General features: G+C 40.2%; 6 protein-coding genes, 2 long non-coding RNA genes, 2 other non-coding genes and 4 pseudogenes across 24 annotated transcripts in view; 5 read left to right on the top strand and 9 right to left on the bottom strand.

Annotated features, from left to right (window-relative positions):
- Nucleotides 1-1263: 1263 nt before the first annotated feature.
- On the bottom strand, nt 1264-31493 carry STK17B (serine/threonine kinase 17b). Of its 3 annotated transcripts, none has more exons than XM_066232572.1 (8): nt 31400-31493; nt 19616-19781; nt 13126-13338; nt 9447-9591; nt 8197-8323; nt 6571-6619; nt 5202-5381; nt 1264-2986 (listed from the first exon to the last, which is right to left on the bottom strand). In XM_066232572.1, exons 2-8 carry the CDS (start codon nt 19735-19737, stop codon nt 2704-2706), a joined length of 1119 nt encoding a protein of 372 aa, XP_066088669.1. In that variant the 5' UTR covers nt 19738-19781; nt 31400-31493; the 3' UTR covers nt 1264-2703. The 3 variants fall into 3 exon arrangements, with proteins under 3 accessions (XP_066088669.1, XP_066088668.1, XP_066088667.1); XM_066232571.1 differs by lacking the exon at nt 31400-31493 and adding an exon at nt 31259-31387; XM_066232570.1 differs by lacking the exon at nt 31400-31493 and adding an exon at nt 31211-31347.
- A 26392-nt stretch (nt 31494-57885) lies between these two features.
- Nucleotides 57886-496845, bottom strand: HECW2 (HECT, C2 and WW domain containing E3 ubiquitin protein ligase 2). Of its 8 annotated transcripts, none has more exons than XM_066232561.1 (29): nt 496709-496845; nt 318431-318757; nt 227070-227177; nt 211183-211277; nt 203438-203513; nt 198010-198179; nt 194390-194532; nt 188726-188826; nt 186912-188267; nt 185072-185167; nt 176916-177066; nt 176096-176199; nt 175477-175601; nt 164500-164685; nt 146362-146496; nt 142423-142525; nt 140041-140137; nt 116899-116982; nt 111946-112055; nt 101620-101740; nt 99799-99912; nt 86503-86655; nt 84296-84394; nt 80382-80511; nt 78872-79018; nt 78095-78209; nt 75189-75274; nt 74060-74172; nt 57886-60028 (listed from the first exon to the last, which is right to left on the bottom strand). In XM_066232561.1, the coding sequence occupies exons 2-29, from the start codon at nt 318720-318722 to the stop codon at nt 59917-59919; spliced, it is 4722 nt and encodes a 1573-aa protein (XP_066088658.1). In that variant the 5' UTR covers nt 318723-318757; nt 496709-496845; the 3' UTR covers nt 57886-59916. The 8 variants fall into 8 exon arrangements, with proteins under 8 accessions (XP_066088658.1, XP_066088657.1, XP_066088656.1 ...); XM_066232560.1 differs by lacking the exon at nt 496709-496845 and adding an exon at nt 496568-496704; XM_066232559.1 differs by lacking the exon at nt 496709-496845 and adding an exon at nt 495844-495964.
- LOC136306275 (uncharacterized) lies at nt 336098-341286 on the top strand. Its single transcript, XR_010725626.1, has 3 exons — nt 336098-336175; nt 339820-340022; nt 340845-341286. It is a non-coding gene; the product is annotated as an uncharacterized lncRNA (long non-coding RNA).
- LOC136306209 (collagen alpha-1(I) chain-like) lies at nt 495615-499169 on the top strand. 3 transcript variants are annotated; one of them, XM_066232569.1, is made up of 3 exons: nt 495615-496963; nt 497088-497198; nt 498970-499169. In XM_066232569.1, the coding sequence occupies exon 1, from the start codon at nt 495747-495749 to the stop codon at nt 496896-496898; it is 1152 nt and encodes a 383-aa protein (XP_066088666.1). In that variant the 5' UTR covers nt 495615-495746; the 3' UTR covers nt 496899-496963; nt 497088-497198; nt 498970-499169. The 3 variants fall into 3 exon arrangements, with proteins under 3 accessions (XP_066088666.1, XP_066088665.1, XP_066088664.1); XM_066232568.1 differs by lacking the exon at nt 497088-497198 and adding an exon at nt 497498-497723; XM_066232567.1 differs by lacking the exon at nt 497088-497198 and having other exon boundaries at nt 498970-499168.
- Nucleotides 499170-499288: 119 nt separating this feature from the next.
- On the top strand, nt 499289-499364 carry TRNAT-GGU (transfer RNA threonine (anticodon GGU)). The gene has a single exon. It is a non-coding gene; the product is annotated as a tRNA-Thr (tRNA).
- Nucleotides 499365-507179: 7815 nt separating this feature from the next.
- On the bottom strand, nt 507180-546779 carry LOC136306459 (coiled-coil domain-containing protein 150-like; annotated as a pseudogene).
- Nucleotides 512655-513172, bottom strand: LOC136306201 (nucleoside diphosphate kinase homolog 5 pseudogene; annotated as a pseudogene).
- LOC136306200 (coiled-coil domain-containing protein 150-like) lies at nt 544645-613085 on the bottom strand. The gene is made up of 15 exons (XM_066232546.1): nt 612977-613085; nt 603886-604049; nt 601998-602227; nt 601704-601882; nt 599689-599757; nt 596927-597043; nt 595708-595837; nt 591933-591976; nt 590266-590358; nt 584835-584959; nt 584416-584593; nt 583809-583877; nt 555744-555856; nt 549182-549265; nt 544645-547314 (listed from the first exon to the last, which is right to left on the bottom strand). Exons 1-14 carry the CDS (start codon nt 612986-612988, stop codon nt 549205-549207), a joined length of 1584 nt encoding a protein of 527 aa, XP_066088643.1. The 5' UTR covers nt 612989-613085; the 3' UTR covers nt 544645-547314; nt 549182-549204.
- A 57801-nt stretch (nt 613086-670886) lies between these two features.
- Nucleotides 670887-677786, top strand: LOC136338117 (endothelin-converting enzyme-like 1; annotated as a pseudogene).
- On the bottom strand, nt 674412-708876 carry LOC136338118 (uncharacterized). The gene is made up of 4 exons (XR_010731917.1): nt 708680-708876; nt 686361-686520; nt 679960-680179; nt 674412-674549 (listed from the first exon to the last, which is right to left on the bottom strand). It is a non-coding gene; the product is annotated as an uncharacterized lncRNA (long non-coding RNA).
- Nucleotides 708877-790477: 81601 nt separating this feature from the next.
- LOC136338635 (dynein axonemal heavy chain 7) lies at nt 790478-1081161 on the top strand. Its single transcript, XM_066281198.1, has 65 exons — nt 790478-790586; nt 796902-796964; nt 804363-804425; nt 818027-818135; nt 818877-819024; nt 822222-822309; nt 823609-823789; nt 825450-825525; nt 842568-842693; nt 846824-846943; nt 861649-861832; nt 863028-863207; nt 868372-868644; nt 869384-869511; nt 871432-871510; nt 874739-874963; nt 876085-876231; nt 877709-878394; nt 880347-880533; nt 893190-893383; nt 895131-895329; nt 898760-898900; nt 902410-902622; nt 905928-906037; nt 911371-911539; nt 913774-913876; nt 913996-914123; nt 919418-919630; nt 922693-922791; nt 929273-929521; nt 932378-932527; nt 935455-935637; nt 935981-936157; nt 938643-938774; nt 940541-940765; nt 943768-943965; nt 948282-948437; nt 949168-949336; nt 951334-951460; nt 953017-953236; nt 973251-974123; nt 976478-976707; nt 979960-980290; nt 983243-983589; nt 985361-985541; nt 988542-988727; nt 993067-993230; nt 1001556-1001710; nt 1008673-1008863; nt 1012406-1012539; nt 1013258-1013593; nt 1018588-1018714; nt 1019689-1019883; nt 1021780-1021872; nt 1028300-1028476; nt 1030566-1030727; nt 1034704-1034904; nt 1038473-1038634; nt 1045231-1045416; nt 1047237-1047374; nt 1051265-1051495; nt 1054495-1054647; nt 1070563-1070740; nt 1078647-1078750; nt 1080827-1081161. Exons 1-65 carry the CDS (start codon nt 790575-790577, stop codon nt 1081031-1081033), a joined length of 12072 nt encoding a protein of 4023 aa, XP_066137295.1. The 5' UTR covers nt 790478-790574; the 3' UTR covers nt 1081034-1081161.
- TRNAP-AGG (transfer RNA proline (anticodon AGG)) lies at nt 917954-918029 on the bottom strand. Its single transcript has one exon. It is a non-coding gene; the product is annotated as a tRNA-Pro (tRNA).
- On the bottom strand, nt 971062-971706 carry LOC136338339 (small ubiquitin-related modifier 2 pseudogene; annotated as a pseudogene).
- A 102-nt stretch (nt 1081162-1081263) lies between the features above and the next one.
- Nucleotides 1081264-1153433, bottom strand: part of SLC39A10 (solute carrier family 39 member 10) — a 191376-nt gene continuing 119206 nt past the window's right edge. For 3 of the 4 annotated variants that reach the window (XM_066279345.1, XM_066279346.1, XM_066279347.1), the window contains 10 exons: nt 1152648-1152733; nt 1120216-1121231; nt 1117682-1117889; nt 1107858-1108027; nt 1104797-1104985; nt 1100587-1100707; nt 1098801-1099169; nt 1097541-1097621; nt 1090344-1090534; nt 1081264-1083986 (listed from right to left, as the gene is read on the bottom strand). In XM_066279345.1, the coding sequence (XP_066135442.1) occupies nt 1083828-1083986; nt 1090344-1090534; nt 1097541-1097621; nt 1098801-1099169; nt 1100587-1100707; nt 1104797-1104985; nt 1107858-1108027; nt 1117682-1117889; nt 1120216-1121220 (2493 nt within the window). In that variant the 5' untranslated portion in view covers nt 1121221-1121231; nt 1152648-1152733 and the 3' untranslated portion in view covers nt 1081264-1083827. Of the gene's footprint in view, nt 1083987-1090343; nt 1090535-1097540; nt 1097622-1098800; nt 1099170-1100586; nt 1100708-1104796; nt 1104986-1107857; nt 1108028-1117681; nt 1117890-1120215; nt 1121232-1134918; nt 1135226-1152647; nt 1152734-1153433 lie in introns of those variants that run through there. The other variant, XM_066279344.1, reaches the window with a different exon arrangement.

Below are 1153433 nucleotides of genomic sequence, written 5' to 3' on the forward strand. Positions count from 1 at the left end.
GCATCGCCCCCTGGTGGGCAGAGCATCGCCCCTGGTGGGCGTGCCAGGTGGATCCCGGTCGGGCGCATGTGGGAGTCTGTCTGACTGTCTCTCCCCGTTTCCAGCTTCAGAAAAATGAAAAAAAAAAAAAAAAAAAAAGACTTTCTTGATAAAGGAAGCAATGTGTTGTTGATTTCTATCCTGGCCTGGGGACCTTATCTCATTACAACTGAAGAACAGGTACTGCTTGACATCTTTATAAAGGGCCATTACAATTTTACTCCTCAGATTAACTTTGTGTGGGGAAAAAAATTAAAATGACAATTACATTGTCATCTATACCTCTATTTTTTAATCCCATCTATGCAGGGATCCTATCCAAAAAGCAAATTAAATTTTATAGATTCAGAACAATTTAACACTAATCTTCAGATGTTTCGGTGGAACAAACATCCATTCGCCTCAGAGGGCTCTCTAGGGTTCCACTTCAGTGACACATCCTCCGCTTTTGATAGACATTGGTTTTCAATCGAGAGAAATCAAGTCATTTGTTAATAAATTCTCTCTAACAATTGGTTTACTTCATTTTTCACATTTCAATTAGCAAAAATGTTTAAATTCACCCTTATGAAAAAAAATTGAATTTTTATACTGTTTGCAACCACTAGTTGCTTGTTTACAATAAAAATCGTTAGAAAAAAGGTCTAGAAATTTACAACTCTGTATTCTATTAACTAAGAAGATGTATATAAACTATTTTAAGACTCTTAAGAGTAAAATAAAGCTGGTATAAAATACTTTTTTGAGAAATAGCTTACAATTCAGAATTTCATCATTTCTTGATTTTTTTTTTTAGTATGGCACAAGTCCTCTAATAAGTTTAAATATATAATATGGCCTTTTGTAAAAGTAATCATTTTCTCTTTCTCCAATGACTAAGCTTTACCTGCATTAGTTTAACACTGAAGGCAAATAAGTGGACAATGAACAATTTAGAAAAAAAAACCTCATCAGTTTTACATATACAGAAGCCCAGCTTAGCTTCTGCAGTGAATGGTTTATTGACCCAACAAAATACTTCTTAAAGAATTTAAATGTATATATAATCATATGTCATAAGACAAGAGCTCCTTTGGCACCTGAGTTGAGCACATACAGAAGAGTGAAGAATGTCTATGAGAAACTTGTGTAAAGAATATATTTTATCTATCTATACACATATTTACATATACACATATGCACACACACACATAGACATAACTTTCCTTCAAGAAATGCTGGATATAAAAGAAATTAACCATTTAACCAGGTAAAGTGAGCTGACGGTGATTAAAAACAGTTTTAAATTTGGAGTCTTAACCAAATTTCAACAAGTTAAAGGTTTTAGAGCAATAATTCAAAGGGGGAAAACTCAAGGATTTTGGGAGGATCTAAATATAATTTTTGATATAGTAACACTGTCATGAGGCTACAATTATCTTAAAATGACACCAGACTTTTAATAGTCAGCAGGTAGAAAGTCTTTCCCCCCTATTAGGACTAAATATAGTCACCAGCCACTGATCAAACATTCTGCTGTCCCTAGACTCTTACCTGCACTGATCCAAATAAAAGACTATTAAAGGCTCCTTTCCAGATAGTCTTCTGCTGAGTCTCATCAGTCACTAGGAATTTACACATGAACTTTAGAAGAGCTTGTTGATGTCATCTTGTTTTATGGTCACATCCACCTTGCTGACTCTGGTGTTGTGTTAATATTTCTTTTGGTCCAGTGATTTTTTTACACGTACTTTTAGAACTCTGAACGACTGGCTTGTATTTCAAGACTTAGAAGACATCTAAATTCTGTAAGTTGCCTAAGCCTCTTAGCATTTTTTTCTACATCACTTAATAAATATGTTTGGCTGACTAAAAATGGAGTATATTCAGTTTTACTTAAGTATCTTCTACTCTAGAAGTTCTGGAGAATGAAAATCCTCTACACTTGTGTACCATGTATTCCCCACCTGTCAGGCCTTATTACATCTGAAGGAATCTGAGAGCGGGCAAAAGACATCTGAGTTAAAAAAATGCCATGCTACTCTTTTCTCTGCTCGAAGTTGTTTAGAATATCCCTATTCAGGTTTCTAACTCCCCCTTCACTTGGCTAAAGGACCTAACTCATATAGTAGACCATATATATGGTATATATTTTACATAGTTTCAAAATATTTGTGATTGAAAAACATTTCCATATGTAAAATATCTCCTGATCATCTGTAAAACAGCACTTATTCTTGCTTAAACTTGACAGTGTTATCCTCAAAGTCTTTCTCAATAGAGGCATTATTACCTTAGAGAACCTATTAAATTCAAATGTCTTCATTTTGTTCAGTTTACATCAACCATAATATAACTCAAGTAACTTTTTTTCCTGATATATAAAACATTTTGATAAGTCCATTTGAACTTGGAATTCTTCCAATAACATATAAACGCACATATACACTTTTATTTTGGGTCATATATTTAAATATTTTCTTCTCTGTATAGGTGGTATCTCAGGACAGGAAATGAAATTATGCCAGTAACTGGTAATTTAACATTAAAATAACTCCTTAAATTCTTCTATGCAAAAGTGCATTTACAGTATAAACAAGCCATATATGAAGCTACAAACACAGTCACATACTGGAGTGGATTTCAAATTCCGAATTCACTTCAAATGAGTCAAAGAGAAAAGTGCTAACAGAGCAAATCTGAAACAAGTTCATGGGGATTGGGCAATGAGTCATCAAAGCGAAATCTTTTGGAAACCATACTGCTATCCTCTGGGATATTCTCTTTGTCTTCTCGATCACCACAGGTGCCATTACAAGAGGATTTACAAGTCTTGTCTTCCGTGGATCTTGTTGTATGATCTTGACTCTGAGAGGAACTAGAAGTTTCTTCAGGGAGAAACAAGTTTCCAAAGTCCCATTGCTGCAGCCAAGAATGAGAAAGGCAGGTTTCTGCTGTTGGTCTTTTCCTTTGAGAGAAAACACCAGGGAGAAACTGAGAACTAAAAGTCAAGCTGCATTTCAATATATCAAGTTATATTTTATGAAATATGAAAATAATGCATCCTCATAGTATAGAACTGAGTATCAGGAAAACTTGAGTACCTAGGAATTTCTTTCTTTTTTTTTAGCGAGAGAGAGAGAGAGAGAGAGAGAGAGAGAGAGATATTGAAAGAGAAAGGCAGACAGACACAGAAAGGGAGAGAGATGAGAAGAATCAATTCATAGTTGCAGCACCTCAGTTGTTCATTGATTGCTTTCTCATATGTGCTTTGACAAGGGTGGAGGGCTCTTGCTGAGTAATTGACCCCTTGCTCAAGCCAATGACCTTGGGCTTCAAGCCAGTGACCATGGGGTCATGTCTATGATCCCATACTCAAGCCGGATGAGCCCATGCTCAAGCCAGCGACTTCAGGGTTCAAACCTGATTCCTCAATGTCCCAGGCCAAGGCTCTATCCACTGTGCCAATGTCTGGTCAGGATAAATTTCTTTAATTCTGACATGTGCTGAAAATTCAATTTATCATGGAGTTTACTAATGAAACTATCTAGACAAAAAACTTATGAATGTTAGCCTCACAAATAAAAATTAGCAAAATTATAAAGTCTCTTGGAATTATATACCCTTTGAAGGAAAATTTATATGTCATTATTTTGTATTATAAGTAGTAACTGATAAATCTTAAAAAAATACAAAAGCGGCCCTGGCCGGTTGGCTCGGTGGTGGAGCGTCGGCCTGGCGTGCAGAAGTCCCGGGTTCGATTCCCGGCCAGGGCACACAGGAGAGGCGCCCATCTGCTTCTCCACACCTCCCCCTCTCCTTCCTCTCTGTCTCTCTCTTCCCCTCCCGCAGCCGAGGCTCCACTGGAGCAAAGGTGGCCTGGGCGCGGGGGATGGCTCCTTGGCCTCTGCCCCGGGCGCTGGAGTGGCTCTGGTCACAACGGAGTGACGCCCCGGAGGGGCAGAGCATCACCCCCTGGTGGGCAGAGCATCACCCCTGGTGGGCGTGCCGGGTGGATCCCGGTCGGGTGCATGCGGGAGTCTGTCTGACTGTCTCTCCCCGTTTCCAGCTTCAGAAAAAATACCAAAAAAAAACAAAACAAAAAAATAAAAATACAAAAGCTACTCTTCAGTGGTGTTTATCTAACATCCTGGGTTTTTAAATCCTGTTTTCTATTATGAAAGTAATATAGTCAAATGTCACAATGTTTCAAAAGAGAAACCCCTATCTATACTCAGAATTCCAACCTTCACACAACCACCATTACTATTAAAGCATGTTTCCTTAGGCTTTTGTTTCATGGGTTTTTTTTCTAATTATAAAAGAGTTAATGTGCTTATAGAAATTTTAGAATCTAAGTAAAAAATATTTTAAGAAATGAAAACTGCTTATAATCAGAAAAAAATAATATTATTACTACTTCTACTAAATAACTCATGTCCAAAATATAGCCAGTAAGAGTCTGTTTGGGCATTAGCCAAGAAAATTAGCAAACCTATGAGGTATTTTTCTTAAACAGATAAGAAAGCTGAGTCCTGCAGGAGACTGAGTAATTATCAGAGCTAAAAGACCTGACAAGTAGAAAACCCAGGATCCCAGCCTGAGGTACTACTGTGACACAGCTTCTGCACGAAGCACAGCCAGGCCATTTAAAAGTGAATACTGCTGACCCCGGGAAAGAAAAGGGAGGTCAGCCTTTTCTTTTCCTGCTTTGAAGCTGCCAACGATGAGGTAAGAGTCCTAAGCCATAGTTCCAAGTCCCTTCTTTAGAAGTAGGCGGTCAAAGAGCATCTGATCCTTAAAGCTCTGACAGACAGTTAATTTGTACTTGTTACATAACTATAATTAGTTAACTACAAATCATTCACAACAAAGTCTTCCAACCAGCCATGTGAATTGTAAACCTTCTTTTTCTAATTTTTTTTAGGGATAGTAGTAGGTTGAGAGAAAACTTACTCAAATCTTCTCTTCACTCCAAAATTTCCTGTTGTGTACTTTATATTTTCCAGGTTTGAAATTACAGATTTGTTATTCAATGATCTCTCATTCTACTTTTTTCCTCACTTTACTGGACAGCATACTTTTAATAATTTTATACTATTTTTAAACAACTATTTTTTAACAGTCACATATTATTTATTTTGTAATAGTATATATTTAAGCAAATTAATGTTATTACTTACTCTGGATTTTTTACTAAAAGACTCTGGATAAAGTCTGTGGCCAGCTGTGAAACTGATGAAAAAGTTTCTTCTGAATAATCTACATTAACTTGAGAAATATTGAGGTATGTTTCTTGATTATCTTCTCCCACAAATGGGGACATATGAGCCACCAACATATAGGCTATTATCCCAATATTCCTGAAGAATAACAAAAAAAGTAGAAGAGGGGAATTTTAAATGTGATAATCTTAAAACATTTGTATAAAATAAAATCGATACTCAACATACTCCTGTCCTCAACTTGTACCATTAAACAGAGACATAGATTGCTTTCAGAGTTCCTATATTATTAAAATTAATATAATTATGCTATCTTAAATATAAAAAAATGGGGTTGGGGAATACACATCTGTTACATAATTATACATATCATGTATTAAATATCTGTTGTTTACCTACAGTCTACCCTTCACATAGACACTTGTTACCAATCACACAAAGCTGCTCGAAGAGGCAGCATTTTCTAAATGGTGTCCAATGACATAGCAATGATCTGTGAGACATAAACAGGGTTCTCATGTAAACAGTCTGCCAAGTTTGGCAAAGCACAAAGTTGGGCAGGCAGTAATTTTTTTTTTTTACTGCAAATCTTCTCAGAGCCTTAAATATGTTAATAACAAGTCCTGTGCTCAGGAGCCAGAAAAAGACCATACATATAGCATGTTTCACCCACTTACTTAGCCACAGGACTCTTTTTCCTTGGCAAACCCCTTCCATCTCCATGGAATACAGAGAATAAATCTATACTCTTTTACTTGGTCCTTAGAGTCAGACCCCCCACAGTGATCCAACCAAAGTGCCGTTACCATTATCAACTCTAGTTCTACCCCCTCTGGTCCTCTCTCTGTGCTAGCCACAAAAACTCACAATACCCTAGGTTTAAGAGAGTACATTTTTTATGATATACTCCCATAAAACTAAACTTTTACGTTGACCGGACCTCATTTTTGTATTTGGTAAACACTAGTTCTTCTAGACCTAGAACAGATGTCTCCCATCTGGTGCTTGTCTGCTGCTTCCTTCAGGCTTATTAAATAGCATTTATCTTTATGATAGAACATGTAGAGTAGTACTGTGAGTATTCTGTTCTTTTACTAGAGTGAGTCTTCCTCCAGAAAGGGGATTTTCCTATTTATTTCTGTACCTTTGGCTCAGAGCCAAAGTGTCACTTAAAAAGGATAGGTACATTTTTTCTGTGGCATAATAATGACATTTATATAAAATCTTTTCAAGAAAGTCTTATTATTTACATTCGGAATCAAAGAACCCTAGAATATACACTACCCAACTTTTAATAAAGGTATTTAGGTAACTAACAAAATCTTACCACATGTCTGTTGCAGTGGTAATAGGATCATAATTCAAGATTTCTGGAGCTGAAAGTGAAAATACAATTCAAATTCAATACTGACAAATTTAAAAACAAAAATTACATCAAAATAAAACTGGATTTAATTTTAAAGAACTACTGGTACACTCAGTGAAAATTTAACATTATATTAATTATCCTGTGATTGCACATTTAAACATACTTAATGTTAAGCAAATTATATAACCACATGATTCAAAAGCCCAATAATGTTCTTGGAGTAACTGGTAGCTATGTAATTATTTTTAATCATTAAGGTTAATGTGAGAAATAGTAATTATACAGAAGTAAAATGTTAGAAGCTAGAATTGTCCTAAAATTTTATTTTGCTACTCTGTTAGGAGTTTGGATTATTTCATTAGACTAATTTAACTTTTTCTTTTCAGGGTAAATAGCATCAAATGCATTTTATAATGACATTATGAGCAAATTATGCTTCCTGGAAGTGCTCTAGATTTTCAAGTAGATTAACTATCCCTCCTAAACTATCAGAAACCTAATTTCTGAAGCAATTAATTTCCCACTGTCTACTCCCCTGCCAAAATGTTTTTAAAAGTACAAAATAAATTCTCCATACTTTCTAAATATTACCACAAATTTCAAATTAGTACAGGGCAAACTCAAATTTATGCTTGAATAATATTTTTTGTTTCACAGTATGGTTTCATAATTTCTCCAAGAGAAATTGTTTCCAAAGCCTAACAATTCTTTCTGTTAAGAAAGCCTCTGAGTGACATTGTCAGCTGCCACTGCGTGGCCACAGCCTTTCATGTACTTCTGCGAGCAGTGTTATCTATAGTCACAGTCACTCAGTCTAGGCCATTATCGCCTCTATTAGCATTCAAAAGTTAGTAATTGGCTTCGGTTTTCATTTTGGGAAAGTCAGCTGCCCAGTTTGAGTAACACCTGTTCTGTTCAGTTCAATGTCTGCATGGGGCTATTAAATAAGCAAAACCAAAAAAGTACAAAAAGATTATTAGTATAAATTTTAAAACCTTAAATTTATATGTTGTTTCACACAACTTAAAAATCTTCATCTTCATAAACTAATTTGTTGGTATAGTACAATATTACTATATTATCTATTCATAGATTTCCGTCACCCTTCTTCAAAATCCATTTACAAACTAGGGCAAAACCTCATATGTTAAAGCAGAAATATAACCAACAAGGACTCCTGCTAACAAATCCGGCAAACTAAAGATATCTGTATTATCAGCAGCTATAGAGTTGGGACCAGCACAGAAGTAGAAGTGACTTCTATCCAACAGCCCAGCTTCAAAGGCAATAATGGGCCATGTGATTGTTTTGCTTTTTTTTTCCATTTTCTCCTGCTCCCTAACCTCCCTTTTGCCCAAATATTAAACTTTTGAACTTATATGTCCAATATCCTGTGAATTGTGAATGTCTCAATAATCGTACATTCGCTACATTTCATTCAAGTGTGTCATAACTAAATAGCAATGCAGTAAAATAGTTGAATCAAATATATCCTGGAATTATATGCTCTAAATATACTTATGTAGAGGTGCCATTTAGTTAATACATTTTAAAATGGCATAGAAAATAAGAAGAAATTCTTACCCAAGTATTCTGGCGTTCCCATGATTTCCCGAAGTTCACATGCATTTCCTATTTTCCGAGACATTCCAAAATCTACAATTTTTATGTCCCCAAGAGGGTATATGCTGCTCAACAATATATTCTGTGGCTAATAAAGCACAACAAAAAATAATCAGTGATATACAGCAATAAAAGACTACTAGAAAATTAAGTGGAACTTAAGAGGTAAATTAAGTGGAACTTATTGCTTATATATTTCATTGAGTCATTCATCAAACATTTACTAAACTACTCTTTAGAAGGAGTTATATATTCAATGATAAAGCAAAAAATATATTCTAAGAGGATTCTTGGTTTGGAGGAAAAGACAGATACATAAAGTGATTAGTTGATTATAAGATATAGAATACTCAGTAATAAACATGACTTAATTCTGCCCAAAAGAAAGTCTATGAAGACTCTGTAGTAGAGAGCTAATGATTAAAATGAATCCTAAAGGATAAACAGCAGTATGCCAGTTAGAAAGATGCTCTGGGTAAAAACACGAAAGATGGCATGAGGGAATAGAATGCATACATTTCCAGAAAGAGAAAATGGTTCGGTTCAGTATGTTAGTTCTGACCTGACAGTTTCCAGGTTTGTAGCTTAACAGTAAGATACATGATAGAGCCTATAGAAGGGAGGTTATACAGAAAGAAAAGAGTCCAATGTTCAAAAAATAAGATACAGATTGATTCAGATTTTAAGCTCCCTGCGTAGCTATGGAGGAAGGATACGGAGAGAGGAGGAGAACATGAGAGGCTGAAGTGGTGATAAGGCATGGGAAAGGGGCCTGAGTGATCTGGGGAGGAGATGGAGGAGCCAAATACAGAAATCCTCAAGGGAGGGATGAATGAGTATGAGGAAGCAAAGGAATGAGGACTAGCATCTCTTCAGAGATGGAGGTCGGAATTGAGTACTGCAGTGGTAGGCAGTGTTATAAAATAGGAAGGTCCAGGATGTAAGAGTGAGATGCAGTAGAATGGCTTATGGCTTAGAACACAGAGAAATGATGGTTTTTAAGAACCCAGTGATGAATGGAGCTGCTCACAAGTGCAGGCTTCTCCTCTGCTGATACAAAATTAAGTCCATGCAGCACACAGGTAAACAAAGTGCTGTCTAGCCCAGCACGATCTGACTGCTGTTTGCTACCAATACCAGCCTACAATTGTGCAAAGGAAGAACAGAGAAGAAAGAGAGGTGTAGCGTTACTTAAAATCACATTACATTACCTTCAAATCAAGGTGTACAATGTTATTCTGATGTAGATAATGAACTCCTTCAAGTATTTGTTTAATAAGTCTAATAATGTCACTTTCAGAGATCATTTCAGCCAGCTCAGGTAAACACAAGTTGAAAATTTCTCCACCTGCAGCACTGAAATAAAATTCAAAATATAGAAACTTGAAAAATGCAACTTGCAATCAAATCATCCATACAGAGCATGCCAAAGTTAGAAACCATAGAAATTTGCTTCACATTTTGTTTGTTATATTGCAAAGAATACTGTGGGACAGCTGGTAAGGAACACATGTGAAAGCTCTGATCATGTATACTTCATACTTAACTCCCCCAAACCTCTGCATTTCCCAAAAAATTCATGAGAAACTAACTTTAATATTGTCGTAACTCTATCGTGGTAAAGATAATATGTGTATGAAAAATTCAGTTTGCTTTAAAATTTCTAGTAGTGACCTCCACCCTGCACATTCATGCAAAGACACTGCAGACAATAATACTAATGCAATGCTAAGCAAATGTGCCTCTGTGTCTTCTGTAACATATTGACACGTGTTGCTGTAAGAGTTAAGTTAGATAAGTCATGTAAAGTACTGAATACAACAGATGCTATAAGGATCAAAGCAGACCACCCTAGTGTCTGACACATAGTAAATATTCATTAAATATTAGCTATTATTATGAGTAACAAATATTAATTCTATATCTAGCCAATACCCTGCCTTTCTGAATTTGGGGATTCTTGCTGAACTCTGATTATGAAGGCAATTTTAAAAATTCTTTGCTAAATTAAAATTCAGTTTTAGAAACACTGTATCATACATATAGAAGTATACACAATATATTCTTAAGTGAAAAAAGAGGGCTACAACAGAGTATACCCAATAGATCACAATTTGTTTCTGAAGGTAGATATGCATAGACTGAAAAATAAGAATAATTTTAACGTACAAGAATATGCCATAATAGTAAACAGTTTATACATGATTTCCATTTTCTATATATTCTAAACTTAACACAAATAGTAGGTTATTACTTTTATACCCATGGGAAGTATTCTATGGGCTTTTGTTTGCTTATTTCAGTAACAAGATCAAACAAAATTATGATTGTCATCCTATCAGATTTTCTCTTCCTTTTAGTTTGGCAAGCTGAACAACGTCTGCTGTAAGACTACCATTTTTCTCACAAAAGAGGTAAAGAGGTGGAGCTACGGGAAACAGAAAATGAGCAAGAGTTAAGAGGAGGGAGAAAACAGGTAACATGAGAAACAGATTACAGGCCCTGGCCGGTTGGCTCAGCGGTAGAGCGTCGGCCTGGCGTGCGGGGGACCCGGGTTCGATTCCCGGCCAGGGCACATAGGAGAAGCGCCCATTTGCTTCTCCACCCCCATCCCCTCCTTCCTCTCTGTCTCTCTCTTCCCCTCCCGCAGCCAAGGCTCCATTGGAGCAAAGATGGCCCGGGCGCTGGGGATGGCTCCTTGGCCTCTGCCCCAGGTGCTAGAGTGGCTCTGGTCGAGGCAGAGCGACGCCCCGGAGGGGCAGAGCATCGCCCCCTGGTGGGCAGAGCGTCGCCCCTGGTGGGCGTGCCGGGTGGATCCCGGTCGGGTGCATGCGGGAGTCTGTCTGACTGTCTCTCCCCGTTTCCAGCTTCAGAAAAATACAAAAAAAAAAAAAAAAAAAAGAAACAGATTACAGAAGTTGGCAGAAGCTGGATAAATACTTCAGCATGTAAAGGAGAAATATCAAGATACACACAAATTTTAAATGGTTCAGTTAATATGGCAAAATATCAACAATTGGTGAATCAAAATGAAGAGTTGAGAGTTAACTGTACTATTCTTTCAACTCTGTAGATTTGAAATTTTGCAAAATATAAAGGTTATAATATGTGTCAAAACATTTGATGCATTTTATTGCTGCTATTTAGATGAACTAAAAACAGAGAGTTTTAGTACAGTAAACAATGCTCCTATGCATTTTCACCCTCCAAACCTAGAATTCCATTACTGTTTTGGAAAAATGTTAGCTACTTTTCACAGAGTCAAACAAGTAGATGTCATGCAAGTAGATAATTTTGTAAAATAAAAGTCAGCTGAGGAATCTGACAAATGTAATCACTAAATGCATGAAAAATAAATCATATTGGTAGTATCCTGGACTTTTCTGCAATTCTAATTTATTTTGAAGGTATTATAATATACCTATTGAGTACATTAATTTTATGGGAATGTACATAGTATTCATTTTTAAATGAATAAACAACTTGTCAGTTTAACATTTTGCAAATAATCATTTCCATTTACAAGCTGATTCTAGGCAATTAACTTTCCTGGTACAAAAACATTTATTTTTTTAAAAATATAGAATTAAACCCCTTTATTCTTAAGATAACTGAATTCTAAAATTAGGTTAATCTACTTTAAAACTAAAAAAAAAAAATGATACAGATTAGCTACTAAATAGAATTAATTACAAAGAATTATAAAGAATTATATTTATTGCCTGACCAGGCGGTGGCGCAGTAGATGGAGCATCAGACTGGAATGCAGAGGACCCGGGTTCGAGACCTCGGGGTCGCCAGCTTGAGCGCGGGCTCATCTGGTTTGAGGAAAAAGCCCACCAGCTTGAACCCAAGGTCGCTGGCTCCAGCAAGGGGTTACTTGGTCTGCTGAGGGCCCACAGTCAAGGCACATATGAGAGGGCAATCAATGAACAACTAAGGTGTTGCAACGTGCAATGAAAAGCTAATGATTGATGCTTCTCATCTCTCTCCGTTCCTGTCTGTCTGTCCCTGTCTATCCTTCTCTCTGACTCACTCTCTGTCTCTGTAAAAAATAAATAAATAAATAAAAAGAATTATATTTATTATGCAGTTTGAAGACAAATAATGATCTCTTTAGTTTATGATAAAGTAGATTTGTATTATAAAAGACTATCAGAACCTAAAGCATCCTAAACATAAATTTAGCTGATCTCCTGAATTGTTGCAGAGTTCAAACACATGTTCTACACAGTGGTAATGAATGTGTCCGACTGCCACGCAGCGCAGGTGCTCCTTCAGTGGAACAGGGCAGGATGTTGGTTAGCAAACCAGCTAGCTTAACCATGCTCTTCCCCACAAATATTTGGGTGTTTTCAATTTTTCACTGACTTGTGGGAAGAAATATATTTTATTTATTATTGCTATAATTTCTAACATGGTGTTCTGCACATCACATATACTAAATAAATGCATTTAACAATGTGCCAGGCATACCTTCATGCAAGTTTATCTTTCTATTCTCCTTGGGTTACTCCCTACATGTGTTTGTCAAATAGATGGACAAAATAGGTCAATTTCAATTCTATTTGTCAGATTTTCCAAAAAATTTCATCAAATTTCTGTGCTGTTAGCAATGAAAGTATATTCATATCACCACAGTCCCCAAACATTTTGATGTATTTTGTTTATTTTGTACCATTTAATTAGTTTTCATGTCTGTAGGGCTGTACATTTAGCCTTGTAAAAATATTTGAATATAAAAACTATGTTCCTCTAACAGTTTATCAATAAGACTGTTTAAAAGTTCTTGTCATACTTTATTCACTCTTGTTCTTGACCTTCAAGTCACCTTATCCCACCAATTAAATAGATACTATATTACTTAAATTTATTAAAGTGCATACTTACTATTCCAATACCAAAATGATTTCACTTGTATTTTCATAGACTTCATGAAGATTAATCACATGGGGACAAGACTTGGCTAATTCAAGGACAGCAATCTCATGTAGAATCTCTGCTCGACAATCCTGTCCTCTTCTTCTCTTTTTTAGAAATTTTGCAGCATATTCTTGGCCAGTAGATTTTGATATACATTGTCTAACCACAGCAAATTTTCCTCTGGAGGAGAGGGGGAGAAGAACAATCAATTTAAAATTTCCCATAAAGAACAATATTGGTATAATACAAATTCTGTTATATCTCCAACTTAAATTCAATTCTTTTAGAAAATCATGCCATTAAATTTATCTTTTTTCTCTTAACTGCTGCTTTATAAAGTTTACAGTGCTAGCACATAAAAATGAAAAGGACAAATGTAACAATAGGATAACACAGAATTATATTTTGTTATTTACTATTAATATGATATAATAATTGTCATTGTAGGGGAAGACCTTATTTATATACCAACTCCATGCCATACCTTTCATAGAAATTACTGTGTTTAAGCATCACCACAATCCTATATAGTAAATTCTATTTTGTTTTTTCAGGTCTCAAAGAGGATATGTATCTTGGTTTATTTCCAAAAACCATAATCTTAAATAGCTTTAACTCTCTAATCAAAATAGCTTTACTTCAAATACAAAAAATTAAGGTGAACACAAAAATGGGTAGTTGACCATTTAATTTTATTAGAGTATTCAATTTGCCTTTCAACACGACTTTTAACAAGCTCTGCAACTTTCTATCACAATTTGTCAGTTGTATTACCAGTAAATGGCTTAGTATTTATTGCTTAGTAGTCTATGAAGCCTGTAACAGATATCAAAGGTATACATGCCTTATGGAGAGTACCTAAAGACATTTCACCACCAACTAAGGAAATAAATGGTTATCAACAGCTATGTACAAGCACACCCATTACATGACTGGAATAAGCATGTGTTTAGCTCTCTCCAATGAAGTGTTCAGCAGCTCAGCCAAAATTTAAAGACACAGGCAAATAAGTGTATATTCTCAGCCTATAGTTCTCCAAACTAGCTTCCCAAAGACCTAGTGCTATTTTGAGTAATACTATTTTAAGATACTAGTAAAAGCTATTAACTGGCTACCCAGAAAAATGTACACACAAACCGAAAGGTTTTGTTTTGAATTCACTGAGAGGAGAGATAGAGAGACAGACTCCCACAAGCACCTCGACCGGGATCCAGCTGGCAAGCACACTAGGGGGTCATGCTCTGCCCATCTGGGGCATTGCTCCATTGTTCAGCAACCGAGCTCTTCTTAGTGCCTGAGGTGGAGGTCATGGAGCCATCCTCAGTGCCTAGGGCCGTGATGGCGAACCTTTTTATAAAAACCACCCATTTTTGCAGTGCTGGTCAACTACAGCCCACCATGAAAGCTGGAATGCCCACTAGTGGGCAGGAGGGACCAGGTTACCAGCACTGCAAAAGTGGGTGGTTTTTATAAAAAGGTTCACCATCACGGGCCTAGGGCCAACTTGCTCCAATTGAGCCATGGCTGCAGGAGGGGAAGAGACAGATAGAGACAGAGAGAGAGACAGAGAGAGAGAGACAGAGAGAGAAATCATGGGGGGATGGAGAAGCAGATAGGCACTTCTCCTGTGTGCCCTGAGCAGGGATTGAGCCCAGGACACCCACATGCCAGGCTGATGCTCTACCATTGAGCCAACCAGCCAGGGCTAAAGCTTTTTATAGAATTCCAAAATGTTTTCAGATTTTGAAACCCATTCATAAACTTTCTGAGCCTGAGTTCAGAACCTCTACTGTAATGCTCAAATTATGCTCTAAATACTAACAAATCAAGTATAAATAAAAGGTCTTCAGAATATAACTTTTGTTCAACCACTCCTCTTGTCCCAATATACTTCTAACATAGCATATTAGGTGCTTCATAAGGAAAACTTTAATACACTTGATATTTGGATTGGGGTTAAAGGACAAAATATATTGCTTGATTGTATTTTACTTCATTGTTATCCTGGACCAGAATCACAACGATTTCTACTCTTTATTTCCAAAATGTTCTCCAAATTAGTGCCAATGATATATACTGGAAATCGAGCTGAAAAATCAGTTACTAATGTCAAAAAAAGTGACCAAGCTATAATTTGACTTTTCTACATTTAACAAAGTACACATTAAGTCAATAAATCTGCACACACAAACCTGATTCTTTGAAAGAACTTTTCACTTATTATTTGAGGGTGTTTAATTTTAACTAAGATATTTTCTTACTGTGAAAAAGGAATACAAATTGATGCATTTCAATGAGCACACAAAACAGTTAATCATTCCCTTAACTTTATTCAAACCACTCATGTTTTATAGACTTTTATGGTGGATAAAATGAGTCATATTAAGAATAAATAATTCATGAAAAGTCATATATGGAGTTAGAGTACCAAGAATTAAATTGTGGAACGTAAATTTCTAGCTTTCTGTTCTAACCACTACAAAACAATTCCTCTCTTTAAGATAGGATTTTTTTTAAGAAGTCAAATTCACTCACTTCTGCCAATTCTTTCTTAGATTTAGATACAAAAATTTGTCTAAACCAGAAAGGAAATTTTAAGTTTTATGAAGAAATCCACTCTGTAAAACTTAGGAAACAAAAACAAAACGCCAAGAAAACTGTTCACATAGTTCAGGGCCACAGCTGTGGCAGTTTAGTCCAGCTGTAATTTTATGAATGCATCTACAAGTCAGGATCTTCTCAGAAACAAAAAGCACAATTAAATAACAATACTTTGTATCTAATTGTTTCAGGTATTCTAAGAATGCTTTCTTAAACAAGTTTTGTTCCATCAATCAAGGTAATGGTGACCAAATAATATTGATAATTATTTGTCAATGTTTACCACTAAGTAAAAGCCCCAGAAAGGCAGAGACTCCGAGTGCCCTAATTACCACAATAACTATAAAACCTACACTTTACTTACTAACATATAATAGAAACTAAAATACCTGTTGAATGAATGGAAGCATTGAGCACCAACTATAATACCACATATTGTGCTATTCTAAATCCTGTACTTAAAGCATTTATAGTATTTTTAAAGCTTATTTGGGATTCCAATAAAATTTTACAAATATATTCATTTACATACTATTAAATAAGGTAAGTATTCTTACCATAATTATCAAATGACTTAGGAAAAAAATAAATATTTCTATTCTAAAATGCTAATTGTGGTTTAGAAGTATCAAAAATAAATTTCAATACATAATGTTTCTATATCAAGTTAAACAGAAACATTTAAGTAAATTTAAAACCCTTAACAAATACATATCATTCATACCCAAAAAAGGCAAATCTGACTAGCTTTCCCACCAGTGAAAAGGTCTGGTAGTTACCCTTCTGCAATCTAGAATAGACAATAAAATGTGAAAGGAGTGGGGAGGGTAAGCCACAGAGGAAGCTGGCGTTTACTTCTGCATCAGCCTCACCCTTCTGACCACAGAAGGTCTATGAAGCCTTGCCTCAGTTGGGGGAAGGGTAGAAAAAACTTACCCAACATATTAAAAAAAACAGGAACAATACAAAGAGTTTTGAGAGTAGTCAAAAATGAACTGTTAGCTTTTATATGTTATTTTAGTTTGCTGAAGACAAATTCTAAAACACTAACATATTAAAATGAATAAAAAGCAATTGATTTAGAAATTTAACTTTGCAGCTTACCACATTCTAGAATTATATGTTTATAGACTTCAAAATGTACAAGCATCAGGAGAAACTAGATCATGATCCTAATTCCCATTTCACGAAAGTACAGAATATTAAAATTGGTAAAGATATTAAAGGAACTTAAAGGAAGTTTCTGACAGATAAAAGAACATGATTTCCAGTTTATCAAGATTTACTAAGTAAATATGTCAATATTGACCATGTGACTCATTAGCCCCTATCAATTAAAAAAAATGGTAGGCTTCTTTCATAACAATATTAGAATATAAGATATTAGAAATCTGAATTTGTTTTAATCAGATTCTATCCAGAGTTTTTGCTCTAAAATGTTAAAAAGTATACCTGATTCAAGTTTTTTATTTTTATGAAGTCATCTCATTTGTAGAACAATTCGGAATTATTAATGTTGTTCTCTGCAAAATTTAACTTCTCCAAAACCCTCTAAGAAAAAAATATTTTATAGACTTTATAGCTCTCATAATATCCCTTGGTTTGTAAGCAAAGTTCACTTAATAAATGTATGTACATTTGCCCTGGCTGTGTCACACAGCTGGTTAGTGTCATCCCGATATACCAAGTTGTGGGTTCAATCTCCGATGAGTACACATACAAGAATCAATCAATGAATGCATAAATAAGTGGAGCAAATTGATGTCTCTCTCTCTCTCTCTCTCTCTGCTTTGCTCTCTAAAGTCAATAAATTTAAAAAAAATTTATCAAATTAAATAAATAAGTAAATGTATGTATATTTACTCATCAAAATAGTAACTTAGAAAAATAGAAAAGAATGTCCTTTATTGTGTGTTCTTTTCAAGGCATATTTAGTTACCTGCTCAAAGCAGTTTCCAAACTTTTGCAACAGAGGGAAAATTGGAGACATCTAGTCTACCCTCCCATTTTAAAGAAAAAGAAATCACATAACTAAATAGATCACATAACTTTAGACAACTTTAGATTCAAAGTAAAAGTAATCAACTGACTCCAGCTTAATCTGTTTTTACAATACACTAAAGGATGTCATAGGACACATATTTGACATAGCTATTAAAAAAAAAGAAAGAAAACTCCTAATGGAATCTTAGGCTACCTCAAATAAAGTTCTGTTCTATCGTAGATGGTAGGATATTGACAATACTATGTCCATTCTAAGTCTCCTTATTTTACAACTGACAATGACAAATACAAGAAAAGCTATCTGGAAACTAGGCCATAGAGAACATGTAAGCATAACGGCTATGTTTAGCCATATTCAAATCTCTGAAAGGTTTTCACATGAAAATAATATGCAGCTATAAAAGGAGAACCGTTGTCTATTGGGTAGATGTTAAAACAGAACTTGCTGTGCAAAGAAGTGCCCACAAGATGGAACAAACACATCTTGAGGTAGTGAGTTTCCCATCACTGTAGCATTCAAATTGAGGCTGGGTAAAGTTTGTCAGAAAAATTATAGAAAAGACTGCTGCACTACATAAAAATTAGAAGACCACTGACCACCGAAGTCCTTCCAATGCAAAGATTCTATGACTAGTCCATGTGAGATATAGGTATCTACTTACACTTTCCTGTTACAATGCAAAGAGAAATAATTCTAGATTGAGAACTAAACAATTAAAAAAAAACATCCTGAAAAGTTTTTTAAATATACTTTAATACACCATTAAAGCACCCAAATATTTTGCACATATAATTAAATGAGTATGCCAAAAGTTATGAAATGTGCTTTCACATTTAGTTCTTAGTCTGATAAGGTAAGATATCATCCTTATTTTACAAAATAAAGATTGCGTCTAACATGTCAATAACATAATTACTTTTCAAGAGTCAATTTTTGTTTTCACATTGAGATTTTCAAAGATAAAAATCAATCATACTATTTTACTGTACACTTATCAATGCAAACCAACTCAAGAAACCATTTTAACGTAAGCCAAACCCTGCCTCTAGAACTAAAATCAGCTGAAGACAGAAACTGATCACCATTTTCTAACCCTTTGTTAAGTGCCTTTAATTTAAAGCTCAAAAAATGCTGAGTATATAACTTAAATAACTGCATATCTTTTCTAAGTTCCATACATATTAAAATGGTAGTGCTAAGTGGTCTTATAATCTCAAGTCATCCCTCTGCATTAAGGAATTTACACCTTGGTTAAGTCAAAACAGATTATTATTACATTCTCTGTATGCTCTATCTATAGTATAGAATTGTACAGTATACAATTATACTATCAAATATGAGTTAATATTTTTAATTTAGGAAAGGAGTATCTAACCATTTATTTTTTTAACCCAGCATAATAACCTAGGAATTTTTATATAACAAACTTTATAAAGCACTCTACTAAGTATTAACTCTACAAATATTAACTAATTTAATATAAGATAGACATAATTACAATTACCTTCATCCCCACTACTCATATTAGGAAACTACAGTGCTAAGAGTTATAGTAATTTAATTGGGGTCACAGAGCTCATTGGCAGTTCACTATGTTAAGTGGCCTCTTCCCAGTACTATCCTCAAATAAAAACCCTGACCTTCTATCAGGGGCTCTGAAGTTAGGTGGGATATATTATATAACATAAAAACTCATTAACGCTCTAGTCATTTAAGACGACCTTGTATATATAATAATAGCAGAAGTGACTTTTCTAAATATTGCTAAATAATGACTGAGTTTATATAATTACAGACACATAAGTCCAAAATGTGAATTTAAACAACATATACATCATAAAATGTCCTTACCTTCCTAGCTCTTTAGATGTCAGTGTATAAAAATTATTAAAGTTTTCCATTTTAATTGGAGTTTGAGGAGCTGTAGTTAGCAAGCCTGAAATACTTCGGCAATCGAATCTTCTCCTCGACATGTTAGATTACTTCCAGATATACTTCTTTAGTCACTTACTTTTACCTATTTAAAAAAAACAGAAGACAGAACACATCACTTAAATGTAACTAAGACAAAAAGATGTTACCTCAGACAGGATGTGCATTACATTATCAGCTCCAAACATAAGATACAACAAAAAAGAATATTTAAAGAGCACATTCTACCACACACATAAACTGGTTATCACCTCTATGGCACTAAGTTACTGATTTCATTCAAAATAAAACTACTGTTAAAAAACCTGTAAAATTCTTTAAAAATAGCTATAATAAAAATGTAATATAAGCAATCATTCCATTTCATTTTAAATACCTCTTTAAAGTGGTATCTTCACAAAGCAAGATAATTTATCATAGCAAAGTAATAATTATTCTTTTAAAATTAATTTCACATGGCCAAACAAATTTGTAGTGAAATCACCTTTTATGAATTATATTATTGACATTTGAATGACTACAAGAAATAGAATTTGTTTCACAGACTGTCATTTCAATACTAAGTTCAGAAAACTCTCACAGGCTTTCAGAGTTCCCTCCTTTGGCAAAACCAAGCACAGAGCCTGCCGGGTATGAAGAGCACTGCAATTCTGTTGGATGGCTGACTGACCATACAGAAAGCCTTATTCTGGAGTTCTGATCTATATCGGAAGCTCATATTTATCTCAAGCTTTGAGATATTTACATGTGTTCAATTTTAACATCAAAACTACTATTTCATATTAACGGAATTCATATAATAACAGCAAACTATATATTTTAAGATACTTCCCATTTTCTGCTATGCCTGTCCAGTAAAAGATCCAGTATTATTCTTCTAGCCCCCTCTTATTATAATAACCCCTTAGGCTTTTGTTTTTTCTCTGCCACATTTTTCCTCTAATTGTTACCTGACATGTACTGTTTCTTTACTTTCCTAAATCCAAATGCCAACAAAATTCAACTTAGCTAATAAGTAGTGTGATTCAGCTCAGTGTTTTTGGCTTCTGTTTTCTTGGTTTTATTCTTAAGTCAAAATTGTTCTCTCTCTCTCTCTCTCTCCCTCGGTCTTTGGGAAAACAAAACCCTAACTAGTGGGAATCTCTTGCAGTCTTAAAAGGTAGCAGCATAGCATTCTGAAATAACACTTGGACGGAATCACATCGGGGTTGGAACCTTATTTGCCCATCAAACCAGATTTGAGAGTAACAAAATTATTTAGCTTTGTTACTGGTATGGCTGAATGGATTGCACTCCCCTCAAAATTCATATATTGAAGTCCTAACCATTTATACCTTAGAAAGTGACTGCATTTGGTGATAGGGCCTTTAAAGAGGTAATTAAGCTAAAAATAAGATCATTAGGGTGGGCCCTAACCCAACAGGTCTGGTGTCCTTATAAAAAGAGATTAGGACACAGAAACACACAGAGGGAAGAACAGGTGAAGACAGAGGGAAAAGGCCACCTACAAACCAAAGAGAAAGGCTGCAGAAGGCCCCGGACCCTGCCAACACCTCAAAACTTCTACTCTCCAGAATTAAGACAATAAATTTATGTTGCTTAAATCACCCAATCTACAGTACTTTATTATGGCAGCCTAGTAAACTAATACTTTAAAACAGCTACTTTTAAAAATAAGAAATAGCCTGACCAGGCAGTGACACAGTGGGAAGAGTGTCAAACTGGGACACAGAGGACCCAGGTTCAAAACCCCGAGGTCACCAACTTGAGCAGGGGCTCACCAGCTTGAGCACAGGGTCGCTGGTTTGAGTGTGGGATCATAGACATGACCCCATGGTCGCTGGCTTGAACCCATGGTCGCTGGCTTGAGCAAGGGGTCACCTGCTCTCCTGTAGACCCTGGGTCAAGGTACATATGAGAAAGCAATCATTGAACAAATGGGGTGCCGCAGCAAAGAATTGATTCTTTTCATCTCTCTCCCTTCCTGTCTGTCTGTTCCTATCTGTCCCTCTCTCTGACTCTGTCAAAAAAAGAAAAAAGAAAGAAATATTTCAAATATATATCATACCAAACACTTTTTCAACCTTATTGCTTTGTCATATTGTGTTTAAATTAAAAATGATTAAGACATCATAGACACAGCTGGAGTCAGTCCTTTCTTTTCATCCCCAGTTTACATTCCTACCACCACTGGGTGGGAGAGCTTCTTGTTTCCTTGCCAACATTTGCCCCAGTTGGACTTTTAATTTTGGCTATTCTAGTGTGATGAAGGTGAAATGGAATTCGTAATTTACTTTGTATTTTTCTGACTACTTGTCAGGAATGCTTGAATTCTGCTGCCTCTAAAGTATGAATGATAACTGAATCTATCTTGCAGAGCTCTAAAGATTAAAAATTAAAATACAATGAACTCATGTACAATGACATTGGTACAGTGCTAGTCATGAGACTATATTATGATTGTCCAAAACATACCATTGCTAATATTCTGTCTAAAGACACTCTCTATGCAGTCTCTTACCATTGTATCCTGTTTCCATATATAAAACTCTCACCCTGCTAGCTTAAACTCAACTCTTAAAAGTCTTTTTTATTGTTTTAATGAAGTATTTGTATACTTTCTTAATTCTGATGACACTGAGTTCCACTGGTCACATATTCCTCTCTAAAAAAAAAGAAGAAAAAAAAAGAAAGAAAAGAAAAAGAAAAACCAATACAGCCTGACCCAGTAGTGGCACAGCGGATAGAATGTCAACCCGGTACACTGAAGACCCAGGTTCAAAACCCTGAGATTGCCGCCTTGAGTGCATACTCATCCGGCTTGAGCATGGGCTCACCAGCTTGAGCGTGAGCTCACCAGCTTGAGTTCAGGGTCACTGGTTTGAGTGTGGGATCATAGACAGGACCCCACAGTCACTGGCTTGAAGCCCAAGGTCACTAGCTTGAGCAAGGGATCGCTGGCGCAGATGGAGACCCCAGGTCTAGGCACTCTGACAAGCAATCAACGAACAACTAAAGTGCCTCAACTAGAAGCTGATGCTTATCCCTTCCTGTCTATTTTTGTCAGTCTGTCTCTGTCTTTCTCTTTCTCAAAAAATAAATATAGTTAACAAATTCTACACTCAATCTATTTTTTTCTAGCTCATCTTTGTGTTTTTATAATTTTTTTCCTAAATTTAAAGTGTATGTGGAATCTAAAGAACAGAACAAACAAAACTGAAACAGACTCAAAGATAGAGAAAACTGATGACTGCCAGAGGGAAGGAGGTTTGGGGATGGGTGAAAGAGGGGAAAGGATGAAGAAGGAAAAATTGGTAGTTACAAAATACTCATGGGATGTAAAGTACAGCATAGGGAGTATAGTTAATAATGTAATAACCACACTGTGCCAGGTGTGTACTGGAAGTACTGGGGGAGCACTTTGTAAAGCATATGACTGTCTAACCATGATGCCCTACACCAGAAACTAATACAAAATACTACTGAATGTAAACTTTAATTGAAACATGAGATTAAAAAAATAAAACTCTATGAATATGCATGCTTATAATCACATTTTGTTATACATATATATATAGAAGAAAGAGATGTACCTGTATTACAGATAAAAATTGGGTTACATTCTCAATACTGTTCATCAATCAGGACTTGGGAAACATGAGAACAAGAACATACCAAATTCAATCATAGAGATAGATACAGGCTCCTGTGTTCTATCTATCCTTAGATAGAATGTGTCTAAGATGTTCACCTCATCTACATTCTAGAATTTCTTTTGTCTATCTCATGCTGCAATAATACACCAGCTACAAAGTGATCTATTCATAAGAACTGTATCTAGTAGAACTAAGATACATTTTACACATATAGTCAAAAGTTTATGTTCAATGAAGCTTTGTAAGAGTGAAAAAAATAAAAAACGTGTGGAATGAATGAACCCCAAAGTCCAACAATATGGAAATAGTTAAATACACCTAAATAATAGGGCATTATATACTCAAAAATTGTGCTTCCAAAGAATCCTTTTAACTCAAATTATTAAGTGAAAAAGGAAAATAAAACTTTATTTACAGTATGATAATTTTGTGGGAAAATATAAAAGCAAATAGAAGACTGGAAAACTATGGGAAAATGTTAAAAGTGGTTATCTTTTGATGGTGGCATTATGGGCATTATGGCAGTATTTATACTTTCCTGTGCTTAGATTCTTTACATTAAACAGGTCAAAATTAGTAAATACCTCTGGGTAGAGAAGATGGATGAAAATATATGATGGGATGCTAAATGCAGAAACCCATTTGCAACAGCAAAACATAACTCTTTATACATTAAGGGTTTACTTGGCTAGAATAAGAGCGATAACTAATCAGGGTTTTTTAAGGCCTCAACATTTTCTCTGCATTTATATAGAGCAGATGGTGTTCATTATCCAAACACTGCATCAGTTCTTATGTAGAAACCATATAGCATTTAGAACAAATACTAAGCAAGAATTAATGTCTTATTTAATACTATATAGAAAAACCAATTTAAGAAATTGTAAATAGTTACAATTATAATTCTACATAATGAATAACACTTTGTAACCTTAAGACATAGCCTTTATTATGACTATCACTTGTAAATATCCAGACTCATCCTGAGACCCCTCCAGAATAAACCCAGAATGTGATATCCAAACATACTGTTAAATAGTTAAGTTTTAAAATACCTATCATTTAGTTTTATTAGAAGGAAAAGTAACTTATTTTAAAATGAATGAAATGGATAGTGATAACATAAATAAGGCTTTATTACTCAAGCTACTTAGTAGTATTTCCTAATACACGACATTGGCTTTCACCCTAACAAATTTTCCTTCCCTCACATGTACTGTTGATCATCATAATGAATGAATATACCTTCAGTATTTGTATGATTATACTATATATGTAGCTGAAAATAGCATTTGGCAATCAGCAATTTTAAAAATCCATGTTAATACAAAAATCCTTATTTGAAATGTGATACATTTTACTATGGCTCTGAATATGCTGGAACACAAGCCATGTCTCAGAAAAAGAAAAGCGAGCGTAGTTTTGAAGACTGAATCTTAAACTGATCTGCTTATTGCTGATATATATATAGTAGCACGGCTACAAACTGCTTCAGGCATCCACAACAGCATCCCTTGAGTGCATTTCCTTCTACTCACTGCACTTGAACCAGATGCCACAGCCTATATTTTCCATTTCCTCTCCTTTAGCGAATTTTGCATATAGCTGAGCTGAATGTCACTTCTGCCCACCAAAACTGCCACAAGCATCAGTTGCCTTTCATATAAAACTTAATCCTTGGGTACATGAAGGTTATCAGTAAGTTTTCTGTCTCTTTTTATTCTCTTTAACTCCAACAAATAATCCACAACTTTTCTTGTTTTCTACCTCAATTCACAGACCTATAACTGATTCTAAATCACCAATATGTCTCACTCCAGTTGAAATAAATTTTATAACACTTTATTAGACTAATAAAAATATGAGACTTAGTAAATTTATGTGTGTATGCATGTGTGTGTGTCTGTGTGCAGACACACCACACAATCACAGACACAATTAAGCACCAGAAATAGTAAAAGGGTAATAGAAGGCAAGATAAAATTAAGCTTTCAATTACACCATATTACTAGGAAAAATGGTATCTCAAATTTATTTTCTAAGATTTTCTTTTTCATTAACACTCATTACAATAATTAAAGTAAAAATTCAGATATGGATCAGTGAAGGAAGGAACAGAAGGAAATGTTAGACGATGATCTGGCCCTTAACTTATTTGAAGGGAGAGAGCAAATGTGATGTGATCAAAATTAAGACAATCTCTATAAATCTCTAAATAACTCTATTTTTAAAATATTCATCATAAAGCCCTGGCCAGTTGGCTCAGTGGTAGAGTGTTGGCCCGGCGTGTGGAAGTCCCAGGTTCAATTCCCAGTCAGGGTATACAGGAGAAGCACCCATCTGTTTCTCCACCCTTCCCCTTATCTCTCTATTCCCCTTCTGCAGCCAAGGCTCCACTGAAGCAAAGTTGGCCCAGGCGCTGAGGATGGCTCCAAGGCCTCCACCTCAGGTGCTAGAATGGCTCTGGCAGCAACAGAGCAATGCCCCAGGTGGGCATGTGGGGTGGATCCTGGTCAGGCGCATGCGGGAGTCTGTCTGACTGCCTCCCCGCTTCTAACTTTGGAAAAATACTAAATAAATAAAATAAAATAAAATAAAATAAAATATTCATCATGATACTCATTTCAAACTTATCAAACAAAAATATTTATAGAATATATCATATACAATAAATGAAAACAGCTGGTAAATTAAATCATCTGCTTTGATCTCTTCATTAGCTTCCCAGTACCTACACGCTATTAAGTCCTTATAGCAGGACATGCAAAAAAGCTCCTGAGGCCTGGTGCATACCAGCTTCATTTCCTGCCACACTCATATCTCATATTTTTATCTCCACATCTCTGTTATACTTTCATGTCTGAAATATCCTTTCTACCTTTCCTTAAATGGCTAATTGTTCATATGCATCCTTCATATTTCAACATAGAATGTGATATCCTCGACACCGCCCCTCCAACAGAAGCATTGACTTTTTTAAAACCCACGGTTAGGTTAAATGTCTCTCTTTTATATTTCAAATAGGATCCTTGACATATCTCTTTACTTCAATATCTAATATATTAGATTTCAATTATGTTTAGTGTCTAAAGGGCAGCAACCATTTACTTTTCTGCCTAAACTCCCACATGCTCTCTGGCTCTCGGTAGGAATTTTCACTGAATTATAAGCATTATGATATAGAGCACGCACTCATATCTCATATTTTTAGGTACATTTCATGTCATCCAGGGTTGTACAGAACTTGAGATTTATCTTGAAATTATAGTATTAAAGCTTCAAATGCAGCTAGTCTGCTTAATTCAATAACTGGCTAAATAAAATAAGATATATTTTAAATTGCTATTAGAGAATTTCAATTCTAAACAGGATGGCCAAAAAGTGTGCAAATACGGATAAAATTATTTTACCAAATATTGTAATGTAATACCAACAGACCATTTATTTTGTTTTCAGATTAGTCACCTGTTTTTATGTGAATACCGACTGCAGCTAAGAAAATCAATATATTAAGAGCTATCTCAATCAGGAATTCAGATACTTCCCTGTCAAGAATTCATCAATCTAGATTTTTCTGAAATAAATTCAAAAGGCAATGGAAAGCAAAGTGAAGCACAAGATACAAGAAAACAATTCCTTTCCACATCAGTATTTACAGCTACTCAGCTTTCCCTAGGAAACAGGAACTGGAGATTTATTTAGCTATCATCCATAAAATAAAGGAGGAACCTTCTGCTAGTGTGGAAGAGAGATCCTTTTTTTTTTTTTGTATTTTTTTTTCTGAAGCTGGAAACGGGGAGAGACAGTCAGACTCCCGCATGCGCCTGACCGGGATCCACCCGGCATCCACCCGGCATGCCCACCAGGGGAGACGCTCTGCCCACCAGGGAGCGATGCTCTGCCCCTCTGGGGCGTCGCTCTGCCGCGACCAGAGCCACTCTAGCGCCTGGGGCAGAGGCCAAGGAGCCATCCCCAGCGCCCGGGCCATCTTTGCTCCAATGGAGCCTTGGCTGCGGGAGGGGAAGAGAGAGACAGAGAGGAAGGAGGGGGGGGGTGGAGAAGCAGATGGGCGCTTCTCCTATGTGCCCTGGCCGGGAATCGAACCCGGGTCCCCCGCACGCCAGGCTGACGCTCTACCGCTGAGCCAACCGGCTGGCCGAGAGATCCATTTTTAATTAGTCACTGATTAGCAGTACCATATCTCCCCATGTATAAGACACACCTTAATTTTGGGGTCCGAAATCTGAAAAAAAAAATGTACTACATAAAGTTATTGAACTCAAGTTTTATTCATCCTAAACTTCATACAACTCCTCATTCGAGTGAAAAAGTAGGAAATGCAAGTAAAAAAAAATCTACAACGATTGTATAAGACACATTCAGTTTTTAGATCCCAAATTTTTCAAAAAGGGTGCGTCTTATACATGGGGAAATATGGTAAATGTATTGGTATATAGATATAGGAATAACAATGATTTCCAATTTCAAGGAAGAGACTGTATTCCTTATATGTATTCCACTAACATATTTTGTTGCTTTTTAACTCCGTAGAAATAATTCAAGAATTTATTCTTTGAAAATCACAATAGCCGCCAGCTAACTGACTCTAGTGCAAGCAGTCTACTCTAGCACATACCCTGACCAAGGCTGACATTCCAGGTGACAACCGCATGCCTGAGTCGGTGCCAGGACAGTAAGGCCTGGTGACTTCTCTTCCACCTTTGCAAGAAGAACCAAACCCTGTAATTGTGAAACTGTAAAAGAATGTGTTGCAAAAAGAAATCTATGGGGCCAACAAACACACAGTGCTTGTCATTCAGATGAAATATTAAGTTTCTGTTATAAAATACAGTACTGTTTACTTACAGTATCAGTAGAGTACTGTTTATTCAGTAATTTTTCCAATGCAAATGGCATGGGATCATTTGAGGATTACAGATGAAACTACCGCTTTATTTACTATTAGTATAAAAAATGGTAATGCTTAAAGTATAACTGCGCCCTCTTTTGGGGAAGAAATTGCAGAGTCCAGGGTGCACCAAAATATGTTGCTTATAATATTAAAAGAAATTGACCAGCTGAGATGTCGAAGTTCAAGGTTAAATGTACTGGGGTAAAAAATGAAAAACAAATGAAAGAAATAAAAAAGTTTTAACAAAATATGTCTTGAAAATTACATTATCACAGTATATTTAGATTAAAATGTTTGCAACTTAATTTATAAGTAAATTTGTTAACTAAAATATTCAAAGAGATATGCTTTCATTATACAGTAGTCTATCATAGAATATAAACCTCTTAAAATTAAAACATTGAATTTTGTCAATATTGCCGAAAAATAAAGCGACTAAAACATTTAAGGCAGGGGTCCCCAAACTTTTTACACAGGGGGCCAGTTCACTGTCCCTCAGACCGTTAGAGGGCCGGACTATAAAAAAAACTATGAACAAATCCCTACGCACACTGCACATATTTTAAAGTAAAAAACGAAATGGGAACAAATACAATATTTAAAATACAGAACAAGTAAATTTAAATCAACAAACTGACCAGTATTTCAATGGGAACTATGCTCCTCTCACTGACCACCAATGAAAGAGGTGCTCCTTCTGGAAGTGCAGCGAGGGGTCGGATAAATGGCTTCAGGGGGCCGCATGCGGCCTGTAGTTTGGGGACCCCTGCATTTAAGGTTTTCCCAAGTAGAAAGGAAGTACTAATGACTTAATGTTTCTGACACAATCAATACCTGCAGTATGCAAAAGAATTTTTTAAAAATAAAGGATCAATCAAAATCCTTTAAAAGCAGAAAAACTAAAAGCACTGTTGTTAGCTGCCAATTTTATATACAGGAAATATGCTCTACAATATAATATATGTGCAATTTAAAGACAGTTATAAAGTGAAAGTGTCAGCAATGGATTTCCTTAATTCCTGGGTTTTAAATTGGGACTCAAATATTAAAACAGGAAAATTTTGATACGGAAACTCTTATAATTATCAAACAGCTTTGAAACAGCTTTTAAAATATGTTTAAATGTTTACTTTGTAGTACAACATTGTCAGTGAAAGCTTAAAAATAAAATTGTTTGATTAGAAACAACCATAAAAGGCCTGTATCTTCTTCAGACTTGTTATCAATGTGCTGACAGTGATAAATTAGTCCAGTCTTAACTTTCTTTAAAACTGAGTCTATCTTAACCAAACTGCAATTCACTACTCAATGAGTCCAAGAGAAATGGCAACCATATACTGTCTGCACACAAAAAGGCCTTCAAATTATTACACAAGGTTTACTTTTAAAACTTAAATATACTGCCATGTAAACATATTTCACTTCAATTTTAAATCCATAACTTAAAAAATTATCTGAAATACATATGTATCCCCAAAATAAAGCGACTATTAATAACTCGATTAAAACATTTTATTAAACATATATATTTTTAAATTTTTCATCTGCTCAGCAGAGGATGAATGAAGGGGAAGAAGCGGGGTCTTAAACTAGGGCACTGCGTCTATGGACCCGCTTCTTCAAAAATACACAGGTCTACGCGGTTTAACAGTTATAAAACAAACATTTTAAGAGTTACTGAAAATTCAAATATATCGTCGTGTAAGTATATTTCACTTTTGGACAGCTCACTATGAAACAATAAAATGGTGTACCAATTAGAAAGCAGGTTTATCGTCTTTTCCTTCAATAAAATTGTGCTCCTGGTTACATATGCTATCACTTGTCCACCACAACTCTGTCCACCACGCTGTCTCAGTTCACACAGTCCCACAAACTAGAGAACTCAAAGGGGCCATCCCATATCAAACATCACTGCAGGTTCAGCATATCACTGGTACCTCAGATATAAACATCTACGTTGGCAAAGAAATCAGTGAATGTGACCTAATACTGACATTTGACCATGTGGATGGATTTTTTAAACGTTTTTTTTTTTTTCTGTATTTCCATTTGTAGATCTATGTCGGAGTGACACTAAGTTTCCTCACAACGCCTCCCACCCTCAAGCCCCAAAACAGGGAAAGAACTAGCTGCCAGAAAGTCTCTTTCAATTTCGTCTCCACTTCTCTCTCTGAGGGAATTCAAATGAAGAGCTTTTCCCTACACTAAAACAAAGAACTGGGTAAATGTCAAAATCGCAGCCATCATGTGGTTACACAGTTTGAGCACAGGTCATGTACACTTAAGCGGTGTTCATGGCGTCAAGATAAAGTCAGATCGCTGAAAACCACGGGAACTGCAGCTCGTCTTTTCTATTCACTGACTTTAAAAACTGTTCATAAGTAGTAACTCAAAACGCCCCACAAGACACGCACACACTTTCTCTAAACTAAAGGCAGCTGTGAGCAGGACGCGTCCACGAGTCCAGAGGTGAGCCCGTCCCGTGGCCGCACTATAGCTGTGACCTCGGGAGGGACGTGAAGGACCACGTCCAGACGACGCGGAGGGACGCGCACAGCCGGCCGCGAAGGGGCCCCCGCGGGGCGTGACCCGGGGAGAGCCCGGGCCGGCCGGGAGACTGCGCGCACACGCAGACACACTCGCCAAGACGCGCTCCCGGGGCTGAGAAGGGTGCTGGCGGGGGGACTTCTGTCCGCCCCCCGCGCCGAACCCGAGGGACCCAGGGAAGCAGGACCCCCGGCGGGACGCGGAGACTGGCGGCCGGGGGCAGTCGAGCCACCGGAGAGGCGGCAGAGTCCGACTCCGTCTCCCCAGGCCCGGAGGTCCGAGAGCACCGCCCACACCGCCTGGGAACCTCCTCGGGACTCCTCCCCCCTTCGGGGTCTCCGTCCCGAAGGTGAAGGGGGGCAGGATCGGGGGCAGGGAGTCACCGCCCAAGCCTACCCGCCAATCCCAGCAGGACCGCGGCCGCGCGAGGAGGAGGACGCTGACCGCTCGGGCCGCAGCAGGCTCTCCCGGAGTCGGCCCCTCGAGGGGGCTCCGGCCCGCCCCACGCCGGTGGCCACGGGAGGACGCGTTCCTCAGCTCCAGCCGGCAGAGGCTCCGCGTAGCTCCGATCGTGGCAGGACCCACTTTTTAGTCTTCCGCACAACGGCCAACAGTTGTGACCCGGCCCCTTGTGAGGTGGTTCCCGGCGACGGCAGCGCAGACGGTGACCGGAGCTTGCAGTTGAGGTTTGAAAACTGCAGCCGCGTTGCGGGGCAGGGCTGGATGCTAGGTCCACCCGCTCCGTCCAGAGGCCAATCCGAGCGCGCGGGGAGGGCGGGGCGGTCACGTGATGGGAGGGCGGGGTGCCGGCTGGCGGCGCGTGCTGCGGGGCGGGGCCGCAGCGGTGGAGGGTGTGTCCCGCGCCGGGCGAGCCAGTGGCTGGGCGGAGCTGCTGCTCAGGTGGGGCGCTGAGGTCATTGCTACCAGGGCGGGGTGGGGCGTGTGCTGCTAGGGCCGCGTGCGGGGCTGTAATTCTGGCTGCACCACTCCCCGATTTAAGAGTGGTCAGTCTATGAGGTGTGATTCTCTGCAGACTCGGGAGAGAGAAGAAGCAACAGTAGTTTTAGCTGCTTCCCACTCGTCCCCAAACTTCTGTTCCTACCAGAGACCTGTTTTCTGACTCTTCGAGTCATCTTCCTTGTGACCAGAACCCACCTGCAAGTGGAGAACCCAGTTTGCTGCAACGTGGCAAAGCATCAACGTCGTTTCAGCGAATTAAGTCTTTCTGAGGCATGGCTGAAGGCAGTGTAAGCAAAGTCCCAATAGGATGAATTGCTGATTTTGCATATAGGATGCTAATGGGAAAGACGAAGCCCACCGTAGAAGACTCCAGGATCTGTTATCCCTTGAAGAAATTGAAAGGTTTAAAGTTTTGTGCAAGACGTGACTGAGCTTTTGTCTTGTTCTATATATTCTAGAATTGGTTGCAGAGTGTATTTACAGTAATTGTAGAAGACTGTTGGGAAAATACATTGGGAGGGGAATCAGTCTCTTTCTAAAGACTTGAACTCAACAAAAGGGGAGCTTTTCTTGTTCTTTCCCAGTAGGCCAAGCAAATTCTCATTAAACCATCCATTTGCTCCTCCATACTGTGTTTTCCCCAAGATAAATGCATAAAATGCCTCAGAGTCATTCAGTGAAGTCTGCTTGTTCTCATTTAAAGGATTCATCCCAGTTTAATGTGTCTGGTTCTTAAGCCTTGTCACTTGTAGGATATTGCTTCCTTCTATCTAGTTTCTTGTCGCTAATTATTGGAGTGATGAGAGAAGCTTAATCTTAGTATGACCCCCCCCCCCAAAAAAAAAGCCACATGCTGAAATGGATTTTTCAGTTACCATTATCTAAAAGTCCACAAACCAATGAGACTGTTCCCATCTTTTCTTTTTGGAAATAGTAGCCTTTAGGGATCACAGGACTGTGCTGCGGTAGTGATTTTTGTTCTGTGTGAGGTTTAACTATGGACCTCCTCAGTTCCAACATTTCAGCAATCACCAGCTCTTAGCAATCTCTTCACAACTGGTCCTCCTTTCTATCATTTTCCCAGTCTCACATCACTTCATATCTCTCCATCACTGCTTTAAACCAACCCTTCTTGTGGTCACTGTAACCAGTCAGCCTTCCAGGGGGTCTTTCCATGTCCTGCCTTTTCCTGCCTCTGCTTTAGCACCAACTTTTCACCATCCTTCAGACCAGCACCTGTTCATCAACTTCCAACTTTAAGAAGGTTCCACTCTCCAGAATCAGAAATCTTTGCCATTTTCTACTTTCCACTTCTAGTCTGGTCACCTCTTTGCCCTATGTTCATACGTGCAAGGGCTTACATTTGTTCCAATCTATTTATGCCCCTAAATAGATTGTTAACCTTGTACATGAAGTCAGATTTGCCAGCTAGGACTTAGCACTCTATCCCAAGGACACTTGACTACACTTGCTTGGGTTCTGGCACTGTGATTCAAGTGACAGGGAATTCTGGTGCTAAGGAGCAGACTGTACTGTCTACGGCCTTGTAGTAAGATTCAGGACTCAACACGTCCCTACTTCCTATGTCGTTTACCTAAAATCATTCATAGTCATATCCAAGGTACATGTTCATGGTCTCATTCTCTTGAGTGGGAAATGCCATGTGATCTAATGTGCATACTGTGGTTATTGCCTCTGACCACTCAGTTCATTAAGTTGATCCTTAAATGTCACATCCTGACCAGGGATAGTGGTTGTAATGGGCAGAATGTGTCCCCAACAAATTCATATGTTGAAGTCCTAACACCCAGTACATACTTCAAAATGTGATTGTATTTGGAGATAGGGCCTTTAAGGAGATAATTAAGATAAAATAAGTTTATAGTGGTGGGACTTTATCCAAAATGAAGAGATTGCAACACAGACAATGCAGACTGAGGGACAACCATGTGCAGATACATGTAGTGAGAAGGCGGCCATAGGCAAGCCGAGGAGTGGCGCCTCATAACAAACCAACCTGTTGACACCTTGCTTTGGACTTTTAGCGTCCAGAATTGTGAGAAAATAAGTTTCTGTTGTTAAAGACTTCCAGTCTGTGGTATGTGTTATGGTAGCCCTGGCAAACTAACACAGTGGTCCTTGCCAATCACTTCAAGTGAATCACCATATGTGACCAGAGGTTTTTTCTGATCATGCCATGATATTCACCTCATTCTGTCCAGTGAAAGTGACCCTCAGTCACACCAGGTCAGTCACCACACGCTGACCACATACCAACCAGAGAAGGTGATCCTCCCTGATGGTACATTTACTCCCTGTAGATACAGAGAAGGTGAGTGGAATTTTATATAAAGAAGAAGGCCCCGTAATAAAAATTCCTGCCATTGACACATGCTCCTTCTGAACAAAGTCTTCACAGTTATTTTTGTGTCAAAATTCTATAGTTCAATCTATGTGGAAAGTACAAAACAAGCACTACTATCCGTCTCCCACTGAATAAACCATAAATTTGTGGCCGGGTTAAAGACAGCCAGACATGAGGGAGTTGGGGCGGGCTACAGCCTCTGAAGGGCTTGGCTCCAACTCGTTGAATGGAGACAGCTAGTCCAAATACATACCCTTTCTGGAGGTAGGAGTGCTGGGTGTACTCAGATGGATAAGTCACAGTGCATTTACCTATGGTACCTATAGAACATCACAATTTGGGAAGAACTGAGGACCACAGAGATTCTAGGACACCTTGTATCCCTGGCTCTCTTAAAACAAACCCTGTTAGCAACGGTAATTGGAGCAAGTCTTTCTTGATGAGAGTAATGACTCAGACTGGTACAGGTGTCTTCCTCAAAGAATGACACAATTCTTTTCTCCAAAGCACCTATGATTTACTAGGATCTAGACTGCCAATCAAACTACCCACCACAGTTCGTAGAATATAAACTTCAAAACCATCTAAAAGAAACATCATGCAAACCACGTATGTCATTTTAAGTGTTCTGGTACATAGTCACATTAAAAAGGCGAATACAGATTAAATTAATTTTAATATATTTTCCTTAACCCAATGTATGCAAAATGCTGTCATTTCAATATGGAATCAATATGAAGATTTTTAATATTTTACAATTTTTTTGTTTTTTTTTATTTTGTTTGTTTTTTAGCAAGAGAGTCAGAGAAAGAGAGACAAAGAGAGGGACAGACAGGAAGGGAAGATTGGAAGCATCAATTTTTTTTTATTGCAGCACCTTAGTTGTTCATTGATGGCTTTCTCACCTGTGCCTTGACAGAGGGGCACCAGCCGAGCCAGTGACCCCTTGCTCAAGTTAGTGACCTTTGGCTCAAGTCGATGACTTTTGGACTCAAGCCAGCGATGATAGGGTTGTGTCTCTGATCCCACACTCAAGCCAGTGACCTCACGTTCAAGCTGGTGAGCCCGCACTCATGCTGATGACCTCAGGGTTTCAAACCTGGGTCCTCTGCTTCCCAGGCTGATGCTCTATCCACTGTACCACTGCCTGGTCAGGCTAATTTACATTTTTTTTCATATTGTCTCAAATATGCTATATTTTATATTTACAACATATCCCAATTCAGATATTAAATTTTTATCAAAAACACTTAGATTGCACAAAATTTACCATTGAAAAAAGAAGATTCATATCCCTACATTGTTTCAAGCATAAAAGTTTACAGTAAATGAATAGAGTATCAATTTCTTAATTTAAGTGTAATTAGAATGAAATAAAGGTATAAGTTAGTCAAGCTAACCACATTTAAAGTGCTCCATAGCCACATGTGGTTGGTGGCCACCACAATGTGCAGCACAGTCAGGGCTACAAATTTGTTTCCTAACTGGTTCTAAACCTCAAAATTGTTTAATGGAGAACTAGATACAATGTAGGTTCTCAATAAATCATAGCATGAGAGCAGTTTGGAACTTCAAAAATCTTCAAGGGTTAGTAGCCCAACTCTCTTATTTTAGAAAGAGAACATCTAGAATAAGTTAAGGAACTTGCAAAAGATCTCACAGCTACACTAGTTAGTGCATACATGAACAAGAATTTAGGTCTCTTGGTTCTTAATCTGAAGGACATTCCACCTCATCATGTCAGACATATCTCGGGAAGAAAAAGATTTTAAAATTTATTTGAATAATCACTTGAATACTATGGGCAATGCAATATATACTTATCTCCTAATTGCATTTGCATTACCTGCTAAAGACAGTGTGTCCTAGAATATTTAAGGCGTCTTTCCCCCATGGTTTGGGGTCTGTGTGATTTAATTTGTCAGTCACTGTTACCTAGGTCTGTCACTGCTTCCTCTCCTTGGAGCCACTTCACTGCACATCCGCCCACCCAACCCCAGAACATCCGGCCACATATTTTTGTCTGCAGCTGTCCTTACCTAGCCATCTCCAACAATTTGGTTAAGGTTATGCTTCAGAGAATTCTTTATATTTGCAAATCAAAGTATTCAGTAAAAACTGCAGCAAAGTTATAAAACTGATATCCTCCAGCCACAGATACATCAGCTTTGAGGTGAAAGGGGTGTGTGTGTGTGTGTGTGTGTGTGTGAGAGAGAGAGAGAGAGAGAGAGAGAGACACACACACACACAGAGAAGGTGTACATGAGTTACTGTATTTCCCCATGTATAAGATGCTCCCATGTATATGACACACCTTAATTTGGGGCCTGAAATTTAAAAAAAAAATGTATTACATAAAGTTATTGAACTCGTTTTATTCATCATAAAATTCATACAAGTCCTCATCACTGTCAAAACTCCCATCCATTACCTCATCTGTTTCTGATGACGAATCACTGTCTTCATATATTGCCTCATCCTCAGTTCCATCTATGGCATTTGAAATGCCACAACCACTGTATAAGACACACCCAGTTTTTAGATCCCCCCAATTTTTTTTAAGTGTGCATCTTATACATGGGGAAATAGGTAAGTGTGTGGCACTAAACAGACCTGCATTGATGTCCCAGCTCTGCCCATTCCTAGTTGTATGGCTTTGGGCAATCCTCAGTTTCCTCATCTGCAAAAGAAGGATAGTAATATAGCTACTACTATGAGATGGAAGTTTGATAATGCACACAGAGCACAGAGCCCAGCAAGATAAGACCTTAGTCCACACGATCTGTTGTTGTTTCCCGGTGCTCTGCAAGCTCCCTGAGGAGGCCTGCACACATCTGCACACATCTGGCTGACTACTGTACCTTGTGAGTAGCAAGAATCTTGTGATGTAGTAGATCCGAAGTGAGTGTTTTTTGAATGATTTTAGAAGATATTGTACTTAGCATTTCCGTCAGATTATATGATTGATGCTAGGAGAAACAGGGTGACATCATTGGTAAGAAAAAGAGAGGAGATGGCTGGTTTCCCTTTCAAATCTACCTGGTGGAGGCACCCAGGTTCACAATGAAGCTGTAAGGTAAACAGATGGTGACGTCCATGGCTGTGTTACATAATGAAATTAGAGTCACTAATGTTTAAAGGGAAGCAGATTATTGAGTGGAACGAAGATATAAATATAGGGTGTAAAATGGTCATCTATTTGATTTAGTAGATAAATGTCTATTAGTTCTCCCCAACAAATCTCCTCCCTTTTCACTTTCTTAAGAAACATTGTGTACCAACAATATATTCTGTGAATCATGACCTGTTGTCATATTCCCAGACCACATGGCAGGTAAGAAAACAGTGAAGTTTTCAGGAATCCTTAACTGTGTGTCACCTTACATCAGGCAGTAATAAGCATAGATAAGGCAGGGCTGACCTTTAACCCCTACCAACTTCCTTGTTGAGAGTACTCTTTGCCTCAAGCGGCTAAAGGTGACAGCATGAGCATTGAGAAGGCCAGTCTGCTCCACTAGCTGAGTCTTTTTGTGGCATAAAAGTGCTGGGAATGTGGGAAATGTTACTATTAATAATTATCACTACATTCCTGACATTGGGAATATTCAAAGTGTCCCCGAATCTTCTTGGTAATTAACCTTACCTTCAGATTTACAGTGTAGCGCTTCACAGCTTCATTTTTACAAAAAGATGTGAGGGGCTGTTCAGAAACCCTGCAAAGGGCACAGATTATGAGAGTGAGTCTGTAAATTACTAGCATAAGACCTTGACCAGGTTACAATGTCTCCAGGCCTGTTTTTTCATTAAAATGGAAATAATAATAGATTTATCTCATAGGGTGCTGTAAAGCCAGTAGCTAGGGCTGCCATCATCACAGCCGCCTGGCCCATGCAGGTTCACATTGGATTTGGACAGTCGGTAAAGAAACAAAGGAGCCAAAAACTGGTGGGCCATCATCTTTAATCCTAGCTTGCACCCGGCGGGCAAGTAAAAACACACACTAGGCTCCAAAACCCACTCACATTCAGTGCTCACAAAGCTACTGACTTATCCGAGTTTCCTAGAATCAAAGGTTTCTAGCTCACCAGACTTATTCACCTCTGTTCCCCATCTCCTTCCTTCTCTCTGCACAAACTCTGCACAAACTGGCTTCTCCCTCAGCACTCCACCATCTTGGCTGCTTCTCCTGGCCTCCTCCACATGGCCTCCTTCTGCTCTCCGCTCTGCTCTCTTCTCTAATGCTAATCTCAGGAACCAGGAGAGCAAGCTTCCGTTCTGCCCCCATTTTATAGTGTAGAAATCAAAACCTTTAATCCAATATACAAAATAGGGAAGTCTCTAATACAAAGTCACTTATCTGAGGCATGATGGGATTGTACCACCCCACATCAAAAAGGGTGGGAAAGGCTTAATCCCAAAACCAAGCCCCAGGCTACAAGGATTCTGCCTGCCCACAGCCCGCCCCAACACACATTAATATCACCTGGGTGACGGCCTCCATGTGGGCAACGCCATCTTTAACAAAGTGAGCATAATATATTTTATCTGTCCAACAGGTGCAAAGTAACAATAGCTCATAAATAATGAGCCTGGCATTGTTCTTAATGTGCTAGTTAACTCACTTAATCCTTATACTTCAATGAGTAAAGTGCTCTATTTTCCTCCTTTAAAGATAAGAAAACTAAGGGACATGGAAGTATTATGCTTCCCCATAGTAACCTAAGTTAGTAGTGAAGCTGTAACTAGTGAAGCCAGGATTCAAGCTCACCACATGGCCTTTACTCTGCATATTTAATAACTCTAGCTACTAACAATAGAGCACAGGTTCTTGGTTGTTCAATTTACCTTGGTCCCTGGTATCCCTGCTCTTTTCAACCTTTTCTTTTCTTTCGCACTTACCATTCCAAAATGTCTTCATTGTTAAAGTAACTCTACAGATACCAAATCCAAGAGGAGAAGGCTAGAATGAACCATGTGGCAATGGAATAGAGTTAGAGACATTGGTATGACCTAATGTTTAGCTCAATATAGATGCAGATGTTTACATATAGAACTATTAATAGACATATGTGTGTGCCTGGGTATAGATATACACGTATCTCCTTGACCTGTCAGCAGAGAAAACAAAGAAGTAATGACACCCCAGGAGCAATGAGCATCCCTACCACTCAGGTCTTGGTTTCTAATACCATTCATTCTCCATAAAAAGGAACCAAAACTCCTTGGGGAAATTGATGCTTCTGGAACTGGGGCAGGAAACATACAGAATGGCCTGGAACATTGTGCAGTGCCGGAAAGAAGGAAGTTGAAACAAACAAATCAACAAACTCTGTAACAGTGATGGGAGTATGTCAAAGGGTTCAGTAGTCAACTGAAAGAACTCCCAATGGCCAATGCGGGGACAGTTTGAGCAACACAATAAATAAACAAAATAGTGTTGGATTATGACCCTAGGCATAAAGGAAGTATTCATGAGTACATACTGATATAAATAAATGACTGAATAAATACATGGAAAAGAATAGACAACTCTCCCATGTAGAAGAATTATGAATAATTCATGTAGATTCTCCACCCTCAACTCGGTGGACCATAACTTCCCACTCCTTAAGTATGAGCTCTGCAGAGTGATTTTTTTTTTTTTTAAATCCCAAATAGCACAATATGGGAAGGGAGGAAAAAGAGCAACTTCATAGTGAAGTAACCTGACAAACAGTACCTGAAGCCAGGTGATCAAAGTTAAGAGCAATAGTTGTAAAGACATTTTAAAAAATTTATTTGTTGACTTTAGAGAAAGAGGAAGGGAGAAGATATAGAGAAACAGACAGAAACACCAAACTGTTCCTGTAGTGCCCTGACCGAGGATTGAACTGTCAACCTTTGTGTATCAAGACGATGCTCTAACCAGCCAAGCTATCTGGCCAGGGCCAGTCTTAAGATACTTTGATCATACCCTTTATCTGATGTAATGAGAATGACACTTTGTGGTCTTCCTTCCAAAACCCATCACCCTAGTTCAACCAATAAAAAACATCAGAAAAATACCTACTGAAGGACATACTACAGAATGCCTAACCTAAACTCCTTGAAACTGTCGAGGCCATCAAACACAAGGGAAACTGTCACAACCAAGTGGAACCTAACGGGCGTAATGACTAAATGTAATGTGGTTTCCTGGTTGGGACCCTGGAACAGAAAAAAAAAAACTGACATCACACAAGAACTAGGGAAATTGGAATAAAGTATAAAATTTAGTTAACAAAAATGAATTAATATCAGTTCATTATAACCAATGTACTCTACTAATGTATAATACTAACAAGGAAACTGGTTGTGGGTGTGACGTACTTTATGTACTATCTTTGCGATAGGTCTATAAACCTAAAATGGTTCTAAAATGAAAAAGTGATTTTAAAAAATGAAAAATCCAAGTTCAGGGAACTATAGAATCATAAGTTAGAGCTGGAAATAATATGTAAGATCAAAGGAAAGGAAAAAATCCATAAAATAACCAAAACCCCAAACAGCCATTGTTTTTACAGTCTGTTCAAAATACCATTATATCAGTAATTTGATGCAGACTCAGTCCTGTCAAACTCTGAACAAAATTTCCAAGCCTTAGCTAAAAATATATGTGACAGGAATGCAGAAAGGGATCCAAAGTATTGTGTGTTTCAATATAATCTCTATTATCTAATTTCAATCACAAAGTGAACCTTTCATCTGGCAATCCCCTAACTGTGTTAGGGAGATCTCAACATGTTTTTAGGGGGCCCCCAAGGTTGAAATTATTTTCATAATAATGCTAAGATGATATTCACCCTTTTCACTCTTATTTCTCACAAGTGTATGATTAAGTTTTCCAGACCACAGAATGTGTGCTATTACAACAGATTAATGTAGAAGCAGCTATGGCAATCCAAATACTTTCTGTTAAGCCCAAAATTAAAGAGATCATAAAAATGTAAAACAATAACATCCTTATCATTATTTTGTTTGGGATAATATAGCTATTTTTTATAAAATGTATAATTTATGTTAACATGTAATTCTTGTTATTGTTAACATGTAGTTATTTTAAATGAATATTTAATTTTTTTTCTTTTAATTTCTAGTATGGTAAAAATATTTTTAAATATTTTATTTATTCATTTTAGAGAGGGGAGAGCGACTTTGGATGTTGTTCCTGGTTATCCTCTCCTGACTCAGGTTGTCCAGCCCAGATCTCTGTCCGATGAGCTACACAATATCTTTTAAATACATTCCTTTTCAGCTTCAATCATTCAAAGACGCTTAACTGCTTACAATTAATAACTTGGATCCTACCAAAAGTTGGTTTCTTAGTTCACTTCTGTAGTCACATATCTTGATTATATTTAAAATCAGCTTTTCTGAAATTCCACAAATCAACCATGAGTAATCAAAGGAAAAAAACAAAACAAAATAAATTTACCTCTTTCTTTATCTGCTATAAAAAAAATAAACAACTACAGAAATAAATTAAAATGTTGTCAGAGCGGATGAGGGTTGGGAGGCTGGGTGAAAAAATTGAAGGGATTAAACAAAGAATAAAATGCTCATAGACACAGACACCAGTGTGGGGACCACCAGAGGGGTGGGAGAGTGGAAGAGAGTATGGGGAGGATGAATGGTGATGGACGGAGACTTCACTTGGGGCGCTGAGCACACAACACAGTGTACAGATGATGTAGAATTGTACACCTGAAAATATAGTTTTATTAATCAGTGTCACCCCAATAAGTTCAATAAAAAAAGAAAAAAATGTTTAGCATATTAAAATATGGAGAAAAGTGTTGGCCTTCAACTCTAGCTATAAACTTTTACCTAAATTTTGGAATCGTGATCTAACTTGTAACCAGCAGCGAGTGAGATTTCCATGTGTTACTTCCCTGTTATGCAATTTCTATAAAACAGGCAAGAGGCTCTGAAGAGAATGACTGATGATGCCATGCCATGTGCTTAGTTCATTATAAATCATTTCAAGTAACTCCAGCCTTTCTGAGCCAATCAAAACAGAAGTGTTCTAACACATTTGAGAGTATCTTGTTTTATAGAGTGCTTACGAAAGGCATGAGAAGCACACTCGATTTCAAATGTACCACATCATCCATAAAGGATTTTGAAGCTGATTCCTATTAAGTTACTTTTTTATTATTATTTCATGTGATATATAAAATATAATGCATTTCTCTTTGGGCTCATAGGGACTGGAATGGTTCTGCCTTCTATAATTTTGCAAACAAATTTTACAATATTTTTATTCCAGTTACTTTCCAGCTGGACTTCAAAAGTGAAAAGTATATGGGCTATTTAGGCCCTTCAGATCTTCCCATATCATGCTAACTCAGATGTTTAGGGACTTAAATTAATTTTCACTAGGAAAGACATCTTCTACAATTGAAATACTACTTCAGATTAAGGATCCGTTGAAGCAATGTAGTAAAATAATTTAAGGCCAAGGGAAGCGACCCATTGCTTTTTCCTCTCATGATCTTTGATTGTCCAGGGTTGAGTTTAGGGGTTCTTGGATCTGGATTCTGATATTTCCCCAGTTAACTTCTCAGAAGAAAGGTTTGTTTATAGTTGAAATCAACAGGAAAACATAAATCAGCACACCCTACCTTGCGAACAGGTTGAAAAGTTGAAAAATAGGTACATCTAATGACCAAAAACACCCTGATTCTTACAGGCCTGAATTGGGGGGGGTGTCTTTCTAAACATGAGGTTTCTGATCCCTTTGCAGATGATTATTTTGGTGACTTGAGCAACTCTGGATAAGCATAAAGTCATCTGTCTTTATTTCTTCCTGTCTCTCGCCCTGGGTATTCGTCTTCTATACTTGCTGAGAACAGGAAATGGCAGAATGAAGATCTGATCAGTTTCCATTACTTCAGTGAGCCTTGCTCAGTTGAACATAAGCCAACAGCACATTTCTATTTGCTTAAATAAATTATACAATTTATCGGGATAGGCTACTCTTGTGCAGTTTTTAATTATCTTTTAATCTTCCAGGCCATGAGTTCTTCTCACTATTAAGCGTATCTCTGATGAGAAGGTTGCTCTTTTCAAAGTAAAAATAGGCAATACATTTGAGACACTTTCCGTGATTCATTGACCTAAAAAAAATCCCCTTCTAATAAATCTGTAATGAGCAGGTCTGAAAAGCTTTTAGGCCAGCCAGGCACGCTGGCGCAGGAGGTGCTAATATTAGGAGCACCTGAAGTCTGTACAGTATTTTAGAGTTAATACAGTGCTTTCACATGCAGTGTTTTATCTGAGCTTCACCAACCCTGAGATTAGTGTTAGCAAGGCTAGAATTATCCCATTTTACAAACGAGAAAGGAGGCTCTGAGAGTGACTTTCCCGTCTGAGATCAGTGCTCAGCCGAGAACCAAAGATTGTAGACCCTCTGGGCTACCTACCCTTAAGAGAGAGGACTATCCAGAGTAGTTATCAGACCTGCTTTCTCTCCTCTCCATACCCCAGCCCCTTTCTGAAAGATTATAGGACACCCTCTGCTAGAGCAGCCATGGACAATGGGGAAGAAAGGAGGAAGTAATTTTTGAGGAGGTCCCAAAGGCGAGGTGGCGAGCCAGACGGAAGCCCCAGGCTATCTCACCTGCAGCTGCGTGCAGCTCTAGGAGCCCTGCTATCACCCAGAAGCTTAGAGTGCACCTCTCCCCTGGCTGGGCCACGCCCACGCCCCGCGGCTGCCCTGCACTGCCTGAGGCCGTTGGGGTGGGGAACTAGGAAAATCAATAATAATTTACCTCCTAAAGTTTTAAGATCTGGCATAGAAATAAGAATTCCAAGCCAATAGCCAGGGTTAGAGGAAGATATTTAAGAAAAAGGAGAACACCTATTTTTTAAAGTTGATATTTTTGTACTGAAACTAAGTACAAATGATTCTATTGCAGTGAAATGACAGGAATGTTCTAAATAAACATGGCACAACTTTTATTGTGTGCAAGATGCTATGTATACATTATTTCATTTAATTCTTGAAACACAACCTCAAGGTAGTCATTGTTATTCTTATTTCTCATACGAGGGAACTCATGCTCAGAGAATTTGAATGACCTGCTTGAGATCATACAGCTAAAAATGGAGACAGAATTTGAACTCCGGCAACAAATCCCATGGTTTGTTTGTTTTTTGTCAGGACACTGTACTACATCCTAAGTATTAGATTACCTGTTCTCATTTTTAAAAATTTCCCTTTATGGTCCCATCTGCATAGCTCATTATGCAAACGAGTTTGTATTACTGTGGTGGAAAGCAACTTATCTGGTGGTCTAACTTCTAAGGCACAGGAAGTGTGCAAGAAAACTTCTAAGAAGCAAAATAGGTGTTACAGCAAGTGTTCATATGTGAGAAAATTCTACTTGGTAGTGATTATGTCTTTTATGTGTACTCTGTAATTAGTGTGGATGTTATAAGACTTCAATGATAGGATGCTGCGGGAGCTTTCCCTCTGATCTTCCCATGACTGGCTGCTCTTCCACCTTCAGTGCTCACTGGAAATGTTACATCCTCTGAGAAGTTCTCCATCACTGCTCCCTGGTCTTTACAGCACTTTTTATCAGAGTTAATAATTATGAATTTATTTGTTTACTGCCTTTCTCATGAAGTTGTAAACTCCCTGAAACAGCAACCAGGACTGCTTTATCTAGCCGTTTCCCCAACAGCCATCTTGGTGCCCGGCACGGAGGAGCGACTCAGTCATGTTGACTGGATGGGTGGATGGATGGATGAGTGAGTCACTCCCAGGAGAATTTCCAAAGGAATCTGAGGAATGGATCCTTTGATAATGCTATTTAGGGAAGGTGGCATTTTGGGGGGCAACGATAGGTCAGTCACCTTTTCCCTAAAAACAGGCTTGAGAACTAGTGGCTTCCCAAAGACAATATTCAGGAACTATGAGGCCAGTTTCCCAGGAGGGAAGGGAAGTGAATATATGAAGCAATTACCAAATGCAAAGCAGTATACTAGATGTACTTTATCTCATTTAACAGAAATGCACTGCGCTGCATGAGAAAGGAATTTTCCCGGTTTTATAAATGAAAAAAGTGAGACTCAGATGGTGAGGTTGTCCAAGGCCATGCAACAGATAAGTGGCAGAGCCAGGATATGAAGCTAAATTTATCGTATTTTACTTTTTTTTCTTTTTCTTTCTTTTTTTTTTTTTTGTATTTTTCTGAAGTTGGAAACGGGGAGGCAGTCAGACAGACCCCCGCATGTGCCCGACCGGGATCCACCCGGCATGCTCACCTGGGGGCGATGCTCTGCCCATCTTGGGGCGTCGCTCTGCTGCAATCAGAGCCATTCCAGCGCCTGAGGCAGAGGCCACAGAGCCATCCTCAGCGCCCTGGCCAACTTTGCTCCAATAGAGCCTTGGCTGTGGGAGGGGAAGAGAGAGACAGAGAGGAAGGAGAGGGGGAGGGGTGGAGAAGCAGATGGGCACTTCTCCTGTGTGCCCTGGTTGGGAATCGAACCCGGGACTCCTGCACGACAGGCCGACGCTCTACCACTGAGCCAACCGGCCAGGGCAAAAATTTGTCATATTTTAAAAACCATACTTTCCTCCCTCTTTTTAAAGCAAATTCACTTTAATTTTTTTCTTTTTTATTGGCCTATAACTAACATACAAGAATTCCTCATGTTTTACGTGCATAGCTTGATGAAATCTAAATATGTATACATCCTTGCAACGACCACCTATGTAAAGAAACAGGACATTTTTTAGCCTTCCAGAAGTTCCCCTGCACCTCCTCTCAGGCCTTATTCCCACGCTAACAATATTTTGATTTCTATCATGACAGGCTTCCATTGTCTATTTTTATTTTCTTTTTTGACAGAGACAGAGAGCCGAGAGAGAGACAGATAGGGACAGACAGACAGGAAAGGAGAGAGAAACGAAGCATCAATTCTTCATTTTGGCACCTTAGTTGTTCATTGATTGCTTTCTCATATGTACCTTGATGGGGGGTGGGGTGGAGGGGAGTGAGTGACTCCTTGCTCAAGCCAGTGACCTTGGGCTTAAGCTAGTGACCTTGGGCTTCAAGCCAGTGACCTTTGGGCTCAAGCTAGCGACCATGGGGTCATGTCTATGATCCCACACTCGAGCCAGCGACCCTGTACTCAAGCTGGTGAGCCTGCGCTCAAGCCAGCAACCTCAGAGTTTCAAACCTGGATCCTCTGTGTCCCAGTTCAATGCTCTATCCACTGCGCCACCGCCTGGTCAGGCCTGTTGCCTATTATTAAACTTCACATAGGTGAAATCTAGAATATTCCCTTTTTGTGTCAGGTTTCTTTTGTCTGCAATGTCATCCCTGCTGTTGCTTGCAGCAGTAATTAATTCTTTTTCACCACGGACTTATATTCCAATATAGTAATATAATCACAATACATATATTTATTCCAATAAGTCCTTCATGTGATTTAATCCAATTTAAAGGAGACTGCATTCAACATTGGGGCAATATTGCTGGAATTTGTGTTATTTCCAGTGTTACTAATAAAGTCATAAACATTTTTCTTGCATGCATTTGGTTGGCATATACACTCATTTCTATAGGATATACACTCAGAAGTGAAATTGCTGGTGATAGCTATGCATATGGTTAGCTTTATCTGCCACTTTTTCATTTACATTCTTAGCAGCAATGCAGAGAATTCCCATTGCACCACCTCCTTGTCAATTGTTCCTATCATCAGTCCGTTCCATTTTAGTCACTCCGGGGGAAGAAGGCCATGCTTTTATACACTGCACCTTGGTGCCCTAGCGTGTGGGTCACGAGCCTCGGAATAGGAAAGACCAAGAGTTCTCTTCTGCTTCTTGGATGAAGCTGACATGATACTATTCCCAGGTCTCTAGTGTTTCAGGAAAATGAGACTTACACGGCGGGTGAAGAACTGGAACCTCCTAAAAGGCTAGAACAGACTCTAACAAATGGCTCAGGAATGTAAATGAGAGAAATCAACCCATTTGAAGAGAAATAGGTCATAGCAATGTAAAGAACTTTCCCTCCTTTGATCAGAGCCACAGAAACCTCCAGGAGGGGGGTAAATAAGGCCTCATCAGAGCCAGGCTGCATTTTGAACACAAGATCAGGACTCCTAGGTAAGGGAGTGTGCACCTCAGGTAGGAGTTCAGACATCAGACAGTTGCGACCGCAACTGGAGCACTTGCTGTGTGCCAGACACAGTGCTTCAGGCTTTTCAGAACGCAGTAGTTAGGACTGGTGGGCTGTACATAGCAGATTCATCACATAACATCAAGCTGATTGTAAAAAATTATTTCTTTAAAGAATAGTTCTTAGTTCTGAGATTGACCTTCTCTTCTGTGGGTGTTAAAATCCATTCCTTTTTATCTAATGATGATAAGAATGAGTGACAATTGCTAATTATTATTAGCAAATGTCCCTTCTAACATGTAAAGTTCATCACACGAAGATATTTGCCTGCCTCAGCCAACCACATTTTTCTTTTGGGTTGTGTATGGGGCTGACACCCAGGAGAGAGAGCCAGTGCTTCACAGCATTCTGTGAATCCTGGGTGTTGTATTCTTTTATCTGCAACCACTTTAAAAAAGTGGCATTATAGCCCCCAGGTGCTCATCAACATCCTATTTATTAAAGTAGCAAGAATGTTAAGTGAGCTTGTATGATGTTGATACATTATTATTAACTCAAGTTCATACTTGATTTAGATTTCTTTGTATTTACCAAATGTCCCTTTTCCATTCCAAGATCTTATCCAGATACCGCATTTAGTTACTGTGTCTCATTAAGCTCCTTTGGCTGTGACTGTTCTCAGTTTCTCAGACTTCTTGATTTTGATGACCTTGATAGTTTTGATGGTACAGGTCAGGTATTTTGTAGAATGCTTGTATATTAGAATTTGTTGTTTTTACGGTTGAACTGGAGTTATAGATTTCGAGAGGAAGTGCCATTTCGAAATGGCACTCAGGGATGAAGTGCCATTTTTGCTGCATCTTATCAAGGGAACATATTATCCACATGATTTACAACTGTTGGTATTGACCTTGATCACCTGGCAGGCATAGTGTTTGTCACGTTTCTTCACTGTGAAGTTAGTCTTCTCCACCTCCCCCACTCTGTGCTCTACTCCTTGGAGGGAAGTCACCGAGAGCACCTCCTACTTAAGGGTGGAGCATCTACATAGAATTATTTGGAATTCCTCTGCACACAAGATTTGTCTTTTCTTTGTTTACTAATTATTCAACCATTTATTTATCATATGGACTTATGAATATTTATTCTATATTTTATGTTATAATTCAATACCACTTCATTTATTTTGTGGCTCAAATTGTTCCAGCTTTGGCCATTTGGCTATTAGAGCTCGTTCAGTTGGCTTCTGCATCCTATTGTGGGGTTTTCTTTTTATTTTTTTAAGTACTTTCTTACTTTCTAGTACTATAAGATGTTCCAGGCTCATCTAGTATATTTTCTAGAATCAGTCATTTCTCCAAGGAGGAGGGCTAATTTTTGAAATGGGATTTTATATCTTAACTAAGGGCCTTAGCTCAGGACAGGTAAAATCAGCTAGGAAACATTAGTTTTCTAGCATGTATATGTACAATCATCGCCACACCCAAACTGTATGGCTAGTGAGAAAAGACCTGGTTATACACTCCAGCCACAAAGCTACTGGCATTCCTGCTTGGTTCCAAGATTCAGACAGCCTGTTATCTTCATTCCTCCTTAAACATTGTTATGAGTGTTATAACAGACAGGTTAATTACAGATGAGAGAAAACAAACCCAAACATTTTCACTCCAAATTATCATTAGTATTGTATGAGAAAGAGACTCTGATGATATAGACATTGCTTTTCAAACCAGTGAGTGCGCACCTCAGGGTCCACAGTATTGGGCCAAGGAACAGGCAAAGTCACAGTGGTATCAAAGTCACCGGATCAGCAAATGCCCTTGATACTTGAAGGGAGAACCAGCTGTTGTTAAAGATTAATAGGGGAAAATTCTTATTTTCAAATTAAAATCAAGTTTGATGATATATAAAAGTTTTACTTTTTTTTTTAAAGAAAAGAAAATTTATTTTAGAGAGGAGAGAGAGAGAGAGAGAGAGAGAGAGAAGGGAGGAGTAGGAAGCATCAACTCCCATATGTGCCTTGATCAGGCAAGCCCAGGGTTTTGAACCAGCAACCTCAATGTTCCAGGTTGATGCTTTATCCACCGTTCTACACCAGATCAGGCTGAAAGTTTTACTTAAAATAAGAGAAACACACAAGTATTTCTGAATTGGTAGGGCTGGCTTCAAGCTATGTTTTCCTATTTGGAGGGTACTCTATCACTATTGGTGATTTAATGAAACATTTGAGAAATGTTGACATGCTTTCCTAATTGAAGCTAGAGTAGTAGTAAATTATCACTAATTAGTGAATGGCTCTTTAATCAACAGTTAAAATGGTTTGTTTTGTTGTTTTGTTCTGGGAAGTCAATCATTTAAGAATAGAGCCCTGGCTGGTTGGCTCAGTGGTAGAGCATCGGCCTGGTGTGCAGGAGTCCTGGGTTCAATTCCCAGGTTCGATTCCTGGCCAGGGCACACAGGAGAAGCGCCCATCTGCTTCTCCACCCCTCCCCCTCTCCTTTCTCTCTGTCTCTCTCTTCCCCTCCTGCAGTCAAGGCTCCATTGGAGCAAAGTTGGCCCGGGCACTGAGGATGGCTCCATGGCCTCTGCCTCAGGCATTAGAATAGCTCTGGTTGCAACAGAGCAATGCCCCAGATGGGCAGAGTATCGCCCCCTGGTGGGCATGCCGGGTGGATCCCGGTTGGGCGCATGCGGGAGTCTGTCTGATAGCCTCCCCGTTTTCAACTTCAGAAAAATACACACACACACAAAAAAGAATAGTATTAACCACCAGGAGGAATGCATAGCTCCTGTCCACTCTCCTTGCCTCCATTCCAAGAAAGAAATGCTGGTCTGGATTGGTCAGTTCAGGAATCCAGACTTGGATCTTGTCCTCTTTGAAGACTTGAAATTTCTCTTGCATTTCCAGGCCACTAGAGGAGCTGTGCAACCTCAGTCAGGTATGGCCATGTTGTATTGGGGTTCTCTCTTTGCTCTGAACCCATTAGTAGTACTGTTTCCACTTCCCTGAGAAGTCATGGAGTGGGCAGTCTGGACCAGATTTACACATTACTTATCCAGGTTAATATGTCAACATATTCTCTTCCTTTTTATTGGCTGGATTTCTCTTCTTAGAACTTGCCTTTCCTTCCAAGTAAGATGCAAAGAATCGAGCTGCGAGTGTGGGTTTAGGGAGGACAGGTATCGGAAGTCCCTTTACATTTTCTGGTCTCTTTATAATTTTACTCACTACAAACTTAACTTCATGTGGTTTAATCCTACTCAGGAAAGATTGCTTTGGACATTGGGGCAAAAGCCTCATAGTAATAAAAAGCAAGCCTTTACTTATCTTGAGCTCAAGATTATAATTTGGGGGTAGAGGCAGGGAGAAGGATACATTGTCATACAAATTTAAAAATTCGGATTTGGGGTCTGTTTTTTAATGCCAGTCAAATACCAACTAGATGTGTATAATCACAGTATCCAAGTATTTTGTATAGCAAGAGGTAGTATTTAATAACATTATTATAAATTTTCAAAATATATATATTGTTCCAATGGTTTATGCTTTAGAAAATTGCTTGTTTTTACTTTCTAAATGAATTATTAGTTACTAAAAATTTTTTGAGAGGGCCTATAAGAATGGGGTGAATAAAATGTATAACATTTGTCTCTATCAATGTAAACATTATATCCTTATCATATTCTCTCATTTCAGTTTATTACTCTGATTTCAAAGCTTATTTTGGTTGATAAATGTAATACTAGTCAGCCTAATTTCTTGTTAGAAGGAAGTGTCTACTTAGAAAAAAAAAAGCCATTCTAGGTAAACATTTCTTGATCAAGAAAAAGAGGAGGCCTTGGTCTGTTGGCTCAGTGGCAGAGCGTCGGCCCGATGTGTGGAAGACCCAGGTTTGATTCTCAGCCAGGGCACAGAGGAGAAGCACCCATCTGCTTCCCCATCCTTCCCCCTCTTCTTTCTCTATGTCTCTCTTCCCTTCCATCAGCCAAGGCTCCACTGGAGCATAGTTGGCCGGGCACTGAGGATGGCTCCATGGCCTCCACCTCAGGTGCTAGAATGGCTCCAAATGGGCCGAGCATTGCCCCCTAGTGGGCATGCCGGGTGGACCCTGGTCCAGGGTATGTGGGAGTCTGTCTCTCTGCCTCCCTGCTTCTCACTTCAGAAAAATACAAGAAAAATAATACAAAAAGAAAAAAGAGGAAGCATGATGAAAAAGTATCTTCCATTCCTTGATAAAAAGGTTAACTCTTTCTGGTTAAAGGATGAAATCACAAAACACCAAGAAAAACTCTCTGGGAGGCAATTACCAGAATGGTGAGAATTACACATTGTTTATACATTCACTAACTAACTGGGTGTCAGCTTGTATTAAAAGTACATAATGAAGGCAGATAAATTTATCATAATAGAAGCACTTCGAGGTCAGAGTTTATAGAGGAATGTTATGATACAAAAACCAGGAATGCAGTCCTGGGATTGCATCTCTTGTCAGGGATGCGATCTCTTGTCTTCCTTCAAAGCCAATGTAAAACTTTAGTTAGTTATACAGGATGAGTCTTGGCTTTCAACTGCTCTCATGTGATATATGAAATTCATCTGTAGTCTAAAATACAGAATAAAGATTTCATCTGTTCCATAAAATCATTTTTTTTTAATCTTTTTTTTTCTTTATTCACTTTTAGAGAGGAGAGAGAGAGGGAGAGACAGAGAGAGAGAGAAGGGGGGGAGGAGCTGGAAGCATCAACTCCCATATGTGCCTTGACCAGGCAAGCCCAGGGTTTCGAACCAGCGACCTCAGGATTTCCAGGTCAACGCGTTATCCACTGCACCACCACAGGTCAGGCTGTTCCATAAAATCTTGAAAAGGATTCTCTTAATTTATATGAATCAACACTTAGTTGGTTTTCAGAAAGAGAATGGTAAGCACAGATCATTTTCAAGAATATTCCTTAGTGATTGTCTAAACTCATAGTATATATTTGCCTTTTCCCATCTTGTCCTATTAACTGCCATGTCTTAATCATATTTTATTTATTTAGTCAATTTATTCACAGTACCAATCAAATATAAAAGATAATGTATTAATTAATTCAGGGTTCCAAACTGGTGGACCCAGAAGGGAAATTCAACCTATCGACATACAGTACTTGCTTTGATCCAACCAGTATTAAAAAGATCTAGAAATATCACAAAATTTTAGATGTCTCGATTTCTGTTTTAACACAGGAACTGAATTTCATGTAACTAGAATCTGCTGCAGCAAAATATTAGAATGCCCCCTTAGAAGCACCACTCCCTGTTGCTTACGGTCCGCCAGTTCTAGTCATTACATACCTACTTGGCCCCTCTAGGATTGTGAGTATGTGACACCCGGATTAGTTTGGTGTTGGTGGTTGTGGTGATATGCATAAGTGTTTATGAAATAAGCATTCAACCAAGATAGTTTAAAAAGTAGTCTCCATCCAAGTGAGTTAAGAGATTATGTTTATGTTAATTCATTTTTTCAACATTAATTGATAGCCTACCAAATAGCAAAATATCATTTTTAGGGATAAAAAAAATAGTTTTCTAACTATAAATATCATAAAAAGAAAATGTCCTGTATCCACACAGCTGCATACTAATCCCATGAGACCTTTATCCCTACTTTGTTTTCTTCCCTCGAGATTTTTCTTCTGCAAATGTATCACAGAAAAGTCATCATCTATTTTTTTTAAAGAAGATTTATTTTGGATTAAGTGATGTCATGATGTAACATGGTTTTAAACAAAAATAGAGATCAGTATGAAAATAAAATAAATTGTACACATTAAAATATCTTTCTTCAAAGCATTTCAGAATCATAAAAAAAATACAACACAAAAGTCAGGGGTTCGGCTGAGGATAAGAATACAGACTTTGCAGAAAACAAACTAGTCTACATCTCAGAGTTCGAGGCTCCATTTAATACCACCTGTGAATCATTTCTAGAATGTCAACAATCTGCATTATTTGCTTTAAAAAAAAAAGAAATTTAAATATAACATGAAATGAGAGCTGTATAATCTTAATGCCAATAGCAAATGCCTCCCATTATTATTCCCTATTAAAAGTCACATTGAATAAATATGAAGTTTAAATCAGTGCAACAAAATAGAAACATACCATGTTCCCCCATGTATAAGACGCTCCCACGTATAAGACACACCTTAATTTTGGGGCCCGAAATTTGAAAAAAATTGTATTACATAAAGTTATTGCACTCAAGTTTTATTCATACAACTCCTCATCACTGTGAAAGCTCCCGTCCATTAGCTTGTCCTCATCTGTGTCTGATGACGAATCACTCTTCATAGATTGCCTCGTCCTCAGCTCCATCTGTGGCATTTGAAATGGCACACTTCTACAACCACTGTATAAGATGCACCCAGTTTTTAGACCCCAAATTTTTTCAGAAAAGGGTGCTTTTTATACCTCGGGAAACACGGTAGCTCTTAGCTGTGATACACGGTGTGGTGGACACAATGGGTGGGGTTGGTGAAGAGAAATGGAAAGGCTTTAAAAAATACACCACCTGTGCTCTACTGAAATCTTAGAAATAAATGTTTTTTACAGAGCCTTAATATTAAAAAGTAAGCATTATTATAAAATTAGATTAATACTTTCAGTAAGAGGCAAAAGAGATGCATGTATTTTTATTTATGTTGGAATGCCTGCATCCCTATTCCTTATTGTAAAAACATGTAATCTTATGTACTTTCAACTTATTAACAGCCTTAAACTTTACTTATGTTATCATCTAAAGAAAAAAATATGTTGTAACGACATCTTTTAGAGCATCAGGGTCCTAAAAGAGCATTCAGTTCTGTGTTTTCTGGTTAATCCTTCCGAGGTGTTTCCTGGTTCAGTCCTTCTTGAACAGTTATTCATCTTTTCTCGCAGGAGATGAGAGTAACCAGAAGTTTACTGGTGCTTCCTCACTGGCATCAGTAATAGCTGGTTCAGTTTGAATCACACAACATACGATCAACGGTCCTCTGGATTTTAATATCTTGAAGTGATTACCCACATAAGACCACTAGATGTCAAAATCACATAGATAAATTGGATTTTCCTGTGTTCCCCAGAAACCACGCAACTAGGGCCTTCCAATTCCGCCGAACTGTTTGATCATGAAAGCCAACTATGTTGCATATTTAGTCTAAGCATGTGTATTTTCAGTCTTGATTAACTTCCAGAAAAAATTAAAAACACTGATTATGTCTCCATTTGTAATTCAATAACCTAATTCCTAGGTTTTTGCTTTCTAGATGAACAGAAAACATTTAAGTTGCCCTTGGAAACCAAGAAAATATAACAGAACATCAAAGAAGGTCTGCTAAAAAAACAGATGTAATAAACCAAGCAACACCCTTTCTTTTATTTCATAGACAAAGTCCAATAGTACTAACAATAATTCTTAAGTTAAAAAAAACTCACATAATTTAATACTCAACTGTTGGACTCCTGATTAAGCTATAGTTAGCTTTAATATTTAGGGACTAAATTTTGTTTTGCAATACGGAAAATGTTATCAACCTACCAAACTTGTAAAATAGGGTATTTCCCATTAGGAAGGTTATCAAGCAGTGCCCTCATTGGGCAGCATAAAATGCTTTTTCTCCAAGTCAGAAACCAAATTGAAGTATATGTTCCTACCCCCACGAGCAAGCCCTAACATGATCCTCCAACCCTTGTTTTAACTTTTCCTCGATTAGTGTCTTAGTTTTACCATTCCTGCATTCCTTCCGGCCGATGGCTATGATATGGACAACAGTGAACACACTCATTCTATCCACTCTGCCAGCTCCTTGGAATGCAGCTACCACTCCTCAATTTTGACCGTTGGTCAATAATTAGCATTGCATTCTTGGGGGAGATGGCACAACTGTTGGGCTTCTTCTCTTTTTTGCTTTTTTTGTTTTTATCCCTCAGTGGACAGCAGTGCCGTTAGTTGGTTGTAAGCATAATTTAGGAAGTTTTACCGTCTCTGACATTCTTTTGCTTCCATGTTAGACAAACAAATCTATCTGGAAAACACAACCAAACTAGAAAGGTAATCGATTTTGCAAAATTTGAATTTAATTGAAAGTGACAGTCTCAATTTAAACCCAAATCTTATGAAAGTAAAATGTCTGAGATGTAGTGTTTTTCACTCACCATCTAAATCAGAAAGCAGGTAAGAGAGGGCCTGAAACTCAGACTCAGGAGATTAGGCTGTCGTCTTTATTTACATGTTTTTATTTTATTTTTTAAAAGATTTTATTTATTCAGTTTAGAGAGGAGATAGAGAGAAGGGAGAGAGAAGGAGGGAGGAGCAGGAAGCATCAACTCCCAAATGTGCCTTGACCAGGCAAGCCCAGGGTTTCAAACGGCGACCTCAGCGTTCCAGGTTGACGCCTTATCCACTGCGCCACCGTGGCTCTTAATGATCATGTAGCATTATTTAACCGACCTTGGAATTTCCTGAATAGTATTAAAATTGGAAAGACTTTTAGATTTTTCATCGTAAGATGTTTGTCTTAGAAGTGGTCACGAGGTAAATATGATTTGTGTAGAAACAAAGAAAAAAGATTAGATGGCCGTGAAGACAGAGAAGGAAAGAAAATCTGCAGTAGTTTCTTTATTCACATCACTGCAACTGAGCTACCAGGGCTTTCCAGATCCATCCTTACTAAAAATGAAGACATAAAATAAGGCCTCTGATTAAAGTGTTGTTTTTTTTTTATTATTATTATGTTGCTTCCAAATAATATTCAAGAAAACTAAACTACTATACTCTATAAATCCACCGCATGCAATCAAATTTTGCATTCTGCTTTTGATTTCTTATAACAAGTAGTAAAATGCAACCATTAAACCTACGGGGAGTTTTTCCATGAATATAGTATACTAATTTCTTCATGGGCTTTTCAGAAGGTGTCACATTTTAAGAATGTTTGAATAATGAGCCTTTGGTCAATGAAGCAGCTTGCAAAACTAACTGAAAGTGGAATGTGCTGGTAGAAACATTAGTCTCTACATCTCTAGAGATGAAACCTAGAATTGCAGCTATGAAGTACTGAAACTGATCTCACCAGCCATCTATGAAAACCAGCCTCAGAGCAGATGGGACTTGATATCTTCTTCCCCACAGAGTATGAGAGGATCAAGAGACCATGCATATGAAAGCACTTTGAAACTCTACCATGCTATGCAAAATGTTCCACCATTATTGTTAATAACTTGAATCCCATCTTATCACTTCGGTTGTTATACAGATGAAACAGATTTTCCTTCATTTATTACAGAATTTCTACTTAAGTTCAACACAACATAAGCTAGAAAATTGTAACCGCAATTCTTTGCAAAAGAAAAATGTTTTGACCCCAGACATGGGTTGGGTTCAAGGACTCTGGTATTTTTTACACGGAGAACTGAAGGTACATTGTAGTGCACAAGAAAGGAAACAGAGGGAAACTACCCGACTCAGTTCTGGCACTTCTTTGGTTCAGCTCCCGTGCGCACACTTTAAAACCCTTGTGTAAATGCACCTGAAGGGTCAACACACTATTACATGCTATTAGTTACCAACAGAAAGGGTATTTATATGATTTTTTTTTCTTTCCTTTCATTTTTTTTAGCCACATAGCTCCCATGTATGAAGTCTTCAATGAATTTCCCAGATGGAACAAACTATTTTCTTCTCATTCCTTGATTGTAGAACATACCAAATTTTATTTTAAGTACTTTTTTGAACCTTGGTGTCTATTCCTCTAGAGTCTAGAGTCTAGACCATGGACTTCTCAAGGGCACATTTTAAATCTTGTGGCTCCATCATCAAACACAGTGGCTGGCACAGACTGAATGCCATGTGTCTCTTTTCTCACCTCAGAGGTGTTCTGCATACATGTTCTGTGTACACGTTCTGCACACACGTATGATGTATCGTGACTGTCTTCTATACTGTAAGACAGTATAGTATGAGCATCACTTAAGAATTTCTTAAAGAAAACAAGACCATACAGCAAGGAATCTAGTTTGCAGTCCAGAAGAAAATATATATGGATATTTCTATTTGTAGAGTATATTAAAATCTAAATTATTCTGTGGGAATGATATTTACTATTTTATAAAGTGATCCTTGGACTTTTTGTTTCCCTAATGAAGAAAAATCGGTCAGTTATCATGGCATTTTGATGTGCTAAGTAAACCTTTGATAATCCTCAATTTTGAGAACAGTGGCAACTAGATGCTTATACTATTATTTGAGAAGATGCATACCCTAACAGAGAAATATATTTGTTAGAAATAAGTAAGGAGATACATTTTATTTCAAATTTATTTTACCTAATGTGAATATGGTAACCGAGTGTCACAAACCAAAATGAAAGCTAGCATGGTCTATGAATGTATTTTTGAAAGAAATGCAACTTTCTGTATCAGCTGCTTAGAGAATGGCAGCTCTAAAATACCTTACGTACCATCAAAATATGTAGTTTTAAAAAAAATATTATTGTATTATTTTTTCCTTATAGTGAAAAAAATGTAAACAAGCAAAAAGAGTTTGCAAAATTAAATATATTCATGATCAGTGAGTACAAACTAACATTTCCAGTTAAAGTGTTTTTTTCCCTCTTCCCTTTTGCTCAGGTCCAATTATAGCACACAGGTAATTCTTCCTTTACTATTTGCATGTTGTTGTGGTCTTCATTCAGAACATTGCCCCAGACTGCAGGATCTGCCATTTGTGCAGGAATGCAACATTAGTGGTGTTCCTCTTGAGAATCCCAATCGTAAACATAGTCTAACCAACAGGGGAGCAAGCAGGTCTTAAAACTAACCTACAAAACCATGCATATAACCTTTATAAAGTGTAAAATTGCCAACATCCCGTAACTAGAATTCCATGACTACTTATATCTCAAAGAAGTGTTCAGGCAATGCCTGTAAAAACCATAGGCTGGTAAAACAAATGTTAGTTCAATGCTTTTATTATTCACAATTTAACTTCGCTGTATCGAACCTCTGATTAGTTATGGCCATAAGTCAAGAAATAAACAATGATGTGGAAAACCCCCAACGCAATAAAAATGAAGGACACCCTCTGATTAAACTAAGCAAAGCTACCATTAATGTCATGCAATTTCTGAGATACCATAGAAAAATTGTTTTTTTTACATTGATAAGAAAAGTATGCATCAGTGAAAATGCAGGCTTAGAAATATAGTACTGAGAGTTTCGTTTTGTGATGTCTTCACTGATGGAGGAAGTGGAATCCTTATTACTAAAGACAGCTGATCTCTTGGGTGCTGCTGATGGCTCCCTAACTGAGCGTAGTGTTTAATGATGCTGTACAAATAAAAAGCAGAGGGGGAAATACGAAATATCTTTATTAAATGCCATCCTGTAAAGTATTAGATGGATGGAAGAGTCTAATGCATTTTAAATAAATGCATATCATACTATCACATATAGTGAGTCTTAAAAAATTATTACTTAGATGCACAGTCCTTGTAGTGGTCGACATGGCAACTGTGAAGGAAGTCTGATTTAGAAGCTATTTTCTATTATACTTGTCAAGTGATGGAGTTGCCGTTAGTCATATTGTAATGTCCCTTCAACTTTGGTACATTCAGTGCAAAATATTCTGGGGAATTTTTTTGTACCTTTATAAAAATAAAAGGCCCTTTTGTTCCCTTGAGAGTGCTTAAAAGGATAGAGACTAGCATGATGCCCGAGTAAGCATGGAACATGAAAATGGAACAGCTGACACACACAGTAGGGTAGGTGGGTTCCTATATACATCTTAAAGAACATAAATACAATGAACCTATCAAAAATAAACAGAACTCATTGTGTACTTTTCCTGATATGCTGTGATTAATTGCTAGTTATTTTAAATTGTTCCCATGCATAATAAAGCATAAAATCTGTCATTAGTAATTCATTGTATAACAGTTTGTCTTCAGCCATAATTACACACACTTCACTTTGCATATACATTGTCACAGACCCCCTTATTGCAAATCTTTAAAATGACCTCATCTTGACTTGGTATCATTTTCAGTCGTGTCCCATGAAAGCTCAGACCTATGGTGCACACCATGCAGGCACACATAAGCAAGAAAATGAATATTCTGTTATAACTTAGGGTTTAAATGGATGTACTGTCAGAAAATACATTTGTTTTTTATTATATTAGTTAATTCACACTAATTTGGAGATTGGGTCAAGTGCTGCCAGTTTGGTTTGAACCACATTCAAAGGTAAGTTTCCAGATTCTCCCGAGTCCCTGACAAATTACCATGGAGCTGATCGTGTACAGGTTCATCTTTGTCTCGGAACGTATCAAATGGAAAAAGTTTGGCAGTCAAGAACTGTTGATTGAAAGACTGTTGGGTTATCCCCTGGGCATCAAGTTCACCCAAATCCTTCAGAGGAGACTCATCACCACTCTCCAGTCCCCACATGTGGCAGAGCACGCGATCCTGGAAGATGACGGCACTCGGTTTTACTCTAATGGAAGCACGCTCTTGAAACTTCCAATGTTCAGCCATTCTCCTAGAGGGCAGCCTCTGAAATCACCCGTCCACACTGCAGCCAGCATTGTGCTTCCAGGTCACTCAAGTCCAAAGGTACTGGTCTCCTCAACGGCTGTCAAGAGTTTTTCGTAAAGCATGGAGAAGGATGGGTATGGGGGGAGGTCCAGACGGTTAAAACAGGTGTGAGCTCTGCAAACAGAAGAAGCGTACATAGTTTAGCATGCTCAGAGTGAACCGAGACTATGTTGTGTGTATGTGCTTCTCTTTTATATTCAGTTTGGTATGTTGTCGACTTTCACGGTCCTTTTGGAGAAAACTTTGAAAACATTTGGAGTTCAACATTCAGAATTGAATTTCTCTTCAGAAAGGAAAATGGGATATGTTTAAAAATATATATTTTCTCTATAGTTTCACAAGCACTTAATATCCATATTATATACCTATTACTATTTGTTTAGTTGTCTAAAAATTACAAAGATGAGTTTGTTTAGTTGTTTCTCTTTAGGTGTTATTTTTTAATTTTTTTTAACAGACATGAATATAAGCTCTTGCAAAGTAATTCATTTTCAGAATTGGCATTTGTGTGGATGTCTCTCAGAAAAATCTGTGGTTCCAAATGTTTTTATTTTGTTGGGTAGGGAAGAGTACTAAGTGTCTCTGAAGACCTGCCTCGTGGCGTAGATTCTTGGGAAAGTCCCTGGCTGGACTTTCCTGTCAAAATCAGTACACCATTGTTACTCCTTTGAATTCTGGGCTATAATCTGTTTTCTCCTAAATCACAATGCAAAATAACGGCCATTTAAATCATTACGTTAAGTATTCTTTTTTAGAAATGCCTCCCCTTTTGCCAAGGTAGGGAAAAAATACGCTTTCCTGTTATTTGCACCTGAGTCACAATAAAAAACATTGATAGTCCTTCAAATAGTACACCTTATCAGGAAGCAAATCTACACTTTTGACACGGGATAGGAAGCATTTTATTATGAATGTACAACAGCTTGTTTGTGGAAGCTAAACTTTGACTTAAAAAATGCTCCTGAATTAATATGAAATTTTAAAAGCTATAATTATTGCCCTGGCCGGTTGGCTCAGCGGTAGACCGTCGGCCTAGCATGCGGAGGACCCGGGTTCGATTCCCGGCCAGGGCACACAGGAGAAGCGCCCATTTGCTTCTCCACCCCTCCGCCGCACCTTCCTCTCTGTCTCTCTCTTCCCCTCCCGCAGCCAAGGCTCCATTGGAGCAAAGATGGCCCGGGCGCTGGGGATGGCTCTGTGGCCTCTGCCCCAGGCGCTAGAGTGGCTCTGGTCGCAACATGGCGACACCCAGGAGGGTCGCAACATGGCGACGCCCAGGATGGGCAGAGCATCGCCCCCTGGTGGGCAGAGCGTCGCCCCCTGGTGGGCGTGCCGGGTGGATCCCGGTCGGGCGCATGCGGGAGTCTGTCTGACTGTCTCTCCTTGTTTCCAGCTTCAGAAAAATACAAAAAAAAAAAAAAAAAAAAAGCTATAATTATTAATGAGCTATTTTTACAAAGTCACATGTTTAGATTTTTGTTCTTATTAATCACTTTTATACTTATGAGATAAATATAATTCTATTCCTAGATGTGGTATAGTGTACTGGTGGGACAATCACAGGTTTGGAGTTAAGACAGACTTGGGTTTAAATTCTAGCTCTACTAACCAGCTGTATTATTTGGAGTGAGTTATGAAAACTCTCTGAGACTCAATCTTTTTCTCTAATAAAAAGAGAATAATATAATTTGTCTTAGAAGGATAAGAGGATTAAATGAAATGACAGAAACATGCTTAATACAATGTCTGGCTCATAGTGTTTGACCAATTAATAAGACTTGTATTGTTAGCTACATTTCCTTATCATCAAAAAGATTTACTCTAATTGCCTTCATTAAATTGCCAAGAAATAACCATAACTCATGGGAATTATGAGATAACAAAGAGATAATAGGGCAGATGTGTGGTCACATTGCTTATTAGGAACAGGAATGTGAGGGGGCTCTGTTATATTATAAGAATACCAGTTTTAGGTTTTAATTTTTTTCCTTGGTTACCAAAAGGCTGAGCATTTTCCCCTAAACCAACTTGCTTGTTACATCTCCTGTTTTGTGATCTATATGTTCATCATCTTTATTTTGTTATTGTGATAAAATATACAGCATATAAAATCTTTCATATCAACTATTTTTAAGTACACAGTTTTGTAGCAGTAAATATATTTACATTGTTCTGCAACCATCACCCCCATCCATCTCTAGATCTTTCCGAACTGAAATTTTGTATCCATTGAGGACTACCTCCCTTCCGCTCCTATTCTGCAATCACCATTCTATTTTTTGTCTCTGTGAATTTAGCAAATCCAGGTATTTCACGTAAGTGGAATCATACAATATCTGTCCTTCTTGACTGGCTTATTTCATTTAGCATCATGTTTTCTAGGTCCATGTTGTGTCATGGGCCAGAATTTCCTTTCTTTTTAAGACTGAATAACAGTTGATTATATGTATATACCACAGTTTGTTATTCACCCATTAATAGATATTGCGTTGTTTCCATTTTTTGGTTATTCTAAAAAATGTTATCATAAGCACTAGTGTACAAATATTTGTTCGAGTCCCTGATTTCAATTCTTTTGTTCATATACCCAGAAGTGGAATTGTTAGACCATACAGCAACTCTATTTTTAATTTTTTAAGCAGCTGCCATACTGTTTTCCATTGTGGCTGTACCATTTTATGTTCCCACCAGCAGTGCACAAGGGTTCCAATTATTCTACATCCTGACCAACATATTATTATTATTATTATTATTATTATTGATAATAGCCATCCTAAAGTGTGAAGTTCATTTATCCTTGAGAGCTTTAGGATTCTTTATTGATTTATTTGAACACTACAAAATAAAGAGGTGAACTTCATAATATCTCCTGCTAATCTCTTCCAGCCTGTTCACTTTTTTATTCAGGTAGACATTTTATTTATAGAGCAATATTAACCTGGTTGCTATCCATTTCTTACACATTGTCTTTCTCTCTTTAGTGTGTTGCTATGATTAGAATCATGTTAAAAAAAAGTGATCTCTATTGTTTATACCTAATAGAATGTTTTTTTTGTCTATTTTTTACTTTTTTTTTAGTGCTGGTGTATCAAAGCGTTTGACAGGTCAACTTTCGGGAGAACTCTTCTTTAAAGAGTAACTCATATATTCTTGTAATCTTGAATAGAGATATATAAATTCATTTTTGTGAACTGAATCATGTTGGGTGAACTAGAAATAAAAGTAATTCAAAATGACGCTAATTCTAGGTAAGCAATAATCCTTAATTAATGTTTTATTTGCTTAAGACAGAACATAACTCTAGATGAATATATCTATCATACCCCAGTTTCTGCCTCCCCTCTTGACAATTAAATACATTTCCTTAAAAACTAAAGGTGAATTTGAGCAAATCAAGAATTAACGAAATAGTTACATGCATGGAATAAAAATTCATAAACAGTAATGTTTGAAGTCCTCAATTAACTTGCACATATTTAGATTGAGTGCCAAATATTAGAGTGAATGCAAATATTAATTCATTGTGGTAGGCAGACTTCTCAGAAAACTCACCATGACTCAGGCCTTTATATAGTCCCCATCTCTGGCGTGGGGGAAGGACCTAGAAGTCACTTGTAAGCAATGGAATATGGCAAGGGCGAAGATATGGTGCAAATGTTATTGATGCCCATAATGTTGATTTTTAACTTAATCAAATGTGATTATCTTGAGTGTGATGGGCCTGATTAGGTGTGACCTTTAAAAGAACATCTAGAGGTCAAAGAGTCACTGTTGCTGTATTTGAAGAAGCTGCCATGAATTCTGCAGCTGCAAGAAATGAGTCCTGCCAACAACCTAAGCAAGTCGTTCCCTAGTTGAACCTCCAGATGAGAATGCAGTCCAGCTAACATCCTGATGTCAGCCTTGTGATGCACTGAGCAAAGACCCAGCTACGCCAGGCCTGGGCTTCTGGTCATAGAAACAGTGATGAAATAATTGTGTGGTTTTAAACTGCTGTGTTTATGGGATTTGTTATGCAGCAATAGAAAAGTCCTACCAGTCTCAAGGTACAGATTCAAGAAACGGCAGAAAGTGTCATAAATGAGATATAACAGAATCACCCCTGTCAAGGGCAGGAGTGGGGCAAAGATGCGAGTCAAGCGGTGTCCTTCCTTCTCTCAGGTTTCCGAGCACAGAACAGGAATTCTGCCGGTCTCTTTGTAGTTTCGGCATTATTTTTGTAGACACTGTAGTATCTTATCCAGGAAGTTCATAAACCTGGGTACTCTTTACTCTAAAGATTCAGTTCTCAACACAAAGGGAAGGACTGGACAACCTTTCTTGATCTTCCTCAGTCATGACATAGTCACCCTTACTGAGCCATGACCTACGGCCATCGCTGCTTCCTAATTTACGTCTGGTCGTCTCACACGCGGTCATCATAACCGAGCTTTCCTTCTGAATAAACTGAACAGCTCCCCTGAAAATTGTTTCATGAGGATGGAGAAAGTACATTTGTAAAGGGGGAAACTGCAGAAAGATTAAATGTTTTTCCCAAGGTCAGAGCTGAGTCAGTGGCCAAAGCAAGAACAGGGAGAGCCTCAGCCATGGGCTCCTAGGGGAAGTCCAACATTAAAGCCAAAGCAGAGACTCCTGTTCATCGCTCAGTTCTTCCACTTCTGGAAGCCTGACTCTTAACTCCTTCCCTTCCCTAACGGTGGCCAGCTAGGCCTCAACATCCACCAGATCACATGCATTTTGAGGACAGGGATTAGCAAAATAAAGCTTCAAGTATATATTTTTTTAAATGAATGATTTGATCATAATATGCAGTAGCTTTAGGGAAAAACGGTTCAAACTGAGACAATCCAAAAAACCCTGGGAGATACCAGGGGATTTTTAGCTGCTTAGTTCTACCTCAGGCTCCCCCAAAACAGATAGAGTGATCAGAATCACCAAGAAGCTTGTTTACAATGGAGATTTGGGGCTGCACTGCCTGAGATTTTAGTTCAGAAAGTTTGGGGTGGGCCTGGGGATCTGCATTTTAATAATCACTCCCAGTTAGTCGGATGCAGGTAGTCTCCACTGCGGGAGTGACATCAACTGGGTCAGAAACAAGATATCTCCCCAGTCATTCACACCAGAAATTTGTGTGCTTGCAAAAATTTCAAAACTCCTTATAAACAAGACAGCATTGCTAATAAGGAAATTGAGGAATAGTGTGGTTAAGTAAATTGCCCAATATTTACCATCGACTTGCTCTTTGAGCCAAAAACAGGAAAAAAATAAAAAGCAAAACAAAACACAATCCTCTGAGGCTTTTCACACCCCCACTCCTGCCCTGTTCCATGTCCTAAGAAAACTCCAGCAGAAAATAACAGGAGGGCCCTTGGACTATGTTGACATTGGCAGCAAAAGCACATCCAGTTATTCAGTCTCCACAAAAGAACATTTTTCAAAATCTCTCAGAGCCAGCCACACTACGGCTATAATGAGTTTACCTCATTTTGATCTCTGCAGCCAGAACCACTCAAGGAGGGCAAGTCTGAACTCGCCTTTGGGAAATCATGCTGGCATCAATATAAAGAAGATTTAAAAGCCCTCTAGACATCTGGTCTGACTTAATAGATCTCTTGGTCCTTTCTGGATTCTTCAAATGTTAACCAGGAGGTCACATTCTTACCCTCTCTTCTTTTCTTTAGATAGACAAGTTGACTATCCAAATCCAGTGAGCCGAAGTATCACAAGTACACTCCAATTTTCACACATTGATTCACTGATCAATGTATTTCTCTCTCTCTCTCTCTGTACTTATTTAGTACTCATTTTCCCAGAAGTGATTTTCAGTAGCTTATAAGAACTCAAAACAGAAGACAGTAAGAATTATCATCAGGATTTTAACTTGAGAGAGAGAAAAGGAGAAAACCACGGCCTCATTTCATCTAGTCAATGCAGTCCTAGAAATACAATGTATTTGCATCCGATCCTTTTTATTTGCGTTATAATTTAGAAAGAGTTTTGTTAACACTTTCTTTTTTCCAGTTGTCCAGGGTATCTAATTCTTCAGATTCCAGTTTCCTTACTCCTAATCCTGCCTCTTCATCAAGTAATTAGAAGCGTTCTGGAAAACTCCTAAGGGATCTTGGGTCATACTACTTTATAAGGGCAAGATTTCTTTGGAGATGTGAGGATTCCTGACCCAATTTACCTACCAAGTCCAAATTTTCCATGTCTGTTTTACCCCAGGCTTCGCCTAAGGCCAGCATGCGTGCCTGCAGCTCCGGAGGTCAGGGACAGGGCACGCCAGCGGAGGAGCAGGGTCTGCCTGGAGCTGGGCTCTAATTCAGGGCCCGTGAGTGCTCAGGCAGCAGCCAAGACCTTCACCTGTAGAAGTTCTTTCATTATTGCCCCCTGGAGGATCCCATATTTTGAAAGCGGTCATTCCCATACAAAATGCCCTGGTGAATAAAACTGCATTTCTCAATCTGCATTACATTTCGTTTACTCCTTCATTCACTGAGCTCATACTGCATGCCAGGCACTGAGTGGTCCCCTGGTACATGACATGAGGTCTGGTCTCTGTCTACAGGGAGTTTCCACTCAGGCAGCAATACAGACAGACAGATGGGACCCCCTAAGTGCTGTGCAGTCCGTGCTCTGTACTTGGGGATCTGGCTGCTGTGAGCAGATGCTGAAAGCCAGCCTATCTTTGGCTTCACCCACCAAATCAGGAACCCCACCAGCTCAGGGCTGCATTTCTCCAGAGACTACTAGATACCTTTGCCTAATTAACCCAAGAGATTCATATGGGCCCTGCACACAAACAATTATAATACCATGAGTTACAGGTCCACTCTGCAGAGTCTAGAAAGGCTGTGTGGAAGACACTATGCTAAGCTTGGAAGGATCTGCAGGTGTATAGACTTTTTCTGGATCAACAACAAGAAGAATGCCCCCAGCACACTGATCAGAAGTGTGAGAAAGCAATGCATCATCAGGAAACCTGAGAAATACAAAAGCTTGAATGACAGGAGCCAAGGCTGGACTTAAAGCCAGATGAGGAGGCAGGGCCACATCAGGAAGTGAAGTGTGTTCACGCAAAGACCTTCTGCATTTATGCCACGGTTGAAAGGGCGCCAGTGACTGGGTGTGGAGAGTGAAACGGCAGAGGTACCAGTGATCAGGACAGGAAATGGGTAGGGATTGATGATGAATTCAGAGCTTGTAATCAGCATGAGAAATCCAAAGTTACCAATTAAGTTAATCCAGTGATTGTTTTGTTAGCCTAAGAAGGAGATTTTTAACACAAATAAAGGTATCATTTCTGTTATGACTTTAAAAATATTCATAATTTCTCTCCTATCCCCATTAATACTTTCTTCGGCCATGCCATTTAGGGCAGGAATTCCTGCTAAGCCTCGTTCACAAATATTTGTGTAACCCATGGCGACACAAGCACAACCCCTGACCCTCACCAGGTGTTCAGTAAATGTGAATCAATGAAAAGGAATTCTACAGCAGTTACTGCCCCCACTGATTTGTCATATACCATTTGGTGGCAATGTTATTGGTTGGCGGTTCCTTTAAATATCTATTACTTCCCTCTCTGTGGTCCACATGGACACAGATCAACCTATATCTCCCACAAGGATTCTGCACATAGTAAATGCACGATGAGTATCAAAGGCTTGCTAGAGCCTTTAATAATTCTAATTAGAATTAATGTCTTATTTCAATGTCTCATTAGGTCACGTTGGTTAAAATGCACCTGGGTCTATAAATAAAGTGTGGAACATTGCCACAGTGGGAATTCTTGCATCCAGGGATAACTAGAAGAAGAAGAAGGAGAAGAAGCCCTTCAAATTACTCATTATAAGCAGGTAACTTCTTCACCTGTGGTTGGCCCTGAAGAGTACATAACTTTTTAAATGTAAGAAATTAAAGCCAATAGAAGAAAACACAGTGAAGAACTGTTCCAGGAAGAATAGTCTTGGAAGTTCAAACACAACAAATATTGTGCATGGATATAGCATAGTTTTTGCACACATCAAGACTGTGAAATAACCTGCCAGCTCTGAAGGGTCGGTATTAGGAACAATAATAATAAAAGCTGAATTTATTGATTGATGTGTTAGGCATCATTTTAAGCACTTTGCAGGTGTTATTTCATTTTATCTGCAAAATAATTTTGTAATGTAATTAGTATCTATCTCAATTGTTCCGATGATGAACACAGATACAAAAGTGACTTCGGCATATCTTATCTAGAGTATTCAGAGTCACCTTCATTCAGTGTATGCCAATTATGTGCTAGGACTCAGCAATGGGTGCAAAGCCAATGTCCAATTCAAACAAAGTCCTTGTTCTCATCGAGTTATAACCTAGAGAGGGGAAACAGATCATCAACAAGTAAAGCAATAACTAAACACAATGACTGAATAGGGCTAAGTCCTATAAAGGTAATAAGGTGTGACAAAGTGACAGGTGCACTTGGGGCCGAAGCCTGGATGACCTTTCTGAACAGATCATGCCTGAGCTAACACCTTGGGGATGAGAAAGAGCCAGGCAGGTAAAGAATCAGCAGGGAAGAGTTTGAGTATCAAGTTCCAGAGTCTTGAGGCAGAACTGAGTTGGGCATGTTGCAGAATAGCAGGCAGGAAGGAGACCGGCATCTGTAGCAGGTGGAGGCAGAGTCTGTGTATTGAGGTTGGAGTGTAGGCCAGTCCAGGCCGCCTATCAGGCAGTCTTTAGCCAGGACTCTGGCATAAGCAGGGGAGGAAGTGAGCTTGAGAGGTCAGAAGCTCACTCCGGTGGCTGTGCAGAATGACTACAGGGTGTCCGGACAGAAGCAGAAGTTCAGCCAGCAGGCCGTTGCAGTGGTCCAGGTGGGAGTGCTAATGCAGCGGACTGGGGCGGCGGGAGGAGATGAACCCGAACTAGTTTCTGCTCAAGGAAAGGGAGATAACCATTCCTTAAGAGCTTTCGTGTTCATCACTCACTAGTAATACACTTTAAAATATGACTTGTGAAATAGCTCTCAAGGACCATTAGTCATTTTGACTTGGACTATCTTATTTTGTTGCTCACAGCAATTAAAATTTCTTTCATTCCATTACATAATCACAAATTAGTTCAGTAGCTCTACTTTTTTACATGAATGACTGAAGAGTCCCCTTTTACACACAATATGTATTTTTATGATCATGTTACCCACTTCCTAAAGTAAAGACCAATCCAAATGGTACAGCACTTTAAGGATTTTTAGTAAGGTACTACTACTACTGGACATTACTGATATATTTTTGCTAGTGCGTGCTGATTCAATAGTAGAATAAAGTAAAAGCATAACATACTCATGTCAGACAGTAAGATCTGAATGAGAGGAAAGAGAGGAAAAAAGTTAAAAAGGACCTAATATCAGAGATTAACTACGGAGCAGACTAAAACCAAAACTCTTCTGCCAATTTCCTCGCTGAGCACAAGGCACCTCGGCCGACCAGCAGGCGGTGGGGGCTGAGGAGACCAAGGGGAATGATGCCTCAAGGAAACTACGGAAGAGACCAGGCACCAAGGGTCCTCCGGTGCCCACCTCTTCTTCTAAAACACTTTTTAATTAAATAAGGTGACACTATATTACAGGCCTCAATTATTTTTCTACTTCCTAGCTGATAGTTCACTTTGACAGTAGACAATATGCTCCCTGGACTGAGGAGGAAAAACCTGAATTATTGATGACATTGTAGAGCAATATTTAATGACATGGAAAGAGGTTCATGATTAGTGGTATTTGATAAACAAGAAGTGGTTACAAACAGTGTATGCAATACGACTGTATTTTCGTTTTTAAATATGTGTGTGTGTGTGTGTGTGTGCATATAGAAACGAGTGAAAAATATACTCCAAAATGTTTGAGGTTACCGCAGTAGTGGATTTTTGATATATATTTTTAATTTCTTTCCCTTTCTTGGTGCTTGGTTTCCTTTTCATAAGGATAAAAAGGTTTTTAAAATGAAAAAAAAATTTTTTTTCTCTTTAAGATATAGTTTTCTCTTTTTAAGTTTTCTTTCATTGGGAAAGCCATCTCCTTGAGATACCCATTTCATAATTAACTCTAGCTTCTTCTTTCTTAATCTGGGTCAGCAGTTCATTCATAACCATCTCCTAACACAGCCATTTTAAAAAATTCATTTTCTCCCCTTTGGCAAAACCAACATGATGTTAAAAAGAACATTGTAATTGTAGCTCTCCAACTCTCCTATTATCCTACTTGGCAGGAAGCTCAAAGATGAACATACAAACTACACCGCACTGGGAGAGAGGGTTTGCCCTGCGTTTTCCAGACTGGCAATGTCAGCAGCCTGTTTTCCGGAATGTTTCTGAGCAGTTGCCATAAGACAAATTTACTGTCTCATAGGCCCATCAGAACACCGGGGGACAGGAAATCTACAGACACACAAAACACAGAGCCGACTACCAACCGTGAAGCACAGCAGAGGAAGTGCTGGGCTGCGTGCCGGCCGGCCGCGAGCTCAGTGGAGACACCGTCTGCCTCCACCCTTATTTATCGTCTGGGTCTCTACTTACTTTATTCCCACAAGAGAGGAAAAAGAGCCATGGATTCAACTTGTACTGGCTTCAGAGACAACCACGTGTATTTTTACGCTTCTTGGCCCACGTGGTGAGTAGTGCTATATTCGCTGCTACCGCAAAGGGAGGCTAGGAAATCTGAGAGAAGATGAGACTCACGTTTGCTTGCTTGAAAGGCCCTCAGCCATCCGTGTCTAGAGAGACTATGATGCCCTCCAATTTGCCAGGGCTGCTTGCCCTCATCCTTGACAGCCGCTCCCAGCTTCCCAGGTTACGGCCTCCCAGGCCGGGCCTCAGACGATGCCAGATGTCTTAGAGAATAGATCTTTTTAAGCAGGAAGGACATCCATCCATTTTGTCACCAGTGTGTACAATGTTACATTTTAAATAAATATCACTGCACTAATTAATCAATGAAATACATTGGGGTTGATAAGTATGAGAGAAACCAGCTCTTAAGTTTTGCAACTTAACTCTATCAGGAAGATGCAGAAAAAATGGCTTCAGTGTATCTGTTCTGATGATAGAGGAAATGGACTTAGCCATACAGAACAACTCCTTAGACCAGAGCCAATATTACAGACCTTTTACACGAAAAGTAACGCCCCACAATTCATAAAAGGTAATGACAATGTGATCAGTGCAGAAATCACTTCTGATAAAGAGGTTATTTTTATTCTTCAAATGCACTTTTTTTGTGGAGCATATTTTAATAGTTACAGCAGGATGGTGGTTTATAGAAGATTCAGGAAAAAAGGTTAAGAAAAATCAAAGAAAACCTACTATTTCTGAGGACTGTTTTACATATGATCTCACTCATTTCAAATACTCTTTGAGCATAGCATTGTTACACCTACTCTTCAGAGATGGATCGAGGCTCTTGTCCAGGATCTTATAGCAGGTGCATCGTAGGGCTTAGATGTGCAGTTATGCCTGTTAACTAGGTTATATAAATAAACTAACGAGCAGTGGAATAGCCAAGTAGTTCTTTCCTCCTATCAGATCTGAGAAGTTAGGCTTGTTAGACAGGGTATGAATACACACTGCTTTCTCGATATGCTTCATATTAACTTTATGCTATTTATAATCTGGGTAAAACCAAGACTCTAGAATCAGTCTTGGGTCATAATAAAGAGAGGAAGAAACAACAACGCCTGTTGCCCAACTGTGTATATGTAACAATAGTGAAGAACACCACTATTTCTAATGAGTCAGCACATGAACTTCCTGGATCTTCTGGGGGAAGTAAGAAAGTGAATGCAGTCCAACCCCCAAGATTCTTCAACAATCTGTTGAAGTTACTTCCTGTTCAATCAAACCTAACATACCATTTCTTCCCTGGCCTTCTATAGGCGAGGAAACTGAGGTTCAGAGCTCAAGTGATCTTCTAGGTCCCAGAGTTAGCTGGTGGCAGAGGTGGGACTAGAAGCCAGGTCTTCTATCTGCAACCCTGGGCTCTTTCCAATATGCGATTGCCTGATATATATTACAGATGATGGTGACAGAAATCATAATGGCAGCCGTTAGCCACTAGCTGGATGCTTTTTCAGGGCCAGGTTCAGCAATAAATGTTTTAAATGAATGATTTCATTTAATTCTTAGAATTAATAAACTACAAGAAAGAGGAGGAAACAGAGGCTCAGAAAGATTAAGCAACTTCTCCAAGACCCCACTGGGGGTAAGAAGAGAGCTGGGATAAAACCCAGTCTCTCTGAAGCTAAAGTTTCATGTCCACAACAAACTGCCTCTCTCTGCTCACCAGGTTTAATGAAAATTGCAGTGATTTAATGTGAACTGATCTATTGTACCTGCTTCTTGTTACACATTTGTTCCATTTGCTTTTACGAAAGCAATCCTTACAAAAACAGATTTTAAGAGAAAGGGATCTGACCCTTCCTGCCTCCATGATGCTACTGCCTGAGTTTCTCCAAAGGGTGACAGGTGCTCCTCAGACAGTGTCAGTGTGCTTCTGAGATACAAATATGAGTTTAAGGGGAACAAGAACACGACTTGGGCATAAATAAAATAGAACAGTTCTTTAATAATGAAGTTATAGTCTGCCAAATCTGGAACATCAAGTATAGCAAGTAATACTTAGGTGTGGAAGCATGGCGCCTCTGCTCCCAGTTGAGGTGCATCCACCGTGACTGGGGAGATTCGGGCCCCCCTGAGCGTGCACTATTCATTGCTCTTTCTGGGTTTCCTGCGCTCCTTTGCGCACGTGTCGATGCTTAGAATGTAATTCTCAAGCACTAGTGTTCTGCAGTTGCTAAGAACAATGTCTTCTTAACAGATTTCTTAAAGTTGTCTGTACTTGAGGCCCTGGTCGGTTGGCTCAGTGGTAGAGCGTCGCCCTGGTGTGCAGAGGTCCTGGGATCGATTCCCGGCCAGGACACACAGGAGAAGTGTCCATCTGCTTCTCCACCCCTCCCCCTCTCCTTCCTCTCTGTCTCTCTCTTCCCCTCTCGCAGCCGAGGCTCCATTGGAGCAAAGATAGCCCGGGTGCTGGGGATGGCTCCTTGGCCTCTGCCCCAGGTGCTAGAGTGGCTCTGGTCGCAACAGAGCGACGCCCCAGAGGGGCAGAGCATCGCTCCCTGTGGGCGTGCCGGGTGGATCCCGGTTGGGCGCATGCGGGAGTCTGTCTGACTGTCTCTCCCCGTTTCCAAGCTTCAGAAAAATACAAAAAAAAAAGTTGTCTGTATTTGATTAACTCAGGATGACTTGGGAAGATCATCTAAACTCTCTAGGTTGCAGTCTTATGAGTAGTAAAATGAGAGGCAATCTGAGGTCCTTTTTACCTCAAAAATTCCACATTATTACTGCTCCTTGGAGAGAGGAGTTCTAAACCCCACTCTTCTTCATTCCACATTTGTTCATTTGTTTCCTCTTCTTCTTTTGCGCCAGCTCTGGTTATTGCCATTCAACTCCAAACACTTTTTTTATTCATAAATACTACCTTACCTTTAAGGTAGTAAGGTAAGATTCTTACTTATATTGATAGCAGCAGTAAAGCAAATTTTTCCAATCGGAGGAAATGTGTCATCTCATCGTGAATGCGAATGCAACGCAGAAAGCGTTCCCACAGAATTAAGGCATGTATGACGTAAGCTAAAGTGGCAGACAGCGCTGTCACACGGTTTCATGCTCTTTAGAAACCACCATGGTCATTTTCAGTGAAAGGATTCTAAATCATTTTTAATATAAACTTAAAACTAGAAAACATCTAACTTAGAGCCACAATCGTAAGAAGCCACCGTATGATGATCAACATTGCTTTGCTGAAGCTAACAAGTGCTCTGGTTTTATTGCATTTTAAAATTATATATATATATATATATATATATATATATATATATATATATATATATATATATATATATATTTACTATGACCGGGAAGATCTTTTTTTCCCTTCATTTAGGAAAGTAAACCAGCAAATTAAATAAATTTTTTCTAAAAGCTTTTCCCATTCTCCCAAACTTTTAACATAAAAAAGTAATGACAGTAATATACGCAGAAGTGACAGGTCATTCCTAGAACAATGTAGAGACAATAAAGAAAGACTGTTTTCCATTTTACCTGGGAAGCGCGGTGATTTTCCCCCATTTTTCCACACAGAATCTTCTCGGGCCATTACTTCCTCGAAGAGAAGCAAATCCTTCATAGGGAATGCTGGATGTTCCTGTGACAAACTATCAACCCAAGAAAACAGAAGGAGAAGGTGAAGCCGAGGGACCAGCTGCCCAGACAGGCCCGGCCTCACTCACAGGCGAGCTCCCGGGGAAGCGAGGCACGCAGCTTGCTGGTGGGGACACTTGGAAGACAGGACTTTCCAGTCGTGGGATAACCACGGCATGAGAATTCTGCCAAGGACCACAGAAGCACAGCGCCTTATAAAGGGAAAGGGCTTGAGAAGATACAGTATCTGGCACAGATGCCAGCTCAGAAGCTTAAACCAGGTATAGTTCCCATTAAAGATTAATAATGTGGGTGTATCAATTACTCTACTTAACATCAATCTCTGATTAACCCATGGTGAATTTAAATAAAAAAGAAAGATGACAAAAAAAAAAAAAAAAAAAAAGGAATTTCTAGGCCTGCAAATTTGAGGGCCAGATCTTTGATCCAAATGACCCAATCTACATCTAAGATTCTGTCTAAGCATCCTGAAGACTCCCTCATGCCTGATATTTCTTTAGCTGCATCCAACCAGCAACTGCCCTCTGTAACTATAAACACCCCAAGAAAATGAGTTAGTTTTTCCAGTGTTCCTGAACTTCATTGTTATCTCTAATTTGTTGAAAGTTAGATGGAGGAAAAGAAAGGACTCTTTATCAAGGAACTGGGTCACTTCTTAAGGGATTGAATGAAGATCATCTGTTACTAAGGATGCTGGCCTGCAGAGTAGCCCAGGACCTCTTTTTGAAAGGGCTAACCTGCCCTGAAGGCAGATGTTGTTCCTGGGATTCTTGGACTGGAGTTGGTGCTTCCTCAGAACTCGAATGAAATACTTGGACTTGGTTGGAGATGTTCTGCATACTGACAGAGCCAAAAAAACATGCAATCCAAAGAGTCTGGAAACAGTATATCTGACACTGCATATAAACATGGGATGTATTTATTGGGTCTATTTAGTAATTATTAAAAATATGCAATTCCATCAATAATTATATTAATGCATTACAAAGATTAACCAATGGCATCTTACCTGTAACAACCTCAGTCGCTGTTCATTGTTGAATCTTTCCACTGCAGCCCAGAACCACCGAATTACAATATGATTGTCATGATAGCCTATCAAACCAATCACAAAAGCCCATATTACTTTCGACTTTTCTATCTTAAGCCACCATGACACACTGACAACCCCTCCCCCCAGACATATATCATCACCTTGGATTCTTTAAAGGTTGTTTATATATAATATAAGACTAAGGAATAACACTGTAAATATGATTGTATAAGTGTCAAAGTCAAACAAAAACAACACTAAGTGAAACCAAGAGGCCTCTTTTTCTTCTCAGTGGTCACTAAATAAAGATAGAGGAGAGATGAACAAATGAGTTATTTTAACCATATCACTTCTGAAAAATATAATTGCTGTTTAATGGAAATGCTTAACTCTTTTGGTCATCCAGTTAAATAATTTTTGAGTATCACTATGTCAAGCACTGTACTAAGTCTGGGGGTGCAGTAGCAAAAATAAATAGACCCTCACAGGGCTTCCGGTAAAGGAGAAACACATTAATCAAATAATTATACAAATTAATACACAATTGTAAACTATTTTAATACTACATGTAATGTTCATATTTTTAAATCAAATTACTTTATTAATAAAAAAGCGATTTTACTACTTTAATTTCTTCAACAAATAAATCCCCAATAATTATCAACCTAAATATTACTTTTATCCTATACTTAAGTTGAATTTAATAACTGTTAAAACTATTATCCCATGGGTGGGTTAAGGAAGTGGATTCCAAACCTTCCAATGAAGAAAAATTAAGTTCAGTGAGAAGGCCAACAGAGATTAAAGTACAATTAGTGGTTTAAAGCAATTAACTGACATAATTCAATGTGGATAAAGTTACTTGAATTCTGAGTTAGAGAAAGTAAGTCTAAAAGAACTATTTTAATTCAAAATTTTCTTCACATGTTTCAGTGAGTGTAGGATCTGGGGGGCTCCTTCCCTACTGTGTGTCACTAGATCAGTTATGCTCAGTGACCTTGGAGAAGAAAGAATCCAAGCAAAGGATAAATAAACTATTGAATAGATCGGACATAGGGATGCACAGCCTCGAAGTCTTCCCTTTGGCAAAGACCAGCTCTGTGGTGCTGAGCAAACAGTCTCTCATCTATAAAATAGTATATTGGCTCTTCTTAGCTTTCAAGTTTTCCGACCTTATGTATTGGCCCTTTTCTGACTCTCCTTTGCTCTTTGTGCCAAACCTTTTGGAGAAGGAGGAACAGAAGCGTCTCACTGTATCTTCTACAAACAGCTGCCTCCCGGACATTTGGCAAGTGGCAGAGATCCACCTCTTCTGTCAGTGCCAACTCGCTGGGTTAGCAGCCTGGCAGCTGGGTGCCTTGCTCTTTCCTTGCCTTCCCCCCTCCCCCAGAACTCTCTTCCCAAAGATTTCATTTGATAAGATTTCATTTATAATAACCATAGCAAAAGGTACTTGATTAGTCATCTACTGTGAATAAAAGTTTATACTGTGTAAAGACAAAAATGTCTGATTCGATTAATGGCATTGCTATTGGAATCACCATAGAGTGGGGGAAATGCACAAATAATATTTATGGTAAGATATAAGTTATGTAGCGTGTTGAAGAAACTGTGTCCTAGTTGAAAGTAATTTGATTAGCCAAGTTGTAATAACCAAGGCCATATATGGATTATATACATTGAGCCAACTAGAAAAGACTTATTACAGCGATTGCACTTCAGAAGTAGCAGCAGTAGAAATGGCAATTGAACACTGCCTCTCAGAGAAAATGGTTGAGCAGAGACAGCCCCCGGCAACCGCGTGGCTCTGAAAGAGCCCAGCATAGGCAGAAACAAAAGCAATTTGGCAAATGTTAAGTTCCTTTTTACTCCAAACTTTAAAAAAAGATTTTTTTAAATATATTTCAATTTACGGATCAGTTTTTTTAAAAACATGTTTCGATTTACGGAGCACTGTTCAGACTCCGTTTATTCTGCTAAGAGATGAATTCAGTGACTTAAAATTTGCCTTTTTCATTCTCCAAGTTTAGAACTATTGCTAACCTCTTACATTCAGAGTTAAAAAACCAAAACCAAAACCAAAACCTAGACAAAAGCAACTGCTCTGTGCCACGATTTCCAAGGACTTCAGAATACTGCAGTAAATGTCAGAAAATGTATTCTTTCTTTGCTTAAAATGAGTGGATAAAACTTCCACTCTGGGTTACTATGAGGTCCCTTTCAAAGTATATTGATTCAGCAATCAAATTTAAATGGCTTTGGTCCCAATTACTGAGAATTTGTACTGATCTATACAAAGGTCCCTTTTAAAGCTTCCCATCTGGTGAAGTGTCATATAATGCAGTCTTTAATCTTACAGCAATTTTCAGTTGAGCTCAATGCTTGACTGTAGAAGGGCTTGTTCAATAAACAGCTTGAATTTTGAGAACCATATACCTTCATGTGTTTTAACTGTGAATTACAACTACCAAGTAGTTTAAATAAATGTAGAAAAACTATGTTTACTTATTAGGAAGCACAGAGGGTGTGCCTCTCAGTTTCAGAATGAAGGTGGAATATAGGTGGAGTCTGAGCTTCCTAGTGCTTCCCTACAACACCATAAAACAATTCATTAGTGTTCTATGGTCACATTTCTTCACCAACAATTAAGCGTTATGACATCCTTAGATGGTGTATAAACAGTCCTTCCTCCACTTGACAGATGAGGTAACTAGGAAGAGAAGGGAATGTACCTCGCCCAAGATCTCAAGGGAGGCTGCATCAGACCTGTGATTAGAATGCAAGTGTTCTTGCTTGTCCTGGATTCGGACCAGCGTTGCTGAACCAGCCCCCACCCCTTCATTTCAAACTTAAAATCCAGCCATCTACAAATCAAATTTCACCTCCTCTATATTCTGTGTTGTTTCTCCAATCGCTTAGGTCTATTTCAGCGGTGCCGGCGATGACCAGTTCTAGCTCTCTCGCATCAAAAACAGACACCAGCCTGGCATCCACCACCTATGGAATAAAAAGAAGACAGGGCATGGCTGCAGAACCTGGAGCGATCTCAGCGACAGTTAAGCCACAGCAGAGAAGGAGGACATGGGCAGTTTGGGGGATACTGCGGACACACTCCGTGCCGGCACTTTAAAAACTGCAAAGCTCTCTACAGACATAAGGTATTTTCAGTACAAGGTCAATGAGATTTCCCTCAAAAGAATTTTTATTTTGTAAGTGAGCACTGACTAAATCCAGTTTGTTTTTCTCTTTTGAAAAAGATCTAGAGCCCCCACGGAAGAAGTCGCGTGGATCACTTGCAACAACCATGCAGACCCTCCGATACAATCATTTTACATATCCAGCAGGGGATTTAATTATCCATATTTAAACACGAGTAAGAGGCAGAACTTAAATCTTATCAGTGGTCACTAAATTATCAAATGCTATTTGAATTCAGGTTGTTTTATTTCAGTGATCTCTTATAGCAGGGCATTAAGCTTTTTGTGTGCACTCTTGAAATGTACAGGGAAAAAAAATTGGAGTTTTCATATTGAAAGAACAGCAGTAAATACGGCAAAAGGAAAATGAAATGATAGCTTATGTATAAAGCACAGTCAGATGGACGGTGGCACCACTGATATCAGACTGCAGACCTGCCCTCCGCTGCTGATGGTCTTTACCTCGTAGAAGCCGCGCACTAAGCTCTCCGTCTGTTGCACGACACCCCTCTCTATCCTCCACTTCACCATCCTCTCGATGTACTCTTTCTTGTTCTTCTCTGTGACTGGGATATTGGCACCCCCTGGTTTCAATTCTCGTTCGGTAATCTGGGATTAGAAGACAGAAGGACTGACACTAAAGCAATACCCAGGCGGTAATATGAATGCTGCTACCACGAGCAGGTGGCGAGGTGCCACACGGAGCCCAGGCACACACTAAAGTTCAGTGAAAACTGGGCATTGAGCCGATGTCTAAAAGCCTCAGTGGTTAATATATATATATATTGCAAGTGCTGAAGGTTAAGATTTTTAAACCCTGACTAAACAGATAAACCTCTTATTTATATACTGCTCACAAAAATTAGGGGATTTTTCAAAATAAATATGAAGCAATAAAAAAAAGCATTTTATTTTTTTTAATTAAACGAGAACATCAGAAAAGCAAATGACAAGTCAAAGAAAGTTGTTTGATTATGCAAATGAGATGCAAAACCAACTTCTATTTCATTAGTGAAAATGCTCTATATAAAAGCCTGAAAGTACTGAAGTTATCTGCATGTTCCCTGATCCTAATTTTTGTGAACAAGGTATTTTTAATTAAAACATTTACGGGATTTTAGAAAGATAAGGAGAAAGAAACATCAATTTGTTGTTCCACTTATTTATGCATTCATTGGTTGATTCTTGTATGTGCCCTGACCAGGGATAGAAACCAAAATGTTGGTATACCAGGTTGAACTGACTGAGCTAACTGGGAATAGATACACCTTTTAAATGACAATAAATTGGCTCCAGATACTGGCCCACTGCTATTCAGATATTTGACAAAAACACATTTTTCACATATTCCTTTCGAGTTCAGAATCAACCACATATAGAAAGTCCATATTTAAGCAAAGATTTACTTTAAGGAAACAGAATTATGTCCAAGTGAATGTTAAATTGAGAACTTCTTTTCCAAAACATGAAATTCAGAATATCAGCTAAATATTAATGTCTAAATAGGAATATTACTTATGAACTAGTATATAATTTCTGAAAGAAATCTTTTAAGCAACCCTTCCATTAACTTTGTAAACAAAAAAATCAACATGCTTTCAAACCTTTACCAAAATATTGTTTACTTTCCCTCAGCTTCAACACAATCAATTTCAGTTCTGAAATATTAATGAGAGTTAAATACAAATGCCAATTAGGTAATTTACCATTCAACTATGAGGTAACATGGACTTTCAAAAACAGTATTTTATACAAGGCACATTCTAATATTTTATGTGGACATTTTAGTTGGAAGTAAAAAGAAGATTGCTTACAAAACACAGATAGTTATCACAATTGTAACTCTACATAAACTTGGGTTTAAACCACCTAACAAGCCACAAATAACTTATCTTAGCCACTAAATTAATTCTTCACCAGCTAACTGCCTTCTATCACCCCACTTAGTCACCAGTTACTCACATACACAGACCTGCCCAAAAACTTCTTCGTTCACAGTGAACGTGAGGTCCAGGATGTCATGGATATCGTTGTCTTTCATCCACTGAAGGCTCTGGTGGAATTCTTCATCAAGGTATTCTAGGTCACTCAGGTCACACAGACTAAGATGACAAACAGATAGAAATAAATATGGGGGCCTGGCTAACAGCAAAAACCCAGAGTCATGAGAAAAGAAACAAAAATTAAAGACAAGAACAAATAGGCACTGATTTCTGAAATGTTCTTAGTCACATTCAGTAACCAAATCAGTGAAGTAATTCAGAAATAGAGTATAAAATGGGAAAACCCTGGATATTTATAAAATGCCTTAGGAATCACACCGCCTATCCCTTCTTTCAGAGATAAAGAACTGGAGGTACAAAGAGTGACAGCCATTGGCACAGTCACCCACAATTCACACCAGAGCAGGAACTGGAACTCAGTTTGACAACTTGGGTCCAGTATTCTTTTGGCTATGTTATACTATCTTAGAATAGTTATCCTAATTAGAAATTCTTTGTATGTTTCTATACTGTGCTTTAACTTTTTTCCCCCAAAGACTAGATGTGACCCACGTTCACATACATACCCTTTACCTTCATGGTTCTATTTCCATGACTCTGAAATCAGCAAGCCACAGAATCTCTGCAGTTACAATGGTTTTCTACAGTTCTCACCTCTTTATTTTTTTATTTTTATTTCTTTTGCTGAGAGAGGCTCTACATGAGGCGGAGTAACTATTATGAAAATGAACGGTGGTAACATTTGATTTGCTTGTTTTGTTTTGTTTGTTTGTTTTTAGCTATAAAATTTTATTTTCAGTATGCTTCAGTTGTTTTTGAAATTTCCTCCCATCAGGTCAATTTCAAAGGTCATATTGTTTTGTTTAGTCTAAACATTTAGTAGGTATCAAGTATGTGCCAGACATCTTAATAGCTTCTTGATAATTACTAATTGCCCTCAAGGAGATAAAGGCACACGAATTGATAAGTAAATATAAGGTGATTGGTGATAGCTTAGGATGGGTAGCACTTATAATTTTTGCAATTTTTTATAAGTATGTTACACTTTGATTAGAAAAACAAAGATAAGGCAGATAGAATCCTCACAGCAAACATGAAGGATATTTACTTGGAAGTAGAGATTCAGGAAAAACTTTCTGATGTAGATGATACCTATATTAAAGTTTGCAGGGTCTTTAAAACTTAGAGAGGTAAAGGGGAATGGATGAAACGGAAGAAAAGGGGACAGGAAAAAGAAGAGCAGACCAGCAGGAACAAATCACAAAGGCATGGGGTATGCAGAATACCCTGAGCATACTGGCAGGACCAGAGAGTTAGCCTCTAGCTAGAATGTCCAGAGAATGAGGCTGGGAGCTGGGAGCAGGCCACTGTAGGGAGCGTGGTGATTCAGAACTACTGAAAGTAAGATAGTGAGTAACACGATCAAATATGAGATGTGACTTCAAATTGTTTCTCTGCAAGTCACAGTCTAGAGGATTACTTAAAACAAGGAAGGTGTGGTTATTATTAAAGGGCGGAGAACAATTAATAGATCACCATAGTAATTTGAAAAAGATAAGGGTTTTAATTAAGGCACAGTTATTACGGGTAGCGAGGAGAAGACGAATTAAAAAATTATTTAAGAGGCAAATGTGGAAATTAGTAAATGGGTTTACTGAGGGGTATAAAGAAAGATATCTAAAATAGGGATGGCAAATAAACTCATGTTGCAAGCCAGTCCTGACTAAGTGCTAGTCTTGTGGGCTATAAATTGAAAAAATTTCTAAGGCCACAGCAAGTTCAGCAGGAAAAGGTATCGTAATTGGTTTGTGAACTGTATCACAAGAAAGGGGGGGGGGGAGAGTAGGGACATGTTAACATGTGTATTTGCCATTCCTCTTTGAGGGTGACTTCCGATTTCTGACCAGAGTGACTTTAGACTACTAAGACCATGAACTATAATTGGGCACATTGGAAAAGGAACATTTTTAGGTCAGGGGAATTGAGTTTTGTTTTAACCATGTTGATTTTGAGGAGCCTATGAGATAAGCTGATGAGATATTCAGTGGACTGTTGACCACTTGAGCTTACAAGGGAGGTCAAGGGAGATCAAAACTTAGTGCAGATGAGAAAGTCTGTAGGAGAGGGAAAAGTTGAAGCGATGTCCCCATAAGAACATATAGAGAAAAGAAGCGGGCCAAGAATGGAAGCTTCAGGGATACTGAGGTTTAAGGGAAAATCAGAGCAGAAGCTCAAAAAGACATAAAAGCAGAGGAGAACACGGACAGGACAGCGCTGTGGGTGCCATGAGTGTAAGACTCAGATACATGGGTGGGACTGGGGTGGTCGACAGTTTCAAAAGCAGCAGATGGTCCAATAAGAACAGAACTAAGAAATATTCTTTAAAAGCTTCCATAGGTTACCTGTGAAAAGAAGCCAGGCACAGTGTGCTGAGGGTATGTAAAAAATTGGTCTAGACTACCCTTACAGAAGGCTTAAATGAGAAAATGAGAGATAAGGCAATGAAATGGGAAGATACAAAATGAACCGGGGGAGGGGGCACTGAATAGCCCCAGTGCCCTGCTGCCCAGAGCTTCCTCTGCCCAGATACCAAGAAGGAAGATGGCACATGTCTTCCTACTGACGCTCTTAAAAGCTCACTAGAAACACCATATTTTCATTTGAGGTCCAGGCTTCCATTTTACAGAAAGCAGGTACGTGGCCTCACCTTGGGAATGAGCTACCCAGAACCAAACATTCATTCTGTGCTTTTTCATTGTTAGTTTGAGCCACTACCTCCACTACAGTTGCCTTCCCTTGTTCAACCTTGTCAGTTACTACCGATGACAAGACAGAAACTGTTTGCTTTACGTTTTATAATTTCAATCTTTTATTTTTTGCAACAGAGACTGAGACAGAGAGAGGGACAGATGGGGACAGGCAGCAGATAGGAAGGCAGAGAGATGAGAAGCATCTACTCTTAGTTGCGGCTCCTTAGTTGTTCATTGATTGCTTTCTAAATGTGCCTTGACCGCGGGGCTACAGCAGAGTGAGTGACCCCTTGCTCAAGCCAGCGATCTTGGGCTCAAACCTACGACCTTGGGGTTCAAGCCAGAGACCTCTGGGCTCAAGCCAGCGACCATGGGGTCCTGTCCATGATCCCATGCTCAAGGCAACAACCCCGTGCTCAAGCTGGTGAGCCCACACTCAAGTGCTCAAGCCAGTGACCTCGGGGTTTCAAGCCTGGGTCCTCTATGTCCCAGTCTGACGCTCCATCCACTGCGCCACCATCTGGTCAGGCTCTATCTTTCATTGTAATACAATGAAGAAAAGTTCTATGAGTGCTAGTTTTTCATTTGTCATCACAAATTACTCTTTTGTATGTAAGAAGGTCTCAAGAAAAATATCATACTGCCCAACTCTAACAAACAAACAAAAGACAAAAACAAAATGAAGAAGAAGAATAAAAATATGAGCCAAGAGTATGTAGTTGAAAGTTTGCATAAAGCAAAATATAAAGTGCATCTCATAACAGATGGGGGCTGTGCCTCACCAAGACTGACCCACAACCATTCTATTAATAACCAGCAGTAATACCACAGGAATTCCAGCGCTGTATTTGAAGTACAACTGTTTTTAAGAAACACGAATTGCAGCAAATGAGAATAAATTATTTGAATACAGCAAAACTAAGACATTGGGGGTAAGACAGAACGAAAGGGTCAGGAGCAGGAAAAACACAGTTACCATATTTGAAACAATTAGTTTCAGAATAATTAACCACTATTAAGTTTAATAACAACAGATTTGAAGTAGTAAGCAGATAAATGACACTTCCCCTTTCTGATAAAGGAAACATTGCATTCTGACATGCTAATTACACAAGCAATGAAAATACTCTCACATTCTTAGAAGAGCCTTATAAAAAGGCCGGGTGAAGAACGCATCCAACAAATACTGGTGGATTAGTGCAAGACCAAGGATCCTGCCGCTGAACCGGAACCTGCGAAGGAAAAACATGAGATCACTTTCACGTCATGGAACACTTTTACGGTTTTATTTGCTTTCTTTCTTTTTTTTTTTTTTTTTTTTTTTTGTATTTTTCTGAAGCTGGAAATGGGGAGAGACAGTCAGACAGACTCCCGCATGCGCCCGACCGGGATTCACCCGGCACGTCCACCAGGAGCGACGCTCTGCCCACCAGGGGGCGATGCTCTGCCCATCCTGGGCGTCGCCATATTGCGACCAGAGCCACTCTAGCGCCTGAGGCAGAGGCCACAGAGCCATCCCCAGCGCCCGGGCCATCTTTGCTCCAATGGAGCCTTGGCTGCGGGAGGGGAAGAGAGAGACAGAGAGGAAAGCGCCGCGGAGGGGTGGAGAAGCAAATGGGCGCTTCTCCTGTGTGCCCTGGCCGGGAATCGAACCCGGGTCCTCCGCAAGCTAGGCCGACACTCTACCGCTGAGCCAACCGGCCAGGGCCCTTATTTGCTTTCTAGAATGTCTTTCAGCTCTAACCATCTAGTGTGTTCAAGATTAGTCGCCCTACTAGGTCCACGAGCGTTTGTGTGTTCTGTAAGCTGTGACTTCCTTAGGCCAATATTCCTATCTCCTTGTTGAAGAAATGTGTTTCACTCTAATATTTAGAGAAATACAGCTCCATTTTCACCCTGTGACAATTATGTCTACTATGTAGCACCCCACATGGCCATCAGGAATTCCCTGTTAGTGTGTCAGTGAAATTTCCCCAAACCGCGTCTAAGGGACTTTGATAGAATGAGACCGACGCTGGTGGAGAAAATGCTGTCTGACTGGTTTGCATGAATATTAGCAGGCTTTCTCTAATACAAACCCAGTGGTTCCCTTCTGAGAAAAATCCCAATTTCAGTGAGAAAGTTCCTAACCCCATTCCTGATGATAATTGTCATCATCCAAGAACTGTGCGTGTGGACATTTGGGGGAGTTTCCTCCTGGGACATTTCGTTCTCTAAAATTTCAAGGCTTGAGTCTATTCTGAATCACTTTGGAAACTTTATTAGATCTATCTGTCCTGACTGAATGAGACACACACTTATTTTCTCTTTTTCAAAAGTACTCAAGTTTCTAGCTCTTTGAAAGTCTGATGCCTTCCAAAACTGTAAGTCCACCCTTTGGTTCATCCTGTCTGTTGGTAATTCTAGTCTTAGGCAGTCATTTTAGGAGTAAAGGCCAAGAGCTTTGTTTTGTTTTTTTTTTTTAAATTTCCACTTATGTTAGTATAACCACAATAGCTACCACTGGGTGGGCTCCAAATTGTAACTAAATGGAAGTTAATTTGAAAATAACTCCTAAAAGTTAATGCCCTCCACCCACCAGTATTAACCTCATGACTCAAAGAAGTTTTTTCATGGGTCCTGCTTGTGTTCTTTTTTTTGTCACTATCAGTGAAAATTAGCAGAAACAAGCAAATGGGGGTTATAAAACTACATATTGCAAGTCTATGTATGCAGGGATATTTAAAAAAATGTAAGGACATTTAATAAAAGTGCAATTTGGGATTTTCAAAATAAATAATCTCCAGATAGGAATCCTGTACCAGTTTTCCTTGATGATTTTTGTGTGAGAAATTAGAAAAAGAGGCAATCACTGGCCACAAACTTCAAATGGCTAACAGGGTATGGGGCCACTGTTACGACTCTACACTCCGGCCCTTTTGCCTCAGTTGCTCCAGGTCAGTCCCTCCTCTGCTCCTGCCCCAGTGTTAGCACTTGCCCAAGGTCAGGACCCCGTCCCCCCCCCCCCCGCCTCCGCCTCTGAGCTCAGGGATGCCCCAAGGTGCAGAGAGGGATGCAGGGATCTCGCCAGGAACCTAACAACATCCAACACTTTCTCTCAATGGAAGAAACCTTTCCAATTCTACCCAGCTCACTTAAAATCGACCTTGTGGAACATAATCTATTCCTAGTTTGGAGACTGCTTGTATATATAATTTGACAACAAGAACAAGAGTCAAATAAGGTACTTAATTGAAAATAATATTTTCTCCAAGGAAAAAAGTGTTAGAAATGTGGATTCCTATAAAAACTAATATCACAGAAATCAACAGAAGAAAAGTGTTAGGGAAAAATTACTTACCATTCATGATGATTGTCTACAAAAGCAGACATGGGACTTATTTGTACTGTGTATGTGTCATTGGCCGAATACTCAAATAAGCCATAATATGGGTTAAAGAGTTCTCTGGACACCAGGAAGAAAAACTCTCTGGAAGGTCCACTGTAATCCAGCCTTTAAAAAAATCCATGAAAAGAACAACCAGTTATTTTTTTCTATATATTGGGCACATTTTCCACAGAGTTCTCAAACTTTCTATAGAATACTCATTACCAGTCTGCCCACATCCCAGAACTGTCCACAACAAACCGAACAATCATGAATCCTGATCTCATCCAGGTCTTGACACAAAATAGCAGCACGGACATTTCACATGGAGCATATATAAAACTAAAGCCACACATCAGACAATGAATACAACGGGCAACATACTAATGATTTTATTGTATACATATGTATAAAGAGGTAAATATTTTAAATGTTAGGAGTGAGGTGATGAGGATGGAGAACATATGGGAATGCTTTACTTGAACAGGGTAAAACCTGAGGGCCTCATGGATTTCTAAAACATTTTTAAAGCAGGAAAAAAGAGACTTCAGTGAATTGGTGAGAGGCTATTACAGATACAAGAGGCCGTAGGAAGATTAGAGGCAAAAAGAAAAAAAAAAAATGATAGGATGCAAGTGAAAACTTAAATTCTAAAACACCAAGGAAAATCATACAGAACAAAGGTGAGGGTATCTACAGCTTCGTAAGGAAAGAATAGGAGAAGCTGAAAGTCTAGCGCATGGACTACAGTGTGAATTCCACTGTAGTTACGAGGACAGCAGTCAGAGCAAAGTATGAAGAACGACTATGTTAGGTTTAAGGAATGACTAGTGGCAAACAGTGCTGAGAGCAAAAAAATACAGTAAAGAGGAATTTAAATAAAGCAACTTGATATGTTAAATTTCAAATGAAAAATATGAAGGACGTCTATCCTACCATGAATGTTTGTGCACGAGTGTAGAGGCAGGAAAGAATTCTGAGGGGGATTGAAAGGGACAGTGGGTTGGGGTGGGAGGACTTTATAAAACTCGTTTGTTCACTCTGGTTGTTTTTTTTTGTTCTCTTATGGAACTTCCTCCATGGGCCTTACTGCATTTTTTTTTTTTAAAGGAATCATCTGAGTCTTGTCCAGTGATGGGACTGTGTGATAGAGAAAAGAATCCTATTCCAGGGGGAAGATGGAGTTGGGAGACTAGTAGGAAAAGTAAAATAACTTTTATCTGTCTGAATTGAGAGTTTAATAGAATTTCCTTAGAACAGACATCAGCTATTCACAAACTACTTTCCCAATTTCTGCCATATCTGAATATATACGCACTGTTATTTACTTAGTATTTTTCATTAGATCAACCTTAAATTCATTTGCTTTTTCAGTGTAGCCTTGTCTTACACAACATCTACAGAATTGTTAGTCTAGCTTTATTTTTTCTAATATCCTTGGAACTGACAAAAAAAGTGCCAGTTCATGTAACAGCTAAAACCACCTTGTATAGCACCAGTCCCCACAGCACTTTGGGAGACGCGGTGTGGCCTGACAGGAAACGTGTGCGTGCAGAAAACGCAAACACATCAGCCTCTCCGGCCCGAAGGGGCCTTAAGGTGACAGGATGAAACTGCTCTCAGGGGCAGCGGGACAGGGTGCGGCTAGTAGGTGGCCACCAGGATCGATGGGACTGTGCTCAGACTCCCCCTGGGGACTCGCACAGCAGAACTCCGGCCGCCTCCCGGGTGCAAGGAGGCAGATTCCACCTTCCAGTGCGTGCGAGGACCGGGCAGCCTCCTGTGGCTTCCGCCCGCTGTCCTCATCTGATCTCTGAAGCCACCAAGAACAAGCAGAATATTTCTTCCAGTTGAATGTTGTTCTCATACTTAGAGGCTTGCTTTCAACAAATATCTGAATGCCTAGTATGCTTTGGGTACTAATCTAGATACTAAAAGATGTACAATTTTTTGTAAAGCCATTTTTCCCCCCTTAGGTCCCACTACTTGAATATTCTGCTTTCTCCTGTTTACTTTCAAAAAATTTTTTTACTGAATTTATTGGGGGGACACTGGTTATAAAATGTGTAGGTTTTCGGCGTGCAGTTCTACATCATCTGTACACTGCATTGTGTGCTCCTTCCCCAGTCAGCTCCCCCTCCACTCCCATCTCCGCCCCCGCTCCCTTCCTGCCCCACCCCCTTCCCGTCCTTCAAGCCCCACACTGTTGTCCGTGTTTGTAAGTATTTCTCTTTGCTTACTCCCATCGCCTTTTTCACGCAGCCCCAATCCCCATCCCTTCTGACAGCTGTCAGTCTTGTTTTGTTTGTTGGTGTGTTTTGTTGATTAGATTCCACATGGGTGAGATCATACGGTGCTTGTCTGTCCCCGACTGGCTCGTTTCACCTAGCATCATGGTCTCCAGGTCCATCCTGCTGTCACAAAGGCTAAGGTTTCTATGAGAATTCTTATGTTGAGCAGTTTCCATATCTCTGGTCTCCCCCCCTTCCTGCTTCCCTCCTCGCTCCTGAACATAGCCACTTCTTTCAACCTCTTCTAAAGGAAAAGTTGGGAATTCCCACTGCTCTGGACGCTCTCAGGGTTTCAGAGTCTGACCCAAGGGGTGGTGTCTGGTACTCTTTTCGACACTTCGAGGTGTGGTCTTGTCAGCACGGAGCTCCTGCCTTTTCTTCCTGGACACGTTTCTCCACTAATCCAGCTTAGAATTACCCTGCCCTGTGGGGCAGCCACTTGGTTGACTCATGCTGAGCTAGCAGTCATCAGCCCAAACCTTTCACCTGTACGACTTTAACCCAGGACTCTCCCATCCTGTCTGTATGTCACTGTATCGTTTTTAAACTTAAGCACTAGACTTTAGACTTTTTCCTATTAAATTTCACTTTGTGAGATTTAGTCTATGACTCCAGTCTACTCAGATCGCTGTGGAGGCATAACATCTCTCTAAAGTCCCTGTCAATGGTGAATTTCATCAGGAGAGCCTGCGTCTCTCCAGACACAGAGAATGCCAGTGGGCATGCGCATCTTAGAAGTAATTTTGTCCAGCTCCTCATTTCATTGAGAAGACTCAGGCTGAAGGAAACCTCTGCCGTGCACCCAATGAAATCAGCAGTGGAGGATCCAGGCTTAGACACAGGCGCCCTGGCCCAGGTTTAATGCTCATGACTCCTCACAGCCTATCCTCACTACATGTTAACTGTGCAAGACTGAGAAATACAAACAAGTTACTTATAGGGCAGTGTTGGTACACTATGGCCTGTGGACCAAACCTGGCCCGTCTCGTGGCTTCAGGTTTTACTGGCACACAGCCACGCTCATCTGTTTCTGTGCTGTCTGTTTTCCTGCGTCTGCTTTTCTGCTCAGATGGCAGAGTTGAGTGTGTGGGGCTGGGGGTGCACGGCCTGCAAAGCCTAAAATATTTACTAGCTAGCCCCGTGGTTTTTAACCTCTTACACTTGGGGACTGGTGAAAAGAGGAGAATCATTTCGGGGACCACGAAGGCAGAAATCACCCCAAGCATAAGCAAATGGGACTAAGATCATTTGGGTCTATAACCTTCATATAATGGTCAGGGTGATTAACTCTTTCGTGGACCAGCATGAAATTTCTCGTGGACCAGTCTGTAAGCTGGTGCTTGAAAAACACTGAATTTTTAGCTCTTTTCAGTACAAGTTTGCCAACCCCTCTTATAGGAAAAAGTGAGAGGAAAAGGCTACTTTATTAAAATACCTGGCTTATTCTAAATCCTCTTCTTTAGTGAGGATCCCTTCAAGAACATATAAAATGACCACAATATCCTCGGGTCCGAATGCAACCTCAGGAGTGGTCATGACTAAGAACGGGACATGAGTGGTCAGCCTGAGCTTTCCAGGGGCCTTCAGCCACAACCCAGGCCCACGATGGATGGTAAGGGTCACACACAGCTGAGACACGAGCCGAACGCTTTCTGAGTGTTCTTACAAAGAGACAAATGGTATAAATAAAATGGCTTTTTAGCTGCTTATAATTCAACCGTGGCATTCAGTTAGAAACAGCAGGCTTCTTTGAGCTTTAACGCTCAGTGTTTCATGATAGATACCACACTCTGTTTGTGTGTCGGCTTCCTCTGTACACACGTGTAGATTGTAACCATTCAGAGGAGAGGGACTCTCGTCTGTCTCAGTTTTGCGTCCCAAATGCTTAATATATGTTGAATCAGTGAGTGGAGCTCTTTAAAGAAAAAGAAAATCAACATAGTTCACATTATTAGTAGGTACCCAGCAGGGTGAATAACTTTGCGCAAGTTGCCTTCAGGAGGTATGTTGATTCAATGACATTAGCAGGCTATGCCAATCCCGAACTTGATCTGCAAATATTGTCATAAATCACACAAGTGAATTATGTTTAGAGAGCTTGGTGCTTGTCATTTCCAGGTTTATCATCTAATATGATAAAGTTTGTTAAAACAACAAAGATAGAGCTCATTGATTGGTTCCTTTATTATGATAATAGCTGAATCTGGCTACCAATAATATGAATGTTCCCTGAGGGGTTAGGCTGGAAAGTGACACTCCTTTTTTTCCTCTAAGAGAGAACAAAGCTAACAGTTCCTCTAGGAGAAAAATGTGTCTTCCTCAACTGGTCAGGTTTTTATCTGCTGTTTTTTTAACTCTCGCAGCACTGATGAAGTCAATCTACAGTAAGACAGTTTTTAAAGCTTGATTTGATTACAATCCAAAACTGAGAAGTGTACCTCTGAGAGCAAGTTGTAAGTTACAAATTACATATGGCTACCTAACCCAATAAGACGTGTCCCAGCAGAGCACCTCGTGCATTTGCTTCCTGTAATGTCTTAGCAACCTCGTCCATATAAATAGTTAATATGACTCATATCACAGGGATCGTTTGTTACATTCCTGTTTTGCCAGTTAGGTTGGTTCCACAGCTAAAGGCTTGGCACTGAAATATAGAAACTCCGGACAACGGGTGTGTAGCCACACAACAGCTGCATGTGAGGGCATTTCAGAATAAGCACAGATGTCTTTCGGGTGGCAGTGCAGTTTTGAGCCCCACGAAGTGCTGACAAAGCATGTTCAACACCATCACGTTGCCAGACTGACACCGCCCGACTTGTTAGTGGCATTCCATATTTGTTTAAATTATTAATATTATTCTCTTGCTCTTCATTTTCAACTAAAAGGTACTGAAAACAAAGTACCCCGATGGCAGTAGACTATACAAGGAAAGAAGATGTGATGGCATTGGGAGGTTGCCCCATCATTTCCCACATGGTTTCTGGAAGACAGAAAGCTTTGCTTTCTTACAAGCCGGGTCAGGAACACACCCGCTGATTCACCCGCAAACATTTATAGCAGCAAGGCATCAGTTCTTCAGCTACTTCAGAAGGCCTGGTGGGTGAGTAAGGAATTGTGGGAGCAATTAATAAGGCAAGCAGAGTTTTACCTGGTGATATCAAGCTTAGTTACAGAAGCACCCTTCTTCAGAAAGGTTTGGGTAACTTAGGTTATTCTGCATATGTCCCTTTTTAGAAGAAAACAAGCAACTTTCATTACGTTTAACTCGACGCTTTAAAGAGTTCTGAGGAATAAATGTTAAGCTCAGAATCCCACACAGCTTTTAGTAAGGATGACACTAGTCAGATGAAAGAGTTGTTGGTTATTTATTTTATAAGCAAAGATGCAAGAAAACTGTTTCAGATCTGTCTCGGCAGAAAGGTCACAGAAAGAGCTCACTGTCCTTACACCGCTAAACTAAAACTGCACACATGCCTTCCCTAGTCTAAGCGGGGCTCTGCGAGACAGGTGATTGACGTCATGTAGATGGCACCTTGCATATAATGAACTCATTCTTTCTTAAAGAAAGGTGCCTTTTACAGAGTTGGCCATGGAGGAAAAAAAGAGGTGAGGCAAATCACAGTGTAAACATCCTCTTTTTACCAAGGTCATTATTTCCTTGCTGTTTTGGGTACTGAGAAAGAAGTTAATGGCCCAGGATGCCTTCTCAGAACACAACAGTCTACTAGCTACTTCTGACACTACGTAGCTTTAGTTGCTAGGGCTTTGAATTTAGAAGAAAATGACACACTAGAGACTGCAGTGCTCCACTGGCCCCCTTCGAAAGGAGCAACTTCTAGGCAGACAGAAGCCCAGCAGAAAGCAGCAGCCACGGCATGCGATTTCCCACCACATTCAGTCAAGATGACTCAGTTTCCAGTCATTCCTCCGCTGCTGACATCCAACCCCCCCCCCCCCACACACACACACACTTTGCAAGAGCAGATAACCAAACTAAGTTGCGTGGAAATAAACCTCCAGCTCTGACCAGATTAAATCACAGTGGTTTGCTTACAAACTACTTTTAGTAAAAAGCCAAGTATAACATGAAGTATTATTTTAGCAAGAAGCATTAACAGGCTCTTGGATGATGTTTGTAATTTTTAATTGAATATAGGCAATACCAACATTCTGGGATTAATTCGACCTCACAAGGAACTTGCAGTTAACCTGTAAATTTCTGACTATAGATTTTTCCATCATTTTTCTTGCCTCAGCTATTTCATTTCTGGAACAATCTATATATCGTGTTTCAGGCCTGTACAAAGAAACAACTTAAAGCAGAGTTCGACTCTCTCTGTGAATGTGCTAATTCACACCTTTTGGGAGTATAAGCAGATGCACTATTCTTCTTTGAAAAAAGTTTTTGTTGAATTGAGAGGGGTGACACTGGTTAATAAAATTATGTAGGTTTCAAGGACATAGTTCTGTAATACATTATCTATATGCTGTATTGAATGTTCACCACCCAAGTCAAGTCTCCATCCTTCACTATTTACCCTCTTCCTCTACCCTTTTCTGCTTCCCCTCAGCCCCCTTCCACTCCGGTAACCACTATACTGTTGTCTGTGTCTATGAGCAGTTTTTTGTTTGTTCGGTTTTGTTTAATTTTGCCACCTTTTTTACTTAGATCCGCAACCCATTTCCCCGCTGCCAGCTGCCAGTCTGTTTTCTGTATCTATGAGTCTGTTTCAATTTTATTACTTTATTTTATTAGATTCCACAAATAAGTGAAATCATATAGTATTGATCTTTCTCTGACTGGCTCTTTTCACTTAGCATAATGCTCTCCAGGTCCATCCATGCTATCATAAAAGGTAAGATTTCCTTCTTTTTTACGGTCGATAGTGTTCCATTGTGTAAATGCACCACAGCTTTTTTTTATCCACTCATCTATTGATGGGCACTTCTGCTGTTTCCAGATCTTGGCTACTGTAAAAAACACTGCATGAACATATGGGTGCATATTTTCTTCAAATCAGTGTTTTGGGTTTCTTTGAAAATAGTCCCAGAAGTGAAATCATTGGGTCATAAGGTAGTTCCATTTTTATTCTTTGAGGTAACTCCATACTGCTTTCCAAAGTGGCTGCACCAATCTGCATTCCCCCCAACAGCGCACGAGGGTTCTGTTTTTTCCACATCCTCACTGACATTTGTTGTTTGTTGATTTATTGATGATATGCCTTCTGACCTGCATGAAGTGATATCTCATTGTGGTTTTAATTAATTGCATTTGCATTTCTCTGATGAATAGTGACATTGAGCATCTTTAATATGTCTATTGGCCATCAGTATGTCTTCTTTAGAGAAATGTTTATTCAGTGGGCTGTCTTCTCATTTTGTTGTTTTCTTCTACTGCGCAAAAAACTTCTTAGCTTGATATAGTCCCATTTGTTTGTTTTTTGTCTTGTTTTTCTTGCACAAGGAGATATAACAGGAAAGTATTGCTATGAGAAATGTCTAAGATTTTACTGCCTATGTTTTCCTCTAGGAATTTTATGGTTTTGAGTCTTACATTTAAGTCTTTGACACATTTTGAGTTTATTCTTGTGTACGGTGTAAGAAGGTTAGGGTCTAGTTTAATTTTTTTGCATGTATCTGTCCAACTTTGCAAACACCATTTATTTTATAGACTGTCTTTGCCCCATTGTATGTTCTTGTCTCTTTTGTCAAATATTAACGGATCATAAAGATGTAGGTTTATTTCTTGGCTATTGTTTTTATTTTAATATTTAAAAACTTTATTGATTTTCAGAGAGAGAATGGGAGAGAGACAGAGAGATAGGTAGAGATAGAAAGAGAAACATAAACTTGTTTTTCCACTTATTCATTGATTAACTCCTATATTGTGCCCTGACTAGCATTCAAACCCATAACTTCAGCAACTCAGGACAAAGCTCTAACCAACTGAACTAACCAGTCAGGGCCTGGTATTTCATTGATTTATATATATGTCTGTTTTAATGCCAGTACTATGTTGTTTAGATTACCATGGCTTTGTAGTATGGTTTGATATCAGAAGGGTGATTCCTCCAACATGATTGTTCTTTCTCAAGATTGCTAAGGTTATTCAGGATTTTTTGTGGTTTCATATAAACTTTTGGGATATTTGTTCTATTTCGGTGAAATATGCCATTGGTATCTTGATAGGAATTGCACTGAATCTGTATATTGCTTTGAATAGTATGGACATTTTAATGATGTTATTCTTCCTATCCATGAATGTGTTATCTGCTTCCACTTATTTGTAACCTCTTCAATTTCTTTCTTCAATGTCTTATAATTTTCTGAGTATAGGTCTTTTTTTTTTGTATTTTTCTGAAGCTGGAAATAGGGAGAGACAGTCAGACAGACTCCCGCATGCGCCCGACCGGGATCCACCCAGCACGCCCACCAGGGGCGACGCTCTGCCCACCAGGGGGCGATGCTCTGCCCCTCCGGGGCGTCGCTCTGTTACGACCAGAGCCACTCCAGCGCCTGGGGCAGAGGCCAAGGAGTCATCCCCAGTGCCCGGGCCATCTTTGCTCCAATGGAGCCTCGGCTGCGGGAGGGGAAGAGAGAGACAGAGAGGAAGGAGAGGGGGAGGGGTGGAGAAGCAGATGGGTGCTTCTCCTGTGTGCCCTGGCCGGGAATCGAACCCGGGACTTCCGCACGCCAGGCCGACGCTCTACCACTGAGCCAAGTGGCCAGGGCCTGAGTATAAGTCTTTTAAATCCTGGTTAAATTTATTCCTAGGCTAGCTATATATACATACATAATGCTATTGTAAAAGGGATTATTTTTCTTAGTTTCCATTCTGATAGTTTATTATCGGTGTATAAAAATGTAACTGATTTCTGGATATTTATTTTGTATCCTGCTACCTTACTGAATTCATTTATCAGTTTTTTTGGTGGGCTCTACCATATGCATTATTCTTAAAAATAAATCCCTTTCTCTATATGCCCTAGCTAATATATTATAAACAAAGATCCTGATGATATAAAGTAGAAAATATGACCAGTGAGATGGTTTCCATAAGAGTTGCAAGTATTCTCTCATAAATAATAAGTTGACTTTAGCAACACAAAATACTTTATGTATACCAATATCCCTGTTAACTTGAACTTTCCATAGAATTAACTCTATTTACATACTTACTACTCTGCTGACCTCAAGTGCAGAAGAAGGTATACACATATCCAAATACCCTGGTGGCAGGCACTCATCAGAAAAAAGGAAATAAGAAAAACCATTCTTGGGGAAACATTTCCTAAATCTTTCCAAATCCAGACTATATGTTTCCTTTTAATACATGTTTTTTTAAAAAAATAGTTTTTGATTTACAGGAAAGTTTCAAAGATAACATGAAGAATTCTTGTATACCTCACACTCAGTTCCCTTCTTATTAGCATCTAATATTAGTATAGTAGGTTTGTTACAATTAGTGAACCAATATTTTGGTTTTACCCAATATCGATACATTATTTTTTACTAAACTCTATACTTTATTCAGATTTTCTTTGTTGTTATCTAATGTCCCTTGATCCCATCCAAAAATACCTGTATTACATTTCATTGTTATGTTTCCTTGGGCCCTTCTTGGCTGTGACAGTTTCTCAGACTCATTTAATTGTCAATGACCTTGACAGTTTTTAAGGAATACTTGGTAAAGTGTCTTTAAGACGTCCCCCAATTTAGATTTGTCTGATGTTTTTCTCACCATTAAACTGACGTTATGGGTTTTTGGAAGCAAAGGCATAAAAAAGTAAACTGCCATTCTCATCACCTCATATCAAGAGTATGCACGATTAACCTGACATGGCACTGCTGATTTTAACACTGATCTCTCGGCTGAGTGTAAGGCATCTCCACTGCAGCCTGCCTTCTCTCCCTTTTCATGCTGTTTGGAAGAAAGTATGTGCAAGCCACAATTAAGAAGTAAGTAATTCTACTAAATTATTTGTAAATCTTCTGCACAAAAGGTTTGTCTATTCATCATTTATTTATTTATTTATTTATTTATTTATTTAATTTATTCAATCATGTATTTACATGAATATAGATATTTTGGACTTCAGATTATAATCCAGTACTACTTTATTTACTTATCTTGCTGTGCAAATTACTCCAGCTTTGGCCATTGGGAGCTCTCTCAGTTGGTTCTTATGTCCCTGTGACCTATCCCATTACTGACTTTTTGACTTCTTTACCTTCTGGCTGGACCCTTTAGGCCTCCTCTTGTGTATTTCCTGTCTCCATCCTATATAGAATCAGCTGTTTCTTCAAGGAAACCCTAGTTCCTTTGATTAAAGAAGGATATTAGAAACCAAGATCTGGGCCCTAGCGGTGTATGATATACGTTTAAATAATTTTTTATTAGAGCTAGACATTAAAAGAGTTCACAAAATGAAACATTTTGAGGGCATTAAGATTAATGAAGGGAAAGTGACAGAAAACTTCACACTCCAAGTTTTATAGTTTCATTGAAAAACTTAGGCGGCTTTCCATTTGGGGTATTTATTATAATCCAGAAAGAAATGTTTCATGTGATAGAATTACAGTTGTCCCTCACCATATCGCAGTTCACTTTTCATGGTCTCACTGTATCACGGATTTTTAAATTGTATATATCTAATTTTGTATTACAGATTTTTCACTGTATCGCAGAATTTTGCGGTACATAAGTATTTTTATATATTTATTATTTAAATTATTTTTGTGGTAAAATAAGCATTTTCTAGCTTAAAAAATTAAAAAATAAGAAAATATAAAAATATTAATTAAAACATTAAAAGAATATTGAATCAAAATAAAATACTTAGTGTACAGCAGATGAATAGACAAAGACTTGCACATATGGAAAATGCATAGGCAGTGTTTATAAGAGTGTGGGAAAGGTTAATAAGAGTGTGGGGAGGATTTATAAAGCCTTAAGATATATATGAATAATAAAATAAACATAAGGTCGCTACTTCGCAGGGGGTTCTAGAATTTAACCCTTGTGATAGACGAGGGACCACTGTAATGTTTGAGAAGTTGGCAAAGGCTAAAATCACCTCTTAATGTTGTTTTGAGTTTTCCATTTTCTAGCAAGTGCCCTGTTTTAATCTTTCAAAATAGTATATGCCTAATAGCAAAATAAGTCTGTATCTAATAATCTATATGTATGATATTGGCATGATAAAGCCATGAGATCAGAAATTATCTGGCCCTACTCTAGCTTCAATAGGACATATGCAGAAGGCACTGATTAAGAGATTGTTCCTGATGACTAAGTTATACTTCAAAATATCCTCACTCTTATTTTCCCTCTAGGGTAGGTAGGAGACAGGGAATAGAAACAGGAAGCATTGGAGCTTTAGTGGCACTCAGCCTGGCCTTCTCCTAGAGACAGATGTCATCAGTCCAGATCATAGGGAGACACATTAGGATGATCAAACATGATAAGTATCTTTTCTATTCAAACTTAAGTGCCAAGGCCCCCAAGGACTCTTCCCTACACCTTTGAGATCTCAACAAACCGTGATCCAACAATGGAGGAAGGCAGCTGGAGTTCTGGGGGAGGAAAAGTATTCTCATTCGAAGCAGGCTAATTATGTCAGGAGATATTTGGCATCCCATGCATACCTGCCTGTGATTAAGCTAAAAATATCTGTCTTTATTTTCAACTGTGCACCTGCATCTTTCAGCCAATTAACACAAGTATCAAAAGGCTCAGGTCTGTTCAACTATGACACACTATATTGTTTTGCCATGTAATGTTTTATTTCATAGCTAGGAGGCTATACAACAGTATATGTGAAAAGCAGAAGTTATCAAAATTCAGATGAACCAGACTTCAGGAGTCTTGTCTGCATCCCTAGGTTGGTCTAAGAATACCAACTGAAAGACTAAGACCTTGTGAATCTCAGTTTTGCTATTATCTGGTTCTGCTAGCACATGCAAGTCATTTTACACGTTGGAGTCTCCATTTCATGAACCATGTACTGAATGGTTAAATTTGTTGGATGTTAATACTATGATTCCATGATTCCATAATCTAACACAGTTCATTCCTGGGCATGACTCAGAGGGGTAGTCTTGAAATAACCCAAACCAACACACTCAAGAAGACAACCAGAGCTCAGGCAACTGGGTGGCATTTTTTTGAAGTTCACTCTAGTGATGGCTGGGTTACATAAAGGTGCTGAGATTCGACCCCTGACGTGAAATGAGGCAAGAGGAAGGGGTCTGGGAGAGATGGAAGCTGTCACCTTCTCGAGTGTTGTATCACCGCTGGTATGTCTGTTCGGATGCCAAAGCTGTGTGGGTGTCTTCGCTCCTTCATCTCCTAACCCTTATCTATATGAGCACACTCATGGAAGAGTCACACAAGGTTGGAGACCTTTGTTTACAGCAGGTAGTTATTTTGGTAACTGTGTTGCCATCCAAAAAGGAGATAAGAACTGGGGATGGAAAAGTAAAAACCAAGACTCAAGAGTTATTGCTGTTTTTGGCTTCCTCGTAGAAGAGTAGGAATCTAATTGGTGCTTCTGAAACTGAGTTTCTTTAGCAGGTGAAGCTGGTTCTACTCAGCACCCCACTGCAGATAACAAGATTGTAGATGCTAAAATGCAATTCCTTGTGGGTTTTTTTTTTCTTTTTTTTCTTCAAAGCCCACTTTTCCCTTTAAGAGAGAATTTGAGAGAGAAGAGACCAAACCAAGCTCTGCTCTCAAAAATGGTCCACAGTTACACGTTTTTACCAAAGAACGTCTATGCCAAATGATTTAAAAACCAGAGAAAGCCTTAAAAAAAAATTAAAAAAAAAAAAAAAAGCTCAGAGGTTTAAGTGTATGAGAACGGCATTTCCTGCCAGAAGGATTTCCTGTTTCAGGCGACCACAGCAAGGATGTGGTGAAACATCCGCCCTGCAGCCACGGCCTGTGTTCCCTGGGCCACTTCTCTGTTCTACTCACCCTTCTTCCCCGACGAAGGTGACGTACAGCTTATTTCTCTGCAGATCTTTTCGGGAGTAGCCCATGATCTGATTAAAAGCATCTTCAAGTAAGTGATCTCTTCTGATAATTAACCTGTCCATAAGGAGACAATTTGAAAAATACAGATTATTTCCTAATCCTTATCTATCTAGAACTGGGTATATGCCAGTTAATTTCCATTTACCATAATTAACTAGGCAAAAAGGAGTGACTTAATGTCGTTGCTATCTGCCACAAAGGACAGGTTTGTCTTTAACTCTTCACAGCATTAGCAACTGTTATGTAACAGAATCATTGGTCAAGACGGCACCCCACCTATGACCTGTGAAAACAATCTGAGAGGCCCTTCTGAATGTTCAAATCAATTTTTCCAAGAAAGATATGAAACAACGCAGGCAGAACACTTTTGATTAGTAAAGGAAGAACAACCCTATGAGGTCATGTTTGCAGCCTGAATGCACCTAGACAAGGAATTTAATGACCGTGAGAACAAGGAGAAAAAAGAAATTCTCAGTGTCCTCCAAAACAGAGGCGTTTTTAATTGTGCTTAATTTTTAAAATAAGCAAATCTTGAAATTCCCTAAGTGAAAGATACACATGACCGATAACTTGTGGCCAATTAATCCACTTGTCATAATGTCAGTTAAAGTCATCTTTAAGCAGATATCAATTTGCCTTTAGAGAAAATAGTAATGTAAAGGAAGATACCATGGAGGCCAAAGGATGAAAGCTTGATCATCAAGACATTTTTAAGAGAAAAGCATCAGCAGGAAAAAGCTCTGGGAGGTGCAGTGTTCTGGGCAGGCTGATGTTTCCGGAGGGCGATGAAAAGTGCAACCTGTGGCCTGACCTGTGGTGGCGCAGTGGATAAAGCGTCAACCTGGAAATGCTGAGGTCACCGGTTCGAAACCCTGGGCTTGCCTGGTCAAGGCACATATGGGAGTTGATGCTTCCAGCTCCTACCCCCCTTCTCTCTCCCTGTCTCTCCTCTCTCTCTCTCCCTTTCCTCTCTAAAAAATGAATAAATAAATTAAAAAAAAAAAAGAAAAAAAAAGTGCAACCTGTGAATTAAATCAAGCAAGCCCTCCCTGTGGGGCGGTGCGCCGTGGGGCTGTGGGGCTGCGGGGCTGGTCCCTGGACCTTCACTCAGGCCTCCCAGAACATGACAGACTGCAGTAGAGAGTCTCCCTCCTGGGTCCTCTCTTAGATGGCATAGTGATGTCCAATGGGGACATGGCACAGAGGCGGAGGCAGGGATGAAGGCAGCAGGGGGTAAGCAGAGAATGAAAATAATTCTGATCGCACATTATAATGATGTTTCAGTGTCCCCTTTTAAATGGAGGTGGATAAAAATAGGCAGAAACAGCATTCATGACATACTCTGTTGGACAAGTTTATTTCCCAGAATGCAATGGGGCTGAGCATGGTTCCCACACTCAGGTAAGCGCAGGAGACAGTGATGGGCAGTATAGGTCGCTGTGACAGCTCTCTCTCTAATGAATATACTCTAAGCCAACAAAGGTACTTTTCAGAAGAAAAAAAATAAATCAGCTTTTAATTCTTAACATTTTTACATGGAATGTGTACTTTTTTACTGTTTGTTTTAAAACCTTCATCTTAATCGTGCTTAATTCCAAAACTAGATTTTATATGGTGCTGCATTTTACAGACACTAAAGATAATTATGCCCACTAAAACAAAGGTGGTCATCCCAAATCACAACCAATTCTCTACAATTCCTGCTGCATCCCGTCCTTGCACCATCTACAGACCTTGTGGTTTGTTTCGCTTTTGACTTACTTTAATTTTCCTGGGCCTTGTCCATATCCTTTCGTCTCTAACTTCCTATAAAAGTTCCTTAGTTTGGCTTCAAAGTCTCGCTTGTAAGGGGCTGGAGCCCGAGCATTGGCACGCTGAGTACCTACAGCAAACCACAAACAAGAAGAGAGTGTGAGACTGTGCACTGTCCCGATGTTCATCGCATCATGAAGAAAATAGCAACGGGGAGTCGGGACCAGAGTTAACAAGCAAAAGGAGGCAATAGTTCCTGCCATTTTCAACGCTCCAAGTTAATGACCACCACAGAGATTAACCAGGATCTCACGCGATGTCTTCCTTGTGGCATTTTGGTTGAAAAGAACAGTCTGAATAGTTACGATGGTGCCCTGTGTTAGTCAAATATGTCCTCCTTTTCGGTCCAAATGAATATGAGTCAAGCAGGGTTACTCATGTCTGATGGTAACTGCTGAGGGTGGAATAGCTTTGCTTGCTGCTGAGATGGTATCATAGTAACTAGACAGGAAGTGACAATGTGAAAAGTATGCAGTGCATAAAGCATGAATAGTGAGTTTTCACACTTTACTTTATAGAAAACCTATAAAAAGTTCTTTTAGATATGAACTATAACTAAAAATGATTTTAGACATACGTTTTAGATTATAGGGTAAAATAATGCTGATGTAAAAGACATAACTATAGAAGGCACATGTCTCCTGGTTGCACAGAGTACAAAATACTGCTATTTGTTGCATTCTTAATATGTGCCAAGTACTATGATTAGCTATAGATTAGCTAAAGTTTTTTTTTTTATTTCATCATATGACAAGTATCATTGATAAAATGTAGAAGTAACAGTTCCTCTTTCCAAAGAAAAATCCAGCTCTGGGTTGCAAGGTGACTAACCAACAGTCAGGATACAAAACTGGTGATGCATTTGGGAAGCTGACCCACAGCCATGGTTAAAACACTGGAAATTTCCACTAAATACTTCACAACACAATGAAAGAAATCAGAAAACAAAAATTTTGAAGCTTACATCATGTAAGCTCATTAACTATTTCTGTACTGAATGAACCGACGAAGTGGTGGTTATTCACTGCTAATACTGTGTTACGTTCAGCAACAGATGCGCAAAATGAATAAGGCAGGGCTCCTGAAGCGGGTATCTTGGCTGGGAAGACAGAAATAAAACATATAAAACAATTAGAGAATAGTTAAGTCCTACACTAGATAGCATACAAACTATAAAGCAGAGATGACAAAACTATTGCCCCGGGGCTAAACCCAAACCTATTGATCTAGTATTTTGTTTGCCATAAGAACATTTTTAAAATATTTTAAATTAACTTTATAAACACTTAAAAATGAGGGGATTTCAAGTAAAAAAAAAAACACAACAACCCAGGTTTCTTTTGCAAATGATCTAGGAGCTCTTGCAACAACCAGCTTGCGTTTTCCCGGGGCTGCGGCACGTAGATGCTCCGTCAGAGGCAGCGTGTGCTGTCCCTGCGCCCTCACCGCTCAGCGGCACGGCCGCCTGACCCTCTGCGCGTCTGCACTGGAGAGCAGTGTTACAGAAGAGTGACAGTAGACTGACAGTAGACGAGGATGAGTAGAGATCACAATGGACAAGACGTCAGGGAGCAGGCTCTCTCAGAGCAGGCCTGGTACACAGGAGAACCCGACATTCCCCCCCTGGGCCGGGCAGCGAGCGTTCAGTGAGCCCTGCATGCGTGTTTCAGGAGACCTCGAGTGACCCCACTTGTGAGCTCAGAGCAGAGGGCGAGTGCTGGGAGTAAGGGGGAAGTGAAGTAGTCAGAAAGTGGGAGCCCACTGATGAGAGGAATTGAAAAAACAAGGCTGAGATCGGGCACGATGCAGTGAGCAGTGGGGACCGCTTAGAGAACCCCGATCAAACAAGGAGCAGGCAAGTGTCGCTACGTAAGAAATGGTTTTCAGAGTGCATTGTTGAGTGCAGTGAGGGTGGCAGGAGGAAAGACTGCAGGGTGGAGACCCAGTGAGGAAGGAATTCTTGCAGCAACGGAAGCCTGAGGCATGGATGAAGACGAGACTGCAGAGCGGTGACTCGGAGGAACATTTCCAGTGTGAACTAAGAATGGGCAGCAGTAGAGAAGCAAAGCAGAGAAACAGGAGTGGTAACGTGAAATGTCGAAAACAGTACTCGCAGCTGTCATCGGTGAAGCGCCTGCGAGGCACGAGGGGCCATGCCCTGCGCAGAAAGGATCCTGGGGAACCCTCACAAGTCTCTGAAGCAGGCACTGTGACTATCGCCACCATCAGCACTCAGTAACTAAGGAAACTGAAGTCAGACGCCAGTGCATGGGAGGTCTGGCATTTGAGCCAGGTCTACCTCACACCAGAAGAGTGTGAGAGATGATGGCGGTGGACAAGGGTGTGTGAAGCTTTATGACAGTGGGGCTGGAGATGACAGCTGTTCAGGTGAACATACTGGATAAGCACTTGAAATTATAGTCCCGGAGTTCCAGTGAGATCAGGGCCTCACGCTTGGATGAAACGAGTTAGTGCGCGCATAGCAGCACTCTGTGCCGTGATTCAGCATAAGCAGCCCCACATCTCTGTTAGCTCTTACTGTTACTACTTGCATAGAGGCGAACACTAAAGACACGGGGGAACTGCACTGACGCTTTATGAATGGATTTCAATAAAATTGGCTATTGATCAATAATATGTCCCAAGGTTAACTTTGCATAGTTAACTTTTACCCACGGAGCTAAAAGCTATGTCAAAAAGGAAACAAACTAGCCCTTAGAAATGTCTGGGATACAGAAGAGACTTCTAGGCCGTGGTCCTCAAACCATGACTGCACATTAGAATCACTCAGGAAGCTTTTAAAAATCTCAGCATTCAGGTCACACCCCAGACATATTACATCAGAATCTGTGGGTGTGGGACCCAGGCGTAAGTGTTTTATACTGCTCTCCAGATAACTCTGAAGTGCAGCCAAGGTTGAAAGCCATTATTCCCCACAAGGAGGTCCAGTGTACCTAAAGAAACACCTGGGCAGCATCACAGAGGGGCAATGCTTCCTGCGTACTTGAAAGGCATCATTTGCAACATGAGGAAAGATGATCTCCACAAGCACGAGTCTGCTCTCTTGGATGGCTAAGGGACAGGGCAGTGCCTCACAAGTCCACTCAGGGGTGCAGCAAAAAGCTGTCGAAGCTGCAGTCTGAGGAACTGCAGACTAGTAGACTCAGAGAGCAGCCGTATGAATCAATCTTCAAGAGCATGATCGTGGACAGGGAAGAGAAAAAAGAACAAAGAACTCAATGAAAATCTTTCAGGGCTCAAAAACATTCTTTCAGAGTTCATTATGTAAAAAGAAAAAACAAAACAGCACATATTATACTACTGCTGCATAATGTGAGATGCTTAAAAGGATGTGGGAAATGCCATAAAGCATTCCATCAATATCAAGACAGACACTTAATAAAAATGAGCTCTGACTCCATTTATGCTCTAGGTAAAGTGATTTAATTATGAAGAATCTGGAGACATTGTTAAATGCATTTTTTTTTTGTTAATAGTTCTATTATGAAAAAATCATTTGCACATTACTTCATGGTTTAAAAATTATAGTAAATTATGTTGTTGGCCCTTGTCAAACTTTTAATGCAAGTCAGGGGCAACTGCCAAGAAATTCCAGGGCAGGAACAATGTTACTTCCACCTTGGAAATTAAAAATGATCTTGGAAGATTAAGTTAATAGAACTGTATGGGAACCATAACTCCCAAGTGAAGTTCTACGATATAACATTCCTACAGAGAGAGCAATTTTATGGTCTTTATGGTCTTAAAAAAGGAAGTCAGATACAAAAAGGTCAATGTTATATTTAGGAAGTGATCAAAGGAACAGTGACTTCATAGGATAGTCAGGCGTTATGGTAATTATTTGCAGGAAAAAATTTCAGTAACAGCTATTGGGTCTTTTTTTTCCTTCACCCTTACTGGGCAGACATAAAGTACTTCTTTCCAGGGTCACACTATTTCTATTTACTGTTACAAAACTGCATCATCGTATATAAGCTAAAAAATTCTCCCTGAGAAGCTACTTTGGGTAATACTAGAAAAATCTCTGCATCAAACTTCCAAGAAGCCTGAATCTCTTTTGATTATTCTGGAAGAACCCAGACTGTTTTGATGACTAGCTCTCACTGTGCCCTGGGTGGGGATCGAGCTTACCACAACTCCATGTGGCTACTGGCTTCCACGCTGGGATGGCCAGAAGCTCACTTCTTTCCTGGTTCACTTTCTGGTGTGTGTGTGTGTGTGTGTGTGTGTGTGTGTGTGTGTGTATGTAGAGAGATATGATATATATATATTATATATAGATAGATATCTATGACATATATATATATATATCTCTACAACATTTTAAAACATTCTCTGTTAGTGAATGAGAATGAACTAGCAAGCATTGCAATGATTTCTGGACTACTCGTCTCTGGAATACAGCTCCACAATGGAAAGTGAGGGGAAACACCTCCAGTACAGCCGGCACTGAGCACAGGCCCGCGAGCAGGACAGGCCCTGAGGCCCCTGGCTGAGCTTGCTCGTGCTTTCCTGTACCTGCTATTAATTTTAAACAACCACCTTGACAGTGTGATTTTTCAGACCACGGCAAATTAGAGGCACTTTATTAAGAAGGGAAAGTGGAAGGGCATGCCAGTGACAGGTACTCCTGATGGCTTAGGGAGGGGGGCAGGGCCGACTAACAGCAGCAGCAAAAAATAAATTCCTCTTTATTGCTTATTGTGACAGACAAGAGTATTTGGCTCTCCTTCCGTTTCTAGAATCACAGCTGCCCCCATTCCCACATACTCAGGGAGGATCCTTCATTTGAACCATCTGGTTCCTAGATCGTGTCTGTGGGGCTGAGAAAGAGACAGGATAGAAGCATTTCTAAAAACAAGCATGGAGCTACTTTGGGGACTGTGGTGAAGATGGGGGAAGGGAGAGGGAGGAAGGAAGGAAGGAAGAGGAGGGAGGGAAAGAAAAGAAAAAAAAAGAAAGAAGAAAGGGAGGGGAGGGGAGGTGTGGGGAGGGAAGGGAAGGGAAGAGAAAAGAAAGGAGGGAGAGAGACAGATGATCTGGAAAGAAGAGGAGAGGAGATAAGCAGCACCTAAGATGCTAAGACTTTGGGAAGAGAGGAAAAGAGGACCCTTAAGGTGACGTACTATGTGTTAGAAATAATGCCCCCTCGTGTCCCGCCCCTCAAGACGACCTTCGGGAAAGACCGGTGCGGTTCTCCACGCTCTCTGGTCTGTTCTTCACTTCTGCTAAGTGTCACTGGGGGTCCTACTGCCCCCAAACCATGAAACAGCCTCAATGCACGCACACTCTGGTTAAATGCAAAATTCACGCGAGTGAGTCAGTGCATCTCCAATAATATTAGTTAAATTAGGTATTCACTGCATTCAAATTCCTAGAAATGTACAACTATAAAAGGTCCTTAAGTCATCTTCTGGGTCCCCTATTTGACATAATAAACCATGTGGTGTTTGGAAAGATCTTTTCTTTCTGGCACAGCTAAGGTTGGGATTGGCATTATAACGGTCCTAGAAAAACAAACCTGCACATTCCAAAATTTCGACAAGTTTTAGGTGAGCACTCTCACAGCTGCAAAGAGCAGTGAGCCAAAGTTTCCAAAGCACCTCTCCCCCTCTCTCTCTCTCTTCTAGACTTGAAATGACATGCAAATGTGCTTGGAATGAGGAAAAGTGTGGAAAATCTACCAGGTTCCTAGATGTTCTGAAAAAAGATCATTAAAATTTATTATTGGAATAATTTTCACAATGTTATTCCCACACTACTAAAAGGGAAGAAATTCTAGTCACAAGAAGGAGAATCAGACAACTTTTAAAAAATCTCTTTGAAGTGTTTTCACTAAAACTTTAGGGAAACTGGTAGAAGGAGAGGCTATTTGACTCAAAGAAACCGAAGACCGCTCGCCCGGGCGCACGCAGCCGGCTGGCCAGCCCTGCCCTCGCGCCATGTGGAATGAGTTAGTCACTTCCACTGATATCAGGCAGTACATCCCAATTTTAAGATCAAATAAAGCCCACTGAAACAGAGTAGGCCAAAAATATGGAGATAATTCTTCTCGAAAATTAAAACCACCACAAACACTGCTAGCAATTTAGATATATTGGGGTTCTACATGTCTTTGGAAAATAACTAAATCCGCTCGCAGGGTGCCTTCTGTTGCCACCAGGGGTTACTTGCGTGCATTAGTGACGCCAAAGGAGAAGAGCGACACTAGTCTAGGATGTTCACCCTCGTCTCAGAGGACGCTCGACCAGTGGCCACAGCACGTGCCTTTGGGGGGCTCCAAAGGGCCAGAGTGCAGGATCTGCCTTTTCCTCGGGGAGGAAGGGCCCCAGAAAAGGCCTGGAAAGGAGAACCTTGATTGGAATCAGTAATAATCCACTCAGCTTCACCTCTTTAACCATAAAGCATCTGGTAAGGCAGGGGTCGGGAAACTTTTTGGCTGAGAGAGCCATGAATGCCTTTTTTTTTTTTTTTTTTTTGTATTTTTCTGAAGCTGGAAACGGGGAGGCAGTCATACAGACTCCCGCATGCGCCCGACCGGGATCCACCAGGCACACCCACCAGGGGGCGATGCTCTGCCCATCCGGGCGTCGCTCCGTTGCAATCAGAGCCACTCTAGTGCCTGGGGCGGAGGCCAAATGTAATTCCGTGAGAGCCATACAACAACCCGTGTATGTTATGCATTAGCCAATAAAAATTTGATGTTGTCCCAGAGCATAGCTGTGATTGGCTCCAGCCACCTGCAACCATGAACATGAGCAGTAGGAAATGAATGGACTGTAATATGAGAAAGTTTTATATTTTTAACATTATTATTTTTTTTATGAAAGATTTGTCTGAGGGCCAGATGCAGCCATCAAAAGAGCCACATCGGCCCTGGCCGGTTGGCTCAGCAGTAGAGCGTCAGCCTGGCGTGCGGGGGACCCAGGTTCGATTCCCGGCCAGGGCACATAGGGGAGGCGCCCATTTGCTTCTCCGCCCCCACCCCCTCCTTCCTCTCTGTCTCTCTCTTCCCCTCCCGCAGCCGGGGCTCCATTGGAGCAAGGATGGCCCGGGCACTGGGGATGGCTCCTTGGCCTCTGCCCCAGGCGCTAGAGTGGCTCTGGTCGCGGCAGAGTGATGCCTCGGAGGGGCAGAGCGTTGCCCCCTGGTGGGCAGAGCGTCGCCCCTGGTGGGCGTGCCGGGTGGATCCCGGTCGGGCGCATGTGGGAGTCTGACTGTCTCTCCCCGTTTCCAGCTTCAAAAAAAGTAAAAGAAAAAAAAAAAAAAAAAAAGAGCCACATCTGGCTCGCGAGCCATAGGTTCCCGACCCCTGCTGGTAAAGAGACAACCCATTTAAACTTCACCAGAAGTTCCAGCTAAGATAAAGACCAGTCAGAATGATTAAATATCTAGGCATCCAGCTTTGCAACTCAGGCAGAAATGTATTCCTGTATTCCAGTTATTAATGGTTCAGATCTTGGCAAATGATACTTTTCAACATCCTAGTTCCAAAAAAAAAGAAGAAAAAAAGGAATAAATTGACATATACTGGATGCATTGTATATTGTACTCCAGCAAGGTATTCTCCAAACAACATAGGAGGTGATTACTATTATTCTCATTTTACAGCAATGAAATTCAAGTTCAGGGAAGGAAGCAAATTGCCCTAAATCACAGACAGTTGATGAAGACTAAGGCCCGCTGTAAATTATATCAGGTTTCCCTCTACACTTCGGCATCAAACTTCTAAGTAACATTTAAACTTACCTGTAGCATCATATACTTATTTATGTCTTTCCAGCTTGTATCATGAAAACAGGTGTCCCTACTTTGTTCCAATGCTGACCTGTGCTTTTGCCTCCATTGTCCTGCCTGCCCATGGGCTTGTGCTGGTGACTGCTGCTGCTTTGTCCCATTGAGGAAGCCGTTTTCTTTCCCCCCACATTGTTGTTGACCTCTGCACACACACATGCTCAAATTCCCCATCCTAGAACCCCTTCCTTAACTCTTCTTCTCTAAGTACTGTACTATTTTTCTTTCCTTTCACAATTCATGAGAAAAATACTTCTTTCATTCTTTTCATACTTTGTGAAAGGAATACTGTGCACACCTGGCTTCCACTTGACACAATCTATCATTCTATAACTGGTCCTGTTCCAGTTTGTGACCTATTCACGGAAACCGCTCTGGCAAAGGCCATATGTAATTATATGATTTTCCAATGTAATGGCTTCTTCTCAGGCTGCGTCCTTCTCGCATCCTTTGAAAATTTGGCCTTGGTCACCACTCCCTCCTCCCTGTAACCCAGCTTCCCTGAAAAGACTTTTCCTAATTCTCTTCCAAAATCCACTGGCTCTCTTTCCTTCATTTGCTTCTCTGTCTCAACCCACCCCTTAAGTCCTGGAGTTCCTCAGGTTACCACCCTCCATTTTCTCTTCTTCCCATGGACTTGTCTTCCGCAGTCCCTCTGATCTATACTCTGGGCCTCACTGCCACCAGTGTCCCTCTGTTCCTAGCCACCAACCTCTCCTGAGCTCCAGGACTGTCTTTTCCAGTAGTGCTTGGATATCTCCAAAGATTCCTCAACAAAACAGGTCCCAAACCAAACTCATTTTCCCCTTCCCTCCAGTCTAACCTTTTCCCTTTCTTGGTAGTGTTACCATCTGTCTGGTAATCTAACTGGTAAGGACCTCAGCATCTACCTTACTAGGACTCAAAGTCCTGGAATCTCTATATCTTACAGATCTTTTGAATTAATTCCCTTTTTTCCATTACTACTAGTCCAACCCTTTAGCATGTCACCGGGGTTAATACAACAGCTTTCCAAATAAGTTTCTCTGACTCTAGCCTCTCATCTTCTAATTCATCCTCTGTATTGCCACCAAACTTGTACAAAGGTAAAATACGCTAGTCCTCTGTTTGCAAATTGTTAGTGGTTCCACATGGACTACAAAATAAGACATCAATGACCAACTGGCCCTTGTCTATCTTTCCAATCTGAGCTTTGAGAACTTGCCTTCACTTGTATCTATTAATTTGCTCTAAGCCACTTTCATGATTCGTTGGCTTAGCTTATGCTCCTCATTTACCTAGAATGCCTTTCTTCCTTTGGTCCACCTAGTAAATTTCTATTCATTATTCTTCAAGGCTTCCCTTCATACCTGTTATCTTCATCTTTACCTAAACACCCCACTCCTAGCCTTAAAGGAAGAATGGTTCCCACATCTGTGTTCCCATATATCTCTTCAATAAAGGACTAACCACAGAACTTTACAGAGTCATTTGTTGACTCACTGGCCCACTATGAATCCTTCAAAGGAAGAGAGTATATTATTCATCTTTGTAGCACCAAGGTTTAGTTCAGTGCTTGGATCAGAGATGGATGCTCAATAAATCGGTGTTAAATGAACAGATTAATCGACCTTTTCCTGTTTGTGGTATTCAGTTAGGCTGTGGCTTCATTATCATAACAGTATGTGAAAACACATGTTATATATCAAAGAACATAGAGCAGCTTTTAGTGATACATATGGAGTTTGGATTTCTATTAAAGCAGTTTTAAATTCTGATAGCCATGAAAGTGTGAACAATACATTGCCTATAATGAGGATAAATGCAGCAAATGTTCTTGCAACACCATGACTGCTTTCCTTCAAAAAATACTCATTTGCTAAGCTGCATTTTCTATCATTCATTCACTCATTCCTCATTCACCACATACCTCTTTCAAAAAGAATTTGCAGTGAAAATTTTTCATTTGTTTCATCAACCACATGTTCTATCTGCCCATGTGTCTTTAGTCTTCCTGTCTAGTGCAGGCAGTGACTACTACAGGGAAAACTATCCAACTCCACTACACTGACCCATTTTAATTCTGTATTATTTCTGGAGTGTAGAAATTTCTTTCTATTGACATTTGAATCAGTCTCCTAACTAGAACTTTTTAAATCCAAAATATTAACATAGTATATTGTGCCCTAATCTTTTCCAAGGTATATTAGGCACTAGATAATAAAAATAAATTCTATATCTGAGTATATCAGATTACTAACCTTTATCTTCCTATTCTGAATGTCATTATCTTCCTATCAAAGTGAATCCCCATGGAAACAAGCCAGTTTTAAAATACAGAAAGTGCCACAAAATATGTCCCTGTGCTAACACTAAAAGATGCACCGAACGTGTTCTTTTGCTGTCCTTTATGAAGAACAGAACATCTGACTTTAGGGCTCACTTCTCAGAGAAGTCACTGTGAGCTGCCGGTGGACTCACCTGGCGAGTTCTGGGGAGAGGACACAGGGGAGCCACGTGGGGACTGACAGTAGCTGGGGTGGAGTAAGGCATGTGGAGGCACATAAGACATTATCTCTTCTTCAAATAGACTGGGGAAAAACAAGAAACAAAATGTGTACTTTAGCCAAGGAGGTGGGGAAAAGTCCTGTTTCCGCAATGAGTAAGGCAGTCGATCTCTCATTCCGACCCATTCCATCCGAGGTCCAGCCCACATCCCAAAGGGAGCGCTGTCCCTTTTCTCTGCTGGTGATTCTTGGGACAGACTGGCTGGCTGTTGCCGCTTCTGTGAAACCTGTGCTTACGCGTCTGTTTTCCTAGCAACTCTGGACAACATAATTCCTGTTTTGCCACTTTAATATGTGAGTTTTAGTTTACATGTTTGTTTGAAATAGTACCTGGGTTTTTAAATTGGGGAATAAGATTCAAACATAACAGACATTTACTGAGAACCCGTAATGTATACACAAAGTATGTTCTATATCCTCATTACCAGAAATAGACAGCCGAGTCTCAGACCTCAAAGCTTAGGATTTTAACGGAGAGTTAAAAGCAAAATAAAACAAAAACGCCTCTTGAATAATTAGCTCCCTTGTTTGCTCTGGCTTTATAATTTTTTTTTTTTTTTTTTTTTTATGTGAGGGTTTTAATATTAGGTTATTCAATCCAGTATTTTCTGTCACTAACAGTCTTCTAAAAGATAGTAAGCAGGTATCTGATATCTTGGAATCCTGTAATATCATAATTATTATGATAATAAAAAGTAATATTGATTGCACTAAGCTCAAATATACAAACACTTAAAATAGAATTAAAACAAAAATAAAAGAAAATTTTAATTAAGAGGTGAAAGTAAGTTTATTTCAAACTTGGCCAAATCTAGGAACCTGTTTTCATTCAGAAAAAGTGGCAACAGTTTAGTCTTGTAGAGATTTCATGAAAAGATTCCCAAAGGCTATAGCACTGGTTCTCAACTGAGGCAATTCTGCCTTTCCCTCACATTGCCTGAGGACATCTGGCAATGTCTGAGGACATTTTCGGTTGTCATACTGGGAGAGGGGGTGTTTTTGGTGTCTAGTGGGTAGAGGCCAGGATGCTAATTAACATCCTGATATGCACAGAGTAGCTCCCTGCAACAAAGGCATACCCAACCCACAATGTCCATACTTCTGAGACTGAGAAACCCTCGGTTATAGCAATGCAGTAATAACTTGATAAGTCTTGCGTTCTTCATTCATATGCACATGTCTGCTAGACTGACCATTGCAGCAAAAGCATTTTTAGACATGCTGTTTTTAAAAGTCATCTTTCTATTTTTAAACTATAGAAGTCAGAAGATCTGGAAACAGAAGCAGTAAGCAATCATATTTTTTAATATCTGTTAAGACCCAAAACAGTAATTTCTCTTTTTCAATAAATCAGTAGCCATTGGAATAAAGTGAATTTAAGATTAATTGCTAAGGAAAAAGTCCCATGTGATAGTTGGTACCACAAAGATCCAGAAACTTACAGCTAAATTAATTGTAGAATAGTAATTAGGACCCTCTCGTTAGACATCTACACCTGTATCCCAGTATTAATACGTATTACCAATATTACTTTTACTTCAGACAAACACACATACATACTTATAGAACAGTAATACACATAAAAGTGTCTACATAAACCTGCATGTGTGCAGGTATGTATATGAAGGGCCTTTTGTTCTCCTCTATCATGACTTTCACAGGTATCCTTCCTTCCACAGTTTTATATTTTGCAACATGTACATAAAGATAAACAACATACAGTTTTGCCTAATGCATTGCTAAAAATTACAATAGCTATATGTACATAGCATTCTTGAATATTTTTTTTGTTTAACATATATAAATATTTCCGATATCTATCTATGTTGATACATAAGAATATAGTTTAGGCCCTGGCTGGCTGGCTCAGTGGTAGACTGTCAGTGTCTGCAATTCTTGGGTTCGATTCCCAGCCAGGGCACACAGGAGAAGTGCCCATCTGCTTCTCCACCCTTCACCCTCTCCCTTTTCTTTCTCTCTCTCTTCCCTTCCTGCAGCTAAGGCTCCATTGAAGCAAAGTTGGCCCAGGCACTGAGGATGGCTCCATGGCCTCCACCTCAGATACTAGAATGGCTCCAGTTGCTATGGAGCAATGCCCCAGATGGGCCGAGCATCACCCTGTCGTGGGCTTGCCTACTGGATCCCAGTTGGGTGCATGTAGGAGTCTGTCTCTCTACTACCCTACTTCTCACTTCAGAAAAAATAAGAATATAGTTTACTGTTTTTATCTGCTATGATAAAAACAATATCATTTTATTTGTTCTGATCTCCTTTGACAAATATATATTTTCTCCCCACATTTGTGCTTTCATCAGTAATGAAGCAATAAACATCCTGTATATATCACCTTGTGTATATGTTAAAGTCTTAGTGTAAATATGGTATATATCTAAAATTAAAATTGCTCAGTCATAATCCAGATGCTTTTCAACTATATGGAATGTTGTCAAATTGTATTCTGAAGAGGTTCTAGAAATGGCAATTCCACAAAGTCCAGGCAATTTGAGGGTTCTTATTTCTCATTCGGTACTACCTATTAGGCTTTTTGATTTTTTAAAAATCTAATAGTGTGAAATAGCATTGATTATTTGAAATTGCATTTAATTGCCAGCATCTTTCCCTAAATTTACTGGCTATTCCTGCTTCAGTATCTATGGAATGCCTTCTTACCTTCTTTACCCATTTTTCTTTTCTCTTTTGGGTTTTCTTACTTTTAAGTTGATTTAAAGGCATTTTTTACGTACTCATGTTGCCATTTTATGTGTTGTGAATACATTTTTCTGGTTTGTTACCTTTCTTTATGTCTTTACATGTGGTGTTTTTTATTATATAAATTTTAAAATTTGAATGTAGCCAAATTCATCAATAGTTTCCTATATAAACTCTAATAGAAGTACATTTTTATATGATTTGAGTTAGTGAAAGAATACATGGATTAGAATAATCAATAACAAATGCAATAAGGTCATTTCAGAATTCTTGCGTTTCATAATACCTATATTGGAAAATACCCTTACATAAATTTTTTTTAATTGAATAATTTCCTAGAGCTATATCATCTCTACAGTGGAGCTTATTTGTAATCAAATCAAGTCCTTTTGTACCAAGTGTAATTTCTTTTATTAAAAAATAAACAAAGTATAAAAATAGGTACAAAAACAGTCTTCCCCTATGTTTGCAACAAATCCATTGCTTGAGTTTGTAGTCACCGATTCAAATGACTCAAGCTCTTAAGTGAAATAAAAAATAAAGTACTGAAGGTACCCCTAAAAGTTTCAATAATCACTAAATATTACTTATTAAGCATGCAAATGTAATACACTATGTCACTGTGTACAATTATTAATGAATACATTTTGTCATCCAAATGAAGTTAAGTCTAGAACTGAATAGCATCATTTCTATTATAATACATAATTATAGAACTATTATATATGTGAATTTCTCATGCTTTTTCAAAGGACCATTTACTTCAGAAAACATGCTTATTTCCCCAAATGGGAGAAAATATAGTCTTGTTCTTATATTTGTATAAATATGTATACATATATCAGGTTTGAAATACTTTTAAATTTCACCACATAACACATATAAACTCACACAAACTATGGTGTTTACCAAAGTACAAATGTTCTAAGCTGTATTGTAACTTAAAATATTTAGGGCCATACCATCTAAAGATTATTTACTAAGGGAATATGAATTATAATTATGATTTCTGTTTTGCAATTATTTTTGTTTTATACTAATATCAAAGCAGAATTCATTAGTTTATATGAAAAACCCTAGATTTCTAGAATGAAGTGAAAGAATCATATCCTAGCCAGAGTTTTATAACTTACTGTTTATTACCAACCAAACTATGGCAGAAACATCATACTCCATATTAATTGACCAACTGCCTTCCTGGCCATCTTGTGTACTATGATATATCCTATTTCCAGATCCAGCTCAGTATACCATAGTCGAGGGTCACCCCCTAGACTGAAAGGAACCCCTTCTCCCATAGGTCTTATTCAGAATCAAGTGAAATGAAGTCTTTATGGAAAGTGAATACATATGTTTGAATTATGCTCCAAATAGCCAGTAAAGGAAAGTAATTTTTTGGCTTTAAATTTTAAAATATGGCAGCCAGCAAGTACACAGTTAGAAATGGGTAGGATTAAGATCATGATGAACAATGTGAATGAGATTGTTAGCACTTTAGGAGAAATAAAACATTGTCTAATATGGGTCAGCATGACTTTCCCTTTAATTCTGTAGAGGTTACAGTGGTGGTGAGATGTCCCAACCACTGGGTAGAGCAAAGCATTATTTTACTCTGGCATGCTGCATTTGAAAGATAATATTAAAAATGAAAAAGGCTTTTGAAAACTTGCTATTTTTCCTTCCAAACTACTCTAAAATTTAAAACCAAGGCTGATCTAAACATCAGTGAAGAAAATACAATTGGTTAATTTTATGAAGGGCTATAAAATGTGAGTACCACTGACCAAACTTCAACTTGATCTGATTTCTCAAACCTAAATTGTCAAAACCATAACATAAATAAATAGTATTAAATCAGCAAAAATGAACAAAGCACAATTTTGAGCAAAAAAATTGAGAGAAAATATAAACACGACCTCGTCTACTCTGAAGGGCTGAGCTGTATACACCCCTCTGCTCCGTTCTATGATAGGAGATGTGATCTGAAATAAGTGACCACTAAACCAGCACCCACGTTTTCAACACGAGTATTCCACCACAGGTCTTCAAGAATAAAGGGGATCTTTTTTAGGCTACCAATATTGTCATATTATTTTCAAAATGCTCCATAATATCTGATAACAGGAAACTTTCTAATTTAAGAACGAGTGTGACATACCTCAGCAACATCACAAGGTCTGCATCGCTTGAAAGACGCACCAATCCTGGGGTTCCTTCAGTTCGGATAAATTGGATCTTCTCCCTATTCAAGGAAAGAAACAGTCCACAATATATGTAGATTTTGGGGGACATAACTCAGTGCTTTTGGCATCGTTGTTAAAATAATGGTCACAGCATTTTGGAGGTCCCTATTATGTGGCAACTATTGTGTGATATCCTAGCCATAAACATCCAAGACAGACATGGTCTTGCCTTCAAGAATAACCTCAGGAGCATCAGTACTCCGCAGTCCTAATGCTGGGAAAAGATTCTTTTATTGCCTTTGACTTTGCTGCTCAAGTTCTACTACAAGTAGTAGTTTCATTCAACCAGTAAAACTCAGTTTCCATTGCGAGTTGTGGTTTGGATCTAAGGAACAGTCTCTAGATCACTCAGGTTGATTCCCTGTTATTCCAAAAAGTGAGTGTATAGGGATAGTCGTTTATTTTCCTGAAGGTATACCTTTAAATTGTGTGTGATGAACACATTCTTACTTGGAAGTAGATAGTATCTATGCATTATATACTCAATATAAAAGCATGAGGCTCTTTCAAATAAGTGAAAATTTGAAACACTTTCAGTTACTATAGCCAGTGAAGGAGATAGTGTGTGTACCTGTGTAAATGTATATACACTTATACAAACACAGAAAACACAACGTCAGCTATTTCTACTATTATTTTATTATAGATATATGTGATAACACCAGTTATTTTTGTTTAATGAGTCATGTTACTATTCTCAATTCTTTTATATGCATATAATTTTAATAGAATTTTTCCTAGTTGCTTTCTGTGATTTACATCATACTACTTCAGAGCATACCATGTTATTTTTTATGAGATAAGGAAAAAAAATAAGAACATAAATTATGGCACTTTTGAAAGCATTACATTTGATAGGAACACAGGGACCAATATAAGTGTGCAATTTTACTTTAAGTACTAATAACAATGTATTTGGATTCCTGCATTCTATAAAATAGCAGGTATTTATTTAAATATTTATTTAGATATAAGAATTTATTTAGCCTGAACAGGTAGCCTGAACAGGTGGTGGCACAGAGGATAGAGTGTAGACCTGGGATGCTGAGGACCCAGGTTTGAAACCCCAAGGTCGCTGGTTTGAGCACAGGCTCACCAGCTTGAGCACGGGATTGCTAGCTTGAGCGTGGAGTCATAGACATGACCCCATGATTGCTGGATTGAGCCCAAAGGTCGCTGGCTTGAAGCTCAAGGTCACTGGATTGAGCAAGAGGTAATTGGCTTAGCTGGAACCTCCTGGTCAAGGCATGCATGAGAAAGCAATCAGTGAACAACTAAGGTGCTGCAACTATGAGCTGAAGCTTCTCATTTCTCACCCCCCGGTCTGTCCTCTCTCTCGCTAATAATAATAATAATAATAATAATAATAATAATAATATTAAATTTAGATTTAGTTCTTATCTACAGAACATTTTGGTTTTTTGTTTACTATTTTCATAAAGTTTCACTGTATTTTATATATACAAATTTAAAATTTTCTTCTTGATTACTTATAGGCTTGAAAGCAATGAGGTGGAAGGCAAAGTTTAATTGTTGAGATGAAAAATTCTTTAATGCACAGAAAAGTGAATTGACTTTCTCTCAACTATACAGCTTGCTAAAAGTAATAAACAGAGTTCAATTCTTGGCTTCTTCTGGCTAGGACCATGTTATATAATATGTTAGAAAACTAATCCTTAGTACTGCCAGTTCTTTTTTCAGTCCTTTATTGCCAGTAGCTATATATATATATATACACACACACACACACACACACACACACACACATATATATATATACACTTATATATATATATAAAATGACTGGCAGCCATGTATGTAAAGAAAGGCCAGCCTCTCTGCTTAAAGTTATTTCAGTTTGAAGGCTAGAACCAATCAGAACACTTCCTCTCAAGTTTTAAAATCACATGTCTGAAGTACATGATGAAAAAACCAAGGCCCATTACCTGGTGAATGATTTTTTGATAGGAGATATAATAGTTAGTTTAAAAGGGTAAAGGGGGACAAATACAGTCTGTCCGTAAAGTCATGGTGCACTTTTGACCAGTCACAGGAAAGCAACAAAAGACGATAGAAATGTGAAATCTGCACCAAATAAAAGGAACACCCTCCCAGTTTCTGTAGGATGATGTGTCAGCATGTGCGCATGCGCAGATGATGATGTAACACCGTGTATACAGCAGAGCAGCCCACGGCCATGCCAGTCGAGATGTGGACAGTACAGAAGAAAGTTCAGTGTGTTCTGTGGCTCACTAAATTCGAATCCGTGACCAAAGTGCAACGTGAATATCGGCGCGTTTATTATGAAGCGCCACCACATAGGAATAACATTACTCGGTGGGATAAGCTGTTGAAGGAAACCGGCAGTTTGGTGGAGAAACCCCGTTCTGGTAGGCCATCAGTCAGTGACAAGTCTGTAGAGGCTATACGGGATAGCTACCTAAGGAGCCCTAAAAAATCTGTGCGTGAGCCTGACCTGTGGTGGTGCAGTGGATAGAGCGTCAACCTGGAATGCTGAGGTCGCCGGTTCAAAACCCTGGGATTACCTGGTCAAGGCACATATGGGAGTTGATTCTTCCTGCTCCTCCCCTCCTCTCTCCCTCTCTCTCTCTCTCTCTCTCTCTCTCTCTCTCTCTCCTCTCTAAAATGAATAAATAAAGTCTTTAAAAAAAAAATCTGTGCGTGAACCCACATTGAACTGCACTGAATAGGTATGAAACTGAGAGAGAGTTCCTTTTATTTGGTGCAGATTTCACATTTCTATCGTTTTTGTTGCTTTCCTGTGACTGGTCAAAAATGCACCCTGACTTTACGAACACACTGTATATGGTGATGGAAGATGATCTGCCTTTGGATGATGGGCTGACAATGCAATCAATAGTTCAAATGCTATAGAGCTGTTCACCTGAAACCTACGTACTCTTATTGATCAATATCACCCCATTAAATTTAATTTCTAAATAAAAAAACTAAATAAATAAAGAGCTAACTAGGCCCTGGCTCAGTGGGAGAGCATCGGCCCAGCATGTGGATGTCCTGGGTTTGATTCCTAGTCAGGGCACACAGGAGAAGTGACCATCTGCTTCTTCACTCTTTCCCCTCTCTTTTTTTTTTCTCTCTCTCTCTCCCCCCTCCCACAGCCATGGCTCAAGTGGCTAGAGCAAGTTGGCCAGGGTCACTGAGGATGGCTCTGGTGGCCTCTACCTCAGGTGCTAAAAGTATCTCAGTTGTCAAGCAACGGAGAAACACTCCAGACGGGCAGAGCATCAACCCACAGGCACATGCAGGAGTATATCTCTCTGCCTCCCCTGCTCTCCCTTAATTAAAAAAAAAAAAAAAAAAAGATAAAACTTAAAGTTATCTTGGAAAAAAAATAAACAATAACCTAAAGAAGTACTCCTCTAAGGGTCAGTAACATATTTTGATGTTGAAGGATCAAAATCTATCTTCAACAAATACACAGTTTATCTCCTTAGTCATCACAATGAATCAAGCAAACAGATCAAAACCAGAAAACAAACAAGTTGAGCACTCTCCTCCACTTCTCTGACTAGAGTTACACAGAGCGGGTGGAGTAATCACAGAGATCTCATGCTCTGGACTGCGGCTAGTATGTTTCCTGTGAATAAGGAAGAGATCAGAGCTTCCTGAGTCACAGGGATGACAGGGTGAGGAAGGCAAAGGGAGAGACACCAAAGGAAATATGCCAGTTGGGAAAATTTTCATCATTTTCTAGATATTAACTATTAAGCCGTGAAGGTAATTGGTCTGATTCTTTAGCCAAAAACATACCAGAAGCAGGCTGAGACTAGTTTTCTACCAGGACAGCTAATTTATCACAATAACAAGTAATGGGTCATATGCTTCCAAGAAGAAGACACTGGAGCATGTCATCTGAGGTACCTCATACCACTAAGGACTTTCTTACACTAATAGTCATTCATTCTTTCAGCCCAGATTTTCTGAAGGCCTACTATCTGAAAGGCACAGTATCACATACTAGGAATCTAATAGATGGTAAGACACACTCAGTTTCTCAAAGACTTCACGGCACAGTGGAAGAGAAACACTCAATTGGCAATCCTAGTACAACACGAAAATATTTAAATAGTTACTTTCACCAAACTGAAATCTTTTTAGGCCTTATACTCACTCCTATCAAGTCCTTTCTAAAGTCTTTTAATGTAGAAACAAAGGTGGCATTGGTCAAGAGAAGAGCTCAAGGCTGAGTACGAGACAGAAGTGAGCAGACATACTCAGAAATGTCACCAATCTTTTCTGAGAAATGAAAAAAAAAAAAAAAGGGAACTACTTCTTTGTTATCAGATCAGGATTTCTTAAACCGGTGTCCTTCTCCACTAGAAATCTACAGACAAAATCTTGAGTTCTGAGAGAATTCAAAATTTTTGTTTTCACTTTGATGATCAAAATGCTAATACAGAGGTAAGCATATTTTAGATAATCTGGAAGACATTTATGACTGAACATTGCCACTTGACTTTGGCTCTCTCGTTTGCATTTACAAGGGGTTGGTGCCAAGTGATCAGAGATAAACTTCAAAGTGTCAGTGCCAGGCCCTTGTTTGGGCAGGGCCTTAATGCTATCTAAATATGGGAGCAATAATCCTTGTCTGCTGCTTACTCACAATTCTTTTACCAATTAAAACACAAAACTTTTCTTTGGTAGTATTAATTTGCATAATGACAATGCCTGAAGTAAGACTAAGTAACTAATATCTAAGTTGCCACAGGCTAAAGAGAAAACAAGCCCTGGCCGGTTGGCTCAGCGGTAGAGCGTCGGCCTAGCGTGCGGAGGACCCGGGTTCGATTCCCGGCCAGGGCACACAGGAGAAGCGCCCATTTGCTTCTCCACCCCTCCGCCGCACTTTCCTCTCTCTCTCTTCCCCTCCCGCAGCCGAGGCTCCATTGGAGCAAAGATGGCCCGGGCGCTGGGGATGGCTCTGTGGCCTCTGCCCCAGGTGCTAGAGTGGCTCTGGTCGCAACATGGCGACACCCAGGATGAGCAGAGCATCGCCCCCTGGTGGGCAGAGCGTCGCCCCTGGTGGGCGTGCCAGGTGGATCCCGGTCGGGCGCATGCGGGAGTCTGTCTGACTGTCTCTCCCCGTTTCCAGCTTCAGAAAAATGAAAAATAAAATAAAATAAAAATGAACAAAAAGAGAAAACAAAATAAATGGGTTTGAAAAGTAAATTAGGCATTTATACTAAACACACCATAAAAGATATCATGATCCATTCTAAGAACAAAAGTTTTACAATAGTTTACAAATAGAAAAGTGGCATACAAGCATCACAGGGTACATGTAATGACATATTTTCTCTTCTGCACTGTATTTAGGGGTACACTACTGAATGAACTGGCTCATCAAAACAGTGAATCAGTAGACAAAAATAAGGTATTTGTTAAGAAGGAAAAATGACCACGATAATGCCACCAAAGCATGTGAGGAACTATTAGATAACAAACAAAAAAAAAAGTCAAAGACAACTAAAACAAAAAGCACAAATGTATCTTTCCACTGACAATGGTCTCAATTTAGGTGATTAGGCCTCCGAGAAACAAAATCTTCTCACATTAATATAATTAATTCAAATGTTATTGACTTTAAGTACTTACTTAATTTATACGTCTTTTGGTTATATGGTTTATAAAAACTGTAAGGATAAAAAGTTTATTTATATTTGCACACATTTATATTTCATTAAAATAAAAGTGGTTAATGTCAACACTGGATCTACAATATTTCTTTTCCTTTTAGAATTGGAAATAACAGATCTGTCTCCTAACAAATTTCCATGAGTTCTCTCAGTATCTAAAATAAACATAACAAGTTTGAGAAATACTGTTAAGAGATATACATGACTTTTATTAGGGGGGCATTTGAAAGTTATATTAATATATTGATCCAATTTTATTTTATAAAGTTACTGAGTTAGAAGGATTCTGTGGCAGTCCTCTAACTTCTTTCTTCACTGCCTTCACCTTATGAAAAAATCCTATCCAACTGTAATGGCTTATAATAAGGGTTAAGGTTACATTCAAATATCATTTTATCATTTGAACCTCTCTGCATGGATATGCTTCTCTCCGGGTGCCCTGTGGAGTACATTCCAGCACTTCCTCCATCCTACTTTCTTACAGGGTCACTCAGTAACAACTTAAGTTCCTACTGAAACATGAGTTTCTTGAGGGCAAAGCCCTTCCTTCCTTCTTTACCTTTCTGTTCCCCAAGTACCTACCACTATTTTGTGCACACAGGCATTCTCAGTAGAATATAAACCAGGCACAAGATCAGTTTAAAGCCAAAGTAATAGATCTGACTCAGCAATTTTCCCTGGGTCCACTCAGTGTTTGAAAGAAACTATCCTGCTATCATTTTTTGCTGTGGCAGATAAAAAGGAAAATCAGAAAGTTGACATCAGATTATTAACTAAAATAGAATCCACTGAAGAAAGTGAAAAAACTGGGAAAGATGCAATCTCTTAAAAAGAAAACTCAAGAAGTTGTAAGAAGCTAAACTGTACAGTAACAATCTCAGGAAAAAGTCACTGGCTATTACTGTCTCTCGGATGCCTGTAATATTTAGACTTTAAAACCACTTCCTCCAGCACATAGAATCACCCCAGAATATAAACCCTAAAAGATCATTTGAGGACAATAAACATAGTCTCAAGACCAGAATTCCCACAGAAAAAAAACTCTCATCAAAACCAACCAACATTTTGTTGAAGTTAAAGAAGGGCACGTGATCAAAAACAATCAGAAGCAGCAATGCTTCTAAAACCACAAAACTCTGAACTGCAGACTGTGCACGTACATGGTTCCTGTAGACACAGTTCAGCAACTGTTAAAAAATCCATTTGTTTTTAAAAACTCCCTGAAGGCAATTTTAGGGAAACCTTTATGGCTACTCTAATGGTGTAATGTCAAGAAAGGAAAATTGGTACTCATCATTTATCTACACTCTTAATTGCAGTCATAGGGTGTGTCTGACTTGAAGGATAGAGCCAAGCAGAAAAGGGATCAAGTTCTTTCTACTTCCATTATATAGGTTAGATTTGGAATTATTGGTCCATTGTGGTCACAGGATACTTATAGACCCAGAGAAGTGACATTACATTAAGTAGCCATAAGTTTTAGAGTAAAAATTTGTTGTAATTGGATATAAATCAGTTCTTTGATAAGAATTTAAAGAGTTACTTAGAACTATCAGACAGGGAAACTAAGAGAACAATTTCATTTACAATTGCATTTTTAAAATACCTAGAAATACATGTTACCAAGGAGGAAAAGACCTATGCTTGGAAAATTAACAGAAATTACAGAAAGTAACTGAAGATACAAACAAATAGAAGCAAACAACATGCCCATGGATAGGAAGAATTAACATCATTAAAATGTTCATATTACCCAAAGTAATCTATACAGTCAGTGCAATCCCTGTCAAAACACCAATGGCATTTTTCATAGATTTAGAACAAATAATCCAAAAAGGTATATGAAACCACAAAAGACCCTGAATGACCACAGTAATCTTGAGAAAGAAGAACAAAGTTGGAAGTATCATGTTACCTGATATCAAACTATATTACAAGGCCATAGTAAACAAAACAGAATGGCACTGGCATAAAAACAGATACATAAATCATTGGAATACAATAGAGAGTCCAAAAATAAATCCACACCTATATGGTCAATTACTGTATGACAAAAGAAGCAAGAACATACAATGGGGTAAAGACAGTCTATTCCATAAGTGATGTTGGAGAAATTGGACAGATACATGCAAAAAGAAAAAGAAAACTAGACTACCTTCTTACAACATGCACAAGAATAATTTCAAAATGGACTAAAGACTTAAATGTAAGACCTGAAATGATAAAAATCCTAGAAGAAAACATAGACAGTAAATCCTCTGACATTTATCTAAGCAATATATTTTCTGATATATCTCCTTGGGCAAGGGAAACAAACAAACAAAAAAATAAACAAATGGGACCTCATCAAACAAAACGTTTTGGCCCAGCAAAGGAAATGGTCAACAAAATGAAAAGACAACTCACTGAATTGGAGAACATATTTGTCAATGATATACCTGATAATGGGTTAAGATCCAAAATTTATAAAAAAAACTCAGACAACTCAACATCAAAGAAACTCAAACAACCCAATTAAAAAATGGGCAGATGACCTCAATAGACACTTCTCCAAAGAGGACATACAAATAGCCAATAGACATATGAAAAGATGCTCAGTGTTGGGAATCATCAGAAAAATGCAAATTAAAACAACAATGAGATATCACCTCACAGCTGTCAGAATGGCTGTCATCAATAAATCAACAAACAAGTGTTGGTGAGGATGTGGAGAAAAGGGAACCCTCCTGTACTGTTTTGCTGGGAATGTAGAACTGTGCAGTCACTAGAAAAAACAGTATAAAGGATCCTCAAAAAATTAAATTTGGATCTGCCTTATAACCCAGTGATTCCACTTTTGGGTATATATCCGGAGAAACCCAAAACACTACTGAAATAATATGTGCACACTTGTGTTCATTGCAACATTATTTATTATAGTCAAGCTATGGAAACAACCCAACTGTCCATCAATAGATGAGTGGATAAAGAAGAGGTGGTACATATAAACAGTGGAATATTACTAGGCCATAAAAAATGAAATCTTACCATTTGTGACATCATGGGTGGACCAAAAGGGTATTATTATACTAAGTGAAGTATGTACCGTAAATCAGTCAGAGAAAGACAAGTACTATATATTTTTATTTATATATGGAATCTAAAGAACAAAATCACTAACTGACAAAATAAAAATAGACTCACAGATACAGAGAGCAGACTGATGATCTCCAGAGGGGAAGGAGGCTGGGGGCATAGGTGAAGAAACTGACAGGATTAAGAGGTAAAATGGCTAGTTACAACATAGTCAAAAGATGTAAAGTGTGGCATAGGTAATACAGTCAATAACATCCTAATAACTATGTAGTGTGGCAGGTGGGTACCTGAAATTTCTGGGGGAACTCTTGTAAAGTATATTTCTATACTAAGCTGTATACCTGAAACTATACAAAATAAAATTCAATGTCAACTATAATTAAAAATAAAAAATTTTAAAAGTTACTAACGCCTTGCTTGTTTCCTCAATTTGAAATAAGCATAGTTATAGCACCTGCCTCAAAGGGCTGTCAAAAGGATTAAATTAATGAATGCAAATAAAATAGCATGCAACCTATTTCATGGCTATTGTGTATATTATTAGATAGGCCTCATAATTATTTATTTCTTTTTCAATAAACAGTATGGTTTACTGAAAACAGAATGAAATTAGATACCGTGTATCTGACTCCTTTTTCTGTTTCTGGCAAGTTGTTTTAATCATGCTGTTGGTTTTAGTTAATTCGTACATATATCTTATTGAGTACTTTAATAAAATACAGTAGACAAGATACTGGCCTCTTTATAAAACTGAAATAATGGTGTATCAAAGAGATCATGCATGTGAAGGCTTTACATTTCTCATAATTCAGTAGAAAGTGAGAAACTTTATTCTCAGTAAAGAAAAGCCATTTTGCACTCTAAAAAAGAGTTTAGCTATTACACACAAAAGAATCTGGTTATAAGACACTTTACCTTAGGCATTCTATTGTAAGAGCTTAAACCCCATGTCCTTCATTATTCTGAGGAACTACTACTATCTAGGATATATTAGAATGTATAATTAGAGAATTTAATTTTCTTATAAATCGTACTTCTTTACTGTGAGTTTGATAGCAGGTGCTTTAACCTTTCAGTTAAAACAATTCAGGAATTGAAACTTTTATTATCTACCTGTAGCCTTAGTTTAAAATAACTATACATATTTAAAAACAAACGAGTCTCACCAGGTGGTGGCACAGTGGATAGAGCATCGAATAGGGACACCGAGGACCCAGGTTTGAAACCCCAAGGTGGCTGGCTTGAGCATGGGCTCATCTGGCTTGAGTGCGGGCTTACCAGCTTGGGCACGGGGTCACTGGCTTGAGCATGGGATTATAGACATGACCCCATGGTCGCTAGCTTGAGACCAAAGGTCACTGGCTTGAAGCCCAAGGTCACTGGCTTGAAGTCCAAGGTTGCTGGCTTGAGCAAGAGGTCACTCACTCTGCTGTAGCCCCCCTGGGTCAAGGCACATATGAGAAAGCAATCATTGAACAACTAAGGTGCCACAATGAAGAATTGATGCTTCTCATCTCTCCCCTTCCTGTCTGTCCCTAGCTGTCCCCCTCTCTCTCTGTCTCTGTCAAAAACAAACAAATAAGAGAATTGGTTAACGTGAAGCAATTAGAATGGACAAGCCAGTAAGAAGCATGAAATGAAAGAGATGAGGCTATGATAGTATTTTCTAAACAGTGATATAAAATGTCAAGGCAAGGGAAAAAAACCTCAAAGTACCAATTTTTTGGAAAGCAGTACTATAAAAACTAGTGGTTTCCAACATCTTGGCAATCATTATTTAGAAGATTTAGAAAAAAGAAGTCCACCTACAACAGAAACAAAAATATAAAATACTTTGAAAAACCTAGAGAAGAAACATTGAGTTCTTAAACAGGAAAATGTTACTGTAAGAAACAAAAGGGTTCAACACATAGAAAAGTGTTATAGAAGAAAAAATAGAAAACTAAAATTAAATATATAAATTGTATCCAAAGTAAAAATAAAAAACAATCTCATGAAAATCCCAATGTATTTTAAAAGCTGAGAACATCATCTCAATATTCAAAATAATGCTGTCCAGCCATAATGGTGGCATAGGTAGGTGCAGTACTTGCATCCTCCCACAACCACATCAAAGGTCAACTAGACTACAGGACAATCGTCAACTGCCTGAGGTATAGCTGAGGGGAAGTCCTACAGCTGAGGATATGGACAGGCAGCCACATCAAAGCTGACAAAGACCAGGCTGGTCTCACAACCATGTGCAGGGGATAAAAATGGGGAGGGATACCTTGGCTGCAGAGGTCCCCCCTGAGGAATGAGGGATCCCAGCTCCACCCTTTACCCCCCGCCCCCTCAGCCCAGGGTTCCAATGCCAGGAGGAGAAGTTCCCATAACTCTGGCTATAAAAACCAGTGGGGATGGTGGCGAAGAGAAATGAGGGGCCGCTGAAGTTCCAGGTAGTTCCTCTTGGAGGGCCCGTGCACAGACTTACTCAGACTCAAATGCTCTGAGCTCCAAAGCTGGGAAACAGGTACATAGAAGAAGGAACTGAAGTGTCTGACATCAGAGCAAGAGCTAGAGGGGCAGCTTTCTCCCAGATGGAATTGCAAGCAGAGAACATTGCTCCTTTTCTGAGCTCTTCCCCCACAAGGTCAGCAGGCAGTCGCCATATCGGAAACTTCATCAACCTGGCTCATACTGTTTGCCTCACCCTGCTCATTTCCTGAGACCCTCCTTGCCTCACCAACTTCTGGGCTCACCCAAGCTGTTTCCAGTGGCTTTTATATATGAATGGCCTATCTGGGCTCATGTTTCAGACTTTCCTAAAATCTCTCAAACAAGCAGCATCTGTCCTCAGTGTACCCTGTACCTTTCGCTAAGTGGCCCCAGGCCCAACATTAGCAGAAACTGGTCTCGGTTCTCAGCTTGACCTCTCCTAGGTACCTCCAAGCCCAGCACAAGTAGCAGCCATCTTCAGATTGCTTTGTAGCTCATGCTGAGTAGGCCCAGGCAGAACACAGGCAGTAGCTGATCTTGGCCTTAACTTCCTGAGAGAACCTAGAGCCAGTGCTCTGATGGACAGCTTCAGACCGTGTTGAAATACCACCCAACCACCACCATAACTGACACACTCAAGAGGCGGACTGAGTGGGCACCAGAGCCCTGCTGAAGTAAGTCCTGTTTTGGGGGTGGGCCCCTGCACAGATGATTCTCTATGGTGGTTGCAGACAGTCCTTGCAGCTGATCAGCCTGAGAGTAAATTCTTCCCATTGATGTGCCAACAGCAATCAAACCTCAACTCCAACAGAAGCCCACCTGGGGACGGGTGGGGGTGCTTGAATGACTGAGGAGACTATGCCACTGGACCCTGCCGAACTTCTCTACCCAGCCTGGATATGCAGCAGCTCTACCTAATACATAAAAGCAAACACAGGGAGGCTGCCAAAATAAGACAAAGAAATAATGTCCCAAATGAAAGAGCAGAATAAAACTCTAGAAAAAGCACTAAACAAAATGGAGACAAGCAATTTATTAGATACAGAGTTCAAAACACTGATTATTATTAGATCAAGGAATTTAAGAGAAGTGTAGATGAACTCAGAACTTAAGTGGCCTAAGAAAGAACATGGGAAGCATAAAAAAAGAAGCAGGAGGAAATGAATAATATAATATCTGGAATGAGTGAAATAAATCAGAAAAGGCTAAGAACTATATGATTTAACTCAGATATGAGATATAAAACTGAGATTTATGGACATGGACACAAGTGAAGTGGTGAGGGGAGTCAAGGGGCCACACAATGGTGATGAAAAGTGACTTGACTTTGGGTGATGGGCACAAAACACAAATGTAAACAGTTCACGTGCTGTGGAGATGCAGACCTGGAACCTATGTGTCCTGAGGACCAACGTCACCCTACAAAGTTTAATTCCTAAATTTAACAAATGTTTACATAAAAAATAAAAAAGAATAATTTACAGGGAATCAACAGAAGAGCAGATGAAGCTGAGAATCCAAACAGTGATTTGAAATATAAGGAAGCAAAACTATCCAATTAGAACAGCAAAAAGGAAAAAAGAATCCAAAAAATAAGAATAGTGTAAGGAGCCTCTGCGGCAACTTTAAGTGTACCAACATTCACATCATGGGGGTGCCATCAAGTGAGACAGCAAGAAATGGAAAACTTCTTTAACCTGGTTAAGAAAACAGACACACAAGTCCAGGAAGTGCCAAGTCCCAAACAAGATGAACCCAAAGAGACGCACACCAAGACACATCGTAATTAAAATGCAAAAGGTTAAAGACAAAGAGGGAATCTTAAAAGCAGCAAGAGAAAAGCAGTTAGGTGCCTAAAAGGAAGCTCCCATAAGACTGTCAGCTGATTTTCAACAGAAACTCTGTAGGCCAGAAGAAATTGGCAAGAAATATTCAAAACGATGAAAAGTAAAGACTTACAACCAAGATTACTCTACCCAACAATTCTATCATTTAGAATTGAAAGTCATATTAAGAGCTTCACAGACAGGAAAAAGCTAAAGGAGTTCATCACCACCAAACCAGTATGACATGAGGGTGAAGAAGAAGAAAAGATGAAAGAAGAAGAAGAAGAAGGAGAAGAGGAAGAAGATAAGATTAAAAAAATGTCAACAATAAAATAGCAATAAATACACATCTATCAACAAATGAATCAAAATAATTGAACAAGCAGAATAGCAACAGACTCACAGGTGCAGACAACACTTTGATGATTGCCAGATGGGCGGAGATTTGGAGGGCTGGGTAAAAAACTTGAAAGGGTAAAAAGTACAAATTGGTAGTAGCAGAACAGTCACAGGGATGTAAAGTACAGCATAGGGAATATAGTCAATAATATTATAATAACTATGTATAGTGCCAAATGGGTATGAGATTTATTGGATGATCACTTGGTAAGCTATGTGATGTTTAATCACTGGGGAATACACCTGAAACTAATATAATATAGTATGTTAACTGTAATTGAAAGATAAAAAGAATGATTTTAAAAAAAGAGCTGTAACAAATAATAAAAATAATGCTATATGCCGTAGAAATTTAGCCAGGTTTTCAAAATAAATTGTTATGCTATCATTTCCTGAGATCTAAAGTGATATATAAATTGTTGTATTAAAAAGATGAATTCTGTATCTTTATATATGTGATTTTTGCATAATAGAAGTATAATTATTTAATCTTTGGATAAATAGTTATATAAATATGGACATTAAGTGCCTATTAGATTAATTGGCTTACCAAATTTTCTCAAATACCCACTTTATGCAAAATAAAATGTGAGGTCCTATGAGGATTAAAAAGGTGAATAAGATGTTGACCATGACTTCATGTATCTCGCACTTGATTTGGAATATAAATATATAAGAATTAATATGGTAGAAAAATACAGGATATTTTTAAACATTGATGGTACTATTATGCCTTTTCTATTATAAATTGTAAAAGTTGGACACATAAGGCACCGGATTTTTAATACAATGACACCCTTATGGGTCTGCAAGAATGTCTGCAGTAAAATGTGTCCCAAGGAACTCATAGTGATAACTTATTCAATGGAATGTATTAATAGTATCCATTTGTATGTAGGACAATGTGTATGAAACATGGAAATTTCAATTTTAGCTTAGTTAATTTTTTTGAAAACAGTTTCCATGACTATTTAAATCTACTGAGAGGGGCAAAAAAAAAAATAATAAATATATATATATATATATATATATATATATATATACACACACACACACACACACACACACACACACACACACTGCTCACAAAAATTAGGGGATATTTTATCACTTCGTATTTATTTTGAAATATCCCCTAATTTTTGTGAGCAGTATACATTATTAAATATCTCTATGCATAGATTGTTTGCTTTGTGAGAAATGCTTCTGTTTCACTAACAACTTCTTAATTTATCTAAGGATATATGTTAAAAAGCATATTTCACAAGAAACTTGTGCTATTACAAATAATGCATTTTGGATAGCTTATTACTCTTTTGGGTTTCGGGAAAGCATAAGGCGCGATTTAACACTGATCTTTTTCTTTGGGCCATAGAGAGTCCACTCTGATAAGCTGCTGAAGAAAGATGACATTTCACTGAACTGTTTTCTTGATAAATGCAACAGAATACTGGCAAAAATCAACAGTGGAACAGACCTTCCTAAAATAAGGTTATTCTTCATGCTACAAAATGGCTTGCAAACCCTGACTAAACTATCTGACAAGAAAATACAACGCATTGGAGAAATGTTCAGTGGATAAACATATTTATAAATTGGGAAATCTTTCAGTTATATCAGGGAACTATATTTACAGGTAAATGATTTATCAAATACTTAGGTATGATATTTAAAAGAATCTAGAATATTTTGGCTATGAGTGTTCTTCTAATGTTTCTTTTTTTTAATCTTAAGTAATTGATTGTCCAGTTAAATGAGATTCCATGCATGGAAAATGTGAAAACTAGACATATATATGATACTACTAAGACTTTACTTTCAGAGATCATTTCTATAGTTTGTTACATGATACTACTGAATAGATATATACATGATATATATACATATACATATACGTGTATGTGTGTCTATAATGTCAAAAGTCTATTTACAACTCTAAATTAGAATATCCATTCAAAAAAATGAGTAGCAATTATTCCTTTTGCAGAAGCCATAGAACAGATTAGAGGTTCTAAGAATCTGTAGTCCTTATGGAAGAAAGTATGGTGGTTCCTCAAAAAACGGAAAATAGAACTACCTTATGACCCAGCAATCTCTCTACTGGGTATATACCTTCAAAACTCAGAAACATTGATACATAAAGACACATGCAGCCCCACGTTCATTGCAGCATTGTTCACAGTGGCCAAAACATGGAAACAACCAAAAAGTCCTTCAATAGAAGACTGGATAAAGAAGATGTGGCACATATACAATACGGAATACTACTCAGCCATAAGAAATGATGACATCAGATCATTTACAACAAAATGGTGGGATTTTGATAACATTATACGGAGTGAAATTAGTAAATCAGAAAAAACCAAGAACTACATGATTCTATACATTTATGGGACATAAAAACAAGACTAAGAGACATGGACAAGAGTGTGGTGGTTACCGGGGGTGGGGGGGGGGAGGGGGGACGTGGGAGGGAAGGAGGAGAGGGGGAGGGAGAGAGTGAGGGGCACAAAGAAAACTAGATAAAAGGTGACGGAGGACAATCTGACTTTGGGTGATGGCTATGCAACATAAGTGAATGACAAGATAATCTGGACATGTTTTCTTTGAATATATGTATCCTGATTTATTGATGTCACCCCATTAACATTAATAAAAATTTATAATAAAAAAAAGAATCTGTAGTCCTTACAGTTCTATGGAGCAAAATTCCAAACTTCTCATTAGATTGTTGCCTACAAAGTTGTTTTAATGTACTTTTGGATGGCTTCTGAAATGTTATCTCAATGACATTGCCATGATGTCCTTTGATCCTCAGTAATTTCTGCTAAACCTTGAGGCAAAAGGCTCAGTCCTTTGTATAGGCATAGGACAGTCAAGGCTGGTTTCAACATATACATATAAAAGATTTTAGAGCAGAGCTTTTTGTAGGAAACAGCATGAGTACAATCCTAGAAAGCCTTCCTATACAAAAGATAATAATGGAACTCAAGAGACTCTTTCTGTATTTTAACTACATCTACAGAATCATATGGTTATGATTAAATATATGATCAATATCAGGGATAGTAGTTTTGAGAATCAGTGTAAATTTACAGACAAATTTCTTTAAACTGAATCTTTGTGATGCACTAAGGAACAACAGACTACTAATGTAACATTAATTTAAATTTGTTGTATGCTTGCTATTTATATAGTATCAAGTGCTTTAAATAAATTATCTCCTTTAATCTTCAAAATGACCCTGAAATTTAGAAATCCCTACTTCTATTTTACAGATGAGGAAACTAGAAGGGGTTAAATGCTTCATTCAAAGTCACTTGGCATATAAATGGCTGAGCCAGAATTCAAACTAGGTCAGCCTGACCCCAAACAGGAACTCTTAGGATCTATATTCTACTATTTCTTCAGAGCCACTAAGAATTAGCTCCTGGAGGGAAGGCGGGAGTGTGTTGCGGGGAGGGGGGCAAGGATGAGGGGGATGCATTGGGGGGACACTAGAATCTATGTAAACACAATAAATTTAAATTTTTTTAAAAAGGAAAAGAAAAAAATTAGCTCCAACTTTTAATCAAGTGGTTTAAAAAATTAAACAATTAGTTCTAACTCAGATTTTCCGTTATCTAAATTTGGTAAAACAAAGATCAGAAGTTTGTCATGTTGATTCTGATAGATACGTGAATTCCAAACTGCACTCTTGATGTTCCATTTATCTGTCAGACCTCACCCTTACTGGACTAATGACCCTGATACAGAGGAATTCCAAAAAGCTGAGAAGCCGCCCCAAGGAGGGGCTCCGGACACACCAGGACTTTTGATTCAACACCCACATGCTCGAAGCCCCCCAAGGAGGAGCATTCCGGACATACCAGGACTTTTGCCTCAGTATCCCCTCAGGCTCTCCCAAACACTATATAACTCGCCCCTAGTCTGTAACCGGTGCTCTTCTCCCCCGGGAGAAGTGCCCGGCAGGGTTCCTTTCTTCCTTTCAATAAAGCCTGTGACTCTGGTCTTTCGGACTCCCATGGATTCCAACAGATTCCAGACATCTGCATGAGCAATAAACAAATTAAGGGAAGAGTGTAAGAGAGAGCTAAGCAGGTCTTAACAGGAAAATGCATAAGGATCAGCGGAAGTAAATTTGGGCTATTTTGACCAAGCAGATCAGATGTTAGCTGAGATTTATACTTCCAGTGCAATAGTAAATGTAGAAAAATTAATTTGCTAGAAAACTGGACAAGAAACAGGTTAGAAATTTTGAACATTTGAGTTTGTTTTATGAAAGCCAGCTTTTGGAGACTTTAATCTTTTTTATTACATAAAATTCTGTATTGTTTGAGAATTTCACAACAGCATGTGCTATTTTTAAAATGGAAAAAAAATGCCTGACCAGGTGGTGGCGCAGTGGATAGAGTGTTGGACTGGGATGTGGAAGATCCAGGTTTGAGACCCCAATGTGGCCAGCTTCAGCGCGGGCTCATCTGGTCTGAGCAAGGCTCTCCAGTTTGAGCCCAAGGTCGCTGGCTCAAGCAAGGGGTCACTCGGTCTGCTGTAGCCCCCCCTTCCCCCCATCAAGGCACATATGAGAAAGCAATCAATGAACAACTAAGGAGCCGCAATCAAGAATTGATGTTTCTCATCTCTCTCCCTTCCTGTCTGTCTGTCCCTATCTGTCCCACTCTCTGACTCTGTCTCTGCCACACACACACACAAAAAAAGGAAAAAATTAAGATTATACTTGAGCAATATAAAATTCCAGGGCTTTTAAAATAGGGTGATGTGAAGAAAGAGAAGGTGATAGTCTATGTTTGCTAAACCCTGAAATATGTATCCATTTGTCCTCTGTGGGTCACAATTTCTTGATTTCCAAGTTACTACATATTTTACAGACAGAGTGGCTCAATTTACCAAAATGTAAAAAAAAAATATCAAGAGATCACATCCTTGTGACACCGGCACTTATTTAGGAAGCATGAGAGGAGGAATCACCCTGGAGCCCAAAATACTTATCATGGCTGCCTGGGAAAAGCTAGACCAGCAGGAAGCAGATTTAGTGGCTGTACCTAATAATCACACAAGAGGTGACATTCTCAACACTTAATTCAGTATTATGACACCTAGATCCTTGTGCTGTACAAATGCCAATACCAAAAAGTTTATTAAATTTCTACAATGTCACCCTGTTAATGTTATTATCTAAATAAAAAAAATATATACTCATTGCATTCACCTACAAAATACTGTGTAAAAGGTTGTGTTTTCTTACTATTCCATGAATGAATATGTTTGTCTCCAGATAAAATATTAGAACATTTTATTTCGGTTTTTATATTAATGTCACGGCATACAAAAAACATCTTAGTATAATTACTGTCTTTCAGTCTTTCAATGTGAATGAGGAGTAAGAGCTAGGAATCCAGGGAGGGTGGTACCCATTTGACGGAGGTGGTACTGACTTCTGAACGTTGATTTTTCTAAGGAAATAAAGCTCTTTTGAGATTAAAGAGAGAGAGAGAGAGAGAGAGAGAGAGAGAGGGAGAGAGAGAGAGAGAGAACAACTTCTTAGCATTCACCTTTGCATAAGAGATAAAGGTAGAGGGAGCAGTGATTTAAATACAGCAGGTGAAAGCAAAAGCCACAGCACTGAGTGCGAGCCACAGCCATTCAGCAGGAAAGGATAAACCAGCAGTCACAGGAAGAGGAGCTACATACGGATACACACCAGATGAACTGCTTGTATCTTCCAGTTTAGGAAGAATCATAAGCAAAACAGAAAAAATACAAAGGTGTATCGATTTGAATTTCCCAAGGGCTGACAGACACTTTTCCTCATTATATTATGGAGAAAACAAAGAGGAAGGCTATTTCCTTCAAGTGGTTGTGCCACAAATGAGGAAGAATGCACACAGAACTATGCTGGGACTGGGAACCCAGGCTCAGGTTATGGATACAAGGTTCACAGATACCTCTGACACACAATTACTACTACATGCATGAATCTCTTATCAAAAATATCACTGAAACACAAGATTACAGAACCCCGGCTGGCTCCCCACACTCACGTTTGTGGGAATGCCTCTTACAATGCAGTTTTTAACGATATGAAACAGAATGTTCTTTCAGATATACAAACTTCCCCATTATGTTGCTATGATAAGCAAAATGCTTAACTACCAAAAACTTTTCAGAAAAAGAAGTGCTCTGTGATGGCACTCTGTGTAAGAGGAACAAGATTATCTCCTCGCTTTAAGCTTCTGCTTCCTTGTCGTGGCTGCATATGCTCTGTATGGTCCAATTCTGTAAACAGTTTTAGAAAGTGTTAATAAAAACTTATTCCAAAGTTCTGGAATAAGATGGAAACTTACTTCCAAACCTATCAAATAACTTTTTAGTAATCAATTACCATGCGGGATCTACCTTAGAAGAAAGATTGTGTTTAACTGAGGGCCCCAGGTGTCATTAAAAAAATTAAAATCTTCAGCAATCTTTAGGAGATTAGAGACTATTAAGACTTTAAAAAGCAGAAAGAGAATCAAAAATAAAAACTGGAAGCTACCAATGGGCTCTGCAACTTTTCCCGCTGTTAGGATCTGTTAAGGTTCTACCAAGTATTAGAGAATAATGATAATGTTAGATGTCCTGTTCAGGTAGATTAATCACCTGATTTCTCCAACAGTGATTTGAAGACGTTAAATTGGCGTAAATAATAATATGGAGAGTAGAGCAAAAGTGAAAAACTTCTTGAGTTTCTGCTTTCTTTTCTTTTCTTTTATTTAAGTGACAGGAGGGAAGACAGACAGATTCCCACATACACCCTGACAGGATCCAGCCAGCCAGCTCCCTACAGGAGGATGCTTTGCCCATCTGGGAATGTTGCTCAGCAATCCAACCAAGCTATTTTTAGTGCCTGAGGTGGAGGCTCCATGGAGCCATCCTCAGTGCCCCTGGCCAACCTGCTTGAACCAATCAAGCCATGGCTACAGGAAAGGGAGAAAGAGAGAAAGAGAGAAGGAGAGAAGGATGAGTGGGAGGAATGGAGAAGCAGATGGTCACTTCTCCTGTGTGCCCTGACCAGGAATTGAACCCAGGGTATCCACATGTAGGGTGATGCTCTACCAGTGAGCCAACCAGCCAGAGAGAGTTTCTGCTTTCTAATTCTTTTTTTGTAGGGTGTGGGGTATATTCAGAATAACAGACATTGACTAAGAGAGAGAGAGAGAGAGCGTGTGTTAGGATTGGAGTTGGTAGCAAAAAGAGAAAAGAATTCTTATGTGATTAGCAAAAAAGGAGGAATTTTGTTTGTTGCTTTTGCTTTGTGGCTCAGAATCTGTAAGATCTCTCATTATACAACTGAGGACTTCATTCCTGCAGTTTCATTAACCAGACCTTTTACACGAGATTCTCTAGGCCACCATGAATTCCTGAGTGGATGCCATACTTTACAAATGTACAAAATGATAACCTGAATAATTTTTATAACTTTTTTTGTGATTTAGAACAGCATTCAGGTTGGGAAAAGCAGTGAGACTGGAGATAGATGTCAACTAATGTGAAACAAGGATTTCTGTGTAAGCAACGACTGCAGCGTCGTACTTGAACTTTAGAAGGCAATAACAACTTTAAAGATATGACAGACTGATAGAGGGTGGGTGGGGTGGGTGGGGTGGCTGAGATGGGTGAAAGGAATCAAAAGGTACAAACTTCCAGTTATAAAATAAATAAGTCATGGGCATATGATGTACAACATGGTGACTGTAATTCAGTGATTTTTAACCTTTTCCATCTCATGGCACACATAAACCAATTACAAAAATTCTGTGGCACACCAAAAATGTATTCTGTTTTTTGCCAATCTGACAAAAAAAAAATAGGTGTAATTTTGAGTCTTTCACACTAGACAGCTATTGTGTTGGCTGTTGTCATACTTTCATTTGACAGTCTAAGGGAGAAGAAGTCAGTGCCTCTGACTATAGTCAGGTATTACATATTTTAAAAATTCCTGTTGCACACCAGTTGAAAATCACTGCTATAGTTAATACTCTGTTGCATATTTGAAAGTTGCTAAGAGAGTAGATCTTAAAGCTCTCATCACAAGAAAAATATTCTATAACTATGTATGGTAATTAATGTTGACTAGACTTACTGTGGTGATCATTTTATAGTGTATGCTAATATCAAATCATTATGTTAAATACCTAAAACTAATATAATGTTGTATGTCAATTATACCTCAATAAAAAACTAAGAGAGTGAGACTAAGAACATCATAAGAAAAAATTTAATTTATTTTCAAATATATATATATGCATACTCATATATACATTCCTTATATGCAAAGTGCTGCCCTCAATATTTGAGCATAAAAAAGAGAAATAATGATGACTTGAATAACATCACTATTTGTTAAGGAGCTAATAATCTAATAGAAAATAAAGCATAAAGACAAAAATAAAGTCTAAAGCACAAAAGTCATACAATCAAAACAGTATGAAGGTCAACTTGATATATTACTTGATTATATTATCAAATTAGTGTCTAGGTTAGAGCTTATTAAACCTAGCTATGTCATTGAGATTACATAGAAAGGACTTAAAAAATTAAATGCTTGAGCTCTACCTCATACTTCCTGAACTAAATTTCTGGGCAGGGTATGTAAGATTAGGGGGTATAAACTTATAGACAAAAGAGGGAAAATGAGACCTGACATTTTGTACTTCATAAAACTCCCCAGATGATCCTGATGAAAACAATCTGGCATAACCAAGTAGTATTTGAGAATCACTGCTGTGGGTCAGGATGGCACCAGTGGGCAAACATATTTCTACCAGTTAAAGTGGCACGTACACCAAATGGGCTTCAAGTTATGGAAGATTCTCAGCATTAACTCACACATTGTCCATCTCCACACTGAGGATGGGAAATATTAGCCCAGATCATGGGAGGGAGAGTATACAGCAAAGTTGAACAGCTTCATGGAGGGGCAGCTTGCATTGAGTTTTAAAGGCCAGATTGCTCTTGCCCAACACAGAAGAAGAGAAAACTTTGCCAGGGAAAGGGAACAGCATGTTTTCAGGAAAGTAAAACTGGGCTTGAAGTGTGATGCATTGAAGAGTTGTTTAGAAGAAAGGGTCATGCAGGGGAATGCTGGACTGTAGTCAGTATCAGGTTCCCTCCTTGGGTTCCACTGTTTTTATTATGGAGAAATGTGAATATCAAGTCTAGGATTTTATAATTCTCAATTCAAGAATGTCTCTGTTACTTTTGTTTACTCAAGCTACTCAAAAAGGTTAGTGTCTTATTATTTTTATTATAATCTGCACATCTAGGTTACATTCTTGGCTGTGAATTTTTGTTTCTTTTTCATATTTTTAAAAGAAGGTTCTAGGTTCTTTAGTCAATTTTATTCAATCCTTGTACTTAATAAAAAAAAAAAAAAGCTAGGACTACACTGGCTTGGTGTTGGTGACTGAAGTGTTTTTGTACAAGATGCCTTTGTTCTGAATGCCAGAAAGAAAGAATAAATTTCCAAGATGATATCATTGTTACTAAAGAATTAAAAGTTAGGGCATATGCAAACTGAACCAAATACCAATATTATGGTTACCTGAGTGAGTGATTCCTGGTAAGATCAGGTTGACGTTCCTGTAGAATTTCAAAGATATTGGGTTGGCGCAGAAATGCAACAATCTTGTCATTATAAGCTGAAAAATCAGAAAATATAATGACATTTAAAAAAATCTGTTATTAGTTTTGTGTATATAAATCCAAACTTTTAAAAATATTCCTGATACTTAAAGTTTGGAGCCACTATAGATACTTAAATTCCAATTGTGTCCATCCTGTATGAGTATTGGACTTAGCAGATCTACTAGGTGTAACATACTTAAGCACTCATTAAATTCATTTGATGAGCCGTATTTGTCATCAGCTTGCCAGTTGAGATTACCAAGATTCTAGACATTAATCATTTTAAGCTATTGCTTACCAAAATCAACTTCCTAAGTAACTGTTAGAAATGGGAAACTATCTTCTGATTACATATCAGCCATACAGAGAGGTAAAGAGGCAAATTTAACCAAAATGCAACAGTCGCCAGCAGCTTCTACTACCAAACTGCAGAGGACAGACTATTGCTAAATTCTATGTGAAAGTAAATGCCATTAAGACAAACATAGCTACATAACTGCTTACCAAACCAACCAAATCAACAGCTACAACACAATCAGTATTATCAACTATCTTTATATATGTTGAAAGAAAAATTTACATCTTAGTCAGAGCTGCCTAATATCCATAGAAATTTGAAAATAGTTACTTAGAATTTATAAAGAGCTCTTTTAATATCTCTTTTGTCAAGAAAACTAGTTTGTTTACTTAAGATTATTCATCTAGATTATACTTATTTATAATCAGAAATACAGATACATTTAAATCACAGAACTGAGTGTCTGAATTCTCAATCATCAGAAATCCTCATTAAGTCAACACGCTTGTGTTCACAAATATGATCAAGAAACATGTCTTACTTAAACTAACCAATTATCAAACAAAAGAATTTTCTAGATATATGTCAGTTCAAATTTAGTTGTATCATGCTGCCTTTATGTACAAATTTTAGCTAAATATAAATAAAATAAGTACTACTTGCTAATATAAAATCTCACTGTCAAATTCAGAGTGTTCCTACTGCACATTTCAGCATATATCAAAAATAAAACCACCTTTATTTTCCAAGTGAGAGGAGAGACAGAGATAGACTCCTGCCTGCGCCCCAACCGGGATCCATCGGCAATCCCCATCTGGGGCTGATGCTTGCAACCAAGCTATTTTTAGCACCTGAGGAAGAGGCTCTATGGAGCCATCCACAACACCTGGGGTCAATGTGCTCAATTGAGCCATGGCTGTGGGAGAGGAAAGAGAAGGAGGTGGGGGGAAAGAGGAAGGGGGTGGAGAAGCAAATGGTTGCTTCTCTTGTGTGCCCTGACCAGGAATCAAACCCAGGACATCCACACACTGGGCTGACGCTCTACCACTGAACCAACCAACCAGGGCCATAAAACAACCTTTATAACTGAAATTTATCAATTTTTTTTTACATTCTGTCCATGATTAGATACTGGGTAACTTTTGGAACAAAAACTTTAAAGTTCTTTAAAATTATCTGTGCAGTAGTTAGCATCCTTTTAGTAATGGCATAATGCAATATAGACTATTTACTTTGACCCAGATTTCTTCTCTTATCCAGTGGATGTCAAACTTTATTAGGCCATGGGCATTCTATTGCATTTCATGGTAAATATTTCCTTTTTAAAAAAGTAAAAATTTTAAAGAAAAAACAGACGAAGGGAAAGCCATTCAAATTTAAGGTGGAGGAGGGAGCCCACAGCCCTCCCCCCACACACAAATCTGTCCATTTCGCCTGCCTAGGGGACTCCAGGGTTGACAACGGATCTACTTCAACTTCATCATTTTCGTATCACCTCAAGTTGTCAGGCCTATTTCCCCACATTTGTTTATTTTTATTTTACAATTTTGCTCCAAAATCTGCTATAAAAAACCCTTAAGAAGGTACCATCATTGCTTTTTTATTTTGTGAGGCTACTGCAGGCTCACACATCACTGAGATTCTGTCCCAAGCATAATCTACATACACTAAGTATATGCTTGTCCAAATACTTCATCTGAAAGAACCACATAACACAATGGCTTGAACAACTTATTTTTCTTTAACTTTAACAATGTAATGAAGTAGCTTTACTTAGAAAAGGTAAAGCACTATTTAAAAGAAAAAAAATCTCCAATAGGATTTTATAAGACATCAGTGCTTTGAGATCCAAATCAACTTCCCGGGTACCAGGGAACAGTCTCTCGGTACAGGAGAGCAGTGGCAGGCTCGCAGCGGGGCCGGGTCAGCACAGAACGGCCGGCACACCCTGACGGGAGCGGGAGCGGCAGAGAGAAAGATTTCTGGAAAGTGACGACATACCCACTGGAACCATGTCCTGGTACTGCGGCCTGCTGACAGTATTGAACGTACTGGATGGCCTGGGGAGAACTGGGGGCCCTGCGTGTCGAGAATCTTCTCCTACCTGCAAACACAAACATCGTTTATGTTCCGCACCGAGACTTAGAGATCTTGATAGCAACACCCCGAGCCAAGTTTTTCAAAACACTTGACCAGGGGTCCCCAAAATTTTTACATAGGGGGCCAGTTCACTGTCCCTCAGACTGTTGGAGGGCCGGACTATAAAAAAAACTATGAACAAATCCCTATGCACATGGCACATATCTTATTTTAAAGTAAAAAAACAAAACGGGAACAAATACAATATTTAAAATAAAGAACAAGTAAATTTAAATCAACAAACTGACCAGTATTTCAATGGGAACTATGCTCCTCTCACTGACCACCAATGAAAGAAGTGCTCCTTCTGGAAGTGCGGTGGGGGCCGGATAAATGGCCTCAGGGGGCCGCATGTGGCCCAGGGGCCGTAGTTTGGGGACCCCTGCACTTGACAATGATCATTGGTAAATACCGATCGGTCAGACAGACGGCAGTGGAGGGGCTGACCCAGGATTCTCAAAAGCTCTGCTTTAGTAGCTGAACCGGGTGGAGGGGTTGGGGCCAGGACTATTTACCATGTGGTATAGGAATAGTTCCATATGCTTAGAAGCTAAAGAGCACACCTGTATCAGGCATAACTTTCTGCCTTGACAGAACACAAACCTGCACCTATACAACCAGAGAAAAGATCCGGGTGGCACAAATACACCCCGGCAGGGCCGAGATGGTCCTTCCTTTGGCCAAGGCAGGTCAGGGAATTCCCAGTCTCAGCAGAGGAGGGGTGGAAGAGCAGCACCCTTCATGTGGGCTTCTGAGTTGGTATATTATCTCCTTAGAAGCAATTTTACTAGCCTATTAGAGCACCCAGTACAACAGCTCTTTCTGGTTTGAACCTCCCACACCAGGGAGCTAATCATAGCAGGTGTGGAGGAGCTAAATTGGGTTGCCCTGACCTGAATTATTCATGGTGCCTATTATAGATTTAGAAACTCATACATACAAGTAGACAAACAAAAAATATTCTTAACAGAAAACTTTTAACATTGCTTTTGCTTCTGTTTTAGCAGCCTCCTCCCCCACCCCTATTACAGGAATCTTTTAAGACGACAGTAGAACAGCAGCAGAAGACAGTAAGAGAAGAAAAGGCGGAATAACACACTGGATTTATACATCAGTGCTTTTAAAATAGAGCTTCTGCTCCCACCCATTCAAATCTTCAAAACCATTTTACCGTATTGCATCAGTTAGGTATTTGGTGAGGGTTTCCCTAAAGGCCCTAAAACTGAAAATGTCATCCCCACCCTACACTGCTTGCTTATCCTTCAAGAATGCTCTCACTCATTCAAAGTGAAGTTCAAACAGCCCCTGCTTGATGAAGCTTTCCCTTCCCTTTGAGCCGAGATTAAATGTGACCTTCTCTGAGCCACTACAGCGCTTGGTGTGCATTTCTAAAGCAGCTGCTATTACTAACAGTTTATGAAGCATTTTCCACTCGGTTTTTTTTCATCTGTATTACAGTTTCATAGATTCTCTCCTTAATAAGAACATAGGACAGGAACAACATATGTTATTTATTTATATTACTCACAACAAACACCATGTTGCTACACTGCAGGTGTTCAGTAAGTTTTCATCTGTTAAATGGAAGAGATACCAAAATTTCTACTAGGCGGGTATTTGCTAAATGAGTAGAGGAGAGTGGCTGGGAAGACTCATCTATGTAACTAAAAGTTTCTCACTCTGCTTCTCCTGAGTTGTGGGCTCTAAGGAATGGAGTCAGATACTCTCTGGGGAGAATCAGTCATTAACTACATCTTGTCAGTCACAGCAGTTATCATTTCAATACATCTACATATATTTTCCTTCCTATCAGGACGCTGCTATGGGTCATCATTTTCCAGAACAGCCAATGGTCTTGCCCTTGACACCCCACTTCTTCAACCAGGTGGTCAGACGGTGGGGCAAGCCCTGGTAAGTGTGTGTATCACAGCAGCATGCGCATGCTTCCGACAGCTGTGCCAGGAAGTGCTTCCTGCCCAAAGGTTTAACCACACGGGCCCCAGTGCTGTCTTTACGGGCAGCTCCGTTCCACTGCTCAGTTTCCATCAACACAAAGAGAAATCGTCATTTGAACTTTAACGTGTACTTTAGGATCCCTCTCCCACAGCAGGCTTCTACTAGATCACGAAACTAATCAAGATGTGAGGCAGAGGGTCGAAAGAAAATGTAAGTACAGCTATCACTCACATGCATGTAGTCCTGACCAGACCAAACAGTCACCTTTGTATTGTGCAGTCAAGATTGGACAAGTGGCTAAAGTGCACTGGCCATGTGATAAAATGGTAGGGCCCTAATTATGCTACATGTTACGCTCAAGGTCTAAAGGTGAGAGGTCTGTCCTGCTTTTAAGATGAATGCTGTTAGCATCATCCACTTCACCACTAATGCTTTATACGACAGTGAGGTAAAGATTTATTAGCTGCTCATAAAACAAATATTTTTATAAATACCTCATCCTGCAGTAGATTTATATAGCATTTTTATATGAGCTTCTCATGTATTCTCTTCTGTGTTTGCATCTACAACCAGCAAACACACATAATGTATTAGAGCAAGTATGTAATGATGAGAAATCCCCAGAGTCAGATTTTGATGTATCAAATCCAGTTATTTATTGCACTCATCTTTTTTTCTGATAATAGAAGCTACAGAAATATTTGACTTACAATGCGATACTAGAAATATGATATGCACATAGATGTGGAAAAGGCATGCAGGAAAAGAATCTTAATTAAATGTGTCTAAGGAAATTATTAGAAACGATGTATAATAAGTGATAATTGTATTCAAAGCATAAGTCCGAATAATGAGAAAAAAAAATTTTTTTTTTCATTTTCTTTATTTAAGCCTCTAAAGAAAAAAAAAAGCAGGAAGAGATTACTTCTTTTTTTTTTTTAGGGTTTTTTTTGTTGTTGTTGTTAGGCTATTAGAGAGCCCTCCTGTGGTTACCACGGGTCACTGCAAATTAGCAAACTAGGGCACCATAGAGCTTTTAGTAATTCTTAATTCTACCTATTTTCTCTGGGCACTTAGAGTACTTAAATCAACCCTCAGATATATTCTAATTTTAAAGAATATTAGTGAGAATACCACAATCCATAGCCTTGGCCAATGATTTTTATCTAATTCAGCAAGCCTCACTTAAGAAACTTCCCTGCATTTTACCGAGTTTACCTCACTCTGAAGCTGCCTTTAGGTGTGCAAAGGGCCTCATCACCCTCTCTCAAACACTTTATTACATTATGAGTTCTCTCTGACCATCCTCCGAATTTCAGAAAATCTCTCCTTTCTTCCATCTTTCCTCATATATTCTGCTTTTTAAAATTTGTCATTTAGGCTCTATGTCAGGGGTTGGGAACCTATGGCTCATGAGTCAGATGTGGCTCTTTTGATGGCTGCATCTGGCTTGCAGACAAATCTTTAATAAAAATAATAAAACGTTAAAAATATAAAACTTTCTCGTGTATTACAATCCATTCATTTCCTACTGCTCATGTTCATGGGACAACACCAACTTTTCATTGGATAATGCCTAATGTACACGGGTCGTTGTATGGCTCTCACGGAATTACATTTTAAAATATGTGGCGTTCATGGCTCTCTCAGCCAAAAAGGTTCCTGACCCCTGCTCTATGTGTTTCCAAAGAAGCCATGTCAACATTCCAGCACTTTTCAGGCTCCAAATGATGACCTCTAAGTCGAACTAGAGAAACGCAGTGATAATGAAAAGCCAGCACAACTCCAGCCAGCGCCACGTCCGGGACCTCAGCCGCAGGTCACCGCCAGGAGGCCAGGACTCACCTCGCCTGCGCTGTGGCTGCGCTGACGCGTCAGGTGCTGCCGGTGGACCAGCGCGCTCGTGGGTCGGCTGCTCTGCAGTGGGAGCCGGGGGTCGATGAAAGTGGTGGTCCGGGAGTTGTGGTCGACGAAAAACGCCTAGGAAACAAATGCCCAATAGTCAGCACCTGCCCCCGACTTGTCTTAGTTGACCAGTCGGGGAAAGACCCACTTCCAGGTAATGAGCTTATTAGCTCCATTTCCTCCTAATTGTAAACCTTAGGGAGAATTTCTCCTTACCCCTCAGGGCAGATGGGAACAGAGAAAGCCATGCTTAGTTTGGATGCAGAATGAAGAGGACAGGAAGGTACATTATTCCTCGTTTTAGGAAATACTCTAAGAGATAGTCATCCAAGATAAGACTGTAGAAAGAAGTCCTGTGAATGGACATTCGGGCTACTCTTACCTGATACTCTTTAAGCTCTTAGTGCTATCCAAAACTATTACGAAGTTCTGACCACCTGAAAGTTCAGACACCACTGACTTGTCTTTTCCTTCGCCTATGCAGTCAGCCAATCAATCCCCTCCCCCATTTTCTTTTCTTTTCTTTCTTTTTTTTTTTTTTTACAGAGGCAGAGATAGACAGGGACAGACAGGAATGGAGAGAGATGAGAAGCATCAATCATCAGTTTCTCGTTGAGCGTTGCGGCTTCTTAGTTGTTCATTGATTGCTTTCTCACATGTGCCTTGACCGTGGGTCTTCAGCAGACCGAGTAACCCCCTGCTGGAGCCAGGGACCTTGGGTCCAAGCTGGTGAGCCTTGCTCAAACCAGATGAGCCCGCGCTCAAGCTGACGACCTCAGGGTCTGGAACCTGGGTCCTTTCGCATCCCAGTCTGACGCTCCATCCACTGCGCCATCACTTGGTCAGGCCCCCCCCCCCCATTTTCTTAAATGTAGTGTCTCCTCATTTGGTCCTGTCCTAGCCTGGCAACCATCCTATTATTTCAGGGTTTTCTCTCATGCATGTTAGTATTAATAGCTTCTCGGTTGTCCCATTTCTCCACACTTATTCATTAAACTGGCGCCTCAGTATCAGAATTATTCTTTCTGCGTGCTTTGATTACAGCATCATTCTCATCCAGGGCCTCTCTTTTGATCAGTTTTCAAGACTTTCAAATCTCCTTCCTTCTTGCCTTCCAGTCTAGTCATCAATCACACATTCATACAAATTTTGTCAGATACAGTGACTCTGGGCAATCCACTTAAGTTCACGCTATAGACTTCTTACGTAAACGTGTCTCCTCATTCATAATAAACATTTCTCACCCGTAATGTAATAAGAAGGAGGGAACCATGCCTCTTGTGTTTACCCCAGAATCCCTGTGACATGAAATCGTGAATGAATATAAACCACTTCCCTCTGCATAGCAGTAAGGATCACATATGCTTTAGAGAAGCTTGCTTTCTAATTCTTTTTGTTTAATTCTAAAGCTCTACACAAGGGCTCTTTGTTACTCTCTTTAGTAGCCAAATGGTATAAGTTTTCAAAGTAAAATTCACTCAAGGCAATAGCGAAGTCCATGATGTCAAGGACAATAAGTTTTCCTTGATCAGATAAAGTTAATTAGTTCATCAAAGATCAAAGGGACTACTGGGAGAGCAAGGAGACTCATTACCTATAAATCAAGTGTCAGGGAACATGATACAGGCCAAACAGCCTAAGCAAAAAAGGAACTGACTTCTCAAGCTGACGAAGCTCACTTAACAAAATACCTTAAACGCTAGGAATGAATACATCTAAGCAAATCCCAGGTGCAGATGGTATATTTATGCCTATCCAAAAAAAAAAAAATCTCATTTTGAAACAAAATGTTACTGTATATACATAATCAGGAAACAGGAAAAAATACATAATTTATAGATAACTCACAAATAGAAAAAAATTTACTTCTTTGTAAAGAAATCACTTAAGCAGTAGGTGCACTAGAAGACAAAGCAGAGAAATGGACAGAATGAAAATCCTTGCTAGTTCCTTCTTTCAATGTCCGATTTCCAGGCCACAACGTCTAGAATAAATGTAAGTCTTGGTGTCACCAGCCTCACATCCCTGGGTAATACTCTTTTTATCATAACCTGTCAGGTGGAACATCTTCCTTCTCTGGTCTTATAAAAAAAACACACCAAATGTCACTACTGGTCCCCATTTGATTTAGATTTCTAATATACTTGTATATTATTTCTGACACTACTCAAAATGTAATAAATCAGGAACTGAATTATTTTTACAAATGGAAATTTCAAAATAATAGGTGTTATAACCAACCCCATAGCTATTTTATATAAATTAAGATTAAGCTTTTATTACTAAAACAATAATATAAGCCATGTTTTTTTTAAGAGAAAAATATAGGGAGTACTAAAATAGAATTGCCTATTTACTCTACCTAATTTCTTGGGAATGTTTTGAAGGGGTGGGTGGCCATTTAGAGGTAACCCTGATGCACTTGTAATTACAAGGACAAATGGGTGTGTACAACTAGGTCAGCTGTGATTTACATGCATTGTCACAGTAAAATTTGATGTTAAGAGGCTTGTCTAAAAGCCATTCTCTAAAGAATTACACTGCAAATGGCTTGAGGTTAGGGATTCTTACTCACTCTGTTATCACTGATAGCTTTCAGGGTCGCATGGGGGGGGGCTGCTCAGTAAACAATATATTGCCCCAAACTCTAATACGCAGACTCCTGACCAAAATACAGAAAGATAAGTCACAATGAACTAATCATTAAAAGTTATGTTCTTTCACATAAGCACAGAAATACTTAAAGATGTGAAAAAAATAAATAATGGTGAGTGTGTATGTGTGTGTGTATGTGTGTTTGGTGTAGAGGGTAAAGAGTTAAAGACTATAAAACCAAAAAAAAGAATAGAAGGTTTTACAATATCCCATTTATTTATTTCTTTATTTATTTATTTTTTCCCCGTATTTCTCTGAAGCTGGAAACGGGAAGAGACAGTCAGACAGACTCCTGCATGCGCCCGACTGGAATCCACCTGGCACGCCCACCAGGGGCAACGCTCTGCCCATCAGGGGGCGATGCTCTGCCCCTCCGGGGCATTGCTCTGCCAAGACCAGAGCCACTCTAGCGCCTGGGGCAGAGGCCAAGGAGCCATCCCCAGCGCCCGGGCCATCTTTGCTCCAATGGAGCCTTGGCTGTGGGAGGGGAAGAGAGAGACAGAGAGGAAGGAGGGGGGTGGGGTGGAGAAGCAAATGGGCGCTTCTCCTATGTGCCCTGGCCGGGAATCGAACCTGGGTCCCCCGCATGCCAGGCCGACGCTCTACCGCTGAGCCAACCGGCCAGGGCACAATATCCCATTTAGACATGAATAAATTGCGAAGCTAAAATATAAGACATGGAAAGTGAAGTAGTGATTAAATGCTTGGGATCTGAAAAGGACAAGTCTAGTTCTGAGCTCTAGGTCCACCATTTATTTACAAGAGACATAACCTTGGGCAAAAGTTAACATTTTTAAACAGCAATATCTTTTCTGTTAAATGGAAATAATAACACCTACTTCAAAGGAAGATTAAATAAGATGGTTCATATAAATTTTTGAAGATATTGCTTGTGATCCCTTAAATGTAAGTTACTGTTATTATTACTAATAATCACAATTTAACTGCTAAACATTTTTCTAAGGATCACAATGTTTCTTGCTATAGTTTATGTACAAGGCTCAAAAAAATGGAGAACCACTGAAACTATACTTCCCAGGCTCCTCGTAGGTACGTGTGACCCAGACTAAGTCGTGGGCAAGGAGATATAAACAGTGTCACATGGTTATTCTGAAAAAACAAAACAAAACCCCAACCCCCCCCCAAAAAAAAAAAAACAACAAGAAGAATAAAAAAAAACCCTTATTCAAGGCAGTTTTACAAAGTCAAGCCCTGCCCCCATTCTTCATCCATCTGCTCCCTGAAGCAACAGTGAAATTGCAGCCATACTGAACCATGAAAATGGAGAATGGCTGAGCGAAAAGCCGGAAGGAGCCAGGACTCTCACAACTTCAGGACCCACCTTAAAAGCCCTAGACTTCCTATCTCTGAACTCATTTACGTGAGAGAATAAACTGTTGTGTATTAAACCTTGTATGAGCCCTGGCCAGTTGGTAGAGCCCTGGCCACACATCTGCTTCTCTACCCCTCCCCCTTTTGCCTCTCTCTCTCTCTTCCCCTCCTGCAGCCATGGCTCGATTAGAGCAAGCTGGCCCCAGGCACTGAGGATGGCTCCATGACTTCCACCTCAGTTGCTAAAAAAGAGCTTGGTTGCTGAGCAATGGAGCAATGCCCCAGATGGGCAGAGCATCGCCCTCTAGTGGGCTTGCCAGGTGGATCCCGGTCGGGGTGCATATAGGAGTCTGTCTCTGTTTCCCCTCCTCTCACTGAATAAAAAATAAATAAAACAATAAAACAAAATACGGGTCTTTGTCACAAACCAAATCCTAACTTGAGCACTGAAGTCTCAGCACTGCAGAGGAAATCTGGTCTTTCTAAAAAGCAAAGCACAGAAGAACACACAAGCCAGCAATCAATATCAGTAAGGATTTTCATTATTTGACCAGGGATGATATCTCATTATGATTCACTTTTAATATAGTTCCAGATTTAAGTGACATGTACAACTGGAAACCAAAGCTGGGATTTGAACCCACCTTTCTGTCTAACTCCAGAGCCCAGAGAGCAGTACCTTTTTCACTCCCTCTCCTTTTCATGTATCTTTTTTCTTTCCATTCTGCTTTCTGCCTCCCATCTTTTCCTTTTTATGTTCTTCCCACTCCCCTCATTCCTCACATAGTACTTAATTTTAGAAAAGCAGGTAAGTATATTTTGAATTAGGCTGACAACAACAGTCACTCACAGTGCTGGGCCTTATGGCTGTTTCATTGTTGAAAAAGTTGCTACTGAGGCCAGACAGCAAACTGTCCAGTTTGACCCCAATCAAACTCCGCATGATTCTGGTCACTAACCTGTTGGAGGCATGGCTGTGGGCGGGGAATAGGTGTGATTTGTATCTCATAAGGGGCTCAGGTTCAAAGTCAAATGCAATGTGTATATTGTTTACACATGCTTTTTAAGTCTGCCCAGTACTTGGGGAGAAAGGTCTCAATTCAGACCTCTAGTAAAACCACATAGCTAGAGCACTAACAGAATGCAACACAAAGAAGCCATCTCCGGCAAGCATTCTGGCTTTGTTCCGCCTGCTGTGTGACCTTAGACAGGTGACTTTGGTAATCTGCTTTATCCACATAAAGGGGACTACTCAGGTCACAGATGAGTTGTGAAAAATGTATTCTCCTTTAAAACAGAGAGGAAACCATAGAGAAATCGCTGTAAATTTTAGGCCTGCCATTTCTATTTCTGACACATAAATCAATTATGTCAGGAAAGTGGATTGCTTTCCCACAGGATATCCTAACTAGTTCAAGCCAGTAATAAAGTTGACCTAGTACTGTTTTTTGTTTTTTTTTAATTTGGGTCACATTTTATGTCACCATTCTTGAATAGCCTGACTTTATTTATGAAAGTATCTAACATGTAATAACAAATACTGTCTTGATAAATAGCATGTTGAGAATGTAGACTCCATGAAAAAAAGCAACTGCATCAAAAAATGCATCCTTTTCAGATTTGCCGTCAGCAAAGCAAATCTGAACAACATAGATTCTTTACTGTTAAGTTTCATTAAGGAAATTCACTCAAGCTTCATAGTGCTGGACCAGCTAAGACTAACAACACAGTTAAAAACTGAAAGGAATGCAAATACACAAACTTAAATCTTATTTTAAAAGCTTCTACCCTTTGCCTGCTTCAGGGCATGGTCACAGTCAGGAAATATGGTTGGAGCCAAGTGGTATTCTAGTGAGGCCAAACAAAACACACTTCTTTCTTTACACAATTCTTTTTTTTTTAAATGTCTATTATTTTAGGAAAAGAAAAGGCCATCAGTATTTGTGAAGAAATACCAACCTCAAGCTCAACAAATCTAAGTTACAGAAGTTTGAAATTGTTTCCAGTTAACAGTCTGCCAAGCCCGAAATCCATATTAAAAGACTTTGTAAACAAAATAAAGCAGAAAGCACTTGCAACTACGCTACAGAAAGACAGAACATCAGATCTTCTATCATTCTTTCTTTAAAGAGCTACAGAAACAATGAAAGACCAACCATTTCTGAGTTAGAAGTACTGCATAATGACTCTATTCTAACCTCTGGCTTCTCAACTCTCTAAGGTGTTAGAAATGTTAAAAAAAAAAGTTAAGTGCAATCAACTTTAATTTTTATAAGAATTGTATTGTATTTACTCACATATTCTCTTTCAAAATAGAAATTTCTTCTCAGTTCTGGATTCCTCCCTAGAATCTCCCTAAATATGATATAAGCAATTATATGGTATTATCTTCTCTTTATTATATCCCAAATAGAACTCCATTACCAATAGTAGATGAAAAAGGTGTATTGATATAGTTTATTATGAGTAAAATAATAGTCATGCTAACATTTTCCACCATTGGTAGTCAACCTGGTCCCTACCACCCACTAGTGGGCGTTCCAGCTTTCATGGTGGGCGGTAGCGGAGCAACCAAAGTATAAATAAAAAGATAGATTTAACTATTGTAAGTTGTTTTATAAAGATTTATTCTGCCAAACTTAGCGAAAATCTGACATAAAGTACTTGATAAATAATTATTATTATATGCTTTAACTTGCTGTAACTCTGCTTTATAGATTTTATAAAGTAAAGTTACTTCCCTACTTTATAAAATCATCATTGTGGAACCAGTGGCCGGTTAGAAAATTTTACTACTAACAGAGATACAAAAGTGGGTGGTAGGTATAAAAAGGTTGACTAGCCCTGATTTAAAGGAAGAAGTAGTCCCAAATATTTCATGATATCTGTATCCGTCACAAAAAAGTTAAAGAAGGTTGTTGTGTTAAACTGCTATGAACACAGATCTTTAGTTGCTGGGAGAGAAAACAGGAATCATGGTACTTAAGCTAGCATTCTAGAAACAGCTGGTTGGTTAATAGATGTGAATAAATGCAATATCTTCCAACACTTTAGATGTAAAATTGTTAGCTAAAAGAGAGATAGTTTATGTGCTGGGAGTGGAAGTGTAAATATTTAGGTGTTGGAAATATAGCAGAGCCAGTAATATGCTGGGGATGGCTTGAACTGGCTTATGAGGGCTGATGAGAAGTTTTAAGGTATCCTGTGTGCTGGCTGATAAGGATACTGGCAGGGTGAAATTGGCAAAGGTGGGAGAACTTACACCATGGAAAATGACAAATGCTACAAATCAGCCCTCCTTCACACCTACCCTGGAGAACTAGCTGTTAAACATTTACCAGCACATCATTGTAGAAGACTGCAAATGCAGTTCTCCAAATCAGCCCATTTTAGGTAGAGGAGAAGAATGACTTGGCCATGCAATTTTTAAATAGCATTTATTTTTTTTAAAAAGATCCACTGAAGGCCACAAAGACAAGTTTAAAAGTGAAAGGCAGAGGCCATGTCCATACTTGAGCAATTCCTTCAAGATTCCGTAAGTCTAGCATTTTACTCAGAAATATATTCACAAACTCAATCTCTGCTCTGTTCTCATTCACAATCGGTGAATGCCCAGGGAGATTCTTTACCGTTGGCTTCTATGTGTATTTATGGGGGTTGATTTTTGATCTAATAGTTTTTACCCCCTTAAAATGAATAAGAGTTGTCTAGAAACCATGCGCTATGTGTAAGTTTAGAGTTTCGTTACATCTCCACCAGGACTGCTGTGTAATGAGGTGATTAAACCAGGTAACCTCCACGAAGAGATAACAGTTGCTTGAAAGCAGGAAGAGATGTGCCACAAAAATAACAAATGTGGTGGTTAAATTGACCAAAAAGAAAAGCACCTTATTTTTCAAAGTGCAGAATATACCCTGCTTGGAGACTTTTGGTAGTAACTTAAAACCTTACAATGTTAAGTTGCATTTTACTCATTGAGATGAACCTGACCCAATAAATTGTGGTTACCAGCCCTTCATGTGGGATCGAAAACCACAGTTTATGTCATCACTGGGGCAACTTCTGTAGCCACACAAGCTATTAGGGTCTGGAAAAATAAGAACCCTCACGTAGGCTCAGACTGTGGCCACGTTCTCTGTACAAATATTTGTTCTCTTCTAAAAGTTATCCCCATAGACGCAAACCCCCAAGCTGACATCCAAAGTCACAAACCCCCAGAGTTACAAAACTTGAATGCAGAACTAGGTATCAATTTAGCTGGAAGATAGTAGAGCACATGTTTTTTGTAGGGACAATCATTAGAAACTATGGGAAGGAATATATCATTTTAAAATAGGATGGTTACCATTTTACATTTTTAGTAACAAAGAAAACGTGAAGTTCATGATATACCATTTTTAAAGCTCACTGTTTCTTAGTATTTTAATTTAGGTCCAAGTAGAATTATCTGGGTGGTGGTGGGGGGACCCTGTGTTAACTGTTTTGAGAATACAAAACAAAGAGGCAGGGGGAGAAGTCGTTATTCCAGACTTAGCATCTGAAAGGAAAATCAAATAGAACACTTTTTCTAAAAAATTAAGCCAAATGATAAACCCATTATGTGAACTTAAGTCAAAAGTTTCATAGTATTTCTCTAATTATCCATGTCATTTTGCATTTGTTTCTCAGTTATCCTTAACCCTCTGTAATGGGGCTTCCACTGATTTTATTTCATTGATACGGGTCTGTGATGGTTAATTTTATGGGCCAAACACTATTCTGGGTGTCTGTGATATGTGGATCAAATCAGCATTTGAATCAGTAGACTGGTTAAACAGACTGCCCTCCCTAATGCGGGCAGGCCTCATCCAACCAACTAAAGACATAAAGGCTGGGGTGGGGGGGGGGGGAGAGAATGTAGCTAATACAGTCTCTTGAAATTTGCTCATAACTCCTTCACAGAAACCAAAATACCCACCCGATGTGTTCCTATCTCCACACCTTTAGGTTGGATGTTTCCCCATAATCTCTTTTCATCAAAATCTTACTCATCATTCAAAATTCAGTTCAAATCCTACCTTTGTTATGAAAAATTTCCAGGAATCTCATGCCAAAACTAAGTCCATCTGCACCAGACCCTGGCAGATTCTCTACCAGTGCTTGGAGCACATTCTTGTATAGTCCCAAGGGGAGGCACTCAGGGTAAAGGAGTCCGAGGGAGGAGTGTTTAGTGGCCTCACACAGGAAGTGCACGATGCTGTGCAAATGTGCGGATTTGATTTCAGATCCAGTTCTCGGGAGAAAGTTACGTATCTTGCTAAGGATGTTTTCAAACCCCTACTTTTATGACCACGGCTGCTTAAGATGGTCACCACTGGAGAAGGCCACTGATCTGGCAGGAGAACAAATCTACCAGAATGAGCACAATAATAGAGCGCTCATGATAGAAAAACAGAGGCCACTCTGGGTTGTCACACAGTTTTAAGACAGAAGCAAACATCTGAAGGCAGACTGTCCTGCGGTGCTCATGAAAAACATGGACGAGACCAAGAACTACAGAAGAAACCCTACTTTGAAAAAGCCGTGCTGTTGGATCACCATGGTTAAGGGCAGGGGTCCCCAAACTACGGCCCGCAGGACGCATGCGGCCCCCTGAGGTCATTTATCTGGCCCCCGCCGCACTTCCGGAAGGGGCACCCCTTTCATTGGTGGTCAGTGAGAGGAGCACATTAACCATCTCATTAGCCAAAAGCAGGCCCATAGTTCCCAATGAAATACTGGTCAGTTTGTTGATTTAAATTTACTTGTTCTTTATTTTAAATATTGTATTTGTTCCCATTTTGTTTTTTTACTTTAAGATATGTGCAGCGTGCATAGGGATTTGTTCATAGTTTTTTTATAGTCTGGCCCTCCAACAGTCTGAGGGACAGTGAACTGGCCCCCTGTGTAAAAAGTTTGGGGACCTCTGGTTAAGGGTGATCAGCCATTCATGAAGAGATGGGACAGGACACTGCTATGAATCCTACAGAATTATAAAACCATTATGTACTTCCATTAGAGTAAGGATTCAGCCATTAACAACACTTCATCACTTTTATAAAATTCTAAATTGATAAAACTCTTTCGTTAATATTCTGTATAGATCCTTACTTCTGCTCAGCATTCAAATCAAAATTTTGGTGAGCTGGGTAGCACTAACCAGGTTAGCAAGCTATCCCGGTCAAACATAAATAAAATAGTATGGTCCATTTTATTTTGCAGCTACTTTGTATATTCCGTATCTTTGCTTTCCCCAAGTTAAATCACAAACCTATAGAGATTTTTATTGTACAGCTTTTATCTTTTACACCATAAGTCAAGTAATATTATATCAATTACTGGATAGACTGTAATAATTATCATCCTAATTGTTTTTCTTCCATCTGTAATCTGACTGTTATCTAAGCTGATGCTAAGCACAGCCTCAGGAGCTGGACAGGGCAGGTCATCAACCATCTCTTTAGAGAAAACTGAGGTTCACGGAAGTCAGATCAGATAGTGATAGACCCAGAAACCCTAACCCCATGGCGGCATTAGTTTCTCAAGTTTAATTTCATTAGATTAATAATGGCACAAAAGAAAGAAGGAAAGAAGGAAGGAAGGAAGGAAGGAAGGAAGGAAGGAAGGAAGGAAGGAAGGAAGGAAGGAAGGGGAGAAGAGAAGAAAAGAGAAAGAAAGGAAGAAAGGGAGAAAAAGAGAGAGAGAAAGAAGGAAAGAAAGAGAGAGAGAGGTGGGGAGAAAGGGAGGGAGTGAGGGAGGGAAGGAAGAGAGAAAAAGAGAAATAGAAAGAGAGAGAGAGAGAGAAAGAGCCCCTAAGTTAAATAACATTTGATTTTCCTTATTTATGCCCAGCTTTGTCTTCCAGATATATACATATTATCTTCATGAGCACATACTAATGATCAAACCCAGTCAAGAACCAGAAGTATTTAAAACAAGTCACATTTTAATACTACTGATACATATTTTTTTTGCAAAAAATATAAAGCATTTATATCAACACTGTAGCCTAGATCCCAAATTACCCTTAATTTTCACACTCCTGAGAGTGTACAAAAATTTAAGAATTATGACACTAGGAAGCAACCAAATTTTTTTTTGTACTGAGCCACTTTCTTTGCTTATATATTTTGTTTCAAAATGAGGCAAGTCAAAATGTATCCTCTGTGTTAAGTGAAGATCCTAGGCCTGAGACCCAACAAATACATAAATATTGAACAGTCTCATAAGGACGATTCTGCATAAAATAAAAGTTGGCGGCCCTGGCCGGTTGGCTCAGTGGTAGAGCGTCAGCGGTCCATCAGGTGTGTGGATGTCCTGGTTCGATTCCTGGCCAGAGCACCCAAGCTCCCATCTGCTTTTCCACCCCTCCCCTCTCGCTTCTCTCTCTTTCTCTTTCTCTCCCGCCCCTCCCCCCCCCCCATGCAGCCATGGCTCAATTGGAGCAAGTTGGCTCTAGGGGCTGAGGATGGCTCGATGGCCTCTGCCTCAGGCGCTAAGAAGAGCTCGGTTGCTGAGCAACAGAGCATCAACCGCTAGTGGGCTTGCTGGGTGGATCCCGGTTGGGACACATATGGGAGTCTGTCTCTACCTTCCTTCCTCTCACTGAATAAAAAAATAAAATAAGATAAAGATAAATAAATAAATAAAAGTTGGCTTAATTGCCAGTCTCACCATAGAAAATCAAAATAATTAAGGAAATGAAGTAATGGAACAAAATATTGATTAAAATACACTGTGGAATTCTGAATAGGAGACTTTTCCAAATGTAATTAAAAGCTCCCCCCAAAAATGCATTACATATTTGAATTCAAATCTAGTTGGGAGCCTTCCTTTCATACAACCTACTATAAAATATTTTTAAAATAGCTTGATTGAGAGATAATTCAGATAGTATACAATTCACCCAGTTACAGTGGGTTTTTACTGGATTTTTAGTAAATACACAGTGTTGTGCAACCACCACCATCACCAGTTAGAGCATTCCCCTGTTCAGAGGAGGAAACTCCGCACCCATGAGCACTCCTCCCCATCTTACCTGCAACCAAAGAAAACCCGAAATCTACTTTCTATGTCTGTAGATTTGCCTGTTCTAGACATTTCATATAAATGGACTCATACAGTAGGTGATCTGTTGTAACTAGTTTCTTTTACTTAGAAAAAAATTTAAGGTTCACCCACGCTGTGCCAGTACTTCACTCCTGTGTACTATAAAATAGCACTCCTGTGTACTATTAAAATATGCATTTATAAAATGCATAAATAAGGCTCTTTCACACTTATTTATGCATTTATCAGCTGATGGGTATTTGGGTTGTCTCCACCCTCTAGCTATTATGAATAACACTACTATGAACATTTGCATACAAGCTTCTGTGTAAAAGTAAATTTTCCTTTCTTTTGAGCATATACCTTGGTTGTGCAATTGCTGTATCATGTAGCAACTCTTTGTATAACATTTTTTTAAAAACTGCCTATTTTTGGTTTGTTTTGTTTTATGGCCAACCAAGTGGGTCTCATTTCTGCTTTAAATTTGCATTTTCCTATCAACTGATGATATCGGTATGCAAGAATAGTTTTTTCAATAAATGGTGCTGGGATACTTGATAACTACATGCAAAAAAAAAAAAAAAAAAGAGAGAAGAAGAAGTTGAATCCCTTACTTCACACTATACAAAAGAATTAACTCAAAATGAATCTAAGAGCTATATGTAAGAGCTAAAACTATAAAACTTGTAGAAGAAAATAGAGGTATAAACCTTTGTGAACTTGGGTTAGATAATGCTTTCTTAGAAATGACATCGAAAGCAAAAGCAATAATAGAAAATACAAATAAACTTGGCTACATTAAAAGTAAAATTTAAATTCTTGTGCTATAAAAACAGTAAAAAAACAATCTACAGGAGAAAATATTTGCAAAGTATGTATCTGATAAGAGACTACCAATCAGGATATATAAAGAACTCTCACAACTCAGTAAAACCAATAAATAACCCTATTAAAAATAGGCAAAGGATTAGAATACACATTTTTTTTCAAAGAAGATATACAAATGGTCAATAGGCACATGAAAAGATGATCAACTTACTCATTTGTAGAGATAAGGAAACTTATAAGACTTATGATAGAAAATTTATAGGAGATCTTATGACAGTAAATTTATATGACAGTGTTTCATGTTAGGTGGCTAATGGCCAGTGAGATCTAGACTAACTTTGTATAGAAAAATTACAACAGGTTTTGAATACAGAAAAACATGGATTTGTATCCAAGAGTTTACTTGTATCCTTAACCTCTTTGAGTCCTGGTTTCTTCATCTCCAGTAAAACCTATTCTATAGGATTATTGTAAAAATTAAAAGAGCCAATATAATTTCTTTAGCATACAGCCTAGCATTTAATATAAAGCCTGGCATTCAATGTGTCAATATACCGTATTTTTCACTCCATAAGACAAACCTGACCATAAGACACACCTAGGGTTTTAAGGAGGAAAATAAGAAAAAAAATATATTCTGAACCAAACGGTGTGTTAAAATAGTTAATAAAATACCATATTTTTCGCTCTATAAGATGCACAGGCATTTTCCCCTCCACTTTTGAGGGGGAAAAGTGCGTCTTATGGAGTGAAAAATATGGTATGTGAACTCCATTCCTTTACCTTATTCTATGTGCCCCTGGCAGATAAGAATACCACAAAGACTCTATGGTATTTAAGCATGAAGCCATGTATATGATTCTGGTGAGGCGGCTTTTACAGAACAACTGTAATCCAATCAAGATTTCCATGTGTGACTAAGCCTTGAAGGGTACTAGTAATCCCAGCATCTGGCCTGAAACTCTTCTTCCTTGGGCTGATAAAGTATCTCTCATTTCCAGACAAACCCTCCCAGTAGATAATACCTAACTTGTAAATTGCCATGAAGTGTAAATAAGAAAACCCATGGGAAAGTACCTACTACAGTGCCTGGGACACGGTATGAATGGAATAAATGCAGGTTTTATCACTGATGTCATCATTATCATTATCATCATCATCATCTTACCTAACAAGGTCTGGTATTTGGTTATTATTCTGTAATTAATGGCTAATTTTAAAAGGACATTTTCACTTCTTTTATGTGAGTCAAGAACATTTTTCACCCTAGAACTCCCCAAAAGAGCATACCATATCTAGAATCCTGTGAAATCTCACCCAATTTAAACCCTTGGCCTTAAGTAATTAGAACAAAAGTCTCTTTCAAAATCAAAGACAGCTAAATTGCAGTACCAGTGTAATTATTGCCTTGTTCAAACACGTAATGTGAAAAATCCAAGACAACATATGCATTAGGAGAGGTCAAGCGGGGTGAATCTAGGAGTGACTTCTGGTGAGAGCACAGGAGGAGGGGAGAGGGGGCTGCAGGGAGCCAGGCACCTTCTTCATCTGTCCTAAGCAGAGATTACTGGATCACCAGGAAACTACAGCTGATGAGTTTCGTTCATCACACTTGTTTTGAGAACCTTGTATGTGACCAGCACTAGGGTAGAAAAGGAGATACTAAAAAATAAATAAAAGAATTCTTAAGAAGGGGACATCAGTTTGGGGAGATAAAACATGTTAACAAGTATGCCATCAGACATTATGAAACAATACAAGCGAAATTACATGGGGATTCAAGAAAGAACTGATCGCTAATACCTGGAGCGCTAAGAGCAACTCACCCACTTAGGCAGACCTTCCATGATGGGTCTGAAAGCCCCAACTCCACCACTGCATCTTTTACTCCCTTCATTATAATTGACCCTAAGCACAGACTGTGGAGTTGGACTGCCTAGGTTCAAATTCAACTTTGTCTCTTACTAATTGGGGGACCTTGGTCAATTTACCCAAGTATGCTGTGCCTCAGTTTCCTCATCTATAAAATGTGGAAAAGTACAGCAGTTATCTATATTGCTGCTATCAGCAGGAAAGGAACAAATCTAAGTGCTCACAACATCATGTAGTCAATGTTCCACACGACATAATGCTACACTGTTAGCATGTATCACTGTTATCATAGTGGCAAGTACACAGTAGGCATTCAGAAGTGTGTTTAACAACTTAATGAAAACTCGAAACGAAAATGTTGCACTTGAGAAAAGATGGAGACAAAGTTTACAAGTCTGAAGCATTGAATTTGAGAGCATTCCTCCTAAGAATCATTTCATGTAGGTGAAGATTTGGACATCCTATTCCATGTCAATTCTAGAAATCATGCATCACTGTAGGAAAATAACTTTGTAACATTTTATAGCCTTTGATGTTATAGTAAAAGGAAAAAAAAAGTTTATTCTCTTGAAGTGTTCTGGAAGCAAAGCAAGTTGTTAGTAAAAGGGGGGCTAAATTTTTAAGGCTGGAAGAAAACCTATTAATTGCTTGGAGGATAGGAGCTATGACTTCCAATGTGCAGTCAAGAAGTAGCACAGTCAAGCACAGACATAGCATGAGCCTCTCCCACACGTTCCTGTAAGTTATTTCTTAGTTCATTGGAAGCCAGTCATTTGTAAAGGAAGGATAGGGAGGAATCACAGGGAGGTATATCTGCTTTAGTTAGGGTGTCCAGCTTAGTTAAAATTCTTATTAAAGTCCTAATGCAGGAAGCAGAAAGATCAGACTAAAGCAACAGACTTTCAGGCCTGTCTGATAATCCATTTTGCTCACAAGGCAGGGGTCCTTGTATGTCTTCCATGCCAAACAGCAGTCAGCTGCAAATCCACCAGCGGACTGTGAGGTCAGCTATCCACCTGCCCACACTCTGGGTTCTTTATAATGCCTACGACTTTCGATAGAAACCCCCACATGAGTCAAAGCCCTCAGGGAATAAGATGAATAGTGGTGTTACCCATGTAGCTGGGGTAATGCTTACTGCTGTTTAACCATCGAAACTTTTATAAAAGTTATGAGACAGAACTTGTTCTTAACACTAGATCATAACTCATCTTCAATAGTTCCCTAAATGCAATTTAAACTTTTCTCAAGATCCAGTGGTTATTAATAAGAAGCTCTCTCCTGAAGCATGTCTGACAAGTTAGGACTGGCAGAAAGGGACCTCCTTCTCCACATGTGTGTGGTGAGTTCCCGATTCCCTTTAGCTAAGGATACAAAATGACTTAGCAAGTTAAGTCTCTGCACAGAGCAGAAAGGTATGCAGTATTATCACAACTTCGGTTTTTCCTGGACTGGTGGTTGTCCAATGAGTATAACTCTTCATGACACCACGAAAATGTCAGAGTTGAGAAGAGAGCTGAATTCTAGGTATGCTACTGCTCTAGAATACCCAGGTATAACAAATACCATCAGTTGTTTTCAAAGTCCTTACCTGGCCCGTCCATGCCCATCTATCAATAGAATGTTTCCACACACTTGGCTGTCAGGCTATTGAACCAAATTCAACACCAGCAATGTGACAACTTCCTCTGGGAGGACAGAGCACAGGAAGTGGCAGACATCCCTGCTTCCAGTTTCCTAGTGTCCTAGAAAGGCTTCCCTGCCTTGCCCGCCTGACTCTGATACAATGCTATTTTCCCTGCAGCCCAGGGACATAATCACAAACCCCTTCTCTTCCATTTATTCTGAGTGTCATGCTTGTCACTTCTTATCCTTTCTAGTTTGGGAATTAGAGGTTTATTAGAAAGATTTACATAAATCAAAATAGTTTCAATGAAAGTCTGAGAGCTCCTCCCATGTGCTAAAATACATGCACTTTGTAACATCTATTTTGGCTGCTTATAGGTTCTCGGCTAGAGGCCAGTTCCGGATAATAAGAAGGCACTGTGGGACTACTGTGAGGGTGCTCTGGGGAGCATGGCACTGACCGAGGACTTGAAACCCTTCATTCACCTGAAAGGTCTTCTCCTGACACGCTTTCCTCCTCACTTTGTTCAGTTTACTTGTGACTATTCCCCAGCTACCCTGTATAAAAAACTCTACTTCTGTCTTTGTTTAGACTCGGACCCCTTCTTTCTTTTAAATCATAGCATTAATAGGCTGTAAGCATGGCACGTATTTATGTATTTGTTTATTGTCTGTCTCTTTCCATGAGAAAGGCAGTTGTATGAAGTCGTTGGTTTATCTGTCTTGCATAGGTGCTCAATAAATATTTATTGAATGATTAAGCCAAGCATCATGTTATTTTAATCCTCCCCATCCTACAAGTGATATAAAGTCTTTTTACAGACAGGAAAGCTGAAGTTGGTTACTACTTGGAGAGCATCATGTGGTCGAGAGCATGGACCCTTCAATCAGACTGCCGGGGTGAGAGCCTAGCTCAGTCACGCCCATCTCTGTGACACGGGGCCAGTCACCGAACCCTTCTAGACCCGAGGCTTCTTTTCTATAACTGGCAAGAGCAGTAACAGTACTGTCTATGTTGTCAGAAGCTTAAACGTATAAAAAGCTTAACAGCTCATGGCTCATAGTAGGTGCCAAATAAGAGTCAAATAAATTCTTAGCTGAGGATCATCTTATAAAAATTACTAATTTTCTCATTCTGATTTTGTACTCATAGCCTCCTGATTATAAGTTGGCTTTCGGTTCATCTGTCTACAAAGAAGTACACATGTGGTTACTCTGGGCCATGTGACACAGCTATGTTTCTCATCATGAATTCATTAACCCTGTGCAATGTGCTAACAAAATCAGAATTCTGAACCAGTAAGACCGAGGCCTAAACCCAGACAAGGTCATAAGGACACACCCGTGTAGTTGCTTAGCAACCTCCTAACCTTCTTCAAACAATACAACTTGTATTCTATTATCCATAACACAAGCTGCTTAACTAGGGAGAAGGAAGTGTCATTGCCTGAGAAACCTTTTCTCTAATCAGCAGAAAATGGTAAGAGATTACAGGTAGAAAAATGAATATCCAGGCAAAGTGAATACTTTGCAAACAAATGCCCTCACCCTGTCCACCGCATATACTACTTCAGAATAGCATAGTAACTGCTTATCCAGGTTTCCCTAGAAACAGGAGAAGGAATGCTTCCCCTCACAAAGGGCTTCTAGCCCGCACCGGAAGGGTAGAGCCAAGTGCCCAGGTCACCAGCAGGTTACCTTGCCCTGATGATCGTGTTTCATTTCCCAGCCCCTCGGCAGCTCCAGCTGTTTGTTTGCAAACATGTTGAGGAATCCCACGAGGTCCCGGTTATGCTGGTAGCGTTCAAAGTGGTGGGTGTCCCGCCGGACTTTGGTGATCATGTGCTTCAGACACGTGTTGTTTGTAAACATGCGGTAGGCACTCTGGAGGAAAGAAGGGAGAGCCAATGTTAACCCACTTGTGACACGCAGAAGCAACGGACACATGGGCACATCTAGTCTTCTGATGGGTATACAGGCTTCGCCATAACTCTAGGCCCACACGTGGAAAGAGACAGCGCAACATATTTATTGTAGATCAAAATAATACAGAAAGACTATAGAAAATAAGGTCATCTTTACTGATGATGTCTAGGCATGTATGGAATCCCATTCTAAATGGGATGTTAGGTCCTAAAGTTGGTTTTAGGCAAAAAAATAAAATGCAAAACAAAACAAAACAAAAAAAACATACACATAGTCAAAATCACACTAAGCTGGAGACAAATATACCACCTTACAGTGAGCCCCAATAATAGCTAGTTTCCCCCCCCCCCCAGCATCGGAACAGATCATTAGCCCTCTGGGTGAATGACAGATGAAGCAGTTGGCATACATTTAGAAGTTAAGTTGTAGCGGAAAGTGCCTGGCATATATTTGCATATTAGAAGCACATGCAATGAGCTAAGTTGCTTTCACAGTTGCGTTGTCTTCCATTGAGACCACAATAGATTGAGATGTTTCATCCCACACCTTCTTAGAGGCATAGCTCAGTGAATGGAATGGAAGACAGAAATGTCTGGACTATATATCTCCATATATATTCTTTTTCTTTCTCTATTTTTCCTGTGTATATATACAGCTGAATTTATATGATTGAAAATGCACACTTCATAAAATTCCACAATATAACCAATTATTTTACGAAAGAACGTTATAGTCTTCATCTCTATGATACTTAAAAGAATATTCTAAAAACTGATCATAAACCATAGGCTGTCCACATAGAAGTCAGTCAACAAATATTCACTGCACAATACCATGACCAAGGAGTAGAAAAGGAATAATTGTATAGATAGACCTATTTTCTTTAAACATCAGAAGGAATATGACAGTCACAAAATGACCTGGCCATGAATGCTCTATCCTGGAATTAAATTACTCTGCTCAGAAAGACTCTGAGCTTTCAATTCCTCTTACCTGAATCTGGGGACCTCCAGGTTGTACTTCATGGGTTCCTTTATTTATTTCAATCTAATATGAAGTAAGGCAAACCCCAAAGAAACCAGAATCCCTGTCAGTCATTTCATTTTAATAACCAGTCGCTGTCATCGCTGGCTCCAGTACTGTGCTAGCTATTGAGGATAAAAGATGAATGAGTATGAGGACCACCAACATTGCTCCTTATTTTCCAGGGTCCTTTAAGAGTGTCTTGTTCAAGTCAAAGCATGTACCGCCAGGGAGTCCCTCTAGAGATTTCTGTCCTTCGGCACAGCAACTGGCAATGTTTGAGATGGTGGGTGCTCCCCACTCTGGGCCCCTAGGTGTCTGAGTGACTATAGGGATCAGAGAACCCTGCCAATGCAATTTGGAATGTGAAACAAACCTTTGTTACCTTAAGTCACTGAGATATGTTGTTTGCCATTATTGACATGTAACCTAAACTACAACATATAAAATAACCATTATATAGTTATTCTGTTTGATTCATCATCATTATATACCTTTCCTTTGCATTAAAAATTTTTCTCCCTATTGAGACAGGAAGGAAGAAAGGAAGAAGGAAGGAAGGAAGGGAAGAAAGAAAGAAGGGAGTGAGGGAGGAAGGCCACATTGAATCATCCCCAAATACTAGTGTATTATATAGTTCCTTAATACCCATGTATCCAATATCTGGAGCTCATATTTCATTAGTCTGAGAAGGTTTTGACGCCTGCGAGGAATTGAGTTCAGAGCCCAGAGTACTGCCAAGGCATGCAGGCAGGCAGGCCTACGCAGAGGCTCGGGGCAATTAGGGAGCAGGAGAAAATAAGAAGGTGAAGCCATGGAAGCAGAGAAGGAGACTAATAAAAGAAGTTGAAGGCTGTCAGAGACAAACGTTAGCTAATTAATAGTTTAGCCTATGGCTGACCTTGCCTTGGAGTTTAACGTACAGTCAGCAAGGCAGCTGTTTTCTGCATCTGGCTCCGTGAGGCTGATCTATTTTCACATAAGCCATCGCAAGCTTAGAGGCCTGAGACCACACTGACTTGGCTGGAGGCAATGGTAATGAGCTTTCAAGTCATATTCCCTAATAAGTCTCTTCAGGGACAAATTTTGGTTGGATAAGTCTGTCAGATAAATCATTACATTAACTGCTGTTCTAAATAGGTGTATCTCGATTCCCCTCATTCTCTCTTCCCCCATTAAAGTAACTAAATAGGCCACATCCTGATTCTTTATCTGGAGCATCAGAAATGCTCCTCACTCTGTTGAAGAAAAGAAGCAGAACATCATTAGGACAAGAAGTAGTTGTAATTAGGTGAAGGAACCCATCCCAGCCTCAGGCTTGAAGTGATTCCCTGGAGGTTGGGCAGCTCTTTAAAAAGCGCAGGAGTCTTAAGGCTGGTCTTATAATTAATTATGTCCTTTCATCTTCCTCCTCTCTACACAGTGAGATGTGTAATACAGTGCAGGTTCAACTGATCTTTGCAGAAAACATCTACCAAAGCAAATTAAGTGCAAGAAAGATTTCTCTCATTAGCAACTAGCAAACAACCTTTAGAACCATTAGCTTTTCAAGTCTGTATAACACGCACATGACAATTAGGGCCTACATAAAACACGTGAGCCAACCAGAAACATCCCTCCAGACTGCTATATTTTTATAAATAAACTACATATGTATTTTGTGTGTGTGTGTGTGTATATATATATATATATGTTTACTCTATTTTTAATATATTTTACATATGTTATTCAATTTATGTACTTTTTTGTGTATGTGTAAATGCAATAAAAAGCACTATTTTTTTAATTAAACAAGAACATTAGAAAAGCAAACAAGTCAAAGAAAGTTGTTCAATTATGCAAATTAAATGCAAACTCAATTATTATGATTGAGCAGCAAAAAAAAAAAAATCAAATGCTATTTTTTATTGCTTCATATTCATTTTGAAATATCCCCTAATTTTTGTGAGCAGTGTATATATAGTTCAAAAAGGATATTTATACACCAGTTAATACAGAACTGCAGTGAAGACTCTAGTCCCAACCCTGTCACTCATGGACAGAGACAAAGAAAGTTACTTAATCTCTGCCTCAATTGGCTCAGTTGTAGGATGGGATAATAACTGCCCTGCTTTCTTTGTAAGGGTGGCAGAATTCAAGTCCACTGGAACAGCATGTAAGAGACCTATGAAGAGGCAAAAATAATTATAAAAATACAAAGTATAAGTAAATAAATATACAAGGGATTACACCCACCATACCTACGTTATAACAGATGAAAGATAGTAGTAAAATTGTTTTCTACTCTGAGGTCTTTGAAGATCTTGGGCCAGAATCCCACTTTCTATTAACTGAAGAAAGGTCTCATAACTTTTCATCAGTTATGTGCTAAGCCCTGCACAAAAAAACCCCTGAAGATATAGGGATGACCACGGCCTGATGACACAAAAGGATGGAGAAAGATAATTATAGGGGGAAGTGGGGGGAAGAGGTTCACTAAAGGCAGAAAGTAGAGTGTGGAAAACCAAGGCTATGACCTGTGGTGGTGCAGTAGATAAAGTGTTGACCTGGAACACTGCGGTCGCTGGTTCGGAACCCTGGGCTTGCCTGGTCAAGGCACATATGGGAAGCAACTACTACCAATTGGTGCTTACCACTTCTCCTCCCCCCACACCTCTCTCTCTCTAAAAATTAATAAATTATTTTTAAAAAGAACGACATTATTAGGAAACAAAGGCCACAGTGGGACACTGAGACACTGACAGTTTGCAGAACTAACAATGAGCAGAGGCCAAAGAGTCGAGAAACTCTGAACAGGTGGGATCCGATCAAAAGAGCCTCATCTTTACAGAAGCTGACAGTGACCAAGATCTGGGCTAAGAGAAAAGATGTATTTACTCTCTCTCTGGGGTTTAATGGATGAGGTCCCTTTTTCATGTTTGAGCTGTTCTTTTGTTTTTGTTTTGGTTTTACAGAAAAAGATGCAGTAAAGGAATATAATTTTCTACCTGAAACAAAAGTAGAGAAGGCAACTGGGACTTGATTCATAGCATAGTCTGCTGATCATCAGAGAGTGATCTCCCCTAGGAAGCTGCTGCACAGAAGGGAGGTGGGCAGTTGTTCTTAGTAGGCAGAGCCCCTTGGTATACTCTCTAACTGGCACAAATTTTGTTTTCCTTTGATGTGATTTAAAATATGCCCCACCCCTGAAGTTAGAAGCGGGGAGGCAGTCAGACAGACTCCTGCGTGTGCCTGACCAGGATCCACCCGGCATGCCCACCAGGGGGCGATGCTCTGCCCATCTGGGGCGTTGCTCCATCTCCACCAGAGCCATTCTAGTGCCTGAGGCGGAGGCCATGGAGCCATCCTCAGTGCCTGGGCCAATGTTGCCCCAATAGAGCCTTGGCTGTGGGAGGGGAGGAGACAGAGAGGAAGGAGAGGGGGAGGGGTGGAGAAGCAGATGGGCATTTCTCTGTGCCCTGACCAGGAATCGAACCTGGGACTTCCACAAGCCAGGCCGATGCTCTACCACGGAGCCAACCAGCCAGAACCTAAAATATGCTTTTTAGTTTTTCCTTCTCCATTTCAAACCTCCCTTACCCAACCTTACTCTTGGTTCTTGTCTCACTAGCAAGAAATAAATACTTGATGGCTGAGGAAATGATCAACTGAATGATCACCTGAATATTTTTAGTGCAAATTTGTTAAAATAACATTCTATAGAGCTCCGTGTGTTTTGTTTGGTTAAATGTTTGAGGTGTTAAAAGTGAAAAATATTGAAAGGGCCTGAGGCTGCCAGGTTGAAACCAGTTTGAAACCTCAGGCTTGCTTGGTCAAGACACATACAAGAAGCAACTACAAGTTGATGTTTTTTGCTCCTCTCTCCCTCCCCGATTTCTATCTTTCCTCTCTTAAATAAATAAATAAATAAAATCTTTAAATATATATATTGAAAAAAAATTAGGCCCTGGCCAGCTGTCTCAGTGGGTAGAACGTTGGCCAGGCAAGCAGACATACCAGGTTTGATCCCAGGTCAGAGCCCACATGAGAAGCAAACATAAGTTTCTCTTGCCCTTCCTCTCCTCCTTCTCTCCTTCTTTCCCTCCCACAGCCAGTGGCTCAGCTGGTTTGAGCATTGGCCCCAGGCGCTGAGGATAGCTCAGGTGGTCCAAGCGTTGGCCCCAGACGGGGTTGCCAGGTGGATCCTAGTATAGGCACATGTGGGAATCTATCATCTCCCCTCCTCTCACAAGAAAGAAAAGAAAGGAAGGAAGGGAAGGAGGGAGGAAGAAAGGGAAGGAGGGAGGGAGGGAAAGAGAGCGAGAGAGAGAGAGAAAGAAAGAGAAAGAAAAAAGAAAGGAAGGAAGAAAGACAGGAATTGAGGGGAATGTTATTGTCATTTGGTAGCACCATAAGAAAATTACATATAAATGTTCAGTTCTTATCAATCAATTAATCAATTAATTCTTTTTGTGTCAGGCTTTTTTTTTTTTTTTTTAGTTTTACGGTGACTATATGCCCTGTATTACCTGGCCCAGTGTTAGTTTCATCTAATTCTGTTCTGTTTAATAACACAGGTAAACACATACTGCTAAACAAAATCTATCTTTCATATTTCAAAAATCCATCAAGAATAGGTATTCTGAATTCATGCTTGAAAAATATCATCACTGTGTCTATAGCACATGTCTCTCATATATGGATACAGATGTGAGCATCTGTACGTATTACTCACTAAAGAAATTTACTGTAACAAAATCAAATAACATTGTTTGCTAGGATGTGGAAACAGCCTTGTCTTAAACAGTCTGCATTTATTTTTATCTTACATGGTTTGTCTATATTTTCAATAATAGGGATTTTGCATTGATCTTATCTAGCTAAAGAGTAAAATGCAGGACAACTTTAACTTATTGACCAAACTGTAAACTCTCACATCATCTATTTTGCAAAAGCATTAAATCTTGACTTGAAAAATATATTTATAAATTTCAGAACGATAAATATTTTTGTTCATTAAGCACTAAAAAGTTTATACAATGGAATTAATGTATTTCTAAGCTTACTAAAAGCCAGAGTAATAGTAATTTGGCATGTATGTTGGAAACATGATTCAGTTGCATATAATGAATATATTTATGCGTGACAATTATTAGACTAACAGGCATAACATCTACAAAAAATATGACACTAATAATGAAATCTAGAGTAATCAGGAGAAATGGTTTATAATGTCAATTTTGGAAAAAAATCTAATCACAACCAACAGGGGGCAGTAGAATATATCTTAAAGCAACCATAATGCAAAACAGAAAAAGAAAACCAGTACTTCATTTCTCAAGTTTTCCTTTAGAGTTATGATAACAAATACATTACTGCTCCATGAAATCTATTTTTTTATGACTATCTTACAATATAAACTGATATCTTCAAATCATACAAAAATGAGAATTAGTTAAGTTTTTAAATTAATATACTGCTTTTGTTATGATGAACATATTCTTTTTTAAAAATTTTTATTGATTGATTTTTAGAAAGATGGGAAAGAGAGAGAAAGAGACATTGATTTGTTGTTTCACTTACTTATACATTCATTGGTTGATTCTTGTATGCGTCCTGACTGGGGATAGAACCTGCAACTTTGATGTACTGAGATGACATTCCATTCAACTGAACTACCTGGCCAGGGCCTGAACATTTTCAATAACATAAACCGGGAATTTATTAGAACAGTTGTAGATCATAAACAATTCAAGCAAAAATAAAAAAGGCCAGATAACAAATCTTAAAATAAGAAAACCAAACAGAATTTTGTTTTGTTACTCATGTTTTTACACGAGTCTAGGACCATGTAGCCTAGCTTCTACTTACTTTTCAAAGCTCAAATCTGACCTTCACTAGTGTCCTATGCTCTCAACACACCAGCAGCACCGAACTGCTACACTAACAATCCAACATATCGGTTCTTTTGTAGTAACTATCAGGACAGCCCTGCAAACTCCATGACTGTCTGGTTTCGCAATTGCTCCTTCTACTCAGGATGTTCTGGCCCTTCTCATTTCTAGGGCAATTTCCTACAAAGCCTTTTAAATCTCTCATAAATGCAAATCCATCTATGGCTTCTCCTGTGAGCCCCCACCTACCCCGAGTTAATCACTCACTCCAACAGGGTATTTTCTACAGCCTTCCATTACTGCCCTGGAATGTTCTCAAGTCTAGGACACCAGGACCCACAGTTGCTGTCATTTTCATGTCTCAAGGGCTTTGCACAGTGCCTGGGACATAAAAGAGAATCAACCAGCTGTTGCTAAATCAAATGTATGGTAATCTTATCCCACTTATATAAATCTGAGGATGACTAGCATGCTATTCATTGTACACCCTCCTCCCGTGCCTTCTCTGTTCCAAGCTAAGCCTGTAAACCAGGATATAATGAGCAGTAAAGCCAGACAGATGCTACACTTATAAAGCAAAGTTAATGAAAGAAGGCAGACTACAGTAATGTCAATAAATGAGTACACACTAATAACCTCACCTATAATTCCTGGTGATAGGATTATGCTGACTTCTACTTTTCCCTATGGTCTTCTTTATTTTTCCTAAGGCATGTAATTTATTATGTTAAATTCAGTATACTCTTCTATTCCCTTAACAAGTCTCTCATTCCAACTATCTTCTTCTTATTCATTAATTATGTATTCCTGTTTATTATGTATTATTAACACTCAGAGTCATCTTCTTCAGTTCCTAGTCTATCTATTCACCCCTTACCCCCAATATTGCCAGTTCTCTGCCTGTGATTCCTTTCATGTTGGATCTTTCTGTTTTCTTACCTCCTAGTCCAGGTTCTTGTCAACTCATGCCATGGTAAATGGATTACATACAGCTAGACTTCTATGGCGACTGTTTCCCTCACTCCAAATCACACCATGTGCAGCTACAGCAACCTTGCTCTAATTACTATCTTCAGCAATCACTCCTCACCCCTCAGAGACTTGTGGAGTAATCGCTGCTTGCCCACTGAGTTATACCCAAACACCTTCCAAAAACACAAAACCTTTCTTTGGGTCTCCCTTATACCTTAGTCAGATTTAGAGCTGTTTACACCCACATTAGCACCACTTATCCAATGAAATTAAATACTTTGTCAAACCAAAACACTAAAAATATTTCTTATTCCTTCCCTTACAACCAATTTTTCATCAAATCTTACTGGTTCTGCCTTCAAAATATCTCCTGAATCCATGCACTTCTCTGCAGCTCCATGCCAACATCACGGTTCCAGCCATCACTCTTTTCTCCTGGGTCAAAGAGCCTTCATTTTCATCATTTGCTTTCACTCTTGCCTTTCTACAGTTTCCAAACTGATACACATCACACTAAGTGCATGGTGGCTTCCCACTGATGTCAGAGTAATATCCAAATTCCTTGCTACACCCCACATCCATCTATGATCCAGATCTCACTGACTTTTCAACCTAACATCACATCCCACCCTCTATCACTATCCAGCAGCCCCTCTTCTCTTTCCAGAGTCTTAGGGTCCCTGCACCTGCTCTCTCTGTTGCTTGGAATGAGCTTCCCTAGCCCTGGCTGGCTTGCTCAGTGGTAAAGCATCAGCCGGCATATGGATGTTCTGTATTTGATTCCCAGGTGCCACTCAGGTGGCACACAGGTGCCACAGATCAAGGCACACAGGAGAAGTAACTATCTGCTTCTCCCAACTCTCCTCCTCCCCACTCTCTCTCTCTCTCTCTTTTCCTCCTGCAGCCATGGCACTATTGGTTTGAGTGCATTGGCCCAGGGTGCTGAGGATGGCTCTGTGGAGCCTTCAACTCAGGCACTAAAAATAGCTCAGTTGCGAGCTTGGCTCCAGATGGGCATAGCATTGGCCCCAGATGGGGGTTGCCGGGTGAACCCTAGCTGGGGCACAAGCGGAAGTCTATGTCCCCTCTTCTCACTTGGAAAAGAGAAGAAGAAAAAAAAATGAGCTTCCCCTGCCTTTTGCCATGGTTGGTGACTTCTCGTCTTTTATCTTTCAACTCAAAATTGTTTTTTCCAGAAGCATTCTATAATCACCTTTCTAAAGTTGCCCTTATTCTCTGTCTATCCTAAGGTAAGAACTTTATCTTATTCTCCACTTTCCATAATTTCAATCATAAGTCATTTTTCGGTAATATTCATTGAATGGATAAAATACCCATGATGCATATGGGACACATTTTTCACTTGTTTTTTCTCATGCACATTCTCTACCTAGAGAGGCTATCTACTCCATTTTTACCAACCAATGACTACTACCTATTCAATGTCCATTATCTATTCCATGCCTGGCCATGTGGTGGCACAGTGGATAGAGTGTTGGCCTAGGACACTGAGGACCCAGGTTCAAAATCCCTAGGTTGCTGGCTTGACTGCAGGCTCACCAGCTTGAGCACGGACGGGGTCACTGGCTTGGCTGGAGTCCCCTAGTCAAGGCACATATGAGAAAGCAATCAATGACAAAGTGCTGCAATGAAGACCTGATGCTTCTCATCTCTCTCCCTTCCTGTCTGTCTGTCTCTCTCTCACTAACAAAACAAAACAAAACAAAAAAACTTAAGCCTCACATCGCAAAGAAATGCTAACTTTTTCTATAATGCTCTATTTTTTCTTCACAAAAGTTAGACATTTTCAAAACATTCTTTTTTTCCCCTAGAAATGGTTTTGTTAACCGCCATAATTGCCCCGCTGGAAACAGGCGTACAACATTTTTCACCATCACCCATGAGCTTCCTATGCCCTAATGCCTCCAGCATGTTAGAATTTCCTGAGTAAAACAGCTTCCCAGTCCAGGCTGTAATTCTGAAATAAATATAGGAAATAGATGGGCATGTGAGTAGAATTAAAAAAAAATTGGTTGTCATGAGAATTTAATGGGGGGGGGAGCTAGGTTTCTTGGTGAAGGAACCAGGATCAGGAAAAGGGTAGAATTTTGGTCAAAGGTCAGAACTAGAGGAAAGGATAGCAAATAGCTAAAGAAGAGATTCTACATAATTTCTATTTAGAACAATGACTAAAAGGCTAAAATTTCTTACGATCTTCTGGTTAGCAAAATATTTTTTTCAGCTGACACTAACATTTTTAGGCCTCTAGGGAAATCATAGTAGTAGGCCTTCTAAAGTATGGGCACGTTATAAAAAGAAGGACATTTCCATCTACTTCATCCTGACCACACTGCCATGCCTCCCCTTCTGCCAAAAAACCAACAACAAAACCCCGATCTTCTATACACACTTCATGTGTCTTTAAAACATTCCTCTTTTTATTGATTCATTTTTATATTCTTTTCTCTTTTCAGCGAGTTTATACCACAAGCTCAAAGCCCAATCAGATCATTATCTGTTGGCAATGCTCAGAAATTTAGTTATTTTTGTATAGGCAAAATATAGTAGTCTTTAAAAGCGTGGGCTCTGGAGTCCATATCCCTGACCTCTCAACCTCAATGACACCATTTAGTAGCTATTCAACCTTGGGGATAGCATTTAACCTCTCCGTGCCTCAGTTTCTTCATCTGGAAAAACTTAACTGTTATCTAATAACTTTGTTTGGACAACTAGGTCAAAACATATATAGTGCTTAACACAGTGCTTGGAACACTGTGCAGTAAGCATTAACTAGTGTTACTCTTACTAGCATTACCCACAGGAGGGTGATTTCCTGTGGCCAGTTGCTTTCCCCCCACATACTTTCAGATTTGATACTCACAGGGTTAGAATGTAGCACGGTGAAGAACTCTGGGCTGATGAGGAACTTCACAGGGGGCGACTGTAACAGCAACGTGAGCCTGGATCTGGAGGTAGAGTGGGGCAGCACGTTCTCCCGGCGGAAATCTGCAGGGGCAGACACCGAGAGCCTTCAGGGAGGGCTTGCCCCGTGACAGCAACACACCTCTTCACTTCCATCTCTGTATATCTACATCATTGGCTATGTTATTTTTATCCCCCAACACTTTTATCTTTGATGTAAATTCATATATAAAAACCAACTGCTCTTAATTACACTAAAACGAAGTTGAGTATTTCTAGCCACTGTTAACGTCTTAATGCATCCTTAGATGTTTTAAGTGATCAGACTTAATCTTTCTCTGCTATTCCATAGATCCAGGGATTAAAGTCATTTCTATTCTATTTGGTTTTGTGATTCTTTCCTCAGTGCTAATAAAAAGTCAAGAATTAAGAGGTCTCTGGGGACTTCTACTTTTTGAGTTGGATTATCAGATCTGATGGAAGATCAAAAGTTCTCTAAATAAAAGCCTCATTTGCAAACTCTTACTTGTTTTCTGCTTTTGTGAGATTACAAAAGAAACCACCCCGCAGGCTCTTACCTGCGCTGGCTTGGTGAAAGTCAGCGTCCTCCCCTGCCCCATCAATAGCGTTGGCATTTTCCTCAGGCCTCTCATTAGTCATGGTTCTGCGGATACTCTGATATCTAAAATCAGGAGCTTAGAGTCACCTCAGAGCAGCCTCTAAAATTTGGGACTCAACCGTTTCCCCGGGGCCCAAAAGTTTTCATGATCTTCCCAACCTCAAACATTTCCTCCCCAAACCCCCATTCCCTGACCTAGGCCATCTGTTGTTTAAGTATATTACACTGAATTTCTTCTGTCCATTGTTTGTGGACATTTACCTAACATGTTTGTGGACATTTACCTAACAGATTAATAAAATTATTAATCATGGCCCTTAACCAAAGAAAACTGTATTTCCCTATTGTTAAAGAAAAAATAACAACTTTTTGTTCTGTAGCAATTAGTACTTGAAAAAGGGCAGATTAAAAAGCTTAGACTGATAATAAAGATGCATAATGAACAAAGAGTCTAAATATTTAGAAAGATAATTGGCTTCAAATGATAAATGCATACATTCTGCTTTACTAAAAATCAGTGCCTTGGGTTGACTACAGAGGTCATCACTACTTATCCCCTCTCCAGTTTCCAAACTATCTGTGTATGTGGTTGTTATTATTATTTTTTTAACCAAGAGAAGTTCAATGAAACCTAGGAATCAAAAGATGTAACAGTTCCACCTTAATGACAGGACACACAAAGATGAAAGAGAGACAACTGTGTTTTCTACTTGGCACAGTGTAAAAATTAGCCCAACCACAAAACAGAACAGTGACAGCAGAAACGCCCCCCCCCTCACCTCCGGTTCAGCTGCTCCATCTGCTGTATGGAGTTCGACCTCTGCAGCACCTGGGGGGCGGGGGGCGCTGTCGGCCGCTGCCACGTGGTGGTTCTGTTCACGTGATCCACGTAGAAGATCCTGCCGTGGCTGTCTATGCGCGCCTCCCAGTCTAAACGGCAGTCACACGTCCAGAGGGATTATTAGGAGAGGCGGAGGCCATCGATGTGATTCACTAACTTTAGCACGTGTTTTCCCTCCCTGACATGCTAGAATTTGGGGCTAATAACATATATCTCACTGTGTAACCCTGCACTTCCCCTTGGTCCATACCAGAATCTGTTGTGACCAGAGAGTTAACATATCCTCTGAGCATAATGCCAACTCTTTAAAGAATCTCTGAATGTATTTTTCCAGATTTGCCAACAAGACTCATCCTTTATATATGAACACCAATATTTAAAAAATACAAATAATTAGTATTATGATACGTCAGAGATTCATATCAAAATTGGTGTTGATGTTTGTTTTCACCAAAATATAATTTTTTTCTGTGTTTTTTTTTTCCAGCTTACATGAAAAACTCATAGCTGGAAACTTTCACATGTACATCTACACACAATTTTAGTAAATATAGTCTTCAGAAGAAAATAATGCAAGCCTAGTCATTAAACAGCATCATTATCTACACACTTCCATTTGCACTTTCTCAAAAATGAATACATTTCAGAGCAAGGGTAATTACTTGCCTCCAACCTCAAATAAATACAATGTGTTAGACGAGCACTTAATTTTATGTTTAAGCAATCTCATTGATTAACTGTTAAGTCTTTGTAAACAAATATATACGGGCATGTTCAATAAAAACAGGTAGCGGACTGGTTGGTCCTCAGAGCCAAATGTCTCATCTCTGTGACTCTATAAAAGGCTATTCCCCTATTAAAATATACAGAGTATGAGCTAATGTCTTCAAAAGGCAAAATTTTCAAACTGACTGCAGTGTTGGGAAGGGTAATTTATATAGAAACATAGGAAAACAGCAGAGATCTATTCTTTAGTAAAACGTGAAAGATTGATGATAAGATCTTAAGAGAAACCAGAGTATCAGTTTCTATTCTTACTGTATCAGAGATCTATTCTTTAACCAGGAAAGTTCTTATTCATTTCTATTTCAATATACTGTAAGTTATTTTTTGAAATTAATAAGCCCCTTTCTCCTAAGCAGCATAATGATTTCAAAATGTTCTATTTGATTACATAGCTCAACAGACACCATAGGCCTATTTCTGGGGACCAGAAGGAAAGCATGCTTGTCTCTGACCACCTACGGCACTGCTCTGGAGGTGAACGAACAAGTGCTCCAACAGTACTTAGGGTTGGAAAGACCTGCATGCTAGGTCCCAGCCAGCGCCAAACAATCATTGAGAGCTGCCTCAGTGGGGAGTGGAAAGGTATTTTATTTGTTGATCTCAGCACATTATAATTTATGACAAACGGCAAGAGAAAGAAAAATTGGGCTGAGGAAAAGCACCACACAGACAAACAACTCAATGTCACTCATGCTCCAAGTCACACAGACTCACAAGGAACCAGCCTGCCAAATCTGAACTCTTCGGGCACAGCTAGGATCCCGTCAGTAAGATATGTCCAAATGATCTCATGCTCAGCCTGCCATATGCTGACAAGTAACACCTACAGTAAAGCATTTTCAGGAACCGTTTTCCAAAACCCTTTGATCTAGGCCATTGTTTTGCTCTGTTCCTTGCATACTTTCTCATCTCAAAGACTTTGAGAACCAAGTCTTCCCATTTCATTCTGTTATCCATAGAGCTAGGAAATTCAAGCTTACGTTCTGTATCAAGTCAAATGTACATGAAAACAAAGGCCATTTCTTCCCCAATTTTTTTTTTTTAAGTGTAGAATAGGTCAGTTCGGGATAAAAACAGAGCAGAAACCAACTTAAAGGAAGCAGAAAGAGAGGTGTTGCCAAACTGCAAGATAAGGTTATAAACTACAATTTGGCTAAATTTTCTGGCAGCTACAGCAGAAAAGAAAACACATTATTGCATACTTTCCATTTTCTAACAAAATAAAGTTTAAAAAAAAAATGATCTTCAAAGATAGAATATTTTCCTTGAACAAACTAAGTAAAAATTGACCCCGTGAAATGTGGCCTGAATGAGCGCCACATGGGTGGCAAAAGAGGGGGAGAGAGAATAATTACATAGCATGGAATGAATGAACAAATAACTTAAATTAGAGCCAGTTGTAAAAAAGAATGATGGGCCTGACCTGTGGTGGCGCAGTGGATAAAGCGTCGACCTGGAACACTGAGGTCACCGGTTCAAAACCCTGGGCTTGCCTGATCAAGGCACGTATGGGAGTTGATGCTTTCTGCTCCTCCCCCTGTTCTCTCTCTATCTCTCCCTCTCTCTCTAATAAAAATGAATAAATAAAATCTAAAAAAAAAGTAAATAAATAAAAAAAAACATTAAAAAAGAATGATGGTTGCATCCACTTTCCACATAGGCCAGGAATAACTTTAATTTGTATTTCAGTCAAGAGATTTCTGTGTGCAGTGGGGAGAATAAGAAAAGTTCCAAAAATTTGGTTTCTAAGAGCATAGGATTTCGTATGCACCTTAAGACTATCACCTTCAAATACTGTACCTTTACACTGAGTTGTCACATAAATCCTCATAGAGAGAAATGCTATATTGTGGTTTCAAGTTGATAGTTGGCCATTTGATTGGGAAAAACTACTATGCTGTTGACTTATTCCTGAATTACACACCCACTCTTACCCAAGTGGTTAGCAGATGAAGACGTGAACACCTCCCAGTGAATGCTGAGACTGGGAAGGAGGTCAGTGACTAAGCAGAATTAACTACACCTCGAGGGAAGCAGGCATTAGACTATGTGAAAACAATAGAGTGAAGAGACGAGGCTTGAACTGGTTACAATTGGATTGAGAAAAGTCAAGTACCTGAATGTTTCCTATTTATAAATCCACTATCAACATTATAATCATGGTATCTTCATCAACATGATAACATGATGAAGTCATAATAAACTAACGATACTTTTAAGGGGGAAAAAAGGCTTCAGGATAGATGCTAGACAGCAGTGTTTAAAAGACTATTATTTTCTTATTTTAAGACTCAAGGAAGTATGGTTGTATTTCTATAAAGTACAGAAGTAAGTGGAACTTATCTATGGTTTTGGAGTCAGGACAGTAGGTCCCTGTCCTTTCAAAACTGGGGTTCATGACTGGAAGGGGCAGGAAGGACACGCAGGCGCCAGTGAACGGGGCTGGCCCAGGGGTGCACGTGGCTCGGGAGAATTCGGCAGGCTGAGGGTGCTCTTTTCTGCATGTTTATTTGAATAAAAAGTTTTAAAATATCTCAAATAGCTGTATAATTTGCACTTTAATTTAATTTTGAAGAAAAGTAGCATTTTAGATGAAAAGAATCAATTCTTTCTTTAAAGCTAACTTTTGAACTCTAGAAAATAAGAGCCTTTAGCCTTAAACTTAGTACAAACTCAAAGATTGACTATATATATTTTCCGGATTCACTGCCTATTTTTAGGCATTCATTTCAAAGGATGATTTAAAAATGAAACTGTACAACCGCAAATAGTGAGAAACGTTCCCCTGTATTTTTCCAGAACTACCCATTTGAACCCATAAGTAATACACTTGTCTTAACAAGATGGCAACAATCTTGGGATCAGATAAGAGTCCACTGATCCAGACTGTTCATCTTGAATCTATTTCTATCCTTTTTTTGGGGGGGGGGCATTTATTTGATGATTCCCTATTGTCTCCAGCACAGCAATAGGTGAAGTCACAATTATGTTGGAGGCAATAAGAGAAAAATGTTTTTCAGAAGGAACTGAGCCAGCCATTCTTTCTTCACTTATCTTAACGCTAAAAAGACCAAGATCTGTCATGCTGATGAATTCCAGTGGACTTCAGCCCTGAACGGCCTCCAGCTACCAGTGCCATCAATCACCTCAGAATAAGAGACCGCAGATTCTTAAAGGACTGAGAGCACATTCAAGTTCAAGCTGCTTCCCTGGAAGGCACTCCACACTGCCCTTAAGACATGGAGCTTTCTTATTTCCTATAGATCATTGGAATGTTTCTCTACAAGTGGTTGAAGTTACACAGCCCACGTGGTCACTGCACAAGGTCGATAGCCTAAAGCAAGAGTCCGATTTTGAGAAGCAATTGGCAGATCACTATTACAGCTGAACAGTCTTTGTACTAAGTCCAAGTTCTGCTCCCTGATCCTAAATAGAAGAAATGAGACTGAAAGAAGCAAAAAAAAACAAGGAAAACTGCTCTACATAAAAAGAGATCAAATAGGTGTTCAGAGACTAAGTTATAACACTGCTATGTAGACTATACCACATGATCGGGTGTAAGAGTGAAACCATATAGCAAGAGACCTCACTTAACTGAATTGCAAATCTTCAGAGAGAAGCATACGTTTGCTGGGGTTTTCTCACTATAATGTCAGCACCCAAGTATTGTATAAGGTGAACATAAGCTAAAAGAACAACAATCAGAATAAGGACAAAGAATCCAGAGTGGAGAGCATCGAAGCCTAAGGTACAAAGCTTCAGTAGCTTGTCTCAGGGTCTGGACACAGTGACCTGCACAGAGAGAAAAGGCACTTCTGAGTCTCAGATGCTTAGCAGAGCAATCCATCTGAGCCATGAGACAGCTGCTCACACTCTTCCTGTGACCATTTCTCATACACTTGAGGGGCCCCCTGGGGGACGTTCCACTTGGTGAGCCTTCTGAGTCTGACTTCAAAAACACTTCAGTATAATAAAGGTTCAGTGAAACCCCTAATATAATATAAACCATAATATAAGCCACCACTGCCACTAACCAAACTTTCAAAATTTACATTCCTCTACCCCTACAATAGTCCCTTCCCTTCTAATCTTAGATCAGAAAACCCAACAGAGCAGTGGTCTCCAACCTTTTTTGGGCCACGAACCGGTTTAATGTCAGAAAATATTTTCATGGACCGGCCTTTAGGGTGGGACGGATAAATGTATCACGTGACCAAGACAAGCGTCAAGAGTGAGTCTTAGATGGATGTAACAGAGGGAATCTGGTCATTTTTAAAAAATTAAAACATCGTTCAGACTTAAATATAAATAAAACAGAAATAATGTAAGTTATTTATTCTTTCTCTGCGGACCGGTACCAAATGGCCCACAGACTGCTACCGGTCCGCGGCCCGGGGGTTGGGGACCACTGCGACAGAGGACAAGGAATGTTTGAGACTCAGTTTCAGCTTTTACTAGAATGGGATCCTAAACAAATTACTATTTTATCTAGGCTTCCATTGCACCATCTATACAATGACAGACTCAGATTAGATGATTTACATCCATCGGTCTACAAATTATTTTTATTTATTTTTTATTTATTCATTTTAGAGAGGAGAGGGAGAGACAGACAGAGAGAGAGAGAGACAGAGAGAGAGAAGGGGGGGAGGAGCTGGAAGCATCAACTCCCATATGTGCCTTGACCAGGCAAGCCCAGGGTTTTGAACCAGCGACCTCAGCATTTCCAGGTCGACGCTTTATCCACTGCGCCACCACAGGTCAGGCCATCGGTCTACAAATTAAAGACCTGCTTAACCTGCCTCACAAACTGTCACGAAGAATTTGAAGAAAAAAAAAAAGGAAAGAATGTAAAAGTGTTTCATAAACTATAGAGCACTATACAAGTTTCAGGTATTATGATTCATAGCGTTAAAAGTAAAACCATTAGCCTTAAAATAATTTAGTCAAATCATTTAAGAGAGGGATCAATCTGTACTCTCCAACCAGACGCCTGTTAGCTGAGCCTCCCAGGAGGCAGTCTGCAGCCAGAAGACACAAGACAGCAGACTGTGGAATGCTGCAGCCCCGAGTTAGTCCTGGCCAGAGAGACAGTGAGGAGCGAAGACAGAGATCTGGCTGTGGTGAAGACAGACAACTGATTAAACAGACTATCAGAGGTGTGAGAAAGACTGGAACCAGGAAGGAACAAAGCAGTATGGGGACAGAGTGGAACACAAGCAGGTATGCTCAGACCATAACCTGTAACCTATCCAACATAATATAATCTCCTTCACGCTTCCATGTTTGCAAATTGCATAAGAGGAAACAGCTCTTAAGAATTTTCTTCCTGCCTGACCAGGCAGTGGTGCAGTAGATAGAGTGTTGGACTGGGATGTCATGGACCTAAGTTCAAAACCTCAAGGTCACTGGCTTGAGCGTGGGCTCATTGAGCTTGAGCGCGGGCTCACCAGCTTGAGTCCAAAGGTCACTGGCTTGAAGCCCAAGGTCGCTGGCTTGAGCAAGGGGTCACTCGGTCTGTGGAACCCCCCTCCCCCGGTCAAAGCACATATGAGAAAGCAATCAATGAACAACTAAGGAGCTGCAACAAAGAATTGATGCTTCTCATCTCTCTCCCTTCCTGTCTGTACCTCTGTCTCTGAAAAAAAAAATTTTTTTCTTTCTATTCATCATTAAATTGGATATACTATTAAATTGCTTTTTTACTTTTGATTATATAAACTTACTAAAATGAACTACCAATTGTTTATATTTTCAAACTCCTGAGATATATACTGTGTGATAAAAAAATATCAGTGTTTAAATGAATGCATTGAAATATCACAAAAAGGGGTCATAATTTCAGAAGAAAATAACCTGTCTTTATAAAATACAATCTAGAGACCAAAATCATGGTCTGACAAAAATCAGAGCAATGGGATGTGGCCAGAAGGATGCCCTCTATCCACACACGGAGGCGATGCTATCTATGCCTGTCCTCCGGGGCCCAGCAATTCCCTTGACTTATTATTAATCCACACACGCGTACAACAAAGCTCTCTCAGAATTCTCTTCTGGTGTTCCTAATTCATTTTTCTCCAATTAAATCTAAATATTTCCCAGGAATATTTTTCTTTTAAGCCTCTAATCTTTTCTCCCAGAGTAAATAATAAGTTATTTTCCCCCACTTGCTTATGATGACACAATGATTAATCTTTTGCTTGATTTTTAAAAACCGCTTAAAATGTACATGTTCTATGAATAACCACACTTAGTGATCCAAGTACACGAACAAAGGATCGGTGCACAACAGAATGTCAAAGAAATCGAGCCAATATTTTGACAAATTGTACACAGTACCATTATTCTGCTTCTCTGTCAAGCACTCACCAAAACTAACCATGACCTTTAAATGCATGCTCCCTCTGACCCCTCTATGTTCCACCGTTTTTAAAATACAAAGGCCCATGATCACATATGAGATGGGTGAATAGAGAGAGGGTCAATAAGGAAAGCAATTAGATAGAAAGATGCACTTCTCAATAGTTCTTAAAAGCAGTCTTTACTGAGCTTTATTATTGTTCATCAAAATGCTCTGCCCTCACAAAGCAACCTTGCTTTCAGGGAGTCTAGAAACTTAAATAGTGTTAAGGTTACGTCCAGACTGTGACTGGCCATGGGCGTCGCTCAGACCTCTGAAGGCAGGCTGTGGACCTATTTCCCAGCACCCCTAATCCTCCACCGTCTCTCCTTTAAGTGCTACATATTTCTTGTACGTGAAGGAAATGCAATAGTTTTCAAATCCCCAGATAACTATCAAGTTCCAAATATATGGTTATTAATCTCTGGAATTAATAACACTTCTCTGTATAATAAGAAAACCAGACCCCTGTACTTAATGATTTAAAATGTTGTAACTGAATAAAAAGCAGAGTATTACACACAGGGAGGCTTTTTCTAAGAGACTGTACTAGTTTGTCTACTAACTGAATATTTATGCTGCCATTAGGCATAATTAAATTTTTTTTTTTTTATTATATACCCAATTCTAAATATCTGGTCCTGAAATATCTGGATCTATTTCCCTGATTATACTGTTTACTCCACAGGCATCGCAGAGTTTACTTTTCCACAGCTGCCTTTTCATTCAACAGAACAGTGCCGGGCAGCAGTCACCAGCATGGCACCTTCCAGACTATGTCTGCTAAGTCAGGAGGCAGCTCTCCGCTCCCTTCATAGGGGACTGGTCATCCATCTTTTAGGTCCCGTGGCTCCTGCAACCCTTGCACCCTCTGATCAAGGTGAGCCCTTTAATTAACAAGCCCTCACTTGGTGGGAGAGCCTCGTCCACCCTCTGGTACCGGCTGACGTCCTGGCGCACTGAAGGCAGCGATCGCAGCGGCTGGTGGCCATTGGCTTGAGAACCTAGGATTAAAGGAAAAAGTTATCCAGGTACTGTTTTCCCCTTCAGTGTCAGAACAACCACCACGAACATATACAACTGAAATTAACAGAATATTGTATGCCAGCTACACTTTAATAAAAACGTTTTTAAAAACCTAACATAGGCCCTGGCCGGTTGGCTCAGTGATAGAGTGTCGGCCTGGCGTGCAGGAGTCCCGGGTTCGATTACCGGCCAGGGCACACAGGAGAAGCGCCCATCTGCTTCTCCACCCCTCCCCTCTCCTTCTTCTCTCTCTCTCTCTCTCTCTCTCTCTCTTCCCCTCCCGCAGCCAAGGCTCCATTGGAGCAAAGATGGCCCGGGCGCTGAGGATGGGTCTGTGGCCTCTGTCTCAGGCGCTAGAATGGCTCTGATTGCGGCAGAGCGACGCCCCAGATGGGCAGAGCATCACCCCTTGGTGGGCATGCCGGGTGGATCCTGGTCGGGCGCATGCGGGAGTCTGTCTGACTGCCTCCCTGTTTCCAACTTTGGAAAAATACGAAAAAAAAAACAACAAAAAACAAAAAAACCCTAACATAAGTCACGGGCCTACTCCCTTTTCTCTATTGAGTCTCATTTCCCACATGAGGATCCAGAAACAAAAGAAAATGGGAGGTGAATTTTTTTCACCTTTGCTTGGCCAGAAAATGGTCTTCTGGCCTGACCTGCAGTGGCAGAGTGGATAAAGCATCGACCTGGAATGTTGAGGTTGCCGGTTTGAAACCCTAGCATTACCTACTCAAGGCACATACAAGAAGCAACTACTAGAAAGTTGATGCTTCCTGTATTCCCCACCTCTTTCAATCTCTCTCTCTCAAATAAATAAATAAATTTTTTTTAAAAGGGTCTTCTGGAGAGCTGTCTGCTGTGCTCAGCATTGCCCGATCCCATTCTCCCCTCCACTGGCCTCTGTCCTGGTCATGCACTAATCCTTTAGGGTCACATTATGTATGGCCACAAGATAATGAAGGAAACAAAACCACAACAACAGAAATAAAGGAGAAAGAAAGAGAGGAAGAGGCATACTTTAGGTAGAAAAATAAATTACAGAATAAGAAAAATCATTCCTATTTCTGAGTCTATGCTATGTAGGCAAGTGAAATTATCCTCAGACCGATTCATCTATAATTGAACATTTTAAAGGAATCTTTCTATTGAGCCACATGCACTGAGACAGAACACAATTGTTATGTGTAGATTTGCATCCGAAGACACTCAGACCATATCACTTTCTCTTTTGAAAGTTTTACGCAAGGTGAGACCTTAAGGTGTTTCTGAGAAGCTCTGCAGAGAACACCAACGCTGAAGCTGCTGGCCTGTCTGCTTCTGTATCTCCGGACCCAGATCCCACCAGAGGTTCATTATTTAAGTTTGTTTTTGTTTTCACACTGCCCAGACCAGGGGACTTGACCCTGAGTGCCCTACAGCCTGTGCCACATGCACACGTGCAGTTTGCTCATGTGCACTGCCCTCGGGCATCTAAGGCATTAACGTATTCCTGATGCGGAATCTCAAGACTCATTAACTCTGAATATTTATTCCACAGGCCTCTTATCTCAGCATTAGAAGATCCACTAAAATATAATAATAAAAACCGTTGAACCCCAAGGTGAAGAATTCAGGTAACAGTCAACTTGTAGTATAATTTACATTAAAGGACAAAACCACGAGACTTCTCTTTGGGCAGGTATGCTTGAGACCAGGGCCATGCTGTCGTCTACATCCTACCTCCAGTCGCGCCCTCCTCCTGGGCAGTGGCCCCTTCACAGGCCCCCTGGGTATCCCCAGCATCACCCTCTTCTTGGGGCTGGCTCTCAGCAGCAGCTGCAGCTCCCTCTAAGCTGCCCCTCCGCTGCCAGACCTCCCCCACCTCGTCCTGGTCAGGCACCGTGGCCACCTCTGCCCCTGGCCCTTCCTCCTCGCCACTGGGCACCTGCACCACAGGGAGAGAGCCAGGAGTGCATATGGAATCCTGTGACCCTTCGGCGGGGCCGCTGCTGGGGGGCTCTGCCGTGCAGGCTCCGTCCTCCTCCTCCTGAGAGGAAAAGGCGGGGGTCTCGGGAAACCGTGCACTCTCCAGGGAGGAGCACCGTGTCTCCACTGAGGACAGCTGCGTGGTGACGCTCTCATTGCAGGAGCTATCGGCGCCTTCCAGGTCACTCTCTCCCTCTGGCCTGGTGCTGGCCTCGCTCACACTCTCTGTCCTGGCAGGGTCACTGGGTTCTGTTCCCGAGGACAGCTGGGAAGGCTCCGACCCCTGGTCAAGGGACTCAGTCTCACTGACGGCTCTTCGGCTTCCTCCCGATGTGTCGGAGGTCCCCGTGTCTGCCCCACTCGGGGGCTGATCTACCTCTTGAGAGCCACACAATTCAGTGCCACCCGGGTCAGCACTGGGCTGAGGCTCTGGGCCATTCTCACTCTCCTCCGGGGCGGGGCCTGAGGGCGAGCAGCTGTCTGCAAGCTCCGGAAGGTCCTCTGGCTTCTCCTTGAGGGACGCGGCAGTGGCATCGTTCGTGGGGGCTTCCTCCAGCTCCAAGGGGCTGTCTTCCGGCTTGGTCTGAGATGTCAGGCTCGCACTGTCAGTTCTCGATGCCCTGCTAAACATAGTTAACCCTCCTTCCTCCTCCAAAGAGGACGGATAACCCAGGTCCTGCTGGAACTCGTGGTCTTCTTCATCCGAGTCGATATGGAGCATGGCATTGAGTCTTGTGTCGGTGGGAAAGCTACTCCTCAGTTTCGGAGAGGCCCCCATAGACCTCTCCGAGCAGGTAGCTGCGTTCGGCCTGGAATGGCCATTGTGTTCAATAGCATCTAAATAGTCATTGAGTGAATCCTGACGTCCTCTGGAAGGTGAGGTCCTTGAAGAAATGGAGTTTAACTCTTCTGTGTCTATTTCCAGAGTAGAGCTAGTCCTGAAAGAATGCTTGGGAGTCCCATCGGCACTCTCCTCAGAAACTGGTCCATTAGAGCAGACCGGGCTGTCATGGTGGCCCCCCGGCCCGTCCTCCTCGTCAGAAGGGCTTCCGAGATCTCCGTTCACAGAGTGGACCCCAAGTATTGTGCCAACAGCCTCCGGCGAAGCATCTGAAGGAGCAAACAGCACTTATAAAAACAAGGTAGTATCATAACAAATCAACGTTTAATGTCCTATTCCTTTGCCACCAATCAGTTCAAAGAGCTCAGTCATCCCACCGAGGCCTCTTTACAGTGTCACCAGCTTGCTAAGGCTCACTCCTCACCCCTCACTACTAAAGAACACACTGCAGGTCATTCTGACATAGTCGGTGCGTACGTTTGCTCCTGCCACAAATTCCACAGCCCGGTTTCCAGACGCAGATATAACCTTATGAGGTATTTCTGATAAACAGATTTTCATAACCGCTTGAAAAACTTCAACAGGCAATCAACCTCTGGGTATCTTTTTTATTTTCAGAACTGGACACAAATTTGATTATTTTCAAATGCAAACTGACAACTAAGTAAGATTTAACAAGTTTTTTTTTTTTTTTTCCTACGGGGATGTATTTATACTGATATCTCACCTTCATGCACAGAAGATGTAACCTCCACTTTAAACTGGAGGTAGCCACTCACGTGGTCAGCTGGGAGCCTTCGGCCAAGGTTGTAGCTGAGCATCTGATCACTGCAAGAGGAGAAATGGTTCTTTCATCCACGGACACTGGTGGCAGCCTTCGTCTTCTTCCCACAGGCCACCCCCTGAATCCCACATATTTCTCTTAAAACTTTCAGACTGTTCAAGAAAATAAAAGGCTCAAAGCCATGTTAGGGTCCAATGTAATGTTATTCATTCACACAAGTGAATATTTATAAACCCAGTGATAAAAGGACATTTTGTCAAAGAGGTTTTACTAGTAAAAGCAGAAATTGCAAGACAGTAATATATATCATTCAAAGTGCATTGATTTGCTTTCTCTCTATCTGCTAAGGGTGAGCAGTGAAAGACATTTTGAAAATCAGCCAGAGTCTGTGAAAGGCCTAAAATTATAGGTGTTTTTGGACTGAGGTGTGAAAGTACAGTAGGCCTGTCCCCTTAGCGTTGAGCACGGTAAAAGAACACACAGACAAGAACACACAGGTTGCCTCACAGAAGCCACTGTGCTGTGTATCTGAGAACAGGAGCTACGAGCCAGGAGAGAGTCGCAGAAGAACAGGCCACACCCTGACAGCTGCTCCAGTGTGTAAAGGGCAGGGGGCCTCTGAACCTCCCCTTCCTCACCTGTAAGGCTGGGCTGGAGCTGTTGGCACTCCCTGTGGGAGAGCTTGGCCATCACTGCTTCTCACGGTGGCAGGTGAGTGATTCTGATGGGACAGGTAGCGAAACTAGATGTGCCCTGTGCTGGGTCTTACAGCCACGTTTGGAGGCGAGCTAGTGGGGACCTCACGTAGGCCTGCCCAGTTTCTGCCCCACCTTGGACCCCGGCTCAGCCTACCAGCCTCCTCAAGGATGAAGCTGTCCATCTTTTCAATTCTGGTTTATTTATCAAAGCCAAATGCAATTACATCATGTCTTCGTATGCAAGTAACTTTCATTCTGAGTCTGATTTACATTTAATTAAGGAAAATAGCCGAAGGCTCAGTACCAGATCATACCATCTGTGCTCTCACACTGCCCTCTAATGGCAACTGCAGGGGGAAAACACAGTGCCTCTACCTAATGTTTGCACCACAGAACATACAGTTTAGAGCCTCTAGTCAGCTGTTTATTATTAATCCGCATGATTATTTGTTTGTGCTTCTCTACCTCCTCAGTACAGTTCTAAATCGGTTATCCATTTAAAATAACACATGCTAATATTGATACAAGATACAGGCCAGCTCTTGTAAATTTCTTTGACATCACAGCAAGAATTTCATAAAACAATAAGATGATATTCTTGGCTTTTTTCCTTCCCTAGAAACATTGCAATAATCTTTTTTTCTTGATTGATGCTTTTAAAATGCTTTGTTTCCCCAAATTGAGTGCCTACTACATGTCACCTATAGACTGTGCTATGCGCTTTGCATGCACCCTCTCTTTTAATCCTCCTCGCGACCCCGAGAGAGGTGGGTAGCCCTGTGTGCCGGGGGAAATGGAGGCGAAGGGAGGATAAGCAACCTGCCCACAGCCAGACAGCTGTGAAGGGACAGAACCAGGCTTAGAACAGGGACTCAGCCTGACGCAGAAGGCCTTGCTCTGCTGTCACATCCGTTTCATTTTACGTGTAACCTCGATGATTCTACACTGCTTTTAGTAACACGCATCTTAATGATACACATGTTCTCACGGTCACTTCAATGTGACTGCCATCATAATGCTTTTTCTACTTAATTCAATATTAAAATTTTTTTTCTGTAAATGGATAGGAAGACATCTGTGACTATTAGACATCACAAGTATGTTAAATGCTTTCACATCAGAGTGTTCAAATAACACTATCTAATGGCTGTGATCTACATAATAGCAGGGATGTCTTTCTGTGTCTTACCACAGACCCCCCAGCACTACACAGGGCCTGACACAAACAGGTACTCTGTCTCTGTCCACTACCGCATAGACCCAGCAGCAGATCACACGGACCTGCTCTCGACATTGTGGTTCCTCACTCATCTCTTTGGACATGCAGTCGTGGAATAATAAAATCTTCCTGTCTTTGTTAAAACTAAATTGAACCTCCTCTCCTCTTCTTCAGCCAATAAAAGTAAAGAGTTGGTGTTGATGATGAAGACAAAAAAAGTGATCAGTTTTAGCTAGGAAAGAAACAGTAGGAATTGTACCGAAAGAACTGTATCCATCTGTTTTGTTCACTATCCTATCCCCAATACCCAACAAACACAGCGCTAAACATTTAGTAGATACTATGTACACACCACACACATACACCCATTTGTTGAATAAACAAATTAACAAATGATCTCTACTTGGAAAAAAATAATTTTAACGGGTGTTAGTGCTGTTTTTTTAGCCAAACTGACAAGATACTCAATTCAAGAATTCAACCCACAACTACAGGCAATCCTCTGTATTTGGAGATTCTGAGTCAAGGTTTCCTCCTCTGCTGAGTGTTTCTTCGTTCTTACCAAGTCTCATCTGACTCACCCTGCCTCTTGCTGTGATACATTATTATGAACAATATATTACATACTATTATGATATATAATTATAAAGAACAAGTGCCAAAGAACTCTTACTATCTGACGGAAACATTTCTCACTAATGAAGCAGAGCAATTAACAGAGCATGGGAAAGTGATGTGCTCTTGGACAAAACGCAGGCCGTTTCTGGATAATGTCAGATTCAAACAAATGCTCTCAAAGTAGGGAATCAGCAAGGAGTTTCTGCTCAGTCTGTAAAACTGTACCGTGTCAAACCTCAGCTGTTTCAGTGCCAGTCCACCAAACATGTAAGGAATCAAAACCCAGCATTTTTCAACATGTATCAATTACTACAGGGAACACAATAATCAGAAATACATATTTTGAGGATAATATATGACCTACTAATATGTAGTATGTATTGTTCTTATTTAATAAAGCAAAACCTTAAGTACCTGTATCAGACAATGCTTTGAATGTACTTATACAGAAATATTTCATAATTCTGCCATTCCTAATTCCCAGTGCACAGGGACTCTGTGGCTGGGTGTCCTCTTGATGTCCAGTTCTTTAAAACACTAAATGGAAAGCCAGCAAGACAACACTAGTTTTGAACACTGACAAGGTTTTATTCTCCTCAGTCATTCTTACTGGCGTACATAAATTGACATGTCTACCCAGTGCTACTTTTTATTATGTAAATTATATAATAATATAAATTAAATGGTAGCTACAGTTCCCATAGTTAATTCTCACTCTTTATAATCTTTTGCTTTCTAAGATATCCTAAAAATAATTTTTAAAAACTGCTGTGGACTAGCGCGGCTAGAAATTCTGGGTCTTGAGGTTGAACGGTGAGGAATTAAGAAAACAGACTCATCGAGAAAAGAGAATGGGATCGAGAGGCCTCTTAGATGCTGATGGCAATATCTGAGAGAGGAATAGCCCCCAGTTTGCTTTATTATATAGCTGTATGCAAATAAGGAAGTCTTTGATACAAAGTCACACATCTGAGGCAAAAACAGGAACTCTCTTAAGGCATAAACAGGAATCCCCCCACCATGCATAAGCGAAATCAACCAACATCTGAACAAACAAAGAGTGAGAGGAAGGGCATGTAAACTGCTTTCAGCAACTTAAGCAAGCAAGTGAAGTGGGTACAGATACTCAGCTTCATAGCCAATATGGAGGTGGTGGTGGGGGGGGGGGAGAACTTAGCCTTTTGCTAAGCCTTGAATTTACAAAGGCTTTTTGCCACTTGCAGTCTACCACAAAAAACTTCCCAAAATACATCACCTCCACTAGAACCAATAATTGTTATCCTTAAAAATAATTGTGATTTCCCAGCTTTTATGAGATAAACCAGGTTGTTAAAATTTCAGTATAATATTTATACTTCATGGGCTGGCTCAGCCACAAATTCCACTGCCTCTGATGGCCAGAGAATTAGAATCCACTAGAACCTCTTAGTTTCAGATTTTTAAGGAGTCATAGAGATGATTTGGTCTAAGTGCTTTATTTTTCAGATGAGAAAACTAATGCCCGTGCAAACTGTGAGGTGCCAATAGTTAGTCAGCTGCACAGTGAATATGGATGACCAACGTGGGTCAGCTAGAGCGATATGACATTACTGCCAGTCCTTAAGGTGTTGTAAAGAAGCCAAGATTCTAGAGCAGACTGATCTGAACTCAAATTCAGCTCCAACACTTGCTTGTTAGTCTCAAATTCCTCATCTCTGAAATGAGTATAATTACATTCTTTACCTCCCACAGTTGTTGGAAAGATTACATGAGCTAATGAGTGGATTGTACTTAAGTGCTGACAGAAAAGCAAGTTCTCAGCATCTTCTTTGTTTACTATTACTGCTGTGACTACAACTACTAATATTATTACTGATACTGCCACTATTACTACTATTACTGCTGTGACTACGACTACTAATAGTATTACTGATACTGCCACTATTACTACTATTACTGCTGTGACTACGACTACTAATAGTATTACTGATACTGCCACTATTACTACTATTACTGCTGTGACTACGACTACTAATAGTATTACTGATACTGCCACTATTACTACTATTACTGCTGTGACTACGACTACTAATAGTATTACTGATACTGCCACTATTACTACTATTACTGCTGTGACTACGACTACTAATAGTATTACTGATACTGCCACTATTACTACTATTACTGCTGTGACTACGACTACTAATAGTATTACTGATACTGTCACTATTACTACTATTACTACTGTGACTACGACTACTAATAGTATTACTGATACTGCCACTATTACTACTATTACTGCTGTGACTATGACTACTAATAGTATTACTGATACTGCCACTATTACTACTATTACTGCTGCAGAGGCTACTGCTACTACCACCATCATAATATAATGTTCTCTTACCATGAAAAAGATTCCAAAAATATGCCCCTGCGAGCTACCTCAGTGCACCAGTGTCACTGAGTTTGCCAGTACTTACCAAGGAAAAATAAACAGATCATTTATAGTAGGGATGGAAGCATGTTATGCTTTCTTAACTACTTTATTCACAACTTACAAAAGTCACACAGAAAGAAAAGGACATCAAAGTAAATTTTAGTTGCCAGAAGGAATGTATATATCTAGTTCTAGTATAATACTGCTTTCAAGAGTGTAGGTTTTATTCTAAATGGCCCTAAAACAAGGTGGTTTTTATTGTTCAGGAATAACAAGTTCTTTGGATGGGATTAGTCAGGAAAAGGGAAGGGTCAACCAGACACTAGGATCCTCATCTAGGGAGAGGCAATTACAGCAAGATTGCAATATATACAAAAACAATTGAGCACTATGATACTGGACGCTGAAATGCTAATGGTAGGTTCATCTTGGAAAAGACAGATACCAAAAAAATAAAATAAAAAGGTATATAATTGTAACACAGTAACTTTTGTCCTACATGTTTTAATGGATGTGCATTTTCATTTTTAAAAGAATTATGTTATTACTTCTTATCAGTAAGAAAAGTCCTAGGACTGAAAATGAAAGTATCATTTCAGTTGCTTCTGTACAAATAAATCTCACAAAGATCCCACCACATGATGGCTGATTACCCAATGGCTTGTCTCTCCAGCAGCCTCTGAACCGGAATGGTTAGTTTCCCCAGGAAACGCTTGATGATAGGACGGCTCTTGGCAAATTTGTCTTTAATTTCAATTTCTAAGACATCAGTAAGAAGTGCAAAAAAGGAATATTTCTGAAAAGAAAAACAGATAATATGTTGATTTAAAAAAAGACAAATATGAAATTATATCATTTATTATTCTAGGAAACAGTATCTCTTAAATCTTAATGACATAATGACATACAGAGTCCACATGGCTAGAAACATTTGCAGCTATTATCAATACTTTATTCACAGAATCATTAACATTCACAATGACTGAAAAGCAACAGTTGAGGCCTGACCAGGTGGTGGTGCAGTAAATAGAGTCTTGGCCTGAGACACTGAGGACCCAAGTTAGAAACCTCGAGGTCACTGGCTGAGTGCAGGCTCACCAGCTTGAGCGTGGGATCATGTCTATGATCATGTCTATGATCCCACGGTTGCTGGCTTGAGCCCAAGCATTGCTGGCTTAAAGCCCAAGGTTGCTGGCTTGAGCAAGGGGTCACTGGCTCAGCTGGAGTGATACGCTTGATGGAAACACTTGATAGGACGTGCCTTGACACCCCCCCCCCCACCCGGTCAAGGCACATAAGAAAGCAATCAATGAACTAATAAGTTGCCATAACTAGGAGTTGATGCTTATCATCTCTCTCCCTTCCTGTCTGTCTGTCCCTGTCTCTCTCTTTCTCTCGCAAAAAAAAAAAAAAAAAAGGCAACAGTTAATCTGCATGGAAGCCCCGTCAGTCATCAATCCTTTCCTGGTTCAACAGTTTTAGGAGACGTTATCAAATATTACATTGTGCATAATACAATTTTAATACTCACTACCTTTATTGTAGCTTAATTCTTTGAAATTTAATATCCTGTTATAGGACGGTTTAGAATTAACCAATATATTTGGTTAAAGGCAATTTTAATTCCTTACCCCATATTATTTAGAAGTTGCACAATATAGGTTAAAATACTCTTTCACTTAGTGGTTAAAGTAGATATATCTACAGAATACTATGGTTTCCTTGGTAAATATTGAAGTAAAAACAATGTTTACATGGAAATTAATTTAAAAGTCACATAGAGTCATTTCTTCTGAGACAGAAAAATTAAAGTATGAGGTTAAGATAAGCTTCATTATTTTGTTTAAGAATATCACTGGAGAAAATAAGATTGGATATTAATTATGACATAAATAAATATAAAGAGCTTTGCTCATTTAGAAAGACTTTCACATATAGTACCTTCATTTTATCTTTATAAAAATAAAATTTTATTTTTCATATGATGATCTCAGGAAAAATAAATGATGGGACCAGGAATCTAACCTGAATCATTTCACTTTTTCCCTGACAGTATCCTGGCAACCACAGGGATGTGAATAATGTTAGACACTGAGCCACCAGTCAATTTAATTTAATCACAACAAAGTTCTCCAAAGGACCATGCAGTTTAGTAATCTGCTTAATGAAAAAAAAGTACTTGCTTAGAATAAGAAAGCTGAGTTTAAGTATGGTTTTTGTTTCTAAATAGTACATAAACACTGTCAGTTTCAGTTTCTTAGTCATAAAAATGGGGAAATGATCATCTCATCCCTTATGCCCCTGTTATCAGGCTTACACTGGAAATGGGGTTAAGAACTTGGTAAATACTAAATGTGAGGAAAAGTTCTTGTTAGTGTCATTACTATATCCACTTTGTGCTGTTTAGAGCTTATATTGAGATAAATTTTATATTTTCCAGGCTTCTAATCTGTTAAATCAGGTAGCATGTCTTTAAAAGTTATTTATTATTTGGAGATAGTAAGTACTAGTTTTTTAAACCAGGAATAAAAAAGACTTGCATTTATCTACTTAAATAACCAAAAGAACTGACCAGAAGAAACATCTTGCTGAGCTGGCAAGTCTCAAATATCTTTCCCCCCTCTCTCTCTCTCTCTCTTATTAAGTGGGAGGTGGGAAGGCAGAGAGACAGTCCCACATGTGCCCTAAACAGGATCCCCTGGCAAGCCCCCTACTGGCGATGTTCTGCCCATCTGGGGCTGCTCCATTGCGCAGCAACTAAGCTATTTTAGCCACTGAGGCGAGGCCACGGAGCCATCCTCGGCGCTGAGGGCCAACTTGCTTGAGCCATTCGAGCCATGGCTGTGGGGGTGGGGGGAGGGAGAGGAAGAGAGAGAACGGGGAATGGTGGAAAAGCAATGATCATTTCTCCTCTGTGTCCTGACTGGGAATCAAACCCAGGACTTCCACATGCCAGGCCAATAACTCTATCACTGAGCCAACCAGCTGGGGCCTACCTTTTCTCTAATTGGTTTTAGATACCCTGAATTATCTCCCTCTCCAATGAAATATCAATATTTCTACAACATTGTTAAAATATATTATTTTAACAAACCATTTAGGGGATTATTTAATTACTTGTGCGACTCTTATGCCAATAAAGGTTTGCCCGGAAGCACTCTAATTAGTATTTGAAATGTGTCTTGCATCCTGAAGAAATGGAGGGAGAGCTTGTGCTTTGCTCACTGGGTGAGAAACAATGTCTTTTTGTTTATTCTTTGACTTTCTGTAGTTCTAATGAGAAAATCTTTTGCCTGATTTCACTGATGTGGTGCACTACCCCAACTGGTAGCATGATGTGGCTGAGGACGTCTACAGTACTGTCAACACAATTTGGCTTCACTCAAAATGACAACCCTTTGAATGGCTCACTTAACTTACTGAAACCTAGAAATCCAAAAAATATGTGCCAAAGCCTGTAGGCAGAGAAATTCTAAAATCTGTACTGAATATAGGCTAGCACAAAATACTAAACTTTGAAATAAAAACAGAACCATTATCACTGATTTTTCCTTCCTCCTCAGGGTCCAGTGCCTCTGCAAGGCACTGTTACTAATCCTGTCCTTACTTCAAATTCTGATACTTTGTTCTCATAATTTATTTATTTATTTGTTTTTTGCATTGAGTTTGACTTTTTAAAGTATATATTGCTAAAGTGTTTGGTTTGATTTTTGAACCTTTTGGCATCCTTTAAATTGTGAGCCTGAGGTGAGTGCCTTACATGCCTTATCCAGTTAAACCCAGCCCTAGCAAAAAGGGAATATCTCATCTCGTTAGACCCTCTTAATAGATCCTCTAGTCCAGGGGTCGGGAACCTTTTCGGCTGAGAGAGCCATGAACGCCACATATTTTAAAATGTAATTCTGTGAGAGCCATACAATGACCCATGTATGTTACACATTATCCAATAAAAATTTGGTGTTGTCCTGGAGGACAGCTGTGATTGGCTCCAGCCACCTGCAACCATGAACATGAGCGGTAGGAAATGAATGGATTGTAATACATGAGAATGTTTTGTATTTTTAATGTCATTATTTTTTTTTATTGAAGATTTGTCTGCGAGCCAGATGCAGCCATCAGAAGAGCCACATCTGGCTCGTGAGCCATAGGTTCCCAACCCCTGCTCTAGGCCCACACCCATAAACAGCTCAGTGATGCACATAGTCAAGAGGAGAGAGATAGAGTTAGTTCACTCCTTAATTGTCAGGGATAAGATCCCTGATGATCATCTTACCTCTCGGTGCCAAATTGGATTAGTGGTATTACTGATGATAGTAGACCGTCTCTCCTGGCCATGGTGGGCACAAGTGGGGAAACTGCTCTTCTTCCCTGGCTGAATGGACATCTTAAGGTAAGGGTCCGGATTGAAGAACATTCCTTTCTTTAGCCCAACAGCTCTTAGATCTTTAAAGAAAGAACGAGAGGAGGGAACAGAAGGGGAGAGGAAAAGGACAGAAGGACAAGCAACCCAATGACAATTTACTCATACAAAAAGCTCTAAACCAGTGGTAGTCAACCTAGTCTCTACCGCCCACTAGTGGGCATTCCAGCTTTCATGGTGGGCGGTAGTGGAGCAACCAAAGTATAAATAAAAAGATAGATTTAACTATAGTAAGTTGTTTTATAAAGATTTATTCTGCCAAACTTAGTGAAAAATTTACTACTAACAGAGATACAAAAGTGGGCAGTAGGTATAAAAAGGTTGACTACCCTGCTCTAAACAGATCCTATTTGGTAAAACAATAACAAAAGTTATTCATACTACGATTGCTTAGATAAGTGAGGATAAGTGGGTTATGACCAAATCTAGCAGGGGATATCCTAACAAGCTGAAACCAAACTTTTATCTCTACCTTACACACTTAAAATGACTTCCTAGGAACCGTTTTGATTCTAACAAGTATGTGGTTTGGCAACCAGCAATTCAAACAGTATCATGAGAAAAATCTTTAGTAAATAGTTTATTTAAAAAACCCCCACCATTTGTTCCTTTATGATAGAAAAATGAATCTTTTACTTATATAAATGAAATGCACTGACATATGTTTAATTAAGAATGAAACTTCAGAGCATACATTCAATTATATCACATTTAAAGTGTCATATATTTCACAAACATAATAAATGTTAAAAAAATTTCTGAAATATGAATGCTACCTGTTATATTAAATAATTGTGAGGTTATTTTTTCAATAGCCAAAGTAATTTAAAATTTTGATTAATGTCCCATAACTCATCTTAGATTCACCAGTTGTTATTTCATACTATGTGAGCTGCTAAAACTTTTTGCTAATGTCTGATTAGTGAAGAGATTGACACTTCTTTTAGATGATCAGGGCTAAGGGATACAAAAATGTCAGGAAATAAAGCTGGCTTCACTGAGTGCCCAACACCTTTCTGAGAATATCAATTTGAATAAGTCCAGAGAGCCATGTGATCTTGAAAGCTTCCGGAAGAACAGACTGCAGGTAACTTCAATACAGTTATGATCAGTCTATGGAGGTCCTGACCACTGGCTCAGATTGCAATTTTGCAGATGGTCTGTAAACCTTCAAAGACCTTTGGATTACCCAGATCAGCTGGGAAAGAGACCCTGTAGAATACCCTAAATTATAAAAGGTCACCAGGGTCAACCTACTCAATCTTACTTCTGAAACACAAAGTCTTTCTTAGAAGGACAGAGCTGGCCAGGGGTTGCCCACAGAACACTGATCTCCAGGGACAGCTCCCTGGAGGAGGCTCCCCTCCTCATGTAGGCCAATAAGAACTAGTGGTCTAGATATTTGTGTGACGGAACTAGACCAGGAGTGCCTAATGACATATAACTGGCAGTAGAGGGAGGCAGTTTAACATGTTGGCAAAGACTGAAAACTTCATCCATCAGGACCTTCTGTTAAGAACATCAAATGAAACAGAGTAAGATCTTTCATCTGAAAACCAGTGGGAGAATTTGGAAAAGACAAGTAAATAACTAGACAGGCACTTCAGAGAAGCTACTGTAATCTCATTAGCCTTACAGTTCCCATTTCTGGCACTGCCTAATGTGTTTGCATTTTATTATCAATTTAATAATGCTACATATTTGGCATAAAATGGCTTTGAGAGAAAAATGCAATTTACATACTTATTTTTTTACTTTTCTTGATTATGCTCACCTCAGACTCAAAAATAGAAGAATCATATTCTTTAGATATTAAGTCTACGTCTAAACAAGGGGTTTCTTTGCAGTAAATGAGGAATAATATATACAGAAATAGCTGCCACAAAGTCTGGCAGAGCTAAATTATTCATGCAAAACATTCCTTTGAACACTAAGAATTCCACCAGAAGATTAAGCCACTGTGATGAAAGAAGTCACTGTTAACCCTCATACCAAACTTTTCCACAAGGGACACTGCACAAATAAATCTTCATTAACAAATACAATAAATTACCAATTATGTTAGTCTGATAATTCAGTTAGCCATCTCATTTCTGCTCTTGTTTCTCTCTTTTGTTGTTTATATACATATTTTATTGCTCATAAATATCCACATCACGTAATAGACCAGTGGTAATCAACCTGGTCCCTACCGCCCACTAGTGGGCGTTCCAGCTTTCATGGTGGGTGGTAGCAGAGCAACCAAAGTATAAATAAAAAGATAGATTTAACTATAGTAAGTTGTTTTATAAAGATTTATTCTGCCAAACTTAGCGAAAATCTGACATAAAGTACTTGGTAAGTAATTATTATTATATGCTTTAACTTGCTGTAACTCTGCTTTATAAATTTTATAAAGTAAAGTTACTTCCCTACTTTATAAATCACCATTACTGTGGAACCGGTGGGCAGTTAGAAAATTTTACTATTAACAGAGATACAAAAGTGGGCGGTAGGTATAAAAAGGTTGACTACCTCTGTAATAGAACAATGAAAAACTCAAAGTCACAAATATAGGACATGTTAAATATTCTGGTTTAAAGTTTTATTTGGAGAAGAGGTTTAAGATATTAATCAAAGCACCGTTTTTGTTTTTGCTGTAGAGTTCAACTATTTGCGTCCCTACTTATTCACAGATAATCAAGAGTAGAGCATTTGCAGGCAGCCGCGCCACAATGCCTAAATGCTCGTGTATAAATATTATATTCACTGTCAATATGCTACAACTAGATTAACTGTTTAGAATTACAATAGAAAATTGTTTCCATGTTCTATAATTTTAGCCATGTCTGTATACCATCTGCAAATATCTGATTACATGGCAAGAAATAAGACATATTTTCAGCAAGCTGCCATGTTTATTAAGGTGGGATGTTAGAAGTATTTAAAGAAGAAACATCTGGCTGTGACCCAAAGCTTATTTCCTACTTTGTAGGAATGGGTTCTGGGATTTTCATCTTCTGGATGGTCATTCTTCCATAGTGAGTTAATTAAAACTGCTGTGAAGTAAAAATCAATGTGTGTATCATATTTAGAATGATATTGATCACTTAAAAGCATAGGGTAATGCTTCTAAACTCAGAAAACCATGGTATGGTCAAACTAAATTCTCTGAGCCATGCAGGTTGGGTAGTTGTTCCCTAACTAGAAAGAAAGGATTTCTGCATCTGCAGCCCCTCAGGACTGTGAAAGTCTGAAGTACAGGGAGCCAACTGAAATGTTTTCAAGAGACAGACAGATAATGGGGCAGGGTAGTGTCATGGGCAGGATAGTGTCATGGGCAGGGTAGTGTCATGGGCAGGGTAGTGTCACGGGCAGGGTAGTGTCACGGGCAGGGTAGTGTCATATGCAGCGATACTTCCAAGTGCCCTTCTAAAAACCTAGATATTTTTCAACCCTGAAGGTTCCAACAAAAATATCTTTATTGGCCAAATTTGAACCATAAGAGACCAGTTTACAGCTTCTGAGATTTGCCAAAAAACAGAAACATAAGAGGCTTTCATAGTAAGCAACCTCAGATGGGGAAGAAAAGGAGGATGCTAGAACAGACGTGGATAGTTGGAAAACCATGGGCCAGCAACGAACTCCTTACGATGCACCCTTCTGTCACATGTAATAAGTGTGCATCATTGCAGTGTCTGTTTTCAAGATCAGCCTTCTAACTCTCACTCTTAATGAATATCTATTTTCATTCACATTTCTTTTTGTAACCAAGAAAGTGAAATCTAATTTAAATTTCAGAAGCACTACACTAATGGAAAAAATGAAAAAACATCTTACAGTGACAGACATCTGTTAGACTTCATTTTGCATGTATTGTAGAACAATGGTCTATTTTAAAAGTCTATTTCAAATACTGATTTTCTTAAGAGTATTCTTGACTTCATGATTGCCAGTTTTTAAAAAAAATCAGTGGCTTTCAAACTTTTTTTTTTTTTTTTTGTATTTTTCTGAAGCTGGAAACGGGGAGAGACAGTCAGACAGACTCCCGCATGCACCCGACCGGGATCCACCCGGCACGCCCACCAGGGGGCGACGCTCTGCCCCTCCGGGGGGTCGCTCTGTTGCGACCAGAGCCACTCTAGCGCCTGGGGCAGAGGCCAAGGAGCCATCCCCAGCACCAGGGCCATCTTTGCTCCAAGGGAGCCTCACTGCGGGAGGGGAAGAGAGAGACAGAGGAGGGAGAGGGGGAGGGGTGGAGAAGCAGATGGTGCTTCTCCTGTGTGCCTCAGCCGGGAATCAAACCCGGGACCTCTGCACGCCAGGCCGACGCTCTACCACTGAGCCAACCAGCCAGGGCCGCTTTCAAACATTTTTGACAGTGATCTACATACAAAGTGAAGTTTTACACTGAACCCCAGTATACACATACAGAGGTGTGTATATACTCTTGTGTGAAAATTTTCAGTTTGTATAAACAGATGTTTTATGAAAAAAATATTTCCCTTTTATGGTAAACTGACTTTATTCTATTTATTACCAATTTCAACTAAATAAATCTTATAAACTACCAATGAGATCCAACTCACAATCAGTGCTTTCATTTTAGGATAAACATGCAAGCAGTGAGAATGTTTTAGTAACCAGAAATAAAAAAAGTTGTCTTATCCACTTTCCAACTTTTATGTGTAGAAATAGGAGTATCCTTGCCTGACTTGTGGTGGCGCAGTGGATAAAGCATCGACCTGGAAATGCTGAGGTCACCAGTTCGAAACCCTGGGCTTGCCTGGTCAAGGCACATATGGGAGTTGATGCTTCCAGCTCCTCCCCCCTTCTCTCTCTCTGTCTCTCTCTCTCCCCCTCTCCTCTCTAAAATGAATTTAAAAAATTTAAAAATTAAAAAAAAAAAAAAAGAAATAGGAGTATCCTTTGGCTTTTCCCCCCTAGTCTTCAAATTTTTCCTTTCTCTAGATTCGGTAAGCACAAGTAATTTTCAATAACCAAAGCCCTAATGTAGGGTTAACACATTACATTACAGATTTTCTTTTAAATAGCTATACTTAGTTATAGATTTTTTTACCATCAGAAAACTTGGTAGTATAAATAACTTCTGAGTTTATATCAATAATCTAATTTTATCATGGTAAAAGATATACTTGAATTTCAGAAGTATTACCCCCAAAATAAATTAATAACTAGTTCACATATTCCACATGAAGATCTGTAGAAGGAAGTGACTATTTATGGTTTTTAAATTGCACACTTTCAAACTGGATATCACGCTGAATAAAGACAGCCTTACCAGACAATGTAAAGCTAACGAGTTTCCGAGAGTGCTGGCTCCCTGAAACACCTCCTTCCATGCCTTCTGCCCCCATCTGCAGACAAAGAACATGTATCTGAAGTCTCACAGGCATACAATGTTACTCAACCTGTTTGCAAGGATTTTTTGTATCAAACATGTATTTAGTATATACTTTTTCATATGCTACAAATCTTAGAATCCAGACACAAATGCAGGTTCTCAGAGATAAGAAAAAGGACCACACCTAAATTTAATCCTCATCCAAAATGAAACCAATATAAGCGTCTACATTCCCTGGGATATGAATCAACTTCTAGTTCTTTGATACAAATACGGTTATTACGGCCCTGGCCAGATAGCTCAGTTGGTTAGATACCAGTACGTAGAGGTTGCCAGTTCAATCCTCAGTCAGGGCACATACAGAAACAGATCAAGGCTGTCTTCCTCTGTCCCTTCCTCTCTCTCCAACATCAATAAATACATTCACAAAACAGACTATAGGGGATATGTAGTAAATGTACTTATATTGCTGTTACTGTATTAAAACATTCCTTAAGTTAAAAAAAAATCAAACATCAAATGCCTTCAGCTTTGTTAGAAAAACTTAGAATAAATTAAACGGGTGATTTACATCAGACTCATCCATATATTTATAAAGAAGTATCCTATATTGCCAAACATTTCTGAGTGGCCACGTGGGTGTCAAATTGCCCTATAGGGGCTCCTATTTTATTGTCTACCAGTACATGGCACATGTTAGTATAGTTAGCTGTAATAAGAATTTACAATGCTATTGTACTGATTATTGTATTGTGAGGCTTTTCCTAAAAGCTTTCAAATATATAATATCTCATTGCAACCAGTCATTTACAGACCGCATAACAGAGTTAGCCTTTCTCTCAATTTATGTACAATTAGTGCTCAATTTATGGCACACTAGGAAAGAAGAGTTTCGTGGTTCCCTAAAATAAAAACATCAAGAACAAATAACTCCACAATACTGTAAGAGACCATACTGGAGGCAGAATGTATATTTGAATAGGTGGGAAACAGAAACCACATTTTAATCCCACAATTTAGATCTGGGGTTGGGAACCTTTTCGGCTGAGAGAGCCGTGAACGCCACATATTTTAAAATGTAATTCCGTGAGAGCCATACAATATGTTAACACTAAATACAGGTAAATGTGTGCATTTTATGTAAGACCAACACTTTTAAAGTACAATAAGTCTCTGAATTCTTTTTTTTTAAACCTTTTTTTTTTTTTTTTTTTTTTTAACAGAGACAGAGAGTCAGAGAGAGGGATAGACAGACAGGAACAGAGAGAGATGAGAAGCATCAATCATTAGTTTTTTGTTGCGCATTGCGACACCTTAGTTGTTCATTGATTGCTTTCTCATATGTGCCTTAACCGCAAGCCTTCAGCAGACCGAGTTACCCCTTGCTTGAGCCAGCAACCTTGGGTCCAAGCTGGTGAGCTTTTGCTCAAACCAGATGAGCCTCCGCTCAAGCTGGTGACCTCGGGGTCTCGAACCTGGGTCCTCGGCATCGCAGTCTGACGCTCTATCCACTGCGCCACCACCTGGTCAGGCTGAATTCTTTTTAATAACATTGTTATGCTGTTGCTAACCAATGATGAATAAAGTACTTCTCACCATTAATGCAACTTCTGGTGCTGCATGGTTTTGCTGATGGCTTTATAGTCTGGTTGATATGCGGTAAGGTTAAGCTTCATGCAGGTGTTGAGACTTCCATCCATTAAACGTGATTGAAGGTTGGTCTTAACATTCTTTAGATGTGAGAAAGACTGCTCACATGCATACATAGAGCCAAACATCGTCAGTACAGCAATACTCACACGCTGCAGTGTGTGGTATGTGACGGGAAGTGCGTCCCAAGTTTTGACAATCAGCTGGTCTGCGGGTTGAAGTTTTTTCATTTCTCTCCACTTGTGTTTGCTCGCCAACTCTGCTTGCTGTCATGCAAGTCTTTCCAAATCTTCATTCAGTGACTTGAACTTATTCACCCACATGTCTGAGGCCTTCAGGTCAGCAGCTTGTAGCTCAAAATCTCTGACGGAGACACTGGGGATGTAACTCAGGTCAGCGTTGTCCGCTGCACACTCGTGTGGATGGGTGATGAACTTAAAAAGACGAGTGTGCTCACGAAATTCTCCAAAGCGTGCTTTGAATGACTGCAGAAGATTAGATGTGAAGCCAGCCAGCTGCTGGAGATCAAGATGTTGAGCAGGGTCAGTCATTTGCTGTGCATCCATCTTTAAACTCTCCCAGTTTTTCAAAGTGTAGTAAACGACCTGTTTCAATGTCAGCAATGAAAAGTTCCAGCTTGTTTTCAAATGCAAACACTGCTTGTTAAGGAATAAGACTGTATTTCCAATGCCTTGCATTTTCACATTGAGCTGGTTCAGATGTTCAGTCATGTCCATGAGATAGTAGAACTTCAGGAGCCACTCAGTGTTAGCTAACTCAGGATGCTCAACGTTTTTCATTTCAAGAAAAGTCCGGATTTCACTCAGACAAGCTGCGAAACAGCTGAGCACCTTCCCTCGACAACCAGCGCACATTGCTGTGCAGAAGCAGACCAGGATAATTATTCCCAATTTCATCCAGCACTGTTTTAAACTGGCAATCATTTAAAGCTCAGGCAACAATAAAGTTGACACCCGAATGACCAGCGACATCACCTCACCAAGCTTCTCGCCACACATCTGAGCACAAAGTGCCTCCTGATGTAGGATGCAGTGAACACTTAGGATGGGTCTCTTTTCATGTTCACAAAGAAGCGCTACGAGTCCTCTGTTTTTCCCCACCAAGCACGGGGCACTATCAGTACACATCGAAATAAGTTTATCCATCGGTAGATTGTTTTCTTTAGGGAACTCAGTGAAAGACTTGAATAAATCCTCCCCTCTTGTTGTCTCTTTCATGGGCAAAACAGCAAGACTTTCCTCAGGTACTGTGTCACGGACAGCATACCTTGCAATCACGCTGAACTGGGATAAATGGCTTATGTCTGTTGACGCATCCAAAGTGAGAGAAAAGAATGGTGCTGCATTTATGTCCTTCACTTGGGTTGCCTCAATTTGATTTGCCATCATGATGGTACTACTGTGAACAGTTCTTGCCTTTAGAGGCATGTCTTTTATTTGTTTATCTTGTCTTTATCCGAAAAGTTGTCAAAAAGTTCATTGGCAATATAAAGCATGAATGTTTTGGCATACTCCCCATCTGTGAATGGCTTCCATTTCTCACAATTGCTAAAGCACCAGCAAAGCCAGCCGAATTCCAGTCACCTTGTTGGGTCCAAACACGGAATTGCTGCTGACTAGCTTGCACTCTGTACAGTAGCTCTTGACATGCTTTCTTCCTGCTGTTCCCCGCTGGATATTTTGATGCAAATGTAGTCTGGCATGTGTCGAAGTGCCGCTTTATATTTGACCATCTCCTTGATGCAATTTTATCATTGCATATTAGATGCACTGCAGAACCTGCTCTCTCCACAAAGGCGAATTCCTCTGTCCATTCCTGCTGAAAAGTACGATACTCCTCATCTTTTATTCTTTTAGCAATCTTCTTTGTCAAAAGGGTTTCTGCAATTAGCTAACTGACTACTTGATTAAAAGGAGGGAAGTTTACTTCCTGACCTCACAACAACCTGTGTACGTTACACATTATCCAATAAAAATTTGGTGTTGTCCCGGAGGACAGCTGTGATTGGCTCCAGCCACCTGCAACCATGAACATGAGTGGTAGGAAATGAATGCATTGTAATACATGAGAATGTTTTATATTTTTAACGTTATTATTTTTTTTTTATTAAAGATTTGTCTGCAAGCCAGATGCTGCCAGCAAAAGAGCCACATCTGGCTCGTGAGCCATAGGTTCCCGACCCCTGATTTAGATTAAACCCTTCCACCATTGTGGCACTCCACACACGTCTTTAAAAACCACACACTGCCAAGAAATAATACTTTCACTAACCCAGGAAAAGCTCAAAAATTTCAAAATAAATTCCTTTAAAACCTTGAAATATAAATTTCTACTTCCTTCTCTACTTCCTGTAACTTAGTCAAAACTATCTTATGTGACACTTAATGGCTTCCTGATTGTTTCACGTGTCATTTGGAATGTATTAGGATCCCACCCAGGTATTTTTATTTCATTCCATCCATAAAACCAGCTCCTTGAAAACATTAGCTCTCAACAAGCACCTATGGTTTATTACATTGTGTGCTACTCCTCTGACTCATCGTCCCCAGGTTAGCTGGAGCAGATACAACAGCACACTGGCCAGACACTTAATTGCTGTCACTATCTCATCCTGTTTTCTCCACATACAGACCTAGACTACAGAATGGGGAAGAGCAAGGTAGTACAGACCACCACTGAGACAGCAACTCAGCAATCTGTCCCTCCTGTGCCCTGGGTAGAGCATCTGATAAACCAGGGCCTTCCCTCAAGTGGACCATATGGTCCTGTGAGTTGTACCACCTCCAAAGACATGACGTCCCTTCCAGCTAAGGGATACACATGGAAAGTGAGTTAAATGAGACTGAAAAGATTTATAGTCTTTTAAACACAAACCTTAAATAGGTTTACTTAAAACCTATTTAAAATATAGTAAGATACTATAGAAACAAAAGAAAATGCCCCTGAATTCTCATTTTTAAAATATAATTCACTTTTTTTTGGCAAAAGGCTAATGTACACCAATTTTCACAGAATTCACAGATAAACAGTGTCCTTCAATATAACTGTGGCAAAATGCTCATCTGAAATTATACTCAAAGAATTCAGTTTTACCACTTATGAAAATAAAGCCAAGAAAGACCAAACATTACCACTGGATCTGGGGACAGCAGTGACAATAAACACATCTGCACTTGCTGTTTGGAGAGAGCTTTTTAAATAAACTCACTCCCTACATTCGTTTCAGGAAAACCCAGAAGCAACAGTGTCAACCAAGTATTGAAACAATACATGGTAGTGAGTGATGGTAGCCTTTATCTGTCCCTGAAGCCAAAGGATTTCCTGTTCCAAGTGTCTAAGATACATATCACTGCATACTCTGATAAATGACAATGACGTCAAAATACCAATGGCAGAGAAGACAGAACACTTTTTTATCCTTGACTCATTACAAAAGGATATGTGAGAAATGAGCAGATTAGGATGGTAGCTTGCTTCCTTCCCTATAGAGTTTCTTAATTACTTCTTCCAGGATTATTCTTTGCAACTGGTCATGGAATAATCAGAAATAGTGGGCTCTGTGAATATCAATGCAGTTAATCAGTCTCAACAACTAAACATATGCTGTATACCTGGATGACCATCATGCTGTTATTTATACAAATGGTACAGCATGCCCCCTCACAATGAGATGTCCATGTGGCACAGCCTCTCAATTTGGGATACAGACAGATCCATCTCAAACTTGGTCAGAAATCTATTGACCACCAATTCTATTAGTCACCCTGTGAAGCACAATATTCTATTCTGACTGCAAGTGCTCTCGCAGTGAAGCTTTTAAGGAGCTCTAAAACCTGTCTGCAGCAAATTAATTATCTCCAAACTATTCACAGGATTTGACAGAATAATCTCAATGTAAAAAATCAATAGAATGAGATCAATGTTCAACAGGCTGTAAACTCCTGCTGCCTTCAATGATAGCAGATCACTGAAATTGCTCAAGTATGAAAAAAAAATCTGAATTCAGAAAATCATGTTCGGAAGTTATTGTCTAGTTTCACACAGTTAATTTTTCAAAGGATTTTGATTACAAACAGCCCCACACTTCTCGTTTTGTCATTTTTCTTTTTAGAATATTAGTTAGAGAATGTTCCAGTGCTTACTGTGTGACCTCACAGATTTTGTAGTCAGCAATTATTATTCTCCTTGCGAACTTCCAAGTCTCATATAGTAAATGTGGGTTATTCTTTTATATTCTATACTACATCTACTGCAGTGGGAACTCAAATATAATTCAAATGTGGGTAGGGTAGGTAGATACTGCAGATTTTACACATACTATTCCCTATACCTAAAATGATCTTCCCTATCCCTCGTCACCTAAGTCACTCCTACTCATCACTCATCCTTCAGACTGTCCTGCAAACACACCTTTCTCAGGAAAGCCTTCTCACATCTTTCTGATCAGGATAAATCCTACCAGTATGTGCTCCCAGAGCCCTATTGTACTCCCCTCATAGTACTTATGACTCAACTACACACTCAGATGAAGATAATGTAGTTTAATTGATGTCTCTCCCCCAACCAGACCAAAGAGAACAAAGATTATGTTTTGCTTACCATTTCCATCCCTAGCGGTGAGTGCAATGCCTGGCACCTAGATGGCACCCAATGAATATTTGTTTGATTGAATGGGTAAAAGGCAAGACTGGTTGATACAGCCTTGGTGGGTCTGGACAATTATAAAATGCCATCTGCAAAGAGTACTCTCTGAATTTCAGGGAGTCAATGCAGTCACTTGCCTATATACAAAAATGCATGCGTCTATAAATTTACACACACACACAATGTTATGAAGACTATATTATGGGAGTCAATATTTTTCTTCTATATTTCTATGACCTGATTTTTACTACTGATTTATAAAAACTTCAATGATTTACATATCTTACACTCTCAGAATTTCCCCAAACTTTCTAAGTACAATTATCCATGTACAATGCAATGCATCTTGTGAAGCTGTTAAAGTCTAAAAAGTTAGTCAATGGAGTGAAAAAAAAAATCACAAAATTGTGAAAACTAATCCTTTGGAAAGTACTGTGTTGGGAATGGACATACTTTTCTTTAAAAGTCCAACAAAAATGTCCTCCAAAGCTAAATGAAATATCCCCTCTTCCATTGAGGACTTGGTAAAGAGGCTGGCCCATGCTGAATGGCCATGCTATACTAAAAATATGTGTGATATCTTTAGGCTCTCGACCTCAGCCCAGCATGGAGAGGGGCAACCTCGGCCCAGCATGGAGAGGGGCGACCTCGGCCCAGCATGGAGAGGGACGACCCCGGCCCAGCATGGACAGGGACGACCCCGGCCCAGCATGGAGAGGGACGACCTCGGCCCAGCATGGAGAGGGGCGACCTCGGCCCAGCATGGCGAGGGGCGACCTCGGCCCAGCATGGAGAGGGACGACCTCGGCCCAGCATGGCGAGGGGCGACCTCGGCCCAGCATGGAGAGGGACGACCTCGGCCCAGCATGGACAGGGACACAGCACTGACACCTCCGGAGGCAGCAGCACCTTCCTGACCCCTTGTCACACTCTTTCTGGGATGAAAGCTCGTTGACTGGCAGGTAGAACACACACGTTTCAATCATCATTGTTCTCCCTTTTACTCACTGAGCTCGTGTAAATTAAATTCACACAAGATGCAATACCTGTACTCCCATTGCCTACCAACCCGCCACACAAATTAAATTTAAAAACTCTTCTACAACGGGACACTCGCTAATTTGCTTCATGAAGAGCTGACTATATAGAATTGTTCTAAATCAAATCATATTTTTCCACTGATTAGTATCATAGATGTAGGCAAACCAGCCTGCAAGTGCTTTCCTTTACTAAAAGGGAGCCCACGCTGTGCTGTTTCCTTTCCATTGTTCCCCAAACCGCTGCCAGAGCTGCACAGGCAATAACAGAAGCAAGGCCCCCCGGGGACCTCAGGGGGAAGCAGGCAGCAGGCACTGCCGGGCACTCACCATCACAGCGGGGTTCTTCACGGTGATGCAGGGGGTGGTGGCTCTCAGGGCTCCACTAATGCCGTGGTAGTATTTAAAACAGATTTTTATCTCCACTGCAAATTGATTGAAGAAAAACAATAATTTAAACACCGAAACGAGTTATGTAGAAATCAGCTGAGGAAATTCACCACACCACCTCTCAGAAAATCCTACTCAAGACTCTTCGAATGAGCCTTTCTTTTCCAGTTAGAGGCAACAGATTAATCACGCCATTTCTTGTTTGATTTCACATGTTTCTCTGGAATTTTATAAGAAAACTCTCCATATATTAGAAAATGATGCACAGACATGCCAAAATACACATGCTGCAGAAGTAAGAATAAGACCAGCTACCAATTCTCGAGGTGCCCCACGGTACGCCACACACCGTGCTGTGTCTTTGCTCACGTTGTTATGTAGCCCTCACATCAACTTGGGGAGGCAGAAATTCCTGTCCCCACGTTGCAGATGAAGTGTTGAGGTGTGCCCAAGGTCAAACAAACAGGAAATGGCAGAGTCAGGACTCAAACTAGTCTGTTTGATAGCAAAGCCTTCACTCCTAACCTCTACAATATAGACAGACTGCAGCTGTCCATGGAAATAGAAAAGAGCAGTTTAGCAGGTTTGTTAAATACTGCCGTAGCCCACATGGTGCTAGGGCCTGGGAATTCACATTATTTTAAATTTCCAAATGACTTAAATGCTGCCACTAGACAGGGATCAAATCTAGTAACCACGGGCATATATATACTGTGATAAGGTACCAAAGAACTGTAAAACTTAGCATTGGCAACGCCATTTTACAGAGGGAAAGTCAGGCTTCTCGCCCTCTCCTTTCTTTTAAAGAATGGAGAGAGAAGAATGTGGGAGCTTCCCGGCTTACAAGGACAACTGGGTCATCTAGTCACAGTTTAACTATAGTTGTCTGAAAGAATAAAGGTTATCCGAAGAAGAACTCCTTTCCCTTTCAATAACAGACAATATTTGCATATCCTACACTGATTTTAAATCTTCCTCCCCCCCTGGAGTCCTGAGAGTAACATATACCTCCAGACACAAAAACATTTATGAATGTCTTTGATATGTAAAACGACATTTACTGCTACTGTTTTGATGTGTAAAATGACATCACTATTGTGTTACCTTGTAAGTTTTAATATGTAGGAATGTTTTTATAGATCGTGTAGATGAATGTTGTAAGCTTGTTAATGATTGATTATTGTGTCATGCTCCCCCTCCTTTCCCCCCAACCTATATGTGATCAAGTCTATATAACTGGCTTCAGGGCTATTTTGGGGGCACACGATTTGGGTTAGCTATACCCCGTGTAAATCATATGTAGCCAGCTTATTAATAAATCTCCTCCTAAAAATTCTTCTGTATCCTGCCTTGGTATCCTTACGTAACCAGCAGAATTAAGGTACGCTACTTTATAACAATACCAGTATGTTAACAGATAGAAATAGATACAGATGCAGGTGCAGGTATAGATACATTCAGAGATAGGTACATATATTTTTATATATGTTATATGTATTATATCTATAATTTGAACTTGATAAAAAGCAATATAAATGCCATTTACAGATTTTGGAAAGTAACTATAATTTCAGAGACTATGAAGTCAGAATGCATCAAAGATAAATCGCACGGACACTGAAATTCTTTTGTATACAGAGCGTTTGAGTCATTGAAGGGTCACTGCAAAATGCCCTTCTCCGGAGGTGTCATATAGACAGTGATGCTGACGGTCAGGCCCCGGGGGCAGCCCCTGCTGGCAGGAGTGGACTTCCTCAACTGAGTCACCTGGGTTATGAAAGTGGAGCTACTCCATGTATTTTCCCAAGAAAACTGATGTCCCACTGACTCTTCTGACTACCCCAAATGACCTCCTACAGAGTATTTAGTTCACTTGATTTAAGAGAAAAAATATAATGATTAAAGCAAAATCCTCTTTTAGGAATATATATTATTGCATGTTTCCTGTCAATGATAAAATACTAAAAGATATGCGTTAATCGGTAAGTGATTCAAACTGTAATTAGCACTGCCAAGCACAAGATATTTACCAAGTACCCATCACAACAGAGGCCCAGCACTACACCAGACAGTGCAAGAGAATCAAAGGAAGACTTCCGGTCTGGCAGGTGATATACAGTGTAGCTGTTGAGATGACAATCACAGGCCCGACAGAATACAGAAGACAATGCTAAGAAAGGAAGATTGCTGGGTAGGATAGCAGAGACCACAGAGAAGACTGGTGAGGACCCAGCAGTCAGGAAGGCTCGCGAACACCGGTCAGGACTCAAACCTACAGAGGAGGAATGGGAGCAGGGAAGGTCAGGAGTGAGGAGTGCCGACAGCAGGGGAGCAGCCCCGTGTGCCGGGTCTGAGGAACCGCAAGACGACCTGGGCTGGAATTCTAGCTTTATCACTACTTCACTTCCCTGCAATCGCGCTGTAAGTGACTTTCCTGAGCACTAACCCAGGTGTTGGGTTATTATTGGAACAGTAATAGCTGTAGAGATCTGAGCAAACCTTACTCTCCCTCTTGCTTTCTTCCGAGAACAAAGCGAAGCAGAATGCACGAGGTCTGTCAAAGCAGAAAGGGGTTCGGCAACGAGCACCAAGACGGACTGCTGCAGGCCTGAGCTCATTAGTGTCATTCTCTAAATGCGGGAGACCAGCAGGCTGGATCTGCCCACAGATGCGCCTCAAAGGTCAAGTCAATGGTTAGTGAGCGAGCAGCTCACTTTTCAATCAGGGGAAGTACTTTTTTTTTTTTTTTTTTTTTTTGTATTTTTCTGAAGTTGGAAATGGGGAGGCAGTCAGACAGACTCCTGCATGCGCCAGACCAGGATCCACCCGGCATGCCCACCAGAGGGCGATGCTCTGCCCATCTGGGGCGTTGCTCTGTTGCGACCAGAGCCATTCTAGCGCCTGAGGCAGAGGCCATGGAGCCATCCTCAGCGCTTAGGATGCCATCTCCTCTGGGTAGTCTGTGAGGTAACAGACTACAAGACAAAAAAAACAAAAAAAAAACTGCTTATTTTTATTTGTAGGTTATCGATAGCTGACAGTTGGTCAAATAAGTTTGTAAAATATGACTTTTATGTTTGCTCGCTTATAGTTTGCATTGGGGGCTGGGCAGCACCAGGTATATGTGGTCTGTGAAATTGCAAATTACCTTCCTGCTTCGGAAGGGCCATTGTTTTGCTAATGTTTGATGGAGGAGAGGTTTTTGCTCCAGAAAGTTTTGAAAACAGAGAGTAGAGGGAGAAAAAGGGAGAGAGGCAAAAGAAGCCATGTTGGCAGAAAGAGAGAAGGAAGAATGCAGAGTGCTGAAGAAGAAGCCATGTTGGCAGAAAGAGAGAAGGAAGAATGCAGAGAGCTGAAGAAGAAGCCATGTTGGCAGAAAGAGAGAAGGAAGAATGCAGAGTGCTGAAGAAGAAGCCATGTTGGCAGGGAAAGCGAAGGTGTGCGGATGGGGAACCAGAGCTGAGGGGCTTTGGGAGCCGTACTGAGGCTGGTGGGGCCTTTGATTCTTTGAGAAACCGGAGAAGATTCTCCTGGTTGTGCAACTTGAGAATGTGTCAGTGGCTTTGGGGGCCCTGAGTGAAAGGGAAGTGTTTTCCCTGCTTGTTGGCTCGTCAGCCGGTACGAGATTTAATAAAGGAATGGCGCACCATATTTTGGCTCCACTGTTTCTTTACCGTCTGCCCAAATACAATGAGAACCTGCATGGTCATGACAGTGGCAAACCCTGGCCTTACACTGACCCATTTGGGGTGTTATATTCCTTGCTGTAACAAAACCCTGTAACCCTAGTGGTAAATTAGAATCTCAGAAACTGTAAGATGAACTTACACTGAATTGCACAAAGCCAATTTTGTGGATGGCCCTGATCACCCAAATACCACAGAGCTGACAGATTAATGAGGCTTTAGGGCTAGGTGCAAAGAGAGGTATTTACACAGACCACCCATTACAAATCCAAACTCACAGGCCGGTCTCCAGAGAAAAGAACACAGAACAGTGGTTCGCACCTGCACTGAAACCGCCAGCTCCTTCAGCAGGACACCAGCAAAGATTTCTGCCCCCCAAATACAGGAATGTTCCATGCTGAGTGGGAGTTTTCATCTTGAAGTATTATTTAGTGTTCTTTTTTTTTTTTTTTTTTTAATAAATTTTTATTAATGGTAATGGGATGACATTAATAAATCAGGGTACATATATTCAAAGAAAACATGTCTAGGTTATTTTGTCATCAAATTATGTTGCAAACCCCTCGCCCAAAGTCAGATTGTCCTCCGTCACCCTCCATCTAGTTCTCTGTGCCCCTCCCCCTCCCCCTAACTCTCTCCCTCCCTCCCTACCATGTCCTCCCTCCCCCCCCACCCTTGGTAACCACCACACTCTTGTCCATGTCTCTTAGACTCATTTTTATGTTCCACCAATGTATGGAATCATGTAGTTCTTGTTTTTTTGTGATTTACTTATTTCACTCCTTATAATGTTATCAAGATCCCACCATTTTGCTGTAAATGATCTGATGTCATCGTTTCTTATGGCTGAGTAGTATTCCATAGTGTATATGTGCCACATCTTCTTTATCCAGTCTTCTATTGAAGGGCTTTTTGGTTGTTTCCATGTCTTGGCCACTGTGAACAGTGCTGCAATGAACATGGGGCTACATGTGTCTTCACGTATCAATGTTTCTGAGGTTTTGGGGTATATACCCAGTAGAGGGATTGCTGGGTCATAAGGTAGTTCTATTTGCAGTTTTTTGAGGAACCACCATACTTTCCTCCATAATGGTTGTAGTACTTTACAGTCCCACCAACAGTGAATGAGGGTTCCTTTTTCTCCACAGCCTCTCCAACATTTGCTATTACCCGTCTTGTTGATAATAGCTAATCTAACAGGAGTGAGGTGCTATCTCATTGTAGTTTTGATTTGCATTTCTCTAATAACTAATGAAGCTGAGCATCTTTTCATATATCTGTTGGCCATTTGTATCTCTTCCTGGGAGAAGTGTCTGTTCATGTCCTCTTCCCATTTTTTTATTGGATTGCTTGTTTGTTTGTTGTTGAGTTTTATGAGTTCTTTGTAAATTTTGGATATTAGGCCCTTATCTGAGCTGTCGTTTGAAAATATCAGTTCCCATATAGTTGGCTGTCTGTTTATTTTGATATCAGTTTCTCTTGCTGAGCAAAAACTTTTAATTCTGATGTAGTCCCATTCATTTATCTTTGCCTTCACTTCTCTTGCCATTGGAGTCAAGTTCATAAAATGTTCTTTAAAACCCAGGTCCATGATTTTAGTACCTATGTCTTCTTCTATGTACTTTATTGTTTCAGGTCTTATATTTAGGTCTTTGATCCATTTTGAATTAATTTTAGTACACGGGGACAGGCTGTAGTCGAGTTTCATTCTTTTGCATGTGGCTTTCCAGTTTTCCCAACACCATTTGTTGAAGAGGCTTTCTTTTCTCCATTGTGTGTTGTTGGCCCCTTTATCAAAGATTATTTGACCATATATATGTGGTTTTATTTCTGGGCTTTCTATTCTGTTCCATTGGTCTGAGTGTCTATTTTTTTGCCAATACCATGCTGTTTTGATTATCGTGGCCCTATAATATAGTTTAAAGTCAGGTATTGTAATGCCCCCAGCTTCATTCTTTTTCCTTAGAATTGTTTTGGCTATTCGGGGTTTTTTATAGTTCCATATAAATCTGATGATTTTTTATTCCATTTCTTTAAAAAATCTCATAGGGATTTTGATGGGAATTGCATTAAATTTGTATTTTGCTTTGGGTAATATGGCCATTTTGATTATATTTATTCTTCCTATCCAAGAACAAGGAATATTTTTCCATCTCATTGTATCTTTTTCGATTTCCCTTAACAATGCTTTGTAATTTTCATTATATAGGTCCTTTACGTTCTTTGTTATGTTTATTCCTAGGTATTTTATTTTTTTTGTTGCAATCGTGAAGGGGATTATTTTTTTGAGTTCGTTTTCTAATATTTCATTGTTGGCATATAGAAAGGCTATGGACTTTTGTATGTTAATTTTGTATCCTGCGACCTTACTGTATTGGTTTATTGTTTCTAATAATCTTTTTGTGGAGTCCTTCGGGTTTTCGATGTATAGGATCATATCATCAGCAAAAAGTGATAGCTTTACTTCTTCTTTTCCGATATGGATGCCTTTTATTTCTTTGTCTTGTCTGATTGCTCTGGCCAGAACTTCTAGCACCACGTTGAATAAAAGTGGAGAGAGTGGACAACCCTGTCTTGTTCCTGATTTAAGGTAGAAAGTCCTCAGTTTTATGCCGTTTAATAGGATGTTGGCTGATGGTTTATCATATATGGCCTTTATCATGTTGAGATATTTTCCTTCTATACCCATTTTGTTGAGAGTCTTAAACATAAAATTGTGTTGTATTTTATCAAAAGCCTTTTCTGCATCTATTGATAAGATCATGTGGTTTTTGTTCTTTGTTTTGTTGATATGGTGTATTACGTTAACCGTTTTGCGTATGTTGAACCATCCTTGAGATTCTGGGATGAATCCCACTTGATCATGATGTATTATTTTTTTAATATGTTGTTGTATTCGGTTTGCCAGTATTTTGTTTAGTATTTTAGCATCTGTATTCATTAGAGATATTGGTCTGTAGTTTTCCTTCTTTGTGCCATCCTTGCCAGGTTTTGGTATGAGGGTTATGTTGGCCTCATAAAATGTGTTTGGAAGTATTGCTTCTTCTTCAATTTTTTGGAAGACTTTGAGTAGAATAGGAACCAAGTCTTCTTTGAATGTTTGATAGAATTCACTAGTATAACCGTCTGGGCCTGGACTTTTATTTTTGGGGAGATTTTTAATAGTTTTTTCTATTTCCTCCCTGCTGATTGGTCTGTTTAGGCTTTCTGCTTCTTCATGACTCAGTCTAGGAAGGTTGTATTGTTCTAGGAATTTATCCATTTCTTCTAGATTGTTGTATTTGGTGGCATATAATTTTTCATAGTATTCTACAATAATTCTTTGTATATCTCTGATGTCTGTGGTGATCTCTCCTCTTTCATTTTGGATTTTATTTATTTGAGTCCTGTGCCTTTTTTCCTTGGTGAGTCTTGCCAAGGGTTTGTCAATTTTGTTGATCTTTTCAAAGAACCAGCTCCTTGTTTTATTGATTTTTTCTATAGTTTTTCTGTTCTCTATTTCATTTATTTCTGCTCTGGTTTTTATTATCTCCTTTCTTCGGCTGGTTTTGGGTTGTCTTTGTTCTTCTTTTTCTAGTTCCTTAAGGTGTGAAGTTAAGTGGTTTACTTCGGCTCTCTCTTGTTTGTTCATATAGGCCTGAAGTGATATGAACTTTCCTCTTATTACTGCTTTTGCTGCATCCCAGAGATTCTGATATGTCGTATTTTCATTTTCATTTGTCTGTATATATCTTTTGATTTCTGCGCTTATTTCTTCTTTGACCCATTCATTTTTTAGAAGTATGTTGTTTAGTTTCCACATTTTTGTGGGTTTTTCCCCCTCTTTTTTGCAGTTGAATTCTAGTTTCAAGGCTTTATGATCAGAAAATATGCTTGGTACAATTTCAATTTTTCTACATTTGCTGATATTGTCTTTGTGGCCCAACATATGGTCAATTCTTGAGAATGTTCCATGTACACTAGAGAAAAATGTATACTCTGTCGCTTTGGGATGAAGTGTCCTGTAGATGTCTATCATATCCAGGTGTTCTAGTATTTCGTTTAAGGCCACTATATCTTTATTGATTCTCTGTTTGGATGACCGATCTAGAGCCGTCAGCGGTGTATTGAGGTCTCCAAGTATGATTGTATTTTTGTTAGTTTTTGTTTTAAGGTCAATAAGTAGCTGTCTTATATATTTTGGTGCTCCTTGGTTTGGTGCATATATATTAAGGATTGTTATGTCTTCTTGATTCAACTTCCCCTTCATCATTATGAAATGACCAAGTCTCTGAGTACTTTTTCTGTCTTGTAGTCAGCATTATTAGATATGAGTATTGCTACGCCTGCTTTTTTTTGGGTGTTGTTTGCTTGGAGTATTGTTTTCCAGCCTTTCACTTTGAATTTGTTTTTATCCTTGTTGCTTAGATGTGTTTCTTGTAGGCAGCATATAGTTGGATTTTCTTTTTTAATCCATTCTGCTACTCTGTGTCTTTTTATTGGTAAGTTTAATCCATTTACATTTAGTGTAATTATTGACACTTGTGGGTTCCCTACTGCCATTTTATAAATTGCTTTCTGTTAGTTTTGTATCTAGTTTGATTCTTCTTTTTTGTTTTTCTATCATTTGTTTTTGTTTGTGTTCCATACTTCTTTCCTCTGTTGCTACCTTTTTTAAGTCAAGTGTTTTTGTGGTGGTTTTTTCAAGGGTGGTTACCATTAAGTAATGAAAAGGGTACCTACCATATTCATTGTAGTACCCTATCTTATAAGTATTTCTGCACTTCATCATCCTTTGCTACTGTTAATCTCCATCCTCTCCCCCCTTTTTTTCCTTTGTTGTCACAGTTTAAGTTTGGTTTTATTGTGTTCTAGGTGGAGCTGTTACTTGTGGTGTTGTTTTCTTTTGTTCTTTGAATCTGGTTGGAAAACCCCCTTTAGTATTTCCTGGAGTGGGGGCTTTCTGTTGATAAATTCTCTCATCTTTTCTGTATTTGTGAATGTTTTTATATCTCCTTCATACTTGAAGGATAGCTTTGATGGGTATAGTATTCTTGGCTGAAAGTTCCTCTCTTTCAGGGCTTTCAATATTGGGGTCCACTCTCTTCTAGCTTGTAGAGTTTCTGCTGAGAAATCTGATGATAATCTAATAGGCCTTCCTTTATATGTTGTACTCTTCTTTTCCCTGGCTGCCTTGAGAATTTTTTCTTTGTCATTGGTTTGTGTCATCTTTATTATGATATGCCTTGGAGTGGGTTTGTTGGGGTTAAGAAAACTCGTGTTCTGTTTGCTTCTTGAATTTGAGGCTTTAGTTCTTTCCACAAGCTTGGGAAGTTCTCGTCTATTATTTGTTTGAGTATATTCTCCATTCCATTTTCTTTCTCTTCTCCCTCTGATATACCTATTATTCTTATGTTATTCTTTCTGATGGAGTCAGACAATTCCTGTAGGGCTTTCTCATTTTTTATTATTTTTGAGTCTCTTTCTTCTTCTCTCTGTTGTGCCTCAAGTTGTTTGTCTTCTATTTCACTAATCCTATCTTCAATCTGGGCTGTTCTGTTAGCTAAGCTTGTTACCTCGTTTTTCAGCTCGTGAATTGAGTTTTTCATTTCTGTTTGATTTGTTTTTATAGTCTCAATTTCCTTGGTAATATATTCTTTGTGTTCATTGAGTTGTTTTCTGATCTCCCTATATTGCCTTTCTGTGTTTTCTTGTATATCTCTGAGTATTTTTAAGATTTCTATTTTAAATTCTCTGTCATTTAGCTCCAAGGCTTCCAATATGTTAAGTCTTTTCTCCATAGATTTTTCCACATCTATTTGTGTTACCTCTCTTTCTTTTGTATCCATAATATTCGATTTCCTCTTTCTTATCGGCATCTGAGGGTGGTCTTATTGATAGCACTAATTAGAATTAATAAAGAGTAAAAAGTAAAAAAAAAAAAAAAAAAAGTAAAACACCCCACAAAAAAAAACAGTAATAATTTATTATTTCCCCCTTTTTTTCTCTCTTCTCTTTCCCTCCTCTCCCCTCCTCAGGGAAATATCGTGCCTATAATGGAGGGCCTGATTTGGGGTGAAGAATTCAAGGGGCAAAAAAAAGGAAGTAGGGACCTACTAAATGAAAAAAAAAAAAGGAAGAAAATCTTAGACAAGCATAAGATGATTTGCTTGTATGTGATGGTCAACTAAGAGATATAATGAGAGGGATAAGAGGGAACCAGAAAAAAGGACCAAAAAAGAATAATAAAGAAGAAAAAATAAAAATAATAAGTAAAAATCTGTTCTATTAAGTGGAGCGAAGACTAAATACAATGGAGACCTTGGGTTGGGAGGACCCAAAATGCCACAAAAATAAACAAACAAGAAAAAAAAATAAAAACAAAAGCAAAAAAGAGAAATAAAGCCAAAAAAAAGCCTTGAGTCCCAAATTAACTAATTTGTTCGTGATTGAGGATTATATGGGAGGAAAGTAAAATGAGAAAAGAAAAAACGAATAGAAAGGAAAAAATAAGAAAAAGAGAAAAACGAAGGAAGAAATAAAATAGGAAGAGAAAAAAAACAAAATAAGCAAGACAAAAAAAAAAAAAGAGGAGAGAGTGAGAGTTAAAGTGTTTTGGAGTATAACCTTAAAGGAGGGTGAGGATGAAGAAGAAAAATAAAATGCAACACTCATGGGTAGTGTAGTTCAAGAAAGGGGAAGCATAAGATGGGCAGAGAATAGAAGGACCGAGGTGGAGGAAATAAAGGCAAAAAGATAGAAGAAACAAACAACAACAACAACAACAACAAAAAAAAATAGTGGATCAAGTTGTAAAGTCTGTGGGTTTTTCTTGATTTTGAGAGGTTAACTTCTTCCTTTTTCTTTTCTCTCCCTCTTCCTAGTCGGTGACTCTGTACCCCAGGCTCTGCCCCTGTGTCACTCTTAGGTAGGGATTTGCAGTTGATGGGATTCTATGGCAATGTCATATAATTGGCTTTAGTCTTGCTGGAAGTAAAGGCTTGTTGGCGTTTGCAGGGTCCAACGATGAGAGAGTTTGCTTTCCTGGATTCTCTCTCCTAGTCCCCCCTTTCTGAATTAGCAGCCTGGTGATCCAGCTATAAGGCTGCAACTGCTTCTGCCTGGGGAGTAAGAGGCTCAAAGAGCTGGGAAATCCCCACTCTATCCCCACTCAGTGCAAGGCTTTGGGAAAGGCTCTGAGAGTCAGGGCCTCCAGTGTAATCAGGCGGGGGTGGGAGTCAATTGTTGTCAAGGTGACTGTTCAGCGCCTATCATTTAGTTGGACCTCTCAACCCAGGCTTTCCACACTTTGTAGCCTGTTTTTGCAGGGAAGAAGAGGCACTAGTCTCTGCTTACGACTAGTGTAGTATAGACCTTATTATCTGCCAAGTCCTTCTTGTTAGCGTTTATCCCTAAATATGGAGGCTCTATTAATCAGAAGTAGCCCCCGCCCCTTTAGCGAAAGGCACTAAAAAATATCACGCCTCTTGTCTTGGAACGCTGAATTGAGAGAGATCTTATCAATTAGAACCGAGGGTGCGCAGATTTCATGGGTTAAGCTAATTTCAGTGATTGGGTCACAGCTGTGCTTCCGAAGGTATTTTAGGCTGCCTGCGCGCGCCCCTCCCCCAACGCTTGATTGTTAGCTTGAATGGCTGGGGGAGGTGCCCCGCCCACGGAGAGAATCTCCCAAGCCTCTCCCGCTCGCCCCGCCGCTGGCGGCTGGACCGCACCAGGTGCAGGATAATGGAGCCCCCTGGGTGTGCGGGCCAACAGGGCGCCCTGGGCGCGTGGAATGCCCAAGGCACGCGCGCGAATGGGGCGCTCCGGGCACCGGTGGCCGGCGACCCCCACTTGCAGTGTGTGGGCCGCTGGGAACGTCAGCGGTGCTCAACCAGACCGGGCGCGCGCGCGCGCGCGGCGGTTTGCGGAGGCCGCTCCGCTCGCGGTGGCGGCTCGCGGGGGCTCGCGGCGGCGGCTCGCGTTGGCCGCTTGTGGCAGCTCGCGGTTCCCAAGTATATGGGCTGACTCACCGCGGGCACACTTCCTTGCGGTTTGAAAGAACGTCCCTGTGGTAGATTCCTCCACACCCTCGTCTCTCAGATTCAAGCGATAACAGTCCTTTTGCTTTCAGTTTGTGTGGAACTCCGGAATGCTCCGAGGATAAATTTTTCTGTTTCTAGTTGATAAATTTGTTGTGATTTAGGGGAGAGCTGTCGGACGCGCTGCTCACGGCGCCATTTCCGTGACGTCACCCTAGTGTTCTTTTTTAAGTGTACCTAAACAATATCCCCTCTGAGTAAGAGAAAGAAGAGAGAAAGGAGCACTTGGATAAATGTTCTTAAACATTTCAGTTATGAGAAGAGGTAACTGGAAAGGTTAGTCAAAAGGGTGGAAAAGATAAATTGGAACACATGCTTCTATTTTAGCTATACTTTTTTAAAATTTATTTTTTAATTGATTATGTTGCTACGGTTTCAAGTGTCCCACTCATTACAGTACCATCTACACAGTGCACTGTGCCCCCCATGTCCCATGCAAAGTCTCTTTCCACCCCCATTTTCCTTCCTTTACCCCCTCCTCCCCCACCTTCACACTTCCTTTCCCTCTGGCTATTGTTTCCCTGTTTTCTGTATATATGTTATGTATATATGACTTTTGGCTAATTTTAACCTCTAACTGCAAGAGGAAGACAAAAAGCTAGTCCCACGAGAAACAGATACAGAGACAGGTGAAAGCAAATGCAGGCATGATGACTGAGCACCAGAGAAGGAGAAGGCCACTGTTCACAGGAAGGGGAGATGGATGACACAGATGAGGAAGCAATGAATGACCCCATCTAGCCAAGAATGATTTCTCCACACACAGATGGACAAATAGAAAGAATAGAGATAAGAGACAAAGCAGGTCCAAATGAATGAATGAATGAATGACCACAGTCCACAAAAGATTATAGAAATAGACATTCTGGCATGCTAAGACAACTTTTGAAACCTCTTACATTTCAAAACTCAAGAATGTACACAGCACGGATGATCAATTCAGTTTCTGAGAGCAGCAGCTCATTTAAGGAATATTTGAAAGTCTTATGACAAGTGCAGATGAAAGTGATCCTCCTCTCCGATGCCTACGAAAGTCATGTATCCCAAATTAAGCCAGTGCTTGTTCTTCAAATTCAATCATGAAGGCCCTATAATAACATAGGTCTGGTCCACCTGTCTCCTTTAGGGGTTTATCCAGACAAACCGAAGCCACCTTTACATTTATAAATAGCTTTGTGCTCAAATCTAGGTTTGCCCATGAATTTAGGTCAATTTTCAGAGAATTTTACTTTGCCTGGACTTCGGATGAGCTAAAGATAAATTTTTGGTCTGAAGATAAAAGAAAATGTTATTATTTTTATTTTTTTAGAGAGAGGTCAGGAGAGAGAGACAGACAAGAATGCTGAGCTGCTCCTGTATGTGCCATGACAGGGGATCAAACCAGCAACCCCTGAGCCTTGGGATAACGTTCCAACCAACTGAGCTACCCAGCCAGGGCTTAATTTTTTTTTTTAATTTATTGGTTTATTTTTAGAGAGACAGAGAGAGGAAGGAAGAGAGAGGGAAGGGGGAAGGGAAGCATTCGTTTGTTGTTCCACCCAATGGTGCATTCATTGGTTGCTTCCTGTGTGTGTTAAGTAGGGATCAAACCCACAACCTTGTCACTTCAGGATGACATTCTAACCAACTGAGCTAACTGGCCAGGGCACAAATGTTTTTAAATGTTGTAACTTTTGAAAATCAGAGGTTGAAAATATAGAGGCTGTCCCCTCAATTCTTTAAGTTATCAGCCATGAGCTCAAAAATCCAAGCAAAACTTCATTATGCTGTGAAGTCCCCCTAGTTCTGCTCTAGTTGGACATGGGTTAAAAAAAAAAGATGTCTAAAAGACACAGACTGTACTTCTAAGCACTAATATAAAAACCACCTGAGAACTTGACATTGAGTGGGTATCGAAAGGATAGGAACGTATGTTGGGGGAGGCCTCATTCTGATTAATGAAGATGAACTTATTATAAAGCCAAATCTTTCTGTAATTCCTATTCACCGCCCAGGACATTAACTTACACAACTTTTCTCATTCCTTAAAAAACACATTACTCAATATTTCCAGTTTTACAATCATACAACATAATACTCCGACTTTGTATAAGAAGAATTGAGGTAGAAATGCTAAATTACAGGAGAAAAGGAAAAAAGAATCCTTACTCTTTTCTTCATTTTCAATTTCCACCTTCAATGACAAGCCATTTCTATTAAATACTAAACTGAGGGGTAAAGAAAAGACTTTGTTGGGGCAGAGATATTTACTGCACCCTAATCAAGCAGGATATTAAGAATTTCCTACAGTTTTGAAGGGAGAAATAAAATCAATCACGGAAAATAAAATACTCTGTAAATGGTTTTCTTTTCCACACATACTGTTCCAAATTATAGCAGCATGTGATACTGACTTCTTCCCAGGTGTTAGCGTGAGCCCCATGATATGAATCTGCACCTCTTATCCAGAGGCAATCATTCCTGGCAGTCTTCAGCACTTTGGAGCAAATAAAAAGGTTGTTTTACCTTTTCCCTTGAAGTTCATTCAGTTGGCAATATTTCTCAGCTAGATCAGCCTCTTAAACCCTGGGATCCTTTCAAAGGAGGAAGCCCATTTAGCGTAAACTTGGCTATTTCCCATTTCATTTTTTCCCATATTCTTTTATTACTTATTTTTCTGATTATTTAGGGTAGTAATGCCAATAGGGTCAATGTTGGAAAGTAAAGTAGTAATAGGCAAGAAAAACAAATCACCCATAATCTCACCTCCCAGAAACAACCCTTGTTCACATATTGGTAAATGTCCTCCCAGACTTTTTTCCTATATGCTGTGATACTAGTTGGGATTGTGCTGTATGTGTCTTCCTTTTCCCCCTCACTCATGCCGTGAGCGTTTTCTCTGAAAAATTACATGCTATTTAAGGTTTAAAAAGAGAATCTAGCCCAAAACTGAACTGAAAAGAAGCCATTCCTTAGGGGGCAGAAATAGGATTAGAGAATGTACGCTGACCTACCTGTAAAAATGTGGAAGAAATAATCTGTTGCCTTTAATGGCAATTCAAAATAATAGATATTAATCGTTCAAAATAACTTTTTATATTACAGAATTTTTATATACTTTAATAATAATATACTTATATCAGGTTTCTACTTAACCCAACCTTACTCTACATTTTAAAGTGGTAAAAAGTACATCCTTATATTAGCATCCACACACTCTATTAAATCCCCTGCATATAGAAAACATAATTCTTATATAGACCTAAATAATTTGAAAAATTTCTAAAGAGCCCATTTTTTTCTAGATTAAAGAGAAATTCTGTACGTATATGTAAAAGGTAACTTAGACCAACCAGTAAATCATTTATTTATTCATGCTTCTAGCTACTACACAAAATATATATTTACTATGTTTCCAATAATAGTAGTGGGAAAGATAAATATTCCCCTTCATCCAAAATAAAAAGCTACGAGATATTTCTGTGAACCAGGTAGTACATTAAAACAATTGTATTTGAAAATAGATACTATATCAAATAACTAGGTAATGGTCGAATTACCTAGTCAATTTCCTATTTCTAGTAAAGTAACCTCTTCAGCAGTTTCAGACTATCTTTTCTATACTTGTAAAATCTAGGACCCAAATGCAAAAGTTATTCTGCTACTGGGAAATTTAATAATGTATTTAGCAAATAAAAATTTTAATTTAAATTCTTAAACTTAACTTAAAACTTGAATTATTCTTTCTGCTCCCTAAAATTAGTATTAATAATTAAACATTAATTGCAAATGTATATATAAGGGTATATAAAAATGTGTAAAGTATTAAAATAGCCAAACACAACTTATATATCATATATTCATATAACACATACAAACACACACTTTTTCCAAAATATGTGAACATTCCCTAATGAGCATTTTTTTAAAACAACTTATTTTCCAGTTTGGGGTTATATGGCATAAATATGTAAATCAAAGCTAAAAGTTTTTAAAATAAAATTCAGAAAAGACCCTCTAGATTTCTGCATACTCATGCAATGTTCAATCCCAAGCTTGTATTTCACACTTAGTTACTTACGTTCCATGAAATAGGGCCCTGGCTCTATTCTCCAGACAATCTGCCCTTTCTGTGTTCCAGTCACACCCCTGTTCTTAGAATCCCAGAAGTTGGCTGGAGAATTCTCATCTGAAAAAAAACAAAGAAACACTTTTCAACTTAATTATAACCTCATTGTCCTTCCTAAACTAATACAATGCTGAGACAAATAGAAAAAAAGACAAAGGGGAAATATTAATGGACACTATTATGAATGACTACCTCCCAGCTGGTTATTGCCCTGAGTTCCTGAACTTGCATTTATATGGGAGAATTGGGGAGGGTGCGGGTGGAAGGATGATGGCCTCTCTGGGGTTGTCCCGGTTGGCCAATGTGCCAAAAGACAAAACCACAGAGAACAAAGGGTACAGCTGCTGCAGCCGCAGTGGTGGGCTGATATACAGTGTGTCCGTAAAGTCATGGTGCACTTTTGACCGGTCACAGGAAAGCAACAAAAGACGACAGAAATGTGAAATCTGCACCAAATAAAAGGAAAACTCTCCCAGTTTCATACCTATCCAGTGCAGTTCGATGTGGGCTCACACACAGATTTTTTAGGGCTCCTTAGGTAGCTATCCCGTATAGCCTCTACAGACTCGTCACTGACTGATGGCCTACCAGAACGGGGTTTCTCCACCAAACTGCCAGTTTCCTTCAACTGCTTATCCCACCGAGTAATGTTATTCCTATGTGGTGGCGCTTCGTTATAAACGCGCTGATATTCACATTGCACTTTGGTCACAGATTTGAATTTAGTGAGCCACAGAACACACTGAACTTTCCTCTGTACCATCCACATCTCGACTGGCATGGCCGTGGGCTGCTCCGCTGTATACACGGTGTTACGTCATCATCTGTGCATGCTCACATGCTGCCACATCATCCTACAGAGACTGGGGGGGGGGGTTCCTTTTATTTGGTACAGATTTCACATTTCTATCGTCTTTTGTTGCTTTCCTGTGACCGGTCAAAAGTGCACCATGACTTTACGGACACACTGTATAAGAAAGAGGCAGAGCTCCCTTTCGTTTTAAGAAAAGGAAAGGAGGAACAGATTGGGAGAATATAACAGAACTCAAGGTGGGGTACAAAAAGGAACATTAAGTTATAAAACTGAGTCAAGACACAGTTCAGGTTTGTCATAAGCAGTGTCCAGGTCATCAGGTCAGCTAGGAAAATATTTTTTAAAAATGCAAAGGCAGATTTCAAGTCGATAAAAGAAGAAGAAAAAGACAGCATTTAGATTTCTGTATTGAAGGACAGAAAGAACTGATCCAAAGAACAGGTCTGAAAGTTTAGCATTTTCCAAGTTGTCTAACCTCATGATACACAGAAAATGGTAATGTCTGAAGGCACACTGGGGCAAACGGATGATGACAACTTCAGATGACAGGCAGGATGCTCTGTGTGCCCAGGCTCCCCTCCACCCCCTGAAGGCTGAAGGGATTCATATTCTATATTACTGGCTCACATCTCTCTAGGCTGAAGCTCTGTCCTAAGAGCCCCAGAACAGGAAATGAAACTGAAAACATGAAAAGGAGATCATTCAGAGTTTTATAGGTACACAAAATGTATACAGTGACATTGGCTCTTAAAGTCAAATGTACCTCATATTTTGCCCACATCCCTTCCCCAGAAGGAAAGATTAGGGGTACACTTTCACTGAAAGCAGGAATAAACCAGACAGGGTAAAGTAAGAGCTATACTGAAAAAGAGAAAAAGTCCCGAGCCCAACAGAATAGTCCCAAGAGAAGAAACCTCTCTTCTTTTGAGCATAAAAGAAACAAAAAGTGAGGCCCTAAAGGCCTTCTGTCTGTCGTCCTTGGGGACCACTGGTTATATTGATAAGCCAGAGAACTTTGGGGAAAATGGTCCTTTCGTGTGATTTGCATCCAGCACATTATACACCAAAGATTCTTTTTGTGGAAGTCCAAGGGGCAGCCACTGTTCTTATAGAAATGGATAGCATAACCCATTCATGCCATCACCCCCACATCTGAACAAACCATACACACAACTCCATCCATCACAGAAATATAACTACAACACTGATATTGCATTTAGAAGGCATTCGGGCAATCACCTAAAGCTGGACTTGGAAGATGTCCTGTGGCCCCTCAAAGCAGATTCTGATCGCTGCCTATTCACTGAGCTTTTTCCATGCCAATTTTGTCCAAGGCAACAATGTGCCCAGTTAAAAGTACTTATCTCTCCAAACCCCTTGTAGCCTAGTTCTAGCCAGAGAGATGTTAAGTGGAAGTCTACTAGGTGGGACTTTGGGGAAAGCTATTATTTATTCTAGTTAATAAAAAGACTTAGTCATCCTTTTGCTCTTCTCCCTCCCTTCTTCTTGGATGAGAAATACATTCTATGGATGGCAGAGCAAGAAGCTAGAAGCACCCGTGATGATTTTTTGAGCCCTGCATGACCTCCAGGCTTCAGACAAAAATAAATTGCTGTATGATTAAGTCCAATGGTTGGGTTTCAGTTACTTGCAACAGAACATGATTCCTGACAGATGTACCATCATCCTAAAAATCGCTCAGTGATTTGATCTTATTATACCTGTACTGACTTAGAATTCTCAAGACTGTATCACTGCTCCAGGTTAGACAACAAAAGTAGTTGCTTCCCTTCTAAAGATACTTTAATGAGCAGAGCTATTTAGATGGGGAGAGGGACTCTCAAGTTTTCACAAATAAATGTGCTTTATTAGCTATTGGTCACTTGGAAGTCACAGAAAGCTGGACCCTACAGGAACCCTACATGGAAATCACAGAACGATGGACCCCAATCCAAGCAAGAGAGTGAAAGTTAGGGGATGTGAGGACGATGCCACAGAATACAAGCATATGAGTAGATGGTGTCCAGCTATTCAAAATGCTTGTTTTAAACATGTAGCTATGCATGTGGGAATTTTCTGAAAATATTATTGTGACCATTTCCTCTGGAGACCTCAGGAAAGATGAGGCAGTCTCAAATCTTGTTTTAAAGAACAAGCACTAGGATCATGATTATAAAAATTAACAGTAACAAAACTGTCCTTATGAATGTGACCTCCACTGTAAGAGGGCTTGTATTTCTGGTATTACTAACTTTTTCTCCCCAAGCAATTAGTTAAACCAAACTAAATGCACACATTTCTGACCTAACAACCTTAGGAAGAGGAGCCACCTAGGAGCAAAAATAGAACGAAATGGTAACAGGATGAGGAGACTTATTGTAAGAGGTCTGAGCTTCAGGCAGAAGTAATGCCTGAGGCTCAGTCCAAGCCTTTACAAGTTGCCAAGATGAGAATTTTGATAGCAAAGAAGATCAATTTCAATGATTCCTTCAGATTAAAACCTTTTTCTTTAAGTAGGTTAACACCTTCATTTAGGCTGCAATCAATTCTAGTCCAGCCCAGGGGCTCCCTTCCAGGGACAGCATCACTCTGCTTAGATCTCTTTTCATGGACATTCGAGGGCAGAATATTTTTTTCCCAGATTGTGGGAGTTGCTTTTCCTCTATCACCTTGAACATCTACACTAGGCAATTCAGTCTTTTAAAAGCACTTCTACTCTAAATAATAGTAATAAAAAACCCTGAGTATAATATTATATACCAAAGAAAAAGTTTTAAATCCCCTACAAGATGATCCCTTATATATTGTAGATGTAATTATAAATCTATTTCTTCTTTTAACTGAATAAAAATCCTGATAGATCAAAGAAATATCAGTTTTTAAAACCTATTACCAATTGTTCCATTTGTATTTGGTCATTTCTTGTCCCATTCCTCCTAGCTATGCAAATCTGTTGGATTGTCCTCATATCCCTACCTTATTTCCGCCCTCTTACTTAGAGCAGGGTACCATCCAAACAGGGAAGACATGAGGTCTCCTCTCCCAAGTTTCTCCATCTCCCTACTACCTACCTATCTTTTCTATATCCTATCAACTTTTCACTTTCTTGCCCAGGTTCAACCCTGTTACAATCATGTCCTTGATCCAATCCCTCTATCAGTCACCTTCTCTCACTTTGACCTTCTCAACCTAGAAGGATGTCAGCTGCCATGAGGCATATTTTCCTGGTTTTACCTATGCTTTTGCTTGTTGACCATTATTTTCCTTCATCTCCCTTCCTGCCAGGATTAGTGTCTGTTTCCCAGTTATAATAGAGTCCATCTTATAGGGGTGTATATCCTAGCTACTTAGGTTACTTTCTAGCTGGAACATAATTACACAGAGAAATATGAGAGATGTTTAAATCATGAACCTAAATAACTTCTCTAAATCTAATTTTGTTTGCTATGGTTTATATAAAGCTTACCCATTTATGTCTCATGTATGTTCTTTGTTCTCTTACAAGTCTAGTTGGCGGTACATTTTCTCTAAATAAAAAAAAACAAAGTACACACACACAAAAATGCCCTAAAATCCTTCTAGTATAATTTTCATATGTATGTGTTTGTGATTAATGAGGAAATATGATCAAGAAAACTCTTGAAAATCTTTATTTTACACTTGCCTTATTTTAGTAATCCACAATATTTTCCAAAATTATTTAAAGTTATTCCAATTAATTCTGTCATTAATACTAGAATTACTTCTATTAAGTCTGCTTCTCCAAGGAAGTAACAAATACAGTGTTTGGACCCAGGAAATAAAGGGGAAGAGATATAAGATTACACCACACACAACGAACTCAGTTCCATTAACTATAGAATATAGTGGTTCAGAGAATTTTCTCAGATCTGCTTAAATACATGAAAAACAGGCCCCTTTTTCTTAACAAAACATTAGGGTCTTAAGCAAATTTTTATATAAGTAGATTTAGCAACAGCTCCCGCACATTCAGTAGGTTACGAATCACCATTGGCTACCTTCCCTTTTAACTGACTGATCCTCTGGGGCAGGGGTCAGGAACCTATGGCTCGTGAGCCAGATGTGGCTCTTTTGATGGCTGCATCTGGCTCACAGACATCTTTAATAAAAAAATAATAACGTTAAAAATATAAAACATTCTCATGTATTACAATCCATTCATTTCCTACCGCTCATGTTCATGGTTGCAGGTGGCTGGAGCCAATCACAGCTGTCCTCCAGGACAACACCAAATTTTTATTGGATAATGTGTAACGTACATGGGTCCTTGTATGGCTCTCACGGAATTATATTTTAAAATATGTGGCGTTCGTGGCTCTCTCAACCAAAAAGTTTCCTGACCCCTGCTCTGGGGCAATGGATGCCCAGTTTCATTGCACACAATGAATATCTTGAGGTTTCTTCAAAGTACTGATTCCTGCTCTGCTCTTCCAGAGATTTTGACTCATCAGGTGTGAGTCAGGATGCAGGAATCTGAATTTTAGCAAGCGCCCCCACCAGGTGATACTAATATAGGTTCTACAAACACCACATGTGGAAAAATTCTATTTATGGTTATTTCCAGGGAAACTGAACAATTATAGCAATGCTCTGAACCATGCAGATCTCTTTGACTGTTGTCCCTTTCATTTGTTAGCTTGTTGCTTCCTTCCTTCCTTCAGTTGAAAGGCATTTACTGACTGCCCACTACGGAGATCAAGAACACTCATTTCCTGCCATAAGGCGTTGACAGTGCAGTGGGAAAAGACCAGCACATAAGATGCAATGCAATGCATTGGGGAAAGTGCTATGACAGAGGCGTGCATACTTTATAAACTGTTAAAGGAGAACGCAGAAAGAATGGTTAGTGCTTCCTGTGACTATGCATAATTAATCAACCTGGAAGTATCTTTGGGCAATGCATATGGAAATATCCTTTGGGAGATCTACACATTTAAACTATTCAGTAAGTTGCTCCATCCATTCCCTGGCTTCACTATTCCCTGAGACTATTATTATTATTATTATTTGTGTGTGTGGCAATAGGGAGGGGGTCCCAGGAATGGTCATCAGAAGCAGTAAACAAGTTGCCATATTTAGAGCTGAATTCAGCGGTAAGTTTCTAGTGTTGCCTGGGCCCCCGGATATGACCCTCTTCTTCCTCGGATAATTAGGATTAATTATAGTATAGTAAGCTATAATGTAATTGTAAGTAGTTATTTTTTTAAAAAAAACTAAATGAATTATTTTTTAAAACCATAAAGTAATATAAGCATGAAGTAGTTTAAGTTTTTTCAAACTCTTCCTTCCCCATAATATTTCATATATAAAAATCAGTGTGAAAATTCTTTAAAAGAGTAATTTTCTCCAATATGTGATTGTTAGATCCAAGAAAATGTTTTGGAATTGGTTTTTAAAATAATAAAAGAATATAAAGGAGACATGACCAGATATAGCAAACACATCCAAACATAATTTAAATTTGGGAATGTTTCAATGTCTATATTAATATTTCAAAAACCTCCATACAGTACCAGAGATAAAATAGACATTTAAAAAAGTGTATTCAAATCCCTCACTCTTCTATCAGTCAATCCAGAGGAGCTGAGAAAAGATGAGAACTTTTATGAGAAAGATGCCATGAGACAGATTGTGTCAGAGAATAAAAAAATAATGCTCACAAATTCTCTTTTGCTTTAAAGTCCTTCCTCCCGACATTTTCTTAGAAAATGGCATAAATATCAACACTGAGTTTAAACTCCCTTTTGGGTACAAATGGAATATAACTATAGTATGTCCTGAGATTGGATCACAGCGAGGCCTGGCTTTATTCTGGCTACACTCTGATGCCCTGGCTAGGATTTGGGATTTGGAGACTAACAGTAGGCTACAATTTGAATCAAAATGATCATTCTCTCTACCTAGGCAAAGTATACACCTTCATAGAGACCATTTGAGTGTTAAAACTTTGCAAATTTACCAGCATGTCAGGTAGGTTATGGAATCCCACTGCAAGCCAAGAGGAAACCTCTGACAGTGACTTTGAGATGGTAACTACATTGCGGGGGAGGGGTAGGTCTTTACCATGACTGTACCCAGCAGAGCACCAATCCTATTCAATGCTATGAGAATCGTTAACAAACTTCCAGATGAACGTGAAAATTTGGCATTACTTTCCTTTTTTAACATTTTAAAAAAATTTATTGATTGACTTTTAGAGAGACAGGAGATAGAGAGAAGGAATCATTTATTTGTTGTTCCACTTATTTATGCATTCATTGGTTGCTTCCCACATGTGCCCAGACCAGGGATTGAACCCCTAACATTGGCATTTCAGGACAATGCTCTAACCCAGTGGTCCCCAACCCCCAGACCGGTACCAGTCCGTGGGTCATTTGGTACCGGTCCGCAGAGAAAGAATAAATAACTTACATTATTTCCGTTTTATTTATATTTAAGTCTGAACAATGTTTTATTTTTTTTAAATGACCAGATTCCCTCTGTTACATCCATCTAAGACCCACTCTTGACGCTTGTCTTGGTCACGTGATACATTTATCCATCCCACCCTAAGGCCGGTTCGTGAAAATATTTTCTGACATTAAACCGGTCCGTGGCCCAAAAAAGGTTGGGGACCACTGCTCTAACCCACTGAGCTAACCAGTCAGGGCCTGGCATTAGTTTTTAACCCAATCTCCTTAGACATCAAACATGTACACTGCAGCCCTCTCTGGATGGGAAAGAGTATGAGTGTCAGACATGCTTGGAGATTATAGTGATGGCACCAGCTGAGAACGTATCCACTGGTGACTATGGCTTTGGAACCACTTAAATGGCAATTTTCTTAGAGACACCAGAAGAATTTAACATTTATAATGTGCCAGAGATAAAAGAAAAAGACACCAGCACATTACAGGGCAGAAAAAGCAACAGATGCTACCAAGAGCCAATGACAAGTCTACAAAATCTGGCTTTAGGGATATTTGTGCTTTTCCACAATTTACTGCCTCTAAAAGCCAAAATCTCTTCTTTTGTCTAATTACTTCTCCATAACTTTTGCCCTTTGTTAAAATAGTATATAAGCTCCTGAGGTTAACCATTTCTTTGAGTCTTCATTTTATTTCCATGAAGGTTTCCATGCACACAGAAATTAAAATTTTACATCTAATGAAATTTGTATGCCTTTTCTTCTGTTAATCTTTCATTTGTCAGTTTGATTTGCAGGCCCTATATCCAATCCTCGGAAGATAGAGGAAAGTTATTTCCTCCTCTGCATGTCTTCAAAGGTGTAGTCAGGATTCTGCTTCATTGGCCATCTGTCTGGTACTTTCCCTCATATATCTCCATGGCTCAACCCTCTCCTTTGATGCTTTTCCTGTTTGCTTGCTTGCATGTCACCTTCTCCATGAAATCTACCCTGACTGCCCATTCAAATCTGCAACTGCTCTAGCATTCCTGGACCAACCTAGTTTCCTTAATTTCTTTTCTAACCCTATCACCACATAACATACTATACAATCTATGTACATTTCTTGTATACTGTCTGGCTTTCTCTGTAGTCTGTTAACTCTAAGAGGTCAAGACTTTTATCTGTTGTGTGCTCTAATGTATCTCAAGTGACTAGAACAATACCTGGCATATAGTAGATGCTCAGATTTGGCTGAAAGAGATCCTAAATTTTTTTAAAAATTATATAACATTAACTGAATATAAGTATATTTTTAAAATACTCAAAAGAGAATTTTTTTTTTTTTCTGAAGCTGGAAACGGGGAGAAACAGTCAGACAGACTCCCGCATGCGCCCGACCGGGATCCACCCGGCACGCCCACCAGGGGGCAATGCTCTGCCCCTCCGGGGCGTCGCTCTGCCGTGACCAGAGCCTCTCTAGCGCCTGGGGCAGAGGCCAAGGAGCCATCCCCAGCGCCCGGGCCATCTTTGCTCCAATGGAGCCTTGGCTGCAGGAGGGGAAGAGAGAGACAGAGAGGAAGGAGGGGGTGGGTGGAGAAGCAAATGGGCGCTTCTCCTATGTGCCCTGGCCGGGAATCGAACCGGGTCCCCCGCACGCCAGGCTGACGCTCTACCGCTGAACCAACCGGCCAGGGCCTCAAAAGCGAAAATTTATACCAAAGAATGAGTAAAACATTTTTGAAGAGATCTCTATCTTGTTCAGAATAAAGAAAAACATGGGCAGTATTGCAAATTCCATAGTAAGCTTCATTAGACTAATTTAACCAAAGCTGTATATTAAAACTCTCAGTCTTTATACCAAGAATTTCTAGTTATCTTAATCAATCACAATGCTGTGCTGAGCTGACATATAACTTTGCTTATATCTTATAGTTGGTTACAGCAATGCACGAAGAGATGAGTAGGCTTACCTAAGATGACATGACCAGTTTCAGGTAAGGGCCTTTGAAACATTTTAAACAAATTCTTTCCAGACAAAGACTTTCAGAGCATTTATAAATTAAGATTTATTTTCCCCCAACTGAATGTTTTCCTATGCATAATATAGGAAACACAAAATTCTTCAATAATACCTCAAGTGGATAAATTACTGAAGGCTTACTTATATCAAATAAGAAATGTTTTATTTGGCTATTGTAAAAATTGAGAATAAATATTGTAAAAATAGAACATGCAATTTGTAGTGGATTTATCCAATTTCTATGATAAATGATTGGTAGGAATCAGGTGCTCTTTATAAAATTTGGGACTTAAAAGTTTTCAGTCTCTTTGAAGTACACATTACTATCAGTACATAATTTTCCTCATTTAGTTTGCATGGCAATTTTCCTCCAGCAATTACACTTTTATGATGAGAATGTAAGCCCAAGATCTTTTAAAGGGTCAAGGACGGCCAGGACTTGGCAGCTTGGGAAACACCTTAGCAGAAGAGCCAACATTAGTCCCAACAGCAATAGTCTATAACAATGACACTAAAATGCTTCAATGCTGTTTTGTGCCCCAAGGCTGACAGGTTAGAACAAGACTTCCTATTGCTAAAATACTTTCATGAGAAAGCCTAAAGGATCTTTTTCTAAAGGTCCATAATTTGGGGCAAGGCGATGACAGGCTAACAAGAGAAGGAACAGTTTAAGGCCTAAAGACAGAAAGAAAACCAATTTTAGAACTGATGGGGAAAATGAAACTTATTAAAAATTATTCAAGCCCTGGCTGGTTGACTCAGAGGTAGAGTGTCGGCCTGGCTTGTGGAAGTCCTGGGTTCGATTCCTGGTCAGGGCACACAGGATAAGCACTCATCTGCTTCTCCACCCCTCTCCCTCTCCTTTCTCTCTGTCTCTCTCTTCCCCTCCCGTAGCCAAGGCTCTACTGAAGTAAAGTTGGCCCAGGCGCTGAGGACAGCTCCTTGGCCTTCACCTCAGGCGCTAGAATGACTCTGGTGGAAACAGAGCAACACCCCAGATGGGCAGAGGATTGCCCCTGGTGGGCATGCCAGGTGGATCCCATGAGGGAGTCTGTCTGACTGCCTCCCCACTTCTAACTTCGAGGGAAAAAAAAAATTCATTTAACAAATATTTATTGAGCATCCCCTATCTGTGAAGAAATATTCTAAGTGACAGGGATTTCAGGTGGAATAAGAGACTCAAAATCCTTGTCCTTGGTGGAGGTTCTGGTCCAGTGGGGGAACTGATCAATAAGCATATAAAATAATGTATATGATATAGTCAATATACTGTAATGTCAGGTAGAGATAACAGGGCTTGAAGAAAGCCCGTCTTGGGGTAGGGGGTGTAGGGGAGGTTGGTGGGAGAGTACTTACTCTTGGTTATGGAAACATCTGAACAGGGACCTGAATGAAGTGAGAGCATTTTCCTCAGGGAAACTTGGGAAAAGGCAAAAAACAAAAATGCAGAGACCTGAAACAGAACAAGCCTCCGTATTCTGAAGAGCAACCAGTGACACAGCGGGAGCAGAGTAAGCGAGGCAGAGTGGGGGAAGGTGAGACCAGAAATGGGCAGGGCCACCTCGAAGACCTTAATAATGACAGCAAACACCACACAGCCTACTATGTGCCAGGCACCGTTCTGCTGTTTTGCTGTTATTAACTCATGGAAATGCTAACAATCCTTCCAGATGCTATTATCAGATTTTTTTTTTTTTTTTTTTTTTTTTTTTTTTACAGAGGCAGAGATAGACAGGGACAGACAGACAGGAACGGAGAGAGATGAGAAGCATCAATCATCAGTTTCTCGTTTCTCGTTGCGCGTTGCGACTTCTTAGTTGTTCATTGATTGCTTTCTCACATGTGCCTTGACCGCGGGCCTTCAGCAGACAGAGTAACCCCCTGCTGGAGCCAGCGACTTTGGGTCTAAGCTGGTGAGCTCTTTGCTCAAGCCAGATGAGCCCGCACTCAAGCTGGCGACCTCGGGGTCTCGAACCTCGGTCCTTCCACATCCCAGTCCAATGCTCTATCCACTGCGCCACCACCTGGTCAGGCTATTATCAGATTTTTAATAATGGGGAAACTGCAGCACATAGAAATTAGGAAATTTCTAATGCCGAAACTGAGGCATGCAGAGTGAACACAGGCTGTCTTGCTCCAGAGCCCACGCCCCTACACCACACGGTACAGCACACTGCCAACCGTGGAGCGGAGTTTGCATTGCTCTGATGATCACAGAAAGTCACTGAGCATGTAAAGCAGGGAAGTGATACGATCCGTTTTTTTCTTCTTCTAATAATTCTTGCAGCTGCCTGCAGAGACTACAAGGACAAGAAAGGACGCCTCACAATGCTTCATGCCCAGGCCCAGCACCAATGTGGGAGCATAACCTGAACATGACCCTCTTCTCCTATCCATCTTTCCTGTGCAGACAGAGCTGCGGCAGCTATAAATATCCACCCTGAGCGCAAGAGGCGGGCACTGATTCCAGACTCTCCCGGCCAATGATGCTGAGAGGTGACTCATCCACCTCCCAGCTCGGTCCAATCAAACCATCATCCTGTAGGTCCACCACGCTCTTCTCCCACTCTTGAGTCAAACAACTCCTGAGAGTCTGACTTTCCCACACTCAACTGTAATCAGTCAAAATGCACTGCTTACAAAAATTAGGGGATATTTCAAAATGAATATAAAGCAATAAAATATCCCCTAATTTTTTGTGAGCAGTGTGTATAATGGTCCAATTCTCCATTCCTTATAATTCTATGAAACACTTAATGAAACATATTTACTACATCACTGGCATTAGTCCATACAGGCTCTTTAATCATCAGTAGAAGTCTGCTTTCTGTGTGAAGGCATATATCATGTATTATAGATGCTATGAAATTAAGGCACCGCTTAGTAATGATATTGCCAGCCTGCGTCCACTAGGTGACCGTAAGATCCCAGAACTTCAAGAAACAGCAGACCTCAGTTTAAACTTTATTTCTCCTATTTATGGGATTTATGACCTTGGAGGGGTCTTAAAACTGCAGAGGCTCCATTTCTTTATTCTATAAAATGATAACAGCACCTAGCTCAGAAAGTTGTGAGGAATACCTGGTACAGTATTTAAACCTGGAATATATTAACAGTTAACCATGAGGGTTCTGGAAATTTTTCAATCCATTTCATCCTCCTTTCAAAGGGAGCTATCTACATTTTTAAAATACTGTACTCAAAAGCACAATTCCTTAACTTTATTTTGCTAATTTTTACTTTGTAAATTTATTTAAAGTAATTTATTTGATTCTAATTTCTTATAAATATAGATAAATTAAAATAAAAAATACTTATTTATATCTTTTTGGAGACTGTTTCTTAAGCAAAAGATGCTAAATGGGCTCTGGCCAGTTGGTTCAGTGGTAGAGCATCGGCCTGGTGTGTGGAAGTCCTGGGTTCAATTCCCAGCCAGGGCACACAGGAGAAGCACCCATCTGCTTCTCCAACCCTCCCTCTCTCCTTCCTCTCTGTCTCTCTCTTCCCCTCTCACAGCCAAGGATCCACTGGAGCAAAGTTGGACCAGGCACTGAGGACGGCTCCATGGCCTCCACCTCAGGTGCTAGAATGGCTCTGGTTGCAACGGAGCAACAGCCCAGATGGGCAGAGCATCGCCCCTTGGTGGGCATGCCGGGTGGATCCCTGTCGGGTGCATTCAGGAGTCTGTCTGACTGCCTCCCCACTTCTAACTTCAGAAAAAAAAAAAAAATAGATGCTAAATGGCCAGACAACAAAAGTGCAGGCTGTGTACAGTACAAGCTGGTGATGCCATTACACACATAGCACAGCACAGTCTCTCAGACACAGTATCTCCACACTGCCCTGATCTTGGATGGAAGATTACTCAACACTTAAAATTCTGTCAATGAGCTGTAAGCCTGGCTTAATAAACACTTAGGCAGGGGTGCCCTCACCTTCTCATTCAATAAAGCTGGGACTTTGGATACAGTGTTTAACTAGGGAAACTGTCTTAGCACTGTAGTGTAAAAAGTTTCCAGGAAAGACAATGTGCTGATTACATAGCCTCTTTCCTTCCCTTAAATTATTTTTTTAATATACTATGCATGCACTCAGCTCTCACTCAGAGATAAGCCCTTTCAATACTAAGTGAAGTGTAAGCAACCTCTAGACCCCTCAGAATGTTACTTTTACATTACACACAACAGCTGCAGATTCTGAGAAATGTACAATCATTATAAAATATAATGTTTAGCACAAAAACATCCCTTGGGTAGGGCTAAATTACTCCTGTGATCTTAGCTCATACTATATGGCTCAAGAAATGCAATAGCTAACTTTGCTGGAGTTAATCCAATTAGGTCTGAAAATATTCATTAGAAGTAGGTGGGGGCAACTTTTCTGGAACAGTCATTGTTACTGACCCTAAAGAATAATTTTGCAGATGTGCTGCTCCCTATGGGTCCTCCCCAAAGCAGCTTAATCAGAATATAAATGACCTTCCCAGAGATTAGATTGCTCACCTGAATCTTTACTAAATAATAAAACTTATTTTTCATTAAACTAAGCATGTATCAGTGTTGCTCAATGAGGGTGCTGCTGGCATTCTAGCAGGTAATTCTTTGTGAAGGTCTGTCCAATGCGTTATAGGAACGTTGCCATTCCTGGTTCTAAGGCCCTATGTGCCAGTTGAATCCTACAGGACAATTTTAAAAAATTACATTCCCAATCCCCTTGAGAACCACTGATTGGTATTTTATAGCCAAAAAAAATTTCATTTGGAAAATTATTTGTAAAGAATTAGAATAGAACTGAAAATTTGTCTTTCATTCATTCCAGTTTTTAAACAATTAATTAAACCAGATTCAGAAGGCCTACAGAAAACTGGGCCAGTTTGCCACAGTGGCCACAAGACAACCTTTTTCAAAAGACACAGTTTTATTCTCAAGTTAAAGTCTTGTTGTAAGACTGTTGCTAAATCAACAGCCTCTAGAATGTGACTATTTATGAATACTTGTTCATATAAACATTACATTACAATACATTTCTTCTAATATCTCATTCCCTAAGAAGAGTTTTAAAACCCATCAAAAACATTTTTCTGGAGGTGGATAACCTGTCATGAAATCTATTTAGACACAATCAAATGCCATTTTCGAAAGCATTCTTGTAGAATCTGTGCTGAACATCACAGTAAAGTTATTCATTTAAAAGCAGTGGGACTCTAGAAACTCACAATGAGAAGCCTGCATAATTATTTGTTCAACTTTTATGTCTTTAATCCCAGAACTGATCTTCTGTGTTGAATTGTCAAGTGATTAAATGTGATCAATGCAATGCATAGTAAGTTAATAACTGTCCCTAACCAAGCTGAGAGAAGACCGCATTTAAGAACACTAGAAAGAGAAAGGCAAAGAGAACTGTAAATCCCAAACGGTTAGACCCTGAAATCAGGTGACAGTGTAATTCATTGCACAGCACTTTCTATTACCTTACCTCGCATAATCCCAGAGAGTTTCTTTCTCCCTTTGCCAGAGTGGACTCCATCATTTCAAATGATACGAAGAAACATGTTTCATTCTCCTTAAAATCATGTACCTGGCCTGCCCACTGGCCATTTCACTGACAAGAGTGGCCAACGTGGGTCTGGAGTCCTAACGTGGCTTTGAGAGCTGGGCTGGTCCACTTCACTGACGCTCCTGCTTCTCTTCCTCTTCCCCCAAAGTTCTAGAAATAAAATACTAGGTGGGATTCGAGGAGACCTCTCTCAGGAGCCTCCAGCCCCGCCAAGAACAACACTAAGGGCCACTCCTGCTTTTCATTAAGACTTATCATTGCTCAGGCATCCTAAGTGAAAAAAACATAACATATCAGCGTCCCTTCAGCGGAGGCAGTTGTGACCACACCCCTGTAAAGGGTACAGGATGCAATCGCCCCATCCTCCCCTCAGCTTCCTTCCTGTGCTTTTCCATGGGAGAATTCCAAAGAATGAGTTATGTGTATACACATACACACACACACACAGAGTGGACTGATGTCAACAAGCTGACTGTTATCACACAGAGGAGAACTTTCTGTTTGATTACTCAGAATGGAGTGGTCGCTATCATGGAACGCTAATTTCCTGGGTCCATTAATCAGATATAACATTCATTCACTTTACTGGGATAAGCATACAGTACCCTAACCAATCCTGAATAGTTTGCGGACTTGTGATTTCAAACCATAAAAAAAGGAATGAAACTCTTTCAAACACCACTTGGCTTTAATGAAAAACCAAAATTGTGGTTATCAATCCAGAAGTTATTTTTAGATCTGACTTTTCATGCATAAATAAATACAGTCATCAATCTCGCTGGTGCTCTTGGCTTATGTTGGGAAGAGGTTGGTTATCCCCGGTTCAAATGAATTGTTCATTAACGGGGAAAGGGGCCGCCTGACGCTGTTGACTCACCCAGGGTGGTCACAGCCACGTTTAAGTGCTGGTTGATGGGCGCGTGCAATGACAGGCTGGTTGATGGGCACGTGCAACCACAGGCTGCAAGACCCTATCTTTCTAGCAAACTTCCAGGAAAGCAAGAGGAGATATCCTCATCTGTCATATGCTTCTGCTGTAGAAAGGCAGACCGGACCTGAGCTTCACACTACATTTGGTGACTGCAATTTTTTCCCTTCTATCTCCTCAACCCAGACACAGTTGGACATGAAGCTACAAGGGACCACAGAGCTTCGGGCTGCTTCTGGAATAGACTGAGTGAACACAGCCAGCCTGGAACTCCAGAGTCACCACCCTGACCAGGCCCCTTTCGGACATGCAAACCCAACTGAGTCTCAGAACAAAACACTGCTGATCTTTGGGTGTGTCCCAGCAAATAACAATAAGAGCAAGCATGTACAAAATGCCTACTAAGTACCAGGGACACGTAATAGATGCTTTAATCTCTAATGAGTCTCACTGTGCTATAAGGCTGAGGTCTGTAGTGCTATTGGGCCCATGTTACAGAAGAGGAAACTGAGGCTTACAGAAAGGAAGTGACAACAGTCAGGATTTTAAATTAGATCTTGCCTGACCTATGTTGGTGCAGTGGGTAAAGCATCGACCTGGAAACGCTGAGGTTGCCGGTTCAAAACCCTGGGCTTGCCTAGTCAAGGCACATATGGGAGTTGATGCTTTCTGCTCCTCCCCCTTCTCTCTCTGTCTCTCTCTCTCTCCTCTCTCTAAAATGAATAAAATAAATAAATAAAATTAGATCTGAACAAGACTCAAGCCCACACTCATTTATAACAAGCTGCCTCCCTAAAATAATGCTGTGAAAATGCCAGCGACCTCACTAATTCACAGGTTGTTCAATGAGCCCACAGTGGCCTCATTCACATTAGAAGATTAGGAAAAATAAATCTAGAAAGCACAATTCGTTGGCATCAAAGATGACTACAGCCTATGAACAATAGACTTCTCAACAATCTCAGCTTCTCTGTTTTCATCCTCAAAGAAAGTGTATAATCTGAACTCTTGCCTACCTCCTAACTGTGGACCATCAGACTCTCCTTGTAGAGAAACTCACACACTCCGGTCCCAGTGCAGCCATTACTGCCACTCACCGCGATGTCTCTGGACCCCACCTGATACCACTCCGGCCCTCCAACCCATGATTCTTTGCCTTCCAGATACTGTAACATTTTCCAGATACACCACTTTAGCTGAGCTCTAGGTCCTGGCCCACTCACATGTCACTGATGTTTATGTATGATGAACAGGCTATTTTCCCGTGTAAAGAAAACCTGCTTCCCCACAGCATAAGCCATTGTCATAATGGAATGAGATTTCCCAGTTGATCAAGAAAGGAACTTACAGACTGAAGGGAGGTTAGATATATGTTGGAGCTTAGACTTAAGGCCATCATACTCACATATCCTCTCATGGGGATGGTATTTCTTAAACACAGGCCATTCAGCCAGTACCTTCTCGATCCCAGTCAACTATCGGCTTGAGAAGGTACTAGTGCCAGAGAAGCATAGTGTCAAACCTCAAAATTTACACATGCTATTTTCCCTCTTTCCAAAACCACACCTCTCTGGGGAAAAAAGTCCAAAATAGAAAAACAATGATTACAAACAATATAGGGAAGCACAATAATACTAATGTTGCATTCACATAACACCTTAGCATTTTCACTTCCTATGGTATTAGGCGCTGGGAGGTCATTGTGAGCAAGACAAACATAGCCTCTGCTCTTTCTTGCACAGAGCTTCTATTTTAGAGAGAGAGAGAGAGAAAAAAAAACAACACTGAATAACAGATATAAAATAAACTCTTTAGTTACTGTTTTGACACATGTTACAAAGAAGAAGAGTCTGTTGTAAAGGAACAGTCGAGCTGCCGGCATGACCCAGGTCAGAGAATCAGAGAAAGCTCCCTCAGGGAATCAGAGTGTGAACCGAACTGGGAAGGGTGACTGGGAGTTGAGCAGAAGAGGAGGGAAGAGGAAAGGGTAATATTCCATACAGAGGAGCTGTGCAGAGGACGCATGCTGGGAGGCAGTACGGTACTTCCAAAGACTGAAGGAAGGCCAGTGGGACGAGAGCACGGAGGAAATGGAGAGATGAGGCCAGTAAAGAACAGACTAGAAGTTTTAAGCTGCTGTGGATAGGGAGAGAATGGAGGCTTAAAAATAGGGAATGAAAAATTTCCCCATTCCCATAAGGTCTCCTCTGAAAGCCCAATTGATTATCACAGTTCTTAACATTCTAAGCTATCGATCTAGCAAGGATGCTTGGGAGTAGAACTGTGATCTGTGGACGCTGAAAAGATTAATCATAGAAAATTAAAGAGATCACTTAACTTAAGTAGCTTATTCCCAAGGCTCACAGAATACTTACTAAGAGCAAAGCAGAGAAGAGCAAAGACATATTCTTAGATTATACTACAAATGGACAATGAAAAAATGCAACAGTTTATGCTGGTACCAAAAAACACAAAGAAGAATCAAGGTCAGCACATCAGGGAGGAACAACCCTTTTCCTGAAAAGCCCACCATAAATTTCCTTTGTGTTTATGCATTTTGCATGCCTCTAAGTCTGACATCACTCACATGCATTATTTAGGTTTTGTGGCAAGTGTCTGCTTATCTGCCCCAATTTTTATTGGCTGCTTTTTCCGCTGATATTGTGTTCATAGAGAGGCCAGATGAATGCTTATTTCATTACCACTGTGTTTTCAGATTCCTCAAAACTTCCAACGGAAATATACATCAGTTTGTGTGTAAATTAGAAAGCAATTTTGAAAATATGTCAAAAATGAGACAGCTGCTACAAGATCAAGGGGAGGACCTCAATTAAGACCAAATAGACACATGCACAGGGAATATGTGTTTGTTTTTTAAAAAAACTGGCTTAGAATGTGTGGGCAATCAAATTTAATAAAAATAATAATAGTTATCATCTATTACCTATTAAAAACTTACTACATTCCAGGCACTGGAAGTATGTATTCACATCCCCTCCCTTAATCCTCAGGGTAACCTTCTGGCACAGTTATTACAATCCCCGCTTCACAAATTAAGAAATCTGAAGGACAGAAAGATTGAATAACTTGCTCGCATAAGATACCATAGCAAGAAACTAGCTGAATTTCAAATTTCTGTATGAGTTAGCTTGTCCACACATTCCCCGCTGCTATACAACTTCCCCCAACAATAGCTAACTACCATTCACCAAGAGCCAAGACCGTGTTTAGTATTTCAGAATCATGAATGAATAGAATTCTCACAACAACTTGGAAGGGTGTTATTATCCCCAAGACAAGGAAACAGTTTGGTGAGGTCTAGTAACTTGGCCACAGGCACACAGTGTCAAGGTTGAAAACTGCAGAGGAAGTTTTTCCAGGAGTCAGCACAACTTGACAACAACAACATTTTTGTGGTTCAGTAAAAGTAAATATGGACATTTACTTTCTTAGGGTTTTGCAGTTTTATCCGGGAAGTTTTCATTATCCTTTGGAGGAAAGACCCCAAAGGACTGATTATCTCATTTCCAGTGGATTAGAAAATCCTTTTATTGATGTTCATTCTAGCCAAAATATTGGGATTGTGATTCATTGATTCCACACATAAGAATAAATGACCATCACTTTTTAAAATTTTCTAACACACCAATACACACAAGCAGATGTAAGGTGCCAATCTCTGCAGGGCACACGTGAGTAAGAATAAATGTGGTTCCTCTCCTTCCAGTAATTTCCACTCCAGAATCAAAGACATAGCTACACAGTGTCTCCTTTCTTTGACTAATATGTATGTTGAAGCTCTAAGAATATAATGTTTTTCTTGATGGGTGAATTTCATATTAACATGTAAGAATGCAATATTTTTCCTTATCAGTAAGTTCTGTATTAACCCTATATTAATATAAAGACAAGTGCTTTACAGTGAAATATTAAGGTGGTTTATATACAATCATACCTCCCTCATTCAATTCATAACTTTAATTGCATGGTTAATGGGTTCTGTGGCAATACTAAATTTTACTACAAATAAAAGTACATTATTGTAAAGCAGAGTGAATTTAAGAATAGGTTTTAAACATGTAAACCCTGAAAATAAAATGCAATCAATAGAGGAGGATGTAAAATTCTTTTATTTGTGTGAGTGTGGTCTTTGTTTCTGTCTGTAAAATAAGAACATTACCTTTTTCCAGTAACACATACGGCTGAGATAGCAACGACTGTATATCCTGGAGACTCTGCTGAATGCACAGATGCAGAGACTTCAATACTGTCACATGAGTGAACACGTTCAGCGTCGGCATTTAGGATATACTCCAGTAGTGCACGATGCAGGATCAAATACACAGATTCCCAACCCTGAAGAACTGGTGCTCAAATTCTATTGTGTATTCGAATCATGTGGGGAGACTCGTGTTTAAAATTCAGACCCCACAGAGCAAACCACAGCAACTCTGATTCTATAGGGTCTTAAGAGTCAGCACTTTTAAACAATTACCCCAGCTAATTCTGATACAGGTGGTCCTTATACCATACTTTAAGAGACACGGGCCTTCTCAAAATCTAATAGGCCATACATTAACGTACATGTATGCGAATGTCACATTTTATTTTGCAAGTTTGTTTTATTTGAGAACTCAAAAAGAGAGAGAGACAGACAGAGAGACAGCTTTGTATCTTTGCAGTGTTCGCTCCCCTAACAATTCTCATTTCCAATTCATTAAAATTATAAGTATAATAAGAAGCAAGTACAAGAAAAATAAAGACAGGAAGAGACACTAACATGAGACAAGAGTTTTCATCTGTATTTCAGGCTAGAACAATGCTCCTCAAGATATGGGCCATGGAGCAGCCCCAGGCCACGAGATGGCTATTAATGATCTGACATAGAATGGAAATTGAGTGGAAGGCTTTAGAAACATGTTATAGACATTTGTCAAAGTAATTTTAAATCTGTTCAATCTAATAGCAAAGGTGTAGGCTCATATTTTATAGATCTTGTTTTTTATTTCATTTAATTCTAGTAATAGTTGGTTTTTATTTTGTTTTACGAAAGATCAGTGTCTATGATGAATTTGAATGGTAATACGTGACTTGAGAAGCATTCGTGGGCTCCAGCTGGAGACTCCAGCCATGCTTGGTTAGTCCAGTGAGCCTCCTACCCTGGATTGGATACAAACTTGACTTACTGTGATGTTATCTCAAAAGGTTAGGGGACTGAAAGGATTGACTGAATGAATGTTGAACAAATATTACACTGGGGAACAAAATTTTGTTGCATCCACAAAAACACTTGTCCTTCCCTAATTCAAGTGTGCTGATCTCAAATCTGACATTAGTTTTTTCTCTGTAAGCTACAGTTTTTTTTGCAACTCAAGATTTTAGGTTTTCATCTTATTGTAAAATTTTCAACATTTAGTTTAATATAATGAAGTAGAATGTCTTCTTGGGCATCATCTTTGTGAAAAGAGAATAACTTATATAATGCAGTAAATACACTAATACACAAAAAGATATGATTGCATCAGAATTTGTCTACAATTTCGAAGTAGAACATATTAAAACACTTTATTTTCATCATAAAATTTGCACAAAACTTATTTAAATTCTATTCAGGCAAAAATTTGCGGTTGTAGCTCTTGCATTTGTGTATTTGTTGAGGACAATCTCGTTTGATGCTCCATCAGTAGTCTGCTCATCACTAACAGCTCTAAGATTTTCGGAAACGTATAGAGGTGACTGTTCAGGAAGTGAATCTTAATGCTCATGTTACATCCAATGTTGTGGAAAGCCTACAGCATCCTTTCAGCCAGAAGTTCATAGTTTTCTGCTTTTTAGTTGCCAAGGAAGTTCTTTGTAACTGCCACAAAAGACTGTCATGCTGCTTTCTCCTCCTTATTATCTTCCTGGCAAATTCTTCGTCACATATAAGGGTTCGAATTTGAGGTCCATCAAATACACCTGTTTTTATCTTCTTGAAAGACAAGGCAGGAAAAGCAGAAATAATATGTTGAAAGCATTCACTTTCTCTATTCAAAGCTTGAACAAACTGCTTCATTAAGCTAAGTTGGATCTGAAGTGGGGAAAAAATGATCCGGTTTTGATTAACTACAGGTTCATTCACAATATTTTGCATCCCTACTTCCAGAGCTTCATGCTTTGGCCACTCCTTCTGTGTCCAGTGTGTCTCTCGAGCTTGGCTGTCCCACAAACACAGAAAGCAAGGATACTTCGTGAAACCTCTCTGTTGACCTAGCAGGAAATTTACCATTTTAAAATCCACACAAATGATCCAGTTATTCTCCTCATACTTCAGTAATTAAAGGACAATTTTTACATCATTGTTACTAAATCATTCAATTCAGGTTGGCTAAACTGCTGAGAGGTTAATGGCTGCTTGGCATCAGAAGAAGACCCTTCAGATTCTACAACCATTTCCTCATGCATCTTATCAAAATACACTTGATCACCATGTTCACTTTCTTTGTCCTTAGAAGAAATAAAACCATTGAAAACTGGAACTGGGAGTGTCTCAGAGTGTGGGATAGGTCATATTGCTGAAGGAATATTAGGATATGCGATCATATGCCATTTCTTCGTGCGGATGTTCTTTGTATGGATCAGACAGAAATAACAGTCACTTCTGTGGTCCTTAGGTTCATGCCAAACCATGGGAGTACCAAAAGGCATTCCTTTGCATTTTCTTTTTGTCCAGTCACAAAGCATTTCTTCACATTATGACACACAATGTGAGGAGCCCAATTCTTGTCTTGATCGCCAAGGGGAACTTGAAAATAGGCAATATATGCACGTATCACAAATGATGAAATATTGCACCATTGACGTTGAAGTGTGTAACAGCCACATATATAACAGAAGGTGTCAGGCCTATTCTTACATTTATGCCTACTTGAAGAAGCCATGATTCAATCTTAAAGCAAAATAAGAGGGTGTTTTTAGCAGATAATAATTTTTCACATAAAAACAACTACAATTATGTAAAAGTGATGTTTGTAAAACATTAATTGCCTTGTGGTTATGTTCAGTCCAAGAGTCATTGCCCTTTAACTCCAATTTAAAAACCAATGCATGCCATTAACTGTAACAAAAAGAAATTAAAATTTCATAAAAACTAGAGGATGCACCAAAAAAAAAAGGATTTCAGATTTGGAATCAGCAATGCAGAAATATATAGAAACAGTTCTAAAACCTCATGCAACAGAAAATGAAAAAAAAAATTGTTAACCAGTGTTGTTAGCTTCTCACAATAACTCAGTCTGAATCTCTCAGCAATACACCAATGTATGTTTGTGTGTGTGTGTGTGTGTATGAATCAATTAACTTTTTTGTAACTTGTACCACCTTTTAAAATAACATTTTAGTAAAAATTTCCTGAGTTCACTTTCAACAGCTAAAAAAAAAGCACTTGTTTCACTTATTAAACTTTCAAAGAGACCCTTGAGTTTTAATATACCGCTCAAAAAATTAGGGGATATTTTATCGCTTCACATTCATTTAAAAATATCCTCTTAATTTTTGTGAGCAGTATATTTGAGGATTCAATGATAAACTTTATCACTTTAGGATATACATCGGGCATCTATCACTTATCTCCGCATCTTTGCTGACATGTAATTCTTGTTTCAGGCTGTTCTCAAAGAGCAGGCTTTTAACGGTCATCTTAGAACAAGGTCCCTATCAACTGTCTAAAGATTTTCATGATATTTGGCAATGACAACCGTCATAAGAAGCCCATGTGTAAATTAATCCAGCCATAAGTAAATGGGACACGGATCTCATTTTGCAGTTTTCCTGTCTCCTAGCAAACTCTAAGTAATAATTGCCTCCTTTATTGAAGATCTGCATTCTAAATAGTATTAAATTCTAGACACAGTCTTACAATTCCTGCCTCAGATATCCCTTGGTAGGAGCTGGCAGTTGTTACTTTTGCTCTCAGTACTGCCAAGAATAACTTTTCCCCTTCCAAGTTAAACATGGTGTTTATAAAAGGTAAGGAACTGAGAACCTGGGAGTATGCGTGTACACACAAGAATAGTAGCTGCACTCCTAGCTGCCAAGATCTCTAGCCAGGATGAATGAAAAATGAGGAATTTCCCCCTCTACATTATTGTGTCCCCTTTTTAAAGGAGAAAAAAAGTCAAATTTAATATCCAAGTTCATTCTATGATGCTTAAAACTTATTATAAATTGTCATACACTAAATTTTTTTTTTAACATTTTAGAATCCAATTTAAGACATTTTCTCATTCAGTCAGTTAATTATATGACTAAGAGTTCTCTGACAACTTGTAGGCAATATAAAATAGCATTGGTTCTGCAGCTAAAATGGACAGTTATTAGCTGTGTGACCTTGGCCAAATGATTCACCTTAAATTTCAGTTCCCTCATCTCCAAAATGTGGATAACACTGCATGGCCAGCACAATTTTGAGAGGATTGTAAAGCTACATATAACAAGTAGACACACAGTGCCTGGCACAGTGGATCTGTCAGTAAACTCTCAGATGTTAGTGTTGCTGTTATTCTCAAGAGGGAAGACCTTAAATCACTGAAATATCGTGAGAAGTTTCCAGCATTTTATTTCTGTAGACAAATACACTAAGAGATTAATGATAGGTCACCAGGAAGGTGAAGTCCCACCAGGAAGCTGGCCAGGTGAAGTGACCCCTGGGGTTACCCGATCTAGGTTATCTGACAGGATTAAATCAGGCTTCAAATCCATACTTTCAGTGAAATTACTTGACTATCTTTGGAGAAAAAGAATTGCCTTTCTTCAGCTACCTTAAGGAATTATAATTATGTTAATTCCTTCATTGTACTATCTACATTTGTTTCAGCCATCCCTTTGGGGAAAGGTTAATTGAAGCAGACAAAACCAAAATCTCAAGATGTCTTTGTAAGAGTAGATGGCATTCATCCAAGTGCCTTTCCTGGAACAAGCTGTAACAACTGGATTCGCTCCCACCCTTCCCTGTCCAGCTATATTTAAGGCTCTGTAAGCATTTCCATTATAGACTACTATCATCAGGATTTGTCATTTTATCTTCTGATCTGTTTTAGAGTTTATATATAAATAGTTCAATCAAACTTTTTAAAAAAGCTGTTTTGTTTTGTTTGTTGTTTTAAATTCAGTGGGAAGAGGGGAGGCAGAGAGACAGACTCCCGCATGCACCCCAACCAGGGTCCACCTAACAAGCCCACTAGGGGCAATGCTCTGCCCATCTAGGTGAGGGAGGGGTTGCTCCATTGCTTGGATACGGAGAGGCCATGGAGCCATCCTCCGCACTCAGGGCCCCAGGTTACAAGAATCCTGCCTGCCCACAGCCCACCCTCAACATTAATATCACCTGGGCAATGGGCTTCCACGTGGGCAGCACCATCTTTAACAAAGTGAGCATAATATATTTTACCTGCCCAACAGCTAGCTATTGTTTTTTTTAATTAGAAGACTTCCTCCATCTGTTTCTCCATCCCTCCCCTTCTCACTCTCTCTCTTTCACTCTTCCCCTTGTGCAGACAAAGGCTCCATTGTAATGAGTTGGCCTGGATGCTGAGGATGGTTCCATGGCCTCTGCCTCAGGCACTAAAATGGCTCTGGTTGCAATGGAGCAATGTCCCAGGTGGGCAGAGCATTGCCCTCTAGTGGGCATGCTGGTTGGGTACTGGTCAGGCACATGTGGAAGTCTGTGTCTTTGCCTTCCCACTTCTCACTTCAAAAAAATACAAAAAAAAAGAAAAAAAAAGAAAGAAACTCACCAAAAATAACTTCCTTTAGTTAGGGATAATAGCACAAGGAGGCAGCAGGCAGGACAGAAACACCAGAAAAGATTATTTTACATATTAAAAAAAATTAACTGCCATGGCTTAATAAGCAAAATAAGATGCACGCTTAAAAATACATGCCACTAAAAATTATATATAAGATGCACGCTTAAAAATACATGCCACTAAAAATTATATAAATTCAATGGTTAAATTAGAAACTATATGAGTATCCAAAAATAAATGAGTAGATAAATTATAGCACAGCCATATTATAGGATATTATGCAGCCATCACACAACTTTCCCAAATAATTTTTTTTCCAAAAAAAAATTTTTTTTGTATTTTTCTGAAGTGAGAAGCGGGGAGGCAGTCAGACAGACTCCCACATGTGCCTGACCGGGATCCACCCGGCATGTCCACCAAGGGGCAATGCTCTGTCCATCTGGGGCTTCGCTCTGTTGGGGCCGGAGCCATTCAAGTGCCTGAGGTGGAGGCCATGGAGCCATCCTCAGTGCCCAGGCCAACTTTGCTCCAATGGAGCCTTGGCTGCAGGAGGGGAAGAGAGAGATAAAGAGGAAGGAGAAGGGGAAGGGTAGAAAAACAGATGGGTGCTTCTCCTGTGTGCCCTGGCTGGGAATTGAACCTGGGACTTCCATATGCTGGGCTGACGCTCTACTGGTGAGCCAACCAGCCAGGGCCTCTAAATGCTTTTTAATGATATACATAATGCTCATGATATAATAAGCGGAAAAACACACTGCAGAGCCATATGTAGAAGAACTTAATTGTGTTTAATAATGCATATACTATTTATAAAAATAAAATTGTAAAAGGAATATATCAAAATAGTCACGGTAATTATTGCTTGGCAGAAAGACTTAAGTGTTCCTTATATATTTCCATTTTTTCCGACTTGTATATAATGAACTTGCGTTACTTTAATAATCAGAAAAGAGAGGTTTTAAATTTGGCTTAGTGTGACAGAGAAATACAAAATAGTAATATAGAAAAAATGAAGCATGACGGCTCTTTTCTATCTTTTTATGACCTCTGTTTTTCCCTTGCAAATCTATCTTTAATCATCAACTATTCTGAAACTTGAAAATATTACTTTTACTGTATTATGAATTTATGAAGTACTCAATTCAAAAAGAGTTTTTATTTATCAAGAGGAGTTGCTCCAAAAAGTGACCTTGTAGCTAACTACATACTGTCTCAAGCTACTAAAAAATACAAGTATCATCCATCATAATGGCACCTCTGTAGAGGACAAAACAGATTCAGGATATATCTGGTAAGGGTATAGAAAAAATAAAATTGGAAGCAAGAGATGTCACATGAAAACTAGTTTGAAGCCCTGGCCAGCAGGCTCTGTGGTAGAGTGTTAGCCCGGCATGTGAATGTCCCGGGTTCGATTCCCAGTCAGGGCACACAGGAGAAGCACCCGTCTCCTTCTCCATCCCTCCCCCTCTCGCTTTTCTCTCTCTCTCTCTCTTCCCCTCTTGAAGCTATAGCTCAATCAGAGTGAGCTGGCCCCAAACACTGAAGATGACTCCATGGCCTCCACCTCAGGCACTAAGTAGAGTTTGGTTGCTGAGCAATGGAGCAATGCCCCAGATGAGCAGAGCATCACCCCCTAGTGGGCGTGCTGGGCGGATCCCAGTGGGGGCGCATGTAGGAGTCTGTCTCTGCCTCCCCTCCTCTCACTTAAAAAAAAAAAAAGAAAACTAGTTTGAATTTGAGTAGGTTTTAACTTGTATTCAAAACTTCAAGTACTCAAGTCATCAAACCAAAATACACCTGCTCCCAACGGAATTATGATGTCAATTTAAATCAAACATAAATATCAAAAGAATTCAGAGTCCCAGGCTATCTCAGGGCTTCTCTAATTCCTACTGAAACACAGGCACGCACACATACACAAATACTCAGAAGTCACAGTGCAATCAACCATTGTAAACATCCATGGCCACAGATATCCTTTTCAGTTTCTCTTTAAAGAAACTTGAATAAACTCTACCAGAAAAACAATTTTTACTTAAAAATAAAAAAAACCCTTGTGTATCATTATGCTTTAGCTACTATACAAAGTACCATCAAACGTGATCTATCGTATATTTACATCTTGTCTTACGTCAATGTTAGAAAATGTGGTCCACGAAGACACATTGTCATGTCCAGTCCCCTGTGGCAGTCTGTGTTCTTTAACATAAGAATGGTATTTTATTAATCGTTGTTTTTTTTTTCTGAAGCTAGAAACGGGGAGAGACAGTCAGACAGACTCCTGCATGCGCCCGACCGGGATCCACCCGGCACGCCCACCAGGGGGTGATGCTCTGCCCCTCCAGGGCATTGCTCTGCCGCGACCACAGCCACTCTAGCGCCTGGGGCAGAGGCCAAGGAGCCATCCCCAGCGCCCGGGCCATCTTTGCTCCAATGGAGCCTTGGCTGCGGGAGGGGAAGAGAGAGACAGAGAGGAAGGAGGGGGGGGTGGAGAAGCAAATGGGCGCTTCTCCTATGTGCCCTGGTTGGGAATCGAACCCGGGTCCCCCGCACGCCAGGCCGACGCTCTACCGCTGAGCCAACCGGCCAGGGCCGTATTTTATTAATCTTCAGACTCCTAACAAACTATCCAATGCTGGTAAACAACCAATACATATTTCCAACTAAATGAATAAGAACTGGTTCTCTATTTTAGATTTTTATTTCCCTCAAACGTTGTCTCAAACATAAAGGTGAAGTACTTCATAACTTACTGGTCTCCAAATTTATGTACCTAGGAGCAACTGTGAAAGCAAAAATTTGAAGCAATACTAAGAATGAACAGACACATTTAAACAACATTATACTGAGAAGTAAAAAGAATCTGATAAAAAAACAAAATAGTTTTTCATTCTTGGGAAAACAGAAAAGAGTTAACAAACTCTGTAAAAAACTACTCTTTGATAATGCTCAAATTTCATAAGCAGGCCAAGGATGTTTCAATAATTTAATCCCTAAATCAACTGAAAACCAAGTTGGCTCAAGTTCTGCCTTTGCTTTCACTTCCTACTGGAGTAGAGCTTCGAGGTGGGCCGGAGAAAAGAAATGAGGACCTGTTCAGGTTTTTCCTGGGCCACGCCTATGGGTGTGGCCTTCTAGAGTCCCAGGAACATATCAAAGTTTTTCATGGCCCCCTACGAACTTCTTGTCCTCATACACGTTTTTGGTCAGCCCTTTTTGTGCTCAGGCAGGTGTGATGTTAAACAACTGCCAGTGATTGTTTCTGGCAGATGCCCTGGAGATAGGGCTGTTTGTGCTGAGCGAGCCCTGAGTCAGAAAAAACGAAGGTTAGACCTGTGAATGGGGCAGTTTCTAAAAGCTGGCAGACACATCAAGTGGAGCCCATCCTCTAGGGATGAGGCTTGGGGGAGCTGACAACCCATCGTGCCCCTGTTAGTGGCTGTTCAGCTGCTGGTTTTCTCAGCTGCCCTGGTCACAAGCTAGTTGGTTTTCAAAACTATTGTGGAGCTGTGGAAAAAGGTATAGAAATAAGGCAAGTTAAAACACCACAAAGTGGCCATGGCCAGTTGGCTCACCGGTAAAGCGTCGGCCTGGCATGCGGAGGACCCAGGTTCGATTCCCGGCCAGGGCACATAGGAGAAGCACCCATTTGCTTCTCCACCCCCACCCCCTTCCTTCCTCTCTGTCTCTCTCTTCCCCTCCCGCAGCCAAGGCTCCATTGGAGCAAAGATGGCCTGGGCGCTGGGGATGGCTCCTTGGCCTCTGCCCCAGGTGCTAGAGAGGCTCTGGTCTCGGCAGAGCGACGCCCCGGAGAAGCAGAGCATCGCCCCCTGGTGTGCAGAGCGTCGCCCCTGGTGGGCGTGCCGGGTGGATCCCGGTCGGGCGCATGCGGGAGTCTGTCTGACTGTCTCTCCCCGTTTCTAGCTTCAGAAAAAAAAAATACAAAAATAAAAAACAAACACCACAAAGCTGAAACCCATTATTTTAATTAAAATTCAACCTGTTTCTTGAATAGATGTTTTTCTGGTGCTTAAAACCCTTTAGTTGATTACCAGAATTCTGAAAAAGTATGAAAATTTCTCCCCTGTACTCACTGCTTGTGAGAATAGCAGGCTTTAGGAGGTTCTTACTGTACCATTCAGAGGTGCTTCTCCTCACAGTCACCCACTGAGATTATGTTAGGGGTTTTCCTATTGGATTTCTCAGTTCTACAAGCTGCCATTTTCAATAAGCACAATTGCTTAAAGCATGATACCCAGGGAAGTCAAAAGTCTTTTATAAACACTATTCTGCAACCACAAATTCCAGTGATAGTCTGTAAAGCCAGTATGCAAGGCCACCATCACAGCCGCCTGGCCCATGCAGGTTCGCATTGGATTTGGACAGATGGTAATGAAACAATGGAGCCAAAAACTGATGGGCCATCATCTTTAATCCTAACTTGTACCTGACAGGCAAGTAAAAACACACACTGGGCTCCAAAACCCACTCATTCAGTGCTCACAAAGCTACTGACTTGTCCGAGTTTCCTAGAATCAAAGGTTTCTAGCTCACCAGACTTATTCACCTCTGTTCCCCATCTCTTTCTTTCTGCACAAACTGGCTTTTCCTTCAGCACTCTGCCATCTTGGCTGCTTCTCCTGGCCTCCCCCATGTGGCTTTTCTCTGCTCTGCTCTCTAATGCTAATCTCAGGAACTGAGAGAGCAAGCTCCCATTCTGTCTCACTTTATAGTGTAGAAATCCAGACCTTCAATCCAATATGCAAAATAGGGAAGTCTCTAATACAAAGTCACTTATCTGGGGCATGATGGGATTGCACCACCCCACATCAAAAAGGGTGGGAAAGGCTTAGTCCTAAAACCAAGCCCCAGGCTACAAGCATCTTGCCTGCCCACAGCCCACCCCAACACACATTAATATCACCTGGGCAACGGGCTTCCATGTGGGCAGCGCCATCTTTAACAAAGTGAGCATAATATATTTTATCTGCCCAACATAGTCCCATATGTCACTGATTCTAAATATCAGTTCAGCACAAAGTCATTCTACCTCTTGAAAAAACAATTAAGTGCAAGATGTCCTCCTGACCATGCAAACTATGACAGCAGTTTCAATTAAGTTTTAATCTTCGTATCATAATGCTTTGGCACCTTGGCTGTTAACAAGTAGTAAATCAGTATAGAAAAATAACGTAAGTATCCATACAAAATTCTCTCTAAAAATGAATCAATAATCGAACGTTCAAGCTGTTCATTTGTTTTCATAGAACAAAGGATTATAAAGAGGCACGTTCCAGATTATTAATAGTCAGGAAATGATCCTGATATCTTGATAAATAAAAGCAGAGGAGAAGTTGTGAGAAGTCAGGAAGCAGACTTACCTCCTACTAGGAGGGCAAGGGTTTCCCAGAAAGTGGACCCAGAGGAGGCTGAAAGGGTCATTAGTAAAAGGCAACATCTTATGTTAAGGTTCTTTCTGTGGACCATGATTTGGAGGCTTAGTGTGATATAAAGACGTGAGCTCCCCTAAACTGCCAGTGGTGTATCATTTAATGCAGGGCATGGCTAACCGTAGGGAATCATTCATCTAACCTTGAACCCTCTATGACTTGGCTGGAGGAACTTTTTAGTTAAAAGCCCTGAGTGAATGTCTCTTGGATGCAAATACCAAGAAACTGTAAGTGAGTGAGTGACCTCCGTGCAGACACAAGAAATGCATGTGATTGGGATTTAGAAAATTAGCCTAGAGGTTCTAGATTACCTCTTCCTTTGCGCCTGTTACTTAGCAAAAGAAAAGAATGTACTGACCCAAATTAGCCCTTTTCCCATGTCAGCAAAATGGCCATTAGTCATTCTTTCCCCTTGTCACCTGGCCTCTCTCCCATATAATCCTGTTACCTCTGTTCTGCTTCTGATCAATAAAAGCTGAGGGAGAAGGAGATTCAGGAGGTCTTCTTTGCCTCCCTTGGCAGGCCTCCCCCTCTTCCTCTTGACATCAGTTTGTGTCTTGAGTAGGTTTTTTCCATGAGACACTGGTAGTTCCCAGTGGGCTAGAGTACTACAGCTAACATTAATTCTTTAGTTAAAACTGAAATAAAATTAAATATAAGATTAAATAAGACAAAATAGTAAAGTCCCTTAAAAGTTAAGATTAAAAAGAGGTAACTGCATATTTCCCTTTATAATTAGGAGTAATCTTGCTTTATACCCTTAAATAAGCCTTCTTAACCTCAAGTCCTTAGATTCTTAAAGATGGTTTGAGAATGCCAAACTTCATGAAATGGCAGGTAAAATTGTTTGTGTGTGTGTGTGTGTGATTACAGACCCAGTGATTTTAGTTGAATTCACTTATGCTCAGAGTGATGATTTCTGCCTTAGCAGTCCCTGAAATAAGTCTCCTATTTTCACCAGCCCTCCAGTATAAAAAGGATAAAAACCACTATCACCACAGTAATAGAATGATGGGGACCAAACCACACATTAATTTCAATTGATGCAAAAACAAACAAACAAAAATCATGCGAAACCATACAACACCCTTCTGATAAAAATACTTTACAAACTAGGAAGAGGAGCATTTATGACAAACGCACAGCTAACTAACATCACACCGAACAGTGAAAGGCTGAAAGGAACAAGCCAGGGACATGGTTATTCAAACATGGCAACAAATACTCTATAATAAAATAATTTTAACACAATTATTTCTAATCAAATTAAAAATTAGAGATAGTTTACTTTCTCAACTAAAGTAGCTGGCATAATCACATCACATTGTTCAAATGCAACTGGCTTCAATATTAGTTAAAATTATACTGAAGATGGTAGCAGGGCTACAACTAATTTTTATTTGATTCTTTTTATTCCCTGTATTGGATCCCTTATAGAAAGAGAAATAAAAATTCTGACACGATTTAATAGATATCTTCAGAACCTTTCACCCTAAAGCAGCAGAATATACATTCTTTTCAAGTGCTCACGGTACATTCTCTAGGATAGACCACATGTTAGGGCACAAAAGTGCTCTCAACAAATTTAAGAAGACTGAAATCGTATCAAGCACTTTCTCTGATCACAACGGCATGAAACTAGATATGAATCACAGCAGAAAAGCTCAAAAATTCTCAAACACATGGAAAATAAATAGCAGGTTGTTAAATAATGAATGGATTAAGAATGAGATCAAAGAAGAAATTAAAAATTTCCTAGAAACGAATGACAATGAGCATACAACAACTCAAAATTTATGGGACACAGCGAAAGCAGTGCTGAGAGGGAAGTTCATAGCACTACAGGCACACTTTCAGAAGCTAGAAAAAGCTCACATAAACAACTTAACCCTGCATCTAAAAGAATTAGAAAAAGAACAGCAAGTAAAGCCCAAATGTAGTAGAAGGAAGGAAATAATAAAGATCAGAGCAGAAATAAATGACATAGAGGCTAAAGAAACAATTCAGAAGATCAATGAAACTAGGAGCTGGTTCTTTGAAAAGGTAAACAAGATTGATGAACCTTTAACTAGACTCACCAAGAAAAAGAGAGAGAGGACTCAAATAAATAAAATTAGAAATGAGAGAGGAGAAATAACACCTGATATAACAGAAATACAAAATATTGTAAGAAAATACTATGAAGAACTGTATGCCAAAAAACTAGACAAGCTAGATGAAATGGACAAATTCCTTGAAACATACAATCTTCCAAAAATCAATCTGGAAGAATCAGAAAACCTAAACAGACCGATTACAACAAAGGAGATCGAAACAGTTATCAAAAAACTCCCAACAAAGAAAAGTCCGGGGCCCGATGGCTTCACAACGGAATTCTACCAAATATTCAAAGAAGAACTAACTCCTATCCTTCTCAAACTATTTCAAAAAATTCAAGAGGAAGGAAAACTTCCAAGCTCCTTTTATGAGGCGAGCATAATTCTGATTCCAAAACCAGGCAAAGACAACACAAAGAAAGAAAATTATAGGCCAATATCTCTGATGAATATAGATGCTAAAATCTTAAACAAAATATTAGCAAACCGGATCCAACAATATATGGAAAAAATCATACACCATGATCAAGTGGGATTTATTCTGGGGAGGCAAGGCTGGTACAATATTCGTAAATCAATCAATGTGATTCATCACATAAACAAAAAGAAGGAGAAAAACCATATGATAATTTCAATAGATGCAGAAAAAGCATTTGATAAAATCCAGCACCCATTCATGATGAAAACTCTCAGCAAAGTGGGAATACAGGGAACATACCTCAACATGATAAAAGCCATCTATGAGAAACCCACAGCCAACATCATACTCAATGGGCAAAAATTAAAAGCAATACCCTTAAGATCAGGAACAAGGCAGGGGTGGCCCTTTCACCACTCTTATTTAACATGGTCCTGGAAGTCCTAGCCACAGCTATCAGACAAGAAGAAGAAATAAAAGGAATTCAAGTGGGAAAAGAAGAAGTAAAACTATCATTATTTGCAGATGATATGATATTGTATATAGAAAACCCTAAAGTCTCAGTCAAAAAGCTACTGGACCTGATAAATGAATTCAGCAAAGTGGCAGGATATAAAATCAATACTCAGAAATCAGAGGCATTTTTATACACCAATAATGAACAGCCAGAAAGAGAAATTAAGGAAACAATCCCCTTCACAATTACAACCAAAAAAATAAAGTACCTAGGAATAAACTTAACCAAGGAGACTAAAGACTTGTACTCCGAAAATTACAAAGCATTGATAAAAGAAATCAAGGAAGATACAAACAAGTGGAAGCATATACCGTGCTCATGGTTAGGAAGAATAAACATCATTAAAATGTCTATATTACCCAAAGCAATCTATAAGTTCAATGCAATACCAATTAAAATACCAATGACATACTTCAAAGATATAGAACACATATTCCAAAAATTTATATGGAACCAAAAGAGAACATGAATAGCCTCAGCAATCTTAAAAAAGAAGAATAAAGTGGGAGGTATCACACTCCCTGATATCAAGTTATACTACAAGGTCATTGTACTCAAAACAGCCTGGTACTGGCATAAGAACAGGCATATAGATCAATGAAACAGAACAGAGAACCCAGAAATAAACCCACAGTTCTATGGACAACTGATATTTGACAAAGGAGGCAAGGAAATACAATGGAGTAAAGACAGCCTCTTTAACAAATGGTGTTGGGAAAATTGGACAGCTACCTGCAAAAAAATGAAACTAGATCACCAGCTTACACCACTCACAAAAATAAACTCAAAATGAATAAAAGACTTAAATGTAAGGCGTGAAACCATAAGCATCTTAGAAGAAAACATAGGCAGTAAGCTCTCGGACATCTCTTGGAGCAATATATTTGATGATTTATCTCCATGGGGAAGTGAAATAAAAGGATAAACAAATGGGACTATATCAAACTAAAAAGCTTTTGCACAGCTAACGACAACAAGAACAGAATAAAAAGACAATGGGAGAACATATTTGACAATACGTCTGATAAGGGGTTAATAACCAAAATTTATAAAGAACTCGTAAATCTCAATACCAGGAAGACAAACGATCCAATCCAAAAATGGGCAAAAGAGATGAATAGACACTTCTCCAAAGAGGACATACAGATGGCCAATAGGCATATGAAAAAATGCTCAACATCACTAATCATTAGAGAAATGCAAATTAAAACCACAATGAGATATCACCTCACACCAGTCAGAATGGCGCTCATCAACAAAACAACACAGAATAAGTGCTGGCGAGGATGTGGAGAAAAGGGAACCCTCCTGCACTGCTGGTGGGAATGCAGACTGGTGCAGCCTCTGTGGAAAACAGTATGGAGATTCCTCAAAAAACTGAAAATCGAACTGCCTTTTGACCCAGCTATCCCACTTTTAGGAATATACCCCAAGGACAACATAGAACGGCTCGAAAAGGAGAAATGCACCCGCATGTTTGTGGCAGCATTGTTCACAATAGCAAAGATCTGGAAACAACCCAAGTGTCCGTCAGAGGATGAATGGATTAAAAAGCTTTGGTACATATATACTATGGAGTACTACTCAGCCATAAGAAATGATGACATCGGATCCTTTACAATAACATGGATGGACCTTGACAACATTATACGGAGTGAAATAAGTAAATCAGAAAAAAACCTAAGAACTACATGAATCCATACATAGAAGGGACATAAAAATGAGACTCAGAGACATGAACAAGAATGTGATGGCAACAGGGGTTGGGGGTGGGGGGTGGGGGGATGAAGGACGGGGTGAAGAAGGAGGGGTTGGGGGAGGGGAGGGGCACAAAGAAAACCAGATAGAAGGTGACAGAAGACAATTTAACTTTGGGGGAGGGGTATACAGCACAATCAAATGTCAAAATAATCTAGAGATGTTTTCTCTCAACATATGTACCCTGATTTATCAATGTCACTGCATTAAATTTAATAAATAAATTAAAAAAAAAATTCTGACATGATTCCTAGAGCAGGTAAGTTACTTTCAGTATAATAGTAAATGTACAGATATATAACTAAATGCCAATAGTGACAAAGTTATAAAACAAAATATTATTTATTAAATACAAACAAAACTAGAAAACAAAATTCTAATTAACAGTGCTCATTTGCTGTGATTGAGGATGGTGTTTTGAAGGAACTACACTGAGACTAACGCTGATTACTAAAGCAGAGGTTAATTTGAGTTGATCATGAAAATAATGCATGATACTGGGTGATGACTCAGTGCTTCTCATTTTTCTCTGCGAAAACTACTGTGAAATCTTCTGTTTTGGCCCTTACTTGGTACAAGCGCATCATTTATGTGGTATACCTACCTTTTATCTTTTCTCATAAACTCAGACAATTAAAGCAATATTACTTGCTGACAATAATATCTGTGGTAGACTGCAAGAAGCAAAGAGCCTTTGTAAATTCGAGGCTTAGCAAAAGGCTAAGTTCTCCCCTCCACACACACCTCCATATTGGCTATGAAGCTGAGTATTTGCACCCACTTCACTTGCTTGCTTAACTTGCTGGAAGCAATTTACATGCCCTTCCTCTCACCCTTTGTTTGTTCAGATGTTGGTTGATTTCACTTATGCATGGTGGGGGGATTCCTGTTTATGCCTTAAGAGAGTTCCTGTTTTTGCCTCAGATGTATGACTTTGTATCAAAGACTTTCTTCTTTGCATACAGCTATATAATAAAGCAAACTGGGGACTATGAGCTCTCAGATATTGCCATCAGCACTGAAGAGGCCTCCTGATCCCATCCTCTTTTCTCGATGAGTCTATTTTCTTAATTCTGCACTGTTCTCTCTCAGGACCCATAATTTCTCGCCGTGCTGGTCCCTGGCAAATATTATAAGAGCAAATGCTATAAGTTAATGATCCAAATGAGTCAGAACATACTTAAACACTTTGGAAGAATATCCCTAAAACAAAAACACAAAATGTAAAACTTCTTGTAAAAAATACATCCTTGAGAGAATGTTTACATGTCCCCAGGGTTCAGAATCTTATGGCCGCATTTCAGCCTGAAATCAGTATGTAGAGGAGAGACTACTGAGGCATATGTGGTGGGTGATGTAGGTAAGAGAATAACACGCTGAATTGGAGCATTTGTCTTCCTTGCTATGACCTTGTGAATAATCATAAAGAAAAAATTTTAAGTCATTGAAGAGTACATAATTTTTATCAAATTCAAAGCCCTCAATGACTCAATTTTTTTTTTCTTTTTAGAAAGAGAGAGAGACAGAGAGAGGGACAGAAAGAAAGGGAGAAAGATGAGAAGCATCAACTCATAGTTGTGTCACCTTAGTTGTTCATTGACTGCTTTCTCAAACATGCCTTGACAGGGAGGTTCCAGCTAAGCCAGTGACCCTTGCTCAAGCCAGTGAACTTGGGCTCAAGCCAGCAACCTTGGGCTTCAAGCCAGTAATCTTTGGGCTTACGCCAGCAACCACAGGGTCATGTCTATGATCACATGCTCAGGCTGGTGGCCTCGCGCACAAGCTGGATGAGCCTGTGCTCAAGCCGGCAACTTCAAGTCAATGCTCTATCCATTGCGCAACTTCCTGGTCAAGCACCTCAATTAAATTACACAGGGCTTATAAGCACTAATTTTTTTTTTTTTTTTTTTGGTTGAGAGGAGGGGAGATAGTGAGGCAGACTCCCACATACACCACGACTGGGATCCACCTGGCAACCCCATCAGGGGCCATGCTCCAGTATTAAGCTATTTTTAGTGCCAAAAGCTGATGCACTCCAAAAGAGCTACCCTCAGTGCACAGGCCACACTTGAACCAATCGAGTCACTGGTTGCAGGAGGGGAAGAGGGAAAGAAAGGGAGAGGGAGAGTGGGAGAAACAGGTGGCTGCTTCTCCTGTGTGCCCTAATTGGGAATCGAACCTAGGATATCCATATGCCAGGCTGATGCTCTATCCACTGAGCCACTGGCAAGGGCCTGAATTTTAAGAGACATTACTTAAAATACAATTTTGTTATTCTAATTGTATAAAAAAGGATTATTCCTAATGACTGATTTTTTTACTTTTTCATGACTTTCATTAGCTATATAGATTTATATACATATTATCTGTCATGCATTCTTAGTGTTTAATAAACATAATTTAATCCCAACAGCAATTCTACAGCTTAGATGCTATTATTATGATTACTATATGATAGATGGTGAAACTGAGGTGCAGAAGGATTATTTATGTAATATGCCCACAGGCACACAGGCAGGGCCGGGATTCAATCCAGATATCTTGTTTCAAAATATATAAGCTTACTTACTGGGGTGATCACTTTGTTACATAAATATCTAATCACTGTGTTGTACACATGAAATTAACATAGTATTGTATGTCAACTGTAATTGAAAGATAAAAATTTAAGAAAAAAACTTTTTATGTTTAAAAAACACATAAAATAAAATGTTAAACAATGCTTTAATTTTAAAAAGAAATGTACACAAGTGTAATAACCATGCCCTGTATGCTACCTACATTGATCTGTGGACCTTCAACATATACCTATTTTTTTTCCTTACTGTATTTACAGCATCTGATGATATATATGGTTTTCAATGAATAAGATTGGAAACTCAGAAAAATGAAATAAGGGATGAATTTTTCTAGGTACCAAAAGCAACATACCATGGCAGTTTTGCACAAGTACACATTTTAGGGCCTCTATGTACTGATTTATTTCCGAGACACAAGTCACAGTCCACAGCACTGCTTTTTGATAACTGCGTAAATTTAGTTTTGTTGGCAGGGAGGATTAGCACTGGGGGTGTGGCTACTGCCATTGTGAGGAGCATCCCTGTGAAAAACTGGACAGCAGTCTAAACCTCTAACCTGTAGAGACAACAGGAAAACACTAGCTCCTAGAACTTGAAGGGTGGATTGGTATATTATAAAGTGTGACTGAAGTGCAATCTGTTGTGAATTAGTCACTTTATGGACCATTCAGGACAAATTTTTCTCACATCTGATTTCCCTCTCCATATGGCACAGACAAGAGACCTCCTGCCATTAATTGAAGGCTATTCCATGCATGAAATTAACTGTCATATTATGGAACTGTCTGTTGCAGGCAAATGAATGTGCTCCTGAGAAGTGTTACAGAGAGGTATTTCTTTAGTACAGCGTTTTCTAAAATGCATTTGGAGAAACCTTAGGACTTTGAGAAGTTACTAGTAAAAGGGGCTCCTTGTCATATAAGAGTAGAATGGGGTGGACGTATACCCCCATGTCTTCAAGGTTCACAACATTCATTAGCAAACATAGAAGTTCCCAGAAGCCTTCTGACTTCTATGGTTTCCTGAACAGATGTGACTGAGACCTTTAGCACATGACACAAACCGCCTGAAGAACGTTCGGTGAGAGACTGTGACTTGGTCAAGTCCCCACTATTCCGTATCTTCCTCTTAGATCAGCAAGAGCTTTGGTCTTGTCAGACCCCTGGAACTGGTCAGAATCAAAAAGGAGGAGTAAGTTGTAAACGAAATATAACCTCATGCAGTGTTGATAGCAGTGCAGTGGTACAGCTGCTGTGGAAAGCAGCATGGAGCTTCCTCAAATAATAAAAATGGCACTGCTTTGTGACGCAGAGATTTCATTTATGGGAATATATATATTTGAAGGAAACTGAAACATTAATTCAAAAGAATATATGCATCCCTGTGTTCACTGCATTGTTATTGACAATAGCCACGACTTGGAAACAGCCCAAGTGTCCATCAGTAGATGAGTGGATATAAAAGCAGTGTGACATCTACACAATGGAATACTGCTCGGCCATAAAAAAGAAGGAACACTTACCCTTTGCAATAGCATGGATGGACTTAGCATAATGGAGAGCTTTATGCCAAATAAAAGGAACCAATCAGAGAAGGACAAGTACCATATGATTTCATTTATATATGGAATCTAATGAACAAAATAAACTAACAAACAAAATAGGAGGGGAAAAAAGAAATGTAGCTTTGAAGGAGGCCTAATTCTTATACATCCTCTGGCCTTGTAGAAAAAGTATATAGGAAACCAAGTTATCATTATAAGTTCGCTGGATAACAAGAGTTCTAAAGTAGGGGGCAACTTCGATGTTTAAAGTTCTATGGCTAATACCACTGAATTATGTGTTTAATTTAAGGCCCAGGGGACCCTGCAGACCTCATCCTTGGGGCAGTATATCTTCTCCCTGGGTAGAGATTAGAAGGGACATTGCCAATAATCACACTGTTTACTATAAGTTTCTACAGCTATCCAAGACCCCTTTTGATCAATTTCTCAAAGCCACTTTGAATATTTCAAAACCGTGGGTCTGTTACAGCCTGGGCTTGGAATAATAATAGCCATTAATTCAGTACTTCCTTGATATCAGGTATTGTATGAAGTTCATTTCATTCATTAGCTCTCACAATTTTCTCTACAACTCTATGAGGTACACCTTATCACAATACCCATTTTATTCATGGGGTCCCTGAGGCTCAAGGAAATTAAGTTGCTTGCCCAGCATCAGACAAAAAATGGCGTGTCAAAATTAAAATCCAGGCCACCAGTGTTTGGACTTCACACTCTTCATCAGTTACTTTCATGATGCAAAGACATGAGAACCTTGCAGGTTCTTTAAGGCTATCTGACATGATCAATATGTCAATTTTTACATTTAATTCTCAGAGGAAATTACAAATTATCACATATCATGACTTCCCAGCGGCCACCTGATTAGTTCCCACACTGAGTGGCAGACATCATGGCATGAAATACTAAACACACTAAAGTGACCCTGTGAAGGTTACCAGCCTTTTCTGTGCCTTGATTTTCTTATCCATAAAACAGGAATTATATTTCTATTAATTCATCACGTGGCAGGAAAATTTCTGTGACTCTCTTTCAGCCACCTGGGGGAAATAATGCCATCTACAACCTCGTTTTTTTATTAATATAACACTGTCATACTTAATATTTGTTGGGGTCAATGCAGTCACCGTTCTGGAAACTTGTACACATTTCCACAAAACCTGTCACCATAAGAAACAAGATACTTGGAGATAAGTGGATTAAGACTTCACACCAGGCAAAAGTGTTTTTATTTGTGATGGACGGGCTAAGTACTTAGACAAGAGGATTTTCTGACTTGAACTTTGCAAATCATTTTCCTTTATAGAAACAGTTTTTTAAATTTGTAAAATAGATTACGTTAGGATTGGTAACAGAATAGAATAAAACTAAATAATACAGTTCTCCAATTCCTACCCATGCCAAACATTACTAACATCATACAATTCTCTCCAGAATAAACCCTCAATCTTACAAAAAATAATACTCTATGCAGCTTCTACTGTTCAGCTCAGATAGGCAGGTAAGATGAAACATTCTTTTGTGCCAGGGCTCCACAGTCTCCAAGGATCCTTCTAGTACTTTGATATTAAGTTTTATACTCATTAATTAAAATTCTCTGTACAGAAGCTTAAAGAAATGTGATATATAAAATAAAATTATTTTTTGATAATAAATGTTCAAGTCAACAATTTAGAAATACAAAAATGTCAAGTGCCACCACTATAATTCACAAATATTTCTGGAAAACATTAGAGAAATACAAAAGTAATAGAAATCAACACTGGAACAAAAATAGAGAAAAAGAGAAAACATCACACTATGCACACAAAATTTTTATATACCTATAAAATTATCCCAGAAAAACATATGACAGATAATAAGAGGGAAAATAGAGCAGTATTTGTTTTCTATTTCTCTCATTACATGGTATAAGATAAATCAAAGAGATGAAGGGAAATTAAATTCTAGTGTATCTTGACTTTGATAATAATGTATTTCCTCCATCTCTTTACCTCTAGTTGGGGTTGGTGGTGTAATTTCAGCAAGTCCATAAACAATACCCCTCTAGTGGATCACAGTGTTCAGACCATCTAGAAGTAGATATATTATATAAGCCAGATGGGCCATCCAATATCCTGGCTCAGATGGTCAACAGACCTACCCAGATTAGATCACCAGTAGCAGAGCTAGAGCTAAACTCATGTTTGTATGATTCTAAAACCCAATATACTAACCTCAATGCCTCTATGAAAGAAAGAAAAATCAATTTACAAATAGTATTTTTCAAAATGTTTGTCATTCAACAGGGAAAGGCAACCTTTCAAACAAGTATTGGGAAAATGAAGTCTCACTGGCAAGAGAATGAAGTTGAATCTTCCCCTGTATACCATATATAAAAATTAACTCAGAAAGAATCAAGATGTACATGTAAGGGCTAAAATTATACAATTTTTAGGAAAAAACACAGGACAAAACTTTATGGCATTGGATCTGAAAATAATTTCTTTAATACAACACCAAAAACATAGGTGACTAAAGAAAAAATAGATAAGCTGAATTTCATCAAAATTTAAAAACTTTTATGCATTAATGGAACTATCAACAGTGAAAAAAACAACAGAAGGGAAGAGAATATTTGCAAGTTATGTATTTGTTAAGGGATTAATATCTAGGTTATATAAAGAACTCTTATAACTCAGCATCAAAAGACAAACAACCCAGTTGATAAAGGACAAAGGATTTGAACATTTTTCTATCCAAAGACACACAAATGGGCAATATGTAAATGAAAAGATGCATAACACCACTAGTCAATAGAAAAATGCCAATCAAAATCACAGTGAGGTGCCCTGGCCGGTTGGTTCAGTGGTAGAGCGTTGGCCTGGCGTGCAGAAGTCCCGGGTTCGATTCCCTGCCAGGGCACACAGGAGAAGCGCCCATCTGCTTCTCCACCCCTCCCCCTCTCCTTCCTCTCTGTCTCTCTCTTCCCCTCCCACAGCCAAGGCTCCATTGGAGCAAAGATGGCCCGGGCGCTGGGGATGGCTCCTTGGCCTCTGCCCCAGGCGCTAGAGTGGCTCTGGTCGCAGCAGAGCAACACCCTGGAGGGGCAGAGCATCGCCCCCTGGTGGGCAGAGTGTCCCCCCGCCCCCCCCCCCGTGGGTGTGCAGGGTGGATCCCGGTTGGGTGCATGCGGGAGTCTGTCTGACTGTCTCTCCCCGTTTTTAGCTTCGGAAAAATACAAAAAAAAAAAAAATCACAGTGAGGCATACTTCACACCCGTTATAATGATTATTAGAAAAATTATTTCTTAAAAACAACATAAATGTGTTAGTGGGGATGGGAAGTATTGGAAATACTGTGCATTTCTGGTGAGAATGAAAATGAATAGAGCGATTGTGGAGAATGGTAGGGCAGTTCCTCCAAAAACTAAACATCAAATTACCACATGATTCAGCAATTTCATTTCTGTGATGCACCCAAAAGAATTGAAAAGGGACTTGAACACCTATATTCATAGCAGCTTTATTCACAAAAGCCAAAAGGTACAAGAAACAAAGTGTCCATTGATGAATGAATAGATAAGCAAAATGTAGCTTATACATACAATGGAATATTTTTTTTTTCTTTTTCTTTTCTGAAGCTGGAAACGGGGAGAGAGTCAGACAGACTCCCGCATGCGCCCGACCGGGATCCACCCAGCACGCCCATCAGGGGCGACGCTCTGCCCACCAGGGGGCGATGCTCTGCCCCTGGGGGGGGGGGGGTTGCTCTGCTGCGACCAGAGCCACTCTAGCGCCTGGGGCAGAGGCCAAGGAGCCATCCCCAGCCCCCGGGCCATCTTTGCTCCAATGGAGCCTTGGCTGCAGGAGGGGAAGAGAGAGACAGAGAGGAAGGAGGGGGTGGGGGTGGAGAAGCAAATGGGCGCTTCTCCTATGTGCCCTGGCTGGGAATCGAACCCGGGTCCCCCGCACGCCAGGCCGACGCTCTACCGCTGAGCCAACGGGCCAGGGCCAACAATGGAATATTTTTTAAAATTAATTTTAATGGGGTGACATTGATAAATCAGGGTACACGTGTTCAGAGAAAACATCTCTAGGTTATTTTGACATTTGATTATGCTGCATTCCTAATTGTCTTCCATCACCTTCTATCTGGTTTTCTTTGTGCCCCTCCCCTCCCCCAACCTCCTCCCTCTCCTCCCCCTCCTGTAACCCCCACACTCTTGTCCATGTCTCAGAGCCTCATTTTTATGTCCCACCTACGTATGGAATCATATAGTTCTTAGTTTTTTTCTGATTTACTTATTTCGCTCAGTATAATGTTATCAAGGTCCATCCACGTTGTTGTAAATGATCCGATGTCATCATTTCTTATGGCTAAGTAGTATTCCATAGTATATATAATATGTACCAAAGCTTTTTAATCCACTTGTCCACTGACGGACACTTGGGCTATTTCCAGATCTTCGCTATTGTGAACACTGCTGCCATAAACATGGGGGTGCATTTCTACAATGGAATATTATTCACCCTTAAAGGGAAGAAAATTATGACACATACTACAACAGGGATGAATCTTGAGGACCAGTTTAGTAATATTCCATTTATTGGACTACTTCATAGAGACAAAAAGTAGATAGGTAGATGCCAGGGGCTGGGGGGAGAAGAGAGTGAGGAAGGGAAGTTCACAAGTCTAAAGGCAATAAAAAATATACAAGAAAAAGCAAAAGCATGAAAGTGAGAAGTGTATAATTGATACTACAGAAAATAGTTTTTAAATAAACACAGATGTGGTCAATTCCCAAGGTCTCTTTACAAAGTGATGAAAGAATATACCTATATTATATATAACCAAACATGGTAAATTATCACATAGAGTTCAGCAATGCAGTTTTTAAAGATGCACTGCATATCTAGTAAAGGAGATAAAAAACACGTAAAAGCAAGCATTCCTTTATACATCTAGCAACAACATATTAGATTGTTCCAATCTTCTGAAGAATAATTTTTAAATGTTCACCATAAACTAAGAAGTATCCCTATTGTTTCTCCTATTGAAAAACTATGCCTCAAATTAATACCTTTAGATACCTAGAGACTTGCCTAGAGGTATATCTTTAGTGGTGGTGAAATGTTTACAGAGGTGAAGAGAGGAACAAGAATGAGTTAGGTGGACTGGTTGGGACTGCTATTCCCGGCGAATTGCTGTCATATGATATAACAGGCCCAGGTTTACATATATTCCAATTCAAACAATGAAACACAAAAACAGCCTTTGTAAAGTCTTCTACGGATGGAAGAATGAGAGCTGTTTATACAGGTTGGCATGACAGAGAAAAGATACTGGATATCAAAAGATTCATAGCTGTACACAGTTACACTTGATTAGGTAGGAGTCATAGCTGCACACAGTTACATATTATTAGGTGAAGAATGAGTGGTGTGGGTAGTAAATAACATATTTAAGAGACAAAGATTATACTTTGGACTGAAACACACAGCTGATTTCATAGAAGTTCAGAGAAGACTTGATTAGGGATTCAAGAATGGCTGGGATTTGATTGGCTGGAGAAGAACGCATTTTAGGGGTATTTCTTCTTTTCCCTTCTCATAGCTAAGCTTTTTCTAAGTCTTAATTGCTATGTCCCCTACCAGATCCTGAAACACAATTTATTAAAACCTATAGCAATATTTCTTTTTTCTTTCTGTCTTTTTTTTTGTGTGTGTGACAAAGACAGAAAGAGAGACAGAGTGAGGGACAGATAGGAACAGACAGACAGGAAGAGAGAGATGAGAAGCATTAGTTCTTTGTTGTGGCACCTTCGTTGTTCATTGACTGCTTTCTCATATGTGCCATAATTGGGGCCTACAGCAGACCATGTGACCCCTTGCTCAAGCTAGCGACCTTGGGCTCAAGTCAGCGACCTTGTGCTTCAAGCCAGTGACCATGGGCCATGTCTATGATCCCACGTCCAAGTGAGCGACCCCTTGCTCAAGCCAGATGAGGCCACACTAAAACTGGTGACCTCGGGGTTTTGAACCTGGGTCCTCTGTGTCCCAGACCTATGCTCTATCCACTGTGCCACTGCCTGGTCAGGCTAGCAATATTTCTTGCTTTCACAAAGACCTATAGCTATTATATAATAGTTCCCCTGACTGAAATTGTCAACATATTTATTTTAAACTGTCACATTTTGCTAAAGGTCTGTTTTCTCTGCAAGCATAATGAGAGTATTTCCCCCGCACTGATTTGGCCATACTGTCTTGTCTTTAATACCCTTGACCATTAGCCTTCCTCATCAAAATCTGTGTCCTTCTCATCCAGCCAAGATTATTTCCAGGCCAGGGTCCTCCCTCATTCCTCACATGGACACATGCTGACACCCTGGGCCGTGTTTCTCATCTCTCTCCCCGCTGCCCATCCTGCTCTTTTCCCTTTCAAGTTTCCTTCCCTCCCCTTTGCTGGCCTGAAACTACCAACCTTCTAAAAACTCCACTTCCTGCTGATGTGTCACCCTGCTGCGAGTAAAAAGTTCATGGTGTTCTACAGATTCAGTAACTCTGGGGAGGATTAATTTTAAAGCCAGAGGTAGAAGTATGGCTTCCAAACCAGCATATGTCTAAAATCTAATGTTATTACATGATTTTGCTTTAATTAGTGATGACGTATCGGCCAAAAAAAACCCCATTCTTAATCTCAAAATGACAACTATGTGGTCCCAGAGTTCCCCTCAGGCTATGGTTCTCAACTGAGCATGCACAGCTAGAACCTCTGTGCCAGGGGTGTCCCTGGCCTTAGGAACACGCAGCATATCCTTTGGAGCAGGGGTCCCCAAACTACAGCCCGCTGGCCGCATGTGGCCCCCTGAGGCCATTTATCCGTCCCCTGCTGCACTTCCGGAATTGGCACCTCTTTCATTGGTGGTCAGTGAGATGAGCACACTCACCATCTCATTAGCCAAAAGCAGACCCATAGTTCCCATTGAAATACTGGTCAGTTTGTTGATTTAAATTTACTTGTTCTTTACTTTAAATATTGTATTTGTTCCCGTTTTGTTTTTTTACTTTAAAATAAGATATGTGCAGTGTGCATAGGGATATGTTCATAGTTTTTTTTTACAGTCTGGCCCTCCAACGGTCTAAAGGACAGTGAACTGGCCCCCTGTGTAAAAAGTTTGGGGAGCCCTGCTTTGGAGGCTCGTTTATTCCAGAAATGCGAGGAAGGGAAGCAGCAAGATATATTAAGTAATTTAATTAGTAACTTTTTAAAAAGCATTTCTACATGCCGGCATACATATATTGCAAAGAGGTTACTATAAAATAATTCCTACTGTGGGCTAAACTTCCAGGGACCAATGTTACTCATTCAGCTGCAGTAGGAATACTCTCATGCAAAATTCTGGGAAGACCGATTTTAAGTTTCCACAAAACTGAGAATAAAGTGCTAACTACAAGCACTGCGACTCAAGATCAGCTCTTCCTCCAAGTCAAATACAGTGCCATGCTCTTCACAAACTTTCACTCACTTCTTCCTCCAGTTCCAGAGGAGTTACAGTGCTCATTTGACAAACAAAACTGTAAATTTTTGCAGTAACTTGCCCAAGTTGAAGACACTAGTAGATGACAAAGTAGACACGAGTAAACTCAAACCCATGCCTAGTGAACATCAATGATGTTACTCAACCTACACAGTCTCCCAAATAGGACTGACAGATGCTTGAACTTGTAGGCCTAACCAGTTTTCAAGAGAATATTTCAAATTATAAGCAACTATTAACACATCTTTGAACAAACAGTTCAATCGCCTTTCACTGCCATGTCTACTAACATTTTCTAGGCAAGAGAACAGTGATTCTTGGCTGCTTCCCAGCCCAAGAAGGATCTTCTGCTTTAAATAAACTTCTGGAGATGTTCCTAATATAGGAGATTATCAACAATCATATACACTGAATTATAAGACTAATTAATAACTGGGAACACCCTAGAGTAATAAAATACGCTAGAATCTGGTAGCATTGGCATTTGCCTTATAAGAAATTAACTGGCTCCCTCCCTCCGGCCAGTTTTAAAGGGATTGTCTTACAAATCTAAGAATCAAATTTTCAATAATTTTTCTAATCACAGTGAATAGTGTTAAGTCAGTGTCTTTGTAAACTTCACTACAGGATTCTCGAGGCCTTTCCAAAAAAGATAGCCTAATTATAACTGCCAACATTGCAGAGAAATTGCATCACTCCTGTGACATATACATCAGCAAGGAAACGGGACAGACAGAGGAAGGATTCCGTTTTGAGGGGAAGGAGAGCAGGGTATATGACTAATGCCCGCATACCTCTGGAAAAGAGGTAGCATTTTTGTTTGTGAGTGAAAAGATAAGCTTGTGTATTGTATTAAAATCAAGCCCTTTGACTGAAACAGGATAGCCTAGAAATAGTTCAGAAGCATGGGATCCTTGAAACTTGAAAATGTATGTTCAAAGAGGTTATTTTTATAAACCAAATATGCACAGGAAATTTTGTTATACTACTTCTATTCCACAGCCTAAAGACCTGTATTGTCCCAGCACAAAGACCTTCTTGGACTGATTCCCAGTTTCAGTTAGTTTACTTAAAAATCATGGAAACCTGACTAAATACCCTCTTGATCCTCTAAAGATGTCCTTTGCTCACCTCTGGTTCCAAGGCCAAATGGGGACTCTTTTGCCCTCTCTCTGAGCCACTAACCTGCATTCTTGGGAAATGCAAAATACAAAGTTTAAAATAGTTTCCTATTTCATCATCAACTGATGTCTACTTAAAATACAAATTTTAAATTTCCATGGAACCTGAAGAGGTATACCACTCCATTTCTGATGTATGCCCTAATCATTCAGCATACTTTTAACCCCTATAATTTGAGCAATTTCTAATTTAATTTCATGCTTACAGCTCTGGCTGGTTGGCTCAGTGGTAGAACATTGGCCCAGTGTGTGAATGTCCTGGGTTCAATTCCCAGTCAGGACACACAGGAGAAGTGACCATTTACTTTCCACCCCTATCTCTTACCCTTCTCTCTCTCTGTTTTATCCCCTTCCACAGCCATGACTTGGTTAGAGCAAGTTAGCCCCAAGCACTAAGGATGGCTCCATAGCTTTGCCTCAGGCACTAAGAAGAGCTTGGTTGTCAAGCAATGGAGCAATAGCCCCAGATGGGCAGAGCATAGCCTGGTAGGGGGCTTGCCTGGTGGATCTTGGTTGGGGCACAGTGGGAGTCTGTCTCTATGCCTCCCCACTTCTCACAAAATTTTTTTTTAATTTCATGCCTAATAATAGGTTTTATTAAATTGATACAATGTTTCTGGAGGACATTTAACAGTAGCCCTCAAATTAAATGTACACATTCTCTGCCTCAACAGTTTCATGCCTAGAAATATTTTTTCAGAAATACTGGAACAAAAAAATATAAGTATGGAAATGTTTATTACAGCATTATTTGTTATATCAAATTTTGGCACCAACCCAAATGACCATCAATAGGGTAATGGCTAAATAAATTATGGAACATGTATATTAGGGAGTATGATGAAAAAATTTAATAGTATTATTAAAAAGTATTATAATATTAAGATGGATGGATGTACACTGCAAAGTGAAAACAAAAGCAATTTACAGAATACATCTAGTGTGATACATTTTTTAAAAGTTTGTTTGTACATGTATACATGCTTATGTGTTCATTATTATATACATAACCCATCATTAATATTTTTTTTACCTTTGGTGGAGAAAGAAAAGCAATTTGTACTGTTAAAAATTTTACCAAAAAAGTAATACTCTTGTAGCAACTTTTAAATAAAATTTTCTTTTAAAACTCTACCTTAAAAATATGGATCACTCCCTCCATTTACCAAAGGCTTCAGATATCATGTCAGGTAACTACATACCTTTCTTAGATGTTTTTGATACACACAGATGCAAATATACATTCACAGATGTTTTAATATGAACATTTAAAGGGCTTGTATTTGTAATTTTTGAGTTTCATTAATTGCAATACTTTCTTCATCAATATGATTTCCAACAGAAAACAATATTCCCCACATAAGTTAAAACATTAAATCAAGGAAAGGTTACCACTTATAGGATCATCAAATGGAGAAAATACTAGCAGCAACTAGGCTTCTTAAGGAAAATCTTGCCATAATAGCCTTAAAGTTTCTAAAGGGAAAAGAATGGCAAACTGTAGTCAGAAATTCAATAATCAAGAAACTATACAGTACCAGGTCATTTATCAGACTCTGGATTTACCTTGGGGGGTGGAAGATGGTTCTTGAGCAGTCAAAGAAACTTAGGATCCAACATGAAAATCCCGTGAGAAAGGTTCAGCCCTGAACGCCATACATGGCACACCCCCACACCGTAGGCTACCTCAACTACTTTTGCTTTGATTGCTCAGTACCCTGAGAAATATTAACCCCCATAATGTTTCTCTGTCATTCATTTAACAGTTTTTTTTCCCAGAGTGAACAATGTACCATATTGAATGACGTGTTTTTTATGGTACCTACTACAAGTTGCCTCAGTGTACCTCTAACAATGGCCCAGAACCACAGCCCCCTCCCCAATCTATAACAGAGCAAACAAAATTTCTATATCCTATTTAATTTGGAGAGCCAAATACGTACTTATGAAGGAAGTTTAAATATTTGTAAACCAAATAAAAAATGAACTAATAGCAGGTTTCTTTGCCTTGGGGCTTTTTATGCTCCTGTAGCTCTCCCTGGTTGACAATCGCTTCTAACTGTGCTGAGTAGAGCAGAACCTGGTTCAGAGAAAGAGCTCATAAATACCAAAAGCCACAGTGACACTCCACTAAATGTTTTGATTCTTTATTTGAGAATTGATGTGATGTGCAAGAAAAGTGTTTAACGACTACATTTTAAGGAGTAAGATCATACTAATAAAGCAATAGATAACTAAATGTTTTTGCTTTTCACATATACTTTGGTATACATATAGACTATTAAAAATACTTCCAGGAAAAGGTAGACTCTGTCATTAAAAAGTCATCCTATCATATGAAAGATTCATTAAGTGCAGATCTTCAGATCTTCAAGATGCCATAATTATTTAAATGTCCTTTCAAAAAGACATTTATACTGTGCATGTTATTCCTGTAAAATGTGACTTGATTACAAAGTCCTCAGCAACTTACATAATATATTTTAGGAGAATGACTCACTTCTCTAAAGTTTTACAGCTATCTTCTGTCAGTGAAAAAATTTTAAAGCTTAGAGAAATAGCGCCGTGAGGAGAGCTCCCGATACCTCTCCCCGAAATTTCAACAAATTCAACCACTAGAGACAGAAAAACAATCCAGGAGCATCTGAAACACACATACAACAAACAAAGTGTTATTAACATAACCACCCTCAGATGCCATTAAAGAAAAGGAAATTGAATATCATGGATACAAAAGACAGAGATGTAGCACAGATAGATGAGGAAAAATCTACAGAAATTTTTTTTTATATATTGGAAACCTTGGAGTTAAATGATAGAGAATTTAAAATAGAAATCCTAAAAAATACTCAAAGATATACAAGAAAGCACAGAAATGCAATTTAGGGAGCTCAAAAAATAACTAAACAAACAGAAAAAATATATTACCAAGGAAATGGAAACTATGAAAAAAAAATCAAACAGATGAGAAACTCAATTCATAAACTGAAAAACAAGTTAACAAGCTTAGCTAATAGATCAGGCCAGATAGAAGAGAGATTAGTGACATAGAAGACAGGCAACTAGAAGCTCACCAGAGAGAAGAGGAGAGAGACTTATGAATTAAAAATATTGAGAAAGCCCTATAGGAATTGTCTGACTCCATCAAAAAGAGCAACATAAGAATAACAGGTATATCAGAAGGAGAAGAGAGAGGAAATGGAATGGAGAACATATTCAAACAAATATTAGACAAGAACTTCCCAAGCCTGTGGAAAGAACTAAAGCCTTGAATTCAAGAAGCAAACAGAACACTGAGTTATCTTAACCCCAACAAACGTACTCCAAGGTACATCATAATGAAATTGTCACAAACCAACGACAAAAAAAAAATTCTCAAGGCAGCCAGGGAAAAGAAGAATACAACATATAAAGGAAGGCCTATTATATTATCGTCGGATTTCTCAGCACAAACTCTATAAGCTAGAAGAGAGTGGACCCCAAGACCCCAAAATTTAAAGTTCTGAAAGAGAGGAACTTCCAGCCAAGAATATTATACCTATCAAAGCTATCCTTCAAATACAAAGGAGAAATAAAAACATTCACAAATACAAAAAAGGTGAGGGAATTTATCACCAGAAAACCCACACTTCAGGAAATACTAAAGGGTGTTTTCCAACCAGATACAAAGAACAAAACAAAACAAAACCACAAGTAAAAGCTCCATCAAGAACACAATAAAATCTAATTTAATCTGTGAAAACAAAAACATAAAAGGGGAGAGGATGAAAATTATCAGTAGCAAAGGAGAATGGAGTGCAGAAACACCCATGAGATAGTGTACTACAATGAACATGGTAGGTACCCTTTCCAATACTTAATGGTAACCACCCCTGAAAAAACCACCACAGAAGCACATGACTTGAAAAAAGAAGTAACAGAGGAAAGAAGTATGGATTACAACCAAACAAAAACAAATGATAGAAAAACAAGAGAAGAATCAAACAAGATACAAAACTAACAGAAACTAATATATAAAATGGCAATAGGAAACCCTCAAGTGTCAATAATTACACTAAATGTAAATGGATTGAACTCACCAATAAAAAGACAGAGAGTAGCAGAATGGATTAAAAAAAATCCAACTGTATGCTGCTTACAAGAAACACATCTAAGCTACAAGGATAAAAACAAATTCAAAGTGAAAGTCTGGAAAACAATACTCCAAGCAAATAACATCCAAAAAAAAGCAGGTGTAGCAATACTCATATCTAACAATGCTGACTATGAGACAGCAAAGAAATCAGAGACAAAAACGGTCATTTCATGACTAAGGTGACACTGAATCAAGAAGACATAACATTTCTTAATATATATGCACCAAACCAAGGAGCTCCAAAATATGTATGACAGCTACTGACTGACCTAAAAACAAAAACTGACAAAAATACAATCATACTTAGAGACCTCAATACACCGCTGATGGCTCTAGATCATTCATCCAAACAGAAAATAAAGAAATATTGGCCTTAAACGAAATACTAGAACAAATGGATATGATAGACATCTACAGGACATTTCATCCCAAAGTGCCAGAGTACACATTTTTCTCTATTGTACATGGAACATTCTCAAGAATTGACCATATGTTGGGCCACAAAAATAACATCAGCAAATTCAGAAAAATTAAAATTATACCAAGCATATTTTCTGATCATAAAGCCTTGAAACTAGAATTCAACTGCAAAAAAGAGGTAAAAAACCCCACGAAAATGTGGAAACTAAACAACATACTTTTACAAAATGAGTGGATCAAAGAAGAAATAAGTGCAGAGATCAAAAGATACATACAAACAAAAATAACAATACGGCATATCAGAATCTCTGGCATGCAGCCAAAGCAGTAATAAGAGGAAAGTTCATATCACTACAGGCCTATAGGAACAAACAAAAGAAAGCCCAAGTAAACCACTTAACTTCACATCTTAAGGAACTAGAAAAAGAAGAACAAAGACAACCCAAAACCAGCAGAAGAAAGGAAATAATAAAAATCAGAGCAGAAATAAATGAAATAGAGAACAGAAAAACTATAGAAAAAGTTAATAAAACAAGGAGTTGGTTCTTTGAAAAGATCAACAAAATTGACAAACTCTTGGCAAGACTCACCAAGGAAAAAAGAGAAAGGACTCATATAAACAAAATCCAAAATGAAAGAGAAGAAATCACCACACATATTATAGATTTACAAAGAATTATTGTACTATGAAAAACTATATGCCACCAAATTCAACAATCCAGAAGAAATGGATCGATTCCGAGAATAATACAATTTTCCTAGACTGAGTCATGAAGAAGCAGAAAGCCTAAACAGAACAATAAACAGGGAGGAAATAGAAAAAACTATTAAAACCCTCCCCAAAAATAAAAGTCCAGGCCCAGACGGTTATACTAGTGAATTCTATCAAACATTCAAAGAAGACTTGGTTCCTATTCTACTCAAAGTCTTCAAAAAATTGAAGAAGAAGCAATGCTTCCAAACACGTTTTTGAGGCCAACATAACCCTCATAACGAAACCTGGCATGGACAACACAAAAAAAGAAAACTACAGACCAATATCTCTAATGAATACAGATGCTAAATACTAAACAAAATACAAGCTAATAGAATACAACAACATATTAAAAAAATAATACATTATGATCAAGTGGGATTCATCCCAGAATCACAAGGATGGTTCAACATACGTAAAATGGTTAACGTAATACACCATATCAACAAAACAAAGAACAAAAACCACATGATCTTATCAACAGATGCAGAAAGGCATTCGATAAAAAACAACACAATTTTATGTTTAAAACACTCAACAAAATGGGTATAGAAGGAAAATACCTCAACATAATAAAGGCCATTTATGATAAACCATCAGCTAACATCATATTAAATGGCATAAAACAGAGGACTTATACCCCTTAAATCAGGAACAAGACAGGGTTGTCCACTCTCTCCACTCTTATTTAATGTGGTTCTGGAAGTTCTAGCCAGAGCAATCAGACAAGAAAAAGAAATAAAAGGCATTCATATTGGAAAAGAAGAAAGTTTCACTTTTTGTAGATGATATAATGCTATACATAAAAAACCCAGAAGACTCCAAAAAAGATTACTAGAAACAATAAACCAATATAGTAAGGTCGCAGGATACAAAATTAATATACAAAAGTCCACTGCCTTCCTATATGCCAACAATGAAACATCAGAAAATTAGCTCAAAAAAATAATCCCCTTCACGATTGCAACAAAAAAAATAAAATACCTAGGAATAAACATAACAAAGAATGTAAAGGACCTATATAATGAAAACTACAAAGCATTGTTAAGGGAAATCGAAAAAGATACAATGAAATGGAAAAATATTCCTTGTTCTTGGATAGGAAGAATAAATATAGTCAAAATGACCATATTACCCAAAGCAATATACAAATTCAATGTAATTCCCATCAAAATTCCAATGGCATTTTTTAAAGAAATGGAACAAAAAATCATCAGATTTATATGGAACTATAAAAAACCCCAAATAGCCAAAGCAATCCTAAGGAAAAAGAATGAAGCTGGGAGCATTACAATACCTGACTTCAAATTATATTATAGAGCCACGACAATCAAAACAGCATGGTATTGGCAGAAAAATATACACAGAGACCAAGGGAACAGAATAGAAAGCCCAGAAATAAAACCACATATATATGCTCAAATAATTTTTGATAAAGGGAGAACACACACAATGGAGAACAGAAAGCCTCTTCAACAAATGGTGCTGGGAAAACTGGAAAACCACATGCAAAAGAATAAAACTTGACTACAGTTTGTCCCCATGTACTAAAATTAATTCAAAATGGATCAAAGACCTAAATATAAGATCTGAAACAATAAAGTACATAGAAGAAAATATAGGTACTAAACTCATGGACCTTGGTTATAAAGAGTACTTTATGAATTTGACTCTAAAGGCAAGGGAAGTGAAGGCAAAGATAAATGAATGGGACTACATCGGACTAAGAAGTTTTTGTACAGCAAGAGAAACTGACAACAAAACAAACAGACAGCCTAGGGAGATGATATTTTCAAACAACAGCTCAGATAAGGGCCTAATATCCAAAATATACAAAGAACTCATAAAACTCATCAACAAACAAGCAAACAATCCAATAAAAAAAATGGGAAGAGGACATGAACAGACACTTCTCCCAGCAAGAAATACAAATGGCCAACAGATATATGAAAAGATGCTTATCTTCATTAGTTGTTAGAGAAATGCAAATCAAAACTGCAATGAGATACCACCTGTTAGATTAGCCATTATCAACAAGACAGGTAATAACAAGTGTTGGAGAGGCTGTGGAGAAAAAGGAACCCTCATCCACTGTTGTTGGGAATGTAAAGTAGTACAACCATTATGGAAGAAAGTATGGTGGTTCCTCAAAAAACTAAAAATAGAACTACCATATGACCCAGCAATCCCTCTACTGGGTATATACCCCCAAAACTAAAAAACACTGGTACATAAAGACACATGCAGCCCCATGTTCATTGCAGCATTGTTCACAGTGGCCAATACATGGAAACAACCAAAAAGCCCTTCAATAGATGACTGGATAAAGAAGATGTGGTACATATATACTATGGAATACTACTCAGCCATAAGAAATGATGACATCAGATCATTTACAACAACATGGATGGACCTTGATAATGTTATACTGAGTGAAATAAGTAAATCAGAAAAAACTAAGAACTGTATGATTCCATATATAGATGGGACATAAAAATAAGACTAAGAGACATGGACAAGAGTGTGGTAGTTATGGGGGGGGAGTGGGAGGGTGAAGGGGGAGGGGAGGGGCACAAAGAAAACCAGCTAGAAGATGACGGAGGACAATTTGACTTTGGGTGAGGGGTATGCAACATAATCAAATGTCAAAATCACCTGGAGATGTTTTCTCTGAACATATTTACTCTGATTTATTAATGTCACCCCATTAAAATTAATAAAAAAAATATAGTTGACCTTTGAACAATATGGTTTTGAAATGCATGGGTCCATGTATAGGTAGATTCTAAAAAATAAATACTGTAAGTGTATTTTCTCTTTCTTATGGTTTTCTTAGTAACATTTTCTTGTCTCTAGCTTACTTCATTATAAGAATACAGTGTATACTATAAATAACATATAAATATGTATTAATTGTTTATCTGAGCAGTAAGGTTTCCAGTCAAGAGTAGGTTCTTAGTTAAGTTTTGGGGGAATCAAAGGTTATACATAGATATTTGACTGCACCGGGGTCCGCTCCCCTAAGCCCTGAGTTGTTTAAGGGTCAGTTGTATAACAATATTGTGATTAGCTATGTGTATATATAGATTCATATAATAAAGCTGTTTCAAATGTAGTTTTCAAAATAAAAATAAATTTAAAGCTCAAAAATTGTCAAGAAGTATTCTGGAAAATTCATCCTCTTCAGGGAGGATAAGATAACCATGGCTCTAAGACTAGCAGGTGTAAGAAGATACACAGGAATGAAGAATAACAAAATATAAGAAGGCCACAGATCTTTTGGAGAGACTCTTAAAACACAGAGAAACATGTTGTCTCCTATCTTAATATTATGTACCCAGTTTGTAAGGCGGGCATTTTTTTTTCAAGTTTTCACGCAGGTTGTATAAGAAGCGTGTGGTCTTACTTCAACAACATTTTCTATCAATTCCAGACTTGATTTTAAACTTATGTTACATAAATGTGATTTAGATTTCACAGTCCCCTAAGATCAATGCTTTCAGGGGTCTCCAAACTTTTTACACAGGGGGCCAGTTCACTGTCCCTCAGACCATTGGAGGGCTGCCAAATACAGTGGTCCTCTCACTGACCACCAATGAAAGAGGTGCCCCTTCCAGAAGTGCAGTGGGGGCTGGATAAATGGCCTCAGGGGGCCACATTGCGGCCCGTGGGCCGCAGTTTGGGAACGCCTGCTTAGGTGATGCTTCTTTGTAGATCTGTTGGTAAAAGAAAGTGATGTTCACATTTCCCAACACCCAATAAACCTGTCTGGCCAGCAGAAAGAACCAGAGGGTCTTCTAATGCTTCTCTAGTCAAAAGCTTTTAACTCGAGAATATAATAACACTTTTTCACGGTGTAGAAACCCTCGCATTAAATTCCAAAGAGACTTTCATTCCTGAGCTTTGCATGTTTCCTGTCCTGTATGCAGTAAGCCTCCCTTCTCCACAAGGGATATGCTCCAAGAACCCCCAGTGGATGCTTGAAACCACAGTAATACAAAGCCCTATATACACTGTGTTTTCCTATGCATATAAGGATGGGCAAAAGCGTTCACAGTTGTAGTAAAAATAAATGATACAATAGTTAAAAAATAATAATACAAGAATAAAGTTGTGTTTCACACACTCATAACAATAAACTTACTTTTGCCCATTTTTGTATATACCTATGATAGTTTAACTTATAAATTAGGCACAGAAAATTTAAGAGCAGTTAAACCTAGTACCTAGGTTTAAAAAAATAGCACAAAGGATGCTCACTGGTCTTACTTCAGACTGGTGACCACAAATCTTGCATGGGACTCAATACAGCCAGGCAACCTCATTACACTGCTCTAATATATGCACTTTCTTACTTCCTTAGGTGACTATGTCACATGTTTACCTCTCTCCACCGCCCTACCACATGAATAAAAATATATTCAAATGTATAAAAACAGAAATGAACAGACTCATCTTTTCACTGCCAGCTCTGCTGCCACTTACTTGCCTCTAAACACATCTTCTCTACATTCCCTTTGTTCTTCTGGATGAAGTGCTCTTGCTCCTGTGAGGTCTAAGCCCCTGCTTGTGCTCTAAATCCCATCTGCTGTCATCTTCTCAAGGATCTGTCTGCTATAATTATCCCCTCTCCTGCAGCATCAATGTCATCTGGACAATGTCGAGCAGATCATATCATATCCATTAATGTAAAACATAAAGATGCCTTCGCTTCACTCTGAATACTTCTCTGGGCACTACCCCATTGCTTTATCTCCCTTCACAACAAATGTCTTGAGGGACAGATCTGAAGCTAAAATAGCCATTCTCACACTTTACATTTTCTCCCCAATTCACTTCATTTCAATTTCTATCCTCATCAATCTTGTCAATGATCCTTCCACCATGTTGCCAAGCCCAATGGTCATTGCTCTGCTCTTATAGTACTTGAACCTCAGCTGTAACTGGCACTGTTGATTACTCCTTCCCACTTGATTATAACCTTCTTCCAAGACACTTGATCCACATGGTTTTCCTTCCTGATCACTCTTTCTCAGACTTCAGAGACTCCTTCTCCCCTCGGCTCAGCCTCCATCCTGGACTTCCTTCTTTTCTCTATGCATGCATACTCTTGAGGTAACCTCCTCTCCAGCTCCATCTATCTTTCAATGGTTTCCAGACTCCAGAATCACAAACCCACCTTCTCTCTTGACATCTCTTTCAGGATCTCTAACAAGCACATCAATTTGACATAGCCAAAAACCATTCTTTATTATTATTATTTTTTGTGTGTGTATTTTTCTGAAGTTGGAAATGGGGAGGCAGTCAGACAGACTCCCGCATGCGCCCAACTGGGATCCACCAGGCACGCCCACCAGGGGCTGATGCTCTGCCCCTCTGGGGCGTTGCTCTGTTGCAACCAGAGCCATTCGAGCACCTGAGGCAGAGGCCACAGAGCCATTCTCAGCGCCCGCGCCATCTTTGGTCCAATGGAGCCTTGGCTGCAGGAGGGGAAGAGAGAGACAGAGAGGAAGGAGAGGGGGAGGGGTGGAGAAACAGATGGGTGATTCTCCTGTGTGCCCTGGCCAGGAATCGAACCCTGGACTCCCGCACACCAGGCCGACGTTCTACTACTGAGCAAACCGGCCAGGGCCCAAAAACCATTCTTTTTTTTTTTGTTTTTTTTGTTTTGTTTTTTTTAAATAAATTTTTATTAATGGTAATGGGATGACATTAATAAATCAGGGTACATATATTCAAAGAAAACATGTCTAGGTTATTTTGTCATTAAATTATGTTGCATACCCCTCGCCCAAAGTCAGATTGTCATCCGCCACCCTCTATCTAGTTCTCTGTGCCCCTCCCCCTCCCCCTAACACTCTCCCTCCCTCCCTCCAATGTCCTCTCTCCCCCCACCCCTGGTAACCACCACACTCTTGTCCATGTCTCTTAGTCTCATTTTTATGTTCCACCAATGTATGGAATCATGTAGTTCTTGTTTTTTTCTGATTTACTTATTTCACTCCATATAATGTTATCAAGATCCCACCATTTTGCTGTAAATAATCTGATGTCATCATTTCTTATGGCTGAGTAGTATTCCATAGTGTATATGTGCCACATCTTCTTTATCTAGTCTTCTATTGAAGGGCTTTTTGGTTGTTTCCATGTCTTGGCCACTGTGAACAGTGCTGCAATGAACATGGGGCTACATGTGTCTTCACGTATCAATGTTTCTGAGGTTTTGGGGTATATACCCAGTAGAGGGATTGCTGGGTCATAAGGTAGTTCTATTTGCAGCTCTTTGAGGAACGACCATACTTTCCTCCATAATGGTTGTACTACTTTACAGTCCCACCAACAGTGAATGAGGGTTCCTTTTTCTCCGCAGCCTCTCCAACATTTGCTATTACCCGTCTTGTTGATAATAGCTAATCTAACAGGGGTGAGGTGGTATCTCATTGTAGTTTTGATTTGCATTTCTCTAATAACTAATGAAGATAAGCATCTTTTCATATATCTGTTGGCCATTTGTATCTCTTCCTGGGAGAAGTGTCTGTTCATGTCCTCTTCCCATTTTTTTATTGGATTGTTTGTTTGTTTGTTGTTGAGTTTTATGAGTTCTTTGTAAATTTTGGATATAAGGCCCTTATCTGAGCTGTTGTTTGAAAATATCATTTCCCATTTCGTTGGCTGTCTGTTTATTTTGATATCAGTTTCTCTTGCTGAGCAAAAACTTTTTATTCTGATGTAGTCCCATTCATTTATCTTTGCCTTCACTTCTCTTGCCATTGGAGTCAAGTTCATAAAATGTTCTTTAAAACCCAGGTCCATGATTTTAGTACCTATGTCTTCTTCTATGTACTTTATTGTTTCAGGTCTTATATTTAGGTCTTTGATCCATTTTGAATTAATTTTAGTACACGGGGACAGGCTGTAGTCGAGTTTCATTCTTTTGCATGTGACTTTCCAGTTTTCCCAACACCATTTGTTGAAGAGGCTTTCTTTTCTCCATTGTGTGTTGTTGGCCCCTTTATCAAAAATTATTTGACCATATATATGTGGTTTTATTTCTGGGCTTTCTATTCTGTTCCATTGGTCTGAGTGTCTATTTTTCTGCGAATACCATGCTGTTTTGATTATCGTGGCCCTATAATATAGTTTAAAGTCAGGTATTGTAATGCCCCCAGCTTCATTCTTTTTCCTTAGGATTGTTTTGGCTATTCGGGGTTTTTTATAGTTCCATAAAAATCTGATGATTTTTTGTTCAATTTCTTTAAAAAATCTCATAGGAATTTTGATGGGAATTGCATTAAATTAGTATATTGCTTTAGGTAATATGGCCATTTTGATTATACTTATTCTTCCTATCCAAAAACAAGGAATATTTTTCCATTTCATTGTATCTTTTTCGATTTCCCTTAACAATGCTTTGTAATTTTCATTATATAGGTCCTTTACGTTCTTTGTTATGTTTATTCCTAGGTATTTTATTTTTTTTGTTGCAATCGTGAAGGGGATTATTTTTTTGAGTTCGTTTTCTAATATTTCATTGTTGGCATATAGAAAGGCTATGGACTTTTGTATGTTAATTTTGTATCCTGCGACCTTACTGTATTGGTTTATTGTTTCTAATAATCTTTTTGTGGAGTCCTTCGGGTTTTCGATGTATAGGATCATATCATCAGCAAAAAGTGATACTTTTACTTCTTCTTTTCCGATATGGATGCCTTTTATTTCTTTGTCTTGTCTGATTGCTCTGGCCAGAACTTCTAGCACCACGTTAAATAAGAGTGGAGAGAGTGGACAACCCTGTCTTGTTCCTGATTTAAGGTAGAAAGTCCTCAGTTTTATGCCGTTTAATAGGATGTTGGCTGATGGTTTATCATATATGGCCTTTATCATGTTGAGATATTTTCCTTCTATACCCATTTTGTTGAGAGTCTTAAACATAAAATTGTGTTGTATTTTATCAAAAGCCTTTTCTGCATCTATTGATAAGATCATGTGGTTTTTGTTCTTTGTTTTGTTGATATGGTGTATTACGTTAACTGTTTTGCATATGTTGAACCATCCTTGAGATTCTGGGATGAATCCCACTTGATCATGATGTATTTTTTTTTAATATGTTGTTGTATTCGGTTTGCCAGTATTTTGTTTAGTATTTTAGCATCTGTATTCATTAGAGATATTGGTCTGTAGTTTTCTTTCTTTGTGCCATCCTTGCCAGGTTTTGGTATGAGGGTTATGTTGGCCTCATAAAATGTGTTTGGAAGTATTGCTTCTTCTTCAATTTTTTGGAAGACTTTGAGTAGAACAGGAACCAAGTCTTCTTTGAATGTTTGATAGAATTCACTAGTATAACCGTCTGGGCCTGGACTTTTATTTTTGGGGAGGTTTTTAATAGTTTTTTCTATTTCCTCCCTGCTGATTGGTCTGTTTAGGCTTTCTGCTTCTTCATGACTCAGTCTAGGAAGGTTGTATTGTTCTAGGAATTTATCCATTTCTTCTAGATTGTTGTATTTGGTGGCATATAATTTTTCATAGTATTCTACAATAATTCTTTGTATATCTATGATGTCTGTGGTGATCTCTCCTCTTTCATTTTGGATTTTATTTATTTGAGTCCTGTGCCTTTTTTCCTTGGTGAGTCTTGCCAAGGGTTTGTCAATTTTGTTGAGCTTTTCAAAGAACCAGCTCCTTGTTTTATTGATTTTTTCTATAGTTTTTCTGTTCTCTATTTCATTTATTTCTGCTCTGGTTTTTATTATCTCCTTTCTTCGGCTGGTTTTGGGTTGTCTTTGTTCTTCTTTTTCTAGTTCCTTAAGGTGTGAAGTTAAGTGGTTTACTTCGGCTCTCTCTTGTTTGTTCATATAGGCCTGAAGTGATAGGAACTTTCCTCTTATTACTGCTTTTGCTGCATCCCAGAGATTCTGATATGTCGTATTTTCATTTTCATTTGTCTGTATATATCTTTTGATCTCTGCGCTTATTTCTTCTTTGACCCATTCATTTTTTAGAAGTATGTTGTTTAGTTTCCACATTTTTGTGGGTTTTTCCCCCTCTTTTTTGCAGTTGAATTCTAGTTTCAAGGCTTTATGATCAGAAAATATGCTTGGTACAATTTCAATTTTTCTACATTTGCTGATATTGTCTTTGTGGCCCAACATATGGTCAATTCTTGAGAATGTTCCATGTACACTAGAGAAAAATGTATACTCTGTCGCTTTGGGATGAAGTGTCCTGTAGATGTCTATCATATCCAGGTATTCTAGTATTTCGTTTAAGGCCACTATATCTTTATTGATTCTCTGTTTGGATGACCGATCTAGAGCCGTCAGCGGTGTATTGAGGTCTCCAAGTATGATTGTATTTTTGTTAGTTTTTGTTTTAAGGTCAATAAGTAGCTGTCTTATATATTTTGGTGCTCCTTGGTTTGGTGCATATATATTAAGAATTGTTATGTCTTCTTGATTCAACTTCCCCTTAATCATTATGAAATGACCATTTTTGTCTCTGAGTACTTTTTCTGTCTTGTAGTCAGCATTATTAGATATGAGTATTGCTACGCCTGCTTTTTTTTGGGTGTTGTTTGCTTGGAGTATTGTTTTCCAGCCTTTCACTTTGAATTTGTTTTTATTCTTGTTGCTTAGATGTGTTTCTTGTAGGCAGCATATAGTTGGATTTTCTTTTTTAATCCATTCTGCTACTCTGTGTCTTTTTATTGGTAAGTTTAATCCATTTACATTTAGTGTAATTATTGACACTTGTGGGTTCCCTACTGCCATTTTATAAATTTTCCGTTAGTTTTGTATCTAGTTTGATTCTTCTTTTTTGTTTTTCTATCATTTGTTTTTGTTTGTTTGTGTTCCATACTTCTTTCCTCTGTTGCTACCTTTTTTAAGTCAAGTGTTTTTGTGGTGGTTTTTTTAAGGGTGGTTACCATTAAGTAATGAAAAGGGTACCTACCATATTCATTGTAGTACCCTATCTTATAAGTATTTCTGCACATCATCATCCTTTGCTACTGTTAATCTCCATCCTCTCCCCCCTTTTTTTCCTTTGTTGTCACAGTTTAAGTTTGGTTTTATTGTGTTCTTGGTGGAGCTGTTACTTGTGGTGTTGTTTTCTTTTGTTCTTTGAATCTGGTTGGAAAACCCCCTTTAGTATTTCCTGGAGTGGGGGCTTTCTGTTGATAAATTCTCTCATCTTTTCTGTATTTGTGAATGTTTTTATATCTCCTTCATACTTGAAGGATAGCTTTGATGGGTATAGTATTCTTGGCTGAAAGTTCCACTCTTTCAGGGCTTTCAATATTGGGGTCCACTCTCTTCTAGCTTGTAGAGTTTCTGCTGAGAAATCTGATGATAATCTAATAGGCTTTCCTTTATCTGTTGTACTCTTCTTTTCCCTGGCTGCCTTGAGAATTTTTTCTTTGTCATTGGTTTGTGTCATCTTTATTATGATGTGCCTTGGAGTGGGTTTGTTGGGGTTAAGAAAACTTGGTGTTTTGTTTGCTTCTTGAATTTGAGGCTTTAGTTCCTTCCACAGGCTTGGGAAGTTCTCGTCTATTATTTGTTTGAGTATATTCTCCATTCCATTTTCTCCCTCTTCTCCCTCTGATATACCTATTATTCTTATGTTATTCTTTCTGATGGAGTCAGACAATTCCTGTAGGGCTTTCTCGTTTTTTTATTATTTTTGAGTCTCTTTCTTCTTCTCTCTGTTGTGCCTCAAGTTGTTTGTCTTCTATTTCACTAATCCTATGTTCAATCTAGGCTGTTCTGTTAGCTAAGCTTGTTATCTCGTTTTTCAGCTCGTGAATTGAGTTTTTCATTTCTGTTTGATTTGTTTTTATAGTTTCAATTTCCTTGGTAATATATTCTTTGTGTTCATTGAGTTGTTTTCTGATCTCCCTATATTGCCTTTCTGTGTTTTCTTGTATATCTCTGAGTATTTTTAAGATTTCTATTTTAAATTCTCTGTCATTTAGCTCCAAGGCTTCCAATATGTTAAGTCTTTTCTCCATCGATTTTTCCACATCTATTTGTGTTACCTCTCTTTCTTTTGTATCCATAATATTCGATTTCCTCTTTCTTATCGGCATCTGAGGGTGGTCTTGTTGATAGCACCAATTAGAATTAATAAAGAGTAAAAAGAAAAGAAAAAAAAAAGGTAAAACACCCCACAAAAAAAACAGTAATAATTTATTATTTCCCCCTTTTTTCTTTCTTCTCTTTCCCTCCTCTCCCCTCCTCAGGGAAATATCATGCCTATAATGGAGGGCCTGATTTGGGGTGAAGACTTCAAGGGGCAAAAAAAAGGGAGTAGGGACCTACTAAATGCAACAACAAAAAAAAAAAAAAAAAAAAAAGGGAAGAAAATCTTAGACAAGCATAAGATGATTTGCTTGTAAGTGATGGTCGACTAAGAGATATAATGAGAGGGCTAAGAGGGAACCAGAAAAAAGGACGAAAAAAAAGAATAGTAAAGAAGAAAAAAATAAAAATAATAAGTAAAAATCTGTTGTATTAAGTGGAGCGAAGATTAAATACAATGGAGACCTTGGGTTGGGAGGACCCAAAATGCCACAAAAATAAACAAACAAGAAAAAAACAAAAACAAAAGCGAAAAAGAAAAATAAAGCCAAAAAAAGCCTTGAGTCCCAAATTAACTAACTTGTTCGTGATTGAGTATTAAATGGGAGGAAAGTAAAACGAGAAAAGAAAAAACGAATAGAAAGGAAAAAATAAGAAAAAGAGAAAAACGAAGGAAGAAAAAAAAAGGAAGAGAAAAAAAACAAAATAAAGCAAAACAAAAAAAAACAAAAGAGGAGAGAGTGAGAGTTAAGTGTTTTGGAGTATAACCTTAAAGGAGGGTGAGGATGAAGAAGAGAAATAAAATGTAACACTCATGCATAGTGTAGTTCAAGAAAAGGGAAGCATAAGATGGGCAGAGAATAGAAGGACCGAGGTGGAGGAAATAAAGGCAATAAGATAGAAGAAACAAACAACAACAAAAAAATTAGTGGAACAAGTTGTAAAGTCTGGATTTTTCTTGATTTTGAGAGGTTAACTTCTTCCTTTTCCTTTTCTCTCCCTCTTCCTGGTCGGTGATTCTGTACCCCAGGCTCTGCCCCTGTGTCACACTTAGGTAGGGATTTGCAGTTGATGGGATTCTATGGCAATGTCATATAATTGGCTTTAGTCTTGCTGGTAGTCAAGGCTTGTTGGCGTTTGCAGGGTCCAACGATGAGAGAGTTTGCTTTCCTGGATTCTCTCTCCTAGTTCCCCCTTCCTGAATTAGCAGCCTGGTGATTCAGCTATAAGGCTGCAACTGCTTCTGCCTGGGGAGTAAGAGGCTCAAAGAGCTGGGAAATCCCCACTCTATCCCCACTCAGCGCAAGGCTTTGGGAAAGGCTCTGGCAGTCAGGGCCTCCAGTGTAATCAGGCGAGGGTGGGAGTCAATTGTTGTCAAGGTGACTGTTCAGTGCCTAGCATTCAGTTGGACCTCTCAACCCAGGCTTTCCACACTTTGTAGCCTGTTTTTGCAGGGAAGAAGAGGCTCTAGTCTCTGCTTGCGACTAGTGTAGTATAGATCTTATTATCTGCCAAGTCCCTCTTGTTAGCGTTTATCCCTGAATATGGAGGCTCTATCAATCAGAAGTTGCCCCTGCCCCTTTAGCGAGAGGCACTAAAAAATATCACGCCTCTTGTCTTGGATCGCTGAACTGAGAGAGATCTTATCAATTAGAACCCGTGGGTGCGCAGATTTCATGGGTTAAGCTAATTTCAGTGATTGGGTCGCAGCTGTGCTCCTGAAGGTATTTCAGGCTGCCTGCGCGCACCCCTCCCCCAACGCTTGATTGTTAGCTTGAATGGCTGGGTGAGGTGCCCCGCCCACGGAGAGAATCTCCCAAGTAGGAAAGACCGCCCTGGCGCCTCTCCCGCTCGCCCCGCTGCTGGCGGCTGTGGCGCACCGGGCGCAGGATAATGGGGCACCCTGGGTGTGCGGGCCAGTAGGGCGCTCTGGGCGCGTGGAATGCCCAGGGCACGCGCGCGCATGGGGTGCTCCGGGCACCGGGGCCTGGCGACTCTCACTCGCAGTGCGCGGGCCGCTGGGAACGTTAGCGGTGCTCGCTCTGCAACCGGACCAGGCGCGCGCCGGCAGCTGCTCGCCGCTCCCGAGTGTGGGCTGACTCACCACAGGCGCACTCCCTCCGCGGCTTGAATGGATGTCCCTGCGGTAGCTTCCTCCACATCCTCGTCTCTCAGATTCAAGTGATAATAGTCCTTTCGCTTTCAGATTGTGTGGAACTCCGGAATGCTCCGAGGATAAATTTTTCTGTTTCTAGTTGATAAATTTGTTGTGATTTGGGGGAGATCTGTCGGACACGCTGCTCACGGCGCCATTTCTGTGACGTCACCCCAAAAACCATTCTTAACTGTCTCTTCCCTCCCTCCTACTTCCTCTAATTATTCTTCACTCAGGAACTTGAACTACTATGGTAAAAAGTCAAGGAGTCATCTCTGATTCTTCACTTTCCTGTAGCACCCAATATCTGAGCCATGAGGATTCTACTGATACCATCTTCATTAATACCCTGTATACATCTACTTTTACCAACTCCCTGCTGTAAGCCCATATTCTCTCTCACCTTCACCACCACAAAACTTTGACCAACAATTCATTCTGTACCAGCAGCCAAAGTGAGGTTTTAAAAAATCAAACTCTGTCACTCTGCTCCTTAAAACCCTTAACTAGTCTCCATGGTACTCAGAACAAAACCCAAACTACTTACTTATTCTGCCTTACAAAGTCCTCTGTGATCCAACCCATGTTTACTTCTTTGACCCTCACATGTCCTTCTTACTCCTTATCCATTGTACTCTAGCCACAGTGGCCCTTTCTGGTCTTGAAACCTGCCAAGCTTGTACTGTCTAAAGCTTATGCGAGAGCTGTTCCCTCTGCTTAGAAAGCTCCTAGCTCTGATATTGGCATGGCTTGCTTCTTCTTGCCACTAGGAAGTAGTCACCCTTCAGTGAGGTCATTCTTGATCCCTAAAATGAAGTCTACACAGTCACTCCTATCACACTACCTTGTGTTTATTACAATAAATGTAACTGGTTGAAATACTTTCTATATTGTATTGTTTGTGTTTGTCTTTTGTCTCTAGAATATAAATACCACAAAAATGGATCCACTTTGTTTTATTCACTGCTCTATTCCAGGTTTTAGAAGGATGTTTAACATCAAGTGGATGCTCAATAAATACTTGATAATGAATGCTTATCTGGACAGCTTAGTCAAAGAATATGAGCTTTCTGGTACAAAAAAAAAAAAAAAAAAAAAGAGATACCTGATTAATATACTTCAATTTAAATGGTAGACAGTATTTCCAAAATACTTTCACAGACATTTGTTTAACTCTCCCAATTACCTTTTAGGAGTTCATCACGATTCATCCTTTCCCCAACATGGAGAGAACAACAATATTAAGTGATTGATACCAGGTCACACAGTCAGGCAGGCAGTGCAGTGCTGGGACAAATCTAATTGCTAAACTCCTTGCTCAATGCTCTTTCTGCTAAGCCCAAGTTAACAAAAAAACATACACCAAACGAGACCTTCTGCCATCATATGCTGTGCATGTGCTGCACTTAAATTATATTGAAATTATCTGTTCACGTCTTTTCTCTCACAGGCTACATATTCTGACAACCCAGAGCTCACATTTTATTCCTTTTTGTACTTCCAGTGCCTAGCTCACTGCCTGGCATGTTGTAAGTGTTTAAATGTCGTTGAATTTAGCTTGAATCCTCACATCAGAGGGATCTTCCTCTCAATGCAAAACAGATGGGTTATTCTCTATTTCAATACTAAAGATTTCACTCTCAATATATAAAAACCCTTAATAAGCATTTTGAAAAGCCCTATGTTTCACATCATCCAACACCTTCTGAGTCTTTTCACTAACAATTTATGTACCACAGATTGTAGAGGGTTAAACGAGCCCCAGTAGTCCTCCACATCAGTACTTCAATTCAATTTCCACTTCTCAGTGTGAATAAAGGGCATGTTGGAAATCTAAGATTAATTCAATCTCCAGTCAGCAGCTAGTGACATAGGCTGCATTTTCCCCCATAATCTCATGTGGGGAAAAAAACAAATAGTCATAATGATATAATGCAAAGAAAATGAATGGGGTACCAACATCACACGTTATGATCCAAAATGATGACATCCAACAGCTGTGTTGCTATATGCAGGTTTCTATCAGCCCTTCAGTTTCCTCATCTATAGTGTAAGTGATCACTTCTTTGGGGTCCTTTCACCTCTAGAATTTGTTATTTGGTAAGCAGTTCTGATTATGATGACACTGTCCCCAGTATTCTTCCCCTCTAGTCTCTAAATTCAAAACAAGTAGATGGAGGCATGACGTATTAGGTTTTAGACAGTGGTAATAGTAAAATATAACAGATAGATAGATAGATAGATAGATAGATAGATAGATAGATAGATGATAGAAAATGTCTGCACTCCTCCATGGAACTTTGTCCCAAGATGCAAAATCTTTATGAACAGCAAATTCTAAATCCCACAATATGACTGTTTTAAGATACTTTAGAACCAAAAGAAACATCATCCCTTAGCATCCAGTATTTATGGTCATATGTTAACTCAAGAAGACTCAAGAGTCCTGCCTAACCAGGTGGTGGCACAGTGGATAGAGCAAAAAAATGAGATGCAGAGAACCCAAGTTCAAAACCCTGAAGTCCCTGGCTAGAGCACAAGCTCACCAGCTTGAGCGCAGGGTCACTGGCTTGACTGTGGGATCATAGACATGACCCCAGGGTCTCTGGCTTGAAGCCCAAGGTTGCTGGCGTGAGCCCAAGGTCGCTGGCTTGAAACAAGGAGTCATCTGCTCTGCAGTAGCCTCCCCCTCATCAAGGCACATATAAGAAAGCAATCAATTAACAACTAAGGAGCTTCAACAAAGAGCTGCAACAAAGAATTGAGCTTCTCATCTCTCCCTTCCTGTATGTCTGCCCTTATCTGTCCCTCTCTCTGTCTCTGTCACACAAAAAAAGACTACAGAATCTTATAAAGAGACCAGAGTCAAGAGAGTACTAGATTTATTTTAACTGAGCTAATGAATGAAACAGACCCTTCTTTTAATCCCCCCATTTTATCTCCCATCACCACAAGGGGCCTATCAATTTCACAGGGCATTGCTCACTGATACTGCCACCGACAATGTCAAAAAAATAGGCAGGAGAATACAATCAGTGTTGTACTGGAGCTAATTTAATAGTTTCTGGCCTTTTAAAGGCTAGTATTAGATTGCTAATAGTTTGAAATTGGCTATGGGGAAAGTATACCATGGAAATCTATAAACACTACAAATCCGAGGGTATTTTTAAAAGAGAGAGCCAATTTATCAACAACCCACTGAAAGCAGTTGTTGGCTAGAAAGGTCTGGGCAAACGCACACAATGCAAGAACAGCAGAAAACAAAGAGAAGACCTAAATTCTAGCCCCAGACATTCCCACTAATTAACTGACCATGAAAACTGGAGCAAGTCTATGAAACTGTTTTGTTGACTAAACAGTAAGAGAAATTGTACAGGTAAGCTCAAAGATCCCTTTCTGACTTAAAGATTAGAATTTTATGATTCTCTGTTTGGGTCATACCTTCCCTGATGCCTTAGTTCTCCTTACAAGCAATGCTCCATGAAGCCAACACTGGGTACACCCAGACATGGGTCAATCTTCCTGGGTCGCTGGCTTGAGCCCAAAAGTCACTGATTTGAACCCAAGAGTTACCGACTTCAGCCCAAAGTCGCTGGCTTGAGCAAGGGGTCACTGGCTCATCTGGAGCCCCCTGATCAAGGCAAGCATGAGAAGCAATCAATGAACAACTAAGGTGCCACAACTACAAGTTGATGCTTTTCATCTCTCCCTTCAGGTCTGTCCTTGTCTATTCCGCTCTATCTCTCTCTCCATCCCTCTTTCTCTTGCGAGCATGCGCAAAATAAATAAATAAATAAAAACAAAGTTTCAGAAAGCCTCTGGCTAATCCATGAATTTCCTTTAGACTTAGGCTAAAGGCCACAGAGCATTCCTGGCCATATCTGTCAGCACGAGCTACTTCTGCATCCTGTTTCCATGGTGAGGCTCCAGGAGGAGCCCTCTGGCCATGACGGCGGAAATGAAAGTGCCATGCTGTGAGAATATAGTTTAGAAGAAGCACCTGCAGTAACACCAGAGTTCCTGCCCTGAACCTGAGGCAGCGTCCTGAACCCTTTACACAGTAAGTCCCTTAAATGTAGAAATTACGTATTACCCACAAAACCTGGCACAAGAACCATAAAAGATTTGCTAAAGTAAATTCTTTGGTGTGGGAGAGTTTGGGGTTCATCAACCTGGGGTGGGTATATAGGCAATAAATAACATGCAGTTAAATGTCTCTCCCAGGGAGGCAAAGGACTCCTCAGCATGGCGGCTGCTGCCGAGCCAGCGCAGACGCAGCCCGCACTACAAGATGGCAGTGTCATCGTGCGCGGCCTGATCAAGAAAAGAGGCAAATACTCTTGTTGCTCTTCCAAGTATTCTCATTTCTGGTTGCAAGGCTTTGTAAATTTCATCATCATTCCACTGTCTTGCTCTTCAAAATAAAAATGCATAAAACATATTTGGGGGGAAGTATATATTTAATTGGTAAATGGCAACGGTCCACTTGGACACACCCCTAAAAATGATGAGAAGTAGACTACCATCCAGGAAGACCAATCTGTCAGAGTGCCAACAGCTAGATCTTAAAAATTCCGGCACAGACAGTAGCATTTAAAATAGAGTTTAAATTTAGGATAGATTCTAGAAAATGATCCTTTATGCCCAATTTAACTCACAGAAATAGATCTTTAAGAGAGCATGGACAAAGGGGAAGCATTAGATCCATGTGCTCTTTCTAATTAGTAAGACCTCAACCATTGAAAACAATTCCTAAAGTTCCCAAGGAACATAGGACCCACAAAATCTTGTGAATCCCCAAATCAACAATGTGCTAAATCTAAAGACTAGAAGAACACCTCAGGTACAACATATCCTGGAATTCAATTGTATGTCAAATTCAAATACAACCTATAGGACACTGAATCTCAGTTTTCCTTTAAAATGCTCATTGATTCGACAACTTTGTACTGAATTTGAATTGGGGAGTAGGTACTGGGCTCCAAACATCCTTCAGACATGCCTGTCTATAAACTCACTGCATACCGAGGAAGGATAGAGCGCGCTGAGAGCTGTGATAACAGCCCATCCCGATAAATACAGACTCTGAGCTTTAAATGCAAGGCAACAGCTCAGCTGGAGGTAGCAGCACCTTTTTATTTTTTAATGATTTCATTTATTGATTTTAAAGAGAGAGAATCAGTGTCTTTTAATTAAGGGTGAGGCTCTGTGCTCAATCCAAATAGTGCTCTTTCTAGTGGGTGCTACCACTTCTAAAGATAACATTTTAAAATTTATTTTATTTATTTATTTAATTTAGCAAGAGGAGGGGAGACAGACAGACAGACTCCTGCATGTACCCCCACCGGGATCCACCCAGCAAGTACACTAGGGGGCAATGCTCTAGCCATCTAGGGCAGTGGTCCCCAACCCCCGGGCTGCGGACCGGTACCGTTCTGTGGGCCATTTGGTACCGGTCGACAGAGAAAGAATAAATAACTTACATTATTTCCGTTTTATTTATATTTAAGTCTGAACGATGTTTTATTTTTAAAAAATTAACAGATTCCCTCTGTTACATCTGTCTAAGACTCACTCTTGACGCTTGTCTCGGTCACGTGATACATTTATCTGTCCCACCCTAAAGGCCGGTCCATGAAAATATTTTCTGACATTAAACTGGTCCGTGGCCCAAAAAAGGTTGGGGACCACTGTTCTAGGGCGTAGCTCCACTGCTCAGCAACTGAGCTTTTCCAAGTGCCTGAGGAAGAAGCCTTGGAGCCATCCTCAGTGCCTGGGGCCAACTCACTCCAATCCAGCCATGGCTGCAGAAGGGGGAAGAGAGAGAGGAGAGAGAGGAGAGAGAGGGAGAGGGATTGAGAAGCAGATGAAATGGGCGTTTCTCCTGTGTGCCCTGACCAGGAATCGAACCCAGAATATCCACATACTAGGCTGATGCTCTACCGCTGAGCCAACTGACCAGGGTTTCTTTTTTTAAAAAAATTTTAGTAAGAAAAAACCCACAAAGCAGTGAAAGCTTAAAAAAGCAATCCAGGTTGCATGCTGAGGCCTTGTAGAAAAGCATATAGCCCCTGACATGAGTCAGGGCGGTGCATCCAGATATCTAGGCACGAAATATAAAACGCAGTGGTGGGATTCAGCTGGTTTGCACTGGTCAGCAGCACTGATACCTAATTTTTTTTTTTTTTGGCAAACTGGTTGTTAAAATGGCACTTAAATCAGGATTCTTTCTAAGGTGGGCACCAGGGCAGTCAACCAATGTGGAAATCACAAATTTACATTCTTTATCCTTTTTTAACATTCATCTGTGCAACAGCGTATTCTAAGCATCCATAGGTGAAAAAAAATTGACAGAACTATGCTTATAATATTAATTTACTCATTTCATAAAACTCATTATACCTTTAATGAAATATTACCTTTTAATTCCCTCACATTTGCTACTTCAGTAAACAAACATATCATGTGAAGAGGAAAAGTACTAAACAACCAGGAGGTGACAATTTATACTGGTTTTTATCAGGTATTATTTAATATTTTTTCATTAATATTTTAAAACTCTTTCTTATAATATAATCTAGTTTTGTGTACCCTCTTATTGTTCTTAAGTTTTAAATGCATAAAATAATTAACTACCTTTTGGTATATCACTTTTTTATACTTAAAACGGTCATGAGGGCAGAGAACTGGTTGTGCAATTATTTGAGTCCCACCACCGGTGAAAGGAGACACATGGGGAGAGTCCAAGCACAGGGGATGGTGGGCGGGGTGGGGCTGGGGCTTCGCTGAGGCCGAGAGAGAGAAGGGGCAGCCTTGGAAGGCTTAGAGCTGCTGAGGAGGCTATACAAACTTCAAACTCTTCATGAATTGGATCAAAATTAGACTGGAAGAAGATTGCCTTATTCAGTTTAATAATTCTTCTTTAGTTACATTCCAGTAATTAAGGAAATACCTATATTTTCATTTCCTAGGGCTACTATAACAAAGTTCCACCAACTCGGTGGTTAAAACTGTAGGAAGTGATTGTCTCACAGTTCTGGAGGGTGGAATTCTGAAACCAAGGTGCCGACGGAGTTCTTTCCTTCTGAGCACTGTGAGGAAAGGCTGCCTGTTCAGCTTATAGGTGGCCGTCATCGTGTTCGTATGACATCCTCTCTGTATTTCATGTCTTTATCCAAATTTCCCCTTTTCATAAAAATGACCGTCATGGATTCAGGCCCAACCTAATGACCCCATTATGTTTGAACTTGATTACCTCTGTAAAGATCCCATCTCCAAGTCAGGTCACATTTTGAAGTGCTAGGTTTAGGACATCAATATGACTTTGGGAGGGGAGGGCACAGTTCTACTGATAACACCTATATTATATAAGACATAGTCCCTGTCCACAAAGAATTTATGACCTAATCATGAGGTCAGGACTTAGCCACATGAGACAATTCAAAGAATAATATTCAGAGGATGTAATCAAATGATAAGCTCTAGGTTTGGGGAATGTCTTTTTCTTTGTTTTTCTTTTTGTTTTGGAGATAGTTCTTTACTGGTTCGTAAATATCACATGTGCACTGAGTTAGGAAATTAGAAGACAACTTTGACCAACTTCTGTTACCATCTGTCCATCCTTGGGAAAGCAACTTAAACCTGTTTAGTTTCCTCACCTAGTTTCCACCATTAGGTGGCATAATTAATCAGGTGCTAAAATAGTTGTTATAAGAATTGCATGATCTGTTCCTGAAAAGAACTCTCTAAATATAAAAGCACTGTAAACGTATTATCATGAAAGAATTGGAAGGAAGTCCAACATCTTAAAACCTTAATTCTGCCTTCTTTTCCACTCTAATTCGGAGCACTCCCTTCATTCTTTAAGGTTTACCACAGCTACACACACTGCCCCCAGCATCCCTCATTTCTCTGAGCCCGTTGGTACCCACTGGCCTCTATAGGAACACCATGGCCATTCTTAGGGACAGGTAGCCTCCTTTCAGTCACCCTGAGCATCAATCCTCACGGACAGAGACAGGACCGGCCTCAGTTTGCTAGTTTGCGGTCGTTGGTGACCATCACTACCCTGCAGCTTGCCCCCGCATCCAGCTGCAGCCCACCCATGTCAAAAACACTGAGAACGTGGTCTCCTGATTTTCTCTTCTTTGCTGCTTTTGAGTGAAATGTTTTGCTTTTCTGTAAATAGTTCAGAGGCCGATGCCACATATGTATTTCTTCAAAAGTAGTTCTCTCCAGGGGACTTCAACATAGCTGCCGGTCAGGTAGACTTAGAAGGAAGACACCAGAGGAAGGCAACACTTTCCCCAGCAGTCCCAATTTCCATCGCACTTCGCCCAGTCACAGTCCGCTCGCTTCCCCTCGGAGTCTAAGACTAAAACCAGGCCTGGCCTCCCTTCCTGTAACATCTCAACTTGTGACTTAAAATTCAAGCCAAACAAATCCCAACATATCTTTTCCATTTCAAACTCCAAAGACATATTTCTCTGTAAGAATTTTATAATTAGGTTCTTACTGAATGATTACCTTGAGCAAGCAGAATTCACGGGTACAACTTAAAACAACATCATTCTTTACCCTGCTGCCTGTTCTACTCAGCTTTGTGGGACCAGTTCTCTATTCACCACTGCATACAATGAGAACAAGCCCCTTTTCTGGTCACTCTGGGATGATGTACAGTCCCCTGGTCACAAAAATACTTACTGGTATAAAGAAAATGTCCAGTCCTGTGTCATAGTCAAAACTTCAAACTTCAGTTAAAATGAAATTTCCTCTGTCTTAGCTCACACTGCTTTCAGTCTTCACATTTAGTGCCAGAGTTTTTATTTAATGCAACAAATACTTTTTCCAAAAGTATGGGCTAAACTTGCAAGTAGAGCTAACAGAATTAGAAAACTATGTTCTTTGTCTTGCTAAAATATAATTTCATCATCATCATCGTCGGCATTTCTTGTACATTTATTAACAAAGAGCTTGTACCTTTATTAATCAAAGAGCTATGCCAAGCACTTTATATATATGCAGAAAAATCCTACTGAGTATTTTATTAGTTACAATAATGATACTGTTATTAGGGAGGGTAAGTAACCTGCCTGGGCACACTACCATAACGGTTGTTTTAAAAATTAAATGAAGTAAGATACATAAAGCACTCAGTTTAATGCCTAGAAAAAAATAAAAGTTTACTTCTTGTTTGGCAGTAATGTGGACCATGAATGGGACTGCAGTGCACGGCTTTGGTAAACAATAGAGGTAGTGCAGCCATATATATAGTGTATCTTCTGATAAATAAGAATTCTCCATAACCATTGTTGATTTCTGATCTTTTTCTTAGTAGAGATTTGAAGGGTTTTTTTGGTTGTTTTTTTTTTGTATTTTTCTGAAGCTGTAAACGGGAGAGACAGTCAGACTCCCGCATGTGCCCGACGGGGATCCACCCGGCACGCCCACCAGGGGGCGACGCTCTGCCGACCAGGGGGTGATGCTCTGCCCCTCGGGGGGGGCGCTCTGTTGCGACCAGAGCCACTCTAGCGCCTGGGGCAGAGGCCAAGGAGCCATCCCCAGTGCCCAGGCCATCTTTGCTCCAATGGAGCCTCGGCTGCAGAAGGGGAAGAGAGAGACAGAGAGGAAGGAGAGGGGGAGGGGTGGAGAAGCAGATGGGCGCCTCTCTTGTGTGCCCTGGCCGGGAATCGAACCCGGGACTTCTGCACGCCAGGCCGACGCTCTACCACTGAGCCAACCGGCCAGGGCCGAGATATTGAAGTTTTTAAATATATGACTACAGGGGTCCTGAAGTTATGACATAGTTCTATTCCTATGACAGTGATGTAAACCGAATTTTGGTGTAAATCAAAACACACACTAGCCTAAGTCACTTCCCTATCCTAACACAGTTGTAAAGTCATAATCTAGAACATAAAAACACAAGTAAGCCACAGAAAAAGAATACTGTGTACTCTTCTGCTGTGCACAATCAAACTACTTTGCCCATGTAGTCTATAATTACGACGCTACTGGTGTAAGTCAAAACATTCACATCTCTATTTAATTAAGTTTTTATGGGAGTGAACGTCATAAACTCAAAATGTAGTATGTCGAGACTGTCGTAACTTGAGAACTGCTTGTATTTGGAGAATATTTACAATATTTCAGCTCATGAACACTTATGAGTACAGGTCACATCTGCCTTTAGGAAACAATAAATAACATCAGTGAGAGGTACAGAAAGACGAGTAGGTTTAATATTTTATGGCAAAGGAATCTCTGGGCCCTAAACAATCCTATTAGATCAGCGATTTTCAACCAGTGTGTCGCAGCACACTAGTGTGTCATAGAATTTTTTTTTTTTAAGTGACAGCAAGGGGGTCAGATAGACAGACAGACAGGAAAGCAGAGAGATGAGAAGCATCAACTCATAGTTGTGGCACTTCAGTTGTTAATTGATTGCTTTCTCATATGTGCCTTGACCAGGGGGCTCTAGCCAAGCCAATGACCCCTTGCTCAAGCCAGCAATATTGGACTTCAAGCAGCAATCTTTGGACTCAAGCCAGAGACCATGGGGTCATGTCTATGATCCCATACTTAACCCAGTGATTTGGTGCTCAAGCTATGAGCCCGCGCTCAAGCCAGATAAGCCCACGCTCAAGCCAAATGAACCCATGCTTAAGCCAGATGAGCCCACACTCCAGTCAGCAACATTGGTGTTTCCATCCTGGGTCCTCAACGTCTCAGGTCAATGCTCTATCCACTGCACCACCACCTGGACAGGCACCACAGGAATCTTTAATACATGCAAAACCTGACTGTTTAGCCAGGGACATTGACCTCTTTTCCCTTAGATTGTCAAATGAAAAAAAAAAAAAAAAAGACAACAACTGATATAACAATACCCATCCATTGTGAATGAATTGAAACTATACCCATTTTTTGTCCAATCTGTAAAAAATATTTTTTTTGGTGTGCCATGGAATTTTAGTAATTAATTTATGTGTGTCATGGGACAAAAAGTTTGAAAACTGCTGTCTTAGATTGTCTCAGCCTTTCCTGTGCCAAGAGTTTTAATATATACTCAGCCCAGTGGAATTATGGTCCCAGGGAATGGGGCATTGCACTAAAAAGGGGTGTAAGAAATAATAGGACAGAAAGTATTTCTGTGGGTCCGATAAGAGAAGTCCTCCGCAAAACTGGGATGGCTTCATAAGAAAAGACTTTTACTCAAGTGTCGCTCAGACAAAGGGACAGTAAGTACTAAAGGGTTATTTTAGACCAGGGGTCCCCAAACTACGGCCCGCAGGCCGCATGCGGCCCCCTGAGGCCATTTATCCGGCCCCCGCCGCACTTCCAGAAGGGGCACCTCTTTCATTGGTGGTCAGTGAGAGGAGCATAGTTCCCATTGAAATACTGGTCAGTTTGTTGATTTAAATTTACTTGTTCTTTATTTAAAATATTGTATTTGTTCCCGTTCTGTTTTGTTTTTTTACTTTAAAATAAGATATGTGCAGTGTGCATAGGGATTTGTTCATAGTTTTCTTTATAGTCCGGCCCTCCAATGATCTGAGGGACAGTGAACTGGCCCCCTGTGTAAAAAGTTTGGGGACTCCTGTTTTAGACAGTGCTGTAAAAAAAGACAATTTTGAAAATAAATCTCTCTGAGCCTCCCCTAAAGGAGCTGACTCGCCAACCTCTACTAAATCTTCAGAGATGAAATGATGTCAAGTGCAGGTGCAGCCAGCGCCCGTTTTATCTCTGGTGCGACCATGCAGGCTCACCCAGTCCGAGGGAAACCGAGAAGGAGATCCATCTACCCAGCACTGGAACAGCGCCAGTCCCGAGAGCACGTCGCTAGGAAAAGTGGGAAATAATATGCAATTCTTTCGAGAATCCCACTGGGCTGAGTGGAATTCTAGTTTTAAATGAGAAGGGGGCTTTGTATAAAAACAGCCCCTAAACACAGCCAACTTCTTTTTTATGGCTCTCAGTCTAAGACAGCAATCTGTTCCAATATTGGAAGAAAACCTGGCTCTGTTGAACTTGTAAAGTCATATTGCATTCCTATAGCAGTTCTCAGAGGCAATTTTAAATACACTCAAAAATCACCAGCAGGAATTGACATTAGCACCTAACTGTCTTTAAAAAGCAACTCCACTGCAGAGGAAATTCCTACTAGACACTGTATAGCGTCTGACTACTTTACTGAGCAACCACGCACACGTTACGTAAGCCACCTGGGCACCCAGTTTCTCATGTAACCCGAGGCCCATGAAGTAAATGATCATTAATTTCCTTCTGCAATCTAACACCTCTGTGACTCTGTTTACAGTAAATGTCAACAGACAAATCATATATTTTAGTGATTCCAAATGATGAACATAGAATACTTCCCCTTCCAACATTCTAGTTCCTTAAGTAATACGGTTTCCTTATATTTGAGTGACACTTACGTAAAATGAAGTTCCATCTACAGCATCATAGAACACAAAGATGATATTGTTGCTGCGTATCTCAGCAGTAATGCTATAGTTAGACAAGCTTTTATAAGTAAGAATAATGATTATTTGAGAGAAGTTTTATTAGTTTCATTGCACTCCATTCAGGGAAATGAATGACACGATGAACAGGAAAACTCTCTAAGTTCCCTAACATATGCTGACCTATAACCTTGCTCAAGTCAGCAGTTAGCATGGGTCATGTACAGAGCACAGTTCACCTTGCTCACCTCCTTGAAATGGCCCAGGAATGACAGGTTTGGGCGGTTAGAGCAAACAGAACAATTACCTGTCAGTAGTCCAAAATAAAAAGTTCAACTTCCTCCAGATGTTCACTGAATTCTTAAGGCTTTCTTTTTCACATAAAATCTTTTATTATAGTACAAATATGCCATAGACATACACTTAAGGAAAAAAAAATCTATTTGGATGCTGTAAAACAGGGGTCCCCAAACTTTTTACACAGGGGGCCAGTTCACTATCCCTCAGACCGTTGGAGGGCCGGACTATAAAAAAAAAACTATGAACAAATCCCTATGCACATTGCACATATCTTATTTTAAAGTAAAAAAACAAAATGGGAACAAATACAATATTTAAAATAAAGAACAAGTAAACTTAAATCAAACTGACCAGTATTTCAATGGGAACTATGGGCCTGCCTTTGGCTAATGAGATGGTCAATGTGCTCCTCTCACTGACCACCAATGAAAAAGGTGCCCCTTCTGGAAGTGCGGCGGGGGCCGGATAAATGGCCTCAGAGGGCCGCATGCGGCCCACGGGCCCGTAGTTTGGGGACCCCTGCTGTAAAATGATATATAATAAACATTTAGAATCCGATTAGTTTACTTAATGCAAATCCTTAGTTGGAAATGTCAAGGTTTGTTTTCTTAGGTTAATGTTTCAGTAACAAGTTTGCTTCTACTAGTAGAGCTTAGTACCATAACTATAGTATCCCCCAAAAGTTCAGAATGTCAAAAACCGTAGATATTCTTCATGCTTAACTACACTCAACTTTCAGAAAAACATCTATGGTGGCTTGAGCAACAGATGCATAATTCTGGAAACAAAAGAACAGGAAAGGACACATAAAAAATTAGAATTTAAAGCAGTAAACATGCTAAATCCAAGGAATTAATTTACATCTATTTAAACACACAGCAATTTCCATACTGAAGATAGAGCCATCGGTAAGGACACAGAAAGCAAAAGGCCAATATATTGAACAATAATTGAAAAAAAGAACCCTAGAATGATAGCTCTTTAAATATGATTTTAAATATAGATGATATTTTAAAAATTCTTTCAGATGCCCAGAACATAAACTACTAATATTACTGAACAAATTAGTGAATGAATACCAAAGCTAATCCATGAATAAGTCATTTGAAGAAAACTACATAATACAGATTAATCTTCAATTAAAAAGTATTTACTCTTATTTGCTCTAGCCTAAAACCCAGGCATTAATGATTTTAAACTCCACAGATAATGAAGCACAGAGCATGAGAGAAAAAACCCCTCAGGAAACATTTATAGAATAATTTGACAGAAAACAAAATCATCTTGATATATGGACAGAAGATTGCCTATTTCAAACATTGCTTGCAACCAGTATGTTAGTGAATAAAATACTAAAGCTTCTTTGGCTACAGTAACCTATACAATTTTTTAGACCCTACTGTCCAGGGAAGTCTTTGATAACTATTTTAAACACATGGACTTCTCTGTGAAACAAACCTTCAAGCACGTGTATTAAAAGAAAGATCTGTGATGATCTGTGACACCAATGCAATGTGGCAGAAGCAGATTCTACTAACTGCTATTGTGCATCCATGTGTTCAATATTGTCCTTGGCCCTACCCTGGGTGTGTCCTTTCATTTAAGTCTTCTGAACACCTTGCAAGTTTCTCTCAAAATATGACACTTTATAACCCCAGCATGTATTCTTCAGTGATCACACAGGATATCTCAGGCTCTGGAACAGACCAGTGGACCAATCATATTGTTAGCAGACACGTATGTCTACTGTAGCAGAGATATTGACAGCTCACTAAATAGCAGAGTGTCTCTCCGTTTCCCAGTCCCCTCGAAGTTAGGCAGATCACAGGAGGAATGACGAACAGTGGGCCCTGTACAAGAGTAAAATATGTCACCTTAGGACAAAAGCATTTAAGAGCTAGTGTAAGAGCCCCCAGCTCTCCCTACCCTTGATACCTGCTTCAGGAGGTTTTGTGTTCCAGATGGTGTAATGATACGATGCTTCAGCCTTTAATAATTCAATTTGGCAAAAGTCAAGAGAGTAGTGAGTCTACATCACTAAATGACAAAACAAAGCAAGACCCTGCCAGCCCATGCTGGACATATAGCATAAGTAATAAATCACCTTTTGTTCTTTAAACCACTGAGGTTTCAGGATTAGTTTATTTCTACAGCATAAACTGACCTACCCTAGCTAATCCAGGGTTGGGCAAACGTAGGTTTACTGTTGTGAATATGAGAAGCACAGTTTATTCTTGCATTATTATTTACAATATTAATCATTGTGTTATTTTCCATATGAACAATTGTAAACCTACTTTTGCCTCTTCCTGTACAAGGTAACAAAAAGTGATTCAGAGTTAAGTTTCCAAAAACCATTTCACGTACAAAGCTCTTATTTTCTAAAAGCATTTTTAAACTTTAAACAGATGACCTAAAACAACTATTCTTTCACAGTAATCATGTAAAAGTACCAGAAGAGCTTAAGAACAGATAGCTATTCGGAAAACTAAATGTCCAGTACATAAATTCGTTGTTCCATTTAATTGAATTTCAGATTAAACTACAGCTTTCCCATCGCCTTGATAAGCATGTGGGTTTAGAACCTACACAATACTCATGTTAGAACACTGTCTTGTTTAGCATTCATATTTTACAAGCTCTATGTGATTCCTAGTGTTTTGTTTCATAGGAATGAGTTTTGTTTTCTGTAAGCTGAAGTGGCCACTCTGATCTATAAATCTCTTCTTGTGGATTCTTTCTGTGGGTGAGTCTGTTCTTCAATGTCAGACCATCAGGAAATGATGTCATTATCATTATTACTGGTAGCCAAACAATGATGAGAGTTTACAATGAGCTTGGACAGTTATATTCACATGATCTTATTGAATTCTCATAATATCGGTACCTTTCTTAGTCTTTTTTTCTCACAGATTAAGAAACTGAGGTTTAAAAGGAGTGCAGAATTTACTGAAGCTATAAAATAGTTTGGCTTGATTGACTGGTCTGTTTGACCATAGAGCCTGTGCTCTTAACGACTGGTAACACTAGAATTTCTAAAAGTGTGCTGCATGTGGTGATCCTGTGTGGGTCACAGACAAAAGCTGTTGTTGTTTTTAAACAGTTAATGCATGTTAGAAAGAAATATAATGAAAACAGGTAACCTTTTCCAGACCTAATTGCTTAGAACAAGGTCAGGGTAGAGAATCAACTTGTTTTATCAGGTGGTTTAAACAAATATTATCAGCACCGATGATAATCCAGTGTAGCAAAAATCAAGAAGGTGTTGAGCAAATAAGTAACAGTTAGAAAACAATGGACTACATTTTTCAACACAGAGGGGAAAGAAATAAAGACTCTGACACAACATACAAGTTCCAGCCTCGGCCGCCTGCAGCTGGCTCGATGGCATCACCATTCTAGACCTTTGTTTTTACCTATAAAATATCAGCTAGAACTTTGGGAACTTAGAACTCTAAAATCTATGATCTCAGAAGATGCCTTTGAAATAAGAGGCGCCTTCATTTGGATAGCCTTTAAAATACTCATGTTCCCCTCCGTGTCTCTATTAGACTTGTAACTTGACCTAATAAAACAAAATATATGATCTTAATGCGTTGCCTAACTATTGAGACCTTACTTTATTTTACTATCCAAATGCAAAGAAATATGAAAAATGTCATAACTGTGATATTTTTATAAGTCAGTCCAAACGCAGTTGCTCTGCCACTCATCTTTAGAGACGTACTCAACACATGGACACGACGAAGTACACTCAAAGTGTGGTCCAGACAAATGTTGGTAAACTATACATCACTGGGTCCAAGACAGGATAAGAAGCTTGCACCAGAATATGAAATATCTATATCAAGAAGCCCATTATCTAGTTTAGATTATTTTTTAAAAGCAAGGTTTTCTAAATAAATGAAGCAGTTACATTGATTTACATTCTGAAGAAAGTTTCTTATCTGGTAACAAACCGATGGTAGACCAGGACTTTGAATAGAGCAGGTATGCAGCACAGTATATACTTCTAATTCTCATAGTGTGCATTTTTCTAGCTTTGTTCACGTACCTGGAGTTGCCAGCAAATGAGAAATGGAACATTAAGCCATTTGAAGTGTTTTTCTTTTGAATAACCAGAAAAATAAGCACAAGACCAAACATGAAGAGAAATTAGATTGTGAGCCTGAAACAAATGTAATAGGCTATGCTGCCTGTTTAAAGGATGTCCATTTCATTTTCCACAGAGAGCTGTTTGAAGAACCCTAAGTATTTTTGCACAAAATAAATATTTGACTCTTTTTATTTATTGAGATTAGGTAGAGGCAATGAGTAGCACCATTAAACTTGTGAGGGGTCAATTCTAATTTTGGAGGCCAATGATAAATTATTAACCTAGTGATTTCTGAAAACCATTTACAAGGCATTAATTGCTATGATTTGGAGATCCAGGACTTTAGCTACATTGCGATCATGTCTGGAAGTCTCAGGGTATATATGAGAAAACGTAATTAGCATCTTCTTTGAGAACTATGTTTACACCCAAAGTTTCCCCAAATGGTGCCTTGATATTTTCAACTTTTTTTCTTTGTATTCCCAACAGGACCTATATACTGCCTAAAATTGCTAGAGAAAGATTTATGTTTCTGATCCAAAATATGAAGGATATATTTTTCCTTCCAGATTAGTAGTGCTGAAAGTCAGAAGGAGTGAGATATACAGTGTAAAATATTATTAACAATTAGCCATACAAAAACAAACTCATACTTGCAGAGAGGCAGAAAAAAATAAGCCAAGAGAAACACAATTGAAATGCCGAATGTGCCAATAAGCTACACCTTGCCAGCCCGAGGCTCCATCCAAACTCTTCCCCTTCGGGACTTATTCCTACAGAGACCATGTCTCTGTTCCACAAATAAAACTAGACGTTGCTAGGAAACAGCCTGGATTCTCAGGACACAACTGAAGGGGAGCGGCTGCTTCCTACCAAGAGGTATAGAAATCTGAAGCTATTCCTGATACATGCACCACTCTTAGGAAACCTACATTCTCAGCACTTCTATTTCACAGAGCTCAAGAGCTATTCTGCTGTGAAAGCCTTAAATTTATGACATAACTGGGGCCCCGAAACCCTTTTCCTCATCCCAGCCTTGCATTAGTTTTTTTTCTTTTCTTTCAGGTATTCTCCAAAGGCATCATCTCACATATCTTCATTTAATAATGCCCAAGAAAACTTGCATATTTTCAAGTTATTAACTACTCATTTAAAAAATTCTTCCCATTACATTTTAGTCCTAGTAAACTTCTGAAAATTTCCACATGATTCGGAGTGACTGTTTTCAAACAAGTTTTTGTTGTTTCTTTTTTAAAACAACATAATGGTTTTCACCTATGTTAAGGCTTGCCTAAGCACTCTACCTGAAGCAGTAACTACCAAAGGAGCCCACCCACGCTTTGTCCTGCCTTTAAAAGCAATTGGTATTCCTCCTCTCCCCTTTCTCATCTTTCTTCATCGCCACCCAGCAGCTCAGTGAAGAACACCTGCTGGTATAGGAAAGCCTCAGGAGTGATGTCTTACACAAAGAAAAGACCTTCTCACATACAGCAAGAACTTCGGCGCGCCGGTGCAAGCTCATCCTAACTTTCTGTTCTCTCAGCAGCCTTTCATTTTCTTGACTGATGCCTTATGGCCGCTACATGGATACAACTCAAGATATTATATCTTTCCACCAGAGTCCCAAGCACAAGGAAAGGGGAAGTTTAAAGACTCCCTCTTCATAAGGCTCTGGCTTTTCAATGAAAAGGAAGTTCCCCAAAGTCTTCCTCGTTACATCTCATTGGCCAGAATTAGGTCACATGCCCACACCTAGGCAATTCACTAGACAGATAACCATATAGAGCAGGGGGTCCCCAAACTTTTTACACAGGGGGCCAGTTCACTGTCCCTCAGACCGCTGGGGGGCTGGCCTATAAAAAAACTATGAACAAATCCCTATGCACACTACACATATCTTATTCTAAAGTAAAAAAAAAACAACAAAATGGGAACAAATACAATATTTAAAATAAAGAACAAGGATACTTAAATCAACAAACTGACCAGTATTTCAATGGGAACTATGGGCCTGCTTTTGGCTAATGAGATGGTCAATGTGCTCCTCTCACTGACCACCAATGAAAGAGGTGCCCCTTCCGGAAGTGCGGCGGGGGCCGGATAAATGGCCTCAGGGGGCCGCATGCAGCCCGCGGGCCGTAGTTTGGGGACCCTTGATATAGAGCGAGACCTCTCCCGAGAAGGGAGGACCCACCCGCCCTGATGTCAAGGGCTGGCTGCCAACGCCTTGAGTTCACCAGGAAAACTGGAAAACTGGATCAGGAAATGGCTGTCAGTTAAAGACCACAGTGCCCCCCCCCCACAACATTCTTCTCTAAGTGGGCTGGCAAAGTCCCCACAGAAGTGAGGCAGCCCCTAGAACAGGCTGCCGGGTCCTCAAAAGGGAAATGACCATCTCTGCTTAAAGCCAGGGCTCTTTTCACTCATGCTGGGGTCCCAGATAAGCCAGTCTTTCTTTTAAACACAGCCATATATGGCCATGCAACCATGTAACGGAGCCATAGTTAATGTACTAGATGCTGAAATCTATGCCTTATAACCCCATTCATTATAGAAGACCTGTTAAAACCAGCATCATGCCTGAGCACACCAACGACCTCATTCTACCTGTGCGGTATTTTTATCCATGAATGCTAGTCTGCATTTGTCCCAGCCCCTTGGGAGGTCTGAGGATGCCAGTTCCTCACCCATCCTCCCTGCTGGTAAAGCAAAAACTATTAGCAAATACACTAAGAAGTGACAAACAGAGAGGACTCAAACTATCATTTATTATTTACTCCGAGTTCCCTAGAAATGGCTAGATGGGGAAATTAAGTAGAACCTTACTGCCTATAGTAAGTCAAAAGCACGGGAGGAGCTTCTGCTTCAGGGCACATGAAGTCCTTAGTTCCAGTCTAGTCTTCCTAATAGAAACAACCATAGAAGGAGGAGGCAGTGGTTTTCAGACACTGCACAGCAGGTGGTATAAGACTAAAATCCTCGGGAGAAAGGAAACTTGGGTGGTGCTATGACCACTCAGATCTCAGCCAGGGGATGACTTTCTGAGTGCTGTACAGAGAACTAGCGTCCCTGGCAGTTCTGATGGGCGGAGGATGCAGGAATCTCCAGGCAGAGCACTGGAAACAGTCATGGAGGAGTGAAGGCCAAAGCCCAATGTGGATCACCCACAGACTTTTGGTGAAGTCTGGGCTGCACATGTGGCTGCTTCCAGATGGTGGCTGCTTCAGGGCTGAGAGTAAACTGGTGGGAGCAGGGGTCAAGCAGTGCCAGAGGGACATTGTAATCATAGCCCAGCCGGAGTGAGACCTTTAAACATGGCAGGTATTCAGCTAAAGCATCAAAACTGCTCCTACTTAGGAATAAGTACAAAATTTAGAGTAAGGCCTGCTGTAGACCCACCTAACAAAGTCTCAAACCAAGCCCCGACAAAATCCACAGGGGACACCAAACTTGGAGGCTGAATGCCACCAAGTTATAAGTGTTGGGGAAGCACACTGGGCTTTCCACAGATCAACTTAACAAAGTGTGAATCATACCCACCAAACTCAAGGAAATAAATCTGTCTACTAGGGTTAAAGTTAACATTAAACCAGAAATCATTTCACAGAACTCAGGGTTTACACAATATAGAAAACTTGCATATTTTCAAGTTACTAATTACTTATTTTAAAAAATGGCTAGAGACCCTGGCCAGTTGGCTCAGTGGTAGAGCGTCGGCCTGGCGTGCAGGAGTTCTGGGTTCGATTCCCGGCCAGGGCACACAGGAGAAGCGCCCATCTGCTTCTCCACCCCTCCCCCTCTCCTTCCTCTCTGTCTCTCTCTTCCCCTCCCACAGCCAAGGCTCCATTAGAGCAAAGTTGGCCCAGGCGCTGAGGATGGCTCTGTGGCCTCTGCCTCAGGCGCTAGAATGGCTCTGGTTGCAACAGAGTGACGCCCCAGATGGGCAGAGCATTGCCCCCTGGTGTGCCAGGTGGATCCTGGTTGGGCGCATGAGGGAATCTGTCGGACTGCCTCCCCGATTCCAACTTCAGAAAAAAACAAACAAAAAATGGCTCCATACGCAGAGAAACAGGAAAACAGGACCCATAGTCAAGAGGAAAACAGACAATAAAAATTTCTCCTTAGGTAAAACCGATATTAGATTTGGCAGAGAATTTAAAACAGCTGTATTCAATTTAATTAAAAAACAATATAGTCTGAATGAATTAACATATAGGGGATCTCATAAGAGAAATGTAAACTATAAAGAGGGAAATGAAAATTCTATAAATTAAAAGTCAAACAACCGAAATTCAAAAACCCATTGGATGGGATTGAAAGCAGAATAAAGATGAAAGAAGTTAGTGAGCCTGACCAGGTGGTGGCACAGTGGATAGAGCATCGGACTGGGATGTGGAGGACCCAGGTTCGAGACCCCCGAGGTCGCCAGCTTGAGCGCGGGCTCATCTGGTTTGAGCAAGGCTCACCAGCTTGAGCCCAAGGTCGCTGGCTCGATCAAGGGGTCACTCGGTCTGCTGTAGCTCCCAGTCAAGGCACAGATGAGAAATCAATCAATGAACAACTAAGGAACTGCAATAAAGAACTGATGTTTCTCATCTCTTCCCTTCCTGTCTGTCTGTCCCTCTCTCTGACTCTGTCTCTGCCACAAAAAAAAAAAAAAAAAAAAAAAAAAAGTTAGTGAACTTGAAGATGAGTAAATTATCAAATAGGAAATAATAAAATCTGAATATCAAAGAGACTGAATCAAAATTAAACTGAGCCTCAGAGCCTTGTAGAACAACATGAAACAATGTAGCATATGTGTAATTGGAGTCTCCGGAGGAGGGGGGGAGAAGAAGAAAGTGAAAACAGAAAAAATATTTCAAGAAAAAATGATCCAAAATTTCCCAACTTTATCAAAACATTTACTTATGAAACTCAGAGAATCCCAACGAGGATTAAAGAAAATCATACTTTAGTACATTGTAGACAGACTGCTAAAAACCAGGAAAAAGAGAAAATGTTCAAAAGTAGCCAAAGGGGGGAAAAGACATTGTAACTACAGAAAGCAAAGATACATTGTTGATTAATGTGAGAAAGATTCAGAAGCATCTTAAAATAAACTGAAGAAGAATTAGCGCTTTTCAAAAGAGGTTTATTTCCTAATTTGATTTTTCTAGCTATCTCCTTGGATTAATTCTATATTTAGAACTCTGACCTCTATTTATGCCCCTGGAAAGTTAAACAAAGAACACAAAGATTTTGTGGCTTTGGTCACTCAGAGACAAGATGAACTTGGCTATGAATTCCTTCGTTCATTCTCCAGTGAATCTAGATAGAGGTGTATAACAAGTGGGGTGGGGAAACAAAAAGAAAGTAGGAAATGATGAAGTAACAGAAGTCAATCTTAAATCAGTGGTCCCCAACCTTTTTTGGGCCACAGACTCGTTTAGTGTCAGAAAATATTTTCACGGACCGGCCTTTAGGGTGGGGCGGATAAATGTATCACATGGCCGAGACAAGCGTCAAGAGTGAGTCTTAGACGGATGTAACAGAGAGAATCTGGTCATTTAAAAAAAATAACACATCGTTCAGACTTAAATATAAATAAAATGGAAATGATGTAAGTTATTTATTCTTTCTCTGCGGACCGGTAGCAAATGGCCCACGGACTGGTACCGGTCCACGGCCCAGGGGTTGGAGACCACTGTCTTAAGTGATTCTAGCATCTTACAGATTAAGTAACTCACACAAAAAAGAAATCATCCCATACAAAAAATAAAAATAAAATTGATTATGTCCCAAAGGAATATCAGTTAAAAAGCATTTAAGAAAAACACAGGTTGCTATTTGTAATCTCGTATTAAGCACTATGAAGTCTAAAATAAAAGAAAGAAAAAAAGTATTATATGAAAATCCAAAAAGGTGAAGTTACATCAAAATTAAGAGTTGTTTCAAAACAATAAGATATTTTGTGAACATAATAGATATCAGATATAATCTAATTTTTAAGTCGTGTAACTTCCTGATTTTGAATACATATTTAAACACACTTGGGGAACATACTGAACTCTAATACTTTTCCCCCTTTTGTTGTCATAAGAGGAAAAGAATAAACTAATTTCTTTTGCCATTTTAATTTCTTGCTATCCATCATGATTAAACATTATGAGATATAAAAGCAAATATAAACCAATTAATATAAAATTCCTTGTCCCAGAGACACATAAAGTTAAACCAATAGGTTTAACATTCCAATAAAATTTCAACAAGGAGATCACGTTGCCTTAAACCAGGATTTCTCAACAGTGGCTCTGTTGACATTTGCGGACAGATAATTCTTCGTTGTGAGGGGCTGAGGCATCCCTGGTCTCCATTGCTCCCACCAAGTTGTGCCAACCAAAAATGTCCCAGACGTTGCCTAATGTCCTGTATGGAGCAAGGCCACCCTGGTTGCGAAGCACTGCCATAAACAGGTCTTTTTCCCCCGAATTCATTTATTTTTTTTAAAAAAGATGCTTGGCTTACAATTCACATTGAAAACAACAATGTCTTTCTAATAACTGACATTAAATTTATTTTTTAAATACCCTTCATTCAATAAACAAGTTCTCCAACTTTGGGGAATGTTAGGCCTTACTGTCAAGTTTGATTTAGATTTTTTTATGGTTGGTTAGTAATTTTTGACCTTTGCTTTCAAATAAAACAGACTATATATTATTCAGGATACATTATTTGTCATTCACTTACCTATGAATACGAATTAGCTAAAGAGAGCTGGGATACTCTTATTAAAACAAATAGCCATCTATTTTTAAGTTATATGTTAGAAGACAATGACACTTTCTTCACCTAACTAATCAATCTAGGCTACATCAAAGAATTCTGAAATAATACTTTAGACTGTGTTTTGTTCTTAGTGAAATTCAACCTTTAGAAAATACTGAACATTTTTTTAGATCAGTTATCTAACTCCAAATATCCTTTTCCATCGGTTTAAAAATATTCACAAACGCTCACAGTCACCTCTTTCCAAAGTGGAACTGTTGATCCACAGTAATGTGAAGTTCTAAAGAGAAAATACTGTGAAATCTGCAGGTTCTGGCATCTCATTAGGGTAAAGATGTAACCACAGAATTCATATCAGCAAAGGTATTTATATGATAATTGTTGTCTCTCCCTCATCCAAAGAGGAAGGAAGAATTCCCAGAACCTTGCTGTTTTTTTGTTTTTTTTTATGCATGTGCATTTTTTAGCAGGAGAAAATACAGAATAGTATCATGCCAAAGGAAAATGTATCTTCTAAGTCAGAGCAAGCCCATGTACTTGACTCACCTATGTGATAAAGTCCGATCCAGTCACTGGGGTCCACCTCCTCTTTAATGTCCCAGAAGATAATGAGGCTCTGGGCTTGCCCCAGCGTGTACTCGTACATGCTGGCAGTCAGACTGGAGCGGCTCTCAGAAGTCACCAGGTCTGTGTCACTGTTGGCCCGCTGTAGGGTCATGTTCTCTGGCATGGAGCTCTGGGCAGCGAGGCTCTGCAGGTTCTCGGGGCTCAGTGTGTACCGCATCTGGGGATTTCGACGCCGGACAAAGAGCAGGTGATCCCGAGCTGAACTGGCCATCCTGTCTGCCTCTCTGAGGTTGGCTTCCTACAAAGCTGCAAAAGAGAGACAAGCACAAAGCGTTAGTGCTGCAACACGAGGAATTAGGTTTAAGCTTCCCAGACGTAAAACCTTGAGGAGTGTTTATCAAAGCCTGACCATGCAATAATCTTCTGTCAAAATAAAACCTATTATTCTACTGCCAACTGATAATGTCAGAAACAACTAAGGTCAGATGGTGGCAAAGGCCATCATCACACACCTGTGACCCTCAATTTCATTTAGCATAGCTTCCTCCTTGCAAATAAGAAGGGGATTTCCCTACCATCCCTTTTAGGTCTATTCCTTCTCCTTCACAAATGGCATCGTCTTCTTCACCCTACACACATAATTATATGCTGCTGCTATTAAATTTTAAAATAAAGACAGAAAATTTTGACACATGCAAAAACACAGCTGAAATATACCTTTGAGGACAAGTTCGTTTGCTCAATTTCTTCTGCATAGAAATGTAACTTACTAAAGTCTTTTTCAGGAGCTCCTCACTAACTACAGTGGCTGTCATCATGTTGTAAACTACAGCACCCAAGTATTCCCTATCCCCCCTTCCTTGCTTTCTTTTTCTCAATAACAATTATTATGATCTGATGTACCACACAAAGTATCTTATTTATCTGATTATTGTGTACTTTCTTCACAAGAATATAAACTTGAGGAAGGATAGTGTCTTCAATCAATGGTGATGGGAAAACTGAACAGCCACGTACAAAAAAAAAAATGAAACTGGACTATTATCCTTACCATACACAAAAAGCAACAACAAACAACCTGAAAACTTGAACAGAGACCTGAAGCCATGAAACGCCTGTTAGAAAACACAGGCAGTAAGCTACTTGACTTCAGTTTTGGCAATGATATTTTGGATCTGACACCAAAAGCAAAGGCAACAAGTAAAAATAAACAAATGAGGCTAATCAAATTAAAAAGCTTTTGCAGCAAGGGAAACAATTATCAAAATAAAAAGGCAACCTACAGGCCCTGGCTGGTTGGCATCAACCCTGCTTGTAGATGTCTAGAGTTCGCTTCCCAGTCAGGGCGCCCATCTGCTTCTCCACCCTTCCCCCTCTTGCTTCTCTCTCTCTCTCTCTCTTTCTCTCTCTCTCTCTCTCTCTTTCTCCCCCTCCTGCAGCCATGTTGATTGGAGCAAGTTGGCCCCAGGCACTGAGGATGGCTCCATGGCCTCTGCCTCAGGTGCTAAGAAGAGCTCAGACCTGACCTGTGGTGGCGCAGTGGGATAAAGCGTCGACCTGGAACACTGAGGTCGCCGGTTCGAAACCTTGGGCTTGCCCGGTCAAGGCACATACGGGAGTCGAAACTTCCTGCTCCTCTCTCTTCTCGCTCTCTCTCTCTCTCTCTCCTCTCTCTCTAAAAAATCAATAAATAAAATATTTAAAAATAAATAAAAAAGAAGAGCTCAGTTGCTGAGCAATGGAACAATGCTCCAGATGGACAGAACATTGCCCCTTAGTGGGCTTGCCAGTTGGATCCTGGTCAGGGCGCATGCTGGGGTCTGTCTCTCTGAATGCAAGAAAATATTTGCAAATCATTTATCTAATAAAAAGATTAATATCCAAAATATATATATTTTAAATCATACAACTCTGGTGCCAGGTAGGTACTGGAAATATTGGGAGAAACACTTTGTAAAGTATATCAGTTTCTAACCACTATGCTGTACACCCTAAACTAAAACAAAATAACATTGAATATAAACTGTAACTGAAAAATAAAATTTAAAAACATTGTACAATCTAATAGCAAAAAAAAAAAAAACCCCAAAAAACAAAACCCAATTTAAAATGGACAGAGGCACTGAATAGACATTTCTCCAAAAAAGATATACAAATAGCAAAGAGACACAAAGAAAGGTGTTCAAATATCACTGATTATCAGGGAAATGCAAATCAAAACCACAATGAGATGCCACTTCACACCTGTTAGTATGGCGCTCATCAAGAAGACAAAGGTAAGTGCTGGGGAGGGTGTGGAGAAGAGGGAAGCCTTGTGCCCTGGTGGTGGGAATGTAGACTGGCGCAGGCACTATGGAAATCAGTATGGAGGTTCCTCAGAAATTTAAAAATAGGACTACTAAATAATCTAGCAATTCCACTTCTGGGTATTTATCAGAAGGATGTAAAAACAGTCAAAGAGTTATCTGTATCCCATGTTCATTGCAGCATTATTCACAATAGTCATATGGAAACAACTTCAGTGTCCATCAACAAATAAAGATATGGTATACATGGCATATAGATAGATACGTAAAATGGAATATTATTCAGCCATAAGAAAGAAGAAAATCCTGCTGTGGCAACATAAATGGACCCTTGGGACATTATGCTAAGTGAAATAAGCCAGAGAAAGATAAACATTGTATTATCTCACTTATATATGGAATCTAAAAAAAAAAAAAAAAGTCCAACTCTTAGAAACAGAGTAGAAGAGTGGTTACCAGGAGTTGGAGTGCAGAGGAAATGGCTAAAGGTTGGTAAAATAATACAACATTTCAGCTATACGATGAATAAGGTCTGAGGATCTAATGTAAACATGGTGACTATAGCAGTGTGACCAGGTGGTGGCGCAGTGGATAGAGCATCAGACTGGGACTTAGAGGACCCAGGTTTGAAACCCCGAGGTCGCCGGCTTAAGCACGGGCTCACCAGCTTGAGCGCAGGGTCGCTGGCTTGAGCGTGGGCTCACAGACATGACCCCATGGTCACTAGCTTGAGGCCAAAGGTTGCTGGCTTGAGCAGGGGGTCACTCACTCTGCTGTAGCCACCCCCACCCTCATCAAGGCACATCTGAGAAAGCAATGAATGAACAACTGAGGAGCTGCAACAAAGAATTGATGCTTCTCATCTCTCTCCCTGTCTGTCTGTCCCTATCTGTCCCTCTGTCTGTCTCTGTAACAAAAAAACAAACAGACATGGTGACTATAGTTATTAACACTGTATTATATAGTTGAAATTTGCTAAAAGCGTAGAACTTAAATGTTCTCACCAAAGAAAAACATATGATGCACATGCTCATTAACTAGACAATGGAAATCCTTTCACAATGCATACATACCTACCACCACAGTGTACACTTTAAATAGCTTACAATATTATTTATCAATTACACTTGAGTAAAGCTGAAAGCAAACAAGAATATAAGCTGCACAAAGGCAGAGATTTTCATCTGATTTGTTCACTATTTTATCCCCGGTATCTGCAACACTGCCTGGCACATAAGTTATCCATTGATAAATATTTAAGTGAACAGCAAGCATCTTTCTCCTAGTTACTCCAGCTCCTAGGAGCATGACTTACACCTGAGTCTCTTTCTGGCCTGTCCTTAACGACCTCTGATTTCCTGACTGGTCAACACTATTTCTACCATCAGACCCACTACAGTGTGTCCGTAAAGTCATGGTGCACTTTTGACCGGTCACAGGAAAGCAACAAAAGATGATAGAAATGTGAAATCTGCACCAAATAAAAAAAAAAAAAAACCTTCCCAGTTTCTGTAGGATGATGTGGCAGCATGTGCGCATGTGCAGATGATGACGTAACACTGTGTATACAGCGGAGCAGCCCACGGCCATGCCAGTCGAGATGTGGATGGTACAGAGGAAAGTTCAGTGTGTGCTGTGGCTCGCTAAATTCAAATCTGTGACCAAAGTGCAATGTGAATATTGGCGTGTTTATAACGAAGCGCCACCACATAGGAATAACATTACTCGGTGGGATAAGCAGTTGAAGGAAACCGGCAGTTTGGTGGAGAAACCCTGTTCTGGTAGGCCATCAGTCAATGACGAGTCTGTAGAGGCTATACGAGATAGCTACGTAAGGAGCCCTAAAAAATCTGTGTGTGAGCCCACATAGAACTGCACTGAATAGGTATGAAACTGGGAGAGTTTTCCTTTTATTTGGTGCAGATTTCACATTTCTATCTTTTGTTGCTTTCCTGTTTACAGATTTAACAGTTCCTCTGCATCCCTAGTACGTGCTGGCCTCTTCAATATACTTTTTTTTAATGGGTATCCCTGCAAAGGTGTGGTCAAAAATCAGTGCATGAGCTTCCATTTTAAAAAAATACATACCTAAAAAATAAAAAAATAAAAAAATAAAAACTAATCTTGGGTACAATATTTACATTACAAATAATAACCTCAGATAATAAGTCTGAAGGAAGAAAAAGTAACGGTTCCCTAATTTCCCCCATCCCCATCCATTTCACAAATGCCTGGGTGAAGGAGACATTCTGCCATTGCGAGGGTCATTGTACCTGCAAACAGTCAATTCATTTCTGTCATAACTCATATTTTTAGCATTATCCCTTAAATGGAAATAACTCGGACTGACGGGCAAAATATTCTATGTAAAAAGGACAAAAATAAAATGAATAAACTAATATTACTCTTCATATATTTAGCCCTTGTTTTCCTTATGTGCTATTTGGTAACTCTGACATCATAATATAATGCGTAATTGTTAAACAACCTTAAATTCATGAAGCCAAAAATACAGGTCAACTTCTAATCTGACAGTTTCATGAAATTTTCAGTTTAGTGGATTTTGACAGTCATTCTTTGTTTATAAGCCCAGGGAGATTAAAGCACTGCATCAGCTTCAGCAAGCACTATAAATAATTAACTCTTAACACAGTGTAGTCAAATAAAAAATGCAGGCCATACATAACTAAGCTACTTCCTTGAAAGAAATAGGCCAGAACTGTTATAGCTTAAAGCTATAAGAGAAGGCCCTGGCCGGTTGGCTCAGTGGTAGAGCGTCGGCCTGGCGTGTGGGGGACCTGGGTTCGATTCCCGGCCAGGGCACATAGGAGAAGCGCCCATTTGCTTCTCCACCCCCCCCCTCCTTCCTCTCTGTCTCGCTCTTCCCCTTCCGCAGCCAAGGCTCCATTGGAGCAAGGATGGCCCGGGGGCGCTGGGGATGGCTCCTTGGCCTCTGCCCCAGGCGCTAGAGTGGCTCTGGTGGCAGCAGAGCGACACCCCGGAGGGGCAGAGCATCGCCCCCTGGTGGGCAGAGCTTCGCCCCTGGTGGGCGTGCCGGGTGGTTCCCGGTCGGGCGCATGCGGGAGTCTGACTGTCTCTCCCCGTTTCCAGCTTCAGAAAAATACAAAAAAAAAAAGGCTATAAGAGAAGAAGTAACAATTACTCTGCTTCAGAAGAAGGAGAAAAAACTTGCATGTACACCAAAATTGTTGTTTTTATTTATTTTTTTATTTATTTATTTATTTTTCTTTATTCATTTTTAGAGAGGAGAGAGAGAAACGGGGGGAGGAGCTGGAAGCATCAACTCCCATATGTGCCTTGACCAGGCAAGCCCAGGGTTTCGAACCGGCGACCTCAGCATTTCCAGGTTGACGCTTTATCCACTGCGCCACCACAGGTCAGGCCAATTGTTGTTTTTAGATGACCTCTATTTAATCAGAGAGATAGGTTAGCACAGTGAGTAAGAGAACAAGTTGCAAAGCCTGATCTCTGGGTTTCCGTCACGACTCTACTATTAAGTCATTCTGTAATCTTGGATGATTTCTTTTAAATCTGTGCCTCCATTTTTCCCATCTGTAAAGTAGGGACATAAAATGACTCTCTCACAGGATTTTGGAGAGAACTAAATAAATTAGTATGGGTAAAGCATTCAGAACAGTATCTGGCGCCTAAGTGCTTGATCAAATTTAGCTGTTAATATTATGTGACTACATTCTAGTTTAATTATATCAAGTGGAACACGTTTTAATATTCCCTTGATTCCCCACACTTATTGGGAGAATAGGCTGTCAGCATCCTAAGTTATTCAAAGCACAGCCCCAAGAGCAGAAATAAAAAGTCTTGTACGCACAGAGGAACAGCCCCAGCCTTAACCACATAAGCCTAGCAAGGGCCATTCTCTGGTCCTCCAGTCAGAGCTAAAGGTTGAAATTTGACTTTCTTGCTATTAATAGGTTCATTCATTTATTCGTTCATCCAACAGCTTTTTACTGAACAGCTCCCATGGGAAGGGCATTAAGGATACAACAGAGCAAAAAATGAAGTCTGTCCCCTTCTGAAGCCTGCATTTTTACAAGAAGAAATACACACTAGACAGGTCAAAAAATACATATTTATATAATTATTTTTAGTGGAAAAGTAAAAATGAGTGTGAATTTGCTAGTTTAACTGATTCCTGCAAAAATGTATAAAGCACCTACTAGAATAATGTCTAGAAAAAGCTACAAAGCAGAGTAAATAGTAAAAAGGGTAAGGCTTCTTTCAAATTATCTCTTTTATTTTCCTAAAGCATAAAATAAGGTGCATTTCCAAGCATTTTGACTCTGGTGGAGAGAAGACCAAATATTCATCTATGAAAGAATTTAACCTGGTATCAATGACATTTCACACATATGTACAATCTGTCCTAACAAATATGTGATGAAGATAATAAATAAATGTCTGTGGGACATCAGGAATTAACAGAAATGTAATATATATAGTGCTTTACATTTTCCAAAGCACTTTCACATCTACAACCCCAGAATACTGTGAATTAAATTTGGGAGGTGCCATCAGCTCTTTTTTCAGATGAGGACATCAGGGTCTATGAGACAGAAGCATGGCTGAAGGAGATGAACAACATTTTGTGGAAATGCAAGTTTTAAAGGTTTAGAAGGAAAGAAGGGATGTATGAAGGGCATTCTAATAGGAAGCATGGATATGAAGAGGATACCAAACAGAAGGTATGAGTGGGAAGAAAAACAAACAAACAAAACAGAGGCTCTGCAAAACTTGAGGAAGATGATTGGAATTCTGTAAAACAAACCAGGCAGAAGCCCCAGCAGAGGGGCTTTCTTGTCAAATCTGTTCCCGGAGAAAGGCCCTCAATGTACTGAAGAAGAAATCATCACTGAACTAGCTGCAATAACATGTGAATAACCAAGAATTTCTTAATTCTTCCCAAGGTACAATCCAATGCATTTTACTGTTATTGTTTTTAACTAGTTGGTTTTAGAGAGGTAGAGAGAGGAAGGAAGAGAAAGGCATTCACTTGTTCTACTTAGTTGGTCACTTCCTATATGTGCCCTGACTGGGGATCAAACTTGTAACCTTGGTGTTTCTGGGTGATGCTCTGATTCAATGCCTTTTAGCAAGAAGATGCTTTTGAGCCAAATCTCTAATTTATGAAATTGAATAATCCTGTTGTAAGAAGACATCCAGTCTGGGCTAGAAATTTTCTGAGGACAGATTTGAGAATGGGGGTGGAGTGGGTGTGACAATTCCCCAAAACTCTTTTGGTATCTTTTAGCTCCTTCAACTTTGAAGCTATACAGTTTTGTTTTGTTTTGTTTGTTTCGTCTTAGTGAGAGAGAAAACAGACAGGAACAGACAGACAGGAAGATAGAGGGAGATGGAAGGAAGCATCAACTCATAGTTGTGGTACCTTAGTTGTTTATTGATTGCTTGATCATATGTGCCTTGATGGGGGGGGTCTCCAGCTCAAGCCAGTGACCCCTTGCTCCAGTCAGCAACCTTGGGCTCAAGCCAGCAACCATGGAGTCATATCTATGATCCCACGCTCAAGCTGATGACCCTGTAACTCAAGCCGGTAAATCCGCACTCAAGCCAGATGAACCTGTGCTCAAGCCAGCAACCTTGGGGTTTCAAACTTGGGTCCTCAGTGCCCCAGGCAGATGCTCTATCTACAGAACCACCTCCAGGTCAGGCAAAGGTATATATAGTCTTTAACAGCAGGAATTTATGTGTGTCAGGAGAAGAGATGAAGTGGAAAAACAATAGAAGTTATCTGTCTACTCTGTTAGCAACAACGCACATGGCACTTACTCTTTCTAAGATATTTACAAATATATACAGGTTATTTGTAAGTCTCAAGTTTATAAATCAATAACTGCATATACTTAAATTTCACCCTGCTTCAATATATTCATTTGTTAAATGCAGGTAAATCTAATGTGCCATGCAAGACCACTGTAAGAATTAGAAAAATCATAAGTGAGCCTGACCAGGTGGTGGTGCAGTGGATAGAGCATTGGACTGGAATACAGAGGATCCAGGTTCGAAATGCTGAAATTGCCGGCTGAAGTGCGGGCTCATCTGGCTTGAGCACTGGGTCGCTGGCTTGAGTGTGGAATCATAGACATGACCCCATGGTGGCTGGCTTGAGCCCAAAGGTCAATGGCTTGAAGCCCAAGGTCACTGGCTTGAACAAGAGGTCACTTGCTCTGTTGTAGCCCCCTAGTCAAGGCACATATGAGAAAGTAATCAATGAACTAAGGAGCTGCAATAAAGAATTGATGCTTCTCATCTCTCTCTTCCTGTCAGCCTGTCCCTATCTGTCCTTCTTTCTGTCTCTCTGTTTCTGTAACAAAAAATATTTTTTTTAAAGAAAAGAAAAATCATAAAGTGAAAGTGTTCAATGAAAAGCAGCTGTTGGCCCTGGCCAGTGGCTCAGTGGTAGATTGTCAGCCTGGTGTCTGGATGTCCAGGTTCGATTCCCGGTCAGGGCACACAGGAGAAGCAACCATCTGCTTCTCCACCCCTCCCTTTCCTCTCTCTCTCTCTCTCTCTCTCTCTCTCTCTCTCTCTTCACCCTCCTGCAGCCACTGCTGTGGAGCCTCAGCCTCAGGTACTACAAATAAGTCAGTTGCAAGCATGGCCTCAGATAGGCAGAGAATCAGCCCCAGACGGGGGTTGCTGGGTGGATCCTGGTTAAGGTGCATGCAGGAGTCTGTCTACCTCCCCTCCTCTCATTTGGAAAAAAAAAAGAAAAGTTACTGTTTTCCACAGGGAATAGAGTCACTCAATAATACTACCATAATAATTATGGACATGACAGATGGGTTACTAGACTTACTGTGATAACTATGTAAGGGATATAAATGATGAATCACTATGTTACACATCTAAAGCTAATATAATACTGGGTGCCAATTATAATTCTTTAAAAATTAATTTAAAAAGCAACTACTGTTATTTTAATAGGAAAATATTATAATCGCTAGATTAATGTCCTATTTAGTTTGGGGTAGTGCTCTATGACTAAGAGTTTGGGAAGAGAAACACCAGGATTTCAAAAACAGTTAACAGAAATTAAATGCTAAAGACTACTTTTACACATGGAAAATCACTGTCACCTCTCCCTAGTGCTAGATGACCTTGTACTCAGATAAAAAAGAGATAAAAACAGTCCATCCTTGTTGGTCAAATAAGTTTGTAAATATGATATATATGTTTGCTCGCTTATAGTTTGCATTGGGTGTGGGGGACAGGTTGTAAGCAGGGAGGGTCGTTACAGCCTAAGTCTTAGTTTTAAGATTAAGCTTTTCCCCACACCCTTGACTATTGCATGATGTGGGTGGTGCACTCTTATGAGGAATCCCATTATACCTCAGATAAATGACTTTGTATCAGAGACTTCCTTGTTTGTATATTGAATTAAAGGTTTTTATTTCTATACTATAAAATGGAGCAGAGAAGCCCATGCTGGAGGAGAGCAGAGAAAGCCCACATGGAGAAGAGGAGAAGCAGCCAAGATGGTGGAGAGCTCAAGGAGAAGCCAGTTTGTGCAGAGAGAAGGAGATGGGGAACAGAGGTGAATAAGGCTGGTGAGGTAGAAACCTTTGATTCTAGGAAACTCAAATAAGTCAGTGGCTTTGGGAGCCCTGAATGGAAAGGGAAGTGTTTTCCTACTGTGTGTATTTCTTGCCCGCTGGGTGCAAACTAGTATTAAAGCTAATGGCTCACCAGTTCTTGGCTCCATTGTTTCATTACCGTCTGTCCGAATCAAACCTGAACCTGCATGGGCCAGGCGGCTGTGATGGTGGCCATGGCTACTGGCTTTATAATCCTTCCCCTGCCTCCTTATTCAACATGGCTACTAGTTACCAGAGCTGAGAAATTGGCTACATTAGGGGACACAGCCCTTTGAGTTATATAGTTCACGTAATGGTGGGGTTCAAATAATTTAACAACCAGTTCTCTACCCTAACGACCGTTTTAAGTATAAAAAAAGATATACTGAAAGATAGTTTATTATTTCATGCATTTAATACTTAAATAAGAACAATAAAAGAGGTACACAAAACTAGATTGTTATAAGTTTTAAAATATTAATAAAAATATTAAATAATACTGGACAGAAGACAATAAAACTGTTATTTAAGATACAATGACAGCTTGTCACCTCCTGGTTGTTTGGCACTTTTTCTCTTTGTGTTATATGTTTGTTTACCAAAGTAACAAACATGAGGGAGTTAAAATGTATTTCATCAAAGGTATAATGAGTTTTACGAAATGAATAAATAAATATTACAAGCACAGTTCCATCAAATTTTTTTCACCTCTGGATGAAATGAACATTATTACTGCGGACACTTAGAATACGCTGTTGCACAGATGAACATTGAAAAAGAATAAGGAATGTCAATTTATGATTTCCACATTGGGTGGCTGCCCTGATTACAAGTGCCATTTTAACAACTAGTTCGTTGAACTCAACAAAAAATTAGGTACTGGTTCTGCTGAATTGGTGTGAACCAGCTGAATCCCTCACTGAGACTAAGCCACAGCTCTTAAAAAACTGTTTCTACATGAAAATGTAATTCCGACGTCCAATAACCCACTTGCAAAAAAAATTTAAGAGCACACCATTTACAAACAGGTGAAATGTGATATTAGGGAGAGAAGAAAACATTGGACAGAGACTGTAAAGTAATTCAGTCTTCACTCATTACTTCACCAAGAGTAATGAGCATAGAGCCATTTCAGAGTCTTGGACAGAGAAACCAAAATATGAATGTAAGTATGGGAAGCTTAAGCTGAGAGTTTGGTAGGCGGCTTGTCAGAGAAAGAAAACAGGTGGTGTAAAGCCAGTAGCCACGGCTACCATCACAGCCGCCTGACCCCTGCAGGTTCACATTGGATTCAGAGAGTCGGTAATGAAACAACGGATCCACGAACTGGTGGGCTGTTACCTTTAATTCTAGTTTGCACCCGGCAGGCAAGAAAAACACACACTGGGCTCCAAAACTCACTCATTCAGTGCTCACAAAGCTACTGACTTATCCAAGTTTCCTAGAATCAAAGGTTTCTAGCTCACCAGCTTTATTCACCTCTGTTCCCCATCTCCTCCTCTCTGCACAAACTGGTTTCTCACTCAACACTCCGCCATCTTGGCTGCTTCTCCCGGCCTCCTCCACGTGGCCTCTCTCTGCTCTCCTCTCTGCTGTCTTCTCTAATGCTAATCTCAGGAACCGATAGAGTGAGCCCTGTCTGCCCCACTTTATAGTGCAGAAATCAAAACCTTTAATCCAATATACAAAATAGGGAAGTCTCTAGTACAAAGTCACTTATCTGAGGCATGATGGGATTGCACCACCCCACATCAAAAAGGGTGGGAAAGGCTTAGTCCTAAAACTAAGCCCCAGGCTACAAGAATCCTGCCTGCCCACAGCCCGCTCCCAACACACATTAATATCACCTGGGTGATGGGCATCCATGTGGGCAGTGCCATCTTTAACAAAGTAAGCATAATATATTTTATCTGCCCAACAGGTGGGTAAACCAGTTAGAAGCTAACTGATTGGTTATGGCATCTGGCACTGAAAGCTGAAGAACAGATTTTAGTTACTGATAGGTAAAATGGCTACTCAGCCACCATCTTTCTTAAGCACAATGCAGGGCTGAAGGAGGAAGAAGGACTTGCCTACTCAGTAATCCAGCTCAGACCACCCTTGCAGCTGGATGCTGATAAGGGACGATTGGGTTAGGGTGCAGACAATTTTGAGGAACTGTGGCACCTCTCCCAACCACAAACAGAAGAAGTGCTCTTTCAGCTGCCTTTGTCCAAGGCCCTTAGATGAATCCATATAACCCCTGTCCCATCCCTCCCTCGGGGCTGACACCCTGTGCTGGTTTCAGCCCACCTGCACCCAGGCGTTTTTAAAATAAACTTTCCTTTTGGAACACACTAGCCTCATGTTTTTGGTTTGGCCGTTGGTTTCTGCCTTTCAGTTACACAGAAAGTAAAGATGTCAATCATGAATATTTCAAAAAAAAGTCTAAAGACTTGGCAACAAATCGAATATAGGGGATAGAAGTGAAGAAGAATGTTGGGCAGATAAAATATATTATGCTCACTTTGTTAAAGATGGTGCTGCCCATGAGGAGGCCGTCGCCCAGGTGATATTAATGTGTGTTGGGGGCAGGCTGTGGGCAGGCAGAATCCTTGTAGCCTGGGGCTTGGTTTTGGGATTAAGCCTTTCCCACCCTTTTTGATGTGCGGTGGTACAATTCAATCATACCTCAGAGAAGTGACTTTGTATTAGAGACTTCCCTATTTTGTATATTGGATTAAAGGTTTGGATATCTACACTATAAAATAGGGGTAGAACGGGAGCTTGCTCTTGATTCCTGAAATTATCATTAGAGGAAAGAGCAGAAAGAGGGCAGAAAGAGGCCATGTGGCCAGGAGAAGCAGCCAAGATAGCGGAGTATTGAGTAAGAGGCCAGTTTGTGCAGTTTGATGCTGGAGAAGGAAGGAGATGGGGAACAGAGGTGAATAAGTCTGGTGAGCTATAAACCTTTGATTCTAGGAAACTCGGATAAGTCAGTAGCTTTGTGAGCACTGAATGTGAGTGGGTTTTGGAGCCCAATGTGTGTTTTTACTTGCCCGCCGGGTGCAAGCTAGGATTAAAGATGACAGCCCATCAGTTCTTGGCTCCATTGTTTCTTTACCGACTGTCCGAATCCAATGCAAACCTGCATGGGCCAGGCTGCTGCGATGGTGGCCCTGGCTACTGGCTTTACAAAGAAATGAAGACTAAATTCTGGATTTTAAATCTAAGTGACAAACAGAATATCAGAAACTTTGATAATGCTGAGAAAAATCAATACCATTTTGAGTGAGTTTGAAGTAAACACAATATCTCTGAGTAACTATGTCCCAAAGACACAGTTAGGCGTGTGCTGCTGGTTATTGTGAGGCCAAGGACAAAAAAAATATTCAAATGTAAGTTTCTGTGTAAGAATAACCTTAGTATTTATTAATTAAAATGAACTGTGTCAATGTATCTCTAAAGGGCTGTTGGGCAGATAAAATGTATTATGCTCACTTTGTTAAAGATGGAGGCCATTGCCTAGGTGATATTAATGTGTGTTGAAAATCCTTGTAGCCTGGGGCTTGGTTTTGGGATTAAGCCTTTCCCACCCTTTTTGATGTGGGGTGGTACAATCCAATCATGCCTCAGAAAGTGACTTTGTATTAGAGACTTCCCTATTTTGTATATTGGATTAAGGGTTTGGATTTCTACACTATAAAATGGGGACGGAGCGGGAGCTTGGTCTCTTGGTTCCTGGGATGATGAGAGCAGAGAAGAGAGCAGAAAAAGGCCACGTGGAGTAGGCCAGGAGAAGCAGCCAAGATGGTGGAGTGCTGAGTGAGAAGCCAGTTTGTGCAGTTTGTATCTGGGATAAGGAAGGAGATGGGGACCTGAGGAGAATAAGGCTGGTGAGCTAGAAACCTTTGATTCTAGGAAACTCGGATAAGTCAGTGGCTTTGTGAGCACTGAATGTGAGTGGGTTTTGGAGCCCAGTGTGTGTTTTTACTTGCCCGCCGGGTGCAAGTTAGGATTAAAGATGAAGGCCCATCAGTTCTTGGCTCCATTGTTCCTTTACCGACTGTCCGAATCCAGTGCGAACCTGCATGTGCCGGGCTGCTGTGATTCTGGCCCTGGCCCTGCCTGCTGGCTTTACATTTGGTGTAGTCGGCAGGATTCGATACAGATTGGCAAGGAGCCTTTGAGCGGTGGAGTAGAGGACTGGCTGCTGTTAGGGTTCCCCATGGCTGTCCTTTTGGGGATCGTAGGCTGGCTGACTTTTACAGCCATGAGTGAGGAAACCGAGAGCTCTGTGGAAGAGGCTGCCTGGGACCTGCAAACCGAGCAGCGGAAGGAGCTGGAGCAAACGCTGGAGGAGGAATCACAAGTTCGTGAGTTGCAGATTGCCCTGGATGTTGTGGAGAGCCAGCAGCGGCGGGAGGCCGGGGCTGAGGCTGAGGCTGAAGCTGAAACTGAGGCCAGGTCCGGAGCTGCAAGGTCTGTGGTGCAGAAGGCAGCAGCAGCCCAGAGCTTGAGCCTGGCAGCGGGAGCTGGTGTTTTCAGTTCCTCTTTGGAGGATGAGAATTGGGCTAGAGTTGTGATTTGCAGTCTCCAGAAGATGGAAGCCCAGCTGGAAGGAGCACCTACTGCGGCCCCGGTAGGTCTGCGATTTTGGGACACAGGACTGGACACGCTCTCTGGAGCAGAGATGGAAATGCTGACTGCCATTGCCACGTGCCCCTCTTTGGGACAGTGTAAGACCTGCCAGGACGGCAGGGATGAGGGGGGTGGCTGATGTCCCATATTCGTGGACTGATTTTCTGGACTGGGACCGGAGTGGGCATTGGCTCCTTTGTTGGATGGACTTACGGATTACAGATTTTGGACAATGTGAAATACCCTGATGGGGGTAGGGGGTGGCTTTGCTGGAAGCACTCCTCTGCCCCAGGAAACTTTTCCCATGGCTAGAAAGAAGGCCGAGGACATTTTGCGCTTTGGGCAAAGTGCTCAGAGACTGGTGAAGTGTATCTTTGTAAATTGTTGAAACTGTATGATTTTTGCTGTTGTAATTTGTGTAATGTTCTAATTTCCTTGCACAGGGATGCCGGTGGTATAGATTGTGGGTAGTAAAGTGAGCATAGGGGTGGATTGTTGGGCAGATAAAATGTATTATGCTCACTTTGTTAAAGATGGAGGCCGTCACCCAGGTGATATTAATGTGTGTTGAAAATCCTTGTAGCCTGGGGCTTGGTTTTGGGATTAAGCCTTTCCTACCCTTTTTGATGTGGGGTGGTACAATCCAATCATGCCTCAGAAAGTGACTTTGTATTAGAGACTTCCCTATTTTGTATATTGGATTAAGGGTTTGGATTTCTATACTATAAAATGGGGACGGAGCGGGAGCTTGGTCTCTTGGTTCCTGGGATGATGAGAGCAGAGAAGAGAGCAGAAAAAGGCCACATGGAGTAGGCCAGGAGAAGCAGCCAAGATGGCGGAGTGCTGAGTGAGAAGCCAGTTTGTGCAGTTTGTATCTGGGATAAGGAAGGTGTAAAGCCATCAGGCAGGGCCAGGGCTACAAACAGAGCAGCTCAGCCCATGCAGGTTCGCATTGGATTCGGACAGTCGGTAAAGAAACAACGGAGCCAAAAGCTGGTGGGCCATAGTCTTTAATCCTAGCTTGCACTCGGCGGGCAAGCAAAAAACACACACTGGGCTCCAAAACCCATTCACATTCAGTGCTCACAAAGCTAATGAATTATCCAAGTTTCCTAGAATCAAAGGTTTCTAGCTCACCAGCCTTATTCTCCTCAGTTCCCCATCTCCTTCCTTATGCTCCAGATACAAACTCTACACAAACTGGCATCTCACTCAGCACTCCACCATCTTGGCTGCTTCTCCTGGCCTCCTCCACATGGCCTCTTTCTACTCTCTGCTCTGCTCTCTCCTCTAATCATCCCAGGAACCAAGAGGGCAAGCTCCCGCTCCGTCCCCATTTTATAGTGTAGAAATCCAAACCCTTAATCCAATATACAAAATAGGGAAGTCTCTAATACAAAGTCACTTTCTGAGGCATGATTGGATTGTACCACCCCACATCAAAAAAGGGTAGGAAAGGCTTAATCCCAAAACCAAGCCCCAGGCTACAAGGATTCTGCCTGCCCAGAGAGACACACATTAATATCACCTGGGCAATGGCCTCCATGTGGGCAGCGCCACTTTAACAAGGTGAGCATAATATATTTTATCTGCCCAACAGAAGGAGATGGGGAACTGAGGAGAATAAGGCTGGTGAGCTAGAAACCTTTGATTCTAGGAAACTCGGATAAGTCAGTGGCTTTGTGAGCACTGAATGTGAGTGGGTTTTGGAGCCCAGTGTGTGTTTTTACTTGCCCGCCGGGTGCAAGCTAGGATTAAAGATGAAGGCCCATCAGTTCTTGGCTCCGTTGTTTCTTTACCGACTGTCCGAATCCAATGTGAACCTGCGTGGGCCAGAAGGCTGCTGTGATAGTGGCCCTGGCCGTGGCTCCTGGCTTTACAAGGGCTTATTAGGTCAGTGTTTAAAATCCTCATTTTGATGTTTTACCTCACATAACTTAGATCAATGGAAAAGAAAATGAAAATGCTTAGATTACAATGAGCTGCTATTACCAAACCTGCTTTGGAAAGCTTCATTTTTCCCTTATAGGAAAAGTAATGTATTTTTAGAGTTTATGTTTCCATAATGAATAAAATCAAACACCAAGCAAAAATGAATTTGCAAAGTAGCATAAAAGTGAAAAGAAAAAAACACTTTAAATTCTATAGTTAAAATTTTTAGTCTCGTGCTACCTAAACACCAGGGAATGGCGGCTTCTCTTGTTCTTCTTCTGGAACCTAAGGATTCCTGATTGGCTTCTTGTTTCATATCTGTGCCTTCTGCAATGAGAAAGCCAAACTTTCTTCAGAATATGAACCATGGTCTTCTGAAAAACTTAAAAGACAAAGCTTATAGTCCGGGAAACTGAGTAGCCCCCACCATATTTATTAAACAGAAAACAAGTTCTTAACAGCTCCTTAAATAATCCCCCCCAGGGTGAGGCCCTCTGCTGATCTCTAGCCACTCCTAAAGGACACCATTTACCATGATGTAGCACTCCTTAAAAAAAATCCTCTTCTAATTGTGATTAGGTCTGCACTATGCTCTCTCAGATAACAGACACCTGCTTAAACAACAACCCAAACAAAATCACTTTCCTTCCAGAGGTCAGGAGAGATATAATTACTAAGCAAATTGCAAAACACCTTACTATACAACTTCATTGCCAAAAGCAGCAGATTTTGTTTAAAAGATACAGACAATAGCAGAGGAAAAATATAGTAAGCAAGTGTTTTTATTTAAAATATTTTTGCTAAAGAATTTGAAGGTGAATGCCAATTTACTAAACCTTGAAGAGGCCCTGAATAGGCACAGACTTCAGTTCTCTGAGGCAAAAGCCTCAGGGGCTTTGCTGACAAAGGTACTGTGCTGAAGGCAGCATAACAGGAATAGAATTAGCAATTCTGATTAATCAGTAGGTGGGGACATTTGAGCTTCTCCCTTGCCCTTTTATCTGCTCTAAAGAAGTTCCCCTTCCTGACTTCCTCATTCTCTTCTCTGCTTCCTGACTTCCTCATTCTTGTCCCTGATTCTATTTGTGTGTATCAATAAATACTCCTAGGGACTGGAGGTTGGGCCATCTCAGGAAACCCGTACAGGGGACTTTGAGGCAGTCTCCCCTAGGTCCCTTAGTGCACACCATGTGGTCTCTGAGTAGTCTCCACGACATAACCTCACCGGAAGAGTAAGTACGGAACACATTCATTATCGAATGATTTTTACAGAGTGGAAATGCACTCTAGTTTTTAACCAACACAGTGTGAGGTCGGTTGGCAATGGGGGAAGGTCACGTGAGGAACCAGGTCCGGGACTTTGGCTGGAACCGCCCATACCCATGCCCGTGGAAAGAAACTTCCCGGAAAAATTTTGGAAAAGAGCAACTATCTGTCAGCCAATGAAATTTCGCCATGTCATATCAACCTGACCACCCTTCCCACGCTATAAATGACCCCTGGGCAGGAGAATCCGTACGACTTCTCTGGCCTGTTTTTGCGGACCAGAGAACCTCGTCTGGGATGCGCTGTACTAAATTAAGCTTTGGCTATTCACACTTGGTGCCTATGCCCTTCTTTCTTCCTTGGAGGAGAAATACCTTACATTTGGTGCCAAAACCAGGGAGGAGCTTAAAGTCCACAAGGGACCGCTCCCCTCCCCTTCCCTTCCAAGGAAGAACCAGGACCTCCAACCTCCCACCCACTTCAGCACATGGTGCGGTAAGTCCCCTGCCTCCAGCCTCCTCTCAGTTCTTTCCACCAAGACTCCCTGTCTGAAATCGCAGCTGCGTCAGGGACTGCTTATCCATTCCGGTGCGTCTGTGCCCATGGAGACGTCCCAGACATGCCCACTCTACCTAACAGTTCAGTGGTCAGAGCTTGATATGCGGGATGCCAATTCTCATCTCTGATCACTCCGAGATTGAGGGCGGCCATAGAGGCACAGGAATGTAAACCTGACTCAAAAACACTCCTGGAGTGCCTTATCTGGAATCTCTCCCTCCCTAAAGAAGAAGAAACTGTTCTTCTTCTCCACCATGGCTGGGCTACAATACCCACTGGATAACCAAACCAGGTGGCCTCCTGAAGGGACTTTCGATTTTAATACCCTCATCAATTTTAACTATTGCCAAAGAACTGGGAAATGGTCAAAAATCCCTTACCTTCAGGGCTTCTAGTATTTGCGCTCCCATCCTAATCTCTGTGCTGCCTGCTCTGCGGCGCAGGCCCTTTTTCACCAGAGAAACTTCAGCTAAACCCTCTGCTCCTGATCTTTCCTTCTACACCAACACCCAACTCTCTCCCCCTCCTGCCCAACCCCTGGGGGTGCCCCTCTCTTGGGACCCCTCTCTGGTCCCTCTCCAGACCTCTTCCGCTTGAGTTTCTTCCAGAAAGCCCCCTCCCCTGCCGGCCAGGAGCCCCTCCCTTCTCCACTGTGTTCTTAAGCCCCTCCCCCATCAGGCCCTCCTCCGCCGGCCACTGGCCCCATGGCCCAACCCTGGTCTTCTTGCAGGAAGGCCAGGCCCTGTCCTGCCTCTGGTTCCGGCATTTCCAGCTGGATCTGGGTGCCAGGCTCCCCCGGAACCCCCCTCCTCTTATTCTCAACCCCTAAACCCCTATCCAAGACCTGGTGAATATTGCATTTAAAGTTTTTAATGGTCGAGAGGAAAAGGCCGAGGCTGCTCGCCAGGCCCACATGCAGCAAAAGGTGACACTTCAAACCCAGGCTCTTGTGGCAGCCCCGAAGCCAGCAGAGCAATGGGGGCAAGGCATAGGAGGTGCCCAACCCAAGTCCAGGCCGCAAAGAGGAACCCCACCAGAAGCTTGCTTTAAATGTGGCAAGGGGGTCACTGAGCCTGGCAGTGCCCCTGCCCGAGGCCGCCCACTAAGCCCTGCCCTGACTGCAAGCAGCCCAGTCACTGGTGTGGCGATGGCCCCCTTTGGGCAACAGGCTCTTCCTCAGCACCTCCATGGGAGGACAAGCCACCCAAATGGGAGGCCAAGCCAGCCAGGCGGGCCTATCACTAGAACTCCTTGGCCTCATGGACGACTGACGCGGCCCCGACTCAGAGACCCCATCACCCTCGCCGAGCCCAGGGTAATGCTGCAGGTAGTGGGTAAGTCCGTCTCATTTCCTGTGGACATGGGGGCTACCTTCTCTGTTTTGCCATCACACTCTGGACCTCTAGTTCCCTCGCGGGTCTCGGTTATGGTAGGGCCCCTTCTGTTCCCCTTCGCACACCACCCCTGACAGTTTGGACAAAATCCCCATTTTCACACTCCTTCAAATTCTTTCTTTCCTCGATCTAATAGGCTCCCTTCGACACTGGATTCCCAATTTGGCTCTCATAACCAAACCCCCTATAAGGCTGCAAAAGAGACTCCCACGGGACCCCTCACATCCCCCAACACCGTTAAAAGGGCTTTCTCTACCCTTTGAGACGCCCTCATCTCCTCTCCCCCTCTCGCTTTACCTGACCCCAGATGCCCCTTCCACCTTTTCACTGATGAAAAACACAACACGGCAATGCTGTTGGCATGTTAACTCAACCTGTGGGGCCTACATACCTTCCCATAGCATACCTCTCTAACAACTGGACACCACCGTCAAAGGCTGGCAGCCCTGCCTCCGGGCACTGGGCGCGGCAGAGAAACTCACCAAGGAGGCTACTAAGCTCACCCTTTCCCAACCCATCACTGTCTTTTCCTCCCACAGGCTCACACCTCCTTTCACAGAAATCTCTTTCTCTGTTAGGTCCTTCTCGCCTACAAGAATTTCACCTCCTGTTCATGGAAAACCCTTCAGTCACTCTTTTGCTCTCCCCCCCGACTCAACCCAGCCACTCTACTACCAGCTCCAACGACACTTCCGGAACCCACCCACTCTTGTACAGAGCTAATCAATTTCCTCAACAGACCCCGAGATGGATTATCAGATTCCCCTCTAAAAGATCCAGATCTAATACTCTGTAGATGGGAGTTCTGTACAGGGACCCGATGGACGAAGACAGGTGGTCTATGCAGCGGTCACCACCTCCTCCTCCACCCTAGAAGCCCAACAGCTGCCAGAGGGCACCACCTCCCAGAAAGCAGAGCTAATTGCCCTCACGCGGGCACTTATTCTGGCCCAGAGAAAGCGCGTAACCATATATACTGACTTTAAATATGCTTTTCTTATCACCCACAGCCACTCTGCCCTCTGGAAGGAAAGGGGCTTCCTCACTACCAAGGGCTCCCCCATAATCAATGCTACTCTCATTTCTAAACTTTTGCAGGCATTACAGCTTCCCACTGAGGTGGCCGTGGTACATTGTAGGGGCCATCAAACCTCTCAGGACCTGGTGGCCTTGGGAAATGCTCGGGCCGACGCGGGGGCTCGAAACCTCACCCTGGGAGCCTCCCCCTCTCCTCTCATGTTTCTCTCCACCTCCTTGAAACCTTCCTACCCTCCTGAGGAAGAACAGACCTTCCTCAGAAAGGGTGGGGACGTATGCGACCAGGAATGGATAGTTCTCGGAGATAGAATTGCCTTACCAAAAGGACAGGCTGAAACTCTCCTTTCTGATATCCACTGTTCCTTACACACAGGGCCAAAAGCTCTCCATCGGTTCTTGCAACCACTCTTTTTCTTCCCAGGCCTCCAGCAGACTATCGAAAAGGTAAACGCAGCATGCACAATCTGTTCCAAAACCTCTACACGGGGGACTCCGCCCCCGCTTCCCTACTCATCAGCTGAGGGGGCACGTGCCAGGCCAGGATCGGCAAATCAACTTCACTCACATGCCCCCTCACAAAAAACTCCATTATCTCTGAACTTTTGTTGACACCTTTTCAGGATGGATAGAAGCCTTTCCCACCTCTCGAGAAACAGCAGACACCGTTGCCTCCATTCTCCCTGAAAACATCATCCCGCGGTTTGGACTGCCGACTACCATCCAGTCAGACGGCCCGGCCTTCACTGCCCAAATAGTCCAGCAGGACGCCACCTCTCTCCACATCACCTGGAAGCTCCACATACCCTATCACCCTCATCGTCGGGTAAGGTGGAGAGGGCTAATGGCATCCTGAAGGGTCAGCTAACCAAACTTTCCATCGAGACCAGGCTCTCCTGACCAAACCTCCTCCCCCTGGCACTCACCAGAATGAGGGCAACCCCGCGACACCCCACTGGACTCAGCCCCTTTGAGCTGGTTTATGGTAAACCATTCCTAATCAATCACAACTTACCTGTCAACCCCCCTCCTCTTGCCACATACCTCCCTTTCTATCCTTACTCCGCCATCTTCTCTGGGAACACACAGACCGGACCCTTCCTCCCATAGGGGGTCCAGATGAAACACAGCCAGCAGTCCCCCTCCAGCCAGGAGACAGGGTTCTTCTGAGGGAGCTCCAGCCTGGCTCCCTACAGCCCAGGTGGACGGGACCCCATACGGTAACACTGACTACTCCTACCGCAGCCAAGCTCCTAGGGCAAACACCTTGGTACCATGTCTCTCGCCTCAAGCTTGCCCCCATGTAGGACTGCTGGCAGTCGGAACCCCTGGGCCCCATCCATCTCCAGCTCACCAAAAGGTTGGGCCCTGCAGATCCTCCTGTTGCTCCCGTCCCTCCCACTGGGAACCTGCCACCAGAGTGAGCTAAAGCAGGGAGCAAGGCTGTTCAATGAGAGTGGCCTGATGGAAGAAAACATCAATGTCCTCAACCATCTGCAAGAGAAACTGTGCAAGGACCTCTCTTCCTACAACCCGCTTCACTCCCAGTGGCAGCCACCCATCCTCACCTGGACTGCCCCCATCCTAGGTCCTCTTCTAATTATCAGCATATTACTCATGTTTGCTCCTCTTTTTAAAATTCTTACAGCACCGCATCCACGAGGTTTCTCGAGTCACGGTCAACCAGATGCTCCTACACCCACATACACGACTCCCCTCAGAGCCACCACCTTCTGACCTCCCCTCCCCACGGCACCCCTAACCAGCAGGAGTAGCCAGATAAATAGCGCCGCCCCTATCTAACATAAAAGGTCGAAATGTGAGGTCGGTTGGCAATGAGGGAAGGTCATGTGAGAAACCAGGTCCAGGACTTTGGCTGGAACTGCCCACACCCATGCCCGCCAAAAGAAACTTCCCAGAAACACTTTGGAAAAGAACGACTGTCTGTCAGCCAATGAAATTTCGCCACATCATATCAACCCAACCACCCTACTGACGCTGTAAATCACCCACCCCACCACCTCAACCCCTGTGGGAGAATCCGCATGACTTCTCTGGCCGGTTTGGCAGATCGGAGAACCTCGTCCGGGATGCGCTCTACTACATAAAGCTTTTGCTATTCCACACTTGGTGTCTATGCCCTTCTTTCTTCCTCGGAGGGGAAATACCTTACACACAGCACACTGATAAATAAAACCAATAATAATAACTAGCATCCTTATTTAATCTTTTATATTCCAAAAAAACACCATACACACACATACCTGATCAACTATACTATGCTTCAAAATCCATGTGTTTTACTATATAAATGAGAAAAAAAAGGGGGAATAACTGTATTTTATGTTAAGAGGCACTAAAGAACATTAATCTGCAAAAAGAGATGTGAGAAATCTAGGAAGAGAACACAGAGAGCTGTGAGAAGCAACAACATCAGCTGGCACCTGAGATGAAGAAATCCAGCACCAAATTCTCAACCAAGGACCCCACTCCAGTAGACTTCCACTGTGTCCACTGCTAAGAGAATGTATTCAGTCATTAATTGGTGTTTATCGCACATAATTATAACCCAATGCTTAGCTTATTTAGCAAGAGTGATTCTAAAATGATGAAGATCAGAAAACTCTCTCCTATATAACCTGCAAGTAGATGTTCCATGGCTTCATTGGACAGAAAGCCTGGGGAGACTGAAGCTGCCCCTCACTTCCCCTTCCTATGGAAAACAGCAAAATATGCCATTTTCCCTCCAGGATGCTACCCTTTAAAAAAAAAAAAAAAAAAAAAAGCCTCTTTTCCCTGCAATTTTATCAAATGATAACTTTATAATCCACCACATAAAAATAGCCTGCCTGTACATTTGGAATAGAGATGTGCACATATTTCTATCTGATACAGCACATTAGTTAGTGGAAAGTAACAGAAGCTGCTCCGAGAAACTGAAACAGAAAGGGACTTAACTAGAAAGGTACGGGCAGCTCCTGAAGTAAAGAGAAGAAAAAGAATGAGTCAAAGACGCTCTCAGGTTACAGTAGCCCCCAGGATCAGTCCGCGACTTCTCTTCTCTCCCCACCCTGTTGCTCAGGACTGAGTCCTGGGAGAAACAGCCCCGCGGCCCTATGGGGAAGAGGAAAAGACATCTAGTCCAGAGTGTCTGCCAGAACTGCAGGCAGCGGAGGGCAGTGACTCCTCACAAAGAAGAGAGCTGTTCCCAGAAGAGGAGAAAGTGAATCTGGACAAAAATAAAAGAAAAACAATAACAAAGTATCAGCATCCAAATGACACACCTTTAAACATACAGTGAGAGAAAGATATATTAATAGGCTAGCCAGTGTGGGAAGGGCAAAGGCAGCATTTTCACTCATTTATCTCCATAGCTGAGGCCAGACTGTCACGAATCCCTTACTGGAATGATAGTCATTGGCACAGACAACAATTTTTCTTTTTTCAACACTGATCTATACTTTTTAAATGCTATTAAATTAAGAAGAGCAAAACTTCATCTAAAGAATGATTTTTAAACGCCATTTCAGATTAGGAAAATAGAAACCAAAACTTCATATATTTTCAAAACCTTTTTGAAATGCCAATCTACCATATTTTCCCATGTATAAGATGCTCCCATGTATATAAGACACACCTTAATTTTGGGACCCAAAATTTGAAAAAAATGTATTATATAAAGTTATTGAACCCAAGTTTTATTCATCATCAAATTCATACAACTCATCACTGTCAAAACTCCCATCCATTAGCTTGTCCTCATCTGTGTCTGATGATGAATCACTGTCTTCAACAATGAGCACAAAAACAAGTATGAAAAAGCAGGAAATGCAAGTAAAAAGATCTACAACCACTGCATAAGACCCAGTTTTTAGAACCCAATTTTTTTTTTAAAAAGGTGCGTCATACACATAGGGGAATATGGTATACTTCAGTAAGCATGAATGATGTTTCATGCTCTATTTTAAAAAAAGAAAAACTCTTTGTTTTTATATCAAGTACTGTGGGTGGTTTGCTTGTCTATTCACACATATTGACGATTTATGTGTGGGAACTGGAATGAATTCACTTTAGAGTAAGTAGTCCCTTCTGAAAGATATTAAACTTTTATTCCCTGTATACCCTTAGAGGAAACAATGTATTTTTTTTTTGCCTGGAACACATCCCAAAACATTATCTTCAGTCAAAGCTGCAGATAATTTCCAATTGTTGGAAAAAGTAGTTTAGATATTTAAGAATTCTGCATTCCTCTGTGTTGGTTGAAGCACAGTTGTGTGGAAAAGTCTTCCTTGCAAAGAAAAACCATGTAACATAAACTCCTGTTACTGATTGTCAAAAGCTGCTAGAAAAGATAATCAACTGTATTTAAATACAATAGTTTATTACATAAAGTACCAGAGGCTGTAACTATATAAACACTAGTAATTGTAGCATGTACTCTATAAGTGGCAGGACACATTTTTTTCTTTTTTGACAGACACAGAGAAAAGTGTCAGAGAGAGAGACAGGGACAAACAAGAAGGGAGAAAGATGTTAGAAGCATCAGTTCTTCGCTGCAGTTCCTCAGTTGCTCTTGATTGCTTTCTCATATGTGCCTTGACCAGGGGGCTACAGCAGCATGAGTGACACCTTGCTCAAGTCAGTGACCTTGGGCTTCAAGCCAGCAACCTTTGGGCTCAAGTCAGTGACCATGGAGTCATATCTATGATCCTACACTCAAGCCAGTGACTTCTCGCTTAAGCCGGATGAGCCTGCGCTCAAGCTGGATGAGCCTGCGCTCAACCCAGTGACCTCGAGGTTTTGAACCTGAATCCTCCCGAGTCCCAGTCCGATGCTCTATCCACTGCGCCACCGCGTGGTCGGGTAGGACATGTTTGTTTAAACCTTCATGCTTCTCTCCATTCCTACTGCCACAACAGCACTAAGCCAAATTCAAGTCATGTATCTGGACCATTACTTCTCAGCAGGCCTCTCTGGTCTTTGTATTTCCCCCCAGACAATCCATCTACTTCCTCTCAGTAGCACTTTTTTAACAAGGCATCCGGTCAACTAAATAACATAATTAAAGGACCATGATGAAAATGAACAAAGGGGCAAGGGTGGGACCAAGTTTAAGAAGGGTAAGAAGGGCAGGCCTCTCACATGCAATGACATTTAAGCTAATTAAACTGAGGCCTGAAGTCAGCAGGCCATTGTAAAGTCCAGGTCAGGTGAGGTGAGAATGGCATGGATTTGAATAGTGGCTCTAGGGGTCAGCATGGAGAGCAGAGGATGGATTTTTTGAGTGGATTTCTTTATACTTCCTTAAATAAACCTAAAGACCCATACAAACTTTCCCACAAGCTTATCTACTCTGCTACCCATGAAAATGCTTAGCACACCCACTGTCCACACCATTCTCTCCACCTTCAAGGTCTAAGGACTACTCTCCTCTTGAAGAACACCCAACCAGAGGCAACATTCTTACTACTGAATTTCAGTGGCCTTTTTTATATCATTCATATCACCTGTACTTCACAATGCCCCATCATCTAATTATGAAGATGGATGTCTTCTCTTGCTAAAGTACAAACTCTTTGAGGACAATTACTAATTCTCTTACATGTTATATCCTCCAAAAACTAGTAAGTGATTAGCAACTATTTTTCTTTTTTTCTTTCTTTTTTTTTTTTTTTTTTGAGAGAGAGACAGTGAGAGGGACAGATAAGGACAGGCAGTCAGGAAGGGAGAGATGAGAAGCATCAATTCTTTGTTGTAGCACCTTAATTGTTCATTGGTTGCTCTCATATATGTGTCTTGACCAGGGGGCTACAGAAGAGCAAGTGACCCCTTGCTCAAGCCAGCAACCCTGGGCTCAAGCCAGCGACCTTGGGCTTCAAGCCAGTGACCTTTGGGCTCAAGCCAGCAATCACAGGGCATGTCCATGATTCCACACTCAAGCCAGTGACCCTGCACTCAAGCTGGTGAGTCTGTGCTCAAGCCGGATGAACCCGTGCTCAAGCTGGTGAGCCTGGGGTTTTGAAACTGAGTCCTCTAGGCATAGTCCAACGCTCTATCCACTGCACCACCACCTAGTCAGACTAGCAACTATTTTTCAAATGAATGGATAGTTAACTGCTACTAATGAGAAAAGAAGAAGGTAGAAAAAAAATGAAATCAATAGTATGAATACATGTTGACTTTTTTTTAGACTTAGCTAGCCATCTAAACTATTTATTCATTGAGTCAAATGTCTAGTTGTGATGAAAAGTATAAGATAAAGTCCTTGCTACAGTATAGGAAGAAAGAAAAATCAACCTCCATGAAAGAAACTGAGAACAATTAATTGCCTTCTATACTATAGGTGTACGTGTAAAAGTCAGTAAGAGCTCACTATAGAAAGTGATCAGCAGGGGCTACAGTGTTTAAGAAAAACCTAATGAGAAAAATGGAGGTGGACCTTGAAAAATATGAAAAGGTCATGGAAATATGGCATTAATTCTAGGCCAAAGAAACAATCCAATTAAAAAGTAAAGAAAGCTAGGAATTTGCTTTCACTGACCTCACTGTGATCCACTGTGAGGATTATCCACTATCATCTGTCCCCTGGATAAATAATTGCTTTCCCTGCTTCTATCCTTGATTTCTTGCTGTCTATTCTCAACATAGTAACCAGAGTGATTCCCTTCAAATGTCAATCAGATCATTTCTCTCTACCCAAAACCCTCCAATGGCTACCACTTCACTCAGACTAAAAGACAAATCCTCACATTGGTCTACAAGGTCCCACATAATCTGGCCTCTAGTACTCTGACCTCATCTACCACTACCACCAACCATGCTCATGCTACCCTAGTCTCACTGCTATACTAGCCATACCAACCTCAGGGCCTTTGCATCTGCTACTTCCTCTGTTATAAAAGATCTCTTCAATATCCACATGGCTTACTTCGTTATTCCTTCACATTTTTACCAAATGCAGCACTCTGAGTAGTACCTTCCCTGACTACCCCATGTAACATTTCAACTACCCCAACACTGCCTATCACCTTTCCCTGTTTTATTTTTCCTCTATAGAACTTTTTACATTCTAACATACAGTATCTCTCTAGTGTCTAGTTTTTCTCTCCCCTTGAATACGTGTTTCATGAAGAGTCAGAAATGATGACTGATGTTCACCTCCAGGTTGGCAACCATATTTAGATGATTTTCTTGGCAGAGTATCTAGAACAATGTCCATTCAATTCAATGATCAATTATAGTTTTTAAAATTACAAGTGACTTGCCACAGAGTAAGCTTTCTAACAAGTCATTTCACTGGTACAATGCAATGGTTGTAGGCAGAAGTTGCAAACATACAGTCAAATTTCATAGTCTGAGATTACCAGCTGATGCTTACCTCTAGTACAGAGGTCAACAAAAGTTGCATTAGAACAGAAAAAGGGATAAGAGATGAAATCAAACAATAAGAAATAATCATATTAGAGAGGGAGACCCATATAAGTCATAACACAGAGTTCTAAACATACCTGATTTTTCATACAAATAATAGTTCTCAATGCCTACTATGTGTGAGGCACTGTTCTAGACCCAGGGTAGAACAAATGAAACAGACTCCATTCTCAAAGAACTTACAGTCTTAAAAGTAGAAAAACTATAAATAAATCACCCAATTACAGAGATTCTCAGTAGAGAACCCCCTGGAAGAACCAAAAAATTAAATGAATGTCAATATGCAAAATGTGGGTAAGGAAACTTCTTTCAGTATCATGATCCTACTTATTGATGATACCATGTTTAATCTCAATTCAAGTATTAGGATAAAAAAATGTTTGAAGCCCTGGCCATGTAGCTAAGTTGCTTAGGGCATCTTCCTGATACGCCAAGGTTGTGAGTTCAATCCCCCATCAAGGCACATACAAGAATCAACAAATGAAGGCACAAATAACTGGAACAACAAGTTGATGTTTCTCTCTCTCTCTCTCTCTCTCTCTCTCTCTTTCCTTTCCTCACTCTAAAATCAATAAATTAAAAAAAAAATTAATGTTTACAAGCTTTCCCAAAAGGACTACCTACATTTTCACAACACTGTAGTTTTCAAATATTTTTGACCAAGAAGAGATCCTTTTTAACTAGGTATTCATTATCTAGTTCCACTCTGTTAAGGTGCTGAAGAAGAAAGAAAAAAAAGTGTTGCAACAAAATGAACTGAAGATTTTTAAATTAGTCCCTATTCAACCGTTTCCCCCATACAATGACAGAGTTGATCCCTGCCAGTCACATCTCTGTGTGTTAGTAACTCACTGAAATTCAGACATTCCAACAATAAAATGATCACAAAGAGAAAATGCATGAATAAAAAAAATGAAAAGAATTCATAAAAGTCAATAAAAGAGGTTTTAAAAAACTACTTGAGTCACATGAAAGCCACTGATTACTAAGGGTCTGGCAAAGTCAGAGGAATGGACAACAGAGGGAGAAGAAAATTAAGAGCAATGTGAATGCCACGGGATGACAGAGAGGCCATGGAAGGTTGACAGAGCCCCGGAAGAGTTTCTGTAATATGACTCTCATGATTGTGCTTAGAAAGACAAATATCACCTACTGCTATCATATAATTTTCTTGAAAAAATTACCCCCCCAACTCTCTAAAAATTTCAACATGTCATTTGTTCTTTCTTCTTTCTAATAATTAAGCCATATTTGTGATTATAATCCAAATTTTATTGTAAGATAAACTGATTCTCATAATTTGAACTTTTGTTTGCCAAGATCAAACCCTTTCCCTCCAAATTTACTCTGAAATTTGGTTTCCCAGTGTCAGGGGATTGACTTTAATAGACCTGGTTTTCTGGTATCTGCCCCCACCCTCACCACCACGTTATCGCTACAGCTACCCAATGCTGGAGTGCTCATTCTAGATCTGATTCCAGATGAGGGCACCAAGCTAGTGAGTGACACAGGGTGACACGGCTAAGATCCACACTTAGGCCATTAAAGCCTGCTTCTCTCCCCCATGCCTTCTATAACAAAGCCACATCATGTGGTACCTTGGCTTACCCACAAAATTGGGGGAAAAGATGAAAGCATCTCTTTATAGGGTTTGAAGTCAGTGCCTTAAATGCAGGTGCCAAGCAGCCTCCCACTGACAAAGCAGAGCCCCTGGCTGACTGAATTGCCTTGCATTCTCCCCATTTTCTCATTTCTATTTTTTTCAAGCAAGAGAGAAAGAGAGACAGAGATAGGAAGAGAGGGAGATGAGAAGCATCAACTTCTGGTTGAGTCCCTTTAGTTGTTCATTGGTTGCTTCTCATACGTGCCTTGACTGGGGGTTCAAGCCGAGCCTGTGACTCCTTGCTCAAGCCAGTGGACATGATTCCATACTCAAGCTGTGATCCTGCACTCAAGCTGATGACCCCATGCTCAAGCCCAATGAGCCTGCACTCAAGCCGGTGACCTTGGGTTTTCGAACCTGCGACCTCAGTGTACCAGGTGGACATTCTATCCACTGTGCCACCACTGATCAGCCTCATTCCCATTTTTGGTCTACCTGCTCTCAGCTTTGTAGACATACAGAGTCATCATTTACTTATTTGTTATGAGCCACAGATTTATGATAAGTCAACTTTACAAGCCCATAATGTTGACAAGCAGCAGGAAGTTCCCTCTTTCAAGACAGTCTCCACGGACTCTGACAACTGTCCTGAGCAGGCAGAATAAAGAGCCCAAAAGAGGGGCTTTGCTGATGGGAGCTCTTCCAGAGTAAGACTCAACAAAAATGACATCGTTTTTGCCTTTCTCTTCTCATCCGCTCATTTTTAAAGGATAATGACTATGCATTTAAAACACTCCCTGAGCAAGCCCATGAACGTTTGTACTCGGAAACCCCGCAGTAAGCCAAGAAGTGAGGTTCTGCCTCCTATGTCAACGCTGAGGCAGGTTTCCATGGCATTTGAGTACGTGTTAAAAGGAAGACAGTGATGGCTTCTTACCCTAAAGAACAGGGAAGAAGGAAGGGGTGGTGGTGCCCAGTCTGGGAACCCTACTTGTCTAAAGCAGTGGTCCCCAACCTTCTTTTGGGCCACGGATCAGTTTAATGTCAGAAAATATTTTCATGGACCGGCCTTTAGAGTGGGACGGATAAATGCACAAAATAAAATTATGCGACTGGCGTAAAAACTGTGATCTTTTTAAATATAATTGTCGAACTTACAAGACAAGCATCAAGAGTGAGTCTTAGACGGATGTAACAGAGGGAATCTGGTCAATTTTTAAAAAAATAAAACATCGTTCAGACTTAAATATAAATAAAATGGAAATAATGTAAGTTATTTATTCTTTCTCTGCGGACCGATACCAAATGGCCCACGGACCGGTCTGCGGCCCGGAGGTTGGGGACCACTGGTCTAAAGTACTACTTCCCTTCACCCAAATGCAACGATACATACAACTAGTGCTCAGGTACCTAATGGCTTCCCAGCTGACCTCAGAACCATACGTTATAATTCTTACGCAAAGCAGTTTGGACTCCTCCAGCTCTTTCCCTCCCCCTATTTTTTCCAGGTGTCTAGTGCAGTAGCAGAGACACAACTACTGAAAGGGGAACACGTGAGAACACAAGGATGAAACAAGGTTTGAGGTCCGTAAAATGATTTTTGAGAATAGATCATTCTTACAAAATAATGATAGACTATTTTCATTACATTATATATCAGTTAAAGTTATATGACTATAAGTAGAATTGTCAATTTCTAAAAATGAAAAAATTTTATTTGTTGTAATGAGTTAAATTATTCTAACTTATTAAATTTAAAGAAATTGGATTCCTGCTCTCAAATTCAATATTCTCTAAGAAAAAGCATTTTAATTAATAGATTAAAATCTATTCAAATATATAAAGCCATTCATTTTATAAATTGAGTTAATTTTTTTTTCAAATGCTACATTATCAAATTTAGAAAAGAACTATGGCTTTAAATAACAGTTTCAAAAAATTAAAATGCAAGTAAATTATAACGTAATTAGGGAAAATCTCAAAAAAACTATGCACTTATCCATTATCCCATTAATCTATTTCTTTAAAAGAAAGATCCCAGTGTAAACCAAAAACCCACTGTTTGCCATAGTAAGCCCTTCTGTCCTGATACATGAGTAACTAGGGAAAAAATGAAATCTGAATCATACGTTTAAGTATTTCTCTCCTCCCTCCTCCTGGGAGAGAAAAGTGTTCCCCTGCCTGCCTGCCTGCCTGCCTTCTGGAGGTCTGAGGACCTGGGGGGTCAGCCAGGCTGAGAACCAGAGAGAGGGTTATAGACGGCTCCAGGCTCAGGCCAGTGTTCCAGAGATAAAGCCCAGTCCTGGGATCTCCTGACATTCTTTCTCTTTTTAGTTAAGCAAGTTAAGTTGAGTTTCCATCAGACTTAGGGAACCCTACATAATACCCTATATACATCCCACTGTTTAGTATACATACCAAGATGACAGGAGAAGCTGGGAGGCAAAAACTGAAAAATCTAAAAACTATGAATTGACCTACAAGACATGCTCAACCAGAGAGGGGCCTGGGGATAAGGATAAGACCGTGGGAGGGCCGGGGGTGCGGAGACATAGATCAGAGAGTACAAACTCCTAGCTATAAGATGAACAAGTTCTGGGATCTAATTTGCATTGTGGTTAAAAATACTGTGTAGTAGGCCTGACCTGTGGTGGCCCAGTGGATAAAGCGTCAACCTGGAAATGCTGAGGTCTCCGGTTCAAAACCCTGGGCTTACCTGGTCAAGGCACATATGGGAGTTGATGCTTCCTGCTCCTCCCCCCTTCTCTCTCTCTCTCTCTCTCTCCTCTCTATAATGAATAAATAAAAATCTTAAAAAAATACTGTAGTATACACTTAAAAGTCGATAAGAGTAGATCTTATATGTTCTCACCACAAAACAGAAATAATAATTATGTGATGTGACAGAGGTGTTAGCTAACATTATGGTGGCAATCATTTTGTGATATACAAGTGTGTTAAATTATCACATTGCACACCTTACATTTATACAATGTTATATGTCAATTATACAAAGATAGGCAAAAGTAGGTTTACAGTTGTTCTAATGGAAAATAATACTATAATAATGATACAAAAATAAACCTTGTGTTTCACATACTCACAACTCTAAACCCACTTTTGCCCCACCCTATATTACAAAACAGCTGCACGTGAGGTGGGATGGGGGGAGAGACCAAAAGAAAAAAACTGGGCATCAGGTATGAAGACCATTATTTTCTGGGAGATTGGATTTGGAAAGAGCAACTACCAGAAACATGACAACCAAGAGAGCCAGTTAAACTACTACTTTCCAGACCCAAACCCCAATCTACTGATCCTTACCCACCCATGGGGCAGGGGTGGGGGTTACTGGAAGAGGGCCAGACACCAGATTTTTAACAGATTCCCCAGCTGATGTTGATAAATGCTGAAATCTGAGAAGGCTAACATAACAAAAATCACCCCTTGATACCTATACAGCCCCAAGTTAGAACAAATAACTTAGTATCTTCTGAAGTATATTCAAGTTTATTGACTAATTTTAAAAGAACCAAAAGTTCTTTGAGACTTGAGTCATTGTAAAATACTTTCAATTCTCTTTCCCATAAAATTTAAAGTGACAACTCTTTAAACTTTATAAAAATGTAAAATAGCACAAGATTTTATCCATCTCCATCTTTATTCAACAACAACAACAAAAAGATGTCCATGGCCTGTTGCACTGACATTCAACAAACTAAAAGAAGTCGAGGAAAGCAAGGGGAAGCACGCCAGTCAGCGCAGCTTAAATACTAGAACAGGTCCTTCATTTGTCTTGGAACCTCTTAGCATCCCAACCAAAGAGTTACAAAATCACAGGCTTAGTCCACACATCCACAAAATAAACACAAATGGTTTCCTGGTGATGAGTCCTGAGAGAATATTCTCCTGTTACTCTTTGCCATGTATGAAGTATAACCCCCATTCTCATATCTACATCAAGTATAACAGTATTGTGGTGTTACAATTTTCATGACATCTCATTGGCTTAATACACATAGCACCAAAGCAGGCACATTCCCACCTAGTTCTATCAATATAATGGTTTACAATGTGCTGTCCACTACAAAAGCCACCAGCTACATGCAGGTATTCAGCAACTGAAATGCGGCCAGTCCAAATTGAGATATGCTATGAGGATATAATACACACCAGGTTTTAAAGAATTTCTACAAAAAAGAAAACCATCCCAATAAGTTTTCTATTGATTACACATTAAAATAATAGTTTTAAATATATTGGGTTAAGTAAGATAGATTATTAAAATTAATCTCACCTGTTCTTTTTATCTTTTTCAGTGAGTTATTAAAAAATTAACATTTGGCTCACATTATGTATTATATCTATTAGAACAGTGCTGGTCCAGCAGCTATGTTCTGGCTTAATTCAAGGGTAAAATTTAGACTTAAATTTTAGAGCTTAAAGCAATGGCCAGACTTCATGTTTTTAAAGCAATTCTTGGTGAATTTTTTTTTTTTTTTAAAAAACAACTTTCTCATAAGAATTTGACAACAGAACATTCAAGATACTGTCCATTACCAGAAATCTGACCTTGAATATATGACACAAGTTACTAAGGGCAAAGCCACTGGGAAGGGTCCCTCCTTTTATGAACATGAAGGAAACTGACCAGTACATATGCTGTCACAAAGGGCCACTCTTATCCTGCATGGAGGTTGATGGAGAGATCGTATCCGGGCAAGATCTTCCTCAGCAACAATTCTAGGCCTTGTCTGTGTATGGCCAAATGAGTGACTGACCTCAAAGCTCTCAGGAAAAAGCATGGGCCCAATAAACACAGCCTGATATACTATATTTCTGAGCAGTGCTTATCAGTGGGTCACTGTCCAATGAGATTATCCTATGATTTCAGCAAATCAATTTCAGGGCTGGGAAGATAAAAACAGCTAAGACTAAGCCCCATCCACAAGGACTAATGAGAATCCATGATGAAACTGTGGCCTCTGATGAAAACTAGCTTATTTTCCTGCTAAACCTGCTTTTACTGGTAAGAAGTTCTGTCCTCAGTAACATGTTTAGGGAACTGTTACTCATTCTGCCTACAAAAACCATGTCAGCAAATTAATCCACAGACACAAGAGAGGAGGGTTAGGCTCCACTTCTCTTTAAGAAAACAGACTTTTATGATTAACAGAACCTAATCACTAAGAGTTTGGGGATAAGAAAAGTAAGAAAGTAGTCATGACTCTTTTTTTATATCATAAGTTTAAGGTTTCTGACTGGATTGACTAGAAGTCAGTCAGACAATTATTTAGTCCTAAAGAAGACTTTGAAAAAAATGTAGCCAACTAAATTAGTTTTAAGTACATGTACTCAGAATCTAAGTAAAAAATAAACACTCCAGGCCCTGGCCAGTTCACTCAGCGGTAGAGCACTGGCCTAGAGTGTGGATGTCCTGGGTTTGATTCCCCATCAGGGCATAGAGGAGAAGCGACCGTCTGTTTCTCCACCCCTCACCTTTCACTTTCTCTCTTCACTGACTCTCTCCCTCTCTCCCTCTTTCTCCTTCTTCCCTTACCGCAGCCATGGCTCAATTGGTTTGAGTGCATCAGCCTTGAGTGCTGAGGTTGCAAACATGGCCCCAGATGGCCAGAGCATCGGCCCTAGACTGGGAGTTGCCAGTTAGATCCCAGTCAGGGAGCATGCAGGAATCTATCTCCCCTCCTCTCACTTGGGGAAAAAGAATAGAAACAAAAAAATAAATAAACACTCTCAAAGAGCTTCAATACCAGCCAAGTCCAAAGCTAGGGTGTAGTGTGCAATAAAGCACAAACTTTGAAAGGTTTTACATCAAACAATAATTTAGGAAGAAAAGAGCATTCTAATTAGGGTCTGCATATATGATCGGGAAAGAAAATTTTGGCTGTTTAACAGAGGATTCCTGATTATTAATGGCACTTGTTGATTTTAAATGCAGTTTTAAAATATCATCTGCTTAAATTTTCAGTGATAGCTTATATTTAGTTACTTTAATAGAGTTCTATCTTTATATAAATTATGTTATGGAAAAAATTCATATTCAAATCAGGAAGCTCAAGCCACCTAGGATGGGCTGTCTGAGTATATCCAAAAGTTCATTAGCCCCACCTAATGACAACACACCCAGATGTCTGCAGCAGTTTGGGTGTAGCCAGTGGTTCTCAAACTTTCTGAAGTCGGGGCGTATTTAAAATCCTACAGATATTGTAGGCACACTATATACAGATTTCTGAGAAATATGTTATAATAATTAGGTCAAATATTAAAGAAAAAGTATAAAGTCCAAGCATGCTTTTATCGTAATTAAATGAAATAAATACAATAAAATTAAATTTATTCTGACATTAAAAAACATTTTTATGTTACATTTTTTGAGTTATGCTTTTTAGAATTCATAAAAAAGAGGGATTAAAAAATTTATCTTTATATATATATATATATATATATATAGAGAGAGAGAGAGAGAGAGAGAGAGATACATTCTTAGTAAGATTTAGTAAATTCAGCGGGTCCCGGTGCAAATGTGTTAAGGTTTTTCATTCTTGTGTTTACGAGAAACATGAGCCTGATGTGTCCTAGCAATTTCTTCAATGTTTGGACATATATTTGAAAGGCAAACTCTCATTTCCTCGTCAATACATTGAAGAATTCCTCTCTTTACTCTTAATTGTATTGAGTGCAGAAAACTCCCACCATATATACCATCTTAACGTTACACTAAACAAAGGATAGAAGAAACTTGCCTCCAGTCTTTCCGAGGAACATGGGGGATAGTGTAAACAATCCAGCACCACAGCTTAACAGCCTTTTGCAACCTAATCAGGCAAGTGAGGTGGGGGGTTGGGCAGACTGTCAGCTTACAACCAATTCCCCACACCTCTGTCCCCCAAAAATCTAAACTCAAAAAATCCTGTTGGTTTTTTGGTCCCCAACAGGCACATATTTCTCTGAAATACCATAAGGCACACCTGGAAATCTTCTAGGGTGCACTAGTGTGCCCTGGAGCACACTTTGAGAACCACTGGTGTAGGCAATTAAAACTTAGAAAGTTGGAACTTCAAGAACAAAACTGACATGGAGCTTCATGAAAAGCTCCATATAAAAAGTCTGCCTTGCATTAGAAAGCGTGAAACCAAGGTAAAACTTGCCAACCTAATCTTAACACAAAAATATAAGTGTTAAGGGAAGAAGAAAAATAAGTACTTTTAGAGCTTTTTCCAACTATAAAAACAACACATGCCCACTATAAAATTTCAAAAAAGATAAGATAAAAAATAGATATACATAATGCCACCACCCAGAGATGCCAGCCCACTGCTTTTGGCCTATAAATACATGCATAGCTATTTAGATGTACAGATGAGATATTCCACAGAGCACAAACTGTTTTGTAACCTGCTCTTTATCACTTAAGACGTAACACTGACATTCATGTTAATAAACATAGTCATCTTTTTAAATAGTTGTGTGACATTCCATTTATGATGTACCATAATTTAGTTAAGCAACTCCCTCAGAATGGTCACTTAGATTATTGCTATTAACCATATTGTAAACACATTCATTATTGCATTTGCTCGATTACTTCCTTAGAAGTGAAATAGCTGGATCGGACAGTGTTGAAAAGTGTCATCACAATGCCTTTTAGAAACGCGGTACAATAAACATTCCTCATACCTTCAGTGCAAAGGAAATGGCTCTTTCCTTCCAGATACCTTCACCAACACTGAATGTTACCAACCTTTGGAGGCAGTTTAATGGGTAAGAGAATGGGTTGTAGAACTAGGATTCTGTAGCTGGATTCAAACCTGTCATGGACTCGCTCTATAACCATTATTAGTAACTTACTCAACATTTCTGCAGATTTCTATAAAGCAGAAATTACTTTAGACCTACTTCACAGGGTTATTTTTAATGATTAAAAGAGTTAGTATACTACTTGATACACAATAAGTATTCAATAAATATTTGCTCTTATTTAATCAGATAGTGCCCATTTGAAAGGTAAAAACAAATCTCATTTTTTAAAATTTGCATTTATTTGATTCTTACTGTGATTATACATAAGCTATTTAATTTTTTACAAATATTTTCATTTCCTTTGCCTGTATTTTTAAGTAGTCAATCATTTCATTTACAAATAATGGTGATTTTTCTATCTTGCTCATTTTGGGGGGGGGGGAGAATAATTATATTGGTTAGAATTTCTAAAACAAAGTCAAATAATATTATTGGTGATAAATACCCTTATCTCATTCATGACTTTAAAGTAATAAAAACATTTTTTTAAGTATTTGAAAAATTAAAATTATAAAATGTGATGACATACACAATTTTTCTATACATTTTTCTTACAAAGTATTCTGGGAATACAAATTCTGTATTGTTTCTAAAATTCTGGCATTCTTTGGGGAAAACATCTTCAATATTTTAAATTAAAATAAACTTTATTAACTAAACTTGCATATACCTTGAAGACCACACTAATATTTAACACTAGAAATATAAAATAAAAATTGTTATATTACTCAAATTAATTTGTGAGTTAGCAGAAGAAACTCAAAAGACAATAATGACCTAAAATTAATTAAAGAAATATAGCATAACAGAAAAATTTTAAACTACCATTTGCAACCAAATATATCAAGCCCTTTAATTTTACACAGCTGCATTTTAATTTAGTATTTTTGACTCTATGTTTTTCATCCTACAACAGCATATAAATTTCAAAAGAAAGATGCCATTTTTTAGAATTCACACTCCCATACTGCCACACTCTGAAAAAGAGCCTTATTTCTAGATATAAAGCCTTTAGTACAAAGTAAGCCCCTACTTGCTAATCCTCAGAATGAAGAATACTCTAATCATAGAACAGGTTAGCGTCTTTTGTTCCAAGTTAAATAATAGAAAGGACACTGTACTAAAACTAAATCACATTCTGGAGGATCCTGCCCAAGTCTTCACAAAATGCATAAGCCTTCTTGCTAATTGCCTGAGATTGATATACCTAGAAGCAAAATTATAAAGCAGAAAAAGAAATTATAAAGCAGAATAATAACATATGTACTAAGGACTTAAAACATGTCAGGTCTTACACTATGAATTTGTACAATAGACATGATCTTCCATCACCAATTTATCTTACCCCCAACAAGAAAACCATTGCCTCCTTGCTGGCTGCACATTGCCTTTGCCCCACACAGTCTCCCCAAAGCACCCTTTAAACAGACTGCAAATGGTTCTTTGGGAGTCATGACTGACCAACTGTCCTCTGAAGAAGATGGGGTACATCTCCCAGCCACGGGCACTGCAGGCATCATTTGCATTTTGACTGGTGGGAGATTGATTACTGGAAATCATGACAATCAGCAAATAAAAGTAATCTTACCCAAGAGTGCAGGGCAATGTAAAATGACACTTAAGTGTGACCAGTTCAGCCTTCCTATTTACACTCCAGGGACACTTTCCTTGAATAAGAGTAAGCATGGTTAAGAAGCTCTGGATTTAGTCTTCTACAGAATGTAAAACAAGGGAAGTTTATTAGGCAAAACACACTGATTTAATAAAACTAACCCACAGAGCAGTTATAGTGCTTTTCAACAAAAGATGCTTTAAATTTAAACAACCTAGTTTTCCTTATTCTGCAATACACAACATGTACGGACTATTCATTTGAAAGAGCCAAAAGATTCCTAAATAGTAAGTTTACCAGTTCATATGCAACTATTCCCAGTATTCACATTCCTTCAAAGAAGCTCCAAGCAGAGAGGAGATGCCCAAATAAAGCCTAAGAAATAGAAATCATGGGAAAAGCATCAGTAGAGCCTAATGAGTAGGTACACCATGGAATCAAGTAATGAAATTCTAAATGTTGAGCTGCTGATACATTTGGTAAGACACTAGATACATCAATCAGCTCTGATTTCATAAAGCTTTGATCTTGTCAAGTTCTAAGTGTTTACTATTGCTTCATTTCAACACAGAATTTTAAAGAATAAAAGGGATGTCAAAGAGAATCTAGTCTAATTCTTTCGTTTTTGAATAACAACACTGCCTGTGTGCTGTATGATTGCTGTTTCAAGGTCATACTGTTTGTAATTAATAGACCTGGAATTATGAGCCAGATTTCATATTTATGTGCCTCATACTGACACCTGTCAACTATGTTTCGCATGAAGTCATCTTGCAGAGCTGTTCAATATATTTGCAGGTGAAAGATCTTTTGAAAGGCTTTCTTTTTAAGTTTTACACTTTTAAAGAAGGTGTGAATTTCTCAAATACGTATCCATAGAATAATACTTTCTACAACCTGGGCCAGCAAATCTAGAAATAATATTAAACTGATTATCCCAGCCTATTCACAGTATTGTCCTAGTCCAGACATCTATTAACTATGACCTTATCTAAGTCACTAAACCATACCAGTCTTCAATTTTCTCACCTATAAAAACAAAAGAGTAGGACTATATAACTTCTAAGACATCTCCCAGCTCTACAGATTTATAAGTCTGTGATTCATTACAACTCAGAATAATCATGTTTCCTACTTTGGTTTTCCTTTCCCTCAAAAAAAAAAAAACACCAAAAAACAACCAACATTTTAAAAATTAATTTTGAAGAGGGGGGGATAGAAACACCTATTTATTGTTCCACTTATTTATGCATTCATTGGTTGATGCTTATATGTGCCCTGACCAGGAACTGAACACGGGACCTTGGTGTACTGGGGCGGTGCTCTAATCAACTGAGCTACTCAGCTAGGGAGGGCCTTTACAGTCAACTTTTTAAGATACACTACTACCACAAAACTGGAAAAGGATAAGCAGAGAAGCAGTCTATACTTGGGAAATATGTCAAAATATTATATTTGATCCAAAGAATCAAAAGAGACAGTACCCACAATTCTTTAGCACCATGCTCTAGTATACTAGGAACTGTTCCCCCTACTATGCCCTCTACCAGTTTTATTATTTTTTTCCTGAGGCATCCAACTCTGACAGTGAAAAATTTTATAAGGCTGAGAGTATTTGGCTTTAACTGTAACACCCCACTCCACCCCCAATATATGAAAACCTGTTGCTTGGTAGTGCTAGGTCCTGAATGAAGAAAATGATACAAGGCTCTAAAGAGCGCTGGAGGAAAAACTAGGAAATCAAATAATGAAGATAATAAAAATGTAAACACACTGTACATGTCAATGTAAACTGAACTAATAAACACCTGTCCAGAAGACTAAGTACCAGGTGTTCATTACACATTTATTTTATGTCGGAGACCATGTCAGACACTGCAGAATATACAGAAAAAGGAAAAGACTCAGTTCGTGTTCTCTAGAAACTTACAGTCCAGCGGGGAGACATTAAAAAACAACAAACAGCATAGAACTACAAAAATCAAATGTTAAATTCTGCATATAAGTAATAGAGGAATTATTGTTAATTGGCAAAGACATGCAAAATAAATTGGTCTAAATAAAAGAATAGAATTAGGGAAACCAGACTATTTTTGTAGACTCTGGATTCTATTCAACCCACTATATTCTTCTTCCGAGCAAATCCTATTATATGATTCCAGACAGCAATGACATTTCTGGATCCATTAGTACTGCTTTCCAGATGGCCAATTACTGGCTATGCTTCAATCATATCTTAGCTAAATAGAACCTTAAAAAAATATAATTACTACTTCCCAGAAATATAACCAAAACAGGTTCCTATTTTTTTATTAATAGGTCTTTTTTTTAAGGCCATTTATTTATAAAGCAGTTTTGAATTTTTAATAAATGATAAATTTTTACCTTTTACCCCTAACCACCACCATCAAAAAAAGAAAAAGAAATGACCTTTCATCACACTTAACAATTCTGAGTATTACTGGACATAAATCTGGTCAAAACTGTTCCCTTCATTTAACATTACAAATGTATCCTCTAATGCAGGGGTCCCCAAACTTTTTACACAGGAGGCCAGTTCACTGTCCCTCAGACCGTTGGAGGGCCGGACTATAAAAAAAACTATGAACAAATCCCTGTGCACAATGCACATATCTTATTTTAAAGTAAAAAAACAAAACGGGAACAAATACAATATTTAAAATAAAGAACAAGTAAATTTAAATCAACAAACTGACCCGTATTTCAATGGGAACTATGCTCCTCTCACTGACCACCAATGAAAGAGGTGCCCCTTCCGGAAGTGCGGCGGGGGCCGGATAAATGGCCTCAGGGGGCCGCATGTGGCCCGCGGGCCGTAGTTTGGGGACCCCTGCTCTAATGAGACCCAGTGGCGAAAAAGTGGAAAGACTAGAAAATAAAAGGGAAAGCCTCAAGGTTGTGGCCTAAGCAGATGAAGCAAGTGGGTCAAGGCACCAGAAAGAGGACAGCAGCTCTCACCTGGACATTGCCCCCTGTTCCAGGAAGACTTCCAATCAAGAGAGGAATAAATCCTGACTCATATTAACAGTGAAAGAAACCGCAAAATTCCCCAGTGGCACTAATGCCAGGGCTTCTGAGTCCTAGTAGAAATTTAACTCAGAAGTTCTGTAGTTGCTACTAGCAATTAGTCACAGGTAAATGTAACAACCCAATACTGTCTTCCCTAGTGATCATGTCACCAATGATAGCACCAATAGCCTTAAGGGTGTCAAAAGGGTGTCTTACTTCTTTCATGAGATTAGAACAAAAGAGGTAGTAATTATGGTAACAGGAGCTTGTTCTATCAATTGTAATTGTTAGCATGGGTTACTGAGCTTGAGATAAATTCTCTTGGCCCTGGCCAATGGTTCAGTGGATAGAGCATCAGCCCAACATATTGACGTTCCAGGTTCAATTCTCAGTCAGGGCACACAGGAGAAGTGACCACCTGCTTCTTTCCTCCTCCCTCTCCCTCTTCTTTACCCCTTCTCTCCCTCTTCTCTGCCCACAGCCCATGGCTGGATTGGTTTGAGCGTGGCCCCTGGTATTGAAAATAGCTTGGCTGGTCAGAGCTCATCAGTCTCAGGTGCTAAAAATAGCTCAATTGATTTGAGCATCAGCCCCAGATGGGGGTTGCTGGGTGGATCCTGGGTTGGGGTGCATGCGGAAGCCTCTCACCCTAATAAATAAATTAAAAAAGATGAGTTCTCTTTAAAAGAGAGAGACAGAGACAGAGACAGAGAGAGAGAGAAATATCTTAGTGCCTGGAATGTCTGGGAATGAACTGAAACAAATCCAAAGTAGATTTGTCATGCAAGTCAGTGCATACCACCACCACCACCACCACCACTCAACCCTGCAAGAGAAAAAAATTTTAAATTTTTTATTGTAACTGAAAAGTGGAATTTTAATAGAAATGAAAATTCAAAACTGTGGGGCTGGGCTTCTTTAGATACTAATATAGCTTGCCATCAGTTTCATTACGATTATAATAGTAATAATTGCAGAGCAATGGCTGATATCATTGTTTAAAACTTCTTTATATAATATCCTATTTTATATCGTAAAGTGCGACCCTTTCCCAAGTGATTTAACTTAACCACCTGTTCTCTTTGTTATTTGATTTCTATTAGACAAAATGATGTTTGCCACAGTCCTCCTCCCCGAGACTTTCTACATTTCCCGTTGGCCTCAACCAGGCAGTCGTGCCTGTTCAGGGCCTCTCTGCCCCTTAAAATCTATAGCAGCATAGCCTGACCTGTGGTGGCACAGTGGATAAAGCGTTGACCTGGAAATTCTGAGGTCACCGGTTCGAAACCCTGGGCTTGCCTGGTCAAGGCACATATGGGAGTTGATGCTTCCAGCTCCTCCCCCATTTCTATCTCTCTGTCTCTCCTCTCTCTCTCTCTCTGTCTCTCCCTCTCCACTCAAAAAAAAAAAAAATCTATAGCAGCATAAATAAATAAATAAATAAATAAATAAAATCTATAGCAGCAACTGAACCAATCAACAACATTCATTATCTGAGCTTCATTTTGACCCAAGAAATAAAATAAAACTGCACTGGAAGTTTCCTAGGAAGAATCTGAGAGTGAGTACTACTTTAAGGTACTTCCCCATCCTCCACCTATGAAAAATGTAAGCTTTTTAAGTTGGTTTTTTTTTTTTTTGAAAGCTCTTTTACCAATACGTCTGAAGAGGGATATATTAAAATTGCCTGCCTCTTTTGGGGCCCTTGTCATCTCTATTGCTTCCAATTTCATTTCGGATCTTTCAATAGTTCAATGAAGAAAATGAACCTAAAAAAGCAAGTGATGCCACTTTATCACCAGCTGTTACTGCCTCATCATAACCCTCATTTTAGGGCCTTTAAATATCCCCCCAGAATCCCTGTCTGAAAAACTGCATACATTATATAAGAGGGAAAAAATATAGTGTAGATTCAGGGCCAACGAGTATTGCTGGAATTAGAATCACAGACTAAGTATCATCAGTGTTTTTGTTGTGTTTTGTTTTGTTGTTTTACTAATCATGAAGGTTCTGCCAGAATTAAAGCAGCCCCCATTTCCTTTTGAGATAGCAAATGACGGATTTTCAATAACTAAGCTCAGATATTCAGTTCTTTTTCCATTACAAAACTATCAAGAAAGGGAAACCATCAAAGGAAAACCTGAAGTGCCATTCCCAGGATTTTATTACAAACAAGAGGCAAAGACGCCGCTGTAGTTATCTCAATCGCTATGTTTATACCTGTATGAATTCAGGGAGGGCAAAAGGTCAGTCCCTTGACAATTTTTTATGCACATGTTAGGGAAGAGGATGATAAACCCCAAACAGGATAAAAGTACATGTCCGTAAGACAACTGCTTAAAGAAGAGGAGAACATTTGCCTATAACCCTAACTTCCTCCTGGAGCGGTGGTTCTGTCTAAACCTCAGTGGAGGATGAAGGACCCAAAGCATAACTTGAATAGAAAGTATTTTGTTTCTTACTAACAAATTAAAATATTTGGCAGGAATTTTTTTAAGCATATGGATTGAAATATTTTGGGAAATGCTAAGAGGCTGATTTTCCTATTGCTTTTTAGAATTTCAAGTTATAAAATAAGATTTTGGCTAATCTAGTCTTCTTCCAAATTCAGCTGTTTATTTAAGGCAACAGGCTTTAACTTTCTTACAGAGATGGTCTCTGAAGCAATAGTTAGCTTTCATTAGGAATTCAAATTAAAATATTTTTTAAATGATGGATTCAGTGACTTTAGTTTTCCAAATAAAGAGTAAAAAATAACCATGTGCCCAGGACAATATGGACCCAATCGATATTATCCATTAATTTTTAGAATGCTCTTATAGTCACCATTTTTTCTACTGGTTTTATACCTAGTTTACTCTAGGGAACCTGCCACATCTTTTACTTTGTTCATTATAAAGGTTAGTACACTTTCTCTACAAATACCTACATTTATATTAAACTTAAATGAATTCATGTTCCTGGAACATGTTTGCTAAGCGTGCCAGGCAAATCCTTGACCATTATGGTTGACCACTGATCCTGACATTGAATAACAATGATGCTTTCCAACTTCTTGTTTTATATTACTTGAGCCTTGCGTAATTCCACTGGATATACAAAGGAATTACTCCTCTTTCTTCAATTCTCCTTCAAGTATTGAATATCTGCTATGCACATAGTTCTTCAAAGAATTGCTTTCACGGACTGCCTAAATAAACAGCTATAAATCTTTGCTCAAATTCAACCCTATAACTTCTTATTTATTTATTTATTTTAGAGAAGGGAGAGAGAGAGTGTGTGTGTGAGAGAGAGAGAGGAAGGGGGGAGGAGCAGGAAGCATCAACTCCCATATGTGCCTTGACCAAACAAGTGCAAGGTTTTGAACCAGCAACCTCAGCATTCCAGGTCGATGCTTTATCCACTGCGCCACCACAGGTCAGGGCAATCCTATAATTTCTTAATTCCTTAGAAATATTTCCACCAGTTAATACTACTGTTCTTAGTATTAACCTCTTAGTACTAATCTCTGTAGACTTTAGAGTCAAACTGTTTGGGATGGGATGGGGCAATGGTGGGATTCAGCTGTTTTGCACTGGTTCAGCAGAATCGATACCTAATTTTTTGTTGAGTTCAGTGAACCAGTTGTTAAAATGGTACTTGTAATCAGGGTTTTCTCTAAAGTGGGCACCTGGGCAGCCACCCAGTGTGGAAACCACAAATTGACAGTCCTTTTTTTTTAATGTTCATCTGCACAACAGCGTATTCTAAGCACCCGTAGTAATGTTCAGTTTGTCCATAGGTGAAAAAAAAATTGCAAGTGAGGATGCCAATCAAGAAGCAATATGGAAATATCTTAAATAACAGTTTTATTGTTTTCTGTCAGTTATTATTTAATATTTTTTCATTATTATTTTAAAACTTTCTTATAACTAGTTTTGTGTACCTCTTTTACTGTTCTTAAGTATTAAATGCATGAAATAATAAACTACCTTTCAGTTTATCATTTCTATACTTAAAATGGTCATTGGGGCAGAGAACTGGTTGTTAAATTATTTGAATCCCACCACTGGCCCCACCCACCCAGCTTTGATGTATTTGACCAGTTCCTCTTTCAGACTTTGGGTAGAAATGAGGAGCTGTCCAGATCCTAAATCTCTTCACCTCTTGTGCTGGAACTCTTTCAGTGGCACATATGTGGGGGAGAGATAGAAGAGAAGAAGGGAGATAAGGGGGAAAAGGATAAATGAGTCTTACAAAACGAAAAACTCTAAGGGTGGATTTCTCATATTTCATATCTTCAGATACACCTGAATCCAGGAGACAGCATCAGAACTTGATCTCTTTTTCTCCACCTCTATCTACTTTTTTTTAATGTATGAGCTATGAATGCACTAATCTGCATTCCCATCAATAGTGCACAAGAGGGTTCCCTTTTCTCCCCATCCTCACCAACACTTATTGCTTGTTGATTTATTGAGGATAGCCATTCCGACAGGTGTGAGGTGATATCTCATTGTGTTTTAATTTGCATTTCTCTGATGATTAGTTACATTGAGCATCTTTTCATATGTATATTGGACACCTGTATGTCCTCTTTGGAGAAGTGTCTAGTCAGGTCCTCTGCCCATTTCTTAATTGGATTGTTTGTTTTTGGTGTTGAGATCTTTGGAATCTTTGTAAATTTTAGTTATACATTCTCCTATTCATGGGTTGTCTTTTCATTTTGTTTATGGTTTCCTTTGCTGTCCAAAACCTTTATAATTTAATGTAGTCCCATTTGCTTATTTTTTTCTTTTGTTTCCCTTGTCTAAGGCGATATATGGGAATAAATGCTGCTATGAGAAATGCTCAAGATTTTGCTGCCTATGTTTTCTTGCAGGATTTTTATGGCTTTGAGGCCAACATTTAAATCTTTAATACATTTTGAGTTAATTCTTATACATGGTGCATGAAGATGTCCTAGTTTCATTTTTTGCACTTATCTGTCCAATTTTCCCAGCACCATTTATTAAATAAGAGTATCTTTATCCCATTAAATGTTTTGCCTCTTATGTAAAATATTAATTGACCATAATGGTGTGGGTTTATTTCTGGGCTCTTTTTTTTTTTTTTTTTTTTTTTTTGCATTCTTCCGAAGCTAGAAACGGGGAGGCAGTCAGACAGACTCCCGCATGCGCCCGAACGGGATCCACCCGGCACGCCCACCAGGGGGCGATGCTCTGCCCATCCGGGGCATCGCTCTGTCGAGACTAGAGCCACTCTAGCGCCTGGGGCAGAGGCCAAGGAGACATCCCCAGGGCCCAGGCCATCTTTGCTCCAATGGAGCCTCGCTGCAAGAGGGGAAGAGAGAGACATAGAGGAAGGAGAGGGGGAGGGGTGGAGAAGCAGATGGGCGCCTCTCCTGTGTGCCCTGGCCGGGAATCGAACCCGGGACTTCCACACGCCAGGCCAACGCTCTACCATGGAGCCAACCGGCCAGGGCCAAGGGCTCTTAATAATAATCTTATCTGTTTTTATTTCAGTATCTTGCTGTTTGTTTGTTTGATTTTTAATTTATTCATTTTAGAGAGAGGGGAGAAAGAGAGAAAGAGAAGGCAGGAAGCATCAACTCCCATATGTGCCTTGACCAGGACTTCGAACCTGTGACCTCAGCATTCAAGGTCAACACTTTATCTACTACGCCACCACAGGTCAGGCCTCTTGCTGTTTTAATACGGCCTTCAAGTATAGTTTGATATCAGGTAACGTGATTCCTCCAACATTGCTCTTCTTTCTTAAGATTGCTGTGGCTATCCAGGGTCTTATGTGGTTCCATACAAATTTTTGGAATATTTGTTCTAGTTCTGTAAAATATGCCATTGGTATTTTGATAGGAATTGTGTTAAATCTATAGATTGCTTTGGGTAGTAGGGACATTTTACTGTAGTTAACTCTTTCTATCCATAAACATGGTATATGCTTCCACATATTTGAATTTTCTTTTTCTTTCTTTCTTTGGTGTTTTATAATTTTCTGAAAACAGGTCTTTTATATACTTGGTTAAAGTTACTCCCAGGTTTTTGAGGTTTTTTAAGTAACTATGAATGCTTTCTTAGTTTTCTCTTCTGATAATTCATTATTGGTTTATAAAACTGCAACTGATTTCTGGATATTTATTTTGTATCATGCTACTTTACTGAGTTCATTTATCAGTTCTAGTAGTTGATTTGATGGAATCTTTAGGGTTCTCTATATACAGTTTCATATCATATCCAAATAATGAGAGTTTTTCTTTTTCCTTTCCATGTGAATGCCTTTTATTTTTTCTTCCCGTCCAATTGCATTGGCTAGGACTTCCAGTACTATGTTGAATAAGAGTGGTGAAAGTGAACATCCCTATCTTGTTCCCAACTTTAAGGGAAATGCTTTTAGTTTTTGCCTGTTGGGTATGATGCTGGCTATGGGTTTGTCATAAATGGCATTTATTATATTGAGGAATGATCCCTCTAGTCCCACATTGCTGAGTATTTATGATAAAGAGATGCTAGATTTTATCAAAAGCTTTTTCTGCATCTACAGATATGATCATGTGGTTTCATTTTGTTTATGTGGCATATCATATTTATTGATTTGTGAATACTGTATCAACCTTGCATCCCAGGAATAAATCCCACTTGATCATGGTGTATGATTGTTTTAATGTATAGCTGGATCCAGTTTGCTAAATTGAGAATTTTAGCATGTATGTTCACCAGGGATATTACCCTATAAGTTCTTTTCTTTAATGTATAGCTGGATCCAGTTTGCTAATTTGAGGATTTTAGCATGTATGTTCATTAGGGATATTACCCTATAAGTTCTTTTCTTTGTAATGTCTTTATCTGGTTTTGAAATTATGCTAATACTAGCATCTTAAAATGTGCTTGGGAGCCTTCATTCCTCTTGAACTTTTTGGAACAGTTTGAGAAGGGCAGGTGTCAGGCTCAAAGGTGAGTCTGCCAGAAGCCCAAAGGGTGTTTCTAGTGGATTTCCAGGTCAGTCAGATTCATGGGAAAGTGGGAGGCCTGGCTCCCATCCCAAATCCACAAAACTCAGTCACTGACACAACCTAAGTCCGCCCAGACTACACCCTGGCCAAGGCAACTGACTCCTCAGCAGGGCTGTACAGGATGGGGTGAGATGGAGTCCAGAGGATATTACATTCCTCCAGGCTGATGCTATAGGGTGAGGACTGCTCCACCCAAGAAAAATGGCATCTGTGGTGTGAGAAAATGACTCAGCACAGGGATCCTGCCAGCTGTCTCCTTAGCCCGCCACAGAGCCTCAAACCCCAGACTTATCTCACACAACTCTAGTCCTCTCTGTCCTCCCTCCACCAGAGATAGCAGTGAGTGACCACCAATGGAAACTTTGTGCATTGACTCTTGTAAGGAGGTGCCTGTGTCTCTAGTAGACGTCCGTCTCACCCTGACGAACAGAAACCTCACTACTGTTCACAGCCAGATGTTATTGAGCACCTCTTCCCTTCTCTAGTGCTCCGGGTTGGGGACCCTGTCTTGGGGTTGCAACTTCATGTTTCTCAGGGGGAACCCTCCACAGCTGAGATATCTCTCCAAAACCTCAGCTGCCGCCCATAGGTGTGGGGCCAGCCCTCTTCATGTCTCCACCATCCTACCAGTCTCAATGTGCCTTCTTCCATAAATCCTGGGTTATAAGACTTCTCCTCAGCTACTCTTCAGTTGGCTATTCAAGATAAGTGGTCTATACTAGAGTCGTAATTCCAGTTTGTTCCTAAGAGGAGGTAAGCGTAGCTTCCACTTACTCCACTACCATCTTGGTGTCTCTACTGCCAAGCTATAAGTACAGTGAAAAAAGAGCATCTCTTTGTAAAAAGATCCAACAAATTTTTCAGAATGAAAATTTACTACTTCTAATTGGTCTTGTGTGGGTTATCTGCCCATCCTCAAACCAATCACAGTGGTATAAAAGGGGCAAGTACTTCTGTGATTGGTCCAGTCCAAGTCATATGCCCACCCCTGTTGTCAGGAGAAAGGCAAACCCAGGTGCTGCTGTTGTAAAGTACCGTTTAGCTGGGTTTACATAGAGACATCAAGTCCAAATGAATTTTAAGGAGTTTTATTTAAAGGAGGAAATTTAATATGCCGGCCACATATGGCTAACACAAGGCATAGCTGACCCAAATCATGTGCGCCAACTATAGCCCTGAGGCAGGTTATATACCGTTGATCACACACAGGTTGGCAGGAAAAGGAGGAGAGGGAGGGATGACACAATTAATTAGCAAGCTTATAGCATTTGTCTATAGGACTTACAAAAATATTTTAACACATTAAAACTTACAAGGTAATACAATAATGAAAAATGTTGTTTCACATATTAAAAGATATCCCTAAATTTTCTAGTGTTCATTTGCCATTCCTCTAGAGGTACATACATTGATTACACATTTTCAGGAGGGGAGGTGGAGTCTGCATGGCGCCGGGGAAAAAGCATTTGTAAATGGCCCATTAAAGAAGGAAGGAGGCCCTGGCCGGTTGGCTCAGCGGTAGAGCGTTGGCCTGGTGTGCAGGAGTCCCGGGTTCGATTCCCAGCCAGGGCACACAGGAGAGGTGCCCATTTGCTTCTCCACCCCTCCCCCTCTCCTTCCTCTCTGTCTCTCTCTTCTCCTCCCGCAGCCGAGGCTCCATTGGAGCAAAGATGGCCCGGGCGGTGGGGATGGCTCTGTGGCCTCTGCTTCAGGTGCTAGAATGGCTCTGGACGCAACAGAGTGACGCCTAGAGGGGCAAAGCATCGCCCCCTGGTGGGCATGCCGGGTGGATCCCGGTCGGGCGCATGCGGGAGTCTGTCTGACTGCCTCCCCATTTCCAGCTTCGGAAAAATGAAAAAAAAAAAAAAGGAGAGGAGAGGAAAAAGATTCACTTAATCTCTTCCTCCTCTCCCCACACCTGACTAGGTGTTCACCCTGTTTCTCACAGAGGTGGGAAAAAGGGGAATCTAAGTCTCCCCAGCACAAAATCTCTTTAAAATACAATGTTGTTGTCTATCCTGAGTTGATATAAATCACACACAAGTATAAAATCATATTTAAAAAATCTCTCTGTATGCCTAGCCCAAATTATAAAATGTCTTTTAAGCTTCCTAGTAAAAGGAGGGTTTTCTACACAGTATGTCTCTGCAAGCCAGAAAACTCCTACATTCCTTTCCCTTCACTCCCCACAGAAAAGAGAGTACATGAAACCTGACTTTTTCTCCTAAAACATCAATATTAACTTTTCAATTCTTTGGTACCTTACCACACTGCTACAGGAGAAGTACCTTTTGGCAAACTCACAGCTGGTCTCAGGATCCTCCTTATTCTATCCTTGCCTCCAAACCCCCTCCCATATTTTCCAAATTTAGGAGCCTGTCCCTTACCATGTCTGTCTAGCAATGTACCTCTCAATACATTTCACTGACACAGGAAAAACAGCATGGGCTCAGATTCTGACTCTACCACTTTAACAAGTTGCATGATTCCTCTTCACCTCATTTTTCTCATCAAATAAAAAAAAAGGCTGGTCCTGGCCGGTTGGCTCAGCGGTAGAACATCGGCCTAGCGTGCAGAGGACCTGGGTTTGATTCCCGGCCAGGGCACACAGGAGAAGCGCCCATTTGCTTCTCCACCCCTCCGCTGCGCTTTCCTCTCTGTCTCTCTCTTCCCCTCCCGCAGCCAAGGCTCCATTGGAGCAAAGATGGCCCGGGCCCTGGGGATGGCTCTGTGGCCTCTGCCTCAGGCGCTAGAGTGGCTCTGATCGCAACATGGCGACGCCCAGGATGGGCAGAACATCGCCCCCTGGTGGGCAGAGCATCGCCCCATGGTGGGCGTGCTGGGTGGATCCCGATCGGGTGCATGCGGGAGTCTGTCTGACTGTCTCTCCCTGTTTCCAGCTTCAGAAAAAAAAAAAAAAGGCAAACGACACTAGTACATCTATCATTAGGTTGTGGGGGAAAATAAATATTACATGGAAAATGCTTAAAACAGCACCCAGCACACACTTATCTTTCAAAAAAGTGTTAGTTATTAATATTTGATGAGTGATTTACATTTCACTAACACTGCCTCATTTCTGCTTATACCTGAAATATCTTAAAAGTGCAATTTACAAAAAGATATTGCTTAAGTACCTATATAACATAAACATGGGGCACATCTAGAGTATGCTAAGATCGTATTTCCTAACTAATATTCTTACCATCAATGTATTAATGAGCCTATTTCACTACAGCATTACAAGATTAGGTTTTATTTTTTAATCCTTCTCACAGAACCATTATGAACAAATCCAGTTAACAACTGATCAAGTAGATATTTTTTATTAAACAAGACACTCTCCAGCTAAAACTCTAAAAATATAATGATTAATTTACAGTTTAACCAAAGCTCTCACTGGTTTCATATTGTGGCTCCTACACCTCATTTGGTTACTGATGAACCCAGAAAAGAAGGAAGCAGGGCTTCAGATTTGGAGTACATAGGTAAGAGGAGTTCTGAAGCATAAAAGATTGAGTTTTTCCCCTGAAGAGAATATAAAACATCTAGGTAATGTTGTAAAGTAAAGTTCCACTGGGTTTACATAGAGATACCAAGTCCAAATGAATTTTTAAGGAGTTTTATTAAAAGGAGGAGGTTTATTAATATGCCAGCTGTATATGACTAACATGGGGCAAAGCTGACCCAAATCATGCCGTCCAGACTATAGCCCTGAGGCAGGTTATATACCTTTGATCACATACAGGTTGGCAGGAAAAGAAGGGAGGGAAATGGCATAATTATTATTAAGCTTATAACATTCATCTATAGGGTTTATAAAAAACATTTCTATATGTTAAAACTTATAAGGTTATACAACAGCAAAAAATGTTGTTTTTCGTATTAAAAGACATTTCCAAATCTTTTAGTGTTTATCTGCTATTCGTTTGTCTAGAGCAGGGGTTAGGAACATATGGCTCGTGAGCCAGATGTGGCTCTTTTGATGGTTGCATCTGGCTCGCAGACAAATCCTTAATAATAATATAAAAAACGTTAAAAATATAAAACATTCTCATGAATTACAATCCATTCATTTCCTAATGCTCCTGTTCATGGTTGTGGGTGGCTGGAGCCAGTCACAGCTGTCCTCCGGGACAACACCAAATTTTTATTGGATAATGCATAACGTACATGGGTCGTTGTATGGCTCTCACGGAATTACATTTTATTTATTTTTAAAAATTTTTTTTATTTATTCATTTTTAGATAGGAGAGAGAGAGAGGGAGAGAGAGAGACAGAGAGGGAGAGAGAGGAGAGAGAGACAGAGAGAGAAGGGGGGAGGAGCAGGAAGCATCAACTCCCATATGTGCCTTGACCAGGCAAGCCCAGGGTTTTAAACGGCAACCTCAGCATTTCCAGGTCGACGCTTTATCCACTGTGCCACCACAGGTCAGGCCCGGAATTACATTTTAAAATATGTGGCGTTCATGGCTCTCTCAGCCAAAAAGATTCCCGACCCCTGGTCTATAGGTATATACATTAACTATACACCTTCAGGATGGGACAAGGAGCCTACATGGCGCCAGGGGATAAGCGTCCATGAATGACCGGAAGGAAGGAAGGAAGGAAGGAAGGAAGGAAGGAAGGAAGGAAGGAAGGAAGGAAGGAAGGAAGAGGGGGAAAGGCTTTGCTTAATCCTCCCCCCCTGGCTACTGGCTAGGTGTTTATTTTATTCCTTACAGGTGTGGGGGAAGGGAAGGAATTCAAGTTTTCTTTCTACTTTTATTGAAAACCTAGCACAAAATCTTTTTATTTATAATACAATGCTGTTGTCTATCCTGAGTTGGTGCAAATTACACATAAGTATAAAAATCATATTTACAAAATTTCTCTGTATGCTTAGCCCAAATTATAAAATGCCCTTTAAGCTTCCTAGTAAAGGGGGTTTTCTACACAGTATGTCTCTGCAAGCCAGAAAAACTTCCTCACTCTCTACAGAAAGGAGAGCAAAAAACCTTTTATCTAAAATATTGATATTAAATTTTCAATTCTTTGGTACCTTACCACAGTAGAAATATCATTTCCTCAATTCATTAAAAGCAAAAACTAATTTAATATTTTAAAAATTAGCTCATAATTAATCTATTGAAGAAAGTTGTAATATATATATATATATATATTTTGGTATTTTTCTGAAGTTGGAAATGGGGAAGCAGTCAGACTCCCACATGTGCCCAACCGGGATCCACCCGACATGCCCACCAGGGGGCGATGCTCTGCCCATCTGGGGTGTTGCTCTGTTGCAACCAGAACCACTCTAGCGCCTGAGGCAGAGGCCATAGAGCCACCCCCAGTGCCCAGGCCACCTTTGCTCCAATGGAGCCTTGGCTGCGGGAGGGGAAGAGAGAGACAGAGAGGAAGGAGAGGGGAGGGGTGAAGAAGCAGATGGGCGCTTCTTCTGTGTGCCCTGGTAGGGAATCGAACCCAGGGCTCCTGTACGCCAGGCCGACGCTCTACCACTGAGCCAACCAGCCAGGGCCTGTAATGAATATTTTTACAGCAGTTGCCTAATAAGAATTTTGGTCTACTCAATTCATCAAATTGCTGCCGTTTTTTAAAAAATCAAACCCAGCTAGATTTCCTTACTAAAGTTAATTAACAGATCATTTATAGGAAATTTCTCATGCTTTTATAAAATCAAGAAAACACTTCCACTTTCTCAGCTTTCAAATGTTTCAGGAGAAAAATTTTAAATGGGACGCAGAATTCATTTATCTTCAAAATCCCTTCATATGTCCCAGGGCAGTGGTCGGCAAACCGGGGCCGGCGAGCCACATGCTCACTCAACTCCTGCAGGAATCACGTGCCCACCCCCCCACCCCTCGCACTGTTTATCTTGTGGCGGGCCTCCCAGGCGCCTGACCCACCGACACCCCCGCATACCTGCGCCCCCGCACGTGGTGTTTTCTGGTAGAGCCACACTTGAGGGCCCAAAGAGCTGCGGTTTGCCGACCACGGCGCCAGGGAAAGCAGCAGAAGGTATTTTGGTTCCCACTAGTCCTGAGACTGGCGGGTTCCCAACCTCTCTGGGCCTTGTTTTCCCCACCTGAAAAATAAAAAATGTGAAAGCTGAGGCTGTGATTACCTTGGAAAGGGGAGGAGGGAAAGGGAGGGGGGAAGGGGAAGGGAAAGGGAAAGGGGGTAAAGGGAAGGGGAAGGGAGGAAAGGGAAGAGGGGGGAAGGGGAAGGGAAGGGGGGAAGGGGGAAGGGGAGAGGAAAGGGGAGCCACATGCTCACTCAACTTGTGCATGAATCACGAGCGCCGCCCCCAGCTGCTATCCTGCCACACCCGCACGTGGTATTTTGTGGAAGAGCCACACTCAAGGGGCTAAAGAGCTGCATGTGGCTCCGGAGCCGCGATTTGCTGACCACTGCCCCAAGGGACTTCATTTTCAATAGTGTCATGATTTAATAAAAAGTTTATGCTATTATTTTTCCTTTAATTCTTTTCAAATGCTTGTCAAAAATCTGAAGGAATGCTTCATACTTGTTTGAAATTCAATCTGAGTAAAACTTCCAGGAAGGCATGAAGCTCCCACACCGTGGCTGACAGTTTGAAGGGAGATGGTGCTAAGGACCACCCATGTCTTGCAGTAGCTGGGCTTTTAACCAAGGATTCAAGTCCTATTCATGAAACAAGTGTCCAGTGAGACTGACACTGGTTTGTGAGAAACAGCAGGAAATCAAAATATTAGACTGTCCACAATGACAGATGTGGCTCTAGGTCAGGGGGAGACTTGATCTGGGCTCGAAAAGTAGTATGATTTAAACAGGCAGAATGGAGAAGAAAAAACATCCCACTCAATGCCTGTACAGCTCACAACAGCTCTTGTAGAAACAAATATTTCCACAGACATGTCTCCTCGCTGCTGGCATGCAACATCATTACTTTTCCTGCTGTTCAGTAATGTAAAAAGTAGATTTTATATTGTTGTATCCACCGGGTACGAGAACAAACATCGGAGACTTTCGGGAGTTTAGATGGTACTTTACTGGCCAAGTTTAACCTGCACAAGGGCGAACTCCCAAGATGTCCGGAGACACCGTACTCACAAGGAGCTGCAAACGAGAGTCGCGCCTGGCGCTTACAGCTAGGTCCTTATATATCCTAAGTGAACAAGCATTATACAGAGGCAGATGTGGCAGTTAGCTATTCGCTAGGGAGGTTGCACGCAGCATAGCAACAGGGGCCGGCATAGCAACAGGGGCTGGGTTCAGCTTGGTGGTGAATTTCAAACATAAACTTCTTTGTTCTCAGCCTCACAGGGGCCCTATCAGCACTCCCTGTTCCTGCCACACTCCCTGTTCCTGCTCCTTCAATAGTTACACTCTGGCAGCCACAGCACACCTCCCTGAATCTAACATATATTGCCTGGTATCTTGGCTATCACTGGTTTGACTGTATAGTTCTTAAAAGTAAGTTTGAACATTTTGCTGCTTATACCCATACTCTCCAATCGGAATGGTTTTAGTATGTAGAAGGGGAGTAATTGTTGTAACTAGTTATTTTAACTCAATAGTTGCTTTTTACCTAATCCCCATAAACATTTTCATAAGGAATAGTATCGGGAAAAACATACCAGAGGAGATTTCAAGTTGGACCAGAAGAAGCAACTCAGCCCTGCAATAGAGAACAGTGTGGTCTAAGACACTAGAAATTTATGGGAAATCCTGTCCTGATTTGATTAGAAACTCATTCACAGCATCTATGAGAATGAGCAGCAGTGAAGGCTAAGGCAAAGATAGCCTCTAAATTGTGGTTTATAGAAGAGGGGTCATCTTATAACATGATGGCTACTGACTACATCCCAAGAGAAAAATGGCATCAGGCAGTATGCATTAGAGCACCTGTTGGAATCCCATGCAGGGAGAAGTAACATAGTCCATTTCAGGGCCAAAGAAAAGGGTATATAACTTAGCCTAAAACAACTGAGAATTAGCCACAATCTAGTAAACAGAAACTCACTGCACTAAGATACCATTATTCAAGCAAAAAGCCACCCCCTCCTTTTTCTATGTAATGGATAAAGCAGCAACTGTGAACACATACAAACTGGTGGCAGAATAAGGAAATGAGAGGCTCCCAAGATGGCAGCGGAGTAGGTGGATGCACAGACGCCCAGCTCTCAACACCAAACTGGAATACAAATCAATTTAGGAAAAATCAGCATGAAAAACCAACACTGAACTGCAAGAACAGCTCTCAAAAACCAAGGAGCAAAGAGGAAGCCACAATAATCCTGGTAAGGAGTGCCTGAATCTCCTCTGCTTACAGGAATGGAAGGGGGGGGGGTGAGGCTGAGAGCCCAGAGAGGATTTCACAGAGGAAAAAGAGCAGAAACTACTGCTCACAGCCACTTACCTGGCGACCAGGGAGCAAGGTGGGTTGAAAAGACCAGCTTATCTCCCAAGTGGAAAGGACAGGGAGAGGGACAGACTGTGAGGGGCTAAGGTATGCAAGAAACGAAATAAAAAAGCTGACTCATTCGTGCTGGAGGCGGCCATAGCTGGGGGAGGGACTGAACCTTTCACAAAACAGAGCTGAAGTGCTTCTGGATCAGAGATCTCCGGACATCTATCCAGCTCCAATCAGCGCAACAAGACACAGCTGAAAACAAGAAGTGGGGAGGAGGGGCAGTAACTCAGGTCTCCATGGAGATCTGAGATACACCTCCCCCTACTGAAGCTGAGAAAAAACCCTGCTCCCAGTGAGATTAGTTGGTGGAAGAGATCTTCAGCGTCTTAGGTTACACCCACAGCATTCCTGGTTACAGTTTCAAGGAAGCCCCCTGCTGAGATCAGTTAACAAGACTATCACCTGTTAAGAAAACAAACAAATCAAGACTTCAAAGCTGCCCAAATCCAAAAGTGGATTACAAATAATAGCTGATACCAACCCAAGAAGACCTAGAAATAACACAACTGAAAACTGGAGGCAGACAACACCAAGCCTAGACTCAACCAACTCTACAAATAAAACAAAAAAAAAGATGAGAAGACAAAGGAGTGCAATCCAAATGAAACCACAAGAGACACCTTCGAGAGATGAACTGAGTGATATGGAAATAATTAAACATCCAGATGCGGAGTTCAAAATAATGATTGTAAGGATGCTTAGGGATCTTAGAACAACAATGGAGGGGCAGTTTGAAAACCTAAATAAAGAAATAGCAAGTATAAAAAAGAATCAGTTGGAGACGACAAATACAATATTAGAAATAAAGACCACAATGGAAGGAATTAAAAACAGGAAAGATAGAGCAGAGGATCGAATCAGCGAGTTAGAGGACAACTGGAATGAAGGCACGAAAGCAGAGAAGATAAGAGAAAAAAGACTCAAAAAGTCAGAGGAAACTCTTAGAGAGCTCTGTGACAACATGAAGAGAAATAACATCCGCATCATAGGGGTTCCTGAAGAAGAAGAAAAAGAGCAAGGGATAGAGACTTTGTTCAATCATATCATAGCTGAAAACTTCCCTAAATTAATGCAAGAGAAACTCTCACAAATCCAAGAAGCACAGAGGACTCCATTAAAGAGAAACCCAAAGAAACCTACACCAAGACACATCATAATTAAAATACCAAAGCTAAGCGATAAAGAGAAAATATTAAAAGCTGCAAGAGAAAAAAAAGTTATCACCTACAAAGGAGCCCCCATAAGGATGACATCTGACTTCTCAACAGAAACACTTGAGGCCAGAAGAGAATGGCAAGAAATATTCAAAGTAATGCAGAACAAGAACCTACAACCAAGACTACTTTATCCAGCAAGGCTATCGTTTAAAATCGAAGGAGAAATAAAAAGCTTCCCAGACAAAAAACAACTCAAGGAATTCATTACAACCAAACCAATGCTGCAGGAAATATTAAGGGGCCTGGTGTAAACAGATCAAAGTGGGAAAAGAATACAGAAAAAAAAAAAAAAAGGAATACACCTTTAAAGAAGAAAATGGCAATAAACAACTACATATCAATAATAACCTTAAATGTAAATGGATTAAATGATCCAACCAAAAGACATAGGGTAGCTGCGTGGATAAGAAAACAGGACCCATACATATGTTGTCTACAAGAGACACATCTTAGACACACATAGATTGAAGGTAAAAGGATGGAAAAAAACGTTTCATGCAAACGGAAATGAAAAAAAAGCTGGGGTAGCAATACTTATATCAGACAAATTGGACTTTAAAACAAAGGATATAGTAAGAGATAAAGAAGGCCACTACATAATGATAAAGGGAGTAATCCAACAGGAAGATATAACTATTATAAATATCTATGCACCTAATATAGGAGCACCCAAATATATAAAACAGACTTTGATGGATTTAAAGGGCGAGATCAACAGCAATACTATAATAGTAGGGGATTTCAATACCGCACTAACATCACTAGATAGATCCTCAAGAAAGAAAATTAACAAAGAAACAGCAGACTTATTGGAAACACTAGATCAACTCGATTTAATAGATATCTTCAGAACCTTTCACCCTAAAGCAGCAGAATATACATTCTTTTCAAGTGCTCATGGTACATTCTCTAGGATAGACCACATGTTAGGGCACAAAAGTGCTCTCAACAAATTTAAGAAGACTGAAATCATATCAAGCACTTTCTCCGATCACAACGGCATGAAACTAGAAATGAATCACAGCAGAAAAGCTCAAAAATTCTCAAACACATGGAAACTAAATAGCAGGGTGTTAAATAATGAATGGATTAAGAATGAGATCAAAGAAGAAATAAAAAAATTCCTAGAAACGAATGACAATGAGCATACAACAACTCAAAATTTATGGGACACAGCGAAAGCAGTTCTGAGAGGGAAGTTCATAGCACTACAGGCACACTTTCAGAAGCTAGAAAAAGCTCAAATAAACAACTTATCCCTGCATCTAAAAGAATTAGAAAAAGAACAGCAAGTAAAGCCCAAATGTAGTAGAAGGAAGGAAATAATAAAGATCAGAGCAGAAATAAATGACATAGAGGCTAAAGAAACAATACAGAGGATCAATGAAACTAGGAGCTAGTTCTTTGAAAATGTAAACAAGATTGATGAACCTTTAAGTAGACTCACCAAGAAAAAGAGAGAGAGGACTCAAATAAATAAAATTAGAAATGAGAGAGGAGAAATAACAACTGACACAACAGAAATACAAAATATTGTAAGAAAATACTATGAAGAACTGTATGCCAAAAAACTAGACAAGCTAGATGAAATGGACAAATTCCTTGAAACATACAATCTTCCAAAAATCAATCTGGAAGAATCAGAAAACCTAAACAGACCGATTACAACAAAGGAGATCGAAACAGTTATCAAAAAACTCCCAACAAAGAAAAGTCCGGGGCCCGATGGCTTCACAACGGAATTCTACCAAATATTCAAAGAAGAACTAACTCCTATCCTTCTCAAACTATTTCAAAAAATTCAAGAGGAAGGAAGACTTCCAAGCTGCTTTTATGAGGCGAGCATAATTCTGATTCCAAAACCAGGCAAAGACAACACAAAGAAAGAAAATTATAGGCCAATATCTCTGATGAATATAGATGCTAAAATCCTCAACAAAATATTAGCAAACCGGATCTAACAATATATGGAAAAAATCATACACCATGATCAAGTGGGATTTATTCTGGGGAGGCAAGGCTGGTACAATATTCGTAAATCAATCAATGTGATTCATCACATAAACAAAAAGAAGGAGAAAAACCATATGATAATTTCAATAGATGCAGAAAAAGCATTTGATAAAATCCAGCACCCATTCATGATCAAAACTCTCAGCAAAGTGGGAATACAGGGAACATACCTCAACATGATAAAAGCCATCTATGAGAAACCCACAGCCAACATCATACTCAATGGGAAAAAATTAAAAGCAATACCCTTAAGATCAGGAACAAGGCAGGGGTGCCCCCTTTCACCACTCTTATTTAACATAGTCCTGGAAGTCCTAGCAATAGCAATCAGAGAAGAAGAAGAAATAAAAGGTATTCAAGATGGAAAAGAAGAAGTAAAACTATCATTATTTGCAGATGATATGATATTGTATATAGAAAACCCTAAAGTCTCAGTCAAAAAACTACTGGACCTGATAAATAAATTCAGCAAAGTGGCAGGATATAAAATCAATACTCAGAAATCAGAAGCATTTTTATACACCAACAATGAACAGTCAGAAAGAGAAATTAAGGAAACAATCCCCTTCACTATTACAACCAAAAAAATAATGTACCTAGGAGTAAACTTAACCAAGGAGACTAAAGACTTGTACTCGGAAAATTACAAAGCATTGATAAAAGAAATCAAGGAAGATACAAACAAGTGGAAGCATATACCGTGCTCATGGTTAGGAAGAATAAACATCATTAAAATGTCTATATTACCCAAAGCAATCTATAAATTCAATGCAATACCAATTAAAATACCAATGACATACTTCAAAGATATAGAACACATATTCCAAAAATTTATATGGAACAAAAAGAGGACACGAATAGCCTCAGCAATCTTAAAAAAGAAGAATAAAGTGGGAGGTATCATACTTCCTGATATCAAGTTATACTACAAGGCCATTATACTCAAAACAGCCTGGTACTGGCATAAGAACAGGCATATAGATCAATGGAACAGAACAGAGAACCCAGAAATAAACCCACAGTTCTATGGACAACTGATATTTGACAAAGGAGGTAAGGAAATACAATGGAGTAAAGACAGTCGCTTTAACAAATGGTGTTGGGAAAATTGGACAGCTACCTGCAAAAAATGAAACTAGATCACCAGCTTACACCACTCACAAAAATAAACTCAAAATGGATAAAAGACTTGAATGTAGGCCGTGAAACCATAAGCATCTTAGAAGAAAACATAGGCAGTAAGCTCTCGGACATCTCTTGGAGCAATATATTTCCTGATTTATCTCCACGGGGAAGTGAAATAAAAGACAGGATAAACAAATGGGACTATATCAAACTAAAAAGCTTTTGCACAGCTAAAGACAATAAGAACAGAATAAAAAGACAAAGTACACAATAGGAGAACATATTTGACAATACGTCTGATAAGGGGTTAATAACCAAAATTTATAAAGAACTTGTAAAACTCAACACCAGGAAGACAAACAACCCAATCCAAAAATGGGCAAAAGAGATGAATAGACACTTCTCCAAAGAGGACATACAGATGGCCAATAGGCATATGAAAAAATGCTCAACATCACTAATCATTAGAGAAATGCAAATTAAAACCACAATGAGATATCACCTCACACCAGTCAGAATGGCGCTTATCAACAAAACAACACAGAATAAGTGCTGGCGAGGATGTGGAGAAAAGGGAACCCTCCTGCACTGCTGGTGGGAATGCAGACTGGTGCAGCCACTGTGCAAAACAGTATGGAGATTCCTCAAAAAACTGAAAATCGAACTGCCTTTTGACCCAGCTATCCCACTTTTAGGAATATACCCCAAGGACACCATAGAACGGCTCGAAAAGGAGAAATGCACCCGCATGTTTGTGGCAGCATTGTTCACAACAGCGAAGATCTGGAAACAGCCCAAGTGTCCGTCAGAGGATGAGTGGATTAAAAAGCTTTGGTACATATATACTATGGAATACTACTCAGCCATAAGAAATGATGACATCGGATCATTTACAATAACATGGATGGACCTTGACAACATTATACGGAGTGAAATAAGTAAATCAGAAAAAAAACTAAGATGAATCCATACATAGAAGGGACATAAAAATGAGACTCAGAGACATGAACAAGAATGTGATGGCAACAGGGGCGGGGGGTTGGGGGAGGGGGGAGGGGGTGAAGAAGGAGAGAGGGGTTAGGGCAGGGGAGGGGCACAAAGAAAACCAGATAGAAGGTGACAGAAGACAATTTAACTTTGGGGGAGGGGTATACAGCACAATCAAATGTCAAAATAATCTAGAGATGTTTTCTCTCAACATATGTACCCTGATTTATCAATGTCACTGCATTAAATTTAATTTTAAAAAAATCTTAAAAAAAAAAGAATAAGGAAATGAACTCAGGGCTTTTCATACCCCTTTGAGCTCCAACTCAGGTGTACGTCTTCCCCATTTCTCTCAAAAAGAAAATTTAAGAAAAACCTAAAAGTACCTGCAGCACAATATTCATCACTCCCTTTTAGATATAAAAACAAGATTATATGCGTGCCAACAAGATTGCATGCTCTTTGACTGCCACTGTCAGCCAGGAGTGCTCAAACTTCTGAACAGGAAGTGCACCTGACATCGGGTGGTACAGCTCTTCCTTGTGCAGGGGTGTCTCAAATATTGCAGAGCAATATCCACTAAACCCCAGTAGCACAATCAAAATCAATACTGCCACAACACATTACCCAAACCGCCCGATTTAGGAATCATGGGGTCACTGAGCCACAGCTACTCACTGTTTTCCATTGCCCGAGTCTCCATTCAATGCTAACACGTCCCTGTGTTAACACAGCACACACTATTTCTGAGGACAAGCACAAGATCTCTTTCCTCTTCCTCCAGCAGCTCCCTCTCCAGACTTCCTTCTATAAATAAAAACCAGTCTCAAGAGCTTTAAGTTATCTTTGAGTCTTCCTCCCACTCCCGTTTTCTCTGCCTTTCCACTCCTGTTGCAGTCCCCCTGCCTGAAGGACTAAGGTAGTCTCTGAACAGGTCTCCCTGCTTACATGCAATCTGAGCGTCCTGTTAGTCTGTCCTTAATCACAGCTCTATCTGCATGTTACCTCTGTTAGTCTGTCCTTAATCACAGCTCTATCTGCATGTTACCTCTGTTAGTCTGTCCTTAATCACAGCTCTATCTGCATGTTACCTCTGCTTAGAAATAGTTCAAGGACGCTCTGCTGCCGAAGGAATTAAATACTTTGGCCTAGCATTTGATACCTTTCTCAGCTCAACCCCATAGGTTTTTCCCAATGCACCAACCATTACTCCCCCCAAAATACCTATTTTCCAACTTGTGTATTCTTAATCCAGTTGTCATCTCATCCATATACTTTCCCCATTTCACTCAATAAAAGAGATGTCTCTACCTGAAATGTCTTCTTTTCCACATTTCTAGCCAGTTTTGCAGTTCCCACTTACAAAGCTTTTCCAACTTCTCCAACATGAAATTTCTTTCTCCTTTCACACAAGCACACATACTCACACAAGCACACATACACACACACTGCTTTGTACTTTATATCCTAATATACTTTCTTTTGTACTCAACCACTATAGTAAAAAAAAGAAAAATGATATACTTGGGTTGTTCCACATGTGATAAAAGCCTGACTTCTGTTTGGGGACCCACTGTCCCCCATTCTCAGTTCATTAGAATAGGTGAGGCCTCCTCCAAATCCCCAAGGGTGGAGCAGAGGACTGCAGACGCAGACAGCCAGCACAGCCCGTCCCCTCGCCACAGTGATGGGTTCTGGCTGTGTACATCACCCAAGTGGGAACACAGTGCTCGGTCGGAACTCAGCCCCCAGCCTCCCTTCCGGGCAGGGGGGAGCCCTGCAGAGGGAGGACGGAGAGCCGGGTGGGCTGCAGGGCACAGAGTTGAAAGGGGAAGACCACTCCGACGCCTGCAAGGCTCCACACAAAACCCAGTCCTATCCAGGGAGTCTTTATTCACAGAAGTAAAAAATATCCTTTTCCTGCTTAAGCAAGTCTGAAGTATATTATAACCATAGGGTCCTACCTAAAGCATCCTTTCCATTGTCTGTTGGCGACTTCAGTAATATACCTGACCTTTGGCCCTGTTTCCCCTCCACACCTAGCGCCACGGGGTCACTGCACAGTGTACACATTTATTAAGTACTTGCCCTGAAGAAATATTTTGACATGAATTTTAAGAATAAATACTTTAATTGGGAGGAAATGAAGAATTTAATTTTAGTCCTTTGCAGTCTCTCTAGTCATCAACTTATCCCTTGGAGTCAGTAGACCCTGAAAAGCTTTTATTAGCAAGTTTCAGGAAGATTTTGCCTTCATTCTGTGAAAACCCATCCCTGGTAGCATATAGTAAAGCAGGTGTTTGGCAGCGAACGTTTTTTTAAATGCTCTTTTGAAGACCACAAACTTGTGTCTCATGTCCAAAACTAGGTAGAATATCTCAATATTAGCTTGGCTTCCCTGACCCTTTCAATTACATGTTGATCTCACCCAATTTAGAAGCCATCGGTTGTATTAGGTTCAGCCGAAGGGGTGCATTATGCTTGTTCTACTCAGGGTAAGCCTCACAGTTGTTGTTACTTGTGCCCAGATCACAAATGCTTTGGGAAAATAAGCACACATGTGCCCTGCCACTTTGTGGCTGTGGTGTGAATTCACGCGCAGGGGAGAGGCAGGTCATCACCTAACAAACCTCACAGGGTGCTTGCTCTTTTCTGGGTCTAACTGACCCTCAGGTTCAAGTTCCAGCCCTCAGGCCTGCAGGCTCTATCTAAAACCTATTTGTGGCAGCCCACCAAGCTGGGTGCGTCTTCAAAGGGCAACTTTCATGAAACAAGCTTACAGACTAATAGAGAAAATCAAAATTCCAAATAGTTTAGTTTACAATAAGACATAACTATCTTTATTAGTTTACTAGGTATTGGAAAACTATTAGGTATTAGGTATTAGAAAATTTAAAGTTCACCAAATGAGATGACTACATTCTCTCCCATAGCTAAGCTCATAGAAGACAAATCAAAATTGTAAGATTGTTTTGGTGAACAGTGAAGTCTATGAAAAAAGGAATTTAAGTGCCCTTACAGAATTTATGTCAGACAAAACAGCTAAGGAGATGTTGTCCCTTTAAGAATTCAAGTAAATTGCCTGACCAGGCGGTGGCGCAGTGGATAGAGCGTCAGACTGGGATGCGGAAGACCCAGGTTCGAGACCCCGAGGTCGCCAGCTTGAGCGCGGGCTCATCTGGTTTGAGCAAAAAGCCCACCAGCTTGAACCCAAGGTCGCTAGCTCCAGCAAGGGGTTACTTGGTCTGCTGGAGGCCCACGGTCAAGGCACATATGAGAAAGCAATCAATGAACAACTAAGGTGTTGCAACACGCAATGAAAAACTAATGATTGATGCTTCTCATCTCCGTTCCTGTCTGTCCCTGCCTATCCCTCTCTCTGAAAAAAAAAAAAAAAAAGGGAAAAAAAAAGAATTCAATTAAATTGACCACACTCCCTCCACATGGAGAGAGCTAGCTGCACAGTGACCAAACTCTCAACTTTCCCATACGCCTTCTAAAACTATACTTTATTCAGGATTTGCTGCATAATTTGCCCAATCCTAAATAAAAATGTGAGACTCTTTATTCAAAGAGTGCCATTAAAGGTACTAAAATATAATTTTTTTCCTTTCATCCATGATCTCTCTGTATCAACTTATCATCTTATTTTTTATTTGCTATTTAATATCACACTCCTTTAAGTACAGAAATACTCACCGGGCCAGTTCAGACCGTCACAGGCACCTATGGGTCCTGTCCCATGACTTGGCCTGAATGTGCAGCCCACCAAGCTGGCGGGTTCCCCCTCTCACCAGCTGGTGAACTGTGAGTCTAGGCCAGTGTCAGTGAAGTCCAGCCAAGCATCTCCCCTTGCATGCTGCTCAACCCACTGTGGACAGGCGACCTCTGCACTGGAACACACGTAATTCTGGGACTGGGAGTGGATGAGGACCACTGAGTCACCTGTGAAAGCATTATGGTGCTGCCAGCCCAGGGTAGGGATGACCACCACCATTCCTGGCACTGAGACACCACGGGCTGTGCACATTGGACCTGACCTCCATGCACCCATGCTTCCACCAGTACGGATGTTGGCAGTGGTTGCTCGATGGTGGGGACAGGGACAGGCTGTGGGGGGGGGGGGTGTCCCCAGGGGTTGGGTAAGCAGACCCTGTCCTGGGAAGCTCTACGCTCCTGGACATGCTCCATTGTCCCACCATACTTCACTTACAAATCCTAAGATAAAATTATCAGTGATTTCAAAATAGCAACCACAGAGCACTGCACGCCAAGCACGGAGGCCTTCTGAGTGGGGCGTCCTGTGACTACATTAGTCACACACTCATAAAGCCAGCCTTGCTGCTTTTCTTTTCCTTTTCTAATTGTCCCTGGGTATGCCACAGCTTCAACAAATATAGTTCAATTTTCCCTATAGCTACAACTTGATAGCTTACCTCAGTATAATTCTAGTACCCCTTTCATTAACCAGTTATTTTTTAGATTGGTAATTTACAGGCTAAGCAACTCCCACAAAGTATATTGATTTCATAACTAAACTAAGAGAAGTATTCTTATTTACCTCATTTCCAAGCCTTACGATAGCCCCAAACACTGACAGCATAGACAACTGGTCCAGCATAGCAATGACAATGGATTGAACCCTGCCTCAAGAATGTAATTATCTTCATTAACTTATTCATTCAGTGAATTTAAAAAATCTCATGTACCTACATGTCAGGCATTATGCTAACTAAGCTTTATGATACAAAAATTAAGAATTACATAGTCCCTTGAAGAATCCCCACTGAAGTGGAGAAGACAGTCACTGAAATAAACCAGTCAGTCAGATGAGGGCTGTGGAACCATTTCTCACGGAAGCCGGAAGGAAGGACACCAGGCGGGCAGGCTGGGGCGGAGGCTTTCCCGACCTTTCCCAGGGAGTATGGGAACATTTTCCCCAAGAAAACTGATGGCACCCTGAACTTACAAGTATTTTTTCCTACAAACTTTCATAATCTATTGTGAGAACACACCACCACCTCTGCAGTATGAAATATTCTTACCAAAAAAATCAAACCAAATCTGCTCAAGCCTCCAGTACCAATTTACCAGAGCAGGGGAACCTATTAATCTAATCAGAGGGGTGCATTCAGCAAAATCCAGACTGTGGGAAACACTAGGGCAAATGACTCAATTTCTTCAAAAATTAAATTGCAAGGAAAAAAATACGTAGAGGACACTCATTAGATTAAAGGAGACTTAAAAGTCTTTTTAACCAATTGCAACAGGTGGGCCTTGTACGGACGTTTCTGAGTCTTTGTGAGGGTGAAGAAACCATTATGACACTTATGAGACAGATTTTTTTCTTTTTTTTTTATTGACTTTAGAGAGACAGAGGAAAGAGAGAGAGAGAGAGAGAGAAGCATTCATTTGTTGTTCCACTCAGTTGTGCATTCCTTGGTCACTTCCCGGTATATACCTTGACCAGGGACTGAACCTACAACCTTGGTGTTTCCGGACGATGCTATAACCGACTGAGCTAACCTGCCAGGGCCAAGACTGAGATATTTAATGAAATTACAAACTGTCAATGTTTTAAATGTGATAATGGCATTGTAGTTATGGTTTAAGAGTCAAGAAGCATGCATAATATTTCCTGGTTTTAAATATCTCTTCCAAGACTGGGTAACTAACAAAACTTTAAGTAAGAGTCAACTTCTGAATATCCTCATCAGCAAAACAGTAAGTAATACTGGCAGCTGCTTCATTAAGTTGCTGGAGGATTACGACATGTAACATGGAAAGGTGCCTGGTCCACAGTAAACCTCCATTCCGTATTTATTACTGTTAAGGGGACGAGGGGCTTAAAACACCGTGATACTGCTGTCACTCAGGCCAGTTACTCTCATATCTGAACTAGGTTACTCCACTTACACCTTCCATATGCAGCATACTTAAGTAATCAAAACATTTTCCTTTAGAATTTGTGTTCAAAATCACTTCGATCACAATCTTTCTCACATTGCTCGCACCAGCCTTATTCCGTTAGCCTGCCTCGCTCACCCCACACCCAGAGGACATCACCTAGTGGGAGTTCCCACTCACATCTGCCGCCCTCCCTGTGTGGGCTCCCAGCTGCTGTTTACAAGGCCCTGTACCTTCTTTTACTGCCTTTGACTTGAATAGTATAGTCCCGGGAATCCAGGATTGTCCTGAAAAGGGTTCTGGTCCATCTCTTCTGCTAAATCTCTTTGGGCAAAGCCTCTGTCAGTTCATACATTCATGCCCTCGTTCACGCCAGCGGGGCCCAACCCACTGCCCTTCTCAACCATGGCATCTGCAAGTTTCTGCTTTTTCTTCTTCTCCAGTTTTGTGTGCTATGTCCTCAGAGTCAACAAACAAAGTTCAGTTCGCTGCTGCTCATGAACTTCGGGCCACAGAAGCACCTGCCAAGTCTGAAAGTTCCCACCCTCTGCAGCAATCCTGACCCTCACAGGAAACTAAGGACTCACCACCCTGGTAAAGAAGAAAAAGTGTAGGGCCCTCGACCATGCAAGTGCCCACTTCTAACCCTTACCTTCCTGTGAACACTAGATGGGCTGGGAGTCGTGATTCAAAGAGGGGCTATTTGATTGTATGGTCTTCTGCATAGTGGTTACTTCCTGGCCATGAAGCTGTGAAGTTGTAGCAAACCGGCTGCCCCACACCTGCCTTCCACTATGAAGGCCTTTGTACTAGGGTTGCAAACTACTGATACCTGCCCATTTCATTGCTGCTGAGGAGATCTGTACATGATCACACTTTCTGCCCAATACCTCTTCTGAACCACAGTAGCCATTCTGACTTCTCCTTACTAGGCTGGCTAACTGCTTCTGTTTTGCCTGAATGTATCCTCTGCCATCATCCGTATTCCCTGCAGTCTGGAGCTGATGCGGTGAAGTAAGCATGGGTTTGGTGCTCAGAGAAAGCCTCTGTTTTCTGCCTCCTTTGTGGCCCTCTCCTGCAGCAGAGACATGACTCAGGGTGACCTGTGTGCAGCTACCAAAGGGAGTGATTGTGACATCTGTGCTAGGCTTAGTTCTCAGACATCCTGGACCCCCCTCCCCCAAAAGCTACTGCAATTCCATATGAATTTTTAGTTTGCTCTGGAGTTCATGTCATTCTAAAATCTGACAGTGTACAGGACTTCTGTTAGCATGACTAATGTAGGCTTGATCTTACGTGGTTTTGGTTAGTTTGGGGTTCAGGGCTTAATTTGTTATGCACAATTGTGTCACTCACTTCAGAATTCTCAGTCACCCTCTAAATCTGTTTATGGACAATTATAGCATCCCACAAACTGGACTCTTTTTCCAGAATTTTCTTGCCTACTTCTTTTATTTCTCTTTTCACCTGTGGTTCTTGTTCCTCACTGTGTACTGGGACCACCAGGGGAACTTCAGAACAAAACCAGACTCTGCAGACACCAGGCCCAATCCCAGAGACCGAGTTTTAACTGGTCTGAGGAGGGAGAGCTTGGGCTCATTAGTTGCAGAAGCCCCTAACCAATTCTTACATGCAGCCAAGGGGAGAACCACTGCAGCACACACATCCTGTGCTTCGTACAAGAAGGAACGTCTTGTACTTCTTTGGACTCAAACACTGCACCTAGCACAGAACCTAACAAATAGCAAGTAATCACCACTTCAAAATTTGTGGATTAGTGGCCCTGGCTGGTTTGCTCAGTTGTAGAGTGTCAGCCTGGCATGTGGCTGTCCCGGGTTTGATTCCTGGTCAGGGCACACAGGAGAAGCACCCATCTGTTTTCTACCCTTCCCCCTCTTGCTTTTATCTCTCTCTCTCTCTCTCTCTCTCTCTCTCTTTCTTCCCCTGCTGCAGCCATGACTTGATTGGAGCAGATTGATCCTGGGCACTGAGGATTGCTCCATGGCTTCTGCCTCAGGTGCTAAGAAGAGCCCAGTTGCTGAGCAACAGAACAACACCGCAGATGGGCAGAGCATAACCCCTAGTGGCTTGCCAAGTGGGTCCCCATCAGGGCACATGCAGGAATCTGTCTCTCTGCCTCCCTTCCACTCACCGAGTAAAAAATAAATTAAAAAAATTTTAGATTAGTGACTCATGGCGGCTATGAAGAAAATGCAAAAGTTCCAGGTGCCATTTAAAAAATTTATAATGTGTTTGGCATTCTTGCTGGCATCCCTGTGATATTTTAATCCAGAAGGTTAGTTAATAAAAGTAAACCTGCTTAGCCTGACCGAGCAGTGGCGCAGTGGATACAGCATTGGACTGGGATGCGGAAGACCCAGGTTCTAGACCCCGAGGTCGCCAGCTTGAGCCCAAGGTCACTGGCTCGAGCAAGGGGTTACTTGGTCTGCTGCAGGCCTGCAGTCAAGGCACATATGAGAAGGGAACCAATGAACAACTAAGGTGTCGCAATGCGCAATGAAAAACTAATGATTGATGCTTCTCATCTCTCCGTTCCAGTCTGTCTGTCCCTGTCTATCCCTCTCTCTGACTCTCTCTCTGTCTCTCTAGAAAAAAATAAATAAATAAACTTGCTTAGCAGTAATATCCATAATGCTTCATGATCATAATGCTTCATGATCATCATTACCCAGTTCAGGATCTGTGCTTTCCAGAACTGCATAGACTATTAAATGCAAACAGTCTGTTTCTGCTGTTCTAAGGAAATACTTCAATAATTAATATTAATAATAGCTACAGCAAGACTAAGAGGCATGGTCAGGAGTGTGGTGGTTACGGGGGGTGGGGGGAGGGAAGGAGGGAGAGGGGAGGGGGAGGGGTACAGAGAGAACTGGATGGAGGGTGGCAGAGGATGATCTCTCTTCGGGTGATGGGTATGCAACAGAACTAAATGACAAGATAACCTGGAAATGTTTTCTTTGAATGTATGTACCCTGATTTATTGATGTCACCCCATTAAAATAAAAATTTATTTATAAAAAAAATAATAATAGCTACATCAATTGAGTGCTTTCTGGTACAATGCTTCAAGCACTTTTTGAAGCACTTTGCACTATCTCATTTAATCTCCACAAAAAACCCTATGAATTAGATACTGTTGCCTCATTTTACAGAGAAGCAGTCTGAGTCCCAAGGCTTCACAACATGTGTGCAATTTAATGTCAGACAATGGCAATAAGAAACTGTAGAGTAAAAGAATATAATGGCAATGTTTTTGAAAGTTATAGTTTGCATATATTCTTTGGAAAACCAAGTTATCAAGAACAACAGCTCTAATATCTCATTCTTGCCTCAGAGATAAAAACGTATCTTTTGAGGATAAAATTTGCTTAGCTTTAAAAATATTTTTTAGTCAAGTACTTTTTGCTGTCAGAAAAACAATTAGTAGTATTCTGTCACTTTGCTTCCTAACAGGTCCTTATGAAGGGGTTTGTAACTGGAGAGCTTTTAGTACTGAACTCTTGCTTTGCATATGAGGCCTGCTTTGTGAGGCCCAGCGTGTGATTGAATGCTCAGCTGGCATGAATCTTCGAAAAATATGTAATGGATATCTGATATTTACAAAGTGACAGGCACTGTGCTTAAATACTTTGCATGTGTTATTTCATTTAAACCTTACAAAGACCCAAGGCTGTGGGTACAGCTATCACTATTTGGCCAGTGAGAATCGAGAGGCCCAGAGAGGGTAAAGGCTTTGCAGAACACTGCAGGGCTAGGACGCACTCAGAGCAGGGCTGCCAGCATACAGGAGAGAAAGAGAAAAACTAGTCTTGTCTGATGTGATTTAAAATGGTAATATCTTTTTAAAAATTTTTTTTATTTTTGTATTTTTCTGAAGCTGGAAACGGGGAGAGACAGTCAGACAGACTCCCGCATGCGCCCCACTGGGATCCACCCAGCACGCCCACCAGGGGCGATGCTCTGCCCCTCCGGGGCGTCACTCTGCGAGACCAGAGCCACTCTAGCGCCTGGGGCAGAGGCCAAGGAGCCATCCCCAGCGCCCGGGCCATCTTTGCTCCAATGGAGCCTTGGCTGCGGGAGCGGAAGAGAGAGACAGAGAGGAAGGAGGGGGGGAGTGGAGAAGCAAATGGGCGCTTCTCCTATGTGCCCTGGCCGGGAATCGAACCCGGGTCCCCCGCACACCAGGCCGATGCTCTACCGCTGAGCCAACCGGCCAGGGCTAAAATGGTAATATCTTTTTCTGATTACAAGATAATTGTTAACTATAGAAAAGCACAAGAGCTAACCTAGCATGTACTGCTGGTCTGGTGAACAGCCAGCCAGCCAGTCCTTCTTTTAGAAATACACACAATCTCCCTTCCCCTCTCTCTCTCTCTCTCTCTCTATATATATATGTGTATGTGTGTATATACACACATATATGTATATTCTGTATATGTTTTTGTATATATATACAAAATATGCATTTAAAGTGTATATATGTACAAGCATGTATACATATAAAATATATATATTATGTATATAAAATGTATAACATGTCTCATGTATATAAAACATACATATAAATATATTTTTAGGGATATATGTGTATAACATGTATGTATATAAAGTACATTCTTAGCAATACATACACACATAAAATATAAATTATAGCCTGACCTGTGGTGGCGCAGTGGATAAAGTATCGACCTGGAAATGCTGAGGTCGCCGGTTCGAAACCCTGGGCTTGCCTGGTCAAGGCACATATGGGAGTTGATGCTTCCAGCTCCTCCCCCCCTTCTCTCTCTCTCTGTCTCTCTTCTCTCTCTGTCTCTCCCTCTCCTCTCTAAAATGAATAAATATATATATATAAATTATATAATATATACATATATAAGTATAGATGTGTATTTATAACAATAAAATGTGGATATGTAATACATAAGCTATAACTATATTTTAAGGAATATATTTACATTTGTATTTATGTATATAAAATGTTCATTTTAAAAGAATAAATGTATAGTATGTATACGTCTACATATAGTGGTCATTGGGGATTAAGTCAAAGCACCCACAAAAATTCCTTTGGATTAATCATGAAGTAAAGCTAGAGATAAAACTTCTATTGCCGGGAGAGAGTTTTTTATGAACACTAAAGCTGGAGAACCACTAAGCCAGATGAATGGCAGGAACAAAGGGAAGGTCTCTGTGTATCTGCTTTAGGCATCAGAATAACTCCAAGTCAAGGTGGAGAATTCCAAAATGTTCCAGTTAACCTCCAAATTTATCCATTTTTGTTTTAATATCAAACCTTTTTTAATAGATTTATTGTATATCATTTTATATGAAGCAAGAATTATACTTTAAAAAGCAGGCATAGGAAAAGGCACACCTAAAAAATGCAATAGAGTTAAAAACAGTAGGGTCATGTTGTCGTACTCTTTGGGACATTTTAAAAGTTTTAAATAGTTTAAGCGTTGACTATATTAATAAATATTTTTAATAGGTGTTTAGTATTGTCTTTTGAATGTGCCATACTTTCTCTGATGCCTTGGGTGGTGAGGTTGTTGGAAGATTTTCATGTTATAAATCATGTGATGAATATAATTTTTATGCACATCTTTTTGGAATACCTGGGTCACAGAACTGTAGGTCAAAAAACATGTAATTTTTTAAGAAAAATAATTTGCCTAATATAGAATTTATTACATGTCTTATTAAGCTGCCTTTCAGAATATTATAATAGTGCACTGTTTTCCTTCCCTTCACTCCTGTCATTATAGAAATTGTAAAAGTAATTAAATTCTTGTTCTTGTGGAGTTCATTTAAAGTTCTGGTCTGGCTGATTAAATAATGACTTAATTATTCTTTCCCTTTGGCTCCTACAATTAATACAAATCATAGAGAATCAAAAGGAATAAAGAAAATCAATACTGTGGAGATGTAAGACTAGGAGGGTGATAGCAAGCTCCTGATGTGATGCTTATGTTCTGGGCAGTCTGGAAATGTGGTTACATGACTCCCCCCTGGATCATGCCAGTAAATTTATACTTGGCAGAAGATACTTTCAGTTTTCTGTGGTTAAACCTACTTTATAAAGAGAAGGAAATAATACAATCATAGAGTTTATTTAATGTATGGAAAACCTATTTGAGTTTTCTTTCAGGTAGTGGTTGGATTGACTTAAATTCTATGTGTTCAGTGCTATTCATTGGCCTGATTGCTCCTGAAGCAAGTGAGCTTCCAGACAGCAGACAGAACCTGTAGGCATTGTGACTGGCATGGAGATCGCCCATTCTGTGTGCACTGCAGAAGCTCTAGGCTATAGCTGTGCAGAGCAAAGTTAGCTCTGTTCCTTCCCTGTACTTTTCATTTTATTTTTATTTCTCACTCTACTTTTCAGTATGGTGGCATGATTTATCAGTTATAGTGCATGGTTCATTAGATTTGATGTCTGCTCATTTTCTGTCCTTTGATTACTGCATCGAGGTATTGAGTCCACCATAAAAACGTGTTAGAGGGTTTTGTGGAAAGTCTTTAAGGAACGGAGTGAGGTGGTCAGAATATTAATAGATGTCAATTTCCACCATATTATAGAGGTTGGTGTGAAGGTGAAATGAGCTGAAATAGATAGAGATCCAGACATTTGAATGGCTGTCATAGATTCAGAGATGTTGGATTCTGAAAGGGCCTATAGAGATTGGGGAGTCCAGTTTTCTAATTTCAGTGATAAAAAAAATTGAGGCCCTAAGAAGGACAATTACTTGATCAAGTCTGAACCTCTTTTTAGTAGATGGCTGGCTCTTCAACTCAAGAATCCAGATTTCTTTCCCACTCTGTCTTTCAGCAGCATGATGCCAAGAACTTTAAAGGAAGAGCGAAACTGTGATCTGATCCCCATCACTAGATGGCTACTTCTTTAAGTTGAGATTGTTTTCCCCTTTCCAGTACAGGGAGTTGACAGCTATGGAGGAGAATTGATGCCATTTTTAGGTTGGTTTTCTTCTGAGGCCATCCTTTTGCCTGTAATACAATTTGGGCTGAGTTTAGCTGGGGCTCCTAACACACACTTGCCTTTGTATGCCATGGCCTTTAGATTGTAACTCCTTGTGATGGGGTTTCCAGGACAGGTAAAAATGTCCCCAAACAGGTTCCAGCTGGCAGGGTGCCGAACTAAAGTCCTGCTTATGTGCAGGCTGCGATTTGGGGTTTTATTTACAAACATTGATTTAATTCTTTTTTTTTCCAGTTTCCTGGAAACAATTCTTCTCTAGATATATTTTTATAGCTTTGGTTGCATTTCAAGATGCTGATTTAAGGTGGCTCAGCCTTCAACAGAAGTGGTTGGTAACTCAATTTTGTACCTAAATTTCAGAGAACAGAGGGGAACAAAGAAAAGGGACTAAAGGGGTGTCTCAGTTCAGCCAAGCCAATCCCACCTTCGCATGATACAGTCTCCAAAGCCCAGACAAGCATCAGCCGTGGCAGAAGTCCTACTTAAATGCGTGAATTCAGCAGATATTGGACTGACTACCATGTACAAATAATAGTGCTGGAATAAATGATTATATTTAGCATTTGAAAATGTGCTGGGCTCCATGCTAATAAATGCTAATGTAAACGTTGTTGCTATGATTTCACAAGATGTTAGACTTCTACCCTATGACCCCTTACATGCAGTTTAAATGTCTGTAAGGGAACAACTGTCTGTAAGGGAACAAATACTAGAATTTATAGCAGCATTGGTAGGCAATTTAGTATTCAATTTAGCAGTCAAAAACATTTTTGGTGAATGGTTATTGTGAAAATAGTGAGTGAGTACCACTGCTTTAGAAATAACATGGAAATGTGCTCCTGGAAGTTTTATCTCATATTTAAAGTCATACATTTTGAGCTGGGAGACTTTTTAAGATACTGATTTTAACGTCCTCACAGATGAAAAAGCTCTGGCCTGGAGAGGTTCAAGTATTTACCTGGAATCCTGTGGGGTTAATTAGTGGTATACCTATGACAAACAGGTCTATTTCTGAGAAGTCGGGAATAATTCAATTTTTTTTTCTTTTGGGCCAGGAGGAGCAGATGTTAAGAACAATACCATCTTCTCTACACCAGTCTCCCCAGGTCAGGCTTTGTACTCTGTTTGCTCTGGACCGTGATGTGTATCCCAGCCTTACTCTCAGCTCCTGAGCATCATGAGAATTCAGCAAGGATTTCTGTAGTACCTCAATGTGCAAAAGCACCACATAAGTGGAGGAATTAGACAGGTGACGGTAGTCCCTGAGGAGTTACCGAGAGCCCCTGCCCTTCTCCACCCTCCTCCGAGTACACAGGCAGAGTAGGGATGTATACTGGGGGTGAGAAAGCACTGGGCACTAGGATCCTTCAGGAAGGGGGTGTTTCCAGACTTGAGGACAGGAGATGAGCCTTACTGAGAATATCTCTAGTCAATTATTACTCTAAGTGTGAAGTATATTACCTAAAGACCTTTTTTCTTTCCTTTTCTTTTCTAGAGAGTGAGAGAGAGGTGTGGCAGGAGTGGGGGGCACAGACAGTAGGGAGAGAGATGAGACGCATCAACTTGTTGCTGCAGCACTTTAATTGTTTGTTGGTTGCTTCTCATGTGCCTTGACCAAGAGGCTCCAGCTGAGCCACTGACCCCTTGCTCAAGCCAGCAACCTTGCGCTCAAGCTACGGACTTGGGCTTCAAGCCAGCGACCATGAGATCCTTTCTATGATCCCACATTCCAGCCAGCAACCCCGCATTCAAACCGGTGAGCCCTTGGTCAAGCCGGCAACCTCAGGGCTTTGAACCAGGGTCCTCAGCATCCCAGATCGATGCTCTAACCACTGCACCACCATCTGGTCAGGCCCCTTTCTTTTTTGCTGTGGTAAAAAAAAGCTTACGTGACATAACATTTATCATCTCAATCATTTTTTCCCATTTTTTAAAAATATGTTGAGGTGACACTGGTTAACAAAATTGTACGTTTCAGGTGCATAATTCTAGAACACATTGTCTGTACACTGTATTGTGTTTTCACCACCCCAAGTCAAGTCTCCATTCATCACCATTTTCCACACCCTTTTTTCAGTGTACAGTACAGTAGTGTGAACTATATGCACATTACTATACAACAGCTCTCCAGAACTTCTGTATCTTGCAAAACTGGAAATCTGTATTCACTGAATAGCAACTCCCCTTTTCCCAGTATTCCCAGTCCCTAGCAACCACCATTCCACTTTCTAAGAGTTTGACTATTTCAGGTATTTCATAAAAGTAGAATCATGCAGTATTTGTCTTTTTGTGACTGGCTTATTTCATTTAGCCTAATGACCTCAACGTCCATCCATGTTGTAGCATGTGACAAGATTTCCTCTTTTTTTAAGGTTGAAAATATTCCATTATGTGCATATATCACATTCTTTTATCCATTCATCCACTGATGGACATTCAATTTGCATCCACCTCTTGACTATTGTGAATAACATCAAAACTAACTGCTTTTCTCTTACTGCTTTTTAGATTCTCTGGTCTTTAATCTTTTGCTAATTTAATTATGCTGTATCTTGTGTGGGCCTCTCTGGGTTCCTCTTGTTTGAGACTCTCTATTCTTCCTGGACCTGTATATCTATTTCCTTCACCAGGTTAGGAAAGTTTTCTATCATTTTTTTTTTCAAATAGGTTTTCAATTTTTTGCTCTCTCTCTCTTCCTTCTGGCACCCTCATGATGTGAATATTGGTATACTTAAAGTTGTCCCAGAGACTCCTTAGACTATCCTCATTTTTTTTATTCTTCTTTTTCTTTTGCTGTTCTGATTGGGTGTTTTCTGCTTCCTTATGCTCCAAATCTCTATTTTGACTCTCAGCTTCCTCTACTCTACTGTAGAATCTCTGTAAATTATTTTTCATTTCAGTTAGTGTATCCTTCATTTCTGGCTGATTCTTTCTATGGTGTCCATGTCCTTTTTTATACTGTTGAAGTTCTAAGTTCATCTACTCTTTCCCGAAGTTCATTGAGCATCCTTATAACCAGTGTTTTGAACTCTGCATCCAGTAGATTGCTTGTCTCCCTTTGTTTAGTCTTTCTTCTGGAATTTTGTTCTGATCTTTCATTTGGGGCATGTTTCTTTGTCTCCTCATTTGGCAGCCTCCCGTGTTTGTGTCTTTGTATTAGGAAGAGCTGCTACCTCTCTCGGGTTTGGTAGAGTGGCCTACTGTAGCAGGTGTTCCACAGGGTCCTGTAGCACAGCCTCCCTGTTCACCCAAGCTGGGCACTCAGGTGCACCCCACTTTCCATGTGGGCTGTGTCCTCCCTCCTGTTGTAGCTGAGCATTGACTGCTCTCTGCCCCCGGATTCTGGCACCATGGTTCCTGTGATAGTTGACTTCCTTTTGAGGACAAATCCAGCCTAGCCTTCAATAATTGAGACTTATGATGTTTAAGAGGGAGGGAGGGCCTGACCTGTGGTGGCGCAGTGGATAAAGCGTCAACCTGGAAATGCTGAGGTTGCCGGTTCGAAACCCTGGGCTTGCCTGGTCAAGGCACATATGGGAGTTGATGCTTCCTGCTCCTCCCCCTTCTCTCTCTCTCTCTCCCTCCTCTCTATAATGAATAAATAAAATCTTAAAAAAAAAGGAGGGAGGGAGGGAGGGAGGGAGGTAAGTTAGTTGGTTGGTTGGTTGGTTGGTTGGTTGGTTGGGAGAGAGCAGGGAGAGAGGAAAGAAAGAAACAAAAAGAAAGGAAGGGCTGACTTGACTAACAGAGGGCAAAGAGCAATTCAGAAAGTGAGAAAATGCCTGCTCTCAAAGCCACACCACGAGACCTCACATGGGATCACATGTTTCTGTAAGCAAACTAAATGGCATTTTCATAGCTCTCCAGAGCCACCCGACTGAGCTGCTTGCATGTTTCTCAACTTCATGCTGGCGAGGGGCACTGAGAGTTAGAGCACAGCAAGGGTGCTGGCCAAGCTTTACACCATCACGTGCTGCAGATGCAATACCCCTGGGCTCAGAGAAACACTATGTATGATTTGGAAAACCCTCAAGCCCATGCACTCTGCCAGAATTACACACAAGTGCTCCTAACAGAAAAACTAAAATCAGTGACCACACTGAGCATCCTCTCAGGGCCCAGGGTGTCAGTGGCAGCCTTATCCTGGAAGGGGCAGAAATGGAAACAAGACACATGGGATGAAGCACCCTTAGTTATTACTGCATCCTCTGCCCTCTTTTTAGAGAGGCTTAATGAATGGAATGATATCTATTGATAATATGGCAACCAAGACTGAAACCCAGCTTCCAGGGAACTATTAAGAATAAAAATGCTCAGTGTCCATCCCTTACCCATGTGATTCCAAATACAAGTTCAGAGAAATTTAAGCAGCTTCATTCACCTCTACAAGTTTCTTCATTAGGCGAGTAGGGCTAATATTAAGTCCTCAAATAGAGAATTTTTAAAAACTCTATTGTCAAAGTGGTACCAGGAAGATGGGTCATTATCACTATATCACTGATGTCTGAGTGATAAGGCTCAGACTAGCTCATAAAGAAAAGCCCACTGGTGCCCTGGCCGGTTGGCTCAGCGGTAGAGCGTCGGCCTAGCGTTTGGAGGACCCGGGTTCGATTCCCGGCCAGGGCACACAGGAGAAGCGCCCATTTGCTTCTCCACCCCTCCGCCGCACTTTCCTCTCTGTCTCTCTCTTCCCCTCCCGCAGCCAAGGCTCCATTGGAGCAAAGATGGCCCGGGCGCTGGGGATGGCTCTGTGGCCTCAGCCTCAGGCGCTAGAGTGGCTCTAGTCATAACATGGCGACGCCCAGGATGGGCAGAACATCGCCCCCTGGTGGGCAGAGCCTCGCCCCATGGTGGGCGTGCCGGGTGGATCCCGGTCGGGCGCATGCGGGAGTCTGTCTGACTGTCTCTCCCTGTTTCCAGCTTCAGAAAAATGAAAAAAAAAAAAAAAAAAAAAAAAAAAAAAAAAAAAAAAAAGAAAAGCCCACTGGAAAAAAATTTAACCCTCTCCAGACCTTGCTTACTCATGCTCTGTATGCTGATGTCAAGACCTTAGCTCTCAAGTGGAATCACATTCCACTCTCCAGAAAAATAAGTTGGTCTATTTGGTCTAAGCACCAGCAGAAGGCGTCTACAGATAACTGCCTGAAATTAGATACCACACCAGGCAATGCCTTGTTGTACAACTTGACTTCAACATAGATGTCTTCTTTTTTTTTTTTTTTTTTTTTCTTTTTCATTTTTCTGAGGCTGGAAACAGGGAGAGACAGTCAGACAGACTCCCGCATGCGCCTGACTGGGATCCACCCAGCACGCCCACCATGGGGCGATGCTCTGCCCATCCTGGGCGTCGCCATGTTGCGACCAGAGCCACTCTAGCGCCTGAGGCAGAGGCCACAGAGCCATCCCCAGCGCCCGGGCCATCTTTGCTCCAATGGAGCCTTGGCTGCGGGAGGGGAAGAGAGAGAGACAGAGAGGAAAGCGCGGCGGAGGGGTGGAGAAGCAAATGGGCGCTTCTCCTGTGTGCCCTGGCCGGGAATTGAACCCGGGTCCTCCGCACGCTAGGCCAACGCTCTACCGCTGAGCCAACCGGCCAGGGCAACATAGATGTCTTCTAAGACAGAATCCAAATACTGGATGAATTTAATCTTCTCAAAACTGTAGTATTGACCATCAGTGCATGGCTCAAATATTTTGATATTGTTATAAAAATAAAATTTTCATATAAAAACAGCAATTCTCCTAGGTCAATACATTATTAGACAGTATTCCCAGGAATATAGTATCAGTGACAACTATGCCAGAAATACCAGCTTTAACAGGAATTCTTAGGTCTTTCAGGACACTTGTATTCTTAAATTAACTGCCTAGGGAATGAGTAAAAGATTTAAAAAGGGGGGGAGGGGTATAGTCCTAGAACTACAAAGTAACCAATAGGAAAGTTTCAAAGGCCATGATGGTTTTGAAAAACCTCATTTACTATATATAAATATTTTCATTTTTAAAATGGGAAAGTGCATGTCCATGTTCTAAGATTAGAAAGTATTCAAAAAGGCTATCATAACCACACTGATCAATAAATCTACATGTATGTGAGTCAGTTTGCTCATATTCTCTAAAGGGTCTCTTACAATCCTATTTCTCAAAGGCGTGTTATAAAAAACAGAATTGAATCCCTTCTTGTATTCAAAATAACAAAATACCCAACTCCTTTCTCACAATAAACACCAGTAAGAGTTCAAGCATGTGAGATCATAATCTTGACAAATATTTCCACCCACATGTAAACAGCTCTTTCAAAGGAGATCAAGAATAGGAAAAAGTCCACCCTGGGTGGTTGGCTCAGCAGTAGAGTGCCGGCACGGCATGTGGATGTTCCAGGTTTGATTCCCGGTCAGGGCACAAAGAAGAAGTGAGCATCTGCTTCTCCACCCCTCCCCCTTTCACTTTTTTCTCTCTATCTCTCTCTTCCCCTCCTGCAGCCATTGCTCACTTGGAGCAAGTTGGCCCCGAGTGCTGAGGATGGCTCCATGGCCTTGCCTCAGGCACTAAAATAGCTCAGTTGCTGAGCAGTGGAGCCACAGCCCCAGATGGGCAGAGCATCACCCCATAGGGGGTTGCCAGGTAAATCCTGGTCGGGATTTATGTGGGAGTTTGTCTCTCTGCCTATCTGCTTCTCACTTAAGTGAGTAGGAAAAAAAAGCATAAACACAAAACAGTGATTCAATTTCTTCTTTATATTTCTCAATTGACTACTAAATTGCAGTGACTTTTATTCCATTTAAAATAAACAGAGGAAATTATTTAAATAATGTTACAAATAATCTGCAATGGCATAGGGAAATGTTCATTCAACTATACATTGTTAAAAAATTCAAAAGTGTGTTATGAAACACCATGCATTAAGATCCTAATTTGATCAGAAAGAATACACATGAACACATACATATACATGCCACAAGAATGCATCCATGTAAAACTAGGGAGAAAATATTTCCCTAGGATGTCCTCTAAATGGTTGAGCTTCTAATATACTTTTTATATTTGTCTTTCATGATTTTCCTATTTCTCTACAATGACCATGACTGTTAAAATCAAAATAGCATCGAAACTCGTGTAAGAGATTGTGGAAATTAAACGAGATAATACTTGCTTATAGGACAAGCTCAATACCTATACATATGTTTACTGAGTGCTTATTCAATAAACAGTTTATAAATTCAACACACAAAAAGACATATAAAATTAAATTAAAAAGCAAAGGGTAAAATATTACAGATTACATTGTATTAAAAATTGTATATTGACTGAAATAATTTAAGAGATTTTGGAGTAATGCAGAAAAAGTTTTTTATTCTTATAATCTTCTTTAAGTTCCTTTATGTAAGATGTGCTTAAACAGATACATGACCTCATGAAACATGGAATTTACAAAGGCAGGAGTCTCTAGTATGGTTTTGATTTGTTAATCAGAAGGCAGTATTATATTGCAAATTAATATGCTTATAAAAGGGTGTACTGAACATACTTTTCAAAATGGTACTTTGTTTTTATGGTTTGCTAGATAGAAACTGTGAAAAGGTTTTTCAAGGACTCAAAGAGGGAGGTATAACTGCTCCATTATAACAAAACTATCATCTTCCATAACAAAGTACTGTTCTTCTTCTAAGGCCCTCAAAGCTATTTCTTCTCAAACACAGTTAAAATTCAGTGGTGTGTCAGAAGAACACAGATTCAACAGGGACCAGGAGTGACCAAAAAGAAGATTGAAAGAATCCACATCATGGATCCACACAGTAATAAAAGTCCTGAAGAGTCAAATACTTAATCCAAATCCTTTCCTTCAAAGCGTTAAATTAAAAAAATTCTAAAAGAAAACAGCCGTGGGAGTATGCAGGGGCCAACCACAAAGCCTGTTTCAAATGCCTACTCCTCACACACTCGAGTCTGCCACTGCTGTGCAGCGGTCCAGGACGGCCCACAAACTTGGCCTCCAGCCTCGGGACATGGGCCTTGTTAGCTAGGAAATAACCCAAAGGAACGCTGGCAAGATGGCACAGCGAGAAGTAAAGAATGGAAATGTAGTGTCCCCTACTTTCTTCATTCGTCGCATGAGACTCTAACCCTCATGATTATATCTGAAACTCCTCTGCGGAGGAGACTGCAAGTAACTAAGGGGAAGAGCCAGGTAACTAAGGGGAGTGGGGCACTGAAAGGCAGGAGAGCAAAGGGGCTTGAACAAGTATACCGCTGAGGGCACAGACACACTCCCCAGCCAAGGCCGTCTGACTCTGCCCGGGAGCTCCATCTTCCGCACTGGGCATCGGATCCACTGGACCATGGCAAAGCAAGACATGTCAGCAGCACTGCTTCCCCAAACTCAGCCCACCGAGGGAGTCACCAAAACAGACAGAGGTGACCGACTGCCGAGACAATGCATTCACTCTCTGGGCTGGGTCCTCCTTGGAACAGATTTTATTTAACTACTGCTGATAAGCACTGAAAAACTACAACCAAGATAAAATTAAACAAACAAAATTAAACAGTGGTTGTTCACAGGCTGGAGGACACCCTCCACATTATTTTTTCTTTCTTTCCTGTTTCATTCTTCTAGCAAAAGCGGCCACATTCCTCTGACAATGACAAGAGATGTGCTTGTCCACAAACTGAACTCATTCCCAAATCTGCTCTCATTCAACCCAGAGAATGCCTTCAAAGCACTTTTAAGAGATGCATTTCAGCCAGAAACTTATATGCTGCTGGCAGAGATGCAGATGGTACTGCCACTTTGAAAAGCAAGCATCTTCTTAAGAAGTTAAACATGCAGGTAGCATACAACCCAGTAATCTCACACCTAGGTGTCTACTAACGAGAAATGAAAGCATCTATCCACATAACAATAGGCACACAAACATTCACAGCGGCTTTATTCATAATAGCCAAAAAGTGGAAAACAATGCCGATTTAGCCTTCTGATTTATTAACCAAGAGTCTGTGTCTATAATGGAAGGAAACCAACCACAATCAAAACTTTTAAGGTGTTATCTGATAGCTGATGTCACTTAAAATAGTAAAGGTATCATTTGCAGATGGTCTCAATTACTAACTTTTTAGTATTATAATTATTTATGCAGTAGTACAGTAATTAAAATATTTACTGCAAGTATACTTGTATACATGAGGCTTGTAAGGTAAAAATAATAATTATAAGAAATACACGCTATAATTTCAGATTAGCTCTTTTAAGATTTCACTGAAGATGAATATAACAGGACTGAGAAATTTTCATGAAATTTTTTCAAATAGGTGGGGGAAAAATTTCTGAATCTGGGTGAAAATTTAAAGTTTCAAGCCTAAAACAAAATCCTGATTTTAAAACAGTATGCACCATCACCATTTAGTGCTAAAATACAAATCTGGTAAGAAAAGCTATGTAACATAGTCAAAATGTTGCAAAGCAAATAGAGAAAACCAAATGCTTATGTTTGAGAATAACACTCCTTAGATCACAGAATGTTTCCAAGACAATATCACACCATGGTCAGCAAGCCTAAACGTCCTTTTGTTACTCAATAGACATCATATAGGCTGGAGCACCCTTCCAGACTGTGGGTTCCCATGATGCCAGGTCACTAGGCAGAATTATAGCAACTTTCCTGTCCCTCATTGAAAATGCCCAGTGTAAATCACTCCCACCAACCACTGGGGGAAATATTCAGTACCATACGGAATGGCCAAACCTGCAAGCAACTTCCTGAAGACTAAATAGAAAAACTTATAGTCCATAAAGTGTCAGGCTTGTTGTAGACTAGATTACCAAACTGAAATGATTAAACTCTCCAGCAAATTCACTCCCAGTCAGAGGCCAAAAGGTTGGGGGTGAAGGGTAGGGGGACCAAGATGAAATACATTTTCCTTTCCGGGGTAGTTATTCAAGAGTGCCACTGTTATTACCAAAGTATTCCCTTCCCTGAAATTTAAAAGAAAACTTGCGTAGATAAAACTAACTCAAAAGAGATTACCTTCAGTAGCAACGAGCACGTGTTGACACTCTTGTGCTGTCCTCGTCATCTTTAATCTCGTTATGACACCTTCGAAGCTGCCAGAGAAACTACCTTTAACAAAGCTTTCATAAACAAAAGTGCAAGAGACTCATTTTATTGACAAAAACAAGAAAGACTTTTCAAGTTTCTGATGTTAGAGAGTGGATAAGAAACTTAAACAAAGATCTTTTTTTTTTTTTTTTTTTTTGTATAGGAACAGAGAGAGAGTCAGATAGAGGGATAGACAGGGACAGACAGACAGGAAGGGAGAGAGATGAGAAGCATCAATCATCAGTTTTTCGTTGTGACACCATAGTTGTTCATTGATTGCTTTCTCATATGTGCCATGACCGCGGACCTTCAGCAGACTGAGTAACCCCCCACTCGAGCCAGTGACCTTGGGTCCAAGCTGGTGAGCTTTTTGCTCAAACCAGATGAGCCCACACTCAAGCTGGCAACCTCGGGGTCTCGAACCTGGGTCCTTTTGCATCCCAGTCCGACGCTCTATCCACTGCGCCACCGCCTGGTCAGGCACTTAAACAAAGATCTTAACTAAAAAAACTCACAAACTCTGCTATCAAGTTATAGAGGAATACAACAGAGATGGCTGATGTAATAAGAACTTTCAGGGTATTTCCAGAAAATCTGCCTGAATGTTTCTAATAAAATCAGAATTAGATAAGGTAGTAAACAGAAATTCAGGCATGTCTTTATTATTAATGAAAATACCGTACTTTTGTTTTTAACCATTGATTTTCTGGGTATCTGAATTTTCCATCACGTTATCTTTCGGAGTAAATTAGGGTTGTCAGAGTATTAATACTGTCCACTTCTTTTCTAAAAAATGTATGTTTCTTTTGTATGTCAAAGGCCTAACTGGCCATAATCTATGATAGAAGAAAAAGACTATTTCCCAGTTGCCTTGAATGCTTTTCAAAACACAAATTTTGAACTAAACGTCAGTAAGAAAATAATCATATTTATACAACAGTTCAACAGTAGCTCCTAAACTGGAGAAAATGATGGAGAAAGAAGCCTATGACCTTACTAATCAGAATTGGCTTCCCTCTATAAGCACTTACTGGGTGACTTCCAGTGGTTACATGCCCAACACTGGATACAAAGGCAAGTTGCTCATAACCTAAGAAAGGAAACAGTCACGTAGGCAGATACACTACAATTCAACTCTAAGGACAAATGCAGCTGGAAGCACTGAGGAGGGCGGGACTAACCCCCTCCAGGGCTTCAGTGAGGTATCACAGAGGTCATGGCTTTCAGTTCAGTGTTGACAGACGATTAGGAATTCGCCAAATAGAGAGAGGCATTCCAGGAAAGAGGAATCTCAAGCTCAAAGGCACTAACATTTGGGAGCAGGACTTGTTCAGGAAAATGGCCTGTGTTGCCAAGAGGGGAACAGTGGGAGCAGAGGCTAAGCAGAGAATTAAACTCCGGATCCTAAAGAGACACATATGCCATGATGACAACTTGGTAGTAGAGGATGGAGGGGTTACCAAAGAGATTCTCAGCTGGAGAGTAAGATCGTCAGATTTCCAGATTAGAAAGCACATCTTAGTAGCAATGTGGAGGATAGACTGAGGAGAAAACTTGAAGGTAATTGCAAGATCCCAAATAACAGGGAGGATGATACAGATTTAGAGATATTTAAGAGGTAGAACTTCCAGAATTTGATATTCAGTAAGACAGGGGAGGGGAGAAGCACCATGACAGAAGGGGCAAGTTTAGGAAGATTTCTTGGGCCAGCTGGATAGATGGTACAGCCATTAACAAAAACAGAGCACATGAGGGCAGGGCATGCCAACTGAGGAGCTGGGTAGTTGAGTCCAAGATACTTTATGATGCTCAAGATTGTCTAGTAGCAACTGAATATATGAAATCCTAAAGTTTCAGACTACAACTTCTCAGTGCAGTTTCTATTATACATGCAGAACTCTGTAGGTAACAGTTCAGGCAATTCATGTTTACTCATGTGACAGATTTTATTGCATCCTTCCCAGGTGCAGAGCGCTCCACCGGGAGGTTGGTGAGGTTTCTGTATGTGGTAGAAACAGCTCTGAGTCTGAGTCAAGCCTCAGATCACAGGTGCAGAGCTTTGCACCTGCTCTGCAATCTCCAGCGCTTGCTCATTCTGAGGAGGGTTAAATAACTGCTTGGAAAGACACAGCATACCACGCACACTGTAAGTGACCAATAAAAGTTGACAGATTGTAACATATATCATTCTTTATACTCAGAAAGATTGTGATCTGGTGGAAAAGAGATGTGTAACATAAAAATACTATGGTATACTGTAAATGATGATGGAAGCCTCTAGCAGGCGTCCCCAAACTACGGCCCGCGGGCTGCATGCAGCCCCCTGAGGCCATTTATCCGGCCCCCCACCGCACTTCCGGAAGGGCCACCTCTTTCATTGGTGGTCAGTGAGAGGAGCACTGTATGTGGCGGCCCTCCAACGGTCTGAGGGACAGTGAACTGGCCCTCTGTGTAAAAAGTTTGGGGACCCCTGCAAGAGACGTAAAGAGCAATGGGTGATCAGAGGAGGAAGAAGCCACCTGTAGGAAAGATTTAAGGAAGAACTTCACATAAACGGGGCCTGCAGATAGGGTAGGATTTAGACATGCAGACTTGAACCAAGGGGCAGTCTCGGTGACGGGGAGGGGGGCAGGATAGCGTGGCCACAGGCTTACAGAACCCGGTTTACCTATGTGACTCTGGACAAAATCATGAACCCAAAAGAGAATAATAGCAACTATCTTTCAGTTAACATTAGGATTTTATGAGATAAAACATGTAAAAGTCTTGGCACAGGGCACAGGGCGGCTTGCATCATACTTAGCAGAAATGAAGAAGCAAGAAATTGAGAGAAGGTTACTTTGGCTACAGTGTCCAGCTCATGATGTTGCAGAGTGAGCATAAACAGCCTGAAGATGTTAAAAAAAGGGAGAGGATTTGGACACTGCAGCAAGAAATGCCACTGATGCATATCATTTATCTGTTCAAATATCAAATTTTTTTATTTACCTAGATGGCACTTTAATTCCAAAATGATCTCCTTTCCATCCTATGCTTGACTGCACAAGGGTTTTCAATAACAACATAAAGAGACTGAAAATTCTAGCCCTGCTCCAAAAAAGCAAGATGAGCCTGCACTCAAGCCAGAAAGCTCAGGGTTTCAAACCTGGGTCCTCTGCATCTCAGTCCAGTGCTCTATCCACTATACCACTGCCTGGTCAGGACATTAGCTTCCAAATCTTAAGCCCCTTTTCACTCTTTATTTGCCAATGAACTCCCCCTGGAGTTAAAAGTATCAAATTTCCAGTTCAGATTTGCATAGCACTTTTCTTCCAAGGAGCTTCCATTGCTACATAATTAGACTCAAACTTGTTAAGTCTTTGTGAGACAGTAGGTATGAAATACTCTATAACCTCACTGGCCTGTGAAACAAGAGTAAATGTTCTACCTAAAAGTTCACCCCTAAGGAATGATGGCACTGGAGAGCTCATGTTTTTTGTACACAATTCAAAAGTTAGCCTGGTTTTTCTCCATCCTGTTATTCTGTACCACAGCAGTTGTTAACAATGAATATATCAGTAATTCATTTTTCCCAAGCATGCCCTGAGTGTCTACCATTTGCCAGACTCTGTGAAATGCTGAAAGAAGTGAATTAAAAGATGACTAAGTGTTGGCCCTGGCTGGTTGGCTCAGAAGTAGAGCATCGGCCTGGCATGTGGAAGTTCCAGGTTTGATTCCTGGCCAGGGCACACAGGAGAAGCACCCATCTGCTCTCCACCCTTCCCCCTCTCCTTTCTCTCTAGCTTTCTCTTCCTCTCCCACAGCCAAGGCTCCATTGGAGCAAAGTTGACCTGGGTGCTGAAGATGGCTCCATGGCCTCTGCCTCAGGTGCTAAAATGGCTCTGATTGCAGCAGAGCAATGCCCCAGATGGGCAGAGCATCGCCCCCTGGTGGGCATGCCGGGTGGATCCCCGTAGGGCACATGTGGAAGTCTTTCTGACTGCCTCCCCACTTCTAGCTTCAGAAAAATACAAAAAAAAAGAAAGATGAGTAAGTCTTGGTACTACTACCTGCCTTTTAGGAATTCTCAGTTAAGTCAGGAAGATGATGATTCCCAAGTGATAGCACAGACTAATACAAAGCAGACTGGCTCAGAGCCCAAAGTAGGGGGAGATGTGGATGCAGCATTAAAAAAGTACATCAAATCTTACTCCCAGTTCTAGAATCTATAGAGTCCCCCAAAATATACCTACTGAAAATGCTTAGACCAAACTACCCACTTAAGATTTCCTAAGGTAAACTGGATTTCCTGGCTTCTTTCTATGCTTTGGTTTGTCCCACCTTGATTCCTAAAGCAAACAAGGCCTTCCACCCAGGAAAAAAAAAATCCATGCTGTGACATTTAACAGGAACTCCACTGCTTACTATTGAGCGCTTAGGAGTAAATATCAAGTTTGCATTCAGAGGCTGCAGATTTTAGGCTCTCCATCTTTGTATCTCATGGCCCAGCTTAATATCTGCAGAGTAAAGGGGAAATGAATAGTTGCAGACTTGACTGAATGAATTACAAAGCCATGCTTCTGCATTGATAACGCAGCAACTCATTATAAAGGTAAAAGCATCTCAGAATTTCAAGAGTTACTGTCACTCTTAGGTATAGGAACTTGGATAAATTCTACAGCATTCTTTTTACTTAACATTCTAGCATGTGTTCTCTTCTCTCATTTGACTAAAAGAATCAGCATGCGTCAATTTTAGAAGCTATATAAATATCTTATTGCATGACCCATTTATTGGAAATATTTGTTTTATTTTTATGAATAATATTATGGTGAACATCTTTGTGCATGAACATTTGTATGTATTTCTGATTTCTTAGAAGAAGAATATAGGTCCTGGCCAGTTGGCTCAGTGGTGGAGCATCGGCCAAATGTGTGGATGTCCCAGGTTCAATTCCCAGTCAGGGTACATAGGAGAAGCAACCATCTGCTTCTCCACCCCTCCCCTCCCCTTCTCTCTCTCTCTTTTCCTCTCTTGCAACCATAGCTTGATTGGTTCAAGGGCATCAGCCCCAGGCCCTAAGGATGGCTCCATGGAGACTCTGCCTCAGGTATTAAAAATAGCTTGGTTGTGAGCATGGTCCCAGATGGGCACAGTACTGGCCCCAGAAGTTGCCAGGTGAATCCCATTTAGGGCACATGTGGGAGTCTGTCTCTCTATCTCCCCTTTTCTCACTTAGAAAAGAAGGAAAGAGCCTGACCTGTGGTGGCGCAGTGGATAAAGCGTCAACCTGGAAACACTGAGGTTGCTGGTTCAAAACCCTGGGCTTGCCTGGTCAAGGCACATATGGGAGTTGATGCTTCTTGCTCCTCCCCCTTCTCTCTCTCTCTTTCTCTCTCTCTCTCTCTCTCCCCCCCCTCTCTATAATAAATAAATAAAATCTTTAAAGAAAAGAAGGAAAGAAAGAAGAAAAAGAGGAATACAGAAGTAGGATTTTGAAAAGTCACATGTTTAAAGTTCATATAGACTGACACACTGCTTTCCAAAAAAGCTTAAATTCACTGTATCTGCAGGATATAAAAGCACTAGTTTCACTGCACCTCTGTCCAAAGGAGGGAAAATGAATTCTTAATTTTTTTAATCAATGCTAGTCTGCTAACTTAAATTAAATACATTTGACAAATAAATGGAAATAACGCTCTTTGCATTTAACAGTTTCAAATTAAGAGAACCCTAAAAAGACAAGACTGCATAAGAAAATAACCTATTTAGGTAGGGGCTTAACTTAGAAAATGATTCTGGGTTTATTCTTAGAATCCACAGACAGTTTCCAACATCTTTTATCTTTACTGGTAACCTTCTCAAAGACAAATTTAGAGCCCTTAACTCTGTAAATGTTCATATTACATCAAATTCTGAGGTTTGCTTAGACTCAACAACTTATTAAAATGCATACTTATTTCTAAAGAGACAAAAACTAAAATTTAAAAAGTAATATACATTAAACATAAATGTTGACAAAACTCCCAATATCTCCCCAAGGAACTCAAAGATTTCCAGCAGTTCTCTTCCTCATGAATTGTATTTATTTTAACTTCATTGCTCTTAGTCATTCTGAGTTAAGGATTATGTTGCATGTCCTTTTACAGAGACCTAACTTTGCTACGACACTTCTGTATTACATTTCTACTCTTTTTCATACGCATATGAGAACAGTTGGAATAATGAGTCTAAGACTCCATTTTATTTCAAGTTCTATGTATTCTGTTGCAATGTTAAGCATCTCTAAAAATGTACATTCTCAAAAAAAATGGTATTGCTCATAACTGAAATTCGCAAACGAGTATTACTATTTCCATGACTACAAGTTGTAAGGATTAAATGAGATAATACACATAAAAACACTAAAGAACTATATAACTTCCTGTCTTCAAGTTTTCTGACAAAGATCCAGCACTTTGAATATCAACTTTTAGAAAAAAGAAAGACCAGCATACGACTTGATATAACTAAAGATTGAGCAAACTCAAAGAACAATTTCCTATCTCATGACCTAAAGAAAACACAGGCATTAGCAGTAGACTGATCTCCTTAATGCATACATACGTTACACACACACACACACACACACACACACACACACACACACACACAATCTTACACTGTTAAAAGATGTGAGCGTTTCAACTAATATTCCTAGAAACAATTCCCAGTGCTAGAAAAAAAGACCAAAAGCTAAATAACACAACTGTCGCTGCCATGAAAAGAGTGAATGGAGCCCTGGCCGGTTGGCTCAGCAGTAGAGCGTCGGCCTAGCATGCGGAGGACCCGGGTTCGATTCCTGGCCAGGGCACACAGGAGAAGCGCCCATTTGCTTCTCCACCCCTCCACCGCGCTTTCCTCTCTGTCTCTTCCCCTCCCGCAGCCAAGGCTCCATTGGAGCAAAGATGGCCCGGGCGCTGGGGATGGCTCTGTGGCCTCTGCCCCAGGCACTAGAGTGGCTCTGGTCGCAACATGGCAACGCCCAGGATGGGCAGAGCATCGCCCCCTGGTGGGCAGAGCGTCGCCCCCTGGTGGGAGTGCCGGGTGGATCCCGGTCGGGCGCATGTGGGAGTCTGTCTGACTGTCTCTCCCTGTTTCCAGCTTCAGAAAAATGAAAAAAAAAAAAAAAAGAGTGAATGGTAGACTTTGGGGTTTCACAGAATAATAAATTACATTCCAAAAACATTTTAATGATGAACACAGTAACTAATTTTAATTTTGCCATACGGAGATATTTAAGAGAAAGAAAATCTAGTGCAATTAACATCATTTTGCAACTTTACCATTTAATTCCTTAAGATGAATAACCTCAACTTGAATGAAAATTCAGTACATCATCCGTGTTTTTCAAAACCCACAAAAACGGTCTTGGAACAACACTGGAAATGACTTACTCAGACTCTGTGAATTTAAGGAGCACCACTGTCTCCTCCACATTGCTATTTCCTGTCCACATTTCCCCCAATGCTGCTGCTTTTTGTCCTCACCCTTTCTCTGCCCACAGGGCAGTCACCTTTCCAAAACTCAGCCCTTCGGAAACCCAGGTCAAGGCAGGTGTGGCTGAGGGACACCATTTTCACAGAGGGAGGGCAAGTTTCTCACAGTAGATATCCTTCATTTTCCTCCCCTAATTAGCTAAGTTAAAGTCACCTTCAAAAGTAAAGATTTTTCTCTTAGTAGGAAAAATTAAGAGTGCGAATAACAATGTAATGAAATCACCTACCTAAATTAATCCTTGTTCAGAAGCTGGTTCTTTTCAGAAGTCAAATCAATAAACACAGAATTTTCATGTAATAAAAAGTAATCTGCTAGTAGAGGCAGAAATATATTTTATCTGTCTCTTATGAAGACCATACAATAAGATAATAATTTTTTACTATTTTAAGTTACAAAAAGGTGACTAATATTTTTTAAATGTTTTCTTTACTGCAAAACTTTCAAATTTTGCATGGTATTAAAGAGATAGTTAGAAGAGATGCCATAATTATAAAAACTGACCCCCCCAAAAAAGGGATTTTTTTTAAGAAACAAACTACCAATTCTGAAATTAGCACTTATTAGGCTAAGTCTTCCTTGTGTTTTACAATTATATTTATGAGAGCACAGAGTTTCTCCTGCTTTTGAGTTTTTTAAATACTCTTTTAAAATGTAAAAAAGACTCAATGGCTAAGCCCAGAAGTCCCATTATAGATCAAAACAGTAGGCCTGACCAGGCGCTGGTGCAGTGGATAGAGCATCGACCTGGGACACAGAGGACCCAGGTTCAAAACCCGAGGTCGCAGGCTTGAGCGCGGGCCCATCTGGCTTAAGCATGGGCTCACCACAGCTTTAGAGCGGGGTGGCTGGCTTGAGCCCAAAAGGTCACTGGCTTGAGGCTACCATCACTGGCTGGAGCAAGGGGTCACTGGCTCAGCTGGAGCCCTGGTCAAGGCACATATGAGAAAGAAGTCAATGAGCAACTAAGATGCCGCAACTAAGAGTTGATCCTTCTCATCTCTTTCCCTTCCTGTCTGTCCCTGTCTAGCTCTCTTTGAAAAATAAATAGTTGTTTTAAAATATTTTTTGGAAAATACTTTACCCACAGGCCTTGCTCTGCTGTTTGAGAGCCTTCCAGGGCAAAGCCACCAACCCAGATGCCTGTACTGGGGGAGCATCCCCTGCCTGCATTATTCAGGAATGGCAGAGGCCATGCGATGCCTGGCTAACCAGTGGTGTCAGGACTCTGGTACACCCAACCCTCAACCATACAGATGTAGCACACACTCCCCTGGGCTCACCTGCTGGATGCTTCTATCTAAGTCCTCTCCCATGCCCTCCAGCCCAGAGACAGCTGGCAGGAAGGTTATCTCTCATGGTCCTCACAGCACTGAGCTCTCCCTCTTCCTCCTCTATCTCCCTACCAGGCAAACGCTTACAGGGCCGTGCCACAAACCTCCACAGAATGTCATATCCAGCTTATGTTATATCCCCATCTATAGTATAGTTCTCCCCTGCCTACTCCACACCAACCCGCACCCTCACAGGAATGCAAGTTTTCTCTCTTTTTTTATGCCGACTTATCTCTTTTGACTTGCCTTACTTGCTTATTTGTGAGTTCTTGGGGACACATAGAGCGTAAAATCAAACGTTGCACATCATGCACTCCAACACTGATGAAGGAGGTTTTGAACATTCTGTCCATATTCAGGAACTGGTGTTTTTGCATAAATTTTCTCATTTACTCTTCACAAACCTTTACAACCATTGTTACTATCCACATTTTTATCCACAGAGCTCAGAAAGATAAGCAAGTTACTCAATTTCACAAAACTAGAAGATGTATGAACACACCAAACAGTTCTACCAGTACTCATGAGACTCCCAAGTTACTCTGTTCTCACTGCACTAGTTTCTTGCCTGATGAACCGCTGACTACAGTCTTCTGTATCAAAATTCGCGACATCGTACCTTACATAACAGCCTTTTAACAGCTGGCCCACAATAATAAGAATAAAATATTGTGTTAATAACCATATGTAATGGTTTTAAAAAGCTTTTAAAATAACTTTTCAACATCAAGATAGAAACAAACGATTCATAATAACAAAAACCGTAATTAATGAAAGAGAAAACAAACTACCTTGGTTATTAACAAACCAGAAGATCAGACTTTGAAAAGACCAATAAAGGGACAAATCACAGGCTATTCTGATTTGTAAAGAGAAGAAAAACACAAGTAAGCAACGATAAAAATGAGAAACGGGCTATGATTGCTAATTCAGCATTAACAGAATAGTACAGATTTATGCCAATAAATGTGAAATATCAACTCACATGGATAATTTTCTAGGAAAATACAAATTAATTTATTCAATAAAAATAGTACAGGACTTTCCAAAGGCCAAGCACTGGGCTTATCACAGTCAACAAAACAGATGAAGTCCCTCTCATGACAGAGCTTTTCTTTGAGGGGGAGAGAGGGTTGAGGGAAAGAAATAAATACATAGCATGTCATATGGCAGTAAGTGCCATGAAGAAAACTAAAAATGGTTAGTTGAGAGAGACAAGAAAAAGGGTTGGCCTTTCAATGAAGTGGTCAGGGAATGACAGAACCATCTGGGCCAAAGGGGAGGTAAAAGAAAAAAAAAAAGAAAAAAAGTTGAAATACTGCCTAGACCAATAAGTATGTAAGAAATTAGAAAAGTCATTAAAAAAATACTACCTCTAAAACAAGTGAGCCCCAAATGGCTTTATAAGTAAATCCATCAAACTTTTGAAGAACTAGTAACCCCTCTATCGAAAGCTTCTGAAGACTCAGGAGGCTCAAATAATCTGGGAAACAAACCAGACAAGAATACATGGAGAGAGCTCATACAATGACAGTAGTGGATGGATCTCAGCCAGATAGGACTTGGAAGGGACATTTGGCAATGTCTCGGGACATTTTTGATCATCATAACTGGGGTGACTGCTAATGCCATACAGTGGGCAGAGGCAAAGGCTGTTAAACATCCGACAATACATGCTCAGGGTGACTGCAAAAACAAATAAATAACACATCTAAAATGTCAGTAGTGATGAAGTTGAGAAACCCTGGCTTAGAGGAGCAACAACATCTAACATCCAAACCTGTTTACAGGTCCGTTTGTTACATTACACCACATCCCTATCACTGAATTAAAACGTATCTATGGAAAAAAAGTGTATTTTGAATTCCAAGCAACCAACTCTAAAACTTACCTAAACATAATACATAGGTTAAGAGTCACGCCTAAGAAAGGACAGCTCACTCCTCTACGAGGAGTCCTCATCCGCTAGTGGAACTACAAGAGCAGTTAGTTACCAAATTCCTTTTACCACCAGGCAGTGGTCAGATGGTTTAAGAACAAAACCTCTGTCCTACTACTTTTCTCCTGGGACTTTAGCATTCCTCTGACTCCAACAGGCCCTGGAAACCAGAGTGCATTGTTTTCAACTGTTCTGGGAAATTTTATAATTGGCTAGTGTATTTTAAATACTGTTTGCTTACACCATTTATATAATTTATGTTTGGAGGAGGGGGAGAGGAAATGACCTACTTTAAACAAGCCGATATTTTTATCCCTCCACAACTGTCTCTAAAAGAATACTGTTCTCTAAAAAAAATGGAAGAAGACATAAATATGTTGCTTTACTTTTCTTCAGTTAAGTCTTGTGACCCACTTTCTCTAACCTGTTTTCTACTCCTTTACTACATACAGTGCAGAGGGGAGAAGAGAACAGTTAATAAGACGCCCCGTGTCCAATGCAGAAGCTAATGCCCATCAGTCTCTGGGTACATTCAAGACAAACGAGCTATATATTTCCAGTATTTCCACCCGTCCCTGCGGTACAGCTAAAATACAAATTATGAAACTAAACCAGTAAATATTTTCCTCCAGATCACCACTGAAGAGCCTGTAAATGAAAGCCAGTGGATTCTCACTGCAGCTGATGCCCATCAAGTGTTTGACTTTCAAAACTCATGGATTATAAAAGCATCACTGTGTGAGGAGGGCTGTGTGGAGGACGAGTAGGTGGGGGTATAACAAGAAAGAAACAGTATTTTGGTTCCGAAGAAGGTTTAACTCCTTCATCCAGGCCTCCCACTATTCCTGAGTATATGCAAATTACCCCAGAATGCACCACTCCACCCTTCTGCTTCTTGGCTCTACAACCCACGTCCCCCAAAGTTTTCTTAGTGGGGGATGAGCACTCTTGTTTCTCTCATTCCTCCTTCATTCTGCCAGCCTCTGAAGAGAACTCCATTATTTCCTGCAGGATTTCTTTTTATGAATATTTTCACTTTGAGCTTTCAAATAACCACCATTATTACTCTGTAAAAAATATTTCTTCCTAAATACAAACGGCCAACAGATATATGAAAAGATGCTCATCTTCTTTAGTTATTAGAGAAATGCAAATCAAAACTGCAATGAGATACCACTTCACACCCGTTAGATTAGCTATTATTAACAAGACAGGTAATAGCAAATGTTGGAGAGGCTGTGGAGAAAAAGGAACCCTCATACACTGTTGGTGGGAATGTAAAGTAGTACAACCATTATGGAAGAAAGTATGGTGGTTCCTCAAAAAACTGAAAATAGAACTACCTTATGACCCAGCAATCCCTCTACTGGGTATATATCCCAAAAACTCAGAAACATTGATACGTAAAGACACATGCAGCCCCATGTTTATTGCAGCATTGTTCACAGTGGCCAGGACATGGAAACAACCAAAAAGCCCATCAATAGATGACTGGATAAAGAAGATGTGGCACATATACACCATGGAATACTACTCAGCCATAAGAAATGATGACATCGGAACATTTACAGCAAAATGGTGGGATCTTGATAACATGATACAAAGCGATCTTGAAACATAATAAGTAAATCAGAAAAAACCAGGAACTGTATTATTCCATACGTAGGTGGGACATAATAGTGAAACTAAGAGACATTGATAAGAGTATGGTGGTTATGGGGGGGAAGGGGGAATGGGAGAGGGAAAGGGAGTGGGGAGGGGTACAAAGAAAACAAGATAGAAGGTAACAGAGGACAATCTGACTTTGGGTGGTGGGTATGCAACATAATTGAACGACAAGATAACCTGGACTTGTTATCTTTGAATATATGTATCCTGATTTATTGATGTCACCCCATTAAAAAAATAAAATTATTAAAAAAAATATATTTCTTCCCAAATCAAGACAAAAATAAATTATTAAATGTTTACAGAAGCTTTTGGCTCAAATGTAGAGAAATAAAAATGGTTTAACAAGATTATAAGGGCCCTGGCCGGTAGGCTCAGTGGTAGAGCGTCGGCCTGGCGTGCAGAAGTCCCGGGTTCGATTCCTGGCCAGGGCACACAGGAGAAGCACCCATTTGCTTCTCCACCCCTCCCCCTCTCCTTCCTCTCTGTCTCTCTATTCCCCTCCCGCAGCCGAGGCTCCATTGGAGCAAAGATGGCCTGGGCGCTGGGGATGGCTCCTTGGCCTCTGCCCCAGGCACTAGAGTGGCTCTGGTCACAACAGAGCGATGTCCCGGAGGGGCAGAGCATCGCCCCCTGGTGGGCAGAGCGTTGCCCCCTGGTGGGCGTGCCGGGTGGATCCTGGTTGGGCGCATGCGGGAGTCTGTCTGACTGTCTCTCCCTGTTTCCAGCTTCAGAAAAATATCAAAAAAATAAAAATAAAAAAATAAGATTATAAGATTTTCTTTAAATATATTTCCTTAACTGCTATATTTATAAAGATACTGATGTTTCTAAAAAGAAGGATTTTAGTTGTTATTTTCCACAAATATGTGGGTTATATAGTGTGTCCGTAAAGTCATGGTGCACTTTTGACCGGTCACAGGAAAGCAACAAAAGATGACAGAAATATGAAATCTGCACCAAATGAAAGGAAAACCCTCCCAGTTTCTGTAGGATGATGTGGCAGCATGTGCGCATGCTCAGATGATGACGTAACACCATGTATACAGCGGAGCAGCCCATGGCCATGCCAGTCGAGATGTGGACGGTACAGAGGAAAGTTCAGTGTGTTCTGTGGCTCACTAAATTCGAATCCATGACCAAAGTGCAACGTGAATATCAGCACGTCTATAACGAAGCGCCACCACATAGGAATAACATTACTCGGTGGGATAAGCAGTTGAAGGAAACCAGCAGTTTGGTGGAGAAACCCCATTCTGGTAGGCCATCAGTCAGTGACGAGTCTGTAGAGGCTATACGAGATAGCTACCTAAGGAGCCCTAAAAAATCTGTGCGTGAACCCACATCAAACTACACTGAATAGGTATGAAACTGGGAGAGTTTTCCTTTCATTTGGTGCAGATTTCACATTTCTATTGTCTTTTGTTGCTCTCCTGTGACCGGTCAAAAGAGCACCATGACTTTACAGACACACTGTAGTACTTTTCTTAGCCAACCATTTTTTTTTGATGGTGTGATCATAAGCCCAAAAGAGCTATAGACAAGTGGTTCTAATTATGGTTCAGCACTGCAGTTTTAATTAGTAGAAACTAATTTAATGGTGACTCATTTTTCCCTCTCAGAATTATAATGGCAAGTAATTAGTAGTAAAAACTTCTCCCATACCCTGTTGAAAAATTTCTAAAAATTAGACTTTGTAATCTGACTGATGATAATATAAGTATAGTAAATAAATTATTTTTAAAATTATAAAATACTACATTCCTGGCCCTGGCTGGTTGGCTCAGTGGTAGAGTGTCGCTGGCTTGTGGATGTCTCAGGTTTCATTCCCAGTCAGGGCACACAGGAGAAGCAACCATCTGTTTCTCTCCCTCTCTCCCTCTCTCCCTCTCTCCCTCTCTCCCTCTCTCTCTTTCTCTTTCTCCTTCTCTTACTCTCCTGCAGTCATGGCTTGATGGTTTGAGTGAGTTGGCCCTGGGCACTGATGGTGGTTCTGTGGCCTCTGCCTCAGGTGCTAAAAATGCCTTGGTTGCCGAGCTATGGAGAAATTGCCCAGATAGGCAGGGCCATTAGGGGGCTTGCCAGGTAGATCCTGATCAGGGAGCGTGTGGGAGTCTCTCTGCCTCCCTTCCTCTCACTTAATTGAAATATATATATATATTATATGTATATATGTATATACATATATATATATTACATTCCTAAATGTAAAATCACAAGCACCAAAAATGTAACTGATAAACTTATCAAAACACCAATCAATAATTCCAGTCATTTTCTGGAATAATTCAAATAGAAATGGACTTTAGATTGATTGCTATACTACACATTGCAGAAGTGGAAATTAGTTCCACAACCCACTGCATCAATATCTACATTTCATTTATCCAACAAATATGTGAGTGCCTAATATACACCGCACATGAAAATTCAGTGGTAAACAAAATGGAGATGACCCTGCACAGAGCTTACAATTCGGTAGTAAATAGTAAGCACATAAATAAGATTATGATTACAAATTGTGAGAGGTAATAAGATTGAAGAAACAAAGAGTGCTATAAAGGAATATTCTAGAACAAGGAAGATATACAAAGGCAAAACCAGGGGTATTTTAAAGTTAGAAGGACATGCCATTTCTCTGTGTCCTTAGCACTATAACCAGATCTTAGCACACAGAGGGAGCTCAACAGACATTGTCTGTCTCAGGACAAGAACTGATTCAATTTACAACGATTTAAAAAAAAATACATTTAATATTAATAATAGCTAGCATGTATTTAAGTGCTTTATATACATCACCTCAGTTCATGTAACCTTCAGCTGTATGGGTATTTAACACTATCCCTGTGCTACAGTGAAGGCCCAAGGCGGGGAGAGGCTAAGCAGCATGTCTATGTCCACTCTCCAACCCTTAGAAGGTGGCAGAATCAGGACTGAAATGCCCTGCCTCGTGTGAAACTGATTTTCCTCTGCCACCAGTTCCACTTTCACAGGTTCACCAGTATAGCAGACAGGCAAAACCCCTGTCATCAATGTCTCCCATAATTACACATCGGTAACTCAACAACTGTCCAAAAAAATCAAAATAAACAGGAATAAACAAAAAAGTTAAACAGAAAAAGAGTATGGCAACTTGATTCAGCTGGGACATCAGCACATTAGCCTATGATCTGAGGAACATTTGCACACTTTCTTATTTCTTGAAAACAAAGAAGTGTAAAATTCCATAATAAAAAAAATTCCATAATAAACTCTACTTAAACAAAAATAATAATTTATGCTAGGGAGCATCGTCTCCTTGCCACTCAACCCTTGACATCAGTCCAGTCCTCGGATGGCAAAAAGACAAAAGCTTCCCTGAAGCACTTGGAGAAAGATGGATGCAGAGTCACAGATTACAAGTATTGCTGACATTTTTCAGGTTTCTAGGGGACACAGGGATAATTAAATTTGAGGGGAAAAGGAATGATTGAGCCAAGAAAATCAGTATGATGAGAATTACGTGAACTGGGCACATTCACTTTTTTTTTATGTTTTTCTATATTTTCTATGTGTCTTCCAAGTGAACAAAGGACTAGTTTTTATAATTAGAGTGGAAAATGTTATAAAATTTTTTAAAGAACTGAGGATTTCTTTCATCAGTAATCTGTAGCACACATTTAAACTAAACTTGAGTTCAACCCAAGTGTTATATTACCTGGAATTTACTTTAAAGTATTACAGCAGGGCAATATGGAATGTATATGTTCATTAGTTTTCAGCTCTCCATTACTTGGGACTACACACTTCCAATGGTGTTCAATTGACATTGACTCAAAAGAACCATGCCCCCAGAGGCAGCCATCTTTCTCTCCAATCAACACTCGTGGTTTCAGTCATGGGTGTTCTAGAGGTTATAAACAAGTTTTCATTGGAAAATTAGCAGTGTATAAGATATATGAACTTATGTCTTCCATGAACTTGGTACAAAAATCTAATAACCAAATGCAATGTGTTATTATAGGTTGGATCTAAAACTGAAAAAGAATATTAGTGGGGGAAAAGTCTGGAGTTTAGTTAATATTAATGTGCTAATATGTTGATATCTTAGTTTGAAGAAATATATTATGGTAATGTAGGAGGTTAACAAAAGAGAAAATAGGGCTAGGGGTATGTGAAAACCGTATTATCTTTGCAATTATCCTGGGTAGCTCAAATTATTACCAAAAAGTAAAAATCTAGTGACCATATGGATTGTGACACTGACTAGCACCTTAGGTTTGATTCTTCAAGGCCCTGTGTATAATTTCTGTTCCAACAGACTCTTGTCCACCAACCCTGGATAGTTAACAAAGTCTTCTTGCTAGAATATTGTTGCAATTGTCCCAGGAAAACCTATCACATAATGTGCATGTAAAGAGCACCCAAAATGAGAGATTGCTGGGAATTCACAGAGCTTACAGAACAGACTACTGTATATTATGATTGTTTAGTATCTTCTTGCTGATAAACATCTTTAGGTGCAATGGAATGAAGTCTGAAACCTACTCTCACTGTAGCCCAGTAAGAAAGTTACTCCTATTAAAAGTTAGAGATGTTTAGGCCCTGGCCGGTTGGCTCAGCGGTAGAGCTCGGCCTAGCGTGCGGAGGACCCGGGTTCAATTCCCGGCCAGGGCACATAGGAGAAGCGCCCGTTTGCTTCTCCAACCCTCCGCCGCTCTTTCCTCTCTGTCTCTCTCTTCCCCTCCCGCAGCCAAGGCTCCATTGGAGCAAAGATGGCCCGGGCGCTAGGCATGGCTCTGTGGCCTCTGCCTCAGGCGCTATAGTGGCTCTGGTCGCAATATGGCGACGCCCAGGATGGGCAGAGCATCGCCCCCTGGGGGGCAGAGCACCGCCCCTGGTGGGCGTGCCGGGTGGATCCCGGTCGGGCGCATGCGGGAGTCTGTCTGACTGTCTCTCCCTGTTTCCAGCTTCAGAAAAATGAAAAAAAAAAAAAAAAAAGTTAGAGATGTTTATCAAAACAAATGAGCCTAATAGTCGTGCATAACCAGAATTGCTTAGATCACTTTGTAAAATACAATACAGGTACTCAAAACAGTTTTCCAACTGCAGTTTTTAATGACAGTGCATCAGTGTTCCATGGCTAAGCAAAAACAGTAACTCAGAGACAGGTATGTCTCAGGAAATTCAATCTAGTTAAGACTAATGTTCAGCTCCCATAGAAGAAAATATATGAGTAATAAATCACCATATATAAGAAAAATTATTGATAAGGTCAGAAAAATTTTAAATTTGGTTAAATAATTTAATGTTAAATAATTTAAATCAAAGTTTTTATGTTAAAATAAAAGATATAAAATAGAATATGACATCTGAATAATTATTAAAAATAAACTTCAAACTTGCAACAGAACACTTTGAACAGTACTTCAAACCCCTTGGGGTCAGTAGGCCCTTCCTAGAAGGATTTCAGTGAAAATTTTTGAGAAACATTAAGTGATTTTTATGTCCTGGTTAAAATTTTACAAGTAGTAATGTAAATTAATGCTTATAGACATGAAGACTCACAGGTTTCCAAATTGTAGTATTTCAACATTTAAAAAGTATAATGATAAAGATCTTTTTTATTATAGAGATCATAAAAGATTGAGTTGCTGTCCTCTCAAAGCTTATTTCTCTCTACTAGAAAAGGAGTTCAGTTCCCAGACAAGGGCTCAGTGGACGATGACTGAGGGAGGGGATGGTGATTGCACAGTGGTGGGATCTTCGATTAATGTTCACCTATATTTCTGGGAGATCACTTGGGCCATTATTTAACATGCCAAATTCTTCCCTCAATAAAAATGCCATAGACTTTTAAATACATCTCTTCAAATAAGTCAACTGCATAAGTGTGTGATGCAGTTCTCAAGCAATTAATTAAATATCAAATTAACAATGGCGCCTACATTACTGGAAATTGACTAATTAATAAAAAACAAAGCCACACTTATTATTTTTTAATTATATATATATGTTAAATTACATAAAAACATTACCACCATCCTGTTCATGACATGGAAGGTAGAACACACTCAGCCTCTCCTGTTTAAAAATAACCTGTTGCTTGCCTGACCAGGCGGTGGCACAGTGGATAGAGCGTCGGACTGGGATGCCGAGGATCCAGGTTCAAGACCCCGAGGTCGCCAGTTTGAGCGCGGGCTCATCTGGTTTGAGCAAAAGCTCGCCAGCTTGGACCCGAGGTCTCTGGCTCGAGCAAGGGGTTACTCGGTCTGCTGAAGGCCTGCGGTCAAGGCACATATGAGAAAGCAATCAGTGAACAACTAAGGTGTCACAACGAAAAACTGATGATTGATGCTTCTCATCTCTCTCCGTTCCCGTCTGTCCCTATCTATCCCTCTCTCTGACTCTCTCTCTCTAAAAAAGAAAAACAACAACAAAAAATAATTTGTTGCTTGAAGCAACTAAAAGTTAATAGTTTTTCCAGGTTGATGGTGAGAGTGAGAGGCAGAAGCACCAAGACTAGAACCCTGGTACCCTGGCATTATAATCCCGGGCTCCACCGACCAGAACATGATGCTCCTTCAAAGAGCAAAACAAAACAAAACAGAAAAGAAGGCTCCTCTATTGTGCACATCCAAGGCATTGTCAACGCCTCACTGTTCCATTGTTCTGTTCATTCCTCTTCAGATAGTCACAGTTAAATGGTCCTGCCTGCTGCTTCTCCTAATCCTCATACAAGCCAGAGAAGAGAGAATTCCACATTCTCATAACTTTCCATTCTCCAGAACTCCAAATTCACCCTTTAAATCTTTCATTCAAAGCCTTCAGTTAGAATGAAAGATGGGTTTTCTCTGATCTGTGCAGGGAGTTTGGTTACTGAGAACTAAAAGAGTAATTTGACTAATGAGAGCAATTCTGGCCATGGCATTCTCTAATAGTTTTCTCACGGACTGAAATTGAATGAGGTAGAGGGTTATAATCATATATATAAACAACACCATAAGGAATCAATGTTCCTGCACATAATTAACCTAACAGGATGAAAAGAATGCTCTTGTACTGAGAGAGCAAAACCATCCTACTTGAGTAGTTCACCCAAGCATTCAAAGAGCTGTTGGCTTTTGTGGATTCCCATGTGATGCCAGGAGTGATCAAGAATGATACATTAGAAGGGGGCTAAGAAAATCCAGGAGGAAAAATAAACAATGCCATCTCCATATACACTTGGTAAATGACTGAATCTTTTTGTAACAACCTCAAATAAATTCAAATACATTTAAAGGCATTTTGTAATAGTAATAATAATAATAAAGAGAATCCAGGTAGATTCTAGTCCTGACACTAATTCTCTGTGTCAGGCAAGCCACAACCTACTTGAACCTCATTTTTCTATCTGACAAGAACAATAACCTATCGTAACAGGCTCAAATGTCTATAAGAATAAACAATCAATAGGAAAGTATGCTGGAAAAATACAAACAAATACTAACAGCTGTTATGAATATATCGCCAGGGCCGTAAGACATTAGGTATGCCTCATTCATGCTCACTTTCCCTCTTCACGAAGACTGGAATCCAGACCTGACGACCTAACTTAAACCATGCAGATGAACAACGCTATACTTGGGGATGGTGAAACAGGAATTCGGAATGCACCTGATTGACTGTGAAGAACAATGACATCTGGACACCTGGTCAACTCACATGAGAAACAAACATCTCTATTCTTTTGGCTACTACAGTATTGGATTTCTTTGTTATAGCAGCCTATCCAAATTAGCACAGTTATTGACACCTCAACAAATGAGTTTGTGCAAACCAAATCCCATTCACAGACCTGTTTTGTTTGGCCCAGCCCTTACAATTCTGGGCTATACAGTACTTTTTATGTTTACTTAGATGTCAACATTTAATCGAATTTTTCATATAATAAAATAAGATTCCTTATAAAAAGGAAAATATCAGATGATCCAGCAACAATGAATTTTTATTTACAAACAGCAACAGGTGACTGGTACTCAGTAGACATGCCCCTTTCAGAGGGAGCCTGCGCTGCCCAGGTCCCCAACCTTCCGCCATTACAATAGGTCTGCTTTATTGTGTTTTCCTGTCCTCAAGGCTTAGTAAATATTTGGCTTTTCAAACCTTCTTTAAATAAACTTGTGGAAATTTAAAATTCTTGGGTCTGTATAGCAATAGATTAAAGTAGTTCATTTCTGCCAAACTCTTCTCCATGAAGTTCTGCCTACTAACTATATTATGTCTGATAGATAACCATTCCTACAGAGTCCAGACAACCATATCCTTTCTCACTTGGATTATAACAATAGCCTAACTGGCCTCCCAGGCTTCTTCTTGCCCACATATTTATTTATGGCATTAAAATCAGAGCTACCTTTCTAAATTGCAAACTGAATTCCCTCCTTTCAATGATTTCACATTTGCCTTTGGATAAATCCTAAATTCCTTAACGTTGTTTGTGGAGCTATCTTGTGATTTCCTTTAAAATATAATGAAAGAGTGAGAGATATATACTGCTCACAAAAATTAGGGGATATTTCAAAATGAATATAAGTGATAAAAAAGCATTTGATTTTTTTTTTATTAGACAAGAACATCAGAAAAGCAAATGACAAAGAAAGTTGTTTGATTATGCAAATGAGATGCAAAACCAACTTTTATTTCATTGGTGAAAATGCACTATACAAAAGGCTGAAAGTACTGGAGTATCTGCACGTTCCCTGACCCCCTAATTTTTGTGAGCAGTGTACATGACAATTATATATAGTTCAAGTGACTCAATCAGAAATTCACTCCTATTAGCATTGCACAGCCCCTGTATTCAAATGTCCACCCTCCAGAAACTGTACCAAATCCTGACTTTTCTATGGAAGGGGAGTAAACTTGTTTGAGTTATTGTATTTGTACCCTCTCTGTTCTAACACCTTAAATTATTCCCTAACACTACATTTAGTGTTTTTCAGTTTCTTAAATACACCATGTTCCCTCTTACAATGAATTCTTCAAACATGTTCTTCCTCATGCCTGGAACTCTCCCACCTCCTTACCCTTATCTAGCCAACATCTATTTCAGTTGACACTTCCTCTGAGAGATCACCTCTAATCTTAACAATAGCTCCCACTACCCTTGAGATGTGTTCCAAGCTTGACCAGGTGGCCGCGCAGTGAATAGAGCGTCAGACTGGGACGCAGAGGACCCAGGTTTAAAACTCCGAGGTTGGCCTGACATGTGGTGGCACAGTGGATAAAGTGTCAACCTGGAATGCTGAGGTCGCCGTTTCGAAACCCTGGCTTGCCTGGTCAAGGCACATATGGGAGTTGATGCTTCCAGCTCCTCCCCCCTTCTCTCCTTCTGTCTCTCTCTCCTCTCTCTCCCTCTCTGTCTCTCTCTCTTCTCTAAAAATGAATAAATAAAATTAAAAAATTAAAAAAAAAAACTCCGAGGTTGCCAGCTTGAGCGCGGGCTCATCTGGTTTGAGCACAGCTCACCAGCTTGGACCCAAGGTCACTGGCTTGAGCAAGGGGTCAATCAGTCTGCTGTAGCCCCCCGGTCAAGGCACATATGAGAAAGCAATCAATGAACAACTAAGGTGCCACAATGAAGAATTGATGCTTCTCATCTCTCTTCTTTCCTGTGTCCCTGTCTGTTCCTCTCTCTGTCTCTCTCTCTCTCTCTCTCTCTCTCTCTCACACACACACACACACACACAATGTATTCCAATAGCAGACTTCTTTCTGATTTTCAGCCATCACCTATACACCAGTAGTCCATTAATTAGTATAAGGGATACTAAAAATAGTTATCACTGATGAAATGAACAATCAAGATAAAAACAACCTAAGTTCCAGGATGACCTTTAAGAGTAGAGCTGCCTGTATACCCTGGCTTGTCAACTATTCTAGATAATTTCATGGTAGGAAATAAGTTTGTCTTGTTTAAGCACTGTAATTTGGGATGAATTTGTTATAGCATCTTAGCTTGTACCTTAACAAATGCACTTACCATATTTAATGTTTATTAGGTCTGGGAGGAGACCATGTTCTCCCTCACCTCTGAGTCTTTGCAACGCTATTTTCTATGCCTGGTACACTCTACCACTTCCTAATGTCAACCTAGCTAACAGCCTCTAGATCGCAGCTTAAAGGTCATGTTGGAGAAAGCCTCTCTAATCTTGAGGTTCCATTAGATCCAACAGGAGACCCTGCACCCATCTCATCAATGTTTTCACATATTTTACTGCCTGTTGTTTCAGAATAGCCTCTTTCCTTAGACACAAGATAAGTTCCCTGCAAGAATGGGGCACTTCTCACTTGTTTACTGCTGCATTGCCAGCTTAGCACTGTGTCTGGCACCTAAGGCAGTGGTCAGCAAACTCGTTAGTCAACAGAGCCAAATATCAACAGTAAAACAATTGAAATTTCTTTTGAGAGTCAAATTTTTTAAACTTAAACTATATAGGTAGGTACATTCCTTATCAAGGTAGCGCCCGCACGTGGTGTTTTGTGGAAGAGCCACACTCAAGGGACCAAGAGCCGCATGTGGTTCGTGAGCCGCGGTTGCTGACCACTGGCCTAAGGTACTTCCCTCCATCTTGGCCCACAGTGCCACCTGGAGAGACCTTGTCAAGTAACTTGCTACAATCTAGACATACCTTGATATTTTGGTATGGCTTAGTAAACTTTCCTGTCTAGGTTGCTCTCCAAAACACCTTAAGAAAATACATTCAAAATACATGGAGGTTGAGGAAAGTCAGATAACACATGGTTCCTTTAGTTAAAAATTTTTTCAGGCCCATAGCATGGAACTTATTTGGTATGGAGATAATTGGGTGCCCTCTTACTATCTCTCTACCTTGGTTAGAAGTTTAACTGTGATCAGATTTGGGGTTACCAGACATGAGGGTGGGGAGTATGTGAGGAGAGAGGAATTGGAGAAAGGTGGCCACAAGGTCTAAACTTCCAGTTACAAGATAATTAAGTACTACAGATACAATGTACAGCATGATGACTATAGTTAACACTGCTGTAAGATTTATATATATATATATATATATATACTAGAAAGCCCAGTGGTCATACGAAATGACCGCTGTTCTAGATATTATAAATTTGTAATGAAAATGATTTGTGCAAAGGTGTCTGCTAATTCAAACTGAATTACCCAGGGCAGGCGGCGAGGACGCCCCTTTGCTTAGTGCCCCACGGGGTTTCCCCCTTCTACTTGCTTAATTGCTTAAAGTAGAGTGCAATGAAGGAAACCACTGGCGGTACATTTCTTAAGAGCCACCGCTAACTCAATAAATAAAGGTGATTTAAATATGTTTTAATCCTTTTTGAGTTTCGGTCAGCATTACTCTGTTGTTTTTTTTGCATTTCTCTCCTGCCTTTGTTCAAGGGACTCATTTTGTCGAGACAGGCTTTTTTGTCTTGCATCTGAGGCAAGCCTTGTTTCTCTATGCTCATCAGTCTCATTTTGCTGAGAAAGACGCATTTGCTCTGCGACTGAAGCAAGCCTTGTCTTTCTCTGCTCAGTGGTTTCTTTTTGTCGAGAAAGCCATTTTTGTGCAGCTTTCGCTCCTTTTCTCTCCTTTTCAGTGCTGTATTTTCTAGGAGGCATTCTTAAAAGAAATTACGTTAAGACGTAGTTTTTATGTAAAACAGATGATTGCCAATGCAAACAAATGTTCACCTTCCCCCTGACCCGCTCAATTTGCGTTCAGCCGTGGCAACTTCACCCCATTGGCTAGTACAGTTACGCAAGCAACCAATAAGCTATCGGCGACAAACAGACACTTAAGCCGCATATAATAAAGATATATATATATATATATGTGAAAGTTAAGAGAGTAAATTCTAAGAGTTCTCATCACAAAGAAAAAAATGTTTTCTTTTTTTACTTTCTCTTTTTATAATATCTATATGAGATGATGGATGTTAAACTTATTCACAATATTTGTAAGTCAAACATTACACTGTACTAAACTTGTACAGTGATGTATGTCAGTTAAATCTCAATAAAACTGTAAGAAAATAAATTTCAATTGCATCTTAGCCATGTTTGTTTGAAGACCAAGACAGATACTAGACTAGTATGCTTTTTTAATTCTTTCTGGAAATCAGGGATTAGGCAACTGATCTTTTGGTGAACAAATAAATTATAATGTTGTGAAAATGTTCAAACCAAAGTTACCTTATCCCCTATAGAGAAATTGTAAGAAAGATCCCTATATTGGTTGGGAATTAGCAACCTATGACCCCCATCTACTTCCAGTGCTGTGTTTCTAAGACACTGACGTCTATCGTTGACATTGGACATTGCAGAGCTACTTCCATAACATAAAACAGCCTCAACCACCACAGAGAAACCTTATCTTTTAAATTATTTTGAATCATAGCAGCCAACAGACAGCTCATCTTTTGTTTTTCTTACCTGTATCTCACTTCCCTTTCCACCCTCCTACTTCCTCCTTCAATTTGTAGACTCTAGAATGGAAAAGGTCCTATTTTCCTTAATCTCCGCAAAATCATGTATATTCTTGTCCACGGCACCAGAAAAGAAATATGCAGATGTAATTTCATTATTGGTTTTCCATTAGCAATGTGTTTAATTAGGCACTGGTGCTGTCACCTTAAACTAGGCTGCCTTTTTTCTGGCTCAGCTTACCCCAGGATAAAACAGTATAAGGTCAACACGAGATTCCAGAATTTAATTAACTGCCTAACATGAAAGCTTTACAATCTTATATTCTTATGCAAACATAAAGGACAAGAAACAAATTTTGCTTGGGGCCAAACTTAAATACTAGCCTTGTGAAACATGATTACTGTAAATAATTTATAGTCTCATTGCCATGAACTAGCCAACCCAAAACATCTGCTACTTTGATATTGTTCATGAGCTATCAGCTGGGCTGGGGATTTGATTTGTTTTTTTCATTACAGCTCCCTGATTTACTGTTGCACACTATTCCCAGAATTCTGATTCATTTGTTTATACTGATAAGATGTGTCTACCAAAATGTTCCAGCTTTGTGTCCTAAACTAAATGAGATCAGACAACTAGAAAAGTAATATGTATAAATTATAATATCCAGGTATTATTTTAATTTTTCAATTACAGTTGACATACAATATTGTATTAGTTTCAGGTGTTCAACATAGTGATTAGGCATTTATATAACTGCTAAGTAATCACCCCAATAACTCTAGTCCCCATCTGACATCATACATAGCTATTATATCATCACTGACTATATTCCCTATGCTGTACTTTACATCCTCATGACTGTTTTTATAACTGGCAATTTGTATATCTTAATCTTGTCTCCTTTTTCACCAATCCCCCTAACCCCCTCCCATCTGGCAACTATCAAATGTTCTCTGTATCATTGTTTTTTTGTTTCATTTCTCCTTTATTTTGTTTTATTTTTTAGATTCACATATAAGTGAAATCATATGGCATTTGTCTTCCTCTGTTTGATTTATTTCACTTAACAAAATACCTTCTAGTTCCACCCATGTTGTTGCAAATGGCAAGATTTCATTCCTTTTTATGGTTGAGTAATATTCCACTGTTTGTATATACCACATCTTCTTTATCCATCCATCTTTTGATGAACATTCAGGTTGCTTTCATATCTTGGTTATTGTAAATAATGCTGCAGTGAACATAGGAATGCATATGTCTTCTAAAATTAGTGTTGTGGATTTCTTCAGATAAGTTCCAAAAGTGGGGTTGATGGGTCATATGGTATTCTATTTTTAATTCTATAGTCCTATTTCACAGATGTATTTCTGGACCACAGTAAAGATCCAGTTTCATTGTAAACAAATCTTCAATATGTGTCCTGTCCCTGTGCAGCAAAAAGTCCTTACTCTGCTATGTTCTTATATTATGCAGCTCTTCCCTGCCACACACACTGAACCGCTTATATGCCAGCATTAATACATAGGAATAAATTATTACTGACAACGTGCTCTGAGATCTCAATTTGGTGAACGCAAAACATGGGGGGGGGTGCACAGATTTGTTACTTTTCTCCTGTTTAAATAATACATACCTAGGGACCATGAAAGACTCTTTTCAACCTTAGAATAAGTGGAGGGGGGGAAGGGCGGTTGAAATAATAGCTAAATCTTCTATTCTCTTGTGCCTCAGTCCACCACCCATAAATATCAGATGAGAGGCCACATATTCTGGTGAATATAGGCCAGCTTCTGTGATGCAGGAGGGAGATTTGGGGCTCTGAAATATAAATTTTTTAAAGAGCCAAAAGCAGCGCCCAAGGACCTGTTTAACACGGAGGCCTGCCTCAGTCTCAAACTGTATTTCCACTGTCGGTCTCTACAAGTGACAAGGTGGCCCTCACTTCCCTCCTCAGTGGCTTCACCTGGCTGGACAGGGTTAACTGGAACAGACAAAGAGCACTTTCTGTGCTTTTCTTGCCTTGGATTGTATTAGAGGCAAACCGTCTTTCTACGATCCTGAGATACCAAAGTCAAATCCTATTTCAACTGCCACCTGGCTTCCTTATCTACCTAAATGGTGACATTTTTTAAATGGTAAACATTAAATTAACAAAGCAGCTAACTCCTCAACTAATCTGGTCTCCTTCAGGCTATCCCGACTTGTACAACAAAACAACTAAGAAGAAAAGAAATTGTCAATATAACTAAAAGACACTCTTCCTCGACTGCTAAAAAAAAAAAAGCTGGCCCAGAAAAAGCCACAGTTAAAGCTCCATTTTTGACAGCTCTCCTGCAGGACAAATAAGATTCCCCAGTTTGCGAAAATCAGTTCCTGCTTTTGGAAAGTTGGTAAAGAGTCCAACAGAAAAAAAAAAAAAAAAGAAATCTTGAACAATATTAAAATAGATGTGGGCTGGTCCTTACCACCAATGTGAGAAAGAGAGACTGTTTACTATGCTGATGACTTGTTATTTCTTAGGTCTTGCTTCTAGCATAATGCATAGAAAAGGACAAAAGTCCAAATACATCAATGTTTAGAAATGTTTTGTTCCCCACCTAACTTACATGGTACAGGTCGAGTTTGGGTGAGTCTGGAGTAATGCCTTGCATCATGTATTGAAAGGTAAAAAGACTTCTTAAAGGTAAATTATAAGGCCATTTATTATAATTAGAAGCCTCAAATACACCGCACTGTGTCAAAATCCCTTATCCCCTTACCGTGTACCTTGCTAGGTCGCATGTCTACAGCACAGTCACCCCTAAATGTATACTTAACAGCCTGGCTGTTCTTCCTCCCCCGTTTCACCTAGCCCTAATCACTACAGTCACTTTGGAAACGCAGAGACAGTGGGAGTTCAAAAATAGCAGAGGAAAAGTTAGAGAAAGCAGAAAGAGCTTAGATTAGACCTCAAGGACAAGCTGTCATAAATTCTTTTATATTATATATGTCTCTTAACTTTTATTCAGAATGTTTGAAATTGCTCGTTTTGATATGATATATTGCCTCAGATGTCATCAATTAGAGATTTAAGGTAATAAGTATTTCTTGTTGTTGTTTTTTTAAAAAAAACCATCTACCTCCGGGAGAATCACTAGAATATAAAGAATTTAACCAGACTGCTTTCTACTCTAACACCTCTCAGAAAACAGCTACTGAGGGGGGAAAAATGGACGATTGAGACTTAATAATTTGTGAAGATTTTAGAACAATCTGGAAAGATAAAGTGGGCCCATAAGAACTACATTGCATCCTACAGTCTCAAGCTCTATTTTTCTAAATGACCACAGTTGGACATGGAGGACAAACTGAACATGTCAGGGATTAATAGATCTGATGGAAGAGTAACCTGATATGAGAATACTCTGATACTCCTGTAAAATGTCTGTGGACTCTTAACTTTGTCCAGTTCTGCGCCATTAGTTTTCTTAGTACACTGAGGTAAGGAGCTTCTGTAGAGCCACAGGACCACAGTAAAGAGCTGGACTAGGAAGATCAGGAACGTCAGCAGGCACGTGCTCTCCAGAGTGTGTGTATGCAGCATGCAAATCTTAAAAGCTAGCAAGCTCAGCTTCGCAAAACCCCAGCTGCCTATGCATCTATGCCCCTATCAACTTCTAGAATTCTTCTATTGGTAAGTGTCCGGGTTAAATTGGCTCCTTTAAACATCAAATTCCCCTCACCCAACTCCCATTAGGGCAACTTCTTCAGTCAACATTTTTCTCCCCCAACTTCCACCTCCCCTTCAGCAACTCCCCTTCGCCCAGAAAAGGTTCTGAAAAATGTCCTGGAGACAAGGCCATAATGAGGGACCTGAGAGTTGGGAAAGGGAGACAGTCTGTAACCAAGGCAACCAACCCCGATATGCTAATCTAAGTATGTCCAGGTGCAGACCACCCCATGCCGGCAAATCCCTCAACCCCTGTATCTATCACTCCCTCCCGCAGCTTGCGGCTGACACCCTTTTGCTGGTCGGCCTGCTTGTGTCTAGTATTCAGGCATTTTTAAAATAAACTTTCCTTTTGGAACACACTAGCCTCATGTTTTGTTTGTCCCGCAGTTTCCACCTTTCAGTAAACAGTAAAATGAGCAATAAAAAGATAATTTCTTGATAACCTTTGTGTCTTCCGTTAGATGCCCGGATATCTTTATCATCTCCAGCTTGAAGGAACAAAGGAAATGAAACATCTTGAAAAGTTAAAAGATCTTCAGGAAGCACATAATCCAACTATCTGGACCAGAGCTGAGAGCTACGGGGCCAGTTACCCCCACTATTAATCTGCCAAAGCCAACTGTGCTACCTGAATAAACTGAGCAAGGATCCACCAAGTCAGAAGGCCGGGGCGATTCACCGGGTCTTGGATGGCTGCCTCGGTGGTGGTGCCGTGAGCAAGGTGGCCGCCGCTGTAACCGAACTAACCCAGAGCTCCCCACACATCACCCGTCTCATAGCTTGATCACTTAATTTCATATACAGAGCTCAAAAAAACTAGTGAAAGGAAGGAGAAGGCAAAAAACAATCCCTCTCGGTTTCATTTTGCCTATAGTTATTCCCATCCTGGGAAACAGGAAGAAAACTATGCTGCTTCCTTCCTTCAAATAAGGGCCTCCTGCTTCTAGGAAACAACAACTCAGTTACCATTATCACACAAATCAGCCTCAGTGTTAGAACCTGGACTCCCTAACACCATGTCAGAATTTCCAGGAAAATGCGTTCATAGACATAAACAAAAACAAGAAGCACAAGAGGAGGCTGGGAAACCTGTTTGGAGTTGAAAGATATGCTGTGTATATAACGGGACAGGCTGGGAGGCGAGAAGACCGGAAAGCTCACAGAAGGCAACAGATCCAAGAGGATGTCACACGTCCATCCTAGAGACAGCTAGCTAGATCCCAAGGGTTATAACTCAACTGAAACTGGGAACTGGGAATGAGGAGGTGGCAGAGCTCTTGGCCGGCCAAGCAGCCCAGACAAAGCACAGATGATTATAATTATTAAAAGATTTCTCAAAAAAAACCAGGGACTGCAAGAATCAGGGCAGAGAATAGGCCAGACGGAGGTGTGGCTGAAGAGTGCTCAGTAGAAACACTGAGTCTAACAGAGATAGTCAAGAACTCCAGCTGTTTCTTCACCGTATAGAGACCTCTCCCCTATATCCTCCGCTCCCTTCCACAGAGTGACTCGGCCTGAGTGTATCTCAGCTGCTTGTGCTAAACATAAACATGAGAGATGAGAAAGGAGAAAGTGGTTGTCAAATTTTAAAGGATCTATGAACACTTGGGGGGATTGTTTAAAATTAAGAGTCCCAGGCCCTGCCCCGTGAGATGCTAATACAGTAGTTCTGGACAACGCTTTGGCAAAAACTGAATCACTGTGGGGGAAATAGAAAGGATAATTTGCTAGCCATCGCACTAGCCAGAATTCATTCTAGCAGCATAAAAGGTACCCACACACTCTGTAATCCTCAGAGAAGTCACTGCCAGGGAGTTCTCCAGAACTGCCCTCATTGCATGTGGGGAAGAGGATGGCTCCTGCCTGGATTACTCCTCTATTAGGGCAGGCCCCTTGTAGCTCAGTCAGTCACAGACATAGCCAAATGCTCCCTCCACACCCAAACATGAGTCGTTAAAAAAAAAAATGACATCTTGTTTGAAAACTTTGAGTTTGTAAAACTCCATATGTATCATGAGCCAACAGATTGACACTTTTTCTTTTGCTAATATAAGTTTTCCTCCCAGGTCCCTTCACTTTTATTTGAAGGACAACCCTGGCGATATGAGGAAGGACAGAGGCCAGCTTGCAGGCTGCTCATCAAAACTTATCAGAAATAAAAGCTTAGTAACCACCTGGGAACAAGCTGTTGCCTCTATTCCAGACCAGCCTAGTGCCATGCGGTTTCCTTGGAGCTGAAATAATCTTTGAAAATAAGAAAAAATGTCTCTGAACAGAGAAACCAAGTTCTTCCAACAGTGAGAAGTGATAGTCTGAAAAGGAATTGTTTATTCATTTTTTTTTTTAGTCTAAAAGCTAGAAACTATTGCACAAATAGCATTAACAGTGGCAGAAGTATCCTGGAGTCTTAAACTGAGACCACAGATGGATTGGGAGAGAAACCGTGAACACTCCTAAATTCTTGTCTAGGGAGCTTAACCGCTGTAGGACCTTGGACAAGTCACTTAACCTCTGAGGCCAATTTCACAAATGTGTAAAATTGTAAGATTCCCTCCATCCCTCTCACAGGAGAGGGTGAGGCTTGAAGGACAGAAACACTTTATAAAATATTAGGCAATAAACATATATTTTTACCACTATGATTATTATTCTTTTAAGCTTTTAAAAATAGAAAGAACAAGTAGTCTTAATGATCTAGTCTTTGTTCTTTAAGTTACTATGCTAAAGAAATCTAAGTCAGTGAAATTGATCAGTACATAGTAACCAAATATAGACAAAATACTTGTACCTAAGGAATCTAAATTTAAAACACCATTATCTTTTATAGTACATTTTGTTTAACATTTTGTTAAACAAACAATGGAGATCACTCTGAGGAAGTACAATATTTTTAATCACTACACAGAATGATCACACAAGAAATGACTGGTTATTCTATTTACATGACAGAGAATGTATCAGGAACTAATTTAAAAAAAAACACATTTGGAAACTTAGCACTGTGTCAAGAGACTATACATAAAACTACCTTTAGCTTATCTGAATCCTTCCATACATCAGTATATATTAAAAACTCTCTGCTTCCAGTCAAAATGGCAAGTAGGTAAACACTGTCTTCTCGTCCTCCCACAATGACATTAAAATTACAACTAAACTACAAACAACCATCACTTAGAACCACCCAAATCTAGTTGAACAGAAATCCTACAACTAAGGTTCTACACAAGTAGCCACGTAAAAACTGGTTGGAGGAATGGAGATGTGGAAGGGGCTGATCCCACACCACATGTGGCAGTTTTAAATCGAGAGGGGTATCTCAGCTGCGGAGGGACACTACGAGGCAAGAGGGGTCCCAGCTCCACACCAAACCTCCAAGCCCATGGTTCCAGTGTTAGGAAGAAAAATCCCCAAAAGACTTGCTGTAAAAACTAGCAGAGATTGTGGCTGAGTGAGGCAAAGGGCTCGAGTGTCAAGCAGTACCGCTTGAAGGGCCTACGCATAGACTTCATCAGACTCACTGTGTCTGAGCTCCAGTGGTGGGACTTGAAAAGTGCCGAAGATACACGGGGAAGAACTGAATTGTCTGGCATCAGGGAGAGGACTGGAGCGGCAGCTTTCTCCCAGACAGAAGTGCTGGCAGAGGCCATTGTTCCTTTTCTGAGACACCCCCACATACACACAGAGCCAGTAGGCACACCCCATATCTGTGTCTTCATTAACCTGGATCACACTATTCGCCCCACACTGGTGATTTCCTGAGACTCTGTCCCACCCAATCTCCAAGCCCACTCAAGCTGTTTCTTTTTTTTTTTTTTTTTTTTATTTTTTTTTTTTTTTGTATTTTTCTGAAGCTGGAAACGGGGAGAGACAGCCAGACAGACTCCCGCATGCGCCTGACCGGGATCCACCCGGCACGCCCACCAGGGGCGAAGCTCTGGGGGGGTCGCTCTGTCGCGACCAGAGCCACTCTAGCACCTGGGGCAGAGGCCAAGGAGCCATCCCCAGCGCCCGGGCCATCTTTGCTCCAATGGAGCCTTGGCTGTGGGAAGGGAATAGAGAGACAGAGAGGAAGGAGGGGGTGGGGGGTGGAGAAGCAAATGGGTGCTTCTCCTATGTGCCCTGGCCGGGAATCGAACCCAGGTCCCCCGCACGCCAGGCCGACGCTCTACTGCTGAGCCAACCGGCCAGGGCAAGATGTTTCCATTGGATTTTCAATATAAACAACTTGCCTTGGCTCATGCTGTGAACTTTCTTAAAATCACTCAAATGTTCAAAAACCCCAAACAAGTAGCATGTGACCTTGGTGTGTACATCTGGCCAAATGGCCCCAGGCTCGGCACTAGAGGTAGCTGATCTTGGTTCACAGCTTAACCTCTCCCAAGCACCTCCAAGCCCAGCACAAGTAGCAGCCATCTGAAAATCACTCTGTTGCTCAGGCTGGGTGGCCCCAGGCAGGGCAAAGGTGACAGCTACCATATTTCCCCATGTATAAGACGAACACTTTTTCAAAACATTTGGGGTCTAAAAACTGGGTGCATCTTACACAGTGGTTGTGACATTTCAAATGCCACAGATGGAACTGAGGACGAGGCAATATATGAAGACAGTATTTGTCATCAGACACAGATGAGGACAAGCTAATGGATGGAAGTTTTGACAGTGATGAGGAGTTTTACGATGTCTACAACTTGAGTTCAATAACTTTATGTAACACTTTTTTTTCCAAATTTTGGACCCCAAAATTAAGGTGCATCTTATACATGGGGAAATATAGTAATTTTGGCCTTCAACTCCAGGTGAGAGAAGGAGGACGGGGTTGGGGGGAGGGAGGCAGAGCCAGCAAACCCAGTGGACAGCTTCAGACCACACCTAAGCACCACCTAACAACCTCCACAAGTGGCACATTCATGGGGCAGACTCACAGGGCACCAGAGCCCTGATGAAGCAAATCCTGCTCTGTGGGTTCAACCCCTGCATAGCACATCTTCCACTGTGGCCAGTTGTTGAAACCAATCAGCCTGCAGTTCAGTCTCTCCCACTGATATGCCAACAGGAATTGGCTCAACTACAAGAGCAGGTAACACACAGCCCAGCAGGAGAGCACACCTGAATCACTTAGCTCAGGTGAATGGGAGGCTGTGCCACTAGGCCCTATAGAATACCTACTATGTATATAAGGCTACTTGACCAAGAACAGGAGATGTGCAGCTCTACCTATTACACAGGAACAAACACAAGGAGGCAGCCAAAATGAAAAGTCAAAGAAACAGGTTTCAAATGAAAGAATATAACAAAACTCAAAAAAACAAAAAAGAAAAAAAACTAAAAAAAAAAAAATAGAGACAAGCAATCTATCAGATGCAGAGTTCAAAACACTGGTTACAAGGATGCTCAATGAACTTTGGGGAAGAGTAAATAAACAGTGAGAACTTCAACAAAGAAATTTTAAAAAACATAAAAAATGGAAACAGAAAACATGAGGAATGCAATAACTGACATGAAGACTACATTACAAGGAATCAACAGTAGAGCAGATGAAGAAGAGGACTGAATCAGTGATTTGGAATATAAGGAAGCAAAAACACCCAATCAGAACAGCAAAGAGAAAAAAGAATCCAAAAAAAAAAAAAAAATGAGAACAATGTAAGGTGCCTCTGGGACAACTCCAAGCATACCAACATTTGCATCATGGGGGTGCCAGAAGGAGAAGAAAGAGAGCAAGAAATTGAAAACCTGTGTGAAAAAATGATGAAAACTTCTCTACCCGGTAAAGAAAACAAACATGAATCCAAGAAACAAGATGAAATCAAAAAAGGCCCACACCAAGAGATCAAAATTAAAATGCCAAAGGCTAAAGACAAGAAGAGTCTTAAAAATAGAAAGAAAAAAGCAGTTGGTTACCTACAAGGAAGCTCTCATAAGATTGTCAGCTGATTTCAACAAAAACTTTGCAGGTCAGAAAGCATTGGCATGAAATATTCAAAACGATGAAAAGCAAGGACCTACAACCAAGATTACTCTATCCAGCAAAGCTACCGTTTAGTTGAAAGACAAGTAAAGAGCTTCCCAGAGAAAAAAAAGCTAAGAGTTAATCACCACCAAACCAGTATCACAAGAAATGTTAGTGTCTTCTTTAAGAAGAAGAAAAAGATAAAAAATGTGAATAGAATGGCAATAATTACACATTTGTCAACAAGTACTTTAAATGCAAATGCATTAAAACCTCCAATCAAAAACAGAGAGTGGCTAAATGGATAAGAAACCAAAACCCTTACCCATACTGTCTGTAAGAGATTTACTTCAGAGCAAAAAGCACACACATAAAGTAAAAGGATGGAAAAAATAGTTCATGAAAACAGAAATTTTAAAAAAAAGAGCCCTTGCCCCGGTTAGCTCAGTGGCAGAGCATCGGCCTGGCGTGCGGGAGTCCCGGGTTCGATTCCCAGCCAGGGCACACAGGAGAAAGCGCCCATCTTCTCCACCCTTCTCCCTCTCCTTCCTCTCTGTCTCTCTCTTCCCCTCCCGCAGCCAAGGCTCCATTGGAGCAAAGTTTGCCTGGGCGCTGAGAATGGCTCTGTGGCCTCTGCCTCAGGCGCTAGAATGGCTCTGATTGCTGCAGAGCGACGCCCCAGATGGGCAGAGCATCGCCCCTGGTGGGCATGCCGGGTGGATCCCAGTTGGGCGCATGTGGGAGTCTGTCTGACTGCTTCCCTGTTTCCAACTTCAGAAAAATACAAAAAAGAAAAGAAAAGAAAAGCTGGGGTAGCAATACTTAATACCAGACAAAACAGACTTTAAAACAAAGGCTATAACAACAGTCAAAGAAGGACCTAGCAATTCTATACATATTTCTGGGTATTTATCTGAGGAAACTCCAAATCACTAAGTGGAAAAAACATATACTGTACATCCATATGTTCATTGCAGCATTATATACAACAGCCAAGAAATGGAAGCAACCTAAGTTTCATTAACAGATCAATGGGTAAAGAAGAAGTGGTGCATATATACAATGGAATATGACTCATCCATTAAAAAGATTAAATCTTGCCATCTGCAATAATGTGGATGGACCTAGAGTGTATTTTGCTGAGTGAACTAAGTCAGACAGAAAAAGACAAATTCCAGATGAATTCAGTTATTAGTGAAATTCAAAAAACAAAATAAACAAACAAGCAGACTGGAAACAGACTCGTAGATACATTTTGATGGCTGCTAGGTGGGAGAGAGGTTGGAGGATGGGTTAAAAAGGTGAAGGAATTTAGAAGGCCAAAGTGGTAGTTACAGAATAGAAATGGGATATAAAGTACAACATAGGGTACATAGTCAATAAAATTGTAAAAACTGTGATGTCAGATGGGTATTAGATTTAGCAGGGTGATCACTTCATAAGTTATATAAATATTTAATCACCAGGTTGTATACCTGAAACTAATACAATATTGTACATCAACAGTAATTTTTGTTAATTTTTGAAAAATAAATAAAACATTCTTTTTTTTTTTTTTGTATTTTTCTGAAGCTGGAAACGGGGAGAGACAGTCAGACAGACTCCCGCATGCACCCGACCGGGATCCACCCGGCACACCCACCAGGGGCGACGCTCTGCCCACCAGGGGGTGATGCTCTGCCGAGACCAGAGCCACTCTAGCGCCTGGGGCAGAGGCCAAGGAGCCATCCCCAGCGCCCGGGCCATCTTTGCTCCAATGGAGCCTTGGCTGCGGGAGGGGAAGAGAGAGACAGAGAGGAAGGAGGGGATGGGGGTGGAGAAGCTAATGGGCGCTTCTCCTGTATGCCCTGGCCGGGAATCGAACCCGGGTTCCCCACACGCCAGGCCGACGCTCTACCGCTGAGCCAACTGGCCAGGGCCTAAATAAAACTTTCTTACCAACCTCCTCTAATCCAGCCTTCACTTAACCAATCACCCAAATGGCCAATGTTTTTAATTCCCTCATAAAACACTCCAGTGATGCCTGCTGGACTTCAGGGAGGTGGCCCTCCAGGCTGCCCATGTACCCTGTCCCCACCTGTTGAGATGTGTACTCCAAAATCCAATTGTGATTGTTCCCATACCTGTTTATGCCAGCTCTACTTGTTACTGCACTTATATAATTTAATTAAACATTATGTAAAGCACAGGAATGTGAAAGGCCAAAGAAAGAGTGATTTTATCTATGGAAACAAAGGTAAATCCTTTTAGAATGATTTGGTAAAGGCCAGTAACTAAAAATATTGGTCAAATTAAGAATGGGTAAAAAATTGAGGAAAATCTTAAAATTCTAGTAGAATTCATTCACATTGCTTCTTAAGGGTCTTTAAGTACTTTCTCCAGTGAAGAAATCAGAATAGGAAAGCACAGAAAAAATGTAATGGGTGCAGCTTAGGCTGGGAAACCTGTGAAGAAAAGTCCAGCAAACAGATGCCAACTCATCAGAAGACCTCAGTCTTACATCAAAAACTGGTGAGTGTACATAAAGATATTTTTACTCATCCTTTTATGACTCTGTTTTAACTGGCTAGCACAGTAGATAAAGTGTAGACCTGAAATGCTGAGGTCGCCAGTTCGAAACCATGGGCTTGCCTGGTCAAAGCACATATGACAAGGAACCAATGAACAACTAAAGTGAAGCAACTATGAGTTGATACTTCTCACTACCCCCCCACTCTGTAAAATTAATAAATGAAATCTAAAAAAACCCCAAAAAACAAAAAACCACACCATCAATAGATCCAAGAACTGCCTAAAAAAATAATAGCATGCACACACACACACACACACCAAAAAAAACCCTAAAGATTTGATCTCCATGTTTTGTAATATATAAAGAAACAGCAGGTTGAATTAAAAAGAAATTGAATGAAACAAAGACAAAAGCACAAATTAAAGGAATGCCAGGTAAATAAGAAAGAACAAATGTATGGAATTAAAATCACATTAAATACAAACAAGGCAAACCCAACACTCTGAAAACCAAAATCAGTAAAATGAAAACAAGAGAATAGTAAAAATTTGTTACCAGCTTCTCTGTTTCTTTCTAAGACAGTCTGTGCACACAGGTGTGCATGTATGTAAATAATGTAGCAGTAAGTATAAAATTTAGGATAGAAACAGAGATGGGATGGAGACACAGACAGACATAGATATATACTAGATATTCATATATCTATACCTATATAAAATAGAGCTTCAAAGTTCAAAGTACGATACACACAGACAGAAAAAATGACAACAGGAAGTCTGTCACAAATTGGCAGTGTCACTGGAAAGTGGCATTTCAGTGATTTTTTTCTATGTGCTTTTCTATATTTTCTAGATTCTAATAACCAAATATCACTATAGTAAGTAAATATTTTTGACATTAATAGTTGTTAAATACACAACTTATAAGTAAAGAATGTTATAGATTAAGATGTACATAATTTCTTAGAATAAAAAAAAATTCTTGCACAGAGCACTCAAGATACAGTTTAAGGGTTAGCCTAAAAAGAACAAATCTGGAAATGTCATAATATATTTTTTAGCATGTTAAATGTGCATATAAAAGATGTTCCATAGTCAATATAAAATGTTCTACACAAATGTACTCTATTAATATTGTTGACAGCAGAGGTGATTACAAAAATCAAACTTTCAAAAAAAAAATCAAACATTCATGTTGCTCTCCTCCATTTTCAATCAATCTGCCCGTGCTGTCCTTTATATTCTAATATTTAAGGCACAGTTTGTAACTCTTCTCCAGAAAGACCGGTAAATTGGTAATAATGTATCTAGAAAGCCAGGGACAGGCCTTATCGCAGTGATCAATTCAGGTACCAAGCAGGGAGCCCCACGTTCCCAGGTGTCAGGACTCCGCTAGGCAAGGGGGATCCAAAGACAAAGGAGCAAAGCGACTTCCTCAAGTGGCCTTTGAGGTAGCCACCCTACAAACTGCTGCCAGCATGTTAGGAAAGAGACCACTGTCCTCAGAACAGCGGGCAAGCTCCATTCAGAGTCAGACCAGGAGTGCAGCCTTGCTCCCATCCCAAGTCCTAACACAGGCGGGCTACCCCATCCCCAGCAGGAGGAGTTGCCTGACTGGAACTGGCCTTCCTCCCTGAGCCTCACAGGCCCTTGAAAGGCCAGATTAAAATGGTTACCATCCGGGGAAGGCAAAAGTGGTTAGTGCGGTCCCGTTTGTCCCTGAGCTGAGAAAGAGGAGTCCTTCTTTGTTAGAGGGAGAGTAAGGGGAGGAACAGGGAGGTGCTGGCCCTGAACAGCTGCCCCTCCCTCCTCTCAGGGCTCACACACCAGCTCCCACTTCCAGCCTTGACCCTCTCCTCTGCCCCAACCACCCCAGGTAACGAATCCCCAGGAAGTCTCAGCCCACTGGTGCAAAATTACATCACAATTCCACAGGTACCATTTGTGGGACATGAATTCCATCCAAAACCATATTTGCACAGCATGAAATAGGAATGAGAAAAATAATAGAGCTCCTTCTCAAACAGCAAATCAAGTCAGAGGTTTCTCAAGAGTATTTACAGTAAATAGAAAGCTGGCTAGATGACAGGTCTGATCTGTTGTGGCAATTCACATCTTCCTGTTGCCATGTGCTTTTTAAAAAGCTGGCATGCCACACACACCATATGGTAATCCCTGCGGGAATTCAAAAGGAAAGGCAAGGGAGAACAGCAGAGGAAAGACAACCTCCACAGGTCTCATACCTCAGACTGTTTGCTCAGGTCCAGACTTTGCATCTCAACTTTGGAAGGCTTTGCAACCCAATCAGCTGCCATATTCAGATTAGAACCTTCTCCTGAAGGTAAATTCACCCAATCATAGCTCATTAGATCTCAATGTGATTCCCTTCTTTGCTTAAACTACTTTGAGGTAGAATTCTATCTCTTGCAAACAAAAAGAAGTCCTGTTTAATACATAAGAGTTTTATGAGAGAGAATGGAATGGAAATAAGGAGAGTTCATGATATGATTTGAATGTTCCATCAGCATTAGTTTAAAGTAACTGAAAGCATTAGTTTAAAGTATCTACACCCGGGCAGGCTAACGTTCATCCTCGGACATCTTTTCATCCTGTGACTCCTGACCAATCCCACCTGCACTGACACATTCTTACACAGGGGTAGTCAACCTTTTTATACCTACCGCCCACTTTTGTATCTCTGTTAGTAGCAAAATTTTCTAACCGCCCACCGGTTCCACAGTAATGGTGATTTATAAAGTAGGGAAGTAACTTTACTTTATAAAATTTATAAAGCACAGTTACAGCAAGTTAAAGCATATAATAATAATTACTTACCAAGTACTTTATGTCATATTTCCACTAAGTTTGGCAAAATAAATCTTTATAAAACAATTTACTATAGTTAAATCTATCTTTTTATTTATACTTGGGTTGCTCTGCTACCGCCCACCATGAAAGCTGGAATGCCCACTAGTGGGCGGTAGGGACCAGGTTGACTACCACTGTTCTTACACATTCAATTCTCCAGGAAAGCTTGCAGTCAGCTGTCTCTGCTCCATTTAACTCTGAGTGGGGAATCATATATCCCACCCTTTGGTCCCAAGTTCTTAAGGAGATGCATCACTGGATCACAAGTACTGAGAGTAATCGAAGCCACTAAATAGATTATTAAATTCTGAGGCACCCAAGAGAATTCATAATTCTTCCAAACTAAATGATATGAATTCCTTCCAATGAATTCCAACATTTAAAAAAAATCATTTACTGTAGCAAAATGACATTCTCAAGAGTTTCCAACAACAGACTATATTAATATTTTCAATTAAAGGGAACAGATAGCTCCTATACCTCCATTAATGTGGGTTCTTTAAACACAGATTGGTTTAATCACAGTTGTTTATACTCACTGCTGTAAGAAATTCACAAGCCAAGACAAAGTAAATGTACAACTTTATGAATTTAGCTCTATTGTAGCTACCTTTTATGCAAATCAAGGCTGCAGTGTATTGCTTCGCTTCCTCCTTTCAAGCACAATGTGCTTAGATTCTGTGAGGACCTCCCCCCCCCCCAGCTTTTTTTCTCAGTGAACTCAGGCCATGGAGAGATGCAAACAGTTGTTTGCTCCTCAAACTGCTGTCATCATTTGTTTACAAGCCCCTCCCACCAACCTCAGCAGGTTGGATGACTTGATGACTAGTCAGTCTAGTGCAGTGTCTGGCAGACATTCTATAAACATTAATTCCATGGATTTAATTAACTCCACTTGTCAGAATGTTACCAGAAAATCTGGTTTGTGACCTTTGCGTCACTGTTTGGTTTCAAGTATCTTGGAAAGTACTGAAGAGGAGCCTTAGAAACTTGGTGTCTGCCCGCCCTTCAAAAACAAAGGGTCCAGAAACTTCCTTGCGCACAAGTTTTTCAACCTCTGTAGCATTAATCCTGCAGCCCTGACTACAACTGTCTGCCACAGAGGCTGGCGCTTGACTTTAAGTGTCAGCTCTAGACTGGACAGGAGAGAGACCATTGACCTTCAAGGTGCCCAGGCACGAGAGACCGCAGGATAGATAAGTGTATTGAATAGTGATGGAGCAACTTGATAACATACTTTCTCAGGGTATTTTAATGCAGCTTGCATAGAGAAAGCCATCATATAGTGGAAAGAGAAAAAAAAATAAGAAAAACTAAAATGTAAAACTTTAAAGAAGCCAAGAATAACCGAAGGTTGTGAGGACCCTAGGAAAAAGGAAGAAGAGAAAGAGAATACGCCTGACTTGTGGTGGCACAGTGGATAAAGTATTGACCTGGAATGCCTGAGGTCGCCGGTTCGAAACCCCCGGCTTGCCTAGTTAAGGCACTTATGGCAGTTGATGTTTCTTGCTCCCTCTTTCTCTTTCTCTCTCTCTCCTATATAAAATAAATAAATAAAAATCCAAACAAAAATATTTTTTTAAAAAGAGAATAAGAGTAGAAGGAAAAGACACAGCGAGAAGCTTAAATAAGTTATCAGGAAAGTACTGCAGCTATTGCTATGTGATCTGAAATTTCCTTTATAATACATTATAAAGAGTTAATTTATCCGAAGGCCACATTAAGAGACTACTGTAAGTTTTTCAACTATCTTTACCTCTAATAAAGAACAAAGGTTTTCACTTACCCAAATGGACATTAAATATGGGCTTGTCTTGTTGAAATCTGAAATGTTCAAGACTTGTGAATTAGCTACAAATACTTCAGGGGCACCCCACCACTCCATGAAGGGGTGTAACCTACCATGTTCACAAGGGTGGACTCAGGAACAGGGCCACAGGCTGGATGCTGTACTCAGGCACAGTTTATTTGGACTATTTTGGTAGTCCAGTGCCAACTCTAAGTTGAAATGAATCCTGCCTCTATAATGGCATATTTGCCTCAGGTGAACAGTTTAAGCAAAAAGAAAATGAAAGTCTCAAAGGGCAGAGACATAAACTGTTAAACTCACAAAATGGATTGTAGGTGTATTTATATGCCCTCTTACAAATAAACACTTGTTTTCATAACTAGGCATAGGAAGTTGGTGGGAAACCAACAACCCTCACCTTCCTCTAATTACTACTGGGCTATATTAGTTGGGCTTACAGGAAAGTAAAGTGGCTTGAACAAGAGGCATAGTTATGTCTTAATATTTCATGGTCCAGTGGTAACCAGCCCAGGCAGGAAGAGCGTGCATTCCTACTTCCAGATGACTGTTTCAAGTTTCACCATCTCCCAGTCACCAGGAAGGAGGAAAAGGAAATGGAGGCCATGCCCTCCCCACTGGCTAGACTTTATCAGATGATCCAGCCCAGCTTCAAGGGCAGCAAAGAATTAATTTCTACAGTAGCAGCTGAAGGGCAATTGAGCGGAATTATGCCGTCATAGATCATTTTGGGGTCTCCAGACCTATGCAGCTCCCAGCACCTGAGGGAACTTGTGGGAGGCAGTTCTGCACAATATGAATGAGCTTAACAAGAAATGCAACTCGCTGCTTAAGTAACATTAATAAGAAATCCACTATGACATCACCACATGAAAGAAACTCATTTATAAAAAGAGAAAGACCAAAGGAAAAAAAAAAAAAAAAAGTCAGGGCTCTAAAAAATAATTAGGTAAACAAAAACAAAACAAAATAAAAACAAAAGCTAAATGACCGAGAATAAACCATATTCTTGTTTCTAGCCTTCTTCAATCAGCTTAATTAGAGCTTTCTGAATAACATGGGAAAAGTAACTATCCCTTCTCTACTCTGAAAAACACCCAAACAGATCATTGTAATAAGTCACTGAGTAAAGGATAAAATCTTTATGACCCTGCTAGCACTGCTATAACAAACACCTCAGACCCTGTGGCTTTCCACAACAGAAACCGCCTCCCAGTGCTGGAGGCGGAGGTGAGGGGTCCACCATCAAGGGGCCAGCAGGTCTGCTCCAGCTGAGGGCTGTAAGGGAGTATCTGCTCCGGGTCTCTCTGCTTGGCTTGTCAGACAGCCATCTTCTCACGTTGAAACTTCCCCTTTTTATAAGACACCAGTTATAGTGGGTTATATTGTATTGTTTCAACTTGATCACCTCCGTAAAGACTCTCTCTCCAAACAAACCCACATCCTGAGGTACTTGGGGTTAGGACTTCAACTTATATATTTTGGGATGGGCACAATTCAACCCCTAACACAAACTTAGAAGCCCTTTAAATCTGACACGAAAGACTGCATACTCACTGTGGTCACTATATCCTTTTTAATGCTTTTCATTGGAAAACACGACAGATACAGAAAATGCATGAGACACAAATACACAATATAACAAATAATTATAATGTGAACACCAGTGTAACTGCCATTCGAATGAAAAAAACAAAGTACTGTCAGTAGCCAGGAGCCCGTGTGCCCTTTCCAGATCACAAATCCCTCAGGAGCTACGGCCATCAGTCCCATAGGGAAATGACTTCCTCCTTTCCTTCACAGTTTTACCACTTCTGGCTACATCCCAAAAGAATATATTGATAGTTTGGTTTTACCTGTTTTTGAACTGCATGTAAGTAGAATAGTATTGTAATATATTACTTGGGGTCTTCTATCCCTCAACATGTTGGCAAAATTTCTCCATATGCTTCCATTGTTTTAATGGTTACAAGACTATTTCATTAATCAAAATCTAATTTTGCTGGTAAAACCATATTTTCTCTGATATTTACTATTCTATTTTTAAAGATTCCTGTATCCTTTAATGTTTACAACAAGTCACATCAGCACATAAAACTACTCTAAAACTTACTTTTATAGTTTTTTTTCTTACAAAAAAGATATTTTGCTTAAAGTTTCTGTCCACATAGACAGATTATAATAAAAGCAATTTCTTCAGTGTTGCCTCCACAGACATGTCCCAGAAAAACTGAACAATAAATGGTATTCACAGCAAAGTGTATTTACCCATTGACCTGATATGTTTCAAGCAATGCTAAAATATTCTAGGTTGAATTGGACCACAGGCCATTTCTCACGAATTGTGTGAACCACCAGGTAAAGGCAAAAGAAGGCAAGATTTAGTGGTTTGAGGGGATGGTCATTTGTCAAAGTCTGAGTTGACAGGCTTCACTGATGAACACAAGACCTTAAAGGAAGGAGGACAATATAACGTACAGCAGAGGTCGAGAAACTTTTTGGCTGAGAGAGTCATGAACACCACATATTTTAAAATGTAATTCTGTGAGAGCCATACAACAACCCGTGTACGTTATGCATTATCCAATAAAAATTTGGTGTTGTCCCAGAGGACAGCTGTGATTGGCTCCAGCCACCCGCAGCCATGAACATGAGTGGTAGGAAATGAATGGGTTGTAATACATGAGAATGTTTTATATTTTTAACATTATTTTTTTTATTAAAGATTTGTCTGCGAGCCAGAGGCAGCCATCAAAAGAGCCACATCTGGCTCGCGATCATAGGTTTCCAACCCCTGACATACAGGGATATACTGATCTTGGAGACTTGCATAATTTTTGTTGGGTTTTCAAAGCTCAAAGATTTGCTCCTTTGTCAATTCTATTTGAGATACGTTTAACTGAACAGTCTCAGTACACTGACCTTGTCTAACTGCTCACCTTCCAGAATTATATTTCAGTCTGCAATCTCAGCTGGAATCTGACTCTAATTTGATGAACTCATCTACTGGTTAATGCCCTGGCCATGCAGACATAGACTGATCTTACACTTTTTGATTGATATATCAGAAACTTAGATTCTCCTAGACTTCATTTCCTGGTGCTGATAATCAGTTTTATTTTCTAATTCTAACTTAAATTCAAGTCCTAACAGTGATGTGACTCTCCTACTAAGTGAATCCCAATTAGAAAGTTGTTTTTGTCTATTATTCTAGAGGTATCTCTATAAAGTAGAAATGAACTAAATAGAACTAAATGACAAGATAACCTGGAAATGTTTTCTTTGAATATATGTACCCTGATTTATTGATGTCACCCCATTAAAATAAAAATTTATTTATAAAAAATAAAATAAAATAAAAAATAAAAAGGGAAACTAAAAGACTACTACAAACCTGAAATTTTCATTGAAAGTTCTTTAAATAATAAAGTAGAGCCCTTGCTGGTTGTCTCACTGGTAGAGCGACAGCCTGGTGTGAGAAAGTTCTGAGTTTGATTCCCAGTCAGGGCACTCAGGAGAAGTGACCATCTCCTTCTCCACCCCTTTTCCTTCCCCTTGTCTGTCTGTCTCTGTCTTTCTCTCTCTCTCTCTTTCCCCTCCTGTAGCCATGGCTCGAATGGTTCAAGCAAGTTGGCCCCGGGCACTGAGGATGGTGGCTCCATGGCCTTGCCTCAGGTGCTAAAATAGCTCAGTTGCTGAGCAACGGAGCAGTGGCCCCAGATGGGCAGAGCATCACCCTCATAGGAGGCCTAACGGGTAGATCCTGGTCAGTGCACATGCAGAGCCTGTCTATCTGCCTCCCTGACCCTGCTTCTCATTTAATAATAAAATTAAAATATGTAAATAATACAATAGCTTCTCCTATTGAAGAGGTTCAAAACAGGCCTTCCCAAGATGTTCCACTTCAATGTGTGAACTATTTTGAGCTGAAGGCAATCAAGACCCCATGGACCCATGAGAAACTTTTACCTCTTCCTTAAAGAATTTAAATTTGGAGCTTTACTCATAATAAGAGTCATTATCAGAAATAAATTTTTGACCTATTTATAAGGCAGGGCAAACTACTAATTACTGAACATCTGCTCTTTTAACCATCCTTCAAATGACCTTCCTTCCCTCCTAAGCCCCAAGGTGCCTCACCTCATCCTCAGCTCAGAATGTTCTAAATGCCTCATTTTCTCTCTCTGACTTCCTCTTGTATGTGGGGTTCCCATATGTACAAATTAAATTCGGTTACAGTCTCATTAATCTATCTCATATCGATTTAATTAGACCAGCTACACAAACCTAGGTGGGTAGAAGAAAATTTCTTCCTCCGCAACACTATCAAATTTATTAATTTTATTAATATTTTTATTAATTATTATTCATATTTCTATAAATGTTATTAGTAATAAGGGGAAAGACATCCTTATTTCTAACACTAAGAAATAACACACTATTAACATTTTGGCATATAGCCTTCTAGAATTTTTCTATTTGTAACTGAACAGGCAAATAGACACAAAAATGAGATCATGATACAATTTATACTATAATATTTAGTGACTAGTTTTATTGCATTAAAATATATTGTAGAGATCATCTTCTGACAATAAATTTTTCTTTGTACAATCACTTTTCATGGCAAAACAGAATTCTGTTTTAAGAATGTACTATAATTTATCAGACATTTATTTAAATAATCTTTTCCATGAAGGTGTATGTCTGACCAATTAGAACATCCAATTCTTATCTGCTGCCTTGGTAACTTGTTACATATTAAAATCAAATACAGTCAACTATAAGAAGGTGCTAAATAAACCTTAGCTACACTCAAGAATATTAATGACTGAGAAGAGCTTCTCATAAGATCAATAAGGATTTTAAATCTTGCATGACTTATTGCTGGCATGTAAGCAAGACAGTCCTAAACACTCAAATTTATGACTTGGATAAAACCTATGTATTTGTCTTTTCCCAGTAAAAAGTCCATTGCTTCCAAAGGCAACTGGGAATTTCAACAAAATTCAAATGGTCCTGTGATCTCCATCACAAACTACCATGTAAATAAACATAGCTGCTGAATGTGTTCAGAAAGAGCCAAAGAAATGGAGTACCTCAAGCACCAGAAAAATAAAAGTTTCACAATGAAAACAACTTAGGAGACACACACACCCCATTTTATTAGAAAGAAATACAATAACTCTTATAGCCAAGGGCAGGGCAGGAAGTTAAGTAAAAAGAAATAGATACAATTTTTCAGACATTTGTAGGAGACCTTAGAAGACCCCAAAATTTCAAGCTGAATCACACACTCTAGGACACAGTAAGACTGGTAGTCACCACATAGCAGAAGGTGGCTTCTATTTACTGTGAAAATTCTATTCCAGATGATAATTAGAAACATACAAATGCTTGGATTCAATATGCTTCTTTATATGTGCGTAGTGTTCCCCACACTACACTTATATTCATATTTCTGCAGTACTATTCAGTTTTAAGTCATCTAAATCAGTGGTCCCCAACCTTTTTTGGGCCACGGACTGGTTTAATGTCAGAAAATGTTTTCATATTTTTTCAAATGCCTTTAGGGTGGGACGGATAAATGTATCACGTGACTGAGACAAGCGTCAAGAGTGAGTCTTAGACGGATGTAACAGAGGGAATCTGGTCATTTTTAAAAAAATAAAACATCATTCAGACTTAAATATAAATAAAACAGAAATAATGTAAGTTATTTATTCTTTCTCTGCGGACCGGTACCAAATGGCCCACGGACCGATACCGGTCCATGGCCCGGGCGTTGGGGTCCACTGATCTAAATATAGTATCTGATAACTTTCTTTAAATGTTAAACATGATAATAAATTACTTTTAAACTTAGAGGCACAATTAGTACTCCCTCATTTGGAAGAGAATATGAATTGAAAATTCCATGAAGTTTTAAGGAGTTTTATTTAATTATGCATTCTTTTAATAAGCCTCTGCAATCTCACTTCCGGGTATAAATTTGGCTTAAAGCTCTCCTCTCCACGGTTGCCAGTGACTTCCTTCATACCATATGCAATACTTCTCATTCTTAACTCTCTTTTCCTAGCATTTCTCCCTGTAGATATCACTCTTTCTTTCTTTTTTTTTTTTTTTTTTTTTTTTTTTTTTGCATTTTTCTGAAGCTGGAAACAGGGAGAGACAGTCAGACAGACGCCCACATGCGCCCGACCTGGATCCACCCGGCACGCCCACCAGGGGGCGATGCTCTGCCCATCCTGGGCGTCGCCATGTTGCGACCAGAGCCACTGTAGCGCCTGAGGCAGAGGCCACAGAGCCATCCCCAGCGCCCGGGCCATCTTTGCTCCAATGGAGCCTTGGCTGCGGGAGGGGAAGAGAGAGACAGAGAGGAAAGCGCGGCGGAGGGGTGGAGAAGCAAATGGGCGCTTCTCCTGTGTGCCCTGGCCGGGAATCGAACCCGGGTCCCAACCGGCCAGGGCGATATCACTCTTTCTTAACATTCTCTATTCTACAGCTTTCATGACAATATACCATCTTGAGTCACCTCTCCCTTTTTCTTTCCTTATTTGGTGAATTGAGATATCACCCAGAACCTAATGTGAGATGAGCACAGCACTAGGTCCTATAGATAGAAGAGGCATGCCCTGTCCTTGAGGAGAAAGATGCAGGAAACTACTTCAGCCCAGGCTGACAGAAGAGTACCAGGGAGAGATATTTAAGTTATAAATCAGAACTGAGTATTTATGATCAAAGAAGGCTTCTTGGAGGATGTGGTGTTATTCAACCAGGTTTGCATCAAACACATTTTATTCCCTAAAGTAGCCCTCAGGCCCTCATCTGCCCAGAAATCCTTCTAGATTCTCCCTAGGCAGCTCTCTGGTCTACTTCTATGACAACTATTTCTTCCTTTCTCCACTGTCCTCAAAATTTCCAGACAGCCTCCATCTGTCTCACTCCCAGACAATGACCTAATTAACCTTCAACTTCAGAGCAAACAGAAATATAGTCCATTAACAGAAAAGTCTCACTATAAAAAATGAAAACCGAAGTACAGAGGATGATGCAAAAGCGCTGTTTGATTATTCCCTAACCCCCCTCTCCTAACACGAATACTCTGAGAGGTACAGGGAAGCCCTTTCTCTCCTCTGCTTCCCAGTGATTCCTTATATCTTACTCCTTCACCAGAGCTCTCAGCTGCCTCTCATCTTCCTCTGCTGCTGCCCAAAGTCTCCACCATTTGGTTCCACTGCATTTTCCTTCCGTGGAACAGCGTGGAGGACAGAATGGCAGTGAAGGGGACGATACCACCTCTTCAGAGAATCAGGAGGAAAGAACTCTCATATCCAGCACGAGACTGAAGTGTCTTGGCAAAACTCTAGAACCCAGAAATATCTCCAGATCTCCATCCCACTTTATCAAAACTGCTTCCATTAACCTGGCTTGGTTCCAAGCCCCAGAAAGTTGGACATGGTGAGAATGAAGGGAAGAAAGTCCATTTCTTCCCACCAATTTTTATATTTTCCTCTCCTGCTTTCCAGGAATCAAAATTAGATAAGCTGGAAGCTAACAATTGCTTTTGGAAAGCACGAAAAATGCATTTCATATGTAAATAATGGTTCTTCTCCAGAAACACAGTTTTGTTCAAATTCTGCTTATTTGTAGAACTATGTGGGTTACAGGCAACAATTCTACTACACCTGGAAGAGGTTTTGGAATCAAGTTAATTGAAGTTGTGGCTTAGCAATCAAAAGTTAGAAATGTTAAATATAACTTCCCTATAACCTGCAGGTACTGAGACCGTCAAGTTCAGTCATTCACTTGGCAAATATGTATAGATATTAAGCATCTATCATGGAGCAGAAAATGCACTGGGTACACAGTATAATGAAATAGATATGCCTACTGCTTAAAGACTATTGAGAAGACAGATAATAAGTAAATATGTGGCAAGGTACCAAAGAATTGAAAAATTAATATTGATGTTTTTGTTGTAAAGTGCCAAAAGCTACAAAATTAATATTAATATTTTAGGAAGTTTAAAGAACATTTTATTAATTTGGACTACGCATGCAGAAAGATTTTGTTTCTTTCTTTTTTTTTTTTTTTTGTATTTTTCTGAAGCTGGAAACAGGCAGGCAGTCAGACAGACCCCGCTCCCGCATGCACCCGACCGGGATCCACCTAGCATGCCCACCAGGGGGCGATGCTCTGCCTATCCGGGGCGTCGCTCTGTCACAACCAGAGCCATTCTAGCGCCTGAGGCAGAAGCCACAGAGCCACCCTCAGCGCCCGGGTCAACTCTGCTCCAATGTAGCCTCGGCTGCGGGAGGGGAAGAGAGCAGAAAGATTTTGTAAGTGTGATTTCTATGCTTGTGCAATTAGCATCAAAACTAAGATGGCCAGTGGCATTGTGTTGTATTTGCAGAAGAGGAAGGAGACTTGGATTCCCTGGCTTTCCCCCATACCTATGGGGGAAGGGTGAATAGCTAGCCAGGTACAGGAAGAAAAAGATTAAATTCTTTTCTTATACTGATGAACCATTTACGGGTATCTGTCCCTATGGAAACTACCCCTCCCCTCCTGAAAGCATGTAATTAATGTATGTATCTCTAAACAAAAGGTATAAACTTATGCCGTAATGTCAGGTTTTCTCCCCTCACATGTATAATTAGGAGTATACAAACAGCCCCTGAACTATTTTTGGGGTCTGCACAATTTGGGTCTGTTGCCCTGTGTCAGCCATATGTGGCCAGCATATTTAATAAATTTCCTCCTTTAATAAAACTTTTCAAAAACTTATTTGGACTACGTGCCTCTACGAACACCTGCAGAATTGTTGATTTAGTTACTTTACAACATTTTCAAGTCAGGTTTCTTGTCCTCTCCTTTCTGTAGGGAGTGAAAGTTTCCTAGCTTGCAGAGACATACTGTGTAGGAAACCCTTTCTACCAGGAAGCTTAGGGCATTTTATCATTTAGGCTAGGCATACAGAGAGATTTTGTAAATATGGATTTTTATACTTGTGTGTGATTTGCACCAACTCAGGATAGACAACAACATTGTATGGTAAAGAGATTTTGTGCTGGGGAGACTTAGATCCCCCCTCCCCCACCTCTGTGAGAAACAGGGTAAACACCTAGCCAGGTGTGGGGAGGCTAAGGAGAGAGAAGGCAAGCCACTTTCTCTTTCTTTCTTCTTTAATGGGCATTCGCAGGCTCTTAATCCCCTGGAGCCATGTAAATTCTCCCTCCCCTCCTGAAAAACATATGATTGATGTATATACCTCTAAACAAAAGAATGGCAAATAAACACTAGAAGATTTGGGAATACCTTTTAATATGTAGAACAACATTTTCCCTATAGTGTTACCTTATAAGTTTTAATATTTAGAAATGTTTTTTTATAAATCCTATAGATGAGTGTTATAAGCTTGCTAATGAATTGTGTCATCACTCCTCCTCCCCCTTTTCCCACCAACCTGTGTGTGTATATAACCTGCCTCAGGGCTGTGTGCCCCCTTGATTTGGGTCAGTTTTTGCCCCATGTTAGCCATATGCAGCCAGCATATTAAATTTCCTCCTTTTAATAAAACTCCTTAGAATTCATCTGGACTTGGTGTCTCTACATAAACCTGGCGAAACGGTTTATAACAAATAGAGCATAACAAATGGTAATAGATGTTTGTATAACACCCTGCAACAAAATTATACTCCTTCTTAGCAGGATGAAGGAGTTACCAAGAAAACATGGTAGAAAATTGCAACAAATTGTTGGTCTAGTGTGGTAAGGTACTGTAAAGCCAGTAGCCACGGCCACCATCACAGCCACCTGGCCCGTGCAGGTTTGCATTTGATTTGGACAGACTGTAATGAAACAAGGGAGCCAAGAACTGGTGGGCCATCATCTTTATTCTAGCTTGCACCTGGTGGGCAAGAAATACACACAGTGGGAAAACACTTCCTTTTCCATTCAGGGCTCCCAAAGCCACTGACTTATCCAAGTTTCCTAGAATCAAAGGTTTCTACCTCACCAGCCTTATTCACCTTTGTCCCCCATGTCCTTCTCCCTGCACAAACTAGCTTCTTCCTTCAGCATTCCACCATCTTGGCTTCTTCTCCTCTCCTCCACATAGCCTTTCTCTGCTCTCCTAATACTAATCTCAGGATCTGAGAGAAAGCAAGCTCCCGGTCTGCCCAGGTTTTTTTGTTTTTGTTTTTTGTTTGTTTTTTTTTACAGAGACAGAGAGAGTCAGAGAGAGGGATAGATAGGGACAGACAGACCAGAACGGAGAGATATGAGAAGCATCAATCATTGGTTTTTCGTTGCAACACCTTAGTTGTTCATTGATTGCTTTCTCATACGTGCCTTGACTGTGGGCCTTCAGCAGACTGAGTAACCCCTTGCTCGAGCCAGCAACCTTGGGTCCAAGCTGGTGAGCTTTCGCTCCAACCAGATGAGCCCGTGCTCAAGCTGGCGACCTCGGTGTCTCAAACCTGGGTCCTCCACATCCCAGTTCGACGCTCTATCTACTGCGCCACCGGTCTGCCCCATTTTACAGTGTAGAAATCAAAACCTTTAATCCAATATACAAAGAAGTCTCTGATACAAAGTCACTTAGGGTGGGAAAGGCTTAGTCTTAAAACTAAGCCTTAGGGTATAACGACCCTGCCTGCTTACAGCCTGTCCCCCACACCCAATGCAAACTATAAGTGAGCAAACCTATATATCATATTTACAAACTTATTTGACCAACTGGTACCAAAGAATGGAAAAATTGATATTAATATTTTAGGAGGAAAAGTCAGGTTTTTGCCTCCTCCTTTCTATAGAGAATGAAGGGAGAGAATGTGGGCGTTTCCTGGACATACTATGTACTGAGATAAGAAACCCCTTTCTACTGAGGCTTAAAAGGCATTTTTTTTAATTTAGGCCAAGCATTCAGAGAGATTTTGTAAATATGATTTTTATACTTGTGTGTGATTTACACGAACTCAGGATGGACAGACAGCACTGTATTGTAAATGGAAAGGTTTTGTACTAGGTTTTGAATGAAAGTAGGAAGGAGACTTGGACCCCCTCCCCTCCCCACCTGTGAGGAAGCAGGTAAACAACTAGCCAGGTGGGGAGGAGGAAGAAAAATTAAGCAGCCTTTCCCTTTTTTCCCTTTTCTTTCTCCTTAATGGGCGATTCACAAACGCTTAATCCTGACATCATGTAAGCCCCTCCCATCCTGAAAACGTGTGATAGATGTATGTATTGCAGGTGGACACTAAAAGATTTAGGAATGTCTTTTAATATGTAAAACAACATTTTTTGCTATTGTGTTACCTTATAAGTTTTAATATATGAGTATTTTTTATAAATCCTATAGACAAATGTTAATGATTATGTATGTCATGCTCCCCTCCTCCTCCTTTTTTCGCCAACCTGTGTGTGATCAAGTGTATATATAACCAGCCTCAGAGCTATACTGGGGACTGCACGATTTGGGTCAGCTATACCCTGTGTTTGTCATGCAGCCAGATTATTAATAAATCTCCTTTTAATAAAACTCCTTAAAAATTCATTTGGACTTGGTGTCTCTAAGTAAACCCGGAAGAACGGTATTTTACAACACTGGGACAGTGGTCGGCAAACCTTGGCTGGCGAGCCACATGCCCCCTCAGCTCCTGAATGAGTCACGCTGGCCTCCCAGGTGCTGCTCTCTGAGGTGCACCTCACCCACGCTGCGTGTTCTGCTGCACATCTCCAGTCGCCTGACCCACTAGCGGACACCCCCCGGCGCATACCTCTGGCTCCTGAGCCGCAGTTTGCCAACCACTGCCAGGGAAAGAAGCATAAGGTATTATATTTTGTGGTTCCCACTAGTCTTTAGACTGGTCGGTTCCCGACCTCTCTGGGCCTTGTTTTCCGCACCTGAAAATGAAAAATATGAAAGCTGAGGCTGTGATTACCTTGGAAAGGGGAGGAGGAAAGGGAGAAGGGAAGAGGAGGGGGAAAGGGAGAGGGGAAAGAGGGAGAAAGAGAGAGGGGAAAGGGAGGGGGAAAGGTGAGGGGGGAGGGGAGGGGGAAAGGGAGGGGGGAAGGGAGGGGGGAAGGGGAAAGGGAGAAGGGGATAGGGGAGAGAAAAGGGGAGCCACATGCTCACCAAACTCGTGCATGAATTGCGGTCTCCCCTCGCCTGACCTACTGACACCCCTGCACGTGGTGTTTTGTGGAAGAGCCACACTCAAGGGGCCAAAGAGCTGCATCTGGATCACAAGCCGTGGTTTGCCGACTACTGGTCTAGGAAACATCTGTATTTAAACTCCAATTTGCAAAACAGCTCTGGGGAAGTCTTCAGGCTGCTAACTCACTAGACTAGCGGTTCTCAACCTGTGGGTCGCGACCGGGGTTGCCTTAAGTCCTCGGAAAATACATAATGCATATCAGGTATTTACATTCCGAATCATAACTGTAGCAAAATTACAGTTATGAAGTAGCCACCAAAATTATTTTTTTGGTTGGGGTCACCGCAACATGAGGAAATGTATTGCGGGGTCATGGCATTAGAAAGGTTGAGAACCACTACACTAGACCAAAGTGGACTCTTACAGAGTTTTATATACAGCCAAATTAATACCCCATATACTATATGGGTTATCAGCCAAAGACACCATACTTGAGCCATCAACAACAATATCCAACCCACACAAGCCTCAGGGTGTCATTTCCACATAACCAATAAAGTCTTTTCAGTCAGTCATCACACGCATGATTCAGCCCCAAGTGACACAGAAGTCAAGAAGCCGTTCAGCAGGAAGATATCTCAGATAAGGGTGAAGGAATTTTTTAAAATAGGGTTTCTGAATAACAATGGCAAAATACAGGCAACTCCTTGTTTCTTTCATTGGCTCACTGTCTTCTCAGTGGCCTTTTCACAGAACTGGAAACTCAGCAAATGGCTGTGACCTACCAAAAAACTGGGGAAATATCTCTCATTTGAAGCCCTGAGACCTAAATGAATGAATAAGACAGGAGAATTTCACCTAATTACCCCAAAAATGTGAGCCCCCCCCACCAGAACCCAGACTTTGCATATGAAGGGAAGCAAGCTACTGCCTCACTGCTGCTTTCTAAGGCAGTGCGGGCCCCTTATGCCAATACATCTTCTACCACCAATCCCACTTCCTGCCAGCTACACTTCCCAGCGTGCAGTGTGGCTTTGGGGCACTTTGATCTGCAAGTATGAAGTCAGTTGCTAGAGAAGCTAAGCCTAGAAGAACAATAAGCAGTAGACTCTATGGTGTGCAAAGCTGCTGTGTTAAAAAATTACTACTGAAACTGCAGTAATTTGGCCCTGGCCGGTTGGCTCAGCGGTAGAGCGTCGGCCTGGCGTGCGGGGGACCCGGGTTCGATTCCCGGCCAGGGCACATAGGAGAAGCGCCCATTTGCTTCTCCATCCCCACCCCCTCCTTCCCCTCTGTCTCTCTCTTCCCCTCCCGCAGCCAAGGCTCCATTGGAGCAAGGATGGCCCGGGCGCTGGGGATGGCTCCTTGGCCTCTGCCTCAGGCTCTAGAGTGGCTCTGGTCGCGGCGGAGCGATGCCCCGGAGGGGCAGAGCATCGCCCCCTGGTGGGCAGAGCGTCGCCCCTGGTGGGCGTGCCAGGTGGATCCCGGTCGGGCGCATGCGGGAGTCTGTCTGACTGTCTCTCCCCGTTTCCAGCTTCAGAAAGGATACAAAAAAAAAAAAAGAGAGAAACTGCAGTAATTTTAGTTCATCCAGAAACAAATTTTTACCCTTAAAAAAAAAATGAAAACAAGGACAAGAAATCAGAAAACCCCTGCTTTGGACAACAGTTCCATAAACAAGAAAGACCACAGTAACACAGTGCACAGGACTCAGCCCTCCAGGTTTAAAAGGCTAAAAAAAGATACTGAAACCTAAAAAGCAAACCCAGAATAAAGACACCAAGAATAAATATAGCCTACATCAGGAATGAACAGATTTCCCCTCATGTAACACTATGAGGAGAAAACAAGCATAGGTCCTAACAAAACATTTATTGCCTAAAAAGACACAAGTTACAGAGGAAATTTAATGAGGTAAGAGTTGACTTCAGATCAGTGGGAAAAGAAAGGATTACATAATAAAATAAAAAGGGAGAGAAGAAAAAGCAGCAGCAGAAGCACAGACATATGATTAAACACTTGGAAGGAAATTTCCTAGGTCCCTAAAAAATAAACCCCCAAAAGATTAAAGAGTTAAAATTTTCTTAAAGAACAGAAATTATCATGTCATTTACTGTAAACAACCTGCTTAAAGGGCATTAGTGCTCTTCTTAAAAAGCTCAAAATCCACAACAGAAACTACAAGGCCCTACACCAGAGGTCCCCAAACTTTTTACACAGGGGGCCAGTTCACTGTCCCTCAGAGCGTTGGAGGGCCGGACGATAAAAAAAACTATGAACAAATCCCTATGCACACTGCATATATCTTATTTTAAAGTAAAAAAACAAAACGGGAACAAATATAATATTTAAAATAAAGAACAAGTAAATTTAAATCAACAAACTGATCAGTATTTCAATGGGAACTATGGGCCTGCTTTTGGTGCTAATGAGATGGTCAATGTCCAGTTCCATATTTGTCACTGCTAGCCGTAACAAGTGATATGACGCGCTTCCGGAGCCGTGATGCGTGAGTCCCGTGTCACCGGAAGTAGTACTGTACGTGAGCGATGCTGCGCTTTGTGGCACCGCCACATACAGTAGTCACTGACCACCAATGAAAGAGGTGCCCCTTCCAGAAGTGCAGCGGGGGCCAGATAAATGGCCTCAGGGGGCTGCATGCGGCCAGCGGGCTATAGTTTGGGGACCCCTGCACTACACGGTCTGACTTCGTAATTCCTCTCCGGCCATAATCTTGACGTATTCATCATCATCTTTGTGCATCAGCCACAACGGACTCTGAGAGAGCCTGAAATATGCTCCCCACTACCCCCTTACTGTGATTTAACTATAGTCTTCGTCAAGGTCTACTTTAAGGTCACTTCCTTAGGAAAGCCTCCCTGAACCTCCCCAAGTAGGTCAGTTACACTTATTAGGCATTTTTATACTACCATTTACCACTCCATCTGCCACAGTTTTAATTTTGTTTGTGCAAACTTTAAAGAAATTAAAATCTGTTTTCCACTAAACTGAGGCTCCAAAAGGGGAGGAATTATTATTGTTTGTGTCACAACTGACTGGACACTGCCACATAAGAGACATTCAGTAAATACTTCTGGAATTAAAATATGTGAATAAAGAACTGATCTAAAACATAAATGATTGCCTAATCTTGCATTGGAGGTAGACATCTTAAGCATAACGCAAAGGCACAAACCATAAAGGAAAAAAAAATTATAAATCTGGCTACCCCCCAAAAAAAAATCTGCCAAAAACATTATAGACTGACCAGGTGGTGATACAGTGGATGGAGCGTCAAACTCGGATGCAGAGGACCCAGGTTCAAAACCCTGAGGTCACTGGGCTTGAGCACAGGTTCATCTGGCTTGAGCGCGGGCTCACTAGCTTAAGCATGGGATCATAGACATGACCCTATGGTCACTGGCTTGTGCCCAAAGCTGCTGGCTTGAGCAAGGGGTCACTCGCTCTGCAGTAGCCCCCTAGTCAAGGCATATATGAGAAAGCAATCGATGAACAACTAAGGAGCTGCAACAAAGAATTGGTGCTTGTCATCTCTCTCCCTTCCTGCCTGCCCCTGCTGTCTCTCTCTCTGACTCTGTCTCTGTAAAATAAAACAAAAACAAAAAGACAATATAAACAAACCTAAAAGTCAAATTGAAAACTGGTAAAAATGTTTACAATATCACTAAGAGTTGACAGTCTTAAAAAAATAGCTTTTCACAAACCAAACCAATAATCCCCCCTCAAAGAAAAACATGCAAAAGCCAAAGTTAAGCCATCTCAGAATAATACAGTTTCTAAACATAAAAATAGTCAGTGTCATTAGAAAATAAAAAAGGCTTGTTCAAAAATTATATTATTATGTAACATTTTTAAAATTAAAATGTTCAATGTTAGGCGTAAACACCAAGTTTCATATATTCCAAGTAGGAGAACTTCAGAGGACAGTGCTGCAAATATGTACAAAAGTAAATACAGCCTTTGATCCTCTTCCAGGAAAAAAAAAAAATCACTGGAAAATTACTTATAAATAATGAAGGACCACAGAGTTGAGATACCATGGTACACCTGTTAGAATGGCCAAAATCTGTAGCTGACAACAGCGGACAATGTGGAGCAACAGGAAATCTCACTCCTTGCTGATGGGACTGCAAAACGGGACAGCCACTTTGGAAGACAGTTCAGTGGCTTCTTACAAAACTAAACATACAATCCAGCAATCATACTCCTTGGTATTTATCCAAAATTGTTGAAAATTTATGTCCACACAAAAATCTGTACACAGATGTTTATAGAAGCTTTATTCATAATTGTCAAAACTTGGAAGCAATCAAGCTACCCTACATTAGGTAAATGAATAAATAACCTGTGGTACATCCAGACAATAAAACATTTATTGAGCGTTGAAAACAAATGAGCTATCGGGCCATGAAAAGTCATGGAGAAATCTTAAAGACATATTACTGAATGTAACACAGGAGGTCCAGACCCAGAAAATCGGTCTGGTGGTGTTGTGGGACCCCGGGGAAACCACGAGCAGGACCAGATGGAGCAGACGTATAGCTTTTATTACTTACATACAGGGGCAGCACTGTGGCAGCAGTTCGGTGAAAGCTCCATGCCCTACTGAGGAGGGCCACAGTTTTTATAGCTAAGCCCTAGGCAACTATACAGGCAAGTAAGCAAGCAGGGGGTAAGAGGGACCCTTTCGTGCAGTTCTATATTGTTTCTCTTTGATAATATCTGGTGACTCAGTTCCTTGGTCTTTAGTAAAGCCTCAGGTGCAGTTTTATTACTCTCTCCCATAGCTCGTGGCCAGGATCCATGACCACAGTGCCAAAGACTGAAGAGAAGGAAGGGCCATGTCCAGCATCGACCCTACACTATGTGAAAGAAGCCAATCTGAAAAGGCTACATGATGTATGACTCCAATTCCGTGACATTCTGAAAAAGGCAAAACTATGGAGACAGTAGAAAGATCAGTTTTTGCCAGGAGTGAGGTTGGGGAGGAAAAAGAAGAACAGGCAGAGCACAGAGGATTTTAAGGGCAGTGAAAATACTCTGTATGATACTATAATGATGGAAATATCATTATACATGTGTCCAAACCTACTGAATGAACAACACTCAGAGTAGAGCCTTAGGGTGATTGTGGTGTGTCAAAGCAGGCTCGGCCTTGGTAAAAACAAGCAAACAAACAAACGTACCACTCTAGTCATTGTTGTCAGTGAGAAAGGCTATGCAACTGTGGGAGCAGAGGCTATTTGGGAAATCACTCAACCTTCCTCTCGATTTTACTGTAAAATAAAACCGCTCTTAAAAAGTAAAGTCTTTTTTAAAAGACTGAAAACAACACAAACATCTAAAAATGGGGGGGGGATTTTTACAACACACAAAAATAAAATGCGAATAATATCGTATGATAGAAGGATAGTCGATGACATAGGAAAAGTGAAAAGCGTGGGTTTCAAACCGGTATAATTTTGGTTTCCTTATGTAAAACATATGTATATGGAAAAACAGAAGGAAGACTGGGAAAATATGCTAAAATGTTAACATCAGTTATTATAAGGTGGAGAATTTATGGTGATTTTTATTTGCCTTATTTTACATTTTCCACAGCGAAGGTTTCTATTCTGTAGTCAGAGAAAGACTATTGCAAAATGAATAATACCTCACACTATTTTAATATGTGCTTTCTGTGTGCCAAGCACTATTCTAAACACTACATATGTTGCCTCGTTTATCCTATGAGGTGGGTGGTAACCCTATGAAGTAGGTATTAATATCTCCATTTTACAGATTAATATCTCCATGTAACAAAAAAAACCCTCTTTATTCAGTAATTTTCTGAAATCTGATTAATTCCTAACATTTTCCAAACAGCAACCACTTAAACTTAAAATAATCAAGGCACTCCATGTAGAGCTAAATAAAATTAGAGCCTCCAAGTTCAGACTTGGCTGAAGGGCTCCGATTCGAGGCGAGGCAAGTAAAAGGGAAAGGCTCTGATCAAATCCCTCCAGCGAGAACACGGATAGATTAGGGCTCTTGTGCCGAGGCCAGGCAAGTAAAAGGGAAAGGCTCTGATCAAATCCCTCCAGTGAGAACACGGATAGATTAGGGCTCTTGTGTTGTGCCGTACCTTCCACTTTCCCGATGCACGCTGAATTCCGCTCTAGCACTTTACACTGAATTCTGTATCCTTTCTAAATTATAAAGAAAAATGTCCTCCCCAGGGGTTAAATGAGCATGCTTTTATGAGACCAAGCATTGCATTTCATCACCTCCCTCATGGAAAAGACTTCCACATATCGCAACCATTCAAACACGATTAACCCATCAAAGCCCTTTTCGCCACACATTCATGTTATTGCTTTCCTGACTCTGACTACCTGTTAGCCCATCTTCTGTGCAAAATGGAATATTCTAAACTTTCCAGACATGTAACCCCTGCTGTGACCCAGCGGATGAATCTGCCAAGTTGAAAGCACCGTGCCTTGGAAGGCCAATGTCTGCCCTGGTGGCAATAACAGAAGACGGTGCTGGCCCGGCAAAAAATCACTTAGAAATACATTTGATGGGCAAAAAACTATCAGAAGCTACCTAAATCCGTACTCAGTCTGTCTGTGGCAGGCATGCAAACAAAGACTGGTAAGAAAAGACGATACTTTCAGAGATCATTTCTATAGTTCGTTACAAAAACTGGTAAGGAATTATTTAATATACTTAATGTACAACATAATGTGCACTGATCATTCATTAGATACCTATGCCTGCCACAGTATTAGGCATTTAATGTATTGTCTTATTAGGATCTCAGAAAAACCATGAAAGGTATAAATTAACTCTTTTTACAATAAAGGGAACTCAAAAATCAGAGATTAAATAACTTCTACTAGGTCACAAAATGAATAAGCAGGAGAGTTGGGATTGAAACCCACATCCAGCCAATTTCTAATCCAGTGCTCTTTCCACTGCACCACACTGCTGCCCTGTGTCAGCTCATCACACCAGCAGTTCCCAACAGACCTCTCACCTGAGTGAGCCGGTAAGATGTACTGGTGGCCTGGCACTGGCTTGGTATCTGCTTCAACAGTACATGTATTAGCCTGTTGGGAGTCCCATCTGTGCTGTCCACCCTTCAGAAATATCTAGCGTTGTGAGGACATCTCATATGCAGGGTGGAGACCCAATTCCTTCATCATCACTCCAGATACAAGTGACACATGGAAAACACTAGGAAAAACTCTCTGATGGATATCAAGCTGCCACCAACAGTATTAGGGCTAATGCTAGGATAAAGGGAGTTATTGACATCTAATATTCAGCTGATTACTACCCACAGGATTAGGGAGTAAATCAGCCATCTGCCCCAACCCTCCAGTGTCATGGTACAAAATGGGCCATCCTGCAGTGCTCAGGGAGCCCCAGCAGCGAGGAAGCAAACAAGAGAGGCCCCCTAACGCCCTTCTAGTAGCGCTTTCCTTCCATGTTGAAACAATGAAGCTGTGACTTCAAAATTTTCACCACCTGATGTCACAATACAGAGCATATGTAAAGCAGGAAAAGGGAGAAGGACTCCAGCCTATGACTAGAAAATCACTTAAAAAGTAACTTTTAAAATTTTTCTTGGCATTTTAGAAATATCTCTTTTAAGTCAGAAGAAGCAATGTGGGAAGGTCAATATCTGACAACCGTATTGAGCCAAGAGATTACAATAAATATCTGGGATGCTCTCATTCTAGATTTTCCAGAATATACTATTTAACATCTGCAAGTAGTACTTCCCAAAACGAGCCTTTATCACCCAACCAGTGTGTAAAAGAACCACCTGGAGATAGTGTCCAAATGCAGATTATGACTCAACAAAGCTAGAATGGAGCCTCAGATTCCGTATTTCTAACCCACACTCTCAGACAACTCTGACGGCAGGGACCAGTTTTCAGAAGCAAAGGTCTCAGCCCCTGTTTCCTCACTGAGATCCTCACATGCTGGCACTCCCCCACTTCTACTCCAGGGAACAGAAGTGCTTTACTATGTGTTATTTTTGATAAAAATATTGTTTTCTGGTTCAATGGCAAGACCTCTTTTTTGCAGTAATAATTGACAGGCACTTCCAGAAAAGTAGTTTGCTTAAGTCAGCTTTTCTCAAAAAGGAGTCTGCAAGCATCTTCTTGATGGGTCCTCAAAAACAATTTTTCACAAAAGAGGTCCATACAGTGACCTCATGCTCAGAGGTTTTCCTCTCTCAGCAGCAAAGCTAACATCCAGGGGCAATAAAAAAGGACGGCCACCTAGGAGTGGACAAAGATAGGAGGAAGGGTGGATTCAGAAAGTCACAGAGCCTCATTCCTGCCTGCAAACCTCTGAAGTGGGTTACTGAAAAAGTGGCTTGTGAGAGCTTTAGGGGCAATAAAAAGAGGCATTCAGTAGAAAATAGAAAGGTTTCACTAAGAATAAGTTATGCCAAACACTATTTCCTTTTTAAAAGGCTTATAATAATGGTGAATTATGACAATGCTTTTTGACAGCCTATCTAGATTTCAACAAGGTGTTTTGAGTTTCTTAAAATAGTCTTGGGGCCAAGAAGAGAGAAATTCAGCCTAAATATCATGCTGAATAGATTCACAGGTGGTTAAACTGAGTGTCAAAAGACGATGGATAAGAAACCCTTCACGGCTCTGTCCCTTCCCCCCTCCAACCCCTCCCAAGCTCCAACAAAATTAGAAACACCACCACAAGTTTTCAATGGTGATTTAGTGGTTAATGCTTAAAAAGAGGTTGGAAATAGAAAAAGAAGATATAATGGATAGCAAAGATGTAGTATCGTACAGGTATTCCCAGTTAAAATAATAGAAAATGAGCAGCAGTAAACACTGTATTCTCAAAGCATGTGGGAGGAGGGAGAGGCAGTGGAGATGCATGTGAGGAGGGCTGATCCCAAGTTTTTCTTCCTTCTCCAACATCATGCTATCCTTCTTCTCTGGAACCACAGAGAGTCCTAGGAGGCATCATTCCGGAGTTTTAATTCTGAATCATAAATCCAAAAAGGACCAGCTTTGAGAAAGACAACAAAAACTGGCCTCCTGAAATGCTTATAATCTTCAGGAAATCAAGTCATGCACATATCCCTGAACTACAGGAAGAGAGAATCTTCCATCAAACAACTGATAACAGAAGGAAATTAACTTGTGTAAAAGGTCTTGGATACTTCTCTTTACTTTATTGTAAAATAAATGTAACCTTATTTCAGTTACTTAATATTAATTCCCAAAAGCAGAAAAATGCTCAAGATTATGGGAGTTGTGTGTAAAGAACACAGGCGGCCCCTGGCCAGGTAGCTCAGTTGGTTAAAGCATCATCCCGATATGCCAAGATTGTACATTCAATCACTAGCCAGGGCACATACAAGAATCAACCAATGAATGCATAAATAGGTGGATCAATAAATCAGTATTTCTCTCAAATCAATTTTTAAAAATTGTAAGAACATGGCTTTGGCCAGTTGGCTCAGTGGTAGAGCGTCGGCCTGGTGTGCGGGAGTCCCGGGTTCAATTCCCAGCCGGGGCACACAGGAGAAGCACCCATCTGCTTCTCTACCCCTCCCCCTCTCCTTCCTCTCTGTCTCTCTCTTCCCCTCCCACAGCCGAGGCTCCATTGGAGCAAAGTTGGCCCTGGCGCTGAGGATGGCTCTGTGGCCTCTGCCTCAGGCGCTAGAATGGCTCTGATTGCGGCAGAGCAACGCCCCAGATGGGCAGAGCATCACCCCCTGGTGGGTGTGCCAGGTGGATCCCGGTCGGGAGCATGCGGGAGTCTATCTGCCTCCCAGTTTCCAACTTCAGAAAAATACAAAAAAGAAAAGAAAAAAAGAAAAAAAAATTGTAAGAACATAGGAGGTACCAGATTTACAATAACAGGAGCATCTTATAGTTTATTACTGGCAGTCAATTATAACAGATTTAATTTTAAAAATCTATGAATCCATATTAATGAGGAGGATGGGGGAGGGAAGTTTTTGAAGAATGCCAACGATTAGATGAAGAAGAAATGACAAAATTAGAAAATAATCCTTTTGTAGTCTCCAGTGTAATTGATTCAGGCAAGAATTACCTATGAAGCTAAAAGTACTTGGGAAAAAGGATTATTCAGGAACAGGATGTTTACATGATCGCAAGCATCATCCCACAAATTACCTACAAATCATAAAAGAACAAATGTACTGGTACATGGGAAAGCTACGGTGGCCAGCACCGAATCAAGAGACCCCAGTCCATAGTCACCAGCAGCAGGATAATCAGACCTCATGGACCTCCTGGTGTGATGTGTAGGTGATACTACCTCAGCTGTCTTCTTGCCAGAAATGCTTAGCCTCAATCTGAAAACTGGGAAACGAGCAGACAAATCCCAAATGTAGAGTGTTTTACAACTGGTCTAAACTCTTCAAAACAATCAATGTCATAAATTAAAACAGGAGAAAAAACACATGATATCAAGTACAATGCATGAAATTCTATTGCATCCTGGATTAAAGAAAAGTTATGGGATAATTTCAGCATGAAATATACATGACAATATTATTGAATTATGTTTATTCAATAATAATGATAACTGATAATTCTGGGTGTGGTAGAAACTGTCTTTATTCTTAGGAAACATACAAGTATATATTTAGAAGTGTAATGTGTAATAAATAGTGTTCACAATTTTTTTTTGTTCGGAAAAATATATATACATATGTTCAGAGAGAATCAAATATGACAGAATGTTAATAATTGGTTGGCATAGTGGAAAGTATGTAAGTGTTTTTTCTTTTTATTTCAGCTTTTTTGTAGGTAATTTCTCAATATTAGTGATTGAAAAAGGAAGAGAAAAAACATTTTTATCTTTACATTCATTAATATTAATGTTTTATTCTCCCTTAGCCTTATTTTTCCCATAAAAGCTTATGCTCCTTAACCTCACTGCAAAAGGTTTCAGTATAAATCTATCCTTGGAATTTGCTATAATTATAGTTATCTCTGAACTATGCATTCAATATTACAGATCTATATAGGATATAATAAAAATGTATTTAAAAAAGAAATAGAGAATCAAAATTTTCTAAGGAGCAGGGTAGTTTAGTATGTAGATAACACATTAAAAGCTGAGCGCTAATTTCTCATTCTGTGTTTTAATTTTTTTTTCAAGGCAATTTCTTCAGAGATAGTTAGAGAAACCCTTTGGTCAAAGTCCAAAGCTGTCTTTAGCCCAATGCTCACCACCAAGTTAACAAAAAAGTCCACCCTAAGTGATTACAAGGCCGGTGGCTGTGCAAGCCCATCCCTGTCTTACTACATGGAACCACCACCTTCAGCTCACCCATAAAATAAACCGGCAGTGACTCTAGCGATCAATTTTTAAAAAGTACTAAAAGCTGCAGATTAAATCAATGAGAACAACATAAATTAGGGGAATTTAATAAAAAAAAAACTGATGATGGCAAGACAGATGATATACATATCTGTTTTAGCATTTTGCCCAAGAAATAGAAAACTAAGAAAAAGTTCTTATGCAACAAGTGAATACATTTTAGAGATGCTAAATCAAAAAAACAATATATTCTTCACTTATTTCTTATGTTCATATCACCAAAGTAAGTTATCAATATAAAAATAGATCTGAAGGTCAGTTTTCTCACCTTTGAAATGTTTCCAATGAAAATAGACTGTGCTTTAACCAAATTAACACACAACTTCACAAAACTAATGAAAGTACCTGCATAACTGCCTAGGCATTTTTTATCTTTATTTTTTTGACCAAAAATGCCTCTGTTAAGAATTGCTTTAAAAAATATTAATGAGTGATTCTTAACAATTGACAAAATCTGTAAAAAAAAAAACCAAAATAGTTATCTTTCTTTGTTCAAAGTAACTAGTTATGAAATATTAAAGCTAATAATTTGTTATAGATTTAAATACTTCTTTCTAACTACCAAGAGAAAATAATGTATAAAACATACTTCAAAATCAGGCAATTTAAAATATTAGTAACTTTTCTCTCCTTTCATATATGTTTCAAACTATCAATAAAAGAATTTGGGGGTTCCTTTAAGTTAACAAGAGGTTTCATAGTTTACTACCCCCAGCCAAAGATCAGAAACACAACCTTTAAAATTAGAGGCATTTGAGAATTCTCACTTCTGCAGCAGATCCATATGCTAAGAATATCTTGCCAAATAAATGAACTGCTTCTAGCGATGACCCATTTTAAAATAAAAATCTAACTAAAATTTTCACAAGTGAAATTAAATTACTCTAATGGACTACTTACCTCAAAACCTACTTATGTGCTATCTACATTAAAACCATTCTAAGAGTGTGAAATGTTTCATTAGTAATTCTTTTTTTAAAATAAGCTAAAACAAAAAACCTAAGTATTATGATTAATTCTACAGGCTGGGGCAAAAGGAGGTTTACAGTTTTATGTGACATATAGAGTTTATTCTTTTATTGTTTATGTATTATTGCATTATTTCCCATATAAACAACTGTAAACCTCCTTTTGCCTCACCCTGATAAATGTAGTCTCCGTGTATTTAGTTCAGTGCCTTTTATTTCTTTCAATGGTACAATTTTATGGAAAATAAACATTGCTTGAGTTCTCTAAGCATTAAAAAGAAAGCAATAGTTACTCTTGTCATTAGAAAAACATCTTCATAATTAAAAGCTAATATTTATTAAGCATATTTTATATGCCAGAAACTGAATAAATAATTTATAGGTATTACCTTAACCTCATCCTCCAGACAACCCTTTGAGGTAGAGACTCTTCCTACCACCGTTTTAGAGATAAGGAAAGTAAGATTCAGATAAGTTAATTAATTGGTAGACTGCCAGGCATTGCCCCACATCTAATCTCCCCTTCTCTCCTAGCAACATTGCTTTAGTGGGCATGTGAGCATGCGGCTAGAGGACACACCTGCCAGCCCAGCCCCATGCAGTTTTGGTCTGGTCACGGACTAAGTTCTCACCATGGCTCTCACTGGTGAACTAAGTCATAAATGAGTGGAAGTGACATATGCACCTTCCACGTCCCGTACTCCCTCTCCTCAAAGTCTGGAACACAAATGTGGGACCCGAGGCAGCTTCAACCATGCAGATGAGGACAGTACCCTGAGGGATGGCAGAGCAACAAAACAAAACAAAAGTGCTCCATGAGCTATCCGTCCTGGACTACATGTCTACCGGTGAAATGATAGAAAAATATACATCGGTCTCTGTCCACTGCTCCTGACATGGAGCTCCTAAAACCCTTGTAATTTTCTGGGTGATCGGAATGTCTTTTGTTCTAGTGAGGCGACCCTGGGTGGGCTCCCAGATGGCTCCTGGATTAGAGCTGGTCACTAGAGAGAACAAGCTGTAATTAGAGGGTTGGAATTATCAGCCTTACTCCATTCTCATAAAAGAAAGACAAAGACTAAAATAGAGTTATTGACCTATCATGCCTACTTGATAAAGCCTTCATAAAACCTCTAATAGCAAGGGGGTTGGAGAGCTTCCAGGTGGATGAACACATCTACATGCTAAGAGGCTGACTCACCCCAGCTCCATAGGGACAGAAGCTCCCGCACTCAGAATCCTCCCAGACCGCACCCTGTGTATCTCTGCTTCTGGCTGCTCACTTATATCCATTAGAATGTACATAAATATTTCTCCGAGGTCTGTGGGCAGCACTAGCAAATCAATTTAATCCAAAGGGAAGGAGGTCATGGGAACCACCAATTTATCGCCAAGTACGTAGAAGTTGTGGGGAGCTTGGGAACCTCCTCCTTTTAATTGGCATCTAAAGTGGGAGGCAGTATCATGAGACTGAGCCCTTAACCTGTGGTATCTGATGCCATCTCCAGGTAGAGGGTGTCAGAATTGAGTTAAACAGTGGGACACCCACCTGATGTCCCTAAGGATTGCTTGGCTGGGGAAAATCCAACATTTGGTGACCAGAAGAGTCAGAAGTGAATTATTCTGTAAGTAAAGGAGACTCACAGGAGGAAAGGACTGAAGTTTTTCCAAAACACTACAAGTCAGATAAAAATAAGAGAGAAATAGTGAAGAGAAACAAACTTCTATTTTTAGGCCATTTTGTTGTGGGAAAGTGTCTATTACACCAGCTGAGCTCATGCCTTATAAAATTACTAACAGAAAAGGGATGCTGATGCTATATAAATATCAAATATGAGGCACTGGCTTAGCAACTGGGTGCTGGGTAACAAGAAAGATGCTAACAGAAAAATGTCATAAATTGGTGACCCTGACCTGCCACAGTAAAAGAGTTGACAAATCTGTCACCTGAGACATGTAAGGCAGTTGGATAAGATGCTCTAAAGACAGTAGAAGAAAAGTGCAGGAATAAGATATTTCTATAACCACAATTAATTATCTAACGTTGATATAGGCTACTGTCAGAAAGAGATCCTAGAACTAATTACATTCCATATCAAAAAGTCAAAGGCCTCCCTATCTTATACAATAAAAATGTCAATGGTGATGAGCTTTATTTAACCTCTTTCTAAATTAATGTCATCCCTCCCTCAATGGGAATTAAATAGAAAACACTAAATAAAACCTTTAGAAATTGAAATATGAAATATTTTATTTCCTCTAAAATTTTTTTTAATAATTTTATTTTTTTTAATGGGGCGACATCAATAAATCAGGATACATATATTCAAAGATTACATGTCCAGGTTATTTTGTCGTTCAATTATGTTGCATACCCATCACCCAAAGTCAGATTGTCCTCTGTTACCTTCTATCTAGTTCTCTTTGTGCCCCTCCCCCTTTCCCTCTCCCTCTCCTCCCTCCCCCCATAACCACCACACTCTTATCAATGTCTCTTAGTCTCACTTTTATGTCCCGCCTACGTATGGAATAATGCAGTTCCTGTTTTTTTCTGATTTACTTATTTCACTTTGTATAATGTTATCAAGATCCCACCATTTTGCTGTAAATGATCCGATGTCATCATTTCTTATGGCTGAGTAGTATTCCATGCAGGCATCCCCAAACTACGGCCCGTGGGCCGCATGTGGCCCCCTGAAACCATTTATACAGCTCCTGCCGCACTTCCGGAGAGGGGCACCTCTTTCACTGGTGGTCAGTGAGAGGAGCACTGTATGTGGCAGCCCCCCAATGGTCTGAGGGACAGTGAACTGGCCCCCTGTGTAAAAAGTTTGGGGACCCCTGCTAGTGTATATGTGCCACATCTTCTTTATCTAGTCATCTACTGATGGGCTTTTTGGTTGTTTCCATGTCCTGGCCACTGTGAACAATGCTGCAATGAGCATGGGGCTGCATGTGTCTTTACGTATCAATGTTTCTGAGTTTTGGGGATATATACCCAGTAGAGGGATTGCTGGGTCATAAGGTAGTTCTATTTGCAGTTTTTTGAGGAACCACCATACTTTTTTCCATAACGGTGTACTACTTTACATTCCCACCAACAGTGAATGAGGGTTTCTTTTTCTCCACAGCCTCTCCAACATTTGCTATTACCCGTCTTGTTGATAATAGCTAATCTAACAGGTGTGAGGTGGTATCTCATTGGTTTTGATTTGCATTTCTCTAATAACTAAAGAAGATGAGCATCTTTTCATATATCTGTTGGCCATTTGTATTTCTTCCTGGGAGAAGTGTCTGTTCATGTCCTCTTCCCATTTTTTTATTGGATTGTTTGTTTGTTTGTTGTTGAGTTTTATGAGTTCTTTGTATATTTTGGATATTAGGCCCTTATCTGAGCTGCTGTTTGAAAATATCATTTCCCATTTAGTTGGCTGTCTATTTATTTTGTTATCAGTTTCTCTTGCTGAGCAAAAACTTCTTAGTCTGATGTAGTCCCATTCATTAATTTTTGCCTTCACATCTCTTGCCTGTGGAGTCAAATTCATAAAATGCTCTTTAAAACCCAGGTCCATGAGTTGAGTACCTATGTCTTCTTCTATGTACTTAATTGTTTCAGGTCTTATGTTTAGATCTTTGATCCATTTTGAATTAATTTTAGTACAGGGGGACAAACTGTAGTCCAGTTTCATTCTTTTGCATGTGGCTTTCCAGTTTTCCCAGCACTATTTATTGAAGAGGCTTTCTTTTCTCCATTGTGTGTTGTTGGCCCCTTTATCAAAAATTACTTGACTATATATATGTGGTTTTATTTCTGGGCTTTCTATTCTGTTCCACTGGTCTGAGTGTCTATTTTTCTGCCAATACCATGCTGTTTTGATTGTCGTGGCCCTATAATATAGTTTGAAGTCAGGTATTGTAATGTCCCCAGCTTCATTCTTTTTCTTTAGGATTGCTTTGGCTATTCGGGGTTTTTTATAGTTCCATATAAATCTGATGATTTTTTGCTCCATTTCTTTAAGAAAACATTTATTTAAAGTAAATACCACAGTTATCCAGTAAATCTTTTGTTTCACTTTAATATTCCATATCTTAAAGTAAAACAATAAGATATATCATTTCAGACACACTTAAGAATGTTTTAGTTAGAAATTTTGCATATTTTGCTTTACTTGTTCGCTTTCTTATTATCTTTTCAATTCCAAATTTAGCTAAGAACTTGTTAGAACTTCATTTAAGGTCAAGTTGCATGTTTCTTTTAAAAACTGGAGTCATTATAATCCTCAAATATATATCTAAATAAAATTTTTCTACATTTATGGCAGTTATTTTTGTATTCCTATTACGTAAAACTTTAGTTCCTAAAACTATCTCAGACAGCACTGCCAACTGAAAAACACAATACTTCATTTCACCCACCCCCACCTACTGCAAATGAAGACTAGGAATATAAATAAAGTTAAATGGAAGAAAACAAAGAGCCTAAAACAGCATTTTAGTAAAAAAGAAAAAAAACTAAAAAAATTTAAATAAAACTCTGTCTCAAATGTCATCTTTTTGGTAAACACCACAACTTATCCAAGAAATGCCTTCTGTCTACTTTCTACACATAATACATTTTTATCCTTCTGGTTTGTTTAACACTTGCATATTTTTCCCTTAAAAAACCTTTATTCTTGTCATATTATTTATCTTCAGATGTGACAAGAAATTTACATTACAAAGACACCAGATCCCCTCCTTCTCTCTCTCTCTTTCACTCTCTCTCCTCTCTGTCTCCTCTCTAAAATGAATAAATAAAGACCAAAATAATAAATTAATTAATTAAATAAATAAATAAATTTTAATATAAATCAATTTTTCTGTTATCTGAAGACAACTGCATAAGGTAATAATTATAAAAGTGTAGTGATGGGCTTATAATGTATAAAACAAGGAATAGAGCTACACTGAAGTAAAGTTTTTGTGTACTTTTAAAATTAAGTTGAAATTCATCTGAACTACATTGTTAAGAAGTTCAGGGCAACCACTAAGAAAATAACTCAAAAAGATACCATACTATCATCGGGAATAATAAAGTAAAGGCCTATGAAAATTCTCTTCTCCAGAAAAGTAACAAGAAAATTAAAATGATACCCTAGAAAATATATATTTAACACAAGACAAGGCAGTAATAGAGGAATTGGTAATAAAAAAGACACAAGTCCTACAGAAAATCAATAGCAAGGAAACAAACACATCCCATGTGATTATCAGTAATTAACTTAAATATAAACAAACCCTCCATAAAAAGGCAGAGATTGTCAGTACACATATTTTAAATGATACAACTATATGCTGTATAAAAGGGACAGGTTAGATTCAGAGACACAAATAGGATGAAAGTAAAAGGATATAAAGATACACCAGGCAAACAGTAACCAAAAAAAGAACTGATGTGGGAATACTAATGTCAGACAAAATAGACTTTAAGACAAAAATGTTACTAGAGAGAAAGGAGAATATTTTATAGCAAAGAAAGGTAAATTCAAAAGGAAGATATAATGATTATAAACATGTGTACCACCTAACAAGGCTACAAAATAGATGAGTAAAAACTAAAAGCTGAAGGGAGAAACAGACAATTTAACCACAACAGTTGTAGATGTCATTACTCCACTTTCCAGAGTGGACAGAACAATTAGGAGATCAACAAGGATAGGCATTCCACCAAACACACAGGAATGAAAATTATGTATATAACTGAACTTCATCAAAATTACAAACTTTTGTGCTTCAGATGATACTATCAAGGAAGTGGGAAGACAATCTACAGAATAGGAAAATATATACAAGTCATGTATCTCATAAGGCTTGTCTAATATCCAGAATATAAAAAGAATTTGTTTTAACGAGAAATATAATTAATAATGTCTTTCAGAAGAATTTTTATCCCTTCCTCTAGTTTGCACTCTCCAAATATATAAAATGCTAATTTTAACATAACAAATTATAATTAAGAACCCAATTCCAACAAACGTTACATATTAGCTGTTAGATTCAGGAAGCTGTGCTGAGACTGCCAGAGTGTAACTATTGAAGGAGCAGGAACAGGGAGGTGCTGATAGAGCCCCTGTGAGGCTGAGAACAAAGAAGATCAGCACAAAGGAAGACAAACGTTTGCATTCCATTGGTCAGAGACCCTTATCAGAAGGTTATGTTTGAAATTCGCCACTAAGCTAAACCCAGCCCCTGTTGCTATGCTGCGTGCGACCCCCTTAGCGAATAGGTAACTGCCACATCTGCTTCTGTGTAATGCTTGCTTACTTAGGATATATAAGGACCTGGCTGTAAGTGCCAGGGGCAACTCTCATTTGCATCTCCCTGTGAGTACGGTGTCTCCAGACATCTGGGGAGTTAGCCCCTGCGCAGGCTAAACTTGGCCAATAAAGTACCATCTAAGCTCCTGAAAGTCTCCGACGTTTGTTCTCGTACCCGGTGGATCCAACATTTTGGGGGCTCGCCCGGGATTCTCCCTTGGCAGAGTTTTGGGTCGGAGTCCGGAGTAACAGCTCGAGCTGAGTAAGTATTCACCAAGGATCTTCATTTGGTGTGGCTTTTGAGCTCCGGAGTGCACATTCCTGAGGTGGTAGGTGGGACGCTGCCGGTAACCCATCCAGGGCTTACAGAAGTGGGACACCACTCTCTGAAATCTGGATATTTGGATTTGTTAACTTTAGGAGTGACCGGTCACATTAGGAATCCTTTTTGCGCTGCTCTGCGTTTTGTCTGAGCTCGAATGACTGAGTTGAGTGTGAGAGAAACAAGTGTGTTCCTTGTGTTAATAGTGTGTGTTGCCTGTATCCTACCCTTTCTCATTATTACTGAGTCATCCAGGATGGGACAACAGGAGTCTGTGCCGGGATCCCCATACGAGTGCCTGTTGAAGAATTTTTCTGATTTCCAGAAGAGGGCTCAGGGATATGGAGGTCCGCCGCTGAGTCCAGCTTTCCTCCGAACCTTGAGCCAGCTGGAATGGCCTACATTTAATGTGGGATGGCCCACAGAGGGCACTTTTGACCTTCCAACTTTATTTGCTGTTAGAGCCACTGTCTATAGAGCACCCCACCCAGGCCAATACCTGTATATGGATGTGTGGGTAGATATAGCCACCAAGCGGCCTAGGTACATCAGAAAGTGTCTGAAGGACAGCCAGCGAGGCAGGCGAGCGGTTTGTCTCACTACGGGGGATAAGAAAGTTGGGAGGGTCAAAGAAAAGGAAAAGGGAGAAGCCCATTCCCCAGCACAGCCTGGTAAACCATCCAGACTTTACCCTGTTTTGCCTGGACCGCCGGAGAACCACCTAGACCTGGTGAATTCCCCTCCACCCTATCAGTGGCAGGAGGAACCAGATTCCTTGCGGCAGGACGTGAGCGGGCTCTCGAGCCCGCCCCACACCCGAGGAGGGGTGGTCTATGGTGCGAGGGTGCAGCCATTTTTCCTCCTTCAGCGGGAGGCACGGCCATTCCTCCTTCAGCGGGAGGCACAGCCATTTTGCCCCTCTGGGAGGCGCCACCGGCACCAGATGCTGGCCCACGGGCACCTCCTTGCCTCATCGATGTGCCCTTTTCCCACCAGTGATTTATACAATTGGAAGCATCAGAATCCCCCATTTTCCGAGAAACCTCAGAGATTAATATCTCTCCTTGAGACCATTTTTAGGACCCATCAGCCTACGTGGAATGATTGTCAGCAGATTTTACAAACCCTCTTCACTTCTGAAGAAAGGGACAGAATAATGAGAGAAGCTGCTAAGGCGGTATTAGGAGAAGAAAGGGAAACTCAGGAGGGAAGAAGGGAAGTAGAAGACATTCTCCCGTCTCAACCTCCTACCTGGGACCCTAATACCGCTGGGGGAAGGGACGCGCTCCTCCAGTATCGCCGGGCTCTGTTGAGGGGGCTCAAGGCAGCAGCTAGGAAGCCAACCAACTTTAGCAAGGTAAGTGAGGTCATCCAGGGGAGGGAAGAATCCCCGGCAGCTTTCTTAGAGAGACTCATGGAGGCATATAGAGTGTACACCCCCTTAGACCCAGAAGTGGAAGAAAACAAGAGGCTAATAAACATAGCCTTTGTGATTCAAGCCACTTCTGATATAAGAAGAAAGCTTCAGAAGATTGAGGGGTTCGAGGGAGAGAATAGGAGTAATCTATTAGAAATAGCCCAGAAAGTATATATCAACAGGGATGATCCGGAGGTTGGCAGAGCAAAGGAGGTAGCCAAGATCCTGATCGCTGCTCAGAAATCTTCCCCCAAAGGAAAAGGGGGACAGAGAAAGGGCCAAGGACAGCGAGTAGACAAGGATCAATGCGCCTATTGCAAGGAGAAAGGACACTGGAAGAGAGAGTGCCCAAAGTTGAGGGCCGACAGCCAGAGGCCAAAACAGGCCCCAGAGGTCTTGCTCCAAACCTTAGACTGACGGGGCCAGGGCTCCATTCCTGTCAGCTCCCAGGGGCCCATGGTCACCTTAACAGTTGAAGGAAAGCCAATAGACTTCCTAGTCGACAGGGGAGCCACGTATTCAGTCCTAAAGAAACCACAGGGCCAGATGCAGAAGACAACTACTAAGATAATAGGGGCAACGGGCAAAGCAGAAGCCTACCCATGGGTCACCGCAAGAATTACTGACTTAAGTCGAGGCACCATCACCCACTCTTTCCTAGTCATTCCAGACTGCCCTTACCCACTGCTTGGAAGGGACTTATTGCAGAAACTTCAGGCCACCGTAACCTTCCAACAGGAAGAAAGCCGTCTGGGGAATGAAGAGGCAGAGGTCAACATGGAAGTAACTGTCCCACTGTCTGAAGAACATTCACTTGCCACCGTCCTAGAAGGTAAGGAGGCCGAGGAAGGGGTTCCAGACACCCTGCATGCCCGGGTACCTGAGGTTTGGGCGGAAACCAACCCCCCAGGTTTGGCCGCCCACCAACCGCCTGTCCTGGTGCAACTGCTTAGCACTGCTAGACTGGTTAGGATCAGGCAGTACCCGGTCCCAGCCCGAGCTAGACAGGGAATCTCCTGGCACTTGCAATGCCTGCTGGAGGCAGGCATCCTTCGAAGGTGCCAATCAGCCTGGAACACCCTGCTGCTTCCCATCCAGAAACCAGGGAGCCAAGGCTATCATCCGGTCCAGGACTTGCGGGAAGTGAATGCACAGGTAGAGACTATTCATCCCACGGTGCCCAACCCATATACCTTACTGAGCTCATTGCCCCCAACTCATACCTATTCTGTCCTGGATTTAAAGGATGCCTTCTTTTGTATTCCCCTGGCACCCCAGAGCCAAGAGATCTTTGCCTTTGAATTGAATGACCCAGATAATGGACTGGTGGGGCAGTTCACATGGACTAGACTACCACAAGGGTTTAAGAATTCCCCCACCATTTTTAATGAAGCCCTCAGCAAAGATCAGCAGGCTTTCTGCTCCTCCCATCCGTCGATCGTACTGCTCCCAGTATGTGGATGACATCCTCATAGCTCCCAAGGACAAAGGAGAGTGTGAGGAAGCCACCTCGGACCTGCTACAAGATCTCGGGCGAATGGGGTATCGAGTCTCCGCCAAGAAGGCCCAGATTGTGACACAAACTGTAAGTTATTTGGGGTATAACTTACAGGGAGGGCAAAGGACATTGTCCAGCCAGCGAATTCAGACGGTCTTGCAGATCCCCGAGCCTACTAACAAGAGGCAGGTACGAGAATTCCTGGGTGCAGTAGGATACTGCCGACTGTGGATATTAGGCTTTGCAGAACTAGCTAAACTCCTGCACGAACTAACCAGGGGTAAGGAAGAGCAGTTCACATGGACAGATAAGGAGAAGCAAGCGTTCCAAGCGCTTAAAGAGGCTCTAGTGACTGCCCCAGCTTTGGCCCTGCCAGATCTGGCCAAACCCTTTCAGCTATTTATAGCAGAAAGGGGTGGGGTAGCCTTAGGAGTACTGAGCCAGGAACTTGGGCCGTGGAAGAGACCCGTCGCCTATTTGTCCAAGAAACTTGACCCTGTAGCCTCGGGATGGCCAACATGTTTGAGGGCACTTGCTGCCACCTCCATACTAGTCAAGGAGGCTAGTGAATTGACTTTAGGGCAGGACCTCCAAGTCATTGGAGAACACTATGTAGAGCAAGTGCTGCGAGCACCTCCTGACAGGTGGCTATCTAATGCACGGCTAATGCAGTATCAGGCTCAGCTGCTGAACCCTCCATCTGTTCAGTTCCTCAAAACTGCGGCCCTGTACCCAGCAACCCTGTTGCCAATACCGGACTCCACTTTGGCCCACAGTTGCAAGCAAATCCTTGACACGGTGACTGGCTCCCGCCCGGACTTAAGGGATAAGGCCTACGATAAGGCAGACCTGACTCTCTTTACTGACGGGAGCAGTTTTATTAAGGATGGACAGCGATATGCAGGGGCAGCAGTGACCACGGAAAATAAGGTCCTGTGGCAGAAAGCACTACCCGCAGGAACATCTGCACAGAGGGCAGAGCTAATAGGACTAACCAGGGCCTTACAGATAGCAGAGGGAAAAGTTGCCAACATCTATACTGACAGTCGGTATGCATTTGCCACCGCCCATGTCCATGGAGCCATATACAAGGAGAGAGGCCTCCTAACAGCAGGGGGGAAGGACATTAAGAACCGCAGTGAAATTCTTGCCCTCCTAAATGCCATTTGGCTACCTACAAAAGTTGCCATCATCCACTGCAAAGGACACCAAAAAGGGGACTCTCTTATTGTAAAGGATAACAACCTAGCAGACTCAGCTTCAAGAGAGGCAGCCACTGGGCCACAAGAAAGCCTTTTACCATTATTGCCTAAGCCATTGCTACCTCCGGATCCTAGATATTCCCCAGAAGAAGAGCAGGAAGGGATACAATTGAAGGGAAAGAGAAACCATCAGGGATAGATAGAGCTTCCTGACTCCCGGCTCTATTTACCCCAGGGAATAGTAAGAGAAATAGTAGGAGATATTCATACTAGCACTCACCTAGGGCAGAATAAGCTAGAACAACTTATCAGGAAATATTATGTAGGGCCCAACATCAGGGATATTGTCCACTCCATTGTCTCAAGGTGCAGTATCTGTGCCAGAGTAAATGCGCAGAATAAGAAGCTACCCCCCTTTGTGAGGTATCGGGGGAGAGCTCTGGGAGAACTGTGGGAAATAGATTTCACAGAGATGACCCCTGGGAAGTCAGGGTATAAGTATCTATTAGTATTAATAGACACCTTCTCAGGATGGGTAGAAGCATTCCCCACGCGGGGAGAGGCTGCTCCACAGTTTGCAAAGTCTTATTAAGGGAAATCATACTTAGATATGGCATTCCCCTAGCCCTAGGATCAGACAATGGACCTGCATTCATATCTAGGATATCTCAAGAATTAGCCACTAAGTTAGGTATTAATTGGAAGTTGCATTGCATTTATAGGCCCCAAAGCTCAGGACAAGTAGAAAGAATGAACAGGACTCTGAAGGAAACTATAATTAAGCTGAGAGAGGAGACTGGCGAAAATTGGGTTGAGCTCCTCCCTTTCGCCCTTTTTAGAACCAGATGTACCCCCTATCTCAATAAATGGACCCCTTATGAAATCTTATTTGGGCAACCTGTGCCCCTTGTACCTCGATTGACCAGAGGGGAACTAGAGATTTCTAATCATAATTTCCTCAAGTCCTTGCAGGCCCTGCAACACATCAGAAGCGAGGTGCGGGCCCTCCAGAGATCAGCCCAATCGAATGCGAAACACAGCTCCTGACTACTGGAGCCACCGGAGTCTGGACAGTGGGTGTGGATTCTCAACCACAGACGGGGCAACCTTGAGGCATGGTAGAATAGACCGTTCCAGGTGATCCTGAGTACACCCACAGCTATCAAGGTAGCTGAAAAACCTTACTGGATCCACCTCTCCCACATAAAACCAGCCCAGCTTGATGAGGTAACAGGGACCCAGGACTTGGACCTGAGAAAATGGAGAGTCCATGCAAATCCCAAGGACCCCTTAAGGTTGCGGTTCTCATCCACATCCTAGGAGGACTACTGTGTCTATTAAATTTTACAGAGGGAGGATTGGGGCCGGCACCAAACGTGGAAGAGCTACTCAGGACACTGTATGGCTCCCCTTGTGACTGCAGAGGAGGAACCACTACCACTAGACCGGAGAAATACACAAGGCAGGTTGATTGTAATAGCAAAATAGCGTACCTCGCCGTGACACCGGGTATAGGGGGAGGTATCACCCAAGAGTGGGTCTGCAATAACAAACCCCGCATCATTCCCCCTATTCAAGACAAGCCAGGACCCTGTCCTGCTGAGTGCACTAGTTTCTATGATCAAATGCACTCCTCCTGTTACGAGGAATTTCAGGAATGCACTAGTTATGATACTACCTACTTCACTGCCATCCTTCAGAGAACTCGAGCGGGCGTTAGCCTGGAGATAGGATCACAGGGCTGCATGCAGGCTTCGTGCAAAGGGACGCGCAGCAAGCCCGTATGTTGGTCTAAGAAATCCCCTCTACATGTTTCAGATGGAGGAGGACCCCAAGATACTATCAGGGAAGCTACAGTGCAAGAAAGAATTGAACAAATTATTAACCTTATATACCCAAATATTAATTATCATCCTTTGGCTTTGCCAAAAGCACGAGGTGTCGACTTAGACACTCAGTCCTCTGATATACTCCTAGCTACCCATCGGGCACTTAATGCCTCGAATCCTACTCTAGCTGCTGATTGCTGGTTTTGTATGACCCTAGGCACACCCATGCCAATCGCTCTACCAGCAGTGTTCAATGAGTCTATGCTTACCCAATATCCTAATTGCAGTGCTAACACTCCTTTTAGAGTTCAGCCCATAGACTTCCTCAATGTTTCTTGCATCCTAAGTCATCCACAAAATAACAGTTCTGATATAGACATTGGGTTTGCGGATTTTGCTAATTGTAGCGAATTCATTAACTCCAGCTCTCCCCTCTGCCTGGGCAGGGGACAAGTGTTGTTATGTGGAAGTAATCTAGCTTTCTCTTACTTGCCCACCAACTGGACCGGGGTCTGTGTGCTAGCCACTCTATTGCCAGATATAGACATTATACCTGGGGATGAGCCTGTCCCCGTCCCTACTTTAGACTATATCGCAGGTCGCTCTAAGAGAGCTGTTACACTCATCCCACTGTTAGTAGGCTTGGGTATTACCGGGGCTGTAGCTACTGGTACTGCTGGACTAGGGGTGGCCGTTCATTCCTATACTAAGCTTTCTAACAAGCTAATAGATGATATTCAAGCTATATCCAGTACTATCCAGGATATTCAAGATCAGTTAGATTCTCTAGCAGAAATGGTCCTGCAAAATAGAAGGGGCTTAGACTTACTTACAGCAGAGCAGGGAGGCATCTGTTTGGCTTTACAGGAACGTTGCTGCTTCTATGTCAACAAATCTGGTATAGTACGAGATAAAATCAAAAGGCTACAAGAAGATCTAGTAAAGAGAAGAAGAGAGCTCTTTGAAAGCCCCCTGTAGAGTAGCCTCAACTGTGCTTTGCCTTACCTTCTCCCTTTGCTAGGTCCGTGTATTGGTTTCTTATGCCTATTGTCCTTAGGGCCCACTTTGTTCAACAAGCTACTCAGTTATGTTAAAGAAAGAATAAATGTAGTAAAGTTGATGGTACTGACCCAACCTTATACCATTCTTCCCACTGATGAAGAATCAAGGGCTTGATTTATGCCCAAAAGAGATGGGGGAATGTTAGATTCAGGAAGCTGTGCTGAGACTGCCAGAGTATAACTATTGAAGGAGCAGGAACAGGGAGGTGCTGATAGAGCCCCTGTGAGGCTGAGAACAAAGAAGATCAGCACAAAGGAAGACAAACGTTTGCATTCCATTGGTCAGAGACCCTTATCAGAAGGTTATGTTTGAAATTCGCCACTAAGCTAAACCCAGCCCCTGTTGCTATGCTGCGTGCGACCCCCTTAGCGAATAGGTAACTGCCACATCTGCTTCTGTGTAATGCTTGCTTACTTAGGATATATAAGGACCTGGCTGTAAGCGCCAGGGGCGACTCCCATTTGCATCTCCCTGTGAGTACAGTGTCTCCGGACATCTGGGGAGTTTGCCCCTGTGCAGGTTAAACTTGGCCAATAAAGTACGATTTAAGCTCCTGAAAGTCTCCGACGTTTGTTCTCGTACCCAGTGGATCCAACATTAGCCACCCAAATCAACAACCAGATGCTAAAGATGAGTCAACCCAAATTCTATGTCCAGTCCCACTTCTCTCCCAGCACAAGAAGGTCCCAGCTGTGGCTAGGCTCCTGGCCTTGACTACCCTTGCCGTGTGTATTGCTTGCTTGGGGGCGCCAACTAATTTCCATGTCTCCCTTTCCCACCACCATCCCAACCCGATGCTTATTTCCCTTTCAGATTTCACAGGACCTAAACTGTATCCCATTAGGCATCTAACTCTTTCCTTCAAACATGGTTCATCCCTGAGGTTCTTCAGATACGTAGATATTTTAGGTCAAGTCATCAAAGCAAATGCAGTGCTCTTCTTTTGTGTATTTCTTTCACTTAGTAAAATCCAAACTGGTCCCTACCAGGACTGACACGCTTCCATCTGTGTTTGGTGCCCTGCACTAAGAAAGCCAGGTAGTCATGACACCTTGTATGTTCTATTGTTCCAGAGGAGGGGCTGCAAAACAGATGCAGGCAAGATAAGAAGTTTGTTTGGCCTGAGCTGTTTTAAAAACATTTTCATTACCATTACATATTATACTCAAGAGATGCTTTACATACAAACTTACATATTTAGCTTCATTTGAAAAATCTAAAGATTTTTGCCATGCTGGACCCAAATTCCCAGGTGGCAACAACTGGGTGAGCTCAGTGGCGACCCTTCCTTGCCCCTCTGATAGAGAATGCCCCTCCGTGATTGTCACCACTCTACAAGGTACCCACTCACAGCACGAGAGCTGGTTTCATTGTGACCTGCTGCCCCTGGAGGGGTTGGATTCGAAAGGAGTCCGAATCTGAGAGTTCGCTCAAAGCTGTTTCCAGTCGTAAAGGGGTGACCTCCTCCGTTATCTTCGGTTTTACGTTGCATGGCCATGTCTCCCTTTGCCCAGCTCTCCTAGTTCTCATTCCAACAACTGCTTTCCTTTCTCGCAATCTCCATCTTGTCTGACATCTAAGTATCACCCACTTACTAAATTACTCTAGGGGACTCCTATAGAGGCATCTGGCCTGGCAACCTCCCACAAGAAGTGGCATCATTCCAGGCCACGTGGCAGAAAGCACTGCAGACCTCATCCATAGATGGATGAAATCTTCATTTCCAGATTACTTCTCTTTGAAGAGAAACATTTCCCTTAAAATCCTAAATTCTCAGTTACAACATTTCTCAAACTTACTATGCACACACTCCACGTGGGGATCCTGTTGAAATGCAGGTTCTGACTCTGGGTCTGACAGGGGGCCCAGAAGTCTGCATTCCTAACAAGCTCCCAGGCGATGCAGAGGCTGCTGGTGTGTGGACTACACTTTGAATTAGCAAAAAGTTAGAGAACTTACAAAATAAGAAAAAGGTTTCGGAGATGAGAATTATCTGAATGAATCAGACCTCCAAAGACTTGACTTTCTCCCATTTTAAAACTACAAAAATGTTCGTCTTTTTGCATCTGTGCCAACTTAATATCTGACTTATATAAACAATAGCCTTTCAGAACGGTCCATGAGAAACAGATGGTTCCTTCAGCATTAGGCATCGATTATTGCATATTCACTGTATGATCAATACTAGGCATTATAAAGAGGGTTTGGCCAAGTTTCCATATATTCAAAGTGCTATAAATCGAGTTGGCAGAAAGACTAACAGGAAACAGCAGCACACCCCCGAAAGCAGCACATCTTAACTGGTATTAAATAGCGATTCCCAAATAGAGTAACGTATCAGCATCAGGGTGTGGGGGGGAAGGTGTCAAATCAGACACACTTCCCTCTATACCCCCAAATTATGATGTTCACGTTACCCCCCATCCCCTATCCTTACTATCAATCACTGACAAAGGAAGCTGCAAGTACTTTTAGGAATGCCTTATTCTGCAGAAGGATAAGATGGGGAAAAGATGATGGTAACTACCATTTTTCAATTGTATACCGCAGTGGATGGCAAACCGTGGCAGGCAAGCCACATGCTCATTCAACGCCTGCATGAGTCCATGAATCGCATCCCCACCCCCAATGCTGCGTATTTGCGGTGTGTCTCCAGTCACCTGACCCACCGACACCCCACGGGTACCAGCGCCCAGCGCTGAGCCCTCAGGTGGTATTTTGTGGTAGAGCCACACTCGAGAGGGCCCAGAGCTGCCAGCTCAGTTTGCGGACCACTGCCCCAGGGAAAGAAGCAGAAGATATTTTGTGGTTCCCACTAGTCTTGAGACTGGCTGGTTCCCAACCTCTCTGGGCCTTGTTTTTCCCACCTGAAAAATAAAAAATGTGAAAGCTGAGGCTGATTACCTTGGAAAGGAGAAGGGGGGGGAGGGGAAGGGGGGGAGAGAGATGGGGGTAAGGGGAAAGGGGTAGGGGGTAAGGGGGTAGGGGGAGGGGGGAAAAGGGAAGGCGGAAGGGGAGCCACATGCTCCCTCAACTCAGGAGCCGGGTTTGCCCACCACTGGTATACCGGAAGGCAGTGGAGATAGAGAGGCTGGTGGGCATTCTGGGTGCGAAGGGCTTCTAGGTGGAGGGATGGAAAGAAGACCTGCCTGATTGAAGTAAACAGAGTACCCCACTCACCACCCTCCCATTCTAGGTGAAGGAAGCATAAAAAACAATCCCCTACAAACATTAAAGAGAGATTTCCTCACAGGAAGGCTTAACTAGGTTGCCTCTCAGGTTCTCTCCAATTTTTCCTCAACTGCAGAACAAACTCTGAATTTTCGTCTAACACCTAATTCTAACCTGAGTCACCTGCCTTGCCTGCTGTGTACCATGGGAATAAAGTGGAAAAATTATGGACATGTGAAAGTCCCTATACATCTGAGAAAAAGCCTAAATCACTGCAGTTAATTTGTTAATTTCTGCTGCTGCTGCTCAGCGTCCCAGTTCTTCAAGACCATTCTTACATGTCTTATTTCCAACTCTGTCATCAATCATCTTTGTGACTCTTCTCTGAGCCCTGTCCAAACTGTCATCATCCCAATCATAAAGGCAAGTGACGAATTACACGAGGTCTTCCTGACCACTCTGTCTAAAGGAAGTATCAGTTACACTCCATTCTCTAAGTCGCCTTCTACAGAGCATTTATCACACTTCCAACTAGTTTCTTCATTTTGAAAATATATCAAAAATAGATTCATAAGTCCATGTTGTTCAGAAGTTAATATAATAGGAGCCAATATACCATCACCCAGATTTAACAAATGTAAACATTTCTGCCACATTTGCTTTGCAATTATATATTTCTTTATCGTCTCCTTGTTGCCTGTTTCCTATGAGATTCTCAGTTTGATCTGGGCAGGGTCACGTCTAATTATTAGCTGCTTTTATACCTATCACTTAGCATAGAGCCTGTACCTATAAGGCTCTCAATGTTTGTTCAATGCATCATGCCTCTGTCCTAAAATTAAATAATGGGCATCACTGTAGAAAAGTTTTCAGGCCAAAGACAATGACTCCATCTTTATTTAAGTTTTGAAAACAGTAACTGATCTTTATTGAAGAATGAGGGTTCAAATTTAAATGTGTTATCCCTAGATATCACACTTTCTAGTGGGTTTGCCAAGCAAGGCACAGAACTTGCCTCTTTGTGTAGTTGGTGTATCTGCCTAACGACATGGAGATATAGATGAGCTCTCAAAGTCTCTTCTAGTTAAAAGATGCCAACTCAATGGCTTAAAGAAGGAAAGAACAGAAGAAGAAAAAGAGGAAGGGAGGAAAGAAGACAGGGAGGGCGGCCTACACAAAGAGAATCTGAAAGCACTGGAGATCCTTCATGTTTGCTAGGTTAGGTCAGCTGCAATACAGATCATGTCCCGAAAACATTTGAGTATCAAGTCCAATTTGTCTGAAATAAAGCCAAGCCTAAGGCAAAGGTATAAGAAAGTCACGTCCAATTGCCAGACTTGTCCACCTCTTTCTTTGTGTACCCCTTTGCCACCCAGGTTTTTAAAGCAAAATCCTAAATGTCTAGGTCCCTCCCACCATGGTTGTCCATATACTCTCAAAGATCAAGGACACATTTGGACCTTCTCTCCGTCAACATTATTGGGTCTAAGTGCCATTTCGTTGTGCTCTTATTCTTCCAATGGGTCACTGAGAAGTAATAAGCTTATTTAAAGGATGATCCATTACTGAAAATATCAGTGCCTTAACCATATGGTTAATGTAGACCTCCAACTCTTTTAACAAAAAGTTAGTGCTAAGATTGTAGCAGAACGTTTTGTTAACAATTCTTCCTCACTCCCTGTCCTTGATGTGGTTCACTGTGGGCGGAGTATACAGTTGAGGTATGCCACTTTATATAAGAGAAATCACTTGTAATCGTTGTGATGAAGAAACATTTTTCTTAGGCCACAGATAAAATACTATATGAGCACAATTCCCTAAACAGCCAGTACATTTACATGCACAGAGAAAAAGTGGTATAGTCCCTGCCTGTCACTGACCAGACTTACATACCCAGGGACCACAATTTGATGTATCCAGTTCTCATTCTTCCTTTTAATATTTCCTCAAGATCAGAAGGCACTACATCTTCTCTGAGAGAAGCACGTAAATTGGCTTCTAGGTACAACTTCTTTTCCTCCTGAAACCATCACCTTCTTACCTGAACATGAAACTAGTACTTTGTCAGTCCTGCCCCCTGAGCAACTTTCGAGTTTCATACGTAGTGGTTAACGCAAAGAAAAATCTCTTCCCTTATAGCTCAAGTTTTCAGTGATAAATGAACAAAGCATCACCAAGCCCTCCCCCCCTGAACAAATGCCAAGAGCTGATTCATTCTCTGCATGACATTCTCTGCATGCATAAAGTGAAATATCTGCTAGCATGTACTTGACAGTAATCGCTCTTTCACACTCTTACTCCACTGATATTATGCAACGGCCAACCGTGTCATTTGACAAAGGAATCCCATCAATAACTCCTGGTTTCTCTCTAAGGATGATGTTTGTCTCTTAGATTTCCAGTTGATTTTCTAAGTCTCTCTTCAAGAACATGACTCATTCTTATTTTTGTTACAAGGATCCTTTAATGACGAGACTAGAGTTTTGGTCTCTTATCTACCTTTTAGCAATATAATACACTAATTTTGTAATGGAAAGCTTTATTGTGTGCTTGCCCTGGAACACTTCAATAGTGTAACAGAGAAGCCACTGTGCTTTGTTTGAAAATGACACCAAAACATCCATGGCTTCATGCCACTATTAGACAAAGTTTCATAACAGGCGATGACTGGGGGTTAGGAGCAAATGCCTGGGAAATCTATATAAATAGTTTTGAGGTAGTCATCGTCATACATCCATTTGTACTTTCCATTTTCAGGTACTGTATGAAAGCATCACTCCCATGGATTCCCTTGTTTTTATGCATATTCACATTTTGTATTGGCAGTGAGATTCAGTTCTCTAAATATGTTTATGACATTCTAAACTGTAGCATTTACATTACTATTTTCATCACTATTTTCACTCTTCAATGAACCATTTTGAGCCACTGATCTATTTTTGTGACACAGGGATGTAATTTAAGATCAGCAACAACAACAAAATAAGGTATTTTAACAAATAAACAATTAACAAATGACATAAAAAAGTATATTAACCAAGATAAAGTATACCATATGTAAGGCAAGCTATACTGACCAGTGCAGTTTTCACAGCACACAGTTTTTAAAGTTATGAGTTTTAAGAACACAATGAGGCCCTTGCCGGTTGGCTCAGTGGTAGAGCGTCGGCCTGGCGTGCAGAAGTCCCGGGTTCGATTCCCGGCCAGGGCACACAGGAGAAGCGCCCATCTGCTTCTCCACCCCTCCCCCTCTCCTTCCTCTCTGTCTCTCTCTTCCCCTCCCGCAGCCAAGGTTCCATTGGAGCAAAGATGGCCCGGGTGCTGGGGATGGCTTCTTGGCCTCTGCCCCAGGCGCTAGAGTGGCTCTGGTCGCAACAGAGCCAGGCCCCGGAGGGGCAGAGCATCGCCCCTGGTGGGCGTGCCGGGTGGATCCCGGTCGGGCGCATGCGGGAGTCTGTCTGACTGTCTCTCCCTGTTTCCAGCTTCAGAAAAATACAAAAAAAAAAAAAAAAAAAAAAGAGAACACAATGGGATTTCTGCTAAAATATTATATGATTACTCTGATATCTCTCAAGGTCCTACTGTTCTGTCTCTCTGACGCCACCTTTCTGATCTCATTTCCAATCCCCAGTGGTCACCCCCACCTCCTCAAGCTGGTCTTCTTGCTAATCTTTGAACACATCCAGAAACAATCTCACCTGTGGGCCTTTACACTGGCTGCTCCCTCTGCCTGAAACACTGCTCTCAGGTTATTTGCATACATAACCTCCCTCACTTCCTTTTAAGTCTTTAAGTTCTCTTTCACCATGAACCCTACACAACCATATTTATCTTGTTAGAATGTTGCTTTCTTCCAAAGCATTTACCTCCTTTTATCAGGCTATATAATTTACTTATTTATTTGTTTTAATGTCTGTCTCCCACTCCCACCCCTCCACTCCCAATAGAATGAAAACTCCACAAGGGCAGAGATTTGTGTTTTATCTAGTGGTATATCCCCATTACCTAGATCAGAGACTGACTACTGACTCATGGAAGGTGCTCAGTAAATAGTAGTAGAATAAATGAATAAAATGTTTTAATTGCTTTTTATTTCTAACCATCAAATTGTCTGTGGATCTTACTTTGAAAAGTAAACAGAAAATGGAGAGCCATCAAAGGTTTTTAAGCAAGAGAATTATACCAACATATCGGTATTAGAACCACACAGGTGAGAAGATGAATTAAAATTTGGAAAGACTGGATGCAGAGAGCTTAAAAAGTCAATCCATGAAAGAGATTATGAAGGCTATGGTTTTCCAAATGACTAGGCCTTCTTAACTGGTTAACTTCAACCCCACAATATACATATCTATAGATATATGACCAATGTTTGTGTAAAATAAACATAAACATATATGCATGCACACACAAATATATATGAACAAATCTGAATGAAAGCTAAGGACATTTTTCTATCATATGTATATTCTTCATATAAAAGCTAAGGACTTAGGTCATAGTTAAAATAACCATACTTCATAGTTTTCCTGGAGAGCCTCCGATTATGGTGCTTGATCTGGTACTATTTCCAGTTAGTATCCTTCTTACTCTCAAAAATTTCCTTGTCTGGACAAGAAAAAAAAATTACATAGTCATGCTACTTATAAAGGAAATATATAAATTTCTTCTTATTCAGGCACACTGACCAATCTTCTGAGGATTTTAATGGCACGGGTATGGAAGGAAAAGGTGACGGCCATAATTAACTGTAGAACCAACTGGGCCCAATGCAATTAAACTATTAGAAATAGATGATTCTTTAGCAAAGGAGCACAGCAACTGTTGCAGAAATAGGTACCACGAGCTTCATATATCTAGCTTTGGAACCCAAACCTCCACCAGGTTACCTGTGCTACTACCTTAAACCCCTATGAGAATTTTCACATGGTGAACAGGCTCAACAAGTTCTGCTCTGCAAGTCCTCCGCATGAAAAGCTGAGACCCAAACCCAAGACGGGAGTCAGAAGAGAGGATGGAAAATAGAGGCTCTTCTTCACCCTTGTGGCCCAGATAGCTAGGAAACAAGGAGAACGTGGAGTCCAGTCTTCGGAACAACATTTGTGTTCTGAACTCTCAGTAAACATCCAAGATTGGACCAAACACTAGACTTTGAATCTTGCGTTCATATCTGCTGGAGCCATGCATCCACCAGGTCTACAAACAGATTCTGCTGAAGCTGCTCTTCCCAGTCATTCGAGTTGTCTCAGGTTGTGTCAGCCCCAGGTAAATGGGCAAGTGTTCATTTCTACTGCTCTAAAGACAATAATAACACAGGCTTAGAACCATGCTAGACAATTAACAACTTAAGGATATTTTATTTTCTACATGTGTAAACATATGATAAGCAATCAGTTACCTTATTCTTCTATCTTCCTTGATATTTTTTCCATACGTATATTTTGTTTGCTTTTTTTTTACATTTTTTATCTTTGCATAATAATAAAAGACTGAAATAAAGCAAGGCTCAAAATGTGAGGCCAGGAGAGACGGATAAAGTACAAGATTCACTAATATGTAGGATGACTGTATAATTTATCACCTAAACCAGAACACTTTCAAATGTGAAAGGGGGTGTATTTGATTTCTTGACAACATAGGTCAACAGGAATAAACTGGAACTGTTGCAGGCAAACCAGGACATCTGGTCGCCCCATACAAAAAGGCATCCTGTGTGTAAAGAAGCAACTTCTGCCTCTGTTAGGTCAACCGAAATTCAAATACAGTCCTCTCTTTCTCATGCCAGGCCTGTCTTTCCACAGTGGAGTTGGAAACTCCCTATCTACCGAACCGTGCAAAACTGGTTCCATTTTTACCCAAGAAAGCAGGCAGTAACATGCTAGAATAGAGACCTGGGCCAAATCCACAGCAAACCCCAGGCCTGGAGCTTCAGGTTTCTCTTAAAGGAGCCTTTCCACAAGACAGACAGCAGCCTAATAAGAGGGTACACAGGTACCAGCCACAGATTTAACAAGTATTTTGAATGTTCTATCTTTTCATTGATGCCACAGCACACATTGAAACTGGACAGAGCCCAAAAAGCCACCTCTCCTGCAAAACACATTCCGAAGAAAGGCTACCCAGGATCTGTCCTCAACTACAGGTAACAACCTTAGTTTCTTTGCCTTTTGCTGAGATCAGTGATGCAAAGGCTTTAAATGAGTAAGAAAATATGTTTTTCTCCCAAGATCACATTACCCAAGTTAAACAGAGCTAATGCTTATTTTTATTGCCTACTTCCTGTTCAGAGGGGGTCAAACATTGTTCATGTTCTTCATTAAATCTAGTACTGTATCTAGTGAATATTAATTTACTGGAATCTTTTCCCTCACATTCACAAAGAAGGAAGACCAATTTGTCATCTAGTAGCAATCTGCAGTACATAAACAATCTACAATGGTGATAGGAACAAAAAAGCTCCAGCTGGCTTATCTCAAATGTTCAGAATGACTCTGACTTCTTCACAGGCTCCACAGTCATTCATAAAGATTCATTGCCAAAGGCCGCTCAACTCTGTGATGGAGGCAATGGTAAAGCTATCCATTGCGAGGGGTGGGGGTTGGGGGTGGCAAATGCTGGGGGTTAGGAAACCACCTGTCATAGAGAAGGTGGAAGAAACTCCTTTTGAATTAATACAGTTGCATAAAAGTCCTTTCTCATAGCTAAAAGATGAAGTCCTTTCTCATAGCTAAAAGATGCTATGAGTCCAAGGAGCCCTTCAGTGAAATGAACAAGAGCTAAGAAAGTCATGACTTTTTACCTTCTATAACTGGTACAATAATATTAAATTCAAAGGCATTTTTTGTTAACGTAACTGTTTAAACTACTTCATATAACCACAAATGAGGCCAAAATGGGCCAAAGAAATAAAACAAATAGTTCACTTAGGACTTTTTTAAATGTACAAAGAAAGAAGAAATTAACTGGCTAGGCTACTGGGTGGAAAGGTTATAATGTCTCTTTTGAGAGATTAAAATGATGTTTGCCCCACCTTCTACCCCACCCTACCCCACCCTCCCAACAGTGAAGTGGGTAATTTCTGAGGAATACAATGACCCTTTATGCTGGGCTGGGCTTGTGCACTAGGGATGCCATCTGTCTCCCACACTATATAAACAATCCCTGCAGGAATCTTCTGATGACCAAACAGATTAGGAACCTCCAGATTTTCACACCATGAATAATATCCCCATCCAAATTAGGCTTCTCGCTTCAATAACTCCACAGATAAGCCTAATAACTGATCCTTCTTTGTTTATAAGGTAATGTGTCCGTTTAAAGATACCCTCTCAGAACACACACCCATATGTTTTTTGTGTTTTGTTTGTTTGTTTGTTTGTTTGTTGGGGGGGGGCTTTCTAGGCAACGAAGAAATGAGCCCTTGAGGGAACAGAAGAAAGAGTAAAAAGAAAATCATACTTGTAAGTCAAACGATGAATACACTAAATATCACTAGGTCTAATAGAAGACTCTAATAATTACATTAGAATTACTTTTCTAAATGACCTAGAAAACTACTCGAGAAAAGATAAGTTTCCCACTTTGACAAAGGTATAGGTACAATGAGCACTCCAAGTGTGCCTGATTCTAGGACAGTGTAAGCATAAACATACCAGAAAAGCTAAAGCCTCCCGGGAAGTTTGCCTACGTCCACCGCTAACTAGGACGATCACCGATGCTTGCTTTCTCCAAGTTTAAGACCTATTGATCCCTTGCAACTCTGGGAGCTCTCTGTAGTGTCTCCAAAGACTTCCAACTCTAAAGGGAATAAACGTGCCTGTGAAGATGCTCCTAAAACTGATAATTATCAAGGAAAAACACTTGGGCACTGCTAACAGAGAAAAAGGCATGGCACGGAAGAGCCAGCCCTCTGCAGTTGCACGTCCTCGTAGACGTCTACGTCTAAATCTGCAGCCCCAGTTTCCTCCAGGCCCCAAACACCAGCAGAGGATGTTCACAACACACTCCAAATCAAAAAGGAAACGAAGCCTCCGCTCCCTCAAGTGATGCTCAAAAGACCCAAAAGTCTCAGCTCCCCAGGATAACCAAACCATGAGACACGTCCCAGAGTCTCTCGCCCGCGTTTTAGGGCAACAGAAGTCAAAATGTCAAATGAATGACGGCGTTGGAGCGCGAGGAAGGAAAACAAAGCCACCTCCGGCTGGCTGCCGGGTACCTGCAGCGCGTGGGTCCGGCGCGGGCCGCGTACTCACCGGGGTCTGCAGACAGGCACGGGGCCGCGGGGCGGGAGGGCTCCCCGGCAGGCGATCGGACCCGCGGCCCCGGTGCCCTCCGGCTGGTCCGCGCGCCGCGGGGAGAGCTGGCGGCGGGGGCGCCGCTGCGCGTCTCATGCAGCTCCCCTCCCGGCTGCGGCAGCCGCTGCTACGGGGCCAAGGGACCGTGCGCTGCCGGCCCCGTCCCCGCCACCCAAGGCAGCGACGGGAGACGCGCGCCAGAGCGGAGCGCCCGGCGCGCCCCTCAGCGGCTCTTCCCGCCGCCCTCCGCAGCAGGCTGGGTCCGCGCTCGCCTTTGTGCCGGCATCTTCCTTCGCTCCCCGCCACACTCGGCGCTCCTCGAGCGGCTCCGCGCCGCCGCCCACCCCCGGCTGACGCCGCGCCCCCCGCGCGACCCGCCGATCGTGTCGAGTCAGCAGCGGCGGCGGCGGCGGGGACGCGCGGAGCCCTGTCGCCCGCCCGCGCTCGGGAGAGCGCAAGGGGTCCGGGCGCTGCTAGGCTCCCGGCGGAGCTCGGCGTCCCCGGCGCGGCGCGTCCCCGAGCGGCACCGCAGAGCCCGGCCCGCCCGCCTCGCCTCATCGCGCCGCTCCCCGCCGGCTTGCGCGGCCTTCCTCCCGCCGCCACCTTCCTCCGGCCGGGGCCCGCCGCCCGCTGCATCCCCTGCGCCCCGGCCCTCGGAGGACGAAGGGCCTGGGCCGCTCACCTCCGGCGGCGCTGGCGGCCCTTCCGCTAGACGTGTCGGCAGCATCTGCCCGCACCTGTCTGCGGGGCGCTTGGCGGGGGGCCTACTGCACCTCGGGACCGGGGCAGGGAGGCGGGGAGAGGACGGTAAGGACAGCCAGACCTTGGCCAGCGGGACCTTCCTGAGGAAGGTGAGGGACAGCGGGGCGGGTGCAGCTGAGCCGAGGACGAATCCCGAGGCTGCGGAGGACCCGGAGCTGCTCGCCTGCGACGCCGGAGGACGGAGGCTTCTGAAAGGCGCCACGGAGGAGGGAGGAGACCCTCCGAGGTTATGCACCCAGGACTCTCCCTAGATCCCACCGAAAAGCTAAACGGAGGGTTGGCATGCCTTGATTTTACCAACTACGAGGGCAAGACGGTAAAACTCATGTCACCTACACGGGGTGTGGTCACGATTAAAAATGGATTGTTGAAAGCGCTCTGAACTACATTGCCTAAAGAGGGCACTACAATTTTTAAATGTACTATATTAATACTTTCAGCTTTTTACGTGCCGCTTCTGTAGCCTCTTCACTGATTCAGTCCCACTTACGGGAAAGAGGAAAAGCACTGAAATCCTAGGATGTTGCCCCCTATGCATGGTGCCTAGCCAGGTATGGGGGATGAGTTACTGAATTTTACAGTTAACTGTAGCCAGGTGGAGGAAGTCCCAAAACATTTTCCCCAAAATATCCGTAATTTGTATTTTTTTAAATTGAATTTATTTTCAATTGAGGTGACACTGGTAAGCAAAATTATACAGGTTTCAGGTGGACAATTCTGCAACACATCATCTGTACTGTGTGTTCACCACCCCAGATGTCTGTCACCATTTATCCTCTCATATCCTTCTCTACCTCCTTCCACCCATCTTATCGCCTTCCTACAATCACCACAGTGTTGTCCTGTCCAGATGCCGCGGACCAGCGCGGCTAGAAATTCTGGGTCTTGAGGGAGAACGGTGCAGAATTAAGAAAATAGACTCATCAAGAAAAGAAGATGGGATCCGCAGGCCTTTTCAATGCTGATGGCAATATCCGAGAGCCCCATAGCCCCCAGTTTGCTTTTATTATATAGCCCTATGCAAATAAGGAAGTCTTTGGTATAAAGTCACATCTGAGGCAAAAACAGGAACTCTGGTAAGGCATAAACAGGAATCCCCCTCACCATGCATAAGTAAAATCAACATCTGAACAAACAAAGGGTAAGAGGAAGGGCATGTAAATTGCTTCCAGTAACTTAAGCAAGCAAGTGAAGTGGGGCTATGGGATGAGTGCAAATACTCAGCTTCATAGCCAATATGGAGGTGGCGGTGGGAGGGTGGGGAGAACTTAGCCTTTTGCTAAGCCTCAAATTTACAAAGGCTTTTTGCCACTTGCAGTCTACCACATCCAGAGTTTTTTCTTTTTTGCTCAATCCCTCCACCCTCACCTCCCCATCACCACCACCACCACCACCACCACCACCACACAAAGCTGTCAACCTGCTCTTTGTCTGAGTCTGCCCCTATTTTGCTAGTTGGTTCATTTATTCATCAGATTCCATACATGCATGAAATCATATGGTACTTGTCATTCTCTGACTGGCTTGTTTCACTTAGCATGATGCTCTCCAGATTCATTCATGCTGATGCAAAGGGTAAGATTTCCTTTTTTACAGCAGAGTAGTATTCCATTGTGTAAAATGTACTACACTTTTTTATCCACTTATCTACTGATGGGCACTTGGCCTGCTTCCAAACTTTGGCTATTGTAAATAACACTGCAATGTACATAGGAGAGAATATATTCTTTCGAATTAGAGTTTCAAGTTTCTTTGGATAAATTCCCAGACGTGGAATCGATACGTCCTAAAGCAGTTCCATTTTTAATTTTTTGAGATAACTCCATACTGTTTTCCACAGTGGCTGCACCAACCTGCATTCCCTCCAACAGTGCATGAGGGTTCCCTTTTCTCCACATCCTCAACATTTGTTGTTTGTTGATTTATTGTTGATAACCATTCTGACAGATGGAGGCGGTATCTCATTGTGGTTTCAATTTTCATCTCTCTGATGCTTAGTGACATTGAACATCTTTCCATATGTGTCTATTGGCCATCTGTACATCCTCTTGGGAAAAGTGCCTATTCGGGTCCTTTGCCCATTTTTAATTGGTTTGGTTTTTTGGGGTGGGGATTTTGAATATGTACTCCCAGTGTTCATTTCTCCCCATTCTCTAATAACAAGGATTCGTTTTCCAAAATGCCCTTCCCCCTCACCCATGAGTCTTTAAGGGAAGGAAAGCTGAGGGACAGAAGATGATGTCTTTTGAGGCTTAGGAGGCAAATAAGACAGAAGTGAACTCCACCGTTGAAGCCAATCACTCTCCTCCTTTATTTCCTCAGGTCAGTTCAGCTGTGTTCTGTCATGTGTGACAAAAGCTCTGACTCTTTTACTCCCCTGGATCTTTCCATCCCAGGCATCGCTGATAAGCTATCCCACCGAACTGATGAGCCCCAGACATTCACCACCAAAAAAGTGTCTTATACAAACATGATATTCTTTCTACCACTTGTTCTAGACCCAGCAACACCACACCTGCAAACCCTTAGCCTCTTGTATTAATTAACCACTGTGTTACAATCAAGTTTAAACAAAAAAACGCATAAAAATAGAGTTAAAATGGATCATTATTGCTGTCCTTAGGTTAAAAAAAAAAAATAGGCCCTGGCCGGTTGGCTCAGTGGTAGAGCGTCGGCCTGGTATGCAGAAGTCCCGGGTTCGATTCCCGGCCAGGGCACACACAGGAGAAGCGCCCATCTGCTTCTCCACCCCTCCCTCTCTCCCTCCTCTCTGTCTCTCTCTTCCCCTCCCGCTGCCAAGGCTCCATTGGAGCAAAGATGGCCCGGACGCTGGGGATGGCTCCTTGGCCTCTGCCCCAGGCACTAGAGTGGCTCTGGTTGCGACAGAGCGACGCCCTGGAGGGGCAGAGCATCGCCCCCTGGTGGGCAGAGCATCGCCCCCTATTGGGCGTGCCGGGTGGATCCCGGTCAGGCGCATGCGGGAGTCTGTCTGACTGTCTCTCCTCGTTTCTAGCTTCAGAAAAATACAAAAAAAAAAAAAAGCAGCCCTGGATAGTTGATTCAGTGGATAGAGCGTCAGCCAGTTGTGTGGACATCCCGTGTTCAATTCCCAGTCAGGTCACAGAAAGAAGTGACCATCTACTTCTCTCCCCCTCCCTCTTTCCCTTCTCTCCCTCTTCACCTCCTGCAGCCAGCGGCTCAATTGGTTCAAGCATTGGCCCTGGGAGCTGAGGATAGCTCAGTTAGTCTGTCAGCCTCAGGTGCTGAGTATAGCTCTGTTGGTCTGAACATCAGTCCCAGACGGGGTAAACAATTTTCACCTTAAAAGCAGCTCTATCTTTAAAAGATTCTATACATCGAAACATTAAACCCAGTCTAAGCTGTCAAACAAGATTAATAGTAAAGTCATCCTAAAGCCTCAGGCTTGGAAATTTGTGTAAAGGTTAGCTTCTTACCATACTGCAATCCTCATTCCCCCATCACCATCACTACCTAATTTGGGTCTCCTCTTCATACAATCCATGACTGATTCTCTAGCCTCTTCTTGAATCATTCCCATAAGTAAACTCAATATTTCACAAGCTGGTTAAATCTACTTTGAACTGACCAAACATTAGAAAAATGATTCTTTATATTGATTCAAAATACTTCTTTCACCTCATAGGATTCCAAGTACTGAAGTACAGACTTGAGAACCACTTGAACAGTCTTTTCCAAGATCTTTCCATTAACTGCTTATCATATGACAGAGTGTCCTGAGCCGTCAGCAGCCTGGGTTACCTCCTCTCTAGGACTGTGCTCATGTTTGCGAACATTCCTCCTGAGGTTAGTGTCCAAACCACAGATTCTTAGACACTTAAACTTCAAGCCCCTTTGAACACCACAGGGGGAGTCCTAGAAGTGTGTTCACATGGTCTTATGTTTCTGTAAAAGTTTCCAAAGGCAAATATTTTCATCTCAAGAAACTGCTGTCTCTTTTCACTTTAACTTTCCTTGTACTGTAACTTTCCTTGTATCTGGAAGTATTACAATGGGGGCATCTTGGGGATCTGGCTAAGGGGAAGATGAGTTAGTAAAGTGGAATAAATTTATGTGATTCAAGAACATTACAGTCCAAAGTAACACTGACATCTACTATGGCTGTCGAAGGCCTCCTGTCAACGGGGCCACTTGGTGTTGTGACACAAAGGTGAAGGGCCAGAGACTGTATCAGCAAACAGATGCATCTATTCAGGACCCAGCCCAAAGTATAAAGGTAGTAAGTAGACAATTTTTGAAATGTAAGAATCCAGAACTAGAATGTGGAAAATCCTCCATGTTATCCTTTATATGTAAAAGAAATTGGGTATTTTTTTCAGATTTCACAACAGTCTTAAAAATGTATGTGACTCTCCCAATATTGAATTGTGGACTGGAAAGAAATTCTTCTAAACTAACAATAATAAAAATAAATTTCAACCAACTATGCTAGTGGAAAGATTGAACTATCTATTAACTCTATAGAGCAATATGTGAAAAAATGATTTTCTATGAAGAAATCAGAGTATGAAGCCAAAATATGGTGGACAAAGTTAAAATTTTTAAAAATTATGGTATTTTTCTGGATTTGATGATATCTGATACTTGTGATTATTTTAAATATGTAATATGATATTAAATAAAAGAGTTATTTTTGGCCCTGGTCGGTTGGCTCAGCAGTAGAGCGTTGGCCCAGCATGTGGAAGTCCCAGGTTCAATTCCCAGCCAGGGCACACAGGAGAAGCGCCTATCTGCTTCCCCACCCTTCCCCATCTCCTTTATCTCTCTCTTCCCTTCCTGCAGCCAGGGCTCCATTGGAGCAAAGTAGGCCTGGGTGCTGAGGACAGCTCCATGGCCTCTGCCACAGGTGCTGGAATGGCTCCAGTTACAGCAGAGCAACGCCCCAGATGGGCAGAGCATCGCCCCCTGGTGGGCATGCCAGGTGGATCTCAGTCAGGCACATGCGGGAGTCTGTCTGCCTCCCCCTGCTTCTCACTTTGGAAAAATAAAAAATAAATAAATAAAAATTATTTTGGTACCTTCTTTGTACTTGAGTATTCTTTCCTTAAAGAAAGTTCTAACTAGTGCAATCTTCAGACTTCACAAAATGTGGATCTATCCCCTATCTATAGTATTTGGATGTCCATCATTATATATTGGACTTCATAGAAGGCAGATGTCTTATCCTCTGGAAAATTAGGGTGCCAAGGCACTGCATCTGAACATGCGAGAGATGACTGAACATCACCCAAAGATCTTGAATTTAGAAGTAGAAAAAAATGACTAGATTGTCTTGCTGAGGGAGAAAAAAAGTGTTTTTAAATACAAAAATACATTAGTTTTCCATTTTTGCGTAACAAATTACCACAAATATAGTGGCTTAAAACAACAACATATTATCTCACAGTTTCTGTGGGTCAAAAATGTGGGTATAACTTAACTGGGACCTTTGCTCAGGGTCCCACAAGGCTGCAGTCAAAGTTTACTAGTATCCATTTGCATGTGAGGCCTGACTAGGGAAAAATCTATTTTATCAATTGTTGGAAGAATTCATTTTCTTATGACTCTAGAACTAATAGCGTCTTGTTTCTTCAAAGATGGCAGAAGAATCTGTATTTCCAATTTCCTAAGGCAGCTTCACAACATTAGGTTGTTGGGCAATAATTTCTTAGATAGGACACCAAAAGCATAGGTAACAAAAGAAAAAAAAATAGACAGATTGGACTTAATGAAATTTTAAATTTTTGTGCTTAAAATACCCTATCAAGCTGGACCAGGTGGTGGCACAGGGCATAGAGCGATGGAATGGGATGCAGAGGACCCAGGTTCGAAACCCCGAGATTGCCGGCTTAAGTGGGGGCTCCTTGGGCTTGAGTGCAGGCTCACCAGCTTGAGCATGGGGTGGCTGGCTTGAGTGTGGGATCATAGACATGATCCCATGGTTTCTGGCTTGAGCCTAAAGGTCACTGGCTTGAAGCCCAAGGTCACTGGGTTGAGCCCAAGGTCGCTGGCTTGAGCAAGGGGTCACTCACTCTGCTGCACATATAAGAAAGTAATCAGTGAACAACTAAGATGCATTTCACTTGGCTCAAAACTTCAACTAAAACATGATTCTGTTTGGGAAGAAGACTGTAGATAATGCTATAGCTTTTGGGGGAAAAAAGAAAAAAAAAAGATATCTTTCCCAGAAGCTGTATCATTACTGAAACCCGTGCCAGGGAGTTTATGTTGAGATATAACTCAGTCACACAGATTTAGCAGTTAACCTAAGAAAACTTAAAGTAAAACCAAAGAATAGAAAATATGTTGTGAAATTAAAAGCAAGGGTGAAATGCTAGAAAAATAATATAAAATATTTGAAAAGTTTAATATAATGCCCTTTTAAGTGTTATTGTTGCACTTTGTCTTGGGGCCAATATTATACCACATCCAGCTTGTCATTTTATATCAGTTTTCTCTGTATGCCAACCCACCTCCTCTGGAGAACCACACTCTACCTTCCTCTGCCCTGTTTTGTAACCTAGGAGACAAACCCATATGGACATACACAGACTTGACTTCTGCCCCTCCCACCCTGCCGCGCCCCACCCCGCCTCCAGCATTGGTGAAGATTGGAAGGTAAGAGGAGAAAGGGGCTTGACCAGGCGATGGCATAGTGGATAGAGCATTGAACCGGGATGCGGAGGACCCAGGTTCGAGACCCCGAGGTCTCCAGCTTGAGTGTGGGCTCATCTGGTTTAAGCAAAGCTCACCAGCTTGGACCCAAGGTCGCTGGCTTGAGCAAGGGGTTACTTGGTCTGCTGCAGCCCCACGGTCAAGGCACATATGAGAAAGCAATCAGCAATCAATGAACAACTAAGGTGTTGCAACAAAAAACTAATGATTGATGCTTCTCATCTCTCTCAGTTCCTATCTATCCCTCTTTCTGCCTCTCTCTGTCCCTGTTAAAAAAAAAAAAAAGAAGAAAAAAAAAGAGGAGAAAGGGGTGAAGTGTTTTCTCTCAACTCCTTCCTTCACCTGGTAATGCAACTACAGCATGCCCCTTTCAAACAGTCCCTGTCACTACTCCAGGCCTCCCTGGACTGCAGAACCCCAGTGCATTCCCTTTGTGCCTATGAAAATGTAGCAACTTCCCTTTCCTTCTCCCTGGGACTTCCTTTGGCTAGAAGCAAAGCCTGTGGCTGCTCCCTGGATGCCTCAACATTCCTTGTTAGTTTTCTTAGCTCTGCCCACACCTTTATGAACAAACTTTCTGGACAACATTCCATCTCAGCATGCCTTCTGTTCACTTCTGAGCTCCTCACTGGCATTCTTTTCCAGGATATTTTACACTTTGAGAAATGATAGTTTTAGATGCAAATAGAAGTACATTTAAAGAGATAGTCTTTACAGTTCAGATCAAAAGAGTTCAGGTCACAGAAATTAGATCAGTTTTCATCAGGTAATTTCAAACCTAGATTCACTGGGAGTTTATATCTCAGTTTTAAAGGTTCAAAAATTTCAATTTTTTAAATTCACCTTGAGATGACACAACCATAGGAAATCCATTCATGCTAAAAGAAAAAAGAAAAAACTTACGGGACACTGAGTTACATTTCCAGATTCCCATTTATTAACTGGCAGAAAGAAATCTCTGGCACCAGAAACTGTTAGGCCATCAGCTCAGAGTTCTTCTTCATGGTGGATAATATCATTTAAAGTCTCAAGTTACAGATCAGACAGTTACATCATTGTAAGCAGAGTTAGAACTAGAAGGTTGGATATTTTTAAGAGCTTTCACAAGAATTTATTTTTGACATACTGAATTGCCCTTTACACTTTAAGTATATGCTTACATGAATAACAAAAACAATCAGTACTCACATGGAATACTATAAAATAGTGGGAATTAAGAAGTTAAAACTAAGTAACAGTATGAGTGGATTTCACAAATGTAATGCTGAGTAAAAGAAGAGATATACAGAAGAGCGTATATTGTATGTTTCCAGCTCTATAAATACAAAGCAAGGAAAGCAAATCAATTCCATTGAGAAGTCAGGACAGTGGTGACTTGGTGTGGTGATGGAGGTGGGGGGTGGGTTATGACTGGAAGAGAGCCACAAAAAGGAATTCTGAGAAACTAGTGTTTCCTTTATTAATCTGGGTGCTAGTTACAAGTGGATAGTTTGTGAAAATTTAGCAAGCTATACATTTATAATAAGAGTGCACATCTTTGTATTTGTATTATACTTTAATTAAAAACATTTTAAAATTATCAGTCACTTGCCCTCTTTTGGACAATACTGTAGATCCACTGACCAACTACCACCTCCGCTGGGTATTCGTTATCAGCACTAAAGCTTCTATCATATTATCTGAAATAGCATCCAACATCACAACTATTAGCATCTCATACTCTGAATGTCTTCCAGATGAAGCAAAATAATAACACTGATCATATTCACAAAAAGTCTTAGAAATAATTTCTTAGGGCTATTTCTGGAGAGTTATACTGACTTTCTTTTAAAACTTTTTTTTTTTTTTTGACAGAGACAGAAAGAGGAACAGACAGACAGGAAGGGAGAGAGATGAGAAGCATAAATTCTTTGTTGCAGCACCTTAGTTGTTCATTGACTGCTTTCTCATATGTGCCTCGATGGAAGAGGGGGCTGGGCTACAGCAGACCAAATGACCCCTTGCTCAAGCCAGCAACCTTGGGCTTTAAGCCAGCAACCTTTGGGCTCAAGCCAACAACCATGGGGTCATGTCTACAATCCCACGCTCAAGCCAGCAACCTCGCGGTTTCAAACCTGGGTCCTCCATGTTCCAGTCCAACACTCTATCCACCTGCCCCACTGCCTGGTCAGGCTTAAAACATTTTTATCTTGTTTTTGGGGATTTTTTTATGTGCTGCTTGATACATGATTCGTAATCAGTTATGTGCCATAGTAGCTCAGCCCACACCTATTGAGTGCCTGTATGAGTAGTCTCCCACTTCCTTGTCATATATATTTGAGAATGTGTCCTGGGGTAATCAAATGCATGTCCCTACGTGAACTCTGAGAAAGGTGACATGTACTAAGAAAGGATTCTAGTGGCTAAGCAGGCTAAAATAAAATAAAGTCTATTTTTCTACCCAGAGAGGTGTCTACGCCAGTGCTAATACTTCATATTGTATCTGGATTAACAAAGTATTTGTTTAATGTGTGTCCATTCTTAAATGAAACTACAGAGCCACTGTCCTAACCAAGGGTATGACTACCAAAAGGGGCACACAAATCAACTGTCCCCACCTTCCCAACAGATGAGACAACTGACTGACTGCTCTGAAGGTATGGGACGAACAGCTATCAGAACCAACTTTAAACTTGTCCGCTGAGCAATGAGAACTTGTTTAGCACCTGAGCTTTTACCATCCTGCCAATCACGGAGTCCTTCACTTCTGAAAGTTGGACACACAGGAATGGATGCACTCCAATAAACTTGTCTCTGAAAGCCAGTAATCCACAACAGCCTCAGCCGAGTAACTACACTTCTACAGGTGCTGTCAGCCCACTTCAGCCTCTGAAAGTCTTCCAATCCTTAAATCCATGCTTCCGCAAACCCTGTGTAAGAGCAGCCGCCTGCTCTAATCACAGACGACTGGCTGTCCACCACGGCTCTCCCTTACCAACTAAGCAATAAATCCAGCTTTGTCTTTTTATCTAGATGTAGATTTGACTGGTGGTCTCATCAACCTCTGCCAGTCTTACATTTGACATTCTCTTCAATTTCATAATTGCTCACTTGAAATAAGTACCAATAGTATCAGCAATGGTTACTGTTACTTGAACATCAATTAAGCCTGGTATTATGCCATCTGTTTACATATATTTAGTCTGGATTACATGAGCCCCTATTCAATATTGGGAATAAATAGAGCTGAAATTATGCTCCCTATAGTAAGGGAGAGTTACGTTGGCCAGGCAGTCTCCTGGAGCAGAGCAGACGGCTATTTGAAACATCTTCTTTGCACTGATAGCTTTCCTTGGACACTTACCATCTCTCAGATGCCTTATAGAAGCAGAGATATTAGTCTTATTAAAGGTGCACTGCATAGAAGGGTATATGTTTACCACACAGTGGAAGAGTTTTTAACCCTTTTCCAGGTGATCAATTTCTAAGGATTATCTACTAGATGTTAAACTGGGAGAGTTCACTGAAACAAAGTATCCATATTATACCAATTAGTTGTCATAAAGTATCTCCCTAAATGCTTTTGGAGAAATGTACTTAGAAAAATAGCCAGGTATCATACAACAGCATCTGCTACCAAACAATAAATTAATATACATTTATTGGGTGGAAAAGAAAGAAAAAGATGAGGTGTTTCTGTACTTATATCAGAGTTCATAAAAGGATAAACTCAGGTCCAAAATCGTCAGTTCTCATCAAAGACTTGATGTTATGATGACTGTAGAAACAGGCCAGCCCAAGTGCTGGGCTCGGGGAATCACAGCGTTATAGCCAGCAGCCAAGGCCCTCTGTCAAGGACATCACTTTTTCTCCAGGTTAGCATGATACTTCTTGGGTACAAGTTTAAGATTCTGCTTTCTCTCCCACCTATGAAGAACAGACTGGTTGGACGTGGCCTTGTGCCTTTAATCTTGATCCTGTTGGAAAGAAATTACACCTAGCCCTGTTCAAATCTAACTGCACAACTGAGGACCTATTTTGTTTTTATAAATATTTATTCATCACGGTAGGTGGTGGACACTTTGGGAGAGGTTGCACTTTTTTTTTTTTTTTTGTATTTTTCCAAAGTGAGAAGTAGGGGGCAGCAAACAAGACTTCCGCATGAGCCAGACCAGGGTCCACCCAGCATGCCCACCAGGGGGTGATGCTTTGCCCATCTGGGGCATTGCTCCACTGCAATCGGAGCCATTCTAGCGCCAGAGGTGGAGGCCATGGAGCCATCCTCTCCGCATGGGCCAACTGCTCCAATGGAGCCTTGGCTGCAGGGAGGAGAAGAGAGAGAGAAAGGAGAGGGGGAGGGGTAGAGAAGCAGATGGGCACTTCTCCTGTGTGCCCTGGCCGGAAATCAAACCCGGGACTCCTGTACGCCAGGCCGACACTCTACTGCTGAACCAACGGGCCAGGGCCAGAGAGGCTGTACTTTTAAGAAAAAAAAAATAATTCATTGCTTTCCTTGCAATAGTTTAAAGAAATCTACAGATTAGTAAAGAGAGGAGCTGAATGAAGAGAGAATTTATATAATTAGAAATCTACGAATTCCTTAAGACAGCCCTGTCTAAAGGCCCTACCTCTTCCTGCCACCTGTTTCCCCAGGGAAGTTGTGCAATCGGTTTTTTGTCAGCTCAAGTGGTAGGCCATGGAACCTGCACTTAAACCAGCGGTGAGCTTCTTCCAGCTTAGCTGTTACCTGAGCATATAAATGTTATTAAAAGTTACAACAGATGTTAAAATTAGTTCAAGAGCCTTTTTACCAAGGTATTAAAAGACACAAATTCTGACTGGAAGGCCTTGCAACCTATTTGCATAACGCATATCCTATAGATGAGACAGTAATTCTGAATACGAAGCTAAACAATGCATGCAGGCCTGCTACCTTTCATACCTTTGTGAGTATTTCCTGGATGAGAATGAGGGAAACACAGAATCCAGGAGAAAAGATAAGACTAAAAGCACAAGATGGCACTGAAGATGAAAACAGTAGTTCAAACCACATTTTGAATTTTATTTCCTAAGACTAAATATTTCTCCAAAGTCCCTAAATTGTAAAGGCTGATTTTTCTGTTGTGCTTTATGAAAATAATAGAATTAATTACTAAAAAAATGGGCCAGTTCACTGTAAGTTGTATTTTTTTATTTTTTTTATCATAAAAGTATATTTTATTTAGCTCATAAGCACACACTTCTAAACTATCTTTGTTCTATTTAAACAGTCCCTCCAACAGTCTGTCTTTGACAATGAACTGGACTCAGTATTCATTCACTGTATTTGACAAATATTTACTGAGTGCTTATACACGCCTGCACTTTTCCAAGTATTAGGGATGTTTTGCTTTTTTGAAGGCTGCTTCGCATCAAGTCCAGAACATATCCTCTAGAACAGTGATTTTCAATAGTGTACCGCAAGAGTTTTTAAAACCTGCAATACCTGACTATTCAGCCGGGCACTGACTCTTTTCCCTTAGACTGTCAGATAAAAAACTGAAAACAGCCAACACAACTACAGCTGTCCTGTGGACAAATCAAAATTATACCTACTTTTTTGTTACGTCAGCAAAATAATATATTTTTTGGTGTGCTGAATTTTAGTAATTATTTCCCTATGTATAAGACGCACCTTAATTTTTGGGCCCAAAATTTGAAAAAAATGCATATTAACATAAAGTTATTGAACTCAGGTTTTATTCATCATAAAATTCATACAATTCCTCATCCACATGAAAAAGTGAGAAATGCAAGTAAAAAAAAACTACAACCACTGTAAGCCGCACCCAGTTTTTAGACCCCAAATTTTTCGGAAGAGGGTGCATCTTATACATGGGAAATACAGTTTGTGTGTGCCATGAGATGAAAAAGGTTGAAAATCGCTGCTCTAGAATAAAGTGACTGATTCCCCTCTCTGGTCACTCATTTCATGAATCGAACCTGGGATATTCAACGCTCTACTACTGAGCCAACCAGCCAGGGCCCAAGATACAAGTTATTTTGTTTTTGTTTTCTTTTTCCAAGTAAGAGGAGGGAAGATAGACAGACTCCCACCTGCACCCTTTTGTATGAGCATTTCGCTTTCTGATTCTGAAGTTGGAGAGAGTGGCGGGGATGTCTCTCTTGCCTGGGAGGAGCCCAGTGCCGTGGGAGCAGGGGCTTGTCTGGCTTGTTCGCTCTGTGTCTCCATCCCCTGGCGCTGCCATGTAACAGGTCCTCGAGAGATGTGCCACCGTGTCCTGTCCTCTGTTAGCCAGCTCAAGTGTACGCAGAAGATGAGGTAAGAAGATTGAGCTCCCCTTGCTATCTAAGCTGTTTTCAGGTCTGTGCGTCCTGATGACAGTGACACCCCCACCCCCAAACCAAACCGAACCCCACCTTTCTCCAGCACCTTTACCGGGAGTGGAGGAAAAGATGCTTGAGATGGCATGTACATCGTGTCTCCTCCTCTACGGTGAATGAGAAGGCAGCTAACATTTATTGAAACTGACTCTGAGCCATCTATCAGAACAGAGCAGTAGGTATTAACTCCCTGCTCTTCCATGGATATGCTGACAAAGTCAAGAGCGTAAATGCAACTTCCTTAGGGCCACAGTAAGTGTCCCAGGTGGCATTCCAACTCAGGATTGTTGCAGTCCATATTCTTTTTAATATACTATTTTGAAAGTCATTGTCATGTAATTTAATAGCTATAAAAGGGGAAAATCATAGTCAACTGATAGCAACATCATGATGATAACTTAAGCTTAAGAATCTCTGTTTTCTTATCCGAACAACGAGGGTGGGTTGTAGTGGAATAAGGATTTCAAAGATCCTTTCTAGTTCTTAAAATGCATGATTTTAAATACCTTTTAAAAAGCCAATTTATAGTCCTGGCCAGTTGGCTCAGTGGTAGAGTATCAGCCTGGCATGTGGATGTCCCAGGTTCAATTCCCAGTCAGGGGACGCAGGGGAAGCAACCATCTCCTTCTCCACCCCTCTCCCTCCCCTCTTACTCTCTCTCTCTTCCCCTCCCGCATCCATTGCTTAATTGGTTCGAGCACATAAACCGGGCGCTGAGGGTGGCTTCATGGAGCCTCCACCTCAGGTGTTAAAAATAGCTCAGTTACAGCGTGGCCCCAGAAGGGTAGAGTATCACCCCCAGGCAGGGGTTGCAGAGTGAAACCTGTTCAGGACACATCTTCCCTCCTCTCACTTGGAAAAAGAAAACAAAAACAAAAAAAACTTGTATCTTGGGCCCTGGCTGGTTGGCTCAGTAGTAGAGCGTTGGTCCGGTATATGGATATCCCAGGTTCGAATCCTGGTCAGGGCACACAGGAGAAGTGCCCATCTGCTTCTCCACCCTTCCCCCTCACTTCTGTCTTCCCCTCTTGCACACATGGCTCAATTAGAGCAAGTTGGCCTCTAGGCACTGAGGACGGCTCCCCAGCCTCCATCTCAGGTGCTAAAAATGGCTCTGGTTGCAGCTGAGCAAGGGCCCCAGATGGGCAAAGCACTGCCCCCTAGTGGGATTGCCAAGTGAATCACAGTCTGGTGCATGCAGGAGCCTCTTTCTGCCTCCCTCCTCTCGCTAAGAAAAAAAAGTCAACTTAAAATATTAGGAGAAAGTAAATTCACAAATTAATAGGGCCAACTTTACACTTCTAGCTATTGACTGAACAAAGAGTTTCCATTCTCATTAGTTGATGTCAAACACTAATGCATTAAAACCCACACATGCCAGCCTCCCCTTCTTCTATGCAGTGGGAGGAACTTGGGACTTCAGGCTTCACCAATATTTCAGCGTTCTAGTATCTCATATCAGGATACAAAATCTTAATCTAAAAATGATTTTTTATACTAGAGCCAGTACTTGGTAAGCTGCTGCTTCTTACCTGTTGAGCTCCTGACAGCTAGGGTAGTGCAGGATTTCACACTGACTTCTGTCTCAAGGGGACTGTGCCTGAGGAAGCGCGTCTTCCTCTACGTCCACGGCTCTGGCTTACCTCTTCTGACTCCACACTGGCTTCTTTCAGCTTATTCTCTGTTGCCTCTTTTCTTCAGGTGTCTGACAGTTTCTTTCAATTCCTGAAAACAGGATACAAAGGTTTTAACCAAGTCCCAATGTATCACATCGTACAAAGAGATTCAGTATTTGTATTAAATGAGCAACCAAATTATGAAAATACGACCTGGTAACATTCTAACTTCAGGTGCTACCCAAATGCAAGACAAAGGCTGCTCAGTTTAACCTACAGTATACGTGTGTGTCTATGATTATATATTTTGATTTTGTTGTGGACTCTCCTGAGAAAAAGGGAGTAGCATCCCTTTCCAGAATTGGAGGGACACTCTTCACAGCAGAGAATCTCCATTGGGAGACGAGAGCGGGAGGATCTGGGGGGTTCCCTTTCCGGGGATACAACGTTACGCTTTCCATTAGGCTGGGAATAGCCCTCCGTCCTGCAACGAGGATCTGGGAGGCCCCTTCCCAGGGATACAACGTTACGCTTTCCATTAGGCTGGGAACAGCCCTCGTCCTGCAACAGCTACAGGTGTATCAGCTACAGCGAAGAGCCAAGGGGTATCAAGTTCCTGAAGAGCCATGAAATTTAGTTCAGAAATCTTAATAACTAGTATTTTGGCTGTTCTTTAAAAAAATAAGTATCATTTTCATGAAGTCGAAATGGAGCGCAGGTGCCATATTGGAAGCTGCAGGTTTCTCCCTGGACACAGTGGAATGCCTGGCTCGCTCTTTCTGCCTATAGGACGACAGAAAGAGTCCCACAGAAGATCCACAGTCATCAGTCCCTACTGGGCTCTCCTTCCCATCCAGCCCACTGATCCCCAAAGAGCAAAGTCCGGTACATTCCCTGTGGAAGAGACAGGTGGGGAGCCAGAACATGACGTGGCAGCTAATGAGAAACCCAACAGTGACACACCAGTATCTTGGCTGGAAAAGAATGCCTGCAAGGCAAGGCATCTGCCCGCTTCCCTGGGACAGCTATGGTTCTCAGAACACAGGCCTGTACTACAGAACTGAGGGGAGACACAGGGTTGCTCATACAACCTTCATCCTCTCTCTAGTCTGAGTATTATTCACCCTAGTTGACGAGTGGAGCTTAATTTAGGCCTTTTGCGCCTTTATCATCTCCTTGTTACTGTTCAGTACCTTCTTTTTTTTTTTTTTTTTTTTTTTTTTTTTTTTTTTTTTTTTTTTTTTTTTTGATTTGTTCTTTGGAGGTCTTTATTTTAATTAAATTCTTATGCAATTGGAGGGTGACAACGTTTAGGTTTGTTGGGATTATTTTTCAGCAGCCAATCAGCTAACCAAATCTTCAGGAAACATGAATCGAATTTCTCTTTCTGCGGCAGCAAAATCATAACTCCCATGAAGTGCATTCCTTAGTTCAGCTGTGCCGTAGATTGCCCTTAGACTGTCTGTGTGTGTCTCCTTAGCTTTTAAGCTATTACTTGGTCCCAAAAGTTCCTTCCAGTAAGGGATGGCTTTATGTCTACCTAATATCATGGCAACAAGTGGTCCAGAACTCATGTAAGCTGTTAAATTGGGGAAAAACATTTTTCCATACTGTTCCGCATAAAAGTTGCTGCATTGCTCAGGGCTGAGATGTAGTTTTCTTCTCTGAATGATAGTGAATCCAGATCTGAGAATAATATCTTGTATCTCCTCCTCTTTGTCAACAATATCTGGTTTGATAATGGCCAGAGTTTTTTCTACATGTATCTTAGGTGGGGGCATTGATATTTCCATTCTGGCTTTTCGAGGTACAATTTAAGAAATTCTTGACATGTATTGACTGCAATGATATGCATCCCCCTCAGTTTGCAGTTCTCCGTGACGACCAAAGCCTCTCTAGCTCTCTGAAGTTTCCGCCACAGCTCTCAGTCGGTGCTGAATACTGCCATCGATCTGCAGTTGGTTTCTTTGAGGGATTTCTTCAGCTGTGGAACACAGGAAAAATTAGAACATTTTTACCTTCCATTTAGAGTAAAGAAAAGCATATGGTGGCTAGCTTTGTCCCTTTATTTTGTTCTTTTTAAAACTTTCTTTAAATAGGATGCCTGATTAGGCAGTGGTACGGTGGATAGAGGGTCGACCTGGGATACAGAGGACCCAGGTTTGAAACCCGGAGGTTGCCAGCTGGAGTGCAGGCTCATCCTGCTTGAGAGCAGTATCTCTGGTTTGAGAGTGGGTCATCGACATGATCCCATGGTCGCTGGCTTGAGCCTAAAGTTGCTGGCTTGAGCAAGGGGTCACTGGCTCGGCTGGAGCCTATGAGAAGCAATTAATGAACTAAAGTGACACAACTACAAGTTGATGCTTCTCATCTCTCTCCCTGTCTCTCACAAAACAAACAGAAGAAAGAAAAAATAAGGGAGGGTAAGTGAGGCACCAATAATTATGTCTGATTAACTGGATTAGTGGAGGAATACTCTACATCAGTGGTCCCCAACCTTTTTTGGGCCACGGACTGGTTTAATGTCAGAAAATATTTTCAAGGACCGGCCTTTAGGGTGGGACGGATAAATGTATCACATGACTGAGAGAAGCATCAAGAGTGAGTCTTAGACGGATGTAACAGAGGGAATCTGGTCATTTTTTTTAATCTGGTCATTTGTTAAAAATTAAACATCATTCAGACTTAAATATAAAGAAAACGGAAATAATGTAAGTTATTTATTCTTTCTTTGCGGACCCATACCAAATGGCCCATGGACCGCTACCAGTCCATGGCCCAGGGGTTGGAGATCACTGCTCTACATAATCTCCATTATTTTTTTTATTACTAAGTGAAAGACGGGGAGGCAGAGAGACAGACTCCCGCATGTTCCCTGACTGGGATCCAGGGGGCAAGCCCCTTACCAGGCAATGCTCTGCCCATCTAGGGCCACTGCTCTGTTGCTCAGCAACTAAGCTATTTTAGCATCTGAAGCAAGGCCATGGAACCATCCTCACTGCCCAGGGCCAACTTTCTCAAACCATTAGAGCCTTGGCTGTCAGAGTGGAAGAGAGAGTGAGAGAGTGAGAGAGGGAGAGAGAAAGGGAGAGAAGGGGGAAGGAGAGGGGTGGAGAAGCAGATGGTTGCTTCTCCTGTGTGCCCTGATTGGAAATCAAACCCGGGACTAATGCTCTACTGCTGAGCCAGCCAGCCAGGGCCCGATTTCCATAATTTTTAGCACTAAAAAACACAATCTTTCTTAGGACAGATAAATAAAAATAAATTCAACATTTGCTTTTAAGGGCATGGCTTTGGAATCGGACAGACCTAAGTTCAAATCTCAGCTCACCAGTTATTAGCCAAGTAATTTTGGATAATTAACTTCCCTAGGAAGTTGTGAGTAGCCTACCTCAGAGGATTCATATAACAGGTAAATAAGATAAAGTATAAAAAGAATGCAGAGCCTGGCACATAATAATCGCTCAGTGATCATGACCATGCTTTAAGTTTTTCTCTTCCTTTCTGTCATTTGTGACCCCATGTCTGGAGAAGTGAAAATAAATTATATGATAGTTTATATGAATATTTATCAGTTATTAACTATCACTGCATCAGTTTTTATAATATCTCTTTAAGAACAAAGAGATAATAACTTGTTTAGTGGAAAAACTGCATAGTAATTACAATTAAAAACAAGACAACAGGCCTAAAATGGAGTCACTTATGCTACATCACCTAACAGACTTCATTACAGTTTCAGCTCTCCCAGAAACAGACACTTGAGCCAGTCAATTAGGATCACCTGATCAATACTAGTTTGGTGATCTCCCCGGGAACCCCCACTATGCTGTGAGGGATAATCACTTTGCAATAACAACCAGCTTTTTTGCCTGCTCTAACTTCCTTGTGCCTGCTCTCTTCTATAGCTCTTCTACAGCTCTTTAGAACTTTCTATCTGCTAGATTGGATGCTGCCTGATTTGAATTGATTTTTCTCAAATCAACTCTTAAAAGACCAACTAAGGCATATTAAAATTTTTAACAGTTCTAGTAACAGAAGAGGGGACCGGAAGAGAACCTGGGAGCCCCAGGAGCGATGAGCAACCAGGCGCAGGTCCCCATTGAGCTCCCTGTCTCTCCCATGCAGCTGGAGGTCACAGGCACAGGAAAGCCCTCTCAGGTTCTAGCTCCACAGCTTTTGCATGATGAGCTTTCAGACTTTATTTGAGCATTTCTTTTTTTTTTTTTTAATAAATTTTTATTAATGGTAATGGGATGACATTAATAAATCAGGGTACATATATTCAAAGAAAACATGTCTAGGTTATTTTGTCATCAAATTATGTTGCAAACCCCTCGCCCAAAGTCAGATTGTCCTCCGTCACCCTCCATCTAGTTCTCTGTGCCCCTTCCCCTCCCCCTAACTCTCTCCCTCCCTCCCTCCCATGTCCTCCCTCCCCCCCCACCCCTGGTAACCACCACACTCTTGTCCATGTCTCTTAGTCTCATTTTTATGTTCCACCCATGTATGGAATCATGTAGTTCTTGTTTTTTTCTGATTTACTTATTTCACTCCTTATAATGTTATCAAGATCCCACCATTTTGCTGTAAATGATCTGATGTCATCATTTCTTATGGCTGAGTAGTATTCCATAGTATATATGTGCCACATCTTCTTTATCCAGTCTTCTATTGAAGGGCTTTTTGGTTGTTTCCATGTCTTGGCCACTGTGAACAGTGCTGCAATGAACATGGGGCTACATGTGTCTTCACGTATCAATGTTTCTGAGGTTTTGGGGTATATACCCAGTAGAGGGATTGCTGGGTCATAAGGTAGTTCTATTTGCAGTTTTTTGAGGAACCACCATACTTTCCTCCATAATGGTTGTACTACTTTACAGTCCCACCAACAGTGAATGAGGGTTCCTTTTTCTCCACAGCCTCTCCAACATTTGCTATTACCCGTCTTGTTGATAATAGCTAATCTAACAGGAGTGAGGTGGTATCTCATTGTAGTTTTGATTTGCATTTCTCTAATAACTAATGAAGCTGAGCATCTTTTCATATATCTGTTGGCCATTTGTATCTCTTCCTGGGAGAAGTGTCTGTTCATGTCCTCTTCCCATTTTTTTATTGGATTGTTTGTTTGTTGTTGAGTTTTATGAGTTCTTTGTAAATTTTGGATATTAGGCCCTTATCTGAGCTGTCGTTTGAAAATATCAGTTCCCATATAGTTGGCTGTCTGTTTATTTTGATATCAGTTTCTCTTGCTGAGCAAAAACTTTTAATTCTGATGTAGTCCCATTCATTTATCTTTGCCTTCACTTCTCTTGCCATTGGAGTCAAGTTCATAAAATGTTCTTTAAAACCCAGGTCCATGATTTTAGTACCTATGTCTTCTTCTATGTACTTTATTGTTTCAGGTCTTATATTTAGGTCTTTGATCCATTTTGAATTAATTTTAGTACACGGGGACAGGCTGTAGTCGAGTTTCATTCTTTTGCATGTGGCTTTCCAGTTTTCCCAACACCATTTGTTGAAGAGGCTTTCTTTTCTCCATTGTGTGTTGTTGGCCCCTTTATCAAAGATTATTTGACCATATATATGTGGTTTTATTTCTGGGCTTTCTATTCTGTTCCATTGGTCTGAGTGTCTATTTTTTTGCCAATACCATGCTGTTTTGATTATCGTGGCCCTATAATATAGTTTAAAGTCAGGTATTGTAATGCCCCCAGCTTCATTCTTTTTCCTTAGGATTGTTTTGGCTATTCGGGGTTTTTTATAGTTCCATATAAATCTGATGATTTTTTGTTCCATTTCTTTAAAAAATCTCATAGGGATTTTGATGGGAATTGCATTAAATTTGTATATTGCTTTGGGTAATATGGCCATTTTGATTATATTTATTCTTCCTATCCAAGAACAAGGAATATTTTTCCATCTCATTTTATCTTTTTCGATTTCCCTTAACAATGCTTTGTAATTTTCATTATATAGGTCCTTTACGTTCTTTGTTATGTTTATTCCTAGGTATTTTATTTTTTTTGTTGCAATCGTGAAGGGGATTATTTTTTTGAGTTTGTTTTCTAATATTTCATTGTTGGCATATAGAAAGGCTATGGACTTTTGTATGTTAATTTTGTATCCTGCGACCTTACTGTATTGGTTTATTGTTTCTAATAATCTTTTTGTGGAGTCCTTTGGGTTTTCGATGTATAGGATCATATCATCAGCAAAAAGTGATAGCTTCACTTCTTCTTCTCCGATATGGATGCCTTTTATTTCTTTGTCTTGTCTGATTGCTCTGGCCAGAACTTCTAGCACCACGTTGAATAAGAGTGGAGAGAGTGGACAACCCTGTCTTGTTCCTGATTTAAGGTAGAAAGTCCTCAGTTTTATGCCGTTTAATAGGATGTTGGCTGATGGTTTATCATATATGGCCTTTATCATGTTGAGATATTTTCCTTCTATACCTATTTTGTTGAGAGTCTTAAACATAAAATTGTGTTGTATTTTATCAAAAGCCTTTTCTGCATCTATTGATAAGATCATGTGGTTTTTGTTCTTTGTTTTGTTGATATGGTGTATTACGTTAACCGTTTTGCGTATGTTGAACCATCCTTGAGATTCTGGGATGAATCCCACTTGATCATGATGTATTATTTTTTTAATATGTTGTTGTATTCGGTTTGCCAGTATTTTGTTTAGTATTTTAGCATCTGTATTCATTAGAGATATTGGTCTGTAGTTTTCTTTCTTTGTGCCATCCTTGCCAGGTTTTGGTATGAGGGTTATGTTGGCCTCATAAAATGTGTTTGGAAGTATTGCTTCTTCTTCAATTTTTTGGAAGACTTTGAGTAGAATAGGAACCAAGTCTTCTTTGAATGTTTGATAGAATTCACTAGTATAACCGTCTGGGCCTGGACTTTTATTTTTGGGGAGGTTTTTAATAGTTTTTTCTATTTCCTCCCTGCTGATTGGTCTGTTTAGGCTTTCTGCTACTTCATGACTCAGTCTAGGAAGGTTGTATTGTTCTAGGAATTTATCCATTTCTTCTAGATTGTTGTATTTGGTGGCATATAATTTTTCATAGTATTCTACAATAATTCTTTGTATATCTATGATGTCTGTGGTGATCTCTCCTCTTTCATTTTGGATTTTATTTATTTGAGTCCTGTGTCTTTTTTCCTTGGTGAGTCTTGCCAAGGGTTTGTCAATTTTGTTGATCTTTTCAAAGAACCAGCTCCTTGTTTTATTGATTTTTTCTATAGTTTTTCTGTTCTCTATTTCATTTATTTCTGCTCTGATTTTTGTTATCTCCTTTCTTCGGCTGGTTTTGGGTTGTCTTTGTTCTTCTTTTTCTAGTTCCTTAAGGTGTGAAGTTAAGTGGTTTACTTCGGCTCTCTCTTGTTTGTTCATATAGGCCTGAAGTGATATGAACTTTCCTCTTATTACTGCTTTTGCTGCATCCCAGAGATTCTGATATGTCGTATTTTCATTTTCATTTGTCTGTATATATCTTTTGATCTCTGCGCTTATTTCTTCTTTGACCCATTCATTTTTTAGAAGTATGTTGTTTAGTTTCCACATTTTTGTGGGTTTTTCCCCCTCTTTTTTGCAGTTGAATTCTAGTTTCAAGGCTGTATGATCAGAAAATATGCTTGGTACAATTTCAATTTTTCTACATTTGCTGATATTGTCTTTGTGGCCCAAATATGGTCAATTCTTGAGAATGTTCCATGTACACTAGAGAAAAATGTATACTCTGTCACTTTGGGATGAAGTGTCCTGTAGATGTCTATCATATCCAGGTGTTCTAGTATTTCGTTTAAGGCCACTATATCTTTATTGATTCTCTGTTTGGATGACCGATCTAGAGCCGTCAGCGGTGTATTGAGGTCTCCAAGTATGATTGTATTTTTGTTAGTTTTTGTTTTAAGGTCAATAAGTAGCTGTCTTATATATTTTGGTGCTCCTTGGTTTGGTGCATATATATTAAGGATTGTTATGTCTTCTTGATTCAACTTCCCCTTAATCATTATGAAATGACCATTTTTGTCTCTGAGTACTTTTTCTGTCTTGTAGTCAGCATTATTAGATATGAGTATTGCTACGCCTGCTTTTTTTTGGGTGTTGTTTGCTTGGAGTATTGTTTTCCAGCCTTTCACTTTGAATTTGTTTTTATCCTTGTTGCTTAGATGTGTTTCTTGTAGGCAGCATATAGTTGGATTTTCTTTTTTAATCCATTCTGCTACTCTGTGTCTTTTTATTGGTAAGTTTAATCCATTTACATTTAGTGTAATTATTGACACTTGTGGGTTCCCTACTGCCATTTTATAAATTGCTTTCTGTTAGTTTTGTATCTAGTTTGATTCTTCTCTTTTGTTTTTCTATCATTTGTTTTTGTTTGTTTGTGTTCCATACTTCTTTCCTCTGTTGCTACCTTTTTTAAGTCAAGTGTTTTTGTGGTGGTTTTTTAAGGGTGGTTACCATTGAGTAATGAAAAGGGTACCTACCATATTCATTGTAGTACCCTATCTTATAAGTATTTCTGCACTTCATCATCCTTTGCTACTGTTAATCTCCATCCTCTCCCCCCTTTTTTTCCTTTGTTGTCACAGTTTAAGTTTGGTTTTATTGTGTTCTAGGTGGAGCTGTTACTTGTGGTGTTGTTTTCTTTTGTTCTTTGAATCTGGTTGGAAAACCCCCTTTAGTATTTCCTGGAGTGGGGGCTTTCTGTTGATAAATTCTCTCATCTTTTCTGTATTTGTGAATGTTTTTATATCTCCTTCATACTTGAAGGATAGCTTTGATGGGTATAGTATTCTTGGCTGAAAGTTCCTCTCTTTCAGGGCTTTCAATATTGGGGTCCACTCTCTTCTAGCTTGTAGAGTTTCTGCTGAGAAATCTGATGATAATCTAATAGGCCTTCCTTTATATGTTGTACTCTTCTTTTCCCTGGCTGCCTTGAGAATTTTTTCTTTGTCATTGGTTTGTGTCATCTTTATTATGATGTGCCTTGGAGTGGGTTTGTTGGGGTTAAGAAAACTTGGTGTTCTGTTTGCTTCTTGAATTTGAGGCTTTAGTTCCTTCCACAGGCTTGGGAAGTTCTCGTCTATTATTTGTTTGAGTATATTCTCCATTCCATTTTCTTTCTCTTCTCCCTCTGATATACCTATTATTCTTATGTTATTCTTTCTGATGGAGTCAGACAATTCCTGTAGGGCTTTCTCGTTTTTTATTATTTTTGAGTCTCTTTCTTCTTCTCTCTGTTGTGCCTCAAGTTGTTTGTCTTCTATTTCACTAATCCTATCTTCAATCTGGGCTGTTCTGTTAGCTAAGCTTGTTACTTCGTTTTTCAGCTCGTGAATTGAGTTTTTCATTTCTGTTTGATTTGTTTTTATAGTCTCAATTTCCTTGGTAATATATTCTTTGTGTTCATTGAGTTGTTTTCTGATCTCCCTATATTGCCTTTCTGTGTTTTCTTGTATATCTCTGAGTATTTTTAAGATTTCTATTTTAAATTCTCTGTCATTTAGCTCCAAGGCTTCCAATATGTTAAGTCTTTTCTCCATAGATTTTTCCACATCTATTTGTGTTACCTCTCTTTCTTTTGTATCCATAATATTCGATTTCCTCTTTCTTATCGGCATCTGAGGATGGTCTTATTGATAGCACTAATTAGAGTTAATAAAGGGTAAAAAGTAAAAAAAAAAAAAAAAAAAAAGGTAAAACACCCCACAAAAAAAAACAGTAATAATTTGTTATTTCCCCCTTTTTTTCTCTCTTCTCTTTCCCTCCTCTCCCCTCCTCAGGGAAATATCGTGCCTATAATGGAGGGCCTGATTTGGGGTGAAGAGTTCAAGGGGCAAAAAAAAAGGGAGTAGGGACCTACTAAATGCAAAAAAAAAAAAAAAAAAAGGGAAGAAAATCTTAGACAAGCATAAGATGATTTGCTTGTAAGTGATGGTCGACTAAGAGATATAATGAGAGGGATAAGGGGGAACCAGAAAAAAGGACCAAAAAAGAATAATAAAGAAGAAAAAATAAAAATAATAAGTAAAAATCTGTTGTATTAAGTGGAGCGAAGACTAAATACAATGGAGACCTTGGGTTGGGAGGACCCAAAATGCCACAAAAATAAACAAACAAGAAAAAAAAAAACAACACAAAAGCAAAAAAGAGAAATAAAGCCAAAAAAAAGCCTTGAGTCCCAAATTAACTAATTTGTTCGTGATTGAGGATTATATGGGAGGAAAGTAAAATGAGAAAAGAAAAAACGAATAGAAAGGAAAAAATAAGAAAAAGAGGAAAACGAAGGAAGAAATAAAATAGGAAGAGAAAAAAACAAAATAAAGCAAGACAAAAAAAAAAAAAAAAGAGGAGAGAGTGAGAGTTAAGTCTTTTGGAGTATAACCTTAAAGGAGGGTGAGGATGAAGAAGAGAAATAAAATGCAACACTCATGGGTAGTGTAGTTCAAGAAAGGGGAAGCATAAGATGGGCAGAGAATAGAAGGACCGAGGTGGAGGAAATAAAGGCAATAAGATAGAAGAAACAAACAAAACAACAACAAAATTAGTGGATCAAGTTGTAAAGTCTGTGGATTTTTCTTGATTTTGAGAGGTTAACTTCTTCCTTTTTCTTTTCTCTCCCTCTTCCTGGTCGGTGACTCTGTACCCCAGGCTCTGCCCCTGTGTCACACTTAGGTAGGGATTTGCAATTGTTGGGATTCTATGGCAATGTCATATAATTGGCTTTAGTCTTGCTGGTAGTCAAGGCTTGTTGGCGTTTGCAGGGTCCAACGATGAGAGAATTTGCTTTCCTGGATTCTCTCTCCTAGTCCCCCCTTTCTGAATTAGCAGCCTGGTGATCCAGCTATAAGGCTGCAACTGCTTCTGCCTGGGGAGTAAGAGGCTCAAAGAGCTGGGAAATCCCCACTCTATCCCCACTCAGTGCAAGGCTTTGGGAAAGGCTCTGACAGTCAGGGCCTCCAGTGTAATCAGGCGGGGGTGGGAGTCAATTGTTGTCAAGGTGACTGTTCAGCGCCTATCATTTAGTTGGACTTCTCAACCCAGGCTTTCCACACTTTGTAGCCTGTTTTTGCAGGGAAGAAGAGGCACTAGTCTCTGCTTACGACTAGTGTAGTATAGATCTTATTATCTGCCAAGTCCTTCTTGTCAGTGTTTATTCCTGAATATGGAGGCTCTATCAATCAGAAGTTGCCCCCGCCCCTTTAGCGAGAGGCACTAAAAAATATCACACCTCTTGTCTTGGGTCGCTGAACTGAGAGAGATCTTATCAATTAGAACCGAGGGTGCGCAGATTTTATGGGTTAAGCTAATTTCAGTGATTGGGTCGCAGCTGTGCTTCCGAAGGTATTTTAGGCTGCCTGCGCGCGCCCCTCCCCCAACGCTTGATTGTCAGCTTGAATGGCTGGGTGAGGTGCCCCGCCCACGGAGAGAATCTCCCAAGCCTCTCCCGCTCGCCCCACCGCTGGCGGCTGGACCGCACCAGGCGCAGGATAATGGAGCCCCCTGGGTGTGCGCGCCAGCAGGGCGCCCTGGGCGCGTGGAATGCCCAAGGCACGCGCGCAAACGGGGCGCTCCAGGCACCGGTGGCTGGCGACCCCCACTCGCAGTGTGCGGGCCGCTGGGAACGTCAGCGGTGCTCAACCGGGCCGGGCGCGCGCACGGCTGCTCGCGGCGGCTCGCGGCGGCGGCTCGCGGCGGCCGCTGGCGGTGGCGGTTTGCGGAGGCCGCTCGTGGCGGCCGCTCGCGGGGGCTCACGGCGGCTCGCGGCGGCGGCTCGCGGAGGCTCACGGTTCCCAAGTATATGGGCTGACTCACCACAGGCGCACTTCCTTGCGGTTTGAAAGAACGTCCCTGTGGTAGATTCCTCCACACCCTCGTCTCTCAGATTCAAGTGATAACAGTCCTTTCGCTATCAGTTTGTGTGGAACTCCGGAATGCTCCGAGGATAAATTTTTCTGTTTCTAGTTGATAAATTTGTTGTGATTTAGGGGAGAGCTGTCGGACGCACTGCTCACGGCGCCATTTCCGTGACGTCACTTACTGAGCATTTCTTTTTTCAGGACTGGGTCCATCTTAAGCTGGACTTGGGTTCAGTACGAGGCCTCGGGTGAATAAAACTTTGTTTTAAGGCTGAACAGACAAGCAGGTTAACAAGAATTTTTTTCTTCTTTTTGTTAAAAGTACAAAGAATTCTTGGATACTGTTACATTCTTAGTAAGAGATTGTGAAAGGTTTTTGGGGGTACTCTACTAAGAAAGTAAAGATTTTGTGTCATACCAAAATAATATACTGAGTTTCTCATTGTCTTTATCATTTATCAGGCCTTTGAATTCTTAAGAAAATCTGTCTTCTCAATATTCTTAAAGCTAAGTTTTTTTCACAACTATGTATCCTTCTGTGTTGACCTTTACATTTTTCTCCTGTTGGAGTGACATTAGTGTCATGGCAGAGCGGAAAGACCTCTCGTTATCTCCCCTGGAATCTACAACCAGATGGATATCTATGACCCAACAAAGGTTTCTTTGCTCAACACACTACCGTGCCTGAGTGATCCACCAACAGTCCATCTGAGGGTGGGTGTATCAGAATGCACAGGTGAGGCTGGACAGGAAACGAACAGGGACAGTGCCCAGTGACAGGGGTCCCTGGCTGCTGTCGCTGAGCCTGTGTCCCTAGCTAATGTAGTAGTAATGAAGAAGTCAGGGTACGGCCCCAAAACTATGACCCAGCAGAGGGTCCAAGAGGCAGAAGCAGCATCAGTGGCCTGAGAATTCAGCTCCCTCCTGATGGGTATGATGATCATCTCAATAGAAACAAAAAAACCATTTGACAAGATACAATATACATTTGAGGTAAACTCAATAAATTGGGTGTAAAAAGAATGTTCTTCAGTTTAATAAAGACCACATATGACAAACCCTCAGCTAATATCATAGTCAGTGGTGAAGAACTGAAAGCTTTCCCTCTAAGATCAGGAACAAGACAAGGATGTCCACTGTTGCCACAATTCCTCAATATAGCACTGGAAGTCCTAGCCAGAGCCATAGGGCAAAAAGTAAAAGGCCTCCAAATTGGGAAGGAAGAAGAGTAAGTGGATTTGTGGATGACTTATATGATATATAGAAAACCCTACACACTCCATCAGAAAACTATTAGAAAAAATAAATACATTTAAGTTACAGAATATAAAAACCAATATATAAATATTTGTCATTTCTATATATACTAACAACAACATATCATATTTATATTCACAACAGAAAGAATAAAATACTTGGAAATAAACTTAATTTACACTGAAAACTAAAAGATGTTGAAAAAAATTGAAGACACAAAGAAATAGAAAGATATTCTATGTTCAGGAATTAGAAAAAAATAACATATCAATATTAAAAAGAAATCTACAGATTCAATGCAATCCCTACAAAATTCCAATGTCATTTTACACAGAAATAGAATAAAAAAATTCTCAAACTTATACGGAACCACAGAAGACCTCAAATTGCCAAAGCTATCAACAAATGGGGGTACCACATGCTCTGATTTCAAACTATACTACAAAGCTACAGTAATCAAAACATTATGGCATTGGCAAAAAAAAAAAAAACCAGATACATAAACCCAATGGAACAAAATTGAAAGCCCAGAAAAAACAAAAAACATTCCACACTTATATGAGCAACTAATTTTTTGACAAAGGAACCAAGAAAATACAATGGAGACAGAAAAATCTCTTCAATAAACAGTGTAGGGAAAACTGGACAGCCAGATGTAAAAGAATAAAACTAGACAATTATCTTAGACCACACACAAAAATGAAATAAAATGGATTAAAGACTGGAATGTCAGACCTGAAACAATAAAATACATAGGAGAAAACACAAGCACTAAGCTCCTGGACATCAGTCTTGGTGGTGTTTTTGTTATTTTTACTCCAAAGGCCACAGAAACAAAAACAAAAATAAATAAATTACGGGACTAAAACTAAAAAGCTTCTGTACAGCAAAGGAAATCATTAATGAAACAAAAAGGCAACCAACAAAATGAGAGGAGATATTTCCAAATGATACTTCTGATAAGGGGTTAATATCCAAAGTATACAAAGAATTTATACAACTCAACAAAACACAAACAATTGGCTAACTGGCATATGAAAAGTAGTTCAACATCACTAAATATTAGGGAAATGCAAATCAAAACCATATGAGATATCATCTGACACCTATTAGAATGGCTATATTAAAAGGAAAAGAAATAACAAATGTTGGGGGAAATGTGGAGAAAAGGGAACATTTGTACACTGTTGGTGAGGGTTGGAACTTTGTGCAGCCCCTATGGAAAACAGTATGGAGGATTCTTTAAAAATTAAGAATAAAAAAAAAATTTAAGAATAAAACTACCATATGAACCAGCAATTCTTCTTCTGGGTATTTACCCAAAGGAAATGAAAACACTAAATCTAAAAATATATATACTCCCAACTTCACTTAAGTATTATTTACAATAGTCAAAATATGAAAACAATGTTAAGTGTCCACTGGTGGATGAATGGAAAGAAGATGTGGTACATATGCACAATGGAATACTGTCCTACAGTGCCATAAAAAATATGAAATACTGCCATTTGCAACAGCATGGATAGAGCTTGAGATTATGATGCCAGGTGAAATAAATCAGATGTAAAAAGAAAAAACTGTGATAAGACAAAAAGTAACAAACTAAAAAAACAAACTCATGGAGACAGACAACCGAATGGTGGTAATCAGAGGGGAAGGGGGTGGGGCAAGGGCAACGTGAGCAAAGGGGGTCAAACATATGGTAATGGGAGGAAACTAGACTTCCCACGGTCAGCATGCATGAGTTACACTGAGTAATAATAGATACCTAAAATTTGTATTGTATTAACCAATATTACATCAATAAAATCTATTGTCACTTTAGTTCGAGAGCCCCACTGAAGTAAATCCTGCTCTGTGGGTGGGCCTCTGCACAATGATCCTCCATAGCAGTCAGGGGTCAATGGTTGCAGCCAGTCCCTGCAACTGACTGGCCTGGAGGATAAATCCCTCCCATTGATGAGCCAACAGCAGTCGGAGCTCAATTATAGGAGGTGGGTATACATAGCCCAGATGGGGCGTGCACCTTGAGTGCCCAGCTTGGGTGGTCAGGAGGTTGTGCCATTAGACCCTACTGAACACCTACTACATCAGGCCGCTCTACCAAGCATGTCTACCTAACACAAAGAAACCAACACAGGAAGACTGTCAAAACGAGGAGGCAAAGAAACACGTTCCAAGTGAAAGAACAGAACAAAACTCCAGAAAAAGATCTAAACAAAAGAGATACAAGCAATCTACTAGATGCAGAGTTCAAAACACCGGGTTTAAGGATCCTCAGTGAACTTTGCACCTCAACAGCATAGAAAAGGATGAATCAGAAATGAAGGGTAAACTAACTGAAAAAGAATAATTTACAGGGAATCACTGTAGCAGAGATGAAGTGAAGAATCAAATCAGCAATCTGGAAGATAAGGAAGCAAAAAACACCCAATCACAACAGCAAAAAGAAAAAAGGAACTAAAAAAAAATGAGGACAGTAAAAGAAGCCTCCGGGACAACTTCAAGCACACCAACAGTCACATCACAGTGGCGGTGTGATGCAGGAGGAGGAGGCGGAAAGAAATGGAAAACCTATTTGAAAAAGAATGACAGAAAACTTCCCTAACTTGGTGAAGGAAATGGACACACAAGTCCTGGAAGTACAGGGAGTCCCAAACAAGATGAACCCAAAGAGGCCCACACCACAAACATCGTATTTAAAATGTAAAAGACTGAAGACAAAGAATCTTAAAAGCAGCAAGAGGAAAGCAGTTATCTACAAGGGAACTCTCATAAGACTGTCAGCTGATTTCTCAACATAACCTGCAGGCCAGAAGGGATTGGCAAGAGTACGAGATTTATTGGGATAATCACTAAGTAAGTTATGTAATGTCGAATAACTGGGATATACACTTGAAACTAATATATCAATATATGTCAATTGTATAGCAAATGTTGGAGAGGCTGTGGAGAAAAAGGTCATACACTGTACAACCATTATAGAAGAAAGCATGGCGGTTCCTCAAAAGACTAAAAGTAGAACTACCTTATGACCCAGCAATCCCTCTACTGTGTATATACCCCCAAAACTCAGAAACATTGATACGTAAAGACACATGCAGCCCCATGTTCATTGCAGCATTGTTCACAGTGGCCAGGACATGGAAACAACCAAAAAGCCCGTCAATAGATGACTGGATAAAGAAGATGTGGCACATATACACTATGGAATACTACTTAGCCATAAGAAATGATGACATTGCCCTGGCCGGTTGGCTCAGCGGTAGAGCGTCGGCCTAGCGTGCGGAGGACCCGGGTTCGATTCCCGGCCAGGGCACACAGGAGAAGCGCCCATTTGCTTCTCCACCCCTCCGCCGCGCTTTCCTCTCTGCCTCTCTCGTCCCCTCCCGCAGCCAAGGCTCCATTGGAGCAAAGATGGCCCGGGCGCTGGGGATGGCTCTGTGGCCTCTGCCCCAGGAGCTAGAGTGGCTCTGGTCGCAACATGGCGACGCCCAGGATGGGCAGAGCATCGCCCCCTGGTGGGCAGAGCGTCGCCCCTAGTGGGCGTGCCGGGTGGATCCCGGTCGGGCGCATGCGGGAGTCTGTCTGACTGTCTCTCCCTGTTTCCAGCTTCAGAAAAATGAAAGAAAAAAAAAAAAAAAAACAAAGAAATGATGACATCGGATCATTTACAGCAAAATGGTGGGATCTTGATAACATTATACTGAGTGGAATAAGTAAATCAGAAAAAACCAGGAACTGCATTATTCCATATGTAGGTGGGACATCAAAGTGAAACTAAGAGACATTGATAAGAGTGTGGTGGTTACGGGGGGGAGGGGGGAAAGGGAGAGGGAAAGGGAGAGGGGGAGGGGCACAAAGAAAACTAGACAGAAGGTGACAGAGGACAATCTGACTTTGGGTGATGGGTATGCAACATAATTGAACGACAAGATAACCTGGACTTGTTATCTTTGAATATATGTATCCTGATTTATTGATGTCGCCACATTAAAAAAATAAAATTATTTAAAAAAATAAAAAATATATGTCAATTGTAATTGAAAAAAATTATAAAGCCCAAAGTAACTGTTTTACTTTTCCTGAGCTACCATGTCTCCAGTTTCTCTTCATCCTTCCCACTTCCCACTGCTAGCAGACCAACCTTCCTAAAACTGTGCTCATGCCATTACCTCCCCCGTCCCCACCACGGCCTTTCTCTGCTTTGGCCTAATAGTCCACACCCCACATTCTGGTAGTCAAGGCCAACCCTGGGCCCATGGAAGCTAGCCACTCTTTCTCAGACATTTCCCAGTCTCCGCTCTGGCCAAGAGAGACACATATCCTTTCCATCTGCTCACGTGCCCTGTTCATTTGTCACTAAGCTGTGCGTGTCCTCTCACACTGGGCATCGGTCAGCTCTGCCATCTCAATCCAGCTTCCTTCTTCTATCACCCAACCAGCCACAACAAACAGTTTCCCTAACCTTAAATTCCTTCAGAATTGTAAACAGCCTCTACTTATCCAAGGAAAGTCCCCTCATGTTTTCCCTATTTGTCTCATGTAAAGAGTGGGGATTACAGTTAAGCAAGGTTCATTTAGCATCATATATATATTTACCTTCTACTGCTTTTACCTGTGCCTCTCAGGAGAAGGCAAATGCGCCATGGGTGCTAATGAAGTGAACTGAGGAGACGGGTGATTTGATTTGCCTCTCTGGTGACAGTCTACTTATCCCTCCCTCCACTCTTATTACTCTCCGATGGAAAAACTCTCATGAAGGTGATTTGTATAGAAGAAATCTTTTTATGTGTCAGTTTACAAACAGCAGAGATTACTCAGCTGCATCTAGTTTGCTGGTGAAGGGCCATTAAAAGAGCAAAAGAATACTGGGCCCTGGCTGATTGGCTCAGTAGTAGAGCATTGGCCCAGCGTGTGGAAGTCTCGGGTTTGATTTCTGGCCAGGACACAGAGGAGAAGTGCCCATCTGCTTCTCCACCCTTCCCCCTCGCCTTTCTCTCTCTCCCTGTCTCTCTCTTCCCCTCCTGTATCCAAGGCTCCATGGGAACAAAGTTGGCCCAGGCACTGAGGATGGCTCCATGGCCTCCACCTCAGGTGCTAGAATGGCTCCAGTTGCAACGGGGCAACTGCCCCAGATGGGCAGAGCATTGCCCCCTGGTGGGCTTTCCAGGTGGATCCCAGTCGGGCTCATGCAGGAGTCTGTCTCTCTGCCTCCCCACTTCTCACTTCAGAAAAAAAAAAAAAAAGAGCCAAAGAATACCTGCATCCAATACCTAGTTCTCCTGTCATCCTCTTACAAGGCATTCAGCTAGAATCACTTTTGTAACTTGACTTCATAGCTTAGCTATTTCCCATTGTGTCGCTTTCTTTATAGTCTCTCTCAGTTTGAAACTGCTTTTTTAGCTTCTATGTGTTCAGCATGCAGCTCTGCTTCCATTTTAGAATCTTCAGTCAGATCTGGTCTCTGTTTTGAAAAAGACCAATGATAAGTCACCTTTAGAAATCATCTTAGGAAGAAAGAAAGATCGGGAGGAGAATGTACAACTCTCCAAAAGGTGAGTGACTGATAAATGAGATGCAGATCAGTCACCAGGTTCCTGATCTGGAGCTCATTAAAAGAAGGAAAAAAAGCATTACCTGGAGCATTTTTTTTAAAAAGTCGTTCAATATAAAGAGGTGCAACCAAAAGAGTGAAACACATACTCTTGTTTTAACCAATAATAAAGTCTTTGCCCTAGCCAGGTAGAGTGTGTGTTGGCCCAGCATGTCAGTGTCCCAGGTTTGATTCCCAGTCAGGGCACACTGGAGAAGTGACCATCTGCTTCTCCATCCCTCCCCCCACTGCCCTTCCTGTGGCCATGGCTCAATTGGTTCAAGCAAGTTGACCCCAGGTGCTGAGGATGGCTCCATGGCCTCACCTCAGGCACTAAAATAGCTCAGTTGCTGAACAATGGAGCAATGGCCCCATATGGGCAGAGCATCACCTGGTAGGGGGCTTGCCAGGTGGATCCTGGTCCCAGGGCATGCAGGAGTCTGTCTTTCTACCTCACTGCCTCTTTTAAAAAAAAGCCTTGAGCCTGCAATGTTACACCAGAATATATAATTTGCACAGATCATAAGCATGAAAAATACCTTTACCTGCCTCAGTCAAGACCTGTGTGCACACTGCATTTCCCTTGGGTATTAAGTTTCATGTTTCATGGAACATTACTGATTATATTTACCTAGATACAGTTTAAGACAAAACTTGAGTGGCTTGACATGAACCTAATGGGTCTGATCTAATTAATCTCAGGCCAAAATTGAAAACAACGGTTTTGCATCTGTTGATATGGGGTCTTTCCACTCCTGGAGGGGAATAACCATCCAGGCTGTTATTTCTTTTCCACATCATGCTTTTAAATGACACATGAGCTTCTGATAGAAGAGGATTCACAGAAATATGCGATTGTCCCTTCTAACCAATATTTTTTAAATATTGGCTTAATTTTCATGTACAGAAAAAGCTTGATACTAGATGAAGGGAGAGTTGGACGTGAGCATACCTCAGGCAGCTAGTACTATTTGCTGCTGCTCAGCTCCGCCTGGATCCTAACATGGCTCTGCTGGGAGCACCGCTTCAAAGCAGGAGAAAATGGTTTGCATGATTTATGTGAATGAGTCAAACTTACTCTCCCAGAGGCTTTCCCTAATTTCATTGTGACTATATTGCCCTTACTTAAAGGTTTCCAAATTTTGTCGCTCAAGTTCTTTGCTTTCCAATTTCTCTTGGACATGGTCTAGCTTTATTTGCAGATGAGTATTTGTCTGGAGAGCTTGCTCCAGGCTCATAGCCAGCTTCCTGCTGTCTTCTCCAGCAACATCGACAGCTTTTTGTAGCGGCTCCATCTGAAAGAAAGAGGGCTGTAATTCCACTGTAACAGATGCAAGAAGACACCAGCACTGGATAGTCACTCCCTCCCCTACATTATGCTGTGTGTGCCACTGAAATGATACTTAGTTGGAATCATAACCAGAGATTTCAGATGCACGGAATATATATGTGAGAACTTATTATGGACATTGCTTTGGGGACTCTTAGAGAGCAAAGGGAAGGTATGTTCCACTGGTCACTACAGAGCTTTGGAAAATAGAGCCGGGGAGATGACATCAGAGTAATGGCAGAGTAGGAAGCGATACTGATAAATCTCCCCCAAAACTCAACAAGATCTTCAACCAGAAACAGAAAAACCTATACTTGGAGCTTCCAGATTCTTCGCAATACACCCAAAGGTATGATTGAGTGAAAAATTGGCTAAATATATAACCAAACCCTGAAGGAAATAGGGAGTAAGAAATGCTCCGCCTTCCTCACTAACCTAAACGGGGCGGCTTTCTCTGGTAACTGTGAATATAGAAACTGAGGCGGGCAAAGGGGGTGAATAGATCCAGGCCGCCGCAGCAAAAACGGCCGAACCAGGCTGTGACTCAGAGATCCGAGCCGAGGAAAATCTGATCCTGTGGCAACCCGGGCAATACAAGCTAACACTCGCGCCAAACCCAAACAAAGAAAGACAAGCGGAGCGGCCATTTTACCCGGTCTCCTGGTCGGTGCGCAGTTAGTGGAAGAGAGATTTCTTCCTAAGCCGCGGAAGTGGGTGCCCGTGTTGCCTCACGGAGAGGCAGGGTCAGAGGCCTTTCTGTGGGCTGAGGGCAGAGTCTCTGGGCAGCCCCAGCGCCCTGGGAAAGCCACGCACGGGAGGGAGTGAGAACTAATCCCAACGGTGGAGATTTTCCGTGCTGGAGGCTATTTCACTCAGAGGGAACCGCGGCCGGCCTCATATCCTGGTTTGCGCGCGCAGATAAGGAGTGAGCGATTCCTCCGAGTGCCTCGGCAGTGCGCGCCCGTGTTATCGCACAGAGGGGCAGAGTCAGGGGCCTTTGTGTGGGCCAAGGCGGAATCTCGGGACGCCCCAGCGCCTTGCAAAAGCCGCACACGGGGACGGAGCGAGACTCAATTCCAACGCTGCAACTTTTCCCTGCGGTTGGGGGTTTCACTCAGAGCGTGAGACTGCTGGCCGGATATCCTGGTTGCAGACAGTGAGTGAGAGTTTCCTCCAAGCGCCCCGGAAGTGGGCGCCCGCTTGTGTTACCGGATAGAGTGGCAGAGCCAGAGGTCTTCGAGTGGGCGGAAAGCCCGCCTGATTATGCTAGCAGCTCTGACTGACTGAGCCTTACCCAGAGCCCTGTGCTGAGTGGAAATAGAGTGGGGAGTTGCCAGCAATTTGAGCCTCTTACTATCCAGGCAGAGGCAGCAGCAACCCCATACCTGGACTATCAGGCTACTAATTGAGGAAGGAAAGACTAGGAGAAAGGCTCCAGGAACACGGACTCTCTCACTGTCGGAGCCTATAAATGCTAATGAGCCTCGACTCCCAACGAGAATAAAGCACAATACATGACATTGCCATAGAGACTTATCAACTGCAAACCTCTACCTGAGCGTGCCAAAGGGGCAGAACCCGGGGTACAGAGTCACCGACCAGGAAGAGGGAGAGAAAAGAAAAAGCAAGAAGATAACCTCTCAAAATCAAGAATAATCTGCAGACTTTATAACCTATCCCATTTTATTATATTTGTTCGTTTGTTTCTCTTATCTTCATTCTTGAGACTTTTTTTTCCTCCTCCAATTTGGCCGATTAACTCTCTACCGGTCTTACTCTCTCCTCTCCTTGAACTACACTACCCATAAGTGTTACATCTCCCATTATCTTTTCTCTTCTCTTCCTTTCTCTCTATGAGGGTTGCACTCCAAAACCCTTAACTCTCTCTCTCTCTCTCTCCTTTCTTTTTTCTTCTTTTAGTGGTTCCCTCTTTTTTTCTCTCTCTCTCTTTCTTTTCTCCTTCTATATTAGTTTCTTCCTTTCTCCTTTACATCTCCTCTCATTCAAACCTCAATAACAAACAAATTATCTTATCTGGGACTCAAACCTATGTTTGTGGCATTTTGGGGGGTTTTTACTTCACCTTTTTAACTCACTAGCAGTGCTCCCATCCCTGGCTCTCCATATTATCTAGTTCTTGTTCCACTAAATACAATAGTAAGTTTTTAATTTGTCCCCCCATTTTTCCATTTTCCTCTTATTCCTCTCATCATAACTCTTAGAAAACCAACACCTAAAAGCAAATCATTTTATTCTTGACCCAAATTTTTTCCTTATTTGCTTTTTGTGGGTCCATACGCTCTTTTTTTTTTCTTTTTTCTTTTTTCTTTTTTTTTTTCCTTTTTTTTTTTTTTTTTTTTTTTTTTTTTTTTCTTTCTCTCTTTTTTGCCCCTTTATTACTTTTCCCCAATTCAGGCCCTCCATCACAGGCATTGTTTGTTATAACTCACAGTCCACCACAAGATTTTCTCAAGAAAGAGGGGAGAGGAGAGGAGAGGAAAAAAAGAGGGGGGGAATAATTTCCTTTTTTAAAAATTTTAATTTTATTTTATTTTTCTTTATTTCATTATTAATTTTTTAAAAAAAAAAACAACTCTTTTCGATTTGTTATTTTTTTATTTTTTTTAACTTTTTATTCTTTATTAAATCTCATTAATACTATCAACAAAACCACCCTCAGATGCCATTAAGGAAGAGAAAATCGAATATCATGGATACAAAAGAAAGAGAGGTAACACAGCTAGATGAGGAAAAATCTATGGAGAAAAAATTTAATATATTGGAAACCTTGGAGCTAAATGACAGAGAATTCAAGATAGAAATCCTAAAAATCCTCCGAGATATACAAGAAAACACAGAAAGGCAATATAGGGAGCTCAGAAAACAACTCCATGAACACAAAGAATATATGTCCAAGGAAATTGAAACTATAAAAACAAATCAAACAGAGATGAAAAACTCAATTCACGAGCTGAAAAACGAAGTAACAAGCTTAGCTAATAGAACAGGTCAGATAGAAGAGAGGATTAGTGAAATAGAAGACAAGCAACTTGAGGCACAACAGAGAGAAGAAGAAAGAGACTCAAAAATTAAAAAAAATGAGATAGCCCTACAAGAATTATCTGACTCCATCAAAAAGAATAACATAAGAATAATAGGTATATCAGAGGGAGAAGAGAGAGAAAATGGAATGGAGAACATACTTAAACAAATAATTGATGAGAACTTCCCAAGCCTGTGGAAAGAACTAAAGCCTCAAGTTCAAGATGCAAACAGAACTCCAAGTTTTCTTAACCCCAACAAACCTACTCCAAGGCATATCATAATGAAATTGACACAAACCAACAGCAAAGAAAAAATTCTCAAGGCAGCCAGGGAAAAGAAGAATACAACATATAAAGGAAGGCCCATTAGATTATCATCAGATTTCTCAGCAGAAACTCTACAAGCTAGAAGAGAGTGGACCCCAATATTTAAAGTCCTGAAAGAGAGGAACTTTCAGCCACGAATACTATACCCATCAAAGCTATCCTTCAAATACGAAGGAGAAATAAAAACATTCACAGATACAGAAAAGATGAGGGAATTTATCATCAGAAAACCCCCACTCCAGGAATTACTAAAGGGGGTTCTCCAATCAGATACAAAGAACAAAAAAAAACAGAGCCACAAGTAAAAGCTCCAAGAAGAACACAATAAAACCAAATTTAAACTGTGACAACAACAAAAAGAAAGAGGGGGAGAAGACGGAGATTAACAGTAGCAAAGGACGATGGAGTGCAAAAGTACTCACAAAATAGTTCGCTACAATGAACAGGGTAGGGACCCTTTTCATTACTCAAAGGTAACCACCATTGAAAAAACCACCACAGAAGCACATGAGATAAAAAAGATAGCAACAGAGGAAAGATGTATGGAATACAACCAAATAAAAACAAAAGATAGAAAAACGAAAGAGAAGGATCAAACAAGACACAAAACTAACAGAAAGCAAGATATAAAATGGCAATAGGGAACTCACAAGTATCAATAATTACACTAAATGTAAATGGATTAAACTCACCAATAAAAAGGCACAGAGTAGCAGAATGGATTAAAAAAGAAAATCCAACTGTATGCTGCCTACAGGAAACTCATCTAAGTAACAAGGATAAAAACAAATTCAAAGTGAAAGGCTGGAAAACAATACTCCAAGCAGATAACATCCAAAAAAAAGCAGGTGTAGCAATACTCATATCGGATAATGCTGACTACAAGACAGGAAAAGTACTTAGAGACAAAAATGGCCATTTCATAATGGCTAAGGGGACACTGAATCAAGAAGACATAACAATTCTTAATATATATGCACCAAACCAAGGAGCACCAAAATATATAAGACAGCTACTTATTGATCTTAAAACAAAAACTGACAAAAATACAATCATACTTGGAGACCTCAATACACCGCTGACGGCTCTAGATCGGTCATCCAAACAGAGAATCAACAAAGACATAGTGGCCTTAAACAAAACACTAGAGCACCTGGATATGATAGACATCTACAGGACATTTCATCCCAAAGTGACTGAGTATACATTTTTCTCCAGTGTACATGGATCATTCTCAAGAATTGACCATATGTTGGGCCATAAAAACAATATCAGCAAATTCAGAAAAATTGAAGTTGTACCAAGCATATTTTCTGATCATAAAGCCTTGAAACTAGAATTCAACTGCAAAAAAGAGGAAAAAAATCCCACAAAAATGTGGAAACTAAACAACATACTTTTAAAAAATGAATGGGTCAAAGAAGAAATAAGTGCAGAGATCAAAAGATATATACAGACTAATGAAAATGACAATACGACATATCAGAATCTATGGGATGCAGCAAAAGCAGTGATAAGAGGGAAGTTCATATCGCTTCAGGCATATATGAACAAACAAGAGAGAGCCCAAGTGAACCACTTAACTTCCCACCTTAAGGAACTAGAAAAAGAAGAACAAAGACAACCCAAAACCAGCCGAAGAAAGGAGATAATAAAAATCAGAGCAGAAATAAATGAATTAGAGAACAGAAAAACTATAGAAAAAATTAATAGAACAAGGAGCTGGTTCTTTGAAAAGATCAACAAAATTGACAAACCCTTGGCAAGACTTACCAAGGAAAAAAGAGAAAGAACTCATATAAACAAAATCCAAAATGAAAGAGGAGAAATCACCACGGACACCGTAGATATACAAAGAATTATTGTAGAATACTATGAAAAACTTTATGCCACTAAATTCAACAACCTAGAAGAAATGGATAAATTCCTAGAACAATACAACCTTCCTAGACTGAGTCAAGAAGAAGCAGAAAGCCTAAACAGACCTATCAGTAGAGAAGAAATAGAAAAAACCATTAAAAACCTCCCCAAAAATAAAAGTCCAGGCCCTGACGGCTATACCAGCGAATTTTATCAAACATTCAAAGAAGACTTGGTTCCTATTCTACTCAAAGTCTTCCAAAAAATTGAAGAAGAAGCAATACTTCCAAACACATTTTATGAGGCCAACATAACCCTCATACCAAAACCAGGCAAGGATGGCACAAAAAAAGAAAACTACAGACCAATATCTCTAATGAATACAGATGCTAAAATACTAAACAAAATACTAGCAAATCGAATACAACAACATATTAAAAAAATAATACATCATGATCAAGTGGGATTCATCCCAGAATCTCAAGGATGGTTCAACATACGTAAAACGGTTAATGTAATACACCATATCAACAAAACAAAGAACAAAAACCACATGATCTTATCAATAGACGCAGAAAAGGCTTTCGATAAAATACAACACAATTTTATGTTTAAGACTCTCAACAAAATGGGTATAGAAGGAAAATATCTCAACATGATAAAGGCCATATATGATAAACCATCAGCTAACATCATATTAAATGGCACTAAACTGAAGGCTTTCCCCCTTAAATCAGGAACAAGACAGGGTTGTCCACTCTCTCCACTCTTATTTAATGTGGTACTAGAGGTTCTAGCCAGAGCAATCAGACAAGACAAAGAAATAAAAGGCATCCATATCGGAAAAGAAGAAGTAAAGCTATCACTTTTTGCAGATGATATGATCCTATACATCGAAAACCCCAAAGAATCCACAAAAAGACTACTAGAAACAATAAGCCAATACAGTAAGGTCGCAGGATACAAAATTAACATACAGAAGTCAATAGCCTTTCTATATGCCAACAATGAAACAACTGAGAAGGAACTCAAAAGAATAATCCCCTTCACGATTGCAACAAAAAAAATAAAATACTTAGGAATAAACATAACAAAGAATGTAAAGGACTTATATAATGAAAACTATAAACCATTGTTAAGGGAAATCGAAAAAGATATAATGAGATGGAAGAATATACCTTGTTCTTGGCTAGGAAGAATAAATATAATCAAGATGGCTATATTACCCAAAGCAATATACAAATTCAATGCAATTCCCATCAAACTTCCAATGACGTTTTTTAAAGAAATAGAGCAAAAAATCATCAGATTTATATGGAACTATAAAAAACCCCGAATAGCCAAAGCAATCCTAAAGAAAAAGAATGAAGCTGGGGGCATAACAATACCTGACTTCAAACTCTATTATAGGGCCACGACAATCAAAACAGCATGGTATTGGCAGAAAAATAGACACTCAGACCAATGGAACAGAATAGAAAGTCCAGAAATAAAACCACATATATATAGTCAAATAATTTTTGATAAAGGGGCCAACAACACACAATGGAGAAAAGAAAGCCTCTTCAATAAATGGTGCTGGGAAAACTGGAAAGCCACATGCAAAAGAATGAAACTGGACTACAGTCTCTCCCCCTGTACAAAAATTAACTCAAAATGGATCAAAGATCTAAACATAAGACCTGAAACAATTAAGTACATAGAAGAAGACATAGGTACTCAACTCATGGACCTGGGTTTTAAAGAGCATTTTATGAATCTGACTCCAATGGCAAGAGAAGTGAAGGCAAAAATTAATGAATGGGACTACATCAGACTAAGAAGTTTTTGCTCAGCAAGGGAAACTGATAACAAAATAAACAGAAAGCCAACTAAATGGGAAATGATATTTTCAAACAACAGCTCAGATAAGGGCCTAATATCCAAAATATACAAAGAACTCATAAAACTCAACAACAAACAAACAAACAATCCAATAAAAAAATGGGAAGAGGATATGAATAGACACTTCTCCCAGGAAGAAATACAAATGGCCAACAGATATATGAAAAGATGCTCATCTTCTTTAGCTATTAGAGAAATGCAAATCAAAACGGCAATGAGATACCACCTCACACCTGTTCGATTAGCTGTTATTAGCAAGTCAGGTAATAGCAAATGTTGGAGAGGCTGTGGAGAAAAAGGAACCCTCATACACTGTTGGTGGGAATGTAAAGTAGTACAACCATTATGGAAGAAAGTATGGTGGTTCCTCAAAAAACTGAAAATAGAACTACCTTATGACCCAGCAATCCCTCTACTGGGTATATATCCCCAAAACTCAGAAACATTGATACGTAAAGACACATGCAGCCCCATGTTTATTGCAGCATTGTTCACAGTGGCCAGGACATGGAAACAACCAAAAAGCCCATCAATAGATGACTGGATAAAGAAGATGTGGCACATATACACTATGGAATACTACTCAGCCATAAGAAATGATGACATCGGAACATTTACAGCAAAATGGTGGGATCTTGATAACATGATACGAAGCGAAATAAGTAAATCAGAAAAAACCAGGAACTGTATTATTCCATACGTAGGTGGGACATAATAGTGAAACTAAGAGACATTGATAAGAGTGTGGTGGTTACGGGGGGGAGGGGCACAAAGAAAACAAGATAGAAGGTGACAGAGGACAATCTGACTTTGGGTGGTGGGTATGCAACATAATTGAACGACAAGATAACCTGGACTTGTTATCTTTGAATATATGTATCCTGATTTATTGATGTCACCCCATTAAAAAAATAAAATTATAAAAAAATAAAAAAATAAAAAACAGAACCTAAAAAAAAAACAAAAAAAAAACTCGGTACTCCAGCACTGGCCCCAAATGGGGTTGCCAGGTGGATCCAGGTCAGGGTGCATGAAGGAGTCTGCCCCACTATCTCCCTTCCAAACCTAAAAAAAAATATTTTTAATAAATAAAATAATTATTAATATTTAAATAGGACACTAATAAATGGATAGTTCATTCAAACTAAAGTAGGCACTTAGCTTCAATTGTCTTGACAACTACAATTCTGTAAGACCCAAGGTCAAGTTTAAAGGTGTAGAAATCAGTAAATGTAGTATATCACATGAATTTCTAGATCTCTAGAATGCATACTCCCTTATATCACTACAAAAATATAAGGATTTTGAATTTCTGGAAATCATGTCAATTTCTAATTCTAGATTTTTCCTAACTTGAAATTAGTTCTTTCAAATGTCAGTAGTGTGGCTTGAGCAAGGGGTAACTCTGTCTGCAGTAGCCCCCGAGTCAAGCCACAAATGAGAAAGCAATCAATGAACAACTAAGGTGCCAAAACAAAGAATTGATGCTTCTCATCTCTCTCCCTTTTTGTCATTCTATCCCTATGTCCTCTCTCTGTCTCTCTGTCACAAAAAATAATGATAATCACAAAGTGATATAACTTCTTTAAAAAAAAAATGACACTCGTGTTTTGCAAAGGAAGTAATAGAAGATGACTTGGTTCCTGGACTTCACACTGCTCCTTCCTACAGTCAGTGCCGCAGAAAAGTTCAAGTACCAACAATGAAAACTCCTCTCCCGTGCCTTTCTTTCTGGAGGCCCGCAGCTGCGAGTCCCTTCACTCTAGCTCCATTTGTACTTTCTGCGAAGAACCTTGCATCTACCTATGAGAAGACAGGACATCCTCCAACATGATGGTGACTTTGCAGGTGTCTTCTTTAGCTTCTTTAGCTTTCAACTGTTGTTGAAAAATTCCCACCTAATAGGAAATGAAAACAGAAAAAAATATTTGATTCTTTCTGGTTACTCTGCTGTTGTGGAGTCCCATTACTTCTAGGAGAAAATATATGGAATCCAGGCATGATAGAATGCTAAGAGAAAAAATTAAAGCATATTTTACTTGTATTCTGTTTCTTAAGTTACTGTGTCTTTGAGAAAAAGAAAACTAGACCCCAGATCCTCTGGACCCTACAGAGAACTCTGAAACACTTCCCAACTACTGGCATGTCACAGCACATACATTAACCAGAGACATTGGGATCACCCACTCTTGGGTCAAGAAGTGGTCCCAGACTGGCCTGCACTGGCCTTGGCCAGCTATCTTATGATGGGAGCAGACGAGGAGAACTCCTCTGAAGCCCATCAGAATCACTGAAGATTAAAGACCATAAGAGGAAATGGAAGCTGCTGAAAAATGATGCAATCCACAGCCCTCTTCAGTGAGGCCAATCTAGCAACTGCTGTTAAAGAGAAGTTTGGGATGTGACCTCCGTTTTCACTAAGTACACAAACCATTTAACTAGAACCCATTTACTGATTTAATTTAACATGAAATAACAGCAGTTAATATCACGTGAATAAAGCATACTTAATAAATAAAGGCAGTTATTACCAAGATCAGATGTGTTTCAAAAGAAAATAATTAAGACTTTTTCTTTTTGATTATTTTAAGACATTTGAAAAAAAATTAAATTATGCATTTTTAAGGAAAACATTTTAAAGTCCTTCTAAAGTTTTCTTTAGAAGAAAATTTCTCCTCTGACCAATCCTCATTGTTTCTTACTAAAGGAAACAAGAAATGAAAGAATGTGGCCTGGGAAAGATTTCCTAAGCACCTGATCCCAGGAACAGACTTCTGAAAAAACCAATGCCTTACCTTCTTGTTCTCCTGTCGTCCAAAGCCTCCAGGTCACCTTTCAGCTCCTGACCTGTTTCAGAGCTGCATCACGACACCTCACTGCTTGTGACAGCTACTCTTCCTTCTTTTCAAGGATGGGTTTTACCTTAGTAGGAAAAAAGGAATAAATGACTTTTCCAAAGCACAATAAATCAGCAGTGAGAGTCAGACACAGCAAATTAGACACCAAACCTAAAATGTTTAGTTATATATGCTTATTTACTATTATAAAGAAATCCAGCTTTAACAGTTGTTTCCCCCACCCATTTTTAACTCGTGCGCAAGAAAGAGAGAGAGGTAGGGGGAGAGAAAGTGAAACAGACAGGAAGGAAGAGAGATGAGAAGCACCAACTCATAGTTGCAGCACCTTAGTTGTTCATTGATTAATTTCTCCTATGTGCTTTGATGGGGAGGGTGGCTTCAGCTGAGCCAGTGACCCTTTGTGCAAGCCAGCGACCTTGGGCTTCAAGCCAGCGACCATGGCATCATGTCTATGACCCCATACTCAAGCCAGCAACCTCAGGGCTTTAAACCTGGGTCCTCAGTGTCCCAAGCCGACGCTTTATCCACTGCATCACCACCTGGTCAGGCCTCCCTGTAAAGAAAACTCCAAAGCAAAAATAAATGTGTGAATAAATATGAGCAAACCTAAGATATGACAATTTCCATGAAAGTACAGAATAAAGAATAAGGGAGATAACTTGTAAAATGGAGGAGAAATTGATTATCATAGAACTTGAAAATGTAACAATGCACAAATTACTATAACAAAAACAAAGAGAAATTAAGTACCAAATAATGTCAAGAAAAGTGTCACAGTAGAATGAATCCTAATTAGAATCCTGTATAACCCTGAAACACTTTAAAATTTTACACAATCATTTCAGCTGACCTTCATACTTTAAATATTACTTCTTTAAAAAATATTTTTTTGAAATAATTAGACTCACAGGATGTTGCAAAAATAGTGCCGAGTCCCACGTACTTGTCACCATGCTTCTTTTTTAAGACTTTATTTATTCATTTTAGGGAAAAGAGAGAGACAGAGACAGCGAGAGGAGGAGGAGGAGCAGGAAGCATCGACTTCCATATGTGCCTTGACCAGGCAAGCCCAGGGTTTCAAACAGGCAACCTCAGCATTCCAGGTCGACACTTTATCCACTGCACAACCAAAGGTCAGTCCTGTCCCCCTGCTTTTAATGTTGACTTCTTACATTGCTGTAGAGTTCAATATCAAAACCAGTGAACTGACTTGAGGACATTACTGTTAACTAGATTAACTAGACTACGGAACCTCCTCAGTATTCACCATTTTTTAAAACTATATTCTTCTGTGTGTGTGTGAACACATGTCTATGTAATTTGTTCCCATGCACATTTATTTGTGACCACTGCCACCATCAAGACATAGTTCTCCATTACCACAAAAAAATTCTCCCGTGTTTCCTTGTATTCACACCCTTGTCCAACCCATCCCGTCCCCCAAGAAGCAGTAACTTCTTTTCTATCTCCAGTTTGCATTTCAAAAATGTTATTTTAAATGTTTTAATATTCACATTCTTTTTAATAGCTTTATTGAAGTATAACTGACATATAATAAGATGGGTATAAAGTATACAATTTTGATACATAAGCTCTTGAAATAATGATCGAGATAATGGGTGGTCCATCATCCCCAAACCCCCTTATGCCTTATTTGTAACTTCCCTCCCTTCTGTCTCTTCCTGTTTGGATCCCGTGCCCCCATAAAACCACAGACCTGGTTTTTTTTGGCACAATAGTTTTTACTTTCTAGAATTTTATATAAAAGGAATCCTACTCTTTTTTGAATAGCTTCTTTCAGCATAATCAAGATTCTTTCAATCTTCTGCATGTATCAATAGGTCATTCCTTCTTGCTGCTGAACAGTATTCTATCAGATTACTTACCCACTCACCTACTGGACACTTGAGCTGTCTCCACCTTTAAGCTATTACAGATAGTGCTGCTGTAAAGAACTGTGTACAAACTTTGCATAGACATGTTTCTATTTATCTTTGGTAGAAATTTAGGAATGGAATGGCTGGGTCAAATGGTAGTATGTTTCACTTTTAAAGAAACTACCAAATTATCTTCCAAAGTGGTTGTACCATTTTATATTCTCTTCAGCAGTTTTTAAGAATTCTACCTGTTCCACATACTAACACGTGGTATAATCAGTTTCTCAACTTTAGACATTCTAGTAGGTGTGTGGTAGTAACTCATTGTGGTTTTAATTTGCATTTCCCTAGTGACTGATGTTTAACCTCTTTTTAAGTGCTTAGATACCATCCCCGTTTCTTTATTTGGTGAACTATTTCTCAAATACTTGGTGAACTATCTATCAAACACTTGTACAATTGTGCAGTAAAGTGATAAATATTGCCAAATTGCTTTCCATTTGGACTGTACTATTTTATACTACTACCAACAACAAAGAATGTCTTTTTTTATTGAGTTTTCTTCTTAATGAGTTTTGAGTTTTTATTACATTCTGGAGACAAGGCCTTTATCAGACATGAGATTTGCAAATATTTTCTTGCAGTCCACAGTTTATCTCTCCATTCTCTTAACAATGTCTTTCAAGAGCATAAGTTGTCATTTTTTTTTTCCTTTATGGATTATGCTTTTGATATAAAAAAATCTAAGAAATCTGTGTAATCCAAGATCACAAAAATTTTCACGTATGTTTTCTTCAAAAGGTTTTGTAGTTTTAGGTTTTACATCTAGGGCTCTGATCCATTTTGAGTTAATTTTTATATGTGGTATGAGGTAGAGCTCAAAAGTTTTTGTTTTTTGAATTTGGATACCCGATTGGTCCATCACCATTGTTAAAAAAAAGTGCCATTGGCCCTGGCCAGTTGGCTCAGCGGTAGAGCGTCGGCCTGGCGTGCAGGGGACCTGGGTTCGATTCCCGGCTAGGGCACATAGGAGAAGTGCCCATTTGCTTCTCCACCCCCACCCACTCCTTCCTCTCTGTCTCTCTTCCCCTCCCGCAGCCAAGGCTCCATTGGAGCAAAGATGGCCTGGGCGCTGGGGATGGCTCCTTGGCCTCTGCCCCAGGCGCTAGAGTGGCTCTGGTTGCAGCAGAGCGACGCCCCAGAGGGGCAGAGCATCGCCCCCTGGTGGGCAGAGCGTAGCCCCTGGTGGGCGTGCGGGGTGGATCCCGGTCGGGCGCATGCGGGAGTCTGTCTGTCTCTCCCCGTTTCCAGCTTCAGAAAAAAAAACAACAAAAAAATGCCATCCTTTCTCTACTTTGACTTGTTGAAATAAAATTAATTGACTAGGTAGCACATTACTTTATTTTTATGGTACAAAAGGGTAAAGTGAAATCTCCCAGCCACCCAGTTTCCTTTCGCAAAAACGATGCTTCCAATTTACTATGATTTATTTTAGAGATATTCTGTGCATTACATGTGAATACATATGTATATACAGTCAATCCTTGAACAACATGAGTTTGAACAGCAAGGATTATATAATTTATGTATCTATCCTAAAGCAATATTCCAAAACCATGGATACATCATGATTTAGTTAGCCAGTCTCTTAATGATATAATTTTGGTTGCTTCCAGTCTTTTGCTATTAACAGACAATTCTTTAGTAAGTAACTTTGCAATCTATCACATGTACAAGCTAGTGTAACTGTCGGAATAAATACTAGAAGTACAATTGTGCAGTAAAGTGATAAATATTGCCAAATTGCTTTCCATTTGAACTGTACTATTTTATATTACCAACAACAACAAAGAATGTCTTTTCTTCACATCTTCCTCAGAATTACTCCTTAAAACAATTCACCTGTAACATTTAAAATACTTCAACTTTTTCTGTAAGGGTCCAATAATAGTACAAACAAGGCCAACTTCAAGGTTCTGAAAACTTTTTGTTCTGGATAGTAAAGAATACAGGTGACCTCTGAACAATACAGGTTTGAAATGCATGTGTCCACTTCGATGAAAATTATTTTCAATAAGTACCTGTACTGTTTCACAGTTGGGAGTCCACGGATGCAGAGGGCTTACTAGTACTCGTCTACGCTATTTATAGAGAACTTGAGCATCTGTGGATTTTTGCTCTCTGCAGAGGATCCTGGAACCAATGCTCCATGGACACCAATGGAGAACTTAAATTTTGGGAAAGCCAAAAGTTATATGCAGACTGGACTGCACAAGGGGATTACATTGTTCAAGGGCCAACTGTATAGTTTTTATAATTTTACTAGGGTTTATAAAATATACATAGATGTTGACATAAATGATATAGATATAGATATAGGTTTAGATTATAGATATGAGAAGTCCACTAACAAAAACGTTTACAGAAAGGATCTAAATAGTAGTCAACTCCAGAGGACAAGGTATAGTACTTTCAAAGTTTAAGTATCAAGCAAAGATGGATGCTCTAAAAAATTTTCTTTGGAAAGTATTTTCTGATGGTCAAGTTCTTAGGGCTTCTATTAATGTATTTCTATTTTAAAATTAGGCTTTACCCAAACATCTTCATGTCTTATTGTTACTTATACCTCCAAATATTATCTTTCTGGATTCTTACTACTATGCTCCATTGTTGTATAAATCTGGAATTTTCTTATGATATAATTTACGGACTTCACTTACCAAATTCCGTTTAAGAAAATTAGATGAGTCATCATTTTTAAATAGTCTTGAGGCAAGAATGTCTATTTTACCTTCCAATCTTCCCTCCATGGTTGTAATAGCATTCAAAGGAGTCTTTAAAGAGATTCTAGAGTCTCCTATCTCTTTAGACAGCTCACAGAAGTTAGGGTAGGTGCAAAGGTCACATGGCGTGTAGCACTTGGAATAACACTGGGTAAACCAATAGATAAAGTTCTTTCCTTTCCAGTGGGTCTGTGGCTTTCCGGACACAAGCCTCTCTGGAGATTTTCTTCTTGGAGGCATCACCAATTAAAAATAATAAAATCAACTAAAACTAGAATTATTTTTCCAAGGATGTCCCTTAAATAGAACAACACAATGCTATAAATGAAGCATTAATGGAAACTATGTGAAAATGTGTTCAGCTGCTTTCAGAATGAAGAAATTACATCTTCATTCTGTTGACTGGAACCCCAACAGAATTCCATTTGTTTCTTGGTTACCAGAATTCTCGTTTCTCGGTTACCGAAGTTATACATATACAAATGTTACAGATACAGAAGTTACACATGCTGATAGTGTGGCAAAGACATTTTTAGAAGTTATATACATGGTGAATTTGTAAATCATTGAAATGAATCACTTTCAGTAACACATTTCTGGATTATTTTCATCACAAAATATTTAATATATTGAATACTTTATTTATTGTATACTTTATTCCTTTGTTAAAATATGTCACCTACAAAAAGCTTTCAATCTCAATAGTCAATATGCTGACAAGTACACACCTACTCTAATACCTCTTTCAAGTAAGCACTCTACTGCAGGCATGTCTTGCTGCCTATAATTAAAAAACCAAAGATACTTGTTCCTCATGTCTCCCGAAAGTTTTAAGGCTCAAATTAAAAAGTGACTTCTCCAAGCTTCCATTGTAATGTGCTTCCCACAAATGCTCATCATATAATCTATTTTATTCCTGAAAGGTATACTTTCTATTCCATAATAGAGTCCGTTGAGCACATTTCTAAGCCTCAGATTAGAGCATAAGCAAGTGTATGACCCAGTCCAGCTTGAGGCATCTTCATGAATTCATCTGTGGCTTAGCAGAACCTTGTACTCACTAGGTGTTTAAAAAACACATGTTGAATTAAGTGAGAGAATACTTATTTTTCTGAGACGGTATGGTAAGGTGGGGAAAAAGGAACCAATTTCTTTAAAACTGATTAAAACAACAGCAATCTGTAGCTATTAATCACACCTTAGTATATCTGCTCTCTAGAGCCTAATTCAACTTGTGTAGATGGTCATTTTGTGCACTGGTTTCAGTAAAAGAGTGTAGCTGTTCTTCTAGCGGTTTAACTGTTATCTAGGAGAAAACAGAATAATAAAAATAAGCCTCATTAGTAAGAAAAAAAAACACAGAGAATCCTTAAAACTTGTAAAAAGTAATCCTAAATTTTTCTAATCATGCAGAGAATGCTATGAAATATGTAACTACTTCAACAGTTAAAAGTAAACTACACCCATTTACATATACAAAGATAATTCATTTGACTTCTATTGCTTATGGAAACTCCAAATTAACATGACTCATGATTATAACAGTGAGACTTTTCAGGTAATAAATTTCTTTCTCTCTCTCTTATTTTTCTTAAAGTGAGAAGAGGGGAGATAGTGAGATAGACTCCTGCCTGCGGCCTGACTGGGATCCACCCAGCAACCCCATCTGTGGCCGACACTGAATCAACTGAGCTCTTTTTAGTGCCTAAGGCTGATATGCTTGGACCAACCCAGCTATCCTCAGCACCCAGGCCAATGCTTGAACCAACTGAGCCACTGGCTGCAGGAGGGAGAGAGAGAGAGAAGGGGGAGTGGAAGGAAGAGTTAAGCAGATGGTTGATTCTCCTGTGTGTCCTGACTGGGAACCGAACCAGGGACATCCATATGCCTGGCTGATGCTCTATCCACTGAACTAACTGGCCAGGGCCATTAAATTTCAATTTTAAAGGAATTGTGATATTTAACATTCAAAAAATTTTTTGAATATGGATAATTAGATTTGTCAGCATGCAAAGAGGAGACAATCTGTTTTTACTGACAGAATTACAAAAATTGAATAAATAGAATTTAAATCTAAAATTATTACTCACATCTTTGACTTTTAAAAAATTTTTCCACTGATTTGAGAAAGAGGAGAAGACAGGGAGGAGGGAGAGAGAGGGAGAGAGAAAGAGAGAAAGGGAGAGAGAAGGAGAGGAAAAGAGAGGCTATGAAATTAGTTTTGAGAATGTTCTATTTCTTGACCTGAGTGCTGATCACATGAGCAGCTTTACTTTGTGAGAATTCATTATGCTGTGACTTATGTACTTTTCTGTATATATGTTAAAGTTCAAGAAAAAATGTATTAAAACACAACAAAACAAAACCCTTGCCTAATCTGTCAATTAAGGTCACAAATGCATCTGCTATTAAGGCCTAGGCAGCTAACATAGCAACTAATCCAGTTAGCATAAAAGTGGTAGGCCAGTAGTAGAATAGTGAGCCGCAAGCATTCAAACTGACATACTTAAAAATAAAGTGTTGGAAATCTTTCCAACATATATAGTAATATCTCATGTATCCATCACTCAACTTAAAAACAAAATATTACTAGTACAGTTGAAACACTCTGTGTAGCCTACTTCAACCAAATCTCCTCCCTCTATCCTAGAGTTCGGTAAATATTATTTGCATCCATTTTAATAATTATACCATAAATTTATCTCAATAGTATGTAGTAGTAGTCTATGTACTGTAGGTATAGAACCCAAAGGCAGCAAAAGAGTAGCAGTATCACCCCATTCACTCAAGTCTGTTCTGTTGCCTCAGAGTACCAATTTCCAGGGTTATTTCTTTTTAGGAAGGTTACAAAAATTCAGCAAAAAAGAGACTATAGGCTCTCTACACTCTCAGTAAATGACCATGCAGTAAACAATTACAATAAAGCTTTCGATAGTCACAGGATGAACTTTGTCTTTAAAGTTTTAGGTTTCAGCATTATAGTATAGATACTGTCAATAGAAGTCACCTAGACTTCACTGCAGTAAAACAAATTTAGGGAGGTTCAAAGACTTGTCCAAAGTTAGAGAATTAGTAAATGACAAGCTAGGTCCTCTCAAAATTTAGCAATATTTAGTTTCACAATTGACATTAAAAAAAATTAAACCACAAATATCAAAAATAAAATCTCATACCTGGAGTTTTCCCTTTTCATAGGCTAGTTTAATTTTACTCTCAGTAATTTTTCCCAAGGCCTTTTCCACCTTCTGTTGGGCAAGCTGATAAAGCAAACACAAGTATCAGTACCAGTTAGCACAGAAGGGAACAATCCTTTTCCTTTTAAAACAAGTACCATACTCTTACCCTTTCTATACTAAAGGAACCAGCATTCACACTTACTGGCTACTGCTGCCTTTCAGTCTTTTTCTAGATAGCCAATCATAGTGCGAATTTACAACATCTAGGGAAACAACTAAAGAAAGTATGCGTGCTTTATGAGTCACAGTTTGCTCTTCTTTGTTTATTAATTCTATTTTTGATAAATTGTTTCTTTGTAGCTCCCATCCAACCAGATGTGGGGTTATATCAGTGGTTACAAATATACAGTTTGATATACAGTGTGAAGATTATATATTTCCTGAAGAAAACAGGAGCTGCAAATGATCACAGCCACTCAGACAGTACGACATGCTTCTGTTATCATAGTAAAAGGCAGTTAAAAAATCTCTGGAAAAAAACAAAAGAAACATTTATTGGAAACTCAAAACCCTATTTTGATCAAACACTGAACACAGTGTTATCTGGGACAGACATTACAAAGGCTCTATATTTAATTAAATTACATATTTTTAACATTCAAACAGCCTTTAATAATGACTTTTTTCCCATGTCTTTTTCCTCAAACTTTAGAAGAAATAAGTATAAAATAGTGTTCTTCTGATTCATTTATGGGCCTTGTTAGTACATCAGGAACAAATAAATGAATGAAGATGAAAAACTGCACCCTTCAAAATCATTTCAGTGTTATATTTTAGTATCAGGAAATACTGACATTTGCTATATGTCAAAAGCACCTTCACAAATCAATGGGGGGAATAATACAGACACAAGCAAATGGGACTGGGAACACAAATTCCTAGTCGCTCAGGCCAAGTAAATGCCCTATGGATCATCAGCAATGAATTTGGAGTTTAATCCCTTGAGTAGTGAGTTTTTTGTTAACCCTCTGAGTGAGGACGTACATGAATGTTTGTACTACTCAAAGGATTAAACATTTGGTAAATACTGACATAATTCACTATTTCTAGCTATTTGCTTAATCTGTAAATAATAGAACAGGAAGCCTTTAAAGCCAAATAACTTAGATTTTCATTTTATGTTAAACTTTGGGCAAGTTTATAAAGATGAAACCACATAATAATTTATACAGAGATCGTATTCTTCACTATCTTTGACACAGTTATAACTATTCTTTTTTTTTTTTTTGAGAGGAGAGGAGACAGTGAGGCAGACTCCTGCATGCACTTGGACTGGGATCCACCCAGCAACACCATCTGGGGCTGATGCTCTAGTACTGAGCTATTTTTAGCACCTAGGCTGATGTGCTCAGACAAACTGAGCTATCCTCAATGCCAGGGACCATGCTTGAACCAATTGAGCCACTGGCTATGGGAGGGAAAAGGAGAGAGAGAGGGAGAGAAAAGGGTAGAGAAGCAGACAGTCGCTTTTCCTATGTGTTCTGACCTGGGAATCTAACCCAGGACATCCATATGCTGGGCTGATGCTCTACCCAGTGAGACACCAGCCAGAGCCAGTTATGGCTATTCTTTAGTCATCATTTTATAGTGCACTTTATTTTCAGCACTGTGAATCCAACACACTTATTTCCAATTAAAAGAAAAAACACATTCCAAACTAGATTACGATACAATAACATGTTACTCATATTTTCCTCTGTTCAAAATATTTTCATGATAGCATATGTTTTACCAGAGAACACACTGGCCTGAATTTTGTTTTCTCTTTGGTAGTTGCCTTGCCTAGTAGAATTAGAACATTTTGGACAGTCTCAACTTAATTAAAAAAAGAAAAACCTAGGAAAAGCCACAGTCATTAGTCTTTGTATACTATCTATTCTAAAATTATACATTCAATATAAAAATATATACTGCATATTAGGTGTCAGTCGATTATCAACTATAACCATCTAAGTATTTGTCTTATCAAATATTTATTTTCTGCATAATATATATATATATATTCATACGTTGTTTCTCAAACTTTTTAAAATCTGTGTTGCTACTAAGGCAAAGAAAAATATCTTTAAACTAGCATTCAGACCAATAATATATTGGTTTCAAAATAATATAAGGGAAATGTAGACTGCTATCAAAAAATAGAAGACTGGCTCTGGCTAGTTGGCTCAATAGTAGAGTGTTGGCCCAGCATGTGGAAGTCCCAGGTTCAATTCCCAGTCAGGGCACACAGAAGAAGCGACCAGCTGCTTCTCCATCCCTCCTCCCTCTCTCTCTTCCCCTCCCACAAGCGACCAGCTGCTTCTCCATCCCTCCTCCCTCTCTCTCTCTTCCCCTCCCACAGCCATGGTTGAATGAGCAAGTTGGTCCTGATTACCAAGGATGGCTCCATGGCTTTGCCTCAGGCGCCGAAATAGCTCAGTTGCTGATCAATGGAACAGCAGCCTCACATGGGCAGAACATCAGCCCCAGAATGAGGTTGCCAGGTGGATCCCAGTCTGGGTGCATGCGAGAGTCTATCTCTCTGCCTCCCTGCCTCTCACTTGTTAAAAAAAAACAAAAAAAACACAAAAACTAATAATGTATTATCATAAAATTATCAATTTTCTGTCTGTGAAAGATATATAGTCTCCTTATCCACAATAGTTTCTATTTTGTAAACTCTGATGTAAAATCATTCCATGGATGAAACATTATAGTTTGTGATTATGTTTTGAACAAATCTCCAGTAGAAAATAATTGCAAGAATGGCCGATAATGTTGCAGAAAGAGCTAAACCATACTGTAAAACCTTAATTATTTAAAATTCAGTTCCAAGCTCAATAAATCAAATGCAGTCCCGTAGTGCTGTAAAGTGTAGGAATCTTGTACAAAATCAACAAAAGCTAAATTTAACCTAAAATTGCCAGCTAGAACCCTCAAAAATAACTTTGTTTACCTACTTAGAATGTGGAAAGGCTTTTTATAGAGTAAATTAGATGGTCTGGGTCTCTTTTAAAAGGTGTCTCGGAATTCTTTAAATAATGGCACCTTTGTCTTCAATAAAAGTCGGGCATGAAAAAATTCTACTAATATTTTAAATACACTTTATAAGTATTTTCTTTTTGCCACCAAAGAGAATGATAATGCAATGATAAGTGAAAACTATTCAAGCAAAATAAAAATCTGATAATATTTGACATGTGGTCACTTATTTAAAGTTACAACAAAAAGAAATTACTACCAGTTGAAAAAAAAAAATATATATATATATATATTTTTTTTTTACAGAGACAGAGTCAGAGAAAGGGATAGAGACAGAAGACAGGAACGGAGAGAGATGAGAAGCATCAATCATCATTTTTTGTTGCAACACCTTAGTTGTTCATTGATTGCTTTCTCATATGTGCCTTGACTGTGGGCCTTCAGCAGACCAAGTAACCGCTTGCTCAAACCAGCGACCTTGGGTTCAAGCTGGTGAGTTTTGCTCAAATCAGATGAGCTCGTGCTCAAACTGGCGACCCGAGGTCTCGAACCTGGGTCCTTGTCATCCCAGTCCGACACTCTATCCACTGCACCACTGCCTGGTCAGGCAGGAAAATAGATGTTAAGGCAGTAACTTAAACTACTATTTACAAGTTCTTGTCATATGCCCTTTTACTTAAGACAATCAGTGGAAGACCAGAAATTAGAGAAAGAACACTTAAAAATTGACTTAATATCTCAAATTCTGAATTATGGAAGGCACAACTGAAAATTAACCTTTGCTTAAGTAATCAGGGTATGAAAGGACAGTTGCCAAGGTAATCAGCAAAATGATTTCTAAAATTCTTTTAAAAAGCTAGGTAAGCTGTAAAAGGTAGCCAAAGCTGTTAGAAGAATACATAAAACAGTAGATATTAGCATCTTGCTCATGCTATTTTATAAAAAGACTGTAAGAAGGGTTTTATTCAAATATTTAAAAACTAGCTAACAGGTCCCAGTAGGTGGAATCAACTTTGACACCCACCAGGTGATACACTATCCTCCTGGTTTTAAGATTTAATTCTCTGTTAAACTTCAAGTCATGTAGAAAATTATATTTGTCTGGTGCTACTATTTGAAATACTTAAAAATGTTTAAAACCTGTAAGATGTGGGAAGGGTAGTCATTTAACTTGAAATCAGGAATAGCAGCCTTCCCACATTTAAATCTTTTCTTACTGGGGTTTCCTGCATGACTGCCTGTGGTAAGGGACTTAATTATACCATCTTTAAAGGCTGACATGGCAGAAAGGAAGTGTGAGGAAAAAATGATAGGAAATATTTATATAGGAAGTACTGTGTGTGAGGCCCTGTGATGGGCACTTTCTACACATTTAATCCTCAGCGTCTGGCAAGACAGACATACCTTCTTTTTCCAGTGTTTCTTAAATGCCTCTTATGTATTAGCTGTGAGGCAAGAAGTATGTATAAAGGTTAGTACCTTCTGTTCTTGCATTAAAAGAGAGAAAAGGCAGATGCATAAACAGGTCAATTTCCAATTGATGTAGCAATTATTCTGAATGGTATGCACAGTGTGCTGTGGGAACCCCAATTAGGGAATATTGTCTTGGCAATGAAGACCATAGAGCAGGGGTCCCCAAACTATGACCTGTGGGCCGCATGCGGCCCCCTGAGGCCATTTATCTGTCCCCTGCCACACTTCCAGAAGGGGCACCTCTTTCATTGGTGGTCAGTGAGAGGAGCACATTGACCATCTCATTAGCCAAAAGCAGGCCCATAGTTCCCACTGAAATACTGGTCAGTTTGTTGATTTAAATTTACTTGTTCTTTATTTTAAATATTGTATTTGTTCCCGTTTTGTTTTTACTTTAAAATAAAAAAGATACGTGCAGTGTGCATAGGGATTTGTTCATCGTTTTTTTATAGTCCGGCCCTCCAACAGTCTGAGGGGCAGTGAACTGGCCCCCTGTGTAAAAAGTTTGGGGACCCCTGCCATAGAGGTTAAGAACCTGCCCAGATCACACAGTAAATGGAGCCAAGCCCTGAAATCAGGCCTGCCTGAGTTCTCATCGGAGAAGCGGGGGTGGGGTGGGGTGGGGTGGGAACACACAACGCACACTCATATATGTATCTCCAAAAATCAACAAGAGCTTAAATTTCAAGGTAGTTTTTATTGAGAATTTCAAGTGTTAACTCTCAACGAACATAAATACACTGCCAGAACTGAATGGAAATAGGTTTAATAATATTGCTAAGATAAAAAAAAAATCTGAAATCTCGACCCCATTCCTCAGACTCTTACAGACAACTGGAACGCTTCCCAGTAGGCTTGGTCAGAGAAGATTCTGTGTGGAGACATACAGATCTGCAAACTAGAGTTAAGGTATGGGTTATCACTGGCTGACCTTATCAAGAGGTGGGGTCTGCTGGCAAGAATCAATCATGACCCAATCACTGGCAAGATCTGTCAAAGTCAATAATAAGGTACGGCCACAGGCCGCTCGCCGAGTGGGAGCATGAAGGAATTGGGCAGACTGAGACGCGGTCTTCCAGACGGACTGAAAGGAGAAGGGCGAACAAGCCCAGTTGGAACCTGGCCAACAAGAAAAGGATGTATCCTTAATCTTAGGGGAAGGAGGGTTGGTCTGATGGAGCACCAGGAATTAGTTAATGCCTCTTGTCACACCAACAGGACCTTAAAAGCTTTTTTTTTTTTTTGGCTTGGTTACATGTATTAATTTACTTAATCCTCAAACAACCCCTAATAATAATATTATTCCCATTTTGATAGATTAAAAAAACTGAGGCTCAGGGAGGTTAAGGATCACAAAGAAGATCACAGCCAAAATGGAAACCTGGGCAGTCTGGCTATATAGCCATGGAAATGTAAAAGAATGGGTATTTCCTCTCTGTAATTTTTCATAGTTGAAGTCATGAGCAGCTTATGACAGTTTGAGAGAATTTAGTTCAGATTAAGATGTACTCAGATTAGAGATTTCTATGGAAGTTCCAAAAATTATTTGTATATTATAGAAGCAATAACTAATTTTTTCTCAAGTATTCAAAACGCACATAGGAAACTTAGCTGCTTCCCAGGCCAATCATCTCTTTAAATCTTCTTCACCACTTGGAGAAGATGTTTTAAGAACTTGATCATTTACCTGTAATGCACTGAGCTTGTTAAATAGTTTTTAGAAATCAAACTTACTAATGGAGGGAACTGTCAGACAGGAGAAAAAAAATATGTCACTTCCTCATAATTTTTAGAAGAGTAGATTTTTTTTAAAACATTAGAAATATTTGTGCTTTTCAGCACTATACACTATCTGTGTAGGCAGATGTTTCATAGTTGCCTTAAATCCTCTATTGTTTGAATGTCATAGGGATTTATGCCACATTTAGCCCGAGTTATTCAAGACGTATGGTAATTATTAAAACACAAACAAATGAAGAAAACCATCTCCTGACTTCTGATCTCTCTCTCTCTTTCAATTCATTAGTCAGTAATTTCTACTTGAGACTGCCCTTGTTATACCCACCCCATGGTAGTCGACGTTTCTTGCTGAAGTTCTAGGCAAGCCAACTGATTTTCCAGGTGTTTATTCTTTTCCTCCAGAACCTGCAGGTTGTGGGTTAATGCATTTATATCTACCTGTAAAAAACAAAAGGAGAATAGAAATCTATTTACTATCTATAAATAGATAAGTGTATCTATTTATGCCAGATCCAAAAATATTAACTTACTTTAAAAATGACACTTGTAACTGTAAAGTAGAAAGTATCTTCTGAACAAGTTCTCCTGCCTTTATATTTAGGGATTTTCAATCCAATAGCTTTATGATGATTTTTAAAATGGTTTTTCTTTTACAACTTTTCAGCTTTTCTAGCTGTCTTCAGCAGAACGGTTGTTACAAATTACATAGTTCACATTGAACAGAAATGGAAGTCCTTCTGGTACTTGGCATTTATGTAAATATTAATAACCACCCAAACCCATTAGATACTTAGATACAAATTAAAAAAATACATGTCCAGTATTATATATGCTGAAAATGACAAAGTACTGATGGAAAAATTTTAAAAACTAAATAAAATAGAGAATTAATTAATATTTATGTATTTGAAGATTTGATATTGCTAAAATATCAATTCTCTCTAATCCCAACCACTACAGTGTGGGGTAATTTACCAGCATCCACCCTTTGGCAGGGTCAGGACTATGGGGCTAGAAAATAGGCCTTATAAGAAATACTATCGGGAAGTCTTCAGACTGAAATAAAGGGCACTAGCACATGACAAAACAGAGGGTACCGCTAAAGGTTATATCATCATTACATGTAAAAGATAGATAAAAATGTAATTTTTATTTGTAATTCTTTTGGTTACCCATAAATCAAAATTATATAGTAAAAGAAGGACAAAAGAATTAAAATAGTGCATTACAAATATCTACTTAACACAAAAGAAGGCAGTCATGGAGAAACAAAGAACAAAATGCATGCATATAAGACATACGTATATTAAAAAAAAAAATGTAGCCTGGCCGATGGTGGCACAGGGAATAGAGTGACAGCCTGGGATGCTCAGGTCCCAGGTTCAAAACCCTGAGGTCACTGGCTTGAGCGCAGTTTCACCTGGCTTGAGGGCAGGCTCACCAGTTTGAGCAAGGTGGTTGCCAGCTTAAATGTGAGATCATCATGATACCATCCTTGCTAGCTTGAGCCCAAAAGTCACTGGTCTATAGCCCCATGTTGCTAGCTTGAGCAAGGGGTCGCTGGCTCAGCCTGAGCACCACAGCCCATGAGGCATGTATGAGAAGCAATCAGTGAACAACTAAATTGACACAACTAAGAATTGATGCTTCTCATCTCTCTTCCTTCCTGTTTCTCTCTTGCTCTCACTAAAAACAAAAACAGAAAAACCTCACAAGTTGTAAAGTAGCAGATGTAAATGCCACCTATCAGTAGTTATAGTAAATATAAATGGATTAAACATTCCAACTAAAGCAGAAATAGAATAAACTTTTTAAAAATATCCAACTCTATGTGTTTATAAGAGACACATTTTGGAGCCAAGGACACAAATGAGTTGAAAGTAAAAGGATGGAAAAAGATACATTATCTAAACAGTAACCCGAAAATAAATGCACACTTTTATAGTCAATTAGTGTTTGACAAAGGAAGCAGGACTATACAATGGGGTAAATATAGTCTATTCAATAAATGGTGTTGGGAAAATTGGACAGATACATGCAAAAAAAATGAAAATCGAACCACCTTCCTACACCATACAATACTAAACTCAAAATGGATTAAAGACTTAAATGTCTTTAACCATAAAATTCTAGAAGAAAACATAGGCAGTAAAATCTCGAACATGTAGCAATATTTTTCGATATATCATCTCAGGCAGGAAAAACAAGGAGAAAATCAACAAATGGGACAACATCAAACTAAAAAGCTTGTGCTCAGCAAAGGAAACCATCAATAAAATGGAAAGGCAGCCCACTCAGTGGGAGAGTATTTGCCAATGATACATTTGATAAGGGCTTAATCTCCCCAAATTTGCAAGGAATTTATAAAATGCAACACCAAAAAACCAAACAATCCAATTAAGAAATGGCCAAAGCACCTGAATAATCACTTCTCCAAAGACACAGATGGCCAATAGACATATGAGAATATGCCCGTCATTCACTAATCACCAGAGAAAGGCAAATTAAAGCCACAATGACATTATCACCAAAACACCTGTCAGAATGGCTATCATCAATAAATCAACAAATAAGTGGGGGCGAGAAGGTGGAGAAAAAAGAACCCTTGGGTACTGTAGGTGGGTACTATAGTGGTACCCCACTGTGGAAAACACTATGGAGTTATTCAAAAACTTAATAACAGAATTGCCTTAAGACCCAATGATTTTTACTTTTGGGACTATATCCAAAGTAACCCAAAATACTAATTTGAAAGGTATATGAAATCATGTTTTTTGTGGTGTTATTTACAATAGCCAAGATCTGGAAGCAGCCCAAGTGCCCATGAGTAGATGAGTGGATCAAAGAAAGTTATGGTACATTTACACAGTGGAATACTACTCAGTCATAAAAAGAATATCTTGCCTTTTGCAACCACATGAATGGACCTGGAGAGTATTATGCTAAGTGAAATAAGCCAGTTGAAAGTTAAGTACTTGAGAGAGACAAGTACGATATGATTTCACTTAAATGAACAAAATAAACTAACAAAAGAGAACCTAATGAACAAAATAAACTAACAAACAAAAGAGAAACAGACTCATAGAACAGAGCAGACTGGCAGCTGTCACTGTGGAAAGGTGTTAGAGGATTGGGTAAAAAAGGTGAGAGATTAACCAAAGGGAAAAGAAAACATAGATATTGGGATTACAGGAGGGAAAGAGAAGTGGGGTAGGTAGAAGAGGGTAGAGGGCAGATAGATGGTGATGGAGAGAGCCTTGACTGGGGTGGTGAGCACACAATGCAAGATACAGGTGATGTATTGTAGAACTGCACACCTGAAACCTGTATAATTTTATTAACCAATGTCACTCCCCAAAATCAATAAAAATAGTTTTAAAAGAACTATTTTAAAAAATCAAAGAAAAAAACAAACAAAAAGAAAAGGGTAGAAAAAGATATACTATGTAAATACTAACTCAGAAAGAGCTGGATTGGCTATACTAATACCAGACAAAATAAACGTTAAGACAAAAACCTGTCAGATAAAGAAGGGTATTCTATATTTAAAAAAGGGTCACTCCATCAGGAAGATATAACATTTATAAATATACCTGCACCTAACCATAAAGCCCCTAAATACATGAAGCAAAAACTGGAAGAATGAAAGGAGAAATAATTCAACAATAATATTTGGAGATTTCAATATCCCACTTTCAATAATGGGTAGAACAAGATAGAAAATCAGTGAGGAAATAAAATGACTTAAGTGCAATTATAAAGCAATCTCACCTAACAGACAGCTTTAGAACAGTCCTCCCACAATAGCAGAATAAACATTTTTCTCAAGCATTCATGCAATATTTGTCATAATATACCATACGTTAGGCTATGAAACACACTTAAGTTTGAAAGAACTGAAATCATACCAAGCATGTTCTCTAACTACAATGCAATAAAATTAGAAAGCAATAAAAGAAGGAAATTTTGGAAATTGACATATATAGGAAAATTAACATTTAAAAATAACCAATGGGTCAAGAGGAAATTACAAGCAAAATTAAACAATGCTTTGAGATGAATAAAATGAAAACACAACATGACAAAACTTACTGTATTCAGCTAATGCAGTGCTTAGAAGGAATTTTATAGCTATAGAAATCTATATTAGCTATTTGACACCTAAATTTAAAAAGAAGTATCTCAAATAAAAAGCCTAAGCATGTATTTTAAAAAACTAGTAAAAGAGCAAATTATACCTCTAACAAGCAGAAGGTAGTGCATAATACATAATAGGAATTAGAGCAGATATAGAAGAGAAAAGAGTAAAACAGAGAAAAATCAGTAAAATCAAGTTGGTTCTTGAAAAATCAACAAAATTGATAAAACTTTAGCTATACTAGCTAAGAAAATTAATGTGAAGACACAAATTACTCTCTGGTAAGGGATGTACAAGAATCAACCACTGAGTGTATAAATAAGGGGAAAAACAAATCAATATTTCTCTCTGTGACTCTCAAAATCAATAAATAAAATTTTATTTATATTTTAAATGTTTATTGTATTGATTTGAGAGAGAGAAAGAGAGAGAGAGAGAAAGAAAAGGGAGAAGACAGGAACATGAATCTGTTCCTGTATGTGCCCTGACCAGGAATCAAACCGGCAACCTCTGTGCTTTGGGATGATGCTCTAACCAACTGAGTTATCCGGCCAGGCCAATAAATAAAATTTTAAAGAAAGACACAAGTTACTAACATTAGAAATGAAAGAAAGGACATTGCTACTGAACTTACAGAAATAAAGATAAGGGGCTACTATGAACAACTGTATGTTAACAAATTTGATAACAGATGAAAGGAATAAATTCATAGAAACACTCAATACTAAAACTGACTTTTTTTAAAAAAAGTAGAACATATGAATAGACCTATAACAATAAATGAGACTGACTCAATATACCAGTTAAAAAACAAGACAAAACAAAAAATTTCCCATAAAGAAACACCAGATGGCTTCACTGATGAATTCTACAAAACATTTAAAGAATTATCACCAATTCTTCACAAACTCTTCCCAAAAATAGAAGAGGGAAAACTTGCAAAACCACTTTAAGAGGCCAATATTCCCTTGACACCAAAACCAAAGGCATCACAAGAAAATTACAGAACAATATTTCTTATTGTACAGATAAAAAATGCTCTGCAAAATACAAGCAAGCTAAATTCAACAACATATAAAAAGGATATGAACCTGAGCAGAGAAATTTACCCTAGGAATTAAAACTTGATTCAACAGGACCTGAAGATGGCAGTGGAGTAGGCAGACGCACAGACTCCCAGCTCACACCACCGAACTGGATTATAAACTAATTTATGAACAATCAGCGTGAAAAACCAAATCTGGACTACAAGAACAGCTTTCAAAAACCAAGGAGCAAAGAAGCCACAACAAACCTGGTAGAGAGCACCTAAATCTCCCCTGCTTACAGGAAGGGGGGGGGGAGGCTGGGCTCTCAATTCCAAGGAAAAGAGCAGTAAATACTGCTCACAGCCACTTACCTGGCGACTAGGGCCCGCTTGTCTTCCAAAAAGAGGTGAAACGGAGAGACGGATGGTGAGAGGGAGAGGAATATAGGTGATGACATAAAAAGCTGACTCATTCAGTGCTGGAGGCAGCCATAACTGGGGGAGGGGCTGATCCTGCCACAAAGCAAAATACAAAAGTACTTCCAGGTCACAGAGATACAGACATTTCTCCAGCTCCAATCAGCGCAACAAGACATAGCTGAAAACAAGAAGTGGGGAGGAGGGGCAGTAACTCAGGTCTCCTTGGAGATCTGAGATATACCTCCCACTACTGAAGCTGAGAAAGCAACCCGCCCCCAGAGAGATTAACTGGCAGAAGGACTTCAGAGCCTCAGGTCACACCCACCACATTCCTGGATACAGTTTCAAATAAGCCCCCTACTGAGATCAGCAAACAAGACAATCACCTGTTAAGAAAACAAACAAATCAAGACTTCAAAGCCATCAAATCCTAAAGTGGATTACAAATAATAGCTGATGCCAACCCAAGAAGACTTAGAAACAACACAAGTTAAAACTAGAGGCAGATAACACCAAGCCTAGACTCAACCAGCTCTACAAAGAAAACACCCTGGGTACGCACAATAAGAAGACAAAGAAGTGCAATCCAAATGAAACCACAAGAGATACCTTCAGGAGATGAACTGAGTGATATGGAAATAATCAAACTTTTGGATGTGAAGTTTAAAATAATGATTGTAAGGATGCTTAGGAATCTTAGGACAACAATGGATGGTCATCACGAACACCTAAATAAAGAAATAGCAAGTATAAAAAAGGATATTGAAATATTAAAAAAGAATCAGTCGGAGATGGCAAATACAATATCAGAAATGAAGACCACAATGGAAGGAATTAAAAACAGGATGGATACAGCTGAGGATTGAATCAGCGAGTTGGAGGACATCTGGAATGAAGGCATGAAAGCAGAGAAGAAAAAATAAAAGAGACTCAAAAAGTCTGAGAAAACTCTTAGAGAGCTCTGTGACAACATAAAGAGAAATAACATCCGCATCATAGGGGTTCCTGAAGAAGAGAAAGAACAAGGGATAGAGGGTTTGTTCAATCATATCATAGCTGAAAACTTCCTTAAATTAGTGCAGGAGAAACTCTCACAAATTCAAGAAGCACAGAGAACTCCACTAAAAAGAAACCCAAAGAAACCTACACCAAGACACATCATAATTAAAATACCAAAGCTAAGTGATAAAGAGAAAATATTAAAAGCTGTGAGAAAAAAAGGCTATCACCTACAAAGGAGCTCCCATAAGGATGACATCAGACTTCTCAACAGAAACACTTGAAGCCAGAAGGGAATGGCAAGAAATATTCAAAGTAATGCAGAACAAGAACCTACAACCAAGACTACTTTATCCAGCAAGGCTATCATTTAAAATTGAAGGAGAAATAAAAAGTTTCCCAGACAAAAAAAACCTCAAGGAATTCATTACAACCAAACCAATGCTGCAGGAAATGTTAAAAGGGCATGGTGTAAACAGATCAAAGTGGGAAAAGAATATAGCAAAAGAGGAATACAGCTTTAAAGAATAAAATGACAATAAACAATTACATGTCAATAATAACCCTAAATGTAAATGGATTAAATGATCCAATCAAAAGACATAGGGTAGGAGATGACGTCAGAGTAATGGCGGAGTAGGAAGCGATACCGATAAATCTCCCCCAAAACTCAACAAGATCTTCAACCAGAAACAGAAAAACCTATACTTGGAGCCTCCAGATGCTTCACAATACACCTGAAGGTATGGTTGAGTGAAAAATTGGCTAAATATATAACCAAATCCTGAAGGAAATAGGGAGTAAGAAATGCTCCGCCTTCCTCACTAACCTAAACAGGGCGGCTTTCTCTGGTAACTGTGAATATAGAAACTGAGGCGGGCAAAGGGGGTGAATACATCCAGGCCGCGCACAAAAGGCCGAACCAGGCTGTGGCACGGAGATCCTAGCGGAGGAAAAACTGTTCCTGTGGCAAGCCGGGCAATACAAGCTAACACTCGTGCCAAACCCAAACAAAGAAAGACAAGCGGGGCAGTCATTTTACCCGTTCTCCTGGTTGGTGCGCAGTTAGTGGGCGAGAGATCTCTTCCTAAGCCCCAGAAGTGGGTGTCCGTGTTGCCCCACAGAGAGGCAGGGTCAGAGGCCTTTCTGTGGGCCGAAAGCAGAATATCTGGACAGCCCCAGCGCCCTGGGAAAGCCGCGCACGGGAGGGAGCGAGAACTAATTCCAACGGTGGAAATTTTCCGTGCTGGTGAGGGTTTCACTCAGGGAAACGCGGCCGGCCTCATATCCTGGTGTGCGCGCGCAGATAGGTAGTGAGCGATTCCTCCGAGTGCCTCAGCAGGGCGCACCCGTGTTATCGCACAGAGGGGCAGAGTCAGGGGCCTTTGTGTGGGCAAAAGCGGAATCTCGGGCCGCCCCAGCGCCTTGCAAAAGCCGCGCACGGGGACAGAGCTAGAGCGAATTCCAGCGCTGCAAATTTCCATGCGGTTGGGCGTTTCACTCAGAGCGTGAGACTACTGGCCGGATATCCTGGTCTGCGCGCGCAGATAGTGAATGAGAGTTTCCTCCAAGCACCCCGGAAGTGGGTGCCCGCCTGTGTTACCGGACAGAGTGGCAGAGCCAGAGGTCTTTGAGTGGGCAGAAAGCCCGCCTGATTATGCTAGCAGCTCTGACTGACTGAGCCTTACCCAGAGCCCTGTGCTGAGTGGAAATAGAGTGGGGAGTTGCCAGCTCTTTGAACCTCTTACTATCCAGGCAGAGGCAGCAACAACCCCATAGCTGGATTATCAGGCTACTAATTGAGGAAGGAAAGACTAGGAGAAAGGCTCCAGGAACACGGACTCTCTCACTGTCGGAGCCTATGAAAGCTAATGAGCCTTGACTCCCAACGAGACTAAAGCACAATACATGACATTGCCATAGAGACTTATCAACTGCAAACCTCTACCTGAGCGTGCCAAAGGGGCAGAACATGGGGTACAGAGTCACCGACCAGGAAGAGGGAAAGAAAAGAAAAAACAAGAAGATAACCTCTCAAAATCAAGAATAATCTGCAGACTTTATAACCTATCCCATTTTATTATATTTGTTCGTTTGTTTCTCTTATCTTCATTCTTGATACTTTTTTTCCTCATCCAATTTGGCCGATTAACTCTCTGCCGGTCCTACTCTCTCCTCTCCTTGAACTACACTACCCATAAGTGTTACATCTCCCATTATCTTTTCTCTTCTCTTCCTTTCTCTCTATGAGGGTTGCACTCCAAAACCCTTAACTCTCTCTCTCTCTCTCTCCTTTCTTTTTTCTTCTTTTAGTGGTTCCCTCTTTTTTTCTCTCTCTCTCTCTTTCTTTTCTCCCTCTATATTAGTTTATTCCTTTCTCCTTTACATCTCCTCTCATTCAAACCTCAATAACAAACAAATTATCTTATCTGGGACTCAAACTTATGTTTGTGGCATTTTGGGGGTTTTTTACTTCACCTTTTTAACTCACTAGCAGTGCTCCCATCCCTGGCTCTCCATTTTATCTAGTTCTTGTTCCATTAAATACAATAGTATTTTTTTAATTTGTCCCCCCATTTTTCTGTTCTCTTATTCCTCTCATCATAACTCTTAGACAACACCAACACCTAAAAGCAAATCATTTTATTCTTGACCCAAATTTTTTCCTTATTTGCTTTTTATGGGTCCATACCGCCCCCCCTTTTTTTTTCCTTTTTTTTTCTTTTTTTTTTTGCCCCTTTATTACTTTTCCCCAATTCAGGACCTCCATCACAGGCATTGTTTGTTATAATTCACAGTTCACCACAAGATTTTCTCAAGAAAAAGGGGAGAGCAGAGGAAAAAAGGAGGGGGGGAATAATTTCCTTTTTTTAAAAAATTATTATTTTATTTTTCTTTATTTCATTATTAATTTTTTTTAAAAAAAAACAACTATTTTTTTTTTAACTTTTTATTCTTTATTAAATCTCATTAATACTATCAACAAAACCACCCTCAGATGCCATTAAGGAAGAGAAAATCGAATATCATGGATACAAAAGAAAGAGAGGTAACACAGCTAGATGAGGAAAAATCTATGGAGAAAAAATTTAATATATTGGAAACCTTGGAGCTAAATGACAGAGAATTCAAGATAGAAATCCTAAAAATCCTCCGAGATATACAAGAAAACACAGAAAGGCAATTTAGGGAGCTCAGAAAACAACTCAATGAACACAAAGAATATATGTCCAAAGAAATTGAAACTATAAAAACAAATCAAACAGAGATGAAAAACTCAATTCACGAGCTGAAAAACGAAGTAACAAGCTTAGCTAATAGAACAGGTCAGATAGAAGAGAGGATTAGTGAAATAGAAGACAAGCAACTTGAGGCACAACAGAGAGAAAAAGAAAGAGACTCAAAAATTAAAAAAAATGAGATAGCCCTACAAGAATTATCTGACTCCATCAAAAAGAATAACATAAGAATAATAGGTATATCAGAGGGAGAAGAGAGAGAAAATGGAATGGAGAACATACTCAAACAAATAATAGATGAGAACTTCCCAAGCCTGTGGAAAGAACTAAAGCCTCAAATTCAAGAAGCAAACAGAACACCGAGTTTTCTTAACCCCAACAAACCTACTCCAAGGCATATCATAATGAAATTGACACAAACCAACAGCAAAGAAAAAACTCTCAAGGCAGCCAGGAAAAAGAAGAATACAACATATAAAGGAAGGCCCATTAGATTATCATCAGATTTCTCAGCAGAAACTCTACAAGCTAGAAGAGAGTGGACCCCAATATTTAAAGTCCTGAAAGAGAGAAACTTTCAGCCATGAATACTATACCCATCAAAGCTATCCTTCAAATATGAAGGAGAAATAAAAACATTCACAGATACAGAAAAGATGAGGGAATTTATCATCAGAAAACCCCCACTCCAGGAATTACTAAAGGGGGTTCTCCAATCAGATACAAAGAACAAAAAAAAAAACAGAGCCACAAGTAAAAGCTCCAAGAAGAACACAATAAAACCAAATTTAAACTGTGACAACAACAAAAAGAAAGAGGGGGAGAAGATGAAGATTAACAGTAGCAAAGGACGATGGAGTGCAAAAGTACTCACAAAATAGTTTGCTACAATGAACAAGGTAGGGACCCTTTTCATTACTCAAAGGTAACCACCATTGAAAAAACCACCACAGAAGCACATGAGATAAAAAAGATAGCAACAGAGGAAAGATGTATGGAATACAACCAAATAAAAACAAAAGATAGAAAAACGAAAGAGAAGGATCAAACAAGACACAAAACTAACAGAAAGCAAGATATAAAATGGCAATAGGGAACTCACAAGTATCAATAATTACACTAAATGTAAACGGATTAAACTCACCAATAAAAAGGCACAGAGTAGCAGAATGGATTAAAAAAGAAAATCCAACTATATGCTGCCTACAGGAAACTCATCTAAGTAACAAGGATAAAAACAAATTCAAAGTGAAAGGCTGGAAAACAATACTCCAAGCAAATAACATCCAAAAAAAAGCAGGTGTAGCAATACTCATATCGGATAATGCTGACTACAAGACAGGAAAAGTACTCAGAGATAAAAATGGCCATTTCATAATGGCTAAGGGGACACTGAATCAAGAAGACATAACAATCCTTAATATATATGCACCAAACCAAGGAGCACCAAAATATATAAGACAGCTACTTATTGACCTTAAAACAAAAACTGACAAAAATACAATCATACTTGGAGACCTCAATACACCGCTGACGGCTCTAGATCGGTCATCCAAACAGAGAATCAACAAAGACATAGTGGCCTTAAACAAAACACTAGAGCACCTGGATATGATAGACATCTACAGGACATTTCATCCCAAAGTGACTGAGTATACATTTTTCTCCAGTGTACATGGATCATTCTCAAGAATTGACCATATGTTGGGCCACAAAAACAACATCAGCAAATTCAGAAAAATTGAAGTTGTACCAAGTATATTTTCTGATCATAAAGCCTTGAAACTAGAATTCAACTGCAAAAAAGAGGAAAAAAATCCCACAAAAATATGGAAACTAAACAACATACTTTTAAAAAATGAATGGGTCAAAGAAGAAATAAGTGCAGAGATCAAAAGATTTATACAGACTAATGAAAATGACAATACGACATATCAGAATCTATGGGATGCAGCAAAAGCAGTGATAAGAGGGAAGTTCGTATCACTTCAGGCATATATGAACAAACAAGAGAGAGCCCAAGTGAACCACTTAACTTCCCACCTTAAGGAACTAGAAAAAGAAGAACAAAGACAACCCAAAACCAGCCGAAGAAAGGAGATAATAAAAATCAGAGCAGAAATAAATGAATTAGAGAACAGAAAAACTATAGAAAAAATTAATAGAACAAGGAGCTGGTTCTTTGAAAAGATCAACAAAATTGACAAACCCTTGGCAAGACTTATCAAGGAAAAAAGAGAAAGAATTCATATAAACAAAATCCAAAATGAAAGAGGAGAAATCACCACGGACACTGTAGATATACAAAGAATTATTGTAGAATACTATGAAAAACTTTATGCCACTAAATTCAACAACCTAGAAGAAATGGATAAATTCCTAGAAAAATACAACCTTCCTAGACTGAGTCAAGAAGAAGCAGAAAGCCTAAACAGACCTATCAGTAGAGAAGAAATAGAAAAAACCATTAAAAACCTCCCCAAAAATCAAAGTCCAGGCCCTGACGGCTATACCAGCGAATTTTATCAAACATTCAAAGAAGACTTGGTTCCTATTCTACTCAAAGTCTTCCAAAAAATTGAAGAAGAAGCAATACTTCCAAACACATTTTATGAGGCCAACATAACCCTCATACCAAAACCAGGCAAGGATGGTACAAAAAAAGAAAACTACAGACCAATATCTCTAATGAATACAGATGCTAAAATACTAAACAAAATACTAGCAAATCGAATACAACAACATATTAAAAAAATAATACATCATGATCAAGTGGGATTCATCCCAGAATCTCAAGGATGGTTCAACATACGTAAAACGGTTAACGTAATACACCATATCAACAAAACAAAGAACAAAAACCACATGATCTTATCAATAGATGCAGAAAAGGCTTTTGATAAAATACAACACAATTTTATGTTTAAGACTCTCAACAAAATGGGTATAGAAGGAAAATATCTCAACATGATAAAGGCCATATATGATAAACCATCAGCTAACATCATATTAAATGGCACTAAACTGAAGGCTTTCCCCCTTAAATCAGGAACAAGACAGGGTTGTCCACTGTCTCCACTCTTATTTAATGTGGTACTAGAGGTTCTCGCCACAGCAATCAGACAAGACAAAGAAATAAAAGGCATCCATATCGGAAAAGAAGAAGTAAAGGTATCACTTTTTGCAGATGATATGATCCTATACATCGAAAACCCCAAAGAATCCACAAAAAGACTACTAGAAACAATAAGCCAATACAGTAAGGTCGCAGGATACAAAATTAACATTCAGAAGTCAATAGCCTTTCTATATGCCAACAATGAAACAACTGAGAAGGAACTCAAAAGAATAATCCCCTTCACGATTGCAACAAAAAAAATAAAATACTTAGGAATAAACATAACAAAGAATGTAAAGGACTTATATAATGAAAACTATAAACCATTGTTAAGGGAAATCGAAAAAGATATAATGACATGGAAGAATATACCTTGTTCTTGGCTAGGAAGAATAAATATAATCAAGATGGCTATATTACCCAAAGCAATATACAAATTCAATGCAATTCCCATCAAACTTCCAATGACGTTTTTTAAAGAAATAGAGCAAAAAATCATCAGATTTATATGGAACTATAAAAAATCCCGAATAGCCAAAGCAATCCTAAAGAAAAAGAATGAAGCTGGGGGCATTACAATACCTGACTTCAAACTCTATTATAGGGTCACGACAATCAAAACAGCATGGTATTGGCAGAAAAATAGACACTCAGACCAATGGAACAGAATAGAAAGTCCAGAAATAAAACCACATATATATAGTCAAATAATTTTTGATAAAGGGGCCAACAACACACAATGGAGAAAAGAAAGCCTCTTCAATAAATGGTGCTGGGAAAACTGGAAAGCCACATGCAAAAGAATGAAACTGGACTACAGTTTGTCCCCCTGTACTAAAATTAACTCAAAATGGATCAAAGATCTAAACATAAGACCTGAAACAATTAAGTACATAGAAGAAGACATAGGTACTCAACTCATGGACCTGGGTTTTAAAGAGCATTTTATGAATTTGACTCCAATAGCAAGAGAAGTGAAGGCAAAAATTAATGAATGGGATTACATCAGACTAAGAAGTTTTTGCTCAGCAAGAGAAACTGATAACAAAATAAACAGAAAGCCAACTAAATGGGAAATGATATTTTCAAACAACAGCTCAGATAAGGGCCTAATATCCAAAATATACAAAGAACTCATAAAACTCAACAACAAACAAAAACAAACAATCCCATAAAAAAATGGGAAGAGGATATGAACAGACACTTCTCCCAGGAAGAAATACAAATGGCCAACAGATATATGAAAAGATGCTCATCTTCTTTAGCTATTAGAGAAATGCAAATCAAAACAGCAATGAGATACCACCTCACACCTGTTCGATTAGCTATTATTAGCAAGACAGGTAATAGCAAATGTTGGAGAGGCTGTGGAGAAAAAGGAACCCTCATACACTGTTGGTGGGAATGTAAAGTAGTACAACCATTATGGAAGAAAGTATGGTGGTTCCTCAAAAAACTGAAAATAGAACTACCTTATGACCCAGCAATCCCTCTACTGGGTATATACCCCAAAAACTCAGAAACATTGATACGTAAAGACACATGCAGCCCCATGTTTATTGCAGCATTGTTCACAGTGGCCAGGACATGGAAACAACCAAAAAGCCCGTCAATAGATGACTGGATAAAGAAGATGTGGCACATATACACTATGGAATACTACTCAGCCATAAGAAATGATGACATCGGAACATTTACAGCAAAATGGTGGGATCTAGATAACATGATACGAAGCGAAATAAGTAAATCAGAAAAAACCAGGAACTGCATTATTCCATACGTAGGTGGGACATAAAAGTGAAACTAAGAGACATTGATAAGAGTGTGGTGGTTACGGGGGGGAGGGGGGAATGGGAGAGGGAAAGGGGGAGGGGGAGGGGCACAAAGAAAACAAGATAGAAGGTGACAGAGGACAATCTGACTTTGGGTGACGGGTATGCATCATAATTGAACGACAAGATACCCTGGTCTTGTTATCTTTGAATATATGTATCCTGATTTATTGATGTCACCCCATTAAAAAAATAAAATTATTTAAAAAAAAAAAAAGACATAGGGTAGCTGCATAGATAAGAAAACAGGACCCATACATATGCAGTCTACAAGAGACACAACTTAAAACAAAAGACGCACATAGGTTGAAGGTCAAAGGATGGAAAAAAACATTTCATGCAAATGGAAATGAAAAAAAAGCTGAGGTAGCAATACTTATATCAGAGAAAATGGACTTTAAAACAAAGAATATAGTAAGAGATAAAGAAGGCCACTACATAATGATAAAGGGAGCAATCCAACAGGAAGATATAACTATTATAAATATCTACGCACCTAATATAGGAGCACCTAAATATATAAAGCAGACTTTGATGGATATAAAGAGCAAGATCAACAGCAACACTATAATAATAGGGGATTTTAATACCTTACTAGATAGATCCTCAAGAAAGAAAATTAACAAAGAAACAGCAGACTTAAAGGACACACTAGATCAACTCGATTTAATAGATATCTTCAGAACCTTTCACCCTAAAGCAGCAGGATATACATTCTTTTCAAGTGTTCATGGTACATTCTCTAAGATAGATCACGTTAGTGCACAAAAGTGGTCTCAACAAATTTAAGAAGATTGAAATCATATCAAACACTTTCTCTGATCACAATGGCATGAAACTAGAAATCAACCACAACAGAAAAGCTCAAAAATTCTCAAACACATGGAAACTAAATAGCAGGTTGTTAAATAACGAATGGATTAAGAATGACATCAAAGAAGAAGTAAAAAATTCCTAGAAACGAATGATAACGAGCATACAACAACTCAAAATTTATGTGACACAGCAAAAGCAGTACTGAGAAGGAAGTTCATAGCACTACAGGCACACTTTAAGAAGCTAGAAAAAGCTCAAGTAAACAACTTAACCCTGCATCTAAAAGAACTAGAAAAAGAACAGCAAGTAAAGCCTAAATGTAGTAGAAGGAAGGAAATAATAAAGATCAGAGCAGAAATAAATGACATAGAGACTAAAGAAACAATACAGAGGATCAATGAAACTAGGAGCTGGTTTTTTGAAAAGGTAAACAAGATTGATGAACCTTTAACTAGACTCACCAAGAAAAAGAGAGAGAGGACTCAAATAAATAAAATTAGAAATGAGAGGGGAGAAATAACAACTGACACAACAGAAATACAAAGGATTATAAGAAAATACTATGAAAAACTGTATGCCAAAAACTAGACAACCTAGATGAAATGGACAAATTCCTTGAAACATACAATCTTCCAAAAATCAGTCTGGAAGAATCAGAAAACCTAAACAGACCGATTAAACCAAATGAGATCAAAACAGTTATCAAAAAACTCCCAACAAAGAAAAGTCCTGGGTCAGATGGTTTCACAAGTGAATTCTACCAACTATTCAAAGAAGAACTAACTCCTATCCTTGTCAAGCTATTTCAAAAAATTCAAGAGGAAGGAAGACTTCCAAGCTTCTTTTATGAGGCGAGCATAATTCTGATTCCAAAACCAGGCAAAGACAACACAAAGAAAGAAAATTATAGGCAATATCCCTGATGAATATAGATGCTAAAATCCTCAACAAAATATTAGCAAACCGGATCCAACAATATATGGAAAAAATCATACACCATGATCAAGTGGGATTTATTCCGGGGAGGCAAGGCTGGTACAATATTTGAAAATCTATCAATGTTATTCATCACATAAATGAAAGTAAGGAGAAAAACCACATGATCATTTCAATAGGTGCAGAAAAAGCATTTGATAAAATCCAGCACCCATTCATGATCAAAACTCTCAACAAAGTGGGAATACAGGGAACATACCTCAACATGATAAAGGCCATCTATGACAAACCCACAGCCAACATCATACTTAATGGGCAAAAATTAAAAGCAATCCCCTTAAGATCAGGAACAAGGCAGGGGTGCCCCCTTTCACCACTCTTATTCAACATAGTCCTGGAAGTCCTAGCTACAGCAATCAGACAAGAAGAAGAAATAAAAGGCATTCAAGTTGGAAAAGAAAAAGTAAAGCTATCAGTATTTGCAGATGATATGATACTGTATATAGAAAATCCTAAAGTCTCAGTCAAAAAACTACTGGACCTTATAAATGAATTCAGCAAGGTGGCAGGATATAAAATTAATACTCAGAAATCAGAGGCATTTTTATACACCAACAATGAACAATCAGAAAGAGAAATTAAGGAAACAATCCCCTTCACTATTACAACCAAAAAAATAAAGTACCTAGGAGTACATTTAACCAAGGAGACTAAAGACTTGTACTCGAAAAATTATAAAACATTGATGAAAGAAATCAAGGAAGATACAAACAAGTGGAAGCATATACCATGCTCATGGTTAGGAAGAATAAACATCATTAAAATGTCTATATTACCCAAAGCAATTTATAAATTCAATGCAATACCAATTAAAATACCAGTGACATACTTTAAAGATATAGATCACATATTCCAAAAATTTATATGGAACCAAAAGAGAACACGAATAGCCTCAGCAATCTTAAAAAAGAAGAATAAAGGGGGAGGTATCACACTTCCTGATATCAAGTTATACTACAAGGCCATTGTACTCAAAACAACCTGGTACTGGCATAAGAACAGGCACATAGATCAATGGAACAGAACAGAGAACCCAGAAATAAACCCACAGCTCTATGGACAACTGATATTCGACAAAGGAGGTAAGGAAATACAATGGAGTAAAGACAGCCTCTTCAACAAATGGTGTTGGGAAAATTGGACAGCAACCTGCAAAAAAATGAAACTAGACCACCAACTTACACCATTCACAAAAATAAACTCAAAATGGATAAAAGACTTAAATGTAAGCCGTGAAACCATAAGCATCTTAGAAGAAAACATAGGCAGTAAGCTCTCCGACATCTCTTGCAGCAATATATTTGCTGATTTATCTCCACGGGCAAGGGAAATAAAAGACAGAATAAACAAACGGGACTATATCAAACTAAAAAGCTTTTGCACGGCCATGGACAATAAGAACAGAATAAAAAGACAAAGTACACAATGGGAGAACATATTTGACAGTATGTCTGATAAGGGGTTAATAACCAAAATTTATAAAGAACTTGTAAATCTCAACACCAGAAAGACAAACAATCCAATCAAAAAATGGACAAAAGAAATGAATAGACACTTCTCCAAAGAGGATATACAGATGGCCAACAGGCATATGAAAAAATGCTCAACATCATTAATCATTAGAGAAATGCAAATTAAAACCACAATGAGATATCACCTCACACCGGTTAGAATGGCGCTCATCAACAAAAGAACACAGAATAAGTGCTGGCGAGGATGTGGAGAAAAGGGAACCCTCCTGCATTGCTGGTGGGAATGTAGACTGGTGCAGCCTCTGTGGAAAACAGTATGGAGATTCCTCAAAATATTGAAAATCGAACTGCCTTTTGACCCAGCCATCCCACTTTTAGGAATATACCCCAAGGACACCATAGAACGGTTCCAGAAGGAGAAATGCACCCCCATGTTTATAGCAGCATTGTTCATAATAGTGAAGATCTGGAAACAGCCCAAGTGTCCGTCAGAGGACGAGTGGATTAAAAAGCTTTGGTACATATATACTATGAAATACTACTCAGCCATAAGAAATGATGACATCACATCATTTACAATAACATGGATGGACCTTGATAACATTATACGGAGTGAAATAGGTATATCAGAAAAAAACTAAGAACTATATAAACCAATGCATAGATGGGACATAAAAATGAGACTCAGAGACATGATCAAGAATGTGATGGTAACAGGGAGTGGGGTGGAGGGGAGGGGAAGGGGAAGAGGAAGGAGAGGGAGGGAGTGGGGGGAGGGGAGGGGCACAAAGAAAACCAGATAGAAGGTGACGGAGGACGATTTGACGTTGAGTGAGGGATATGCAGCATAATCAAAGGTCAAAATAATCTGGAGATGTTTTCTCGAAACATATGTACCCTGATTTATCAATGTCACTGCATTAAAATTAATAAAAATAAGATAAAAAATAAAATAAAAACCTTATAAAAAAACGTGATTCAACATTTGAGATCAATTAACGTAATAAACCATAGTAACAATAAAGGACAAAATCTACAATATTATGTAAATAGACACAATGCATTTGACAAAATTTAACATACTTTCATGATAAAAATTCTCAATAAATTAGGAATAGAAAGTAATTTCCTAATCTTGATAAAAGGCATTTACAAAAAGTCCTCAGTTGACATATTTTTTAAAATATTTTATTTTTAACTTTATTCAGTTTTTTTAGAGAGAGAGAGAGAAGGGAGAGGAGCAGAAAGCATTGACTCTCATATGTGCCTTGGCCAGGCAAGCCCAGGGTTTTCAACCGTTGACCTCAGTGTTCACAGGTCGACACTTTATCCACTGCACCACCACAGGTCAGGCGACATCATATGCAATGGTGACAAACTGAAAACCTTCCGCCTAAGATAAGGATGTCTGTCTACTCTAGCCACTTCAACATTATACTGAAGGTTCCAGGCAAGGAAATTACACAAGAAATAAAAGGCAGCAAAACTAGACAGAGAGAAGTAAAACTATCTCTATTTGCAGATAACACAATATTATACAGAGAAAATATATCAAATATTGTATTTAGATCGCAATACTCCCCACATTGACCTACAGATCCAATACAAACCCTATCAAAATTCCAGCTGCCCTTTTCTATTTCTTCTTCTTGTTTTTTTTTTTTTGCAGGAATGGAAAATAAAATCTTAAAATTCACACAGAAATGCAAGGATCCAGAACAGCCAACATGATCTTTAAAAAAAACCCCACAAACCTAGAGGACTCACATATCTCAATTTCAAACTTACCACAAAACTGCAGTGATCAATACTGTGACACTGCATAAGGGCTGACAGAGATCAAAGCAATGGAACTGAGAGTCTAGAAATGAATTCATACATCTATGGTTAATTGATTTTTGACAATTAAGTAATTGATTTTTTTTTTCCAGTGGAAGCCTGTTCAAAAAATAGTGTTAAAGCCCTGGCCGGTTGGCTCAGTGGTAGAGCGTCGGCCTGGCATGCAGAAGTCCTGGGTTCGATTCCCGGCCAGGGCACACAGGAGAAGCGCCCATCTGCTTCTCCACCCCTCCCCCTCTCCTTCCTCTCTAGTCTCTCTCTTCCCCTCCCGCAGCGAGGCTCCATTGGAGCAAAGATGGCCCGGGCGCTGGGGATGGCTCCTTGGCCTCTGCCCCAGGAGCTACAATGGCTCTGGTCGCGACACCCCAGAGGGGCAGAGCATCGCCCCCTGGTGGGTGTGCTGGGTGGATCCCGGTCGGGCGCATGCGGGAGTCTGTCTGACTGTCTATCCCCGTTTCTAGCTTCAGAAAAATACAAAAAAAAAAAAAAATAGTGTTAAGACACCAGGATATCCACAGGCAAAATAATGAAATTAACTACCTCATACCATATATAAAATTAACTCAAAATAGACCTAAATATAATATGTATAATGATAGAATTGTTAGAATTTTATAAAAAGCAGATGTAAATCTTTGTGACCTTGAGTTAGGTAACAGATTTTTAGATGTGATATCTAAAGTACAAGCAATCAGAAAAAATACATAAATGAAACTTCATAAAATCTAAAACTTTAAAAAGACAATCCATAAAATAAGAGAAAATATTTATATCTGCAAATCACATCTGATAAGAATCTACTACCCAGAATATATACAAAGAACTCTTACAATGAAAGAATTAAAAGACAGAAAAAACAATTTAAAAACAGGGCCCTGGCCGGTTGGCTCAGCGGTAGAGCGTCGGCCTAGCATGCGGAGGACCCGGGTTCGATTCCTGGCCAGGGCACACAGGAGAAGCGCTCATTTGCTTCTCCACCCCTCCGCCGCACCTTCCTCTCTGTCTCTCTCTTCCCCTCCCGCAGCCAAGGCTCCATTGGAGCAAAAATGGCCCGGGCGCTGGGGATGGCTCTGTGGCCTCTGCCTCAGGCGCTAGAGTGGCTCTGGTCGCAACGTGGCGACGCCCAGGATGGGCAGAGCATCGCCCCCTGGTGGGCAGAGCGTTGCCCCATGGTGGGCGTGCCGGGTGGATCCCGGTCGGGCGCATGCGGGAGTCTGTCTGACTGTCTCTCCCTGTTTCCAGCTTCAGAAAAATGCAAAAGAAAATGCAAAAAAAAAAAAAAAAAACAATTTAAAAACAGGCAAAAAGACATACAAATGGCTAATAAGCACATTAAAAAAATGATCAACACCATCAGACTTAGGGAAATGCAAATCAAAACCACAATGAGATACCACTTTTTATCCACTAGGATGGTTATAATAAACACAAAACAAAACAAAAAATAACCGGTGCTGATGAAGATGTGGAGAAATTGGAATCCTTGTAAATTGTTGGTGGGACTATAAAATGGTTTACCACCATGAAAAACAGTCTGATGGTTCTTCAGAAAGCTAAAATATATTATATATATATACATATATATAAACACTCCATATGACCCAATAATTCCACTCCTAGGAATATATTCCAAAGAATTTAAAAAAGGTACTCAACAAACTTATGTACACACATTTATAGCACTAATCACCACAGCTTAAAGGTGGAAATGATGCAAACGTCCACTAACAGATGAGCAGATAAACTGGAGTGTATACAGTATGTGGGAGTTAGAAGTGCCAACCCCTGACCCCCGTGCAGTTGAAAATCCGTAACTTTTGACTCCCCCAAAACTTAAGTTGTCTCTCAGTATCCACAAGGGATTGATTCTAGGACTCCTGTGGATACAAAAATCTACAGATGCTCAAGTCCTGTATAGATCAATAAAAAGGCATAGATCAAAGCATGCAGTCAACCTTCCACATCTGCGGACTCCCAACTACAGAGTGGACACAGTACAGGTATTCATTGAAAAAGATCCTATTTAAGGGGCCCCATGCATTTCAAAGCTGGGTTGTTCAAGAGTCAACTATACATAGGATATAAACAAATATTACTCAGCCATTAAAAGAAATAAAGAACTGATATATATAACTGTGAATGAACCTAAAAACAAGTCGGGTGAAAGAAGCAAGATAACATACATCCTGCGTTGCTTCTGAGGCCTCTTCAATGATGATGGCAATATCCAAAAGCCCAACAGCCCCCAGTTTGCTTTATTATATAGCCATATGCAAATAAGGAAGTCTTTGATACAAAGTCACACATCTGAGGCAAAAAACAGGAACTCTCTTAAGGCATAAACAGGAATCCCCCCACCATGCATAAGTGACATCAACCAACATCTGAACAAAGGATGAGAGGAAGGGGATGTAAATTGCTTCCAGCAACTTAAGCAAGCAAGTGAAGTGGGTGTAAATACTCAGCTTCATAGTCAATAAGGAGGTGTGTGTGGGGAGGGGGGAGAGCTTAGCCTTTTGCTAAGTCTAGAATTTACAAAGCCTTTTTGCCACTTGCAGTCTACCATACTGCATGATTATATTTGTATGAAATATAGAGAATAGGTAAATCTAGAGAGTCAGATGCAAGCCTGGTGGTTGTCAGAGCCTAGGGAAAGGCGAGAATGAGGAATAATTGCTTGAAGGCAGTGAGGTTTCCTTCTGGGTGATAAAAATATTTTGGAACCAGACAGAAGGGGTGGTTGCACAACAGTGTGAATGTACTACTAAATGCCACTGAGTTTTTCACTTTAAAATGCTTGATTTTATGTTACGTGAATTTCACCTCAATTTAAAAAAACCAATGAGATAGATACTTCACATCCACTAATGTGGGTAGAATAAATATATATTTTTTAATATTTATTTATTGATTTTTTTTAGAGAGAGAGAGAGAGAGAGAGAGAGAGAGAAAGGGGAGGAGCAGGAAGCATCAACTCCCATATGTGCCTTGACCAGGCAAGCCCAAGGTTTCGAACTGGCAACCTCAGTGTTCCAGGTCGATGCTTTATCCCACTGCACCACCACAGGTCAGGCGAATAAATATTTTTTAATATTCAAGTAAAAATGTATCAACCTTAATAAGAATCATCAGATATTTAATACTTCTTCTAATTTATCACAGGAGTTACTTTCAGGAAATCTTAACCACTGCTGGACTGAAAGAGTATCTGGGAAATGCAGCGATGCTGTTTATGTAAGTATGCCGCCTTATAAGTCTACTAGAGATCCTAAGGGATTTGCCTTCGTGGAATTTGAAACAAAAGGACAGGTAGTAGCAAAAGCTATTGAGCTAGGTCCTGAAAGTTTTTAGTTTTAAAGCAAGTACACCCACTTGCAAGTGTTGGGAGCCCACTCTTGGAATATCTTGGAATCATGAACACCTTTAACATTTCGTTGAAACAAAACTGAGCTACGAGGATGGTGAATGCTGTCTGTGTAATAATTATTTTAAAGCAGACAATAACAAGTGTTAAGTGAGGATGTGGAGGTATTGGAATCCTCACTCAATGCTGGTGGAATTGTAAAATGGTAGTCACTTTGTAAATGTTTGGTGGCTTCTTAAAATGATAAACAAGACATCACAGGACCCAGTAGTCACACTACTAGGTATACACCAAAGAAAATTAAAAACGTATGCTCACCAAATGACTGCTGGTGGCACAGTGGACAGAGCATTGACCTGGGACAGAGGGCCCAGGTTCAAAACCCTCAGGTCACCAGCTTGAGCGTGGGCTCATCAGGCTTGAATGTGAGCTCACCAGCTTGTATGCAGGGTCGCTGGCTTCAGCGTGGGATCATTGAAAATGACCCCATGGTCCCTGGCTTGAGCCCAAAGGTTGCTGGCTTGAACCTGAAGGTTGCTAGCTTGGGCAAGGGGTCACTGGCTCAGCTGGAGTTGCCGCCCCCCTCCCTGCCCTATCCATCAAGGCATGTATGAGAAGCAATCAAAGAACAACTAAATTGTTGCAACTAGAAGTTGATGCTTCTCATCTCTCTCCCTTCCTGTCTCTCTTTCTCTCTTTTAATTCATCTCTTTCTCACAAAAAAAACAAACCAACCAGCATATGCTCACCAAAAAATTGTGCACACTCACTTCATTATTCTTAATAGCCAAAATATGAAAGCAGCCCGAATGTCTCTCAATTGAGAAATGGATAAAAGAATTGTGGTATATTCATACAACAGAATACCACTCGTTTATAAACAGAATGAAGTATTGATATTGCTACAATCTGGATAAACCTTGAAAGCATGCTACTTAAAGAAGCCAGACTGGAAAGGCTACATACTGTTTGATTCTTTTTATATGGAATGTCCAGAATAGATATATCCAGAGACAGAAAGCAGCAGTTGCCAGGTGCTCTGGGTGGGGTGAATAGGGAGTGACTGCTAATTTGTACTAAGTTTCTTTGTGGAGTGATAGAGAGGTTCAAGAATTAGATAATGGTGATACCTGCAAAATCTTGTGACTATACAAGAAACCACTGAATTGTATGTGTGTGTATATATATATATATATGTGTGTGTGTGTGTGTGTATGTGTATATGTATATGTATATATATGTATATGTGTGTGTGTATGTATGTATGTGTGTGTGTGTGTATATATATATATATTCTGTATTTTTCTGAAGCCGGAAACGGGGAGAGACAGTCAGACTCCCGCAAGCACCCGACCGGGATACACCCGGCACGCCCACCAGGGGGCGACTCTCTGCCCAGCAGAGGGCGATGCTCTGCCCCTCCGGGGCGTCGCTCTGTTGCGACCAGAGACACTCTAGCGCCTGGGGCAGAGGCCAAGGAGCCATCCCCAGCGCCTGGGGCATCTTTGTTCCAGTGGAGCCTCGGCTGTGGGAGGGGAAGAGAGAGACAGAGAGGAAGGAGAGGGGGAGGGGTGGAGAAGCAGATGGGCGCTTCTCCTGTGTGCCCTGGCCGGGAATCGAACCCAGGACTTCTGCACGCCAGGCCGACCCTCTACCACTGAGCCAACCGGCCAGGGCAAATTGTATATTTTAAGAATATGAACTTCTGGTATAATTAGATTTCAATAATAAAAGATCCTAGAACAATCAAACATCCACCTGACAATGACATGAACCTTGAACTATACCTTGCACGATATACAAAAATGAACTTGAGTAGGATCACAGACCTCACATAAAACCTAAGACTGTAAAAGTTCTAGAAAAGAAGGAAGAAAAATCTTCGTAATCTTAGGTAAAAATTTCTTAGATATGACACAAAAAGTACCATTTTACAAGCTGATAAACTGAACATCAAAATATAAAACTTCCGGCCCTGGCCGGTTGGCTCAGCGGTAGAGCGTCGGCCTAGTGTGCGGGGGACCCGGGTTCGATTCCCGGCCAGGGCACATAGGAGAAGCGCCCATTTGCTTCTCAACCCCTCCCCTTCCTCTCTGTCTCTCTCTTCCCCTCCCGCAGCCAAGGCTCCATTGGAGCAAAGATGGCCCGGGCACTGGGGGTGGCTCCTTGGCCTCTGCCCCAGGTGCTAGAGTGGCTCTGGTCGCGGCAGAGCGAGGCCCTGGAGGGGCAGAGCATCGCCCCCTGGTGGGCAGAGCTTCGCCCCTGGTGGGCAGAGCTTCGCCCCTGGTGGGCGTGCCGGGTGGATCCCGGTCGGGCACATGCGGGAGTCTGTCTGACTGTCTCTTCCCATTTCCAGCTTCAGAAAAATACAAAAAAAAAATAAAATTATATATATATATAACTTCCTCTCTTTGAAAGAGCATGAAAGACAAGGCATAAAATGAAAGAAAAATATAGATGATTCCCATATCTGATGAAAGATTTGTACATATTTAAGTAGAAATTTTTTCTTAAGAATACAAGACTATATTTTAAAAGTCCCTGAAAAGTTAATAGTTAAAAAAAAACAGTCAAATTAAAAATGGTTAAAAGATTTAAAGAGACAATTCAAGTTGTGGATGGCAAGTAAGCAGATGAAAAGCTGCTCAGTATTAGTCACTAGAGAAATGAAGATTACAGCCACAATGATACACGGCTACACACCAGTTACAATGGCTAAAACGAAGAGCACTGACAAGACCAAATGTTGCTGAGAATGCAGAGAAACTGCAACTCATATATTATTGGTAGGAATGCAAGATTGATACACATCCTTTGGAAGACAATTGAGTAGTCTATTATTATGTCAAACATATGTTTATGATAGGATCCAGAAATCCAATTCCTGATATTCACTCAAGAGAAATAAAAATATATGTTTATATGTGAATTTTTATACAGGAAACAACCCAAATGTCCGTCATTTAGCAAATGGGTAAAGAAACTGATACACCCACGTATTGGAACACAAACTGATATATTATGGATGAGTGTCAAATGCTTCCTGCTGAATAAAAGAAGCCAGACTTAAAATGGACCATATTGTATGATTCTGCTTATATGATATTCTGGAAAAGATAACTACAGGGCAGAAAAACAGATTAGTGGCTGCCAGGGGATGTTGCCAGGGTAGGGAAATGGGCTGACTGCAAAGGGGCACAGGGAACTCTGAGAGAAACGTTCCATATTTCTACTGTGGTGGTAGTTACATGCTTCTATGTGTTTGTCAGATCTCCCAGAGCCAAACGCAAAAACAGGGTGAATTTCACTGTATGTAAGTTATAATTCAATAAACCTGACTTCAAAAAAAACTTGGCTTTACAAAAATACATGTTAAAAATACCAATTTAGACCAAAAAATATGACTCCATAAGCATTACCACTGGCCTAATACAACCCCTCTATTAAGCAAGTATCTTTCAGTCCCATCATCTTACACTGAGCCTACAGTAACATAATTCAAATCAGGCAAGCAAAATATTCTATTTAAATCACAGCATCCAGCATTTGCCCCAACCATGTAATATTCATTAACATTTTTAAGCAGAAAGCATTAATGAACAGTAGCAACCCATTTTCCAAATTTTCAAAAACATACTTGACACCAGCAAACTCCTTACAAGACGTTAGTTCCATTCAATTACTTTTTACAGTGGACTACTATTTTCAATTTACTCAGTACGAGTGGCTAAACCACGGGGGGCACCTGCTAGCTTGGTGAGTGGTATCTGAGCTTGGGCTAAGAAGGTAGCTTTTCTCCTGTTCCCAATTCTTAAATTAAAAGCTCACATATACATGGCAATACAGGTGCTATTTCTTTCAGCCACAAGCCAAGGAGCAGTTGAGGCTTGAAGTCTACTCTGACACCTGTTGCTGGACTTACTGGACTTAGTGTCCAGGACAGGCTAATTCTCCTTGATGCTCTAGATATATTCTCTGGATAACAGGGACACATAATCATAATTCTCTTTAACCCTTTGAGTAGTACAAACATTCATGTACATCCTCGTGCCTCTTGACCATCCAAGAGTATGATCAATTTATTTTTAAAATGTGTAAAGCAACATTAAAAAAAGGCAAATGTAGGTTCTTCTTGTTTCCATAAATTAGTTATCAAACAAACATGATTTTAAGTTAATAAAACTGTAACTGGAAACTAATTTCATTTTTTGAAAAAAAAACAAAAAACACAACAAACAACTCACTCCCAGGGGTCAGCGACCAGGAAGAAAACACTAGTCAAAGAGTTAGATTTGGCCCTGGCTGGTTGGCTCAGCGGTAGAGCGTCAGCCTGGCATGCGGGGGACCTGGGTTTGATTGCCAGCCAGGGCACATAGGAGAAGCGCCCATTTGCTTCTCCACCCCCCCCCCCCCTCCTTCCTCTCTGTCTCTCTCTTCCCCTCCCGCAGCCAGGCTCCATTGGAGCAAAGATGGCCCGGGCGCTGGGGATGGCTCCTTGGCCTCTGCCCCAGGCGCTAGAGCGGCTCTGGTAATGGCAGAGCAATGCCCCAGAGGGGCAGAGCATCGCCCCTGGTGGGCGTGCCGGATGGATCCCGGTCGGGCGCATGCAGGAGTCTGACTGTCTCTCCCCGTTTCCAGCTTCAGAAAAAGAAAAAAAAAAGGGGTTAGATTTTGAAATGCAAACAGCAATGTTTTAAAGGTTGTTTTTTGTTTTACTTTAATAAGAACTGCATTTGTTCCTCTTGCCATTCTATCTTTTTAGAACCCAGAAAAGGGTACCTTGCAGATAAAGTGACAGGTACTGAGGAAGCCTCAGTTCATTTTTTCTTTTTTCTTTTCTTAAACAGCATTGTCAGTAGTTGTCCCTGGGCCTCCCACATGCCCCTCAGTGAACAGAAGGACCGGGGCAGTGACGATTCACTGGCAGACACCAATGCTCAGCGAGCGAACCTTCCCCATCAGCAGGGGCTGGAGTGCTCTAAGACCATCCAGCTTCACGGGCTTCTCTATTCCCCCACACCTTCGAAGCCAACAAAGGAACTAACCCATTTTGTCATTAAGATAAGCTGATACAGAAGGCAGTGATATAGAAGAAAATACAATACAGTGAAATAACAAAATGTGCAGTACCTTGTTTTTAGCTAATTCCTTTTCAAAATAGCATTTTTCTTGGGCGATTTCTTTCTCTGTTTTATTAACCTGCCCGAAGGGGAAAAGAGAAAGAAAAGGGTCACTGTTAAAGCAGCTGACAGGCTCTACTACAGCAGACACACCCTACTTGGCAATTAATATACATGCACACAAGCAGAGCAGAACATCCTCTCAGAAAAAGGGCCACTCTGGGAGGCTTGAGGCAAAGCAGATTCACAAATAGCTCTGAAGATAGAAAGACACATCTGCACATCAGACTGCTCGTTCTCTCCTAACTAGGAAGACAGGGCTGTTCCCCCTTGACCTACATTACTTCACTCCTTCAGGGGAAATCAATTTTTTAAACTGACCCCTAAACTAACATGAAGATGTGTGTGAACTATTAGTTAACATTCATTAATGCTGTGTAAGGGTTACTATTTGGCACAGACTACTTCACATGCTGAAAGACACAGATTAGCCATATAAAGATTTCTTTAACGGGCAAGTCTGACAAACAGCATGTGGGCTGTATAGCACTAGAAATACAATTTCAAATACAATGACCAGCACAACTAGGAGCTAACATAAATCTGCTTCTACCTACCTCTCTCTGAAGTCTTTCTTTCTCTGCCAGCAGGGATGTATTCTCTTGCAATGATGCTTCCAATTCACCTCGCAATCTTGCAATAGTTGATTCTAGCAGCTCTTTTTGCACTGCCGTTCTCTTCTCAGCATCTTGTGCTTTCTGGATACACTGGTTATGCTCAAGGATTAGATGGTCCCTATGGGAAGAGACCAAGGAAATATAGAAGCTAAATGAGAGTTCTTTAATAGAAAAACTAAATGTTCTTTTAAAACCTATCTCTTGCCTGACAGCAGTTACCACAATGTTCTATAGTTCTTTGAGGGCAGAGTGCTTTTGTGGCTGGCCCAGCAAATATAGAGTTACGTGTTTTCATTAAAGATAAGAAATACAGATGCAAGAACAAAAAATACATAAGAAGTTGCTCGCAATTTACTTACAAATGTGTTTGGAGTTGAGTTTTCTCATTCTGCACGTTCTGTAGCTCACTTGTGATACTGGCATTGGCTGTGTCCAGGAGGAAGTTTTGTTCTTGAAATGTATGTGTCATCCTTTTCTGCTCTACCTGAGTGTTAGAAGTAATAGTAAAAGCTGAGATGCCAGAAAGTCATTTTACAGGGTTGTATTCATAACTGATCAAAGATACTAAACTAGCTTAAAAAGACAAATTTTATATATATACACGCAAGTATATATACAGTCGTTCCTCGCCATATCACAGTTCACTTTTCGCAGTCTCACAGTATTACGGATTTTTAAATTGTATATACTTAATTTTGTATTGCAGATTTTTCACTTGATCGCAAATTTTGCAGTATATAGGTATTTTTATATTTTTATTATTTTAATTATTTTGTGTCATCACCTTCATCGTCATCAGTACTACACAGCTGATTCATCATCATCCTCATATTCAAGTTGTAGTATATTCACTGGTGAGTACCCTTATAGCATTTTATATGTTGTTAAAATTACGTAGGTTTAAGAGTGTAGAAAGTGTTTAAGTTCATAAGAAGTGTTTGTAAGAGTGTGGGAAAGATTTATAAGAGTGTGGGAAGGGTTTATAAGGCCTTAAAATATATATAAATAATAAAATAAATATAAGATTGCTACTTCGTGGATCTTTGCCTATCACGGGGGGTTCTGGAACCTCATAACCCCCTAGACAAGGGACCACTGTATGTAAAACACCTTTCCTAACAATTTTATTTTAATGCCCTTCTTTGTCCCCACCCTGACTTGACCATAATACAGTACTATCATTTTAGCCTGACCAGGTGGTGGCACAGTGGATAGAGTATTGGACTGGGATGAAGAGGACCCAGGTTCAAAACCTCAAGGTCGCCAGCTTGCGCGCAGGCTCACCAGCTTGAGCATGGGATCAGACATGACCCCATGGTCGCTGGCTTGAAGCTGAAGGTCACTGGCTTGAGGCCAAAGCCACTGGCTTGAGAAAGGGGCCACTTGCTCTGCTGTAGCGTCCCCCCTCCAGTCAAGAAACATATGAGAAAGCAATCAATGAATAACTAAGGAGCTGCAAAGAAGAATTGATGCTTCTTATCTCTCTCCCTTCCTGTATGTTTGTCCCTATCTGTCACTCTCTCAGTCTTTATCACAAAAAAACAGACAGACAAAAAACCCTATAATTTTATAGTGCTACTTGCCAAAAATCAAGAGTATTTATTTACCTAGCTTGCTGCAAAATTCATAAACCTTCTAAAATGAGCATATTTTAGACATAAAATTTATATTAAGAATAATTTTGGTACTTTAAAATTTCAATATGATACATACTTTATTTCTAAAAGTAAAACAATATCAATTCATGTTAAGTAGGAAAAACCTCCATCACTGTTGTCTCCCCCTCCCACCTATTCCAAATAATCCCACTCTCCAGGGAAATTCACGTTTAATAGTTTGGTGTAAATTCTTTAGAGAGTATCTGAAATTGCACTCAGATACTGTTACTATAATAGTTTTTGCACAATTTATCTTCTCTGGCTCACCATTTTGGAATTATAAACATATAACATTTTTATACATACCCTCTCTACATGTGATTTATAAAGCTTTTTTTGCAAATACACTACATATCAACAACTACTTTTTTTTGTTTGTTTGTTTTGTTTTGTTTTGTTTTGTTTTGTTTTTTCATTTTTCTGAAGCTGGAAACAGGGAGAGACAGACAGACTCCCGCATGCGCCCGACCGGGATCCACCCGGCACGCCCACCAGGGGCTACGCTCTGCCCACCAGGGGGCGATGCTCTGCCCATCCTGAGCGTTGCCATGTTGCGACCAGAGCCACTCTAGCGCCTGGGGCAGAGGCCACAGAGCCATCCCCAGCGCCCGGGGCCATCCTTTGCTCCAATGGAGCCTTGGCTGCGGGAGGGGAAGAGAGAGACAGAGAGGAAAGCGCGGCGGAGGGGTGGAGAAGCAAATGGGCGCTTCTCCTGTGTGCCCTGGCCGGGAATCGAACCCGGGTCCTCCGCACGCTAGGCCGACGCTCTACCGCTTCAACAACTACTTTTGTAAACAAATTTTAAAACACTTATTTGATTTCAAAGCAAAACTTCACTTTCACAATTGGTAAAATTGAGTCCCACTTGTATAACATTTCAGAATTTCAAAATGTTTGTGACAGTTTTATTTACGTATGTGATATTATTGAGTCTACTAAATTGTAAGTTTCGTGAAAGTAGGGATGTTGTCTTGTTCACCATTATAATCCTATCTAGACCTAGCACCATACTGTGCAGCGTAAACAATAAGTGTTTGCTGAATTAATACAAAATATTTACTGTGTACCTGTTCTGTGCAAAATATACTTAGCACTGTGGGAAATAACAAAGATATTTAAGACAATGTCCCTTCTTTGAAACTCACAATGTTATACAGAAAGGGAGCTATGTACATAAATTACTAATATGGGATGCAGAAAAGAGAGGAAGTATAGCATATGATTGAAAACACTGGCTTTGAAGTCAGACCTCGGTTAAAATCCAGCTCTCTACCCCTTATTAGCTAAATGACTTCCAGCAAGTTGGTCAACTTCTCTTAAATCTCATTTTCCTCATATGTTGAAAGGAAAATAATAAATATTCCTTTATATGACTGCTAGAATTAAAGGAGGTAATATATGTAAAATCCTTAGCATAATGCTTGGTATATGGTTCGTATACTCCAAAAAAAATAGCGTTATTATTATTATATTCTATTTAGGGTCCCAGGAGTATAAAAGTTAAAAGAGAAAACTGATCCCTTCTGGTTGATCAAGTTTCCTGATGGAAGTGAGTCTTAACAGATTCGAAGAGTTGAAGATGATATAAAGTCCATTCTCAGCAGAGGGAGTGGCAGAAGCAAATAGAAAAACACAGGTGTCTGGGGACAGGTAAGTACTTTCAGGTCAGTCATAGTGTTCTCCATGGTTCTATAAACAATGGGGCCGGCAATTACTTTTTCATGAGGCAACGGTATCTGAGAAGAAATCATTATGAAGGCACTAAGTATAAGGACCAATAACCCACTCTGGTGAAAACTGAAAACCATTAATAATAATAAAAATAATTCGGTAAATTTCTTGGAATTAACTGTTAAAATATTTTATTTATCCAGTTGGCCATGTACATTTCCTGATCACTTAGCGAGGATGTTTTCTGTTGACTCGATCAGAAACTGACCACTATTAAATGAATACCTAAAGAACGGCTTACTGGTCAGTAAAAATTTTGGCTTTTTTCATGCTAATGGCCTGAAACATGCTGTTCAGCTCTGAATACTTCCTAGTCAGTTAGCCCTAAGATAACATATACAGCAAGTCAAAGGTCTCTCCAACAAATACTTATTTTTACTTATGTGTCATTATTTTTGATGATTGCATATTTCACTAAATATGTAAACCAAAGTTATTTAACCTTTTCCCAATTGATATTTCATTAGATTATAAATACTTTCAAATATTTGGAGTCAACATCCTAAATAGATCTAAATTAAAGGAGAAACTTATTGGTTTGGTGAAGCAACAGAAGCTTTGCTTTTTGACAATTTATTGATCTTCTGTTCTTTACAATTTTGAACACAGGTCAAATAGAGCAAGACACCTAAAGAATGCAATCTATAATGTAGAAGTCTGGCCAATATTACAGAAATGTATTCCCAGAATGGGATGACTATTCAGAATTGTTTAGCTAGTAACTCATAATATTTAAGCTCCTTCAGATCAGCAATTATAAATTCATAAAAAGCAAAATACAGATGATTGTCATTTCACAAGATTAATTTTCCAAAATAAGACAAAAAATCTTGTGTGCGACAGATTTACCACACATGTAGTTTATATTTCTTTTCTCCTTTGGCTATTTTGAAATTTGTGCTCCTAGGGAAAATATTTATCTGAATTATTAATTATTTTTGCAAAGTACATTTGGCAAATAATTATGTTTTAATGAACTAGTTCTTCAGGGATGAGGACAAATAACTCTGAAGGATCAATAGAAAAAATACTCAAAGAAATGGTAACAAAAAAAGAAACAACAAATAAAAGATTATCTGGAAAAGTATCATAAGTGGTATGGATAGTACAGTTGTTACGAACACATTCAGGAGCATTTTAAAGTTATAATCAGATGTACAACCTATTCATCAAGGAACACTTACGGGTGAGAGAGAACTCCTATTCCCTGAATAAAAAAGCTAATTTTCTTTGAAGCCAGACTGCCCGAGCTCAAATTCCAATTCTGTCATGTATTACTTATTATTACACCTCTCTGTATTATCAATTTTCTTTCTTTCTTTTTCTTTAGAAAGAGAGAGGGATAGACAGAAAGGGAGAGAGATAAGAAGTTTCAATTCACAGTTGCAGCACCTTAGTTGTTCATTGATAGCTTTCTCATACATGCCTTGACTGGGGACTCCAGCCAAGTCAGTGACCTCTTGCTCAAACTAGTGACTCCGCACTCAAGCTGGTGAGCCCACGCTCAGGCTGGCAACCTTGGGGTTTCAAACCTGGGTCCTCACCATCCTAGGCCAACGCTCTATCTACTGCCTCACCACCTGGTCAGGCTCAACTTTCTTATTTTTAAAATGAGAATAAAAATAATTTCTATAATACTGCTATTATGAGGATTACAATGTATTAGTAACATGAGGTATTTAGAATTGTGCCTGAAATGTAGAATGGGTTCAGTAAATGTTACTATGCATACAGCAACAGTAGTTATTATTTTATAAAAGAACACATTTATTTTTATTTCTCATAAAGAGAGCACAGAAACATTATAATCCTAACATTAAAGTAACCAAATTGTCCTAACAAAAAGTTATTTTAAGTGACTATCTCTTAGGGCCCTACAAGAAATAACTTGCTTGCCTGCTTATTTGGTGACTCTTCTCCATACACATACATGCATACATACAAAACATCAGTTAAATTGGGGAACTTCTATCCCATAGAAAATTGTTACACCCAACTCCAAAATCCAGCAAGCATTTATTAGGTTCCTACTGTGCTATCTGCATTAGAAGATACAAAGTATAAGACATCTCCCTTGAAACTGAACTGCATATAACCTGATAAGAGGAAAGAAAGGCATAAATTACTTGGGAATAAATTAGAGATAAATTGCAAAGTGTAGACTAGCACATGATTTAGCTGGGTATCTCATATATTTACATGTCATAGGAATTTGGAGAGCGAAATAAGAACTGCAATCAATTTGATAATATTTCATAGATGAAATAGATCTTATGAAAATTACAATTTGGATAATGGCAACGGTATGAGTTTAAATAATCAGGATTAATCTTGGTTCTTGGTTCCTTAATTGAACAAAGTAAATAACATGTAAAAAAACTAGAGAAATGAGAAGATTTACCTGCACCTTCTCTGATGCTTCATGAAGGGATATTATTTCAGATCTCAAATATGCATTTTTTTCATGTTCTTCATTGAAAGACATCTGCACATTCTATAAGAAAAAAGAAATCTCTCTTTTTTCTTCACATGTAAGAGCTAATACATCCATCTCTATCAAAATACCTGTTCTGTCCCCCCTCCAAAAAACTAAAAATTTTCATCACCATTGAGCCAGCTTTACAAGAAATGTTAAAGGGTCTTCTTTAAGTGGTAAAGTAAAGGCCATAACCAGAAATAAGAAAAATATGAGAAATGAAAAACCTTACAGGTAAAGCTAAATATTCAATAAATACAGGAAATCAGCCATTTAAAAAGCTACTATGAAGGTTAAAAGAAAAACCACAATAAAGACTCAGGAGATAGACAACACAAAGACCTAAAATATAACATCAATAAAAAATCATGGAGAAGGGAGTTAAAAGGGAGTCCTTCTAGATATATTTAAACTCAAAATACCTATCGGATTAAAATAGACTACTATAGATAACAAAAATTATATACACAAATCTCATGATAAACACAAACCAAAAACCTATAAAATATATACAAATAACAAAGAGGAAAGAACTTTAACAAGAACAGCAAATCACATGGTAAAGATCAAAAGAAGAAGGGAACAGAGGACAAGTATAAAAACAACCTAAAAACAATGAACAAAATGCAAATAAATAAATATGTACTTATCAATTACTCTAAATGTTAGACTAAGTGATCCAACAAAAAGACACAAGGTAGCTGAATGGATTAAGAAAGGGACCCACCTATAGGCTGCTTACAAGACTCACTTCAAATGGAAAGACATACACAGACTGAAAATGCAGAGATGAAAAAAGATATCATGGAAACAAATGAAAAGAAAGCTGGAGTACAATAATTACATCTGACAAAATAGACTTTAAGACAAAAAAATGTAAAACAAGTCAAACAAGGACATTATATAATTATAAAAGGGTCAATCCAAGAAGAGGTTATAATACCTGTAAATATCTATACAACCAATGCAATAAGACCTAAGTATATAAAGCAGTTCTTAGTGGATAGATACAAAGGGTGAAATCTACTGTAATACAATAATAGTAGGGGGATGTCAGTACCCCAATCACACCAATGGATAGATCATCCAGACAAAAAATAAATATGACAATAATAACCTTAAATATCACATTAGATGAGATCACCCTGAACATTACCTCAAGAAACAAGAAAAATCCTAAAGAAACACTACCTCTACAACTAAAGGAACTAGAAAAGGAACAAACCCAAAGTAAACAGAAGGAAGGAAATAGTTAAGATTGGAGCATATTGTTATGTAACCATCACTACCAAAAAGTAATTATTATTGCTAACATTTCGTAAAAAAGTTTCTTTACAACAGCTAGTTTGTATTAGGCATAAAATGCAAATAAATTTCGTTATTTTTGCCAATCTACCTTTTTCAAACAATAATAACTACATGAAATAACTTATTTCCTAACACCTGGCTGACATCAGTTCTGAATATACAATTCACTTATACAAACGTTCTTCAAGATTTTAGGAGAATCAGGAATAGAAACCAACATGAGTGAGGAAGTACTAGTGAAGAGAGGAAAGACCATCTCAGCATTCTCCAACCTCAACGCTTACCTTCTTTTCTTCAACCAACTTGGAAATGAGGTCATCTCTAGAAACTGAAAATAAGAAGTCCACATAACTATTATAACACTTCAGTACAATTACAATGAAATCACATGGTATGTTTTCCCTGAGAAGCTTCCTCCTCCCCCTTCCCCCACCCCCGTCTGTATTCTAAAGAAATAAGAAGAACACAAGTATTTCTATCATATTTTTATAGAAACTAAGTCAGGAAATTATCAAGAAACTGGTCCAGAGTATGTGCTATGGTAAATAAGGTCACATTTTACTCCATGCATAGATGATGATGAATCTGAGAGATTTTAAGCCAGAGGTGTACACAATCAAAAGCTTTTTGTGGCCCTGGCTCTCTGGCTCAGTGCTAGAGCATCAGCCGGGAGTATGGACGTCCTGGGTTTGATTCCCGGTCAGGGCACACAGAGAAAACCATCTGCTTCTTCCCTCCCTTTCTCTCTCTCCTTCTCCTCTCCTCTCCCTCCCCTCCCCCCTCCCCCAGCCGTCATGGCTCTGGATTGGTTTGAGTGCATTGGCCCTGGCGCTAAGGATGGCTCTGTGGAGCCTCCACCTCAAGGGCTAAAAATATCTTGGTTGCATGGCCCTAATGGGCCCAGCATCCGCCCCAGACAGATGGGGGTCACTGGGTGGATCCCCTGGGGGTGCATGCAGGAGTATGTCTATCTCCCCTCGTCTCACTTGGAAGAAGAAAAAAAAGCTTTTTTGTTTGAGAGATCACTCTTAACCGAGGCTCAATAAAAACAGGGAGATCAGTTTCGTAGCTGTAGCAATAACCAAGTGTAAAACAATGAGCAGGGGCCCTAAGGTAACGACGATGCGACAGTGCGGATGCAGACGAAAAACAGACTAGAAAACAACCAGTGGGGATAACTGTCAGGACGTGGTGGATAACTGGTAGCACAAAGGCAATGGGTGAATCAGGGAAAATATCTAGTGTTCCGACTTGGGCAGCAGGGTGGATGGTGCGCTCTTCAACTCAAAAGGGAATACAGGGCAAGGGGCAGTTTGGGGATAGAATGAGAAAAAAGAATTGCAATATAAAGTTTTCATCATGTGTTTTTAGATATCTGCAGGGCACCCATATATAAATATGTTCGGTTAGCAGTACCATTCCATCTGGAGCTCAAGAGGATGATCCTGTGTGGAGAAAAAACACTTGAAAATACACAGAGAGTGCCTGACCTGTGGTGGCGCAGTGGATAAAGCGTCAACCTGGAAATGCTGAGGTTGCCGGTTCAAAACCCTGGGCTTGCCTGGTCAAGGCACATATGGGAGTTGATGCTTCCTGCTCCTCCCCCCTTCTCTCTCTCTCTTTCTCCCCTCTCTATAATGAATAAATAAAATCTAAAAAAAAAAGAAAAGAAAAAAGAAAATACACAGAGAGTATGTACAGTAAAAATAAAACCAAAGACAGAAACGGGAACAGTTTGGCTTTGTACATTAGTAACCAAACAATGAAAACTTTTCTCAGTAATGTTTTGGCTTCATAGAAAATTTATAGGAATCCAGGGAAGTTTTGTTCTATTTAAATACTCTAAAGTTGGAAAATTACAAAATACATAAAAACTCACATTTTATGTAGGATACATACAGAAAGCATGTATTTTTGAATGTCTGAGTCCAGGACTCATTTCAAATAGAGTAAATTCTAATTTCAAATATGTGAGGGATTAAAAAGATAAACTATAAGACCCACTTTGAAAATTCCACTAATCAAAGTAAGAATGAAAGGAGAGTGCTTATTTTACTTAGGAGAATAATTTAACCACTTTAATTGGTGGGTGGGGAGATATGTATACTTATTGCTAATAAACCCAATAAACAATTACATTTTTTAATTCACTGAAGCAAATATCTACAGGTATTCCTTTTATTGATCTAGTTAACGTAACTATTTACACCTTAAAGCAACAAAATTGCATGCAAATAAAGAGCCTATTATTAAATATAAAGCATATATATTATAGTTGGTATTCAGACAGGCTTCCTTTTCCTGTTTGAATTAGTGTTGTTTCAATCCTCATTTTTATTCCATATATTCTTTACAAAATTCAAAAATAAAGCATTAATCCAATGAGAAAGTAACATTTTAAAAAATCACTTAATCAGAAGGACAACTAATATAATACAGATCTGTGTTTTAGTCCCCGCTACCCTCTTGACTGTTGTTCCTCGGACAGAGATCTTTTTATTTTTCTGTAGTGGGGTATATTTTCTTATCTTTTTCACAAGGTTGTTGTAAGGTTCACATGAGATAATGTGGCAGCACCATAAATGTAATATATTTTTGTAGCCATGAAATCATAGGAAGACAGAAAATTACATATCTTGCTTGGGGCATTATCATTGAGAACTTCACTAACTAATTCACTACTCAACAATTATACTGCTTACAAAAATTAGGAGATATTTCAAAATGAATATGAAGCAATAAAATATCCCCTAATGTTTGTAAGAACTGTATAAGGAAAAAGGGTACTTCCTACTAAAAGCTGTAAGTCAGAACACTGAATGGATTGCTCTTGCTCTTTGCTCTATGGTTTTTATCATTTTCATTTTCCCTTTGGTATTCCCTGCCCATTACAGCCAGAGAGCAGAGAAGGCACACTGGCAAGAACACCGGGCTTGCAGTGAAAAGATCCAGGTTCAGGTCTAGTTTCACCCTTTATTCCTTCTATGACTTTGAGAAGAATAATTTTGCATGACATGGGAGCATTCTTGTAAAAGCTCTGGGTAAACATTGAAATGTATTCACATGTGAGGTACTGCACTGTAACTCTTTGTGATCTGTACAGCCGAGACTATCTGAAAACTGCTTTACAACCACATATCAGAAACAGTAACATGATAAGGGGCGGTGAGCTGAAAGAAGATGAGTCTGAGCAACCTGGGATCAAGTCTAGCGTCTTCCGTTTCCTAACTCGGTTACCTCTGAGGACTGTTTACTCATCTGTAAAATAAGAAGATTAATCTAAACTCTAAGGGAACTTACATCCATTTCTTTCTTTTATTAAGTGAGAAGAGGGGAGATAATGAGACAGACTTTTCCTGCATGTGCCCCGACCAAGATCCGCCCGGCAACCCCCATCTGGGGTGGATGCTTGAATCAACCAAGCTATTCCTAGTGCCTGAGGATGACATGCTCAGACAAAGCGAACTATCCTCAGTGCCCAGGGTCAACACTTGAACCAATCGAGCCACTGTCTACAAGAAAAAGGAGAGAAAGGGGAGAGGGAGGGGAAAGAAGCAGATGGTTGTGCCCTGACTGGGGATCAAACCCAGGATGTCTGCATGCCAGGCCAATGCTCTATCCACTGAACCAACCAGCCAGGACCACATCCATTTCTGTAAATATAAGTTAATCAAAATAAATTGATGACTTAAGGAATGGTGAATTTGACATAACTGGTTAGAATCAGTAGGTTACCAGGGATTAATGGCCCTATTTCCTTATTAACATTCTATTATCCAATATTCAATTTAGATTTCTTAGAAACCAAGTACTCCCAAGTCAGCAAACACTTAAACAAACCTGAAAAAATCTAAATAAAGAATAGTTTAAATCAAGTGGATCACCAACATTCTCTTTTCTCAGTGCCACAGACGGAAAGGAAATCCGCAATTTTTTTACATTCAGGCCCATGGAAAATACTGGTAACACTGGCCCCTTCGAGAATTTGAGATCTTAACAGTTTTTGCACAAAATTCCAAAAAGTAACATAAGTGTAATTTCTAACATCTATTTTCATACTTAGATCAGACTTGAGCTGTGAGATAGCAGACTCCAACTCTCCTTTTTTCCGTTGCTCCTGTACCAGTAGTTCTTGGGTGTTCTGCACAGAACTGCGTAGGGCAATGCAGTTTTGTTGCAAAATCTGCACCTGAAATTGTATAAGAAAAACTCTTTTTGTATAAAGTAAAGACTTCTAATAAACTACCTTCCATCACATGTGTGGGGCAGATTTTCCAAAATGAACATGGCTGGAGGAAGGAGGGTTTACCCACACGTCCCAGTTCCAGGTCTCAGCAGTTAAGTGTCTCACAACAGGGCCGTCCACAGAACTTTCTGTGCACTCGGCAACACACCAGTCCCCAGCCACAAGTGAATGCTGAGGTCTTGAAATGTGGCCAGAGTGAATGAGAAATAGAATTTTTAATTTTATTTTAACTAATTTAAATTTAAACAGCCATATGTGACTAGCGGCTACTCTACTGGCAGTGCGAGTTACGGCAATAAAGAATCACTTGCAAATTCCTTAAGGATTCTTTTTATAATTCTATTGTGAAGGCCAGCAATTAAAATAATTAAGTTAAAATAATAGGTTAAATACTAATAGGTTATTAATTATTAATTAAATAATAATGAAAATAAAATTAGGTTAAAATAAAGATTATCTAATCCAATGGTAAGTATTAGGATTTGGAATTACTAATTGCCTTGGGTACTTAGAATTAAATATATTCTACATTACAGGTAGATATTATAAATAACAACTATGATAAAGGCAAAAATATATTGAAATAAATAATGAGAATTGAAAACAGCCATGTAAACACATCCCTGGTTATTTTACTTACTGGTATTCTTTTAAGTATTAGCTCAGTTTAATCTTTATTTTTTATCCATATCACATACATATAACAAGAGACCAGAGTAACGCCTTCTAACATCACTCCCTGCAATAGAGAGTGTATGATGGAGGGAAGGAGACCCTCCCAGGAGCTAAGCATTCAGCTCTCCAAAGCCTGGGGCAAATGAACCTTTCTCCCTCAACTGAGTGACATCAGATCCTTTCTTATTTTGCACTAAAATATTTAAAATAGTAGCAAAAATGTTAACAGGAGATTACTAAAATAAATAACTTAATAAATGTAGAGAAAATTCTCAAAGCTACAGGCTTATAGGTAAAATTATCAGCTTTTCTCTTTTGGTTTCACTTCCCTAACATATATTAAGAGGAAAACAATACCTGTTTTCGTTCCACCTCCACTGTTGATCCCATTTCTTGTATTTGCAGTAGCATGACCGATTCCGATTTCTCAAGACAATACCTTAGAAGCTTTTCCAGAGACAGTTGTCTCTTTAGCTACAGAACAACATTGCAGTTAGGCGAGACCTCAGGAATATCATAGCGGTTTAACAGAGATCAAAGTCACTGTGGAAGGTCGACCACACATGTCATCTCATCCACATTCTGCATTAGTTTATGACCACTCAGAAACATGCCTTTGTTTTTCCCTAATAGGTAACCTTCTAAGAAATGCAGAGTCAAATCTGTTGCCCTTGGCCCTGGCAGGTTGGCTCAGTGGTAGAGCGTCGGCCTGGCGTGCAGGAGTCCTGGGTTTGATTCCCGGCCAGGGCACACAGGAAAAGCGCCCATCTGCTTCTCCACCCCTCCCCCTTTCCTTCCTCTCTGTCTCTCTCTTCCCCTCCCGCAGCCAAGGCTCCACTGGAGCAAAGTTTGCCCGGGCACTGAGGATGGCTCTGTGGCCTCTGCCTCAGGTGCTAGAATGGCTCTCATTGCGGCAGAGGGATGCCCCAAGATGGGCAGAGCATTGCCTCCTGGTGGGCATGCCAGGTGGATCCTGGTCGGGCGCATGCGGGAGTCTGTCTGACTGCCTCCCCGTTTCAAGCTTCGGAAAATGCAAAAAAAAAAAAAAAAAAAAAAAAATTCAAGATTTTATCAGAGCACTCAGAATTAAGACTTTCCCAATTAAAAAATGATAAATGGCAATCAACGATAGTCTTTTAAGCAAATGATGATGGAACAACCACAAAACTAGATATCTTTCACAAAAATTAATTCAAAATGTATCACGGGCCTAAATGTAAAATTTTGGTGATGTTGGGTTTAGTGATGACTTTTTAGATATAACACCAAAAGTATACTCCCTGAAGGAAAAAATTGTTAAGTTGGACTTCATTAAAATCAGAAGTCTCTGCTCTGCAAAAGACACTGTTAAAAGAACGCAAAGATAAGCTACAGACTGGCGAAAAATATCTGCAAAACATGTATCTGATAAAGAACTGTTATCCAAAATATACAAAGAACTCTTAAAACTCAACACAAGAAAACAAACAACCCAATTACAAAACAAGCAAATGATCTGACAGACTCCTCACCAAATAACATAGAGATGGCAAATAAGCATATAAAAAGATGTCCAATATCCTATGTCATTAGGGAATTAAAAGTTAAAATAAGGTATCACTACACACCTATTAGAATGGCATCAAATCAAAAACCTGACAACACTAAATGCGGAGAGGATGTGGAGCAACAGAAACTCATTCATTGCTGGTATAAAAGCAAAACAATACAGCCATTTTATAATTCAGGTCAACAGCTTCTTACAAAGCTAAACCTAAGTTCACCATTTGATCCAGCAATTGTGCTCCTGTTTTTACCCAGATGCGTTGAAAACATGTCCACAAAAGAACCTACATATGAATGTTTATTAATAATGGCCGAAGCTTAGAAGCAACCAAGATGTTATTCAGTAGGTGAGGCTAAGTAAACTGTGGTCTATCCATACAAAGGAATATTGTTTAGCAATAAAATGAGTTCTCAAACCACAGAAAGACGTGGAGGAACTCAAAATGCGTGTGCTAAGTGAGAGAAGCCAGTCCCAAAAGGCTACACACCATTTGATTCCAACTGTAATAAAAGCATAGAGACAGTGAAAAGATCAGTGGCTGCCAGGGGCTCAGGAGGAGATGGGCAGAGGGATGAACATATGCAGCCATTTCAGGGCAGTGAAACTATTCTGTATGATACTGCAATGAACAACGAGGGAATGTTACTATAAACTAAAGACTTTCATTATGATGTATCAGTACTGGTTCACCAGATGTAACAAATGTGCCACACCAATGCACTATGTTAATAATTGTAGGGATGGGGAGAAAGGCTTTATGGGAACTGTTTCTGTGCAATTTTTCTACAAATTTAAAACGTCTCTAAAAAAGTCCATTAAAATATCTAAAATTTAAAATGTACTAAGCATAATACATTGCAACTATGAACAAGTACGCTTTTATCAGTAATACTGGCAAAGCACATATGACAGTTTTCCAGACAGCCAGGCTTATCACCTTAAGCATTACAATTCATAATTTGAAAAATAATTTGGCATGGGAATTTTCCTAAAAAGTGTATCTACTTCTCTGTGTTGTATATTAGAATATTTTAAATATAATCGGACCCTTTTGATCTGGACTAACCTCAACTGTTATTCTGTCAGGGAATATTGAGGTTTTTAGGCCACTGTTAGTAATTCTTCGGACTCTCACTATTTTCAGCTGCAAATTTTTAGCCCAACAACTTTTAGCAGCCACCTACTTCACAATTCCCAACCTGTCAGCTACCAAAACTTAGGCTGACATGAAGGTTTCACAGTGACATTAGAAGAGCCTTATTAAAAGCTTTTTATCTTAAACACAACTTTAGTTGAAAAGTTATGAAGGTGCTCACTTAACTCTAGTATTTGGGCAATTGCATGAATCTTTTGATAACTATACATATTTTCCTCCTGGCTTAGACAGCATTTTTTTTTTTTTAATTTCTAGTTTTATGGCTGTATTGAGGCACTTGCATGTGGCATATTTTTTAAACCTTCCTACAACACAATCACATATTTATTTCTTCAAAGGTTTCTTTTCATTCTACTTTCTTGACTTCCCCTCTGCGATCCCAATGCCCCTGTGCCCTCCGGCATCTTTTTATCTTACCGCCTGAATTTTAAGGTTCGTTTTACATTTTGGGTTCTTCTGTTCCTCTTCAGTAACAGCTGCATTCTTCTAAAAGTAGAAGGAGAAAAGGTTCTAAATAATCTGAAATCATAGGGAGCAACTCTTTATTTAGGCTTTTTTTTTCTGGCAACCTATAAATGCTATTCTACTATTCTACAGTTATAAATGTTTCTTTTTGTGAGTGTGAAGCCATTATTACAAGGAGATATATATTTTTTTCATTTTAGTGAGAGGAGAGGAGGCAGAGAGACAGACTCCTGCATGTACCCTGACAGGGATCTACCCAGCAAGCCCCCTAGAAGGCAATGTTCTGCCCAAATGGGGCCATTGCTCCACTGCTCAGCAACTGAGCCATATTTCTTTAGTGCCTGAGGTGAAGGCCATGGAGCCGTCCTCAGTGCCTGGAGCCAACTTGCTTGAACCAATCAAGTCATGGGGAAAGAGAAGGGGAGAAGGAGGGGTGGAGAAGCAGATGGTCACTTCTCCTGTGTGCCCTGACTGGGAATTGAACCCAGGACATCCACACACTGGGTTGATGCTCTACCACTGAGCCAACCAGCCAGGGCCACAAGAATATATTTTAAAAGAAGTTATTTTATTACTTTGATTCATGACTTCTATCATTTTTTTCCTTTTGTAACATAAAAAGGGATTAGTCACAATCTCCTCCTATATAAAATTCAATAATCAGAGGAGAACCTGGTAACTTGATAAAAATTTTTCTTACAGGGTATATTCCTACTTTTCAAGTACCATGTTTCTTCTAGGCTCAACGATGATCTATTCTTAGTTGTTAAGAATGAAAATCACAGCTTTCACTATTTATTCTCTTTTGTATTATTAATGACACCATATATGTAAAACCTCAGAAGTCGACTTTGATTTCGTTCCAACCTTCACCCCTACCCAGTACCTTATTCTAGCACATCTTCACAGAACATCTCTTTTTAAAATACCACAATGCTAAATCAGACCTAATAAGGCTCATGCCTCCAATACTGCAAAGTATTCCTAATTCTTTCCTTGCCTCCAATATCTTCTCCTATTGACTTACCTCATAATCAATACTCTGCGCTTCTGCCAGATTAATTTTCATTTTCATTATGTCACTGCCTTATCCAAAACTTTAACCACCTCCCATAGATTCAAGCCCAATTATTCATTCTTGATTTTGAGATCCTCTCTTTGATCCTTAGCTAACTTACAACTTATTTCCCACAAACAAATGCTCACTCCTGTTGGCTAGTTTATGCATTTTCCCCTAACTGCACCCAGTGGAAAGAGCTAGGTTCAAATCTAGCTTATGGGAGCAGACAGGGAAGTGTGATCTTGGAGAAGTGACTTCTCTCGGGCCCCAGTACGCGTGTCATTTAAATGGAGACAATAATATCCTACCTCAGGAGGTTCTGCGAAGATTAAACAAGAAAACATGTTGAACATCAATATACTGCCATGGCAGGAAAACAAAACTGTTAGTTTCTTTTCCTAGTCTTCATTCTTTGCTTCATTCTTTGAAACTTGAAATCTCCTCACCTCACTACCTTGTCTTTGAAAGGTTCAGCTCCTAGATTTTCTGAAACCTACTCCAATCTACTCTAGATAGGGTATATGACCCCTCTCAAATGCACCCAAACACAAAACACTCCTCAGCATTTACTTACTGTCCTATACTTTTTTGTTAACATTTTCTATTCCTTTATTTTTTCTTTATTTCATTTTTTATGCTATGCCTTATTCTCCCAGGTGGCATATAAACTCTTAAAGAGCACAGACTACCTCAGATCTCTGGACCCCCTGCCCCGTGTACAGGCTAAGGGCTCTAGAAATACTCAATTACTAATATCACACGTTTAACTTAACAATGTAGATAAATTGCAATGTCAAGAACCCTCCATTCAACATCACCTATTTTTAAAAGTCCGTTGTAATGGTCCATTGCTTCCTCTACCTAACACATAACGATGAAGTTGTATTTCAGAACTCTGAAATCAAACCTGCATCTCTGAGGTGATCTCCAGAGCAGCCGTCCGCCCCTGCGTTTCATCCTGTTCCTTGTCATCTTCCCCTTTCACATCTCTTAGTTGCTGGCGCAAACTCATCACTTCAAGATGCAACAGCTTCATGTCCTTAGAATGTGCCTCTTGTAGTGAATTCAGTTTCGCCTCCAGATAAGCTACCAGACAGCACAAAGGGTCATAGAGCAGTTGAAAAGTCAGGAAAGAAAAGAATCATAAACTCATCATAACCCGTACAGGACCAGCTTTCTGATGATACTCTTCTCTCTGTACCTGTTGTCTTTGGATTGAAGTCCTTCTTAGCCTGCGGACTATAGAGGGCCACCTTCAGGGCCTGGATGAGGCTTTCCAGATGGCACATTCGGTTTATCAGAAACTTACAGTTCTTCCACAAAATATCCAAAATATCTGTGTCTTCTGACCAACGTACTTCATTCCAGATAGGACTAATGATGTTCTGCTTCATAGGTGCTTTTAAACATTTTGGAGTTTCCAACTGGCCTCTGGACAAAGATCCCAATATAATGATATTAAGCAATGTAATGGGCACTAGGTAATCCCAATAACTGAGCCAATGTAACATACCTACTAAGAATAAAAATTAGACTTCTTAGTTAAGAAGCAACTGGTAGTCCCTCCAAATTTAAATATATAATGCACTATTAGGTAAAAGAAAAAAAAAAGACGAGTATGGGATGGGCAAAAATCACGGAATTTTAATGGTTGTTTATATTAATCTGATTTTTCATAAACTTTTTTGTATGCAAAAAAAAGTAATACATAAAAAATAAATGATACATATGCTAAATTTGAATTCTATAATGGTGAACTAAGAATTAAAGTGAGCATAGAGCCAATATATTCATGTTTTTAAGAAATATTTAAACAAGGTCAGAATAAGTATTTCCATTTTGTTCTAACATACTCAACGTTTGGAAAACTTTATTCTTTAACTGTAAAAGAGTTCTATATTCTATGGGCTCCACAATACCAGCTATACTACTTTTAGGTCTTTGTAAGAGACACTCAGGAAATAGAGAGGCGTACCTCAGAGATATGGAAGGTTTGGCTCTAGAACATAATAAAGTGAGTACTGTAACAAAGCAAGCTGTAATCTTTTTGCTGGTGGAGGGTCTAGACAACAAGTTTTAAAAAATGCAATATCTATGAAGTGCAGTAAAGTAAAGAACAAAAGAACAAGGTATGCCTATATGTTATTTTAAAGAAAATCACACCAGCCTGACCAGGCGGTGGCGCAGTGGATAAAGCGTTGGACTGGGATGCGGAGGACCCAGGTTCGAGACCCCGAGGTTGCCAGCTTGAGCGCAGGCTCATCTGGTTTGAGCACAACTCACCAGCTTGGACCCAAGGTTGCTGGCTCAAGCAAGGGGTTACTCGGTCTGCTGTAGCCCCATGGTCAAGGCACATATGAGAAAGCAATCAATGAACAACTAAGGTGTCACAACAAAAAACTGATAATTGATGCTTCTCATCTCTCTCCGTTCCTGTCTGTCTGTCCCTATCTATTCCTCTCTCTGACTCTGTCTCTGTAAAAAAAAAAAAAAAAAAAATCACACCAATTAATTTGACATTGGCTGTTTATGCACCCAGATTTCTTATGCCATTGATAATCCAATTTTAATGGTAATAATGTCTTTGCAACACAAGGGAAAAAATTTCTTTTCTTTTTTTGAGCACCTCATTTGAAATTATTGAAGACTTAAAACTTTTAATTTACTATAAATCTGGGAAAAGAAAATGAAGACCATATTAACAGCATGAATCAAGTTTAGATGTTCACCTTAACTAAAAGTCTATTTTTGATTTTAAAAATAAGAACCAAGATTTTTTTCCAATTACACAAGTTACATGTTTGTTTTTAATCAAGTGTTGAGGGTAAATAAGATATGGAAGTTTGTGAACCTAATTAACACACCTCAGATAACTGTTTAGGGGAACAGTGGTAGTAGCTCTATCACAGGATGACAACTCTTTATCTTGCAAATATTTTCTAATTAATGTTTACATAAAACTTATTTCTCAATTTTTTTTGTAAATACCTGTTTCTTCTGGCAAACCATCTACACTGTGACTCCTTATTAATAACCAGTGAAGCAAAGTAGTTCAACCTACACACTTCTAATTCATTTTTCATTGTTACCTTTTTCCACCAAGGTCCAACATTATTAGGTCATTCTTCAGAGAACTAGTCTGTTCCTCAGCTAGTCTCATCCTTTGCTTAAGTGCTGTAAATATTTCAGAAGTTGTAGCATTGATCTGGGTTGGAGGAATGACTGGTCTGGATATTGCAGTTTCCATATGCACCTGAGATTAAAATCACAGTATTAGTGTAGTAGATTCTATTATTTTTCAAAATAGCCATCGCCCCTTCCGGTGGTGGCAGTATACACCCTTGTCCTCCAGAGCACAGAGGTGGTGATTTGTCCTGCTTTGGCCAGTTAAATGTGAGTGGAAGCTTTTAAGAGCCAACTTGTCATTCACCATCTGTTTTCCCCCTCTTCATGAGATAAGCAACATCCCAGATAGGGCCCGCTCTCTGCCAAGATATCAGAGAGAAGATGACATGAAGCAGAATCATGATTCATCTATGATATCCAGTGTGACTTCTGTTGTTAAATGCCACTGAGACTTTTCAGTAGTTTGTTATTGTATCGTAATCTAGCCTATCCTATCTGCTACTTTTGATATACAACAGGATCTATGATTTGGCTGAGGAAATTATTACCTCTTTCATTGCCAGACATTTTCATTTTAACATATTCCCAATCCAAAAAAAAAAAAAAAAATCTGCCTGACCTGTGGTGGCACAGTGGATAAAGAGTCAACTTGGAAATGCTGAGGTTGCTGGTTCGAAACCCTAGGCTTACCTGGTCAAGGCACATATGGGAGTTGATGCTTCCTGCCCCTCCCCCCCTTCTCTCTCTCTGTCTCTCTCCTCTTTATAATGAATAAATAAATAAAATCTTAAAAAATATATGTTTCTGACCATGGAGTGAAGGGAAATAAATATTTAAATTAAATCTATACTTGGATTTCTGAGCAGTAGTCATAAACTAGATTTACCAGCTACATTGAAACAGTGATTTAGAAAAATAATTCGTAAACTTAACTTCATAGCAAAGACTCTCTTCTATGGCTACTGAAATCAAATTTCCAGACTGACTCATCCTGCAAAACCCCGTGAAAGCAAATGGGAGTAGTGGGGCTCCTCTTTCAGGTATTCGTGACAGAAACAGAACTAGCTTATAAGCAGTCCCACCATTTAAGTGAATCCTGTACTCCAAATTCAAGATGGTTGGTGGAAACTTTAAGGATATTCTCCTGCAACTGCATCCCACATTTCTGTACTCCTCAGACTCTAGTCTGATAAACCCTAGCCATCACTAGCAGTAGTGTCCCTATGGGAAGTGCGCATCTAGTCCCCCTGGGGATCTTAGGAGAATACCTTTCTCCCCCACTTGCCGTGTATTCATGGATCTCCCTTCCCCTTCCCTCCTAGGCAGTGGAAGTAGGGACTACCTTCTGTCCAAGTCACTGAAGGTGGTCCCCAGAACTCACAGTAGGAATTTTAAAAGTCTTACAACTGATGGCAGGATTTAAGGGGGCAGGAACATGGAGAGGATCCATAAGAAGGTTGAGTTTCTTGCCAACAGAACACTGCTACAGCCGCTGAGGACATGTTTTCATTCTGACCTAGCTCTCTCATCACCTCCTATCTTCCCTCCACAGGTCTCAGAGAACAGCCTTCATATTTCTCTTTTTACAACTTTATTGAGGAATAACTGACAAATATAATCATATATATTTAAAGCATACAACGTGATGATTCAATATACATGTATGCACATTGTACAATGGTTACCAAGATCAAAATAATTAACATATCCATCACCTCACACAGTTAACAAATTTTTGTGTGTGTGGTAAGAATATTTAAGATCTACTTTAAGCAACTTTCAAGTATACAATACTATATTATTAACTACAGACATCAAGCTGTACCTTAGATCCTCAGAACTTATTTTAAAAAGCAACCTACAGAATGGGAGAAAATACTTGTAAACCATATATCTGATAAAGGGCTAATATCCAAAATATATAAAGAACTCATACAACTTAATAACAACAGCAAAAAATATCTGATTTAAAAATGGGCTACAGGCTCTGGCCAGTTGGCTCAGTGGTAGAGCGGTGAACTGGCATGTAGGTGTCCCAGGTTCAATTCCCGGTCAGGGCACACAGGAAAGGCGACCACTTGCTTCTCCACCCCTCCCCCTCTCCTTCACTCCTGCAACCATGGCTCAATTGAAGCAAGTTGGTCCTGGGAACGGAGGCTGGCTCCATGGCGCTGCTTCAGTTGCTAAGAAGAGCTCAGTTGCTAAGCAGCGGAGCAATGCCCCAGATGGGCAAAGTATCACCCCCTAGTGGGTTTGCCAGGTGAAAGTCTGTCTCTCTGCCTCCCCTCCTCTCATTAAATTAAAAGGGGAGGGGGGGCTCAAGCCTGAATAGACATTCTTTCCAAAGATACATATAAATGGCCAACTGGTATACAAAAAGGTGTTTACCATCACAAATCCAAGAAATGCAAATCAAAAACCACAATGATTAAAAAGAAAACCAGTGAGGTATCGCCTTACACCCTTTAGAATGGCTATTATCAGAAAGAGGTAACAAATGTTGGTAAGGATGTGGAGAAAAGGGAAGCCTTATGCACTTTTTTGTTGTGCTTTTTTGTTTGTTTGTTTGTGCAAGAGAGACAGACAGGGACAGACAGACAGGAAGGGAGAGAGATGAGAAGCATCAATTCATTGCAGCACTTTAGTTGTTCACTGATTGCTTTCTCACATGAGCCTTGACCAAGCAGCTCCAACTGAGCAAGTGAGCCTTGGGCTTTAAGCCAGCAACCATGGAGTCATGTCCATAATCTCATGCTCAAGCCGGCAACCCCACACTGAAACCAGATAAATCTGCACTCAAGCCAGGGACCTTAGGGTTTTAAACCTGGGCCCTCAGCACCCTAGGCCAACGCTCTATCCACTGTGCCACCTGTTAACATAAAAGTAAATTGGTGCAGCCACCATGAGAAACAATATGTAGGTACATCAAAAAGTTAAAAATCGATCTACTATATGACTTATGTTCCATTCCAGCATTATTCACAATAGCCAAGATATGGGGACAACTTATATGTCCTTCAAAGGATGAATGAATGGATAAACAAGATGAAGCACATATGTACAATATAATATTACTTGGTCACAAAAAAAGAAAAAAATCGGCCCGTTGGCTCAGGGGTAGAATGTCAACCTGGCATGTGGAAGTCCTATGTTAGATTCCTGGTCAGGACACACAGGAGAGGTGACTGTCTGCTTCTCTTCCCATCCTTCTCTCTCTCTCTCTCTCTCTCTCTCTCTCTCTCTTCTCCCCTCCCACAGCTATGGCACAGTTGATTCGAGCAGGTTGGCCCAGGGTACTGAGGATGGCTCCCTCAGCCTCTGCCTCAGGGACTAAAAATAGCTCAGTTGCCAGCAGCCCCAGGTGGACAGAGCATTGGCCCCAGGTGGGGTTTGCCAGGAGGATCCTGGTGGGGGTGCATGTGGGAGTCTATCTCCCCTACTCTCTCAAAAAAAACAATTCCTGCCATTTGTGACATGGATGAGTCTGGAGGATAGTGAAAGAAGCCAGAAAGGGGAAGAAAAATACTTTATGTGGTATTACTTACATGTGGGAGCTAAACAACTCAACTTCACACAAACAAAACAGAATTGTGGTTGAGCGGCTGGGGTTAGGGGGGAACAGGGTAATGTAGACCAAAGGGTACCATTTTCTTTTCACTCTTATTTTAGTACTTTTGACCAGGATTCTCTCCTCTTTACTCCTCTATAAAAAAGAATGCATTTCTGACATGCATAGTCTTTTTGAATTATTTAAGAGAGTTTCTGTTAACAATTAGCTTAAGGACATGGGGTAAAAAAACTCTCCTATTAACTCTCTTTCATGTTTCCAGCTGTTTCTGAAGGGAAAGACAAAGGTGTATGTAGAGAGTGGGTCTCTGGATACACAGAGATTTGAAGTATAAATCATCAACATTTCAGTAAAAAGCCAATTTTAGAGACTCCTACTCATGTTAACCACCTGGGGCAGGATAGTGTAGTCAGATAACAGAAGGAAGGGCCTCCAAATAGCCTCCAGGTTAGTTCTGCTGCCATCAAGCTAGGGCTAGCATTGGGGTTAGGGAGCCGCCAACAGTGTGAGTTGGGGAGAAAAATGGACGGGTAACACTGTGTTTACCCTTCATTCCATTTTCTGTCACCTGCCAACCTAGAAATAAACCAGGCCTGTGGTGGGGAAAGAGTATTTAATGGTGTCTGTGGCAGACATGGTTGGCTACTCTGTCTTTTCTCTAAAAGACGCTGAAAAGGTCATGTCCCCAGCCTCCCTTGCAGCTAGTACACCCATGAGACACATTCTGGCCAAGGAGACTTTAGAGAACTTTGCAAGAAGCTTCTGGGCAGACTTTTGTTTTTCTGATTAAAAAGGACAGAAATGATGGCATCTGGCCTTCCCTCCTAGGATGGCAGAGCTCGGATAGCTCTTCTCCAATCAGCCATCGAGGGCCTCACTCTCCCTGTAAACAGAGCCAGGGATCACCAGTGTCTGAGAAAACAAAGAAAAGGCCAGAGAAGTTCAGATTAATCTGACATTTTCCTCCACACCCTGCCTATTTGAGAAAAATAAACTTTTGTGTTAGTCATTTTTTTCTGTTGTTTGCAACAAAAGCATTTCAGATTTACACACCGTGATCTCAGGCAACAGGGGGAGAAGAAAGCAGTATGAGGAGGTGAAGGAAATGATGAGCAGGGCTGCAGGTGGGAGGGCACGTGTTAGGCCCAGGTCGCCAATTACAGTGTAAAGATGCCTCTACCAGAAGCCAGGCACAGAAGACTAACACAAATATAGCAAAAATTCATTTTTGGAAAAAAGAAACTACAGAAGATGGAATAAATATTTCCCATATCATTTTAATGGGATGCAGATTGCCACCTAAATTATTTTTACATAACCGTTGAAATGTCATATTTTTGCTGTTTTCCTAAGGTGTATGTGGCTATGATATGTATAAAATGCCCACATTTATTTACAGGGTATGTGCACATTCGGCCATCAAAACAAAATGGAAAACAACTCAAATTAAATTACTTTATTTGCTTAAAAAAGAGAAAGTCCGCATCTGGGCAAGAATTTGATATTTATCACCATTCTCTCACACCCACCTGGACCTGATCCACATTGGACTTCCTTGGGCGTCTAGAGAAAAAAAGATACTCTCAATCAAAAAGGAAGAACTTGGCCCACAGCCTCTAAAGGTTTACAGAAAATTCACCCTAAGGAAGGGGATATCACAGTACCTGGGACAGATTGATGGTGGGCAGGGAAAAAGCTTTTGAGTAAAATACATGGTGCTATTCTCAAAATATCTTAGTCAATCACAGAGGAAGATATTCAGATCAACAAAGTTGATTCAAAGCTAAATTATCCAATCTACCTTCTGGGGATTTATTAAAAACAGGTACCTCCCTGACCAGGCAGTGGCACAGCGGACAGCACATCAGCCTGGGACACTGAGGACCTAGGTCTGAAGAGGTTGCTGGCTTTAGCACAGGCTCACCAACTTCAGCGTGAGGTCACCGGCTTGAGCATGGGATCATAGACATGACCCCATGGTCGCTGGCTGGAAGCCAAGGGTCACTGGCTTGAGCCCAAGGTCACTGGTTTGAGCAAGGGGTCATTGGCTCGACTGGAGCCCCCTGGTCAAGGCACATATGAGAAAGCAATCAATGAACAACTAAGTTGCTGAAACTATGAGCTGATGCTTCTCATCTCTCTCCCTTCCTGTCTGTCTTGCTCTCTCACTAAAACAAACAACCAAAAACAGGTATTATGGTTAGCTAAAAACCCTCATTTCCTCCCACTCCCTCCTGCCATAAGGGAAAAGAATGTCAGGAGAGCCCTCGGAAGCCAGGGAGGAAGCAATGGTAGGTAATAACAAGAGTAAGACAGCCATAATATCCAGCAGGAGAGTCCTTGAGTACCCGGGGGCCTGTTAAAGGAAGAATGAGGTAGAGACTTGGAATCCAGTGAATATATTAAGGTTTAGAGTCGGGGTGATTCATTTCCATTGCAATTCCTCTTACCCCTGCCTGTCCCCCCTCATTTGGCAGGCACAAGGCAAAGCAACAGAAATGCCACCCACACACAGTCCATAGGCCACTTCTCAGATCCTCAGAAGCCATAACTTGTGTAGCTCATATACTAAGAAGTACAGTCTAACCCCCCCCAAAAATCTAGCTTTAACTGCTAACATTCCAGCCCAGAGATGATATCTTTAACATATCTGTGCTTTGCCATTTTTGAAAAGGCACAGATATCACTGAATGCCATCTTGAACCAACATCCTGATGCTTGACAGTAACAATAATAAAAATACTAAAACATAAAATTTTATATTTAGAAAAGTTCATTCACTGCTATTTTCATAAATATATCATCCAATTAATACAATCCTGTCTTTATGTTTAGGGAGAGTTATTTCCAGGGATCTTTCTATGGAGGCTGCCTCATTGAAAACATGGCACGAATAAGACCAAGGTCAAAAAAAGAAAGGAAAAAAGACATGTTACAAGTAATATCTTAGGAAAAACCAAATGACTTTAAAAAGGGAATACTTGCTTCTGTAGACAAAAGCTCCATTCCTATACCTGGCAATAGTTACAACTATATGCTGTTGGCTCCAAAATAATAGGCCAGGGACCCAATGCTGTCTATCACAATCACTGGACAATAAGTTGGTCGGTAAGATTGTCTTCATTCACTCACACATCTGACAAACATTTCCTTAATGCTTCCCATGAGCCAGATACTGTTGTAGGCACTATGGAACATGGCGCTGAACAAAACAGACAAAACTCCTTGCCATCCTGGAGCTTCTTTCAGTTCCAGCTAAGGAATATAGACATTAAATAAAATACAGTTTGTTCACTGATGATAATATGGAGAAATATAAAGTAGGAAAGAAGATGGGATGAAGACTACGCTGTAGGCTTCAATTTTAAACAGAGTGGTCAAAGAAAACCTGAGATATCTGCCCAAAGACTTGTGAAAATGGTGCAGAAGTGAGCTGTAGGGAAAACAGCTGTAGTTATGCTTGCTTGCTTTCTGGCTGCAAGCACTCTGCATGACTAGTGCATGTGTGTGTGTAGCCTATATAAGGCTAAGGGTACTTCCCCCGGCGGGGGCGGTTCTCCTGTTCACTCTCCCACCATTGAGAGAATCCAATAAACAGGAATGGCCCAATGCTTTGGCTCCCTGGTTCTGTGGTCTGCCCAGATCCAGTGTGAACCTGCCTGGCCTTGACCACTGGCATTACGTGAGTCATGTGCATATCTGGGGGACAGAGAGGTCCAGAAAGAGTGAGCAGTGAGTGCAAACACCCAACGCCTGATTGGTCCAAAAAGGAGGTCGGTATGGCTGGAGAGGAACAACCGAAGGAGAGAACAGTAGGAGGTGAGGTCAAAGGGTAATAACAGGAACACATCATATAGGGCCTTAAAGGCTAATATAAAAGTTTGGCTTTAATGCTCAGTGACTCTCAGAGCCATTGGAGGATTCAGCACAGAGGAGTGCTGTGAACTAACTTACCTTTTTTTTTTTTTTTTCGGTATTTTTCTGAAGCTGGAAACGGGGAGAGACAGTCAGACTCCCGCATGCGCCCGACCGGGATCTACCCGGCACGCCCACCAGGGGCAACGCTCTGCCCACCAGGGGGCGATGCTCTGCCGTCTGGGGCGTCGCTCTGTCGCAACCAGAACCACTCTAGCGCCTGGGGCAGAGGCCAAGGAGCCATCCCCAGCGCCCAGGCCATCTTTGCTCCAATGGAGGGGAAGAGAGAGACAGAGAGGAAGGAAGAGAGGAAGGAGGGGGGGGGTAGAGAAGCAAATGGGCGCTTCTCCTATGTGCCCTGGCCGGGAATCAAACCCGGGTCCCCCGCATGCCAGGCCGACGCTCTACCTCTGAGCCAACTGGCCAGGGCCCTAACTTACCTTTTAACTGGACCACTCTGGTGACCCCAGAGATGATAGAAAGACAATAGCAGAAGTAGGAAGATCGTTTGAGAAACTGCTATAATAATACAGGCAGGGAGCTGCCCCCTGGCTAGGACCAAGGTTGTAGTAATGGAATAGAAGTGGTCAGAGTTCCCATATGGTTTAAAGATAGGTTTTGTTGATAGATAAGATATGAAATATAAGAGAAAGGAAGCAATTGGAAGGATGGTGCTGCCATTAATTGAAACAATGCGAGCCTATTAGGAAGAACTAGTTTAAACGGATGACCAAGAGTTGTTTTAGAAATATTAAATGTATAACAGAAAAGATGCCCAATTGAACTTATAGATCTGGATTTCCAGGAAGATGGGCGGTCTGTAAATATAAATTATGAAGTTGTATGTGTGTGTGTGTGTGTGTGTGCGCGCGCGCGCGCGCCCTGTAAAGCCATCAGGTTGGATACAGAACAAAAAGGATTCACGGACCTATTCCTAGTGCTCCAAGAGTGATAAATCAGGGATATGAAAAGTGTGTGGGTTTTCAGGCCAAATTAATGTGCGCTTCTCCAAAATAGGGTCAGATTCTTAATCCTTTTCTATCTTCAGAGCCTAACACAGTGCATTGGAATTTAAGAGTAGCAAGCAAATGGGGTAATTCAACAAAAATTTAACAAATGTCTATTCTGTTCTAGCCCAAGTGCCAGGTACTGGGGCAACAGCAATGAACAAATGTAAATTCCTAACATCTGCATTCTGATACGCAGGCCAGGGAGGATAACAGGTGGCCAAAATCAAAACACCAAAATGGCTTTCCCAGGAAGCTATAACCTGCAACCTAACATAAGAAAAGGTGATGTTGGGGCTTCCCGGGAGGCCCTCCTTGATACTACCTTCCCTCCTTCAGTTCCGGCCAGGCCAATGCAGAGAAACTTCGCTCCTAAACGGTTTTACTGGCCTCCAGTGCAAAAGCGCCATCAATCAGGGCCCTGAGGTCCGCAGGCGCGAATGTACTCCGCAAGGGAAGGGAGGGGACAGCCGGGAGAGGTGATGGTGGCCTTATCGGAGCCGACCCTCCCCATCGGCCCGCACCTCCGTGCCGACTCCCCCGCCCAGGGCCCAGCAGCCTCACCCCACAGTCCATCTCTGCGCCTGTGGCTCTGTCCAGCGGCAGGAGGGCCACTTTCCATAGAATTAAAACAGCGTTTTAAACAACCCGTTGCCCGATGCGCTATTTCTCGTAGGCAGGCGCACAGGTGGCTGGGCATGCCGGGAATTGTAGTTTTCCCGGGCCAAGGGGGCTCTCCGCTGGGGCGGGATCCAGACCGGAATCTGGGGACGCGCAAAGCTCGCGCTGCCGGGTGAGGCGAATGGCGACAGGGGTCCATTGTGCTTGCTAGTGGGGAACGTCACAGTATGTGGTTTTGTCTCCCCCACCTCGTGGAGGACCTGGTCTCTCTTCTCTTGCATGGTTACTGATCTATATCTGGTCCCTGCAAACAGTGCCGTTTGGGTAATTTGTCAAACACGTATCCTGGAGCAGGTGAGAGTCCAAGATTAGAAATATTTTTTTAGTTTTAGGGGTCTAAAGCAGTGATGGGATTCAAACAATTTAACAACCCGTTCTCTGTCCTAATGACCATTTTAAGTAAAAAAATAGAGAGTCTGAAAGGTAGTTTATTATTTCATGCCTTTAATACTTAAATAAGAAAAATAAAAGAGGTACACAAAACTAGGTAAGAGTTTTAAAATATTCATGAAAAGATATTAAATAATACCTGACCAAAAAAACCCCCCAATAAAACTGTTATTTAAGATATTTTCATATTGCTTCTTGATTGGCATCCTCACTTGCAATTTTTTTCACCTATGAATGGAATGAACATTACCATAGGCACTTAGAATATGCTGTTGTGCAGATGAACGTTAAAAAAGTAAGGAATGTCAATTTGTAATTTCCACATTGGGCGGCTGCCCAGGCGCCCACCTTGGAGAGAACCCTGATTACAAGTGCCATTTTAACAACCAGTTCACCGAACTCAACCAAAAATTGGGTATTGGTTTCGCCAAACCGGTAGGAATCAGCTGAATCTCACCACTGAAGTATCAAATAACTTCTAAACAGGAAATGACAAATTTAGTTAAAGAGCATAAAAAATTGGTAAAAATACAGAGTGCAAACATTCTTCCTCTCATCATCCTTGCTTGTGATGACCAGAGGAATCTGCTCTCTGGTCTTCGTCTCTTCCATATACATAATTCGTTTCTTGTCTTTGTAAGGGAATAGGTATTTCTAAATTGACTGTAAGTAGCTAAGAAAAGAGAGAGTATTGAAAGTAAAGCTGCAGCTGTTTCTTAGTTATGCTGTAAAACTGGGAATTCACACTTAACAAGCCTTCTACAGTAAAGGACAGCACGGCTTTGCATTTAAGTAGCTGGACAGTCCAGAGCATCTGTTACTACTGCCAAGATAATGTGGGGGCGCTGAGAATAACTTCAGCTCTCAAATGAATCCATCAGATGAGATGAGTCTTCGTTTACGGAGCACGTAGCTGACTGAAGATCTGTTGATTCATATTGTTCTGATAGCTGGTCCTCCGTGTGAGACTGGAGAGAATGCCCATCAAACCACAGCTGTAAGAGATGTTCATCAAGCTGTGAGCCCATCCGGTGCAAGAGAAATGAGCACCACATACATTATTCAGAGGACGGGACCAAATTAAGCTTTTAATATAAAAAGTGGGAGACTGTTTTAGAGAGCCAATGCAAAGAGGCAATTATTGTCTCAGTCTGTACATTTTCTCTTACAATGACCTCTGATTTATCTGCAGAGATGAGGAATATGTGCATACACTCAACAGATAATTCAAATACTTAATGAAAGTTTTCACCTTCTCCTTGAATCTCTATATTCTCAGAGAGCCAAATTGATTAGTGTCTTTCATTGATTTTTCTCTACCATCCAAGAGACCATATAAGAACTTAAGTCAAGCAATTACAGAATTAGAGAAAAAAATTTAAGTTTTCAATAAACCAGTTCATTCTGCTGGAGGACCAGTTTGGTTACCTGAGAATTCATTATATTAAAAGTCTGTCTTAATTTTTTAAGTGCCTCAATTTTTCCTGAATTCCCACTTGATTTTCAATTGATAAATATTTTTTATACTTGTTGATCCTGTAAAACAGGGGTCTCAAACTCGCGGCCCGCGGGCCGCATGCGGCCCACCGAACAATTTTATGCGGCCTGCAGACTAATCCACGAAGTTCAAAATATTTTGGATAAAATTAAGTAAACCTAGGGGCCTACTTGTATTTTTCATTTCTCTAGCATCCTAGCTAGATATTAGCTTACTTAACAGCAGTTGTGATGCGAACTACAGTTTCTGGTCGTTTTGTGACACTGAGTAAACTGCATGTACGATTGTGCTTGTTGTACTGATTTTTTTTTGTTTTCAACTGCAGTGAGAAAAGTGTTGCATAACAGTTGCCTTTTATAGACCTAGTGCGGCCGCCTAAGGGCTGTGATCTTGCTCTGCGGCCCACATGCTGAGTTGAGTTTGAGACCCCTGCTGTAAGGTATCTTTCCCGCTGAGGAAGAAGGAAAGGCGTAGCCACCAAGTGTGGAATAGCAAAAGCTTTATTTAGTACAACGCATCCCACCTGACTAGGTTCTCTGGTCCATGAAAGGGGGCCAGAGAAGTCGCATGGAGGAAACCATGTGGGGGAAATTTAAAGGGTCATCTAGGGTGGTTGAGTTAATATGACGTAGCGAAATTTCATTGGCTGGCAGACAGTCGCTCTTTTCCAAAGGACTCTTGGGAAAATTTTTTGGCGCGCATGGGTGTAGGCGGGTCTAGCCAAAGTTCCTGGGTCTGGCTTCTCACTTGACCTTCCCCCATTGCCCACCAACCTCACAGATCCCATTGAAAAAAACAAGATCTTTTCAGTCATGGAAATCCTAAAGATTCCATGAGGACTACATCCTTTCTCACTGTAATACCACATAGCCTTTTAACTAGTTTTCCAATCACCCTTCCCAATGCATCTTTCATATAGCTACTTAAATGCTCTTTTAAAAAGTAAGTCTGATTCTCAGTCCCTTGCTTAAAACTGTTTAAATATCCCCCTTTTGAATTAGTACTTTTCCATCAAACAGGATGAAGCCCAAACTGCTAATAGCTTCAGTCTATTCACCAGCCCTATCTGTACCTGGCTCCCCAAGGGAACCTTGAAGTCAAGCCTCCTGGCATGATTTTGTGCTTACGGGCTCTGTGCCCTCTGCCAGATATGCCCTTCCTCTTGTCTGACTGAGGAACTCAACAGAAATTTAACCTCTTCTGTGAAGTCATTCTATTCCCTATCAGAGTATTTAGTGCACTACCTTAATATTATCAGTATGTCTAATTTCCTCTCAATCAAGCTGTAGTCTATTTGAGGATTGGAGTTTTGTTCTTTTTATTTAGATCTTTTTATTACCAATACCAAACACAATGTCTAGCACACAGTAAACACTTGATAAGTCTTTGTTAAGTGGGTGAATTAGTGAATAAATTTTGAACACATCAACAAAGGCTGGATCTCACTCCCTTAACTATTTATATATTCTCTTTGTAGGCCAGGAAAAGGAATCTGCTTCCTTTCAGAGTGAGCAATGGTTTGACATTGCAAATACACAAATGACAGCAAAGTTATCTACAAGCACTTCCCCTTGGAGCTGAAAAAGAATCCTGAGGATAAAGAAATGCAGACACAAAATTTAGTGTTCACATCATGTTGGGAAGTGAGAAATGAGAATGGCAGATTCACTAACTGGTTTCACACCTTATGTGGATAACCCAGACCTTTTGATAAGTATATATTAGCTCTGGATATAGAGATTAGAATTGAGAGGAGTCACTGACTTTTTAAAGAATAGGTGAATCAAAAAAAGAAAAAAAAGAATAGGTGAATCATCACAGGGCTGTGAAGATATATCTGTTAGTTGAATCAATCTTGAGTAATAATGTTTCTTATAAGATCCCTGGCACTTAGGTTCACCAACTAAATTTTGTGGTAAAGCAGATTCACATTGTTCTACTAACTAAACAAGAATAAGGTCAAAGTATGGTGATGTGGTTATACCTCTCTTTTACAAATCCTAAGATTACTCTTTTGGTCTTAATAGGATAATACGTAATCAGAAAGAAACATGAGTGTTCTCTTTAAATTGTCTCCCACAGTTCACCTGTCTGATATTTCTGAAATTTTCTGATTGAATAATAGTAATAGTGCATATCATCTATTGATTCTATATCAGTGTTTCTCAACTGCCAGTCTGCAGACTGGTTTGCCAGTAATTTTATACCAGTCTGCGAAAGAATTAACCACCTGATGTTTTTTGAAGATTATAGACCCAATGATCTTAGTCGAATTTGCTTATGCTCAGGATGATTTCTGTCTTAACAGTCCCTGAAATAATTCTGTTTTCAGCATTCCCCATGTGTAAAAAGGTTGGAAGACACTGCTCTATATGATCCATTGCCTCACTTTGTCCCAGCAATAACCTTAGAATGTGGTAGTTATATTCCCATTTTACTACTGAGATAAATTAGATTTGGGGAAGTTAAGTAACTTGCCTAGAGCCATACAGCCAGTAAGTGACAGAATTGTTACTTCGACTTGGGTCTACAGATATTGATCGACTTACAACTTATGTAACTTACGGCGATTCGACTTTACGATCACAATCGCTAGCCATGACTGCTCTACATCTGGCAGCGCAAGCGTTGCCCAGCTGGGTGTTCGACAGTGCGGACCAGCTTTCGGTAGCACTACCATCTCCGCATGTACCATTTCAACTGTTATCCCAGACTCGGTACAGCTATTTGTGTTTTGTGTCTTGGATATTTTTATCAAACCCCTCCCAAGATATCTACCAAGAGGAAATTGTCTTTGTCTATGCCTCAGCCTGCCAAGAAGGAAAGAAAGGCCATCAATCTCGACACGAAAGGGAGCGCGGGCTCATTCGACTTGAGCATGGGTTCAACAGCTTGAGTGCAGGGGCGCTGGCTTGAGCATGGGATCATAGACATGATGCATTTTCATAAACGTGTGATCACATTCACTTTCCTTCCTCCTTTGTATTTGTTCATTGATTGCTTTCTCATATGTGCCTTGACCAAGGGGTTACAGCAGTTTAAGTGTTTTACTTAAACCTGACAAATGTAAATATAAGAAAAAAAATGGTGTAGAGATGATACAAATGGCATAAAATGAACAAAGAAAATTATGATATATAACAATAATGAAAGAAAATTATGATAAAATATGACTTAAAGATTTTTATAACATCATTTCACAGTACTGTACATATAGCCCACTCAACTTACAACCAAATCATGTTACGACAGGTCTGTCAGAACCAGTTGTGGTCGTAAGTCAAGCACTAGCTGTCTCTGTCTTCAAAGCCCATATTTTCAACTTGATTCCATCTCCTACCCATTATCCACTCCATTCTGATAACTGGATCAGGACAGAAATTTCAGCTTATAGCTATGAGATGAGAAATACATGAGTTAACTTCACACAATGGAACACATACATTTATAAAAGCAAATGGTATGTGGATGTTTATGTAAATATCCTGTTTCTCCTTAAACTTTCACCCACTAATGTTAGCTGGCTTATCTTGCCAGCAACAGTGAACGTAGTGTGTTAATGGTGACTTTCTACAATATTTTCCTCATTTATTAATTGGGATTCTTTTTGTAAAGAGACGCTATAGGTTTTCTCCCATTTATTGTTTGTTTATTTTTCTTACAAACACACAGGAGGGGTGATGAAAGGCAGAGACGGTGCTATACACCTCCTGTTTATTTATGTATTCATTTACTTATATTGCTACGGGCTTGTGGGTGTTTATTTTGTTTGGGCTATAATTCAATACTATCATTAGTTTATTACTCAAATTGTTCTAGCTTTGGCCATTCAGAGACCATTAAGGAGCTGTTGTGCCCATCTTTTTTTTTTTTTTTTTTGTAAGCACTTCCTTACTTTCTGTCACTGGAATATTTCTAGGCTCATCTTGTATTTTCCCTGCCCAGCCCCAGACTCAATCACTTGTCCAAGGAACCCTGTTACATTTTACTAAAGAATGATATTTAAAATCTGAATGTGCCTGACCAGACAGTGGCACAGTGGATAGAGTGTCGGCCTGAGATGCTGAGGACCCAGGTTTGAAACCCCAAGGTTGCTGGTTTAAATCCAGAGGTGAACTAAGGTTGATTGAGGCCCTGGGCATAGAAGAAAATATTGGGCCTCTTACATTAGAAAAAAGTGTGAAGTTGGGGTTTTGCTGGACCCTTCAGAAGTCGGGGCCTAGGGCACGTGCCTGGTGCACCCGCCGTTAAATCCTCTTTTGGCGCAGGGTCACAGGCTTGAGCGTGGGATCATAGACGTGACCCTATAGTCACTGGCTTGAGCTCACAGGTCATTGGCTTGAAGCCCAAGGTTGCTGGCTTGGCTAAAGCTTCCGGGTCAAGGCACATATAAGAAAGCAATCAATGAACAACGAAGGTGCCTCAACGAAGAATTGATACTTCTCATCTCTCTCCCTTCCTGTCTGTCTACCCTTGTCTCTCTCCCTCTAAAAAATAAAATAAATAAACTAAAATTAAAAAGTAAAATAAAACAAACAAAATAAAATCTGAATATGAGAATATCACTGCAGCTATTTCCTCTCAGAAACAAAGATAGGGAATACACACACACACACACACACACACATATCAACCCATGCATATATATTCATTCCGAATTTTTCTGTATGTATATTTCACATATCATTTGTGGAATAAAAAAAAGGGTTATACCATTATTTCTTGTTCTGTTGATTTGGGAAAAATCATGTCAGTCTCTTAAAACCACATAAAAACATGCACATAAAGCCCTGGCTGGTTGGCTCAATGGTAGAGCGTCGGCCTGGCGTGCGGGGGACCCGGGTTCGATTCCCGGCCAGGGCACACAGGGGAAGTGTCCATTTGCTTCTCCACCGCCCCCCTCCTTCCTCTCTGTCTCTCTCTTCCCCTCCCGCAGCCAAGGCTCCATTGGAGCGAAGATGGCCCGGGCGCTGGGGATGGCTCCTTGGCCTCTGCCCCAGGCGCTAGAGTGGCTCTGGTCGCGGCAGAGCGACGCCCCGGAGGGGCAGAGCATCGCCCCCTGGTGGGCAGAGCGTGGCCCCTGGTGGGCATGCCGGGTGGATCCCGGTCGGGCGCATGCAGGAGTCTGTCTGACTGTCTCTCCCCATTTCCAGCTTCAGAAAAATACAAAAACAAACAAACAAAAAAAAAAACATGCACATAATACACATCTTAAGGAATGTATTTGGTAAGTTAAATGTAAGTGATGTATTTGGATAATTATTTCTGAAAATAGTAAGAATTATCCTGATTATTTAATCAAAGTTTAATCCAGTCCTTTAAAGCACAAGGCTCTGAGATAAGCTACAGGTCAACATTACAGCAATGAGTCTCCAAAATGTAGGAAATTTCAGGTGGCTGGAAAAAGTGGAAATTAAAATAACACTTTACCCTGACATTGAATTCTAAACAACCAATTTATTCTTATTTCTCACGATCTATTCCTTTATTACTATAGCTTCTATGATTTTTTTTATAAATATTTCTTAATTATATTTGGACACAGATGGAAACTTGTTACAACTGTGGTAAATCCCTACACAATATAAATATATAAGGTCTACCAGAAAGTTCTGTCTGTTTTTGGAATAAAACAAAATACAAATTTTTCTTACTGTCAATAAACTTCATTAAATAATATAATTGCCATTATTATGATTTCTTGCCAGCGTGAGGGTAATTTGTATATCCCATTTTTGAAAAATGTTTTATCTTTTGATGTGAAAAATTGAACCAGTGCTTGTTTGATATCTTTCTTCATTTTTGAATTTTTTGCCCTTCAAAAAAATTTTGTAAGGACAAAAACAAGTGATAGTAGGAGGGTGCTAAGTCCGGGGAATATGGTGGGTGCGACAGACATGCTTCTGTAGCATTTCTTCCTTGTTGAAATTCGTAAAAATTACAGTGGCGTAAATGAACTTTATCAGTAGCCATGGGTACACTATTGCTTCACACATAAAACTAACGTGAATCAACTTTGTTTTTGTTAATTTGCTATGTCAGTATGAATACATTAAGTGATAAAAATAGAGAGGCACACATGCGCCAAATAAACAAGTGCTTACGTGTTGAAACTTGTTGTGATAGAAATGAACAGAACTTTCTGGTAGACCATATATATATATATATATATATATATATATATATATATTCTACTAAAAACATTCAAATTGAGATTAAGGTATCACTTGGATATCCTGGTGAAACAATTATTAGATGGTAAAATGCTAAATCTTCATAAAACATTATTTAACAAGATTGTATTACCAAGTAGAATTGTTTTGTCTTCTGGCCCTCAACAAATAAAAAATATTCATATTCACATTGCTTTCTTTATTGTTTACCCATAACAATCAGTACAGAAGACCCACAAAGGCAGTAAATTCAATCAAACATATTGACTATAAAATTCAAGTTTCTGTATTGGCTCCAAAGTATGTATAGTCTCCTGAAAGCTTTGACAGCTTGGCTAGTTTCATTTTTCACACTCAGACACTCTCTTCCTGGAAAGCATCCTGGCTTCTTAAAATAACTGTTCATGGAAAACATTCTCTCTAGATATAGTGTTACCAAGATACAAATTTTTTTACTTATATAAACTGAACAGCTCAATAAAATAAAAAAGACTGCTGTTTCATATGAAAAAATTGCGTTCATATACTACAATTGCAGTATTAAAGGTTTTCTATAAACAAATATATCTTTGTCATAGAAATATTAACCAATGTGCCTCTTTATCTTTATGATCTTGGGAAAGATACTAAACTCTCTGTGCTTTAATTTTTATACTTGTAAAGTAGAGAAGATTAAGTAAGTTAATACCACAAGGAGATAATTCTCCATAGGTCCTTCACATTGCTCTTTGTGCTGGGTTTGCTTTTCAAGAATATTTACACAGGGAACAGCCTTGGAATATACAGTGTCTGCCTCTGGAACAAAGGGCAGGCTTGCTTACCGTTATCATAACAGATCTGGATTTCCTTCACTCAGGTGTCTCCTCCTATAACACAATCCTGTGCCTGTGCAATTATCTGTTAAGCCAATCCATGAGGCCCCTTGGGGGGAAAGGAACAAATCCAGTATCATGAGTAACAAAGTCCTGTCTCTGACCCAGGATTTTTTTTTGTTTTGTATTTTTCTGAAGTTGGAAACAGGGAGGCAGTCAGACAGACTCCCGCATGCGCCCGATAGAGATCCACCCGGCATGCCCACCAGGGGCAATGCTTTGCCCATCTGGGCCATTGCTCTGTTGCAACCAGAGCCATTCTAGCACCTGAGGCAGAGGCCATAGAGCCATCCTCAGTGCCCCGGCCAACTTTGCTCCAATGGAGCCTTAGCTGCGAGAGGAGAAGAGAGAGACAGAGAGGAAGGAGAGGGGGAGGGGTGGAGAAGCAGATGGGTGCTTCTCCTGCGTGTCCTGGCCAGGAATCAAACCCGGGACTCCTGCACGCCAGGCCAATGCTCCATCACTGAGCCAACTGGCCAGGGCCTCTGACCCAGGATTTTTATGTCTCTGTCAGCATCCATGAAACTGGCAGGACAACTAGTTAGCTTGCAAGTAGGGTAAATTCGCAGCCCCTTTATAGTTTCTGACACATATAAAAAACTTAAGAGTTAAAATGTAGAGAATGCTCAACAAATGCTAATGTTGATCAGCCTCAACATTATCTATCTGACTGCAAAACACTGAGATTTAACCTAGCAATTATGCTTTTAGGAAATTATCTGGCTGAAAGTTGAGAGATATGTATAAAATGATGTATATTAATTGTAAAATTTTGTATTATAAAAAATTAGAACACACCTCAGTAATGATTCTATAAGTCTGCTATCACCAGAGTGATACCAGCTAACAAAACCACTTTAAAACTCAGTGTCATGGCCCTGGCCGGTTGGCTCAGTGGTAGAGCGTCAGCCTGGTGTGCAGGAGTCCCTGGTTCGATTCCCGGCCAGGGCACACAGGAGAAGCGCCCATCTGCTTCTCCACCCCTCCCCCTCTCCTTCCTCTCTGTCTCTCTCTTTCCCTCCCGCAGCCAAGGCTCCACTGGAGCAAAGTTGGCCCAGGCGCTGAGGATGGCTCTGTGGCCTCTGCCTCAGGCGCTAGAATGGCTCCGATTGCGGCAGAGCGACGCCCAAGATGGGCAGAGCATCACCCCCTGGTGGGCGTGCCGGGTGGATCCTTGTCAGGCACATGCAGGAGTCTGTCTGACTACCTCCCCGTTTCCAGCTTCTGGAAAAATACAAAAACAAAAAAACAAAAAAACCCTCAGTGTCATAAAAGCAAGCATTAAGTCTCACACCCTTAATGTCTACAAGTAGGCGGAAATAGCTCTGTTCCATGTATCCCCTTCGGGGCCCAGGTAAAAAGAGGTCAGTAACTACCTGGGGTATGCTATTCTTGGGAATGATAGAAGAACGAGAGGACAAGCCGAACTGCTTAATGCACATTTCAAGCCTCTACGTTTCACATCTAATAACATTCCAATAGCCAAAGCAAGTGACACGGCCAAGTCTAAAGTAAAGACATAGGAAATTACACCAAGACAGCCATGAAGCATAGTAAGGGTGTTGGCAGTACTAGAAGAGAGAGAAGAGTTGGAATTTACAATTTAATCTACCACAAATCATCAATAGGGAAGCAATTAAGTAATTACAATACATTCACACTAAGCAGCCATCAAAAAGAATGAGAATATTTGAATGTTCTAAAATGGAAAATGCTCATAACAAATATATCACTGAATAAAAAGATCAAATTGTAAGATACATATATAATCCTATTTTTATTTAAAAAGAAAAACTTTTGAATACATGTTTTAAATTTTTTTTAAATTTTACTAAGAATTTATTTTATTAATTGAACTAATTGGGGTGACACTGGTTAACATTACTATACAGGTTTCAGGTACCCAATTCTACAACACATCTCTGCATACCCTATTGTGTATTCACCTCCCCAAGTCAAGTCTTCGTCCATCATCAATTACCCTCCCTACTCCACTTTCTTCACCTCCCCACCCCCATCCCCATGGGCAATCACCACACTGTCTGTATCCATGAGCTTTTTGTTTCTTCTTTTTTGTCTATTTTTTCTGAATCCCACCACCCCCCTCACCAAGCCATCCCACCCCCTTAACAGCTATCAGCCTGCTCTCTATGTATGAGTTTGTCTCTATTTTCCTTGTTAATTCATTTTTTGTTGATTAAATTACACAGAGAAGTGAAATCATATGGTACTTGTCTTTATTTGCCTGGCTTATTGCACTTATCATAATGCTCTCCAGGTCCACCTATGCTGTCACAAGAGTTCCTCCTTTTTATGGCTGTGTAGTATTCCATTATGTAAATGTACCACAGCCTTTTTTTTTTTTTTTTAACTGAAGAGAGACAGGCAGGAAGGGAAAGAGATGAGAAGCATCAACTCATAGTTTTGGCACCTTAGTTGTTCATTGATTGCTTTCTCTTATGTGCCTTGACTGGGGGGCTCCAGCTGAACCAGTGATCTCTTGCTCAAGCCAGTGGCCCTGGGCTTCAAGCCAGTGACTGTTGCATCATGTCTATGATCCAACCCTCAAGCTGGCAACCCCATGCTTAAGCCAGATGAGCCTGTGCTCAAGTGCATGACCCCCGAGGTCTTGAACCTGGGTCCTCTGCATCCCAGTCTTATGCTCTATCCACTGTGCCACCGCCTGGTCAGGCACCCATAAAATTTTATGGTACATTTTAATTCTATTGAATACATTGGTGGAGCAGAGCATTCCTAACAATATTTGAGGATTTCCTGAATTTCTTGACATCAATTTCAGAAATACTATTTTTTTGTTTTAAAATTTCCATTTGGTTCTTTCTAAAATTAGTATTATAGTTTCTATTTCTCAGTTGAGAACTTTTATCTTTCCATGCATTTCAAGAGATGTCCAGTGGGATATGTGAGCCTAAAACCAAAGAGAGGTTTAGGGCTAGAGCTATAAATCTAGAATTTACATTTGGAAAAAAAATGGTAGCTGAACTGAAGTGCACAATGTTGCCCAGGAAGAGTGTGAAGCAGGCACCTGTGGAGATGGGATGAATTAATATGCTCTCTTCAAATGTGAGGACAGCCAAGTTGTTCCTCAGCCTTCTCCTTTTCACAGTGAAATAAATTTCAACTGCCCACTTCCGTTTTTTCCATATGTACTCCCTTTTATAGTTCTTTAGTTTGTTCCCTGAACATTCACTTGTTTCTGTGCATTATACTTAAGTGAAAGAGTTCAAATTAGAGGTAATACGTAAATAATGGTTCTGATTAATCAATAAAAATAACTACCTCCAGGGTATTTTATGATCTTTTTGTATGTCCCCATTAATATAATTTTAAACTTTTAAACATTTTTTGTATCCTACATGGTATTTCACTTACATAAGACAATATTGAGACAAGTCCCAAATAATTAAAATCTTGCCAAAGTATAATTAAGAACCTCAAAACAGGCTCTGGCCGGTTTGCTCAGTGGTAGAGCATTGGCCTGGTGTGCAGAAGTCCTGGGTTCGATTCCCGGCCGGGGCACAAGGAGAAGCGCCCATCTGCTTCTCCACCCCTCCCCCTCTCCTTCCTCTCTGTCTCTCTCTTTCCCTCCCGCAGCCAAGGCTCCACTGGAGCAAAGTTGGCCTGGGCGCTTAGATGGCTCTGTGGCCTCTGCCTCAGGTGCTAGAATGGCTCTGGTTGCAACAGAGCGATGCCCCAGATGGGCAGAGCATCACCCCCTGGTGGGCGTGCCGGGTGGATCCTGGTCTGGTGCATGCGGGGGTTTGTCTGACTGCCTCCTGTTTCCAACTTAAGAAAAATACAAAAAAACCCTCAAAACATATCTAATAGTAATTTAAAAGAATAAGAACTGAACATGTAGTTATTGACCTGTTTGAAAAATTAGTTTGGACATCTGTGTTGAAGGGTTATAAATAAGGAAAGAATATTAATATTAACAGTACATTCAGTAGTGTAGTCAGGTACCAAAAGTTAAAAATTAATATTGATATTCTAGGAGGAAAGATCAGGCTTTCCTGTTCCATCTTTCCTTTGGGTAGGGGAGGGAGAAGAATGTAGAAATTTCTGGCTTGCAAGAACAATAGCTCATTTAGTTTTAAATCTAAAATAAAGTTTAACCAAGAAACTTCTTCTCTTTCAATGGGACACAGAATTTACATGCCACCTTACATTGATTGTAGTTCCTCCTCCTTCCTGGAATCTTGAGAGTAAAATACCTCTAGGCTAGTAAGGAAAATGAGTCCTAAAAGATTTGTAAATGTCTTTGGTTGTGTTATCTTGAAAGTCTTGATGTTTCTGTATGTCCCTAAAAAAATGTTGTCAGCTTGTGCCATGATGTCAGCTCTCGCCGACCCATGTGAGATCAAGGGTATATAAACAGCCCCTGAAATATTTTGGGGGCTGGCACAGGATTTGGGTCTACTGCCTCGTGTCAGCTATATGCAGCCGGCATATATAGTAAATCTCCTCCTTTAATAAAATGCTTCAAAATTCTTCTGGACTGGGTATCTCTACGTAAACCTGATGGAGTGAGGTATGGTGCCTTTTAGAATCTGGGGTACAGTACTTTATAACAGTAGGTTACCATAATATATCTGGTTTAGTTCTTTAGATTTCATAGTCAGAGTTTAGAAGAAAATTGTGAAAGTTAGGGAATTGCATACATTAGATAGTAATATTAATTTTTACAGTGTTATAGCAAATGTCCAGAAGATTTAGGAGTATTGTAGTGATTTCTAAAGAGTGTGAAATTTTGTTTTGGGATAATGAAAATGTTCTAAAATTGGTTGTGGTGATGGATGCACATGTACTCTGTGAATATACTAAACACAATTGAATTGCATACATTTAATGTGTGAATGGTATGTATGCAATGATATGGTTTAATGCCTGAATTGTATGATATTTGTATTACATCTCAGTAAAGCTGGTTTGTTTGTTTTTTTAAAGAAAAGTGGGCGATGGTATTTATTTGCTAACTGTAGTTAGTTCAACTGCTGTATCTCTATTTTCCACTAAGGCAAGGTGAAGGGTAGAGTATCTGGCAATTTTGAAGATGCTCAGTCTCTTCCCCTTTTCCCCCAATCCAGTTCCTTTCCTCTCCCACTCTTTTTTGTTTTGATTGCCAGATGCATATTGGTGAACATTGTAGTGTGCAGAGATAAAACTTCTAGTTTAGTAACTTGAACTTTGAACCTATAGTTGGATGGAAGGAAAAAGTTTATACATCATTTTAAAATTGTTTGAGGTCGCCGGTTCGAAACCCTGGGCTTGCCTGGTCAAGGCACCTATGGGAGTTGATGCTTCCAGCTCCTCCCCCCTTTCTCTCTCTCTGTCTCTCCTTTCTCTCTCTCTTTCTCTCTCTGTCTCTCCCTCTCCTCTCTAAAATGAATAAATAAAAAATAAAATTAAAATAAAAAAATAATAAAATAAAATAAAATTGTTTATGTACTTTATGATAACATTTATGTTGATTTTTAAAATGCAACACAGTTGTGTTATCTGTTTGGCTTTCTAGATCCAGTTTCTACCCTTCTCTTTCCTGTGGTTTCGTGCCACAAGAAACTTACTTTCATGGATAGCATCACACAGGCTCCCCAGGCTTCTAGTTGGCCAATGGAAGGCACAGACAGGAGTTCAAAGGAGTGGTGGTGGGGCGGGGGGCAGGGGAGAAAGCCAGGTATTGATTTTCCCTAGGAGGCCTTAGTTTAGGCCACAATGGAGATCCTCTGATTCCTCTACTGAAGGTCAAATTTTCTGTCAGACCCCAGTCCCATGCTGCAGTTCACCCAGTTCTAGAAACATTACTTTTTCCCTTTGCCCTTTCAAGTTCAGAGGTAGTAAGGGCTTCCTACTGTTACTATTCCTTGGATGTTTTACCATATCTCATTCTCTAAAACTGCCCATAGCTCTGCAGAGTTCCGTCATCACCCCTCTCATGACCCTGGCTCTCATCAGCTTCCTGCTGGGATCCTAACATGGTTAGGATTAAACCATACTATATCTTGCATCTGGATATATACACATAGAGAAAGCATTACTAATCCCCACACACACACAAAAAGGATGGAAATGATATACACTAACTTTGGAGTAGTGTTTATTTTTTACAGAAGAAAGATAAGGAAGAAAGTGGTAATTAGGGTTTATTTAGCTATACATAAAGTGTCATAGTTCTGAAAATAGTATTGAATGAACAAAAACTAAAATACATATGGCAAATAGTTAATGTTTTTTTTAAAAAAATCAGTCATGAATGCTTGCATGTCTCTTTTTTTGTCTTTCAGAAAAATTAAGAAATGAAATAAAATTTACCTTATTGCAGATTGAACCTGTTTGTAAAGGAACCTGCTCCACATGATAGGTTGGTGTACATATGAATGTAAATTTGGGGTACAGAGACTAAAGAAAGGGAAACAAAGCAAATGCAAGATTGGCTGAATTGTGTGCGCACACACATGCGTACACACACACACACACACGCACACACACAAATTGCTGAGTCTATACACATAACAACAAAGAGCCCTAGCTGGAGAGTTCAGTTAGTTAGAGCATCATTTGAAAGTGCAGAGGTTGCTGGTTCAATTGCTGGTCAGGGCACATACAGGAATGGATCTCTCTCTCTCTCTCTCTCTCTCTCTCTTCCTCTATCTCTAAAATCAACAAATAAAATAATTTAAATAACAACAAAGATAAGGTTTTATTGGTCCCTGGAGATGATGTGATGACATTACTCAACTAAGAATTCTCATGGAAACAGGGTTTCAGGGCCATGTAATCTCTTGCAAAATGTATATGCAAATAAACTTGGAGTGGGTTTAACCTTGAGGCTATGACAATGAGCACTGTCCATCACAGGGGTCCCCAAACTTTTTACACAGGGGGCCAGTTCACTGTCCCTCAGACCGTTGGAGGGTCGGACTATAAAAAAAAAAACTATGAATAAATCCCTATGCACACTGCACATATCTTATTTTAAAGTAAAAAAAAAAAAAAAAACGGGAACAAATACAATATTTAAAATAAAGAACAAGTAAATTTAAATCAACAAACTGACCAGTATTTCAATGGGAACTATGCTCCTCTCACTGACCACTAATGAAAGAGGTACCCCTTCCGGAAGTGCGGCGGGGGCTGGATAGATGGCCTCAGGGGGCCGCATGTGGCCCACGGGCCGTAGTTTGGGGACCCCTGGTCCACCAGCTCTGTCTGCATCTGGTTTAGAGAGGAAAAGAGTCCATGAGTGATAATGTAAGCAGCAGGAAAGACTGTGAAGAAGGCCATGGCCAGCAACTAAGTGTTTGCTTTAAATCCTCATTTCATGAGCTAAAATCAGTTTTGCTAATTATTCTGTGGCTCAAATTACCTTTCTAGTTCCTGGAAATGACTCTTATGAAACTGATGAGCCGATCCACTAAGTTTCCTTGACCTCTTCTGAATTTCCACTGTCTCTCTTACATGCTTGGCACTTGACTACACCCTCCCCAGTGTTCAGCCACATTGGTGTGTGGATGGACTCCACTCCGATCTGTTGGGGTAGGTCCTGATGGATGGAGGCATAAACCAAATGAAGTCATCTATCCCAGCCCCAGCCCTCACAGTGATTGACTCAGAAATATGTACATAATCTAATTAAAATCAACTGAGACCTAAGATCTTGCAGGGGCTTCAGGAGAGATGTTCACTCTGCCTGTGACCTTAGGGTAATAAGGATGCAAGGAGATGGGACTATTGTAGCCATTTGCCAGCATGAGAGAAACCAGCTTGATGATGAAGTCCCAAGGGGCCCAAGGCAACCTGGGTCCTAGTATTATAGCTAGAGCTAAAGTCAGGCTGTGCCTGGTGTCAGTCCTAACTGAAGATTTCATTATGAAACTAACATCTTCCTTTCTCCCCTCCCTCCCTCCCTCCCTCCTTTCTTTTCTTCCTTTCTTCTTCTTTCCATTTCCCTTTCCTGTTCCATTTTCTTTTGGCTAAATTTAGTTTGAAAGCCCACCTAATACAGAGGCACATAGTACAATATGACTCTCAACTAATATCCTCTAATCAACTGACAAGGTTGGTTAGGTAAATTAGGTTACTGATTGCTTAGGCAAGAATTATACTAACATACGCACAGGTAGTGATTTATGTACCTAAGAGTTTATTCTTTTGTGTAAAATAAGCCTGGAGTTTGGCATTTGAGGATGGTTCAGTGACCCTGATAGGCCAGGCCTACACGACCTTTTCTGTTCCACTATCCTAGTCATTTCCAGTGTTATCCTCAGGGCCCAATGCAGCTGCTGAACACTGGCCGTCATGTCTGTTTTGAGGCAGAAGGGAGAAAGAAGAGAAAGAACAAAAGGCATACACTTTCCAGTTCAATCAACTTCCTTTAATGATTTTTCCCAGAAAGTCTACCTATTATATCTCATTGGCCAAAATTTAATCTTTTCTTTCATGTGCTTTGTTTTTATTTTTAGTTTTTAGATTTTTATTTATTGATTTTAGAAAGAAGAGAGAGCAAGAGAGAAAGGTAGAGGAGAGGGAGGAATGAGAAGCACAAATTTGCAGTTGCTTCTCGTATGTGCCTTGACCGGGCAAGCTGGGGGGCTTGAACTGGCAAGCTCAGCATTCTAGGCCAGTGCCTTATCTGCTGTGCCACCCCAGGTCAGGCCAAAATGTAATCTTACAATTTCATCTGGAAGAGAAGGTTGTAAATATAATATTTTAGCTACAACTATAGGCAACTCCGATAGACTAATGGATGGTAACTTTAATCCTCCAAATCTGTGAATATGTTACCTTACATGGCAAAAGGGACCTTGTTGATATGGTTACATTAAGAACTTTGAGGCCCTGGCAGCTTGGCTCAGTGGTAGAGTGTTGGCCTGTTTCTCTTCTCCTTCCCCCTTCTCTTTCTTCTCCTCCCATAGCTATGGCTCAATTGGTTCGAGTGCATCAGCCCCAGGTGCTAAGGATGGCTCTGTGAAACCTCTGCCTCTAGTACTAAAAATAACTGGTTGTGAGCATGGCCCCAGGTGGGCAGAGCATCAGCCTCAGGTGGGGGTTGCCAGGTGGATCCCAGTTGGGGCACATGTGGAAGTCTGTCTCACTATTTCCCCTCCTCTCACTTGGAAAAAAAAAAAGAACCTTGAGACAGAGAGATTATCCTGAATTTTGCAGGTGCTCCTAATGTATTTGCAAGGAGCCTTTTAGAGGGAAATAAGAGGGTTCGAGGCAGAAGAAGGAGATGGGATGATGGAAGTGGAGGTTGCCCTGATGAACTCTGATGATGGAGGAATGTGTCACCAGCCAGGGAATACAGGTGGCCTCTGGAAGGTGCAAAAGACAAGGAAATAGACTCTCCCCTAGAGCTTCCGGAAGAGAGCCCTGACCATCACTACACTTTTAGTCCAATGAAAATGATTATAGTTTCTGACCTTCAGAAATGTGATATAATACTGTTTGTGTTTTTCTAAGTCTTTAAATTTGTGGTAATTTGTTACAGCAGAAATAGGAGACTGATACACTCCACTGGGTTATGTCAATGTTCTGTTGCCACAAACATAAGCTTTATTAGTTTCTACTGGAGTGGAAAGTATTAAACATGTGGAAGATTATGCATTCCCAAAACCCACTGCTGCTTTGGTACAGCCAGTTTACAAGAGGATTACCTTTATATTCACAAAAGTATGCCTCTTTTAAAAAGAAAATGGGCTTCATCAATGCACTTTAATTTGGAATCATAGTTGGCTGAAAAGTCCTCTTTTTGTCATTTCATCAGTTCTTTAGCTCATAAATGGTATTTTGTTTTAGTGGTAATAATGGGGATGGAAGGGTCTAATAGCACCTCTATGTGCCACAACTTAAATTCAACAAAAGGAAAAAGAATGCAATTGCAACTGGATGTCAGAATGTGGATTAGAGAATTTATAATTGTGTTAGAAAACTTACAACTAGAAGTCTGGTTGTCATGAATACAATGGTTCAAAAGAGATCTTTCACAATTTTAGTCAGTGTTACTTTTTAATGTTGTTGATACATACTAAACATTCTGGGAAATTTTGTACATTGAATATCTTCATTGAAGTGCAATACACCAAAATTCTTCCGCAAAACAAGCTTCTTACAACAGTCATGAATATTTTTCTCTTTCTTTTGAGAATAGGTGAGAGACAAATCTTACTATCTATAAACCAGTTAAATCAAAACAATCTATGCCTAAAATAATAAACTACAAGTATTATATTAGAAACAATTATATGTAGTACTCAGAGAAAAATGACTCTCCTTTAGAAGGGTCAAGGCAAAAAGTAATGAAAGTCTTTATTGGAGGGTTTCTCATTATTGACTTTTCTGAACGTTGTTTAAACAAAGTCCCTCTGGCATGGCAACTGTTACCAGGTGGGGCTTACCCTCCTAAGGGGTTCAAAGAGATAAGCAGTGGCTTTTAATCAACAAGCCAGAGGAACCATATGTAGGCTGTAGGCTGAATACACAATGCTTGTTCCCACTAGTCAGCATGGTGACAAAATAAACAGAACCAAAATGGCCATGGTACAAATCTTTGTCTACATGCAAGATATGCTGACCTTCAAGTAGGGAGCTGCTGGTGCCATTATAAGGCCCTTGAGGTTGGTTTTATGATTTTTCTCCAACAGTGTGGACCCTTAGCCTATTTTGGCAAAAACATAAGTGAAATAAGACATCAGAAGTGTGTGTAGTAAAATATATATAAAGTTTACTATGTTAACCCTTTTTTTAATAATTTTATTTTTTAATGGGGTGATATCAATAAATCAGGATACATATATTCAAAGATAACATGTCCAGGTTATCTTATCATTCAATTATGTTGCATACCCATCACCCAAAGTCAGATTGTCCTCTGTCACCTTCTATCTAGTTTTCTTTGTGCCCCTTCCCCTCCCCCTTTCCCTCTCCCTCTCCCCCTCCCCCCATAACCACCACACTCTTATCAATGTCTCTTAGTCTCACTTTTATGTCCCACCTACGTATGGAATAATGGAGTTCCTGGTTTTTTCTGATTTACTTATTTCACTTCGTATAATGTTATCAAGATCCCATCATTTTGCTGTAAATGATCCGATGTCATCCTTTCTTATGGCTGAGTAGTATTCCATAGTGTATATGTGCCACATCTTCTTTATCCAGTCATCTATTGGCAGGCTTTTTGGTTGTTTCCATGTCCTGGCCACTGTGAACAATGCTGCAATGAACATGGGGCTGCATGTGTCTTTACGTATCAATGTTTCTGAGTTTTTGGGGTATATACCCAGTAGAGGGATTGCTGGGTCATAAGGTAGTTCTATTTTCAGTTTTTTGAGGAACCACCATACTTTCTTCCATAATGGTTGTACTACTTTACATTCCCACCAACAGTGTTAACCATTTTTGAGTGTAGAGTTTAGTGCTGTTAAGTGCGTTCACAGTGTTGTACAATCAGCACCATTCATCTCTAGAACTTCTTCTTCTTGCCAAGCTGAAACTCTAGATCCAGTAAACAGCAACTCCCTGTTCCTCCTCCCCTAGCACTGGCAACCACAATTCTACTTACTATTTCTATGAATTTGACTACTTTAAATACTTCAAATAAATGGAATCTTACAAGATATGTCCCTTTGTGTCTGGCTTCATATAATGTTTTCAAGGTCCATCCATGTTGGAGCATGTGTCAGAATTTCATTCTTTTTAAAGGCTGAATAATATTCTTTGGCACATATAAACCTGATTTTGTTTATCCATTCATTCATGGACAGACATTTGGGTTGTTTGCATCTTTGGCTATTGTGAAGAATGCTGCTATGAATATTAGTGCACTAATATCTGTGTCTAACAGAAGAGTGGTTTTTAAATAGGTATCAGCTGACGGTTGTTGGAGCCAATTCAATGCCAGCCAACAGGAATCTACAATTTGGGGTGCAGTGAAGAAAGAAACTAAACTCAGGACAAAACAGCTCAATTGTGATACAACACAACTGTAGAATAGCTCAGTTGTGATGTAGAGCAGCTGTCAATAAATAGTATGGCTGTGAGGCAGTCCTAGGGCTAGGTGGCCCTGGGGCTAGGGTTCTCTTTGCCTAGACAGCTCTTTTGCTTGCCAATATGTTTGTCACTGTGCTGATCTGCTCCTCTGTTGGGGGTATTTTTTTAACCTTGTCTTCCAAATTGCTGATTCAATCCTCTCTTTCATCTAACCTACTGTGAAGTCCTTCTAGTGTATTCTTTATTTTACAAATTGTATTCTTCATTTCAGATATTATATTTTTCATTTCTGACTAGTTTTTGGGGGTTTTTCGTATTTTTCTGAAGTTGGAAACGGGGAGGCAGTCAGACAGACCCCCACATGCACCCGACTGGGATCACCCAGCATGCCCACCAGGGGGCGACGCTCTGCCCATCTGGGGCATTGCTCTGTTGCAACCAGAGCCATTCTAGCGCCTGAGGCAGAGGTCATGAAGCCATCCTCAGTGCCCGGGCCAACCTTGCTCCAATGGAGCCTTGGCTGTGGGAGGGGAAGAGAGAGACAGAGAGGAAGGAGAGGGGGAGGGGTGGAGAAGCAGATGTGCGCTTCTTCTGTGTGCCCTGGCCAGGAATCAAACCCGGGATTCCTGCATGCCAAGCCGACGCTCTACCACTGACCCAACTGGCCAGGGCCTCTGACTAGTTTTTTTTTTATGGTTTCTAGGTTTTCTTTTATGCTGTTGTACTCAGTAAGTTCCTTGAGCATTTTTATAACCATTCTTTTGAACTCTATATCTAGTAAATTGCTTGCCTCCATTTCATTTAGCTCTTATTCTGGAGATTTTTCCTGTTCTTTCATTTTTCCTTGTTCTTTCATATGTTTCTTTGTCTTCCATTATGGCTATCTCTTTATGTTTGTTTCAATGTATTAGGTAGATCCTCTATGATAGTGGTCCCCAACCCCCGGGCCATGGACCGATACCGGCCTGTGGACCATTTGGTACTGGTTCACAGAGAAAGAATAAATAACTTACATTATTTCCGTTTTATTTATATTTAAATCTGAACGATGTTTTATTTTTAAAAAATGACCAGATTCCCTCTGTTACATCCATCTAAGACTCACTCTTGACGCTTGTCTCGGTCACCTGATACATTTATTTGTCCCACCGTAAAGGCCGGTCCATGAAAATATTTTCTGATATTAAACGGTCTGTGGCCCAAAAAAGGTTGGGACCACTGCTCTATGACTTTGTAGGATGGTGTGATGCTGGTGGCTGAGGCCAGGCAGGTTCACTTTGGATTTGGGCAGACCACAGAACTGTGGAGCTGAAAGATGTTGGGCCATTCCTGTTTATTGGATTCTTGCAACAGCAGGCAAGTAAACAGGCAGAGAAAAACCTCTTCTCGCGGTGGCAGGAGAGCCAACACGAACACTCGCAAGTGACCTGCACTAGGGGACAGTGCCCTAGCCTTCTGTGGGCTCTACAAAGCCACGTGCTCACGCACTATCGTGCAAAGTGCTTGCAGCTCATAAACAAGCGAGCAAGCCTAACAGCTGCTTTTCTAAGGTGCCTTAGGTAGTAAGTGTCCAGTGGGACCCTGTGGTACAGTCTTCTTGATCACCTGTGATGGGTGCTCCAGGAGCGACCTTTGTGTGGGTTATGCGAGCCCTCCTGCTGTGATCAAGTCTTGATTGCTGTTGGTCTGTTCATGCATGGGGTTGGCCCTCAGGCTGTCTGAAGGTGAGAATCAATCCCGACCACAGTGTTTGAGCTGCTGGGCAGGTGCTGACCACACAGTGGAATTTGCCTCAGCAGGTCTGATGCCTGCGCGATCTCCCTTTGGGTATTCTGCTTACGCAGCTTATTTGATCCTGCTTTAATGTTTTCTGAAGCTAGCTACTGATGTGTTTGTTCTGGGGCCTCTTAGAAGGGACTCTGGTGTAGGCCAATGACAGATGCCACCTGGCACTGGCCCTGGGCAAACTGTTTGGAGCTACAGAGCAATCCACAGTTTGTGGCTGTTTCTGGGCATGTGTGTGTGTGTGTGTGTGTGTGTGTGTAATCAAGCTACACACCAAGGCTAGTTTAACCAGCACCGGCCGGGTGGCATGTAAATACTAGTACTGAGTAACTGAGATCCCCTCCACCCACCCCACCTTCCAGCTGCTGTAGCAAAGAGCCCTCTAGTGGTGCTTGAGCTGTACTGACACAGCTCTCAGGGAGACACCAGGTAGGGACGGGTGCTGTTCACCAGGTTGATAGAGTTTAGTCAGTGCTCGTGCTGGTCTGAAACCACTCAGCAGATGTCCCAGGTGTATCTACCCTAGCGGCACTGCTGAGTGCTTGCTTACCTTTGTATTGGGCGGGGTCTCTGAGTCATCAGGGGAGTTCAGGGGAGTTTATCCGGTCCAGACAGACCAGATTTGGCTGTGTGAAGGGAAGGCTCTCGGACGTGCGAAGGAAAATTTTTTCCCATCCTAGAATCACACAACTCAGTCTGTCTCCAAGTCTGCCCAGACCCCTGTAGGGCAGAGCCATCAAGAGTTGAAAGGGGGGCCCACTGGTAGCCCAGAAGGTGGTGTGAGCATTTCTATCATGATGGGTAGGCACCTGTCAAGTTCATGGGAAAGTGGGAGAATGTCTCCTGCCTCAAATCCACACAACTCAGTCACTGACATCCCCTGATTCTGCCCAGACCTCTGCACCCCAGTCCAAGGAGCTCACTCCTCAGCAGGACAGGAGCTCTGCATTATGCTGTCCATTGATAATCTGTTTGGGAACCTAGTAATTTCACTGAAATCAAGCTGCCTCTAACAGAGCCCAGACTCACCCACCTCTGCTCCCAAAGGGACTCCAGACAAGCCTCTCACCCTGTCAAACAGCAACCCGAGTGCCAGGGAGTAGAGTTGTAGATGTGGAAACAATGCAGGTAAAGCAGGCTATATAGCTAGTAGGTGTTAGGATTAGCGATAAATGCAAAAACAAAGCCACCATCAGACCCTGTTGGCACCATATCAAATGAAGTGCAGATTCTCAAAACCAGCTGTCCATTGCATCTCCTGGGACCTTTAAAAGTATATATACATAGATGCCCAGGGTCCACCTCCAGAGGCTTTTATTTTATTGGTTTGGGCTATAAATTAAATTATATAAGTTATATAAATGAAAAAAAATCTTTGATGTATATAGTCTACAAAGTGTACAGTTCAGAGGATTTTTTCTTTTTTTCACTGTTGTCCTGGAGCCCAGAGGATGGGCCGTTGCTTCCCTCGGGCTGATGCCGAGTGGAGGGCGTGCTCCACCCAAGGTAGATGTGTCTGCAGTGCGGCTCGGTGACTCAGCACAGGGGTCCCGGCAGCTGTCCCCTGAGCTCTCCCCAAAGCCACAGACCCCAGACTGTTCTTGCCAACTCTAGTCTGCTGCACCCTCCCTCCATCAGAGCCAAGGTTTGTGGCTGTGAACAAGATTTTGTGCACCGGCCCTCTGAGAGGGCACCTGTGTCTCTACCCATCTTGTGTCTCTCCTGGAGGACAGAGTCCCTGCCATTTTCCACAGCCGGATGTCACCAGGTGCCTCTTTCTGGCTCTCGTGCTCAGGGCTGGCAATCCTGGTGTGGGGTTGAAACTTCATGCTTCTCAAGAGGAACCTTAGCAGCTGAGATACACTTCTGGAGTCTCAGCCGCCATCCATAGGATTGGGGCCAGCCCTGTCCGCTTGTCTTCACTTCCTACCAGTACAGTGTAGCTTCTTCTGTGAATCCTTGGTTATAAGACCTTTTCAGCTACTTTTCACTTGGTCATTCAAGTTGACTGCTCTGTGTTGGGCAGATAAGTTATTTTTTCTCACTCTGATTGTTAAAGATGACCGCTGCTCTCACGTGAATCAGTTAATTGCTCTTCTTGCTTGGGAAGGGGCTTGGTTATGCTAATGTGTGCTGGAGGGAGGAGGGCGTTGTCCCACCGAAAAGTTTTAAAAGAAGGAGCTAGGAGGCCATTTGAGAGAGTGACCACGTTCTTGTAGAGAGGAGGAGACCATGTTGTAGCAGGACAGGGAGGCCACTTGGAGGAGGTAGCCAGAATGGCGGAATGCAGAAAGGAGAAGCCAGTTTGCGCAGGAGAAGGAGATGGGGAACAGAGGTGAATAAGACTGGTGAGGTGGGAGCCTTTGATTCTAGGAAAACCGGAAAGATTCTCCTGGTTATGGAACCGGAGGAACAAAGAGTGGGTTTTGGTGCCCTGTGTATTTATTTTTTATCCATTGGCCGGTACAAGTCTAGAATAAAGGAAAATGGTCCACCAGTTATTGGCTCCACTGTTTCTTTACAATTGATCCAAATTAAATGTGAACCAAAACCTACATGGGCCAGGCGGCTGTGATGGTGGCGTGGCTACTGGTGTTACACTCTGTATTTTAGTTATAATCCAGTTTAGTCCTGGGAGGAGGTGAGTGTAGCTTTTACATACCCTGCAGCCATCCTGATTGCCTTGTTATTTAAATTAAAAAAAAAAAGAAAAGAAAAGAAAGAAGAGCCTAACCAGGTGGTGGTGAAGTAGATAGAGCATTGGACTGTGATGCCGAGGACCCAGGTTTTAAATCTCGAGGTCACCAGCTTGAGCATGAGGTCACTGGCTTAAAGCCCAACATTGCTGGCTTGAGCCTGTTGCATCCACCGGGTACGAGAACAAACGTCGGAGACTTTCAGGAGTTTAGATGTTACTTTATTGGCCAGTTTAACCTGCGCTGGGGCGAACTCCCAAGATGTCCAGAGACACCGTGCTCACAAGGAGCTGCAAACGGAAGCTGCGCCTGGCGCTTACAGCCAGGTCCTTATATATCCTAAGTGAGCAAGCATAGGACAGAAGCAGATGTGGCAGTTTAGCTATTGGCTAGGGAGGTCGCACGCAGCATAGCAACAGGGGCTGGCATAGCAACAGGGGCCGGTTTTATCTTAGTGGCGAATTTCAAACATAAACTTCTGATAAGGGTCTCTGACCTTCTTTGTTCTCAGCCTCACAGGAGCCATATCAGCACTCCCTGTTCCTTCAATAGTTACACTCTTGGCAGCCCCAGAATATCAGTACTCCCTGAATCTAACATTCCCCCATCTCTTTTGGGCATAAATCAAACCCTTGATTCTTCATCAGTGGGGAGAATGGTGTAAGGTTGGGACAGAACCATTAACTTTACTACATTTATCCTCTCCTTTATGAACGCAAGGAGATTATTAAGGATTATTGGTCCAATGGTAAGAGCCAATAATAATAATAGGAGGGGTCCAGCAATTGTGGATATGAGGGTAGTTAACCAAGGAGAAGTCTTGAACATAGAGGCATACCAGCTAGAGCTGTCTTCTTCTAGGTTCCTATTCTTTAATCTGTTTGCAAGTATCTTGATATTCTCTCTAATTACTCCAGAGTGGTTAGCGTAAAAACAATATTCTTCTCTTAAAGCAGCACACAGTCCTCCTTGCTCAAGGAGGAGGAGGTCTAGCCCTCTCCTATTCTGAAGGGCTACCTCGGCTAGGGAGTCTATTTGCTTCTCGAGGTATATTACCTGGTTTTGGTGGACTCTATTGAAATTCACTGACTAGGGTCTCACAACCCTACTTTTTACAAAAATAACCTGAGTGAGACCTGTATATGCGACGCCGTCTGAAAGGGGGTTTGGGGCAAGCATAGTGTGGAGTATACTATAAAGCCCTATTTTTTTACATTGGGGTTACACCTATTACCTAAGGTGTATGAGCTAGGAAATCATCAGCGAGAGGGCTCCTGGCTGAATCAGAATGTCTCCAAGCTGCTGGTGAATCACAGAACTTGTCTTCAAATAACTTTGATAAGTCAGCTTGGGGAGTTATGGGGTTATTTCCCAGGTGTTATTCTGTGCTATAACTGTGCTATCTGCTGTCCTGATTAAAACCTATTCCTGCAATTCTAGTCCCTTGCTGGGTAAACAATAAAAAGTCATCAGTCCTAAGTGGAGGAGAAGGTGAGCTTTAGAGGCTCTCCAGGGGTCCGCTTGACTTGCCATCTCTGAGACCCTTCGTCGGGTGGTTGGGGCGGCTTCACGTGGGAGAGGTGGATCCAGTAGGGCTTTTCAGCTACCTTAATAGCTGTGAGTGTACTCAGGATTACCTACCTGGAACAGTCCATTCCACCATGGCTCAAGGTTGCCTCGTCAGTGGTTGAGAATCTACACCTACTGTCCAGACTCCGGTGGCTCCGGTAGTCGGGAGCTGTGTTCTGCATTCGATTGGGATGATCTCTAGAGGGCCTGCACCTCGCTTCTGATGTGTTGCAGGGCCTGCAAGGACTTGAGGAAATTATGATTAGAAATATCTAGTTCCCCTCTGGTCAATCGAGGTACAAGGGGCAAGGGTTGCCCAAATCAGATTTCATAAGGGGTCCATTTATTGAGATAGGGGGTACATCTGGTTCTAAAAAGGGCAAAAGGGAGGAGCTCAACCCAGTTTTCGCCGGTCTCCCCTCTTAGCTTAATTATAGTTTCCTTCAGAGTCCTGTTCATTCTTTCTACCTGTCCTGAATTTTGGGGCCTATAAATGCAATGCAATTTCTAATTAATACCTAACTTAGTGGCTAATTCTTGAGATATCCTGGATATGAATGCAGGTCCATTGTCTGATCCTAGGGCTAGGGGAATGCCATATCTAGGTATGATTTCCCTTAATAAGACTTTACAGACTGTGGAAGCAGCTTCTCCTCACATGGGGAATGTTTCCACCTATCCTGAGAAGGTGTCTAATAATACTAATAGATACTTATAACCTGACTTTCCAGGGGTCATCTCTGTGAAATCTATTTCCTACCGTTCTCTCGGAGCTTTCCCCTGATACCTCACAAAGGGGGGTAGCTTCTTATTCTGCGCATTTACTCTGGCACAGATGCTGCACCTCGGGACAATGGAGTGGACAATATCCCTGATGTTGGGTCCTACATAATACTTCCTGATATGATGTTCTAGCTTGTTTTGTCCTAGATGGGTACTAGTATGAATATCTCTTACTATTTCTCTTACTATTCCCTGGGGTAAATAGAGCCGGGAGTCAGGAAGCTCTATCTATCCCTGCTAATTTTTCTTCTCTTTCAACTGCCTCCCTTCCTGCTCTTCTTCTGGGGAATATCTAGGATCCGGAGGTAGCGTTGGCTTAGGCAGCAATGGCAGAAGGCTTTCTTGTGGCCCAGTGGCTGCGTCTCTTGCAGCTGAGTCTGCTAGGTTGTTACCCTTTACAATAGGCGAGTCCCCTCTCTGGTGTCCTTTGCAGTGGATGATGGCAACTTTGGTAGGTAGCCAAATGGCGTTTAGGAGGGCAAGAATTTCATTGCGATTTTTAATGTCTTTCCCCCCTGCTGTCAGTAAGCTTCTCTCCTTGTATATGGCTCCGTGGACATGGGCAGTGGCGAATGCATACCGGCTGTCAGTATAGATGCTGGCAACTTTTCCCTCTGCTATCTGTAAGGCTCGGGTTAGTCCTATTAGCTCTGCCCTTTGTGCAGATGTTTCTGCGGGCAGTGCTTTCTGCCACAGGACCTTATTTTCTGTGGCCACTGCTGCCCCTGCATGTCGCTGTCCATCCTTAATAAAACTGCTCCCGACTGTAAAGAGGGTCAGGTCTGCCTTCCCGTATGCTTGATCCCTTAAGTCTGGGTGGGAGCCAGTCACTGTGTCAAGGATTTGTTTGCAACTGTGGACCAAAGTGGAGTTGCTGGGTTCAGGGCAGCAGTTTTGAGGAACTGAACAGATGGAGGGTTCAGCAGCTGAGCCTGATACTGCGTTAGCTGTGCATTAGATAGCCACCTGTCAGGAGGTGCTCGCAGCACTTGCTCTACATAGTGTTCTCCAATGACTTGGAGGTCCTGCCCTAAAGTCAATTCACTAGCCTCCTTGACTAGTATGGAGGTGGCAGCAAGTGCCCTCAGACATGTTGGCCATCCCGAGACTACAGGATCAAGTTTCTTGGACAGATAGGTGACAGGCCTCTTCCACGGCCCAAGTTCCTGGCTCAGTACTCCTAAGGCTACCCCACCCCTTTCTGCTATAAATAGCTGAAAGGGTTTGGCCAGATCCGGCAGGTCCAAAGCTGGGGCAGTCACTAGAGCCTCTTTAAGTGCTTGGAATGCTTGCTTCTCCTTATCTGTCCATGTGAACTGCTCTTCCTTACCCCTGGTTAGTTCGTGCAGGAGTTTAGCTAGTTCTGCAAAGCCTAATATCCACAGTCGGCAGTATCCTACTGCACCCAGGAATTCTCGCACCTGCCTCTTGCTGGTAGGCTCGAGGATCTGCAAGACCGTCTGGATTCGCTGGCTGGACAATGTCTTTTACCCTCCCTGTAAGTTATACCCCAAATAACTTACAGTTTGTGTCACAATCTGGGCCTTCTTGGCGGAGACTCGATACCCCATTCGCCCGAGATCTTGTAGCATGTCCAAGGTAGCTCCCTCATACTCTCCTTCGTCCTTGGCAGCTATGAGGATGTCATCCACATACTGGAGCAGTACGATCGACGGATGGGAGGAGCAGAAAGCCTGCTGATCTTTGCTGAGGGCTTCATTAAAAATGGTGGGGGAATTCTTAAACCCTTGTGGTAGTCTAGTCCATGTGAACTGCCCCACCAGTCCATTATCTGGGTCATTCAATTCAAAGGCAAAGATCTCTTGGCTCTGGGGTGCCAGGGGAATACAAAAGAAGGCATCCTTTAAATCCAGGACAGAATAGGTATGAGTTGGGGGCAATGAGCTCAGTAAGGTATATGGGTTGGGCACCGTGGGATGAATAGTCTCTACCTGTGCATTCACTTCCCGCAAGTCCTGGACCGGATGATAGCCTTGGCTCCCTGGTTTCTGGATGGGAAGCAGCGGGGTGTTCCAGGCTGATTGGCACCTTCGGAGGATGCCTGCCTCCAGCAGGCATTGCAAGTGCTGGGCGATTCCCTGTCTAGCTCGGGCTGGGACCAGGTACTGCCTGATCCTAACTGGTCTAGCAGTGCTAAGCAGTTGCACCAGGACAGGCGGTTGGTGAGCAGCCAAACCTGGGGGGTTGGTTTCTGCCCAAACCTCTTCCTCAGCCTCCTTACCTTCTAGGACAGTGGCAAGTAAGTGTTTTTCAGACAGTGGGACAGTTACTTCCATGCTGACCTCTGCCTCTTTGTTCCCCATAGGGCTTTCCTCCCGTCGGAAGGTATGGTGGCCTGAAGTTTCTGCAATAAGTCCCTTCCAAGCAGTGGGTAAGGGCAGTCTGGAATGACTAGGAAAGAGTGGGTGATGGTGCCTCGACCTAAGTCATAATTCTTGTGGTGGCCCATGGGTAGGCTTCTGCTTTGCCCGTTGCCCCTATTATCTTAGTAGTTGCCTTCTGCATCTGGCCCTGTGGTTTCTTTAGGACTGAGTAGGTGGCTCCCGTGTCGACTAGGAAGTCTATTGGCTTTCCTTCAACTGTTAAGGTGACCGTGGGCTCCTGGGAGCTGACGGGAATGGAGCCCTGGCCCCGTCAGTCTAAGGTTTGGAGCAAGACCTCTGGGGCTTGTTTTGGCCTCTGGCTGTCGGCCCTCAACTTTGGGCACTCTCTCTTCTAGTGTCCTTTCTCCTTGCAATAGGTGCATTGATCCTTGTCTATTCACTGTCCTTGGCCCTTTCTCTGTCTCCCTTTTCCTTTGAGGGGAGGTTTCTGAGCAGCAATCAGGATCTTGGCTACCTCCTTTGCTCTGCCAAACTCCGGATCATCCCTGTCAATATATATACTTTCTGGGCTATTTCTAATAGCTTACTCCTATTCTCTCCCTCGAACTCCTCAATCTTCTGAAGTTTTTTCCTAATATCTAAAGTGGCCTGAGTTACAAAGGCTATATTTACTAGTCTCCTGTTCATCTGCCTCAGGATCTAGAGGGGTATATACTCTGTAAGCCTCTATGAGTCTTTCTAGAAAGGCTGCTGGGGATTCCTCTCTTCCCTGGATGACCTCATTTATCTTACTGAAGTTGGTTGACTTTCTAGCTGCTGCCTTGAGCCCCCTCAACAGAGCCCGGCGATACTGGAGGAGTGCGTCCCTTCCCCCAGCGGTATTAGGGTCCCAGGTAGGAGGCTGAGACGGGAGAGCACCTTCTATTTCCCTTCTTCCCTCCCGAGTTTCCCTTTCTTCTCCTAATACCATCTTAGCAGCTTCTCTCATTATTCTGTCCCTTTCTTCAGAAGTGAAGAGGGTTTGTAAAATCTGCTGACAATCGTCCCATGTGGGCTGATGGGTCCTAAAAATGGTCTCAAGGAGAGATATTAGTCCCTGAGGTTTCTCATAAAATGGGGGATTCTGATGTTTCCAACTGTATAAATCAGTAGTGGGAAAAAAAAGGCACATAGATGAGGTGAGGAGGTGCCCGTGGGCCAGCATCTGGTGCCGGCAGCGCCTCCTGGAGAGGCAAAATGGCTGCCCTCCCGGGGGAGGAGGACGCAAAATGGCTGTATCTACCCACACATTCAAATACAGGTATTGGCCTGGGTAGGGAGCCCTATACACCATGGCTCTGACAGCAAATAAAGTTGGAAGGTCAGAAGTGCCCTCTGTGGGCCATCCCACATTAAACGCAGGCCATTCCAGCTGGCTCAAGGTCCGGAGGAAAGCTGGACTCGGCGGCGGACCTCCATATCCCTGAGCCCTCTTCTGGAAATCAGAAAAATTCTTCAACAGGCACTCGAGCGGGGATCCCGGCACAGACTCCTGTTGTCCCATCCTAGATGACTCAGGAATAATGAGAAAGGGTAGGATACAGGCAACACACACTATTAACACAAGGAACACACTTGTCTCTCTCACACTCAACTCAGTCATTTGAGCTCAGACAAAACGCAGCGCAGCGCAGCGCAAAATGGATTCCTAATGCGACCGGTCACTCCTAAAGTTAACAAATCCAAATATCCAAATTTCAGAGAGCAGCATCCCGCTTCTGAAAGCCCTGAGTGGGTTACCGGCAGCATCCCACCTACTACCTCAGGATTGTGTGCTCTGGAGCCCAAAAGCCAAACCAAATGAGGATCCTCAGTGAATACTTACTCAGCTCGAGCTGTCCTTCCGGTCTCCGACCCAAAACTCCGCCAAGGGAGAATCCTGGGTGAGCCCCCAAAATGTTGCAACCACCGGGTACAATAACAAATGTCGGAGATTTTCAGGAGTTTAGATGTTACTTTATTGGCCAGTTTAACCTGCGCTGGGGCGAACTCCCAAGATGTCCAGAGACACCGTGCTCACAATGAGCTGCAAACGGAAGCCGCGCCTGGCGCTTACAGCCAGGTCCTTATATATCCTAAGTGAGCAAGCATAGGACAGAAGCAGATGTGGCAGTTTAGCTATTGGCTAGAGAGGTCGCATGCAGCATAGCAACAGGGGCCGGTTTTATCTTAGTGGCGAATTTCAAACATAAACTTCTGATAAGGGTCTCTGACCTTCTTTGTTCTCAGCCTCACAGGAGCCATATCAGCACTCCCTGTTCCTTCAATAGCAGCCCCAGAATATCAGTACTCCCTGAATCTAACAAGCCTAAGGTCACTGGCTTGAGCAAGGGGTCATTTGTCTGCTGTAGCCCCCTGGTCAAGGCATATATGAGAAATCAATCAATGAACAACTAAGGTGCCGCAATGAAGACTTCATGCTTCTCATCTCAGTCCCTTCCTGTCTGGCCCTGTCTGTCACTATTTCTAACTGTCTCTGTCAAGAAAAAATTGGTAAAAATTGGTAAATATTACAATCAATATGGTGTATGTTCTCCCAGACCTATTTTTTCTGGGCCTTACCATTATATAGTACAGGTATTTTTTCCTGCATTTGGTCATTTGTGTTATAGTTTATTTATTTTTGTATCTGCAAAATTTTTATGTGGTTTATGAAGTCATGTCTATTAATCTTTCCCTATATAGTTTATACTTCTGCTATTATACTTAGAACGGCCTTTCCTATCCAAGATTATATTATTATTCAACTATTTTTTTCTTTTATGGTCTCATTGTTTAGCTCCTAAATCCTTTATTCATCTAAGTTCATTCTGCAGTGGCTTGTGGGTTAGAGTTTTTCTTTAAACTTATTGGTTGGACCTTTTAAAATATTTGATGATACAGTTACTATAATGATTAACTGAATTAGCATCACCTGATAAAAGTTTAAATCTAAGGTAGATGTATAATTTTATCATTTTTTTTAGTATTATGAATTTTAATGGCTTTTTGAACACTTACACTTAAGAAACTGTGTATCCTAAAATTGTTCTGGCTGTCACTTTGAAATGTAAGTCATTCCTTTTCCCTCTAGGGTATAGAAGTTGACCAAGTAGACCAGGGTTCCCCAAATTATGGCCCGTGGGCGACATGCGACCCCCGAAGCCATTTATCCAGCCCCCGCCGCACTTCCGGAAGGGGCACCTCTTTCATTGGTGGTCAGTGAGAGGAGCACATTGGCCATCTCATTAGCCAAAAGCAGGCCCAGAGTTCCCATTGAAATATTGGTCAGTTTGTTGATTTAAATTTACTTGTTCTTTCTTTATTTTAAATATTGTATTGGTTCTTGTTTTGTTTTTTTATTTTAAAATAAGATATGTGCAGTGTGCATAGAGATTTGTTCATAGGGTTTTTTTTTATAGTCTGACCCTCCAACGGTCTGAGGGACAGTGAACTGGCCCCCTGTGTAAAAAGTTTGGGGACCCCTGAGGTAGACTTACGAAGGGATATCGCCTACAACCTGTCCTCATTTACCAGAACAGCGGGAATATTAGGATGGCTCAGAAGCTTTTGTGTACCTATTGTTCTATGTGAGGTACCTCAGCTGAGAAGGGAGTGTTGGGTAGCTGTGTGTATGGATGAGTATTTTCTGTTTCAAAGCTTATTATTAACCTCAAAATGGAAATGATAATTTTAAAAATAATATCTAACATGTATTTTGTATTTAACATGTGATAAATGATCTTTTGATACATATGCAAAGATTATATTCCTACAAGAATTTGTATATCGTTCTATCCTCTTCCTTTAGCTTTTTTTAGTACAATTGTCCCCAAGGCTGAAATGGACTATAGTAACCTTTGAGTCGGCTTGGAGTTGAATACACTTATGTCTTCACTTCTACCATTTATTAATCTGTGCATTTAACACTATATGTTATATGTTAAACACCTATGTACCAGGCACTGTGATAGGTGTTTAGAATACAGTACTAAGACAAATGTGACCTCTCAATACAACTCCTTTTTTTTTTTTTTTGTATTTTTCTTAAGTTGGAAACAGGGAGGCAGTCAGACAGACTCCCGCATGCCCTCGACCGGGATCCACCGGCATGCCCACCAGGGGGTGATGCTCTGACCATCTGGGGCATTGCTCTGTTGCAACCAGAGCCATTCTAGCACCTGAGGCAGAGGCCACAGAGCCATCCTCAGCGCCTGGGCCAACTTTGCTCCAATGGAGCCTTGGCTGCAGGAGGGGAAGAGAGAGACAGAGAGGAAGGAGAGGAGGAGGGGTGGAGAAGCAGATGGGTGCTTCTCCTGTGTGCCCTGGCCGGGAACCGAACCCGGGAGTCCTGCATGCCAAGCTGACACTCTACCGCTGAGCCAACCAGCCAGGACCAATACAACTCCTTAAATACAGAACTAGAGCACATGTTTATTTGATGTTTGTGTTTCTACATACATCATCACTGTCAATCACTTATTTTTTAGTGCCCTGTTAGTTACTATTGTTGCATGGGTAGTTTTTCAGATATATAGAAAAAGTATGTAGTTGCTTATTAAAGGAAAAATAAATTGGGAATATTTCTGATATCAACACAATTATGTAATTTACTTAGCTATAAAAAAGTTATTTAAAATGATTATATGGCAGGAAGACAGATAATTGAGCTAATTGTTTTACTTTTCATTTGTATGTATGTTAGTTACATAGACTGAGATGTGGAAGGCTGGGCTTCATTCAGAACATTGCACTGAATTTAAAAATGTGTTATCAGGGCCCTGGCTGGTTGGCTCAGCGGTAGAGCATCGGCCTGGCGTGCAGAAGTCCCAGGTTCGATTCCCGGCCAGGGCACACAGGAGAAGCGCCCATCTGCTTCTCCACCCCTCCCCCTCTCCTTCCTCTCTGTCTCTCTCTTCCCCTCCTGCAGCCGAGGCGCCATTGGAGCAAAGATGGCCCGGGCACTGGGGATGGCTCCTTGGCCTCTTCCCCAGGCGCTAGAGTGGCTCTGGTCGCAACAGAGCGACCCCGGAGGGGCAGAGCATCGCCCACTGGTGGGAAGAGCATTGCCCCTGGTGGGCGTGCCGGGTGGATCCTGGTCGGGCGCATGCGGGAGTCTGTCTGACTGTCTCTCCCCGTTTCTAGCTTCAGAAAAATACAAAAATACAAAAAAAAAAATGTGTTATCAGTGTTTGACGATGGTTTTCTGACAAAAGAAAAGGACCATGTCAATAACATGACCTGGTTTTTCATTTCAAGATCACTAGGAATGTAGGAATTCTGGGAATTGTATATATGGAATAAAGAATTGTTGATTAAAAAACAAATAAAAACCCTTTTCTTATTTCAAATACTATATGTTCTTTGATCTAAGGTAACAATACTTGTTAAATATACTATTAGCTTATTTCCTAGGGGAATATAAATGTGCACAGGAATTGTAAGACCCAGTATAATTGTGGAAAAGGAATAAGTAGGAGACTTAGGCTCAAATAAAAATAGTAGGAGCTTTTTAGGAATTCTTACCACTGTTTATGCAGTTTATGTAATTGAAGTTGAGAAACAGAATTTGTATATAAGTAAATGTGTTGTCCCTCTGTGTGTGTGTTTATATGTATAATTTAAATAAAATTTATTTTTATTATTAAAGTGAGTTTTTTCATATGCTTTTATGATTATTAAATCTCCATCTTACATCTGAAATTAAACAGCATGTTCAAGGTCACTAGCAAATTCCTCCTTACTCAGGGATGTACCTTCAGAGGGTTATGCTTTATTCAGAAGGACAGCATCCAATTTGTGTTTATTTTAGAAAAAAAAGGCCTGTCATAAAGTCCCCATAAAAACATCTGTAGGGGTGTCATTTTAAAAGCTGCTTTCACGTCCTTGCCTGTCATCCACCCCTCCGCTGTGGAAGCGGATCCTGATGTCACACAATGAGATTCTCTTCTACTTGCCACAGTGGTTTCAGCCGGGCTGCTTCTGCGCCAGTCTGAGCCAATCAAGAATTTCCTCCCCCCTTCCCTGGGAATTTTTAAACTGAGATAGAGCCTTTGTGTGTGTGTGTGTGTGGGGGGGGGGACTTCATTTCTTGCCTTCCCTGTGGGCCAAATAGTAGTTATCTCTTGAGAAAGAAAAATAAAGCCTGGACATGAAGAGAAGCAGAATTGAAAAATGGCTAGAGCACTCACTCCTCAGGTCCCCGAGACGCTGCAGTTTTCTGTTCCTGTCCTTTCTAAGGCTTCATTTTTACCTTTGATTTTTCCTGTAAAATATCCCAAATTCTATAATTAATTCTACCTTAAAGTTTACATTAGCTTGGCCCTGGCCAGTTGGCTCAGTGGTAGAGCGTCGGCCTGGCATGTAGAAGTCCCGGGTTCGATTCCCAGCCAGGGCACACAGGAGAAACGCCCATCTGCTTCTCCACCCTTCCCCCTCTCCTTCCTCTCTGTCTCTCTCTTCCCCTCCCGCAGCCAAGGCTCCATTGGAGCAAAGATGGCCCGGGCGCTGGGAATGGCTCCTTGCCCTCTGCTCCAGGCGCTAGAGCGGCTCTGGTCGTGGCAGAGCGACGCCCCGGAGGGGCAGAGCATCGCCCCCCTGGTGAGCAGAGCGTCGCCCCCTGGTGGGCGTGCCGGGTGGATCCCGGTCAGGTACATGTGGGAGTCTGTCTGACTGTCTCTCCCGGTTTCTAGCTTCAGAAAAATACAAAAAAAAAAAGAAAGAAAAGTTTACATTAGCTTGACTTTTTCTGTATTTGCACCCAAAAAGCCCCATCAGTCCATCTTGCTATTGAGCAACGATGCTTTTTCGCTGTTTTCACAAGAAGGAAGGACACAAGTGAATTCTTCATTTGATTCTCTAAGAGAACGATCCTTGCAGTAGCTTCTTTCATATATGTATAAGCGGGCGTGCTGGCTGGGTCCGCAGGATCGGGTGTGGAGCACACAAGGTGCGTCAGCAAGTAACGCTTGTGAGGAAAAGAGCAGAGCAGGCGCGGGCCTGTGAGGAGAGCCTCTGAAAGGACAGTCGTGTAAGCAAATCAGTGGGGGTGGGGGTGCTCACAGGGAACAGAGCTAGTGCAGGAAATAGACAAAATGTAATTAATATCCCCAGATGAGAAAATACTGTATAAAGAAAAGAATACTCAAAGAATAAGGTTTATGAAAGTAAAAACATAACTTCCAAAATTAATTCAGTGAAAGGCTTGCAGGAAATGGGATAAAATAAAACAGGAACCTAGAAGAGATGAGAAGATGAAAGGTTACAAAATAGACTAAAATTACAAGTTCCTTGTGGCACTGTATCTTAAAAATTCATATATACTTCAAGGTATTTGATTATAAATACACCTGTGGAGAAACAAACTCCTGCAATGATTTCTATATGCAGTGGAGGGCAGCCCGTTGTGTGAATTTAAGAGTTATACTTCATCTAATACAGTTATGCCAGCCTTTAACATTTTGCAAAAAATTAAGCTTAAATTTGGGCGGGATTAGCTTTTGATTTGGATCAATGTGGATGAGGCATGATACTGTGTCTTCCCCATTCCAGGTGCTCCTCTTTTCTGACCAAGGAAGGAAGGGAAAGCAATGACTCTGACCATCTTTGTTTGTGGTGGTGGTTTTCAAGATAAGCAAAACCATAAGAAAAGGGGCTCAGGAAAGGATAACAGGTGCGGGCCCCACGTGCTGCCTCTCAGGGTTCTGTGAACAACACTGCAGCTTCCAAAGGCAGGGCAAGTGTCTCCTATTTTTCATTTGGATAGGGAAAGTATCTGCTTGGGAAATCCTCCACCTTTGAGCAATAGGATCTTTTTTTTTTTTTTAATTTTTTATTTATTTATTTATTTTTACAGAGGCAGAGATAGACAGGGACAGACAGACAGGAACGGAGAGAGATGAGAAGCATCAATCATCAGTTTCTCGTTGCGCGTTGCGACTTCTTAGTTGTTCATTGATTGCTTTCTCATATGTGCCTTGACCGCGGGCCTTCAGCAGACCGAGTAACCCCCTGCTGGAGCCAGCGACCTTGGGTCCAAGCTGGTGAGCTCTTTGCTCAAGCCATATGAGCCCGCGCTCAAGCTGGCCACCTCGGGGTCTCAAACCTGGGTCCTTCCGCATCCCAGTCCGACGCTCTATCCACTGCGCCACCACCTGGTCAGGCTGAGCAATAGGATCTTAAAAGCTCTGTCCCTTTGCACTGATCTCCATCAGCATCTAAAGAAGGACAACTGGAACCCTAACGTGTGCTTCTTGCCTGTTTTTTGGGCCCTGATCCAACAACATTGGCATAAAGTACCACATCACACATGACAAATTCCTAATCACACCCCAGGGATCATCACTGAAATTTACCCTGTTTGTGGACTCACGCTAAGCAAGCTAAAATGAGGGTGAGAATTAGCTGGACCACTTGGCATTTTAATTCTTTGATTAGTGAGTTTTTTTCATGATCGCTGACCCCCGGGAGTTTTTATTCAAAATAAAATTAGTTCATTACAATTTTATTAACTTAAAATCATGTTTGATAACCAATTTATAGAAACAAGAAGAACATACATTTGCCTTTTTTAAATGTTGTCTTACACCAGGGGTCCCCAAACTTTTTACACAGGGGGCCAGTTCACTGTCCCTCAGACCATTGGAGGGCCGGACTATAAAAAAAACTATGAACAAATTCCTATGCACACTGCACATATCTTATTTTAAAGTAAAAAAACAAAACGGGAACAAATACAATATTTAAAATAAAGAACAAGTAAATTTAAATCAACAAACTGACCAATATTTCAATGGGAACTATGCTCCTCTCACTGACCACCAATGAAAGAGGTACCCTTCCAGAAGTGCAGCGGGGGCCGGATAAATGGCCTAAGGGGGCCGCATGTGGCCCGCGGGCCGTAGTTTGGGGACCCCTGCCTTACACATTTTTAAAATAAAATTTTTTGTACGATCGTACTCTGGGTGGTCAGGAGGCAGGAGGATGTACATGAATGTTCGTACTACTCAAAGGGTTAATGAGACAGGTGTTTAGATTCAGAAAAGGGCGTTCACACAGGTGAAGAAAGAAAGAACCAATAAGAGATACTTCTGACTCAGCGACTCACAATCGTGTAAAAGAGAACAGGTGAAGTCAATCCTGATAGAGCCTGTGCTAACGATGTCCATTTTGTTTGCTCGTCCTAAACTTAGCATTGTAGATTCTAATTTCAGGTTCTAGTTTCAGTGGGGTTTGAATGCAGCAACACGGGTATTTCTTATGTAAGCGTTCCTAAATACTTGTAGACAGTTGAAAGTGTTGTAAAGTGCCAAAAGCTACAGAATTAATATTAATATTATAGGAAGTTTAAAGAACATAGCTAGCCAGGTACAGGAAGAAAGAGATTAAATTAAAATCTTTTCTTATACTGATGAACCATTTACAGGCATCTGTCCTTATAGAAACTACTCCTCTCCTCCTGAAAGCATGATGTAGTTAATGTATTTATCTCTAAACAAAAGGTATAAACTTATGCCGTGATGTCAGGTTTTCTCCTCTCCCATGTATACTTAGGAGTATATAAACAGCCCCTGAATTATTTTTGGGTCTGATGCCCTGGGTCAGCCATATGCAGCCAGCATATTTAATAAATTTCCTCCTTTAATAAAACTTTTCAAAAACTTATTTGGACTACGTGCCTGTATGAACACCCACGAAATTGTGGATTTAGATGCTTTACAACAAAAGAAGTATTTTTCTAAGAACATGCTTTACAGTATTTGTCTGTCTTGTTCGGACGCAAATACTTAGGAAGTTTGTGCTGCGGGTGAGGCGAGATGCTGCGTCTCCATGTCAGGTGTTGTTCTTACCTGATCAAGGGAAGAGAAAGGTAGTGACTGGCCACTAGAGGGAGGATGATAAACTTAGAATTTTCCTGGAAGCAAAAGCTTCCAACTGGATACGGTGGTGATAACCTCACCAAGCCTCTGGGAAGACAGCAAATCCCCAGAACTGCCTGTGTGCCCCACAAACAGCATGGGGTTAGCTGTGTGCCACATGAAAAAGGTTGGAAAACACTACCTTCGAGTCATCCTTCAGACACAGACAACCAGCTGTGGGGTGAGGGAAAAACAACTCATATCAACTATATTTCCAGGAGAATATCAAAGTTTAACAGTATCCTGATAACTTTAGGAAAGTTAAATGACAGGCTGACTTTCCCCCTCTCCTTAATTTGTTTCCTTTCCTCTCCCCTCTCCTTTTCTAGAGGGTCCTTCTTAAGCTTAAGAGGCAGACACAGTTATCCACCGTGTTGACACGTTGAAGTTCTGCTGTGTTCGTTAATATTAACCACATTAAGTTCTGTTTGACTTAGTGAGACTCATGGAATGATTTACATTTTTCCTCCAAGGATGCATGGGACCTGTAGAAACGATTTAGCCCTAACAGGGGATAAAGAAAGAGCTGTGTGTGTCTGTCTGTATAGTCAGACTTAGTCCATTGTAGGCTTCATGCATTTCATGGTTGCCCTCCCTCTGGCTGTACCAATTGTGTGAGGATACCTGCTTCCCATGCCCACTTCAAACCTGATGGGTTCTTTTTCCAATTGAGAGGTGGACAATGGTTGTTTGCAGGAATATGCTGTGAAGAATCGGAGACAGAGTAGCACCCTAGGGTGAAAGCCCTGAGTGGGCGAGAGTCCAGGGGCCTCTCTGACCCGTACTGGAAACAGCACGTGCTGGAAACAGCAAAAGAGCAGGATAAAATTCAGTAACAGAAATGTTTAGGCTCTCAGAATAGAGATTAGGAGTCAGCATGTTCCTTGTCCTTTATTTCACCCCCTGAGAACTTCTGTCTGCTTCCTTGAGTTATTTGTGCTGGCTAATAAATATCTGAGTAAGGCTGGGACAGGGACTCAGTCCTTCGGTCCACTGACTGGGCTGTCGCCTCCTCTCCACCCCTCGGAGCATGTCATCTGGTCTCTGAGTAGTTCATTGTTACCATGACAGTTGTTGTGTTTGCATGCTAGTAAGGTTGAAATGTATAAGTTTATAAACCTTTTGGATGTTTATCCCTTCTGAATTGCTTTTGTCATATCCTGTGCCCATTTATTTTAATTGCATCCTATTTTTCTTATTTAATTGTAGGCATTCTTTATTTAATCTGGACTTAAGTCTTTGAACACTTGTTTGTTTTTACTTTATGTTGTCTTTTGTAAAACAAGAATTTTGATATAAATCAAAATTAACCCCCCCTACTCACTTTTATGGCCAGCATGAAACATCAAAAGAAAGATGGACTGTGTTTAGGAAAGTAAGAAAGATCCTGGGAAATCAGCTGGATTCCTTAGGAAGATCTCGGCAGAAGGCAGGACGCCCATCCCCATCGGGACTGACAAAGTGGGGAGCAGGTGTCAGACCATGGACACAGCCTGGTGGAGAGCCTGCTTCTGGAAGCAGGAAGTGGGGGCTGGGGTGGGGAAAGTGTCTCTAGAAATACGGCTGGACTTCTCAGAGACTAAGCCGCAAAGGGGGTTTGACTGATTTACAAGGCCCTCCTTTGAGGTGTCATAAAAATGAAAAGTACGGAGAGGGTACAAGGCCTGTGTGCATGACTGCGCCAGGACTCACAGCGAGCCTTCGGCTTTCCGTTACACACGTTTCCAGGCTCACAGTGAAGACAGAGTCCCCGTGACAGCTCAAGAGCTTTCCTGTGTGTGTCTTGACAGGAGGTGGGGATGAGGAAAAGTCTAGTGCTGCCATCTGCAGACCAAATTCAGGCAACTCAATATGCAAAATACAAACAAAAACAAAACCCTGATATTTTTATTAATTCTGATGGAAGGAAGAAAGGAAAGATGGGGCTACAGAGAATCAGCCAAAAAACCCCATAGGGTGCTATGTTTCTTTTCAGCTAGTCCAACACCAGGAGCAGTGAGGCAGAAGTGGCCTTGAAGGCAGGGGAAGAGATGCTAACACTTGCGTCGAGTATCAGACAATAGGGATCAGGAACCTACAAGGCTCAGCGGTAGAGCATAGGCCTGGCGTGTGGAAGTCCTGGGTTTGATTCCCGGTCACACAAGAGAAGCACCCATCCACATCTCTCTCCCGCTCTCTCTCTCTCTCTCCCTCCCTCTCCCTCCTCCTCCTCCTCTCCTGCATCTGTGGCTTGACTGGAGTGAGTTGGCCCCAGGCGCTGAGGAAACCTACAAACCTCTTCTGTCTGAGATCATGGAGTTGGCTTTGGCAGGAAGCGTTATTACTGGTTGCAAACCTACCGGCCCAAAGGCACTCTCCCGTGGTCCAGAGGTTCACAAGTGCTAAGGAACTTTCTGGAAATGGACTGGGGTCCTGACCGACTGAGCCAGGTTGGCTCTACCCAGCATGCACCTCGATATTCACAGGGCTCCCTGCCATAAAGCCACTGTGGGCCTTGTTCTATTTTGCAGCGGAGGGGAAGAGCTGTGTCACAGGGAGAGCCATGCCTGGAGTTACTGGTTCCAGGTGATTATGTTTTATTAGTCATTCCAAGAGTTAATACTTATAAGGTCTCTGTGGTTTGAAAACAAAAAGTCACTTATAGTTGGGATACCTAGTGATGAGCATGTTATCAGCATGAGAGCAGTGTAGACACACGGCGCTATAGTGCACGGGATCCAGAGCTCGTCGCAACAACTTCTTGAACCCACTGTTGTAGGCAGTAGGCTGAGGAAGTTATCACACACACATGTGCTTATGTGCCCTTTGTGTAACACAGACCTCCAGCGTTCCCCAGGGCTTTGAGGGGTCAGGTCAGGGCATTAAAAACAGGATAGTGCTTTGCACTCCCCAGCACCCAGCCTAGAAATGGAAAGAAAGATAATATGGAAGTTGATGGCTAGGAAAAGGCATGCTGTCTCCACCTGGGAACCATAGAGTTATAGAAGCACATTTAGTGAATGTTGGAAAGAACGTGGTCAGAGCTCCATGATTTTCTTTTTCATATTTCTTTTTTTATTTAGAAATTAAATTTAATGGGGTGACATTGATCAATAAGAGTACATAGGTCTCAGGTAAACATTTCTATAGCTTTTCTTTTTTTATATATATATAATTTTATTTTTTTAATGGGGTGACATCAATAAATCAGGATACATATATTCAAAGAAAACATGTCTAGGTTATCTTGTCGTTCAATTATGTTGCATACCCATCACCCAAAGTCAGATTGTCCTCTGTCACCTTCTATCTAGTTTTCTTTGTGCCCCTCCCCCTCCCCCTTTCCCTCTCCCTCTCCCCCCTCCCAGAGCTCCATGATTTAAGGCAGTGCTGTCTAATAGAACTGTGATGACGTCAATGTTCTACGTTTGTGATTTCTAATTCTGTGAACACTAGCCATGTGTGGTCATTGAGCTCTTGAAATATGGCCAGTGTGACTGGGAAACTGAATTTCAAATTATAATTAATTTAAATTAAAATACATAAAAATGGCAAGTTGGCTGCCATATTGGAATATACAGATTTGAGGGACCATTTTAAGGAATTCTTAAGTACTGGCATTATGTATTGACTTTTAAAGTCTTTATGCATTTCTAATAGTCCCCAAGAGGTGGAGGCTGTGTATGAATTACAGGTCACTGAGTAAATGGACTTAGATTGACCTGTTCACTGTGCCATCAGTTCAAGATGCCATGGGGTGCCTAATGGAACAGCATGTTAGAAATCGGTGTTCCCAGATGCTCATGGTGGAGTAGAAAGAGTACCAATTTATTTCAGTGACTCTGTAATGTTTATTTTCTTTTATAAATGACTGTGTAGTGGAAGTACAATATATTTAGGGAAAAGGGCTCAAATCCTAAGTGTATGGGCCAGTGAATTATTTCAGAGTGAACACAACCATGAAATCACCACCCAAATCAAGAAGCAGAACATGACCAGCCCACTCAGCCCCTTCCTTGTGGTGTATTCCTGTGTGGTGTGGACTGTGTTGGTTTAAGCTGGTACTGTTTCCCAGAACCCCTGTGCTCATGTCAGAATTCCCCGGGGGAATTTGCAAGAGCTTTAGAACATGAAAGTAAAGCAGCTGCCATTACTCTGACAATCATGGTGCTTAGACGCAGGGACAAATGCAGAGATGGTGGAGGTTTTCATTCTGTCCTTGCTCTTCTCTGCCTCCAGCTCATCCGCCTTCACCAGCTCTGCTGTCCCAGAGGAGAACCTATCCCCGCCCCATGGCACAGCTTTCCACTGGCATTCCCCGCTGCCCTCTGTGCTCTCACCCGGGCCTGCCCTCTGTGCTCTCACCCGGGCCTGCCCTCTGTGCTCTCACCCGGGCCTGCCCTCTGTGCTCTCACCCGGGCCCTGCACATGCCCAACTTTCCAGATGCCCCTGCAAACCGCATCAGGGCTTCAGGAAGGCTGGTCGTGACTGCTGGCACTCAAATCCTTCCCCTGCCCCGCCCTCTCCCCCACTGGGGCGGGTCTTATTCCTTATGTAATGAAGCTCAGAGCGTGTGTTTTCCTAATGGAGCCTCTATATATATTGCAATATATATATTGCATTTTTCTGAAGCTGGAAACAGGGAGAGACAGTCAGACAGACTCCCGCATGCGCCCGACCGGGATCCACCCGGCACGCCCACCAGGGGCGACGCTCTGCCCACCAGGGGGCGATGCTCTGCCCATCCTGGGCGTCGAATGGAGCCTCTATAAAGGCTGTTGGGTTTCATATATTTCATTTATATTCTGCTATTTAATTCTTTTATTTAGTTTTATTATTAATTCCCTTAAGTTTTTCAGGTATACTATCATGATATCATCTGCAAAAAGATAATTTTACTTTTTATTTACCTTTTCTTATGCCTTTGATTTCTCCAGTTGCATTAATACTTTTATTTATACAGTGTTAAATCATAATGGAAAGAGTGTGCATCCTTGCCCTGGTGTCAGGAATAAACTTTTATATAAAATGAGCAACATTTTTATTTATATTTATATATTTGATCATGTTTTTAGAAAGATCTCATTTCCTATTTTCTTGCATATTTTTATCTGCAGTGGTGTTGAATTTTATCAAAAGCTATTTAGCATCTATGTAAATAAATGTGATTTTTTTCCCTTTTAATTTTTTATGAGGTATAATGAACATATATTAGTTTCACATGTACAACATTGATTCAGTATTTGTATATATTGGAAATAATCACCACATAAGTCTAGTTAATATCCCCACACAGTCACAATTTTTTTTTGTGATCCTTTAATATCTACTCTTAGCAACTTTCAAGCATGCTATATAGGGTTATTAACTATACTTTCCATGTTGTACATTACATCCCCATGACATTTATTTTATGACTTCTTCTTTATCCATCCATCCATCCATCCATCCATCCATCCATCGATGGACATACAAGTTGCTTCCATGTCTTGGTTAGTATAAATAATGCTGCAATGTTTATGGGGTTGCATATTTTTATTTGTTTCCACTCAGAAGTGGAATTGCTAGATTAAGTAGTACTATTTTTAATTGTTTGAGGACCTCTATACTATTTTCCATAGTGGCTTCACTAATTGATAATCCCAGCAACAGTGCATAAGGGTTCCCTTTTCTCCACATCATTGCCAACACTTATTTGTTGTCTTTTTGATAATAGCCATTCCAACAGGTGAGAAGCGATTCCACATTGTGTTTCTTCTCTCTATGATGCATACTTTATTTTAAGAAATAAAGATCTGAACACAGATTTAACAGTTACTATTTACACATTCCAGAATTTCAGACTTCTTTATCTTCTTCTTTAAAATGGAGGGGTTACTTAGCCTTCCTCTCCCTCATTGATTTGATAGAGATTTGTTAGAGAGAGAAAGAAAGGAATGGGTTAAAGAAGAGAAAGAAAAAGAGAAGCTTTAACTCGTTGTTACACTTAGTTGTTCCATTTAGCTGTACACTCTTTGGCTGCTTCTCATAGTGCCCTGACTAGAGATTAAACCTATAACCTCGGCACACCAGGACAATACTCTATCCACTGAGCATCTGCCCAGAGTCCATTTTTTATTTTAAAATTTTTAATATATATTTATATTTTCAGAGTTCACATATAGTATTATATTAGTTTCAGGTGTAAAGCATAGTGATTAGACATAAAACTTATGAAGTGATCACCCTGGTAAGTCTAGGACCCATCCGATACTATGTATGATTATACAATATTGACTGTGTCCCCTATGCTGTACTATGTCCCATGATTTTGTGTATAACTATCAATCTGTATTTCTTAACCTTTTTCACTCATTCCTCTAACCACCTCTCCCATCAAATTGTTCTTTGTGTCTATAAATTTTTTTGTTCTTTAAATTCTATATATATTTGAAATTACATGGTATTTGTCTTTCACTGTCTGACTTATTTCACTTAACATAATAGGTCTATCCATGTTGTTGCAAATGCCAAGATTTCATTCTTTTTTTAATGGTTAGATAATATTGCATAGCATAGATGTACCACGTCTTCTTTATCCTTTGGTATAGCAAGGGCAACTCAGGCTGCTTCCACATATTGGCTGTTCTAAATAATGCTGCAATGAATAAAGGGATGCATGTATCTTTTTGTACTAGTGTTTTTGATTTCTTAAGATATATACCCAGGAGTGGAATTTCTAGGTCATAAGGTAGTTAGTTTATTTTTAATTTTTAGAGGAACCTCCATACTGTTTTCCATAGAGGCCACACTAATTACAGCCCCACCCCTTTCTCTACGTCCTCACCAACACTTGATTATTGATTTATTGATAATAGGCATTCTGACAGGTGGTGGGGTATCTTGTGGTTTTAATTGCATTTCCATGATGCTTAGTTATGTTGAGCATCTTTACCTATGTCTGTTGTCCATCTGTACGTCCTCTTTGGAGAAGTGTTTATTCTGGTCCTCTGCTCATTTTTAATTGTATTTTTTGGGGGGAGGTTGGTGTTGAGTTGTATAAATTTCTTATATATTTTAGATATGAACCTCTTAGCTGCTATATCAGTGGTGAATCCATCTCCCATTTAATGGGTTGTTTTTTCATTTGGTTGATGGTTTTCTTCACTGTGCAAAAACTTTTTAGTTGATGTAGTCCCATTTGTTATTTCTTTTTTGTTTCCCTTGCCCAAGCAGACATATCAAAGAAATTACTAAGAGCTATGTCAAAGAGTTTACTGCCCATGTTTTCTTCCATGAGTTTTGTGGCTTCAGGTCTTACATTTAAGACTTTGAACCATTTTGAGTTTGTTCTTGTATATGGTATGAAAGGTGATCCAGTTTCATCCTTTTGCATGTATCAACCCAGTTTTCCCAATGCCATTTATTGATAAGAATGTCTTTACTCACTGTGTATTATTTCTTCCTTTTCATAGATTAAAAATATTGGTGTGAATTTATTTCTGGGCTGTCTATTCTGTTCCATTGGTCTGTGTCTTTTTTTGTGTGTGTGTGTGTATTTTTCCGAAGTTGGAAACGGAGAGGCAGTCAGACAGACTACCGCATGCACCCAACTGGGATCCACCTGGCATGCCCACCAAGGGGTGATGCTCTGCCCATCATGGGGCATTGCTCTGCCACAATCAGAGCCATTCTAGCACCTGAGGCAGAGACCACAGAGCCATCCTCAGCGCCCGGGCAAACTTTGCTCCAATGGAGCCTTGGCTGTGGGAGGGGAAGAGAGAGACAGAGAGGAAGGAGAGGGGGAGGGGTGGAGAAGCAGATGGTCGCTTCTCCTGTGTGCCCTGGCCGGGAATCGAACCCGGGACTCCTGCACGCCCGGCCGATGCTCTACCACTGAGCCAACTGGTCAGGGCCTCTGTGTCTTTTTTTATGCTAGTACCATGCTGTTTTGATTACTACATATATCCTCGTAGTATATTGTTTGATAGCAACATAATACCTTCTTTCTCAAGATTGCTGTAGCTATTTACTGTCTTTTGTGGTTCCTTGTAAATTTTAGGGTTATTTGGTTTATTCCTGTGAAAAATGCCATTGTTATTTTGACAGAATTTGCATTCAATCAGTGCAGACTTTCTAGGAAGCACTTGAGGAGGTCTGGGCAGACCCAAGGTGGCAGGGACCAGTGCCACTCTTCTTATGCAGGAGTCCATGTGGCCAAACCTTGGTCTGTTTTAGCCTGATTTTCTGTCTGGGAGATCTATCCAGTTATATCAATGGGGTGTTAATATCCCCTACTATGACTGTATCACTATTGATGTCTCTCTTTATGTTCATCAAGATTTGTTTTATATATTTAGGTGCTCCTATGTTCACAAGCATTATAACTTCTTGTTGGACTGATCCCTTTATCATTATGTAATGTCCTTCCTTGTCTCTTATTATAGCCTTTGTTTTAAAGTCTATTTTTTTTTTGTTTTCATTTACATGGACTGTCTTTTCCCATCCCTTTACTTTCAGTCTGTGTGTCTTTTGTTCTGAGGTGTGTCTCCTGTAGACAGTATATATATGGATCTTGTTTTCTTATACATTCCGCTTCCCTATGTCTTTCAACTCGAGCATTTAATCTACTTATATTTAAAGTAATTATTGATAGATATTTCTTGCCATTGCCATTTTATTCTTTATAATTATGTTCCTCTCCCTCTCCACCTCCTTTTTTTAAAAAGGTGTTCCTTTGACATTTCTTTTAATTCTAGTTTGGTAACTCCTTTAGCTTTTTGTCTTTGAAATTCTTTATTTCTTCTTCAATTGTAAATGATAACCTTACTGGATAAAGTAGTCTTGGATGTAGGACCTTGCTTTTCATCACTTTGAATATTTTGTGACTAATAGTAAAAAGGGTTTTATCTTAATGTAAGATGACTTTGACATGATAAGAAAATAAAAGATAAATTTGAAAATGTTTGGTAATTATAAAATCTTGAGAGGAAATAAATTGTATATTTGCTTTGGTGTACTAAAACCACTCTAAAAAGTGAGATGTTAGAATAATTCTAGGTCCTTTCCTAAGTTTCAACCCATCCCTGATACTTCACTGTCAGAAAAGTACTTCTTTATTCCTTGACACCTACAGATTTAATAGGTAGAATCTACTTTTAGGTAAAATATATTTCAGCTCTTACATATGATCAGATAATAGTTGATGTGATATTAGAATACTTACACTAGTGTCAAAAATAAATAAAAAATTAGCAAAGACACATATGTGGAATCTAAAAAAGAGGTAAAACCCATAGAAAAAGGGAGTAGATATTTTTGCCAGAGGGAGGAGGGTGGAGGAAATAGGGAGAGGTTGGTAAAAGGGTCCAAGCCTTCAGTTACAAGATGAATAAGGTCTGATGATCTGATGTATAACATGGTAACGAGCAGGGTTGATAATATTGTATTGTATAACTGAAACTTGCTAAGGGAGTAGAAACGAAATATTCTCATCAAATATATATATATACACACACACACACACACACACAAGGGTGGGTAAAGATAGGTTTACAGTTGCAATAAAAATAAACAATACAATAATAAATAATACGAGGGTAAATTATTTCATACATTCATAACTATAAACCTACTTTTGCCCACTTTGTATAGTGATGGATGTGTTAACTAGATAGGAGGAATCCTTCTATAATGTATACATCAAATTACCATGATATAAACGTTATATAGCTTATAATTTTGTCAATTACACCTCAGTAGAGCTAGAAAAAAATTACTATAGAAATAGCTATGGTCTCTGAATCCCCAAGGGGAAAATACTCCATAGATAGGTTAACTGGAGCAAAGTCAGAATCCAGATTGATTCCACCTAGATTTTCATAAATCTCTTTTTGTACCAGCATGAAAAGGTTAGACCATCTACACTCAATAACACAATGTACACAGAGGGACCACTGCTTTGTGTGTGTGCGTGTGTGTGTGTGTGTATTTTTTCGAAGCTAGAAGTGGAGAGGCAGTCAGATAGACTCATGGAATACACCTATATTTGTTATTAAAAAAGAAATCAGGAAACTGAAGTCTATTATAAGATTTGAGAGCAATAAATAAAAGACTATAGAAATTATGGGTCTTCTCCAGCTAGGACTCTCTTCTACTACTGCCATTCCATGGAATTTTCACCTTGTAATTATTGCCTTCAAGGATTGCTTTTTAAATATTTCTTTATGCTCTCATGATTGCAAGCATTTTGTATTCAGTATTTCTTCACTTAATTTCCAGGCTCCAATGAAGCAATTCCAGTGGAGAGTTTTGCCTCAAGGTATGGCTAACAGTCCTACCTTGTAACAAAAATATGTTGCTCAAGCTATCTCTCCAGTATGAAGGCAGATATATGGAAAAAGTTTATATAGGTGGATGAGGATCCTCAAACCCCTTAGTGAGATCTTCTGAGCATGGCTTTTAAGATCTAAAATGACCAAGAGGCAGACAGAGTCCAAAAGAGTTAAGGTAAAATACCAGCTCTTGGCATATGTTCTTAAAGGCTCCAATGCACCGAAAGGGCCTCGTAGGACTCCATCTGGGCTCTGTTTCAATAGTGGAAAGGAAGGTCATTGAGCTAAAGCCTGCCAGGTTTCTTGGTCCCCACCAGGGACATGCCTTTGCTGTGGGAAAAAGGGACACTGGAAGGTAAGCTGCCTTGTTGTTCCTCTAAGGGAGGGTTCAGTCTCTTCCAGCCCTGATCCAGCCACCTGTGACCTAACCTTGCCCAGCCTGCTGGGACTTGCCACTGAAGGCTAAAGGTGCCCAGAGCCGTTGGCACCATTTCACGCCACTGTGGACGAACCTAGGGTATTTCTTTCAAGTAGCAGGTAAACTGATCTCATTTCCTGTGGACACAAAGGCCACTTACTATGCTTTGCCTGAATATTCGGGTTTTATTCATCCCTTGAAGATCTCTGTTGTGGGTGTTGATAGTCTTATTTTCTGCTGCTTTGTTTCTCCTTTATTCCTCTTTCCTCAATGCCCCATGCCTATTTTAGGTTGGGACCTACTCTATCTCTCTCCTTTTTTGCCAACTTCTATTAAACAAATTTATCTCTGCCACCCAGCATAGTATATCCCAAGGTTCTCTTTAGCACCCCACAGCTGCAAAGCTCCAGGGAAAGGCCCCCTAGGCCATCTCTCCAAGCTAAAGAAAACAGAAGCTCTGTCTCCATACATGCTGTATATGGCTTTTCCAGTCTACCTGAATCGTTACCAGCTAGAAGCAGTGGTCATTGGGACTTGGACTGTAGCTGCAAAGTGTGGAAATGTGACCACAACTCCAGTGCCTTGTGGACTTTTGCTGAATGTGTGTGACTCCTGCTCCTTGGGAAAATTCTCAGACTGAAGTGGGGCTGGGTTACATTTACAAATAATATGAAGCGGTGATGGTGTCAACATGGACTTGGTGAAATTACATTAACATGTTAAGGACATTAAAGACTGTAAGAATTTTATTTTAGATCCTGTTGTATTAGTTAAGACTTTGCTTGATTATCTAAGAAGCTTTAATCACTTCATTGTATTAGGACATGTTATATTATCTGTTAAAATTGGCTATTTCAATTTTGTTGTTTATATTTTACAATCTGCCTCCAAATTGGAACATGGGAATTCAGATGAGTATGAATCATAGCACAAGAATTGAAGTAAAAAAAATACAAAAGGGGGGATCTGTTAGGGACCGAATAAGTAGAGTATTTTTGCAATCTGGATAGGGGTGCTGGGCCCAACCCCCACCTCACCTATCTAGTTAACAAGGAGCTACACCTGATTCTCGTTTGTCTCACCCATGTTCTCTGGAGGAGGCTGGAAGCTAGTTTCTTATTAGTGTAAAGTAGATTTGGATGATATGGTGGGTTGTCTTTGAGTTGCCTTGGAAACTTAATTGAATTGTTGATGGGCCATGTTTTTTCCATGAATAAAAGTGGATGCACTTCTGGGAGCAGCCACGTTACAGCTAAGGAACAGTAGAGACTGTTTGCCGTGGCATCCTCCCAAACCCATCTGTATGTATATATCTTTAAGTCTCTGTCTATAATTTATTTAATTCCATACCTTTTCCCATTCAAAGATCCCATAATAAACTTGTCATGGTTGGACTGCGACATGTCCCTGAGACCCTGAATGCAGCAGACATGGGTTTGAATCTCAGCTTCAGTACTAGTGAGCCAGGTGAACTTGGGCTGTTTCTCTCCTTCTCTGGATCTGTTTCCTCCAGTGTAAACTGAGGCAACAGCACAGCCCCCTCAGGGGGCTACCGGGAGACTCAGTGTAGTGAAGCAGGCTGAGAGCCTGACACAGCATGGCACCTAGGGGGTGCCCACACAGGTCACTGCGGGCATGCCACACTGTGGGAGGCCCACCCAGACTGAAGTGGGGCCTGCTGCATCCAGCCTAGGCCACGTGGTAGGCTCCGGGCTGAGCTCCACAGTGGCACCCGTCCCTCCCTGCAGAGAGAGTCCCTCAGGCAGGGTCCCTGGATGGGAACCGGGATAGACATAGGACTACCAGGGGATTCTGGGAGCTTGACACAGACCTAAAGAAGGGCAAGAGGGGGAAGCAAGGCATTTAGACTAAGGGGGTGGCTTGAAGAAAGGCACAGAGGTGAGAATGCAATCCCTAGTGGAGAAGGGACACTCGGGGGACAGTGAGCCAGGTGGCTGTAAGGGGGTCTGAGGCCACACCAGGACTCGGTACCAATGCACCAAAGGCAAAAGAGGAGCAACAGTGAAGGCTGCGCTGGCGTGCAGCGAGCTCTGGCTCAGGCAGGTCCAGGCGCCCTCCGGGGCCAGAGGGCAGACTCGGGCCACGGCCCTCAGTGGGGCACAGCCTCCCCAGACAGGGCCCCGGAGGAAGTGAGAGGCAGGACACCAGGAAAGGCCTCAGGATTTGGAGACCAGACAGGTGTGATCAATCCAATCAAAGTGTCCTTTAGTTAGGGACGGTGATGCTGAAGACTGTGGGGAAACACTGGTGTAGACCTATGGGGACAAGGCACCAAACAGTATGTATGTATGTATGTATGTATGTATATATGTATGTACTTAAAAAAGAGATTCCCACAAGAGCCTAGATGCTCACCTGGGCAGGTGTGTAGATGGAGGTGCTGAGCGTGGTGCAAAACCTGACCCTGGGGGATACTTAGCACAGAGGATGCCATAAGCCGCCCCCTGCTGTGTCCGATTGGTCCGTGTCTATCGAATATGTCTGTGCCAGTCTGTGGGCTACACAGTTGATCGAGGGGTAGGAAGTGTAGCAGGAGCCCACCGAGGGTAAGTCCGCAGTCCACAGAGGTTTCACTGGACCAGACAGTGAGGCTGACATCCCAGGAGGAATGAGGGGCAACTGGCCAACAGAGGAGGTGATGGACCAAGGGTGTTCCAGGGAGCTGGAACAGTGAGTGCTAAGCCCCTGAGCTGTGTGGGAGCCAACTGAGTTCTGGGAATTGAAACTAGATCAGAGTGACCAAAAGGAAAAAGAGGTAGGGGGTGGGCAGAGAAGGACAGGAAAGAGCCCACTGCCTTGTGTGCCATGGTAGGTGTGTGGATTCTATCATGATGAATGGGGGTGGGGGGTACTAGGAGCCAGAGCCCAGTGAGGAGGCCAGGACAGCTGGCCAGGCTGGAATTGGCATCCCATGGCATTGGGACCTAGCAGAGTGGCTCAGCTAGAGGTCTGTACAGGGGAGACTCTTAAGCCCAGCCCAGTGAGGTCCAGCAAGTTTGGGGAAGAGATGGACCAGGCCTGGGAACCTTTGAGGCGCAAGATTCTGAATTAAGCAGAGCACAGGGGCCCACCCCTCCCTGGCCCTCTGCCTGGCCAGGAGCAGAGTCCACTGCTCAGGCGACTGATGGGTACCCATTCACCCACTCTGGTCATAGCAACGGGGTGCACACAACAGGGCAGAATGAGGGCACAGGCGGGCGGTGGGGTATGTGGGCCTTTAGCGTCCCAGGTGTGCTGTGGGCACCCAGATTTCCAATCAGAGCCTGAGTCAGCACCAGAGTGGCCGCCTCGTGGCTCCAGCCCTCGCCACCCCCTCCCAGCCACTTGGGAGAGTCATTTCATTTCTCATATTAAAAATCCATTCTGTGCTGTGAATAACATGGGAAGAGCCTTGGGAGGCTGGGCAGAGGACAGGGAGCTGGCGGGGGGATGTTTTCCAGGGCACAGAGATACCGCAGAACTACCACTGCCGGGGAGCGAGGGCTGGCTGGGCAGGCTGGGCGCTGGGGCGGTCTCCCAGAGCAGAGGCAGGGCTGCGCGGCTCAGCTCCCGAGGGGGCAGGCAGCAGGCAGATGGGGGCCCAGTTAGTCCTCCGTATGGGCATGCCAAAGAGGCACACAAATGCATCTGATCAGGCCTGACCTGTGGTGGTGCAGTGGGCAAAGTGTCGACCTAGAACGCTGAGGTCACCGGTTTGAAACCCTGGGCTAGCCTGAGCAAGCACCTATGAAAGCTGATGCTTCCTGCCCCTCCCCCCTTCTCTCTCCTAAAATGATGGCAGCCCCCATCTCTTGGAGTGAAGCACCCAGCACCTCACTTAGAGCTCAGTAGAGCGTCATCAGCATGAGGGCTGCTACACCTAGTGGGTTGGGACTGCTCTGCACCCCTAACCAGAACTCAGATCCTGGCAGGGGGTGCTGGGGGTTGGGGGCTGGGCCATAGTCAGGGAAGGGGTACAAGTGAGGGGTTCCGGAGCTGACCGGAAGCCCTAACCGCTGTCCTCTGCTGTATCCCTCGGGCCCTCTCCTTCCAAGGCAGCTCTGGCCCAGGCTCTCTCGCTCCTGCCACCCCCCCCCCCCAGCTGGGGCATCCAGGGGCCCCACTCAGGGCTTGGCTGGAAGCTTCTGTGTCCAGTCATTCTCTTGTCCTCAGGGGTCACCTTGACAATGTGTGTGTGTGGGGGAGAGGATGGAAGAGCTCTAGAAGCCTCAAAAAGAGTGAGGGAGCTCCACTCACCCGAGAAGGGGTGGAGGAGCGAAGGAGACGAGGCCTGCTGGCTCTTATTGCTGGGCGTGTAGGGCCACTGGGACTGAGGGGTCATGGGCCCATCCCGGGGTGGGGGCCGGCTGCTGAGCTCAGGGCTGGGTGAGGGGGCGCGGCGCTGCACAGAGCAGGCACGCTGGAGCCTGCCGGCCAGGAGTGGGGCAGTGAAAGGAGGATGGGTCCACGGCAGCGGGGTCCCGGAGAGGCGCGGCCAGGAGGAGGTTCAGACCGCTGAGCTGGGAGGCAGGGAGGCGGGAGGGGCGAGGAGGGCTGAGGGCCTGGGCGCCCATCCCACTGTGAGTGGGCACAGGGTCCCCGAGGAAGCATGTTTGCCTTTGCGCCTTTCTGCTTTCCTGTCAAAAGACAGTCGGCTCCCTGAGACCATGTCCATTTTTGTATTTCTTGGAAATTTCACGGCATTCATTTCGGGGAAAATAAAAGCTGTCATTGCTGGAGAAATGATACCAATCAGGGCCTTAAAAGGCTGGAAAATTATCCTCCTGAAGACAAAACATTGAGGAGAATAATGCAGATTAAAAGCACAAAGAGCCACTTTGCCACCGCCCTGTCTTCCCCTCCCCCTCCCCCCGGAATCACACCAGGGACCCGGGAAGCAGAGGAGGTAGCGAGGGCAGGGCAGAGGAAGCAGAGACTCCGGAAACAAACAGTAGCGTTCATCCAGAAAGCTCAGCGTTCCCTGTGCCCCACATGGGCCAGGCTCTGGGTACCGTGGTGAACCAGGCAGAAGGGGGCTCTGCCCGGAGGCTGGGAGCCATGGGAGGGAGGGCCCACATTAAAAAGCAAATTGTAGGGGAAGAAGGTAGGGCGTGGATAAAGCCACAGTCCCCCACTCCTACCCTGTCCTCCCACCAGTCCAAGTACCAGGGTCCTGGCGCCCAGGGCCTGCCTGGGACAGGCTGCAGGACAGAGCAGGCAGCCTCCCTCTCTGTCTCCAGCAGCGTGGGCTCTTCTCCACTCCCCAGTTCTTCTCTCCCTCTCTGGCCAGGGGGCTCCTGAGCAGTGGGTGCCAGGACCAGTCAAGGCTTGGAATGAGGGGTGCTGTCTCATCCCTGAGGCCCCCCGTTCCTGCAGCAGCCTCCAGGCCTCTCCCTCCACCAGGCCTGGGTGAGGGTTGCACAGGCAACCCAAATCACATACGTCCTCGGGGGAGGGCTGGGATGCGGGGGCTAAACCGGAGGACCAGGAATCCCCTTACTGAAGTCCGCTCAGCGCCAGGAACATCCTGCAGCTTCTACGAGAGTCCTCCCTGGGCGCTCGGTGCTCCAGGCCTGTGGGCTTTACTGGGATGACCCATCTCCAGCCTGAGCCCCTTACTGGCCGGCTGGTGGGCAGCTCCGAGTGGGGACATGGGATCGGGAAGGTAGAACTCCTTCCTGAATTAGCAGGAGCCCTCACTCTTTCCGGGACGCAGTTGAGACTGGAATTCCCCAGCCCGGAGTCGGTGCAAGACCCTCAGGAGCGTGTCCCCGCAGCCGTCGTACACGCCTCCGAGCTGCCACCAAGCTGACAGGTAGCCGGGATGGAGGTAGGAGGAAGGAGGGGACGAGGGTGCCGGGCGGAGGAGGGTGGAGCTGCCCGCGCGCCCCCTCCCTCGGGTTGGCGGGCTGCGCAGCGTGACGCGGCGGCAGAGAAGGCGGCGGGCGCAAGGAGAGAGCGGCAGCCGCTCCGGCTCCGGCTCGGCTCGGACTATGGCTCGAGCTCGACCCACTCTGTTCCCGGTCGGCCTGGTGCGCACCTGACCGGTAAGTGGCACTCGAGTCTTCTCCTGCCGCGACCACCAACGCAGCCACCTTCGCCCCCGCGGCGAGCCTCAGGGCTTTGTCTGCGTCCTCGCAGTTCTGGCTCCGGCTGCTGCTGCGACTCCCGGGCTCGGCTCTCCTGTTCCAGGGGCTGCGCGGCGCGGCGCGGGAGGCTCAGCACCCAGAGCTCCGGAAACGCGGTGAAACTTCGCCCAAGTTTAGGTTCCGGGGAGAACCTGTTGAAGCGGGGAGTCGCCCAGGACGGTACTGGGTCCAGGTTCTTAGGGCCGTCGGCGGTTCCTCACCCCTTCCTCGGCCAGACGGCGCGCTACGCTTGGGAAAGGGGCTCGAGAGTGGTTCTACTGACTTCCGCCAGGGCAAAGTTTGGTTTTCCAGTCCCTTTCATGAACGTCTAGTTCCAGTAAGGGAGCGAAGGCGGCTTCAGGGTCCGCATAGACTAGCCCCTGACCGCGTCTCCTTTCTCCAGCCTTCGCCCGCCGCCCCGCCCCCGGCCTTGGCTGTGGTAGGTCGTGAACAAGAAAGGCAAAAGGAAGAGAAACAGCCTTTCATTGAAGGTCTACTACGTGCCAGGCCCTGGCCCAGTGTTCCCAGCTTTCCAGCAGGGGTCTCTCAATCTGCCACGGGCATAGGTGTTCAGGGAGAAACAGGTCAAAGGACGCCACTTTGCGAGCGGGAGGTGGTGGCCACTCTGAGCCTTCCCCTTCTCTCGTTCGCCCAGTGGTGCAGGGAGGCCGCTGCTGTTGGGGACTCGGGTGACTTTCAGCCTCTGGATCTAGGCCTGCACGCACCCCTTTCCGTTGTGCTTGTGGGCCCCGTCGGGTCCCAGTTCCTCTCTAACCCTGCGCCTACCCTTCCTGCAGCTGCGGCCCCGAGGGCCATGCGGAGGCCAGCCAGGAGGCCGGTGGCCGGGTGCCTTCTGTAGCCCAGATCGCCAAGGACTGCGATGTGGTGCCAGCAGCTCCATGGAGGCCCCATATTTGATGACTGCACACTACGATGAGTTCCAGGAGGTCAAGTACGTGAGCTGGTGCGGCACGGGGGCGCGCGGGGACCTCGCTGCCCCCTCCCCCCCGTTTCCCGTTGGGCGCTGGACGGAGCGCCACCGGGGCCCGGGCAGGTCTGCCACGCTGGAACCGGCGCGAAGTGTGCCTTCTGTCCGGGCGGGTGTTTGCCGCCGGCCTCTGCGCCATCCTGGCTGCTATGCTGGCGCTCAAGTTCCTGGGCCCGGGCGCAGCGGGCAGTGGCGCCTGCTCGGAGGGCTGTCCGGAGCGCAAGACCTTCGCGCGCGCCGCCAGCTTCCTGGCCGCCAACCTGGACACCAGCGTAGACCCGTGTCAGGACTGCTATTCCTCTGCGTGCGGAGGCTGGCTACGGCGCCACGCAATCCCCGACGACAAGCTCACGTATGGCACCATCGCGTCCATCCGCGAGCAAAATGAAGGGCGCCTACGGCACCTGTTGGCGCGGCCCGCGGGTGAACCCGGTGGCGCGGCTCAGCCTAAAGTACGCGCCTTCTTCCGCTCCTGCCTCGAATGTGGGAGATGGAGAGGCTCGGCCCCAGGCCCATGCTGGAGGTCATCGAGGACTGGTGGCTGGGACCGGGGTGGTGCCGCCGAGCGCCCGGGAGCCGCAGCGCGCTGGGATCTGAACCCGCTGCTGTACGAGGCTCAGGGCGGGTACAGCGCCCCGCGCGCTTCTCACTCACCGTCAGCCTGGACAACGGGAACTCCCCACGCTACGTCATCCGCGTGAGTGTTCTCGGCCCCCCAGGCACCCCTCTGGCGGCCAGGGACCCGGGGCTCACGGCCCCGCATCCCAGAGACCCGCGCGGGAGGGGCGGGGACAGAGAAGGAGGGGGGCGTGCGCTGGCAGAGCGCGGGAGGAGGGCACAAGTACTTTCCCTCCAGTAATTGCGGTGTTTAGCGGAGCCGCGGGAGCTCCATTTTTCCAGCCCTCTGGCAGGCTGTGTGAGCACGGTGGAAGGGACGTCCTGGAGCCCTGTGGGGCTGGGGCACGCCGGATGCCGGGGCCCCAAATGCCCCTCACAGGTGGAGAAAGCGAAGGCTCGGGGTGGGGTGAGGGGTTGGGGGCGGGACCTCCTCTCTGTCAGTTCCAGGCTAGACCCGTAGGGGTGGGGGCTTCCGCGCCCTCTTCTCTGTGTAGATGGAGGGGTTATTGTCTTTGTGGCCCTAGGCTGGGACAGTGGATGTCTTACCTGTTCGGACATTTGAATGAAATTCAGTCTGTTTGCCTGAATTTGGCTTGTTGTCCTCTGACCTCTGACCCCCAACTCTCCCCCCCAGATTGACTAGGATGGGCTCACCCTGCAGGAGAGGGCCCTGTACTTAGCCCAGGATGAGGACAGTGAGAAGGTGTGGGGGCATGGGGTGGGATTGCAGGGCAGGCGCGGCGCTCCAGGAGGCATGGACCGGCATCTAGCACTGACCCCCACCGTTGACGTGCCCGGTCCTGGTGCAGGTCCTGGTGGCGTACCGGGTGTTCATGGAGCGCCTGCTCAGCCTCCTGGATGCCGACGCCGTGGAGCAGAAGGCCCAGGAGATCCTGCAGCTGGAGCAGCAGCTGGCCAATGTGAGCAGGGGAACCTCCGTGGGCTGGGGGAGGGGACCGCCAGACAGGGCTGGGTCAGCCTGAACTCCACCCCAGATCACAGTGTCAGAGTACAGTGATCTCCGTCGGGACATCAGCTCCATGTACAACAAGGTGACACTGGGACAGTTGCAGAAGATCACCCCCCACAAGGTGAGTGTGGTCTGGTCCTGGAGGGGACGGTGCTGACCCTGGAACTCCTGGGTCAGCTCCTCTCCAGGACTCCTGGGTCCTCTTGTTGTATCTCCTGGAACTCCTCCCTGTCTTCCGTGGTCCCTGCTGCACCCAGCCCCACTGTGCCCACCCATGCCCCACAGCTACAGTGGAAGTGGCTGCTGGGCCAGACCTTCCAGGAGGACTTCTCGGAGGATGAGGAAGTGGTGCTGCTGGCCACAGACTACATGCAGCAGGTGTCCCAGCTTATCCGCTCCACATCCCAAAGGTACAGCTGCCAGTCACCCACCCCAGGCCCCGCCCCTGCATCCCAGGTCATCTTCTTGGTGAGCTTTGAATTTCCACCCCCAGCTCCGTGCAGGGGCCACACTGGGGAGGCCTGTTAGAAGCACGGGAGTAGGAGTCCTCTTCCCTAAGTTCAGATGTGGCTTTCCCCACCTGCTCTGTGGAACCCTGAGCAGGGCTGTGAGCTTCCTGAGCTGCAGTTTCCTCATCTGGCGACAGGGAGGCTTGAGTGGGTCTGGATGTCAGAAAGGGCAAGTGTCGCCACCACTCTGTCACCCCAGGGCCACCTTGGGGAAAGCCTCCCTGCTCTCTGACCACCTTGGGGAGGAACAGAGGCCCCTCAAGGCTAGCTCTTAGGTGGGCAATCACCAGAAGTGCCCCTCACCCACCCCATAGCAAGGCAGAAAACGATGCTGGCCCGTGACCCACCAGCATCAGGTGCTCTACTCGGTGGCCAGAGGTGCGTCCCACTGTGTGGGGACCCAGCCCTTCTCCCTGACCAGGCCACTCCAAGCTCTGCCCTCATGTGCCAGGAATAACCCTCCTGGGAGCCAGGACCAGGAGATTCTGCTAGGTCCAAGCCCAGGCTCGGGAGTACAGGTGGTGCCGGTTTGTGCTCTCAGATGGCCCAAGCCTGTGAGTCTGTCTGGATACCCAGCTGCTCTACCTGGCCCTCAGGATCCTGCACAACTGCCTGGTGTGGCACATGGTGGTGGTTCTGAGTGAGCATCTGTCACCGCTGTTTCGAGAGTTGCTGCATGAACTGGCACGCAAGAGGGAAGGCAGTGACAAGCCCCAGGAGCTGGCCCGGCTCTGCCTGGGCCAAGCCAACAGCCACTTTGGCATGGCTCTTGGCGCCCTCTTTGTACATGAGCACTTCTCAGCCTCCAGAAAGGCCAAGGCCAGGCTGCCCTGGGCTCGGGGGTAAGGGTGAGGTGGGGGTGCTGCATTGAGCTTGGAGTTCTTGCTCAGCCTTGGTCTGAGGATGGTGAGCCCTACACATCCTCCTCCAGCCTGGGGCAGTTTAGGGCTCTGCCCTCTCTGAGGTTCCATGCTGCTTTCACCAGGCCTCCTCCACCAGGAAGCCTACCTGGTTTGTCAGCCAAAAGAGGCCCTCCCCACCAAGCTCCTGCCCACCCTTCTCCGCCATGCTCAGTAGGCATGGCCTTAGGAAAATATGTGATCACTGCTGCAGCAGTGTGCCCTCTTCCGGACTGGGACTTTATTTTGTCGGGGCACAGGGTCTGGATCCCCACCGCCATGGTCTCCCCTCAGTGCTCAGCGCCAGCCCTGAGCTTAGGAAGTGGTGCTGAATGATTAAGGGATCCCTCATGCCAGGTGCTGGGGCCCAGAGCTAAGCCCTCCGGGGTGACCCTGGAGAGCTGACCCCGCAGGTGCAGCAGCTGGTGGAAGACGTCAAGTGCATCTTGGGCCAGTGCCTGGAGGAACTGGACTGGATGGACGCCGAGACCAAGGCGGCTGCCCGGGCCAAGGGGAAGTGCGGTCCTGTCCCCAGTTGTTGGTTCCACGCTTACCGAGCGCCTGTCGTGGGCCTGGCACTGGGACAAGAAAAAAGACAAAGATGCCGTTTATGAAGCTGGCACCACGCAGCCCCCTGTCCTTGATCCTTGAGCCTCACCCAAAGCTGGAACTAGAGCATTCTCCTCTGTGTGTGTGTGTGTGGGGGGGGGGGGGGAGGGGGGTGTTACCTGAGGCCCGGGGCGCTCACTGCCTTCTCCACGCAGCTCCAGTACGTGATGGTGATGGTGGGCTACCCTGACTTCCTGCTCAAACCTCAGGCCATGGACAAGGAGTAGGAGATGGGCCTGAGCCCTGGCCTGGTCCTGCCCATCATGACCAACTGGGCTTCTTCAGGCCCCTGGCCAAGACCCCCAGAGAGCCCGCCGCCTCTGCAGAGAAGAGGCTGCAGCCACCCTCAGCTGGTGGACCTCGGGAGGGCAGCTGGTGGACCCGGCCTGCTGCTGAGCGCTGCCTGGCCCCCGCGCAGTTCGAGGTCCACGAGAAGACCTACTTCAAGAACATCTTAAACAGCATCCGCTTCGGCATCCAGCTGTCAGTCAAGAAGATCCGGCAGGAGGTGGATAAGTCCGCGCGAGTGCCTGGCCCAGAGCTGGGGTGGGCAGGGCGGTGCCACGGAGAGTGGGCACTTTTCCAAAGTCAGGAGGCTGCCGGGGCAGACTGCCTCATGCCATGGTGGTACTGGGGCGCAGGCCTGGGCAGGTCGTGGGAGGGGTTTGTGAGTTGGGGATCACCGGGTCAGCCTGAGGAGGCCCAGGGCACGGCTGTAAGCTGGACCACAGGACAGGCGAGGAGAAGTTGGCTAAGAGGGAGGGAGGTGGGGGTGTTGGGGTGTGGACCCCTCAGGTGGTCTCAGCTTCCCCCCACAGGTGGCTGCTTGCCCCACAAGCACTCAATGCCTACTTTCTACCCAACAAGAACCAGATGGGTAAGGCGTGTCCTGAATGGGGTGGGGTTTGGAGGTAGCAAGGGCCCCGGCTGATCACACCCTTCTTTAGTGTTCCCAGCGGGTCTCCTGCAGCCCACCCTGTATGACCCTGACTTTCCACAGTGAGTACAGAACCTGGCCTTGTCTGCAAGATGGGGCAGGGGGCTGCTCCCAACCTGGGCTGGGTTCGGGAGCCATGACATCCGTGGCCCCTGGGTCCCCTAGTCCTAACTCATCCTTGGTTATTCAGGGAAATGTGTAGGTTTTTCTCTTTCTTTCTCTGTAGTGTTCCCAGTACGCCTTACCTAGTGTGAGGTTTCATGGGGGGTTTCCGAAGTTGAGCGGCCCCAGTGATGAGGAAGAAGACCCAAGCCCATGTGCGCTAGTTTCCCTCCGCCTCCCTGCCACCTGTCTCCTCCCCCAGCTCAGTTCTGTGAGCTTATTTCCTAAAAGGCAGTGCCCCTTCGCATAGGCCACAGGAGGCTGAGGCCAGTGCCCTGGGACCAGGCAGACACCACTGTGGCCTCCCTGGGTGGCCTCCTAGCCTGGCCGGGGCGGCCGGGGCCTCCCGGGGCCTGGGCAGCAGTGAGGCACCTTCAGAAGGCAGGTGGGGCCTGAAACGCTGCTGCCGTGGGCCCAGGTCTCTGAACTACGGGGGCATTGGCACCATCCTCGGGCACAAGCTGACCCATGGCTATGACGACTGGGGTGAGGCCTGTGGGTTGAGGCGATGGTGGGGGAGGGGAAGACAGGCCGTGGGGAGCAGGGTGGTGACGGACTGATTGAGGCCTCCCAGGACCCCTCTGTCCCCATGAGCTAGTGGGTAGGGGAAGGAGGGGACTGAGTACCCAACCCGGGCTCTGGGGGTGAGGGTCAGTCTCAGCCCACGCTGCCCGCTCCCCACAGGGGGCCAGTATGACCGCTGGGGCAGCCTGCTGCACTGGTGCACAGAGGCCTCCTACAGTCGCTTCCTGCGCAAGGCCGAGTGCACTGTCCACCTCTACGACAACTTCACCGTCTATAGCCAGCGGGTGAGGCCCCCGGCCTCCCTCGGGCCCAGCTTGGCACAGACCCAGAGTGTGCACACCCAAGTGCACGCACATGTGTCTGAACAAACCCTGTGCGGGTCCCTGCACACGCACCCAGGGGCACGTGCACACTCACGCGGGCAGGTGGATGAGCTCGCACAGACTCACAAAGGCCGTGGGGCTCAAGGGGTTGGAGTCCCTCCCAAGCCTGCTGGGAGAGGGGAGAGGAGGGCAGGGTGCCAGGCCTGAGGGAGCTCCGCGGCCACGCAGCCCCTGGCCTTTCCCTCGCGGCAGGTGAGTGGGAAGCACACACTTGGAGAGAACATCGCAGACATGGGGGCCTCAAGCTGGCCTACTAGGTGAGCTGCTGGGACCTGCCTCTCCATCCCTCCAGGGGAAGGGTGGGTGCTCACGGGGCCTCAACCTGGGACGAAGACCCCCCTTTCTCCCTATCTCATTGCCCTCTGGCATGGGGGGGGGTGGAGCCTGTGCCAGGCACAGCGTCTTTGGAAAAGGAGGGACTCCCAGGCCCTTCATTTGGAGAGAAGGGAGGGCTGCCTGGAGGGGGTGGCAGGGGCCTGAGGTTAGCCCTCCTGGGAGGGAGCACGGCTTGGAGAGCATGGGAGGCAGGAGTGGGGCCTCGCTGTGGTGGAGGTGTGCAGAGCCGGGGCTGACCAGGCGGGTGGTGGGTCAGGGCACCCCTCTGTGGGCCCCGCTGCTCATGCCTGGCTCCCCCAGGCCTATCAGAAGTGGGTGCGGGAGCATGGCTTAGAGTAGCCACTGCACTGGCTCAAGTACAGACCCAGCTCTCTCTTCTTCATTGCCTTCGCCCAGGTGGGCCGCGTGGGGGCCGGGAGTAGGTGCAGTGGCCCTGTGGGTTCTGATAGGAGCTGAAGGCCTGGTGTGCTGGGAGTTGTGTGTGTTTGTGGGGGTGGTGGCAGGGCTTGGGTAGTGGGGATGCCTGGCGTCATCTCCCACCATCCTCCCCTACACCCCCATCCTGTGCCCAGAACTGGTTCATCAAACGGCGGTCGCAGTCCATCTACCTGCAGGTGCTGACCGACAAGCACACACCTGAGCACTACAGGTATGCCCACCGGCCTACCTGGGCCTCCCCCCTCCTGGTGTCTGGGATGGGAGCAGGTATGGGTGGGACAGCACAGCTGGGACCCAATTCTGTGGGTCTCTCCTCCCACCCCAGGGTGCTAGGCAGCATGTCCCAGTTTGAAGAGTTTGGCCAGGCCTTCCATTGCCCCAGAGACTTGCCCATGAACCCCGTCCACAAGTGCTCTGTGTGGTGAACCGGCCGCTTGCCCACCCACCTGCCAGCCCCACCTCCTTGCACAAATTGCCTCTTGCTGGCCACTGCACCTGATCCTGGCCCCGGTCTGGGTGCCCCCCACCTTCCCAGGCCATCCAGGACCCGGCCCCGAGCTGTCCCTCATTTCAGGAGGACCAGGTGCAGCGACAAGGTTGGGCCCCAGGAAGGCCGGAGCCCGTGGCCAGGCCAGACTGGCCAGGCCCCAACTTGGCTGTGTTCTTGCTGCTATGTCTGTCCAATAAAGCTGCTGTACGGTCACTTCCGCATCTTCAGGGGCCTCCAGAGAAGGTGGGGCCCTAGAGACCTTGTCCCCTCCCAGCGACCTTGGCTGAGCTGCCTCTGTCCTGCCTCCCTGGGCTCTTTTGTCTTTTTCATCAACCACCTATTCCTTCCTCCCCCCACGTCTTGCCTTGGTTCCTGCCCAGGTCTGGGGGGGGGCACAAACCAGCCTCGTGGGCGCCAGAGCACCCAGCCCCATGAGCTGCACCCCAGTATGATGCTGGACCCCCTCCCCCTGCAGAGCAGAGGGGTGCCACCTCACCTTCTTCCCCCAAAAGAAGCTTCTGCAGGGTCCTGCAGCTGGTCAGCAATCCTGGGCCTCAGGGAACTGGGACTCACATTTACATAGAGGTGGGGGCCGGGCCATATGCCATGAAGGCTGCCCCGCCAGTCCAGAGGGGAGGGAGTGGGGAAAGTGGCTCCTGTGGGGGATGGGAGGGCAGGGAGCTGGAGCACATCCCATGGGGGCCGCCCCGCCAGCCCGGAGGGGAGGGGGTGGAAAGTGGCTCCTGTCGGGGATGGGAGGGCAGGGAGCTGGAGGACATCCCATGGGGCAGCCCCACTGGGCCCTCCCAGGCATCTGCTGTGCTGGGGGCCCCTGGGCCACCTGCCTTTCCTCTTCGGGTGTGTGTTTGAGTGCAGGGCTGGCCTGGAGGGGTCAGCCCCTCTCTGAGCCCTTCCAGGTATGCCTGTCCCCATCTTCCCCCAAAGTGGGGGTTCCCTTGCTAGCGCAGTTCCTGTTAGGATGCTCAGAAAGTCTGTTCCCCTCTCAGCCCGAGTGAAGTTTAAAAAGCCTATCATCTGAGCCTCAGGCACACCACGCTTGGTGATTGAGAAACTAAAAATGCACCAGCCATGGCCCAGTGAGCCATAATGGAGGGGAGGGGAGGGGGGGAAAGCGGCCTCCCAGGGGGTGGCAGGACCCCACAGGAGTGGCCAAGTTCCCCGAGGGCCAGGGACTCTTCCTCGGGAAAGGGGAAGGGCAGCAGAGGCCACACTGATCAGCACAGGGCATGCAGCCCTGCTCAGAGCTGCCCTCAAGGGGAGAGGTGGAGCCCACAGGGGTTAGGCCACATGGAAGTGTCGAGATGAGCCTGCCTTGGTTTCCCCTTGAAGCCCCTCCCCCCCTGGGCTGGGTACTCACGTGTCACTGCCTCAGGCTGCTAGGGCAGAAGGGCAGTTCTCTCCCTTGACCTGCCACCTCGGGGGGGGGGGCCTGGTGTCTGGGGCCCTCTGAGCCCCACGCCCCACCCAACCCCATGGCCTGGGATCCTGGCCCTCTTGTCCCCACCCTGGGGTCCCCAAGTTCCCTAGGTCCCCCACAAGAGCCATCCCTCCTGTCCCTGTCTCCCTGCTGGCTTAGGGGAGTCCTCATGGCCAGTGTTTTGAGGGTGAGCGTCCAGAGGCCTGACGGGGTCACTTCTGTTCTACGGTGAGAAGTGCGGGGAAGTCTAGACACCCTACCCTTTCTGTCTGTGCCCAGCTGAGGGGCCCGCTGGGGCATGGACATGCAGGGGTAGGTAGGCAAAGGGGCCTGAGAGTGGGCACAAGGCTCCTGGCCTGGAGGCCAGTCCAGATCCGGGGCCCAGGATGCCCTGTGTGCCCCAGCTGGGGAGTGCCCATCCTGCTGGCAGGGTTATGTCCAACAGGTCATGAGGCGACCAGCGACCCCTCAGCCTGAGAGGTCCCCTCTGGGCTCTGTCATTGTGGCTGCTACCCAGGGCTTTGGGGCTCCTCACACTCCTTTGGGAAGAACAGAGGGAGGCCAGGGGGTTAGAGGCAGCACGAGCCAAGGACATCGGGACGACAACATCCTGATGTTAGACATAGCCATGGAATGCAGAGCCACGGTGTAATTGCTCTGTGTCACCTACCGGTTCCCAAACTGCTTTTCCAGACAGACCCTAAGAGCATCCTCACGATAACTCAAGTGAGGTGGCCAGTGGCAGGAACAGCTCCTTTGACAGACGGGGAAACTGAGGGGGGTCACATGCCGTTTCCAGGGCCACACTGCTTGTGTCAGCTGATGGATGCATCTTGTCTGCCGAGTCCTCCAGCTACATTCAGCATCCGTTCCTGGGGTGTCCTGTTGTCCTGTGAGGAAACGTGCATGCAGCGGAGATGCGGGCCAGCGTGTGCTGTCAGCTCTGTTGCCAGCAGCCACGCTGAGGATTAGCTGCCTGCTGGGGTGCAGGGGGCGAGCAAACAGCACGGCTGCCCACTGGGGCTCGGTTTCCATTTTTTGTGTGTGTGACAGGCAGAAAGAAGCAGAAGGACAGACAGGAAGGGAGAGAGATGAGAAGCATCAGTTCTTGGTTGCGGCACCTTAGTTGTTCATTGATTGCTTTCTCATTTGTGCCTTGACGGGGGTGGGGGGGGGAGTGGGGGTGCTACAGCAGAGTGAATGGCCCCTTGCTCAAGCCAGTGACCTTGGGCTCAAGCTTGTTACTATTCAGTACCTTCTCTAGCTCTTCAATTTTCCACTGCAGCTTTTCGTTGTAGGATACTTCCTTTGTTCTGCAGCTGACCCTCTTGAGGGATTTCTTCAGCTGTGGAACACACGGAAAATTACAACATTTTTTTTTACCTTCCACTTAGTAAAAAGCAAAAAGAAAACAAAAAATACATGGTGGTTAGCTTTGTCCCTTTATTTTGTTCTCTTTAAAACTTTCTTTAAACAGGATGCCCGATTAGGCAGTGGCACGGTGGATAGAGTGTCGACCTGGGATACAGAGGACCCAGGTTCAAAATCTGGAGGTTGCCAGCTTGAGTGCAGGCTCATCCGGCTTGAGAGCAGTATCTCTGGTTTGAGAGTGGGTCATTGACATGATCCCATGGTTGCTGGCTTGAGCCTAAAATCGCTCGCTGGCTTGAGCAAGGGGTCACTGGCTCGGCTGGAGCCATATGAGAAGCAATTAATGAACTAAAGTGACACAACTACAAGTTGATCTCTCTCCCTGTCTCTCACAAAACAAACAAAGGAAAGAAAAATAAGAAAAGGTAAGCGAGACAATAATAATGCTCTGATTAAGTGGATTAGTGGAGGAACACGTAGGTATTAGAGGAGGACAAGATTTATTGGGATGATCACTAAGTAAGTTATGTAATGTCTAATCACTGGGGTATACGCCTGAAACTAATATATTAATTTATGTCCATTTTAATTGAAAAAATTATAAAGCCCAAAGTAACTGTTTTACTTTTCCCAAGCTACCATGTCTCCAGTTTCTCTCCATCCTTCCTCCTTCCCACTGCTAGCAGACCAACCTTCCTAAAACTGTGCTCGTGCCATTACCTCCCCCGCCCCCACCACGGCCTTTCTCTGCTTTGGCCTAATAGCCCCACCCCACATTCTGGTAGTCAAGGCCAACCCTGGGCCCATGGAAGCTAGCCACTCTTTCTCAGACATTTCCCAGTCTCCGCTCTGGCCAAGAGAGACACATATCCTTTACGTCTGCTCACGTGCCCTGTTCATTTGTCACTAAGCTGTGCGTGTCCTCTCACACTGGGCGTCGGTCAGCTCTGCCGTCTCAATCCAGCTTCCTTCTTCTATCACCCAACCAGCCACAACAAACAAAGTTTCCCTAACTTTAAATTCCTTCAGAATTGTAAACAGCCTCTACTTATCCAAGGAAGGTCCTCTCATGTTTTCCCTATTTGTCTCATGTAAAGAGTGGAGATCACAGTTAAGCAAGATTCATTTAGCATCATATATATATTTACCTTCTACTGCTTTTACCTGTGCCTCTCAGGAGAAGGCAAATGCGCCATGGGTGCTAATGAAGTGAACTGAGGAGACGGGTGATTTGATTTGCCTCTCTGGTGACAGTCTACTTATCCCTCCCTCCACTCTTATTACTCTGATGGAAAAACTCTCATGAAGGCTTCCTTCCTGGGCAGATATTTGTATAGAAGAAACTTTTTTTATATGTCAAGCTTATAAACAGCAGAGATAACTCGGCTGCATCCAGCTTGCTGGTGAAGGGCCATTAAAAGAGCAAAAGAATACTGGGCCCTGGCCGGTTGGCTCAGTGGTAGCGCATCGGCCCAGCGTGTGGAAGTCCCGGGTTTGATTCCCAGCCAGGGCACACAGGACAAGCGCCCATCTGCTTCTCCACCTAGAGCAGTAGGCACTTGACCTTCATGGATGAAAACGCACACTTTTTAATACACATGAATGACCACAGAGACCTATGAATTGTAACACTTTGTAAATAAACTGAGTCAAAACACAGAATCATGTTATGTGGTTTATGGGGGGGGGGAAGGCAACTAGTGGGTGAATCTAACCCACCATCCGCTGTGGATGTGCAAAGAATAGAAATGTCAGGTTTGTGGGGGCAGAAAGTACCCCCACCAAAAAACCAACTGGTTACACTGGGAAGAAAATGAACAGCAGATGTAGTGAATCTCACTGATGCTAACTAGAAATTGGAGTAGATTTCCCTCCATTTATCTGGTAGAGGAAAGAATATGGTCCTGGTGATCCACTTGTATCTGGGATTCCCGAAAACTCCATCTACACTCATTCTGCACAAATGATAAGGGCCTGTCAAACGTTTATTTGTCTCAAAATTGTATTATGTTTCATTTGGCAGACTCATTCCTGCACAATCACCCTCTTTTGCTTTTCTGTGACAGTTAAAATCAGATTAAGCATCGAAGAAAACACTGACAGGAATAAGTTACTAAAGCAAATGAAGAGAATCTGAAGGATGGAGGAGTCGACTTTCCATCACAGCGGGTGCTTAGGTTCCCAGGATTATGAACTGGGGCAAACGAAACACACACACACACACACACACACACACACACAAACACTTCAGGTCTAAGTAGTCATTTACTTATCTTAGAGATTACTGAGCACCTTCTGTAAGCCAGATGCTGGCCTACAAGATCCAGCACTCAACAAGTCTGATGTTTCTCATGAAGAAACAGTAGAGCTGGGAGAGGGTGGAAATAAGTGATCACAAATGGATTCAAGTGGAACATGAGGTGGTATTAAGAGCTCTTACGAGCCTGACCAGGGTAAAGCATCAATATGGGACGCTGAGGTCCCAGGTTCAGAACACTGAGGTCACCAGCTTGAGCGCAGGCTCATGCAGCTTGAGTGTGGGGTCACCAGGCTTGAGCTCAGATGTCGCTGGCTTGAGCAAGGGGTCATTGGCTCGACTGGAGCCCCCCAGTCAAGGCACGTGTGAGAAACAACATCCTTTTAAGGATGCAAATACAAGTCGATGCTTCTCATCTCTCTTCCTTCCTGTCTCTCTCTCTCTCAAAAAAAGAAACACACACAAAAAAAACAACAACAAAAAAATGGAGCTGTTACAAAACTAAAGCAGGATAAGAAGATGAGGTGACAGGAAACAGGTCTGGGAAGGCTTCTTGGAGGGGGTGCTGTCAGAGCTGCCGGCAGTGCAGGGAGGGTGCAGGCCAGGCGGCCACCCATGGGTGTGGATATGGGTGTGGGTGGGAGAGAGCATAGCACGGGTCAAGGCCCTGAGGCCACAGTGTGTGTGGCTTGCTGTTGTCGCTGGTGTCAGCTGACATAGAAATCTGAGTGGGACAAGGGGGACCCGAGCACAGGAGTATGGCCTCGCTGATGTGTTAGTGACAAAGTAGAAAGCTGTAGTTAGAGAAGCAAGAATGGGGCCCAGATCAGCCGGTGGCCCCCGTGACGGCACGGGAAAAGGTGGTAAAGGCTAGGACCAGGGACCAGTGTGGCTGTGGTGGGCGGAGGGACACATGGTCAGCTGCCAGCTGCACTCTGAAAGCGAAACTTGCAGGACGACCGCAGGACTGAATGCCGCGCTCGGGGAGGAGGAGAAAAGCCCAGGACGAAAATGCACACAGCTGCCTGACCTGTGGTGGCGCAGTGGATAAAGCATCGACCTGGAAATGCTGAGGTCGCCGGTTCGAAGCCCTGGGCTTGCCTGGTCAAGGCACATATGGGAGTTGATGCTTCCAGCTCCTCCCCCTTCTCTCTCTCTGTCTCTCCTCTCTCTCTCTCTCTCTCTCCTCTCTAAAATGAATAAATAAAAAAAAAAAAATTAAAAAAAAAAAAAAAAAAAAAAAAAAAGAAAATACACACAGCTTCTCCCTCCACCCACCCGGGGACCACACCAAAGTCTGCTAAGGGGCGGAGCCTGCAGAGGGAGCGAAGGCGGGGCCGGAGAAGCCAAGACTCGCACTTGCTGTGCCTTAGGCTTACGGTGCCTACCAGTCATCCAAGTACAGGAGGCCGGCGAGCAGCCAGACATGAGGGGCTGCGGAGGAGAGCTAACAGAGGCCATCAGTGTAGAGAGGCAGACACGTAACAAGAACTGCATATATATGTGCGTGTGCGTGTGCGTGAGTGTGTGCATGTGTGTGCGTGTGGGCACGTGTGTGAATGAAGGCGAGTTCAGGAAAAAGAACCGAGATGGATAAGAGGAACATCTCCTGCAGCCCCATTTGAAAATACAGAAACAGAGTATTTCTTTAGTAATAAAAAGGGAGCACTTCTTGTGCCCCCCAATAAAATAGTAAGCAGATGAGAAAATAAAAAGCTAATGAAAAAAATTAAACTCAGGGTGCAGTGTAACTGAGTACGGTGAGAACCACACTCAAAGACAGCCACTGGTGGCGGGCATGACCGCCCCCAGCTTCCCTAGACACTCACACACTCTCACACAACACACACACACTCACACACACACTCACACACACTCTCACACATACACTCACACACTCACATTCACACAACACACACATACTCACACACACTCTCACACACTCACACAACACACTCACACACATTCTCACACACACTCTCACTCACACAACACACACACACACTCTCACATACACTATCACACACACATACACTCACACACACTCACACATATTCATACAACACACTCACACACACTCTCACATACTCACTCACACACACACTCACACACTCACACAACACACTCACACACATTCTCACACACACACTCTCACATACTCACACAATACACTCACACGCACACTTACACGCACACCCACACACGTACACACGGGGTGTGTTTTCTTTGTTGGAGTTCATTTTCGCTTACTTGCTCTAATACAGGAGATATGCTAACCCTCAAAGTGACAGCCATAAAAGTCATGTTTTGTTTTGAACTGATGTTTTCATGCTGTTAGAGCCATTTCGCAGCCTAGCATGCCGCTTCTCTAAGACCCTGCCTGGCATCTCAGGACACCTGGGCCATCTGTGCCTGCTCCTCAGAGCTTCAGAGTTGGGTCCTCCCATACAAAATCATAAGCGCACTTTCACTTCATAGGAACCTGCCTGTAACCCTAATTATTAAACGGGCATCTTTCTGTAGATAACTCTCTGCACATTGCTAATGTGGCAACAGGCCTTTTATAAAGCATGTTTTAGCACTGCCTCAAGGAGTCGCTGTCTAATCACCAAGAGGGTGAAGGCTGTGGCTAAAAATATCTTCCCTTCAGTTCATTCAACAAATACCTACCATGACAGAGCGTGCAGGCATGTGTGTGTGTGTGTGCACGCGCGCACAGGTATATGCCGGGGGAATGACAAACACAAAGATAATTTCAGAGAGTGAAATGTGCTGTGAATTAAAAAGCAAAATGTGAGACCATAACTGGGAGTGTGTGTGGGGAGCAGGAAGTGTTCTTCAGCGAGGGGTCTACAGAAAAGGTGCTGAGGTAGGGACACATGAGCCAGGGCCTCAGGGCAGAGCAGGTGCAGAAATGCCCTCCAGAGCAACCCGGGCACAGGGAAGAGCCAGCGCAGACTCACTGGGAAAGAAGGGGGCAAGAGAAGGCAGGCGGCTCGGCCAGAACTTCTCCGGGAGCAGGGGCGGATCGGGACGGCCTCAATGGCCACAGAAGAGATCCTGGCTGTGCCTCCTCACTGCAATAAGACACGATTGCGAAGCTATAAATAAGGTGTGAAAGGCTTTGACGCAGGCTCAGTGGTCAGTGTGGCAGCGGTGGAAGGAACCAGTGTGGAAGCGGGACACCAGCTAGGAAGCTGTCATGGCATCCGGCCGAGAGAGGCTGGCAGTTAAACCACCACTTCAATATCCGTGGTCAAGAAAAGTGCTCAGGTGCAGGGCATGGCCAAGGTGACGTCAACGGGACCTGCTGATGGGGTCAGGGTTCTAGGGCTGGGCATCTCCATCCTCACTATGAATTCCCCCAGTTCTCACCTCGCTGGGTGTGTGCAGAGGGTGCAGGAGACAGCAACACATACAACACATCACACTGTCTCGCTTACCTAGATTGAGGTCCATCGACCAGAGTGTCTTCATTTTCGCTTCAGAGAAAGAAGAAGAATAGGCACAAGTCATCTTGATCAGCCACGTTGCTCGAACCATTGGCACTGAATATTTAGCTACATATGCAAAAACGTCTTCTTTTTTACTAAGGATGGGAACCTGAAAAGGAAATAACGTATTTATAACAATCGCGTACTATGTGTACCACTAGGCCAAAGAGACTGTTAGTTACTTCTGCTAGTTCTAAGAAAGGACAGCCTTTTTTTTTTTTTTCCCATTTTTTTCTGAAGCTGGAAACGGGGAGAGACAGTCAGACAGATGCCCGCATGCGCCCGACCGGGATCCACCCGGCACGCCCACCAGGGGCAACGCTCTGCCCACCAGGGGGCGATGCTCTGCCCATCCTGGGCGTCGCCATGTTGCGACCAGAGCCACTCCAGCGCCTGAGGCAGAGGCCACAGAGCCAACCCCAGCGCCGGGGCCATCCTTGCTCCAATGGAGCCTCAGCTGCGGGAGGGGAAGAGAGAGACAGAGAGGAAAGCGCGGTGGAGGGGTGGAGAAGCAAATGGGCGCTTCTCCTGTGTGCCCTGGCCGGGAATCGAACCCGGGTCCTCCGCACGCTAGGCCGACGCTCTACCGCTGAGCCAACCGGCCAGGGCCAGCCTTTTTTTTTTTTTTTTAAAGTATCTCCTTGCCTGACCAGGCAGTGGCACAGTGGATAGAGCGTCGGACTGGGATGCAGAGGACCCAGGTTCGAGACCCTGAGGTCGCCAGCTTGAGCGAGGGCTCATCTGGTTTGAGCAAAAAGCTCACCAGCTTGAGCCCAACGTCGCTGGCTCAAGCAAGGGGTTACTTGGTCTGTTGAAGGTCCAAGGTCAAGGCACATAAAAAAAAAAAGTATCTCCTTAATGGATTTTATGCAAATTTTCACTAGGAGAAAAAATTATACAAACCATGTTATAGCACATTGGCAACACAGTTTTATCAGCTGTGTTTTCTTTTTTATTTTATTTTATTTTATTTTATTTTTTTTATAAATTTTTATTAATGGTAATGGGATGACATTAATAAATCAGGGTACATATATTCAAAGAAAACATGTCTAGGTTATTTTGTCATTAAATTATGTTGCGTACCCCTCGCCCAAAGTCAGATTGTCCTCTGCCACCCTCTATCTAGTTCTCTGTGACCCTCCCCCTCCACCTAACTCTCTCCCTCCCTCCCTCCCATGTCCTCCCTCCCCCCATCCCTGGTAACCACCACACTCTTGTACATGTCTCTTAGTCTCATTTTTATGTTCCACCAATGTATGGAATCATGTAGTTCTTGTTTTTTTCTGATTTACTTATTTCACTCCTTATAATGTTATCAAGATCCCACCATTTTGCTGTAAATGATCTGATGTCATCATTTCTTATGGCTGAGTAGTATTCCATAGTGTATATGTGCCACATCTTCTTTATCCAGTCTTCTATTGAAGGGCTTTTTGGTTGTTTCCATGTCTTGGCCACTGTGAACAGTGCTGCAATGAACATGGGGCTACATGTGTCTTCATGTATCAATGTTTCTGAGGTTTTGGGGTATATACCCAGTAGAGGGATTGCTGGGTCATAAGGTAGTTCTATTTGCAGTTTTTTGAGGAACCACCATACTTTCCTCCATAATGGTTGTACTACTTTACAGTCCCACCAACAGTGAATGAGGGTTCCTTTTTCTCCACAGCCTCTCCAACATTTGCTATTACCCGTCTTGTTGATAATAGCTAATCTAACAGGGGTGAGGTGGTATCTCATTGTAGTTTTGATTTGCATTTCTCTAATAACTAATGAAGATGAGCATCTTTTCATATATCTGTTGGCCATTTGTATCTCTTCCTAGGAGAAGTGTCTGTTCATGTCCTCTTCCCATTTTTTTATGGGATTGTTTGTTTGTTTGTTGTTGAGTTTTATGAGTTCTTTGTAAATTTTGGAAATTAGGCCCTTATCTGAGCTGTTGTTTGAAAATATCATTTCCCATTTAGTTGGCTGTCTGTTTATTTTTATATCAGTTTCTCTTGCTCAGCAAAAACTTTTTATTCTGATGTAGTCCCATTCATTTATCTTTGCCTTCACTTCTCTTGCCATTGGAGTCAAGTTCATAAAATGTTCTTTAAAACCCAGGTCCATGATTTTAGTACCTATGTCTTCTTCTATGTACTTTATTGTTTCAGGTCTTATATTTAGGTCTTTGATCCATTTTGAATTAATTTTAGTACACGGGGACAGGCTATAGTTGAGTTTCATTCTTTTGCATGTGGCTTTCCAGTTTTCCCAACACCATTTGTTGAAGAGGCTTTCTTTTCTCCATTGTATGTTGTTGGCCCCTTTATCAAAGATTATTTGACCATATATATGTGGTTTTATTTCTGGGCTTTCTATTCTGTTCCATTGGTCTGAGTGTCTATTTTTCTGCCAATACCATGCTGTTTTGATTATCGTGGCCCTATAATATAGTTTAAAGTCAGGTATTGTAATGCCCCCAGCTTCATTCTTTTTCCTTAGGATTGTTTTGGCTATTCGGGGTTTTTTATAGTTCCATATAAATCTGATGATTTTTTGTTCCATTTCTTTAAAAAATCTCATAGGGATTTTGATGGGAATTGCATTAAATTTGTATATTGCTTTGGGTAATATGGCCATTTTGATTATATTTATTCTTCCTATCCAAGAACAAGGAATATTTTTCCATCTCATTGTATCTTTTTCGATTTCCCTTAACAATGCTTTGTAATTTTCATTATATAGGTCCTTTATGTTCTTTGTTATGTTTATTCCTAGGTATTTTACTTTTTTTGTTGCAATCGTGAAGGGGATTATTTTTTTGAGTTCGTTTTCTAATATTTCATTGTTGGCATATAGAAAGGCTATGGACTTTTGTATGTTAATTTTGTATCCTGCGACCTTACTGTATTGGTTTATTGTTTCTAATAATCTTTTTGTGGAGTCCTTCGGGTTTTCGATGTATAGGATCATATCATCAGCAAAAAGTGATAGCTTTACTTCTTCTTTTCCGATATGGATGCCTTTTATTTCCTTGTCTTGTCTGATTGCTCTGGCCAGAACTTCTAGCACCACGTTAAATAAGAGTGGAGAGAGTGGACAACCCTGTCTTGTTCCTGATTTAAGGTAGAAAGTCCTCAGTTTTATGCCGTTTAATATGATGTTGGCTGATGGTTTATCATATATGCCCTTTATCATGTTGAGATATTTTCCTTCTATACCCATTTTGTTGAGAGTCTTAAACATAAAATTGTGTTGTATTTTATCAAAAGCCTTTTCTGCATCTATTGATAAGATCATGTGGTTTTTGTTCTTTGTTTTGTTGATATGGTGTATTATGTTAACCGTTTTGCGTATGTTGAACCATCCTTGAGATTCTGGGATGAATCCCACTTGATCATGATGTATTATTTTTTTAATATGTTGTTGTATTCGGTTTGCCAGTATTTTGTTTAGTATTTTAGCATCTGTATTCATTAGAGATATTGGTCTGTAGTTTTCTTTCTTTGTGCCATCCTTGCCAGGTTTTGGTATGAGGGTTATGTTGGCCTCATAAAATGTGTTTGGAAGTATTGCTTCTTCTTCAATTTTTTGGAAGACTTTGAGTAGAATAGGAACCAAGTCTTCTTTGAATGTTTGATAGAATTCACTAGTATAACCGTCTGGGCCTGGACTTTTATTTTTGGGGAGGTTTTTAATAGTTTTTTCTGTTTCCTCCCTGCTGATTGGTCTCTTTAGGCTTTCTGCTTCTTCATGACTCAGTCTAGGAAGGTTGTATTGTTCTAGGAATTTATCCATTTCTTCTAGATTGTTGTATTTGGTGGCATATAATTTTTCATAGTATTCTACAATAATTCTTTGTATATCTCTGATGTCTGTGGTGATCTCTCCTCTTTCATTTTGGATTTTATTTATTTGAGTCCTGTGCCTTTTTTCCTTGGTGAGTCTTGCCAAGGGTTTTGTCAATTTTGTTGATCTTTTCAAAGAACCAGCTCCTTGTTTTATTGATTTTTTCTATAGTTTTTCTGTTCTCTATTTCATTTATTTCTGCTCTGATTTTTATTATCTCCTTTCTTCGGCTGGTTTTGGGTTGTCTTTGTTCTTCTTTTTCTAGTTCCTTAAGGTGTGAAGTTAAGTGGTTTACTTCGGCTCTCTCTTGTTTGTTCATATAGGCCTGAAGCGATAGGAACTTTCCTCTTATTACTGCTTTTGCTGCATCCCAGAGATTCTGATATGTCGTATTTTCATTTTCATTTGTCTGTATATATCTTTTGATCTCTGCGCTTATTTCTTCTTTGACCCATTCATTTTTTAGAAGTATATTATTTAGTTTCCACATTTTTGTGGGTTTTTCCCCCTCTTTTTTGCAGTTGAATTCTAGTTTCAAGGCTTTATGATCAGAAAATATGCTTGGTACAATTTCAATTTTTCTAAATTTGCTGATATTGTCTTTGTGGCCCAACATATGGTCAATTCTTGACAATGATCCATGTACACTAGAGAAAAATGTATACTCTGTCGCTTTGGGATGAAGTGTCCTGTAGATGTCTATCATATCCAGGTGTTCTAGTATTTCGTTTAAGGCCACTATATCTTTATTGATTCTCTGTTTGGGATGACCGATCTAGAGCCGTCAGCGGTGTATTGAGGTCTCCAAGTATGATTGTATTTTTGTTAGTTTTTGTTTTAAGGTCAATAAGTAGCTGTCTTATATATTTTGGTGCTCCTTGGTTTGGTGCATATATATTAAGGATTGTTATGTCTTCTTGATTCAACTTCCCCTTAATCATTATGAAATGACCATTTTTGTCTCTGAGTACTTTTTCTGTCTTGTAGTCAGCATTATTAGATATGAGTATTGCTACACCTGCTTTTTTTTTGGGTGTTGTTTGCTTGGAGTATTGTTTTCCAGCCTTTCACTTTGAATTTGTTTTTATCCTTGTTGCTTAGATGTGTTTCTTGTAGGCAGCATATAGTTGGATTTTCTTTTTCAATCCATTCTGCTACTCTGTGTCTTTTTATTGGTAAGTTTAATCCATTTACATTGACACTTGTGGGTTCCCTACTGCCATTTTATAAATTGCTTTCTGTTAGTTTTGTATCTTGTTTGATTCTTCTCTTTTGTTTTTCTATCATTTGTTTTTGTTTGTTTGTGTTCCATACTTCTTTCCTCTGTTGCTACCTTTTTTAAGACAAGTGTTTTTGTGGTGGTTTTTTCAAGGGTGGTTACCATTAAGTAATAAAAAGGGTACCTACCATATTCATTATAGTACCCTATCTTATAAGTATTTCTGCACTTCATCATCCTTTGCTACTGTTAATCTCCATCCTCTCCCCCCTTTTTTTCCTTTGTTGTCACAGTTTAAGTTTGGTTTTATTGTGTTCTTGGTGGAGCTGTTACTTGTGGTGTTGTTTTCTTTTGTTCTTTGAATCTGGTTGGAAAACCCCCTTTAGTATTTCCTGGAGTGGGGGGCTTTCTGTTGATAAATTCTCTCATCTTTTCTGTATTTGTGAATGTTTTATATCTCCTTCATACTTGAAGGATAGCTTTGATGGGTATAGTATTCTTGGCTGAAAGTTCCTCTCTTTCAGGGCTTTCAATATTGGGGTCCACTCTCTTCTAGCTTGTAGAGTTTCTGCTGAGAAGTCTGATGATAATCTAATAGGCCTTCCTTTATATGTTGTACTCTTCTTTTCCCTGGCTGCCTTGAGAATTTTTTCTTTGTCATTGGTTTGTGTCATCTTTATTATGATATGCCTTGGAGTGGGTTTGTTGGGGTTAAGAAAACTCGGTGTTCTGTTTGCTTCTTGAATTTGAGGCTTTAGTTCTTTCCACAAGTTGGGAAGTTCTCGTCTATTATTTGTTTGAGTATATTCTCCATTCCATTTTCTTTCTCTTCTCCCTCTGATATACCTATTATTCTTATGTTATTCTTTCTGATGGAGTCAGACAATTCCTGTAGGGCTTTCTCATTTTTTATTATTTTTGAGTCTCTTTCTTCTTCTCTCTGTTGTGCCTCAAGTTGTTTGTCTTCTATTTCACTAATCCTATCTTCTATCTGGGCTGTTCTGTTAGCTAAGCTTGTTACCTCGTTTTTCAGCTCGTGAATTGAGTTTTTCATTTCTGTTTGATTTGTTTTTATAGTTTCAATTTCCTTGGTAATATATTCTTTGTGTTCATTGAGTTGTTTTCTGATCTCCCTAAATTGCCTTTCTGTGTTTTCTTGTATATCTCTGAGTATTTTTAAGATTTCTATTTTAAATTCTCTGTCATTTAGCTCCAAGGCTTCCAATATGTTAAGTCTTTTCTCCATAGATTTTTCCACGTCTATTTGTGTTACCTCTCTTTCTTTTGTATCCATAATATTCGATTTCCTCTTTCTTATTGGCATCTGAGGGTGGTCTTGTTGATAGCACTAATTAGAATTAATAAAGAGTAAAAAGTAAAAAAAAAAAAAAAAAAAAAAAAGGAAGAAAATTTTAGACAAGCATAAGATGATTTGCTTGTAAGTGATGGTCAACTAAGAGATATAATGAGAGGGATAAGAGAAAACCAGAAAAAAGGACCAAAAAAAGAATAATAAAGAAGAAAAAAATAAAAATAATAAGTAAAAATCTGTTGTATTAAGTGGAGCGAAGACTAAATACAATGGAGACCTTGGGTTGGGAGGACCCAAAATGCCACAAAAATAAACAAACAAGAAAAAAACAAAAACAAAAGAAAAAAAGAAAAATAAAGCCAAAAAAAGCCTTGAGTCCCAAATTAACTAATTTGTTCGTGATTGAGGATTAAATGGGAGGAAAGTAAAACAAGAAAAGAAAAAACGAATAGAAAGGAAAAAATGAGAAAAAGAGAAAAACGAAGGAAGTAATAAAAAAGGAAGAGAAAAAAACAAAATAAAGCAAATAAAAAAAAAAAACAAAAGAGGAGAGAGTGAGAGTTAAGTGTTTTGGAGTATAACCTTAAAGGAGGGTGAGGATGAAAAAGAGAAATAAAATGTAACAGTTATGGGTAGTGTAGTTCAAGAAAAGGGAAGCATAAGATGGGCAGAGAATAGAAGGACCGAGGTGGAGGAAATAAAGGCAATAAGATAGAAAAAACAAACAACAACAACAAAAAAAATTAGTGGAACAAGTTGTAAAGTCTGTGGATTTTTCTTGATTTTGAGAGGTTAACTTCTTCCTTTTTCTTTTCTCTCCCTCTTCCTGGTTGGTGACTCTGTACCCCAGGCTCTGCCCCTGTGTCACACTTAGGTAGGGATTTGCAGTTGATGGGATTCTATGGCAATGTCATATAATTGGCTTTAGTCTTGCTGGTAGTCAAGGCTTGTTGGCGTTTGCAGGGTCCAACGATGAGAGAGTTTGCTTTCCTGGATTCTCTCTCCTAGTCCCCCCTTCCTGAATTAGCAGCCTGGTGATCCAGCTATAAGGCTGCAACTGCTTCTGCCTGGGGAGTAAGAGGCTCAAAGAGCTGGGAAATCCCCACTCTATCCCCACTCAGTGCAAGGCTTTGGGAAAGGCTCTGGCAGTCAGGGCCTCCAGTGTAATCAGGCGGGGGTGGGAGTCAATTGTTGTCAAGGTGACTGTTCAGCACCTAGCATTCAGTTGGACCTCTCAACCCAGGCTTTCCACACTTTGTAGCCTGTTTTTGCAGGGAAGAAGAGGCACTAGTCTCTGCTTGCGACTAGTGTAGTATAGATCTTATTATCTGCCAAGTCCCTCTTGTTAGCGTTTATCCCTGAATATGGAGGCTCTGTCAATCAGAAGTTGCCCCCGCCCCTTTAGCGAGAGGCACTAAAAAATATCACGCCTCTTGTCTTGGGTCGCTGAACTGAGAGAGATCTTATCAATTAGAACCGAGGGTGCGCAGATTTCATGGGTTAAGCTAATTTCAGTGATTGGGTCGCAGCTGTGCTCCCAAAAGTATTTTAGGCTGCCTGCGCGCGCCCCTCCCCCAACGCTTGATTGTTAGCTTGAATGGCTGGGTGAGGTGCCCCGCCCACGGAGAGAATCTCCCAAGTAGAAGACCACCCTAGTGCCTCTCCTGCTCGCCCTGCCGCTGGCGGCTGAATCGCACCAGGCGCAGGATAATGGGGCACCCTGGGTGTGCGGGCCAGTAAGGCGCTCTGGGCGTGTGGAATGCCCAGGGCACGCGCGCGAATGGGGTGCTCCGGGCACCGGTGGCTGGCGACTCTCACTCGCAGTGCGCCGGCCGCTGGGAACGTTAGCGGTGCTCGCTCTGCAACCGGGCCGGGTGCTCGCCCGCGGCTGCTCGCGGCTCCCGAGTGTGGGCTGAGTCACCACAGGCGCACTCCCTCGCGGCTTGAATGAACGTCGCTGCGGTAGCTTCCTCCACACCCTCGTCTCTCAGATTCAAGTGATAACAGTCCTTTTGCTTTCAGTTTGTGTGGAACTCCGGAATGCTCCGAGGATAAATTTTTCTGTTTCTAGTAGATAAATTTGTTGTGATTTAGGGGAGATCTGTCGGACGCGCTGCTCACGGCGCCATTTCCGTGACGTCACTCCAGCTGTGTTTTCTTATAAAAACAAATTATCTGCAAATTCCCACATGCTGAAAGCTACCCATCAGAGCAACAAAACAGAAAAAATTATTTCATAACAGTGGTCCGAGTTTATCTCGACACCGGGAGGGACAGGTCAAATTGAAAAGCTGCCCCGAATCCACGATTCACCCAAGAACACCATTTTGTATAAAGCTTTTCGACTGTACCATTTCGTAAGAATAAACAACTTCCACAAAGCTGCTGAAAAGTGCCTTTAGCCCAAAACTTAAAATAAAAGCTAAAATGATCAATCAGGGAATCTGGCTAATAAACCCTGAGCTAGAAATAGCCGGGTAATTAATTCACTGATGGACCCTTAGTGGAGGCTGTAGATGTCCGTGGTTGGGGACCCTTAGGGGAGGCTGTAGATGTCTGTGGTTGGGGACGCTTAGGGGAGGCTGTAGATGTCCGTGGTTGGGGACGCTTAGGGGAGGCTGTAGATGTCCGTGGTTGGGGATGCTTAGGCGAGGCTGTAGATGTCCGTGGCTGGGGACCCTTAGGAGAGGCTGTAGATGTCCGTGGTTGGGGACCCTTAGCGGAGGCTGTAGATGTCCGTGGTTGGGGACCTTTAGGGGAGGCTGTAGATGTCTGTGGTTGGGGACCCTTAGGGGAGGCTGTAGATGTCCATGGTTGGGGATGCTTAGGCGAGGTTGTAGATGTCTGTGGTTGGGGACCCTTAGGGGAGGCTGTAGATGTCCGTGGTTGGGGATGCTTAGGGGAGGCTGTAGATGTCCGTGGTTGGGGATGCTTAGGGGAGGCTGTAGATGTCCGTGGTTGGGGATGCTTAGGGGAGGCTGTAGATGTCCGTGGTTGGGGACCCTTAGGGGAGGCTGTAGATGTCCGTGGTTGGGGACCCTTAGGGGAGGCTGTAGATGTCCGTGGTTAGGGACGCTTAGGGGAGGCTGTAGATGTCCGTGGTTGGGGACGCTTAGGGGAGGCTGTAGATGTCCGTGGTTAGGGACGCTTAGGGGAGGCTGTAGATGTCCGTGGTTGGGGACGCTTAGAGGAGGCTGTAGATGTCCGTGGTTGGGGACCCTTAGGGGAGGCTGTAGATGTCCGTGGTTGGGGACCCTTAGGCGAAGGTCAAGTCCATGGCTTGGAAACACTTTGGCTGGCATGGACAGATCTTTGGAATTGGCAACATAAGACAAATTACTGTACTTTTGATACATGTCGTTCTTTTGCTTTGCCCTTCAAACCAGACCATGTTGGTGTTTGTTGTCACACTGATAAATGAAGAGCCTGGCGGGGATGGGTTTGACAGAGGGGCTGGTGTCGGGGATGGAGCAGAGAGGCACTCATCCTGCTGGTGGGGATGGGTTTGACAGAGGGGCTGGTGTCGGGGATGGAGCAGAGAGGCACTCATCTGCTGGTGGGGAGTGTGTGTGTGTGTGTGTGTGTGTGTGTGTGTGCGCGCGCGCGCGCGCACCTGCTCTCTGTGTCCCTGCCTCTGTCCTGCTGTGTCACAGCCAGCAAACTCTTTGTCCACCCCCGCTGTGTATTCAGAAATGGGATAGATTATACATAGATGAAGGAGCTCATTCCAGGACGTTTATGAGTAATTCTAAAAGAGTGCGTTAACTCTTTCAAACCATGTGGTGGTACACGGGGTTACTAATTTGCTGAATAGTCCTCTGTGGTCTGGAGGAAGCAATTAGCTGCCCCAAGTGCCTACTTTCCAACCACAGACATCTACAGCTTCCCCTAAGGGTCCACAACCACTGACATCTACAGCCTCCCCTAAGTGTCCCCAACCACGAACATCTACAGCCCCCGCTAAGGGTCCCCAACCACACGGACATCTACAGCCTCCCCTAAGGGTCCCCAACCACATGGACATCTATAGCCTCAGGCTCCACGCCTTGTTTAATCGTGTGTTAGCAATCAAGGCTTCAAATCAGCTAACTGATTCATATAACACAGCATTTCTCTCTTAGTTAACCAAATCCACGCTTAGTCAGTGGATTTTTTGCATACATGTGTTATAAAATTTGACTATCCATACATTTGATACAAAAGCATGATTCCAGATTTAAAAGATCGGTGTTTTTTTTTTTAATAAGACAAAGCACTGTCACTTGGTTTCACTAGAAATCACCCAGTTCTCATCCAGGAAATGCCAGGCTGCTCCAGCAGCGGAGGAAGGAGCCGGCTGGTGGCCCCTGAGAATCAGTGTGCCCCTGTGTCATATCCCACAGGCAATGGAACAGACCTGTGACCACACAGGCCCCGCCCTGGGTGTTGACTCTAGAGTGGAGCCCCGTGACAGAGGCAACGACACCATCCACCCCTGATGAAATGGGACATGAAGGCCATGTGGGCCAAACACGTAACCACAGCGATAACATTTTTTTTTTTTGTATTTTTCTGAAGCTGGAAACGGGGAGAGACAGTCAAACAGACTCCTGCATGCACCCGACCGGGATCCGCCCGGCACGCCCACCAGGGGCGACGCTCTGCCTACCAGGGGGCGATGCTCTGCCCCTCCAGGGCGTCGCTCTGCCGCGACCAGAGCCACTCTAGCGCCTGGGGCAGAGGCCAAGGAGCCATCCCCAGCGCCTGGGCCATCTTTGCTCCAATGGAGCCTTGGCTGCGGGAGGGGAAGAGAGAGACAGAGAGGAAGGGGGGGGGTGGAGAAGCAAATGGGTGCTTCTCCTGTGTGCCCTGGCCGGGAATCGAACCCGGGTCCCCCGCATGCCAGGCCGACGCTCTACCGCTGAGCCAACTGGCCAGGGCCTAAAAAATAATTTTTTAATGAACAATAATAGTCTTTCCAAACAAAATAGTGAAAATTGTTTTGCATTTTCGCAAATCTCTTTAATGTCTGGATTCTCATGTCGAGTTCTGTAGTCTGTTACAGTACATTGTTCTGGCTGAGGAATAGGAGGAAAACCCGCTGCACGCAGATATGTAGTTAAAAAGTTCTTGGGAACCACACACGGCCTCTAGCATAGCATCCAAGAGCCTCGACTGAGCATAGAAACGTCCCACAACCTGCTCCCACCCTCTCTCCCACCCCAGCCTGGTTCTGTGACACGTGCACACCCCACCTATGCCTCAGGCCCACAGCCCAGAGCCCATCCCACGTCCCTCAGGGCCTGTGACCCTTTACCCCTGCTGGTCCCTCTTCCCAGAATGAGCTTCCTCCCACATTCTCGGCCCCATCCACTCCTACACGCCCTCCAAGTCCCAGACTCAAAGGTCCCCTCCTCCGCTAGGTCCTGTCAAAAAAACGAGCCACTCACCTGACCTGTGGTGGCGCAGTGGATAAAGCATCGACCTGGAAATGCTGAGGTCGCTGGTTCGAAACCCTGGGCTTGCCTGGTCAAGGCACATATGGGAGTTGATGCTTCCAGCTCCTCCCCCTTCTCTCTCTCTGTCTCTCTCTCTCCTCTCTCTCCCTCTCTGTCTCTCTCTCTCCTCTCTAAAAATGAATAAATAAAATAAAAAAAATTAAAAACAAACAAAAAAACGAGCCATCCACCTTGCGGCCTCAGCACTTGTCCACTCCTCTCCCAGAACTCCTGAAACACTCCAGTCCTTGTTCACGAAGTGCTCACCCCCTCCACACCAGGGTGCCTCAGCCTTGGAACTACTGACACCTATGGCCAAATAAACCTTTATTTTGGCAGGCTGCCAAGAGCCCCGGACAGGCTAGCAAGGTCCCTGGCTTCTACCAACCACATGCCAGTGACAGCGTGCGTGCCTGCACACCCACACACACACAGATAGTTCCAATGTGTGTATGGGGGGGTGCATCTACCCGGAAGAAAACCACCGCTCTATATGGAAGTCTCTGGGGGGCGAGGACCACATCCGATGCTCCTAGCATTCCGTTACTCTTACATTCATTCAAAGAAGAAATTGTGAGTCCTGAGTATGGGTCAGGCACTGTGCTCTAATCCATGCAAACGGCAGGAAATAAAAGTCTTGGGCCCTATGATCATGAAGCCACAGCCTGCAGAGGGCTTGCAAGGTGCTCAGTAATATTGGTTGAATGACTGACTTTGTTTAGCAAACAGATAAATATAAATAGATAGACAGTCAGATGTAGATATAGACATAAATATCTAGATATCTAGAGTAATGTTTCCCTCAAAACATGGAAAACAAAACCCAGGGGCTAATTTTTTCCTCCTCTTCTTGGGGTCATAGCACTGCACAAGGAAGGGGAGCCATTTACACAGAATGCCTCCTGAGGGCTGCGTCCCGAAAGTGGGCAACTGGTACAGCTGACATGTCCACATCCCCAAGAAAGCTACCTGTAAGTAACAGAGAATCTCAACCAATGAAAAGAAAACTCGATAGGAACACCACCCCTCCCAACACACACAGCCCAAAAAGGCCAATGCCAGAGTTATCCTACCAAAACTCACAAAGACCAGAATGCCTGAGCTTCCGGAGAATCCTCCCCTCTGTCCAGGACACACCACACAAGCTCAGAGAAGATCAGGTGGTGAGCTGAACCATGCCTGGTGCTCACAGAGGCACTGGGCACCCTAAAACGCGACACAGGCAACACGGGGTGTTCGCAGCATCTGGTGCCTAAGTGTCTGTATCTACATCCTACAAAATCCCCCTGCCTACGCATCAACCAAAGGGGCTCTGGCTTGGTTTGGAACTAACAACAAAGACCCATTCCTCAGGCAAAGTTACCTAACTAAGTTATTTCTTCCAGTGACAATAGTAGTACATGATTATTGTTACAGTTTGGAAAACAGATTAGCACAAAAAAGAAAATAAAAATCACGCCTAATCCCATTCTCAAGAGATAACTGTTTGCATGTGGGTGATAATCCTTCCAGATTATACAGACATATAGATGGGGCAAAAGTAGGTTTACAGTTCATATGGAAAATAAGACAATAGTTAATAAATAACAATGCCAGAATAAACTGTTTTGTGTGTCTCCTGTACTCACAACTGTAAACTTTAGCTACACCCTGTATATTTTTTAAGTAGAAATCATGCTGCTTTGGCCCTGGCTCAATGGTAGAGTGTCAACCCGGCATGTGGAAGTCCCGGGTTTGATTCCCAGTCAGGGAACACAGAAGGGATGTTTCTCCCCCCTACCTCTCCCCTTTTCTCTTTCTTTCTCTCTCTCTCTCTCTCTCTCTCTCACTTCCCCTCTTACAGCCATGGCTCCACTGATTCAAGTGCATCGGCCCCAGGCACTGAGAATGGCTCCCTCCAGTCTCTGCCTCAGGTACTAAAAATAGCTCCATTGCAAGTGGCCTCGGATGGACAGAACATGGCCCCAGATGGGAGTTGCTAGGTAGATCTCAGTGGGGACACATGCAGGAAGTCTGTCTCTCTATCTCCCCTACTCTCACTTGGAAAAAAAAAAAAAAAAGAAATCTTGATGTTTTATAACACAATGCCATTTTCCTTTATTATGTAAATTTCCCCAAACACAGAGAAACAGGTTGGAGGCTGGTCTGATGAGCTCTGCTGTTGCCATTACCCAGCTTCAGGAACTATCTGAAGACAATCAAAAACTTCCACTTCCGTCCTCCCGAGGACCGTGCTGGAGGCAGGCCTGTCCCTGGGGCGATCCCCACTCAGGCCCCGGGGTGGCTTTGCTCACCGGAGAGAACTGTTAACGTGCTCGCTCTCCTCATGGACGCCTGAAACTTCCCCAGCTCCTGCAGAGTCTGTGAGGAAGCCTACCAGGTGGGGTTCAGACGCCCATTAAATACCTCACAAGCCTTGAGGAGTCTCCTACTTCCATGACTGCATTCTCCCACTTCTGCTTCGTTTCCACGGATACGCACACACACATGCACACGCCCACAAGAGGACAGCTAACCGGTTTAACTGCACATCCTCAAACTCTGCATCTTCCCCTCCCTTAGTCCTCAGCCAACGCAGTCTGCCTGCCAGACTTCGCTTCCTGGTCCCTCCGCTTCCCAAAGGGCCGCGTACATCTCCACGGATGCCAGCCCAAGCCAAATATCCAAAAGACTGAAGGAAGTACGGTGGCTGTACCCCAAATGCACAGCTCCGATTGAGGCCCCAAAGTGCCCAGTTGAGACTCAGACCCAGAGTCAAACATAGAACTCGGCAGCCCAAAATAAATTCAAAGAATATCCTCATGGGACACAAGAGCGGCTCCCCTGTGTCCCAGTTTAGCCAAGTGCATGCGGGAGGGAGCCCTGGATATTCAAAGGCCAGGCAGAGAATTCGATTCCGCCACAAACCATGTACAGCTGACAGAAAACAAGACCGTGCTGGGAACCCGTTAGAGCAAAACTTCCGGGGGCAAAGCTGCTGAAATCATTTGCACTATTTTGTACCAAAAGACACCAGTACTGCGAACAGTGTATTTGTCTAAAGCAGCGGTTCTCAACCTCGCCGGGGTCGCGACCCACAGGTTGAGAACCGCTGGTCTAAAGAGTCTAAAACGCCCAATAGGGAGGAGCCGGAGAGAATAAGGGGGTGTGGTCTACAAGGTTCCCGACAGATAAAGACACAAATTAAAGTAATGGTTCTCAAACTGTGATTAGGAACCACCCAGAAAGCTTGTTTTAAATGCAGATTCCTCAGCTTCCTCCCCAGAAATTCTGACAAAGCAGGTCAGGGGTGTGAGATCGGGCTTAGTATCTGCATTTTCCCCCTCTATTTCATTTGTCATTTTATTTTGTTCATTAGATTCCACATGTAAGTAGGATCGTAGGATACCTGTCTTCCTCTGACTGGCTTATTGCACAAGCAATACTAGTTGGCCCGTACTGATCGCTGTCTGCGTGGCTGGGAAATGAAAACTACCTGAGTTCCCCCAACTTGGCCACAAAATTTGGGCAGCGACACTTCCGTGCACAACAGGACCTGAGACCTGGTGCTTCGCTTCCTCGTGGATTCTGGCCTCAGAGACTCATTAAACGGGTTAAATATGCAGATGCCCCTCCAGGAAAGAACACTGATACCCAGGCAGGTCTCTAATGGGGCCAATTAATCTCAGGGTGCTTTCTCCCCAGCCACCTGTCTTTTGGTGCCCCAGGCAACTGGCCAACCTGGACCCCCTCCCGGGCGACTTGATCAACATCCTCCCCTTCAAAGACTGAAAAGAAACAAATTTTCATCTCCCCTCCCCCCACCTCCTCAGCTGTCTCTAAAATCAGGTTTATTGTTTAAGAGTTTTAGATGCTAACGAGAACAGTCTCTGACAATATAAAATATACCTTGGGCAGGACAGTGAAATGCTCTAAATACAAATGCTAGCTATGGGTTCTTTCTGCATTTCATTAATTTCTCCTGCAACTGTTTCCTGAGCACCTACACTAACCCCAGGCACTTAGCAGTTCACAGCGGGACACCGTGGACAAGCCCCTAGTCCCACGCAGCCCCCACCTGCGGAGTGGACTTTCAAACACAATGACAAGTACTACAAAACACACCAACACAGGCTAATGAACAGAGCAAGGGCAGGGAAGATGGGTGGGGATCTCTACAAGCCAAACGACAGAAAACACGACTGCAGGAACAGCAAGTGACAGGAACCTGGACAGACACAAGAGAGCAGGACGTGTTGGAAGAAAAGAAAGGTGACCAATGGCCCCACCACTTGGCCAGGACGGGGATGCGCAAGTCAGGAAAGGGTGACTCAAGGTCCAGAGGCCAGATAACCAAGGGCAGGGTCTTGCGGGTATTGTTATAAACACAACAGAAAGCCCTGGGACCACTGAACAGGGGGTGTGTGTGGAGTGGGTGCAGGGGAGGGGGATATTCTAATAGTAGTTGTCCCGTATTCATCACTGTCTGTATGCCAGGCACAGTCCAAATCTCATCTTGTCTTCCCAACAGCCCATGCCACAGCTGAGCTCTCAGTCAGACCGGCAGGAAGGGATGGAGCCAGAACTCGAAGCCAGGTGGTCCGGCTGCCGGCAGTGGTTGTGGAAGTGAGCAGGGACCAGGCTGGTAGGCCAGGTAAGGAGTCTGTACTTATTCCAAGTGTGACGAAAAGCCATTGGAGAGGGACTGAGACTTCCTGACTCATTCACTTAGATCTGAGTTAACAGGGGGCACATCTTCTGGGGAAAGCTCACCCAACCATGGCTGAGTGGCATGCCAAACCAAACTATTACCACTTCCAGCAGACTCAGGTTTTTAACCCTGCCCTGCCCGCCCTGGCAAGACCCTCCAGACCCTGCAGAACGGGATGCCTTCTCTCTAGGTTAGGGTCCTCAAGGTGGGGCCCAGACCCACTGCATCAGGTCACCTGCGATCTCGTTAGAAATGCAGGTTATGGAGCCCACCTCGGACCTACTGAATCTGAAAAACCCAGCCGTCTGCTCCTCAGAAGCCCTACAGCTGTGCTGGGTTATCCACACCCTACTTCCTCCACGACTGCCGCCACCACCTCATTCCCCCTCCACCCTTTCCCAAGTCACGCCATGTGTGTCCACGGGCAGCTCTGCACTGCACACCAGACCATCCTACCCCGGACGCAGCTGGTGGGGCGCCGTGGCTCCTGGGCCTGGAATCTCACTACTGCTCCCACCTATTCCTCTAACTAACTTGATTTCCTGAAAATATTTACTATTCAGCTACTTAGGCCTCTTCTCCTCCAGGAAAAACTCCTCCTATCTACTTCCAGAGTTTAATTTCACTTGCAGCCTTGTAGCCTTTGAGGTGGAGATCACCGATAGTTTCTGCCTTAACCTAGACTTTCCCTCACGCCTGCCAGTCACCGGGTTTTTTCTTTCTATTCATTCACTTCCACCTCCATATGTTCCAAGTATTCATGCCTTCGTATCCCAGGAGCTGATTGCACTAGGTGCCAGGTACTTCGGTGATTCCTGAAACAGCTGTCATCCTTGAAACTGACCCTTTAGTGGCCAGTGGCAACAAGCAAATAAACACATATTCACAAAGTATATACTTACACTAGAAAGGCCTCTCGGGCGGTCACTGGGCTGACACCTGAATAATGAAGAGGAGGCCGACCTGACAGTGGTTTACAACAGCAAATATTTGGGTACTGAATCCATGCCAGATTACAGACTATGTGCTTTACAAGTACTACCCAGATAATCTTCCAACAGCCCTGTGGAGCAGGCAGAATTCCCAGCACCATTCTACAGGAAGGGATACTGAGGCATGGGGGGAGAGGAGAATGTAAACAGCAGAGCCAGGATCTGAACCCAGGCAGACTGGCTCCAGAGCCCCCACCCTCCTGACCACAGGCTACGGTGAGAAGATTAGGGTGGAACAGTGCAGGTCGATAGGCAGACAGGTGTCCAGGCAGACAGAGTGGGACGTGTAAGAGTCCTGGGGCAGAGAAAAGTCAGCCTGCAGCAGAAAGGGAGTCAAGCATACTGGTGAATCTAGGGAGGAGTGCACGGACTGGGAATATGTTTGGGAACTGGACCAAACCACTTATCCTGACAGATGTATTATGGGGCCTAAGGGAGAAGAAGGAATCAAGAATGACTCCTAGTTTTCTTTTTCTTTCTTTCTTTTTTTTTTTACAGAGACAGAGAGAGACTCAGAGAGAGGGACAGACAGGGACAGACAGACAGGAACGGAGAGATGAGAAGCATCAATCATTAGTTTTTCGTTGTTAGTTGTTCATTGATTGCTTTCTCATATGTGCCTCGACCATGGGCCTTCAGCAGACCAAGTAACCCCTTCCTCGAGCCAGCGACCTTGGGTCCAAGCTGGTGAGCTTTTGCGCAAACTAGATTAGCCTGCGCTCAAGCTGGTGACCTCAGAGTCTCGAACCTGGGTCCTCCGCATCCCAGTCCGACACTCTATCCACTGCGCCACCGCCTGGTCAGGCACTCTCCTAGTTTTCTGATTCCCTGATTTCAAAGCTTAAGGACAGCCTGTTTCCAGAGGGCAAAGTATTACAACACAATATGTGATGAAGTCTGTCTGCACAGTGCTCATCCACACCACACTCTCCCATGATTATAATTAATCCATCAGGAGGTTAAAGTGTCCAGCTCTCCCTCCCCTGACACTTCTCTGCAAGGGGTCTATATTCAAGGGTCCTGTCCTATCCTCTGGGAGCTGTTTTCCAGAACACTACTGGCACTGGCTAACAACAATGAAAAGTTACAGCTACCAGCCCTGACCAGGCAGCTCAGTGAATAAAGCATCATCCCAGCATGCCAAGGTCGCCGTTAGATCCCAGGTCAGGACATGTATGAGAAGCAATCAAAGAATGCACAACTAAGTGGAACAAGTTGATGCCTCCCCTTCCCTCTCAAATCAATGGGAAAAACATTTTTCAGTAAAAAAAAAAGTTACAGATACAGTAACGAAAATACCTTCTAACAGCATGGTTTTTCTCACACAAAATAATGCTAATTTAGTACCCGATTCTCAAATATTTCTGAAAAGCACAATTCTACTAATTTACAAATGAGGAGCTATATATATATGTACCTTGCCTAAGGCGAACAAGTGCAAAGAGGCTGAGTCGGATTCCATACCCAGCTGTGCCCAACCTGCGAGCCCACACTTTCCCATTAAGTCAACATGTCCTGCGTTGTGCGACACATACCTCTGATGGAATGATGGTTTTAGGGGCGCAGCGGAATGTTTTTAAGTCTTAATATCATGGTCCCATTTTAGTATGTATAATCATGTGTGCATGTGTAATATCAAGTAAATAAAAATTTTAAATTATATACACGATATAAATTTTACATTTTATACAGATGGTACATGTATCACATCACATCCATGACTTCATGTGTATACATGAGACATAAAGAGGCTCTTAAACGATAATTTAAAGAAAAGAGTAGCCTGACCTGTGGTGGCGCAGTGGATAAAGTGTCGACTTGGAAATGCTGAGGTCGCCGGTTCCAAACCCTGGGCTTGCCTGGTCAAGGCACATATGGGAGTTGATGCTTCCAGCTCCTCCCCCCTTCTCTCTCTATCTCTCTCTCTCTCTCTGTCTCTCTCCCTCTCTCTCTCTCTTCTCTAAAAATGAATAAATAAAATAAAAAATAAAAAAATTAATCTAAAGAAAAGAGTAGACTAAAAGAACAGGCGCTACCGAGAGAGGGTAGAAGTTCTGAGGCAATACATAAATCACTGAGGCTCGGGGAAACACTGCGTAGCACGCCTCTGCCCAGGAACCGCCCAGCACCTGTTCCATATTGTACTCTAATTTGGCGACAGTCACACATAACTCTGACTCTGCTCCAGAGAGATAAAAATGTGGCTCCTTGAGGGAAAGGGAACAACTTCAGAACAACACAACTTAGCATAAGTCACCCCTAACACAGGACTTGTCTAGACATAAATACTAGTGCGGTGGTCCAACTCCTCCGCGTAGTCACCACCCACCTCGATGAAGTCAGGTCCCCTTTCCCTAGACTTCAGTTTCACTTTATCGAGAGAAAGTTATAAAATGTAGACTCCAAGGTCATTTCCAGCTTTAGGACTCCATAAAATGTTGTAAGAGCCTAAATTCCCAAGTTATTTTTTTCAGAATCATAAAGCCCCAATTCTGAATGAATGTCGACCTGAGAAATAAATGAGCACATGGCACCCCGGGCTACTGTCACTATCAATGACACTGCTACCTACAAAGATGTAGCAAGACATTAATTACAAAATGATATAGAGCTGCCAATCAATGTTGCTGTCTCAAACAAAACCTGCAGGATTTCCTGCCAAGCTCTGGCTGGGCAGCTCAGTGACTGGAGCACCCTCCCCATGAGCCAGGGTTACGGTTTCTATTTCCAGGTCAGGTCACATACAGGAGGAGCCAATTAATGAAGGTATAAATGGCTGGAACAACAAAATCAATGCTTCTCTTGCGCTCTCTCTAAAATCAATGAACAATCAAAAAAAATTTTTTTTGTAAAGAAGAAAAATTTCCTGCCGCTAATTTTTAAGTTAACTTTCTTTACACTTGGTCCTTCACCTGTTACTTCCAGTCCTTAACAATTACCTTTATTCTCAGTCAAGGAGAACAATGGGTAGGAGAGAATTCTGAAAAATCTCTCCAAACTCCTATTTCATGTTAAGCCTCCGCTGAGAACCACCCGTGAGCCCTTGTTAGTAAATCCAATCTGAATTACCCCATGGACGCTCAGACGTTTAATGTGCTGCACCTCTACAAGAAGTTGTCACTCCTTATTTTTCAAAAACATTATTAACGGCCCTGGCCGGTTGGCTCAGCGGTAGAGCGTCGGCCTGGCGTGAGGGGGACCCGGGTTCGATTCCCGGCCAGGGCACATAGGAGAAGCGCCCATTTGCTTCTCCACCCCCACCCCCTCCTTCCTCTCTGTCTCTCTCTTCCCCTCCCACAGCCAAGGCTCCATTGGAGCAAAGATGGCCCGGGCGCCGGGGATGGCTCCTTGGCCTCTGCCCCAGGCGCTAGAGTGACTCTGGTCGCGGCAGAGCGACACCCCGGAGGGGCAGAGCATCGCCCCCTGGTGGGCAGAGCTTCGCCCCTGGTGGGCGTGCCGGGTGGATCCCGGTCGGGCGCATGCGGGAATCTGTCTGTCTCTCCCCGTTTCCAGCTTCGGAAAAATACAAAAAACAAACAAACAAAAAAACCCATTATTAACAACACAGTTGGACCAAAACGTTATCTATGATTGAATTAGATACATTTATCAAACGGGAAGTCTGTAGGGCTCCTCCTTGCCTTCTTTACAAAGCCCTCTGTGTGATGTCAGTGGACCTGTAAACTTTTTTAATAGAGGATTTTTAGATTCCTAGAAAGAGAAATTCTGAAATATGCTCACTTCACATTTAGCTGAAGAAAACAGAGGGTGGACGGGCTGCAAATGGCCAATTCAGAGAGCACAGCTGGGTAGCAGGTGATCTTAAAAAAAAGAAAAAGAGGCAAATCCCTGGGCAAATTGTGTAGCCAAGGGTGATCGTTCCTTATAACTGGAGAGTTGTTATATAGTTACTTGTTAACTAGTGACAAACATAAGCATGGCTAGGAAATGTCATGGCTACTCCAGCCATTGAAGATAGTGTACCCAGTGCACGAGTCAAGGTTTCTCCAACTAATTTCATTCAAAGAGAAAGTGATCCGGGCACTTGTTCCCTTCCAAGGTAACCCGACTGCTTTTACATATATATACAAAACAGTCTCCAGCAATTAAGCCAATCAACTCTAGGAACGAAATCAGTGTTTCCCCTTATAATAGTGATCTTAAAAGGGGACGGGAGATACGTTCAAAGTGTTCAATCTTTATCACCTCGATAAAAACGACTCCACTCCAACTGGAAATTTTGAACAGAAAAGCTTCAACCCCGACTCGCGCGCGCGCGCGCGCGCACACACACACACACACACACACACACACACACACAGTCTCTGCTCAACTGGCGCAAAACACGAGACCTGTGTCGGACGCATTGCATTCCAACATTTTCCAAAAAGTTTATGAGGATTTACAGAAGCCGCGAAAAGAAAAAGAAAGCAGGCAGAAGCGGGGGAGAGCGACCTGGAGGGACACGAGAGAAGAACACGATGAAGCGCCCAGCAATGTCGTGCAAGGTCCGCTCACCGACAAGCGACCCTTCACCCGAAGAGCAAGCGCCCGGGTGGAGCGCGGGAACTGACAGCCGCTCGCTCTCCGCCGCCGGGGGTCCCCCAGCCCCGGCTCGGTCCCCGCCGCCGGTCCCCTCCCCGACCTCCCGCTGCGCTGCCGATGCCCGCTGGGCCAACTTGGCCCGGTCAGCGCTGCGGAGCGCGGCCCTGGCTGCCGGGGAGGCCGCCGGCGCCCTTACCTTCTTCTGTTTGGGGTCCTGTGGGTAGATGCCGGGCGGCCCGAGCCGGGGGCGTTTCAGCGGTCTCTGCTCTTAGCGGAGAAGCCCGAAGGCGGCCACGATCTCCCCTGTTAACCGGCGAAATGAATGCGAGTTGGAGCTGGAGCCGCCGCCTCTAAGCACCAGGGAGCAGCACTTGGCAGACGGACTCCCGCTCTCCCCCTCCTCGCGCGCTCCTCGCCGTGGCGCTGCAGAAAGGAATAAGGCAGGCTGGATGCTGCCGCTGCCAGCCACGCAGACACGCACTGGAGAGGGCAGCCTTCCGCGGGCACCCCGCTGCGCTGGGGCCCCAGGACGCACCGCTCCGTGGCGGCGGCGGAGGGACTAGACATTCGCCCGGGTCCCCCAAGGCGCCAGCTTCCAGCCGACCCCCACCCTCCCCCTGTCCTCAGGGGAAGGAGCTGCTGATGGGGACGTGTGATTTTTTAAACCAATGGACCCCAACCCACCCCAGCCGGACGCAGGGAGAGGGGCCGGGGGGGGGGGGGGAGGGACGACGAAAAACTTTTCTCGGCGCCCAGTGGGGTGGCCCAAGTGCTTGCCCCAGGCAAGGGTGGCCCTGCGGCCCCCGCCCCTCTTCTTCGCAGGGATCCTTCGCCGCCGCCACGCGCCCCGCAGACTCCGCCACCTGGGCGCGAAGCCGGCCGCGGCAGAGAGAGAGAGAGAGAGAGAGAGAGAGAGGCCCGGCGGGGATGAGGGAGGCAGGGCTGCGGACGGAGAGGGAGCGGCGGACACCTCCCAAACGCCCGCTAGGCTCGGGTGGCGCGTCGGCTGCTCCGGGCAGGCGCCCAGTCGCGCAGCTAGCGGTCGCGGCGCCTGGAAGGGGCCGTGCTCACGGTGGCGCGGGGCCGACTTAACCCTTTGCTGCCCCTCCAGGGGCTGAGGTAGAGGGGTGACGAGGGTTGGCGGTGAGCACCCACGGGGACAGCCAGCCAGCGGGCGTCTCGCCCCCCCCCCCCAGGCCGCAGCCCTCCCACCCCTTTCTCCCCCTCCCCCAACGTTTTACTTGTTGGTCCCGGGCTAGTGGCCAGGGGCCGGCGGCGGCACTACAGCGGCCGCATCCTCCAGGATTCGGGTTGGGATGGGGGGTGGTGGCTGGATTTGGGGTTATTTGTAAGGTATCAGTTTGGTCTGAGCGAGCCTCGGGGACGCGGCAAAGTTTGCCACTGTCTGGGGGCGGCGGACGCCGCCGGCCCGCCGGGCGTTCTCGCCCCCACTCCCGGGAGCGCGAGCTTCCGAGTTGCGGACTGCGGAGTTGGTGCGAGCGCACGGTGATCCGCCGTTCCGGATTTTCGCAGCCGCAGCGCGCGCTGCCCGCAGGCCTGGGCGCCGGGATCGGCCTCAGGGTGAATGTTGGCGAGGTGGGGACGCCCCCCAAGGTCCCCCTCTCCCGCACCGCGGGCAGCGCCTTTTGCTTCGCACTCCCCTAAGGTCGCTGTCCCCGTGGCCTGGGCCGAAAATCGCAGCGGCGCCGGCCGTGCGGAGAGAGGGAGGGTACCCTCCAGGGGAGAGCTCAGCCCTCCCGCACCCCCGCGCTCCCCGCTGGCTCCCAGGCGTTGGCACAGAGATGCTGGGCCACCTGCCGCTAGCGCTGCTAGACCAGAGCCGCGGCGGCAGGACTGGCCTTTCCCAAGGGACCCTGCGGGAGGCGCGCCCGGCTGGATGAGCTCGCACTGGGCCAAGAATGACGACTGCTATTTATGGAGCCCTCGCATGGGTCCAGGATCTTGACAGTAAAGGTCTGTGAACCTTAAAGGAAACCTTGCAAGGTTTTACTGTACCTTTTGTATAGATGGAGAAACTGAGTCAGCTCAGGGAAGCCCAGTAATTTGCTCAAGGCCACGTTGCCAGATCCAAAATTTCTGACCTGTTCTCCAGGACTTGGGTTGAAAGGACGGGGTTCCTGAACCCCTTGCCTGACTGTCTCTTTCCCCACACCTAGAGGAATTTCTGGGCTCCCGGTTCTCTGCTCTCTAAGAGGCTGCAAGCAGACTCTAATCCAAGGACTTTGTACAGCGCGTGGCACACAGTAGGTGTTCAGGAGATGTTGGCCAAATCCGAATATTTTACCTCTGTTGATAAGGCCATGGCAATGTGGTAGAGGCTAGTTCCTCACTCCTTACCTTGACCTATTAAATCTGCCAACACCTCCGGAGGCCAAGTCCCACCTGTGGTTTTTGGCATATTGACTCAATGTGAGCAAGTCCTTCCAGAGAGCAGTTATCCTCCACCTGGAGGCATTTCCAGTCCACTTTCTGCACCCTGCACTGAAGATTTGTCTTCTGCTAATACCCTGGGTGTATCCTTTAAGCTGGACTTGCCCCTGTGGCAGGCATCTGTCAGATCTAGCTTCCTCCCGTGAGGGGAAAAAAAATTATCTAACTTTATTAGGAAAATTATCAAACATACCAAAAAGCAGAAGAAATGCTCTAATGAACCCTCTCCCCGAGTAGTCATCTCCCAGGTGTGACAGTTATCAAAGTTTTGCCATTCTTGTTTTATCTTTCCCTCCCCCAATATATTGACATACACTGGAGAGAACTGTGTTAATTATTTTTCAACCTGGACACAGCATGGAACCTGGCACACGATAGGCACTCAGAAAAATGTTTGTTTGCTGCTATCGGATGGAAGATGGCTGGGTGGATACGTGTGTGGATCACTAATGATACTTTGGGGATATTTTGTGCTGATACCCTCGTCTGATGGGAGCTATAACCTCAAGTCTTCTTTTGTATACCTAGGAACAACTTCCTTCTGGCTTCCACAGAGGAAAAACTCTTGAACCACTCAAATTATTAGCTAACTATAAAGGGTTTATTTTAAAATCAAAATGTGTTCATGTGTCTTTAGGGCTTGGGAAAAAAGGAACAGGGATAGCTCTCCCCCTGTTGGTCTCCTTCTTAACTTTCTTAAGTCCCTCCCTTGTTTTGAGACAGTCTGGCATGGATTCTTTGGCCTTCTTAACATTAAGAGAGAGAAAGAGCTTTAATGCACTCAAATATCATTTAATTCCTCAAACTCTTTTTCACTACACGCATTCCCATGGGCATGTTGCTCCCTCACCCTGACATTGTGCTCTTTACAATCCAGCCGACCCACCCCCCTTCCAGGCCACCAGTGCAACTGTTTTCCTTAATCCCTGGCCCCAGCTAGCTCCCGGTCCTATTTCCAAATAGGGAGTTCCCAGGCCTTCATTTTCGGGTAGCCACCTGGCGACAGTCCAACAGTCCAGTCCGGGTTTGGACTACATGAAGCCTCCCCCAGGTTCTTGCGGTACAGGATGAATCTTCATCTTCTCAGTCTTCTTAGCATTTCTTTTTCATTCTCTTAACACCTCATTATTTTATTGGCATGCATTCAAATACGCCGCACAGAATAGTCTGTCTCCCCACCCCTGTCATACCCTCCTGCCCTCCCCCTTTCGCCCCGTGAGTTGATCTTTAAGCTGCCTACCGCCAGTGGGCATGGTGGGCTTCATGTGGAAGCCACCATTCTGTGCTGCGCTCGATTTCCCACAACGGGGCTGGGTGACACGGTTGCTAAGCACAGATTCTTGTTGAGAAGCGAGTCTCATTTCCTACGGTCCCTATAAGGAGCATCTGATCTTCACCAGGCTAATGACAGCTCCTGTCATTGGGCCTGCGAACAGTTTGCAGGAACAGGATTTCTTGAGAAAACCCAGGCTTCCCCCATGGCTCCCAGCCTAGACCTCAGCCCAGCAAGAGGGGATGAGTCCAGACACCTGAGGAAGTCATGAGAGAGAGGGGTCGAAGTGAGGCGGGAGAAGGAGGAATTATAAATCATTTTAAGCATATGGGATTTTGTCCCCCAAATGTGAAATTAATTCTCCAGGGCTGCTTCTGTGAGTTGACAAGTGTTTAAAAGCTGACCTTTCTCCTTGGTCAGATCCAAGGGCTCACCAAAGACCACTCAGTGACCCCCCTACCTGATTACGCTCCCTCTGCAAGGCCTGGCCTTCAGGGTTCTGCAAGGAGCTCCCTCTCAGATGAGACCCCTTTTATGCTCTTGAGCAAAGCCCCTTTAAGATGGCTCATGGCTGGCCTCTCCCTGTGTTTGGACTGCAGCAAACACACAGATATCTTGTCTGCAAATATTCTCATGCGGACATTTTCTCACCAGCCTAATCTCCTTGCCTACCGTGGACGCGTTCTGCAAGCCACACTTCGTCACCTAGAATGTTCTCCAGACTGGGCCAGTGGGCAAATGTCAAGTGCCCAAACAGTTGTCTTCTAAAAAGCTCTTTTTTAAAAAATGATTTTATTTACATATTTTAGAGAGGGGAGAGAGAAAGAGAGAGAGGGAGAGAGAAGGGGGGAGGAGCAGGAAGCATCATCTCACATATGTGCCTTGACTAGGCAAGCCCAGGGATTTGAACTGGCAACCTCAGCATTCCAGGTCCATGCTTTATCCACTGCGCCACCACAGGTCAGACATAAAAACTCATTTCACGATACCTGGGGTGAAGAATACGGTTTCTTTAGCAAAAGGCAAAGGCACAATTGTCGGGAGCCCATCCACTAGTACTGGCTAACAAGGTCACAGCAGAAGAAGATCCACAACTGCTGGTTGACAAAGTCACAGCAGAAGAAGACCAATGGCTGCTGGTTAATATAGTCACCGCAGTGAAGACTAACAGCTGCGGGTTGACAAAGTCACCGCAGAGGAGAGGCACAACGATACTTCCCCCTTTTGACCTTTTTGAATTAATCTGGCCTTATATCCCCCCTTTTCTGGGTATGTGCTATCATTTATGGCACAGGGATAATAGTACCGTGCTTTCCCTGTAGATTCATAGTAATTTCTTTGGAAATGAGACAGAGGGTGTGAGTTCCACAGAAAAGCCTGTAAGCCCCTTGAACTGGGCTCACAGACATAAGAGGCTGGCTATGATATCCCTCATAAAGGGTTAAGTTGGTAGGAGAACTTCTTCTTATTAATCATGTTAGAAAGAATAGATTATGACTTATGAATAGGTAGGAAACAGTAACTATACACAGAGCACCTTTCAGCCTTCACTTAATTCATCACTTTTCCTCCCTAGCCTTCTCATGTGGTAAAGAAACTTTCCATTCTTCTTGCATACCTGACCTGCAGGTGGTGGAACACTCTGAGAAAAGTAAAGTTAGAACTTAACTAGAGTATGAATATAGTAATAAATAAAATTTGATTAGACAATAGCATCATAGGTAAGGTAGAGTTGTTATTCAGTACTGACCTTTTAGAAGTTTGTACCAACATTGTTATTGCTGTTCAAGTTATTGTATAATTGTACTTTGAATGATTTATAGTTTATAGAAATGAATTAACTGTTACCTAGGAAATGTAACCATAGTGAAACAAAAACAATGATTAATCAATGTATTCTGAATACCATGTGATTGTAACTTAGTGTGTGTGCATAAAAGGAAAGCTAGACCAGCAATTGAGAGAGATGCCTGGCAGTAAATGCTAACTGGAGAATAAAGAGAAAGAAAAGAGCCCTGGCCGGTTGGCTCAGCGGTAGAGCGTCGGCCTAGCGTGCAGAGGACCCGGGTTCGATTCCCGGCCAGGGCACACAGGAGAAGCGCCCATTTGCTTCTCCACCCCTCCGCCGCGCTTTCCTCTCTGTCTCTCTCTTCCCCTCCCGCAGCCAAGGCTCCATTGGAGCAAAGATGGCCCGGGCACTGGGGATGGCTCCTTGGCCACTGCCCCAGGTGCTAGAGTGGCTCTGGTCGCAACATGGCGACGCCCAGGATGGGCAGAGCATCGCCCCCTGGTGGGCAGAGCGTCGCCCCATGGTGGGCGTGCCGGGTGGATCCTGGTCGGGCGCATGCGGGAGTCTGTCTGACTGTCTCTCCCTGTTTCCAGCTTCAGAAAAATGAAAAAAAAAAAAAAAAAAAAAAAAGAGAGAGAAAGAAAAGAATTCGGCTCTCTCACTCGATTCGTGCCGACGCCGTCTCTTCCTGTGGGACCCCTGGATCCTTCCCCCCGGGGCTGGACCCCGGCACACAATCATATTTGCAGAGCCAATTTCAAGAACTAAGAGTGGAGAATGGCTAGGAGCAGAGGCAGGGTGTTTCCCCATGGGAAAAGAAAGAGTGACCCTATTATCCCTAATTTAGAGATTAGCAGGTGAAGTTCTAGAGGTAAAGTAACTGGCACAAGATCATTGAGTTTGCAAGTTGCAAAGCCAGGGCCAAACCTAGATTTCTCTGATTCTTCAACCTACCCTCGTTATTGTCAGTGTGCTACAGGTATAAATTATGATTTACATCAGTGGTTTTCAACCTTTTTACTCTTAGGCACTGGTGAAAATAGGAGAATTATTTCAGGGACCAATAAGGCAGAAATTGCCCTGAGTGTAAGTGAATTCAACTAAGATCATTGGGTCTATCATCTTCATACAGCATTAGGGTGGTTGACTCTTTCACAGACTGACATGGTATTTCTGGAAGACCAATCTGAGGACCAGCGATCGAAAAACACTGATTCATATAACATGTAAAAGTGAACCTTGGAAGACAGGTGTGGCATGAGAGAAACCGAAGTCCCAACAACTCTAGTATACAGCATACTTCCCCTCAAGTGGAAAGAAACAAGCCTCAGTGTAGGGCCTGTAGGTAAAGTGATTCAAGTTGCTGTGTTTTCCCATGGGACTGATGCTTGTCCAGGTGTATATACAATATTCCTGTGTTTTGTTAACTGATTGTCTATAGGTGGTCTTGCTCACCATCAGTTTTTCTTATATCTTCATTCCATTTCAATGTAATTACTTTGGACCTACTTCTGAATCAAGAAAATTTCTGCCTGCCTTTTAGTTTTTAAACAAAAGGGAAGAAATGATAATGCCTTTGAGAAGATGGGTTGGGATGGAGAAAAAAGAGGCAAAGTATTAATTTTGGGCATTCTAACCCAAAGGAATTTCTAATATAGTCTTTAGGCTACTGTAGAACTGTAAAGAATACATAATGACTCCCTAAAGCAGCCCTGGCAATAAAATTATACCACTAGCCACATATGTATTTGTAAATTTTCTAGTCACCCCATTAAGAGTAAAAAGAAATAGATGAACTTAATTTTAATAATGCATTTGTTCAAACTAATCTAGCCAAAATATTGTCATTTCAACATGCAATCGATTTTGTAATATATTACTACCTTACATTCTGTTTTTATGCTGTCTTAGAAATCTAGTGTGAATTTCACACTTACGACTCATCTCATTTCAATTTTTTTTTTTTTTTGTATTTTTCCGAAGCTGGAAATGGGGAGAGACAGTCAGACTCCCGCATGCGCCCAATGGGGATCCACCCGGCACGCCCACCAGGGGGCGATGCTCTGCCCCTCCGGGGCGTCACTCTGTCGCGACCAGAGCCACTCTAGTGCCTGGGGCAGAGGCCAAGGAGCCATCCCCAGCGCCCGGGCCATCTTTGCTCCAATGGAGCCTCTGCTGCAGGAGGGGAAGAGAGAGACAGAGAGGAAGGAGAGGGGGAGGGGTGAAGAAGCAGATGGGCGCTTCTCCTGTGTGCCCTGGCCGGGAATTGAACCCGTGACTTCCGCACGCCAGGCTGACGCTCTACCACTGAGCCAACCGGCCAGGGCCTCATTTCAATTTTACGTGTTCTCATTTCACGTGTTCAAAAATGTGGTAGCTAGCGGCTACCCTACTGGTCCGCCCAGCTCTGAAGGGAGGTTTGTTTCTGTCCTAGTGAGCGTGTAACGTACGGGATCCTAGCAAGATCACGGAGGAGGCAGGTGCATTTCCAAATTAAACCAACAAAAAAGTAATGAAAGATAAAACAAAAGAATGCTGAAGACGTAAAGAAAAAGAGACAACTTGGAAGGACAGTGGACACCCAAAGAGCAATTAGCCACTAGGCAGATGGATGTGTCGAGGAGGTCAAGAACATGGAAAGAGAAGTCTGGGGACTAAAAATAAAGATAAAAAATAATAAAAAAAAATCAAAAGATGTAATAAGAGCCTTTTGAATTACCCAGCTGAACCAATGACAGGACTTGCTCCATTTACAAAATGGTGCCTTCCATGTTGGGGAGAAGAAGGCCTGCTGGCTGGCCACACCAGAATCTTACTGTACTAACCAGAATGTTAGCTTACCCGGAGCTGTCCAAGGCTCTACCCGGCAGACATGTTCAACAAACTCAAGAAAGAGCTCGGTACAAAATCAGAATGCTACTTTATTGATACAGAGGAATACCTCTTTCCAGGGACTGAAACCAGCATGTCCCCTTATTCAGAGCAAACCCCGGCTCATTTTAAAGTTTGTTGTAAAATCAAATTAGTAAGCAGCAGTTTTTCTGGTGAGCATAACGGTACAGCACAGGGAATTGAATAATCTCCAAGGAGTGTGTGCTCAGACTGCCCCACAGTAGAAGTCACCTCCCATGTGCCAGGAATGGGGCAGATGCCACACTTCTGCTCATTGGTCCCTTCGGTGGATACGCAGACAGGTGGTTACTATTCAATGTCTTTATTAGTTACTTCCTACCAGAGGTTCCTGGTGGTCCACAAGCAGGTGTTTTTAGGTTTGTTTTGTTTGGAGCCAGTACAGTTTTTGTTGAGTGTTTTAGGGATGAGTATTTGGGAATTTGGTAATATTTTTTAATTAGACGGGCTTTAAGTGGTTTTCAAGAAATTTTTATAATTTTTTTGTGTTTAAGTAAATTGGAGAAGATTTTAGGACATGGCTTGGTAGTGTTGGGAGTATGTTGAGGGGTCTTACTGGTTTCGGGGCAGTTTTTTGTTTTTTTTTTTTGCTAATAGGTCAGCAAAGGCGTGTACTAGAGTTTTTGGAGTGGGTTTTTTTTTCATGCCTTTGGCAATGGATTATGGCTATTTTTGGGGGGTAATTATATTGTTTTTAATAGAGAAAGGATTTTGGGGACATGTTTAATAGTTTTTTATGTTAATAGTTTTTTTGTAAATAGTTTTGTGAATATGAGTATTGGCAAAAACATTTGTTGTTTGTGTAGACGTTGATGTTTCTTTTCAGTTCATTGTAAGGCTTGGGTTAAGGTAATTATTTTAGCCTTTTATATAGATGTGTCTTGGTTAAGAGTTGTTGATTGTAGTATTTTGTTTTGTGTTATACCGGCGGCATTTGTTTTTGGGAGTTTTTTTGTATGAAGTTCTTTTTATTTGTGTAGGGTGGCTTTTGTTGTCAGTAGGGGCTGATTAGTGAGATTTTTATGGCTGCTGGGCACTGTGGTCAGCAGATTTTACAGAGTTGTGTGAAGGTGTTTTGGGGTTGTCATCGGGGAGCAGCATGGCTGGATTAAGAGTAAGAGGTCTGCAAGAATTTAATGCGGGCAGAGTTAAGCAAAGTTATTTGGTATTCGGTGATGCAGGCGCTGGATATTTACAGGTTCGGGGGGCTGTGAAGCAAAGTTTCCATTGAGTGGGGTGCGATGATTTGGAGTTCTTGTTTGAAGGTGAGTTTTTTGGGTTTTTTAGTGAGGAGGGCGGTGGCAGCGATGGCCCGAAGGCAGTTTGGCCATCCTGCTGCCATTGGGTTTAATTTTTTAGACAGGTAAGCAATTAGTTTTTTTTTTTTAGGGTTTGAGGTATTGGGTAAGAATTTTTTTTTATAACGTGTTGCGTTTTATAGATATGTAACTGGAAAGGCTTAGTTAAGTTAGGGAGTGTTAGGGCAGGGGCCCGGATTAGAGTATTTTTAAGTTTAAAAAAATTGGGGGGGGGATTGTTGAAGTTTTGTTTTTTTTTAGTGTTAGTGTATAGTGGATTGGCAATTTTTTTAAAGCTAAGTATTTATAATTTATAGTATTTTGTAGTATTTAGTAATTTTGGGGTTTGTTGTTTAGATTGGGGAGAGGTGATTTTTTGAATAGTTTGTATTTTTTGTTTTGATAAAACTTTTTTTGTAATTGGTATTTTAGGTAAGTTGTAGTTTTTATATATAGTTGTTTTTTTAGTTGATATTTGATAGTTTAGGCAGCACAAGACAGTTAATAAATTTTTCGTGGCAGTTTTATAATTTTTAAATGTCTGGGCTGCTATTAAGGTATTAATATAATGAAGGATTCTGATTATAGGGTGTTTTTGTGAAAGTTTGATAAGCCTTGGCTTAGTGTTTTATTAAATAGAGTTGGGAAATTTTTAAATTTTTGTGGCAGTCGTGTTTGTTGTTTGTTTGTTTTGTTTTTGGGTTAATTTATTTAAAGGCAAAGAGGGGCTGATTTATTGGCGTCATTGGGATGGCGAAGGCATTTTTCAGGTTGAGGACAGCGTGTCACGTCTGCGGCTGCGCAGACTGTGTGCTTGCTCCAGCTGCAGCCGGTAGCAAACCTGGTTCTCGGTGAGCACAGGGCTGTGGACGCGTGGTGGTGGTGGTGGTGGTGGTGGTGGCGGCGGTGGTGTGAGCTCCAGACCGACAGCCTGCACTGCCCTGGTGTCTCTGCTGTGGGTAGTTGGCCGACCAGAAAAGCGGTGTTTCCTCTTTCTTTCCATTCTACCCGGTGAGAATTTTTTAAGAAATACACGAACAGGCAGGGTTTAATGCCAGCGGGTTTAATGGCAGGTGGATTTAATGGCGGGATTGCAGGGGGCGCCCTGGGTCCTGATTTCTGAAGGGCCCCACTTTACACTTTTTTTAATGACCCCAAGTTTTAAGGGGCCCAATATTTTCTTGTGCTCCTGGGCCTCAACGAAACTTAATTCACCATTGACAACAATGCAGAGTAGTGTGTTGAAAGGTCTTTGTATGGTAGTGGAGGCTGATTAAGGTCAGTTGAGGCCCTGGGCTCAGAGTTATATTCGACACTGCACAATTTGGGTCAGCTATACCCCGTGTTGGTCATATGCAGCCGGCTTAATCAATAAATCTCCTCTTAAAAATTCTTCTGTATCCTGCCTTGGTGTCCTACACACACCCGCGGAAGGTACGGTACTTTACAACAGATGTCGGACCTCCTGCTTTCCTAAGCCCTTTATTCGGCCTTCCCAGGGCTGCCCCATGTGTCAGGGACACCCCGAGACAGAGAGCCTCATGTGTTTGCACATTGTCTGCGCCAGCTGGGAAGGAAGCTGTAACTGTACACAGTCGGGTTTGGGGCAAAACCCTCCCAATTTTGGCAAGGTCATCTCAGTGAGCCTCAGGGATGGGGTTGGAGCCTCCCATCCCCCGCTCCTGGGCCTTTCCCCTCCCCAGCTCTTCCCCCTCCCCTGCCCTTTCCCTTTCTCCTCCATCCCCCCCTCCTCCCTTCCCCCCACCTTTTCCCTTTTCCTCCCTTCCCCCCTCCTCCTATTCCCCCCTCCCTGGCTGTCTGTTAAATAAGTTTGTAAATATGATATATGTGTTTGCTTGCTGTAAAGCCAGAAGCCAAGGCCAGGACCACTATCATAGCCGCCACCTGGCTCATGCAGGTTCGCATTGGATTCGGACAGTCGGTAAAGAAACAACGGAGCCACAAACTGGTGGGCCATAGTCTTTAATTCTAGCTTGCACCCGGCGGGCAAGTAAAAACACACACTGGGCTCCAAAACCCACTCACATTCAGTGCTCACAAAGCCACTGACTTATCCGAGTTTCCTAGAATCAAAGGTTTCTAGCTCACCAGCCTTATTCTCCTCAGTTCCCCATCTCCTTCCTTATCCCAGATACAAACTCTACACAAACTAGCATCTCACTCAGCACTCCGCCATCTTGGCTGCTTCTCCTGGCCTACTCCACATGGCCTCTCTCTGCTCTCTCCTCTAATGATAATCTCAGGAACCAAGAGAGCAAGCTCCCGTTCTGCCCCCATTTTATAGTGTAGATTCAAAACCTTTAATCCAATATACAAAATAGGGAAGTCTCTAATGCAAAGTCACTTCTCTGAGGCATGATTGGACTGTACCGCCCCACATCAAAAAGGGTGGGAAAGGCTTAATCCCAAAACCAAGCCCCAGGCTACAACGATTCTGCCTGCCCCCAACACACATTAATATCACCTGGGCACCTCCACGTGGGCAGCGTTATCTTTTACAAAGTGAGCATAATTCATTTTATCTGCCCAACACTTGCATATAGTTTGCTTTGGGTGTGGGAGACAGGCTGTAAACCAGCAATGTCATTGTAACCTAAGGCTTAGTTTTAAGACTAAGCCTTTCCCGTGCTTTTAATCCTAAAATTTTCTTAACACTGAGCTTTTCCCCACACCCGTGACTGTTGCATGAAGTGGGGTGGTGCACTCTTATGAGGAAAGAATCCCATTTATGTCTCAGATAAGTGACTTTGAATCAGAGACTTCCTCATTTGTATATTGGTTTAAAGGTTTTGATTTCTACACTATAAAATGGGAGCAGACCAGGGTCTCTCTCTCTCTCTGTTCCTGAAATTAGCATTACAAGGAGAGGCAGCCAAGATGGTGGAGTGCTGAAGGAGAAGCCTGTTTGTGCAGAGAGAAGCAGATAGGGAATAGAGGTAAATAAGGTTGGTGAAGTAGAAACCTTTGATTCTTGGATAAGTCAGTGGCTTTGGGAGCCCTGAATGGAAAGGGAAATGTTTTCCCACTTGTGTATTTCTTGCCCACCCGGTGCAAGCTAGGATTAAAGATAATGGCCCACCAGTTCTTGGCTTTGTTGTTTCATTACCGTCGATTGGAATGAAATGCAAACCTGCATGGGCCAGGGGGCTGTGATGGTGGCGGTTGCTACTGGTTTTACACCTTCCTCCTCCTTTCTCCCTCCTCCTCCTCCTTTCCCCCTTTCTTCTTTCTTCCCCCCTTATCTTCCCTCCCACTGCCCTTTTCCTCCATGCCTCTCCCTCTCCCCTGCCCCCCCTTCCCACCCCTCTTCTCTTGCTTCTCCCCCCAGCCCCTTCTCTTGTCCTCCCTGCCTTCCGGTCACCACAATCACAGTCTCCCTCTCCTTCCTTCCCAGTCCTCTCCCTCCCCTCCACCCGGCTGGCCCCCACAGTCCCTCTAGGTGGGGGTGGGGATGAGGCCTGGAAAGGTCATGTGTCCCCTCCACCTCCCCTGGGGCGGGGGAGGGGTGGCAGCAGAACCTGTTCTTTGTTAAAAGGTCAATGCCAGCACCAGCTCAGGGGGGTAGGGGTAGGGGTGGAGGGGTAGGGGTGGGGGTGGAGGTGAGGGGGGTTGGGGTGGGGAGTTGCTGGGGGGGTGTCACCTGCTCCTCCTGGGATCCTGGGCCCTGGGTTCTGAGGACGCTGGGATGCTGGTAAGGGCTGGCAGGGCCGTTGGGCTGTGAGGGAGCCTGTAGGAGGCCTACGGCCAAGGGTGGGGGGGGGGCAAGGGTAAAGGGGGTGCCCCTGGAGGGAGGTAGAAGTACAGGGAAGATCTGGCCACACGTTTGGGGTGCTGCACCCTGTCCTTTGGGCGGATAGTGAATGCCCCCACGAGCACAGGAGGCCAAGCACTGTAACAGCTATTGTGATAAGGTGCAAGGACTTGCAAATATTAACATTAGTATTTTAAAAGGGAGAGTCATGCCCCCTTATCCTTCTTCTCTGAAAAGAAAAAAAAAACCACAGAAAGAGATTAAAGGGGCAAAAGTTAGTAATTAATGGTAGTTCTCTGGAAGGATAAAACTTATCTGAAAACTTCCTCTTCCCCATCCTTACAATCAGTGTAGGAATTTTAATTAAGACATGTAAACATGAGAGAGGGAGTGGGGAGGAGGCAGGAGTGGGGGAGGATTGGAAAAACCATCTGATTTCACTTTTCAAAGACAACTGCAATTTTATGCCTCTGAGGGTTTCAGATTCACTTCAGATTCGAACTATGCTGGTGACGTGAGCGGGAAAACATGTGGCCCAGGGTGGTGGTGTGGCACACATGCAATGGGTCCACCCTCCCCCCCTTCCCCAGCCTTTTCCTGGCCCTGTGGCCAGGACAGCTGATGACCTATGGGGTCTTTTCCAGAAGGAAGCAAGCGGATGTGGCCAGAAGGGAGTCCCTTGCTGTAAGGCCAGGAGCCATGGCTGTCACTATCAAAGCAGCAGCCTGGCGCATGCAGGTTCCCATTGGATTCGGGCAGATGGTAAAGAAACAGCGGAGTCGGAGGATGGTGGGCCATCCTATTTATTGGTGTCTCACCAAGACAGGTGTTGAGCAGATAAAATATATTATGCTCACTTTGTTAAAGACGCCGCTGCCCACGAGGAGGCCGTCGCCCAGGTGATATTAATATGTCTCTGTGGGCAGGTAGAATCCTTGTAGCCTGGGGCTTGGTTTTGGGATTAGGCCTTTCCCACCTGTTTTGATGTGGGGCGGTGCAATCCAATCATGCCTCAGAGAAGTGACTTTGTATTAGAGACTTCCCTATTTTGTATATTGGATTAAAGGTTTGGATTTCTACACTATAAAATGGGGGCAGAACGAGAGCTTGCTCTCTTGGTTCCTGGGATGATTAGCATGAGAGAGCAGAGAGAGCAGAGCAGAGAGCAGAAGGAGGCCACGTGGAGTAGGCCAGGAGAAGCAGCCAAGATGGCGGAGTGCTGAGTGAGATACCAGTTTGTGTAGAGAGAAGGAAGGAGATGGGGAACTGAGGAGAATAAGGCTGGTGAGCTAGAAACCTTTGATTCTAGGAAATTTGGATAAGTCAGTGGCTTTGTGAGCACTGAATGTGAGTGGGTTTTGGAGCCCAGTGTATATTTTTACTTGCCCGCCGGGTGCAAGCTAGAATTAAAGAAAATGGCCTATCAGTTTTTGGCTCCATTGTTTCTTTACCGACTGTCCGAATCCAATGCGAACCTGCATGGGCCAGGCTGCTGTGATGGTAGCCCTGGCTGCTGGCTTTACAACAGGCAAACCACAAAAGAAGACAAGGGAAAAGCAGAAAACCAGCTTTTCCCAAGAAGGGCAAGGGATCAGGGAAGCCCCTGCAGGAACTCAATGAGCAAGCTCCTGGTCTGTCCCACTTTATAGAGTAGAAAACCCAAAACCCTTAATCCAATATACAAACAAGGAAGTCTCTGATACAAAGTCACTTATCCGAGGTGTTGGTCAAATAAGTTTGTAAATATGATATATATGTTTGCTCGCTTGTGACTTATATTGGGTGTGGGGGACAGGCTATAAGCAGGCCAGGTCGTTGTAGCCTAAGGTTTGGTTTTGGGACTAAGCTTTTCCCCACACCCTTGACTGATTGTATGATCTGGGTGGTGCACTCTCATGAGGAATCCAATTATGCCTTGGATAAGTGATTTTGTATCAGAGACTTCCTTGTTTGTATATTGGATTAAGGGATTTTGGTTTTCTACACTATAAAGTGGGACAGACCAGGAGCTCAGACACACAGTTCCTGCTATCACAATTGCAGGGGCTACCCTGATCCCTTGCCCTTCATGGGAAGAGCTGGTTTTCTGCTTTTCCCTTGACTTCTTTTGTGGTTTGCCTGTCTTGGTGAGACACCAATAAATAGGATGGCCCCCCATCCTCTGACTCCGCCATTTCTTTATCGTCTGCCCGAATCCAATGGGAACCTGCATGTGAATGGCCACGATGGCAGCTCCTGGCCCTACACGAGGCATAATTGGATTCCTCATGAGAGTGCACCACCCAGATCATACAATCAGTCAAGGGTGTGGGGAAAAGCTTAGTCCTAAAACCAAACCTTAGGCTACAACGACCTGGCCTGCTTATAGCCTGTCCCCCACACCCAATATAAATCACAAGCGAGCAAACATATATATCATATTTACAAACTTATTTGACCAACACTTGCTTTGGACTTACTGGGCTGTGTGGTCTCAAACGCCAGGCCTGGCCCCACTGTGCGGGAGGGGGTGCCCCCCTGGCTTCTCCTAGAGGTCCAGTTTCTGCTAACCACGCTGCTAGCCCTCAGTGCCCGGAGGGAAGCGAGCCTGCTCTGTTCTCAGCCATGCCTTTGCCATAGGGGCTCAGCTCCAGCCTGCCCCTCAGCCTGCCCCGTGGTAGCATGGGGCTGGTTGGTGTCCCCTCATGCTGTCCCCAGCTCCTGGCCCTGCTGGGAGTGATGGTGGCCATTCATCTCTGTCCCTCCTGCCCTGGCAAGGTTCTGGTCCCTGGAGTCAGGACCTTGTTCTTCCCAGCACCGCCTGCCATGGTCTCTGGAGGGTGTATCCCTGAGCCAGGGTACTGGGACATAACAGGAGCTGCCCAGCAAAAGGGGTCACTTCCTGTCACCAAGATCCTAGGAACCCTCCTCCCCAGACAGATCACCACAGCCTCCCCTGTGGACCCAGGGCAGGGAGGGTCTTGCCTTCCCCTCAAAAGCCATCACAGCCTGCCATCTCCAGGGAGGTCCCAGCCTGGGGGTCTGCACAGGTGACTCAGCCTAGTGTCTCCTCCAGGTTTTCTCTTAGAAATGAGCAGAGTCCCAGAGATGTGTGACTCACAGCAAGGCCCATGCTGGTTGGCATGCTGCGCAGAGGACTGGGGGTCTGTTAGGTGCTGGGGTCCAGCCCCGGGGGGGATCCAGGGGTCCCACAGGAGGAGACGGCGTCGGCGAAATCGAGTGAGAGAGCCGAATTCTTTTCTTTCTCTTTATTCTCTTGTTAGCATTTACTGCCAGGCATCTCTACCAAATGCTAGTACAGCTCCTTTTTTATACACACACACCAAGTTACAATTACATGGTATTAATCATTGCTTCTGTTTCACTATGTTTACATGTTTCCAGATAACAGTTAATTTATATCTATAAACTACAATTCAGGTGGCAAATCATTCAAAGTACAATTAAAAAATAACTTGAATAGCGATAACATCGGTGAAAGCTTTTAAAGGATTAGTACTAACTAATAACTCAACTTTACTGTTGTTGTGAGTCAAGGGGCAGAGAGAGATTAACAGACAAAATCATTAAGGATTAGCAAAGGACCACCGCTTGCTCAGGCAAATGGCCTTGAGTTCATGCAGTGTCCTAACTTTTCTCACAAGTTTACAAAAGGCTTGCTTATTAAGAAATTGTCATAACATCAAGAGTAACTTTTGCTTAAAGATATATAGAGTGCACCTGCAAGATAGCTTAGTAGCAACATAATATCAGAAGGCATTAATTGCTATTGCTTCTATGGATTCTTCCATATTCCTCTTTATTATCTGAATGAAAAACCTTGGGAAAGTATATAAATCTCATGAGAATGTCTCACTGAGAAAGCCCAGTAACTGCCTTCAGTCATAAAACAATTCTCTTAGCAAAACATTCTTTTCTTGCTGACTGCATTCCCATCCCAAGCCATGCAACGGGCCATTCCATTACACCTTACCTAAGATTCTAATGTCTAGTTAAACTTTATTTATTTACTATATTCACACACTAGTTAAGTTCTAACTATATTCTTCTTAGAGTGTACCACTATCTGCAGATCAAATAAGCAAGAAGAAAGGAAAGTTTCTCTACTCTATCACATGAAAAGGCTAGGGAGGAAAAATGATGAATTAAGTGAAGGCCAAAAGGTGCTCTGTGCACAGCCACTGCCTTCTACCCATTCACAAGTCACAATCTATTCTTTCTAACATGATTAAGAAGAAATTCTCCTACAAACTTAACCCTTTACGAGGGATATCATAGCCAGCCTCTTATGTTTATGAGCCCAGTTCAAGGGGCTTACAGGCTTTTCTGTGGAACTTACACCTTCTGTCTCATTTCCAAAGAAATTACTACAAATCTACAGGGAAAGCACGGTACTATTATCCCTGTGCCACAAATAATAGCACACACCCAGAAAAAGGGGGGATATAAGGCCAGATTAATTCAAAAGATTAAAGGGGGAGGTATCGTTGTGCCTTTCCTTGCGGTGACTTTGTCAACCCGCAGCTGTTGGTCTTTACTGCGGTGACTCTATCTTCTTTTGCTGTGACTTTGTCAACCAGCAGTTGTGGATCTTCTTCTGCTGTGACCTAGTTAGCCAGCATTAGTGGATCGGCTCCCGACAGTTAGGGCTCTTGGCACCTGGCGATGGGGTTCAGCCTCGAGTGGCCCTTCCTGTGACAGGTGCTGCTGGCAGGGGTGGGGCACAGCCTGGCCCAGAACAGAGACCATCTGTCTGGGAAGCGTCCGCCTTGGCAGCAGAGCCTTGAGTCATGGGCTGGGGCCTCCTGGCCTCTGGGCGGTCTGAGGACATTTTTCCCTGGAAAGTAGCCTCTGGCTGTCTGCTGAGCAGGGAGACCTGGGCCCCCTCCCGCCTGCAGGGCCGTGGCTGTTGCTGTCCTCAGGCTGGTTCTCTTCACTGGACTTTCCACGGCCGGGGAGGGGCAGGGGTCAGTCCCCACCCAGCGCTTGCCCCCTGAACCCGGGGGGTTGCTCTCTGTCTGCATCTCACTTTGGGGTGTGTTGGGCAGATAAAATATATTATGCTCACTTTGTTAAAGATGGCGTTGCCCACGTGGAGGCCATTGCCCAGGTGATATTAATGTGTGTCTCTGTGGGCTGTGGGCAGGCAGAATCCTTGTAGCCTGGGGTTTGGTTTTGGGATTAAGCCTTTCCCACCCTTTTTGATGTGGGGTGGTACAATCCCATCATGCCTCAGAGAAGTGACTTTGTATTAGAGACTTCCCTATTGTGTATATTGGATTAACGGTTTGGATTTCTACACTATAAAGTGGGGACAGAACCAGAGCTTGCTCTCTCTGTTCCTGAGATTAGCATTAGAGGAGAGAGCAGAGAGGAGAGCAGAGAAAGGCTACGTGGAAGAGGCCAGGAGAAGCAGCCAAGATGGCAGAGTGTTGAGTGAGAGGCCAGTTAGTGCAGAGTTTGTGCAGGGAGAAGGAAGGAGATGGGGAACAGAGGTGAATAAGTCTGGTGAGATAGAAACCTTTGATTCTAGGAAACTCGGATAAGTCAGTAGCTTTGTGAGCACTGGATGTGAGTGGGTTTTGGAGCCCAGTGTGTGTATTACTTGCCCGCCGGGTGCAAGCTAGGATTAAAGACTATGGCCCACCAGTTTTTGGCTCCTTTGTTTCTTTACCGACTGTCCCAATCCAATGCGAACCTGCATGAGCCAGGTTGCTGTGATGGTGGCCCTGGCTTTTGGCTTTATAGGGTGAGATGGGACAAAGAATGTCAAGGTCTGGCTGTCTGCAAACAAACCTGAGTCCTTTGTTAACCCTTAAGGGGGAAGCTGGGTGGGGGCTGGAGGCAGGGGGCTGGGGGGTGGAGGAAAGCCACCCTCCTGGAGGGATGAGTGGCAGGTCTGTGGGCACTTGCTGCCGCTGCTGAATGCCAGAGCTGCCACCTTGAGCGTCCCCACCGAACACCTGGTGGGGCGGCACGCATCTGCCTTGTGTGGGGCCAGTTCTCTGCTGGGCCCCAGGCTGTAAACAGTTGGTTAGAAACTCTCCCTGGAGTCTCTTGAAACACTCATGCCCCCTGCAGGAGATGGAGCCACCTGAAATGCAGGCACCGAGGGCCCCGGAATGTGTGCTGATATAGCTGCGGGCAGTGGGTCTGCGTGGTGACCCGTGGCTCAGCGTCCTCGGAAAGAGCAGTGGTCTGTGGCTGAGCTCGGGACTGCACCTCCTCTTCTCCCTGTAGCATCGTGGGAGAGGCACGGCAGACAGTCCGGCCGGCCAACCCCAGGCGGCTGCTCTCCAGACTGGACAGGGGCCTCCTGGCTGAGTGCAGGTGAGGAAAAGACCCAACGTGGATTATTCCCAAGTGGTCTTGGCAATATGGTCCTGGGGTTCCTACAGGGGACACTCTGTGACCATCTCCTCCTCCAGGAAGCCCTCCTGAGCCAGCCCTGCCCGCCTGTGTTTCTTCTTCAGGTTCTGCTGGGTTTAGCACGTGGACCACACTGTCTGACCTTCGTGTCTTCTCTCTGGAAAGACAGAGCCGGGCCTGAGGCTTGGCTCCCAGAGGGCTCCCCATAAGCGATGGTTGTGAGGACAGACGGGAGTGGGGGAGGGCAGGCATGCGGCCCAGAGAGGGTGCCAGGCTTTGCAGGTCAATGGGCCTGGGTGTGACTCCCAGCACTGCCACCCACACCTGCACAGCCTTGGGCCAGTGGCCCATTGCTCCAAGCCTCAGTTTCTCCTTCTGTGCAACAGGGTCATAGCAGAGTGGAAGAATGTAGGGGAAAGATGGAATTAAGCCCTGGGCCTGGGCACAGCCCATAGAGATGGATGTTTAGAGGAGCAGTGACTGGGTTAAGCAGCACGCACCCTCACACCTCAGTGGTCACTAGGACCCTGATGGGCACTTTGGTCGTCTGAGGAGTCGGTTCAGAAGAGAGACGACTTATGTACCTGAAGTGGTAATGGTGAGTTGGGCCCGGTACTCTGCTGCTCTATCCAGGAGGCTCGGTCACCAAACCCCCACTCAGCCGGGCCCTAGCTGTGGCCCTTCCCCAGGACGGCTCTGTGGCACTGTCCTGTGGCACCCCAGCGTCCGATGTGCAGGATGGGTTCAGTGTTGGAGTTGAACTGGCCTTCAGCCGGGGCTACAGGCTAACAGTTCTCCCTGGAGGGCCTGTGTAGGCCGTTTTGTGGTTTGCGGGTGGTGCTGCAGTGTGGTGATGTCCAGCTAGGTTGTGTGTTCCTGCCCTGGCTGTGGCTCCGGGCATGTCGCTGATCCTGCTGGGTCTCAGTTTCCTCACCTGTAAAGTGGGGATAATAATGAGACCCCCCCACCCCCAGCCATTAGGAAGGTGCATAAATGTTTCAGCACCAAACCAGCATCAGGGTGGTGGTTACGGCGGCAGCTTGGTCAGGGCCAGGCTGACTGTGCTCCCGGCCTGTGCATTTGGACTGCCTGCTGGGCCATGGTGCTGTAGGAGGGGCTGCAGAGGAACAAGGTAGGGGGCAGAGGGGCACTGACTCCCCAGCTATGGGCTGTGGTCAGTGGCTCTAGTGGGGAGACAGGTCCATTGCCATGATGCCCCGGTGCCGTGCTGCTTGGCTGGGAAGCATGTCTACGCCTAGCTAGGGAAGAAGGAGAGAGTGAGGGGGAGGACCTTTGAAGCTGGATAGGACCAGGGGTGCAGGAGAGAGCGGCTTCAACACGCCAGGATGGCCCCAGACAGCTTCACGCCTCTGAGGAGGGCGTGCTGTGTGTGAGCCACAGAACGCATGGAAGCGCTTGCATTTCCTAGGCACTGCCTTCTTCTTTATTGCGCGTGAACGCCCGCCGCCTCCTTGCATGGAGTCAAACCAGACGCTCAGAGCTCCCGCCGCCTCCTTGCATGGAGACAAACCAGACGCTCAGAGCTCCCCTGCTGCATTTTTCTGCCTGCAGACGATGGTCTGAAGAGCGAGGGCATCAATTTTTCTGGAGCAAGGGGGAAAATAAACCTTAAAACAACTCAACACAGTAAAACGCCCAGCCTGGCAGATGGCCATCGCAGATGGCATAGGAGAGGCTGGTGGCTACAGCAGGCGGCCTCTGGTCGTCCTGGGCCGTCTGGCCTCGGTCCACGGGCGGGTTTACCCCTGGCCTGCCCCACGTTCCAGAGGCTCCATATTTGTGCAGGTCGCTGGTTGGGAGTTGGTCCCAAACATCGCCATAGCAACAGCCTCCGTTCCTGGTTACTCAACACTTTTTATTAAAAGTGAGTAAAAAAAACTGTTTGAAAGGAGAGCAGATGAATGGGGTCCAAGGCCCACGTGGCACCTGACCCCCACCATGAAAGCTGCAGGTGCCCCTGAGCCTCCAGGCTCCTCGTGGGAGGGGGTCTGGGAGCCTGCCTCTGTCCTGCACATTCCCCTCCATCGCACGCCCAAGTCCACGTGAGGCCGCCTCCACCGCGGCTGCGGCATTAGAGGCGTGCTCACCCCTCCCCTGCCAGCGTTCGCTCTGCAATCTGCCCGTTCGCGACTCTGCTGAAAGCCTGCAGGTGAAGCTCAGGTCCAGCCCGAGCGCTTGTCTCCACCTGGCCTTCTCTTCCTTATCAATTCAGTGCGTGGCCGAGACCCCAACATACCCAGCGGGTTGTGGGCTCTCTCCACACACCCTGGTTCCCCATGATCCACACCTGGGCTGAGCCCCTGGCTTGGCCAGCACGGGTGTCCTGTGGATATCTGAGCAGGTGCTGGGTCCACAACTCAGGTGTGTGTCAGGCTCCGTGATGGTGGCATGGGGTGGGGGAGGGGAGCCACTCTGGACGTGTGAGCTGGTGCCAGCGGTCCAGGTGAGACTAAGTAAGACTAATGGGCCACAGCTGTGGCGCATGTGGAGTTAACTCCCTTGGTGGATTCTGCCCGAGGTCTCGGCCCAGCTGATTTGGGGCTGAGTTGGCCAGTTTATTCCAGGCCTACGGTCTCAGTGCCTGGAGGCTCCACCACAGGCAAAGCTCCCGCTGGAAGTTGGAAATCTGGGTCTTTGTAGAGGGTCTCGGGGTGAGACTGAGGAAGGCTCATGAGCAGGTAGGAGCACGGGCCCCAGACATCATGGGGTTCCCTGCTACGTCTTGTGCTGGGGACCCCCACTGGGCCACTGCAAGGAGGATGTCAGTGTCTGGGGCCCACACAGGCCACCCGGGAGCTTCCTGCTCAGAAGGGGGTCCAGCGACCTCTTGGGGGCAGAGTGGGAAAGCCAGAGCCATGGCCTCTCTAGAGTCCCCCTCTGTGTCCCCTGTGCCACCGTGCCACTCTGTGCTGTTCTGTTCCGCTCACTGGCTGGCTGTGAACTCTGGGCTCCACTCCCACGCCCGACCTGTGTCCCTGGCTTTAATCCCAGTGGGCCTGGGGACCTGCCCTCATGTCCCATTCCAGGTCTAGAGCTGGCAGGTGAGGTCACCTGGTGCTGGCCACCCTGAGGCCAGAGGATGGGGCAAGGCCCCGCAGGGGGCCTGAGTGGGTGGTAGGGGGAGGCAAGAGGTGGAGTTGAGCTCTGGGGTCCTTGCAGCCCTTGCTGGACTTGACTGCCCTCCACGCGGCAGGCTCTGGGCCGGGTAGTTCAGGTATAGACCTTAGTGTATAGAACCGCCCTGTTACAGACAAGGTCGGGAGGCTTACAGAGCCCCCAGGGCCGACGCCGCTGCTCTGCTCCCCGGGCACACCTGCAGCCCACCTGCTCCAGACACACCTGGGCCCTGCCCCAGCTCGGCCACTTGCTCTGAGGGCCAGGCGAGCTCCTCTGCCTCGCTGGGCCTCAGTTTCTCCCCATGCACCAGGGGGGTTTACGTAGTTTGACCAGGGCCCTCTCATGGCCCAGGAAGTCTCCCTCGGTAGACCCGTCCACACGGGTACGGTGGTGCTGCTTAGCAGAAACCAGCTTATCGAGAGGTGCACTTTGGCCCTGAAAAGAGGCCATCTGAAGGGCTAGGCTGGCCTCCCCACCTGGCGGGTGCAGCTGGCCGCTGGAAGAGGCCAGGCTTGTTTCATGTCAGGATGACTGCGGCTGCTGAGGAGGAGCCGCAGTGTTGCCAAAACAATGTTTAAAACATCTCGGGAAATGTGTGGCTACCTGTTTTCCATGGGATTCCTGTCTAGAGTCCACGCCGCTCCCCGGGTGAGGGTGGGGCACAGGGCACTGAGAGGGGGAGAGGGGGACAGATTGCGGACCTAGCTGGGCCGTCTCTGCCCACAAGGCCTGCAGTGTGCCCTGTCCCGTGCTGCCCTCCCTGCCCCCCTCCCCTCCCCATCCCCCCATGCCTGCTCCCTTCCCCCCTCACCCTGCTTTCTGCACCTCCCCAGAATGACATCTGGTCTACACCCTCAGAATTAGAGATGCACGATTAGATGATCAAGCCAACTATAGTGTATCACTGACCAATCACAGAGGTGAAAATGTTAAGAGTGCAGCCAATCTAACAGTGGACCTAAATTCCTCAGGTCAGACTCAGTCATCAGTTCAGCTCACATGGGAGCCTCCTCTGAAAGACAGAGCAAGCCCGATCCTGGGCTGTATAATAGAGCGATGTGAAGAAGGAAAGGATAACTGGATTCGTTGCGATATGAGCCTGGTTCTTGAACTCACCTACAAGGTAGGGCATTTGCATCTAAAAATAACGTTCAGAGTATGATCATGGACTTAAATGTATATGCTTTTTACAAATACTGATTCATAATTTTAGGTTACTGGATTACAAAAAGGAAATAAGTATTTGTATTGAGTATCTGCAGAAAATGAAGCTGGTGTTTCACGTCCATCTGAAATTCTTGGTCCTCTAACTGCTAATGATACTTTTGGTAAATGGATATATATATTTTTAGATTTGGAAACAGTACATAACGACTTTGTGATATGAGGGACTTAAATATAGTACTGGGAACTCATTATTTTTTCTTCTTGGTAGTTGAACCAACAATGGATTTGAGTGCATTTAAAGATGGTCTAGAAATTATTGTCCTGAATCCTATCAAGATCCTGGTTCCAAGTATAGGGTATCGAAGACCAACTGCAACCTGGTCTCTAGGAGATAAAGTACTAGACGAAGGAGATCGTGTGAAAATGAAAACCTTATCAGCCTGTGCCGAACTCATCATTTCTCCAAGTGAAAGTCCAGACAAGGGCATTTATACCCTGAAACTAGGAAATCATGTGAAGGCAATTTCTGGGGAAATTGATGTCAATGTGATTGGTAAGGAATTAAACTTTTATTATCTAAAGTGATTTGACAGAATTAGCAAATATTGGTTCAAACTATGTATTTATGATATTGACTTCTGACTGTACTTGTTTAGCTCGCCCAAGTGCACCTAGAGAACTGAAGTTTGGTGACATAACCAAGGACTTCGTACATTTGACTTGGGAACCACCAGACGATGATGGAGGAAGTCCACTAACTGGATATGTTGTCGAAAAGCGAGAAATCAGTCAGAAAAAATGGACCAAAGTGAGTTTTTAGAAATGATGCACTAACTTCAGAAGAGAGAGTGGGGAATCCCAGAATTCTGGGATGCCATGAAAAGTTTTTATGTATTTTACCGTGCTAAAAATGCTTTTTAAATGCATTGATTGTAATGTTTCCTAAGGTAGTTCAACCAAGATTTTATATAATTGCCTCATTTTGTGAGCCTTATCAAATTTTCAACTGAGTTTGTTAAAAAATAATAAGAAAAATAAAAACAAAAAACACCTTAACTACTTACTTAGTACCTGATAGGTGCCCGCTATGCCCTTTTTATGCTGTAAGCCATTCTGAGAATATTAAGTACTTAACTCCCTGATGGTCATAACTACTTCTCAGTCTACTAGATTACCGTAGTTAGTCTAACCTGCCATTTTTTTCTCCTTGTTATTACTTTTGCCTTGATTTAAAATCATATTTCTGATAACCAAGCTGACAGAAAAAAAATCAACACCTTATTTGCCACCTTCTCAGTGTGTACAAACTGAAGCAGCTTCACCTTATATTAAAGGCAAAAAATATAGCGTCCTACTTTGCAATTTTTCCCTAATATGAAATAAATAATCTTTAGCATCGAAAACAGCTTCCATTTGTATCCCTGCTCATGGTAAAAAAAAATTTTGACTTAGGCAAAACATTTTTGGGAAACAACTAATTAATTGTATTTCTTTGTCCCAGGTTATGGACTTTGTGACTGACTTAGAATTCACAGTTCCTGATCTTGTTCAAGGAAAAGAATATTTATTTAAAGTCTGTGCTCATAACAAGTGTGGCCCTGGAGAAGTTGCATATGTTGATGAACCTATAAATATGTCAGCTCCTGCAAGTGAGTACATCTTGAATATTTCTCACTTAGCCTCTTGTTACCTGTTTCATCTTCTAGATTTGGGGTTGATATTATGGGGTAAAGGCACAGGTTGGCAATATGATGATTTCATTGATGGCCTATCTAAACTGACTCTCTTTGAAATGTCATAGCGGTACCTGACCCACCGAGAACATTAAATGGAGAGATCCAACAGCCAAGAGCATCTTCCTAACATGGGATCCACCTAAACATGATGGTGGTTCACGAATCAAAGGATATTTCATTGAAAAACGTCACGTGGTTCTGATCGATGGGACGCCTGTGGAGAACCAGTTCCAGAAACAAAGTATGTTTTAAATTATTTGGCATAAGAGTAAATGTTTACGTGTACTAAAATGAGCTTTCTCAATAAAAGAAGATTAATAAATAAGTAAATAAATAAATAAAATGAGCTTTCTTTTGGGAAATTCTAAATACTCAGTTTTTTCCCACTGAGGACCCCCTGTGTTGCCTAATTTTAAAAAGTGCGGCTGCTGAACCTACTCCCTACTCAAGGTTTTCTTCAGTTACAATACTGAAGCAATCCAGAATTGACTTAAAGAATACTGTTAGGTCAGGAATATGCATTTTGGGCATATTATGAACACTACACAGTGGAACAGATTGTGTGCATTTTAGTGAAATACCCTATTTTGTTTTCTGAAAGAATGGAAGTAACAGGTCTTGAAGAAGGCCAATGGTACGCCTACTGCGTCAAGGCCTTGAACCGGCTGGGTGCTAGCAAACCCACGGATGAAATCCAGGCTGTGGACACGCAGGGTATTTATTTTTGTTTTAGTTTCTTTGTTTATTTTAGCAACCAGACCTCTGACTTGACTTCTGCTTGAACTTGCTAACATCGTAATTAATCTTTTTCTAATTCAGAGGCTCCAGAAATTTTCCTCGACGTGAAGCTCCTTGCCGGCCTCACTGTAAAAGCAGGAACTAAGATTGAACTTCCTGCCACAGTCACTGGAAAACTTGAACCTCAGTTAACTTGGACGAAGGCTGATATACTTCTGAAGGCAGACAGAAGAATCACCATTGAAAACGTGCCTAGGAAATCCACAGTGACTATCGATAGTTTGAGAGCAACACTGGTACATACATCATCGAGGCTGTGAACGTCTGTGGTCGGGCCACCGCTGTGGTGGGAGTGAATGTCCTAGGTAGGGAGGCTCTCATTTTAAAAAATAGGCAAACTTGTTGCAGCTACCTTTTAAAATAAAACATCTTTTAAATATTTTTTTATCTTACTGCCTATGTAATGCCATCCACAGATAAGCCCGGACCACCAGCTGCTTTTGACATCACAGATGTGACTAACGAGTCATGTCTTCTGACATGGAACCCCCCACGAAATGATGGTGGATCTAAAGTCACAAGCAATATTGTAGAGAAAAAAGAGACAGACAGTGAAGTGTGGCACAAGCTCTCATCCACTGTCAAGGATACAAGCTTCAAGGGCAACCAAATTAGTACCCAATAAAGAATACATCTTGAGAGTTGCTGCAGAAAACATGTATGGTGTTGGCGAGCTAGTTCAAGCCGCTCCAATAACAGCCAAATTTCAGTCTGGTAAGTTTCTCATTAATTAGTTGTGGGGGGGGGGGGTAAAAAGGATGCTTATCTCACACTTGGATTTAATTGTCATATTTATATGTAGGACATATAACACATACCATTATCCTATCTATAGATCCACCTGGACCTCCAACTCGCCTAGAATCTTCTGATATCACTAAAGATGCAGTGACTCTCACATGGTGCGAGCCAGATGGTGATGGTGGCAGCCCAGTCACTGGATACTGGGTTGAAAGATTAGATCCTGATACTGATAAATGGGTTCGATGCAATAAAATGCCAGTAAAGGATACAACATACAGGTATCCCCAAAATCTCCATCAATTTTCATTCTTTAGTATTTCTTTTGATTATACATGATTTATTACTAAAAACTTTTAATTATTTTTACTATTTCCCATTAGCACATAATTTCTTTCTTTATTATTTTTCATTATTAAGTGAGAGGCAGGGAGGCAGAGAGACAGACTCCCACATGTGCCCCAACTGGGATGCACCAAACAAGCCCATGAGGGAGCCATGTTCTGCCCATCTGGGGCCGCTGCTCCATTACTTGGCAACCAAGCTATTTTAGTGCCTGAGGCGAGGCCATGGTGCCATCCTCAATACCAGGGCCAACTTGCTCGAATAAGCCATGGCTACAGGATGGGAGATAGGGAGAAAGAAGAGGAAGGTATGAAGGAAAAAATGGTTACTTTTCCTGTGTGTCCTAACTGGGAATCAAAGCCAAGACTTCCATAACCACATAATTTCAAAAATGATACAAGTTCTGTCTGATCAGGCGGTGACGCAGTGGATAGAGTGTCAGACTGGGATGTGGAATACCCAGGTTCAAGACCCCGAGGTCACCAGCTTGAGTGTGGGCTTATCTGGTTTGAGCAAAAAATTCACCAGCTTGGACCCAAGGTCGCTGGCTCAAGCAAGGGGTTACTCAATCTGCTGAAGGCCCGCGGTCAAAGCACATATGAGAAAGCAGTCAATGAACAACTAAGGTACTGCAATGCACAATGAAAAACTAATGACTGATGCTTCTCATCTCTCTGTTCCTGTCTGTCTGTCCCTGTCTATCCTTCACTCTGACTCTCTCTCTGTCTCTGTAAAAAAAAAAAAAAAAAAAAAGATACAAGTTCCAACTAAGGCCACATTTCATAATTTACTAAAAACTACTAACTTTCTGGAAGTTTCTGTGTTTGGTCTTCTAGTATATTAAGATAATGATCATTATTATAGCATTATAATTAAGTTCTCTATTTTAGCTATGACTAAATTGTGTGACAGTTGAAAAGCAACTTTAAATTTATATTGAAATATTTTCAGTAAAATTTCCAAATAAATGTTTTACAATTTAAATAAAGTAGCCTCTTCTATGTAAAACAGAGTTTTCCACTTCTTATCACAACATTTTTTTTTTTTGTATTTTTCTAAAGTTGGAAACAGGGAGGCAGTCAGACAGACTCCTGTATGCGCCCAACCGGGATCCACCCGTCATGCCCACCAGGGGGCGATGCTCTGCCCATCTGGGGCGTTGCTCTGTTGCAACCAGAGCCATTCTAGCAACTGAGGCAGAGGCCATAGAGCCACCCCCAGTGCCTGGGCCAACTTTGCTCCAATGGAGCTTTGGCTGCGGGAGGGGAAGAGAGAGACAGAGAGGAAGGAGAGGGGGAGGGGTGGAGAAGTAGATGGGCGCTTCCCCTGTGTGCCCTGGCTGGGAATCGAACCTGGGACTCCTGCACGCCAGGCTGACGCTCTACCACTGAACCAACTGGCCAGGGCCTTATCATGGCATTTAATTAGCACTTTGTTCCCATTTCAGAGTGAAAGGTCTCATTAATAAAAAAAAATACAGATTCTGTGTGTTGGCTGAAAATGTTGCTGGACCTGGAAAACCAAGTAGATCGACTGAACCAATCTTAACAAAGGATCCCATTGGTATTATTTATATATTTCTTGTTATTCCTTTTGAAACTTATATAACCTTATTTTTGACAAACCTGAATAATTTTGTTTGATTGGCTTGCAGATCCTCCATGGCCCCCTGGAAAACCAACTGTGAAAGATGTAGGCAAAACATCATTGACATTTAATTAGTCAAAGCCAGAACACCATGGAGGGGCAAAGATTGAGTCTGATGTCATTGAAATGCTTAAAGTCTGGGACAGATGAGTGGATTCCAGTGGCTGAAGGAGTTCCCACCACTCAGCATTTGCTCCCGGGGCTCGTGGAAGGGTGGGAATACTCATTCCGAGTGAGAGCTGTGAACAAGGCCGGAGAAAGTGAACCCAGCGAACCCAGTGACCCTGTGCTTTGTCGGGAGAAGCTATGTAAGTAATTCTTGATGTTTAGGAATATAAATCCTTCTAAAGTATATCTGAGAACTACAATATGAGAAAATATGAAAAACTCATTACTAGATTATTTCTTCTTTGCTATAAGATTTCTTAGTGATTACTAGAAAATTTAGTAAAAACTGAATATTGGGCAATAAAACATTAAATTTGTTTTTTTATTCTTCAGATTCTCTATCACCACCTCGCTGGCTTGAAGTTATTAATATTACAAAAAGTACAGCAGACCTAAAGTGGACAGTTCCTGAGAAAGATGGGGGATTCCCCATCACCAACTACATCGTGGAAAAGAGAGACGTGAGGCGAAAAGGCTGGCAAACAGTAGACACCACTGTCAAGGACACCAACAGCACAGTAACCCCACTGACAGAGGGCGCTTTATCTGTGTTCCGAGTTGCTGCAGAAAGTGCCATAGGACAAAGTGACTACTGTGAAATTGAGGACTCCGTCCTGGCCAAAGATACCTTTGGTATGCTCTCTAAATCCTTATGACTCCCCATTTGTAGTGGATTATCACTGTTCCCTCTGGTTTTTCTAACCACCGAATATTTTGTTTTCAGCCACCCCTGGACCATCCTATACTCTGACAGTTGTTGATGTAACAAAACAACATGTTGACCTGAAGTGGGCACCACCTAAAAATGATGGTGGAAGACAGATACAAAGGTAGACTTTCTAATTAATGCATAAAGAATAATTTATTTACAAACACCGGAAAATTGTTAACTTTGTTTTTTTCTATTAATGCTAATGAAATGCTCTATTTCAACAGATATATCATTGAGAAGAAAGAAAAGTTAGGTACCCATTGGGTGAAAGCTGGAAAGACCTCAGGACCTGACTGGAACTTCAGAGTAACTGATGTCATGGAAGGCACAGAAGTCCAGTTTCAGGTTCGGGCAGAAAATGAAGCTGGAATTGGTCCCCCAAGTGAACCCACAGAAATCCTGTCGATTGAAGATCTGACAAGTAAGTGGTGCTGACTATGCATAGAATATTGTCTAGTGGTTTTCAACCTTTTTATACTTCTGGACCAGTGAAAATAGGAAAAATTATTTTGGGGACCAATAAGGCAGAAATCAGTCTGAACATAAGTGAATTCAATTAAGATCTTTGGGCCTAAAAACTCCCTACACCATCAGGGTGGTTACCTCTTTCACAGATCAGCATGAAATTTCTGGTTGACTGGAGGTTGAAAAACACTGGGGATGCAGACCAGAGCCATTCCATCAGAAATTTTGTGCCGGTCCATGAAAGAGTTAACCACCCTGATGTAGTATGAGGGTTATAAACCCAATGATCTTAGTTGAATTCGCTTATGCTCAGGATGATTTCTACCTTAGCAGTCCCTGAACTAAATTTCCTATTTTCACCAGTCCCCCAGTGTAAAAAGATTGAAAATCACTGGACTAGAGCATAATGATGAGATAGTTGTGGATGAGAATGTTTCACTCTGTTTCTAGGTCCTCGTTCACCTCCCCTTGACCTGCAGGTGACTGATGCTGGAAGAAAACACATCGCCATTGCTTGGAAGCCTCCAGAGAAAAATGGTGGAAGCCCTATCATAGGATACCATGTTGAAATGTGTCCAGTAGGCACTGAGAAATAGATGCGAGTTAATTCTCGCCCCATAAAAGATTTGAAATTCAAGGTTGATGAAGGTGTTGTTCCTGACAAGGAGTACGTCCTGCGAGTGAGAGCTGTCAATGCCGTGGGTGTCAGTGAGCCATCCAAAATCTCTTGACAATGTGGTTGCCAAAGACCCCAGACTGTGAGAACACAGTTTCTTTTATAATTAATAGAACAGGTTTTACTCGTACATTGCATTTGGACATACTCTTCCATCTTCTTTTAGATTATGTCTTACAGGCAAGCCAACAATTGATCTGGAGACTCAGGACATTGTTGTTATTGAAGGTGAAAAATTAAGCATCCCTGTTCCCTTCAGAGCTGTCCCAGTTCCAACTGTTAGTTGGCATAAAGATGGCAAAGAAGTTAAAGCAAGTGATAGATTAACGATGAAGAGTGATCGCATCTCTGCTCTCCTTGAAGTTCCCAAGAGTGTCCATGAAGATGCTGGAGTTTACACCGTTACACTGGAGCAGTGGTTTTCAACCTTTTTTGAGCTGTGGCATATTTTTTACATTTACAAAGTCCTGGGGCACACCACCTGCCAAAATGACACTCTAACACAGTACATATTATACATATAGTTAATAATATAGTTTCTAAATGTATTTATGCTCACTTAGTGTGAAACCTGGGCCTGTTTCGATGAACACAAAAGGGATATCCTGGCAGGAATGGTAGAAAGACACACACGAAGCTCTTCCTCAACAGTTCTCAGTCTCTCTCTGTTTTTAGTTTTTATCGCAGTCAAGCTTGAGAAGTTCAGCTCACATAGATATGTGGTTGAAAACGGGAGCACAGGTGCTAGAGTGGCTCTGGTTGCTGCAGAGCGACGCCCCAGAGGGGCAGAGCATCGCCCCCTGGTGGGCAGAGCATCGCCCCTGGTGGGCGTGCCAGGTGGATCCCAGTCAGGCACATGTGGAAGTCTGTCTGACTGTCTCTCCCCGTTTCCAGCTTCAGAAAAATACAAAAAAAAAAAAAAAAAAAGAAAACGGGAGCAATATCAAAATAGCTTTGTTGACCAGAATGGGGAACTGCTTGGCAACAGATAACCAAAAACTGTCCAAAGGAAGATCAGCAAACTTTAGCTTTAAACCATGATCTTGTTTCAGTTCAATGAATTCCTCTTGCTCCTTTAAAGTCATGTCCTTTCCAGCAACGGATACTCCAGCAATCACCTCACACATTGCAGCAGTGTTGCCATCATGCTGTTTCTCGGTGAGCGGGAACATCTCAAGGTTGCCACGCTGCACATGTTGTTGCCAGAGCTGCACCTTTAAATGGAATCTGTTCATTTTATCAGTGCTTGTAAGCAGGTTTTCATTTCGGCCTTGCATCCGTGTGTTCAGTTCATTCAGATAATGAAATATATCAGCCAGGTATGCCAGCTTTGCACACCACTCATCACTTGCAAGCAGCTTTGAGTAATCGGACCTCTCGTTTGTCAGAAATACTTTAAATTCCTCTTGCAACTCATACACATGGGCCAGCCCAGCACTTTGCTGCGCGACAGCCACTGGATCTCCGTGTGGAGCAATAAGATTTTATGTTCCGCTCCCATTTCTTTACACAAAGACGCAAATAAGCGACATCTCAAAGGTCGCATCTTCACAAAGTTCACTATGCTCACAACATCATCCAACACAGGAGCTAGATCTGCTTGTAAGGTCTTTGCAACGAGGGCCTCACGGTGCAAAAAACAGTGCGTAACAATAACATCTGGGTTTCTTTCTTTGACCCTAGTTACAAAGCCTTTGATGTGCCTGACCACGGCTGCGGCTCCATCAGTGCACACACCTGTGCAGTTTTCCCATGTAAGCCCGCTTTTATCAAGATATTCCGACATGACCCGAAATATTTCCTCTCCTGTTGATTTTTCTGGCAGTGCCTTGCAAAATAGGAAGTTTTCTCTAATGACTTCTCCATCCACAAAACGCACATTGGCCAAGAGCTGACAATGTCCACTAATATCCGTCGACTCATCAAGTTGCAAGACAAATTTCTTACTGATGCGCACCTTTTCCAAAACAACAGTTTCAATGTCCGCAGACATGTCATCAATATGTCTGGCAATTGTGTTATCTGAGAGAGACACTTTAGCTATCTCTTTGGCCGCGGTAGGGCCAAGCATCTCATTTATAATGGCTTTACAAGCTGACAGTATTAACGTTTCTGCCACAGTGTGGGACTTTTTTGATTTAGCTATGAGTTCAGCAACAAGGTAGCTAGCTTTGAGGGCTCTCTCATTTACCTTTGTGGTTTTTCTCAAAAAAGTTGCTCGTTTCTCATTGTATGTAAGCGTACAAAATAGTCCATCGGCTTGTTTTGAACGGAAGGGTGTTTCGTTTGGAGATGGCGTTTAAGCTTGCTTGGCACCATGGCGCTATTAAGCTTCTCACCACACACCAAGCACAGCGGAGTTGGTGCTGTCTCATCCCCGGTGAAAGTAAATCCAAATGAAAGATAGCTTTCGTTGTATTGCCTTGAGCTCACCGTTTTGTCTTTTTTCTTTTGTCGACCACTCATACTAGGGCCTTCATCTGGGTCAGAATTTTGTCCAGGGCCCTGTTCGGCATTTGCATTTTCCCTTCTCAAAAACTTCTCCATCACTGTCACTTGCTCATCTTGCTGAGATCCCAAACTGTCACAAGAGTGAAATATGCCTGGCAGAGGTCCTTTAAATAAACTACATTTATTTAAAAAAAGGTTAAATAACCCCCTCATATATACAGGATAACCCCCTCATATATACAGTCCCATATAACATCCCTCATATATACAGTCCCATGTAACATCCCTCATATATACAGTCCCACTTAACATCCCCTTATAAATACAGTCCCACGTAACATCCCCTCATATACAGTCCCACGTAACCTCATATATACAGTCCCATGTAACCCCTCATATATACAGTCCCATGTATCCCCTCATATGTACAGTCCCGCTAATAGATACTGGAGCTTTCATCAAGGTTGTGGGTTCAAATCAATTTGGAAAATACTCTAGATAGAGACTGGACAAAATAAATTTTAGAAAATGTTGGGTACTTGTGTAACATAAGTCCTCAGAGCATCTCTACTGTCAGATTGAGAAGTTTGCTTTCTAGGTTAGGATTCTGATAAATACTAGAGTTCTCCCTGAGGTTGTGAGTTCAAATCCCATGGTCAGCTGGGTGCAGGGGCCTTGGTTCTGTCTGTTTTGATGGTGTATATAGAGATTTGAGCTCTTTAAGAAGATGACCCTTCAGGAGGCCATATATAAAACAGATAACATTGTGATGCATTGTATATTACCCTCTGCGGGGGCCTCTTTTAAAAAGAAAGGTCAAATATCTATATATTCCATCAAGATAGACATAACCAGCTGAGGCTGAGGCTGAGGCTTCATCTAGTAGTGGTGGCAACATTTACCTCCAGTCCTGACCAGGATTAGAAATCTGGACCATGGGGAGGAGTAGCAGTTTCAACTACTCCCCACAGCCACACAATGACAAGTGCGTGGCAGCCCGAGCGGGGACCTTCCTGGGTGTGGATGAGAGGTGGCCTACTATTGGTTCATCACTAGTGGTTGGGATGAATCCTAGAAGGTGATTGGTCAGTGAGCATTCCCTGTGCCTCCACTCTTCCTGTCGCTGATAGCTGGAGGGATTGTGAGGGGAATGTTTATGTTCAGATGGAGGCGGCTGGAGGCGGGCTGGATAAATAGCCTCCATGGGCTGTATCCGGCACACGGGCCGTAGTTTGGGGACCTATGTTTAATTTCCCCATGGCACACCTGACCATGTCTGATGGCACACTGGTTGAAAAACACTGCACTGGAGAATAATCTCGGCTCAGCAATAGCCTCAGTCAATGTCAAAGTCATAGGTAAGTATTCTTTGATAAAACACTAAACATTCTTCACATGTTGAAAATATCAGTTAATTTTGCAATTAAAGTATAAATGGTTTCATGAGTTGGGCATTTGTAAACTAAATGTCCTTTCAGATTATTTGTTCCAATGAGAAGCAAAACAATTTTAAAGAGGCAATATAGCATACCCAAAGAATGTTAAAATAACCAATATTCCTTTATTTATTGTATTTTCATTTTATTCACAGTGTTCTCGACAGAAGTAGTAACATTTTCTGCCCCCTTCTCCCACACAGACTGATCATGTTTGGAAATTTGGGGACCATTTTTCATGGAACAAAGATTCAGGGGGAGCTACTTGAGTTTAGTAGTTGGGGGCAAAGGATACTAAATGGCTTGTAGTGTAGGGACACTATTGTACATCAAAGATTATCCCACCCAAAATAAAATGGATAGTACCACTTACAGAAAAAATATAGTAGTAGTGTGCTGACTTTTCAAATTACAATAGTAATTACAAATTTTATTTCTAATAGGTCTACCCAGACCATGCAAAGATATTAAAGCAAGTGAGGTGACCAGAGTTCCTGTAAATTAACCTGGGAACCTCCAGAATATGATGGTGGAAGCCCAATTCTTCATTATGTCCTGGAATGCAGAGAAGCTGGGAGGAGGACATATATACCAGTCATGTCTGGTGAGAATAAACTGGCCTGGACTGTAAAAAATCTCATACCAAATGGTGGATACTTCTTCTGGGTTAAAGCTGTCAACAAGATTGGTGGAGGCAAATATATTGAAATGAAAAATCCAGTCATTTGCCCTGGCTGGTTGGCTCAGTGGTAGAGCGTCGGCCTGGCGTGCAGGAGTCCTGGGTTCAATTCCCGGCCAGGGTACACAGGAGAAGCGCCCATCTGCTTCTCCACCCCTCCCGCTCTACTTCCTCTCTGTCTCTCTCTTCCCCTCCCGCAGCCAGGGCTCCACTGGAGCAAAGTTGGCCCCGGGCGCTGAGGATGTCTCCATGGCCTCTGCTTCAGGCGCTAGAATGGCTCTGTTTGCAACAGAGCAATACCCCAGATGGGCAGAGCATCGCCCCCTGGTGGGCATGCCGGGTGGATCCCGGTCAGGCGCATGCGGGAGTCTGTCTGACTGGCTCCCCATTTCCAATTTCAGAAAAATACAAAAATACAAAAAAAAAAAGAAGAAAGGAAAAGAAAAATCCAGTCATTGTTCAAGATGCAAAGTGTAAGTTAGGGCATGAATGTAATATAGCCAGGAATTAATGTGCAGTTTATTTTAGGAAGATAGACTATTCTATATTAACCATTTTTCTCTTGCTCTTCAGAACCCCCTGATCCACTTGAAGATGTTGAAGTTAATAATCCTACAGCTGAGGCAGTGACTGTTATAGGGAAGCCACCTTTGTATGATGGAGGGAGCAAGATAATGGGTTACATTATAGAGAAGATTGCTAAGGGTGAAGAGAGGTGGAAGAGATGCAATGAACACCTGGTACCAGTTCTGACCTACACAGCAAAAGGACTTGAAGAGGGAAAAGAACACCAATTCCATGTGTGAGCAGAAAATGCTGCTGGCATTGGTGAACCTTCTAGGGCCACTCCTCCAACTAAAGCTGTAGATCCTATTGGTAAGTTTTGTTTAATGGAATTTGTATTTTCCCAGAATAAAATAAATGAGGATAATGTTTTAGCAGATATTTTTATCAGAATTGAAAATGATTACTGTTTCTAACTATTACAGATGCTCCTAACGTCATTATGAGAACAAGCCTAGAAGTAAAACAAGGTGATGAGATAATACTTGATGCAACAATTTCTGGGTTGCCTCACCCAACTATTACATGGCTGAAGGATGAAAGCGTTATCACATCGGAAGAAAATAAGCGAGTAGCACCCGCATTTCGGAAGAAGAAGGGTGAAGTTCAGGAAGAAGAACCATTTGTCCTGACTCTAACAGAGCGTTTGAGTATCAACAATAGTAAAAAAGAGAATCTCAGCTACGTGTCCGAGACTCTCTCTGACCTGACCATGGCCTGTATTTGATCAAAGCTGAAAATGACCGTGGTACTGCAAATGTTCCTTGTCACACTGTCAGTGTGCTTGTATTTACAACTCCCCCGCTCAATTGTCGACAATCTATCTAAGAGTTTTAGTAAGACAAAAATAAAGTTTTGGGCAGCAGTTAAAAGAAGTGGAAAATATAAGGTCTACTGGAAAGTTCTGTCCATTTTTGGAATAAAACAAAATACAAATTTTTCTTACCGTCAATAAACTTTATTAAATAATATATTTCCACACCAATCCTATCTTCCGAATATGGTCCAAAATGGTTTGCTGAGCTGAATTAAGCCTTTCTGCGATCTCCAATGTTGTCAGAAAAGGATTTTGCTCCAACATGGTCTTAACAACATCGTCATTGATCAAAGATGGTCGCTCAGAATGTGGCTTATCAGAAAGGTTGAAATCACCTGTTTCGAATTTTTTGAATCATCTTCTGCATGTCCTATCAGAAACTGTACCTTCACCAAACACTTTCAATAAATTTCTACATGCTTCTGTAGCATTTCTTCCTTGTTGAAATTCGTATACAATACAGTGGCGTAAATGAACTTTATCAGTAGCCATGGGTACACTATCGCTTCACACATAAAACTAACATGAATCAACTTTGTTTTAGTTAATTTGCTACGTCAGTATGTATACATTAAGTGATAAAAATAGAGAGGCACACATGCGCCAAATAAACATGTGCTTACATGTCAAAACTTGTTATGATAGAAACGGACAGAACTTTCCGGTAGACCTTATAGTTTCAGCAAGGTATGCTCAGTCCCATTTTTTTCCTCCTGGCTGTGTAAAAGAAATCAACCCACCTTGTTATTGATTAGCTAATGTGATACAAAGATAGACAGACATAGGAAAAACAAAATTTTATGTAAAAGAACATACTAACATTTATATTTTCTGTTGCAACTGTTTTCCTACACAATATTTTAATCATGGCTCTCTTTTGAAATATTAGATATACCAGGACCACCAATGAATTTTGTATTTGAAGATGTTACAAACAGCTCCGTCCTCTGCAAATGGGAACTGTCCCTTGATGATGGTGGCAGTGAAATTATAAACTACACTTCGGAAAAGAAAGATAAAACAAAACCTGACTCAGAATGGATTATTATCACTTCAACACTCAGTTTAAATATTCAGTGACAAAATTGATAGAAGGAAAAGAATACCTCTTCCGTGTAAGAGCTGAAAATAGGTTTGAGCCTGGACCACCTTGTGTATCAAAACTACTTACAGCTAAAGATCCATTTGGTAGGTTTCTTTAGCATCTAAATTTTGCTTTTTATTATTGCATTTGTATATGCATTGTCACAGCTTATAAATTTGAATTTTTATGCTGTACTAGGGAATTAATTCAAATATGCCTTTTTAAAAAAATTCAGAACCACCCGATGCACCTGAGAAGCCCATTGTGGAAGACGTTACCAGCAACAGTATGCTAGTGACATGGAATGAACCGAAGAATAACGGAAGTCCCATCTTGGGTTAGTGGCTTGAAAAATGTGAAGTTAATAGTACACATTGGTCTCGCGTCAACAGAAACCTTCTGAATTCTTTGAAGACCAATGTCAAAGCCCTATTAGAAGGACTTGTATGTCTTCAGAGTATGTGCTGAAAATGCAGCTGAACCTGGAAAGTTCAGTTCTCCTTCAGATCCTAAAATGGCATGTGACCCAATCTGTAAGTAATTCCTTAAGAAGAAAGTGGGGTGATCATAAATAACAGTACTCTCTTATATACTTGAAAGTTGTTAAGACAGCAAATCTTAAATATCATCTCTACAAAAAGAGTGTGTGAAGGGATGGAGGTGCTATCTTATTATTGTAATTATTTCACAATATACCGTGTTGTACACCCTAAACCAGGGGTCTCCAAACTTTTTACACAGGGGTCCAGTTCACTATCCCTCAGACCATTGGAGGGCTGCCAAATACAGTGGTCCTCTCACCACCAATGAAAGAGGTGCCCCTTCCAGAAGTGCAGTGGGGGCTGGATAAATGGCCTCAGAGGGCTGCAGTTTGGAGATGCCTGCCCTAAACCAACATATATGTCAATAGTCAATATGTTATATATTACATCAGTTATATTTCAACAAAGCTGGAAAGCCAAACGAAATACTAGCAAGGACAATGGACACATATTGAGGTTAGAATGTAAACTTTTAAACATCTGTATATATAACTTAAAAGTTTCACAAAACAGTACTTACCCATATTACATGCAATGCACTGTGGGGGAAAAATGGGATTGGTAAGCTACTGCACATTTTACAACTATCAGTGAGTTTTGATTTGTATATCTTCATTCATTCTAGCTCCACCTGGACCACCTGTCCCAGAGTTGTTGACACAAGCTCCACAACTATTGAACTAGAATGGGAACTTCTTAATTTTCAATGGTGGTGGGGAAATTATTGGCTACTTTGTCGATAAGCAGCTGGTTGGCACAAATGAATGGTCACGCTGCACAGAGAAGATGATCAAGGTCCGTAAATACACTGTTAAAGAAATCCAAGAACTTGCTGATTATAAACTTCGAGTGAGTGGCGTCAATGCTGCAGGTGAAGGACCGCCTGGAGAAACACAACCTGTTACTGTGGCTGAACCCCAAGGTACTTAAAAGTTGTATGGTAAAGATTATGGCTATTTTCCCACTATGGTTTTTTTTTTCACCTTTCTTGAGCTAATGTATGACCATTCTTTTTCAACAGAGCCTCCAACTGTGGAACTAGAAGTTTCTGTTACGACTGGAATACAAATAATGGCTGGGAAGACACTCAGAATTCCAGCTGTGGTAACTGGCCGTCCAGTGCCTACAAGAGTATGGACCATAGATGAAGGAGAGCTGGATAAAGACCGTGTTGTAATAGAGGATGTTGGAACCAAATCTGAGCTAATTATCAAGAGAGCACTAAGAAACGATCATGGAAGATATGTGATTACAGCCACCAATAACTGTGGTTTCAAATCTGCAGCAGCCAGGTGGAAATTTTTGGTAAAGAATGTTACATAGATTTTTATAGGATTTTCCTAAGTGATACTATCTTATTAGATTGATTCTCTCTCTCTCTCTCTCTCTCTCTCTCTTTCAGATGTCCCTGGTCCAGTTGTTGACTTAAAACCTGTCGTAACAAACAGAAAGGTGTGTCTGCTGAACTGGTCTGATCCGGCAGATGATGGAGGAAGTGAAATCACGGGTTTTATTATTGAAAGGAAAGGTGCCAAGATGCATACTTGGAGACAACCAATAGAGACTGACAGATCTAAATGTGATATCACAGGTCTCCTTGAGGGACAAGAGTATAAGTTCCGTGTGATTGCCAAGAACAAGTTTGGATGTAGCCAGCCCTCCTGTTGAAATAGGACCAATTCTTGCAGTTGACCCACTAGGTAAAAGGTTTTCGTTGTGTTTATAAAGTAAATACTATGTGTTTCTAGTTATGGTATTTATTCATTAAGCCTATGACTTCACACTCCCAACCTCCTCAAGATCTGTAGCTAGAGAGTAATAAGAAAGGTGCGCAAAATAACCACTAGCAACATTAAGAATACTATATTTTCTATAATATTAATATAATTTCAGGCTCAGTGTAATTTTTAGACAAAACCATCACCACATTCCCCCCAAAGAAACAAAATTGTATCCTATGCTGCTCACTGTAACAGCTTATTTCAGAATTTTCTCTATAGCTCAGGCTGGGTCAGAGGATTGAACACATCTTGGCTTCCACTACAAAGCTCTGCTTCTGCTTGCAGTAAGTCAATAAGAGTGGATTGGGTCTAGTTTTTCCATTCAAAGCTTATTTTTTTGGTTTTGTCCCTCAGGAAACCAAACTACAGCAGCATTACATAAATTCTCTTTCCATCCTATTTTACTTTATTTATTTATTTTTAAGTGAGAGGAAGGGAGATAGTGAGACAGACTCTTGCATGCGCCCCAACCAAGATTCACCTGACAACTCTCATCTAAGACCAATGTTAGAGTACTGAGCTATTTTTACTGCCTGAGGATGATGTGCTCAGACAAACCAAGCTATCCTTAGCACACTGGGCCAATGTTCCGTTGAGCCACTGGCTGCAGGAGGGGAAGAGTGAGAGAAGGAGGAGAGGAAGGGAGAGATGGAGTGAGAGAGAAGCAGATGATCACTTCTCCTGTATGCCCTGATGGGGAATCAAACCTGGGACATCCATATACTGGGCCAACAATCTATTCACTGAGCCACCGGCGAGGGCCTCCACCCCGTTTTAAACCGCACACTGATGGAACATGACTCAAAGTGTGTTCAGTAGATATATCCATTGTCTGTTAGTAAAAGAGAATACTCTCAGTTGGTCATTCAAAACAAAATGTCACAGACCTACTGTCCTAGTTCATTAAAATTGGTAGCTTCCCCAGTGAGAGGTAAAATATCTAAAATGCTAAATATAAAAAGTATACATACTCTCATTTTATTTTTAATCAATAATCTTGATGCTAAAGTTTACTAAGAAAAATTCTGCCTGTATGAATGCCTATAATTCTGGTAGCTGAGATGTCTTGAGAAGATTTTTAAAGATGAATGTTACAAAGATTAGGCCAAACAGAAACTTATTTTTCACATACATAATTAATTTGAAGTGAAATGTTTTTATATGATTTATTTCATACTTGTCATTTCAACTTGCTCTGGATAAAGGTCCTCTGACATCTCCTGAGAGGTTGACATATACAGAAAGGACGAAGTCCACTATCACCCTTGACTGGAAAGAGCCCTGCTGTGATGGTGGCAGCCCCATCCAAGGCTACGTTATCGAAAAGCGGCGACACGACAAACCTGACTTTGAAAGAGTTAACAAGTGGCTCTGCCCAACCACATCTCTTCTGGTCGACAATCTTGATGAACTCCAAATGTGTGAGTTCCGTGTCAAAGCTGTCAGTGAAATTGGTGGAAGTGAACCATCCTAGCCTCTTAACATGGTCATACAAGATGATGAAGGTGTAGAATCTGAAAATAATAATTTTAATGCAATTTAAAGCATTGCTGTTAACTCATAGGTTAAGCACATATTCTTAGGACTTTGCTATTTTTTTTTTCTCTTTCCCTTCTTTTTGCAGTGCCTTCAACTATTAAATTACACTTGTCTGTTTGAGGAGACACTATCAAGGTTAAGGCAGGAGAACCTGTTAACATTCCCGCAGATGTGACAGGCCTTCCAATGCCTAAGATTAAGTGGTCCAAGAATGACACCGTGATTGAAAAATCCACTGATGCACTAACGATGACCAAAGAAGAAGTATCCCGAACTGAGGCAAAGACTGAAGTTAGCATTCCCAAAGCTGTTCGTGAAGACAAAGGCACTTACACAATCACAGCTTCCAATCGCCTTGGCTCAGTCTTCCATGTTGAAGTATACGGTAAGTAACATCCTTTCTTTTATCAAAATAAATCCAGTGTCTGTTTAGAATTGCCTTCTCAGTCTCCTGTTTTGGTTCCTTTCCAGGTCGTCCATTCCCACCAAGAAATCTTGCTGTTCCTGACATGAAAGCTGAATCTTGCTGTTTGACATGGGATGCCCCTCTAGACAATGGTGGCAGGGAAATCACCCATTATGTCATTGACAATCGTGATGCAAGTAGGAAGAAAACTGAATGAGAAGATGTCACCAACTCTGCTGTAGAGAAGAGATATGAGGTAAACTCTTAAATATTTTGTTACACACATTAAAAGGGTAAGACCTGGATTAAACACCATTCTAACATAAACTTGGAATTTAATGATTAAACTCAAAACCACACACAAAAAGTTTTGTTATAGTTTTTAGCATCATGCACATAAGGCCTCTTGGTAAATACAATTATTTGATACACAGAGTCTCTTTTACTAGAGAGATCTACTCTTAGGTACAAGAAACTTACATATTCTCATTTTTTAAAAGGCTTTCTCCAATTAGAGTTTATGTATTTTAAAACTATATATTTGTTTGAGTTTATGGATTTATTTCTTTTTATAGCCTTCCTTACCAAGAAACTAATTTTAAGATAAGTGAAAATCAACATGACTTTATTATTTATAAGAAGTTCTTACTCATCTGATTTTTAGATCTGGAAACTTATTCCCAATGGTCAGTATGAGTTCTGAGTCAGGGCAGTGAATAAATATGGAACCAGTGATGAATGCAAAACAGATAAAGTGGTCATTCAAGATCCTTATCACCTTCCTGGACCACCAGGAAAACCAAAAGTTTTGGAGCGCACCAAAGGGTCGATGCTAGTGAGCTGGACTCCTCCTTTGGACAATGGTGGCTCTCCAATTACTGGCTATTGGCCGGAGAAGAGAGAAGAAGGAAGTCCCTGCTGGGCATGTGTTAGCCGAGCACCGATAACCAAAGTGGGATTTAAAGGAGTTGTGAAATTTAATGTTCCCTGTTTGATTGAAGGCTCTAAATACCAGTTCAGAGCAATGGCAATAAATGCTGTAGGAATTGGCCCTCCCAGTGAACCATCAGATCCAGCTATTGCAGGAGATCCCATATGTACATATGCTTCCATTTCTAGAAATTTAAAGGGCAAAACCACTAAATAGATAATTCTGCTTTTAAATTTCTTGTATTTTTCTATGCCAAACTATTTTATTTATTAAAGTTAAAAGTTTCATACTTACAGAGACTATTTGAAGTGCATATGTATATGTGTATACGTATACAAATACTATGTAAAACTATCTATCTATATATATGTATGTACACACACACATATGCACACAAACATTAGACCATATGGTTTTTGAATTTTTGGATTAAACCTATTATTTTTATGAGAAATCACAATAATGATGACCCTGGACTATAAACTCCTCCCTGCTTCCATACCTTACTAAACCACTATCTCATTAAATATTGATACTTTGAAAATCTGTCTCCCTCACTAAATAATCAGAGTCTCCAGTAGGAGTTTAACAAAAAGTAAAATACTGTTAACTTTTTAGTAATATTTACTGAATTATGAGATTCTCAAGCATAGTCTGTGAGGAAAATAAAAGAAAAAATATTTCTCTGAGCAAATCAGTTCAAAAATCAAAATATCATGGCCTTTATGATTAATTGTATTTATTGCATAATATATCTGATTAGATTTTCTGTAGAAAAATATTAAGGTATTTATTTTAAAAAAGACTTAAAATACTCTAAGTTCTATATAAATCATATGTATAAAATGAAATAGTAGCCTGACCAGGCGGTGGTGCAGTGGATAGAGTGTCAGATTGGGATGCCAAGGACCCAGGTTCGAGACCCCAAGGTCGCCAGCTTGAGCGTGGGCTCATCTGGTTTGAGCAAAAGCTCACCAGCTTGGACCCAAGGTTCTGGCTCAAGCAAGAGGTTACTCGGTCTGCTGAAGGCTCGCGGTCAAGGCACATATGAGAAAGCAATCAATGAACAACTAAGGTGTCGCAATGCACAATGAAAAACTAATGATCGATGGTTCTCATCTCTCCGTTCCTGTCTGTCTGTCCCTGTCTATCTCTCTCTCTCTGACTCTCTGTCTCTGTAAAAAAAATTTAAAAAAAATGAAATAGTAACCATTCATTCCCTCAGCAAGCTAATACTGAACATGTGCTGTGCAAGTAACTGTACTATGAACTGGAGAGGGAAGCGCTATGGTTAAAAAAATGAAGAGTGGAAAAGAATTTCTGTATTTGTAAACCACTGTCAAAGTGTCAAGTATTGTTATATGATTATTGTAGGGCATTGTTATATGACTGTATAGGGCATTAAAATTAGTTTGTGTTTAGAGGACTACCAGCTAATCAACTATTGATGAAAATATTTTTTATTTTAATTTTATGGTGAATTAAATATTACAGAATCTCTTCAAAGGGATTGCAAACATAAAATAGCTTTTCACCAATTGTGTAAATAGAATATAGATCTATCTAGGGATAGTGAGTAGTCTTTCTAATCCCAGTTATTTGTTTGCTTTCTTTGTTTTTGCATTAATGTTAATGAAAATAAACTATTTCTGATATTTCTCTTCTCTAGAAGGTGATCTATTCTTTTGGCATTCCTATTTTAGTATTCTCATAGATTAAAATAAAATATGATCATTCTAGTATTCCATTAGCTTCAAAACTTTTTGTTTTTTATCTTACTAGATCCACCTGGGCCACCTTCCTGCCCAAAGGTAAAAGATAAAGTCAAGCATCTCACTAGCATGGAAACCTCCAGCCAAAGACGGTGGCAGTCCAATTAAGGGATACATTGTAGAAATGCAAGAAGAAGGTACTACTGATTGGAAAAGAGTAAATGAACCAGATGCGCTTCTAACTGCCTGTGAATGTGTGTGGTGCTGAATTTGAAAGAACTCAGAAAGTACAAGTTCAGAGTGAAAGCTGTCAGTGAAGCTGGTGAATCTGAACCAAGCGATACGACTGGAGAGATCATTGCCACTGATATTCAAGGTACTAGTCCCTATTCCATTTATGTATTCATCTTTTGATCTTATTATGAAATTGATTAATTGACTGAAGATATGTAAATTACATTTTTTAAGTATGGTGAGCTGAATTCTGTTACATTATTCCCGGTGTTACAGAGGTACCAGAAGTTTACATTGACATTGGAGCACAGGACTGTCTGGTTTGTAAAGCTGGCTCACTGATGAAAATTTCTGTTGTCATCAAGGGACACCCAACACCAAAATCATCTTGGGAATTTGATGGAAGGCAAAGAAGGCAATAAAGGTAAAAAAAAAAAATTCTGTGTCTTCCCTTGAATCACACTAAGGAATATTTATATTACAACTGACGATCTTTTCTAACAGGATAGAGTTCACGATATACCTGAAGATGCACAGGTAATAATAAAGTTGAAATGATTCAGAATCTAGTTAATTTCAATACTGCTATTATTTCATTCAATGTCTAACTACCGTGTTTTGGGGGGTTGGTTTGTTTGTTTTTTACAGCTGGAGACTGCTGAAAACTCATCAGTAATTATTATTCTGGAGTGCAGACAATCTCATTCGGGCAAATACAGCATCACAGCCAAGAACAAAGCAGCACAAAAGACTGCAAGCTGCAGAGTTAAAGTCATGGTTAAGGAAGACTTTAAAAGTTACTATGGAATAAGAACAAATTATTTTTAAAAAGCAACATTGCTTATATTGTGATATGAATTCAACAGATGTACCAGGGCCACCCAAAGATCTGAAAGTCAGCCTGACTAGGTGGTGGCGCAGTGGATAGAGCGTCGGACTGGGATGCGGAAGGACCCAGGTTCGAGACCCCGAGGTCGCCAGCTTGAGCGCGGGCTTATCTGGCTTGAGCAAAGAGCTCACCAGCTTGGACCCAAGGTCGCTGACTCCAGCAGGGGGTTACTCGGTCTGCTGAAGGCCCGCGGTCAAGGCACATGTGAGAAAGCAATCAATGAATAACTAAGAAGTCGCAACGTGCAACGAGAAACTGATGATTGATGCTTCTCATCTCTCTCCGTTCCTGTCTGTCTGTCCCTGTCTATCTCTACCTCTGTAAAAAAAATAAAAAAATAAAAGATCTGAAAGTCAGTGATGTCACAAGGGGTAGTTGCAGACTTTCATAAAAGATTCCGGATGATGATGGGGGAGACAGGATCAAAGGCTATGTTATTGAGAAGAAGACTGTGGATGGAAAAGCCTGGACTAAAGTCAATCCAGACTGTGGCAGCACCTCATTTGTAGTTCCTGATCTCATCTCTGAACAGCAGTACTTCTTCTGCATCCGTGCAGAAAACCACTTCGGTATTGGTGCTCCTGTGGAAACCATTCAGAGGACCACTGCCAAAGACCCTGCTGGGGTCCAGCCCCGGGGATAATCCAGGGGTCCCACAAGAAGAGACGGCGTTGGCCTTCTATTTCTAATTAATGGAGTCTTTTCTTTTGGAGGAGCAGTTGCTTTTGAAAATTTATGTGCCTCATGTTCTGGATTTAAGGCATCTTTAATCAAGCTCCATAATGCAAATATATCAACTGAGACCTTTTCTGGCCCATGTAGCTCATTATAGAGTTTTAAATTTTCTCCAACCTTAGCCCATGTCTCAAGACTCAGCATTCCTTCTTCTGGAAACCATGGAGAACATTCTTGTACAAAATTCAGAAAACGAGCTACTTGTTGAGGGGAAACACTAACTCCTTTCAGAGAAAGTGTATGCTGAATAATTCCTATAAAGAGTCTTCTTTCTTTAGACTCAGTATGGCCTATGACTTCTCAAAATCTCAAGTTCTGTTATTCTCCACCTATCCTCACCCTGTCTTCCTACAGGGGAGTCTGTAGCACCCTGAGTGGAGTCCTAGCCGTCCCGCGACAACAAGGGGGCTTACCTGCGGATCCCTTTTTCAGTGCCAAGTGCTGGGGTCCAGCCCTGGGGGGAATCCAGGGGTCTCACAGGAAGAGATGACGTAGACATGAAACGAGTGAGAGAGCCGAATTCTTTAGCATTCACTGCCAGGCATTTCCACCAATGGCTAGTATAGCTTTTATTTTTATACACACACAACTAAATTACAATCACATGGTATTCAGAATACATTGATTAATAATAATTGTTTTTGTTTCACTATGGTTACATATTTCTAGGCAATGGTTAGTACATTTCTATAAGCTATAAATCAGGTGGTAAGTCATTCTAAGTACAGTTATACAATAACTTGAGCAGCAATAACGATATTGGCGCAAGCTTCTAAAAGGTCAGTATTGATTAATAACTCTATTTTACCTAAGGGTCTATTGTCTAGTCAAATTTTATTTGTCTACTATATTCATATACTAATTAAGTTCTAACCTTATTTTTCTCAGAGTGTTCCACCACCTGCAGGTCAGGTATCCAAGAAGAAAGGAAAGTTTCTCTATCACATGAAAAGGCTAGGGAGGTAAAGTAATGGATTAAGTGAAGGCTGGAAGGTGCTTTTGTATATAGTTACTGTTTCCTACCTATTCATAAGTCACAATCTATTTTTCCTAACATGATTTACAGGAGAGAATTTTCCTACAGACTTAACCCTTTTCGGGGGATATCATAGCCAGCCTCCTATGTCTATAAGCCCAGGGGCTTTATAGGCTTTTCTGTGAAACTCACACCCTCTGTCTCATTTCTAAAGAAATTACTATGAATCTGCAAAGAAAGCACAGTGCTATTATCCCAGTGCCATAAATGATAGCACACACACCCAGGAAAGGGGGATAAAAAACCAAATTAATTCATAAAGTTAAAGGGAGAAGTATCGTTGCGTCTCTTCTTTCTATGACTGTGTCAACCAGCAGTTGTTGATCTTCTTTGCTGTGACTATGTCAACCAGCAGCTGTTGATCGGCTTCCAACAAGATCCAATATGTAAGTTTTTTTTTTTTTTTTTTTTTTTTAATTTTTTATTTTATTTATTCATTTTAGAGAGGAGACAGAGAGGGACAGAGAGAGACAGAGAGAGAGGAGCTGGAAGCATCAACTCCCATATGTGCCTTGACCAGGCAAGCCCAGGGTTTCAAACCAGCGACCTCAGCATTTCCAGGTCGATGCTTTATCCACTGTGCTACCACAGGTCAGGCCCCAATATGTAAGTTTTTAAATCTATGATTAAAATAACATCTCAAACTTGAAAAAAGTATATTTATAAACAACACTACTTTAACTATTTTTAAAGATCCTCCTGATCCTCCGATTAAACTCAAGCTTGGCCTCGCAACAAAGAGCACAGTACACCTGTCATGAAAACCCCCAAAGAATGAGGGAGGATCCCCTGTCACCCACTGTATTGTTGAGTGCCTTGCCTGGGACCCTGCTGGGAAAAAGAAAGAAGCATGGAAACAGTGCAATAGGTGTAAAGTGAAGAGCTGGAATTTACTGTTGAAGACCTCATAGAGGGTGGAGATCATGAATTCAGAATCAAAGCTGTCAATGCTGCAGGCGTCAGCAAACCTTCAACCACTGTTGGCCCTGTGATCGTCAAAGACCAGACATGTAAGCACCAACATGTTAATAGAGAGCAAAAGAAAAGAGCATGTTAATAGACAGAAAAAGGCCAGGCTCGGGGGCCAGGCTAGTGGGAGGCTGAGAAGCTAGGCTGAGTGGTCAGGCTGAGGGGCCAGGCTGAGGGGCCAGGTTGAGTGGTCATGTGGAGTGGGCAGGCTGAGGTGCCAGGCTGAGTGGGCCAGAGGGACCAGGCTCAGAGGTCAGGCTAAGTGGGCAGGCTAGTGGGAGGCTGAGGGGCCAGGCTGAGTGGCCTGCCTAAGGGGCCAGGCTGAGGTACAATGCTGAGGGGCCATGTGGAGTGGCCAGGCTGAGGGTCCATGTGAAGTGGCAAGGCTAAGGGGCCAGGCTGAGTGGCCACGTTGAGGGGCCAAGAGGAAGAGCCAGGCTTAGTGGGCCGGCCGAGGGGCCATATGGAGTGGGCAGGCTGACAGGCCAGGTTGAGTCGCCTGGCTGAGTGGCCAGGCTGAATGGTGAGGCTGAAGGGCATGCTGAGGGGCCAGGCTGAGTGTCCATGTGAAGCGTAGAGGCTGAAGGGCCATGCTGAAGGGGCTATGTGGAGTGGCCAGGCTGAGGGTCCAGGCTGAGTGTGCAGGCTGAGGGGCCAGGTTCAATGGCCAGGCTGATTGGGCTGTCTGAGCAGCGAAGCTGAGGGTCTATGTGGAGTGGGCAGGCTGAGTGGCCAGGCTGAGGTGCCAGGTTGATGGGCCAGGCTCAGGGGTCAGACTGAGTGGCCAGGCTGAGGTGCCAGGCTGAGTGGCCATGCGGATGAGCCAGGCCTGGGGACCAGGCTGATAGGCCATGCTGAGTGGGCCAGACCAAGTGGCTAGGCTGAGTGTTCAGACTGCGTGGCCTGGCTGAGAAGCCAGACTGAATGGTGAGGCTGAGGGGCCAGGCTGAGTGGCCAGGTTGAGGAGCCAATGCGAATGGGCCAGTCTGAGTGTCTAGGCTGAGGGTCCATGTGAAGTGGCCAGTTTGAGGGGTCAGGCTGAGTGGCCAGGCTTAGGGGCCAGGCTGAGTGGCCAGGTTGAAGAGCCATGCAGATGGGCCAGTCTGAGGGGCAGGCTAAGGAGCCACACTCAGTGGGCCAGGCCAATTGGTCAGGATTAGTGGGCAGGCTGAGGTGCCCGGCTGAGGGGCCAGACCTTTTTCTGTGAATGTCTTTCTAGATGTTTAATAATAGTCCAAAATAAAAAGAGACATGTCTATACATTGGAAAGCTACCATGGGTTGAGTGTGAACATGGGCACATTATTCAATCACTCATTCCTTCAACTTGCTGAGAATTATTGTATTCCCTTACACATTACCTTTTCCTTACTGAAATAAGAAGATGTGATGCATTTCCTTAAGAAAATTTTTGTTAATTCATGCTGTTTTACTTAGAAATCGGAGCACTTCCTCTGTATGCTCCTCTAAAGGGGTAGAAAGCAGTCATTTATTTGTTCAGCAACTGCTGAGACCCATTTATCTTCACAGTCTAGTTTTCCTTTTCTCTGAGAAAAAATCATTTTAATAGATAAATACACACATCGATATGATAATAATTCTTCCTCTAATTATTGTTACACCACTACTGTTGTGTATTTGTTCAATTCTCTCTTCTAAATTTAGGAGGGCTATAGTCACAACCCTATTTGCACATTCTTATACTAAATTTATGAAAAATGGAAATTTTCTTTGCCTCTACTAACAGTTATATTTCTTCAAAGGGAATTCATCTCAGAATTAACACAGTAGGTCCCTCATAACTGCATAAATACTGAAGGGAATATCATGAAAGAACTCCCACGCCTAAGCTACTATAGTTTTCACTTCTCTCTGCCCTTTTTCAATACCTATATGCATAATAATCCCCGGTAAGTGAGAGGCAATAGCTGTACAGAGCCACATGTAGATAAAAGATGATGACCACATCTAGCTGCTCCCCAAACTGGCATACATTAGTTCACGACAGATCTGTTCTTTATATTGAGCTACCTTACAAAGCCTGCCTATTATAGATCCAGATAGCTTTCTAATCACTGTGAATTCTGTTTTCTATCTTTCAGTGTTTTATATTCCTAATGACAACTTTTTGTTTTTAATAGTCTAGGCCCACTGTCAATTATTCTGAAAGAATTCATGGAGGTTGAAGAAGGAACTGATGTTAGCATTGTGGCCAAAATTAAAGGTGCACCATTCCCAACACTGACGTGGTTTAAAGCTCCTCCGCTGAAGCCTGATAATAAAGAACCTGTCATCTATGACACCCGTGTCAACAAACTGGTGGTGGATGATACTCGCACTTTAGTTATTCCCCAGTCGCACAGAAGTGACACTGCCTTGTATACCATCACAGCTGTGAATAATCTGGGAACAGCCTCAAGGGAGATGAGACTGAATGTCCTTGGTAAAAATTGCATGGCTTTATGAAAACTACATGTTTTTCTATTCACAAATATAATCTTTGGCTTTAAAATCATTTTACTAATAAAGTTTTCCCTTTTCATACCATTTTAGGTCCTCCTGGCCCTCCAGTGGGACCAATAAAGTTTGACTCTGTTTTAGCAGACCAAATGGCATTATCTTGGCTTCCACTTAAACATGACGGTGGGTCTAAGATTACTAACTATGTAATTGAGAGAAGAGAAGCTAATAGGAAAACATGGGTACACGTCTCCAAGAACCCAAGGAGTGCACGTACACAGTTCCCAAATTGCTAGAAGGCCATGAATATGTATTCCGAATCATGGTGCAGAACAAATACGGCATTGGGGAGCCTCTTGACAGTGAATCTGAAACAGCAAGAAACCGCTTCTGTAAGTAGAACATGGTTCACATACAAAGTCACTTTTATTGGTATTTTTCATAATTTCTTATGAATCAATGTGATTCTTTTGCACAGCTGTCCCTGGAGCGCCAGATAAACCAACAGTCAGCAGTGTGACTCGTAACTCCATGACTGTCAACTGGGAAGAGCCAGAATATGATGGAGGTTCTGTAACAGGATACTGGCTAGAAATGAAAGACACCACTTCAAAGAGATGGAAGAGAGTTAACCAAGATTCTATCAAAGCCATGACTTTGGATGTTTCTTATAAAGTGACTGGTCTTATTGAAGGTTCTGATGATCAGTTCTGGGTATACGCAATCAGTGCTGCTGGTGTGGGTCCAGCAAGTCTGCCATCGGACCCAGTGACTGCTAGAGATTTTAAGGTAAGCCTTAAAATCATTTCTTCTTTTTTTCCTCCAAAGTGTCATGGAAAAGTCGTATTAATGGCTCTTTCTGCCAGCTGTGGATTAAAATTCCCAGAGATATAATTTATACAGAAAGATTAAACAGCCACACCAGTACATAAACAAACATGTTTATGTCAGTCTCTAACTTCATGACTAAATTTAGCTATAACCATGGAGCAGCTGTCATAAAAGTAAAAGTATACATTTAGAAAATTCTGTTTCTTTTCTCATTGTCCTCTTTGAACCGTATGGGCACTGACATTAATGTGTTATGTATTTATTCTCTATATTTTCTGATAGCCAAGTTGAAGTAGCACATGAGGTACATGTAATATGAAGGAGATTTTTTTCTTAAATGGGGGGGGAGAGAATTGGATCATAATTCCTCCTATCAGAGTCCTTGAATGCCTTCTGTCCTTGCCTGACTCAGTCTAGCTACTCATTCTCAACCTTCCTATCCCACGTTAACATAGCACTTCATCTGACCTTTCAGACTGTATCACACTCCCCATTATGTGCTGTCATATCACTTGGTAGCACACACAATTTGTAGTTTTTACATGTATTTTGTGATGACATATTATCTACCATGTCCTATACAATGTAAGATCCAAAAGATTAGCAATAGTTTGTTTTGTTTTTTCTAATCATTATATCCCAAAAACTTAAACAAGTGCTTGGAATATTATAAATTCTCTATAGATATCAATAGAATGAATGAATGGTTTTATCTAATGATAAATTTTAGAATATCTAGAAAAATCCTAAGTCACTCACAGGTACCTAACACAGAGTTTGAGCCTATTATACCCAAAAAAGTATCACAAGGTCAAATATTCTTTGTTCTCAAATTCAAATTTAAGATCTTTTTATAATAGCCAAGGAAAGGCCATTTTGCACAAATTGAGATTAGTGATTACATATAGGGATAAAAAAATTCCTACTTTTGCTAGATGTGGGCTATATCTTTTTTTTCTAAAAAGAAATTTTGAGAATATTTTTATTGATTTAAAAGTCCCCTATTTACTTGACTCTGATACTTCCTAAACTCACCCATTCAACAGTAATTTCTCTATGGTTCTAGGGAAATTAAGCCAAAGTTTGACACCTAGAGAATTATTTCCGTCACCATTCCCAAATATGTGTTTCCTAAGGGAAGGGGACAGGTGGTAGTTTGTACAATGAATAACTGTGATATGATGTCTAATACTAAATATGTTAAAAGCAAGAGCAAAAGCAAAGGTAAAATTTCTCCAAGATTTGTCACCCCTAGTTGTGTCAAAGCAAGGCAATGCTCAAAGATTCAGCCAGCAAGGAAACAATGAAAACCATTTTGTACTTGGAGAGTTCTTTATTTACATGAACTGTGAAAGCAATAGTAATCAAAGGGACTAGAGTCCTATGTCCCCTGTGCGGCACACCACCAAACCAAAGGGTCCAGATGACAGTATCATGGTCATTAGGACACTATTGCAGACAGTTTCATTCTGCAACTACGTAGTTTTATAGCGTGTAATTCTACCCCGAAGGGAGCCAGGTAGCAAGCCTCAGACCTTGTCAGAAACTTTCTGGTGAGAGCCTCACAGGGGAGACAGGGAGGCAAGTGAGTTATCTTCTTGTAGCAGCACTTCATGAGCCTCCATGCTCCTATGTTATGGGAAGATCATAGAACTTCCTGCCAATACTTAAGATCTGCGACTGGCAAGCCTTGCATGTGTGGCCTATGTGTTAGCATGCAGGGTCACCAGGATGCCACGGCTCAGTCATTCCCCTACAAACTGGGAAGTGAAATCTCCCAGTGAAGGCAGAGACCTTGGGCTGAACCCAAAACATGAGGCTAGTGTGTTCAAAGAGGAAAATTTATTTTAGAAGTGTCTGAGTGTAAGTGGGCTGAGACCAACAAAGGGTGTTGTTGGGCAAATAAAATGTATTATGCTCACTGTGTAAAAGATAACGCTGCCCACGTGGAGGCCGTTGCCCAGGTGATATTAATGTGTGATGGGGGCAGGCAGGATCATTGTAGCCTGGGGCTTGGTTTTGGGATTAAGCCTTTCCCACCCTTTTTGATGTGGGGCGGTACAATCCAATCATGCCTCAGAGAAGTGACTTTGTATTAGAGACTTCCCTATTTTGTATATTGGATTAAAGGTTTTGAATCTACACTATAAAATGGGGCAGAACAAGAGTTTGCTCTCTTGGTTCCTGGATGATTAGCATGAGAGAGCAGAGGGAGCAGAGCAGAGAATAGAAAGAGACCATGTAGCCAGGAGAAGCAGCCAAGATGGCAGAGTGCTGAGTGAGATGCCAGTTTGTGCAGAGTTTGTATCTGGGATAAGGAAGGAGATGGGGAACTGAGGAGAATAAGTCTGGTGAGCTAGAAACCTTTGATTCTAGGAAACTCGGATAAGTCAGTAGCTTTGTTAGCACTGAATGTGAGCGGGTTTTGGAGCCCAGTGTATATTTTTACTTGCCTGCCGGGTGCAAGCTAGAATTAAAAATGACAGCCCATCAGTTTTTGGCTCCGTTGTTTCTTTACCGACTGTCCGAATCCAATGGGAACCTGCATGGGCCAGGCTGCTTTGATAGTGGTGGCCCTGGCCCCGGATCCTGGCTTTACAGGTGTCAACCCCAAAGGAGGGATAGAGCAGAGGTTGTATAGAAAAATCAAAGGGCCTGGGGCAAAAGCAGCTGACATTGCTGCATCTGCTGGTGCGGGACAGTTTTCTCTGTTTGTGGATTGGAGTGGCACCGCAGCTCCTCAAAATGTTTCCACTCTGACTCAGCCATCCCCTATCAGCAACCCTCTGCAAGGGGGGATTTGGGTTGGGTTATAAGTAAGCCAGTCCTTCTTCCTCTTTCAGCCTGCGTTGTTCTAGAGGTGGCAGCTGAATAGCCATTTTATCCATCACCAAGACCTTAGACTCTATCTTTTTACTATGTTTTAGACTAGAAAGTTGAAGATGAAGGGAGATGGACATTTTTTTTTATTCTTTCTTTTAATTATGTATATCTTGCAATAAAATTCATGCTGCTTATATACCATTCATTTCATTTGAGATTTGAATTTTATTTTCAACCACAGTTTTATCAATTTTTTGAATTCTTAGTCTTTCTCAGTTTTTTTCTCCATGTGACCAAAAACCAGTGACACGACTAAAAGTTTGCCTAAACAGTAGCACAGAATATCCTATGAAATTCACACAAAAATATAATTTTCTTTGGCTAGCTGTTAGAAAAACCAATATATGGTAGGTTATACATATATTTGGAAATTAACTTTAGATTTTACAGGCTGGATTAAGATTTCTTTTTTAATTAATTTTCCAACTTCAGTTGAGATATTTTCTTATGTTAATCTCAGGTGTTTAGCATATTGATTAGACATTTATATAACTTACAAAGTGATCGCTCTGATAAGGCTAGTACCCATCGTGCACCATACCATGTTATTGACTTTATTCCCTATGCTGTACTTTATACATCCCTGTGACTTTCTAAAACTGGCAATTACTTAATCTCTTTCACCTTTTTCACCCAGTCCCCCAATCTCCCAACTATCTGGTGACCATCAATTTGTTCTCTGTATCGATGAGTTCGTGTCTGTTTGGTTTGTTTGTTTATTTTGTTTTTCAGATTCCACATATAAATGAAGCCATATGGTATTTGTTTTTCTCTGACTTATTTAATAAGTCAGCAAAGTACCCTGACTGACTTAGCGTAATACCCTCCATCCATATTGTCTTAAATGGCACAATTTTTTTTATGGCTCTATTTCATTATAAATATTTATTCGTGTATGGATTGGGCACTTAGCACTTAGATTACTTCTATATCTTGGCTGTTGCCAATAATGCAGCAATGAACATTGGGAGCATGTAGCTTTTCATGTTTTGGGTTTCTTCGGTTATATACCCAGAAGTGGAATTGCTGTGTCATATCATAGTTCTCTTGTTAATTTTTTGAGGAACTTCAATACTATTTTCCATAATGGGTGCACCAATTTTCAATCCCACCAACAGTGCATGAGGGTTCCCTTTCTCTAAATCCTCACTAGCACTTGTTATTTGTTGATTTATTGATGACAGACATTCTGACAGATGTGAGTCGTTATCTCATTGTGGTTTTCATTTTCATTTCCCTGTTACTTAGTGATGTTGAGTTATCTTTTCACATCTCTTATGATAAAGTGTTTATATCAAAATGTATAAAGGACTCATACAACTTAGCACCAAAAATAAACTGATTAGCCTGACCAGGCGGTGGCATAATGGATGGAGTGTCTTCCTGGGATGCTAAGAGCCCAGGTTCAAAGCCCCAAGGTCGCCGACTTGAGCACAGGCTCATCTGGCATGGGTGTGGGCTCTCCACCTTGAGCACATGGTTGCCCACTCAAGAGTGAGATCATAGACATGACCCCATGGCCACTGGTTAGAACCCCAAGGTTGCTGGCTTGAAGCCGAAAATTGCTGTCTTGAACCCAAGGTCACTGGCTTGAGCAAGGTGTTGTTGGCTCAGCTGGAGCCCCCACACAGACACACTTAAAGGCACGTATGAGAAAGCAATCAGTGAACAACTAAGGCACCACAAGTAAGAGCTGATGCCTCCCATTTCTCTCCCTTTCTGTCCTTGTCCCTCTCTCTCTCACTGGAAAAAAAAAATAAGCAGAGAACCTGAATAGACATTTCTCAAAAAAGAACATATAGATGAATCAAGATGTTTTAACTGATGACAATAACTAGATTGTAGGCTTCCTGAGCTCTCCCAACAGTGTAGGCATTGGGCACATGGTCCACATTGAATTTGATGGTTATTACCTTTTCTCAATAAACTTTTTTATTAAATAGAGACGAAACCAACATCACTGTGAAATTCAACCAGTCGCTTCCTCATCCTCCTGAAGTTTCACTGTTATTACTTTCAAAACATAAAAATGCAATCGGAGGCACTACAATGATGTTTGCTCTTAAGGGTGAAGCCAGCACATTTAATCCCATTGTAAGTAAATTTTACTTATTTGTATGTCTTGGCTGCTCTTCTCAGGCCATGGCACATCCCAATCATAGCTACTCTTCCCTAGTTGTATCTTCTGGCAACTCTTGTTCTTTGAGATCTTATGTGTGTGTTCCTACATTTGCACAAATTTTGGCCTCTCTGTCTCTGATACTCTTATTGTGATATTCTTTCTGTGGAAATAAGTCTCTACTTTCATAATAAAATTTTAAAGGACTTAAATTGAGTCAGCTTTTTAAGGTCAGCTTTTTAGGATTACTGTACATTAGAGTTTTTCATGAAGGGGTCATTCACTATACATGTAGCAACTTATAATACATGCCCTCTGCCATGGAGACTTGTGATTTAACTTAAAGCAGTCCTGAGCCTCTGTCTGGTTTTGTTTGAATTAAGGAGTGGTGGTTTACACAGCAAAGATATATGCTTCTCTTCTCCAATTGGAACATTCATCAATTTATCTTGAGTGTTCTGTGTGTGAATCCAATTCATTATAAAGATAATACTAAGACTGGCATTTAATGAGTAGTGATGATGTTCCATAGTTCTGTGTATATCTCAAAGGATGAAGGAAAAGGATTTTAAAAACTCCTATAAAATGATTGTAACATTTCTATAATTGGCCTGACCAGGCAGTGGCGCAGTGGATAGAGTGTCGGACTGGGATGCGGAAAGACCCAGGTTCGAGACCCCCGAGCTAGCCAGCTTGAGTGCGGGCTCATCTGGTTTGAGCAAAGCTCACCAGCTTGGACCCAAGGTTGCTGGCTCGAGCAAGGGGTTATTTGGTCTCCTGAAGGTCCGCGGTCAAGGCACATATGAGAAAGCAATCAATGAACAACTAAGGTGTCGCAATGCACAATGAGAAACTAATGATTGATGCTTCTCATCTCTCCGTTCCTGTCTATTCCTCTCTCTGACTCTCTCTCTGTCTCTGTAACCACCCCCCAAAAAAACCCCACATTTCTATAATTGACTTTTTGTAGTCACTATTTTGGCTAAATATTATTTTCTACCATGGACATATAATAAAGAAGAAGTAAATCTTGTCAGATTTCCATATGGATTTTAAAGAATTTCAGGTATGCAGTGGCATGAGTAGGAAGTAACTATAATGACTCTGGTAATAGTTCTGTAAGGAGAACATTAAGATACAGACTGGCATCTTACGTAATGACACCCAGCAGAGGAAGCAGGCATTTGATTGTCACTGAAATGGGTATTATGATCTTCTGATTTTCCTCCTCAATAATGAACTCTTACACTTTCTATCACACAAATTCTGTGAAACCAAACACGGCTTGCCATGTTTCTAAGAGACATGCATGGTTTTAGTTGTTAGCAGGGCTCTGGGACAGGAAAACTGACACTTGAAGCTCATGTGGTCTCTGTTCACTTCTTCATCTGACTACTCATGGCCTTAGTCACCAGGAAGTGGATTGGGTACTAATGGAGAAATAAAAGAAGGTAAGAACACAGGCTATAAAGGTAGAATTTCTAGAATATTCTCCTCTATGAAAATCCATTGAATACTTTTAATTTTAAATTTTATTTTTGTGCTTTATTTAGTACAAAAATGCCAAAGCAGCCACCTCATTGAAAATACAGACGTGCCACACTCACACATATCCAGACACAGATATTCATGCACTCACACACTTGAGTGCATACACACACACACAACTGCCTCTCCCTTTTGTTATCGTATTAGGTATATAAACAATTAAATAATTGGCAAATATGAAATGCTCAGTTATTAATAAATTTTTAAAGAAATCAATTTGGGAGACATTACTGTGACAGATAGTTCAGTTGTTAGTACAATATTATAGATCAGTAATAAGGTAAAATATATTTTTATTTAGACCTCAGTGGTATAGTGTTTCTGGGAAAAGGTGAACTATATAATTAATATTATTGTAATATTTGAATGAATAGCCACCAAATGTGGAATAGCAAAAGATTTATTCAGGACGCTTTCTGGACAAGGTTCTCTGGCCCCAGGGGACAGAGGCCAGAGAAGTCGCATGGGGGGATCCGTGTGGGGGTAATTTAAAGGGTCGTTAGGGCGGTCGAGTTGATATGATGTAGTGAAATTCCACTGGCTGACAAACGGTCGCTCTTTTCCAAAGGACTCCTGTGAAGTTTCTTTTGGCGTATGGGTGTGGGTGGTCCAGCCAAAGTTCCCGGGTCTGGTTCTTCACATGACCTTCCCCCATTGCCAACTGACCTCACAGTGTCCATAATTATTTGTTAAGTGCCTTTCATATGCCCAGAAAAGCATTTGACATTACAGGAAATTTAAATAAGTGCAAAAAATAGTTTCAGCTTCTGAATTTTTTTTTGAGAGAGTATTTATTTATCAAGTACTCAAAAGGCCGGCCCCTAAATCTCAATGTTCAGCACGGAGTCTTGGCACTTCCCATTGTGGGTGGGTGCAGGAACAGATCCTGCAGCCCTGGTCTATGCAGTGGGATGACCCTGGGCCAGCAGCTGCCAATAGCCGCAAAAGGTGGAAAGGGGGCGGGATCCAGGCACATATCTCAAGCCCAGAGATGCTAAGGGGAGTCAAAATTCTTTGGGTCCTGCTGCCAAACTGAAGGTTGGCTGCTAGGATGGAGTATATACAACTGAGGTCCATTGCCCTGTAGCCCAGGCTCCACCCCCCATGCCAGCTAACCCAAGACAGGAGAGAGGGGACGTGGCAGTTTTGCCTTTAAGCGGCCTAGACCATGCCTCCTGTGAAGTGAGCTGTTGAGGGTCAAAGCAAGCACCACAGTCTGAGTATAAGTACTTGCTAAAGGGATGAGTTTCTGAGCCTTTTGCATGTCTCCTATCCCCCCCCCCCCCTTAGCTCTTCAGAGGCTGACATGGAAGGCATCCTGCAGCCACTAGTCACGGGCATTGTGTGTCTGGCATACAGTGAGGGATGGCGGGTCCAGGGCAGGCTCAGGTGCTTTTAGTCCTGGATTCTCACCTATGTGCCCCACAGAGGCCTGCAACTGCCCCACCACCTACTTGTGTGGCAGGGCTTGTGGTCCTGTGTGGACAGTGCCTGCATAGCTGGGAGCACAGTGTGGGCTTCTGGGATATAGGCAGTGTGGCTCAGCGTGTCACGTCTGCGGCTGCGCAGACTGGACTTGCTGCAGCTCCAGCCAGTAGCAAACGTGGCTTGTGGTGAGCAGAAGGCTGTGGCCACGTGGTGGTGGTGGAGGCGGCGGCGGTCAGTGAGAGGAGCACTGTATGTGGTGGCCCTTCAACGGTCTGACAGTGAACTGGCCCCCTGTGTAAAAAGTTTGGGGACCCCTGATTTAAACTATAAGCAATTCATTCCATAATAGCAGTTCAAAGGGAACACCACATTGAAGCTATGTACTGAGATGTGAAATTGCAGAGGCATTATACACTTTGACATCTTTTGATTTTAAGAGGAATTTGTATGAGCATAATCATCAAGCAGTGTAACCATATAAGACATGATTAACTCTTTCAGTTTAATTTTTATAATATACTAGCCAAAAGAAAATTATTCTGAAATTTGTTTATTTTATCAGGGATAAAATTAAGGATATTGTACAATATTCAGCCAAAATAAGCAAGCATATTGGCATCTGAACAATGGTCTATAGCAGAGGTCCCCAAACTGTTTACACAGGGGGCCAGTTCACTGTCCCTCAGACCGTTGGAGGGCCGCATCATACAGTGCTCCTCTCACTGACCACCAATGAAAGAGGTACCCCTTCTGGAAGTGCGGTGGGGGGCTGGATAAATGGCCTCAGGGGGCCGCATGCGGCCCGTGGGCCGTAGTTTGGGGACGCCTGGTCTATATTGTGAACTACTTGTCTATTAATCTTATTCATATGCTTAGCTACTAAAATATTGAGTTTCTTTTAATGTATGTGACAAAAGAGGTATAATATATGATTTTAATTATAACATTGTAAAAATAAATTTCCTTTATGACATTAACAGCTGTCTATATCAAAATAAAACAACAGGGAACAAGTGTGTTTCATCCATTACTAACAAGGAACAGGATGTTTATAGAAACATTTAAATCATTTAAATTGTTGATGTAGTTTGATGGCAAACTGTCTCTCCAAAACATAAGTTTTTTATTGTCTGAATCATATTTTTCCATCTCAGCAGGGAATTAACTTGAGCTGACATTACCATAAAAACAGAAAGATTTATTTTTATTCGCTTCTCAGTAAACAGATGTTGACTTCTATAGAGGCCCCGGTAGAAAGTACCTGAAAGGAAAATTGCAACTTACCTCTGCTAAGACTGTCAGATATTAAACAACTGATATAATGCAGAACAATTACTTATTAGAAATATTTCTGCTTTGATTTGGCCTATAATTGTCATGTTTATCTAATATTTAATTCATTGATTGAAAAATTATGATAAATAATATCCTGTTACCAATAAAAGTCTTTTTATTCCCCCAAACTTAAGACATAGTCATTTTAAAACTACTGGAAAATGAGAAAATTCCTTTTCTTGAACTTTATTTCCAATGCCAAATGCAAAGCTTATTGTGAAAATGGCACATTTAGCGTTGCCTGAAACAAAGTTTAGACCATTTTTTTTTTTTTTTTCATTTTTCTGAAGCTGGAAACAGGGAGAGACAGTCAGACTCCCGCATGCACCCGACCGGGATTCACCCGGCACGCCCACCAGGGGCGACGCTCTGCCCACCAGGGGGCGATGCTCTGCCCATCCTGGGCGTCGCCATGTTGCGACCAGAGCCACTCTAGCGCCTGGGGCAGAGGCCACAGAGCCATCCCCAGCGCCCGGGCCATCTTTGCTCCAATGGAGCCTTGGCTGCGGGAGGGGAAGAGAGAGACAGAGAGGAAGGCGCGGCGGAGGGGTGGAGAAGCAAATGTGCGCTTCTCCTGTGTGCCCTGGCCGGGAATCGAACCCGGGTCCTCTGCACGCTAGGTCGACGCTCAACTGCTGAGCCAACCGGCCAGGGCAGTTTAGACCCTTTTATCATCAAAAGCACTCATGAAGTCTTCATGCATGTAATCCTTGGCAAGCTACTATACAAAGTGACTCAACAGAGAAGTTGCCCTCAGCTAGAATAGGCTCTCTGTGAATTAGTGTCACCTCTGAGCTATTCTGATCATTAAATTGAAACCAATTATGAAGGCCTGAAGGGTAGCCATTAAAACTGTTCAGAGTCATTTATTTCCTACTGAACAGCCAGGCTAAAGCACATATGACCAAGATCACCATGGTAGGAAAAGAGTATCTACCTCAAATTATACAAAACAGTGGCAGGGCTTGTGGTCCCGTGTGGACAGTGCCTGTGTAGCCAGGAGCGTAGTGTGGGCTTCTGGGATACAGGCAGCGTGGCTCAGCGTGCCACATCTGCGGCTGCGCAGACTGTGTGCTTGCTCCAGCTCCAGCCGGTACCGAACCAGGCCCGTGGTGAGCAGAAGGTTGTAGCTGCGTGGTGGTGGTGGTGGTGGTGGTGGTAGCGGTAGCTCCGGAGGGGCAGCCTGTACTGCCCTGGTGTCTCTACTGAGGGCCTGCTGGCCGACCAGAACAGCGGCGTTTCCTCTTTCCTTCCACTCCACCTAGTAAGAATTTTTTGAATGCACTAATGCAGTGTAAGACATACACGAACAGGCAGGGTTTAGGAAGAATCAGAGGCAGATTTAATGGCGGGTGCACCAGGTGCACGCTCTGGGCCCCAACTTCTGAAGGGCCCTGCAAAATGTTGCATCCACCGGGTAGGAGAACAAACGTCGGAGACTTTCAGGAGTTTAGATCGTACTTTATTGGCCAAGTTTAACCTGCGCATGGACGAACTCCCAAGATGTCTGGAGACACCGTACTCACAAGGAGCTGCAAACGAGAGTCGCGCCTGGTGCTTACAGCTAGGTCCTTATATAGCCGAAGTGAGCAAGCATTATACAGAAGCAGATGTGGCAGTTAGCTATTTGCTAGGGAGGTCGCACGCAACATAGCAACAGGGGCCGGGTTTAGCTTAGTGGCGAATTTCAAACATTCCTCCTTTGTGCTGGTCTTCTTTGTTCTCAGCCTCACAGGGGCCCTATCAGCACTCCCTGTTCCTGTTCCTTCAATAGTTACACTCTGGCAGCCACAGCACATCTCCCTGAATCTAACACAAAATCCCAACTTTACACTTTTTTTTAATGACACCAAGTTTTAAGGGGCCCAATATTTTTTTTCTGCTCCTGGGCCTCAACAAACCTTAATTTGCCATTGACAAGAATGCAAAGTAGTGTGTTGAAAAGAGGTCTGTAACAAGGTGATATAGAAACTCAGAGGGCACTATGTTTACTTCTAGCCAGGTAGAAAGGTCTTCATATGGTAGCAGAAGCGGAGTAAGGTCGGTTGAGGCCCTGGCCGCAGAAGAAAATATTGGGCTCCTTAAGAAAAAAGAGACAGGGAAAATAAAAATATATGTTAACTGTAAGGTACTTTTCTCCATTGAGGAAGAAAGAAGGGCATAGCCACAAAGTGTGGCTTAGTAAAACTTTATTCAGAGTGCATCCTGGACGAGATTTTCTGGTTCGGGGAACAGGGACCAGAGGAGTCTCATAGGGGATCCATGTGGGGGTAATTTATAGCATCTGTATGGTGGGCGGGTTAATATGATGTGGTGAAATGTCATTGGCTGACAGACGGTCACTCTTTTTCAAAGGATTCCTGGGAAGTTTCTTTTGGCAGCATCTTTATGATTTGTGCTTTGAACTCTTTATCTAGTAGATAATTCATATCTGTTTCATTTAATTTTTTTTGGGGGGGGGATTGTACTTTTTTTATTCTTTGGAATATATTCTTTTCTCTCATTTTACATGTTTGTTTCTAGGAATTAGGTAGGTAGGCTAAAACTCCTGGTCATGAAAAGTGGCCTTATTTAGAAAAAGTCCTGTGGGGCCCAGTGGTGGAATCACCCTTGTCACCGAGCCAGGTGTTCCTGATGTGTTCCTTGGGTGAACTAGTATAACTCCTGTTGTGTCTGGGCCACAATTTCTATGGGCACACTGGCAGGCAATGCCTGGACACACTGTTGCAGACTCGCTGGTGTGCAGGGCAGGCTTCTGAAATGGCTGGCTGCGAGGCTCAGCCAGACCGTTGCAGACACTCTGGTGTGTGCTGGTTGACTAAGGCCGTATACTGGGCGTGGCAAAATAAGAGTCACTTTGGAGGGGTGCTAGCCTGACTGTGTCCTCAGGAAAATGCCAGGTGGGGTAAACAGTGTAGCAAGGTGAATAGAGAGTGTCAGAAATGGTGCCTGCCAGTGTCAGACCTGTTAGATCAGGGGTCAGTAAACTTTTTGGCTGAAAGAGCCATAAACGCCACATATTTTAAAATGTAATTCCGTGAGAGCCGTACAACGACCCGTGTATGTTATGCATTATCCAATAAAAATTTGGTGGTGTCCTGGAGGACAGCTGTAATTGGCTCCAGCCACATGCAACCATGAACGTGAGTGGTAGGAAATGAATGAATTATAATACATGAGAATGTTTTATATTTTTAACGTTACTGTTTTTTTTTTTATTAAAGATTTGTCTGTGAGCCAGATGCAGCCATCAAAAGAGCCACATCTGGCTTATGAGCCATAGGTTTCCAACCCGTATGCTAGATTATAGAAAAGGCACACACCAGCACCTCTCAGGAGAATTTCCAATTAACCCTTTCCCTCCAGCACACACACTAAAATTATTCAATGTTATCACCTTCCTGTGTGACCTAGGTGCTTTTCAAACTACTGTCCCTGTCCCAAGACTCTGAAAAAATACAGCCTGGTTTTCCTACAGCCCTTTGGCTCTCCTAGACATAAGTCCCACTGGTTTTCAAAGCCAGATGTTTTGGACACTCCTCTGCCTAGTGCAGGACTCCCAGGCTGGGGCTCAGACCACTGTCTTCAGGAACAACCTCCACAGTTGTGATTTCCTTTCCACTTGTGAGTCGCTGCATGGGGAGTGTCGGGTAGGGTAGGTCCTGACTAGACTTAGACTCGACTCCTCCTACCCACTTCTTTATATCCATAGTTGTAGAAAATCTGTTCTGCTAGCAGTCACGTTGTTCTCGGAGACAGCTGTTCTATATGCAGTTGTAGTTTTGGTGTTAACGAGAGGAGGTGAGCTCAGGATCTTCTTACTTAGGCATCTTGAACTTGAAGCCAGGAGCCTTGTTCTTGATTGCCAATTTAGCTTGTCTATAAAATGTCTCTCCCTGAGGTTGTCACACAGCCCCCACAGAAACGTGTCTCGGATGGGATTGGGAAGTCACTGCTGAGTTTTCTTTTCTGATGTTGTCTGCCCAAAAGGGTCCTTGAGGAGGGAACATAAGAAGTATGTGTGTGCGGTACACACTGTCCACCATCCTTCTTCTTTCTTACTAATGCAGCCTAGAAAGTAGACTGCCAAGTCCTTCGGGGGGGCTAGCCCTTCCATTGTTCCAGGAGGTGAATCACGATTCTATTCTCCTTCCCAGACTGGTTTCAAAATAGGTGAGTCACTCAATTTGTGCTAATGCCACAAGGGGCAAAGTCCGCTTGAAGATTTCTGGGGAAATATTTCTGGAGCTTAAAAAGGGACCCAGGAAAGAGGTCTGAACCTTCCAACCTTTGGACATTAATGTGTAAAGATAGAGTGATTAGAACCACAACAGCCAGTTTTGAACATGAGTGAACTGAACCTTCATGCTGAGAATGTCAGAGCAAGAATTTTGGGGAAACCTGCATCTTGGGAAAACCAGCATCTCTGCTAATGTCTTATAGCTGTTGAAATGACCAACCTATAACACCTTGACTTTGTTACTCTGTTTTTAGTATGTGAGATAATAGATGCCTTAACAGTTTAAGCCACATTGGGATGAAACTTCTGTTACTTGCAGCGGAAACATCCAAAGTAGCACAAGGACATTGGGGACATGTCTCACCTGATTAGCCAAAAATAATTAGATTTTTATCACAGACTTTGGCTTAAAACAACACACATTTTATTTTCCTACAGTTCTGGAGGTCACAAGTCTAAACTCAAGCTGCTGGCAGGGCCGAGTTCCTTCCAGAGGTCTAGGAGAGAATCCGTTTTCTTGCTTTCTTCAGCTTGGAAAGACAGCCTAAATTCCTTGGTTCATGGCCCCTTCATCCCAGCTACAATCTCTCACTCCCATTAGTACATCTCCCACTACTGACTCAGATCTCCTTCTGTCCTCTTCTTATAAGGACATTGACCTCTCTGGATAGTCCAGGATAATCTTCCCATCTCCAGATTCAAAGTCCCTTTGCCATGTAAAGTAACATAATCCCAGGTTTGAGGATTAGTGATGGGCGTGTTTGGGGGTGGAGGGATCAGTAAAGAGCCTACCTACCATGTCAGGGAAACTGAACCAACCTTAGAGACCAAAGGAATGAGAAACGCCGTTACGTCAGATCCCCCATCTACCCTTGTGGAGGGAACAAGTGTGGTGAAGACACTGTTTTTCATAATGTGAGTGCAGAAGGGAAGCTGTCTAACACACACTTGAGACAACAACTCTGTAACTGATCCCAAGGTATCTCGTGGCTGTGGGACTACTGAGCCCGGAGCCCGTTCTGGATCCAGACAGACTTCACTACTGCTCCTCAGTTTGGGCTGGGGGGCAGCATGGAAGGTGGGGAGTGCTCTCCTGAGACTGAGCAAGTATCATTGGAAGCAGTGCTTGACTCCCTCCTTATCAGTGCAGCACAGAGGGTCCTTGTAGTAAACAGTTCTACACAACTTTGAAGATAATAATTTTCATAGAAAAGGAAAAAAAAATACTGTTATGAGCCAAATATGCATCTTTTCAGATAGGGACCTTTCATATTCCCTGGAATTTTTTTTGAAATTACTTTCTATATATTTCCCCAAAATAACCTATTTCATCAATAGTGAAGCACGTGGCACCTAATTTATCTTTCCTGAGCAGAGCAGAGCTGACTCACAGTCACGAGGACCCAAACTTTCTCTGCTGAGCGGCCTCAGGAGACCGAGCCAGCACCTGCTCTCAGATAGCTCAGTCCTCCCACTCATGTCCCCGTCAAACTCTGGACATTTGACTGATATGTTCTAATTAATGAACCAGTCATTCCTGTATCAATGTTTTTGTTGCCACTGGACCAGTTCCAGGTTCATTTCTTTAGAAAAGTGGGATGTGTCGCCTGGAGGTTCAAGGAAATAGATGTGTAAATTAAAGCCAAGTGTTCGTTCTGTCTGAACGTCCAAAGCCAAGAGCAGCCTCTTCCCTGTTAATCAGGAACTAGACAAAGAGCTATCTGCGGAAGAGGACTTCCCCGATGCAGGCCCAGCCGGCCCCCGGCACACTGCGGGACAGGCAGGCTGGCATTAGTTGGCATGTTCAAGACAGTAAAGGAGGCAAGTGGCAGGGAAGCCTCTGGGTTTTTTGTTTGTTTGTTTTTTGTTTTTTAATTTTTTTAATTTCTTTTGTATTTTCTGAAGTGAGAAGCAGGGAGGCAGAGAGACAGAATCCTGCATGCGCCTGACCGGGATCCACCCAGCATGCCCACTAGGGGGCGATGCTCTGCCCTTCTGGGGCGTTGCTCTGTTACAACCAGAGCCATTCTAGCACCTGAGGAGGAGGCCATGGAGCCATCCTCAGCGCCTGGGCCAACTTTGCTCCAATGTATCCTTGTCTGCGGGAGAGGAAGAATGAAATAGAGAAAGGAGAGGGGGAAGGGTGGAGAAGCAGATGGGCGCTTCTCCTGTGTGCCCTGGCTGGGAATCAAACCCGGGACTTGCACATGCCGGACCCACGCTCTACCACTGAGCCAACCTGCCAAGGCCAAGACCTCTGGGTTGCCTGCAGCTCGCATCCCGCATCTCTTCTCCACAGCCACTCGTGCTTTTCCTGTGTGGGTCAGAGTCCCTGGGGAATGACTCCTCAGCAAGGTCCATAGTGCCCTTTGGACAGGTGAGGTCCTCCTTGTAGTTGGAGGACGAGGGTGTTTCACGTGTATATACACTACAAAGGGTCCGAGATGTTCTGATAACTCCTAATATATGGTCTGAGGGGTCAACAGTCAAGGGTGAGGTGAAATGGGGAAAGTTTGGAATTGGGGAAGTATTAAGAGATTTTTTGGCCCAATTACATGGATGACCCCACGGGTCACTGCTCTGGGCTGTGACACCTCGTACAACATGCTGCACACCTTGGAGTCACCTTCACTCTCTTGTCACTCTCACTGGTCTCCACCAGGATGTGGCAGAAATGCTCAGGTGCTAGGACATGTGAGAAAGTCTTCTGCAGGCTGGTCACCCATGTAGAAAGCCAAGAGAAGTACCGGAAACAGTCTATTTTCTCTCCTTCTCTGACACCCACCCCTAACCCTGCCCCCTGCAAGTGTTACTCCGAAATCGCCTCACGGGCTTGTAAATCACACAGTGCCCTGCTGGCAGGTGTCTCAGACAGTTTCTCTAATTGAAGGTGAGAGGTTATCTGATTTGCCTAGTTCAGCATGAGTCACTCGTATGCCTGAGAAGTGAAGTCCTAGCCTCTGATATTGATACTGGAAACTGCACAGGAGGAATGAGTCTCTGGACTTTCGAACAACATCATGAACCTCACACCAGTGGTGCCCAGGCTGCTCAGAGGCATGAAACAAGATTCAAGGCCCGAAGGTGGAGTTATTGTGAAAATCCCAGATTTTATTAGGGAGGTGTTTTGGGTACAGAACATATTGAACTTCAATATTATGGACTTGAAGGGAAATATTTCCTTTGTAGTAGGAAGCTTCTGTTATGTTTTGGAGAAATTTTCCTGTAACTCATTTAACAGCTGCTTTACTGTACAGGCCTTGAAATGTTATCCTTTCATTGGTATATACGCTTTTGCTTTTGGAAACCTCACATGCTTCTCTTTGCCAATAATATTTTGTTCCCAAAATATCAGCTCCAGGGGAGGATTTAATAAAGATTGACCCAACAAGAATTGTTTTTGAGCAAACCTTCTGCATATCTTCAGCTGATTATCATGCCTATTGCAACTACAAATTATTAGATTTGTAAGATTATTACTAAAAATCCAAAGAGCCAGCCTATAGAGATATGGATTTTTTGACAAAAGAAAATGTTAACCATTTCTTAACATAAAGGCATCTAGTATCTGTTGAGTGTGGAAACAGGTGATTATAGTGGATGCTAATAGTGGTATAAAGTGAGTGAGTGTGTGTGCGTGTGTTGGAGGAATGGCAGGGTGGTAAGGTAAGATGGGGCAAAGCCTTGGCAGAAATATGACCAGTGGAAAGTCTCTTTTTTAGGTGGCAGATGGAAGATTCCCTTGACAAAGGCTAGTCACTAAATAAACACCTGCAAGAGAAAATAGGAAGAGACTAGCTTGCTCAGGTCCACATTACTGCAATGAGCCTGTAATCTCAACGCTTGTTCCCCATTAGCATCACCTGGGAGGTACACGTGCCAGAACAAAGTCAGGATGTAGTGATTTCTAGGAAAGCTCTCAGCCAAGAAGGATTAAAAAATAGAAAAAAAAAAAAAACGAGGCTAGAAATTCACCAGGCATGACTTCAGTTCCTGGGGCAGAGTTATTGACTCCTTTTTGAAAGGAAAACCCCTCTAGGCAGAGCAAGAAGGAATTGGAAGTAGAGAGGGAAGAGCAGAAAGCTTTGCTGTAGTGGACCCATCTGACGCTGGCCCCAAAGTCTTAACTGGGCAGGAATGTAGGAAGGCAGTGGCTGGTTTAGAGGAGAATTGGTCAATGAAAGAGTTTTCAAGGAGATTTTCAATGCCAATTTAGAGAAAGTAAGAGCAGGCGAGGAGCCATTTATGAAAACTTTTGCAGAAGGGCAAAGATTGCGAGTCATTGGGGAGCCTGGTTTTCATCTTGGCTAATCGATTGATTTTGACTCAGAATAAAGCCTCATTTTAGAAATTATATGTATCAGTGTATTAAAAGGGAATAAATAAAATAGCTCTTTCCCACATAAGTGCTTAAAAATTGGTTATGACCGAGTTTTCCAGAACCATTCAGACCAGTGGAGGTAAAAACTTTCAGCTTGATTACTGAAAACAATGACATTAGAGGGTCTGAGTAAGTGGTTAAACGATCTTACTAGCACTCTCCCCTCCGTCTCCACCTTGATTCACACACACACACACACACACACACACCCCATACAGGTCCCATCATTCCATAAAATGACACATAGAACTCAGGAAATCTCTATAATTATGATCACAGCTTTACTGTATAAGATACAGCTCAGGAGCAGCCAGTTGAAGAGCTGCATGGGCAAGATAACGGGAGGTGGAGGAGAGCAACAAGGTCCATGCACTCCCAGTGGTTTACATTTTCAAACACACTCTCACCCATAATTCTTGTATCACATTAGTCTGGGCATGGAGAAGAAAAAGAGCAACTTCCTACTTGTCACAGATTTAAAGTTTTTAAATAGAGACACTTTACTCAAATGAAACCAATTTATTTTGCCCACTATTAGAGGGTAGGGGGGTAGGACGGTAGGACAACCCCCCTATTTAAGTGAACTTCATGTATGTTTGAAAATCTGCACTTTTTCACATTGTAGCACATGTAAAAATGTTACTATTCATACATGATAGTAGAAAAATAGATGAATCTGCTTGAAGTTGAAGAAGCAACAAACTTGAAAAGGCTTTACTCTAAAGACTACAACTCAAGAACAACCCAGTGGAAGAGCTGCATAAGGCAAGGTAGAGGGAGGGGAGGCGTGCAGACAGAGCCCTGTGCTCTCGGGCACGCCACCAGCCCAGCACACTGATGTGCTCACCCACTGGAGACTGCCCCAAACTGCTGTTCAAAGTGTTTCATCAAGGCTTCATTAAGTAGGCATGATTTACTAAGTCACTGACCATTGGTGTTGAAAAATCCAGCTCTACCTCCCCTACCTTCATCCCTCCCCTGCTCAGAGGTGTGGCAGGGGGACTGAAAGTTTAAAACATACTCCTGTGTTTGATCCTTTGGTGACCAGCTCCCATTCTGAAGGTACAGTAGAAAGGGGCTCATTTGTGAATAATAAAAGACATTATTATCTTTCAGGAAATTCCAAGGATTTTATGAGCTCTGTGCCAAGAACATGGGACAAAGACCAAATATATTTTTTATTATACCACAAGGTAAATTATATTAATAGGTTTTTCTTTTTTTATGTTGATTTCACTTAATTGTTTTGCAAGTTATTGTGTGTGTGTGTGTGTGTGTGTGTGTTACAGAGACAGAGAGAAGGACAGATAGGGACAGACAGGCAGGAAGGGAGAGAGATGAGAAGCATCGATTCTTTGTTGTGGCACCTTAGTTCATTGATTGCTTTCTAATATGGGACAGGGTGGCTACAGCCGAGTGAGTGACTTCTTGATCAAGCCAGCGACCTTGGGCTAGAAGTCAGCGACCATTGGTTCATGTCTGTGATCCCACGCTCAAGCCAGCGACCTTTGGGCTCAAGCTGGTGAGCCTGCGCTCAAGCTGATGACCTCGGGGTTTTGAACCTGGATCCTCTGCGTCCCAGTTCGATGCTCTATCCACTGTGCCACCTCCTGGTCAGGCACAAGTAATTTTTTAAGTTAAATTTAATGGGGTGACACTGGTCCTTAGGAACACAGGTCTCAGGTGCACATCTCCACAGCATGTGAACTATACACGGAGTGGTGCGCCCATCACCCAAAGTCAAACCACTTTCTGTCACCACGTATTTGGCCCCTTCAGTTCACTTTTGTCTATGTCTTTGAGTGTCAGTTTTATATCCCACATAGGAATGAAATCTTATAGTTCTTAGCTTTTTCTGATTTAATTATTTTGCTTAGCATAATATTCAAGGTCGATCCATGTTGTTGCAAATGGAAATATTTCATCATTTCTTATGTCTGAGTAGTGTTCCATTGTACATACATACCACTTCTTCCTTATCTAATCCTTTATTGAGGGACAATGCAGCTCTGACTGCATGCTGTACTCCAGGCCACCTGTGGGCAGAGTCACATTCTGGACATATGACCAGCACTTCACAAATACTTAAGAGCACATAATCTGTGAACATATGATTTACAGGGTCATTTTGTAAAGCATTTCACATGGAAGGAAAGAGCAAAGCCCAGTGAGCTTGGAATGCCTGCTTTTTACTAGGAGCTAAGCTAGATGATATCATACATTATCTGACCCAGCCCCCAAAGCAATTTTAAAAGTTTGTGATTCTAACTCAGAGAAAAGAAAATGGTAGTTCCGAGATGCAAAGTAGCTTGCTTACCTTCTCCAACCAATAGAGTTAAAGTCAGGATTTAAAAAATATAATGGACATATAACATATTCATTTTACTTGTAAAACATAAGGATTTACCATATGAATATATTGTGAAATGGTCATCACAGTAAGTTTAGTTAACATCCATCTAAAGTCAGAATGTATACCAGCTCTAATTCCAGAAAATAGTCTCCTTTCTTATACTATACTCTTCCCTAGAGACAGAAAACACATTTTTTCTTTAGTTACCAGAAGCATTTTCAGTATTGAAGTCACAGAAAAGAGGGCTTATTAAATTAGTTACAAGGTCAAATAAAGTATTTGGTAGGCTAAGAATTGCTGGATAGGGTTCACATTCAACCTTTAATCAGGAAAAAAGGACCGCCTTATAGTATGTTCTTTGGAAAGATTACCAAAGTAAATAAAAAGAAAGTTTCCTAGCTGCCCCAAGCAATCATAAAAACACTAAATATCTGTGCGACTACATAGCAAAGTTGAAGAGCATTTTGTTGGGCAAATAAAATGTCCAGAATGAAGTCAGTGCCAATGACCTTTAAGCCACCTGAAAAACACTGAATGTGATGAAGTGCAGCACATTCCCAAAGTCCTTACACATAAGGTCGAGAGTCAAAGCTTTTGACACTTTGGCTTACAATAAGCATATTACCAGAATTCCTCGGCTCATTTAGATATTTCTTCAAATAAAAATTAACTGTTTTTTATATTTTTGCATCCCATTGCACCAGAGAAAAATGACTAAGGTATCATGTGCAAATATGGCTTATCATAAGCTACAAAATAGCCTTTTAGTAAAACCTGGTTTAACAAAGAAATTGGGTTACTTTCCAAGCATGTGTGATTTATTTAAATTTTAATACACGAATCACTTCTTGATTATTGCAAAAACATCAAAATTTAAGATACTCTATGATTCTATGGTAAAACAACAGTTCTATAGGGAAAAAAATTTTTTTCTCTCTGATTTGCAGGTGAATATATCTCCCTCTAGTGTTCAAAGAAACCAAATGCAATCATTTGTATTTTTCCAGATCTGGTTGTGATTAGTCGAAGGTCAATGTGTGGTAATAAAGAAGCACTGTTATTTGTTTTTATGGGAATAAGTCCGTATATAGCTCAGTATTTTCACAAACAATTACCACATGCGTGAACTGTCAACCACATTTAGTAAGGTTCTTTTGTATCTAAGATATCTGCTGTAACTCTAACTTGTACTTGCACAAGTCTTTGTTAAAGGGTTGACAAAATACGTTATTTTTAACTTTAAGTTTCCAGGAAAAGAAAGTGAGATCCTTGACCACCTTTCTTTTTGTTTTTATTTACTTTCTCTCACTTGATTTCATCTAATATCATGGCTTCAATTAGCATCTATCTATGGATGAATATGTAAATCTATACCTTTACCAGAGCTGTCCTCGAATTGTATAGCTTCCTATTCCCCTAACATCTTACTTGGATGTCTAATAGGCATCTTAAATTAGGCATCCGAAAACCAATATTTACAATAAATTTTCTTGCACCTTTCATCATGAGTCTTCCCACCCCTCTCTGCTTTTCCCATCTTAAAAATTCTAGTATCTACCAGGTAGCTCAGACAAAAATGAACCTTAACAATCATTTTACCTTATTCTCATCCCTCACATCTAGCCCATCAAGTCCTATCAAGTTTTCCTCCAAAATATAACCCTGATTTGTCTGTCCCCTTCTCTCCATCGCCATTACTTCCCCCAAGTTCAAGTTCATGGCTCTGCTGTTACTTTTCTGACTTACCCCAGTAAGCTCTTAATTGACATTCCTGCCTTCTCTGTTACCCATTTTCAATTCAGTTTCTCCACCTTATTAAAATAAGGTCCTCACTATGTTCCTGCCTCAGTCAGGCCCTTGCAGGTATCATGCTCATGCCCATTGTCGGGTTCCCACTAGCTCACCCACTCCCTGGGAAACCCACTCCTGACATCTTGGAAGGCTGGCTCCTCTTTTGTCATGGAAGTCTCAGCTCAAATGCCTCCTCCTCAAAGAGACTTTCCCTTGACTGCAATGTCTCCCATTACCCCATGTTAATTTCTTCGTACACCTTTCACCATCTGAAATAAATAATGTATTAATGTGCTTACTGTTTTCTCACTCATTTTGTTTCTCTCTGCTAGAGTCGAAGCTGGGATCTGGCTGCCCCTCTGCCTCCTATGCTGAGAACAACACCTTCCCACAGCAGCACTCAAGAAATATTTGTCAGTGGAGCAAAATGAAGAAGATGAGGACAAGTGTTTTTCTCATCTCTGGCACATATTTCCAAAAGAGGGGAAGGCATGAGCATTAGTTCCAGGTCTGGACTCTGCTTTAGCGTGTACGCTTGGAGCTCTCGGAGTCCTAACCTGCTGCACAATAATAGAAAGCTGCCGCACGGCCTCAGAAGGAGCCCTTTTAACTCACACCAGCACTCCTTCCTGCCACACATGCTAGTTCCAAAAGCAGGAGGTAAAAATTAAGTGTTAACAAATAACAACATAGGTCAGAGCTCAGCAGCTGCATAAGCTCACAGGTTAAAGGAAAAGAAAATATTCTCTCGTAAGAGATTCCCTAGGAATCAGCACAAATTTGGGCATAAAATCTTTAAGCAAACGTTTGGTTCATGTCCAATAAAACCATTTTAGCAAAAAAACCTCCCAAACCACGAGAGAAAACACGAGATCATAAATACAACTGAACTTGACACCCAGACAACCAAAATATCAGCAGGTCGATTTCTGTTCTCCATTTGTCTTTCATAGTTGGTTAACTGAGGTAACCAGTTTCTGTTCCCAGGTACCTTCTCTTAAAGTGGACTTCCTTATTTGTAGATTAGCAAGTCAAAAAGCATAGAGATAGCTCTACCCAAATAAACACTATGAGCATAAGAGACTCTTTCAAGGAGACAAGTAACAGGAGTGAAAAAGTGCCTTTTTAAAATTTGAGGGATCCAGTGATCTAAAACATGTGACCTCAAATTCATTTCTAACATTGAAAAAACAAACATATCGATACTTATCAGTGTTTTGAGTTGACCTTACACTGAATGGAAAGAACAGGAATTCCATCTCAGCCTCACTCTGGTTGGTGACATTATTGATTGCTATGAGAATTACTATGGGAATTCAGTCCCAGGAGTCACATTCCTCTTGCTGATAGGGATCACTATAACTGACAGATACAACAGAATTGTCTTTGCCAATTTTTATAAAACTGTTTTACATCCAAAATCCTGGCAAGGTGCCCTCCAGCAGATTTAGAAACAAGATTCTGCGAATGAGAACTTGGTCCCCAGAGGAGTTTAAAAGGGAGGTTTTGCAGAGACTACGTAGAAAGTCAGAACACCCTGATCTTGGCTGATTTCAGTTAGTGAGTCAGGAAGGACTGCAGAGGGACGGGTGGGGGAGGGTGGGCGGGGCATGGCCGACTTTCTCAGGCTCACCTCTGTCTGGCTTGTTGCTGTGCACCCCTCTATCCCTCAGTGTCCTGCTCATGTGGACTAATTCCCTCTGGGAAGCAATTCAGTTGGTGTTGGATTTTGGCCAAGAACCCCAAATCTCTTCTAAACACCTGGGAACTGCTGGGACTAGTTCTTTGGCAACACACTGACAGCTACTTAACCAATCACACCTTCAAGTCTCTTGGTTAGTGCACACGGGGTAAACCCTTGGGGTTATTTTTCTGCTTTTTAGACTTTCTAAGTGCTTTTTTGCTGCTGCTTGGCTGATTCAACCTCCTAGCACTCTACTGGCTTTCAGATCTCCTCAGTATGCCCTGGGCATACTGAACACACTACCTCTTCAACCCATGCTCTGAGTGTGTCTCTCCCTGACAGTTGTTCCACGTTCCAACTTCAGGAGATGGCGTCTGCAATGTTTACCTTCTGTTTTCCAGTAAAATCTTCCTAATTTTAAGCCTGTGCTATCTTCTCTCCTTGTCTCTTGTTTGACTTACAGTTTTCTTCTCCACTGTCCTACTTCAGCTTCCATGGGAGCAACCATAAGCTTAGTCATTAGTTTCTTGAGCTTCCAGGGCCAGTTTTTCACTTGAGTTGCCCACTTCCATGGCCATACTGGGGAGACCTTGTCAAAGGCTGAAACTGCTCCACTTCTGAAATCATAGAGTCAAACCCACTCCTATCCTTTCTGCTTTGACAGTGTCTCCCATATGTCACTCTTACGGAGATCCCTGGCCACTCCATTTAACAGATCTTTCCTTCTCTATTGATTTTAGATTCTCAGATTCTTTAACTTCACTCTCGTAAAATTCTCCATTCTCTTGCTTTGTTGTTGTTGGAGAAGGTCAACTGCCAGTTGATCTGTAAGCTGGACCTGGGCAACTGGCAGCTCCTCGCCCCCAACCCTCTCCTTGGAATGTTCATTCTCTCACTGTTCCCACCGTGGGAGCCACTTTCAAGGATGCAACACAGAGAGAGCAGTGTGTTTTTGAGACCATCTGGATGGAATATATGGCTGACCCTCATTAAAGCTTCTGTATAAAGTTTGAAGGTTCTGATGGGCAGGTGCATAAATCTCCTCTTTTAGCCACTTGAGGCAAGCCTCATATGTAAGTTCCCGTGTTTATTAAAACTGCCCCTCCCCCAGTCTGGAGCACTTTGCCTCTTTCTTCTGTCTTTATGTGTGTGTGTGGGGGTGGCCCATATGTTAGATGCTTGTGGCCTGCCACATGATTACTGCGACTCCTTTAAAGCCCTGGCTGGTTTGATGAGCTTGTCTGAGGAACTGTGCGGAGCAGCCTGAGACAAAGAACCCACAATCCATGGCATAGACTGTGGGCAATTCAGTAGTTGGCTACTGGTGCCCAACTAGAGGTTGAGTCTCAAGTTAGAAAGTTGAAAAAGGAGCTGAGGTTAGAGAAGAATGTGTGGTTGTCTACTACTCTGCTAGCTTTGGGGCTGGAAGACAAGGTGAGAGAGCAGGGTGATAAACCGAAGACTTTAGTGTGCATCTTGCATAGCTAAAAACGGAAAATTCATTCAGAACAAAACCAACCCAATTATACTAAAAATACGGGTTGATATTACTGGAACTGTAGAGTCATTCTGTCACATCAGAAAATAGTAGCTAGCATTATGCTAAGTGAAATAAGCCAGTCAGAGAAAAACAAGTACCACATGATTCCACTCATATGTGGAATCTAATGGAAAAATGAACTAACAAGAAAAATAGAGACAGACTCATACATAGAGAGCAGACTGACAGCTGTTGTCAGGGGCTGGCTGGGTTAGAGGTGGAGGGATTGAGCAAAACAGAACAAGAAAAGAGAAAACACTCATGGACACTGCTGGGAAAACATCTGTATTAGGCTTGCTCGCTGGTTTACCGGCTGCAAACTCTTTGCTAATTAGTGCATGAGCACGTGGCAGCACCACGTGTGTATAATCTCTGTAAGGCTATGGGTGTCTGCCCTCAGTGTGGATTGCACATTGCCTGCCTGCCTGCATGCCAGCCACTGTGAGAGGCCATTCTGCTGTTCGTTTGCCCGAAAAGTGGTTTTCTCCTGCCTGTTTGTTCATCTGCCCTTGCGAGACTCTGTTAAACAGTAATGGGCCAGCACTTTCTGGTTCGGCAGTTTCTCTACCATCTTCCTGAATCCAGTGAGGACCTGCCTGGCCTCGGCCATGGCATTACAGACACCAACAAGAATAGAGGTAAAGGAGGGTGTGGGGGGATAAATGCTGACGGATGGAGACTTGACTTGGCGGGGAGTGGACATACAATACAGTGGACAGAGATGTATTGTAGAATTGGGCACCTGAATCCTGTATAATAGTGCTAACTAAGTCATTCCAATAAATTCAATTTTAAAAAAGAAAAAAAACTTCAACTGGTTTGGCACTGACTGGTTTCACTGCCCAGGTATTGATTGGGTAACCCCGATTGGGTTGTGTGGTACAAATATTGGCCATAATTTCCACCTAGATAATTGGGCTGCTGTACCTTGTCTTTTCTCTGGACACAGGGGAGTATCTGCCCCATGGTAACAAAAATTACCCACCTCCCCATCCTCAAGGCCAGGTGGGCATGTTCTGTTTTCCACTGGTACAATCATTTGGCCACCCCTTTTTGTCCCTTTCATTGGCCTGGAAGCCATTAAAGCATACATAGAAGCCCTTACTACATTCACCCAACAAGCCTTAAGTGAGAGCCAGCCAACCCTATCTCTTCTGGACACTAAATTATCTCTAATGACAAAAGCTGTCCTCCAAAATGAGATGGCCTTGGACATTTTTACCAACTCACAAGGGGGCACCTGTACCATTATCCAGACAGAATGTTATATGTTCCTACCCAATAAGTCGTTTTTTTTTTTGTTTGTTTGTTTGTTTTGTATTTTTCTGAAGCTGGAAACGGGGAGAGACAGTCAGACAAACTCCTGCATGCACCCGACCGGGATCCACCCAGCACGCCCATCAGGGGCAACGCTCTGCCCACCAGGGGGCGATGCTCTGCCCCTCCGGGGTGTTGCTCCGCCGTGACCAGAGCCACTCTAGCGCCTGGGGCAGAGGCCAAGGAGCCATCCCCAGCGCCCGGCCATCCCTGCTCCAATGGAGCCTTGGCTGCAGGAGGGGAAGAGAGAGACAGAGAGGAAGGAGGGGGTGGGGGTGGAGAAGCAAATGGGCCCTTCTCCTATGTGCCCTGGCCGGGAATCGAACCCGGGTCCCCCGCACTCTAGGCCAATGCTCTACCGCTGAGCCAACCGGCCAGAGCCCCCAATAAGGCTTTTAATGTATCATCTTTATGAAATCACATGAGGACACAAATGAGTGCCTTGAACAATCGGACCACCAGCCTAGGGGACTTAATAAATCAGTGTTTTGGATCATGGGGCTCTTGATGAAAAAAAAAACCCTACTTATTTTGGGAATCGTTATCTTAATCTGTGCTTTCTTTATATGTGCTTAGGGTGTTGCTGTGGTATCTGCCTCCCATGCAGCCAGATAGCTACCAGATGAGCCACTTCTCTACTAATGAAAAGCCCTTTCTAATGGGATCCCTGTGCTGATGAGTACATTTCGAAAAGCTGTGTGTGTGTGTGTGGGGGGGGGGCATGTAAGATTGTAAGAGTTAGGAGAAATGGAATGTTGGAATAAGTCATTGAGAGGATATGACTGACCTTTGACCTGGGAATTGGACCTGGCCAATCAGGAGGTCCTTACCGCCTTCCCTCTTGGAAAGTGCATTCTGCCCACTATTCCCATACCTGGAGCCATTCTCAAAGACACAGGCATGAGAGAGCGATGTGTTGAGACCATCTGGACAGTATACATGACTGAACCCTGTTACGGCCTATATATGAACTTTGAAGATTCTGGCTGGTGAGTGCCGAGATCTACTCATCTTTCAGTCAGCTAAGACAAGCAGCGCATGTAAATTCCCTTGCTTATTAAACTTCCCACCTACCAATCTGGAACCATCTGCCTTTCTTATGTCTCTCCCTGCTTTTGGTGTAACGGGGCCACTTTGGGAGCTAACAGTTACTCTCCTGTCATAAAACCCTGCTCTTCTCTGCACTTGACCTAGTCTGTTGAACATCTTTGGAGTACAAATTTCTGTCACTACTAACCAGGGGTTGCAGCTTCAGCTGGGCCTTGCCTGCATTTCCTCCATCACTTCTCCTCTTTCTCCTTTTCTGCCATGCAGTTATTTCAAAACTACCTCTTATTCTACTCAAATTTTTGACTAACCCCTGACTCCTACCTTCGCTCTAGGTCTTAGCAGATGATTTTGCTTCCTACATCACAGGGAAAATGAAACGCACTTTTGGGGAATTTCCCCAAACGACACACCAGCCAAGTTTTCATCACCTACGTCTCCATTCATCCTTTCCTCCTGCCTCCTTGTACAAGGCGGTCTTATAAGGTGGCTTTTCATCTGGAAGTAACTCTCATTTTCACTTTTTCCTTCATTTTATCCTTTCCCTTCCCATTTGCATTTAAACACCAACAAGATTTTCTTGTCTGAAAAAATAAGGTCCTTGTCTCCATGACTCCCCTCAGGCCTCACCCTATCTCTTTTGTTTATAACCCAAATTTTTTGAAGATTTGTCTACACAGGCAGTCTCCTTCCCTTTCATCCTCCAGCCTCTGGTATCTGGGTCCACATCCTCCTCCCTCATTTTTCTGAAATCCCTTTGCCACATTCATCCTGTTGCTCTCCCCAGTGGATACTTTTAAATCCTTTGATTATTTACCTTCAAAGCTTTTGACCATATTCTTACTTGAAATACTGTGTTACTTGGTTGGTATCTATGAGTGTATACAGCAGGTCCTTAAAAATTGTTTAGCTTAACATCATTTCTTTTTAATGCTGAGGATGAAAAAATATATCAATTCCCCGTGAGGTCCAATGCCTATGTGGTTTCTCCCATGTTTGCATGGGGCTTTCTCTGGGTACTCCAGTGTCCTCCCGTGTCCCAGAGATGTGCAGGTAAGGTAAATTGGTCTGTGTAGATTGTCCCAGTCTGAGTGTGGGTGTGGGTGTGATTGCTCTGCAATGCAAGGGCGTCCTGTCCTTTCCCCCCCTTGCACCCCTGGGTCACTCCAGCTACCTGTGACTCTGAACTGGAGCGAGTTCATAAATTATCTTGTTTTTATGAATCTTTCTTAACTATATGTATAGCTCACGTTTATTTCAATGTCTAATGTTAGAAATGTTTTAAGGCATAATTTAGAAGTTTGGTGGTGTTTTTCTGACCAGAAATACCCTGTAGAAACTTCAATTAGCCTATGACCCTATGATAAAATTGATTTCATTATACAGTTTCCAAGAAACCTATCCACTGCTTTAAGGAAGATTTACTATACTCTTAGTTCCCAATTATTTCTGGCCACTCCTTGTCAGTTGTCTTTGTGGGGTCACCTTCCATCCAATTCTTAAATATTATTTTAATACTGGATTTTCTTGTTCTTGTTCTATACACTCCCTGAGCCCTCTCATCTGTTCTCTTGAATTTCACTGTCATTTATATGTTAATGACCTCAAATGCGTGTCCCTTGTTCAGAATGGGCTGAGGCGTCCTGGAAAGCGCCTCAGTTTCCGGTGCTCTCCTGGGAGCCTCAGATGACCGGAAATGGGAACGGTGCTGGCCCGTTGCTTAGCAACAACCCTGCCTGGACGCTAGACAGCCCCTGCCTTGGGAGCGGAGAGGACAGGGCGGCTCTCCCCGTCTCATTTGTGGTCCGAAGGGGTCGCGGGGGTGCCCGGCAGCAGCGACCCGGACCGCTGGGTGCCGCCAGCGTCCTCGTAGTCATGAGCGAGCAGGTGAGAGGGAGGCTCCTCGCCAGGTTCGCCCTCCCAGAAGCTCCCTACGCATTTCAAACGTGATTGAACCGGGTCCTTTAGACTCCCCAGTTGTGACCCCTGTGATACTGCCTGCTTCTCCCCGGTCTAGGATACTGAGTGCTTTTCTGAACACTCCTGTGTTTCCTTATCTCCTGTTGGCCCTTGATGTTGTCATAACAACCCTGTTATGTAGAGCGGCGCCAGCAGTTTAAACTACAGCCCCAGGGACCTGGGTGCTATTGAGGGTGTGTTTGGGGCGCGGGAGCGCCGTGCAGTGGGTTTGGGCCCTGGGTTGGAATCCTAGCTCCTTCCTAGTTGTGTGACTTCAGGCAAATCATTACGTCTTTCTAAGCCTTCTGTACAGAAGGGAAATCACAATAACGTTTCCTCTTTTCTAAGGTTGTTGAGAAGTTCTAATAAGATACCATACCATACTATACTAAAAGTGTTTGGTTAAGTGGTAAATAGAATTTTTTCTTAAGAAAATCTCCAGATGGCAGGCTAATAAAAGAAGAATGTTGTAATAGCTACATCTCATAACTCTTTATTGAAGAGCAACAACAGTAGATGAAAGAAATGAGAACAATGGTCAAACTTTTAAAAGTCAGAACAAAACGAAGGCATTAAGCCTGGATATTATTCTGACTAACTAGAAAACAACTTTAAAGCTCTAAGATGAACATCCAAAAGACCCCTTAAGCATCCTGGTACTGAATATAAAATAGTTGCTTTGAAGTCTGCAAATTTTGCTTAGCTTTTTTGTTTTGACACAGAAATATAATTCTTTTCAATGCTTCATAATATTTTTTGACTTAGAGATTATTATGGACATGATGTTAAAAGGTGATTTATTCCCCTGTCCCTTGGGTTGTAGATTACTAACAGAAAATATATTTATCAAATAAGTAGTTAATGCCTAACTGATAAAGAAAATCTGGTTTCAGCATTTTATTGAAATGTGTAATAAATTGAGAACTAAGAAACAGATTCACTTACCACTTAATTAGTAATTAGTAAAAGAACAACTGAACAAAAAAAATTGGGATGCAATTTACTAAAATATGGAAAAATAAATTAATTTATTTTCTATCATAGAAAAAAATGATTTTTTTGATATGATATTATAAGCAGAGTTCTTTTATAATATTTTAATCTTTTGCATTAAAATAATTTATAATTAAAGTATAAATTATAATTACTTACATGTAGCTTATATTTTCCTTTAACTGTTAATTTTGAGTATTTTAAAAAAATTTGTTGGTTTTATTGGAGTGACATTGGTTAATAAGATTATGTAGGTTTCAGGTGTACAATTCTATACATCATCTGTATATTGCATTGTGTGTTCACTACCCCAAGTCAGTCTCCTTCCACTGTGAAGCTAATTGGATTGTGCTCTGATGTTTTCTGAGCTGGGCTACTGAGTGTATTGGTTCTGGGACCTTTGGGGAGGGATTTTGGTGGATACTAATGTCAAAATCTGCCTGTGACTGGCTTTGGCAACTTGTTTGCAGCTACAGAGTTATCCAGAGTTTGTGGCGGCCTTTGCTGGTCCTTCGTATGCACAGGAAAGACCAAGCTGTGCACCAAGCAAGGCCAGCTTTCACCAGCCCTGAGCCTGGAGACAGGTCAGCAGAAGTTCCAGGACACCCCTGAGCCTGGAGGCAGGTCAGCAGAAGTTCCAGGACACCCCTGAGCCTGGAGGCAGGTCAGCAGAAGTTCCAAGGCACCCCTGAGCCTGGAGGCAGGTCAGCAGAAGTTCCAGGACACCCCTGAGCCTGGAGGCAGGTCAGCAGAAGTTCCAGGACACCCCTGAGCCTGGAGGCAGGTCAGCAGAAGTTCCAGGACACCCCTGAGCCTGGAGGCAGGTCAGCAGAAGTTCCACGGCACCCCTGAGCCTGGAGGCAGGTCAGCAGAAGTTCCAGGACACCCCTGAGCCTGGAGGCAGGTCAGCAGAAGTTCCAGGACACCCCTGAGCCTGGAGGCAGGTCAGCAGAAGTTCCAGGACACCCCTGAGCCTGGAGGCAGGTCAGCAGAAGTTCCAGGACACCCCTGAGCCTGGAGGCAGGTCAGCAGAAGTTCCACGGCCCCTGAGCCTGGAGGCAGGTCAGCAGAAGTTCCACGGCCCCTGAGCCTGGAGGCAGGTCAGCAGAAGTTCCACGGCACCCCAGATTTGCCTTCACTTGCCTCTGCCTGTGGGCTCAGTCACTGAAGGAGCCTCTGGCAATACTTCAGTTCAGTTGCCTGAGATAGGTTATCAGTCACCTTGTAGGAGTGAGTGCTGTTCACCAGATCAATCCAGTTTGAAATTCTGTACCAGTGCTAGGTGTGAGGCCACTCAGCAAATGTCCCAGGGTATACCAAGTCTAGATGCCACCAACTGGGTGTTCCCACACCCTTGTGTTGGGGCAGGGGCTCAGGGAGTCATGAAGGTGAGGCCAGCTGAGTTATCAGGCCCGAACAGACCTCAGTCTTGTCTGTGTGAAAGGAGGGATCTGCACTGGTCAGTTGTGTGAGGGGAATTATCCCCTGTGCTAGAGCCGTATAACAGTCTGTCCCAGGTTCTGCCAGGAGCTCAATCTCAGCAGGGCAAGGCCACTGGTAGTTGGGAGGATGGGGATAGTGGGTCTTCTGTGAGGGAGAGGTGCCAGTCAGGCTTCAGGGAAGGTGGGGGAGAGCGTTCTTCCCTAGAGCCACCCAACTCAGCCTGTCCCAGATCTGCCCCAACCTTGGTAGGGTGGAGTCACCAGCAGTCAGGTGGAGGAGGGTGCCGGAAGCCCAGAGAGAGGGTGTATCTCCTGTGAAGGGGAGGTGCCAGTCAGATTCATGGAAAAGAAGCAGGGAACGACGGTCTTGGCCCCAACCACACAACTCAGTAACTGACAGCCCTTGAATCTGCCCAGACCTCTACACCCGGCCGAGGCAGCTGGCTCCTCAGCAGGGCTCAAGCTCTGTGTGGTGGGGTTTCAGGGAGGCCAGAGGGTGGAAGATTGCATTTTTCCGGGCTGATGCTGTCTGGAGGGGGTGCTCCACGCAGGAAAGATGGCGTCTGTGGTGTGGGCGAGTGACTGAACACAGGTATCCTGGCAGCTGTCCCCTCAGCTGTCTCCCCAGAGCCCAAACCCCAGTCTCTCCTGTGACTACTTGGCTCCGCCCTCACACAGCCCAGGGCAAGCAGCTGCAAGCAAGGTTTTATGCACCCTTTAATAGGGCGCCTGTGTCTCTGGAGACTTCCATTTCTCCCTGGTGGACAGAATCCCTGATGATTGTCGCAGACAGAGGTGGCATGAGTGCCTCTTCCCAGTGCTGGTGCTCTGGGCTGGGGAGCCCGGGTTGAGGTTGAGACCCCTTGCTTCTCAGGGGGACCTTCTGCAGCTGAGAAATGCCGCTGGAATCTCAGCCTCTGCCGGTGGGAGCCAGGGCAGACTTTCTGCATCTCTGCCCTTCCTAGCAGTCTCGGCGTGGCTTCTTCTGTGAATGCTTGGTTATAAAACTCTTCAGCTGGTCCTCAGGTGGTTGTTCAGGTTACTCTATATTTTAGTTGTAATTACAGTTTGGTCCTGGGAGAAAGTGAGTGTAACTTTCATCTACTCTCCTGCCGTCTTGATCTCACAGTCATTAAAAAAATATTTGTCACTGTCACCATTGTATACATGCAGCAACATAGTTGCTTGGTGTGCATTTTAGTCTTTGGTCTGATCTTGAATCATAGTCTATGTTGTTGAAATTTACATTTCATGTTTACTATATTTGCAGTGGTGTTTCTGAATAGCTGTTATTTCGCAAAGCTCTTAATCAATTTACAACTGAAAAACATCTAGTATAAACCTATTTGCAGTTAAGTTTTAAGTTTTGCTTTATCTTAATAAAAGTAATGTTTAGAAATGACACCTACCATTCCTCTTGCTCCCTCTGAAAGAACTTACAATGTTGAAAAAGGCAGTGGGATTTTGAAAGGACAGGCGTGAGCCTCTCTAGGATTATTCCCTGTTCCACATACTATTTAACCAGTAGAGGGCCTTCTCCCACCGCTTTGGCTGATGTGTAATTTAAACACTCTCGATTCTCTCATTTATGCTAATTTCAAACATAATTTTCCTTTCGAAGGGAGGAAAGTTTTTATATTTTAACCTAAAACAAATGAAATGAATTAAACTTTGGAAATACCATTTTTATGTGACATTTACTTATGTACTCATTTAGTTTGAAAAAGTAAGCAGGTGGTAATTCATATTTGCTGAAGGAGATTTTAGCATATTTATCTCATTAGTGGAAGGTTTAGACTGATGTGGCATTTTTCAGAAATAGCAGTCTGGATTCTTAAGTTAGCTATTTAAAATAAATATGTCTTTTACAACCGCTCTTTTCATTTTTAAAATTAGTTAAAATATAAAATAAGGCATTTTGAGTTTCAGTTGAAGATACTTTATAGATTCTGATCATTTGATGAGAATGGTTAAATTGGAATTATATGAGGTTTATAACATTCCTTCTAATAGACAGGGGTTGAAAATCAAAACAAACAAACAAAAAACCCCAGACTACTTAAGGAAGACTTAGACTTTAGTGATTTTGACTTTACTAATGTAAAAATATATTAGTCAGGATCCAAACAGGAAACAGAGGGCATGCTCGAAAAGATTTAACTGAAGAGAATTTATAGAGAGACCATTTGCTGAGATGTGGGCAAGGTTAAGGAAGGAACCGACAGGGATGAGGAGGCATTTAAGGATTTACAGCAAGAGAAAACCATTACCACTCCTAGAACTGACAGGTCAAAGAAACTAAACACTACTCTCAGAATGAAAGCGGGGGACTTGGGATGGCAGCTTCCTGGCAGGAGCTGAGCTCTGGAGGAATTGAGCTTCTATCAGAAAGATGAGAAATAGGGAGCAGTAGGAAAGAAATGCCCTACACTCTTACTCTTCCTGCTGTCTCTCCGGTCTCCCATGGAGCCTCTCATTGCTTAATCCCTGCCAGGAGCCAGAGGTCTGGGAACCCATACATAAAATTTAGCCTTCTAGTCACAGAGGAGGAAGAAAAACATGGAGTTTGAAATTATTATAAGTAGATGCAGTGTTCAGAGACCTTTCCCTATTTATAAATCCATTGGCATTAAAAGTTTTTAAGTCAGCTGTTTGATTCCTAAAATGCATTTTTCCATCCCAAATCTCTATACCCGAGAACGTCTAACAAATGATGTATAAGACACTTGTGAAGACTATTATAAAATGTTTTTGAAGGGTACTGGGATCTGAATAAATAAAGAAATGTATTCATGAAGGGGGAGAGTCAGTATTTTTAGAATGTCAGTTTTCTCCAGATTATTTCAGAAATTCAATATGTTTCTATTAAAATTCCAAAAACTGGAGCCCTGGCCGGTTGGCTCAGCGGTAGAGCGTCGGCCTAGCGTGTGGAGGACCCGGGTTCGATTCCCGGCCAGGGCACACAGGAGAAGCACCCATTTGCTTTTCCACCCCTCCGCCGCGCCTTCCTCTCTGTCTCTCTCTTCCCCTCCCGCAGCCAAGGCTCCATTGGAGCAAAGATGGCCCGGGCGCTGGGGATGGCTCTGTGGCCTCTGCCTCAGGCGCTAGAGTGGCTCTGGTCGCAACATGGCGACGCCCAGGATGGGCAGAGCATCGCCCCCGGTGGGCGTGCCGGGTGGATCCCGGTCGGGCGCATGCAGGAGTCTGTCTGACTGTCTCTCCCTGTTTCCAGCTTCAGCAAAATGCAAAATAAATAAATAAAAAAAATAAAATTCCAAAAGCTTTCATGCAATGTGGATCCTAAAATTCACATCGTAGACTAAAGGTCAAGATTATGCATAATGTTTTAGAATAGTAAAATGTGAGAATAGCCCTACAGATTTCAGAACTGACTGTGGCCTAGCTAGTGGTGGCGCAGTGGATAAAGCGTCCACCTGGGACGCTGAGGTTGTGGGTTCGGAACTCTGGGCTTGCTGGGTCAAGGTGCACACAGGAAGCCACTACTGCAAATTGATGCTTCCCGCTTCTCTCCCCTCTTTCTCTCTCTTTCCCCCTCTCTCTTTCCTCTCTCTAAAAATCAGTAAATATAAAAATAACCATTAAAAGCAACTTACTGTGAAGTCATAGTAATTTAGACAGTATGATACACATATCATATCATCTTTACAGTGTGTTTTAGAATATATTGGATATGGTGTGGGTTTTTTTTTTTTTTTGCTTTATATTAGACTTCCTATAAAATTTGGTTGAGTTAATCAATTTATTATTAACATAGTAAACAGTTTTGTTTTTTATATTTTTCATGCAGGATAAATCAGCCAGCAAAGAAAAATCCAAGATACCAGTAAGATTTTTACCACAGTTATTTACGGTAACTTGCCAGTATTTTATCATACTTTATTGCTTTTATAGTAATGTTGTTTACTAATTTTCAAACTTCTAAATAAATTACTGATTTTATGATTTTCAGTTCTCTGCTTCATTTAGTATTTTTTTCTGATGGAGAACATTTATGAGGTACAGATCTTAGCAAAAATAACTATCTTAATAAATGAAGTGTAAACTGTAGTGTATCCTAGTTTGTACAGACCATTTGAGTATTCTGAATAAGTGAATTCTGAAGGTGGCCTAGCAGAAGCAGTGTTGGGGGTGGGAAATGACTTGTGTTACGGTTTTTGTCATTAATGGCTTTGTGACTGTTGGGGAGTCACTTCCCTTTCTGAGCCCTAGTTCTGAGTTTTAGAAGGACATGTATTGATTTGATGTCTCTTCCAGCACCAAAATGCTTTGCAACAGTATTTACATAGATTTTATTTTGAATTATTGTTATCCTGTGGAAGAGATAGTTAATAGACACTTTTAGTTGATAAAGTGTGGCAAGTAAGATTTTACTACAATAAAATTTACTGTTTAATAATTATATTGAGTTTAATGCCATTGAGCTACACTCGGGTGATTCCTGGAAGTTGAGTTTAAGTGGAAGTTCAATGCAAACATCATTTGTTTTGCAAAATACTTTAAAAGCTCAGAGTGAGCTATAAAATGGAATCTGCATTGCTTCATACAGAGCAGATTCCTAATAATTTGAAATGTAAGATTCTTCCAGCTCAAAAAAAACTTGAGTGAAAAAAATATCAGGTGAATATTCCTGAACATTCCTAAGTACATGTTTTAATTGTTAACCTGTTTGTATACATAATGCCAGGATTATTACACTATATTCTATAAAATAAAATCATAGCATCTTTTTTATTCTACAAATATTTATTTTAAGTTTTCTAGTCTAAAAGATAAAAATTTAATGAAGTTTAAAACTAAAAAAATTGATGTTTTTTTAATGTTACTAGTATATAGGTGTTGAAATATCAGCTACATTTAAATTTATTGACTTAATAAATATTCAGTGGCTGAGATGAATAATTTTTTCTGGCCAGTGAGTTATATAATTATTTAAAATTCCTTTGTTGGCTGACTAAACCATTTGTTCATAAAACTGTATCTTGCAATTCTCCTTCCATATCCTTTGGGCTTTCTGTCTTTTATGATAAATCATATTTTAAAAATCTTAAGGCCCTGGCCGGTTGGCTCAGCGGTAGAGCGTCGGCCTGGTGTGCGGGGGACCCGGGTTCGATTCCTGGCCAGGGCACACAGGAGAAGTGCCCATTTGCTTCTCTACCCCCCCCCTCCTTCCTTTCTGTCTCTTTCTTCCCCTCCCGCAGCCAAGGCTCCATTGGAGCAAAGATGGCCCGGGCGCTGGGGTTGGCTCCTTGGCCTTTGCCCCAGGTGCTAGAGTGGCTCTGGTCGAGGCAGAGCGACGCCCCTGAGGGGCAGAGCATCGCCCCCTGGTGGGCAGAGCGTCGCCCCCTGGTGGGCGTGCCGGGTGGATCCCAGTTGGGCGCATGCGGGAGTCTGTCTGACTGTCCCTGTTTCCAGCTTCAGAAAAAAGAAAAAAATATATTAAAAAGAATTCATTGAATAAAGAATTTATCACTTAAATATTAAGGTTTATACTTGAATAAAATTTTCCTATAGTAGTTAAGAACTAGAGTGATTTTTCACAGCAGACTTTTGTGCTTCTAGAGGTGATCCCTGTCACTGAAATCAAAGTGACCTAGCACTGGTGGCTGCCAGCCTCATGAGCTGGTGACGTGACTCTCACCCTTCGTGCACACCTCACCCTTTGCACTCCCACGAATCTTAAATCCTGTATGGAGCAGGGTGAGAGTGGAAAAATGGAAGGGCAGACAGAAGGTGGAAGATCAGTACTTTTCAAGTTGTCTTAGCTTGTTTTCAAGTGAAAGAAGTACCTGAAAAATGCACTTTATCTGGAAGGTGACCCCAGGAAGCAGGAGTAAGGGATTTGGGAGAGTAAAACTAGAAGAAAAAGAAGCCAGAAAAAGGTGTGTTACCAAGTTGGTTGTCATCCTAGGCAACAGGGCGATCCTGCCCTGACCTTCTGAGGAGCTGCTAGCATGCTTGCTGGGATTGTCCACTTGATGGGGATCAGTGGGATCATTTATGCTTCAGCTCTCATCCCACACTGCTGGGGGCTGCTCCAGAGGATGTGAATTCCCGCCTGCGTCTGGCCGCATTTGTGTGTGCTGAGTGGACTACCCTGAGCTTCCCATGGCATTGGAGAAGGCCCACAGCAGAAAGCAAAAGCCATGTTCCTGAGGTTATCACTGGGGAAGAAATGCAGATTAAAATAGAATTGCTTGATAGCATTTAAAAAATGTAGATATTACTAAATGACTGCTCTTCTTGGTTAGCCAAAGAACTACTTTTTTATTTTTTATTTCTTTGTATTTTCCTGGAGGGAGAAGCGGGAAGGTAGAGAGACAGACTTTGTATGTGCCTGACTGGGATCCACCCAGCATGTCCTCTGGGGGCGATGCTCTGCCCATCTGGGGCATTGCTCTGTTTCAACTAGAGCCATTCTAGCTGCTGGGGTGGAGCCCCTAGAGCCATCCTCAGTGCCCAGGCCAACTTTTTGCTTCAATGGAGCCTTGGCAGGAGGGGAAGAGAGAGAGAGATAGAAAGGAGAAGGGGAATGGTGGGGAAGCAGATGGGCGCTTCTCCTGTGTGCCCTGGCTGGGAATTGAACCTGGGACTTCCACACACCAGGCCAATGCTGTACCACTGAGCAAACCAGCCAAGGCCAAGAACTACTATTTATAAAATACTCCAGGAGGTATGTATTCTGCACTACAATATAAGAAGGGGCCATTAAGGCCCTCTTCACCCTTTGTTCCACCCTGGGTGCTGATGAGACTGGGGTTAGAGCTCAGTGTGCAGAATGGGCTGTGTAGAGCACCAAAGAAGTCACGTGTGTGTGTGCGTGGGGGGGGGGGTGTAGGCAATGGGCTGAGCAGGTGTTTTGTACATTTTTGTGGCTCCAATACAATAGACCTCATTGAATTGCCTCTGAATCTTGATATGAAAATTCTAGGGCTTTGGGTCATATATACCAGAACCTTTCTCCTCTATCATCTATAGCTGCATTCCCTCAGGCCTTTGCTACACCTCCATTCTACCCACAGGGAAGGAAGCCTTTCGGCCTGAGAACCCTTGTTGCACTTTTTAGCTTGAGAATGTGCTCGTTTCCCTCACATGCTGTGGTCTGCTGGGGATTGTAGAAAGCCGACCCATCTTGGGTATAGCACTGGGGAGTGTGAAGCATTCACTTAATCTGGCGTTGGTCCTTTCGCAAGTACTTTCTGAAGCCCACTGCAATTCTTTTAATTTTTTGAGGGGCTTGCTCAACCAATTCCTATCTTCTAAGATAAAGTTAAAATTATCTTAAAGTCAGTTTTGCCAGCTCTCTGAGACTGACTGAGACTGAGATGGAGTGGAGCGAGGGGATAAGACAGCAGGAGAGGCACACACACAAATAAACTCCAGACAAAATTCAAACAATAAGAGATTTACCAAACAGTGTTGTGCATATTCAGAGGAGAGCATCTGCAATTGTAATTAAGAAAGAATTCTAAGCTTTTTTGATACTGATCTTGAAGAAAGTACCAGATTTTAACAAGGAAATATTAAAGGGCACATTGGCAGTTCTGTTAGTCATGGTAATTGATACTGGCTGATGTAACAGGAAGACCCCCAAATCCTGGAGACAACCCACCCAAGATTACCCCTTGCTCACAAGAAATCGGATGTGGGTCGGGTAGGCCTCCTCCACCTTAGAGCTGTGCCAGCGGGCCTCCTTGCTATTGGATGCAGATGTGAGAGAGCAACAGGAAGCACACTAGCTCTTACTTCCTGTCCTGCTCACATTTCATTGGCTGGCTCAGGTGATATGGCTACAAAGTGTGACAGAGGCTGGGAAATGAAATACTTTGGGGCATATTCATGAAGTTTTCGATGTTTCTGACCAAGGGAGAGGATGACTATGGCTGTGCCTTAGGAAGGTTGAGGTGACCCTGAGTCACTAGCATATTCTTTAAATCAAGTTGCTTGGATTATTTTTAAAAGCTGCTAGACTATCCTCACTGCTGACTCTAGTTTCCTCCGTCTGTATCTTGTTTACTGCTGTCAGGACCATTTATGAAATAATCCTTTGTCTGTCTTTGCATGATAAATAAGATAACAGGATAATTTATCATCTAAACTGAGATGTTACTGAGAGCGAAACTGCTACCAATTATGCTTGAACAAGAGGTGTAAATAAACTGGGATTGTCCTTAGTAAACTGGAACTTGAAGTCACCCTAAGAGGAGGCGACAATGGTTCTCCATTGCCAGCCAGGCCAGTAAAGCCCCCAAACCCACATCTGCCGTGGTTAACAGCCCCCACCTACCCAGCCCTCCTTTGCCCTTGATTTAGGTTCCTGTCCAAACATGACCCTTGCAAACTACCCCATCTAACCGAGCTCTTCTCCACCTTCTTTCTTTCTATCCCCTTTGCTCTTCTTTATTTTCTCCATTGAGCTTATTACTTCCTGACATTACATGATATGTTTATTCTGAAACAGCTGTCTGTACCCCCATTAGAATGTGAGTTCCACCAGGGGAGGGGATTTGTTCGCTCATGACCGAAGATCTAGTGCCTTAAAGACAACCTGTCACATGGTAGGTGTTCAATAAATCACTGTTGAATAGGAGAATCGTTATACTTTCTACTCCATTTGGGCCAAACCCCTTCACCATCAAACCCAACATCCCTCCCGAGTCGCTGTCCGTGATGCTCCCTCTGCCTTCAGTAAGCTCCTTGCTGCTCTCTTTGGAGATCCAACTATGCTTCAAGGCTTAGCTTCGTCCTTTCTCGCCTTTTTTTTTCCCGTTTTTCTGAAGCTGGAAACAGGGAAAGACAGTCAGACATACTCCCGCATGCGCCCGTCCGGGATCCACCCGGCACGCCCACCAGGGGCGACGCTCTGCCCACCAGGGGGCGATGCTCTGCCCATCCTGGGCGTCGCCATGTTGCGACCAGAGCCACTCTAGCGCCTGAGGCAGAGGCCACAGAGCCATCCCCAGCGCCCGGGCCATCTTTGCTCCAATGGAGCCTTGGCTGCGGGAGGGGAAGAGAGAGACAGAGAGGGAAAGCGCGGCGGAGGGGTGGAGAAGCAAATGGGTGCTTCTCCTGTGTGCCCTGGCCGGGAATCGAACCCGGGTCCTCCGTACGCTAGGCCGACGCTCTACCGCTGAGCCAGCTGGCCAGGGCCTTTCTCGCTTTGAAACTTTGAGTACTCTGTCTGCACCCTCTCCTGTCCTGGATGGAAGCATGCAGTTTTTAATATTAACTGGACTGTGCACTTCGTAGGCGCAGAAAGTACATCATATATAAGGTCCTCATGTAGACAATAAGCATAAAAGTGGTACAACACGGCTTACCTCTTATAATTTGAAAGAGAATTAAATGAGATAATTTGTGTAAACTTCTTAAATCAGTACATGGCACATAATGTAATCAGTATAAAATATAATCAGTACCAAGAAGCATTGACAAGATAATTTATATATTTTGTATTTTGTACTAAGTCTTAAAAATCTAATGTATGTTTTATACTTAAACACACTTTATTTCAGATGAGTAACATTACAAGTGGTCAACAGCTAGAGGTGGCTAGTGGATGCTCTTAAGTAATGTGGCTTTAAAGAATACATGAATAGCAGACATACAGAGCAGCCATTCCTCCTAGGCCTGAGGGAGAGTACTCAAGGAAGAAACTTGAAAGATCTGTCCCTTCCCCAAAGCTTAGATTAAAACCTCTTGGAGAGGCAGTACTGTGACCCACTTGGGTGGCAAAAGCACGTGCTGAGGTGTTGCAGGCTTGGGCTGGGCGGGAGAAAACAACCTGCTGCTATGCCGAAGAGTCTGAAAGGAAGGCCCCTCTGTGAGGTACAGGGAAACTTTCCGGAAAGTTACCCTTAGGAATGGCAGGGAAGCCTGCGGAGGGCGTCTGCCACTGGGTCAGCCACACACCATCGTCCAGGGAGGTACCAAGGGCCGGATGCTGGCTACTGGCAGCCACATCATGGGAGAAATGAGGGAAAGCACTGGAATCGATGCTTACAGCATTCTTTTAGCGCCCTTTCTGATAGGAATGCTGGTTGGCAAAGGAGAAGTGTGATAGACTTCTGCTCACGATCACAAAGGAAGACCCAAAAAGGTAGACTTGGAGCTGAGAGGCAATAAATTGACAACTGGCAAAAAACACAACTCATATTATCTGCTTTATCAATCAAAGCACCATTCTCAACAGTGCTTCCTCTCACCTAGAGGAAATTTCTGCAATGGAATCATCTTCTACTCAAAAGAGATAATAGCACTTTTCTCTGAAAGTTGTTGCTAAAAAGTACAAATACTCCTTATGGCAGGGGTCGGGAACCTATGGCTTGCGAGCCAGATGTGGCTCTTTTGATGGCTGCATCTGGCTCTCAGAAAAATCTTTAATAATAAAAAAAAACTTTAAAAATATAAAACATTCTCATGCATTACAATCCATTCATTTCCTACCACTCATGTTTATGGTTGCCAGTGGCTGCAGCCAATCACAGCTCTCCTTCAGGACAACACCAATTTTTTATTGGATAATGCATAACATACACGGGTTGTTACATGGCTCTCACGGAATTACATTTTAAAATATGTAGTGGTCATGGCTCTCTCAGCCAAAAAGTTCCTGACCCCTACCTTATGGCAAACTGAGGAGGTGTTATCCTGAACACACTGTCAGCTGGGAAGTAGAGCATTCTGGTTGTCCATAAGACAAAAATGATATGTTTTGGCCTGACCTGTGGTGGCACAGTGGGATAAAGCGTCGACCTGGAACACTGAGGTCGCCGGTTCGAAACCTTGGGCTTGCCTGGTCAAGGCACATATGGGAGTTGATGCTTCCTGCTCCTCCCCCTTCTCTCTCTCTCTGTCTCTCTCACTTCTCTCTCTTTAAAAAAATCAATAAATAAAATATTTTTTTAAAAAATGATATGTTTTGCAGTGGATCCGAATAAGCTTAGATGGACACTTGACTAGTTTCAGATGAATTCCCAGAAGATAATATAATCGATAAAAGGCTTTACACACTTGTAAAGCTTTCTGACTAGTATTGTTGGGTACCATTGTTAGTTCTTTCCTTGCTGTAAAGAAAGCAATTCTAAGACATATTTTGAGACTTTGAAAGGTAAGTACAGTAAATCTATGAATATTTTAGACTGTGTGGGCTTTACTTTATAGTAGACCACTAAAAAAAAAAAAATTGGTTGAGTGAATTAATTTTAGCATTACCAGAGTTAAGTTTCATTCCCCCATGTTTTTCCTGCAGGATAAAGCAGCCAGCAGAGAAAAAGGCAAGGCACCGGCACGGGCTTTACCGCAGCTGGCTCCGGTAATTGACTTTACACACTCTCAGTGACTTTTTGCCCTTTCAAAAATGTTTATTAGTTTTCAAACTTGTAAGTAACTAAATTTCTGATTTTGAATTTTGTGCTCCACTTGACTATTTTTTGATAGAGAAATTCTATGAAGTGTACATATTAAGAAAATAACTATTTTAATAATGACCATAAAATATAATTTCCTAGTTATGTTCAGAGTATTTGAATATTCTGAATAAAAGAGTTTTTAAGATGGACTAGCAGGAAATATATCAGTGTTGGAGACAAGAATAAGGCCTCAGGTTGCAGCTTTGTCACTAGTGACTGTGATCTGAGCTGGTCCCTGAGCTCCTGTTTCTGAGTTTGAACAGGAGCAGAGTTGATTTGATGATCTTTGAGATGTGTCTTCAGTCGGCGAAATACTCTGCGTCACAGAGGATTCCTCAAATGTTTCCATTCTATTTTATTATTATCATGACTATAAATTGTCATTATCTGGTGGAAGAGGCAGTTAATAAACATTTGCTGCTGGTAAGTACGTGGTAAGATATACTTACTGTAATAAATTTCACCATCTAGTAATTATGTATGTTGAGTTCAATGCCACTGAGTTGTGCTCTTGCGACTCCTGAAGTTGAGCTTAAGTGGAGGTTCAGTGCAAACATTGTGTTTTGTTTAAATTGTGATAAAATGTACACAACACAAAATTTACCATTTTAACCATTAATTGAAATGTAGTTCATTGACATTAAGAATATCCACATTGTTGAGCAACCATCACCACTATCCATTTCTATATGTCTTTCATCTTCCCAAACTGAAACTTTATCCAGAAAACAGTAACTCCCATTCCCCCTCTTCCCAGCTCATGGCAACCACCATTCTACTTTCGGTCTGTGTATTGACTGCTCTAGCTACCTTATGTATGTGGAATCATACAATATTTGTTCTTTTGTGTCTGGCTTATTTCATTTAGCATAATGTTTTCAAGATTCAGCCAAAGCATTATTTTTGAAAGATTATTTTAACAGCTAAGAACAAACTAAAATTGATTTTGTGTTTAAAAAAGATTCCTGATAATTTGAAAGGAAAGATTTTTTTCACTTAGAAACTTGAATTAATATTCTTAGATGAAATTATATGAAACATTTCAAAATACACATTTTAATAAAAATATGCTTTTATTAACAACTTGATTATCATGCCAAGTTCTATAAAACTGAGTATAGTATATTTTTCCTAGTTCTGCAAAATCTGTCATAAATTTTATAGTTTAAAAGACAAGAAGCGGTCAGAGGGAAAGGGGAGGAGAGGATGGGATCAGAGAAGGGAAAGGGATTAGTGAGATTACATATACATAGTACAGCATTATAGAGAACAGGACAGCAAATCCTGAAGGGAAGGGGGAGGACGTTGGGGTGAGGAGACAAAGGGGGTATCAAGGGGAACATGGGGTGGTGAGAGGGAGATATATTCAGTGGGACACTTGAATCTATGTAAGCATAATAAATTAAAATCAATAAAAAATTGAAAAAAAAGACAAGACCTGAAATGGAGTTGATATATTATTCTCTCTTTAAAAGTTTAAAACATATATTTCCTGATATACTCCTTGGGCAAGTGAAATAAAGGACAAAATAAACAAATGGGACTATATCAAACTAAAAAGTTTTACAGAGCAAAAGATATTAATAACAAAATAAAAAGACAACCCACTCAATTAGAGAACATATTTGCTCATACATCTGATTAGGGGTTAATAACCAAAATTTATAAAGAACTTAGAAAATTCAATACCAGGAAGACAAGTAATCCCATTAAAAATGGGCAAAGGACCTGAATAAACATTTCTTCAAAGAGGACATACAGATGGCCAATAGGCATATGAAAAAAATGTTCAACATCATTAATCATCAGACAAATGCAAATTAAAACTACAATGAGATATCACCTCACACTTACCAGAATGACTTTCATGAACAAATCATACAGCAAGTGTTGGTGAGGTTGTAGAGAAAAGAGAACCCTCTTGCAATGCTGGTGGGAATGCAGACTCATGCAGCCATTGTGAAAAACAGTATGGTGGTTCCTTAAAAAATTAAAAAATGGAATTGCCCTATGACCCAACTGTCTCACTTCTAGGAGTATTTCCTAAGAATTACAAAATACTAATGCAAAAGAAGATATGCCCCCTTATGTTCATTGCAGCATGTTTGTAGTAGCGAAGATCTGGAAATAGCCCAGGTGTCCATCAGTGGATGAATGGATAAAAAAAACTGTGGATGGAGACAAGATGGCGCTGGAGTAGGCAGACGTACCAGTATCTACCTCCCAGAACCAAAGTGGATTACAAACTAATTTTATGAACTATCATCTGGAAAAACCAACTTTGGACTAAACTAAGAGGACTCTTCAACCAAGGAACACTGAAGAAGCTGCACCGAGACTGGTAGGAAAAGCGGAAATGCGGAAACGCAGAGAGGGCTGCCCAGCTCCTCAGAGCGAACGGCAGCAGGGAGAGACTCACGTGGAGGGAAGTGAGTTTAGCAGAGGGGAAAGGGTCCTGAGCCCCAGGAACAAAGCCCCAGCCTGCAGCCCCAGGGCCCAGAAGAGGCGTAAGGACAGTATTTAGCTGGAAACAAGTCAAGATACTGTTTGTGAGAGAGTGTGATTTCTCAGACCCAGGATCCTTCTTAAAGGGACCGCGCAGAACATCTCTCTAAAAAACAATCACCTGGGGCTCCTGGGGACAGGGGGAGAGAGGAGAGGACCACAGTAACAAGAAGAGAGTGTAATCTAGGAGGCATAGGGAGAAACATTTTGGGAGATAGCCACCCTAACCCCTGGGACGAGTCATTCCCCAAAGCTGAAGTGAATATTTCCCCCAGAAACAGCAATACCAGCAAAGGGAAGCAGGAGAGCAGCCAAACAAGCTCCCCCGCGGCATTCAGAGCAGAGTCACATAGAAGGAGGGAGCTTTCGGGTCTACAGTAGTGAGTCTTAGGGTCCGAGCTGCAACACACCCACCCACGCGGCTGAGGGTGCACCGGAGAGCGGGCGGCAACAGGAGACAAAAGCGCGGTTCTGCTGGCAGAGGTGGAAGCCGGCTGGTCACCACTGGGCTCAGGTGTGAGCTCAATCTTGCCTGGCTGGGGAGAAGGGGGCGTGCAAAAACGGTCAAGCTCAGCTGCCGGCAGCCTGTAATCCAGCCTCCGGGAGAAGGGCGGGAACCCCAGAAAGGGTGGAGACCAGCCCCGGAGCAAGGGCAGAGGAGCACAGCCCTGCCCGCCCCTGCATCCCAGGCTTCCAGTCTGATTTGGTAGCCGGCTCCTCCCGCGGGGGTGGAGCCAAAAGCCCAGAAGAGACGGAGATCCGTTATGGAGATCCGCTATGGAGCTGAGCTTGGGCATGCAGCCCTGCCCCGTGGTAGAGCCAAGGCTAGCAGCTGTTCCTTGAGTGGGATCCTCCTGCAAGGGCAGGGTGAAAGCTCGGAAACAGGCGGAGACCACAGCTGAGCAAAGGTGCTCGCCAGTGCCCTCAGGACCGAGCATAACGTCACACACAGGGGCGGGGCAAAGGCCAAGACCACAAACCCTTGTGCACCCGAGCACGTGATCACAGCCACTCCCGTGAAGAGAAAATGCGGAGGCAGAGAAATACAACACAAATAAACCAAGAGAAATCCCCAGAAAAGGACCTAAGTGAATCAGATATAACCAAATTACCAGATGCAGAGTTTAAAATAATGATTGTTAGGATGCTCAAAGATATTAGAACAACCATAGATGACCATTACGAAAACCTAAATAAAGAGATAACAAATATAAAAAAGGACATTGAAATAATAAAAAAGAATCAGTCAGAAACGACAAATACAATATCTGAAATAAAGAATACAATGGAAGGAATTAAAAGCAGGATGGATGAAGCAGACAATCGAATCAGTGAGTTAGAGGACACAATAAATAAAGGCACGAAAGCAGAGCAGAAAAAAGAAAAGAGACTCAAAAAGTCTGAGGAAACTCTAAGAGAGCTCTGTGACAACATGGAGAGAAATAACATCTGTATCATAGGGGTTTCTGAAGAAGAAGAGAAAGAACAAGGGATAGAGACTTTGTTCAAACATATTATAGCGGAAAACTTCCCCCAATTAAGGCAGGACATTTCACATGTTCAGGAAGCACAGAGAACTCCATTAAGGAGAAACCCAAAGAAATCAACACCAAGACACATCATAATTAATTTACCAAAGCTAAATGATAAAGAGAAAATATTAAAAGCTGCTAGAGAAAAAAAGACTATCACCTACAAAGGGGCCCCCATAAGGATGACTTCTGACTTCTCAACAGAAACACTTAAGGCCAGAAGGGAATGGCAAGAAATATTCAAAGTAATGCAGAACAAGAACCTACAACCAAGACTACTTTATCCAGCAAGGCTATCATTTAAAATTGAAGGAGAAATAAAAAGATTTACAGACAAAAAAAAAACCTCAAGGAATTCACTACAACCAAACCAAGGCTGCAAGAAATGCTAAGGGACCTGTTGTAAACAGATCAAAGGAAAAAAAGAATATAGCAAAAGAGGAAAACAGTTTTAAAGAAAAAAATGGCAATAAACAATTACATATCAGTAATAACCTTAAATGTTAATGGATTAAATGATCTGATCAAGAGACATAGGGTAGTTGTGTGGATAAGAAAACAGGACTCATACATATGCTGTCTACAAGAGACACACCTTAAATCAAAAGATGCACACAGACTGACGATAAAAGGATGGAAAAAAATATTTCACGCAAATGGAAATGAAAAAAAAAGCTGGGGTAGCAATACTTATATCAGACAAAATGGACTTTAAAACAAAGACCATAGTTAGAGATAAAGAAGGTCACTACATAATGATAAAGGGAGCAATCCAAAAGGAAGATATAACCATTATAAATATCTACGCACCTAAAATAGGAGCACCTAAATATATAAAGCAGACTTTGATGGACTTAAAGGGCGAGATCAACAGCAATAATATAATAGTAGGGGATTTCAATACCCCATTAACATCATTAGATAGATCCTCAAGAAAGAAAATTTAAAAAGAAACAGCAGACTTAAAGGACATATTAGATCAACTTGATTTAATAGATATCTTCAGAACCTTTCACCCTAAAACAGCAGAATATAGATTCTATTCAAGCGCTCATGGTACATTCTCTAGAATAGACCACATGTTAGGGCACAAAAGTGGGCTCAACAAATTTAAGAAGATTGAAATCATATCAAGCACTTTCTCTGATCACAATGGCATTAAACTAGAAATCAACCACAATAGAAAAATTGAAAAACATTCAAACATTTGGAAACTAAATAGCACATTATTAAACAATGAATGGGTTAACATTGAGATCAAAGAAGAAATTTAAAAATTCCTAGAAACAAACGATAATGAGCATACATCAACTCAAAATTTATGGGACACAGCTAAAGCAGTCCTGAGAGGGAAGTTTATAGCATTACAGGCATACCTCAAGAAGCTAGAAAAAGTTCAAATAAACAAGCCTGCATCTAAAAGAACTAGAAGCCCTGGCCGGTTGGCTCAGCGGTAGAGCGTCGGCCTAGCGTGAGGAGGACCCGGGTTTGATTCCTGGCCAGGGCACATAGGAGAAGCACCCATTTGCTTCTCCACCCCTCCGCCGCGCTTTCCTCTCTGTCTCTCTCTTCCCCTCCCGCAGCCAAGGCTCCATTGGAGCAAAGATGGCCCGGGCGCTGGGGATGGCTCTGTGGCCTCTGCCTCAGGCGCTAGAGTAGCTCTGGTCGCAATATGGTGACGCCCAGGATGGGCAGAGCATCGCCCCCTGGGGGGCAGAGCACCGCCCCTGGTGGGCGTGCCGGGTGGATCCCGGTCGGGCGCATGTGGGAGTCTGTCTGACTGTCTCTCCCTGTTTCCAGCTTCAGAAAAATGAAAAAAAAAAAAAGAACTAGAAAAAGAACAGCAAGTAAAGCCCAGAGCTAGTAGAAGGAAGGAAATAATAAAGATCAGAGCAGAAATAAATGACATAGAGGCTAAAGAAACAATACAGAGGATCAATGAAACCAGGAGCTGGTTCTTTGAAAAGGTAAACAAGATCGATGAACCTTTAATGAGACTCACCAAGAAAGAAAGAGGACTTAAAAAAATAAAATGAGAAACAAGAGTGGAGAAATAACAACTGACACAACAGAAATACAAAATATTATAAGAAAATACTATGAAGAACTGTACGCCAAAAAACTAGACAACCTAGATGAAATGGAAAAATTCCTTGAATCATATAATCTTCCAAAAATCAATCTGGAAGAATCAGAAAACCTAAACAGACCAATTACAACAAATGAGATTGAAACAGCTATCAAAAAACTCCCAAAAAAGAAAAGTCCTGGGCCTGATGGCTTCACAAGTGAATTCTACCAACTATTCAAAGAAGAACTAACTCCTATCCTTCTCAAGCTATTTCAAAAAATTCAAGAGGAAGGAAGACTTCTAAACTCCTTTTATGAGGCGAGCATAATTCTGATTCCAAAACCAGGCAAAGACAACACAAAAAAAGAAAATTATAGGCCAATATCCCTGATGAACTTAAATGCAAAAATCCTCAACAAAATATTAGCAAACCAGATCCAGCAATATATAGAAAAAATCATACACCATGATCAAGTGGGATTTATTGTTAGGAGGCAAGGCTGGTACAATATTCGCAAATCAATCAATGTGATTCATCACATAAACAAAAGAAAGGAGAAAAACCACATGATAATTTCAATAGATGCAGAAAAATCATTTGATAAAGTCCAGCACCCATTCATGATCAAAACTCTCAGCCATCTATGACAAACCCACAGCCAACATCATACTCAATGGGAAAAAATTAAAAGCAATCCCCTTAAGATCAGGAACAAGGCAGGGGTGCCCCCTTTCACCACTCTTATTCAACATAGTTCTGGAAGTCCTCGCCACAGCAATCAGACAAGAAAAAGAAATAAAAGGCATCCAAATTGGAAAAGAAGAAGTAAAACTATCATTATTTGCAGATGACATGATATTGTATATAGAAAACCCTAAAGTCTCAGTCAAAAACTACTAGACCTGATAAATGAATTTGGCAAGGTGGCAGGATATAAAATCAATAGTCAGAAATCATAGGCAGTTTTATACACTAATAATGAACTGTCAGAAAGAGAAATCAAGGAATCAATCCCCTTTACCATTGCAACCAAAAAAATAAAGTACCTAGGAATAAATCTAACCAAGGAGATTAGAGACTTGTACTCGGAAAATTATAAAACATTGATAAAAGAAATCAGGGAAGATATGAATAAGTGGAAGCATATACCGTGCTCATGGTTAGGAAGAATAAACATCATTAAAATGTCTATATTACCCAAAGCAATTTATAAATTCAATGCAATACCAATTAAAATACCAATGACTTACTTCAAAGACATAGAACACATATTCCAAAAATTTATATGGAACCAAAAAAGAACACGAATAGCCTCAGCAATCCTGAAAAGGAAGAAAAAAGCCGGAGGTATCACACTTCCAGATACCAAGTTATATTATAAGGCCATTGTACTCAAAACAGCATGGTACTGGCATAAGAACAGGCACATAGATCAATGGAACAGAACTGAGAACTCAGAAATAAACCCACAGCTCTATGGACAACTGATATTTGACAAAGGAGGTAAGACAATACAATGGAGTAAAGACAGCCTCTTCAACAAATGGTATTGGGAAAACTGGACAGCTACCTGCAAAAAAATGAAACTAGACCACCAACTTACACCACTCACAAAAATAAACTCAAAATGGATAAAAGCCTTGAATGTAAGCCGTGAAACCATAAGCATCTTAGAAGAAAACATAGGCAATAAGCTCTCTGACATCTCTCGCAGCAGTATATTTGCTGATTTGTCTCCACAGGCAAGTGAAATAAAATACAAGATAAACAAATGGGACTTTATCAAACTAAAAAGCTTCTGCACAGCTAAAGACAATAAGAACAGAATAAAAAGACAAACTACACAATGGGAGAATATATTTGAAATAGCATCTGATAAGGGGTTAATAACCACAATTTATAAAGAACTTGTAAAACTTAATACCAGGAAGACAAACAATCCAATCCAAAAATGGGCAAAAGAAATGAATAGACACTTCTCCAAAGAGGACACACAGATGGCCAACAGGCATATGAAAAAATGTTCAACTTCACTAATGATTAGAGAAATGCAAATTAAAACCACAATGAGATATCACCTCACACTAGTCAGAATGGCGCTCATCCATAAAACAACACAGAATAAGTGCTGGCGAGGATGTGGAGAAAAGGGAACCCTCCTGCACTGCTGGTGGGAATGCAGACTGGTGCAGCCACTGTGGAAAACAGTATGGAGATTCCTCAAGAAATTAAAAATCGAACTGCCTTTTGACCCAGCTATACCACTGTTAGGAATATACCCCAAGAACACCATAGCACTGTTTGAAAACAAGAAATGCACCCCCATGTTTCTGGCAGCATTGTTCACAATAGCAAAGATTTGGAAACAGCCCAAGTGTCCATCAGAGGACGAGTGGATTAAAAAGCTTTGGTATATATATACTATGGAATACTACTCAGCCATAAGAAACGATGACATAGGATCTTTTACAACAACATGGATGGGCCTTGATAACATTATACTGAGTGAAAGAAGTAAATCAGAAAAAACTAAGAAGTATATGATTCCATACATAGGTGGGACATAAAGATGAGACTCAGAGACATGAACAACAGTGTTGGGGTTACAGGGTGGGGGAGGAGAGGGAGGGGGTTGGGGGAGGGGAGGGGCACAAAGATCATGGCTTTTCAGCATTTGCCATATTCCCCCCTTAATCTATAGACAGACAGCAAATATTTACGTATGGTGTTCCCACTATAAAGACTGCTGTCTTAGGGACAAATGCTGATAAACTATTTCAGCAGTTCCTCCTTCTTCAAAGACTTATATGTCAACATAGAGCTCCATGTTTCATAGGACATACTCAAGCTCACTCCATGCTCCCTGGAGCTTTAGCACAAGGGAATGCCCCCCCCCCTTTTTTTGTAGTATTTTTTCTTTTATTTATTTATTTTTTGTGTTTTTCTGAGGATGGAGATGGGGAGGCAGTCAGACAGACTCCTGCATGCGCCTGACTGGGATCCACCTGGCATGCCTACCAGGAGGGAATGCTCTGCCCATCTGGGGTGTTGCTCTGTTATAACCGGAGCCATTCTAGTGACTGGGGTGGAGGCCATGGGGCCATGGGGCCATCCTTGGTGCCCGGGGAAGCTTTGCTCAGGTGGAGCCTTGGCTGCGGGCGGGAGGAGAGAGACGAAGAGGAGGGAGAGGGGGAGGTGTGGAGAGGTAGATGGGCACTTCTCCTGTATGCTCTGGCTGGGAATCGAACCCAGGAATCCTGCACACCAGGCCAATGACTCCTACCATATCATGCTTTTTACTTAAAAAAAAAAAAAATTTACATTTCTTTTGAATGCTGATGAACAGGAGACACCAAATCTTTTTCGCCTGCAAACTACTACCTTCTTTATTAGATCTAGCTAATAACACTGTTTTGTCTTTTTCCAAATAGCTCCAGATATATGGAAAAGATTTATATAGGCAGATGGGGATCCTCAAACCCCTCAGCGAGATCTTCTGAGAATGGCTTTTAAGATACCTAGAGGCAGAAAAAGCCCAATAGAGATCAGGGGAACTACCAGCTTTTAGGATACACCCTTAAAGGCTCCAACGCCCCAAAGGGGTCTCATAGGATGCCATCTGGGTCCTGCTTCAATAGTGGAAAGGAAGGTCATTGAGCTAAAGCCTGCCAGGCTTACATGCCTCTGCTGTGAGAAAACAGGGACACTGGAAAGTGGGCTTCTCCCTCGCTCCTCTAAGGGAGGGTTCAGTCTCTTCCAGCCCTGCTCCAGCCACCTATGACCTAATCTTGCCCAGAAAGCTGGGGTTTGCCACTGAAGGCTGAAGGTGCCCAGGGCCGTTGGCCCCATCTACGACACTGTGGACAAGCCTAGGGTATTTCTTCCAAGAAGCAGGTAAACTGATCTCATTTGCACAAGGGCCACTTAACTATGTTTTGCCTGAATAGTCAGGTTTTTTATTCTTCCCTCAAAGATCTCTGTTGTAGGTGTTGATAGTCCTATTTTCTGCTGCTTTGCTTAATATATAGTGTTTCCTTTATCCCTCCTACCTCAATGCCCCACTCATATTTCAGGCTGGGACCTACTCCTAATTTAGAGCTCTCTTTCCTCCTTTTCCAACTTGCATTATGAATTTACCTTTGCCACCCAGCTTAGTGTATCCCAAGGTTCTCTTTACCATGCCACAGTCACAGAGCTCCAGGGAAAAGCAACCTGGGCTCAACTCTCCGGGTAGAGGAGAACAGAAGCTCCATATCCACGCATGCTGCAAATGGCTTTTTCCAGTGTACCTGAATCATTACCAGCTAGAAGCAGCGGTCATTGGGACTTGGACATGAGCTGCAAAGTATAGAATGGTGACAACAATTCCAGTGCCATGCGGACTTTTCCTGTGGGGAACTTTCCTGGACTCCTGCTCCCTGTGACAGCTCCTAACAGACTGAACTGTGGTTGGGTTGCATTTTTCAGGGATTTGGCATGGTGATGGGGCCCACTTGGACTTGGTGAACATGTTAAGGACACTACTCATTCATGGATTCTTGCTGTATTGGCCAAGAGTTTGCTTAAAGGTTTTTAATCCCTGTAAAAAAAAAATATAGAGGACTGGATGAAGAAGATGGGGCACATATACACCATGGTATACTATTCAGCTAGGAGAAATGATGACATTGGATCACTTACAGTGGAATGGTGGAGTCTTGGTAGTATTGTGCGAGGGTGAAATAAGCGAATCAGAAAAAAACAGGAACTGCAGGATTCCATACATTGGTGGGTCATAAAAGCGAGACTAAGAGGCATGGACAGGAGTGTGGTGGTTACGGGGGGTCGGGGGTGGGAAGGAGGGAGAGGGGGAGGGGGAGGGGTACAGAGAGAACTGGATGGAGAGTGGCGGAGGACGATCTCTCTTCAGGTGATGGGTATGCAACAGAACTAAATGACAAGATAACCTGGAAATGTTTTCATTGAATGTATGTACCCTGATTTATTGATGTCACCCCATTAAAATAAAAATTTATTTATAAAAACAAAACAAAACTGTGTTATATTTACACAATGGGATACTACACAGCCATAAATAGAAGGAAATATTACCTTTTGCGACAGTGTGAATGGACCCGGAGTTTATTAAGTGAAATAAGTGAGGCAGAGAAAGAAAAATAGCATATGATCTCACCTATATGTGGAATCTAATGAACACAATAAACTGAGGAACAAAACAGAAACAGAGTCAGGGTAACAGGGAACAGCTGTCAGAGGGAAGGGGAGAGAGCATAGGATCAAAGAAGGGGAAGGGAATAGTCAACACATACATATACACATAGCATATATATACAGACAACAGGGTAGCAACAGCCAGAGGGAAAGGGGGGTGGATGCAGGGGGAGGAGGAGCAAAGAGGGAGAAATGGGAGTGTAAAGAGATCTTGTATGGGGCCCGGGGGCACAATGTGGTGTGTGAAGAGTGTTATATTAAGTGGGACACCTGAAACCATATCAATACAATAAATTAAAAATAAAAAATAGCCTGACAAGGTGGTGGCGCAATGGATAAAGTGTCAGACTGGGATGCAGAGGACTCAGTTGGAAACCCCGAGGTTACCAGCTTGAGTGCAGGCTCATCTGGCTTGAGTGCGGGCTCACCAGCTTGAGCGCAGTTGCTTGATTGAGCATGGGATCATAGACATGACCCCATGGTTGCTGGCTTGAGCCCAAGGGTCTCTGGCTTGAAGCCCAAGTCGCTGGCTTGAGGCCATGTTGCTGGCTTGAGCAAGGGGTCACTTGCTCTGCTGTAGCACCCTGGTCAAGGCACATATGAGAAAGCAATCAGTGAATAACTAAGATGCTGCAATGAAGAATTGATGCTTCTCATCTCTCTCTCTTCCTGTCTGTCCTTATCTGTCCCTCTATGTCTCTGTCACAAAATAAATAAATAGAATTTAAAAATTAACACATTTTGAAACTGAAAAAAAAATTGCTTTTAGTTTGTTGTGTCTTGTTAGTATAGAGGTTTAAAAATGTAAAATTAACTTAAATTTTCTTCTTTAATATTCAGTGGCTGAGTTTCTTGTCAGGGGCATACAATAGTCTAAAATACATTTATTGGATGACCTAAACTTGGTTTTATGTTCATATTTGGGCATGTATTACATTCTTTGTGTTTTATGTATTTTAAGGGAAATATTTTTAATACATGTTTTAAAATAATTCATTTTTTAAAATAATTGTTTTCTTTTGAAAATTAAGATTTGGACTTGGATAAAATTTCTGGCAGTAGTTAAGACCAAGAGTGATTTTCATTACAGACCTCATGCTTCTGGAGCTGATCCTTGCTGAGACCAAGGAGACCCAGCCTCTGTGAGCTGGTGACCTGACTTTCCCCCTTCCTGCACATCTCACTCATGGGACTTCCCCAAGTCTTAAATCCTTTATGGAGCAAGACGAGAGTGGGAGAAGGGAAAGGCAGGTGGGTGGATGGAAAAGCATTAATTTATAAGGTGTCTTCGCCTATTTTACTGGTTAAGAAGAGCCTGAAACAAGGACGTGCGTGCAGGTAGTTTCTCTGGAAGGAGTGCGGCCCTGGGGAGAGTAAACTGGGAAGGAGGAAAAGCCAGTGTCAGCACTGCTGTCACGTTGGTCTGCATCTGCAAGGAAGACATAGAGCCAATTGTCAGCATTAAAAAAATAGTACATTTTACTTTAAAACCCTCCATCTGTGTTTATTGAAGAACCATGGATTCCGGTAACTGTGCATCTGTGCTCTGGTGTTGCAATAATTGGCTCAAGTTAATTAATTGTTGCCCTTTGAAAGACTTAAGTGTTCCTTCGTCTGCCATGGTCCCGATCACCTCACCCTCCGTTGCTTCCCAGCACTGAAACTGAGTGCCAGTAGCTGTCACCATCAGCCTTGCTCCCACTTTTATGAAATCTGCCTGAATTAAGATTTGTGTAAGTATAAGAATTTATGGCCCCTGCCTTAATCTGTGGAATAAATGTGTGTTTTCAGAGTAATCTAGAGACACTTAAAGCCATGAGAACAAGAAGACCTTTTGGAGCTGGAATTAGAGATCAGCAGAGAGTGACTCTCATGAAAATGGAAAGCTTAAAAAACACGTGCTAGTATCTGGGGGTGAGGAGGCTTTCTGGAATAAACCCCTCGGTGTTAGTTACGCGCACTCCATCAAATCAGCAGAAGAGCCATGGGCAGTGCCTCCCAAATGTCACACATTTGGCCATTCCTGGGCTTGAGTAAGATTTGATGTAGAGTGCTTAGGCTTTTTTCCCAGATATCCTCATTTGTTGGAGAAAATATGTGTTTATAAATACTCATGCGTTTCATGAAAAAAGTTTTTCTATTCTGATCTTGTTTTATTAATGCTATTTAAATTTTACATTACAGGTGAGTACAAAGCCCCAGTGGCTGCAGACAGCGCCATCATTCCAATTGAGTATAAACCAGGATGATAATGTTCCAGAACCTTTTAGTGTCAAAAATGAACAGACATATGGTAAGAACTTTAATATTTAAATGTAGATTTAAGAAACTTTTATAGAGAAAATAATCATACAACATTTAGCTAAGAGAGTACTGCAATTGTAAAACAAAATTTGTAACAAGTAGAAAAATTTATCTAAAATGTTTTCTTTCAGAAAATGATTGATTCCAGATGTTAGCTATTTTAAGCTGTTGTAAATGTTACAAAAGCCGATATTTTGGGAATCGAGATGTTTACAATAAAACTTTGATTTATTGTAGTCAGAATTTGCCTCTGCACCAAAGATTTGTTGTAAAAGTCTAATAAATAGTAAACATTATTTCAAAATTAGTCATTTTAATATTTTTTATTATTTTGACTCATCAGGTTGATCACGTTAACCATTAACATTTTTTCATCATGGTTCTTTAAATTTTCTGAAATAGTTTTGTATTCTGTTTAATCATAATTTTCATCTTGTTCATCTTAAGGTTTGATGGAAATATAATTTAAATAGTGAGTTTAATAGCATATGATTCAAAATGTAAAATAAATTAAATGAATAATCTAAATAGTCCGTGGTTTTTAGGATGATGACACAAAACAAGAGTAGTTTAACTCCCTGATAGTGAAAGACTACCACTTATACTTATGAGAACTTGAGAACTTGAAGCATGTTGTTTTTTCTTGCAAGGTGCTTTAGCATTTTATTCTAACACTTAAGTGTTGCAGCTTACTTTTTAGATGACTAACTTACACTTTTTAAAAATTTAGCCGAATACATGGAACGCTTTGGGAAAAAAGGCACACTACTACACCAAGTTGACAGTAGTCACGCTGGGCCATCTACTTCCAAATCAAAGAGCATATCTCCGAATAAAGAACGAGAAAACTTTAGAAGCGCTCTTGTTAATGTCATAATGTAAGTTCTCTAAGCTAACCAGTATGTGTTAGATAACCCCTGGAAACGTTTTGTCTAAAAACATAAGAATTCTGTGCATCTCTAAGAATGCCCCAAAGCTTTGTTAGAATGAGGTCAGGGTATAAATAAAAAATGAAAAATTGGACTTAATGCTATGAAGTGTGACCCTTTTAAAAATATTATGAGCTGAAAAGGTACCAAGGTTAATACTTGGTGTTAGCTGAGAGAACAGGCTGTCTAGGAGATCTGGTTGTAGCCCTGGTGGCTAGTAGAAGATTTGGGACAGTGTTTTCCCTCATTTCACTGGCTCAGGTGATGTGATGACTGCTCTGCATTGTGGGTCTCCTTGTGTGGAAAAGGAAGGAACTGGGGTGAAGGACCAGCAGTGTGAGCAGGGCCTGGGCCTGCTGGTCTGAGGCTGGATCTGTGTACGGAGAGCGATAGGATCTGCGTCTGTAGCCCGTCTTGCTCATTTCCTCACAGCTTCCAGCCAGTTGCTCGGTACCCTCTTTCTTTTGTTGTGACCCTCAAGGTGTGCACGCTGCCATCTGTGAACCAGTAGAGGACACATTGCAATGAGTAACTTACCTATCGTCTCCCGTTTAAGTGTTTTCCCTGTGGCACTTTGCTGGCCGGCAGGCCAACTGGAAGGGAGGACAGTGGGTACCATGTGCTTCAAAGGAAAGGGGTTCCATGGGAGTCCTGTGGAGCTGGAGCGTGGGCATGTGCCCCTACTAGAGCGGTTTGGAGTTTGCTTTTGACAGGTGCCACTAAGGTATTTCCAGCTGGACTCACCTATGTCACGTTCTTCGAGTACACACTCTCAGGCCACGCGAACAGTGTAAAGTAAACACTCGAAACCGTGGGCGGTAGGCCTCTGGTTAAAAGTTCTCAGAAGCAACATTTCCTTTACCCAGGGTCCCATGTCCTGGCCAAGACCGATGGTTTTTCTTGACACTGCTCCCGGTGTGTGTCAGTCCTGGCCTACTGTGATTGAGGGCAGAACCCTCAGTCTTCTTCATACAGGGCTCCCATTTGAATTCCCAGTTTCACTCCGGCCACGCAATTACCTCCTGGTGCACCTGAGCAGGCAAGTCCAAGACCACACCCCCCAAGGGCAGCCATTGCCTCGGGATTTTCCTGAAGGCTTTGCCTTGCCATTCCACTTTATTTCCTCTGAGCATAGGAACTTCGTGACACATAGTTCAATGTTTAGAGAATTGTACTGGGAGGTTTTTCAGGTAATCTTTACTACTGTGTTATAAGAAACAGAAATCAACCATGTTATATCATTTTTAAGGTATACCTTTTAGAGTGGACTTACTGAAATTTAATCTAAGAGTTTTTATACCTCAATAGTATATTTATTGCCATTTACAGTGCATAGTTATGGGTAGTTCTTATAGATGTGGGCTTAACTTCTACCAATTTATTTTGTATGTTTGCTTATTTTTTCCCTACATTCTATTGAATTGAATTTTCTCTTTTCTTTATTCCTGTTGACTTAAAAGCTATCAAATATATTTTTTTTCTTTTAGTGGTTCCTTAACATTTAAAACCACATATTATAATTTATTTTTTAAAGTTTAAAATTTATTTTATTCCTGCCTACTCCAAATAGGACAAATAGACCTTGGAATGCTTTAAGTTACCTCTGAACTATCCTTTGCATTTTCCATGTGATTATTGTTTACTTTATTTTTTAAAATTCTCCATACTTTTTTTAAAATTAATTAATTAATTTGTTTTTTACAGAAACAGAGAGTGAGTCAGAGAGAGGGATAGACAGGGACAGACAGACAGGAACGGAGAGAGATGAGAAGCATCAATCATTAGTTTTTCATTGTGCATTGCAACACCTTAGTTGTTCATTGATTGCTTTCTCATACGTGCCTTGACCGCGGGCCTTCAGCAGACCGAGTAACCCCTTGCTGGAGCCAGCAACCTTGGGTTCAAGCTGGTGGGCTTTGCTCAAACCAGATGAGCCCGCGCTCAAGCTGGCGACCTTGGGGTCTCGAACCTGGGTCCTCTGCATCCCAGTCCGACGCTCTATCCACTTCGCCACGGCCTGGTCAGGCACTCTCCATACTTTTTGAAGTTAACATTTACTTAGATTTACTAACATGTTTTCTAATTACTTAGAAAATTTCTATGCAAATAAAGTCTTCACTTCTGGGTTTATTTTTTTATTCCTAAAGCTCATTCCTTAGTAGCTCCTTTAATGAGAATCCGTGGGGTCTAAACTGGAGACTTTCAACTCCGTAAACATCTCTATTTTGTTCTTACTCTTTAATTAATGACTAAGCTGGCTACAGAATTAAAAGTACAATAATTTCCCCCCTGAACATCTGGAAAATGTTAGATTGAAGAATATTAACCATTATTTTTTGGCATGTATTATTTTTTTCTCAACGTGACTAAGGTAGACATGTCAGTTAGATGGAGGAAATATTTTATGATACAGCATCACTGATCTGTAACCACCCAGATCCAGAGCATGATATATTCAATGATAAAGAGGTTAGAACTCTCCCAGAACAACTTATTTTTCCTGGAGATGTGAACTCTGCCTTCGCACCCAGGAGAGTCCCACAAGTAGTCACAAACTGTGGCTCATATCTGGTATAGATTTTAAATTGAATTACAGCTAGAATATCATTGTATTATATGAACACTTAGCCAATAATAAATACAAAAGCATGTGAGCTTCTATGTCACTCAGTGTTAACTTGACTCTCCTTAAAAATCAGAGAAATGATCTTTTGAAAAATGTATCTGTGTCTTCTGCAAAACTACATTTAAAGTCTTTCCATCAGTGCTCTTTCAAATCTCAAATTTATAAATAATTATATATAATTTATGAATAGTGCAAGAATGCTCCTATAACATTTTAGAGAAGAGAGAGTTGACTTTTGAGTAATGATGAAGAATGAGTAAGGCCCATGAAGCAGAATGTGACCTCTGAATTAGGTCTTGTAAACCATTTCCAATATAGAGTAACTGTCTCTCTGTCAATAAAGAGAGAGTATCTGAGAGGAATATGATACCAAACAAATGTGCATACTATTTATAAAATGTTCAACCATTGATATTTTTCTTATGATTTAGCAAAAGACAGTTTTAGCCTTTTTTATATCTACTGATATAAGATTGTTTTTTATAGACATTTAAGTAGTGTGTGTTTATCATTTTCTTAGGCAACAAGATGCTGTCTTAGACTCACCTGCTCCTGATACAAGTACATTTCCCAAACCGACCACTTCTGCAATAGAGAAAGACATCTTGGTAACGGCTATTTCTTTCATGCGTAATTGGAAGTCGAGAAAGCACCTGCATATACTTTCATACTTTTGAGATTAATCTGTGCTCCTCCCTTGTGAAACTGTGAAAGTAGGAGTGAATATGAATTTCCATAATCTTGCTCCGTCTGATTATTGGAGGAAATCATTCTTTCCCTTGTCACCTAAAACCACAATCAAAGACTCCCCAGTTTACCTGCTCCCTTTGGTAAAGCTAGCCTGAGTCTTGTATAGCTTTTAAAAGCTATAAATATAGACTCTAACATTGCTAATGTGAAAAAATACTTTCATGTTTAAATTTTTCCCAATAAGTGATATATTTAAAAAACTAATAGAAATATATTGAAGTTTAATGTCTATAATCAGAAAAATACTATTGTCTTAAAATGAATACTTTGTGCACATAATTAATAGCAGCTGTAAAATAATAGTATGGGATATTACTAGGTCAGTTGGGAATTTTCTAAACATTGTCATATTATATTTCTAAGATTACTGTACAGGGATACTAATGCCACTCACAGCTTTTAAGATCCACTTCTGATTATAGATAATAAAAGAACAAAAGCTAACATATCAAATTCTTACCCATTTATAAAACACTGATCTCTAATTCTGTATAGTCTCTGTTCAGTACATCATATATTTAGTAATATAACTTTAATTTTTATGCAATATTGTGTATATATATACATATATATATATATATATTTTTTTTTTTTTTTGGTATTTTTCTGAAGCTGGAAATGGAGAGAGACAGACAGACTCCCGCATGTGCCCGACCGGGATCCACCCGGCACGCCCACCAGGGGGCGATGCTTTGCCCACCAGGGGGCGATGCTCTGCCCCTCCGGGGCGTCGCTCTGTTGCAACCAGAGCCACTTTAGCGCCTGGGGCAGAGGCCAAGGAGCCATCCCCAGTGCCTGGGCCATCTTTGCTCCAATGGAGCCTCACTGCGGGAGGGGAAGAGAGAGAGAGGAAGGAGAGGGGGAGGGGTGGAGAAGCAGATGGGCGCTTCTCCTGTGTGCCCTGGCCGGGAATCAAACCCGGGACCTCTGCACGCCAGGCCGATGCTCTACCACTGAGCCAACCGGCCAGGGCTATATATATATATTTTAATTTAGGCAGTCTCAAGTAATGCCTACATGGATTGCACGAAATACTTTTTTCATATTTGAAAATAGTTGGTCCTCCTAAAGCTACTTTTGCTCTGTTTAATGTTTGAATAGCACACTTCTTCTTTAATAGTACTAAATCCATCTACATCTTGGTTCTCCTTTTGTAGAGATATTACTATTATATTCACCACGGAATAGATACAGACCACATAGCCCCCATGGAAGATTCTTGGCTGGAGCATGTATTGGATTTAGTCCCTCATCATCTGAAAGTCCTCACTACCAGCATACTTGCATTATCTGATGAAATGAGAGAAGATTATCTTCTTAGTGTAAAAAAGTCCATAGGTAAACCAGTATTTCTCTTTGCTTTCTAATTTCAACACCTCATTAAAGATAATTTTAATTGAAAGTTAATACCTATACTTGTGACTCGTTTATTATATTTATCATGCTATTTCCTATATTCCTGTTACATTGTTTAATATCTTAGGCAAGTTTAATTAATAAAGTACAGCAAAAAAAATTTTAAAAACACAATCTTTCTATCTCTATGGATATATCCCTTCAACAAAGGACAAACTGAAGAAAAGTATAAAATGTTAATTATTTTATTAACATGAATAGTACTGATATCATAAAATAGAGTGTGATTAATTACATTATTGTTGCTGTGGACCAGGGATTGGCAACCTGTAGCTCACAGACTCAATCGGGACCACTGCCTATTTTTTGTAAATAAAATTTTTCTGGAGCATAACTACACACATTCATCTGTGTATTGTCTATGACTGCTTTTGAGCTATAAGAACAGAGTTGAGTAGTTGTAACAGAGACCTTATGGCTCACAAAGTTGAAAATATTTACAGTCTGGCCCTTTACATGAAAAGTGTGTTGACTTGCAGTGTAGACCAGTAGATTAAGATTGACTAATCATCAGAATTATTTTAAAAGTACTGATTATTGGACCTATCTGAATTAAAATCTCTGGAGACTCGACCTTCCAATCTATACTTTTAAAAAAGGTTCTCCAGTTGGCTAATTGTGGTATAACTGATGCTATGCTCAAGTTGCAGATGTTGTAATGCTTTGGGGAGGAAGGCATTCATTGCATTTAAGACTTCTACGGAGTGTCCTGGTAATATAAAAATAAAGAACCAAACTCTTGCCCCCCAAATGTTCATAGTGTAATAAGGGAGATGGGAAAGTCACTAAATTATCATATACAAGGTAGAGTCGTAAGTGCAATAAGGCGGGAGATAGAGGACGTGCTCCAGGGAGAAGGAGTGGTGCTGCCTTGTTAAGAGGGACTCTGGGAGCACCTGACTTGAGTCATGAAGAATGAGGAACAGTGTGCTGGGGGCAAGCGTGGCCTAGGAGATCACGTGGACAATGGCTGATTTACGTGAAAGGCTCTTTGAGGCTTGGGAGCAGTTCTGATGGCCAAAGCATAGGGTGCATTTTGGGAGAGCAACAGGATTTAATGGGCTTTATTTATCTTTTTAAAGTATTGGACGGTAAGGGAGAAACACTGAAGGACTTTAAGCAGAGGGGAATAACATATTTGCCTTTTAGAAAATGCACCTTGAAAGACAGGCAGGAAAATTAGAATTAACTGTGAATTAAAGACCATAGAAGGCAGAAGCAGAAGAAACTCACTTTACTGATTTTATAACAAGATTGTGTTATGCTCTTAAGCAATTTAAAAGAGAACAAGAAGGCAATATATATATTATTTTCTGTGAAAGGAAACTGATTCTACTCTGTACTGTTGACCTTCAATTCATTAAGAACTACTTTTTGTGGAATACATATAAAGGAAAATGTAATATTAAAAGCTATTATCATTTTCAAATGAAAGAACAGGCACATTGAAAAGAAACATATACTCTGAAAGACAGACAGACATAGATTTTTCTCGTAAATTTTATTTCCTTGTATTCATAAGTATAGAAACCTACTGTAATTATATAAGGTGATTGATCAGAACTTTTCTATTTTCTTTCAGTTGATTTTGTTTTAAAAGATCCTAGAGAAAAAGATGATGATAAAAAGGCAGATGAACTTCCACCCCATCGTGCTGAGTAAGCAACCAAGTTTCTCTAAGAATATTGATTATATACATATGAGCATTTCTGTGTATGAGTATATATTTATACACTGGTATTATTTTCTCATATATTTGTTTACCATTTATATACTTTATATATACAACTGGTTGTTCTTACTATCTTTACTTATTTATATATTTAAGCCCTAACATGTTACTTTACAAATTGATGGATAGGAGGGTAGACAGATAGACATATGGACAGATGGACAAGTAGGTGGTTAAAAGATAAATAACCTGCTAAAAGAACTTCATACAGATCTTTGTATATACATGGTTATAAGCACAGACTACAGATATAATAGGGATTTATATATATATATATATAAATTAATACATAGAATGTATTACTCTGTGCCTAATGTATTATGCCACTTACTGCGTACTTTTATATATATAAAAGCTTGATGGCAATTTGAATGCCCGAAAACATATTGGGAAGGTTGCAGAAAAATATATAGGATATATTTTAATTTATTACATAGATTAAGCAATGTAACATATAATGGGAAAATCCACTTACTATATATTTTTCCTAAAATAATCAACATTAGGAATAAATCTCTTAAATAGCTTGAAGAATAGAATTTGTATTTATATGATTCAGTTTTACTTTGTTTCTTTCATATAACTTAAAAGTGCCACAAATTGTTTCTCTACTGACAAAAAAATGTCTTGTAGCCATTTCCAGCATGTCATCTATAGAGAACAGCGTTTCTCCTAGAGATAGATAAAAATTATCCTTTGTAATTGTAAAGGTAGTATGGCCACAACTGAAAAATGAAATTAAAGTTACTATATAAGAAAACAAGACTAGGTAATTAAAATCAATGAGTAAAAAATCACAAGCATAAAATATAAATCTTTAAATATACTTGAAGAGATGAAGACAGCACATCATTAATATATAAAAGATGATTATTCAAGTCATAGGAGTTACAGAATAAATGTCTTTAAGAATTTTAGTGGAGTGACGTCACAGAAATGGCACCGTGAGCAGCGCGTCCGACAGATCTCCCCAAAATCACAACAAATTTATCAACTAGAAACAGAAAAATTTATGCTCGGAGCACTCCGGAGTTCCACACAAACTGAAAGCGAAAGGACTGTTATCACTTGAATCTGAGAGACAAGGGTGTGGAGGAAGCTAACTACCACAGGGATATTCATTCAAGCCGCGGAGGGAGTGCGCCTGTGGTGAGTCGGCCCACACTCGGGAGCGGCGAGCAGCCGCCAGCGCGCGCCTGGTGCTGCGGTCCAGTTGCAGAGCGAGCACCGCTAATGTTCCCAGCGGCCCGCGCACTGCGAGTGAGAGTCCCCAGCCACCAGTGCCCGGAGCACCCCATTCGCGCGTGTGCCCGGGCATCCCACGCACCCAGAGCGCCCTACTGGCCTGCACACCCAGGGTACCCCATTATCCTGCGTCCGGTGCGCCCCAGCCGCCAGCGGCGGGGCGAGCGGGAGAGTCGCCAGGGCGGTCTTCCCTACTTGGGAGATTCTCTCCGTGGGCGGGGCACCTCACCCAGCCATTCAAGCTAACAATCAAGCGTTGGGAGAGGGGCGCGCAGGCAGCCTGAAATACCTTCGGGAGCACAGCTGCGGACCCAATCACTGAAATTAGCTTAACCCACGAAATCTGCGCACCCACAGGGCTCTAATTGATAAGATCTCTCTCAGTTCAGCGATTCAAGACAAGAGGCGTGATATTTTTTAGTGCCTCTCACTAAAGGGGCGGGGGCAACTTCTGATTGACAGAGCCTCCATATTCAGGGATAAACGCTAACAAGAGGGACTTGGCAGATAATAAGATCTATACTACACTAGTCGCAAGCAGAGACTAGTGCCTCTTCTTCCCAGCCAAAACAGGCTACAAAGTGTGGAAAGCCTGGGTTGAGTGGTCCAACTGAATGCTAGGCGCTGAACAGTCACCTTGACAACAATTGACTCCCACCCCCGCCTGATTACACTGGAGGCTCTGACTGCCAGAGCCTTTCCCAAAGCCTTGCGCTGAGTGGGGATTTCCTAGCTCTTTGAGCCTCTTACTCCCCAGGCAGAAGCAGTAGCAGCCTTATAGCTGGATCACCAGGCTGCTAATTCAGGAAGGGGGGACTAGGAGAGAGACTCCAGGAAAGCAAACTCTCTCATCGTTGGACCCTGCAAATGCCAACAAGCCTTGACTACCAGCAAGACTAAAGCCAATTATATGACATTGTCATAGAATCCCATCAACTGCAAATCCCTACCTAAGTGTGACACAGGGGCAGAGCCTGGGGTACAGAGTTACCGACCAGGAAGAGGGAGAGAAAAGAAAAAGGAAGAAGTTAACCTCTCAAAATCAAGAAAAATCCACAGACTTTACAACTTGTTCCACTAATTTTTTGTTGTTGTTTGTTTCTTCTATCTTATTGCCTTTATTATTATTATTTCTATTTCCTCCACCTCGGTCCTTTTATTCTATGCCCATCTTCTGCTTCCCTTTTCTTGAACTACACTACCCATGAGTGTTACATTTTATTTCTTTTCTTCATCCTCACCCTCATTTAAGGTTATACTCCAAAACACTTAACTCTCACTCTCTCCTCTTTTGTTTTTTTTTTGTTTTGCTTTATTTTGGTTTTTTCTCTTCCTTTTTTTTTCTTCCTTCGTTTTTCTCTTTTTCTTATTTTTTCCTTTCTATTCATTTTTTCTTTTCTCATTTTACTTTTCCTCCCATTTATTTATATTTTTATTTTTTTAATAAATTTTTATTAATGGTAATGGGATGACATTAATAAATCAGGGTACATATATTCAAAGAAAACATGTCTAGGTTATTTTGTCATCAAATTATGTTGCAAACCCCTCGCCCAAAGTCAGATTGTACTCCGTCACCCTCTATCTAGTTCTCTGTGCCCCTCCCCCTCCCCCTAACTCTCTCCCTCCCTCCATCCCATGTCCTCCCTCCCCCCCCACCCTTGGTAACCACCACACTCTTGTCCATGTCTCTTAGTCTCATTTTTATGTTCCACCAATGTATGGAATCATGTAGTTCTTGTTTTTTTCTGATTTGCTTATTTCACTCCTTATAATGTTATCAAGATCCCACCATTTTGCTGTAAATGATCTGATGTCATCATTTCTTATGGCTGAGTAGTATTCCATAGTGTATATGTGCCACATCTTCTTTATCCAGTCTTCTATTGAAGGGCTTTTTGGTTGTTTCCATGTCTTGGCCACTGTGAACAGTGCTGCAATGAACATGGGGCTACATGTGTCTTCACGTATCAATGTTTCTGAGTTTTTGGGGTATATACCCAGTAGAGGGATTGCTGGGTCATAAGGTAGTTCTATTTGCAGTTTTTTGAGGAACCACCATACTTTCCTCCATAATGGTTGTACTACTTTACAGTCCCACCAACAGTGAATGAGGGTTCCTTTTTCTCCACAGCCTCTCCAACATTTGCTATTACCCGTCTTGTTGATAATAGCTAATCTAACAGGAGTGAGGTGGTATCTCATTGTAGTTTTGATTTGCATTTCTCTAATAACTAATGAAGTTGAGCATCTTTTCATATATCTGTTGGCCATTTGTATCTCTTCCTGGGAGAAGTGTCTGTTCATGTCCTCTTCCCATTTTTTTATTGGATTGTTTGTTTGTTTGTTGTTGAGTTTTATGAGTTCTTTGTAAATTTTGGATATTAGGCCCTTATCTGAGCTGTCGTTTGAAAATATCAGTTCCCACATAGTTGGCTGTCTGTTTATTTTGATATCAGTTTCTCTTGCTGAGCAAAAACTTTTTATTCTGATGTAGTCCCATTCATTTATCTTTGCCTTCACTTCTCTTGCCATTGGAGTCAAGTTCATAAAATGTTCTTTAAAACCCAGGTCCATGATTTTAGTACCTATGTCTTCTTCTATGTACTTTATTGTTTCAGGTCTTATATTTAGGTCTTTGATCCATTTTGAATTAATTTTAGTACACGGGGACAGGCTGTAGTCGAGTTTCATTCTTTTGCATGTGGCTTTCCAGTTTTCCCAACACCATTTGTTGAAGAGGCTTTCTTTTCTCCATTGTGTGTTGTTGGCCCCTTTATCAAAGATTATTTGACCATATATATGTGGTTTTATTTCTGGGCTTTCTATTCTGTTCCATTGGTCTGAGTGTCTATTTTTTTGCCAATACCATGCTGTTTTGATTATCGTGGTCCTATAATATAGTTTAAAGTCAGGTATTGTAATGCCCCCAGCTTCATTCTTTTTCCTTAGGATTGTTTTGGCTATTCGGGGTTTTTTATAGTTCCATATAAATCTGATGATTTTTTGTTCCATTTCTTTAAAAAATCTCATAGGGATTTTGATGGGAATTGCATTAAATTTGTATATTGCTTTGGGTAATATGGCCATTTTGATTATATTTATTCTTCCTATCCAAGAACAAGGAATATTTTTCCATCTCATTGTATCTTTTTCGATTTCCCTTAACAATGCTTTGTAATTTTCATTATATAGGTCCTTTACATTCTGTGTTATGTTTATTCCTAGGTATTTTATTTTTTTTGTTGCAATCGTGAAGGGGATTATTTTTTTGAGTTCGTTTTCTAATATTTCATTGTTGGCATATAGAAAGGCTATGGACTTTTGTATGTTAATTTTGTATCCTGCGACCTTACTGTATTGGTTTATTGTTTCTAATAATCTTTTTGTGGAGTCCTTCGGGTTTTCGATGTATAGGATCATATCATCAGCAAAAAGTGATACCTTTACTTCTTCTTTTCCGATATGGATGCCTTTTATTTCTTTGTCTTGTCTGATTGCTCTGGCCAGAACTTCTAGCACCACGTTGAATAAGAGTGGAGAGAGTGGACAACCCTGTCTTGTTCCTGATTTAAGGTAGAAAGTCCTCAGTTTTATGCCGTTTAATAGGATGTTGGCTGATGGTTTATCATATATGGCCTTTATCATGTTGAGATATTTTCCTTCTATACCCATTTTGTTGAGAGTCTTAAACATAAAATTGTGTTGTATTTTATCAAAAGCCTTTTCTGCATCTATTGATAAGATCATGTGGTTTTTGTTCTTTGTTTTGTTGATATGGTGTATTACGTTAACCGTTTTGCGTATGTTGAACCATCCTTGAGATTCTGGGATGAATCCCACTTGATCATGATGTATTATTATTTTAATATGTTGTTGTATTCGGTTTGCCAGTATTTTGTTTAGTATTTTAGCATCTGTATTCATTAGAGATATTGGTCTGTAGTTTTCTTTCTTTGTGCCATCCTTGCCAGGTTTTGGTATGAGGGTTATGTTGGCCTCATAAAATGTGTTTGGAAGTATTGCTTCTTCTTCAATTTTTTGGAAGACTTTGAGTAGAATAGGAACCAAGTCTTCTTTGAATGTTTGATAGAATTCACTAGTATAACCGTCTGGGCCTGGACTTTTATTTTTGGGGAGATTTTTAATAGTTTTTTCTATTTCCTCCCTGCTGATTGGTCTGTTTAGGCATTCTGCTTCTTCATGACTCAGTCTAGGAAGGTTGTATTGTTCTAGGAATTTATCCATTTCTTCTAGATTGTTGTATTTGGTGGCATATAATTTTTCATAGTATTCTACAATAATTCTTTGTATTTCTATGTTGTCTGTGGTGATCTCTCCTCTTTCATTTTGGATTTTATTTATTTGAGTCCTGTGTCTTTTTTCCTTGGTGAGTCTTGCCAAGGGTTTGTCAATTTTGTTGATCTTTTCAAAGAACCAGCTCCTTGTTTTATTGATTTTTTCTATAGTTTTTCTGTTCTCTATTTCATTTATTTCTGCTCTGATTTTTATTATCTCCTTTCTTCGGCTGGTTTTGGGTTGTCTTTGTTCTTTTTTTTCTAGTTCCTTAAGGTGTGAAGTTAAGTGGTTTACTTCGGCTCTCTCTTGTTTGTTCATATATGCCTGAAGTGATATGAACTTTCCTCTTATTACTGCTTTTGCTGCATCCCAGAGATTCTCATATGTGTATTTTCATTTTCATTTGTCTGTATATATCTTTTGATTTCTGCGCTTATTTCTTCTTTGACCCATTCATTTTTTAGAAGTATGTTGTTTAGTTTCCACATTTTTGTGGGTTTTTCCCCCTCTTTTTTGCAGTTGAATTCTAGTTTCAAGGCTTTATGATCAGAAAATATGCTTGGTACAATTTCAATTTTTCTAAATTTGCTGATATTGTCTTTGTGGCCCAACATATGGTCAATTCTTGACAATGATCCATGTACACTAGAGAAAAATGTATACTCTGTCGCTTTGGGATGAAGTGTCCTGTAGATGTCTATCATATCCAGGTGTTGTAGTATTTCATTTAAGGCCACTATATCTTTATTGATTCTCTGTTTGGATGACCGATCTAGAGCCGTCAGCGGTGTATTGAGGTCTCCAAGTATGATTGTATTTTTGTTAGTTTTTGTTTTAAGGTCAATAAGTAGCTGTCTTATATATTTTGGTGCTCCTTGGTTTGGTGCATATATATTAAGGATTGTTATGTCTTCTTGATTCAACTTCCCCTTAATCATTATGAAATGACCATTTTTGTCTCTGAGTACTTTTTCTGTCTTGTAGTCAGCATTATTAGATATGAGTATTGCTACGCCTGCTTTTTTTGGGTGTTGTTTGCTTGGAGTATTGTTTTCCAGCCTTTCACTTTGAATTTGTTTTTATCCTTGTTGCTTAGATGTGTTTCTTGTAGGCAGCATATAGTTGGATTTTCTTTTTTAATCCATTCTGCTACTCTGTGTCTTTTTATTGGTAAGTTTAATCCATTTACATTGACACTTGTGGATTCCCTACTGCCATTTTATAAATTGCTTTCTGTTAGTTTTGTATCTAGTTTGATTGTTCTCTTTTGTTTTTCTATCATTTGTTTTTGTTTGTTTGTGTTCCATACTTCTTTCCTCTGTTGCTACCTTTTTTAAGTCAAGTGTTTTTGTGGTGGTTTTTTCAAGGGTGGTTACCATTAAGTAATGAAAAGGGTACCTACCATATTCATTGTAGTACCCTATCTTATGAGTATTTCTGCACTTCATCATCCTTTGCTACTGTTAATCTCCATCCTCTCCCCCCTTTTTTTCCTTTGTTGTCACAGTTGAAGTTTGGTTTTATTGTGTTCTTGGTGGAGCTGTTACTTGTGGTGTTGTTTTCTTTTGTTCTTTGAATCTGGTTGGAAAACCCCCTTTAGTATTTCCTGGAGTGGGGGCTTTCTGCTGATAAATTCTCTCATCTTTTCTGTATTTGTGAATGTTTTTATATCTCCTTCGTACTTGAAGGATAGCTTTGATGGGTATAGTATTCTTGGCTGAAAGTTCCTCTCTTTCAGGGCTTTCAATATTGGGGTCCACTCTCTTCTAGCTTGTAGAGTTTCTGCTGAGAAATCTGATGATAATATAATAGGCCTTCTTTTATATGTTGTACTCTTCTTTTCCCTGGCTGCCTTGAGAATTTTTTCTTTGTCATTGGTTTGTGTCATCTTTATTATGATGTGCCTTGGAGTGGGTATGTTGGGGTTAAGAAAACTTGGTGTTCTGTTTGCTTCTTGAATTTGAGGCTTTAGTTCCTTCCACAGGCTTGGGAAGTTCTCGTCTATTATTTGTTTGAGTATATTCTCCATTCCATTTTCTTTCTCTTCTCCCTCTGATATACCTATTATTCTTATGTTATTCTTTCTGATGGAGTCAGACAATTCCTGTAGGGCTTTCTCATTTTTTATTATTTTTGAGTCTCTTTCTTCTTCTCTCTGTTGTGCCTCAAGTTGTTTGTCTTCTATTTCACTAATCCTATCTTCTATCTGGGCTGTTCTGTTAGCTAAGCTTGTTACCTCGTTTTTCAGCTTGTGAATTGAGTTTTTCATTTCTGTTTGATTTGTTTTTATAGTTTCAATTTCCTTGGTAATATATTCTTTGTGTTCATTGAGTTGTTTTCTGATCTCCCTATATTGCCTTTCTGTGTTTTCTTGTATATCTCTGAGTATTTTTTAAGATTTCTATTTTAAATTCTCTGTCATTTAGCTCCAAGGCTTCCAATATGTTAAGTCTTTTCTCCATAGATTTTTCCACATCTATTTGTGTTACCTCTCTTTCTTTTGTATCTATAATATTCGATTTCCTCTTCCTTATCGGCATCTGAGGGTGGTCTTGTTGATAGCACTAATTAGAATTAATAAAGAGTAAAAAGTAAAAAAAAAGGGTAAAACACCCCACAAAAAAAAAACAGTAATAATTTATTATTTCCCCCTTTTTTTCTCTCTTCTCTTTCCCTCCTCTCCCCTCCTCAGGGAAATATCATGACTATAATGCAGGGCCTGATTTGGGGTGAAGAGTTCAAGGGGCAAAAAAAAGGGAGTAGGGACCTACTAAATGCAAAAAAAAAAAAAAAAGGAAGAAAATCTTAGACAAGCATAAGATGATTTGCTTGTAAGTGATGGTCAACTAAGAGATATAATGAGAGGGATAAGAGGGAATCAGAAAAAAGGACCAAAAAAGAATAATAAAGAAGAAAAAATAAAAATAATAAGTAAAAATCTGTTGTATTAAGTGGAGCGAAGACTAAATACAATGGAGACCTTGGGTTGGGAGGACCCAAAATGCCACAAAAATAAACAAACAAGAGAAAAAAAAATAAAAACAAAAGCAAAAAAGAGAAATAAAGCCAAAAAAAAGCCTTGAGTCCCAAATTAACTAATTTGTTCGTGATTGAGGATTATATGGGAGGAAAGTAAAATGAGAAAAGAAAAAACGAATAGAAAGGAAAAGATAAGAAGAAGAGAAAAATGAAGGAAGAAATAAAATAGGAGGAGAAAAAAACAAAATAAAGCAAGACAAAAAAACAAAAACAAAAATAAAACCAAAAGAGGAGAGAGTGAGAGTTAAGTGTTTTGGAGTATAACCTTAAAGGAGGGTGAGGATGAAGAAGAAAAATAAAATGCAACACTCATGGGTAGTGTAGTTCAAGAAAGGGGAAGCATAAGATGGGCAGAGAATAGAAGGACCGAGGTGGAGGAAATAAAGGCAAAAAGATAGAAGAAACAAACAACAACAACAACAAAAAATTAGTGGATCAAGTTGTAAAGTCTGTGGGTTTTTCTTGATTTTGAGAGGTTAATTTCTTCCTTTTTCTTTTCTCTCCCTCTTCCTAGTCGGTGACTCTGTACCCCAGGCTCTGCCCCTGTGTCACTCTTAGGTAGGGATTTGCAGTTGATGGGATTCTATGGCAATGTCATATAATTGGCTTTATTCTTGCTGGAAGTAAAGGCTTGTTGGCGTTTGCAGGGTCCAACAATGAGAGAGTTTGCTTTCCTGGATTCTCTCTCCTAGTCCCCCCTTTCTGAATTAGCAGCTTGGTGATCCAGCTATAAGGCTGCAACTGCTTCTGCCTGGGGAGTAAGAGGCTCAAAGAGCTGGGAAATCCCCACTCTATCCCCACTCAGTGCAAGGCTTTGGGAAAGGCTCTGAGAGTCAGGGCCTCCAGTGTAATCAGGCGGGGGTGGGAGTCAATTGTTGTCAAGGTGACTGTTCAGCGCCTATCATTTAGTTGGACCTCTCAACCCAGGCTTTCCACACTTTGTAGCCTGTTTTTGCAGGGAAGAAGAGGCACTAGTCTCTGCTTACGACTAGTGTAGTATAGACCTTATTATCTGCCAAGTCCTTCTTGTTAGCGTTTATCCCTGAATATGGAGGCTCTATCAATCAGAAGTTGCCCCCGCCCCTTTAGCGAGAGGCACTAAAAAATATCATGCCTCTTGTCTTGGATCGCTGAACTGAGAGAGATCTTATCAATTAGAACCGAGGGTGCGCAGATTTTATGGGTTAAGCTAATTTCAGTGATTGGGTCGCAGCTATGCTTCTGAAGGTATTTTAGGCTGCCTGCGCACGCCCCTCCCCCAACGCTTGATTGTTAGCTTGAATGGCTGGGTGAGGTGCCCCGCCCACTTAGAGAATCTCCCAAGCCTCTCCCGCTCACCCCGCCGCTGGCGGCTGGACCGCACCAGGCGCAGGATAATGGAGCCCCCTGGGTGTGCGGGCCAGCAGGGCGCCCTGGGCGCATGAAATGCCCAAGGCACGCGCGCGAATGGGGCGCTCCGGGCACCGGTGGCCAGCGACCCCCACTCGCAGTGTACGGGCCGCTGGGAACGTCAGCGGTGCTCAACCGGACCGGGCGCGCGCACGGCAGCTCGTGTCGGCCGCTCACGGCGGCTCGCGGTTCCCAAGTATATGGGCTGACTCACCGCAGGCGCACTCCCTCGCGGCTTGAATGAGCGTCGCTGCTGCGGTAGCTTCCTCCACACCCTCGTCTCTCAGATTCAAGTGATAACAGTCCTTTTGCTTTCAGTTTGTGTGGAACTCCGGAATGCTCTGAGGATAAATTTTTCTGTTTCTAGTTGATAAATTTGTTGTGATTTAGGGGAGAGCTGTCGGACGCGCTTCTCACGGCGCCATTTCCGTGACGTCACTCTTCCTCCCATTTAATCCTCAATCACGAACAAATTAGTTAATTTGGGGCTCAAGGTTTTTTTTTGGTTTTATTTTTCTTTTTCGCTTTTGTTTTTGTTTTTGTTTGTTTGTTTATTTCTGTGGCATTTTGGGTACTTTTTACATTGTTTTTTAACTCACTAGCATTCCTCCCAACCCAAGGTCTCCATTGTATTTAGTCTTCGCTTCACTTAATACAACAGATTTTTACTTATTATTTTAATTTTTTTCTTCTTTATTATTCTTTTTTTTCTCCTTTTTTCTGGTTCCCTCTTATCCCTCTCATTATATCTCTTAGTCGACCATCACTTACAAGCAAATCATCTTATGCTTGTCTAAGATTTTCTTCTTCTTTTTTTTTTTTTTGCATTTAGTAGGTCCCTACTCCCTTTTTTTGCCCCTTGAACTCTTCACCCCAAATCAGGCCCTTCATTATAGGCAGTTTTTGTTCATTTAGCATAATATAATTCACAGGTCATCACGATATTTCCCTGAGGAGGGGAGAGGAGGGGAAGAGAAGAAAGAAAAAAGGGGGAAATAATAAATTATTACTGTTTTTTTTTTGTGGGGTGTTTTACCTTTTTTTTTTTTTTTACTTTTTACTCTTTATTAATTCTAATTAGTGCTATCAACAAGACCACCCTCAGATGCCAATAAGAAAGAGGAAATCGAATATTATGGATACAAAAGAAAGAGAGGTAACACAAATAGATGTGGAAAAATCTATGGAAAAAAGACTTAACATATTGGAAGCCTTGGAGCTAAATGACAGAGAATTTAAAATAGAAATCTTAAAAATAATACTCAGAGATATACAAGAAAACACAGAAAGGCAATTTAGGGAGATCAGAAAACAACTCAATGAACACAAAGAATATATTACCAAGGAAATTGAAACTATAAAAACAAATCAAACAGAAATGAAAAACTCAATTCACGAGCTGAAAAACGAGGTAACAAGCTTAGCTAATAGAACATCCCAGAGAGAAGATAGGATTAGTGAAATAGAAGACAAACAACTTGAGGCACAACAGAGAGAAAAAGAAAGAGATTCAAAAATAATAAAAAATGAGAAAGCCCTACAGGAATTGTCTGACTCCATCAGAAAGAATAACATAAGAATAATAGGTATATCAGAGGGAGAAGAGAAAGAAAATGGAATGGAGAATATACTCAAACAAATAATAGACGAGAACTTCCCAAGCCTGTGGAAAGAACTAAAGCCTCAAATTCAAGAAGCAAACAGAACACCGAGTTTTCTTAACCCCAACAAACCCACGCCAAGGCACATCATAATAAAGATGACACAAACCAATGACAAAGAAAAAATTCTCAAGGCAGCCAGGGAAAAGAAGAGTACAACATATAAAAGAAGGCCTATTATATTATCATCAGATTTCTCAGCAGAAACTCTACAAGCTAGAAGAGAGTGGACCCCAATATTGAAAGCCCTGAAAGAGAGGAACTTTCAGCCAAGAATACTATACCCATCAAAGCTATCCTTCAAGTACGAAGGAGATATAAAAACATTCACAAATACAGAAAAGATGAGAGAATTTATCAGCAGAAAGCCCCCACTCCAGGAAATACTAAAGGGGGTTTTCCAACCAGATTCAAAGAACAAAAGAAAACAACACCACAAGTAACAGCTCCACCAAGAACACAATAAAACCAAACTTCAACTGTGACAACAAAGGAAAAAAAGGGGGGAGAGGATGGAGATTAACAGTAGCAAAGGATGATGAAGTGCAGAAATACTCATAAGATAGGGTACTACAATGAATATGGTAGGTACCCTTTTCATTACTTAATGGTAACCACCCTTGAAAAAACCACCACAAAAACACTTGACTTAAAAAAGGTAGCAACAGAGGAAAGAAGTATGGAACACAAACAAACAAAAACAAATGATAAAACAAAAGAGAACAATCAAACTAGATACAAAACTAACAGAAAGCAATTTATAAAATGGCAGTAGGGAATCCACAAGTGTCAATGTAAATGGATTAAACTTACCAATAAAAAGACACAGAGTAGCAGAATGGATTAAAAAAGAAAATCCAACTATATGCTGCCTACAAGAAACACATCTAAGCAACAAGGATAAAAACAAATTCAAAGTGAAAGGCTGGAAAACAATACTCCAAGCAAACAACACCCAAAAAAAGCAGGTGTAGCAATACTCATATCTAATAATGCTGACTACAAGACAGAAAAAGTACTCAGAGACAAAAATGGTCATTTCATAATGATTAAGGGGAAGTTGAATCAAGAAGACATAACAATCCTTAATATATATGCACCAAACCAAGGAGCACCAAAATATATAAGACAGCTACTTATTGACCTTAAAACAAAAACTAACAAAAATACAATCATACTTGGAGACCTCAATACACCGCTGACGGCTCTAGATCGGTCATCCAAACAGAGAATCAATAAAGATATAGTGGCCTTAAACGAAATACTAGAACACCTGGATATGATAGACATCTACAGGACACTTCATCCCAAAGCGACAGAGTATACATTTTTCTCTAGTGTACATGGATCATTGTCAAGAATTGACCATATGTTGGGCCACAAAGACAGTATCAGCAAATTTAGAAAAATTGAAATTGTACCAAGCATATTTTCTGGTCATAAAGCCTTGAAACTAGAATTCAACTGCAAAAAAGAGGGGGAAAAACCCACAAAAATGTGGAAACTAAACAACATACTTCTAAAAAATGAATAGGTCAAAGAAGAAATAAGCGCAGAAATCAAAAGATATATACAGACAAATGAAAATGAAAATACACATATGAGAATCTCTGGGATGCAGCAAAAGCAGTAATAAGAGGAAAGTTCATATAACTTCAGGCGTATATGAACAAACAAGAGAGAGCCGAAGTAAACCACTTAACTTCACACCTTAAGGAACTAGAAAAAAAAGAACAAAGACAACCCAAAACCAGCCAAAGAAAGGAGATAATAAAAATCAGAGCAGAAATAAATGAAATAGAGAACAGAAAAACTATAGAAAAAATCAATAAAACAAGGAGCTGGTTCTTTGAAAAGATCAACAAAATTGACAAACCCTTGGCAAGACTCACCAAGGAAAAAAGGCACAGGACTCAAATAAATAAAATCCAAAATGAAAGAGGAGAGATCACCACAGACATCAGAGATATACAAAGAATTATTGTAGAATACTATGAAAAATTATATGCCACCAAATACAACAATCTAGAAGAAATGGATAAATTCCTAGAACAATACAACCTTCCTAGACTGAGTCATGAAGAAGCAGAAAGCCTAAACAGACCAAACAGCAGGGAGGAAATAAAAAAAACTATTAAAAACATCCCCAAAAATAAAAGTCCAGGCCCAGACGGTTATACTAGTGAATTCTATCAAACATTCAAAGAAGACTTGGTTCCTATTCTACTCAAAGTCTTCCAAAAAATTGAAGAAGAAGCAATACTTCCAAACACATTTTATGAGGCCAACATAACCCTCATACCAAAACCTGGCAAGGATGGCACAAAGAAGGAAAACTACAGACCAATATCTCTAATGAATACAGATACTAAAATACTAAACAAAATACTGGCAAACCGAATACAACAACATATTAAAATAATAATACATCATGATCAAGTGGGATTCATCCCAGAATCTCAAAGATGGTTCAACATATGCAAAACAGTTAACGTAATACACCATATCAACAAAACAAAGAACAAAAACCACATGATCTTATCAATAGATGCAGAAAAGGCTTTTGATAAAATACAACACAATTTTATGTTTAAGACTCTCAACAAAATGGGTATAGAAGGAAAATATCTCAACATGATAAAGGCCATATATGATAAACCATCAGCCAACATCCTATTAAACGGCATAAAACTGAGGACTTTCTACCTTAAATCAGGAACAAGACAGGGTTGTCCACTCTCTCCACTCTTATTTAACATGGTGATAGAAGTTCTGGCCAGAGCAATCAGACAAGACAAAGAAATAAAAGGCATTCATATCGGAAAAGAAGAAGTAAAGGTATCACTTTTTGCTGATGATATGAGCCTATACATCGAAAACCCGAAGGACTCCACAAAAAGATTATTAGAAACAATAAACCAATACAGTAGGGTCACAGGATACGAAATTAACATACAAAAGTCCATAGCCTTTCTATATGCCAACAATGAAATATTAGAAAACGAACTCAAAAAACCAATCCCCTTCACGATTGCAACAAAAAAAATAAAATACCTAGGAATAAACATAACAAAGAATGTAAAGGACCTATATAACGAAAACTACAAGGCATTATTAAGAGAAATAGAAAAAGACACAATGAGATTGAAAAATATTCCTTGTTCTTGGATAGGAAGAATAAATATAATTAAAATGGCCATATTACCCAAAGCAGTATATAAATTTAATGCAATTCCCATCAAAATTCCTATGAGATTTTTTAAAGAAATGGAACAAAAAATCATCAGATTTATATGGAACTATAAAAAACCCCGAATAGCCAAAACAATCCTAAGGAAAAAGAATGAAGCTGGGGGCATTACAATACCTGACTTTAAACTATATTATAGGACCACGATAATCAAAACAGCATGGTATTGGCAGAAAAATAGACACTCAGACCAATGGAACAGAATAGAAAGCCCAGAAATAAAACCACATATATATGGTCAAATAATCTTTGATAAAGGGGCCAACAACACACAATGGAGAAAAGAAAGCCTCTTCAACAAATGGTGTTGGGAAAACTGGAAAGCCACATGCAAAAGAATGAAACTCGACTACAGCCTGTCCCGTGTACTAAAATTAATTCAAAATGGATCAAAGACCTAAATATAAGACCTGAAACAATAAAGTACATAGAAGAAGACATAGGTACTAAAATCATGGACCTGGGTTTTAAAGAACATTTTATGAACTTGACTCCAATGGCAAGAGAAGTGAAGGCAAAGATAAATGAATGGGACTACATCAGAATAAAAAGTTTTTGCTCAGCAAGAGAAACTGATATCAAAATAAACAGACAGCCAACTAAATGGGAAATGATATTTTCAAACAACAGCTCAGATAAGGGCCTAATATCCAAAATTTACAAAGAACTCATAAAACTCAACAACAAACAAACAAACAATCCAATAAAAAATGGGAAGAGGACATGAACAGACACTTCTCCCAGGAAGAGATACAAATGGCCAACAGATATATGAAAAGATGCTCAACTTCATTAGTTATTAGAGAAATGCAAATCAAAACTACAATGAGATACCACCTCACCCCTGTTAGATTAGCTATTATCAACAAGACGGGTAATAGCAAATGTTGGAGAGGCTGTGGAGAAAAGGGAACTCTCATTCAGTGTTGGTCGGACTGTAAAGTAGTACAACAATTATGGAGGAAAGTATGGTGGTTCCTCAAAAAACTGCAAATAGAACTACCTTATGACCCAGCAATCCCTCTACTGGGTATATACCCCAAAAACTCAGAAACATTGATACGTAAAGACACATGTAGCCCCATGTTCATTGCAGCACTGTTCACAGTGGCCAAGACATGGAAACAACCAAAAAGCCCTTCAATAGAAGACTGGATAAAGAAGATGTGGCACATATACACTATGGAATACTACTCAGCCATAAGAAATGATGACATCAGATCATTTACAGCAAAATGGTGGGATCTTGATAACATTATATGGAGTGAAATAAGTAAATCAGAAAAAAACAAGAACTACATGATTCCATACATTGGTGGAACATAAAAACAAGACTAAGAGACATGGACAAGAGTGTGGTGGTTACCAGGGGTGAGGGGAGGGAGGACATGGGAGGGAGGGAGGGAGAGAGTTAGGGGGAGGGGGAGGGGTACATAGAACTAGATAGAGGGTGACGGAGGACAATCTGACTTTGGGCAAGGGGTTTGCAACATAATTTAATGACAAAATAACCTAGACATGTTTTCTTTGAATATATGTAGCCTGATTTATTAATGTCATCCCATTACCATTAATAAAAATTTATTAAAAAAAAAAAAAAGGATTTTAGTGCCTGTGATTTTATAAGTCATCTTTACCCATTAACAGAGGTGAACTTCAAGGGGAATTCTATTGGTAGGATGGACTATATCCCTAAAATGTGTTTAATAAAGGAAATATTTATATAAAATAAAGGAAATATTAAACATTTTGTATAGTGTTTAAGAAAATCTTTCAAAACGTGTATATTTATATAATACAATATGTTTCTTGTTTGATCATTATAATTTATTTTAGACTCAATAGGATCAATTATTTAGAGAAAAAAATCAGTTACCTTATGTGATAAAAATTCAAATCGAATTCCATATGCATTATTATCCTGAAATTATATGCAACTAGAAAATCATAACTTGTTATTACCATGAAGGATACATCATATTTTAATTAAAATTAAACCAGTATACTAAGAAAATACATTGACTATAAAAATATTTTCTTTTGGTTTTTAAATAAGATAACAGAGTATTTTATCCTTGTTTTCAGAATGCAAATTCTCCCAAAACCTTGGAGAAAATCTTTCTTAGCTGCAAGAAGTTATATTAGGAATCACTTGAACGCAATAAACCCTACAATGTTGGCTGTGCTAGATTTGTGGCACAGTTCTTTTAAGTGAGTATTTCTGCCTTTACTGGGTTTTTCTTTTAAGAGATGAAAATTATTTTATTGTATCTTAACTGTTTCTTGTTTACATTAACTGCAAATTTTAAAAATATTACGAATTTAATGTAAATATTTAATCATGGTTTTAAATGAGCAATATAGAAATATAGAGAATAAAAGTAAACATTGTCTTGATCTCTATCCAATTCTTTCCTCCCCACTCTGTACCTGATACCACACATACTTTAAGGAGTAATTATAGTCAGGGGGCTGAATTATCAAGCCTTGTTTGAAATCCCACAGAATATTAGCTGCTACAATCATCTGTGTGGTTCAGAAACCTAGAAAGTATTGCCCACGTGAGTGGCATGAGGTGAAGTTCCTGGTTGCCTGGGGTCATGCATCATTTCCCAGGCATTGTCCTGGTGGGGACTGTGCATAGCGGATGTGCTCTGGTGGCCACTGTGGAGCTGAAGAGCTTGGCTCTGAGCTGAGGATGGTTTGCCTCACATTTTTGAAGCTCCAGCTTCATCATATCCCCTTCCTCGAACTGCCACTTCCGGGGCATTGCAGGGGTGAGCGGGATGCATTCTAGCAATATGCACCCATGAAAATAAGTTTTTATAGACTACACAAAAGTAATACATGTATGCATTATTTTTCTTAGACAAGGCCTTCAAACAGGCCCCTTAAAACCTGGAGGGGTCTGTTTTATGTTAGAGGAGATGATATCCTGACCTCCAAGGTGATCTGTGAACCTTTTCTCACATGCGCCACATTTATTTATTTTTATATCCATTCACAGAACACCTGGGCTAGGGGATGGGGCTCCATTGCTTAGTATTGTTCATAAAGGGCTAGATTTTGCCTGTTAGAATGTGCTATCATGCTAAGTTTTCAAAACATTTTATTTCAAACATTACATTGCCCAGTTGTGCAGAATAACATTACCAAAGGTGCTCTAGCAATGGTGTACCTACTCTGTGCCTAATGTATTATGCCACTTACTGAATGCATTATAAAGTAAAAAATTAATTTTATCTTGTGAAAAGCATACAACTATATAGACTTGAGATGTGTTTTCTTTATTGACCAATATTTTACATTGATAATAAGTAAAAATTAAATGAGATATTTTAAATCATGTTTACTGTCTTTTTGATAATGTAGAAATCACTTAATCACATGGAAATAGGGAAAGAATCTGTAGTTAAGTTGAGATTAATAATGCAATGTTACTAGTAGGTAATAAATGAGTAAACTATATTACAAAGATCTACAGCATCATAGTCAGAAAAGATGCTGTATTGAAAGCTGTCGACTGGCGTAAACATTATCTTGTCTAAAAATATCAAAATCAGATAGGTTTAGCCCTGGCCAGTTGGTTCAGTGTTAGAGTGTCGGTCCAGTGTGTGGAAGTCCCAGGTTCAATTCCTGGCCAGGGCACACAGGAGAAGTGCCCATCTGCTTCTCCACCCTTTCCTCTCACCTTCCTTTCTATCTCTCTCTTCCCCTCCTGCAGTCAAGGCTCCATTAGAGCAAATTTGACCCAGGCGCTGAGGATGGCTCCAGGGCCTCCACCGCAGGTGCTAGAATGGCTCCAGTTGCAATGGAGCAACACCCTAGCTGAGCAGAGCATCGCCCCCTAGTGGGCATGCCAGGTGGATCCCGGTCAGGCGCATGTGGGAGTCTGTCTCTCTGCCTCTCCACTTCTCACTTCAGAAAAATACAAATAAACAAAAAAAAACCCAGATAGGTTTAGAAGATTTTGATGCCCTGTGTATTAATTAGGGATGAGAAATCTCCCCCCATATGGTTCCCTAGTATCCAGGGCTGCTTTCTTTTCAGAGTGGGTGAAATTTTTGTTTTAGTGTGGAATTTTTGTTTTGTTTTAGAAACAGTGGCCGCTGGAAACTTTGAGCCCTACCTCCTTTCCTATTTTAACTATTCCAGTTTGGAAGCGAAAACAAGACTAAACTGTCTATTAAATCCCAGTTATTGCAACCTTCTTCTACTTCACACTGTAGTGTTATAATACCATACTGAGTTCATGTTAAATTTAGTTATATTATTTTTTATTGAATTTATTGTGATGACTAGATACAAAAGTATACAGGTTTCAGGTGTACAATTCTACAAAATCTCTGTACACTGTATAGTGTGCTCACCACCCCAAATCAAGTCTCTGTCCATCACCATTTATCTGCCTTATACCCTGCACCTCCCATCCTAACCCCCCTTATTTTTAAAATTAAATGTATCGGGGTGACACTGGTTAATAAAATTATATAGGTGTCAAGTGTACAATTCTGTGATATAGCATTTGCATATGGTACTGTGCACCCACTGCCCAAAGTCAAATCTTATTTGGTCATCATATATATATAATATATATATTTGACCCCCTTACCTATCTTTCCTGCCCTCCTTCCCTCTGGTAACCACCATACTGTTGTCTGTGTCTATGACTTTTTATTTGTTTGTTTTTCTTGTTTACTCATTTGTTGTTTTCAGTTTTATATTCCACATATGAGTGAAATCATCTGGTTCTTGACTCTTTCTGGCTGATGTATTTCACTTAGCATGATATTCTCAAGATCCATCCATGTTGCCACAAATGGTGGTATTTTGTCTTTTCTCATTCATTGTGTATATGTACTGCATCTTCTTTATCCAGTGTCTATCAAAGGACACTCCAGTTGTTTCCAGTCTTGGCCACTGCATGCTGCAACGTAATTAGGGGTGTATATATCTTTTTTTTCCAAGTTTTTCTGGTAGATATCCAAAATGGGGGTTTCTGGGTCATATGATAATTCTATTCTTAACTTTTTTAAGATTTTATTTATTCATTTTAGATAGGAGAGAGAGAGAGAAGGGAGGAGGAGCAGGAAGCTTTACCTCCCATATGTGCCTTGACCAGGCAAGCCCAGGGTTTTGAACTGGCAACCTCAGCATTCCAGGTCAATGCTTTATCCACTGTGCCATTGCAGGCCAGCCTCTATTCTTAATTTTTGAGAAACCACCATACTGTTTTTTAGAGTGGCTGTCACAGTTTACATTTCTAGCAGCAGTGAATGAAGGTTTCTTTTTCTCCACAGCCTCTCCAGCACTTGTTATTACCTGTCTTGTTAATAATAGCCAATCGAGTAGGTGTGGAGGTGGTATCTCATTGTAGTTTTGATTTGCATTTTCTTAATAGCTAGCAAGGTTGAGCATCTTTTCACATATTTGTTGGGCATTTTTATGTCTTATTGGGAGAAGGGTCTGTTCAGGTCCTCTGCCCATTTTTTAATTGGATTTTTTTTAATATGTATTTTGGATATTGACCCCCTTGTCAGAGCTGTTGTTTGCAAGTATCTTTACCCATTCAGTTGGTTGCCTTTTTGTTTTGTAGGTGATTTCTTTTGCTGTGCAGAAGCTTTTTAGTTTGCTATAGTCCCATTTTTGTTTATTTTTGCCTTTACTTTCTTTGCTTTTGCTGTGCAGAAGCTTTTTAGTTTGCTATAGTCCCATTTTTGTTTATTTTTGCCTTTACTTTCTTTGCTTTTGGGGTCAAATTCATAAAATCTTCTCCAAGATGAAGTCCATAAGTTTAGGACCTATGTTCTATTCTATGTAATTTGTTGTTTCAGGTCTTATATTTAGGACTTTGATCCATTTGAGTTAATTTTGTGTATGGCAACAAATTGAATCACAGAAAACCCTGCATAGCCAAAGTAATCCTGAGGAAAATGAATGAAGCTGGATATATCACACTAACTGACTTCCAATTATACTACAGAGTGACAGTAATCAAAACAGCATGGGATTGGCTGAAAAGCAGACACACAAACCAATTGACAGAATTGAGAGCTCAGAAATAAATCCACATGTATATGGGCAAATAAATTTCAACAAAGAGCCAAAAATATACAATGGAGGAAAGAAAGTCTCTTCAATAAGTAGTGTTGGGAAAATTGGAAAGACAGATACAAAAATATATTAATTACTTTTAAAATTATAATATCTCATTGTACTTAAATATTTAATTTTTATGAAACACAAATTTTAGTGATAAAACCTAAGAAGACCGTGTTTTCTGAGAAGGGATCAAATAGCACAATATTAAATACAACTTCCTATTCATTTATATCTTTTAGAAAATTACGTTTAGTTGATACAGAAGAATTTCACGATCGCCAGGAGGCATTAGAGCTGTCAAATTTTCAGACCATTATCATGAGACACCTGGAAACTGCCAAAGAGACTCTACTTAAAACGTAAAGTTTTGACATTTCATATAGAAAAACATAAATTTTAAAATGTGATTGGTGGGGTACTGCATTTTAACTGCTTTGAAAAAATTCCATTTTAACAAGTTTGTAATCATTTCTGTTTAAGAGCTAAATATGGTGTCGTTAACTGGTTTGGTCTGTAATGTCTACCCAAATGTTCTACATAGCATAGATTGTACAGAGACTAAAATTATGATTAATGGCTACTTTTTTCTTAATGTCTGGTTTCTACCTCAGCTCTGAGAGTAGGGTTGGATACTATGGGAGTATGATCCTTAACTAGTTACTTGCCAGATATTTATTTGACATCCACTGTTAATACATGCAAGTTGCCGTACCTTTTTCATTTTTGTTTTTGTATGAAAGATGCAGAAGTGTTTAAAGGACCATTAGGTGGGAGAAATTTATTCTTTAAAGGAGTTTATGAGTGACGTCATGGAAATGGCGCCGTGAGCAGCGCGTCCGACAGATCTCCCCTAAATCACAACAAATTTATCAACTAGAAACAGAAAAATTTATCCTCGGAGCATTCCGGAGTTCCACACAAACTGAAAGCGAAAGGACTGTTATCACTTGAATCTGAGAGGAGGGTGTGGAGGAAGCTACCGCAGGGACGTTCATTCAAGCCGCGAGGGAGTGCGCCTGTGGTGAGTCAGCCCACACTCGGGAGCCGCGAGCAGCCACGGGCACGCGCCCGGTCCGGTTGCAGATTGCAGAGCGAGCACCGCCCACACTCCGGAGCGGCGAGCAGCCACCGGCGTGCCAGTCCGGTTGCAGAGCGAGCACCGCCCACACTCGGGAGCCGTGAGCAGCCACAGGCGCGCGCCCGGTCCGGTTGCAGAGCGAGCACCGCCCACACTCGGGAGCCGTGAGCAGCCGCAGGCGCGCGCCCGGTCCGGTTGCAGAGCGAGCACCGCTCACACTCCAGAGCGGCGAGCAGCTGCTGGTGCGCACCCAGTACAGTTGCAGAGCGAGCACCGCCCACACTCGGGAGCAGCGAGCAGCCGCCGGCGCGCGCCCCGTCCAGTTGCAGAGCGAGCACCGCTAACGTTCCCAGCGGCCCGTGCACTGCGAGTGAGAGTCCCCAGCCACCGGTGCCCGGAGCACCCCATTCGCGCGCGTGCCCTGGGCATTCCACGCGCCCAGAGCGCCCTACTGGCCCGCACACCCAGGGTGCCCCATTATCCTGCGCCTGGTGCAATCCAGCCGCCAGCGGCAGGGCGAGCGGGAGAGGCACCAGGGTGGTCTTCCCTACTTGGGAGATTCTCTCCGTGGGCGGGGCACCTCACCCAGCCATTCAAGCTAACAATCAAGTGTTGGGGGAGGGGCGCGAGCAGGCAGCCTAAAATACCTTCGGGAGCACAGCTACGACCCAATCACTGAAATTAGCTTAACCCATGAAATCTGTGCACCCTCGGTTCTAATTGATAAGATTTCTCTCAGTTCAGCGACCCAAGACAAGAGGCATGATATTTTTTAGTGCCTCTCGCTAAAGGGGCAGGGGCAACTTCTGATTGATAGAGCCTCCATATTCAGGGATAAACGCTAACAAGAAGGACTTGGCAGATAATAAGATCTATACTACACTAGTCGCAAGCAGAGACTAGTGCCTCTTCTTCCCAGCCAAAACAGGCTACAAAGTGTGGAAAGCCTGGGTTGAGAGGTGCAACTGAATGCTAGGAGCTGAACAGTCACCTTGACAACAATTGACTCCCACCCGCGCCTGATTACACTGGAGGCCCTGACTCTCAGAGCCTTTCCCAAAGCCTTGCACTGAGTGGGGATAGAGTGGGGATTTCCCAGCTCTTTGAGCCTCTTACTCCCCAGGCAGAAGCAGTTGCAGCCTTATAGCTGGATCACCAGGCTGCTAATTCAGGAAGGGGGGACTAGGAGAGAGACTCCAGGAAAGCAAACTCTCTCATCGTTGGACCCTGCAAACGCCAACAAGCCTTGACTACCAGCAAGACTAAAGCCAATTATATGACATTGCCATAGAATCCCATCAACTGCAAATCCCTACCTAAGTGTGACACAGGGGCAGAGCCTGGGGTACAGAGTCACTGACCAGGAAGAGGGAGAGAAAAGAAAAAGGAAGAAGTTAATTAACCTCTCAAAATCAAGAAAAATCCACAGACTTTACAACTTGTTCCACTAATTTTTTTTTTGTTGTTGTTTGTTTCTTCTATGTTATTGCCTTTATTTCCTCCACCTTGGTCCTTCTATTCTCTGCCCATCTTATGCTTCCCTTTTCTTGAACTACACTACCCATGAGTGTTACATTTTATTTCTCTTCTTCATCCTCACCCTCCTTTAAGGTTATACTCCAAAACACTTAACTCTCACTCTCTCCTCTTTTGGTTTTTTTTTTGTTTTGCTTTATTTTGTTTTTTTCTCTTCCTTTTTTATTTCTTCCTTCGTTTTTCTCTTTTTCGTATTTTTTCCTTTCTATTCTTTTTTCTTTTCTCGTTTTACTTTCCTCCCATTTAATCCTCAATCACGAACAAATTAGTTAATTTGGGACTCAAGGCTTTTTTTGGCTTTATTTTTCTTTTTTTTCTTTTGTTTTTGTTTTTTTCTTGTTTGTTTATTTTTGTGGCATTTTGGGTCCTCCCAACCCAAGGTCTCCATTGTATTTAGTCTTCGCTCCACTTAATACAACAGATTTTTACGTATTATTTTTATTTTTTTCTTCTTTATTATTCTTTTTTGGTCCTTTTTTTCTGGTTCCTTCTTATCCCTCTCATTATATCTCTTAGTTGACCATCACTTACAAGCAAATCATCTTATGCTTGTCTAAAATTTTCTTCTTTTTTTTTTTTTTTTTTTTGCATTTAGAAGTCCCTACTCCCTTTTTTTGCCCCTTGAACTCTTCAACCCAAATCAGGCCCTCCATTATAGGCACGATATTTCCCTGAGGAGGGGAGAGGAGGGAAAGAGAAGAAAGAAAAAAGGGGGAAATAATAAATTATTACTGTTTTTTTTTTTTGTGGGGTGTTTTACCTTTTTTTTTACTTTTTACTCTTTATTAATTCTAATTAGTGCTATCAACAAGACCACCCTCAGATGCCAATAAGAAAGAGGAAATCGAATATTATGGATACAAAAGAAAGAGAGGTAACACAAATAGATGTGGAAAAAAATCTATGGAGAAAAGACTTAATATATTGGAAGCCTTGGAGCTAAATGACAGAGAATTTAAAATAGAAATCTTAAAAATACTCAGAGATATACAAGAAAACACAGAAAGGCAATATAGGGAGATCAGAAAACAACTCAATGAACACAAAGAATATATTACCAAGGAAATTGAAACTATTAAAACAAATCAAACAGAAATGAAAAACTCAATTCACGAGCTGAAAAACGAGGTAACAAGCTTAGCTAACAGAACAGCCCAGATAGAAGATAGGATTAGTGAAATAGAAGACAAACAACTTGAGGCACAACAGAGAGAAGAAGAAAGAGACTCAAAAATAATAAAAAACGAGAAAGCCCTACAGGAATTGTCTGACTCCATCAGAAAGAATAACATAAGAATAATAGGTATATCAGAGGGAGAAGAGAAAGAAAATGGAATGGAGAATATACTCAAACAAATAATAGACGAGAACTTCCCAAACCTGTGGAAGGAACTAAAGCCTCAAATTCAAGAAGCAAACAGAACACCAAGTTTTCTTAACCCCAACAAACCCACGCCAAGGCACATCATAATAAAGATGACACAAACCAATGACAAAGAAAAAATTCTCAAGGCAGCCAGGGAAAAGAAGAGTACAACATATAAAGGAAGGCCTATTATATTATCATCAGATTTCTCAGCAGAAACTCTACAAGCTAGAAGAGAGTGGACCCCAATATTTAAAGCCCTGAAAGAGAGGAACTTTCAGCCAAGAATACTATACCCATCAAAGCTATCCTTCAAGTATGAAGGAGATATAAAAACATTCACAAATACAGAAAAGATGAGAGAATTTATCAGCAGAAAGCCCCCACTCCAGGAAATACTAAAGGGGGTTTTCCAACCAGATTCAAAGAACAAAAGAAAACAACACCACAAGTAACAGCTCCACCAAGAACACAATAAAACCAAACTTAAACTGTGACAACAAAGAAAAAAAATGGGGGAGAGGATGGAGATTAACAGTAGCAAAGGACGATGAAGTGCAGAAATACTTATAAGATAGGGTACTACAATGAATATGGTAGGTACCCTTTTCATTACTTAATGGTAACCACCCTTAAAAAAACCACCACAAAAACACTTGACTTAAAAAAGGTAGCAACAGAGGAAAGAAGTATGGAACACAAACAAACAAAAACAAATGATAGAAAAACAAAAGAGAATAATCAAACTAGATACAAAACTAACAGAAAGCAATTTATAAAATGGTAGTAGGGAACCCACAAGTGTCAATAATTACACTAAATATAAATGGATTAAACTTACCAATAAAAAGACACAGAGTAGCAGAATGGATTAAAAAAGAAAATCCAACTATATGCTGCCTACAAGAAACACATCTAAGCAACAAGGATAAAAACAAATTCAAAGTGAAAGGCTGGAAAACAATACTCCAAGCAAACAACACCCAAAAAAAAGCAGGTGTAGCAATACTCATATCTAATAATGCTGACTACAAGACAGAAAAAGTACTCAGACAAAAATGGTCATTTCATAATGATTAAGGGGAAGTTGAATCAAGAAGACATAACAATCCTTAATATATATGCACCAAACCAAGGAGCACCAAAATATATAAGACAGCTACTTATTGACCTTAAAACAAAAACTAACAAAAATACAATCATACTTGGAGACCTCAATACACCGCTGACGGCTCTAGATCTGTCATCCAAACAGAGAATCAATAAAGATATAGTGGCCTTAAACGAAATACTAGAACACCTGGATATGATAGACATCTACAGGACACTTCATCCCAAAGCGACAGAGTATACATTTTTCTCTAGTGTACATGGAACATTCTCAAGAATTGACCATATGTTGGGCCACAAAGACAATTTCAGCAAATTTAGAAAAATTGAAATTGTACCAAGCATATTTTCTGATCATAAAGCCTTGAAACTAGAATTCAACTGCAAAAAAGAGGGGGAAAAACCCACAAAAATGTGGAAACTAAACAACATACTTCTAAAAAGGAATAGGTCAAAGAAGAAATAAGCGCCGAGATCAAAAGATATATACAGACAAATGAAAATGAAAATACGACATATGAGAATCTCTGGGATGCAGCAAAAGCAGTAATAAGAGGAAAGTTCATATCACTTCAGGCATATATGAACAAACAAGAGAGAGCCGAAGTAAACCACTTAACTTCACACCTTAAGGAACTAGAAAAAGAAGAACAAAGACAACCCAAAACCAGCCGAAGAAAGGAGATAATAAAATCAGAGCAGAAATAAATGAAATAGAGAACAGAAAAACTATAGAAAAAATCAATAAAACAAGGAGCTGGTTCTTTGAAAAGATCAACAAAATTGACAAACCCTTGGCAAGACTCACCAAGGAAAAAAGACACAGGACTCAAATAAATAAAATCCAAAATGAAAGAGGAGAGATCACCACAGACATCAGAGATATACAAAGAATTATTGTAGAATACTATGAAAAATTATATGCCACCAAATACAACAATCTAGAAGAAATGGATAAATTCCTAGAACAATACAACCTTCCTAGACTGAGTCATGAAGAAGCAGAAAGCCTAAACAAACCAATCAGCAGGGAGGAAATAGAAAAAACTATTAAAAACCTCCCAAAAAATAAAAGTCCAGGCCCAGACGGTTATACTAGTGAATTCTATCAAACATTCAAAGAAGACTTGGTTCCTATTCTACTCAAAGTCTTCCAAAAAATTGAAGAAGAAGCAATACTTCCAAACACATTTTATGAGGCCAACATAACCCTCATACCAAAACCTGGCAAGGATGGCACAAAGAAAGAAAACTACAGACCAATATCTCTAATGAATACAGATGCTAAAATACTAAACAAAATACTGGCAAACCGAATACAACAACATATTAAAATAATAATACATCATGATCAAGTGGGATTCATCCCAGAATCTCAAGGATGGTTCAACATACGCAAAACGGTTAACGTAATACACCATATCAACAAAACAAAGAACAAAAACCACATGATCTTATCAATAGATGCAGAAAAGGCTTTTGATAAAATACAACACAATTTTATGTTTAAGACTCTCAACAAAATGGGTATAGAAGGAAAATATCTCAACATGATAAAGGCCATATATGATAAACCATCAGCCAACATCCTATTAAACGGCATAAAACTGAGGACTCTTTACCTTAAATCAGGAACAAGACAGGGTTGTCCACTCTCTCCACTCTTATTTAACATGGTGATAGAAGTTCTGGCCAGAGCAATCAGACAAGACAAAGAAATAAAAGGCATCCATATCGGAAAAGAAGAAGTAAAGCTATCACTTTTTGCTGATGATATGATCCTATACATCGAAAACCCGAAGGACTCCACAAAAAGATTATTAGAAACAATAAACCAATACAGTAAGGTCGCAGGATACAAAATTAACATACAAAAGTCCATAGCCTTTCTATATGCCAACAATGAAATATTAGAAAACGAACTCAAAAAAATAATCCCCTCCACGATTGCAACAAAAAAAATAAAATACCTAGGAATAAACATAACACAGAATGTAAAGGACCTATATAATGAAAATTACAAAGCATTGTTAAGGGAAATCGAAAAAGATACAATGAGATGGAAAAATATTCCTTGTTCTTGGATAGGAAGAATAAATATAATCAAAATGGCCATATTACCCAAAGCAATATACAAATTTAATGCAATTCCCATCAAAATCCCTATGAGATTTTTTAAAGAAATGGAACAAAAAATCATCAGATTTATATGGAACTATAAAAAACCCCGAATAGCCAAAACAATCCTAAGGAAAAAGAATGAAGCTGGGGGCATTACAATACCTGACTTTAAACTATATTATATGGCCACGATAATCAAAACAGCATGGTATTGGCAGAAAAATAGACACTCAGACCAATGGAACAGAATAGAAAGCCCAGAAATAAAACCACATATATATGGTCAAATAATCTTTGATAAAGGGGCCAACAACACACAATGGAGAAAAGAAAGCCTCTTCAACAAATGGTGTTGGGAAAACTGGAAAGCCACATGCAAAAGAATGAAACTCGACTACAGCCTGTCCCCGTGTACTAAAATTAATTCAAAATGGATCAAAGACCTAAATATAAGACCTGAAACAATAAAGTACATAGAAGAAGACATAGGTACTAAAATCATGGACCTGGGTTTTAAAGAACATTTTATGAACTTGACTCCAATGGCAAGAGAAGTGAAGGCAAAGATAAATGAATGGGACTACATCAGAATTAAAAGTTTTTGCTCAGCAAGAGAAACTGATATGAAAATAAACAGACAGCCAACTAAATGGGAAATGATATTTTCAAACAACAGCTCAGATAAGGGCCTAATATCCAAAATTTACAAAGAACTCATAAAACTCAACAACAAACAAACAAACAATCCAATAAAAAAATGGGAAGAGGACATGAACAGACACTTCTCCCAGGAAGAGATACAAATGGCCAACAGATATATGAAAAGATGCTTAGCTTCATTAGTTATTAGAGAAATGCAAATCAAAACTACAATGAGATACCACCTCACTCCTGTTAGATTAGCTATTATCAACAAGACGGGTAATAGCAAATGTTGGAGAGGCTGTGGAGAAAAAGGAACCCTCATTCACTGTTGGTGGGACTGTAAAGTAGTACAACCATTATGGAGGAAAGTATGGTGGTTCCTCAAAAAACTGCAAATAGAACTACCTTATGACCCAGCAATCCCTCTACTGGGTGTATACCCCAAAACCTCAGAAACATTGATACGTGAAGACACATGTAGCCCCATGTTCATTGCAGCACTGTTCACAGTGGCCAAGACATGGAAACAACCAAAAAGCCCTTCAATAGAAGACTGGATAAAGAAGATGTGGCACATATACACTATGGAATACTACTCAGCCATAAGAAATGATGACATCAGATCATTTACAGCAAAATGGTGGGATCTTGATAACATTATAAGGAGTGAAATAAGTAAATCAGAAAAAAACAAGAACTACATGATTCCATACATTGGTGGAACATAAAAACAAGACTAAGAGACATGGACAAGAGTGTGGTGGTTACCAGGGGTGGGGTGAGGGAGGACATGGGAGGGAGGGAGGGAGAGAGTTAGGGGGAGGGGTAGGGGCACAGAGAACTAGATAGAGAGTGGCGGAGGACAATCTGACTTTGGGCGAGGGGTACGCAACATAATTTAATGACAAAATAACCTAGACATGTTTTCTTTGAATATATGTACCCTGATTTATTAATGTCATCCCATTACCATTAATAAAAATTTATTTAAAAAATAAATAAATAAATAAAGGAGTTTACAATCTAATTAGAGGTAAGACTTATCAAATGATAACATTGGATTGGCACTTCAAAATGAAATAGCCACATATTCTAATTATTGATACTGGTGCCAGACAATGTGTTCTGAAACAATACAGGAAAACTATCATATCTTTATTGTGGGTCATACAGTTATTATAAATAAGACATTAAAACTAGATTAAGTGTAAGATAAGACATGAAACTCCAACTTAACTTCATGATTTCTGAAAGTTATTTAGAAGTGTATCTTGATAGTTTAAGATGGAATCTTTTTTTCCTCTTTCATATGTCAGAATTGAAGTCTTCATCTGGTGTTACTTGAAAGAAGTTTAGACTTTTATTCACTATCAGTATTAAATTAACATAAAGTTAGAAGAGATATCAAATGAAATCCCATAATTAATTACAGAGAATAAAATGACCTGTTAAGGACAGAATAAGAATAAATTGTCTTAATCTATAACCTCAGGGTTATACCCCACAAATATATTACCACTGTAAATTTTAGTAAATTGGATGTCAAAGTACCTTTATTGAATAATTTGCTGAAAGATGTAGATTGATTAGCTGTATCTCTTAGTCCTTCCTGATGATTCTAATGGAAGAATGACCATAGCTTAGTGAGTCAGATGTGTTATCATTGGTAAAGGCAGAACTTTATCTCATCACAGTGGAGAAACAGTTAGCAAATGTCTAAATATGACATTTATCCCAAACTCAAATGTCTTATCTTATTCCTCAAGCTTTATTTATACTTAGCAGTTGCTGTGGTTTATCAGCCCTGCCTTCTGGAAATCTGTTTTTATGGTACTTGGGCCTGTGTTTCTCTCTTTCACTTGGCTCTACTTATTTTGAGTAGCTCTATGAGTAGGGGCTGCCCAGGTATTGGCTGCTGTTTCTCTTCTTTATAGTCTCAAAAGTTTCATGATTTTATCTATCTCAGCTGTTTTACCATCTTATATGTTTTCTGATATCCAGGCCCTTATTACTAATTTTATACTATGTGTCTCTAGTTGAATTCCATGTTAGCAACTGAATCTCAGCATCTCCATAATCATGCTTGCTCTTCCAAACCCGCTATTCTCCCTGTTCTGGATCATCCTCGGGCAAAGATTGACATTGTCTGTCTCTTTTTTTCATCATCTACATCCTCACTACCCCCACCCTACTCCCAGCCATACAGTGTTACTAAATATCCTTTTTTTCATTAAGACAGAATTAATTTACATTGAATTTACCTCTTTAATGTGTGTACAATTCAGTGGTTTATAATATAGTCAAAAGGTTGTACAATAATCACCACTAATTTTATTACCCCAATCGGAAACCTTGTATCTGTCAGCAGCTATTCCCCATTCCCCATTTTCCCTTCACAAGCTCTTGGCAACCACAAATATACTTTCTGTCCCTATGGATTAATTTACTCTAAACATTTCATCTAAGTGGAATGTTACAATATGTAACCATTTATGTCTGGCCTCTTACACTAAGTATTAATGTTTTCAAGATTTATTCATGTTATAGCAAATATCAATACTTTAGTCCTTCTCGTGGCAAATAATATTCCATTGGTGGATATACCACATTTGTTCATCTATTAATCCATTGATGGACATTTGGGTTATTTCTATTTTTTTGGCTATTATGAACAATGCTGCTATGAGCATTTGTCTTTTATAAACATATGTTTTCAGTTATCTTGGATATATAGTTAGCAGTGGAGTTGCTACCACAATGTTTTCTAAAAGTTCTGTAAGATTTGACATTCCTTCCAACAATGTTGGAAGGTTCCAATTTCTCCACATGCTGGCCAATACTTATTGTCTGTCTTTTTTATTATAGCCATCCTAGTGGATGTGAAGGGCTATATCATTGTGGTTTTGATTTGCATTTCCCTAGTAACGAATGATGTTGAGCATATTTTCCATTTGTTTATTTTGTTTGGATAACTGTCTATTTAAATCACTGTTCATTTTTTTATATTGAGTAATCTGTCTTTTTATTGTTGAGTTGTAAGAGTTCTTTATATATTCTGGATACCAGATTTCAATCAGTCATATGATTTGCAAACATTTCCCTATTATGTGGTTTACTCTTTCAGTTTCTTAATAGTGTCCCTTGAAGCACAAATATTTTAAATTTTGATTAAGTCTAATTTAGCGCTATTTTCTATATTGACCCTCTATTCAGCAACCTTGCTAAATTTGTTTATTATCTTAAATGTTTTCTTGTGTGTGTGTATTCTTTATAGCTTTCTATATGTTAAACCATGTCTGCAAATAGAGATAATTCAACTTCTTCATTTCTACTTACATATTTTTTTTTTTTTGGCCTAATTGCTCAGGTTAGAACCCCCGGTACAATATTGAATGGAAGTATCAGGAGTGGATATCTTTATTTGTTCCTGATGTTAGGGGAAAGCTTCCAGTCTTTCACCATTGAGTCTGTGTAGTTGCCCTTCCACAGGGCTGATGGATTTCCCTTTTATTCTTAGTTTCTTGATCGTTTTTATCATTAAATAGTATAAGTTTTGCCAACTGCTTTTTCTGCATCTATTGAGATAATAATTGGTTTTTGTCCTTTATTCTATCAATATGGTATATTATATTGATTAATATATTGAACCAGCCTTACATTTCTGAGATAAATCTTCCTTGGTCATGAAGTGTAATCCCTTTTGTATGCTGTTGGAGTCAGTTTGCTAGTCTTTTGTTGAAGATTTTTATGTCTGAATTCTTAAGGGAAATTGGTTTGTAGTTTTTTGTCTTGTGATTTCTTTGCCTGGTTTGGGTATTATGGTAATTCTGGCTTCATAAATGAATTAAGAGGTATTCCTTTTTGGAAGAATTTGTGAAAGATTGGTGTTAATTCTTCTTTAAATGCTTGGTACAATTTAGCAGTGAAGCCATCTGTTCTTGCATTCTGGCTTCTTTGAAATTTTTTTTTATTAAAAAAATTATTGGCCTGACCTGTGATGGCGCAGTGGATAAAGCATCGACCTGGAAATGCTGAGGTTCAAAACCCTGGGCTTGCCTGGTCAAGGCACATAGGGGAGTTGATGCTTCCAGCTCCTCCCCCCTTCTCTCTCTCTCTGTCTCTCCTCTCTCTCCCTCTCTCTCTCTTCTCTCTAAAAAAAAAATGAATAAAAAAAGTCAGTAGGGGGTCTATTCCATCACAATGGTAATTGTAATTAAAAATAATTTTAAAAAAAGCCTGACCAGGTGGTGGCGCAGTGGATAAAGCGTCGGACTGGGATGCAGAGGACCCAGGTTCGAGACCCTGAGGTCATCAGCTTGAGCACGGGCTCATCTGGTTTGAGCAAAAAGCCCACCAGCTTGAACCCAAGGTCACTGGCTCCAGCAAGAGGCTACTCGGTCTGCTGAAGGCCCACCCATGGTCAAGGCACATATGGGAAAGCAATCAATGAACAACTAAGGTGTTGCAATGCGCAATGAAAAACTAATGATTGATGCTTCTCATCTCTCTCCATTCCTGTCTGTCTGTCCCCGTCTATCCCTCTCTCTGACTCACTCTCTGTCTCTCTCAAAAATTAAAAAAAAAAAAAAATTATTACCTCTACCTGTAGAGCTATTTATACTTTCTGTTTCTTCTTAAGTCAGTTTTAGTAGTTGTCTTTATAGGAATTTGCTAGATTTTCTAATTTTTGGCATGTAATTGTTCATTACAGTCTCTTGTAACCTTTTTTTAAAAAAAATTCTGTAAGGTCAGTATTAACGTCTGCTTTTTCATTCTCAATTTGAACAATTTTAGTCTTTCCTTGGCCAGTTTAGATGTAAGTTTGTTAATTTTGTTGATCTTTTAAAAAACCAATTTTTGGTTTTGTTGATTTTCTTTATTGTTTTTTATTCTCTATTTTGTTTTTTCTTCCCTTTTCTTTGTTTTGAGTTTACTTTGTTATTCTTTTTTTAGTTGTTAGTGGAAGTTTAGATAACTGACTTAGTTTACAAAATTTTAATGTAGATGTTTACAGGTATAAAGTTCCCTCTGATCACTACTTTTTTGCATTCCATGAGCTTTGATATATTTTTTTCATTTCATCTTTAATTTTCCTTGTGATTTCTTTTCTGACTCATTGGCTGTTTAAGACTGTGTTGTTTAATATCCACATATTTGTGAATTTCCAGAGTGTCCTTTTGATGTTGATTTATACTTTTGTATGAGTTTCATCCTTTTATATTTATTGAGACTTATTTTATGACCCCGAACTATTCTTGATCCTCTCTTGGAAACATCTTCCATGTGTTTCCTTTCTTTTAATTCCCATTACTACTACCCCTTGGAAGCCCTTTAACCTCCTCTAATAGTATTTACAAACCATTGCAAGATGAATCTTAAACTATCCCTAGTTCAATGCCTCCCTTTTGTTAACAGAATAAATCCACATTTCTTAACCTGACTCTTAAGGTTTTCTGCAACCTGGACCTAACCTATCTTTTCTGTTTTTGGTGCTGAAAAAAAGTTTTACCATGGCTTCATCTTAGAGTATCAGGCTGTCCCTAGTTTGAATGTTTGGCTCCCAACTTATGCAAAATTCTTCAGAGATTCCCCCCACTTCTTTCTGTTTTCTAGTCTATTATCTCTACTGTAGAGAGTGAAATTATCAGATACATTAGCTTCACCTACCCCACATATTTTACTTATTCTACTTCTACTTTAGATCTTTTTCTAAGAATCTTTCTCATTATATTTTTATCTATTTTTCAGAGAAACTTCCATCTTTACTCTAAAACACTTCTTCTTTAATAAATGGAAAATGATATCTTTATCCTTTGACTTTAAAGTTGTTTTGGTGCTGGCACACATTGCTTTGATTATTATAAGAGAGAAGGGATGATGTCATGCATGTATTTTTATATCTCCCATGATATGCTTTTAGCACATAGTAGATACTAAACACATGTTTGTTAAGGGGATAAATGCATATATTTAGAACTTAGGTCACTCTTTGAACATTCAAGCAAATCCCGAGATTATTGGCTCTTCTTTTTTAAAAATCCATTATTGCTTTCTATTTTTATTATAAAAATAATTTATTGTGTTAACATGGTTTCAAGTGTCACACTCAGTATAACACCCTCAATCCCCCACATCATGCCCTCATGCCCCATGCAAAGTCTCTTTCCATTTCCATTTCACCCCCTCCCTCTACCTCTAGCCCTCCTTTCCCTCTGGGACTTACTGCCCTATTATCTGTATCTATATGTTATGTATACATAATTTGGCTAATCCCTTCACTTTTGATACCATCCCCCCATTCCCCTTCCCTCTGACAGCTATCCTTCTGTTCCTTGTGACCCTGCCTCTGTTTTTATATTGTTTCTCAGTTTATTGTGTTCATTAGATTCCACGTGTAAATGAGATCATCTGTTATTTGTCTTTCTCTGCCTGGCTTATTTCATTTAGCATAATAATCTCCAGGTCTATTCATACCATTGCAAAAGGTAAGATTTCCTTCTAAAAATTCCATTATTTCTTGTAAAAGAGATACCAGTATTCCTTGGTTTTATAGTGTTGGACAGTGGTTTTGTAAACTGAAAACTTCACTTGTTGTCATCATGATGTGTCTATATATGAATTTCACTGTTTTACTCTTATTACAAGAATACATAACCATTTGGAACTTTGTTTTAACTTAGTCACTCTTTCAGGATTTTACATTAAGGGGATAAAGAAAATAATATACTTGATTTTGTTTATTTGCATCTTGTTTTCAAGTCATTGTGAAACTGAATGGCATAAAATGCCAACTGGGTTGAACCCAATAAACACTGTTGGTTCATTCAGTTGTTCACATTTTAGTTTTAAATAGATTCATTCCCTGAAGAACATTTGGATTATTACAAGAGGATTATCTTGTAATATTCAGTAAAGTTAGTTGTCATATTTATTCAAAAAATGCATCAATCATATTTCCAGGAGTTAGATTTACATTTTTCTCAAAACATCACATCATTGAGTCATTTTTTGTTGGCTATGATGAAAATTTCTTTTCCTGGGAGAAGTGAAATATTCTAGCACTTACATTTTAGAAAGTGGGTAATGTCACTTAGCACTGTAACTCTCTGTGAAGACCTTTGGCTGTCCAGAAGTTATGGTTAATATTCAATGTAGAAAGAGTCATTCACTAAAAGTAGTAACTTTTAAAAGTTTTTTGTTCTTTCAAGGTGGTTTCCAGAAGTAGACAATATTTATTACCAAGGTAACAAAAAAAAGCAATTGCCAACTGGTGACAGCAGTGCCAAGTTGGAGTCTTTTTTCAATTGTGCTGCTACACTCATGACTTTACAACTACAGGAACTCACTTTAGTCTCCATGCAAGATTTTACAGACTTAATTGCACAACCCCCAGTAAGTATAGTTTGGTTATATTAATTTATTTATTTTTAATTTTTTTCAGGGAAGAAATGATAAATACCTTTACCAGTAGGAGAGTAGAAAGTACAGAGTGGGGCAAAAAGTAGTTTTACAGTTGTTAGTATGGAAAATAATACAATGATTAGTCCATAATAATACAAGAATTAACTTTGTTTCACATGCTTATAACTGTAAATCTATTGTACTTGTGCCCCACCCTGTATATCCTTAGATCTATTCTGCATATCTGTTTAAAACAAAGTCAGTGTCAACCTGCATATTTAAGATATATGGGTATGGCCCTGGCCGGTTGGCTCAGTGGTAGAGTGTTGACCTGGCGTGCAGGAGTCCCGGGTTCAATTCCCAGCCAGGGCACACAGGAGAAGCGCCCATCTGCTTCTCCACCCCTCCCCCTCTCCTTCCTCTCTGTCTCTCTCTTCCCCTCCCACAGCCAAGGTTCCACTGGAGCAAAGTTGGCCCGGGCACTGAGGATGGCTCCATGGCCTCTGCCTCAGGTGCTAGAATGGCTCTGGTTGCAACAGAGCAACGCCCCAGCTGGGCAGAGTATCGCCCCCTGGTGGGCATGCCAGGTGGATCCCAGTTGGGCGCATGCGGGAGTCTGTCTGACTGCCTCCCCGTTTCCAACTTCAGAAAAATACAAAAAAAAAAAAAAAAGATATATGAGTATTATCACATTGGTGAGGATTAGTGGAAATGAGTAAAAATTTCCATAATTGGAAAATTTGGGACATGATGGGTGGGGAAAGTTTTTACGAGAAACTCTTTTCTTTCTGAAAGAAGATCCTGTTACAGTGTGAGCAGAACCTGAGAATTTCTTTTTTCTTGGGAATTTGAATGTTCTCCTCTTGGGCTCTTTTTTGCCAGTCTAGAGCCCCACTGCTATGCACATCCTCCTTTCCCCAGCGTGTTTAGGACCAATAAATGACACCAACAGGTCTAACGGAATCGCTTTAAAGTGTACTTTTTTAGCAGAGCTCTTCTTTGGCTTAACTGTCTAGGGCATAAGAGGAAGATGGAGTTCCCATGCATTCTAAATGGGACCAGTGTACTTTTTAATCTATCACAATTCCTATGTACAGGGTGGGGCAAAAGTAGGCTTACAGTTGTTCTTATGGAAAATAATACAATAATTAATAAATAATAAAACAAGAATATATAATTTTTGCAGGATTCTGTTAGAGCTTTTGAACACCCAGGTTTCATCCTGAGGCTGATTCTTACTGACAACACCATTAACTTTGAACCTGAGTTCAATGACTACATAGAGATCCTTGTAAATATTTATGATGTCATGATTAAGGCTGTGAGTTTTGTGCCAAGGGTTGAAACAAAACTGTATTCCAAATGGGTAAGTAACAAGTATATTCTGATTGCTGGAATTTGTAAGACATTTGCTTCGTATTTATTCTAAAAGATATAAACGTGTATCCTCTGCTTTGATTTATAAGGAAGTTTTGCTCCAAAAGAATACATTTCCCATTAGCTTCCTGTACGATATACCTAACTTCTTAGTCCACTCTTCCGTTGAAATCAACTGAAAACTTTCTGAAGGGCAACCTGCAAGTTGTGATCAGATTTGAAGCTGTCATGAATATTTGCTGGAGCACTCATACCATGCTTGGACCTCCGTTTTGTCCTGCTCTCATAATGTCCTCCAAGTGACTACCCTCCATGAGGAGGGTAATACCTTTTCCCTTAAGAGTGATGTCTTCATTCTTTCAAATTAGAGATCCTACTTCCTTTCTCTCTTTGGCCCAATATTAGAAAAGTTATACTGAACTATGACATTTCAACTGTAGTTATTGCAGTCTAGTATATGAAATGAGCATGTCTGAAAATTCTTTAACTTGCAAGGTTTTCAAGTTTTGTAAATTCAACCTGTAACTTCCTTTTTCTTTACTTTAAAATAATTTATAAAAATTTCATGCATACAAAATATATAGGTGACTAGTGTGTACAGTTTTAAGTAATAATAAAGTTAATTCCTCTGTACCTACAATTTAACTTAACAGACTACTACTGACACCTTTATACCCTCCCCATCCTTTATGGCCCCTGCCTGTTCACACTGTTGTCTTTTCAGCAAAAGGATCACTAGCTTGCATTTTGTAGTCATTATTCTGATTTTTTTAAGATACACTTACTACGTTTTTATATAGCTTTAAACAATTTCTGTTTAGCTTTTTCATGCCTGTGTATAAAGGGAGTCATTTTATAAAAATCAGTGTCTTTTTGTTTTTACTCAACATTGTGCAATTCTCTGTTTTGAGAATATTACCATCTTCATATAACTTCTAACTTTAAAAGTTATTTTATTATAATTTTCTAGTAATTCCATTAAATTCTCTTTCAAATAGGCTGGGTCATTTCTGATAGCCTCTTATACTTAGTCATATATTCATTCTTTTTTTTGCTTTTTTGTTTGTTGATGACTCCTGTTCCTAGTGGCTTATATTTGTGGGTGCTTTTCCTTTATTTTTATACATGTAAGGATTTTATGCAAGAAAGTCTTTGAGGTTTTGGTTAAAATGGTTCCTCAAGAATATGCATATTCTTTTCACGGGTGTTCTGGAGGCCCCTGTAGACCAAGGACCATTTTAAACAAAATTCTTGCCTGAGAATTTTGTGGACAACACTGGCAGTGTGAATGCTTAACCTATGTGAGAACAAGCTTTGTGGTTACAAATTATTGGGATAAACATCTTTTTCCTTCTTCTCTGAGAAACAAAGCCCAAACAGGGCATTTCCCTTTACTTTTGCCTTCTCATTCAAATGTTCTTTTACTTTTCAGCATTCTGAAGTTTTGTGTCCTCAGAACCCTCATTTTGAAGTTGTGTCACCTTGTGGTGTTCTTAGCTTTAGGTGGGAATACCGATTGTGTTTTCCCACCTTGCTCAGGCTTGAGGCTTTGTCTCCCAACTGCTAGTCTCCCCCTCCCTGCCCCCAACACACGCACGCATGCACGCACGCACGCACGTGCGCGCCTGGCTGGAGATTCATTGAAGCAGAGCGTGGACCACAAGGGGTCGGTAAAGTTTCCATGGCAATGGCTCCTTTCCACACACTTACCTCTCAGTTCATCCTTTCTCTCAGGTTTGGATCCTTAGATTTGTTTTGCTCCCTTAGCTATGCATTAGGAAAGCTATAGTTAGCATTTCTTCAGCATATTCCTGTTTTTTGAACTGGGTAGTTGTTTTCGGGATATCTGTTCCTCATGTTGCCATAAATGGGAGTCTCTTGCATTTTAGAAGTGCCCTTATCTGAAAGTTGAGAGCTTCTTGGTGTCTGGGGGACTGCACCTAGAGGCCTAACCTATGGAGATAGTTTGGATCACCAAGAGAGAAAGAGGGAGGAGAAAGATCAAGAAGCTCATGAATGTTCAAAGAAGGCAAAAAAAGATAATTGGTCTGCAGTCTAAACACTACCATACCCAGCGCCCTGCTGAGAAAATACAAATGAAAAAGACTATCAAGATGCATGAAAAAAGAAACACCAAACAAAGGAATGATAATAAGACTCCAAAAGGATAGTACTTGCATATATACTGGACAGAGAGGGACAGTCCTTAGCAAAAGCACTTTTTAAGTATGAGTAAACAAAAATAGAAGGAGAAAGCAGGAAAATGGGAAGTCCCTCTATCTAAAGTTTGTTCTCGGAGAGAAACAAAGGGATTTAAAGTTATTCAAGGCCTGACCTGTGGTGGCGCAGTGGATAAAGTGTCGACCTGGAAATGCTGAGGTTGCCGGTTCGAAACCCTGGGCTTGCCTGGTCAAAGCACATATGGGAGTTGATGCTTCCAGCTCCTCCCCCCTTCTCCGTCTCTCTCTCCTCTCTCTTTCCTCTTTAAAAATGAATAAATAAAATAAAAAAATTAAAAAAAAAAATAAAGTTATTCAAGGCTCTGGTTGAGTAGCTCAGTTGGTCAGGGTGTCCTCTGCACACTGCACATGCCAAGGTTGTGAGTTCAATCTTTGGGCAGGGCATCTACAAGAATCAACCAATGAATGCATTAATAAATAGAACAACAAATCAATGTTTCTCTTTCTTTCTGTCTTTTTCTTTTTCTAAAAATTAAACAATATTTTAAAAATGTTAATCAAACAGGAAAGAGAAGAAAGCATGGAAGAGGATGGTTACTAAAGTTGCTTTGTTGGAGATGGTTTTATTATTATTATTATTACTTTTTTATGAGAGAGACAGAGAGGGACAGTTAGGGACAGACAGACAGGAAGGGAGAGAGATAAAAAGCATCAATTTTTTGTTGCAGCTCCTTTGTTATTCACTGACTGTTTTCTCATATGTGCCTCGACCAGGGAGTGGAAGCACAGCAGACCGAGTGACCCCTTGCTTGAGCCAGTGACCTTGGGTTCAAGCTGGTGAGCCTTGTTCAAACCAGATGAGCCTGAGCTCAAGCTGGTGAACTCGGGGTCTCGAACCTGGTTCCTCCGCGTCCCATTTCAACACTCTATCCACTGTGCCACCTCCTGGTCAGGTGTTGATGGTTTTATTAAAAAAGCCACCTAAATATAAACGATTCAGAAAGAGCTTTGAGTAAGAGAATTGAACATGCTCTTAATGATCTTTGGCAGCAACTGATGAAATGGAATTGTATAACTACTTCTTATCTCAATCTTTGATAGAAATTGAAGGGGAAATTAAACGCACTTTTTCCCCATGGAAAAAAACCCTACAAGGAGCTAAGGTGCTAAATCCAAGCACATCACCATCTCATGATCTAATTTGATATGCTTTTGAACACTTGAACTGTCTCATACAAAATATCGTTTAACTCTTGATAAGAACTGATTAGAAGTCATATGAAATGCTTTTAATATAGTTCTGAAGTACTAGTATCCAGTTTTATTTAGGAAGATAGACATGTAGCCTTTAAAAATTAGGCTGTTAATAAATTTAAGAAACATTCTGTAATGAATATTTATGAGCTTCACACTAGACCCAATAATTTTACATTACATACAATACATAATAGAGATCATTTTATTCTACTGAGTCAAGGGGTGAGGTAGTGGTGGTGGTGAGACTCACAAATACTCTCATGAAGCATCTAGTAGTTCTGAACAAAACCATTTCCTGAAATTCCCACTAGGGGACATAGCCAACAATGCATCCTAGATGCCTGTCCAAATTACTCAGTTCTCTTCAGGAATCCTTTGATACTACCAATTTGAATGCTGCAGCATATCCACTACCAACAATAATTTTTGTCTCACTTAAAAATGCCTTCTGAATGACAGAGCATATATATTTTTAAATGTAACTTGGTTCAAGCTGATAAACCATGTAGGCACAATTACTTGTCCTCTTATTTACAAAAGAGGGGGGGAGGAGAAAAGTTGTTTAGAATACTTTGCTTATTTAAAATTATGTCTGATCCATTCTTACAATTATTCTAAAAATGATAGCAGAATGCAAAATTTGCAACTAGAGACTTTTGTCTGCTCTAGTACTACTGTTCACAGAATCAAACATCAGATCAATGAATGAATAAGCAATCTTTTCTTGCTCTAGATACGTTACTCCTCTAGATGAAAAAATACTACTATCAAAGAGCATGATGATGTGACATTAATATGGCTTATTTTTTAAAAAATAGTGTACATTGAAACCCGACCTGTGGTGGCACAGTGGGTAAAGCATCAACCTAGAACACTGAGGTTGGCAATTTGAAACCCTGGGCTTGCCTGATCAAGGCACATATGGGAATTGAGTTGATGCTTCCTGCCCCTACCCCCCTTCTCTCTCTCTCTCTAAAAATGAATAAATAAAATAAAAAAAGTAAAGAATAGTGTACATTGCAAGCACTACTTTATAAAACTAGAATATACAATTGCACAAATAAAATGTGGATTTAGGCCCTGGCAGGTTGGCTCAGAGGTAGAGCATTGTGTGGAAGTCCTGGGTTCAATTCCTGGTCAGGACACACAGGAGAAGCGCCCATCTGCTTCTCCACCCTTCCTCCTCTCCTTTCTATATCTCTTCTCCCCTCCTGCCACCAAGGCTCCATTGGAGCAAAGATGGCCCGGGCACTGAGGATGGCTCCATGGCCTCCGCCTCAGGTGCTAGAATGGCTCTGGCTGCAGCAGAGCAATGCTCCAGAGGGGCAGAGCATCCCCCTTGGTGGGCATGCCAGGTGGATCCCTGTCAGGTGCATGCGGGAGTCTGACTGCCTCCCCACTTCTAACTTTGGGGGAAAAATGTGGATTTAGCTGTTTTTATATTCCCTTTGTGTATATTTTGAAGTGACTGTCCTTTATCCCCACAGAAATACAAAACACAGGTAGGTAGCCTTAAGAAATAATAAAAAGTTGTATGAAACCTAACTATTTAAAATACTGCTATGAATGGACTGTGTATCTTTCTATAGAGGTTAGAAAATCAAAAAGACCTAGTGAACAAAAAATGTCAGTATGCTAAGATTAGCATTTTCACAAAGTTGCCTTAATATAAGGCATTGTAAATAACTAAAATTGTTTTTCTCCCCCATTGTTTAGGAGAGTAACTCTAAACCAACCACCTTGAAACCTATAATTCTGGATGAAATTGTTGAAGGTCACAAAAGAAAGGTTAGGGAGGTGATAATGAAAGAGAGTGTGGCACCTATGGAGCACCTCAGACTCTATGACAAGTATGAGTGTTTGGTCACCAGGAAAGCTGAGCGAGATGTTGATGCTTTCCTTACAGAAAACCATCATTATGAGGAAATAATACAAGAAATCCGCAAATACCAAAAACTTATAGAAGATATACAGTACACAACTACAAAGGTAAATGACCCATTTTGTACAACTCTTCTCTGTACCTATCGAAATTTTTCCAAGTTTATCAGAATATGTTTTTAGACCATACAGTGAAGGTTTAGACCATTACTATCAAAAGGAAAATATATTATATTTATTGAGCCTTTTCATGTGCCGTGGTTTATGATAAGCCCTGGATATGTAGAATTAGACAAACCAGACAGAGTTCTTATGTTCATAGAGCTGAAAGTCTACTTTTTAAGTACCTTAATTTGACCCCTCAAAAATTCCAAGAACTTTATTTATTTATTCTTTTAGTGTTTATAAATCTTTCAGAAAATATGGTATTTACACTAAAATATGGTTTCTTCTGTTTAATAGGAGACTGGTAAATTAAAATTTTCCTCTTTAGTCTTTTTAAATATTTTCTAACACTCTACTATGAACATTTACTTTTGTGTACAGAACAAATAGAACACTTAAACCCCACACTATTTAGCAATAACTCAATTCTCCAAAGTTTTCGTATTTATTATTGTCCTGAAATAGAATTGGCTTCCAAGATAACAAACTCTTCAAGGAGATTTACCCAGAAGATAGTTGTAAAAACAAATGAGTATTTAGAAAACCTGCCTACATTATATATATATAAAACTTCAATCTTGTTAAATCACACACACACAAAATTAATATTATGAGAAAGGCAAAATTCTGAGAACCTTTTAATTTTTCATGTTTATTAAACTTCTAATACTTAACATTGTAGACTGTTCGTTTAGGAATGTTTGAAATGCGCTGTGAGGAATTAATCAGAGCTTTGGTGAAGCGAGCAGAGATTATTTGTGGAAAACTTATAGCTAAAATGTTCCAAGATCATCAAGAATTAAATACAAGGTATTTATGTAACATTGATTATACTTTTATTTTGGAAGGATGATGTGAAATAGAATCAGCTGTCATTCAGTTAAAGAAATGCATTAAAATAGTGTTGTCAGAGTGACCCAAAAGAAAAGATAATATCCAACTTATCTCTATTTGTCTTTGTTATTTGGTGATTTATTAATTTTTTTTTCTTCACAAATATGCCTTTCCAATTTTTTGAATTAAGGTAGTATTAAAATATTTTGCATTTCATTTGCATAAATCAGGTAGAAATTATCTAAGTTCAGATTTTTAAGTTTGTAAAATCAATACACAAAATGAGGGAAGACAGGTAAGGGGTAAGACTGAAGAGGGGGTGTAAGGCCAGTAGGCACGGCCACCATCACAGCCACTTGGCCCATGCAGGTTTGCATTTGATTTGGACAGACGGTAATGAAACAACAGAGCCAAGAACTGGTGGGCCATTAGCATTAATCCTAGCTTGCACTTGGTGGGCAAGAAATACACACAGTGGGAAAACACTTCCCTTTTCATTCAGGGCTCCCAAAGCCACTGACTTATTTGAGTTTCCTAGAATCAAAGGTTTCTAGCTCACCAGCGTTATTCACCTCTGTTCCTCATCTCCTTCTCTCTGCACAAACTGTGCAAACTGGCTTCTCCCTCAGCACTCCGCCATCTTGGCTGCTTCTCCTGGCCTTCTTCACGTGGCCTTTTTCTGCTCACCTTTCTCTGCTCTCCTACAACATGGGCTCTCCTAGAACCGTGATGGCGAACCTTTTTATAAAAACTGCCCACTTTTGTAGTGCTGGTCAACTGGTCCTTCCCACCCACTAGTGGGCGTTCCAGCTTTCATGGTGGGCCAATCATGGCGCCGTTTGGTTGCTCTGCTACCACCCATCATGAAAGCTTTTCATGCTGAGTGAAATATATGATATATTTTAATTTCACAGCTATTTTCCTTGCATTTTAATTATCCTCTGAGCTAAACCAGCTCTACTTTCTCCATTTTCTCCCAGTTATACCTCTCACCAGACTCAGTGGATGTACAGAGGACGTGTCAGGACTATTATAGGAACCATTAGATATCAATGCCCTCAACTTCTTGTTCCTATATGTCTCTACTCACCTCTCTATGAACCCACTCTTAACCAGTCTTCCCAGAGAGCACGAGTCTGTTACAGCATTCAGAGTTCTCTCTACCTGTGAGCCCAATGCCACTGTGTTCACCCCTCTGGAGCTGGCTCTACCAATCATCTCTCTGGATGAAATCTCTTCTTCACTGTGATTCTGCCTCTGAGATTTACAAACATGTTCAAAAACCTCTTCCAGCCCCCAACTTCAAGCCATTATCAGTGTGCTAGTCTACTCTCCTTCACCTCACGTCCAATCTTCTTGAAGCAATTTCTATACATTTTAGCTGGACCTCCTTAGAATTCATCACACTTTTTTTTTTTAGCCTTACATTAGGTTCATTATTTATATTGGCCACAACTTAAATCAGTAGGAAATATTTGCATATTAACAGAAGTTTCTGAGCACAGGCCCAATTTAACCATTCCCTCAGGTAACGTTAACCACGCCCTACCTTTGTACCCCTTTTTCCCCCCTGCCATCTCAATTAAATCTCTGCTAGGGCCCTCAAAACTCTAGAATGATTGCTATGGTTCCGCCTCCCATAAAGATTGTCAACTTCTTGAGGATCATTATTTTATCTGTTTTTATATCACTTAATACTGTAGTTGGGAATACAATAGATCATTAAATGTGTATTGAATAAGTAAATGAATACAAATTTGCTTTAAATTCATTGGATGTCATATAGATGAGATAATCTTGCTTTATTTTTCATGTAATAGAACATTTAAGTAGTATATAGTAACATATTAAGGGATGAAATTCATTATGCAAGATTGCTTTTGTTTGTTATTTCAGTTTATGTGAAGAATTTGAGAAGATAGCTGAAAAAGCCCTTAGCACTCCTCCAAATACAGCAGAACTAATGGCAATGAAGGTACTATTGATAAAGTCTTTGTAGTTGTATGTGTATGAATTAATTTTTTTCTTTTTTCTCGCAACTCTTATAATTATCGACATGATAATACAATAACAAATCTCCCCAAAAGTTAAAACAAAGGCTTCAAATATATATATTTTTATATTTAGCTTTTGAACCTGCAGTTTGGAGATTTAGGCTAGGCACTCCTGGAAAGTTTTTCTGGCCTCAATTGGGTTACTCACTCAGTTGGGTCAGCTAGTTCTTAGTTGGATTAACTAGCGTAACTACAACATTTAGCAATTTGACTTGTTCTTCTTGTCTCAAACTCCAGCTAGCTCATCTGGGAATGTTTATGATGTGATAGAGGCACAAAAGCAAGCTCAATTTTACAAATGCTTTTCAAATTTCTCCTTGTATGACATTAGCTAACATCCCATTAACCAAAGCAAGTCACGTGATCACAGAATCAGAGTGAGAGGATGCTACAGGGCATAGATAGTGGGAGAGGTGACGTATTGAAGCTATTAATGTAATCACCTACCAGAATATTATTGAGAGCACCATTATTAGTTATTACCATGCTTAAGGCATAAATCAGGACTATCTTGGGCAACCTGAAATAAGTGATCACCTTTCATTTTTTTATCAACAAATATTTAATTCTTAAATAATATTAGTTTCCTATAAACTATCTTTTGTTATGTTTTAAAAATTTCTGTTATAGGTCCTGGCTGGTTTGCTCAGTGGTAGAACATTGGCCTGGTGTGTGGAAGTCTGCGTTTCGATTTCTGGTCAGGGCACACAGGAGAGGCGAACATTTGCTTCTCCACCCTTCCGATTATTCCTTCTCTCTATATAGCTCTCTCTTCCCCTTCACCAGCCATGGCTCCATTGGAGCGAGTTGGCCAGGCACTGAGGATGGCACCATGGCCTCACCTCAGGCACTAAAAAATGGCTCCAGTTGCAATGGAGCAACAGCCCAGCTGGGCAGAGCATCACCCTCTAGTGGACATGCTGGGTGGATCCCGGTTGGCACATGCGGGAGTCTCTCTGCCTCCCCATTTGTCACTTCAGAAAAATACACACAAAAAAATTCTGCTATAGTTTGCTGAAATACATTATGTTTTAAACAAAGGATTTATGGTACTGAAAATAGTGGATGTCTTACTTTTAACACTTTTTTTGTTACTTCTGTACTTGAAGATTACCTAATGGTGAATAAATTAATATAAAACAACTAGTAGTTAATCACCATTTCATTTTATTCCCTTTTCATTTTTATAACAGTAAGCTTTTAGAGGATCTTTTTCTTTTTTAGCATTCCCAAGATGCAAAATAAAACCCTTTGATTTTTAGATTTTAGAATATTAAAGCAAACCTAGAAAAACTTGAGAAAGCATTCAAATCTTTGTTTAGGCAGAAAATTGCAAAAGGAGTTCAAATGATAATGCATATTTTAAATTATTCACGTAAACAAAGGTTAAAGTCATTACATATCAGCCTCTAACTAAAAGAGTTCTGGTTTTTTAAAGTATTTGTGTTGGACTAAGGTTCTTAGTGTGTGAATTTATGTGAATGTGAGTGTATAATATTCACATATGCCTATAGTCTCTTTTAGAATATTTGTATATTTTAGTTATTGTAAGACATCAATGATGCTTTGATTCTGGGTAAGTATAAACATAATTGGAGGATCTCATAACTTTGAATTACTTTGGGAAAATGAATATTGACTATGAAGAGTATCATTAATTTACTGTCCTAGCCATTACTGGGGATATTTAGGAATTTAAGCTAATTTCATGTGAATTTCTATTGTTCATAGCAACTTTAACAGAATTAGCAATTGGGATACATTAACTGTTACATAGAAGATTTCTGTACCTTAAGACGATTTATTGCTGCAAAGGCAAAATAGCTTCTCAATTTATTCAATACAGAAATTAATCATTTAATATCTGAAAAAAGAAATAGAAACCCAGCTGTTTGACTACACAGAAAGCTGATTAAACAAATTACAAAAGTACTATATTTTCAGTTAGACATTTTGTCACTTGTGGAAGCAGCCATGGTTTGCATCTTATTTGTTTGGAATTGCAACATAAAAACATTTAGTCTAATTTAGATGATGTATTAATGAAAGATTTCTAGGCCATGTCACTTATTTTTTTTATTTTAATTACAAAAGTAAAAATTTAAACAATATGGGATTGTACAAAGTGAAATGTGAAAGTTCCTCATTTTCCATAATTCCTCTCTAAATTTAAGGTAATGATTATAGTTTAATGTGAATTCTGCTCTTTGCAAACATATATGCCATGTTTTATATGTATATATATATTAGAGATAGAAATGAAGAAAGGTGGAGATTAGAGTTTAAACATCAAAAAAGCAGAAGAAGCATTGACTTCATAGACAGTGAGGTGGGGTATAAGAGGGAAGGTGACCATGGGTAGTTACAAATAATGGCCAGTTTTCTCATTCTTCAGTGGGGTAGCAGGCTTCCTTTGGCATTTAGACTTTTAAGATATGTAACTGTAATTTTTATTGAAATTGCACTGATTTTATAGCCTTATTGCAGGAAAAATTTACATCATTACACCATTACATCTCAACATATATTTCTATATTTATTCAGAACTTTAAAAATGTCTTTTAATAAAATATTATAGTTTTCCTCATCTATATTATTTATCCCATTTTTTTGTTAAATTTTCATAGTTTTTTTTTTTAGGTTTTTAACTGAGAAAAGTGTTACAACACTATTGTCTATTGCAAGTTTGCAATTTCACATTTGTTGAGTGGTTGTTTGACTAATAGTTGTCTCTCTCAACTAGACTATTACCTCTCTGAGGTCAAAGCAGGTCTGTTTGTTGTCACACTGAATTGCCAGCACCTGGCCCAATGTCAGACACATAATAGGTACCCAAAAAATGCTAGTCTGAAAGAATAAGCATCACTCAGATAGCATCTGCTTCATTTTTCCCAGAAATGTACAGCGTTCTCTTCTGATTCTCCAGTATTTCTTATATATTGTTTAGTATGTTCTATTTCTCCTCTGCTATTTTAGTTAGAGGTATTTGGGATTGATGAGACTAAACTATACTGCAGTCCCCTATCTTGAACCAAAAGTTTGTGGTACTATAAAAAGTCTGTACATATTTATGCAGTGTATTTCTTCAGGCTATTTTTTGACATGAGCTGTTCATTAAAATGCCATCTGTAACTTTTGTTTCCCCTCAGGCTTATATTCAGAAAGTAGAGACAACTGATATGATTGAACTGGGACAGAGGTTGGTGGATTCTAAAAACTGTCTCGCCTTCCTTATTGAGTGTGCCAACTTCTCTCCGGCGGACATTAGGCTCAATAATAATGTTTTCCAGTGGTATGGAAGAATGGAAGAAATTTTTGATGAACACCGGAATATCATTAAAGAGAAAACAGAACAATATCAAGAAGGTCTTAAGGTTGGCATCATAGATATTTTAAATTATTTTCATTTTCTGGAAATGTTTACATTTTAACTCCTTATGTAGCATTGTAACTCGGTCATCTCATAGGTTACACATTTTAGCTTTCTCGTACTCTCATTTTTACTAGGAGATAGTATGCACACTAGATTGATGTAGTGTCATCACTTTTTTCAAGGGAGAAAACATTTGACTATACTGCCTACATTATCTTTAATAAAAATAATCTTTATCATATACACTTCATAGTGAGTGTTCTTTTATGCTATTTTATTTTTACCATTTAATGTCAAAGCTCCCTTGATGAAGTGTGCCTTCCACCCTATAATTGCCCGAACGTGCCTAAGGACTATGCCTGGAATTATCATTCTTAGCATTTCATTACTCTAACTTTTATTTGTCCGACATATAAGATGGTTTGTCATTTCCCCCTGTCCAGCCTCATCTCCTGTCTCTTCCCACTCCTTGTCTTTGACTTTTCAGTACAAGGGTTCCTCAGGTTATGATACAGTTTCATTCCTACAACAATGACGTAACCTGAATTTTGGTGTGAGTCGAAACACACCCCAACTTAAGTCACTTCCCTACCCTACCACAGTTTAAGAGCCATGATAAGTGTTGAAAAGTCACCAAACAAATCAACACAAATGGAACACATACACTTCTAACAGTCCAAAATGGTGTGGGTAAGCGTACTGTGGGTCCCGATTCCCTCACTCGTGTGTCACTTTACTGCATATTCTTCCACCACGTGCAGCCAAACTAGTTCACCCACATAGTCTGTAAGTACGATGTTAACGGTGTAAGCTGAAACACTCATGTCTCAATTTTACTAAGTTTTTATAGTCCCTGGCCGGTTGGCTCAGCGGTAGATTGTTGGCTTGGTGTGTGAAAGTCCCAGGTTCGATTTCTTGTCAGGGCACACGGGAGAAGCAACCACCTGCAGCAGCCCCAGATGGGCAGAGCATCGCCCCCTCGTGGGCCTGCTGGGTGGGTCCCGGTTGGAACCTGTGTGGAAGTTTGTCTCTCTGTCTCTCCTCTCCTCTCACTAAAATAAAAAATATAGTAAAAAAGAAACTTTCAAAATGTAACAACTAATATTGTTTTTATTATATCAGTTACGCTGTGAACGGTTTATGGAGGAATTAGAGAGTTATGCTAAGCAGTCAGAAGAATTTTACGCATTTGGAGATCTTCAGGATATACATCGATACCTGAAAAAGGCTCAAATACTGAACGGAAAGTTGGACCTAGCGGCAGACAAGGTATTGTTTAAATTTTTAAGAGGATGAATTAGTTAGAAAGAAAGATCATTGAATTTGCATTATGTATTCATCTTTAAGAAATATATTCAAATAAAAGAAATTTACTACATTTAATTAGATTACAGTATAAATGGAACAAAAGCTGTACAGACATTCTATTTCTTCAAGAAGTAACATTGCTTCAAGAAGTGACATTGCTGTTTTCTACTGGTAGTGATAACATTTCAATGGTTTTTGTCCTTTATTTGAAAGAATGAGTTCTATCTCCATCTGTTTCTTAATTTTTATTTTGTGTCATTTACACATTTGCATCATGTGATGGCACCTGGTTACTGTTTAGTTTCTCATCTTCATAGAAACCAGCATGGATTTGGTAACTGTGTTTTTAAACAGGCCCATTATTTTCTCCCATCAAGCTACTTTGTTCACAATATTGCCATTTCCGAAACTGCTCTCTCATTAGAAAACACTGGAGGGGGGGGGGGGAAGCCATATTCTTTACCATATAAGATTGGTAATTTATATGGTTTGACATTTGCAGTTGTGTTTTTTTATAAAAAGGGGATATATGAAAACAGACCATATTTGAAACTCTACCATTTTTCTTTCATTGAAAGATGTATTTTATCAGATCAGGTGCTTAGTCTATAGTAATCAAAAATATGTAAACACATGTTGAGAAATGAGAAATAAACTATAGAGTTTTTATAACTGATGCCAGTGAAATTTTAAGTAAATGGCATAATTTATATATTGATCTCACACATTTTAATTTGATAGATTTCTCTGGTAAACCATCCAGATCCTCTTATAGTTTACAACTAAAAAGAAATTATGCTTTCTTTGCCTCTTCTTATACTATCTATGTTCAAGACCCAGCTCCAGTTCTATCTTCTCTATAGAAGCACCTGTGACCAAATTATTTTAGCATGTTCTTTCATCTCAGAGTGATAGCATTTTTTGTCTATACTGTTCATTTCAATATGAAGCAGCTGTTGCTCTAAGATGGCTCTTCTATTGCTTATATTGTTATTGAATAATCGCTATTTAACTTTCAAGTACTTATGTCCTATCTCCTTGGTTGAATTACTAACTCCTTGGAGTTGGTACTTTGTAATATAATACTTTTACAGTTTTTTCTATAGTACCTAACACGTACTGTGTATGTTAAAAATACTTAAGGTTCCTGTTAATTAACGAATGAAGCTATATCCTCAGTATATTTGGATGGGCAAAGGCTTCTTTATAAATGTAACTTTATTTTACTATGTTAAGAACCAGTCATTGCTTTCAGGAAAGTGTAATAAAAAAGAAATAGGAAAAAGAGACTCCTCAGTTTTTCTAGATTAGGTCTAATAAAGTTTAACCTTAGGGTTTAGTGAGGTTTTTGGGGTCACATTTGATATAAATATTTTTTTAAAACAATTTAGAATATCATTCACTTTCAGATTAATAAATTTAATACCTGTTCTTTCAGATTGAGCAGTTTAATGCAGAAGAGGAGGCATTTGGTTGGTTACCATCAATATATCCTCAACGCAAAAAAATCCAAGATGCTTTGAACCCCTATCTTCGTCTCTATGAAACCGCTGTCGAATTTAACAGTAAATATAAAGGATGGACAGAAGGACCGTATCACAAGGTGAATCCAGACCAAGTAGAAACAGATGTTGGAAATTACTGGAGAGGACTCTACAAGCTGGAGAAAACCTTTCATGATTCTCCAAATGCATTGGAAATGACAAAAAAAGTAAGAGGAAAGATAGAAGAGTTCAAGCAGCACATTCCTCTCATTCAAGTGATCTGTAATCCTGGTTTGCGCCCCAGGCACTGGGAGGCCATGTCCAACATTGTCGGTTACCCTCTGCAGCCGGCAGCTGACTCCTCTGTCTCCCCTTTCTTAGACATGCATCTGGAACCGTATTTAGAGAAATTTGAAGGTATTAGTGAAGCAGCTAGCAAAGAATATTCTCTCGAAAAGGCCTTAGAGAAGATGATCACTGAGTGGGACACAATGGAATTTGTCATTCTCTCTTATAGAGAATCTGGGACATTTATTTTGTCATCAGTTGATGAAATTCAGATGTTGTTGGATGACCACATCATCAAGACACAAACAATGCGAGGATCTCCTTTCATTAAGCCTTATGAAAAACAAATGAGGTAAAGTGATAGTTATATGACAATGTTTATACTATGTTACCAAAATCAACGCTTGTTTTGTTAACAAAATCATGACTTGTATGTAATGTAGAGTTGTTTTTGAAAGTGATTCTGCATTTCATACTTAATACTTTAAATAGTTCATTGTAAGGAATGATAACCTTTATTGCCTTTGGGAGAGAATTAATCTTTTAGGCTGTCTTCTACATTCATAACAAAGGTAGTGGACAATAAGCCTCCAGAAATTCATTTTTATTGCCTACAATCTGATCTTACATACTTGACTCTCAAAAATAATTTCATGTCTGTGAACATAGTTTATGGAACCCATAAACTATAAAACTGAAATTAATGTCATTTTTCAAATATACTAATTAGTTTATTGTAAATAATCCCTAAAAGTCTACTATAAGTTCCACTCATATGCATGAAGGATTATTAAATCAGTACAAAAGAATAAAACTGTGAATTTAATCTGGTATAATAGGCATTTGACTGACCCAGCCGATTACATTAATCTCTTATCCCCTCTGTCAATATTTTCAATTTTTATAATTTGTCATAAGAAGTTTATATGTTACCTCAAAAATAGAGTAAATCCAAATCAGACTACCATCTTTAATATTAATTTGCTTGACAAGTAAAGCTAACTACTTGGTAGTTTTGGCCTTAGGTTATTGATATGTTATCCTAAACTGAGCATACTCACTGCCTCCTATCTGGCTTCCTCCAGTGTGCTCATCAACACTAAATTTTGAAACACTCTGAAAGTAGTCTATATAGAGTCTATTTTTAAGGACTGTGCATGGGATCATTAGCCAGTGGGAAATTTTTCTGCATCAGTCATGGGTTAGATGGAGAAAGAAGGAACAGCACCAGAGGAAAGCAGAGGCATTCATTTCTTCCTTCTGAAAAGAAGTTAAACATATTCATTGATAACCATTGAAAGGAAAGTGTTAGAGAGCCACTTGAAAATGCCTGGTGATTTTTAAACTCCTATTTATATTTCCTGGTTTTAACAATCTAAAATTACAGACCACCACTTAAAGCTGATGTGGAATGTGTTACTGTACACATAAAGTTATCTGATTTCTAAGTTCTGTTGCCATTAACAAAACAGTTTTCTAGCACAATGGTTACAGCTGCCTGGGTTCAAATCTGGCTCTGTCGCCTATTAGCTTGGTGAACTTGAATATGGTACTTACTTCCATGTGCCTTAGTCTCTCCACTGGTATATCTGTGAGGACAGAGCAAATACACAGTGAGACTTTAGAAATGTGATTGTAAAACTGTTAGTTTATGGTATAATAATAATAATAATATTTATTCTGGAAGAAATCAGGTTATTATTTTTGTTCTCCATATTTAGAAATGAACTAATAACCTATTATAAATTCTAAAGTGCTTTCTTCTCATGAATGTCAACACAAAAGTACTTAGGATTATATAGACTTTTAAAAAATACTAGTTACATGTTATGAATTGAAATATTTTATTCTGAAAATAAAGCCTTGATGGGCCCAAATATTTTATAAAAAGAAAATGTTAAAAGAAATGAATCTTGGATAGAATTACCTTTCCTAGGAAGTTCAGAATGCCCTTCACTGAGAATACCAGTACTGTCTCCAAAATCTCACTTCTCAATTTGTACCCTCTAGCCATGGAATTGGACTGCTGAAAGGCTTATTGTTATGACATATACAGAAACTAGCCCATTTGTAGATAAGTGTATCTTAACATGTATCTATATAAGCATCAGTGTTGATGCTATTATTTTAAAACAAATTTTGTGGAACAAATCTAGAGATTTATCTTTGAATGAAGACAAATGAATGGAAAGTAGAATAACAACATTTCATACAAGATTAACAGTCCAGTCATGGTTTGAGTTTAGTCATCTGAAACATGGCGTGGTCTGCTGTTGATAAGAGCCACTGTGTTTTGCTTCTCAGAGATTGGGAGGGCAAGCTCCTGCTGCTGCAGGAGATTCTGGATGAGTGGCTCAAGGTTCAAGCCACGTGGCTGTACTTGGAACCAATTTTCAGTTCTCCAGACATTCTGTCTCAAATGCCCGAGGAAGGCAGACGATTTACAACTGTGGATAAGACATGGAGAGATATAATGAAAAGTGTCCAACAAGTAGGTAAAAATCTCTGAGAATGTGAATATTTAGTTGAAATGACATCATTTTTGTTTTTTTAAACAATTCATAAAAGCCATTGTTTTTTTCCCATACAAATTCCATTTTCAGATATTATTTTAAACTCACAGGAACAAGGAATACCAAAAGCAAAATACAGATCTTGTCCTGATTACTTCTTGAGGTCCAAATTGAATTTGCACTATTTAATGACATTTGGCCCAGTTGTGTTCCCACTGTGTGCTCCGATGGGAAGACCTCGCACTGAGCACTCACTGCCCCGCCTATTCTATGGCCCTTTGTGACAGGCTGCACCACCCCTGACAGACAGGCGCTGTGCTGGAAACATGTCAGCATGCTACTCACTCAATCAACAACCTTCTCTGTAAGGACCTAGAAAAAAGAAGAGTTGCAAAGATAAATAAAGAGCCCCACATACACATGCAAAATGCAATCTATTAATTAACACTCAAATACTGTACAGGAGAATTTACCACCTTTTTTCTTTTTTTGAATTGAATTTATTGGGGTGACATTAATTAATAAAATTATAAAGGTTAACTAGTCGAAGAGATATGAGTGGTTTTGTTGATTTGCTTTTTTGACCAAAAGCTGGTTTCTGTTATGGTTTACTTAAATGAAGCTGTAATGCCAGGAAATCCTTGATGTGATTTAAATAAATCAGAGATTAGTTTATATATGTTTCTACAAAATATCCTTGCACCATACAGAAGTGGAAATGATAGTTCCAGTTAGGGGTGGCCTAAAGGGCAGCAGCAGGTGATCCTTCTACTGACCATACCTTCAGTGAATATATTATTATTATTATTATTATTATTATTACTATTATTATTTTTTTCTTTACAGAGACAGAGAGAGAGAGAGTCAGAGAGAGGGATAGATAGGGACAGACAGATAGGAACAGAGAGATGAGAAGCATCAATCATTAGTTTTTTTCGTTGTGCGTTGCAACACCTTAGTTGTTCATTGATTGCTTTCTCATATGTGTCTTGACTGCGGGCCTTCAGCAGACCGAGTAACCCCTTGCTTGAGCCAGTGACCTTGGGCTCAAGCTGGTGAGCTTTTTTTTTTTTTCTCAAACCAGATGAGCCCGCGCTCAAGCTGGCGACCTCGGGGTCTCAAACCTGGGTCTTCCGCATCCCAGTCCAATGCTTTATCCACTGCGCCACCGCCTGGTCAGGTTATTATTATTATTTTTTAATCTGGCTCAGAAAAGGAGATGGTCAGAAGTGTGGATTGCATTGGTCATGGTCAGTAACAGACAGTTTGGCTGCATGATCAAGGACTTAGAAGAAACAAGATTAAAAGTTTGGTAACAAAGAGGTCTGGGAAGAGCTATAAGGGAATCACAGAATAGACTCAAGTATGAATATATTTGTGCTCTATGTAAATATTTAATAAAAGACAGCACTGCAAAGGGAGGCACTTAATTATATAGTTGACCAGTTGATCTATTCTGTGAATGTCACCCAGCATATGCCAGTGCATGCACAGTGAGCTATGCAAAATCATATTGAATAATATGAAAAGAATAATGAATAATAATATTGTCCTAATTGGGGAACTTTTGAGAGTTAAAGCAATAAGTAAGCTCTTTAAGTGAGCATAAACCAGAACTCTCTTCATCAGACTTGGATATATGATCACTGTAGCTATAAACAAAGAAGTCATGATGGCAGAGATGGAAATTATGGAAAAACTTGTCATCATGGACTACCCCTTACAACACTGCCAAGTACCCAGGCTGCCAACAGCAGAAACTAACATATTAATGCTTCTGATGCGGTACCACCCAAAGGGACCAGGCAACCATTTAGAAAGAATTAAATGCTTTGGAACTCTTTCAACATAGAAGGGGACAGTGATTTGTCTGTACCAGATGGAGTTTTCATTTTTCATCCCCAAGCTTCTGTCAACACTGTCATTCATTGACTTACTGAATGACTTATTGTCACAGTTTCCACACAACATTGCTTCTGCTAAGGAACTCACATTACAAGGGAAATGAGGCAATTGACTGACATTCATGAGATTTACAGGTCTTAATGTGAGCATTGACCTTATAAAAAGTGGAATGTCTCACGTTGAAGACTCAGTGCTATACCAGTGAGAAGACAGTAGTTTGTAAGTTTAGGGTGCAGTCCTAGAGGATACATAGTATATGTTCTCAACCAGATCCAAATATATGACTTCTTCCATAGGCAGTGTACATGAGCCTAGGAACTCAGGAGTGAAAATAAGAATGACACCTGTTACCAGTTCACCCAATAAGCCACTCATAATTTTGCTTTTCAACTTTTCATTTATTTAAGTTAAAATATCTTAGTGTCCAGGGGAGAAATGCTTCTGTATGGGGACCTGTATCAGTAGTTTCATCAAACAGGAGGTTCTTGATCTGCTCACCCTTCCCTTTACCTCTCTGCCCTTACAACTTTCCACCTTGCTACCTTACTTACTCCATTCTAGCCACACTGGCTTCTTTTTTGTGTGTTTTTAAGGACTCATACCAAACACACTCTGTCTTAGGGCCTTTGTACTTACTGGAGCCTTTTCCTAAAATGTTGTCTCTGCAAATATCTGCAGAGCTAATTAATATCTTTACTTCCTTGAAGTCTTTTCTTAAATATTATCTTTATAAAGAGTAATATGCTACTTAAAACTGAAATCTGCCTTTGCCTTTCCTGGTACTCCTAATCTTCTTTTTTCTTATTTGTACCATCCATGACCTTCTAACTTACTATATGATTTAGGAAATATTACGTTTATTATTTATTGTCTGTCTCCTCATAGAGGCTGGGACCTTAGTCTGTTTTGTTCACTGTTGTGGTCCAAGTACTAAGAACAGTGCTTGCATGAAGCAGGCCCTTGATAAATATATATTTGTTGCATGAGTGAATGAATGATTAAATTGAGATGGATCCTCATGCAACAAATATTTATCAAGGGAGATTTTTTCATTGATCTTGTTTACCTTTTCAAAGAACCAGTTCCTGGTTTCATTGATCCTCTGTATTGTTTCTTTAGCCTCTATGTCATTTATTTCCGCTCTGATCTTTATTATTTCCTTCCTTCTACTACCTCTGGGCTTTACTTGCTGTTCTTTTTCTAGTTCCTTAAGATGCAGGTTCAAGTTGTTTATTTGAGCTTTTTCTAGCTTCTTAAGTTATGCCTGTAATGCTATGAACTTCCTTCTCAGGACTGCTTTTGCTATGTCCCATAAATTTTGAGTTAATGTATGCTCATTATCATTCATTTCTAGGAATATTTTAATTTCTTCTTTGATCTCATTGTTAACCCATTCGTTATTTAATAACATGCTATTTAGTTTCCAAATGTTTGAGTATTTTTCAGTTTTTCTGTTGTGGTTGATTCCTAGTTTCATGCCATTGTGATCAGAGAAAATGCTTGATATGGTTTCAGTCTTCTTAAATTTGTTGAGACCGCTTTTGTGCCCTAACATGTGGTCTATCCTAGAGAATGTACCATGAGCACTTGAAAAGAATGTACATTCTGCTGCTTTAGGGTGAAAGATTCTGAAGATGTCTATTAAATTGAGTTGATCTAGTGTGTCCTTTAAGTCTGCTGATTCTTTGTTAATTTTCTTTCTTGAGGATCGATCTAGTGATGTTAGTGGGTTATTGAAATCCCCTACTATTGCTGTTGATCTCGCACGCCCTTTATATCCATCAAAGTCTGATTATATCTTCCTGTTGGATTGCTCCCTTTATCATTATGTAGTGACCTTCTTTATCTCTTACTATAGTCTTTGTTTTAAAGGCCATTTTGTCTAATATAAGTATTTCTACTCCAGCTTTTTTTCCATTTCCATTTGCATGAAATATTTTATTCCATTCTTTTACTTTCAGTCTATATGCATCTTTTGTTTTAAGGTGTGTCTCTTGTATACAGCATATGTATGGATCCTGTTTTCTTATCCATGCAGCTACCCTATGTCTTTTGATTGGACCACTTAATCCATTTATATTTAAGGTTATTATTGATATGTAGTTGTTTATTGCCATTTTATTCTTTAAAGCTGTATTCTTCTTTTGCTATATTCTTTTTCTGCTTTGATCTGTTTACACCATGCCCCTTACTATTTCTTGCAGCATTGGTTTGGTTGTAGTGAATTCCTTGAGTTTTTTTTTTTTTTTTTGTCTGGGAAGCTTTTTATTTCTCCTTCAATTTTAAATTATAGCCTTGCTGGATAAAGTAGTCTTGGTTGTAGGTTCTTGTTCTGCATTACTTTGAATATTTCTTGCCATTCCCTTCTGGCCTCAACTGTTTCTGTTGAGAAGTCGGATGTCATCCTTATGGGGGCTCCTTTGTAGGTGATAACCTTTTTTCTCTAGCAGCTTTTAATATTTTCTCTTTATCACTTAGCTTTGGTATTTTAATTATTATGTGTCTTGGTGTAGATTTTTTTGGGTTTTTCTTTAATGGAGTTCTCTGTGCGTCTTGAACTTGTGAGACATTTTCCTGCATTAATTTAGGGAATTTTCAGCTCTGATATGGTTGAACAAAGTCTCTATCCCTTGTTCTTTCTCTTCTTCTTCAGGAACTCCTATGATATGGATGTTATTTCTCTTAATGTTGTCACAGAGCTCTCTTAAGAGTTTCCTTAGACTTTTTGAGTTTCTTTTCTTTTTACTGCTCTGCTTCTGTGCCTTCATTTATCTTGTCCTCTAACTCACTGATTTGATCCTCAGCTTCATCCATTCTGCTTTTAATTTCTTCCATTGTGGTCTTCATTTCAGATATTGTATTTGCCATTTCTGACTCTTTTTTATTATTTCAATGTTCTTTTTTATATTTGCTATCTCTTTATTTAGGTGTTCGTAATGACCATCTATTATTATTCTAAGATCTTTGAGCTTCCTAATAATCGTTATTTTAAACTCTGCACCCAGTAATTTGGTTATATCTGACTCATTCAGGTTTTTTTCTGGGAATTTCTCTTGGTTCATTTGGGTTGCATTTCTCTGCCTTCCCAATTTGTCTGTGTATAAGAAGGGTATGGCCACTGGAGTCCAATGGATGTGGCCTCTGTGATCCCTAGGTGTAGTCTGTCTGTAGGCCCGCTCCCCCTCTGCTGCTGCTGCCTAGAGCATTGGGGTATGGGCATTGCCAATGCCAGCCCACTGGGGCTGTCGCTGCAGTTTCAGCCTCTCCTCCACGGGAGGAACTGTAATCACGTGCCTGGGGCTACAAGCCTCGGTGGCCTCGGCCTTTGCCCCGTCCTCGCATCTTTGCTCAGCTGCAGGTCTCCACTTGTTTCTGGGTTTTCACCCCGCTCCCACCAGAGGAACCTGCAAGCCTTGGCTCTGCTGGCCGGGCAGGGCTGCACATCCACACTCAGTCGCTGGTCTCTGCCTGTTCTGGGCTTTTGCCCCAACCCTGCCAGAGGAGCTAGCTGGTGCATCCTGCTGTAAGCCTTGGTTCCGCAGGCCGGGTGAGGCTGTGTGCCCAGGCGCCCTTGCTCAGCCAGGGTTGCAGGTGGCCCGCAGCTGGGCTTGACTTTTTTCATGTTTCTCCTGCACCCCCTCTGGGCAAGACTGAGTTCACACCTGGGCCTCAGTCGTGTCCGGCCAGTTTCTGCCCTTGCCAAGGGAACCGCACTTCTGTGTCCCACTGTCGCCCACCCTTGGGTGAGCCCTCAGCCGTGTGGGTGGGGGCACTGTAGCTCAGATCCTAACACTCAGTACTGTAATCCTCAAAGCTCCCTCCTTCTAAGCAACTCTGCTCTGAGTGCCAGGGGAGAGCTTGTTTGGCTGGTGTCCTGCTTCCCTTTGCTGGTATTGCTGGTTCCAGGGAAAATATTCATTTCAGATTTGGGGAGTGACTCAGCCCAGGGGTTAGGGTGGCTGTCCCTCAAAATATTTCTCCCTGTACCTTCTAGATTACACTCTCTTCCTGCTGCTCCGGTCCTCTCCTCTCTCCTGTCTCCTGGAGCCCCGGGTGAGTGGTTGTGAGAGAGGTTTTCTGCACAGTCCCTTTAAGAAGAATCCTGGGTCTGAGAAAACTGTCTCTTTCTCACAAATAGTATCTTGACTTGTTTCCAGCTAAACACTGTCCTTACACCTCTTCTAGATTCTGGGGCTGCAGGCTGGGGCTTTGTTCCTGGGGCTCAGGACCCTCCCCTCTCCGCTAAACTCTCTTCCTGCCACGTGAGTCTCTCCTGGCTGCCATTCACTCCAGGGAGCTGGGCAGCCCTCTACGTTTCTGCTTTTCCTACCAGTCCCAGTGTGGCTTCTTCAGTGTTCCTTGGTTAAAGAGTCCTCTTAGTTTAGTCCAAAGTTGATTTTTCCAGATGATGGTTCTTAAAATTAAGTTGTAATTGACTTTGGTTCTGGGAGGTGAAAGTTGGTATGTCCTCCTACTCCATCGCTATCTTGCCGTTCCCTGTTTGATATATGTTAGCTGTCCTGATGTGGTCTTTATTATTTTTACCTTCTCACAGGAAGCTTAGTTTTCAGTCATGAGTTAATTACTTTCATATATATATGAAATATATATATTGTATGTCCATATACAAAGGTGCATAGATTATTGCTTATGTGTATTTAAAATACATGGCTCAGAGTTATTATGCTAATCTAGCTAAATAGTTTTGATTTCAGGAATTCAATTAAAAAATTTACTTGAATGCTAATTGTCTCCAGAGGTATTTCTTTTGGAACTATAATAGCTAGGGAAAGAAATATGAACTGTTGTTTTAGATAATTGAATTTTATTTGATTTCAAATATCAGATCCAAAATAGCAATATTGCAATAAATTCTTTGGCTAAGAATAAAACAAATATTATTAATTTGTGAAAGAAAAATTTCACATTTACAACCAACCATTCAGCCTTTTTTTTCCCTTCCCAGGATAGAAAGGCACATTCTTCCAGAAGGTGGCACTCTAAGAACAGCATTTTGGTTTTTGGATTTAAGAGTACAAGAATACCATTCAATCCCTTATTGAATGAATTGAACATTTAAATTATGACCTGAGTCTCTGTCATGCTTCTTTCTGTGTGTTTTTTAAAATGTTTATTTGAAACAAACTGTTAGGAAATATAATAAAATGCCTTTTTGGAATTGTATCTCTTTAAAGATAATTTAATCATATGTTTCATATTTCAGATGAACCTTTTTTTAAAATTAAAAATTTTTTTTATTTTAGTAAGTGGAAGAAGGGAGGCAGAGACAGACTGGCATGTGCTCTGACCAGAATCCACCTGGCAAGCCCACTAGGGGGTGATCCTTTGCCCATCTGGGGCCATTGCTCTTTTGCTCAGCAATGGAAACATTTTTTTAGTGCCTGAGGGAGAGACCATGGAGCCATCCTCAGTGCCTGAGGCCAACTTGCTCGAACCAATCAAGCCATGGCTGTAGAGAGGAAGAGAGAGAGAGAGAGAGAGAGAGAAGGGGAAGGGGTGGAGAAGCAGATGGTCACTTCTCCTGGGACATCTACACACTTGGCTGATGCTCTACCACTGAGCCAACTGGCCAGGCTCAGATGAACCTCTTTTATTGAGAAAAAAGGTATTAATGACAATTATTTTGTTCTTTGATTAAATTGCTGTGTTTCCAAGATACATAATTGTAATTCGAAACAAAGAAAAAAGTTATATCTTTCTTTTTCAGCCACATTTAAAATATATTAACAAAAACATACTTCAGACACTCTTCAAATAGATTAAAAAAATTTTTAATTTTATTTAGACAATTTTAATGGGGTGACATTAGTCAACTAGCATACATAGATTTAGAGAAAACATCTCCAAATCATTTTGATATTTGATTATGTTGTATACCCATCACCCAAAGTCAAATTGACCTTCATCACCTTTCATTTGGTTTTCAAAATAAAATTTTTATATAAAACATTTTACAACTGATATTTTTGGTTCTTCTTTTAGTTTGACTGAGTATCAGAAATAAGTTTAATAATTTAATTTTAAAATTCTGTGTTTAATTTTTAACAATATTTTCTTGATCTAATTTCACATAAATTTTCTAAAATGCCAAGTTACTTATATTAATAAATGCACTGTTGTGTTCTCATGAGGTTTATTATTTGGCCTGGCAATTTAATGCCTAGTGTATTTTAGCACCTCTCTTTAACAGCTTGCTTATTTAGTAAATAGCACTTTGTCATCAGTGTCAGTGGTGAACACTGAGTTTAGAGTTATAAGACCAAGTCTTGATATGAAAAACATCAATCATGTGTTAAAAGAAAAAGAAAACGTAAACACAATTTTATTTCAACTATATACAGATTGTATTTTAATATGTATTTCTAAAGACTTTAATAAACCTAGTCATTACTTATATGGTATTTTAAGAAATCAACAAAGTATTTGCTTTTTAAAAATACTAGTTCTTAAGATTAGCTTTGTGCAATAATTTCTAATTCTATTTATTGATTTTAGGAAGAGAGAAATATCCATTTGTTGTCCCACTTAGGCACTCATTGGTTGATTCTTGTATGTGCCCTGACTGTGGATTGAACCCACAATTTAGGCATATTGAGACAACACTCTAATCAACTGAACTATCCCTCTAGGACTGATATTTCTTATTTTGAATCCTACAGCATGAAAGCAAACTTAAAAAACAAAACAAAATTTAATTGTGTTTGAATCATTAATAAACAAACACTTTTGCTGATCTGCCCCTGGGCCCAGTGCTGGTAAAAGCTGGCCTTGGTGCACAACTTGGTCCTTCCCACGCACACCCAGGCCCAGCAGAGGCAGCCACAAACTGTGGTTCTCTTGTAATTCCATACATTGCCAAGGGCCAGTCACAGACAGTGACTGACATTGGCCTGCACCAGAGTCCCTCCCAAGAGGCCCCAGATTCAACACACCCAGTGGCCAGCTTCAAAGAACATCAGAACAATCCAATTAACTCAAAAGTGTCATATTTCAAAAGGAGATCACAGCAGGTGCCAGACTCTGCTGAGGTAAATTTTGCTTCATGTAGCCAGCACCTCCACTGCAGCTCATATATATACTATGGTGGGGATTGATTTTCATAGTCAACCAGCCTAGGGGTTGACTCCATGCATGAATGGGCCAAGAGCAGTTAAGATTAAATTATAACAGAAAGGCCCACATAACCCACATAAGGGACATTTCTGGAACACACAGCACAAGTAATCAAGGATACTTTGTGCTACTGGGTCACACAGGGAACCTGCTACATAAGGCTACCCTACCAAGACAGAGAGTCATAGTGGATTTACCTAATACATAGAAACAAACACAAAGAGGCAGCCAAAATAGGGAGACAAAGAAACATGCCCCAAATGAAAGAACAGGAGAAATCTCAGAAAAAGAGCTAAATGAAATGGAGGCAAACAATTTACCAGATATAGGTTATAAAACATGGTTATATGGATGCTGCAGGAACTTAGTGAGAGCTTCAACAAAGAGTTAAAAGTATTAAGAAGAACATAAAAACAATAAAAAATAACTAATCATAAATGAAGACTATAATATCTGAAATGAAGAATACACTAGGAGTAATAAACAGTAAGTTAGATGAAATAAGGAATTGAATCAACTACTTGGAAGACCTGGTAGAAGAAAACACCCAATCAGAGCAGTAAAAAGAAAAGAAAATTAAATGAAGACAGTTTAAGGGATTTTGGGACATGAGCCATAAGGACATCCACATAATATAGGTAGCAGAAAGAGAAGAGAGAGAGAACCTATTTTGAGGAAATAATAACTGAAAACTTCCTTAACCTGGTGAAGAAAAATGACATACAAGGCCAGGAATCCCAGAGAGTCCCAAATAAGGTGAACCCAAAGAGACCCACACCAAAACACATCATAATTAAAATGGCAAAGGTTAAAGACAAAGAGAGAATCTTAGAAGCAGCAAGAGAAAAGCAGTTAGTTGTTTACAAGGGAGATCCCATAAGACTGTAAGTTGATTTCTTAACAGAAATGTTTCAGGCCAGAAGGGATCAGCATCAAATATTCACAGTGAGTAAAAGCAAAGATCTACAACCAAGTCTGCTTTACCCAGAAATGCTATTATTTGTATTAAAGGAGAAATAAAGAACTTCCCAGACAAGAAAAAGCTAAGGGAGAGGAGGAGGGGGAGGAATAAGAAGAAGAAGAGAAGGAGGAGGAGATTAGTTTTTTTTAAAAAAAAGGTATGATGGGTATACAACATAATCAAATGTTAGAATAACCTGGAGATGTTTTCTCTGAATCTATGAACCCTAATTAATCAGTGTCACCCCATTAAAATTAATAATAAAGAAAAAGAAAAAATAAGATGGCAATAAATATGAACCTATCAATAATCACTTTAAATGTAAATGGTTTACATGCTCTCATTAAAAAACATAGCATAGCTCAATGGCTAAGAAAACAAGACCCATATATATACTGTCTACAAGAGACCCACTTCAGAACAAAAGATACACACAGAATAAAAGTAAAGGGATGGAAAAAAGATATCTCATGAAAATGGAAAGGAAATAAAGCTGGGGTATCAATACTTATATCTATAAAGTAGACATCAAAACAAAGGCTATATATAGTAAGAGACAACAAATATTACATAATGATAAAAGAAGCAATCCAACAAGAGGATATAAGTCTTATAAACCTTTATGTATTCAACATAGGAGCACCTAAGTAAGTAAGGCAAATCTTGATGGACATAAAGGAAGAGATCAACAGCAATACAATCATAGTAGGGGATATGAACACCACATTGACAATAGTAGATAGGGCTTCCAGACAGAAAATCAACAAGGAAATAGCAACCTTAAATGACACATTAGATCAGATTAACATAATTGATATCTTCAGAGTATTTCACCCCAAAGCTGCAAAATGTACATTCTTTTTAAGTATACATGGAACATTTCCTAGGATAGACCACATTAGGACATAAAACAAGTCTCAATAAATTTAAGAAGATTGGAATCATATCAAGCATCTTCTCTGATCATAATGATATAAAATTAGAAATCACAAGAAAAAACTGATAAACACACAGACATAGAGGCTAAATAACATGTTATTAAACAATGAGTGGGTTAACAATGAGATCAAGAAAGAAATCAAAAGATACTTTGAAACAAATGAAAATGAGAACACAACAACCCCAAATCTATGAGAGACAGCAAAACTGTCATAAGAAGGCAATTCATAGCATTACAGGCCTACCTCAAAAAACAAGAAAATTCTCAAATAAACAGTCTAACTTTAAACTTCAAGGGACTATTAAAAGAACAACCAACAAACTCAAAGTGACTGGAAGAAAGGAAAAAATAAAGATCAGACCAGAAATAAATGAAATAGAGTCTAAAAAAACACACAAAAGATTAATGAAATCAAGATCTGGTTCATTGTAAAGATAAGCAAGTCTGACAAACATTTAACCAGACTCATCAAGAAAAAAAGAGCAGCCCAAGTGCCCATCAGTAGATGAGTGGATAAAAAAGCTGTGGTACATTTACATAATGGAATACTACTTGGCCATAAAAAAGAAGGAAATCTTGCATTTTGAACAGCATGGGTGGACCTGGAGAGAGTATTATGCTAGGTGAAATAAGCCAGTCAGCAGAAAGATAAGTACCATATGGTTTTAGTTATATGTGGAATCTAATGAACAAAATAAACAAACAAAATAGAAACAGACTCACAGATACAGAAAACAGACTGACAGCTGTTAGAGGAGGGGGTGGTTGGGGGGCTGGGTGAAAATAGTGTAAGAATAAGCAAAAACACAAAACAATAAAAAAAAAACCTCATAGATATGACAACAGTATGATGGTTACTAGAGAGTAAAGGAAGTGGGTGGAGATAGAAGAGTACAAAGAAGGGCTAAATGGTTATGAGACTTAACTTTGGGAGGTGAATGCGCAATACAGTAGACTAATGATATATTATAGAACTTCACACCTGAAACCAATATAATTTTATTAACCAATGTCACCCCAATGATTTTTTTAAAAAACTTGATTATGTTTGAATAACTTTAGATCAAACAACTCACAGTAACATTTCATGCGACAGACGTTCAGAAATTCCAGAAGAGTTCGAGAATACACTTGAACTTAAGTCCCTCAGCAAGTAGCATATAATGCAATTCCAAATATAGTTCTTTGCACTGTAAGATCTTTTTCTAAAACTCTTTGCTCTCTACCTGCAAACCCTTACTTTTTTTATTTACAATTATAAAACAATTTTTTTCATTATTATTAATAATAATATTCAAAATATTGATAATATTCAAAATAATAATTATAATGATAACTTAGCTTATTAGAGTACTTTTCCTCAAAGAATAAAAAGCAAACATATCTCATATTACTTTGTTTTCTCCTATTCTTCTCCCATTCCCTCCTGGCTCTCACCCCCTCTTGCTCCTTTCTCTTTCTCACACTTTCCAACTTAGAATGAGAAGTTGTGAGCATCACTGAGGATCAAATCAACATATGCTTACATAATTAAAGAGGCATTGACTATGCAAGACTACTTTTAAAAAATAAATATTTACTTTATATTTTGTATACACTTTGTTTGATTAAAGACATGTAACCCCAAATATAATATAAATAAAAAGTTATTATATAGTGTTTTTGAATTGTTTTTTCCCCCCTTTTATTTTTAGGATAAACATGTTCTAACAGTTGTAACTATTGAGAAAATACTGGAAAGGCTGAAAAAATCTAATGAACTTTTGGAACTTATTCTTAAAGGGCTCAATGAATATTTGGAAAAGAAACGTCTCTTTTTCCCCAGATTCTTTTTCTTGTCTAATGATGAACTTCTTGAGATACTATCTGAGACTAAAGATCCTACTAAGTAAGTAATCTACATATATAGCAAAGACTAAATTTATCTGCTTAAATTTAATTTTTAGAATAAGGTTGAACATAAATACATAAATAATTATGTTTATGTTAAAAACCTATTGTGAATATTACCACTAATCAACTTAATATAATTACTTAAAACATAAATAATATCATTGAATGATATTTTTCTAAATATGATGAATCTTAGAGTGGATTTCTTATTTTATCACATCTTCCCTTACTGATATTTTCAGAACATATCACCTTTCTATATCTTATTCAGAATAAAAGTTAGTACTTCCGACCATGCAGGTGATTCCCCATTATCCTTCCTGTTCATCTCCTAGTAGTTTTCTTCTTGCTCAATCTGCTACAGGCCTTGCAACTTCCCCCATAAAAGGGGGCAGCCTCTTCCTTCAGTGTACTGTTCTCTTTACTCAAATATCCATACTACTTCTCTCACCTCCTTTAGGTGTTTGTGGAAACTTGCTCAAACACCTGCCACTCCGCAGGCCTTTTCTGACCACTCTATTTAAAATGCAACCCCATCCAGCACTGCCTAGACACCTTTCCTGGACTCCCTCTTTGGCCTCATTTTTCTTCGGCATACTTTTGTTTACTGTTTGATTACCTATAGCAGAATGTAAGGGCCATGATGACAGAGATTGTGGACTGCTTTCCCTCCAATGCTGAGCCCCAATTCCTTAGAACAGCGGTTCTCAATCTGTGGGTCGCGACCCCAGCGGGGTTGCTTAAAGCCATGGGAAAATGCATAATGCATATCAGGTATTTACATTCCGAATCATAACTGTAGCAAAATTATAGTTATGAAGTAGCCACCAAAATTATTTTTTGGCTTGGGGTCACTGCAACATGAGGAACTGTATTGTGGGGTCACAGCATTAGAAAGGTTGAGAACCACTGCCTTAGAAGACTATGTAGTATATAATGAATAGTGAATAGATATTTGTTTAAAAAAATTAATTTTGTGTCTTGTGTCTTCAAAATACGAGACAAATAATTCAGGCAAAAATGTCAGTTTCGGTTCAGATTTCCATCTGAGTTTTATACTATGCTTTATTGCTCATTTGAAAGATGCATTCAATTGGTTGTTGATAATGTGCCAGAAATGAGGGATTTAGTCAGTTCTAACTATATGACAATGAAAGACTAAAGTTGGGTAACTTCAAAGCAGTTATTTAGTAAAATGTAGTCAGTTCTAACTATATGACAATGAAAGACTAAAGTTGGGTAACTTCAAAGCAGTTATTTAGTAAAATGTAGAGTATTTAAAGCACTAAACCTAGTTGCTATTTTACAGTCTTTGAAGATCCCAGTTAAAATGGCTACTTGTGTGCATTTGAAGTTTTCAGATTAGTGTAGTATCTGTTAGTCAAGATTTATTTACTCCTTATGTTACTTCTAAATATTTCAATTCATGTGTTGGAAACAAAGCCTCATGGATGTTTCCTCTGTAACTGTTACTATCATTGTAATTTTACAGATCTTTTTGTGATTATTGAATTAATGATGACCTCCAGCTGGACTGTATAATCCATACCAGCAGGGATTGTGTCTTTTTCTTTTTCTTTTTCTTCAGCAATTTATCTCCAGCACCATCTAGCAGGGGCCTAACACATAAAGCACATTTATGAATTTTGAATGAGGATTGTTGCACAAAGAACACTGATATTTAAGGAATTGCTTTAATTTGGTTAATTCTCTTAAAACATTTAATTTTTTTTTCCTGACAGGGTACAGCCTCACTTGAAGAAATGTTTTGAAGGAATTGCAAAGGTAGAATTTACAGAAACTTTAGACATTACTCATATGAAGAGCAGTGAAGGAGAGGTCGTGGGACTCACAGAGACCATTTCAACAGTCAAAGCTAGAGGTCAAGTGGAAAAGTGGTTGGTTGAGTTAGAGAGAATTATGATTAAATCCATCCACAAGGTAAATGGCTGAATTTATTGTTATTTCTAGTAAAGATGTTAGAATATTAGCATATCGTTGATAAATATATTGTTATTTAGACAGAAATTGAGTTGTGAATTACCAATTTAATTATAACAGCTTAAAGACAAAAATATGGTCTACAATAATGATTTTGTAGTGACTCACTTGAAAAGTGGGACAAAATATCATCCATACTAGAGAAAACTTAGGTTTTAGTCATGAATCTGTCTTATTTCTTGCCCCACATGCTAGTGCTTTTTATCATGAATTAGACACACTTTGGTTTACACTTTTTTTTTTTTTTTTTTGTATTTTTCTGAAGCTGGAAACGGGGAGGCAGTCAGACAGACTCCTGCATGTGCCCGACCTGGATCCACCCAGCATGCCCACCAGGGGATGATGCTCTGCCCATCTGGGGCGCCGCTCTGCTGCAACCAGAGCCATTCTAGCGCCTGAGGCAGAGGCCACAGAGCCATCCTCAGTGCCCAGGCAAACTTTGCTCCAATGGAGCCTTGGCTGCAGGAGGGGAAGAGAGAGACAGAGGGGAAGGAGAGGGGGAGGGGTGGAGAAGCAGATGGGCGCTTCTCCTGTGTGCCCTGGCTGGGAATCGAACCCGGGACTCCCACACGCCAGGCCGACGCTCTACCACTGAGCCAACTGGCCAGGGCCGGTTTACACTTTCTATCTTTAGTCTTGTCTTAGAAGTCCTCGCTACAGTTTCTCATCAATCTCCTTGACATGTATGTTTTTGTAGTAAGTCCTTGTTCTGTTTATATACAAAATATGTGCCAAAATGTTAGAAGATCATAAATATGTCCCATAATTACTGCTAACTTCATATTTTTCACATCGCCTCATAAAACATTACCCAATCATTTGTAATTATTTTATTAGTGGAGAATTTCAAGTCATGGCAACAAATAGATATTAATTGAACTCTTATACTCAATTTTTACTAGAATGTAGACTTAACATTCAAGTTCCTTATGAAGAATTAAAACCATGGTTGAGAAGGGAACATGAAGGCAAGAATGCAAAGGAAATTTGGTATTATGTCTGAATCAGCAACAGCTTTCATTAATTTTTTAGGTTCTCTCACACATTATTAAAAAAAATAATTAGAAACTAGATGTCTAATGAATATTGCAAGTCTTAATGCTTCTTTCTCTTCTAAAATATGGTTTTAATATCTGCCTACATAATATTTTTCCAATAGATATAAAATCTTTTGGGCAGTTTCCCATTTCTCTCTATTATGAATTAAATTATAATGAATATCCTTACACATATAACTGTTTTTTGTTTTGTTTTGTTTTGTTTTTTTCATTTTTCCGAAGCTGGAAACGGGGAGGCAGTCAGACAGACTCCCACATGCTCCGACCGGGATCCACCCGGCACGCCCACCAGGAAGCTATGTTCTGCCCCTCTGGGGTGTCGCTCTGTTGCATCCAGAGCCATTATAGCTCCTGAGGCAGAGGCCACAGAGCCATCCCCAGTGCCCAGGCCATCTTTGCTCCAATGGAGCCTTGCTGCGGGAGGGGAAGAGAGAGAGAGAGAGGAAGGAGAGGGGGAGGGGTGGAGAAGCAGGTGGGTGCTTCTTCTGTGTGCCCTGGCCGGGAATCGAACCCGGGACTCCTGCACGCCAGGCCGATGCTCTACCGCTGAGCCAACCGGCCAGGGCCTATAACTGTTTTTTTAATGGAATTATTTATTTGGTTATGATAACTTCTCTTGTGGAGGACCACTGGGCCAAAGAGAATGAACTTTCATAAGCCTTGATAAGTATTGGCAAAGGACATTTCCGGTTTTGTGGCCGTTAGCAATGTAAATAAATTCCACTTTGACCACTACTTAGTAGCATTGAATTGAGTTATATGGTTGGTTAATTTAAGTGTACAGTGAAAAACTCATTATTTTAGACATATCTAATACTATTTCAACTATTCTTTTAATTTTGATTGTTAAAGTGCTTAAAGAAAATATTTCGGTTGCCATTTCAGAACATTAATATAGGGGTGGCAAAGAATTGTATAGGAAATATCTTCCCCAAATGTCCCTGTGTAAACAGGCAAATGCAATATAAACAGGAATAGGAAATATGTATGTTACTTCCATTGTGCTATATGTATTTACTACCTAAAAGACTACTGCATGCCTAAATTAAGTGAATTTTATGTCATTTAAATAATAAAAAAGCCATGTTCTTGCCTCTTCATCATTCCAGATTATGGTGAGTTTAATGTAGCATGCTATCCCTAAAACATATATAATTTATATATATGCACATGTGCATATACATATGTATGTATATATGGCATACATATAGTAATATATTCTACATACAGTATCATAGACCTTTATGTTATATTTCTCCTCATCCACCTATATAGTAGTTTGTGTTTCAGATTTTAATGCTTCCTCCTGTTCTCTCCACAGTACTCTCTACAACAATATGTATTCCATCCTCGGCATATCTCTGCTCTGCCTTCTTTCCTATGTTCCTCCCATCTCTTGGTTGCTCATTTTCACCTGCCCTCTCTGTGGCTTCCTTGGCCTTTAAACTTTACCCTATTATCAATAACCAACACCTCTGTTCAACTCCATAGACATACTAGCTAGACTTAGAAATCTAGAAAGTTTAGCCCAGTCTTATATGTTTCTTAAAAATGTCCAATTTTGACTTTTTTTTCCCCTGAAATTTAAACATTAAAGTTGGTATCACCCTCACAGAGGATTTTACTATTTTTGATTGACACATACAACAGATGAAAATGTTGCCCACTGATGGCTGGGAGAAAAACTGAATATATCAGCCCATTGAAAACATATGTAGCAAAGTACATGAAATAGACTTCCTGATTTTACAGCTCTTAACTCGACGTGAATGAAAAGTACATTAGTTCCTGTTATCATTGCTGAGGGCATCAAACTGGGGGACTGAGAGAGAATGAGATCAGCAAGCACAGGAAGACCCGGAGAGGAATTATGTGGTTAACCTGAGGGCACAAGTACACATATGCACATGGCTGAGTGGGGATCTGTTCGAGTTCAAAAAAATTAATCTTTATTAATTTGATGGATCTCATTTTGGAAGTATTTGAATTTGCCTTTTGTAATAAAATTGCTTGTGCCTCTTCAATCCAAATGTATCTGGGATATTTTTTACTACAACTGGTCAAATAAATATTTGATATAACGTGTTTCACACAAATTGATCATGTATCAGAAAAATAAAATGCTATGTAATATATTTATTTTGTGCACAGGTATATGAATTAACTTAAATTTAGTCATAGGCTTGGATTCTTCATAACTGCTGAGATGTAAGAAGCTAGCAGTATGAGTTAGTCTGTTGGCTTGCAGCCCTTCGTTGTATAGCACATTCAAATGTGAAACTATTCATCTTTTGTATTTTTTTTTCAACTAGGTAATTAAAGATGCAATTTTTGCCTATGTACAATGTGAACGAATTAACTGGGTAAGGGATTGGCCTGGACAGACAGTTCTCTGTGTATCTCAAATCTTTTGGACAATAGAAGTACAAAGAGCTATTTCAGAGGGGCAAGAGGTAAGCTTTTATACCTCCGGGTTTGTCAGCATTTTTTCAATAGTTATTATAAATAAAGACAGTGAGCCCCAAAAGACAAGGTCACTTGAGTCTCAGTCTTGTTATCATGTACATATTTGTACCTTTAAAAATAAAGTGAAAATAGGACTATGAAACTTCTAAGCTCAGAAAGGATAATTCTCTATTATGCCTTGAGTAAAACTACCCTATGAAGACAAGGTATCAGACTTTAAATTCAACTATTTTTATCTTTATTTTTAATGTATTGCTTTTGATAAATAATTATTAATATTTTGAATGATGCTTAATTTTAAATATTCTAATGTATTGGGTATGTGAATTTAGTAATACTATTAATTACTAAATTCATACTAGTAATTAATTCATAGCCTCCTGGATGTCCCTCCTTGTTTCCCGGCCCCTCATACGACCAGCTTTATTACTCACTACCAGAGGTAAATAGCTTGAAAGGAACAAAAAAACATATGTGAACAAATCAGTCAGATTTGTAGGTATGTTTTTTTTTTTTTCAGTTTAAATATAGTGTTTATCAAACCAGAATAAAACTTTTTTTCTAGTCTTACTCCAAAAAGGCTGGGACAGAGAAAGTTGAGGTAAAGCATTAAAGTGTTAACTATAATCCTTTCAGGCATCTATGCAACTCCCAAGCATAATTTGAATCTCAAGGGACAGGTAATTTAGGTCACTACCTTTTCAATGTGTCCTCTGCTCAAATCTTCTCTGTCTGTAAGTCTTACATTACACAGAGATACAGTTTTTTTGGTTTACAACAGTATATGCTGATGCTGAGATGAGCTATTTTTTACACATCTGTTGGTCTATTCATTATTCTTCCACTCACATCATATGGGACGGATAAGAGCCATTCATAGAGAAAGCCAAATGGAGACCCTGTGCCTCAGAGGTGATTCAGCTTCATGAACTTAAGGTCCTCTGAAGCAGTAGCTTAACATGCTTTAGAAGTCAGTCTGTTGCTACTGTTCCTTGCCTGAGTGCTTTCTTCCATTGCATTTTATGGTGCTTTCATAGCTGTTTTATGGTATGAAATTAAACTTGATATGTGCCCTTAAAAATTAATTATTTTCTTTTTCATTTGTTTGTGATTACGCTGATTTTGTATGCCCTTCAGTCACTGCCTGTGGTTCTGTCATGGAGGGTAGCATATGTTTTGGTATTCTGTGTGTTGGTAATTTTTCCCCTTAATTAATGTGTAGTTCACATTTGAAAATGATGACTTTGATTGAGCAGCTGGAGACTCTTGGCAGCCTCATGAAAGACTGGAAGCTTTCATTCTCTGCAAACATCCCACATTGTACGGACTTGATGCTATAATAAATAGCACTATGTTATACTCTCATGTTCCCAGAGGACCTGTTCACCTCGCGATCTATGTTTCTATTTATATACTCAATGGATGTGGATTGTGGAACTTGTCCGTATGAAGCATTACAGGGGCAATAAAATGAATGAAAGAATCATGGCTGTCACAGAGTTTGGGATATTGCAAGTGTTGATGTGATTTTGAGTCACTGTATATTTGTATATGTTGAAGGATCCACATATAATAAAAAATATCTGATTCCAGATAGGGTTTATTTTGGCTGAATATGATAGTGGTTCAGATTTATTAGCTCATTGTATAGGATGATTTACAAGTAATAAACTATTTTTCATTCTAGTTAATCTGTATTCTTATTGATTCATATAGAATAGTTCCTAAAGAACTTAGATTACCACAGTTTGAGGCTAAATTTTAATTCTTAAAATTTTTTTAGTATATAAAAATACATACTGCTAATATAAATAGTAATAAGAACATATAATTTGTACTTTCAGGTCCAAACATTAAAATTTTTTAATGTCTTGTGTTGAACTATAGAATGTGAGAACTGATAAGGCTTTCAGAGATCCTGACATTTACTGATGAGTAAGCAAGTATACACCACCTGGAGTAGCTTCTGTTCTTAAGATCAAAACTGTTCTTACTAATTTTTATACTCAATACACTTAAATTCCCTAATTGCCTTCAAGAATTTAAACACTTATGGTTATTTAAACAGGTGGAATATAAGTGTTTTCACTACTTTCAAAGCAAATTAATAACAATTAATCATGTAAGTCATAAAAGATAAAGTGTTCAAGCACCAAACTTTTGAAAAAATTACTTCCTTAAAATAAAAAATGATAAAATATGTCAAGGAATGATAAAAGTATCCCTAAAAGAAACAATTTTTCATTCCGAACTCTTTAAACTTTTTCTCATTTTTGGAAATCTTCACTTTGAGATTCATTGCTGCCACTTACCTGGCTCTAAAGGAGTGAGATAAACTCAATGGTGCATAATGGTTTTTTTTTTTTTTCTTTCTTTCATTTTTCTGAAGCTGGAAACAGGGAGAGACAGTCAGACAGACTCCCGCATGCGCCCGACCGGGATCCACCCGGCACGCCCACCAGGAGCGACGCTCTGCCCACCAGGGGGCGATGCTCTGTCCATCCTGGGCGTCGCCATGTTGCGACCAGAGCCACTCTAGCGCCTGAGGCAGAGGCCACAGAGCCATCCCCAGCGCCTGGGCCATCTTTGCTCCAATGGAGCCTTGGCTGCGGGAGGGGAAGAGAGAGACAGAGAGGAAAGCGCGGCGGAGGGGTGGAGAAGCAAATGGGTGCTTCTCCTGTGTGCCCTGGCCGGGAATCGAACCCGGGTCCTCCGCACGCTAGGCCGACGCTCTACCGCTGAGCCAACCGGCCAGGGCCATGGTGCATAATGTTTATTAAACATTATTGTAGTGGAGAAAGTGACTGCATCAGCTTGTTGTAGTGAATCAACACTTCCCTTAAGTACAGTTTTTACTTATTTGATTGGATTATCATTAACCTTTTTTTTTTTATTTACTAATTACATTTGCCCACCAGAAAAAAGACCCCAAAGCAAGCTTCACCCTTAGGATTGACATCAGTTCATTATAAGCTAAAATGTAAGATGTTATGTTTATTAGGATCTTTACATTTTAACTGGCACATACACTACTCTCTAATGCTACACAAGAGTACAAGAAGGACTTGTGCAGTCCAGGGAGGAGCAGTAGGGTCAGGACCTCAGCGCTTTCTTGCCGCTGCAGGTACTCTTTCATTATCTATCTTTCGTTTCTACTAGTCTCTGGCAGGTTTCATTCCACAGTAGGGATAAAGGTCTGGAAGAGTTTCAGATTGGCAGACTAATGAAAAGAACCATAGAGCATAGAGGAAGAAAGATAAGAAAAGAAAGAATGTTGGGTAGACAAAATCCACCAGTGTCCACAGTACTTGGCTAATTGTGCTTGTTCACCTAATACCTTTGTGGTAAGAAAAATTGATTGCTTTTAAATTATGCCATATAAACAATTATGATAAAAATGTGGAAAACATTCTATATATTATACATGCTAGTTCAAAGTGTTTTTGTTCAAAAGGATTCTAATCCTATTGAGTAATTGTATCTCATTTTCTTTCAGGCTCTTGAGCAATACTTGGAAAAATGTAACAGACAAATTGATGATATTGTGACCTTGGTTCGTGGCAAACTGTCCAAGCAGAATCGTGTTACTCTGGGAGCCCTGGTGGTGCTGGATGTTCATGCCAGGGATGTCCTCGCATCATTAGTTAGTAAGAAAGTTAGTGATGACTCTGACTTTCAATGGTTAAGTCAGCTTAGGTACTATTGGCAAGTAAGTGATGTCACTGAGTGTTATTACATAGCAATTTCAACTTATAGCTTTTTAATTTGTGCTTGCTTGCTCACATGGGAAATAGTATCAGTAATATAGGATTTTTTGCTGATGGCTGAGTGTACCCATACAAGCATTCTCCAGATTGAAGATTAAGGCAGCCAAAAGCAATCGCTGTTCGTCGGTATAAAAACTGTATCTATATCCATATGCAAATATATAGTTATACAGAAATACAGAAACACATATAGACACACACAAATTATGAGTAATTATAAAAAAATTACTCATTTTGAATGTTATGCTTGCTGAATCTGCAAAATGTTGGAATTAGTTTAAAGTTGCATTTATAGATTACAGATATGCCTAGAGAATGTGAAAATTAGACTGTTTTAGTCTGATTTATTCATAAAATTTTCTCTTATTTATCAGTTGAAGGGACTAGAAGCATAATCTGGAAGAAAGGTTTTTATCAGGGCATCTTGGTGGCTGGTGATGGCAGTTATCATGCGGAGGTAGGAAGAGCAAGAAGAATTAGGACCGTGGAAAAGATTGGGCCAGTAAGAGTGGAAAGATAGAGCTCATGACTTGGATAGGGATGCTAAGTTCTCAGTATATTAGCTTTTGTGAAAGGCTGAGAGGTATCTGGTCAGAAAAGATAGAAGAACCAGAACCCTGGAAAAATATATGAGGGGCAGCGTGTTAGTGATTAAAGAGTTCAGACTGTGGAATCGTTATTTCAAAGGCCAGGTCCTTCCCTTACCAGATATATGACTTGTGCAAGTTACTTATTCTCTTTAAGCATCAGTTTCCTTATCTGAAAATGGTGATAATGATAATACCCAATCTATAGTGAAGATTGATTGAACAACTGATTAAAAATATGCAAAAATGAACTATCATAAAGAGAAGTTAAGAAAACAATCCCATTTATAATTGTATCAGAAAGAACCAATACCTATGAATAAATTAAACCAAGGAGGTGAAAGAACTGTATACTGAAAAGTATAAGACATTGATGAAAGAAACTGAAATAGACAAAAATGATTAGGATATTTTTGTGTTCGTAGATTAGAGAAATTAATATTGTTAAAATGTCCATACTGCCTAAAGTAATGTATGGATTTAATGCAATTTCTATCAAAATTCCAATGGCACATTTTGCAGAAATAGAACAGATAATCCTAAAAATGGAATGGAACTACAAAAGACCCCAAATAGCCAAAGTAATCCTGAGAAAGAAGAGCAAACCTAGAGGTATTATGTGTCCTGACATTAAACTATATTACAAAGCTATAATAATCAAAACAGTATAGTATTGGAAAAAATTAATGGTATAGTATTGAAAAAATTTCAAAATAGCCCAGAAATAAACTTATGTATATATAGTCAATTAATTTATAACAAAGGAGCCAAGAATAAAAATGGGGAAAGGCTGGTCTCTTCAATAAATGGTGTCAGAAAAACTGTACAGCAACATGTAAAAGAATGAAACTGGACCACTAACTTACACTATACACAAAAGTTAACTCAAGGTAGATTTAATAACTTGAATGTAAAACCATAAAACTTGTAGGAAAATAACTAAGCAGTAATCACCTTAGCACTGGTCTTGGTGATGATTTTTTTTTTTTACTCTGACACGAAAAGCAAAGGTAACAAAGGAAATATAAAAAAAATGAAACTATACAAACTATAAAGCTTCTACACAGCAAAGGAAACCATCAACAACATGAAAATGCAACCTACTGAATGGGAGAATCTATTTGCAAATTATATATGATAAAGAGTTAATATACAAAATATATAAAGACTTCATAGAACGCAACAGCAAAACAACTTATCTGATTAAAAAATGGACAGAGAATCTAAATAGACTTTTTCCAAAGAAGACATACAATGGCCAATAGGTACATGAAAATATTCTCAACATTGCTAATCATCAGGGAAATGCAATCAATACCACAATGAAATATCACCTCACATCTGATAGAATGGCTGTTACCAAAAGACAAGAGAAAACAAATGCTGTCAAAGATATGGAGAAAAGGGAACCCCCTTGTGCATTGCTGGTGAGAATGTAAATTGTGCAGCCACTATGGAAAACAGTATGGAGATTCCTCAAAAACTAAAAAATGGATCTACCATATAATTCAACAATTTTACTTCTGAGTTATGTGAAGAATATGAAAACAGTAACTCATAAAGATATAAGCACCCCTCCCCATGTTTATTGCAGTATTATTTACAATAGCCAAGATATGGAAACAACCTAACTGTTCATTAACAGATGAATGGGTAAAGAAGATGTGTTATATCTATGATTTATTCAACCATAAAAATGATGAAATCTTGTCATTTGTGACAACTTGGATGGATGTTGAGGGCAGTGTCCAAAGTGAAATAAATCAGATAAAGAAAGACAAACACCATATGAACTTACTTCTATATGGCATGTAAAATAAAAATCATGGTCATGATACAGAGAACAAATTTGTGGTTGCCAGAGCCTGGGAGTGAAGTGGGACATATCAGTGACAGGAATGAAAAGATACAAATTCCTAGTTATAAAATAAATTAGTCATGGGGATGTGATGTACATATTTGTAAATTGCTAAGAAAGTAGATCTTAAAAGTTCTCATCACAAGAAAAAATACTCTAGGTATGTATAGTGGTGGTTATTAAAGAGACTTATTGTTGTGACCATTTTACAATATACACAAATAGCAAATCATTATGTTGTATACCTGAAACTACTATAAATACTGTATGTCAATTACACCTCAACAAAAACAAGACGAAAGTGTTAACAAGTTTTAGAAAAAGAAAATACAAGAGAGATAAAGAACAAATATATTTTCCAAAGATATTTTATAGGAGAAATTAAAGCCAGTGACCTTAATTACTTAACCAAGGAAATTAGAAAGTGATTCTTCTACTGACTTAATTGATGTCTTAAAACTGAATTTTAAAGATGTTGTTTATACACTGCTCACAAAAATTAGGGGATATTTCAAAATGAATATGAAGCAATTAAAAAAGCATTTTATTTTTTATTAAACAAGAATATCAGAAAAGCAAACGACAAGTCAAAGAAAGTTGTTTGGTTATGCAAATGTGATGCAAATCCAACTTTTATTTCACTGGTGAAAATGCACTATACAAAAGGCTGAAAGTACTAGAGTATCTGCACGTTCCTTGATCCCCTAATTTTTGTAGTTATTATTTATAAAAGATCTTAAGATTTCATATTATTTAAAATTTTATTATGTAAGCCAACTTTATTTTATCTGATTTATCCTAGGAAAATCATTTAGAAACAAAGATGATTAATGCTGGTTTACGATATGGATATGAGTACCTGGGTAATTCCCCTAGGCTGGTTATTACTCCACTCACTGACAGATGTTACAGGTAAACTCATTAACTGAAGGATCTGTTGGAAATAACTTTCATTCATCCCTGGATCACTTATTTCTTATAAAGTACCAAATTATTCTCCACTCAAAGTATCCCTATGTTATCTTTACCCATACCCTTAATTCTGTTCTCAGCTTGATCTTTAATTTCTCTTTGTATGCTCACTTCCTCCTCTCAGCTCTGGAACTCTAAGCATTGTCAGGTTTTGCTGTTGTTTTTTTACCTTGTTCATATATCCTGTCTTGAAACTCTCTGAGTCTTCTCTCTGGATCACTTGAAACATCCTGTTCCTTCCCCTGAAACACAGACTTTTATGGAATTCTGTGTCCCTGTGATGTTTTGTCTAGTGCTTCATGGTTTCCTGAGTGTTCTCATTCACTCTCAGACTTAACAGATCCCCAGATCTGTACCCGGCCTGATCTGCTGTAAACTTCCCTCCCACACATTTCTGTCGGATCTCTCCGTTAGCTATCTCATAGGTCTTTACACTTATATTTTTCTATTATCTTTCTGAATAGCAGAAGGGCTTTAACTACCATATTTCCCCATGTGTAAGACACCTTTTTTTGAAAAATTTGGGGTTTTAAAACTGAGTGCGTCTTTTACAGTGGTTGTAGATTTTTTACTTGCATTTCCCGCGTTTTTGCACAGATAAGGAATTTGTATGAATTTTATGATGAATAAAACTTGAGTTCAATATCTTTATATAATACATTTCTTTTTCAAATTTTGGGCCCCAAAATTAAGGTGTGTTTTATAGAGGGGAGCGTCTTATACATGGGGAAATATGGTACTTTAACTCCAGGTTCATATCTCCCATATTCCAAATTATTGTTAAATACTAAATTAAACTTTGTGGTGTTTTTTTTTTCTTCCAAAAATGTTAACTAATTTATTGACTAACCCAGTCTCAGGATGCAAGTAGAAAGCTCTTTCATTCTTTCTCATCACTGTTCTTTAAACTTGCTCTATCAAATATTTTTTCCCCATTCTTCCTAAATGAAACCTAGGGTAGACTCCACAATTTTTCTAGTTACTCAAAGATATTAATAAATAATAGTTTTCTTTTTTTCAGACATTAGATACATTTAACTTTAATATCAAAGTTACTATCTTTCATATAATTGTATTTTTTATTACATTTAATGGGGTGACATTGGTTAACAGGATCATATAGGTTTCAGGTGTACATCTCTATGATACACGATCTGTGTATTGCGTGTATGCCTGCCCCCAAAGGCAAACCATGTTTTATCTAATTTTATTTTTTTAACTTAAATTTTTTTTAAATTACGATTGACATTCGATATTATCTTAGTTTCAGGTATACAGTGTGGTCTTTCATCTAATTTTAAACTTCCCTTCTCTACCAGCTTGAGGTTCACTCAAGCTCGGGGCTTGCATTTGGAAAGGTACCTATGGTCAATCTTTTGTCATTTTTATCCCTGTCCTTTGCATCCACCCCTTTGTAGCTCAGTTTTGGCTCCTCTGGTGCTGGGGATTGATGGCGGAGGGAAAGACAAAAGGGAGAAAAAGGTTTCTATGTGACATGTGTCTTGTATGACAGCATCTCTTGGCTGCTTAGTGCCCTTGGTGATGACACAAGCCCAGATATGCCAACCCGGTCAGGGTTTTTTTTATGTGGGTGCTTTAGAGCCCCCCAGTCATTGGCTTTTCCTTCTGGTAGAAATGCCTTCTCCTGGGGGCTGCTGGTGACTTTTACTTCAGCCTCTGGGTCCCACCATACACAAACCCTTCCTTAGGGGTGTTCTCTGATTTGAGGTGGCCCTCCTGCACATGGTCCCAATCGGCATGACAAATCTGGCACTCTTCCAGTGGGATCTGGGTCTGGCCAGATAATTACAAATGCATTTGCCTTGCAGCCATATGAGTACATCTCCTGTTCCCGTTTCCCCTCACTTTGCCATCAGTTGTGCTCCAGGCTTCTCTTCACTTTAAATATTTTAAGTTGTGAATCAGCTCCCAGTTCCTGTGATCCATTAACTCCAGGGGCCAAACTGGGTGTCAAACTTTCTGAGCAGTTCTCTAAAGCCCCCTCAGTTAGCTTGGGAGAGAGGCAAGTGCTCCTTCTCCCTCCAAGCAGAGGGAGGGAGATACACAACACACCAACAGCTATTGCCAAAGAAATCCTCACGCCTGCCCTCTCACTGAGAATCTTCCTATCCCGTTTCTACATGCTCTGATGGTAGGTGACCAGTCCCACCATCTGTAAGTGTGTCATATGCTGCTCTCAGCTTGGGGTTTTAGTCAAAATTCTGAGACAGAGCTCTATTTATATACTGTTATATATATTTCTACAGCTAATATTTATATATTTTACCCAAAATTTTATCATTGTCTTTATTCCCCATTACTTTTTGTTTTGCCTTATTTGTGGCTTAATTTTTCTTATTATTAAGCAGCATGTTGTAGTAATCATTTGAGAAGTGAGCGCTACCATTCTTATCTAAAAATGCCCTTCATTTTTTATAGGTCTTAATTATTAAATGATACAATAGCTATATGTATAGAATTGTAGATAAACAATCATTTTCCCTCAGCTCTCCAAAGATACTCTCCTGGCATCTATTACTGCTGTGAAGAAGTCTGTTATTCTAATTATTATTCCTTTCTCAGTAATTTTCCTTTTTCTCTTGTTTTCTAGATTTTCCCCTTTGTTGTCGATGTTCATTGTAATGTTTCTAGATGTGGATTAGTTTTTATTTATCCTGTTTGGCACATTTTCAATTCATGTTTTCAATCTGGAAAGTTCTCAGCCATCGACATTTATTTATTTACTTACTTATTTTTTTTAAATTATTTTCCATTGATTTGAGAGCGAGAGAGAGAGAGGAAGGAAGGGAGTAAGAGAGAGAAAAGCATCAAATTGTTATGCCACTTAGTTGTGCAGTCATTGATTGCTTCTCATATATGCCTTGACTGCGAATCGAACCCTGACTTTGGCCACACGGGGGTATCGTTCTATCAACTGAGCCACCCACCAGGGCCTATTTTTTCACTTTCATTTTTAAAAAACTTATTGGGTTAACACTGGTTAATAAAATTATATAAGTTTCAGGTGTACAATTCTATCATACATCATCTGTATACTGACAACTCAAGTCGAGTCTCCTTTCCTCATCAGGTATCTCCCTTGTTCCTCTTCTACCTCCTTGACCCCTTTCCCCTCTGGTAGTCACCATACTGTTGTCTGCGTCTGTGAATTTTTTTTTTGCTTCATCCCTTCACCGTTACCCTCCAGCCTCTTCACCCCTCCCCTCTGACAGCTGTCAGCCGGCTCTCTGTATCTGTGAGCCTGTTTCTGTTTTGTTTGTTTATTTTGTTCATTAGACTCCACATGTAAGTGAAATACTATATTTGTCTTTGTCTGATTGGCTTATTTCATTTAACATGACTCTAGGTCCATCCATGTTGTCATTAAAAGGCATGATTTCCTTCCTTTTTATAGCCGAGTAGTATTCCATTGTGTGAATGTACCACAGCTTTTTTTATTCACACATCTACTGAAGGGCACTGGGCTGTTTCCAGATCTTGGCTATTGTAAGTAATGCTGCAGTGAACATAAGGGTGTATGTATTCTTTTTTATTTTCACTTTTTTACTGAATTTACTGGGGTGACATTAGTTAATAAACGTATGTATGTTTCAGGTGTACAGTATATTAATACATCATCTGCATATTGTATTATGTGTTCACCACCCAAGACAAGTCTCTTTTCATGACCATTTATCACCCCTATACCCTCTTCTACCACGTTCTAACCCCTTTTCCTCTGATCATATACTCTTTTGAATTAGTGTTTTGGGTTTCTTCAGAAATATCCCCAGAAACGGAATTGCTGGATTAGAAGGCAGTTCCAGTTTTCATTTTTTGAGGAAACTCCATACTGTTTTCCACAGTATCAGCTATTGATTTTTAAATTTTGCCTCTTCTTCATTCTCTTTCTTCTTTGTCTCCTAACTGTTCTTATACAGATCTCTATCTTCCTGGGTGACTTCTTCTTACTTACTTTCTAGAGCTATTATCCCACTATTTAATCTCTTCACTGAGTTTTTAAAAATCTAATAATTATATTTTTACTGCATGTATTTCAGGTCATCTCTCATATGAAGTTGGCTTTTTTTTTTCAATTTTGTGATGTCTATTGCTTTTTATATAAAACCTTATTGAGCCAGGCAGGTACCAGAAATATCGGGGGGGGGGACACTTTATAAAGTACATGATTGTCTAACCACTATTCTGTATACTTAAATACAAAATAATATTGAATGTAAGCTGTAATTGAAAAAAATTAAAATAATTTTAAAAATGGAAAAAATAAAATAAAAAAATAAAACCTTATTGAACAAACCACCAGGAAACCAAAGAGGGCCGAGTGCCATGGATGTAGTAACACTCCCTAGACCTTGGCTCACGTGCTGTCAGCACTGCTGGTCTGACTCTTCACTTTGAACTCTCTCTCTCCAGGTTTCACTGTAGCTCATTTTAGCAGGGGCTGTATCCCGGTTCCTTCTTGCATGTGCTCAGCTCGGAGGTGTTCATTTGGAGCAGTGTCACATTTCTGTCTGAGCAAGGCTCTAGGGTTTTCTCTAGTCCAGAACAAAATTTCAGTGTTGGTTTTTCAGTTTGGGTGCATGTGCCCATCTGTAATAGACATTGGGCTCCACCTTCGTGAATAATGGAGGCTTTTCACAGCCCTGCGTGAAGGGTGAGCTCCTGTCTCTTCTGTAGTTGACTCTTTTTTGTGTGTCTCCTCAGTAGATTGCTCGAGGAATTTTTAGTTCCCAGTCACAGACAACACAGCCTTCTAGGTTGATATAGGTGGATCCATTTAAGCTCCTGACCTTGCTCAGGTCTGAGGGTTTTTTTTTTTCCGTTTCTGTGTGGATGTGCATATACTCATAATATGCAGAACACGCACCTAATTGTTTTGCAGCTTTTTATTCTTTCTTCATTGGTGACTTTCTTTTCATTCTTTCACACATGTCTGTGTATTTTCTTTGATGTAGCATTTCCATTAGCTTGCAGCAGGGGCATAGGGTGGTTCCAGGTGAGTCAAATTCTCCATGTTCACCAGAAGTCAGCCCTGACTTGGAAAAGTGAATTTGTTTAGATCTTGTCACATGTATAGCTATTCAGAAATAAAATATAGTAACAAAGTAAGGCACAAAGAATTTCAGAGTTTAGTGAGGAGGAATTATTGAAGAGGGAGTGGGAAGTTTGGCTGTCAATTTATACTTTCCCTTCTTCACATTGTATATGAAAATATATTATTCTACAAAGACTGTTTATTTCTCATATTCCAGAACCTTATTTGGAGCCCTTCACCTGCACCTTGGGGGAGCACCTGAAGGCCCAGCTGGCACTGGAAAGACTGAAACTACCAAAGACTTGGCAAAAGCTATAGCCAAGCAGTGTGTTGTGTTCAACTGCTCTGATGGGCTGGATTATCTGGCTTTAGGAAAATTCTTTAAGGTTTGAATTGACACCTCGTTTTTTTACAATGTAGTCAGATTACTCAAGGAGGAAGGTTCTTTATAATGAAACATAGTTTAATGCAAGTAAAAGCCATCGTAGTTTAAGTAAAGTTAGAATTAAAGTACCATCTCAATAATGCTCAAGAGAAGTGGGTGTTCAAAAGCTTATTTGGGAAGGAGCCCTTCCTCCGTTTCCAGTCCTGCTAACACGGGCCAGCATTATTGATGGGAATAAGTGGTGGCCCTTCAAAACACTGGGGCAGATAAACATTTGAGCACTACTACAGCATGTGAGGGTGGTGGGAATCTGAAGACCTTTTTAACTGTAGACCTTGTTATTAACAAATTATGATTCAGTTTTTTACTTTTAAAGGCACCTTCCAGTTCATGTGTTTTGTTGAACTTAAAAATCCATGTTGTGCTTTTTTTTTCTGATTCTGAGTCATAATTCCATTCTTATAAATCTGTAAGATTGCAAAAGGGCGATTAAGAGCTAAATTCTCTAAACCTACGGACAGCTTATCAGTTTAGCACTTTGCTGCTATAGCCTGTGATTCCTTAAAATCTTAGGTGGTACAATTTCAACATAAAATTCTCCATTTGGGATTATTGACTTTATTTATTTGTTTATTTCTATAATAAATAAATGTTCTTTTCTGTAATTTTCAAAGTATATTTTAAAAATTCTATAATCCATATTTGTCCAAAATTTCTCCAGAAGTTGTTAACCTTAAAAAAAATAACAAAACTAACAAAAAGAATATACCAATCCTACCCCACAGTAAAGTGTTCCTGGCTGAAATATGGCCTGTTCATTTTTGTAACAGCTTGGAATATAAAATATATCTTTATCTGTGATGTTGATACAATTAGAATAAGAGTTTTAAAAAGTAAAAATTATAATGACTAAAATATATATATAAAAAAATTTGAACACCTAATCGCCAGTGTAATCATCCTCTTTAATGACATACAACCTTGTTGTAATGGTTATTTAAGAAAGAAATAGCAAATATAAAAGATTGTATGTGTAATTTGAGTAGTCATTATATTCCTAAATATTTAAAGAAATGGTTAGTATGAATTACTAAATTTTGAATCTATATAATGATATTCTTAATTCTTTACTTAAATTCATACACTGAATGATATTAAGTTTGCTTAGAAATAAATTTGTATTGATTATATGGACACTTTGTGTTAGGATGAGATAATGCAGAACAATGGAGTACAAAATAAACACAGACATGGATGTTAGGATTAAGAACCTCACGATTTATATAACTGTTTGAATGTGTGACTTCATAAGCATTCTGTTCTCTGTGACTTCTAAGCCTTTTATTATAGCATGTACTAGAGATCTAAGTCACACAGAGAATCTTTTCTAAATAATGCAAATAATGAAAATAGACATTCTTTAGCATACATAAAGTTCATATTCAGTGCTGTATGGCTCAGCAGATTGAACTGTTTACAAAGCCAAGTTCGGTCACTATTCTCTGTGTGGACTTGTACCAATTACTTAACATTTAGTTTAGAAACATAGTCTTTGTTTCCTTACATGGAAGATGTATTCGAAAGTGCCATGCATCATGCCTGGCACATACTGGGCACTCAATGAAACACACATACATACATGTACAATCTATATAGAATATACATTCAACAAATTTGTTAAACAACATTTTTAAAAAGGTGAATCTCAATTTGGACTAAGCTACTCAGGCTTGAATTCAGTTTTTCCTCAAGACCAAATCAAATGATACATATTTTCGAGGTAGCTGTGCGCTAGGATTGTAAACTTGGGCCTCAAACTATGTCAGTTGGCTTTTAAAGTCTTCAGACCACAAAGGAGTTTCATGGCAACAGAAGTCATCTTATTTAGAGGATTTTACAGCCCATTCTATGGAGTCCATATGGAAAAAGCAGATAAAATCAACTTGTAAATAAAGAAGAAGAAAGATTTTGAAATTACAGGTGTATATCTAAATGCCAAAAATATACAGAAAGTAAAAAAAAAATCGATTGGAAAAATTTCCAGTTTATCAAGCTCTATATTCATACATAATAATGGAATTGGTAATGTTTTTAAAAGCCATCTTTAACGATAAAGGTGCATAGCAATTTCCTTAATAGATATTAAATCTTTGAAAAGATCTGGTGAAAATGCAACATTTCAATGCAATATTCAATCAGATAAAATTGAAAAATTTCATTACTGTTTTCTCCCAGGGACTGTTATCTTGTGGAGCCTGGGCTTGCTTTGATGAGTTTAACAGAATTGATTTGGAAGTACTTTCTGTGGTTGCTCAACAAATTCTTACTATCCAAAGAGGTAATGGACTAGTTTGTCTTTGCATTATGTGAAAAAGTAGAAATATAGAAGGTAATAAATGGCACAAGTAGCATTTATTTGTGGAATTGCTAAGTCATTTCATTCTTGATTACCCACAGGTATTAATGCTGGTGCTGATACATTAGTGTTTGAAGGAACTGAACTAAAACTTGACCCCACGTGTGCTGTCTTTATAACAATGAACCCTGGGTATGCTGGGCGATCAGAACTGCCAGATAATCTGAAGGTACGAAGGGGCAAATATACCACCCACTTCCTTTCTGTAATTTACAAAGTTAATATAGTAAAAGAAAAAACATGCTATCCTCCCATTTTTTAAAATTAATTAATTTATTTATTGTGTTTACATAGATTCTAGTGTCTCCCCAAAAGCACCCCCTCCCCCATATTCCCCTCAACATCTCCCTTACCCCCCTCTCAATAGCTCCCTCCCCCGTTCCCTTCAGGTTTGATTCCGTTCCTCAGTTCACATTGTTCCTTGGATTCCTCAAATGAGTGAGGTCATATGATATTTTTCTTTCTCTGCCTGGCTTATTTCACTCAACATAATAGTTTCCAGGTCCATCCATGTTGTTGCAAAATGTAATATTTCCTTCTTTTTTATGGCCCCATAGTATTCCATTGTATATATGAATCAAAGCTTTATAATCCACTCGTCTACTGACGGACACTTGGGCTGTTTCCAGATCTTTGCTATTGTGAACAATGCTGCCGTAAACATGGTATGCATTTCTTTTTTTCAGTTGGTGATATGGTGTCCTTGGGGTATATTCCTATAAGTAGGATGGCTAGGTATCTTCCAATTTTATGCAACATATTTTTAGGTTTTATATTTTAGGAAATAATTTTTTAAAACCTTGAGTATCTTTAGAAAATAAAATATGCAAACCAAATAAGATCTCTAAAACTTATATTTAAAAATTATGATAATTATAGAAAATTAGAAAATATAGGAAATCATAAAAAGGTACCCATTCTACTATTTATTATATTGTACCCCCCCCCAATTTTAAATGCCTTATAAAATATCAATTTTAAATACTAAAATCAAACAATTGTATATACTGGGCATTTTTTTTTCAAGAGTGTATTATAACAGCGTCTTCCTATCTTTATAAATATAATTCTATAGATAAATTTACTGAACTATAGATTACTGTTGGACACTTACACTGCTTTTAGTTTTCCTGCATGGTAAATAATATTGCAGCGGGCAGTTTTTACTTAAGCCCTTTCTCTGTTTTAAAATATTTCCTTAGGTAAGATGACAAGACAAAGAGCTATGTTGCTAAATTGTCTTCTAACACAGATGAAAACAATTTACATCCCACAGCAGTTCGCAACTTTCATTAATACCCAGCACCAATTATTTTTTATAAAACAACAAAACACATTACCAACTGCACAGACTTCTGGTGAATTGCATGTTTATGGCTTGTGCAGAGAGAACAAATTGAAGAATAATACAGTTGTAATTGCAGATCAAAAGCCAAGTCTTCTGACTCTTAATCCTATGTTCCTTCCACTATTCACACGCTTAACCTGACAGCTTCTCAAAATTGTCATTTTTCTATTCCACCAGAAAGATTTTTGATACAACTAATTGCTGCCAAGTGTTTCTGGATTTTCATTCCATGCGCTTTTATAGGTTAGATGAGATGTTTTAGTACTTTGGCTTATTGCAGGAAGATGTGATTAAAAATAAAAACCAGTAAATCCTCTTTTATCTATGAAGCATTTTGCAACTTTTCAGTGTAATTTACATTTGGAAAGCTCTTTTGTATCAGTTCTTTTATTTACTCACTTACGTTTTTCTTTTATTCAGTAGGATTAATCTGAATACATAAATATTTGTATAAGCAAAAACCTGTGAGTAGTTAATTATAAAAAGCTGGGACCATTATTAGTTGTCTTTAATGTCCAGTGCAGACATTTCCATGGTTTTATTTACTGTGCAGATTGAAGCAGTGTCAAAATATTCACCTTGTGGTTCTTGGAGTAATAATGTATTTTCCTTCTACTTTAAGCTAAAGCTTCTAGCAGATTCTGATAGTTTTTGTTGTTGTTTCTTCTATTATGCAGTCTTCTTAGTTAAAGCTGCTTCAGAACATATGTTTTTAAGCCTATATGAAAATATCTAGCAATTTTGAAAAAAATGTCTTAGCCTGAAAGTTATGTATTCCTGGAAAAAAAAAAAAAAAACCTTCCTGAAGTCCAGAGTGTTGTTACCAGTCTTCATTTAAAAAAAATAGGTGTTGAAAACATACCCTTTAAAAGTGGTATCATCTGCATAGTAATTCTCTTGCATTCTTTTTCTCTCAAGTATGTTGTAGATGGAACACTTGCTTACAGTTCTCTGTTCCAAGATTTCTGTTCAAGCTGTGTGTGTGTGTGTGTGTGTGTGTGTGTGTGTGTGTGTGTGTACATTTTGTTTTTAGGTGAGAAGAGGGGAGATAGTGAGGCAGACTCCTGCATGGCCCCAACTGGGATTGACCCCACAACCCTCATCTGTGGTGATGCTCGAGTACTGAGTCATCCTCAGGGCCCAGGGCCACACTTGGACCAATCAAGCCATTGGCTATGGGGAGGGAAAGGGAAAGAATAGAGAGAGGGAGGAGGGAAGAAGTAGATGGTCTCTTCTCCTGTATGCTCTGACCGGGAATTGAACCCAGGACATACATATACCAGGTTGACACTCTATCCACTGAGCCACCAGCCAGGGCTTCAAGCTATATGTATTATTTTTATATGTATATTTTTTTCTGAAGTGAGAAGTAGGTAGGCAGATAGACTCCTGCATGTATCAGACCAGTATCCACCTGGCAAGCCCCCTATGCAGCGATGCTCTGCCCATCTGGGCCTGCTGCTTCGTTGCTTGGCAACCAAGCTATTTCGGCACCTGAGGCAAGGCCATGGAGCCATCCTCAGTGCCTGGCGTCAACTTTGCTTGAGCTATTCCAGCCATGGCTGCAGGAGGTGGGGGGGAGAGAGAGAGAGAGAGAGAGAGAGAGAGAGAGAAGGGGGCAGAGCAGAGAAGTAGATGGTGACTTCTCCTGTGTGCCCTGACCAGGAATGGAACCTGTGACTTCCACATGCCAGGCCGATGCTCTACCACTGAGCCAACCAGTCCTGGGCTTAAACTGTCTTATTTATTCTTTAAAAACCTATTCAGTTTTCTATTTTCTTGTCATAAGACATTTACTTGTGCTACAATATTTAAAATATCATGAAAACATCTCTATAATTTGGAAAATTTATCTCTCATAATTATATACCCATGTGTTATTTTCAGTATTTTTCTTTTGCTTTTGCTTGGTGAAAGACTGCTATGGTGACTGCAGACTCAAAATATATCTTTTATCTAACATAGCCTTGTTATTAGGGGTTACCTGCTCAATCTCAAATTATACAATTAATTAAATATCTAGAGAACCTCTCCTGAAGTCCAGTCTCCCCACACTGGGCACTTTCTCACCAGTCTGATGGAAGCCCGGCTTTAGGACATTCCTACGGAGTCTGATACTCTTCCCTTCATAACATATCGCTTCCCCAGAAGAATGAACATAATTGATACTTTCACTCTTGTGTGAATTATTAATTCACCAGAGATTTAACTATACTGCTTGCAAAAATTAAGGTATATATTATCGCTTCGTATTCATTTTGATATGTCCCTAATTTTTGTGAGCAGTATATATTAGTGATGAAAGTTCTTAAAACATAATGTAGGGAAAAATGTTTATATAAAATGTCGATACATTTTTTTTTTTTTTTGCATTTTTCTGAAGCTGGAAACAGGGAGAGACAGACAGACTCCCGCATGCGCCCGACCAGGATCCACCTGGAACGCCCACCATGGGGCGACGCTCTGCCCATCCTGGGCGTCGCCATGTTGCGACCAGAGCCACTCTAGCGCCTGAGGCAGAGGCCACAGAGCCATCCCCAGCGCCCGGACCATCTTTGCTCCAATGGAGCCTTGGCTGCGGGAGGGGAAGGGAGAGACAGAGAGGAAGGCGCGGCGGAGGGGTGGAGAAGCAAATGGATGCTTCTCCTGAGTGCCCTGGCCGGGAATCGAACCCGGGTCCTCCGCACCCTAGGCCGACACTCTACCGCTGAGCCAACCAGCCAGGGCCAATACATTTATTATACAACAATAAGAAATAAATTTGTAAAAGTGTTTTTACCTATACAATTTGGACATTGTAATGTAATAATATTACTGAAAAGCTAATAAATTATAACATGTTATGAAATAAAGAGCAGGGTTATCTTTAGGATGATCTCTTTATTTTATTATTATTATTTTAATAATTTTATTTTATTAATGGGGCAACATCAATAAATCAGGATACATATATTCAAAGATAACATATTCAGGTTATCTTGTCGTTCAATTGTGTTGCATACCCATCACCCAAAGTCAGATTGTCCTCTGTCACCGTCTATCTAGTTTTCTTTGTGCCCCTCCCCCTCCCCCTTTCCCTCTCCCTCTCCCCCTTCCCCCCATAACCACCACACTCTTATCAATGTCTCTTAGTCTCACTTTTATGTCCCACCTATGTATGGAATAATGCAGTTCCTGGTTTTTTCTGACTTACTTATTTCACTTCGTATCATGTTATCAAGATCCCACCATTTTGCTGTAAATGATCCGATGTCATCATTTCTTATGGCTGAGTAGTATTCCATAGTGTATATGTGCCACATCTTCTTTATCCAGTCATCTATTGACGGGCTTTTTGGTTGTTTCCATGTCCTGGCCACTGTGAACAATGCTGCAATGAACACGGGGCTGCATGTGTCTTTACATATCAATGTTTCTGAGTTTTTGGTATATATACCCAGTAGAGGGATTGCTGGGTCATAAGGTAGTTCTATTTTCAGTTTTTTGAGGAACCACCATACTTTCTTCCATAATGGTTGTACTACTTTACATTCCCACCAACAGTGTATGAAGGTTCCTTTTTCTCCACAGCCTCTCCAACATTTGCTATTACCTGTCTTGTTAATAATAGCTAATCTAACAGGTATGAGGTGGTATCTCATTGCAGTTTTGATTTGCATTTCTCTAATAACTAATGAAGATGAGCATCTTTTCATATATCTGTTGGCCTTTTGTATTTCTTGCTGGGAGAAGTGTCTGTTCATGTCCTCTTCCCATTTTTTTATTGAATTGTTTGTTTGTTGTTGAGTTTTATGAGTTCTTTGTATATTTTGGATATTAGGCCCTTATCTGAGCTGTTGTTTGAAAATATCATTTCCCATTTAGTTGGCTGTCTGTTTATTTTGTTATCAGTTTCTCTTGCTGAGCAAAAACTTTTTAGTCTGATGTAGTCCCATTCATTAATTTTTGCCTTCACTTCTCTTGCCTTTGGAGTCAAATTCATAAAATGCTCTTTAAAACCCAGGTCCATGAGTTTACTACCTATGTCTTCTTCTATGTACTTAATTGTTTCAGGCCTTATGTTTAGATCTTTGAGGATGATCTCTTTAAAAGCAGGTTTTTCTCCACTGCCATAGGCTCTCTTTCGGACAGTGGCGATGATGGTGCCTGACTATGCTATGATTGCTGAAATAGTCCTGTACTCCTGTGGGTTTGTCACAGCTCGGCCATTGTCAGTAAAAATTGTGGCTACGTATCGCTTGTGTTCGGAACAATTGTCATCGCAACATCACTACGACTATGGAATGAGAGCCGTGAAGTCAGTGCTGACTGCGGCAGGAAACTTGAAGGTAGAGAACTCAAGTTTTTTTTTTTTACTCCTAAATTTCTTGTTTGTATATAAATTTCAGGACCATGTGTCCTCACAGAGTTCCAATAACTAGTTGGTTTCATCACTGAAAAATATTCAATTATTGTACTAAAAATTGATTATTTGCATGTGTGAAAAAGGAAATTTTATAAAACCTGATGTGGAATTCTTAGTGATTTGAGTTTTGTTTCATAATTTTAAATATATAAAATAAGGTACTACCAAGAAATAAAATTCTTTGTTACTGAGAAGTATTTTGAAGGCTTTCATTCTACATGAACATATATAGCTTTAAAGGAAATAATGTACAATTAATAAATACACACAAAAGTTCCTGTACATTGTCACTTAATATAATTAAACAATTGCAGCTAACTTTAGACTAGCAATAATAGATTTGCAATAGCAGTATTTTAAAATGGTATGAATAACAAGTATAGATGAAAAACTCAAATGTTTTAAAAATTGGGTAACCTTTTATTGGTCGTATTTTGTGGAACCATGCATTTTTATTTTCTGTAACAGTGTTACCAAGAATTCTGATATATAATGGTGATATTCTATTTCACATTAGCCTAACATGCTATTGGGGTGGTTTTTTTCAGTAAACAAATGCAAGTAGAAGCAACAATTTGTATTAATCTGGCATGTCATGATTACATGGTGGTTAAATAATGGGAAAGATAATGCATATCCAGTGGTGGGATTCAGCTAGTTCACACTGGTTCGGTAGAACCGATACCTAATTTTTTGTTGAGTTCGGTGAACTGGTTGTTAAAATGGCACTTGTAATCAGGGTTCTCTCTAAGGTGGGCACCTGGACAGCCGCCCAATGTGGAAATAATAAACTTCCATTCCGTACTCTTTTTTAGCATTCATTTGCACAAGAGTGTGTTCTAAGCACCTGTAGTAATGTTCATTGCATCTGTAGGTGAAAAGACTTGCAATTGAGGATGCCAATCAAAAAGCAATATGGAAATATCTTAACAGTTTTATTGTTTTTTGTCAGATATTATTTAATGTTTTTATTGATATTTTAAAACTATTTCTTATAACATAATCTAGTTTTGCATACCTCTTTGTTATTATAGAAGTATTAAAGGCATGAAATAATAAACTACCTTTTGGTATATCAATTTTATATACTTAAAACGGTCATTAGGGCAGAGAACAGTTGTTAAATTATTTGAATCCCACCACTGTGCATATCCTAGTGTGTGTCATCATGACATCTTGACTATGGAATTGAGCTATTAAAGTTACACAGCAGATGAATCCTGCAAGTGAATCCTGTCATTCTTTGTCCAAGGCGTTGCCTTGAATATTTTGAAGTTTTTGTTTGTGTTATAGAGAAACAATTTAAACATTTGCTTTAAAATAGTAGTCTCTCAAATAACAAAATAAACTTTTGACAGTTTCTAATTTGTGTGTGGAGATTTATCCGAAGACAAAGTTCATATGAGCAGAACTAGCTTTCACCTTGGGAGCTCAGGGGATTCAGAGACAGCTGAACTTGACTGCCAGGCATCACTGACTTTGTAAGGCTAAAAAGTCAGCTAAATAGGACCACAGAATTTGTTAGGTAGAAAGATTCTACAGAAAAGGAAGAGGATTCTGGAAAATGAAATGCAAGATGATAGGAGAAACTTTAGAGTGAGATGTTGAGTAAAGTATGGAAGTTGGGAGAAATAATTCTGAGTTCTGATTTTTGTAAATTATGCGAACCTTTTTATGGGCATAAACCACAAGTTCAGAGTTCAACCAGTAAAGTCTGGATTTACTACAGGTGCTGTGGAATTTAATGTAAGTTTTGTGAAACAGCCTGTACTTAAGTGACAGCATGTTCCCCGTCTGGAACACAGGAACACACACCTGTGCTGAGCTCCCAGCCAGCACACTGCTCCCCCCACCCTCCTCACCCACTTTCTATCAGATGAGCTGTGTTCCTTACCCACAGAGAGTTTGCTTGTTCCCGAAACTTTCTGAAGCCAGTTGAAATGTTACTGTTATCATGTCACTTAATTAAATGTCCAGGAAACCAGTGATAAATAAGCATGAAAAGAAGAGTTTTGTTTTTATGAATATTAAGTTTATTGTTTAAGAAAGATTCAGGAAGATGAAATGCTAAAAAAAAATGAATTTGAATTAGGCATGGATAAGGAAAGTAGATAAGACTGAAAAAAAAAACACCTTAAACATTGATAAGGATGCTATGCTTAGATGATCTCATAAGTATCTGAACGGTTTGATCCCTTTTAAAATACAAAACCAGAACGCCACAAATCTGGATGAAGCAGATGATGCATTATTAATGTGTTTTTTGCAAGAAAATTGGTCCTGAGCTCTAAACTCAAAGAAAAGGCTTTGGCATAAAAATATGGGCAAAAAAGTGAATGTTTAAGTTTCATATTTAAATGCATCTTTTAAAAATTATTGCCCAGCCTGACCTGTGGTGGTGTGGTGGATCAAGTGTCAACCTGTAATGCTGAGGTTGCTGGTTCAAAACCCTGGGCTTGCCTGGTCGAGGCATGTGTGGGAGTTGACACTTTCTGCTTCTCCCACCCTTCTCTCTCTCTCTCCCTCTCTTTCTCTTTCTGTCTCTCTTTTCTAAAATGAATAAATAAAAAGGAAGAGTAACAATACTTTAAAAAAATAAGTAAAATAAAAATGATTGTCCACTTTTAATGACCATTTCCACTTAATGAACCCACTGGTGGTCTTAAATGCATAGTACAAGCAAGCTCTTACCCACTAGAGAGGCGATGGCTGCTCCCACACTAAATTGATTCATGCCAATAGCTTCTTTCTTAGAACAACTGTAAAGAATTAATTCAACCTGGGTTTTCATGATTAACTAGTAGAAATTCAACAAAAATAAAGATCAGTTTCTAAAATCAATAACAATCCAACTAAATGAAAATAGCAAAAAAAAACCCATAATTTTGCATGAGATTAAATTCCTTCTTGTTCCTGTGGAGTGTGTGTGAAAATGCAGGGGTGCAGTTAACATGCTGATATCATCATGACTGTATTTTCTTTTAGCTGAAATATCCAAATGAAAATGAAGAAATCTTGCTGCTTAGATCTATTATTGATGTAAATCTGCCCAAGTTTTTGTCCCATGATTTACCACTTTTTGAGGTAAGAACATTTATTATTCCAATTTATCAAAGTTTTTCTCATAATGCATTTGTCGAATGCCCCAGTTTGCAATTCCCTAGGTCTAGGAGAAATGTCCTCTCTAGGAAGCAATGATATGACACGGAGATACATAGATCATTCCATGTTGCATGTGAAGTGAATTTAGCTAACTTCGTTTCTTCAGATGACTTTTAACAACCGGAAATTTTAAAACAGTACTTTTTTAAAAACTGCAGAATATAATGAACACACATAACTTCCAAACTGTGTTTGCTTATAAGTTACACTCGAGTGGAGGGACCGTGAAGTAAGGTAATGAGTCTAACATGGCACCAACTCCCTTGCACAGAACAGGTACTTGGGAGATGTTTGTTAAATTAAGGATTGAGGTAATAAAAAAGGAAATAAGCTTAATTTCCTTAAAAGAGTGCAATGCCTTTTACGAAATTGCTTTTTTGGGATAATTTGAGGTAAGAACTAAGCTTAATAATCTCATTATATTTTTAAGTTTAGATTATGAATAATTGATAAGAAGTATTAGAATGATGGTTGAAGTTTCCATATTATAATTTTGTTTCGTGCTTTTCCTTTTCCCATCTCAGGTAGAAGAAATTGGGGTGGGAGGTCGTGGGCTCCCGAGATATGTTAGACATCGCAGGAACTTGTGTTCCCTGAAGTAGAGGCTGTTGGCTTCCAGGGTGTAAGGACTGAAGTCCTTATGGCTGTCATGGAGTAGGGAAGAAGTGACACAGCCCCTGTAGTTAGATGTCCTTCACAGCCCTGTTGCATCATTCTGGAAGGAGCTTCCATTAGTATTTAAAACTGGAAGTGCAAATATTTTGTAGAACAAAACTACAAAGAATAGGCACACATTTTCTTCTGAAAGTTTTCCTTTAGTTTCTTTGGTACTAGACACTATACATATTTCCAGGAATAAAAGCTATATTTACTTTCATAAAGTGTTCTCACTAGAAGTGTTCTCATGTAGTTGTATATTAATTCAGTGAACATTTGTGGAGTAATATTTCACAAATGGAGCATAATTGGCATTTCTCATTAGGACAACTCCTTGTTATGAGAGACTGTCCCTTACACTGCGAAACACTTGGCATCTCCCCACCTACCCCCCATCCCAGTGTCTACAGACCTCTCCCATTGTGACAAGCTGAATGAAAACTCCATATATTTCCAACTCTACTGGTGGGGTCTTTGTTGGAACTGAATACCAAATACGTTCTGAAGCCATCTGCTCCTTTCAAGGTTAACCATAAACAATTTGAATACTTTGAAAAAAAAATTATTACGAGAACATTGCACTTACTATTGGGCCAGATACTCTTCTAAGAGCTTCACGAATAGTAATTTATTGAATGTTCACAGTGTCCCAGTGGAGCAAGTGCTGTCATTGTCTCAGTTTAACAGATGGTATGACTGAGGCACAGAGATGTAAGTAACCTGTGTTTATGGCCAGTACTCGAGGGAGTGGTGACTCCCAACTCCACAGTCAGGCTGTAGAGTGCTCTTAACCACTCAACTGCACTGCCCTTTTTCTTCTTTGCCCCAAGGAAACTTGCTGCTTTGATGAACTGGGATGAGTTTCAATCTAACAACATTTAAAAAGAATTAAATTTAGGAGTAATTAAACTTGAAATTTGTAAATTCTAAACTATAGCTCAATTGCATACTTGCACATAAAGCTCTCATGAATTTTCACTTTTATCTTTAGAGTAAAAAAAATTCTATTTTTCACATAGGATGCTATAGTACTTATAACTTCAGCAGTTTATGAAAGAATATTTCTTAGATATTGCAGTTAACTTTATATATTCATGAACACTAATTATGGAATTATAATTCTTTCCAATCATACATTATATGATATTAGTTTCCTAAAGCCGCCATAACAAAGTGCCACAAACTTAGTGGCTTAAGACAACACAAATTTATTCTCTCACAGTCTGATATCAATGCGTTGGTTTCCTCTGCAGGCTCTAGGAAAGAATCCTTACTGGCCTCTTACAAGTTTCTGGTGGCTACCGTCAATCATTGACTTTCCTTGGCTTGGCATCACTCTAATCTCAGCCTTCATCATTGCAGGGCCTTCTTCCCTTGGTGTCTTTGTGTCTGATTCTTTCTCCCCTTTTTGTTATAAAGACAACAATTATTGGATTTGGGCCCAGTACGACCTTCTCTAACTTTCATCTACAAAGGTCCTCTTTCTAAATAAGGTCACATTCTGAGGTTCTGGGTAAACATGAATTTTAAGAGACACTAGCTGATTAAAATGCCTTTGAACTCTTTTTTCTATATGGTATAAAATATGGATTGAAGTTCATTGTTTTGGCAAATTCAGGTATCCTAGCATCATTCACTGAAGATGAGCTTATATTTTATCTATGGAATTGCCTTTGTGCTTTTGTTGAGAATGAGTTGTTCACACGTGTGGTTCTATTTCTGGACTCCCTGTTTGTTCATTGATATATTTGTCCATCTTTATACCAATATGACAGTCTTTATAATTAACCTTAAAATCAAATATTGTTTATTCTCTAGCTCTTTACCTTAAACCAGGCATCCCCAAACTACGGCCCGTGGGCCGCATGTGGCCCCCTGAAACCATTTATACAGCTCCCGCCGCACTTCCGGAAAGGGGCACCTCTTTCACTGGTGGTCAGTGAGAGGAGCACTGTATGTGGCAGCCCCTCAACGCTCTGAGGGACAGTGAACTGGCCCCCTGTGTAAAAAGTTTGGGGACCTCTGCTAAACATTCTGTAAAACTATAAAGTTTCTAGAAGGAAACAGGACAAATTCCTTTTGTTAGTGGGTGAGGCAAAAATTTCTTAAATATGACACCCAAAGCACAGGCCTAAAATGATAAATTGATAACATAGACTCATCAAAATTAAAAAAAGCTTTTTCTTTGAAAGATACTGTAAAAGAATGAAAGACAAGTTACAGGCTAGGAAAAAAATTTGTAACTTAGATATATGAAGGGGAACTTGTATGCATAATAGCTAAAGAATAGTCAAAAGTTACCATTAAGAAAATAAACCAATTAAAAATAGGCAAAAAGGCCCGGGCTGGTTTTCTCAGTAGATGAAAGTGTCAGCCTGGTGTGTGGACATCCTGGATTCAATCCCCTGTCAGGGCACACATGAGAAATGACCATCTGCTTCTCTTCCCATCCCATCCCTTTCCCCCTTCTCCCTCTTTTCCCTTCTTGCAGCCAGTGGCTTGATTAGTTTGAGCATCAGCTCCGGGCACTGAAGATGGCTTTGGTTGGTCCAAGTTTCAACCCCAGAGGGGGTTTTCAGGGTGGATCCCTGTCAGGGTGCATGCAGGAGTCTGTCTCTCTATCTCTCCTCTTCTCACTTAAAAAAATAGGCAAAAGATTTGAACAGGCACTTGACTAAGAAGATGATACATACATATATATATGGCAAATAAGCACATATATATATGTGCCAAAATGTTAATTATTGGGATATGCAAATTAAAGCCGCAATATGAAACTGCTACATATCTTCTTGTATGACTCAAATGAAAAAGACTGCTCATACAGAATATTGGAACTCTTGTACTCTCTGGGGAGGATGTAAAATAATGCAACTACTTTAGAAAGCAGACAATTTGTTAAAATGTGAAACACATACCTATCGTATTACTCAGTTACTCCACTCCTCAGTATTTACCAAGGGAAATGAAAGCATTTGTCCATAAAAAGATTTCTATACAAATGTTCACAGCAACTTTATTTGTAATAACCTCAAACTGGAAACAATGAAAATGTCAATCAATAGGGGAATGGATTTAAAAACTGTGGTACAATCAGACAAGACAAAGAAATAAAAGGCATCCATATCGGAAAAGAAGAAGTAAAGCTATCACTTTTTGCTGATGATATGATCCTATACATCGAAAACCCGAAGGACTCCACAAAAAGATTATTAGAAACAATAAACCAATACAGTAAGGTCACAGGATACAAAATTAACATACAAAAGTCCATAGCCTTTCTATATGCCAACAATGAAATATTAGAAAACGAACTCAAAAAAATAATCCCCTTCACAATTGCAACAAAAAAAATAAAATACCTAGGAATAAACATAACAAAGAATGTAAAGGACCTATATAACGAAAACTACAAGGCATTATTAAGAGAAATAGAAAAAGACACAGTGAGATGGAAAAATATTCCTTGTTCTTGGATAGGAAGAATAAATATAATTAAAATGGCCATATTACCCAAAGCAATATATAAATTTAATGCAATTCCCATCAAAATTCCTATGACATTTTTTAAAGAAATGGAACAAAAAATCATCAGATTTATATGGAACTATAAAAAACCCCAAATAGCCAAAACAATCCTAAGGAAAAAGAATGAAGCTGGGGGCATTACAATACCTGACTTTAAACTATATTATAGAGCCATGATAATCAAAACAGCATGGTATTGGCAGAAAAATAGACACTCAGACCAATGGAACAGAATAGAAAGCCCAGAAATAAAACCACATATATATGGTCAAATAATCTTTGACAAAGGGGCCAACAATACACAATGGAGAAAAGAAAGCCTCTTCAACAAATGGTGTTGGGAAAACTGGAAAGCCACATGCAAAAGAATGAAACTCAACTACAGCCTGTCCCCGTGTACTAAAATTAATTCAAAATGGATCAAAGACCTAAATATAAGACCTGAAACAATAAAGTACATAGAAGAAGACATAGGTACTAAACTCATGGACCTGGGTTTTAAAGAACATTTTATGAACTTGACTCCAATGGCAAGAGAAGTGAAGGCAAAGATAAATGAATGGATCTACATCAGACTAAAAAGTTTTTGCTCAGCAAGAGAAACTGATAACAAAATAAACAGACACTCAACTAAATGGGAAATTATATTTTCAAACAACAGCTCAGATAAGGGCCTAATATCCAAAATTTACAAAGAACTCATAAAACTCAACAACAAACAAACAATCCAATAAAAAAATGGGAAGAGGACATGAACAGACACTTCTCCCAAGAAGAGATACAAATGGCCAACAGATATATGAAAAGATGCTCATCTTCATTAGTTATTAGAGAAATGCAAATCAAAACTACAATGAGATACCACCTCACCCCTGTTAGATTAGCTATTATCAACAAGACGGGTAATAGCAAATGTTGGAGAGGCTGCGGAGAAAAGGGAACTCTCATCCACTGTTGGTGGGACTGTAAAGTAGTACAACCATTATGGAGGAAAGTATGGTGGTTCCTCAAAAACTGCAAATAGAACTACCTTATGACCCAGCAACCCCTCTACTGGGTATATACCCCAAAACCTCAGAAACATTGATACGTAAAGACACATGTAGCCCCATGTTCATTGCAGCACTGTTCACAGTGGCCAAGACATGGAAACAACCAAAAAGCCCTTCAATAGAAGACTGGATAAAGAAGATGTGGCACATATACACTATGGAATACTACTCAGCCATAAGAAATGATGACATCGGATCATTTACAGCAAAATGGTGGGATCTTGATAACATTATATGGAGTGAAATAAGTAAATCAGAAAAAAACAAGAACTACATGATTCCATACATTGGTGGAACATAAAAACGAGACTAAGAGACATGGACAAGAGTGTGGTGGTTACCAGGGGTGGGGGGAGGGAGGTCATAGGAGGGAGGGAGGGAGAGAGTTAGGGGGAGGGGGAGGGGCACAGAGAACTAGATAGAGGGTGACGGAGGACAATCTGACTATGGGCGAGGGGTATGCAACATAATTTAATGACAAGATAACCTAGACATGTTTTCTTTGAATATATGTACCCTGATTTATTAATGTCATCCCATTAACATTAATAAAAATTTATTAAAAAAAAACAACAAAAAAACTGTGGTACTTCAATACAAGGGAATTCTTCAATACAATGAACTGTTGATACATGCTGAGATGTGTGAATTAACAAATCTTTATGCCAATTGAAAAAATCCAGACAATAAAAAGTAATAAACATAATATATAACTTACCTATATTAGATTCTAAACACTGCAAATAAAAATAGTAATAGAAAGCAAATCAGTGGTAGCTGGGGATGGAGAGGGGAGGACGTAAGAGGGGGAGGGAGGGAGGACTACAAAGGCCACAGGGAAGATCTTAGGAGTGACAGATCTTGATTGACTTGATTATTTCACTTATCAAATTGTACACTTGAAATATATACAATTTATTGTATGTAATCATACTTCTGTAAAGTTGTTAAAATACTATTGACAGCTCTATTTCCATCAATATTAAATATGAAGGTGAGAGAAATTGTATCATGTTTATGTATATATATCTGTATAAATGTTTATGTGTGTATGTTTGTATACATGTGTATAATATATACATGTTTATGTGATATATGTATAGATATATAGGTATATAGTGAATGTATAAATATATAATATAAATGCCCAAATTGTCTTTCATCAGGGGATTACTTCAGATTTGTTTCCTGGTGTGAAATTGCCAAAACCAGATTACAATGACTTGTTGGTGGCTATCAAAGACACCTGTGACGCCATGAATTTGCAAATGACTGATTTCTTTTCTGAGAAGATTCTCCAAATATATGAAATGATGATTGTGCGTCATGGTTTTATGATTGTTGGAGAACCCTTTGGAGGAAAAACCAGTGCGTATCGTGTTTTGGCTGGAGCACTAAGTGATATATGTGAAAAGGTAAGAGTGTTATAAAAGCATTGACTTATTTATAGTCAGGTTTGTGCAAGATAGCATGTATGGTCATTTGAAAAGATATTTTAATACAGCAACTTCAAATCAAACAACGAGTCAACGAGAAAATAAATGTAGAAAAGTAATATGAGGCAAGTAGGAATTCAGCACATAAAGGTTATACCACTTATTTTCCTGTCAATTTTTTATTTATGTTTTTAAAAATGTTTATTTATAAAGGTAACACATGATCAATGTGGAAAAAACTCTGAAAACATGTAGAAATCTGGTGATTTTGTTTTCATACTTTTAGGAGACTTTTTTTTTGTTAGTTTTCTGGGTGGTTATAATTGTAATGCAGACATCTGTTATTGGCTGTTTGTAGTCCTGAATTAAAATGTGTATGAATTTTTTTGTGTGTGTTATATAATATATGTATACATACATATATAATAATAAGTATTATATTATTCAAAATTTCTTTCCTACACATTACAGTTTGGCCTACTTTATTATGCTAAAAGAATGAGGTTGTTTTAAGTTTTCCAACTAATATTGTCTGCGTGTGTTTTGAATAGTTTTTCCTCACATATTTCAATGCTTAGAGCCTCTATGAGACTGGTGACCATTAGATGCACACTGTGCAGTCTCTTCTTCACCAGTATAAAATTAGCTACTTCTTCCCTTATTTACCTTGGATCACCTGCATCTAATTTCAACACTGCAACCCATATTTTCTCCCTGCATAGTATATACTGCCCATATCTTTAATTGTAATTCTGAATGCCACTGTGATTTACTTTTTTTTTCTTTTCTTTTCTTTCTTTTTGTATTTTTCTGAAGCTGGAAACGGGGAGAGACAGTCAGACAGACTCCCGCATGCGCCCGACCGGGATTCACCCGGCACGCCCACCAGGGGCGACGCTCTGCCCACCAGGGGACGATGCTCTGCCCATCCTGGGCATCGCCATATTGCGACCAGAGCCACTCTAGCGCCTGAGGGAGAGGCCACAGAGCCATCCCCAGCGCCCGGGCCATCTTTGCTCCAATGGAGCCTTGGCTGCGGGAGGGGAAGAGAGAGACAGAGAGGAAAGCGCGGCGGAGGGGTGGAGAAGCAAATGGGCGCTTCTCCTGTGTGCCCTGGCCGGGAATCGAACCCGGGTCCTCCGCACGCTAGGCCGACGCTCTACCGCTGAGCCAACCGGCCAGGGCTGATTTACTTTTTATAGAGAGTAAATGGTTTGATTTTTATTTTCTCCAGTTTGATGGTCTTTATCTATTCACAGGGGGATGAATTTATTTATATTTATTGCACAAACTAATATGCTACTTATTTCTGTTATCTGTTTTCTCTGCTTTTACACTTACATGCTATTTCCTTTCTTCTCCTCCCTTCCCTTCCCTTTACCTTTCCTGCTTTTCTGCCATTCAGCCTTCTTTTTCTTGGTTTTTTGTTGATATTTTTTCTATTGTTCTGTTACCCTGGACTAATTGTTTTTACTATTTAAAAAATTCACTATAATAGAGCTAAATGTGTTGCCACTCAACATTAAAGAAAATGAAGATACGTATTTCAGTCAAACTATAAAGCCCCAAACAATTTATTGTCAAGAAATTTCAAAAGTGACATTGTGGCGACCTAAGGAACAAGCCTCATAGCCACTGCATGCAAGCTATAGCTTCACACCAGCTTTGCTGCGTTTGGGACAAAAGCCTTGCTTTGGTTGTGGCAACTTTGTTCTAAGACGATGACATTTCTTCAGTTTGGTCATCTGTGTTCCAAGCTCTGGGGGTGCTGGGTGAAAAGTGATGTTAAGAAGAGCTGAACTTGTTATTTGTTATGCAGAAACACGAAATGATTATAAATAGGTACAGCATAAAGGATTTTTAGGCCAGTGAAACTATCCTGCATATTGAAATGGTGGGTAGATGAATTCATGCATTGACAAAACCCATAAAACTATATAATACAAAGAATGAACCCTAATGTAAACCATGGCTTTTAGTTTAATAATAATGTCTCAATATTAGTTCATCAGTCATAACAATGTGCCAGACTAATGCAAGGGCTTAGAGTAAGAGAAACTAGGAGGGGATAGGAGGTAAGGAACATGTGAGGATCTCTGTACTTTCTGCTCAATCTTCTGTAACCCTAAAACTACTCTTAAAAAATAAAATCCATTAATTAAAAACAAAAAACAGTGCTTATGTCCCAAGGGTGTTAACATCTCATGTAATAATCTCATAACCAGCTTTTAATGTTTTGGCTAAAACTGACAATTTACCAGTATTAACTTTTCCATGAAAATGGTACATAACGTCTCTGCTTTGTAGCTGTTTTGTAGCAGAAGTCAACCAATTATAGTCCGTGGGCTAAATTCAGCCCAAAGCCTAATTTTGTAATGGTATTAGCATTCTTTAAGGTATTAAAAAAGAAGAAAATAAAGAAAAAGAAAAAACAGAAGAATATGTTACAGATCATATGTAACCTGCAAAGCCTGTAATTATTTACTATCTGACTATCAAAAAATTTGCCAACTCCTGTTTTGTAGTTTTAGATTTATATATCTTGTACAATATTTATTAATTTATTTCTAAGTACTTTGTGAGGTTTTAAATACCACTGTAAATGGTAATTTAAGTTTTTTATTTTTAAATTGTTTTTTGGCATAGAAAATACAGTCGATTTCTACGTGTTGACCTTGTATGCTGGAGCATTGTTAAATGCACTCATTCCTTCTGGTGGTTTCTTTCTAGACTCTTTAGAATTTTCTGTATACACAGCCATGTTTTCTATAAATAAAGACTTCGTTCTTCAAAATATAAATAAATACATTGATTGATTTTTTTTCTCTCATTAAGGGGTTAATGGAAGAAAACAAGGTTCAAATTACTGTTTTAAACCCTAAGTCTGTCACCATGGGTCAGCTGTACGGACAGTTTGACTTAGTGTCGCATGAGTGGTCCGATGGGGTCCTCGCTGTCAGTTTCAGAGCATTTGCTTCTTCAGTGGTAAGTTCTCACACTTTTGCATGCTGGTTTAGAAATCTGTGCTGTTTCCTCCTCACCAATTTCTGATTTTTTCAGTTGTTTCAAACATATTTATAGCTCAAGATAGTTATTTAGAACACATTACTGGATGGTCTGGCAGAGTTTCTGAGAAGAAGCTCAGTAACACACACAGTGGTGGGACTCAAATAGTAATTTAACAACTGGTTCTCGGCCCTAATGACCATTTTAAGTATAAAAAGAAATGATTAAAAAAAAAGAAATGATATACCAAAAGGTAGTTTATTATTTCATGCCTTTAATACTTAAATAAGGACAATAAAAGAGGTATACAAAACTAGTTCATGTTATAAGAAAGAGTTTTAAAATATCAATAAAAATATTAAATAATACCTGACAAAAAAAAACAAAAAAAATGTTCTTTAAGATATTTCTTGTTTGGCGTACTCACTTACAATGTTTTTCACCTGTATATAGAATGAATATTACTACAGGCACTTAGAATATGCTGTTGCACAGAAGAACGTTAAAAAAGAGTAAGGAATGTCAATTTGTGATTTCCACATTGGGCGGCTGCCCAGGCGCCCACCTTAGAGAGAACCCTGATTACAAGTGCCGTTTTAACCACTAGTTCACCAAACTCAACAAAAAAATTAGGTATCGGTTCTGTCACATTGGTGTGAACTGGCTAAATCCCACCACTGCCTCCGCAGGTGCCAGAGACCTGCTGACAAGAGCCTCTGCCCTGGTGAGCAGAGAAGAGAGGCAGGGATAAAAGTATAGGGGGAGTATTTATGGTTTTCATTTTTCAGGGTAAGTGATCGAGGAAGGAGAGCCTCTAAATGGCATGACCCTTCGCGCCGTCCGTGATGCTCTCCCTCTGCCCTGCTGCAGGGCTGCTGGCACTGGCACACCCGCTAGTTGTTAAATGGACTCCAGCGCTTAGGGAAGAAATTGCAGACCATTACAAAATGATGATTCAGAGTTCCAACACTGTCCTTCTAGTGGGTTAAGAAGACAGTGGGCTTTCTGTGGAAAGCACAGATCACAAGGGATATGCCAGCTGCTGGCTGCTGTGAATGGGAGTGTGTACTTATGTATTCCTGGCTTCTGCTTATTCTGCCAAGAGGCTGTTGCCCGCTCTTACAAAAAGAGTTCACAGGCCAATAGATGGTTACTTGGTTGCTATATGTTATCAGGCTTTCCATAGAGTGTGATCATATGGGAGACAGCCTGCTAAGTCTAGTCTTAAAGGAAAAGGGGCCTAGGCTAGAGACATTTATAAAAACACAAATAAATTGAATGTTTCTTTTATTCTGATTATGACATGTTAAATTTGGTCCTCTTTTTCTACTTGAAGACCCAGCTGATCATGAGTCAGTGTAATAACAGGAAAACATCAGATCTCAGCTCTGCTCTTATTGGCTGAAGGGCTATGGGCAATGAGTAACATCAGGATAGACTCTCCTGGAGCAGAGATCTTGCTTTATTAATAATCTTGAGAGTAGAAGTAGTCCTTGGCACAGGTAAGCAGACAGAGATATGAGACTATGGATGGATCTTCTCTGGTCCTCTCATTAAATGGATGCACTCTGACCCAAATTAACATATGGAGTCTTTAAATTAGGTATGCCATCAACATTATTTATACAGAGATAATCATGAGATCTCCCCCTTTTTGTACTCTTTTATATACTTTACATTACATTTTCCAGGAGGTGATGTTTAATAGCTACTGACTCTCAGGGATGTTAATTTAAGTAGCTGACCCAGAGTCACATAGCTCTAAGTAGTAGAGACAAATGAAAAGTGAGGTCCTTTAGACTATAAAGCCCAACATCATGTCATTAAAAGGCAGTGCTTTCCAAAGTGAATATTAACAGACATGGGAAGATGTTATGAGGGAAAGTTAATCTCTGAGGTATGAGCCCTTTCTTGCTTCCTGAACTCAGCCAGAGCTGACCTCTGAGTATGAATGTGTGGTAGTCTGAACCCATGACAGGTCACTGTCTTGTAGATTAATGCAGTCAGCCATAGGGACTGAGAATGTGTTAAGATGGATTCAAATTGGTCAACACTCCAACTCAAATTCACATTTACTAAAGTTAAACCAAGGTATCATTTCTGTGCATAAAAAGGCTGATTCATAAGGCTCTGGAAAGGAGTCCCTGTTTTGCATTTGCCAGCTAATACCTTGCTACGCCTTAATGTTTAATGAGCATGTACTATATTCCAGATAATATGTAAATATTTATATACTTATCATTGTGGGGCTGTGGATGTTACATTGATATTAATGTCTTACACCACCATAAAGAAGTTCAGCCCAAAAGAGCTGTGTGTGTGTGTGTGTGTGTGTGAAAGGAACAAAACATTTTGAATATTTAGCACAGAGAGTGATTAATCTGTTATGAACATAATACTATATAGAGTCAGACAATCCAAAGGAAAATTTTGTTTTCCTTGGCAATTATTTGTTTTTACTTTAAAATACTTTCTAAAACATATTATATATAAATTCAGAAACATTAAAAAAGAATCTTAAGATGCTATATTGTGTCTCATCCATGGCATATATAGGGTGGGGCCAAAGTAGAATTACAATTGTGAGTATGCAAAACACAGTTTATTCTTGTATTATTCTTTATTATTTATTTTCCCTACAAACAACTGTAAACCTATTTTTCTCATAGATTTTTTCGGTGACTATCTCTTTCTCTATATATACATATACTTTATATATATTCTACATGTTCTTTATTTTATATATATAGATACTTTATTCACATATATACTTTTTTTCAAAAGATACTTTTATATTTTCATGATGAAATTAATTTTAAGAGAGTTGCATTTAAAATTCTGAAATATTATTGAACTGTTTTCTTCATCATTACATTTTTGCCCTGTATTCCATATGCATAAACCAGACAGCAGATAGGAAATGGTTAGTTTTTGACGGACCAGTAGATGCAGTATGGATTGAGAACATGAATACTGTGCTGGATGACAACAAAAAGCTATGTCTGATGAGTGGGGAGATTATTCAAATGTCACCACAAATGAATCTTATTTTTGAACCAATGGATTTGGAAGTTGCTTCTCCTGCCACTGTAAGTTTTCAATTTTGACATCTGCTTATAAATATAGAATGTCCTAAATTCTTTTATTAGTGAAAAACTTTGATTTAAAATGAAAAGTATTAGTAGAATTCATTCTGACAGCAATCTGTGATTCTCCAGGAGCAGACATACTTATCTGTTGACATACAAATTTACGAGTCAGAGTTTTTTTGGGGTTTCTTTCTTCTCTGTCTGCCACTATTGGTAAAAATCAGACATAAAATTATATAAAATTAAGCATTTTCCCCCAAGAGTTTATAAGAAACAGATGTACCAAGTCATATTTCTTTTATGAGCATTATTACCTTGATGGTCAACAGTTACTGTTTTCCAGGTTTCCAGATGTGGTATGATTTACATGGAACCTCACATGTTAGGTTGGAGACCACTGATGATATCTTGGCTAAATCTTTTACCTGCTACAGTCAGTCGTACTCAGAAGGAATTTATAACAAGCTTATTTGACAGGATGGTCCCTATTTCTGTTGAATTTATTAGAAAGCACACAAAGGTAAGAAGGATGGGAATTTTCAGATTAAAAAAAATGAAAACTCCAAATTAGCCAAATGTATCAATTTTAATGTCTGCTTTTATTGTCAACTACTAGACATTAAAATTATTTCTAGTTTGACTAAAACTTATTTGAAAATTAAAGTAAAAATATTTTTATTCATATACTTATTCCATCAAAAATATTTTAAACGAAGCATCTTAGGTTTCAAGGAAATATATGGGTGCTAATTTTTTCTCTCTTAAAAAAATTTCTCAAAAACCACTAACTGCATCTGGCTGAAAATATCATAAAATGTTTTCTTTCATTTCCAATGGGGGATTACAGTTTAAATCGTTTCTATTCTTATATATATATTTTTTATTTTACAATATTCCTAGAATAAATATATATTATTTTGTATCATTTGTGACATCTGAAGAACTGGATAGTGGGTCCCGGTGAAGGAAAATGTATTGTATTCCTGCTTAGACATCCTGAGTGCAGAATTCACTGTATGCGGCATAAGAGCATCTAATTGTTTAGAGATTACATTCAATTCCTAGAAAAACGAATTCCAGGAGGGAAGTCAGTCCCTGGTAGAGGGACTGAAAGAGGCTCTAGAATTGGCAAATCCTCTTGTCTTTCTTTCAGTGCACCCTGGGGGGTTGGGGTAGGGGAAAGATAGAAGGCAGAGAAGTGACACCATAAATGGAAATCTGCCTCAGAAAATTAATGGAATTCTAGTGAAGCTCTTAAACCCTCTTCAGTTGGAAGTTGTATGAAACATATGCTTAATTTCTGCTTTGGGAGGTCAGTTCTTTAAGATGTATTTGGGCTTTAGAATAAATAAAGGAACAGAAGGCTGGTATTTCTCCTGTTGTTGGAAATAAAACAGAAAAACTTGAGGAAGAACTTTAACCCAAGTACAAATCTGGAGAGTGGAATTTAGAACCATGTTACTGGAGATTACCTAAAGGGAAAACCCAGAGGAAAGAGAATAGACAGAACAAAGGGTAGAATCCCAGATGCACAAGCGATTTCAGGAGGAAAGAGGGAGGAGAGATGAGCACTGTAAGAAGCAAGTAGTTAGTATTATGAGAAATTACTTATAAGGTCAGGCAGGAAAGGATCGGTAGGTGTCCCTGGGATTTGGCAATTGAAGAGATAACAGGAGAATGCTGGCCCAAGCACTTTCAGGGATGAGTCAATGTCACTTCAGGGCAGTGGGTCAAGCAATGTGGAAGATACTGGTGTGACAATGAGTGTAGACCGCTCCTTCAGGAAGCTCGGCTATAAGCCAGAAAGAAAGAAGGGAGGGAAGGAGGGAGGGAGGGAGGGAAGGAGGGAGGGAGGGAGGGAGGGAGGGAGGGAGGGAGGGAGGGAGGGAGAAACCTGAATTATATTATAGATATGAAATCATCATACTTCAGAAACAATTAAACATGTATCGATTGAAGTCATAATAAAATGACCTATAGGATCTTTTTTCTTCTGATTCTGTCAGAGAATGTATATATTCCAAGTAAAGGAATTTTTCATATAACAGAAACTTATCCTTTCAACAGCAAAACAGAAAAAGTCCCACTTTTAATGCACGCTTTCTAAAATATACTTTGCATTTTTGTGCTCTCTTGAAGAAGTTCTGAATGTCTGTTGTTTACTATGGAGTAATAAGTATCTGTCTTATTTTTAGTAATAACTATTTGTGCTTTAGTGTTGTGTCAGTAACAGTCCACCCTGAGTCTGCAACTCAGTTGTCATTTCTGCTTCTGCTAAGGCTGTGGCTGAATATGAGGTCAGCTGCTTCTCATCTTCAGAGAGTGCATTTCAGAAAGTTAATTTTTACCTGTTTCCATTTTAGCAATACGACTCTAAAGGCTGGAGGAGAGCTTGGAGGGGAAAAGACAGGTGTCCACTCAGAACTTTCTGTATGCTGCGTAGTTCAAAGAGCTATACACATTATTTCATTTATTTTATAGGCTTTCATGGTGAGACTCCCAAAATAACATGAGGAACATTTATAGCACTCCAGCAGTGTTTTGTGCTCTTCAAGACATGAAAATATATTTTATAGGGATGAGTTGGCAATGAATACTGCTCTAGTGTATAAAGATGTTTTAAAGTGGATTTTATTCATTTGGCATTTTAGATGAGCAAATTAATTGCCTTCCTTGAAAGAATTTTTAGTATTTTTGTGTATAAAATTGGAATCTATGTCTTTGAGTAAATTAACTGTTTAACAGTGAATTTGTTTAATTTGAGGTTCAATATAAGAGTGGTAAAAGGACAAACACTACGTGGATGTCACATCCACAGCCACCACACTTTAGGGGATAAATGTGTGCCCATTTCTCCCACCCATGAAAGTAGAATGTTAGTACCTTTATATAGATACTATGGCTCTTAGAACTAAATGAGTCCAATAGATAAATAGTTGATGCTATTTTAATTAGACCCTCGTTTAAATTCATTGGTTTTATATACTTTTCACCGATTTCTTTAGGAATTGTCTCCTACTTCAGATACAAATTTAGTCCGATCCTTAATGAATCTGATAGATTGTTTTATGAATGACTTTGCTGATGAAGCCAAGATGAAAGAGAGAAATGATCGAGAAACTTACTCTTTGCTTGAGGTAAGGTCCCTTGCCTGTGAATCGTGCATTAGAAAGACATCTGTTGCTTTCCCTGTTGCTTCATGATTATTGAAACTCAGTTCCCCTTTGGAATTCAGGGCTGAACAGGGAGGGAAAAAATCAGGCCCCATGTACCAGGTACTGGTAAAGGAAACACCTAGATTGGCAATATTGTTTTATTATGAAGTTAAGGTAGAGCCCAGTGAGTTCTTAGATCTGCTACTAAAATTAGGGCCATTAGATTAACCTCAGAAATTATTAGTCTTTGAAATGTCAACCACCATTTGACAATGAGATTCACTTCTCCTTCAACTGCCAAATCATAAAAATTCATTGTTTTTTTCCCTTGATTTTCTTCATTTTTCATGAGATATAAATGTTTAAAATATATATGTGTACATATGTGTGTGTGTATTTGGATTGAAAAGAAACAAGAAAATATATAATCATTTATATATTTACAAACATATAATCTAAACATATTTGTAAAATGAATATAAAATTATCAACAGACCTTGAATATTCTTTAATGAAAATTATAATCACTAATAGCAACACTTCTAATGTAATCAATATGTTGCTATTCTTGCTTATATTTTATGAAATAAATTAATTTTAATTTAATTTTGTATAGTTCCTAGAGAGAAACAGTCTGTGAGTAATCTAGGAATAAGTAATTGGCGTCAAAGTAGAATCCCCAACTTTTATGAGCAGAGTCAAGACTGTGTTAGCATTGGCACTAAAAAGGAGATTTTAATTTATTATTCTTTTTTTCCAAGTGAGAGGAGGGGAGATAGACAGACTCCTGCAAGCGCCCCAACTGGAATCCACCTGGTAACCCAGGTCTGGGGCCGTGGGCTGCCCATCTAGGGCTATGCTCACAACCGAGATCCTTTTAGTTCGCCTGAGGCAGAGGCTCCAGGGAGCCATCCTCAGCACCCTGGGGCTGATGCTCTTGAACCTATTGAGCTATGACTGCAGGAAGGTAAGAGAGAGAGAGAGAGAGAGAGAGAGAGGAGAAGGAGAGAGAGAGAGAGAGAGAGAGTAGGTTAGCGTTAGGGGTGGAGAAGCAGACAATCTCTTCTCCTGTGTGCCCTGACTGGATTCGAACCCAGGACATCCACATGCTGGCTGATGCTCTACCACTGAACTAACCCACCAAGGATGGGGATTTTATTTTAAAACAAGTAAACAGGTTTTCTCATTTAGTGGTTGGTCTTATCATCTTCCAAATTCCCTCTGCCTAAGTCTGGTAAGAAAAAACCTTGCAGGATGGCAGTTCTAATTGTGTAATCAATATGCCAATAATATTACAACAGGTAATTAAAAACATATGAATTTGATCTACTTAAAAATAACCACTATATCAAAATTTAAATTTTAAAGACATGTATATTGTGGTTGATTATTCCTTATAAAAATATTCTATTATAGTTTTAAAAAGTCATCTCAATGTTCTTTTTAATATCAATGTCCTGCTGTATACTTAAAATATCATGTGATTTTTCAGACTAATTATTCTAAGATTTCACTCTGCCTAGAAATTATAATTTGCATTGTATTATCTTCTCTGATGATAAGATGTTTATAAAACGTACAATTTGATTAAAAAACTAATTATTACAAAATCTTGAGGTAATATAATAATATATCTCAGTTTATTCATTTCCTTCCACAGATATTAATCTGACTAATCTAATTTAAACTTCAAGGATAGATTAAAGATACTCTTTAATACATTCTATATTTTCATTTCTCCAATACAGGGCATTTTTCTGTTTTCATTGATATGGTCCATCGGTGCTTCTTGTAAAGATGATGATCGATTGAAATTTGATAAGATTCTTCGAGAACTAATGGAAGGTCCAATTTCAGAAATAACACAAAATAGGTTTAAATTACTGAGCGGTGCTGAACAAACATTTACAAAAAAACTAACTGTCCCATTTCCTGAAAAAAAGACAATTTATGATTATCAGTTTGTCCCTGAGGTAAGAGTTCTGAAACAAAATTTGCAGCTACCAACCTGGTAGAGTCCTCTCCAGGACACATAGCACATGATGGCTTTGTGGCCTCTTTGTCACCCTTGTTTACCGTAAGAGACAGCATGAAGTAAAGAAGGTACCCTGGCTTTTGAAATCGGGTGCACCTGGGTTTGAGTCCTAGTAAAACCACTTTCTTTCTGTATAGCCTTGGACTAGTTATTAAATTGCCCCAAATTTCGTTTTTCTCATTGATAAAATGAGACAAATAATAATACCTGATGGGCCAGTTATACTTACTAAATAAAATTCAATATTATGGCATCTATTTCAGTACTACGAGCATACTGGTCAGTTACACTGCCTGGAGGACCATGGTTCATGTTAGCATATCACAGGCTCTAAGAAGTCCTGCAGGAACAAATACAGCTGGTTTAGTAGTAATAATTCAGCACTTCTCAAACACATTGGACAATAAAACCTGGGTGGTGTTTGTTTACTTGTTTGTTTTTTTATAGCAGCTCCCATAAGTACTATTTTGAGGATGAAGTTTAGGAATATCTAGTACTTAAGTACATACAGGTCCAAGTGAAATTGAGATCATACCATATCCCCAATGAGTAGTTTTATATCCTTCTTTTTCCCTTAATAAAGAGAACACCTGTCAATCTCACTAGTATTTCTTTAATAAATTTATTTCTCTAAAGCTTCCTTATTTTCTATCACTTGGATGGACCACGATCTAGTCAAACAATTTTCTACTTTGGACATTGAACTGTTTTTGTTGTTTTAAATTTTTCTGTTTCAGTGAATATTCTTGTATACAAGTCATTTGTATTTATATCTGACTATTTCTTTAAGATCAGTTCCTAGAAAAGGAACTACTGTGTCAATTTAAAATTTTTTATGACTCTGAAGATGCATTGCCAAGTTCACCTCGGAAAAGATTTTTCATCCTGCCAACCAAAAGATATTATCTCTTTATCTTTATTTCAAATGACTAACACTACCCTGAATTTTCAAAATATAAAAAGGGAATTATTCATTCATAAGCTCTAGAAAGTTCTAGGAATTCCTTTGCAATATAATTTTCAGACTGATGTGGATTCAGCCTCCTCAAAAATATCTCTACTATATGCACAGCACTGTGCCAGAGGACACAGCATGAATAAAGCACAATGCTGCCCTCAGTGAAATCCTTGCCTCTTCAAAAGAAAGTCATATAACACTCAAGATCAAAAGAGTGCCATGTGTCAAGGCCCTGGGGCATGTTTGAAACCAGTAGATCCATCAGTGAAGATGTGGAGAAAAGATAGGTTTGAATTTTGATGTGTTTGAGTGACAAGGAGCTTGAATTGGATTCTGTAAGAATGGAGAGGAATATGGTATTTTTCTAAGGAGAGAGTTAATATGATATTTTTGAAACTTTTTGTTATAAGCACTGTCATAGCAAATTAAAATTTTAGTTTACAAGCTAATTGGATGCAAAGATATAATGTTAATTTATTATAATATTATATTAAGAAATCTTATATTTTAACCTGATCAGTGGTGGCACAGTAGAGAGTCAACTCAGGATGCTGAGCTCCCTGGTTCAAAACCTGAGGTCACTGGCTTGAGCCAGGGATTGCCAGTTTAAGCGCGGGATGATATACTAGATCCCAAAGTCACTGGTTTGAACCCAAGGTTGCTGGCTTGAGCAAGGGGTCACTGGCTCAGCTTAAGCACCCTAGTCAAAGCACAGATGAGAAGCAGTCAATGAACAAATAAAGTGAAGCAATGCTTTCTCCCTCTCTCTTTCCCTTCCTGTCTCTCTCTCTCTCTCTCTCTTTCTCAAGAAAAAAAAATATATATGAAGAAATCTTATATGTTCTAGATATCTGTTGCACAACGTGAATATAATGAACACTACTGAACCGTACACTTAGAAAATGGTCCAACCTGTGGTGGTATAGTGGGTAAAGTGTTGACCTGGAATGCTGAGGTTGCCGGTTTGAAACTCTGAGCTTCCCTGGTCAAGGCACATATGGGAGCTGATGCTTTCTGCTCCTCCCCCCTTTTCTCTCTGTTTCTCTCTCTCTGTCCCCTCTCTCTAAAATAAATAAATTAACTAATTAAAAAATGGTTGAAGGTTAATTTTAGGTGTTTATTTTTAACCACAATTAAAAAAACAAATCCCCCCTGAAATGAAAAGCTGATATAAATAACGTGAAAAATCAAACAGTATGGAGATGATGTTTTAGGTGGAAAAAATTTTATATTGTTTAATATTTATTGAATAAATTTCTTTGCTCTTTAGTACATTAATTCCATTTTCTCAATACCATTAAGGATTCTAACATTTGGTAAAAAAAAAAAATTGATCTCTGAGTTGACATAATCAGTGATTTCATAATCAAAAATATTATAGCATTGAAATATCATTTTTATTCATTTAAAAGCCTAGTTATTTTTATTAATTTTACACAAAATTGAAGAAATCATGAAATTTTTTTTGTTTTCCTTGTTTTGTATTTTTCTGAATTGAGAAGCGGGGAGACAGAGAGCAGACTCTCACATGCACCTGACCAGGACCCACCCAGCATGCCCACCAGGGGGCGATGCTCTGCTCATCTGGGGCGTTGCTCTGCTGCAACTAGAGCCATTCTAGTGCCTGAGGAGGAGGCCACAGAGCCATCCTGAGCACCCGGGTGAACTTTGTTCCAATGGAGCCTTGGCTGTGGGAGGGAAAGAGAGAAATAGAGAGGAAGGGGAGGGGGAAGGGTGGAAAAGCAGATGGGCACTTCTCCTGTGTGCCCTGACTGGGAATTGAACCCAGGACTTCCACATACCTGGCTGATGCTCTACTGCTGAGCTAGCCGATCAGGGCCTCATAGTGAAAATTTTTTAAAAAAATAAGAAGCTGTATGAATATTAGGATTTATTGGTACTGGCTTTTTATCTTTTCTCTAGTACAGAGGTCTGAAAAGTAATAACATAACATTCTCTATTTGGTTGTTTATTATAAACAGGGAATAGGAAAATGGGAACCATGGATAAAGAAATTAGCAGGTGCTCCTCTAATTCCTAAGGATATGATGTTTAATGAAATCATTGTACCAACTCTGGACACAGTTCGATACTCAGCGTTAATGGAATTATTAACCACCCATCAAAAGCCTTCAATATTTGTAGGACCAACAGGAACTGGAAAGAGTGTTTATATTATTGTAAGTACTGTAGAAATCTACATATTAAAATGTGCATAGTATGCCTAAGAATGTTATTTTAAAATCACCTGAAATAGTAGTTAATATTTTTAAATACTCAAGTATTTTGTGTGAGCCACAGAGAATTTGTGTGGAATTTCCTACTTATTTTATAAAATTAAAAATATGATGCCATTTAATATTACTAAATTACTTTCCCTTTCTAGGTCTTTTAATAAATATGAGGCATTTAATATCCCTTGAAAGAGGTGTTTTAGTTCATTATACTTGATATTTAATTTTCTCAGTTATTTGGTATCTGAATGGTTACTATGTAGTAATAAGTAATTTAGTAAGTTTTTACTAAAAAGCTTTTAGTAATTTTTCAGTAATTTAGTAATGCAATAAGTTTTCTTGATTTCTAGAATCATACCTATTGTGAGTTGGTTAATAAAATGCTAGGTGACCAGGCGGTGGCACAGTGGATAGAGCATCGGACTGGGATGCGGAGGACCCAGGTTCGAGACCCCAAGGTCGCCAGCTTGAGCGCAGGCTCATCTGGTTTGAGCAAAGCTCACCAGCTTGACCCCAAGGTTGCTGGCTCAAGCAAAGGGTTACTCGGTCTGCTGTAGCCCACAGTCAAGGCACATATGAGAAAGCAATCAGTGAACAACTAAGGTGTCACAAAAAAGAATAGATGCTCCTTATCTCTCTCTCTCCCTGTCTGTCTGTCTCTATCTGTCTCTATCTGTCCCTCTCTCTGCCTCTCTCTCTGGCTCTGGGGGGAAAAAATGCTAGTGGCTGTAACAGATAAAGCCCCAAATCTCAGCAGCTTTACATAACCTGTGTTCCCTTGAGGTTAGGGGGTCATATTGATCAAAGACCAGCTGGCTGGAATTAATAGTAAATAACATATCCTGCCCTTTGCATGACAAATAAGTTTCCTTAGGCTCAGTTGGACAACATGGGAGATAAATGGACTGAGTCTTCCTGAGACTCCGTTCTAGATGACTGGCCACAGCAGTGAGGAAACCACATTTGTTCCCTGTGTCAGAGAACTGTGCAGTGTGGTGTCCCTTTGGAGTAGCTAAAGAGCCTGCACGTCTGCTCCTCACAGGGAGCAAGCATTTGGGAGCTCATCATGACAACAGACAAGAGAGCATTAGCCGAGAGAGAACCAGAGTGGAGCCAGTGATGCAGGCTTCTTTTTTTTCTGGCCTCTCTCTCTTGCTCTGCTTCCTACCCAAACGTGGGACAGGAAAAAGTGAGGTGCAGCAGGGGAAGGAGAGGGAAAGAGCTGTCATGGTCCCGCCCCATCGCAGGTTCCCAGTGAATTCAGATTTCCCCTGTTTCTCATTCTTTATTTAATTTAGTCATTTAATCCTTTTGGAATACATTGGGGTATTATAGTTAAACAATTATCCTTATATCACTATTAAATAATCACTTTCACAACAAATAGAAATGACACCTTGATTATAATATAAATGCCATATGTATCGGAAATTTCCTGATTCCTTCCCAGGGAAGGGAGAAGTTTATTTTATTTATTTATTTTTAATAATTTTATTTTTTTAATGGGGCGACATCAATAAATCAGAGTACATATATTCAAAGATAACAAGTCCAGGTTATCTTGTCATTCAATTATGTTGCCTACCCATCACCCAAAGTCAGATTATCCTCTGTCGCCTTCTATCTAGTTTTCTTTGTGCCCCTCCCCCTTTCCATCTCCCTCTCCCCCCTCCCCCCATAACCACCACACTCTTATCAATGTCTCTTAGTCTCACTTTTATGTCCCACCTACGTATGGAATAATGCAGTTCCTGGTTTTTTCTGATTTACTTATTTTACTTTATATAATGTTATCAAGATCCCACCATTTTGCTGTAAATGATCCGATGTCATCATTTCTTATGGCTGAGTAGTATTCCATAGTGTATATGTGCCACATCTTCTTTATCCAGTCATCTATTGACGGGCTTTTTGGTTGTTTCCATGTCCTGGCCACTGTGAACAACGCTGCAATGAACACGGGGCTGCATGTGTCTTTACATATCAATGTTTCTGAGTTTTTGGGATATATACCCAGTAGAGGGATTGCTGGGTCATAAGGTAGTTCTATTTGCAGTTTTTTGAGGAACCACCATACTTTCTTCCATAATGGTTGTACTACTTTACATTCCCACCAACATTGGATGAGGGTTCCTTTTTCTCCACAGCCTCTCCAACATTTGCTATTACCTGTCTTGTTAATAATAGCTAAACTAACAGGTGTGAGGTATCTCATTGCAGTTTTGATTTGCATTTCTCTAATAACTAATGAAGATGAGCATCTTTTCATATACCTGTTGGCCATTTGTCTTTCTTCCTGGGAGAAGTGTCTGTTCATATCCTCTTCCCATTTTTTTATTGGATTGTTTGTTTGTTTGTCGTTGAGTTTTATGAGTTCTTTGTATATTTTGGATATTAGGCCCTTATCTGAGCTGTCGTTTGAAAATATCATTTCCCATTTAGTTGGCTGTCTGTTTATTTTGTTATCAGTTTCTCTTGCTGAGCAAAAACGTCTTAGTCTGATGTAGTCTCATTCATTAATTTTTGCCTTCACTTCTCTTGCCATTGGAGTCAAATTCATAAAATGCTCTTTAAAACCCAGGTCCATGAGTTTAGTACCTATGTCTTGGGAAGGGAGAAGTTTAGACTGTGATTTTGAATCACAGTGTGTTGGTTTGGACAGGATTTATTTTTTAGCTTTAAAAGACCATTTTTTTAATCTTAGATATATACAACTCATGGATTAAAATATTTATCAATTTATTACCAGTAGGTTATTTGTTGGGATTTTGCTTAGAAGGGGCATTGCCTATTATCTTTAGCACTTTTTTCTTCTGAAGAGAATTCCAGGTGATCTTTCTTTTTTTATTATTAAATGAGAGGCCAGAAACAGATTCCTGCATGTTCCCGCATGTGCCCCAACCAGGCTCTGCCCATCTGAGGCCTCTGCTTCATTGCTTGGAATGAGCTACTTTAGTGCCTGAAGCAAAGCCACAGAGCCAACTTCAATGCCCAGGGCCAACTTGTTCAAACAGAGCCATGGCTGTGGGAGAGGAAGAGAGAGAGAGGAGAGAAAGAGAGAGAGGAGGGGGAGGGGTAGAAAAGCAGATAGTCACTTCTGTGTGCCCTGACTGGGAATCAAAACCAAGACTTCCACATGCCTAGCAGACACTCTAACACTGAGCCAACTGGCCAAGGCCCCAGGTGATCTTTCTTTTTACATTCTTTTTAGACGCTTTGAACCAGTCACTAGGCTATCTTAGGAGATTCCAATGACAGCCTCATGAACAGGCTTTCTAGTTTCCCATTTCTGAAAAGAGGGTCCTACTGACTTTCTTAGCCACTGCCACATAACAGCTCCTAAATAACTTATTGTGAAAAACACATTCCAATACAAATAACAATGACATTGAGTGACTTCAAATGTATAACAATAACATTCCAATGAATAACTATAAATGCCTAACAGTGATTAAATAATGAACACTGACTGGAAAAAAAAAAGAAAAGAAACAACTGAAAGTGTACAAAAAGCTAAGAGACTTATCTAAGATATCATCAAGAGTCAGGGAATGGAGACTTGATATGATTAAGGGAGAAAAATAAAGCCTATTGACATTTGTATGCCCATCAAATACAGCCCAGGTAATAAACTGGTCAGACAAAAACAACATTGCTCTAAACAAAATTGAAAACATACTTTTATTTTTCATTTTATTTTGTAATCTACTTTTTTCTGCCTAATATATTGTAAACATTTTTTTATTTCATTATCTTCTACAAAATGGTTTGTAGAACACAACATCTTGATTAAGAATTATTGTAATTGCACCGACTTTCCAGTGAATTCCAATTTGAAAATACAATTGTATTATTTAAGCTTTCTAACTTGCAATCAGATAGCTTGGTATTGAAGTGGAAAGATAATAACCTGCATTAAAAAGAACATTCATCTGGAGAGATACAAGTGGCTGTCTAAATTCTTGCCCTGCCCCTGAGAACCTTAAGCGAGTTTCTTAACCTCTAAGTCCCTGTGACTTCATGTTAAGGAGAAATGTGTAATCTGCATGGAGGTTTTGGAAATCAGAGAAACTACATGTGTCGCCTGGACACAAAGAGATACAACATTGATATAGTAACTGTTATTTTTATTGATTTCATTTTCTTTTACATTGTTAAGATACTCTCAGGTTAAATTTGTCAACAGTGGTGTTTAATATTTATTTTGAAATGTCAAAGCATAATTCCAACTATGATTCTTTTTATTATTTCCAATTATATAGAACTTCCTTTTAAATCAACTCAATAAAGATATCTACAAGCCTCTGCTAATTAACTTCTCAGCGCAAACTACAGCAGCACAAACTCAGAATATTATCATGTCAAAATTGGACAAAAGAAGAAAGGGAGTTTTTGGTCCTCCTTTGGGCAAGAGAATGGTAATTGCTCTGTTTCTATACATACGGCACTTCACGGGTCATATTCATGCACACTGCTACACTCAGAACAAGGAAACTACGTATACTGGGACTGACATCTTTTTGTACAGTTCTTTTTTTTTAAATCACAAATTATAATTTAAAATTTTCCTTAATATTGTGTGCATATTTGTATGTTCATTAGAGAATTTGACATTTAAAATAAGCAGTTGCCCTTTAAATTAAAAATAGAATATTCATCTGGGAACTTACTTTCCCAATTCTCTCATGCACATTTTTATTAAGCAGAGACTTTGTTGCTTGCTTTTCTAGACCTATAATATCACAGCTTCCAATTGACTTGTGTTCCTCTACCAAGAACACCCTTCCCAACTTCACTCTCATCACTCAGAGGTTGTACTCATTTTAAAATTACAAATTTCTTGTTTATTTTAAGGTATTGAGGTTGTACAAGGAAAAAAGGGAAAGCGTATTGAGAAACAAATGGAATAACAGGATTAATAAGTTCTAGACGCCTAACCTATAAAAGTTAGTAATAAAACTGTCTCCCTATTCCTTAGAAGCATGGATGCTAAGGGGTGTGATTTTTGATTTGAAAAGGAACTATCACATTCCATATAGATATTCTATAAGATGATGATCCAATTCTTGGCCTGAACATTATTTACACAATAGGACATGAGAGTAAGATATTAATATTTTCTAATACCTGTTCTCTTGTCATTGTCAGGTTGTCTTTGTAGATGATGTCAATATGCCTGCTCGGGAGGTATATGGGGCTCAGCCTCCCATTGAGTTACTGAGACAGTGGTTAGACCACTGGAATTGGTACGACCTCAAAGATTGTTCTGTGATTAAATTAGTGGACATTCAAATCATGTGTGCTATGGGACCTCCAGGTACATTTTCTGTTGCTGATTATTCAGATTGAAAATCACTCTGGTTCTGTCTAAAGAAATAACTGGAAAAAGAGAAACTCGATTGGATGAGTTGAGTTACAGTGCATTGTGTATATATATATAGTTTCTATGTGTACACATTGTGACCTAAGGGAGTGTACACAATGGTAAGTACTGCAAAGTGGGTTGCCTTGGTTGAAGCCATTCTTCCACTAGCTCTCCAAATCCCTTTGCTCTTACCTTAGGGGACTTTGTTTTGCATTTCCTGTCCCTGCATTCTGAGATACCAGATCCCCTTGGGTAATTCATTTCCCTGTTTCATTCCTTAAAGTTTCCACTGTGTGAAACACCTCTGCTTCAGAGATCTCCTTTTCTCTACTCCAATCTATTTCCATTCTAGGGAGTCTCTGGAGTTAGACAGGCTGTTGAAAGAAATTTAAGAAGAAAATAGCTGAAAAAATTAACTCCAAAATACCCTTTACATTTTCCTAGAGAAATTAATGAACTGAAATGAACCTCCATGTAGAAGAAATCTTTATTCTGGAATATCTAAAATGGCTTGATTCACCTAACTGGACATCTTTAATTATCCTTTTCCTGAACTCACATTGGTATTCTACTTTTTTAAAAACTCCCTTTCTCAATGCACTATTTCTTCCAGAAAGCTCTCTGGAATTTGCCTCTGAACTCCCTTACCTTTATCTGACCTGTAACATAGATAGTTTGTTGAGTCAGTAATTGCTCTCAGCTCTCTCTCTCTCTCTCTCTCTCTCTCTCTCTCTCTTTCTCTCTCCCATAAGTAAGACTGTTGCTCCTGGATCACAAACTTCAGTTCTACTTTGTCTTTCGTCCACCCCTGCAAGCCAGTTATTTGTACTATGAGTCTGCTTTTCCCTGCCTCTTCAGGGACTGGACAGAAAATTAGACTGAATCCATTAAATATCTTTTCTTCTTGGACCCCTTTCCTGAAAATGTTTCTGAATGTTCTCTGGGAGGAATGGGTAAAGACAAGCTGGGGGATATGATCTTCATCTTTCCTTCTGCAACCCTTTCAGCCTCTTCTTAAACTTGCCCAGGTAAATCCATGTTCGTTATGATATTCTTAATACGTAGACATACACAACTGTTTTGATCCTTAGACTATGAGTTCTATGCTGTCACACTTTGCTCATGTTTTCAGATGCAGCACTGTATAATTCCAAGAAAAACAAAATATTTACTTTTTAAAGAAAACATAAAATATGAACTCATATAATTTTATGCAAATATATATTAGAGATATTATACACTTTTAAAACCACTTTTTCAACCAAAGGTTTCATGATAGAATCCCTTCAAAACACAATTACAATTTGTCTATATATATATATAAAGATAATATTAATCAATTTTGTAAAATGGCATGTTACATTCTAAGTCAGTTATAAAGGACTCTATTTGAAAATGTAATCATTATTTCATAAAAGTGAGATAATCCCCAAAGTTTCAAAAATGTGAGCAGCCAGTGAAGTAGCCACATGAACCACATAGACTAACGTTAGGAAAATTCACTTAAGATGTGGGAAAAGAATTATGCCAACGTTGTGCTGAATTTCAGATGCATGGGAGGATCCTAAAGTTTGTTCATTCGGGTTTACCTAATATTAATATTGTATAATGTATCTTAATATTTTATTGTAATGAGGATGTTCATTTGGGTTTTAAGTCCTAGAGAAGGTGACCAATGGCTCCTTCTGTCTGATTTCTTTTGCTAACATCTATCTGACCCAAGATTTTGTCTAATTAGTTGATTCATTCAGATAATTCAACTAGAAAACCAAACCTTGAGTTTGAGGGGGATCCTTTTCTCAGGTCAGGGTTATCCAACCAACTTATTACTCTTAACTTCTCAGTGTGCCACTGATTTGTCCATTTTTAAAGTTATTTTATGCTCTAAAATATTAGAGGTAATACTCTGGTATATATTAACGTTAAGAGTTATCCTTTTTAATATATAGGTGGTGGTCGAAATCCAGTAACTCCTCGATTCATGCGACATTTCAATATTATAACAATCAATGAGTTTAATGATAAATCCATGTTTACAATCTTCTCTAGAATCTTAACTTGGCATTTTAAAACCTGGTAAGTAATTTTAAATATATTTGTTTTTTCGTTAAGGTGGAATAAAATCTTTTGAAAATATACCAATATGAGTAGTGCTTCTTAAACTTTTTCACAAAAGTATCCTTAGAATAGGAAAAGATAATAAATAATATTGCTCATTGCTTCCCCTCCACTACTCTCTTCTTTCTTTCTTCCTTTCTCCTTCCTTCCTTTCTTCCTGTCTGAAATCTTGGAGTTTAGCCTAAAACTCCGCAAAAATTTTGCATTCTGCTGTATAATATGTTCATGTTGGAATCATCAGTATTTTGAATTTTCATCATAGTGCAATAATGATGGGAAGATATGTCAGGTTTATCCTGTGACTTTGATACGTCTAGAACTCTTTCATTTCCAAGGGGTGTCCATATCCAAGTTTGACTATAACCTTGGAACCTATGCCCTGCGGAAATTTTGCTCCCTAGCTCTGGACACTTGGTGCTTCTCCACTAGATGTGCAGAGTCTAGCAGACCTAAGCAGTGCAAGTCTCGGCTCCCTGATGTCCAGTGTCAGGAAATTGTCATTCCTTGCCCTATCCTGTGATGATAGAGGACAGCTGGCTCCTGGTCAAAGCAGAGGTTAAAGAGAGAGAGTCTTTCCAAATGAATACTTTTTCCCCATGTTTGTTCTACCCCAATCATGCCCTTTGCCTCCTCCTCTACTTTTTATCCTGGCTCACAATTTCCCTAACCTTCACTTTAACTCTCCTTTTTCTTTTCCTTGTTTTTTTCTACATTTTTATTTCTTCCTTTTATCTGAAAATACTTGTTTCACCAGTGTTCTTCAGGGATTCTATATATATGCAGTTGAGACTGCCAGGGAGTGAAAGAGGTTAGGACTTATTTGTTTAGTGGATCTTGGATTTGAGTTATGTAATCTGAGTTCCTTGTTTAGCTTTTCTGTTCACTTATTTATGTAGTTCAAGGTCCGTTAAGTTGGTTCTGCTACTCTTGAGTTCCTTTGAACATAAAATAATGAATGGAATATAACTTTAAAATAAGTAAAAATTTCATGCCTGACCAGGCAATGGCGCAAGGAATAGTGTGTTGGCCTGGGACACAAAAAACCAAGGTTCAAAGCCCTGAGGTGGCCAGCTTGAGCATGGGATCCTCTGGCTTGAGTCAGGGGTCACTGGCCAGAGCGTGGGATCATAGACATGACCCCATGGTCACTGGCTTGAGCCCAAGGTCACTGGCTTGAGCAAGAGGTCACTCGCCCTGCTGTAGCCCCCCTTCACCCTGTCAATGCACATATGAAAAAGCAATCAATGAACAACTAAGGTGCTGCAACAGAGACTTGATGCTTCTTATCTCCCTCCATTCCTGTCTATCCCTGTCTGTCCCTCTCTCTGTCTCTCTTGCAAAAAAATTAATAAAAAATAAAATAAGTAAAAATTATATTATTATAAGAAATTGTAAATATATAAACTAAATTCATTGATTTAATCAAAATAAAAATTTTGTTAGGCATGCAAAATAGTTATGTGCTATAACTCTATATTGACTAACATTCTTTTCTTTTTATTTAAAATTTTAAGTTACAAATTTCCAGATGATTTTCTAGATTTGACCACACAAATTGTGTATGGTACAATGAATTTGTATAAAGAAGCAATGAAGAATCTCTTGCCTACTCCAGCTAAATCTCACTACTTGTTCAACCTTCGTGACTTCTCCCGTGTCATTCAGGGTATCTGTCTGTCAAGACCAGAAACAGCAGAAAATACAGCAGCAATTAAACGTCTTTGGGTTCATGAGGTAAGTTTCTGTTTTATTGAAATATGATTATGCAGAAAGAAAGATTTTATTATGTCAACAACTAAGCAAGAAGATAATAGTCAGCAATTTACATTGTTGGAATACATTCAGATATTCAACCTTACGAAGGTCAATAATCAAGATAATTAAAAAAAATTAACACTAATATATTTTATGCTATTTAAAATGTATTGTATATCATTTATAAAAATGCCTGTTGATTTTTAGGATATTTTGAAGTAAATATCACTTGGGGTCAATCTCATTTAAGTGACTTCAAATAATTTGAGATGGAACACTACTTCAGCTGTTTTTGTAAAAGTGCAACTAGATTTACATTATTTATTTGTAGTTTTACAAGAGGCCAAAAGAGCTATAAAGCAAACCAGCTTGGAGAACATAGAAACCATATAAATATATATTGAAATTTTTATATATATATATATATATATATATATATATATATATATTATAAAGTTTCTTTTTTGACTGTGACAGAACCAAGTCACAGTCAAAAAAGAAACTTAGGAGAAATAAAGTCTTCTCCTCTAGTTTCTGGACCCAAGGGATCCAGAAACATTAAGGACTAGTAAACTGTTTTGAGTAATAAAAGCCTTAATGTCATCTCTAAAATGAAGAGATGCTGGACTAGACAACCTTCAAACTTCCTCCCAGTTATAAAAAGATCTCCTGGATCTAACAAGGACTAAGAAACACGGGTCTAGAAATGTTCTCTGACTAATACAGGCTACCATTTTGGGAAGAAGAATGGGGATGAGCACTTAACTTTTAAAAGTTTATAGAGGGATGGAAGGATGGAGAGTGAAAGAGAGAGAGAACACAAAAAATGATACATCAAAAATAATTGTTTGAGGAGGCAGCAAGATGGTGATGGAGTAGGCGGACACACCAACTTCCAACTCCCAGAACCAAAGTGGATACAACTTAATTTTAAGAACCATCATCTGGAAAAACCAACTTTAGACTAAACTAAGAGGACTCTTCAACCAAGGATCACTGAAGAAGCTCACTGAGACTGGTAGGAAAAGTGGAAACATGGAGAGGGCTGCCCAGCTCCCCAGAGCAAACGGCAGCCCAGAGAGACTCACATGGCAGGAAGTGAGTTTAGCAGAGGGAGGAGGGACCTGGGCCCCAGGAACAAAGCCCCAGCCTGCAGCCCCAGAGTCTAGAAGAGGCGTATGGACAGTATTTAGCTACAAAACAAGTCAGAATACTGTTTTTGAGAAAGAGACAGTTTTCCCAGACCCAGGATTCTTCTTAAAGGGACCACACAGAAAACCTCTCACAACCACCCACCTGGGGCTCTAGGGGACAGGGAGAGAGGAGAGGACCAGAGCAGCAGAAAGAGAGTGTAATCTAGGAGGCACAGGGAGAAACACTTTGAGGGAGAGCCACCCTAACCCCTGGGCTGAGTCACTCCTCAAATCTGAAGTGAATATTTTCCCTGGAACCAGCAATACCAGCAAAGGGAAGCAGGATACCAGCCAAACAAGCTCTCCAAGGGCACTCAGAGCAGAGCTGCTTAGAAGGAGGGAGCTTTCAGGACAACAGTATGGAGTGTTAGGATCTGAGCTGCAGTACCCCTACCAACATGGCTGAGGGCTTGCTGGAGAGCAGGAGTCATGGAAGTGCAGTTCCCTCTGCAGGGGTGTAAGCCTGGCCGGCCACGCCTAGGGCCTGGCATGAGCTCAGTCTAGCCCAGTGGGGGTGGAGGGATGTGCGAAAGCTGTCCAGCCCAGCTGCGAGCTGGCCTGCAACCCCACCTGTGGGGGAAGGGTGGGAGCCCGGGAACAGGCAGAGATCTGCTGCTGAGCAAGGGCGCATAGGCACACAGCCTCACTGGACTTGCGAAGCAAAGGCTTGTGGCCCTACATGCCAGCTGGCTCTGCCCACATGGTTGGGGTGAAAGCCCGGGAAAAGGTGGAGATCTGCAGCTGAACAAATGTACTCACCCCTGCCCTTGATGCCTAGGCTTGTGGCCCGAGTGCATTGTGCAACCCTACCCGAGGGGCAGGGTGAAGGCCGAGACCAACTGAGGCTTGTAGAGCTAGGCATGTGAACATAGCCCCTCCCCTGGAGGAGAGGTGGAAACTGCAGCAACAGCCACAGCAGGCAGGTGCTGGCAACCCCATACCTGGACACCCTAGGCAGTGGCAGAGGGGGTGGCAGGCCTGCAGACAGACCACACCTAGGGAGCACAGAGGCAACACACATTGGACTCCAGTGGCCAAACCCTTTTTATACACAGAGAAAATAGGCAGGCAAAGAAATGCAACCCAAATGAATCAAAAGAAATCCCTAGAGAAGGACATGAATGAGTCAGATATAACCAAATTACTGGATGCAGAGTTTAAAATAGTGATTATTAGGATGTTCAAAGGGCTTAGAACAATAATAGATGGTCATTATGAACACCTAAATAAATAGATAGCAAAACAATTGAAATAATAAAAAAGAATCAGTCAGAAATGACAAATACAATATCAGAATTGAAGACCACAATGGAAGGAATTAAAAGCAGGATGGATGAAGCTGAGGATTGATTCAGTGAGTTAGAGGACAAGATAAATGAAGGCACAGAAGCAGAGCAGAAAAAAGAAAAGTGACTCAAAAAGTCTGAGGAAACTCTGAGAATTCTGTGACAACATGAAGAGAAATAACATCTGTATCATAGGGGTTCCTAAAGAAAAAGAGAAAGAACAAGGGATAGAAACTTTGTTCAAACAAATCGTAGCTGAAAACTTCTGTAAATTAATGCAGGAAAACATTTCACAAGTTCAAGAAGCACAGAGAACTCCATTAAAGAGAAACCCAAAGAAATCTATACCAAGACACATCATAATTAAAATACCAAAGCTAAGTGATAAAGAAAAAATATTAAAATCTGTTAGAGAAAAAAAGGTTATCACTTACAAAGGAGACCGCATAAGGATGACATCAGACTTCTCAACAGAAACACTTGAGGCCAGAAGAGAATGGCAAGAAATATTCAAAGTAATGCAGAACAAGAACCTACAACCAAGACTACTTTTTCCAGCAATGCTATCATTTAAAATTGAAAGAGAAATAAAAAGCTTTCCAGACAAAAAACAAACAAACAAAAAAAAACCTCAAGGAATTCACTACAACCAAACCAATGCTGCAAGAAATGCTAAGGAGCCTGTTGTAAACAGATCAAAGAATATAGCAAAAGAGGAATACAGCTTTAAGGAATAAAATGGCAATAAACAACTATATATCAATAATAACCTTAAATGTAAATGGATTAAATGATCCAATCAAAAGACATAGGGTAGCTGCGTGGATAAGAAAACAGGACCCATACATATGCTGTCTTCAAGAGACATACCTTAAAACAAAAGATGCACATAGACTGAAGGTAAAAGGATTGAAAAAAAAATTTCATGCAAATGGAAATGAAAAAAAAGCCGGGGTAGAAATACTTATATCAGAATAAATGGACTTTAAAACAAAGGCTATAGTAAGAGATAAAGAAGGACACTACATAATGATAAAGGGAGAAATCCAACAGGAAGATATAACCATTATGAATATCTACGCACCTAATATAGGAGCACCTAAATATATAAAGCAGACTTTGATGGATATAAAGGGCAAGATTAACAGCAATACTATAATAGTAGGGGATTGAAATGCCCCACTAACATCACTAGATAGATCCTCAAGAAAGAAAATTAACAAAGAAACAGCAGACTTAAAAGGACACACTAGATCAACTCAATTTAATGGACATCTTCAGAACCTTTCACCCTAAGCAGCAGAATATACATTCTTTTCAGGTGCTCATGGTACGTTCTCTAGGATAGACCACATGTTAGGGCACAAAAGCGGTCTCAACAATTTTAAGAAGATTGAAATCATATCAAGCATTTTCTCTGATATCAATGGCATGAAACTAGAAATCAACCACAACAGAAAAACTGAAAAATACTCAAACACTTGGAAACTAAATAGCATGTTATTAAATAATGAATGGATTAACAATGAGATCAAAGAAGAAATAAAAAAATTCCTAGAAAGGAATGATAATGAGCATACATCAACTCAAAATTTATGGGACACAGCAAAAGCAGTCCTGAGGGACATTCATAGCATTACAGGCATACCTTAAGAAGCTAGAAAAAGCTCAAATAAATAATTTGACCCTCGAAAACCCCAAAGAATCCACAAAAAGACTACTAGAAACAATAAGCCAAAACAGTAAGGTCGCAGGATACAAAATTAACATTCAGAAGTCAATAGCCTTTCTATATGCCAACAATGAAACAACTGAGAAAGAACTCAAAAGGATAATCCCCTTCACGATTGCAACAAAAAAAATAAAATACTTAGGAATAAACATAACAAAGAATGTAAAGGACTTACATAATGAAAACTATAAACCATTGTTAAGGGAAATTGAAAAAGATATAATGAGATGGAAGAATATACCTTGTTCTTGGCTAGGAAGAATAAATATAATCAAGATGGCTATATTACCCAAAGCAATATACAAATTCAATGCAATTCCCATCAAACTTCCAATGACGTTTTTTAAAGAAATAGAGCAAAAAATCATCAGATTTATATGGAACTATAAAAAACCCCGAATAGCCAAAGCAATCCTAAAGAAAAAGAATGAAGCTGGGGGCATTACAATACCTGACTTCAAACTCTATTATAGGGCCACGACAATCAAAACAGCATGGTATTGGCAGAAAAATAGACACTCAGACCAATGGAACAGAATAGAAAGTCCAGAAATAAAACCACATATATATAGTCAAATAATTTTTGATAAAGGGGCCAACAACACACAATGGAGAAAAGAAAGCCTCTTCAATAAATGGTGCTGGGAAAACTGGAAAGCCACATGCAAAAGAATGAAACTGGACTACAGTTTGTCCCCCTGTACTAAAATTAACTCAAAATGGATCAAAGATCTAAACATAAGACCTGAAACAATTAAGTATATAGAAGAAGACATAGGTACTCAACTCATGGACCTGGGTTTTAAAGAGCATTTTATGAATTTGACTCCAATGGCAAGAGAAGTGAAGGCAAAAATTAATGAATGGGACTACATCAGACTAAGAAGTTTTTGCTCAGCAAGAGAAACTGATAACAAAATAAACAGACAGCCAACTAAATGGGAAATGATATTTTCAAACAACAGCTCAGATAAGGGCCTAATATCCAAAATATACAAAGAACTCATAAAACTCAACAACAAACAAACAAACAATCCCATAAAAAAATGGGAAGAGGATATGAACAGACACTTCTCCCAGGAAGAAATACAAATGGCCAACAGATATATGAAAAGATGCTCATCTTCTTTAGCTATTAGAGAAATGCAAATCAAAACAGCAATGAGATACCACCTCACACCTGTTTGATTAGCTATTATTAGCAAGACAGGTAATAGCAAATGTTGGAGAGGTTGTGGAGAAAAAGGAACCCTCATCCACTGTTGGTGGGAATGTAAAGTAGTACAACCATTATGGAAGAAAGTATGGTGGTTCCTCAAAAAACTGAAAATAGAACTACCTTATGACCCAGCAATCCCTCTACTGGGTATATACCCCAAAAACTCAGAAACATTGATACGTAAAGACACATGTAGCCCCATGTTTATTGCAGCATTGTTCACAGTGGCCAGGACATGGAAACAACCAAAAAGCCCATCAATAGATGACTGGATAAAGAAGATGTGGCACATATACACTATGGAATACTACTCAGCCATAAGAAATGATGACATCGGAACATTTACAGCAAAATGGTGGGATCTAGATAACATGATACGAAGCAAAATAAGTAAATCAGAAAAAACCAGGAACTGCATTATTCCATACGTAGGTGGGACATAAAAGTGAAACTAAGAGACATTGATAAGAGTGTGGTGGTTACGGGGGGGAGGGGGGAATGGGAGAGGGAAAGGGGGACGGGGAGGGGCACAAAGAAAACAAGATAGAAGGTGACAGAGGACAATCTGACTTTGGGTGACGGGTATGCATCATAATTGAATGACAAGATACCCTGGTCTTGTTATCTTTGAATATATGTATCCTGATTTATTGATGTCACCCCATTAAAAAAATAAAATTATTAAAAATAATAATAATAATAATAATTTGACCCTACATCTAAAAGAACTAGAAAAAGAACAGCAAGTAAAGCCCAGGGGTAGTAGAAGGAAGGAAATAGTAAAGATCAGAGTGGAAATAAATGACATAGAGGCTAAAGAAACAATACAGAGGATCAATGAGACCAGAAGCTGGTTCTTTGGAAAGGTAAACAAGATCGATGAACCTTTAACTAGACTCAGCCAGAAAAAAAGAGAGAGGACTCAAATAAATAAAATTAGAAATGAGAGTGGAAAAACAACTGACACAACAGAAATACAAAATATTGTAAGAAAATACTATGAATACTGTATGTCAAAAAAACTAGAGAACCTAGATGAAATGGACAAATTTTTTGAAACATACAATCTTCCAAAAAATCAATCTGTAAGAATCAGAAAACCTAAACAGATCGATTACAGAAAATGAGATCAAAACAGTTATCAAAAAAATCCCAGAGTGACGTCACGGAAATGGCGCCGTGAGAAGCGCGTCTGACAGCTCTCCCCTAAATCACAACAAATTTATCAACTAGAAACAGAAAAATTTATCCTCGGAGCATTCCGGAGTTCCACACAAACTGAAAGCAAAAGGACTGTTATCACTTGAATCTGAGAGACGAGGGTGTGGAGGAAGCTACCGCAGCAGCGACGCTCATTCAAGCCGCAAGGGAGTGCGCCTGCGGTGAGTCAGCCCATATACTTGGGAACCGCGAGCCGCCGCGAGCGGCCGCTGCGAACCGCCACCGCGAGCGGCCGCCACGAGCCGCCGCGCGCGCGCCTGGTCTGGTTGAGCACCGCTGACGTTCCCAGCGGCCCGCACACTGCGAGTGGGGGTCGCCAGCCACCGGTGCCCGGAGCGCCCCACTCGCGTGCATGCCTTGGGCATTCCACGTGCCCAGGGCGCCCTGCTGGCCCGCACACCCAGGGGGCTCCATTATCCTGCGCCTGGTGCGGTCCAGCCGCCAGCGGCGGGGCTAGCGGGAGAGGCTTGGGAGATTCTCTCCGTGGGCGGGGCACCTCACCCAGCCATTCAAGCTAACAATCAAGCATTGGGGGAGGGGCGCGCGCAGGCAGCCTAAAATACGTTTGGGGGCACAGCTGCGACCCAATCACTGATATTAGCTTAACCCATAAAATCTGCGCACCCTCGGTTCTAATTGATAAGATCTCTCTCAGTTCAGCGATCCAAGACAAGAGGCGTGATATTTTTTAGTGCCTCTCGCTAAAGGGGCGGGGGCAACTTCTGATTGATAGAGCCTCCATATTCAGGGATAAACGCTAACAAGAAGGACTTGGCAGATAATAAGGTCTATACTACACTAGTCGTAAGCAGAGACTAGTGCCTCTTCTTCCCTGCAAAAACAGGCTACAAAGTGTGGAAAGCCTGGGTTGAGAGGTCCAACTAAATGATAGGCGCTGAACAGTCACCTTGACAACAATTGACTCCCACCCCCGCCTGATTACACTGGAGGCCCTGACTGTCAGAGCCTTTCCCAAAGCCTTGCACTGAGTGGGGATAGAGTGGGGATTTCCCAGCTCTTTGAGCCTCTTACTCCCCAGGCAGAAGCAGTTGCAGCCTTATAGCTGGATCACCAGGCTGCTAATTCAGAAAGGGGGGACTAGGAGAGAGAATCCAGGAAAGCAAACTCTCTCATTGTTGGACCCTGCAAACGCCAACAAGCCTTTACTTTCAGCAAGACTAAAGCCAATTATATGACATTGCCATAGAATCCCATCAACTGCAAATCCCTACCTAAGAGTGACACAGGGGCAGAGCCTGGGGTACAGAGTCATCGACCAGGAAGAGGGAGAGAAAAGAAAAAGGAAGAAGTTAACCTCTCAAAATCAAGAAAAACCCACAGACTTTACAACTTGATCCACTAATTTTTTTATTGTTATTGTTGTTGTTGTTTGTTTCTTCTATCTTTTTGCCTTTATTTCCTCCACCTCGGTCCTTCTATTCTCTGCCCATCTTATGCTTCCCCTTTCTTGAACTACACTACCCATGAGTGTTGCATTTTATTTTTCTTCTTCATCCTCACCCTCCTTTAAGGTTATACTCCAAAACACTTAACTCTCACTCTCTCCTCTTTTGGTTTTTTTTTTTGTTTTTTTTTTTGTCTTGCTTTATTTTATTTTTTTCTCCTCCTATTTTATTTCTTCCTTCGTTTTTCTCTTTTTCTTATTTTTCCTTTCTATTCGTTTTTTCTTTTCTCATTTTACTTTCCTCCCATATAATCCTCAATCACGAACAAATTCGTTAATTTGGGACTCAAGGCTTTTTTTTGGCTTTATTTCTCTTTTTTGCTTTTGTTTTTATTTTTTTTTCTCTTGTTTGTTTATTTTTGTGGCATTTTGGGTCCTCCCAACCCAAGGTCTCCATTGTATTTAGTCTTCGCTCCACTTAATACAACAGATTTTTACTTATTATTTTTATTTTTTCTTCTTTATTATTCTTTTTTGGTCCTTTTTTCTGATTCCCTCTTATCCCTCTCATTATATCTCTTAGTTGACCATCACTTACAAGCAAATCATCTTATGCTTGTCTAAGATTTTCTTCCTTTTTTTTTTTTTTTTTTTTTCATTTAGTAGGTCCCTACTTCCTTTTTTTTGCCCCTTGAACTCTTCACCCCAAATCAGGCCCTCCATTATAGGCACGATATTTCCCTGAGGAGGGGAGAGGAGGGAAAGAGAAGAGAGAAAAAAAGGGGGAAATAATAAATTATTACTGTTTTTTTTTTGTGGGGTGTTTTAAAAACCTTTTTTTTTTTTTCTTTTTACTCTTTATTAATTCTAATTAGTGCTATCAATAAGACCACCCTCAGATGCCGATAAGAAAGAGGAAATTGAATATTATGGATACAAAAGAAAGAGAGGTAACACAAATAGATGTGGAAAAATCTATGGAGAAAAGACTTAACATATTGGAAGCCTTGGAGCTAAATGACAGAGAATTTAAAATAGAAATCTTAAAAATACTCAGAGATATACAAGAAAACACAGAAAGGCAATATAGGGAGATCAGAAAACAACTCAATGAACACAAAGAATATATTACCAAGGAAATTGAAACTATAAAAACAAATCAAACAGAAATGAAAAACTCAATTCACGAGCTGAAAAACGAGGTAACAAGCTTAGCTAACAGAACAGCCCAGATTGAAGATAGGATTAGTGAAATAGAAGACAAACAACTTGAGGCACAACAGAGAGAAGAAGAAAGAGACTCAAAAATAATAAAAAATGAGAAAGCCCTACAGGAATTGTCTGACTCCATCAGAAAGAATAACATAAGAATAATAGGTATATCAGAGGGAGAAGAGAAAGAAAATGGAATGGAGAATATACTCAAACAAATAATAGACGAGAACTTCCCAAGCCTGTGGAAGGAACTAAAGCCTCAAATTCAAGAAGCAAACAGAACACCAAGTTTTCTTAACCCCAACAAACCCACTCCAAGGCACATCATAATAAAGATGACACAAACCAATGACAAAGAAAAAATTCTCAAGGCAGCCAGGGAAAAGAAGAGTACAACATATAAAGGAAGGCCTATTAGATTATCATCAGATTTCTCAGCAGAAACTCTACAAGCTAGAAGAGAGTGGACCCCAATATTTAAAGCCCTGAAAGAGAGGAACTTTCAGCCAAGAATACTATACCCATCAAAGCTATCCTTCAAGTATGAAGGAGATATAAAAACATTCACAAATACAGAAAAGATGAGAGAATTTATCAACAGAAAGCCCCCACTCCAGGAAATACTAAGGGGGGTTTTCCAACCAGATTCAAAGAACAAAAGAAAACAACACCACAAGTAACAGCTCCACCAAGAACACAATAAAACCAAACTTAAACTGTGACAACAAAGGAAAAAAAGGGGGGAGAGGATGGAGATTAACAGTAGCAAAGGATGATGAAGTGCAGAAATACTTATAAGATAGGGTACTACAATGAATATGGTAGGTACCCTTTTCATTACTTAATGGTAACCACCCTTAAAAAAACCACCACAAAAACACTTGACTTAAAAAAGGTAGCAACAGAGGAAAGAAGTATGGAACACAAACAAACAAAAACAAATGATAGAAAAACAAAAGAGAAGAATCAAACTAGATACAAAACTAACAGAAAGCAATTTATAAAATGGCAGTAGGGAACCCACAAGTGTCAATGTAAATGGATTAAACTTACCAATAAAAAGACACAGAGTAGCAGAATGGATTAAAAAAGAAAATCCAACTATATGCTGCCTACAAGAAACACATCTAAGCAACAAGGATAAAACAAATTCAAAGTGAAAGGCTGGAAAACAATACTCCAAGCAAACAACACCCAAAAAAAAGCAGGTGTAGCAATACTCATATCTAATAATGCTGACTACAAGACAGAAAAAGTACTCAGAGACAAAAATGGTCATTTCATAATGATTAAGGGGAAGTTGAATCAAGAAGACATAACAATCCTTAATATATATGCACCAAACCAAGGAGCACCAAAATATATAAGACAGCTACTTATTGACCTTAAAACAAAAACTAACAAAAATACAATCATACTTGGAGACCTCAATACACCGCTGACGGCTCTAGATCGGTCATCCAAACAGAGAATCAATAAAGATATAGTGGCCTTAAACGAAATACTAGAACACCTGGATATGATAGACATCTACAGGACACTTCATCCCAAAGCGACAGAGTATACATTTTTCTCTAGTGTACATGGAACATTCTCAAGAATTGACCATATGTTGGGCCACAAAGACAATATCAGCAAATTTAGAAAAATTGAAATTGTACCAAGCATATTTTCTGATCATAAAGCCTTGAAACTAGAATTCAACTGCAAAAAAGAGGGGGAAAAACCCACAAAAATGTGGAAACTAAACAACAGACTTCTAAAAAATGAATGGGTCAAAGAAGAAATAAGCGCAGAGATCAAAAGATATATACAGACAAATGAAAATGAAAATACGACATATCAGAATCTCTGGGATGCAGCAAAAGCAGTAATAAGAGGAAAGTTCATATCACTTCAGGCATATATGAACAAACAAGAGAGAGCCAAAGTAAACCACTTAACTTCACACCTTAAGGAACTAGAAAAAGAAGAACAAAGACAACCCAAAACCAGCCGAAGAAAGGAGATAATAAAAATCAGAGCAGAAATAAATGAAATAGAGAACAGAAAAACTATAGAAAAAATCAATAAAACAAGGAGCTGGTTCTTTGAAAAGATCAACAAAATTGACAAACCCTTGGCAAGACTCACCAAGGAAAAAAGACACAGGACTCAAATAAATAAAATCCAAAATGAAAGAGGAGAGATCACCACAGACATCATAGATATACAAAGAATTATTGTAGAATACTATGAAAAATTATATGCCACCAAATACAACAATCTAGAAGAAATGGATAAATTCCTAGAACAATACAACCTTCCTAGACTGAGTCATGAAGAAGCAGAAAGCCTAAACAGACCAATCAGCAGGGAGGAAATAGAAAAAACTATTAAAAACCTCCCCAAAAATAAAAGTCCAGGCCCAGACGGTTATACTAGTGAATTCTATCAAACATTCAAAGAAGACTTGGTTCCTATTCTACTCAAAGTCTTCCAAAAAATTGAAGAAGAAGCAATACTTCCAAACACATTTTATGAGGCCAACATAACCCTCATACCAAAACCTGGCAAGGATGGCACAAAGAAAGAAAACTACAGACCAATATCTCTAATGAATACAGATGCTAAAATACTAAACAAAATACTGGCAAACCGAATACAACAACATATTAAAAAAATAATACATCATGATCAAGTGGGATTCATCCCAGAATCTCAAGGATGGTTCAACATACGCAAAACGGTTAACGTAATACACCATATCAACAAAACAAAGAACAAAAACCACATGATCTTATCAATAGATGCAGAAAAGGCTTTTGATAAAATACAACACAATTTTATGTTTAAGACTCTCAACAAAATGGGTATAGAAGGAAAATATCTCAACATGATAAAGGCCATATATGATAAACCATCAGCCAACATCCTATTAAACGGCATAAAACTGAGGACTTTCTACCTTAAATCAGGAACAAGACAGGGTTGTCCACTCTCTCCACTCTTATTCAACGTGGTGCTAGAAGTTCTGGCCAGAACAATCAGACAAGACAAAGAAATAAAAGGCATCCATATTGGAAAAGAAGAAGTAAAGCTATCACTTTTTGCTGATGATATGATCCTATACATCGAAAACCCTAAGGACTCCACAAAAAGATTATTAGAAACAATAAACCAATAAAGTAAGGTCGCAGGATACAAAATTAACATACAAAAGTCCATAGCCTTTCTATATGCCAACAATGAAATATTAGAAAACGAACTCAAAAAAATAATCCCCTTCACGATTGCAACAAAAAAAATAAAATACCTAGGAATAAACATAATAAAGAACGTAAAGGACCTATATAATGAAAATTACAAAGCATTGTTAAGGGAAATCGAAAAAGATACAATGAGATGGAAAAATATTCCTTGTTCTTGGATAGGAAGAATAAATATAATCAAAATGGCCATATTACCCAAAGCAATATACAAATTTAATGCAATTCCCATCAAAATCCCTATGAGATTTTTTAAAGAAATGGAACAAAAATTCATCAGATTTATATGGAACTATAAAAAACCCCGAATAGCCAAAACAATCCTAAGGAAAAAGAATGAAGCTGGGGGCATTACAATACCTGACTTTAAACTATATTATAGGGCCACGATAATCAAAACAGCATGGTATTGGCAAAAAAATAGACACTCAGACCAATGGAACAGAATAGAAAGCCCAGAAATAAAACCACATATATATGGTCAAATAATCTTTGATAAAGGGGCCAACAACACACAATGGAGAAAAGAAAGCCTCTTCAACAAATGGTGTTGGGAAAACTGGAAAGCCACATGCAAAAGAATGAAACTCGACTACAGCCTGTCCCCGTGTACTAAAATTAATTCAAAATGGATCAAAGACCTAAATATAAGACCTGAAACAATAAAGTGCATAGAAGAAGACATAGGTACTAAAATCATGGACCTGGGTTTTAAAGAACATTTTATGAACTTGACTCCAATGGCAAGAGAAGTGAAGGCAAAGATAAATGAATGGGACTACATCAGAATTAAAAGTTTTTGCTCAGCAAGAGAAACTGATATCAAAATAAACAGACAGCCAACTATATGGGAACTGATATTTTCAAACGACAGCTCAGATAAGGGCCTAATATCCAAAATTTACAAAGAACTCATAAAACTCAACAACAAACAAACAAACAATCCAATAAAAAAATGGGAAGAGGACATGAACAGACACTTCTCCCAGGAAGAGATACAAATGGCCAACAGATATATGAAAAGATGCTCAGCTTCATTAGTTATTAGAGAAATGCAAATCAAAACTACAATGAGATACCACTTCACTCCTGTTAGATTAGCTATTATCAACAAGACGGGTAATAGCAAATGTTGGAGAGGCTGTGGAGAAAAAGGAACCCTCATTCACTGTTGGTGGGACTGTAATGTAGTACAACCATTATGGAGGAAAGTATGGTGGTTCCTCAAAAAACTGCAAATAGAACTACCTTATGACCCAGCAATCCCTCTACTGGGTATATACCCCAAAACCTCAGAAACATTGATACGTGAAGACACATGTAGCCCCATGTTCATTGCAGCACTGTTCACAGTGGCCAAGACATGGAAACAACCAAAAAGCCCTTCAATAGAAGACTGGATAAAGAAGATGTGGCACATATACACTATGGAATACTACTCAGCCATAAGAAATGATGACATCAGATCATTTACAGCAAAATGGTGGGATCTTGATAACATTATAAGGAGTGAAATAAGCAAATCAGAAAAAAACAAGAACTACATGATTCCATACATTGGTGGAACATAAAAATGAGACTAAGAGACATGGACAAGAGTGTGGTGGTTTTGGGGGGGGGAAGAAGGGAGAGGGGATGGGGGAGGTGCAGGGGCACAAAGAAAACTAGGTAGAGGGTGACGGAGGACAATCTGACTTTGGGCGAGGGGTTTGCAACATAATTTGATGACAAAATAACCTAGACATGTTTTCTTTGAATATATGTACCCTCATTTATTAATGTCATCCCATTACCATTAATAAAAATTTATTAAAAAAATAAATAAATTAAAAAAAAAAAAAAATCTCAGAAAAGTCCTGGGCCTGATGGCTTCACAAGTGAATTCTACCAAATATTTAAACAAGGACTAACTCCTATTCTTCTCAAGCTATTTCAAAAAATTCAAGAGGAAGGAAGACTTCCAAGCTTTTTTTATGAAGCGAGCATAATTCTGATTTCAAAACCAGGCAATGACAACACAAAGAAAGAAAATTATAGGCCAATATCCCTGATGAATATAGATGCTAAAATCCTCAACAAAATATTAGCAAACCGGATCCAGCAATATATGAAAAAAATCATACACCATGATCAAGTGGGATTTATTCTGGGGAGGCAAGGCTGGTACAATATTCACAAATAAATCAATGTGATTCATCACATAAACAAAAGGAAGGAGAAAAACCACATGATAATTTCAAAAGATGCAGAAAAAGCATTTGATAAAATCCAGCACCCATACATGATCAAAACTCTCAGCAAAGTGGGAATACAGGGAATATACCTCAACATGATAAAGGCCATCTATGACAAACCCACAGCCAACATCATACTCAGTGGGCAAAAATTAAAAGCAATCCCCTTAAGATCAGGAACAAGGCAGGAGTGCCCCCTTTCACCACTCTTATTCAACATAATTCTCGAAGTCCTAGCCACAGCAATCAGACAAGAAGTAGAAATAAAAGGCATCCAAAATTGGAAAAGAAGAAGTAAAACTATGGTTATTTGCAAATGATATGATATTGTATATAGAAAACCCTAAAGTCTCAGTCAAAAAACTACTGGACCTGATAAATTAATTCAGCAAGGTGGCAGGATATGCACCAACAATGAACTGTCAGAAAGAGAAATTAAGGAAACAATCCCCTTCACTATTGCAACCAAAAATATAAAGTACCTAGCAGTAAATTTAACCAAGGAGATTAAAGACCTGTACTTGGAAAATTATAAAACATTGATAAAAGAAATCAAGGAAGATACAAACAAGTGGAAGCATATACTGTGTTCATGGTTAGGAAGAATAAACATCATTAAAATGTCTATATTACCCAAAGCAATTTATAAATTCAATGCAATACCAATTAAAATAAAAATGACATACTTCAAAGATATAGAACAAAAAATCCAAAAATTTATATGGAACCAAAAATAGCCTCAACAAACTTGAAAAGGAAGAATAAAGCAGGAGGTATCAACTTCCTGATATCAAGTTATACTACAAGGCCATTGTACTCAAAACAGCTTGGTACTGGCATAAGAACAGGCATATAGATTCATGGAACAGAACAGAGAACCCAGAAATAAACCACACCTTTATGGACAACTGATATTTGACAAAGGAGGTAGCACATACAATGGAGTAAAGACAGCCTCTTTAACAAATGTTGTTGGGAAAATTGGATATCTATCTGCAAAAAAAAAATGAAACTAGACCACCAACTTACACCATTCATGAAAATAAACTCAAAATGGATAAAAGACTTAAATGTAAGCCATGAAACCATAAGCATCTAAGAAGAAAACATAGGGAGTAAGCTCTCCAACATTTCTCACAGCAATATGTTTGCTGATTTATCTCCATGGGGAAGTGAAATAAAAGACAAGATAAACAAATGGGACTATATCAAACTAAAAAGCTTTTGCACAGCTAATGACAATAAGAACAGAATAAAGAGATAAACTACACAATGGGAGAACGTATTTGAGAATATGTCTGATAAGGGGTAATAACCAAAATTATAAAGAACGTATAAAACTCAACACCAGGAAGACAAACAATCCAATCAAAGAATGGGCAAAAGAAATGAATAGACACTTCTCCAAAAAGGACATACAGATGGCCAGTAGGCACATGAAAAAATGCTCAACATCACTAATATTAGAGAAATGCAAATTAAAACCACAGTGAGATATCACCTCACACCAGTCAGAATGGCGCTCATCAACAAAACAACACAGAGTAATTACTGGCAAAGATGTGGAGAAAAGGGAACCCTCCTGCACTGCTGGTGGGAATGCAGCCTGGTGCAGCCACTGTGGAAAACAGTATGGAGATTCCTCAAAAAATTAAAAATCAAACTGCCTTTTGACCCAGCTATCCCACTTTTAGGAATATACCCTAAGTACACCATAGCACTGTTCCAAAAGGAGAAATGCACCCCCATGTTTATGACAGCATTGTTCACAATAGCGAAGATCTGGAAACAGCCCAAGTGTCCGTCAGTGGACGACTGGATTAAAAAGCTTTGGTACATATATACTATGGAATACTACTCAGCCATAAGAAATGATGACATCGGATCATTTACAACAACATGGATGGATCTTGATAACATTATACTGAGTGAAATAAGTAAATCAGAAAAATCTAAGAACTATATGATTCCATACATTGATGGGACGTAAAAATGAGACTCAGAGACATGGACAAGAGTGTGGTGGTTACCGGGAGGTAGGTGGGGAAAGAATATAGGGAGGGGTTGGGATAGGGGAGGGGCACAAATAAAACCAGATAGAAGGTGACGGAAGACAATTTGACTTTGGGTGATGGGTATGCAACATAATCAAATGTCAAAATAACCTGGAGATGTTTTCTCTGAACATATGTACCCTGATTTATTAATGTCACCCATTAAAATTAATAAAAAAAGAAACGAAAAATAATTGTTCAATATATTTAAAATGGGCAAAGAACATAAGAAGTTAGAGAAAGAATGTTCTTCCATTTTAACATATAAATAATATAGTTATTTTCATTTTAACAATATAGTTAAGAAATCAAGAAAATTGGAATGTGCTATGTTAAAACTATTGCTACAGAAACATAAATTTCTAAAGGGCTTTTAAAAGTTCTGTTTTTTTTTAAATTTACAATTTGAATTTCTAAATCCTCACACCTTCAAATATATGTCCAAATTAAGGTCCATTCCACTAGGAAATTTTGGCAACAGCAAGGTCCCTGAAAGTGATTCTTCGGAACAGTATGATCTGCAGATTCTTGCTCCACTCCACTGTAGGTCACTTAGTTGCCTGAGTGGAATCTATGTTCTGGGACATGGACACAGGCTGTCAGCCTGGTAGTTCGTGTGGGTAATAGAAATAATGCTGAATGGTGGGTAGGAAAAGAGATGAGAAGGGGGATGCCGTTGACTCACTGAAGGAGGGCATTGCCTAAGGCAGCACTTTGTCGTGGGCCACATCTTTTTTTTAAAAAAAAACAAGTTTATTTAAACAACAAGACGCTTGACGTGAAGGGAAAACTATCTAGGACTCATTTCTTTTAGAGTAATTTATCCCTACTTAAAGACAGATTGCCCTACATGTAACAGCTACGTACAAAAAGTTATAAAATTGTCCTTGGTTTTACAATAATAAATGAAAAACATTAAAATTCTCCAATCAAACAAGGTATGCAAGGATTCTTATATTGTTCTTTTCTTTTGTTAAACAGTGAAAGCAAAATAACTTATTGGAATATAAAGATAAGAGCTGAGTGAGCATGCCACTAATGGAGAAAGGGGGTATTTTCACAGAACCAGTATTTTCCCCCATCCCATCTCCATTTGATGTCAATCAAAACATACCATTGGCCATTTAGTTTTTTAAAAAATGCAAATGCTTGTGCACATACATCAGTTACTTTATATACAATAAAGGAATGGGGAAAGGGGAAATGAAAGAATAGAGAAAAATATATGGTAGTAGTCAGGATGTGGTGGAACCAAATTGCAGTTTTCTAATTGAGAATGTCTTCTTGGTCTGGAGAAACAGAGTTCTGAAGTAAAGTAGCAGGTTCCCTTTTTAGTAGACACCTCCTGTCTGCTGCTGGAACACATCAATTGTATCTTCATCCTCCATTTCCTACTGTGCAGGTGTGTCTGTTTCATTGATCGGCTGCCCATCAAATCGAAATCTGATCTGCCTCATTGACAAACCCTGTCGTTCACAATAGGCTTTCATTAGTTTACTAAGTGGCGTATGCCTCTTAATCTTAAACTGCACCACAGAACCATCCTGCCCCGCCACCTTCAAATTAATATGATTGTTGTTCTCAGTCTTGACTCCTTCCTTGGGCTTTTCATCCACCATGTCGAGTGCCGGAGGCTCTTCAGCTGCTGCTTCACCCATGGGCCACATCTTACTCTGGGAAGCGTCTAGCATTCTACACCTCAGGAACTTTGCTCTTGATATTCCTTCTTCCTGGAACACTCTAGCCCTGTTATTGATAAGGCTTACCCACTTACCTCCTTAAGTTCTCTGATCAAATACCTACTTACCATAGAGGCTCAACTTGGACCATCCCTACCTACCCCACCCCCATAACTCTTTATTCTTTGTCTTGCTTTATTTTTCATAACACTGAACATCACTTGGCACCTTCTATATTTTTGTTTACTGTTGCCTCTACTAAAAGTGATGTAGATAAGTTCAAGTAATTTCCCCCAAATATCAGAAATTTTGCTGACAAGAATGTACATTACTTATATATATTTACTTATATATATATCAGTCTGCTAGTGCTGCCATAACAAAATACCACAGACTGAGTGCCTTAAATAACAGAAATTGATTTTCTCATAGTTCTGGAGACCAGAAGTCCAAGATCAAGGTGCTGTCAGTATAGGGTTCTGGTGAAAGTTCTCTTTTTGACTTGCAGATAGCTGCCTTCTCATTGGGTCCTCACATGGTCTTTCTTCTCATGTGTCTGCAGAGAAAGAATGAGAGCTCTGGTGTCTCCTCTTTTTTTTTTTTTAAGGATACCAGTCCTATTGGATTAGGGCCCCACATTTATGACCTCGCTTACCCTTAATTACCACCTTAAAGGACTTCTTTCCAAATACAGTGTCAGAGCTTCAATATATGAATTTAGGGGGAATACAATTCAGTACAAAATAGACCGTAACCAAGGGACACTCATACCACTTAGAGGAAACGGTTACTTTATGTTAACAAGTCTGATTAATTGTTTCTTATAGTCCCATAACATGTACCTATTACCAAAGTTTATTTTAGTAGATTGCTTTCTGCAATGACTTGCAATAAAATGATGAACAAATGTCCAAAACAAACTTGTTTTCTACTGAAGACATTTTCTCTTTTTTAGAATATGTTCTTTATAAAAATATATCTATTCAGAAGATGTAATATAGAATTGTACCCCTGAAACCTTTGAAATTTTGTTAATGTCACCCCAATAAATTTAATAAAAATAAAATAATGTCTATGTGTTTGTCAATAATTTTTAATATGTTATCTGGCTTGAAAAAAGAGAAGTTGTACAGAAGTTGGAAAACCCTAGATACCAGTGCCCAGCTCTATCTATAGCTGAGTGACCAGCAAAGACAGTCACCTTATCTACCTTTTTTCCTTTTCTACTCCTTGATACTCTTTGCATCTCTACAATCTGCTTCAGTCCCCTCAAACTGCCTTAATTTATTGAAGACTGCCTGTAACTATATGTTATTTCAAATATCATATATATGATCAGAATGAATATTTAAAATAAACGTGATCATGAATTGGTCCTGATTGTTTGGATATACTTTAAATAAATCCTATTCAAATTTCCTAGAGTACCTTTTATATTACTTGAGATTAGCACAGAACTGAAAATAAATAAATAAGTTCCTAAAGCTGCTTTTTAATTATTATACAGGTCCTTAGAGTGTATTATGATCGCCTCTTGGATAATGCAGACAGAAGCTGGCTTATTAACTATATTCAAGACATTTTGAAGACTTATATGGATGAAAATTTTCATGAGCTTTTTCAAAGTTTGGATTTTGATTTGGATGGAGTGGTGGAAGAAGATGACCTACGCAGCCTAATGTTTTGTGATTTCCACGATCCCAAGAGGGAGGATACCAACTATAGAGAAGTTGCAAATGTAGATAACCTTCGAGTGATAGTAGAAGCTCACCTGGAGGAATATAACAATATGAGCAAAAAGACCATGAACCTTGTCCTTTTCCGATTTGCCATAGAACACATCAGCCGAATTTCCAGGATCCTGAAGCAGCCTCGCAGCCATGCTCTGCTGGTTGGTGTTGGAGGGAGCGGAAGACAGTCTGTCACCAGATTAGCTGCCCACATGGCTGATTATTCAGTTTTCCAGGTTGAAATCTCTAAGGGCTATGGTAACTCTGAGTGGCATGAAGATTTAAAAGTGATCTTAAGGAAATGTGCTGAAGGTGAGATGCATGGTGTCTTCCTGTTTACAGATACTCAGATTAAAAAGGAGTCATTTTTAGAAGATGTCAACAATCTGCTCAATGCTGGGGAAGTTCCAAATCTCTTTGCATTAGATGAGAAGCAAGAGATATGCGATAAGATGCGTCAGTTAGATCGCCAACGGGATAAAACTAAACAAACAGACGGAAGCCCTATAGCTCTTTTCAACATGTTTATTGATCGCTGCCGCAACCAACTGCATGTTGTCCTTGCCATGAGTCCCATTGGAGATGCGTTTCGGATTCGTCTTAGAAAGTTCCCTGCTCTTGTTAACTGCTGTACCATTGATTGGTTTCAGGTATTGCTTTGTAAATTTTTGATAGACTTCTAGAAATGTTGATTCTCCATCATCATGGCTTCTTTTATAGACTTATCCCCCAAAAATGTAATTTTAGCAGAATTTTCTAGTCGATAATGCATTTCATGAAATTATAATTCAAGAAACCATCAAAATAGAAAAAGATTTTATTACTAGTGTATATAGTCATTAACTTCAATATATCATAGAAAATTTTAGGATAAATTTGTGTATCAGTGAGGGTCCTGACCTGAAAGACAGAGCACAGTGGAGGGCGTCACCAAGGAAAGCTGAATGAAAGGACTCTTCATAGAGGTGTAGACAGGGTTAAAGGAAAAGAGAAGGGATGATGGAGCAATCCAGCAGTAGTGAAATAGTAGGAAGTGGTCATTATAGCTGGATATAAAAGGATGTAGGAAGGAAAGAGTGTTACTGGAGTTTAGAGCTGTTGGAGAAGGGCTACCTGACAGGAACAGTAACCTAAAACCTAGAACTCAGCTCCTGCTAGCAAGGAACGGAGGTATACATACCCCTACCTTTCTCTTCTTCCACCCTCCAATCTCTTTCCATGAGCCAAACCCAAAAAGAATTCAAAAAGAAAAAGCCAGAATAACACTTTTTGTAGTAAATTTTAGTATCAGGATGTACAGAACAGACAAGAGTGTGTGGTAGGAAATTTGTAAGCTGTGGTAGATATCCTGTGAGTGAGATCTAACACATAAGCATTTTTGAACTTGGGGAATTTACATGACCCCTCTGTTCCTCCATTTCCTGCTAAGATTAATTACTTCATGCTAAATATTTATTGGACCTTTGCTTCATAGTGGGTATTATTCTAAAAGCTGAAGATAAAGAGAAAAATAAAATTTACAAGGCTTCTGCTCTTCTTGAGCTTACATTCCACAAACAAATTCCATCATACAGGGTAACCTGTAGGGAGTAAAAGGCTTTCTAAATAGGTGACTTTTCAAATGAAACACAAAAGACAAACAGTGCCAGTACTGAGAAGATCTGGGCAGAGAGAATAGACTAGTGAAAACAAGGACTATCTATTCTAGATGGAATGAGCAGTGAGAAAAATCAGGGTGATGACAGTAGGGTAACTAATCGGGGGTGGGGGAGCCGTAGAGTTGAGGTCAGAAAGGTGGGAAGGGCCAGAGCAGGTAGAGATTTAGATTTTATTTTAATTATCCTGGGAAGTTTTCAAAGAATTAAAAGTTGGGAAATGTGACAGGATCTAATTTGTATCAAAGATCTCTCTCTGGCAGCTGCGTGGAGCACAGGAAAAGGGACATCAGTTAGGACGTTATGGGAATCTGAATATTCCCAACAGATGAAAACAAAGTTGAACTGAGATGGTTGTTGTAAATAAAGAAAGAAGAGAAAGGGTTTGGAAGCTGTTTTAGGGGTGGTACCTATAGAACTCGCTTATGTGATAGATGTAGGATTGAGGAAGAGGAAATGGATCCAGGGATTCCAGCATTTTGACTTGAGCAACTGGGTGGATGGTTTACTAAGTTGGAGAAGAAGAATCCAACTATTTGGGGGAACATAGGAACCATGCTTTGGACTTGTTGAGTTTGACGTGCCCATAAGAGAAATGAAGGAGGTAGTAGTTGTTCATGTGATTCTGGAGTTTAGAGGAAAAGATAATAATATTTACATCAGAGAAATACTGGGAGAATTAAATGAGATAACTCCAGTAAAATGCACACAGAAAGGGACATTCCATAAGTTTAGTTCCTTTCCTCTTCCTTGCTCTTCAGTGCTTATGAGCAATTTATCTAACCCCTAAATCAGGGGTCCCCAAACTTTTTACACAAGGGGCCAGTTCACTGTCCCTCAGACCATTGGAGGGCCGGACTATAAAAAAAAAACTATAAACAAATCCCTCAGCACACTGCACATATCTTATTTTAAAGTAAAAAAAATAAAACTGAAACAAATACAATATTTAAAATAAAGAACAAGTAAATTTAAACCAACAAACTGACCAGTATTTCAATGGGAACTATGCTCTTCTCACTGACCACCAATTAAAGAGGTGCCCCTTCCGGAAGTGTGGCGGGCCAGATAAATGGCCTCAGGGGGCTGCATGTGGCCCACGGGCCATAGTTTGGGGACCCCTGCCCTAAACAAACCATAAAGTTAGTATTAAATGCACTAGCTACAGGCTCCCTGCCCTAAGCAAGCAAGAACTTGGGGGAAGTTTCTCATAAAAGTGTCTCTCCCAACCCATTCTTCATGCTTTCCCCTCTATTTCCAACACCCATAAATTGTAAAGGACTACACAGTACTAACTGACTCATATTAGTAACCTTGATCAAGAACTAAAGCATTTATATTTAATTTAGTCATGGCCTGAGGATGCACTGCAGGCTGTTGCCTCACGCTTTCTGGAAGATATTGAAATGTCAGAAGAAACACAAGATGGCTGTATTGACATGTGTAAAAGCTTCCACACTTCTACTATAGATTTATCAACATCCTTCTATGTCAAACTTCAGAGATACAATTATGTGACCCCAACCTCTTATCTTGAATTAATCTCTACCTTCAAACTATTGTTGGAAAAGAAAAGAAGGTAAAAATGAATTTTTATATTTTTAAATAAGCTATAGCAGTTTTAAAGTATTTTGTGTACAAAAATGACATAGCTATGATGAAATAGAGATTTATTTCATATATATATATATAATGAATTTTGTTAGATCTTTAAATAATTTACTTCACAAATGTTTTTTAGGGTGGAGATCTAATGCATCTATTCTTTTGCATAGATGCATTGCCGAACATACAAATTTACTGCTCACAAAAATTAGGGGGTATTTCAAAGTAAATATGAAACGATAAAAAAGAAGAAGCATTTGATTTTTTTTGTTGTTAAACAAGAACATCAGAAAAGCAAATGACAAGTCAAAGAAAGTTGTTCAATTATGCAAATGAGATGCAAAACCAACTTTTATTTCATTGGTGAAAATGCACTATACAAAAGGCTGAAAGTATTGGAGTATCTGCACATTCCCTGATCCCTTAATTTTTGTGAATAGTGTAATAATCATGTTTGTTGAAGGAATGAAGGTGTGCTACTCGAAGCTGTGGTAAGACTGCAAGATCCGTTCATAGTGATACTGAGTCAACAGCATTAGAGAGGGATTTTTCTTTGACAATAGATAAATCTTCTCTGTAGATGCTGTGTAGCTGAGACCCAGAGACAACCCCTCGGTGTACCTAGTCAGCTTTCCTTCTTCTCATAAACTCTTATTTGAAAATATCAATACAAATATCAATAAGCTCATGTACTTTAGAATGTGTCAGTGGGAGCTTTTTATGTTATTGAGGGTGATTTTTACATGCAGAAAAGTTTTCTCAAAAATTTCTTTGGTTCTAAAAATACTCAATATGTATATTAAAAATATAAAAACTGTAAATTTAGTCAGTAAGTTAGAAGTTTGGAGATTTTAGTAATTACCTTTAAGGGGGAACTTCAACTAATGTTTGTTCACATTCACAACTTTTTTAAACAAAGTTTTTATATTGTCTTTATTATTTTAAATATATTTTATTTCCCTTTTAAGGTCTGATTTAATGAATCAAACTTTTCTATGTAAATAACTAATCTAGTAAATTAAATGCATATGTATGATGAGCTTTAAGTTCTTTTAAAAGTTTGAATATTAGCTACAAACCATGAGATTTTTACTTAAAAATACAGATCTAACTCTATCGGTTGATTACACAATTTATATTACAATACCTTTTTTATTGAATTTAACATGTAACATTGTTTAAGTTTAAACTTGTTACTTTGATACATTTAATATTGTAATATGATGACTATTGTAATGATATTTATCACATTACATAATTATCGCATAATGTTGTTAGCTCTTTTCATTCTGCTGTCCATTAGAGCTCTAATGGCTTTTTAATATTCATTTATAGTTTTGTGCTTTTAAACACCATTACTCTTATGCTCGTCATCCAGTTTCCTGGTAACTAACCTTTTACTGTCTGGTTTTGATAGGTTTGACTTTTTAAAATTTCATATATGTGATATACAGTACTTATCTTTCCTTGATGTATCTTACTTAGCACACTGTGCTCAAGGCCCATTTATGTTGTCATAAATGTTGGGATATCTTCCTTTCTTGTGACTGATTAATAATATTCCACTATGTGATTCATGTTGATTCATGTTGCAACTACAAGTCGAGTCTATTAGCTACAGACCAAAATTTTTTTAAATAATAAAAAATACTTAAAACACCAAATTTGCATAGATTTCTTGACACAAAACTATTAATGCTGTGAGTTCAACTTCTGCTTATAATTCTAGTTAATTTCAAATTTTTCTGCGGTTAACTCATGATCTCAGGCATTTTGAAGCCCCTTTTCTCATACTGGCTAGATGCTACCTGGATCTGGTAGGAGACTTCTCATCTGTATTTATGGTGACTATTGCAATGCCTTCCGCAGCTGGCATATCGTAGCTTCCCTATTCACAGTGGTTCACACCCTCATATTTGAATTATACCGTTAGTATTTTTTTCCATTGACCTAATGAAGTCTGCAACTCCCACCAAGGTTTCTGCTACATGACTTGGCTGAATTTTATTATTTCTTTAGCTCTCAAAATAATTGTCTTTCCATGTCAATCTTATGATCTTTAACTTAATGAAATCTTGCTTTTTTTTTTTTTCCCTTCATATTTTCTCTTCAGAGAGGGTTTGAAACTCTTAGAGATTGTAATTAAATTTTGGATATCACTTATGGCTTTGTTTGATTGTATGCTCACAAATTTAAGGCTGTCCTAACCAGAAGAAAGATTATAAAAAGGAAATACAAACTTATAAGGAGGCTTAAAGTAATAGTTTTCTAGACATTTTTATACATTTTTATTTGATTTTCATATTTTCCTGTTTTTAATTCTTCTTTACTTCCACTAGAATTTCTAACCTGTAGTTATTCTTCCCTTAATAGCTAAAGCCTTCAAATGTCTTTATAGCCAAGTTTTATTGTAACCTAGAAGCAAGGTGGTCATATGCCAGGAAACTGGTTTGGCTAGCAAAGCGTCACATAAGATGAACCAAAATGCTGAAACTGCTTTGTGCTGGCTGGAGTGAGAACTTCCCTGTGCTGGCTCCACTAGGTTTCAAGTAAAACTGAATTGATTATAGGGTATTTTGCATCACATATCCCCAGTTCTCATTACTGTCAAATATTTTGCTAACTCAGAGAGAATCAACATGCAATAAAAAAGTGGTGTGCCCTCACATATAAATGGTATTTTTTTGCCCTAGAAAGAAAATCTTGAGCTTTATTGTCTATCTTATTGGTCACTTTTGCCCTAATAAAAAACTCCTACTTTAACATATTGAATACATCTTAAAATAGTTTACCACCTTTGCCAACATTCATGATAATATATTTTGGGCATTGAAGTCTGTTTGAAAGAAATGATTATAAGAAGGTTTTAAGGAACAATAGTGTTGTTGGAATTAACTTCCCAAGTTGACTAATTTTAAAAGCACATCATTAATTTGAAAAAGAAGTCTCTTTCCTTTATACCTAATGTGGGTTTTTTTAAAAAAATTTCTGTTATGTGCCAAAATATTTTACTAAATACTGGAAATACAAAAATGAACAAGACATACCATCTGCTTTTAATTGAGTTCATATTTTTTGACAAGCTGTTAATAAATGTGAAAAAATTTTCAGATCACTCATTTTGTTTTGCCTTGAAAAAGCCCCGGAAGTTCAAGAACACTTAAAATGTTTCCTTGAAGTAGAATACAGAGCCTGAGAACTAACCTCATTTTATCTCTGCTTTCAGTGAAGTAATGAAAATGAAGAAGAGGTATGAAGTGGGTTTGGAGAAACTGGATTCTGCTGCCTCTCAAGTAGCCACAATGCAGTCTGAGTTGGAGGCTCTGCATCCTCAATTAAAAGTCGCTAGCAAACAGGTTGATGAAATGATGGTAATCATTGAGAGGGAATCTGTAGAAGTTGCCAAAACGGAAAAGATAGTGAAAGCTGATGAGACTGTAGCAAATGAACATGCTATGGCTGCTAAAGCCATCAAAGATGAATGTGATGCTGACCTGGCAGAGGCATTGCCCATCTTGGAGTCAGCGCTCTCTGCCCTGGATACACTCACAGCGCAGGTAAGACAGCCACACACTTACTAGGAAACAAGTCATCAGGCTCAAGTAAATACCTACTGTTGTGCACTACAACTTACTCTTTCTCCAAATTAGTCTCCACTAATAATGCAATTAAAATAATTTTCAAATTGGCAAAGGATTTTTAATTCACCTGGAAAAAAAAGAAATACGTGCACATGACTAAGACAATTTTGCATTTTTTTAAAGTGAGAATAGAAGAGATAGACAGACCCCTGCATATGCCCCCACCAGAATACACATGGCAAACCCCGTCTAGGTCCAATGCTCTGCCCATCTGGGGCCATGCTCACAACCAAGCTATTTTTAGTGAGGTGGAAGCTCCACAAAGCCATCCTCAGTGCCTGGGGCCAATGTGCTCAAATCAATCAAGCCATGGCTGTGGGAGGAGAAGAAAGAGAGAGAAAAGGGAGGGGGGTGAAGCAGATGGTCACCTTTCCTGTATGCCCTGACTGGGAATTTAACCTGGGACTTCCACATGCTGGGTCAATGCTCTATTACTGAGCCAACCGGCCAGGGCTGACTGAGACAATTATGAAACAAAAGAAAACTCCTAAATGTTACAACCTACATAAAATGACTGTTACTTCAAGAACTTTGCAAAACAACCACAATAATAGACAGGGGTATAAGACTCAAATATATATTTTGATTCTAATGTGCATCTTTTTCATACACACTTTTGTAATTAAGATACACCTTCTGTAGATGTTATAAAGTAGAGTTGGGCCTGGTTCCAGGACCCCTTTCAGATACCAAAATCTACACTGCTAAAGTTTCCTATATAAAATGGCATAGTATTTGCATGAAAACTATGCACATCCTCCCATATACTTAAAAAAAAACATCCCTAGATTGCTTAAATACCAAATACAATGTAAATTCTATGTAAATAGCTTATATGGTATTGTTTAGAAAATAATGACAACATCCCTGGTTGGTTGAATCTGCAGATACATAACCTGTGGAAATGGATGACCAACTTTGTTGTGTCAGTGTTTTTCAGTGGGGTTTTAGTGTGTGTATATTATGTAAAATAATAGTATGGCTTATGTCATATTTTATAATAGTATGTCTTAGATTTGATAAAATGTATTAAATATTAAAATTTATAATATGAAAGGGGAACATTTCAATTAAGAAAGATAAAGATAAAATTTTCAAAACAGTGTGGGGGAGGCTTGACTAAACTGTTGGGTGGGGTGAGTGAGAGAGTGTTAGAGCCTTTCTTCAACCTTACTCCAAAATATAGTTCGGACTGTTGGAAATTTAAATATAAATAATTATATACTGTGAAATAGTAGGAAATTAAATTATATTTGTAATCTCTAAGTGGACTAGAACCTCGTATTTCTTAGGTATGAGAGAAATCAGAAAACAAACTAAGCAATATTGTTTGTAATATACTGTATAGGATCTGGATACACCTTCTACAGAAGGTGTATACTTTTCATTGTAAAGTTTTTTCTAAAAGTTATAAATTTTACTATCGAAGAACTAACACATTTTGTTTGATATAAACAGTACAGATAGAAGTTTGGAAACACTGGGGGAGAGTATTTGAATTTTATAGCAAACAAAAGTCTAATATGTCTTTATGTAAATAGCTCTTGCAACTAAATAAAAAAAAGTAGCTCTAAAATCAGATAGTAAAATGATATAAAAGAGTATAAAAGAAAATGCAAATAGTTAACAAACATATGAATATGTATCTTATCTCACTGTATTTAAAGAAATACAGATTAAAATAAGATTTCTTTTCCCTATCAGAATGCCTAGCAATGTTACTAAGGGTGTATGTAATAAAACATGCACCATTTTAATCTCCGTAGAGCAGTGTGTCAATATGTGTTGAAAGCTTTAAAAATAAAGAATATGAAATCTTTAATTCGCCTTACCAGGCGGTGGCGCAGTGGATAGAGCGTTGGACTGGGATGAGGAGGACCCAGGTTCAAAACCCCGAGGTTGCCAGCTTGAGCGCAGGTCCATTTGGTTTGAGCAAAGCTCACCAGCTTGGACACAAGGTTGCTGGCTTGAGCAAGGGGTCACTCAGTCTACTGTAGCCCGCCCCCCCATCAAGGCATGTATGAGAAAGCAATCAATGAACAACTAAGGAGCCACAACAAAAAAATGATGCTTCTCATCTTTCTCCCTTCCGGTCTGTCTGTTCCTATCTATTCCTCTCTCTGACTCTCTCTCTGTCTCTGTCAAATAAATAAATAAATAAAGTCTTTAATTCAATAGGGCGATTGTAATTGTAAAATACAAGAAAAAACATAGATAAAGTACAATATTAGAATTGTGGTTCATATTTACATGTTGAAAGGTTGTGCAGCCATTAAAAATGATGTAAATGTTTACTAGCAAGAAAGGTTGTTCACTATACATTGTTATTGAAATAATTTTTTAAAAAGCCTGTAGGCTGTGTATAGTATGATTCCATTGGTTAAAATATGGCCTATACCCTGGTTTGTAACATATACATATACGTAGAAAGAGATACAGAAGGATGCAAACAAAAATGTTTACAATATAAGTTAGTTATATATAAAATGGGATCATAGGTCTTCATATTTATAATTTATTTGTATTTTTTAACGTTTGCATCTTCTATTATTTTTAAGACGCTACAAAATTCTTACTTGTAACAACCAAATCCCTCTTTTAAGGGTTTTTGAAGTATACTTTATGTCATAAGTAATCTTGCATAAGGTATCTTTCCATTATTATTTTTAGTTTTTAACTTTCTGGGGAGGCAAACCTCTCAATGCTTCTTGGCAATGCTACTTGAAAATGCTGCTATCATTGTCACCATTTCTTCCTAAAAAACAATGAGATTTTATGTTTTACAGCTTAGTTTGAAAATAGAAACCAATTACAAGTAACACATAGACAAATTATTCTTTTTAAATAATTAGCATGTTTTATTTCAAGGACATTACAGTGGTAAAGTCCATGAAGAGTCCTCCTGCCGGTGTCAAGATTGTTATGGAAGCCATATGCATCCTGAAAGGCATCAAGGCTGACAAAATCCCTGACCCGACAGGTTCAGGAAAAAAGATAGAGGATTTCTGGGGTCCAGCTAAGAGACTTCTTGGTGACATCCGATTTCTACAGTCACTTCATGAATATGACAAAGACAACATTCCTCCAGCTTACATGAATATCATAAGAAAAAATTATATACCAAATCCAGATTTCGTTCCAGAAAAGATCAGAAATGCTTCCACAGCAGCCGAGGGTCTGTGCAAATGGGTCATAGCAATGGATTCATATGATAAGTAAGTACTGACAAAAAGAAACCAAACTGATTTGTTTTAATTTCAAGTTTGTTCAGTTAGACAATGTAAAACTTAAAAGCTACACAGGTGAGAGTAACCTCAAAAAATCATGCCTAATACCTGCTATGTACTTATGTATTTACTGGAGGCGAGATTATACCAACTAAAGAGTATAACACAGTGGTACTTAAACTTTTGGACTCAGGAGCCCTTTATGCTCTTAAAAATTATTGGAGACCCCCAAAACTTTTGTTTATCTACCATATTAGAAATTAAAACTGAGAAAAAGTTTAAATATTAATTTATCTTAAAGTAACAGTGAAAGCATGACATGTTAACTTATTTTTTTAAATCCACATTTTCAAAATATTTATAAGAAGTGTGGTATTTTATATTTAGCAAATTTCTTTAATATGTGCTCTTATAGAAGATAGCTGGCCTCTCAAATCTGCTTCTTCAGTCTGTTGCAATATATTGTTTTGATTGATGTATATCAGTCAACCTGGTCCCTACAGCCCACTAGTGGGTGTTCCAGCTTTCATGGTGGGCGGTAGCAGAGCAACCAAAGTATAAATAAAAAGATAGATTTAACTATAGTAAGTTGTTTTATAAAGATTTATTCTGCCAAACTTAGCGAAAATCTGACATAAAGTACTTGGTAAGTAATTATTATTATATGCTTTAACTTGCTGTAACTCTGCTTTATAAATTTTATAAAGTAAAGTTACTTCCCTACTTTATAAATCACCATTATTGTGGGACCAGTGGGCAGTTAGAAAACTTTACTACTAACAGAGATACAAAAGTGGGCAGTAGGTATAAAAAGGTTGACTACCCCTGATGTATATGAAGAAAACACAGCCTCACACAGATGTTTAGGTGGACAAGGGAAGACCTAGTGGACTCCCTGAAGGGGAAGGAGCATTCCTTGGACCATGTTTGCAAAACCACTGGTGTATTATAGTGTATTATATATTCTTTATGAGACAAGGAGGTTTTTTTGATGCCTGTATGAGAATCATTGATAACATGTATATACAGAGTAAAAATTATTGGTTATTTCTTCAAAAAGCAACTGTTACAGTTGTCTTCAAATTCATAGATAATTTGAATTATTATATATATATGTTACATGCTTTATATGTTTGGAACCATGATATATTATCTTAATAATAAATTTAAATAGACTATTCTATCATTTGTTTAGAAAGATAACATGATTGACTCCATTTCCTAGATAGAAAAAATAATTTAGATCCATCCTTTTTTCTACATAGTACCTTTTATTACCAACATACATATTTATAAGGAAATTGGATTTTAGGTAAGGATATATTCTGAATTTTAAAGAAAAGGGAAAGAAAGAAAGAAAATGATACAGATAAAATACCTCACCTTCTCCTCATCAGAAGTAAGCCTTAACGAATCAGGCTACTTTCCCCAAACACTATAATATTTTACATGAATATGCAATTCTTTTATGGTAAAATCACCAAGATTCCACTGGCAACAATCAAGTATTTTATTTTGGATAAAAAAGAATAATTATTTACTTGAAATTATTATGCATATTTGGTGTCTATTTTAGTAGTCATTTCTTATGTGCTGGGATCAGCCTTGACTGATTTTTAGATGAAACAATATAGAAATCAGTATAGGTTGTATATAAAGATGGGTTTTGATAATAGTAAGGATATTAGAAAAGCAAATTCAGTGATAGTGCACTGGAATATTAAATGTATATTTCATTTTCCAATTTTACTTTTTGCAGAGTGGCAAAAATTGTAGCTCCTAAAAAGATAAAGCTAGCTGCAGCTGAAGGGGAGCTTAAAGTCGCCATGGATGGCCTTAGAAAGAAGCAGGCAGCCCTGCATGAAGTTCAGGCCAAGCTGGCCAAGCTTCAGGACACGCTTGAACTAAATAAAGAGAAGAAGGCTGACTTGGAAAACCAGGTACAGGATAAGATAGATAAGGATGGCCAATTGTCAATTATTGTGAATATAAATGATGTCAGTGTTAGCATATAACACAGTGACCTTGTTTTGGTCAGGAGTTGGTGAACTGTGACCTACAGGCCAAATCTACCATTGTCTGTTTTTATGGCCCACAAGCTACTGATAGTTTTGACATTTTTAAATGGTTACATATTAAATTGTTATATAAGTACTTACATACTATAATTAATATTCTCTCTCTCTCTCTCTCTAGTGAGAAAGAGACAGAGAGAGAGATAAGAAGCATCAACTCACGAATTGCAGCACCTTAGTTGTTCATGGATTGCTTTCTCATATGTGACTTGGCTGGGGGGCTCCAGCCAAGCCAGTGACCCCTTGCTCAAAACAATAACCTTGGGCTCAACTCAGTGATCTTGGGCTTCAAGCCAGAGACCATAGGGTCATGTCTGTGATCCCAGACTCAAGCCAGTGACCCTGTGCTCAAGCTGATGACCTTGAGGTTTCAAACCTGGGTCCTTAGCATTCAAAGTCAAAGCTCTATCTATTGCACCACTGCCTGGTTAGGCACTTACATAATATTCTTGATTTTACGTCTTGGGCCCCAGAGCAAAAAGTATTTACCTTCTGGTCCTTCCTCTCCCCCCCCCCCCCCAAAAAAAATTAGCAATCATCTCTGCCTTATATTATTAAAATATTGAGTTAGGGCATTTAAATTATTATTCATGTTATAAGTAAGGAAATGGAGAACCAAAACAGTAAAGCTCAGATTAGAACTCAATACCCAGAACCATATCCTGTCCACTGAAAATGTCTTTAAAAACATTTCTCTAACTTAAAAAGTTATGTTCTTTGTAAAAATTAACTGTAAAGTCTGATTATATTTCAGAGAAAAAGTCAAAATACTTTGTAATAGTCAAAATGTGTTGGGTGCTTGTTATATGGAAGACACTATTGTTCTGAAAGCAGTATGCATTATCTCATTTTCTCACAACAGCCTTCAGAGGGAGAGGTAGTCTTTTTGTATCTTTTTGTAGAAACTAAAGCACCCAAAAGTTGAATAACTTGTCCATGGTCAACCTAGCGTCTAAGCAATAAGGCTAAGATCTGAACCCCGGCAATCGATCTGACTCTAATAGCTATGCTCTTTCCCACAGCATCAGACTGCTTCCTTCTGTAGGATATGTGCACATATTCTATCTATATTTGTGCAAATATGTGACCTGGTGCTAATATTTAGAAATGTGACTTATTATTAGGCATAATTTCTAAGTGATCAGTTTTGCCTTAAATAATATAACTGACAGTATATTGTCACTCATATTTCAACTAAACACATTTCAACTCTGCTGTATATGTTTGAAATTTTTATTTATTTTTCAAAATAAAATGTTAAAAATTAGGGTAACATAAAATGAATATATGCATATATGTATACTAAAAATCTGCTTTTGGCAAAGAAATTTTAACTAAAATAGTTTTACTTACTAATTTCTGATGACAATTTTATTATAGTCTAAGACCTGATTTAACATATTTCAACATCATTGGAAGAATAATGGATGAAGAACAAAACTAGGAAGTAAGAAACTGTTAAAAAAGGGAAAATTCAAAAAGAAAAAGTTTAAATTTAAGAAGTGTCAAGAATATTACTATTTAGATACCTTGTATTTTTAAAACTTATCTTTAGATAAACTGACTCAGGATTTTATGTTTTAATCTAAAAACAATTATTTAATGTAAATATAATTACACTAGAAAAAAGTATAAGCCAAATTCTTATTATAAAACAATGTAAATGTCTATTTTTTATCAATTATTTAGTTCCTCTTTTCATGTGAATTATTTAATTTTGAATTTCAAGATAAATTTTAATCTTGTCCTCTTCCCCAAATAATGATGTTAAATCACTTAAAATTACATCAAAATAATTCAGGTATTCTACTAGATATTGCTTTTGAATGGATTGTAATGGTTTTTCCCCAAGTTTGCTACTTTCATAATTACTTTTTTTATTTTTAAAATTACTTTGCTTAATTACATGTAATCAAATTTGGTGAACAGTCTTTTGCACAAAATTGTCTCTCAAGTATTGATTGATGCCCTAATTTAAGTAAGTGCAAATGTCTGAGTAGGTTGACACAATTTAACAACTTGCAAATTGTGCTTTGTGAGTAAACATAAATTATTAAAACTTTTAAACATTTTAACCTTTAAAATGATCAAATCAACTATAGTTAAATGAGTGAAAAACACAAAATATTTAAAATAAAATGCATTTAGATTATTATTTTGTGTGTGTGTGTGTGTGTGTGTGACAGAGACAGAGAGAGAGGGATAGATAAGGACAGACAGATAGGAAGAGGGAGAGATTAGAAGCATCATTTTTTTGTTGCTGCACCTTAGTTGTTCATTGACTGCTTTCTAATATGTGCCTTGATGGGGGGAGGGGCTACAGCAGACCAAGTGACCCCTTGCTCAAGGCAGCAACCTTGGGCTCAAGCCAGCAACCATGGGGTCATGTCCATGATCCTGTGCTCAAGCTGGCAACCTTGGGGTTTCAAACCTAGGTCTTCTGTGTCCTAGTTCGATGCTCTATCCTCTGCACCAACACTTGGTCAGGTTCATTTAGATTATTAAAATGGAGGAAGACCATATATATTTGCAAGAGAATGTTGTTCATTACATCATTAACTTTTAGTGTCTATATTGTAGGCTGTTTCCTTGAATAGAGCTATCTTTGCATTATATGAGAAATACTATTATGAATTTCAAAATTGTATTAAAATACATACTTCATTATGAAGAAAATTCTAAAACATCATGAACCTCACAGTGTTCATAATAAACTGTCTCACATTTTTCTTTTAGAGACTTAAAAAAAATTCCAATCAGAAATTTGTAATTAAAAAATCACTTATCTCTGAAGATAAAATCTCGCAGAACTTTAAAACTCATTCTACTTGTGGATATTGACAAAAATTTCCATTCATTTTTGAGGTTGACTTGTGCAGCAAAAAGCTAGAACGAGCTGAGCAGTTGATTGGAGGCCTTGGGGGCGAGAAAACACGGTGGAGTCAAACATCTCTGGAGCTTGGGCTGTTGTATATCAACCTGACGGGTGACATCCTCATTTCCTCAGGAGTTGTGGCTTACCTGGGAGCCTTTACATCTAACTATCGGCAGGTGAGTGATACAAGCCGATTTCTAAGGTCTCTTCCTGACTCTCCCATGACAGCCGACAGTAATCTTAGGGATGTTTGTTTGTTTGTTTTGGTGGAGAAGCAAAATGTGTTTAAGTGATTTCTAATTAAAGTTATTCTCTGTATTAACCAAAAGATGCTCTATAAATACTTTTCCAAAATCTTATTGTTTTAGAAACAAAAAGATTGACTTTAAAATGTGGTGTGAAATAGTAGACCCTAATGATAAAATTTTAGTTTCTAAATAAGTATAAAGGTATCATTATTGTGTGTATGTTTTATCAACTAAATTGCCTATGAGTTTCATTAATAAACGATTCCAAATCACTTCAGAGACTGAAACTTCAGGGGAAGAAGCCGTGAGCTTGCCTGAAACCCAATTGATAAGGGACTTTTTATCTCAGGAAACACAGACAGAGTTCCCTGCTTTGAATTGCTACCCCTTTGCCGGATTCTACCTCTGTCTTCTTGACTCAACTCCTAACTCTGTTTCTCCTCCCTGCCTTTTCCTTCCACTTTCAGTCCCTTTATAAATAAAACTCAGCATATTCTTCAGCTCGATGTAGGAAAATTGAACTGGAACTCAGCTCAGAACATGTCCCTTTTAAAGCAAGAGGAGAGATTTAGAAAGATTAAAAGAATTAAAAGAAAAAGGAAAGGAGGTTGATGAGAGTAAAGAGAAGGAAATTTAGAACATTTGGCAATAGTTTCTGTTGTCAAGCAAGGAAAGAAAGAGTAAACGATAACACCTTTATCATCTTATAAGTATTTGCTTATATGTGGTCTCAGCTGAACCTCACTTAATTTCAGGACTTTCTCTTAAGCAGGATTCTTGGTGGGCACTGTTTTAGTTTGTTTATTTGCTGTATGTTTTTAATCAAAATGGTTTAAAATCATCACACAGATGGTGCTTCTGACTTGAGTCTTCTGGGTTTGGGGGGCCCTTGTCTTGGTGTACAACTTCTCTATTGTTCTTAGCTTTGTTCATTTGTATCTTTGAGTGACTGTCTACGGTTATGGCATTAATATGTTGTAGTTCAAATGGTTCAAATATAACACTCTTTACTTAGTAATAGATATGTTTGCTCAACAGTTTCATAGGCTGAGGCTTATAAAGAATAAGAAAATTGCTCAGAGCCACACAGGGGTTAATGACAAGAGTGTGAATGAGACTTAAAGCCCCCTAACTTCTTAATTGAGCACTCTCTCCTCTTCCACATCAGATTGGAACCATGAAAGGAGGATTAACTGCAGTCACCCTTACCCTCTTTGTTGGTTCCCAGCATGGCTCTGGGTGTCTGCACTGGCACTTGCTTAGTGGTCCAGGGCCATGCTGACAGTATACCAGCAAGAACCAGCAAGAACCATTCCTCCCATTCCACCTCCTCCCACAGACTTGTTCCAACGCATGCATCCTGCTGACATCACAGTCACCCGCTTCTACCAGAACGGGGTTGCCAGTCAGACCACCACACAAATGCTTCAAGAGAGCACTGAGGTGGAATTTACTGACAGAAGCAAAGCAACAGTCAAGATACAACCAAAGCTCATAGCTCCTTCTATGAACTTCTATCCACTGTCCCCACGACGGACTCAAGAATCCATGTCACCCCATCTCATCTCATCAGCATGAAAGCTGACAAGCAGTTTTATCCCTTCCTGGCTTCACGGTAGAAACCCAGGCTTTTACTTTCCTTTATGAGTCTCTGACTTCACTGTTTCTTCTGGTGAATTCATTCTTTGAGTCCTACTCCATGATCTTCTCTTTTATTTCTTTAAGTCATAGTAGCTGGCAGTTTACACCCCATCAAGAGTTTCCTATTCAATTCTAACTTTAATTTATGTGCTACTGAGCACACTATAAATTGTAATGTAACAGTTATAGTGGCAGCTTCACTGCTCTGCTGAGATCCTCCTGGCTTCCTGTGCTGTCACGTGTGTCTCTTTTTTGGTACACTTCCCAAAGATTCTTGGAATCCACTTGCCCAGCATTTGGAGAGGTAGAGTCGCCTGGGAATTATCTTCCCTTTGGCTCAGGCCTGAATGAATGATTAACAGATGTGGGAGTCTGTCTCCCTTCCCTCTCACTGGGACAACTCTGAAGAATAACTTCTACTTTCTGTGGGATCAAGATGAAGCCACCTGCTGCAGAACTGGCTGGCCCTTCACCTTTAACTGGCTGCTTCCAGTCCTGTCCTGCTTCTCCTAGGCTCCCTTCCTTAATAAATCATTTCACATAAGTCTTCATCTCAAAGTCTGCTTCTGAAAAACCCAACTAAGAAAAATGACCTAATAGCCTGACCTGTGGTGGTGCAGTGGGTAAAGCATCCACCTGGAATGCAGAGATTGCTGGTTCAAAACCCCCGGCTTGCCTGGTCAAGGCACATATAACAATCAACCGCTATGAGTTGAAGCTTCTTGTCCCTTCTTCTCTCTCTCTCTCTCTCTCATCAATACATAAAAAATATATTTTTAAAAGACCTTATAATAATCTTGGTTCCTTTTGAACATCAAATTCTCAGAATGCTAAGAACCCTCAGTAAACAGCAGGATTCTCTTCCCTGCAATCTTGAATTGGGTAGTTGTCAGTTATTCCTCAGCCTCTTTGTCGAGTTGGTACCTTTCATTAAAAAAAAAAAAGAAAGAAGACTTCAGTTCTCCAATGATAACTGGGCCCGTAGTACTTCAATAAATTTTAAAAATGAGTGCCTGACAAAACTCAGAATATTTACTTAGCTACAAAATATCTTCCCATAAAATGTTTATTAATTAAAAAGGGAAAGAGCAACTTAGTGGAGAAGCTATACTACAATATTTCATAAGCACTGTCTTGACTCAGCTTTGAATCCTGATTAAAAGCTCTGCATTCCCTATTGCGGGCAGTTTGCTAAGCTGTCCCCACAGCCATTTCCTTCATCGGGCTGTAAAGCTCCAAGGTCACACTAGGCACGGCCCTAACTTCCAGAGGCCCCCAGGCACCTGCCACCCAGGATGACTCTTCTGGCTGTGTTTGTGGGATTTTTCTAAGTACTCAATCTCCAGGAAACCCAGGAAACCTAGCTTGTCATACGTAAACTATCCTCCTACATACAGTTCCGCTGTGTTGTTACCCTGTATCCAGGTGCAACCCCCTGTGTGGCAACCTTCTCTCATTTGGAGCTTTAACAAAACATTCTTTCAGCTAAAACCCAAAGATATCTTTGGGTTTTGTTCCACCATCCAGAGAAGCTATAATCATACTTAAGATCATATAATTATGAAACAGAAACCTGGCAGACACCTTAATCAAGTGATAAAAATCAACATCATCAATACGTGAACAATTTGAAATCATGTACCATTGATGGAAAGCAATCAAAGAACACATCATTTCTGTAATATTCTTGCCAAAGGTGTCATGAGAGATTCATCACACCGACCCAATTAAGAGGCATTCTGCAAAAAACAAACAAACCCTGGCTTATCAAGGTCATTAAAGTCATCAACTCCATCCAAACTGTCATGGCTTTTCCTGTGCAAACCTAAGGGAATGTTGGTTGCACCTCCCCAGCAGGAACCTGAAGGGGGCGGTAGTGCCCACCATGCCCTCTCAGCTAGCGCCGCATCACACGCCCAGCATGCTCATCTACCTCCGGGCTGGTATCAACACCTATATCCAGCTTCTCTCTGTCTCTTCCCAACCTATTTTCTTTCTGGTCATATCTTTTACTATTTCTGAATTCTTTGATCTGTAACCTCAAATTGGTTTTTGACTTCTGACTTTTTGAGTATGAACCTTGGATTGAAGTACCCCTCTAGTTCCAGAGCATCCCGAGTAGGGTATCACAGACCCCAGTATATGTTCTGATCCTTGCTGGTGTCTAATAGCCCTGCCGTGGTTCCTCCGCCAGGGCATGTGAGAGCCAGAAATAAGTGTTTCTATGTCCCCTACCAGTTCAAATTGGATTTACTGTTATACGATAATACTGTATTATGTTTATTATTTGTAATTTAAAGAAAATATGTAGAAAAACAAGGTGGTCTCCAATTACTCTGTCAGATGAAGCTTTAGAATAATCATTGGCAATTATTTTTTCCAGATACAAAATTCTGGCTTCTCTATTAACTGATCATCCAAACTTGATCTCAACATTGGATATAATTAATTTTCATTTAATACATAGTGGACCTTCCAAGTTATAATTTTATTTGGGAAAAATATGATAGACACAAATCATTTTTAAGGTAGAATTTCAACAATGGTTTGTTGACTCACTCAGTCAACAAAGTATTCATTTAGTAACCTCTAACTTTTTTTTTTAATCTTTCTGTTTGCCTTAAAGTACCAAATCAAGGAGTGGACAAATTTGTGCAAAGGAAGAGGTATCCCCTGCTCTGATGATTATTCCCTTATGGCTATCTTGGGAGAAGCAGTGACAATTCGAGCCTGGAATATTGCTGGGTTACCTTCTGACTCATTTTCCATTGATAATGGAATCATCATAATGTAAGAAAAATATTTTTCTCACAAATGATCCCTCTTAATTAGTATATTTATTTACCTGTGCAGCTTTTTAACAATTACAACTAATAAAATTCGATAGTATTGAAATTTTTTTTTACTTAATTAGCTAAACTAAATATGAATAATCTCTTCCTTCTGCTATTAATATTAGAGTAGTTAAGTATTAGAGACCATGGTAAGCAAACCAAAGAACCCATATTACTTGCTTAATTATAAATCAGTCTGTAGCAAATAGAGCAAAACCCTACCATAAGTAAATAATTTCCAGAATTTTTATTCCCAAGGACTTGTTATCGCAGGTTGATGAAAGGTTCAGGAGCATGTTGTTGGAGCTGAGGATTTTGGGTGTTCCAAATTCTGTATTAGTCCCTACTGGGTGTGGGACTATCTTAAATGGTATGGATACACTTCCGGGTCATGGTCTGATTGGAGCTTTTATGACAATGGCTGCTATTCCTAGAATCTCCTTGTTAGTAGATAAATCTTATGGAGACTGGGTTGGGAGAATACTGGAGGCTCATCCAGCCTCATCTTTATCCCAGCTCTTACCTCCTGGAAGCTAAGGCCTTCAGCTTGCCCCAATGTGAGGACGATTATCAATTGTGTCATTTCCAAGTTCACATTACCATTCACTTTTCACTAGGCCAGCCTTCTTGGGGATTTTATATGTTAGAAACAATGCAGATAAACCATCAGTAGGAAATGTTCAGTTCTGTGTTACATGACTCTTTTGATTAGGTGTTAGTTTACTATTGAAAAAATAACAGCTAATAGTACTTAAAGTTAAAATAGTTGAGGCATGTGAATTTTATAAATAGAATTAACTACTATGTGTGAAGACTAGTCATTCTTAAATTTTTTTGTATGTAGTATGTATAAATATTACTCTACAAATTAAAACTCTGGTGAATATATTTCTTTACTGCTCAACAAATGATCTTGGCTTATGGATTTCTTTAACATTTATTTACGGAATGTTCTACAGGGATTTGAGGTATGTGCAATTTGAAAATAATATAAAACAAGATAATATCTGATGAGACCACCTAGGCATTTGAGACAAACTAATCCTTATAGTTGGACCCTGAAATATTATGTTTAAAGCTTTCTGGTAACTAAGGCTAAAAAAGAAAAGCTGTGTTACATAGTTCTCATTTTTTAACCAAATAAATTGTACTTAGATAAACTTTTTCAAGAACTAAAATTTAATTATTTTGTTGATTTGGAGAAGAGATTACCAAGCTTTTCTTTGGGGGCTTAAATTAAGTACTATACTCTGCTCTGATAATCTAAATCCAAAAGAGAAATTATGGAATCTAGACAATCAATATGTGCACTAGTTTGCTGCTAAAACAGGTTTTTAAGTGCCTTTTAACAAGTATTGAATGGCTGCTAGTTTGTTTTTTAATTACTTAACAAATAGGTGACATACAGGCATTTGTGTTAATATTTGATGTGAGACTACACATTAGACTGCTATATGGGAGGTTTCTGAGAATTTAGAAGTCCATATTTGACTTCCTAGTTTTGCCCCAGCAGACCAATTCACGTCAACCTAAAGAATAGTCAGATGTTTGCTGTTTTGTTGTTGTTGCTATTGTTTTTCACTAAGAAAAAATATTTTGCTTTTTTCAAACTCATGTGAATATAGTTGGTCATGTCCCACATAGTAGCAGTTATGTCTTTATTGTTTTGCAATTAATATAACTCTGTTCCATCGAGCAGAACATCTATAAGCATTATATCCATCGGAAACTAAATTACTTCTTATTTTCTAACAAATATATATATCTTTTCTTTTGAGTCCATTCATATTCAAATAATGACAAAACTGTTGAATATTTCTGCTTTTAAGATTCCAAACCTTTCGTTGATTATTTTTCAAGACAACAGACTCACATCTCAAAGAGATAGAGGTATAAAATGGAGTTAATGAGCCATAACCCCTAGATTTTGGCCATTTGTTAGTAAAAATGTTGAAATATTAGCAAAAAGGTATGGTAGCTATTTCACTAAGAAACATTTTTTTTATTCTTGATCTATTTGTCAGTTTTGGTAATCTTATAAGGAGTGGTTTCAGTAAATAGACTTAAGGTGGTTATTTTATTTTATTTTTAAGTGAGAAGAGGGGAGATAGTGAGACAGACTCCGACATGTGCCCTGACCAAGATCCACCCAGCAATCCCCATCTGGGGCTGATGCTTGTAACTGAGCTATTTTTAGTACCTGAGGCAGAGGCTTCATGGAGCCATCCTCAGTACCCAGGGCCAATGCACTCAAATCAATTGAGCCATGACTACGGGAGAGGAAGAGAGAGTACGGAGCAGACAAGGAGGGTAGTAGAAGCAGATGGTTGCTTCTTCTGTGTGCCCTGACCAGGAATCAAACTCAGGACTTCTATATGCTGGTTTGATGCTCTACCACTGAGCCAACTGGCCAGGGCCTAAGGTGGTTATTTTTAAAGTGATTATTAAGTATCAGATAAGTATCCTATTTAACTGCATAGCACATTCTTCCATTACCTAGAGATACTTGTTTGATAATGGTAATACCTAATATTGAGCACTTACTAAGAATCTAATTTTGTGATAAGCACTTTTTACATACTGTTTTAGCTGAGTGAGGGGCTGATTATTTAAGGAAACTGAAAAAAGCCTATAAAATTTGGATAAGTTAGAATATAAGTAACTTTTGGAACTATTGATACCTGAAAGTCCTTGCCTAATTAGAATTTCAAGGGCTAGTGATAACATTAAATGGAATTGGATTGTATCTGAACATTTCAGGGGAAAGTATGAGAATTGCTTAACAACTTGTTAAGTAGATCAGACCTATATCTAATATAACTCTGCTCTTTAAAAGTGTCTTTTTTACTTCTGTGGGAGTCAGATAAATTAGGTTTATTTCAGCAGCAGTAATAACTGAGGATAATACCATTCCTTTTACGGTTTTATTTATTGTTATGTGTGTTCTAAAATAGCAAAACTCTTTGAAATGCACCATTGTTTTTTTTATTTGCCAAGATATACTTTATTTTCCAAAATGATTATGTCAATGTCTACTCACCAACCATGCACAAGTTCCCATTATTCTACTTGCATGCATACATGTTACAGTCAGACTTAAATTATTGTTAATCTGATGTGTAATAGTATCGCATAGAGGGTTTTTAAAAAAATTAAGTCTTGGATTTGCTGTACAGCTAAGTCATTAGACAGTCATATACTTGACATAGTATTAATCTCAATACTTCCAGTACCTACCTAGCGCCATACATGGTTTATACAGTATTATTGACTATATTTCCTGTGCTTCACTTATCTTCCCATGACCTTTCGTAGTCACCAGTTTGTGCTTCTTAGTCCCTTCACCTCTTTCACCTAGCCCCAACACCCTCTCCCCTCTGGTAATCACCAGTTCTCTCTGTGTCTATGAATCTGTTTCAATTTTGTTTGTTCATTAATTTTGTTATTTAGATTTCACATATAGTGAAATCATATTGTAGTTGTCTTTCTCTGACTGACTTCTATTTCACTGAGCATAATAGCCTCTAGATCCATCCATGCCATCACAAATAGTAAGATTTCATTCTTTTTAGAGCCAAGTAATATTCTGATGTATATATAGATATATACCACAGCTTTATTATCTACTAGTCTATCAGTGAGCATTTGGGTTGTTTCTATTGCTGCCATCTTTGGAATTCTTGCACCACTGTTATATATTCAAATTCTTCTATGCAGACCATTGTGAACATTATTATCACTGTTAGAAGTCTGTATTTTTCAAAAACCCAAAGAGCACCAAATAACAATCCTCTCAAGGCAACAGCAAAAGAACAAACAGTATCAACACCTGAAGTGCTGAGTGCTATAAAAATTCAGTGTCCATCTGGGAACTACTGGTTTTAAAGCATCTCTGGACTCAAGAATGTTTTGGATGAAGGAAGAGCAAAGATAGTGTGGATAAAAACGTTGTCTTGTCAAAATATGATGCAAAATAATAGTGGAGATGAAGTAGACAATACATAAAGTGCTTGTTCATTTCAAATTTAGGAATAATATTTATCCATATAGTGAAGCTATTTAACCCAAAATGTGTTGCATATAGCTCTTCACAATAATTATTGTTATATTTTAGAAGCCGGCACATTCTTTTCAACCTACCCTGTAGAATATCTCCTTTGAAATTTATTTATCTGATATATTATTTTATGGAAGCCCTAATTTTTAAAAGCTAATATTGTAAACTGAAGTCACAACATTGTCCTGCTTTTGAATCAAAAAGATGTTATGTTGCGGATGTCATTTGCAGAAAATAAGTTTGATATAGTTGTTAATCAGGCATGGAAAAGTATCTTTCTGTATGTAAAGATGTGTGTGTGTGTGTATGTGTGTGTACACACGAAAGAGAGAGAGAGAGAGAGAGAGAGAGAATGAGAGAAAAAATGTGTACATTTCATTGTTCCAGCAGAATTTGTTAGAATTTTTTTTCTATTTGTTGGCTTGTATCTTTCTTGAAAATCAATATTGTGTATCCATTTCTGAATTGTCTATCCCATTGAAAAAATTTTCTGTCTTGAAAATACCATATTGCCTTAACTAATGTCAGTTTATATTGTCTTGAAATCAGATGATATGTTTTCCAACTTTGTTTTTTTGTTTTTTTCAAAATTGTTTTTACCTCTCAATATAAATTTTAAGTCAATATTTTGTTAGATCTGTATCCACTACTTTTTTTTGGGGGGGGTGTATAGTTGTAAATGGTACTTTTAAAAATTGTGTTCAGTTGTTCATTGCTAGTATTAGAAAAGCAATTGATTTACATCTTAGTTTGACCTTTGATATGCTTCTTTGGATATGTTCCATATATGCACTGCTAAGTAAAAAGCTCAGCACTTGTATCTGTTCGGTCACAGAATTAGGGAGTCCTTTCTTCAGGGCTATCCCTTCCACAACTTCGTCCACACTTTCCATATCTCAGGGACCTTTTTCCCCATATTATTCTAACCAAAATGATGATGTTCTCTCAGAGTTTAACTTTCCACAATGTTACACTATCCCATGTGCATATTTAGGGCCAAGTGGCAAAGAGGAAAGAGAAAAATACTGATATTCTCCTCACTTTGGACTAAATATTTTCCCTCCAAATTCATATGTTGATGCTTAAATCCCGAATGTGATGGGGTTTGAAGGTAGGCCCTTCATAGTTAATTAGGTCATGAGGGTGGAGTCCTCCTGAATGGGATTAGTGCCCTTATAAGAAGAGACCATTGCTCTCTACCCTTCACTATGTGAAGATACAAAGAATGGCCATCTTCAAACCAGTCTCCAGAACTGTGAAAATTAAGTGTTAGTTATTTAAGCCACCCAGTCTGTGATCATTTGTTATAGCAACCTGAGCAGACTAAGACACGGTTGTACTCCATGCACAACAGAGGCTCCTTTGCCCAGTTCTGCTATCCAGAGAGCGGGGTTTTCCTCAGTGTCTCAGGTGACTGCTCCATCACTGCTGCTGCTGCTGTGGCTGGGGTTGACACGGGGGCAGGTACAGAAGAGAACAAAGAGAGAAAACATAAAGCACGATTTGCCCCCGTACTGTCTGGCTCGCACATGGTTTTCTTCCAGTCCTCTAGTGAGACTTTTGCTACCTGTGCCTACTGCACAGTCCCCTACTGGGTCTGTTTTCAGGTCAAAGCCAGAAAATAGAAGAAAAAATTACACAAGAAATTCACCATCTCCTTATTGGCTGTTCCTCAGGTTTTAATTTTCTTCCCATTCACTTGTTATTATATATGTTTTAGAATCTGCAAGTAGTTGCTTTTTGTATTTTACCCGGAATTAATTAGTGGGAAAGATAGGTTACAATAAGCTTAGCCCAGCTTTGTCAGCTCCAGAAGTCCTTTCCTCTGCCTCTGAGATATTTTTCTGTGGACCAGTATTCTCTTAGAAAATGTCCATTTTTAGAATGAGTTGGCATGTTTGGTGTTTGTCAGATGTTTTTTGCTATTTCCATTTCACTAAATTATCATATTCAACTTTTATTTGATCTAGGAATATACAATTTAGTGGAGTGATGCAGTTAAGATATTATAGAATTACCATGGTAGAATATTGCCATTATATAAAAGCACTGTAAATGTAATATGGGTGAATTGCTGAAATTTAGAGAAAAAAGAGATCAAGATGGGCTTTGTGGACTGCACACATTTTAACTGACCTTGAAACATGAGTAGGAGTTAAACATGAAAGGATGGGGAGGAAGTGCATTTTGGAAAAAAAAAAAATAACAAGAACGTGGGTATTGTGGCTAAAAAATTAGAAGATACAGAAAGAAGAGTGAGTCATTCAATTTCTTTAGGGAAGCGTAAATGCATTCTAACACACAAATCCTTCAAACAAAAATATTTCTAAAATGTGACAATGAAATTTTTACATATTTATAAGTTTTATTCCTTTCTAATTTCCTTTTCCCCTTTAATTTCTTATGGATAAGATTTTCCTTTATTAATTATATCTAAGATATGAAACTACTCTCTTGGTCTCATGTCTTTCTATATATAATGAATAGTGTTTTTCATCCTTGGTATTCTGTGCCCCTCCACTGAGAAAACAATTCATATATTGAAGCTCTAACCCCCAATGTGATTATATTTGGAAGTAGGGCCTTTAAGGAGGTAATTAGGTTAAATGAGCTCGTAAGGGTGGGGCCCTAATCCGGTAAGACTGGTGTTTTTATAAGAAGGGGAGGAGACACCAGGGATGCATGCACAGAGGGCTGTGTCATCTGCAATCCGAAGAGAGAGGGCTCTGGAGTAACCAGACACACCAGCACCTTGATCTTGGACTTCCAGCCTCTGGTACTGTGAGAAATAATCATATTGTTTAAGACCGACTGTGGCACTTTGTTATGGCAGCACAATGTGGATAATACATTATATATGCTGATACTAAAGGGCAGGACTGTCTTCTTATCGTATCAGCAACATGTTTCATATCAAGATGAAACTTATATGCTAAAAAATATGATTACCTCCATTTTGGAGGGACAGTTATCCGATGAAATTCTAAATTCCTGTTATAATGAAATTGAGTTGAATATGTTATCTTGCTCTATCCCCACTTTTGGTTTTTTTTGCCCCAATCTTTTTTCCTTATCTCCTCTGGTTCTTCCGAGGTTGTGTGTAAAGTTTCTGTGTTCACTTTTGAAGACTTTCCTTAGGGACATGGCCACTGTTATGGCTTGTGTTTACTGAAACATTTAAGAGAAAGAAAAGGAACAGTAATCTTAATGCCGATTACATTTTAGACAAGGCAGAGGCTGTTTGGTTAGTACTATATGGTGAGGACAAGTACTGGTGAAACCATTGTGACCCCACTATGCCCTGGAAAATAAACTGGGTGTTTCATGGTTCACTGGTCTTGTTCTTATCATAAAAGGGAGGATGTGAGTGAGAAGAAAGCAAGAAGTCTGAGCTCTCACATAGTACAAAAACTGACTCTCAGAGAATAGACAGGAGCAGGCAATAGTAGGTTTACTGTGCTATTGTGACATTCTTTTGAGTTAATAAAACTATTGTAATAATTATAATCTGCATATCATTTTCCATACAAACAACTGAAAACCTTCTTTTACCTACCCCTCTATTTCTGTCCATAAAAATCTCAAAATCACTAAGCAAATATGTAATAAACTACATATGTGACATTAATATATAAATACTGAGTCAATGACTGTGTTACACTTAAGGGTCCATGGCTATTATGAAGTTGAGATAATATAAAATTGTGCTTTTTTTTTTTTTTTTTTTTACCATTTTTAGACCATTATATCTTTAATGGTCCAGAGTTCAGAGAGAAATATGATGTCCCAGTTCTTTATCTTTCTCTGTTGTACAAATGATAGCAGAGAAGAGCTCAGGGGTGAAGTGATTTGCCTGAGGTCACGTGAGTAATTAATGGCAGAGCCAAGTTAAGAACTCAAGTTTGCTGAGTAACATTACTGTTAATGGTTGTCATTGTGACTTAATTAGCAAAAACAGCAAATTTTTTCAAAATGTAATTTAACATTTAGAAAACTGACATTTTCCAAAAGAAGTAAAAAAATGCTTGTTAAGTTTGCCAGATGGCTTTTATAGTTGCCATTCTAGCAGCCTGCTCTATTTAAATGTCTCTGCTTCAAGAATGTAGTCTCTCATAAAAAATTAAAAAGTAAAACATGACTATAAAGCATAAGTGATGTGTGCATGATTAAACATCACAGAGCAAGTCATAGCTTGACCAGCATCACCCTTCTTCTCTCTTTCAGGAATGCGAGAAGGTGGCCTCTGATGATAGACCCTCAAGGTCAGGCTAACAAGTGGATCAAGAACATGGAAAAAGCTAATAGTCTTCATATAATTAAATTAAATGATCCTGACTATGTCAGGACTCTGGAAAATTGTATCCAGTTTGGTACTCCCGGTAGGTAGTTGGTTAACAAGCATACGGTTTACAAACACCTGGAGAGGGTCCACTTAACCCAAAATAATGTAGGTTGTTTCCTTTTTAAAGAAACATTTGTGTCGGACTCATCTTAAATAATGACATTGTTCATGTCTTTTATAATTTATTAATAATTAATCAAGTGAGAATATTAGAGATTATAGGTAGGACATTTTCTTTGTCTCTAGATTCATTTGCGATGCATCCTTTAATTGAGCTGTCTTCATTTTTGTCTGTTCTTTGCCATTCTTATTTCTTATTATTACTCCACTTGTATAATTAAAAGGGCCACTTGGTATGCCAAAAGTATTTTAACACGACACTAGTCCAATTATCTATTTATTCTTCTCTTGACATATCTTACAAAAGTGACGGTGAAGTAAGTCATTTTACAAGGCTATGATTTGCCATCACCAATGGAGAGATTAGAAACATGGCAAAGATTTTGCAATAAAGCTTTATGCACATGTCACATTTATCAAAACCAAAAAAACAAAATATTTATGATTGGTATTAATTGAGGTTATTAGTCACATCTTACATTCATGTTACCTATCAAATTTGACCAAATAAATGGAAACATTATGAAAATACAACATATTTAGCCTCAGGACAAGTTTAGCAAATCTCAGGTATTATTAGAGCTAGTATTATATAGAAGAATTATGATAAATTTATCAGGTGGCCTAACAAGCATTTAATTTTCAACATGAATAATTAGTTGATTTTTAAAATATTAACTACAGTTTTAAGTTCTGTTAGGGTAAGCATGAGATGAAAATATCTAAATCTACCAACAAAATCTGTGTCCTACATACACACACAAAATTTCATTTATCCAACTGGTGTTTTTAGAGTGTAGTATAGTGACATAGGAGTCACAAAAAGAATATGATCTCTACTGTTAAACATCGTGCTTTTTTAAATAGACAGAATGAGATAATATCTGTAGCTAACTGTAATAAAAATTTAAAGTAGATGCACATTACTAACATTTATTAGAACTACTGTGCTGTTTTGGATAGGTGCATTGGCTCTGGCAGTAGAGTAGTTGTCCCTGTTACTCAGTCCTTGCGTCAGTGACTTTCCTGAGATCAGTTTGCCCATCTGTACTTTGACCATATAGTGTGGGGAAGAAAGGAGTTACTGTACTCTGAGTGCTTACAGCAGTGTCTGATAAACTCAACCCTGAAGTCCTGGGTTCAATTCCCAGTCAGGGCACACAGAAGAAGCAACCATCTGTTTCTCCACCCATCCCCTCCCCTCTCCCCCTATCTCTCTCTCTTTCTTCCCTTCCTGCAGCCATGGCTTGAATGGTTCGTGCAAAGTTGTCCCCAGGTGCTGAGGATGGCTCCATGGCCTCTGCCTCAGGTGCTAAAATAGTTCAGTTGCCGAGCAACAGAGCAGTGTCCCAGATGGCAGAGCATCATCTGATAGGGGGCTTGCCAGTTGGATCGAGTCAGGGCACAGTCTGTCTCTGCCTCCCCACCTCTTACTTAATAATAATTAAAAATAAAATAAAAGAAAGAGAAGAAAGAGAAACAGATGTCAGATTTTAAAACATTTTATATTTAGCCTTGAAGTAAAAGAATCAATTACTGTTACAGTTTTAAAATATGAGCAGTTGAAGATTCTTTCATTTAAGAAGTTTTTAGGTGTTGGCCTGTTTGAGGGCAGTGGCTCTGAGCTGTCATCGCTTGCAGGCAGCCTGGGCCAGAAGGCAGATGTTTTCTTTCACCTCATCACACACCTGCTTCGGCTTAACCAGAACAGGGCTCCCTTTTACACTGCTCACAAAAATTAGGGGGTATTTCAAAATAAATATGAAACGATAAAATATCCCCTAATTCTTGTGTGCAGTATATTTGTTTATATTGAGTTTTAAAATAAGATCCTCTGATAAAAAGTATCCTGCTGCTTAAAAAAAGTTTGAAAGCCAAGGTTCTGGAAAATAAAGGCACATCTGTATTAGCTACACCCGTGAATAAGGTATGCACAGCAAATTAATCATATAAATATGTGTTGCTGATAAATCAATTTTTTCATACTTCAATAAAATTGAACAAATAAAATAAGAAAGTTTAAAAAATTTTTTAAAGAAATTAACTTATGTGGATCTTTTAATGGCTTTCTATTCACTCTATGAAGAAAAATTTTATTAAGAGCAAAAGCTGTCAGGTCTGAGCCTTCCTTACCTTATGGATCTCCTAGCACTTTGTCCCCCTGGCATATAACATATCAGGGATGCAGAGTCACTGACGGGTTCATGTTTCTTTCAGTTTCCCACTTGTTTCTTCATTCATTCACCTGCAGTATACACTGCTCACAAAAATTAGGGGATATTTCAAAATGAATATGAAGCGATAAAGTACCCCCTAATTTTTGTGAGCAGTATATTTATTTTGCAATTACCAGTGCCGCTGAATACACAACATCAACAAGACAGACTTGATCTCTGCTTTCTTGCAGTTTATTGGTTTTAAAAGGGAGCAGACTGCTCGTGAGATGAGGCTTAGAAGGTGACAGACAGTTCAGGATATTTGAGAACAGGCAGCTAACGTGGTGCTGTTTCTCATCTCTCAGCTTTCTTCTGTGCTCTTATATCCTTTTAGTGAAGGCTTTCAAATTTCATCCTTTAATATACAGCTCAAGTACCTCTTTTTTGTGGCATCTCTCTTGATCTCTCCAATGAAGTGCCAATACTAAAACTTTTATAGATTTCTGCTTTGGCCTTATTATTATGTACAGACTGTTTGTCACCTCCAAGCTCTCTGAGAGAATTTATCAGGTACTTGGTAATTGTAGAATCTACCTTGAATACAATATGTTCCATAGTTGAGCATCCTATGCAGATTTGTTTTTCTATTAATTTGAAGTCTCACATAGGATAATATAGATAATTCATAATAAAAAATAATATTAGGTAATGTCTTAAGTGCAAAAAATGTGAAAAAATACTTGGTTCTCTTTATATTTCTGTTGCTAAGGTTAACCGGGTTTTTTTGGGTTTTTTTTTTTTTTGGTTTTTTTTACAGAGACAGTCAGAGAGAGGGATAGATAGGGACAGACAGACAGGAACGGAGAGAGATGAGAGGCATCAATCATCAGTTTTTTGTTGCAATACCTTAGTTGTTCATTGATTTCTTTCTCATGTGTGCCTTGACTGTGGGCCTTCAGCAGACCGAGTAACCCCTTGCTCGAGCCAGCGACCTTGGGTCCAAGCTGGTGAGCTTTGCTCAAACCAGATGAGCCCTGATTCAAGCTGGTGACCTCGGGATCTCGAACCTGGGTCCTCCTCATCCCAGTCCGACGCTCTATCCACTGTACCACCACCTGGTCAGGTGATAACTGTTTTTAGTGAGATAATCTGCCTTACTCAAAGATAGTAGCAGCCATGTGTTTGGATTGCTAATCTTGATTTCCTACAGCTTTGCAAATACTGTGATGGACTGGAAATTGGGAATGAGGAAGGAGGCTTCTATATAAATCAGCATATTGTTAACTTTGATGACAGAAATACTAAAAAGAGCCAGTCTCATAAATTTGCAAGATATTTTAACATGATATATATTTTGATTTAATTAATAGTTAAAAGAGTCCAAAATTATTATAGAATCAAAATAAAATAGTTAAATTAAGGATAATCTTCTGGGTAACTCATGTACATATGGATTTTTGCTCTTTTTTTCTGTTTTTTAAGTTTAGAATACTTTTGTTTATCTAGTGAGACTTATAGTAAATATTCAATGCTGAGAACACATTTCTTTGAAATCAGGATGCTATAGAAGTCTTTTTAACAGGCTTATCTCTTTGATTCTACTAGTGAAGAAATAAAATTTCACTTTTGAGAAAAAGCCAAGTCTGTAATATTTAACTTTTATAATGTATACTTAAGCTTTAAAATACATATTAATATAGACACTCTAAATTTCATTTCAAACTGAGAATAATTTAAGGCAGGCGTCCCCAAACTACGGCCCGCGGGCCGCATGTGGCCCCCTGAGGCCATTTATCCGGCCCCTGCCGCACTTCCGGAAGGGGCACCTTTCACTGGTGCTCAGTGAGAAGAGCACTGTATGTGGCGGCCCTCCAACGGTCTGAGGGACAGTGAACTGGCCCCCTGTGTAAAAAGTTTGGGGACCCCTGATTTAAGGGAAGTAGGATATGATATTGTATAATATAATATTATTTTTAGTGAAAAATATTTTATTAGATTTTATGCAAATATTAATGTTAAATGTTGAGACAATTAAGCAAAACTTAAATGTTATAATATTGCAAGAAATAAATTTACTAACTTCTGTTTTGGTCATTATGGTCATGTAACTTGGTCTGGCCATCGAGATGTTAGTGGAAATGCCATTTGTGATTTCCAGGAAATATACTTAAAACATGTTTCTTCCCTTTCTGTTTTTTCTTTCTTTCTGATGGCTGGAATGAGGATGTGTTTGAAAGGCCATTTTGGCCGAATAGATCAAAGCCCTATGCCAAGACAGAGAAAGAGCAAGATGGCCGGAACGTGGGTCTCTGGCAGTTTAGATGCATGTTTGTTTCAGTCCTGGACTGACTGTCTCAGGCTTCCCTTTACATGAGCTGTAAATTCCTTCTTATTCATGTCACTATTATTTGCAAGTTTTTATCACTTGCAGCTGAACTTAATTGTAAATAATATACCCTATAATAGGAAAATGGGCAAATATATTAGCATATATCATCCAGAAGAAAGAAAATGTAATTAGTCAAAGAGCACCTAAAACATCAAGCCCAAAATACAAATTCTGACAATATTTTTACCTATCAAATTATAAAACTCATGGATATTGTATTTAACACTGACATTATCACAGTGTTTAAGAAAGCTGTGTAAGTAACCAGACTTCCTAGTTGAAATTCCTGCTTTGTCAGTTATTAAGTGATTTATCTGAAAAATTTATTTCTACTTGCCTATGTCTGTTTTTTTCATTTATAAAACTTAGGTAGTATTAGTCAATGTTTTTTCAAGTTGTGAGGTTAATAAGAAAATACAGTGACAGTATGATGTCTAATCTAAGTACTGTGGTGTATGAAAACAGGTTTAAAAACAAACAAAAAAGATGAGTGCTCATTGTAATTCTGAAATCTCTACAGCCATGTAGGAAAGTAATTTGGCAATAAGAACAGCCTTAATGTGGTCATAACTGTTGACTATTAATAGCACTTCTACACTCCACCATGATTAAGTAATCAGAAATGAACACAAGGGTTTATTCAAAAAGATGTTCACGCTTGACCAGGCAGTGGTGCAGTGGATAGAGCGTCAGACTGGGATGTGGAAGGACCTAGGTTCGAGACCCCAAGGTCTCCAGCTTAAGCGTGGGCTCATCTGGCTTGAGCAAAAAGCTCACCAGCTTGAGCCCAAGGTTACTGGCTTGAGCAAGGGGTTACTCGGTCTGCTGAAGGCCCACGGCCAAGGCACATATGAGGAAGCAATCAATGAACAACTAGGGTGTTGCAATGAAAAACTTATGATTGATGCTTCTCATCTCTCTCTGTTCCTGTCTGTCTGTCCCTATCTATCTATCCCTCTCTCTGACTCTCTCTCTGTCCCAGTAAAAAAAAAAAAAAAAAAAAAAAGGCCGCTTAAGCATTATTAATAATAGAAAAATAGAAGCCATCTAAATAATAGACTAACATATTTAATACATTATGATGCACTCATATTTTAACCATGAAAAATGATTAAACTTATTTTATTTTTAGGCAGAAAATGAAAATTAGTATAAAAATCATCTGGCATCCCTGCTTTGGTTAAGTAAGACCTTAACTGTAAAGGAAATTGACAAGAGGACAGTTTTTGAACTTCATTCAGCCAGGACTCACCTGGGGAAAAAGCAGAAAGTGTCTAAACTTTCACTGCAATAATGATTCAAATGTTTGTCATCCCAAAACCCTGAGCTACTTCTGTCCTGTCAAGAGTGCACATCCATTCCCTTTAGGGACTCCCACAAAACACCATGATCCAAGTTTGGTTACAAGAGCAGCTTCACAAACACTAAATGAAGGACTTCAATTTGGCAAAAGTGTTGAGAACTTTAACAATGTCACTGATCTTACATTAAGGAGTCCCCTTCTAATATGCTATCATAAGAAAACATTCTGAAATGCAAATTTCTTTATACAGTGCTTTTTACTATTGGGAACAGGAAATAATTCAAATAACTAATAAAAGTGCATTGGTTTAAAAATGAGAGAATATTAATATTATAGACTATTATGCAGTAATTAAAAGTATGTTTATTAGTGCCTGACCTGTGGTGGCGCAGTGGGTAAAGCATCGACCTGGAATGCTGAGGTTGCCGGTTCGAAACATTGGGCTTGCCTGGTCAAGTCACATACAAGAAGCAACTAAGAATTGATCTGCCTCCCACTTTCTTTCTCTTTATCTCTCTCCTCTCTCTAAAATGAATAAATAAAGTCTTTTTAAAAAGTATGTTTAGGTGACGGAGGACGATCTCTCTTTGGTTGATGGGTATGCAACAGAACTAAATGACAAGATAACCTGGAAATGTTTTCTTTGAATATATGTACCCTGATTTATTGATGTCACCCCATTAAAATAAAAATTTATTTATAAGAAAAAGTATGTTTATTAGTTTTTAATAACATGGGGAAATATTTAGGCTATAATGTCAAACAAAATAATTAAGATGCAAAATGAGATGTATTGTTTAGTATCAACAGTGTATAAAAAGGATGAATAAAAACATTGAAAAGAGAAGTATAACTCATTCAACAAATAATTATATAAACAATTTTGTGTCATTTTTCTATCTCTATATAGTATGATAAAAGTATAGGTAATTAGGAACAGCAGCAATCTGGAAAGCTGAAAGATTTGGAGGCTTGCAGGTTGAAAGTTAGCATATAAGATAACATGGCATTGTCTTCTGATTTTATTGCAGTGTTGCTAGAAAATGTTGGAGAAGAACTAGATCCCATCCTGGAACCACTTCTACTAAAACAGACCTTTAAGCAGGGTGGGAGCACATGTATCCGACTGGGGGACTCTACCATTGAGTATGCGCCAGACTTCCGCTTCTATATCACTACCAAGCTAAGAAATCCTCATTATCTTCCTGAGACTTCAGTTAAGGCCAGTATCTAAAATGAGTGTTTCTTTATCAAATGTTTACAATTCATGACTTTATTTTCCTCCTGAGCCATAGGAACAGGTCTTCTAAGAAGAATGAATTTTGTCCTTATTTGGCATTTACTGAAATTGCTATAATTTCCAAATGTCACTTTTGTATGTACATGTAGTAATAAAAGAGCCTTCAGTGTGCAGTGAGAAAAGGCCATGGGAATCTAATTTCTACAATTGATGTCATTCTCAGATTTTCATTGTGAAAAGCAGGTGACACATATACACATTCTTTCTTTGTAATAAATGATAATATGATAATCTTTGGAATTGAAATTCAGGAACAGAACTTTATCATTCTTCTTTCTCAGACTAAGGTTGCCACTATCTGATTTTATGCAATTACCTAAAAGAACTGGATGTTGCTGTTTTTTTTTAATCACTGGTTCTTTAAAAATACTAAAAGTTGCTTCAAGAGAAAAGTTAAACATTTTAGTAAATGATTAAAATGACTCGAGACATTGATCTGCACCTGAACTCCTGGAGGCTATTCCATTTTTTATTCCTAATTCTTAGTCCTGGTTGGCACTTGGTAAATATTTGCAGAATGAACAAATGAGGGGGGAGAGAAGGCGTGTGAGAGGGATAGCTTTCATTTACAGAAACTGGCAGGAGAGGACATTAAGAGATATTGATTCAGATTTTGAATGTTACATATAGAGACAAGATTTATCCAGGGAGTTCAAAAGCTGTTCTTTCTTGGAAATATTTGAATTCCTATAGACATCTCTTTGCAAAGGCAGAGGAAGCCCTATGATGACATAATTCATTCCCTCTAAGATGAATAGACATAGTCCTTGCTTTCAGGAGGTTTACATTGTAAACAACGTGTACATAAAGTGACCGTATTTATGACTAAAAAGACATAGAGAAGCTCCGAGTTTGGGATACACATTATACCAGACATTCAGGGAAGCCAGGAGGACTGGGGGAAGGGAGAGGTGAGCCTTAAACTTAGCATTAAAAACAATGTTAAAATATGAAAATCCTTGGCCACTGTTTTTAACTAATTAAAGTAAATGTGTTATCTAAACGCCTGAAAACTTATGTGTTATTGCTTTACCTATCAGGAGAAGCAGTCCCTAGTAGCAGTTAACAGCAATGTTTCTGGAGCCAGACTGTCTTGGTTCAAACGCCAGCTCTGCCACTTGCCAGTGATGTGACTTTGGCCACGTATTGAACTTCTCTGTGCATCGGTTCCCTTGTCTAGGAAGTGGGAATAATAAATGTCTATCTCATAGAGCGATGTGAAAACTAAATAAAGTAGTCTATGTAAAATGCTCAGAATAAGGCCCAGCACATATTATCTAAGTATTAACTATTAGCATTATAAGTAAGAAAGAGTGAAGCATAAAAGAAAATGGTAAGATCTCAAAGTTGGAGTACAAAAAATTTTTAAAGATAAATAACAGGGAAAGCCTTTTTTACTTTTCAGTAAAATCGATGAAGATATCACAACATAAACAACTTGTAGTTCATTAATCAACTTCTCTGGGGAGGAAACTGCTCTTTGATTCACTATTGAAATTCTTAAGATCGTTATAGTATCTGATTGCTTTATTATTTTTAATTGCTGGAATTGATTAAGCAGGGATTAAAAAACATAGTAAAGCAGTTATTGGCTTTCATTTACAAATTAAAATACTTCCTCTTGATCCTATATAGTTTTAGGATCTTTTATGTACCTTTTGCTTTCAAAAGTACCCAAGGGATGATATAATACTACTATAATCCTTTCAAATCTAAATTAAAACAATGTTGTGAAGGCATATTTGTATGGTTTTAAATGTTTATTTGCGAGCAAACAGCTAGATATGCAAAATCTCAATCTCTAAAAATGCAATATTAATGCAATATGAATGAATACCTCCTTGTATCTGGATGCAATGAGGTAAAAGTTGTAAAACACGCATGTCACTAAACATCGTGACTATGGTTTGGTGATTAAAGCAAATGTAACCTGAATACTTGGTTTCTCATGCCAACAGGAAAGCTCTCTCGAAAGCTTGTTATAATTTTTTCATGAATGAATGCCAAAGCAGCAGAGAATAACAATATTTAATGAGTTTTTTAAATTGCTCAATTTCAAGAATTGCTTATTATCCCATTTAAATTTATGATTATGCCCAAGTAATCTCCATACTTAGTGGCATCCAAGGGACGTCATGAGGCAAGTGAGGGGGGAAAGTTGAGAAGACTAATAATGCAGGGGATACCACCTGGCAGAAGGTGTCAGGCTTGGGTGGAGGAGGGAGTCCCCTCTTAGGGATACTGTAGGAAGCTGGTTTACAATTCCTGAGCACAGGTAGGAAATTTTCTTATAGAAACAAAATTACTCTGTTTCTGCAGAAGAAATATTCTCTTACTAGGAAAGGTTGGGCAGCACGAGGTCTCCCAGAGCTGAAGCACATGCAGACACTCCACAGCTTGTGTGTGTGAGAGTCCACAGTGCTCGGTGTCGCTCAAGTGCAAGGACATGCCAGGGAGGGGCGGCCCCAGCCGTGAGGGCTGGCCGGCAGCAAAACTGCTGTTTGGTGCTGGGTAGAGCTCGTGTTCAAATTAAGCCAAATTCAACTAAATGTTTATTGGCTTACGGGCTTCTTGGTGATCAGAGCCAGAAAGTTTTTCTAGTTTATTGCTGTGTGTATTGATGAGTGTCTAGAGGGAGGCAGGGATGAGAGAAGACTGCAGAGGGCAGAAGAATGAGATGAGGTGGAGACAGGTGCATGTGGAAATAGCATACTCAATAAGTATAGTTTTGAAGACACGGAGAGATCTTTCCATAGCTGGAAGGGATTGTGGGATTAAATGAATGGTTGATTTGTTTGTTGTTTGTTTTTTAAAGAGAGAGACCCAAGGATGATTACCTTCCCACTTATGGGAAGGAATCAGGGAAGGGGGAATTTTAAGATGTCGGCCACAGAGAGGTCTGCTTGTAAGGGCCATTAGGTTTGAAGCCGCTGTTAGTGGACTGCATCTCGATGGGCATCGGTGAGGTGTCCATTTCTTAGTTCACAGCAGTGCCTGGTTATCATATTGTAAATTCCTTATTGTAATATGATTGAAGTGTAAATATATATAATTGACTCAAGATAAGTAATGACAGTGATGTTTCCCCTTTATCTCACTGTGTACGATTTTCTTGAGTTTTACACACCTCTAGGATCCTTAAAATATAAATCAGCTAGTCCAGCCAATATGACAAATAGCTTGTAACCTGGTTCTAATTGATTTGGGGGTTAACAAGTTGTTAGAAATTGGACAACTTTGAAATAAAAATAAATTAATCACCAAAAAGGGGGAAAAACCCCTTTAAAGTATTAACATTTATGACTATAAGAAATTTGAGTGTGCTTTTAATACAACAATCAAGCTGTGAGTTTTCTTACTATTATAGTAAATAGAGTCTGTTTGAAGGTCAGAACTTGAAGCATATAAGCAGAGGCTTTCTCAATGGAAGCAGTGATTCAGATGGATGTATTTTTCATTTACAGGTAACATTATTAAACTTCATGATAACTTCGGAAGGAATGCAGGACCAGCTTTTGGGAATTGTGGTGGCACGAGAACGGCCGGACCTTGAAGAAGAAAAGCAAGCCCTGCTCTTACAAGGAGCTGAAAACAAAAGGTTTTAAACATCATAAAACACAGAATTACTTTTACTTGTCTCAAGATCACTTAGAATAAATTAAAGTATATTTTAAAGATCTATTTTGTTAGATGTAAGAGGTGTATTGAATAGGAAGATTTAAGAGAAAAATAAAAGGTATTATAATGCTTCTGTGTTAGTTTGGAAAGTTGCATTGCAGAGTATATTTTTACATACAAGTTCTTTGACACTGGAAGAACCAGAAGGCAATGTGTTTTCAACTAGTCGAAAACGTTTTAGCACAAAAGTTTTAGTGTTTATTGTGTAACTGAGGTTACCTGTTTTCACTGGAGCACACCCTGAATGAATATGTTACATCTCACTTTCTGCTCATAATATCTATATCTTAGGGAGAAAGGGTAAAGCTCAATAAGTCATGAAAAATTTCAGAAAATAAATGGAGTGATACTTTCTGCTCTCTTGGGGCTGAGCTACTTGATCACAGAGTAGATTGGCTTACCATATCTCTTTCTAGTTACCACATAAATGATCATTAGAAAGAGAAGTGGAGCAGAAAAGCCTGTCTTTTTGACATTTTGCAAGATAAGGAATTATACAATATCACCGTCACGGATATTTGTCACAAAGTGATGCATTTCTTTAGGTTATAAGCTATTTGTTTCTTATAAAAGAATATATACGTGAAGTGATTTTCAATGATTTCTTTTTCTTCTGAGAAAATTGTGTTTTATTCCAGGCAGTTAAAAGAAATAGAAGACAAGATTTTAGAAGTTCTTTCATCTTCAGAAGGCAATATATTAGAAGATGAAACTGCTATTAAGATATTATCTTCCTCCAAGGCTTTGGCTAATGAGATTTCTCAAAAGCAGGAAGTAGCCGAAGAGACAGAGAAAAAGATTGATGCCACCCGCATGGGCTACCGTCCGATTGCCACCCACTCCGCCATCCTGTTTTTCTCGATTGCTGATTTAGCTAACATTGAGCCCATGTATCAGTACTCGCTGATCTGGTTTATTAACCTTTTCATCCTGTCTATTGAAAATTCAGAGAAATCGGAAATTTTAGCAAAAAGGTATGTGAAAGAAATACTAATTAACACTAATACCAATTAATGCATGAAAATTAAATAGTAATTAGTGGCTTTCATTGTTGTTTCAGAATCTTGTGAGCATTATAGCCACGTAGCAAAAATCATTAATCAAGATACATATTGGACATATGTGACCAAATTCAGTCTGCCAGGAAATTGTTTACAGAGATATAGGATTATAATGTAATTCTAAAAAGAGGAAAATTTACCTTGTTTTATCACTTGCAAAATTTATTTATGACTTTTAATTTCTGTAAGCTGTATCCCAAAAGTTACTAATTCATATTTTGATATACACATGTATAAACTTTGTCAAATAACAAGGGTTTACAAAATCCCTCATTGTGATCATTCATGTTATTTATATAACATACCTTAGTTTACTATTGGCTATTACAATCAATAATGGAATTAAGAACCTATTTAATAGTTTGTCTGTGAGAGGACAAGATTTTTCATTTTATCAGTGAGATAAATTTTAGTTTGATATCAAAACATGTTTTTAATAAAGTCTAAAATGAAATAAATTATTTCTTGAATAAAGTAACTCATTGTAACCTTTGCCCTTTATAACCTTATTAATCAATATGAAGCTACTTCAGTTTCTTGACTCTTTGTGCCCAAAAGAAACTCAGTTTAATACTTACACTTGCAGTTAAAAATTATGTTTTTTAGAAATCTACAATGCTAATCTCCTGAAATCCATATTTAATTTCTTCATTTATCATGGTAAATTGTGAATGTTCTTAGACTGAGCACTTCTTTGGTCAGTAGCCCTCATCATTTTACAAGCTTGAATAAAAGACTATGAAAGGTACAACACTGACATTTAGCAAACAGATGTTCAGATGTCTGCCCATGAGAAAAGAAACAAAGAGAGAGGAAGAAGGATATCTTTCAATGATATTTGAAAATGTTTAGCTTATTTCTCTATTTCTTCCAGTGTCTGAAAATTTAAGATGAGCAAGGATTACTGAAATTCAGAAAATAAAATTTTAAGTGACCTTTCTTAGAGAAGGTCTCAACCATTGGCATTATGGTAGTTAATTGAACAGGTGTGTCTGGTTTTAACACTAAAATCTGAGTTCCTTGATGCAAAGATTTTCTTTAATATTCCAAGAACCTATCATAGTGTTCATCACATAGAGCCACACAGGAAATGATGATGTTCAGCTTTTCCCTGCAGTCCTTTATTCCTACCTCAGTTAAGATAATAAGCACCAGAATGTTATCATCTTAATTAATTGAAATAATCAAGGCTTTTGCTGGAGTCTAGAGAAAAATAACTTCTGTGTCACTTAAAGATATATTTTGTGTACAAGATTTAAAAATTAGAACAATTATTCTTTATTACCTGTTTTTATAACAAATTAGAACCCATGCACAAATGTGAGATGTTTCTCCATAACTGTGGTATAGCCCCTTATGACTTATAGAAAAGTGAATTCTGTTTACCCAGGTGAGAGATTTGGATGAAATGTACATAATAAAATGTGCCTTTTCTTTTTAGTTAAAATTCTTTAATTTAGAAACAACAAAGATCATATTTATGATTATGGTATCCTAAAATTATAATCTGGAACCAAAGAGTAAGTAGAAAAAGATGTATTTGAAACATTATTGAGTTTATTAATATATGACAGAAACATGGAGAAATCAGAAGTATTTTCTCAGTGAATTTTCATAAGTGAGCACACCTGTGAAACTAGCACCCCGGTGAAGACATATTTGCACCCCTTCTAGTCACTCACCCTCCTCCAAGGTAATCACTGTCCTGAGTTCCACACCATAGGTTAGTTTGGCGTGTTTTAGAACATTACATAAATGGAATCGCACAATATATGCTCCTTTGTGTCTGGCATCTTGCACTTAACTTTGTGTTTAAATTCATGTTGTTTGTTCACTATCATTGTTAAAATAGTATTCCATTGTGCAAGTATATTGTTGCAGAAGTATAAAAACACCCCCCCCCAAAACAAAACAAAACAAAACCCAACCCAGATTTTCTCCACAAAGTAGTAAGAAAGAAAGAGTTTTATTGTTGAATAAGCATTAAGCTAAAATATGATGTGTATCACAGACAGGCATGGGAGACTGCAAAGACAGAAATCTTATCCTAAGTTTACCCGCTGCTGGAGGGAAGGTGGCGTGGGAGCATTTACCTGGAGGAAAAACAAACGTCTGATACCTGTAGGACGGGAGGCAGTTTGCAACCTGGAGCCTGGCACTGACCAAAGGCAGGCCCTTACCCTCCCAGAAACTGGGGGATAGGACAGATGACTCTCAGATCTTTGAGAAAGATATTCTGGGATCATACAGCTGATAAAAGGCCTAAAATTTTTAAAGAATGTATATTCATTTCAAAGAGAAAAGAAGGTACTTACAATTTTAAGAAAATGGAGAAGGAAATCTCTTTTCTTATTTTCAATAGAGAAAATTAAACTTCTCATTTAAAAAGTTTTATCTGTCCTTATAGTATACCACAGGTTATTGATTCATTTACTACTGAGGACATTTGGGTAGCTTTCAGTTTGGGACTACTTTAAATTTTGCCACCTTCTACATGCTTGTCCGTGGCTTTTATATGTACACAGTTCTGGTAGGCATGCTATATCCAAGAATGGGATCAGTGATCGCTGGGAATACATACATGCCCTTTTAGTAAACACTGCCACACAGAGTTCCAAAGCAGTTCACCAAGAGAGAGCAGTTTAATCAGTCTTGTCTAATTTTCTTTTTCTTTTTTTAGTAAAATAGGGTTTTCAATTAAGAAGATAGTTCCCATTCAGAAATTAAAATTAGAATGAGTTCTTGTAGAAATCACATATTTGTCAATCATTGATAAACACCAGACAATGCTGTGAACTTTAGTTCACTACTGGACTATAGGAAACATCTGACTACCAAATTATTTTAGAATCTTAACATTGTCTAAAATTATCTCTCATTTTCTTTTATTCAAAGATAAACATGTATTTTATTTTATTTGTAATAATTATTATTTAGTTATGCAACCAAACATGTGTTATGACTACTATGGTATATACTATGAAATAGTAATTATAATTTGGATCATTGTTTTAAGAAAAATTTAATGTATTGAAGTTTATTATAGCAAAATAAATAACTGCAGCAAAAAGTATGTAAGTATAGAAACAAAAATATAACTAAGATATGACTTTGTTACAGGGACAAAACTGAAATCTCACACACACAGACAAACGTGAGATTTTTTTTTTCTCTTCCACTTCTACAAGATAATGTTTCCCATGTTACTATTTTTCTGAAACATAATTTTTAGTAGCTCCACAATAGATCATTTTATGAATGCACCATAATTTTTTAAACTTAAGACTTGTAAGTAGTCTTCAGCTTTTGTATTATAAATAAAGCTGCAATAAATATAAACATCCAGGTGATTATTTCCTTCGACTAGAGTCCCAAAATTAGGACAAAGGTGTTCACTTAGTTCAGATTGCTGATATCAGTTCCTTTTCTAGAAGGTTATTTAGATGTACAAGTCCAGCAGGAGAACTGGAACAATCTCATATCATTGTGTCATGCATCAGCATCAAGAATAATAATTTTGTCCTTTTTTTTAACCTAACATATTATTAAAATATCATATTTTAATATGCATTTTTAACACTGATGAGACTAAACTTCGCTTTCTACTATGATTGACCCTTATTCTTCCCCCCTCCATCCTCTTATTTATAAAGAGTGTTTGTCTTAAAGTGCAGAAATTCTTATTCTAAAGAAAAAGCAAACCTCTGTTCACCCTAAATTAATTGCACTGTTATAGAGAAGACAAATGAAATGCCATGTGTGAAAGGACCATCTATTAGCATAAAACTGGGGACAAGGAGAGTATGCTTGTTTCAAACCCTCAGAGAATTCAACCATGTTCCAGCAGCTAGCCTCTCTCTACCAGGCCTTATTTGCAGTTTTCAACTAGAAATAAAAGGCATCAGTTTGTTATAATCTTGTTTAGTGGAGGAATGCTGGCATGGAAAATATAGTTAAAGAAATAGGCAGGTAAAGAAAAATAGAGCTGGGATGATCAGAGCCTATGGTATCAGTCTGGAAACAGCCAAGATATGATTGTACTGGTAGAATGTTTTCCTAGATATATTAAGAAACACCAATATAATTTGGTGTAATCGTAATCAAACTATGCTAACTTTTCCTTCAAATAAATTTATCTGCTTAGACAGTTTGAGCTATTGATCTATGTCAATCGTTAGCTCTTTACAACTGTTTTTGATCAAATATTTATTTCTATTATAATTATTATGACCTATGTAATAAAAATATCTTAAGAATTTTTGTTTCAATGATAGTTTATTTATCTTAAGTGACAATGCTTGGACTATTATATTCATGGTAAGAATTATTATGAATACAGATGACATGTTAGAAGTAGTTAGTTGGAAATACTATGATGTGCATGTTTTGTCTGTGGTAAATAAAAATGTGGTTTATCAAGTTTTGTGATTTTTTTCTAGCTTTTGTGGATTTATGAACAGAGTAGCATATTACAGTACTAAACAATGTTAATTTAATAAAAGAACTATGTATTTTGGTCTGCTCATTTATTATATAATATAAATATTTGCAAGTATTTATGCAAGAAAGAAGTCAAATTTTACCCCAAGAAATATTTTATTATTAAAAATAGTTTACAAACCTTTATGTGTAATAGATTAATATACCATGAATTGTCTTTTTTCCCAAAGGAAAATTAAAAAAAATAAAACCGTCAACACTAAAATGCATTTCTACTGGTGTTTCTATATCGTGTAGCTCTTAAATTAGTGCACCCAGTTAATGAGAATCCTTGATTGTTTGGGGAGTAATTGACCAAAAAGCTTCTTGGGATAGCATACATCTAAATAGTTTATAATAAATTTTCTTAAAGCATTTTCTTTAAAGTATAATGCATTTTTAAAAACTTTATTTCTGTTGACCCCTAGGCTTCAAATTCTCAGGGATCACTTTACGTATTCCCTCTATGTTAATGTCTGCCGGTCACTCTTTGAAAAGGATAAGCTACTCTTTTCCTTTTGTCTAACTGTAAATCTGCTGATACATGAGAATGAGGTCAGTACTGTTTTAATTTGTATGGAAAAACCCCATAATATCAACATTGATTCATTCATTTACTAATTTATATGAATATATATACATATATATGAAAAGAGTTGTAAATAATTAAACAACGATAATACTTATTATTATAATTAAGACAACACAACTAGACTGAATTTAGAGGTAAAATATAAAGCACAGTGTTCATTATGCAACTATTATTTAAACTTCTGTATGTTTTAATTTAAAATAAATGTTTCTATTAGTGTCTTACATAAATGTGCATATAAATTAATTAAATATGTTGCTATATATACACTAAGTAATAGTATAAATGGTAATGTTTTTAAGAACTTGTGCAAGTTAGTCAAATTTAACCATTTGTGTTGAACAATACCTTTCATAAATTTTTGCTACGTTTTAAATCCATTCATTTAAAATATAGGAAACACTTTTAAGAATGGAGGACAAGTGGCGTTTAAATTCACTATTTTGTACACTCTTGTATTTAAGATTTATTGGTTTAGATGTATTGGTTGAATTCTAAAGGAGTAAAAGCTTTATTTTTGCAGTTCTTGCAAAAGTTTCATAGTAGTATCTGATTACATTTTATGGAAAATAATTGAAAACATGACAGATTGGAGGCTTTCTGTCTTTCCATAGTTTTAGAGCCAACAGGACTCTAAGCAGTCATTTAGAAACGTATATTCAAATAGAAGATAATTCAAATTTTCATGTTTAGATTAGTAATTCTGGAGGAAAATAATCAAAAAGTAGCTTTTTAAATGGAACTATTCTGAAAAATGATTGATAGATTCAGTTGTTTCTTATTGATAAGTACTGAGCTATGTAAGTAGCTGCAGAATTTCATAGGAACAACACCCCAAACTTGAAAATCAACAGTTAATTCTTTTTAAATGGTGGTAAATTTACTATGTATATGATGAACTCACTTCTGACTCTTCATGCTACTTTGTTTCCTAAAGATTAATAAAGCCGAATGGAGATTTCTGCTCACTGGTGGCATTGGACTGGATAATCCTCATGCCAACCCTTGTACATGGCTTCCTCAAAAGTCCTGGGATGAAATATGTCGACTAGATGATTTACATTCCTTTAAAACCATTCGTAAGGAGTTTATGCGCTTAAAAGATGGATGGAAAAAAGTATATGATAGTTTGGTATGTTTTTAACCCTCTTGTTTTCCAAAGTTTTTCAATGGAGAAAATGTTAAATAATATATTCTTACCTTTGAATACAGACAATATTCCTGTAAGCTTTAAACATCTGGTCAGATATTGAAAATCACAGTTTGGATTTATATTATCTCTACCTTCTAAATCACTGGTTCTGTTTGAACTTCTCTTCCAATTCCTTGAAATGTGTGGAGATGCAAAAAAGCTGCATAGTCCTTAAGAATATTCTTTGTGAATTTCAATGTCAGGTTTTTATTTTTTATCAACTTATACTTTGGCAATCATAATAGCAGATGAGATAAAATTTTATAAAATAGCTATTGTTTAAAATTTTTCTGAATATAGAACATAAGCTGATATTTTTGTCATTTGGGGAGAGGAAAAGGCTCCTATTTCTCAAATATTCTCATGAGTCCCTATCTTGCTAATTAGAGACTATTATGTCTATACTTAATACATACCATGACACAGTTTCCTGCAATTCATAGAAATTGTTGCCTTCTTTAATTTTTTAGCACAAGTGATAATATTTTGTCAATTCTCTGTTAATTTTTTCTATTCTTTTGTTTCTACTCTGGCATTCTGCTTTCCTTGGGTTTCATTTGCAAGAGCTGTGTGGGGGAGCTGGGGTGAGGAGAGAAGGAGCAGATGTGTGGAGAACACTTTTTATTTGGGTACCAGTTTGTTGTATTATACATGATGGAAAGATTGTGTCTGTGTGTGGATTCAAATATTTTGGACAGGTCTCTTTTGGATCTCTTTGTTAGTAATACTAATATATTTTTTAGAGATAAATATGTTTTTGTGAGTACTTCATTCTAATTTATAATAGAAATTTTTTCACTATACTGAAGCATAGAGATTTCTGATCTAAAATACTGCATAGCCTTCCCCAAGTTTCAAAGGTACAAATGTCCCTTTTTTTTTTCAAGGTTACCCCTCCTGGGATCTTGATTCCTCTCTTTTTGTATGTAATAGTTCTATCCTTTTTTGGCTTTTTTTACTCTGCATATTCTTAAATATCTCTTTATAAAAAAAGATACCAAAAAATTTTTCCAAACAAGAAATAAACCAGTAGATTTTGGTACAATGCCCTTCTTTTTTAAATAAATGTTTATTTTATAAATAGAATATAAGAGTAGCTGGTAGGTTCTTTTACATGCCTTTGAAGAAATGAGAATATAGCTTCATGTGAACATTTATTTTTTTTTATAATAAGGATCATTTTGTTTATTACTATTCATATTGATATTAACCTGCTTAGTTTTGTCCTGGTTTTGATTCCTTTCTGGTGTTTTTTGTTTTTTGGGCTTTTTGTATTTTTCTAAAGTGAGAAGTGGGGAGTCAGAGACAGACTCCCACATGTGCCCCACCGGATCCACCCAGCAAGCCCACTAGGGGACGATGCTCTGTCCATCTGAGGCATTGCTCTGTTACAACCAGAGAGCCATTTTAGCACCTGAGGCAGAGGCCATGGAGCCATCCTCAGCACCAGGGCCCACTTTGCTCCAATGGAGCCTTGGCTGTGGGAGATGAAGAGAGAGAGAGATAGAAAGGAGAGGTGGAAGGGTAGAGAAGCAGATGGGCATGTCTCCTGTGTGCCCTGGCCAGGAATTGAACCTGGGACTTCCACATGCCAGGCTGACGCTCTACCACTGAGCCAACCTGCCAGGGCCCCTTGTGGTGTTTTAAACTCCCTTTTCATTACTTATTTTATAACTTTGCCTCAACCTAATAAAATTTACATTAGCATTCTTGATTTTATTTAGTCATTATGTTTTCTCTAAAAATTGGTTAATAAGTGAAAATACTGGGTTTTTTCTTTTTTTTCTTTAGAAATCTCCAAAATAACATTGACTTCTCTATCCACTGTAATTTTAGGAACCACATCACGAGCTTTTTCCTGATGTTTGGGAAAATAAAGTAAATGAGTTTCAAAGGATGCTTATCATTCGTTGCTTGAGGCCAGACAAGGTAAGTGTGGGCTTTGAAAGCAGCTCAACTGTCCCAGCTCCTCCTCTCTCCATAGTCAGCCAACAGGTATTTCCTTCTGTATCAGAGGGGAGGCAGGCCAGCCTGGGGGAAATAACCCTGCTTCTTTCTAATACAGCCATTTTTCAGAAGGTTTGTATATTTATTAAAATCACATTTAAATCAGATATATTTTTATTTATATAGTTTTATTTCTTTTACAAGTCTTCCTTTTAAAGTATGCTTCCCCAGTTTCTCAGTCTGCTTCTGTTACTTGCTATAATCTCATTTGTATTCTTTTTTACTTTTATTCTTATTTCAATTAAATTAATCAATGATATTAATTAACATCAAGCTAATATACTAATATTTTTGATTCATCCAATGCTATCCTTATATATTGTTCTTTGTTGCCCTTTGGAAAGTTAATAGAATACTATTTTTATGACATTTATCATTGCTGACTACAAAGTAAAATATCAATAATTATAGTTTTACTTGATTCAAATAATAAATTATATAACTAACATATCAACTTACCTGTTATGTCAGTAAATTTTAGTACTCATCAACATCTTCATTTGTTTTATTATACTCTATTAAAAAGAGCTATTCACTTAAGTATAATGGCTCATGTCCACAGAGATATCCATATACTCTGAAAAAATATGGACATCAGATATATTGGGGAAAAAATTGAAAATATATCCTAATTACCCACTGTACCTACTCAGTAAAAGTAATACATAATTATTTCAAAACTTACTTAATTTTAAGTTTCTAAGGAATATAAGACAATACTTCTATCCTAACAATGACAACAGAAAAACAGAATTTAGATGGTGAAAGCAATATATTTTAATGCTTTTATACACATCCGTGATAACATGGGATAAAGTATTCTTCCTTCTATAAGCATAGTCTGTTCAATGAACACATGTAATTCTTGCTTGACTTGGTACATGTTCTTAGCCAGAACGGAAGTATCTGTTAGGCAAAGTGCCTAGGGCCCACGGTACTTTTAAGGGTCCATGAAGATGTTTTAATTTCTTTTACGATCAGAAAATATATATAACCCAGTCTGTTTTATATTTGTAATTATACCAAAACAATTGTAAAGTATAATTTGTATTTATTTTTTAATGAAGGAAGGGGCCCACGACGTGCTTAGAGCCCGTTAGAGTCATAATGCTGCCCTGCTCTTAGATGCAGGAAGTAATTAGAGTTGTTTAAAAATTATTATTAAACTGACGATGGAGGATGAAATGTCCCCTTGGTAGCCCTTTTAAAAAATGAATCTCCAGTGAAACTTTAGGTTAAGCCTAAGAAGTTTTCCCTTCGAGTATTAATGAGGAAGAATATGAAATGCTTCAAATGCTTGCCAAATATGGCTTCCTTCTTTAAAACCTTCTTTAAAATTCTTTATTAGAATTTTCAAAGGTTTTTCCTTTGTTTTCTAAGCTAAAGATTGTTATACTAAATGACTCTGAATGTACTGCTGACCTTCTTGCCTCAATATTTGAAAAACAAAGAATCTTCCGTTCATGTTTTATATTATGTTTAATTAAAAGTGATTAATCATTTCCTAATTGTAACAGTTTCATCTATAAATATCTTTTCCCCAGCTTTATGTTTTTAAAAAATGTGATGTTCTTCTTACCCTTTGTGACAGCATGGATGGACCTGGAGAACATTTTGCTAAGTGAAATATGCCAGTCAGAGAAAGACGAGTACCATGTGATTTCACTCACCTGTGGAGTCTAATGAACAAAATAAACTTATGAACAAAACAGAGACAGACTCATAGATAGAGAGCAGGCTGACAGCTGTGGGAGTGGGGTGGGGTCGCAGATTGAGCAAAAAAGAGGAAAACCTCATGGGCAGTGACAGCAGGGTGGTGATTGCGGCAGTAAGGGGGGTGGATGGGGGAGGGTGGAAGAGAGTATGGGGAGGATGAATGGTGTGGCGGTAAGGGGGGTGGGTGGGGGACGGTGGAAGAGAGTATGGGGAGGATGAGTGGTGCGGAGGTGAGGGGAGTGGGTGGGGGGAGGGTGGGAGAGAGTATGGGGAGGGTGAGTGGTGCGGAGGTGAGGGGAGTGGGTGGGGGAGGGTGGAAGAGAGTATGGGGAGGATGAGTGGTGCAGCGGGAAGGGGAGTGGGTGGGGGAGGGTGGAAGAGAGTATGGGGAGGATAGATGGTGAAGGACAGAGACTCGACTTGGAGTGCTGAGCACACAGCAAGTGTACAGATGATGTGTTAGAAAATTGTGTACCTAAAACCTGTATAATTTTGTTAACCAGTGTCACTCCAATAAATTGAATGAAAAGGAAAAAAAAATTTTTAAGTTAAAAATAAATTTAAAATCTTTTTGACATTTTACTCTGAAAATACATTGAGCTACCAAATAGATTATATGTTGCTTTTCATATTCATTGTCTTTTTAAAGTGTTTTTCAGGGAGGTGAGGAGTTAGATATTCAAACTGAGGGTTTTTTTGCTTATTTGTATGTTTTCATTTTTAAATTAATTGAGGTTAAACTTCCGGTTTCATCCTTCTCTTAGCTACTCCATCTAACACGTTACTATCCTGTCCTGTAACATTTTTTACTCTATCTCTTCTAGAGTTTTCCTTGGATAGCTGTACGAGTGTGTAGACATTATGCTTCTCAGCAATATTTCCAGTTTTCCTCTCCTGCACGCACTTGAGGTGGGGGGATTGGTCATACACCTTGCTTTGGCCAATAAAATGTGTTTAACTGTCAGTGTGAGATTTTCCCGGGCCCTCTCCTGCCATCAACACTGTGGAGGCCTGTGTTGACATTTAAATGCTGTGAGCAAGCGGACTTGCTGTGCCAGCACAGGGAGAGTTAGTTGCCTGCACACCCAGGTTTTGCAGGAGTGAAAAACAAGCTTTTGTTGTGTAAAGCCACAAAGGTCTAGAAATTGTTTGCTACTATGGCACAACTCAGTTTATCCTGAGTGATACATCATCTACAATACATGTACGTTCACGTCTGTAATCCTTAATATAAAAATAATTATTAGTCTGCTCTTACATTAGCAAATCCTTCCATCCTACTGTTATCAAGTACTGCAATTTCTAGTGGTGAACTGTTGATTTTTGGAATCTATATATTTTTAAATATATGCCGATTATACTTTTAAAAGAGTAGTCTGCCAAAGTAAAATGGTATTAGTATGCCAGAGAAAGTAAGAGTGCTACATGGAACAATATCTAACTCGTGTGATACTATCAAATCCACCAGGAAAATCAGCAATTGCTTGCTCTGGTTTATAATATACTTTATTTGTCAACACAAATACTTTTTGGTCTCCTTTCCATACAAAACCAACTCTACTCAGGTAAGAAACCACAAATGCCAGGTTGTGTAATGCCCTCGTTTGGAAAGATGTAAAGTGTGTTTGTTAGCACTGGCCTGGTAGCTCAGAGTGTCTCCCGATATACCAAGATTGTGGGTTTAGTCCTTGGTCAGGGAACGTACAAATATCAACCAAGGAATGTACAAATAAGTGCAACAAATGGTCACTTTCTCTCTTTCTCTTTCTCCCTTCTTCTCTCTCTAAAAACAATCAATAAAATTCTTTTTAAAAAGATGACCACTAGATCACCAGTAGAAAAATGAGATGGGCTTATACCTTCTTTTAGAATTTAGTAGTCGTTAGTGTTTTATTTAGCAAAGAAAAATGGATGAATACTGAGATGTGGAATGTTTTGGGGTCCATTTACAAAATGAAGAGCTTCTGGCCACAGTTCTTTCCTTCTGAACTATAAACAAAAAGCAAATTAATCAGCTTTTAATAAGAAACTTGTCAACTATAGGTTAATATGTTTCTCTGACCTCAGATAAATCTTAGAGGAACTTGCAATACATATTAAAACATAAATGGAAGACCACAAACTTCTTTCCTGCCTTTGGGCAGACGGTTGCCTAGATTAGTCTGTAATTTTTGTTACTGACAGATTTCATTTTCCAAAACTAATGCTGGCAAAATCAGATTGCAGAAGCCAATTCGATCTATTGCCTTGCAAACTGAATAGCTATCACAGCCTCATTTACCTCAGGAGATAACAGTTCAGTGTCGGAAACAAGCAAGTCTTGTTCAGTTTTAACATTAAAAAAGAAAACATTGAAATTAGTCTCTGTTCGCCCTCATGTGAACACCCCTAACTTGGTCTTCTAGTGCTAACAGAAGAATCACGTCATGCCAGCTGTGTTTGCATGTGTGCAGTGGCCAACACTGGCCCGAACCACTCACCAAAGAGGGACCACTCATAACTCAAAGTTATTAATGTAAAACCAGGCACTTAAAAGCCAGGTGCTTTCATTTTGTTTGTAAAATTATAAAGAAGTTATTAGTGAAGAAGTCAGCCTTAGGTGGGAAGAGGTTATGAAAACCACATTTTGTTTTCTTTGTTAGTTGTTGTTTTTAATCTAGTGAGAAAAGACAAGCTGTAAGAAAAGAATAATAAAGGCAGAGGCAAGGACAAAGCCTGTGGCAGACAGGATATTTTGTTTCCTGCAATAAGTTTGACACTGGTACTCTATCAAAGTATCTGAAACGTGAAATAACTTAGCTAGAAATGAAAAATTAAGGTGAATTTATTATTCTGTGATTTTTTTGTTTAGGATTTCATTAATTAGAATCCCATCCTCAGGCCTTGGCCTGTTGGTTCAGTGGTAGAGCATCAGCTGGGCATATGGATATCCCGGGTTCAATTCCCCGTCAGGGCACACAGAATGCCCATCTGCTTCTCCACCCCCCCTCACTTCTCTCTCTCTCTCTCTCTCTCTCTCTCTCTCTCTCTTCTCCTCCCCTCCTGCACTCATGGCTCAATTAGAGAGAGTTGGCCCGGGCACTGAGGATGTCTCCATGGCCTCTGCCTTAGGCACTAACAAAAAGCTGCAGCTGCAACAGAGCAAGGGCCCCAGACGGATCCCTTGCATTGTCCCCTCGTGGGCTTGTCGGGTGGATCCTGGCCTGGGCACATGTGGCATGCGGGAGTCTGTCTCTGCCTCTCCTCCTCTCACTAAATAAAAAGAATCCCACCCTCAGGAAAGGAGGCACCTTGAGTTGTTTATCCATTCATTTGTTCAATAGATGTTTATTGTGCACAAACAATATGTGGGTTATCTTGTTAGGTGGGTTCTTGATACCACGGTGCTTATGAATTTATTGCTTCTTTTCCATATTTGAATGAATCTAGAGAAATACTGAGAAGGGATTAAAAACTCTGATTTAAACCCAGATATTCTTTCACTGTTCGCTCCTTACCCTCACACCCTCAGTCACTCACACACCCTCACCAGGACTGACACTTGTTTTAAGGCATTGTGACTTATTAATGATTTTTACTTAAAAAAAACTTGTGTAAATATACATTCTCAGAAACACACAATTAAAATTTGTAAATACTTACAACCTTTTCCAAAAGATCCCATCTTTATGAGATGCTTGGCATTTGCAAATTGCTCCTATAATTCACTTGAAGCCTGAATTTGCAGGTGGCATTGCCAACCTAATTTAGAATGCTGTACGTACACATCATTCCGCTCTTGGATATGAGCCAGAGTGATTCCGGAGTCTTCAAAAATTCTTTGTTCTCTTGTCACTTCATTTTTCTTCTTGGGTTATACTTACATAATTTGTTAAGCTAGACCAGGAATACTTGTTTGTGAAATATACTTTTATTTGTCTGGTCACACCTGAGCCATAATTATATGATGCCATCGCCCAGAAACGATGAAGTTTCGATCCTTTATCGGAGAGAAGGAGTGATGTATGTAAAGCTGTACCTCAGTCATGCTGATGAATACAGTCCCATTCCCACCCTGACAGGGAACCGCAAGCCACAGCGTTCTTCTCTCCCTCAAACGTGCTTCCAAAACCTGTGCGGGCATGCTTTAGGAAGTTTTGTGCAGTTTAGTTTTTCCTGTTTCTCAAGAGTATGGTTTAGTTGTGTGCTTTTTCCACAGTGAATTTTTTTTTTGTAAAAACCCTCTTTTCCAGCCAGCTATTTCAGTTCTTTCTTGATGGTATCGTATTGTATACATCACACTTAAAAGTCCTACTCCTGAGTTTTGGACTTTTGGAACGTAGTGTTTGAAAACTTAAGAGGTAAGGTTTCTTATATTCTTCTAGCCACTATGTGTTGAATACTCATTAAAAGGAAGAAAATGCCTATGAATTCTGGTGTCACTAACTACCACCTTTATTATCTTAATATTTATAATGTTCTACCAAAAAGGCATTTACAGAAAGTAATGCTGTTGATTCTCCACCAACAGTAATGAATACCTGAGCAAATGTAACTAGAGTCCTTTGTTTTAAAACACCCTTGAAACTGAACCTTTTAAGGCTTTAGGCAGATTTTTCAGTATTCTTTCAAATACATTCTTGTTCCTTGTTAGGTTATTCCAATGCTGCAAGAATTTATAACCAACAAATTGGGGCGCATATTCATTGAGCCACCGCCCTTCGACTTGTCCAAGGCGTTCGGGGACAGCAACTGCTGTGCTCCGCTGATTTTCGTGCTCTCTCCTGGCGCTGACCCCATGGCTGCCCTCCTGAAGTTTGCTGATGACCAGGTACCTTAACATAGACTGAGTTATCTTTCTGAGCGTGTGTGTGTACGTTACTATACATACATATACATACATATATATATATACATGTACTTGCTTAAACTTGAAATACTAGGTAAAAATTTATCACTCACTTAGCCCTTGAAAGACTTGGGAGTCCAGAGGTTGACAGAGTCCCAAGAAATTGATATTTAAATGGCCACACTGATATTAAAAATATCTCCTTTTCTAAATTATTAAACCGGAATTTAGGCTTAGGGGTGTTTGTTTTTCCTTTATTTTGGGGAGATGGGGAATTCTGTGACATCATTTGCACCAGTGTATGATGTGGATTGATTTAATAAATTCTAGTCTGAACACTGACCCTGGAGCAAACTCTCCCCGATGCTGCTGCTTCTCCCAGTCTCTGAAGGGGGACCGTCCTTGACTTCTCGGAACAATAGTATGTTGTGATAATCTTACCAGGTTTATTCCAATATTTATGTTTCTAGGCTTTAAAAATGTTGAAATGGATTTACTGTAAATTTTCTTACATTATACAGCTTAAAATAAGACAAAAATAAACAAGTGATTGGTATTTTTAGTTGATTTTCCCCCTTTTGTCTAATCAAAATAACATTTTGAGTACTTTTATTGAGTTCTTTATATCTAGTTAATTTTGCTATATCTGTTATGCACCTTTTCTATTTTAATTTTTATAGCAATCCCTTGAGGTAAATAATGGCATTGTTAGTTTGCAGATTGCAATGGAGAGAGAGGTTTAGTAGCTTCTCAAAGGTCACATAGCTCATTGATTAAAATACTCTTTACTAGGCCGATTTATATCTTAATATCTAATGTTTTCTTTGTACTGGATATAATTCTTAGACACCAGAGGATTGATTATCTAACATAGCGTTTACCGATGGTTAAAGAAGGGCTGGAATGTGGCTATCAGGAGTGCAGGAGACGAGTCTTAGATGTGCCGAGAGACCATCTCATGAAGGGCATTTGCATTAAGAACTTTGAGTAAGATAGCATGATGGGTAGGGTTTTTAGCTACAAAGTGACATGATCCAATCTAAAGTTTATAAAGGTTATTCTAGCTGAAGTGAGGAGAATTGATGTGAGTGGTGCAAAATGGGAGGAGGGCACTAGTTAAGGGGGCTATTGAAAGACCAGGAAGAGCAATGGTGAGTATCACTACAGTCGAAGTGATGGAGATGGCTAGAAGTCCATTTCATGTGGGACTCACCCTCTCCAACCAACCCCTTTCCAAGCCCTTGAGACCTCCCAGTTCCTCTTCACTCTTCTTCTCACATTATGCATGTGATTATTCTCTGCCCTGTGTAGGACTGCTTGATGCCTTGCCTTCTCTTGCTATCTTCCCTTTATCCAGAAACGGTAGGATCTAGCTCTGTTTTGTTTTCTGCTGCTTCTTCCTGCTAGTGTGGATAAACCGTGAATGTGCAGATGGGACTTTCCACTGCTACCGTAACTCAAGGCCTTTTCCAAATAGCACCTCTTCCAAACGTGGCTCCTGACCTAGAGAGAAAGAGCTCAGGGAGTCTCAGACACCATGTCTAGCAGCTACAGATGAATCAGGATATAGCAGAAATAAATTCCAGGCAAACATTCCCACAGAATTTTTTGAAGAAAATTTTAAATGAGAATTAAAGGTTAATTTTTTTCTCTCTAAATTTTATGCAGTAGCTAAGTTAGTTAAAATGTAATTATTCAAAGATTTGGACAAGGTCATCTGTCTTCATAGTTTTGTTTTTTTTTTGGCTTTGGATTTTAGGAGTTGCTGCATAACAGCCAAACCTTTTGATTTCCTCTTCCTGTTAAAAAGTCTTCTTAATTTCTTTTTCTGTTTCTTACTTCAACAATCAAAGATCTTATAGGATTTTCATTTAACTGTTTCTTACAGTAGTTGACTTGCTTTTAATCGAAGTGGTTATAGGATTCTTAATTGGTCAGAGTATTTTAGGGCTGCAAATGTTCAGACCTTTGAAGGACGCTACATAATTAAATTTTCATATATCTCATATTAGTATTTCCTGTGATAATAATATTGATTCTTCTTTCACGTGTTTATTACTCTTTTCCACAGGGATACGGGGGATCAAAACTTAGCTCTTTATCTCTCGGGCAAGGCCAAGGGCCCATAGCTATGAAGATGTTAGAAAGAGCTGTCAAGGAAGGAACATGGGTTGTTCTTCAGAACTGTCACCTTGCCACCTCTTGGATGCCAACCCTTGAGAAAGTCTGTGAGGTAAAACTGCAAGTTTGTTTTTATTTGATTGTATTATTCCCTCAATATAACTAGTGATATATATATACACACACACACACACACATATATACATACACACACCATCCAAGAAACTCCGTTCCGTGTCCTCTAATCTCTAATCTGGAGAGTTGCTGGTGAGTGACGTGGCTGGGTGGCAGGAGGGACGGGCTGGCTTTGGGAACCAGAGGACCGGAGAAGAGCGCATGGTCAGACCTGGCTGGATAGGAGCAAGGGCTCGCCCAGAGGCGCCGCCTCAGAGCCCAGTGTAAACCACAGGGAAGACAGGAAACTGTGCTGTTTACAGCAGTGGACCAGAAACAACATAGGAGGCTTTTCAGGGTGAAATTCATGTGGCCAGTCTAAACTAAAATCTTTTGATTCAAGACATAACTTTTCTATTCAGGGCAACACTAGAATGTATGTGAACACAATAAATTTTTTTAAAAAGACATAACTTTTCTTTAATTCATTCCCCACACACTTAGCTGGTGATCCTGCCACAGAGGATGAGTCTAAAACCAAAAGAGTTTTAGACCTTCCACCCTCTTTGCACGGGGTCACCATACTTCCCTGTTTTTGTAAGTGGAAATTCCAGGAATAAAAAACCCATTTAGTTCAACAATAAACAGAAAACTTGGTACTTGATTTCAATAAAGATAAAGAAAATGTGTCCTCTGTAATAGCCCATAACGCCAGCCCCCTCCTGACTCAGAGTACCTCCGCTACTAAATGACCAAGATACTGATACAACTTCCACTATCCAGACACTCAGTTGAAACAGGTTGTATTTTCCTTTATGCCACTTGTCACTATTTAGTCTATTTCTCCCATAGAATGGAAGCACCATGAGGACAGTGCCTTTGTTTTGTTCTCTGCTTTGTCTCCAGCACTGTGAATTGTGCCCGGGCCCTTAGCAGATAATCACTGCACATTCACTGGATTAGTAAATGAGTATTGCTTCACTGCTCAAAACCCTTCCCTGGATTCCCACTTCATGCCGGACAAAGTTCAAACCCCCATCACGGCTTCCAACACCCTTCCTCATCTGACCTTCGGCTACCTCTCAGGTTTCATCTTTGGCCACTTCCCATCTTTTATGCTCTATCCATTTGAATTTCTTCATTTTCACACACTTTCTCAAGAATATAGGCCATCATAATAGATATTATTTCTATGTGAAAAACTATTTTTATTATTTGCTCTACCAATATCTATCTACTCATCCTTCCTTACATTAGGGGTTTAATGTTTGTGCCTCTTTCCTCATGGTTCCTCTGTCCTTGGCCATACTCATAACCTGTTGCATTGCATCATGTATCCCCATCAGAGAGTCATCTAAGAGGGAAGAGTGGTTTCTAATGGATGATGAACTTGACGTAAAGTCCCGTAAGTCATGTTGCTTAAGTTACTGGCCTTAGGGCTACTATTAGGAGAGAAAATGATACACTCACCCTTTATTAAAAAATTTAGGTGCTTATGCATCCTTCCTTATTCACCCTACCCCTTCACATGAATGCTCAAAAATATTTTAACTGATAACACATCTGCAGTTTTAAGAACATAGATTCTACTGAATGGACAATTGGGGAGATAGCCATAGGTAGTGGGACTGAATAGAAAGAGAAGGACTGGCAGCTACTCCCACCTATACAGTCTAGACACAACTACTCCCGTCTGTACAGTCTAGACACAACCCCTCCCATCTATACAGTCTAGACACAACTACTCCCATCTGTACACTCTAGACACAACCCCTCCCGTCTATACAGTCTAGACACAACCCCTCCCATCTATACAGTCTAGACACAACCCCTCCCATCTATACAGTCTAGACACAACCCCTCCCGTCTCTACAGTCTAGACACAACCCCTCCCGTCTATACGGTCTAGACACAACTACTCCCGTCTATACAGTCTAGACACAACTACTCCCGTCTATACAGTCTAGACACAACCACTCCCGTCTATACAGTCTAGACACAACCCCTCCCGTCTATACAGTCTAGACACAACTACTCCTGTCTATACAGTCTAGATACAACTACTCCTGTCTATACAGTCTAGACACAACCACTCCCGTCTATACAGTCTAGACACAACTACTCCCGTCTATACAGTCTAGACACAACCCCTCCCGTCTATACAGTCTAGACACAACCCCTCCCGTCTATACAGTCTAGACACAACCCCTCCCGTCTATACAGTCTAGACACAACTACTCCCGTCTATACAGTCTAGACACAACCCCTCCCGTCTATACAGTCTAGACACAACCACTCCCATCTATACAGTCTAGACACAACCCCTCCCGTCTCTACAGTCTAGACACAACTACTCCCGTCTATACAGTCTAGACACAACTACTTTCGTCTATACAGTCTAGACACAACCCCTCCCGTCTATACAGTCTAGACACAACCCCTCCCGTCTATACAGTCTAGACACAACCCCTCCCGTCTATACAGTCTAGACACAACCCCTCCCGTCTATACAGTCTAGACACAACCACTCCCGTCTCTACAGTCTAGACACAACCCCTCCCGTCTATACAGTCTAGACACAACTACTCCCGTCTATACAGTCTAGACACAACCCCTCCCGTCTATACAGTCTAGACACAACCCCTCCCGTCTATACAGTCTAGACACAACCTCTCCCGTCTCTACAGTCTAGACACAACCCCTCCCGTCTGTACAGTCTAGACACAACCCCTCCCGTCTATACAGTCTAGACACAACTACTTTCGTCTATACAGTCTAGACACAACCCCTCCCGTCTATACAGTCTAGACACAACTACTCCCGTCTATACAGTCTAGACACAACCCCTCCCATCTCTACAGTCTAGACACAACCCCTCCCGTCTATACAGTCTAGACACAACTACTCCCATCTATACAGTCTAGACACAACCCCTCCCGTCTATACAGTCTAGATACAACCCCTCCCATCTATACAGTCTAGACACAACCCCTCCCATCTATACAGTCTAGACACAACTACTCCCGTCTATACAGTCTAGACACAACCCCTCCCATCTCTACAGTCTAGACACAACCCCTCCCGTCTATACAGTCTAGACACAACTACTCCCGTCTATACAGTCTAGACACAACCCCTCCCATCTCTACAGTCTAGACACAACCCCTCCCGTCTATACAGTCTAGACACAACTACTCCCATCTATACAGTCTAGACACAACCCCTCCCGTCTATACAGTCTAGATACAACCCCTCCCGTCTATACAGTCTAGACACAACCCCTCCCGTCTATACAGTCTAGACACAACCCCTCCCGTCTATACAGTCTAGACACAACTACTCCCGTCTATACAGTCTAGACAGTGCTGAGTGTTCCCTGCAGGCCTGACCAGCCCCTTAAACAAATATAGCTGCTCATGATATGTTTCATGCTTTGAATTATACCAGTTCTTCTCACTTTTAAAATGCTTTTTTTTTTTTCCTTATCCTTGCTTGGTTAAATATTGACATATCTGAAGGGTGTTGCATATTCTTACAACATGGCTACAGCAATATATATATTCTTTTTTTTAAATAAATTTTTATTAATGTTAATGGGATGACATTAATAAATCAGGGTACATATATTCAAAGAAAACATGTCTAAGTTATCTTGTCATTAAATTATTCTTAATCTAGCTCTGGGGCAGAGAATTATTTCAGCAACATCAATAAAGATATAATTTTGGGTATTTATTGTGGTCAATTCTGAATTATGTAACACCTTTGTGAACATCATAGTCACAGGGTTTAACCATATCAAGAATATTGTTTCTGGGCAGAATCAGATTTTATGGCTTTTGCCTTAAATTGCAGCTGGGAGCTCTATTGTGTAAAAATGCTTTCTCTCACTTCCAGCCCATTCTAGACACGTGTGATCTGTAGAGTTCTCAGAGATTTTATTTGTGCTTTTGTCTCTGACTTTTTTCCTGCAGGAGTTAAGCCCAGAATCAACACATCCAGATTTCCGAATGTGGCTGACAAGTTACCCATCTCCAAATTTCCCTGTGTCTGTGCTGCAGAATGGAGTGAAAATGACCAATGAAGCGCCGAAAGGTTTACGGGCTAATATCATCCGATCGTACCTCATGGATCCGATCTCTGACCCCGAGTTCTTTGGCAGCTGCCAAAAGCCGGTTAGTAATCGCTAACTCTTGTTACCTCAGCCCTGTAAAGCGATTCAAGTGGCCCCTGGTGCTCACGGATGTGTGTGCTGAGTAAAACTACAAATTAAATAGGCCTTCTGCACTGCAGTGCAGTTGGTTTTGATTACTGATTATTGACTGTGCTGAAGTCAATTTTATTAATATTTTATTTTAATTTTACTATCCAGCCTCATTCCTGCTCAGCTGAGATCTTGTGGGGTGTCATTAATAATGTAGCTTTCTATTTAGAAAGTCAGCTGTAAGCCATTCCCAGTACAAATCTGCAAGGTTGGAGAATCTTGTTTCAGGATATTAACTGAGCCCTTTGCTATTTGGAGCCATATCTTTAAATTAAGATATAAAAATATTTTCTCCGTATAACTATAATGAGAGCCAAAATGATTTTACTCCTTGATTGATGGGACTCATAAGGGTCTTTTTTAGCATCACCAGGCAAGCAGGGAAACCACCCACTGCTTTCATGATTAGAATTCTGTGTGTGAATGTCTATGACCTAAAATTGTTTCACAGTGTTTTACCATAATTAAAAATAGAAGAGCTTCTTTTTGAGAAGTTATAAACCTTGGTAAGTTTTTACCATTGGAAAGCTCACACTCTTGATGTCGGAATATGTTTTAAACACACATCAAAAGAAAAACATTAAAAATAAAGAAGTACTTTCAGTAAACAAAAGTCATGGGTACTGAAAAAAAAAAAAGAAACCTATATTTAAAACCAAGTCAAACCTTATCCTAAGCTTCTAAGACCTGCTGTATGACTAATTTTTGCACTGATTAGGCCCAGAAAGAGTAGGTTACTCCAAGGTAGGTTGTAAGGTCATTTCTACATACAATAGCTAGACTGAAGCCCTTTTGAAAAATGCTACTCCCTTATCACACATATTGAAAGTCAAGGCTTTAATGAACCACAGTCCAAACCAAAACTCCAGACTCCTCATATACCAAAGCAGCACATCGTAATTTTTGTTTTAATTTTTATTTGGAAATATTTTTAAGCTTACAGGAAAATCACAAGTATCAAGGTTACACAAAGACTACCCCAAGCCCTGTGCCCATATTCACCTCCTGCTGGTATATACCATGTATGGATAAGTTAGTCATGGCTCCTTATACCTAAGTAAATACTTCAATGTATATTTGCTAAGAATGAAAGTATAAATATTGTCTTTCCCACTACAGTCATTAGGTTAGTAAATTTAACGAGGGTACACTATTATATCTAATCTATCATTTGTGTTTCAAATTTGTCAGTTGATGTACTAATGTCCATTAGAGCAGTGGCCCTGTTCACTATAGAATTGGTCTAGTGTTAACATATGTTAGTGCTCATGTCTCTTTGCCTTCTTTATTCTGAAACATTTCCTCAGCCTCTGTCTTTGATGACATTGCCGTTTTGGAAGAATTCACCTCTCCCTCCCCCCTTTTTTGTGACAGAGACAGAGAGAGGGACAGATAGGGACAGACAGACAGGAAGGGAGAGAGATGAGAAGCATCAATTCTTTGTTGAGGCTCCTTAGTTGTTCACTGATTGCTTTCTCATTTGTGCCTTGACCGGGGGGGGGGGGGGGGGGGGGGGCTATAGCAGAGTGGTGAGTCCTTGCTCAAGCCAGCAACCTTGGGCTCAAGCCAGTGACCTTGAGCTTCAAGCCAGCGACCTTCTGGCTCAAGCCAGCAACCTTGGGTCATATCTATGGTCCCATGCTCAAGCCAGTGAGCCTGTGCTCAAGCTGGTGAGCCCATGCTCAAGCCAGATGAGTCCATACTCAAGCTGGTGACCTCAGGGTTTTGAACCTGGGTCCTCTGCGTCCCAGTTCGATGCTGTATCTACTGTACCACTGCCTGGTCAGGCTCCCCTCTCCTTTTTAATACAACACTTGTCATTTTGGGCTTTCTTAGTATTTCTTCATGACTAAATTCAGGTTATGCATTCTTAGCAATGACTTAAGTGACATTGTGTCTTCGGGGTATGACATTGGGAGGTACACAATTTATCCCTCACTGATGATACTAATTTAATTATCTGGACAAAGTGTTGTCTTATTTCTTCACTGTATAATAACTGTCCCTTGCAACTAAAAATCTCTAGGGAGACATTTTAGGACCATGCAACTATCCTGTTTCTCATCAATATCTACCTCTTACTCAGTAGCCATTGCTGATTCTTGCTGATCTAGTTATTATCTATAACAAGTACAGAAAGTACAATACAACATAGTAATCAATACCTCAACTTGTATTAAAGATGTAGGCATCGGCCCTGGCCGGTTGGCTCAGCGGTAGAGCGTCGGCCTGGCATGCAGGGGGACCCGGGTTCGATTCCCGGCCAGGGCACATAGGAGAAGCGCCCATTTGCTTCTCCACCCACGCCCCCCTTCCTCTCTGTCTCTCTCTTCCCCTCCCGCAGCCAAGGCTCCATTGGAGCAAAGATGGCCCGGGCGCTGGGGATGGCTCCTTGGCCTCTGCCCCAGGCGCTAGAGTGGCTCTGGTCGCGGCAGAGCGATGCCCCAGAGGGGCAGAGCATCGCCCCCTGGTGGGCAGAGTGTCGCCCCATGGTGGGCGTGCCGGGTGGATCCCGGTCGGGAGCATGCGGGAGTCTGTCTGACTGTCTCTCCCCGTTTCCAGCTTCAAGAAAGATAAAAAAAAAAAAAAAAAAAAAAAAAAAAAAAAAAAAAAAAAAAAAAAAGATGTAGGCATCAACTCTCCAGTACCTCACCTTGCACCTGTAGTCAGTGAGCTTCATATTGCTGTGGGAAGAGGGTGGAGTTGGCATCGTGTGTGTGTGTGTGTGTGTGTGTGTGTGTGTGTGTGTGTGTGTGAGAGAGAGAGAGAGAGAGAGAGAGAGAGAGAGAGAGAGAGAGACTCCTCCTGCAGGTGATAGCTGCCATAGTAACTGCTCAGTTTGAAGTGTGTGCAGGGGTGGGGTGGGAGGAGCAGAGTTCCCGCTCTGGGCTGCTGCTGCTCGGAAGGCTCTGGATTTGGCACTTGCACTTAGGGTTGAAGCTGACTCTTCCTCCTGTGAGCTCTTCCATGGGTTCTCCTTCAGCGGCCCTGCCGCACTCCTCCGCCTGTGGCCGCGTCACCCTGGCCGCGCTCCTGCAGCGGCTGCTCCTTATTCCCCTTGGCTGTGGTTCCCAGCGTCCCCGTCCTACTGGCTCTAACCGTTGGGCTTGCCTCACTCAGGACACACGCCCTCTTGACCAGGAAACCTTTCTGTGACCCTGGCTGCCAGTCCTAGTCCAGGTCCCTATCTGCTCCTTGTGGCTCACACCAAGCGGCTGACTGTCAGAGGCGGGGTGCTGTCCCCCTCAGCCCACCAGCTGTGCCCATAGCCGGCCGTCCCCCGTCAGGCTCCCGTTTTGTGCTCTCCTGCTCCACCCCAGCTGCACTGACAGCCTCAGCTCTCTGACTGTTAATTCTTCTCACCTAGGTGGATATATTTATAAGCAAAAGGAATTAATTACTTTGATCTGAAGATGTGGCCGGTATAATGTAATTTTAGGGGAAAAATTATGATGTGGCGCCATTTCTTCTCATTACAGGAGGAATTCAAGAAGTTACTTTATGGTCTCTGTTTCTTTCATGCTCTGGTACAAGAGAGACGGAAATTTGGACCCCTGGGGTGGAATATTCCTTACGAGTTCAATGAGACTGACCTGAGAATCAGTGTACAGCAACTCCACATGTTCCTGAACCAGTATGAGGTACAGAAATCACAGCAAGGACGTTACCTAGTTTGCCTTTTATCACGTTGTGTCTGTACAGTAAGCAGGGACTTCTGATTCATTCCTGTGCTTATAAAATGAATAGCAGGATAGTTTCCAACAGCTTATTAAGTAATACTTTATTATAACAGAATGTACTAACTGCTAGAGTAGGTAGTTAGGATATCAGTTTATCTATTATGAACCTAAATTTAATCATTTATTGTGATACATACACACTTATGGGATCTGAAAAATGATTGTATTGTTCTTATTTTCAAAATATTTGAGAATATCACAAGTTAACCAGACTCTAAAATGAAAAAAAAGACAAACTGATTTACTTGTGTTTTGCAGCATGACTTTATTTTTAGAGCAGCGGTTCTCAACTGTGGGTCGCGACCCGGCGGGGGTCGAACGACCAAAACACAGAGGTCGCCTAAAGCCATTGGAAATACATATTTTATTTAAAAATGTATTGTATAATAAATATGTATTTATTATACATATTTTATTATATGTATTTATTATACATATTTATTATACATATTTTATTTTAAAATGTATTGTATAATAAATATGTATTTTCCAATGGCTTTAGGCGACCCCTGTGTTTTGGTCGTTCGACCCCCGCCGGGGTCGCAACCCATAAGTTGAGAACCGCTGTTTTAGAGAAATACGATTATTCTACAGAGGAAAAGGTATGTGGGAATTGAATAAGTAGAAGGTTCTCAGAGAGTGTGAAGAGATAACAACAAAGAAGCTGTTAAAAGGTGCAAATAATGTATGCAAATATCAAATAATTATGTTGTATGTCAGAAACTAATATAATGTTATATATCAATTATACCTCAATTTTTAAAAAAAAAGTGCAAACAGATGAAAAGGTTTGGTTAACTGTAAGTGATCTGGAACATTCTTATATGCCATGCTAACTGATTTGGGAGTTTATTCCATTGCTGTTGGTGTGCTTTTAGGAGACTATTTGCATTTTAGAAAGATCACTTTAACAACCAAGTGAAGAATAGATTGGAAGGACTTAGATGACAGTCCAGTTTTAGATGATATGAGTTGAAATGTGTCCCCCTCTCCAAAAAAAAATGTATATTGATGTACTAATCCATGGTACCTCAGAATATGACCTTATTTGGGAATGATGTGGTTGCGAATATAATTAGATAAGTTAGATTAAGTCATACTGAAGTAGGGTGGGTCCTCATAGGACATGACTGATGTCACTAGAAGAGGGACATCTGGATACTCACAGAGAGAAGACAGCCATGTGAAGACAGAGGCAGAGATTGGAGTTACGCTGCCACAAGCCAAGGAACACCCAAGGGCTATCAAAAGCTGGTAGAGACAAGAAAGGATCCTCCTAGAAGCTTTGGAGGGAGTGTGGCCCTGCCAACGTATTGATGTCTCATTACTAGCCTCAAAGCTATTGGTCAATATATTTCTGTTGTTTAATACCACCTATCAGCAGCCCTAAGAAACTAATACAGAAAACCATCAAGCTAACCCAGGCAAGAAATGTTAATAGTTTAAAGCATTTGAGCTAGGATGAGGAACATGGTAGAGATATGACAGTTCTATAGGTAAAAGAACTGAAATGGCTTAGATATTAAATAGTAAAGAAAGAAGAGGGGTGTCTCAGTTAATATAAATCTTCTGTTCTGAACTGGTGGTAGTATCATTCATTTATCTAGGCCGGGGGACGTTACCAGGAATTAATAGGTATATAGCAGGTGCATTAGTGGAATGGGGGTGGGTGAGTGGATAATTACTTCTGTTTCACATATCTTATACGACTGGATATCCAGGTGAAGCTATTTAATAGGCTCGTGGCATGTAAATAGAAAACCCAAGAGAAGAGCTTAAGCACAAAACAAAGATTTGTGAATTGTTTGTGTTAGGAGAAGCCTAAGAACATTTGAGGTTTAAAAGGGAGGCCTGGGGCCTAAGGAAAGAAAGGAACTAAAGAGAGACTCTGTTGGTAAGTTCCCAACATCAATGGGAGGAGAGAGGACAGAAGGCATGGGAAGTGCACAGCCAGGGGAAAAGCAGGAGAAAGCGCGGAGTAAGTAGGGAATAGCAGGAATTTTCCATCCTGTCGAGCGCTATGGAGAGATTCCATTAATGACACATGGGGCCGACTGAACTGATCTGTTGTATTCAGTGACAGTTCAGCAGTGCTTCTCATTCCTCCAGCACTGTAATTATATAGAGCAAACTTGACAAAACTGCTCCTCATCTGTCACATGTAATTCATTAAGTGTTAAAGAGAGATTCTTTGAGGAATGTAAATTCACAGTTCCCTTTGATATTATTAAATCTAATGTAATCCTACTCCAGCAATCAGCATCTTTTCCCCTAAAACAGAATGACTCAATGTCTTGACAAAGAAAGCAGTCAGAATTAAATTCACACACACGCACACACAACCTAGATCTCCAGCAGTGGGTACCCTCAAGAGAATAAATAGGAGGAGGAAATAAAATGAAAGAAGGGTGTACTAACCTAGAGGAATCAAACACTAACAGGAAGTTGAAGAAACAAAGATTTCACAAAAGTGGCCCTGGTATGTCAGTGTCGGGGCTGAAAAATACCATTAAGCCCTGTTTTTAATCATGTGCTGGGAGTCTATGGAGCTGATATAAAGTAATGTACAAATAATAGACCAAGGAGTAGGGGGAAAATTTAGAAGAAAAAAATGCGAAATAAGGAATGATTATCTTACAAAGTCCTGTTTCCCTTTCCTATTTCCCATTCTCTGCCTGAATCAAAGTAGTAGAACTACTACCCACCCAAGCTATAAACTTTTGATTAGAAGAAGAGCACATTTTGATTAAAAGAAGAGTCAAATCACGAACCACTAGTAATTTTGTTTACTCTTGTGTCCCCAGTTCCTAAAACAGTATATATAGTAAGTGACTCAGTTAGTATCTGTTTAGTAAATCAATCATGATGATGAAAAGATCTTCAAGCCATTAAAAACAAGAACAGGAACACATCTATATGTAGAGATTAGGTATAATACTTTCAGCATTTTAAATGAATGGGAAATGGAAGAAGTGATTCAATAAGTGATGATAGAATAATTGGTTATTTGATATTAGGAAAAAATAAGTTAGATTATACATACTATACAATTCTTTTGGATTAAAAAAGTAAAAAGGAAAAGTAAAACTATAAAAGAAGAAAATACAGCCTGACCAGGCAGTGGCGCAGAGGATAGAGCGTCAGACTGGGATGCAGATAACCCAGGTTCGAGACCCCGAGGTCGCCAGCTTGAGCGCAGGCTCATCTGGTTTGAGCAAGGCTCACCAGCTTGGACCCAAGGTCACTGGCTCGAGCAAGGGATTACTCGGTCTGCTGTAGCCCCATGATCAAGGCACATATGAGAAAGTAATCAATGAACAACTAAGGTGTCGCAACGAAAAACTGATGATTGATGCTTCTCATCTCTCTCCATTCCTGTCTGTCTTTCCCTGTCTATCCCTCTCTCTGACTCTCTCTCTGTCTCTGTAAAAAAGAAAAGAAAATACAAGTACAGTAGATATATATAATCTACTTGGCAGATGGGCAGTTGTTTTGTTGTTCTTGTTTTGGTGTGTGTGTGAGAGAGAGAGAAACTCACCCCTACCTCTCACCCTAATTTTACCCCAAGGCAAAAAATTTCACAGCTTAGGGCATATCTGTCCAGATTTTCTTATGCACATATGGCACACATGTACGTATGCACAATACATACACAAAATTTTCATCAAAACATTATTATATTTGCATATTTATTTTCAGATTTTATTTTCACTTTTCTTATGTTTTGGACAACTTTTGAAATAAATATAGGTCTATTTCAAGCAGATCTATAGATCCTGCTTACACAGAATTTCTCCTATGTTGACTACTTGGACTTTATTTCATTGATATTTTTTGCTTATACGAAACGTTATAGTGAATAACTTTGTATGTAATCTTACATTCTAGTTGTTGACTTTGAGCTCTGCTTCTGTTTACACTCTCTTCCTGCCCATGGTCTCAACCCTCTTATAACATCCCTTGTTGAAAGCAGTCCCTGCAGCAAGCTGCAGCTGTGTCTGCGGCCCCAGTGGGCCTCGGGTAGGATGCACTCCCCAATTTGATCGGTCCTGGTCATGATCAAGCTGCTGAGAGAAACAACATTTTGTCCATCAGCTCTTAGGGCCATGGTGGCAGGTTTATATCTTTTCTACTTAAACCCTTCCCCCTACAGAGCTCATCTTAATGTGCCTTATAAAGCTGGCCAGGGCCACTCCTCGGACCTGTGGCTCTACCTCATATACTGGCTTTTTAATTTGTGTATGAGTCTTCTTACTACATTTCATTTTGATGAGGTGGAGGCCCATTGACAAGGCAAGACCAAGCAGTGCGTGTATCTGATCTGATCCAACTCCCGTCAGTTCACAGTTGGAAGACCATAAACGTGCTGGTGTTCTCCTCGCTGTTCCTGTTTGTTTCTCCACAAGGTCTCAGTCATTGACACATGTTCTCCTAAATTCACCCCCTTCCGTTCCAGTTCTACCAAATAGCAAGTCTCATAATTTCCAACTCTCAATCAATGAATTGCTCTTCTTTAAGCACTACATTCTACTCTTCACTAGTGCTGTTATTTCTATTGAATAGACTCCTCAAAGTAGGATCTCTGGGATGTAGAATTCATATACTTAAACTTTCAACAGATAACTAACTACAGGATGGGCATGTAGAACATAAAAATGACCAAAAAATCCTAAAAGATTGCTATGTTTCATGAGAAAATATGTTTTATGTTAAAATACCACAAAAATATCATAAAAATAAAAGGCCAATAAAACTTGGAGAAAATATTTAAAATGTATCTGACAAAGTGATTCAGTATCTTTATAAAGAGCTATTAAAATAAGAAAAACACATAAAAGAACAGAATAGATAATTTAACAAAACAAGAAACACAAATGGTAAACTTTTTAAAATGTCAATATCAAAAAAGACTTTACAACTAAAAACAATTTTATTGATTGTCAATTTGTTTCCATAAATGATAATGCTTAGTTTAGTTGGAGCACTAAGAAATAGAATTGTTTATACTGCTGGTGGGCGTGTAAGTACTTACGCTTAGGATAAAAGAATTGAAATGTGAAAGGTTAATACTTTTGCATGCCTAAACAGGAAAACATTCTGTATATAAGAGACTATAATAAAAAAAGCAAACTAAAAGGAAAAATATATCCATAAATTTGATAAATCAAGGTCAATTTATAAAACAGCTTACACAAATAAAGTAAAACTATTAAAACTTTAATTGAAAAATGAGTAAGAGGCTAATTCACTGAAGAACAAATGTTATTAAACATAGGAAAAAATTATAAACCTCATTAGTTTTCTAGAAATTCAAATTACCACAATATTAATTATCTTTGGGTTATCAAATTAGAAAATATTTTCAATCTGATTTTTACAATTGCTATAGCTCGTCTGAAAAGCAGTTTGGTGACATTAATCAATTGCTTTTTATAAGCTCCTTTTCTGTGACATAGTATAAATAATTTGCTTTTCAGAAATCTATACTACTGAATCATTAGAAATGTATATTTAATGAAAAATAATTTAAAATAGTACAAAATTAAGAGTAACTGATACGTTCGGTATTAGAAGACAGTTATTAAAATAGTATTTTCAAAGAGTATTTCATAAAATGATAAAGGATTTTCAAGAGTTTTGGTGACAAGATATATGCAAAATTGTATTTATAGCGTGATTCCAATTATCAAAGTATCCATATATACTATCCATAAGTATATATGGATATAAAAAGGTGGTGAAGATAACACTGGTTATCTCTGAATTATATTGGATTTGTTCTGTGTGTCACTCAGCAGTGAAAGGTTTTCACGGATGGGCTTATGGTCTATTTCAGGGGTAGTCAACCTTTTTATACCTACCGCCCACTTCTGTATCTCTGTTCATAGTAAAATTTTCTAACTGCCCACTGGTTCCACAGTAATGGTGATTTATAAAGTAGGGAAGTAACTTTACTTTATAAAATTGATAAAGCAGAGTTACAGCAAGTTAAAGCATATAATAATAATTACTTACCAAGTACTCCATGTCAGATTTTCGCTACGTTTGGCAGAATAAATCTTTATAAAACAACTTACTATAGTTAAATCTATCTTTTTATTTATACTTTGGTTGCTCCGCTACAGCCCTCGGTGAAAGCTGGAACGCCCACTAGTGGGCGGTAGGGACCAGGTTGACTACCACTGGTACTCTATTTCATTTTGTATCAGGCACGTAGTAGGTGGTCTATGAATGTTGGCTGAGTAATGAGTTCAGAAGCTAATAGAGGACTTCTATTTTCTACATTGACTGTATGTAAACGACAAACCACAGAAAGGAAGAAGGACCCTGGGGAAAATGGCAACAACTGGCAGGGAAGTTATAAAGAGAAATTGTGTTAATGGCAATCTTTGATAAGATGTTTTAGTTTAATCACATGAACAAACAAGAAACACAATGTTGTATAAAGTGTGACCAATAACGCTAACTGGCTGAGCGACCTGAGCTCTCAATTTTAGGAGCTGCCTTACGACGCCCTGCGGTACATGACCGGGGAATGCAACTACGGGGGCAGGGTGACCGACGACTGGGACCGGCGCACGCTGCGCAGCATTCTGGACAAGTTCTTCAACACGGAGTTAGTTGAAAATCCAGACTATAAATTCGACTCAAGTGGCATCTATTTTGTTCCCCCATCTGGTGATGTAAGTATGCCTTTCAACAAAGCAGTAAAACATGAAATTCCTCTGATATTGAACATGGTGATTTTTTGAGAGGCCTTGTTTATTGTTCATTGTTGTGTGTGCTTTCTTCAGTCTTACAGGGTCAATCAGAGCAAACCTCGTGCACAGATAGAGTTAATGGTTTCCTGCTAGCTGTAGTATGAGGATTACCAGAAATGTTCTTAACCCAAGAATAGCTATCTCAGTGACCTGAGATTCTGCTATCATGAATTCAATCCTCTGGGTAAAAAGCCATTGTCCCTATTTAAAATAAAAATACACATGAGAAGGGTTAAAATAATATTTAAAATAATCATTAATATTTATGTCATGCTTAATTGTTTACAAAGCAGTGACATGAAATGATCTCACTAGAGCATCAAATCAGCATTGGTATTATTATTCTACCCCTTTTACAAATGAGAAAACAAGTTCACTAAAATTGAAGGACTTGCCCAAAGCCGCTCAAATAGAAAGTGACAGAGTCATAGACCACCTACCGCACAAGGCCAAAGTCCCTTTCTGCTGTTTCCCCCCTCCTGTCTAGTGGAAGATGGGGTATTTGCCTTCAGGGTGCCACACAGTAGACTTCCAGGACAAATTGGTTCTCATCTTATTCCCAGAATTCAAAAGGGTACATACTGAAAGTTAAACACATGGCCACATCCAGTGTAGGCATGTACCATAACCCCCCAACCCTGAGCCCTTCATCCACCAGGATTAATGTTAGCTGAGGACAGAGATCAATGAGATGAAGAGAAAAATTGGTCCTAGAGCAGGGGTCCCCAAACTTTTTACACAGGGGTCAGTTCACCATCCCTCAGACCGTTGGAGGGCCGGACTATAAAAAAAACTATTAACAAATCCTTATGCACACTGCACATATCTTATTTTAAAGTAAAAAAACAAAACAGGAAGAAATACAATATTTAAAATAACAAACAAGTAAATTTAAATCAACAAACTGACCAGTATTTCAATGGGAACTATGCTCCTCTCACTGACCACCAATGAAAGAGGTGCCCCTTCCGGAAGTGCGGTGGGGGCCAGATAAATGGCCTCAGGGGGCCGCATGTGGCCCGTGGGCTGTAGTTTGGGGACCCCTGTCCTAGAGCCTAGGTCACTGATTGGGTAGAGCAAGTCAACAAGATCTCCAGTGATGAATTGTCAAATGACCCAAAACATGACTCATATTAAAAACCCATCAATGACTAACCTCCCAATCACCACATATGTGCATGAATATTTGTATTTGGTTATATGACCATCAAAAATATATGGAATTTTTATAAAAAGTTTATGTAAATAAAATATAAGGTGTGAATTCATCTGCATAAAAAGATAAATGGTGTTATGGTGATGATCTCAGGATAATAAATTTTTAGATAACCTTTACTTTTCTGAATTATGTTAATTTATCACCATAAGAGCAAACAGAAAAATTGGAGCAGAGCTGAAAAGTTATGGTTATTGCAATAAATTAAGAGCATTCATCAGCAAAATATGGCACAGAGAATTTCTCTGGATAAAATTTCTAAATGAAGTGGCCAAGACATTCCTCTCTCTGTTTTAAAATTCATTCCAATTGAATGGTACATTTTCTTATTCTCTCTAAATGTGTTCACAGCTTCTTTTTTTTTAACCTTGGCCCATGTTGAAAGAAAATGAAATCATTCAGTGTCTGGTCTCACAGGCTTATCCACTCAATAACTTGAGTATTGAAAATCATCTCTTTTCAGTGAGAAAGTTCTCCAGGATAATTGATTCCTAACCTCCTGACTCCTTGTTATTCATCTTTACAGCACAAAAGCTACATCGAATACACAAAGACTCTGCCGCTGAACCCAGCACCAGAAATCTTTGGAATGAATGCCAATGCAGATATCACAAAAGACCAGTCGGAAACTCAACTGTTATTCGATAACATTCTTCTCACACAGGTGTGTGATCTGTACAGGAGCTGGCTCCTGAGGCTGGAGACGAAGCTCCCAGCAGCATGTGTGAGCACAGTAGAGACCTGTGTGCACAATTCTGTCTGTTAAGGTGGATAACCATTTAAAGGAAAAGAAAAAATTTTATATATATCAGAGCTACAAATTTTATAAAGTTCATGAATGTATGGGGTGTTTTTCATCAATCTGTTGATTTGGAAAAAATCTTTGAGTATCATTTTGCTGCAAGGAGGCTTGGAGTGACATTCTTTGAGTATCTCTGAGTATTTCTTGATAGCATGCTGCTGCTAAGATTCCATTTGTCTTCCTTACATAAACCATGCCCCAATACATGACATATTATAGCCCTTTTAAGAAAAAGAATCTCAGAGACACTTGGGAAGCAGTTTGATGCTGGAATCCATCTAGGATTTTGCCTATTTTATTCTCTAGTCTCTTACTAATTCACCAACAACTTTTAAAATGACTTATTTTTATCAAATGTTCCAGAATGTTTAATCTAGTTTACATAGAATCAGTATTTTATCTGTGTATATAATATTTAAAGAATACATTGCAATAGTAATTAAAAAATGAAAAAAAATGGTTTAGGAGAAAAATACAGTAACTCTTGGTAAATATGCAGCGTCACTGGTGAGAACACCTAGGTAAGGGCCTGTCGGAGAGTTAACTGCCAAGGTATCAGAAGTATAGCACTTTGTATACACATAAAATACAAATAAAAGTCATGGATGTGAGTCCGTACATTTGAATGAAAAATATTTCATCTTGCTTGTCTATTAAAATCATCTCTTGCATTGTTCTCCCTTTAGATGTGCTCAGTTATTTGTTTGTTTTCATTTTTGAAAGCAAATGAATCCAAATGGCAAGAGTTCCCTTAGTGACTGAATGAAATGTTAATAAGGACATTTATTCAATCAAGCAAATTATTCCATGAATTGAAGTCTATCTGATCTTTTTAATTTTTATGGAATCTCAGAGCAATAATGATAATACTTAATAGTATGTAACACTTACTGTGTGCTAGTACTGTTCTCAGTATCTATATATGCTTCTGGAATCCATGAGGTAAGAGCTCATTAGTCTCATTTTACAAGTATAAAACTGAGACAAGAAAGATTAAGTGGCTAACCTGTGGTCAGCTAGTACAATTTCAAAACAGAACTCCAAACCAAGCGGTCTGATTCCCACTGGTTTGGCTCTGAAATCTGTATTCTGAATCACTGTGCTATATTCTCTTTCAAGATTCTAAAAATGGAATAGGACTTAGATGACATAACCAGAGATGTTTAAATAAAAAATAAAAAAAGAAAGAAAAAGCTAAAAGAACCAAATTAGGAAGGTAGCATTGTGTGTAATCAGTGAGGAACTCCTAGCTCTTATCTACTGTAAGATGACATCTTCTAATAAGGCAAAAAGGACAAAGACTATTTTTATGTCCATTTTACATGATAATAACACTAAAATCAGTTATTGCCTGAGCATAGATCTTTTGGAACATTAGATGCATGTAATATAAAATAGTCTGACAACAGGACATGAATAGTGTCTCTTGGCTTTACTTAAATTTGATGGGATGTGCCACATTACAGAATACATAAAACAGTGGGCTCATTCCAACAGAAAATTACTCAGAACCAAATGAATACGTTTAAATACACATGAGGTATCTTCTCAGCATGTAATTAAACAACCTCTTGTAATGTCCTGAAACTCAGATTGGCAAGTACAATTACAGTAATGGGTAGGCAGTAGTAGTTCAGTGATTTCACATTGGGCTCACCACAATTCAGAGGCACAAGATCTACAGAGTTTGGAGAGCAAGTTTAATGATGATAACACTTTTACAGTATGTATTTAACTAAATATCACTTTAAATCACAGGGGAAATAGTGGTGTTAAAATGTTACTTTTGGAGAGCTCTTTTCCTTATGCTCAACCGCCAGATTCTCTTTTGAACAGGAGAATTGTTCCAATGTAAAATATCATTACCATAAATGAAAAGGTTAAACTCTGGTGTTTCATAAAGGAAAAATAACCTTTAGAAGATTTCAAACAATATTTGTGAAAACTCTAAAGTGATAAAGAGAAACAATTACTAAAACAGTCTTGCTCCTAATTCTCTCAGAAGCAATTGAATATTACTTTCAAAACATATCACCCCAATTATTTAATTTTGATGTGTGAGAAATACATTAAGAAAAATGTCTGTGATACTAAAATATTTTTTTTACATTTCTAAAGGCCTCTAGGCCTGGTATTTATTTAATTATTATTATTATTATTATTATTATTATTATTATTATTATATTTGTTGGTTGGTTGGCTTTGGTGGAGGCACAGCTCTTGTTAGAAAATAAAAATATTTTGCCTGACCGGGCAGTGGTGCAGTGGATAGGGCGTCGGACTGGGATGCAGAGGACCCAGATTCAAAACCCCGAACTGGCAAGCTTGAGCGCAGGCTCATCTGGTTTGAACACAGCTCACCAGCTTGAGCCCAAGGTCACTGGCTTGAGCAAGGGTCACTTTCTCTGCTGTAGCCCCCTGGTCAAGGCACAAGCAATCAATGAACAACTAAGGAGACTAAGGAACTGCAAAGAAGAATTGATGCTTCACATCTCCCTTCCTGTCTGTCTGTCCCTATCTGTCCCTCTCTCTGGCTCTGTTACCAAAAATAAATAAATAAAACCTTAAAAGAAAATAAGAATATTTTTAATGAGTTTATAGCACCTGTGAACACATCAAAATACAAATAAAAGTCAACATATAGTTCTTTAAATGTAATGGAAATAAATACTTCACTAGTTTTGGCCAAATGTTCATTATCTTCTTTTTTCTATAATTTGTTTTATATATTTATAGTTGTAAGCCTAGCAGTTTGTATCATAATAAAAGACTGGCATATCCTAATGTTTATATATCTCTTTTTTACTTACATGTAGTTAACACCAACATTTTTTTATTGTACGATGTCATAGAATTTTATGGTGGTATATGCTAGGTAGCATTAAAAATCTCACTAGAAACTTAAGTAAAAGTCAATATTTATAGAATAGATCCAATGTAAAAAACAGGCAATATGAAATCTGAAATAAGATTAAACATAATTTCCTAGGACTGAAAAAATATAAGATATTCATTTATAGTCTAATAATGCTTGCTCTCTTTCAACACACACACATACACACACACACACACACACACATACATTCATTTATTCTGAGGATTTAAAGGGTCTTTCCATAAAATATAGATTAATTTACACAGTGCCAGCACAAACATAAAAAATAAAAATTGAAATGAAATTCCTCTTCCTTGCTTCCAGTGTGAATCACTAAAATCTGTCTTTTCTCCATAACTCTTCCAACTGCTTAGAGGAGATGAGCTTATTTTCTGTGCCCTCCTGGTTCAAGGAGAAAGCTATATCTCTGCTTTTGAAAACGAGTAGGCACTAGAGTTATTAGCAAATATATTGTGTGCCAAACTTTCTCAAAGCAAGATCAGATTTCCTCCTCCTGGGTATTAATGCCCATCACCACTTGGCCACCACCCTCCAATGTAAGTGCTTTTCTTTCCTCTGTCCGTAGCGTCTACTCCTTCCCTTCCACCTGGGAGCACAGTGTGTAGCTCGTTTGCTTCCTCCAGACCCTTTTTTGCCTATGAGCACATACATGCTCTTCCTCCTCTTTGCTAACAATTGTTTTCTCCTGAACTCCACGCCCATGCCTGTTATCATTACTTCAATAAATCTTCCAAGGAGAAGAATTGGAGATGAAATAGCAGAGTAGTACTCCTAAAATTTACCTGAGTTTCCCTGTCTGGCAATTCTTACACCTTTAGGAGGATTTCTGATTTGGATTTTGGATTTTTTTTTTCAGTCTCGTTCAGCAGATGCTGGTGCAAAATCATCAGAGGAAATAGTAAATGAGGTCGCTGGTGACATTTTGGGAAAACTTCCACACAACTTTGATATTGAGGCTGCAATGAGGAGATACCCAACAACTTACACTCAGAGCATGAACACTGTGCTTGTCCAAGAGATGGGAAGGTTCAATAAGTTGTTGCAGACCATAAGGGAATCATGCATTAACATTCAGAAAGCAATCAAGGTAAGGGAAATACTCCAAAGAAAAATCATTGAAATAAACCTATCATTCATTCACTAGGCAAATATTTATTAGGTACAGATTCTGTGCAAGCAGTGTTCTTAGTTTTGGGGATAGGAGAAAAGCTCCTGACGTTGAAGAGTATATAGATTTCTGGGGGTGGCAGTTACTAAGCAGGTAATTAAGTATAAAATATTTAGATAGCAGTAGTTTGCTGGATAAGATACACGCCAAAAAGACACAACCTATTAAGTAAGAAAGACAAAGCCTCTGCTCTCATAGAGCTTAGTTTTAGTAAGGGAGAGAGAAAGAAAGAAAGAAGAAAGAAAGAAAGAAAGAAAGAAAGAAAGAAAGAAAGAAAGAAAGAAAGAAAGAAAGAGAAAAAGGAGGGAGGAATATATTATAATTACAAGGGATATATATATATTACAATGTAATATACTATGTAAGTGATAAGTGCTCATTTCTAAGGAAAAAAATGAAACAGGATAAAGGATAGAGAATGATGGGTGGGAAACTCAGTGATTTTGGGTTGGGCTCCTCTAAAGAATTGACCTGTGAGCAGATAGATGCCTGATGTGGTGGACAAGCCATGGACGTTGGGCAGACAGTACCTCAAGTGCAAAGACCATGAGAGGAACAAGCTTGGCATTGTAAGGAAAGTTGGTGTGGCCTGAGTGGGGTGAGCCAAAGGGAAATGGCAGAACAGAGAGGAAGCTGAGCTTCATGATTGCCTTGTTGGCCGTGGTTAGAATTTTTAATTTCATTCTAAAGTGTAAAGAGAAAGGGAAGCCTTCAGAAGATTTTAAGCAATGAAGTGAAATGACCTATTCTATATTTGTAAACATTCACTGGAACCTGCAGAAAGGATTGGAAGGGAACAAGCGGTTAACCAGAGACCAATTACGTGATTGAAGTAGTCCAACTGGGCTGATTTCTTGCAGCGGCATTGGAGGTAGAGGAAAAACTGATTGGATATGAGTTACTATTGAAAAGAGGAATCTACTAGACTGGCTGTAGTATAATCAGGCTAGGCTCTGTAGCTAAGAAGCATTCGGTATTGTTACTCTTTGACCTGGTTCTTCCTGTTTCCTTCCTGCTTCCGGTATCCTGGGAGCCAATATGGGAAAGAGGCTTCAGTGCAGCAATCATGACCACACAGAGCCTGGCTGGCATCCTCTGCTCCAGGGATTTTTTCACTTTTATTCCAGGTTTTAATCAAGTGAGGTGATGTGCAGTTTTCTGGGAGAAGACCTAGGTGTCCAGTTTTTTTTTAAAATCAGGTCTCAACAATCTTTTTCATTCAGCACCAGCCTCCTCTAGGGACTTTCATCTGGGGCCATCAATTCCAAATATTTGGGGGGCATTCTGCAATGTGTAACTAGTTGATTCTTAGCTTTGCCCTCAGCCAGTTTAAGATCAGGTTTCTCCTGACCACTAAGTCAATTATCAATGGTCCATATGTTTTCTAGCTCCCAATATTTTGTTGTCATTGTGCCTTTCCTTATTTTTTTTTCTGTACTTGTAGGCTTAAGCCTTTAAACAATAAATTCATTTATTGTTCTTTTAGTGGGTTTAGGGAAGGAGGAAAATGAAATGTAGGTTTTTAATTTATGAAATTTACTCTAAAATCTTCTCCATATGATAGTTGGAATAATACTGTCAACTATGGAGAAAAGAGAAACAATGATGGCAGCTGGTCCAGTTGCACTGTCTAATAGGGATTTTCAAGGGCCTCAGAGTTTGAACATCTGTTCATCAGTGAGTTAAAATGGGATAAGATCAATTAACCTTCACAATTAGAATCCAAGATATTTTAACTCTGTAAAACATTCCATATCATTTTCCTAATTTTATTATTCATCACTATCCTTGTAATAAGGCAGGACAGAGATATGTTAGTTGCCCATTTGATGGACATATAATTCACTCAAAATTAGGCTGTGATTTAAGAGCTAGTGAATAAACAAGTATTGATTAAGAAGATTTTCCAGGGTGGGCAACATGTGTAAGGGTCAAAGGTACAAACTTGTAGTTATAAAATACAGTTACCCCTTGCCTGACCTGTGGTGGCACAGTGAATAAAGTGTCGACCTGGAATGCTGAGGTCGCCGGTTCAAAACCCTGGGATTACCTGGTCAAGGCACATATGGGAGTTGATGCTTCCTGCTCCTTCCCTCTTCTCTCTCTCTCTCTCTCTCTCTCTCTCTCTCTCTCTCTTTCTCCTCCTTCTCTCCTCTCTAAAATGAATAAATAAAGTCTTAAAAAAATACAGTTACCCTTTGAAAAACACAGGTTTGACTGCACAGGTCCACTTAAACAGTTTTTTAAAACATGTTGTTCAAGAGTCAACTGTATTTTTGATCCACAGTTGGGAATCTGTAGATGTGGAAGGCCAACTTAAGTTTTATACCTGGATTTTCCACAGTGTGGGAGGCTACCAGCCCTAACCCCTGTATTGTTCAGAGGTTGACTATAAATAAGTCATGGGGATGTGATGTACAGCATGGTGACTAGAGTTAACGATACCGTATTGCACATTTGAAAGTTGCTAACAGAATAAATCTCAAAAGTCCTCATCACAAGAAAAAACTTATGATGATGGATATTAGCTAGATTTATTGTGGTGATCATTTCACAAGATATGCAAATACTGAATCATTATATTGAACACCTGAAGTGAATATAATGTTTTGTGTCATATACCTCAATAAAAAATGTTTCCAAGTAGTAGAGCATCAGCCCAGCATTTGGATGTCCTGGGTTTGATTCCCAGTCAGGGCACACAGAAGAAGTGACCATCTGTTTCTCCACCACTCCCCCTCCCCTTCTGTCTCTCTCTCTCTCTCTTTCTTGCTCTCTCTCTTCTTTTATTCCCCTCCAGCAGCCATGACTCAACTTCAACTAATCACAATTATAAACAAAGGATCATTATGAAAAAGATATTTAAGAGGGGCTCTGAAATCTATATTATCATGTTAACCATATGAAATGTATTTCAGGGGCTTGTAGTGATGTCAACAGATCTTGAAGAAGTGGTTAGCAGCATTTTGAATGTCAAAATTCCAGGAATGTGGATGGGTAAATCATACCCAAGCCTTAAACCACTTGGGAGCTATGTGAATGACTTCCTTACAAGACTAAAATTCTTGCAGGTGAGTTCATCTAAATGCACATATATTAACTTTCTTCTAATCTCATTTTCTTTGTTTGGATACCTAACGTGGTGAATATTACTCTAGTTTTTTCTATGCATTTCAAGAACAAATGACCGTTACTCAATACTGCATAGAATTAACTGTTACCCTGAACTGTCAAAGTACTAGTGTTGGAAGTTGTATTTTAGAAAACTTATTTTGGAGCAGGTGTTCATGTTCACTGAAGTTAGATATTCAAGTTAATGACATTTGAGAGAAAACAACTGGCTATGATGATTTTTTTAATTAAATATTTAGCATCAAAATAGATCCTTAGAGCAGAACATCTTAGAAAGCCAGCCAAGTTCCAAGCAGCAGCACTATTTCTTCCTAATCCAACATTCTTCCAGGTCATTATATCACTAGATTTACTGGTTCAGCCAAGAAAGTAATAACCTCAATGGCTAATTGTCCTCAAAATGTTGCGTGGGCTGAAGTCAACCTCCTAATTACATCACGATACTAGTGTTTATTTTCTTATTAGCAAATATATTCGTTAGGAGTATTAATTAATGTTCTAGATACTGTACATAATGCATAAAAACTTCCTGTGAAAAAAACTTCTGCAGGGATAAATGACTAAACTTCCCTTCTATAATACCAGCCTGCTGCTGTACTAGAATTGAAACTAAGGAATTAAGATTCTTCTTGAAAAGTGAAGGCTCTACCTCGTACTCTAATAGGGAAAAGTTCTTCAAATTTATTTCTTCAGACCAAATTCTGTAAGCTAATATTTAGTTAATGTCAATATCAACTAGCTTCTTATAATATATGATATGAAAAGAATACCCAGGTATCTTTATTTATAGAGATCTTAAGCTCTCACTGCCTGTTTCTTCTGGGAGTTCTGTATGTGTGCCATTGTGTTTCCATATGTTGGATTTCATTGTATTTTGGTGAAGTAGGAAGGAAAACTTTTTTTTTTAATTATAATTTTATTTTTTTAATGGGGCGACATCAATAAATCAGGTTACATATATTCAAAGATCAACAAGTCCAGGTTATCTTGTCTTTCAATTATGTTGCATACCCATCACCCAAAGTCAGATTGTCCTCTGTCACCTTCTATCTAGTTTTCTTTGTGCCCCTCCCCCTCCCCCTTTCCCTCTCCCTTTCCCCTCTTCCCCCGTAACCACCACACTCTTATCAATGTCTCTTAGTTTCACTTTTATGTCCCACCTACGTATGGAATAATGCAGTTCCTGTTTTTTTCTGATTTACTTATTTCACTTCGTATCATGTTATCAAGATCCCACCATTTTGCTGTAAATGATCCGATGTCATCATTTCTTATGGCTGAGTAGTATTCCATAGTGTATATGTGCCACATCTTCTTTATCCAGTCGTCTATTGACGGGTTTTTTGGTTGTTTCCATGTCCTGGCCACTGTGAACAATGCTGCAATGAACATGGGGCTGCATGTGTCTTTACGTATCAATGTTTCTGAGTTTCTGGGGTATATACCCAGTAGAGGGATTGCTGGGTCATAAGGTAGTTCTATTTTCAGTTTTTTGAGGAACCACCATACTTTCTTCCATAGTGGTTGTACTACTTTACATTCCCACCAACAGTGTATGAGGGTTCCTTTTTCTCCACAGCCTCTCCAACATTTGCTATTACCTGTCTTGTTAATAATAGCTAATCTAACAGGTGTGAGGTGGTATCTCATTGCAGTTTTGATTTGCATTGGAAGGAAAACTTTTAAAGGAATATTGTAGTGGGTTCTAGTGACTAGAGAGAAAAAGGGTGACAAAACATTACCATCTGACCAAACTTGATCGGAATCTCTTCTGTTCAACTGGATAACATGGTATATTGTGCAACACTGTATATTAGATATTCATTATTGCATAGAGCTTTTCTAGAGGAATTATTAGGTAATTATAAAACAGACATGTGCATCTGCATTCACTCACATTCTGATACCCAAGCTGGTGTAATGCATATAAAATTGAAGTTAGAAAAAAACACTGAATATGCTACTTAATTTTAAAACCTTGAGAATATGAGGAGATTCCAAGATGGCGACAGAGTAGGTAGATATTCCAATGCCACCTCCCAGGACCAAATTGGATTTAAGTTGGTCTCAGGACCAACTAAATTTAAGAACAATCATCTTGAAAAACCAACTTTGGGCTAAGTGAAGAGGAACCTGTAACCACAGAAGAAGCCACACTGAGACAGGTAGGATGGGCAGAGACGTGGAAAGGGCTGCCCCGCTCCCATCAGCAGCAGCAGCTGAGGGGCCGGAGGGACTCTCACTGTGGGAGGGTCACCCTGAGAGGTGTGGGCCCTCAGCCCCAGGCCAGGTGCCCCAGCCCAGAGCCCCAGAGCCTAGAAGAGGTGCCCACACAGCACTTGGTGTTGAAAAGAGCCGGGTTTCTGTTTGCAAGAAAGAGATGGGAGCTCTTGGACATTCAGTCTCTGTCTTAAAGAGCTAAAGCAGAAAACCTTGTTCATGGCCACTTACCTGGGGCTCCAGCGGAGAGAGGGCTGAGAGGGCTAGAGATGCATGAGAGTATGAAGTTGGAGGCCCAGGCAGAGACACTGTGGGAGGCGGCCATTGCAACCCCTCTTCTGAGTCACTCTCCAGTACTGCACTCACCATCTTTCCTGGGTGGAGCAGTCCCCTCCATACTGCATCAGCCTGGGGAAAAGCAACTGCCCCACCCTTGGGAATCCATCCTGCTCCACCCTATGGAGACAGGCCTTTCTGAGGAGCCAGGAAGGGATGCACCAGCGACTCCGTTTTCTCGTGTTGAGGCCAGAGCTTCCCCTGCATGCTCCCGAGTCTTAAGACTGGGCTTCTGCCTCATGGGAGTCTCAGTAGAAACTGTCCAGACTGTGGGCAGACCGTATCTCTGGGCCTCAGAGGCCATACCCAGTGGACTCCTGGGGGCCACACCCTACTGAGGTCTGTGAAAAATGTCTGGACAGACTGACACCTAGGGCCTAGGGACAGAGCCACACCCACTACCCTTCCTAATCCCTGAATTGCCCCAGGCTCTAGACTCCACCAGAGGTCTTTTGCAGTGGGGAGCCCAACAAGCAGCCAGCAGACAGAGGCTGCAGGAGGCAGAACTCAGTGAACCTTGGTCTTTTTCAGACCCCCCAGGATCAGTGTGGGTAAAAACCAGCCTAGGTGTTCAGCTTGGTATTTGCATGTGCACCTGGGCCCAGCAAAGGCAGCCACAAACTCTGAATTGCTTATAGCTCCAAGAAGGTTGCTGAGGGCCAGTCATGGGCAGTGTCCCTCATTGGACTGCACTGCGTTTCCTCCAGGGAAGCCCATTGCTGGCACATTCAGTGGATAGCTATGGAGAGCATTGGTTCAGTACCTAATGATTCTTGCTGGCAGTATTCCTAAGGGAGGGCTCAGCACACTGGGCCCAGCTGTGGCGAGTTCTGCTTTCTGTGATCAGCACTGGCACAGCAGTTCATGCACATTGGACAGGGTGGAGCTTCACAGTCTGCCGGCCCAGGTGCTGGATAGCCTGCCCCGCTGGGCTAGGTTCCACAGGGGACAGAGAGAGAGGCTGGGAGCATGGACATTTAAAGTGTGGGTACTCACAAACCTATTGTGGGTCCAGTTGAGGGGCTTAGCTACTTTTTGGGCTGGGGGGGGGATTACAGTCAGCCCCAGGGAAGGACTCTCTCAGTCTTTCTCCCTGAGACCAGGGTCTCACCAGCTGCAAGAACTTCTGCAGAGGGTATTGTCAGCTCCATACAATCTGAACCTGCTGCTCACCTTGCTAGGGAGAAATAGAACTGGAGTATCCAGCAGTGTCTGAGTGTAATGCTGGTGGCTGGGGCCAAACAAGTCCACATTGGATTCAGGCAGATGGTAGAGAAACTATGGAGCCAGAAGGCATTGGGCCATTCCTGTTTGATAGAGTCTCACAATGGCAAATGAGCAAATAGGCAGGGGAAAAACTGTTTCTCAGGCCCCTCCCAGTGGCAGGCAGGCAATCTGCCATCTGCAATCTGCAATTCTCTGCCCTGAACACGAATACTCGTAGCCTTACATAGACTGTATACACATGGCACCACCACATGCTCATGCATTAATCAAGCAAAGTGCTTCTAGCTAGTAAGCCAGTGAATAAGCAAGCCTAACACAGCTGTTTTCCCAACATTCCACCCCGTTAGGGTTGCTCTCTTCACAGTCTACCTGACAGATCCCTGTGTGAGGAGTGAGGTTCATTGCATAAACAGTCTACAGCAACAGCACAAGTTATACAATAATTGTAAAGGTGTCCTTCACAATGCCTCCCTGAGCACTCTGCCCAGAGAGTTTACCGAAGGACTATTTCTAGCCCCCTACCCCAGGGTAGGTGGAAGGCCTGTACAGTCCAGGGCTGTGTCCACTGAAGCCGTAAAGTGTCCTTGGTACATATATGCAGCTGGGTGAGAGCAGCTTCCCGGTGCAGGAGGGCCTCCACAGGTGCCGTGGCCCCATCAGGGTCTCTCTTACTGTCCACAAGCGACATGTCCATCCAGCAAGGGAGCCAGTGCCCCCCTCTGGTTGCAGTCCAAGAGTCCATTACATTACTCAATGATCAGACCACAATAGACAGCCCAGGTGTCTGTGCAAATCACTCAAGGTTGAAATCCATTACAGGCAACTAGCCACACATCTCTTTATTAATGGATCCCAGTGCCTTTCCATAAGTGTTGTGTCCATTACCACAAGCCCCACCCAAACCCCTCGGAGTCCCAAGCTCACAGGGCCGGGCAGAGTCAAACACCCTCAAGGCCTGCACTGCCTTGACAGTTCTCTTTGCTACCGCTGCTGCTGCAAAAAGCACCTATTGTTTTTAAGGCCAACACCTGCTGCACATTAGAAGGTGATCAGTGGAATGCCAATTTCACATGCGGCCTCTGGCCCCCCACCCATCCCCATTATATGGGTCCCTTGGCCTTCTCCTATTCAAACTGGGATAACGGCTCTTGGGAGTCTTCCTCTTCCACAGCTGTCTCCAATAAGTAGTCCTGAAGTTGTACAACCCAAACACCAGCCATTTTATTGGCCAGCTGCCAGAGCCACCTGCTTCCCCTGTTTTTTTCAGCAGCTGGAACCTCTGTTGTGGCTTACTTAACCTACCCCCAAAAAGCTAACAGCATTTTATTAGACCTGCCATCTAATTTATCTTTATCCAGCCCAGCTGCAATCATCTCTACCTATATCTGTGTTTGGGTAACCTTTATAGGCCCATTTCTGTTGTTAGTTAGAGAGTTAGGAAGGCACCGTGGATAGCAGGCCACACAGCCTTATGGTCCCATGCTATCTCCAGCTCCCCCAAATCTGCCACCATCTATTTAACTATGTTGATGGGCTGCCCCACATAGGGGTTCAAGATAGCCAATAGTGGCCCCAAAAGGGCTGACAAGGCACTACAGAGAATAAGGTCCCTCGTCCCTGTCATAAACACTTCCTCATCTGGCCCACAGGACCTTGGGTTGAAAGCAGCATTCTTCATATTTAGTCTCCAAAGGACCTGGGGCAGCTCACTATAGGACTGCCACTGACTCACTGCCCCCAACCAGACTCAAGCATTCTGCCAGACTGTACAAATGGCAGCCATCACCCATTCTAATAGGGTATGATTTCCTGGTTGTCATGACACTTCTGAAGACGATGCCTCAAGGGGGAGTGTGTGATAATGGCAGCCAATTTCTCCATCTCTGTTCCAGAGAGTATGATGCCATCCACCCCCTATGTCCCACAATCACAGTAACCAGGCTGCCAGGGGCTCAGTGGGTTTCTGCCTGAATTGTACCCCCAACTCCATCAGCTCTGCCTGGGTGTAGGGCCAGACCACAGGGTGCTCTACTACCTGTGGATGGGGTTGTGCTTGCCTTTGAGGGACCCTTGGCAGCTGGGTTTTTACCTTCTGGGCAACTACTGGCCAAGCTCTGAGTCTGTGGATGGCAATTTCAGCCTGAACCTCCTTCTCAGAAGAGGAGGAGTCAGAAACGCCTGCTCTTGCCAACTCAGAGCCACTCAGTTGGCACGAACGCAACTCTGTCTTCAGCACCCACTTTGGCTCCTGTGGCTGCCAGCTCTTGACCTGAAGCTAAGACTCAAGCTCTTGAACCCGCAGTTGTTTCTCCAACAACTGTTGCTGCCAATGTTCAGCTTCTAGGTCAAACTGCAGCTCACAAAACCATACTACCTTCTCCAGCAACCATTCCAGTTGGTTGCTCAGCCTGCATCTCACACTGTAGCTCTCGAACCTGGCCAGCCTCCTTCTCCAGTGCTTGTTCCAGTTCATGTTGTTGTTGGCACTCAGTCTCTTCTCACAGGGCTGTAAAAAAGACACATCTCATGGCTTCCAAAAGGACAGCCATGGGGAATCATACACTAGAGAACAATGACCACAACTGTATTCCACCCTTCAAGGGTGTTGGTGGCTTCATACCAATCTGATTCGAAACCTGCCCACTACACCAGATGTAAGGCTGGTGGCCGGGGCTAGGCAGGTCCACATTGGATTCAGGCAGGTGGTAGAGAAACTGTAGAGCCAGAAAGCATTGGGCCATTTCTGTTTAACAGAGTCTCACAAGGGTGGACAAGCAAGCAGGCAGGGGGAAACCACTTCTCAGGCCCCTCACAGTGGTGTGCAGCAATCTGCCATCAGCAATCCACAATCTGCCACCCTGATCACATGTACCCATAGCTTTATATAGACTATACACATGTGGTGCTGCCATGTGCTCACACACTAATCAAGCAAAGTGCTTGCAGCCAGTAAACCAGAGTGCAAGCCTAAGATAGCTGTTTTCTCAACTTTGAGGGATTAAGCTCTGGAGTAGGGGCCACTTTTCCCATACTGAGCTCCTGACTAAGACACCTCTGAAGTAGAGGGCCCTACTAATGTATTCCTAACCTGAGCTGCCCTAGCCCACCAAGTTTGCAGCGTGTTATAGGTTTGGTGGAGTGAGGCCTGACTGAGCCCACACTACAGTCTTTCTACAGAAAACTCTGTGGGAAGACCAGGCAGATGCAGGAGGAGGTGGAGCAGCTGAAAAGCGCAGGCAAATCTTATGGAGTTTGGGGCTTTTACAGAACTTTTGTCATCTCTAAGCAGGAGGAAGTTGATCCTTATACAAAGGTTGGCCCTTCCCACACTACCCAAGCACAGAAAACACAAACAGCATAAAGAACAGTATCTCCAGACAGGTAGCCCATAGCAGGTTACAAACAATAGCTAATGCCAACCCAAGAAGACCCAGAACTAACACAACCAGTAGTGGGTGGCAGACAGCACCAATGCTAGACTCAGCTAGCTACACAAGCAGCACACCCAAAGGAGGAGTCCAGCAGGCACCAGACACCATGGAGAATAAATATGCCCAAAAGGACAGACACTGCAGAGTGTCTGATATGCACGATCCAGGTTGACTGTTAGTGACAACCAGCCTGAAGCGATAACCACACCCACAAAAAACCAACTGCGTTTAATATGCACATACAACAGGAGGCTAAATCCTATCCTCAAGAAGCATTCCTAGAGCAAGGAATTCAGGTGGCCTGGAATCTGTACCACTGAGTCTATCTTTTTCATAACAAATTTCAAAGCCAGACAGCACTACCAAATACACAGACAAAATGGGCAAAGAAATATGACCCAAATGAATCAACAAGAGAAATCCCCAGGGGAAAAAAAAACCTAAATGAAATAGAAGTAACCAAACTACCAGACACAGAGTTTAAAATAATGATTTTTAGGATGCTCAAGGATCTTAGAGAAAAATGGATGATCACAATGAGAACTTAAACAAAGAGAGAGCAGGCATCAAAAAGGACATTGAAATCATAAAAAAAAGAACCAGTCAGAAATAACAAATACAATATTAGAAATGAAGACTGCACTGGAAAGAATCAATAGCAGCCTGGATGAAGCAGAGGATCGAATCAGCAATTTAGAGTACAAGATAAACATAAGTACAGAGCAGAGCAGCAAAAAGAAAGGAGGCTCAGAAAGACTGAGGAAAACTTAAGATACCTCTTCAGAAACATGAAGAGAAACAACATCTGCATTATAGGGGTTCCTGAAGGAGAAGAAAATGAACAAGGGATAGAGAACCTGTTTGAAGAACTCATAGCTGAAAATTTACCTAAACTGATGAAAGAATAAGTCACACAAGTTCAGGAAGCACTGAGAGTCACATTAAAGATGAACTCAAGGAGGCTTACATCAAGACTCATCAAAATTAAAATGCCAAAGTTAGGAGACAAAGAAAGAATACTAAAAGCTGCAAGAGAAAAGCAGTTAATTACCTACAGAGGAGCCCCCATAAGGATGACATCAGACTTCTCAACAGAAACACTAGAGCCAGAAGGGATTAGCAAGAAATATTCAAAGTGATGCAAAACAAGAGCCTACAGCTAAGACTACTTTATCCAGCAAGGCTATCATTCAAAATTGAAGGAGAAATACAAGCTTCTTAGACAAAAAAAGACTCAAGGAATTCATTACAACCAAACCAATGCTGTAAGAAATGCTAAGGGGCCTACTATAAAAAGAGCAAAGGAAAAAAGAAATCAAGAGAAAGAGGATTGTAGGTTTAAAGAATAAAATGGCAATAAATAAGGGCATATCAATAATAACTATAAATGTAAATAAATTAAATGCTCCAATCAAAAAACATAAGGTAGTTCCATGGATAAGAAGACAGGACCCATATATATGCTGTGTACAAGAGAACTACCTCAGAACAAAAGATACACATAGACTGAAAGTGAAGAGATGGAAAAAAGTATTTCATACAAATGGGAATGAAAAAAAGCTTAGGTAGCAATACTTATTTCTGACAAAATAGCCTTTAAAACAAAAGCTATAGTAAGGGATAAAGAAGGTCACTACATAATGATAATGGGAGCAATCCAACAGGAAGATACAATCATTGTAAATATTTATGAATCTAATATAGGAACACCTAAATATATAAAGCAGATTTTCATGAATGTAAAGGGCGAGATGGACAACAATGCTATAATAGTATGTGAATTTAATACCCCCACAAACATTGATGGATAGATCCTCCACACAGAAAATTAACAAAGAAACAGTGGCCTTAAATGATACACTAGATCAACTGGATTTAACTGATATCTTTAGAACCTTTCACCCCAAAGCAGCGGAATATACATCCTTTTCAAATACTCATGGTACATTTTGTAGGCTAGACCACATGTTAGGACACAAAACAAGTCTTAATAAATTTAAGAAGATTGAAATCATATAGAGCATCTTCTCTGATCACAATGGCATGAAACTAGAAATCAACTTCAATAGAAAACCTGAAAAACATTCAAACGCTTAAAGACTAAATAACATGTTATTAAATAACAAATGGTGTCTGGCCTGTGGTAGTGCAGTGGATAAAAGCATCAACCTGGAATACTGAAGTCACCAGTTTGAAAAATATTAGGGTTGATGCTTCTCGCTCCTCCCCTACCTGTAAAAATTGGAAAATAAAAATCTTTTTAAAAATAATGAGTGGGTTAACAATGAGATCAAGGAATAAATCAAAAATTTCCTTGAAACAAATAAAAATGAATATACAACAACCCCAAATCTATGGATCACAGCAAAAGCAGTACTAAGAGGGAAGTTCATAGCATTACAGGTATACCTTAAGAAGCAAGAAAAAGCTCAAATAAACAACCTAATCCTGCACCTCAAAGAACTAGGAAAGGAACAAGAAATAAATCCCAGAGGAAGTAGAAGGAGAGAAATAATAAAGATCAGAGTGAAAATAAATGACATAAAGGCTAAAGAAAACTATATAAAAGATCAATGAAATTAAGAGCTGGTTCTTTGAAAAGGTAAATAGGATTAACAAACCTTTAACTGGACTTATCAAGAAAAAAAGAGAGAGGACTCATAAATAATTTAGAAATGAAAGTGGAGAAGTCACAACTGACACCACAGAAATACAAAGGATTATAAGAAAATGCTATGAAGATTTATATGCCAAAAAATTGGACAACCTAGGTGAAATGAATAAATTCCTAGGATCATACATTCATCCAAAACTCAATCTAGAAGAATCAGAAAGCCTAAACAGACCAATTACAACAAATAAAATTGAAACAGTTATCAAAAAACTCCCAGCAAACGAAAGTCCTAGACCAGATGGCTTCACAGGCAAATTTTACCAAACATTCAAAGAACTAACATATTCTTCTCAAGCTATTTTTAAAAATTCAAGAGGAAGGAAGACTTCCAAGCTCATTTTATGAGACAAGCATTATCCTCATTCCAAAAGCAGGTAAAGACACTGCAAAGAAAGAAAACTATAGACCAATATTCATGATGAACATAGATGCTAAAATTCTCAAGAAGATATTAGCAAACTGGATCAAGCAACCCATTATAAAGATCATACATCATGATCAAGTAGGATTTATTCTGGGGAAACAAGGCTGGTATAATATTCACAAATCAATAAATGTGATTCATCACATAAACAAACTGAAGGATAAAAATCACATTATTATATCAATAGATGCAGAAAAAGCATTTGATAAAATCTAGCACCCATTTATGATTAAAAAAAATCTGAGCAAAGTGGGAATATAAGGAACATACCTCAACATAATAAAGACAATATATGACAAATTGACAGCCAACATTATTCTCAATAGACAAAAATTAAAAGCAATCCTCTTAAGATCAGGAACAAGACGGATGCCCCCATTCACCACTCTTATTCAACATAGTTTTGGAAGTCCTAGCCACAGCAGTCAGTCAAGAAGAAGAAATAGAAGGCATCCAAATTGGAAAAGAAGGAGTTAAAACAGTCATTTGCTGATGACATGATACTGTACATAGAAAACCCTAAAGTCTCAAAAAAATTTCTAAACCTGATAAATGAATTCAGAAGATTGCAGGATATAAAATCAACATTCAGAAATCAGTTGCATTTTCGTACACCAGCAATAAACTGTCTGAAATGGAAATTAGGGAAACAATCCCCTTCACTATTGCAACAACAAAAATAAAGTACCTAGGAGAAAATTTTACCAAGGAGGTAAAAGACTTGTACTCAGAAAATTATAAAACATTGAAAAAAGAAATCAAGGAAGATACAAACAAGTAGAAGCATGTGTTCATGGATAGGAAGGATAAACATCATTAAAATGTCTATACTACACAGAGCAATCTATAGAGTCAATGCAATTTATATTAAAATACCAATGGCATTCTTCACAGATCTAGAATAAATATTCCAAATATTTATATGAAATCAAAAAAGAACCCAAATAGCCTCAACAATATAGAAAATGAAGAACAAAGTGAGAAGTATCTTACTTCCTGATATCATGTTATACTACAAGGCCATTGTAATCAAACAGCTTGGTATTTGCATAAGAACAGGCATATAGATCAATGGAACAAAACAGAGAACCCAGGAATAAACCCATGCTTTTATGGTCAATTGATGTTTGACAAAGGAGGCTAGAGTATACAATAGAGTAAAGACAATCTCTTTAATAAATGATGTTGGGAAAATTGAATGGGTACATGCAATAAAAATGAAACTAGAGCACCAACTTATACCATTCACAAAAAATAAACTCAAAATAGATAAAAGACTTCAATGTAAGTCACAAAACCATAAAAAATTTTGGAAGGAAACATAGGCAGTAAACTCTCCGATATCTCTTGCAGTAATATTTTTGCCGATATATCTCCATGGGCAAATGAAATAAAACAAGATAAACAAATGGGACTATATCAAACTAAAAAGCTTTTGTGCAGCTAAAGACACCATTAACAAAATAAAAAGACAAACTACACAGTGGGAAAACATATTTGCTTATATATCCGATAGGGGTTTAATAACCAAAATTTATAAAGAACTTCTAAAACTCAACACCAGGAAGATAAACAATCCAATTTAAAAATGGGCCACGGAAACAGACATACAGACCAATGGAACAGAATTGAGAGCCCAGAAATAAAACCACATATATACGGATAAATCATCTTCAACAGAAGAGCCAAAAACACACAGTGGAGAAAAGAAAGCCTCTTCAATAAATGGTGCTAAGAAAATTGGGAAGCCACATGCAGAAGAATGAAACTTGACTACAGTTTGTCCCCCTGCACAAAAATCAATTCAAAATGGATCAAAGACCTAAACATAAGACCTGAAACTACAAATTACATAGAGGAAAACATAGGTACGAAGCTCATTGGCCTTGGCCATAGAGAACAATTTATGAATTTGACCCCAAAGGCAAGGGAAGTAAAGGCAAAACATAAATGAATGAGACTATATCAAACTAAAAAGAAACTGACAACAAAACAAATATGCAGCCAACTAAATGGGACATGATATTTGCAAACAATAGCTCCGATAAGAGGTTAATATCTCAAATACATAACTCACAAATCTTAGCAGCAAACAAGCAAACAATCCAATTAAGAAATGGGGAGAGACCCTGGCCAGTTGGCTCAGTGGTAGAACATCGGCCTGGCATGTGGAAGTCCTGGGTTTGATTCCTGGCCAGGGCACACAGGAGAAGCGCCCATCTGCTTTTCCACCCTTCCCCCTCTATTTTCTCTCTCTCTCTTCCCTTCCTGCAGCCAGGGCTCCACTGGAGCAGAGTTGACCCAGAAGCTGAGGATGGTTCCATGGCCTCTGCCTCCGGCGCTAGAATGGCTCTGATTGCAGTGGAGCAACGCCCCAGATGGGCTGAGCATTGCCCCCTGGTGGACATGCCAGGTGGATCCCGGTCAAGTGCATGCGGAGTCTGTCTGTCTGCCTTCCCCCTGCACCCCTGCTTCTCACTTCGGAAAAACACACACACAAAAAAAAAAAAATGGGGAGAGGACCTGAACAGACACTTCTCTCAAGAGGACATGCAAATGGCCAACAGGTATATGAAAAGATGCTCATCTTCACTAGCTGTTTGAGATATGCAAATCAAAACTACAATGAGATATCACCTCATACTTGTTAGATTGGCTATTATCAACAAGACAGATGTTAACAAGTGTTTGAGAAGCTGTGGAGAAAAAGCAACCTTCATTCACTGCTGGTGGGAATGTAAATTAGTGCAACTATTATGGAAAAAATTATGGTAGTTCCTCACAAAAATTAGAATAGAACTACCATATGACCCAGAAATCCCACTTTTGGGTATATACCCCCAAAACTCGAAAATATTGGTACATAAAGACACGTGCACCCCCATGTTCATTGCAGTATTGTTCACAGTGGCAAAAACATGAAAACAACCAAAGTGTCCCTCGATAGAGGATTGGATAAAGAAAATGTGCTACATATATATAAATACAATGAAATACTCAGCCATAAGAAATGATGACATAATAACATTTGCAACAACATGGATGGGCCTTGAGAACATTATAATGAGTGAAATAAGTAAATCAGAAAAAGCTATGAACTCTATGATTTCATACATTGGTGGGATATAAAGCTGAGACTCACGGACATAGATAAAAGTGAAGTGATTACCAGGGGAAAGGAACGTGGGGGCGGGGGAAGGAGACTTGAGTGAATGAGGAATCGGATGGGATGGGGGGAAGGGACAAATATAAGGTGATGGAAAATGATTTGACTTTGGGTGATGAGTATACAACATAATCAATAGTTCAAATGCTATAGAAATGTTCACCTGAAACCTATGTACTCTTACTGATCAATGTCACCCTATTAAAGTTAATTGTCTAAATAACATTTTTTTTTGTTTAAAATGGGCAAAGGCACTGAATAGATACTTCCCCAAAGAGGACATACAGATGGCCAATAGGCATATGAAAAAATGCTCAACATCACTAAGCATCAGAGAAATGCAAGTTAAAACCACAATGAGATATCACCTCACACCTGTCAGAATGGCGCTCATTAACAAATCTACAAACAATAAGTGCTGGCGAGGATGTGGAGAAAAGGAGAAAAGTCCCTCCTGCACTGCTGGTGGGAATGCAGACTGGTGCAGCCACTATGGAAAAACAATATGGCATTTCCTCAAAATATTAAAAATGGAACTGCCTTTTGACCTAGCTATTCCACTTTTAGGAATATATTCTAAGAATTCCAAACATTGATTCAAAAGAAGATATGCACCCCCATGTTTACTGCAGCATTTGTTTACAATAGTCAAGATCTGGAAAAAGCCCAAGTGTCCATCAGTGGGCGAGTGGATTAAAAGGCTATGGTACATATACACAATGGAATACTACACAGCCGTGATGAAGAAGGAAATCTTACTTTTTGTGATGGCGTGTGTAAAGCCAATAGCTGCAGCCACCATCACAGCCACCTGACCCGTGCAGGTTCACATTTGATTTGGACAGACGGTAATGAAACAACAGAGCCAAGAACTGGTGGGCTTTAATCCTAGCTCACACCCTGCGGGCAAGAAATACACATAGTGAGAAAGCACTTCCCTTTCCATTTAGGGCTCCTAAAGCCACTGACTCATCTGAGTTTTCCTAGAATCAGAGGTTTCTACTTCACCAGCCTTATTCACCTCTGTTCCCCATCTCCTTCTTTCTGCACAAACTCAGCACAATGGCTGCTCCTTCAGTACTCCACCATCTTGGCTGCCTCTCTGCTGCAATGCTAATTTCAGGAACTGAGAGAGTGAGCCCCTGGTCCTCCATATTTTATAGTGTAGAAATTAAAGCCTTTAAGCCAATATACAAATAAGGAAGTCTCTGATACAAAGCCACTTATCTGAGGCATAAATGGTATTCCTCATAAGAGTGTACCACCCCATATCATGCAACAGTCTAGGGCAGGGGTAGTCAACCTTTTTATACCTACCGCCCACTTTTGTATCTCTGTTAGTAGTAAAATTTTCTAACCGCCCACTGGTTCCACAGTAATGGTGATTTTTAAAGTAGGGAAGTAAATTTACTTTATAAAATTTATAAAGCAAGAGTTACAGCAAGTTAAAGCATATAATAATAATTACTTACCAAGTATGTTATGTCAGATTTTCACTAAATTTGGCAGAATAAATCTTTATAAAACTTACTATAGTTAAATCTATCTTTTTATTTATACTTTGGTTGCTCCACTACCACCCACCACGAAAGCTGGAACGCCCACTAGTGGGCGGTAGGGACCAGGTTGACTAATACTGGTCTAGGGTGTGGGGAAAAGCTTAGTGGTGAGAAGATCTTAGCATTAAAAGGGTGGGAAAGGCTTAGTCTTAAAACTAAGACTTAAGCTATAAGGACCCTGCCTGCTTACAGCCTGTCCTCCACACCCAATGCAAACTATAAGCAAACAAACATACATATTATATTTTGAAACTTATTTGACCCACAGCATGGATGGACCTGGAGATTATTATGCTAAGTGAAATAAGCCAGGCAGAGAAAGACAAGTATCATATGACCTCACTTATATGTGGAACCTAATGAACATGGTGAACATGGTGAACTGAGAACAGAGGCAGAGGCAGGGTCACAGGGAGCAGAGGGAAGGGCGATGAGCGGACAGGGTCAGAGAAGGTCAAGGGATTAGTGAAATTATATATACATAATACATAGATATAGATAACAGGACAGCAAATCCCAGAGGAAAGAGGGGGAGAGGGTTCGGGGGAGGGGAGCAAAGGGAGTGTGATGGGGGGTGGGTTGTTGGGGGTGAGGGTGTTATATTGAGTGGGACACTTGAATCCATGTTAACAGAATATATTTAAAAATTTAGTAAAAAATAATTTTAAGGCAACCTTGAGAATATGGCTTTATATTCGTCAAAGTGTTAGCTGCATTATTTGTGTACCTAAAAGATACTAGAAGGAAGGTCTGGGAGCATGTTGTGTTCAAAGTGGAAAAGCTCTGTCGTCAGGACCCTTGTGCTTTGACACCGCAGCAATGGTACGAGGTCGGCCCCCCTCCCGTCTTCTGGCTCTCCGGCTTCTTCTTCACACAAGCCTTCCTGACTGGGGCCCAGCAGAACTACGCCAGGAAGTACACCATCCCCATCGACCTTCTCGGGTTTGACTACGAAGTGATGGAAGACAAAGAATATAAGATCGCTCCGGAAGATGGTGAGTGCAGAATAAACTGACTGATATGTAAGCGCTGAAAAAGTATTCTGACTTTGCTCATACATTTAAGCCTTTGAGTAGTTCGTTTTTTTCAAAAAATGAAATTACAGTTACAGTTGTATTAGCTTAAAATCATGTTTGATAACCAGTATATAGAAACAAGAAGAACATACATTTGCCTTTTTTTAATGTTGCCTCTCACACGTACCATCATGCTCTGGATGGTCAGGAGGCACAAGGATGTACATGAACGTTCATAGTACTCAAATCATCATGTATGTAACTTAACCCTCACATGGTTATAAAAAACTTATGGAGAGATGGGGAGACAGAGAATATGACAAAGCAAATGGAGATAAAATAAATCTGAATAAAGAGTTTATGTTCCCTGACCAGTGGTGGCGCAGTGGATAGAGTGTTGAACTGGGACGCTGAGGTCCAGGTTTGAAACCTCAAGGTTGCTGGCTTGAGTGAGGGCTCAACCAGCTTGAGCACAGGTTTACCAGCTTGAGCGTGGGGTTGCTGGCTTAAGTGTGGGATCATAGATATGACCTCATGGTCACTGGCTTAAGCCTAAGGTCTCTAGCTTGAGCAAGGGGTCACTGGCTCAGCTGAAGCCCTGCCGGTCAAGGCTCATATGAGAAGCAATCAATGAACAACTAAAGTGCCACAACGAAGAGTTGATCATCACTCTCCCTTCTGGTCTGTCTCTTTTTTTTTTTTTTACAGAGACAGAGAGTCAGAGAGAGGGATAGACAGGGACAGACAGACAGGAACAGAGAGAGATAAGAAGCATCAATCATCAGTTTTTCATTGCGACACCTTAGTTGTTCATTGATTGTTTTCTCATATGTGCCTTAACCGTGGGCCTTCAGCAGACCAAGTAACCCCTTGCTCGAGCCAGCGACCTTGGGTCCAAGCTGGTGAGCTTTGCTCAAACCAGATGAGCCCGCGCTCAAGCTGGCAACCTCGGAGTCCTGAACCTGGGTCCTCCGCATCCCAGTTCGATGCTCTATCCACTGCGCCACTGCCTGGTCAGGCCTGTCTCTTGAAAGAAAGTAAAGAAAAGGAAAGAAGGAGGGAAGGTGGGAGGGAGGGAGGAGAGGAAGGAAGGAAGGAAGGAAGGAGGGAGGGAGGGAGGGAGGGAGGGAGGGAGGGAGGGAGGGAGGGAGGGAAAGAAAGAAGAGTATATGTCTCATGTACTGTTTTATCCTTGGAAAATATTGTCAGTTTGAAATTAGTAGGTAATTACCAAATTAACAATGCCATCAATTTTTTATTGTATAAGAAAAACTTTATTTGTAAATTTTATTTTTGATAGTTACAAAGTGCCTTGCACATAAGGATTTTTTGATCTAGAAAAAGAGAAGGTAAATTTTGATCTGGTAAAAGAGAATAAAAAGGATCAGGAGGCCCTGGCTGGTTGACTCAGTGGATAGAGTGTTGGTCTATCACGCGGACATCATGGGTTCGATCCCCAGTCAGGACATAAAAAGGATCCCCAACTGCTTCTCTCCTCCTCCCTCACCCTCATCTCTCCCTCTTCCTTTCTCGCAGCCAGTGGCTCGATTGGTTCAAGAGTCGACCCCGCTCTCAGTCAGGGTGCATGCAGGAATCTGTCTCTCTATCTCCTCTTCTCTCATTAAAAAAAGATGGGATAGGAAATAAAAGCTAACTGAGACACTGTCTTGAGAATAAAAGCTGTTGAGGCCCTGGCCGGTTGGCTCAGTGGTAGAGCGTCGGTCTGGCATGCGGAGGACCCGGGTTCGATTCCCGGCCAGGGCACACAGGAGAAGTGCCCATCTGCTTCTCCACCCTCCCCCCCCCCCTTCCTCTCTGTCTCTCTCTTCCCCTCCCGCAGCGAGGCTCCACTGGAGCAAAGATGGCCCGGGCGCTGGGGATGGTTCCTTGGCCTCTGCCCCAGGTGCTAGAGTGGCTCTGGTCGCAAGAGAGCGATACCCTGGAGGGGCAGAGCATCGCCCCCTGGTGGGCAGAGCGTCGCCCCTGCTGGGCGTGCTGGGTGGATCCCGGTCGGGCGCATGCAGGAGTCCGTCTGACTGTCTCTCCCCGTTTCCAGCTTCAGAAAAATATATATTTAAAAAAAAAAAAAAAAAAAAAAGCTGTTGAAAATGCCAGTGACTTGATTTTCACCTTCCTGATTAGCCATTATGCTTGGAAAGTTTTGGTACCTCCAAGAAGGCATTTTACTTAAAGCAAAAACACAGCAAAAGAAAACACCAAAAACACAGGCCAATGCTTATGTAACTGATATTTTTAAGAGCCATAAATTATATTACTGTATTTATTTATTTAGAAATTAAATCGAATGGGGTGACACTGGTCCATAGGACACCTAGGTCTCAGGTGCACATCTCCACAGCATGTGAACTGTTCATTGTGCTGTGTGTCCATCACCCAAAGTCCAAGCACTGTCCGTCAGGGTCTGTTTGTCCCCCTTCACCCCACCCCCCTCCACCCCTTCCCTGTGGTAACCACTTGACTGTTGTCTCTGTCTGTGTGTCTCGGGTTTATATCCCAGCTACGGGCGAGATCACCCCACTCCCCTCTACCCCCTTCCCTGTGGTGACCACTTGACTGTTGTCTCTGTCTGTGCGTCTCGGGTTTATATCCCAGCTACGGGTGAAATCACCTCCCTCCACCCCCTTCCCTGTGGTAACCACTTGACTTTGTCTCTGTCTGTGTGTCTTGGGTTTATATCCCAGCTACGGGCGAAATCCTGCAGTTCTTAGCTCTTTCTCACTGTTTCCCTTAGCATGGTGTTCTCCAGGTCTCTCCATGTTGTCACAAACCTGCCACCACTATCTTTATCTAAATTCTTCTGCTCTATCGTTTTATCTTGTCTCCCTGCTAGTGTCATTATACTCTTAAAATCCTTCATTTATACCAGAGCCACAGAAGGTTTTAAAAAATGTAAACAGATCATGTCACCACTAAGCCCGCATTGAAAATTCAGATAACTAAATAAGTTAATAATGATATTTTTCCTCTTCGTAGTTAGAATAAAATCTATGAAACCAAGCATGTTCTAGTCACTGTCTCTACCCAGAGGTTCAACATGTACCACTACAGACACATCACACTGGCCCTCTGACAATTCCTGGAGCACCTCAAGCTCTTTTCAGGATCTTCCGACATTCTAGTCCTAAGCCCAGACTCAGCATGATGGGCACTTCTCAACCTTCCGGTCTCAGCTTAAATTAAAGCTCATCAGAAAGATCCTCTTTGAATAGTTTATCCAGCAAAGCCCTTACTTCCCTGTTATCCTCTCTACCAACTCTGCTTATAAATGTCAAAGCATTAGTCACGCTCCGTAATGTTTCTGTTTCTTTATCGTGTCTCCCTCTGCAGCAAACTCCGAGATGGGTGACCTTGTTTGTCTTCATCCTTTTTTCCCTAGTGCCAAAGTGTCTGGCATATAGTCCCTCAAAAGCTGTTGTAGAAATTCCCAAAAATCACGTTGCTTGAATCCACTACAAATTCTTGGAGTCTGACCCAACCTTAAAAAAGCCAAAATTATCTTGAAAATAGTGGAGCAGGTATAAAGCACAACTCATTTCAAGATTGGTAACTGCCACTTAGTGTTGCAAAATTGCTCAATGAAGAGTAATCACTTGTTAACCCATATTACTATATTCCAAAGTATCAGCCCAGGTTTGATCTATAATAGCTCATCTTCACTGAAATTCATGAATTTTATTGTTTTGTACAATAACACACATATACATTTTCACCAGTACACACAGATATTCACAACTTAGCTTCTCTGTCATTCCACTTTTTTCCTTCTTACTTAGCTAATTACCAGAAAGAAAATAAGATTCCATGGAATAGTTTAGAGAAATGTTCTTTTCGCAAAAAACAGCTTTCTGATGGGACCCTACTGGGCAGAGGAGCACAGATCCGCGAGAACAGCTCGGGCTAGAAACACAGTTTGTCTTTCTCCTCTCTACTGCCCCAATGGTCTGCCGTACACACTGCAGTGTGTGCCTGTTTCTGGGTTCTGAGCTCGTAAGGAAGGCAGCCTTACTTTCCCAAGATTGAATTAAACATGAAGACAAGGGCACTTCTAATGTTACCTAGAGCGGCCACACGGTGCCACTGTCAACCTACCTGGACTTGGTATCATATATTCTAAATGCGTTTGCCTAACGTTCCTCCTGTCTGAAGGAGTGGGTGCCCCTGGGTGGCTCAGGATCACCCTTGGAGAGCACCACACGGCAAGAAGGGAGGCAGGCAATAGTGAGCGAGAGGGGCTGGGAGAAGCTGTGGGCCAGTGGTTGTCAACCTTTTTACACTTGAGACCAGTGAAAACGGAGAACTTCTTCGGGGACCACAAAGGCATAAATCACCCTGAGCATAAGCGAGTTCTACTAATATCATTTGGTCTATGATCTTCATACGACACCAGGGTGAGTAATGCTTTTGCAGAGCAGCACAAGATTTCTGGCAGACCGGCCCACGGACCGGGGGCTGAAAAACACTGTGGAGTGTAGCTGTGATACTATGTGCTGACTGCATCTCAGAGACGGCAAAGGTGTGACTCAGAGTAGGAGGGCTGTGAACTAGGACCCAGTTAACACTCTGACCTGTTGTTTTATTTATATCTTGTGTTTTCCATAAGGCCCTTATTAACCATTAGAAATAAAAAATGTACTTAAATATTCATGTCACATGTCCTATAAAACTGTTCTTGGGTTGAAGGGAACTTTTATCTCTACTGCCTCTTCTCTTAGGGGTTGAAATAAACTCTTCTGTTTATATGATATGAGCTTTCTTTACCATGTGAGGAATAGATAATCTGATTGGTTAGTGTCAGGGATTTGCTGGGCTATGCTTACAAGTCTCCATCAGGCGCGTTCAGGGTGGTATGGCCGTAGACTATGCTTACAAGTCAGTGAGGCCAGCGTACTAACTGGCCCTCTTGGGCCTCTTTGTGGAGGCTCCTCTACTTCCCCTCTTCCCACCTGGTCCTGTGACTGAGCTGCAGGCCTTAGATCCTGCCGGGAAGGTCAGCCCTGACGTTGTGACTGCAGACTTCTCTCACCCTAGGACAGGTCCACTCTCACATTGCCCCAGACTCAAGGCCCATTTTGCAATTCAGCTTTACCAGGGTAATACTTGGGAAGCTATTGAACAAGCCTTTTGCCAATTAATAAAACAGACATTTTATTCCAACTATTCTTTCCATGAGTTAAACCCCAAAGAAGAGAAAGGCTAAGTCTCCCCTACCCCGACATCCATCGTCGAACTGTCTGCATATGGTTTTTCACATTTGACTAGTCATGCACCCCATGAGATCGTTTAGGTCAGTGATGGACCAAATATAGAGCGACAGTCCCATAAGATTATAACAAAGCTGAAAAATTCCTATCACCTAGTGACGTCATAGCTGTCATGACATCTTAGCATGATGTGTTGCACACGTGAGTGTGTGATGCTGGTGTAAACAAACCTGTACTGTCATATAAGTGTAGCACATATTGTTATGTGCGGTAATAATACCTGATAGTGATAATAAATGACTGTTACTGGCTTATGCACTTACTATACTATACTTTTATCACTATTGTAGAGTGCACTTCTTCTTATACATATTTCAAGTCTGCTGACACAGTACACCGTGCTCGCTTGCAGCAGCCTCATACATCTGGTGTTTACCACGTCTCTTTTTTTTTTTTTTTTTTTTTTTACAGAGGCAGAGATAGACAGGGACAGACAGACAGGAACAGAGAGAGATGAGAAGCATCAATCATCAGTTTCTCGTTGCGCATTGCGACTTCTTAGTTTGTTCATTGATTGCTTTCTCACATGTGCCTTGACCGTGGGCCTTCAGCAGACCGAGTAACCCCTTGCTGGAGCCAGCGACCTTGGGTCCAAGCTGGCGAGCTCTTTGCTCAAGCCAGATGAGCCCGCGCGCGACCTCGGAGTCTCGAACCTGGGTACTTCCGCATCCCAGTCCGACGCTCTATCCACTGCGCCACCGCCTGGTCAGGCTACCACGTCTCTTAATTGCATCGTTTTCTCTAGTGCTTGACTTCACCTTGTGTTGTTTTATTCAGCCTTCTAGCCTAAGAGCCCCAGGCGGTACCGTGCAGCCTAGGTGCGTAGTAGGCTACACCATCTAGGTTGGCGTCTGTGCATTCTATGATGTTCACACAATGCTGAAACTAACTAATGAAGAAATAACCTAACCACACATTTCTCAGAATGTATCCCCATCCGTAAGTGGTTCTAAAATTAAAATTAAACAATACTAAACATTCAATCCCTTGGTCACATTAGCCATTTTTCAGGTGTTTAACAGCCAGGGGCTGCCATATTGGAAAGCTCAGATATGGAATATTTCCATCATTGCAAAAAGTCCTCTTGAACAGCCCTGCTGCCAAAGCGTGTTTTTATATACTTCTTCATAAACTGCTTTCACCAGTTATTATATATATGGTTATTATTTTTTTTTTTGGCAAGAAACAGGAGGGAGAGAGATGAGAAGCATCAATAGTTACGGCACTTTAGATGTTCATTGATTGCTTTCTCATATGTGCCTTTATGGGAGTGGCTCCAGCTGAGCAGTGACCCCTTGCTCAAGCCAGCAACCTTGAGTTCAAGCCAGAGACCATGAAGTCATGTCTATGATCTTAAACTCAAGCTGGTGAGCCCATGCTCAAGCCGGATGAGCCTGCGCTAAAGCTGGTGACCTTGGGGTTCAAACCTGGGTACACAGCTTCCCAGGTCGATGCTCTTTCCACTGCGCCACCGCCTGGCCAGGCCTGATTTGATTCTAACAAATCTACAAGGTGTAAAAAGCAGGATTATTGTTTTAGAAATGTTTCCCAATTGTTCTACAGAACAAAACAAGTCTAAAGTTAAATGAATTGCTCAAGGTCACGGAACAAATTAGGAACTAAAACCTAGGTCAAAGTTCCACATTACCTCATTTTACATCTTTGCAAATATTACAATGAATGTTTGCAGGTACAGATACCTATATTCAAGTCATGAGGCTTTACACATATGAGTAGCCAGAGAAAGTAATTGTGTTTCACTGAATTCCTAATATGTGTTTTTCAGCTGTTAGTGTGTGACATTCTGTTTAAGGGGAGTTTACCACGTGTCCTTGGAGTGAGAACAAATTCTGAAATAGAGGAGAAATTGAACTCCCATGACATTAGAGACCTGCTTTGTTCACATGCTGACTAGAAGCCACTGAATGCCTACAACTGCATTAAGAACTTTTCTTGCAGATTTCATGACCTCTGACATTATAATTTGCCAATTTAAAATATAAATCTTAATGTGTTCACACAAACTGTTACTTTCTTCTTTCGTCTTCCATGTTTAATTATACCACTGAATGGACTAGGCAGAGTATAGATATTCTTGAAATATGGATGCTAAGGCCCTGGCTGGTTAGTTCAGTCAGTGAAGAGTGTTGTCCGGAAACCACCATGTTGCAGGTTCAATCCCTGGTCAGGGCACACGGGAAGCAGCCAATGTGTGTCCCAACTGAGTGGGACAAATAAATGCCACCCTTCCTCCTCCCCTCTCTCCCTTCCTCTCTGTTTCTAAAAGAAATTAAGCCCTGGCTGGATAGCTCAGTCGGTTGGCATTCTGGAGCGTAGAAGTTGCCAGTTCCATTCCCTGGTCAGGGCACATACAGGAGCAGCTCCATGTTCCTCTCTCTCTCCCTGCCTCTCTCAACAAGAAAAAAAAAGAAATATGGGCATTAAGACAAAACACTCAGAGCACTGCTTTTCATTTTAGAATAAACCTTAGGCTGCTAATCTAGAATAACCTGCATAGTATTCATCTGTACGAATTTCAGATTCAGAACTCAATCAATTTGCACATTTACAGTGTAGTATTAACCTGCTCCTTTTATACTTAGGTGTTTTCATTCATGGATTATTTCTGGATGGAGCTTCCTGGAATAGAAAGATAAAGAAACTTGCAGAGTCACACCCCAAAATTCTTTATGATACAGTGCCTGTGGTAAGGATTTTCTAAGGGTAAATATCAATACATGGGGCTGGGAGCTGTTTTATTCACATTTCATAAAGTTGCTGCCAACATTGAATTAGTGAATAAGGAACTGTTGTTACTAGGAGAAATGCAAGGTCACAGTTTTGTTAACTGATCAATACATAACCTTGTTTTGTTTTGTTTAAAGGCACATTACTTAATATATAGTGTTGATCCATTAACACTGAACTTGTGGACAATAGCACTGTAACTCATGCCCGAACGCAGTTATAGTATTTTCTCCATAAGGCAAATCACAGCTTTCTTGGGCTTCAGAACACTAGACGGTTCCTCAACACTACCCTTGGGGGCCATTTAAAACAGAAAGAGCACCACAAACACACACATACAAAAGAAATCCATGAAAATGTTTAAAACTTGGTATTAAATAAACCATCCAAAGAATACTTGTTTTAGAGAGATGAAACAAAAAGAATGTCAGAGATTTGACAGGTTTGACCTCAGCTGGGAACGTGCTTGTCTGGTGACTTGTTTTTTCCTGGTCTGAGCGTGCTTGCAAATGAGCATCAAATGCAGAGTATTGATTTTAGGATTACAAGTAAAGTTTGATGCTAGGCACATTTGCAAATACAGAACTCAGGAGTAATGAGAATAAACAGTACGTATATATATACACACACACATACATATGTTTTATTTTTTTTTTTTTACATAAACCTTGATTTTTAAAATGTGAAATTTACAGGTTAAGATTACTGTATGAAATCCCCATAAAAGTTTCCCAGGCACCTATGTTCAGCAGGGGAAGACTGTAGAAATACTTTCCACGTTACTGCATCGTGACAAAGTGGCTTGATTCCCACTCAGTTGGACCGTCTTAGATGCTGATAAAATATAGGCTGGGGATTTACATCAGTTGTTGGTGGGACACTGGGAACAGCTCAGACAGGCACAACTCCTTCAGAGCAGCTCTAACAGGTACAGCGAAGGGCCAGCTGACAGCCAAGGGCAAGAAACCTGCCATAAAGATACTGCGGGCAGAGTGTGTCAAAGATGAGACCCAAATTGAAAGTCACAAGGGCAAATGTGCAATATCAGGAGTTTGATTAGTGTGAAGTTTTTTCCTTTCACAAGGAAATTCTTAATTGCATGGATAGGAGGGATTTATAAGTGGATGGTTCTCTTGACTAAGTAAGCCACTTTGTAAGAAAAATTCTCATTAAGAAAATCTATTCTTGGTTGAAATGAAATATATCCAGCTTGAGTGCTAAGTCCTTATACTTAACTATATCTGAAAAACTGTATTATGAATTCCCCTTATAATCATCTGTATTCCACAATTACATTAGAGACTAGAATCCTTATTAGCTCCGTCATACAATTTGTATTTTGACCTGAGAAGCCTAAGAGGACTTGGACTAGTGGGGCCTCAAAGCATTTTTGCTGTTATTATGACAGAAAATGAATTCAACCAAATTCTGAAACAAAACATTATTTCATCTTTATGATCATAGTTTGTTTTTTACTTATAGTCGAGATCAAATTGCCCCGAAATCCTGTTTTTGAGATTGGTTAGGTTCAGCGATGTTGACTGTTCTAGGAACTTGGCTGACTCTAAAAATACTGTGGGGACATTGTACATGCATGATATACCAAGTGACTTTAAATGTTCACCTAAAACAGGTGATCTACCATCACGGGTAAAAGTCCTTTCAGAGTACTTTAAATTGGCCTTTAATAAGGCAGTATGATTTTGAGTATCAATGGTGACAACACTCTCCTTTTAAAGTACATCTGGTTTTTGTTTGTAAACAGCAAGTCATCCCCACATAAATACGGTGGAGAAGTGATGCATGGATAGGTAATATGCTTTTTGACAGAGTAGGTGAAAATGACGTTTTATCAGTTAGTTCCTAAACTGGTTCTGAAGACAACTGAGAGCTCTTAAAAATGTTTTGAATAATGTCAGCCCTGCTGACAAAATTAAAAACCGTGTAGGCCATGGAAATTTGCAGACATAACTAACTTGAACAATACCGTAATGTATGTTCAAATATAAAAGATGTGCTATACGCTTTCTTCCAGATGTGGCTCAAGCCCTGTAGGAGGGCAGACATCCCCGAACGACCGAGTTACACCGCTCCGCTGTACAAGACGAGCGAGCGAAGGGGAACACTGTCCACCACTGGCCACTCGACCAATTTCGTGATCGCCATGACTCTTCCCTCTGACCAACCCAAGGAGCACTGGATTGGGCGTGGCGTGGCACTGCTGTGTCAACTTAACTCATAATCAGAAGATGTCATTTCTCTGTTACTATTTCTTGTTACAGGAGTAAAAAATATATTTTACTTTTCACACAATTTATTTAGTTTAAATCAATTTGACTAAAGTTATACTTAATTATAAATTTATTAATGTGCAGGTGCATCTTATGTTTAAAATGATTCATACTTCAGTGTAAGTAAACGTCCCGAGATAAAGATTAGACTAAAGAAAATATACTGGTATATTTGCTCTTTTTGAATAACTTTATTTTGGGAGAGTTCCATAAGCATTAGGAACATACATAAAATGACACACCACTGTTGACAATGAAAAAAAAACAGCATTTGATCATTTCCAGCTTTATAAATTTTTTTAAAAAATGATTCAGTTATAACAACAACAACAACAAAAAGGTTGAGCTATTTTAGCAAGTATCACCTTGCAGGACCATAATCACATTTAAGCCACTGACTAATGGTTAATGGAAAAGATTCACACTGTATCTAGTTACTATAGTATTTCTAAGCATAATCACAGCTGATTGAATGCAATGTGAAATACACCAAATTTCATCTGGATGTCACACAGTGACAGCATTGTACAAGTAACAATGACTTCCAACAAACACATGTTATAGTGGACTGGTCAAGCTAAATGGAATGTTGGAGCCAAACAGAAATGTAGTGGAATTCAGATTGTCTAGTAAGACTTGAAATTAGAATGTTGTGAAAACTAAATACTGGTGGAACCCTAACAAAATACTAGCAGCAACTGTTACAGCCCTCTTAAAAGGTTAAAAACATCTAGCAAATAAAGATAAATACCATTTTTGAGAAAATATAAAATTTCATATACTTCAGCATAACATACTTGCTTAAAATCAGGCATTTAAGACTGGGAGTATATTCCAGCTGTTGCTTTTCATAAAAGTTTGTAAATTAAGCAGATTTAATTAATGCTGGAATGCAGAATCCACCTTGGGTACAAAAACCCAAAAACGAACTATAAATATATCTTGGTTCAGAAAGTAAGATACTTGAGTCACTTGAATTGGCAGTACTAAATAAAATATCAGCACCTTGAGCTCAGTTGCTTGAAGGGCCAAGCAAGAGATGAGGTCTGTCCTGCTTCAGTGCCCAATGCCGAAAATATTCTATGTATAAAACTCCTCCTCACTACAGGAGACCACGGAGAAAGCCAGAAATAAGTTCAAATTCAGGCGTAAATGAAGAAAACAATACCTAAGCCCCTTGCTTACAGCATAAAGAAGAAACACTGCGCTACTCCATTAATACTGGATGCATGTGCTGCTCTCAAAGTTTTGGTTTCTGTTTTAAAGTTACGGAATAAAAGGAAAGAAGCCGGGGAAAGGAGAAGGACTAAATGAAGACAGTATAATGGAATGGAAAGAGTTCGGCTCATCAGTATTTGAACAGGAAGATTTTTTTAAGCAGCTGCACTGGTAGCCAAGCAGGTTAAAGCAAGCTGCCCGCAGAGTTAAAATACAGTTTACCTGCATGAATGAAGACCGTGTGGCACAGGTGTGAACAGAAGGCTACATGCATTTGAGTGTACTACAAAAATTATTAGGTCAAAATGCAGAATAAAAATGGCTTGCACTTCTCACAAATCAATCACAATTTTGGTAGAAGAACAGGGCACCTAAAAAAAGAGACTAGTCCCTACCAGGCACCAACAGCATATCTTGGCACAAAATGATCAAGATTTCAGCCGAGTTTTTTTAACTACATCTTCCGAGTCCCCTGGTACTGTGACAGCCGTGGTCTCAGCGGAGATCACCCTCAGACACTTTTCCACACTCCATGTACAGATCGCAGACGCGTGTGCTAGGACTTACTGACAACCACAGCATGGTCCCAGTGCCCAACTGGTAAAGCAATACCTCCATTTAGAACTTAAATTTCCCAGAAAACTAGTTAGTGCTGTTAAAGTAGGAAAACTGACTATTTAGACCATGTCTGGGTTCTTCACTTCTCTGAAATTTTCTAGAGGGTTACAATTAAAAAAGAAATACACAACATTTTACCACAGGCTCCAACCTTCTACCCCCATCAAAAAACCCCAAAACAAATGAACAAAAAATTTTAACCCCAACACCAAGTATAATATTAATACAAAGAACCATTATGAATCTTTCATTAAACTGAAACTCACACAAACATACAATCACAAATTTCAGTAGTTTAGGCTGCAAGTTTAAACACTATGCAAATATATACAAAAATAGTTACTCTAGATTCAAGAATAGGGCTTTTCCCAATGCTAAATTCACACTCTAATGCAGCCTGAGCTTTCTTCTAGGTCCTATAATCTACTTTAAGCAATTCAAAGCCATCAAGTTGATCCCTATTACCATATGCATATATGTAGCTGAATTTAAAGGACACAGGTCATTTTTAGCACAAAGTCTGTCCAAAGTCCACTTAAAATATTTTTAAAGTTTAAATGATTTTTTTGGTTCAATTTCTATTTCTGCATAGCCACAGAAGTTTCTACTAATAAAGAGACTACTTTAGTGTTTTATATGATTATTTTTTTTAAAAGTCTTCATCAAACCTCTACCAACTTTGTTTCATGGAGTCCCGTTTTCTCCTTTTTATATCACAAGCTTTACACTTTTTAAAGACCCCTTCACACAGGGGGAACAGTGCTGAGCACCAGTCTGGGGGGAGGCTCAACTCTACGGAACTTGTAAGGAGTGCAAGCCACTGACTTTTCTTTGAGCAATGTGCACACAGTACAAGATGCAAAGCTGCACGGTAACACTCTTGTAATCAACAGTGATTACTGGGAATGGTCAGAACTGGAAGTCAAACACAATCTTGTCTTCATAGAGGGCGATCACCAGCATGATGGCAAACCCGAACAGCAACCCTAGATTCTGAAGAATGAACTGCCCCACTGGACAAAAGCCGTGTTCTTCATTGTCGCCATCACCATGCAGCATTTCTGGAAGCTGGGGAAAAATAAAATACAGACATTTTACAAACCATTCTGTATAAAATTCTACTCAAATATATATTTCTTACATTTTCCTATTTAAGAACACTAACGACTAAAGCATAGCTACTGATAAAGTAATTATTTTATTGAACATAATGCTAACCATAACATATTTTAGTCAAATCGCTGAGAAAAAAAAAAATTTTTAAATGGCCTCCTAGCTCCTCCTTTTAAAACTTTTTTTTAAAATTAATTAATTTATTTACTTTTTACAGTGACAGAGAGAGAGAGACAGATAGGGACAGACAGACAGGACCCGAGAGAGATGAAAAGCATCAATCATCAGTTTTTCATTGCGACACCTTAGTTGTTCATTGATTGCTTTCTCATATGTGCCTTGACCGTGGGCCTTCAGCAGACCGAGTAACCCCTTGCTTGAGGCGAGCCTTGCTCAAACCAGATGAGCCCGTGCTCAAGCTGGCGACCTCAGGTATCGAACCTGTCTCGAACCTGGTCCTCCGCATCCCAGTCTGACACTCTATCCAGTGCGCCGCCGCCTGGCCAGGCGGAAAAAAATTTATGCTCTGGCTAATACTAAGTAAATACTAAATCTATTCCCTCCTCACTCTAACAAATGCACATACTATTGTGTTAGTCATTTTTAAAAGTTACTGCCCACTGACCATATCAATTCTGACATTTACTGTACACTAAAGTATAAGACAACTAAATTATTGCTAATAAAACTGAAAAAAGAACACATTAGTCCCACATTCACTTATGCAACTTAAACTCACCAAGAAAGTAAGGTTCCTTTGGGAGATATCTGATTAAAAGCTGTATCATTTCTTTACCTTTTTCCTTAAACATTCTCATTTCCAGCTGTACATGACAGCAAGGATAGACATCCTACACATTGCAAACTGGCATCCCTATGCCTTTAAGTACCATTGTTTTTCTTCCAATAACAGACACAGAAAACAGTATAGCAAAGATATCCAGCATAACTACTACCAAGTTTTGCACACTGTCTTAACAGTGTACTCAATTTTAAATATCTGTAAGTTTCCAATATCTTTAAAGATATAGTGCATTAAAAAGTTTATAGTTCAACTACTAAAGCATTAAGTAGATACTATTATTACATTTAAGAATAATTCATAGTTCAAAGTATAAAACTTAAATCTCTAGTTTAAGTAAATTAGCTGTAGTGAAGAAAATACTGGTGCATTAAAATATAAACACTTTCTACGCAAACCTCATTACAATTGGGAAGGAATTGATACTTCTAATTCTCACTTTCACTTTTGTTTGTTGTTTTTTAAGTCTGCAATGAATATCTATCAAAAGATGACACAGATGTAGTACTCTTTCAGTCACTAAGCTTTACTCCAAACAATACCTGGGGTGTTTTGAGGTTTAGGGAGCAGAAATGTAGTGTTAAGTACATAATACCTGCCTAAGAACACTACTATTTATTAAATAAAAAGTACAAAACGCAATTACCATGCTCTGCCAGTGCTACAGTATATTAACAATCTCTGCAGGGTCTTATTTAAAACTACTTCATGCTGGTCATCTATTCTGTTTATAAGTCTATGGCAGTAGTCTGTAGTAGCTAATGGAGGCTATTCTTGTCCAACAGGGTTAACCAGTTGTGACAGAAAGCACTACAGATGGTAGAGCTGAAGAACTGTGACAGAGACTAGATCATCCACTGTGCCTAACTACTTATCTCTAACCCTTTACAGAAAGTTTGCCAACCCTTGGATTAACACTAAAACTGGTAACTTCCTACCTATGATTCTACTAACAAGACTATTATATCTCCCTATTTCCCCCCAAGTTTTTATTGTTAGAAAAACTTTCTATTCTGATGTTCCTTAACAGGATGTTTCACAAAAATATTCCCTCTAGATATGTGAACATACCAGCTAGAACAGGGACTATGCCTTCCCCCATTCCATTCTGTCCTGACTGCCAATACCCTGTTCATCATAACCACTGCTAACAGCCAGCCAGTAAATAGTGGTAGGGCCATACATGTGAAAATGGAATAGTGGACCTGACCAGGCGGTGGCGCAGTGGATAAAGCATTGGACTGGGATGCAGAGGACCCAGGTTTGAAATCCCAAGGTCGCCAGCTTGAGTGCGGGCTCATCTGGTTTGAGCAAGGCTCATCAGCTTGAGCCCAAGGTTGCTGGCTTGAGCCAGGGGTCACTCGGTCTGCTGTTGCACCCCAGTCAAGGCACATATGAGAAAGCAGTCAATGAACAACTAAGGAGCTGCAACAAAGAATTGATGCTTCTCATCTCTCTCCCTTCCTGTCTGTCTATCCCTATCTGTCCCTTTCTGTATGTCACACATACACAAACAAAATGCAATAGTGCTTCCATACAAGTTAATAAATGGTTGTTATCTAAAGTCCCCTAAAACCAGATAACTCCATCTGGATATACTAAAAGTACCTCAAACTAAATTGCTGGTACTGTTGCTATCTTATTAAATGATTACAAATCATTAAAATCTTCCTCTCCACAGCCAAAGCTGTCTTTCTAAAACAAAAATGTAAGCATGCCATTGTTGCTTAGACCTTTTACTGGCTCTCCAAAATGGGTAAGATAAACTCTAATATTTTTAGCATGGCATGTTGTGTGACTGTCATGATCTGGCCAACATCTACCTGAATGACTCTATGGATATAATTTTTCAACCTATTAGAAAATACATAATTTCAGTGTCATCAATATCTTAAAATAGACCTGGCTGGGTAACTCAGTTGGTTAAAGCATCATCCTGATACACAAAGGTTGCAGGTTCGATCCCTGGTCAGGGTACATATAAGAATCAACCAATGAATGCATAAATAAGTGGAACAAACTGATGTTTCTCTCCCCCCCCTCTAAAATCAATTAATAAAATTTAAAATCCTAAAATATATACGAATAGTGTATCCCCCTTTTCTTGGACATATAGGGTGTTTCCAATATAAATGTGACATTATAAATACTACTGCAAAAATATAGCTTTATTTTTGCTTGCTTGCTTGCTTGCTTTATTAGCAGTAGTCATTTTAGGTTATTTCTTCAGAATACAGTCCCAGGAGTAGACTCAGTGGTCAAAATATGATGCCATTTATTATTCTGCTTTCTCATATGCTCTTTCCTCTTGCTTCTAATGTACTCTTCTACATTCTTTAAGATTCAGGTTAGACTTCTTATTCCAGGAAAACTTCCCTAATTTTATTTCCCAATTCTTTAGCCAACCTCTCTCTGCAGTTCCACAGGCACGGTGTACCACTCCATTATAACATGTATCAAAAGAACCATAAATAATGGCAATTTTTCTTCTTCATTACACTATACATCCCTTCTGTAAAGGCTTTCTCATCTGGTCTACATCCTTAACTTTCTAGTATAAGACTTAGCCCATTCATTTTTATTCAACTAATTGTGAACTACATTGCCCACAGTAAGTAAAATACAACAAAAAATGCCTGCACTTCCAGAACTGACAACCTAGTGAGACACAAAATTAACTCAGTAAATAAGCAAAACGTTTAGCATTATTAATAGATTGAGATGCAATCACAGTGAAGAAAAAAGGAAGCAGGGATACAGAATGTGAACTGTTGTGCTAGAGTCCGCGATTTTATATAGGACGCTTCACAAGAGGGGAGGGAGCTAGCCAGGAGAATGTCTGCAGACAGAACATTCCACAGGGAGTGAGCAGCAGAGGCAGAGTGTGCTTCCTGGGACAGAGGGGAGGAGACTGGGTACAATGAGGAAAGCTGAAGGCAGGAAGGGAATGGAAATGCTCAAGGAGGTTGGAAAACCTTTAAGGTCAAAACAAGCCCTTTGGTGATTTTACTCTGAATAGGGTGGAAAAGCACTTAAGGGTTTGAAGCACACATGCGGACGTAGTTTAATCGTCAAAAGATCACTAAAAAAGATCACTCTGTAGCTGCTGTGTTGATACAGAGTATGACGGAGGGATGAGGACAAAAGCAGGGAGAACGGCCAAAAAGCGAAGATGGTGGACTGAATGAGAGGGAGGGGAGCAGAGATGACCAGGAAATTGAGCCCTCAGGAGTTAGTGACAAACCAGATGTGGGGAGGAGAGAGAGAGTGGGATCGAAGAATGACACTTGGGGTTTTGATCTAAGCAACTAGAAAATCTTACAGGAGAATTTTATAGGAGGTGCTAGGGCAAGGAGTGGGGTTGGTAAGTACTAAAAGCCGGGCTCTAAAGACACTGAATCTGTGATGCCTTTTAGACATTCAGGTTGCAGGTGGGTAGACGAATCTGTAGGTAATGAGAAGGTCTGGGCTAAATATGTGAACAGAACTTAACGGGGAGGTTGTCTTGAAGGTTTCAGTATCCTATTCTCCATGAAGTATGAGGCAAGGTTATCAGCTGACCATGGGAACAGGAAATGAGATGTCAGAGGTCTAAGAGGAGATGAGGACAGTAGGTAAAGTATGATTGTCTAACCACAATGCTGTGCAACTGAAACCAATATAAAATAACATTGAAAGTAAACTGTAATTGAAAAATAAAAAATACAGTTATAAAAAAAGGAGAGAAAGGGCTACCTCTCCTTTATGTATATAAAGAACATACATAATATTTTTTTGTTCATATTTGCTAAACTTTCTATACTAGGCACTAATTCTGTGATTAAAAGTTTAGGATACATGCTTTTGAAATGAGACTAGCCGATAGATTCTACCAGGAAGAAAACTGAACATAAATCTGTTGAAAACAAAAGGTAACTAAATTGATAGTTCTGCAACTACACTGCCCAACTTACTTAGTCAAGTAAAATGAAAATAAATCTCATTGTGTTGGATTTTACTTTCTTTAAAAAACATTTTTTAAGGCTTTCCATGTGGGTGGTATGCACTATTATATTAGTTTCAGGTATAGAATATAGTGTTTTGAGCCTGACCAGTGGTGGCACAATAGATATAGAGCATTGACCTGGGATGTTGAGGTTCCAGGTTTGAAACCCTGAGGTCACCAGCTTGAGTGCAGGCTCACCAGCTTAAGCTCAGGGTTGCTGGCTTGAGCCCAAAGGTCACTGGCTTGAGCAAGGGGTCACTGGCTCGAGCAAGGGGTCACTGGCTCAACCTGAGCCCCCCCCCATTAAGACACATATGAGAAACAATCAATGGACAACTATAGTAATGCAACTATGAGTTGATGCTTCTCATCTCTCTTCTTTCCTGCCTGCCTCTCTTTATCGCTCTCACAAAAGAAAAAAAAAAAAAAAAAAATATATATATATATATATATACACAACACCCAAACACACATACATATACACATATAGTGAACTGACATTTTTAAACTGTACACTATGATTATCCCCCTAATTCTAGTGCCCATCTGTCACCGTGCACACTTCTCACAGTATTACTGACTGTACTCCCCTCCCCTTCCCCACTCCTCTCCCCAGGCCCTCCCTTTGGTAACCATCCCTTAGGTCTCTGTTTCTGGGAGTCTGTCTTTTCTGTTTGTTTGCTTGATTTGTTCATTTGTTTGTTTGTTTTAGATTCTACATATAAGTGAGAGCATATGGTAGATTTATTAACTTTAAAGTTAGAAATAGGGGAAATTACATAAATTTCTTGGAATATAATTTTCTACTGAAGACTGGCTTACCTAGAAGGTATAGTATTTCTTTCTTGTTTGCCATAATGCAAGCTTAAAGAATTATTTTCTTAACAATAAAACACTTCCACAATCAATTTTACAAAACCTTCAAAGTAGTATAACAATCCTGAACAATCTGTATTCTTTGAACAGTAACATCATTTGGTCAAAAATCTTTAGCATCTCAACTGGTTTTCAAAGAGATCCTCCTATTTAAATATCTTTCCCTAAGATTATTTAGGATATCATATATCACATGTTTTTGAAATGATATATATATATCTGTATCATTAGATATATCATCATCATATATATGTGTGTATATATATACATATATATAAGTGTGTGTGTGTGTGTGTGTGTGTGTATATATTTTTTTAAAGTGAGAGGGTGGGAAATAGTGAGACAGACTCCCACATGCACCTTGACTGTGATCCACCTGGCAACCCCTATCTTGGGCTGATGCTCGAATTAACCAAGGTATCCTCAGCACCTGGGGCTGACACTCTAACCAAGCTACTGGCTGTGGGAGGAGAGGAGGGTGAGAAGAGGGAGGGGGAGAGGAAAGAAGCAGATGTTCGCTTCTCTTGTGTGCCCTGACTGAGGATCAAACCAGGACATCCGTGCACCAAGCCAACGCTATATTCACTGAGCCAACTGGACAGAGCTATATTTACAGATAATATAACAACACAAATATAAAATACCTTACCATATCCACCAAGGCTACATAGAGGAACATGCCAGCAGTGACTGCGAAGATCCAGAGCGTGATGTTGTTGGCGTACTGACCGACAGCGGTGCCGATAAGCATGCCGATGTAAGCCATCATGGCAGAGAGGAGGTTGTACACAATCGCTTGCTTTACAGTCATGCCCGCTTTAAGGAGAACTGCAAAATCACCTGCAGTTAAGACATAATGTGAGAGTTTTAAAATCATCACAAGACTTTATATACAAATTTAAGAAAACACTAGTGCAAAACAAAATTAAGAATAATGTAAGAAGATAAACTTTAAGAACTGAAAGCTTAATATGAAAATTTATTTTTTACTTATGAAATTAAATATTTATATATACAAAAACTTGGGTGAATCTCAAAGGCTCATCTGATGCTGAAAGATAGTGTGATAAGTTATATAAGATTCCACTTATATGACAGTCTGGAAAAGAGAAATCTATAGTAACAGAGAACATTCACTGGTCGCCAGGGAGCAGGGGTGAGAAAGGGGTGTGACTATCAATGCAGTGCATGAGGGGTTTGTTAAGATGAAATTCTTCTGCATCTTGATGATGGTGGTGGTTACACATATCTGTATAATACATGTTAAAATTCAAAAACCTACATCAAAAAGCAAGGTCAATTTTACTATATAACATGAAATATAAACATTTTTTTAAAAGAAAAAATCAAGAAAAATATAATTGATTTTTATGTGAGCAATAAAGCTCTACGCTCTGATTTCTGCTCTTTTTTCAAAGAGAAATGGCCTATGTAAGAACAGAGGTAACAGACTCTTTGAGTATATTATATTGTATGCTGTTTATGTTTATGGATTTTCCCTCAGAAAAACATTAAGTCTTAATTCTGAAAATGCTAAATATGTAAAAAACAAAAAAGAGAATTTTTCCACTCATCTGTTTAAAGGTGGAACACTAGGAAAAAAAGATTACATATTGCTTAGTGCAGTGATTTTTCAACTGATGTGTGCAAAAGCTTTTCAAACTTGCAATAGATACCTAATCAGGGACACTGACCTCTTTTCCCTTAGATTGTAAAAAAAAAAAAAAAAAAAAGACAACAGCCAACACAATAGCTATTGGGTGTGAATCAATCAATATTATACCTATCTTTTTCTCAGATTGGCCAAAAATGTATTTCTTGGTGTGCCACAGAACTTTAGTAATTAGTTTAAGTGTGCCATGAAATGAAAGAGGATGAAAACCATTGGCTTAAGAGATGTTATCAGAAGGGCAAATGCTTTAAGAAATTATAATCCTGGATCTAAAGGCTCAAAATGAAAAGTTTTACTATTATAACAAACTTTTTTTTTAGTTACTAAATATACAAACATTCATTTAATTATTGAATATTTAGTATATCAGTTACCATGCAGAATTCTGGGGCTAGTTTCTTTCAAGGAGGGATCTTACATGACTAAAAGTACATGGTCTGTCAATGAAGTTAACAAAGAAATTAGGGCAAGGCATTATTTTTCCATGTTCCAAGAAACGGCTACAAACTACATACTACAACCTTATTTGGGAAATGTATAATAATACATTTAAAGAGATTATCTACCAATGGCTTCAAAACTGCCATTCCCAGTTTCCATATAATATTATCTCCTCACATCTTTTCTCCTCTGATACTAAATACTTAATTCTCCTGGGTGAGACTTGGATTCAATACCAGCTTTAATCTCCTCTGTCCCCTCAAGTTTTAATTTCCTCTGGCCTGTCTTTCTCAGCTTTCTTTAAAGAAAGAGCTCCTTAAATTCTTCCTCTACAAATTCCCTGGCTATATTTTCAAAAATTCACCAACTAACTGTGCTAAATGGGGTAATTTCACTTAGCAGGGTGTTAGATAATAAAAATGAGACTACAGAAGTATCTTTTAGGTTATAAAGTACAATGTTTCCTTCTATAATTTCAAAATAGGGTTTTAAAAGGGGTGTTATTTAATGCTCAATGAAAAAAAGTATCATGGGTATAAACTATGTCAGATTGGATGCCTTTCCTGATATTACTGGATAGCAAGATGATTTACTTCATCCCTGAATGACAACCAAACAGCATGAATTAACCAATATTCAAAATGAATTAATTTTAGTTAATACTTCTTAGTGGAATCTTTTGGGTTCTTTATATAGTATCATGTCATCTGCAAATAAAGCCAGTTTTACTTCTTCCTTTCCAATTTGCATGGCTTTTATTTCTTCTTGTCTGACTGCTGTGGCTAGGACTTCCAGTACTATGTTCAATAAGAATAGTGAAAGTGGGCATCCCTGTCTTGTTCCTGATCTTAAGGGAAATAAATGCTTTCAGTTTTTCCCAGTTGAATATTATGTTGGCTGTGAGTTTGTCATATATGGCCTTTATTATGTTGAAGTATGTTCCCTGTATTCTTACTTTACTGAGAGTTTTATAATGAATGGGTGCTGGACTTTATCAAATGCTTTTTCTGCAAATACTGTAAGATCATTGATTTTTATCTCTCATTTAGTTTACAGTGCATCGTTTTAATTGATTTGCAGCTATTGAACCAAACTAGCATACCAGGAATAAATCCCACTTAATTATGGTATATGATCTTTTCAATGTAGTTAATACGTTCTTAAATTAAGATATAAATGTACAATTCCTTTTTTGTTTTTTTTTGATAGAGTTGTATGAGTTTTGACAAAAGCACATACCATGTAACCATAACCACCATCAAACTCTAGAACTACACTGCTCACAAAATTAGGGGTATTTTATCGCTTCTTATTCATTTTAAAATATCCCCTAATTTTTATAAGCAGTGTATTTCATCACACCCCCTAAAACATTTCCTCAGGCCCCTGACTCCTGGACAACCAGTGATCTGCTTTCTGTTCCTGCAGTTGGTCTCTTCCAGAACACCTTATATAAATAACATAGTACAGAGTCTCTGAGTCTAGAGTTTTTCACTTACAATGTGTGCATGATTCATCCATGTTCCAGTTTATATCAGAAAGTCACTGCTCTTTACTGTTAAGTAATATTTCATAGACGAATCAGCTTATATACCCACTCATCAGCTAAAGGACATTTAGGATGTTTCAAAGTTTTAGCAATTATGAAGAAGCCACTGTACACAATCATAAGCAGGTTTTTGTGTTAACATAAGTTTTAATTTCTCTTGTGCAAATACAGGATTCCCAGGTCATTTAATAAGTGTACTTCTAATGTTATAAAGAACTACAATCTCACTAACAATTTACAAGAGTTCCTCTGGCTGTACCTAATCCTTTCTAGACCATGATATATCCAGCACCCGAAATCTCATGTGTCTATCTGTTAGCTATATAACTTCATTACTGAAATGCCTGTTCAAGTCTTTTCCCCATTTTTTTGTTGAGTTGTTTTCTTATTATTGAGAGGTCTTTAAATATCCAAAAAAAATCTTTTATCAGATATATTTTCCAAATATTTTTCCCCAGTCTGTGGCTTGTATTTTCATTTTAAGTGTCTTTTGTATATATAGGTTTTAATTTTTATGAAGTCTATCTTATTACTTTTTCTCTTAATGGGTATAGATCATTCTTTGGGTATAGTATCTAAGAACAATGACCCAATTCAAGAAATACAAAAATTTCCTTATAAAATTCTTATATTTAAAATTGTTTTCATTTATATCAATGGTGAATTTTAAATTAATTTTTGTCTATGGCGCAAGTTTTGTTTTTTATATTTTTTTTTGCAAGCAGATAGCTAATTATTGCAGCAACAGCTGATGAAAAATTATCATTTCTACATGGAATTTCCTTTGCACTTTTGTTGAAAACAGGCTGCCGTATATGTGAGGACCTGATTTGTGTGTCTGTTCTTTCACCAATATAAATTGTTCTGATTGCTATGGCTTTACAATAAATCTTAAAAATTTTGTTGTCCTTTTCAAAATTATTCTGGCTACTTAAGTTCCTTAGCCTTTCCACATAAAATTTTGAAAAAGCTTGTATTTCTCCAAAAAAAAGCCTGCTGGAATTTCGAATGGAAAAACACTGAATTTATAGAAAGAAATAGCATTTTAAAAAATACTGAGTCTTCAGGTCCATAAACCTATTTTATTTCTTCATTTAAGTCTCTTGATTTCTTCTGTTGGTGGTTTATAGTTTTTAGCATACAGATTCTATGTATAGTTTGTTAAATTTAACCAAAGTATTTCATGCTTTTAGTTAACTGTAAGTAGTACTTTTTTTAAAATTCTAACTTCCAATTGTTCTTTTTAAGTATATAGCAGTATAAATTTTTATATAGTCTTTTATCAAGAAAATTATTTTATTTAAAATCTTTGTCTTAGTCTGCAGTTTTCTCCCTCTTTCTCCACCTTGTTTTCTCAGTAAGAATCTTTAAAAAAAATTTTGAAAAATAAATTTAAAAAATACCCAGTTGGGACTTATCTTGAATAAGCAAAGCTATTCATCTTTTGCTTAAACAATATTCTTTCCTTACTGTTGACAAAGAATACATCACAACAACAAACGAGCTGTGCCTTCCTTATGGTTCTGTTAACACCGATAACAACAAATACTGAGAATTTTCCAAACACGCCTATATTTTAAGGTTCTCTATTTTTGCCTTAAATAATGCATGTATGTAACAAAGGTATAAATCTATACACTGACTGTTCCATTTTCCCTGAACAATTTAGCACATCATGGAAAAATACTTCTGAATTTCTATTTAACCTTGACTATACATGGAAAAAAAGGAGGGGAAAAGATAGCCTTAAAGCTTCTCTGAGCTGAGAGCATGCTATATTTATTTACCAAAATATTATTTCCTTGAAGGTGAAACACACTAATCAATGTCAAGAGTCTGGATTATCTAACTCTTTGGATAATTCCCAACCTCATTTCCCCTTTAGAGGTTTTCACATAGGTTTGTTATAAAATATTTTCTAATGTTTATATAGCTATTGAAAGGATAAAAAAATAGTGAAGAGATACAACAGAGTAATATTGAGACGTACTGAAATTTAGCTACACAGGTTTTACAAAAACAGAAGAGTGGCAATAATTCAAGCAATTTCATTCATTATCACACTGCAGAGCAAACATGAAATGAGATACATAGATTTTCTATTTCCTCAGATGGTTTCCATTTCTGCACACCTCTTAGAGCAAACCTCCTGAGCTATATATTGTTCTAAGGCTTAAAAGCACACGTTTTTCATCATATCACATTCCTAAACACAAACGAAGCCCCCATCTGGAACACCATTAGAGAAACAGAAATCTGCTTAGAAGAGGAAGACCAAAAATTGTATTACTGGTAAGGGTCAGTCTCCAATGCATGGCACTGTTAATTTAAATAAATGTTTTTCCCCTTAAGGTATGACAGTAGTATAGATCTCTTAGAATAGTTTTAAGAACTTATTATCAGATATTTAACTAGGGCAAAACAGGTTTTGAATAAATAAATTACACTGGAATGTGATATATTATGCTATACTGCCAACATCTTACCCAATTAGGTCCAGAGAAGACTTTCCTCATGTACCTGCCATCCTTCTATCTCAGCCCCTAGGGAACTGTTTTTCACCTTGACGTAAGTCTTGAGGAAGAAGCTTCTATGCCCCTCTCTATTCTGCTTCTTGCCAAGTAAGTTCAAAAAATTAAATTAGTGTAGATATCCAAGTGTCCTGTTACTGGGGCTTGAAAGTAAAAATGAGGCTTCCACCATTTTTTTTTACCTCTCTTAGTTATGATCAGCAGACCACCTCCTACCTTTTTGAAGGACACAGGGCCAAAGCCTTTTCTGTCACCTCAGGAGGAGGAAGAGGGTAGATTTTTCTTTCAAATGATTTGAAAGAGAGAGGAACAGAGAGAGTGAGAGAAACACTGGGAGCCTAGACAGGGGCAATTGATGTCAACTTAGCACTAGGCATTGGGGGAAAATGCAAATTTTCATAAGGTCTCACTCCTTTCCTTCTGACAAAGTTTAGTTATACATAGTATAGACTGATGTTTCCTCTCACAGTGATAGTAATATCTGAACCCCTGGTTTGTGGGGTGCAAGGGGTAGAGATTTGGGGTCTTCATGTACATTAGGAGCAGAGCTCTCCACTCCAGCTTTTCCTTGGGCTCCACACTAAGTCTCTGGGGCTTACTAGCCATTAACAAATGCGCTCAATTTGTTTTACATGTAGCTGTCATTCTTTGTGTGTCACTCCTAAAACCAGAAACCACAGACAGAAGATTGTGTGCCTACGTGGATCTTTGGGGGTGAGGGCAATTCAATAAAACCACACTGAACCGTGACGTAGCAGGTGGAGAGGAGGGGAAGCTGGATGTTTCTCTAGCATAAACGCTGTCAAGTGATGTTTCACAGCCAGTTAAATTTACGAAAAATATTAAATTAGAGCAAAGGAAAAACTCCTTGGATACTCAAAAGAAAGTTATTTTTTTCCTTTCAAATTAATGCCATCTCCATATCTCAGACATTTTCTGTATGAATCCATGTTCACATCTTCTATTTCTGTTTTACAATTCATAAAAGAAAACCAAAACATCTGAAGAGAAACTAAAGTCATTGGTAGAGCAATAAATACCAATTAAAACAACAAAAAAGCCTCATTTTACACATATTAAATTGGCAAAATTTAGGAAGTTACTGTCAAGTGCTTACAGGGATGCAGAAACTCTGAGGTGTTGCTGACTAGAGATTATACTAGTGTGGCCATCTGGATAGTGATGTGGCACTTAGGTGTGCAATTCTCTTCCTGGAGACATACCCACAAGGTGGTTTCATAAGGGTCTATAAGCAGCAAGTCAACAGATGTTCAACACACCATCATCTGTGGTGGCAAGAAATTAAAGGCCATGTAGTGTGTCTAACAGTAGGTGCTAAATTAAATATGTAAAATGTGGTAAATGCACCACTTCTGAGTACTGGGTAGAAACTACATATGAAATTTCTCATGGTAACCTAGATAGAATTTAAAAATAATGATTAGGTTACGAAAAAAAGTGGGATATAACTATTGTTTACATAAATTAAAAATACATAATATAAAACAAGACTTTATATAGTAAGAGAATAATAACACTCTACTTGCCATCCGCCACTTTTTATGCATTAACCCTTCTAAAATTTGGATGCATTTATAATGGAAGAAGTCTTAGATTAGGTGAAATGTGGTAAACTTTTAAAGGTTACATTACCTAGTTCATGCGGCAGCTCATGACAGAAGACAGCTATGGACGTGCTGATCCCTCCTGTCAGTCCGGCACTGAAAGCGGCTCCTGAGGTGGGCGGAGGGGAACAAGTGACGTTTACTGATCTTCTGTTTTTCCATTTTCATTAATGACAAGTGCAGTCTGTTTTGCTTATCTAAATTAATTCCGCAATATATGAGTGACTCACTTATCTTACAAACTATAGTTCTTGAACATATAGCGAGATTCACTAGATGCTGACAACCAGAAAAAGAACCACCCAGAGAAAGAAATATTCCCTAGTGAGTTATACTGAGTTGTACTCTTGAAACCTGTATGGTTTGGCAAACCATGTTAACCCAATAAATTAAAACAAAAACCCTCTATTTGTGTTGTCTTTTAACTCAATAGCTAGGAAATAACAATGCTTTTCAGTATTTCAATTTCTGAATGGTAGTTTGAGGTTCAATTTTACTTGTATAAGTTCATTTATAGATAGGTGAATGGCTGATATCCTTATCCAAATGTTTCTGGGTCTAAAGCACAAAATAGTACAAAGAGTTATTTGTCTGGTGGTCCTGAAGACTGAGATTAGAAGTACAAATGCATCTGCTTCAACTAGCAAAATTCTTTAACACTGACAGCCACTGTGGATTCAAAAATATGGTCTCTCCTTTATGAAAGAAATCAAAGCCTACTTCTGAGTAATTACTTAACAGAGTCTGGATCTCAAAGAAATTATGTGTTAATCACACTGAATGCCCTCCCAAACTGGCAATCTCAGTTTACACTACCAAGATGCCAATATAATCTATTTTAATCTGGTACAATAGATTTTTTAACATTAGAAAATTTTTCTTTACCTTCTTAGACATAAAAGAATTATTAAACCAAAATTGAAATTAATTTGTTCTTACTGGGAGATGTGTAGATGATGTATTTGAATATTTAATGCTAAGGTAGCTTTTTGAAATATGGTGACAATGTCCTGATTAAAGTGTATTACAGACATTTGATAACTTGTTCAAAGAAAAACTCACTGAAATTATACCTTTATGTCCCCAAGTAAAAATCAAAATATAGCTTTTAAAAAAAGCTTTTAAATATAGCTTTTAGAAAAAACAAATGAAAGGAGTAATATATAATAGTATATTTGTTCAACTCCAGATTTTAATCTTATATTTATATTTCATAGATTAGTACTCAAATAGTGGAAGATGGTCTTAAAGAACAACAAGTTAGAACCCAAGTTTCCAGTAAACTCACCAATGGCTAACCCGTCGCTGAAGTTGTGGATGCCGTCCCCCATGATTACCATCCAAGCTATGTTGGCGATTCCTGTTTCTTTCAGATCCGACCCAGAATGACAGGGGCCGTGGGAGTGATGAGAATGCTTGTGGTGCCACTGGTGACTGTGTTTCCTCAGCACAGCTTTCCTCTCGTCGTGGTGGTTATGTGTAGCAGCATGGACTTCATGCTCATCGATGGTGTGGAATCCATCTCTGTGAGAATGGTCCATGATTTTCTCTTCTTCTACACAAAGATAATTTTTAGGAGGGGATTCTTGTTGGCCTTCTAAATCTGTCAGTTCTGTTTCATTAAGTCGATCTTCAGAAACAACCGAGTCATCAGTTCCTATATTTATAATAGCAAAGGATAGGCTTTATCGACAAGTAAATGAATGCACATTTGCTAACATGAACCCAGGCAGAATCGCATTGCAATGAACATTTCTTAAGTAAATGTCTTTTGAAATTCACTAAATAAGTAAAGTATATAAAAACAAAATAAATAGATAAATAAATATGCATAGGCACGCATTCAAAACAAACTGTGGTTTTGAGGGTCCAAAGCTGCAGCAGAAGATGAAGGGAACTGAAAGCAATAGCGGCCCAGTGAGGAGAAACCCGGAAAGGTGGAAGATGCCGCCATTTAAGGAGTGCATCATGGCCAGCTGATGGAAACCAGAGGGTGAAAGCTCCTGCAGCATTTACAGGTAACAAAATGAATCCCTAGCTTCTCAGAGAAAGAACAAACCTTCAAGTTTACCCACTGTAATCTTCTCTTACCACATAAGAAAACAAAGACAAAATTTAAATAACTTGCATCTTTAAATGCTCCACCTATATGACGATGCTACTCAAATCATTACTAGAATGAAGTTCAGAAACTAATATAAATGATAGATAAATGACATATAAACTCATATAAATGGCAGGGTTTCTTTTAAATTAAGGCTTCGTACCTAGTTTTCAACAGTTATTTATTATGTAACAAAAATACTAATACTTCCCAAATTGTATAGTGGGGCAGAGTCTATAGTTAGGGTCTAGGCTGCCTCTTTTCTGCAGAAAATCATTGGTACACTCAGGGGAAACACAAGTTCAAACAGAAAGGGGTTGAATATTAGGTTAAAAAAGTGTTTCTGTTTCCCTGAAAGCTGTAAGCTACCTAATTACAGCTATCGAGCAACAGATGAGGGATGAGCAGAGATCTTACGCACAGAGACCGTTCCCATCGAAGCGCAAAGGCTGACTCCTTTTTCCATCTGAAACCAATCACACGTGCAGGGCACAAAGATCTGGCATTGCCAAGAAATAAAGTTTATGGTATATAGAGATGATGTTAATTTATGATATGGAGGTATTTTTATTTTCTGTCACTACTACTAAGAGCTCTAATGGTTATATTTAACTTTTTGCCCAACTAATAAAGACTTTATGCAGCAAAAAAATAAATAAATAAAGTTTACACTAATCTATCTCCTACGAAGTCTTTTTGTTTGTTTTGGTTGTTGTTTTCTGTAAAGTTAAAGTACAATGTTTTTTGCCCTGTAACATAATTAATTGGTTTCACACTCCAGTATAAATAAGGCTAAAACGAACAAAACAAAACCAACAAGAACACTATTAAGACACATGCACATTTAAGAAAATTCAGGTTAGAAACCGAGAGAAGCTACAAAGACAAGAAATTAAAAAAAAAAAAGTTTAGAAGCAGTATTTCAATTTTTATATTTTCAAAGTTTCTCTTTAGTCAGAGTGCTGTCTACCGGCAAGGGGCTTGAGCTGGAGCCAGTCGGCATCGGCTGTGTTATTTATCTTATGATCAGAGAGCTTCCTTCCAATAGTCGACTCTTCCGGGCTCTGTTTCATAAACCATTTCTGTTTCCCCTGAAAAAAACCCTGGTATTAGTGTATCAAATATATAGCCATAATTAGCAACAATATTCACTTATTAACTTCTACAGGAATAACTGATGGTAACTTTATACATAAATTATTCAGTAAAGAAGTGAGAAAAAAATGTTAGAAGCTAATCAAGGGTCTAACTAGATGAAAATCCAACTATATTTGTATGGGTTTTTTTTAAATACTCAACTAAAAGGTTCAAATTCATCTAATTCAGTTAAGAATAGGACACACAGTACCATATTATTATAAACAACCCAAATGAAATGTGTGAAATATACGTATGTAATCTATCTTTATCTAACTGTGTGAGAAGAAGAAGTTCCGAAAACTATGCTTACTTCTTTGAATTTTATTCTGTGATTAATGCAATCTCACATTTCCCTGCCTGTGATATAATGAAGAGTCAAACTTAAGTTAAAATACCAAATATGCAATTAACTTCTATGAGATGTTAAACTTATTAAACATAAGACTACTCATTTGTAAAATGAAAATGATAAACATATGAAGATTAAATGAGGTGATGTATGAAAATTACCTGTCACTGACCCTAACCTTTGCAATAAAGACAAGTTTTGTTTCTCATTCAATCTGTCCTCAATTACTAATAAATTTTAATTATTGTATTTCATTGTTTAGGTTTGAATTTTCTTATCTATTACTAGTCTGCTTTCTTCTGTTATCAATGTAACTCTTCCACCATGAGTTCTACCTTCTCATCCATGTTAATGTAAGAGAACAAATAATCAAATATGTCAGAACAGTGTGAAAGTAAAAGGCAGTATTCTCTGGGAGGCTGCTCACTGACTGGCAGAGCTTTTTGTTGTAGTCGGTTTTGCTTATAGGCTGTGAACTATGTTTCAGATGTTTAAGTCTTCTAACTGCTATGTGAGAAGCCTGTTATGGCTAGTTGAGTAACAGTCTTCAGAGATGGCCACCACCAATCCCTTCCCTTCCTGTCTGACACTCTTCTCCACGCATAAGAAGGTAAGTCTATTCCCCTGCTCCTGAATTTTGGCTGGCCTTCTGACTTGCCTTCACCAACAGAGTGATGCTGTCCCCAAAACTGGGACTAGTCTGAAAGAGGCCTGGCACCTTTTGCTTTTGCTCAGGGAAGCAAGCCACTATGCTGTGAAGAAGCTCAGTCTAGACTTCGACAAGAGGCCATGTGGGAAAGTACCAAGATGTAGACATACAGACATGGATGAGGCATTCTTGAACTTTCAGCCCGGCCCTGCCCAGACCAGCTGAGTTTCACTGTAGTGGAGAGTGAGTCTAGAAGACACCAAGTGAAGCAAAAATAAACAAACAAATAAATAAATAATAAAATAAAAAACAAAAAATGACCAGTTGAATCCTGCCTAAATTCCTGATGGAATTAAAAGAAATTATTGTTGTTATAAGCCAGCAGTTCTCAACCTGTGGGTCGCAACCCCGGCGGAGGTCTAACGACCAAAACACAGGAGTCCTCGCCTAAAGCTAAAATATGTATTTCCGATGGCTTTTGGTCATTCGACCCCCGCCAGGGTCGCGACCCACAGGTTAAGAACTGCTGTTATAAGCCATTAAGTTTTCACTTGTTCTGCTTCAGAATAATAGATAACAGAAACTGGGAAAATAGAAAATGTTCAAAGAAAATAATACGGAGTCATCCTAAAGAAAAGAAACAAGTCATGAATAAAAGGGGGGGGGGGGGGGAGAGGAAGAAGGAGGCGCCAAAAACAGTACAAAAGTCAATGAGTGGGATATTCAGGTAAAGAAGAAAATGCAAACACCAGCTGTTATTTTAATTGATTGCTTTGGTTCTAATTGTCCACTTCCCTAAAAACTTGCCACATCATTACCCTGAAAGCTTCAGTCTTGTTGAAACCAGCCATTACCTAGTGTATTATCTAACTTCTGCTCTGAAAGCTTCCTTCCAACAGTTGACTCTTCTATCGAACAATAAAATGTCTGCTGTATTCACATATCACTACTCTCCTTTCTTCAAATATGCTATACTTTTTCATTTTAGATTACCTGTTTTCCTAGTTATCATAAAGGAGACGTACTGTTTTAGCTGCCTAGATACCTTTCCTTGATATAGTTGAAGAATTCCTTATTATTAGATTTGCAATACCCCTCGCCAAATATATTCCCTCCAGTTTTTTATTTGCCACAATTTCAGCTTTAGAAAAGGCTGCCATGTTTTTGCAATTCTGTTCTCCTACATTAGTTTTCTTTACAAAAATAAATGTGTTTAATTTTTCAGATAAATTTAGATTCAAAATGAGATCATGATTAAATTACAAAAAGAAAACTTATTTATTCTGCACTAATCTGGAAATTATACAGTCTCTAATAATTTATACATATTAAATACTATCTGCAGCTTCAGTGTTATATATAAGTGGAAAAATTCTAAAACCTCTTTACATATTCTGTAATATGTAACTGTTGTAAATTACGTACACACAGAGATGGACTCTAAATTCTTGTATTTCTTACATCTAATCAAATATCAAGTCTTAATTCTTTCATTTTAACACTTCACTTAATCACCTCCTCTTCCCCATTCCGTATGCCATGACTTTAGTTCAAGCCCATGTCACCTCTCTTCTCACTGATTTGGTAGAGATCTCCTTCCCTGACTCGCTTCCCTGCAGCCACTCTTATGTCGGCATCCCTCCCACCATAATCTGCTCTTCACCCATCCACATGACCTTCCACACAACCCTTCAAAAACCAAAGGCTGTTAAAAATCCTTTTCTGTAAGCTGATCCTTCCCATTTCCCTTTACCATTCCTCAGATAATTTTCCCCTAAGCACACCATCTCGATGTGTGCCCCTTTGGATGCAATTAAAGTTAAATATACTACTGGAAATGATATAAAAATAAAAATGAGAAGTAGGTTTTATTTCCCATAGATTTAGATAGCAGCTGGAAATGACAAGGAATGAATCATGGTTTTAGTTATTTTGTGGCTGAGCAAGAACTAGAATCACTCCCCCTGAATCCCAGTTCAGAGCTCTATTACAAACGATTTATTTTGTCTCATGGAGATATATACACAACATATACACACACAAAAATATATATACATAAAAACAGTACAAAAGTTGTATCACAAATGGACTATATATATTATGATCACAACTATTCAATGTTCTTGAGGAAAAAATTTTTTTTTAATATTTATAGTTAACTAACACAATGTAAGACATTTTTAATCCTTCTTTGTGAAAAGCTTCCTAAAAATGTTCTCTAGATTCACTTATTTAAGGAGTGTATACTGAAAATAATCAGCATTGGTATCATAAACATGTTAGGGAGATATATTCAAGAAAGAGCTTTAGCTACACATACAAACTAATATGAACAGGGAGGGTATATTCACGGTGAATGGTAGTAGCCCTGAACTTACCTTCTTGGGGGAACAATTCTAGATATTTATGGTATTCTCATAAACGTGACACGAAACAGACAGTTCATGACAAGCAGGGTATTCGATCAACAGTCTAAGCATCAACTCCCAAGTGTTTATGTCACTCTTGAGAGTTATCACCATTTCCTTCATTTTACTGTATTTTCTTTCTACCAAGCTCCCTGAAACTAAATAATTGTTGTCTCTATATTTCCACCAGTAGCAAAGTTTTCTGATAAAGCAAATGCTTGCTTTATCAGAAATGTTTGCCTGAAAACACTTTCATTAAAATATATGACAATAAAAGCCACTTTTACGTGAAAATATTACCTAAAAGACTAATGAAACTTGCTTTTATTTATAGTTTTAAATTTTTATAAGCATAAGTTGTCCAATAGATTTTTCCATTCTATTTAAAGTCAATTAGGTAAGATATAACACAAATTATCTGAGACTAAGACTGATTTCTTTATCTTGACCATAAATACCAAAATAAATGTAATGACAAAAAATGGTCAAGATCAAAGCCATTCATTCCTGTGAAGATAATCTATTAAAAGATATTTAATGCACACCAACACCATAATTAAGCATATGGCCACAAAATGATGGTCTTTGAGTTTTACATCCCAGAAAATGAAATAAACAGTGAAGAAGTACTTACTCTTTGCTGTTTATAGTGCTTAAACATTCTAAGGCAGTGTTCGATGATAAATAACAAGTAAATGCCTCCTAGAGCAACAAGTCCTTTCAATACAGCATCATATTCTTCCAAAAATGTCTTAGATTCGTGTCCATGAGAATGTCCATGCCCATGTGCATGTTGATGACTGTGATCATGTCCACCCTGAGACTATTATTAAGAACAAGAAAAACTGCTAAACAAGTAATTAAAAGCCATTTTAAATTCTGAGAAAATAATCTCGTAGAGGACACAGGAAAAAAAAATACTTTTTTTAAAAAATACTTTTTGATTTTGAAAGTGCTCCTAAACATATCTAATTTAAATATTAAGTAGTCTTCCATTTAATTTTGCTATATTCAGTAGCCTAGAGTACTACATTTCATGGTAAGTCTAAAACAAATTCCACAAACTCAAATGTCTATAGGGATTAAGATACATACTACAATGAGAAAACCAGATCAGCAGTACTACAGTAGGGAGTCATGGGTCCTTTGTTAATTTAAATGAACATGACTGTGATAAATGCCTAATATTTAATAAAACTACAACAAAACTAATGTACCAGTAGGTGATCATTTGTGACTCCCTGAAATCTAAATTTTCTTATGAAATCTAATTTTCTTTCAGTATATACCAAAGTATATACTGACTCATATGCTCAATTAAAACAAATAGCAAAAGGAAATATATATGGAAATAAAGTTATTTTTAATTGTGAAATATGAAAGTTTCACAATATTAATCTTAGAGAACTTTAAATATTAGAGAACTATTCTTAAGTATTTTTCTTGCTTATAACTTTTGTACTCTTTCCTTATTTGCTAGTGGTCAACAGAAGAGGTTTCTAAACCTCTCAAATGAGGTAATATCATTCAAAAAAGTATTAGCTTTATTTAATTAACATTTCTTTAAAAAAAAAAAATTAAACAGCATGAATTCTGTTCTCACTTCAACTGGTTTTATGAGGCCCAGTTCTGAAACAGACTGTAGCTATTCCTAATGGCTGGTAGAAAAGGCGAGCAAGGCGTAAAAGTAAAGGGGAAAATACGTAAGTAATTTACAGTGAATGAACTTGAGAAAACTTGTATTTGATTTTAAGATTAACTTATTATTGATCAATTTCTTAAAAAGGCAATGCCATACATTGTTCTAGATACTAGATCTGAAATTCTCAAGCAATGGTGCAGGAGAGAAAAGGTACATACAACACACAAATATAATTAATTGTCTCTCAAATACCCCAGAGGGAAAGTGGAAAGAATATAATAATTCAAGCCTGTAATTTTATATTTGGAATAAAAAAGCCCCACTATTTTTATATTGTGACATAAAAGCAGTAGCACTGTGTCAAATAAATATTCCTAACTGGTAACAGATTTTAGAAGGTATAAACTAGGCACTAGAAGTAATAGACTTATGATCATATCATTAGAAGCATACCCTAATGTTAGATAAGTAGTGGTATGCCAGGTGAAAAAGATAAATGGCCCAATGTATAAAGAACTAAAAGCCTGTAATTGTTAAATGAGTAGGTCTACCTACTGTTGCTCAAATAAAGATGCCTGTGGCCCTGGCCAGGTGCCCGGTGGATAGAGCGTCAGCCTGGTGTATGGATGTCCTGGGGTCGAAACCCAATCAGGGCACACAGGAGAAGCGGCCATCTGCTTCTCGCCTCCTGCCTCTCCCCCTTCTCTGCCTCTTCCCCTCCTTCAGCCAATGGCTTGATTGGTTTGAGCGTGGCCCTGGGCACTGAGGATAGCACTACTGAAGCCATCAGTCTCAGGCCCTAATAATAGCTTAGTACTCAAGCATCTGCCCATGATGGGGTTGCCAGGTAAATACTGATTAGGGCACAAGTGAGAGTCTGCCTCACTATCTCCCCTCCTCTCATCTAATAAAAAGATGCCTGTGGTACACTGGCTACATGCACAATCATTATAGATCCCTTACACATTTTTCTAAAAGCTTTCTTAATATACCATACAGCTAAAAAAACATACTGCTGATTAATTTTTAGGTATTTATTTTCAGAACCGCCAATAGAGCAAGTTTCTGGGGTGTTTTTTTTTTGTTGGGTTTTTTTTTTTTTACAGAGACAGGGGGGGGGGGATAGGTAAGGACAGAGAGACAAGAACGGAGAGAGACGAGAAGCATCAATCATCAGTTTTTCGTTGTGGTACTTAGTTGCCCATCAACAGCTTTCTCATATGTGCCTTGACCGTGGGCTACAGCAGACCGAGTAACCCCTTGCTCAAGCCAGTGACCTTGGGTGCAAGCTGGTGAGCTTTTGTTCAAACCAGATGAGCCCGCGCTGAAGCTGGCGACCTTGGGGTCTCGAACATGGGTCCTTTGCATCCAGTCCAACGCTCTATCCACTGTGCCACCGCCTGGTCAGGCTCTGTTTTGTTTTTAAGGTTTTATTTTTTTTAGCTTTAGTGAAGTATAACTGCCCTATAAAACTCTAAGGTATAGACTGACCAGCCTGTGGCGCAGTGTATAGAGTGTCAGGCTGGGAAGCAGAGAACCCAGGCTTGAAACCTCAAGGTTGCTGGCTTGAGCACGGGCTCATCTGGTTTGAGCAAGGCTCACCAGCTTGGGGTCACTCAGTCTGCTGTAACCCCCTGGTCAGGGCACATATCAACAAACAACTAATGTGCCCCGAAGAATTGATTCTTCTCATCTCTCCCCCTTCCTGTCTGTCCCTATCTGTCCCTCTCTCTGTCTCTGACACACACAAAAAAAACAAACAAAAAACCCCCACAAATCTGTAAGACATACTATTTAAAGTGTACATAATATGCATGCACTGCAACAGGTGAACATAAAACTGACATTACCAGTATTTTTGCTATTTTAAAATATAATGATTCAATTTATTTCAAAAATATTGCTATTAAAACTGTTCAAATGAAAAATAAGCATTTTATCTTATTAAGCAAATAAAATAGCACAAACATAAACTGTGCTAAAGCCTGCTAATAAAAGACCCTATTACTTAAACATTTTTTTTAAATTTTTTAAGTTTAAAAGGATCTCTTACATGGGGCAGTAGATGAAGAAGGGCATCTCCGCTCATTGTTCCTACAGCAAGAGCAACAAGGAACGTGAGAAGAAATTTGAAGCATCCTTGGTTGATGATGGGAACCAAGATCACGCCCAGCAAGGAAAGCAGGCTGATGACAGTGATAGAAATGATACCACAAATCCAAGCTGTAGGAAAGAAATTAACAGTCAACATTAGTATGACAACATAAGCCAGAAGGCTCCCAAGAAGAATAAACATAAGATAAATGAGTCGTGGATAATAGGTTACCTTACCTAAACTACGTTTTTGAGGCTTTATATTTTGGCACTGTTGTGTTTAAAATCAAAACAAAATAACCACATAAGAAACTCAGACCAAATTATTAATAGTATCTTCAGTGGCCCACCTAATCAGAAATAGGGATTTAAAATGACTTCAGGCTGTGCTTCACTCTTAATATCTAGAATATAAGTAAAATTTTACCAATTTTAAAGGCAGAGCCACAGCAAAAGTTTATTTAAGAATATAATTAAAAACCTCTCCTGTGAGTATTAAAGGAAGTCAAGTATCTTAACATACTGTAATCTTAGTAAATCTTTCTGAAACAAAGTGTAAGAAACTGTATCAGCCTAAAATAGCAACATACTCATATGACGTACAAAACCTTAATACTGGTAGCTTTATTGTATTTCATTTATTTTTACAAGGATAATTTAGGTCTATTTTCCTTGATATCATCTCTTCTCCACACCCAACCCCAAACTCTCTTTCCTCCAATTTGGCTTTCTGTATAATTTACTAAGTATAAATAAATAAATGAATGAATAAAACAAACCTCACTTTTTAGAATAATATTTACATTTAAGCTTAAATAAGCACTATCATAATTTCCAGGCATTGAAAAAAGTGATTTGGGTAATAAAATTCTTCTGATTTCTAACCAAATTATTGTGCTTTTTCAATCACAATTTATTTGGTGTAAAGCAAAAACAAAAACAAAATAATAAAGGCATCTTTTATAAAAACTTATACTAAACTAACAATATACAAACTATTTACTACAACTGGCAAACAAATGTTTTCTTTATTTGTACCCAAGATACCAAATGCAATTAAAAAAAAAAAAAAACACTAAATGTCTGAAACAGGCTTCACTTATTCTACAAATTAGGTCACTTTAAACGTTCAAGGTCTTCAAGCTCAGTTATTCACCAACTCCCTTTCTCATTATCTAGAGAAAATACATTCTTTCAAAAAGAAGCACTCATCTGTGGAAACTTTCTAATTAACTTGGTTCAAAGCTTGTGCAAGATGGCAGTTTTCTAAACTGTTTCAGCATTTTAATTGGCAGAAAATGCTTAGCGACCTATTCACAACCCCCCTTGGTAATTAAGCTAGGGTCAACTCTAAGACCAAATGAGCCAGTCTTGTGAAACAAACAATTTCTACCATACACAGTAAGTATATAGCTTATTTGGTTTACAGCAGTCTTTGAACAGTTAATGAGGTAGTAGTAGCTGTGATACTATGAGGATATTTATATAAAACAAGTTAAACTTCCTTAATGGTGCAGCAGTCACTAAAAATAATTTCTAGCAGGGCTTTCTCTCTAACAATTATTAACATCTATTAGGACATATTAATTTGGCTTCATTTCTAACTGCTATAACAACTAATCAATATTCACTATTAATAATGTATTTGTCTTCAAAGCAAGAGCACTTTCCTCTAAGGCTTTTTCAGATTGAATAAACTGTAATTTTCAATATTACTATAGTCAAGCATCTCTCAACACCTTATAATATACAGATTATGCCAATATTACAACATAGAAAACTGTCAGAATCCAGTTTATATAAAACCAAAAGAGTAGAATTTTTTCCAAGCCTCATAAATAAAAAGAGCTATTAGTTTTAACTCTAGATGTGACGATCTCATCCATCTCCATTTTTCTGTTAAGAAAAAAAGACTTTTTAAAATTAAGTTAAATAAACTCAGGCCTAGCTTCCCATTCTCTGCTGTCACAATGAGAATTTAGAAGCACCTGAGAAAGACTGTAGCTCTCAAGATACTGACTTATCCACCAAGAACAGTGGAAAGGAAACCAGCAAAGGGGACATAATGTATCTCTCCAAAGATCAGCGTTCAGATCTAGGGTGTGGACTCACTTTCTCTCCCTTTATTGATCATACCAGACTAAATCCAGTCTGTCTACCCAGAAGACTATTCTTATATATTTTTTTAATGTTTACTTTATTGGTTTGAGAGAAAAAGGGAGAAAGACAGGAACATCGATCTGCTCCTGTATGTGCCTTGACCGGGGAATCACATCAGCAACCTCTGAGCTTCAGGAAGATGCTCTAACCAACTGAGGTATCCAGTGAGGGCTATTGTATTTTTTCTTATTAATCTATACTCATAGCAATACTAATTTATATCAAAATTTACCTGTATACTACTTTCATGTCTATATCTGCATTACTTATTAAAACACTACTACATATAACTAAATATAACTCTCTTTATCTCCCTGTCCTATTCTAGCAAAACATATTTAAGAACCTTTTTAGCAGAAAGTAGTCAAGCATGGCAGATTAAGAACACTGCAGTTACAAGTATAGGATTTTTAAATTTTTTATTATAGTTTCATTGAATTTACGGGGCTACATAGGTTAATAAAATTGTCCAGATTTCAGCCTGACCAGGTGGTGGTGCAGTGGATAGAGCGTCAGACTGGGATGCGGAGGACCCAGGTGTGAGACCCAGAAGTCACCAGCTTGGGCTCATCTGGCTTGAGCAAAAAAAGCTCACTAGGTTGGACTCAAGGTTGCTGGCTCGAGCACAGGGTTACTCGGTCTGCTGAAGGCCCACAGTCAAGGCACATATAAGAAAGCAATCAATGAACAACTAAGGTGTCGCAACGAAAAACTGATGATTGATGCTTCTCATCTCTCTCTGTTCCTGTCTGTCTGTCCCTGTCTATCCCTCTCTCTGACTCTCTCTCTATCCCTGTAAAAAAAAAAAAGAAGAAAAAGAAACTGTCCAGATTTCAAGTACACAATTCTATATCATCTGTATACTGTATTGTGTGTTCACCACCCAAACTCTCCTTCCATCACCATTTATCCCCTTTACCCTCTTCTACCTGTATCCACCCTCTTCTACCTGTATCCACCCCCTTTCCCTCTGCTAATCAACATGCTTATGCCTCTATCAATGAGGTTTGTTTTTTAGCTTACTCCCTTCGCCTATTTCACATACCCGCAACCTCACCCACATCTCTGACAGCTGTCAAGTCTATTCTCTTATCTGTGAGTCTGTTTCTATTGTTTGTTTGCTTATTTTATTAGATTCCACATATAAGTGAAATCATACGGAATTTGTCTTTCTTTGACTGGCTAATTTTACTTAGCATAATGCTCTTCAGGTCCACCAATGATGTCATGAAAGTAAGGTTTCCTTCTATTTTTACAGTTAAGTAATATTCCACTGTGTAAATGTACCAGTGTTATCCAGTCATCTCCTGACGGGCACTTGATCAGCTTCCAAATCTTGGCTACTGTAAATAATGCTGCAATAAAAAGAGAGATGCACATATTCCTCCATATCAATGTTTTGGGTTTCTTTGGATATATTCCAAGAAGTAGAATCACTGGGTCATAAAACAGTTCCAATTTTAATTTTCTGAGTTAACGCCATACTGCTTTCCACAGAGGCTGCACCGAGCTGCATCCCCACCAAGAGTGCACAAGGGTTCCCTTTTCTCCACATCCTCACCAACACTTGTTTGTTGATTTATTGATGAGTCATTCTGACAGGTGTGAAGTGATAATCCCATTGTGGTTTTAATTTGCATTTCTCTGATGATTACTGACATTGAGCATCTTTTCATGTCTATTGGCCATCTGTATGTCCTCTTTGGAGAAGTGTCTATTCAGGTCCTTTGCCCAGTTCTTAACTGGATTGCTTGTTTTTTCAGATGTTGAGTTCTTTATAAATTTTAAATATTAACCCCTTATCAGCTATCTAAGCTGTCTTTTCATTTTGTTGATAGCTTCCTGTGCTGTGCAAAAACTTTGTAGTTTGATATAGTGTCATTTATTTTTTTTCTTTTGTTTCACTTGCCCAAAGAGATATACAAGAAAAAATATTATCAGAATATTCAGAAATGTCTGAAGTTTTACTGCCTATGTTTTTTTCTAGGATTAGCATGGCTTCAAGTCTTACATTAAATCTTTAAATAACTTTGAGTTTATTATCGTGTATGGTGTAATAAGTGATCTAGTTTTATTTTTTTGTATGTACCTGTCCAATTTTCCCAACACCATTTATTAATGGGACTGCTTTACTCCATTGTATACACTTGCCTCCTTTGATATTTATTATTAGTTGACCATAAAGGTGTCACTTATTTCTGGGCTCTCTATTCTGTTCCATTGATCTATAGTACCATGCTACTTTTTTTGAAAACACCTATTTTTTTCTTTTTTAAAGATTTTATTTACTGATTTCAGAAAGCAGAGAGAGAGAGAGAAAGGTAGGGGAAGAGTGGGAAGCAGTAGTAGCTGCTTCTGATACAATGCCTTGACCACGAAGCCCAGGGTTTCGAACTGGCAACCTCAGTGTTCCAGGTTGATGCTTTATCCACTGCGCCACCACAGGTCAGGCCCGGGCTATTTTTATTAACATGACCTTATAGTATAGTTTGATATCGGGTAACATGATACCTCCCAACTTTGCTGTTCTTTCTCAAGATTGCTGAGGCTATTTGGGACTATTTGTGGTTCCATATAAATTTTTGGAATATTCTTCTAGTTCTATGAAATATGCCATTGGTATTTTGATAGAAATTGTGTCAAATCCATAGACTGTTTTGGGTAATTTGGACATTTTAATGATATTAATTCTTCCTATCCGTGAACATGGTAAATGGTTCCACTTATTTCTACCTTCCTTAATTTCTTTCTTCAGTATCTTACAATTTTCTGAGTTCAGGTCTTTTACTTCCTCAGTTACATTTATTTCTAGGTACCTTACTTTTTTGTTGTTGTTGAAATTGTAAATGGGATTGTTTTCTTAGTTTCTCTTTCTGATAGTTCATAGGTTTTCAGACATAGAATACTGTAGTTCCTTTCAGGCAGCTATGTGACCTTAGGGAAGCTACGTAACTTCTCAAAGCCTCCTTTCCTCAGTAAACAGAAGTTAATAAAAGTGCCTATCTCATGGGTTTAACAATTAAATTAAGGATATTAAACACTTATAAAAGTGTTTAAATAGCACATGGTAAGGTTCCAATAAATATAGGGTATTGTGATTAAATTATCTACTCTAAATAGTCCTATTGCGAAGAAATTAACTAATGATAGTACTTAAAGATTTACTTTGTTATATTGAGAGCATTTCCTTTGATCAGTACTCTTTTGAGCTTTAAATATCTCTATCCCAAGAAAAATTCACACACTAAAATTTAATATTCTTAAACCTTATTACTATGGTAAGAAAAAACTTTTAAATCCTGTCCTTTCAGTCTTTTATCAAAATCTGTTTTTAGTTCATGTTTATAAATATCGATTTTGTCCCATTAATGACTAGAAAATAGCACCACTATATCTTGCTCATTTCAACCAGAACTGTGTTCACCATGTTTTTGCACATGATGTTCATAAAAATCCCATGCATAGAACATTATCTACTTAAGTACATTAGAGTGATTGATATACTCATAAGATGATCTTCAAAGACTCATTTTCAACAAGTGTCTCTTGGGTTATAACTGAATGCTTACAGACTAATATTAAGCTATTAATTAATTTAATCAATACATGAGTGCTTACTTTTTGTCCAAGGTAGCCTTTATCTTAGGCCAGTGGTTCTCAAACTTTTTGAAGTCAGGGCACATTTAAAATCCTACAAATAATTGAAGGCATGCTATATACAAATTTCTGAGAAATACGTTATAATAATTAAGTCAAATATTAAAGAAAAAATATAAAGTCCAAGTGTGCTTTTATGGTAATTAAATAAAATAAATACAACAAAATTAAATTTATTCTGACATTAAAAAACACTTTTATGTTACATTTTTTGAGTTATGCTTTTTAGAATTCATAAAAAATAGGGGTTAAAAAATAAAAAGATGACAAAAAGTTATCTTTATATACACACACACACACACACACACACACACACACACACTTAGTAAGATTTAGTAAATTCAGCAGGTCCTGGAGCAAATGTGTTAAGTTTTTTCATTCTTGTGTTTATGAGAAACATGAGCCTGATGTATCCTAGCGATTTCTTCAATGTTTGGGCATATATTTGAAAGGCAAACTCTCATTTCCTCTTCAATACATTGAAGAATTCCTCTCTTTTTACTCCGAATTGTGTTGAGTGCAGAAAACCCTCACTATACATATCATCTTAACTTTACACCAAAAAAAGGATAGAAGAAACTTGCCTCCAGTCTTTCCGGGAAACATGGGGGGTAGTGTAAACAATCCAGCACCACAGTTTAACAGCCTTTTGCAACCTAATCAGGCAAGTGAGGTGGGGGGTTAAGCAGACTGTCAGCTTACAGCCAATTCCCCACACCTCTGTTCCCCAAAAATCTAAACTCCAAAAACCCTGTTGGTTTTTTGGTCCCCAACAGGCACATATTTCTCTGGAATACCATAGGGCACACCTGGAAATCTTCTAGGGCGCACACTTTGAAAACCACTGTCTTAGACACTAGGGATACTGAGATGAAAGACCCCATCACTTCCTTTAAGCAAAATAAATCCAACAAAAATAGATAGCTAATCCAATTAAAAAACCCCAAGCTCTGTACTATAATAGAAATATCCAGAGGGTGTCAAAAAAGGAGACTTAATTAACCTTAGGATGACTGGTAAATTATCCCAGAGGGGTTCATCCTCAAGTTGAATTTTTTTAGGAATCATAGTAGTCAGTCAAGTAGAGAGATGTTTAGAATGTAAAAAGGCAGAGAAAAATGAGGAAGAAACAACATAATCTAGTATCAGCAGTTTGTTATGGTTGGAGCTAAGAAGAAAGAAATGAATGATGGGGTAGAAAAATGGAAGACAGTAGGCAGCACTTACATTTTAGTAAGCCTAACTGGCCAAATAAAGGACTCTGGACTTTGAACAATATAGAAGTGTTTTCAATTGCCAGTTCACCAAAAATTTCATGACGGTCCATGAAAGAGTTGACTACCCTGATGTTGTTGGAGATTATAGGCTCTATAATCTTTATACAGCATCAAGGTGGTTAACTCTTTCAAGGACTGGCAGTTGAAAAAAAACTGCAATACATAGAGCATAATGCAGTTTCCTAAAATATATGAGGAAAAATATAACTAACATATCACATCAAATCCTTTTCTCAAATATTATTTCTTACAATATAAAAGATATAAAGAAAACTATTAGAGACCTAATGAAAAATATAATGTAAAGATAAATGGCAACAATCACCAAAGTGATAACAGAATTAACTAAATGTGGAAGATAACGCATAGTGATTAACTGCCCAGAGGATTTATCAGACAAGCTTTAGGGTTGGTGGGTTCTATCATTTGTTAGGCCAGGAATTTTGGCAAAGTTTCTAAACTTTTCTTACCGCCACTTCCTTATCCTTAAGAGTCATATCATAGCTTGAGCAAATAAAAATTTAATAGGTTATTATTAAAATTTTTGCTAGACATTTTTTTTTAATTTAATGATTTTAACGAGAGAGGAAGGGAAAGAGAGAGAGACAGGAATATTGATCTGTTCTTGTATGTGCCCTAAACAGGATCGAACCAGCAACCTCAGCACTTCAGAAAGATCTCCAACCAAGCTTACCCAACCAGGGCTGTTATTGTTAAAATTTAATGAAAAGAAAAAAGCATGTACAACATTTAGCACATGGGTAACAAAATAGTTAAAACTTCCTAGGCTTGAATCCAAGCATTATTTCTTACTAGCTCTGAGATCTGGGCAAAGTTATTAGGATAACATTGTCCACCTCACACAACTGTTGAGAGGAGTCAATGAATTGAGTTTAGAATAGTGCCTGCAATTTGTAGTCGTTAACATATAAAATAAAAATATAATGTTAGCCATCACTATAATGAAAAAAATGTATGTAAGATTCTCATTTGTATTTTAGAAAGACAAATCTAGCTTTGGTGTCAAAGATGATCTACAGGCAGGAAAGGTTATAAAGTTATTTCCACAATTCAGTAAAAAACCAAGAAGGACCAGACCTAAAGTTATGACATAGTGAACAGAGTTAGGAAATATTTAAGAGAAGAAGACTCAACTGGACTTAATAACTGATTATATAAGGAAAAAAAGGAAACAAAATAAAAACATAAAGAGGAAAAAGTCAGATTTTCAGATACAGTGTGTCTGTAAAGTCATGGTGCACTTTTGACCGGTCACAGGAAAGCAACAAAAGACGATAGAAATGAGAAATCTGCACCAAATAAAAGGAAAACTCTCCCAGTTCCATACCTATTCAGTGCAGTTCGATGTGGGCTCACACACAGACTTTCTAGGACTCCTTAGGTAGCTATCCCGTATAGCCTCTACAGACTCGTCACTGACTGATGGCCTACCAGAACGGGGTTTCTCCACCAAACTGCCGGTTTCTTTCAACTGCTTATCCCACCAAGTAATGTTATTCCTATGTGGTGGCGCTTTGTTATAAACACGCCGATATTCACGGTGCACTTTGGTCACGGATTCAAATTTAGCGAGCCACAGAACACACTGAACTTTCCTCTGTACCGTCCACATCTTGACTGGCATGGCTGTGGACTGCTCCGCTGTATACACGGTGTTACCTCATCATCTGCGCATGCGCACATGCTGCCACATCATCCTACAGAAACTGAGAGGGTTTTCCTTTTGTTTGGTGCAGATTTCACATTTCTATCGTCTTTTGTTGCTTTCCTGTGACCAGTCAAAATTGCATCATGACTTTATGGACACACTGTACTGCTCACAAAAATTAGGGGATCAGGGAACGTGCAGATACTCCAGTACTTTCAGCCTCTTGTAGAGTGTATTTTCACCAATGAAATAAAAGTTGGTTTTGCATAATCAAACAACTTTTTTTGACTTGTCGTTTGCTTTTCTGATGTTCTTGTTCAATAAAAGAAATCAAATGCTTCTTTTTCTTATCGCTTCATATTCATTTTGAAACATCCCCTAACTTTTATGAGCAGTATATTATCAAAAGCATGGATTTTTAGTGGCATTTGAGATTCAATAAAAGGTATTCAAACTGTTTCTGGAATAGTTTGGAAATACTAAGTGCAAAGTACCCATTAATACCAAAGTGGAGTTATTTAGTCAACCAGATATGAAAAAAAAAAAGAGCCCAGAAAGAGGTTTAAAATAGTGTTGCTTTTACCTTAGTTGAAGCCCTCTTGAAGTGCCCAAGAGGAAGTTCATTTGCCAAATATTGGCATTTCTGAGACGTTCCTAGAGTTTAACCACACTGGCTTCCTTTGTACTTCTTAAAAAACTTAATAATCTTAGCTTTTCACCAGAGGCCCTCAAACCCTGCCAAATGTTAAGCTATTAAGACACCAAATAATTTTAGAGGTCCCGTTATTTACATTTACTCATTAAGAAAGATACATTTATCACAAACCTATATATCCATTTTAATCTAGATCTCTAGCAAAAAATTCCTTTGTGAGGCCAGAAGAGATAAGTAAATTGTACTGTACCTCCTATCTGCCCCCAATGTTTTTAAAACACACATATCTGAAATTACTTTCTAATTAAACTATATTTTTAAAAAGTCGTATATTTTAAGGAGAAAAAAACTTAAATCTTTCTTACCTGATGCCCCTATATTTGCCTTATCTTCAGGAACCATATTTTTATCCTTACTTAAATCTTCAACTAAAAGTTTGTCAAAATGCTCAATACAAAGTCTGCTGTCAATCTGATATAACAATGCAGGGCAAAGGTCTGTAAACAGATCAGCTGAGATTGGAGAGTTCACACCATGACCATAGTGTTTTAACAACTGAGTGACATTCAAACACTGCAAGGAAATTGATAAAACAAATTAAGTAAAAGATTATAAGAAGATGCAGAAAAAAATTACTGTATAAAGAAAATATTCTAATTATTATTTGAGAATAATTTTTAATACACATATATCTATATAGAAATAAAGCTTTTGGATAGCAATTTATGCTATGGAGATATTCAACTTCTTATCAAAGACTTTCTATGAGTTTTAACCATTTTTTCCACTTTTAACACATGAAAATGATCATCTTTGCCATTAATAAGATTCCCAACTATATCCCTAAGATTCTTAAGGGGTGAGGAAAAAAAATACCACTTCTCTAGTCAAAGTGTATTTATCAATTACTCAAGATTCTTACTTGTAAAACAGTGTTAAATAAAATTTTAATACTTTAATAACTTTATATTATAGTATGATATACTTCTTACTGCCCAAAGTACTCAAAAAGATTTATATTTGGGATTCTAAATATAAATATCCCAATGCTAAAACTGGAAGATGAAAAAAGGCAACTTCATCCAATGTTACTTTGAGTGAAAACACAGAGCAGGAAACACAGAGCAAACAAGTTTGAACCCATCATAAAGAAACCAAGTATCTAAAATTACAGGGAGAAAGATGGTACTGCCTCTTTTTCATACATATCCACTCAGGTAGTATGTTACTTATTGACTTGCTACCTCATTATATGATTTTATCTATGTACAAAAAATAAAATCAGTAGATACAAACAAAAGAAAAAAATCTTCTCAGGTTTTAACATAAGGTATTACCCTATCTAATACATACAATATTTCCATAAACCCTGAGAAAATTCCCAATATGCATCAGGCCCAATGAGGCAGATCCCACATGTTTAATATAAAGAGTAAACATTAATGATAATGTTCAGTTATTAAAAACAAAAGACTCTAGGATATCATTCATAGTAATAAATGAATATATTTCTTTATATATTATTTTAGCAGTGTTTATAACTGCTAAGAAACAAACATGATTTCTCCAGAAGTAACACAAAGCTATTTCTCCAGAAGTAACACAAAGATATCCAGAAGTAACACAACCTTTGCTTAAATGCAAAACATGCTTCGAGACATAAACAACAAAGGGTAAAGTCATATTTCACAGTACACGATACTGCTTTTTATACATATTAAACAACAAATTCAACAATTTTTTCTAAACTTTAAAGTAATAAAAATTATAATAGATGAGGGTGTTAATATGCCTTTAATGAAACAAAAATAAATTTGTTTAAGGCGAATAGTTAAAAAAAACTAAGAAGTAATCAATCAAATGTGAAAGTATCAAAAATAACTATGAAAAGCTAGAAGAAAAACAGAACCATTCTGTTATCAGAATTTCCTATTATATCCTTTTGCTTTCACCCTAAGTATGTCAAAGGCCTGAGGAAAGACTGTAACATGAGCAAGCAGGCCCTATGATAAAGTGACATAGAGAAAACAAACAAACTTACCACATGTGCAAAATATCTGATGTGGAGCTGTATCAATGACTGGGAACCATTCCATAATTATTAATTCAGTAAGTTAATAGTTATTAAAAATAAACTGTCTAGTCACTTCACAAGAGGAAAGATTGAACAAGAAAGACTTCAATTTCCAAATATCTAGAAACCAGCTAATACTAAGTAACACCATGAAAACTAATTTGGGATGTCAAAGAAAGTCATTAGCAAGATAGTAAAATAAAGAATGAATATAAGAGGGACGTTTTCTTTTTTGTATTTTTCCGAAGTGAGAAGTGGGGGGCAGCAGACTCCCACATGCGCTTGATGGGGATCCACCCAGCATGCCCGTGATGCTAGAACCATCTGGGGCATTGCTCCACTGCAACCGGAGCCATTCTAGTGCTTGAGGCAGAGGTCATGGAGCCATCCTCAGCGCCCGGGCCAACTTTGCTCCAATGGAGCCTTGGCTGCAGGAGGGGAAGAGAGAGATAGAGAAAGAGGAGGGGGGAAGGGTGGAGAAGCAGATGGGTGCTTCTCCTGTGTGCCCTGGCCAGGAATCAAACCCAGGACTTCCACACGCTGGGCTGATGCTCTACCACTGAGCCAACTGGCCAGGACCAAGGGGTACATTTTCAAATAACCTTTAAATATTTCAAATTTAAGAATCCAAATTTGAGAACAAACAATGCAAATAAAACTCTAGGGGAAAAAAATCTTTAATCTGATTTTAATTCCTTAACATAGGAATTTTATATTACGTAGAAAGAAGTTTGAATATGACTTTACTATTCTATTAACTCTTTTTACCTAAAACGCTCCATAATTAACTGAGAATTATGGAGCGACCATCTTTTTTAGACTTACCTCATGTTGACGGTCATCTTCATTATGATCTTTGTGACTAGTAGCTGAATAAATTGTACTTTTTTTAACATGTGGTGCCTCTCGCTTTCTAGTATGTCGAAGTTCACCTTCATTATCAGGATCTTGGTGTCCATGACCAGGATCGTGACCATTATGTTCTTGAAGATGAACATGAGAATGACTTGGGTTATGCACACGATCAGGTTTATGGACCCGATTATGATCATATTGTTCACCCTGATCATGGTTAGGGGGGAAACCTGGTGTAATAACCTCAGAATTTTCATTATTCTTCCTTTTTCTGTTCCTCTTTCCTTTTGGAAGCTTACTTTCAGGTTGCTCCTGTGTTTTATTGGTCTCTGTTGAAGGTTCATGGCTAGGCTCTCCATGCTCACTGTGAGGAATGGAATCGTTATGAAAATGGCGAGTAGTATTATGATCAAGGTGGTGGCGCAAACAGTGGTGATGACATAAGCGATGAGTACGATCACGCATATGTTTATCATCAGACTTGACAGATACTTCAATTGTCTCTTTCTCTGGATCACATTTATGGTATCTTTTTGTTGCTATGCTGGTCACAGTTTGATTTTCTGAGTTTAAATGCTTATGGGAATGCTGGTGGTTATGTGAGTGGAAATGCTTTCCCTCTTGAACTGCCAGGATATCTAAGTGAGAAACATGGTCGTGGCCAAGATCCTCATGACTAATCTCAACTACTTTGATCTCTCCAAGGCCCAAGTTTGTTAAAAGTTTCTCCAAACCAAAGAAGGATAATCTTCCATTCTCACCATAACGGTCAAAAAGTTTTTCAATATAATAATCTTTTTCATGTTTAGCATCTGGCACTGAAAATCTGCTGGACTCCGACTCTGTCATTCCGTGATGGTGTCGGTGGTGCTCTTCAGGACCATGGTCATGTTCTCCATGGCAGTGGTTGCAATGATGAAAAATAAATGTCAGCAAACAAATGAGGCAAAATTTTGTGTGCATATGTACCTTCATTTCTATTTTTCCTAGAGATTTAAAAAGAGAGACAAGCATTAGCTTATATTAGTCATATTCAAAATAATCATAAACTTTCCAGCATTTGCCAATCCACTAGGGGAATGTTTTATCCCATCTCTTTCATGGCTACTATTCATTCTTTCCTTTTCTAATCCCCTGTAAAAATGGCCCTTTTTATCAAAATAGCATACATCCCTTTGAATTAATACAAACTGGTCAAGACTCATCCACCAGACCATTCTGACTCTCTTTTAGCAAAAACACTTAAGAGTCTATACATTTATTGTTGGCTTCCTTCCTATCTGGTCCTTTACAGAGAAGTCTGTTAATCGTGTTTGTTTGTTCGTTTGTTTTTGAGAGGACCTTCAGTAAAGCTAGGGTCAGTGAAACAAGGAAGGGCCTAGGACAGAAGAAGCAACAGAAGAGCCGAGGAGGGGCTGCTATATCTCTATAGCTCACTGGAAAGGCATAGAAAAGACAGGTTCAGGGGTTAGCCCAGGACAAGCCGCCACTGCCCATTGCTCCCCTGGTTGCAAGTCCCCTGCAAAAGAGAAAGCAAGAAAAACACACCTGGGGGGAGAAAGCGGAGGAGGAGCAGGGGAAATCCTGGGAGGCGCAGCGCCTGCTGACCCTGCTCTTGAAGTCCTGTCAGTGCAATAAGGCAAGAGTGGTAAAATGAGAAAATGTGAAAGAGTCAAAAAGAAATGAAATTGGTATTATTCATGAATAGCAGGGCTAGGTATGTAGAAAATCCGAAAGAACCTCTAAGAATTAATAAGTTAATTTAGTCAAGTTATTGGATATAAGGACAATAACCTCAAATCAAATGTATTTATCTATACAACCAATAATTAGAAAATAAAATGAGAACACTATTATTTACAAGAGGAAATAGCTAGAAATAAATCTAACAAAAGATGTGCAAGACCTTAACAAAAAGAAAAAAAAGAAAACAAAAAGCTCACATACCATTGAGAACAATGAAACACCTAAATAAATGGATACTACACAGGGGGTCCTCAGGTTATGACAATCTTGACATACAATGTTTCGAGCGCTCACTCCCATAAAAACTTTAAAAAATTGAGATGTGAGTGTTTCAGCTTACACCGTTACTGTCATACTTACCGACTACATGGCAAACTAGTTTGATTGCATGCAGCAAAAAAAATACACAGCAATGTGGCATATGAGTGAGAGAGCTGATGTCCCCCAGTAGGCTTACCTATGCTACTCTGGACTGTTAAAAGCGGCAGTGTTCTATTTATATTAGGTTAGGGCAGTGTTTCTCAGCCTCAGTAGTCGTCAGAGATGTGTGAAATAAAATCACGATTAGATACCACTATATACCCACCAGAATAAATATAAAAGATGTAAACAAGAAGAAGGTCTACTAGAATTTACATACTGCTGATGGGACTGTGGATTGGTATCTTTTGGAAAACTATGTGGCGGGATCTGACAGAAGCTGAACATAAACATATCCACTCACATAGCAATTCTACTACTCCATATATGATCAACAGAAATGCCTGTACATGGAAACCAATGGACATGAGCATGAAAGCTTACATCATGTTTTCATTATAGTTCAAAATAGAAAAAAGGCCACATGTTCACCAGTAGTAGAATGAATAAAACTCTAATTATACAATGGAATACTACACAGAAATAAAAATGAAATGATAACATCACACATTAACACAAATTTTACAAATATTAGATTGAGCAAAAATTGAAAAACACTAAAGAAAAACACTGTATAATTCTATTTCTATAAAGTCAAAATATGATAAACCTAACCCAAAATAATTGATTACTTTCTAAACAAAAGGTAAGGAGCAATAATTGTGATTAAAAGGTATGGTAATATTCTCTCTCTTGCCTTGAATAATGGTACTACTTTGTCACTTACATTTTGTGTACTTTTGTGTACGTATATTTCAATTTAAGGCTTTATAAAAATCAAATTTCCTCCAGTGAAATATAAGAAAATATAATTATAACAAAAATTATAAGGTTTCTAAAAAGAAACAGAACAAGACCATGAAAAGGAAATATTAATGACATTACTGAAGGACAATAAAGAATTGCAAAAACTAAAGTTACCACCTGCATGGATGGGATTAATAGCATAATGTACAAATTCAATTACAGTGTCAGTCAAAGTCCTGGTATCTCTTTGTTTTCGATAAAAACTGCAAAAGCTTATCCAAAAGGTAATATGGAAAAGCAAAAATCCAAGGACAATTGAGATAATTCGGAAGATTAACAAGGTGATAAAGATTTCTTTTTATAAAATTAAACCAATTAAATTACCATAGAACTGGCACAAGAACAGACAAATAGACCAGAGGAACAGAACAGATTTCAAAAAGAGAAAAAATAATAAGATTGTGAAAAAACAGTTCTTCTTCACACCACACACAAGTCAATTCTTAGAGGATTAAAGAGCTAAATTTGAGAAGCAAAATTCTTGACTAATTTTAGAATACAGGATAATATAGCATGACTTTAGAATAGAGAAAGACACAGAAAACACAAACTTTAAAGAAATATTTATATTAAATTCCTTATAATAAAGAACACCATATACAAAGCATATGACAATCCTTACCCTAGAAGACATTTGCATTGTGTTTTTATAAGCAATGGATATAAAAATCATTATCCAGAATACATAGATTATATGTATATAGGTACACAAAAACCTCCAACAGTACATAAACAACTATATAAAATATGAACAGGACAGCTGGTTGAACAGCAACATGACTAATAATCTCAACAATGCATCAAAAAATTAATAGGTAAAAATTATCTGATCATACCAAATGTTAAGCAAAGATGTAATGGAAATAGAAATCGCTTTACACAGCTGGTAGGAGTATATACATACTGGTACAACCACTTTGGGAAGCAATTTGACACCTACTGAAGCAATATAAACATAAACACACTACAGGGCCCAAATTCCACTTTTGTTTTCTAGCCTAGAAAAACTCGTGCACCTAGACACAGGAAACACACAAATTCAAGAATCTTTACTGTAATATTTTGAATTGTTTTAAATGTTAGCTACCTTTTAACAGGATGCTTTGGTTACAAATAATAGAATAATCTACTAAACAAAGAGGAAATTTTAAAACAAAAGAGGAAATTTCCATATAAAAAAGTTAGGAGAAATGGATGATTCCAGGAAAATTATATGCTCAAAAACCAAGCTCTCTCTCATCCTCAGATTGGTTCCCTCAGCAACTTGCTGTTGCTTCAAGCATTCCATCCTTGAACAACCATATACAAAGTTAGAACATTCATCTCCAACCTCCAGAGCTGTGTTCCTTTAACTCACCACGGACATTCTAATAGCTAGCTACTGCCACTGCCTCAAATCCATCCATCTTCACCCTTACCGTTGTATTGTCCTTTTTCAGCATCTTGTCACTGTAACATGTCTCTGATTTTGCACCAGCCTGCCATTCATAAGTACTGCCAGGTAATATTATCTTTCCTCTCCATGAGGTAAAAAAAAAATATTATCTTTCCTCTCCAGAATGTTCGGGGCAATCGTTTTATGACATTAACATATTTTGATGCAGACAGCGCAGACTACTTCTCCTCACCTGGGAAATTTCCTGTCTGATTAGTTTTAGCTGTCCTTATAGTTATTTTAAACCATCAAGATCCTCTTACTTGTTGAACAAAGTGAAATGATTTCATTCTTCCATTTAGCAGAATCTTACAAAAGTCAAAGCTACTTAATTTTTACTAGTGAACTACCAATTTCATTATTGACCCATCTTTAATTATCAAGTATAACAATGTCCAATATACAAGGTGGGGTACAAAAGTACATTTACAGTATTCCATCTGGAAAATAATACAGTAATTAATGAGTAATAAGAATAAACTTTTGTGTACTCACAACTGTAAATCTACTTTTGCTCGAGTCTATATAAGAAAACTACATAAATTCTTCTACAAAGTCTTCTCAGGGCACATTCCCTTTTCTTATAAAGCTACGCTCAGATTACCAGCCCTGGGGTAGGTTCTGTGATACATAGGCGCATAGGAAAAGAAAAAGAAAAAAAGTTAAGAACAGGAAAACAGACTAGTGCAGAAAAGACATTACAATAGCTCAGTTATAAATAACACAGTCATAAAAATATAACACTACTGTGCTAAACCAAAATTAGAATCACCCTAAAAAAATAGGGTACAGAAAATGAGATGGTATATAAAGAGATGGGAAAAATGCTAAATCCTCATCTCTCATTAAATGGATAATGGCTAAAATTGAAAATGAACAAAAAGCAATGAACATGTTGGAGACATGGCAGTGAAGAGCAAAATAATCATCCAAAGGAGTTCCTGTCTCTCAGCAGAATACAATAGAAGGGGGACTTTTTTCCTTTTCCCTAAAAATTTCACGGAACTATTTAAATCTTTAAACTATATGCATGTATAACCATAGAAAAAAAACTGTAAGTAAAAATTAGCAAGTATAAATCTTTTAAAAATTTTCTGTTAAAATTATATTATGTCACATGTGGAATAAGATAAACTAGTTTCGAGATTTTCACAAGTGTTTGCAGTTGTTTTTTTTAGTGAGAGACACACACACAGGGACAGGCAGACAGGAAGGGAGAGAGATGAGAAGCATCAACTCATAGTTGCGACACCTTAGTTGTTCATTGATTGCTTCTCACACGTGCTTTGATGGGGGTGAGGAGCCCTCCAGCTGAGCCAGTAAACCCTTGCTTAAGCCAGGGACCATGGAGTCATGTCTATGACCCCACGCTCAAGCTGACAACCTCATGCTCAAGGTGGTGAGGCCGCACTCAAGCCAGATAAGCCCATGCTCAAGTCACTGACCATGGGGGTTTTGAACCTGGGTCCTCAGTATCCCAGGCTGACACTCTGATCCACTGCGCCACTGCTTGGTCAGGCTGTAGAGTTTTAATCACAATAAGCAATCATTTTAATTCCAGTTTGTGTTGTTATTTTGGTTACTTGCTTGGGAAATTCCAAGATGTAGAGAAAGACTACAAATTTTTTAAATCTGAAGGTCTTATGATATAGTTCCAAACTGGTTTCTAGAGAAAGTAAGTTTGTAGTGCTACCAGCACTATGATCATAGCATTCTCATTAATACTTAGTATTAATTTTGAAATAGATCTTGCCTTATTTTTTTTATTGATACTTATTTGGGGGGGGGGGAGAAGACAAGTAGAGAAGGAGGGAGAGAGAAGGAGAGAGCCGCATTAACGTGCTGCCTCACTTAGTTGTGTACTGATTGCTTCTCATACATGCCTTGACTGGGGATCTGACGGGTGACCTTGGGTTCAAGTCCGCAACCTTGTGCTCATGACAAGTACCCTCGGGTTTCAAATCAGAAAACTCAGCGTTCTTAGTCAATGTTCTATCCACTGTGCCACCACTAAGCAGGTTATTTATTTATTTATTTATTTTTTACAGAGACATAGAGTGAGTCAGAGAGAGGGATAGACAGGGACAGACAGACAGGAACGGAGAGAGATGAGAAGCATCATCAGTTTTTCATTGCGTGTTGCGACACCTTAGTTGTTCATTGATTGACCTCTCACATGTGCCTTGACCGCAGGCCTCCAGCAGACTGAGTAACCCCTTGCTGGAGCCAGCGACCTTGGGTTCAAGCTGGTGGGCTTTTGCTCAAACCAGATGAGCCCGCGCTCAAGCTGGCAACCTCGGGATCTCGAACCTGGGTCCTCTGCATCCCAGTCCGATGCTCTATCCACTGCGCCACCACCTGGTCAGGCTAAGCAGGTTATTTATATATACTTTTAAAATTATTCCTGGTGTCTCAGTATTTTTATTAACATATATGTGCTCTTACATAACATAACTTGGTCATATTTCCTGCAAAAACATATTCAGTTTTATCCAGTGCCTTTTAATTTTTATTACAATGCTTTTTCCTTCCATGGATATTTTCATGTACATGCCCTATAAAACTGCTTTTGTAATTTCTTCTATGATTTCTAAACTTAAGTTTCTTCTCCTCATATCTAACATATCTCTTCCATATATTTTTTTAATTTATTTTTTAATTTTATTAAGTGAGAGGTGAGGTTGACAGGGAGGCAGAGAGACAAACTCCTGCATGCGCCCCAACAACGATCCACTGGCAAGCCTCTTACAGGGTGATGCTCTGCCCACATGGGGCAGGTGCTCCATTGTTCAGCAACTGAGTTATTTCAGCACCTGAGGTGAAGCCATGGAGCTATCCTCAGGGTCCAGGGCCAACCTGCTCAAATCATTCAAGCCATGGCTGCGGGAAGAGAAAAGAGAGGGAGAAAAAGAGACAGAGAAAGGAGAAGGGGAAGGGTGGAGAAGCAGACAGTCGCTTCTCCTGTGTGCCCTGACCTGGAATCGATCCTGGGACTTCCACGTGCCAGGCCAAAGTTCTACTGCTGAGCCAACCAGCCAGGGCCAAAAAAATCTATTACTAATAGACCAGGAAACCATCAACAAAGTGAAGACAACCTGCTGAATGGGAGAACATATTTGCCGATATATAAATATTTGATAAGGGGTTAATATCCAAAATTTATAAAGAACTCAACACCAAGGAACAAACAATACAATTAAAAAATGGGCAAAGGATTTGAATAGACACTCTTCCAAAGAGGACATACAGATGGCCAATAGACAAATGAAAAGATGTTAAAAGTCTATCATCAGAAAAATGCAAATTAAAACCACAATTAGCCCTGGCCAGCTAGCTCAGCGGTAGAAAGTTGGCCCCACGTGTGGAAGCCCCAGGTTTGATTCCCAGCCAGGACACACAGGACATCCATCTGCTTCTCCACCCTTCCCCTTCTACTTTCTCTGTATCTCTCTCCTTCCCTCCTGCTGCCAAGGCTCCACTGGAAGGATGGCTCCATGGCCTCTTCCTCAGGCGCTAGAATGGCTCTGAAAAACTAATGATTGATGCTTCTCATCTCTCTCCGTTCCCATCTGTCTGTCCCTGACTATCCCTCTCTCTGACTCTCCCTCTGTCTCTGAAAAAAAAAAAATCAGTTTTTCATTGCAACACCTTAGTTATTCCTTGATTGCTCTCTCATTATGTGCCTTGACCATGGGCCTTCAGCAGACTGAGTAACCCCTTGCTCAAGCCAGTGACCTTGGGTCCAAGCTGGTGAGCTTTGCTCAAACCAGATGAGCCCGCACTCAAGCTGGCAACCTCTGCATCCCAGTCCAATGCTCTATCCACTGCGCCAGCACCTGGTCGGGCAAAATATCCCCTAATTTTTGTGAGCAGAATATATTAACTATGTATAAATTGATCTTTTCATAGCCTCCTTCATCAGGAGGTGTAAAGTATACTTCTTCACATATAAACAGAATGATTCACCTTCAGAAGAGGTGTACTAGTTATTATACCGAAACATTTATTCACAGGCCGTAAACATGTGATCATAAATTGCTTTATAAGAAGAGTGGGTAGACAGGAAAAAGGAGCCCTGGCCACATGGCTCAGTTGACTGGAGCTTTATCCTGAAGTGCAGGATACTGGTTTGATATCTGAACAGGGCACATACAGGAACAGATTGATATTCCTGTCTCACTCTCTCTACTTTCCTCTCTCTCTAAAATCAATTTATTAAAAAAGGGGGGAGGAAGGGATGGGGACAGACACAAGAAAAAGCATAATAATAAATATAAAATATATTCTGCTCTGAAGGAGCTAAAAGGAAGATACAATCACCCTTTAAATTAGTAAACTGTGAGAGATGCTACAAAAGTAGAACAATGTTAGAGGGTTAGGTGGTAGCTCAAAGTTGAAGGGCAAGGGCTTCCCATTCCAATTTCAAGCATAATAAAGGTATTATACGTCCTATACTAGAAAAATAGAACTGGGAAAGATGAAAGATGAAGGGTTTCTACATTATTTAGGTGAAGAACGCAGGAGAACTGACATGATCACTTTATGAATTTATATTTGACTGAACATATTTCTACTACATCATTTTATTCATGCAGGTTCTAGGAAGATATAACTACTTTAAATAAAGCAACATGTCAAATAACGATAGAGCATTAAGGACTGGAACCAAGGGTTGACAGAATTAAAAGGACCAGATAGTTAACACTTTCGGTTTTGCAGGCAGTACAGTGCTTCAGGCAACTACTCAATTTTGCCATGATGGAACAAAGGTAGCCCTACACAATACACAAAATATAAACAAATGTGAAGGCTGCATTCTAATATTTAATTTACAAAAGGCTGATTTGGCCCATGCAACATAGCTTGCTGACCCCTGACTTATTCTTTTAAATAACCAATTCAGTAGAAGGAAAACCACTATCTTAAAACTCAAAGTCACAGAATATATAAAGTGAATTAAAAAGAAAGTAGAAATGTGAGGGCACATCTGAAATGCTTTCCTTTTATTTAGATATTAAAGTAATAGATCAGTGGGATGTTTATCTTTGTTATCTTGTTACTACAGCTGAAGGCTATTTAGATTTTCTACTTCCTATATAAATAAAATCTAAAAACTGAAGTGATCACTGTCAAGTTAGACAATTACTAGAGAATAAAATAACTTTCCTACATAATTCACAGTAATTCCTCTAATAAAAATACTTCCGGTCCTATAACAGCACATAACCTTTTTATGTTAATAGGAAAAAGATACTTCCCACAGCATTCTGATTTACTTTTCTAATCCTCAAAAACCTTTTTTTCTAGCCCTGGCTGGTTTGGCTCAGTGGTAGAGCATCGGCCTGGAGTGCAGGAGTCCCGGGTTCGATTCCCGGCCAGGGCACACAGTAGGAGCGCCCATCGGCTTCTCCACCCCTCCCCCTCTTTTTCCTGTTTTCTCTCTTCCCCTCCCGCAGCCAAGGCTCCACTGGAGCAAAGTTTGCGGGGGGGGGGGGGGGGGGGGGCACTAAGAATGGCTCCATGGCCTCTGCCTCAGGCGCTAGAATGGCTCAGGTTGCAACAGAGCAACGCCCATTGCCCCCTGGTGGGCATGCCCGGTGAATCCTGGTTGGGCGCATGCGGGAGTCTAACTGCCTCCACGTTTCTAACTTCAGAAAAATACAAAAAAAAAACACACACAAAAAAACTTTTTTTCTACATAGAAAGGATGGTCCCCAAAAGCAGGGCACATATTAAGGGTAAGCATGGCTGTTAGAAACATTTATGCAAGGACAAGTACTATCTGATACTTCCCTCTCTTTCAGCAGTTAAATTACCTAAAATAATGAGTAATTATAAAATCAACTACCAGTCTTAGTGAATAGAAACATTAAAATTTTAGATTTTGATTTTAGCCCTGGTCAGTTCAATGCATAGAGTGGCCCAGTGTGGATGTCCCAGGTGATTCTCGGTCAGGGCACACATGAGAAGCAACCATCTGCTTCTCTTCCCCTTCCTCTCCCTTCTTCCCCTTTCGCAGCCAATGGCTTGACTGATTAGAGCATCGGTTCCAAGAGGGGGTTACAGGGGGGATCCCAGTCAGGGTACACGTGGGAATCTACCTACCCTCCTCACTTGAAAAAGAAAAAAAATTTAGACTTTATCTTTATACCTGTAAATATACCACTATCCCATTCTAGTATCTTTAAGCATGAAAAATCTAATATGAAAAACCTATTGAAATATTCAATCCTTGTATCTAGCAACCAAAAAAAAAAATCCTTATGTTCTGATCATAGAAAAATGTCATATAATTTGACAGTGTTACGATGTAATAAAAAAATTGTTTTAATATTAAATGTGGTCTCTTAAGCGTTTGGAAATTTGAAAGCTACTGTTCACTTATAAATTGCCTTTATACCTGCTCAACACACTTTTGTATATTCTGATTGTGGTAAATTTTTGAGACTATATTAGCTTATTTTGTAATACTTAAGTCATTGTGTGACCCACTCACAGAACTTAGAGAAAATAATAAAAAAAAGTAGTCTGGAATACTGATAAATGCCATAATTTGAGACTTTAATTTACATCAATGAATACAGGAAATCTTGTGATTAAAGACCCTAGAGATCCCAGAGACTAAAAGATCATTCTATAAAAGTCAGAGCTCAAACTAAACTCGCACTTAAAAAAAACTCACCATGCAATTTTACCAGTTTCAATTTTATTCAGTACAGTCAAGGCAATACAAAGTTACATGGAACTAAACGGATACAGAAAGCAAATTTTTATATCAGTTTTTTCAAGACAAAGCCCATATTACAATAATAAAATCACTGTTATTCATATACAAAGCTAATTTCAAAGATAACCTTTAGCATATACCCTTCCTGATTTGGAAAAATTCCCCATATACTCTTGTAGGGAAATCTGGCATTATACTGTCTTACTCCACCAAACACAACCCCTTGGAAAACTGGGGGCTAAAAGCAATCAAAATTAACCAAATCAAAATGACTATGCCTATCTTATTAGTCATACTAAGTAAAAGCTGGAGAAACCCCAAAGTAGACTACACATAGAGCTCTACAGAATCTTAAGTGTAATTTTAAACACATAGATCTTGTCTTAGGAAAAGGTGAAGTTAGGTTTATGAAAACTTCAAGGGGAACCAAACACTAGGGGGCAGCATCAAGCTGTTGGGACCGACTGGACACTTCTAAATGTAAAACTTCAAGCTTAAGTTAGTATATTTTTAATGAGAATTTTACTTGAAACATAACTATGTATGTTACAGAACCTGTAGTAAAGGAAAAAACTAATTTTCTGTTTTGATTACCTACTTTTTTCCTTTTTCTGTGTACTTTTTTGCATCTTATTATCAGTCTAAAAATGCACTAGTGATAATGTCCTTTTGATATAAAACAATGTAAACCCATGGTATTTCCATTCTTAAAGGCAGGCACTAAATAAACAAAGGCTAGCATTTTTATCCAAAGTACTTCTTTGGTTTAATGCTAAATTTGTGTTGTACTCAAATTTTAAACTTGATTAAAAAGCTAGACAACTAAGCACTGAATAACGTGTCAAGGGAATTATATGACAAAAAGCTGTGGAAAAACTCAAGTAATTTAGTCTGGCAGGGAAAACAAGATGTATGTAATTATAGGTTAGAAAATGCAAGAGAGGCAGAAAAAATTCTATGGGTTATTACATAAGTAAGAGAATAAAAGGCCCAGTTGAGACTATTAAACCTCATACTAGGGATGAGCAAGGACTAGAGAAAAAACACAGAAAGTAGTCCTTCAACCACTAAAGAACTGCAATGTTCGTATATTTTAAAAAAAGTCAAATAAATTAAGTATCTGTAGTACTCTGGGTCCTTATGTCATTTACTAATCACAGTAAACCCATGAAGTAGGATCTTTTCAGTATAGTACTTGAAGTTCACAGATTAAAAAAATTTAAGATAAAAGAACTTGCTCAGAGTTAATAAGGGGTCAGGGTTTTGAAATTTAAGTCTTACCTAAATCTTAAATTCTTGCCAATGCTGGGAGTAAATGTGGGGAGCAGGGAATACAGCAACAAGGTAAATTTTCTTTAAAAGCAAATGACCAGCCTAACCTGTGGTGGCAGTGAATAAAGCCTCCACCTTGAACGCAGAGGTTGCCAGTTCGAAACCTGAGCTTGCCTGATCAAGGCACATACAGGAAGCAACTGCTATGAGTTGATGTTTCCTGCTTTTCCCCCCACCCTCTCTCTCTCCCCTCTCTCTAAAAATTAATAAATAAAATTAAAAGCAAATAACCATCTGGCCCTGGTAGGATAGCTTAGTTGATAGAGCATGAACCAGATATCCCAAGGTTGTGGATTTGATCTCAGGGCCTGTCCAAGAATCAACCAATGAATACATAAATGGGTGGGAACAACAAATTGATGTTTCTCTAAAATCAATATATTTAAAAAAAATTTAAAGCAAATGATCGTTCCCATTGAGTGTTTTCCCTTGCTATGATACCTATATCCTATATCTCCCTAAATCAGTTAAAAAAAAAAACCCTACAGTAGTATTTGCATACTAAACTTGAGGCCTCCTTTACTTTTTTTTAAAGTACTTCAAAAAAGGGGAAGAACTATATTAGCTTTTAAGCTATGTAGCTGTTAGTGGAATGAATATAAAGTGTTAACAGTAAGAACAAGTACAGGTTACCATGTAATATATTACAATGTAACCTCGTTAAGAGAGGTCTTCCCAAACCACCTCTTTTAAAGTAGGACCAGTCATTCTTACACAGGGGTTTTTAACCAAGGGTCTGTGTATAGAATTCAGGTTTGTTCAGCTTGATAGGGAAGAAAAACACATATTACTGCTATTTAAGCCCTGAAATTTAGTTATTCCTTTAGTTATGAATATAAGCAAAAGAAAATCTATTAATAATATTTATAATATGAAACAGTATACAAGACCTAACCAAAATTAACCACTCTAAATACTTCCGGCTTTACCATCATCTTGCTTGCTTGTTCTCACGCAGAATTTAAGTATCCAAACACACACACATATAAATAAAATTTAAACCTGTCACATGCTAATTTAGGTTCATCAGGAATGAGTCCGTTGCAAGGTAAAACTTGAGGGCTGACAGTGTAAGTCATTAAATGAAAGTTAAAAGAAAAAAAAAGGGCAGCATAACCCATCACTTTTTAAAAAAGAAGTTATGTGTTTTAACATCAATCAGTCTTTGTTACTTAAATCAGGGACTTGAGAAACTTCCAACCGGGAGCTGCGGATCCTGGGGGGCCAGTTCCTCCTCGCTCGCTCAGGACAGCCCACGTGGGCAGCTCCCATGTGAGCTCTTCTGTACAGAAGCCACAGGAAGACCTTCAACGTCACGTCTCCCGCGCCCTCCAGGCCCCCTTCTTCGCGAGGGCACTCGGGGGTCCCGAGGGAGAATCAGTAGGACTAGCAGACCCCCAGACCCGGGGAGGGTGGCGGCCAAGGTCCCCCCAGTCCCCTCCGTCGGGCCCCGCGGCGCTCTCCGCCGAGCGGCTTTCAGGAACAAAGCCGGGGGCCGCGGGCCACTCCCTCCCCCCAGACCTCCCCCATCAACAAAGCCCCGGCGAGCCCTCAGCTCGGGGGCCCCGCGGGCCTCACTTCCACTCCCCGGCGCCCGCCGCGGCTTTCCGGGGGGTCGGGGAGAACCCCCGCCAGGCCGCCCGCGGTGGCAGCGCAGGTACCGCCGCCCGTTAGCCTCCCGGAGCCGGAACTGCGGCGCCCGGGCTGCATCCCGGGGTCCCCTCGTCGGACCCCCCACAGACTGCAGGGGCCACAGGAGGAAGGAGCGAGGGCGTCCGACCTTCGCCACCCGGATCCCCTCGAAGCCCCGACCGCGGATGCCGCCCGCGCGCAGCCCCCTAACCGCCGCCGCCCGCCCAGCGGTCACTCCCTCGCTCCGCACGCCGCCCCCCAGCCTCCGCCGGGGGTTAGTCGGACGCGGGACCCCGCACGCGGGCCGCAGGCTGCCGGGCCGCCCACCCGGGCGGCTCAGGGCGCACACGAGCCGCGGCTCCCCACGCGCTGCCCCTTGCGCTCCGCTCCGGCTCGCCGCCGCCTGCAGCAGCTGCGGGAACTCCAGCTGCCGGATCTCCGAGGGTCCCAGCAACGACTCCCAGGCTCTCCTCTCCCTTTCTAACCCCCCGCCGTCCCGGGACTCGCAGTCTCCGCCGCGCTTGGGGCCGGTTCTGGGGGAGGGAATGTAAACAAATCGGGGTTTTATAGTTACCTCACACTCGAGTGCCGTGTGCATCTCCTCTCCGCTCGGTACCAAACCCCGGCTGCACCAAATCGTGTATTCACCAAAGCTGGCTGCGCTAACTGCGTCGCGGAGGCCCGCGCGTCAGACGCTACACTACGCTAGCGGCGTACAAAGCCCACTCAGGTCCCCGCGCAGCCGCACCCCGTCCGCCTAATGGGTGCTCCGCTCTGGGCGTACAAGCATCACCCAGCCATTCGTTTCGGGTAGCGCAACTTGCGTAGAGGCGACGCACCCCGCGCGGATTCCAATCGGACAGTGGGAGCGATAGGAAATTCGAGTCTACGCAAACTGCGAAGGTCCGTGGTTCCGCGCTAGTTTTGTTCCAAGAAAAAAATGCCGCGGAGTTGGGGCGGCTTCTAACGCATGCGTGGAGCGCCCTTTACCGCTAGCCTTTTCTCCCGGCCCGGCCTGTCGGTTGCTGCGGCCTTGGAAGGCGAACGAGTAATGGAAGCTGCAAGCACAAACGGTTTCACCAAAAGGTTTCACGGAAAGGTTTCAGATTGATAAATTACGATGTTTATCTGTACACGAGTTAAACACCTACGTTAACTTAACTCCTCTCCTTTGTTAAAAGTAATCTTTCAGTCTCAGGGCAAAAAGCTAATAGCTAGTATTTATTTAGTGCTAAGTGCGAGGTTTCTTGCATAGTTCTCCTACCTAGCCCCACAATTTATTCTGAAACACCCTTCCTGCGGGCCTTCCAAACCGAAAAGAGGAAGTTGGGTCCAGGGAGCATGTCACGCCCTTGGAAAATCGAGGCCTGAGACAAGTTTCCAAGGTTTTCCACCACCTCCTTCCTACTCTTAACCTATTACTCCTTAAACCCCTACCAACGGCAGACATCCAGCCAAGAACTTCCGTGCGCTAAGTACAGTACTAAGTGTTCCTTCTGGCTCCCTGCCCTTTGCTAGCCATACCTGCCACTTGAATTGTCTCCTCCCCTCTTCTTAAAGCAATTTACAGCCCATACTTTCTTAAAAGGTGGCTCTGAACACCTTCCCTTTGCTCCATTATTCTGCTTCCTGGCACTTACTGGATCTCCGTGGTGAGGCTTATCTGTTTTGTCTGATGCCCGTTTCTGTATCCAGCAAAAATCTACTTAACAAAGTTAAGATGCCTTACTGATGCCCAGCAGAGTACATAAAACCGTGATCAATAATAATAGCAAGACTTACTATGTGTCAGGTACTTCCTAAGTGCTTTACATATATATTCATTTTATCCTCATAACACAGTGAGGTGGGTAGTATTATCCTACCCCAGGAAACAAGCACACGAAGTAACTTGCTTAAGATCACAGGACAGGTAAGGAGGACAGTTCAGATCCAACCCAGTTAGTGTGGCTCATATTCTTGCTATTCTGGATATCCATCTTCATGAAGGAAGGTTATTTGGTTTGGTTTTGTATCTACAAAGAACATCTTTTAGGTGCTTAATAAATGCCTACTTGACTGCCAGAATACTAAACTTCTCGTATCCTTTTTTTCCCCCTTGTTTGGAAAAGCCTAATTCCCGCCGGTTTCCACAGCTGCTATTAGGCAAGAGGAGAAGACCTGAGGTGTAAAGGAAAGAGACTGAGTCCGAGTCCTCTGTTTCAAGTCTCACCGTTGGCACTAACTAGGAGATAATGACCACAATCCTCAGATTAATGGATAAATTAAGGGAACTAGTCTAAATGTATCCTAACGTCCTGAGATTTAATAAAATTAGAACTAAAATCTATAGATTTCATAAAATCAATAGAGTAACCCTTTGGGCCCAAAGCATAAAATGCTTCCAAATTACCCTGAAATTTTTAAGGCTCAGAATTATTTTCTCAAACACATTATCAGCACTCATAAATATATGCAATATCTTTCTTCTAAATATCAAATACATATTAACATTTATATTCGTCTTATACATTGATTTTTACTTACGTATTTACAAGGTTACTGTTCAGATCATACAAGTACAGCTGAACTGATTGATCAAATATTGAAATGCTCCATACAAGTTAATCAACAGCTGCAGCTTGGAGTTGAAGTACCCCTTAATTTCCATCCCAGTATCAATTCTTTCTCTCAGGATTCCCCAGACTGCCCACATTATAAGAACTAAGGGGTAAATGCCTGGCTAGGAAGGAAACCCATAGGACCCAACTCATAAAAAATGTTCATTCTAATTGGTTGCTGCCTATGCTTTACTGTTACATATTTTAAATATTATCTTTGCATAAAACTATAGAGTAAGCTACTTGAAAACAAACCATGCCCCCTACCACTTCATACACCCACCCAAGGATTCATATACGATCATGTGTATTCACACTGACTAGGGAAGGACTTAGAACAGATGACTAGGTAGAGTTAATGATTGAGTTGCAAACTAATATGTAATTTTCCCTATTGGTAAAAAATTTCAGAAGATGACTTGAAGGCTTACTCAAAATCAACTACTCGGTTAAACCATAGAGAGTGCAGCAAAAAATATTATGTTTAATTTTTATCAGTTTCATACACAAAATGTCAGGGCATAGGATTTTTAATATACTGCTCACAAAAATTAGGGGATATTTTATTGCTTCATATTCATTTTGAAAATACCCCCTAACTTTTGTGAGCCATATATATTTGAATCTAGAAGTTCTGAAAAGGTCACACCTGAAACCTATCTGAATTACAAACACAGTATAGATGGTCTACAATTCCTGGGGGGAAGAGAGTATTGAATTATGTGTAAATGGTTTACCTTTTATTTGTTCTGCTTATTCACACTGCTTCATTCACGATTGTATTTAACGTATCTAAAATTTTAAGCATGACCAGTCTACCCTTTTTAGGCATGATATAATAAATCCAGTGGCTTTTTCTTTCTCTCAGGACTAGTAAAGAACCCCCTACAATAAGTAAGGGAAAAATAAGAACCACACTTCATCATACCTCAATTTTAAGTTGTAGCTAAAGGAAATCCACGTCATAACTTGTGGGTTTTTTTACCCCTCTAGTAGAGGAGAACACTGTCATCATTCACAACAAAGTTAAGAACCTTTCATTAAATTTATAAGGACCATGACTGATTCTAAGAAATCAGATCTTTCAAAGCCAATTATTCTTTTCATAAGTCAATCTTAGTAATAACTAAAGATAAAGAGACCTCCTTAGGTTATGCTTAGAGGTAAGAGTAACAAAAAACTAAATTATCTTGCTATAGAGCTCTGAGGTAGGGGGTACTAATTACCAGAAATAGGTGTTAAAAGATTGGGAAAAGAAGACCTCAGGAATATGTTTTAAACATAGGCCTCAAAATTAACTACCTATTGGTTTTTTAGAAACTGTGTATTTTCAGCCTGGATATTTAAGGCCTCAGCTTCAGATGTGAAGCCAGAAGAAATGCAAAAGATACATCCCATTCCTGTTCTATGAGGTCTGTGGTACTGTGTGAAATGTGACACGTCAAGTCCATGGTCAGGATGGAAAGTGGGGCCCCTATGGGGCCATCTTTTTCTGATCCCTTGAAAAGTGATAGCTCCACCATCTCATCTAAAGACTTGCCATTCCAAAATAAGATAAATAGGCCTGAGAGCTTGTATGGAAGTTCAAATCAAAGGAGTCCTTTCTGAGGAGCAGGATCTTGACAGACAAAGCCATTCTCTTCCACAGAGCTCACCACTTTGAGGAGGGAACACAAACACAGGGAGAAATGAACTAATCCCACCCTGGTGAGAGGCAAATCTGCCTGAGGGGCCTATTAAGTGAGACCATTCTGAGTTGGTAGGTTTAAGCAAGAAAATGAGTTTTCTGCAGAAACAAAAATAGATTGGAGAAATGAAACAATTCAAGCAACAATACAAGCAACTCCCCCCCCCCCATGGTAGAAAATTTAACTTCTATGCAATTTGCCTACTAACACTAGCCAGATCCCTTAGTTTCAATTCATCATAATACAAACAAAAGGCCTTTACCATTAGACATCCCTACTGGAAGAAAGACAGTAAAGCTTCTGATTCACCATGGCACAACATTTCAAAAATAGAAATGACCCACTCAGAAGAATGAAAATAAGGAAGAAGCTCAGAGCTAGAGCCAGGATAACAAGCAGACCACACAATTGCTTATACGTTGGAGCCAGGAATGCTTCTTACCACAGACCTAAAATATTTTGCTCACCAATCCCTGGAAATCTGCATTTAGAACTTTGTTCTTGGGCCTTGAAACCAAAGGGATTTGGACCCTGAGGGAAGTTACTATCCTTTTATTATTTATTTATACTGCTGTGAAAGTATTTTTTCAGGTCTTTTCTGAAGAGGAGGTGTTAAGAACAGAAAACATGATCATCTAGATTTCTAACAGTAGTGTGGTACAAAGGGACAGAAGGAGAACTAGACACATGGCTCACTCCTCAATCTGGCTTCTAGCCAACCTTATTCTCTCAAAGAATACTGGAACGACGCAAACAGTAGGCTTGGGCCTTAAATCTCATGGCTAGAAATTAAGTTGGACTTCTAGTCCATAGGAATAAAAAAGAGGAACATAAATAAATACCCACAATGAATAATGCAGATTTGAAAAGTATTTGTGGATGGTTACATGTTAGAAAAATTATCAATATGGAAATAAATTAGCAGTAAGTTACCAGGTAAATATTTTTAAAAACAGGTTTATTTGCTTAACTGGTTAAAATGAACTCATTTTTTAATATTTATTTTTAAATAACTTCACATGAGAACAAATTTTAAATCTTGCCTAGGGCTTCCAAGATAATTAATAATGAGACACACTTGGTTTATCTTAACAAATATTGCTTATGTTTATTAAAATTTTAACAGTAATGATGCAGCAAAATTCTAAAAATTGGGAAAGGCAAAAAATAGTCAAAAACAAGAGTAACTTGGAGGAATTTCTGAATTTTTCTTTCACCGTTTCTAAATAAAACTCAAATATTTTTCCTAAAATAAGTCACTTTTAATATCTTTATAGAATTCCATAAACCACCTCTTCTTACCAGCACACATCTTTAGAGAAGTTTTAGATACTTCCTAATTTTTTTTTTTTTTTTTTGAGGAACAAATCTGGCAGTGCCCAGCTAGATAGAAAGACAGACTCCTGCATGTGCCCCAACCGGGATTCACGTGGCAAACCCCTTTCGGAGCTGATGCTCTGCCTATCTGGGCCATGCTTGACAACGGATCTATTTTTAGCACCTGAGGTGGAGGCTCCATGGAGCCAGCATCAGTGCGGGGGGGGGGGGGGGGCAAACAAATTGAGCCATGACTGTCAGAGGGAGAGAGAGAATAAGGGGAGCGATGGAGAAGCAGATGGTCCCTTCTCCTGCGTGCCCTGACCAGGAATCAAACCTGGGACATCCACACACCAGGCCGCCACTCTTCCACTGAGCCAACCAGCCAGGGCCAATGGTTACTTTCCCTAAGCAATTATGTTTCAGTCTTTTTTCCCACTCTAAACAAATGAAGGTTTATGATTTAAAATATGCTAAGCACCATTTTAAATGCTTTAAATATAAAAACTCATTTTATTCCCATAACAGCCCTGCAAGGCAGATATTATATCTACATCATAGATAAAACTGTAACATGTGGCAGAGCCAGAACCGCAGTCCAGACAGTCTGGCTCTAGAGGCAATGGATGCTCTTAACCCTTACATTTCCTTACCTCTTACTTACATAAGACTGTGCAGATTCCAGTTTTTGTGAGGATACTTTGACTACATTACTTTCTCTGCAAAAGTTGATTTTAAAAAAAGTCATTAGAACCATCAACTGATTCCCACTCCATAAATGCAGTTCAATGGACATTTGAAATGGAACAAAGAATATAAGAAAAAGCATTTCAAGTTACTTATAATAAGAGCATTGTTCTTTGCTTTATCTTTCAGCTTGACTAGCTTGAATTAATTCCAAGGGAGATGCTTATTCCACAGTATCTTAAATTAGAATGTTAATTATGCATTTTGTTGAAAGCCTTTCCTTCTTTATGGTGATTTGATATATTGTTCAAGTATTTATTTTTACCAGTAAGGTTGTATTAAAAATTAGGCAGAATCACGTGTATGTCAATGACTTAGCTCAGTCATGTAAATGTGAGCTACTGATGTGCTAATCAATGAAGAATTTGTCAGATGCAAGCAAATATAAGGTCTACCGGAAAGTTCTGTCCATTTCTATCACAACAAGTTTCGAAATGTAAGCACATGTTTATTTGGTGCATGTGTGCCTCTCTATTTTTATCACTTAATGTATACATACTGATGTAGCAAATTAACTAAAACAAAGTTGATTCACGTTAGTCTTATGTGTGAAGCAATAGTGTACCCATGGCTACTGATAAAGTTCATTTACGCCACTGTATTGTATACGAATTTCAACAAGGAAGAAATGCTACAGAAGCATGTAGAAATTTATTGAAAGTGTTTGGTGAAGGTACAGTTTCTGAAAGGACATGCAGAAGATGGTTCGAAAAATTCGAAACAGGTGATTTGGACCTTTCTGATAAGCCACGTTCTGGGCGACCATCTTTGATCAATGATGATGTTGTTAAGACCATGTTGGAGCAAGATCCTTTTCTGACAATGTTGGAGATTGCAGAAAGGCTTAATTCAGCTCAGCAAACCATTTTGGACCATATTCGGAAGATAGGATTGGTGTGGAAATACATTATTTAATAAGGTTTATTGACGGTAAGAAAAATTTGTATTTTGTTTTATTCCAAAAACGGACAGAACTTTCTGGTAGACTGTTGGGCAGATAAAATATATTATACTCACTTTGTTAAAGATGGCACTGCCCACGTGGAAGCCACTGACCAGGTGATATTAATGTGTGTAGGGAGCGGCCTGTGGGCAGGCAGGATACTTGTAGCCTGGGGCTTAGTTTTAGGACTAAACTTTTCCCACCCTTTTTGATGTGGGGTGGTACAATCCCATCATGCCTCAGAGAAGTGACTTTGTATTAGAGACTTTCCTATTTTGTATATTGGATTAAAGGTTTTGATTTTTACTCTATAAAATGGGGGCAGAACAGGAGCTTGCTCTCTCTCGGTTCCTGAGATTAATATTAGAGGAGAGAACAGAGGAGAGCAGGGGAAGGCCACGTGGGGGAGGCCAGGAGAAGCAGCCAAGATAGCGGAGTGTTGAGTGAGAAATGAGTTTGTGCAGAGGTTGTGCAGGGAGAAGGAAGGAGATGGGGAACAGAGGTGCATAAGTCTGGTGAGCTAGAGACCTTTGATTCTAGGAAACTTGGATAAGTCAGTAGCTTTGTGAGCACTGAATGTGCGTGGGTCTTGGAGCCCAGTGTGTGTTTTTACTTGCCTGCCGGGTGCAAGCTAGGATTAAAGATGATGGCCCACCAGTTTTTGGCTCCGTTGTTTCTTTACCGACTGTCCAAATCCAATGCGAACCTGCATGGGCCAGGCGGCTGTGATGGTAGCCCTGGCTACTGGCTTTACATAGACCTTACATATTTCAGCAGATTTAAAATACAATTCATTTAGGGATTAAAGATTCATTTTGGTCCTTAGATTTATATGAATCTATATCCTCTGCAAGTCTACCTTGGAAAAAGAGACAAACAGTAAGGAATAGAAGTATCTTCAAGCAAAATGTTTGCACTCCTTTAATGTGCAAGCCACTCTGTTAAGTAGCTGGGAAATGAAGACCAACACAATATGATTCTTGCACTTAAGTAGTTTACAATCTAGTCAAGGATGTAATTAAAGAGGCAAGGACAGTACAGAGTGGTAAATGCTGTTAGAGACAGATTTGGGTTGCTATGACAACAAAGGGCCAAATATGGCTTGCAGAAGGAAGTGACATTCAAGGTCTCACCTGAAGGATGAGTAGGAAAGCCAGGCAAAGAGCAGGTGTAGAGCAACCCAAGCAGAGCAGTGAGATGAGTAAAAATGTGGTTCTCATTTGGGGTTTCAGTTCCCCTCCATGTATGTTCTATGTATGAGTCTCAGTGCCACCCCAAAGACAATAAGAGCCACTGAGGACTTCATGCAGGCAAATGGCATGACCACAAATAAAATGGGACATAGGTTATATGGTAAATTTGGTAAGCAGAATAGTGATCTCCCTCCCTCACCCCAAAGATGTTCACATTCTAATTCCCGGAGCCTGTGAGTGTGTTAGTGTACCTGACAAAGGGGTTTTGAGATTGGGGACGGGATTAATTTGCTTCAATTCACGGATTTTGAGATGAGGAGATTATCCTGAATTAGTCAAGGTGGGCTCACAGTTTGATTCAATGGTCCCTAAAAGTAGGAGACAGAAGAGGAGAGTCAGAGGAAGCAGTGACTATGGGCAGATAGAGAAAGTCACAAAAGGATTGTGCGCAGCCTTCAGCAGCTGAAAGAGGCAAGAAATGGGCCCTTCCCTGGAGTTTCCAAAAGGAAAGCAGCCCTGTAAACACCTTGGCTTTAGCCCGGTGAGATTGTGTCAGATCTCCGACCTACAGAACTGTAAGAAAATAAATTTGCATTGTTTTAAACTGCCAACTTTGAGGTAATGTATTACTGCAGCATAGAAAACTAGTACAATTAAGAAGCAATAACCCATGTATGACATGACCGTCAATAAACAGAAATTGTTGAACTTGAGAAGTATCAAGGAGATAGAATCAAACTGGAGCCCCAACGGTATTAATTTACTAGCTGTGGACTTGAAAGACCCTTTTAACCTTCTTAATCATTCAGCTTTGTTTGAAATACTTATAGAATGAGCAATACTTTGCAGGGTTTGTTTTAATTTGTTTAATACATTAACAGCTTAAAATTTAAATAGAAATACAGGCTAAACAAGAATGAATCTTGAAGACATTATGCTAAGTGAAATTAAGTCAAACATAAGAAATGCAAATATTTTCTGATTCTACTGATATGAGACACCTAGAATAGGCAAATTTATGGAGACAAAGTACATACTAATAAACAAAGATTACCAACAACTAAAGCAGGGGTAGTCAACCTTTTTATACCTACCGCCCACTTTGGTATCTCTGTTAGTAGTAAAATTGTCTAACTGCCCACCGGTTCCACAGTAATGGTGATGTATAAAGTAGGCAAGTCACTTTACTTTATAAAATTTATGAAGCAGAGTTACAGCAAGTTAAAGCATATATCAATAATAGTAATTACTTACCGAGTACTTTATGTCGGATTTTTGCTAAGTTTGGCAGAATAAATCTTTATAAAGCAACTTACTATAGTTAAATCTGTCTTTTTATTTATATATAATACTTTGGTTGCTCTGCTACCACCCACCATGAAAGCTGGGATGCCCACTAGTGGGCGGTAGGGACCAGGTTGACTACCACTGGACTAGAGGATGGGAGAGCGAGAAAAAGGGAGAGGGAGAAATAGAATGGAAAGTTAATTTTTAATGGGTCCAGAGTTTCTATCTGGGATAATGAAAAAATTTGGAAATGAATAGTGATGATGGCTATACAACATTGAGAATATATTTAATGCCAATGAGCTGTACACTTATAATTACTTAAAATGATAAATTTATATTTTACCTTCAATTTTATTATATGCTATCTTAAATATCAGCAAGAAAAAAGTAAAAAATTTTAAATTAATCTAGCTTTATCTACTGATAAGTACAAGTCAAAAAAACTCTTTGCTTGAGTATTATACCTTAAAAAGTGACTAAAATAGTACACTTTGTTGTGTCTATTTATCCACAATTATTAAAAAATCACATAGACTAAGCCCTGGCCGGTTGGCTCAGCGGTAGAGCGTCGGCCTGGCGTGCGGGGGACCCGGGTTCGATTCCCGACCAGGGCACATAGGAAAAGCACCCATTTGCTTCTCCACCCCCCTCCCCTCCTTCCTCTCTGTCTCTCTCTTCCCCTCGAAGCCAAGGCTCCATTGGAGCAAAGATGGCCCGGGCGCTGGGGATGGCTCCTTGGCCTCTGCCCCAGGCGGCAGACGCCGCGGAGGGGCAGAGCATCGCCCCCTGGTGGGCGTGCGGGGTGGATCCCGTTCGGGCTCATGCAGGAGTCTGTCTGACTATCTCTCCCCATTTCCAGCTTCAGAAAAATAATAAAAAATAAAATTTAAAAAAATCACATAGACTAGAAAGAGCAGTCCATTACCAACTGCAGTGTCTACCTCTTCACAACAAAACCTTCAATTATTTTAGTTTTTCTCCAGGGATTTCTCCATAGTTTAAAATGATAAGCTTATTCTGCCATTTCATCAATATAGATATCTGCTATGACTGACTTTCAGTAAGGAAGATCTGGATTTAACTTCTTAAACACACACACTCATAGCCTGGGAGATTGGGCAAGCTGCTCCAGTCAGATTTATAAATATCCTTTTGTTTCTTGGCCTATCTTTCACCCCTTTCATAAGGGCCCAGCGCTTTCAATTCTCGTGTTTCTTGGGTGCTAGAGCCTCGGCGGGCTTCCTTCTCCAGCCATTCCCATCCCCAGGGACTAAATTTTCACCATTCTCTTTCCATCTTCAAAAGTGTTTATTACTCATGCCCATTACCTTTTCTCTTTACAGCTGTATCTTTGTTACTTTTCCTTCACTAGTGCTTTTGTGAGTTTTTAATGAAGGAGCAAAAATAAACACACATGTCCCATCTGCCATGTTTAACCAGAAATACTCCAGGGTTGCTTGTAAGATTAAATGAACTAAAACAGGTAATGAGATTATGTTGGGAAAATACTTTGCAAAGTCCCTGACATCCAGTAAATTCCAATCCACAACAACAACAGTTGCTCTTACCTTTATCATCAGTATCATCATTTACATAGCAAACGGTTAGTGTGGATTACATGAAATTACACAAAATACTGCCTATACCTTGCTGTTGATTTTTCAGCATTAACTGTGTTTAATCAAAAATTTGTTTTTCTCCCCTGACCTGTGGTGGCACAGTGGATAAAGCGTCGACCTGGAATGCTGAGGTTGCTGGTTCGAAATCCTGGACTTGCCTGGTCAAGGCACATACAGGAAACAACTACTACAAGTAGATGCTTCCCACTTCCCCCCCTCTTTCTCTCTCTCTCTTCCCTCTCTAAAAATCAGTAAGTAAAATCCAGAGAAAAAAAATTGTTTTTCATTAAAAAAAAAAAAGAGTGATTTTGATGGTGTGTTTATACAGTGGAATATTCTGCAGCAAAAAGATAATCTAGATTATCTGACACTTTCTTATCCTTTAGTTTTACTTTCTCAGAGAGGATTTATTTATCTTGAGAGCCCACTTTCTTTTTTCTAACTCTTTATTATTCTATTTTTTTCCTTTATAGCTCTGATTGCAATTTTAAAATCTCTCTTATGTGTGCATATGTGGGGTTTTGTCCATAACCAGACTTTTCAAAGACAAAGGGCCATGGGAGTTGCAGTTACAAGGTCCAAACAGGGCCCAACACAGTGCCTTCAAAGGGTCTTTTTTAATGACTGAAATACCAGGTATGATGTAATATAAAACATGTAATGAGATGCTACGTTTGGAGAAATAAACACAGAAGTATTTTGTAAACTAAACTAATAGTGGTGGGATTTGGGGGAGGTTATCAGAGTTTTGGAATTTTACTCTCATAATACTGTTGCTATAACTACTAATGTACATTTATTTAATGTTTGCTGTGTGTCAAAACTTTCTTAAGTGTCTTACATACATTATTATCTTATCTAATTCTTACAATAACCCTATGTACTCTTATTATTCACATTTTACTGGTAAGAATACAGCTGTACAAAAGTGATGAAACATTTCCAACTGGAGACACCTGCTAAAGTTCAAGCCCACAGCTGAAGGTCAAAGCCCTTGATCTTAAACCACTAAGCTATTTATCATTGTGTGTGTGTGTGTTAGAGAGACAAAGAAACAGAGAGAGAGACAGACAGACACACAGAAGGGAAATGTACTTGCTAAATTTTCAAATGATTTAATAAACTAAGGGCTGAATTGTTTTTGCCAAAAAAAAAAAAAATTCTTCTGATTGATCTTGCATCTATGTTTAGATATGAAACTCTTAACACCTTGATCTGTATTTCATTTTATTTGAATTTTTATATTTTGTAGCACTCCACATTCAAACTGGAAGCAAAGCACATTTCAAAACTATTTACTACATTTGTGCAATATCTATACTGAAACCCAACATTGTTAAATAATAGGTTTGGTGACTGGTAACCAGTCAGTTCTGATTAACCTGGTGATGGGAGTGGTGCTGAGGAGTAAAGAGGAAGGAACCGGTAACACAAAACTACTGTTACAATGAAATTCTGATAAGTTCTTTATCAGAGATAGATTAATTGACTTGGACTAACCATAGTTAAGTGATAATAGAATCTTACCAGTGTGGCGCTGGGGAGGCAAGTTCTGCCAATTATGCATGACTGGTCAGTAGAGGACGGGTAATAAGACTGAGAAATTCAGGTTGAAGGTCCCAGTTTCTTCTCTTTTCTAGGGTACCTCATCCAACCCCACACAACCTGTGTACTAGATGTTGGCACTTTTTTTCAAACCATCAGTAATCACTACAGTTTTTGACTGATTTGAATGTACCAGCACAGTATTTCTTTATATTCTATGATACATGTACAGAGATTCTATGGTTTTTACATTATTAAATGAACTCACACAACAGAAATAAAATAAGGATGGGCAGACTCAGAAGACGGACATGCCTCTCTTAGCGTTTCTCAAGTGAACATACATTTATGCTCTCCACTTCCTCTTTCTTCCCTCACATAGTCAAAATATTTTAAAAGACTTTTTTTTTACACACAAACACTTATTCAACCCACTTTCCCAACTTCCATACTTACCAGGTCACCCATATTGTCACCAGTGGCCTGAGTTACTAAATGCAATGGTCACTTTCAACTGGTATTCTATTTGATTTCTCTGTTCCTTTTGTGGCAGGTAACCACCTCCTCCTTCATTCAGAAATTTGACGGGTTTATTGGCACTTTAAAGAAGATATGTTCGGGACACACAGCTTGAGAAATAGCCAAAGAATGGGGCCTTTCTCTGAAATTTACTGCACATCAAAGTAAGATACCTGCCCAGCTGCCCTGCATCCAGCCTTGGTCCCCCTTAGGTAAGAATCCAGCTCCTCCTCCACTCACAGCAGACAGCACTCTTCTGATTTTTCATCAATCTCTCTAGGAGCTTCTTTGTAATTTTCTTCAAAGGCTTTTGGTTTCTAAACTACCATATGTGTAGGCCGTTTCTTCTGAGTCGTCTCATTTCTATACCAGTGTTTTTAAAGGAGTGTTCTGAAGAACCATTTGCATCAGCATCAGTCTCTATGAGTACTTCTGAGTCCATTTTTATTTATTTATTGTTAGCTTTTATTTAATCATTTTAAAGAGAAGAAGAAAGAGAGAAGGGGAGAGAAGCAAGAAGCATCAACTCCCACATGTGCTTTGACCAGCAAAGCCAGGGTTTCAAAACTGCGACCTCAGCATTCCAGGTCGACACTTTTATCCACTGTGCCACCACAGGTCAGGCTTAAAAGTGTAATAGTTAGCCCTCACCCTAATGAACCAGCATCTTGAGAAGAAGGACCAAAAATTTGTATTTTAAGTCACGCCCAGGTAATTCTTATTTAAAAACTCAGGATTGAAAATACCATTCTATCCACTCACCCTAGGTAATGTTATCCAACCCCATGGCATAAGTTACTATTTATATGTTGATACTTCTCTGTTTTCAAATAGGAACATTTTATACTTGATGTCTCACAGACAACTTTTATTACGTATTTTAATATGTTGCAAAGAGAACACATCTCCTAATTCTGCTATTTTCCTCTTGTTTCTCCCAGTTCTCAGAGTGGTTCTTTGTATTCCCAGGAAGGGGGGAAAAGCAGAAGTGAGGTAGTCATTCTTATCTCCTCACCACACCCAAGTCACTCTCCTAGTTAAAAGTATTATAATATATTGCCTAGAACAAGTTGGCTTCTAGTCAATCCACTCTACAATGAAAGCTGAAATACAGATTGTTCTACGCATAAACTTTTCAAAGCCTCCCATTACCCTTGAGTTAAATGACTTTTCCAACAAGCAATGTCCTACCTAATCTGTCCCCATGTTATTTCTGTAGCTTTATCTCATTACTTTGCAACTATATTGTACAATATAGTAGGCACAAGTCCAGGGGTCAGGAACCTTTTTGGCTGAGAGAGCCACGAACGCCACATATTTTAAAATGTAATTTTGTGAGAGCCATCCAATGACCCATGTACGTTACGCATTATCCAATAAAAATTTGGTGTTGTTCCGGAGGACAGATGTGATTGGCTCCAGCCACCCGCAACCATGAACATGAGCAGTAGGAAATGAATGGATTGTGTTGGGCAGATAAAATATATTATGCTCACTTTGTTAAAGATGACGTTGCCCACGTGAGGCTGTCACCCAGGTGATATTAATGTGTGTTGGGGATCGTTGTAGCCTGGGGCTTGGTTTTGGGATTAAGCCTTTCCCACCCTTTTTGATGTAGGGCGGTACAATCCAATCATGCCTCAGAGAAGTGATTTTGTATTAGAGACTTCCCTATTTTATATATTGGATTAGAGGTTGTGAAGCTACACTATAAAATGAGGGTAGAACGAGAGCTTACACTGTTGGTTCCTGAGATTATCATTAGAGGAGAGAGTAGAGCCAGCAGCAGAAGGAGGCCACGTGGAGTAGGTCAGGAGAAGCAGCCAAGATGGCGGAGTACTGAGTGAGATGCCAGTTTGTGCAGAGTTTGTATCTGGGATAAGGAAGGAGATGGGGAACTGAGGAGAATAAGGCTGGTGAGCTAGAAACCTTTGGTTCTAGGAAACTCGGGTAAGTCAGTGGCTTTGTGAGCACTGAATGTGAGTGGGTTTTGGAGCCCAGTGTATGTTTTTACTTGCCCGCCGGGTACAAGCTAGAATTAAAGATGACGGCACACCAGCTTTTGGCTCCGTTGTTTCTTTACCGACTGTCCGAATCCAATGCGAACCTGCATGGGCCTGAAGGCTGCTCTGATAGTGGCCCTGGCTCTGCCTGCTGGCTTTACAGATTGTAATACATGTTTTATATTTTTAACGTTATTATTTTTTTAATTAAAGATTTGTCTGCGAGCCAGATGCAGCCATCAAAAGAGCCACATCTGGCTCGCGAGCCATAGGTTCCTGACCCGTGCACTAGTCACAAGTAGATTTGAGCTCTTGAAATCTAGCTAGACCAAATTGCGACATGCTATAAATGTAATTCACTCACTGGATTTCTCAAATTCGGTGCAAAAAATGTAAAACTGCCTCAATAACATTTCATATTAATTACATGCTATGATTTAATATATTACATTAAATAAAAATATTAAAATTAATTTTACTTGATTGTTCTTACTTTTTTGTTTTGTTTTGTTTTCTTTTTCTTTTACTTTCTTAATGTGACCACTAAAATTTTTTAAATTACATAGGTGGTTTGCATTGTACTTCTGGGCAATGCAGGCCTAGAACTATATGACCCAGCCATATTGACAGACTTGTTGTTGGTCAAATAAGTTTGTAAATATGATATATATGTCTGCTCACTTATAGTTTGCATTGGGTGTGGGGGACAGGCTGTAAGCAGGCAGGGTCATTATAGCCTAAGGCAGTGGTAGTCAACCTGGTCCCTATGGCCCACTAGAGGATGTTCCAGCTTTCATGGTGGGTGGTAGCAGAGCAACCAAAGTATAAATAAAAAGATAGACTTAACTATAGTAAGTTGTTTTATAAAGATTTATTCTGCCAAACTTAGCGAAAATCTGACATAAAGTACTTGGTAAGTAATTATTATTATATGCTTTAACTTGCTATAACTCTGCTTTATAAATTTTATAAAGTAAAGTGACTTCCTTACTTTATAAATCACTATTACTGTGGAACTGGTGGGCAGCTAGAAAATTTTACTACTAATGGAGATACAAAAGTGGGCAGTAGGTATAAAAAGGTTGACTACCCCTGGCCTAAGGCTTAGTTTTAAGACTAAGCCTTTCCCACCCTTTTAATACTAAGATCTTCTCAACACTAAGCTTTTCCCCACACCCTTGACTGTTGCATGATGTGGGGTGGTGCACTCTCATGAGGAATCCCATTTATGCCTCAGATACATGGCTTTATATCAGAGACTTCCTTATTTGTTTATTGGCTTAAAGGTTTGGATTTCTACACTATGAAATGGGGCAGATGGGGAAGCTTGCTCTCTCTCAGTTCCTGAGATTAGCATTAGAGAAGAGAGCAGAGAAAGACCACATGGAGGAGAGGAGAAGCAGCCAAGATGGTGGAGTGCTGAGGGAGAAGCCAATTTGTGCACAGTTTGTGCAGAGAGAAGGAGATGGGGAACAGAGGTGAATAAGGCTAGTGAGGTAGGAACCTTTGATTCTAGGAAACTCGGATAAATCAGTGGCTTTGGGAGCCCTGAATGGAAAGGGAAGTGTTTTCCCACTGTGTGTATTTCTTGCCTGCCAGGTGCAAGCTAGGATTAAAGCTAATGGCCCACCAGTTCTTGGCTCCATTATTTCATTACCATCTGTCCAAATCAAATTCGAACCTGCATGGGCCAGGTGGCTGTGACGGTGGCCATGGCTGCTGGCTTTACACTTGTTATTCCCTAAAAAGTCATGCTTTTCTTTGCTTAAAGTGCCTCTTCTCCTGTGCACTTCTCCCCCTTTCATCATCTGATTACCTCCTACTTGTTCTTCAGGATGTAGTTAGTTATCATTCTGAGAAACTTACCTACCCCTTTCTCTTCCCAAACCAATTCTGGGTTAGCTGCATCTCCTATATGCTTATACATACAGCACACAGTTTACAGAGTACTACACTTGTAGTTTACTTGGCTGCTCCTAATCTATGTCTCCTATACTCACCTACTGCTTGTCAGCAAGACTATGACTTATTCAATGCAGTTACCCTCAGCTCTAGCACGTTGGTGCAAAGTAGATAAGGAGAAGACACTAGTAGAATGGCTGCTGGAAATGACTTGCCAAGACCCAAAACATAAGACATGGCTGTTAATAGTATGGGTGAGAGGAGTTAAAAATTAATATTGCCTCTTCATCATTATCCTGTCCATACCTTATCAAACAACAGCCTTAACCTTCTCTTGCTTCTTTTGTTCCCTATTAAAATTTAAAACTTCATCAATTAATTTGAATGAAGAAATGATCAGAGAACAAAATGAACACAACTTTGTCTTCTAAATATTTTTAAATTTTGCTAGGAGATAGTCACTGTGAGAAAAATTACCTATTCATTGGAAAACATTTTAATAGCATTTCTGAAGGATCAAGTCTTTCACTGTAGGAATTTAAATGAGAACTAAAATCAAGTCATTTTCTCTATAATCCTACACGGCTAGCATTCAGAGAGAAGTTCTGAGAACATAAAACATTCTGGCATGCTCACATTATAATTAATGTTCACCACATTCCCCTGTTAAAAGAAAAAATTAGTGCATGGGAAATATAAAAGCTTTAAGAACAGACAGTAACTATTTTCTTAGTCTCGTCAGATATAAATTTTAAGTGGCATCCTCAGTGTTCATACAACGATCACTCTTGGTTTTATGGTTTTATTTTTTAATGCTTTGAGGCTTTTCATGACATAGCCAGGCCTTTTATCCGTTTGTGTTTTTATGAGATTAAAGTGTCTGGAGGACGTATAAAGACAAATACCAAACCTCACCTTGATTTGAGGCTCTACTTACCTGTTTTTCTGCTTTCACTGCTTCACCACTTCTCAACAGTTACGCGTGTTCCCACCCCGGTGAAATGGCTCACTCAGAAGACGTCACTGAAAAGAGACACAGGAGGCACTTAGAGAGCTCCCAACAACCAATTTCAGCAACAAAATTAATACAGTTTTGGATTATAAGCCAAAGTATGCAATAAATATTCAGGAGTCCACACTGATATAAATAAATGTTTAAACAAATTTAAAAATTGGGAGAATAAATATCCCATGCAGAATAATTTCAAATAATTTATGTAGATACTCAGTCCTCAGGGAGGAGGACCATAACTCTCCACTTTAAGTGTGTGGAGGGAAAAAAGTAACAGTGGGAAAACTTGACAAATAGCCAGATGATTGAAGTCAGTATCAACAGTGATAAATCGTGCTGATAGTAGTGCCTTTGATATAATGTGATTAAGATGGCACTTTACCTCTATGGTTTTACTTTCTAAATCCACAACTCCAGTCTAATGAGAAAAACTTGAGGACCACTGTATGAAATACCTACAAAATACTTCTCAAACTGTCAAGGTCATTAAGACAAGGAAAACTTGAGAAACTCAAAACCAAGAAGAACCTACTAAGATATGATGACTAAATGAAATGTGATAATCTGGACGGGATTTTGGAGCAAAAAAGGAAATAGGTAAAAACTAAAGAAATCTGAAAAAAACCTGTGGACTTGAATTAATAACAGTGTATCGATGTTAGTTCATTCGTTGTAACAAATATATCATACCAATGTAAGATGTTTTTAGGA

This window comes from Saccopteryx bilineata, chromosome 5, assembly GCF_036850765.1.
Source record: "Saccopteryx bilineata isolate mSacBil1 chromosome 5, mSacBil1_pri_phased_curated, whole genome shotgun sequence".
In the NCBI taxonomy this organism is placed as follows: Eukaryota; Metazoa; Chordata; class Mammalia; order Chiroptera; family Emballonuridae; genus Saccopteryx; species Saccopteryx bilineata.

What these genes read in the sequence shown, in the direction of transcription:
- STK17B (XM_066232572.1), bottom strand. Translation starts at nt 19,737, where the DNA reads ATGTCGAGGAGAAGATTCGATTGCCGAAGTATTTCAGGCTTGCTAACT. An exon ending in GGGAACGCCAGAATACTTGG is followed by an intron (nt 6,620 to 8,196) that starts GTAAGAATTTCT and finishes TTTCACTTTCAG; the next exon opens with CTCCAGAAATCTTGAATTAT. An exon ending in CTTTTAGTAAAAAATCCAGA is followed by an intron (nt 2,987 to 5,201) that starts GTAAGTAATAAC and finishes TTTCTCTCAAAG; the next exon opens with GAAAAGACCAACAGCAGAAA.
- LOC136338635 (XM_066281198.1), top strand. An exon ending in CATCAAGAATTAAATACAAG is followed by an intron (nt 869,512 to 871,431) that starts GTATTTATGTAA and finishes TTGTTATTTCAG; the next exon opens with TTTATGTGAAGAATTTGAGA. An exon ending in ATTATCAGTTTGTCCCTGAG is followed by an intron (nt 940,766 to 943,767) that starts GTAAGAGTTCTG and finishes TATTATAAACAG; the next exon opens with GGAATAGGAAAATGGGAACC.
- LOC136306209 (XM_066232569.1), top strand. Translation starts at nt 495,747, where the DNA reads ATGACGGCGTTGGAGCGCGAGGAAGGAAAACAAAGCCACCTCCGGCTG.
- LOC136306200 (XM_066232546.1), bottom strand. An exon ending in AAGAAAGACTTCAGAGAGAG is followed by an intron (nt 583,878 to 584,415) that starts GTAGGTAGAAGC and finishes CCCTTCGGGCAG; the next exon opens with GTTAATAAAACAGAGAAAGA. An exon ending in AGGAATTAGCTAAAAACAAG is followed by an intron (nt 555,857 to 583,808) that starts GTACTGCACATT and finishes TGTTTTTTACAG; the next exon opens with GTAGATATAAATGCATTAAC.
- HECW2 (XM_066232561.1), bottom strand. Translation starts at nt 318,722, where the DNA reads ATGGCCAGTTCAGCTCGGGATCACCTGCTCTTTGTCCGGCGTCGAAAT. An exon ending in CTGGAGAGACAAGCCATTGG is followed by an intron (nt 188,827 to 194,389) that starts GTAATCAGCCAT and finishes CTCCTCTTGCAG; the next exon opens with TGATCAGATGCTCAGCTACA. An exon ending in TACATCTTCTGTGCATGAAG is followed by an intron (nt 188,268 to 188,725) that starts GTGAGATATCAG and finishes TTGCTCCTTCAG; the next exon opens with ATGCTTCGCCGGAGGCTGTT.